This window comes from Heloderma suspectum, chromosome 6 (genome assembly GCF_057233095.1).
Source record: "Heloderma suspectum isolate Gila_16-S chromosome 6, 16-S_ref, whole genome shotgun sequence".
NCBI classification, from domain to species: Eukaryota; Metazoa; Chordata; class Lepidosauria; order Squamata; family Helodermatidae; genus Heloderma; species Heloderma suspectum.
Window position 1 is genome coordinate 14,891,673 of NC_139463.1, and position 1,153,433 is coordinate 16,045,105.

The window sequence follows — 1,153,433 nt, forward strand, 5'->3', positions numbered from 1 at the left end:
GGGTCTGCAAATGGCGGCAGCCGTAGCCACCGCCATTTCTCTCCCTGCAGTCAGCTGTGATAGGCTACGTAAATGTTTACGTAGCCTATCACGGCTGAGTTAAAACAAAAAACAAAAAACCGCGCATATGCAAATGGCGACACCCATGGGTGCCGCCATTTACGTTCCTCATTTTGGCACGTCTACGCTATTTGCTACGCTATTTGCTTTCCCCTTATTTTCGCCGTAGTCTACGTAAATGTTTATGTAGACTAGACGTGCCAAAATAAGGAACGCAAATGGCGGCACCCATGGGCACCGCCATTTGCGTATGCACAGTTTTTTGTGTTTTTTTAATCAGCCGTGATAGGCTACGTAAACATTTACGTAGCCTATCACGTTTTTTTTCTTAAAAAAACTTGGAAATGGTGGTGGTGGCGGCCGGTCAGAAGACCGGCCGCCGCCGCTGCCGCCACTGCCGCCGCCAGGGAGATTTGCCCAAGGTAAGTCCCGTCCCGGGGGGAGGGGGGGGGAAGACCGTTTCACCACCGATTTCGGGGGGCCGAATGCGCTGGCATTCAGCCTCCCCAAGATTCGTGGCGAAATTCTCTGACATCCCTACCCTAATCACAGCTAGCCTCCTGGGCTGCCTGCATGTCCTGCTCTGAAAAAGCCCCATGGGAGGAATGCCCTGATGGTGCCTAAAACTGGGCTTTAATTGAAGTGTAAGAAGTTGAGGAGGCCACAGGTGGCTGGAGAGATGATCGTACAATGAAAAGCAGGACACTTGTGCTCACTCCTTGGCCACCTCCTAAGTAAGGTAAGCCCTTGAAACCCAAACCCAACCCATGAGAATTTAGTCAAAATTTCTTCACTGCTAAATTGCTTTTTGAAAGCAATGTATCTTCTATCAAATTGAATGAGAATAGTAAAAAAAAAAGGAATGAGAGAAATTTTCGGCACTGCACTAGTTCTAAAGAATGGAATGGCAATGGGTAGTAGAGAACTGCTAGTTATGTGCTTCACAAGTCAAGTAGTACACATGGCCTTCTAAAGGGCTCCCCATATAAGACCACTACATCCAGGGTCTAAAATTACCAAGCTGCACCACTGAATCTATCAGGGGATAGTCACAAGAGCCAATTGGACCCTCCCTGTGGAGAGGCGGTATACCTCTGAAGTCACAAGCTGGGAAGAAGGAAAAGGCCATCACATCCACCTTGAGGGTGTCCAGAGGGGCTACTGACTGGTCACTGCTTGAAACAGCATGTTGAATGAAATAGGCTTTTGCCCCAATATGGCAAGGTAGTTCTTATATTCTTAACCGCAGCAAAGCAAGCCTCTGTCTGCAGTCAAAGCAGATTTATACGACCAGGCAGCTGGCTTGCAATTCTGAAATCATTTTCTTTGGAGCGGGCCTGCCGTAGTCAAAGGAAGCCCTCGGCACCAAGCAGCTTGAGTCTGCAGCCATCAATCCCAGCATATCTACAGAGCCTTGCCATGAACCCAATTGATCATAAATTTCAGTTTTACTTTCTTGTCATAACAATCCAGGAGGCAGAGGAAAAGGCTAGAATCTCTCTCTCGCTCGCTTTTTCTCTCACGCACGCACGCACGCACGTGCACACACACACACACACACACTCAAAGTTGTCCAAATGATGCATTCACAAGACATTTGAGAAGCACCAGTTTCCTAATATCAACTTCTGGGTCAATGCAATTTTTACTGTAAGTTAGTATCGTGGCACAAGTCTAAGCCTGAAACACATATGAATGTGAAGGAACAATGAAGGATCAACTCCAATGACCATCTTTTTCCTTCCTTATGCCCTTTTGCACTATTGCATGTCATGACTTATTTAGGCCAATCTCTATAGCCTCTATTAAAGACAGCCTTCCCCAAGCTGATGCTCCCCAGACGTTGTTGGACTACAGTTCCCATCATCCCCAGCCAACCTGGCCAAGGATAAGTGGAGCTAGGAGCTGAAGTCCAAAATTCCAAGTTGAGTAAAGCTGAAATAGTCCCTTCCTGACCTGTTGCCATTCCCCACTCTTGGGGCCTGACCAATCTTGAGGCCTCCCCTGCAGCAACCACATGGAAAAGCCAGCCCATATGGACTTGCAAGGACATCATCCCATGGAGAGATGTTGTTTATGCATGTCTCAAGAGCATGAACAAAGCTTTTTTGTATTTAAGGAAAAAAAGACACTGCCAGGATGTAGTAGGGATGTATGAGAACTCCAGGGGGGTGGGGTGGGCACAATGGATTCTTCTGGTTCAGCACTGTGGATTTCATTCCATTCCCCTCTCCCCCCCCGGCATCAAGTCGATCTGTAGAGAGTTGAGCCAATACACAGATTCTTGTTTTTTTGTTTTTTAATGGCAGCAATTTGCACAATTTGGGCAGGGGGGGACATAACATTTCAGCAAATGGTGTTGAGGTGTGTGTGTGTGTGTGTGTGTGTGTATTTACAACCCCATTTGCACAAATTTTAAGATCCCAATAAAATTCACACAAATTGCCATTTGTGCAAATGGTGGGTCCTGGGGAAAAATAAATAAATACACAAAACGTTTCCAGAAAAAGCGGGGGGGGGGATCCACTATAATCTGCCACCCCTTACTAGGACAGAAATGCTCTGGAAGCCCATCAGGCTTACGTGGAATGGGATTCCCAGTGTCGCACACCCCTAAGATTAAGTCTCTGTCTCAACTTCTGTAGCCACAGACCCTTAGCCCCATCATGTCTGTCTCCCATCAGCCAAAGCAATTGTGCAAATTGCTGCCATTAAAAAAAAAAAAAAAAGAATCTGTATTGGCTCAACTCTCTACAGATTGAGTTGATGCCAGGGGGGGAGAGGGGAATGGAATGAAATCCACAGTGCTGAACTAGAAGAATCCACCCCACTTGCCTCCAGCTCAGCTTTGTATTTCCACATCCAGCTCATTAGCAAACCTGTTAGTTATCTCACTGGGTGACTTTGGGCTGGACTCTAACCACTACACCATACTTCTGTTATGAAACTTATGAAGAAAAAGAGACAGTATAATGGAAAGTTCTTTCTGAAGCAGTCACACTTCACTTGTACAAATGCAGCATGAAGGGAAAGATCAGCAACCTTCTCTTTGTTTGAATAAAAAGCACACTCTGCACATGCTCAGGGAATGGACAAAATGAGGAATAAACATACCAGGGAATATAAAGAACTATATTCTTCCACTATGTGTATGTGTGTGTGTGTGGGGGGGGAATCTCCCTCAAGCCAGCTGTTCCCTGGAAACCCGCCCCCCCCCATTCACCCAAGGGTCTTCTGAGATAACTAACAGGAAGTCTGATAATGAACTGGATGTGGAAATACAAAGCTGAGCAGAGAGAGAACCAACTCTGAATGTCTACTCAGAAGTAAGTCTTACTGAGTTCAATGCAACTTACTCCTACACATGTCAGCACCCCACTTGCCTCCAGCTCAGCTTTGTATTTCCACATCCAGCTCATTAGCAAACCTCCTGTTAGTTATCTCAGAAGACCCCTGGGTGAATGGGGGGGGGGTTTCCAGGGAACAGCTGGATGGAGGGAGATTCTACACACACACACACACACACACACTGGAAGAATATAGTTCTTCATATTCCCTGCTATGTTTATTCCTCATTTGTCCATTCCCTGAGCATGTGCAGAGTGTGCTTTTTATTCAAACAAAGAGAAGCTTGCTAATCTTTCCCTTTATGCTGCAAAATCTGTGGCGGAATGGCCTGCCCCCCCGCCCCCTGTGGATCCGCCTGGGACTTACCTGGGGCAGATCTTCCGGGTGGTGGCAGTTTGGCGGCGGTTCGGCGGCGGTTCGGCGGCGGTTCGGCGGCGGTTCGGCGGGGGTTCGGCGGCGGTTCGGCGGAGGTTCGGCGGAGGTTCGGCGGCGGCAGCCGGTCTTCCGACCGGCTGCCACTGCCACTATTTCCCATGTAAAAAAAAAAAACAAACGTGATAGGCTACGTAAAGATTTGCGTAGCCTATCACGGCTAGGTTAAAAAAACAAACAAACCTGATACGTAAATCTTTACGTAGCCTATCACGTCTGACTTTGAAAACACACACTCGTGCGTACGCAAATGGCGGCGGCTATGGCCGCCGCCATTTGTGTTCTTTATTTTGGCCCATCTTAGTCTACATAAATATTTATGTAGACTAAGACGGCGAAAATAAGGGGAACGCAAATAGCGTCCGCTACGCTATTTGCGTTCCCCTTATTTTTGCCATCTTAGTCTACGTAAATATTTATGTAGACTAAGACGGGCCAAAATAAGGAACGCAAATGGCGGTGACCATAGCCGCCGCCATTTGTGTACACACGTGTGTGTGTGTTTTTAAAAGTCAGACGTGATAGGCTATGTAAAGATTTACATAGCCTATCACGGCTGACTACAGGGACACAAACAGCGGTGGCTACGGCTGCCGCCATTTGTGTCCCTGCTAGCTAGCGGCCGGATGTCCAGCTGCTGGCAGAGCCTGCCGGCGGCTCTGCAGAATCCCTGCAGAGCACAGCTGGCCAGCCAGGATTCCGGGGGGGAGGAACGGAGCACTTCCCCCCCCGGGCAGAGCCAGATAAGGCCAATTTCATACATCCCTAATATGCGTTCCCTTTTTTTTCCCATGATAGGCTACGTAAGTATTTACGTAGCCTATCATGGGAAAAATTGTGAAGCGAATCGCAGCTGCAGACGTGGGTTCTCCGCGATTTTTTTTTTTTTCTGATTCAGGCATGATCTTCAAAGATCCGAACATTCTTCAATTTTCGCTGGGCTGGTGCGGACGCAAATAGTGTCCTGCATAGGGGACACCATTTGCGTCCCTACGGTAGCCCATGATAGGCTATGTAAATATTTACGTAGCCTATCATCGCTAAAGCGGGGATGCAAATGGTGTAGGGGACACCATTTGCATCTCTGCTTTAGCTGTGATAGGCTATGTAAATGTATACGTAGCCTTAGACGGGCTAGCGTAGGGATGCAAATGGCGTCTGCAGCAGCCCGGCAGCATCCAGAGCCACTGCCACCGCTGCTTCATCTGCTGCTGGAACAGCCACCGGAGCTGCCGCCGTCGCCACCACCAGGTAAGTCCGTCCTGGTGTTATAGAAATTTCAGTTGTAATATGTCTGTTATCTAGGGATGTACGAAAGCCATTGACCGTTTTGCGAATCTGCTTCGCGGTGGGGGGGGAGGCACTCCGTCCCTCCCCCTGGAATCCTTGACGGGGGGGAGGCGCTCCGTCCCTCCCCCCGGAATCCTGCCCTGCCGGCTTCACTCCACAGGGATTTTGCGGAGCCGCCAGCCGGCTCCACCTGCAGCCGGACATCTGGCCGCTGGGCAGCAGGGATGCAAATGGCAGCAGCCGTAGCCGCCGCCGTTTGCGTCCCTGTACTTAACCATGATAGGCTACATAAATATTTACGCAGACTATCACGGCAAAGTAAAAAAATATGCGTACGCAAATGGCGGCGGCTACAGCGGCCGCCATTTGCGTTCGCTATTTTTAGCCATTCTAGCCTACGTAAATATTTACATAAGCTAGAATGGCTAAAAGTAGCGAATGCAAATGGCAGCTGCTGTAGCCGCCGCCATTTGCGTACGCTGCGCCCAGCCAGGAGACCAGCTGCCCCCGCTGCCGCCCCCACACCCGCCGCCAGCTCTGCACTTTCTGCTGCACTTGCCACCGCACCTGCCACCCCGTCTCCACCACCACCACCAACGCACTTTCCGCTGTTGCCACACCTTCCGCCTCTGCCACTGCATCTGCCGCCCCTGCCGCTGCTGGCCTTTCCGCCGCCGCTGCACCTTCCGCCGCCACTGCCGCCACACCTTCCATCACCGCCGCCACTGCTGCCCCCGCACCTGCCACCCCCGCTGCCGCCGCACCTTCCGTCCCTCACCGCCCTTCTGCTGCTGCCGCCCCTTCCGCCGCCCCTGCCGCCACACCTTCTGCCGCTTCACCGCCGACGCTGCACCTGCCGCCAAAGCCGCCAAAGCTGCCACCGCATCCGCCGCATCCGCCCCAGGAAAGTGCAGTCCCGGGGGGTTCCACAGGGCAGGCGGGGAGGCAGGAGGCCATTCCACCACAGATTCCGGGGGGCCAAATGTCAGTGCATTCGGCCTCACTGGAATCCGTGGCGGAATTCTCCACCATCCCTACTGTTATCCCATGATTTTATAAGCTAGGCTATGTCTATTCTACTTCTGTGTGAGATTGCCATGCTAAACAAAGACACAGTGCCTTATCAGAGACTCCGGAATGCCAAAAATGTGTTTACGTAGTACACAACTATCTCTCTGCTGCCTCTCTCTACGCATGCCTGTGTATGTAAAAGGTGTTGTCTGTTTCCTGTCTCCCTTTCAGCTAGACAAAGAAAGTGGTAGAGAGCAGGCGTAAGACAGCCGCCAGAGACTTGTGTATATAAGCCTCTGGATCACATTACTTGATTGTGATCTTTGTTGGAGCATTAGCCCCAAGGGTTGCCTTATTCTGCAGAATAAAATTGTGTTGGACCAGATCTCTGCCTCCTCTCATTCTTAGTAAACAAATTGGAAAGTCTACCAGGGAAAAGAACACAATTTTTGTAACACTGGGGGGATTCCGAGGGGTGGCGGGGGGGGGGAGGAGGCCATTCCACCACGGACTCCGGGGGCGGATTCTTTAGAATCCGACTTCACTGGAGTCCTTGGCGGAATTCTCCACCATCCCTATGTTTTAATGAGATAGTGTTTAACCAGACAGGACACCGAATTCATTGCGATGGCTGGCGCAATGTAGATTGGCCCTAGAGTATCCTGGGTGGATTGTGGGCTCTTTCAGTTGCATGTGAGTGCTAGGGTTAAACCTCAGGCTAGGGTTAGGGAGAACTGGCTCTTCTGACAGGAACTGGGGCCTCTGAATAGCAATAGCCTAGCTTGGCTAGACAGACTGAGTGGGTGACCAGGACGGCTTGCAGCGGGTCTTGAAGTGTATCATGTGGATTGGGGGTGTTTCAGTTACATGTTAGGGTTAGGGTTAAGCCTCAGGTTCAGGTTAGGGTAGGGATGGCGGAGAATTTCTCCCCAAAACATCAAGGGGACGAGCGCCAATGTGTTTGGCCCCACGAACAAGTTTCGGGGAGAAATTCTCCGCACCCCACCCCAGGATGGGACTTAGCTTTCCCGAATATCCCTCCCGGCGGCGGGTCCAGCCGGCGGTTCGGTGGGTCTTCATCCGGGGCGGGAGGGGCAGCCGGTCTTTCGACCGGCTGCCGCCATCGCCGTTCCAATAAAAGAAAAAAAAAATGCCCCCGTGATAGGCTACGTGACGATTAACGTAGCCTATCATGGCTAGATTTGCAAAGTCAGCCGTGATAGGCTACGTAAATCGTCACGTAGCCTATCACGGGTGACTTAAAAAAAAAAAAAAGCGCGTACGGATAATGGCGGCCCCCATAGGGAGCCGCCATTTACGTTCCTTATTTGGTCGCTGTAGTCTACGTAAAGATTACGTAGACTACGGTGAAAATAAGGGCAACGCTATTTGATTTACGTAGCCTATCATGGCTGACTTTGCAGATCTAGCTGTGAGAGGCTACGTTAATCGTCACGTAGCCTATCACGGGGGCGTTTGTTTTTTTTTAACTTTTAATTTCGCGGCCAGGCGAGGCGAGGCGCTTCCTCCCTGGCCTGAATTTCGGCCGGGCGAGGCGGGAAGCCTCCCCCCCCTGGCCTGGACTTCGCGGGGAGAGCAGCGAAGCGCCTCCCCCCCACCGCGAAAAGCTGCGAGACCAGGTAAGTGACTTTCGTGCACCCCTAGGTTAGGGTTGGGGAGATCTGGGTCACCCTGCCTGAAACAGGGTGGAGAAGCCTAGTTTGGCCAGACAGACTGAGTGGGCGACCAGGACAGCTTGCTGAATCTTTTGGGGTATACCAGGTAAATTGGGGGCTATTTCAGTTGCACTTGGGGGTTAGAGTTAAGCCTCCAGCTATGGTTAGGTTTGGGGAGACCTGTGTCTTAGAGCAGGAAGTGGGGCCTCAGAAAAGCCTAGCTTGGCAAGTCAGACTGTGTCGGCCACCAGATGGCTTGCAGAGGGCCTTAGAGTATCCCGATGGATTGGGGGCTGTTTCTTTTAGCTCTGTGCTGAAAATTTCTGCCACATTTTTTTTTTTACCATTGTCATTCAATTTGATAGAAGAGAAATTGCTTCTGAAAAGAAATTCAATGGTGAAGAAATTTTGGAGAAATTCTCATGGGTTGGGTTTGGGTTTCTTGGGATGACCTTACTTAGGAGGTAGCTGAGGAGTGAGCACAAGCATCCTGCTTTTCATTGTCCAATCACCTCAGGCTGCCTGTAGCCTCCTCAGCTTCCTACACTTCAATTAAAGCCCAGTACACTATTTGCGTTCCCCTTTCTTTTCTTCGTCTTATTCTACGTAAATATTTCTGTAGACTAAGACGGCGAAAAATAAGGAACGCAAATGGCGGCGGCCGCCGTAGCTGCTGCCATTTGTGTACACGTTTGTTTTTTTTTACCCAGAGCCCTCCACGGCCAGAAATCTGGCTGCAGACAGCCCTGGCCTGGGCCTGGCCAGCTGCCGTGGACCACAGCCGGCCATCGAGGATTCCAGGGGGGAGGACCGGATCGCCTCCCCCCCTGTTGCAGATTCCAGGGGGAGAGACGGAACGCCTCCCCACCCATGAACAGAATCTGCAGAAAGGTAAGTGGCTTTCGTACATCCCTAGATTAGGGAAGCTCAAAAACACCATGACAATAAATTATATTGCATTCTGAATGAGACAGAACAGTGGAATCCTCTTTCATGAGGGAGAAAACTTTCAGGAAATTGGAGGGCAGATTTTGGCAGAGCACTAACTTCACCTCATCCCTGGAGATAGACACAACACTGCCCCCACCTGCATTGCGGTGGATGCAAACTGGGGCCAGCCTGCCAAGACAGTTGATGCTGTTGCAGCACGAAAACCCCCAAAACCCTTCCCCAAAAGAAAGAAGCTGTGCTACAAGCCCTGCCAATGGGGAGCCCTAACTGGGAGAAACTGTGGAGAATGTCTCCTGCCCCTGGAGAAATTTGGGGAAATTGTCTCCCAAATTTCTCTACCCAAAAGTAAGGTGGAGAATTTCAAGAGGCCTTTTGTGCACAGCTCTATAAAATATGCTGAGAGGAGATGTTACCAAATTGGTACAGAGGCTGCCATGTGGCACCACTGTGCACAGCTTGGAGGGGTGTGTTTGCACACCAAAGGCATCAAGCACCAAAGTTTGCCATTTTATCCCCCTTTGAAAACGGGGTGGTGATGTTCTAACAAAGGTGATGGGTTCTCCTGACATCTCTCAGATTCTCCCTTAGAAACAATCTTACAAAAATATGACACAAGGAGAGAGGGATGGTTTAAGACAACATATGAACTCAGAGTTTGGAGCAGCATCCCCCCACGCAGAAGATAATAGGAATATCTCAGTAGTAGCTGATAGAAGAGGGAACTGTTTCTCTCGCTCTCTGAAACAGAAGGAAAAAAAAATGTGCTGCCTTTCTCTCTGTAATTGGTGACCATTTTGTTTAAAAAGCATGAAATTACCACTTTGCCTTTCCAAGGTAGTGGTTACTGAGGAGAAGACGATTATTATATCAGAATCAATGGGACTCGACCAAGGCCAGAAACTCCAGTCAGAAGTGATCAAGCATACCCCTTGCCCATTTCTTTGCATTTCTCAAGTTTGGGCAACCCTTAAAGTGGGGGTGCACAACATTTCAGCTCTCAGGGCCACATCAGCATGCACGCAAACACACACACACACACACACACACACACACATCATTAGCAGTGGAAGGAAAAGAGCAATCCATATGACGATCACTGCGGGTGGGAGTTTGGAGTACAACTGGCAGAGAAAATAGTGGTAGGGGGCAAGTTAGGGCACCCTTTGAGGTGGCAGGTTAGGGTTAAGGATGGAAAGGTATTCCAGCAATGCTTTCCCATTTCTTTCTGAACAGTGCTGTGGGCAAATTTACTTTTATGGGGGTGGGGGTGTTAGATGCACACTTAAAAATCTTGAGTGTATATCCAAAATATAATGTTTGAGTGGGGCACACACATGTTTTGAAATACTCAAGAGTGAGGCAGATGGACTGCAGCTCCCTTTGGAAGGTAAGGACAGAGGCAAGCCCAGGTTTGCTGCCACATAATGCATGGAATGGCCCTTTTTCACCATATCGGGCCTACCTAGGGTTGATTTACACAACCATGTTTGATCATTTCATGACACTGATAAGACTAAGTGAACTGTCTCCATTAAGATTGTTGTATTATTTCTGGCAGGGTTCTTATGGTGTTAAAACCTCTAAAATGAAGGGATGTACAAAAGGCATTTACCTTTCACAGATGCTGTTTATGGTTGGGGGGGAGGCGTTCCGTCCCTCCCCGCGGAATCCTTGCCAGGGGGGGGAGGTGCTCCGTTCCCCCCCCCCCGGAATCCTGGCCGGCCGGCTGTGCTACGCAGGGATTCTGTGGAGCCGCCGGCCGGCTCCACCAGCAGCCGGACATCTGGCCGCTGGCTAGCAGGGACGCAAATGGCGGTGTCCCTGCAGTCAGCCGTGATAGGCTATGTAAATGTTTATAAACAAAAACAAAAACTTCCGTACGCAAATGGCGGAGGCCATTGCCGCTGCCATTTGCATTCCTTATTTTGGCACGTCTTAGTCTACGTAAACATTTATGTAGACTAAGACAGCGAAAATAAGGGGAATGCAAATAGCATAGCCAAATAGCCAAAATAAGGAATGCAAATGGCGGCGGCCATGGCCACCGCCATTTGTGTACATGCATTTTGTTTTTGTTTTAAGTCAGCCGTGATAGGCTACGTAAACATTTACGTAGCTTATCACTTTTTTTAAAAAAAAAACCTAGTTGTGATAGGCTACGTAAATCTTTACGTAGCCTATCATGATTTTTTTAAAAAACTGGAAATGGTGGCAGCGGCAGCCAGTCGGAAGACCGGCCGCCGGAGCCGCCACTGCTGAACTGCCACCGGAGCTGCCGCCGAAGCCGCCGCCACCGCCAGGAAGATCCGCCCAAGGTAAGTCTCGTCCCGGGGGGGCGGGGGGGGCAGGCCATTCCGCCAGTGATTTTGGGGGGCCGAATGTGCTGGCATTCGGCCTCCCCGAGATCTGTGGCTGAATTTTCGTACATCCTTACAAAATGGACAGAAAATCAAAGAAAAGAGTTTCCCCATTACTGCATTTCTAAGCTGTAGCCCTGGTGAATATCTATCTGTCCTCTTATTGTTAATGACACCTTGCCCAAATAGGAATGGGGAGAGAGAGCAGGCAGTCCTAAGCTACCTTGGAAAGGATTGTATTTGGGGAGGGGCACCATATGAGGTGAAAGCTCCATGCATGATGCATCTGGAGGGGGCAACAAAAGAATTGTTATCAGCATGTTTTTTCCCCTTCCCCAAAGAGCAGGGTCTTTTCCCTGGTCTCATGTTATGTCTCTGACATGCAGCATGAAGTCAGGGAAAAATTTCCCAGTCCTCTGTCTAGGAACTTTGACAGGGGGGAAGAGAAAACAATCCCCTACCCCTACCCCCCCACACACACACCGTTCAGAGCAGCTGCAGAACAAGTCCAACCCCCTCCCCCCTCCACTTTGAACCTGGAAGAGGGAGACAGAAAGGGAAGTGTGAATCAGCAACACTCCAGTTCATCAAGGCTCTTCAAATTCCACCTCGAAGCTCGATCTGACTTGTGTCCTTACCATATTGCAAGTGTTGGGTTTTTTTCTTCTTTTTGCACAAACATCTCTGAGTATTTTTGTGCACAATTGCCCTCAAATGTATGTATCAATTGTGCAAATTTGGAAACATGCACATTTTTCTCCCATTGATTAAAATGTGTTTGTGCACATTTTTCAAAAGTAAGTTTTTTTTCATGCACATGTTTCAAATGTGCACATTTATGAATGCAAGTTTTTGTTCCACAAATTGCCTTGTGAGCTCAGAAATGTACAGACTTCGACTGCAGATTGCATTCCAGTCAGCATTTAGTTCCAGAAAGTGTGAACTGAGTAAATTCTGGTCAAAAAATGAACTGAAATAAATTTCTCATACCGCCCTAGAGACAGAGGCTCTACCTCTTCACACAACCATTATGGCCATGTGAAAGAGGGTGCATTCCTATGGAGCATACATCAAATCTGGGCTCTTGGGATGTTTGGGGGTACTCGCCCTATCATCCCTGAGCAGTTTTGGGGCTCATACTCCTTTCTGTAGAGCTGCTTGTCTTAGCCCAATGCATTCCTACAGCCATTCAGAAGGACATCTGAATATTTTGGCCATGCACAAGGAGGGGGCCATTCCTATGAAGCATGCATCAAATAGCTCAGAGCAACCAACGGGTACAGAGGTAGGCCTACATTGCTCTACCTTCCAACCCCAACTTGGAGCTGGAGATAGCAGGCAGGGGCTTGTTATGGCTCTGGGCTAACAACACAGAGATAACAACAGTGTGGGGATGTACGAATGCCTTAACTGGCTCTGTTCAGGGGCATCCGCGATGGGGGGCAGGTGCTCCATCCCTCCCCCTGGAATCCTCCCCAGCTGGCTCCTCTCCATGGCAACTCCACGGAGCTGCCAGCCAGGGCCGGCCGCAGCCAGATTCTGGCCACTCCTGGGCTGCTGCAACCACAAATGGCAGCCGCTATGCCGGCGGCCATTGGCATCCCTGCCAAACCATGATAAGCTACGTAAGTATTTACATAGCCTATCATGGCAAAAGGCAGGGATGCAAATGGTGCAGCGGCCACCAGTTGCATGGCTGTCTTTTGCCATGATAGGCCTCATAAGTGATAGGCTACATAATGGCAAAAGGCAGGGATGCAAATGGCGGCCGCTACAACGGCCATCATTTGCAGCCGCAGCAGCCCGGCAGCAGCCAGAAGAGGAGCCAGAACCGCCACCGCATCCGCCGCCAGGTAGGCTCTATCCTGGGGGGATTCCACGGAGTGGCGGGGGGGATTGCCCCGTTCCTCCACGGACTCTGGGGGGCCAGATTCTAAAGAATCCAGCCTCACTGGAGTCCATGGCGGAATTCTCCAACATCCCTACACCAGAGCCAAACAACGGCCAGGCTTCAGCAAAGCTTTGCAGCTGAGGAAGGGCAAGGTTCACCTAGGGATGTACGACAGTCACTCACCTTTTCAAAGGGTGACATTCACGGTGGGGTGGAGGCGCTTCATCCCTCCCCCCAAGACTCTCTCCTCCGGCCAACTCTGCTCCGCAGAGATTCCGTGGAGCCTCTGGCCATGGCTGCCCACAGCCAGACATCCAGCCGCTGGGCAGCCTGCAGGGACGCAAATGGCGGCTGCCGTAGCCGCCGCCACCATTTGCGTCCCTGTATTTTGCTGTGATAGGCTATGTAAGTATTTACGGCAAAAAACCAAAAACAAACAGCGAACGCAAATGGCGGTGGCTATGGAGGCCACCATTTGTGTTACTTTTTTTTTTTGTTGCTGTAATAGTCTGCGTAAATATTTACGTAGGCTAAAACGGCAAAAAAAAGGGAAAGCAAATGGCAGCCGCCATAGGGAGCTGCCATTCGCGTTCCTTATTTGGTCGCTGTAGTCTACGTAAAGATTTACGTAGACTACGGCGAAAATAAGGGCAACGTAAATAGCGTTGCCCTTATTTTCACCGTAGTCTACGTAATCTTTACGTAGACTACAGCGACCAAATAAGGAAAGCGAATGGCAGCTCCCTATGGGGGCCGCCATTTGCGTACGCGCTTTTTTTTTTTTTTAAGTCACCCGTGATAGGCTACGTGATGATTGACGTAGCCTATCACGGCTGACTTTGCAAATCTAGCCATGATAGGCTACGTTAATCGTCACGTAGCCTATCACGGGGGTGTTTTTTTTTTTTACCTTTCTTGGAATGGCAGCGGCGGCAGCCGGTTGAAAGACCAGCTGCTGCCCCCACCCCTGTCGAAGCCCTGCCGAACTGCCGCTGCAACCCGCCACTGGAAGTGACATTCGGGAAAGGTAAGTCCCATCCCGGGGGGGCGGGGGGGAGAATTTCTCCCCGAAACTACTTCGGGGGGCCGAATACGTTGGCACTCGGCCCCCCAAAGTTTCGGTGAGAAATTCTCTGACACCCCTACATTAGCCATGATAGGCTACGTAATTATTTACGTAGCCTATCATGGCTATAATGAGGAAGCAAATGGTGGCCGCAGACACAGCCGCCATTCGCAAGTCAGCACGGACGGCAGCAGGTAAGTGCTCCGTTTCGCGCGCCTTTCATGGGGGGGGGGGCAGGGAGCTTCGTTCCACCATGGATTTCAGGGGGCCGAATGCACTGGCATTCAGCCTCACCGAGATCTGTGGCAGAATTCTCTGACATCCCTAGGTTCATCCCTTCTCTACTTTAGCTCCAGGACAGGTTTGAAGGAAGCCTCTGGTTCACCTCGCTTACCAGAGTATGGCTCCATAGTTGCCATAGAAAGGGTGGAGAGAAAAACTATCAAACTTTGTTACTCTATGATGGCTGCTTCCTACAGACAAAACATCTTACCAACGTCGTCCTTTTCTATGTGCAGAGATGTTATTTAGTGGGCAGGATAGTTCAAATGAACAATCCCTTGCCTGTAATCTGAAGCATTACAACCATGCAATCAATATATATCCATGTGTACTGTTGATCATTCACACCTACTACCTAAAACACTCCAGACAAGTACATATTTATCCCACCTCCACATAAAACTGTGACTTAACAGAGTGCACCCATATGTAAAAACATACACACTGCATATGTACCAAACTTGTGTCTCTCACCAAACATGAGGGCTAGTAACATATTTATTTTTGAATGCAAAATGTCAGGGCAGGAGTCAGCAAGAGCCAGGTTTAGCTGTCCATTAATCCCAACTAAATTCTTCAGTCTCCATCACTGATTCCTTAGCTTCCTATCGAATTGTCTAAAACCTTTTTCCTTTTATGCTGTTCTCTCCATTGCTTGTGCAGTCCGCACTTGACCCATTAACTAAATTTGTTCTTTACAGAAGCTGTGCTCTGCAATTTATACCAGGGTCCGTACCACTGTGTACACCAGGTCATAATTCTACAAAGCTTTCTAAAGATTGCTGGCTATATGAAAGACGTTATACAAAACAGATTTGTAGTGTTATCGATTGTGCTGTTAGTAAGCCTTCTCCAGTGCAATATCCATGCACAGGCTGATCTCTCCAGTCAGGAGAATGATCTCTCCAAATCAGACCACTGGAAAAGAAAAAGGAAACTAGTAATGAACATTGTAAGCCATTACAATCATATAACACATAGGAGGAAATAGGGATGTACAGGTATTGTAAAATCCGTTCCTTCTGCTTTTTGCAGGTTGTCAGATGCCTTTCTGTCATCCACTCATTGTCAGAAATGGATTTTTCCAAATTTCCTGAATTTGTGCAAATTTGTACTTATGAAAATGGGCAAATCCCCCTCCCCCCAATGTGTAAATCTCCCCAAAATGTGCATTTTCATGCTTTAGCCTATGAGGGAAAGGCACATTTCCAGCCAGTGTTTTTTAACTGTGTGTATTTTTCTACAACTAAATTTGTGCAAAACACCAGGAAGTTTTTAAAAAAACAAAAAACTTGGGAAAAGCTGGTCATTTTTTTGATCTCAGAGGGCAGGCAGCATAGTTCGTTCTATGCCGGCTGTGAGGGGGTTGATATCTGACTCCCCCTTCCATAAGCGGAGCACCATCTCAGACCTCAGAGAGGTCTCCAGAGCAATCCTGTGGTCCCTGAGATGCTCTCTTAAGCACAATTTTTAACCTTTAAAGCTACAAGGACCAAATCAGCTGCAATAAGGATGGACACACACACACAAACACACACACACACACAGAAGACATTAAGAACTGCCAACAAAACCTCCTCTGGCAAAAATGCACCCTTGCATTTAATGTGCACATTTTTAATAATGCAAAAAGCAGCAGTGCGTGCGTGTGTGTGTGTGTGTGTGTGATAATTATCAGGACCTTAGCAGGCATGGCAGAACTAGAGTTTAACTCTTCGCTCCCCTGCTGCAATCCTGATGAAAATGACTCATCTAAATATGCTATCTTCATTGAGAGAAGGGGGGGGCGGACCATTAGTGCCTTTTTCCCCCCCTCCTAATGCAAATAGCAGCTTCAAAGGAGCAATTGTATCAGGACCACAGTAGGGGAGGAAAGGATTAACTCCCCTATAAGGATGGACACACACACACAAACACACACACACACACAGAAGACATTAAGAACTGCCAACAAAACCTCCTCTGGCAAATATCAATATATTAGGTGTTCTTTGGCAAAAGAACAGAGCTTTTACTTATAGAATTCCTTCCCACTGAAGGGTGAACTCCCTTTTTGCTTTCTACAGGGGGGGAGTAAAGTAGGGTTGGCGGAGAATTTCTCCCCGAAACTTCGGGGGGCTGAGAGCCAACATGTTCGGCCCCCCGAAGAAGTTTCGGGGAGAAATTCTCCGCCCCCCCGCCCCCCGCACCCCCCCCCGGGACGGGACTTATCTTTCCCGAATGTCCCTCCCGGCGGCGGGTCCCGGTGGCGGTTCGTCGGGTCTTCGTCCGGGGCGGGGGCGGCAGCCGATCTTTCGACCAGCTGCCACCGCCGCCATTCCAATAAAACTAAAAAAAAAAACCGCCCCCGTGATAGGCTATGTGACGATTAACGTAGCCTATCATGGCTAGATTTGCAAAGTCAGCCGTGATAGGCTACGTAAATCGTCACGTAGCCTATCACGGGTGACTTTAAAAAAAAAAAGCGCGTACGGCTAATGGCGGCCCCCATAGGGAGCCGCCATTCACGTTCCTTATTTGGTCGCTGTAGTCTACATAAAGATTTACGTAGACTACAGCAACCAAATAAGGAACGCGAATGGCGGCTCCCTATGGGGGCCGCCATTTGCATACGCGCTTTTTTTTAAGTCACCCGTGATAGGCTACGTGATGATTTACGTAGCCTATCACGGCTGACTTTGCAGATCTAGCCGTGATAGGCTACGTTAATCGTCACGTAGCCTATCACGGGGGTGTTTTTTTTTAAAAAAACAAACTTTAATTTCGCGGCCGGGCGAGGCGGGAAGCCTCCCCCCCAGCTGGAATTTCGGCCGGGCGAGGAGGGAAGTCTCCCCCCCCGGCCTGAACTTCGGGGGGAGAGCATCGAAGCGCCTCCCCCACACCGCGAAAAGCTGCGAGACCAGGTAAGTGACTTCCGTGCACCCTTAGAGTGAAGAGACTTTGGCTTACATGTAGGATCGGTGAATATGTCAGTTTCACTTTCTTCCATATATATATATATTTCTGAATATGAAGAGCTTTGTACATTTTGGTAAACTTAATTTTTTATCAAACTGAAATGAAATTCTCACCCATCTGCACCAGCCAAATTCAACAGGTACAGCCATTCCCAACATGGAGAGGGCCATGATGTCTCTGCCTGCCATATAACTGTAAAAGATGAGGAGCCTACCAGAAAAAAACGAGGTTGCAAGCCTAATTCAGCACTACTGTGGTTGAATACACATAGATTCAAATCCAGACATTTAAGAGCAAGGCACTCAAAGCTAGGCATGGCAGAGAATTCCGCCACGGATCTCGATGAGGCCGAATGCCCGTGCATTCGGCCCCCTGAAATCCATGGCGGAACGAAGCCCCCCTGCCCCCCACCCCATGAAATGGGCCCAGAACAGAGCACCTACCTGCTGCCCTCTGTGCTGCATTGCGAATGGCGGCCGCATCTGCGGCCGCCATTCGCTTCTTCAATATAGCCGTGATAGGCTACATAAATACATACGTAGCCTATCATGGCTAACGCAGGGACGCCATTTATGTCCCTGCAGAAGCCATGATAGTTACATAGCCTATTACTTATAAATACTTACGTAGCCTATTATGGCAAAACTAAGGGAACACAAATGGCAGCGGCTACGGCGGCCACCATTTGCGTTCCCTTTTTTTCCACCCTGATAGGCTACGTAAATATTTACGTAGCCTATCACAGCAAAACGGAGGGGCACAAATGGTGCAGTGGCCATCATTTGCACCCCTCTGTTTTGCCGTGATAGGCTACATAAATATTTATGTAGCCTATCAGGGCAGGAAAAAAAGGGAATGCAAATGGTGGCCTTAGGGATGTACGAAACTCACTTACTTTTGCTCCGTACCTCCCAGCGGAATCCTCGATGGGTGGGGGAGGCAATCCGGTCCTCCCCCCCAGAATCCTCAATGGCCGGCTCCGCTCTGTGGCCAGGCCGCAGAACAGCCGGCTAGGGCCATCCGCAGCCGGATTTCCGGCCGCGGACGGCCTGGTGCAGGCACAAATGGCAGCCGCCATAGCGGCCGCCATTTGCGTCCAGGTAGACAGCCATGATAGGCTACGTAAGAATTTACATAGCCTATCACGGCTAACATAAACAAAAAACACGCAGCGTACGCAAATGGTGGCGGCTATGGCGGCCGCCATTTGCGTTCCCTATTTTTCACCGACTTATCTTATGTAAATATTTACGTAAGATAAAATGGCGAGAAAAAAGGGGAACACAAATAGCGTAGTGGACGCTATTTGCGTTCCTTTATTTTTCTCCATTCTGGCCTACGTAAATATTTTGGAACGGGATAGAGGATTTTTCGATGGCTGGTGCGGATTTATTTACATAACTTCCGAGGCAAAAAAAACAACAGAGGATTTCAGAGGCTTGCGGCCAGTGGAACAGGACAGAGGACGCAAACTGCGGAAGTCAAGCGGAACGGTATGAGCACAATTCGTACATCCCTACAAAGCCCTGGGCCTGGATGGAGAACTATGTCAGTTTCATTTTCTTCCACATTCATAAAAACATATATATTAAATTCCTTTTGTTCCTAGTATGGAAAGTGTTGCAATTTGTTTTAGTAAATTCATATCAAAACCAAAATCAAACAAAATTCTCACCTGTCCCTATAGGTGTGCTTTTGGAGAATAGGTGAGGGTCAAATCTTTTGTTAATAAAGTTGGTGGCCTTTATTCTTTCTTTGGTTCTTACACACCTCTGCCTTTCTGGGTCTGCTGCCACTTTTAAATCATTCTTTTTAGGGGAGAAGGAGGGGTAGCACACCAATTTAATGATTTGCAGTTTTGTGTAAACTACCTTTGGAAGAGTTGGCTGAAAGGCATTCTAAAAATACAGCAAATTAAACAAAAAATCAGCAATTTTGTGGCTGAGCACATTCTGAATAGAGCAGGAGAAGTAGCCACTGCAATAGCAAGGAAAGAGGTACCCACCCCATCCCCCAAGAAAAGGCTAGGTAGGGATGCTGAAGGTGTGTAAGGCTCCAGGTGAGTATGAGCAGGTGATTGCAGATCTTTCTAAGATAGCAAGTGCTATCTTACGTCTTTGGGTGTTGCTACAATACATGCAAACTATGGGGCAGAAAAGGAAGTACTTCTTCACACTGCGCATAGTTAAACTATAGAATTTGCTACCACAGGAAGTAGTGATGGCCACCAGTTTGGATGGCTTTAAAAGGGGGTTAGACAAATTCCTGGAGGAAAAAGCTATCAATGGCTACTAGTCTTGATGGCTATGTGCTACCTCCAGGACCAGCTGCAGTGAGCCTATGTACACCAGTTGCTGGGGAACATGGGTGGGAGCATGCTGTTACAATCATGTCCTGCTTGTGGATTCCTGGTCAACAGCTGTGTGAACAGAATGCTGGACTAGATGGTCCCTTGGTCTGATCCAGCAGGGCTCTTCTGATGTTCTTATGTTCTTAATTCACTGCCACACAAATGGGGTGACTAGATCAGATGGCTTACAAGGGTGTTAGATACATTTGTCATAGGCTGCTAGATCTATCAATGGCTGCGGTAGTTCAATAGAAATTCTAAGTCCAGAGGTTGAGTGCTTCTAAATACTGGATGCTGGGGGAAAGCCACAGGAAAGGGCTTTCACTTCAGGCTCTGTGTGTGAGCTTTCCAGAGGCATCTGACTGTCCACTGCTGGAAACAGAATCCTGGATTAGACAGACTTATGGGCAGACCCAGCAGGGCACTTCTGATGCAAATGCACAACTTCTTTGATTTCTCTTCAGCATAGTAGTTCTTATTAAGAATATTTGCACTGGGTAAGTACAGCACACAAGCAGCTCAGTTGCTCTTTGGTGTCACAGACAATAATGAAAATAGATGAAAATAGATTTGGGTCACCCCACCCCCACTCTGCAACATCCTTCCTCACTCACATATCCATTTCCGGACATTTATCTTGTGATTGGCTCTTGCATGGTCAGAAAGGGTTGGGCGTACACCATCATGGGAAAATGGCATGAGATTTTGTTCTGCTAGGATGGCAAATGACTTTGCTCAATGAATTCCCTCCCCAGATTGGCTGAGATTGATGGCATGACCTCAGCTGCCTTCATTGTTGTATGCGTAAAAACAGGGACCAAGGCACAAGAGCCAGAATGGCTGAGGAGAACTCGCAAGCAGTGGAAGTTAATACAGTTACATTCTCCAGGTCAGTGCAAATTATACCTCATTAGCTGCATCACTCTTTTATATAAACATCCTGCCTGGAAGAGAGACGCCTGGGCCAATCCTTAGCGGGTGTAAACCATTGAGTTGTACGAAGAGTCAATGAGGTTATGATGATTTATACCACCGGAGCAGCCAGCCCGGGGTTTTCAATATTACATTTTCAATATTAGATTAATGAAGTTACGACCCCAGAGGGGAGCTCAAAGGAGCTGAAAGCCAATGGATCGCACGTCAATTCCAGTTTAATCAGGAGTTTCTCTTCTTCTTTGTATACTCTACTAAGGGACTCAGAAAACTACCTTAAGTGGAAAGTGACCGAGTGAATTCATATACATAGCCATGGCATTGTCTTGACTTAGCCAGAAGTCCACAACTTTCCACAAGTTGTCACCAGGGGTAGTAGTCAATTAATATTTCTACTCTCTTAGGATGCAGTCCTATTGGCTGCACCCTTGATGACTGGAAACTCCCAAACTCAACTCGGAAGCTTCTGATCATCCAATGCAGGGCGGGAGGAGTGGCGGAACGTGATCTTCGCCTTTCCATCCTCTCACCCTGCATTTTCGCTAGACAGACTTTTTTGCCCATCTAGCAATGGTGCTTTGGAAGGGAAGGGAAGGGAAGGGAAGGGAAGGAGGCTGGAGAGTCCTCAGGATAGCTCAGATCCTGGTCTCTCTGTTCTCCTTCCCTTTCCACCCATCTAAATGGTAGCTTTTCTGACCTTGCAGTTTTTCCTCACCAGTTGTGATGGGGCAGGTGAGGGAAGTTGGATCTCTGAATCCCCCTTCCAGGGTTGGAGCACTGTCTCCGACCTCAGAGCGGGAATTCCCCAGTATCCTATGACCCCTCAGGCAATATCCTTGGCCCATATGATTGCTCCCTCAGTATCTCTCTGCTCTTGGATCTCTCTGTGCCCTGTTCATGGGAAGGGACATAGCTCAGTGGTAGAGCACATGATTGCATGCAGAAGGTCAACCCTCATCCACCTGTAGGTAAGGCTAGAGACAATCCCTGCCTGTCAGAGTAGACCAGCCTTCCTCAACCTGGTGCCCCCGCCAAGATGTTTTGGACTTCAACTCCCATCAGCACCTGTCAGCATATTCAGTGGTCAGGAATCCTGAGAATTGTAATCCAAAACAACTGGGGAGCACCAGGTCGGTGAAGACAATACTGAGTTTGGTGGACCAGCAATCTGATTCTGCATGAAGCAGCTTCCTACATGAACTTTGCTGCTCTAGATCCATCATCTAAAGGTCTCTTTATCCCTCAGATGACTCAGCTGTTTCTCCCTTGTTGCCGCTTATGCTTAGAACTGCCTCACATAACACCTGAGATGTTGTGATGCCACCTCTTTTCCAAACCCACCTCCAAACCCAGCTCTTCCATGAAGACTTTGACACAACTCTGTAGTTCTAGTGCTCCACTGTCATTATTATGGATGTATGAGGATTTTCGTTTTTGCTCACAAAATATGTGAGTGTGCCCTGCTCGAAGTCCGAAACGTCAGTGCAAGCACGCGTATGCCAAAAATATTCTCAAATTGTCTAATGTGCTTGTTGTTGTCTCATTCTCGATTCCCAATTCAATTTCTGCAAATTTCCAGATTTGTGCCTGAATCAGCCCTGCTTTTGTCTATGGAAGAAATCTGCACAAATTTGGGGAGAACTGTGCAGATTTGGGGAGATTTGCACAAATCTCGCATTCAATCACTGCTCTATTGGCACACATTTCCCATTCACGCAAAGCAAGCAGCGATCACAAACAAGACAAGTGGCAAGACAAATGTTCAGAGAATCCTGGTGATCGTGAATATCTCTCATTCACCCATCTCTAGTAATTATTAAGCCTGCAAGTAAGACTAAGTGCTTGTATTTGAAATAACACACACTCTTTGCCTATTTACCTCTGCCTCCACTTCTCTCCCCCTTCCTCTGTGCTTCCCCTCTTCCATTCTTGGAAAAATGAAATGCTAACACCTATATAAACACACAGACATGCTCACACACACCCTCTAATATCTTTGTTTATACCAGTTAAATCAAACACAACTCTGGGAGCTAATCTTAACTGAAAAGCAAAGTATATATAATATATTTTTAAAAAATAATAATGTGAAAATACTCCAGGCTAGCAAAGAATAGAAAACAATTTTCTCCAGTTCAATCACAGCCAATAACGCGTCCTCCAGAGACTGACAGAATTTGTCTGTCTGTGGTTCTGTCTGTCTGTGTGTCTCTGGCATACACACACACACACACACACACACACACACTTCAACTGCTGTATGATTTTTTTTTTTTGTGAAATAGCAAGCCTTGTAATAGATGACCATACACCACACATCCCCAACCTGATGCCCGCCAGATGTCAGCTGGGGATTATGTGATTTGTAGTCTGACAAATCTAGAGGGCACCAGTTTGGGGAAGGCTGCGGTTCAAAATGAATCTTGCCACCTGCACATGCACACTGGATGTGCAGGTGTTCTTAAAGACATGCATGCATGGTAAGGTCAAAATGCTTCTTGCTCTATTTGGGTGATTTTATCTTTTAGAGATTCAGAGGACGGGACAAAAATGTACAGAATGACAACTCTGTTGTAAAACTGTGCACACTAACAAGGAAAACAAATCTCTAAAGATCTCTTCCCCTATCCTTTCCTCAAGCAAAAGAGAGACAAAATGTTACTGGGGAGCAACAGTTACTAAAATGCAGGGCTCATTCCTAGTATATAGGGGCAGTCAGAGCATAGTTAATAAGCACAATATTCAGTGGGCAACATGTACCACCTTGTAGCCTAAAGCAAGGCAGGAGAAAAATCCCTGGCTAAAAAATAAGCGTTTTGACTGTAAATCATCAGCAGTTATTCTCGTGCAACATAAAAGGTCCAAGGGGAGGAGAACAACAGCATTTTCCTGAAGGCCTTATTATTATATCATCGTTATTGCACGAGTGAGGGAAGGTGGAGCGGAGGGCAACCACTGTGTTGACATGGGGGATTCGGAAGCTCTGTTATTCCAAAGGGCTACAGAAGAAGAGGAGGAGATTGCTTTGCCAATGAGCTCAAGTTTAAGAGGGGACTTTGCGATGGACTCTGGAGGGAACTGTAGCGGCAATAGAGAATAATAATAATACAGCTATTTAAGCCTGTGTCAAAAGCATCAATCAAGGTGGGAAGAACAAGTGCCAAGATGGACAACCTCAAAGGGAATTTAAGGTGGAAGAGCGGGATACAAGGGACCTGTTAACATTCACAGTTTGCAGCCAAGGGCAGCCACGGAGCAGTCCAGGATTGCTTGTTTACTGTTTAAAAAAGTAGAGATGGTTTTGTAAAGGAAAGAAAGCAGACAGAGAGAAGACGGCATAAGGCATCACTTCTCTACGCACAGTACTAGTGCGTGTACAAAGCTCTACCTTTGATCATATACAGTAGACCTCTGATCATGAACTTGATTCCCCCCCAACACCATTTCCCATATTTGTGTTTTGTTTTTCTAAACATATGAGGGGCTTGCAACATTGGCGCCCCCGTGCATGAGCCAAAATGCTCTTTAATGCTTTCCCTTATCAACACCAGCAAAGATTCCAGTCCAATCTATGCTATGAAGCAGCTGCTGAATTAGGCTGTTTTAAATCGCGTGCCTAATCCCACAATGAGCCTGCTAATATTTATTATAGATCAGTTGCTGCTCCAAAGATGTTCAGCGATATTGATATTCTGGATAGGCAGGTTATATAAGGCATAGGGAAATGAAGGGAAGCAAGACACTACATATGGTGTCCATGTGCATATATTTACATGCATGCACATACATTCCCTCAGACTGAGAATTAACTCCTCGAGGCCCAGGAGGATGGCATTTGCACACAGTAGCAACATTTTTTAAAGCCATATCTCCCCCTGCATATCAAAATGGGGAATTGTTTTTATGGGGCACATTCAAGAAGATATTGACGTTCCGTGCTTGTCCCAGAATTTGGCGGGCCCATGGGAATGGTCCCTCAATGGGGTCCCTTAACCTGAAAAAGTCAGGACCTGCAAACTGAGAATGCTCTCAGGCGGCATCAGATCTTATTAGATACCCTGTGCAAAATGAACACAGTAGCACTGTAAAGAAGAGGTGGGGCTCTGACAAATGCCCAACCTTGCCAGTCTCAGGAGCCAGCCCTGAAAATGTCTGCTATTAAAAAAGGAAAGAAAAAAAGAGCTTCTGGAGCTTATAGTAGTGTCAGGTTGGCCTTGCTAGGCTTTGATGTTTCAGTGGAAGGGCCACAGTTCAGTGGTAGGGCACTTGCTTTGCAAGGAGAAAGTCCCTGGTCCAATACTTGGCATCTCCACGTAGCAATGGGAAACATCCTTGTCTGAAACCCTGGAGAACCATAACCAGTCATTGTAGACAACACAGGCAACCGATGGCCTGCATACCACCCTTAGGGGTAGGGATGGGGGAGAATTTCTCCCCAAAACTTCGGGGGGCCGAGTGCCAACATGTTCGGCCCCCCAAAGTAGTTTCAGGGAGAAATTCTCCGCACCCTCCCCACCCCCCGCACACACCCCTGGGACGGGACTTACCTTTCCCGAATGTCCCTCCCAGCGGCAGGTCCCGGCAGCGGTTCGTCAGGTCTTCGACAGGGGCAGAGGCGCCATTCCAATAAAAGTAAAAACAAAAACAAAAACGCCCCCGTGATAGGCTACGTGACGATTAACGTAGCCTATCACGGCTAGATTTGCAAAGTCAGCCGTGATAGGCTACGTAAATCGTCACGTAGCCTATCACGGGTGACTTTAAAAAAAAAAAAGCGCGTATGGCTAATGGCGGCCCCCATAGGGAGCCGCCATTCACGTTCCTTATTTGGTCGCTGTAGTCTATGTAAAGATTACGTAGACTACGGCGAAAATAAGGGCAACGCAAATAGCGTTGCCCTTATTTTCGCCATAGTCTACGTAAAGATTTACGTAGACTACAGCGACCAAATAAGGAACGCGAATGGCGGCTCCCTATGGGGGCCGCCATTTGCGTACGCGCTTTTTTTTTTTAAGTCACCCGTGATAGGCTACGTGACGATTAACGTAGCCTATCATGGCTGACTTTGCAGATCTAGCCGTGATAGGCTACGTTAATCGTCACGTAGCCTATCACGGGGGCGTTTTTTTTTTTAACTTTTTATTTCGCGGCCGGGCGAGGCGAGGCGCCTCCTCCCTGGCCTGAACTTCGGGGGGAGCAGTGAAGCGCCTCCCCCCCACCGCGAAGCAAGCTGCAAGACCAGGTAAGTGGCTTTCGTGCACCCCTACTTAGGGGTCATTCTGCAGCCTGCTGCTGACTAGCCCACCCCAATTCCTCCCGCTACTGCCACCAATTTGCAACCACCGATTTTGCATGCAGCAGGAAAGCTGGCAGGTTCCACAAACAATTGGTTCTCACAATGCAGCTGCAGATTGTCTTCTCCCCCACACACAGGCAGGTCTGAAACCATGATTCAACATCACAGTAATTCAAATCTATGCCCCAACCACTGAGGCCGAAGAAGCTGAGGTTGATCGGTTCTATGAAGACCTACAACACCTTCCGGAACTAACACCAAAAAAAGATGTCCTCTTCATCATAGGGGATTGGAATGCTAAAGTAGGAAGTCAAGAAATCACCGGGATAACAGGCCGGCATGGCCTTGGTGTACAAAATGAAGCAGGACAAAGGCTAATAGAGTTTTGCCAAGAGAACACGCTGATCATAGTGAACACTCATTTCCAACAGCACAAGAGGCGACTCTACACATGGACGTCACCAGATGGTCAATATCGAAATAGGATTGATTATGTCCTTTGCAGCCAAAGATGGAGAAGCTCTATACAGTCAGTCAAAACAAGACCTGGAGCTGACTGTGGCTCAGATCATGAGCTGCTTCTTGCAAAATTTCGGCTTCAATTGAAGAACGTAGGGAAAACTACTAAACCATTCAGGTATGACCGAAATCATATCCCTTATGAATATACAGTGGAGGTGAGGAATAGATTTAAGGGATTAGACCTGATAGACAGAGTGCCTGAAGAATTATGGACAGAGGTCCGTAACATTGTTCAGGAGGCAGCAACTCAATCCATCCCAAAGAAAAAGAAATGCAAGAAAGCCAAGTGGCTGTCTGATGAGGCTTTACAAGTAGCTGAGGAAAGAAGGGAAGCGAAAAGCAAGGGAGAAAGGGGAAGATATATCCAACTGAATGCAGATTTCCAGAGAATAGCAAGGAGAGACAAGAAGGCCTTCTTAAATGAACAATGCAAAGAAATCGAAGAAAACAATAGAATGGGAAAGACTAGAGATCTCTTCAAGAAAATCGGGGATCTCAACAGAACGTTTTGTGCAAAGACCGGCATGATAAAGGACAAATAAGGCAGGGACCTAACAGAAGCAGATGAGATTAAGAAGAGGTGGAAAGAATACACAGAAGAACTATATAGGAAAGATCTTAATGTCCCTGACAGCCATGATAGTGCAGTCACTGAACTTGAGCCAGACATCCTAGAGAGTGAAGTCAAGTGGGCCTTAGGAAGCATTATTAACAACAAAGCTAGTGGAGATGACAGTAGTCCAGCTGAGCTATTTAAGATCCTAAAAGATGATGCTGTTAAAGTGCTGCACTCAATATGCCAACAAATTTGGAACACTCAACAGTGGCCACAAGACTGGAAAAGGTCAGTTTACAATTCCAAAGAAGGGCAATGCCAAAGAGTGTTCAAACTACCGTACAATTGTGCTCATTTCACATGCCAGCAAGGTTATGCTCAAAATTCTACAGGCTAGGCTTCAGCAGTATGTGAAACAAGAACTACTGGAAGTACAAGCTGGGTTCCAGAGAGGCAGAGGAACTAGAGATCAAATCGCCATCATTCGCTGGATCATGGAGAAAGCAAGAGAATTCAGGAAAAACTTCTATTTCTGCTTCATTGACTACACTAAAGCCTTTGATTGTGTGAATCACAACAAACTGTGGCAAATTATTAAAGAGATGGGAGTACCAGACCACCTTACCTATCTCCTCTGAAACCTGTACGAGGGTCAAGGAGCAAAAGTAAGAACCGGATATGGAACAACCAATTGGTTCAAAATTGGGAAAGGAGTACAACAAGGCTGTATATTTTCACCCTGCTTATTTAATTCATATGCGGAGTACATCATGAGAAACACGGGGTTGGATGAATTACAGGTTGGAATTAAGATTGCCAGGAGAATTAACAACCTCAGATACACAGAGGATACCACCCTAATGGCAGAAAGCGAAGAGGATCTAAAGAGCCTCTTGTTGAGGTGAAAGTGGAGAGTGCAAAAGCTGGTTTGAACCTCAACATTAAAAACACGAAGATCATGGCATCTGGCCCCATCACTTCCTGGCATACAGAAGGGGAAGACATGGAAGCAGTGACAGGTTTTATTTTCTTGGGCTCCAAGATCACCGCAGACGGTGACTGTAGCCATGATATTAAAAGACGCTTGCTCCTTGGGAGGAAAGCTATGGCAAACCTAGACAGCATCGTCAGAAGCAGAGACATCACCTTGCCAACAAAGATTCGTATAATCAAAGCTATGGTTTCCCAATAGCTATGTATGGCTCTGAGAGCTGGACTATAAGGAAGGCTGAGCGCCGAAGAATTGATGCTTTCGAACTGTGGTGCTGGAGAAGACTCTTACGAGTCCCCTGGACTGCAAGGAGGTCAAATCAGTCCATCCTAAAGGAAATCAACCCTGACTGCTCATTGGAAGGACAGATACTGAAGCTGAAGCTCAAATATTTTGGCCACCTAATGCGAAGAGAAAACTCACTGGAAAAGACCCTGATGCTGGGAAAGATGATTGAAGGCAAAAGGAGAAGGGGATGGCAGAGGATGAGATGGCTAGATAGCATCACTGATGCAATGAATATGAACTTGAGCACACTCCGAGAGAGAGTGCAAGACAGGAAGGCCTGGCGTGCTATGGTCCATGGGGTCATGAAAAGTTGGACACAACTTAACGACTGAACAACAACAACAACAACAACAATCACTGCAGTCCTCTTGATTATCATAGGCACAAGGGAAGAATGTGTGTGTGTGTGTGTGTGTGTGAGAGAGAGAGAGAGAGAGAGAGAGAGAGCCAACACCAGGCCTTCCCTGTGGACATCTGCCTGGCAGACTGCCAGTCCCTGCAGGACCAGGCCCCCAGGTAGCGAGCCAGCTGTGCTCCTTCCACCTGCCCCTTCCTGGAGGGACTACATAAGCTGGCTGGCTGAGGTGGCCTGGGAGAGTTAGGGCCTGTAGGAGAAGCCACCACCACCACCACCACCAGGGAAGAGCCGGGCCTGCCGCTGCTGCCAGGCCTTCCCTGTAGACTTCTGCATTATTTTTAAGGGTATTTTTTAGTTGTTGTTGTTTAATTTCTGGGGGATTCTGTTGTGTTTTTAGGGGTGGGTAGCCTGCCTGATAGGCAGGAGTGAGGGGGCATGTGTCCACCTGATGGAGGCAGTTGGGGGAGTGTTGGGGGCCAGCACATACCAAGGCTGGGTGGCAGGTGCTGGTGGAACGCTAGGGGCAGTCCATGCCAGGTAAGGGGAACAAGGAAGAGATGTGTAGTATCTGTCCCCTGCTCTGGGCCTGTCCAGAGCCAAAGGATGGCTGGGGGAGGCGTGACACCAACTTCTTGCCTTTGTTAGCTGCTCTGCAATGCCAGGCCTGTTACCCAGAAAACCTCTCTCATCCATGACATGATCCTGGATGAGGGTGCAGACCTGGCATGTATTACGTAGACCTGGCTGGCCGAAGCTGCTGCTCCAACTCCTGTGGCCATGTGTCCAGCAGGATTTTTGTATGCATACAGCTGAGGGCTGGGGATCGGGGACAGGGATTGGCTGTTATCTACCGAGAGTCCTCGGTCTTCACCAGACCCCCTCTCTGGGAGACCAAGGTTGCTGAGTGCATGTACTAGAGGTTGGGCCCGAAGGGCAGTCTGGGGATTCTGCTCGTGTAACGTCCACCCCGCTTCATGACTGACTCCCTGGCCGAAGTGCTTGAGGTGATCCCTGATGTGCATGTACAGTCCCCTAACTTATTGGTGTTGGGGAGCTCCAATGTACATTCGGAGGCCATCCTCACAGGAGCACCTTGGGACTTCATGGAGACCATGGCTTCCTGGGAGCTGCACCATATTCTAACTGGGCCCACCCATGCAGCCGGTCATGCACTAGACCTTGTGTTTCCTTCTGGAGAAGCGAGGAGTGATCTGGAAGTCAGGGGTATATCCACCACCCCTTGTCAGGGTCAGATCACTATCTGGTGATGTTAGACTTCTCTGTTCCACAACCCCTCTGCAGGGGTGGAGGACCCATTAAAATGGTCCACCCCAGGTGTCTTATGGATCCGAATGGATTCCTGAATGCGCTTGGGGATTCTCTGGAGCATGCCAACGGCCACTCGGTCGAGACCCTGGTGGTGGTGGGTGGCTGGAATGCCGCAATCACTGGGGCATTAGATTGGGTGGCTCCGAAACACCCTCTCCCCCTGAACAGGGCTCGGACTGCACCATGGTTCAATCCGCAGTTACGAGCTCTGAAACAGGAGGTGAGATGGCTAGAGTGCCAGTGGCGGATGTCTCGCTCCAAGATGATCAGACACCGCTAGAGCTGTATCTTCAGCCTATCACGTGGTGGTGAAGGCAGCAAAAAAGGAATATTATGCTGCCTCTATCGCGTCTACGGAGTGCTGTCCCATGAGGCTGTTCCAAGCGGTCCAGAGCCTGGTCGGTCCTGTGGCTCTGGAACCACTGGAGCATTCTAAGGCCTCCTGTGAGGCCTTGGCAAGGCACTTTGCAGATAAAATTGATCAGCTTAGGTGTGTTGCTCTGCACACTGTGGATACAGTTAGTGAGCAAGAGGTGGCCTGTGGCAAACCGGTTTTGTGGGATCAGTTCTAGCTTCTTCCTCCTGATGAAGTGGACAAGGTGCTTTCATCTGTAAGGCCGACCACCTGCTTACTGGATCCTTGCTCTTCTTGGCTCATTATGGGCTGCGGAGAGAGACTGGTAGGGATGGCGGAGAATTTCTCCACGAATCTTCGGGAGGCTGAGTGCCGACGCATTTGGCCCCCCGAAAGTGTTGGGGAAATTCTCCGCTGCCCCCCCCCGGGATGGAACTTAACTTCGGCAAATGTCCCCCTCGGCGGCAGGTCCCGGCGGCATTTCGGCGGCATTTCGTCAGGGGCGGGGGTGGCGGCCAGTCTCCCGACCGGCTGCTGCCGCCGCGATTACAAAATAAAAAAGTAAAGTTAAAAAAAAACACACACACCCGTGATAGGCTACGTTATGATTTACGTAGCCTATCACGGCTAGATTTCCAAAGTCAGCCATGATAGGCTACGTAAATCGTCACGTAGCCTATCACGGGTGACTTTGAAAAAAAAGCGCGTATGCAAATTTGCGTTCCTTATTTGGACAGGGGTAGTCTACGTAAAGATTTACGTAGACTACAGCGAAAATAAGGGAACGCTATTTGCGTTGCCCTTATTTTCGCCGTAGTCTACGTAAATCTTTACATAGACTACCCCTGTCCAAATAAGGAACGCAAATTTGCATACGTGCTTTTTTTTCAAAGTCACCCGTGATAGGCTACGTGACGATTTATGTAGCCTATCATGGCTGACTTTGGAAATCTAGCCGTGATAGGCTACGTAAATCGTCACGTAGCCTATCACGGGTGTGTGTGTGTGTGTTTTCTGTACTTTTTTTTTTCGCGGCCGGGGAGACGGGGTGCTCCTCCCCGGCCTGAATTTCGCTGGTGAGGGATGGGGCGCCTCCCCCCCGGCCTGAATTTCGGCTGGGTGAGGGGGCGTGCCTCCCCCCCTCACCTGAACTTCGGGGGGAGAACCGAAGCGCCTCCCCCCCCACCGCAAAGCAAGCTGAGGGACGAGGTAAGTCCCTTTCGTCCATCCCTAGAGACTGGGTGAGGGGATCAGGGTGGTGGTGAATGCCTCCCTTGAGGAGTAGGGATGTACAAAACTCCCCTTACCTGGCTCCGCCGGGTTCCGCTGGGGGGGGAGGTGCTCCGTCCCTCCCCCCAGAATCCTGGCCGGCCAGATCCACTCCGCAGGGTTTCCGCGGAGCCGCTGGCCAGCTCCACCAGCAGCCGGACATCCAGCCGCTGGCTAGCAGGGACGCAAATGGTGGTGGCCATAACCGCTGCCGTTTGCGTCCCTGTAGTCAGCCGTGATAGGCTGCGTAAAGACCTACATAGCCTATCATGTCTGGCTTAAAAAAAAACCAAAAAAACGCTCGTACGGAAATGGCGGCGGCTATGGCCGCCGCCATTTGCTTTGCTTATTTTTGGCCATCTTAGTCTACGTAAATATTTACGTAGACTAAGACGGCCAAAAATAAGGAACAGCCAGACGTGATAGGCCAGACGTAAGTCTTTACATAGCCTATCATGTCTTGTAAAAAAAAACCCCGACAAGACTGCAAATGGCGGCGGCAGTTGGTCGGAACACCAGCCACCGCAGCCACCACCGCCGAAGCCTCTGCCAGAGCCGCCGCCGCCCAGAAGATCCGCCCCAGGTAAGTCTTGTCCCGGGGGGTGATCCGTGGGGGGATGGCAGGCCGTTCCACCACAGATTTCGGGGGTGAAATCACTGAGATCCGTGGCGGAATTCTCTGCCATCCCTATTGAGGAGGGAGTGATGCCATCAGCCCTCAAGGCGGCAGATATAAGACCACTCTTAAAGAAGCCCTCCTTGGATCCCCAAGTTCTGAACAACTTTCGCCCAGTCTCAAATCTGCCATTTTGGGGCAAGGTGATTGAGCGGGTGGTGGCGATGCAGTTGAAGGCACACTTGGAAGAAACCGATTATCTAGACCCATTTCAGTCGGGCTTCAGGCTTGGGCATGGGACAGAAACAGCCTTGGTCGCCTTGGTGGATGATATGAGGAGGGCTCTGGATAGGGGTGAATGCTCTTTCCTTGTTCTCCTCGACCTCTTAGCGGCTTTTGATACCATTGACCATGGTATCCTCCTGGACTGCCTGGAGGGGTTGGGCATTGGAGACACTGTATTTCGGTGGTTCCGGTTCTTCCTCTCCAGCAGGTACCAGAGAGTAGCACTGGGAGAAGAGGTTTCGAACCCATGGCCACTCACTTGTGGGGTGCCACAGGGTTCCATCCTCTCCCTGATGCTATTTCACATCTATGTGAAGCCACTGGGGGCTATCATCAGGAGGTTTGGGGTGCGGTGTCATCAGTATGTGGATGACACGCAGCTCTACCTCTCATTCAAATCTTCACCAAGGTTGGCCGTAGAATACCTGTCCAAATGTCTGGAGACAGTGAGTGGCTGAATGGGGAGGAATAAGCTGAAGCTGAACCCTGACAAGACTGAGGTACTTTTGGTGGGAGACAAGAGGAGGCTGGGGGATGTTGACCTGGTGTTGAATGGGGTATGGCTACCCTTGAAAGACCAGGTCCACAGCCTGGGTGTCATTTTGGACTCCCAGCTGTCCATGGAGGCTCACGTGTCAGCTGTGAGCCGGACAGCACTGTATCAACTCCATCTGATACAGCAGCTGCACCCCTTCCTTCCCGACCATCTGCTCCCATTGGTAGTACATGCCCTGGTCTCTTCTCATTTAGACTACTGTAATGTGGTCTGCATGCGGTTACCCCTGAAAATGGTTTGGATTGGAAGCTGCAGCTGGTACAGAATGTGGCAGCTCATCTGATCAAAGGCAGCCGCTGGCGAGATTGCATCACTCCAGTGCTGAAGGAGTTGCACTGGTTACCAAGTTACGGGCCAAATTCAAGGTCTTGGTTTTGACCTTTGAAACCCTATATGGTTCCGGCCCAGCCTATCTTAAGGAGCACCTCCAGCAGCACCAGACAGGCCGCTTAACAAGATCAGCCTCGGATGGCCTTCTCTCTGTCCCATCAGCCAGGACAGCTAGACTGGTGGGGACGAGGGAGAAAGCCTTTTCTGTGGTGGCCCCCACTCTGTGGAACTCCCTCCCTAGGGAACTCCGCCATGCCCCCTCTTCAATGAGCTTCCGCCGTGCATTAAAAACGTGGTTCTTCAGGCAGGCATTTGGGGTGGGTTAGGGTATTTTAGAAAACGTTTTTATTGTAGAATTTTATTGTTTTAAATTGTTTTATTATATTCTGTACATCACCCAGAGTGGCTGGGTGACCAGCCAGATAGGCGATTAATAAATTTAATAAATAAATAAAGGGAGGGAGGGAGGAAGGGAGGAAGAGATACAATTTTAGGCATGTGTCAGTCTAGTTCAGGATTTACAAAGCAATCCTAAAATGTCTAGTCCCAGGAAAGGTATGTATAGGATTTAGGGATGGTGGAGAATTTCTCCACGAATCTTTGGGAGGCCGAGTGCTGAGGCATTCGGCCCCCCAAAAGTGTTGGGGAAATTCTCCGCTGGCCCCCCGCCCCCCCCCCTGGGATGGGACTTACCGTGGCCAAATGTCCCTCTCGGCGGCGGGTCCCAGCAGCGTTTTGGCGGCGTTTCGTCTCCGACCGGCTGCTGCTGCCGCCATTACAAAATTACAAAATAAGAGCAACGCAAATGGCGTGCCCTTATTTTCACCATAGTCTACGTAAATCTTTACGTAGACTAGGGGTGCACGAAAGTCACTTACCTGGTCTCGCAGCTTGCTTCGCGGTGGGGGGGAGGCGCTTCACTGCTCCCCCTGTAGTTCAGGCCGGGGGGGGAGGCTTTACTCCTCGCCCGGCCGAAATTCAGGCCGGGGGGGAGGCTTCCTGCCTCGCCTGGCTGAAATTCAGGCCAGGGAGGAGGCGCCTCGCCTCACCCGGCCGCGAAATAAAAAGTAAAAAACAAAACAAAAATGCCCACATGATAGGCTACGTGACGATTTACGTAGCCTATCATGGCTAGATCTGCAAAGTCATCCGTGATAGGCTACGTTAATCATCACGTAGCCTATCACGGGGGCGTTTATTTTTTTTTACTTTTCTTGGAATGGTGGCGGCGGCAGCCGGCTGCAGCCCCTGCCCCTGTCGAAGACCTGCCGAACCACCGCCGGGACCCACCGCCGGGAGGGACATTTGTGAAAGGTAAGTCCCATCCCGGGGGGGCGGGGGGTGGGGGGCGGAGAATTTCTCCCTGAAACTACTTGGGGGGGCCGAATACGTTGGCACTCGCCCCCCTGAAGTTTCGGGGAGAAATTGTCCCCCATCCCTAACGTAGACTAGACGTGCCAAAATAAGGAACGCAAATGGCAGCGCCCATGGGCCGCCGCCATTTGCGTACGCGTTTTTTTTTTCCAAAGTCACCCATGATAGGCTACGTGACGATTAACATAGCCTATCCCAGCTGACTTTGGAAACCTAGCCATGATAGGCTACGTTAATCATTACGTAGCCTATCATGGGGTGTTTTTTTTTTTCACTTTTTCTTTCGCGGCCGGGGAGACGGGGCGCTTCTCCCCGGCCTGAATTTCGGCCGGGCGAGGCGGGGCACCTCCCCCCCCTCGCCTGAACTTCGGGGGGAGAAGCAAAGTACCTCCCCCCCACCACGAAGCAAGATGCGGGACAAGGTAAGTCCCTTTCGTACATCCCTAATAGGATTACAGCCTCAGTCTCCAAAAATCCAGATATCTCCAGGAGATCACAAGCAGAGCATGATGGAGAAAATTACCCTCCACTCTAAACCCCCTGCATCTGGGTTATCCAAAGTATACTGAGTCAGAACACAGGAGTTTCATCATCATCAACAACAACATATTATATCATGGCTAGCAGATTTATCTGACAAATTTGTGAAATACATATTTAACTGGCTATTACAACATCTTGCAACAACTGAATTCCAGTGAACCAATGGCTAACGAACACATCTATTATTCTCCAGCTAGTGTTTGCGTTTGTAAAGAAAAGGGAAATGATTACTTGGGAATTGTATACCTGGGAGTAGAAATGGAGTGGAGGATAATGAGGACAGAAGAGACAGTGTTGGGGAGAAGGGTGGGATTTTGGCCTGAAAGCAAAAGTTCATTTGCATGTTTGAGAGAAGTATAGTTTGTGTGTGTGCATATGAAAGCATTATTTCAATCTATGACTCTATTGTGGACAAAGCGGTATCTCATTTTAACAACAATGAACATTATTAGTTCACAATTATTAGTTCACGCAATCGAATTATTAAACATTCCCCAGTTTGTACTTACCTTAGAGACTTCCTCCTCCTCCTATGTTCTGTTACCATCTCAAAGTTCCACCAAGGTTGTCCTCAGAACTGTACCATCTATGTATCAGGTCCAGAAGGGTGTGAACCTTCTGAACCATTCATCCTGTCCCCATCTATGCCAAAGTTATTGATATCATTCCCACTGCAGACTCATGTGAGCAGCTTTAGGAAGTGTTGAAAGACCTACCCACTTGGGATGGCACTTGCAGTTCAAAGAATTTAGAAAATGGTTTGGGGAAATTTCAATGCATTGAATACAATTCACAAGCTTTGGTTGTGTTAATTGGCCTGCAAGGAGTCACTCTCATGCTGTGTGCTGAGCACGAACTTTCTTGAGAGCAATCACCTGCACAGAAGTCAATCATGGTGACTGTGACAATTAGAGCTAGTCTATCCATTACACTTGCCATGGCGGTTAGTATCCCTGTAGGAAGATTCCGAGACCCCTCTTTTATTTAATCACTCTGGGGAGATCAAGTTGTGAATTTCTCTGCTATGCTTCCATACAGGACATACCTCCCCATTCATGTGGGCCATGCCTGAGGAAATCATTAAGTGATGGCTCTGGCTCACACAGAGTTATACTAAACAATACCTTGGCCAGAAGACTTGTCACAGACATCAAGGCCACCTTGGTGAGTGTGATGCATAGTGTGACAACATATAGACCATCTCACAGTCACCTTGTAAATACGGCCTTGTGTCAACAAACCCTAAGCAGTTCACTGCAGTTTGTGCTTTTCATGGGTCCATTCTTATTCATTCCGGAGTGGGAAAAAGTCTCCACACATTGGATGGCAGTAATCAGTGGAGGCTGATGGCTCCAATTTCAGTGGGGCTCTGAATCCATTTAAGTGGATTTCATCTGTTCCAGCCAATAATCTGATACCTAAATCTGATACCATGTTGTAGTAGAAAATGAATTTCAGTGGGGCTATCCAAGGTGCTGAACCCTACCCCCCAAACAGGTTCAGGTCCTTGGATAGCTCTTTTAGAGTTCTGGCAGAATCTGTCTGAAACTCAGAATGGCTGCACAGCCCCACCGGAATCAGAGGCACCAGCCTCCACTGGCAGAAATGGAACAGCACAGCATAGCCAGTATTTGGGTGGCTTTTCATTCTCACTGTGCATTGGACATAGACTGGGTTGTGACCTTTGTGTCTTCTTGATTGCTACCCATGATAGCTAGAGGGGGGATGCCACAGCACCACACCGATCAAAACTCTATGACCTGCAATCAAGGACAAGAGCAGACAAGGAGGTTAACCATCCCTTCCAATGCTAATATCTAAGCTTCTATACAGTGTAAGAGAAGTGACTGTAAAAACAAAACAAAAACACAGTTGTAGCCTTTATGTGTCTCTTTCCCAGACCTCATTACTTGCAGCTCTTCATCTTGCACTCAGTGGCTCCACCACCACCACCCTTTGTAGGACACACTTCTCCCTTATTAACCACTTCTGTAACTCATGAATTGCAGCCATTTCTATGTGAGAAGTCCCATGCAACTTGAGCCCTACAAATGTAGCCAACCAGTTCTGTATCATGACCCACCGGATGTGTGCAGTCCCCATACCTGTTTTGCAACCAGGTAAGTACCCAAGACAGGAGTTAATTCAGGCCTTAATGGGGCAAGATATATGGCTGGGGAGCTGCATTCAGATTCAAGGAGCACAACTGTCTATAGATCAGCAATAAATGAATGGAGACACATTTGCCATCATTTAACCATTGGTAAGGTGAAAAGCTTACCGAAGTTCTTTAAGTAACTCAAGAGGAGGGTAGGATGATACCTCTCACTGGACCAAGATATGCTAGTGCAAAGAATGTAATCTTTTTTACTTGTACATCTCTCATATTAAGAGAAACTCTGTAATACTAAAAAAAAAAGCTTGCTTATTCCATCAGCATCAGGGCTCCCAAAAAGAAAGGATTGAAAGAGTCACTGGCAGCTAACTGGGATTTGTATAGCCATTGCATGATCAGGATTAGAAAGCCCAAGTCAAAGCCAATGGTGAAAGAAGATCCAATACCAAACTCAAGGTCATAAAGCAAGGTCAGTTTGACAAGAGGAGAATGAGAAGGAAAGAAGGTACAATAAGGACCCAGGGTGGTAGGCAACAAGCATAGGATGCCCTTCCAGAGCAAGCAGGGAAAACAGGAACAGGAACAGAGACAGAACACCTGAGTTAGAGAGTCTTATGAGGCAAGAATGCAGGGAACTACATTTGGCTTGTGAGTTCAATAAAATATACCATGCCACCTACAGTATATTTCCAATGGTTGTGTGACAATTTCATTACATCCCAATCTTAAACACACACACACACACACTTTTGTGAGGTTTGTGGGGTTGTGAAGTAACTTTAACCTCACAGCCATACCCATTTATGATGAGTCTAGTGAGATTTAGGGATTTCTGGTTTCTCCCCTAGCATATTGCATCAACGTGCCATTTTAAATGTATTCCTCATCTATCTACCATCACGTTAAGTGCATTGGGAAAATGCACTCAACTATGAAGTATTGCTAAGGTGTGTATACAGCATGGTAAAGTCAGTTGTGTGTAAGTACCTGGGTGATCCTACCACCTTTCCCTCCTGGTGGCCACCCACATCGGTCCCCCCCACCCAGATTTCTCCTGCATCAGAGTTCAATGTTTTATTGAAGAGTCATGTCAGTGCATTAGCTGTATATACATATCCTCCTCCACAACCAGTTTAAGAATGAGGTACCACAACCAGTCTGAAGAGCAACATGGAACATATTCTTTTTTTTAATGTAAAGTCAGAGACACCCTCCAGTTTTGACCTCCAAAAAAAAAAAAAAACAAGGACAAAGGAGGCCTCCACCTACAGGATTATCCCCAAGCCTATAAAGGTGCATTTCTCCAGGTCCATCCATTGAAAAGGAAATGAGAGAACAAAGCTGATGTGAGTTGATTTCTCCAGTAGCCACAGAAACAAAGTTTTTACTTTCTTTTTAAAAGACATACTATTATTTGAAACGTCTTTTATTTCCTTTTTGTGTCCTTGTTGTGTTCCTATCTGAAGCTGTGTAGAGTAGGGAAAATAAAGCAAGTGTATTGGTTTAAATCATCATCATTTCCCCCCTCATATAAATCCAAATCTGGAAAGAGACACTGCAGAATAATAATAATTATTTTTTCTTTCTTTTCTTTTCTTTTTTATAAATGTCTTCAACATGTAAATAACCCATGGGAAGGCCAAAAAGAAAGAAAAAAAGCAGGAATTAATTACACAGTTACCAATAAAACTCTACCCTCGTGTCTGAGAAGACCAATACACAGCTAACTCCATATACAGCATGCAGTAATGTCGGAACAAGGACCTGGCTGAGAAATAATGTGCTAGAATGCTAACAAAAAAAATTTATATATACATATACATATACACACACACACACATACACACACACACACACACATATATATATATACATATATATATATATATATATATATATATATACACACACACACACACACACATACACACACACGTAATAATAAAAGAATAAGCATATCCATCAAACTCAACATACAGTGAGCATCAACCTTTGTACTTCCAAACAGTATGAAACAGCAGAATATCTTCTTGAGTTGAACACCAGAATAATGAATGAAAACTTGATAATGCTGGTGGAGGCATTGCTTGTTCATCTTCTCTCTCTCTCTCTCTCTCTCTCTCTCTCTTTCTTTTTCTTTTTTTCTGCTAGATGTGTCAACTCTAATCCAAACTGATCACACAAACAACCAGAGACACTAACACTCCACCTCCTGTAAACTTAGTCAAGAATCCTGCTATTTAATTTGTTTTTAATACTTAATAAACTTACTTCACTTTTTTTCCATTTTTCTTTGTTGTTTTTTTTGTTTGTTTTTTGTTTGTATTTTTTTATGAACTAACAGTTCTAGGCTCATATCAGAAAATATAATTAATAAAATTAATAATGAATCAGAATCCCTTATTATCCATGATATCCATGTAGTACAATGAATTAATGTCTTAACAATCATGTTTTTTTTGGGGGGGGGTCTCTCAGTTGCTTGCGGTTGCTTTGTCAGAGTGGTTGTCATCTGTAGTTGTTTTGTTGTAGTTTGCAATCAAATCACAGCGCAGTCCGCGAAGAGGAGGGGAATTGGAGGAAAAAAGCCATGATGTGATGTACGCAAGGCAGCCAACATCATAATCCTCCATGTAGGAGAGCTGGGCAGATTCAGGGAAACAAACACACATGAGTCAGCTGCCTTGCTAAGGTGTGGATACGGAAATGGGGAACAATGGTCACTCAGCCAAGTGCACTGGTTGGTCCCCAACAGCTGCATACTTGTCCATGGCAGAAAAAATGGGGAAAAATTGAAAGAAAGAAAGAAAGAAAGAAAATGAAACATCAGTCGTGTTGAAACATCAGCAGAACAATTTGGACTCTTCTTGTTTTTTGAACTCCCTTTCTTTCTCCCCAGGATTTCCTCATAATATACTCTCTTTACTATTATGATTATTTTATTTTATTTTTTAATATTCTTCTTCTTCTTCTTCTTCTTCTTCTTCTTCTTCTTCTTCTTCTTCTTCTTCTTCTTCTCACCATGGTTGACAAGGTCAAAACCTGGGCAGCAGGTGCAAGAGAAGGAAGGGAAGCAGCCAGACACAGCCAGCTCTTCTTGACCCACCACTGTTCCCATCATGCACTGCTCCAGGGCCTAGAGGAAAACAGGAAGTACCATGTCAGCAAACAGAATAATAAACAATAGAATCCAGAAGCAAATAGATCCTAGGCAGCTACCAATCTAACAAAAATGTATTGTTATTGCCATGGTTGATTCCAGTCTTTACAAGTCTGGAGTCTTAACACACCCAGTCTTACCCATGTGAGTAATGCTCAAGGCTCAAGCATAGTTCCTGACCTAAAGCAAAGCTGAGGTTCATTTCTGTATACATCATGTTGCCCGAATTTAGAACTGCCATTGGATACATAACAAATTCAATGCAAAAGCAGTCTATCAAACTGTTCATTGTTATGAAAAATCTGAGCACCTTGACTTTTAAATGAGTAGCTTGAAACACTTCAAAAGATGGGGCCATATTTTCAAAATCTTAAGTATCTCAGTCTGGAAAACAAATAGCCAAACCAAACCAAACCAAAGTAAAACCGTGGATGGACAAGTCCATGAATAAGCCTGCTAAACTATCCCGACTCTTCTACCTTGTAATTGATGTAAACATATTGGCCAACAGGTGGGTTCTGTTGGACAGGACTCAAGGTCTTCTCCCTGTAGTAGTCCTACTAAGTTTATCCCAATGTCTATCATGTACTATGAATCATTTTGCATCCCACCATAAAGTTTGACGTAAGAAGAAATGGCACCATTAGAACAATGAATTCTACAACCACTTGATAATGTGTTCGCAAACATGTGATTCATATAGTTGCATTCATTCAAAGGGCAGCCTGCCCTGCTCCCACATAATGCTACCTATCTGCTTAGATACTCCTGGGGCACCCCGATCTGAATTCCATCACTGTCAGAAATCTGGGTTGGTTAGAACAGAGCTTCCTTGTTGCCGAACATAGTGTCCAGAACATAGAGCTCCTTCCCTCAGGAAGCACATCTAACCCTTTCCTCATTAACCTTTCAATGTCTAGTGAATACCATCTTCTTTCCATGGGCCTTTGATATTGGTCAGCTGCCCCTAATTGTATATTTTTGATATACAGCTGACTCTGCTGTTTTCTTTCTTTTTTTGCAATGCTCAAAAATATGACAAAGAAATATTACAATGCTCAAATGTAATTGGTTAATGGTTATTACATTTATCTTGTTGAGTCTAAAGTTTGCAGTCTTTGCTTATTATCTTGTATAACACTTTGAGGACCACTTTTTAGTAGAAAAGCCGCCTATTTAATATAAATACATGGAAATATAGGCACACTCATCCGAGAGCTGTGATTAGATGCAGCTCTTTGTTAGAACAGAAAAAATGTGCCTTGCTGGATCAGACCAAAGAGCTATGCAATCCAGCATCCTGTTTCCCATAGTGGCCAACCAGAAACCTCCTGAAGCCCACAAGCATTGCTGAATGTACAAAGGTGTATACACAGTGTTCTGTACAATGTGTGCTGAAGTGGAAGGAGTATCATTTCTTGCCCATTGCTGCAAAGAATTCAGGACCTCTGGATAGTGGAATCTAATTATTGTTGTGTTTGTGTCCTTCATCCCACAGAGATGTCGGCAGGCTGCAGCTATCATGATTCTTTGTACTTCCCCGCAAATAGAGTCAAATAAATCTCAACTTTATAACATTAAAAACAAAAGCTGGACTGTTAATTAAAAATAATAACAATCTACAAGCATTGTCTATCTCTATGAAATCAGTAGATGTTATCATAATACAGATGGAACAGCAACCCCAGAAAGCTGAAACTACCAGATTCTTGAAAGCTAAGTTGGATCCTTTGAAATTTCAGAACAAGCATCGGAGTGAGCCAAGCACCGAGCTGTATGGAAGGAGATAATGGAGTACTTGCTGTCAAAACTGCCATTGATGGCGACGGAGTCAACAAAGAAGCGGGAGTGACCCATCCCGGCCTTGGCTGTGGCTTCTCTCCAACATTAATTCCTTCATGCTCATTAAGGAGGCATGTGACATTCCAAAGTGGCCAGTAATCAGGCCCAGTGGTATTCCAGAGAAAAGGCTATTTAGCATCAATTATCCACTGAGAGCATCTGAGAATAACAACACAAATCATTTGAGAACGATTGGCCTGGAATGCCCTGTTGAGTTTTTCATCAAGGTGCCAGGTTTGGGCTGCTAAGGCATGCAGAGAGCTGTTATTGGTGGCCAGCCAGACATTGGTGGAGATCCCTTTCCCTGGAGACTCCGCAAAACTCATGGGAGAGCATCCTTCTTTATGGGGGCCAGGCCTAAGCTGGTGGGGTGGAAATAAATGTTCTTATGTTCTGAATTTTGTTTCTAAAAAGATGTTTGTGTTCAACAGGAGATTTTATAAACTTAACAAAATTATTGTCCCTCCCCAGGCTAAAATGTAAGTAAAGCTGCACTTTTACATATACGTATTTGAGAATAGTATTGCAACATTTAATTAATTCATCAAATGAGTTAATTGATTACAAATGTTCCAAATGATTTTTTTTAAAATGCCTCCAATTAATTGGACACTATTTCAGGAAAGGCATCCCTCTTTTCTTGTTCTCTCTTATTTATTTTAGTTCCAGCTAAATTACTGACAGTGACAGCTAAAAACTGGTTTAGAGTTACCCCCACCCCCACCCCCTGATTGAGATCTGCTCACTAAAATGTGGATATTGCACAAAATAAATAGATGCATTTTCTTCATTTTCTACTACAGCATGGTATCAGATTTAGATATCAGATTATTGGCTGGAACGGATGAAATCTGTTATGTTTTATAATGATGATTATAGAGCTGTGAATAGACTTGTTGATGATTATTTTAGTTTTCACTTATCAATTTAATATGATGCACTCCCTCCCTTCGCAAGTGTATTTATGTATCTCTATGGCTGCCTCTGTACTTTATTTTATGTAATTAAAGATATTGATTGTTTAAAAATGATAGTCATTACCAATTTCTAATACATCCTGATAAATGTAGTTGTGGGCGGGGGGGGGGGGATGGTAAGCAGATACCCAAGCTAGAAGAACTTGAAGCACCTCACAAAATTACAAGTCCTAATATTATTTGAAGAAAGCATGACTGTTAAAGTGGTATAAAGCTAGGGGTGAGTTTGGTGATTATTCAGCATCTGGGTTTGGTGATTATTCCTTGTGAATACCTGAAGATTCTTCAGAGATTTTGTGAGCGTTCAAAAGGAATGTTGGGGGGGGGACACCCTTGGCAACAAATAAAAATCTTTAGATGGGTGAGGGACAACCAGCATTTGATAGAGCTTTGGGTCCCAGACACATACAGGCAGTCTGCTAACCTTACAAACAATGATCTGAGGATGCTTAGAACCTTTACTTCCTGCTGGGAACAGCTTCTCTGCCCAGAGAAGACTCTGACTCCAATGGTTCCTGCAGCAAATGATTTGGAACATGCTCTGTCCTGACATAAAGCTGATGTGTTTGCAGTGTAAACAGGGCCTGAGGGTGCACCCAGGCAGACATTATTTCACACCAAATATTATCTCCTGATAATCGTGTAGGGAGATGGTGTGGTCCATGCCATGCCCTGCCACTAATATGCTGTGTTCTGCCTCCAGGTTGTCTCGTGCAAATGTCTGCACTTCATTCAAGAGGTCCAGACTTTCTTAGGATTGGTGTAGGAAGAAACCTCACACTGTCCCTTCCCCTAGATCCAAAAGAAGAAGAAGAAAGAAGAAGCATGATCAGCACCTTCAGTTGTTGTATCTGCTGCTGCACTATACCGCACGGGATGCTGGAGAAATCCGCAATGGAACCAAATGAGCTCAGATTTTCATGAATCCAACCCACAGATTCCACAGCAGACTGGCTTTTTCCCTTGTCAGGTGGATTCCTCAGACTTGCGGATCATTTTTTAAACTTCGGGAATTTTGCACAATTTTTTTCATAGAAAAATACCCCCCACAATTAAAACAAACAAACAAACAAACAAACAAACCAGCCAAAAATGCACATTTCCCCCATAGGGTAAAGCATGAAAATGCACATTTTGGGAGAATTTGCACATTTCTGCATGTGCAAATTTGTGCAAATTCAGAAAGTAAAAACAAACCCAAAATTCTGTTGACAGGCTGTTGACAGAATAAAAGGTGCCTGACAACTCGCAAAACACAGACAGAGCGGATTTTACATGATCTGTAGCACTTCTGACTACACATGGAAGATCAAATGTTTATTTATTTATTTGACGGATGTGTACCCCACTTTACAATTAAATGATCTCCAAGATGACTTACAACAGATTAAAGGCAATTTAAATGTAACAAATCTGGCCAAGGCAGAAGCCAGACTGTGCTTCCCTTTGGTTCTGCAGTCCAAGGGCAACTGCTAGTTGGAGCAGAGAGGTCTTTATAGGGAGGAAAAGGGGAAGCAGGGTCCCTGCAATTGCTCCTTCTCTGACTGATGGATGGGGCCAACCTGGGCTGCCCCATTGCCATAATGCTCTTTCTGTGAGGCAGGGGGTGCATGGCCCATGGCCCACTGGCTGATGACAAAGCCCAGAGTGTCCTTCCCCTTACTTCTGCAGTGCCCAGGAAACATGTTTGGATGTAGCCTCATGTTAAGATAACAGGAAAAACAACAAACCACTTCTCTGCTGATGCAGAACTAGGGCATCAGGGAGATGCTTAGGCTGGAACCTTGTCCTTGACACACTGGCTCTGTGCATATAGGGAGATTTTGAATGCAGGAGTAGGAATATGATGAGCAATTCATGTAGGAACACTGGCAAAAACGAGCACCCCTGTTTGAAAGCTTGTGAATGAGACTGAAGCAAGCGGGGCCTTCCTTGCAGTCTGCTGGGAGCAGGGTTAGCAAAGTCCTGCTCACTTCAGCCCCATGAACACTGCTGTTGCCTCCGGCTTCCCCTCTCCCAATCCCGGAGCTTTTCCTCAGTGGAAATTGCATGCACAGCATCAGTTTCTTCTAGTAGAGTCAAGGACTAATAGCCCCAACTGCCTTCCCAGGCAGGAAAAAGTGTTCTGCTGGGGCCAGGTGCCGTACTTCACAGAGGACTGTCCTCTAATTTTTGGAGAGCTGACTGAGGACAGCCCTCTATTTGAAGGCATCCGCCAGTCATCCAGTCCAAAGCCTGTTTAATGAGAAAGAACCTTAAGGAGGGAGGGAGCGAAAGGGCCTTGAAGATGCCCATCAATATTTAGCAACAGGACAGCAGACTGAGCAGGAATGCACATCACACAGTCAGTCTTCTCTACTACAGTGAGATGTACTGTATTTCTATTTAAATTATAGTAGTTCTTTTTACATTTGCCCCCACACATATACATTTACCTATGCAAATGTTGTGCAAACTTGGTATCCTCTTTTGTCCCCCTTTTCTGCTGATGCGATTCCTCTTTTTTGGCAATGTGTAAGTGGCCACCCTAGCTCTGGGAGTGCCGTGCCCTGCCTCAAGATAAATACATTCCCAGAAGCATGGTAGTGGCACATTTTGAAGTGCAGTCACTTATCATGACAGCCCCCATAACCACACCACCAAGAAATGTCCAAAAATGCAGGCAGCTGGGTTGATGCGTATCGACAGACCAGTTCTCACAGCTTTCATCTCCACCAGAAGCAAGTCTTTTGTGAAGCTCGTAATTTCCCATTCAAGACCAAGACACCCTGAAACACTTTGCATTACTTTGCATTGTAATGCTGTTATCTCCCCCCGCCCATTGCAGCTAAGTTCAGAGGGATCAGGGAAGTTGGGGGGGGGGGAGAGAAGATGTTCATGTCCCTCCTAATCAAAAAGGGCGAGCACTGCATCCATGTGAGCCCTGGTTCTACTGCACCACTGATTACCAGGCCTGGGAGCAGAGGAACCCTCCAAGACCGTGAGTACCACTGGAGGCTGATGCCTCCTATGTCAGTTGGGCAGTAAATCCGCTCAGGGCTTCTGTCAGAACCAGTCAAAACTCTAAAAGAGCTATCCAAGGTGATGAAACCCTACCCCAAATGGGTTTCAGTACCTTGAATAGCTCCTTTAGAGTTCCGGCTGGTTCTGACTGAAACCCAGAGCGGGTTTACCACCCACTGACATAGGAGCCACCAGCCTCCACTGGCCAGCACCCTCTGAAACGTTTGTGAATATTTACATTAAATGCTTGCAAATAACATCAGCCCTTGTGAGCATTCAGGCTTGACCCATTTTGGGGTGAGCACCAGCATGCTCATGCATCCCCATGTGGGAAAGCATTAAAAGATTTGACCCCCTTGCTTGCAGTGGTACAGTCCTGTATCCTATGGGTATGTCACATGTGCAGCATGGTTCTTAGCTGTTGTACTGCTGTTCTCTATTATCAGAGTCTCCGAATCCTTGCTTTTAAAAAAATGCTGATGTCATAGCATCACATAAGTGTACACATTCATCACAAACATTTGGCTAATTTCATTCATTCATTCATTCATTCATTCATTCATTCATTTTCTATACCACCCAATAGCTGAAGCTCTCTATAACCTGCTGGTATGCTATTCTACTCTTTGCTTTTACCATAAGCTAGAAATGCCTCCTTCATTAATCCATTCAAAAGTTTTTCTCCTTCTGTTGGTGGGGGGTGGCACATTTCTGCAAACCTGCGTCTAATATCAGAGCATCTATAAATGCAATGGTGCAATTTCTCAATCTGAGCTTTAAGAAAAAATGAAGAAAAAAGAATAACCTGCTGGCATGCTATTCTGGGAGAAGGAACCACAGATACATAGAAACACGGCGAAATTAATTCAGGGTAGGGAAGGGATGCTGGACAAATTTGAGACCGATTAAAATGAGCTTGGATTTCTAAGAATCCGACCTGCAGAATCTGCTGTGGAGCGACCCCCAGAGTCCGTGGATGTTTGGATGATTTTTTTTTTACTTTCCTGAAATTTACACATATAAATCTGTAGAAAAATATGTATGTTGCTGCTGAGGAAACATTTAATGGAATAGGGGACAATACACTAAATGTTATGTACCGAGGTAAATTATGTGAATATTTACGTAAATACTGATGTAAATATTTCCGTAATTATTTCCTCATTTTCCTGCATGTTGGGAAAAAAATTTGCATCCGTCTGTGGGAGGATGACACAACGAAAGGTGCCTAACAATCTGCAAAACACAGACAGAGCGGATTTTACACAGTCCGTACATCCCTAGTTCAGGGGCAACAAGGGATACAACTAAGGCTGGACACCCTCTCTTTGGTGGATGGATCTTGTTTTCACTCATGGGCTGACCCCAGGCCAGATTATGTAGTGACCTGGAGGAGGAGGAGGAGGAGGAGGAGGAGGAGGAGGAGGAGGAGGAGAAGGATTATCCTCCTTTACCCTGATACATGCAGCTTAGGTAGAGTTGTATACAATGGCCTCTTGAAATTCTCCACCTTACTTGTGGGCAAAGAAATGTGACAGACAATTCCAGTGAATTTCTCCACAGGCAGGAGAAATTCTCTACAGTACAGTTTCTAGGGGTTTGGGGGTTTTCATGCTTCAACAGCTTCAGCCGGCTTGGCAGGCTGGCCCCCAATCTGCATCCACCATAGTGCAGGTGGGGGCAGTGTAGGGTTGGCGGAGAATTTCTCCACAAATCTTCGGGAGGCCGAGTGCCGACGCATTCGGCCCCCTGAAAGTGTTGGGGAAATTCTCCGCCCCCCCCCCCGGGATGGGACTTACCTTCGGCGAATGTCCCTCTCGGTGGTGGGTCCCAGCAGCGGTTCGGCGGCAGTTCGGCGGGGGCGGGGGCGGCGGCCGGTCTCCCGACAGGCTGCTGCCGCCACCATTGCAAAAAAAAAAAGTAAAGTAAAAACACACACACACACACACCCGTGATAGGCTACGTAACGATTTACGTAGCCTATCACAGCTAGATTTCCAAAGTCAGCCGTAATAGGCTACGTAAATCGTCACGTAGCCTATCACGGGTGACTTTGAAAAAAAAAAAAGTGCGTACGCAAATGGCGGCGCCCATGGGGCGCTGCCATTTGCGTTCCTTATTTTGACACGTCTAGTCTACGTAAAGATTTACGTAGAGTACGGCAAAAATAAGGGAATGCTATTTTTTTTTTCAAAGTCGCCCATGATAGGCTATGTGACGATTTACATAGCCTATCACGGCTGACTTTGGAAATCTAGTGTGTGTGTGTGTGTTTTACTTTTTTTTTCGCGGCTGGGTAGACGGGGCACTCCTACCCGGCCTGAATTTCGCCGGCGAGGGATGGGGTGCCTCCCCCCCGGCCTGAATTTCGGCCGGGTGAGGCGGGGCGCCCCCCCCTTGCCTGAACTTTGGGGGAAGAACCGAAGTGCCTCCCCCCCACCGCGAAGCAAGCTGCGGGACGAGGTAAGTCCCTTTCGTCCGTCCCTAGGGCAGTGTTGTGTCTAACTTCAGGGATGCGGTGGAGTTAGTACTCTGCCAAAATCTGTTCTCTGATTTCCTGAAAGTTTTTTTCCCCCATGAATAGGGATGTACGAATCCCTTACCTGGTTCCGGTCGGGGCATCCACTGGGGGGGGGACTCCATCCCTCCCCACGGAATCCTTGATGGGGGGAAGGCGATCCGGTCCTCCCCCCCGGAATCCTGCCCGGCCGGCTCTGCTCTGCGGCAGCTCCGTGGAACTTCCGGCCGCGGACGGCCTGCTGCGGATGCAAATGGCGGCCGCTGTAGCAGCCGCCATGTGTGTCCAGCCAGGCTGCCGTGATAGGCTATGTAAGTATTTACGTAGCCTATCACGGCATGCCCGCCCCCCAAAAAAGCATACGGAAATGGCGGCGGCTACGGCTGCCGCCATTTGCGTTCCCTATTTTTCGCCGTTTTATCCTATGTAAATATTTACGTAGGCAATTACAGGGGGGGAAAAGGGAACCGCAAATAGCATAGTGGGCACTATTTGCGTTTCTTCTTTTTTTCGCCATAAAAGCCTACATAAATATTTACGTAGGATAAAACGGCAAAAAAAGAGAATGCAAATAGCACCCACTATGCTATTTGCGGTTCCTTTTTTTTTTTTTTTGCCGTAATTGCCTACGTAAATATTTACGTAGGATAAAATGGCAAAAAATAGGGAACGCAAATGGCGGCCACCATAGCCGCCATCATTTGCATACACCTTTTTTTTTTCTTCTTGGCTTGGCTTGCCGTGATAGGCTACATAAATACTTAACGTAGCCTATGACGGCAAGGACTAGGATGCAAATGGCAGCCGCGGCAGCCGGTCGAAAGACCAGCTGCCACCGCCGCTGCTGAAGCCGCTGCTGGAGCCGCCACCATCTGGAACATCCGCCCCAGGTAAGCCTCGTCCCAGGGGTAATCTGCGGGGGGGGGGGTGGCAGGCCGTTCCACCACGGATTTCGGGGGGCCAAATGCCAGTGCATTCGGCCTCACTGAAATCCGTGGCAGAATTCTCCGCCATCCCTACCCATGAAAGAGGCTTCCCTTGTTCTCCCTCATTCAGGATGCTTTATGATGCATTTTTGTGGTGTTTTTGAGCTTACCAAATCACAACCAGTCTCCCAGGCTGCCTGCACATCCTGATCTGAAAAAGCCCCATGGGAGGAATTGCCTCATGATGCCTTAAACTGGGCTTTAATTGAAGTGTAGGAAACTGAGGAGGCTGCCGGCTGTCAGAGAAATGATTGTACAATGAAAAACTGGACTTTTGCACTCACTCCATGGCCACCTCCAAAGTAAAGGAAGCCCAAGAAACCCAAACCCAACTCATGAGATTTTCTCCGAAATTTCTCCACCATTGAATTTCTTTTTGAAAGCAATTTCTGTTCTATCAAATTGAATGAGAATGGTCAAGAAAAGTGTGGGAAAATTTTCCAGCACAGCACTAAGCTTAGCATACTTGAATTGTTTTGCTTGCCTTTTTCCCTGCAGAGTAGTGGGTACCTGCTTTGTCTTTGTGGCACTGTTGTCTGGATTATGAAGGATAAATTGAAGTGTGTTGGTGGGAAGATAGACCTAACTTTGGGGGTGAGACTGGGGCTCTGTGTCTTCTTGCTGCATTCCAACTGTATGCACCAGTTCATACTAAGTCTGGTCTGAACAAATGAGCAAAGTTCAACCCAATTTGGGGGATGGGGAATGAAGGGGTGAAACCACCCCAGTCTTTTGCCTTTGGGGTGCTGCGATTATTTATTGACCTATTTATTTTGAAGGGGTGCAGCTCACTAGAATTCATTCAGTAGAATTCTTTCAGAGTTCTGATTGGCTAGTGGATGCCATCTTTTCCTCCCCAAAGATGCCCCATTCCAAGGGGTTTTCTGGGGAAAAAGGGGGAGACAAAAAGATGGATGCCAACTGATCAGTTCTGTGAAGGAGCTCCAGTGAGAGAATCTCTACACCAGCCTCAGATCCCACATTTAAAACGGGGCTTTCTGCTTGCTTCCATTTCAAATGCAGGATCATGGCGGACTCCTTTTACACATGCTTCCTTTCCCCCCTCCCCTTTCCCTCTCCTTCTCCCCCTTCCATATGTTTCATTAATCTAGCTCCTCTTGTTGCGATTTTTTTTTTCCTTTTTCACAGAGGGAACTCAAGCAGAACACAAGCAGGGTAATTTGATGCCTCATTACCTCTGATCTATTTTAAAATGGAATAAAGGTCATTTAGTGCAGGAGACACCCTGGAGGTTAACGGCATCATCTAAAGGGCCCACAAACTTCCATGAGTGAGCAATCTCAATAAAAGCTCCATGTGACAAAGTCCTGAGCCTTCCCACCCCAAATTGTGCACCCTAGCCTAGAAAATAGCTGCAATAGCTCCTAATTTTAGGCCTGTGAGCAGGGTCATGAAGGGGTCCAGCCCTAGCACACATACAGACATATTATTTGATTGTTCTGAAGTTCATTTATGCCTGGTGGCTGAATGTATAAAGGGATTCTATTGGAAAGCATTGCATGAAGCCATGTGAGGTGATACAGCGTTCATATTTGTGGTGTCCTAACTGTCAAGGCCCATTCACACATGCAACAAACCATAACTTTTAGCCACTGAATGATGCAAACATACCTGTGTGAATTAGGCCTGAGATGTTAAATAAAGGTAGACCAGAAAGCCATCCTGACGTACTTCATGTCACAAATATGTAATATAAAGAACAATAAAAATAGAGGGTTGGGAGGACTGGCAAAGCAAAGGAAGGGGGCACACAGCAAATGGAAGCAAAAGCTGTGCAAAGGAGATCTCTACTCTATGTTAGGCTGCAAGAACTGAGGACTAGCCACATTATTCTGTGATAAAGATGGCTGGGTACAGGTGAAGAAGACTTGCTACCAAGCCGGATTCTGTGAAAGCAGATGGCAGAAGGCCTTGAGGGATCCGGCAAAGAAAAGGCAGGGGGTTCAGCAAGAAAGCTGGCAAGAAATAATTGCTATCATTGATGGACAAATCCCTCGATGTTAGCTTTGCTGCAGGACAAGGGAGCAGAAACAATGAAAGACGCTGAGGGGTGGTTGGGGTTCAAGGCCAGAATTTGGGGAAGCTTCAGCAGGTTTTTACTGACCTTTCCATGGTGTCTGGACTGCGGTTGTCTCTTCTACAAAATTAAAGAACAGGTTATCAATAAGGCAAAAGGGAAACCCGCTCTGTGTTCTGGCCTGTGCTGAGACACTTCAGCCAGTTCTTTTGCCAGTTGCTTTGCAGCAGTGTGTTGCACAAAGCCCTGCTAGTTTTTTTGTGTTTTTTTCCTCAGTTGCTCTTATGGTGCTCCACAGTTGTGGACATTTTGAAATGGGCTAATAAATGGCGAATGAGTTGTTTAAAGCATTGAGGGGATCAACATGCTGCTTATAACCTAGGGTCATAATCCTGTCTCTAAAAAGATTTTTGGAAACTCATCCTTCCTCAACTCCTTCCAGACGGGGGTTCCTAGAACTAACAGTCAAAAGACACTGTACAGATATTCCATCTTTTCTTCCTTGAAGGTGGGTCCCCCCCCTTCTCTCTTTTCCTGCTAAGAAAAAAGATGGAAGAAGCAGAAGGAAAGCACAGAAGGGCTACAAATGGAAGATAATGCCTTCTGGCTAATGTCATCTGGCACTCCCTTCATTCTGTGAACAAAGCAGTGCAATTGCACAACAAAAGCCTCACCCGGAAGGACCTTTCATCTGAACTTAGTGATAGTGCAACTGCAAATAATTGGTAAAGGAGTAGTAAAATAACTAATGTTTTACTAGGAAACTGATGTATATTGATATACAGCACAGGGAGGCTATTTCACATATTACACAGCTGGGCACAGAGGTCAATTGCGGCTCCTTGGAATGTGTACCTGGGACAATAATACCCAGCTACAAATCTGGGCTTGTTGTGCACAAACCTTGGCTTAGGTCCGGACTAAGCTGATTTCAGCAGAAGCTTAGTTTCTCTTGATTTCAATGGGAGCTAAGTTCAACTAACTCAGTCTGGGTCCAACACACTGTATTTTCGGTTCATACATTTTAAATGTGCTCTGGATTCTTAGTACCTACTGTGTGCCACTCTGGGAAGTTCATTTAAAATTTAAAAGCAGAATAGAAACTACTAGAATGAAAGAATGTGTATCTACCTGGTGACGGGAGAGAAGAGGATCTGCCTCCCCCTAAGAGATGTTTGTAACTGTTGTAGATCTAATCAACCCTGTGCATATGAGGGGCCCCATATGTCGCACTCAGCCTTAGATGCAGTGGAAATTGGTGGATGTGATTTTGGTGGGGTTGTGAAGCCATTCTGGGTTTTAGTCAGAACCAGACAGACCTCAAAAGGAGCTATCCATGATCCCTAAACTATGTTAGGGATAGGGCTCAGGACCCTGGATAGCTCCTTTAGAGTTCTGACTGGTTGCCAGTAAAACCCAGAATGGATTTACTGCCCCACCCAAAACGGAGCCACCATACAATCATAGAATCATAGAACAGTAGGGTTGGAAGGAGCCTACAAGGCCATTGAGTCCAACTCCCTGCTTAATGCAGGAATCCAGGTCAGAGCATCCCTGACAGATGGCTGTCCAGCCTTGTCTTGAATGCCTACAGTGTGGGACAGCCCAGCCTCCACTGGTCAGCTCATAGGGTTTAGGTGTACTCTAGGCATTTTGTATTTACTGGGGAAAGTGATATTTCCGTGGTGGAATGCTCTCTGCCCCAGAGCTGCTTCCCTGGCACCCATTTTGTGGCCTTTTCTGTGTTAAGTAAAGACTTCTACTTCTTCTTCTTCTTCTTCTTCTTCTTCTTCTTCAATTTTCCCATGCCTTTTAATCTTTAAATCTGAAAATCTGTTTATTTTTTTGGTGTTGATGAGAATTTTGTTGTTATTTTATTCTCTGCTTTATATTTTTGTTGCTTATAATTGCATTTTATTGTTATTCTAAGCCACCCAGCTCACTTTGTTATTCAGCAGCTTAAAGCTGTAGTTAATTAATAAATAAAATAAGTAAACGCACATCTCAAAAAGGAATGATATGACACTGACAAATAGCTCACAATTTCCTGCAGTGTGTGTGTGTGTGTGTGTGTGTGTGTCTGTGTGTGTATAGTGGTGTGTTATCAAAATTACAAAGCACAGCAGAACATCTCTTCACCACCTCTTTGTGAATGAAGCAGGGATATATTATTATGTATTGTGTTATTATTTGATACAGTGCTATCAATGCATGCACCGCTTTACAAAATAGCATAAGTAAATAGCAACTCTGGTCCCTACCCCAATCTAAATTAGCCAATATAACTTCATAATAAATGAGCCAGACATCCCCTGCCCTCATATCAGCAAAATGACTGTGTGAAGTAAACAACAAGAAAGGGTTCCTTTTTATTTAGAGTTTCTTTGACTGCAGGTACAAATGGTGTGCTCAAAAGGAAAGATACCGGAAAGACAATCCTGGGCAGAGCCAAAAGTGTGTGTGTGTGTGTGTGTGTGTGTGCGCACACGCATGCGTGCAAGAGAGAGAGAATGTGCATCTTTCAAATTCAAACCCCAGCACCACCGCACGCACGCACACAAACGCACACACACTTTTATATCACCCCGTAATTCTTGGTGAGGGAGAGGGAACACTTGCTTTTGATAACTACTTTCTTTCCTAATTGTCCTTCTGTAAAGTTGAGTTTACCGCACTTCTGTGTTTGCTAATAAATTGGTTTGATGATCATCATGAGGCTTGCAGACAGTAATCAGGCAACCATTTTTCTTGATGCCTTCATTAAACTGGTTTAGTGCCAGGAAAATGAAAGATCTCCATAGGGAAAAAGGAGGGGCAGCGAGACAGCAGTGAGGCTGCTCAAGATGTTCAGAAGGAGGAGAGACAGAAGCCCAGAGTCAAATTTCTGCTGGAGTTCTTCATCTCTTGCATGCACATGTATGTGTGCAAATGCCTCCATTCATAGCTGTTCAGTTTAATTCTTTACTGCAGTCATATTGCTTTTTTTGCATATAGGATTTATACCCTGTTTTAATTCCAGGAGTATAAATGAGGTTTCAAGGTAGGTTCCTGTCTTTGTTTCAGCAATATAGCTGCATCCTGAATCATTATCATTGCTTTGTTTACTCTTTGAACTTGAAGGAGATGGTTTTCAAACTGTGCTATAGGGCAGAGGTGGGCGGAAAGTGGACCTCCAGATGTTCGAGCATCAACTTTCAGGATTCCTGACCACTGAACATGCTGGAATTAGAGTTGAAGTCCAAGGGCTGGGTGGTCAGAAGGAAAGCTACCTTCTGCCCTCTAGGGGACTTGGGGTTCTTTGGAAACTCTAGGGGTTTCAACGAGAAGAGCAGTAATGGTGAACAAGCTTTCTTGAAAGACAGTTCTTCACATCACTACCAAGCTTCCCCTGCAATATGTAGGTATATGGATATGTGTTTGCTACCTTGTAAGGCAGGTGAGACTTATTGTCCCCATATCACAGTGCAGCTGAAATATTGTGGCATACCTAGGGCCATCTAGTGAGTTGGCGGCAGATGTGAGAGTTGACCCAAAGACTTTGTGATTGATAGTCCAGTCTCTTAGCCGCAATGCTACACCTGGTCTCTTAGAAGTTAAAATGGTCACTGGTCTGTCCCAGAAGAAGTGACAGTTTCATGCTACTAACTCAGAAGTCCAGTAAATAAATGAAATAAATAAACTGCCTTACAGAATTGCTCATTCCAATCTCCATGGCATCAAGGAGCTAAAAGGTGGGAGCTGAGATAGCACCCACTACATCAGGGGTGGGCAAAACGTAGATCAGGATCTACTTGCAGATCTCTGGGTGATTTGCAATAGATCTGTAGTCATTTCTGGATCCCACCTGTTTAACAATAGCCAACAATAAAAGCCCACCGCCCCACCTCTAATTTAGGCCGATGAAATGAAGAAAGTTGGAGTGGGGGGTGGGGGACCAGGAATAGATATTTGTGTGAAAGGACAGTCATCTCAGTTTTGATACTGAAAACAAATTCTTGGTCTGAGCCATGTGCTCAAAGACACCCAGTTCCTTAATTCTACTGGGTGTATGTCTGTCCTGAGACACTATTTTGCACCTGAGTCCAGTCAATGGGGCTTGAAGTTCGAGTAAGAAAAACAAACTTGATCCCAGAAGCCTGCTGTCTTCCAATCCCTGTTCTAAATGATGGAGGACTACAAGACCTCCCATTGCTGCAAGATCTGGACAAATATAGGAGGATACTGAATGGTATTCCACGTTAGGTGGTAATGAATCCCAAGAAATTGGTTTGCTGTAAAGAAAATGTCCACTACTTTTAATGCTTTGAGAAGTCAACAATCACAGTGGGGTATAAGAGGCAACAAGATGTTTTGTGGGGACAATGGAATAAGAATGATAACGTGACGTCTGCTATATTATATTGTCAGTATTCTTCCACGTGTGCCACAGCTCTAGGACTGTCTGGCATCAAGGGTTGGCATAATCAGGCACCTACTGAAGGGCCATATCCTAGCAGGATCCTGCTGGTAAGAGCTGCTGAAGGCCACTGGTTCATCTGCCTCTTGCTTTGGCCCAGACAGTAGTGGAGGTGTGAAGGAAGAGCGGTAGATGCCACTGCCTGTTTGCTTGTTGCCTCTTTGTCTGGCAACCAAGCAGGTGGTACCAATACTGAGGAAGAGGAGCAGCAACTCGGATGTGCAAATCCACCCCCTCCTGGTATCAGCAGGCCTCCTATGAAGCACCGCCCCACCCCTGAGCGTCCCCAGACCTGCGTTCGAGCTCCCACAAGCTCAGCAAGCCACTTGCACTCACCCTGGGTCCCATCCGTGAGCACCCGCCATTTTGCTGAGCTGATATTTTACAGAAGAAAAGATAGTGGAGGCATAATGCCTCTAATATTGCGTAGGTCAAGCTTTCCCAGACTGAATGTGCAGACTTTTAAATATACACATTTTTAATTAGCCCCTTTTTTCATTAAAAAAAAAACCATCGGCAAAATGGCGGGCACTCATGGACAGGACCCAGGGTGAGTGCAGGGAGTGTCCCGGAGGGTGCAAGTGGGGGTGAAGCTAGGGGCTCTGCAGGCACAGCCCAGGCATGCAGGTGCGGGGGGAGCCCGACAGACTCCCAGACCCAGTTGGGCGTCCGTGCCATCCCTAACAGAAGCAGCTGACTGCAATGCTGGTGAACAGGGAGAGGGAGATGGGCCCATTGAGGGCGCCTTGCCCAAGGGCCCTCCAAAACCTGGAGTTGGCACTGCACCACTCCTCCCAATTCTTGGGAAGAAAACTCAGCTGTATATACTGCTCTAACATTACTGGTCTCCTCCATCTGGCAATTAAACACACATCTTTTGCCCAATACAAAAGTGTGTGTGTGTGTGTGTGTGTGTGTGAACTCGCAAAGCCAGAGAGCATCCAGGTTGGCCCCATGGACAGAATCTGGGTAGCTGCTGCAGCAATGTGGGGAATCCGATGTTTCCATTTTGAAAAGGAGCAAGTATTTCACTCCCTGTGGTTGCAGAGAGAAACCTCAGAAGATAGGTACCACAACCTCCTACGTATTCTCTCCCCACTTTCCCTGTTAAGATCAGCAAGGAAGGTCTTGCTTCAAAGCCTGTCTAGAAAAGAACTTGGGTCAGTTGTGCAGAGGAGCCACAGGCTGGCCATGCAGCATTCGTACTATTAATTGCACACCTCTTTCAGTGTGTATGTAACAAGCAGGACTGAACAGGTGTGTGGCATCTGGTCTGGGAGCACCTGGTGAGCCTGAAGCTAAGCAGGCATCATCCAGGTCAGCCTCTTCGAAGGGAGACCTGCTGGGCTCCCATTTAGCAGCTGGATATAAAAGTTTAATAACTCATTAAAAAAAAAATAAAAGTGGGTTTAAAAATATCTTCTACACAAATACATTATTATTATAGTTAATAAGTCATTAAAATAAAATTAAAAGTGGGTTTAAAAATACCTTCTACACAAATACATTATTATTATAGTTTAATAACTCATTAAAAATAAAAATAAAAATACCTTCTACACAAACTAATAATAATAATTATTATTATCATTATAATCCACCTTTTCCCCAATACTGGGACACAAGGCGGCTTTACAACGTTAAAACGTGTACAATTAAGACCTATAAACAGAAGTATAAATTGAAATATACAAAAGTTAAAAAATATAATTAAATCATCAATATTACTATTATTATTATTATTATTATTATTATTATTAAAATTGTATAAAATAATGCTGCTCCTTGTACCATAACATACAACAGTAAACTTGACAAGATGAGATAGAGCCATTTAAGTGTGCATTACACAGCCCATCTCTTGGGTATCTCTTGGGGTGGTTTCCCCTCCAAGTCCATTGGTTTAAAAATGGTTAGGTTTAAAAACAAAACAAAAAAAAAGTGCTTGCCTTCCCCTTTTTGTTCCACAGACAGATAAGGAAGTTCTACTGCTTGCCCCCACCTCTTCCGCACCCCAGTAGCAGTAATCTTCTCCACACAGCTGAGCATGTGGAGATCCTCATGCACAGTTGCGCACAGCCTCCTGCTGTGGCACACAGTAATCTGTGGGCTGGGATACTAGTCTACAACCAGCATTAAAAGACATCTGCCCCCAGCCACTGGTGCTTCAACAACCGGGGAATTTTGCATTAGAATAAGCAACGGCTCTTTCTGCACGTCCTTCTTCCCAGATCAGATTAGGATGATAGATTTGGGAAATGTGGTGGAGAAGGTTATACGTACTCCAGGAGCCTATCTGAAAATGACTGGAGTTCCCCAGGGTTGTATTTTGTTCTACTTGTCTTGTGGTTTAACTTGGAGATTTTATTTTTAAATGATCTCAGAACTGGTGCATACACAGTAGCAATGTTGGAGAAATCCAAAAAGGATTCAAATGACTTCAGATTTCTATGAATTCAACCTGTGGATTCCACAGGGGACCAGCATCTTCTGAGTTGCGTGGATTCCATGAACTGATTTTACTTTCCAGAATTGTACATACAGATGTTGTGGGCATCTGGTTGGGGCTTTCTTGCAGGCTTGGGCCCCTGGACGCCAGTCCGTGGATCCCCACACTAGCCCACCTGTGATCTTGCATAAATGGGCTGCTTTATGGTCGCCATTTGCATAAAATGGCCCTTTATGAAAAGGGCTGAGCTGCCATTTTGCATGAAATGGCTTCTTGCTGAGGGACCGGGAGGCTGTGCACTGCTTGCTGTGAACCTGCAGACCACCTGGCAGCTCGCAATGTGCCGAACCCAGGGCCGAGCAGCCAGTGAGGGTCTGGCGAGTGCCACGCAAGGCAGGCCGGGGTGAGTCTGTCCATCCCTAATTGCATACATATTTAATTATACTCAAATATTAAAGTGACTGGAAAATATGCTTATATGCCTTTTAAAACATTATATACATCTCTGTTTTATCTTTAGTCTCCCCTGTGTAGCACTTTTTGTGTGTGCACTCTTCTCAGTGATGGTATGCTGAGCTAAGAAAAATATGCAAAATGTTACATGCCAGCAACAGTTAAATTGCAATGGACTTCTGGGCAGATTTTCTGAAGGGGTGAGGGGAATCTGATTCCGTCAGTGAGCAAGAGATGGAATGAAAGATGCCTGACATTTGGCAAAATACACACGGAATGGATTAAACAAAATCTGTACATCCTTCATGTACAGTTTGCATCTTTCTTTTCTTCCCCTCGTAGCTTACCAATGAGCAGCAGCACATATACAGATTGATTAACTCACCGTGGAAAAAGGAATCTTGAGATTGCCTAAAGATTCCTTTTTGAGCCATGATACAATCATTGCACATATGTTCTGGTGTGCGTCACTAAGCTGCACTCAAAAAAGACACAAACTGAAAACTGTGGCAAGCTGCACATTGGCAACAGCATAATCTGAAACATTCATAAAGTGAGAATGCCATAAGCATCCCTAAACTTACTCCTCCCTGGAATTTTGTGTCACCACTATGGAGTGGCTTTATTACCATATGAGAATTAGAGTGAGACAAGTATCTCCCTACTTTTGCAACATTGTCCTTTTGTGTCAAAAGATGCAATTGGATAGATTTGAGTGTGGGGTGAAAAAAACAAAAACCTGATTACACTTTCAGGGGGTGGGGGTATGTTGCAAATTTCTGATTGAATTGGTATCTTTCCCCCTTTTGTTTCTTTTCTTTTCCTCTTATGTTTCTTGTTTCCTAACTTTTTTGCCACTGTGCCAAGCTTCAGTGAGGCTCCCAGCATGCTCCAGGGGTCATTTCCCCCTATAATGCCTCTGTGGAAGGATCTCATGACATACCATTCTTCCAGAGACATTGGTTGGCGGGGTGGGGGGGTAGGGAGAGGCCTTGGGAGATGAATGACCCCGGAGTGCGCTAGGAGTTCCATCGCTGCTTGCTACCGCAGTAAAAAATTTCAGAAAGAAAAGAAAAGAGAGAGGAGTAAAGACACCTATGCTATCAGAAATTCAAAATGCAATCCTCCCGCTGGAAAAAAAAGGACATAAGAAAGAGATTTTTGCCACCCCACTGAAAAATGGAGCAGTTTTCTCCTCCACCCCTTTTCTTCTCCCAGCCTCCACAAAATGCTCAGAAAACACGCTGGTCAATTCTTCAGTCCAGTGGTATTGAGAACCACTGCTCTACTCTAATGCTCTGGAGAGCAGACAGCAGTGTAGAGCTGGAGAGAAAGGCAGGCTTCCTGGCCTGACCATATGCCATTGGCAAGCCCTCCCTGCTCTTACCCAGACATGCCACAACTACCCTCTGCTTGTGGCTCCATGCCACAGATGAGTTAGCCGGGTCATGTAGTATAAATGGTGTTGTGTGTGTGTGTGTATCTCCCTTTATCCCTCCCTCCTATAATTCTGGGTCAATTTCCAATTAGTTACTCAACTTGCAATGTTTACCACCGGATTGTGGCCTTGCAGATGTTTTCACCCACAACTCCCAGCAGCCCTACCCAGCATAGCCAGTGTTGAGGGGTGATGGGAGTTGTAGACCAAAACATCTGATCTATCATTTCCACTTTGGGCCCTCCAGTGCGTCAGTTGATTCCAAGTATTCTCCTTTTTCAACACTTGAACAAATTGCCTCCCTCCCATCTCCTGACCACCCCTCTGCCCTTCTGACCCCTTAAAACTAATGTCGTAGAAAATAACTACAGCTGGTATATAAGCTAGCGGTACTTACATGGCAGAATGTAGGGAGGCATGAGGAAGAGACACACAGGGAAGCCATGCGTGAGGAAAAACAGAAACAAAGAAAAAGGGAAAAAGAAAGAAAGATCAGATGAGTTAATAAATCAGCTCTGCTTTTTGGAATGAGGCAGCTGCATATCACTGTTGATTCTGCAAGGGGAACGGGAATGTAGACTGATTGATTGATAGACAAACCACATTCATGTCCTAGGATCAGTGATGGAATCTAATGGAGGTCTGTGGAACAAGGATAAGTTTCGTCCGTTCCTAGAATCATGTATCTTCAATGAAAATGGGAGGTCAGTTGGAGAGCTGGCTGAGATTGCTACAACAACTCTTCCTCACCTGCATCCTCTTAGCATGTTGTTGTTTTATCAACCTGTTTAAACACCTGGATTTGGGCATGCTTCCTCCCAACCACCATTTATCTCCATCTGCCAAAGGGTGCAACTTGAGGCCACTTCCTGCCAGTTCCAGATCTCCTTCTATTAAAATTCATCCTCCACTCTCCATGCCACCAATGATGCCATCTCCTTTTTGCATGTTCTGTAATTATTCTAAAGGTGCTGTTTTGTTTTTCCTCCTAGGACATTGATGAGGCAATGGCTGATGGTTTCAGCTGCCTAATCAGTGCAGGAGTGGCAAAAAGAATACTCGTGCCATATTTCAAACAGTACACAGAAATGAATTCCATGTAGGAGAGAAGCAGCTTGTCTTGTGCTTTTGAATCATTTGGTTCTGCTTTTAAGCACTGATCAATTCTGGCCTATGCATGCTCTTTTAAAGGGAGCTAAAGGATCACCTTCAATATGAGGTCAGACCTCCCCCCGCCACCCCGTCCCCCGGTTCTCTTTCTGCCAACCTCCACCCTGACCATGGAATGAGAGTGAGTGCTCTGTGAACAGGAAAAAGGAAGAGACTCGAGATCTCAAACCATTTCAACATTCCTAATTCTATAGACACATCTACTCTGCAAACCTATATTGGTTTCATATAGATTTTCATGTCACAGCTCCCCAAAAGATGCCTGGAAATTGTAGTTTGGTGAGGGTGCTAAGAATTCTGCCTGTCACAGATCCGTGGCAACACTCACATGAGTAGACTAGACTCACTCACATAACATTACCTAGTGTGGTAGACATAACACAGCATTGACATGTGAAATTGTCTCTGGGTATAATCTACAACTGAGCAAAATAATTGCCTCCTGAAATTCTCCACCCTATTTGCTTCTGGGTGGCAACATGGTTTGTGTGTGTGTGTGTGTGTGTGTCTGTGTTGGGGAATTTTGCCATATATTCTCTAAGAGAGCGGTGCAGTTTTCCAACCATTGGGAAGGGGAGTTTTCTAACGCCATCCTATTCGCAGGCAGCAAAACTGGGGAGCCAATTCCTACAAATAATCTCCAGGTGGAACTGACATTCACCATTAGTTCAGGAGAAACAAAACAAAACAAAATAAAATAAAATAAAATGTTCTGATAATTTATCAGGAAATTATTCTCTAAGACATGTTGTCAGAGCTCTAAGGAAAAGGAGACTTACAATCAGACTGTTTTTACCCTCTTGATTTAAACTGGTTCAAGGGTATCTTGGGTACTGTAGTTTTGTGAGTGTTTTCTCAGTGTCCTCTTCAAACTATAAATCCCAGGATTATTAGGGGTGGGGAGCTTTGATGGAGGAAAGCCAATATAAGCATTTCATGTAGATATGCTCTTAATTACTTGGAAATGATTCTGCATCCAATCTCTAGGAAGAGGAGATCTGGAACTGGATACTGTAGTTCTAAATTACTGGATTGACTGGTCAATCATGACATGATGGAGATGAGAAGACCAATCAGAACCTTTACTCTCTTTGGATACCCAGTAGGAAGTGGTGCCATCCTCCATGCAAACCGGACAGGGAAACAGGCAATGTGTAACAAAGGGTAGTGGTGGAGGGGGGAGGTTGCAATTACAGGAGGCAGAGCAGATGTGACATACAGCAAGAACAATACTGACCTTGGAACAAGGTTGAGCTTGTGGGCTCACTTATTTCTAAACCAGGTGAGGAAACAATGGAAGAGAAAAATGAAGATAAAATAAAAATAAATATATTGTTGCATAATTACCACTCCATGAACACAATGTCATGTAAATAAGAAATAGGATGAAGAATGTGTGTGTGTGTGTGTGTGTGGAGGGGGGGGTTGATGGTGATGACACTGAAGTGAATGGACAAGTCAGAAAACAGTACACAGTTTCTGAAAGTACATGAAAATGAAGCATGAAGAAGATGGCAAAGATGATAAGACTGTGGACCGTAACTGAAAATGCCAGCCTTGCAAAAGAGCCCTCCTTATGGGAGGAGTGCAGCTAGAGATGAAAAGCTGCAACCTGTTCCTTGGCCTACACATCAAGGTCTTGATTTCTTGATATTATCGTCTCATATTGTTGGCTGTGCTGAAGACCACTGTAGAGAAGGCCACATTGGTATGGCCAATCCCATGAGATAACTATCTTCAAAGGAACCAAGGGGCAAATTAGATCTTTGTTGTTTTTTTAAAAAAGTGGATAGGGGAGGGAATGTTTAACTCTTCCCACTTCAACACCTCCTCTCAGCTGCTTCCCTCCACCCATCCTGATCTCTGTATTTGCAGCATCATGGGGGGAACTGGCCAAGAAGGGGAGGGAGTTCCAGGGAGAAATGGTGGTTAAGTACCACTTCCCATCTGTCATTTCTCTTTCTTATAAATCACACCCTTCTCTCACCCCTTTGCAGTAGGGATTTGGCCACCAGGGGAGGAGTTGCACTACAGAAGCAGAAAGCAGATGCAAGCATTTTAAGAAAGAAACAATATATAGCGAGTATTTGCAGCCCTGAGTCTAGTACTGAATGTGGAGTTTAGCCCTCAAAATATTACCATCTTGTTTTTTTGTTATTTCACAATCCACAGCACACATCTTCTTCCTCATTCTTTAAAACTATTTGCACGACGGTCCCAAATAATAATAATGACAAAAATAAGCACATAAGAAGAGCTGTACTGGATCAGACCAAAATCCATCTTGTCCAGCGTTCTGTTCACATAGTGGCCAACCAGGTTCCCTGTGGGAAACCCACAAGTAGGACATGAGTGCAATAGCAACGTCAGTTTGTGCTCCCTAGCAAGTAGTGTGCATAGGCTTTGAGGTAGCATATAGCCATCAGGACTAGTAGCCATTGATAGTCTTCTCCTCCATGAATTTGTCTCATCCCCTTTTAAAGCCATCCAAATTGGTGGTCATCATCACTACATTTTGTGGCAGCAAAGTCCCTTGCTTAACTATGCACTATGTGAAGAAGTGCTTCCTTTTATCTATCCTGAATCTCCCACCAATCAGCTTCATGGCGTGACCCCATTGGGTTCTAGTATTATGAGAGAAGGAGCAAAATGTCTCCCTATCCACTTTCTCCACACCATACATACTTTTATACACCTCTGTCATATCTCCCCTTACTTGCCTTTTTTCTAAGCTACTCAGTCCCAGACGTTGCTTGCAACCTTTCCTTGTAGGGGAGTTGCTCCAGCCCCTTGATCTTTTTAGTTATCCTTTTCTGTACTTTTCCCAACTCTACAATGTCCCTTTGTACATGCATTGACTAGAATTGTACACAGTATTCCAAGTGTGGTTGTGCAACAGATTTGTATAAAGGCAGCGTGATATTGGCAGCTTTATTTTCGATTCCTCTCCTAATTATGCCTAACATGGAACTTGCCTTTTTCACAACAGCTGTACACTGGGTCAACAACGACAACAACAGCCACCGTCAAATCCCATGAAATCGTGGGTGAGACCTTTTAATGGCAAAATAGTTAACATGGCTCAGTCTGGGGATGCTTGTGGCTAAAGCAACAAGCCTTGTTCCTATTAGTCTCACATTTGAGCTCCCTATGGAGCTGACTGGGGTGCTATCCTGAACTCCTGGCTTACCTTGCTTAGCTTCACCAGAACCTGGACACTGCTTTATTTACTTTGCCTGACTTCGCTCTGTACTGCCTGGCTGGACTCTATCCTGCTATGGCTCACCAGCTGTGCTTTGGTGGATCCTACTTTCTTGATGAAAAACCTGCTCAGGTGGCCAGAAGTCTCACATGGCTGTGGCCATCACATGAGACAGAACAATGAAAAAATCCTCTGCATTTGGAATTTCCTGGAATGGAGATGATAATAATGCTTCATGCTCATATAGCACATTTTGAATATTCAAAAGATTTTACATACATTATCTCAATAACCCTTAAAATGGTCCTGCAAGGTTGTCCAGGGCTGTAGCTAGGAGATCAGTGGCTTGACTAAAGCCACCTAGCAAGTTTGGGACTGAGGTAACCTTTGAATTAGGGCCTGCTTTGGTCACAGCTTACACCCTAAGCCTCTATACTACAGACCTCCTCCTCCACTCACATCATTTCTAGTCAGCTTTTTCTTTTACACCTCAAATGTGGTATATATTATACAGCAACTGTATACCTACTTTTGGGCCACCTGGTATTACCTTTGAAAGAATGCATTGTCCACAATTTATTACTACAACTGCACTGTCAATAAAGATTAATGAGGGATCAGGATCCTGTTCTGTTTGGCAAACGTCCAGGTCACCTGTGATGGGATGATATCTCAATGACCTTGACAGGTCTCTTTCATATGGATTTTAGCCTACCTCCATATTCAAAACATGGCATCTGCTGTTTCCCCTAACAATGGTTGGGCCTAGTAGAACTCTGGATCTCAACAGGAGACCTCTTATGAAATTAGCTTCTCACTATATTAAGGCACTATGCAGTATTAAAGTGAAGTCCTACCGAGTCAGACAAAAGGTGTTGTGGGAGGGTGGTGAAGAGTGGAAGAAAATGATTTGCTAGACTTAGATTAATAAAAGATGGTATAGTAGGACCCTGCTGTAGTTTAATTATCTGACTATTCCTCTGCGAGCAGTGGGCATATTCTTGTTCCTGTGCTGGGCTCACAAAATGGTGGTTATTCCTTATTACACAGTAAGAGGACTATGGTCATGATCTCAGTGGTGGGGAGATTTAAACAAGAACCTGCCCCACATGAACAGAAGAAGAACCACAGTGCTCTCCACCCCGTGGATGTATTTAGGAAAATAATTTTCAGAAAAAGGAAAAAAGCTTCACTGAGATTGGCATGACTGTCTTAGCAGGCAAAATAGAAAAGGGTGGGGCAGGCAAAGAAGAAAGGGTGTGTGTGGGGGGAGGGGGATATGGTCCAGTACAAGGAGTAAAACAGTTTTGGCCAACTAAAGAGCCCAATCTGACCAAGGTACCCAACAGAATTGTGGAATAATGGGGTCCATCACCATTTAAAGTGGGTGTTAGTGGAAATTCTGGGGTTAACTTATCACAGCCTATCACAGTCCCTATGGCACCAGGTTGTTCTAGAATTGCCCAGAGGCTTCTAGGTCTTGTACAAACCTATGACATTGGTGGTATGCACTTAGCCCTTCTGTGACGCCTTCGTGCCAGCTGCCATCTACATGGTCCATATTTGGGAAGCATGCATGGAAGAGCAATGAAAATCTCAGAGCCTGTTGTATTTCCAACAACAATCATGACTCATGACTTTGGGGAAGGGCAATCCTTGCAGTGCATGAGAGAGAAATCCCAGAGACCTCTAGCCCAGGTACTGGTGCCATTGGCATGAGCCGTGGCCTGGAGACCACTGGATAAGCTTCATATGGTCTGAGAATGCAGGATCTGAGACAGGGTCATGTGGAACCAGGTGCTGAATTCATGGACTCTGCCCTTGATCTACAGAAGTTTCTGTCCACCTGGAACTTCAATTCCACAACTGGGCATCTCTAGTATGCAATTGCCACACCACCTTCAGCCAAACTAAAGGTCAAACAATGTAATTATAAGGCCAGTGCTACACCTTAATAGTCACTCCTTGTAGATAAACCAGAGCTGTGTGTCAATGTCCTCTCCAGGTTCTCCACTTGTAGACAAAAACATGGGGCTTTGCATTTAATGTCTACAAAAGATTACGTTTTCAAATAGTTCCTCAGGGTTGGTCTCTCCATTAGTAATGGTAATAGCACAGATTCTTTTTTCGCCCTACAATGTCCCCTAGTTTCATTCTGGGGTGCACTGTGTGTGTGTGGGGGGGGATGGGAGCCCCCCCCCCCAATGACGGAGGATATTCAGAGAAAACTCTGCAAAAATTGTCTTCTTTTTCTTGATGGGTGAGAGAAAGAAAAATCTCAGACATTTTCACAGAAGAATGTGTTCTGGGGAATATTTGTTCAGCTCAGAGAGAAACATAACACTCCTACCTACCAGTTTCACTTGGGGAAACTTGGATCAGTTGGTCAGGATCTGCAAAGTTGTCCTGACATTTCCTTCCTGGAATAACCATGGAAGCTGTGACCTAGCCTAAGAATTGATCTTGGCAGTAGTGCAGTTTTTGCAAGGCTGCATGATACAACTTTGTGATGTATATGATGGGAGAGATGTTATCAGGTGTTAAACAATCAGCACTATACATCGTTTCAGTGTGGACTCAGACACCTGCTGCCCAGTTACTTCAAAGTCCTCTTCCCTGTTCCCTATCCCAAGCCTTTGGGATGGGGTAAGAAAAATAATAATAATAATCCCACACCTCAGAATACCATAATAATGGTAACAATGCTGGTCAAACAGTAACCCCTCCCTCCGTTATTGTTTTTGCTTTAGTTTAGTTTAGTTTATTTAAGCCATAGGGATTTGTGTTTTGGCATGCATACCTAGTTTACAAGAGACAATTAGGGTGGCAACTTGGCCAGAAATAAAGGTTCTCCTGAACACCAAAGATGGTGTTACATGGCAGATGTATGCAACAGTCTCATAATATTTGTTTATTTTAAATGAAGGGCAGCAAATGGTCAGTTGGGGGCGGGGGTACTGCCAGGTGAGGGGAGAGGCAGATGTTGAATTTTCTGCCTCAGGTGCCAAGATATTTTGGTTGTCCTTGGATACTATGCATCTTGACTTGGGGTAGGGGGGATTATTTGCTGCTGTACCTCAGAGCAGCAAAATATCTTGGGCCAGTCCTCCCATAGTCTGTGGGAGACTATGAGTTTCCCTTAAAAGAGGAGAAGGTGGGAGGTGGGGTGGTAAACCCCTTTCCCTCCAGCTGTTTCCCCACTAAAGCTCATCTTTTCCTAGCTGCTTTTCCACCCATGCAGAAAAGATACAGATAGATAGAGACAATTTTAAGGAGAAAAATATCCAGAGGGGCAAGAGAGAAGCAGCTCGTCCCTCCGACATTACAGCACTCAAAGTCAGAGCCTCCTACAGCTGCTTTTCATTAAAACAATGCCAACAGCAATTGTTGGGGGACTATTAACTCATGTACCTCATCTACAACCTCTAGCTTGGCCCTGAGGAATAATCACATATGGTCTGAAACACTGATGAAACTCCTTAGACGGCATCCCTGCCTGATGTTTGAAGTGATTCCAATGCAAACATCTTGAAGGGACAAAATTCCAGAGATTCAAACTAGGGAAGAAACTGATATTCACTTTTGGAAAATTCAGCATCAGAAGCTACAACATCCCAATCTAGTAGCTATTTTGATTTTATTTTTATGGGGGTGGGCTCCTGATTTCCTGTGTTCATATTCAAGGCAGTAGAGTCACACCACACATTTAAAAATGTTGCAAAACTTTGCATCATGTTGACGACCATGCCAGGAGAAGCAGGCCTCTCTTTACCCCATTAGTGATGGAGTCCTTATTATACTGGATAAACTACACACATCCTCCCCAGTCAAGGCACAGTTTCAGACTTTGTAATCCTTTCGGCTCCATCTTGTTAGTGGCCCACATCTCTTCCCCTTCATTTCATAAATCGTCCACTTCTTAGTTGTCACCATTGGTTACTATGGAAACAATGGCACCATCTTTATGGGCAAAGTTTTGGGGAAGGTAGAAATGCTATGCTGCTGGGCTGGTTCCTGCTCCCTGGGATGAAATGCAAGCCCATAAGGAGCCTATGTCAGAGTGACCATAGAGTGGACTGCTTCTTTTTTTCAGCCAGGCATAATGGCTCGGAGTGGGGTGAAGACTGGAGAAAGTGGAGCACTAAAGGTTTTGCTTCTCACCTCGTCTCCCAACTGGCACTAAAGGCAGGCAATGGTGCTGCCTGCTATAATGTGGAGAAGTGTGACAAATAAGCCAAGCAATTACAGCTGTCCCTGGCTGTGAGTGGTGTCAGATGGATCCATCACTCTAATCAGAGCCCTGGCATGTGGAGAAAATAGCTTCCAGATAAAGCTACAGAGTTCTCCCCGCCTCCCTTTGCTAAAGTCAATTTTTTATTTTATGTTGCAGTAATAGAAAATGCGACTTGGAAGCAAGCCTGCGATCGTGAAGCTGCTTGGGTTGTTTATTCTCAAAAGCCTCACCTAACAGACTGCACTCCAGGGTGGCAATGTCAGAGTACACCCTTTGAGACTGTTGTTGTTGTTGTTGTTGTTGCTGCTGCTGCTGCTGCTGTTGTTTGTATATGAAGATAATATTTCCCTTGCCATGGTTGCCTCTGTTTGGTTTTCTGAAGGGCAATACCCTTGGGAGGGGATTTCTCAAGACATGAGTAAGAAACATGAGTCAGAACATGTCTAATGGAAATAGGGTGGCCAGATCAACACTTCAGGAGAGAGAGAGAGAGACAAAGAGAGAGAGAGAGAGAGAGAGAGAGAGAGAGAGAGATGTGGTACAGCTAGGGAGTCTGTCCCATAGCCTTCTATGAAAATATAAAGGGGCAGGAAATATTAGGAAAGAAGTTCCATGGTGGCCTTTGTACGTTGTGATGGTTCTTAAACAACAGACATGTTAAAATTAGAGTTAACAGACTTGTTAAAATTAGGGTTGACAACAAAATTTCACCTGTAGTGAAATAACAGCATCCTTTTACAGCATATAATTTGCACTTAACAATGAAGCTTATGTGAGGAAGGCTTTTGGCCTCTCTGTGAGCTAAAAAAAGATCAGGAAGATAGATGCTGGGGGACAGCTAACAGTCAATGTATAAAATGTCTCTTTATAAGCTATAGAATGGTTTAGGGAGGTTCCTATAGGACGAGCTTGGTCAGACAAGCCTATGGGCTGTGACACTATTTTCTCTAGCATCTCTTTGGGTTTGCCCACAGTTCTTTGTAGCCTTAAAAACTCCTTTGGTGGTGCTTGCTTAGCACAGGCACTAAAAGCTAAGTTGAGAGTCCCTCATCTGGAGGAACATTTGATGGATTTCTAGAAAAGCCAGAGAGGTTAAGATAAGACAAGTAAAATATCTCAAGTGGGTGTTCTGCACATCCCTAATTAAAATAAGATGCTTTCAGCAATCCTAATTAGAAATACCCATTTGATTCCATAGCTAGAAATTAACTCTATCAAAAGAGCCCCTCTCCAAGGTCAGGACCAGATGCTACTCTTTCTGAGTATCTGAGGTTTTAAGTACTTCTTATTGTGTTCCAATGCTTGGAGCTAATGTTTCCCCCCTTAGTACTCTTTGGTTAGAGGATTCTAAGAGCTGCTAAGGTAACAACAGATAGTTGGCTTACAGCAGAATTGTGTATATCCAGTACCTCCATGCAAGTCCTTGGTTGGGGGGTAATCTTGTAGAATTCAACATACTGATTTTTTATAAGAGCAAGTTTCTAGCTCTTACGAAAAGGTCGAAAGTCCTCTGCCAGAGTAAATGCTTCCCTGATTTAGGGCAGTAGCTAGGTAGCTCTGACAACAGCTCAAAACATCTTACAAGAGGCTTGGAGAAAATGAAAGTGGGACAGATTTCACAAGGTGGAATGAGAGAGTTTGCTGGAGGGGCACCATGTAGGCAAAAAAAGGTAAAGGTGTCCCCAACTAGTTGTGTCCGACTCTAGGGTGTGGTGCTCATCTCCATTTCTAAGCCGAAGAGCCAGTGCTGTCCGAAGACGCTTCCGTGGTCATGTGGCCGGCATGACTGAACACCGAGGTGGATGGAACGCTGTTACCTTTCCTGCCGAAGCAGTACCTATTTACCTACTTGCAATTTCTTGCTTTCGAACTGCTAGGTTGGCAGAAGCTGGGACTGAAGACAGGAGCTCACTCCATCACGCAGCACTCGGGTCTCGAACTGCTGTCCTGTCGACCTTCCGGTCTGCAGATCAGCGTCTTGACCACTAAGCCACCGCGGCCCCATGTAGGCAAACCTGGGACCTAAAGACTGATTGCACATGGGATCTCTTCTACTCCAGCAGCTGGTAGTGCCATTAGGCCAAGGTAAAGAAAACATTGCTGCATAGAGTTGCCAGAGAATTCCACCCAAAGCAAAATACAAGGTAAATTCCAAGGAATTTCCAGGGAAGATGAAGCAGGGTTGTTGTTGTGTGTGTGTTTTTAACAAGATAGCCAATATTAAGTAAGAGGGTTTTGAACATCCACAGCAAAATGTATTAAAGTCCAGGTGTCAATAAAGAGGAGAATGAAGTTGTGATAACCTAAGAAAGTGGGGTAGTGAAGGCTCTGCCACCACAGCTGAAGAGCACTGATACTATGGAAGAAAGAGAGTGGAAGGAAGCCCTGGGCTCTGGACCAAGTTGTTGAGATCTGCATGTCACAATTTCAAGTCATCTGTCATTAACAGTGGGAATAAATGGCCATACCCTGGGCATAAGTTGATAATGGCCAGACTATTGAAGTTGCCCATTCTCTCGTTTATGGTTCTAATAAATGATGTCATGTGTTAAGCACTTGTTCTGCTGAGATCAGTAGAGCTTTCATATGTTTCCTTCTCTCCCAGCCTTAGAAATAGATCCTTCTTTGACTCAACTCCCTACACCCCACACCCTTCTCCTTCACCCCGACAGTCCCATTGCTAAGTCAGTGCATCACCATATGCCTTACTTACCATACAGAATGATGCTGGCATTGGTGTTTCCTAGTTGGTTGTAGGCCACACAAGTATAATTTCCATAGTCCTGCTCAGAGACATTGAAGAAAGTCAGGCGGGAGAAGAAGGCCTTGTTTTCAACTTTCAACCCTTTCTGTCCTTCGATGAGCCTAAAACAGGGGAGATATTTATATAAGAGGAAAGAGAAAGAATGGTTTCAAGTTCAGAATGAAAGATAAAGTAGTTATCAAACAATGGCTCAGTCTTTTATAAATTGCATTGGTGCCAATGATGTGCTGCATTTGAGTGCCCTTACTCAATTCAAGCTCCCACTTGGGGACAAATCTGAGGTAATTTCCAGTGTCCACAAAATCACTTTATGAGGAGATTTCATTGAAAACATAAATTGGAACTTGTTAGCCAGGTCAGTTATCTTGGGCTTTTCTCATGAGAGGCATTTTCGCTACCTGGGCTCATTAGATTCAAAATCCTTTCTTTCTCCACCTTGCCGAGTGTGCCAAAACAAACAGCTCAAGGCAGAAGATTCCTTTGCCAGCTGTCTTTCAGGATCTGTCTGCTGCACAGATAAATAATTCTAACACAATGTTGCCATGTGCATGGATTCATTGGTTTCCCAAGAATGACCTGGTGAATGCCAGTGCTATAACACAGGGGACCCTCAGATAAAGGAGGAAATGCAGAAGAGAAGAGAAGAGAAGAGAAGAGAAGAGAAGAGAAGAGAAGAGAAGAGAAGAGAAGAAGCTTCTGAAACATCACTCATAGAAAACGGAAGAACCCAACGATTGGCTCCAAGTCATAAGAACATAAATGGACAACCAGATGCATTTTACAAGCCCACAAGCAGAACATGAAGACAATAGTCCTTTCCTATTATTGTTTCCCAGCAACTGGTATAAGTATACTGCCTGAATAAGGAGGTTCTACTCTCAGCCATCTTTCTTCTAAGGAAGGACCCACCCAAGACATTTGCTTCCTGAGCTGAAGGACAAAATCCCACCCCATGCCCCCATTCCATATATAGAAGCTGAGTGTGCTGACAGTCAAATCTTAGTTCAATGCTGGTTCACCACCATACCCAAAGGCAGCAAGCTAGTTTAGGGGGCTCAGGTCAGGCCGTATGGCACACACAGCTCAGTCCTCTGACACCTTGTCACCACTTGCTCGCTGCTTTGCTTGCCACCTGCGTGCTGCCCACTCAAACAAATGCTGCAACGCTACAGCAATGTGCATCACATGAGCAGTGCAACATGCACCCATGTACAATGACCGTTGGAGTGCATAGCCCAGGCTGGCTACACCACTGCCTGCTTGCTATGTCAGGGGCCTTTGGTGATGCATTGAGAGAAGGTGATTAGGTGACACAGCCAGTGAGCCCAGGCCAGAAACAAGCAAACATCAGTGCTGCAGGAGTGCCAGCTCAGGAAGATGGGAACTCCTGGCCGCGGGGGGGGGGGGAGTGCATGAGGCAGTCGCTTCACTTTGCCTAATGGTAGGGCTGGCCCTGCAGCTGGCTCAATAATGACACGTGTTAGGTAAAGAAACAGGATACAGCAGAAGAACTGTGCAATGCCTCAACGGGGAGAGGGAGAGATGACACAAAGCTCTTGATCATATTTGGCAGTTATAAGCCTCCTTGGTTTTATTTCTTTGCCATAACCTGATACTTTTGTATATTGTTTTTATTTTCTTTTTTGTTTTATTTTTACCTAGCTAATTTCCTTCAGCAGGCTCTCGCACTGCATTACTACTGCCCTAGTTTCCTTTTGATCTTGATTGACGGCTCATAGTAGCTTCCTACTTGAACACACTACCCATATTTGTAGCTCACCACATGTTGTTGTTGTTGTTCAGTCATTCAGTCGTGTCCGACTCTTCGTGACCCCATGGACCATAGCACGCCAGGCCTTCCTGTCCTGCGCTCTCTCCCGGAGCATGCTCAAGTTCATATTCATTGCATCCGTGATGCTATCTAGCCATCTCATCCTCTGCCGTCCCCTTCTCCTTTTGCCTTCAGTCTTTCCCAGCATCAGGGTCTTTTCCAGGGAGTTTTCTCTTCGCATTAGGTGGCCAAAATATTGGAGCTTCACCTTCATTATCTGTCCTTCCAATGAGCACTCAGGGTTGATTTCCTTTAGGATGGACTGATTTGACCTCCTTGCAGTCCAGGGGACTCGTAGGAGTCTTCTCCAGCACCACAGTTCGAAAGCATCAATTCTTCGGCGCTCAGCCTTCCTTATAGTCCAGCTCTCACAGCCATACATTACTACTGGGAAAACCATAGCTTTGATTAGACGGACCTTTGTCGGCAAGGTGATGTCTCTGCTTCTTACTATGCTGTCTAGGTTGGCCATAGCTTTCCTCCCAAGGAGCAAGCGTCTTTTAATTTCATGGCTACAGTCACCGTCTGCAGTGATCTTGGAGCCCAAGAAAGTAAAATCTGTCACTGCTTCCATTTCTTCCCCTTCTATATGCCAGGAAGTGATGGGGCCAGATGCCATGATCTTAGTTTTTTTAATGTTGAGTTTCAAACCAGCTTTTGCACTCTCCTCTTTCACCCTCAACAAGAGGCTCTTGAGATCCTCTTCGCTTTCTGCCATTAGGGTGGTATCGTCTGCATATCGGAGGTTGTTGATAATTCTCCCAGCAATCTTAATTCCGACCTCTGATTCATCCAACCCGGCATTTCTCATGATGTACTCTGCATATAAGTTAAATAAGCAGGGTGACAATATGCAGCCTTGTCGTACTCCTTTCCCAATTTTGAACCACTCAGTTGTTCCATGTCTGGTTCTGACTGTTGCTTCTTGACCCTCGTACAGGTTTCTCAGGAGACAGGTAAGGTGGTCTGGTACTCCCATCACTTTAAGAATTTTCCACAGTTTGTTGTGATCCACACAATCAAAGGCTTTAGCGTAGTCAATGAAGCAGAAATAGACGTTTTTCTGGAATTCTCTTGCTTTCTCCATGATGCAGCGAATGTTGGCGATTTGATCTCTAGTTCCTCTGCCTCTTCGAAACCCAGCTTGTACTTCCGGTAGTTCTCGGTTCGCATACTGCTGAAGCCTAGCTTGTAGGATTTTGAGCATCACCTTGCTGGCATGTGAAATGAGCGCAATGGTGCGTAGACCCACAACTTAAAAAAGAATGCCTTAATTGAATGGGCAGTATCTTTGAATTTGTGTTTTCAATGGATCTCTGTAGTCTGTATGACTGAGATAATCAAGGGTAGGGGGGGATTCAATGTCCATGGATTTTGCTGTGGGAACTGCATGGACAGAGAATGACCCTTTGCCCAGTTTTGGCTCAGGAAATCTGATAAAGGACTGGAGCCCTGCCTATTCATGAATCTGGGTGGGATTATTACAGAGGGGCCTTGATGTGGTAATGAACTCTGGCAGCAAGAATTACATTTAATAATATAATATACATTCAGACTGTACATACAGAAGAGTCTCTGTGGGGAAAGGGTCTGTGCCTCTTGCACAAGATTACGTCTCATTTGCAATATTATCACTAGCCCTAGTGCCATTAATCTACTTTACAGAATGACATACAGGAAAAAAGGTCCCTACCCCCAAGAGCTTACAATCTGCATTTTGAGAGTGGGGGGGGGGGAAGAAGTAGGATGGATGAAGAGAAGGTAGTAAACAACAGAGATTGGGAAGTAAAAGACTAGGAAAGGCAAGGATAACATGGGATGAATGCAAGCAGGCACAGTTACACATTGGGAAATTCATGTCCCTGTTTCTACACTTTGACTGAGTCACAAACATGAATTAGCAATCTCTCTCTCTCTCTCTCTCTCTCACACACACACACACACACACAAAGAGAGAGAGAGAGTTCTTCATCCATACACAATCACTGTGTGGGTGTGAAGAAATGTACTCCTCTAACTTTCCCCCTGGCTTTCTGTTTGGCAGAGTGATTACAAGGTTTTTAAGGGGTAAGGAGAATCTGACTGATTGTGAGAATGTGCTGCTAAGGCAGCATCCTAGTGAGAGATCCAGTGAATTCACGTACCTTTTGTCATCTTTGTACCACTGGAACTCTGCTGATGGAACTGCAGAAGCTTCACACTGGAGAATGCCCTTCTGTCCTACCGGCACCCCAGTGTTCTTAGTGTCCGATATATATGGCGGGTCTACAGAGAAAGGAACAGGTTGGGAGTTTCTCTCTGTGGTCTTCGGAAATTCCTTTGCTTTGCAGTTGCTTCGAGATTCTTTGTTTCTCCAGTTTATACTGTGCACCAAAACAGCCAGCTCAAGGCAAAAGGTTCATTTGGCCATGTCTTGATTCTGACACTCAACAACTATTTTACAAGCATTCTCAAATAAACCAGTTCCCAACTAGTTCTTATACATGACCCAACACCCACACTGGCATGGAGCTTCTTACATCTCATGACTCCTATTCATTTGATCAATGTAGCCTCCAGATCCCTAACACACTGTTTCTTTTCATGTTATTTTGATGTGAGGATGAGAGAATGTGTGTCCTGAGCATGCTTATGTGTGTATATGCATGCATGCAAGCCCATGCAGGGATGCAAAAACAAATACATGATGTTATATGGGTCATGTGTACTCCTAACTGAATGAAGACTTACCTATGTATCGATGGCCTTGTAGGCCCCTTCCAACCTACTATTCTATACTATTCTATTCTATGTGAATGAATATGCATGTGGACATGTCTGAGTTCTGGAATTCAAGGTGTGTACTTATATGGGCATGCATGGATGCATGCAAGCAAGGGTGGCCCATTCACTGAACTGGGCAGTTGGCCTGGGCATCAATTCTGCTGTTATTTCCCTAGATGCTTCCTGTTTGTCACATTAGACAGTTTAGACCCATTCAGGCAGTTTTACTATGTTGCAATAAATGTGCAATAGGGAAGGGCGCGTGCTTTGTGCATGCAGAAAGTTCCAGGTTCAATCGCTGGCATCTCCAGTTAAAATGAACTTGGCAGAAGAGATAGGGATGATCTCTGTGTGCCTAAAAACATGGAGAGCTGCTGCCAATCAGTCTCAACCATACACGGCTAGATGGACCAAGGATCTGACTAAAGGTAATCTTCATCAGCTCATCTATTGCTTGAAGTGGTTAAAGGCACAGAGTATCCATGCAAAGAAAGTGGAAACCCTACCAGCACTCCATCCTCCCTCCCCAAGCTGCAACAACAAAAAGGAGATTACTCACAGTTGACGGTGACTTTTACTCTCCGCACAACAGGAGTTGCAACGTCATTGGATGCACTGCACTCGTACTCCCCTGACTGCTCCCGGGTGATGCTTGTGATCTCCAAGTATTCATCTTCGCTCATGAATTCAGTGGCTTCAGAGGGCCAAAAAGGCGGGGGGGGGGGAGAAAGAAACAAGAAACCTAGACTATGTAGTAGAAGAATGAGCTTGTAGGATGCATAAAAACAGTACATCATGTTCACCACGCATGCATTTTTTCACCTGGCATTGATGCTGATGGGATTTTCAGATAGCTCTTCAAACAATCTTTCCCATTTGTCTGTCTGGGTATCTTGATGTGAAGGAAAGAAACATTATATATAAATGAGGTGGCAGGCAGCCAGCCCTGGCAGCCTGCCACTGATAATCTATGTATGGAAGACCAAACCTGTTGGTTTCACTGAAAGCATTGTGCATTGTTAGCAGGAAGTTCCTTTCATCATCAAGTGAGGAAATCTCTTCTGTGGCTTTCAAACAGACTCAGAGCACAGATGTAAGGTCCCTTAATTCACACTGATGACCCCCTAAACATACTGAAGTCCTGCATTTGTATAGATACACAATCCAAGGAAGGAATAGATATTTCTAGAGCGGTGAACTCTACCTTACCTGTGGGCAGAGACATTTGGGAGATAATTTCCCCAAATTTTATCAGGGGGAGGAGAAATTCTCAATCGTTTCTCCCAGCTAGGGCTCCCCATGGGCAGGGCTTGTAGGACAGGTTCTTTCTTATTTCCTAAGGGGTTTGGGGGTCTTTGTGCTGCAACAGCATCAGCTGTCTTGGCAGGCGGGCTACCTATTTGCATCCACCATAATGTGTGTGTGTGGGGGGGGCAGTGTTGTGTCCAGGGATGAGGTGGAGATCGTGCTCTGCCAGAATCTGTCCTCCAATTTCCTGAAAGTTTTCTCCCCCCATGAAAGAGGATTCCACTGTTCCGCCTCATTCAGGATGCTTTATAATGCATTTTTGTGGTGTTTTTGTGAGCTTACATAAACACAACCAGCCTCCCAGGCTGCCTGCATGTCCTGATCTCAAAAAGCCCCATGGGAGGAATTGCCTCATGGTGCCTTGAACTGGGCTTTAATTGAAGTGCAGGAAGCTGAGGAGGCCACAGGCAGCCAGAAAGATGATTGTACAATGAAAAATGGGACCTTTGTGTTCACTCCTCGGCCACCTCCTAAGTAAGGGGAGCCTGAGAAACCCAAACCCAACCCATGAGAATTTCTCCAAAATTTCTTCACCACTGAATTTCTTTTCGAAAGCAATTTATCTTCTATCAAATTGAATGAGAATGCTTGAAAGAAATGTGGGAGAAACTTTCATCACACTAGATGCTCTGATGCTTTGACTTGTATTCCTGCATTGAGCAGGGGGTTGGACTCGATGGTCTTATAGGCCCCTTCCAACCCTACTATTCTATGATTCTATGGTCTTTCCCACAGGGGCTGGGGCAGCTGCACCCATGGAATTTCCTCCTGTTGAACACCTGTTACAACAGGAGTGGGCAACAAATGCCCCATGGGCTGCATGTAGCCCCCAGTCCTCTTCTGCAGCCCCCACTGCCCCCAACACACTGCCAAAATTGCACCTGCCATGCTGCAGTCATGTGACTGTGGTTCACAAGTGTGTGTGTCTGTGGGTTGGGTTGGTGGGAATGTGGCCCCCAGAGTCCCCAAGTTGTCCACCACTATGTTAGAAGAAGATAGCCTACATAAGTGTAGGTAAGAGTGGCATCCCTGAGGCCAAAGCACAACTCAGGATATGTCCACACTACAAACATACACCACTTCAGTAGGTACCATTTTAAGCACCATGGTTATTGTTCCAAACTAAATAATCCTAGGAACTGTAATGCTGAGGGTTCACTAAAAGAACGGTCAACACAGTTACAATTCCCAAGGATAAACGGATGCAAATTATTCTTGTTTCAATCCTGGGTTACTTTTATTGAGGGATGGGAGGAGGACCAACCTCCATCTGTGCTCGCTGGGCGCTCACTGAACCACCACCAGCCACCACCAGCCCCACCACATAAGCCCTGGATGGCCTGGGGAGCACCGCGGGGGGGGGGGGGCGCCCTTTAGTGAGCAGCTAACCAGAGGCGGCAATGGCAATGAGAGGTGGCAGGGCAAGTCCAGTGCCTGTCATTGTGTGCAAGTCTCCCTTCTTTCTGCTGGGGCACCAGCAAGGAAGAAGGGAGACTTGCATGCAATGACAGGCACTGGACTTGCTCACCACCTTTACTTGTGGGCAGGTCTCCCATCTCCATGCAAAAGGGCAGCTCGCTAAGGACTTGGGCGCTTATGAATTGTGCAGCACTTGGCAAGCAGGGGCGGGTAACAACAGCAGCTCTGTGATCAGGGTCTGGGATGCCAAGGGGGGGGGAGTCCACTGGAGTCCGCCCCCCTCTTGGACTCCTATGACATTCCTATTTATGTTTATAGTGTCGACATGCTGTCATAGGACAAAACAGCTAGACCTTATCAGCATTGAACTATCTTTGGCATAATGCAGCACTTCTCTCTCTCTCTCTCTCTCTCTCTCTCGGGATGTGCGAACTCCTCCCCATCTGGGTTCTCCGGATGCCCACCCAGCCCCTGCCCCCACTTACCGGTCCCCAGACCTCGCTTGAGCCCTTCCCATGCTCGGCATGTGAGAAATGCACATTTTTGCAAAGGCACACATTAGGGTGTGTGCAAAAATATGAATTTTTCAGAAAATGTGCAAATTTGTGCATTTTGCGATTGACATTTTATTACTCAAAAAATGGCAACCACAAAGCTTGATGAGGCCGCTGGGGTGAGTGCAGGCCATTTGTTAAGCATGGGTAGGGGACAAGCAGGGGCAGGGGCTCGGTGAACAGGGCTCAGGGGTGCGGGCAAGAGCATGTCCGCTGGAGAATCGGGTGCCCGCACCATCCTCTCTCTCGCTCTCGCTCGCTCTCTCTCTCTCTCTCTCTCTCTCCCTTCCTTCCTTCCTTCCTTCCTTTCTTCATGGACCTTGGAAATTGCTGTGGACTACTTAACAAACTTGTTATTCTTGTTCTACAAATCAAACCACATTCTTATTGCATATTTTTAATAATGGTAGTCATGCTTTTCGAGTGCCATAGATATGCCTGTATTTGTGCATAAAGATCTGTGAAGTCAGGTGTAAATCACAGGCCCCAAGGCAGAACCTTGTCAGCCTGTTTGATAATCTGGCCCTGGTCAAAACAGCCTTATTCTCCATCATCGGGGGGAGGGGGGGAAATCAAGTGGAGGGCCAGTATACATATTCTCAACTGTCCCACCACCTTTCTTAAGACCAGATGAATGAAGTGCTCCACAGAAGACAGTTTAAGAACTGAACTCCTGGTATAATAGGCTGCACCCAATGTTAGTTCTACTCAGAGTAGTAGACCCACTGAAATGAAGGGAACTTAAATTAGTAACACAACTATTAAGTCTCTTTCATTTTAGTGGGGCTACTCTAAGTAGGGCTAATATAGGACTAAGAGCCAGTGTGGCGTAGTGGTGAGAGTGTTGCACTGGGAGCCGGGAGATCTGGGTTCTGGTCCCCACTCAGCCATGGAAGCTCACTGGGTGACTTTGGGCCAGTCACAGACTCTCAGCCCAGCCTACCTCACAGGGTTGTTGTTGTGAGGATAAAATGGAGAGGAGGAGGATAATGTAAACCACCTTGGGTTCCTTGCAAGAGGAAAAAAGCCAGGATATAAATGCAATGAATGAATGAATGAATGAATGAATGAATAAATAAATAAATAAATAAATATTGGGTACAACCCAATGCTTCTGAGCCATTTTTGCAAATTAGAAAGTTCATGTCTGATTTTGGAATGTGAAAGAAACTAATTATCCCTTTAAGGTAGCCTTCTCCAACCTCATGCCCTCCAGACTGCAACTCCCATCATTCTCTGCCTGCATGCCTGCTTTCTTTGCTGCTTTAAGGAACAGCAAGTGGTGGGGAGAAAGATGCACACAAATAGAGCTGCCTTATTTATTTCTCCTAGGTCACTCCATCTCCTGTTATCAAATCTCTTGCAGCCAGGGTGCTGTAATTGCTGAGCAAAGCATCTTCGAGACCAGTGTCACACTTAATATTCCTATTAATTTTAAATGGTAGTCCTTGGTACATATGTGTGGCAATTGGTGTCATATTTTAATTAGGCTTGCCCTACACCATCTGAAAATTAATAATAGCTTGAATTACCAGTGTAATTTATAAATTAACATTGCTGCAGCATTAGGAAATAAATTAGCTCTGGACAGCTGTTTCTGGCATTGGAAGACAGCAGTAAAGAGAACATTTATGGCTCCCCCAGTGGGCGCATATACAATCCCTGGGGCGTGAGCTAGCAACACAGGAGGACAAAATGCCCTACAACAAATGCCCAGGACTGTGCAAAACATTACAGCAACTTTCCCCAACATGGTGCCATCCAGATGTGTCAGATTACACACATCTGCCTGCACCAAACGCTGGTTGGGGATGCTAGGAATTGTAGTCCAACACATCTGAAAGGCACCAAGTTGGGAACGTGGCCTTACAGTATTAGCTACAATTTCAGCATTGCACTATGGTCGATGGATTTCCCACAAAGCGCTGTGGGTACATCTCAAATGTATGCCTCAAAGGGAAGAACTTATAAACAATGTGATGACCACTAATTTGGATGACTTTAAAAGGCGATTGGACAAATTCCTGGAGGACAAAGCTATCCGTGGCTACTAGACCTGATGGCTACATGCTACTTCCAGTATCAGAGGCAGTATGCCTGTGTACACCAGTTGCCGGGGAACATGGGCGCGAGGGTGCTGTTGCACTTGTGTCCTGCTTGTGGGTTCCCAGTTGACAGCTGGTTGGCCACTGTGTGGACAGCATGCTGGACTAAATGGACCTTTGATCTGATCCAGCATGGCTCTTATATTCTTATGTAATATCATATGGTTGTTGTAACTATTGGTTGAAACAATAAAAGCTTTATCATCATCATTATCATCATCATCATCATGTAATGAGAGAGAAGGATTGTGTCACTGAAAGAACATACAGTGGGACCAATGAGGAAAGTGGAATTAATTCCCCCTTGTCTTTATTTTCATCAGCCTCCTCCTTTAGTGATTATTGCCTCCCATGAGGTGTTTGTGATCATCCGCACACCCCACTGCATTAAATGCAGAAGCTTTACCGAATTACCATACACCTCTGATAAGTCAAATGTTCCCATCAACTACCAAAAAGGTGGCTGAAATCTCAAACTGCCTTCTGTGCCAACATGCCTAGCAGTGTCCCTTTGGCTCGCTCTCTCTTGCATGTTCTCTCTCCATGCACCCAGCCACATGCAACTTGTAACAATACCGTTATAGCCATTCAAGCTGAACTAATGAAGAATTTAATGAGATTGCCACACCATGTTTTTCTTTCAAATAACACAATATATGGCTAATTTATAGGTCATTCCAGGCCTCACTCACTTTCTCTAATGGCTGCAAATCTAAAACAATGGTTTCTTAAAACTAGGGATGTCAGAGAATTCCGCCACAGATCTCAGTGAGGCTGAATGCCAGTGCATGGTGGAAATCCATGGCGGAACGAAGGCCCCCCCCCCCATGAAAGGCATGCGAAATGGAGCACCTACCTGCTGCTGTCCGCGCTGACTTGTGAATGGCGGCCGCATCTGCGGCTGCCATTCGCTTCCTCATCATAGCCGTGATAGGCTACATAAATAATTATGCAGCCTATCACGGCTAACGCAGGGATGCCATTTGCATCCCTGCGGAGGCCGTGATAGTCTACGTAAGTATTTACATAGCCTATCATGGCAAGCAAAAAAACACACAACAGCAGACGCAAATGGCAGTGGCTACAGCGGCCGCCATTTGCGTTCCCTTTTTTTCGCCGTTTTAGCCTACGTAAATATTTACATAGGCTATTACGGCAAAAAAAGGGGGGGAACACTATTACACTATTAGTGTAATAATATTACACTATTACACTATTAAAATGTAGTGGGCGCTATTTGTGTTCTCTTTTTTTCGCCGTAATAGCCTATGTATATATTTACATAGGCTAAACCGGCAGGAAAAAAGGAATGCAAATGGTGCCCACTATGCCATTTGTGTACCCCCTTTTTTTGCCATAATAGCCTACGTAAATATTTACGTAGGCTAAAACAGCAAAAAAAAAGGAACACAAATGGCGGCCGCCATAGCCGCCGCCATTTGCATCCGCTGTTTTTTTTTTTCTTGCCATGATAGGCTACGTAAATATTTATGACGCCTATCATGGCAAAATACAGGGACGCAAACAGCAGCAGCTACGGCCACGCACCGCCATTTGTGTCCCTGCAGGCTGCCCAGTGGCCAGATGTCTGGCTGCGGGCGGCCCCGGCTGGCGACTCTCCACAGAGCAGAGCCGGCTGGACAGAATTTCAGGGGGAGGGATGGAGCGCCTCCCCCCCACCGCAAATGTCACCCTTCAAAAAGGTAAGTGACTTTCGTACATTCCTACTTAAATCAATGCCTATTATACACACAGACAAGTTAAGCGTGAGTGTGAATACATCACCAGCCTTTCCTAAATTCCAAAATCTTCTGCTATGTGACGTATCTCCTACCTTGTGAAGAGAGAGTAAGAGCCCTTGTGGGGTAAACTCATTTTGCTTCTTGAAGAATCATTTAAAATAAGATACTCAACTTCTCAGCCTCTTCTTTCACCAGAAAATAATAAAACAGATGGATGCATCTAGCTAAGCCAGAAACAGCTACAGTGGTCTTTTTTTCATGAAATCCATCAGGGCCAGAACCAGATTGAAGTGTTGTTATTATTGTTGTAATTAGTTGTGTTTTAATGGACTTGTTTTGATGGTATGTTTTAATTAGGATTGTGTTTTTAATCTGTACTTTATTGTTAGCTGCTGTGAGTGCCCTTTCTGCTGGAAAGGTAGGCTATAATATAAAATAAGAAAATAAATAAGTGGGACTAGAAAGGTGTCCTCCCCCGCACTTCCCTAGCCCCTCCCAAGCTTACCTGGGGTTGGACAGGTGGACAATGGCATGACAGGCAGCTGTGGGAATGTGTGGCAGCGGGCAGTCGAGAGATGATAAGAAAAGCATTGGACAAAATGGTTGCAGCAGCCATCACCTTCTTAATTTCCCCAGAATACCTCTGGGCCCTGACATAGGCATTCTGGGAAAATTAAGTTGTCACTGGCTATACCCACTTCACTCAACACTTTGCTTATTAGTGCTGATGGATCCCAACATTTGCCTCACTCTGGTGGGTGCTGACACTGGCCCTCTTCTCCCTCTTGACTTGTCTTGTCTTGTCTTTCCCCTTTTCATCATCTACACAAGAGTTTCCACCAACATTTGCCTAAAGACAAGTTTTGAGTACAATTTTGCTCAGGTAACATGGCAGGCAAATCTTAAGAGAAGCAAAGTAGCATTCTGATAAGGGCAAGTGACATTTCTCAGTCGGGAGGGGGGGGATGTCCACACATCTCTAAACCACTGCTGCCTAGGAGACCCATTCAAAAGTATTTCAAAGGAAGCAACAACAACAACAACAGAAGATTTTCCAGAAGACTAGAAAAACACATCAGGAGAATTCCACGCAGCCCTAATCCCTGTGTTTCCATTATCATGCACACTTCTTTCTCAAAAACATTCCAGAAGCGAAGCTGTATTAGTTTGCCATAATAAAAATAAAGAGTCCCAGCATACCTTGAAAAATAACTAATTGTGGCATTGGTGCCTGCAGGAAATAGCATTCTACGTCATTCTAGCATTCCGACTTACCCACTGTTAGAAATGCACACAGATACACACCCCTCATGTCTTTTTCCTTCTCTCAATACACACAGTCACAACCATCACTACCTCACAGAGCCCCTATTTAGGGCTTCCAAAACCAAGATGTTTGAAAGAAGCTGAGCTTCAATGATGCCTCGTCATGCAATCTGTAACTTCCCTCGCACTGTGATGAATTGTTCACATCCAGCTGCCTCCAAGTTCCACTTCTGGAACTCCCTTTGGAGTATCTCACTGTGAGGGGGGAAATGCTGAGCTGAGCTCATCAGTATGCAGTATAACTGAAGGGCAATTTGGAAAGGTGTTACCCCCAAATCAATATTCTTTGAACACACACACACGAAATTGCAGTGTTTATATTCCATGAGCTGCTGTGAATACTGGGTAGGGATGGCGGAGAATTCCGCCACGGACTCCAATGAGGCCAGATTCTTTAGAATCCACCCACCTGGAGTCCGTGGCGGAATGGACCAACCCCCATCCGCCACCCCACAAAGTTCTCCCGGATGGACCCTACCTGCTGCCGGCCGGGTCCGGGTCTGTCCAGTGAGTTCGCAGCTGTCCGCTGCCAGTCTGCGGATGCAAATGGCGTCCGGCATGGCGGATGTCATTTGCGTCCCTGCTCTTTTAGTGATAGGCTATGTAAATCTTTACATAGCCTATCACAAAAAGAGCAGGGACGCAAATGGCATCTGCAGACCGGCAGCAGGCAGAAGTCCAGCTGCAGGCAGACCCAGCCAGCGGCTTCACACACTTGCTGCAGAGCGGAGCCAGCTGGGGAGGATTCCAGGGGGAAGAATGGACCACCTCCCCGCCTGCGGACCCCCAGGCAGACTGGTGAGTGAGGTTCATACACCCCTAATAATGGGGGTGGGGAGGTGGGGAAAAGATTTCTTTATGGCTGACCAAGAATCAGCTTTCCAGTAGCACAGTGCACTCTGCTGAATATGCAAGTGGATATGCAACCCATGGCTTCAAGATAGCCCAGGCACACATTTCGCCTCTGTTTATATAAGAAAGGGCAACAATCGCTCACTCACTTGCAAATTATTCACCCAATTGGATGGACGCCATTTAGGTAGGGATGTCAGAGAATCCGCGACGGATCTCGGTGAGGCCGAATGCCAGTGCATTCGGCCCCCCAAAATCCATTGCAGAACGGCCTGCCACCCCCCAGCCCCCCGCGGATCCCCCCCGGGACGAGACTTACCTTGGGCGGATGTTTCGGATGGCGGCGGCTCCAGCGGCGGCTTTGGCGGTGGCAGCGGCGGCGGCTGGTCTTCCAACTGGCTGCCGCCACCGCCATTTGCAGTCTGTGTTTTTTTTCTCCCCCCCCCCCAAGACTTGATAGGCTACGAAAAGACTTACGTAGCCTATCACGTCTGGGTAAAAAACAACAACAACGCATATGCAAATGGCGGTGGCTACCGCCGCCGCCATTTGCGTTCCTTATTTTTCACCGTCTTAGTCTATGTAAATATTTACGTAGTCTAAGATGAAGACAAGAAAGGGGAATGCAAATAGCACCCAGTACGCTATTTGTGTTCCCCTTTCTTTTCTCTGTCTTAGTCTACGTAAATATTTACGTAGTCTAAGATGAAGACAAGAAAGGGGAACGCAAATAGCACCCAGTACGCTATTTGTGTTCCCCTTTCTTTTCTTCGTCTTAGTCTACGTAAATATTTATGTAGACTAAGACGGCAAAAAATAAGGAACGCAAATGGCGGTGGCTGTAGCTGCTGCCATTTGCGTACGTGGTTTTTTTTTTTTTACCCAGAGCCCTCTGTGGCTGGAAATCCGGCTGCGGATGGCCCTGGCCTGGGCCTGGCCAGCTGCTCAGCGGAGCCATCGCGGAGCACAGCCGGCCATCGAGGATTCCGGTGGGGAGGACTGGATCGCCTCCTCCCCCGTCGATGATTCCGGGGGGAGGGAGGGAATGCCTCCCCCCCACCATGAACAGAATCCATGAAAAGGTAAGTGACTTTTGTACATCCCTACATTTAGGGAACATGTCCCTCACTGGAAGGCGTCAAGCCTGATTGCCAGCACGTGGTTTACTCTTGTGGCGTAAAGCAGCTTCACTTGGTCTTCTTAGCATGCCACAAGTAGGGATGGCGGAGAATTCTGCCATGGATCTCAGTGAGGCTGAATGCCAGTGCATTCAGCCCCCCCAAATCCATGGCGGAACGAAGCCCCCCTGCCCCACCACCCTGCGAAAGGCGCACGAAACGGAGCACCTATCTGGTGGCATTCACGCTGCTTTGTGAATGGCAGCCGCGTCTGCAGCCGCCATTCGCTTCATGATTTTTCCCGTAGTCTATCACAGCGAAAAAAAGTGACACAAATGGCGGCAGCTGCAGCAGCCGCCATTTGCGTCCCTGTGCAGCCCAGCAGCGGCTGGATGTCGCTGCGGGCGGCCTCGGCAAGTGGCTCCATGGAGTTACCGTGGAGCGGAGCCAGCCGGCAAGGCTTTTGGGGGGAGGGACGGAGCACCTACCCCCCACCGCGGATGTCACAAAACAAAACAGGTGCGTCGTTTCGTACATCCCTAGCCACAAGACTAAGTTATAAAGTAGTTTTCCCCAGTCTGGTGTCTGTCATATGTGTTGGACTACCACCTTCATCATCCCCAGCCAGCATTGTCAATAGCCATGCTGGCTTTGAATGATGGGAGTGCTAGTCCATCACACCTGGATGGCACACAGTTGGGAAGGTAGCGATGTGTGAATCCCTCTTATGTCCACGTCACCTTGGTATGTGTTCACCCATAAGTCCTTCCCATCCCATTTCTACATAAGAACATAGGATGGTGCCTTTTACTGAGTCAGACCACCGGTTCATCAAGCCCAGTATTGTCAACACTGACTGGTGGGGATGTCACAGGAGTCCAAAAAGGGGGTGGAGTCTGGCAGACTCCCCACCCCCCCGCTAGGCCTCCCGGACTCCAGTCTGTGGACTGCTGCACTTGCCTGACTCAGTGCCTGCTCCCTCCCTGAGCTGCCATTTTGCACAAAATGAAGACTCATTATTTTTATGGAAAGGGGTTTTTTATGCAAATGGCAGCTGTAAAGGGGCTATTTATGCAAAATTGTGCAAAATTACAGGCGTAAATGACCGTTTGCCCCTGTAATTTTGCATAAATGGCCCCTTTATAGCCACCATTTGCATAAAAAGAACAAGCTGCCATTTTAGCAAAATGGCGGCTTGGCGAGAGAGTGGGTAGCCGCGGGCCACTCATCCATGTCTGGCCGGCAGCTCGCATGGCACGGCGAACAGGCTCAGGTGGCTGACAGGGGTCCGTCGAGTGGTGTGCAAGGTGGACCCAGGTGAGTTCACCCATGACCCATCCTTACTGACTGGCAGCAGCTCTTCCAGGGTTTCATTTCAGGCAGGATCCTTTCCTAGGCCTAGCTGGAGCCTGGAGAAGCCAGGGATTGAACCTGGAACCTTCTGTACACAAAGCATGTGCTCCACTACTGAGCTAAACTGCAATTAACATAAAACTCTGCATGAAAATTGGTATTTAAATATGTTTTTCTTAATCTGTTATTTCTCAAAATACACCTCTTTAAATATATTTTGATCCTTAAAAAAAAAATAGCCAAGAACTGCACTAGAACATTTGGAAAGTGCGAAAGCTGGTAGATAACTAAGTCTGATCTGCACATTAATCCAAGACCTGAGGATCAGGACAGCTCATAATAGAATTCAAAAATATCTAGCATCCCTATGTGTATCATTTTCTTTTTAATTTTACTTTGTTATGTGTGTGCCAGGAAAGTTCAGCAAAAAAAAAAAAAGGGGGGGGGGAGAAGAAGAAGAAGAAAAAGCTTCCTATCTCTTTTTAGTTCCTCCAGGATAGTGTAACACAAAATGAGTGATGATCCCAGCAAGGAGAGCTAAAGGCATATGCTCAAGGTCACTTAAGATGGATTTGTTACCCTTTTTGCACCCTTTAATCATGTCCTGTGCTCAGAGGCAGGGTAGCTAAACTATGGTAAAATAATGGATCCATCCCCCATTTAAGTACATGTTTATAGATGAAATGGGAATTCCAATCAATGATTGTAGTTACCATGACTACATCATCAGTGCCAGTGTCCTTCAGGGATCAGGTCTTGGGGTCCTGGGGGAAGCCTGCTTGTCAGCCCCTGTGATCAGAGGTGAACAGCATGCTCCAAGGAAGCCAAGAGCCAAGTTGCAAAAGCAGCAATGAGATATATCAGATTAACTGGAACCAGGAAGCATAATCCAAATCTAAAACAGGCAAATTGAGTTCTGGTTAGCTTGGCAGGGTCCTTTTTCAGCAAGATAAGATGCTCAGACCATAGATTGAGTGCTGACTCCAGGCTCAAGGAGGCTGTCAGTAAAGCACCTTCTGGTAAGTCCCTTCCTACATCAGTGGGCTCCTACCTGACAGATGATAGCAGGGGTGGGAGGTGGCAGAAATAGTGCTCTGAGTAGTGATGAATGGTTTCCAGTTTATTTTTCCCACAATCCCCTGAAGCAACACTACATCCAAGCCACTGTGTGAGGAAAACAAAATGGTAGCCACCTGGTTCTGACTGGAGTGCCAGTTTTAAAGGGCAGCCATCAGGCCCTGCCAAGCTGCTGAGCCCTGGCAACTGCCCAATAGTGACATGTGCTGGCACCAAGCCTGAATATATTTTCACTGTCCCAGTTGTTGATGTAACTTCTTTGGACCTGTGTCCCCAAAGGGCAGCCTTCTTGAACATGAACCTGCACATAGAGTCAATTTAGCAAGAGAAAATTGATCAAAGGGTAATTGATGTGATATGTGATATGCCACACATCCTCTGGGGCTCCCCAACATCTGATGTTAGATGGGCAGTAACTTCAGAGATGACCATTTCAACAGAGATGGAGGAGAAATGCATTTGGTTTGCATTTTAATGCAAACATACCTAATTGGGTACTTTCAATCCAGACCAGTACACCAACCAAAGCTCAGCTATCCTTCGAAATTCACACTTCAAGTGGATTGCTCAATTGCTCAAACAATAAAAATAAATAGATAAAAATCCCAAAATGCATACATTAGGAATTTTTTTTGTTAAAATGCATTATACTAGGAAAAATTGCTGGTCAAAAATGGTGTACATTAATCAAAAATGCATACAAAATGCATAAATGCATAAATGTGCATAAAAATGCTTATGGATTTTCATTCATTCTCAAAGTCCAGGATGAATCTAAGTGAAGACTGGATACATTTTGAAAGTCTGAGATGAACCAAATTAAAGATTAGTAAAATGAGAAACTGAGATAATGCCAAGCTGACACATTTGTCTATCCCTACTTTTCAGACACTGTACTACGTAAGGATGGGCAAACAAGTGATGTTCATGTTTGCTCAAAATGTATAAGCATCAACCTGATGCTCGTCTCTCATTCAGTTTCTGCAAGCACTTGCGATCACTGTTCTATTTGCATAATGGGGAAAGCGTGCAAATCGAATGCAATCAAATGGGGAAATTGTGCAAACATCTGAGTATTTTTCAAAGTTGTGCAACTTTGCATGCATTAGACTAAAGCATGAACAAATGCATTTTTTTAAATGCACAATTTGAAACTGCTTTTCCCATGCAATTTGCACAGTTTTCAAATGCAAGCACATGTTCAAGAATTTGCAAACCTTTTCACAGAACACATTCTCCTGCTCACACTGGCATCCAAGGTTGCAGGAATGACCTCCCCAGAGAGTCTCACCTGGCACCAACTATGTGTTTTGTTTTGTTTTAATGCCAGGCAGATACATTTTCAAGGCCTTTCTGGATGAAATGTGAATTAGACAATTTATTTTATTTTATTTTATTTCATTTATGTATTTATTTCATTTCTATACCACCCAATAGCCAAAGCTCTCTGGGTGGTTCACAAAAATTAAAACCACAAAGTACAGCCGAAAACAATATAAATTATGAAAGCTTAAAACTACAATATAAAAGTACAACCAGAATAAAACCTAGAAGCAATGCAGATTTAAAATACAGATTTGAAACAACAGAGGTAAAAGACAAGAGTGCTAAAATGCTAGGATTTTAAATTTTTTTAAGGTCTTCACCTGGCACCGAAAGGAGTACAATGTAGGTGCCAGGTGAACCTCTCTAGGGAGCTCATTCATTCCATAGCCAGGGCACCACAGCAGAAAAGTCTCTCTTCCTGGTTGCCACCCACCTGACTTCCTTTGGCAGGGACTCCCAGAAAAGGACCCCTGAAGATAACCTTATGGTCTGGGCAGGTATATATGGGAAAATACATTAAAAAAAACCCACATAACTATTTTTATGTATTTTATTGCTGTAAGCCGCCCTGAAAGAAATGTGGGGTTTTTTTGAAAGAAATGTTTTAAATAATTAAGAAATTTTTAAATTAACTAAATACAGGAGGCAATCCTTCAGATAACCTGGCCCCAAGCTGTTTAGGGCTTTCAATGTTAATACCAGCACTCTGAACCAGGCTTGAACATGGACTGGCAGCCAGTGCAGCTGGAAAAGTACTGGAGTAATGTGATCTCGTTGGCCAGTCCCCGTTAACAATCTCACTGCCCTGTTTTGGACCAGCTGAATTTACCAGATCATTTTCAGAAGCAGCCCCATGTATAACGCAGTGCAGTAATCCAAATGAGAGGTTATCAGAGCATGGGTAACTGTGGCTAGGCTATCTTTGTCCAGATAAGGGTGTCGTTGGTCTATCAGCCTAAGCTGATAAAAGGTGCTCTTTCACTCTGTGCCACTGTGTCCCCCTGTGCGTCAAGTGACAGTTCTGGGTCCAAGAGCACCCCCAAACTATGAACCTGATCCTTTAGGGGAAGTGAAACCCTGTCCAGAACAGGTTGAACATCACCTATTACATTTGTATCTCTTTGCTGCTTTGTTTATGCTGATGTAGAGTCAGGAGCAGCTGCTCTGCTCATGTTTATTTGATCGTGGTTTTGTAATGATTTTTTTTAAAATCAATAATCAAATCAGTCTGAAGTATAGCAATATATGACCAACTCAGGTTAAAATTCAGAACACAAGTAACAAAAAGGGGAAGCATACAATTTTCCCCATATTAGTTTCACCCTTATGTGCATGGCAATTGGGAAACATGTTAGCTACCTAGTGATGTACGAAGCCCCCACCACTGTCTGGTCCAGGCGTGGGGGGTCCGTTGAGGGGCAATCCAGGCCACTTGGGGCCCCCTGGAATCCTCTGGAGCCTAGCTGCCTGCATCCACTGGAGTTGGCGGAGCGGTTCTCTGGCTCCCTAGAAGATGTGATACGCTAATGGCAGCTACCATTAGCCTATTGTGGGGAAAAAATACAGCCGTATTTACAATACAGTCACTTGCGGCCATAAAGCACTACTTTGCCCTAAATTGCAGCCGTTTATGGTTGTATTTAGGTCAAAGTCAGTGCTCTACAGCTACAGATGGCATACAATATGCCATTTATGGCTGTATTTCCCCCCACAATATGCTAGCCTATCATGGGAAAATTCCAGCCATAAATGGCATATTGATTGTATGCCATTTGCGGCCGTAAAGCACTTACTTTGACCTAAATACAGCTGTAAATGGCTACAATTTAGGGCAAAGTCATGCTTTACGGCCGCAGATGACACACAATACGCCATTTACGGCTGGATTGTTTCCTGCGATAGGCTAATGGGAGTCACCATTAGTGTATTGTGTCTTCTGGGGAGCCAGAGAGCCACTCCATGGGAAATCCTCCAGAGAAGGAGACAAGTGCAGCCACTCTGTCACAGACTCAAGAGGTCAGATTCTTTTAGGGATGGACAAAAGTCACCTACCTGTCCTCGAAGCTTTTCGCGGTGGGGGGGAGGCGCTTCGCTGCTCCCCCCGCGAAGTTCAGGCCGGGGGGGGAGGCTTCCAGCCTCGCCCAGCCGAAATTCAGGCCGGGGAGGAAGCGCCTCGCCTCGCCCGGCCGCGAACGAAAAAGTTAAAAAAAAAAAAACGCCCCGTGATAGGGGGCGTTTTTTTCTTTTTTTCTTTTTTTGGAATGGCGGCGGCGGCAGCCAGTTGAAAGACCGGCTGCTGCTCCCGCCCCGGACGAACACCCACCGAACCGCCGGCTGGACCCGCCGCCGGGAGGGACATTCGCCAAAGGTAAGTCCTGTCCCGGGGGGGGGGGCGGGGGGGCGGAGAATTTCTCCCCGAAACTTGTTCGGGGGGCCGAACACGTTGGCGCTTGGCCCCCCGAAGTTTCGGGGAGAAATTCTCCGCCAACCCTAGATTCTTTGGCATCCGGCCTCAGTTGAGTCTGTGGCGGATTTCTCCAGCATCCCTATATCTACCTACTGTACTGGACCTTATCTGATAAACCAAAGATTTGGAATGCATGGTCCTCCAGCCATTGTTGGACTGCAATTCCCATTGTACTCCAAAATTGGTTATGCTGGCTAGTGCTGATGTGAATTGTAGTCCAACAACATCTAGAGGGCCATGCATTCCCCACCAGTGTGGCTGATGATGCAAAATAAGTCTGTTGCTCTTTGATACACTGGTCACAGAGATTAGTTATACCACGGATGGTTAACTTGTGGCTCTCCAGATGTTTTGGCCTACAACTAGGGGTGTATGGATTATTCACCCCATTCCGGTCCGGGGTGTCTGTGGTGGGGGGAGGCGATCCGTCCCTCCCCCCGGAATCCTCCTCGGCTGGCTCCACTCTGTGGCAAGTCCACAGAGCCACCAGCCAGGGCCACCTGCAGGCGGACCTCCATCCGCTGCCAGGCTGCGGCCGCCATTTGCGTCCCTGTGTTAGCTGTGATAGGCTATGTATATATTTACGTAGCCTATCACGGCAAAAGGCAGGGATGCAAATGGTGTAACGGACGCTATTTGCGTTCCTGCTCTTTGCCGTGATAGGCTATGTAAATACTTACATAGCCTATCATGGCTAAAGTAGGGAGGGAAATGGCGGCCGCAGACCGGGGCAGCCATTCGTGGCCTCAGACCAGGACAGCGGACGGACTGGATGGCCAACAAAAGGTAGGGTCCGTCCTAGGGAAATTTCTCGGGATGGTGGGGGGGATTGCCCCGTTCCACCACGGACTCTGGGAGTCCGTGGCGGAATTCTCTAACATCCCTAGTACAACTCCAAATAGACCTAGTCACCACAGACAATGGTGAGGGAAGATGGGAGTTGGAGGACAAAACCTCTGAAGGGTGTCCACCCCTGATTTATACAATATCTCAAATCAGCGTAAAAGTTGCAGCATAAACTTACAAATGATAGAGATTCAGGGACTCCTGCCTAACTTGGATACAATCTGTGTTGCAACAGAATTCTCTGTGCAGTTGTTGTTCTTGGTTTTCTTGTACGTCCATTGTTCCACTGAAGAGCATCCTAACTTAACAACATATTTCAGGATAGCTGTCCCTCTTAAAATGTTGTATCAATTTTGTCCCTATTTTTCTCCCTTACAGGGATGCCCCTTTTCTATGTTACTGGGAACACATTTGCACTTGGGTCTTTGAGATTACATGCCATTCACAGGATGGATGCATCTGGGGGCAAAGCAGATTGAGATTTGACAGCAGGAGATACTCGATTAGATCTTCTGCAGATATTTAAAGGGTAAATGCAGCTGCCAGGGCCCCAGTTTGGTTTAACCCTTGCCCCACACCATTTTTCTTGATCTAAATCCATTCCCTCCATGGAACAAAACATTCAGACACCACATCAGTCCCCAAAGGTTGCATTTAGCCCTTTAAAAAAACCAATGGTTCCAGTCATGCTCCTGAATCCTTGATACCTCATCTAGTTTAGCCATTAATTCCAGCACATTCACTTGTAAACACATATATTTGGATGCAGAATATCAGTGCACCGCTTTCTGTCTATTCCCTTTATAGCTGCCTTCCCAGAAAGTAAACTCTGCTGAACCCGTTTGAGTTTTGGGATGGATCAATTTTCCAAAGATCCACTTGGATTAACTCAGAAATTATTTGAGTTCTTCCCCACTAAAATGGGATGGACTGTGGACATGGGTAATTTACTGTGCTAGTTCAAGGGCAGAGGACCAGGAACCTCTTTCTACCTGCCACCATACAATCTAATGGAGCACCTTACTCCATTGCCTCTAGAGAGCCAATCCAAAATTTCTCAGAAGACATTCTTTTCTGAGAAAAAAAAGTCTGAGGATTTATTGACTTTGGGGTTGCAGGCAGTATCCCCTATCCTTACCCCCCCCCACACACACACACACAATGCCTCAGAATGGTGCTGGATCCAATGCATTGTGGCAGATGCAAAATGGTGGCCAGGCTTCCAACATAGTTGGTGCTACTGCTGCCACTCACAGCAGCAAAACAGAAAGAAAGAAGGAAAGGAAGGAAGGGAGGAAGGAAGGAAGGAAGGAAGGAAGGAAGGAAGGAAGGAAGGAGCATTACTACTGCATGGCTAATAGTGAACCTCTGTCCTGAGAAGCTATTGGATAATGTTTTCTGTCCCTGGAGAAATTCAGTGGAATAGCCCCCCCCCCCCACACACACACACATACTTTCTCTGCCTACAAATGGTTTGGAAACAGGAAAAAAGATTCTATGGAAGATTTTGCCCAGGCTGGCCTGAAGCATCTTTTACCCTCCTCCATGCAAACTAACAGTGCAGGGATGGGCAAACGAGAAATGTTTGACATCATCAGGATTCTCCAGACATCATCTCGTGCCTGATTTCCATTTGCATTTGCAAGCTGCAACTGCTGCTCAGTCTGCATGAATGGAAAATTTGTGCAAACCAAGCAACAACCGAATGGGAGATTTGCACAAATCTCCCCAAATTTGCACAGGTCTCCTCATTTATGCAAATTTCCTCCCTATGCTAAAGCAGGACTGATTCAGTCTACTGAGGAATCTGCACAAATCAAACTGGGAATTGGGAACAAGATGAACATGAGCACAATGTCTGACAATTTGCAAACATTTTCGGCAGACACGTGCTTGAGCTTGCACTGGGAGCTTCGAACGGGGCACGCTCGGATGTTTTACAAGAAAAAATGAAATTCTCATACATCCCTTGCAGTGTGTTTTCCAAGCATCTTAAAATGAGGTGCGTGTACACACACACTCACACTTCGTAGATCTCCTGCACCTTTACAGGGTAGGCACCACATTGTAAAAAGGTGGTAATAAAGAGCCAGAATAAAATTCTATGAAAACAGGCAACCAATTTTCTAAAGCGTCCTCTTTCCTTGTTAACACTGTCCTTCAGGGAACAACCCATGAGAAGATGGGCTCTGGAAGGAGGGAAGGATTTCCTTATGTGTTCTGCAGTGTTATTATGGTTGTTTAAGCCTTTTAAACCGAAGCCACATTTTGATGGACACAAGAGCAGTAAATAAAATCTGAAGCTGTAAATCTTTTAAAATCCCAGTCCAGCTGAGACTGTTTAAGAGCGCTGAGTACAAAATAAAACACAGATCCAGTTCCAAGCAGGATGTTTATTTGCCAGCTTTCAGTCTCTGGAATATATGATTATCTTTCCCCAACACCTCTTTGCCCCATAAAGTGAGATTTAATATAGTCTTTTCTGCATCATCCCCTGTTGGATGCTACCAGCTATTTTATCTGTCCACGGAGGAAGGCACAGATTGAGAGTAATTGCCGAAACACTACAGTATGTCCTCTTGCATTTTTTTGCCTATTTATAATGGGAACTTCGTTGAGAGACTTGGAGACAAATCTCATGCATTAGCGACCACCAGGAGAGGATGAAACAAATAGACTGGACACAGGGAACTGAGCAGGGGTTAAGTAAACACGATCTGTAAACACAACCCATGCTCTGGCAAAAAGCAACAGGACACACTGGAGGTTATGGCTGCTGGGGTCTCCCAGGGCAGTTTGAGCATGGAAGAGACACTTATTTATCTACAGCATGGAAAGGAGAGGTTGGAAAAGTGTCATAAGGGTATCTTGGCACACAAGTACACACTGCCATGTCATGTCTATTTCAACATGGCAGGAGCTGTTGGAGCAATTTATTTAATTGATTTACATTGGGATTCTCTATCTATCCCCATCTTCAGACACAGGGGCCTGTAGGGCTGCTTACAATGGTTTTAAGACAGTATACAATAAAACCCCAATAATGCAATATGGCTAAAGAGTAGAAAGCTAGAGCAAAACTGGAGACGAACCAACTCCCTTCATAGCAGCAGGGAGGAAACAAACCAAACCCAAACCAAAACACTATCTAGGTACTGCCTGCCAGACAAAAAGAAAACAAGTCTACAATTTGCCTAAAGGCCAAAAGGAAGAGGGCCAAATGGAACATAGGGATATAGGAAGCCACCTTATACTGACAGACTCTTGGGCCATCTAGCTCAGAACTGTTGACACTGACTGGCAGTGGCTGTCTAGGGTTTCAGGCAGGATTCTTTCCTAGCCCTACCTGGAGATGCCGGGGATCGAACCTGGGACCTTCTACATGTAAAGCAGGTGCTCTACGACTGAGTTACGGCTCCCCAAAATGGATGTCTTGAAGTAGGGAGCTCAACAATGTTGGTTCCGCAAATGAAATGGACCTGTCTTACCTCTCTCTCAGCCAACCAAACCTCTGAAGGCAAAGGGATGTGGAGGCAAAAAGATGAATGTGGCAGGCAGACAGGCCCATGTGGGAGAAGATGTTCCTTCAAACTTCATGTCCCGAAACCACTTAGGATTTTATAAACAATAACCAGCATACTGAGTTGTGCCTGCCCTGGAAACAAACTGGAAGTTGGTGCAGCTGAAACAACACTGGATATAGAAAGGGATGAGGGCAAAATTCTTTCAATTCAGATGTTAATGCAAATTTGCCTGCATTTGTACTTTTGAGCCACTATGCAAACCAAAACTCTTTGAAATTTGCACTTCTGGAAATTTTGCAATGGCATCCTCCTCTCAAAAAAGCATACAGAAATATGTAATTAGGAAAAATAATGTTTGAAAATGCATTATATTAGGGACATTGCTTGCAAAAATGTGTATATTAGGCAAAAATGCATGTATTAGGAAAATATGCACAAAATGTTTATGAATTTTCATGCAAACATTTTAAAAAAAACCACTCAAAGTTCAGGATTAACTGAACTGAAGATTGGGGGTGGGATCATGGTGGAAAGAAACCAGGAGAAACCAAAACTGACAGATTTGTCTAACCATAGCTATAGATATCAACTGACATTCAAATACTAAAATTGTTCCAACTCTGTACCAAATGCTTCCAATACATTGAGGGAAGCTCCAACCACTATACCTCCCACCCTTCCTCTGACAGTCCTCATCCTCCTGTGTGAGCAGGGCTCTAGTTTTGCTCCATGGCAAACAGAAGGGAGGGGTGAGTATGAATACGCAGGAATGGGAAAGAAGGTGTTGGAGTCTATGTGTGAGAACATGGATCATTTTTCCCACTTCAAGCTCGTTGGCAGTGCAAAATGTGCATATGCTGCTCTCTGTATATCCTTAAATATAGCAAGCCATGGTTAACCATTTCCAAAGACTCATCTCTTAGCACCAGTGGCAAAACATCCTGTTAAGAGACTTTAGTAGCTGTGACTCGCTAGACTCCCCAGAGAGCTCCCTGCTGTCATGATCAGGCCTTGTTCAATTTCTCCTTGTTGAAACAGCTTTTGTGAACTTTTAAAAGGGTACCTCTATAAGGGCACAATTAGGGGCTGAATTACGGCAGGAATTAATATTAAGATCACTCATTCCTCAGGGCTGCAAGACCCTATTAATAATAGGAATATAACAGAGACTGGAAAATTATACAGGCGAGAGCCAGTTTTCATCAAATATACATTCCCCATTCATAGTCTAATTGCACAAAAGGACCACTGATTCACCTACATAAATGAGAATCCACCTCTACCCCACTGCAGCTGATCTGGATGGGTGGCTGTGTCACCTGCACTCATTCACACTGCAAAATCAAGCAAGGAATTTTGCTTTCACTCGAGGATGATATTGCACAGGGATAAGAAGAGCAAAACCTACAGACTGTCATGTGGAACAGCCTTTGCTGGGCTGTACCATTTTGAGCTGCTGCTGGGGGTGGGGGAGAATCATATGCCTGAATGCCACCCCCCATACAAAAATCTGTCTCCAGTCCAGATAGGGATGCTGGAGAAATTCAAGAATGGACTAAAATGAGCTGGTATTTCTAAGAATCCGACCTGCAGAATCCACTGCAGAGCGACCCCCTCAACAATAGTGGTTGCAAATATCTTAGCTAATAATTGCAGATGAATTGCTGCCTGGCTAGTGCTCCTGGTATAAAACAATTCCAGATCCTCATCCTGGTGCAGTTAAAGGTACATTATTGATTTCTGCATTGGAATGTGGCAACTGTTCCAACATAGGATGTAAGAATTCCCCACTAGGGATATAAATAAGGACCCCCCGCTTGAAATGAATTCTATCAAGTGTTCAAGATGAGGTGGGATGCTACCCCAGTTCTTTCCATACAGATATAACTGAGTCTAGTTTTTGTGAACCGCCCAGAGAGCTTCGGCTATTGGGCGGTATAGAAATGAAATAAATAAATAAATAAATAAATAAGTCTAGCCCTGAGGTCTCCAACATGGTGCCCCTAGGCTGGCATGCTGCAAAATGAAGTGCTGCCATCCAGTGCCATCTTTCTTTGGTTTCAAAAGGGTGGCTTTGTATTTTGGAGTTCAGAGCCCCACTTCTACCTAGGTTCTTGGGCAAGTTACTTTTCTTCTATCCTCCCTAGTTTTCCTTTTAGGAAATGAATGTTTTGTTACTGGCCATGCCTACCATGATGGCAGCCATTTTATGAATGGATAAGCTCCTAGTGTCAGCCATTTTGTGAGAGCATCTACAACACCTCCACAAAATTCCAAATGTGCTCACTCATCCAAACTACCCTATCCATCTTCTTTTTGTTTTTCCCCCCACCTACTTTGAAGCCATCCCAACTTCCTTCAGAAACATCCCACTTCCCATCATCCCCACTCCTCCTTTGAGTATTGGTTGTACCTTTGATAAGAAACAATTCACCACCAGTGCAACAGACAAGCCACAATAAGAGTTAATATTGTGCACTTTGTGATAAAAACATGAACCTTCTTATATATACAAGGAGTACCCTATGAAGCTCAAATGAAGATGAGGAGGCACTGCTAATATTCTCAAATTTTTGTTTTTGTTTTTTAAAGGTGGCTGGTTTTGTAGCTCAGTGAGTTGTTATAATGCACTATCTTAGGTTCTATGGTTCCAGTTTGGATTTGCTTTATTATGCCAGGAGCACTAGCCAGGTGGCAACTCATCTGCAATTATTTGTTAAGGTATTTGCAACCACTCTTGGTGGTGAAATGCAATTTGCACTAGTATCATTGTAACAGAATTTAACAGAATTTTTGGAGGTTTCCTGCAATTATTTGAAAACAGTAAGGTCTTTAGTACATAATCTTCTTTTAGAAATGGCAACTCATAGAATTAACCTTAAAGTGTGTGTGTGTGTGTGTGTGTGTATTTTGTAAATCTCAGAATTTGAGATAGTTAAGATAGTTGATGCTTGTGTACAACCAACTTTATTTCAGGTTTATTATGAAGGAGCACTAGTAACAACACATTCTGGGATGAGCCCCCTTCATGCATGTTGAGAGGGACTGTGGGTGGGATTGCACCATTATCCATGTCCCCAACATTGCAGAGCTCATCCTGGACATACCCTCTCCATCCATGCATTAGTATAGATCCATCCATGCTAGTATAGACATCCAAGCTAACATACAGATGGTGAAGGCAGATTTAGGAGGAACCATGTGATGTCAAGGACGGAGCTGAAAGCGCACCCCCCCCCATTGCCCCTTTCAACACACTTTGCCCTCATATGCACAAGAGATTGAAACTTGACCCTGACTTGATAATTCTGAAGATCCTGGAAGTCAAGATCTTACTGGAACCAACAGGTTGTTTTTTTAAAAAATGTACAAACTTATATATAAATCATTTTAGCAATTGTTATGTACCGTACAAACTACTGAAGGGTAATATATCACATTACATGGTAATAATGCTGGGGTGGCTAAATGGTGGCCTTCAAATGTTAAAAGGTAAAAAAGGTAAAGGTGTCCCCAACCAGTTGTGTCCGACTCTAGGGTGCGGTGCTCATCCCCGTTTCTAAGCCGAAGAGCCAGCGCTGTCCGAAGACACTTCCGTGGTCATGTGGCCGGCATGACTGAACACCGAGGTGCACGCAACGCTGTTACCTTTCCCGCCGAGGCAGTACCTATTTATCTACTTGCAATTTCTTGCTTTCCAACAGCTAGGTTGGCAGAAGCTGGGACTGAAGACGGGAGCTCACTCCATCACGCGGCACTCGGGTCTCGAACTGCTGATCTGCCAACCTTCCAGTCTGCAGTTCAGCGTCTTAACCACTAAACCACCGCGGTCCCCGCGGTCCTTCAAATGTTGGGCTACTGCAATTCCCATGATCCTTCACCATGGGTTATGCTGGCTAGGATGATGGGAAATGCGATCCAACAACATCTGGAGGGCCACAACCTGCACTAATGCCATACTTTTAGTTACTGCCTGGTTAATGCTCTTCATACTGGTATAAAGAAAATGCAAATTGGATCCATAGAATCAGACATATTAGCATTATTTATAACTTCCCCCCAACTAGTTACAATATCGGCCACCATTTTGAATGCTGAGGATATTAGGAAGATGGGAGGCATCACTTTGATCTTCATATGATACCCTTTGTATTGTATGTACAACATTTTGTGCTTTTATTTATTTTTCTTACACACACACACATAGTTTGTTCTAAAACAATCAAACAAAAAAAGTGTACAGTTTGTGTTGTTGTTGCTGAACTATCGTACTATCAGAATTATTCTCCTCCTCTGTTGGAAATTAATGCAGATTTACAATGCAACCCTATACATGCCTGCTGAGGGGTAAATGTGATTGAGTTCAGCTGGATTTAATCCCTGGTAAATGGGTATAACATTGCAGCCAGATTCAAATAATGAATCAAGCAATCAGCAAAAATTCATAGAATTAGCTGATTGAGATTTCTTTAATTGGGTGAGAGCCTTACATATTAACTTTGCACAAATGCTTTAGTATGCATGTGCGTGTGCATGTATGTATGCATGTGCGTGTGCATGGGGGGAGTCCTCTTAAGAAGCAAGAGGTTAACACCTCTATTAATCACCTTTTGTTTGCTACTAAACCTCCATGCTCCCCTCTTCAAGAATAATCAAACTTGTTCCTTGGTTGCACTTTAAACAAGTTTCCCGAGAAGACATCTAATTTCTTCATGCCGCATTCCGTAGAAGCAATGCCAGGGAAACGCCTGGTTTTCCATGGGGATTAATTTTGTAAATCACTCAGACCTTACCTAATTAAAAGCAGCTTTTCAAAGCCACCAACAAAAGCACTTGTTAGCTGAGACAATAGAGTGGGTGTAAGGTTATGAGCTGGTTTACTCAGCTGTGGTAATTTGCCATGCTCCTGGCTCACAGCTAGAGATGGATGGATGGATGGATCCTTCTAATTTTGGTTCATGTCAGTTCCACATGTGTGCAGTGGAGCTGCATAAGAGGATGGATGGGGGCCACGTGCTGCTTGCCCCTGACATAGGGTCACACAGAGCAGTGGTGAGGCCCAGACACAGAGCCCCACTTGAACTGTGCCTATGTCCACCTGCAATGTGTAGAGCTTCTGAGCAGATGTGCTGGGGGTTCCCCAACAGGTGAGCCAAATGCAGGAAGTGTTCCACTGAGGGTAGATAGGTTCAGAAACACTGTTTCGAAGGAACAGAGCAGATCTGACAACAATCCAGTGTCCTGACAGTTAGCCTGGTTAACTCTGGTTTTGGAAGACAGTTTTGTAAGATGCAAAAGTACTTCAGCATAATTCAGCAAAATGACATACACCCATGGCTAAAGAACCACCTCAGCTCCCCCCATGTATTCCCCTGGTGGTCCTGAACAGAAACAAGTAATTCTTTTGTTAAACATCTCCAGCAAGTCCGGGATCTAGTTCATCTCCAGCTCCTGGAGCCAGCCCCACCCTCCACTTATCACCCCTGTGTGCTTTTGCTTCCATCCACATCTTTGATGGCCAGCACTGAGGGGTCTAAGAAGATCCAGAAAACAACTGCCTCAGTGCATTCTGGGAAAGGAGCGGCTGTAAGCTGGCAGTGCACCATCACCAGCTGGGGAGAGCAGCCCAGCCTCCGAGACAGCAGATGATAACTCGTGCTGTCAGACAGGGAAGCCAAGCAGAACACAAATGGCTGCAGCAGAGCAATTAGCAGCCAATTTAAGTTAATCAGCGAAAAGCTTGCTCCCCCCGCCCGCCCTTTTGACAGAAGATGCGCTCATCACATTCCCATGTATTACAGAAACCTGGGATAGGGTGGTCGTGGTCCTGCTGAAAGAACTGGGACTTTGCCTACATGGTATTGCAGTGGTATTCCTAAATATGACAGCATTTGGATGAAGCCGTTTGGATAAAGCATTCGATCCCACTCCCCCTAAGGAGGAGACAAACTTCAGAACGCCTTCTGCTTTGACCTTCAGCTATATAACAACAATAAAGTTAATGGAGGGGGCAGTGGGGATTGCGAAAGAATTGTACAATGCTAGAGAATGAACCTAAGGACATAACATAAGAAGAGCCCTGCTGGATCAGACCAAAAGCCTATCTAGTCTTCACTTGTTCTATTCCCACACCAGCCAACCAGATGACTGTGGGAAACCCATAAGCAGGATGTCAGGGTTCCCCTTATGACCTGGACCCTCTGAGCAACTCCTTAATCTCTTGCCTCCTCAACAGTCTCCTCAAGAGACTCCTCTTGCCTCCTCAAGTGTCCCACCTTCCTTCTTTTACCTTCCCATCCCAGTAACAAGAGCCTCATGTGGCGCAGAGTGGTAGGCAGCAGTAATGCAACCGAAGCTTTCCCCATGACCTGAGTTCGATCCCAGTGGAAGCTGGTTTTCAGGTAGCCAGCTCAGGTTGACTCAGCCCTCCATCCTTCCAAGGTTGGTAAAATGAGTACCCAGCTTGCTGGGGGAAAGGTAGTCATGACTGGGGAAGGCAATGGCAAACCACCCTGCTGCAATACAGTCTGCCAGAAAAATGCCAAGGAAAAACGGCATCCCTCTAGGGGTCAGTAATGACTCGGTGCTTGCACAAGAGGAACCTTTCCTTTCTCAGTAACATGAGGTTTCAGCTGTAGACGTGGGGTGACTGACACTCTAGACACAGGGTTTAACCACGACGATTTACTAGTAAATTAAAACAAGGAAATACCTCGGGTAAAGGAACTTGCATTTTGCAACTTTTATTTTCATTTAAGGCAGTTTGTATGACTTAAATCTATTGTGTAAATACCTTTAGTTGTGATTTAGCTATGTCTGCAGTGTCAATCGCCCCACGCCTACAGCCTAAACCACACGTTACTGGAAAGGGGAAGGTAAAAGAAGGAAGGTGACTCTTAAGGAGGCAAGAGATCCTTAAAGGGTTGCTCAGGGGATCCAAGTCATAAGGGGAACCCTGACACAGAACATGAGTACAACAACCCTCCCACTGTTCTCCAGCAACTAGTATACAGAAGCATACAACCTCCAATAGGCCCCTTCCAACCCTACTATTCTATGATTCTATGACTCTATGATTCAATATTGGAGGTAATGTATAGGCACCATGACTGGCAGCCATTGGTAGCTTTATCCTCCATGAAAAATGTCAGCAAAAGGCTGCAAGAGTAACTTTGTGGCTAACAGTGACAGGGGATTGTTCCTAGTATCAGCTCCCCCATGAGGTAAAGGAGCCAATAGTGGGTAAGGTATTCATTCACCCAGTATATAGCTACCAGAGCTTTGGTCATCTACTGGGTAAATGGATATCCTGGGAGGGGAGGAATAGATGTCCACATGCACAGCAGTTGTAGTTGCTGACTCTTCAAGAGGTCTGTATGGGCTGAAGCAGATCCATGGGTGCATGGAAGTCTGGGACCTACCTGATGGAAGATCTGACTGTTCAGGGAACTATTAGGGAACCATAAAGGCTGCCTGCTAAACCAGCTAGTATAATGTCAGGTGCGGGGATCTAACAAGGCTAATGAACTCCAGATTCTTCCAGGTTTCATCTCTGACCAACCAGACACTGTTCTAGCATTGCTCCTCCTGACCCACTGGATTCCTCCAATAGATTCTCCCAACTCTGCTCCCCAATGCTAGATTCTGGCTTGGGTCTATCTTCCTTAGGGAAGGGAGAATCAGAGATTCTTGAGCTTGCTGAGATTCTCTGAACTTTACTTCAAGGCTCAGTTCAGCTTGCTCTCATTCTTGTTCGCGACCTGCTTTTTCCAGACTGTTTGAATGGGGAAAATTGTGCATTTTTCAAAAATTGTGCATTTTGGGAAAGTTGTACACTTTTCAAGTTGTGCATTTTTCAAGTGCACATTTTGTGAAGGTGAACACAATTTTGGAAATTTGCAAACATTTTCCAAGAATATCCGCTCCCATTTGTGTCCAGGGTTGTGAACAGGGCATTTCCAAATGATCTGCGAACTGAAACAAAAATTCTCATACTTCCCTAGCCTCCCTGGCCACAGATATGGGCACAGTATTTATGGAATCAAAAGTTGGCAAACCTAGGAAACAGTGAATATTCTAAACTCACACACACACACACACACACAGCACAAGCAGCTGCTGCAACCTCACCTCCCTATCCATAAAAATTCCTTGAATATATATATATATGTGTGTGTGTGTGAAAGAAGCAAAGGGCAGAGAAAAGAGGAGGAAACTGAACAGAGGAAAAAAGACAAAGATAATGAGAGAGGGAAGGAAAATCAGAAAGAAAAAGAGAGGAAAACAAACAAACAAAAGTAGAGGTGCTTTTCAATGGAGGGGTAAGCAAAGGGTTCTAATATAATATTAGAATAAGGTTATGAGCATTGAAAGCAAACAGTGTCCATCTCTATTTTTTATCTTCTTTTTTCCCATCTGTTTATTGTTAAGAAACAGCCACACTCCTTATTAAGCTCCATATGCCCAACTGCACAATTTCCCCTGCTGCACAAATTGTGTCTAGTTGCAGATTAAAATAAACTCCGCCAGCAGAGTTTAAACCCTCTCTGAGTTCTTTGGAGGAAAAACAGGGTACATTTGGGCTGCAATCCTATACACATGTGCCTGGGGGGAGTAAGTTCCATTGACATATGACTTACTTCTCTGAGGTGACATGCATAGGAGGATTGCCCTGTAAATACGTAATTGTCTGAACAATTCAGCCTACAAAAAAACTTTAGGACTAACCAACAACTCTTCCTTACTTCTAAAAATGAAAAGAAAAAAGGGAGTTTATTTAATAGAACTTTTCAACAGAACAATGCAATAATACGGGGTTTCAGTTCTGTTGTTCCTGTTTTGAGCTATGTGGGGGTTCAAACATTCCTTTACATAGCTCGTATGCAAGACCAGGCAGTACAAGTCAGGGCCCTGTATACTTTAGATCCCACAATCCTTCTAGATCAGTCTGCTACATCTCAATCCGCAGCACAAGACATGTTTCCCATACATAAATCCCCAGGTCCCATCCTCAGCGTCTCCAGTTAAGGGATCCCAGGGGTGCCTGAATCATGAAGGGATAATGAAGCAGTCATGAGGCTGATATTACTAACACCACTCAAAGGAACCCAGCAGAGTTTGTTAATAGCACTGACATGTCATTCAGGTCTCTGTGCCCTCTCTGGAGGCAGGCAAGAGGCACTGGCGGAGTGGGCCCGGAAGAGAATGGTATAAATAACAGAGCGATGTGTCTCCCGTGGAGTGAAGGAGATAAGCCAGAGCGGGTACATTAAAGAGATTGCCATCTACAAGTTGGAGGACAGTGTGTAGCTTCACAAGGCCCCTGGCTGATGGGAACACATCTGTCAGAACAGGGGGGTGTCAGCAGGCCATGAGGTCTGCCAGAAACTGGCAACAGCAACACTGAAAGACAGCAGGCTACAGGAAGGGTAGATAGGCACGAAGGACCAAGGATGAGCTGGGGCAGTGCAGCACCGCCTTGCAGTCCTTTGGCTTGCAAAGAAATGACTGGACTGGACCAAGCAGGGGGTGGATGTGTTGGGGAAGGGGCCGCAGCCCAGTGGTAGATCACCTGCTGTGAGTGCTGAAGGTTCCAGGTTCAATCCCTGGCATCTCCAGGTAGAGCTTGGAAATAATACTCCTGCCTGAAAACCTGGAGAGCTGCTTCCAGTCAACGTAGACAATGCTGAGCTAAATGGACCGACGGTCTGACTTCGTATACAGTGGCTTCCTAAGGGAGGGGTTGTCATGCAGCGGTGCTTTGTATGCAAAAGAGCTCAATCAGGAAACATTCCAGGGTTCAACCAGAACTGAAACCGCATATTATTGCATTGTTCTGTTGAAAAATTCTATTAAATAGACTCCTTTTTTTTTAAGAAGTAAGGGAGATTCCAGGTTCAATCCCTGAATCTCCAGCTAGGGCTGAAAAAGCCCACTGCCAGTCAGTGTAGAGTCAGTGTACAGTCCCAGTAGGTTTCAGCCTTTTCAGATCTGAGACCCACCTTTAGTCATGCATTTAGGGACCCATTTCATTCCCCCCCTCTCTCTTTCTTTCTCCCCCCCCCCGGGAGTCATGGCATTGTTGGAACCCACCTTAGGTGAGACTAAGACCCAGTAGTGGGTCCCACTCACCAGTTGAATGTCAATACTGAGCTAGACAGACCAATGGCCTTAGTTGCTTTAGGGCCACTTGCCAATGGTTCCCCATAGGGCACAAGAGTCTCCTGCAGCACTGTTATGGCTTTTGGGGGTGGGCCCATCTCTCCTTTTGGCACTTTATCCTAACAATTTCAAAAGGGGTATGGCATTGCCCCTCCAAGGGGGGGGCAGTGTGAGAGAGAGAGAAGAATTAAAGAAGTGAAGTAGGACTACATTATCAGCTAGATCCAGCCCTTGATATGGACATATGTTTGTGTCTATTTCTATTATATATTTATAGGGATGGGGGAGAAATCCTCCACGGACCCCAGTGAGGCTGGATTCAAAAGAATCTGGCCTCCGGAGTCCGTGGAGGATCGGAAGACTTACCTCTGCCTCCTGGAGGAATCCTCGCTGGCCAGGTCCTCCCTGCTGGCCGGCTCCGAAGCGCCAGCGATACGGCCACCATTGCCGTATTGCTGGCTGGGCTGATTGACTGCAGAGTGCAGACACAAATGGCATCCAGGATACCATTTGCAGCCGTAAAGGTCTTAGTTTAAGCTAAATGCAGCCATTTACGGCTGCATTTACGTCAAACTAAGACCCTTATGGCTGCAAATGGCATAGTAGACGCCATTTGCATCTGCAGTCAGTCAGCCCAGCCAACGATTTGGCAATGGTGGCTGTATCGCTGGCGCTTCAGAGCCGGCTGGCGGCTCCGTGGAATTGCCGTGGAGCGGAGCTGGCCAGCCAGGATTCCACAGGGGGAGGGATGGATCACCTCCCCCCACTGCGGACACCTACCCTGGAATGGCAGGTAAGCTGCTGTCCGCCCATTCTTATATATTTGTTGTTTTATTTATTACATGTATGTCCCAACTTTCCTCCAAGAGGCTCAGGGTCAAGGCATCACACATGGTTCCGCCTGCCCCTGCTCATTTTATTTCGCCAACGACACTCTGAGGTATGTTCAGCTGAGAGTGTAAGTGACTAGCCCAAAGTCGCCCAGTGAGTTTTATGGCTGGGTAGAGATTTGAATTTGGGTCTCCCCTAGGGATGTCTGTCCCTGGGAAATTGGGCCCTTTTTGGGGTCGCTGGACTTCCACGGTGCACCCGACTTGTCTTGCTTTTGCGAGCCACACTGCACTGTTTCCCCAATTTCCAGGGGTTTGTACACATTGGGGCATGTGTGTGTCTCTGTTGTTATTTGCGCAAATAGAGATTTGCAGAAATTTTGGCTGCAGATTGCAAAAAAATGCATAATTTGCACAAATTACAGCTGTAAATTACGCAAATTATGCAATTTGTGGCTGTAATTTACACAAATGACTTTGTATGCAAAATAAGAGGAAATTCCACCAGCTGGCCTGACTTGTCACACACCAAGTCAGGCCAGCTGGCTCGAGGAAGATGGAAGGGAGTCCAGGGGGCCGAGTCAATGGAAGCTTGTTGAGCTCCATGCCTGTATCGCCCCTGCAGCAGGCATTGAACTCTTAGGTAGAAGTGCTAAGATAGTAATAAATCAGATTCAATGGTTTACTTATAAGGAGACTTTATTGGGTAACTTACAGCACACAGGCGTACCCAATGGTTGGATCAGACAGCTTCTCTGAACCACGACCCGTTGGGTCGAATGGTTTTTATACCATACATGTCAGCAATGAGGCAGCATGACACTAGCAAGCGCCCCTCGCGTTCATTCCCAGCATAGGCTGGAAGTGTTTGGTTCTCAGGCACAGCCACCTGTAAACAGACTTTGCTTCCCAGGCACATCAGAGATCAAGATTCTTCATTAGCAAGGAATGTACCAAGAAGGCTGTTATCAGCCTTTTGACTCATCTGCACATGCTCAGAGGCTTACTAGCATGGGAATTGCACCAATAATGAACTTAAGCAAGCATTATGGATCTCTAGGTCCCTCTAACACTATAAATGACTTGGCTACACTCCTGGGGCCAATGCAACGCCCCAACTAGATTCCTCCAATATCCCTAGTCTCCCCAGATCCTCATCCCTCATTTCATTTGCTCACTGCACCAGCTCTGTGAGATTTACTTTCAAACATTTCCCAGCTACAATGCTTAGAGTGATTCCATGATGAGAAGAACACCTTCAAAACCAATGTGGAAGTGGTTCCCCTTCATCTCTTCCAGCCCTTAAGCCAGGGCTCAGAGCCATACCAGAGAACAAGGGGAAAACCAAGACTACCATTGCCCAGGCAAAGTCCCAACCAGAACAGGAAGTCATTGAAGCCTTTGCTGTTGGAAAGAGCCAATGGCTGGCTCGGATGGGTGGTCTCACTCCAGTATATGGGAACCATTCACAGCCTAGGAATTTGCTCCCACCTGTAGCCCTGATAACTCACCCTATGGGACATCCATACATAGTAGCGCTGGGTCAAAAAATGTTGACCATTCTCATTCAATTTGATAGAAAAAAACTGCTTTGAAAAGCAATTCAGAGGAGAAGGACATTTTGGAGAAATCCCCATGGGTTAGGTTCAGTGATCTTGTGCTTACCTGACTGAGGAGGAGGTGGCTGAGGAGTATCCATGTCCTGTCTTTCATTATACAATTACTACTCAGGCAGCCTGTAGCCTCCTCAGCTTACCACACTTCAGTTAAAGCCCAGGAGAAGATGAATACATGAGTAATTCCTCCCATAAAGCCTTTTTCAGATCAGGACATGCAGGCACCATGGGAGACTGCAGAGCAATGGCGAGATGTGTAATAGAAAGAACACACACACACACACACATCCCACAAAAATACATTATAAAGCACCCTGAAAATGAGGCAGAAAAATGGAAGCCTCTTTCATGGGGAACAAAACCTTTCAGGAGGACAGATTTCAGCACAGCAGTAGCTGCAGCTCTTTCCTGGAGCCAGACACAACATTGCCCCCTCACACCTGCGTTGTGGTGGATGCAAAACGGAGGCTGGGCTGCCAACACAGCTGATGCTGTCAGCACTTGTAGTGGCAGCACAAAGACAAAACACACACACACACACACACACAAAACAAAACAAAACAAAACACCACACTCTTAGGGAAAAAAGAAAGAAAGAAAGAAAGAAGCTGTGCTACAACCCCTGCCAAGGGTGAGAAACTGTTGTGAATTCCTCCCCCCCCAGAGAAATTCAGTGAAATCCCCCCCTCTTTCTCTGTCCACAAATAGTATTTCCAGAGGCCATTTGCACACAGCTGTACATACAAAGAACTTGAGGTTCCCAGTTCTAGCCCTAGCAAACACACAGAAATACAAACCAGGCTATTCATGGTTGCTTTGAGAGTGGCTGCCATGATGACCCTGACCCTGGGGTCTCACAAGGCATGGAGGAAGACTTGGATGACAAAGAGGTCTGGAGTGTTGTTGGGACCCTCCTTTGAACCATCCTGGCTGGAGGATGTAGCTCTACAACCATCCTCAGGCTTGGAGGAGTATACTCCTCTCAGGAGTATAGATAGCCCTTTCCAGAGGGACAGCGCTCTACTCAAGAACAGGCCTTGTCTGCCTTCATAAGGCCTCAGACGGCTCCACCTCCTTGCTGCAGCAACATCTGCCCATGTTGTCTAGTCAGGGAAGAAACCCCAGCCAGTCCAGGCCCCTCGGGAGCTGTCCAAGTGCTCATCTGGTTGCCTGAATTAATAAGTTCTGTGATTAGCCCTGATGTGACTTCACCTACTGAGACTCTATAGCACAGGTGGGGGATCTGTGCTTCTCTAGATGTTGCTGGACTATCACTCCCAGCATCCTTCACCATTGGCCACAGGGAGTTAGATTCAAACAGAGCCCCCACTCAGCCATGGACCTCACTGGTTGACTTTGGGCCAGTCACTGACTCTCTCAGCCTAACCTATCTCACAGGGTTGTTGTAAAGATAAAATGGAGATGAGAAGGATCACGTACACTGCCTTGGGCTCTTTGGAGGAAAGACAGGATAAAAATGTAACAAATAAATAAACAGAATCTGGAGGGCCATCCCTGCCCTATGGACATGGCAAGTACCTACTGCGACCATACAGCTACAGTGAGTGTATCTGGCATGACTGAACCAACTGTGTCTACACATAATGTAATGCACACTGATGAGTGTCCCCTGAACCCCATATCCTTGCAAGACTGGACAGAGGCCAGTAAATAGCAGTTCTCCTATGTGAGTTGGGACTCAGGTGAGCTGTGGGCCTGTTTCAGAAGTATAATATTTTATGGAGATAATTTTATTAAAATGTTTACAACAATACAGCCATTGGCATTCAGCTTTAATCAATAGCACAATTTATCGTCCTTCAAGGTGAACATTAAGGCAGGCTTCCCAATGGTCAATACTTACCCCTAAGGTCTATAAATCTTTACACTACCTCAGCCAAGGTTGACAGCAGCTGATTTGAGATAAGTAAAAGTAAGGGCATGAAAGATTGCTTCTTTTTTGGAGGCGAAAGACTAACTATTTAATTACAATCCCTACAGCTATTCAGAGCCAATTTACGGCTGCCTCCTGGTAATAAAAATTAACACTGCAAGAACTTGTTGCTCCGAGTGACATCCTAAAATGAAGGGTCATTCGTTACACGTGGCATTCTGCTGTTGCCCTCCGTCTAAATGCGAATCGTAAATACGGACATTAAACAGCACTAATAAAGAAAGGATTGTAAACAGAAACCAGAGTGGAAGGAGAAGCTGAAATGCTCACTGAACTATCCCTAATGGCCTGTATTGTGACACTCACTGTTAGCATCCCCAGTTGTTTTGGGAGAATATACCCTTCCTCTGCCCAGACCAACCCATAAACTCTAGTATGTACCCTGGAGGACACAGGAATTACACTAGCAAAGATGGTGACAACTGCATTGTAAGGAAAGCTGTAATGATGAAAGAGGATATGGGGCAATTCTCTAATGATCAGTATTGTCATTGAATAGTAAAAGTCCTCAACGGCCCTTTGTTTCAGCTCTATGTCACACAGAAGTCAGAGGAGAGAAGAGGTAGGGCTGAACACATACTGTGATTCTGCAGGATAGGAGTGCAGAAAAAGTAGAGTGGGTGCAGGTGGCATTCAGCTTCCTGAGAAGCTCCACTTGCATTAAACCAACGACACAGGTTTCTAGTCCTTGTGACTGAGAAGATATACATTTCAAAGTGTGTGAGCAATGCCTGCTGAAATTTCAGAAGCCAGAGAGGTGGCTCAATAATATTTTTGGGTTGGTGGAGCTCTGGGGTAAAATCCAACATAAGTCCTACTTGGAGCAGTCCCATTGAAATCAATGGGGCTTGAGTTAGTATTGAAATGAATTGGAATGATTCATTTCAATGAGTCTAATCTAAGTAGGACTTATGTTGGGCTTTACCCCCTGGTAATCTGTACAGTACTTTGCACCTTCCTCTGACTAGCAAAGGCATAATAAATGATGCAAATTACAAAAAATTAAACAAAATAACTCAATTTACATAATTTATGAAAATCACAGGATGCCAGCTTTCCTAGCTCAGAGTATGGATTGCCCAATCACATAGGTTTGTTTTGTTTTTGTTTAAACCCCAAACATGGTGTGCATACAGCTCTGGTTTAAAACAGCAGGCTATTCACCTGATGGCTATTGCTAAAGAAATGTCCCACACTTGTGGCTGTCACATGCACTGGAAGTGTGATTGCACACTCCTCTTCCCTGTGGCTGTGGGACATTTTCTGCTATACAGTTATAACTGTGCCTTCAAACTTCAAAGGTATTTGAAGGTCATTACCTTAAAACCAGCTATGAAATGAATTATGGCTTTCCCGTGGCTGCCACATTACATTTGTTATTATTATGTATGATTTATACATTATCAACTGTGTACATGGAACTTTACAGAGAAACAGAAACAGAAAAAAAAAAATCCCTGCCCTAGGGTATTTACAGTGTAAGCAGTGGGAGTGGGAAGATAACAGAGAAAACTAAGGCAGTGCTGATATAGGATGGGGTAGATCTTAGGCTCCTCACTCATTATATTGTTGTTGTTGTTGTTATTATTATTATTCACATTTCTATACTGTGTCACAGCCAAAACAAAAATCATTATAAATACAGTATATAAAGTTTAAAAACCATTTACATAAACACACAAACAGACAGTATACACAGAGACAACATACATCTAAAAACAACTTTGAGCAATCCATCACAACCCTAAGACAAATCCAGGACTTTGACTTAGATTCCTGCATTGAGCAGGGGGTTGGACTCGATGGTCTTATAGGCCCCTTCCAATTCTATGATTCTATGACCTGATTAGAACTCATCATACGTTGCCATGCCTGAGAAAAGAGAAAGGTCTTAATCTGGCACCAAAATGATAACAATGTTGGTGCCAGGCAGGCCTTGATGTGGGTTATTCCAAAATGGGGGGGGGACCACCAAGAAAGCCCTCTCCCTTGTTGCTGCCTTCTGAGCCTACCTTGGAGGAGGCACCTGGAGGAGGACCTTAGATGCTGAGCATAGTGTATGGGTAGGTTCATGTAGGGAGAGGCTCTCCATCAGGTATTGTAGTCCAAAGCCATGATCTCAAGCTAGTATAGCAACTTTCCCTCTATATTTCTGATGTTCAGGCTGTATATGGCATTGTTTATGTAGCCAAAAGCACATCACCCACGCACAAAAGGGAGTTCTCAGCAGATTTGCAGTTAACCCCGAGGTTTCCAGAACTACAAAAAGATTGTTGGGGGGGGGGATAAAGGATGGGGTGAATCCCAGAAAGAACCCAACAAGGACTGAACATGCTCAATGGCCATGAAATGGTGACTGATCGTTGGGGAGGGAATCCTGAACAGCAGCACTCCACACTCCAGACTCTAACATTTTGTTGCAGGTCCTGCTACTTCTGAGCTATCAATCAGGAACACCCTGAATACACTCAGTGGCCTTAAGCAAGCAATTCTCCCTTCGTGCTTAATTTCTGGAGGTGATAATAATACTGGTCTACCTCACTGGGGTGTTGAGAGGATGGCAACAAGATCATGTATTTGAAGTGCTTCAGATACTCCAAAGTGCTATATTCATACTAAGTCATATTAGTACATGAACAGAGCTATTTGTCAGTATTTAGCCACCACTGGTCACTGGAAATAACACAAGCTAGGCTTATGATATGGGAAACAATGTTCAGCATCCACATTAAAACAGGAGTGGAGAACTGTTCTGGCACCAGGGGTCAGATTAACTCCTGGGATACCCTCCGAGGGCCAGATAATGTCAAAGGGTGCCCCTCCCCGGAAGCCATGCCCCTTTCCCCCAAAGCCCCACCCCCTGACATCATCAGAAGCTCTTTCTCTTGTCAGCTAGCAAGGGAAAGCCTGTTCTTATCTCTGATCATGGATAGCAGATTAAAGCAGGAGTTCCTAAGCTCATTCGACCTCTGGCACTGACAAGACAAACACTGCTTTTCTCTCTTATCAGTGACTGGAAGTAACTGCAGGCTTTTCTTTACCAGTGCAAGTGCATTTGATATTGGAAAGGGGGCATGCCCATCCTAGGAAGCTTCATGAGCTGGATTGGGGACCCTGGGCTCAAGGTTCCCCATACCTAGGGATGGTGCAGGTGCCTGATTCCATCCAGGTTTCTGATGGACCCCCCCTCACCCCCCAGCTGTGCTCGCCAAGCCCCTGCCCCTACTCACTCCCAGCCCCTGCTCACTGAGCCACCAGCACTCACCCAGGCATTTTGCCTGTAATCTTGCATATGTGGGCGATTCACACCCCCATTTTGTGCATACGCAAATATGCACATATGTGCAATTGCCATTTTATAGTTTAAAAAATGATGATTGTGGAGCTCAACAAGGCTGCCCAGGTGAATGCAGGAGGCTCTGTCAGTGGCGGGGAGCTTGAGTGTGGGTCCGGGTGTGTGCGAGTGGGGGCAGGGGCTGGGCAGGCACCCAGAGAACCTGGACGGGGTGGGGGGTGCCCATCCCTACCTATCCCTGCATGGGGAAATGCAAAATAAGAAAAAAAAAGACAAAAAACAACCTGCTACAAAACTTGCAAAACAAAACAGATAACTAATAAACACATAATCAGAAGGCAGGACGGTTTGTAAATCATGGGACACGATGGTCGCCATAAATCTAACCACATCTAAATTTTTGCACTACCACTGCCAGTGCACAGAGAGCTATGTTATGAGTCTCCTATTTGTCCCTATCAGCAAGAAGATAACGTGCTGTTCACATCCTCCCCAGCATTAGACATTCCATCTAAAATCCTGCAAAAATCTGTCTCTTGGGTAGCCATGTAATCTGAAATACAATGAATAAGATATCTACCTCCTGGAAAAAAACAAAACAAAAACCCAAACAAACAAAAACAGAGGCATTTCAGTAACTTCTGTCCAGATAAACAGCTGGCATTGACTGAAAGCAAAAAATAATACATGCCTTCCTCAAAGGAAAACTGGTCAATTTCAATGGATATGTTGCAATACCATAACCTGATTTTAGAAGGTAATATTGTCGAGAGAATCTCATATTATTGATATGTTCTTCGTCTTTCTGGACATCTAGCTTTTGAATCCTGAATTTAATTTGCTTTTTTAAGGGAAGAAATTGGGCATCTTTCAACTTATCCAGGAATAACATCCATGTGGCAGCACGGGGAGGTCACATACTGCAGCAGTTCCTATGTTGCTGGGATAAGAAGGGACCACATGGGGCATTTTTAAGCAGCAAGCATATGAATGGTAGCTGTCTGTTTGGTGTTCCTAATGCTGCCTAATTAGATTTAACTTAGCTCTCCCTCTTTATCCGAGCACTAAAGCACATGATTTATACCAGGGCTGCACAATCTTCTCAGCCCCAAAAGCTGCATATGATGCTGAGCCAGGAGTTGGGGGCTGCATGTATGTGCACACACACAGGTATACCACAGGTCTGGCACTCTTAAGTCTTAGAGATGTACCACTCACTCACTCACTCACTTATTAATTTATTACATTAATATCCCACCCTATATCACTAAGATCTCAAGGCAGCATAATAAAATCAATCTAAACAGTATAAAGCAATAAATAATTTAAATAGTGAAAAACATATTAAACATTAAACAAGGTAATACCAATTAAAAATATAAAACAATAAAACAGTTAAAACAAGTGTGCTACTTTAGGGAATGCATTTAGCCCTCAAAGGCTTTGGTGAAAAGCCATGTTTTTACTTGGTACTGAAATGAAACCAATGTCTGCACCAACCGGGCCTCCAAGGGGAGGGCATTCTGCAACTGGGGTGCCACAGCAGAGAAGAAGGCCCACCAGCTAGCTTTCCATGATAACCAGGGGAGGGACTCCAACAAGAACAATGAGTTGGCATGGTTGCAGGTCATATTTAAATTTCTTGGTATTATAACCTAAGGCTGGCAAATAACTGAACAATATGATATTTCCAAATGCGACCTCTCATTTTCTTCCACTGGAGAGATGTTTAAACAGCTGGGTGAGGATAGGGTGAAGGATTTGGGGATTAGCTTTCAGGAACACAGGGCATTTGATATTCACTACATATCCCACATTCTTCTCTGCGGTACCTGCCAATCATGGCTCCTCACTTGGTTGATGAGAAAGAATGCTTTCTCTCCCCCTCCCTCCCTTGCAAGCACATAGCCACGCATACAGTTCATTAAATTGGCTTCAGCAGAACTTTTCCATCAAATTTTGCTTTTTGCCCTTTCCAATGTCACTTTTGGATGTTGGGTTGAAGGTACCTGCCACAGATTTCAGAATGGAGAATATTCTATCGTATGTCCTAGACACTTACTGGGAGAGTCATACGTCTCTACACAGAAGTATTGATCATAGTGGGCTTCTACTACAAAAAAAATCATGGTTCTTTCACCCCCATCATTTTGATTGTTATTAATTTTTTTTGTTATTAAATTTATTAATCGCCCATCTGGCTGGTCACCCAGCCACTCTGGGCGATGTACAGCATACAATAAAACAGTTTAAAACAATAAAATTCTACAGTAAAAACATTTTCTAAAATACCCTAACCCACCCCAAATGCCTGCCTGAACAACCATGTTTTTAATGTACGATGGAAGCTCATTAAAGAGGGGGCATGACGGAGTTCCCTAGGGAGGGAGTTCCACAGAGTGGGGGCCACCACAGAAAAGGCCCTCTCCCTCGTCCCCACCAGTCTAGCTGTCCTGGCTGATGGGACAGAGAGAAGGCCATCCGAGGCTGATCTTGTTAAGCGGCCTGTCTGGTGCTGCTGGAGGCGCTCCTTAAGATAGGCTGGGCCAGAACCATATAGGGTTTTAAAGGTCAAAACCAACACCTTGAATTTGGCCCAGAAAACAACTGGTAACCAGTGCAACTCCTTCAGCACTGGAGTGATGTGATCTCACCAACAGCTGCCTTTAATCAGGCGAGCCGCCGCGTCATGAAGCTCTTTTACATATTTTGCAGCACCGAGTGTTCTTAAGGTGCTAATTAAAATGGTGGCTCTGTAAAGAATAGCAACTGCAGCACAATCGTCTGACTCAAGAAGTAAGTCCCTCCCACACACTTTGTTTCATGTGAGGGGCAGTCACCCAAACTACCCCCCTCCAATTCAGCTAAACCACCAAAGCAAACCAAAATGAGCCCAGCTGTATTCTGTGCAACAGATGAGTCACAAATGAGCAGGATACCCATGCAGCAATACTGTCCTTATTTCTATGCATGTGTTCAGTGTGTGTATAATGAACACATATGGATGGTGTGTTACATGTGTTCAGTCTACCTTCTGCAAGGGACCCCATGGAGGTGCAAACAATGTGCACATATCTAACCTCCTCATGTATGGATAAGATTCCTCAAAAAATCAGGTTCTCAATGGGGTGGACAAGACTACACGTGTATAATTTCTACTCACATAGGATCCATGCAGACAGTACACTGGACATGTGTAGGGTAGGGATAGATGAAATCTCAAATCTGTCAATGTCGGTTTCTCTCTGTTTCTCATATTTCCCATCTTAAATTCAAGACTTCTCAAACTTTAAGAATTTCTCCCGTCTTAGGGTTGGTTTGTCCCAAACGTTGAGGATTTTTAAAAAAAGTTTGCATGAAACTTCATAAGCATTTTTTGTACACATTTCTCCTAATGCATGCATTTATGCCTATACACGTTTTGCAAACATTTTTTCTAATATCATGCATTTTTAAACATTCTTTCTGAATACATTTTTTGATTAGAGAACTCCATTGACAAAATTTGGAGAAGGGTGATTTTTAAGGATTCCTGAATGTGCAAATACATAATTTTCATTAAAATGAGAACTGAACAAATTTCTCCCCCATCCCTAGTTGAAACTACACACATTGAATGTCTGTATATGGCTTATTTTATGTATTTAGGATGCAATCTTACACATGCTTAGACAGACATAAAACCTACAACTCCCAGAATCCCACAGCCAGCCATGCTGACTGGGGAATGCTAGGAGTTATAGGACTGATTTCTGTCTAAGCATGCATAGGATTCCACCCTTATTGTATTTATTTATTTTAGTATTTATATACCATGTTTTTGCAAGAACAAACAAAGAAAAAAGAACCAACACCAAATGTACAACAAATCAAAAAAGTAAAAACAGCATCATAAAAACTTTAAAAACAAGAAACCACCATTAAAACAACTACTACTAATAAAGCTATTTAAAAGGATAAGTTAAAGAAGTTTGTGCCACTTCAGCGAGCAATAACTGATGGAGAGGCTTTCTTGGTGATTCTCCTATATTTACAGAACTCCATCCTTTTGGAGGCTCACCAAAGTCAGAGCCTGAGTTTTTGTCCCCCAACCCCGGGTTATGTTTTCCATCTCCACATTTACTCACAAGTAAGTAAACTCCATTACTTCCAATGGAGCGTACTCTCATATAACTGTGTATAGGATTGCAGCATAAATATAGATTTGTCTGACTAAATGTCACATTATTTTATTCTATTTATTCTCTTAATTTATTGCTATCTACTTAGTCTTAGAGCTTTCAGGATGTCAATGTCTCTGAAATGAAGCTGGGTAAACTTTCCATTATGATTTGATGGTGAGGAGGTTGGATCCATCCCCCCCCCCGCCCCCAGACACACACTATAAACTTCAAAGTCCTTGGAAGTTTCCTGCTGAGACTAGTCAAACAAAGGTATTTCTTTGCTTTGCATCTCTTCTCAGCTCAGAAATATTTATGCTCATTTCTTTTATTGAAATCTATCTGCTGCCTGTTCTATTAGAACTGAGTGATTGACAGCTCCTTTCCTCCTGCATTCTGCAGCTCATCTATTCTCCAGACAATGAGGTACAGTCTTACTCTTTTCCATTGTCCTTCCCTAGTCTTTGGTTCTCAAATCTTCAATCATGCCAGAGAGATGCCTCTGACTGCGAGCTAACCTGGCCTTCTTGGCACCACCTGCTGTCATCTGTGATTATCCCTCTGCCCTCATCAGCTTTAACGCTGTGCACTTCTCTGCATGCAGTGGACCTCGCAGAAACCCCACACCCATTTTGGTGCAGTGGACAGAGTACTGGAATGGGCTTGGACTCATGAAAGTTCAAATCTCACTCCAGCAGTTAGCCAAGGCTGGGGTGGGGAGTTGCCAGAGGTATATGACCAGGAACCCATAGCTTTGTGCACAGTCGCCCTGTGCAATTATAGGTTGAAGCATAGTCCTAGACCAGTCTTCCAAAAAGATGTTTGGACTGGAGCCACAACATCAAGCAGCCTCCCTGACCATTGACCATGCTGGCTGGAGCTGATGGGATTTGAAGTCCAAAACACCTGAAGGGCACCAGGATGGGGAAGGCGGACCTAGTCAGGTTTTCCATCCTAAGTACTGGAGTGGCTCCATCCACGGAGGCTGGTCATGGCTCAGCTCAGCAATGAGCCATCTGTGGTTCTCCGGATGCTTTGCCCTGTAACTGCCATCAGCCCTACTCAGCAGAGCCAGTAGTGAGTGATGATGGGTGCTGTAGGCCAAACAGCTGCCATGTTTGGTGAGCCATCAGAGCAACAGGATGAGGCACAGCCCTAGTCAGGAAAGGTATCCTAGGCACTGGGATCGTCATTGGCTCTCCCATTTGGGCTGGATGGGTTGGGCAACAGTCATGTTTAGCTCTAACCCGAGGCTTGACTCCTGGCTCTTGTTCAATGGTTTTCTGTAGCCCAGGCCCAGCCCTGACACTCGGACAGGACCAACACCCATAGAATCTATGCCATCTCTAACATTAGGAAGAGTGTAGAGATGTTGGAGGAATCCATAAGGGGGATAAAATTTGCCCAGCTTTCAGCAGCTCCCCACTCCCCCCCCCCCGACTCTGGCTCACTTACCTGTGATCTGTATTGAGTCGGGCCAGCTAGCAGATTTTCATCCCCCCCTTTAAATATCCATCTGTGCAAATTGCACCCACAGTTCACAGAAAGTGTGGCTGTAATGGGCATAATTGATGAAAACTGCAGCTGCAATATGCTTAATTTGCACAAATTGCACCTACAGTTTGTGCAAAATTAAGCATATTTGTGTAAATTAAGAGAATTATGGCCACATTTTGCACAAATTACACAAATTGCAAGCAGAATTTGTGTAAATGGTGCTTTAAGGAAAGAAAAACAAGGAAAGTTCCTGGATTTGGGGGGCGGGGGGAGAATCCCTTGACTCAGCTCGGAAATGCAAGCCATGCCAGGGGCTCCAGGGAAATCTGGCGAGCCTCCAAAGGGCTGGATTTCCCTGTGACAGCCATCCCTAGAAGAGTGAGGCAGATGCCTCTAGTATCATTGGACATCCCTGCTTTGAATTCTCACCCCCCCATTCCTACTAAAAGTCCACCCAACACTCTCCTGCAGCTGCCCAGGGGGAGATCAGGAGTGCTGGATAAGCTGTTTTCTCCCAGTAAGCTTTATTTCAGCTATTTTTTTTTTATTCTATCCTTCAGCAGAAATGCTCTCATGGAGGCAAAGAAATCCAGACATTCTCTTCCTCCCCCGACCCCCCTTTTTGGTCTTACCAGCAATCCTATGACATAGGGTAGGCTTGTGGGGGGGGGAGAGAGAAACTGGTCTGAGGTCACCCAGTGAACCTATGGCTGCATGGGAGGTTGAAGCCAGGTCTCTCTCACCCTGATCTGATATTGCAACCAGAGCACAACACTGGCTTGACCACCATTACTGATCTCTTTTGAAAAGCCCCAAAGAAGTCCCTACGAAAGTGCAGGGTTCCCTGGGACATCCAGCATGAGAAAGAAGGGAGTGTAGAACTGCCAATCTTGGTGGGAAGAATGTGGGGATGGGAGGCTGTGCTGAATCTCTTTCCAATCCCTCCAACTTCTGATTTGATTGATTTATTATAGGCATTCATACCCCACCTCTCTAATACAGATTTATTTCTCAAGGTGGCTTATAAAAAATAAAATCACAACAGTAAAAGATAGTAACAATAAAAACACAATGGAGACAATCATGACAGGTAAAATACAGTCCTCAGTAACATCACTTCAACCTGGAAAATTAAAAGCCTGCCAAAATAAAAGCTGATGGAATGGAATCAGAGAGGAGGTGATCTGATCCTCATGGGGAAGCCATTCCATTTAATTATGTGCTGAAAATTTCTCCCACTTTCTTTTTGACCATTCCCATTCAATTGGATAGAAGAGAAATTACTTTTGGGGGAAAAATCAGTGGTGAAGACATTTTGGAGAAATTCTCGTGGGTTGGGTTTGGGTTTCTTGGGCTGACCTTACTTAGGAGGTGGCCGAGAAGTGAACACCAGTGTCCTGTTTTTCATTGTACAATCACCTCTGTGGCCATTTGTGGCCTCCTCAGCTTTCTATACTTCAATTAAAGCCCAGTTTAAGGCACCATCTCAAGGGCCGCGGTGGCTTAGTGGTTAAGACGCTGAACTGCAGACTAGAAGGATGGCAGGTCAGCAGTTCGAGACCTGAGTGCCGCGTGACAGAGTGAACTCCCGTCTTCAGTCCCAGCTCCTGCCAACCTAGCAGTTCGAAAGCAAGAAATTGCAAGTAGATAAATAGGTACGGCCTCGGCGGGAAAGGTGACAGCGTTCCGTGCACCTCGGTGTTCAGTCATGCAGGCCACATGACCACGGAAGCGTCTTTGGACAGCGCTGGCTCTTCGGCTTAGAAACGGGGATGAGCACCGCACCCTAGAGTTGGACATGACTGGTTGGGGACACCTTTACCTTTTTTAAGGCACCATCAGGGCATTCCTCCCATGGGGCTTTTTTCAGATCAGGATCAGAGATGGTGGAGAATTTCTCCACGAATCTTCAGGAGGCCGAGTGCTGACGCATTCGGCCCCCCGAAATTGGTGGGGAAATTCTCCGCCAGCCCCCCGCCCCCCCCGGGATGGGACTTAACTTCGGCGAATGTCCCTCTCGGCGGCGGGTCCCGGTGGCATTTCGGTGGGGGCGGGGGAGGCGGCCAGTCTCCCGACCGGCTGCCGCCGCCGCCATTACAAAATAAAAAAGTAAAGTTTTAAAAAAAACAACACCCGTGATAGGCTACGTGACGATTTATGTAGCCTATCATGGCTAGATTTCCAAAGTCAGCCGTGATAGGCTACGTAAATCATCACATAGCCTATCATGGGTGATTTTGGGGGGAAAAAAGCGCGTACGCAAATGGCGGCACCCCATGGGCGCCGCCATTTGCGTTCCTTATTTGGACAGGGGTAGTCTACGTAAAGATTTACGTAGACTACGGCGAAAATAAGGGCAACGCAAATAGCGTTCCCTTATTTTCGCCGTAGGCTACGTAACTCTTTACGTAGCTTCCCCTGCCCAAATAAGGAATGCAAATGGCGGTGCCCATGGGGCGCCACCATTTGTGTACGCGCTTTTTATTTCCCAAAGTCACCCGTGATAGGCTACGTGACAATTTACATAGCCTATCACAGCTGACTTTGGAAATCTAGCCGTGACAGGCTACGTAAATTGTTACATAGCCTATCATGGGTGTGTGTGTGGGTTTTTTTACTTTACTTTTTTTTTCGCGGCCGGGGAGACGGGGCGCTCCTCCCCGGCCTGAATTTTGCCAGCGAGGGATGGGGCGCCTCCCCCCCCGGCCTGAATTTCGGCCGGGCAAGGCGGGGTGCCTCCCCCCCTTGCCTGAACTTCGGGGGGAGAAGTGAAGCGCCTCCCCACACCGCGAAGCAAGCTGCGGGACAAGGTAAGTCCCTTTCGTACATCCCTAATTAGGATGTGCAGGCACCCTGGCAGGCTGGCTGTGATTAGGGAAGCCCATAAATACTTTAAAAATATCTTGAAGGAGGCAGAACAAGGGAAGCCTCTTTCATGGGGGAGAAAACTTTCAGGAAATCGGAGGACAGATTTTGGCAGCGCGCCAACTCCACTGCATCCCTGGAGCAGGACATAACACTCCCCACACACACACACACACATACATGCATTGTGGTTAGGGGTGTACAAATGACTTATCCCATTCCGCTGGGGCCATCTGCTGGGTGTGGGTAATCTGTCCCTCCCCCCAGGAATCCTCCCTGGCCAGCTCCACTCCATGGGGAGCCTGGGGAGCCACCGGCCGGGGCCGCCCGCTGCTGGACTTCCATCCGCTGCTGGGCTGTGGCTGCAAATGGTGGCCGCCGTAGCGGCCACCATTTGCATCCCTGTGGTAGCCGTGATAGGCTATGTATATATTTATGTAGCCTATCACAGCAAAAGGCAGGAACGCAAATGGCGGCTGCTATGCCATTTGCATCCCTGCCTTTTGCCATGAGGCTACGTAAATATATGTAGCCTATCATGGCTACCGCAGGGATGCAAATGCTGTAGCAGCTGCCATTTGCATTCCTGCCTTTTGCTGTGATAGGCTATATGTATATATTTATGTAGCCTATCATGGCTACCGCAGGGACGCAATTGGCGTCCCTGTGTTAGCCATGATAGGCTACGTAAATACTTACGTAGCCTATCACGGCTAAAGTGGAATAATAATGGTGGCCGCAGACTGGGGCAGCCATTCGTGAGGCAGTGGATGGCCAACAAAGGTAGGCTCTGTCCCAGGCATTGTGGGGGGGGATTGCTCCATTCTGCCACAGACTCGGGGGGGGGGCAGATTCTAAAGAATCTGGCCTCACTGGAGTCCATGGCAGAATTCTCTAACATCCCTAATTGTGGTGGATGCAAATAGGAGGGCAGCCTGGCAAGGCAGCTGATTCTGTTGCAGCATGAAGACCCCCAAACCGCTTAGGAATAGGGATGGACAGAACACTTACCTTCCGTTCCATTCTGTTTCTGCTGGGGGGGAGGTGCTCCGTCCCTCCCCCTGGAATCCTCGACAGGGGGGGAGGCGATTGGGTCCTCCCCCCCAGAATCCTGCCTGGTCGGCTCCGCTCCGCGGCCAAGCTGTGGAGCCGCCAGCCGGCTCCAGCCGCCCGCAGCCAAACATCCGGCCGCTGGGCAGCCCTGCAGGGACGCAAATGGTGGCTGTCGTAGCTGCCGCCATTTGCGTCCCTGTATTTAGCTGTGATAGCCTACATACATATTTATGTAGCCTATCATGGCAGGGGGGAAAAAACCCAGCGTATGCGTATGCAAATGGCATCCCTGTGTTAGCCGTGATAGGCTACGTAAGTATTTACGTAGCCTATCACGGCTATGAAGTAGAAGCAAATGGCGGCCGCAGGACAGCTGCCATTCACAAAGCAGCACGGATGGGAGCAGGTAAGTGCTCCGTTTCCCACGCCTTTTGTGGGTTGGGGGGGCGGCGGCTTCATTTCGCGATGGATTTCAGGGGCTGGAATGCACTGGCATTCGGCCTCACCGAGATCCATCGCGGAATTCTCTGACATCCCTACTTAGGAAATAAGAAAGAAGCTGTCCCACAAGCCATCCCCATGGGAAGCCCTACCTGGGAGAAATGGTTGAGAATGTCTCCTCCTCCTGGAGAAATTTGGTGAAATTGTCTCCCAAATTTCTCTGCCCACAAGTAAAGTGGAGAATTTCAAGAGGCCCTTTGCACAAAACTCTAGTTCCACTATACCAGAAGCCCTATGACAAGTTCCACTGTACCAGAAGCCCTATGTCAAGGAAGTCGAACCTCTTTCAGACTGAGGGTGAATTTCTGCTTCAGAGAAGCTCTTGGGAGTTCTGTTTCAGTGGTGGATGGGGCCAAACTACCAGCATATTTTAGCAGAAAGCCCCACCCTATAACTTGTCCCTACAAACCATGCTTGATTCACAGCTGAGTGGGTTAATTTAAACCTAGGTCTTATGTGTGAAATAAGATGATTTAACACTTGAACATGTAAACAAAACAGAGAATGGAGTTTAGGAGTTGGTGTGCCAGAGTTTTAGTATGGCAGAGTTTAGCTGGTATGCCTCCAAGGCTTGGCTACAAAGTGTCAACGTCCTGAACAATGTCCCCCTCTCCATTCCAAATTTCAGGGTATTGTGCTTTGTGCTGCCACCACCAAACCCACCTGTATCACTGATGCAAAAGCAGAACTAACCCGTATTAATGCTTTTTGTCATTCCAGTTTGCAGTTCCAGGGCAAGCTGCCCTCCCAATTTCCCAAAAAAGATCAGCTGAGATTTGTTAAAACATTTGCTAAAGCAGCTCAACACTTCTCTAATAGCACATAGAGCTGATTGCTTCAGACACATACTTGTAACACAGCTTATTAATGGAAGTGTGTGCAAAAGAATGCATCCTGCTATAATATGGAATTTCTTGCCCACTTTTTAACACTCCCTCCCATCCCCTAGCATTTGGTTATCTTATCTGCGCACACAAAAAGTGTTCTGTTCAGAAATACAAGAGCTGGGAAAACAGCTCATATGGACAAATCTCCTTTGAATGAGCCTGTAACTTATAAGCAAGCTAACTGAATAAATGCTGGTGTCCCCCCCCCCCAAGCCAGGGTTAGAGAGTGGAAAGATTAAGGGAAGAGGTGGCTCGGAGAGCTGGTATTATTCTTTTCAGTCTGATGTGCAGCAGGGAAGAGAAACAAAAAGCCACAGCAAAGGGCAATGTCAAGTTGACATCCCGGAAAAGTATGAGATTGAGCTCTGTCCTCCAGAGACAGATCTAGACAGGCATCCTCTTGATCCCACTATATAGCAAATGCTGCAAATCTATGAATTGCGGAGGTGAGCTACACTGCAAGAGCAAAGAAAGGCTGCTGGCACTTGATAAGAAGAAAACTTCCTTAGGAGGGGGACAGGAATCTCAAGCATGAGAGTCAACTGAGATCATCAAGGAAAAAGGCTTGTTCTGTAAGCTTGTGCGGCCTAATGAAACTCACAGAGTAAGAAGGACCGAACAGGGATGATGCTACACATACACTGGACACAGAGCGGCCCACCCCTAGGCTTCCTCTCAAGAGAATTTTGAAGGTGAATTGTGACAGTTGCCTTTTGCCACATAAGATATTCCTTGGATGCCCGGCCCCAAGTGCTCCAATTATGTGGCTACCAGCTTTCCACATAGCTCCTGCAGAGCCAAAGGATGTCCTTTTCTTTCCTTGGCCTTTATCATCCAAAGCGGAGAGAGCTTACCAGTAAGTAGCAGGAAGACCTGAGGATTCTAGTCCTGGCAAAATCTATCAGAGTTTTCTATCTGCACCATCTTATGGAAAGTACGGATGGATTTATCTGTCATTTTCACTTTCTCTCACATTTGAATATCTTAAAATCCCACGTTCTTTCCATTCTGAATATGAAGTAATACATTAAAAAAAAAAATCAAAATCAACCCGAAACACAATTATCACCCATCAGCACTGGCCAATTCAATAGAGTAGGGACAGACTTTCCTAGCATAGAGAGGACCATATTGCATCTGCCTACCACGTAGCTGTTAAAGTATGGATGTATGAGAAGTACGGATGTATCAGAAGTACGAATGTATGAGAAATTTGTTTGAAATCATCATTTTTATCAGGATTTACCCAGTTTGCACCTAACAGACTGAACATGGATTCGAATCTGTGATCGAAGTCTGTACATCCGAGCTTGCAATATGATTCATGCCCCCCAATACATTCAACAGCATACATACATTTGAAAAATGTGCATTAAGAAATCCATACTTTTGAAAAAAATGTGCACAAACACCCTTTAATTAATGGAAGAATAATACGAACATTTCAAAGATGTGCACAATTGATGTATACATTTCAGAAAATATGCATTAATTTTCATGTGAAAAGACATGAGATGTTATGAGCTTCAAAGTGGCATTTGGAGAACTCTGACAAACTCAAGTTTTGCTTGTATGCACATCCATAGTCAGAAGCCTGTCAGATAAAAGAGATGGCAACCCTAATTTAGTACTGACATGACTGAATACCCAGGGTTTCAAACCAAGACTTTGAAGAGCTAAGCACTCACAGCTCTGGGCCTGGATGGATCTCTCAGTTTCACTTTCACCTGCATTCAGTGTTTTTAAACCTCAAGTCTTTTTTGTCCTGGATAAGGAGAGTTTTTTGAATTCTTCATAAATTCTTATGAAATATGAACTGAAACTAAAACCCCACCCATTCCTAGTGGACTGTTCTTTGACTGTGGTTCCACTGATAAAACCACTTCAAAATGGCAAAGGAAACAATTGGCTGACCGGCTGCTAATGTCACAATTTCTCTAAACTCTGCACTGAGAGATCCCGTTCCTTACTATTGTTCCTAGGTGACTGGGGCATTCGGGGAAGGGTGAAAATTCACATGCGCAAACACAGTACATTACTGTGCTATCTCTTTCAGCATTCTGCTGATCTCTCTCCTGCATGTGCAGGTACAGCAGTTCAGGAGGAATAACTTGGACAGACACACTTGCAGGCATCTGGAAAGTGAGCACAGTGATTGCTACATATAATTTTTTTTTTAAAAAAAATGTTGAGTTTCATTTCAACCATAATCTGCTCAATGCGATGTACAAACAGCAATAAATCCCCATTATGTGCCATGTAAATGTCCTTTATGGCTTTAATGTTTTGCTTGTTACTGACATGAAACCCCAGGAAAGGTGAGTTTGAACTCTGTACTGAACAAAAATGAGGAAGGGCTCCGATTTGTGAAGGTTACTACTTTCAGAGTCCATCCTTAATGGCAGCTTTGTCATTAAAATTGTTCTAACTCCTACTTAATGATGTCCATGTATTTTAACAACATCCCTTTAGCTACTTTCTTTCCCTCTTGCCCTGCTGTGACAACTCTCAGGTTTTCATCCCTTTGGCAGGGATCAAATCTTGTGAAATAAAAATTAGGTAAGAGGGAGCACAGCAGCAGATCAATTTCTGGCCATACTGATCTTCTTGCATCTTATATCAAGAAAATATGATGTTCTCTCTGGAAGTCACAACACAGAGTTCAATGGCACCACACATTCTTCATTGGATTCAGGCAGGGATCAGCAGTTGCCACTTAACTTCCCATATATAACTCCTCTGGTTTATTAGTAGCTGAAGCTTGGAAGGACATGAACTTTCATCGGTTGAGACAGATACAAAGTTTGCAAAGGGTTAGTTTGTGCTGAGACTGGTCTCTTGGGGATGCTCACTGGATGGATTTTGCCTTCACAATCAAGGTTTGAGGAGGACTGTGTCTACTTTGCACTACAAATTTAAATGGAAATTTGGTACCAATGTCACCCACATTCTACAGAAAAGCAGAATTCTGGGAATCATGTCCATGATGCAATTAAACAAATGTACGTATCTTGCTAATTTGGAATATATATATATATATATATATATATATATATATATATGTGTGTGTGTGTGTGTGTATGTATGTATGTATATATATATATATATATATATATATATATATATATATATATTAGTTCCATAGTCAAGGTGGTACATAGGGCCTTGACATCCTGCCCATACCCCACTCCCCAGCTCTAGAAATATGTTCTCTACTACATGCCTGTCTTTTGGGGTTTACTTGGCATGCTTCCTACACAAATCCAAGCCTATCTTTGAAACCATAATGTCTAGAAGCTTGCTTTTTTAAAAGGTAAACTGTGATGCTCAGGACTCAGTTGGGCAGAATCACAGAGCATACACAGGCTTGGGCTAAACTAATGGATGGAAAGATCAGTCTATTTCTAATCCATGCCACTTTCATATGTGTTACCCATAATTCCATTCCATCCTGTTTCTGGCATTTAAAAAAAAAGCATAAAAAATCACATTAAATATGTATTACTAAATGTATTTCCTCTCAAAATATACATTTAAAAATGCATTTAATACATTTTTTGAGCCAAGAATTGTGTTAGAATAGTTGGAAAGTGTGAAAGCTGGTGGATAACTAAATTCTGATATGCACATGAGTCTACGGAATGCAGATCAGATCAGTTTATATTGGAATTTGCTAAGATCAGATGCCTCAAACATCCCTAGTTCAACTAAATGCCATAATTTGGAGAGTGGTTAGGAAGTGGCCATAGCTCAACAGAACATGCTTTGAATGCAGAAAGCTCTGGTTATAAAGGGTTAGGCGGCACTGCAGGTGTTCTGGATATGACGTCTCTTTGCCAGAGGCCATCAGGAGCTGCTGCAAGTCAGAGTAAGCAACAGTAAGCTAGATGGATAAATAATCTGTCTGGTATAAGGCAGGTTCCTATATATTTTTTAAAAATCTGAATAGATGTCTGGTGGCTCTGATTCTTTTCACACTTTCCTAGATGTACAAGCTGATGTACAGTTAAACCAGCAGTCCATGCAAAATTGACTTAGATCTGCCTTCTACTGCATATGTTGTACTTTTGAATGTAAAACATGATGCTCAATTAAGCCCGCTGTGAGGAATGAACCCATGTGCAATGTGCAACCATTTTGAAGGTGTACATTACAAAAACTACTTATCCGCTTCTTGCAGAAAAGTCTCCTGAACATGCAATGCCAGCAGACAAGAAGGTGTAGGAATCTGCAGAAATCAGGGAGAAGTTGCACATACCCTAACATTCCCTCTGTGGTGTCATGCACAACCTGCTTGCTTGTGGTGGCTGGGTGTTATTCTCCCCCCAGCCCCATCCATTCTCACCCTATCCATTATAATGTTATACAAGGAGGTCTATTCCCCTGCAAGGTTGGGGATGTGTAGCTCTGCATACTGCAAGAAACAGGATTACTTCTCTTTCATCAGATGCACAGGTTAATTTATTTTTTAAAGCCTCTCCTCCATCTACTTGCCTGCTCCTGACTCTACATGGATGCCTTTTTAACCACATTTAAATGTTTCCTTCCCTTGGCCATGCTGCAGGGTGCAGAGGCATCAAGCCAAACCAGAGCCAGACAAGTTGAAGTTCTTTTGCTTCCTTCCCTTTCTCTCTTTCTTGCTTAGCCTCCCTTCCCCCACTCACAAGGTGAGAGAGGACAGCATTGCCGGAATGAAAGATTCCTCTCCATGCCCTCTCCCAGAAGCAGCCCTAATTCATTTTTCATGCCCCCTTGCAGTGACAAAAGCCGCCGCTTCTCTCTTGTAAGTGTGCAGCATGCAATAAGTCAAAGCTGATGTGCATTCTCCCTCTGGGTGCTGGAGCTGCGCTTTGATTTAATTTGTCCTGTTGTTTGGCTTGCGGACTTCACTGGGGACTCTTCTTCACTGAGCCCACAATGCAGGGGCCCGTGATGGTGATGGAAAAGAGTGGGGAAGCATCGCTGACAGATGGGGTTCACTGGATACTGCTTAAATGACTTCCTGCAATGCGAAGACATTTGAAAGTGACAGATGTGCCGGTGGAAAATTACTCAAACACACATAATCCTGCTTGCAGGGGCTCTGGTCCTAAGGTATATCCTCTTGCTATTTAGGCTTCTTTCCATCTCTCTTTATCTCCTCCTCCTCCTCCTCCTCTACCTTTATGGATATATGGCTTTGGAAAGGGGAAAAGGTTCTCTGATGAACATCCATTATCTTTGCCAGAAAAGGAGCCAACTGAGTCTCAGGTGTGCTTTGGGGTAATGAAATAAGTTTGAATGCTCTCTATCTTTGCTTGCTGGATGTGTTGCAAAAAACCGTTCGGTCACTTGCTAGGATAGAGCAGAAGCTCTTTTGAGCTCTGTCTGACAGGAGCACAATGTGGCAGATGTCAGGGTCAGGCTGTGGCCAAACTCAAATCAAGACCTGGTGGATGTGCACTCGAGTCCAGCTGATGTGGGGAGTTGCTGGAGCTGGAAGCTTGAGATGTAGGTAGTAAAGCTTGTACTGGAATGGAAGCAAGTAGAAGCTCTATTGATCATGGAAGACCAGGTCCTTAGTATTTCCCAACCCCCAACATTTCACAGGTGAAAACAGTAACAGTGCTAAGGAGGAACAAATCCATCCATTTTGCTTTCCCTCAATTTCTCATTTTCTCCAGTCTTAAGATTGTTTTGCTCCATTTCCTCATCAGTTTGCATTGTGTGAGAAAGTCTGAACAGAAAGTGTTATGCATTTGTGTGCACAGTTCTCCTAATATACACATTTTTCTATGCAATTTTGCTTAATACACACGTTTTGCTAATACTTTTCCCTAATATAATACATTTTTGTACATTGTCTTCACTAATAAATGCATTTTTGTGAAAATATTTCATTAATATACACATTTTAGTACCACACACACACACACATATAATCAGAAGAGAGAGAACGTTAAAATGATGTGTGAACCAGCAAAGCATGAGCTCAGAGAAGTTCTCCAAATTCTATCTTGAAGCTCATTCGGACTCAAGTCTATAACAAATTGTGAGCTCCCCCACTTTCTTTTAGCATGAACATCCATATGTTATTTCAGTGTACATTTTTTCCAAATGTGCACATTAATGAAATGTATGCATGCTATTAATCTCTCTCTCTCTCTCTCTCTATATATATATATATATATATATATATATATATATATAAATATAATCTCCTCAGATGACATTGCATGCTCAGAAATGTATGGACTTCAACTGCGGATTGCATCTGAGTATGTGTTCAGTCCAGAAGGTGAGAACTGGATAAAATCCTGATCAAAAATGGACTGAAACAAATTTCTCATACATCCCTAGTTAAAACTGAATCCATAGTTACACCCAAAATTCTTCACTCTATTCACAAATGGCCAGATCAGGATGGCCATTGTAGCAAATATTCTCCAGGGGAGGAATGAAATTCTCCAACAGTTCAGGAGGAGCTTGAAAATGACTTTTGTCCCCATAAAACATATCAGAAAATTATCTTCTGAGAAATTTTGGCTGAGTCATTCTTTCTGTTGTTTAAACAAAAGAAAACAATGATGATGGATAGACATACTAAAATGGAAGCAATCATACTGCTCCAAATCCTCAGCCATAATCAGTATTAAACGATTTCCTCCCACCTGAAATATACTGTAATAAAACATGTTTGGGGCTTGTGTTGGAGAGATGGTTGGGGGAAGTGAATGCTTGGAACAAGGAATGTTAAATTAAGTGGGAGCAGGGAGTTGGAGGGAGCATGGCATATAACAACTGGAAAATGACAGTTAGGAGCTGACCATTGGAGGAGGGAGGGAGAGGGAAGAGGGTGAAGGGCCTGGGGGATTAGCTGAATGGGAACAGGTTTAGGTTCTTCTAACTACATTCACCCCAGTCTTGAATTTAATATGTTCCCCCCCACATTGTTCCTCAAATAAACAGTCTGTCTGTTGTTAACCCAGGGTAAACCATGATTAAAGGGTTTGAAGACCTACCTCAATACCTACACCTACACAGTGCTTTTAACACAGTAAGGATTGTATCCAGTGGTGTCATTCCACTTATGGAAGCAGCTCTGTTAATGGAAACAGGAGGGGGGTTGTTTCTACCTCCCCCCTACCAACACACCCTCAAATCTACTCCAGAGGGATGGGAAAACTTCTGGAGCAGATTTTTTTGCACTTTGCGGAGCGCTGAGGGGGGAGGAGATAGGTAGGTAGGAAGCACAGTACCATGACTGTGATAATACCATATTTAACTATATTAACAAGCATTTAGGAAGAAAGGTTTTATATTATTAATTTTAAAGGAGCAGGTTTCAAATGTAAGATATTGTATATGGCAGAGGATATGGTATCATTTATAACCCAGTTCTCTACAAAGATGGTCTTCTCATGTGAACACCTCCTTTTTACCTAACATTACTCATCTGGCCTTTGGCTGTCTCATAGGGCTTTGCAGATAGGTTAATACTGCGAAAAGCATGTTGCTGGGGAAAAGATGATATAGATATAGATATAGATATAGATATAGATATAGATATAGATATAGATATAGATATAGATATAGATATAGATCTCTGTGTGTAGATTCATTCTTGATCCAAAAAAAGAAAAGTAATTCCTTTAGATTCTAGCAGCAGCTGCCTAATCCTTTCAGAAATGTCTACACTACTCCATTTACACAGCAAAGGGCCAAAACAACAAACAGTGTTTTCTTGTTTTGCTAGTGATAAGGACCAGAGGGCTTTGAAGATCAGAGGTGTGGTACCCTGGAAGAAGGGGTTTTGCAGGGCTGTAGCTTTCTCCCAAATTTGGGAGTCTGTTTTTGTGATTTGGGCCCTCTCAGTAGTTGGCAACCACTGTCCTCCCAACTCCCCAAAACATACAGAGAGACCATTGTCTTGACATGATGCATCATTCTCCCCCAAAATCAATGTCGGGTCTAAAGTTCTCCATGGAGAATTATTAGATCAGACTTTTTCTCACATGCTCTTTTCCCAAAGTAAGTCTCCTCACCATGCTGCCCTTTCCCACCTCAGGTAGATGATGATAAGACAGAAGGCCTTTTCTGCTTGTTGTTCAGTCGTTAAGTCGTGTCCGACCCTTCGTGACACCATGGACCATAGCATGCCAGGCCTTCCTGTCCTCCAATCTCACCTGGAGTGTGCTCAAGTTCATATTCATTGCATCAGTGATGCTATCTAACCATCTCATCCTCTGCTGTCCCCTTCTCCTTTTGCCTTCAGTCTTTCCCAGCATCACAGTCTTTTCCAGGGAGTTTTCTCTTCGCATTAGGTGGCCAAAATATTTGAGCTTCAGCTTCAGTAGCTGTCCTTCCAATGAGCACTCAGGGTTGATTTCTTTAGGATGGACTGATTGGACCTCTTTGCACTCAGCCTTCCTTATAGTCCAGCTCTCACAGCCATACGTTGCTACTGGGAAAACCATAGCTTATACAAACCTTTGTCAGCAAGGTGATGTCTCTGCTTCCTACTATGCTGTCTAGATTTGCCATAGCTTTCCTCCCAAGGAGCAAGCGTCCTTTAATTTCATGGCTACAGTCACTGTTTGCGGTGATCTTGGAGCCCAAGAAAATAAAATCTGTCACTGCTTCCATTTTTTCCCCTTCTATATGCCAGAAAGTGATGGGGCCAGATGCCATGATCTTAGTATTTTTTATGTTGAGTTTCAAACCAGCTTTTGCACTCTCCACTTTCACCCTCAACAAGAGGCTCTTTAGATCCTTTTCACTTTCTGTCATGAGGGTGGTAGTGTCTGCGTATCTGAGGTTGTTGATAATTCTCCCAGCAATCTTAATTCCGACCTGTGATTCATCCAACCTGGCATTTCTCATGATGTACTCTGCATATAAGTTAAATAAGCAGGGCGACAATATACAGCCTTGTCGTACTCCTTTCCCAATTTTGAACCACTCGGTTGTTCCATGTCTGGTTCTTACTGTTGCTTCTTGACCCTCATACAGGTTTCTCAGGAGACAGGTAAGGTGGTCTGGTACTCCCATCTCTTTAAGAATTTGCCAGTTTGTTGTGATCCACACAATCAAAGGCTTTAGTGTAGTCAATGAAGCAGAAATAGACGTTTTTCCTGAATTCTCTTGCTTTCCCCATGCTCCAGCGAATGTTGGCGATTTGATCTCTAGTTCCTCTGCCTCTTCGAAACCCAGCTTGTACTTCTGGTAGTTCTCGGTTCACATACTGCTGAAGCCTAGCTTGTAGGATTTTGAGCATAGCCTTGCTGGCATGTGAAATGAGTGCATTTGTACGGTAGATTGAGCACTCTTTGGCATTGCCCTTCTTTGGAACTGGAATGTAAACTGACCTTTTCCAGTCTTGTGGCCATTGTTGAGTGTTCCAAATTTCTTGGCATATTGAGTGCAGCACTTTAACAGCATCATCTTTTAGATTTTAAATAGCTCAGCTGGAAGACTGTCATCTCCGCTAGCTTTATTGTTACTAATGCTTGCTTCCTAAAGCCCACTTGACTTCACTCTCTAGGAAGTCTGGCTCAAGTTCAGTGAGCGCACTATCATGGCTATCAGGGACATTAAGATCTTTCCTGTATAGTTCTTCTGTGTATTCTTTCCACCTCTTCTTAATCTCATCTGCTTCTGTTAGTTCCCTGCCTTCTTTGTCCTTTATCATGCCTGTCTTTGCACAAAATATTCCCTTGAGATCTCCGATTTTCTTGAAGAGATGTCTAGTCTTTCCCATTCTATTGTTTTCCTTGATTTCTTTGCATTGTTCATTTAAGAAGGCCTTCTTGTCTCTCCTTGCTATTCTCTGGAACTCTGCATTCAGTTGGGTATATCTTCCCCTTTCTCCCTTGCTTTTCGCTTCCCTTCTTTCCTCAGCTACTTGTAAAGCCTCATCAGACAGCCACTTGGCTTTCTTGCATTGCTTTTTCTTTGGGATGGATTGAGTTGCTGCCTCCTGAACAATGTTACGGACCTCTGTCCATAGTTCCTCAGGCACTCTGTCTATCAGGTCTAATCCCTTAAATCTATTCCTCACCTCCACTGTATATTCATAAGGGATATGATTTAGGTCATACCTGAATGTTTTAGTGGTTTTCCCTACGTTCTTCAATTTAAGCTGAAATTTTGCAATAAGAAGCTCATGATCTGAGCCACAGTCAGATCCAGGTCTTGTTTTTACTGACTGTATAGAGCTTCTCCATCTTTGGCTGCAATGTACATAATCAATCTGATTTCAATATTGACCATCGGGTGATGTCCATGTGTAGAGTCGCCTCTTGTGCTGTTGGAAAAGAGTGTTTGCTAGGATCAGCATGTTCTCTTGACAAAACTCTATTAGCCTTTGTCCTGCTTCATTTTGTACACCAAGGCAATGCTTGCCCGTTATCCCGGTGATTTCTTGACTTCCTACTTTAGCATTCCAATCCCCCATGATGAAAAGGACATCTTTTTTTGGTGTTAGTTCTAGAAGGTGTTGTAGAACTAACATAGAACCAATCAACCTCAGCTTCTTTGGCCTCAGTGGTTGGAGCATAGACTTGAATTACTGTCAGTTGCATCCAAACTTCCTCAATAGACATGTTTGCCTGCCACCATCTTTTTATCTTTAGGAGCCAGACTTTCCCATGTCTTGAATGGTACTCAGAGTCCTTTTAATTGTTTTAACTGTTATGTTTATCTGATCATCTGCTTTAAAAATGTTGTTTTACTGGGGGAGGGGGTTGTATAATCTTTTGGGTGTATTTGATTGTCTTATTACTTTTGTAAGCTGGCTTGAGGGTGCAGTGAAAGGAGAGACAGAAATCCTATAAAGATAGTTTTGAATGCCACCCCAGAAGGCCCTATTTTAGCAGGTAAAGTGGACTTCAGTTTGAATGGAGGACTAGTGGGAGGGGGCTGAGTAGCCCTTTCCTTCCCAGCATTTTCTAACTCAAAATCTGTTGCTCAAGTTAAAGGTGGGCCAAATATATACACACACACAGACACACACACAGACACACACTGTTACTGGTCCAGGTGTCCCCCATGAAAGTGTGTGAGGAGTGGGGTACTGCTGCTTTTTTGGAGGCAGAACGCTGGTTGGCGAAATGTTCAAGGATGGGGGTTTGGTGCTTCTTGTTTAACTTTACTGGGTGGTCAAAGGTTTCTTCTCGCTTTAAATTCCAAAACAACCTTGTCCTCATGTGTAAAAGTGCAAAGCTCTCGGAAATGTCCTGGCCTGGTGGTGCTTCCTGGAATGGCCATGGGACTCTGCTCTTCATTCTAGGATCCGTTGCCAGACTGGGAGGCTGCAGAGGACCTTGCAATGCTAACATCAGGCAGAGGCATGTTTAAAGGTTTAAAGCAAACAAACCTCAGGAACCTGGTGACATTAAGTAAGATAAGTGCCAAGCACCACCAGAGTTCTCGTGCCCCCAATATGCAGGGGCATCTTTGTACCCTCCCTCCACCAAATGCCCCAAAAGCTGGCTGAAAAGGTTAGGCCCAGCACTAGCTCAAGTTGTCCCCCACCCCACCCCACCCCACCCCACCCCACCCCACCCCATGGAGAGAACAGTGATACAGGAATGCACACGCCCTCCCTTCCCATTAAACCTCCACTCGATCTGAGGGCGTGTCTACATTAAGCAAAAAACCCGCAACCCCCGCCCCATCCTTTCTGGAGCTTCCTGCTTTCGGTTTCTTTGCAGGACTAGGAAGGGCTTCTTTATATGGCAGCCCCATGGTTTGAACTGAGGGAGTGCCTTTCTCTCTCCCTGGCGTGTGTGCAAGGGGGGAGGGCAAAGAGTCTTGTTTTCATAACTTAACTTCTGCTGTACTGTTTTCTTGCAGCCCCCAGGAAACCTCTGACTTACTTCTGAGCAGAGATAATACCTCGGTATAAGTCTGAAATCCTGGGCACACTTACTTGGGAGTAAGCCCCATTGAAGTTAATAGGGTGCTCTGAAACAACAGAGGACATTGCTTCTAAGCTTGGTGGGGTGGGGATCAGATGTATCTCCCTTCCTTGCAGGGAGGCATTTTACCCTCTTCTCCCTCTGACTGAGAAATGCAGAGGCAGGAGACACACTCGGCAGGCGATTCTTACCCTCGCGCCTGTCAAATCTGCTCAGGTCTCCTTCCCTGCAACCCCACTCCCATCCTCAGTGGCTTTGTCATCTGCTATGGGAGAATTTCATGTGGAGGTCATGGCGCTCTTGTTCCATGGGCTAGAAAAAATACCACATTTTTTTGTGTTTGGGGAAAACATGGGATAGGCTGGGGGAAATGGCAGGAGGCACTCTGGAGGGTAATGGCATTATCTAAAGAGCCACAAACTTCTGTGACAGAGCCATCTCAAAAGCAGGATAAAAGTCTGCATGATGAACCCCTGACACTGCCCACAGCTCCTTTCCCTGATCAGTGAGAGCCCTCAGGGGAAAGGAGCAGAGAAATATGTATAAAGGATAGTCTCACCCTTAGAATATGTGAAGAAGATCAGAAGAGAGGGAAGGGAAAAGAAAACTGGAGGGGGTTAGAGAAGGAAGGAAAGAGTAGCTGGCTGTAAGAGGAAAACACTAGGCTATTTGAGAAATGCAGAGAGTGAGAATTGAGATATCAATTCATAGCTGAGAGAGCAGCACATGCTATCTTTCAGACTTATTTAGCACTTGGAGTATGGAGCTTGTCAGCTTTATTTAGCAGCCCTGCTTGGCTAGTTGTTTGCCAAGCAGACTCCATGTTCTGGCAGGGGAGTGAGAGGAGGAGGAAGCAAACCTGAGAAACCAGCTAGCTCTGCCTGCATGCAGCAGGAAGGAGAGAGGGAAGGCAGCCGAAAAAGGAGTCACCAAATTGATAGCATTTCCTAAGAGGTGTTCTAATAGTCTGAGTTTCATAATTTCCATCCCATTGGGAAACTGCCACTCCAACAGGGGCAGAGCATGGTGTAATTGAGCCCAGAGACAGCCCAGCATCTGGCATTTTCAATACCAGAAGTGCTATGCCAATATCCCCACAGATCTCAGTGTGCAGTCTGAATTAAGCAGATTACTGTTTTAAAGCGTAATGTGACCCAGGGGCACAGAGAATGGGATGGTGATAGTGAAGGTGACCAGAATGCCTCCAGGGACTGGCATCACTGTGTACTTGCCAAGGGCCCACACCCCAGGAGAGGGACCACTGCTGGCCCCCTCCTTCTCCTTGCTGTTGATGCTACCCTTTCCCTCTCCAAATGTGTGAGCAGTTGTACCAGCAAGGGGAAGAATCAGCAACCTCCACACGCCATCTCCTTCTGGCAGTGGTGCAGAATGGGCCCAGAGGGAGACAGCCTCTGGAACTATTGCTGCTCAGGTCAAAATAGTGGTGTTTTCACCTAGTGTCTGCAATCCAGCAAACTTTCCAGGGTAGCAAGTCCCACAGTCAAGGCATCATGAGTGAGAAGGCTCTGGGTATCATGGGGGAAGGAGTACAAACAGCAGGTCCTGTTGGCAAATCAAATTGCGTCTCTAACTCTCAGAAGGTTGGCTATTGCATATGATGCATCTCATTGTAATGAATGCATGCAGGTCATCTAATCTGAGCAGAGGCAGCATGGGAGAGAGGTTTAAAAAGGCACAAGACACACCTGACCCATATGAAGGGGTGCAGTGGGGCCAGGGCAATCATGGTCCAAGGACCAGGAATTTCTGTTTAGCAGGGACAATGATATCATCTTCCACCCCCGTCAGACTTCCCTGTTCCCTCTGAGCATAGCTGCAATCCTCAGAGTAGTGTGTGTGTGTGTGTGTGTGTGTGTGTGTGTGTGTTTTCCCCAGCAACAATATATTGTTTTGAGCTATTCCTGATGTAATGCAAAGTATTTTGGGGTGGTTTGGTCTGGAATGGGCAATTAAGACCCATAAGCTTTACCAAATATTTCCTCAGGGTGCTGAAGAAAACCTCTAGAACTGGTTTGTTGGCTTTGAGTACAATATTTCTGTATGGTACTGGGTGAAGAAATTCCTGGAAAATCTTGAGCTGGGGGGGGGTGCGCACGTGTGTGCGCACACACACATAATATACACAGACAGAGAGAGATGGATTAACACAGCTACCTGATTTTTTGGACTCTCCTTGGGTGTGCTGCTGTCATGATGAGTGCCTGCACCTCAAAATTTCCCTCTGTACCACTGTCCATATGAATGTCCATGTTGCATCTTCCTAAGGCTGCCTGTGCTCAAGGCTATTACCACAGGCTTAAACATTTTGAGCCAGTGATTAGAAAGCTGGACTACAATTGGGAAACCCCCCTGGTTTAAGTCCCCATGCAGTCATGAAGCTTAATGGGTGACCACATGGGCCAGTCTCTTTTTCTTAGCCTAAACTAACTCACAAAGGCTGTTGTGAGGATTAAGTGGGGGTAATCCATATTTATGTACACCACCCTGAGCTGATTGGGACTTCACTGAAGTAACATCATTTGAAATAGGCTGTAAAAAATAGGCTGTAATTTGAAATGGACTATGCTGAGGAGGGAAAGGGTGGGGCACTAATGTGATCAATAAAATGAGACTCATGGGAATCGGAGGGTGGGCACTGGAAGAGGAGAGGATAACAGAAGAAAGGCCAACACCATCAGCTGCTTTTGAAAATAGAAACTGATGGAGGTATGTACAAATTAGCAAGGCATTCTGAAGAAAACAGACAGAAGGCAACAAAGGGTAGATTTGAGAAGTACATGAAGAAATCTTCAATCTAACAATGTTGGACAGCAATGCCAGAATAGAGAATGCAGAGCAGCAGAAATCAATCACACAACAGGCAGTGAATGAAGCTGCTGTCCGGAGATGTCCACAGGATGGGACAGCAGTCCTTCCCTGATTAGATAAGCTGAGAGGATCACATGCATCACGATACCCAGAAACAGGTTGGGGGGGAGGGGGTGCACATGTCCCTGTCTCCCCTCCATGCATTGTATTTCTGAATGCCCAAAGACATTAGTGTCTTCAGCAATTGGCTTATTCAGATTGGATTTGGGCTGCGGCAAGGATTAGGGTAGAATAATTAGCAAATTCAAGGGTCAAGAAGCAACAGTAAGAACCGGACATGGAACAACTGATTGGTTCAAAATTGGGAAAGGAGTACGACAAGGCTGCATATTGTTGCCCTGCTTATTTAACTTATATGCAGAGTACATCATGAGAAACGCCAGGTTGGATGAATCACAGGTCGGAATTAAGATTGCTGGGAGAATTATCCACAACCTCAGATACACAGACGATACCACCCTAATGGCAGAAAGCAAAGAGGATCTAAAGAGCCTCTTGTTGAGGGGGAAAGAGGAGAGTGCAAAAGCAGGTTTGAAACTCAACATTAAAAAAACTAAGATCATGGCATCTGGCCCCATCACTTCCTGGCATATAGAAGGGGCAGAAATGGAAGCAGTGACAGATTTTATTTTCTTGGGCTCCAAGATCACCACAGACAGTGACTGTAGCCATGAAATTAAAAGACGCTTGTTCCTTGGGAGGAAAGCTATGGCAAACCTAGACAGCATAGTGAGAAGAAGAGACATCACCTTGCCGACAAAGGTCCATCTAATCAAAGCTATGGTTTTCCCAGTAGTAACGTATGGTTGTGAGAGCTGGACTATAAGGAAGGCTGAGCGCCAAAGAATAGATGCTTTCGAACTGTGGTGCTGGAGAAGACTCTTACGAGTCCCCTGGACTGCAAGGAGGCCAAATCAGTCCATCCTAAAGGAAATCAACCCTGAGTGCTCATTGGAAGGACAGATACTGAAACTGAAGCTCAAATATTTTGGCCACCTAATGCAAAGAGAAAACTCCCTGGAAAAGACCCTGATGCTGGGAAAGACTGAAGGCAAAAGAAGAATGGGACGGCAGAGGATGAGATGGCTAGATAGCATCACCGATGCAATGAATATGGACTTGAGCACACTCCGGGAGAGAGCGCAGGACAGGAAGGCCTGGCATGCTATGGTTCATGGGGTCACGAAGAGTCGGACACGACTGAACGACTGAACAACACAAATTAGCAAATTGTTACCCAGCCTGAGCAGGATTGGCTTCAAGGCCCACGGGCCCACATCTTGTCATGGGGTGGGGGCACTGTCAAGAGGCCCCTTCACTTGCTTCGTCTCTTCAGCACTGCAAGCTAGGGATGTCTGAGAATTTTGGTTTTACTCACACAACATGCAAGACTGCCCTGTTCAAAGCTCCAAATGTGAGTGTGAGTACGTGCCTGACAAAACATGGTCAAACACCCACCCCCCTCATTCGTCTCATTCCCGATTCCCAGTTCAATTCACACAAATTTCCTCATTTGCACAAATTTCCTCTGTAGACTGAACCTGACCCGCTCCAGCCTATGGAGGAAGTATGCACAAATTTGTGAAATCGGCACAAATTTGGGGAGATTTACACAAACTGGGGAAAAGTTGTGCAAATCTCCCATTCCATCGCTGCTCGATTTGCACAGTCTCCCCATTCATGCAAAGAGATAGCAAACACGAACAGGAATCAGGCACGACACAAGTGGTTGTTTGGGGAAGCCTGGTAACCTCAAACATTGCCTGTGCACCTGTCCCTATTGTGAGCTGCCTGTTCACCCACCCCTCGCTCTGGCTCAGAGGAGTGAGCAAATAAGCAAAGGGGGAAAAAAGGTGAGAAGGAGTTGTGGTAGCAGCCACTACTTGCTTGCTCATTGGCTCTCTGTTTGGCAACAAGCAGAAATGATGAGGCAGAGGAAGAGGATTAGCTGGCAACTGTGGCAGTGAGAGAGTAGGCTGGCGGAGTGATGAGGGGGGCATTGAAGGTTTCTTCCCCAAGGGCTCCCCCAACCCTGGAGCTGGCATTGCCCCTGAGCCCTTGAGACAGGACAGGCTATAAGCCCAAAGAAGTAAGCAAGCAAGAGCAAGCAGATGGGAGTGCATGCTACACCACCTTAAGCCTCTCTGCTCTTAAGTCTATGCCATGCTCTTTCTCAACTCCTCATTAAGCAGACCAAAATTCTTATTTCATAAACTTCTCCAAAGCAGTAGCCTTTTCAGGCCTGTTAGGAATTTTGGCAGAATGGACAATGCGGAAGAGTGTTTTGTTTTTGTTCTTTCCTCTCCCTTGGGGTTTTATTTTTTTAAGCTGTGGGTGTTCTTATTCTTTGCTACCCGCCTTCAGGGGATTGGGAAATACAGAACCAGTAACTCAACTGTAGCAGCACATCTCTGCTTCTTTGTTGCTTTGCTCTACCCTACCCTCATACTTTTTTTCTTTTCTTTTTTTGCCTGCAGGATATATCTAGCTTGTCAAATTAGGTATTTGCTACATGATGTCTGTCAGAAATAAATGAGAAGAAGTGAAGTGATGGGGTGGGGAGAGGGCAGCTGACTGGAAGGCGAGCGGAGAACTGATTGTAGATAAATTTCCAATTTTTCATAAGACAAGGAACAAATGTTAAAATAAAACAAGGCAGAAAAGGCCCTGATAAAGAGGTCTGGTGGAGTGTCCTGCAATGCATCAGAGGAATAACAAGAGGTCAGGCAAGAATTTTGTTTATGCTTGCAAATCAAGCAAACATGTCCCATTCGCAATCCCGAACATGAATGTGAGCAGGAGGAGGGCATGTTCTCCAAAAATGTTCACATATTCCCCAACATGCATTCAAAATTGCACTTTACAAATGTGCATTTTCCCCCAAATGTGCATTTTTATGCTTTACTCTATGGGGGCACAACTGGGGGCACATTTTAAAAATGTGCATTTTCTCCATTCAAAATGCACACTTTATCCATTTGAATGAAATGAAAAAAAGAGCACAATCTAACAGGAAATGAGGCAAGGCAAGCTTCATGGTAATGTTCGGAGAATCTGAGTGATTGTGAAAATCGCTTGTTCATCCATCCAGTACTGCCAGACAGATACACTGTGCTTAGCCCTGAAGGCAAAACTCAAATCCCTCCTTTTTTTCCTCCTTTATTCTTTATCCCTAAGGAGCCATTGGAAGGGAGCTGCAACCACAGGAGTGAGGAAGTGTGACTTAGGAAGTAGAGATGTCAAGCATGCATTACCCATTATGAGGGTGCATAGTGCAGCTGCCATAGATTCTTTGTTAAATCTTTGCACATGGGTTCTGTGACATGGACAGTCTTTACCAGTGGCCAAACACTGTGAGTTCCTTCCTAGAATCTGTGTAGTATTCACCAGCTTCTGAGTAATCAAGGCCTGCACGATGAGGAGTGGGCCATCCCTGCTACTGAAGAGTCTTTTGGCAGCAGCAAAGAATGGCTAAGTCTCTTTTTGCACTGTGTAGCGTGCAACTGGCATGGATTTCCTAGATGCCCCCATGCGTACATGCAACAGCTCCCATGCATACATGCAATAGTTCCAATTATGCAATGCACTGTTAAGTGAGGAAGTTGCCACTTGGGAGGGGGGAGGAAAGCTTTACGTGTTACAGGGTGTGGGGTGAGGTGAGGAGGGGCAGGGTTGGGGTGAAAAGAGACAATGCCAATGGCCAGGCCTTACTTACTGATGTTATTGGTCCACATTTGTGCTATAGGTCTTGGCTTAAGCCAAACATAGCCTTCTGCCATGCCAATCATCTGCAGCAGCGTCTAGAGCCCTTCCGCAGCCCCAAGTAGGTTTTTTGTTTGGTTGTTTGTTTGTTTGTTTTGTGTGTATGTGTGTGTGTGTGTGTGGGGGGGTCCTTTCAAGATGGATTGAGGGAGAGGAAGAATGTTGACCCTTTGACACTTCACTCCCAATTTGCCAGTGCGGAAGCACTGTTGGGATAAAACAATGCATTCAGCAAATTCCAGGATCAACTGTGCTCAGCAACTGGCCAGCCCCTTGTGGAAGGCCCTTTGGAGAAAGGCTGTAGTTTAGTAGTAAGGCTAAGGCATGAGTTTGGCATACAAAGGTTCCAGGTTTGATCCTTGGCATTGCCAAGCCCAGTATGGCTGTTAACAAGCCCTGTCTGAAACCCTGGTCTCGGGTAGACAATATGGAGCAAAGATGGACCGTGGTCTGACTCAGCATAAGGCAGCTCCTTATATTCTGTATCCATCATCTGCACTTCAAAGCACTGAACACATTTTCACTATCTTGTGATGTTTTAGCTGGCCCCAAGCAAAGGTGTTGGGCAACTGTTGCTTCTGGATTTTTTCCTAATGGACCAGCAAGGCTACCTGCGATATCTCTCTGCTCTTCATGGCAATTCCATGTTCTGCAACCTGGACCACACTGGATGAATTGGAACGGAGAGGGGGTTAGGCTTTAAGCTCCATTTTCTCCTGTACCAGAAGTGGAAAGCAGCATCTTAGAAAGTCAACTGCCTTATTTTAGGAAAGAACTGAGAGGCCTTATCCTCGACAGCTGCCAACCCATTGGCACTCATCAGCTTCAGCTCTCTCGCAATAGACAGACACTTTAGCAGAAACACAGTCAGAACAGCACACAAAGCTGATGTTTACCTAGTTGCCACCTTTGGGAGATGTAAGCATCCCACACATTCCATAAAGTGAAGGCAGTTCATGGGTTCTTTCTGGAACTCTTCTACCCTTTCGGTTTTGCTCCATATTTATTTATTTAAAGCATTTTACCTTGCTCTTTATCTAAGGAAGACTCCCAGAGCAACTTAAGAAGATCAGCAGCAACACAGTCCCTGCCCTCAGACTTAACACGCAGAAGAGATGACGCAAAAGGAAATGGGATTGGGATGGAGAAGGAGAAGGAAAAACACAAACCTAGGTGCTAGTTTCAGAGATCATATAATGATCAGCTGAAATGGAAAACAGATCAAAGAGAGGAGGAGACAAAAGAAGCTGGTCTCTCAGGTGACCTTTCCTTCTCCTCCTCCTTCTGATACAGCCTGATGTAATGGCTGCTGACACTTGATGGAGGGAGGAGCCTTATGTAGGTGGCCCTGCTTGCCTTCTTCCCCTCCGCTGTAGTCTGATGTAATGGCCACATGGGGGACAGGTGAATAATCTGAATTCAGGCAAGGCTAGCAGTGACGATCACTACCATTTCTCCATCTTGTTCATCTTAATCTTTCTCTCTCTCTCTCTCTCTCCTCCAGACATGTTATTTTCCAGCCCAGCAGCCTTGCTGTACCTCTTATGTTTTATGGCACTGATATCTCAATTTCTAGACAAAACATTTGCAATATTGCTCTGTGCATATGGATAAAAACCTGGTGTATGTACTAGGAGAGAGAAAAAAGGCAGACAGTTGCAGAACTGGGAACTGTAGAAAATATCTCTATCTCTCTCACTCACACACACACACACATCAGCCTTTTGCAACTACTCTATGTCCTTCGTTAAACATATCACCAAAACAGAGGGCAAAAGGGGACATGCATTTGCATAAATATCCATATGCTATTTTTTTGTGGATGTATGGACATTTAGAATGGCTTACTATAATTTAAATACAATACATCTTGCTACAGTGGGGGAGACTGTGACCAGGATGTTTATTTAAAATCCAGACTTGGGTTAGACAGCTCTTCAAATAGAGGACACCTTCAAATAGAGGACTGCCCTCTGACAGCTCTTCAAACGGAGGACTGTCTTCTGTAAAAAGGACACATGGCCATTCTAGCCCTACCTTTGGGGTCCTGCCAGGAAGTGAAGGGCTCAAACTAATCTGTCTGAGAAGAATCCTGTCAGGCCCAGGTTTCTGACACTCTCTGGCAAATCGACACAGATTACAGATAACAATGGAGTTCTTTATAGCAGTAGATCAGGTTACAGAGATCAGATTTCCAGAGCTCATGACAGAGCTTGCAGCATTTGTAATACCCAATAAAACAGATAGGCTAGATAAAGGATATTAGCACATTGCTTTGTTCAAGAGACAGTCCCAAGGCTAGAATTCACACAGTCAGTGTCCCCACAATATATTGCACTTCAGGGTCCTAACAATACAAGATTCAAGGCAGACAAGAGTTCAAGATGCATGATAAGTCCAGGCAAGAAAGTCTTCTGAGCAATGAAGATGTTGTTCTCAGCAAAGGCTCTTCAGCCTGAGCACAGGGTTAAATGCAGGAGAGTGTCTGTTAAACTCCCCTTCTGACTGTCTCTCCTGACAGGGGATCTGGCCTGTAAACAATGACTATGTTTGAGGGGGGTGTCTCTGTTCCACCCTTGTCAGTTGGTGTTGTAACCTGGGTGACACCTCTGAGCCCCCTCCTTCCCCTGCAGAGTCTTCCTCCTGCATGGTTCCCACATTCCCTGGCTGTAAATCAGAGGCCTCCTTCAATGCTGCATCTTACAGCTGTGACTGATAGGGAGTATCCCCCTCTGCTGGCCTGCAATCAGATGGGAAGCTAGGCAAAGCTCAGTTCTCAAGGCCCAAGCTTCCTATGACTGATCTAGATCCCCAGTCATCCTGTTCTAAGTCTGTATCAGTTTCTGGCTCTAAAGCCATTGGACCCACAGCAGTGCTGGAGCTAGGCCCAACAGTCCCTTTCATTCTCAGAGGCATCTTACCTTACAACCTGTCTGCAAATTCCCAGTGGAGTCCAGTCCTGCCAGAGGGAAGGTGGACTCCACAATACCAGCAGATTCTAGGCAGCAGAATTCAGAATTGCTGGGGAAAACACTTGAGGGAAAATCCAGTTACCTGCCCAATCCCAGGCCCATGAGATAACTGGATATGGATGGGGTTTTGTAAGAACTATTACTGATATGCCAGGATTCAAATGGAGTGGAATACTGGAATGCTGGAGCATTAACAAAGTAGAACTAAGATAATCCATCCATTCCTCACAGGGTCCCAGCACAAACTCTCTTGCTGCCTGATATGGGAGAGAACACACACTTCTGCATCACACCCCTTCCCACATCACACCCCTTCCCTGATCATGCACCCCCTTCACCTTTGCCATCACTGTGTGGCTTCTATGGAGAGCCACACAGCCAGAAGAAGTGGCAGAGGTGCTGTCGCAAAAGTAAGGGGGCACATGCTGAGGGAAACAGAGAATGGGTGGCTTCACCAGAGAGCCCCGCCAGTCGCTCTCTTGCTGAGGCAAATGCCACAGCAGGAGAATAGCTGGTAGGGTTCTCCAGAGCACTGTCTGGAGATGGTGGGGCAGTGGTACTGGGCTCTCCTAGCAGTGTCGGGGTGTGTGGTGCAAATTGCCACTCCTCCCACTCCACCCCCTGATGCAGGTGCCTCACCCTGGAGGGAGGGGGGTTCCGGAGCTGTGTGTGTGTCAATTAATTTCATTGGGTGTTGCCATGTTTCCTGGAACACAGTTTGACAACCATCTCCTCTATATGTAGATTCATAAGGTATGAATCTTCCTTATATGGAATCAGTCCACCTAGTGCAGTATTTGTCTGCTCTGAGGACCAAAACTAGGCCTGATGTTAATCACATGAAAGCAACTCATGTGCATGTTTTGAAAAAAAGCAGTCAAGGAGGCCAAACAGCAGCAAGGAGCAGGGGGTGGGAGGACCACTTTCCTTCTTATACAAATAGCACCCAGGGGGAGAGATTTTCTTGGAAGTGTGGCAGGGAGGAAGGGCTACACTTTCTCTTCCTGCCCCCTGCAGTCTCAGTGCTGTGCCCCCCCCCCCATGGCTGCAATTTGCATTTAAAAAACAAAAACAAACATACATGGTAACTGCATTCTAAAATTAGCATCACTTCTCAAGTGGAAAAGCATACATACTAATTGCATTCACACAGTTAATGTCACATCTCGTGTGGTCCTGACTGGCAGCGGATCTCCAGGGTCTCTCTCAAGCAGAGATCTTGCATAGCACCTGTTACCTGGTCTTTTTAACTGGAGATGCCAAGAATTGAACCTGGGAATTTCTGTGTGCAACACAGATACTCCACCCATGAGCTATGGCCCCTCCCTAAGGGGATTCAAACCCCTGTGTACCAGGGGGCATATATCTGGAACCCCTTGGTTTCTGGGCCCTTCTTGCCTCTGCCACAGTGTACAGCACAATTAGAATATTAGTTACAGATAAATAACCCAGTTCCCCCACTCAGGTACATGCTGTTTCTTTCATCCCATTCTCTCCTGTGCAGACTGTCACCTTCTCCTTGCATCTCACAGGACAGGGCTGTATCCTGTGAGCATCTGAGGGTGCTCAGCTCCCCACTGATTCTAGTGGCATTTGAAGTGTCCAGGCACTGAGCAGCATAGTGCTAGCAGCACACATACTGTAACTCTCATCTGTGTCTAGAACCAAAGACTCAGGTGTATTCTCTTTTTCTTTTCCCTTTCCATGGAAGCCAAAATTGCTGGGGCATCAGAATAGGAAGAAGAAGGGAATGGGGAAAAGAGAGGGGCGGGGGATGACAATAAAACAAACTAGAGGCTGCTGCCCAGCTGTGGAGATAATTCCCCTGCTTGCTAGCTTTGAAGTTCTCTCTCTCTCTCTCTCTCTGCCGAGTTTTGCTGACATGGATTCCAGTGTGCCAGTGTCCCGCACATACTGTAGGTAAAGACAGGGGGAAATCCCATTCTTTTCATGTCTTGTCACTGTCGAGTCGAGATAATAATAGTCTTTTTCTGAACTCCTGAACTTTCCCATCTGCTTGGTAAAACAATGGCAATTCTTCTTCCTGCTCCCATTCTCCCACTCTCCCCCATCCTCTCTTTTATTTTCATCCTCCCACTCTGTAATTTAAAGCCATGGCAATGCGGTAGCCCCTGGGTCCCTTCCCTTCTCTCCTCTCCCCTCCCTATCACAACCTTTTTAATGCACTGCAGTTATGTCAAACGGCCTTTCCTCTCGGGCTGGCATACTTTTACGTCAGCCGCCCTGGAGATGCAGAATACATCTTTCTCTATGAGGCTCTCGTCTAGACAGGAGAGGGATTTGTCCAGTGGGCTCGGCGTTCCTTGGTTTGAGAGTCTCCTGTATCATGCATTTCTGTGCACATTTCTCATCGCTTCTGTGCAGGAGAATGGCAGAGAGCAGAAATGCTCCTCCAGCCTCACCATTACCTTCTCTTAATTATTGCTCAAGCGAAAGTCAACCTGCCTATGAATTCTAGAGGTCTCAGTCACTCACATGAGGAAATCTAAGTAGATCAATCATATGAGTTTTAATTAATTGATGTATCAATTAAATTTGCATTGGAATGTAAAAATACATGCATTCTTTCTGAGGCAAGAAGCATAGTTTCTTATTTTTAGATGATACATATGTATGCAGGAATGGATGAAACTGTCAAGCTAGATTTCACTCAAATTCTTATTTTTCCACTTTAAGTTTGTTCCCTCCCATTTTCACATTGGGTTGTGTGCAAACTATTTTTAAAAATTACCCCCCCAATGTACGTATTTTTGTGTGAAGTTTTCAAAATATGCACATTTTTGTGGACTTTTTTCCCCCAAATATAAACATTTTTGCAAAATATTTCCATTAAATAAAGTGGAGTTTGTGCACATTTTTTCAAAATATACATACTTTCGAACATACCTTTTCAAATGTAAGCATTTTGGCACACAGTTTTTAATTTGCGAATTGTATCGCAATTTTTTGGAAAGTATGGATGTTGACATCTAAATGCATGCTGGTTTGTGTTTTAAGTTCATGAAGTGCAAAATTGTGTATTGTTTATTACAGTCACAGGCTAATTCAAAATTTTGTACAAAAGAAGCACAGCTACTTAAGAGTAATTAAATAAAACCAATACATTTGTAAGCTGGGTCAACATATTTTTTCCCCTTGTTTGCATTGAAATAAGGAAGTACCTAGCAACCTTCCTAGTGACATATGAAGAGCAAAATTGCTAAATTTGCATGGAAATGCAAACCAAACAAATGTCTCAGCCATCCCTGTGCATATGTCATAGCAAGCACCACCTTAGAAGTGGCATTCCCACCTGTGTGCAAGAATGCTTGTCATCTGCAATCATTATACGTACTTCTATTAAAAATTCTCTCTCTCTCTCTCTCTCTCTCTGTATGTTTGTATATATAAATATAATGTATTACTAATATATATAGTAAACACACACACAAATACACAATATATATATCTGCTGCCTGGGATCAGGAATACTTTTTGAATCAGTTAAAGGGCGTGTGTTTTTTTTAACCCTTAAGGAGCAATCCTATGGCCACTAGACACTGTCTAGAGTGCCATAGGATATGCTCTTTTCCATAGGATATGCTCTTTTCCGGGAACCAACCTTGGAGCCTGCACTCACAGGCAGCGCGGAGAAGCCCCATCCTTCACGCTCGCAAGAGGAGTGCAGAGCGGCTGAAAAAGGGTGGGGCTGGGGGGTTCCGGGGTGGGGAGAGAGGATCTGCAGCCTCCTCTCCTGCTTGCCCCCCCCCCCCCCGTGGCTAGACAGCTGAAAATGGCTGTCTAGAAGAAAAAGCAGGGCAGGAGAGGCACGGAGGGAATGATCCCCCTGTGCCTCTCCTGCCTTGCTTGCTTTGGATAGGCAGTCTCCTCCGAGTTTGGAGGCGGCCGCCTATCTTTATAGGATTGCACCCTTAATCATTAATCAATTAAATATTGGAGCCCTAATGAATACAAATGACCATTTAACAAAAAATAACAACACAGAAAGAAAAGGCATAAACAGTAGCCATTAGGGGAGTGATGCTTCAGAAATTGTGTGTGTGTGTGTGTGTGATATAGATATAGATATTCAATATAGATAGATATAGATATAGTTAGAGGGAACCACGAAGGTAATCTGACAATGCTGGAAACCCTCCTGCTACAGCATCTCTGATAGGTGGCCATCTAACCTCTGCTTGGAAACCACAAATGAAGGAGAGCCCACCACCTTCTAAGGTAGTCTGTTCTACTGTTGAAGACCTCGTACCATCAGGAAGTTCTTCCTAATATTTTGTCAAAATCCCGTTTCTTGTAATTTGAACCCACTGGTCCATATCCTGCCTGCCTTTTGGAGCAACAGAGAACAAATTTGGTCCATCATCAACATCTAGGGATGTTGAAGAAATCCACAATGGAATCAAATGAGTTTGGATTTCTATGAATCCAACCTGTGGATTCTGAAGTGGATTGGCTTTTCCTGAGTTGCATGGATTCCCTAGACTTTTGTGAAACATTGTTGGCGGGTTTTGTTTTTGTTCGTTTTTTCCTTCCTGGAATTTTACACAAATCTAGTTGTAGACAAATACATAAAATTAAAAAAGCCATCAGCTGATGTTCTCCCATAGGCTAAAACATGAAAATACATATTTTGGGGGATTCATGCATTGGGGGGTGCATTTTCACCTGTACAATTTTTTCCAAAATTTGGGAAATTCAGAAAAAAAAAATCAGATTCTGCCAATGAGAAGATGATGGAATAGAAGGCACCTGACAATCCACAAAACACAGGCGGAATGGATTTTAGAAAATCCATACATCCCTATCTATGTCACACCCTTTCAAATATAGGGATGGCCGAGAATTCCGCCACGGACTCCAGTGAGGTTGGATTCTAAGAATCCAGCCCCCCAGGGTCCACAGTGGAACGAAGGAATCACCTCCGCCACCTGGGGGAATCCGCGCGGGACCAGATCCTACCTGCTGCCGTCCATCTGCTGCCACCTGTCCCATCTGCCCCTGCCTGTCTTTGGACGCAAATGGCGTCTGGTGTAGTGGACGCCATTTGCGTCCCTGCCGTTTGCCGTGATAAGCTACAAAAATCTTTATGTAGCCTATCGTGGCAAAGAGAAGGACGCAAATGGCATCCGCTACACCGGACGCCATTTGCGTCCGAAGACAGGCAGGGGCAGACGGGACAGGTGGCAGCGGATGGATGGCAGCAGGTAGGATCTGGCCCCGTGCGGATTCCCCCAGGTGGCGGAGGTGAGTCTTTCATTCCACCACGGACTCCAAAGGGCCAGATTCTTAGAAGATTTATGTAGCCTATCTAGGGGTGAACGAAAGTCACTTACCTTTTCTCGCAGCTTTTTCGCGGTGGGGGGGAGCGCTTCGCTGCTCCCCCCGCGAAGTTCAGGCCGGGGGGGGGAGGCTTCCCGCCTCGCCCAGCCGAAATTCAGGCCGGGGGGGGAGGCTTCCCGCCTCGCCCGGCCGAAATTCAGGCCGGGGAGGAGGCTTCCCGCCTCGCCCGGCCGCGAACACGAAAGTAAAAAAAACAAAAAAAAACACGTCCCCTGATAGGCTACGTGACGATTCACGTAGCCTATCACGGCTAGATCTGGAAAGTCAGCCGTGATAGGCTACGTGAATCATCACGTAGCCTATCACGGGTGACTTTAAAAAAAAAAGCGCGTACGCAAATGGCGGCCCCCATAGGGAGCCGCCATTCGCGTTCCTTATTTAGTTGCTGTAGTCTACGTCAATGTTTACGTAGACTACGGCGAAAATAAGGGCAACGCAAATAGCATTGCCCTTATTTTCGCTGTAGTCTATGTAAACATTGACGTAGACTACAGCGACCAAATAAGGAACGGGAATGGCGGCTCCCTATGGGGGCCGCCATTATCCGTACACACTTTTTTTTTTTAAAGTCACCCGTGATAGGCTACGTGACGATTCACGTAGCCTATCACGGCTGACTTTCCAGATCTAGCCGTGATAGGCTACGTGAATCGTCACGTAGCCTATCAGGGGACGTGTTTTTTTTTTCTTCTTTCATTGCAATGGCGGGGGCGGCAGCCGGTCGAAAGACCGGCTGCCGCTCCCGCCCCGCTCGAACACCGGACGAACTGCCAGCCGGACCCGCCGCCAGGAGGGACATTCAGGGAAGGTAAGTCCCGTCCCAGGGGGGGGGCGGGGGGCGGGGGGGCAGAGGATTTCTCCCTGAAACTTGTTCGGGGGGCCGAACACGTTGGCGCTCGGCCCCCCAAAGTTTCGGGGAGAAATTCTCCGCCATCCCTAAGCCTATCATGGCAAGATTTTAAAAAGTAAAAAGATTTACATAAGATCTATGTAAAAAGATTTACATAGCCTATCACGGCAAATGGCCGGGACGCAAATGGCGTCCGCTATGCCGGACGCCATTTGTGTCCGAAGACAGGCAGGGCGGCAGCAGACGGAGCTGGCCAGCAGCTCTGCGGACTCACCGCAGAGCGGAGCCAGCCCGGGAGGATTCCGGGGGGAGGAACGGATTGCCTCCCCCCGGCAGACCCCCTGGTGGACTCGGAGGTGAGTTCCGTACACCCCTATTCAAATATTTGAAGATGAATATCATATTGCTTCTTAATTGTCTCTTCTCTAGGCTAAACATACCCAGTTTCTTCAACCTTTCCTCCTAGGACTTGGTCTCCAGGCCCCTTTCCATCTTTGTCACCCTCCTTTTGACACATTCCAGTTTGTTGGTATCCTTCTTATATATAGAAAACAAATAGTCAGACAGTAACCATAAACCTGTCTAATACACAGATTCTATCCACATAGCCCAACAGAGGATGCTGAAATCATGAATGTGAGGAGTGGATTGGTATCACAGAGGCAGGCATGCCTCGCCTCCCAAACATTTATAACCTCTTTTACATGCATGGAGGTTGGGGATATTAATGCGATCCCAATCTCTACCTTATATTATTTCAGCATCCTCAGTCAGCCATGTGTTAGACCTTGTGTTTGTTTCTGGAGAGGTAGGGAGTGATCTGGAAATTGGGGGTATATCCACCACCCCCTTGTCATGGTCAGATCACTACCTGGTTGGGTTGGACGTCTTGGTTCCACAACCTCTCCACAGGGGTGCAGGACCCATTAAGATGGTCCGCCCCAGGCATCTTATGGATCCAAATGGATTCCTGACTGTGCTTGGGGATTCTTTGGAGCATGCAAATGGCCGCTTGGTTGAGAACCTAGCGGATGGCTGGAACACTGCAATCACTGGATCATTAGACCGTGTGGCTCCAAAACACACTCTCACCCTGAACAGAGCTCAGACTGCACCATGGTTCACCCCACAGTTGCGAGCTCTGAAGTGGGAGGTGAGATAGCGAGAGTGCCGGTGGTGGAAATCTCACTCCAAAGATGATTGGACACAGGTTAGAGCTGTAGCTTCAGCCTACCACGTGGCGATAAGAGCATTAAAAAAGAATTTTTATGCTACCTCTATTGCGTCTGTGCAGAGTGCTGTCCCAGGAGGCTGTTCCAAGTGGTCTGGAACCCGGTCGGTACAGTTGTTCTGGAACCAATGGAGCATTCTAAGGCCTCCTGTGATGTGTTAGCAAAGCACTTTGCAGATAAAAGTGGCTAGATCAGGAGAGCAATTCCGTGCACTGTGGATCCAGTTAGTGAACAAGGGGCAGACAGTGGCAGACCGGTTGTGTGGGATCAGTTCCAACTTCTTCCTTCTGATGAAGTGGACAAGGTGCTTTCATCTTTAAGGCCAACCCCCTGCTTAATCTATCCTTGCCCATCTCGGCTAATTATGAGCTGCAGGAAGATACTTAGGGAGGGGATCAAGGCAGTGGTGAATGCCTCCCTTGAGGAGGGAGTGATGCCATCAGCCCTCAAGGAGGCGGTGATAGACCACTTTTAAAGAAGCCCTCCTTGGATCCCCAAGACTTGAACAACTTTCACCCAGTCTCGAATCTGCCATTTGGGGGCATGGTGATTGAGCTGGTGGTGGTGTTGCAGACTTAGGGATGTCAGAGAATTACTCCACGAATCTCGGGGAGGCCGAATGCCAGTGCATTCGGCCCCCCAAAATTGGTGGAAAAACAGTCTGCCCCCCCCCCCGGGACAGGACTTACCTTGGGCGAATGTCCCTGGCGGCAGCGGCTCCAGCAGCGGTTCGGCAGCAGTTCGGCAGTGGTGGCAGCCAGTCTTCCGACCGGCTGCCGCCGCCGCCATTTCCAAGTTAAAAAAAAACCACACAAAAAAACGTGATAGGGTACATAAAGATTTACGTAGCCTATCACGGCTAGATTTTTAAAAAACACTGTGAAAGGCTACGTAAATGTTTACATAGCCTATCACGGCTGAGTGGGGGGGGGAGTGAGTACGCAAATGGTGGCGCCCATGGGCACCGCCATTTGCATTCCTTATTTTGGCATGTGTAGCCTACGTAAACATTTACGTAGACAACGGTGAAAATAAGGGGAATGCAAATAGAGTTCCCCTTATTTTCGCCGTAGTCTTCGTAAATGTTTACGTAGAGTACATGTGCCAAAATAAGGAATGTAAATGGCGGCGCCAATGGGCGACGCCATTTGCATACGCGCGGTTTTTTGTTTTTTGTTTCCACTTAGCCATGATAGGCTACATAAACATTTACGTAGCCTATCACGGCTGACTGCAGGGACGCAAAAGGCGGCAGCTATGGCCGCCACCATTTGCGTCCCGGCAGGACAGGATTCGCGGCCGGAGGGACGGGGCGCCTCCCCCCCAGCCAGAATTTTGGGGGGAGGGACGGAGCACCTCCCCCCCACCGTGAATCAAGCTTCGGGTTCAGGTAAGGGACTTTCGTACATCCCTAGTTGCAGTTGCAGGCACACTTGGAAGAAGCTGAATATCTGGATCCATTTCAATCAGACTTCAGGACTGGTCATGGGACAGAAACCACCTTGGTGGATGATATGGGGACTGCTCTGGATAGGGGAGAATGCTCCTTTCTTGTTCTGCTTGATCTCTCAGCAGCTTTTGATACCATCGAATCGACCATAGTATCCTCCTGGACCGCCTGGAGGGGTTGGGGACACCATATTATGGTGGTTCCATTCCTTCTTCTCTGGCAGGTACCAGAAGGTAGCTCTGGGGGAGGAGACTTCAGACCCTTTGCTGCTTACTTGCAGGGTGCTACAGGGTTCTATTCTCTCCCTGAAGTTATTTAACATCTATATGAAGCCACTGGGGACTATTAACAGGAGATTTGGGGTGCAGTGTCACCAATATGTGGATGACATGCAGCTCTACCTCTCATTTAAATCCTCACCAAGGTTGGCTGTAGAAACCCTGTCTGAATGTCTGGAGTCGGTGAGTAGTGGCTGGATGGAAAGGACTAAGCTGAAACTGAACCCCAACAAAACCGAAGTACTTCTTGTGGGAGACAAGGGGAGCTTGGATGATGTTGAACTGGTGTTTAATGGGGTGTGACTACCCCTGAGGGACCAGATCCGCAGCCTGGGGGTCATTTTAGACTCCCAGCTGTCCATGGAGGCTCAGGTGTCAGCTGTGAGCCACTCAGTGCTGTACCAACTCCATCTGATACCGCAGCTGCAACCCTATCTCCCTAACCATCTGCTCCCATCAGTAGTTCATGCCCTGGTCTCCTCTTGCATAGACTACTGTAATGCACTTTATGTGGGGTTGCCCTTGAAGATGGTTTGGAAGTTACAGCTGGTGGAGAATGCGGCGGCCCGCCTGATTAAAGGCAGCCATCGGCAAGATCACATCACTCCAGTGCTGAAGAAGTTGCACTGGTTACCAGTTGTTTTTCTGGCCCAATTCAGGGTGTTGGCATTGACCTTTAAAACCTATATGGTTCCAGCCCAGTCTATCTTAAGGAGCACCTCGAACAACACCAGGGACATCGCTCAATAATTCGCCTCAGTAGGCCTTCTATCTGACCCATCAGCCAGGACGGCTAGGCTGGTGAGGACTAGGGAGAGGGCCTTTTCTGTGGTGGCCCCCACTCTGTGGAATTCCCTGCCTAGTGACCTCTGCCATGCCTCCTCTTTGATGAGCTTCTGCCGTGCTTTAAAAACCTGGCTGTTCAGGTGGGCATTTGGGGTGGGTTAGGGGTTTTTTTTAGAGAAGTGTTGTTTTGTTATGTTTTGTTGTTTTTGTTGTTGTTGTTCAGTTTATTTTGTAAATTTGTTATTAGTATTGTATGCTGCCTAGAGTAGCCAGGTAGCTGGCCAAATGGGTGTTTAATCAATCAATCAATCAATCAATCAATCAAATAAATAAATCAAAGATCTATTGCCTAACAACTACAGGGCAAGTTGGATTCCAAGAATAAACTTGATTTCCTTAACAAGATCAAGTCTGTAGCACATCTGAAAAGAAGATGCTCCAGTTTACTACTTGGTCCCTCTACTGACCCCTTCATGGATCACTGCCTTGTTGTGGCAAAGGGGCTTGCATAACTCAGTGAAGCCATAAGCTATGCCGTGCAGGGCCAACCAAGACGGACAGGTCATGGTGGACAGTTCTGACAAAATGTGGTCCACTGGAAAAGGAAATGGCAACCCACTCCAGTATTCTTGCCAAGAAAACCCCATGGAACGTATCACAAGGCTAAAAGATATGATGCTGGAAGATGAGCCCCTCAGGTCAGAAGGTGTCCAATATACTACTGGGGAAGAGCAGAGGGAATTTCCAAGTAGCGCCAGAAAGATTGAAGCGGCCAGGCCAAAGCCGAAAGGACACTCAGCTGTGGATGTGTCTGGTGGTGAAAAGAAAGTCCGATGCTGTAAAGAACAATATTGTTTAGGAACGTGGAATGTAAGATCAATGAATCAAGATAAGCTGGAGGTGGTCAAACATGAGATGGCAAGATTGAACATTGACATCTTGGGAATCAGTGAACTCAAATGGACAAGCATGGGTGAATTTAATTCAGGTGACCATCATATCTACTACTGTGGGCAAGAATCCCTTAGAAGAAATGAAGTAGCACTCATAGTCAATAAAAGGGTGGGAAAAGCAGTACTGGGGTACAATCTCAAAAATGATAGAATGATCTCAGTACGAATCCAAGGCAAACCATTCAACATCACAGTAATTCAAGTCTATGCCCCAAACACTGATGCCGAAGAAGCTGAGGTTGATCAGTTCTATGAAGACCTACAACACCTTCTAGAACTAACACCAAAAAAAGATGTCCTCTTCATCATAGGGGACTGGAATGCTAAAGTAGGAAGTCAAGAAATAACCGAGATAACAGGCAAGCATGGCCTTGGTGTACAAAATGAAGCAGGACAAAGGCTAATAGAGTTTTGCCAAGAGAACATGCTGATCATAGCAAACACTCTTTTCCAACAGCACAAGAGGTGACTCCACACATGGATATCACCAGATGGTCAATATCGAAATCAGATTGATTATGTCCTTTGCAGCCAAAGATGGAGAAGCTCTATACAATCAGTAAAAACAAGACCTGGAGCTGACTGTGGCTCAGATCATGAGCTTCTTGATGCAAAATTTCAGCTTAAATTGAAGGACGTAGGGAAAACCACTAAACCATTCAGGTATGACCTAAATCACATCCCTTATGAATATGCAGCGGAGGTGAGGAATAGATTTAAGGGATTAGACCTGATAGACAGAGTGCCTGAGGAACTATGGATGGAGGTCCATAACATTGTTCAGGAGGCAGCAACTAGGGGTGGACAAAAGTCCCTTACCTTTTGCCGAAGCTTGTTCACGGTGGGGGGGAGGCACTTCGCTGCTCCCCCCGCGAAGTTCAGGCCGGGGGGGAGGCTTCCTGCCTCGCCCCAGCTGAAATTCAGGCCAGGGAGGAGGTTTCCCGCCTCGCCCGGCCGCGAACTCGAAAGTTAAAAAAAAAAAAAAAACGCCCCCGTGATAGGCTACGTGACGATTTACGTAGCCTATCACGGCTAGATCTGCAAAGTCAGCCGTGATAGGCTACGTCAATCGTCACGTAGGCTATCACGGGTGACTTTAAAAAAAAAAAAAAGCGCGTACGCTAATGGCGGCCCCAATAGGGAGCCACCATTCGCGTTCCTTATTTGGTCACTGTAGTCTACGTAAATCTTTACGTAGACTACAGCGACCAAATAAGGAACGGGAATGGTGGCTCCCTATGGGGGCCGCCATTATCCGTACGCGCTTTTTTTTTTTTTTAAAGTCACCCGTGATAGGCTACGTGACGATTGACGTAGCCTATCACGGCTGACTTTGCAAATCTAGCCATGATAGGCTACGTTAATCATCACGTAGCCTATCAGGGGGCATTTTTTTTTTCTTTTCTTTGAATGGCGGCGGCGGCAGCCAGTCAAAAGACCGGCTGCCGCTCCCGCCCCGCACGAACAGCCGCCGAACCGCCGGCCGGACCCGCCGCCGGGAGGGACATTCGGCGAAGGTAAGTCCCGTCCCGGGGGGGGGGTGCGGGATGCGGGGGGGTGCGGAGGATTTCTCCCCGAAACTTGTTTGGGGGGCCGAACACGTTGGCGCTCGGCCCCCCGAAGTTTCGGGGAGAAATTCTCCGCCATCCCTAGCAGCAACTCAATCCAGCCCCAAGAAAAAGAAATGTAAGAAAGCAAAGTGGCTGTCTGACGAGGCTTTACAGGTAGCTGAGGAAAGAAGGGAAGCGAAAAGCAAGGGAGAAAGGGGAAGATATATCCAACTGAATGCAGATTTCCAGAGAATAGAAAGGAGAGACAAGAAGGCCTTCTTAAATGAACAATGCAAGAAATCGAGGAAAACAATAGAATGGGAAAGACTAGAGATCTCTTCAAGAAAATTGGAGATCTCAAGGGAACGTTTTATGCGAAGATGGGCATGATAAAGGACAAAGAAGGCAGGGAACTAACAGAAGCAGATGAGATTAAGAAGAGGTGGAAGGAATACACAGAAGAACTATACAGGAAAGATCTGAATGTCCCTGATAGCCATGATAGTGTGGTCACTGAACTTGAGCCAGACATCCTAGAGAGTGAAGTCAAGTGGGCTTTAGGAAGCAAGCATTAGTAACAATAAAGCTAGTGGAGATGACAGTCTTCCAGCTGAGCTATTTAAAATCCTAAAAGATGATGCTGTTAAAGTGCTGCACTCATTATGCCAACAAATTTGGAACACTCAGCAATGGCCACAAGACTGAAAAAGTTCAGTTTACATTCCAATTCCAAAGAAGGGCAACGCAAAGAGTGCTCAATCTACCGTACAATTGCGCTCATTTCACATGCAAGCAAGGTTATGCTCAAAACCCTACAAGCTAGGCTTCAGCAGTATGTGAACCGAGAACTACCAGAAGAACAAGCTGGGTTTCGAAGAGGCAGAGGAACTAGAGATCAAATCACCAACATTCGCTGGAGCACGGGGAAAGCAAGAGAATTCAGGAAAAACGTCTATTTCTGCTTCATTGACTACGCTAAAGCCTTTGATTGTGTGGATCACAACAAACTGTGGCAAATGCTTAAAGTGATGGGAGTGCCAGACCACCTTACCTGTCTCCTGAGAAACCTGTACATGGCTCAAGAAGCAACAGTAAGAACAGGACATGGAAGAACTGATTGGTTCAAATTTGGGAAAGGAGTACGACAAGGCTGCATATTGTCGCCCTGCTTATTTAACTTATATGCAGAGTACATCATGAGAAACGCCAGGTTGGATGAATCACAGGTCGGAATTAAGATTGCTGGGAGAATTATCCACAACCTCAGATATGCAGACAATACCACCCTAATGGCAGAAAGCAAAGAGGATCTAAAAGAGCCTCTTGTTGAGGGTGAAAGTGGAGAGTGCAAAAGCTGGTTTGAAACTCAACATTAAAAAAACTAAGATCATGGCATCTGGCCCCATCACTTCCTGGCATATAGAAGGGAAGAAATGGAAGCAGTGACAGATTTTACTTTCTTGGGCTCCAAGATCACCACAGACAGTGACTGTAGCCATGAAATTAAAGGATGCTTGCTCCTTGGGAGGAAAGCTATGGCAAACCTAGACAGCATAGTAAGAAGCAGGGACATCACCTTGGTGACAAAGGTCCGTATAATCAAAGCTATGGTTTTCCCAGTAGCAACGTATGGCTGTGAGAGCTGGACCATAAGGAAGGCTGAGCACCGAAGAATTGATGCTTTCGAACTGTGGTGCTGGAGAAGACTCTTACAAGTCCCCTGGAGTGCAAGGAGGTCCAATCAGTCAATCCTAAAGGAAATCAACCCTGAGTGCTCATTGGAAGGACAGATACTGAAGCTCGAATATTTTGGCCACCGAATGCGAAGAGAAAACTCCCTGGAAAAGGCCCTGATGCTGGGAAAGACTGAAGGCAAAAGGAGAAGGGGATGGCAGAGGATGAGATGGCTAGATAGCATCACCAATGCAATGAATATGGACTTGAGCACACTCCGGGAGAGAGCGCAGGACAGGAAGGCCTGGCGTGCTATGGTCCATGGGGTCACGAAGAGTCGGACACGACTGAATGACTGAACAACAACAACAACCCTCTTCTGAAGTTCTGACTGCAAATTATCTGGATGACTGGAAACAGTCAAATGCTCAATGGGGTGTCAGTCACGCTACCTGTTTCAAAATAATTTTGACTGTTTTTGATTCTGAGCGTGTTGAATATGCTAGGGACTGTCAAGTCCCATGCTTCTTATGAGACTGATGAAAGTAAGTAAAACCTTATCTTACTACAATGTGTATGTAAATACTGAGTTGTCTGCAATATCCTCTCAGCTGGTGATGAGATTTGTACCACTTCTGTATTTCCTCCCAGATATCCAAACATGTTTAGAAGTGTGACTGAATTTCTGACTGAATTACAGACCACCAGCTTACTAAGTTGTCACATGAAGAGCACAATAGGTTATAGCTTTCTGAAAGGTTATCTGGATATGCCAATACATTCAAAGAAAACTCTTTCAGCCTTGGAGCTAGGCCAAGATACTTTAGAATAGGCCTTGGCATGATCCAAATTCCTTATCTTTGGGGTGGGGGTGGTTGTGGGGGAGGATGTTCTTTTCTCCCCTCTTATGTTTTTTTTTTACAAGAAGGAGGAAACAGAAGGACTCTTCCCCCATCCCAACCCCTCTCAAGATCAAGGCATAGACCAAGATAAAACTTGAGAAGGCCTTGAGAATTTCTCAACACCTTGGGCTCAACAACATGAGAGGAATGAATAGAACTTGCACAAGAGCAGCTATGCATTAAGGGCCTGATCCTAAGCCCACTGAAGTCAATAGAAAGACTCACATTGTCCTCGAGGGGCTTTGGTTCAGGACCTAAGCAAGGAGATGAACCAAAGAGCAAACATTCACAGTGGCCAACATTCACCTTCTGTTTTACAAGCCTGCTCTTCTGCATGCACCACTGGGTATTTTAACAACGCTGTCTGAGCAATCAGAATGACTGCTCTTTAGCATGCATGTGTTCATAATAATATACTCTATTTGTCTTGGTCAGAGAATTCAAGATGTTTTCTTTCTTTCTTTCTTTCTTTCTTTCTTTCTTTCTTTCTTTTTGGTATGAGTGCACACAGCTTTGCCACAAAAGCCCTCGTCTCAGATTACGCCAGTGCTGTGGGAGTTGACATTACATTGATTGTTCCTTCTTCCTACCACAGTTATACAAAATGTCCTGGCCCTTTGGGAAGAGCCCATGTTGCAGCTTCTCCCCACAGCAGCATTGCCCTAAATGTAATGCTGGCACGGGGAGGGGAAAAGCCTGCCCAATAACGAATCTGTTCATATGTCCATCACTCAGTATGGTTTATTTGGGGAGGTGGTGGCTCTACAAGGTCATGGGACAAGTTTTCCCATGGCCTACTGCCTCAAATCCTTTTTAACTAGAGATGGCAAGGATTGGATCTGGGACCTTCTGTATGCAAAGCATGTGTTCTACCACTGACTGATGGCCTTCATGGCACCTCCCATATGACCCAAGGCTTCTCACATTACCCTGGCAATGTGTGAAGGGTTGGCACTGCAAGTGTGCACATGCCACTGGTGTAACATAATAACTGGCCTAAGGGATTTTGAGTAGGGACGGATGAGCCCATCTCCGTCTGGGACCGGGGAGCTTGACGAACTGCCCCCCACAACTCACGCAGCCCAGGCCTGCTCGGCGAGCTTCCTTGCTTGCCCTGCCTGCCTGTGAGCTGCACAAGCTGCCCCTCTTCCTCGCACCGACTGTCAAAGGCCAGCACGGGGAAGGAGGGCCTTGGCGCAGCCACCCCCCTTTCAGCCTGTCTCTCTGGCCTTCTCTAGAGGAGGCCAGGGAGAGAGTGCTGGGGTGCTGCTGTCGCCCCTCTTCCTCGCACCAGCTGTCAAGGGCTGGCACAGGAAAAAGGGCCTCAGTGGCCAGCCCCCAGCCTGAGCCTCTCACCCTGGCCTCCAGCAGGTGGGGAGGAGGAGAAGAAGATATGTGTGCCTTCTTCTTCCCTCTGTCTGTCCCCACCTGCTACAGCAGTGGTGGCAAGGGACAAGCTGGTCGTTTTCCATAAGGCCAGGAAAACCTACGGAAAATGGCCAGCCTTTCCCACGCCACTGCTGCTGTAGCAAGAACAGGGGATGGAGGACAGGCACTACCTTCTTCCCCTCTCCTTGCTGAGGGAGCTAGCGCCAGAGCTCTTGCCCAACTCAGCACACTGCGAGTCAGGCAAGAGCTCAAGTCTGCGAGCTGGTATCTGGGAGGCCAAACCGGCAACTTCTCACCGGGCTTTGAGCCCCAACCGGATGCTCGCAACATCCCTAATTTTGAGCATGGCTACTTCATCTCTCTGTCTTTCCCCTGGAGATGTGCATATTAACAAAACTCAGGCCCACCAAAGTTCTCCCAATTCTATCTCAAAGCTTGTTCTGACTTAAGTCCATATCAGATTGTGAGCTTTGTTTGTCTGTCTTCTTTTCGCATGAAAATCCATGCAAAATTCCATGCACATTTTTCCAAATGTATGCGTCAATTGTGCACTTCTTTGAAATGTATGCATTCTTCTCTCATTGATTAAAGTGTATTTGTGTAGATTTTTCAAAAGTTTACACTTTTTCATTAGCATTTTTCAAATGTATGCATGCTGTTGAACACATCCGGGGGAGGCGTGTCTATGAATCACATTGCAAGCTCAGAAACGTATGGACTTCAACTGCAAATTGTATCCAAGTCCATCTTCAGTCTGGAAGGTGCTAACTGGGTAAATCCTGATCAAGAAGGAACTGGAACAAATTGCTCATACATCCTTGTTCTCCCCAACCCCATTACCCCATCACTGGTAGGGATGTTGGAGAATTTCTCCACGAATCTCTGGGAGGCCAAATGCCAACGCATTCGGCCCCCTGAAATTGGTGGGGAAATTCTCGGCCCCCCCACCCGGGATGGGAATTACCTCGTGCGAATGTCCCTCTCGGTGGCGGGTCCCGGCGGCGGTGTGGCGGCGGTGCGGCGGCGGTGCAGCGGCGGTGCGGCAGCGGCCGGTCTCCCGACCGGCCGCCGCCGCCACCATTACAAAGTAAAAAAACACAAAAAACATGATGATAGGCTATGTAAAGATTTACGTAGCCTATCACGGCTAGATTTTCAAAGTCAGCCATGATAGGCTACGTAAATCTTTACGTAGCCTATCACGGCTGACTTTGGGGGGAAAAAAAGTGCATACGCAAATGGCGGCGCCCATGGGCGCCGCCATTTTTGTTCCTTATTTGGGCACGAGTAGTCTATGTAAAGATTTATATAGACTACAGCGAAAATAAGCCGAAAATTATTTTCGCCGTAGTCTATGTAAACCTTTACGTAGACTACCCGTGCCCAAATAACGAATGCAAATGGCGGCACCCATGGGTGCTGCCATTTGCGTACGCACTTTTTTTTTTTCGAAGTCAGCTGTGATAGGCTATGTAAAGATTTATGTAGCCTATCACGGCTGACTTTGAAAATCTAGCCGTGATAGGCTACGTAAATCTTTACGTAGCCTATCACGTTTTGTTTTGTTTTTTTTACTTTTTTCTTTCGTGGTCGGAGAGGCGGGGCGCTCCCCTCCAGCCAGAATTTTGGTGGGGAGGGATGGGGTGCCTCCCCCCTGGCCAGAATTTCAGGGGGAGAAACGGAGCGCCTCCCCCCCACACCGAAAAAAGCTGCGGGACCAGGTAAGTGACTTTTGTCCTTCCCTAAATTCACTGGTAATGTTCTGCTACCTCTCTATCTCTTGCATTTCCCCCCAGCTTTTGAACATCTAGGTTTGCCTTGACACAGCCTCTGACCCTCACCTCTCTAACTCGCTGTGGCATCCTAGCAGACCCTTTAGCACTCCTCCAACTACTTCTACCATAGGCTGCCATTCTACTATGATGCTTTTCAGCTGGGAAACTCCCAAGTTGCTGTATGAATTAACCACACACAGCAAGCACAAACTACTGCCTTTGAAAGCCAACCCTCTCCACTCAGCTCACAGCAATACCACACAGGAACTCAGAGGGAAAAAGAAAACTGCTTTGCATCGGACTGGGTGGTAGTCAGCAGTGAATGCATGCAGGGCTGAAGTAACACCAGACTATTCAAGTAACCTCAGTACTTCTAAAAATACTTTAAGATTAAGACCGCATTTTCAAAGCTCCCTTTTCCGAAAGTAAAACAGACACTCCAGATGTGCTAACAGAAACAGCTAACTTGAGTTAATCATCACATATTAATAGTGAATTCAAGTGGTGGCCTTTATGTAGCCTAAACTGAACCATCCACACAGAACAGGGAGGTATCAAAAGGCTTGGGGGGACCCCAAGATTTGCACGTGTGTGTGTGTACATGACTAGGGATGTACAGACTGAGTAAAATCCACTACGTCTGTGTTTCACAGATTGTCAGGCACCTTTTGTTCCGCCATCCGCTCAGAGATGTATGCAATTTTTTTTCCTGTCATAATGGAAAAATATGTAAATAATTACCTTAAAAAGGTAAAGGTGTCCCAACCAGTCGTGTCCGACTCTAGGGTGCGGTGCTCATCCCCGTTTCTAAGCCGAAGAGCCAGAGCTGTCCGAAGACGCTTCCGTGGTCATGTGGCCGGCATGACTGAACACCGAGGTGCACGGAACGCTGTTACCTTTCCCGCCGAGGTGGTGCCTATTTATCTACTTGCAATTTCTTGCTTTCCAACTGCTAGGTTGGCAGAAGCTGGGACTGAAGACGGGAGCTCACTCCATCATGCAGCACTCGGGTCTTGAACTGCTGACCTGCCGACCTTCCAGTTTGCAGTTCAGCGTCTTAACCACTAAGCCACCGCAGCCCCTTAAATAATTACCTTAGTATGTAACATTTAGTATATTGTTCCCCATTCCATTCAACATTTCCACAGCAGAAATTTATGTGTTTTCCTATGGATTTATATGCATCAATTTTGGAAAAGTAAAAAAAAAAACAATCATCCAAAAGCCCACGGACTCCACGCTGCCTGATGGGGCTGCTCCGTACAGGATTCCATAGGTCAGATTCCTAGAAATCCAACCTCATTTTAGTCCATCTTGAATTTCTCCAGCATCCCTAGACATGACACATACACAGACACACGCAGACACCACTAAGGGACTAGAATGGTGTGACTAGACTAGAACCATGAAAATAAACATTCCACACAGCAACATTTTGTTGCAGATCTCACTTGTAAATATTTAATTCTTGTCAGTTGCTGACTTATTTTGCTGACATATTAACAAGATCATTTGAGGGCTGAAAGGGTGGTGAAGAGACCTAGCATCATGAAAGTCTCCTATTATATTACACAGAATCATAGAATCATAGAATAGTAGGGTTGAAAGGGGCCTATGAGACCATCGAGTCCAACCCCCTGCTCAATGCAGGAATCCAAGTCAGAGCATCCCTGAGAGATGACTGTCCAGCCTCATCTTGAGTGCCTCCGGTGCGGGAGAGCCCACCACCTCCCTAGGTCATGGGTTCCATTGACATATTGCTCTAACAGTCAGGAGGTTTTTCCTGATGTTCAGCCGGAATCTGGCTTCCTGTAACTTGAGCCCATTATTCCGTGACTGCACTCTGAGATGATCGGGAAGAGATCCTGGCCTTCTTCTCTATGACAACCTTTCAAGTACTTGAAGAGTGCTATCATATCTCCCCTCAGTCTTCTCTTCTCAAGGCTAAACATGCACAGTTCTTTCAGTCTCTCCTCATAGGGCTTTGTTTCCAGTCCCCTGATCATCTTTGTTGCCCTCCTCTGAACCCTCTCCAGCTTGTCTGCATCCTTCTTAAAGTGTGGTGCCCAGAACTGGACACAGTACTCCAGATGAGGCCTAACCAGTGCTGAGTAGAGGGGAACTGGTACTTCCCGGGATTTGGAAGCTATGCTTCTATTAATGCAGCCCCAAATAGCATTTGCCTTTTTTGCAGCCACATCACATTGTAGGCTCATATTCAGCTTGTGATCGACAACAATTCCAAGATCCTTCTTGCTTGTAGTCTTGTTGAGCCACATATCCCCCATCTTGTAACTGTGCATTTGGTTTCTTTTTCCTAGGTGCAGAACTTGGCATTTATCCCTATTAAATGTCATTCTGTTGTTTTCTGCCCAGCACTCCAGTCTATCCAGATCACTTTGAATTTTGTTTCTGTCTTCCAAAGTATTAGCTATCCCGCCCAATTTTGTGTCATCTGCAGATCTGATCAGTATTCCCTGCACCTCCTCCTCCAAGTCATTAATAAAAATGTTGAAGAGCACTGGGCCCAGGACTGAGCCCTGCGGTACCCCACTCATTACCTCTCCCCACTTTGAGAAGGTCCCATAGATAAGCACTCTTTGAGTCCAATTCTGTAGCCAACTGTGGATCCACTGGATCATTGTTTCATCTAGCCCACTTTGAGCTAGTTTGCTCATCAGGATATCATGGGGCACTTTGTCAAAAGCTTTGCTGAAGTCAAGGTATATTATGTCCACAGCATTCCCACAGGCCACAAGGGAGGTTACCTGATCAAAAAATGAGATCAGATTTGTCTGGCAGGATTTGTTCTTGACAAATCCATATTGGCTTCGAGTAACACGGCATTGTTTTCAAGGTGCTTACAGATGGGTTGCTTTATAATCTGCTCCCAGGGATAGGGATGTACGAAAGTCACTTACCATTTCTCAGCTTTGCGTCACGGTGGGGGGGAGGCGCTTCACTTCTCCCCCCGGAATTCAGGCTGGGGGGGGAGGCGCCCCGCCTCGCCCGCCCGAAATTCAGGCCGGGGAGACGCGCCCCATCTCCCCGGCCGCGAAAGAAAAAGTGGGGGGGGGGGGAAACCGTGATAGGCTACGTAACGATTAACATAGCCTATCACGGCTAGATTTCCAAAGTCAGCCGTAATAGGCTACGTAAATTGTTATGTAGCCTATCACGGGTGACTTCGGGGGAAAAAAAAGCATGTACACAAATGGCGGCGCCCTATGGGTGCCACCATTTGCGTTCCTTATTTGGTCCCGGTAGTCTACGTAAAGATTTACATACACTATGGCGAAAATAAGGGCAACGCTATTTGCGTTGCCCTTATTTTCGTCATAGTCTACGTAAATCTTTACGTAGACTACCAGGACCAAATAAGGAATGCAAATGGTGGCGCCCATAGGGCGCCTCCATTTGCGTATGCGTTTTTTTTTTTTTCAAAGTCACCTGTGATAGGCTACGTAACAATTTATGTAGCCTATCACGGCTGACTTTGGAAATCTAACCATGATAGGCTATGTTAATCGTTACGTAGCCTATTACGGGATTTTTTTTTTAACTTTACTTTGTAATGGTGGTGGCGGCAGCCGGTCGGAAGACCGGCTGCCGACCCCGCCCCTGACGATAAGCCAACGAACCGCCGCCAGGAGGGACATTCGGCCACAGTAAGTTCCATCCCGGGGGGGCAGGGGGCGGAGAATTTCACTACCGATTTCGGGGGGCTAAATGCGTTGGCACTCAGCCCCCCGAAGATTCGGGGAGAAATTCTCCGCCATCCCTACCCAGGGATTGATGTCAGACTGACTGGTCTGTACTTGCAAGGTTCCTCCTTTTTACCCTTTTTGAAGATAGGGACAACATTAGCCCTCCTCCAGTCATCTGGCACTTCACCCATCCTCCATGATTTCTCAAAGAGAATAGACAGTGGCTCTGAGAGTTCTTCTGCCTTTATTACTCTAGGGTGCAGTTCATCTGGCCCTGGAGATTTGAACTCTTTCAAAGTAATGAGGTGTTCCTTGACCATATGCCTATCGATCTCAAGCTGCAATCCTGCCCCTTCAGCCTGTACTTTGCCTTTGCCAGGGGGTCATAGACCCTCTTTTGGGAGAAGACTGAGCCAAAGTAGGAATTGAGCACCTCTGCCTTTTCTTTGTCATCTGTTATCATTTTGTCATCCTTATTTAATAGCTCAGCCACCATTTCTTTGCTCTGTCTTTTACTATAGTAAAAATGTAGCTGAAGAAAGCTTTGTTGTTGCTTTTAGCATGCCTTGCTAACCTCAGCTCATTCTCAGCTTTAGCCTTCCTGATGCCATCCCTGAAATTCTGTGCTACCTGCCTGTACTCTTCCTTTGTTGCTTGGCCTTCCTTCCACTTCCTATATGTGTCCTTTTTTTGTTTTCGGGTCATCCCTAAGCTTTTTGTGAAGCCACATTGGCTTCTTCTGTTGTCTTCCACCTTTTTTTCTTGTTGGAATTGTTTGCAATAATTGTGCCTTTAGAATTTCCTCTTTTAAAAACTCCCACCCATCTTGGACTCCTTTTCTCGTTAGGGTCGCTTGCCACAAGACCTTACTTATAATTGTTCTGAGTTTATTAAAATCAGCTTTCCTAAAATCCAGGGTACGTGTTTGGCTACACACGGCTTTTGCTTCCTTTAGAACCAAGAACTCAAGTATAAAATGGTCGCTTTCCCCCAGAGTTCTTCTAACTGCTACTTCAGCCACTAAATCATCTCTGTGGGTTAGGATCAAGTCAAGGATAGCTGATCCTCTAGTTCTTTCCTCTACTTTCTGTAGGAAGAAGTTACCTGCCACACAAGTCAGGAATTTCCTGGAGGGGCCATGTTTTGCAGAATTTGTATCCCAACAAATATCAGGGAAGTTGAAGTCCCCCATTAATACTACATCATTCTTCCTTGAAACATTGGCTATTTGCTTTTCAAAAGTTTCATCCTCATCTTCTTGTTGATTGGGCAGCCGGTAGTTAGACTCTGACCACCAGGTTCCTTTTATTCTTTGCTCCATTTATTTCAACCCAGATGCTCTCGATGGGGCTACCAAGCTCCTCCTCCTGTATTTCAGTGCAGAGATATGTATTTTTCACATACAGTGCAACCCCACCTCCCTTTCTGTTCCTCCTGTTCTTTTTGAACAAGTTATATCCTTCAGTTGCTGTATTCCAGTCATGAGAGTCATCCCACCAAGTCTCAGTTACACCTATCAAGTCATAATTTCCCTCCTGTATTAAGAGTTCAAGTACATTCTGCTTGTTTCCCATACTCTGGGCATTAGTTTATAGACATCGAAGACCATGTACTTCATGGTCTGGCTTTCTTCCTACATGTTTGTGAAGACTATTATTGGGTGCTATTAGAGCTGTTCTCTCCGTTGCGGTACATGAGCCCTTGTCCATTGTTACCCCCAACTTTACATCTCCCTTCCCCGTAAGATTCAGTTTAAAGCCCTCCTGATAAAGTTCTTCATGCTGTGGCCAAATACATTCTTCCCAGCCTTTGTGAGGTGCAACCCATCCCTTGCCAACAGTCCATCTTCCAGGAAGTATAGCCCGTGGTCCCAGGATCCAAATCTCTGTCATTGGCACCACCTTCGTAGCCAGTCATTCACCCGGAGTATTTTTATTTCCCTTTCTATCCCTCTTGTAACTACTAGAAGGATGGACAAGAAAACTATCTGAGCCCCAAAGTTCTTGGGTTTCCTTCCCAAAGCTTCAAAGTCTGACATGATTTCTTCAAAGCTCTGCTTGGCAGTATCATTTGTTCTCACATGGATGAGAAGAAAGGGATACCTGTCAGTGGGATTTATGAGTGCAGGCAACCCTTCAGTCAGGCCTCTAATCCATCTTCCTGGGAGACAGCATACCTGGTGAGTCCACAGATCTTCATGACATAGTTGGGTTTCAATCCCATGCATCAAGGAGTCTCCCACTAGTATTACTCTTCTCTTCTGTTTTGGCCTTGGTTTCATCACCTTTGCTTGACTGACCTTCAGCCTCTTGCTCACTCTCATGCAGGTTCCCCTGTAATTCTTCCTCTTCCTCAGCCTGTCCTCCAGTCTCATCCTCAAGTACCAGGAAATGGTTCCATAGCGCCACTGCTTCCACTGGTGCAGAGTGGCTTCTAGTTCTTCTGCTCCTAACTGCCACCCTTTTCCAAGGAGTATCCTCTACTGCATTTTTCCTCACCTCAGCATTTCCCTCTTCTGCTTCAGCTTGCTGTTGCTCTTCAAGCTTCTGGTCTTCACTTTGCTGCTGTAGTTCCACCATTCTGTCCAAGAACTCTTCGTGTTCTCTTATTCCCTAGAGGGTCGACACTTGCTGCTCCAGTCCTCTTACTTTTTCTTCCAGCAGTGTGATCAACTTGCACTTGTTGCAGGTGTAGGCCATGTTGTTCTCAGGCAAGAAAACAAACACTGAACCCACCTTGCAGGTCACCACCACTGGAGAGTCTTGTCCTTCCACAGTCTCTTTTCCTTTTTGTGTCTAGCTTTCTGATGGTTCTAGAGTAGGCTGTGCCAGGTCCTCTACTCACTGGAGGTTAAAAACAGAGTCCCACTGGTATGGAAGTGTGTGTTACAAGAAAAACAAAGTAAAAAAAAAAGTTTTAAAAAATGTTAGGGGCCTCCCCCTTGACCTCCCCTGGCCAACTCCTGTTTGCTCCCCCTGTTTGCTTGCTCTGATCACTCACTCTCTGGGAGCTTGCTTGCTTCTATAGTCCCAAGACCAGCTGGAGCAGCTTCCTCTGCTCTGCTCTGCTCAGCTCAGCTCAGCTCAGCTGGGAGGTGGGAAACAGACTGTTTCCCACCTCCCAGATTTCTCTCTCTCCCACCCCCCATATATTCTATGTCCCATCTGCTAATCCAAATGATTATTCTTTGTGACAAAACACTATCAAAATTAAAAACAAAAAGCAAAAAACAAAATGACAGCCAAATTGAGTTTCAGATCCTGAGAATAAACAAAGCCTAACATCATCAGTCATCTAAAGAAAATTGGGATGTTATGTTGAGATAGGTGATTGTATCAAAAGCAGTAATATATGCAATAATGGGCAGAGTTCTGAATTCAACGCAAGCACATAGTGGCCTGTGGGTGACCCTGCCATAATAAGCAGAAGTCTTCCCCACGGACAGACGAGATAAATGAAAAAAAGAGGTTAATGGAACTGCTAGAAAGTAAGCACAGCTGTAAAACATGCCCCGCAGGAAAACCTAATAGACACACAGGGATGTTTTAAATGATCCAAAAACCACAATGGAGACTTTATATGGTCAAAAGAAGCAATGGGTTTAAGTTTTAGGAAGATAGATTTAGGTTAAGCACCAGGAAGATCTAAAACCAAGCACCTTAGGCAATAGAATAAGCAGCCTTGGAAGCTAGTTAATCTTTAGAGATGCTGGCAAAGCACTCTGTATCTGGAACTTACTATATCTGGAAGATGAGGTGAGCATTAGGGGCACCCAAATTTGTTGACTGAGCTGGAGACAAAATCCTCACTTACCTTCCCTCTTCCTCCTACCCACCCAGGCCTGATCCCTCAGCCCCTGTGTCTCTTCCCTTTAATCACACTGATGAGTGGGGTGGGGGTGATATCAGCAGTGGAGGCACCCAGGATATGGGGAAAGGGAAGGAAGGCGATCTCTCCCTGCTGCCACTCTCTGTTGCCTGGTGCACTGCGACACCAGGACAAAAGCCCCCATTTCGACTGGGAAATGTATCTGAGGGGAAATTACATTTCTCAAGTGCAACCAAGGCTTCTTTCTCCTGGTGTGCTACCAGTACACCAGAGATGGGAAGGACAAGATCCAAATTTGGATTAGTTCAGAAGTAACTCAGTTTATTTCAAGCCAACTTGACTTAACATGAGCTATGAGGGCACAGATCAGGGATGGGGGAGGCTGAAGCGTATTGGGGTCCCACCTCAAAGCTCACTGCACCTCATTCCCATTCCAAAATGCAAGCTTGTTGTTGTTGTTGGAATGGCAAAAGTGCTAATTCAGTGCATTTTTTAAAAGTGTGCTCCCAAATGTGTACCCCCCCATCGACTAAAGTGTGAAAATGTGTACTTTCCTCCCCAAATTTGTGTTTTTAAAGTGCACATTTTTTTCAAATGAATACATTTTGTGAACATGATCAAAAGCTCGAGATTATGCAAGTCCCCCCCCCCCATGTGCTCATGTTCACATTCAGGGGTGTGAACAAGGTGAGTTCCAGTCAAAACTGAATGAAAATGAATTTACATCCATTTACAACCCTAGCAAACATTGTTCATCTCAGCTTCCTTGCATGTTTTCAATAAAAGCTCGGGCAGACATCTGCTGATGCGATGCTTCAGCCTATCTTGCCCAAAACCTAGATTTGGCACTGAAATTTGTCTCAAAGCAACATTCAATATACACGTGGGAGCTTCTCCTCTGGTAAAACGTCTGAGGGATTTTGAAGGAAGCCAAAATTTAATGTCCAGTACATTGCTGCTGAGCTACTGCTAAAGAACTGTTCAAAATTGCCATGCCTACAGATGGGATGGGCAGTGATGAAATCGCATATATCCATACAGCAGCATCAGAGCTTGCATTTCCCAGCTTCATTAATTTATCTCATACACTTGCACAGTCACAAGCAGCATTTGGGGAAAGTCTACACTTGTTTCTGTTGCAAAGGAACTGATATTCAGTGTTTCTTTCTTGAAGAAGAAAAAACCCTCAAAAGACTTTCTATAAGGTTAGCACTCTTATTTTATTTGTTTATGGAATGGAGCTTTTGTACTCCCTAGTTGGTCAGTGGATTTCACCTAAAGTCATAGTTAAAGTGAGTTTGGGAGTTCCTGTTCAGTTGAAATATCAATGGGATGTCTATGGTAAGAGTTCTGATTAGGACTAGCAACATTAACCAGGAGATTTACACACCTGTGTGCTTAAGAGATGGACTGCTGGAACCCTGCCAACTCTGATTCCCTGCTGGTGAAGACAAGGATTGTTGATTGAGGATAACAAACCCTGGATTCAATAACTTATGAAACTATGACAAGCCTACTGGATTATGAAAGCAAGACATCTGTGGCCAAGTGCTTGACCAAGCCTAACTCTGCTTAGCTTATGAAGCTTGTCTGGCTCAGATAGCTGATAGTGGCCTGGGAAACGTTGAGCCTCCCCCATCTTTTCCAGCTCACATTCAATTCCCACCAGATGTTGTAGTATCTAGGGATGTAGGAAAGTCACTTAAATGGTCCCGCAGCTTGCTTCGCGGTGGGGGGGAGGCGCTTCGGTTCTCCCCCTGAAGTTCAGGCCGGGGGGGGAGGCGCCCCGCCTCGCCCAGCCAAAATTCAGGCTGGTGGGGGAGGCGCCCGCTTCGCCTGGCCGAAATTCAGGCCGGGGAGAAGCGCCCGTCTCCCCGGCTGCGAAATACAAAGTGAAAAAAAAAAAACCCACCCGTGATAGGCTACGTAACGATTTACGCAGCCTATCACAGCTAGATTTCCAAAGTCAGCCGTGATAGGCTATGTAAATCGTTATGTAGCCTATCACGGGTGACTTTGAAAAAAAAAAAAGCGGGTACGCAAATGGTGGCGCCCATGGGCGCCACCATTTGTGTTCCTTATTTGGTCCCGGGTAGTCTATGTAAAGATTTACGTAGACTACGGTGAAAATAAGGGCAACGCTATCTTTTCGTAAATCTTTACGTAGACTACCGGGACCAAATAAGGAATGCAAATGGTGGCGCCCATGGGTGCCGCCATTTGCCTACGCGCTTTTTTTTTTCAAAGTCACCCGTGATAGGCTACATAATGTATATGTTATGGACTTTGGAAATCTAGCCGTGATAGGCTACGTTAATCGTTACGTAGCCTATCACGGGTGTTTTGTTTTGTTTTTTACTTTATTTTGTAATGGTGGCGGCGGCAGCCGGTCAGAAGACCGGCCACCGCCCCCGCCAACGCCGCCAAAACGCCACCGGGACCCGCCACTGGGAGGGACATTTGCAGGAGGTAAGTCCCATCACAGGGGGGGCAGGGGGGCGGATAATTTCACCAACGATTTCGGGGGGCCGAATGCGTTGGCATTCAGCCTCCCGGAGATTCGGGGAGAAATTCTCCGCCATCCCTAGTAGCATCTGGCTAGAATGGCCAATGTGCACAACGTTAAAAATGAATAGAGCCTGTGTCAGAGCTTGAGAGAAAGTATCTATGTCCTGCCTCACCAACTGGCCCTGTTGGCTTCCACAATTCTTAATAAAGGAAAGAAGTAAGAACTGGTTTTCTCCTCCAACCAATCTTTCCCTTTCAGCTTTGAGAAACCCCACAAGCAGATTGCAATTTGTTCTAAATTAATTTCATCTAAATGTTTGACAAATTTTGTTGGATGCACAATGGAACCTACAGGAAATTGAGTCCCCAGGAGCTGGCGAAACTGTTATCAAACAGATGTATCATATGGCATCATTTCTGCTCCCTGGCTGGATGAATCATACATGCCCGGTGCCAATGCTCCCTGTTACCTTTGGAACTGGTACCCCCAAATGTGTCCTTGCCTTCAAATGCAGTAGACTGTTGCATATGGGCATCCATGACACAGCAAATGTAGTGTTTAATGGGGTACGATGATTGGTCTCTTCTTGTCGCTACTAAGAGCCAAAATAGACATCATTTTAAAGACATATCCAGCCGTTATCTCTTTTATTCATTTTTACTTTAGAGTACATTTGGATTGGGACCCTAGCGTAGGGGGGGACCTCTTTTCCCCTCCACACTATGGTCCCAATCCAGATTGGAACACTCTGTTCCTACTGTCTAGAGTAAACAAGAAAAAAGAAAAGAAACAAAAAGACATAGATGCAGACATAGATGGAATGTGTGTCCAGAATGTTAAAAAAAGGTGTATTCTGAGAAATGTTGCCTCATTTATACTGAATGGAACAATATTATTTAGCACTGTGCCACATTTTTTTTGACCTATTCATTTTTGACCATTCATTACGGGGGAAGGGCGATAGAAACTGCACCCGAAAATTGCGGGAAGGGGTGAGAATTTTGGGGAAATTTATCTGGGTGTAGGGCTTCAGTGGTTACCTTACTGTGAGGAGGTGGCAGAAGGGAGTGGGGTGCTCTTTCTTTTTCCACCCCCTTCCCCCTATTCTGTCCTTGCAGCCAATCTGGCTGCTTGAGCTTCTTGGAAAGCCCCCTAGAGATCTTAGTTAGGGCTCAATCCTTTGGGGCTTCCCCGTACTGCTGTCTCCTGAGGAGGGATGTCACAAGCACCTGGCATGGGGTGGAGTCCAATGGGCTCCCCCCCCCCACCAGACCCAGCTCACTAAACTACCCTTACTTTCCGGGCCCTGCCCGCAAGCGCAGCGCAGTCAGTGAGTGGGTCTGGAGGCCACCCACTTCCTCCCCGAGCCACCATGTTGCGTAAAAATGGTGGCTCAGGCATTTCCGTAAATCTAAAGTTGTGGAAATTGTGACCATAATGGGGCCATTTCCACATAACAGCCAGTGGTGGGGCAGGAGGAGGATGAGAGGGGCTTCCCTCTCATCAACCTCCTGCCCTGACATAGCTGCTGCCATGGTGACAGCCATCCCAGCTACCAGAGTGGCAGCAGCACTAGAGGGACAGGAGGAAAGGGGCTGGACTTCCTTCTCATTCTCCTCCTGCCGCTGCCTGTAATGTTGCAGAACTGGCCCTTTTATGGCAGCTGTTTCTGCAAAATTACATTTACAAAAACACTTGAGCCACCTTGTTTGTGCAACATGGTGACTTGTGGAGGAAGCGGGACCCACTCATCAAGCGCATGGACACTCATCAGTGTGCGGGTCTGGCTGAGTGTGGTGGCTCGACGAGCAGGTCCAGGGTGCTCAAGTGGGGGTGGCGGCTCATCAGCCATCAGGGCAACCTGGACAGAGTTGAGTCTGTCCGTCCCTTCTCCTGAGTGTCTGAAAGCCGAGAGAGGAGTTGTTTTTATTCTTGTTGATATTGTTGTTGAAAATACTTTTAATCACAACAAAGTAAAATGCCTCTCTTAGCTTCCAGGCACTCAGCAGGCAGCAGCATTGGAAAGCCCCAGGGAGGAAGTCCTGGTTAAAGGGGCTTTCCAAGAAGCTCAAGCAACCAAGGAGGCTATAAGGACATTGCGGTGGGGGGGGGGTAAAAGAAAGACACCCCCCCACACACCAACTCCTTCCAGGAAGGTAAGCACTGAAGTCCTCCACCCAGAGACATTTCTCCAACATCCCTGTGAAAGAGGCAGAAAAATCAATGACTGCATCTTTTGCAGGGAAGCAAAGAGGTTGTGGAATGGCAGGTAGGGTTTCGGCACAGCACTACTATTATCAGCTTATGCTGGCACATCAAGGAAGTCATGGGCTAAGAGGGAGGGCTGGGATGAGTAGAGGCAAAGCAAATGGCTCCTGGCAACACTGTTGACATAGATCAGGTTGGATCCACAGTTGTGCCTCAAATACTCTACCCGATTTGTGGGTGGAGAAGTTGGGGAGGGGTGAAATTCTCCAACAGTATGCAGGGAGCCTGAGAAAGAAAAATATTTTTCTTTTCTGATACAGTTTGCCCTGGCAATATGTTTGTTTGTTTGTTTGTTTTTTCTATACCGCCCAATAGCCAAAGCTCTCTGAGTGGTTCACAAAAAATTAAAACTGCAAAGCATAGCATAAAACAATATAAACTACGAAAGCTATGCCATTTGCATCCCTGCTTTAGCCGTGATAGGCTATGTAAATCTTTACGTAGCCTATCACGAAAAGAGTAGTGACGCAAATGGTGTAGTGGACATTTGCATCCGCAGACTGGGGCAACGGACAGCAGCAGATGGACCCGGACCGGCTGGTGGCAGGTAGGGTCCGTCCTGGGAAAATGTCGCGGGGTGGTGGTGGGGGTAGTCCGTTCTGCCACAGACTCCAGGGGGCCAGATTCTAAAGTATCCAGCCTCATTGGAGTCCGTGGCAGATTTCTCCGCCATCCCTAAGTACAACCTGAAGAAATCCGAGCAGCAATGCAGAGATTTAACATACAGATTTAAAACACCAGAGGTAAAAGATTAGGAAGCTAAACTACTGGGAGAATAAAAAAAAGGGTCTTGACCTGGCACCGGAAGGAGAACAACGTAGGCACCAGGCAAACCTCTCCAGGGAGCTCATTCCACAGCCAGGGTGCCACAGCAGAAAAGGCCCTCTTTCTGGTAGTCACCCACCTTACTTCCTTTGGCAGGGGCTCACGGAGAAAAACCGCTGAGGATGATCTTAGCCTCTCAATATGAGATTGAGAGTCCCAAACCAGTACCATGCTTTGTTTTCTCTTCCAATTTCTGCATTCTTGTCACTGGGTTTCACTTCCTCTTTCCCTCTCCCCACATCCACTTTATCTTACTCCTGCCATGCTTCACTTTTCACATTCATCAGCTACATCTTCAGTTGCCTCTATTAACCTCTTTCCATCCTGATCTCCCTCTGGCTGTGAGCTCCTAGCACCCATCACACACTTATCCCATCAACCAATTCTACCTTCCGCTCAAATTCCAAACATGGTCAGGATTCCTCCCAGGTTAATCCCGCAGCAACGGGTCTTGATGCACTTAATATTCATGACAGCTAGAACATTTCACGGTGAATTGGATGCACATTCAACTGGAAATGGAAATTTTCTGACTGTTCTCACTCTGAGCTGCAGATTACATCAGCTGAGAAAACATGGAAGCAAATGAACAACCTATGAACTGTAAAATATATTAATAATGAAGCTACAGCCCAAGAAATTCAGGCTTCATTCTGTTTATATTCTGCTCCATTAAGAGAAAGCATCCTTAGCTAATTCCGCCCCATTAGCCAACAATCTGAGCGACAAGAAGGCACAGAGCTGGTTTGGCCAAGATGAGCATGGGTGGAGTCATGGTCTGCAGCTCCTGCCTAAACTGAGAGCTACAACTGTGGGATGGTTCAGAGGTTCCCTCAAGATTTAGGGCTTTTTTTCCCTCAAGCTTTTGTCCTTCATTTTTTCTTTTTTGGTAAAAAGAACCCCATGTTGCAGGGCTGGGAAAGAGCATTCTCTGAGGCCTTGGAGTGTTTCTGTCAGTCAAAACAGAACAGACAATACAGGACTAGATGAACCAATGATCTGACTCAGTATATGGTAGCTTCACATGCACATTGAAGTCTCTAACCTATATACATTATGAAAATCAAATATATATCCTATGTTTGCATTATATATTCAATATATTCATGACAATGGGCAACAAACTATGGAGAGCACTGGGGCCCATCTTCTCACCTTCCAGATCTTACTGCACCTCTCTCATGACCAGGCCAAGAAGGATTGCCTTCACTGTCACTTCAGTTCATTCTTCCTCAATGACATTATCATATACCCAAAGCTGATTGGCTATGTAGTGTCATATTGAATATTGGAACCCTGATTGGCTAGAATTAGCTCTAACCACAAAAGCAGAAGTGGCAGCGGCTTAGGAGAATACAAGCTTCAAATATATGAAAAAATTAACATTTTTAAAGGTAGGGGGTTTCAGCAAAGATTTCAGGTCCATGAAATCACTTTTACTTTGGGTGAAGACTAGCTAGATTGGGTAAGGATACCAGGCCTGTGTAGTTGAAATAACTGGAAGGCAATTGTACATCGAGTTTAGTTGGTGTACAGCAATTGCTCCTTCCATGCCTGAACCTCCTTTTGGTCTGCCCCCTTAAATGTTCTGGAAGGCTACTTTCTTTAATATTCTCATGGTTAGTCACAAGGTTAGTTATCCATCCAAGACAGTATGTGAAGAGTCTCAAGGTCAACCACCTGCTTAGAGAGTTTAGGGAGTACTGAGGTGATCACATCATTATCTATATTGGCCGCTGCAAGAATATTTATTTATTTATTTATTTATTTTCTTAATCACCCATCTGGCTGGTCACCTGGCCACTCTGGGCAATTGAAAACAGTAGAATTACACATTAAAACATTGTCTAGAAATACCCTAACCCACCCCAAATGGCTGCCTGAACAACCACGTTTTCAATGCGTGGAGGAAGCTCATTAAAGAGGGGGCATGGCGGAGTTCCCTATGGAGGGAGTTCCACAGAGTGGGGGCCACCACAGAGAAGGCCTTCTCCCTCGTCCTCACCAGCCTAGCTGTCCTGGCTGATGGGACAGAGAGAAGGCCATCCGAGGCTGATCTTGTTGTTGAGCGACCTGACTGGTGTTGCTGGAGGCGCTGCTTGAGATAGGCTGGGCCAGAACCGTATAGGGTTTTAAAGGTCAAACCCAACAGAATACCTCTGCAAAAAACATGATCAAGGCTGTTGTATAACAAAACAACAGGTGTGCTTAATACAGTGTTGCAAGCAGGACTTAGCAAGGTGCATTATGGGGCTAAAATAGTATATAAGTTGCAAGGGACTTCTTCAGGTGGAACCTCAGTGCAGACCTGGATGGAGGAAGGTGCTGTGTGCTGGCCACTGGCAGGGGTCTCTCTGTTGTTGTTCTCCAGGGGATCCCGACAACAGAAATGGGAAGTAAGCCTTAACACTCTTGCTCTGTAGATGTTTCTATGGATGTCTCTGTTCAGCTTTCTGTTTGCTATTCAATAAAAGCTGTAACTGTGACCCACTGGTGTCTTCATTGCCTCTGAATCCAAAAGAACCATTGCCTCTTGGCAATACCCATTCCCAATTTGGCTTGGATTGATGCTAGTCTGCGAGTGGAAACAACCTATCCTTACCACAACACGTTCTCCTGCATTGTTAGTGACCTATGAGGGACTCTCTTTACCACCACGTTGGAGTCTCTTTGATTGGCTGATTGTTCTAGATATATGTTGTTGTTATGTGTGTTATTTGTTCTATGTTATTGCATCAATGGTTTTATACTTAATACATGTTGATGTGTTTTTTTAAAAAACAAATATTATTTTTGTGAACTGCCCAGAGAGATTTGGCTACAGGGTGGCATAGAAATATAATAAATGAATGAATAAATGTGCCATTTTAATGTTTTGAATGTTTCAATCGTTTATTATTGCTATTTTATTTCTATATTATGTTGTATTTTAATGTGAACCACTAAGGGATTTTAATATATTAAGCAGAATAAAAATAGCAGTAGTAATTCACTGAGGCCCTCAAGCTTTTCTTTACAGCCATAATGGACAGAACATTGTTCAAATAAATAAATAACAGGAAAATGGGGGGAAATTACGTTCTCATAATGTCTCCCCACAACCTGAGTTTGATCCCAGGTGGGGAAGCTGGGTCCCAGGTAGCCGGCTCAGGTCGACTCAGCCTTCCATCCTTCCGAGGTCAGTAAAATGAGTACCCAGCTTGCTGGGGGAAAGGTAGTCATGACTGGGGAAGGCAATGGCAAACCACCCCGCTACAGTCTGCCATGAAAACGTCAGCAAAAGCGGCATCCCTCTAGGGGTCAGTAATGACCCGGGGCTTGCACAGGAGGAACCTTTCCTTTCAATGTTGGTGGCTAATGCTTCATACGGGCTTCTCTAACACGTATTGCAAACTTTTAACCATAGAAAAATGGACAGAACCCTGTTTGGAATTGGATGCACTGTGAGCTACAGCACGATACAATGCAGATGCAACAGACTCTCAGCTGTGAACAGAATAATTCTTTCACCTGCAGGTCAAACACCAAACGGAAAGCAAATTTCTGACACATTATGCAAACACCATTTCATTGTTTGAGCTATTCAGACACATTATTTGCTTTATTAGACACAGATACCACTCAGCACCAGCAGAAGCAACAGTGAATTTGAGAGATGGTTTGCTTGCCGAATTGCACAATAGGGCAATAGCATTCAACCAGATGTTGCCACTATTTCGGGAGCATTTCAAGGGAACACAAAGAGCCCCTTGGCATCCCCTTTCTGAGTAGATTGGCAAAGGCAACACTGTCAGAAAACAGCATCACTAGTACCACTTCTGAAAAGACTGTAATGGCACTCAAGTCAGGTGATCATGTTTTCATCCTGATGACTTGTTAGCTGTCAGCTGATGATTCTAAAATGAGCCTTGACACTTGAGGACTATTCTTATCACACCTTCAAGCCAGGTTGGGGGCTGGGATCAGTGTATTGCCAGTAGGACCAGGGGAGGAGGGATAAAATAATTTAGGGTTGCCAAGCAGAAGGCAGGAGGATCAGGTCTGATTTCCGGAGCTGGCTGGAAGGAGGAACCTTAGGGCAGCTCCTGGAAGGGGACATGGCTCCATGGCAGAGGAGATGCTTTGCATGCAGAAGGTCCCAGATTTGATCCCCATAGGGATGGGTGGAATGCTTACCTGCCATTCTGGGGGGGGGGTCCGCATGGGGGGGGAGGCTATCCATTCCTCCCCCCCAGAATCCTCTTTGGCTGGCTCCGCTCCGCAGCGATTCCGCGGAGCCGCCAGCCGGCTCCGAAGTGCCAGCGATACGGCCGCCATGCCGTATCGCTGTTTGAAGGGGACTACTGCCTGAGGATGCAAATGGCGTCCCAGATGCCATTTGCAGCTGCAGTATGTCCCCTTCAGCCAGTGATACGGCATGGCGGCCATATCGCTGGCAATCCGAGCCGGAGGATCCGGCTGAAGAGGATTCCAGGTGGATGCAGGGGTAAGTCTTCTGTTCCGCCACGGACTCCGGGGCAGGGGGATTCTAAAGAATCCGGCCTCATTGGAGTCCATGGCGGAAACCCTGGAGAGCCACTGCCAGTCTGTGAAGAATAGACGGACCAATGATCTGACTCAGTATAAGGCAGCTTCCTATGTTCCAATATTCTTATGTGGGTAGACGCTACTGGCTTTTCAAGGAACCAATGCCACTTTACAGAAATATCCTGGTTTCTGTCTCTTCCCTCGGCCCAAATTAAACTTGTGGAGATGTTTGCCACACTGCAGATTGAGACCCTCATTCTGAACTCAAACTTTTGCCATATCTATTGTATCCATTTTATTTACGATATATTCATCAGATTTCATAGACTCATAGAACAGTAGGGTTGGAAGGGGCCTACAAGGCCATCGAGTCCAACCCCCTGCTCACTGCAGGAATCCAAGTCACGCACATGCATTTGCATGGGTGTGTGTGAGTATGTATGATTTAAGAATGAATTAAGTCTGGAGAGTGGCTTGATTGTATCACGGATTATTGTGATGCTACTATGTCAGTTAAAACAGCCCACCTAATAGCTATGCTTTATGTATTGTATTTACTATTGTTAATTATTTTAATATATTATTATTAATATATTTTATTATTAATTATAAAAATACCATTACAATTAGCATTTATGTATTAAAGGATATTGTCTCAGCTGTGCATGTGTGTGTATTATGTTGGTTGCATGGGACTTTTTCCTGTTCCTTCAGATTTTGAGTCATCTTTGGGCCCCTGGGCATATGCCTAGGGATATATAGACTGTAAAATCTGCTCCATCTGTGTTTCGCAGATTGTCAGGTGCCTTTCGTTCCGTCATCCACCCACAGACCGATGCAAATTTTTTTTTGTCATGCAGAAAAATACACACATAATTACATAAATATTTATGTAAGTATTTACATAGTTTACCTCAATATGTAACATTAAGTGTATTGTCCCCCATTCCATTCAATTTTTTCTCAGCAGAAACTTATATATTTTTCTATGAATTTATATGCGTAAATTTCAGGAAAGTAAAAAAATCATCCGAAAGTCCACAGACTCCATGTGGCCTGAGGTGAGCGCTCCACAGCAGATGCCGCAGATCAGATTCTTAGAAATCCGAGCTTATTTTAGTCCGTCGCGAATTTCTCCAGCGTTCCTACATATGCCTAAACAGAGTATTTGTAAAGCTGGCCATGATGTTCTTTGATGCTCAAGGTGGGCATGTATCAATAACAGGTATTACAGAAAGTAGCACACATTTCCAGCAATTCCTCATCTAAAAGATAATCACGTGCTGTAATGCTGCTTTTGCAACTTCTCATCATGCAGGGAAGCAGCAATGTTAAATAACTCATGACAGTTCGGAACTTCTTTGAACATGAAGTTGGGGGCGGCAGTGGGGGGAGGAAATAAGAAAAGCATTACCTACTGATTACAGGTTTTAATCTGGACAGTTACCTTAGTATTGGCATTTGTAAAATAATAGGACTAATGCAATTCAAATTAATAGGCACATAGGATGTGACAGTGGGACTTTCTGGATAACAAAACTAATGGGACGGTGCTGGAAGTAGGGGCTAGAAGTTGAGAAAAGAAAGAGAAAGAAATTCTTCTCCCTTGCCCTCTGGATGTCTTAACCATTTCCCAATTCTCCTATCTCAGAGGCTTTAGAATATATATACAGTTTTCAATTTAGTGAAGTTTTCTCCATCTCCACACCTCAAAGAGAGCTAGAAACTTACATTTTCTTAAATTAACACTCATATTCTCACAAAGCATCAGTTGCAATGCAATGGCTTAAAGGGAAAATTCTAGTAATATACAATGTGATCTTGGACAGGCAGTAAACCATCATTTGCATAGGATCTCTACTATTTTTAAGCTGCCTCTCACCTTAGCGTTTATCATCTACCATTTTGATTTTCTTGATTCATGCACATGCACCCATGACCATTTTTTTCAACAGTGACACGGTACCAGTCAATGAGCTCAAAAGTGCCTCCAGCATAAGGAACTGACAAATTGTTTAAAGCACCATGCTGTCCCTCCACAGCATGGCAGGGGTCCTACCCATCTCTCCTGTCACTCTCTCGCCTGGAATGATTTACCGACCTGCAGTGTAATTAGTGACAATTGGAAAGGATGCCAGTTTCTGAGAAGCCAATCATGGGAGCCCATGAGACGGAATGCCAGATGGCAAGGATGAAAATGAAGCACAAGGCCCTCTGGTAAGGGATGATCATGCTTGCTGATTCTTCTCTCTAGGAACCCAGAATTTTTGTGCTTGAGACCAGGTATGTGAGAAAGCAAGAAAAAAGAGTATATGCCCCCCCTGCCCAATATAAGAAATATATATATATATATATAAATATATATATATATATATATATATATATATATGAAAACAAAAAAGGACAGAGAGAGAGAGAGAGAGAAAGAAAGAAAGGAGACTACAGAATCAGATATGAATGCTTAACCAAAAGACTAATAATTGGGTATTCATCCTAGCCTCAGACGTACCATTTATGAACTGGGTCTAATTATTTCCACCCACCCCTCCCCATTGAATACTCTTCTGATGAAAAGTGGTCTACTGAAACAAACATATTCATGGGCAAATTCAACAGCAGAAACATTCATTTTCTTCAAGCATTTCACCCCAAATGATACAAACTTCCATTTTAGAAAAGTGGGTTACCATCAGTGTATATGAATGTGTTAGTATACTTCATTGTGTCATCTGTCTATATATGAAGTCCACCCATGCAGGCAATAAAGAAAAATAAATAAATAGATCTGAATACGTTTTATACACAGGTATCTGTATAGCTCATCCCATCCTCCATCTATACTGGTGTTTCAAAAATAATGCATAGTTGGATGTTCACCCATATTTTAAAACATTTCCCCTGGGTTTTTATCTCACTATTTTATCAAATGTTTTAACCAGTACTATAGCAGAATATTATGAACCCCTGTGGTTTGGTCTCAGAAAGCAGTGAAAAGGTTCCCTGGCACTGTGTTTCCTATATTATCTCTGAAGCATAATTATAATAATAGGATAAAGGCATCAATTTAAGATCCACATCACTAAGGTAATGAAGGCAACCTGTAGCATATTCTGCACTGCCTATAGAAAGTGTGGGCAAATTTTGGGTTGAGTGTTGATATTTGGCTGTACACTACCACCACCCTCTTTGCCTGCTAGCGCTCCTAGCACCTTCCCAAATCAGGTGCCTTTCAGATGTTTGGACTAAAATTCCCAGCATTCCTGATAACTGGCCATGCTGGCTTGGGCTGATGGAAGTTGAACTCCAAAACATCTAGAGATCACTAGGCTGGGGGATGCTGCACAAATGCTTTACCATAAAAGCTAATACTGAACTGTCCCTATTCAATGTGCTATGCACACATAATTAACTTACAGAATTCACTATGTAGGGTAACCATTGCTAAGATGGCTTTAGGTGCATACATCTAAGATTCCAGAGCCACAGTGAATTGCAAGATTGGAATATGTATACAGCAGATCATTGACAAACCACCAACAGCACCTAAAATTAAGTTCTGGTTCCTTTGAAGTTAGCTATGTCTTTGGCTCAGATGCAAAGATTCCTGAGCCACCTCCTACAGATATGTCCCCTCTTCCCCAAAATACAACTATACTCTGCCAGCTGCACTGGTTACTGGTGTGTTTCTGAGCCCAGTTCAGAGTGCTGGTTTTGACCTTTAAAGCCTTAGAGAGCAATCCTATAGCTGCTAGGCAGCAGCTAGATAGCCATAGGATATGCCGTTTTCCAGGAACCGACCTTGGAGCCCAGGCTCCGAGGTCAGTTCCCAGAAAACTGACCTCCACCCACTTCTGCTCTGCCTCAGAGGCAGTGCAGAACAGACTTGTCCTCTACGCTCTCAAGGGGAGCATGGAGTGGCTGGAAAGGGGCATGGCTGGGGGCGTTCTGGGGCGGGGAGGGCGGAAATGCCTGTATGACACATCCAATGTGTCATAAAATAGCAGCCTTCCCTGCTCCGTGCTCCTGTGTCTAGACAGCTGCAATTGTCTGTCTAGCCCCAAAAGCGGGGTAGGGGAAGCATGGAGGGCATGATCCTCTCTGTGCTTCTCCTTCCCTGCTTAGGATAGGTGGTCACCCCTGAGTTCAGAGGTGGCCGCCTATCTCGATAGGATTGCACCCTTAAAAAGTTTGGGACCAAGTTACTTGAAGGAACGCTTTCACCCATATCAGCCTGCCCACACTTTAAGATCAGAAAGCGAAGCCTTTCTCATTTACCCACCCGTGAGAGCAGTCAGGTGGGTGATCACACATGGGAGGACCTTCTCTGCAGTGGCACCACATCTTTGGAACAAGTTGCCATTGGTGCTCTGCCATGCTCCATCACTGCAGGCTTTTAAGAAGGCCTTAAAAACATAGTATTTTACCATACTATTTCTCTTGATATAACTGCTATTGTTGTTGTTACTGCTGTTATCATTGTTGCTGGTGGTTTTATTGTTGGCTCTTTTTATTATGTTATTATCCCTTTTGCTATTTTAACTGTGTTTTTAATGTATTGTATTGCTGTAAGCCACCTTGGGCGGGCTTCTGCCCTGAAAGGTGGCAAAGAAATGTTTTAAATCAATAAAATAATAAAATAATCTATTGCAGCTTATGCAAAACACACACACACAAATCACAAAAGCTAAAATGAACTGGAGTGTGGTTTTCTGCAGCTGAAGCATCCTAGTGTTGACAGAATGGGGACACCACTTCTGCAGCTCAGAATTTTATAATAATACCCAGGGGGAGTTGCCAGCAAAGTTTGGCCAAAATATAATTAGTTTGCACAGCTATTAGAGCCTGATAAAAGGATTTACTTTGTGTGGAGATCTCCTGGATCTCAGATACTCTGTCCCTGGCATGTCCTTTGCTGCCTAGAGCTGGGCAAGTCGGGCAGAGATGCTGTGGTTTCTGTATTTACAGAAGAAATAAGATGATTGTCCTCTGACATCTTTATTGCTATAAAAAGTACGCAACAATCTTGAAGGACCAGGCTACTCCCAATTCTCTTTCTCTCTCTCCTCTCAAAAACACGCACACACACACACAAAATGCATCCAAGGCTTATTTCATGTCAGGAAATATAATACAGCTGACTTCCGTGGAACCTGCCTTTGGAGACTACATTAACATCTCAGGCAAAGTACCTAAGCACAGGGGCAATGAGCAGAGCAGCTGAGTAGAAAAATTGGGAGATGGAATCTATCACTCTCGTTGCTCAAGGCACCTGGCACAAAAGCCTTCTTCAATTGTGGCTCTATGTTGGGGTACATGCTTATCTCAAAAACATGCCAGCCCAAGGCAAACTAAGCCACAGTAATGCCTTGCTGCACCCAGAAGCATACTGTGCAAATGAAAGAGACAGCTCTTGCTTCAAAGGCTGCATCATCTGAATGATCTAGGCATCACTGATATTTAAATATTGTATCTTCCTATTGGGTTGAAGTGCCATGTAGAGGACTCCGAAAAGTTTGAGCTCCGAAGCTTGTCATCCTATGTCATCCTTTTCCCCCCAACCCCCAGAAGCCGACCATTGCCACATCGGGATCAGATCCCTTGAGCCTCTCTAACCTACCTGTTACGTCATGTTATGTTGCCAGCTGTTGCTCCCGCATCTTTCTCTGCTGCTCACAGTTGCTGCTGATGTTCCAATCCTGACAGTATAGTTCTTCACGATACTGTGCATGCACATGTTACATATGCACAGATGCTCAGTATTAGAAAGGAACTTGTAGGCCAGAACAGGGTGCTCATGCAGCAGATACACAATTCATTTATGTATTTATTTCATTTATTTCATTTCATTTCTATACTGCCCAACAGACGAAGCTCACAAAATTTTCAGCATTTAAGGCACAGAGCACAGCATAAAACAACATAAAATATAAAAGCTTAAAACCACAATATAACAATACAACCAGAATACAACCTAGCAGTAATGCAGAGATTTAAAATTAGATTTAAAACACCAGAGCTAAGAGATTAAGAAGCTAAAATGCTAAAATACTGGGAGAATAAACAAAGGTGTTCACCTGGCGCTGGAAGGAGAACAACACAGAGACATACACAAGAGACGAGACAGCTTTTCAGGCTGGTAGTTCAGTGGCTGCAGTGGGGTGCCCTACAATTTGGTCTAAGAATTGGCCAGCTTAGGCTGGTATTCCAACTACGCCCTTGTCTGGACAGAGATAGCCTAGCTACAGTTATCCATGCTCTGATAGCCTCTCGTCTGGAGAGGTTATCAGAGAGGTTACTGCTAGGGATGAGGTTACTGCTAGGGATGTACGAATTCCTTACCTGGTTCTGGTCAGGGCATCCACTGCGGGGGGGAGGCGCGCCGGAAGCCTCGACGGGGTAGGGAGGCGATCCGGTCCTCCCCCCGCGGAATCCTGCCTGGCCAGCTCTGCTCCGTGGCGGCTCCATGGAGCAGCCGGCCAGGGCCATCCGCAGCCGGACTTCCGGCTGCGGACGGGCTGCTGCGGACACAAATGGCAGCCACCATAGCAGCCGCCATTTGCGTCTTTCCAGGCTGCCGTGGTAGGCCACGTAAGTATTTACGTAGCATATCATGGCATGCCCACCCAAAAAAGGGTGTACGCAAATGGTGGCGGCTACAGCAGCCGCCATTTGCATTCCCTATTTTTCACCATTTTATCCTACGTAAATATTTATGTAGGCAATTATGGTGAAAAAAAAAGGGAACTGCAAATAGCGTAGTGGGCGCTATTTGCATTTCTTTTATTCGCCATAAAAGCCTATGTAAATATTTACGTAGGATAAAACGGCGAAGAAGAAAAGAAAAGCTGTCAGCAAGACAGGAATAAACATGTCAAAGCCTACAATAGAACACTGGTATAGACAAATATCATTCTTCCCAGTGTGGTGTAGTGGCCAGCGTGTTGGATTGGGATTTGGGAGAGTTCCAGTCCCCACTCAGCCATGGAAGCTCACTGGATGACTTTGGGCCAGTCACAGACTCTCAACCCAACCTACCTCACAGGGTTGTTATGAGGATAAAATGGAGAGTAGGAGTATTATGTATGTTGCCTTGGGTTTCTTAAGGAAGGAAAAAAAAAAACAGGATATAAGTGTAATAAATAAATAAATAAATAAATTGGCTTTAATGGAGAAATGAAGGGTGAAACTAGATGTGATGCCAATTCCATGAATTCAATGAACATGCATGTTTTTGTAAAGCAAATAGCAGCCTTTACCTAGGGTGGGTAAGTGAGTGATGTTCACGATTGCCCGCATTCTCCAAATATCATCTCTCTGCCCATCTCATGCCCAATTCCCATTCGCAATCAGTGCTCACTCTGAGCAAACGTGAAACTTTCATAAACTGAGGAGCAATCAAATGGGGGCTTTGCACAAATCTCCCCAAATTTGTGCAGATTTCCTCATAGACTAAAGCAGGGCTGATTCAGCCTACAGAGGAAATGTGCGCAAATTAGGAAATTTGCACAAATCAAACTGGGAATCAGGAACGAGACAAACATGAGCACATATCTGATAATGTGCAGATATTTTCGGCAGGTGCCTTCTTGCACTCAGAGCTTTAAACGAGGCATGTTCGCATGTCTTATAAGCAAAAACGAAGTTCACATCCCAACCTTTACCCCATTTCTCCCCCTGCCTAGGGATGTACGAAAGGCACTTACCTGGTCACGCAACTTGCTTCGCGGTGGGGGGGAGGCACTTCGGTTCTCCCCCCGAAGTTCAGGCCGGGGGGGGAGGCGCCCCTCCTCGCCTGGCCGAAATTCAGGCCGGGGAGAAGCGCCCCGTCTCCCTGGCCGTGAAATACAAAAGTGAAAAAAAAACCCCACCCGTGATAGGCTACGTAACGATTTACGTAGCCTATCATGGCTAGATTCCCAAAGTCAGCTGTGATAGGCTACGTAAATTGTTACGTAGCCTATCACGGGTGACTCTGAAAAAAAAAAAAGTAAAGATTTACGTAGACTATGGAGAAAATAAGGGCAACGCTTATAAGGGCAAGTGCTTGTGTTGCCCTTATTTTCAACATAGTCTATGTAAATCTTTACGTAGGCTACCAGGACCAAATAAGGAACGCAAATGGCGGTGCCCATGGGTGCCGCCATTTGCGTATGTGCTTTTTTTTTTTTTCCAAAGTCACCCGTGATAGGCTACGTAACGATTTACGTAGCCTATCACAGCTGACTTTGGGAATCTAGCCATGATAGGCTACGTAAATCGTTACGTAGCCTATCACGGGTGTGGTTTGGGGGGTTTTTTACTTTATTTTGTAATGGCGGCGGTGGCAGCCGGTCGGAAGACAGGCCGCCACCCCCGACGAACCACTGCCGAACTCCTCCCGGGACCCGCCGCAGAGAGGGACATTCGAGGGAGGTAAGTCCCATCCTGGGGGGGGCGGGGGGGCGGAGAATTTCACCAACGCATTCGGCCTCCCCGAGATTCGTGGAGAAATTCTCTGACATCCCTACTGCCACTGTCATGATGTTCAAATCAGAGCTTCAGAGATTTTTCAGTCGGGGTCATTCCAGAAAGATAAAGAGTTATACTTCCCCTCTCCACCCCCACCCCACCCCTGGTCTTGAGGCTGCTCAGGCTCTTCTGCTGCTGCTGTGTGTGTGTGTGTGTGTGTGTGTGTTTAAATGTGGGCTAATTGCCTTCATGAAATTATCATCATATCTACTTTGGCCCTGACAAAATGAATAAAAAACGAAATGATTTGGACTTTTTTTATGGATTACTAATAGCCACTTGATTCATTTGTAAATCATAAAATCATCAAATATTGGTTAAATGTTTTCCTGAGGCTCCCATTCTATACTCACCTACCTATTGAATTCAATGGGATGTACTTATAAACAAACATGTATAGATTGCACTGCACGAGACATATATCGTTCTGTTTAGATATACTAATGGCAGAAATCCTGCTATATTTTTTAAAGTTTCTGTACGTTTCCTACCATGGTTCAACTGTTATATATTTATATGTTATTCCTTTATTTTCCTATAAAAACTGTATGAAATGTCTTCCTTTTTCAGTTATAAAACACATTGTTTTAAAGAGAAAGAGCCATACAAATGGGGTGAGAAAAGCTTCACCTGTCCTCCCATTGTCTTTGTTTTGTCCCTTTGCCATTCCTTCTGCCACATTCTTGCTTCATATATACTACTTTGAGCTGGTCAATACAATGCAACAATATTGGTGGGCTTGGAGCTCTTGATAAGGGATACTGTTAGGTAGCAGAGAGTGGAAAGCTCAGTGCAAAGAATGCACTCGACATTGTTCACAGGCCTCTTGCCATAGCTGCTGCCTAGGAGACAGAAGAACCATGCTCAAAATGACCTTTCCCATTCTCTTTCCATCACAAAGTTACTCGCTTGCCCTCCCTGATTAAGTGCACATCAGAAACTGTGGCAGATTTACAGGTTAAAGCAAGATTTAGTGGAGTGCACTGTGGCCAAATTAACGCTGGCTATAATATAGTTTACCTCATTAAACAATGCACACCAAGATCCCGTCTGCTGTAAAACAATTGGTCTCCGAAGTCTAGTGTTCATCTTCCAGGGTTGCTGGGAGATAATAAATGGGTAATATCCCAGCAATAATGGTAATGGAGTCACGGCTCAGAGCTAATATTATGGCAAAGCTGTAATTATTTCAACAGTAAACAAGGAGATGGTTGAGCTGCCGACAGGATTTGAGCCCTGTTGAAATGCTTCAGTTAATTTAGCTGGATCCCAGGATGGTGAGTTGGCTCTTAGAAGGAAGATGAAGTTCTCATCTGCTGAACTCATGAGCCAAAACTCTCTATTATGTGTTGGCTTCTGCAGGGCAATGGCCTGCTTTTCCCACCCAAAATGTGATGGAACATGTCAACATTGACAGGAGATGCCATGCAGTAAGGAAACAGAAGATGCTTCAGGAGACCCTCTCAAAGAAACAGAAATGTTACCCAGATTGAAATGGGATCACAGAAGCCAGGACAGATTAAACTGTGCAAAGGAAAAATACACAGACAAATGAAGAATGATGTGGTAGTGACAGTAGGGATGGTTGATGAATTCATTTTAGTTCATTTTTTTTACCAGGTATTCAATTCACACCTCCTGGACTTAGCATTAGATACTATTTAGGGCAGGAACAAGGAACATATGTTACATGGCGGCTGAAATATCCCCACCAGGCCTTCCGTGTGCATGCTGCCGCTGTCAGACAACACATGCCACATGAACCCAAGGGCTCTGAGAGGAGAGGTGCAAATGCAGCAGGCCTTGCTTCTCACTGGGCAATCATATGAGAAGCATAAGCTTACTTTGAGCCTTACAACCTGGATGAAGTGACCTTGGCAACCCTACATTAGTATCATGCATTATCTGGGGGGTGATTATGATTTGGGGGGGCAATTTAACTCCATGAGGTAACCATATCTGTTGTTAACAATACATCATGGACAAAACCCAGCTGAGCTGACTGCCAATGGCCATTTTATTCTCTCGTTGGTGTTGTTCATTAAATTTTTGAGGCTGCTGAATCAAGAACTTTCCCCAAGTGTGCATACATTCCATGCAAAAGCATGTCTGGTATAGGTAGTCACAAATTTAACCCTAGTACTGGACAGTGCCGTAATTACCACTAAAATTATATTCTTTGAGACTTCTATGCAATGAGATCCACTCAAAATTGCAAAGTCTGCAAAAATTGAATGGGGATCCCCCTCTACTAGCATTTGGGGCATACAATGACATTGGTTGGCAATAGATTTAGGACAGACAAAAGAAAGTAGTTCTCCACACAACACATACTTTGTTTATGGAATTCATTGCTGCAATATATGGTGATGGCCACTTATTTGCATGACTTTAAAAGGTACATAGGAAGCTATGTTCCTTGGTCTATCCAATGGCTTGCTCCAAACCATCTAACTCCATATTGTCTACACTGGCTGGCAGCATCTTTCCATGGTTTAGGCAAGGGTCTTTGCCAGATCTACCTGGAGATGCTAGAGGGTGAACCTGGAGTCATCCTCATGTAAGGGTGCAATCGTGTGGAGATAGTCGGCCGCCTCCGAACTCAGAGGCACCCAACTATCCAATACATGGTGGGTGGAGTGCAGAGGGGATCCTCTCCTCCATGCTCTGGCTGCCCTGCATTTGTGGCTGGACAGCCAATTTGGCTGTCTAGCCAGGGTGTCTCAGAGTGCGGGGTGGGTGGACAGTGCATAGAGAGAGTCATAATGGTTCTTCCGCCATCCCCTCCACTCCCCGACCCCAGGAACACCCCCTTTTCAGCTGCTCTACACTACTCTTGTGAGCACAGAGCCAGGGACAAGCCACACTGCCTATGAGGCAGTGGGAGAGGGGGTGGGGAGTCAGTTTTCTGGGAACCGACCTCAAAGCTCTGGCTCCAAGGTCGGTTCCCAGAAAACAAAAAATCGTATGGCTGTCTATATGCTGTCTAGCAGCCATAGGATTGTGCACTAAATCATGTGCTCTACCACTGAGCTACAGGCCTTCCCCAAAGGCAAATTCCTGGAGGAGAAAAGGTTTATGAGAAACTATTCATGATAGCTATATGGAAGCTCCATCTGAGAGGTGATATGCCACCACAGAGTAGTTATTTGAGGACAACAGCAGGAGAAAGTTGTTGCCTTTAAGCCTTGCTTGTGGGCTACGTGGAGGTATGTGGTTGACTACTGTGGAAAACAGGATGTTGGCATGGATGGACATTTGCTCTGATTCAATAGAGCTCTTCTTATGATGCTCTTCAGGCAATACTTTGGAAATCTTAGTGGCATGAGATTTTCCACCCATAGTCACGTTTACAGAGACAATTTAGAAGGAGATGCAGGGATCAGGTTGAGGCTAAGAAGGAAGAAAATCCTGGGCCTAAAGGAATTGGCCACTGGTGACTACAGTGTGTGTGTGTTCTCTCTCTCTCTCTCTCTCTCTCTATATATATATATATATATATATATATGTTGTTGTTCAGTCGTTAAGTCATGTCCGACTCTTCGTGACCCCATGGATCATAGCATGCCAGGCCTTCCTGTCCTGCACTCTCTCCCAGAGTGTGTTCAAATTCATTCATTGCATCGGTGATGCCATCTAACCACCTCTGCTGTCCCCTTCTCCTTTTGCCTTTGATCTTTCCCTGCATCAGGGTCTTTTCCAGGGAGTTTTCTCTTTGCATTAGATGGCCAAAATATTTGAGCTTCAGCTTCAGTATCTGTCCTTCCAATGAGCACTCAGGGTTGATTTCCTTTAGGATGGACTGATTTGACCTCCTTGCAGTCCAGGGGACTCGTAAGAGTCTTCTCCAGCACCACAGTTCAAAAGCATCCATTCTTCGGCGCTCAGCCTTCCTTACAGTCCAGCTCTCACAGCCATACGTTGCTACTGGGAAAACCATAGCTTTGATTATACGGTCCTTTGTCACCAAGGTGATGTCCCTGCTTCTTACTATGCTGTCTAGGTTTGCCATAGCTTTCCTCCCAAGGAGTAAGCATTTTTTAATTTCATGGCTACATCTGTAGCCATGAAATTAAAATCATTTAATTTTAATTAAAATCACATCTTATAGCCATGAAATTAAAATCACATCTTCATCTGTGGTGATCTTGGAGCCCAAGAAAGTAAAATCTGTCACTGCTTCCATTTCTGCCCCTTCTATATGCCAGGAAATAATGGGGCCAGATGCCATGATCTTCTTTTTTTTAATGTTGAGTTTCAAACCAGCTTTTGCACTCTCCACTTTCACCCTCAACAAGAGGCTCTTTAGATCCTCTTTGCTTTCTGCCATTAGGGTGGTATTGTCTGCGTATCTGAGGTTGTTGAGAATTCTCCTGGCGATCCTAATTCCGACCTGTGATTCATCCAACCTGGCGTTTCTCATGATGTACTCTGAATATAAGTTAAATAAGCAGGGCGACAATATACAGCCTTGTCGTACTCCTTTCCCAATTTTGAACCAATCAGTTGTTCCATGTCCAGTTCTTACTGTTGCTTCTTGATCCTCGTACAGGTTTCTCAGGAGACAGGTAAGGTGGTCTGGTACTCCCATCTCTTTAAGAATTTGCCACAGTTTGTTGTGATACACAGAATCAAAGGCTTTAGTGTAGTCAATGAAGCAGAAATAGACGTTTTTCTGGAATTCTCTTGCTTTCTCCATGATCCAGCGAATGTTGGCGATTTGATCTCTCGTTCCTCTGCCTCTTCGAAACCCAACTTGTACTTCCGGTAGTTCTTGGTTCACATACTGCTGTGCTGAATAGGGATGGACAAATTCTCCCCCATCCCTAAGATTCCCAAGATGTCGATGTTCAATCTTGCCATCTCATGTTTGACCACCTCCAGCTTACCTTGATTGATTGATCTTACATTCCAGGTTCCTAAACATTATTGTTCTTTACAGCATCAGACTTTCTTTTCACCACCAGACACATCCACAGCTGAGTGTCCTTTCAGCTTTGGCCCGGCCGCTTCAGTCTTTCTGGCCCTACTTGGAAATTCCCTCTGCTCTTCCCCAGTAGTACCTTCTGACCTGAGGGGCTCATCTTCTGGCATCATATCTTTTAGCCTTGTGATACGTTCCATGGGGTTTTCTTGGCAAGAATACTGGAGTGGGTTGCCATTTCCTTTTCCAGTGGACCACATTTTGTCAGAACTGTCCACCATGACATGTCCGTCTTGGGTGGCCCTGCACGGCATAGCTTATGGCTTCACTGAGTTATGCAAGCCCCTTCGCCACAACAAGGCAGTGATCCATGAAGGGGCAGTGATCCATGAATATATATATATATATATACATACACACACACACACACACACAGATTCCCTTAGCAAAAGTTGTGTGTGGCAGTGTTAATGGACTAGTTATCTAGGGCTTCTGCCTTTTGCTTTGTCAGAGTAAGACACCCATCCAACTGCCCCATCCTTCTCAGTGCAAACAGTTCATGGTGACATTTTATACAAGAGACTCCACTAGGTGAATGGACATACACATGCCAACACCAGTATTACCATGACAACACAGGACATTCCATTGAAAGAGAAACTGTAACCCTGGAAACAAATGATTGCAGGTAACTAGACTTCCTTAACCAGAGCACTCCAATCAATGGCTTAATCATGCTGTTGCATCTAAGGACTGTTATGCTGCAGGGCAATAGGACTCATAAATGAAAGCACCCTGCTTAAAGTACTCCATCATTGGCTGAAGATTTCTTACCATACACCCACATGGTGAAAATATATCCCTATATATACCCAAAATGTGATTGGTTCTAGCCAGGCTTGAGGCATAGCATCAAATAAAAAATCTGTGAGACATTTCCCCATGACCTTCTCCCAGTTTCTAGTTGCTTATCTGATGTGTCGGGGCTGGTAGTCAGAGAACAAGGAGATGGTCAAGCAGGAGCATGGAAATAAGTAGCCCACGGGCACCTCAGTCTGTTCCTGAGAACAAGTTACTCATAGTGCGGCGGTGGGGCAGTGTCCTCTATGCACGGACGGTGTAAAATCTGCTCCATCTGTGTTTTGCAGATTGTCAGATGCCTTTTGTTCCGTTGACTGCCTTAGTGTGGCCATGTGTCCTACTATTCAGAGGACTGTTCTATATTTAACGGGATGGTAGAGGACAGGCCTCTGTTTGAAGGCTTCATCTGTTTGAAGGGCTGTCTGGTCCAAAATATAAAGAACTATTGGAAGAGAGATCAGAGGCCTTGAAGTTGCCTACCAACAGTTAGCACCCAGACAACAAGACTAAACAGGCATGCAGCTTGTCAGGTGGCAGTTTCCTGCACTATGGTATACCAGTTGCATTTCTATTTAAGTGATAGCTACTATTTATAAATTAGCATCTTTACATATAAATTAGCATATGGAAATGATATGCAAATTGGTGCCCTCTTTCCTCATTTTTGGTGATGGATTTCCTCTTTATGGGCAATGCTGCTGGTGCTGCTCAGCAAGGCTGGCAGAATGTGCGTGAGAGAGCTCAGAGGGGAAAGAGGGTCTGTTCTCTGTGTGGATGAATCCTGTGACCACCTCCCACACACCATTCTATCTCTTGACCTTCAGCCTGTCGCTCTCCTGCTGCCTGCTCACCACCTGGCACTGCAAAGGGAGCATCTCTTGCCTGCCACTCCAACAACCTCAGCTTTTTGCAAGACACCAGCACCAATAATATCTGCCAGACTCTTGGCTGCTGGGTTGAACCTGCCCCCACCAGGTGCCAACACAGGCCTTCTTCACACCCTCTGTGTTTCAAAGCCAGAGATATCATGACATCTGCCAGCTCCAGATGTCATGATCTGGAGCACATGCTGTCAATCTGAGTTCTCCGGCCCAAGCTAATGACAAGAAGGGAGGTTGCTTTTCAACCACATATTACAACTCAGGAGACAGGTCAAAATATGGGGGACTGCAGAGGTGCCTGCCCCCTCCCACAGCACGGAAAGATGAATAGGCAGTCATATGCTGGCCCTTTTCCTGACTGCACTGAAAACTATTCCTGAAAACTTTAGTAGTCCCCCAACTGCATGCCAGGTGTTGTGCACAAAGCAAGAAGAAGAAGACAAGATCCCTGCCCCCAGGGACTATGCAATCTACGTTAGGTGGAGAAAAGGGAAGGGGAAATAAATAGGAGCTGGATCCTGTGCTTCTTCATAATTACTCATGATTCAGTGTTAGTTCTCTCCCACTGTCTCTTTTTTCTGAAAACTCCAGACTTTGGGGGCCTCCAGCAATAGTGATCAACAGCAGGTAGAAGATAGACAAAAGCATACATGCTTTGTGCAACATGTAATTAACCTAGAAAATGGATTGCGACAGGATGTTGCCAGGGCCCCTGATTTAAGCATTGTCATCACCACCACCATGATATTTTTTAAAAGATAAATTCCAAGAGGAAAGATCTTTCAGTTTCAATGGAGGAATGAAAGAAAGGGATGGAGACTACCTACACCTTTCCCTTCTGTTTGTTTTGTACTCAAAATAGCTCTCTCCTGAGCTTCTTTTCACCTTGTGAGAGAAATTGTAGAGGTACCCAAAAGTTTTCCTCCACTTGGTGAAGATCAACCTGGGGGCAAATTCTGAGCAGGAGAAATGGATGGGAGGGACAGAGTTAAGTGCTTTCCCCACCCCTGGTATGTCTTCGCTGAAATTCATGGCCTCAGAGTTTGCATTTGTTTAAAACATGAAAACTTTGGAGAAAAGATCCACAGGGCTGTGTAAAACATGTGGTTCCACCTTGATTCTAACTGTCAGTCTATTTAACCCAGTACTGTCTGGCTCTCAAAGAGCTCCTGGCCCCACTACCTGAGTGCCTCCTTTTGACTGGAGATGCCAGTAGGGATGCACTAGCCCAGGAGGCCCCAACAAGCTCTGCAATTGCCATTTTTTGAAAAACAAAATGGCAATCACAAAAATATGCATATTTGCATATATATGCAAAAAGGGGCCATGAATTGCCCATATAGGCAAGATTGCAGGTGTTTGCTTGCATACATGCTCCATTCACGGCCCCATTTTGCATATACACAAATGTTCACATTTTCCCAAATGTGCATATTTGCATAAACGCAACTTTGCACATTTTTGCAAATATGCAGATTTGCCCCATATTCCAAATACACAAATGTGCACCTGTAATCTTGCCTATATGGGCTATTCATGCCCACATTTTGTGTATATGCATTGCAAACATGTACATTTTCATGATCACCATTGGGAGGGGGCAATTGAGGAATTCCACAACGAGGCCCGAGTGAGTGTGGGCAATAGGCAAGCATGGGAAAGGGGTGAGCAGGGGCAGGCACTTGGCAAGTTCAGCTCGGGGGCATGGGGGGGTCCGCCAGATTCCCAGACAGAATCGGGCACCTGCACCATCCCTAGAAACCAGTGACTGAATCTGGGACAAACAAACAAAAAGTCTGCACTCTGCTACTACCTTCAGCAGCAGTTTGAGTTTTATTATTATTATTATTATGCATTTATATACCACCTTATCTGCTAAAAAGCCATCAAGGTGGTGTACAACAATTTAAAATCACAAAACCATAAAAACAAGAATATAAAAAATGGTAAAACCATTAAAACATTACATTAGACATATAAAAAGGCTGGATTGAAATTATGCGTCTTATACCCTTTTTAAAAGCTGAGAAGGTGGGGGCCTTCCAGACACTCTTTGAGGGTAGCCCCATGCGCAGTGCATTCCAATGAGCTAAACGTGACGTAGGCAAGGCATGGATAACTGTGGCCAAGTCAGACCAATTCAGGAAGGGACATACACTTGGTGCACCAAATGTAGTTGTGAGAATGCACTCCTTGCTGCAGCCGCAACCTGAAGGTCCAGGGGCAGTGTCGGCTCAAGGAGCACTCCCGAGTGAGCTACAGACCCAATCCTTCAGGGGCTGTGCAGCCCCTTCCAGAAGAGGCTGAATCCCAAACCCCAATTCAAGCTTTCTGCTGACGACCAGACCCGCAGCTGGTCTGGGTTTAACCTCAGCTTGTTCACCCTGATCCAGACCATTATTGAACCCAGGGAATGGTCAAGGGTTTCAACTGCTTCCTTGATGTTAGGTGACAAAAAGCAATAGACCTAGGTGTCATCGGCATATTGGTGGCACACACCCTACTCCAAAGCTCCAAATAACCTCTCACAGAAGTTTCTTGTAAATATTTAATCGCATCAATATCTCTAGGAGAGTGGTGCAGAACAAATCTGGGTCTCTTAGGGTCCCAATCTGGTCATCTGAGGTTCTCCAGTTGGCCACTCCCCCTTCCCATGGCCCCACCCCCTTTTCAATGACCACTAATCATTTTGTGGTTTCTTGACTTTTATGCAGTTTCCCCCCGCCCCTTCTAAAAGGATGAAACACCTCTCCTAAGGCTTAATTTCTGGCAGTAGGAGCATTAAGCTAAAGATTAGGAATGGCTCAGGTACCTGATTCCGGCCACGAATCTGGCAGAACCCCCCCTGCCCTCACCACAGAGCCCCACTCAGTAAGCTCCTGCCCCCGCTCACCCCTGCCCTCGCTCGGCAAGTGGCCCACATTCACCCCGGCAGCTTTGTCGAGCTCTGTGGTTGCCATTTTTTGAAAAATAAAATGGCAACTGAAAAAATGGGCTCATTTTCGTATGCACAAAAATGAGTATTTCTGTGCATGCACCTATTTGCTAATGTGAAAATGTGCATTTTTGCAAATGCACCTATTTGCATATGCGAAAACATGCATTTTTGTGAATGTGCATATTTGTGTATGTGAAAACATGCATTTTTGCAACTGTGCATATTTGTGTATGTGAAAACGTGCATTTTTGCAAATCCACATATTTGCGTGTGCTAAGATGTGCATTTTTGTGAATGCACATAATTTGTATATGCGAAAATGTACATTTTGTCAATGTGCATACTGCTGGGGTGAGTGAGGGCTGCTCGCCAAGTGCAGGAGGGGCTTAAGCACGGTCCTGGGACTGGAAAGCAGGGGCTGGGCAGGAGCCCGGAGAACTCAGATGGGGGTGGGTTCGCACATCCCTACTAAAGATAACCTTGTATTTCTGGCATTTTGGCCCCACCCCTTTTGCATTTGTTTCTGCCCACTACCAGAATGCAGGCCCAAAGAGCTTCTCCAAAATAGGCCCTCAGGCTAGGGATGTCTGTCCCTTGAAAATCCAGCCCTTTCTGGGCATGACTGATCCCTATTGCTCGGTTTGCATTCACAAGCCAAGCTACAGGCTTTTCCCAAAATCCGGGAACTTTTTGCAGGGTTTTTTCTCCCTCACATCAATAGAAAGTTGAGCAAATTGTAGTTGCAATTTGCATAATTTTAACAAATTCTGGTTGCAAATTGCACAAATCCAGCCACAATTTGCACAAGTTCCACAAATCGCAGCCACAATTTGTGCTACTTTCTATCCGTGTGTGTGTGGGGGAACTGATGCAGATTGAATTGGACCAGTTCATGAGGAAGTGAGCTGAAGTGGGGGGGTGAGCTGCCAAAACTAGGCAAACTCAACCCCCCAGACAGATTTTTCTGATATGCCTACCTCAGGCAGGAAGAGGTTCAACACCTCCTGCTGTAGGAGGTCAAATCTCTAAGTAACCTTTCTAACACTAAAATACTATGCAACCCAGGATGTAAGAAGTGCTTGAACACAGCACAAGTAATGTTGTTGTGATGAATGGGAGGATGGGCACATTATATTACAACAACTTAATTTGGCTCATGCTGGTAATGATAAGCACACATCCTGCTAATCTAGAACCAAAAATCAGTGTGTGAATTCTTCTTTATTGGGTCAGAGGGAACTTTGTGGGGGGGCAGACTGTCTCATGGAGTCATGGGAATTGTGGATTTTCCAGGGCTTACAGGCAATTGTAGTGAACAACATGACAAAGAATGGAAGTATTTTGTAAAGGAGGGGGACATTTTGAAGGTCTGCCAGACGCCACTTCTGGATTTGGCGGGTTGAGTGGGAAAAGAGGCCCCATGTCAACTTATGTTTGAGGGTGACCGGGCTGCTAATACAGAGCATGTTATCAGGACAGGAAATCTGGTGAAAGCTGCTCCAGTAAATTACCTATCTCTGCAGGTAATTTCTGATTAGCTTGCTCCTCTCCCCTTGGTGCTTTGGCTGTTTCCATAGCAGCTAAATCCTAAGTAAAATGGAGACATCTGGTTCAAACTCAGGTAAAGCTCCCACAGGGGAAAGAAACCGGCTGGATGACAGCAGAGAAATAAAACATCCTTGCAGAAAGTGAACAGCAGCAGCAACACCTGAAAGTGTCACATACCGGCTGGAGTGAAAGCCCATGGGCAGTAGGCGCTAGGCAGAGGCTTGAGCCGTCAATTATGCTTGCAGCGGAAATTGGAAACAGGTAGAGGATCATACTGGAGTTAAATGGGTTGACACCACAAGAAGATAGGCAGCAAGGTGTAGAGGCACCTCGAATATCCCAGCAGTCCAACTGCAACGCCTTTGGCTTCCTTTGGAATGCGTCACATATTCCACCCAACCAGGGATCTCCAAATTTACCTTGACATTTCAATTTAGAAAAAAACAAAAAAACAAAACCAGCAATCAATTCTACTGAAATCTACAGTTTTGAGTCGTGCTGTTTGGCACCTCCCTGGGTCCGGTTTGGACTTTGGTATAACACTATATTATTATTATTATTATTATTATTATTATTATTATTATTATTATTATTAAGAATAGCGAGGAGAGACAAGAAGGCCTTCTTAAATGAACAATGCAAAGAAATCAAAGAAAACAATAGAATGGGAAAGACTAGAGATCTCTTCAAGAAAATTGGAAATCTCAAGGGAATGTTTTGTGCAAAGATGGGCATGATAAAGGACAAAGAAGGCAGGAACCTAACAGAAGCAGATGAGATTAAGAAGAGGTGGAAGGAATACACAGAAGAACTATACCGGAAAGATCTTAATGCCCCTGATAGCCATGAAAGTGTGGTCACTGAACTTGAGCCGGACACCCTAGTAGGGATGGCAGAGATTCCGCCACGATTTCCAGTGAGGCCCCACGGAATCCATGGCGGAACAGCCTCCTGCCCCCCCACCCCACCTCGGAATCCCCCCGGGATGGCACTTACGATACGGCGTAACGTGAGGCGGATACGGCGGATTCGGCGGCGGCACTTCCGGTGGCAGCAGCTCCGGCGGCTGGTCTCCTGGCCAGCCGCGACAAGACTGCTGCCGCCGCCATCGCTACCCTAGCAGCTGTGATAGGCTACATAAGAATTTACATAGCCTATCATGGCTAACCCCCCCCAAAAAAAAACCCAGCGTACGCAAATGGCGGTGGCTACGGTGGCCGCCATTTGCGTTCCCTATTTTTTGCCGATTTATCTTACGTAAATATTTATGTAGGCTAGAACGCCGAAAAATAAAGGAACGCAAATAGCGCCCACTATGCTATTTGCGTTCCCCTTTTTTTTGCCATTTTAGCTTACGTAAATATTTACGTAAGATAAATCGGCGAAAAATAGGGAACGCAAATGGCGGCCGCCGTAGCCACCACCATTTGCGTATGCTGGGGGGTTTTGGGGGGAGGGGGTTAGCCATGATAGGCTACGTAAATTCTTATGTAGCCTATCATGGCTGCCTGGCTGGATGCAAATGGCGGCCGCCATGGCGGCTGCCATTTGCATCTGCAGCAGCCCATCCACGGCCGGAAATCTGACTGCAGACGGCCCTGGCCGCAGAGTGGAGCCAGCCGTTGAGGATTCCAGGGGGGAGGACCGGATCTCCTCCCCCCCGTTGAGGATTCCGGGGAGGGGAACAGAGTGCCTCCCCCCCACCATGAGAGATTTCTCAAAAAGGTAAGTGAGTTTCGTACATCCCTACATCCTAGAGAGTGAAGTCAAGTGGGCATTTGGAAGTATTACTAACAACAAAGCTAGCGGAGATGACACTATTCCAGCTGAGCTATTTAAGATCCTAAAAGGTGATGCTGTTAAAGTGCTGCACTCAATATGCCAACAAATTTGGAACACTCAACAATCGCCACAAGATCATTGTTTATATTCAGTTTATATTCCAGTTCCAAAGGTCAGTTTATATTCCAGTTCCAAAGAAGGGCAATGCCAAAGAGTGCTCAAACTACCGTACAATTGCGCTCATTTCACATGCCAGCAAGGTTATGCTCAATATCCTACAAGCTAGGCTTCAGCAGCATGTGAACCGAGAACTCCTGAAAGTACAAGCTGGGTTTCGAAGAGGCAGAGGAACTAGAGATCAAATCGCCAACATTCGCTGGATCATGGAGAAAGCAAGAGAATTCCAGAAAAACATCTATTTCTGCTTCATTGACTACACTAAAGCCTTTGATTGTGTGGATTACAACAAACTGTGGCAAATTCTTAAAGAGATGGTGTACCAGACCACCTTACCTGTCTCCTGAGAAACCTGTATGAGGGACAAGAAGCAACAGTAAGAACCACACATGGAACAACCGATTGGTTCAAAATTGGGAAAGGAGTACAACAAGGCTGTATATTCATTGTCGCCCTGCTTATTTAACTTATATGCAGAGTACATCATGAGAAATGCCAGATTGGATGAATCACAGGTCGGAATTAAGATTGCCGGGAGAATGATCAACAACCTCAGATACACAGACGAATGGCAGAAAGCGAAGAGGATCTGAAGAGCCTCTTGTTGAGGGTAAAAGTGGAGAGTGCAAAAGCTGGTTTGAAACTCAACATTAAAAAAATGAAGATCATGGCATCTGGCCCCATCACTTCCTGGCATATAGAAGGGGAAGAAATGGAAGCAGTGACAGATTTTATTTTCTTGGGCTCCAAGATCACCGCAGATGGTGACTGTAGCCATGAAATTAAAAGGCGCTTGCTCCTGGGGAGGAAAGCTATGGCAAACCTAGACAGCATAGTAAGAAGCAGAGACAACACCTTGCCGACAAAGGTTCGTATAATCAAAGCTATGGTTTTCCCAGTAGCAATGTACGGCTGTGAGAGCTGGACTATAAGGAAGGCTGAGCGGCGAGCGCCGAAGAATCGATGCTTTCGAATTGTGGTGCTGGAGAAGACTCTTACGAGTCCCCTGGACTGCAAGGAGGCCAAATCAGTCAATCCTAAAGGAAATCAACCCTGAGTGCTCATTGGAAGGACAGATACTGAAGCTGAAGCTCAAATATTTTGGCCACCTAATGTGAAGAGAAAACTCCCTAGAAAAGGCCCTGATGCTGGGAAAGATTGAAGGCAAAAGGAGAAGGGGATGGCAGAGGATGAGATGGCTAGGTAGCATCACTGATGCAATGAATATGGACTTGAGCACACTCCGAAAGAGAGCGCAGGACAGGAAAGCCTGGCGTGCTATGGTCCATGGGGTCACGAAGAGTCAGACACGACTGAACGACTGAACAACAAATTATTATTATTTGTGAACCGCCCAGAGTCCTTCGGCTATTGGGCGGTATAGAAATGAAATAAATAAAATAAATAAAATTATTATTATTATTATTATTATTATTATTATTATTATTATTATTATTCCCTCCTTACCAAACTCAGAGCTGATTCAAATGAGCAGAAATAGTAGATGGTAAAGCCCTTACTGGACTGTGCCAGTTTAGACTGCAGATTAGATGAATACATGTTTGAATTCCCACCCACAGTAAAAACAGACAAAAAACTCTTTGAACATGGAAAGTGAGCATGCCAGGGAGAAGGCTAGGAAAACAGCCCTGACACGCAAGCTCTACACAGGTAATCCACCCTTTTTCATAGAGGAGCATTCAGCCATATGATCCACAACCAGAAAGGGTTGTACTATATGCTGTTTCTTCTACACATTTGAACTGGACACACTAATATATTCCAGAGTATGGAACTCTTTTGTGGAAAGAAAGAGACTTCTGCACCTCAGTCAAAAGGTAAGTGAATGGATACACAATTCTGCTACATGTGTGTGTGTGTGTTATGGGGGAGCAACCATATCCAGATGCCCAGGAATGTGTGTATCAGAACACATACATACATATGTGTGTGTGTGTGCATGTGTCCATGTACGTGCACGCATGCACATGCACACACACACACACACAAAGTATTTCAAGCACTAAACAATGTTCCTACTTGTGGATGGTGTTTCTTGAGGTTAGTCTCATTGATTATAGTTCATCACCACCACCACCAAGAAATTATAATGTTCCAAGAACAAAGGACTGCTTCTGAGGGCACATGATGCAGCCATTGTGCTGACGCTAAGAGGTTTAGGGTTGGTAGGTGCTTGGATGGGAGACCACCTGGCAACCATTTGTATGCTGCTTTGAGTCTCATGATAGAAGGAAGGTGGAATATAATCAATAACAATAAATGAGATTGCCACAAGATATGACAAGTCTGTTGTCAAGAAATCCCACCATCTAGACTGGGGATATTCCTACACCAGGATGCACTTTGTCACATATAAGAGTCTCTTACCTTTGGGTGAGATGTGTCTCCAAGTGATTGTAGGGTCTGGCCTGCCCGTGGCTATGCAGGTGAGACTGACATTGCCACCTTCATTGATGGAGATGTCTGAAGAGATCTCAACAATCTTGGGAGGTACTGCAATGACATAAAAAAAGAGGATGAAAACCAATTAGTTAAGCTGGGGGTGATTCTAACACTCTTGGTTTCTGAAAGCTCTTAAGAATGGGCCATTCACTGTGGATTCTTTGAGGAACAACTAAACCAAAGATGACCAAACAGGTTGTCAGTGCACCAGATCCAGCCACTGAACCAATTTAACCAAGCCCTGAAAGTCCCACCAAATTTCAGCCAAGTCACAATAACATTCTTTGCCCACAGTTTTACACATTATTATTTCTAAAATGTTGAGAGGTAGAGGTATTAACTTTGTTTAAGGTTTGTATATCATTCTCTAGTCATGCCCAGGCATGTGTGCTCCTAAAACCTGCAATGACACAATCCTGCTAGGTGGTGGTGATTTCACTGTACAGTTGGTGGTACAGCAACATACCCCTCCAGGCCCCAGCCTCCAAAGCATTGTCTACAGAAGTTTGCCACCCCTGATACTGGCACAGAACTCACTTTCTCCTCATAAAGATTGCTGTGAGATTCCTTGTACGAAAGGACAAAGAATGGACTCCTCCCTCTGCTCCTTAGCTTGCCCAAACTGCACTGGAATTTGGTGCTGCTATGTGGTTTCACTGAATTCGGTAGTATTGTATTTTATGTTTTCATTTATTGTTGTGAGCCACCTTGAAAGGCCCCCTATACATCATAAACAAAAGAAAATAAATACTATTTATGAAAAGCATTCCAGCTTCTTGCTTATGTTGTGGTAATGGAGCCATCCAGGGTGGCCAGATGTCCTGCTTTACAGAGATCAATTTTGGAGAGCTGGCAGTCCTGTATTTGAAGTACAGATATTTGAGAAATATGTTTCAGTTTGTTTTTGATCAAAAATTTTCATGTTAACACTTTACAGACTGAACATGGAGTTGGATGCTGTCTGTGGTTTGCGTTGCCCTTATTTTCGCCGTAGTCTACGTAAATCTTTAAGTAGACTACCCGTGCCCAAATAAGGAACACAAATGGTGGCGCCCATGGGCGCCGCCATTTGCGTATGCACTTTTTTTTTTTCTAAGTCAGCCGTGATAGGCTACGTAAAGATTTACATAGCCTATCACAGCTGACTTTGAAAATCTAGCCGTGATAGGCTACGTAAATCGTTACGTAGCCTATCACTTTTTTTTTCTTTTTTTTTTACTTTACTGGGAAATGGCAGTGGCGGCAGCTGGTCAGAAGACCGGCTGCCGCCCCCACCGCCACCAAAACGCCGCCGAAACGCCGCTGAGACCCGCCGCTGAGAGGGACATTCACATGAGGTAAGTCCCATCCCAGGTGGGGGTGTCGAAGAATTTCCCCACCAATTTCGGGGGGCCAAATGTGTTGGCATTCAGCCTCCTGGAGATTCGTGCAGAAATTCTCTGACATCCCTACTAATTTGAAGGTGTCCTCTGTTTGAAGGACTATCCAGTCCAGGTCTGATTTAAAGCCAAAGAATCATAAGAAGGGATGGACGAAATCCCTACCTGGCTCCGTGCCGGTCAATCTGCGGTTGGGGGTGGCGGCCACCATTTGCACCCCTGCTCTTTCCCGTGATAGGCTACGTGCCGCCATTTGCCTTCCCTATTTTTTGCCGTTCTACCCTATGTAAATATTTATGTAGGCTATTACGGCGAAAAAAAGGGGGACGCAAATAGCGTAGTGGGCGCTATTTGCATTCATTTTTTTTCGCCATTCTAGCCTATGTAAATATTTACATAGGCTATTACAGTGAAAAAAAGGGGAACGCAAATCGCGTAGTGGGAGCTATTTGCGTTCCTTTTTTTTTTTTGCCTTTCTAGCCTACGTAAATATTTACGTAGGCTATTACAGCGGGGGGGGGGGAAGAAACGCAAATAGTGCCCACTACACTATTTGCATTCCCCTTTTTTTTGCCGTAATAGCCTACGTAAATATTTATATAGACAAGAACAGTGAAAAATAGGGAACACAAATGGCGGCCGTCGTAGCCACCACCATTTGCATATGCTGGTTTGTTTTTTTTGGGGGGGTTAGTTGTGATAGGCTATGTAAATACTTACGTAGCCTATCACAGCTGCAAGGATACCAATGACGGCCGCAGCAGCCCGGCTGCAGCTGGCCAGGAGACCAGCCACCGGAGCCGCCACCGCCGGAGCCACCGCATCTGCCCCAGGTAAGTTCCGTCCTGGGGGGATTCCATGGGGAGGCAGAAGGCTGTCCCACGTGGCGGAATTCTCTGCCATCCCTACCTATGTGATACAGCTTCCTTCAACCCCCTCCTCAAAACATAGGCTTTCTTTTCTGAAAAAAACTGAGCTTAACTCCCCACTTCCACCAGTCATTATCAGCAAAGTCTTACATGATACATTTACTTAGCTGCCCCAAGAGCTTTTGGCTGATAGGTGGCAATCACATGTTTTCTTTAATTGATTAATTAATTAATTCCCATTGTTTATTTATCAAAATATGTGTATTCTGCTTTCGGGGGCCTAAAAAAATGCTCTGCAAGATCGCTAGCAACAGCTGAAGGCAGCTATTGAAACAGAATATGCAAAAGTATCTACCAATAACTAATTTATTCAAAGAGCACGAAGTGAAACAACCAGCAATGAAATTCAGTGAAATAACAACTCAGCAAAATAACCAGGAAGGGAAAAAGCTCTATATTTAGAGAGTGTCACATGCTTTCTAAAATTGTATTGTCTTTGCTGGGACTCTGGAGGCCAAACACAAGCAAGATTCCCCCCCACACACATTATGAATGCTCCCTCATTAATTACGTGTTATCCTTTCATATCGAACAGGAACACCATGTACTCTTTTGCAGGAGAGGAACTGACATTTTAAGGGAATTCCAGGGTCATGACAGAGAACACCCAAGAGACTTGGCACCCTCGTGTTGCCAGAGTGAGGAATCCCATGCCTCACCCTGCTCCGAGGTCCGTCCATCCCTCCTTCCTTCCTACGCACTCCCATATGTTGGTTGCTGGTGTGGAGGCCGGCTTTTTCAAGGGAGTTGGCTGAGTGCAGAGCAGCTGCAGTGGCCTTGCTTGCATTGCCTCTGATGTGCAGGTAAGTAATTTATTGATCCGTAAAGCACTCCAAGACGCTCAGGAAGGGATTATGTCATGCCAACGCTGCGCAATAAAATAAAAAATGATGGACTTTTTGTGAACACGAGGGTGATTTAGGGTTTGTAGCTGGAAGTGTAGTTAAAGTACATTTTAAGTGGAAATCAGGGTAGGTAATGAATTACTCCATGTCTGGAAAGGCTGCTGGGAGTTCATTTTCCTGGCTTCTGACTCAAGAGCCAATATTCTCACAGCACACTAGAGGACAACAGAGGATCAAGCACAAACTTACACAATGAGCCTTTGAGAAGTAGTGAGGGATGACATTAAATGAGACACAGATATATGTGCATGCACAGTTGTCCCAGCTGCAACCTAGGTAATGTAGGACATTAAAGAAGGGGTAACACATACAATCATTGCCCCAGCATAGTATATGGATATACTGTGGTTGTACAGGTGCCATCTAATGGAAGAGGTCCCATCATATTTAATACATAGACAGAAAGTCAGAGGTGTAGTGGTGGAGGGACAGCAGGGAGTGCAGCTCAAGAGTAATGAGTTTTTTCAGTGCAGGAGCAGTGACATAATCTGCCAGAAGGCCAGGGTAATTGATGGACACCCATTCCTTTGGGAAGTAAATGAGGTGATAATGTGGCTTTCAAGTTTTGCTATTGTGTGTGTCAGATCACCATAGAGAAACTTAGAAAACAAGGAAAATGACCAAGCAGAGGCTGGATACTTATTTTCTTTGATGGGGTGCCTACTTCACTGGAGTAGTTTAGAGTGCAGTCCTATTGTGTTGATGATAACCCTCCAAACTCAGAGGCTTATGGTCATCCTATGCAGAGTGGGAGGTTCAGCAGAGGTGCATGAGAGCTAGAGGAGGGGGGTCCTCCCACCCTGCATTTTGCACTATACAGTTGCGTTTTGTTGTTGTTGTTGCTGTTGTTGCCCATTTTGCTGGGGTGCTTCAAAGGGGAAGAGGCTGGAGAGACCTCAGGACAGCACATATCCTGGCCTTTCCAATCTCCCTGCCTACTGGAACATCCAGTTCCCAACCTCGGAGAGCAGCTGACATGGTTCTTTCCATGCCAGCCACAAGGAAGAGGGGGAGGGGACGCAGCTACGATTTGCCCCCTCTGAGGTTGGAGTACTGTCTCCAAGGTCAGAGAATTGTCTCCGACCTTGGAGCTGGGAATCTAAACTATCCTATGGCCCCTTAGACAAACTTAGAATTGAAAGCTAAAGGTTGTGTTTCAGCTGGCTAAATATATTTTCTTATCACTCAATGTACTTTACAAGTTGAACCTGTGCAGACAGAAGCAAGCATCATTGAGCTCAATGTAGCTTACTCCCAAGTAACTGGGAGTAACACATCAGCTTGCCAAAGTAGCTCTGAATGACTGGGAAATAGTTTGCTGGTGGGTTGTCAAGCCTGATGTCCTTTATGTGACCATTGCCTGGTTATTCCCACTAACTGTTATCTGATTGGCTGTGGGTGATTGATTGGATGAATGGAGTATGTGAGTTTTGAATGGTTGTTGGTATTTTGAGTTGAGAGTGGGTGTTGAGAGTGTGTGGGAAGCTCTATTGTGGCAAGGATGTGCTTGGAAAATACAGAGATCCATGGAGATGGTACCTCTATCCCAGTGACTTGGAGGAGAAGGAGCTATGGTAGGAGGAGGGGGTTGGGACATCACAGTAGAATGGGTCACAGATGTTTATACACTGTTCCCCTTCTACCCCCCTCCTCTAGCTCTCATGCACCTGGTAGATTATCCACTGTACCCTCCTGTCTTGTGGTGCTGCTATTTAATACCAGGTTGGTCTAAGGAAGTATGAATCCCTTACCTTGTTCCGATGGTGGCATCCACTGGAAGGGGGGAGGTGCTCCGTCCCTCCCCCCGGAATCCTCCCTGGCCGGCTCCACTCCGCGGCGACTCCATGGAGCCACCAGCTGGGGCCGCCCGCAGCTGGACATCTGGGCACTGGGCTGCACAGGGACGCAAATGGCGGCTGCCGTAGCCACCTCCATTTGCGTCCCTGCCCTGAGCCGTGATAGGCTACATAGATACTTATGTAGCCTATCACGGCTTGCCAGGGACGCAAATGGCAGCTGCAGCCATTTGCAACTGCAGCCCAGCAGCAGCTGGAGCCGCCAGAGCTGCCGGTGCAGCCAGAGCTGCTGCCGCCACCACCGGAGCTGCCGCTGCAAGAGCCGCAGCCAGATAGGCTCCGTTTCGCGGGGCTTTCACGGGGTGGTGGGGCGGGTTGCTCCATTCTGCCACGGATTCCAGGGGGCTGAATTCACTGGAATTCGGCCTCCCTGGGATCCATGGCAGAATTCTCTAACACCCCTAGTCAGTCCGCAATAAGACCACACTCATCAATGACCTAATTGTGGATGAGACGACCGATCTGGTGTGTATTACTGAGACCTGGGTGGGTGAGCTGGGTGGGGTTGACCTGATTCAGCTCTGCCCATCTGGGTACTCGGCGCAGCACCAACATAGGTTGGAGGGCTGGTGCGGGGGGGAGTCGCCATGGTTCATAGAACTTCCATCTCTCTCACCAGGAAACCACTCCACCTTTGAGCAGGCCTTAAGGGGCTGAACCTGGTGATGGGCCATACAGACAGATTGAGAGTGCTGTGGGTGTACCACCCACCCTGCTGCCCAGAAGCCTCCCTGACTGAGCTGGCAGAGGTGGTCTCAAGTGTGGTGTTGCCAGAACCCAGGACAGGGATGGCCAGGCCATAGTGGTAAAGTTGCTAGTAACCCCCTCCATGCCCGGTAAGCAGACCGCAACTTACCCGGGCCTGTTCGTCTCTGCCTCATCACTGAGATCATCAGACGGCTTTCTCCTGGCAGTTCCACATGGACCTATGGCCCAATTGGAGTCCACCAGAAGAGGAGCCTTCAGTATAGCAGCCCCCTTTCTTTGGAATTCCCTGCCCCTGGAGGTCAGGCCGGCACCAACACTGTTGTTTCCTAAAAAACAGTACTGTTCCAGGAGGCATTCCTTAACTGACCAGCGACATTTTTATTTGGCATTCTTGTTAAGCAAGTATAATTTTAATGTGGTGTTTTAATCTTTTTTTTAAAAAAAAAATTTTTACTGTTTTATTTATTTTGTGTGAGTATGTCTGTTCACTGCTCCAAAATCTGTTCTAGATACGGAGCGGTATAAATATTGTAAAAATACATACATACATACATACAGGATTTCAGTCACACTGATTCTAATAATTCTGGTATTGTACTATGTACTGGTGCTCTTGGTGTGTGTGTGTGTGTGTGTGTGTGTGTACGTATGTGCATACCCACTCTATCATGATCAGTTCCTGCACTTCAAAATGTGCCACTAAACCACTGCAGAGAGTCAAACCTGGGTTGGAAATACTCAATAGCAGTCTCTCTGGGTCAGCTCATAGTCATGCTAACAAAGTGTTGTGGGAGCTACTGCTGTATAAACTTGGGTCACTTGGAAGGCAAATATGGGATAGCTTGATTCTTCCTGCTCCATCCTGCTCCCATCCAGTCTGCTGAAAACCACCTGAGCAAAAACTACCTCTTGTGCAACGTCAAGAGTGCTTGCTGATGTGAAGGAGTTTCCCTGGGAAACTGGTTATGCCATCGAGTACTATTGGTGTTGCACCAGAGGTAGTTTACACTAGCGCAACATCACTTATGCTAGTGGTAGTGTCATGCTGGATACTGCTCAAGGACTATTATTCGAATAGAAATGCAATACATCTTAACCTGGGGGCTATGTGACCTGTGTGCCTACTCAGTCCACTGTTCAGATACTAAGTGTGGTGAGCCAGTAGGGTGATGTAGTGGTTAGACTGGGGAGACTTGGATTCTAGGCTCCGCTCTGCCATGCAGCTCAGTCAGTAGTTGACTTTGGGCCAGTCACTGACACTCATAACCTACCTTGCAGGGTTATTGTGAGGATAAAATGGAGAGGAGGAGGATCATGTACACCACCTTGGGTTCATTAGAGAAAAGCTAGTCTACAAATGTAACCAATAAATGACATAAATAAGTGTTGATGGGCAACATCAAGGCCCCTGCTGTTCATTCTTTTAATTCTTGAACAGCAGCAACAACAGCAACAACGTGGACTTGGACAGCCTTCAAATATAGGACAACTTCCAATAGAGGACTATAAAGTAGGACATGTGACCATCCTAACTACTGCACGCCCCACGCAAGAAAACCAGCAGGATCCTAAAACTCTGTACCATTTATTGCACATCCATTCATTGTGCACAGGGGTGGACGAAAGTCACTTACCTGTCGTCAAAGCTTGTTCGCGGTGGGGGGGAGGCGCTTCGCTGCTCTCCCCGCGAAGTTCAGGCTGGGGAGGAAGGCTTCCCGCCTCGCCCCGGCCGAAATTCAGGCCGGGGGGAGGCTTCCCGCCTCGCCCAGCTGAAATTCAGGCCGGGGAGAAGGCTTCCTGCCTCGCCCGGCCGCGAACTCCAAAGTTTTTTTTTTAAAAAAAAAACCGCCCCCGTGATAGGCTACGTGATGATTAACGTAGCCTATCACGGCTAGATCTGCAAAGTCAGCCATGATAGGCTACGTAAATCGTCACGTAGCCTATCACGGGTGACTTTAAAAAAAAAAAAGCGTGTACGCTAATGGCAGCCCCCATAGGGAGCCGCCATTCGCGTTCCTTATTTGGTCGCTGTAGTCTACGTAAAGATTTACGTAGACGACGGCGAAAATAAGGGCAACGCAAATAGCGTTGCCCTTATTTTCGCCGTAGTCTACGTAAATCTTTACGTAGACTACAGTGACCAAATAAGGACCGGGAATGGCGGCTCCCTATGGGGGCCGCCATTATCCGTACGTGCTTTTTTTTTTTTTAAAGTCACCCGTGATAGGCTACGTGATGATTTACGTAGCCTATCATGGCTGACTTTGCAAATCTAGCCATGATAGGCTATGTTAATCGTCACGTAGCCTATCACGGGGGTGTTTTTTTTTTCTTTGATTGGAATGGCGGCGGCGGCAGCCGGTCGAAAGACCGGCTGCCGCTCCCGCCCCGCACGAACACCCGCTGAACCGCCGGCCGGACCCGCCGCCGGGAGGGACATTCGGCAAAGGTAAGTCCCGTCCCGGGGGGGGTGCAGGGGGCGGGGAGGGGAGGAGAATTTCTCCCCGAAACTTGTTCGGGGGGCCGAACACGTTGGCGCTCGGCCCCCCAAAGTTTCGGGGAGAAATTCTCCGCCATCCCTAATTGTGCATGATTAAAACATTCAAAAATCCAGCTTGAATCACAGAAAACATGTTAACTGACAAATAATATGAAATGCTGTAACGTGTAGCCTCATTTTCAAGCATAAGAGGGACAGAGCTGAGGTTTCAATTCTAGCTTAGTTTCATGACCAAAGTATTTGAGCTCACCTTTCTTCCCTCCCCCAGTCTTCCTTTGAAAAGGTGCTTTAGAAATGTCAGCTGTGATAATCAATTTATTATGAAATGGCCATCAATGGGTTCCCATTTGCACCTATCTGCTGCAATGCAAAAGTTGAAAAGGTTTGCATCAATCAGCATCAGATGCAGAGAAGGCGCGATGTCACCAGGCCAACACGGGATGGAACTGAGAATGACAGAGGCAAGGGCTGCTGTTAGTTACCCTTTTAATTTAAACCCGCAAAGCTAGGATTTAACACGACAGTTATTATATGCTAATTAAATGTTTGAATAATTGATCAAATGAATTATTTAAAGTGCCTTTCCTGCGACATAACAGGTATAATAGGAAATTTTTTTTTTACTACACTGGGGGAACAGAGACTTAATAAATAAGTGATAATAAATAGAAACCAGCTATTATTTAACATTCAGCTGCGATCTTGTCCCAGCTATTTCAAAATATTTTTGAAACTATTTCAAAATTTCTTGTCCCAGCTATTAAGAGGCTGACATTTCTGGAGCAAGAAAAAGCAGGCGGGAGGTGCTGGAGAAGGTTCTGCAGCCAAACAGGGAAATGTAGAAGGAACTCCTCCTCAATGAGAACAGGGGCAGAGGGGAAGAGAAGATATAAAAATAAATAAATCCAGACCTCCCTGCCGGGAATTCCTGCCTGCCTTACGATCCTTGTTCTTGCCACATTTCTCTTGCTTGAAGGTGATTAAACATGGCAGCACCATCGCAGGCTGCTCCACTGACACAGGCACAGATTTCCCCAGAGCGGGGAGCTGTTCTTTTGTAGATCTCATTTGCTTTGCCATGGTGATGATGGTAAAAAAGAAAGAAAAGTCCTTGCATTGTTCAAGGCCAATTCATTCATTTAGGTGGGCTCAACAGAACCTGGGGATGTCATTGTTTTCCACCATTCGATTCTCTGCATCAGCTTGAAACAGGAGGGGCTATAGAACAGTGGCAGAGGTAGGGATGTCAGAGAATTCCACGATGGATCTTGGTGAGGCCGAATGCCAGTGCCCCCCGAAATCCGTTGTGGAACAAAGCTCCCACCCCCCCAACCCACGAAAGGCACGTGGGGCAAAGTCCCCGCCACCCCCAACCCACAAAAGGCGTGCAAAACGGAGCACTTACCTGCTCCCTTCCACACTGTTTTGCGAATGGCGGCCATCCTGCAGCCGCCATTCACTTCCTCTTCATAGCCGTGATAGGCTACGTAAATACTTATGTAACCTATCACAGCTAACGCAGGGACGCCATTTGCATCCCTGAGGAGGCTGTGATAGGCTGCGTAAGTATTTACGTAGCCTATCATGGCAGGGGGAAAAAAACCCAGCGTACGCAAATGGCGGCGGCTACTGCCATTTGCGTATGCTGGGTTTTTTTCCCCCTGCCGTGATAGGCTACGTAAGTACTAATGTAGCCTATCATGGCAGGGGGGGAAAAACCCAGCGTACACAAATGGCGGCGGCTACTGCCATTTGCGTATGCTGGTGTTTTTTTCCTCCTGCCGTGATAGGCTACGTAAATATTTATGTAACCTATCACGGCTAAATACAGGGACGCAAATGGTGGTGGCTACAACAGCCGCCGTTTGCATCCCTGCAGGGCTGCCCAGCAGCTGGATGTCTGGCTGCGGGCAGCCGGAGCTGGCCGGTGGCTCTACGGCTTAGCCTCGGAGGGGAGCTGGCTGGGCAGGATTCCAGGGGGGAGGACCGGATCGCCTCCCCCCCATCGAGGATTCCGGGGGGAGGGATGGAGTGCCTCCCCCCCAGTGGAAACAGAATGGAACGGAAGGTAAGTGTTCTGTCCAGGTTCAATACCTGGTGTCTCCAGTCAAAAGGATCAAATAGATCCTTTTAACGATCCCAGAGAGTGGCATTGGGGGGTTCTTGCTCTACCCCATGGCTATTAAGCTGTGGGGTGCCACAGGGTTCTATTCTATCCCCCATGCTGTTCAGCATTTATATGAAGCCATTGGGAGAGGTCATTAGGGGTTTGGGGGTGGGGTTTCACCAGTATGCTAATGATACTCAGCTCTACTTCTCCTTGCCGTCGGAGTCAGCTGAGGCAGTGAAGGTGCTGGACCAGTCCCCGAAGGCTACAATGGGCTGGATAAGGGCCAATAAACTGAAGCTAAATCCTGAGAAGATGGAAGCTCTGAGGATTGGTGGTTCCTGAGTCCGGGAATCGGGTCAGCGACCTGTCTTGAACTGGGTTGCACTCCCCCTGAAGGAGCAGGTGCATTGCTTGGGAGTACTCCTAGATCCATCACTGTCACTGGAGCCCCAGGTGGACTCCGTGGCCTGGCGTACTTGGGGCCAGCATTGGCTTTCCTGGATAGGGGTAACGTAGCCACAGTAGTACATGAACTGGTAACTTCCCGATTAGACTACTGCAATGCACTTTACATGGGGCTTCCCTTGAAGATAACTTGGATGTTGCAGCTAGTGCAAAATGCAGCAGCTAGACTGCTGACCGGAACACCTCATAAAAATCATATAAGACCAGTTTAAAAGGAATTGCGCTGGCTGCCAATACGCTTCTGGTCAGAATTCAAGGCTTTGGTGCTGACATTTAAAGCTTTAAGCGGCTTGGGACCTCAATATTTGAGGGAGCGCCTCTCCCTATATATGTCTGCCGAGAACTGAGATCTGCTGGAGGGGTCCTCCTCTGTGTCACACCAGTACAAGACATACACTATGCTGGGGTGTGGGACAGGGCCTTCTCTGCTGTGGCATCTCGGTTGTGGAATGCCCTCCCCTTGGAGGCCCAATTGGCACAGATATTGGTCTTTTTTCAGTGCCAAGTAAAAACATAGCTTTTTACCAAAGCCTTTGAGGGCATTCCCAAGCACATTGTTTTAACTGGTTTATTGTTTTAGATTTAAACTGGTATTAGCTTGTTTAATATGTTTTAGGTGTTTAAATTATTTATTGTTTTATACTGTTTAAATTGATTTTTTCTGCATGCTGCCCTGAGATCAGACAGAAATGTAACAAACAAACAAACAAACAAACAAACCAATGAGCAGGTGATGGGAAACTAGGGGTGGACGAAAGTCACTTACCTGTCGTCGAAGGCTGTTCGCGGTGGGGGGGAGGCGCTTCGCTGGTCCCCCCGCGAAGTTCAGGCCAGGGGGGAGGCTTCCTGCCTCGTCTGGCCGAAATTCAGGCCGTGGAAGAGGCGCCTCGCCTCGCCCGGCCGCGAACGCGAAAGTAAAACAAAAAACAAAAAACCGCCCCCTGATAGGCTACGTGACGATTCACATAGCCTATCACGGCTAGATCTGCAAAGTCAGCCATGATAGGCTACGTGAATCGTCACGTAGCCTATCACGGGTGACTTAAAAAAAAAAAGCGCGTACGCGAATGGCGGCCCCCATAGGGAGCCGCCATTCGCGTTCCTTATTTAGTCGCTGTAGTCTACGTAAATGTTTACGTAGACTACGCCGAAAATAAGGGCAACGCAAATAGCGTTGCCCTTATTTTCGCCGTAGTCTACGTAAACATTTACGTAGACTACAGCGACCAAATAAGGAATGGGAATGGTGGCTCCCTATGGGGGCCGCCATTATCCGTACACTCTTTTTTTTTTTTTTTCCCAAAGTCACCCGTGATAGGCTACGTGACGATTCACGTAGCCTATCATGGCTGACTTTGCAAATCTAGCCATGATAGGCTACGTGAATCGTCACGTAGCCTATCAGGGGACTTTTTTTTTTTTTCTTTCATTGCAATGGCGGGGGCGGCAGCCGGTCGAAAGACCGGCTGCCGCTCCCGCCTCGCTCGAACACCTGCCGAACCGCCGGCCGGACCAGCCACCGGGAGGGACATTCGTTGAAGGTAAGTCCCGTCCCGGGGGGGGGGTGCGGGGTGCGGGGGGGTGCGGAGGATTTCTCCCCGAAACTTGTTTGGGGGGCCGAACACGTTGGCGCTCGGCCCCTCGAAGTTTCGGGGAGAAATTCTCCGCCATCCCTATGGGAAACCCTCTGTCTGCAGCCTTGGAGAACTGGTGCCAGTCAGAGCAGATAACTGGGGAGGCTCCATAGCTCAGTGGTAACACACCTGCTTGCATGCAGAAAGTCTTACGTTGGATGAGAGATGTCCATCACTGGATTTGTTATGTTATTTTTAATGTGACAGAGCCCCATGCTTTGCATTTGTGACCTGAGCTGCAGGCTCTTCCCCAAACTCTTGGAACTTTTTTGTGCAGGGTTTTTTGTTCATTTGTTTTTGGTAGGTTCCACAATTTGTGCAAATTTCTGAGCAATTTGCACATATTTCTGAGCAATATGTGCAAATTCAGCTATACCTTGCAGAAATTTGGCTGCAAGTTGCACAAATGTGGCTGTAATTCGCACAAATTGCTCAGAAATTTTGAACATTCCTCAGAATCTGTGCAAATTGCAGAACCTGCAAAACATGTGCAAAATACTTTGAAAATCCATGAACTGGCCTGTCTCACTGAAGACTGAGTTGGGTGCCACAGCAAGAAATGGAATGAAGTCCAGGGGGCTGAACCTAGGAAAATCCATCGAACTCCAGCCCCCAAATGGATTTCTCTGACATCCCAAACTTCAATCCCAGGGATCTCAGAGTAGGACAGAAAAAAAACACTTCCCTGAAATGCCAGAAAGCCACTGCCAGTCAGTGTCAATAATACTGGGCTGGGCGGACCAATGGCCTAACTCAGTATGAGGCAAGTTCCTATGTTGATATGAATCAGTCTATGTCTAGGGATGTTCAAACACATCCCAGCTCAGGTTCTCTAGGCACCCTCTGAAGCACCGCCCCCCACTCACCCTCCCCAGACCTCTCTTGAGCCCCCATGACCTCAGTGATTCACCTGAACTCACCCCAGGCCCATCCGGAGAATACACACCATCCCCCCCCCCTTTTAATGGGAAAAAGGGAGCTTAAAAATGTGCATACTTAAATATGTGCAGTTTGGGGCCGGGAAAGCTTAATATTTGCAATATTAGAGGCATTACACTTCTAATAAGGCACATATTCAGCTTTCCCCACCCCAAACTGCACATATTTAAATATGCACATCTTTAAGGTCCTTTTTTCCATTAAAAAAAAAAGGCGGCCAAATGGCGGGCGCTCGCCGAATGGGTCATGGTGAGTCTGGAAGGGCACAAGCGGGCACAAGTGAGGGCAGAGGCTCAGCAGGCATGGTCTGGGGGTTGTGGGTGGATGGGGGCAATGGTCTCCCAGACCCAGCTGGGCATCCGCAACATTCCTATCTATGTCCAGTCTTTGAATTTCACATGTGTTCACCTCTAAGTCAATCAATCAATCATTTATTATTACAGTCAATGACCAGCATAGCAATTTAAACACACACACACACAAGTCTAAGTCTATTCTGTCCCATTTTCACATTGATATCAACAACAACACAAATGTCACATTCAAATGTGTATTTAATTGTGTATGTTCAAACATATTTTCTTTCATCATTCAGCTTCATTGGATGAACCTGAGTTCAGTTGTGAGTTCTAATATTGGAAGACAGGTAGAAAAACCCTCAGTCCACTTTCTCAACACCATGCATAGATTTATAAACTTTCATTGTATTTATGCACCCTTTTCCTAAACTGAAAACTTCCAAATATGTGTGTCTGAGTGACACCCACAGAGGGAGAGTCAGGGAGTGGGAGTGGGAAAGGAAGAAAAAATAGTGGGGAGTCTCCCCTCTAAGCAGGGTGTGGCAGAGACGCAGGGAGACCTTGGCCACCTTGAGGAAATGTGGGATTGTAATTGCTTTAGATGTTTTGATTCAATCGGTCCCAGTAACACTCCCATTTAAATAATTGGGAGCACACTGTGCTCCTCAATGGACCTCTTGTTTATGGTCCTGTACTGAACAAAGGGGGACAGAGCCAGCTGCTGTGGTCCAAACAATTCTAATCAGATGAAGTTAGAAATGCTGTGTACCTCCTTCTCAACTCCTTTGCTTCTTTCATTACAGCTCCTTGCAGGAAGGGGAGGAGAGAAGAGGGGAGAGGGTTGTCACTCAATGGCCGAGCAAATGCTACCCATTTGGATGTTCCAGGATCAATTATCTGAGTCTCCTCCTGAAAGAATCTCCTAAAAGGGAGTAGGGATGTCAAGATCCCTTTCTTCATCTTTGGAGAGCTGCTGCCCATTAGAGGAGATGAGACCAATGGTCTTCAGCCTGGTTCTTGTGTATGTGTTCAGGAAAGGCTCTTGAGGAGAAGATGGCATTTCTGCCTCTTTGTTGCCTATATATCATTTGCACACACACCAGATTTCTAATGTAAATTCCTCCAGATGTATGTCACAACATCAGAATCAGCCCATAAGTTTGTTAGCAGAATAGCAGCTAGGAAACTGAGCTGCAAAGTAGGTTGTCCATGGTTCAAATCATGCCTGCTATGAACTCACTAGGTAGTCTGAGGCATTTCTCAGCTTTGTCCAGAGCCAGAGTCAAGGGCAGGTATGGTTGGGCATGGGCTGAGGGCCCACATCCCAGCACAGACCAACTGACATGAGCATTTTTGGAGCTACTCCTCCTTTTCACCATCGCAACCTGCTTGTTCACTTGCTTCTGGCTCTGGCCTCAGTAACGGTGGAGGTAGGGGTGTACAAAACCCCGCATACCTGGCTCCGCTGGGTTCCGCAGGTGGGGGGAGGTGATCCATTCCTCCCCCCGGAATCCTCGATGGGGGGGGAGGCGATCCATTCCTCCCTCCCGGAATCCTGCCTGGCTGGCTCCGCTCCGCAGCCAGGCTGCGGAGCCCCCGGCTGGGCCAACCTGCAGCGGGGCCTCCAGCCGCTGCTGGGCTGGTGTGGATGCAAATGGCGTACTGTGTAGGGGATGCCATTTGTGTCCCTATGCAGGCCCGTGATAGGCTATGTAAATATTTACATAGCCTATCACGGCTAAAGCAGGGACCATTTGCGTTCCCGCCTTAGCCATAATAGTCTACGTAAATATTTATGCAGCCTATCACGGGAAAAAAAACAACAGCGAGCGCAAATGGCGGTGGCTATGGCGGCTGCCATTTGCATTCCCTTTTTTTTCCGCCGTGATAGGCTATGTAAATAGTTACATAGCCTATTACGGCAAAACAGAGGGGTGCAAATGGCGGCCACTATGCCATTTGTGCTCCTCTGGTTTGCCGTGATAGGCTATGTAAATATTTACGTAGCCTATCACGGTGGGAAAAAAAGGGAATGCAAATGGCAGCCGCCATAGCCGCCACCATTTGCATCCCCTTAGTTTTGCCGTGATAGGCTACATAAATACTTACATAGCCTATCACGGCTTCCTCAGGGACGCAAATGGTGTCCCTGCGTTAGCCGTGATAGGCTACGTAAGTATTTACGTAGCCTATCACGGCTATATGGAAGAAGCGAATGGTGGCTGCAGACGTGGCCGCCATTCACAATGCAGCGCGGATGGCAGCAGGTAAGTGCTCCATTCTGGGCCCATTTCATGGGGTGGGGTGGCGGAGGGGCTTCGTTCCGCCATGGATTTCGGGGGGCTGAATGCACTGGCATTCGGCCTCACTGAGATCCATGGCAGAATTCTCCGCCATGCCTAGGTGGAGGTGAGAAGGAGGGGCAAGAGATGTCCGCACCTGCTTGTTCACTGGCTCTTCCAAGCAAGCAAGTGGTAGCAATGATGGGGAAGAGGATGAGAAACAATAGGAGCTGGTGACAATGACAATGAGAAGGCAAACTCATTGAGGGAGGGGACCCACTGAGGGTGTTTTGCCCAAGGGCCCTCCAAAACCTGGATCCAGCACTGGCTTTGCCCCCACCTCTTCCTCTGCAGTGCAGTAATAATGACTGAACTTATATGGCTATTGTAAAGAGTACTGAAATAATGTACGTATATAATGCAAACATGACTGTGCTATATAAATACTCACTGCTGCTACTGCTGTTTGTGTGTGCCACAAATAGGCAATGGTAGGTACAGATTTGAATCTGAGCATCCATACTTCAGTGTTTATGATGAATTCATATCATTGTCCTAGTGAATATTCCAGAGAGCCCAGGACAATTTCAGGCTAGGCTTGTTCTGCATTTTATAATAAACTAGAAAGGCACAAGGCTTCCTAGGGAGAGGAACTAGGGACTTATTGACTGTAAGAAAGTGATAGAATCAATTAAACTTTCCAATCTATATATGCTTTAAAAAGCACTTGAGCTTCAATGTCTGATATTTAGGGATGTATGAAAGTCACTTACCTGGTCCCGCAGCTTGCTTCGCGGTAGGGGGGAGGCGCTTCGGTTCTCCCCCCGAAGTTCAGGCCGGGGGGGGAGGCACCCTGCCTCACCTGGCTGAAATTCAGGCCGGGGAGAAGCGCCCCGTCTCCCCGGCCGCGTAATAAAAAAGTGAATGTAAAAAAAACCCACATACATGTGATAGGCTACGTAACGATTTACGTAGCCTATCACGGCTAGATTTCCAAAGTCAGCCATGATAGGCTACGTAAATCATTACGTAGCCTATCACGGGTGACTCTGAAAAAAAAAAAGCACATACGCAAATGGCGGCGCCAATGGGCGCCGCCATTTGCATTCCTTATTTGGGCCCGGGTAGTCTACGTAAAGATTTACGTAGACTACGGTGAAAATAAAGGCAACGTTATTTGCGCTTTTTTTTTTCCAAAGTCACCCATGATAGGCTACGTAACGATTTATGTAGCCTATCACGGCTGACTTTGGAAATCTAGCCGTGATAGGCTACGTAAATCGTTACGTAGCCTATCACGTGTGTGTGTTGTTGTTGTTTTTTACATTCACTTTGTAATGGCGGTGGAGGCAGCCGGTCAGAAGACCAGCCACCGCCTCCGCCCCCGCCAAACTGCCGCCGAACCGCAGCCGGGACCCGCCACCGACAGGGACATTCGAGGGAGGTAAGACCCATCCGGGGGGGGCGGGGGGGCGGCGGGGCGGCGGAGAATTTCACCGCCAATTTCAGGGGGCTGAATGCATTAGCATTCGGCCTCCCCGAGATTCGTGGAGAAATTCTCCGCCATCCCTACTGATATTTTAAGGTACCTAGTATAGAGGGAGAACTATAGTGCTTCATGACCCACAAAACCATCCATGATGTAAAGAAGGGTGCTCTATGCCTAGGGAGGAAATCAGACCTTTTGATCCTTCCACCAACCACTCTTATGAATTTTTGGACTTTCATGAAATCTCCCCCCATGCCACTATCATAGGACCAGTGTTGCCAGCTTGCTTTGCTTACCACAGGTGAAAGAAAAGGGAGGACCACCCTAGCGTAGGAATGTACAAATCAGCAAAACTCAAGCTCACCTTAGTTCTCCGAATTCTCTCATCCTGAATCTGGTTCGCATCAGATTGTGAACTTTTTCTTTTCTTTCCGCATGAAAATCTGTGCATATTTTCATGCCTATCTCCCCCCCCAAATGTACACATCAAGTGTGTGCATCTTTGAACTGTACACATTATTCTGCCATTGATTAAATCTTATTTGTGCACATTTTTCAAACATACTCATGCTGTCAAACACATTTTGGGGGATCTGCGAATCACATTGCAGGCTCGGAAATGAACAGACTGCGACTGCAGATTGCATGCGAGTCCATCTTTGGTCCAGACAGTGATTAGGGGCTGAATCCTGATCAAAAATGAACTGAAACAAATTTCTCATACATCCCTACCTGGCATTTCTAGGGATGTATGGACTGTGTAAAATCTGCTCCATCTGTGTTTTCTGGATTGTCAGGAGCCATTTGTTCCATCATCTTCTCACAGACAGATGCAAATGTGTGTTTTTTGTCATGCAGAACAATACGTAAATAATTATGTAAGTATTTACCTATTTACATAATTTACCTCAGTACATAACATTTAGTGTACTGTCCCTCATTCTATTCAATGTTTCCTCAGCAGAAACATATGCATTTTCCTACAAATTTATATGTGTAAATTTTGGGAAAGAGAAAGATCATCCGAAAGTCCACAGACTCCATGCGGCCTGAAGGGGTTGCTCTGCAGCAGATTCCACAGGTAGGATTCTTAGAAATCTGAGCTCATTTTAGTCCATTTCACTAAAATTTCACCAGCATCCCTAGGCATTGCACAGATGTGATGTTAGTGCAGGCTTAAGTATACCAATGCCCAACCTAATCAAAATCTGGCAACCTATACCACGGACAGTACCCAAGGCCCACAATTAGGGCTCTGTAACACAAGCCCCTTCACATCTATGGTTATTTTTGCCTTCTCCCAAACTGGCATCTCTGTGTGCATTACCTGTGATTTGCTCAGCTTCACATTATGCTCCCCATCCCACTTCAAGACATCTTTCTAATAGGGATGTACGAATCCCTTACCTGGTTCCGGTCTGGGCATCTGCTGGGGGCAGGGGGAAGAAGTGATCTGTTTCTCCCCCTGGAATCCTCGATGAGAGGGGAAGTGATCCGGTCCTCCCCCCAGAATCCTGCCCAGCCGGCTCCACTTCGCGGCCATGCCATGAAGCCGCCGGCCAGGCCAATCCACAGTGGGACCTCCAGCCACTGACAGGCTGGTGCGGCCGCAAATGGTGTCCTGCGTAGGGGACACTATTTGCATCCCTACGGTAGCCCATGATAGGCTACGTAAATATTTATGTAGCCTATCACAGCTAAAGCAGGGATGCAAATGGCAGCCACTATGCCATTTGAGCCCCTGCTCTTTGCCGTGATAAGCTATGTACATATTTATGTAGCCTATCACGGTAAAGGTAGGGATGTACGAATCCCTTACCTGGCTCTGCGCAGGACATCCACGGTGGGGGGGAGGCTCTTCGTCCCTCCCCCCAGAATCCTCGATGGGGGGGAGGTGCTCCATCCCTCCCCCCAGAATCCTGCCCGGCCGGCTCCGCTCCGCGGCCAAGCCATGGAGCCGCCGGCCAGTTCTGGCCGCCCGCAGCCAGACATCCAGCTGCTGGGCAGCCCTGCAGGGATGCAAATGGTGGCTGTCGTAGCCGCTGCCATTTGCGTCCCTGTAGTGAGCTGTGATAGGCTATGTAAATATTTATGTAGCCTATCATGGCAGGGGGAAAAAACCCAGCGTATGCAAATGGCGGTAGCCGCCGCCATTTGCGTACGCTGGGGTCCCCCCCCGCCATGATAGGCTACGGAAATACTTACATAGCCTATCACGGCCTCCGCAGGGACACAAATGGCTATTGAAAGGTTGAAATATGTAAGTATTATGTTGAAATACATAAGTATTTATGTAGCCTATCATGGCTATTGAGAGGAGGAAGCGAATGGCGGCCGCAGGACGGCCGCCATTCGCAAAGCAGCGCGGACGGGAGCAGGTAAGTGCTCCATTTCATGCACCCTTCATGGGGTGGGGGCAGCGGGGACTTCGTCCCGCATGCCTTTCGTGGGGTGGGGGAGTGGGGGCTTCATTCCATGATGGATTTCAGGGGGCCAAATGCACTGGCATTCGGCCTCACCGAGATCCGTTGCAGAATTCTCTGACATCCCTAGGTAAAGGCAGCCACACAAATGGTGGCCGCTACACCATTTGTGTGGCCGCCTTTACCATGATAGGCTACATAAATACTTACATAGCCTATCACGGCAAAGAGCAGGGGCGCAAATGGCATAGCGGCCACCATTTGCATCCCTGCTCTTTGCCATGATAGGCTATGTAAATACTTATGAAGTCTATCATGGCTGCCCACAAGCACGCAAATGGCGGCCGCTTCGACAGCCACCATTTGCGGCCGCAGCAGCCCAGCAGCAGCTGGCTGGGAGAGCAGCCAGAGCTGCCGGAGCCACCGTCACTGCTGCCAGAGCCGTTGCCGCATCCGCCCCGGGTAAGCTCCGTCCCGGGGGGATTCCACGGGGTGGCTGGAGGCCGTTCCGCCACAGATTCCGGGGGGCCAGATTCGAAAGAATCCAGCCTCACTGGAGTCTGTGACGGAATTCTCCGACATCCCTACTTTCTAAGCAAGTTCATGCAAATTTGAATTGTTGTTGAGCACTGCCCACTCTACTGGCTTACTTGCACAATGCCTTGCTCACCTGATTGCTGGTTTGTTTGTCTGCTTTTTCACAGAGCCAGTAATAATATTTGCAAATGTGTCATCAGTTCTGAACTTCTATCAAAAAAACAATGAGTTTCTTGGTGGTTTCTACACCAAGAGTGGAAATCATTGTGATCTGGATCCTCCGTTCTTACGATTGACTAGACAGGCCTGAAGGCTGATCCAGACTCACACTACTGTATGAAGATGGTTAATAAGTGTTTCTGCCTGGGGGTGGGGTGTTGCAACAAAATAAATTGTGTGTGCTGGTGAGGAGGTGGTGGTTGTGAGTCAATAACTCAGTGAGCTTAGTTGAAATGCCACGCTGATGATAACAAACAACCTTTATGAAAGAATAGTGCAATATCCTGCAGCAGCAGTCTATTAAACTGCTATTCAGACACCGCAGCGCTAGACTGTCACCAGAGAATACCACTGGGATGTTTTCCACAGGAAAAAACAGCATAGAACATGCATATTTCTGCCTGGCCAACTCCAGTGTTAGATTAAGGAAAACAACAAAGTATACAGTCCCCGAAGAGAAAGAGAGAGAAGTGTGCTAATGCTTTCTGTCTGATACTGAAGTGTTCCTCCGAAGCTTCCTGGCTCCTTTCTAGAAACAGTCAGACTCAGCAGTATGTACGTTTTGTAACCTTTTGACCAGGGATGGCGGAGAATTTCTCCACAAATCTTCGGGAGGCTGAGTGCCGACGCATTCAGCCCCCCGAAATTGGTGGGGAAATTCTCCGCCGGCCCCCCACCCCCCCGGGATGGGACGTATCTTCGGCAAATGTCCCTCTCAGCGGCGGGTCCCAGTGGCGTTTCGGTGGCGTTTCGGCAGGGGCGGGGGCGGCGGCGGGTCTCCTGACCAGCTGCCACCACCGCCATTACAAAAAAAAAAAAGTACAGTAAAAAAAAAAAAACCACCCATGATAGGCTACGTGATGATTTACGTAGCCTATCACGGCTGACTTTGGAAATCTAGCCGTGATAGGCTACGTAAATTGTCACGTAGCCTATCACGGATATGTGTTTTTTTTAATTATACTTCTTTTTTTCGCGGCCGGGGAGATGGGGCACTCCTCCCCGGCCTGAATTTCGCCGGTGAGGGATGGGGCACCTCCCCCCCCAGCCTGAATTTCGGCCGGGCGAGGCAGGGTGCCTCCCCCCCTCGCCTGAACTTCGGGGGGGGGGAGCCGAAGCACCTCCCCCCCACCGCGAAGCAAGCTGCGGGACAAGGTAAGTCCCTTTCGTCCATCCCTACTTTTGACCTCATGGTGATATTTTCCTTTTCTTTTGCAAAAGAAGGTCAAGAGTTCCATTGTCTCCTACCAACAAATGAAATGAGAAGAAAGCAGAGAAAGGAAGTAATTTGTGGAACTTTGCAGCTGGGGATTAGATGAGCAGGGACTAAAACCAGATCTACTATTTTAAAAGCCTCATATGCATTTATTTAGCTGTTTACTTACTGATACTACAAACCTCCCACTCTTTTTTAACGAAATCATGGGGTCAGATTACACAATACATTAACGGCACAATCCGATGCATGTTTAGACAGAGAAAAGGCCTACAACTCCCAGCATACCCCAGCCAGCAGTGCTGGCTGGGGCATGCTGGGAGTTGTAAGCCTTTTCTCTGTCTAAACATGCATCGGATTGTGCCCTAAATATGTAACATTCAGCTGACCCTCTCTTTTTTTTACTCACAAGTAAGTGTGCAGGGCCCCAGTCTGGATCAGGACCTCGATGTGTAGTGTGGGAAGGTTTAAACCTTCCCTCCCAGTGGCTTATTTTCCAAAATTTGTCTCCCTGCATGGAGGCTAAAAAGAGACAGAAAACCAACCAACCAACCAACCAACCAACCAACCATTGGTGACCAAAAAAGGCAGAGGGGGTCTGTGTGTTCTGTACTTAACATACTGTGTACTTTGACCGTCAAAGTGGCTCACTTTCAGAAGTCTCCATCCAAGCACTAAACATATCCACAGGACCTTAACTTCAGCAATGCTGCAGCATCGGATGTTTTTAGACTGTCTGTGGGGGCTGAGTTCAAGGCCCACAACTAGAAAAAAGAATCAAATGATGCCACGCCTATCCAAGGCTATCTATAGATACTGAGATTCTCACAAGCCCATGATTGAGAATTGTATTTGCTCTTTACATCAGAAGTGTGTTTATTATTTATTATACATTGGAGTTTGCAGCACAAGCACGCTGCAAAGTGGAAATGCACAAGAGAGACACAACCACATGGCCAATTGCCAACCATGAAGTGTACATTCACACATGTATGTTGCAAACGTTTATGAATTATGCTACACTTAAAAAAAACATGCACACTATAATGGAATGTGTAATAATGGAAGCATGGGTCCTTGACTCTTCTCTACGTTAAAAAAAGAAGTGTACAGTGAACATAATTAGTGGTGGACAAAGTTGTCTTCTATATTTGGGATGGGGTTTCTTTCTTTCTGGCCCCCATTCTGGAGTCAAAGCAGCCCAGGAATGGGGATGGATACCCCCTCCATCCAGGTTCTCTGGATGCTGCTGGGCCACTACCCCTGCTCTCACACACACAGACCTGTGATTAAAGGCGTAAATCGGCCATTTATGCCTGTAATCTTCAACGGGGCATTCATGGCGCCATTTTGTGGAAGTCTAGATGTGCGCTTATTTCTCAATCGCCAATTATTTTTTCTCAAAATGGTGCTCACATATGGGTCCCTGGTGAGTGCGGGCAGCTCGGCAAGCATGGGGGCGGGTTCGAGCAGGGGCCAGGCGGGCATGGCTCAGGGGCACAGGCAACAGGGAGTCCAATCGGCCACCCACACCATCCCTACCTAGGAAACCACCTTGTAGCCAGTTAGGCTATTACTTCATCTAGCCTACGCTGGCTGACAGAAGCTTCTGGCTGGCAGCAGCCTCACATCACTTTCTGCCTGAGCTCATTTTAACAGGAAATTCCAGGGACCGAACCAGGAACCTTGTCCATGCAAAGCACATGCTCTACCATTCCACATCATCCACCCAGGATCTGAAATGGGGCTGTAAAAGTCTGAAAGGCCTCTAGGTCCCAGGGTGCTCTTGATGGTGTAAATGGGAGTCTGCTGGGAGCTCCTTCTTTAAAACATTTCTACCCCACGTTTCCTCAGGGTGGCTAAGGTCTCCCCACAGGTGTGTCACGCACAGCTTGGAGGAGATACTCCCCACTTTTTCTCTCCTGCTCCTGCCCCTACTCTCAACCTCTCTCTCTTGATCTCTCTGATCGGTTTGCACAATTGCAGCATAATTAATAAGTCACAGTAGCTTATTTTCCCCACTGCGCATGTTGGTCATGTGCCAGATGGTTTTCCCTAGGGGTGGGTGGATCACTTACCTGGTTCCGTTCCGGGGCATCCATTGGGGAGGAGGAGGTGATCCGTCCCTCCCCCTGGAATCCTCCCCGGCCGGCTCCACTCTGCGGGGAGTCCACGGAGCCGCCAGGCAGCTCCAGGCGCTGCCAGACATCTGGCCACGGCAGGTCTGCGGACACAAATGGCATCCAGTATAGGGGACACCATTTGCGTCCCTGCCATTGGCCGAGATTGGCTATGTAAATATTTATGTAGCCAATCCCAGCCATCAGCAGGGATGCAAATGGCGTCTGCTACGCCGGACGCCATTTTGTTCAGCACCCCGGCAGCGGATGAAGACGGCAACCCAGACCAGCTGCCACCGGGGGCGGGGGGATTTTGGGGGGTTAGTCTGTTCCACCACAGACTCCGGGGGGCCAGATTCCAAATAATCCAGCCTAATTGGAGTCCATGGCAGATTTCTCTGCCATCCCTAGTTTTCCCTAATTCCCCTCACTGGTGAGGCTTGCTGTGTTGTCCAAATGTGGGCAGCATGGCTTGTTTGAGGGGGCAGCAACCCTCAACAGCCCACAGGATATTTCAGGGTTTCTGCCCCCTCAAACAAGCCATGCCGCCCACATTAGGACAACGTGGAAAGCTGTGCCAGTGGATCGAGAAGAGATTTTTCTCCCTCTTTTGTAATACTAGAACTCAGGTTCATCCAATGAAGCTGAATGATGGGAGAACATATGTTTAAATATACACAATTAAATCCACCCTTGAATGTGGAACTCGTGCTGCTGCTGCTGTTGTTATTCAGATTAATATGGAAATGGGACAGAACAGACTTAGAGGTGAACACATGTGAAAGTGACAAGAACTGGAAACAGATTCACAGACTGAACACAGACTGCTGCATAGGAACAGAGGAAGCTGCCTCATAGTGAATCACACCATTAGTCCACCTAGCCCAGTATTACTGACACTGTCTGGCAGCAGCTCTGCGGGGTCAGGCTGGAGATTTTCCAGCCCTGCCTGGAGTCACCAGGGATCAAACCAGGGATCTTCTGCAAACAAAGCAGGTGCTCTACAATGGAGCCACAGCCCCTCCCCTCTGGCACAGAGCTACGATTCCTCCATCTCTCATCTACCACTACTGGCTGATTTTTTAATATTACTATTTTTTAAATTTATTATTTATTTATTTATTTATTGCATTTATACCCCGCCTTTCTCCCTCTCGCAAGGAACTCAAGGCAGCTTACATTATCCTCCTCCTCACCATTGTATCCTCACAACAACAACCCTGTGAGGTAGGTTGGGCTGAGAGTCTGTGACTGGCCCAAAGTCACCCAGTGAGCTTCCATGGCCAAGTGGGGACTAGAACCCGGATCTCCCGGCTCCCAGTCCGTCACTCTCACCACTACACTACAGAGGATGTGCTAAGGATAAACAAAATTCTTCCTCTCCATGCCTCACTGCTTTGTCGACATTTGCAGCGGCCATAAGGCAATGTGAGAGTTGGGACTGAGATGTCCCCCCATGTGTCACAACTGCATAAAATAGAGTCTATTTTCACATGAGACAAGTGATGGCCTCCAGGGACATAAACGGAGTGTGTTGGTCCACTCTACAATTTAATTGACTAACGGCACACCTACATACACCAGTTGCTGGGGAACATGGGCAGGAGGTTCTGTTGCACTTGAGTCCCGCTTGTGGATTCCTGGTCAACAGCTGGTTGGCCACTGTGTGAACAGAGTGTGGGACTAGATGGACCCTTGGTCTGATCCAGCATGGCTCTTCTGGTGTCCTTATGTTCTGAGATCTTGAGGCTTCTCTACTTTCAGCAGTGGCTCAAACTGTGACCCTATTGCAAGTGTATGTGTGCGTGTGCGGGTGGGGGGTGTTGTGAGGTAGTGAGATTAATATCAGAACAGCACCATTGCCACCCCCACCAAGCTGTGGAAGGAGCACCCAAGATCTGAGCACTGTATGTGGAATACAGAGCTGATCTGCAGAAGCGGCTCAAGAAGCCTGGAAATGAAGGGGACATACGTTGCAGGCTTAATAGGCAATTAATAAATAACTAATAGAAATTGCTTTCCTTAAAATGAGGCCTAATGAGATGTGTCATATGTTGCAGAGACGTGTCTAAATGATTTTTCAAAACAAATAGCCTCTCTTGTTGTAGAAACAGAGCTTCCTCTCTGTGCTGGAGGACATAACATTATTTACATGCATCTTGACAGCATGTTATATGATAAAGCGCCATCGTAATTCATTGCTGCGTGCAGAGGGAGGGGAGGGGAAATTTTTAATCATGCATTAGTAAAGCATTTGCATAGCACAACTACATCTTGGAGTGTAACCAGCTCAGTGTTCTAGGCAATGGTTTAACAAAGCCTCAGGCTGGGAGCCAACGTGGAGCTCCCTTACACCAATGTAAGTATTCCCATTTACATCACTGTGTACAGTACCGACTTTGGAATATTCAAGGCTTTAAAATAAATGGGATGATGTTGTGTGTGTGTGTGTGTGTGTGTGTGTAAGTGTGAGTGAAAGAGAGAGAGAGAGAGAGGTTATGTTCAATCTTGTTTTAGAGTGTTTTTAATATTGTGTATACTGCAGAAACGTTCATGTTTATAATTGAATGTTTTATTATGAACTGTCTTATTGCTTGATATTTAATCCTTTGCAAGTGTCTCAGATGTTGCAAGGTAGAAAGTGGCCTAGAAGTTCTATAAATAAATAAGTGAACCTACTCATTTGGGAAGTGTTCCATCATTATTATTCCTGGGAAATCCGCTATTCCTTTTTCAGATGAAGTATGATTCAGATCCAGGGTAGAACCCTCCACCCCCCATACTTCCCAAAAACTATACTGAAATACATTAGGGACACATTGATGTCATTTAATACATTAGATGACATCACAGCACATACATAGCCAAAGCACCATATAAATGGCACTGGATCCACCAGCTTCTCTCCCTGCTGAATACACCACTTTTTGTCCCCAGCTAACCTATTGCTTGGCATTTTAACTACAGTCCCTCCTGACTGAGCCCGAACAGACCTCTGGGGAAGCAGTTTAGGGATGTATGAAAGTCACTTACCTTTTCGCAGGGGTGCTTCGCGGTGGGGGGGAGGCGCTTCGCTTCTCCCTCCAAAGTTCAGGAGAGGGGGGGGAGCCGTCCCACCTCGCCCGGCCGAAATTCAGGCCGGGAGGGGAGGCTTCCCGCCTCGCACGGCCGAAATTCAGGCCGGGGAGAAGCAGCCCATCTCCCCGGCCGCGAAACAAAGTGTTAAAAAAAAAAAAGCCGTGATAGGCTACGTAACGATTAACGTAGCCTATCATGGCTAGATTTCCAAAGTCAGCCGTGATAGGCTACGCATATCGTTACGTAGCCTATCACGGGTGACTTTGGAAAAAAAAAAGCGCGTATGCAAATGGCGGCGGCCTATGGGCGCCGCCATTTGCCTTCCTTATTTGGTCCCGGTAGTCTATGTAAAGATTTACGTAGACTACCAGGACCAAATAAGGAACGCAAATGGTGGTGCCCATAGGCCGCCGCCATTTGCGTACGCGCTTTATTTTTTTTTCAAAGTCACCCGTGATAGGCTACGTGACAATTTACGTAGCCTGTCACGGCTGACTTTGGAAATCTAGCCGTGATAGGCTACGTTAATCGTTACGTACCCTATCACGGGTTATTTTTTTAAAAAACACTTTACTTTGTAATGGCGGCAGCAGCACCCGGTCGGAAGACCGGCTGCCGCCCCCGCCCCCAACGAAAGGCCGACGAACCGCCGTCGGGACCCGCCACCGGGAGGGACATTCACCAAAGGTAAGTCCCATCCCGGGGGGGGCGGGGCCGGAGAATTTCACTGCCAATTTCGGGGGGCCGAATGCGTTGGCGCTCGGCCCCCCAAAGATTTGGGGAGAAATTCTCCGCCATCCCTAAGTATAGTGTTGCTGCAGCACATGGTTAGCTGTAGTGTTGGCGGAGAATTTCTCCCCGAAACTTCGGGGGGCCGAGCGCCAATGTGTTTGGCCCCCCGAACAAGTTTCAGGGAGAAATTCTCTGCACCCCCCTACCCCCTGGGCCCCCCCCCGGGACGGGACTTACCTTTCCCGAATGTCCCTCCTGGCGGCGGGTCCCGGCGGCGGTTCGTCTGGTCTTCGTCAGGGGCGGGCGCGGCAGCCGATCTTTCAACTGGCTGCCGCCACCGCCATTCCAATAAAACTAAAAACAAAAAAACGCCCCCGTGATAGGCTACTTGATGATTAACGTAGCCTATCACGGCTAGATTTGCAAAGTCAGCCGTGATAGGCTACGTAAATCGTCACGTAGCCTATCATGGGTGACTTTAAAAAATGCGCTGGCATTCAGCCTCCCCGAGATTCGTGGCGAAATTCTCTAACATCCCTACCTTATATCAAGTCAGACCATTGGTTCATCTATAGCTCAGCATGTCTACACCAGGGATGTGTGAATCAGCAAAACTCACACTCATCAAGGTTTTCCAAAATCCACGTGGAAGTTGAAACACGTTCTGACCCAGGTTTGTATCAGATTGAGAGCTTGTTTGTTTGTTTGTTTTCACACAAAAATGTGTGCATGTTTTCATGTGTATTTTTGAAAAGGCATGCATCAATGGTGCACATTTTTGAAATATAAGCCTTCCCCCATCCATTTATTAAAGAACATTTGCATGCATTTGTATTGCCCTGGCTGTAGGCTTTGAACTCTTAATTTAGAGGTGTCAAGATACTGATAAATCAGATCCAGGTTTACTTACAAGGAGTACTTTATTCAGTAACTTACAGCAAACAGGTGTACCCAATGGTTGGAACAGACAGCTTCTCTGAACCCAGAGCCATGGGGTACAATGGGTTTTATACCATACATATTAGCAGTGAGGCAACATGAGAGCAGCAAGCGCCACCTAGCATTCATCCCCAGCATCGACTAGAAGTGTTTGGTTCTCAGCACAGCCACCTGCAGCTTTAAGACAAACAAACTTCGCTTCCCAGTCACATCTAGGGATGTCAGAGAAAGCCTCCATGGACTGCAATGAGGCCAGATTCTATGGAATCTGGCCCCCCAAAGTCCATGGAGGATCAGATCTCCTACCTCCACCTCCCTGTGAAGTCCCTCGCCGGCTAGATCCTGTCTGCCACCGGCTCTGAAGCCCCAGTGATACGGCCACCATTGCCATATCGCTGGCTGGACTGACGGACTGCGGACGCAAATGAAGTCCACTATGCCATTTGCGTCCCTGCTCTTTGATGTGATAGGCTACATAAATCTTTACATAGCCTATCGCACGAAGGAACAGGGATGCAAATACGCCATTTGCATCCTTTTTTTTTTTACGCAATAGGCTACGTAAAGATTTACGTAGTCTATAATGTCAAAGAGCAGGGACGCAAATGGCATCCGCTACGCCGGGCGCCATTTGCATCCACAGTACGTCAGTCCAGCCAGCGATACAGCTGCTCCGCAGAGTCAATGCAGAGCAGAGCCAGCTGGCGAGGATTCCGGGGGGGAGGAACGGATCACCTCCCCCCCTGGCGGACCCCCCGCAGATGGCAAGGTAAGGGATTCGTACATCCCTAGGCACATTGGTCTTTGACTCATCTCAGCATGCTCAGAGGCCTACTAGCAAGGAAATGGCACCAATAATGAACTTGAGCAAGCATTATGGATCTCTAGGCAGGTGACTTGATTACGCTCCTGGGGCCAATACAGAATTTTTCAAAAGTATGCATTTTTCTCACACATTGTGTGACAAGTTCAGACATGCATGGACTTCTGACTGCAGGTTGTGTTTGGGTTTGTGTTCAGTTCCAGGAGGTATGAACTAGTTAAATTCTTGTAAAACAACAACAACAAAAACCTGGAATGAATTTCTCATACCTCCCTGGTCCACACCGACTGGCAGTGGCTCTCCAGTTTTTCAGACTCTGGTCTCTCTTGGCCCTACCTGGAAATGCTGGGGATTGAACCCTAGAAATTCTGCATGTGAAGCAAGTGGTTTGCTACTGGGCTACAGACCTTCCCACAATGCAGTGCACTTTCTCTCTCCCTTTACTTGTTAAGTGCTATTATTAAATAGCGTAAAGTTAAACAGGTAGTTTATTGTTTGTTTGTTTCTATGGTCACATTATCAAGTAATCAGTAATTGGCTGGAGAAAATGCATTTGCATACCATAATAATGTAACAATTATCAGTTTTGTGCAGCTCTGGGAAAACTTTTTTTTAAAAAATAAAATATTTAATCATTAAGCAGGTTTAACAGAGCAGTGCTTTGACAAAGAAATTGGTTGGGATGCTCCCTGGCCAGCCTTTTCAATGTAACATCCCAGAAAGAAAATAACCTGCCTGCCAATAATTTGTGAGTTTTAACGTTCCCAGCTTCCTGAAAGAAGCAAGGATTCCTTACACTAGAGTTGTATGCATCCATCAGTGGAATTCCTTCTGCAATGCTGGGAAAAGTGTAAGGAGAAAGCAGACAATGGCTCTAGGAAGACTCTAGTGTCATCTAAGACTGAATTTAAAATTCCAACATATTAATATCATTTTTAAAGTACCCCCCCACCCAAATTATACCCCTCTCCCCATTTTGACCAGCAGTTGAATTGGGTTTTACCTGTGATACGGTTTTAGCTGGCTGATGAGTTCTTGTTGTATCCCTCTCATTTTTTTTTTTATGGACTGATGTTTTAACATATTTTATTCTTTATTACCTTACATCTGTACACCACCCTAGAATACACTTTGGTGGGGTGAAGGGTGGTATAGAATTTAAAACAAATGAATACATTTTGTATCCATGGTTAATGCTTCTTCTCTCTGAAAATACATCCCTTTCGTACATCCCTAGGCACATCGGCCTTTGACTGATCTCAACATGCTCAGAGGCCTACTAGCATGGGAATTGCACCAATAATGAACTTGAGCAAGCATTATGGATCTCTAGGCCCCTCTAACGCTACTTGGTTATGCTCCTGGGGCCAATACAGCATTTTTCAAAAGTATGCATTTTTCTCACACATTGTGCGACAAGTTCAGACATGCATGGACTTGTATCCCTCTTTTTTTTTATGGACTGATGTTTTAACATATTTTATTCTTTATTACCTTACATCTGTACACCACCCTAGAATACATTTTGGTGGGGTGAAGGGTGGTATAGAATTTAAAACAAATGAATACATTTTGTATCCATGGTTAATGCTTCTTCTCTCTGAAAATACTGCTTAGCACTCATTGTTAGGTTTCAGCCCTGCTCAAACCTGGACCCTCAGAGGCTGAGCAGAGGGAGAAGGACCCCTGAGGGGACTCCTGAATTCCCAACAACCATGAGGAGTCTACAGACATGACAGCCATGAGACTGGAGGTCTCAGAACCAGTTGCCTAGGTTCCTGCCTCACCTTTGGACCCCAGCCCCCATCTGCCATCTCCATGACTACAGGAGCAGAGAAGATGGCATCAGGCAGGAGCTTCAGGGCCACTGTCAAAGTTCCTGGCTAGCCCTGTTTCAGTCTACTCAGGAGGAGGGTGAAACCCATGCAAGCTCCTGCTTATCTTAGGGCCTGGATGAGAACTAGGAAAGGGGTGGAGCCTCCAGTTCAGTCTGTACCGCATCACTGCTGAAGCAGCCGCTCCCTTAGATCTCCAATTTCCAGTGCAAGGCTTTCCTGAAATGGATGCTCTCTTCCTTGGCTTCATTTGCTTGCAGCACTATTCAGTCTGATTGGCTTTGGCAACCCATGCAATTGTATTTGTGAATGCCCTTAATGTCAGGTCAGATGTAGTGCCATGATGCCATCAACAAAATCATGTGGACTGATGTAGCCAATGGAATTATGCAGCAGTGTGGGCAAGTAAGGCTAAATGCAGAAGAAGAAGGGGAACCGTGAGAAGAAGAATTGCATCAAGTCAGCATGAACGTGTCCACATCCCCAAAACTGCTGAGAATGGGAGGCACTTTTCAACACTCTTAAATGCGAACAGGGGATGCAATGAGAAGTTCCCACTCAGCCAGCCTGACTATCAGCCCGCCACCCAACTTCTGTTGCACCCTTCACGACAGGACAGAACAACAGTTGGCAGCTGTTCAGTCATGCACAAGGCGACTCTGCTGGCACTCAAGGAGATAACTGCTCTCTTTCAACCCTGCTGCTGTATCACACAAGGCGTGGTGCTTCTTGGCTGTGTCCTTGGAGGTGACAGGGGCTCTGTTAATCCCCTTGTGAAATGTCACTGTGCAGGCTTGAGTTGAGAGGGGTGAGGGAGAGAAAGAGAGAAAGTTTGAACATGCCTTCTTGTTAATACAAAGCTTGTCAACCCCATCACCTAGAAATGCTGAATGTCTTTATTAGATTCCTTTATCTCCCTCTGAGACTGGAGGGACAAGACTGTCCGATTCTCTATGGAGGTGTCATCATCCAGAAACTAATTAAGGGCTGGGGAGGAAGTGGGGCGTTGCACACTCTGGAGAACAAAATGTATTAGCAACCGAAGTCAACGAAGATATTACAAGTGAACTTCAGATCGGAAAGGGCAAGCTGGGAATTTGACAATAACTCTCCTCTTCCCCCACCCCTTCTGTCTGCTCCCCACCTACAGCCTCCTCTGATGTGTTGTTTCGCCTGAGGGGCAAGAACATACAGATGGATTTTGATGACTTCCTAGCATTTCAGCAAACAGCTTGAAATCTCCTTGTGGGCAGAAAAACAGAGGAACACTTGACCATCTCTGTGTTAGAACAGCCAAACTACACAATCAGCAGAAGCACGACTCTTGTAAGGAGGCATCATTTCAGCATACAGATGTTTCATGAATATGTGTGTGTGTGTGTGTCTGTGCACGCGCACGTGTGTGCATGCGTTTATAAATGCTCCCTATAGAAGGAAACTACCATGTCAAGGAGAAGGCTAGTCTAGAATCCTTCTACCTGACATGCCAGTTTCTAATGTGGAGTAAAACCATCTTCTGCCAACTGTCTGAAAGGGTGCAGTCCATCAAGAGCTGCATGATATCATCCACTGATTCTGTAATGCAGGCCTGTCTTAGTCAGTGGTTCAACATGGCCTTCTTATGGGAGATCAAACCTTTCACTCAGTTTAATCCATCAAGGCCATAGAGGGTTTAATATATATTTAATATGGCTGTGCATAACTCTACCTCCCACCTTTGCTGGACATTTGTCCTCCAATGAAGGTGGAGTTTCTGAGACCTTTGAGGAGATCCCATGAAAATGACAGCACTGTTGGGTGGGTGGGGTACTTACAATTTAACAAGGTGGCTGTGTGGTTATTCCATATTGTTCCTTACTTAAACAACAACAACAACAGCAACAACAACAAGAAATCAATACATTAAACTTTAATGTTTTAAGAAAGTAAGGAACAATACAAAAATATTAATAATTAAACAAAGGCAAGCCACTGCATTCAACAGACAGCTGCCACTCACTTTAAAATGGTTTCAACACACAAGGCAAAAATCATCTATTCTTACCAGGGCTTCGGCTTCCAGATTCTTAGTAGAATTAAGATTGGCTCCATCCTTTAGGCAGGGAGACATGTGCTGTTTTTATTTCTCGGCAAGTTCTATAAGTTTCATTTTACGGCCACGGGATGGTGCTGCTGTTATAGCACCATTATGGAAGGAGGACACCCAGCAAGAAAAGCACTTTATAGCGCTTCCTAGAAAAACATCAGAGTTTCCCCACAATTTACAAAGGCAGGATAAAGGTCATGAACTGTGGGAGGGGCCCTGGAGGTTGAGGATGTCATGGAAAGACCTGCAAACGTCTGTGAGTAACCAACCTTGATCGCACAATATAAGCCCCACATGGAGAAGCCCAAAGTCTCTTAAGAATGTCAGTGGGGATATCACTAAGTGAGGAAGTTGTACAGGGGTATGGAACCATGTTCAGCCTTAGGGCTGAATTCTGTTTTTGGAGAAGCTCTCAGGGGCCACATTCCAGTGGTGAGCAGGGCCAAATGCAAAAGGGGAAAGGCCAAATATACACACACGTACACACACATGCGCGCGCCAGCATATTTTAGCTTTAAACTCTTGTTGCCCGTAACTAAGTCTTAGGAGAGGCATTTCAACTATTTAGAATGATTGGGGGGGGCATGAGGAGAGAACTGCACAAAAGTTGGAAAACCACCAAATGATAGATGGTGGGAAAGGGGTGAAGCCAGATGAAGGTGGTGTGGCCTTCTGGGGTACCTCAGAGAGCCAGATTTGGCACTGGGTCTGAGGTTTTTCACCCCTGATGTAGTGTGTGCTGACATTGTATGGAAAGAAAGATGGCTGCTTCCTTGTCCTCATGAGGGGGCTATCACCACCCCACCCCCCATAGTGGTGGGAAACATGCTATGTCGTCATAGAGCAATATTCCCAGCAACATTCTTTAAAAGATTATTGAAGTGACTGGCCATCATGTCCTGACTGGAGGAGTCCTTCTCAGAGGAGGAGCTAGGGGCCCCAGAAGCCCAGGGTATCCCAGACCAGGAACTGCCACCATACCCTTGGGGGAATTCCTTGCAGGGCCATCCCTGACAGGAGAAAGGGACTCTGCTTCTCAGGGAGAGGCTAAGCCATCCTCTGATCCCTGGGAGCATCATCATCTCAAGCAACAGGTTAGCAGAGCTCCTGTGCGAAGGAGTGCTCACCTCCAAGAAAAGGAGAAAGGGACTCCTCAGGAGTAGGCTCTGGAAAGGAATCTCAGATGGATGCAGCTGTCTGTCTGGCTTTGGACTTAAAAGCCTTCACTGGAAACTCAGCCAGTGTTGGAACAACTTGGTCCATCCAGCCTCTGCCATGCCTCCTGAATCGTGCCCTGTGATGGATGCTCTGTTTCCTGAACTTTTGGACTGCTCAACGACCCTGCTTCTAGACTGCATAGTACTTGACTGATCTACTGTGTTTGACCTCTTGCTTGTTACCTTGACTACTCCTGCTGCTGCCTGATCCTCATTGCCTGTCTCCCTGCCTGTGTTCTGACCTCTGCCTGGATTTTGACAACTCCTGCCTTAGCCTAACCTCCTTGGACTGAAACCTATGTGTTTGACCATTTGCTGGCCAACTTGACTACTCTATTGCATTGCTCCCTGTGCTCGCAAACAGCCAAGACTCGATCTAGAGCAGGACACTGGCAGGCAGGTGCTGAGGGCAGTGGCTTGCCTTAGTTCAGCTTCTTTTTTCAAAAAAACAAAAACAAGAAAACAAAAAAGGACCATATCTTGTCAAATAGTAAGCATTGCCCCACCCAAAAGTTCTCCACCCCGAACATCTGCCCTGATTTTATAGGGTGGTTATGGGCAGCCCCAGCCCTTCCCGACCTCAGGCTGGCCCAGACATTTGGATCAGCCATACTTTATAAGTACCATTCCCAAGTTTTAACTGAAGTCCAGGGTTTAAGAAGAAGTCAGTATCAAGCTATATCTGTTGATCAGCTGTCTTACCAACCACAGATCCAAACAACATCTTGATTCTAATATTTGAATATCTGATTCTGCTAGGAAAGGGGGAGGAAGGAATTATAGACTGTGAGAGAACATGAATAATTAGTGATACACTTGAAAGTAAGAGGATTCAGTCACAATGGATCATTCTCATTCAGGAAATGCCAAATCAAATCATTTATGAATGCCTAAGCTGGCCATCTGGGAGAGCAAAGGATTGGTAGGGATGGGTAAATCTGTCAATTTCAGTTCCTCTCAGTTCCTCTCTCTCTCTCGTCCAAATTTAAGACTCTATCTAGTAGGGATATATGATAAATTTGTTTCAGTTCATTTTTGATTAGGATTTACCCAGTTTGTACCTCTCTGTCCAGACATGGACTCAAATGCAATCTGTGGTTGAAGTCTGCACATTTTGGGGCTTGCAATGTGATTCATGGACCAAAAAAAAAAAAAAAAAGATGCATGTGACAGTATGTGTCCATTTGAAAAATGCACATTAAAATGTGTACTTTTGAAAAAAAAATGCACGAACATGCTTTAAACAATAGGAGCAGAATGTATACATTTCAAAGATATTCACAACTGATATGTACATTTTGAAAATTATGCACAAAAGAACATTTTCATGTGAAAACAAACAAAAAACACAAGCTGATACAGACATGAGATGGAAAGAGCTTTGAGATGGGATTTGGAAAACTCCCATGAGCTCAGAATCTGCCTATATGTATGTGCCTAATTCTGTCCCATTTCCACATCAGTTTGCACCTTAAAAAATAAAATGTCTGTGAAAATGTGTGCAAAAAATTGTGAACCATATTTCTCCCCCACCCCTAAGGACTGATACTTTACCATAAAAATGCAACACATATATTTGAAAGGTGTAAAAAGCCAAAGACTTTTGTGAAATGATGCTGTCAATCAATCAATCAATCACATCCGCAGCAGCAGCATACCTATAATCTTCTGAGTTTGAAGATTATATGAAGGTCTAAATAAGTAATGCTTATATACATTTATTTTATGTGGGGTATGGATGTGATCTAAGGTGGGGCTGCCAGAGGCTGCTTGGGAAGGAGCCTGTGGGAAGGAGGACCAGCCAGCTGCACCAGGTGGATCCTGAGCCTGCTTCTGCCCCCGCCAAACTGGTACTTAAGGCGGGGCTACCAGAGGCAGTGCCTCGGCGTGTGCCTCAGCGTCGCGCCAAGTGCGATGCTAAGTGCGCACTAAGCATCGCACTTGGAGTTGCACGGAACAGCACCTGAAGACCCACCCACCTGCCTCTCCAGAGACATCAGCAGCCACAGATACCAGCAGCAAATAGCAGCAGCAGAGGGCAGCAGTTTAAAGATGAGGGAGAAAGGGGCAAACGTGGATTTTATCTGCTCCTTCTTAGCTGCTGTTCTCTTTTATCTCTTTTATCTTTTATATTCTTTTACACTGTTGAACATTTTATACCCTAACATTTTAAGATGTGCCTGGGAGGACTATTGAGCAACTCAGGGGGTCGGGGAGGTGCCACCATAACTGTGGTCACAGGCAGGGGGAGGTATGGCATTGGGGGATTAACAGGCCAGTTGAGGAGAAGAGGGGCTAGACACCTTACAGCTGTCCCCTCTTCTGGTTCTTCCCCCAACCTGATGGTTCCTGGCAGCCTTACCAGTCTGTCCTCGGGTCTGGTGCTGCTGCTGCTGAATGCCAGGTTGGCCCAAAATAAAATCTCCCTCATCCATGATTTGATTGTGGATGAGGGGGCTGACCTGGTATATATTACTGAGACCTGGGTGGGGGAACTGGGAGGGGTCACTCTCTCCCAGCTGTGCCCTCCTGGGTACTCGGTGCAGCACCAACACCGACTTGAGGGTCGGGGAGGGGGGGTTGCCGTGGTCTATAGGAATTCAATCTCCCTCTCCAGGCTTCCTGCTCATTCGAGTGCAGATCTTGAGTGTTTGTACCTTGTATTGGGTAACCGGGACAGATTAGGGATTCTGTTGGTGTACTGCCCACCCCGCTGCCCATCAGACTCCCTGCCTGAGCTGACGGAGGTGGTCTCGGACTTGGTGTTGAGGACCCCCAGGATGATGGTCCTGGGGGATCTCAACTTCCATGCCGAGGCCGCTGTATCTGGGGCGGCTCAGGACTTCATGGCCGCCATGACAACCATGGGGCTGTCCCAACATGTCATCGGCCCAACGCATATAAAAGGACACACGCTTGATCTGGCTTTCTTGACTGGGCAGGAGGATGGTGATCTGAAAGTGGAGGAATTAACATCTGTCCCTTTATCATGGTCAGATCACTTCCTGCTGAGGTTAAGACTCCTGGCAGCCTTCCCCCTCTGCAAGGGTGGGGGACCTATTAAAATGGTCCACCCCCGGAGATTAATGGATTCTGATGGATTCCAGAGGGCTCTGAGGGATTTTCCTGCTGGTATGGCTGGTGCTCCTGTCGAAGCCCAGAGGTCACTCTGTGGAATGCAGAAATGACTCGGGCGGTTGACACGATCGCGCCCAAGTGCCCTCTCCCTCTGAGCAGACCCCAGCCAGCTCCTTGGTATACACCTGAGCTGAGGGCAATGAAGCAAGAGGGGAGATGGCTAGAACGCAGGTGGAGGAAAATTCGTGCTGAGTAGGGATGGCGGAGAATTTCTCCCCGAAACTTCGGGGGGCCGAGCGCCAACGTGTTCGGTCCCCCGAACAAGTTTCAGGGAGAAATTCTCTGCACCCCCCCCGCCCCCCCCCCCGGGACGGGACTTACCTTGGCCGAATGTCCCTCCAAGCGGCGGGTCCGGCCGGCGGTTCGGTGGGTGTTCGTCCTGGACGGGGGCGGCAGCCGATCTTTCGACCGGCTGCCGCCACCGCCATTGCAATCAAAGAAAAAAAAAACACGCCCCCGTGATAGGCTACGTGACGATTAACGTAGCCTATCATGGCTAGATTTGCAAAGTCAGCCGTGATAGGCTACGTCAATCGTTACGTAGCCTATCACGGGTGACTTAAAAAAAAAAAAAGCGCGTACGGATAATGGCGGCCCCCATAGGGAGCCGCCATTCCCGTTCCTTATTTGGTTGCTGTAGTCTACGTAAAGATTTACGTAGACTACAGCAACCAAATAAGGAACGCGAATGGCTGCTCCCTATGGGGGCCGCCATTAGCGTACGCGCTTTTTTTTTTTTTAAGTCACCCGTGATAGGCTACGTGATGATTGACGTAGCCTATCATGGCTGACTTTGCAGATCTAGCCATGATAGGCTACGTTAATCGTCACGTAGCCTATCACGGGGGCGTTTTTTTTTTTTAAACTTTCGAGTTTGCGGCCGGGCGAGGCGGGAAGCCTCCCCCCCGGCCTGAATTTCAGCCGGGCGAGGCGGGAAGCCTCCCCCCCCGGCCTGAACTTCGCGGGGGGAGCAGCGAAGTGCCTCCCCCCCACCGCGAACAAGCTTCGAGGACAGGTAAGTCACTTTTGTCCACCCCTAGTGCTGAGTCTGACAGAACACAGGTAAGAGCCCACTATCAAGCCTACTCTGTGGCGGTGAGGGTGGAAAAGAGACAGTTCTTTTCCACCAGCATTGCATCTTCTCAGTGTCGTCCAGCGGAGCTTTTCTGAGTGGTTTGTGGCCTGTTACATTCTGGGCCAGGGAAAGAGATGGTGGAACCCTCAGTGGCATGCTGTTATGAGTTTGCACGGCACTTTGAAGATAAAGTCACTCAGATTCATCATGAATTGGACACGACGATTAATGCAGTTCCATTGGTAGAGGCGTTCAGAGCACCGTCTGGTCCAGTTTTATTGGACGAGTTTCAGTTTCTGAGGCCTGAGGATGCAGGCAAGGTGCTTGGCCAAGTCTGATTGACCACTTGTGTGCTTGACCCTTGCCCTTCATGGCTTATTAAATCAAACAAGCAGGGGATGTCTGGCTGGGACCAGGAGGTTGTAAATTCCTCCTTGAGAGAGGGAGTGGTGCCTGCCACTTTAAAAGAGGCAGTAATTAGACCACTCCTGAAAAAGCCTAACCTGGACCCAGAGGATGTTAACAATTATAGGCCAGTGGCCAACATCCCCTTCCTGGGCAAGGTGCTTGAGCGGGAGGTTGTAGGACAGCTCCAGGCACTGTTGAATGAAACAGATTATCTAGATCCATTTCAACTGGGCTTCAAGCCTGGATTTGGAACGGAAACTGCCTTGGTCGCCCTGTGGGATGACCTCTGCCAGGAGAGGGACAGGGGGAGTGCGACCCTGTTGATTCTCCTGGACCTCTCAGCGGCTTTCGATACCATCGACCATGGTATCCTTCTGGATAGGTTGTCTGGGTTAGGAGTTGGAGGCACTGCACTACAGTGGTTCCGCTCCTACTTGGATGGCCGATTCCAGAAGGTGGTGCTGGGGGATTATTGCTCTGTGCCATGGCAATTGTGCCATGGGGTTCCACAGGGCTCTATTTTATCCCCTATGCTGTTTAACATCTACATGAAACTGCTGGGGGAGGTTATCCGGAGGTGTGGGCTGAGGTGCCATCAATATGTGGATGACACTCAGCTCTACCTCTCTTTCTCATCAAAATCAGGTGAGGCAGTGGCTGTTCTGAATCAGTGCCTGGGCACGGTAATGGACTGGATGAGGGCCAATAAACTGAAACTCAATCCAGACAAGACGGAGGTTCTGTTAGTGGGTGGTTCGTCTGCCCGGCTAGGTGATATTCAACCTGTTCTGGAGGAGGTTGCACTCCCCCTAAAGGATCATGTTCATAGTTTAGGGTGCTCTTGGATCCAGAACTGTCACTTGAGGCACAGGTGAACTCAGTGGCATGAAGCACTTTTTATCAGCTTAGGCTGGTATACCAACTACGCCCTTATCTGGACAGAGATAGCCTTGCTACAGTTATCCATGCTCTGATAACTTCTTGTCTGGATTACTGCAATGCCTTATACGTGGGGCTGCCTTTGAAAACGGTCCGGAAACTTCAGCTGGTCCAAAACAGGGCAGCAAGATTGTTAACAGGGACTGGCCTGTGAGCTCATATTATGCCAGTACTTTTTAGCTGCACTGGCTGCCAGTCCATTTCCGGGCCAAATTCAAAGTGCTGGTATTAACATTTAAAGCCCTTAACAGCTTGGGGCCAGGTTATCTGAAGGATTGCCTCCTCTCATATGTGCCTGCTCGGACCTTAAGATCATCCTCAATAGCCCTTCTCTGTGAGCCCCTGCCAAAGGAATTGAGGTGGGTGGCTACTAGGAGGAGGGCTTTTTCTGCTGTGGCACCCCGGCTCTGGAATGAGCTCCCTGGTGAGGTTCGCCTGGCACCTACATTGTATTCCTTTCGGCGCCAGGTGAAGACCTTTTTATTTTCCCAGGCATTTGGGCATTTTAGCTTTCTAAACTTTTAGCTTTGCTGTTTTAAAAATTTGTATTTTAAACTCCTGCACTGCTGCTAGGTTTTATTGTGGTTGTATTGTTATATTGTGGTTTTAATGTTCTAAATATTTTAAATTGTTTTATTGTGAGTTGTTTGGTTTTAATTTTTGTAAACTGCCTAGAGAGCTTCGGCTATTGGTTGGTATAGAAATCAATCAATCAATCAATCTAAGAGCAAGTCTTATGATACAAATGAATTATTTGAGGTTGGCGACTCTGATGGTGTACTTCCTTAACTCTTCAGTTGTAGAAGTGCATGACCATATGGCTGGTGGAAAGGGGGGATATCAGAGAAGAAGAAAGCTACAAGAGTTGTTTCCCCTTGTTAGACCAATGGCTTTGGTGCTAGTTTCTGCTGGTTTTAGCCAGCTCTGCACACAGCTTGCCTTGTGCTTCATCTCTGTTATCAAAAGAGCCCAAAGACACACAATATCAAATGCTTCTCAATGGCTTGTGTGTCAATTGATGTCTTATTTACAGCACAGCACAGGGAGCACAGAGGTCACCCTGGACAGCTCAGGAGATGCTTCGTTGAATGCTTCTTAATGAAGGATGCCTTTCCCTCCTCCCTTCCATTGTGAACATCTTCTCCTCACTCACTCTCTCCCCCATTCCGCAGAAGGGGAACACTGCAGAGTGGTGGCTGAATGGCTCATTACCCATGAGCAGACTCAGGCAGGAGGAAAACCAGAGACTGGACAGTGTAATGAGTCCTTCAACTGACAGGGAATGAATGGATTAATCCAAGGCTATTAGACACTTTCCATCAGTGTTTTTAAAATATGCAGCGGTGCCCTTTTTTACGGGAGTATCAGATATGCCATAACAGCATTCCCAGTCACTGGATTTAAATAGAGAAAAGAAGGAAAGGAAACTGCCACTACCATAAATGTAAGAACAGGAGGCCAATATAGGTAGCTCAGCACTGGGAATGCTGATGGGAAACAGTTCTCCTGTGTTCCAGACAGGAGTCTTTCCCAGCCCGGTCTGTGGATGCATGGTATTGAACCTGGGACCTTTTGTATGCAAAGCATGTGCTCTGCCACTGAACTGAGACCCCTTCTGTTGGGCAATTTTGGCAAGTCCTGGGATCCCCATGGACTAGAGTAGAAAAGTGAGCCAGAGAGGGTAGTGTGAGTTTTTTTTAGGCTGATGCCTATTATGTGTTGTTTGTATAAAAGGTGCATGAATTTGGTCCTGATCTGATGTTATTTCTTCAATTTCCAATGTGAAATTAGAAGTGAAGTGTGTTTTCTGAAGATGGTTGTCAAACAAAGTGGGATCTCAGTTTATTCTCATTAAGGCTCAGAATGGACATGTTTGCCTACAGATGTTTGTGCCTGTCTGAGAGCAGTAAAAGGCTACAGTTTAAAGTATCTGAGCTGTTGTGGTGTCAATAATTAGCATCAGGCCTAGGAAGAACAGGGACACTGAATCTCTGTATGGGAGGCGAGGACAAATCTATTCATCATATGATGCCTGGGTGCTTCAGAGTGCAATGGATCCCTGGCTAGAGGGGAGGAGATGGCAGAAAGGGGCTCAATAATTTTTAATTGCAAACTGCCTTGATTAAAATATTATTAGAAAGACAGGTAACAAATGTTATTACAAAATAAATAAATAAACAAATAAACAAATAAATAAATAACATTTTCTTTGGCCTTTTGGGTGCTACCTCTTGGTTTGTTAATGGTTAAGTTCTACAGCTGTGACATCTCTTTGTTTGCTCCTGGTTGTTTAGGAGAAATTTTTATTCTGGCCTCCTACTTAATATTGATCCTTCTAATCATTACAAAGATTGTTTACACTGAGCTTCTTTTTGTTTTATTTTCTCCATTTAAAAAAAAAATATGAAATAAACAAAGGAAGAAACTGTGGGGTTTATAAATCATTATTGTTTTAACTTAGTTCCTGTACTTTTAATTAACTTACTTTCCATTTTTTTTTATCTAGTTCATTTGTCTCTGTTCTCCTTATCTGCCCTCTCTTTCCCCCTTTCCTACTTCTCTATATTTTCCTTCCTCCCCAAGGCAGGCTTGGGTGTGAAATTATACATTTCCATCCAGCTAACGATCACTTTGAATTTTTAAATGTTATTAAATTGGATCACACTAGTGACTGGACTATAGTCATCTTGCTGAGATATTTACTTGCAATATTGAAAATGAAATTGAATTGAAGGCTGGGTGATGAGGAAAGGAAGTCAGGGAAAGGGGGCTGCACTGTCCGTGGTACTGAAACTAAAGAGACTCCCTCCCCTCGAGATTGTATAGTGAGTGAGTTCAAAGGAACATCTTATGTCAAGCAGTGCATGTATTGTAATATCTTTAATAAATCAATTACTTTTTTGGCAGGGAAGTGTCACAGCATCTCAAATCCTTGTAATCACTTTGACATTGCTGTGTTTTAAATGCTGAAAAGCCACAAAAGCAGGCGCGGGGGGTGGGAGGGCTCGCAGAAAACAAAAGAAAAACCAATCAAGGGGTACAATTACATTTTCATCCACACAAAAGCCACCAGTGGTCTGTGATCTAGAACATGCTGCTACTCAGGAACATTGAAACAGAGATGCTGAGGAACTAATGGCCTTCTGTGTGTGTGTGTGTGTGTGTGTGTGTGTGTGTAGACTTAAATCCAACATCATGCAAGCAGAATTACACAACCATGAAAGGGCCGCCCCTTGCTCTCCTCCATCCTGAAGCCCCCCCACCCCTGAACCTTCCAGATCCTCAACACACCAGAACAGATTTGGGGGTCCATGGGGGGGGCTGTAGGGCAAAAATCTGTTTTACCAGCTGGCAGACAAGGATGGATACAACTCATGTGTATATACTTGGCTTCAAGAACTGCTCCCACTTTCCTAAAATGTATACCACATGCTTTTTAAACATTTATTCGACAGGTATGGAACTGGGGCAACAAGAGATGATACGCTGTCCAAAGAAACAAAAGGGGATGCCTGCCAATTAAAAAATCCAGTGATGCACCCCTCTCTGGGCTTGGGAACGCTCCTGGGTTGCATGAACTCTTGGCCAGAACTCTTCAATTTGCCCCTCCTCCCTTTCTCTAATTTCACCCACCCAGGTGATCTGGCTCTTAGGTTGTGCTCTTCTTTTGCTTATGTTTTGTTTGCAGGTGCATTAATTTTATTTCATGTTCCTTGTGGTATTTTTCTCCTTCCTTGACAGAACCTGTCTGAAATATTATATTTTTGCTCCTTCAGCTGCTGCAGGGCAGTGTAAATGATAGCTTTGCCACCGTCTCAGAGCCAAGCATTAAAACCTCCCTTGCCATGGCTCCAGCACAGAGTTCATTACTTTTTGAAAAGCTTCATGCCTGTTTCTGCTCAAATCATGATGGCTGTTCTGGAGAAGGGGGGCTATTGTCAGGTGCAGAGAGAAGGGGAGGGTAAGAACTTGAGCTGATTGTATCATGAGCCCACTGCAACCCTTCTTTGTTTTTTTGTTTTGTTTTGTTGGGGGGGGGGGTGGAAGGACATATTCCATTGCAAAACAGACTTTCTGCTTTGCTGTGATAATTTTTGCTCTGTGGATCTCAAAGAACCTGGAGCCTGGGCTTTTCACTAGATCACAGACAGACAGATTATTGCTCTACTAATTGTTTGCAGTGGGATCAGTCATCAAACCAGGACTATCCTAGCATCTTCTCAAGCAACAGGGTGGACCTCCACATAAACATTCATTTGGGTTTTTTTTTAATTGATTATCACATTAATATCCCACCTTTTTTCCCACTTGTACGGAACCCAAGGTGGCTTACATAGCCCTCACTCCATTTTCTCCTCACAACATCCTTATGAGATAGGATACGCTGTGAGTCAATAACTGGCCAAAGTCACCCAGTGAACTTCATGGCCAAGTGGAGACTAGAACCTAGGTCTCCTGAGTCCCACATAGGGATGTACGGACTGTGTAAAATGATCTGCTCCGTCTGTGTTACACAGATTGTAAGGTGCCTTTTGTTCCGTCGTCTGCCCACAGACAGATGCAGGTGATTTTTTTCATCATTCAGAAAGATAGGTAAATAGTTTCATAAGTATTTACAGAAAGATTTACATGATTTACCCTGGTATGTAACATTTAGCATATTGCCCCCATTCCATTCGATGTTTCCTTAGCAGAAACTTACATATTTTCCTACAAATTTATATGCGTAAATTTTGGGAAAGGTAAACAAATAATAATAATCTGAATGTCCACGGACTCCATGCAGCCTGAGGGGGTCACTCTGCAGTGGATTCTTAGGGGGTCGCTCTGCAGTGGATTCTGCAGGTCAGATTCTTAGAAATCCAAGCCCATTTTAGTCCATCTCAAATTTCTCCCACATCCCTAGTCCACTCCAACACCTAACCAGTACACCACACTACACCACATTTGCCCTCTAACCTCTGGAAAGTGAAAGGAATCCATATCAGCCACCAGGGCTGGCCCTACTGTTAACCAGGCTGAGGCAACTGCCTCAGGCAGAAGATTCAGTGGAAAGGAAGTGTTGGAGGACAGAGCTGTGTGTGCCACATGTCCTGCCCTGCTCCCTCAACTATCCTTCAAGTGCTGTAGAGGATCCTGTCCCAGTGCCAGTGTTGAAGTGTGATTCAACTGCCAGTTTAGTTGGCTTCTGTTCTGTACAGGGAAGGGGGTGCCATCTTGTCCTCTATGTTCTGTCGTTACCCTCTTCTAGCAAAAGAGAAATGAGAAAGATAAAGGTGGATATCTCTCATGAGTCCACAAACTTTTTGTCAATGGGCACATTTCGAATTTTGAAAGTGTGTTGTGGACACTCTCATGAAATGGTTGTCATGGGGGGGGGGCTTCATCATTCATAAAATGGCTGTCACCATGGTGGGTGTGGCCAGTCACAAAACACTCATTTCCCAGAAGGCAAACTGGTGAGAATGATAATGATGATAATGATGATAACAACAATAACAACAACAACCTAAGTACAAAGCAGAAGTGGGATCTGAGCCCCCAAACATAAAACTACTCTTTTGTACACAAATAAAGATGGTGCTGGAGAGCAGCACTTTCCTTTGCAGCACGGCAACCTCCCAGTTAAATACATACATCAAATATCATAAGAATAAAATTAAAAGCAAGAGGGGAAGGGAGCCTGGTGTGTGCACCAAGACAGAGGTCTGTTGGCACATTAATCACCACAGGCCCTACATTGGAGACCCCAGAAATAAAAAGTAAGCTTCACACATTTCCTTGTATGGTTCTATGTTTCCCTACTATAAGGGTGGAAAATGTCAACTTCTAGAAACCACAATGATGCAAAGGCTCATGATCCAATGTCTAAATAAGTAGAGATAGATGGACTGCCCCCATCCGGGCTCTCCAGGCACCCACCCAGCCCCTGCCCCTACTCACATGCCCCTGGGCCGATGCTCGAGCTCCTGTCATTTACTCCTGTAATCTTGCATATATGGGCAATACATGGTGCCATTTTTCATACAACTAGATATGTGCATATTCATGATTGACATGTTTTTTTTTCACAAAATGACAATCACGGCATTGTAGGATGGGTCCTGGATGAGTGGGGGTGGCTCAATGGGCATGGGGGGGGGCTCAAGCAGAGGCAGGGGCTTGGTGAGCATGGCTTGGAAGCGCGTGGGGGTCCACCAGACTCCCAGACCCAATCCCCATAAATAAGCAGTTTAGGTACACTACCAGATGGATTGCCAGTTCCAATTTCCAGTTACATGATTTTGAAGATAAGATGTACTTACCAGCATTTTCCCTCAGAACACCACACAAAATAATAGCATGTTGTCATGTGGCGCCTTTCCAGGGGATTCTGGGGAATTAAACATCGTTGATGGAAGCAGAGGGGAGTTGAGGATGTGGGGAGCCAGTGGGTTCATAGAATCATAGAAGCATAGGATAGTAGGGTTGGAAGGGGTCTACAAGGCCGTCAAGTCCAACCCCGTGCTCAATGCAGGAATCCAAGTCAAAGCATCCCTAACAGTAACAGGTGGCTGTCCAGCCTTGTCTTGAATGCCTCCAGTGTGGGAGAGCCCACAACCTCCCTAGGGAATTGGTTCCAATCTCGTATTGCTCTAACAGTCAGGAGGTTTTTCCTGATGTTCAGCTGGAATCTGGCTTCCTGTAACTTGAGCCCATTATTCTGTGTCCTGCACTCTGGGATGATCAAGAAGAGATCCTGGCCTTCCTCTCTGTGACAACCTTTCAAGTACTTGAAGAGTGCTATCATATCTCCCCTCAGTCTTCTCTTCTCCAGGCTAAACATGCCCAGTTCTTTCAGTCTCTCCTCATAGGGTTTTGTTTCCAGTCCCCTGATCATCTTTGTTGCCCTCCTCTAAACCCTCTCCGGTTTGTCTGCATCCTTCTTAAAATGTAGTGCCCAGAACTGGACACGGTACTCCAGATGAGGCCTAACCAGTGCTGAGTAGAGGGGAACTAGTACTTCCCGGGATTTGGAAGGTATGCTTTAATGCAGCCCCAAATAGCATTTGCCTTTTTTGCAGCCGCATCACATCGTTGGCTCATATTCAGCTTGTGATCGACAACAATTCCAAGATCCTTCTCGCTTGTCGTGTTGTTGAGCCACGTATCCCCCATCTTGTAACTGTGCATTTGGGTTTGGTCCCTTACCTGCGATAGTCACTCCAGTCCTTAAAAAAATCCTGCAATACACGCACGCACGCACACAGTTACACAGTATGTGAATGGGGCTGCAAAAGTGGTGGGTGGGGATCCATTTCCCCTCAACCCTAGTATTAGATAATAATCTAAGTATTAATTATAAGGGGGAGGGTACTAAGGATAATAGTCCAGATGTACAGAGAACATTTCCTAAGTGCCCACAGTTACCGCATATGCATTATAAAACAACCTGAAAAGTTAGGCTGCCATCATCATCACTGATAGATGTGGGTGAGTGCAAAGGAGAGGCAATGGTCTGCCTAAAATCATGGCTGAGTTGATCATGGCTGGGTTTAGAGGTTTGCTTCAGCTGAGCCTACTTTTGGAAGCTTCCTAGCTTGCCTTACTTCATTTTCGGTACTCAGTCTGGGGACAAAATACATTTCAAATGACCTGACGGTACACACAGGGAAGAAGTGGTGCGCTGGGGAAGGATTAAGCAACCCCCTTCTGCCTGAAAATTATCTCCTCTAATTGCCCCACCCCACCATCAGTCCCACTGATCTCAGTGGGGGCGACTTTGGGGGGTGGATGGGATCCGCAGGATCTGTGTTGGACATACAGAGGACAGCCAGGAAAGATGCAAAGCACAAAGTCTTTCATTTTGTCAGGCATCCAAAGGCAGCCTGCAAACTCTTCCTCCCTGCTAACCCACCTGCCAACTCGCCCACCTCCACCAGCTTACCAAACTGCCTGCTTTTACTTTTCTTTTTGACATTAAGCCCTGGCCAAGCTTTCGCCTGGGCTCCGGAAGCATGTTCAGTCACCTGGTTCCTGGCCGCGCCTGTCCTTGGTGCAGGGAGCCCATATGCAGCTTTCAGTTAGGAAAGGGAGAGCAGAGCGATCACAGCCCAGGTGGCAGAGGTCAGCTCAATCCACCTTGACTATCGTCTGTTTGCCAGAGTCCATGTGTTCAAATGCTCTTCCCTTCCAGCTAATGGTGGGCAGAGGTCCAGTCAGTCGGTGGCTTCTTGCGGCTCCCCCCCCCCACTTCTTTTTTGCCAGATACAGAGTCCTGGCTTATATGGACGGGGGGGGGGGGGAATTTAAAAGTGTCCATTAAGCCTGGTATAGCCCAAGAGTACCTTTTCAGGAAGAAAAAATGATAATAAAACAATAAAATAAAAGGCAACTTCTTGTACATTTCTGGACAAACTACAATTACTGTATCCCATTACGTCCTTGAAGGCAAATGTACAGCCAGGTTGTGGCTTATGTACTGTAGCTGAGGAGTGGGCAACACAGGCCCTGTAGGCAGCATGTAACTGAAGCTCAATCCAGACAAGGCTGAGATGCTGTTGGTAGGGGCTTCTGTTCAAGCTGTTCTGGATGGGGTTCCACTCCCCCTGAAGGAACAGGACCGTGGCGTGGCGGTCCTCCTGGAACCGTCTTTGCCACTTGACCCTCAAGTGGCCTCAGTGGCATGGAGTGCCTTCCACCAACTTCGGTTCGTGGCTCTGCTATATGGAGAGTGTGTTATCTGGACAAGGATAACCTGGCTTCAGTTGCGGTAATCTAACCTCCACGTTAGGTGACTGCAATGCACTCTCCGTGGGGCTGCTTTTGAAGATGGCGTGGAAGCTGCAGCAGCTTGTGCAAAATGCAGCAGCCAGACTGATAACTGGTCTTAGAAGGTCCGCGCACGTAAGACCGATTCTGGCCTGCTTGCACTGGCTGCCTATGTGCTTCCAAGCAAAATTCAAGGTGCTGGTTTTAACCTATGAAACCCTACATGGCTTGGGACTAGGGATGTATGAAGCACTTACCTTATTTCGCTCCGGTGCATCCGTGGTGGGGGGGAGGCACTTCGTCCCTCCCCCTGGAATCCTCCCCGGCTGGCTCAGCCGGAGTTCCGGCTGCAGCCGGGCTGCTGCAGCTGCAAATGGCGGCCATCATAGCAGCCACCATTTGCGTCCTTGCAGGCGGCCGTGATAGGCTACCTAAGTATTTATGTAGCCTATCACGGCAAAGAGCAGGGACGCAAATGGCGGCCACTATGCCCCGCGCTTTGCCGTGATAGGCTACATAAGTATTTACGTAGCCTATCACGGTAAAGGTAGCCACGCCATTTGGGAGACCAGCCGCAGCTGCCGCCGCAGCTGCCGCCACAGCCGCCACCGCCACAGCCACCGCCGCCACAGCCGCCACTGCAGCTGCCCCAGGTAAGCTCCATCCTGGGGGGACTCTGCAGGGTGGTGGGGGGCAGGAGGCCGTTCCACCATGGATTGAGTGGAATCCATGGATTGAGTGGAATCCATTCACTGGAGTCCATGGCAGAATTCTCTGACTTCCCTACTTGGGACCACAGTACCTGATGGCACACCTCTCCCAAAATGAACCTACATGTACTCTGCGTTAAACATCTAAGGTCCTCCTCCGAGTGCCTCCAGCAAGGGAAGCTTGGAAGGCAGCAACAAGGGAGAGGGCCTTCTCAGTGGTGGCCCCTCATCTGTGGAACGAGCTCCCCAATGAAGTTTGCCTGGTGCCAACACTGTTATCTTTTCGGCCCCGGGTTAAGACCTATCTCTTTTCCAAGGCATTTGGCAGCACATGATGAGTTTTAATAGGTCCTGGATGTGTCTTTAGTCATGACTGACTGTTCAAAGTTGTTTTTAGTTATATGTTGTTTGTGTATATTGGACTCGGGGTTGGACGCGACGGTCTTATAGGCCCCTTCCAACCCTACTATCCTATGATTCTATATTGTCTGTGGACTTTCATGTAAATGGCTTTTAAAGTTTTATATTATGTTTGATGTTTTAACTTCCGTAAACCTCCCAGAGAGCTTTGGCTATGGGGCAGTATAGAAATGTAATTAATGATGATGATGATGATACATGTGGCCCCCATCACCCTGAGTGCAGCACCTGTCACCTCTGCTGTGCCGTTTTTATTTGTTTGTTGTTGTTATTTACAAAACAGATGGCATCTGTAATGCTATGGAGCGCTATGCATTTGGCCCTTTGGGCAGCTCATAGTCACTACAGAGCAGCAAAAGGGTTAAATTTAGTATGTAAAGAAGCTACATTTTACTGATGTAGCACTCTATAGTGCTACAGAGCTACAGGGCAGAGACTGTAGGGATATGGGGGGGAAAATGGCCTGCAGACCTTCTGCAGTTGTTCACCCCTGCAGTAGGCCATGTAATACTAGCCCAACACTGTCCTATTTGATGCATAGTACAATTGAAAGTGGGGGCATAATGCAGAGGAGAATGGGGAAAAGGAGATGCTGAATCCTTCCTGTACCAACTAGTTTTGGCCCCAAACCTCTCGCCTACCTGCTTTCCACCCCTCCATGGGGTTCTGTCTCTCTGTTCGCCTGTTTGTTTAGAACATTCATATCCCTCCCTTCGGCTGAAGAACTCCCAAAGCAGTTAGCAAAAGGAAAGTGAAAAGGATCCACATTAAAACAATAAATAAAAGAAACCCTAAAATAAAAATACAAATCTATAAAATCATTACAAGCAGAAAGACAAGGGAAAAACAACACTGCAGTACTAAAACAAACAGCCGTTGTAAAAGGACCTGAGGGGTGTGTGTTTGTGTGCGTGTGTTTAATACTGCCTGGTGCAGGAATGATACAATACTCAGTGTCATGGGAGCTTCCTTACACATTCCACAAATGAGGTGCTACCCCCTAAAAGGCCTTTTCCTCTGTCACCACCTGCTTATTCTCTGAAGGTGGGGGCACCGGGGAATGATTCCCAGAGAAAGATCTTAGAACTGTGGCAAGTTCCTTTTGGTGCAGGCGGTCCTTTAGGAGGTCCATGTCCCAAGCCATGCATAGGCTTTGAAAGTAAAAAACAACCATTTGAATTGTCCTTCGAAATAGACTGAAGGCAGTGGTTTAAGGACGGGGTGAGATATGTTCCATTCATTCTGCCCTAGCCAACAATCTAGCAGCAATTTTATTTTGGATTTATAGTTGTTTTAGGGAGCAATCCTATGTGGGGAGGCAGCTGCCTCCAAACTTGTCTCCTCCCCCAAACTCAGAGGGGATTGTCTCCTCCACGCTGCAGCCACACATTCATGGCCAGATGGCCAGTTCCAGCTATCTAGCTGCAGGACATTGGAACATGGAGGGGGGAGGCCAGATGCCACACAGGAAGTGTCATACTGGCACATATGCACTACCTGCCCCTCCCCACTCCCAGGAATGCCCCCTTTTGCCCCACTCCACACTGCTCTTCTGAGTGCGTACTTCAGGGATGATCCACGCCTCCTACGAGGCAACGGGGAGGTAGTTCTCTAGGAATCAACCTCGGAGCATGAGCTCCGAGGTTGATTCCAGGAAACTGAGCAGTCCTATGGTCCTCTAGCTGCTGACTAGAAGCCATAGGATTGCACCCTTAAAGTTGTCTTCTAAGGCAGCCCTATGGGCAACATTCAACAGAAGTTTGCAAGGCAAATGCAGGTCCAGGGTGATTGGGGATGGGGGAGGTTGTGGATAGAGGCAGGAGTTTCAGATGAAAAGCGACTCTCTGCAGATCTCCTTCTTCGTTGCAGAGCCGCCCCCCCCCCTTCAAAGAACACTGCAATAGTGATGGGGCTGTCCTGCTAACCTAATGGGTACTTTAGCCCTAAGATAGCTGGGGAATGGTATCTCCTCTGTGCATTCCCTGCTGTCATCAGGGGAGTAATATATTATTCTGCAAGGAATGGAGACCATGTAGCCAAGGAGATGCAGAGGTGGTCATTCTGCTGCAGATCCTGCTTCATGTAAGAGAATCTTCCTCACTAAGAACCCCAGCCAAGTTGGGGGGGGGGGCAGGGGAAACCAGATCTGAAGACCAGGAAGAGCAGGAGGGGTGGGGAGAGAAGAGCTGGATTAAAATAAAAGATCAGAATTTATGCTCAAGACTTAAGGTTTAATAATGCAACAGAAAATCAATATTTAATAAAGCAAATGATGGAGAAAACACTGAACGGCAGATGAGGCTGCTGTACTGTTTTCCAACACGTAAGTCCCAGTGGAGAGACTGAGTTGGCAGCATGGATCCGATACCAGACGGTCTTGAAGAGCTGGCACACAGCAGGAATTTGGGTCTCATTGATTCCAATTTCTGGTATCCAGAGATCTTTTTATATTAAAAAAGCAAGCAAGGAATTACAATCACAGGGCCTCAGTGTGAAGTATCCAGACACTGCACAGATAAGGGGCAATTAGCAATTGTAGTGCATTGGAGGACCCCGAGAGTGAAACAGCAGGTCAGGATTGGAAGGCAACGGGAGGGCGGCATGGATAGTTATCATCAACTGGGTGGGAAAGTGCTGCAGATTGGTACTAAGGGTCACAAGGAAGAATGATTAAGAAATTTATTTCAGTTAGGTTTTGACCGGAATTTACCCAGTTTGCGCCTCCCAGAACCAAACCCCGAGCTGAATGCAATCTGTGGTTGAAGTCAGTACATTTCCCAGCTTGTGATGCAATTCATGGAACAACAACAGAAACAATTAATTTGAAAAATGTGCGTGGAAAAATGCATACTTTTGAAAAATGGGAGGAAAATGTGCATATTTCAAAAATGCACAGAATTGATGCATGCATGGGGGGGGGGCATGAAAATATGTGGACATTTTCATGAAAAAGGGGGGGAAAACATAAAGATCACAACCTGATGCAGATATGATTTGGAATGAGCTTCAAGGTTGAATTCGTAGAACGTTGATGAGCTTGCATTTTGCTGATTCGCACATCCCTAATGACAAGCTTGTCAGCAGTAGGCAATCAGAAGCCATAGAATTACATCCCAGAGGTATGACAGGCCTCAATGCTAGTGTGTTTTAGATGTTTATTGAAAACATATCTGTTTGCTTTGGCTTTCCCTTAGCCATGAGCTATCTTTGTACCAACCTCATCATACTTGTAAGTGTGCACGGATGTGTGCGTGGTTTTTGTTTATTTTGTTTGCAATGCATTTATACTTTTGAAAAACACTTCAAGATTTGTTTCAAGTGAGAAGGTGGTATATAAATATTGCCAATCAATCAATCAATCAATCTAATTGGAAGGGTACCAATGGTTATGTAGTCTAGCTCTTCCTTGTGAGCCAGGGACATCTGCCTTCCAGCATTCCATGGATCAGTCTATGCAACCCTGTAACTCATGCAGATTAAGTTCAGAACACCAGTCAGTGGACTGCCTCTCATTTGACCTAGTAGCAATTTGTTAGCGTTATTCCCAGGGGAGTGGGACTTTGGGGTAGAAGCACAGTGGTTGCCAGAGCTCAGCTCCGCTCCACTCCTGCTGCCATGGCCATCAGCGTTTAAACACAGTTAAAGGAAAGGGGATGGAGAACAAAACTGAGAGGAAAAGATGGAAAGCCACCTCTGCTGCCACCAAGGTGAATGTCTCCTCCTGCTCTGAAACATCCCCCCCCCCTCCAAATATTTCTCTGCAAAATTGTGGGCTCCGTTTTGGGGGACAAATCCCCACCTGATCACCAAATCAGGTGAACCACAAATTTCAGGAAGGTCCACTACAGACCTAACTGGACCATGGGTAATATTCCATGAAGAATGTTGTTTAGTAAGGATGAAACTACCTTTCATAATTGCAACAGGAGATCATCTGAAAGCAACAGCAGGAGTGAAGGCCCCTTACTCCCCAAACTCTGCAAGAGTCAGCGTCACACATATGCAAGGCTTATTTAAGAAGAAACACTCCCTCTTCCTCCAGAGGGCTTCCATTGTCTCCCTTCCCAATTAATGAGCATGGCCTAGTTTGTCCTACTAGCTCTGTGCTGTGATGGTAGGCTTTTCAGAACAGGAGCAGGAAACCAGTGACCAGGAGGAAGCACAGAGCAAACACAGGCAAGAGGTTATTGCACTGGCTGAGGCCACAAGTGCCCAGGAATCAGTAGATTACTATGGTGCCCACTGTATTTGCTCTGGCGAGAAGGGGTTCCACATTTTTCTCACTGCGTAATATACTTTGCACTAAAAACATTACTAACAAAATCCTGCACCTGGAAAAGTGGGATCCTGTGATCTCTATCAATTATGCAAGTTTAGCATATTTATGTAATCTTACTTTGCAAAATTTGTCTTCTTCTTTTTAAAATTATTTCATGGAACTTAATCTGGTTTTGCTGGGGACAGTGCCAGCTTAAGCTATTTTGCTGCATGGCATGGAGCCCAAATGTCCCCCCACCCTCCTCCAGCCTCTGCTATCATCAAAACTTTAACAGACTTGCTGCACCATTCAGACAACAGTTCCTGCCTTCCACTCCCCTCCACTCATAGTGCTGCCTGAAGCAGGTTGCTTCACTTGTTGCATGGAAGGGCTGGCCCTGCATAGCAAGGGATAAGAAGCTTTGCAAGGCTCTGAAGCACCACCTGCAAGAATGGGGAACTCTTTTCTAAGGATGGGCAGATTCCCTACCTGTCGTTCCATGGGGGAATCCGCCCGCGGGGGGAGGCAACCCGTCCTTCCCCGTGGAATCTGTCCAGGCCAGCTCCGCTCCACATCAATCCTGTGGAGCTGGCCACCAGCTCTGCATCTCTGGCGAATGTCAATACGGCTGGCAGCCATTGCCATGCTGCTGTATCACTGTCTAAGTAAGTCTCTGGATGCAAATGGTGTAGTGGGGGCCATTTACGGATGTAAAGCTGATATACATTAGCCTAAATGCAGCCATTTATGTAATATTTGCGTAGCCTATCACATCAAAAAACAGGGATGCAAATGGCGTAGTGGGGGCCATTTGCGGACGTAAAGCTGGTAGATTAACCTAAATGCAGCCATAAATGGCTGCATTTAGGCTAATCTACCAGCTTTATGGCCGCAAATGGCCCCCGCTACACCATTTGCATACAGAGACTTACTTAGCACAGGCAATGTGCTAAGTAATGGCTGCCAGCCATATTGACATTCGCCAGTGATGCAGAGCAGGCGGCCGGCTCCTCAGGATCGACGCTGAGATGGATCCGACCCGGACGGATTCCTGGGGGAGGCGGAGGTCAGTGCTCCGTTCTGCCACGGGCCCCAATGGGGTTGGATTCTTGGAATCTGGCCTCACTGGGGTCCATGGTGCTGGGGTCCCCAATCCCTACTCTTTTCCGCCACTCATCTAGCCCCTGAAATATCAGCAACTGATACATCTAGACCAGTATTTTGTACAATGACTGGAAGAAGGTCCCCAAGGCCTCAGAAAGGGATGCTGGAGAAATTTGAGATGGACTAAAATGAGCTCCGATTCCTAAGAATCCAACCTGCAGAATCTGCTGTGGAGCGATCTCCTCAGTCCGCACGGAGTCCGTGGACTTTCGGATGATGATGATGATGATGATGATTTTACCTTCCCAAAATTTACACATATAAATTCATAGGAAAATACATAAGCTTTTTCTGAGGAAATGTCGAATGGAATGGGGGACAATACACTAAATGTTACGTACTACAGTAAATTATGTAAATACTTACGTAAATACTTATGGAATTATTTACGTATTTTTCCACATGACAAAAAATACATATATTCATATCCATCTGTGGGTAGGGATGGCGGAGAATTTCTCCCCGAAACTTCGGGGGGCCGAGCGCCAACGTGTTCGGCCCCCCGAACAAGTTTCGGGGAGAAATCCTCCGCACCCCCCCCGCCCCCCACACACCCCCCGGGACGGGACTTACCTTCCCTGAATGTCCCTCCCGGCGGCGGGTCCGGCTGGCGGTTCGTCCGGTGTTCGAGCGGGGCGGGAGCGGCAGCCGGTCTTTCGACCGGCTGCCGCCCCCGCCATTGCAATCAAAGAAGAAAAAAAAAAAGTCCCCTGATAGGCTACGTGACGATTCACGTAGCCTATCACGGCTAGATTTGCAAAGTCAGCCGTGATAGGCTACGTGAATCGTCACGTAGCCTATCAGGGGACTTTTTTTTTTTTTTTTTAACTTTCGCGGCCGGGCGAGGCGGGAAGCCTCCCCCCCGGCCTGAATTTCGGCCGGGCGAGGCGGGAAGCCTCCCACCCTGGCCTGAACTTTGCGGGGGGAGCAGCGAAGCGCTCCCCCCTACCGCGAACAAGCTGCGAGAAAAGGTAAGTGAGTTTCGTCCACCCCTATGGTGGAGGATGGAACAAAAGGCACCTGACAATCTGTGACACCGAGATGGAGCAGATTTTACACAGTACTTTCATCCCTAGCCTCAGGTAGGGAGGTCTTTCCCAGCCCTGCTGCCCAAGGACCCTTTATTTATTTATTTATTTATTTATTTTATCTTTTTATTTGCAACACAACAATAAAGGACCCTTTATTAAATGGAGATGTTGAGCCACCATGCACTTGACTGCTGAGCTGTGGGCCATTCCCATGTTCTCTTGATACCCTGGCAATTATGAAACAAAAAACAGCAACATCTGGCTGGCGAAGTATAATAAAGAAGAGCAATATGGAGCTCAGGTACCAGTAAGAGATTAGTAGCAGCAACAACTCCCTCCCCTGGAGGAAGCTCTAAACTGCATTTGACAAGAACGGATGCTACTCGGATCTGGCAGCAGTACCACTCTCCCTTACTGGCAATGTTTCTTCTGTCCCAAGGGTTTGTTATGTGGGACAAAGTGTATTATACAAATGCAAGGTGAATATTCAGTAGCCTTGTTATTAAGGGAATTCCTTGTACGCCTAGAGCGAGAAATAAGCTTACGCTTTTGTAGAACAAATCATTCCAGGTTCTAGTAGGAATGTACGAAAGTCACCTTTTCGACGGGGTGATTCGCGGTGGGGGGGAGGCGCTCTGCACTTCCCCCCGAAATCCTAACCTGGCCGGCTCCCGCCGGCCGGAGCCGCCCGCAGCCAGACATCCAGCCGCTGGGCAGCCTGCAGGCAAAAAAAAAAACAGCATATGCAAATGGTGGCGGCTATGGAGGCTGCCATTTGCGTTCCCTTTTTTTTGCCGTAATCGCCTACATAAATATTTACGTAGGCTAAAACAGTGAGAAAAAGGGAACGCAAATGGCGGCCACCATAGCTGCCACCATTTGCGTATGCTGTTGTTGTTTTTTTAGCTTGCCGTGATAGGCTACGTAAATACTTACATAGCCTATCATGGCCTCCGCAGGGACGCCATAGCGTTGCCCTTATTTTCGCCGTAGTCTACATAAATCTTTACGTAGACTACAGGGACCAAATAAGGAACGCAAATGGCAGCACCCTATGGGGGCCGCCATTTGCGTACGTGTTTTTTTTTTCAAAGTCACCCGTGATAGGCTACGTAATGATTAACGTAGCCTATCACAGCTGACTTTGGAGATCTAGCCGTGATAGGCTACGTGAATTGTTACGTAGCCTATCACGGGGTTTGTTTCTTACTTTCCTTGTAATGGCGGCGGCGGCAGCCGGTCGAAAGACCGGCTGCCGCCCCCGCCCCTGACGAAGACCCGCCGAACCGCCGCCGGGACCCGCCACCAGGAGGGACATTCGTCAAAGGTAAGCGCCATCCTGGGGGAGGTGGGGGGGCGGAGAATTTCACCGCCGATTTCGGGGGGCCGAATGCGTTGGCACTCGGCCCCCCAAAGTTTCGGGGAGAAATTCTCCCCCATCCCTAGACTTCTAGGGTTATTTGGTACTGGTGTGCTGTTGTAGCTGCTGCTGCTGCTATATTATCGATTGATTGATATTTCTCAAGATGCATTGATAGCACAACTTAGGGATTTCAGACAATTTCTCCACGAATCTTGGGGAGGCCGAATGCCAACACATTCAGCCCCCCAAAATTAGTGGAGAAACGGTCTGCCCCCCCGCCCCCCCCGGGATGGGACTTACCTTGTACGAATGTCCCTGGCGGCGGCGGCTCCCAGCGGCGGTGCGGCGGCTGCGGCAGCCAGTCTTCTGACCAGCTGCCACCGCCGCCATTTTCCAAATAAAAAAAAAAACGTGATAGGCTACGTAAACATTTAAATATTTACATAGGCTAAAACGGTGAATCAAAAAGGGACGCAAATAGCGCCCGCTATGCTATTTGTGTTCCCCTTTATTTTTACCGTCATAGTCTACGTAAATATTTACGTAGATTAAGACGGCAAAAATAAGGAACGTAAATGGCAGCAGCTGTAGCCGCCACCATTTGCGTACGCGTGTGTTTTTTTTTTTTTCCCCAGAGCCCTCTGTGGCCGGAAATCCAGCTGCGGACATCCCTGGCCTGTCTGGGCCTGGCCGGCTGCTCCGCGGAGCTGCCGCGGATCACAGCCGGCTGCGGAGGATTCCGGGGGGGAGGAATGGATCACCTCCCCCCCATCGAGGATTCTGGGGGGAGGGATGGAACGCTTCCCCCCCACCATCAACATAATCCGCGAAAAGGTAAGTGACTTTCATACATCCCTAGTAAAAACAAGAAAGCTTAACCTAGCCCATGAGAATTTCTCTGAAATTTTCTTCTACTTTGTCCCCCCCGCCCCGAAAGAAATTTCTTTTCCAACAAATTGAAGGAGAATGGTTGGTTTCTCCCACATTCACATTTCTGAACTCTCACATTTCCATCTCGAATATGAGAAATGTGTGACTTTTGGTAAATTTTTATCAAAACGTACTGAAGCTAAAATTCTCCTCCATCCCTGTCGCTACTACAGTAGGAGTGAGAGATGACATAATTGGTAGACAACACAATCTGGATGAAAGAATGCAGGAGACAATGGGCACTTGCATTCTGACAATCCCTTGCACTTTTTATCACAATCGTCTCTTGTTAGCCACAAGTGGTTAAAGAAACCCCACATCAACCACATCAAAAAAATGGAACTTGTATCAATATCCTTGGCCAGAAACACCATCAGACAGGCACTGCCATATTGCCTATCTGTATTCAGTCTTCTCCTTCCCTAACCCCAGGCTAGGTAATTGCTAATTAATAATAACACTTGGCACTTTCCATTTTCAAAGCACTTTGTAGATATTAGATAATTAATTCTCTCAGTGCCGCTGCGAGCTGGGCCAAGTTTATTATCACCACTGCACAGATGTTGATTGCCAGAGTGTAAAAGTGACTTGGCTGGAGGTCAAATGAGGGGTCAACGTTGAATACTGCCATAGGTACCTGGCCACCCACTGCTGGGCTGGTGCCAGACTACTTAGCTGAATTTCTTAGTTGGCAAAGAAAGCAAGTGAATTATGATCACAAACTTAAACTGCCACTCCTTAGCTAGGGATGTACGAAAGTTTCACCACGGATCTCGGGGAGGCCGAATGCCAGTGCATTCGGCCCCCCGAAATCGGTGGCAGAACAGCCCCCTGCCCCCCCCGCGCCCCCCGGGACGGGACTTACCTTAGGCGGATCTTCCTGGCGTTGGCGGCTCCGGCGGCGGTTCGGCGGTGGTGGCGGCCAGTCTTCCAACCGGCTGCCGCCGCCGCCATTTCCAGGTAAAAAACAAAAAAAACCCAAAGAAGTGATATGCTACGTAAAGATTTACGTAGCCTATCATGACTAGATTTTTAAAAAAACACCTTGATAGGCTACGTAAATGTTTATATAGCCTATCACGGCTGATTTAAAAAAAAAACGTGCGTATGCAAATGGCGGCGCCCATGGGCGCCGCCATTTGCATTCCTTATTTTGGCACGTCTTAGTCTACGTAAACATTTACGTAGACTAAGACGGCGAAAATAAGGGGAACACAAATAGCGTAGACGCTACGCTATTTGCGTTCCCCTTATTTTCGCCGTCTTAGTCTACGTAAATGTTAACGTAGACTAAGACGTGCCAAAATAAGGAATGCAAACGGCGGCGCCCACGGGCACCGCCATTTGCATATGCGCATTTTTTTCTTTTAAGTCAGCCATGATAGGCTACATAAACATTTACGTAGCCTATTACGGCTGACTGCAGGGACACAAACGGCAGCGGCTATGGCCGCCGCCATTTGCGTCCCTGCTAGCCAGTGGCTGGATGTCTGGCCACTGGCGGAGCCGGCTGGCGGCTCTGCAGAATCCCTGCGGACGGGAGCTGGCCGGCCAGCCAGAATTTTGGGGGGGAGGGACGGAGCACCTCCCCCCCAGCATCAGCATAATCCGCAAACAGGTAAGTGACTTTCGTACATTCCTAGTGGCTACTGTGGCCACCATTTGCATTCCGCATTTTTCGCCATTTTAGTCTACGTAAATATTTATGTAGGCTAAAACGGCGAATAAAAAAGGAATGCAAATAGCACCCACTACACTATTTGCGTTCTCCTTTTTTTTTCGCCGTACTAGTCTACGTAAATATTTACGTAGACTAAAATGGCAAAAAATAAGGAACGCAAATGGCAGCCGCCATAGCCGCCGCCATTTGCGTACGCCGTTTTTGTTTTTGTTTTTTACTCAGACGTGATAGGCTACCTAAGTCTTTACATAGCCTATCACGTCTGGGTAAAAAAAAAAAAAAAGACCAGATTGCAAATGGCGGCCGCGGCAGCCGGTAAGAAGACCAGCTGCTGCTGCCGTTGCCACCGAAGCCGCCACTGGAGCCGCCGCCATCCAGAACATTCGCCCCAGGTAAGTCTTGTCCCAGGGGGGATCCGCGAGGGGGCGGGGGTGGCAGCAGGCCGTTCCACTATAGATTTCAGGGGTCTGAATGCCAGTGCATTCGGCCTCACTCCACCATCCCTAGGGAAGTCACCATGGTCTTCTGCCCTGGCTTCTGAATGACTTTGGGATGCACAAGAGGAGGTCAGCAAGAATTTCTGGAGCCACACAGTCTTTAAAATAAAGTGGTAGAGTCCTTCAGGGAATTTCTAAACTGTGTTTCATCTATATCTATATCTATATCTATATCTATATCTAATCTATATCTATATATCAAAGCAGTTTACTAGAGAAAATCATGATCAAATACAGTATGTTAAGTAGGCTAATGGAACAACCATGTGGGTTGCTCTTATCACATCCTGAATCTCCATCTCTCCCCCTGTATGCTCCAGGGAATGAAAACAAAAATCATATCATGATAGTGGTGATCCATACTATGCCATTCTGCAGACAGGTGAGGGATCATGTGCCACAGAAGGCCTGCTATGTGAGCAGCATTACCTGCAGTCAATGTATCATATATCTTTCTGTTTTAGTCTTTAGGCAGATGGGCAAGACGTACTTATTTTGGCAGGTCTTTGGAGTGTCTTAACTTTGCACCCTACTGCTACAAATGGCATAATGTTGCTCTGTTGATGCTGATGTTTTAAACTCCCAGTGCTTTTATATTTTATTGTGATATTATTGTGATTTTATTGTATATGTTTCCTAATATATATTGTGCACTGCCTTGGGGACTCTTGTAGCCTGAAGGCAGGATATACATCTTCTAAATAAATAAGGGCTTTGGACAGGAAGTACAGTGCTTTTTAGGGATGCACAGAACAGTCAAACCTGGTCTCATTGTGACTGTAATTTTCTTTAAGGACAGCTCAATTGATCCGGTTTCTGCACAAGCTTAGAAAAAAAATCTGTACTGAAATTCATATCATTTTTGTAAAGTATGAATTAATGTGTGCACTAATGTACACATTTTGTGGGCACACTTTTCAATGTACTCATTTTCCTCAAGTATTTCGCCTTGCTGAAATGCTGTTTTGCATGCACTTTTCTCAAACATACACATTTTGTGCACTCTTTCCCCTAATAAGCACTCCTTCGTGTGCATTTTCCCAAGATGAGCTGCATTGGAAAGCTCGAATAATGCATATTTCATAACACAACTCTGTCTTGGGTTACTGAAAGGCTCAGGAGCTGTAAATTGGGTAGGCAAGTGTGAATCAGCGAAACTGGAGCTCATCAATGTTCTCTGAATTCCATCTTGAAGCTCGTTCTGACTAGAATCCGTATCACATTGCAAGCTTTGTTTTGTTATTTGTGCATGGAAATCCATGCATTTTTTCATACATATTTTCCAGATGTATGCAACAGTTGTGCATATCTTTGAAATGTATGCATTCTTCTCCCACTGATTAAAGCATATTTGTGCACATTTTTCAAAAGTGAGCCATTTTCATGAGCATTTTTCAGATGGACACATGCTGTCGAACACATGAAATGCTGAGGTGAGGAAAAATGGAGTAGAGGATACTCCTTGGAAAAGGGTGACAGGTAGGAGAAGAAGAACTAGACGCCACTCTGGACCAGTGGAAGCAGTGGAGCTGTGGAACCGATTCCACATACTTGCAGATGAGACTGGAGGACAGCCTGCAGAGGAAGAATCACAGGGGAACCTGCATGAGAGTGAGCAAGAGGCTGAAGGTCAGTTGAGCAGAGGCGATGAAACCCAGGCTTACAACAAGAAGAAGAGAAGAGTAGTAGTAGTGGGAGGCTCCTTGCTGTGTGGGATCGAAACCCAAGTATGTCGCAAAGACCCATGGACTCGCCAGGTATGTTGTAGGGATGTACAAATCCCACTCACCAATCCATTCTGGGGCTTCAGCAGTGGAGGGGCAGCGCTCTGTCCCTCCTCCCGGAATCCTCCCCGGCCAGCTCTGCTCCACAGTGACTCCATAGAGCCACCGGCTGGGGCCAGTCGCAGCGGGAATTCCGGCTGTGGCCAGGCTACTGCGGCCACAAATGGCGGCCGCTACGCCAGCCGCCATTTGCATGGCTGTCAAGCCGTGATAGGCTACGTAAGTATTTACATAGCCTATCGCAGCAAAAGGCAGCTACGCAAATGGCGGCCACCATGCCATTTGCGTGGCTTCCTTTTGCTGTGATAGGCTACGTAAGTACTTACGTAGGCTATCACGGCAAAGAGCAGGGGCGCAATTGGCATAGCGGCCACCATTTCCGCCCCTGCTCTTTGCAGTCATAGGCTATGTAAGTATTTACATAGCCTATCATGGCAAAAGGAAGCCACGCAAATGGTGGCCGCTACGACGGCCACCATTTGTGGCCGCAGCAACCTAGCAGCGGCCGGGAGACCAGCCGGAGCTGCCGTGGCCAGAGCCGCTGCCACATCTGCCGCCAGGTAAGCTCCATCCCGGGGGGATTCCGCAGGGTGGCGGGGGGGGGAGGCCATTCCGCCATGGATTCCAGGAGGGTGGATTCTAAGGAATCTGGCCTCACTGGAGTCTGTGGCAGAATCCTCGGACATCCCTAGTATGTTGTCTCCCAGGAGGATGGATTAGAGACGTGACTGAAAGATTGCCTGCACTCATAAAGCCCACTGACAGGTATCCCTTTCTTCTCATCCATGTGGGAACAAATGATACTGCCAAGCGGAGCTACGAAGAAATCATGGAGGACAGGGGAAATGCCAGATGACTGGAGGGGGCTAATGTTGTCCCTATCTTCAAATAGGGTAAAAACGAGGAACCTGAGAGCTACAGACCAGTCAGTCTGACATCAGTCCCTGGGAAAATTCTGGAGCAGATGATAAAGGAATCCATCTGGAAGCACCTTGAAAACAATGCCGTGATTACTCAAAGCCAATACGGATTTGTCAAGAACAAATTCTGCCATATGAATCTGATCTCATTTTTTTATCATGAACCTCCCTTGTGGACTGTGGGAATGCTGTAGACATCATATACCTCGACTTCAGCAAAGCTTTCGACAAAGTGCCCCATGATCTCCTGATGAGCAAACTACCTCAAAGTGGGCTAGATGAAGCAACGATCCGGTGGCTCCACAGTTGGCTACAGAATCAGACTCAAAGAGTGCTTATCAATGGGACCTTCTCAAAGTGGGGAGAGGTAATGAGCGGGGTACCGCAGGGCTCGGTCCTGGGCCCAGTGCTCTTCAACATTTTTATTAATGACTTGGAGGAGGAGGTGTGGGGAATGCTGATAAAATTTGCAGGTGACACAAAATTGGGCGGTATAGCTAATACTTTGGAAGACAGAAACAAAATTCAAAGTGATCTGGATAGACTGGAGCGCTGGGCAGAAAACAACAGAATGACATTTCATAGGGATAAATGCCAAGTTCTGCACCTAGGAAAAAGAAACCAAATGCACAGTTACAAGATGGGGGATACGTGGCTCAACAACTCTACAAGCAAGAAGGATCTTGGAATTGTTGTTGATCACAAGCCAAATATGAGCCAACAATGTGATGTGGCTGCAAAAAAGGCTAATGCCATTTTGGGCAGCATTAATAGAAGCATGGCTTCCAAATCCTGGGAAGTACTAGTTCCCCTCTACTCAGCACTGCTTAAGCCTCATCTGGAGTACTGTGTCCAGTTCTGGGCACCACACTTTAAGAAGGGTGCAGACTAGGGATGGGGGAGAATTTCTCCCCGAAACTTCGGGGGGGCCGAGTGTCAACGCATTTGGTCCTCCGAAGTTGTTCGGGGAGAAATTCCCATCCCCCCGGGATGGGACTTACCTTTCACGAATGTCCTTCCCAGCGGCGGGTCCCGGCAGTGGTTCGGCAGGTCTTCGTCAGGGGCGGGGGCTGCAGCTGGTCTTTCGACCGGCTGCCGCCGCCGCCATTACAAGAAAAGTAAAAAAAAAAAAAAACGCCCCTGTGATAGGCTACATAACAATTAACATAGCCTATCACGGCTAGATTTGCAAAGTCAGCCATGATAGGCTACGTTAATCGTCATGTAGCCTATCACGGATGACTTTAAAGAAAAAGCACATACGGCTAATGGCAGCCCCCATAGGGAGCCGCCATTCGCGTTCCTTATTTGGTTGCTGTAGTCTACGTAAAGATTTACGTAGACTACAGGGACTAAATAAGGAACGCGAATGGCGGCTCCCTATGGGGGCCGCCATTTGCGTACGCGCTTTTTTTTTTTTCAAAGTCACTCGTGATAGGCTACGTGACGATTAACGTAGCCTATCACGGCTGACTTTGCAGATCTAGCCGTGATAGGCTACGTTAATCGTTACGTAGCCTATCACAGGGGCATTTTGTTGTTGTTGTTGTTGTTTACTTTTGAAGTTCGCGGCTGGGGAGATGGGGTGCTTCTCCCTGGCCTGAATTTCGGCCGGGCAAGGCGGGAAGCCTCCGCCCCGGCCTGAATTTCGGCCGGGCGAGGAGGGAAGCCTCCCCCCCCGGCCTGAACTTCAGGGGGAGCAGTGAAGCGCCTCCCCCCCACCGTGAAGCAAGCTGTGAGACCAGGTAAGTGACTTCTGTGCATCCCTAGTGCAGACAAACTGGAGAGGGTTCAGAGGGCAACAAAGATGATCAGGGGACTGGAAAAAAAGCCCTATGAAGACAGACTGAAATAACTGGGCATGTTTAGCCTTGAGAAGAGAAGATTGAGGGGAGATAGGATAGCGCTCTTCAAGTACTTGAAGGGTTATCACAGAGAGGAAGGCCAGGATCTCTTCTTGATCATGCCAGAGTGCAGGACACAGAATAATGGGCTCAAGTGACAGGAAGCCAGATTCTTGCTGAACATCAGGAAAAACGTCCTGACTGTTAGAGCAATACTACAATGGGACCAGTTCCCTAGGGACCGGATCGCCTCCCCCCCCCCGTCGAGGATTCCGGGGGGAGGGACGGAGTGGCCTCCCCCCACCGCGAAAGATTCCGCAAAAAGGTGAGTTTCGTACATCCCTAGGCAAGGCACATCACATCGGACGGTCACATGGACATTCCAGGAATTGTCTGCCTGGCTGAAAGGCTGTCTGTGAAGAGGGTAGCACTTGGCACGACTATGCGCACACACCATTTCAAGGAAGAGGAGGTTGGGAGGGGAATGATGCAACCTGGGCTGGCTGGCTGAAACACAGGAATATGGGAAGCTACATTACACCGAATCAGATGATTGCTCTATCTAGCCTAGGGATGTGCTAACTCACCCCCTGTCTGGGTTCTCCAGAATCCTGCCCAGCCTTTGCCCCCACTCAACAGTAGGGATGTTGCGAGTGCAGTTTGGGGTTCGGGAATTTGTCGAGCAACCCCTGTCCGCAACCCCCGAACTCCACCTGCCAAGACACTGCCCTTGCTTGCCCCCTGCTTGCCCCCCGCTCAAGGTATAATCCCTCTATTATTGCACTTATTTAGCTTTCCCAGCTCAATCTGTGCATATTTGAATATGCACATTTTTTAACTTCCTGCTTTTTCTAGAAAGCAATGGCATGAAAATGGCGGCGCTCACTGAATGGGTTTGCGGTGAGTACTGGGGATTTCACTGAACTCGTGGGTGTCTCGAGCGCAGGTTCAGGGGGGAAGCGAGCAGGGACACTGCTTTGGTGAGTGCAAGGAGAACTGAACTAGGGTGCGTTTTTACATCCCTAGTACTCACCAGTCCCTGGACTGCACTTTAGCCCCTCCCAGTCTCAGCGAGCTGCCCACACTCCTCTTCGAGCTCCACGGTCACCATTTCTAAAAAGGATAAAATGGTGATGACAAAAGTGTGCATGTTTTGGTATGCACAAAAATGCACATTTTGTAAATGCGTATATTGTCATGTGTGAAGTGTGCATTTTTGTGAAGACACACATTAATGTGTGTACGAAAATGTGCATTTTTCATAAAATGTGCATTTCTGTGCATACGCAAATATCCACAATCGCAAAATGCACATTTCCGCGTGTGTGCAAATGTGCGCATTTTTGCGATCACCATTTTATTTCTCAGAAAATGGCAACCGGGAAGCTTGACAAGGCTGCCGGGGTGAGTGCAGGTTATTCGCCGAGCATGGGCAGGGGGTGAGCAGGGGCAGGGGCTCGGGGGGGGGTGCAGGCAGGAGCAGGTATTTGCGTAGCCTATCGTGTCAAAAAAAACAGGGATGCAAATGGCATAGCGGACGCCATTTGTGGCCATAAAGCTGTTAGATTAGCCTAAATGCAGCCATAAATGTCTGCATTTAGGCTAATCTGCCAGCTTTATGGCTGCAAATGGCACCCACTACGCTATTTGCATCACTTACCGAAGCCCAGCAATACAGCATGGCAATGGCGGGCAGCCATATCGCCAGCGGAGCGAAGCCAGCAGCTGGCTCTGCAGGATTGCCACAGAGTGGAGCTGGACCGGATGGATTCCAGGGGGGAGGGACAGATCGCCTCTCCCCCCGTGGAACCCCCACCGGACCCGGAGGTAAGGGGTTCGTACATCCCTAGGAGCAGGTCCGCCAGATTCCCGGACTGAATCGGGCACCTGTGCCATCCCTAATCTAGCCCAGTATTGTTGACACTGACTGGCAGCAGCTCCCCAGAGTTTCAGGCAGGATTTCTTCCCTGCCCTACCTGGAGAAGCCGGGGATCAAACCTGGGACCTTCTGCATGCAAAGCAGGTGCTCTAGCACTGACCTACAGCCCCTCCCACCTGTGCTTCAGCCTCTTGTCTTCCCGCCCCTACAGCTGGAAGGTGAGGAGGACATCTGTGCTTCTGTAGCAGTTCATATCAGTGGAGGCTGGTGGCTCCAATTTTGCCTGGGTTGTGATTCCATTCTGGGTTTCAGTCAGAACCAGCCAGAACACTAAAGGAGCTATACAACATGCTGAGCCTCTTTTGGTGATAGGGATCCGCATCTTGGACATCTCCTTTAGAGTTCTGGCTGGTTCAGACTAGGGATGTCAGAGGATTCCGCCACGGATCTCAATGAGATCTGAGATCCATAGCGGAACGAAGCCCCCCCGCCCCACCACCCCATGAAAGGCGTGCGAAATGGAGCACTTACCTGGTGCCGTTCGTGCTGCTTTGCAAATGGCAGCCGTGTCTGCGGCCACCATTCGCTTCCCCATTTTTGCTGTGATAGGCTACGTAAGTATTTACGTTCCCTTTTTTTGCCGTGATAGGCTATGTAAATATTTACGTAGCCTATCATGGCCTCCACAGGGATGCAAATGGCGGCCGCTGTAGCTGCTGCCATTCGCGTCTGCAGGTTCCACACGCCTGAGAATGCACCCGGCCAGCGGCTCCACGGAGTTGCTGCGGAGCGGAACCGGCCGGGTTAGGATTTCAGGGGGAGGTGCAGAGCACCTCCCCCCCCACAAATCACCCCTTCGAAAAGCTAAGTGACTTTCGCACATCCCTAGTTCAGACTGAAATCCAGCATCTATCCCAGCCCCATCACAATCAGAGGCACCAGCCTCCACTGGTTCATATATACACAACAGGATCTTGGAATAATGGAGAACTTTCATCCAAGATTGGACAGAGGAATTCTGAACTTGCTGAGCAAATTACAATTTCTGTTGGGGTAAGTTCTCCCATCGCTAATTTTAATGCTGGGTTTGGTCACACAAGTTGAAATCTCTATTCAGCTTTGAAACTCGCTGGGGTGCCATTGGCTGATTCTTTGTCTCTTTTAAACAAAGCATTCTCGCTTCACTGATGTGAAGACAAAATATATTAATATATTCTAAGCCTTCCCTGAGCTCTTCAGGATGGCTATGAAAGAAATCTACATGAGTAGTAAATAAATACATACAGTCAAAATTCAAGGAATGGAACCATCTCACTCTGGAAGGAACCTGGGTTGAGGTGAGGAAGCATCAGGATTGAATTCTGCCTCAGATCCTGAACTTCAGGATAGCTAGCCAGAATGTCTGTATGCCCCCACCAAGCTCTGGATTAACTAGGGGTGTAAGAAACCCCCTTACTTGGGCTCCGCGGGGGTCTGCAGGGGGTCTGCAGGGGGGAGGAGGTGATCCACCCCCACCCCGGAATCCTCGCTGGCCGGCTCCACTCCGAAGTGCCAGCGATACGGCTGCCATTGCTGTATCGCTGGTGGGCCAGATTGACTGAGGCTGCAAATGGCGTCCCGGACGGCGTCCCATTTGCGGCCGCAGTCAATCCGGCCCACCAGCAATACGGCAATGGTGGCCGTATCGCTGGCACTTTGGAGCCGGCCGGCGGGGAGGATCCAGCCAGCGAGGATTCCTCGTGGAGGTGGAGGTAAGTCTTCTGATCCTCCACAGACTCCGGGGGCCCGGATCCTTTTTGAATCCGGCCTCACTGGGGTCTGTGGAGGATTTCTCCCCCATCCCTAGGATTAACAGCAGAACTGCAGGAAGATAGCCAGGCTCTCTGGGAAGCCTCTTAACTGTCCACAATGCTCTGAAGATGGTAACCTACACAGAGGTCTCACTGAGGAATAAGGGGTCTCTGCTGCTACTCCACTGGATAGTCTACAATTGCACTGGAGATGAGGGATAATTTAATTTGGTCTGCATTTTTAAGTGAACCAACCTGATGTGCATGTCCTGGGCTACTATGTGGATCAGAACCAATTTATTCTTCCGATTGTGCACTGCTTGGCTCAAAAATGCAAAAATGGGAAAGTTGCTTGCAAAAAAAATGCTTATATTAGAGGAAATTGCATATACAATGTGCATGCTAGGGGAAATTGCATAAGAAAATAAATGTAATTGTGTGTGCGCGCATGTGTGCAGGGGGGCGTGTTTTCTTTTTAATTGCAGACTGCTGCAGAAATTAGGTGGAATAGGCTTATGACTGAATATGTGCAATACTGACATTTTTTGTGCAAAACTGACAATCCATGCAAAATGGCCTAGGTAGGAACTAGACTGATTTGTCTGTTCCCACTCTGTTCCCACTCTGCAGTGCCTTCCCTTTGTACTTTATGTATTTTATTTATGGCACCCCACTCTTCAGTCCCAAAGTGATTCCCAGACTAGCTTACAAAACCAGTAAAAACAAACAAACATGGTAAACACATGGAATAATGAAAAGTATATATAAAAAAGCAAGGACGAAGAATACAAACAGCAGACTTGAAGCAAATTCAATATTATAAAAACAGAGATTCAGAAAGGTTGGATGATCTAATAAGTCTGGGCAAATAAAGAGGCCTTCTCTTGATGCTGAAAGGAAAGCCGACTCAGTGCCAGGGGTGGGGGGAGTATTCTAGCGACAGGGCACCACAGGCAAAATTACCCTATTCCTGTCTATTGCTTGCCTCACCTCTAGAGGTGGGGAGAACCAGAGACCCCCCCAGCATTCCTCCCCCTGGCTTTGCAGGATACAGGCATTATAGAAAGGGCTATATGCATGTGGCTGATTCTTGTGCTCTCATCACCCTCTAACTACCTGTCCCCTTCTCGCAGGGAGAATTAGGTGGACACCCCGGAGCTGAAGAGGCAGCCATTTTGAGCGACTCCCAGCTCACAAGGCCTGTCGCTGACCCCCTCCACTCTCTTGACCTCATAGCTCTCTGTGCCTTCCAGGGAGCTGCCCAGACCCAGCATGAATTGTATGAACCCATTAAGATGAGGGAACAAGCAGGATGATGGCAGCCTCTTTATTCCTTCCTATAAAATGTGACGTGCAAAGCAAACTTGACGACGACTTCAGCAAACGAGACACAGCATGAGGCTCCACTGTCCCCTGGTGTCACAGGGAACAGCTGCTTAAATCAGGGGAGCAGTTTAGTCCCTAAGAACAATGCCGTGTGTGTGTATGTGTGAGCACGCACAAGCGCGCATGCATGTTAGAAGAGCACCAAATCTGCTTCAGATGATCCTTCTTTTATCTGAGGGGAGTTTTGAAGTAGTAACAAAGCAGGGAATCTTATGTACAAGGGCTAAAGCTGAACTTTGATGGAACACAAGCTATCCTGTGGAAGGGAGGCAATTGTCATGGTGCAAGAGGGGACACAGGCAGCACCATAAAAGTAGGGGGATGCTAAGGGCAGGCAGGCAGGCAGGCAGGCAGGCAACAGGAAAAAAAAGATCAGGTAAGACCCAGGGTGAGGGAAAGCAAAGCAAGCCATAGAAGTTTAAGAAGAGGCCTGAAGAATCAGACCAAAGATGCATCTTGTCTCCCACAATGGCCGGCCTGATGCAGCTGGGATGCCCAAGCATGAAGACAATACTTGCTTGTTTGTTCGTTTATTATATTTTTAATCCACTCAATATCAAGCATCCTCTGGGAAGATCACAATAGCTCCCAGCAAATGGTGTTCAGAGCCATACTGCTGCTGCTTCTAAATTATATTGTTACTGAGTTGTAACTACACATAGGGATGTACGGACTGTGTAAAATCCACTCCATCTGTGTTTTGCGGATTGTCAGGTGCCTTTTGTTCCATTGTCCACCCACAGACAGATGTGAATGTTTTGTTTTTTCTCTGTCATGCGGAAAAATTAGGGGTGTATGGATCCCCCACCATCTGTTCTGGTGGGGAATCCTTGGGGGGGGAGGTGATCCATTCCTCCCCCCCTGGAATCCTCCAGAGCTGTTCCGCTCCGCTCGGATTCCGGGGGGGGGGACTGGCTTGTGGGTGCTTACCTTCCCTCCTGCCAGCCAGAGCCGTTCGCCTCCTCCCTGTCCCTGCCGATTGCCATGTCTTAAAAGAAAAAAAAAAAAAAGGAGATTGGGAGGATGTGCCCATAGACTTATACTCAAGTAGAGTCATGAATCTTGCATATAAGCCAATGGACACATAGACTTATAAGCAAGATTCATGACTCTATTTGCGTATAAGTGTATAGGCACATCTGATCGCCTTTTTTTTTTTTTTAAGACATGGCAATCAGCAGGGACAGGGAGGAGGCGAATGGCTCTGGCTGGCAAGAAGCAGCCGCATGCCGTTCTGCCTCCAGTCCTCCTGAAGTGGAGGGAAGTGGTCCTGATCCGCTGTGGATTCCTGAGGCTGGATTCCAAAGAATCCGGCCTCATTTGAATCCGGAGCAGATTTCTCTGACATCCCTATCCCTAACTACACAAACATCCCAACAACATCAATGCAACATGAAAAAGCAGGTACAGGCTGTGTTATTTAGAGCCACAGTGCTTCTGAATCTGAAGATGCCATAGAGTCATCATAACTGGTTGCCACTGAGACTGGCACAGTGCCAGTACATGGCATGTTGGGGCAAGGGCTCAAGGACGCTGACAGGGCCCATGGCTACCATCACTGCTGCTGCAGCTGGCCACTTGACGTTCAGAGCTGCAAATCACACACCGAACCCGCTGGCCCTGTCCCCAAAGTGTGTATATCAGGGAAAGGTACAGTATAATTAAGCTCTGGGCTCCAGGCAATTCAGGCACATGGCCCAGAGCTTGGATCAGTGCTGCTGCTGGCCCAGCCCTCCAGGGCTCCAGTCCAAGGAGGTTTAAGCTAAGGCAGGAGTGGTCAAAGCCCAGGCAGAGGTCAGAACACAGGCAGGCAGGCAGGAAGCCAACAATGCCACATTCTCATCCATGTGGGAACAAATGATACCGCCAAGCGGAGCTACGAAGAGATCACGTTAGACTTTGAAGCTTTGGGAAGGAAACTCAAGAACTTTGGGGCCCAGATAGTTTTCTCATCCATCCTTCCAGTAGTTAGAAGAGGGATAGAAAGGGAATGGAAAATACTCCGGGTGAATGACTGGCTACGAAGGTGGTGCCGACGAGAGAGATTTGGATTCTGGGACCACGGGCTATACTTCCTGGAAGATGGGCTGTTGGCTAGGGACGGGTTGCACCTCACAAAGGATGGGAAGAATGTGTTTGGCCATAGCATGAAGAACTTCATCAGGAGGGCTTTAAACTGAATCCTACGGGGAAGGGAGATGTAATGTTGGGGGTAACAATGGACGTAGGCGCATGCACTGCAACAGAGAGAACAGCTCTGATAATGCCCAATAATAGTCTTCAAACACATTTAGGAAGAAAGCCAGACTATGAAGCACATGGTCTTCGATGTCTATATACTAATGCCCAGAGTATGGGAAACAAACAGAACGAACTTGAACTCTTAATACAAGAGGGAAATTATGACCTGATAGGTATAACTGAGACTTGGTGGGATGACTCTCATGACTGGAATACAGCAATTGAAGGATATAATTTGTTCAAAAAGAACAGGAGGAACAGAAAGGGAGTGGGGTTGCACTGTATGTGAAAAATACATATCTCTGCCCAGAAATACAGGAGGATTAGCTTGGTAGCCCCATCGAGAGCATCTGGGTTGAAATAAATGGAGCAAAGAATAAAAGGAACATGGTGATCGGAGTCTACTACCAGCCACCCAATCAAGGAGAAGACAAGGATGAAACTTTGGAAAAGCAAATAGACAATGTTTTAAGGAAGCATGATGTAGTAGTAATGGGGGACTTCAATTTCCCCGATATTTCTTGGGAGACAAATTCTGCAAAACATGGCCCCTCCAGGAAATTCCTGACTTGTGTGGCGGATAACTTCCTCCTACAGAAAGTAGAGGAAGGAACTAGAGGATCGGCTATCCTTGACTTGATCCTAACCAACAGAGATGACTTAGTGGATAAAGGAGCAGTTACAGGAACTCTGGGGGAAAGCGACCATGTTGTACTTGAGTTCTTGGTTCTAAGGGAAGCAAAAGCTGAGTGTAGTCAAACACGTACCCTGGATTTTAGGAAAGCTGATTTAATAAACACTCAGAACAATGATCAGTAAGGTCCCATGGCAAGCGACACTAACGAGAAAAGGAGTCCAAGATGGGTGGGAGCTTTTAAAAAAGGAAATTCTCAAGGCACAATCACAAACAATTCCAAGAAGAAGAAAAGGTGGAAGACAACAGAAGAAGCAAATGTGGCTTCACAAAAAGCTTAGAGATGACCTGAAAACAAAAAAGGACACATATAGGAAGTGGAAAGAACGCCAAGTAACAAAGGAAGAGTACAGGCAGATAGCACAGAATTGCAGGGATGGTGTCAGGAAGGCTAAAGCTGAGAATGAGCTGAGGTTAGCAAGGGATGCTAAAAACAACAAAAAGGCTTTCTTCAGATACATGCATAGTAAAAGACAGATGAAAGAAATGGTTGTTCAGCTATTAAATAAGGATGGCAAAATGATAAAAGATGGCAAAGAAAAGGCAGAGGTGCTCAATTCCTACTTTGACTCAGTCTTCTCCCAAAAGAGGGTCTATGACCCCCCTGGCAAAGGCAAAGTACAGGCTGAAGGGGCAGGATTGCAGCTTGAGATCGATAGGCATATGGTCAAGGAACACCTCATTACTTTGAATGAGTTCAAATCTCCAGGGCCAGATGAACTGCACCCTAGAGTAATAAAGGAACTGGCCGAAGAACTCTCAGAACCGCTGTCTATTCTCTTTGAGAAATCATGGAGGACGGGGGAAGTGCCAGATGACTGGAGGAGGGCTAACGTTGTCCCTATCTTCAAAAAGGGTAAAAAGGAGGAACCTGGGAACTACAGACCATCATGATGCCTGACATCAATCCCTGGGAAAATTCTGGAGCAGATCATAAAGGAATCCATCTGGAAGCACCTTGACAACAATGCCGTGATTAGTCGAAGCCAACATGGATTTGTCAAAAACAAGTCCTGCCAGACAAATCTGATCTCATTATTTGATCAAGTCAAAAAACTTGATTCCCTTGTAGACCGTGGGAATGCTGTAGACATCATATACCTCGACTTCAGCAAAGCTTTCGACAAAGTGCCCCATGATATCCTGATGAGCAAACTAGCTCCAAGTGGGCTAGATGAAACAATGATCTGGTGGATCCACAGTTGGCTACAGAATCGGACTCAAAGAGTGCTTATCAATGGGACCTTCTCAACCTGGGGAGAGGTAATGAGTGGGGTACCGCAGGGCTCAGTCCTGGGCCCAGTGGTATTCAACATTTTTATTAATGACTTGGAGGAGGAGGTGCAGGGAATGCTGATCAGATTTGCAGATGACACAAAATTGGGCGGGATACTGTAGGGTTGGCGGAGAATTTCTCCCCGAAACTTCGGGGGGCCGAGCGCCAACGTGTTCGGCCCCCCGAACAAGTTTCGGGGAGAAATCCTCCGAACCCCCCCCTGCCCCCCGCACACCCCCCCAGGACGGGACTTACCTTCGCCGAATGTCCCTCCCGGCGGCGGGTCCGGCCAGCAGTTCGGCGGGTGTTCGAGCGGGGCGGGAGCGGCAGCCGGTCTTTCGACCGGCTGCCGCCGCCGCCATTGCAATAAAAGAAAAAAAAAAAACACGCCCCCTGATAGGCTACGTGACGATTCACGTAGCCTATCACGGCTAGATCTGCAAAGTCAGCCGTGATAGGCTACGTCAATCGTCACGTAGCCTATCACGGGTGACTTTAAAAAAAAAAAAAAAAAGTGTGTACGGATAATGGCGGCCCCCATAGGGAGCCGCCATTCCCGTTCCTTATTTGGTCGCTGTAGTCTACGTAAATGTTTACATAGACTACGGCAAAAATAAGGGCAATGCTATTTGAGTTGCCCTTATTTTCGCCGTAGTCTGCGTAAACATTTACGTAGACTACAGCGACTAAATAAGGAACGCGAATGGCAGCTCCCTATGAGGGCCGCCATTAGCGTACGCGCTTTTTTTTTTTTTTTAAAGTCACCCGTGATAGGCTACGTGACGATTGACGTAGCCTATCACGGCTGACTTTGCAGATCTAGCCGTGATAGGCTACGTGAATCGTCACGTAGCCTATCAGGGGGCTTTTTTTTTTTTTTTAACTTTCGCGTTCGTGGCCGGGCGAGGCGGGAAGCCTCACCCCCGGCCTGAATTTCGGCCGGGGCGAGGCGGGAAGCCTCCCCCCCGGCCTGAATTTCGGCCGGGCCAAGGCGGGAAGCCTCCCCCCCCCGGCCTGAACTTCGCGGGGGGAGCAGCGAAGCGCCTCCCCCCCACCGCGAACGTCCTTCGAGGACAGGTTAGGGACTTTCGTCCACCCCTACGGGATAGCTAATACTTTGGAAGACAGAAACAAAATTCAAAGTGATCTGGATAGACTGGAGTGCTGGGCAGAAAACAACAGAATGACTTTTAATAGGGATAAATCATAAATGCCAAGTTCTGCACCTACGAAAAAGAAACCAAATGCACTGTTACGAGATGGGGGATACGTGGCTCAACCACACTATAAGCGAGAAGGATCTTGGAATTGTTGTCGATCACAAGCTGAATATGAGCCAACAATGTGATGTGGCTGCAAAAAAGGCAAATGCTATTTTGGGCTGCATTAATAGAAGCATAGCTTCCAAATCGCATGAAGTACTAGTTCCCCTCTACTCAGCACTGGTTAGGCCTCATCTGGAGTACTGTGTCCAGTTCTGGGCACTGCACTTTAAGAAGGATGCAGACAAACTGGAGAGGGTTCAGAGGAGGGCAACAAAGATGATCAGGCCAGGGGACTGGAAACAGAGCCCTATGAAGAGAGACTGAAAGAACTGGGCATGTTTAGCCTTGAGAAGAGAAGTCTGAGGGGAGATAGGATAGCGCTCTTCAAGTACTTCAAAGCTGCCACAGAGAGGAAGGCCAGGATCTCTTGTCGATCATCCCAGAGTGCAGGACACGGAATAATGGGCTCAAGTGACAGGAAGCCAGATTCCAGCTGAACATCAGAAAAAACATCCTGACTGTTAGAGCAATACAACAATGGATCCAATTCCCTAGGGAGGTGGTGGGCTCTCCCACACTGGAGGCATTCAAGACGAGGCTGGACAGCCATCTGTCAGGGATGCTGTGACTTGGATTCCTGCATTGATCAGGGGGTTGGACTCGATGGCCTTATAGGCCCCTTCCAACCCTACTATTCTATGATTCTATGATTCTATGTACTTAAAGTCTATTTAGCTCACCTGAATGCCAAGACACTGTTTCCCACCCAGATACACACAGGTAGCCCTGCTACCAAAGTTTCTTTAACTGACTGCCAGTGCCAGGGATTGAAAAGAACCTGGAACCATATGCACGCAAAGCATGTGCTCTACCATTAAGCTATGGGCTCTCCCTTCTCTTAACACATATTTACCCTCTTGGCTTCTTTCATGTTTTCAGGAAGCTGCTTCCTGTTAAATGTATGGAAATACCTCCCTGCCCCCCCCCCCCCGCTTCTCTTGGAGGCAGAGAGGGTGCTTCAAATAGCAAAAGTGCCAGCAGGGACTAGGAAAGCAGAAGGGACATAGTCAGCAACCGGCAGGGAGCCAGAAATTATTTAGGTTAAGTTGAGAATAGAGGAGACAGCAGGGGGATGTCGCCGCTCATTGTGGGCACATCTGTGGGAAGCCATTCAGAAAAGTGACTTAGACGGCTGATACCTACGTTCTTGTGAGGTGCATAACCATAAACAAAAGTCAGATGGAGGCACTTGGCTTCCACGGTCAACAGCAGAAGTATAAACATGATGCTAACTGAGGAGAGGAAAGCGAGGGGTGGTATTCATTCTAACATCTGCAAAACTTAAAAATAAAATTCCTGTTTCACACAGTTGCCACTTCAAAATGCCAAGCGAATTTGGATGCTCTTACTTAGGCTAAAGCTTTCTTCATTCACATAGAGCTTTTATCCTGTGATTGAGATTGCTCTTTCATGGAAATTTGCAGGCTCTTTACATGACACCATGAATCTCCTGCACTAAATGCCCTTTGTTCTGTTTTTAAATAGATCACAGATAATGAGCTATCAAATTACCCTGCTGTGTTCTGCTTGAGTTCCCTCCGTGAAAAGAGGAAAAGTGGCAAGAAGGGGACCAAGACCAATGAAAGATAATGGAAGACTCAGATACGGGGAGAAGGAAGGGGAAAGAGGAGAGGGGAGAGGAAGCAGGTGAAAAAGGAAGTCGTTGTGATCCTGCATTTAAAAAGCAAGCAGACAACCCTGTTTTAAATGCAGGATGTTAGGCTGGTGTAGTGATGCCCTAAAAATCCGAGGAATTCTGAGTAGAGTTAACCACATTTTGGTAAACCTAATTACATTTCTTGGTGTGTGTGTGTGTGGAGGTGTGCATATTCCCTCCCCACAATGTTTTTGTCCCTTTTTGCATCTCAACAGCAGTTGCTAAACCCCCAATATCTTAAATGCATTGCAACTCAACTGACTAGAAGAAGTGGGCATGTCCTGATTTACTGTGGCCCGCTTCAGACAAATTTGTTACTTACAAACTTGTGCAGCTGTGGTTTTGTTCTAACCCACTTTAGTTAATAAATCAGGATATCATAAACCAGAAAAGTGGAACTGTGGTTTGCTCTAGCTGATGACACCTAGTGTTTATTGTTGTTGACTTCTTTATTGTATTTTGATGTGTTTTATTGTGTCTATCTATTTTAAATTGTTTTTGTAAGCCACCTTAAGTGCCACTTTTGGTTAGGGATGGGCGGAATGCTTACCTCTGGGTCGGGGGGGTGTCTGCAGGGGGGGAGGCGATCCGTCCCTCCCCCCTGGAATCCTAGGCGGCTGGCTCTGCTCTGCGGCAATTCTGCAGAGCCGCTGGCCAGCTCCGGAGCACCAGCGATATGGCAGCCATTGATTGCCGTATGGCTGGCTGGGTGGATTGACTGTGGACTATGCCATTTGCGTCCATAAAGGTCTTAGTTTAAGCTAAATGCAGCTGTAAATGGCTGCATTCAGCTTAAACTAAGACCTTTATGGCCGCAAATGGCGTAGTGGACGCCATTTGCTTCTCTGCTTTTTCACGCGATAGCTACACAAATTATATTTATGTAGATATTAGCATAGCCCATCACATGAAAAAACAGGGACGCAAATGGCATCCACTACACCATTTGCGGCCATAAAGGTCTTAGTTTAAGCTAAATGCAGCCATTTATGGCTGCATTTAGCTTAAACTAAGACCTTTACGGCCACAAGTGGCATAGTGGATGCCATTTGCGTCCGCAGTCAATCCACCCAGCCAGCGATACAGCAGTGGCGGCCGCTCCAGAGCCAGCTGGCAGGGAGGATCCAGCCGGCAAGGATGAGGCTGAGGTAAGTCTTCCAATCCTCCACAGACTCTGAGGAGGGGGGGGGGATTCTTTTGAATCCAGCCTCACTGGGGTCCATGGAGGATTTCTCCCCTATCCCTATTTTAGGTACAAAGGCAAGGTGCAGATCAAATGAATAAATAAAAAAAGCAGAAATTTTCTTGCTCCCACTTTCATGCAGGAAGGGCGGAGGGAGGGGAGAATAAAATGAAAGCCCAAATCTTACTGTGACTCATCCATGATCATCTGAACAAGGGTTTAGATTGTCTGAACAATACATGAGGGTGATCTCAGGTTTTGCAACATATTAGTTATTATAGCAGACTTCCCCAACCTGATGACCTCTGGATGTTTGGGATTACAACTCCCACTTGCTGACTGGTGGATGCTGGGACTTGTCATCCAAAATATCTGGAGGGTACCAGGTTAGGGAAGCTTGGTCTACTTTGATTGACAGTGGCTCTCCAGGGTCTCAGGAAGAAAGAAGTATTTCCCAGTACCCATCACCTGATAGGTTTAACTGGAGGTACAGGGAATTGAACCTGGGACCTTCTGTGTGGAAAGCATAGACTCTGCCATGAGCTGGATCTGCCCTCAAATCAAAATGAAAATGAACTGCATGGCTCAGTGTCTAAAAGAGAGAGAGACTGAAAGAGAGGGAGAGAGAGAGAGAGAGAGAGAGAAAGTCAAAAGGGAAATGGAGTCATCATAGGCATAGAAAGGGCTCTGCTATCTACAGAACATACCTTGCCAGGGGGAGCTCTTTAGAAATGTGCAACTCTGCCCGTCGCAGCCATCTTGGCATTTGCCTGCAAGAGGGAGTCTCCCTCCCATTCGCTTCTGCATCATCCAGATTTTAGCAAGTGAATAAGACTTTCAGAGCTTCATCTCTTCACCTGAGTGGCACAGTTGTGCTACCAGAGCAGACAGGTAATTAACTATCAAACAATGGCCAGGATTTAGAGATTAACTCAGTGTACAGAAGGAGTGGGGAAATACTTTTGAACCAAACAAAAGGGGTGGGGGACCATTAGTTGCTTCGGACACAAAGAAAGAGCCAGATAGGGCCTGGGAAACTGATAAGAAGCCAGAAAGCGCACATATCCCTCCGATACTTTAAAACCAAAACCAAAAAAACACCCCAACTCTCCTCCTGTATCTTGATTCAGCTAAAATTCCACTGTTTTCTATCATGCAAATTCTTGTCCCAAAGCGAGATTAAACTCCAGCAGGCACACACAGCCCTTCACAAACTCCATTTCCTTCCCTGAGATAAGGAAAACTTTCCTTAATGCATCCTGCAAGGCGCTGAGAATGCTTTGGACTGCATTACAAGCACAAACATAATTTGATCTCCTCTTGGTTGGTGGCTTTGTTTGGTATTTTGTGGTTTTAAAAGTCCATTGGTTCAGGGAATAGCCATCCTTGTAAAATATAAATGGCCTAAGCATTCTGGAGGTACAAAAGCTATCTGAAAGGGTGCAGAAGCCAGATGGGGGCTCCTTTCCGAGTTTATAATCCAGTGGCTTTGGTTGACTACTTCAATTCTGTATTTCATTCAATCCATGCTACCTGTGCATTAGTAGTTTACTTCCATTAGAGGGAAGAAGGAAAGTAGACCTAAGCACACTAATACAAAGAGGCACCCCTCTGCCTTTGGAATCTGGTCCCACGGCAGTTTGCTACCAACCCCAGGGCGAGATTTATTTGCAAACAACCAAATCAAGAAGCCAGTACGATGTTGTTGTTAATGATCCACTGCTTCCACTACTCCAAACAATTGGCTTGACTGCAGGCCTTACCCTACCATTGCAATGACTTTGGTGCCCCTTTGGTTTTCCATGCACCCCCCTCACCCTGCCTCCAGCCCATTTTCAAAGCCTCCTTGGTTAATCAACCCCTCCTGCCAAAAGCTTACACCATGGGCAAGCAACCTTTTGGGGCCTGTGGGTGCATTTGAGAATTTGAATGTCCTGGGTACTACCACAAAATGGCTGCCATGGGAGGCAGGGCAAAGGACAAGTAACCTGTCCAAAAGAGTGAGTACAAGTCAGAGGTGGGGTCTGAGCCCCAACTCACTAAGCAAGACAACTCCTTTCAACCCATAGTTTTCCGCACCAACAAAACCTATTTCACAGCAATCCCAGCTGCCGGTAAGAAGAACATGTTTTGTTTTGTTATTTAAAGGAGGAGTGGTAGGGCATCTTGGCGAGTGCAAGAAAAGTCCAAGGGTGCATTTATGCCTATCCCTGGCTAATACCCTCCCTGTTCTTAGGCCCTGTGTGACACTTTCCCTAACCAAACTGACCTTTACTTGCTTCACAGAAGCTGTACTCCTTCAGCTTTCTTTTGCTGACACCATCAGCATGAGACTGTTTGTAAATATTCTGTCACATCACACATACAGTGCATCCAATGGCTGCAGGGGCCAGGGCCAGGCACAGGGGAAGCATGTAGCAACCATGGAGTTAGTGACAGACAAGTGCCTGCCAAACCTATTTTAACATTCTATCAAATGAGGGCCAGGGTTCAAATCCCTAGTCATCCAATGGACCAGTCAAGCTCTCTCAACCTAATCTGCTTCAGAGTTGTTAGGAGGGTAAAATGAGCAAGGAAGAGAACCATGCACACTGTCCAGGGCCGGCCCTACCATTAGGCAGGGTGAGGCAGTCGCCTCCAGTGACAGATGCTGAGAAGCAGCAGCAAGGTGTCCAAGGAGAGAACTGTGTACCTTGTGGCCTACGCTGTGCCCCCTAAGTTAGCCTGCTGCCTTCAAGGTCAGAGGAGAACGTTGTCCCAACATTAGTATGGAAGATGGATTCATCTGCCAGTCCAGTCACCTTTGTACATGGAATGGGAGGGGGCACATCTTGTCCTTTGCCCCAGGCAGCTAAATGTCTTGGGCCAGCCCTGACGCTGTCCTACAGTCCTCGGAGGAAGGGTAGGAAACATATGACAGACATATCTACCCTTCAGAAAATTATGTCCATAATTAGCACACTGCAGCACCATTTATGATTTAGAGCACATCCGTAAACGTGTCTCCTCAGGAATAAGTCCCACTGAGTTGAATGGGGCTTACTCTGAGGAAAGTGGGCATAGGATTGCTGCTTTAGTGACCTACATAAGTTGAAAGAAAAGGGCAAGTTCGTGGAACAGGATAATAATAGCGTTGTGGTCTGAACTTCAGGACCGTCAAATGAGTCCACTCAACACTGGGGGCTGGAAGGGGCACATGAAGGACTCTGATACAGTGGGGAAATTTCCCTGTCCTCGGACGCTGGTCTCCAGAGAGAATGGTGCCAGCCTTGAGGCAGAGTTTAATTGCTCATCAATGTCCCTCTCCTTACCTCACTTGGAGGATTTTGCCCAAAGGCCCTTTCCTATCACTCAGGGAAGGATATTGAGAGCTCTGCTGAATGCTCCACTGAACTATCCTTTGCCCTCTTGCTTTAGTTGTGTCCAGCTGGGCCTATTGTGGGTCCCACACAACATGGGAATGGTGATTTCCATGTAGACAGGTAGCTAACCGTAGTAATAGGGATCTCCCCCTGTTTTTTGTTTTTAAAGAGGGGTAGGCGTGCTATGGTCCATGGGGTCACGAAGAGTCAGACACAACTGAACGACTGAACAACAACAGCAACAATGGTGATTTGAAAACAGTTCACATATAAAAATAAGCTTCCAGAAGGGGAACCAGACACATAAAAAGGCAGGCACTGTTTCAGTAAAGAAATGGGATGGGTAAGTTAGTCACTTGCAAAAAGCACACACAAGGGGAAGTGCATACAAAAATGTGTATATTAGGAGAAATATGCACAAAATTCTCGGTGGCTCAGAAAATGAGAAACTGAAATTGACAAATTCACCCTTCCCTAGTCACAGCAATCTCTCTCTCTCTCTCTCTCTCTCTCTCTCTCTCGTATGCATGCACACGCACGCACACGCACACGCACGCACACGCACCACACACACACAAAGAGGGGCACCTAGCTCTCCCTTTAGCTGTGAGTGTTACCTTTGCCAAGCTTTGATTAGAGATGGACAATTGTGCAATTTTGAAGCTCACTGAAGTTCTCAGAATTCTTCCTCAAAGCTCAGTTAGCCTTGTTCTTGAGCATTTTTTTTTCCTGATTGGGAAAAACACACATTTTTGATTGGGGAAAATGAGCATGTTTAAAAGTGTGCTTTTTCCTGATTTGGGGGGGGGGAGCATTTTAAAAAATGTGCATTTCCCCAATGAAAAAATCATCTTTCCCTTCATAGGCTAAAGTGTGGGGAAGGAAACAAACAGATTTTTGACGGGAGTGTGCATTTGTGCATGTGTGCAAGTGTGTTCTTTCAAACACAAATGCAACTTTGGGAAATTGCAAAAATGTCCTGAGAATTGCATTCCTGCTTGCGCTCATCGTTTGTAGTTGTGAACGGGACATGTTTGCATGATTTGCGAAGAGGAACAAAATGTGCATACATCCTTAGCTCTGATGGCTATTTCTTTCAAAACATTCAAGAGATCTCCAGTTATTAGACAACTGTCTACCAACCAGAAACCACACTTCCTGGGCTATTTAACAGTAACCTAAAAACAGAATCCTTCTCCTGCAGTCATAACAATATGTCTGGGCACTTTGTCATACAGGAGACTTCTTATAATTGACTGTGTATGGATCCTGCAGTGCTTCTCCCTTCTAAACAAACAACTTATTGTTGGGTGCTGATCTTGTAAAAGAAGCCATGTTTCTTATCGTTAGCAGGAGACACAGATATCTACAGATGACTAGGTATGCCATGTCACACAATTATCTGGTATCCACTGCTGAATTCTGAGCATTTTTAAAAGCAGTTTTATAAACATCATGGTTGTAAAGACAGACCTAAACATATTTTATAGTTCATATGTTTACTGTTCAACATCTAAAATAGGTATTGGTGTACACTGCAATATTGTGAGGATGGAATCCCATAATTCAGCAATGGTACCAGATCTGCTATCTCCTCCACAGCCCTCAGCCTAATCTTGGAAGGGTCCATCTTGTTGGTATAGTGGCACAATTCTTGCTTTGGGTACAAGAGGTCATGGGCTTGATTCCCAGACAGGGTTTGCACAGGGGGACAGAGGTGCCACACCTTCAGGGAAGGGAAATAGCTGAGTGGTAAAGCACTGGGTTTGCATGCAAAAGGTCCCAGATTCAGTCACCAAAATCTCCAGGGCGGGCTGAAAAAGTTCCCTGCCTGAAACCCTGGAGAGTCACTACTGAGCCCAAAGGACTTTACTGGAATGATGTTATTAATGTCTGGCCTTATCAATGGCTATTAACCAGGCTGGATGATTCTTCCAGATTCAGAGCCAGTATGACTCTGAATATCAGTTGCTGGTGGTGGGTACGGGGGTGGGGTCAGTGGGAGGAAGGATGTTGGGCTAGATAAACCTTTAGTCAGATCTAAGAGGGTTCTTTTTATGCTTCTGTTCTTCTGCCTCTAAGGACCTAAGTGCTCTGTAGTGTCTTACTGCATTTTATCAAGACCGGTGCTTTATGAAAGAATGGTGTTGATGTTGTTGTTGTTTGCAGTCTTATTGAGTTCAAGCATTTCTGCAGCACTTAGGGTCATTGCTGCTGCATCAATCAATTCAAGGACGTAGGAGTGAGCTAAACTGAACAGTTTGGTTATTCAGATTATACCATTCTATGCTTTGCCTTGGATCACCCACCCAGATGAGTTTGAACAAACTGAAAAACAGGTGACAAAGGACAACAGGAGCAAGCTGAACTGCGCTTTGAAGGAACATTCCTAGAATTTTGGGAAGCTCAACTGTGCCTGGTTCTCCCTGGGGATGTTGGAGAACTCAATTTGGGAGTGGAATTCATTGAGTTTTCTTGATGTGGTGCCCAACTCAAACTGCTCTGCTGTGAGTTGGGCCAGTTTGTGGATTTTGCAGGAATTTTGCACATTGTTTTCTGTTTTTAAAAGGTTCTGCAATTTGTGCAAATTTCTGAGCAATTGCTGAGTAATTACAAAACCAAAATGTGCAAAAGGTTCCCAGAGTTCCGGGAACAGTAGCTCAGTTCTCAGATGCAAATCAAGTCATACATGCTGTTGAACTCCATCAAGCCAAAAAAGAACCAGATTTCCCAGTGAGGGACATCCTTAGTTCTCCCTATTTCTTAAACACAATATCCAGGAAGGATCATAGCTCAGAGGTAGAGTGCATGGTTTACGTGCAGAAGGTCCTAAATTCAGTTCACAGCCAGAGCTGGGAGGAGCCCTGTATGAAAACCTGGAGAGCCACTGCTAACTTATAACCAGCCTTCCCCCAATGTGATGTGGCCCAGATGTGCTGGATTACAACCTCATCACCCCTGAACATTGTCCATGCTGGCTAGGGCTGATGGAAGATGTGGTCCTAATCAGCTATAGAGCCAATCTGGGAAGACTGAAATAGAAAATAGAAAATAGTTGGACCAATTGTCTGAGTCAGTATCCAGGATAGCTATCTATTTATTTTTTTTAAATAGTCAATCTCAGTTCCAAAACTCTGGTGAGCTTACATAATTAAGTAAAGTAACAATGAGATACAATCTCTAAAAACTTCCTTACAACATCCGTCAGAAACCAAACACTCGGAGTGGGTAAATCTTGAAAAGATTAAAATAAAAAATGTCCCTTGCACCACCTAAAATAGCAGCCCCCAATTGGGAGCCACCATTTTCTCCCAGAATGCCCCTCAGAACAATGTTGAAACATGATGTGGCATTGTTTCGGGGCTCTTATGGGGAACTAAACATGTCTGGCAGCAGTAAGGAGCCAGTAGGATCTGTGGTGAGTTTTGTGACCTGCCCCCGAAAGGAGGAGCTCATGCCCCTGAAAAAAGGCACAGTTCCCCCACACACTTTTGCTACCTGCAAGTGGGGCAGTAAAATAATAACAAGAGGGCATTTCAGTCCAGCCCATAATGGATGCACGTAGACACTGAGGAACCATGCAGCGCTCAGCACAGCCTGCTATTTCATACACTGCAGATGGTGAGGTATATTTTTGGAACAGTGAAAGCGTATTAGCAGACTGTTATTATTATTTTTTTTCCCCTACCATATCTTTAACTGAAAGAACAGGAACCATCCTTTATATATCACTGCAGGACAAGCTTTTGCAAAGTAAATAGAGACAGCATATAACAGACGGAGCAGAGCCTTCAGCAACACATAATTGGGGGAGTGGGTGATATTCACACAGTGAATTTGAAAATCAGGGTGTAACAAGCATGCCCCTATTTTCCTATGTGAAATTTCAGAGGGTGTGCTCCCCACACACACACACACCTCCCCATACACACACCCAGGCAACACTTTGATTCCTATTAACAATATAGTGTGTATAAAAATGTTTCTTAAAAAAAATAAGAGATAAAGTTAGCTTCCTTGTGCGTCTACTGCAGATTATGACAGCTCCTGTCCATGAAGAATTGAAAGCAAACATAACACTTTTTTTTAAATACCCAGTCTTAACATATTAAATAGTTTTGCCTTGCCTTGTTCCACAGCTCTCTCAGTCTGCCCCAGAGATGGCTGCAGATTATTGACCAGCTTCTAAAACACACACACCACATACAACCTTTCCTAGATTCTACCATGTTCTGAATACTCCCAATTCCAATTAACTTCAAAGGCAGTTAAGAGAGACTTCCAGTTCGGATGACAGGGTAGCTTGCACCTTAAAAGAACAAGATCCTGTAAAGCTTTCACTGACAGAATGTATTGCTCTTTTGTGAAAACCAGATATCTTCCTTCTACTGTCGAGGCAGAGAAGACAAAGAAGGGGGAGGGGATAGCAAATGGGTAGAATTGATTTTAAATACCAGAGGATATCAAGAATTTGGGTCAGGAAATACAGCACCAGTATGAGGATGGATCCAATATAATTACACCTCCTCGGCTTCCCGATTTCAGCTTCGACATTTTTTTTCCCATGTGATTGGCTTTGATTTAAGAAATGCAGACAGGTAATAAAAGTTGGAAAGAGAAACAGAAAATGTTTCTCTTTTCAACTAGATAGTAATGCATCTCCCTCTCCACTTCTTCTTGTTGTTGTTGTTAACATTGTTTCATGGGCAATGGAGATGGTGAAGGGAGGGGAATTTTGCTCTATTTATTTTTTTCTTGATTACTTTAAGAGGAAGAAAAAAGGAGAGGTGGGGGGGAAGAGCCCTGATTTTTATTTTTATTTTTTGCCTCCTATTCATTAGTCTGTCAATAATGCTCAGCCCCAGCCTATCGACAGCAGATTAGCTCAGGTCGACTTGGTGTACAAGACCAATGCCTTTCTTAACCCAGCTTGTTTCCAAATCAATACACCCATCAGCATTTGAAAATTAGCCCTAGATGAGATTCCAATACTCAAGCTGGTATGTCATGCTAAGAGGGCTCCCTGCCAACTCCCACAGAGATGGCTGATGGCAAAGGGATTAGAATCTCCCTCCACCCCCATTAATTCTTGCCTAAAAGCCTACTGCAACTCTAAAACTGCATCATTCCACAAATACACTTTCCACGCTATTTTTGTGTGAGACTTACTGGATTTGAAAACGAAATTTAACTTCTTTTTGCCTGATTGTTTATGAATTATTTATTTTTTGCTATTACATTTTGGGGTGCATTTGTTCAAACATGAGGACTAGAAACCCACTTTTTAAATGAATCATTGGATACTCAGCTTTTCATCCAATTGAATCCATATTACATTGTGTTTGTGATGGTGAAGCCTCTGACACCGATTGGCTGAGCTGCTTTGATGTTGTGAAATGCTCCATTGTTCAAGGAACTAAACAGTTTGCATTATAGTTTCTATGAGGAAACTGACTGTTGTCAGTTTGGCCGAGATTAAGTCTCGCAGGGGAGTAGGCTGGAGACTTTTATCTTTTATCTGCAGGATTATTGTCCCACTGGACCTCCGAATCTGCACACAAATTATGTACAATGCCATCCTCCATTCTACATGAACAACCGGAGCAGGCCTCTCTGAATCCTTACCTTGCACAATGAGATGGACCCGGGATGTCTTTGGATGATTGTCTGTCTGCACAGAGCAGGTGTAGGGCCCTTCATCATACACGTCCACAGCATTTATCCGGATAGCATAGTGGGTTTTGGTGTTGGCAATGAGCTCCACTCGGGGATCCAAGCACCACTTGTCATTGCCAGCATAAAGAATGCTGCTGCGATTGAGCCAGGCCACCCGGGTCACTCGATTATCCACAATACATCTGCATTAAGAAAGAGAAGGGAGCAGAGATGATCATCAGCAAAGGGGTCTTTTAAAAGTTATTTTAAACGATTTCCAGCTTATCTGTCCTTTTCTTCCTTCTCTCCATTTTTTGGCCTTGCTGTGAGCTGCAGTTTCCAGGAGGCAGTGGCTCAGTTCTCCCAAGTAGGGATGGGGGAGAATTTCTCCCCGAAACTTCGGGGGGCCAAGTGCCAACGCATTTGGCCCCCCGAAATCGGCGGTGAAATTCTCTGCCCCCCCGCCCCCCCCCCCGGGATGGGACTTAGCTTTCACGAATGTCCCTCCTGGCGGAAGGTCCCGGCAGCGGTTCGTCGGGTCTTCGTCAGGGGCGGGGGCGGCAGCCAGTCTTTCGACTGGCTGCCGCCGCCGCCATTACAAGGAAAGTAAAAAAACAAAACAAAACCCCGTGATAGGCTACGTAATGATTAACGTAGCCTATCACGGCTAGATCTCCAAAGTCAGCCAAGATAGGCTATGTTAATCGTCACGTAGCCTATCACGGGTGACTTTGAAAAAAAAAAGCGCGTACGCATTATGGCGGCCCCCATGGGGAGCCGCCATTTGCGTTCCTTATTTGGTCCCTGTAGTCTATGTAAAGATTTACGTAGACTACGGCCAAAATAAGGGCAACGCAAATAGCGTTGCCCTTATTTTCGCCGTAGTCTACGTAAATCTTTACGTAGACTACAGGGACCAAATAAGAAACGCAAATGGCGGTGCCCTATGGGGGCCGCCATAATGCGTACGCGCTTTTTTTTTTCAAAGTCACCCGTGATAGGCTACGTGACGATTTACGTAGCCTATCACGGCTGACTTTGGAAATCTAGCCATGATAGGCTACGTAAATCGTTACATAGCCTATCACAGGGGTGGTTTTGTTTTTTTTTCCCGCGGCCGGGTAGACAGGGCACTTCTACCCGGCCTGAATTTCGCCGGTGAGGGATGGGGCGCCTCCCCCCCTCGCATGAACTTCGGGGGGAGAAGTGAAGCGCCTCCCCCCCACCACGAAGCAAGCTTCGAGGACAGGTAAGGGACTTTCGTCCATCCCTACTCCCAAGAGAAAACTGTCAGCGCTTTACCTGGATCCAAGGGCTGCGCTTTGGGCATCTTGCTCCATCCAAAATCTTAACCTTAACTCTCAGATCCATTTTGGAGGTATTCCAAAGGAAAGAATATCAGTTATTCCAGAGTCACACAACTTGAAGTCACTCTTGTTAATCTGCCCTTTTGGCACCCAAGTACCATTTTTGAGCCCACCCATCCCTGTTCGTCTCAAAGCCGCCATCTCCTTAAATTCTTGAGGCACAGTCATCACCACTATCCAGTTCTAACTTATTTGCAGGTTTGTGCCACTTCTCCTGGACCCTCTTACTTTAAAACTTGGAAAGTATAAAGCCTCTGAGGAGTGACAAAGAGAGATAGTTGCCTACAAATGGCTGATGACAGTCCTGCCTGACATGTAACCCACCTAATTTATTGTACCCACCATCTGTGGTTGGTAGCCCATCACAGAGTTGACAGACTTCCCAGTTTTGCTACCTCGCAAAACAGAGGGATTATCAAGCCCCTAAAAGACCGCAATACATGGCTGTTGTGCTGTATGTCCGGGTCGCAAGTTGTGAAGGTCTCAAGTAGGTGCTGCTAATAAATTAAGCCTGGAGAATTTGAGTTATGCCGATCATCCTAGTTGAAGACAGGGATGTATGAGAATTCCATTTGGGGGCTGACATTTCGACAAATGTTTCCAGTTCGGCCCTGGTGGATTTCGTTCAGTTTCCCGGCACTAGTATTGACTCGATCAGAAGCAAGTCGATCCCATGCACAGATTCCATTGTTCTTTTGTTTAATGGCAGCAATTTGTACATGTTGTATCTTGGGGGGGGGGGATCTTGGAAATTGTGCAAATGGGGTTCTAGTTATCTATCTATCTATCTATCTATCTATCTATCTATCTATCTATCGATATCTCCGATCTTGTGCAAGTGCACAGAAGTCCCCTCACCCCATGTCCGGCTTGCCTGGCCGTGGGGGGGGGATGTTGCGGGTGGGGGGGGGAAGGGTGGGACAAGATCGAGGGCCATTCGCCCTCGCTCCTGACATCCAGGTGGGGTGGGGGCTGGGCCGGCCGATATTTAGGCCTCCCTGCCCCCTTTCCTCATTCATTCTGGCTCTTCTGGCTCCCTCCCTCCCGCCCAACATGCAGTGTGGGTTGTACTGGTTGCCCTATTGGGGGCTGAGTAGGAATTTTGCTCTTAGCCAGATTAGCTGGGCTATGGGTTTTTTGCCTACTTCATACTGCTGGTGGGATAGGGAATAATGTAGGCTAATTGGTATCATCCGATTGCTATTTTTATCCGGTCACATAACTGTACTGGCAGTTTCAGGTGGGCACTCTACTGGGGGAGAGGACAGGTGAGCATTCGTGGGCACCGTTTCAGGTGACTGGTAAGTAGGAGTGCTCGAAAGTCACTTACCTCATCTCGCAGCTTGCTTCGCAGTGGGGGGGAGGCGCTTCGCTTCTCCCCCCGAAATTCAGGCCGGGGGGGGAGGCGCCTCGCCTCACCCAGCTGAAATTCAGGCCGGGGAGGAGGCGCCTCGCCTCGCCTGGCCGCGAAATAAAAAGTTAAAAAAAAAAACGCCCCCGTGATAGGCTACGTGACGATTTACGTAGCCTATCACGGCTAGATCTGCAAAGCCAGCCATGATAGGCTACGTTAATCATCACATAGCCTATCACGGGGTCGTGGGTTTTTTTTACTTTTCTTGGAATGGCGGCGGCGGCTGCCGGTCGAAAGACCGGCTGCCGCCCCCACCCCTGTCGAAGCCCTGCCAAACCGCCGCTGCGACCTGCCACCGGGAGCGACATTCGGGAAAGTTAAGTCCCATCCCGGGGGGGGGGGGTGTGGAGAATTTCTTCCCGAAACTACTTCGGGGGGCCGAATACGTTGGCACTCGGCCCCCCGAAGTTTCGGCGAGAAATTCTCTGACACCAAGGCCCGAGGCTCTCGGCTCCAGGTTTTGTGGCCCCGAGTAGGGAGATAAGGCTTACCTCTGAGGCTGACCCTCCTCACCCACTCGGGTTCTGTGGCTCGAGGGGTGGTGACAGGGGAATGTCTCCCAGCCCAGAATTGGGTGGATCGATCTGCAGGGTGGCTACAGTAGACGCCATGCCTCAGACGACGAATGCCTCACTCTATACCTGTCATGATTACTTGTTTTCTATGTGCCCGCCCGCCGGTGCTTCCTTTGCAGATTGTAATATGTCAATAAATGTGGCCCCGTTTTATCCCAACTCTATTTGTGTTGTCTCGTCATTTCTCCCCCCTATGCACCCGCAATCACGAATCCGCCTGTCCACTGTGTAGACCCAGAGAGGCATATTCCCCTCTTGTAAATATCCTTTTCAGTTTCATCCTTTCCACACACTACTTTCTTTGGCCTGACAAAGCCACATTCCATACTTCTCAAAGAACTTGACAATTTCATCCTCTTCTGGAGTGCTTCACTTACACAAGATTGCCACACACACACACACACACATATGTATGTACATACATATACACACACACACACACATATACATACAAACATATATATATATATATATATATATATATATCTCCCATCTGTGCAAATTTCAAGACCCCCCATCCCCAAAAAAGGTCTGATTTGCACAAATTGCCACTGTGAGAAGCCATGTAGGGGTGAACATTTGTCTAGCCTCCTCACCCCACCTGGATGTAATTACAGCACTCCCAAAGGAGGTGTGGCTAATGAGCCAAAGCAACAATTGGCAAAATATAAGAACAGAGGAAAGAGGACCCAGGAGGGGAGGAGGAAGGAGGAGATACTGAAAAGTCCTGTTTGTGAAGATAACATGCAGGGAAGTTTTCTGTTGGAGAGAGACAGCCATTGAAAGGGGAAATATCTCTAAGAAAACCTTAGCCTCTATGATGAGTCAGCTATCTGTTGTGTGTCTAGCTGGAAAAATATTTAGCTTTCTTGAAGAACTGAGAGAAACTAAACTTCTCTAAGAGGCATTTTTTGTTAGCAGCTTGTCACAGCCACCATGAAAAAAATGGTGAGACACACACACCCCACCCCCACTTGCATGTGCATGTGCAAAATACTTCTGGAATCAGAAAAAAAGAATATGCTACAGTCCACCACCCTTTACCGGAATGGAAACACTGTGGAATCCCATAGGGGTTAAATGGAATAGAATTCACACTGTTGCTCATCCCTGGTTGAGGATCAGAAAGTCTCATAGACACATAAGATGGATAAGAAGAAGCCACCAAACCCCAAAATGTCCAGTATCCACTCTGGCAATAGGAAACGAATGATACATTTTTAGGGACTGTCATGTTGATGAATACTCATGTGCATTCATCAACAGCATGTGTGAAACTTGCCGTCGTGGAAACACCACCACAAACAGAATTCTCATCTGCCCTCAAATGCAATGATTTGGGATTATTTTTGTTTTCTTTTGGTTTTGTTTGTTTTCAGAAGAGTCAGCACACACATTTAGTTGCCAGTTGTCAAGGGCTGGTTCACACATGCCCATCACTTAATGGTCTGTTGTGGTTATTAACAACAACAACAACAATATTCTGTCACTTCCCATTGCAAAAAGATTCTTAAAGTGACTTACACACACAATACAGAACTCCATGATTAATACACAAAATCTCCCCGCTTCCTCCAGCTCTCAATGAACATCACAAAATCAGCACACAACAATTGGGGTCACAATTAATGTCGAAATGCCTGGCATGAAAAGATGACAGTACTGACACCAGACAAGCTTCCTTGGGGAAGTGTTCCACAAACACGGGGCTACTGCAGTAAAACCCCATTTCCAAACTAACACTTCCTGATCTTCTCTCCAAAGGGGAACACAAAGAAGCACTTCTGAAGCTGACTTCAGGCACTGGGTAGGTTCATATGGGGAGAGGCAGTCCTTGAAGCATTGGAGCCCCAAGCTGTGCGAGGCTTTATAATTTAAAACCAAACCAACACTTTGCATTTGGCCCAGGAAACAAATTGGTAAACAGTGCAGGTGAGCCAAGGCTGAGCTTATATTTTCGTATTGCCTAGTCCCAGTCAACAGCCTGGCCACCGAATCTGCACTAGCTGCCATTTCCAGACCATCTTCAAAGGCAGCCCAACATACAATGCATTGCAGTAATCTAACCTAGAGGCTACTGATGCTAAGCTATTGCCATTCAGATGGTAGGCTATCACTAGGCTATGCTATGCTAGGCACTGAGGCTAGGCTGCTGCCAGGGCTGCAACTAGGCTACCAACCGAAGCTGGTAGAAGGCACTCCAGGCCACGGAGGCCACCTGAGCCACCAATGCCAATGATGGATCCAAGAGTACTCCCAAGCAGTGCACCTGCTCCTTCAGGAGGAGTGTGTGACCCCATTCAGACAAAGGAACTACCTACCATCAGAGCCTCAATCTTGAGCCTCAGTTTATTGGGTTACATCCAGCCCATTATCAAGGCCAGATGTGGGTTCAGCCCATCCATCACACTTGTCCGAGATGAAAAGAGGAAGTAGAGTTGAGAGTCATCAGCATACGGATGACAGCACAGCCCCAAACTCCAGATGACACCAAATGATATTTTCATGCACGTGGTAAACAACATGGGGGATAGAATCGACCTCCGCAGAACCCCATATTGGAGGCACCATGGAGCCAAGCAATAGCCCCCAAGCACCACCCCTCTGGAAACCACCTTCCAGGTAAGGCTAGAACTACTGCAAAGCAGTACCCCCAACTTCCAACCCAGGCAGATGCTCCAGAAGGATACCATGAATGATGGTATCAAACGCTAATTTATCTGCACTTGATCACTGTACACTGAATGCCTGGCAGCTGAACTGTCCCCAGTGAAAAGCATTGTGATTAAGGTGCTGTGAACATTCTTTTTCCAGTGTCTGGGAAACTGCAGCAGCTCATTTGCTCACACACATGCACTCTGCAACTGATGATGCAGACATCAAGTGGTGAATATGTATCTGTGAACCAGCTTCAAGTGTACAGTAATCAAATGCAGGATAATCAAGTGATGTAATGAGAGACAGTGTAGTTAGTGGTTAGAGTGCCCGATTCTGGACCAGAGTGACCCACATTCAAATCCCTGATTGGCCACAAAGCTTGCTGGGTTTCTTTGGGCTGATCATATTCAGCCTAACCTAAATCACAGGACTGATTCGAGAATTAAATGGGGGAGAGAGGAAAGAACCATACTTGCCACCTTGAGCCCCTTGGGAAGGTAGGATACAAGTGTAATAAATAAATGAACAACATGGTTGATCCAAGGTTCTGCCTACTGTCTACCACAGGGATGGGGAACCTCCAGATGCCCACAGGGGATGTGGCTGGGGGTTCCCCATCCAACCCTCAAGCCTCTTTGGCTGATACATCCAATCAGTGATTGGAAATAAGAGGGTATTTAAAGGCAATTTACCTTTAATTGGAGCTGTGTGCAAATGGCCTCTTGAATTTCTCCACTGTCCTTGGGAATAGAAAAACATGGGCGACAATTTCACCGAATTCTCCAGCAGCAGCAGGAGAAATTCTCAACAGTTTCTCCCAGGTGGGGCTCCCCACTGACAGGGCTTTTAGCATAGCTTCTTTCTTTTTTGGTAAGGGATTTGGGTGGCGGCGGGGGGGGGGGTGCTGCAGCAGCAGCAGCATCAACTGTGTTGGCAGGCTGGCCCCCAGTTTGCATCCACCACAATGCAGGTGTGAGTGGGGGTGGAGAGGAGTGTTGTGTCCAGCTCCAGGGATTAGGTAGAGTTAGTGCTTTGTCAAAATCTGTCCTCCAATTTCGTGAAATGTGTCTTCCCCATGAAAAGGGACTTCTATTTTTCTGCCTCATTCAGGATGTTGTATAATTTATGTTTGTGGTATTTTTGAGCTTACCTAATCACAGCCAGCCTCCCAGCCTGCCTACATGTACTGATCTGAAAAAGGCCTCTGGGAGGAATTATCTCATGGTGCCTTAAACTGGGCTTTAATTGAAGTGTAGGAAGCTGAAGAGGCTACAGGCAGCCAGACAGATGACCGTACAATGAAAAACAGGACATTTGTGCTCACTCCTTGGCCACCTCCTAGGTAAGGTAAGCCCCCCAACCGTAGCCCAACTCACAAGAATTTCTCCGAAATTTCTTCACCACTGAATTGCTTTTCAAAAGCAATTTGTCTTCTATCAAATTGAATGACAATGGTAAAAAAATGTGGGGGGAAATTTCAGCACAGCACAACTTTAAATACCCTGCAAAGCATCGAGATGTGCTTTGAAGGTAGGAGAGCTGTTGCCGAGAAGTGTGGTGTGCATTTTGTAGGCATGAAAGCAGTTGCACTTGGGTGTACTCCTGAGTAGATGTGCTTAGACTTGAGCTGTGTTTTGTATACTTGGTGGGAAAATGTCCCACCTGGTAAGAATCACATCTGGACCTGCCCACTTTGCTTCCTCTCCTCTTGGCTCCACCCACTGCTGGAATTCAACCCCTGAGACCCTTCCCAAATTGGAATTTAATCCCCTGGGCTGAAAAAGGTTCAACACCCCTGGTCTACCAAATGGAAATGTCTCTCACTCAGACGGTACATTTTTGTTTGGTTTTTTTAAATTATTTTTATTGAGTTTTAATCACTTATGTTCAATGTAATCAGTGAGCACATTAAAACAGTCTAACAAAACACAAACATTACATAGGAAATTCAGTTCTAGTCAACAGGGATCACAGCCGTTTCAATGTATTAATAACCTTATATTTATCCACAGAAGTTCTTCAGGGGTTTAAGATTCAGTTGTAATTCTCAAAATGTATCTCTTCATATCTGTCCATGACATGATGGTAGTTTTCTCTGGGAACCTTGTTTGTTGATAAAATGTAAGAATTTATACCAGATTACCGGGGGGGGGGGGTAGGCCACCATCACCTGTACTACCAGAGTGATGTAGGGAATAGAATGGAGACAAAGAAGCAGAAGGAGCTACTAGGTTTACCTGTATGTGGTTGCAATTAGGCTTGACTTGCCAAATGTTGGATTCCTTCAGGACAAGTTCATGCTATACTGTTCAATTGAACCAATAAGGCCACAGCCCATTCCACACTTATTTGGCAGGAAATCCAACTGAACTTTCTGGGACAAAGCACAAAATTCAGTGGGACTCAGCACAATCCTAAACATGATGGGTAACCAAGGGTGACAGTCACTCTGCAGAGTGCTAGAAAGACTGTTTCCAATGAACACGAAGTTAAATCTGTTGATTACTCAGGCAATCAATATTCCATTTCTATCCTCTCCTTTCTCAGGCATTACCAGAAACAAGGCAGGCCATCTCAGTTTAAAATCCAACCACACAAATAAAATGTCCACGTAATCCAATTTGATTTTTTTTTTTTTTTAAGGAAGAAAGAACAAAAATATTCCAGGATATCAACATCTCCACAATCACTTTATTTCACTTCACTCCAAAGCACCCAAATTTGAATTTTGAATGTTAAGTTTCATGCTCCAAATTTGAGTTGAAATGGGAAATGTCTGCAAAATGTCTGCGAAAGTGTGGTGTAGTGGCTAGAGCATTGGACTGGGAACCAGGAGATCCGAGTTCTAGTCCCCACTCAGCCATGGAAGCTCACTGGGTGACTTTGGGCCAGTCACAGACTCTCAGCCCAACCTACCTCATATGGTTGTTGTTGTGAGTATAAAATGGAGAGGAGGAGGAGAAGAATGTAAGCCGCATTGGGTTCCTTGCAAGAGGGGAAAAGGCAGAATCTAAATGCAATAAATAAACTATTTGCAAATGTGCATCTTTAATGCACAGTGATTTCTATCATAGGTTCACTTTTCCTCCTTCCCTACTGACAATTTTGTAACCTTGTTCCATACACAGTTTATCTGACCTGTTTCAGATTCCTCACATGTCCTTGATCCCAAATCTTGTTTGGCACTGTTCAACGGAGGCATCGTATGCTGCCAAGGCATCTCATTTTTACAGCAAAACCTCCCAGCAAGTAAGCTGAGATGGGTCTCATTTTAAATGATGCTTCATATTTAACAACCCTTGTAACTTATCAGAAGAGTTATGTTAAAAGGCCAATGATGGGCATAACATTCAAGCATAAAAACTGTTGGCGCTAAAGAGACAGCATTTGTATTCTGTCCACAGCTTGCTCCATTGCTTTTTTGTCGTTGGTGGTACAATGGTGGTGGTGCAAACTGATACCTGAGTTATCAACTGATGGATCACTGAATATTAGATAGATGCTACCAAACACAGAAGAGCTAATGGACTGCACATTAGATTGCTAAAGTCAATGAACCAAAACCAGTTCCTTTGTGTACAAAAGGGGCATATCAACCTTTCCAAGCTGCTACAAGGCCTAGTTTAATAGCAGCACTTAACTGTGGCTTGCCGTTGCACAGCTCCTATTCCTTTCAATGGGGGTTGTGCAGGATAATGTCCTGGTGGATCATGCCCCATGGGCAGCAGCGGTGCACATATATAAATTCAGATTACCCACGACCACACGCTGAAATCACTTATGAAGTGGGTCATGGGGTAATTAGACAAATTCATAGATCAGTGGCTATTAGCCATGATAACTAAATTGAACTCTCGTATTCAGATGCTTCCAGATACTAACTAATGGAAGGGCAAACCATGTGAGAGGGCTTTTGCCTTCCTGATCTGCTTGCACCTTGCAGGTTCCCTGTAGGCATCTGTATGGGTACCAGGATGCTTGATAAGATGGACCTTTAGTTAGATGCAGTAGAGGCTGGACAGCCACCTGTCAGGGATGCTCTGACTTGGATTCCTGTACTGAGCAGGTGGTTGGACTCGATGGTCTTATAGGCCCCTTCCACCCCCACTATTCTATGATTCTATGAGTTTCCTTATGATGATTGCTATTAGGACTGGTATCACTAAGAGACATCTTTGGACAGTACTCCAGGTGAGCTCACCAACAACACCTGCCCTGGTCCCCCAACTCAGGAACATTACAACTCCAGGGCATTTTGGGAAATTAAAATGGCACACACTCCCCAACCTAAAAGACAGTACTAGGTTTTAAAAATCCAGTGAAGTCTAGGCCCTTGGATTTTTGCTTTCTCACCTGTAGGTCAGACCCCTCACTCTGCTGCCTGTCATAGCAACCACAAACCACTGTCTGAAGGGATTATTGTCTCACCTCCCTCATGATAGGACCACCAGTGGATGCATTAAGACGTACCTTGTATATTTAATGGTTTTCAGCGATGTTGCTGGAGGCAGAGAGACATAGTTGCAAGATATTTCTGACTATGGCCTTCTTTACCAAAGTGTGTGTGGGGGGGCTTGGGGGGGGTCTCACATCGGTGAGAAGGACTTAAGAAAATATCTTTCTGATTCTCTTTCCCACCCCTTTTTCTCATGCCTGACCTTTCTGAAATGCACAGGCCTCGGGACCCACAGACAATAATGGAGCCAGGCAGTGTGTAATCCAAGCATCCCCTCAATCAAATGGCCATTTAAGTTCTTTTGAAAGGCAACGGGGCTCAGGCAATGCATGAAGATACAATGAAATAAGTGTTTTCACCCTTCACAGCGTCTGGTCACACAATCTCTCCTTATCGCATGGACATGCTCCTCAAGTCCCCAAGATTCACAGGGCTCAAGAGTTAGGATTCCCTCCCTCCTGTGATCGTTTCGTAAAGCTCTAGAGTAAAACACAAACACAGGAGCTAGGATTTTTACCTTCCATGGAAACAAAATAGCCCAAGGATTAATCATAAGCCTCATCGGTGCTTGACTGACTTCAAGCAAAAGAGATGGCCAGGCTGAAGTTTGATTGGGAAACTGCTGGGTTGGTTTTGTAATGTTTGTTCAGCTCATTTTCATCTTTGTAAAGTGCCTTGATATTCTGGATAAAAGGTGGTGTATAAATGTTTCAAAGAAACAAACACAAGCAACGCCCTCCGATCTGGCAGTCCTTCCTCCTAAACCCTGATATGTGGAGGCTCTTGGTATTGGTGAAGAAAATGCACTTTACACCCGCTCAGAGGAACTGTCATGCATTCATGTATTTCAGACTTGAGCCCCTGGCAATGAAAACACATTGCCAGGGTTAAGTCCTGATGAGCCCCTGATACAAGAGCATATGGGCCCTTCTGGGTTATACCAAATATCCATCTAGTCCAAGAACCTGTTTCTTACAGTGGCCAACCAAATGCTTCCATGACCATGTCCTAAACTCTTAGTGGGACAACATCAGTCCTCTCAAGTACAAAAAAATAAGAATCCTGGGTCTGGTCTCTCTATTCTCCCCCCACCCCACCCCACTGTCTCTTAGGGTGTCCATTTATGAATCACCAAAAAAAGAGAGAGGAAATGCATCTCCAAAATAGAGGATTGTGATGTTACATATATGTATATAATGAACCCGTGGTTATAGTTATGCATTCCTGTTATATCTCTGAATTGTATGGTGACTATTTCTAGGGTGAGAGTGAGATAAGTGATAGAACGAATGGTGGATGATTGGCTGAGTGAGTGAAGTGTGTGTGTTATGTAAACAGTGGGCTGGGCTGTGTGAGTCAGATAGAGACAGGGAAAGAGATAAGATTTGTGATGAGATAGGAATGGGAGAAGATCAGAGAAAGGGATAAGATAGGGAATTGATGTGATAGGATTTTAGAACTGGAATTAGATCTACGTTACTGCGTTATAGCAGTATTAAGGTGCACTGATAACTGTTGGGGCACATTACCCATTCTATATACCGCTATCGTAGTGTTATTTCCTGTAGGGATGGGCGCAATATTATGGCAAAAGAGATGGGCGCAAATGGCGGCCACTATGCCATTTGCGCCCCTCTCTTTTGCCGTAATAGCCTACGTAAATATTTACGTAGACTATCACGGCCAAAAATAAAAGGGAACGCAAATGGCGGCCGCTGTAGCTGCCGCCATTTGTGTTCGCTGGTTTGGTTTTTTGCCGTGATAGGCTACGTAAATACTTATGTAGCCTATCACGGCAACCTGGAAGGACACAAATGGCGGCCCCCACAACGGCCGCCATTTGCAGCCACAGCAGCTGACTGAGAGACCAGCCGCTGCTGCCACCCCAAGTAAGCTTCATCCCAGGGGGATTCTGCAGGGTAGTGGGGGGTGGGAGGCCATTCCGCCACTGGTTTTGGGGGACCGAATGCCAGTGCATTCGGCCTCACTGAAATCCGTGGCGAAATTCTCCTCCATCCCTAGGGATATATTGTTACCATGATGGGATCGTAATTATATGACACAAGGTGTAGATCTGGCCTCAGACAGAGAGAAGGTCTGTGGTAATTGTGAGGTGACTGATTGAGTATTGTGGTCTGGAGTATTGTGTATGAGAGAATATATATTGAGAAAGTCAATGAAAGTTATTTACTGTTCAATAACTTAATAAATACATTATATAAATTAATTTAATAAATTTAATAAATTAATTTTAATAAATTAATAAAGTTTTCCTTGTTCATACAAATACTATGCCTTCTGCTCTTGGCTACATAAGGGGAAGATAATAAAGGAAACAATACCAGTGATAATATAAACAAGTCTGTCCTCACAGCTTGAGGTCAGAGTAAAGGGTTGGACCTGAGCCTTAAAGGTCCTGGTGGTAGTGTGATTGTGTGGGGAAGGTATTTCCTGCTTGGGATGAGGAAGGCCTTAGAGAAGGGGTATTCTCACTAGGAGAAGGCAGAAATGCCACAAGGACAAAAGATGGCAGTGATTTACATGAGATGTAGGTGCAAATGTATATGCATAAATGCAAATTTAGATATAGTTATCATAATTTAAATAGAAATATAGCATATCTCACCATAGTGTAGAAGACTGTGATCAGGTGACCTGTGTGTCTGCCTATTCAGGTGATAACTATTGATGGGCAATAGTTCTTATGGATCTTATACTTGAAATGGACAGGACAGCCCCTCAAATACAGGATGCCTTTCAAATAGAGGACAGTCATCTGGCAACCCTTCAAATAGAGAGCAGTCATCTGTAAAAGAGAACACATGGCCACCCTAACTCTCCCCCTACCCTTTTAGTTTGGCTAACTCCTGCTGGCTAGTAAAATCCTGCTGTCACTTCTATGCAACATGCAAATCCAATTTCTTCCAACAGGGCTTAACTGTGTATTAACTGGGTGCGGGATAGCGGCCTCCCTTAACTGCTTTATGCATAGGAAAGCTTTCCACAAACTCCATTAGCACTGCTTCCATTCCTGTGCTTGAAGGCTGCTGCCTGCTGATCCTTGCCTTTCGCCACAGGATGAGTTCAAAGCAGCTCAGTAGGTACCTTGCCTCGCAACTTGCTTTTCAAGCTCCGAGACCTCGCTGCCTTTGGCAGCCAAGCAGTAGGAACAAAAACAGCAGCAAGCTTAGAATTGGCCCCTGTTTAGGGATGTTGCGACTGCAGTTCGGGGTACGGGAATTCGTCGAGCAACCCCCGCCCGTGACCCCCGAGAAGCTGTCCTTCTTCGACCCCGCTCGTGCCCGCTTGAGCTCCCCATGAACCCGTTCGGTGAGCGCCGCCGTTTTCACGCCTTTGATTTCTGTGTAAAACAGGAAGTTAAAAATGCGCATATTCAAATATGTGCAGTTTGGAGCTGGGAAAGCTAAATAAGTGCAATATTAGTGGTATAATCCCTCTAATATTGCACTGATTTAGCTTTCCTAGCTCCAAACTGCGCTTTGAATATGCACATTTTTTTAACTTCCTGTTTTACGCAGAAATCAAAGGCGTGAAAATGGCGGCGCTCACCGAACGGGTTCGCAGTGAGCACTGGGGAATTCACCGAACTCGTGGGTGGCTCGAGCGCAGGTTCGGGAGGATGTGAGCAGGGGCGCTGCTTCAGCGAGTGCCTGGAGAACCCGAACTAGGGTGAGATCTTACATCCCTACCCTTGTTATGCCAAACTCCAGCAACTCACAGCCCTTGTACACGTGCACATGTGTGCACACACAGAGAGGTACAATCCTAATGAAAAGTTTGGTCTACATTGCCATGGTAACAAGTTGAAAGCGAGACTGGAACATGAGTGCTGTTTTTGGGGTTGAAAATAAAAGGGGGAAAGTCCCTCAGAAGAGAGGCGCTTGCTGAAAACACATGATGCACCACAGTCTGGAAGGGAAACCAAACTCCCTCTCGAATGTGCCTGGGAAGATCATGAGTCCCAAGTAGATTTTATCATCTTTTCCCCATAATTTGGGCCTCTTTTCCATTTCTATAGAGAACATCCCTAACTGAATGTTGTTGTTTTTGTATTTTAAACTAAATACAAGCAGTTTCAAAAGAAATTACTGTTCAAACCACTCAGGCCTAGTCCAGACATGAATTTGGGCAACGTAAGTCTTTGTATACTTTAGGAGCAGGCCTGCATCCCCACCTGCTCTCAGGCACGTAACGTGTGACACAGGCAATCTATGTAGAGGGCTATACCTGCAAAAGCCTGATATTAAGACAGACAGACACACAAAATCCTCCCCCTTCCTCATCCTTTGAGTGCAAAGAAATTGAGAGCTGAGCCAAAATTTCTCAGAAGATTGCTATTTTTTTACCCCGTGACAAAATGCTAGAGGTTCCCTCCCCGCTTTTCTTGCCGTCACCCCCCTCCCCAAGAAGGCCACTTTTCTCCAAATATTCTCCACCATGTTTTTGTGATGATCACTACCACAGCGTGCTCTGGAACAATGTGACGTCTGGGGCATTGTAGAGGACGCAAAATACTGGCCAAGTTGCCAACACAGCTGCTGGTGCTGTTATCTGTAGCAACAGCAACAAAGCCCTAGGAGAAAAGAGAGAAGTTGTGCTACTGTAACCACTAATGGCGAGCCATGACATCCCTGAGAAACTAGTTCTGGATAATTTCTACTCCCCCTGGAGATACCTGTTGAAATGGTCCCTCTAATTCCTCCACTCACATATAAGGTGGAGAATTTTGAGAGGCCACTGCACACAGTTCTGCAAAGAATCATCTGGGGTAGGCAATTATATATCCACGATTCCCTGTGGCAAAGCAGCACCACCATTACGTCAGGGGTGGGCAACCCTTTTTCTGTCAAGAGCCCCATTTCGTCGCAGGTAATCTGTCAGCAGCTGACAGCAGTGGCAGGCAGATCCAAAGCCAGGCATAGACAGAGCCAAAATTGCATGGGTCACCCCATTACTTTTTCTCTTTCCCTTTCTGCCCCCTCCGTTTTAATCTCGTTCTGCCACCACCTTTTCTCTCTCCCCTCGTCCTTGCTGTCCAGTGGGATGCTAGGGATAGGACAGGTCTCTCTTGCCAGAGGTATGAACTCATTACATGCAGAAGGCTTTTGAAATTAGGCTGAGGGCCACATGGAATTAGTCGGAGGGCCACATGTGGCATTAGTTAGCCGACCCCTGCCTTATCTGCATAGCAGAGGGCAGGGGGTGTTCTTACTCTTTCCCACCTCGAAGGCTGTTGTACCATACTGCATCCCAATTACCATGGCCAATGCCTCACACTGCTCTTCCTTTCTCCTGAAGAGAGCTCTGTAGAGGATGCAAAATGGCACCGTTTGCAACAACAAAACCTTGGAAGAAAAGAAAGAAGTTGTGCTACTGAGACCACTAATGGTGAGCCCCCTTTCACCTGAAGAGAGCTCTGAGGCCAGAACACTCCACAGAGGGCACCAAACCGGCATCCAGCTGAAGAATGCAAGCTTCCACTCTGACACAGAGTTCCTCATCTCCCATCCCCTGCATGGACATTCTCTAACCTGTGCACACAAAAAGGTAAAGCAAGGGGAGCCTTGAAAGGCGGCCATTTAATTAGCCAAGTGCAAGACATGCTTCCTCCCGGTGTGTGTTGTTGCCTCTTATGCAAATCACCTGCACTCCGGCAAGCTGGGCTGGGGAATGTGGATTGTTTCAACCCAGCAGGACACAGAAGAAATGAATAATATTAATCAGGCCTGGGAAAAGCGCAGAGCAAAATTAGCCATCTGATTGCTGAACTGAATTGCTCTCATTGCAATTCAGGAGAGAGTCACCATCTATTGGAAAAACAGGGCTTCTTGAAGTCATAGAAACATTGCCACACCTTTCCCAATCAAGTTCAGAAGATATTCACCACCAATCTAGCCTTCCTGAGATGAAAGCCCAGTCCAATTCCAATGGTAGAATGAAAGGGATGCGCACACAACCACTGTGCTGAATTTTTCAACTTATTTATTTTTGACCATTCATTGGGGGATGGGTGAACAGAAACTGCACCTGAAAATTGTGGGAAGGGGTGAGAATCTCTCCGAAGTTTCTCAGGGTGCAGGGCTTGAGTGCTTACCTTACTGGAAGGAGGTGGCGGGTAGGGATGGGGGAGAATTTCTCCCCGAAACTTCGGGGGGCCAAGTGCCAACGCATTCGGCCCCCCGAAATCGGTGGTGAAATTCTCCGCCCCCCCGCTCCCCCCCCCAGGATGGGACTTACCTTTCACGAATGTCCCTCCCAGTGGCGGTTCATTGGGTCTTTGTCATTGGGACTTTGGCGGGGGCGGCAGCTGGTCTTTTGACCGGCTGCTGCCGCCGCTGCCATTACAAGTGTAGTAAAAAAAAAAAAACAACCCCGTGATAGGCTACGTAATGATTAACGTAGCCTATCACGGCTGACTTTGGAGATCTAGCCATGATAGGCTACATTAATCGTTACGTAGCCTATCACGGGGGGGGGGGGGTTCGCGGCCGGGGAGACGGGGCGCATCTACCCAGCCTGAATTTCGCTGGCGAGGGATGGGGGCGCCTCCTGCCCGGCCTGAATTTCGGCCGGGCGAGGCGGGGCGCCTCCCCCCCTCGCATGAACTTCGGGGGGAGAAGCGAAGCGCCTCCCCCCCACCGCGAAGCAAGCTTCGAGGACAGGTAAGGGACTTTCATCCATCCCTAGTGGCAGGGGGGTGCTCTTTCCTCTCACGTTATCCCCTGCTCCTTCTGTCCTCATAGCATCTCCAGCTGTTTGAGTTTCTTGGAAAGCCCTTGGAGGACTTAGCCAGGACTTCCTCCCGTGGAGTTTTCCAATGCTGCTGCCTGCTGAGTGCTGAAAGCTGAGAGGGGATTTGTTGCTATTCTTCTTATTCTTGTTGTTTTTAATATCAATGAAGCACTTTTTAAATGTCCCTCTTGGCTTTCAGGCACTCAGCAGTCAGCAGCAGCATTGAGAAGCCCCACGGGAGGAAGTCCTAGCCAAGTCCTCCAGGAGCTTTCCAAGAGCTCCAGAAACCAGGGAGGCTGTAAGGACAAAACAGGGGAAATGGGAAAAGAAAGAGAACACAGGAGCCCCTCCGCCACTTCCTTCTAGTAGGGAAAGCACGCAAGCCCTGCACCCTGAGAAATTTCAGAGAAATTCTCAACATCCCAAAGAAAGAGGCAGAAAAAATGGCTCCCCCTTTCGCAGGGAAACAAAGAGGTTGCAGAAGGGCAGGTCGAGTTTTGGCACAGCACTACTGCACACTACCATTTTTGCACAGTGAATCAGGCATTACCTTTGCACTGATGGGCAAGAGCAGGGCTGGAGGCTAAAGAAAACCAACACCCCACTAAGTTTTTTGAGTGGTGGCTGAATGACTCTTGATCATTTGAACAGTCTACGTGGCATGATCGCAGCAGACCCACACACCAAAGCAGGTTGTGCTAAGGATGCTCCAAATATCTATGATTTTGTGCTCCCGGTGTAAAAAAATAAAAATAAAAAAGTGTATTACCTGTTTGTACTTTAGGGCTGAGGCAAATGTACTCAACAAAGAAACTTTGCTTTTGGGGAAAAGGGCGGAAGTGAAATGGCTTCCCTTTCTTTGCTGTTTTTGCTCCGATTGTCACTTTCACAGCAGCAGCGAGCAGCAGATTTTACTTTTCCCAGAATCCATCTGGGAACAATCTTATATGATGATGTAGTATTGTTCCCAGATGGATTCTGGGAAAAGAAACTGACATCCACCAGCTGTCAGCTGGCAAGAAGTTCTCTGTAATAATAATAAAAACATTTTTAAAATGTTTTATACGTCTTGCAAAATTCTGGAAACATACCCGTTTTTAAAGAACCACATTTTTAATTATTATTTTCCTCCTTTTTAAATACATTTTAATGATATCGGTTTATTATGATATTGTTTATATGTTTTAATTTGTATCTTGCCTTGGGGCTCTTTGAGGGGCAAAAAGTGACTCATCAATTGTATATATACCTACACACATACATACCTCTGAATAAACTATGGATTCTGACAAGTCATGCTCCACTCTGAGAAAATTATCTAGCAATTAAGTAGAACCTTAACATCTAAGCAAAATATGGCAGAGGCAGAAAAAATTAAGCATCCTTAACACATGCGCTGTACAACAATTTATCACATTTCTATTTTACTGCTTACGTGGAGGGAATATGATTTCCAATTAAGTGAACTGTGGTTAACAGCATTCATTAAATGTCGAACAAAGTGTGCTCGCAACCCCCCCCCAAAAAAAACCCCCTGGTGTGTGTGTTTGTGTGTGTGCTTGTGTGTGCATGCACACACATGTGTGTGTATGTTTTGCAGATATGTAACCTTTCTAGGAAAGGAGCATCCATCTAAATAGAGAGGTTTTCCACCTCCCTAGTCATTGAATGGGACAGATGGGACTTAGTTGACATTGATTTCTGGGTCAAAAAGTAAGGCTATCTAGAATATTTGGGTCACAGCCCCCAAGCTTTGTTAGCAGAAACCTCTCTGCCAAGTTCTGGCTTTGGTTCAGTCACTGCAGTAGCTTGCCTGCCATTTCTCAGTAACCAAGGTCTTGAGGAGAAACTAAACCGCCCCATGGGCATGGGGAGGAATGGATCACCTTACAGAGCGGAAGCGATCTTGGCTTTGCCCTCCACATGTCCTCTCAGTGAAAAGCTCCTGGGATCTCCAGCATGGCTCTGTCCTCTCCCTCTCTCCTCCTATGTTGGTAGAAACCTCAGAACTCCCCTTTGTCCTTGCTTTGGACACAGAAATTTAGATGAAGCTGTAAAATCCACTGACAGCTCTGCTTTGGCAGAGGCGCGCTGTCCTCAAGCTGATGTCTGGGTGATATACAGCGCTGACCCTCAGGAGTTGGGAAGTGTCTCAACACCACTTGTACAAAATGCAATGCAAAAGGAGGAAAATGAAATGAAGGGGGACAAGATTAGAGGGGGGAGAGAGGGGGGAGAGAGGGGGAGGGAGAGAGAGAATGGATTTCCATTGATATCTAAAGGAAAATTGCAGACAAATTTGGAACTTTCTGCTTAGGCAAAATATGTGAGAAATGTTGCTTGATACCAAAAAGGGTTGTTTTATGAAACCAGAAACATTCTTTGGGGAAATGGGGTCCATGCATGCATAATTTGCATGAGAGAGAGACAGAGAGAGACAGAGACTTGAGGATGGGGAGGTTGCTGCTCAATCAAAATAAACAAGGATTTTCAAGGAAAGCCGAGTTTCATTAAGTCTAGTAAAAATTCCTTTGGCCTGTCCCGGAAGGGGACTCCCCCTGGGAGTCTATGGCTCCCAGAGCAATAGACAGGGCTGTCTGTTCCCATAGCTCAGTGGTACAACACATGCTTCACATGCAAAGGGCGCCAGAGTCAATTCCTGGTATCTCCAGTTCAAATAATCACAGGGAACAGTTGATATGGAAGACCTCTGCCAAAGGACCATGTGCATGTTTTTGTTAAATGAATGAATGGCTTTATTTTTGAAGTCTAAATAGCAGCCATGGTACGTGTGACCCTTCCCCACCCCTCACCCCAAAGCTTTTATTTATTTGTTTGTTTGTTTGTTTGTTTATTTATTTATTTTTACATTTATATCCCACTTTTTTCATTTTGCAAGGAACACAAGGTGGCTCACATCGTCCTCCTCTTCTCTATATTATCCTCACAACAACCCTGTGAGGTAGGTTAGCTGAGAGTCAGTGTGACTGGCCCAAAGTCACCCAGTGAGCTTCTTGGCAAAGTGAGCACTGAGGACTAGAACCCAGATCTCTGGAGTCCCAGTCCAGCACTCTAACCACTCTATCACACTGGCTGTCAGACAAGCTCCACAGTCTCAATCCTGATCAGCTCCTCCTCCACACAACTGCTATTTACACTTTTAAAATGAAACATGTGAATTGCATGGAGAGTTGCTGTCAGAGCAGAGTCCTGTACTAGATAGGCAAACAGTCTGACCTGGCATGAGGCATTTTCCTGTGTTCCTAGGATCCCTCAACATTTACTGCACAAGTTCAAACATTCAACTTCATACGAATTCAGTCTCGGGTTCTATTTCTGAAAATGCAGATCATCTCACTCTTAAGGCTACGAAGATAACATGAAAGTAAGAAGGATGTGCGAAAGTCACTTACCTTTTCGAAGGGGGTGATTCGCGGTGGGAGGGAGGCGCTCCGCACCTCCCCCCGAAATCCTAACTCGGCCGGCTCCGCTCCACAGCAACTCTGCAGAGCTGCCAGCCTAAATATTTATGTAGCCTATCACGGCAAAAAACAACAACAGGGGCACAAATGGCGTAGCAGCCGCCATTTGTGCCCGTCTTTCACCATGATAGGCTACGTAAATATTTATGTAGCGTATCATGGAAAAAACAGGAACGCAAATGGCGGCAGCGGAAGCCGCCGCCATTTGCATTCCCTTTTTTCCATGATTTGCATTCCCTTTTTGTACCGTGATAGGCTACGTAAATATTTACGTAGCCTATCATGGCCTCCACAGGGACGCAAATGGTGTCCCTGCATTAGCCGTGATAGACTAGGTAAGTATTTACGTAGCCTATCATGGCAAAAATGGGGAAACGAATGGCAGCCGCAGACGAGGCTGGCATTCACAAAGCAGCGCAAAGCAAACAGCACCAGGTAAGTGCTCTGTTTTGTGTGCCTTTCGCAGGGTGATGGGGTGGGGGGCTTCATTCCTCCACAGATTTTGGGGGGCCGAATGCACTGGCATCCGGCCTCACTGAGATCCGTGGCAGAATTCACTGACATCCTTAAGTAGGAATCAAAACCAGGAATGGGGCCTTCAGCCCTCCGTGAGCCTCCCAACAATCCACCTTTAACGGCAACGATGCTCTTTTCTTCCTGGAAAGTTAATGGATGGCTGAGCATAATTGGGGTTCAGTCTACACTGATGTGGGGGGGAATTGGCCCCTCTCCTTTTGGTGCCTGATGAGCGGCTGAGCTATCTTTCTGCCCCCAAATGGTTTGCAAGTTATGTAAAGCAGAGACAGTCAAAGATACCAGCACAGCTGCCATGAAAGGCTTTGGACATGGGAGTCTCAGGAGCACCCAGGTCTTGTGCTTGTCTTCTCCTGATAATGCACACGTGTGTGTGCGTGCACGCATGTATGTGTGTCACACAGCATTAGGAATCTAATCCCAGGCAGCTACTTGACAGGCTCTGAAATTGGAGAGCTTCTGAGCAGTGGGAGATTAAGTCCTTTCAAGAGAAGCTCTGGCTAAGAAGCTCAAATATTCTAAACCTTGATGGATGAGTCATGGGAATTGGTGGTGGGGAGGCAGTCAGAAGAAGGGTGGGGGCAGTGAGATAGAGGAGCTGAAGCAAAAAGCAGACAACCTCTGAGGAGTAGGCATCAGCTGTGCTGGACCAAGGGGGTTCTTCTACCTGCAGCCTCTTTCAGCTCTTTTCTGGGGCATGTGCTGGCTCATGGCATCCCAATCTCTACTAAGCAAGGGGTCAAATGGTGACCAGGGAGAGTTTTCAATAATATTATTATTTATTCTACTTGCATCGTTATATTGTGGTTTTAATGCTTTTATATTTTATATTGCTTTACTGTATTGCTTTTTGGTTTTAATTTCTGTGAACCGCACAGAGAGCTTCGGCTATTGGGTGGTATAGAAATGAAATGAAATGAAATGAAATGAAATGGAATGAATGAATGAATGAATAAGCAAGCAAGCAAGCAAGCAAGCCCTGAGACAAAAAAAGGGGGGGGGATTTTGCATTCAGCAGCCCCTCCTCAGTACCTGGCGCTGTGGTAGCACCCCAGAGGGAGTTTCATTACAGCGCCAGTCAGTTGGTGCTACAGTACCATTTTTGGCTTGTTTCACAGGGACCTGCTTTCCAGCAACAGTGGTTCATCATCACATAGGCTTGGCTATTGTGATGACACTACCACTACTGGAAAGAAGACGATCAATTAGAGATGGCGGAGAATTCCGTCATGGATTTCAGTGAGGCCGAATGCATTCGGCCCCCCAAAATCCATGGCAGAACGGCCTCCCCCCACCCGCCCCCCCATGGATTCCCCCCGGGACGAAGCTTATCTAGGGCAGATGTTCCGGCAGTGGCAGCGGCGGCTAGTCTTCTGACCGGCTGCCGCGGATGCCATTTGCATCTGCTGTTTGCCGTGATAGGCTACCTAAGTATTTACGTAGCCTATAACGGCAAGCAAAATTAAAAATAAAAATAGCGTATGCAAATGGCGGCGGCTACAGTGGCTGCCATTTGCGTTCCCTATTTTTCACCGTTTTAGTCTACGTAAATATTTACTTAGGCTATTACGACGGAAAAAAAAGGGGAACGCAAATAGCGTAGTGGACGCTATTTGCGTTCCCCTTTTTCGCTGTAATACCCTACGTAAATATTTACGTAGGCTAAAACGGCGAAAAATAGGGAACGCAAATGATGGCCGCTGTAGCCACCGCCATCTGCGTATGCTGTTATTTTTTTTGCCTGACGTGATAGGCTACGTAAATACTTACGTAGCCTATCACGGCTGCCTGACTGGACACAAATGGCGGCCACTACGGCGGCCACCATTTGCGTCTGCAGCAGCCAGTCCACGGCCAGAGCTCAGGCTGCTGACGGCCATGGCCGGCTGCTCTGCGGAACCGCCGTGGAGTGGAGCCGGCCGGGAAGGATTCCGGGGGGAGGGACGGATCACCTCCCCCCCCACTGTGAATCAATCCACAAAAAGGTAAGTGACTTTCGTACATCCCTACGTCGGGATGGCAGAGAATTCTGCCACAGATTCCAGTGAGGCCGGATTCTAAAGAACCCGGAATCCGTGATGGAACAGCCTCCTGGCCCCTGCCTCCCCACGGAATCCCCCCAGGACGGCACTTACCTGGGGCCTATGCGGCGGATTCGGCAGCGGTGGCGGTTGGTCTCCTGGCTGGCCGCGGCCGGGCTGCTGTGGCCGCCATTGCCATCCTTGCAGCTGTGATAAGTATTTACGTAGCCTATCACGGCTAACCCTCCCCCCCCAAAAAAACAGCATATGCAACTGGCAGTGGCTACGGCGGCCGCCATTTGCGTTCCCTATTTTTCGCCGCTCTAGCCTACGTAAATATTTACGTAGGCTAGAATGGCAAAAAATAGGGAACGCAAATGGCGGCCTCTGTAGCCGCCGCCATTTGCGTACACTGGGGGTTGGGGGGGGGTTACACTGGGTTTTTTTAAATAGTTATGTAGCCTATCACGGCAGCCTGGCTGGATGCAAATGGCGGCCGCTATGTCGGCCACCATTTGCGTCTGCACCAGCCTGTCCGAGGCCAGAAATCACGCTGCGGATGGCCCTGGCCGGCTGCTCCGCAGAGCCGTCACAGAGCGGAGCCAGCCGGGCAGGATTCCGGGGGGGAGGAGGACCAGATCGCCTCCCCCCCATCGAGGATTCTGGGGGGAGGGACGGAGCGCCTCCCCCCCACACCGCGAATCAATCCGTGAAAAGCTAAGTGAGTTTCGTACATCCCTATCCCTACTAGGGGTGTACGAAACCCCGCTTACCTGGCTCCGCCAGGTTCCGCTGGGCGGGGAGGCGCTCCGTCCCTCCCCCCGGAATCCTGGCTGGCTGGCTCCACTCTGCGGGGATTCTGCAGAGCCACCAGCCGGCTCCGCCAGCAGCCAGACATCTGGCCGCTGGCTAGCAGGGACGCAAATGGCGGCTGCCTTAGCCGCCGCCATTTGCGTCCCTGTATTCAGCCGTGATAGGCTACGTAAAGACTTACATAGCCTATCACAGCTGGGTTAAAAAAAAAAAATGCATACGCAAATGGCGGTATTTGAAGTATTTATCTCGGACTGGGAGAGCGGCAATGAGCTGAACCCACGAGACACTGTTTTCGGGGTCCACAGCCAATGATGGTGCAGGATCAGGGAGGGGTGGGCCAAGCCCCTCATCCTGACCTCTTGCTGCTCCAGTGCTATGATTGGCTACATGTCCCCAAAGGTACCATCTCATTGACTTAACTTGTCATCTGTCTTCCAGACTGGCAGAAATACTTCATATTAAAATGATGCAGGGCAGCAGCCTTTACCTGGCCAGCACTGCACTTTGCTTGCCACATGCATCCCTGGCCTGTACAAGCCTTTACTTAGCATCAGAACAACCAGTTTTCTTTTCTTTTCATTGGGGAGCAGGGATAAAATGTAGTGGGATTTACTCCTGAGAAAACATGAATAGACGATGGTGCATCCATGCTTGACCTTGGCTGGATTGTGGTTGTGACCTCAGTGGCTTTTATTTGTTTGGAGGTGGGGGGACTCCATTGTTTTGATCATTTTCAGTGTGCTCATGTGTCTGGTTAACCCTGTCTGTGTCTCTGCTTACTTTCTCTGCACTGTGTTGAACTGACACCAAAACAAAACCAGCACACACAGATGCACCCACCCTCTCCTGTCCCCATGAAATCAGCAATCCGCTTCAATTGCACTGGCTCCCCTTTGGAAGATAGCATCCCACCTGGAGAAGCACACAAGGTATTTGTGAGGCCCCTCCTTTCATCCCATTGGAAGGAGACCCCCCCACACAAAAGTCTTCCTAGAGTTTTCATTCCCCTAACAGCTTCAGTTCTCTTGTTTATTCACAGTGCAATCCTACACATCTCTTCTCAGAAGCATGCCCTACTGAGTTCAATGGGACTTACTCCCAGGTAAATATGTATACACCATTGCATCTTTAGTTCTGTTTCAAGCCCACCTCATCCAGCAACAGCAGGTAAGGAGTGAGCGGAGTATCTGTGCTGCCCCCTGCCAAGAGGTTTGCTTGTTTGTTTGTATGGGGGGTGGGAATGCAGGGGAGTGGGAGGGGGCATAAGTCATCTTGCCCAGGGCCTCCTCAAACCCAGAAGTGCCACTGGGGCTAGAACTTTTCTCTCTGATGCAGTGGAGGCGGGTGGCTCCAAGTTTTGGTGGGGCTATAGATCCATTCTGGATTTCAGTCAGAACCAGCCAGAACTCTAAAAGAGCTATCCAAGGTGCTGAAACCTATCCCCAAAATAGGTTCAGAGCATCATATAGCTCTCTTAGAATTCTGGCGGGTTCTAACTGAAACCCAGAGTGGATTTACAGCCCCACCAAAATCAGAGCCACCAGCCTTTGCCCTGATGTCTAGTTTTCTCTTCTGCATGAACAGGTTTTCCCAGTCACATGAGCCTCAATCTGCATCAGGACAAACTACACACATATCCAACACTTCACTGAGAACTAGGGCAAAGCCTCTGTACTTCCAGAGTGCAGTGTATAGGCAACTTCGAGTGCTGACATGATTGTTTACCCAAATTAACCACGAGGGTGTGAGTGATTTCTCTCTCTCTCTCTCTCTCTCTGTGTGTGTGTGTGTGTGTACGTACTGCCACCACCCCAGCTGCTATTTCTACCTCCTTGTGGGATTAGCCACATAGGTGATCCCAGCCAAGCAGGATCACAATTGTATTTGGCTGTGTGATGACATCACTGAGGGCAAGTGAGGGCAATGAGGAAAGAAGGCAATCTAAATGAAGTGGTGTTTTTGTTTGTGTGTTCTTGTTATTTTGGCAAGGAGTGCTGGGGGGAAGATCAATGAAAAGAAGAGGTTGTTTTAGGATCTGACAAAAATGGTCACCATCCCCCCCCCCCCCTTGGGCTCCAAGATCACCGCAGACGGTGACTGTAGCCATGAAATTAAAAGATGCTTGCTCCTTGGGAGGAAGGCTATGGCAAACCTAGATCGCATAGTAAGAAGCAGAGACATCACCTTGCCAACAAAGGTCTGTATAATCAAAGCTATAGTTTTCCCAGTAATAATGTATGGCTGTGAGAGCTGGACTATAAGGAAGGCTGAGCGCTGAAGAACTGATGCTTTCGAACTATGGGGCTAGAGAAGACTCTTACGAGTCCCCTGGACTGCAAGGAGGTCAAATCAGTCCATTCTAAAGGAAATCAACCCTGAGTGCTCATTGGAAGGACAGATACTGAAGGTGAAGCTCAAATATTTTGGCCACCTAATGTGAAGAGAAAACTCTCTGGAAAAGACCCTGATGCTGGGAAAGACTGAAGGCAAAAGGAGAAGGGGACGGCAGAGGATGAGATGGCTAGATAGCATCACTGATGCAATGAATATGGACTTGAGCACGCTCCGGGAGAGAGCGCAGGGCAGGAAGGCCAGGCGTGCTATGGTCCATGAGGTCACGAAGAGTCGGACACGACTGAATGACTGAACAACAACAACAAGTTCGAAGACATATATCTTTTGGAGTTTCCATAGAAATCAGTCTTCCTACCCCCTACCCCACCCCACCCCAGTTTAACATGTGGATTATTCCACAGAATTCAAAGGACTAATTTAGCACATTATTGCATTACACATATTGACTTCCACATTCCTGCTACACTCCAGCACCCGCCAGCTCAACCTCCAATATGTCAAGGCTGTTGGCAATAAATGCCCGTATTTCATTCTGCCTGGCAGAAGGTGATGGTCGGTCCTCTTTCATGTTGCATTTTCAGCTACTGATGTTTCAAAAAGCACCAAACTCTCTCAATTATGAGCCATGGCCCCTAAATAAATTCAATTTCTGCTTTCTGCAGTTGACACTAATGGCCTGCAAATAAAGTCAACCCATCTCTTTCAACACATGTAGTGGGGGCGGGGGGGAGGGGGGAGACTACATTTAACTAGGTGCAAAGCTCAGGAACTGCTGTACTCAAGAGCTATGATTGGGGAGAAGTGAGGCACTCAACTTAAATATATAATGGGAAATGATCACAAGTGCGTGCGCATGCACGCATGTGTGTGTTTAAATCCTAAATGGATTTATGCTGAGCCAGGATAGCAAGAGGTGCTGCAGGCCAGGTGTTGGGGGAGCAATTTCGGAGCTGTGGACTTGAAGCCAGGAAGGAAAGAGAGCGGGATTTTGCAGTGCTAGTCAGAAGGAGTGCTAGCAGAGCTGCAAAAACAGAAAGAGCAAGAACTGGCATCACAAGGCCTTTGAGGAAGCTATTCTTACTATAATAATATACCAACAATACAGAGTCTAGGAGGAGTGTGTTCTCTAGAAGGGGAGTGGAAGAGTGCACAACCCATTAATGCAACAATATTGTTTATTCATTAGTGTTTCTGGATATGCCTAGGTAAGTAATGTGTAGCATGACCGGGGCGGGGGGGGATCAGCATTTGTAAGGAATCCTGATTGGTTGCCTGGAGGTGCTTCTTACTCACCCCAGGTGACCAGAAGAGTGATTACATCGAGAGCAAGTGTGGTGTAGGAGTTTCAGTGTTGGACTTAGACTGGTGAAAGCCAGGATTGCAATGCTCTAATCTAGGGGTAGGCAACCGCGGGCCCGCCAAACATTTTGCACTGCAACTCCTGTAATCCCTAGCAATTGCCCATGCTGGCTGGGGCTGATGGAAATTGGAGACCAACAATATCTGGAGAATACCACATTGCTTACTCCTGCTCTAATCAGTATAGGACATTGGTTGTCACTGTGTGCTGCTGCAATTAAAGCCGTGACCCTTCAGATACTATAGGCTTTGTGGAGAATGGGACTGTACACATGCTTGGAGACACCCTCTCCTATCAGTTCACTGCAATGGTAGATCCCTGGCATTCACAGCAACTGAGAAAAATCTCATACTATTAGACTGTAGCAGGGTGGTGGGGGAACATTTCCTCATTTATACATGGATGCAGCTGAGACTGCTTTTTATGCAGGTCTCCTCCAAGAAGAGTATCAGTCTCTCTCCACACATGCTGAAACCTTAGTTTGCTTTTGTACAAATAAAAATCTACACCACCTGAGTCCTACATACATTCAGCCACCTCCTCAGCTGCCCCACTGTTTGATTGACTTCACTTTTTAATCCATTTATTTCAGATTCCTGACCATGTGGCTCTCTGGGGACAGCGGGGGAATAATATCCCTGGTATCTTGCTTGCAAAAGTACTCTCGGTGAGATCCACCTAGAGAGCTGCATCCAAGTTACACGGCCCATTATCTCTTATCACACATGCAGCTGGAACTAGTCAACACATGCGCAGTGGGAGAACATCACCACAAAGACAGCAAACAAAGGGAGTTATACAAATCAGCAGGGTCTACATTAATACCAATTTCTGGCATCCAGAAGAGCAAAGGGATGCAGGGAGTTGAGATACCACAGAGAGATCAGGTAGCATATGGCTGAGTGCCAGGGACATCCATCCTCTTAGGTCCCTCCTGTTTGATTTTCAGTCCCGTGGCATCTGCTTAGGCATGTCCCCTTAGTACCGATAATATTTATCCTGCGTGTTCTACACCTGAGCCTCCTCCCTAGTCTATGCTGATATGTTTCTCCTTCTCTTCTGTCTTCCTTCCAAATATTTGCAAGCATCGGTTAATTTAATCTCACCTTGACCCCACTGTGCGGCGTATGCTCACTTGAGAGGAGGAAAGAAATCTGTAAATGATAACTGGAGTTGCCACCAAATTGTGACTAAAATGTATTTTTGAAGCAAATTTGGAGGTCCCCGCATTGGGAGGAGCGGGGAGAATTCCAGGGGAATTTGAACAAAGGAAAGACAATTTCCATAAGATGATTAAAAAATTGCTCAGAGAGGTTACCGCCCATCCCTGCTTGGGATCCACAGAAAACATGAATGAAATGTGATAGTGAAGCTTTGCTGTGGGGTGTCATCTGCCTCACTGGCTCTCCTGCTGGAAGTCCAGGGCTGGCAAACTCTCCATGCCATGGGCAAACTTTGTAAGTCTAAGCACCAGGAGAGCCACCACACTCAACCTAAACTGAAATGTCAAGGCTCTTGGAAAGACATTTTGAAGAACTCAATAAAGAATTTTGAGAACACTAGCAAAAATACTCAGAGGATTCTGTGCATCCCTGCTTAACAGGCTTAGAGTCAACACATGGCACTTTTGAGCAGCTGCTGACGTCCCAGCCCCCTGACAGAGCCCACTATTGCACTGACTTCTGCTCTGCTCCCCCACTCCGGTTGTGTCTGAAATGTCATTTTAGTTTCTTACACTCTTCCTGATGTAGCATCACTCCAGGTCATTCTGGAAAATTAAAATGGCAGCAAGACCTGGCTACCTGGCCCTGATCACACAGCTGCTGCTGCTGCCGCCCACTCGCTGCCATGGTAAACTTGCCATGGGGTAAACTGGATAGGGCCCACCAATGAAGGAGAGAGTACACCACATAAAAGGGGGTGGCATCAAAGGGACCTCTGCCAAGGGTCCCCTCAAACCTGGTTCTGGTAGTTAGAATAGCATATGGTGAATAAAGTTTCATGCTCAGTTATGCAAGGCCTCCCAAAGCAATAACAAACATGCATGCACCAATGACCAATTCACACAACCAGATTGGTGCTAGAGCCAGCAAGACACAGTGATTAGATTAAAAAAGTATGAAACTGACATTGATTTATGAAATTGACAGTGATTTGAGGAGGGACGGTGTAATGTAATGGCTGAGAAATGGTTTCATAAAATGGCTCCCACGTCCCACCCCCTGACAATTTTGGTTTGTTGATTCATATTACTGGTTCTTCAGCACATTTACTTAGGAGTAAATCCCACTGAGCCCAGTGGGGCTTACTTGTGATTAGCCATGCATACCGTTGCACTGTTAATCTCTGATTCCTCCTCCTCCCTTCCCCTAAAGAAATATGGAATAGAGCACTTTTTAAATCTTTGGGTCTGCTTTTTAATAAAGCAGTTTTAGGTTTTGCTGAAATAATGGACAAATCAAAACAACCCTTTTTGATATGAGCAAGCCAGCTTCAAAATGATCATTGCATTGTGTGTGTGGTTCTTCTCACCATCTTGCATGTCATGCCACAGGCATACAAAGGTACTATTATCATTCTCAGCTCACCATACAACCAACATTTACTACACCACTGCAAAACTGACAAAAGTTGGTTGAGCAGTCTTGGGATAAAATCGGGTTGGACACATGCCAAGACAATCATGTGCTGCTGCAAAGAGTCAATGTCAGCACACCAACTTGATTGTGTGAACTGGCTCTAACTAGCATGTTAGAAGAAGTCAAATTCTCCCTGTAGAAATCCCGTCATACTAACAGCTTAATGAGACAATGGAGATCTGTGATTGGACCTCCTGTCTCTTTAAAGCTTGGTGATTTTTGCCAAAATTTGGATCAGTCTGTGGCTCAAGAGGAGGGAGAATTTAATCCCTTTCTTTGAAGGCCAGTTTCCTGATAACAGCCCCACTTCCAAATGTACAATTTGTCCCATTAGAGCAGGGGTGTGCAACTTGTATCCTTCCCGATGTTTTGGCTGACAACTACCATCATCCTTCACCACTGGATATGCTGGCTAGGGCTGCTCTAATGTGTAGGCAAAACATCTGGAGGGCCAGAAGTTGCCCACACCTGCATTAGAGGAAACATCTATAGGCTGTACATGTGCATATATCTTAACGGAGCAACAACAGCAGCAAAACAGCTTCTGCGGGCAGAGGCTTCAATGGAAAAAGGACATCATGGGAAAGGGTAAACTCTCCCTTATTGCTCTCCCTTATCCTCATCCAAAACACACACACACACACACACACACACACAAACTCCAGGGCATGGGTGGGGGGCAGGGGATGCTAGATGAGATGATGTGGACAACTTTGCAACATTAACAGGAGGGATATGTAGTAAGTATAAATAACCAATCACCATGTAACCATTTACCAGACATCTAAGTATTTGTTAAGGTGTTTGTTTTTTAATCATTCAGCCAAGTAGCAAGGAGAATCTTACCACACTATTTCAGCAACTGGTGAGAAATCAGGACAAGCAGGGGAGTGGTATAATTCTCTATGTCACTTGGCAGTATGATAAAAACCAAGTGCTTTACCAAATGGTTACATGCATTCTATGGTAATTTAATCAGTAAAGAGAGTTCAGTAAACTGAACAAATGACAGAATGAGGGGGTCAGTCATGAACACCAGCGATGATGGTAAAGGCAGATAAAGGATAATTGGGTGCAAGCTAAAGAAGCTAAAGAAGGGTAGGTGTAGACAGTAAGGAATTGGGAAAGGGGGAAGATTAAAGATGTGCAACATGCTCACTAGTCTTAATGAAACCATTTAGGCTAGGGATGTGCATACAAGCAAAACTCAAGTTTATCAAAGTCCTCCGAATTCCACTTTGAAGCTCAATCGGTATAAGATTGTGATCCCCCCCTTTTCTTATGCATATTTTATTTCAAATTGTGTGCATGTTTGAAATGTATGCATTCTTCCCCCATTGATTAAAGTGTGTTTATGCACATTTTCCAGATGTATGCATGTTTGGTCCACGGATCACAATGCAAGCTCAGTAATATACAGACTTTGACCACAGATTGCATCTGAGGCTGAGTTCGATGCAGAAGGTGAGAACTGGGTAAATGAAATCCTGATTTAAAAAATAAAATAAAAAAGAACCAAAACAAATTCCCCATACACCCCTACTTTAGGCTTCCACTGAAATTCTTCAGAAGTTCTACCTGAGGTGAAATGCCACTAAATTACACTTAAGGTAAACATTTGCTAGCATATTTAGACAAGTGATTGGTAGGTCCAGAAAAAGTCTCAGAATGGCAGTCCCTAGCCATAGAACTTTGCTGGGTTGTCTTAACCCATCCACCCTCCTTGTTTAGAAATGAGTGCTAACAAAGGGTGAAGGCAGGGAAAGGAGGGGGAATCTTCCACCCTCTGACATCTCTCCCTCCCTTTCATCCCCCACTCCCCTTGAGGACATCATCCTTAAAATATATTTCATTTCACAGCTGCATTATGGTACCACAAAATCCTGTGAATCCAATTTAAGAACAGATTACCTCCTCACTTACTTCATTTGAAGCAATTACATGTTAATTTTCATTGAGACCAGCCTAATGCATACCAATCTGATGCTGCAATCTCATTTGAATACTTGAGGGAACTTTCCTCCGGCTTTGGGCTCCGGAGACTCCTAGTTTAAAGGGCCACTTCACATTTCTTTTTCTTCCTTTTGTTTCTTCTTTTCTGCGTTCCCTTGTTATTTATGTTCTGCTAACCCCTTCTGTTTCCCAGCATGAGATTCTGTTCCTTTTCCCCAAGAGCATTTCCAGCCAGCTGGCACCACTCATGAGATTGCAGAGACAAGGGGAAAAAGGCATCATGAGCAAAAGTTCATGCAACCTGATTAACTGAGCGTGAAGTCGTCACAAACTTGGTGGAGCTAGGAGAGAATCACGGCAGCCTGGCTCTGCTTCCATGATGGCCATGGAGTGACTTTCAAGAAGTCACTTGTTGCTTTTTCATTCTTCCCCTTCCTAAGGTAATGTGATATGGCCACTAAAGCAGGATAATTGTCACACTGGCAACAGAGTATCCTTGTCACTGGGAGAGGAGTGGGTTTCATCCAACCTCTTGTTTGGCCTTATGAGAATAAGCAGATAGAAGTGTGAGGCTCACACACGCTCCCTCTCCCCCTTCCCCTCCCAGCTAACTTCATACACATTAATCAAAAGCTTCCAATTCTAGTTTGTTGCAAACCATGTTTGTCATTATGCCTAAACCCTGGAAACTACGGTTTGCCTGAAAACCAGGATTAAAGCCTGGTTTGCACAATTTATAGTTTGCTTGATTTGAATGAAATGGCAAATATGGTCAGCCACAAACCACAGTAAGAATCTTCTCATCAGAAAACATGTATAACCCTTTCTGTCCAGGACGGTCCAGTAGCCAGCCTTGGTGGGCAGGGCCAGAGAAAAACAAGGTAATAACACTGCCCTAGAAGATGCTTCCATCCACAGCTCGGATGACTCCCCACATAGGGCAGCTGCAAAGAGAGCCAAGGGTTCCCTGTTCTAGCCCCAGCGGCTCTTGCTGCCTTGGGCAAAAAGGCTGGGAAGTCATCTCTCAGGGATGGTGTAGCTTCAACCTGCTTTGTAGATCCTGCACAGAGCAGGGGGTTGACCTAGATGAACTACAAGATCCGTTCCGATTCTATGGTTCTAGGATTTGGGCACCCATACCACAGGTTGAGTACACATGAAATAACATTTATCAGCAGTGCATTTAGAGAAGTTTAGACTGGACTTCAAGCGTCTTAAGACATCCCCATGTTTATATGGTAATGTGTATTACTTCATTTCCTCCAAAGGCCTTGAAGTGTTTGGGGGCACTTCTGCTCATTCTTCTAAGCGATTCCCTGGACATCTGCCCCAAAGTCCAGACCTGAGCACACCACTGACATTTCTAATCAACTAAACTGATTTAAATCAGTCTTTACTATAGCTCCCCCTAAGGTGAGACAATGGCATTTGTTTAAAGAGTACAGATAACTTCATAGTTAAAGTAACAAGGCTCCCCCTCCCCCCTCTTTTCCCTCTTAGCTATCTTGGGAACGTATTTTCAAAGAAGTATGTTGTTGTGATGCCTTGGAGAGATCATCTTCAGCTGAATCAACACAGTTTTCATGTAGGCTTTGAAAATGTATCCTTTATAATTACAACTTTGAAGATGGTGATGATATGGTGGTGGTACCTGTGCTTTCCCTTTCCTCTTTTATTTAAACAGAAGGTAACATATTAGGAATTCATTCTGATGTTCTTGTTCATTTTTTTAAAAGAAGTTATAGTTATTCCACCATAGCATGTAGAGGGTGGGTGTGGGTGGGGGGGGGGATCTCCTCAGAAGCTTGGCCTGATTTAATATTTTATCTGAGGATTAGAGAGCAAAAAATGTTGGTGATCAAATACATTCAAACACACTAAAGGAACCCACAGTGATCAGAAACGTGTTAAGGAATTACATGAAAGCGATGGGAGAAACCTGAGGAAGTTGAGTTGCCATGTGAAAGAGGCAAGGAAACGGGGGCGGGAGGCACCAGAAGAAATAAAACACAAGACTTATCATTTGCAAGGCTGTGTCATGGATAGGACTGACCATTTTTCTCCAACCTGGTGCCATCCAGATGTTTTGAACTTCAGCACAGCCATTAGTCAGGGATGCTGAAAGTTGTAGTCCAAAACATCTGGAGTACACCAGGTTGGAAAAGGCAGAGATAAACAATACTCAAAGAATTGCCAGCTGGATCTTATACAGCATGGTTCACAGAAGCTCTACGGGCCCAAAATTACAGCTATAACTGAACTTTGAACTGAACTAGGGATGGCAGAGGATTCTTCCACAGACCCCAGTGAGGCCGGATTCAAAAGAATCCCGCCTCCAGAGTCCATGGAGGAACAGAGTACTACCTCCGCCTCCCATCGAAGTCATCGCTGGCCGGATCCTGCCCACCGCTGGCTCCAGAGCGCTAGTGATATGGCTGCCATTGCTGTATCGCTGGCTGATGCTGACTCCACTCCGGACACAAAAGGCATCCAGTATGTCATTTGTGGCCATAAAGCCCTTAGTTTAAGCTCAATACAGCCATTTACAGCTGAACTTAGCTTAATCTAAGACTTTAAGGCTGCAAATGCGTACTGGATGCCATTTGCATCCGGAGTGGAGTCAGCATCAGCCAGCGATATGGCAATGGTGGCCATATTGCTGGCGCTCCGGAGCCAGCCGGCAGCTCTGTGGAATTGCCATGGAGCAGAGCCAGCTGGCTAGTATTCCAGGGGGAGGGACGGATCGCCTCCCCCCCCCCCCGTGGACCCTGCCCCGGAACAGCAGGTAATTGCTCTGTACAGCCCTAAATTGAACTCAGAGCATCTCTACACCAGCCTAAAATCCTGCATTTAAAATGGGGCTTTATGCTTCCGTCTTAAATGCAGGATCACAACGGACTCCCTTTACACATGCTTCCTTCCTGGCCTTTTCCCCCTCCTTCCCCCTCTTCTCTGAGTCTTCCATATGTTCCATTATACAGCCACTAGATGGTGCTGTGGTCTAGCTCCTCTTATTGTGGCTTTTCCTTTTTCACAAGGGAACTAGGGATGTGCTGACTTAAAAAAAAAAAAACATGTGTGTATGCAAATGGCGGCGGCCATGGCTGCCGCCATTTGCGTTCCTTATTTTGGCACGTCTTAGTCTACGTAAACATTTACGTAGACTAAGACGGCGAAAATAAGGGGAACGCAAATAGCGTAGCGTCTACGCTATTTGTGTTCCCCTTATTTTCACCGTCTTAGTCTACGTAAATGTTTACGTAGACTAAGACGTGCCAAAATAAGGAACGCAAATGGGTTTTTTTGGGTTTTTTTAAGTCAGCCGTGATAGGCTATGTAAACATTTACGTAGCCTATCATGGTGTTTTCTTAAAATCTAGCCGTGATAGGCTACGTAAATCTTTACGTAGCCTATCACGCTTTTTTGGCTTTTTTGGTCGGAAGACCGGCCGCCGCCGCCGCCGAACCGCCGCTGCAGCTGCCGCCAGAACCGCCACCGCCAGAAAGATCCGCCCCAGGTAAATCTCGTCCGGGGGGGGGGGCAGACCGTTCCGCCACTGATTTCAGGGGGCCGAATGCGCTGGCATTCGGCCTCCCCGAGATCCGTGGCGGAATTCTCTGACATCCCTAAAGGGAACTCAAGTGCAGTAATTTGATAGCACATTACCTCCGATCTTTTAAAAAATGGAATAAAGATCATTTAGTGTGGGAGCCGCCCTGGAGGTTAATGATGTCATCCAAAGGACCCACAAACTTCGGTCAGCACCCAGTCTCAATAGCAGGATAAAAGCTCCATGTGAAGAAGCCCTCAGTGTGTAAGCACACTGTGAGGAAGAGCCACAGTTCAGTGGTAGAGCACTTACTTTGCATGCAAAAGGTCCCAGGTTTATTCCACAGACAGGGCTGGGAGGACTCCTGCATGAAAGCCTGGAGAGACACTGCCAGTCAGTGTAGGCAATATTGAGCTCATTGAGCAATGCTCTGGCTCAGCATAAGGCTCCTTCCTATATCCTGGTTGATGAATTATTTGGGGAGAAGCTGTAGCTCAGCAATAGAGAGCTTCGGCTATTGGGTGGTATAGAAATGAAATAAATAAATATAGAAATGAAATAAATAAATGAAAATACATGTTTTGTATGTGGAAGGTCCAAAGCCCAGCCCCCAGCATCTCCATGTGGGGCTGGGAAAAACTCCTGCCTGAAATGCTGGAGAGCAGCTGCCAGTCAGTGTAGACAATTTTGAGATAAATGGACCAATGGGCTGACTCACTAGTATAAAGCAGCACCCTATCCAGTCATGTCGTGGGTTGCAAGGTGCCCAGCAGGTACTCGGTTCAGAAACCTATGTGCCAGTGCCATACATTAGAAATCCCACAGCTAAATTGAGCCATCTCTCACCTACCCCCCAGGCAGCCCACCAAAACACACCAAGTTTGAACTAATAAACCTTACAAGAGCCTAATTTTCTTATTTTAATCTTGCCTGTTCATGATGATAATTAATATGGTACCATCAATGTGAATGAAATTTTCAGCATATCAGCTAGAAGACAGGTTGCTGTTCCAAGGGATGGTGCAATAAAAAGCCTCACAAGAGCATAAAAAGAGCTGTGCTGGGTCAGACCAAAGACCCATATAATCCTGCATTCTGTCCCCACAGTGGCCAACAGGATGCTGATGGGAAGTCCACAAGCAGGACATGAGTGCAATTATAGCACCCTCCTACTCATGAATTTGTCTAATCCCCTTTTAAAGCCATCCAGGTTGGTGGCCATCACTTCACCTAGTAGGTAGTTGACAGTGTGCTGTGAGAAGTCCTTCCTTTTATCTCTCCTGAATCTCCCACCATTCAGCTTCATTGGATGACCCCAGGTTCTAGTATTATGAGAGAAGAAAGAAACGTTCTCTTTATTCACTTTCTCCACACCATGCATAATTTTATAGACCTCTGTCATGTCATCCACTAGTTGTCTTCTTTTTGAAGCTAAAAAAGCCCCAAATGTTGTAACCTTTCCTCGTAGGGGAGTTGCTCCAGCCCCTTGAGCATTTTGGTTGCTCTTTTCTGCACCTTCCAAAAGGTACTAAACTAACCTGGTGAAGTAGTTACTGTAGGCAGGCAGAGACTTCTTCTCCTTGTCCTTCTCCTTCTTGCAGTGGGGGATAGGAAGATGGAATGGGATACAGAAGTGGATGAGATGTGAATGCAAAAAATCACTGCAGGATGAAGGACAGAGAGAGAGAGAGCGAGAGAGAGAGAGATCTATTTCAGCTCCCTTCTTGAGCACCTCCATTGATAAGAAAGGGAGAAACCAGTAAGAATCAAATCCTCTTGTCCTTGGATGGCAATTCAGCTGGATTATCTCTGGAATCCTTTAAACAGGAAAAGAAAGGGTCCATTTGTTTTCATGCAGAGCCGGTAGTGAGCAATGCCCAAGGCTCCCATCAGATTAGCAGCCTGTTCCTCCAAAGTACCAGAAAACTTTGATCATTTCATATGCATGTGCCATGCTAGAGCGCAGAAGTCTCCAAACTCCAGTAAATATTTTATTATGGCAATGCTTGTATCATGTGCAAGCCTTGCTCCTCTGGACCTTTGGGATTTGGCTGTGATTGCAGAGACAAAATGTGCCCTCCTCTCCCCATCTTGCAGCAACAGCTCAGCAGGACTAGACATGATTTAATTCTGTTTATTTCCTTTGCTGCATGGCCAGATGAAACAGGAGTTCATTAGCCATGTTGGGAAGAGAAATCCGCCCATTGCATTCATTACTCTGTATGTATGTATGTGTGTGAATATACATGTCCGATGTTGCCCAGGTTGCCTGGGGCTGGCTCTAAGATTTGTAGGGGCTGGGCCCATGAGCAATGGACTCTCGGTTTTAACCTGGAAGCTGGAGATCATGCAACCAAATAATTATGCCATGCTACTTCTGACTTACTTGGATGCTTGGCACAGTTAGACGAATATCTGCCCCATTTCCAAATGGATATCATAGAACTTGCAGAAGGTACAAGAAAAAAAAGAATCAACATTGTCAAGGGTTTGGGCACCTTTCTTATGAGGAAAGACTAATGTGTTTGAGGCTTTTTAGATGATGGACAGCAGAGGTTTATAAAACAATTCATTATGTAGAGCAAATTGAAGAGAATCCTAATCTGTCTCTCAGAACTGTAGAACTCTGTAGGTCTATACAGGCATCCATGAACCTAAAATGGAGATGGGATGTGTACAACCATGCACACCCCACCTCCAAGCATCCCTACACCCCTGGCTAGAGCTGTTGGAGAAATCCACAACGGATTCAAGTGACTTCAGATTTCTATGAATTTGACTCACAGATTCCACAATGGACCACCATTTTCTGAGTCGTGTAGATTCTGTGGACTGTCAAACAAAACCCCACCCTTTCTGGAACTGTATGCAAGTTCAGTCATATGAAAACATTACTGGAAAATATGCTCATGTATATTCCCATAAACAACAACACTTTATACATCTCTGATCTCTCTTCACCCTCCACTGTGTAGCACTCTCTTGTGTGTGTGTGTGGTTGGGGTGTATGAACCCCGCTCTGTCCGGTCTGGGGGGGGGGTTGGTGGCAGGGAAATCCAGGCTGCTTGGGGCCCCGTGGATTCCCCTGGAGCCTTGCTGTGTCCGTCAGATTTCGCAGGGTGGCTCTCCATGACTGTTCTTCCCATGCCGGCTGCTAAGGAAGCCTCTGAAGCCAGCATGGAGAAGAGCCTCAGTGGCAGCCCAGCACTCTCTCCTCAGGCTCCTTGAGAGGAGGCCGGCCAGAGCGACAGTGCTGGGGGCTGCCAAGGCCCTTCCTCTCTGTGCCAGCTGTTAAGGAAGCCCTTAACAGCTGGCGCAAGGAGGAAAGGTCTTGGTGGCACCAACAGCACTGGAGAGTCGCCCCGCAGGAAATCCAACGGACACAGAGGTGGGTGGGGTCAGTCCGCTGTGGACTTCATAGGTCGGATTCTTGAGAATCTGGCTTGATTTGACTGTAGCAGGTTTCTCCACCATCCCTAGCATGTGCACTTGATCCGCTGATTGTATGCTGAGCCAAGAAAAAATACGCAACATGTTTTGTGCCAGCAAAAGTTATTTAATTGTGGTGTATTTTTTTGCATACTTTTTCTGAAGTGGGGGGGAGGGGCGGGATCCGATTCTGTCAATGAGTGGGTGACGGGATGACAATCCATGTAACAGAATGGATTAATTAAACAAAATCTGTAAATCCCTACCTCTGGCGACCTCCTAGACAGTTGTGCATTGATTGTGAAGGTCTTTAGAGTAGTTGTAAGCACTTTCAGATGAACATGCTTACACAGCTCCCATGATTGGGAACCCTGATATGGTAGGGTTCCCAATCACGGGAGCTGTGTAAGCACATTCAGCTGAATGAGCTTACAAGCCCTTAGACAGACCTTCATGCTCAGCACATGAAAGGCTATGATCTGGCCAGTGGCACGGCACAGGGACTGTTGGGGGCAAGGCATGCATGCTCGCACATGTCCCACCCACACTTCAGTCCTATGCATGTTGCAGGCTAACACCTGCATAGGGCTAGTGTCACCCAATGAAACATTCCCACTGAAGTCAGGGCAGACCAAGGCAAGTAATTCACATAACAACTAATCATTCTGTTCCTACCTGAATATGTGGTGATTGTCACTGGCTTAGATGGCTTTAAAAACAGGTTGGAGCATGGGGGAGGGGCAATTAAAGGGTAATGGCCAGTAAGATCTTTGAAAGGAGAGCATGCTTGTGAAATATCCTGACACCTTCTGCAAGAGCACATGAATCAGAGAGGTGCCTAGCTGGGATGGAACCTAGATAAGAAGGCTGTGAGTGTTTGAACAGCAAAAAAATCTGAGCACTCGCGGGACACCCTCAACAACAGCAAATCAGTCAGAGGAGCTCTTAGCAGGGAACAAGCTGAGCAACTGCCTGTGAAATAGCAAGCTCTGGAGTATTTCCGTAGGGAAGAGGTTTGGGCACTAGATGAGATAGCTGTGATTCTCTTAGGGATGCACGAAAGGCACTTACCTTTCGCGGATTATGTTGATGGTTGGGGGGAGGCGTTCTGTCCCTCCCCCCGGAATCCTGGCCGGGGGGGAGGTGCTCCATTCCTCTCCGCCCCCCGGAATCCTGGCCGGCTGGCTGTGCTCCACAGAGATTCTACGGAGCCACCGGCCGGCTCCGCCAGCAGCCGGACATCCGGCCGCTGGCTAGCAGGGACGCAAATGGCGGCGGCCATAGCCGCCGCCGTTTGCGCCCCTGCACTCAGCCGTGATAGGCTACATAAATGTTTACGTAGCCTATCACGGCTGACTCAAAAAAAAAACAAAAAACGCATGTACGCAAATGGTGGTGGCCACGGCCACGGCCATTTGTGTTCCTTATTTTGGCACGTCTTAGTCTACGTAAACATTTACATAGACTAAGACTGCGAAAATAAGGGGAACGCAAATAGCGTAGCGTCTACGCTATTTGCGTTCCCCTTATTTTCGCCGTCTTAGTCTACGTAAATGTTTACGTAGACTAAGACGTGCCAAAATAAGGAATGCAAATGGCGGCGGCCATGGCCGCCGCCATTTGCGTATGCGCGTTGTTGTTGTTGTTGTTGTTGTTGTTTTAAAGTCAGACATGATAGGCTACGTAAACATTTATGTAGCCTATCACGGTTTTTTTAAAAAACCTAGCCGTGATAGGCTACGTAAAGATTTACTATCACATTCCTTTTTTCTTTTTTTTTAAATGGAAATGGCAGCGGCGGCAGCCGGTCGGAAGACCGGCCACCGCCGCCGCACCGCCACCGGAGCCACCGCCGCCACCGCCGCCAGGAAGATCTGCCCAAGGTAAGTCTCGTCCCGGGGGGGGGGGGCAGGCCATTCTGCCACCGATTTCGGGGGACTGAATGCGCTGGCATTCAGCCTCCCCGAGATCTGTGGCGGAATTTTTGTACATCCCTAGTCTCTCCTGGAGCAATCCTATGTCCCCTAGATGGTGTCTGGGGGACAGAGGATATTTTGGTTCCTGGATCCAAGGCTGGAGACAGTGCTCTGACCCCGGAGCCAGGAAACTAAGCTCCCTGCCCCCTCACAGCCAGCATGGAGAGAACCACGCTGGCTGCTTCTACGAGAGGGGTGAAAGGGGGAGCGTGTCAGTGGGAGAGGTGGGGAGAAGACTGAGCCATCTCCAGCTGTCCCCAGCCTCTGTCTCTCCCCCTCCCTGAATCCTCCACTAATGGGCGAAAATACCTGTCTAGTAAAATGCAGAGTGGGATGCATGACACGCCTCCTGTTCTGTACTGGAGACACGCAAGCCTCCGAGTTCTGAGGCTTACGAGCGCCCAGGGTGGATCAGATAGGATTGTGGCCTTAGAGTGCAATAACCTGCTCAGTGAAGTCAGTGGCATTATTGCCATATTGCTGATGGAAAGCTGAGGCCAAGAGATAGTGGCTCACCCAAGGCCACCTAGCGTGTTGACGTCAGAGGTATGATTTGAACCCGGGGCTTCATGGCTGACAGTTCTGTAAACGAGGCAGAAGAACTGGGAGAAATGCCAACAGGGCAGCATAGTGGTAGCAGCACCAGTGATCGCTGCTGCTTTAGTGCTGGGGTAGGTTTTGTTGCCTAACCCCTTGACCTGCTGTTGCAGCAAAGCAATCCATAGAACTGGGTTATTTGATCGGAAAACAAAGAGCATTCAATCACCTTCTCCTCTTCAAAAAAATATTCTCGACCTGAGGCAGACAACTAGAGGTATGGGGGGAAGACTCTCCACCTCTCCCAGGAAAAGCCATGGGGTTTTGAGTGTGTGTACGTGTGTGAAAAGGAGACCTATTATGAAGAGGGAATAAAGAAAACATACACAGTGGCTATCTTGCCTGGGGAAAGAAAAAAGCTTCCTACTGCAGAAGATTACCGAGGCAACTAGCTTAGCAAATTTAAAGAAAAAAAGGATTTGGCATTTGTCGGAATAAAAACAGCACCTGGAGTTATTCTGCCTATGATAAACCCCTACGGAAAGGCCTACGGGATTTAGCAGGAAGTGATATCCTTTTACATAGAACTCTTCCATCTGAATCTGGCTGCAGAATACCACAGCAGGGATCATATTCAAAAAAGAATTCAACAGGCATTGAAGTGGAATTTCCATACACCCTGATTCTTAACTCTTTTTGGGGGGGGGAGGAAGGAGCAGAAGAAGAGATAAGTGGGCAAGAAATATACCTGTTCACCTGGAATTTTTATAAACTTTGGTAGCTTGTGAGGCACCAGTTTAGCACCACTCACACAGTCCTTCTAAATAGCGCTGTGATGAAAATTTTGACTCTACCATTATTGGCATTTTGTGCAGGGGCGGGGAGAAAAATGAAGACTCTGGAGAAACAGGCTGGGAGGGGTGAGAATTTTGGAGAATTTTCTCTTTGAGGGGCAGGGACAGGGTTTCCACATACCTTTTAAATGTAGGCAATTCTTGATGGGTCTTTCTATTATTATTTTTTTAAAAATCACCCCCTGCACTTGTAGGGATCTTTCTATTATTTGATGGGTCTTTCTATTATTATTTAAAAAAAAAAAACACACCCCCTGGCCTCTTCTCCAGCCCAGCAGTTCTTTCTGAACTCCCAGGAGACCATGTGACCTCACCATCTCCAATAGGAATTCAGGAAGAATTCCCAACTGGAGAAGAGTCCTGGGCTCCTGCAAGTGCACAGGGGTGTTTGTTTGTTTGAGATAATAGATAGATAGATAGATAGATAGATAGATTCCCCTCAAAAATTCCCTACACTTTAAAAAGGTATGTGGAAACTTTGTCCCCCTTCCCAAGGAGAAAATTCTCCAAAATTCTCCCCCTCCCTGTGAAAGTGGCAGAAAAAAAAATGCATCTTTTGCAGGGAGAGAAAAAGTTCCTGAAAATAGGGGGCAGGGTTCGGCACAGCACAATTCTAAGCATACCTAAACAAAGAAAGTAATCCACCACCAAATGTCCATAATCATATTGGATTTCCCCAACAAATATTTAGGGCAACTTGGGAACCCCACTATAGGCAGAGGTATTCTTATGGAATTCTTGACCCAGATCTATTTGCTGTTCTACCTCCAGGCACAATGGAGAGTTCTTTGTTCAATATTTTTGTTATAGGTAGGAATGGGAGAATGAGCAAGGCATGAGCTCTTCCAGGTTCCCCAAGCTCCACCTCAAAGCTCAGTCCACCTTGTTCCCATTCCTGATTGTGAATGCTGTCCAACCTTGTTCAAACAGAAAAGGTATGTATTTGGCTGCACTTGAAAAAAAGAAAAGAAAAAAAGTGTATCTGATGTGTACTTTCCCCATTGACTAAAGCATAAAAATGCACATTTTCTCCCAAAATGTATATTTTAAAGTGTGCATTTTTCTAAAGTACACATTTTAAGAATGATTATCACAAGCTGAGGAATGTGTGTTTTGCCCACAAAATGTGCTCACATTCTGCATTCTGAACCTAAATGAACAGAAATAAAATGCTTGCATATACCTAGTTATAATGGACAGCAAGAGTAGGTTTCATGTACGTAACCACATCATGTGCCATAACTATGAGAAGGGAAGACCTATTAAGAATATAGCAAGCTGCCTGATTTGACTAGGTGTTTATCAATTTAGCACAGAGAATTGTCTACTGTGTGGCTGGCAGGAAATCCCTGGAATCTTACACAGAGGTATTTCATATCACCTGCTACTGGATTTGTTTAACTGGAGAAGCCAGGGATTCAACCCAGGACTTTATTTCTGCAAAATATGTGCTGTACCTGTACCACTGAGCTATCACACCTTATTAGTAGGGATGTCTAAAGTGCCCGACTGGGACCAGGAGTCTGTTGGGCTCCCCCCCCTCTCCACTTGCCCCCTGAATCTGACTCAGTGAGTTGCTGCCCCCACCTGAGTGGAAAGGACTTACTGGAACTGTCCACTCATGCCTAGGAGCTGCCTGTCCTCCATGCAAGCCACCATTTTAACACAAGAGAGGGGCTTCGGTTTTTTGCATATCTAATGTTGCACACAACAGTGGCTGTAAAGGGGCATTTCCACAATATTAGAGGCCCCTAATGTTGCGCAAATTACCATGGTGTGCAATATTATATATATATAAATAACTAGAGCCCCCATCTTGTGTTAAAATGGCAGGTCGCATGGAAGACGGGAGACTGCAAGGCACTCCCAAACCTCTTGCCGAGCCCTGCAGGGGCTCAGGCAGGTGGCAGTGACAGCTCCTTGAGTGCCTGCCAACCACAGACTTAGGTGAGTCCGCCCATCCCTACTTTTTAGGGGGATTGTGAAAGTCTTATAAATTTTTTTGACTGTCCTCAAAATTCTTCAAGTGTTCTTCTTGATGAGAATGTGCTTCAGTTTTCAATAGAAAGTCAGTGATAGTTGGGTAAAACAATCCTATGGCCCCTAGACAGCATGGGACAGCCAGTGAGGTGTAGTGGCTAGAGTGCTGGACTGGGAGCCGGGAGATCTGGGCTCTAGTCCCCACTCGGCCATAGAAGCTCACTGAGTGACTTTGGGCCAGTCACAGACTCTCAGGCCAGCCTACCTCGCAGGGTTGTTGTTGTGAGGCTAAAATGGAGAGGAGGAGGATTATGTACACTGCCTTGGGTTCTTTAAAGAGGAAAAAAGGAGGGATATAAATGTAATAAATAAATAAATGAATGGGGGGGTAGGATACATCAGATTCCTGGGTCAGAAACAGTGTTCCAGCCTTGGAGCTGGAAATCCTGCTCTCCACCCCTCCCCCTTACAGCTAGCATGGAGAGAATCAACCCTGCTCCCTCTCAGAAGTCAGAAAAATGACCTCAGATAGTGGGTAGAGGGGGCATTCTAGTGGACGGGGAGGGGAGGAGGCAGGAGAGGCTGGGATACAAGCTATCCTGAGGCCTTCCCAGCATGTCACCCCCCCCCCCATTGGAAGCCCTCCAGCTTGATGGGCAAAAAAGCCCATCTAGCTAAAATGCAGAGTGGGGGAACAGGGAGGTGACAACAATCGCATCTGCCACTCCTCCCACTCTGCATTTGGATGATCCTAAACCTCCAAGTTTGGAGGCTTACGATAACCAAGGGCAGAAGTCATAGGATTGTGCCTTTAGTTACATGCCTCCAGAGAAGCTTGGGACCAGCCATAGTGTCTCTGTGTGTGTCTGTCTGCATGTTACACACTTCTGGAGAAGCATGGGAGCAATCACTGGGGGAGTAGAAGCAACTACTCTGCTCAAGGTAATACGTAAACTAGGCCTAAAACTTTTCAGTGCTGCCTTATTGCTAGTGTTACTGTGAATGTGAGCAAAGATGGACAGCTAGAGTCATCAGCAATGCAATGCCAAGACCATTTTGAGAAAGCCGATGAACCTGGGGACCTTCTGTCAGGTATTTTTGTTTACTAATCTGCAGCTCCGTTGGTGCACCCAAGCTACCCAACCATAGCACGCTATGTAACTGCTGCCAACATGGAGCTTAACCCTATTTATCCAGATGGCACAAACCTCCCAAGTACTGGAGCTCCTGACGTTTTCCAGAATAATGCCCAGTGGTCTCATTATATCCAAACCCTCTTCTTGTTTCAGCCATGCCAGCAAAATTTCCCCTCGCTCTTTTCCCCACTGGGTGGAAACAAAAGTAGAACAAAAGGGGGAGAGAAGGGAATTGGTTCTATTGTGATGTTAAAAGAGAAATCAACACACACGCACACACAGACCTGGAATACGAATGTGTTTATTTATAAATCGAAATTCAAACTAATTATTAGCTGGAGGCTTTCAAGTAAAAATGTAGGTCATGCAATATTATGCGGGATAATAGCAATTGTTTCAAGCTTCAGGAAGCGCATAAGTAATGGGAAACCATTTGTTCTCTGGCTCAGCTCAACACAAAATTCCCTCAGTGTGCCTTTTGACTATGGAAATGTGTGCAATTCTAGCCCAACCTATTTGCTGTCATGGTATAAATGCTACCTTTGAAGCAGGCTTCTTTGGGTGATCAATAATATCATGGGCATCACATACAATGCCTTGTTTCATCACAAACCTTTGCAAAATTGCATCTGATCTCTATGTCATGGTTGAGAATGCAGAGATGGGAGTGTCACCATTGGAAGAAGAGTTCCAGGATGCTAAGAGCCCTGAGTGACACCCTCTCCCTGGACTGTCCCAGGAAGATGTTTCTGAACACTCTCATGCAAACCCTGCTGCAGATTTTCAAGGACAGAAAGTTTCCCATAGTGGAATTTCAGTTTGCAGGGTAACTCTAGGCATTATCCTTGCTTTACTGTCCACGGCCTTCCATGCCAGCCTTGTGACAAACTGTGCACTCACCACTATTACATGCTTACCAATCCCTGAACCCACCTTTTGTCGGGACTTAAGGCACTTGCCGAATCCTACCACCAAGACTGGATCTGCTGTTGCAGTCTTCTTATCTCTTGTTCTGGGCACCAGCTGCTCTGAGCAGACAGCTGTGTTCCAGCTGTAGTAGCAGGGTCCTCCTTTAGTACAGGTGCAGCATAAGGAAGTATGGTGTCTAGAACTCTGGTTCTGGCTTCTGCCAGGAGTATCAGATATCAGTAGGAATAGGGTGGAGGATGTGGAAGATGAAGCCACTCAACTGGACACAAGGAGAACCTCAGTGTGTCTGATGTGACAAAGATTTGCCAATGGATGTTGGAGATAGCCAGGCAACCTTAATCCTCTCTCCATCAAGATATTCAGTTTGGTGCCATCTGCCTCTCCCAAAGGTGGGGAGCCTTGGAAGCCTGGAGACTTTATCTAATACAAGAGGGATGTCACAAGCTTAACATGTCTACATTCAGAGCTCGCTCATGCCCACATTCTCCAGAACTGCAGCACATACTGGAAGATTCCACTGTAGCACAATGAAATAAACCTACCTACTTACCACCTATCTTTAGTATGCACTCTAGCAACCTCCTCCCGTCTCCATCCCTTACAGCACTGAATTCTCTTTGGATAAGAATTTGACTGTTGCAGCAACTCTAATCTGTTTCTACTACCACTGATCCCAGTCATGATAAAAAAAGAAACAAGCTATCTGCTAGGAAAAGAGAGCTATATATTCACATTCAATATAAAATAATCAACTTTCCATAGAACTACTCTGATTTACACTGTGCATGGTCCATAAGCTGTACTATTTATACTTGCAGACATCACATTTCCTGCAAACTATGAAGATATTGGCCCTTCTCAGAGCACTGCATTTTCTAAAGAAAACCCCTGTTGCAGCCTTCACCATACAGCCCAAAGCTTGCTGGTACATCCATTGTTCCACAGTACCACTGAATGTCATATTACTCTTAATCCCCAGAGGATATCTTTAAATAAAAATGACTGGAATCCTAGACTATGCCTACATAAACAGAAACTGCCTTTGCATCTATCATATGGAGTACTTAAAAATAATAAAAAAGACATAAATCCCAGATCATCAGGCCTATCTAGCTGTAGAGCTTGTGCTTCTAGCTGTAAAGCACCACACTGGTGTGTGTGTATGTGTGTGTGTGTGTGTGTGCGCGCTCAGTGGCATCTCTGCAATGTGATCAGCTATTTGTTGTTGTTCAGTCGTTAAGTACCTGATATGAAAACGGGGTCAAGCCTCCAACCTGGGGTTAAAGTCAGGGGGAGAGTAGAGAGAAGGGGGGCTCTTGACCACAGAGCAGCAGGGACAATGCAACTCAGAGAGCTAGGTGGGTGGTGCTCCAGAGAGCTGTGCCAGCTACATGCCTGCCAAAGGGGGAGAGCAGTTGGCGTGGCTCTCAGGAGCACCAGGCAGACCAATGCCTTATCGGAAGAGTTGACCCACTGCTCTGGAGAGCCGCTCCAGCACTCTCTCTTGTGGCAGCATTTGCTCCACAGCAGGAGAGGGGGCTGGCACGGCTCCCGCAAACAGCTACCTGCCTGCCCTTTGCCTTATTATGAGAAGTGCTCAAAGGAAGGTATAGGGTGTGTGGGGGGGTGGGGGGGTGGCAGGTGCTGTGGAGAGCGGTGCCAGCTGTGTCAGTGTGAGACATACGGCAGCGGGGCACACAGCACTACTGGGAGGGGCAGCAGAGAGGCATGCAGCCCTCCCACCTTTTTGGCCCCACCCTTCTGGAATCCCCCAGAAGTGGGGATCCATCCCCCCTCCCCTCATGCATGGACCGGCCCTGGTAAGGAGAAATAGAAAAGGAGGACTGGTGGGGGATGAAGTTTGGTCTGATGGAAAGTTGGTCTTTGTGCTGCAAGATGTTACAAGTGTGAGGTTGCTCTTCAAGAAACTGCCCATGACCCTGACACACACACACACAGGGTCTGATATGAAGAGTTGAGGCCTATAGAAGGAGAAGGCTATGCAGCACTAATTTTTACTTCAGCTCTTGGGCGGTATAGAAATGAAATAAATAAAAAATAGAAATCTGACAGACTTTGTATTTGTACTGTTGTATTTCATCGTTTTAATTGTTATGAACCACTGTCTCTCCTAATCTTTGTTATCACTAGGAATGGATGGACTCACCTCCATCCAGTCCCTTCGGGTGATTGCTGAGCTGAGTAGAGATGTGAGAACCCACCCCAGTCCAGGTTCTCCAGATGCCCGCCCATCCCCTGCCTCCGCTCACTGGTCCGTGAACCACGTTTGAACACCCACCCCCGCCTGGCGAGAAACCCACAACTTGCCTGGGCCTGCCCACCAAGCATCCTCCTCCTCCGTGATTGCCATGTTTCTAAAACAAAATGGCAATCGGAAGTCAAAAAGCACCATGAATCGTGAGTATATCGGCGATGCACAACAATTTTCACATATAGGTCTCTGTGTGCACATCGACTTATACGCGAAAAGCTGTCTGAATCATCCAGGCAGGAGGAGGAGGAGGTGCAACGCGCACCCCAGCTGCTAGCTGTCTCCTTCTTGTGAGCAGGGGTTGGCTAGCAGCCAAGGTGCCAGGCTGAGGCCAAGTACAAGCTGTTCTCAGCTACTTACAGGGGTGCCAAGGGCTCCAGTCAAGCCCTTGTGCTTTATGCGCACTGCCAAGTCCTCAGCACGGCCAGCCCCCAGCGCTCTCACCCTGGCCTACTCTCGTGGAGGCCAAGGCGAGAACGCTGGGGTGCAGCCATCATCCTTTATCCTCGCACCAGCTGTCAAGGGCTGAACTCAGGAAAGAAAGGCCTCCACGTGGCCAGGGCTAGCATAGCTGGGATGAGGGGAGGAGAGAGGATCATTCCTTTCTCCTTCTCCCATCCTGGGCCAGCTACGCACGGGGGCAGCAGCTTGTCAGGAGGAGGAAAGCGAGAGGGGCTTCCTTCTCATCTCCTTCTGCCCATCAAGCCACTGCCTTCATGGCAGCTGTGAGGGGAGGGGAGGGGAGGGGAGGGGAGGGGAGGGGGAGAAAGAATCACTCCCACACCCCCAGCCATGTGCCCGCAGCAACTTAAAAAAAAAAAAAATCTTGCACACAACGGTCAGCTGGAATTGCTGGCCATTGTGTGCAAGATTTAATTTACCAAAAATAGGAAGTCGCCATTTGCGACTTGGCTGCAGGCGCTCACAGGCAGGACGGTAAGTCCTGGCAGCTCAGTGGGTGGGGCTGGGGGCTCGGCGAGCTAAGTCGAGGGGAGTGCAAGCAGGGGGGAGTTTGTTGGACTCCACCCCCTGGACAGACACTCCCAACATCCCTATTGCTGAACCTCTGTTGCTGCCCACCCCTGCGGGAGCTAAATAACAGCCTTTAAAGCCTGTAATCTTGAGTCATTGCCCCGTTAAGGCAGCCCTAGATGCAACTTTAGGTATGCGGAAGTAACACAGCTGCAATTGTGTACACAATTGCAGCTCAGTAAGGGGATAGATGGTCTCACAGCTCTTCCCGCCAGTCGCTGAGCAGGCGAGCAAGCCTCTGCAGCCTGGCAAGTGGGATCTAGGTGGCTGGGAGGGGGAAGTCCATCAGATTCCACCCCCTGCTCAGTCTCCCAGGCGATCATTCAAGTCAGTCGCTGCAGGATCTAGCTCATTTCTTGAGAAGTTTAGTAAGTAGCTGAAGGATAAGATGGAAAGTCTCTTGAGCAATACTGCTGAATGGTGGCAGGACCCAGGATGAAAGGTCACAGGGTGAGGTAAGTAGCTGTAGGACCAAGATGGATGCTCACAACCTGATAGAGGTATCTGCAGAATCAAAATAAATGTCCATAGAAGAAGGTAAGTATCTGCAGGATCTGACTGGATGCCTATAGTGTAATACAGGTAAATACTAACAGGGTCAGGATGAAGGTCCATGATGTGGGTAGGTAGCTGCAGGCTCAGAGAGAATGCCTATGCAATTATGTTAGATGTAGCTAAGTAGCTGAAGAGTCAAGATGATATTTTACTGAGCTTGCTGCAGAACTGGGCAAATCTTTTCCTGTATACTTGTTCTTGTGTGTTCCTGACTGCTGCTGGCTTCACTGGAAGGTCTCTCCTATGTTTCCTAGCCATCTCTCCTATGTTTCCTAGCTGTCATTCCTCCGCTTCAGCACTTGGCCTTCTAAAGAGCTGGCTGCCCTTCCTACTACCCACAGTTTTTACCTTCTGTTCTTTGTTCCTTTGCAATTAATCTTTGCTGCTCTATTCCACTAGGCTTGTAGTATTCAGACTTGTACCCTGTGCTCCTGCCCCACCTCTTCCTTCTCCTTCAGAACGCTTGAGCCATTTAAAGGCCCCTTGTCCATATTCCCTGTCCTTCTGTTTAACCAGCCCTAACTGAAGCTGGCTACTGCTGCTGGGAAACCAGGAATACCTGGGGAAGTGTACAGCACCCCACTCCCCATGATGGCTCCTCTCAACTGCCCAGAGCGCTCTGGCTATTGGGTGGTCTAGAAATGTAATAAATAAATCCTGTGGTGCCCAGTGCTGGTGGCAAGCTCATGGTCTTGATGTTGATCACTGCTACAGGTTTCCTGTTGCCTAGTTGGTTATTTGGCCAACATCTAGAGTGCAGCATGATGCTTGTCCAGGGGCTCAGGTAGGAAATGGGGGGGGAGTATACAAGTGGTTGCCTAGCAACTACCAGCAGCCAATTGCAGCTTCAGTAATCAGTATAAATATAGGAGGAGGGGAGGGAAGGCACCAGCAGTGTGTGTGATAGAACATTTTTAAGACCCAGAACTCCTTCGCCACAGGTCCCAAATATTCCTGGCACTGGACTTATCTAGCAGTGTGGAATAAGTAATGTTCTAGTGCCATTTTCTCAGTCTGCCTGAGATTATGATTGGGATAAAATGAATACATGTGGACATACACAGATTACATTTCTCAGACAAGAACAAAATAATGTTAGGTAAGAGCGATAGAGGTTGATCTTTAAAGGTGCACATCTAAGTTACTATTCCACATAAGCGTGTAAAAACAGGAAGGGGGTATCTGTAGAAAGTTCTGATGATCAGTGTCAAAGAACCCAGAGACATGTGGGAAACAAAGCAGTAGAGTTTCTGCAAGGAACTTTCTTAGATATTTCCTTCAGGAAAAAAAAAAAAGTCAATACTTTAACTCTGAAAGGAGTTCACAAATATCAATTTTCCTCTGTGCAGACACGGTGCCAAATCCAGAGACTGAATTCAATCATTAAAGTGTGAAGCTGGGGGATTTCAGCCCCGCTTTGAGCACAAATCTCAATAAAGCCTTAACTATGGAGCTGCTATCGGTGCCTTCAAAATAATTATCCGTGTGAGGTTCAAGGTTAGTAGCTCTGCGGCTGCAAGCCGGAGCGGAGCCATCGATATGAAATACCACCATCGTAGCAGAGGGAAATTGGGCTGCTCCAAGAATAATCCACAGCCTGGATCTAAACTTTATTCCAAGCCACGGTAGACCCCACGGACCTGTGGAGCACCATCGCCAAACTAGCGATGAGAAAGTGCCAGAGCAAAACAGCCTGTCAAATCTATCAGCCGGAAGGCTGAGTCTGCCACTGAATGGCAGAAGGGATGAAATCTGCTTTTATGTTTCTGGGGGTCACCTACAGAAGCATCTGTTGCTGCTGTGCCGCCAGGAGGGGATAATTATATGAAATAAACTCTGGCACTGATGACACCCCCGCCTATTTCTCCATGAAGCCGGTATGCATTATATATTCTACATGCTCCCAAAGCCAAAATGAACATACACCGTTCGCCATCCAAATTGGCAGTCCTGTGTTGAGAAGGAGGGAGAGAGCTAGTATTTTAGTTCAATGCACAAATATATACACATGTTGTATAGCCAAGCACTGATGACTGTGCTAGGGGGCAATTCAGCCAGGAAGAAGATAACATGGGCCATTGGAAAGAATTCAAAATGGGAACGGAAAGATGGTTCTTCCCTAACAAGACTTGTGGATATTACAGTATTAGGAAGAGTGGCTGGGCTGTTCTGTTCCCTTAACTAGTTCTATTCCCTTAACTAGTGCACAATTCAGATACTGAAATAGAACAAACCAGCTGCCCTTTGTAACACTGTAAAATCTACATAAATATCTTGAGGATGTGTTGGTGAATGCACAGTGTCAAACCTGACACTTGGTAATAGAAACAAGTCTAGAAACCAAGCTAGGTATATATGAGAAATTTCGATCAGTTTGTTGTTGATCAGGATTTACCCAGTTCACACATGTCTCAGACTGTGAGGATTCTAACGCCATCAGTGGTCGAAGTCTGTATATTTCCAAGCTTGCAATGTGATTCGCAGCCCCCCCGCCCACCATGCGTTCAACAGCATGCATGCATTTGAAAAATGTGCATGAAAAATGCATACTGGGGGGGGATGTACACAAACACGCATTAATCAAAGGGAAAGGAATGTGTATATTCAAAAAATGTGCACAATCGATGCATAAATTTGGGGGAAAATATGCATGGAAATATGCATGAATTTCCATGCAAAGAACCAAACAAACAAAGCTCACAATCTGATACAGACAGAATGAGCTTCCAGGTGGAACTTGGAGAATTTTAACGAGTTTGAGTTTTCCTGATTTGTGTAGGGATGGCGGAGAATTCCGCCATGGACTCCAGTGAGCCCATGGCAGAATGGACTGCTCCCCCCACCACCCCGCGAAGTCCCTGCAGACCGGATCCTACCTGCATCCCGTGGGTCTGGATCTGGCCGCTGCAGTCTCCTGCTCCGGTGTGCGGCTGCGAATGGCGTCCTGCATAGGGGACACCATTTGTGTCCCTCCTTTAGCTGTGATAGGCTACGTAAATATTTATGTAGCCTATCACGGCAAAGAGCAGGGACGCAAATGGCGTCCGCTACGCCATTTGCATCCCCACTTTAGCCGTGATAGACTACGTAAGTATTTATGTAGCCTATCATGGCTACAGGAGGGATGCAAATGGCATCCCCTATGCAGGATGCCATTTGCGGATGCAGCAGCCTGGCAGAGGACGGAGGTCTGGCTGCGGATGGGCCCAGCCGGCAGCTCTGTGGAGTCACGGTGGAGCGGCGCCGGCTGGGGAGGATTCCGGGGGGGAGTAACGGATCACCTCCCCACCCAGCGGACCCCCCACGGACACAGGTGAGTGGGGTTTCATACACCCCTAGATTTGTGCATCCTTATACACAGCCACTCTAAAGTAGTGTCTGTAGCGCAGAGCACTGCAAAGTACATTTGCAAAGTAATGTGTATAGAGGGGAGCAATTTGCAGTAGAGAAGCAGGGGCTTAGAGGGGGTATGCACCACTTTTCCTTTACAGCCCTCTTCCACCAGACACAGTGCACTTGTGGCTGGGAGGGGGTATGCATGTCCCTCCTTCCTGCCACATCTTTAGTTCATAGCACTGAGTTGGGTTCATGAATTCTCATTGAAAAAAGAGTTCACATCAAATGAGTTCAGTACACATCAGGCGTGCTCATTTGCTCCAATTGGTCTCTATATACAGCACATAATTCCTATTACAGGTGCCTTTTTGCACCATGAAATGTCTTTTACAAAAGGTTGCTTGAAGCTTGCTTGGGTTTCCTGTGGGGGCTATAACATGTAGCAAAATTGCCTCTCTGTGGATGTACATGGATATATGGTAATGTATGTAATATTTCTCTTTCTGCACTGTCTTATTTAAGGTTCTTTATGTTCTTTATGTTCATGTTTGTCCAAGAAATGTGTTTGCTCCTCCTCTTAATACAAAAACTATTTTTCTTAAAAATAAAAAGTAAAAAAAAAAAACAGTTTTGCCAAACTTATGCTAGTCCACAACAGTAATATGCATCAAATGACTGACACAGCAGAATTCCACACAGATCTCCACAATGGCTGTGCAGAATCTTACAGGAGTAGGGAACATACTGAACATAGATTCAGATGTCCAAAGCCAGCACATGGTGTTCTTTTTCAATGGGTCTACTCTAATGATGATTGTGCCTGGATCAAACCCAATGTTTTTTGCAAGGACACTTCTTGGATGGGATGATCCCGATGGAAATAAATTATGGAGAAGCACATTTTCAAGTCTGTTGTTGTTGTTGTTGTTTGTGGTGGTGGTGGTGGTGGTGTGTGTGTGTGTGTGTGTGTATATAACCCAGCTTTTGCACTGGCAAAGGAGAAGGAGAGGAGAAAAGAGGTCTTGCTAATTGACATGTTGTTGTGGAGTAGACAGTGATGGAGGAATCTGTCAAGTTCCGTTTCACTCAGTTTCTCATCTTCCCAACCTTAAATGTATTTTGCCCCTTTTCCACATCAATTTGTGATTTTAAAAATCCAAACAAAAATGTGTATGCATTTTTGTCTGCATTTCTCCTAATATACACATTTTTGTGTGTGCAATGTGGCCTATTACATTCATCTCTGCAAGCAATTGCCCCTAATATGATGCTTTTGGAGTTTGCTATTCTCACCAATATATGCATTTTGTGAAATTTTCCCCACAATACAGACATTTTTGCATGTATTTTTGATTGGAGAACTGCACTTCAACATTCTGGAAAGTATGAATACCAAAGTATAGCTGTGTTTCAGTTTGCGTATTGGTTCTGGAAGTGTGAATGAGGTAAGTGTGCATTAAAATGAGAACCATATTTCTCCCCCATCCCTACTGCCAAGGCTATATTTAATATGCATTGTATTTTATTATTACTTTCTTCTATCTGCTCTGAGAACCTCAGCTGAAGAGTGGCCAATAAATAATTGAAATGGCTAAATAATTGAAATAGCTAAATAGCTAAATCTTGGTAACAATGTCATCACATTTCAACTCTGGGATTGATGTAATATCAGGAAAAGCCAAGAGATTTGGAGTTGGGATGGCCAAATAGATAAGTTGTTTGCTGCTGTTGTTTTGTGTTTTTGTTCGCCATGCATGTGCAGATCATTCGTCACTCACATTTTCACTCCGATATGGCAGCTACAATCTAAAGCAGCTCCTTGTTTGTTTGTTTGTTTGTTTACAATATTTCTATACCGCTCCACATCAGAAGATTTCAGAGTGGTGAACAACAAGGTAAAAGAATAAAACAGCAGGTTAAAAGAGTTAAAACATTTTTTAAAAAAGACAAACCCCAATAAGGTGGAATTTAATAATTGAGGCAGAATATGGCAGAAACAGAAGGGAAAGGCCATGTTTCCTCTCTAGGGTCAAGGTTTTCAGAAAGACACAAGAATCAGGGGCTGATTCTTTCAGTGGATAGTTTGCATATTAGTTCACATCCTAGCACAAGTGTGCATTATTCGCCATTCAAAGTGGCAGTCAGTTTGATACTGCCCAGGTACTGCAATGTTGCTAAAGGGTGGGGGGGGGGCAGGGATTGCAAATTCTTATTTCACAAGTGATTCCTTTTATTTTCATTTTCAAACCACCCACAAATCTACACTAATTGTCCCAATCCTATCATTGTATTTTATTTATATATTTTTGTGAAGGCCACTTATCCATAATTGACACACATGCAATATATGCTCTCAAAAATGGAAATTGCAAATACTTGCCGCATCCCTTTTTGAAGTGGACTTCCCTCATCCCTCTCCTACAGCTTCTTCTATTTCCCAACCTCGATGGTTGCAACAAAGAAAAATAAGTCACATAACAGCCACCACAGTATTATAGGGTGAAGGAGGACACAGAAACGACTGTCAATTTAAGAATGCTTTTAAGAAATTGTCCACGTTAATTACCATGTTAAAAATTCTGTCAGCCTAGTAATATAAGAAAATAAAACTGGATATGACATGCAACTGGCCTAAAATGACTTGTTCATGATATTGACATGCGTGCATGCATGTATGCATGTGTGTGCGCACGCACACACACACACACACACTACAATTAATGTTACTGCTGTGATTGACTCACCTGCTCTGAGCTGCAGAGTGCTTTGAGAGATGAATGGGAAAAGGTTGTCATATTTTTACTCTCTGCTTGCTCTAAGTGACTCAGTAACATTGGCACAAAATGCTGCTTTACAAAATTCCCTGCAGCAATACTGCTCATTAAGTCTCAGCAGAAACCTGGACACCTCCAAACATTACTTGCTAGAACTAAGGAGGACAAATTCTTCTCTGCCTTTGGCAGCGGGAGAATATGCAGCACTGAGCCAGGGCCAAAATAAAAAGTGCCACCACTGCCTACCCCCCTCCCCAGTAGCATCAGCAGCATTAAATAATAATAATAATAATAATAATAATAATAATAATAATAATAATAATAATAAATCATAGCTCTGAAACCTAAGGCCAGGTCTTCAAGTCAAAATTCTGGATGGACTGGCATTAAATAGAATTTGGACAAGAGGAGAAGTTTCAGGAGTGAAACACGGTGCAGCACATGTTGCGTATATTTGTGCAAACATGCTCCATACCTTTGTTTGTTTCTTTTGTTAGAAAATGGTCCTCTTTTTCTGTTTGGTAGTGGTGAAAGGCACAGATTTTGGAGCTGAGTGGTAATGACTTCATAAGTCAGACACCAAATCTCAGTTTATAAAGACAGTGAAATCAGCATAATTATTCCGCTGACGCCCTTGCACTGAATGTAACGAATCCGCAATGAGTTGTGTCACCTACACACAACTTGGTGGAAGGTCCTGTCTGTCAAATACGTGGCCCTAGTCAGTGACCCAGAGGCTGACTGGAAGCCATGGGATCAGGGAGTCCACTCCTCATAGTCCCAGGGGACCTGAGGCCCCCCTCTGAGGATGACCAGGGGACAAACTTAATTGCAAAGAGATCTTCCCTGTCAGATAGGGCAACAGGTACTCGCAGCTTAGATCATGTACACTGATAGCCCAAGTCCACCAAAGAGTCATCTAACCAATTTCCCAAGGTTACGTGTTCACTTATTACCTTGTACTTATGGTCCTCCAAGAGAAGAAATAATACCAAACAAACAAAACACAAAACAAACAAACAACAACCCTTACAACAACCCTACTGTGGTGTAGTGGTTAGAGTCTTGGACTTGATCTAGGATAGGGGAGACCCACATTCAAGCCCCCACTCAGCCACAAAGCTCACAACATGATTTGGGGCCAGCCACTTATGCTTACCCTAACTGTGGAGGCTGGTGGCTCCACTTTTGGTGGGGCTGTGATTCCATTCTGGGTTTTAGTCAGAACCAGCCAGAACTCTAAAGGAGCTATCCGAGGTGCTGAGCCCCACCCCCCAAATAGGTTCAGCACCTTGGATAGCTCCCTTAGATAGTTCTGGCTGGTTCTGACTAAAACCCCAAATGGATTGACACCTCCACCAAAAACAGAGCCAACAGCCTCAACTGTAGCCTGCCCTACCCTACAAGGTTGCTGTGATGATAAAATGGAGGAAGATCCACATAGGTACATTGAGCTCCTTGGAAATGAAATACTTAACACATGAACAGAAAGAGTGATCATCAGCTTATGAGAGTGTGGCTTCTTTGAGATCTACTCCTCAGTGAGCTTGAGGCCTGTATATAGGGCTCAGTTCTGCTGTGGAAGTGGCTGGGGAAAGTGGCCTATGTAGAAGCTGCCTACAGTCCTTGTACCTGGCAGACGTGATTCCTTCCTTCTTACTTTCCCTGCTTCCCATTAAAATAAATAAATAAATAAAATAAAAATCACATAACGCCAGTTTTAAAGGAATTGCACTGGCTGCCAATAAACTCCTGGTCAGAATTCAAGGTTCTGGAGATGACATTTAAACCCTAAGTGGCTTAGGACCTCAATATTCAGGGCCCTCTCCCTATATATGCCTGCCTGAGGACTGAGATCTGCTGGCGAGGCCCTCCTCTGTGTCCCACCAGTGCGAGACATATACTATGGCGGGACATGGGAGAGGGCCTTCTCTGCTGTGGCATCCCTGTTGTGGAATGCCCTCCCCTTGGAGGCCTGATTGGCACTGGTTTCATTTTGGCTCCAAGTAAAAACATGGCTTTTTACCAAAGCCTTTGAGGAGTAAATGCATTCCCTAAAGTAGCACACTGCTTTAACTGTTTCATGGTTTTAGATTTTAATTGGTATTAGCTTGTTGAATGTTTAATACAATTTTAGCTGTTTAAATTATTCATTGTTCTATACTGTTTAGATTGATCTTATCTGTACGCCGCCCTGAGATCATAATGATATAGGGCGGGATAGAAATGTTTTAAAGAAAGAAAGAAATATACCTTCCCCAGTTCTAGCCCAGGGCTCTGGCTTTGAGTCATGATCCATGGGTGTGGTGGTAAAAGTTGAAGCATAAGTGCTCATTGTAACAGACCCATGGCCATGTCCCCACAGAGAGTCTAAAAAAAGAAGGCAAAAAGAAGACCCCCCCCCCCCGTCTCTGTATATTAGGGATGCAGAACTTCTTTCACTCCTAGGGATGTTGGATAAATATGCAATGGAATCAAATGAGTACAGATTTCTATGAATCCGACCCATGGATTCCACAGTGGACGGGCTTTTCCCAAGTCGCACAGATTTTGTGGACTTGCAGACTTAAAAAAAAAAAAAAACTTTCTGGAATTTTATGCAAATTTAGTCATACAAAAGTATGTGCACTAATAATAAAACACACACACACAACGTCTGAAAATGTGCATTTGCCCCATAGGATAAAGCATGAAAATGCAATGGGGGGGGATTTGCACATTTGGTCATTTTTGCAAGCACAGGCTCAGGAAATTGGGAACAATCTGATTCTGCCAATGAGCAGAGAACAGAATGAAAAGTACCTGACAAATCTGTGCAATGCAGATGGAGTGGATTTTAAGAAATCATACATCCCTATTTGCCCCAAGGATGGAAATCCATTTCAGATAAGCTCTCAGGGACCACATTCTATTGGTGAGTTGGGCAAAAGGGGCAAGGCTACCCCCCCCAACTAGCCTAGTTTAGCTTAAAGTTCTTCCTGCCAGTCACCAAGCCTTGGGGGGGGGGGTATTCCAATCTTTTAGAATGGGGGAAAACTGCAGAAAAGCCAGGAACCCACCAAATGATTGGTGGTTGGAGGAACAGGGGTGGGGCCAGAGAAAGGGGGCATAGCCTTCTGGGGAACCCTTGGGGGCTGGATTGGGACCCCTGGAGGACTGAATTTAGCCCTGGGCCTGAGATTTTGCACCCCTGGTGTATATTGTATATGTCTTTTGTAAAGTTAATGGGTCATAATGACCCAGAAGATCATGCCTCAATCAGAAAAAAAAACATCGCAGAGAAGCCCTGATTCTGCGAGGATAACACCTTAATTTTTTTAAAAAAAACATCCAGAGCGGGGGATAGGAGGGCGTAAAACTTAGTCTCATTTGCAGGGATGCAACAACACCCTGCTCAATTCAGGAAGCCTGATTCCCAGGCAGTCGCCCATCCAACTACTGACCGGGGCCGACCCCGCTTAGCATCCGAGATCAGACAAGCACGCACAGGAAAACAGCAGGAAAACAGCACAGCACTCGAGTGTGAACCAAGCTTGCACATTCGATAAAGCACTGCAGTGGGGAAAATGGTAGAGTGTGAATAATCACATTTTAATGTGAGAGCATTTAACTCGACGGGACACCGAATTCATTGCAATGGCTGGCACAATGTAGATTGGCCCTAAGAAATCCCAGCGCTTCAGCCTTGAAAGCCCTGGGTCCAGTATACTGAGCGGGATGATAGGACGCTGCCTCCGTTTAGTTTCCATATGCCTCCATCCACTCCATGCTGCCTCTGCCTTGGCTAGCAGGCTTTGACCGGCCACGGCAGGAGCGAATGCTCCCCCAAGAGCATTTGTGTGGCCTTGCGAGTCCATGCTGGAAGAAACAGCAGGGGCTCACCATGTACCTTTCAGGGCTTGTTTAGCAATGCCGCTTTTCGCCCCAGCACCTCACAAAAAAACATTGCTGTGCTGTCTGGATCTACGACAGCCAGCCATGTTCACCTCTCGGCAGAGCTGGCAGCGCTTTGTCCCTGGGTCTCGTAATTCCTTTTCCCTTTTATCTCTCACTTATTTATTTATTTGTTTCAGGGTCTAATATATTTTTTTCACTATTATTATTCTTTTCTTTTGCAACGTCTGTACAATTTCGGCCTCGATAACGTGCGAGTTAATTAAGCCGTGATCTCCTGGAGACAGGTTGCTACAAGGAGATAAGCAACAGCTTCTGTTCGCTATAAACAGCTGTGGTCCTGACCAGCTTCTGGGGATTTGCTGCTTTTGTACTGGAGACAAAACAAACCTTAGCAATTAAACCGAGACATATTTTCGCCACGATCGGCGAGACTCCTGACGTCACTTGTTCCATGCACCTCTCAAAGGGCTTTTAGGAATTTAACAGTGCTTTGTACAGCCGCTGGAAAGTTAAGACCTGAGCTGGTAGAACAGCCAGTTAGATAAAAATGTCTCGTTAATAATCACTGTGCTTTTGAAGCACAGAAGCAAAGGCCCATTTCAATGTGGGTCACAAGATGATTTCTCAGAGGAGAGAGGCAACAATGGGAGGGCTGTGCTTGGCTTGATGGAGTTCAAGCAGCAGCATCTGTCTGAGAGCATGTGGGGTGCTTCCCACAGGCTCTACAGTGTGCTAATGCCAAAGTATGCATCACAATCAGGATACCTTTGGGGATAGCACAGGGTTCCTAAATTGTTCACAGGGGTTAATAAGAGCACCTCAGATCTGAACACCAACGACTTTATTTGACCTGACCTTTCATTTCTGACTCGCTATCACAAGATCACCTGCCACCTTAAACTGCACATTAGCTCTTGCTGAAAAAATGCCAGTTGTTCCAGAAGAAGAAGAAGAAGAAGAAGAAGAAGAAGAAGAAGAAGAAGAAGAAGAAGAAGAAGAAATCTGCATTGCCAGTATCAGAAAAGTGTGGCTTTCTGGACTCAATTCTCTCTTGGCTCACATATTGGCCCGAGAGATGAGAATTTGCTAAATTTGTATTAAAAACTCATCAGACCAAATTCTTCACCCATCCCTATATTTTATGAAAGGTCACATTCACAAGCAAGGGTACATTCATGGGGGAAGGGGGAAAGTCCTGGCCATCCCTTACCCAATAACTAAAATCACTTACTTCTGTTGCTACACCTCTCTTCTTCTATGAATTCATCTCATTTCCCCTTTAAAGCCAACTAAGTCGATGACTATCACCATATCTGGTGGCAATGAATTCCATATGTTAATGATGCATTGTGTGAAGAAGGCCTTTCTCTTGCCTGTCCTGAAGCCACTGCCAGTTTCATTGCTATAGGACAAGCGTGGGCAAGCTTTTTGCCACTGAGAACTACATGTGTCAACGGCCTGCCAGTCAGGGGCTGCATGCAAATGTGCACAGACTCACATAGAGATCTGCACACAGACAAACCAGGACACAAACAGACACATGCAAACTCACTTTCCCCAAATCTTTCCTCCATGCTTGCTGTAAATTCATCACAAACCTTCCCCAGCTGATTGGCACTGGGAACAGCTTTTCCCAGTGCCAATCAGCTGGGTTGGAGGGGGTCACACAAATTAGAGATGGGAAGCCACCCATTTAAATTCCTCCTCAATTAAATCACTCTCTACACAACCTGGCAAACAGCTGTTAGACTGGCTGGGTGAAGCATGGCTATGATGACAATGCACAGGGAGAATCATCTATGCACGCTTCCCCTTATAGTCACACTCCACACAGCCAATCACTCAGCTGAGGGGAGGGGACACCGCTGCAGCTCACAGGTTGGCTATATGTGCTGTAAGCTGGTAAGAGAGAACATGTACACCAGTCTACAGTTCCTTATTGTAAATATGGCTGGATAATGTGTCCAACCTGTTTCCCAGGGAAGGTGGAATACCTGCTTCCCTGGGTATTGAGAAGGATCAGTTAGAACAGGAGTATGGTTACCCAGAAGGCCACAACCCCTTCCCCTAACCCCACCCCATTTTCCTCAACCACCAATCATTTGGTGGCTCCCCAGATTTTATGCAGCTTTCTCCCATTTGGAATGGTTGACATACCTCGCTTAAGGCTTAGTTTCTGGCAACAAGAGCTTTATGCTGAAATCTGCTGGTAATTTGGGTTATTTTTAGGGATGGCGCAGGCACCTGGTTCCATCTGGGAATCCGGCATGCCCGCCCAGCCGCACCCCCAAGCCCCACTCGCTAAGCCCCTGCTCCCACTCGCCCCCTGCCTGTGCTCAGCGAGTGGCCCGCACTCACCCCAGCAGCCTCATCGAGCTCTGCGGTCACCATTTTTGGAAAAATAAAATAGTGATCACAAAAATGAGCCTATTGCATATGCATGAAAATGCACATCTTTGCAAATGATCATATCTGCATAGTGCACATTTTTTGTGAAAATGTGCATTGTCACATGTACACAAATATGTGCATTCGCAAAAAATGTGCATTCTCGCACATATGCAAATATGCATATTTTTGAGATTGCCATTTTATTTTTCAAAAAGTGGTGACTGCAGAGTTTGATAAGGCCACCAGGGTGAGTGAGGGCTTCTCGTTGAGTGTGGGAGGGGCTTGAGTGCAGTCCGGGCACCAACGAGCAGGGGCAGGGGCTGAGCAGGTGCCCTGAGGACCCAGATGGGGGTGGGTTGGCACATCCCTTGTTATTTTGACCTCACCTCTTTTGTTTTTGGCCTCACCCCTTTTGCATTCAGACCTACCCATCACTTCAGTGAGCACACCCTCCCTCAGAACTTCCTTGAGAGCTTCTTTGAAATTAATTTTAGTCCTCAGGCTGAAAGAGGGTCTGAGCCTAGAAGATGATGGGGAAATCAGACTACTTCAAGTTCTTGTATTAGTTCAATTAAGAGAATTGTGTGAATGGAAGGGATGACAGGCCATGTGTATGCTGTGATTCTGTGGGAGTGCAAAAACAAACACCCAGAATTCATTTGTGTGGGCACAGGTCAGTTTTTGGAGAACCTCCTCCTCCTCCTCCTCCTTCTTATTTATTATTATTGGTATTGGTATTATTATTATTTTAAATAGCAAATTTCTAGGCCCTATGGTTGAGAAGATATACTTGAAATTGTATGGGCAATCCCTGCTGAAATCTGAGATGTCGGATGGGTGGCTGAAAAAAGATTTTCAGCTGGGAGGGATAGTTCTTCCATATTCTTCCCCTCTCCACAACTATGGAAAACTATCGATGTATGCACATTATGCAAATCTGGTCAATTTGCATATTTGCACCGGTTGCATAATTTGTGAGCAGAATTTCATTTTATTTATTTATTTTTAGCAGTTGTTCACATACATCTGTGGATATGGTTTGATACATATGCACCTAACACAAAACTGAACTCAGAAGAAGGATTGGCTTTGGAAGAGGTTGGGAACTTTTTGATCTCCACAGAGCTTCCCCCCTGCTTTCCTCTTTCCCCACCTTAAGAAGAGATCAGAGAAGATCAAAAGCCTGCAACCTTTCTTAACAGAAACGGAGCTGGGGAAAGGTAGTTCCTTAACCAGTTTTCTGACAGCTGTAAGGCAATACATCACTAGCTTCTTGTATAAACTCAAGGGATGAGGTGGAGGAGTCCTCCAATGTGAGAATTCAGATTTGATATTTTCCACACAGGCTTTGAAGGAAGAATCTTAACTCCTTTGCCAGATGAACACATTCGTTGATGTGATCCATATCAGAGTCATGTTTTATATTGATGTGTATTTTCCCTATTTGACTTATATTATCAATTATGCAGTGAAGCCAGTACAGCTGCCTGCAGTTCCATTGCTGTTAAGGCATCTGCATACTGTCAATTTGCTTTCAGCATATGATTGCCACTATATATATAACTGGAGGGTTAAGAGTGAGACTGATTCACTCACCATCCCTCCCTATAACACCAAATGCAAGTGGTAAGTGCTGATAGGACTGGAGCTAACACGGGACCGCTGAGAAAAAAGAGGGAGGTATCAGCATACTTGGGGAAAACCCAAGTTTTGCAGAAGTACACAAGACACTGAGAGAAGATCCCTCCCCCACCCACCCACACACACACACAAAACACGCTATAAAGACTTGGCATGCCCAATGCCCAGAGAACATTTTATGTCCATTGGAAAAGAGAAACATAAAATTTGGAAGGGGGCGACATGGAATGGAGTATCCTGGAGGAGAACATGGCTGGCTGGAACCCTGAACAGGAGCACCATTGTTAAAAGCGGAGGATATATATTGCCACATTGTATTGCAAGTTCTAGTAGTCACCTTTATCAAGATCATGAATGAGACAGTGATGGGATGGCATATGGCAGAGCCTTGACCATACACAGAGTGCTCCCTTTGTTCAAGGAAGGGTTGCATATGCAACATGGGTTTGCATTCTCTGTATTTAGGGAAATTCCAACACCGCAGCAGAATTTAGTAGCACCAATCCACCATTATACTACTCTTGATCATCTATAAAAAAATCATTCTGGGTTGTTTTTGGCATGGCTATCATTCCTACAAGGGGCTGGGGCTCGGTGGTAGAGCACCTGGTTTGCATGCAGAAGGTCCCAGGTTCAATCCCTGGCATCTCCAGGGAGGGCTGGAAAAACTCCTGCCTGAAACCCTGGAGAGCTGCTGCCAGTCAGTGTCAGCAGTTCTGGGTTAGATGGACCAAAAGGCTGACTCGGTAGTATAAAACAGCTTCCTAGTATCATACCAATGTGGCTGTTAGATCTTTTAACATGCCCTTTCCACATGGGTCCAGCAGGTCATATGGTAAACATCCATGGCTGCTCCACTTCTCTCTAGAGTCTGGACAGGGTGGCAAGATTAGTACCCATGCAGTGGCGGGTGATGACTTTGATTTCAGTGGGGCTGTGAATCCATTCTGGCCTTCAGTCAGAACCAGAACTCTAAAGGAACTATCCAAACTGCTGATCCTATTTGGGGGATAGGATTCAGCTCAGCATCTTTGTTAGATCCTTTAGAGTTCTGACTGGTTCTGACTGAAACCTATAATGGATTCACAGCCCCACTGAAATCAGAACCACCAGCCCCCAATGTTCCCATGCAATCTTGGAAACTTATGCATGAAGAAAGCAACAAAAGGCTCTCACAGCAGTGTAGATGATGTGTCCATTTGGCTGTAATTGTCCCTGGCAACTATGCTGGAAAAAAAGCAAACAAACAAACAGTCCTTTCACTGAACCTTTGAGCTAAAATAGAAATGTAGAAGCCCCAGGAATTTGTTGCTGGGCTATGTACTGTTTCATAGTGCATGTGGCAGGGAACAAACCATTTGAATGGGTCCCAAGTAAAATACTTTCTGTATATACAAGGCTACCTTACCAAGGTGACTGTTCTAGGGTTCTTCTTCTTCTTCTTCTTCTTCTTCTTCTTCTTCTTCTTCTTCTTCTTCTTCTTCTTCTTTTCTTCTTCTTCTCCTCCTCCTCCTCCTCCTCTCTCTCTCTCTCTCTCTCTCTCACCCTCCAATATGCTAGTTTTTATGTTTGTAGGTTCTACTCCCTCCACCCACAAATGAAATTGTGTAGCCCACCAAGAATGCAGCTGTCTGGGTCATTTGCAACAGGTGTCACACCTCCGTTATCACAGGAAAGGCCTTTCCATTATTTACAACCAATGTGAGGAAACTTCACACAGGCCTTGGAAGGCTCATAGCTAGGGATGTACGACAGTCACTTACCTTTTCGCAGCTTGGCTTCGCGGTGGGGGGGAGGTGCTTCGCTTCTCCCCCCAAAGTTCAGGCGAGGCGGGGGAGGCTTCCTGCCTCGCCCGGCCAAAATTCAGGCCGGGGGGGAGGCTTCCCGCCTCGCCTGGCCGAAATTCAAGCCGGGGGGGAGGCTTCCTGCCTCGCCCAGCCGAAATTCAGGCCGGGGAGAAGCGCCCCGTCTCCCCGGCCGTGAAAAAAAAAAAGACCCCGTGATAGGCTACGTGACGATTTACGTAGCCTATCACGGCTAGATTTCCAAAGTCAGCCATGATAGGCTACGTAAATCGTCACGTAGCCTATCACGGGTGACTTTGGAAAAAAAAAAGACGCATACGCAAATGGCGGCTCCCATGGGGACGTAAAGATTTACGTACACTACGGCGAAAATAAGGGCATGCTATACGTAAATCGTTACGTAGCCTATGCACAGGTGTGTGTGGTTTTTTTTACTTTAGTTTTTTTTTTTTTTTGCAATGGCGGCGGCAGCAGCCGGTCGGGAGACCGACCGCCGCCCCCGCCCGCGACGAACTACCGCCGAACCACCGCCGGGACCTGCCACCGGGAGGGACATTCGCCAAAGGTAAGTCCCGTCCCGGGGGGGCAGGGGGGGTGGATAATTTCACCGCTGATTTCGGGGGGCCGAATGCATTGGCGCTCGGCCCCCCGAAGATTTGGGGAGAAATTCTCCGCCATCCCTACTCATTGCTAGAGATGTACAAAAGTCACTTAACTTTTCAAAGGGTGACATTCGCGGTGGGGGGGAGGCGCTCTGTCCCTCCCCCCCAAATTCTCTCCGGCTGGCTCCACTCTGTGGTGATTCCACGGAGCCACCGGCCAGGGCCACCCGCAGCCGGACATCCAGCTACTGGACAGCCTGCACAGGGACGCAAATGGCAGCTACCGTAGCCGCCACCATTTGCGTCCCTGTATTTTGACATGATAGGCTATGTAAATATTTACGTAGCCTATCACAGCAAAAAACAAAACAAAACAGCAAATGCAAATGGTGGCCAAAATCACAGCCAAAAAAAAAGGGGAACGCAAATGGCGGCCGCCGTAGCTGCCGCCATTTGCGATCCCTTTTTTTGCCGTGATAGGCTGTGTAAATACTTATGCAGCCTATCACAGCTTCTGCAGGGACGCAAATGGCGTCCCTGCATTAGCCGTGATAGGCTACGTAAGTATTTACATACCCTATCACAGCTATAATGAAGAAGCGAATGGTGGCCGCGGCCACCATTCGAAAAGCAGCGCGAACGGCAGCAGGTAGGTGTCCCGTTCCGCGCGCCTTTCGTGGGGTGGGGGGCAGGGGGGCTTCGTTCCGTCATGGATTTCGGGGGGATCCGTGGCGGAATTCTCTGACATCCCTACTCATAGCTAAATGCTAAGAGGGCATGCTTTGCACGCTCAAGGTCCCAAGGTCAATTCCTGGCATTTTCAGGTAGGACTGGGAAAGACTCCAGTCTGAAATTCTGGAGAGCTGCTGCTGGTAAGTAAGGATGGATGGGAATTTTGTTTGGTTCAGTTTTTTGATAAGGACTTACCAAAATCCACAAATGGATTCATATATACCGTATACGATGGAAAGAACTTGAGGTGTGGTTTGTTTTTGTTTTTTTAATGAATGAATGTGAGTTTGCTGCTCATGCTGCCATATCAGTGAAGACCCCAGTGCCATGCTCCTAGCTGCTCCAGAAACGAGATTGAGGAAGACTTAAGCATTTCATTGCAGTCAAAATCCCACTGTGTATAAAGCTGCCTCTGGCTGCTTGTGGTCTCATGGAGGTTAGATATCTATCAGATTGGTAGAATGTGAGTTATGGATTCTGAAGGCACCCCCATGGGATTGTATTGTTTCAAACACAATTACTGGAATATAATAAGTCTTATGTTAGGAGATGCTTGTTAAATGCAAAGTGAATCACTCAGTCTTCAGGAAACTAGAAAGGGAAGGGAAGGGGGGAAGGGGATGGGTGTCCATTTTTATTCTCCTTCCTGAATGTGGCTTTAATGATTTTTAAATCCCTTCAACCCAATTATAGCCCCAGATTCAAATTAGGGTCTCTGGGCTATTGTGTGCAGGAGCCATTATCCAGAGAACCACAGAAAAAAATTAGTACCTGGAGAGACTGCACTGGGAAATAAATCTTTCTCTGACATTTCATGACCAATTCTTGGCCAATTAGGGCAAACTCTGCTATGCTAGTAATGTGCTTCCAACATGCCCTCCTCACTAGAAAGGCCAAGCATAGAGAACAAGTCATAGACTCTCTCTCTCTCTCTCCCTCTCCCTCTCTCTCTCTCTCTGTCTCTCTCTCCAGCACACACACACCTGTCCCACACACACAGGAAGGGTTCTTTTAGTGGTGTGCAAATATTTGTGTGTGTGTGTGTGTGTGTTTAAATGGTCTATCCTGAAACTTTGGGGATAGAGAGGGTTAAAATTATAAACCAACTAGCGATCGTCATCAACTCTGGTATGGTAATCTCTTAAGAGCATTCCTCCCACCTATAATTGACCACTTTTCCAGCTCACATTTATTAAGCATTTAAGGGCTCATTGTCCCCTTTTGTACCTGACCATACTTTAACTGAAGCTTTGACCCCAGGCATCCAGTAACATACATCTCTAATTCCTCCAAAGCCCATTGTTGCATCACCAGCTGCTCAGCTCACTTCAGGAGCCGTCTTTGAGCTAGATTTTGAGACTTTCTCAAAGCCCCACCTTTGCTGTGTCAACTTTACACTGTTGAACTGCCCCACCCTATCTTTCAGACCCTTTTCATCAACATACTGCCACCTATACCCTACCCTCTGATCCTCCAAATCTACCATCCTGAGTCAACCAAATCCTCCTGCTTCCTTAAAATAGTTTTCTTTCCCCAGTCTACCTTGCTACCCCTGTGTGTGGATCTCTCCCCCTGAACACATATGTGTTGCGACTTCTCTTCTTTCCTTCAAGTCCTTCCTCAAAATCCACCTCTTCTATGTGTCATTTGGGTAATCCCATTAATCATCTTCTTCTTCTTCTTCTTCTTCTTCTTCTTCTTCTTCTTCTTCTTCTTCACCATTATCAAACTTTAATATACAAACTTTAATATACAAACTTTGCTATGTGTTATCAAACTTTAATATACACTATCAAACTTTAATGAACTTGAGCACACTCTGGGAGATACCGGAGGACAGGAAGGCCTGGCGTGCTATGGTCCATGGGGTCACAAAGAGTCGGACACGACTTAACAACTGAACAACAAATCAAACTTTAATATACATTTCATATACATTTAATGTACATGAAGGAAGGATGAGGGCATTTGCCCTCATCCTTCCTTCATTACTTTAATCTTTCCCCCTTTCCCCCCATTGTTCACTTCAAATTGTAAGCTCACTGGTGCCATAGACTTAACTATTTAATGTACATGAAGGAAGGACGAGGGCATTTGCCCTCATCCTTCCTTCATTACTCATCTTTTCCCCTTTTTCCCCATGGTCCACTTCAAATTGTAAGCTCACTGGGGCCATAGACTTAACTATTTTGTCCTATGTAACCCTGAAAGGCACTATGTAGTACTGATGGCACTGTATAAATAATAATTGGAGAGAGTCATCAGGAGAGACAGCCCACAGACTACACAGGGGAAGAGGGACACACAGATGGAGAACACAGCCAAGAGAGTGAGGTATGAGCTGGGAAGTCCCCAGTTCGAACCTCACCTTGACTACTTATTTAGTAGGAGGCCTTAGGAACATAGGAAGCTCCCTTAAACTAAATCAGCCCAGTGGTCCGTTTAGCTCAGTATTGTCTACACTTACTGCTCTCCAGAGGTTCAGATGAGAGTCTTTCCCAGCCTTACCTGGAAATGCTGAAGATTCCATCTGGAACCTTCTGCATGCAAAGGATGTGCTCTGCCAGGGAGCTACAGCCTTCCACAACCCCCTTCTCCAGTCTCTGTAATACTGACCTACCTTCCAGGGACGTTGTAAGGATTACTAATGCATGTGAAGAACTTAGCAAAATTGCTATATAATGCAACATATGAGCAGCAGCAATAATCATCTTAAGATTTACTATAGCCCAGCTAAATTTTAGAACTGTCCCCTCTTAGCACAACATAGCTGAAATTTGTCCCTGGCCTGATGGGGCTGTCATTGCATAGACCCCCTCATTGGCCAAGGCTGCAAGTTGCATCCAGTTTGGGTCCTGCACCTGCTTGTCATAAATACCTGCGATGAAAATCCTCCCAGTTTGATTTGACCCAGCAGCATGCAATAGAATGGGGGGAGGGAGGGGGAGCAACCACAACAACGGTGTACAATAATGTTCAACTGAATGGAGGGTGTAGTTGATGCAGCATCTCTTTAAGCCACCCTGATGCTTCCCTCTTCCTATCTTTCATAGTTTCCATAGCAACTTGGGGGAACCATATTGAAGGGGAGGTTGGGAAGGGGAATGAGCAACAAAACCAAACAACTATTTTGCTGCCAAAAAACCCACAAAAAAACAAGCCGACTCCATATCCGAACACCTGGAGCCTAATAGCTTCAGTGTTCATAGGATGGCTGTTTTTACTATGTGCTGGCCTCTCTACCTTGCTAGGTAAGTCAGGCATATGCATACACTGAGTTTGCCAGAATACTCAGAAGCCCAGGTGTCTATAAATTAACTATGCAATGAGAAGACTGTAATGAAAACAAGACAGTTTTCACTACTAAACTTAACATAGATTTATGTCACCTTAGCACACTTTATGTCCACCACATCGCCGTGTGTGTGTGTGTGTAACCATCAGTGTAATGAAAGCCAATATGGTGTAATGGTTAAAGTGTTGGTCTAAAACCAAAAAGACCCAGATTCAAATCCCCTCTCAGCCATGATGCTTACTGAATGACTTTGGGTCAGTCAGCTTCTCTCAGTTTAAGTTTAATCTACCTCACCAGGTTGTTGTGAGGATAAAACTAGAGGAGGTAGAGAACTGTGTACACCATTCTGAGCTACTCTGAGGAAAGGAGGGATATAAAAGGAATAAATAAATAATAATAAAGTAATAATTGGGATGAACATTAAGTAAGAACCAAAACACTCCATAAGTGATTGATATGATCATAAGTGATTAGTCATAAGTGGTGGATATGACTGTAAGTGGTTGATATGATCACTATACTGAGTTGGACCGCTGGTCCATCTAGTCCAGTATTTTTCTACTCTTTCTAGATATAGCTCTCCAGGGTATTAGGATCCCAATGACTCCCTTAACAGGGATGGAATCCAGGAATTTTTCTCCATGAAAAGCAAATGCTCTACCACTGGGCTCTGTGGTCCCTTCATGGCTGTATGGAAGTTTCACTGGACACCAAGGAAATGGTAGAAACCTAGAACAGCAGCTATTTTAAACTATCATTGTAAGAGCTGCTCAGGACAAGAAAATATCCTGTTTGAGACTGGAGCTCACACGGGTATTTGTCCAAGCCCAGCAAGAGTTCATGATAGACCACAAGTTGTCAGGACCATGGACCACTCACTGTGAGGTTTGTTGGTAACAAGGTGAAGCTGGATGCAAGGCAAACCTATCAACAGAGAACTTGGGGTCCTCCTCCAGGAATAGTTGCCAGCAAACACTGTCACCAAATTTCATCTAAAGCAAATTTTGGAGGAGAAGATTGACCTTCCAGTTCAGGAGAAACATCCAAGGAATTGTAAAGGGGGAAAAGGGCTTTTTGATCAATCTTTCTCAAGGGTGTTTCACACATCCTTCAATTCATCTCTTTCATGGTTCAAAAAGAGGGACGACTCATGTACAGAAAAGATTGCTAGAAATCTCTAATTAATACTATTAATGCTCAAGCAACAATTAAACCAACATAACTGATGGCATTGGCTAATTTAGAAACACAAGAACTTCCCTCTCTTCCCTGACCTGGCAGTGAACAAATGGCTAATGATATCCATTCCGTAACATTCTGTTAGATGTCCTTATTGTGAGAACCAAATGGTGGATAAAGAGGGTTAAGGGTTCAGTTAAATAAATCACAGGGAAACATCCTAAAGACAGCAGAGATACTTCCAGTGTGTTATGATGTGATCCATTTGCACGCCAGTTTTCCAACAGTGAATGTGACAAACAAAGGTGATGGTACAGTGCTGTACTGTTTTATGACAATTAAGTTGCCTGGTCAGCTTTGGTTCAGAAATAAGCTATCCAAAATGAAGGAGAGCTGTGTAGAGAGTAGGGATTTTACTGATCATGTAAAATCCATTCTGTCTGTGTTTCATGGATTGTCAAGCACCTTTCACTCCATCGTCCACCCAAAAATGGAATCAGATTTTTTTTTGTTTGCAAATTTGCACAAATTTGCATGTGCAAAAACGTGCATGTGCAAAAAATGCACAAATCACCCCAAATGCACGTTTTCATGCTTTAGCCTATGGCAGAAATGCACATTTTTGGCTGGATTGGGGGTATTTTTTGCATAGTTTTCAATGACACAATTTGCGCAAAATTTGGGAAAGTTAGAAAACCCGCCTGCAAGACCATGGAATCTGCCCAACATGGGAAAAGCCAGTCTGCTGCAGAACCTGCCAGTCAGATTCATGAAAATCCAAACTCATTTGGTTCTGTTGTGGATTTCTCTGACATTGCTAGTAGAGCGTAGTAGGTCTTCTATATAAGAGATAAAAGAGATTGGGGAATGATTTTAGCTCAGTTGTAGAGTGCATACTTTGGATGCAGAAGAGCCCAGGTTCAATCCACAGCATCTCAAGTTAATTGGATCAGGTAGCAGGTGATGGGAAACACAGACTTAATATATCTGAGACCCCAGGGAGCTTCTGCCAGTCACTGGGTCAGATGAAGAAATCATCTTAGCTGGTATAGGCTGCTTCCAATGTTCCCACAATCTAGCTTAAAAGCCACACTAAGCCATGAGTCATGTTGTGTTGCTTTCAACTCTAACCAACCTCACACTAGGGATGTTGGGGGAATCTGGCTTGGGGGGTGGGGGTAGAGCTCAATGAGCTTTCATTAGCTTGTCACCCCAGACTTCGGCTCATTTTCCACTAGATGTCCCAACTGGGTCTGTAGCAAGTTGGGCCACCTAGTGGATTTTCCTTAAAAAAAGAAGTGCACATAGGAATTTGCGCAAATTGTGGCTGCAATTTGTGTAATTTGGGGCTGCAATTTGTGTAATTTGGGGCTGCAATTTGCACAAATTACACAAATTGTGGCTACAATTTGTCCAAATCCCTATTTGCACAAATGAAAAGGGATGGAGAAAGTTCCCAGATTTCAGGAAAAGCCCATGGCTGAGCATGCAAATGCAAGCTGAGTCAAGTGTACTGCAGAACTCCAGCAAGCCCCCAAAGGGCCAGATTTCTCAGCAATGGGCATCCCTACCTCATAGAGTTGTAAATCTAATATCCTTTTGTATTAGAGTTTTCAGCAGAGGTTGTGAGGGGGGTATTCACTGGGTTTTGTGGTGAAAAAAATCCTTCACTTATTGGGGAGGGGGGACAGTAGAGTTCTAATTAGGGATGTACGAAAGTCACTTACCTTTTCGCAGGGGTGATTCACGGTGGGGGGGAGGCACTTCACTTCTCCCCCCAAAGTTCAGGCGAGGGGGGGAGGCGCCCTGCCTCACCCAGCCGAAATTCAGGCCGGGGGGCGAGGCGCCCTGCCTTGCCCGGCCGAAATTCAGGCCGGGGAGAAGTGCCCCGTCTCCCCGGCCGCGAAAGAAAAAGTGAAAAAAAAACAACAACCCGTGATAGGCTACGTAATGATTAACGTAGCCTATCACGGCTAGATTTCCAAAGTCAGCCATGATAGGCTACGTTAATTGTCATGTAGCCTATCACGGGTGACTTTGGAAAAAAAAAGAAGTGCGTACGCAAATGGCGGTGGCCCATGGGCGCAGCCATTTGCGTTCCTTATAAGGGAATGTTCCCTTATTTTCGCCGTAGTCTACGTAAATCTTTACATAGACTAGACGTGCCAAAATAAGGAACGCAAATGGCGGCGCCCATGGGCCGCCGCCATTTGCGTACGCACTTTTTTTCCCCCCCAAAGTCACCCGTGATAGGCTACGTGACGATTTACGTAGCCTATCACGGCTGACTTTGGAAATCTAGCCGTCATAGGCTACGTAAATCGTCACGTAGCCTATCACGGGTGTGTGTTTTGTTTTGTTTTTACTTTTTTATTTTGTAATGGCGGCGGCGGCAGCCGGTCGGGAGACTGGCTGCCGCCCCCACCCCTGACGAACCGCTGACGAACTGCCGCCGGGACCCGCCGCCGAGAGGGACATTCGGCCACGGTAAGTCCCATCCCGGGGGAGCTCGGTGGGCTGGTGGAGAATTTCCCCAACACTTTTGGGGGGCCGAATGCCTTGGCGCTCGGCCTGCCAAAGATTCGTGGAGAAATTCTCCGCTATCCCTAGTTCTAATATATTTTCAGTAAGTTGACCTTACTGCTCTATGAGGTGGCAGAGGCTTTCTTTCCCTTTTATCCAGGTTTTCTTTTTAAGCGTTGTCACACCTGCTCATAGGGATGTCAGAGAATTCCGCAACGGATCTCGAAATCCGTGGCGGAACCAAGCCCCCCTGCCCCCCCGCCCTGCGAAAGGCGCGTGAATCAGGACACCTACCTGCTGCCGTTCACACTGACTTGCGAATGGTGGCCACATCTACGGCCGCCATTTGCTTCATCACTATAGCCATGATTAGGCTAGGTAAATACTTACGTAGCCTATCACGGCTAACGCAGGGATGCCATTTGTGTCCCTGCGGAAGCTGTGATAGGCTGCATAAGTATTTACATAGCCTATCACGGCAAAAAAAAGGGAACACAAATGGCGACCACAGTAGCCCCCGCCATTTGCATTCGCTGATTGTTTTTTTGCCGTTATAGGCTATGTAAATATTTACGTAGCTTATCACCGCAAAATACAGGGACGCAAATGGCAGCAGCTACGGCAGCCACCATTTGCGTCCCTGCAGGCTGCCCAGCAACCAGATGTCCAGCTGCGGCCGGAGAGAATTTCCGGGGGGGGGGGACAGAGCGCCTCCCCACCACCACAAATGTCACCCTTCGAAAAAGCAAGTGACTTTTGTACATCCCTACCTGCTCATAGTGGTCAGCAAAGTTCTCTGTGTAGTGTCCCATCCTGACTATGTTCCCTTGGGGTTGGGCTGCAAGAATGCTCATGGAAATGATGCTATTTGGCAACCTTCCCTGTGCTGGTGCCCTCCAGATATTTCAGACTACAAATCTCAGATTTTCTGGCCGTTATCCATGCTGGTTGGGGCTGATGGGAGCTGAAATCCAAAACATCTGGAGGGTGCCCAGTTGGAAAGGTCACTATATGGGGATTCTTCCAGCTAAGGCCCCAGGAAGTGCAGCCAAGCTGGGATATTTGTGGAGATCCTCACACCTTCTAAGAGAGGCTCCATCAATGCTTTAAAAAAAATGGGTGGTGGGAGGAAGGGAAAGGAACTTCTAGCTAACTGTAAGGTAAGCCAACCCCTAACTCACTTTGCTTGAGCACACTCTGGGAGAGAGCGCAGGACAGGAAGGCCTGGCGTGCTATGGTCCATGGGGCCACGAAGAGTCGGACATGACTGAACGACTGAATAACAACAACAACAAACTCACTTTGCCTCCTACAATTCCTTGGAACTAGGGATGGGCAAACTTACCATGGTCCAGGTCATGCAGCAAGTCGCCAAGTGGTCTGCAAGAGCCCAGAGAGTGGTGTGCAGCCTCCCGATCCCCCACCAAGCCACCATTTTGAGTAAAATGCTGATTTTATGCAAATAGCAGCCATAAAGTGGCCATTTACACAAGATCATGGGTGCAAATGTCCATTTACGCTTGTAATCTTGTGTAAATGGTCACTTTATGGCCACCATTTGCATAAAATCAGTATTTGCAAAAATGGCCGGGCCCCTATTTTGCAGCTCAACGAGGGATCGGGGATCGGTACACATCTGGGCAGCATCTGGAGGGCTGAGCCAGTGATTTCTCACCTGGCCTCAAGCCCCAGCCAGACGCCTGCAACATCCCTCCTCGTAACTTCACTGAACCTACACGCGCGTGCGCACACACACACACACACTTTTAAGAAATTAAGAGGGGGGATCTTCAGCACAGCTCTTCTTTGTATGTCAAAAGAACTATGGGTCTGACAAATAAGAACAAGAGGGCAGATAAGCAACTGTAGCCCTGAGGCCTGAGGCACACAAGAGATTGTTTCACAGATCTTCTTTGCAAACCAGAAAAGCTTCTTGCACCAAAATTAAGGCAACAGAGGGTGCATTCCTATGCATGTTTAGTCAGAAAAAGGTCCTACAACTCCCAGCATTCCCTAGCCAGCATGTTTATTTGTTTTTCCTGTCTAAACATGCATAGACTTGCACCCTAAATCTCCAATTTGGATATATGCATCAATTCACTGTTTATACATAACAAATGGAGTGGCAGAAAGAAGCACGCTTGCTATTTTGCTTTTAGAGGAGGTGCATTGCCTCATTGCCTCCTGCTATCTATGAAGATATGCAGGAGAACATCAGAGGTAAGATTTGGAGTTAATGTGCCATGCTTGGAATACCAAACAAAAGAGATTTAGCTCTTCCTTATGTTTTAGTTACAAATAAAAGACAATGACTAAGAGGGTGTGTGGCAGATTATGAACAGCATGGAGAAAGAAAAGTCTGTCTGTCTGTCTGTCTCTCTCTCTCCTTTTCCCATAATAGTAGGCCTCAGGGTCAACCAGCAAACACAACTGCCAGTAGGTTCAGGAAAGACAAAAGAAAGGACTGCTCCACAGAGCGGACAATTAACTTGTGGAATTCATTATATGTCAAGCCCTATTCAGGCATTCTTCTTACTGTGTATAGTGGACATTTGAGGACAGGGAATGCTCCATTCCTGCCCCCCAGTGTTGAATTGAAAATTGTGTGGACAGCCTCCACAGATACAGGAGGCTCTCCTCTCCATCCAGTCACCCACCACAAGTTGGACTGATACAACAACGGATGCGGCAAGGTGAGAGCACTACCTCTCTTCATGCATTCATTATACAGGGCAAGAGGAATGCCTGAATAGGGCTTCAAGATCAGCTGGACTTGTGTACAGCTCCCCCTCATGGTGAACCACTGAACTGCAGGTGGCAGCTTCTCACTGAAGAACCTTCTGGCCTGGACTGACTCCACCCACCCAACTGGCCATCAGATCCTGCTGGACAAGAATGAGTCCAAGAGGATTTCCTCTTCCAGCTGAGCCTTTCTCAACAACAAGGTCTTCCTGAGCTCTGATATGTTTCTGCATCCTTGGTTATTCTTTGTTCTTGACTTCTGGCTTTCTCCTTGACCCCGTCTCATTGGTTGTCTCTGTTTCTGACTTGTTGTTCTACAGTCCTGACTACTGGCTGCTGCCATAGCTCCTTGTTCCCAGGTCCTGGCCCACTCCATGGCCCAGCCTTGACACCAGAGTTGGCCCAAGAAGTGTTGCTGCCTGAGACAAAGAACAAGATACCCCCCTCCCCATTCCACATACAGAAGCAAACTGGGCTGGCAATCAAACTTTACTTCAACACAGTGATGGGACTGTATTGTCCACTGCATCTGAGGACAGCGGGCTAGTTTAGGGAATGCAGGACAGGTCATGTGGCGCACACACAGCTCTGTCCTCCAACATAATAGTCAGGGGGCTCAGGAGAAACAGCCAGAGGGCTGCCACTGTCTCCCCCCCCCCATCATCTGCCACCTGAGGCAGTTGCCTAATGATAGGGCCAGCCCTACTGACACAACCTCTAGATGGTAGTGATGATTTGTTTTTTTCCCCGTTTTAGCCTACGTAAATATTTATGTAGGATATTATGGTGAAAAAAAAAGGAACACAAATAGCACCCACTACACTATTTGCGTTCCCCTTTTTTTCGCCATAATAGACTACGTAAAAAAAAATAAAAATAGGGAACGCAAATGGCGGCCGCCGTAACCGCTGCCATTTGCGTACGCTGTTGTTGTTGTTTTTTTGGCTTGCTGTGATAGGCTACGTAAATACTTACGTAGCCTATCACAGCCTCCGCAGGGACGCAAAAGGCATCCCTGCATTAGCCATGATAGGCTATGTAAGTATTTACGTAGCCTATCACGGCTATGATGAAGAAGCGAATGGCAGCCGCAGGGCAGCCACCATTCGCAAGTCAGTGCAGACAGCAGCAGGTAAGTGCTCCATTTCACATGCCTTTCGTGGGTTGGGGGGGCGGGGGCTTTGTTCCGCCACGGATTTTGGGGGGCTGAATGCACTGGCATTCGGCCTCACCAAGATCCGTGGTGGAATTCTCTGACTTCCCTACTTATGTTATTTCCAACATACCCACCATCATATACAACAGCAGCTGGCCCCAAAGGCAGTCCAAAAATATTAGCTGTTGTTTCAGTTGTAAGTTAAAACAGTATTGCATTTCCTTCTGTCAATGCAGCAATCCAGCTGTGCAAGGGATATAGGCATAGTTGGCTGAAACATGCTGCAGTAACTGCATATCCAGTCATTCAGCAAATTAAAATTTGCCCTACATTGGCTTCAATTTTCTTCTCTCTCCAACCCACTGGAAGGGCTAATGGGTGGTGAAGCTTCCTCTGCTATCACAGGGAGGAGTTGAAGCAATCTAGAGTGCAGCCACCAACATAAAAGTGGTGGTGGAGGATTGATGAGCTAGAAAATATGTAGTAGGCTGAGATGAGGATGACCTGTGTTTAATTTCTAGATTCAGGACATGCTGGCTTAGAGATCTTTCTTCTCTGTTCCTCAGCTTTCTCATCTGCAAAATGGGGATGGCACCAATGCTAAGTCCATTTGAGTATATCAGCTTTTTTTTTCAAACAAGGGCACTACATAGAAAAACATGAAAAGAGCCCTCAGCGTTCAGACTGATTATTAACCTAGTTCAGCTTCGTTCCCAACCTGGGCCATCTTGGTACCCCCGAAGTTTGAAAAAGAGCCACTACAGTGTGCTCTTTGGTAGATCAGTAGCCCACTGGGTCCTGGTATGGTTTTGCCTCTAGTCCACTGAGCAGGCAACGGTGCAATACAAGAAAAGCAGGCCTGGCTGTGGCCTGGTTTACACATACAGCACTGATGTCGTAGAGCCATCTCTCCAGCCACTGCAGGCTTCAGGTTTTTGAGGGCCCTTGGGCAAGACACCCTCAATAGACCTCTTCCCTCAGTGGCTGTACCTTCTCACCACCATTGTCACTAGCTGATATTTGTTCCTTATCCTCTTTGCCTTCATTGCTACTGCTTGCTTTCTTCACAGATAGGAGCCAGTGAACAAGCAGACGGCTGAACAAGCAGGTTGCAATGGTGAAGGGAAGGAGCACAATGACAGTAGCTCCAGGGAGCTCTTATCAGTGGACCCCTGCTGAGCTATGGGCCCTCAGCAGCTGCCCAACTATGCCTACCCTTGATACTGGCCCTGTCTGCATCCTCCCCTCCCCTGCAAAGGAGTTGGTGGAGGTTTAAATCCTCCCACACTCCTCCTCTTGGCTGATAAAAGACCCTGCCCCCCATCACTTCACTTCAGCATCTGCCACCTGCTCTACCCAGCAGTTTTCCAAAGCTACGTGTAGGGATCTGCGAACCCACCCCCATCTGGGTCCTGTGGGCACCCGCTTGCCAGTCCCTGGACCATGCTCAAGTCCCTCCCGTGCTCAATGAGCAGCCTACACTCGCCCCAGCTTTGCGGGTGCCATTTTTTGAAAAACAAAATGGTGACCGCAAAATGTGCATTTTCGCATACGCAAATATGCATTTGCAAAATGCACATTTTTGTGCATACGGAAATATGCGTATTTTTGCAGTTGTCATTTTGTGTTTTTCAAAAAATGGCAACCACGGAGCTCGATGAGGCTGCTGGGGTGAGTGCAGGCCACTCACTGAGTGCCGGCAGGGGACAAGCGGGGGCAGGGGCTCAGCAAGCGGGGCTCAGAGGTGTGGGCAGGGGTGGTTCCACTGGATTTCCAGACAGAATCGGGGGCCTGCACCATCCCTAGCTAGGTGACCCAAATGGGCTGGCAGCAGGTGCTCAGGGCCCCACTAGCCAGGGAAGGTGGGATTGTGGGTGGGAATCAATTATTTCTATTATGACCTGGGAGATCAGCCCTTGTTCTTGTGTGGTGGTGGGGCACAACATTAATATTAGAACTGGCAGGTCTGAGGTCTTAGGCCTCAATGACCAGAGCAATTAGAAGAACTTGCCATGCAGAGAGTAACATACATGCAGCATCCTCAGCCAAGACAGCTTAAAGATAAGAGAGCTGCAATCTACAGCAGTGCTGGTTGAATAATCATACCATATATACATCTTTAAAAGAACAAACAAAAAACTTGGTGTTGATGTGAAATAATATTAAAAGGAGTGAAAGTGCTCTTTTCTCCTTTCTGATGTCTGTTTTATAATGTATAAACGTTCCAGAATTGAAACTGGCATGCCCATATGTTAAAACAGTGAAAAATAAAATGAACACATATTACAAACCCCCGTTGTGCCTGTTCGTTCACAGAAATATGGGAATGATATTTGCAATGTCTGCTACAGGATTATGAGGGATATAAACATGCTGTAGGCAGGAGTGGTAATGGACAGAGCTTAGGAGGAGGAGGAGGAAGATGAGGAGAAGTGAGTTGAAGACATCACAAAACAATGGCAATGGGAGATTTTGTGGGTGCAAGTGAATGCATGTCCAATTCCCACAACTTCCTATGCATCACTGCCATTTTGATTCCATACAAGCTGTTTCTGCCCATAAGCCTGTAAACGGTGCTGCACACTATCTAAATAATGGTGTGGAGAGATACGTTTTTGGTGACCCAAACAAACAAACAGAAAATTATCAGAAACAAAAGGCTCTAGTCACAGGTGTTGTTGTTGTTGTTGTGTGTGTGTGTGTTTAAAAAAAACATAGCTAAACCAATCATTTTTCATCTGTTATTCCTGATCTTTGGACTTGTACAACTCACTGAGGATGTGCTCCATGCCAGTGTGGCTCTGTGGCAACAATATGCAGCATGGGCGGCCAACCGGTGCTGCTGGCATATGAGGGTACCTGGCACATTTGGAGGAAGAGGGGTCACAGGTCTGGCTATGGCATAGGGGCCTTATTAGCATACAGTTTGTCCTATCAATATGCAACAGTTTTATAAAAATATAGAATTTCCATGTTTTGTAGATGGAAGAATGCTAAAAATCCACTCAACCCCAGAACTGCTTCTCTGTGTGTTCTATAATAAACATGTTTCTAGTGTTTTGCTGCACCCTAGAGTTGTACCAAGAAATGGAACCCAGGCTTCAATATGGAAGTGAAAGGGTTACCCAGAATAGATTACCGTAATGCCTCTATGTGGTGATGCCTTTAAAGACAGCTTGGAAATGTCAACAGGTGCAGAATGCAGCTTGGCTCTTCGTACTTTCTTATAAAGGCGTTAGACAAATTCCTGCAGGAGAAGGCTGTCAGTGGCTACTGGTCTTGATGGCTATGTGCTACCTCCAGTAGCACTGCCTCCATATCAGAGGCAGTATGTCTATGTACACCAGTTGCTGGGGAACATGGGTGGGAGGGTGCTGTTGCACTCATGCCCCACTTGTGGGTTTCCTGGGGCCAGCTGGTTGGCCACTGTGTGAACAGAATGGTGGACTGATGGTAGGGATGGTATGGGTGCCTGATTCAGTCCAGGAATCCGGAGGACCTGCTCCTGCCCACACCCCCGAGTCCTGCTCACCGAGCCCCTGCCCCTGTTCTCCACCTGCCCACACTCAGCAAATGGCCTGCACTCACCCCGGCAGCCTTGTTGAGCTTCGCAGTCACCATTTTCTGAGAAATAAATGGCAATCACAAAAATGTGCAAATTGCGCACATGTGAAAATGTGCATTGTCGCGACTGCACATATTTATGTATGAGCAAAAATGCATATTTTACAAAACTGCACATTTTTGTGCACACACTAATGTGTGCCTTTGCAAAAATGTGCATTTCACACATAAGAATATGCCCCTTTGCAAAAATGCACATTTGTGTGCATACAAAAACATGTGCATTTTTGCGATTGCCATTTTATTTTTAGAAATATGGAAACCACAGAGCTCAACAAGGCCCCTGGGGTGAGTGCGGGCTGCTTGCCAAGAGTGGGAGAAGTGGGCTGGTGAATGGGGGCAGGGGCCGGGCAGGAGTCTGGAGAACCCAGATGGGGGTGAGTTCGCACATCCCTAACTGATGGGCCCTTGGTATGATCTAGCATGGCTTTTCTTATGTTCCTAGGTTCTTGTGGGGTAGCCCAGTACTCTGATCATATTACATCAATACTGTAGCAGTTTCATTGGCTGCCTATTCATTTCTGGGCTCAGTTTAAAATGCTGGCTTTGACCTTTAAAGCCTTGAATAGCTTGGGACCAGGTTTTATTGAAGGGCCATCTGTACTCATATGAACATGCCTGGACCCTGAGATTGGCTTCAGAGTCCCTGATCTCTGGCCCACCACCACAGTCCATCAAATTGGTGGGTACCAGAGATAGCCCCTTTTCAGTGGTGACCCCAACTCTTCACAATTCCCTCCCCAGAACAGTACAATTTCTGTAAACCACCTTTTTTACATGCCTTGAAAGTCTGGGTATAAAATTATGAAAGAAAGAAAGAAAGAAAGAAAAGAAATACTCAATTCCCAATGCTTTTCAACCTCCAGATTTATGAAACACAGTAAAAGGGTTACAATCTAGGAGGAGGCATGGAGTGATCCTTATGTTAGACCTTGAAGCATGTTTAAGTGACATTCCACTGGCATGCTGGGGGAACTCTCTTCCTTTCTCCCATAAATAAATAGTCTCATGGGAAAAATTAGATACAACACTTGGGTACAATGCTGTAGAGAAGGAATGGCAAACTTCAGCTTTGTGGGATCAGAGAGAGGCAAAATACGGGGGGAATGGGGTCAATTAGCTACTGCACCCCATACATAGGGATGGATGGATGCCTGCCCAGCCCTTGCCCCCGCTCGTGTGCTGTTGCATCAGCGCTTGCCCCCCTATGTTTGCCGAGCCACCCACACTCACCAGGGAGCCATCAACAAGTGCCAAGAATGCCATTTTATGCAAAAAAATGGCACTCACAAAACAGGCAGACATCTAGTTGTGTGCAAAAGGGGGCTGTGAATGGCCCATATATGCAAGAATACAGGTGTTTATGTGAAAGTGGGAAGGGAGCGAGTTCGTCGGACTCCTGGACCCAACCAGGCGCCTGCACCACCCCTATCCATGTGCCATACAGGAGAAGTCTAACCCAAAACTTTCAAAGTGGCCAGTAGAACGGCACAAAAACCTGGTCAAAGGCAATCAATTAATACTCATATTTTACAGTTGAGGAATGCTGAGGCTAAGAGATAAGTGATTGGCACAAGTCCAGCCATGGCAAAGATGTTTTCATTAATTTTAACTTTACTTCTATTGTTAAACTATTAGGAGTCAGAAACCCTTGCCGATCTACTGCAAATTACTCAGAGATCCACCAGTAGACCCTGATCTGCCTTCTACCCACCTGTACTGCAGAGGGAACAAAACCCATCCACTCTCACCTACATCTGATATGAGTGATGCAGTTTCCATCAACAGGGACTCCATTGGCGTGTGTGCGATATACACACATGCAAGCATGCACAGTTGCTCTATAACATATAGACTAGTGGTGTGCTGAATCCTGCCCCCTATTTTGCTGATTTTCTTCTCTCCCTGCAAAAGAGGCTTTTTTTTCTGCCTCTTTTACAGGGAGGGGTAGAATTTTAAATAACTTTCACCTTGGGGAGGGGGACAGGGTTTCTGCATAGCTTTTTAAATTTGGGAGGTGACTGAAGGAGCATCTTCCTATTTTTTTGGTTTACTTGAAAAATGCCCCCAGCCCAGCAGGAGACATTTTACAAACTTTTCTAGCCTGGCAGCACTTCTTGAACTCCCATGAGACCATGTGACTTCTCCCTCTCCTATAGTAGGGATGGCGGAGAAATTCACCATGGACTCCAATGAGGCCAGATTCTTTGGAATCCACCCCCCCCCCGGAGTCTGTGGTGGAACGGACTACCCCCCCGCCACCCCCCTGAAATCCCACTGGGACGGAACCTACCTGGCAGCAGCCCCATCTGCCGCTGCCGGGCTGTGGAACAAAATGGTGTCTGGCGTAGAGGATGCCATTTGCATCCCTGCTATTGGCTGTGATTGGCTACATAAATATTTATGTAGCCTATCACGGCAAAGAGCAGGGACGCAAATGGTGTAGAGGATGCCATTTGCGTCCCTGCCATTGGCCATGATTGGCTACATAAATATTTACGTCCGCTACGCCATTTGCATCCCTGCTTTTTGCCGTGATAGGCTACGTAAATATTTATGTAGCCAATCACGGCCAACGGCAGGGACACAAATGGCGTCCCCTACGCCGGACACCATTTGTGTCCGCAGACCGGCCTCGGCTGGAAGTCTGGCAGTGGCTGGAGCCGGCTGGCGGCTCTGTGGACTCCCCACAAAGCCAACAGGGGAGGATTCCGGGGGGAGGGCCAGATCACCTCCCCCCACCTGCAGACCAGGTAAGGGGATCCATACATCCCTATCCTATAGGCATTCAGGAAGAACTCCCAGGCTGAAGAAGCCCCTTTGCAAAGAACCCCGGGCTGCTGCAAACAAGAACAAATGGGACTTTTGGAGCTTTAGGAAAACTCTTATCTTTCTCCCTCCGTGTTGCTGCAAGGGAGAACAGAACTTTCTAAAGCTCTAAAAGCCCCATTAGTTCTTGCTTTGTATAGAGTCTTCAGCAGCCTGGGAGTTCTGCAGCTTCCTGAATGCCAACAGGAGAGGGTGAGGTCACATGGTCTCATCGGAGTTCAGAAAGAGCTGTTGGGCTGAAGAAGACTCTCTATAAAGAGTCCTGGGCTGCTGAAAGTGCAAGGGGCAATATATATATATTATATATATTGTGTGTATATACATATATATATATATATATATACACACACACACACACACACACACATACACGTATTCTCCCCTATGAGCCTACTCGTGCCCTGAGATCTTCAGGGGAAGCCCTTCTCACCATCCCGCCATCATCACAGGCATGCCTGGTGGGAACATGGGAGAGGGCCTTCTCGGTGGCTGCCCCAAGGCTCTGGAACTCCCTTTCCAGGGAGGCGAGAGTGGCACCCTCCTTGATATGCTTTCGTAGGCATGTAAAAACTTTTTTGCTCCAGCAGGCCTTTGGGGATAACTAGTCTGGACCTGTGAAAATGTGACGTATGGATACTATTTTTGTTGTTGTGGTTGTCTTTTAATGTTTTAATATTTTTACAATTTTAATAACAATGATTTAATTATATTTTTAACTTTTGTATAGTTGTATTTCTATTTCTATTTATAGGTTTTAATTGCATAAGTTTTAATGTTGTAAAACCGCCCTGAGTCCCAGTATTGGGAAAAAGGCAGGATATAAATAAAATAACAATAACAATAACAATAACAACAACAACAACAACAACAATAATAGAATGAGAATGACTCCTCAGCCACCACCCACACATACAAAAGTAAGCGGAAATCTTGTCCTCTTACCCAAGGAGAAAATTATTTGAAATTCTCACCTCCTCAGCCTCTTTTGCCAGACTTTTGTTTCACCCCGCACCCCCTCCATGAAATACCAAAAATGGAACAGCTGAAATATTTGGCACATCACTAATACAGACCCCCAGTTCCAAGACACACAGCATATTCGATAATGAAATGAACCCAGCTTTGTAATGAGGTTTGAAATGTTTTGTGGTTTTTGTGGTTCATGGTTCAGTCATTCCTAAGGTCAACATCCTCCAAAATGAAAATGAAGTGGTTCCGAGGTCAGGGGAGACAAAAGCAGGGAAACAAAGTAAAGCAGACAGGAGAGCCACCTGATTGAAATGGATTTGGTATATGTGGTAGGGGGAGGAGAGAAAGAGAATGAAAAAGTGGTATTTAAGAAGCAGTGGTGTGTTTCTGAAACAAGATTAGAACAGCAACAGGTTTACTCTCATGCCAGCTAAATCCCCATTAAATCAGATTAATGCAGATGGTCTTTATGTAACTGACCGGGAAGATCAATACTGCTGTTGCACTTGGAGAAAAGCGGGCGGGGCCGGGGGGAGAACCTCATTTGACAAAAAACAAAACATGTCACCAATTGCCTATGGCATGCATACAGTGAGGCTTGGCTAACTGAGGATCATCTAAATCATGGCTGTCTGGGAAAACATTCTATATCAGAGCTACAGATTCTAGCTGGGTCAAAGAAATTGCATTGTAATGGAAGAAAGTCTGGGCAGATACATTTATTGAATGCATGTGTATGCCAGAAAGGGAGGAAAAAGACATTAGCTACTTCTCATTTGTACACATTAATTCATGTCAGTGTATTCACATTTTACCGTCTTCCTTGTGCATGAGAAGAATCTTTTGGGAGAAGGAAACTTGGTTGAAAACCAGTGCAAAACACAGATGCCACTTTGTAGGCTGTGTAATGGAAAAGAATTGCTCACCCTCTGGAACAAAGACCGCGGCTTGAGTCACACCCATGACCACAGTGATGCCCTATTCAACAAGCAGCCCATAGACACAGTTCAAATCTGGTCACTGGAAGAATGCTGCTAAGAATGCCTTTTCACAAGGGATGGGGGAAAGCAGCTTAGGCTGCAATCATAAACTCACTTACCTGGGGAGTAAAACTCCAGCAGGGCATATTTCTGAGCAAATGGCACTGTTGGACTCTTATACCCTCTCTGCATTCTTTTAGCCTTCAAGAACCACCAAGGGTACAAAGAGGGAGAAAGAGGAGAGGGGAACATAAGAAAATGGAAGATCAACTGAGAAACTGGAGCATTTCCCTCCACAAGCTATTATCCAGTGGCTCGTACTGAAATTAGTACCTGGAAAAGTTGCTCAGAGATATAAATCTTCCAGTGACATTTCAGGGCTGGTTCTTTGCCAATTAGAGCACACTCGGTTACACTGATAAAGCATATCCCTATGTGACAAAGGCCAAGACTAGTTTGAAGTTTGTCTCCTAAAATGCATACACACACTGTTCCTTCAGCAGCACAGTCCTGTGAAATGTAAGGGAAAACTGAGCAAGTCATTTGATGACAGCACTGCCAGGCTTTGTGTCAGGGGGGACCCAACCTGGTGAGTTGTTTTTGCTTTCTTGCATTTAGGAAGACATCTATATCCAACCTTCCTGATGCAAAAAAGCACCTCTCAATGCAGCTTACATCATTTATGAATTACGCTTGTGTATGTGTGTGTGTGTGGGTGGGGGGAGTAGAAAATAATCAACCGAAGAGACAGGGTCACTACTTAAAGCCAAAATATAAAAACTCGATCTGTCACATACAACAAAAGTCTGTCCGGAATAAAGTGGTCTTCAGCAAATGGCAAAAAGCACTGAGGGAGGGGCAAGCTAAACTCCATGGGGCAAGTGTTCCATAATCTGAGTACATCCTATGGATGTACGGATTTTGTAAAATCTGTTACATCTGCATTTTGCAGATTGTTAGGTGCCTTTCATTCTGTCACACAGTCATTAGCGGAATTGGATTTTTCCCCCAATTTCTAGAATTTGCACGAATTCGCATTTGTGCAAATTCACCCGAGCAAAAATGCAGACATCCCTCTCACTAGGTTGGCGAACACCCTCAGTTGAATAGCAGCTCCCAGATCCATCTGCCTGACTGCTGTCAGATTGGAGGTGCTGTTAAGGTGTGAACGGTGGCCCCTGCTAGGGCACTGGAGCCCTGGAAGTTGCTCAATGATGTAACTTGCTGCTCTTGCCTGTGTATAAAGAGTATAAAGCAGGAGTGAAGGACCTATGGCCCTCCAGATTCCAACACCTATCAGCCTCAGCCAGCATGGGCAATGATCAAGGATTATGGGAGTTGTAGTCAGATAACTTCTGGAGGGCCACAGGTTCCCCACCCATGGTATAAAGCCTCTAGATCAGGGGTGAGTAATGTGAGAGGCAGGCACACTTGAGGCTGATTGTTGTGTGGAGACAACCACAGGGCATCTTCATCTTTTTGAACTCAAAGCACCTCACTTTCCCCCACCTTCTTCAACTGGAGCTGGGTTTGATAGCAACACTTGAGTGTTTGGACAGATGATGCCGATTGAGGTAGGTCGGTGGCACTGCTTAAGATAGAGCAATAGTCAAACTGATCATGGTAAAGCTCCATAGATGCTGTTATTTTTTTGTGGGGGGGGGTCACTGCATCATCATTAGAAGGTATGGTAGCTAATGGGATCAGGCAATACCTTGGAGATGAGCCAAATGTTATTAAAATAACATTTTCAGCTTGAATTTGGGAGTGGGGGATTCCCCCCAAAAAAATATCTGCCACCCTTACCCTTTTCCCTCTTCCCCTGACTAGCTCTTCAATTCTAGCACAGCCAACCTGCACAGGTGGAAATCTGCCTGCTAGATGCTCGCCTGCCCTCAAGGTTTTGTCTGTTCCTACTTGTAAATGAAGGAGGCACTTCTTCTTCCCAGCCGCATTCTGATTAATTTCAGCATGAGGTTGCTGCTTTCTTCTATGGCTAGGATTAGTGGGGCAAACAACTTTCCCCTATTTGTGTTCCCTCTGAATTTCCAAAATTCTCTCCCCTGTCCCCCAACATTGCAGCCTGAAGATGGGATAGTAAAAATTGCCATGAGGCCATTTTGGAACAGCTCTAGGCAAAGTTTCCAGGCAATGCAGGGCTAAAAGCATAGTAGCACAGAGAAAGGAGGTGAAAAGTGATCAGCGGACAGCTGCATAATGCTTCTGACCCCCTCCCAAGCAGTGGTAGGTGCATGCACATTCCATCCACTCATACTCTCCTGACAAATATCCAAGGTGTCCAGTGGGTTGCCCCATCCTTGCATAGAAATTCATTTAACAAAATTGGTTTAAAGAGTCACTGTGTTTAATTGCTTACACAGCAATTCTTTAGGGCCAAGGGAGGGAGATTCTGTGGCAGAAGGATTGGTGCTTCCGAAGCCCTACCTGGCTCACACCGTCCAGGGCAGAAGGGGTGGAGCTGGAGGGAAAATAAGGATGCCAGATCCAGGAATTGTGTATTTCCTCTCCCTTGCTGGTGTGTGTGTGTGTGCGTGCGTGTGTGTGCATGTGTGTGTGTACCTCCCCCAGGGCTGGACTTCCCTCTCCACCCCAAAAGAGGTAGGTCTGCGGTATCGTACGGCCCCTGTGATGCCCTCCCAGAGACCATAGGATTGCACCCTTCATGACATCTGAAAATAGCTAGCAATTTTTAACAGCCTCGCAGGGTGCAGACATTTATAAGGATGGAGACCAGAGGCTGGGTGAATAATAAGCTCAAGGAAAGGCACTTTATTTCCTTTTTCTCCATTTCCAAAAGTGCTTCTGAACGAGACACAGAATTCTTAAAATTTAATTTGTCACTTTCTTAGTCATCTGGAAATGGCTTTTTCTTTCCCCCTGCCAGTTTTGTCCTCCCCCCTTTGGCTAACATTGACTATTTCCTCCTGTGTTTTTAATAGAATATACTGATCCTAGGCTTTCCATTCTTTCCTTGTGTTGAAGCAATAGCAGGGATGGAGGAAAGCCAGGGGCCGGGTGTGTGTGAGCGTGTGTGTGTGGGGGGAGAACGGAGTGGCAAATTGCCACAATGCGTCCAGCAGAGGCTGCTGCAGAGCAGCACCCATGATTGCTGCTGCCATTCATCTCCTAGGGAGATGCTGGTCAATTGATTAAACGGCGTTTATTTCTCAGCTGCACAATGCCAGGTGTATGTGACAGCCACAAAAATGATGCTGCAGTCACGCTGGGGGAATTCCAGCAATGCATGTGCAGCCATATAAGAATTCCAAGTCCGAACTCATGGATGTGTGGAGCCTAGGGTCAGTTTCATACACAACAACCCTGTGCACAGACAGAGAGGGTGGGGACAACATTACAGCGAATGGGTCATCTGAATGGTTTCTCGGGAGCTCACATTGCAATTCTACATGCCGTTGTTGAACACAGAGCTGGGAGTAGAGAGCCAAAGGAGAGTTTATGTACTCATCATTAAAGATCAGATGTAAAAATGCCTTGATGGATTTGACCACACATGTGTCTGAGTTACATCCTGGTTGGGTTACTGCAATGCACTCTATATGGGGCTTTTCGAAAGCCTCCAGAAATTTCACTTTAAGGTGGCCTGAAAGAGGACATGCATCACCCCCAAAGAGGCCAAAAGTGGCTATGTTACAGGTTCAAATTCAGAAATAATTATGATCCTTTAAATATAAATATTATATATATTTAAATACAAATATAATTTGTTGTTCAGTCGTTAAGTCGTGTCCGACTCTTCGTGACCCCGCAAACCATAGCACGCCAAGCCTTCCTGTCCTCTGCTCTCTCCCGGAGTGTGCTCAAGGTAGGGATGTCAGAGAATTCCTCCACAGATCTCAGTGAGGCCAAATGCCAGTGCATTCGGCCCCCTGAACTCCGTGGTGGAACGGCCTGCCACCCCCCCGCCCCACCACGGATCCCCCCCCCCCGGGACAAGACTTACCTGGGGAGGATGTTTCGGACGGTGGCAGCGGCGGCTCCAGCGGCGGCTTCGGCGGCGGCTTCGGCGGTGGCTGGTCTTCCGACTGGCTGCCGCCGCCACCACCATTTGCAGTCTGTTTTTTTTTTTTTTTCCTTCCCCATTCGTGATAGGCTATGTAAAGACTTACATAGCCTATCATGTCTGGGTAAAACAAAACAAAAAAAGCATACGCAAATGGCAGCGGCTACGGCTACGGCTGCCGCCATTTGCATTCCTTATTTTTGGCCATCTTAGTCTACGTAAATATTTACGTAGAGTAAGATGGTGAAAATAAAGGGGAACGCAAATAGCATCCGCTACGCTATTTGCATTCCTCTTTCTTGTCTTTGTCTTAATCTACGTAAATATTTACGTAGACTAAGACGGCCAAAAGTAAGGAACACAAATGGCGGCGGCTGTAGCCGCTGCCATTTGCATACGCTTTTTTTTTTTAACCAAGACGTGATAGGCTACGTAAGTCTTTACGTAGCCTATCACGGCTGAATTCAGGGGTGCAAATGGTGGCGGCTACAGCCACCGCCATTTGCGTCCCTGCTAGCCAGCGGCCAGATGTCCGGCTGCTGGCAGAGCTGGCTGGCGGCTCCGCAGAATCCCCGCGGAGTGGAGCCGGCCGGCCAGGATTCCGGGGGAAGGGATGGAGTGCCTTCCCCCCCACCGCGAAGCAGATCCGCGAAACGGTAAGTGACTTTCGTACATCCCTAGCTCAAGGTCATATTCATTGCATCGGTGATGCTATCTAGCCATCTCATCCTCTGCCATCCCCTTCTCCTTTTGCCTTCAATCTTTCCCAGCATCAGGGTCTTTTCCAGTTACTTTTCTCTTCACATTAGGTGGCCAAAATATTTGAGCTTCAGCTTCAGTATCTGATACAAATAATACATCCCACCATAGTGGGAAAACTGTGACATGTATGCCTGCTCAGCCTCTTGCCCAGGTGCTAACTGTTGATGAGCAACAGGTCTCCTGATGTCTCTTGAGCATTGAGGAACTGCTATCAGGCTGAAAGCCTATAGGCAAAGAAGTCTGTGATGCTGCAAGCAAGAACGGGGCTTTTAGATCTTTAGGGCCAGGGAGGGGGGATTAAAAAGGGGGCTCTGAATGTTCCCAAAGAGGGTATGCAGACAACAGCTTCCTCTATTATATTGTTTGTCCTTAGCACAGGGGTGGGAGAACCTTTTCCCTATCAAAGTGTGCCTTACCTCATTCGAAATCTGTTGGAGTCGGAGACCACATTCCAGAAGTGGTCATGGCCACAGCCCAAAGTGGACAGACTTTGCAAAGTGGTCTGAGGTCCATGTGAAACTAGACAAAGTCCACATATGGTCCTTTGGCTGCAGATTCCCTACCTCTGACTCTGGTATGCAGAGGTTGACTGCCCCAAAACCTGGGGGCTCAATTTAACTGTAATTGCTAATATCTGCTGGCAGAGCCACCCACCCACCGTATATTTGCCAAGTCATCTTTTAAAAGCCATCACACCATCTCATGGTAATGAACTCCACAATTTGCAGCACAACTGACCTGTGTGTTTACTCTGAAATAAATCCCATTGTGTTCAGCCTTCAATGTGTGTATGAAGGACTTCCCTTTGTCTGTGCTGATCTTCTGCCAATCAGCTTCATTCTACTATTCTACTACTATGAGGGAGGGAGAAACATTGCGTAAGTGAGGAGAGATTGTCTTTTCCCTGCAAGCACAGAGAGAACACAGACAGACCTTGGAATGAATGGGCCTGTGTGTTATAAATCTTCTTCCTGTTTTCTTGTTTTGTACATCGGGAATGGAGAAATATGTGCATATCTTCCAGAGAGGCTTTGCCAACAAGCGCTCGCGTTGACTCATTGCTTTGGCCCCACGCTTTCAAACCAAGCATGCAAGTACATACTCACAAAAGCGTGCATACAACACAGCACAGAGATTTCCAGTTCTAATAAGAGCAGAGTAGTCTTGAATGCAATGCATCAACAGAACAAGAACACACTGTTCAGCATCGCTACTTATTATACAATGCTAAATTCCAGGAGGAAGAAAATGAATGGGAAAATGAATGCTGAACTGTACTTGCTGGCCTTGGGATTGTGCTGGGCTGCATAATCCCAGACCTGTCAAGCGTGAGGGAAACAAAGGCTGTGTACTCCACCAAATATAAAGGCTAACAGACATCCCCACCCTCTGAGCCCAACTTTGTCCCTGTCAGCAAGCCAAATGGCTACTTCCTAACCAGTACATCAGAAACAACTCTTTGGGTACACCAAAACAGGATATGGTCTTGTGCAATTAATCTGGAAGATCACACACACATACACACACACTCTATACTTGGAAGACTCTGTTCGTTCCCAGCACTCATGCATAGAGGGTCGGATAGAGCAGATGCACAACTTCTTTCAACCCAAGGACCAAATTCCACATCAGAGAAGCTCTCAGGGGCTGTATTCCAGTGGTGGGGCCAAAGTGATTGGGCAACCCCCTCTCCCCAAATAATAGCATATTTTAGCTTAAAGCCCTTGCTGCCGGTAAGTAAGCCTTAGGAGAGGCATTTCGCACTTTTAGAATGGGGAAGAAACTAGGGATGTACTGCTTTTGTTAAATTCATTCTGTCTGTGTTTGGCAGATTGTCAGGGGTGTTTTGTTCCATCATCTGTTCATTGACGCAATCAGGATTATTTTATTTCTTTATGGGATGTACGAGAATTTTTTTTACTTGCGCAAATGCACATTAGTGCAAGTGTGCCCTTGCGCAAGTGTGCCCTTGCGCAAATGCACATTAGCACAATTGCAAATTTGCAGAAATTCCCCCCAAGTAAAACAAACAAACAAAAACTGGTCTGCAAGACCACAAATCTGCATGACTAAGGAAAAGCCAGTATGCTGTGGAATCTGCAGGCTGGATTCATAGAAATTCAAACTCATCTGAATCAGTTGCGGATTTCTTTGACATCCTTAGAGAAAACTGCATAAACTTTAGGAAATCACCAAAAATCAGTGGCTGAAGGAAAGGGGAATGAGGGCATTGAATTCTGGGTTCCCCTGGAGAGCTGGATTGGGATCCCCAGAGGGCTGGATTTCACCCCTGGACCTGAGGTTGTACACCCCTGCCATGGAACATATCAGAACTTCACTTATCCCCACACATTGCTTGACTGAGCAGAGCGGGAAGAACTGGATAGGGATATGGGAGGCACACATAGATGTCCCCGTACCTATAATGGCCAAACATAATGTCTATGTGCCTAGGCCAGTGGGAATGAGAGAGGAAATAAGGCTCTTCTCCCTGTGCAGATGCTGTGTCTACAATGGACTGTATCACACCTAGAATCACTACAATTGATTTGAATCCCCTCCATTTGGGGTGAGGAGAAGGGAAATCCATACTTTTGGCAGAGTTGCCACTAACATTTTACCTACAATTACATTTATCTTGAAGTTGAAAGTTCATTCTTCCTCAGCTGTGGCATTTCTGAGCAAAGCCAAAAGTGTTTCACTGAAGTGAAATTTCACTAAGTGAAGGCTATGTAGGAGGGCTAGCAGCACTTTCCTATTTTTAACTAAGCTGACTACGAGGCTGATGGAGCAGCAGTTACATGCTGGCGTTTAGATCCTCTTACCTAAGGAAATCATGTACAGCACAGCTTTCTCATGAGAATCCAAGTGGCCAGCAAACAATACTGCAGCATGGCTCGTCTGGATTATGTAATATTGAATATACAAATATTTAAACACACACACATAATTAGGCAGTCTCCAGAAAAATGGGACGAGGCAAATGGTGTGGCAACAGGCTCATTTGTATTGCATGTGGAACACTAGTGCTTTAGGGAAAACTACAGATGTTAGAACTTCAGGAAGGATGAAGGGTTTTATCTTTATGAATTCCAGTACCAACTGACCAGATACATACCTCTTGGATTAATGCACTGGACAGAACTTAAGTTATTCACTGGCTTTCACTCTTTTCAGATATTCCTCTGACTCAGTCCTCAGCTGATAAAATACATCAAAATGCATTTTTAAACACATATTTTGAGAGAAAATACATTTAGAAATGTGTGTTTTGAGAGAATAAACATTTAAATGTGAATGTTCATGTGGACTAAAAACAAATGTTGATCCATGTGGAAACAGTATGGAACTGATTTATGAATGAGAACATGAGAAAGTGATTCAGACTAGAAACAGACTGATTTGACCATCCCTAGAGAGAACGCTTGATCTAAAACTCTTCTCCCTGACACATTAGTTTTCCATATGCTGGGAGCTTTTGATATTGGAGGGGGGCGGGGATTTAAACTTACCATCCCCTGCTTGGAATTTGAAGTGATGGGGAACTACATTTTGTCTGAATAACTGAGTTTGCTGTGAATAGAATCAATGAGTTTTCAGCCTCAATTTAATCTCTTCCAAACCATACACATCCTCAACCAAACAACATGTCACAGCCATGACAAATTCCCTTCTCTACAGCTTAGATTCTGCTTGTACTTCCAGGCTTCGATGTATTAAATGTAGATGCAGTTGCCATGGAGGAAACTACATTTCTCCAGGGCCACAAGGGCCTTGTGTTCTAGCTCACTGCATCAGAAAGGGGAGGGGAAGGAAGAAACCCCCCCTCTTTCCCTCTCCACACAACTGCCATCACTAGAAACAAACAAACAAACAAACCAAAAATACTTTGGATCAATAAGGCAGCAAACTGGATGCCAAAGATGGTGCACAATTCAGCAAATTATGTATCTCAAGAACGGCGAACCCCGGGCCTCCATCCGGCCAATGGATGAATTTCATCCAGCCCTCAGCGTCTGCCAGGGCTTATCACTGCTAGACACTTGCCCACCGGTGATGATGGTAGAGGCAACAGGACCACTGATGAGAGCCTTAAGTAGGGACAGACAGGTGCCTCACTGCCTGGGTTCTCTGGACGCCTGCCAAGCCCCTGCCCCGCTCTATGCCCCCAGACCTGCGCCTGAGCCCCCATCTGCTCATTGAACCACCCACACGCACCCCGGGCCCATCCAGTGAGCTCTGTGATGACTATTTTGCGGGGAAAATGGTGATCACGAAAATATGCACATTCCATCATATGCAAAATGGCACCATGGATGGCCAATATACGCAAGATTACAGCTGCAAATGGCCCATTTATGCCTGTAATTTTACGTATATCGGCCATTCACTGAGCCATTTTGCGTAAGATCAAATGTACGCACTTTCACAATTTTTTTCGCCTTTTTTTTTTGCAAAATGGAGATCGCAGGGCTTGCCAGATGCGTCAAGGGTGAGTGTGAGCAGCTCGGCGAGCATGGGGAGGGGGAGGGCACTGGACTCCCAGAACCAATTAGGCACCTGCGCCACCCTGGGCCTTAAGCTGCGTGTGCAAACTACCTGATGATGCTAGCTCAATTATGCTGGTCATGTCCCAATGTGCAAGTGGGGTTGTCTTTAAAGAAAGAGTTCCTTGTTTCCCCTTTTCTTGTAGGTTGGGGCAGAAGTGATGCATTCCTCACCTGATGTGTGGGGCCAGAGATGAGGGGGATTACTACTTTATCCCTTTATGCAAGTAATGTAAAGAGGGTTAAGGAGCCCAAACAAAGTATTTCATGTTTCAGAGCTAGGTGGGCAGTTGTGCTGCTGGAAGGGGCAATACTGGGGATTTGTCCTGGTTTGTCCTCCCACCCCCCATCCCTACTTCTCAATGTGGCATTCCAGGAAAACTGGTTGCTCACCAGGGCTTTGGGAGATGTCAGTGTTCTCAGTGTGTAACATGATATTAGGTCTATTGTGGATAATTATAGTCATGCTGCAACAATTGTTCATATCTGTATTGTGACAACTGACCCATACCTAGAGATATACGGATTTTGTAAAACACATTCCATCTGCATTTCACAGACTGTCGTTCCTTCATCTGCTCATTGATGGAATCAGATTTTTCCCCCGATTTTCTGAACTTCTGCAAAATCACACTTGCACAAATGTGCAAACCCCCCCTCCTCCCATGAATTTTCATGCTTAAGCCTATGGGGGAAATGCATATTTTCAGCCAGTATTTTTTATGTTACGTATTTTTCTGTGACTAAATTTGCATAACATTCCAGTCTGCGATTCTGCAGAATCTGTGCAACTCAGGCAAAGCCAGTCTGCCACATGTCAGATTCACAGAAATCCAAACTCATTTGATTCTGTTGCAGACTTTTCCAACATCCCTACCTGTAGCTGCTTTTGCAGCAGGTGGGTGTGCCAAACATTTACTGTCAGCATGTGAGGTGCAAATATCTGTAGGAATATAAGGGCTACTTTCCTTTATGCTATGCCTTGGAGGACAAGGCTATCAATGGCTACTATTCCTGATGACTATATGCTACCTCCAGTCTCAGAGGCAGTATGCCTAGGTACACCACTTGCTGGGGAACATGAATGGGAGGGTGCTATTGCTAGGGATGTATGAAAGTTCCGCCACGGATCTCGGGGAGGCCGAATGCCAGCACATTCGGCCCCCCAAAATCGGTGGCTGAATGCCCCCCCCCATGACGGGACTTACCTTGGGCGGATCTTCCTGGCGGCGGCAGCTCCAGCGGTGGCTCCGGCGGTGGTTTGGTGGCGGTGGCTGCAGCGGCCGGTCTTCTGACTGGCTGCCGCCACCGCCATTTCCAGGTTAAAAAAAAAAAAAAGTGATAGGCTACATAAAGATTTACATAGCCTATCACGGCTAGATTTTAAAAAAACACCATGATAGGCTACGTAAATCTTTACGTAGCCTATCACGGCTGACTTAAAAAAAAAAATCCGCGTACACGAATGGCGGCGCCCATGGCCGCCGCCATTTGTGTTCCTTATTTTGGCACGTCTTAGTCTACGTAAACATTTACGTAGACTAAGACGGAGAAAATAAGGGGAACACAAATAGCATAGCCTCTATGCTATTTGCGTTCCCCTTATTTTCGCCGTCTTAGTCTACGTAAATGTTTCATAGACTAAGATGTGCCAAAATAAGGAACGCAAATGGCCGCACCCATGGGCGACGCCATTTGCGTACGCGCATTTGTTTCTGTGTTTTTTTAAAAATCCGCTGTGATAGGCTACGTAAAAATTTACATAGCCTATCACGGCTGACTGCAGGGACGCAAACGGCGGCAGCTACAGCCGCCGCCATTTGCGTCCCTGCTAGCCAGCGGCCGGATGTCCAGCTGCTGGCGGAGCCTGCCGGCGGCTCCGCAGAATCGCTGTGGAGCACAGCCGGACGGCCAGGATTCAGGGGGGGGGGGGAGGAACGGAACGCCTCCCACCCCACCATCAGCATAATCCCCGAAAGGTAAGTGATTTTCGTACATATTGCACTCATATCCTACTTGTGCGTTTCCCACAGGCAGATGGTTGCCACTGTGTGAACAGAATGCTGGACTACGTGGATCTTGGTCTGATCCAGCATGGGTCTCCTCATGTTCTTATGCCTTTCCAAATTGCTTGGGAAGTGTTGAACGACAACATATCCCCATTTCTCACAAGTCACCACAGTCCCTTTGTACATCTCTGCTGGGAAATGTCTCTCCTTCAAAGTCAATTCTTTTTCCCCTCAAAAGCATACAAGGGGTGTGTGTGTGTGTGCGCGCGTGCATGCACACACACAAAGCATAATACATTATAACATGGTAATTACTATGCCTACAGAAAAGGCTCAACTTGTATCGACTTAACAAGGCCACACAGCCCCATGCAACCCAAACAAATCAATGGCATATTTTAGTCAAATAAATCCTCCTGGTGACTCTGGCAGGCTGATGATTCAGAGATTCACTTGTGTTAACTGGAATTGTGATGGATTATTAAATCAGCAGTAGCCAACGGGTACTTGTAAGCAGTAGCCTTTGAAGATTTCTTTTTTGAAATCGTCATATCAGCCTTTTTTAAGCCCAAGCTATTCACATGAGGTCACCTGAGTCATTTTCTTGCAGCCCGCACATGGTACAGATCGTCTCTTAATTTATTATTATTATTCAAATATTTCTATGCCACATTCTCTGCTGGTGTAGCAGTCAGCACCCATAACAGCATACAGCAATTTAAAATACCAATAAAATCACAAGACAATTTAATACACTAACAACAGAGATTAGGATGTAGTTAGAATAACATCCATAAAATGATCCATAACAGCAGCAGCAGAAGGAAAAGAACCCAAATCCCCTTCAACCAGCTCTTAGCAGCTTCCTGAAGAGCTGTGTTTTAACCAACCATCACAAGACCAAAAGGGAGGTGGTTGTATGTGCTTCCAAAGGCAGCATCTTCTACACTGTGGATACTGTCATGGAAAAGGCATGGAGCCAGGTCCTTATAGTCCTCAATTCTGTAAAACCAAGACAAGGAGTAGTACATCTCCCAACGATCTCAGGGTACAAGAAGGACGATATGGATGGAGTCAATCATTAAGGCAAAGAGGCCTCAGATCATGAAGGGCTTGAAAGGCAATCACCAGCACAGTCAAGTGGACCCAGAAGCACATAGGTACAGCTGGACTGAGATAGGAGTGATATGTTCCCTGCAGCTTGTCCCCATCAGAAGGAAAGCAACCATACTCTGCACCATGTACCATTTCCAAATACATTTCAAAGGCAGCTCCATGGACAGCACTTTGCAGTAGTCAACACATGAAGTTACCAAAGAACAGAAGATCGAGGCAAAATCTGTCTCAGAAAAGCAGTCACTTCCAGCTAACCAGCCAGAGTTGATGGAAACAACTTCTTGTGAATCCAGCAGCAAAGCAGGATTCAAAAGACACCCCCTATCATCATGGCTATGCATCTTTGACCTTTAGGGGGAGGGTAACCCCATCCAGGACAGGTAGGACTAACAATCTTCCAGACCAAAGCTGGCCAGCCATCATCACCACTAGCTTGCCTAGATTAAGTTTTCTCCCTCACTCAACCCAAAGCGGTGTTCTCAGCCATTACCTTAGTCTTCCCAAGTGTTGGTTTGAAGGTTGTTCCGATTTGGCTTTCCCCTTCAGTAATGTCAAATGGCTAGGGATGGCGGAGAAATCCGCCACGGACTCCAATGAGGCCGGATTCTCAAGAATCCCCCCCCCCGGAGTCCGTGGAGGAACGGACTACCCCCCCTGCCACCCCACGACATTTTCCCAGTCCATCCACTGCTGTCCATTGCCCAGGTCTGCAGATGCAAATGGCGTCCAGTGTAGCGGACCCTTGGTCTAATCCAGCATGGCTGTTCTTATGTTCTAAGGTTGGTCCCTCAAATGCCCCACCAATTACAGCAATTGTGGTTATGGCTGATAAATTTGTTTACTGGATAGGGATGTGGGAGGGACGCACAAATGCTCCCTTACCTATAATGGCCCAACACGGTGTCTAAGTACCTATGCCACTGGGAATGAGACAGGAAATAAGGCTCCTTTATGGGGATTGCTCCCTGTGCAAATGCTGTGTCTACAGCAGACTGGATCACACCCAGAATCACTAAAACTGATTTGAATCCCCTCCACTTGGGGTGAGGAGAGGGGAAATTCCTACTTTTGGCAAAGGCAGCAGTCCATTAATACCAACAGTTTGCTGTTAATCCCAATCATCAATTAATCCCAGTCATCAATTGCCTACTTGGACAAATGAAGAGCTTTGAGATCAAAACCCGATTAGGTATGATTTGATGCAAGACACCAATACAGAACTGAAACAAGCCCATCTAGGCAGAACTAGACATGGAGCTACCACTGCTCTGTGCTTCTTTCTACCCTCTGTCTGATGATATGTACAAAAACACGTCATGTGGCTCTCTGTTTCTTGTGACATCTAGCTCCACCCTAGAAATGTACTCCCAATAAACTGGGACCACATCCCAAACTTTGCTCACCAAGGTCTCCGGCATACCACTCAACTTATCCTAGATATCCCTCATTTGCATCTCATTAGAAAGCACTTCCACATTGCCTTCTTCCTGTTCCTTTGGATATCTCAACAACTATGGAGTGGAAGAGATTAGTGCGCCAACAATCAGGAAAAAGGTCTTGGCTCAGATTCTTCTACCTTTCAAAATCACTAGCGAGAACTGCTTGCGGGACATTGGGGTAGAAGTAAAAAGTGAAGAGTCATAACAGAAAAACATGTTTGGGGGAGGGGGCAGGGTGTTTTATTTACTTACTTACTTATTTATTATATGCCACCTTATACTGGACAAGGTTCCCTAGTGGTGAAAAATAAAAAGAAAGAAAAAAGAATCAAAACACAGATTTAAAATATTTAAAACCAGATTATGCTAATAAAATCATGGCTGATCAGTCAAGGAAGACTTGTTATGTCTTCAGCAGCAAAACAAAAACAAAATGTCAGTGACTGCCTTACATCAACAGTCAGGGGGTTTCACAGAGAGGTAGCCAATACACTGAAGGCTCTACTCGAAGTGGACTCCAAACAAAGTGCAGGTCCATGCAGAACCACCAGAAGCACCTTGTCTGATGACCTCAGTAACCAGGCAGGCCCATAAGATGGTTCTGCATGAACCTGTGACCTGACTGGAGTCCACCCAAAGAACAGCCTTCACTGTGGTGGCCCCCTTTCTTTGGAACTCCTTGCCTCTGGAGGTCAGTCAGGTGCCAACATGGTGTTTTTTCTGCCACCTCCTAAAAACATCTTTATTCCAGGAAACCTTGACTGACTGACCAGCCACATTTTTTATTGGTACTCTGGTTTTAAATATAACAATTTTTAATATGATGTTTTATTCCTTTAATCTTTTTTCATCTTTTTATCTTTTATTGTTCACTGCTCCAGAGTCTGTTTAGATGTGGAGCAGTATATAAATGCTGTAACCAAACAAACAAACTAATACGGCAGAAGGCACTCTGTCAAATATCCTGGCCTCAAGTTGTTTAGAGATTTATACACCAATAGCAAAACCTTAACCCTGGCCCAGTAGCAAACAGGCAGCCAGTACAGTTCCTTCAGCAAATAAAACACACACACACACACACATAGATATCTATCTATCTATCTATCTATCTATCTATCTATCTATAGAGAGAGAGAGAAAGAGAGAGAGTTCTCTGCCACGCTTCGCCCCCACCACACTTACAGGACAATACAGATTTCATAACAAGAGAACTTCAAAATCAGAATAAATGTTTTTTATGGGTTTAAAGAAATAATTTCAGCTGGGGCTGGGGGAGAACGATCTGAAGTCTGGTATCTTTTTTAAGGTGCTGGCAGATTTGCAAAACAATACCCCACGTTGCTTCTGGCAACCTTGTCCAAATTGTTTCAGATTTACCATAGAAACAGCTGAGGAACTTTAAAAAAGAGAGAGAAGGAAAGACAACGGACACTCCAGCATACAGAGAAGTCACAACAAGCAGGTTAACAACGCAGCCACAGGAACAGCTGCCACACACACACACACACACGATGTGAGCAAGATTCTTTTAAAAAACATATATAGACACTGGGCGATATTCAATGCATCATTGTGTCAGCCACTCGGCAGCCATTACCCGCCTCCCTGTGCTTGACGGATGGACCCCTGGGACTCCTGTCTGGTCTCTGGCTTCCATTAAGGAAAGCACTTACGTATGGGCTTTGTCTGCTTGGGGCAGTTTTCAGCTGTCTGATGTAGGGGTGCACAGATTTTGTAAAATCCGTTCCATCTGCATTTCACAGGTGCCTTTGGCAGGTGCCTTTTGTTTCATCATCCGCTCAGGGTTCTCCTGTGCTATAGCACTTTAGCATATGTGCTTTCTAGAGCACATATCTCAAAGGCACTGCAGTTGTGATGTAAAACTGACTTCGGATCTGTGCAAAACCGGATCAAAGAACTCACCCCACCCTGAAGAGTTCTGTCACACAGGAATACTTTCCAGATAAAAGCACACCTTGTTAGGGGCCAGGGGGCCCTGAGCAGCACAGGTCCTGCACTGCTCAGGGTCCTGAGTAGCATCCCCATTCCCCAAAGCCTTCCCAGGGTGGCAACACTGGTGGAAAATGATCAGATTTCTCACTGAGTTCTGGAGCCAGGGTTTAAAAGTGGGCGGGGCAACCTGCAGTTCAAGAGCATCAGCTACTGGACAGTATATAAATGAAATAAATAAATGAAAATAAATATTTCAAAAACCTTCTGCAAGCAATCAGTTTGGACCTTTGACAAATGTGATCTGTCCCTCTCCTAGCAGCTTGCTAGGCAGGGAGGAAGGAAGCAAGGTGTGGGGAGAGAAGGGTGGTGGAGAAAGACAGAGAGACAGAGAGGGAGAGAGATTAAGTAAAGAAGAAGAAGGCAGGCAGGCAGGCAGGCAGGCAGGCAGGCAGGAAAAGAGCCAGGCAGGCAGGCAATGTCCCCACCTACATTTAGCTCTGACTCTGCCCTCCTCCAACTTCAGCCCTCACTAACATGCGACCCCCAAAAGATGACCCCTAATGGAATGTGGATCTTGGAAGAGAAAAGTTCCAAGATCCACAAGAAGTTTATGATCTGATATGGACTCTGAAGGGGCAGATGTTCAGCAAAACATCTGGATGAAACATCTGGATGCACTGCCATTGTTGTTGTTGTTATTGTTATTATTATTCTTTCCAGATTGACACTCCACAATTCTGCCAATTTCTACTGCTTTAATTAAAGTTGTTTCTCAATCTCAAGCTTATAAGCAACATGGAAATACACCATAAACCTATTAATATATGCTCTAAATGTTGAGGAGGGCCAGGAATGACAAATGATAGGTTGAAGCACAGTGTCGCCACTGATATTGACTCAGAGATGATGATTGATCAGAAAGCTCCAATTTCGCCCAAAGCCAAGACTGAGAGTAGGTGAGAATTATTTAAATATATGCATTTGGGAACAAAGGGCAACCAGATGTGGGATGCGATGCATGATCCTTCACTCCCCAAGCAGGTTTTACATTCACGTTGGCAAATAAATTAAACACACAGCAGAGATGTATTCATATGTCTTCCCCAGAGTTTCTTCCTCCAGGCCCTTAACTCAGCCATCTTCAAGCCTTAGGCCACTGTGCACAACCACAGGGTGTGTGATTATGGTTCTCTGAACCCCTCCAGGAGAAGAGAGTGGGTTCATTAGCAGCAAATGCTTACTGAAGTTATAAGCCGCCAGAAAATCTGGTGCCATAGCAGCTTGCTCTCAGAGGGGGGCACACAGCATGTGGGCCTGTCCGTATGCAACTTATATAAGAGGGCAGAAGAACACACTGCATTCTGCAATGAGACTTCCTGCAAAGAAAATGATTCTTGGCCTGCTGCTTAAGGACAAAACAAAACCACCACAATGCATGGAAAATTAGTGGGGAAGAGAGAGAACTGATCCAAGGGAATGAAAAAGAATGTGCACTTCATGGTTGAACAAGGGAAGGCTCCTTTCACCCCTCTCAGCTGCATGCATTTAGATAGGCACTATACCAGCAACATCCCCACCTCATCTTCTTTTCACTAGCACAGGCAGGAATTCAACTACCAAAGCTCTCTTCATCACTGCATCTCTATGTCAAGGAAATGCTGCTCTATTGCATTTGTGTCGGCTGTTAAGACAGCCAGTGTGGTGTAGTGGCGAGAGTGGTGGACTGTGAGCCAGGAGATCCAGGTTCTAGTCCCCACTCGGGCTCGGCCATGGAAGCTCACTTTGGGCCAGTCACAGACTCTCAGCCCAACCCACCTCACAGGGTTGTTGTGAGGATAAATGGAGAGGAGGAGGATTATGTACACTGCCTTGGGTTCCTTGGAGGAAAAAAGGTGGGATATAAATAAAAAAACAATAAACAAATATATAAATAAAATATGAATAAAAATAAAGGTAGGGATGTGTGAGAAACTCGCTCTGTCTTTTGTTTTGATTTTACCAATTGCCTCTCTTGGACCATGTCTCCACAATCACAGAAGTGTATGGAGGAGTACCAGATTTTTTAAAAAGGTATCAGCTTTGCTGCACTTTCGTCCATGCAGGTCTCTATGAGCAGGTTCTCCACACCAGTAAAAATCGCTTCACAGAATATACTTCCTGGTGGGGATGGGGATTGGAGTGAATGTCATTTGAATGGCAGGGACTGCTCAACTAATAAGAGAGGCTTCCCCCCCTTTCTCCTATCCCCTAAAACTCCAGATGCACCTGCAGTTACTTCCAAGTAGACCCACATATGCTTGTGCTGGGAAAGGGGGGGGGCACAGGGATGGGAAACCAGCCCCCTTTCTAACTGCACAGGATCTCTATAACAAAGATGTGAAGGAGTTCTTCCTAAGGAAATAAACGAAGCCACGGAGAATCATAGGTTCAGTGAAGCGCTTTACAGGCTTTAAACTCTGTATTTCAATTCAGAGGCATCTCTGTAAATGTTGATGTGCCAAGCCTCATTGAACAGAATGGGAGTTACGTCTGAGTAGACACTACTTGGTTTGTGCTGGGAAACACAGGGGCAGGAGACGGGAAACACCCCTTGACCGGGGTCACAGTGAAAGGCTCGCCCCTGGGCAGGGCTAGCATATTCAAGGTAAATGCAGTGGTTGGGGCACACAACTGCTGAGAGAACCCAACTTGAGGAGAAGAATCAGACTTTAAGCAGTCTCAGGAAATCCGGTTTTTCCCTGCTAAGCTCTGGGCTGGCTGCTGGATGGCCACAACATCATGTATCCCTAACAACCTCCAAACGCAGCCAGCTTGGAGTAAATCACTGGTAGAGACACCCACCGCCTTGAACTCAAATGCAATTTGCAACCAAAAATCCATATGTTTCCAAGCTTGCAATGGATGGCGCAAAACAAAACATCTGCACGCTTGAAAAATGCACAAAGAAAACTGTGTACATTTCCAAAATGCACACAAACACTTTAGACCTTGGGTACATGTGCCCCAAAATGTGTACATATAAAAACACATACATGTTTAAATCTGTACATCAGGATGGGAAACCTCTTTGGGGGAAGCTCTTGGGGGCTGCATTCCTGTGGATGGCGTGACCAAAGGCAAAGGCTGTGGGGACAAATTACAAAATACCAAATATACCAGCATATTGTAGCTTAAAGCTACTGTACATTTTACTTTAATGCATACATTACCAAATGTGGACGAGTTTTTGTACTTAAAATAATAAAAAATAAATAAATCACAAGTTCAGGCAGAAATGGGACAGAATGAGCTTGACTTCAAAATACCGACAATCTCGTCCAGACTGAGGGCAACTCTACACCAGCCTAAAATCCTGCATTTAAAACAGGGATTTCTGCTTCTGTTTTAAATGCAGGATCACGATGGACTCCCTTCACACGTGCTTCCTTTTCCCCCTCCTCTTTCCCCCTCCTTCTCCCCCTTATCTGAGTCTTCCATATGTTTCATTGGTCTAGCTCCTCTTCTTGCTGCTTTTCCTTTTTCACAGAGGGAACTCAAGGGGAAATCAAGTGCAGTAATTTGATAGCTCATTATCTCCAATCTATTTAAAAATGGAATAAAGGTCATTTAGTGCAGGAGATGCCCTCGAAGTTCATGACATCATCTAAAGGGTCTGCAAACTTCCAAGAGTGAGCAATCTCAGTAGCAGGATAAAAGCTCTGTGTTAAGAAGCTCTGAGATTAACAGTTCCATCCATCTCTAAAGGGACAGGAATGCCAGAAATAAGGGTTGCAGCAATAAATACTGATTTTCTCACTCTGATTCACCTGTCGACAGTGTGCACCTCATCCATCAATTTATATGTCTGTCTGTCTGTCTATCTATGGCTTTCTATAAGTATAAACCAACGTTCTCTTTTGGGTAGCACACATGAAAATATTTGTTTGGAGGCAGGCAATGTTCTTATCATATATATGAAGAACACTGAGAGAGAGAGCATTGAAAATGGTTTGAGAGAGTCTTCATTCCCATAGGGTACACACATGATTCTTTTGTCCTACTGTTGCCTCTGGTCAAACAGGTTTGGCAGGTTTTTGAAACAATGTAAAATCTGCAAATCCTGCTTAGTGGAGGTGAACGGATAGGTGAGAATGCACATCACTAGGAGCAAGCTTTTTTTCTTTTCTTTTTTTGAAACTGCCTTCCATCATGTGAAAACAACAACTGTTGTCTATCCCAAGCCTTAACCTACTGAATAAATTCCAGACAGACCTATTTGGCCAGGGGAATCCCAGCCCAAATGATATAGCTAGTATTCACTGAGATTTGAATTTCTGAAAGCGGGTTGCATTTCTCAGTTGCGCACTGAGAAATATACCAATTGTGATGAGCAGGAGGGCATGAAAAAAGTATCTCTTTTTCTTGTTTTTCTTTTGTTTTTGTCCCTTCAAATTCCTTTTCCCTTCTGCTTGCAAAAAAATAAAGAATAAAAATAAAATAAAATCAATGTTGGCTGTTTGTGTTTCTGAAGCAATGGGCACACACCTTTGCCTTCCTGTCAAGTGATGAACAGAGTCACCTGGAAATGGCCCTGCTTGCAGTGTAAAATGCCATCAAGTGTAGGGGATATTGGGAGATGTCAGCTCATCTCCAGAGAAAGGAATTTGTGGCAGGAGAGAAGTGATCACCTGAAGAGAAATGCCTGTCCTCTAGAGGCAAGATCAAAGTGAGCCCTCAAACAAAGCATACCAAGGGAATGCTGGGCAGCTTAAACATAACAAAAATGTGAGAAGTACAATACCGAAAATTATCTGTCAATGCCAGGCCAGCCAGACTGATGGGTAGTCACACCCTCAATCCATTCTGGTAGTAAATTGGCACCTCCTGTGGCCCTGATCTGGTTCAGATTTACTGCAAAAACAGATATTTGACCTGATAAAGTTAGGGTTGGGCTGAGGGCAAGCAGTTAGGAATCAGCAGGCGAGTAAGGGGAGACATGATAGAGGTGTACAAAATCATACATAGATAAAGTGGATAGGGAGATATTTTTTCTCCTTCTCTTCTAATATTAGAACCCGATAGGATCATCCATGAAGCTGATTGGTGGGAGATTCAGAACAAATACAAGTACTTCACACAGTGCATAGTTAAACTATGGAATTCAATTCCACGTGATGTAGCATTGGCCATCAATTTGGATAACAGGGGGTGGGCAAATTCCTGGGGAAGGCTATCAATGGCTATTAGTCCTGATGACTACATGCTGCTTCCAATAGCAGAGGCAGTATGGCTGAATACACCAGTTGTTGGGGAACATGGGTGGGAGGGTGCTATTGTACCCATTTCCTGCTTGTGGGCTTCCCATGGGCAGCTGGTTGGCCACTGTATTAACAGAATGTTGGACTAGATGGACCCTTGGTCTGACCCAGCATGGCCCTTCTTATTTTCTTATGTTCTTAGTAGGGCAGGGACAAAAGTGAAGCAGACTTAGAAATCAGAAAACTGCTCAGAGTCAAGATGTCAGCTGGGAATGGGGAAATGAAGGGGTCAGGTATTTTCTGGAGCCCATGCTTCAGTATAGGGGAAAAGGGGAAAGCACCCAATGGGCGCTGAAAGATCATAGTGCACAAGAAACATGCACACACACACACACACACACACACACACATGCACAGGGTTATTCAGCGTAAGGCTGGGCTAATTTTCATACCATCAAACGTTTGGCCTAATTGGGAGGGAAGGGGTTGATGAAGGGTGAAAGAGAGGTGAAACAACTTGCTCATCTTTGCATTTTGGGCAGGAGATGAAACTTGCTCCACTTTTCTGCAGCTCCAATTAGCAGGCAGCTGTCACTTTCTCTCTCTCAAAAAAAAAAATCATTCTGAGAGGCACTGGGGACGGTGCCTGAAATCAAAAAGGGAACGAAAAAAGCACCCCCCCAAAAGAACAACCCCAATGCCCCTCTCCCCTCCCCTCCCCTGGCAACTGCTGTTTTTGTATGGTGGCTAACATTTTCTTTCGGGGGATGCCCTTCAGAACAGGCGAGGGTTTGAGGGGTGGGGAATGGTGGCCAGCAGCTAATCAGAGCTGGGAAGGAGTTCCAGTATTTCTCCCCACCAAAACAAATGAACAAAAAACCTTGTGTGACCCACTCCCAATATACATAGCTGAAATCCTTTCCCCCACCCCCAATTTTACAGCCTGTGAGTAGGATTCCAAAAATGAAGGGAAGGCATTTTGGCCCAGTCCTAGTTCAAGACTTCTTTCCAGGCTGCAGCCTATTCAGCTGATGATGATTGGACCAGGCCTGTCCTTGGATCTCTAGAAGCATGTGCAGCAAACTGCATATTCCAATGAACAAGACTCCTACCGCTTATCTCCTAATGTTGTCCACGTGCTGAGAAGGAGGGAGGGCAAAACGAATTCTGGGTGAGATTTCTCCTTGGGAAGGAAAACATGAACACATACAAAGTTGTTGCTGTTAATAATGTTTAGATATAAATCAAAACGGAACAAAGTGGCTTAGAAAAGACAAAAATACAAAAACAAGGATAAAACGAACCACTGTTATGGCCGCTCCCTTAGCAAAGCCAATTTAGTCAAGAGAAAAGATGTGATGGAAGATGAGGGAATGGGAGCAGTAGCAAGGGGAGGATCTACTTAGGTGTAAGGCAGAGCTACCCCCCCAGCCTGGTGGGATCACAGTGGGGTACACCATTGTGACATAGAGGTGTTCCCCTCCCCATCACACACATCTGAATGTATTTATATCCCAGCCTCACCCTCTCTATACAATCTCATAATTCACAGAAAGGGCACTGGAAATCGCCTCCCAGGGAATTCAAATGGAAAGCAGAAATGGCCTCATGCCGGATCCTGCACTTCAAAGCAGTGCTGAGATACGACAGTCTCTCTCTCTCCCCCTCCCCCATCCATTTTCAAACTGCACATATTGGTTTTCTATCTGGCAGCTTCGCTTGACTCTGCCCTTTAATTTACCCATTATGCATCCTGATTAATTGACCGATAAAGCTCTGTCCGGTTTTTAAAGCAAATTCCCATCCCATTTTCTTTTAGTGGAGCTGTGAGCAGACAAATGCAGCTCTTGCTTTGCAATGCTCTCAGCCAAGTCCCTGCCAGAGAACAAGGCACAGCAAGGTGGGCCCCTTTTTTCACAGCCGTTTAAAGCAGAGCTCTTTCAGCCCAAGGGTCGGATTTAATTTGGGGGAAGCTCTCGGGGTGCATTCCAGTGGTGTGTGGGGTCAAAATACCAAACCTAGCAGCATATTTTAGCTTAAGGCTCATGCTGCCAGTAAATTACTCTTCAGAGAAGCATTTCAATCTTTTAGAAACGTGTGTGTGTGTGCGCGCACACACACACGTGTGCAAAAGCCAGGGAACCACCAATCGATGGGCCTGTCTGTGGCCAGAGAAAAGGGGTGTGCCCATCTGGAAAACCCCACAGGGTTGGATTGGGACCCCAAGCAGGTCAGATTTGACCCACAGGCCTGAGGTTCACCACCCTTGTCCTATGGTTTGCCCTAAGGGTTTTCTCATGGCTGGTCAACACTACTGACATGGTGTCATTGTCCCAGGTGTCATGCCGCCGCCACCACCACCAGAGTCATCCTCAGAGGAGGAACCAGAACCGTCAGACCCAGTTGGCCCCTCAGGAGACCCTGGCACTAGCCAGGAGAGTTCAGCTTCTGAGGCAAAGGGAGATGCTGAGCCACCACCTAGCCCCCAAGAACAATGGCACCTTAAGGTCCATGATAAGATGGTTGTTAGGCGAAGGAGTACTTGCTTACTGAAGAGGACTACTCATGAGTTGGGCCCTCTTCATGAGGAGGACATCTGACAAGGCTCTAACAGGAAGCAGCTGAGCAATGGGTGGGGTTCTGGTAGCTTTAGCTATATCAGCTCTCACTGGTAACTTAAGAGTTGCTGGAAACAATGCCTCTACTAGGTCTAGTATTTCCTACCTTGTCTCTTGGGCCTTGTCTTGTGATGGACACTCCATGCTACTGACCTTGGACTGTTACTTGGCCCTGGCTGCTGCTGAACTCATTAACATACCAGACTGACTTACTGTTTGACCACTCTTGCCTTAGCCTAAACCTCCTTGGACTGAAATCTGTCAAATTTGGCATTTGATTGCCAAATGGACTATTCTGTTGCATTGCTCCCTGTATTTGCTTGCAGAGAGCCAAGACTCAGTCTAGAGCAGGACGTGTGGGATGTCAGCACATGTCCTGCTGGTGAAATCCACCCCTCTTGGGGCTTGATGGAATTCCCCCGAGCCCCTGGCTCAGCTTGCAATAGCAGGCCAAGCCAGGGGCTCCCCGCTGGAACTTGCAGACTCTCAGCCGTGGCAGGAGGCTGTGTACAAGTGTCTCCTTCTCTCTCTTGGGCCTGGGAGGGAGAAGGAGTCATTTTCACACAGTAACAGGGTCACTGTGCAGGACTCTCTCCTTCCGCCTCCTGGGCCCAGAGAGGGAGAAGGAGACATTTGTGCACAGTGCCAGGGTTGCTTTGTGCAAGTCTTACCTTCCCCCGCCCAGGACCTGGGAGGGGAAAACAAACAAACAACTTGAGCACAGTGACAGGCAATGGTGCTCCCAGCGGCAGGAGGCAGTGATGTCAGTAGCAAGCGGAGGTGGGGGGGGGGGGCCTCCGGCTACTGCTGCCTATTTCCCGCCACCATGTGCAAACTCCTTGTGATCTCCATGCCATTGACGGCAAGGAGAGTGTGAAGGGTTTGTGCATGGTGGTGGTGGCAGCAGCGGGGGGCTCCTGACATTGCCACCCATTCCCCTCTGGCACCACCGCTGCAATGTGCAAATCCGTTGCGCTATCCTTGCCAGTGTCAGCATCAGCAAGGAGAGTGCAAGAAGTCCTTGAGCTGGCCTGATTCACACAGGTCGAGTGGGGTCAGCTCTGAGAGAAGTGAGGTGGAGTCCAGGGGGCCAAACAACCAACAGCTCAGTGGACTTGATCACCACCACCCCAGACAGATTCTTCCACCATCTCTACTACCAACAGATCTGTTCCCAGCCATGTCCATCCAAATTCTCCTCCAGAGATATTGATGTTCTCCATAGAGGCTCTGAATACTTGCTGAATATGGGATGGAAATGTTTCAGATGAATAAGAAATAGCTGATATCTGTATTTTACTATCAATTACACTTGATTTCAGTATTTGGTGGTTAACATGTAATACCATTTAGTATCTGACAATGTTTGATAGGCAATATGCAATGGTATTTAGTATCTGACAGTGGTTAGCTTGATGGGATGTCATATTTGACACCTACCAAACAAGCAAGAGATTAAAATTAGTCCAAAGCAATTGGATGGCAAGGTAAATTTTTGCACTGAAAACATGAAGGACAAAATTGGAAAGTCCAGTTTATTTTGAATATTGGTGAGTGTACCACAGGTGAGCTCTAAGAATCAATGCAAAATAGTAAATATGTATGTGACCCATTAATTAGCACTGCCCAAATTCTTTCTTTTCCAAGCAAAGTTTATCCCTAAGAGGCAGAGGTAAAAATATGGGAATTAAACCTAAACAGAGCTGTAATTTACAGGAACCTCTTAATAAGTACTGATGCCAAAGAGGGTGGGAGAGAGGTAGAAAGAGTGCAGAAGGTTAATTAATTCTGCTGGACTGACTTTTAAAAGAAAGAAGAGGTGGAGGAATCAATTCCCAAAGGCAAATGGCAATTCCCCTTCTAGCCTGCACAACTCTGAGTGAAGAACTGATGGACTTCTCAGATCTTTAATTCTTGTCCATCAGCATTGCTGCCTCTTCTCAATTCCAAAAATGTTATTATCTGTCACTCTCCTAGCATGATGAGGGCTGGGTGCTTCTTCCCGCCTCTCTCATACCACTGATAAGAATGACAGGGCATGGGAGCTATGATTGGGATTCAGATGTCTAAGTGTATGAAGTGCTATTTATATGTTGCAGGTGCTGTGAATTTTGATCAGCTCTGGCAACCATGGGGGTGGGGTGAGAGGGAGGAAGAAAAGAGAAAGAGCTCTTATGCTTCCCATCATATTTTAAACAGATCAAATCAAAGGGCAAAATTTGATCTCTTTTCCCCTTAAGATCCGGCAGGGGAAGAATGAAAGAAGAAAAACAAAGACACATTAAGGCGCCAGTCCTGATTAGGACTCCCAGCACGCCAGTGTGGGGGGAAATCTCAAAGCTGTATAGTTCCAAGGAAGATGATGGCAGCCAATCCCATTTCTGGTGTTTTTTTGATTGAGGACTGGTGAGGGGGGATTAAAGAGAAATTTGGCATTCTGAGCATTTTCTTCCCCTTTCATTGGACTTCTGTAAGATTGTTCAAGGAGCCTTCTTTAGGCCAGATGGGTGTTCCTTTTATAAGGTTTCTTTTTATTCTTCTTGCAAATGATGTTTTCTTTGTGCTTAGTCTATTTTCCAACTTCTTTGCACGGGAACAATAACCAGATTCTTGTTCTCACATGCAAGCCAAGAAGGGAATCATCTTTACCACCACATGTGCTTCCTCCATGAAGATGAAGAACAAATGTCCCTACTCTCAAAGCAGCTTGTATACATGGGAGTCTATGGCCACCACAGCTAAAGACTACTTTGCCCTTGTCTACCATACAAATACGTTTAGAAATGCCATAAACAATCATGCTGTTCCGCACCAAAGGGTTATAGATATTTGCCCTTGGAGAAAAATGTTGCAAGCAAATGGGCAGATGAGCACATCTATTTATTCATTTTTAAAGTTGTGGTCCCCTCTGAAAGAAAGAAGTGACCTGATGTGTAAGACATGTCATAAGAATATAAGAATATAAGAAGAGCCATGCTGGATCAGGCCAAGGTCCATCTAGTCCATCATTCTCTTCACACAGTGGCCAACCAGCTGTCGACCAGGAACCCAGAAGCACGGCATGAGCGCAACAGCACCCTCCCATCCATGTTCCCCAGCAACTGGTGTACATAGGCTTACTTCCTCTGCTACTGAAGGTAGCACATAGCCATCAAGACTAGTAGCCACTGATAACCTTTTCCTCCAGGAATTTGTCCAACCCCCTTTTAAAGCCATCCAAATTGGTGGCCATCACAACATCTTGTCATAGTGAATTCCATAGTTTTAACTATTCACAATTAACTTAGGTCAACTGCCCAGCTAGGATTTAGAATAGCTTTTGATTGGGGAAGGATGAGCCATAGCCATTCCTGTTTTCTTTCTAATGTGCCTGACCTGTGGTTTTGAATGGGGGATAATGCACAATGCCATTGTGCCATAAGCAATAATATACTGTATTAATAGCAATTTAATCACAAGTTAAGAATCACACAAATCCCACCAATAAGAAAATAATATAACCACTTTTGCAGATGAGTTTCCTGTGATTCCAGACAGCACTCAGGAAGGCAAGAATAGATGTGAAAAATCATTGGGAAGATTTTGCGCATCACATTCACATGGCATTGCATTGCACACAAGGCAGAATCACATGTGACGGGTACAGCTGCTTCAACAGTGGAATGAAGTGCTGCCATTCCATGGTCAGACACCTTGTCTGGACCTCATTTGGGGTACAACTGGAATGGCACTTTTGCCTGAGAGAGTCTCTTAGGAGTTCTGCTCAAAATCACATTGCTAAGCTGCCTTTGGGGATGTGGAGCCGTCGCAGAGAGGCCTAGGCACTGAGCTCAACAAGGTGCCTCCCAGCTACCATGTTATGTGAGGCTCCCTCTGCTACACAGCCAGCATCCTGCCTCATCTCTGACAACGCCCAGGCTGGACTGATTGACAGTGGCAGCTCCCCTGGTGCACTATTGGCTGCCACGCTGCCAGACGGCCCGGGCTCACCGGATCTCTGCATTTGCCATCCCTGCTGCATGGGAGGCACTGGCTTTTCCAAGAGGTGCTCATGCTGGGCACTGCATGTAGGCTAATAATAACTGGCAACTGGTTCACCAGGTGGGTCTTTGCAACTCCCAAGGGAAAGGGTTATAGTTGGGACTTTTCTGCAAGAGAGGTAGGGAGCAAGGCTCTCAGATGTCCTCACCTTATTTTAAAGAGGATTATTATCAACGTTTATTATTATATAGTCATAGAGCCATTCAAGGAACAAAGACACACCAAATACTTCCCCTGATGATGTTTTATCAGACTGGGTTAGAGATGTAATTGTGTTGTAGGCCCTGTCTTTTGTTGAAGTTTGTTGTTTTGTGGAACTTCTGCTGCTTTTATTACCACATCTTTTAATTATGAATTTTATAATAAACATTTTATTGTTAAAATAAAATAAAGCATTTTATTATTATACACTGCCTTGGGAGGGATCCTTCCCTGAAAGGTGGCCTATAAATATTTAAAATAAATCAATAAAAGACAGTCAAGTTTAACATAACATAAGTTACAGTCTGTGGACTGAAATAAATAACAAAGCACTTCCCATCGTCATCATCGTCATCATCATCATCATCCCAAGTGGATCACATACCAATACAACACAATGGATGGATGTCATTTGCATACATTTGATAGTGTATAATGGATATTCTGTATTATACAGTCCAGGTACTTCAGATGCAAAAAGTGTTTCTTCTTTCTCAAATTTTGAACCAGCAACCCTAGCAGGGAGAAAGATGGATGGGGGGGGGGAGAGACTAAAGTGTGGATTCTCCGCCTCTCCCCAATACAATTCTGCTGCAGATGGGGAGCTGCAGTGAAAGGATGAGGCTCAGGGATGCGGCAAGTAAGACTCCTGCTGTGCTGCCAGATGGAACAATGCATCCCTTCCTCTTCTCCTCGATTCCTCCTTTGTATAAACACACCCAGTACAAAACCCACCGCCAGCACGTAGACCAATCAGGTCAGCCAAAAGTCATGCCACTCACATGTGTAAAAATTCATCTTCAGCATGCATGATCGAAGCAATAAAGATTTCTGGCGGCATTGCTAGCTGCCAAGGTCACCAAACACAGAACACCTAGCTCTGGTGGGGTGGGTGGAATTGTGATCTAAGTTGTACACAGTTGGCAAACTCATTGTCTTTATTTCTGAGCTGATCCATATTTTGGAGGCAGCTGCCTCTTCCCACCCCAACCCCTCATGGCCCCATGTGCTTATCCTATGCCTACTTTACAGAGGCATAATGTAGTGTAAACTGAGAGGCTCAGGAAGGGGAAAAAAAATTGTTCAGCGAAATCTCTAAAGGGACAGACTATCTCGTACTCTTGATGCAACTGCGTGAGAATAAGTGGGGAGATAAGGCCTGTCCTCCTTTCTAGCATGATTGCTCAGGGCATATGGGAGGAGAGCAAACTAACACTGAAGTACATTTACTACCTCCTCCCTGTCCATACTTCTAATGATCTGCCACTGCAGATTCTGGTGCTGGATGCCACCTGAACATTCAGAATTGTAGCAGATATGCAGAGATTGATCATCTGTATTTGATCGTCGGTATGCAGCAGTTTTCTTCTGATGCAAATGTGCATTTACTGACTGCAGCCAGAAATAACATAGATCAGGAGATGATTTACCAGGTCTCACTCCAGCCCAGGCCAACCACTGAACATCTAAGGCTGATCCGAATGTCCTCACAGCAGAACATTTGGCAGTTTTTGTGGGGAGTGGGGGGTAAACTCCCTGAAGATGGGATGCAATATTCAGTGGGGGAACAACCTGAGAACCAGTGTGGCATAGTGGTTAAAGTGTCAGACTGGGACTTGGGAGGTCCGGGTTCTAGTCTCCACTCAGCCATGAAGCTCACTGGGTGACTTTGGGCCAGTCAGTCATTGACTCTCAGCCTACTTCGCAAGGCTGCTCTGGGGATAAAATGGAGAAAAGGGGAACTATGTAAACCACCTAGGGTTTTTTGCAAGATGAAAAAAAGCCAGGATATAACCACCACCTTTGGGTGAGCAGTGCTCAAGTAATCTTCTAGAAACCTGAGGTGGAGCAACTATTGAGCAACTCCTGCCATGCACTTTCAAAATATGCTGCAACTCCACTCAGGTCTTGCTTGCAGGCTTTGACCCTATGCCTTTGATCTGATCCAGAACAGCTTGTCTTCTGTTCTTAAGGATGGTGGGAGCAGCTCTTCCCATCTGTGCTTCTCTGGATTGCAGAGGGAGAGGATTCAAGGATCACCAGTTGATGTCCTTTAGCATAGGGGTTGGTCATAAAACTCCCCTCCAGACATAAAAACACAGAGTGTTGGGAGGATAAAGCAACAAGATAGAAGGAGGGGGGAGCTCCAGATGTGTGCGGTATGTGCCCCATTCTCTATTTACTTACTCTTAATATTTTGTCCCCCTCATTTTCTCTCTCGGCTTCCTTCTCTCTTTGCCACCTTGCCGTAGGAGATGACAGGTCCTTTTATCTCATTTCCCTCATGTTTTACAACCCTGGCTCTCCTGCAATGAATCCCATTTTGTTTCTCCCAGACACATTTTATCACAATAATACTTCACACTGTGCAAAAAAATTTCCATTACCAGTTCCGGAAGTAATATTTTTTATGAATTAAACTCCTGCTTTCCTTGTGAAGCCATATGCAGATAAATAATACACAGAGCGGGGCAGTTATGTACATTGGGATAGGGGGAATCTGACAGCAGACCTGAGTTCCAAAAAATGGCTGGGCTTTGAGAAGGAGTCCACAAAAGGGAATGGCTTAGAAGAACATTTGGGGGCTAGGCTGCCTAGACAGACAGACAGGCAATTGATAGGAGGCATTTGTGGTTCTCTTGGGGCCTTGAAAGGCGGGCGGGGGGGAAGAAAAGGAAAAAAGAAAGACAAATATTTATATCAGGGGTGCAGAATCTCTTTCCGCCAGAGGGTCAAATTCTATTTTGGAGAAGTTCTCCAGGGCTGCATTCCAGTGGTGGATGGGGCTGAATGCAAAAAGGTGCAGGGTCCAAAAGTAAAAGAGTCTGAAAGTACCAGCATATTTTAGCGTAAAGCTCTTCCTGCCAGTAACGAAGAGCCAAGCTACATGTTACACTAATTATGTAGTATGTAGCTGAGGGTTACGTTAAACCTTCCTCCATTCCACCCGCTAGCTGAGGATTAAAAAAAGAAAAAGAAAAAGTCTCAATCTCTGTCAATTGAGGCTTTTTTTTTCTTTATTAACCCCACCCTATGGGGGGGTGGGGGTGGCATTTCAGGCCAATATATATTAGAGCTGTGTGCAAACGAAGCTGTCTCCAAACTCTCCAGTCTATTTGTTGGCAGAGAAATTGCGGGGAGGGGACAATTTCACCGAATTTATCCTAGGGGAGGATTTCTCACAGGTAGGACTCACCATTGGCAGGGGTTGCAGCACAGGTTCGTTCTTTTTTCCTCAGGGTTTTCGTTTATTGCACTGCTTCTGTAAGTGGCAACAGCATCAACTGTGTTGAGGCCTCTATTTTTCTGAGACAGAATTTTAAATTTCTTTTGGTGGTATTTCTGAGCTTACCTAATCGCTGCGAGGTGGCCGAGGGTGCTGGGTATGTTTCCTCTCTCTATTGCACCGCTTTCCATTGCTCTGCAGCCTCCCAGGCCACCTGCACTTCCTGAACTGAAAAAGCCCCATGGGAGGAATTGCCTCATGACGTCTTCCTCACGATGGCTTAAATTGAAGAGCAGGAAGCCAAGGAGACTACAGGCTGCCACAGAGGTTATTGTACAATGACAGACAGGACACTCAAGCACACTCCTCAGCTACCTCACAAGTAAGGTAAGCACAAGAGCCCCAAACCCAACCCACCAGAATATCTCCGAAATGTTCTTCTCCTTTGAATTTCTTTTGGAAAGCCATTTCTTTTCTATCGAATTGAATGAGAATGGTCGGGAAAAAAAGTGGGAGAAATTTTTGGCACAGCACGCACAGAGAGAGAGAGGGGAGGTTTAATACTCCCCTCCTGGTGTACAGTGGTCCCACTTCAAATTGGGGTAAATAAAAAGCTAACCTTCAGCTACATACTACGCAATTAGCTGAATTGATAGTAATTTGGGTCTAAGCCTTTGGAGAGGCATTTCAACCTTTAGGAATGGGGAAAAAACTGCACAACAGCCAGGGGACCACTAAATGATCAGTGGTTGCAGGGAAAGCGGGTGGGGTGGGGTCTCTTCTGATCCCTGGATGTGGAAGGTGGCTTAGAAATCAGTCATATACTCTTTCCTTCTTCTATTTTGGCAAAGGAAAAGACTCACAAAAGCAGAGACGTTGCTGTGGATTCAAGTTTTATTTTTATTTTTGTTTTTATTGGCTGGTTAGTTCATACTGTATATAATAAATAATGCCCTGAAGCACAGTGGAACCCTTGCACCTCGCTGGATCCCCCACCAGGACCAGTTCCAGGGCAGAGGGGGCCCACAGCAGAGTGATCTCTGGTGGGAGGTCCTCATCCTTCAGTTGGTCCTACCAGGGTTACAGGGGGTGGCAGTGCTCCAAGCAGCAGTAGCTGGCTGGGTCTAGCCAAACTTTTTATTTCCCACAATGCTCCAGAGCAACACTAGTGCAGAGGCATTGTCAGAAATTAAATGTGTGGCCAGAGCCAACCACCTGATATTTCTTGGGGGTTAGGGTGGGCACTTGTGAATCACCAAAGGGGAGGACAGAAGTGGACAGTGCTTTGCATAACATTTGCATATGCTTGTTTATATGTATAGATGCAAATTTAGAAATAATTATTATAATTTAGATAGAAATACAGCACATCTCACCACAGTGGGGAAGATTGTGACCAAGAGACCTGCGTGCCTTGCTTAGTCTACTCTCTAGGTGCAGTTGGTGGTCAGCTTCAAGGCCTAGCAATTCCTTCTGATGGGTCTTCATCTTTACACCAGACTTGGACAGAACAGCCCTTCAAAGAGAGGTCACCTTCAAAATAGAGGGCATTCCTCTGACAGCCTTTCGAATAGAGGACTGTCCTCTGTAAAAGAGGACACAGGGCCATCCTAAGGGCAAATAAACCGAACGGAGCCCAGGGCAGGCCTCAGCAATGGGCCCTGCCAAGGCGCTCAGATCCTAGCAGCTGCCCAAGGCTGCCTACTGCCAGGTCCCCAGATGCAGACATGGGGTCCATTGTCAGAGGAGGGAGAGAGGAAAAGGCAGCTTACTAAGAGAAGAGCCACAGGGGAAGCAGCAGCCCTGCCATGCATGGATGGAGTGAGCAGTTTGCTCCTTCTGTTGTTCGGTTTCCTTGAGCCTAAGACAGCCTTCCTCATAAGTCCCCTTGCATAAGAGCCTACTTGTTGTAAAAACCTACTCACAAGCAAGAAACGGGAGGTGGAAAATGGGTATGGATGAGGAGCCACAGATACAACGAAGAGGAATGGGGTGGGGTAGATTAGAATGACTTCTATGTCACCCTGGTCTGAAAGAAAGCCAGGAATCATGGAAAACAATGGGAGGTCAAAGAGACCTATGGTCTGTTCCACCCACTTCTCGCATTACATATTTTCCTCCTACAAGTCCTTTCAAAATGCTCCCACAAAATCTATTAAATGTAAAGCATCACACTTTCCCTTATATTAACATTCTCCTCACAATGAACATCCACTGAAATGGAAACTAGCATGGTATGAGTTTGACTTCAAGAGACACCAACATATAATCTTACCGAACGCCCCCTCCCCCAAAATACAATGCTTCTCTTTTAAGCACCATTATCTCCAAACTGTCTCATAAATAACATGGAAAGAATAATTGAATCTGTGCCAAAAATAGATGCCTAAACACTTCACTAATCTTATCCAACTACCCAGGTTTCCAAGCAATCATATAAGGTGATGAGGAGGATTCAAAGAGAAGAATTGCATTATTAAAGACCGTTTGTTAACCAGGAGTGCTGCTTTGTTTGGGATAACTATTAACACCCCCATCGTCATTCAAAGGGAATGTACAAAACCTCCCAGAGGAACTTGATATCACTGAAAAATGTTTGGCTTCCCTCCAAATTCTTTGAAACGTTCACCTGGGGAAGCTCCGAAAGCACTTTGAATGTGAGGAAAATCTGGGAAACAGGGCCATGACGCCCTTCATGTGATTAGAATTACACAAGGGGCAAAGCAGGGATCCACTCACTGGCCTTCCATCACTTCCTCATTGTCTATCTCCAACTAGGGATGTTGTGGGTCCCCAACTGGGTCTGGGAGTCTGTTGGACTCCCCCCGCCCCGCTCTACCCCTGAACACAGCTTGGCCAGGCACTGCCCCTGCCCGCTGAGCTGAGCAACCAGCCAGGACTTGCTGGACCCATCTGCTCACGCCTGGCAGCTGCCCATCCTCCATGCGATATAGATATCCCCATGGCCCTTGAGCTAGAAAAGAGGAAGCGTGTAATGTTCAGTGAAGTCTTAACCCAACCCCTCTGTTGTATGCCTCTTTCTAGACACAGACACACTCAGAACAAGGATGTACATAGATGACCATATTGTAAAGTAAACCAGGGGCCCTTCTATTTGATCTGCAGGACAAAAGGGTCATCAACTCATCATTGCCCTTAACCAACAGTCAACTATCCCTGACACCAGCAGTTGAGATGACCTTATCATCACTCTGAGATGCAGCAGTGTGTGCCCAGTCTGCAGAGCAAAGGCCAGGGCAGACGGCAGCTGTATCCTTTCACAGAAGATGAGAAGAACCATTGTGCGAGGAAGCATCCAAGACTACACAAGGGTAAAGAACGCAGATTGCATTCATGAGACAAGCCATTAACAAAGCTGCCTTTGGACAGAAGGCGAGAGGGTGGCAAGCTAAGGAAGGAGGGATAGGAAAATTCACCAGAAGAGAAATCTGGCATAACTCGCTATCTGAATCTAAGCCAGAAAAAGACTTGAGGACTTGTAAAACTTGCTTCTCCTTTGAGGTGGGCTTTAACATGCTTCCAAAGTTCTTCTCAGAGCCTGGTTTGGGAGAACTAGAAATTATTCTGCTCTCCACCACCGTTCACTCGAACCTGCCCCATTCCTAACTACTGCTTGTCAAACTCTACCTAATGGCTTCCTCATTCTTCCTATATTCTTTGCAAACACTCAACATACAAGCATCATTATGTATTCCTGCTCAATTCCTATGGTCCCTAAGATGGTTCTTCTCTAGCAGGTCCTACAGCTAAGAGTGGAAGAGCCAGTGATTTCTGAGCTTGCCAAAATTCTCTATAAATCACTTGAAAGCTCATTTCAGCTTGCCCTCACTTTCATTTTTGACATGTTTTTCACCTCATTCGAATAGGAAAAGTGTGCATTTAGAATGGGAAAAGTGTGCTTTTCTGTGCACATTTTTCAAAAGTGTGCATTTTCTCCCCATTGACTAAAGTATGAAAATGTGTATATAGATGTGCATTTCAATCCCCCACTCCCTCCCCACACACACACATTTTTTGAACATGAATGTTAATTTGGGAATTTGCAACATTTCTTAAAAAAACAAAACAAAAAGCACTGCCACTCACGTTCATGTTTAGGATTGTGAATGGGGAATGCTCGTGTGATTTGCAAATAGAAATGAAATTGGCATTCAGCCACATGCTACATCTCCACTTCGCTCCTTCACTATCACTGCCAATGCCTCTCTGCCCCCTTGTCTGGAGATTCCCCTTTCAGAACTCTCATAGTATGGTTAACAGTGACCCATGTTTTTGGACTAAGGATGTCTGAGAATTCTGTTTATGTTCTCAAAACATGCAGATGTGACTGATTCGCAATCCCGAACATGGACACAAGCAAGAGTCTTTTTCGGGGGGCGGGGGGGGAGCAATTTCCTGAACTTGTGTTCATGTTCAAAAAATGTGCACTTTAAAAGTGTGCACTTTAAAAAGGTGCATACCCCCCAAAATGTGCATTCCCCCTATGGGGGGAAAGTTTGCATTTGGGTGTGCTCTTTTTAAAAGGAGCATAATCAAGCATGAGGAACAAGGTAAGCTAAGATTCAAGGTGGTGTTCAGAGAATCTCAGCATTTGCCTAGATCGCTTGTTTGGCCATCCACATTTGGGACACCCTGTCAGGAGCACCTTGGCGGCCTCTTTCAGTAGACTCCAACAGCCAACTCAAGACACAGACAAAAGGATTATTTTCAAGGCTTTAATCCTTTTACAACTTAATGACTCTTTCAGATGCTAATCACCAGCGACTAAGCAAGGAACAGCAGAGTGGCCTATGCGCTGAATAGGCAGTTGATCCACGTTTGAAGGAGAGTCACTTGAAGACCCTGAACTTATGGGCTAAGGAGAGATCCTCCCTCTTTCCCTTGGGTCCACAGGAGGCGGCCGTTGCTTGCACGCCAAACGGGCGCTACGCCTCCTTTCCGCACCCTCCATCGCTCGTCGCTCCCTGCGTCTGCGTCGAGCATCTAGCAAGCCCCGTTCCCACACTTTCTCACTGCTAGGATCACTATCTATCTCAGGAATGCCAGCAGGAGGAATCTCTGCCAGCTGCTGTGCCTGTGAGGGATGAGCTGGCTCCTCTCCCATGGATTGCTGATCCTCCTCAGAATCAGAACTGCTCTGGGGTTCTATCGGCTCAGTTTCCACCCTGACACACCCTGAGTAATAGCAGTTTACAGGCATACTACAAACAAGACAAGTGTATTTGTTTGCACCCTCTTCTGTCAGTACCCTGTGTCCTTCATTCAACTTAACACTTCATGCCTTTGGCCATGTGAAGCTGTGATCTACCCTTGTTCAGCAGAACAGAAGTTCTTAGGGCAGGCCAAATGAGCAGAGAAGTGGGTGGGGTATAGAAGAATAATGTGTTCTATCTCCAGCCTCTTGATCGCAAACAGCTGAATCCTCAGGGGTACGGTATTTCTTGGTTATGGAAACTTACTCGGAAAGTTGGTGGCCTACATTTTATTTCTATTATGGCAGCAGCTGTGATCTTTCTTTGCATAAGTCATTAATCACTAGGTCATATGAAAGGCTTACCTATATACAAAGTGGGTGGCAAGTCAGTATACACAGAACAGAAGGCACTCATTCCCATTTCCCCCTCCCCTCCCCACACCAGCCAACATACTTCCATTCCTTAATTCCGACTGCTGTTCAAAACACTTCCTGGCTGACCACTGGTGGCCATTCTGGGGACTACAACTACCCCAAAGGCCACAACCCAAATACAAGTCCTGCTTCATGTTCTAGGGGAAAATCTGAAAGTGGCACAGAACACTCTTTCCCCTCAGGACTTTACCAACTCTTTCTCCTGTGCTCCAGAGGGGTATGTTTGTACCTGTTGAATTAATAACAAAAACATCCCAGATCGTATCGATCCCTAATCCTCTCTAAGTTTGCCAGGTCTCCAAGTGCTCCAAAACTGAAATCATTGGACTTCTAGAAAGCTATACATCAAGGAGAAATTGTGTGAAATTTTGAGCTCATAATGCTTTCAAAGTAACAAGTTTTTATGCATATTCTGAAGTGGTATTAGTCACATGGATGATGACTGTAGAATGCAGGCAGAACACAAGGGATGTACAGAATCCCCAGAAATGTCCTTAATCTCATGGAAAATCTCCTTGTGCCCCTTACATTTGGGAGATTTTTCTCCCAAGCAGAAAACTCCAGATTATACTGTGCCTATACTAGGGATGTACGAAAGTCACTTACCTTTTCGCAGGTGTGATTCGCAGGGGGGGAGGTGCTCCGTCCCTCCCCCCAGAATCCTCCCTGGTCAGCTGCACTCTGCAGCGGCTCCATGGAGCCGCCGGCCAGGGCCATCCACAGCCGGAGTTCCGGCCACGGCCGAGCTGCTGCGGACGCAAATGGCGGCCACCATAGAGGCCGCCATTTGCATCCTGCCAGGCTGCTGTGATAAACTACGTAAGTATTTACGTAGCCTATCATGGCAAAGAGCAGGAACACAAACGGTGGCTGCTACGCCATTTGCGCCGCTGCTCTTTCCTTGATAGGCTACGTAAGTATTTACGTAGCCTATCACGGTAAAGGCAGCCATGCAAATGGCATAGTGGCTGCCGTTTGCGTCCCTGCTCTTTGCCGTGATAGGCTACGTAAATACTTATGTAGCCTATCACAGCAGCCTGGCAGGATGCAAATGGCGGCCGCTACGGCAGCCACCATTTGCGGCCACAGCAGATGGCCGAAAGACCAGCCGCCGCCACCGCCCCAGGTAAGTTTTGTTCCAGGGGGATTCCACGGGGTGGTGGGGGGTGGGAGGCCGTTCCGCCACGGGTTTCAGGGGGCCGAATGCCAGTGCATTCGGCCTCACTGAAATCCATGGCAGAATTCTCTGCCATCCCTAGCCTATACTTAAACGCCTACACTGCACCAGCTGCACCAGTTACCGGTGCGTTTCCGAGCCCAATTCAAAGTGCAGGTTTTGACCTTTAAAGCCTTAAATGGTTTGGGACCAAGTTACTTGAAGGACTGCCTTCAATCTTATCAGCTTGCCGACACTTTAAAATCAGAAACGGAGACACTTCTCATTTGCTCACCCATGGGAGCAGTCAGGTGAGTGATCACATGTGAGAGGGCCCTCTCTGCAGTGGCACCACACCTTTGGAACAAGCTGTCATTGGAGGTCAGCCATGCTCCATCATTGCAGACTTTTAAGAACGCCTTGAAAACATATTATTTTACCTGGGCCTTCTATTGATATGACTGGTAATGTTGCTGTTACTGCGGTTAACATCGTTGTTGGGTTCATTGTTGGCTTTTATTTTTTTATGTTTTTATCACTTTTAATATTTTTTATGTATTCTGTTGTTGTAAGTCGCCTTGGGAAGGCTTCTGCCCTGAAAGGTGCCCAAGAAATATTATGTATGTATGTATGTATTAATTAATTAATTAATTAAATAAATCAATGTGAAATTTAATGGCAGCTAGTGTTTAGGGTCTTAACAGCATTGCCCACTGAACTGAGAGTTTCGTCTTCAACTCCAGACATACAAAGAGGCATTAAATGGTAGCAAGATGAATGCAACACACACAGCACAGCTTGACCAACAACCTCTGCTAATATTTTTGGATTGGGTCCCAGCCCAGGTAGTGATGTGAGGAACATACAGATACAAACACAGAGACATACACATCACTAATCTTATCAAAACTCTTTTCATTCTCCTTAAAATTAGGGACGTACGAAACCCCGCTTACCTGGCTCCGCCGGGTTCCGCTGGGGGGGGAGGTGCTCCGTCCCTCCCCCCCGGAATCCTCCCCCCGGAATCCTGGCCGGCTGGCTCTGCTCCACGGGGATTCCGCAGAGCCGCCGGCCGGCTCTGCCAGCAGCCGAACATCCGGCCGCTGGCTAGCAGGGACGCAAATGGCAGTGGCCATAGCCGACACTGTTTGTGTCCCTGAATTCAGCCGTGATAGGCTACGTAAAGACTTACATAGCCTATCACGTCTGGGTTAAAAACAACAACCGTGTACGCAAATGGCGGTGGCTACGGCCGCCGCCATTTGTGTTCCTTATTTTTGGCCGTCTTAGTCTACATAAATATTTACGTAGACTAAGACGAAGACAAGAAAGGGGAACACAAATAGCGTAGCAGACGCTATTTGCGTTCCCCTTTATTTTCACTGTCTTACTCTACGTAAATATTTACGTAGACTAAGACGGCGAAAATAAGGGGGAATGCAAATAGCGTCCGCTATGCTATTTGTGTTCCCCCTTATTTTCGCCATCTTAGTCTACGTAAATATTTACATAGATTAAGATGGCCAAAAATAAGGAATGCAAATGGCGGCGGCCATAGCCGCTGCCATTTGTGTACGCGTTTTTGTTTTTTGTTTTAACCCAGACGTGATAGGCTATGTAAGTCTTTACGTAGCCTATCACGAATGGGAGGGGGGGGAAAACAGACTGCAAGTGGTGGCGGCGGCGGTGGCGGCGGCTGGTCGGAAGACCAGCCGCCACCGCCAGAGCCACCACCGTCCGGAACATCCGCCCCAGGTAAGTCTCATCCCGGGGGGGATCCGCAGAGGGGGTGGGGGGGCAGACTGTTCCACCACGGAGTTCGGGGGGCCGAATGCACTGGCATTCGGCTTCACTGAGATCCGTGGCAGAATTCTCTGACATTCCTACTTAAAATTTGTGAGTACAGCCTGCCCTCCCTCCCTCCCTCCCTCCCTCCCATGCACACACACACACACACACACACACACACATTGCCACAGAACCTATCATTAAGTGAAATTTGGTGGCATTTCTTAGGGCACTTCGATATTTGAACTGGCTCTTCAGTCTGGCTGCTAACTATTTAGTGAGCTGTCAAAATCTGGAATTTTCCATCCCATGAACAGAACTGCCATGTTCTGCAGTAACTTTCTGCATTTTAGGCTCACTTACTGCTCCCAGCTTGCAAAACAACCTTTTAGACATCGGGTTTTCTGATTATCCTTCTTTGTGTGGCAGGAAATGTTTGTACAGGGGGGTGGGGAGGGGGGGAAACAAACCGCCAGTCAGTACATTAATGCCCTGAGATGAAATATAGCTCTGTCTAAATATGCTCACGGTAATTCAGAATGCATTTGAAGTGATTTTAGATTCTAAAGCCTGCCTGGAGCTACATTTTGGGATGTGTCTATCAAGTGGGAGGGGTTCATCACCCGCTCTGCTTTCATTTTTTTTCTTCCTCCTCATTACTATTTCTAAGACATTCAATCAGAAACAGAAGTAGAGAAAAAGGCCATCCACAGCTGCACAAGGCACAAAGTCCAGAAGTTGATGAAGGTAGCATTCAATAATAGTTGGAAATCCTACACTTTCCCCCCCTTTTCTGTCTTTTTCTTTTTCCTTTTTACTGGCCACATTTCAAAGATGAAAATGTTCCTGCATCTGTGGATTAAAATACATGATGAGTACATATTGCTAAGCCATATTCAGGGGCCCCAGATTTTCTGGTTTAAGCGCCAAATTGTGTCTCCCTGTTTGGCACACTCTCACTCGTCTTTTTTTTTTTTTTTAGGCAGAAAGGGACAGAAAGCCAAAATGTCCCAGTTCTGATTATCCATGGGTGGGACAAGGTTAAAGCCTATGATTTCACTGTATCACATTCATTACCGCTGTTCATGTTTGCAGTGGAAGCATTTCACCCTGTGGTGGCTACACTGTATGAGTGTGCATGCTCACGAGAACAAACAGCTGGGAGGTCTAGGACTTTTTTCTTTCCAAACATGCATAAGATTGTGCCTTACAAGTAGGGATGTGCAAACCCACCCTGGTCTGGGTTCTCCAGGCACCTGACCAGTCTCTGTCCCTACTCGCCGGTCCCTGGACTGCACTCAAGCTCCCCCAATACTTGCCAAGCAGCCGACACTCACCCTGCATATGCACGAAAATGCGCATTTTTGCAATTGCCATTTTATTTTTCAAAAAATGGTGACCGCAGAGCTCAACGAGGCCGCTGGGATCAGTACAGGCAGCTCACAGAGTGTGGTCAGGGGACAAGCAGGGGCAGGGGCTCGGTGAGCGGGGCTCAGGGGTGTGGGCGGGGGGTCTGCCGGATTCCTGGATAGAATCGGGCACCCACACCATCCTGACTTACAAGTGTGAGCTATGATCCAGCAGAACAAGGGTCATAGGTCAGTGGGAGAATACATAAGGACTTCTCAGCTTACTGGTAGAGCTCATGCTCTGCATGTAAGTCTCAGGTGGCTTACAGGTAATCATACTCACAAGGGGTAAAAATCCTTCATGCACACAACCCAGCATCCCTTAGTCCTCTGCTCTGATCAATGGATGGGGGCAGAGGATGTTTCTCTTTGGTTCTGCAGTCCCAGGTCAACTGGCAGCTGGAGCTGAGAGTTTTTTTGACAGGGAAGGGGGCAGCAGACACTCTGCAGCTGCTAATTTGCTGGCTGATGAATGGAGCCAGGCAAATCTTCCCACTGCCATCACAACCCTCCTGAACAGCAGTGAGTGCACCTCCCACTTGCCCTTCGTCTGCTGGCCTCTGGCCAGTGGCAGAAGCCGGCGTGTGTGCTTCCCTATTTTGAATCCTTTGAAAGCACTGTTCTATCATGCCTTCTGTTTAATCCAGCCCTACAGACACACATACAAGTGTGCATGCAACAAAGCATCTTGGTGCAACATATACAAATTCATTATGGGTTTATGAAATGGAAAAACAAACAAACAAACACATGTGCAAGCTTCCACACAATCACAAGGAACCATCCGTTGAGGCAGAGGGATTTGAAACTTTCCCCCAGATTGCCTCTACAAAACTCTGTTATTAACTTCCATCCTCTGCTGATACATCGCAGAAGGAATTGAAGCCTGAAGGATGACCGGTTTGAGCAAACCATCTATCCTGGAAATGAAACATCAAACAGACCTTTATGTTAACATATCACACTGCAGTGGTTTGGGGCGGGGGGGGGGGGACAACAGAAAAGAACCCATTAGCCATGAGAGAAACACATGAGGATAGACTGGGAAAGATTGTATCCATTCTATTGCTAAGTCTGACAATCAAATATGTTTTTCAAAACACTGAAAGATTGGTGGTATGTATGTAGGTAAGAAACTCTGGACTGGTTCACAGAAATGGAACAGGATTGGGGGGAGGGATGGGGGGCTATTTCTTAGCCTGGGGGACAGATCTTCTCCTGCCAAACTGGTTGGGGTCCACATTTTCCAGTCATGATGTCAACACTGTTGTGCACAAATGGCCTGTCAAAGTTCTCCAACCTATTTGTGGGCAAAGAAATTGCGGGGGGGGGGGGCAATTTCACCAAATTTCTCTTGGGGAGGAGAAATTATCTAGCAGTTTCTCACAAATAGATCTCACTATTGGCAGAGGTTGTAGCACAGTTTCTTCCTTTTTTCCTCAGGGTTTTTTGGTTGATTGCACTGCTTCTGTAGGTGGCAACAGCATCAACTGTGTTGAGGCTTCTACTTTTTTGAGGCAGAATTTTGAATTTCTTTTGGTGGTATTTTTGAGCTTACCTAATCGCTGCAAGGTGGTCAAGGGTGCTGTATGTGTTTTCTCTCTCTATTATGCATCTCTCCATTGCTCTGCAGCCTCCCAGGCCACCTGCACTTCCTGAACTGAAAAAGCCCCATGGGAGGAATTGCCTCATGAAGTCTTCCTCACGATGGCTTTAACTGAAGTGCGGGAAGCTGAGGAGTAGGGATGTCAGAGAATTCTGCCACAGATCTCAGTGAAGCCGAATGCCAGTGCATTTGGCCCCCCAAAATCCATGGCGGAACAAAGTTCCCTGCCCCACCACCCTACGAAAGGCGTGCAAAACGGAGCACAAAACAGCTGCTATTCGCTTCCCCATTTAGGCCCATTTAGGCCATGATACTTACGTAGCCTATCACGGCTAATGCAGGGATGCCATTTGTTTCCCTGCGGAGGCCGTGATCGGCTACATAAGTATTTACGTAGCCTATCACAGCAAAAAAAGGGAACGCAAATGACGGCCGCCGTAGCCACTGCCATTTGCGTCTACAGGCTCCAGACGCCTGCGGATGCACTCGGCTGGTGGCTCTGCGGAGTTGCCGCGGAGCGGAGCTGGCCGGGATAGGATTTCGGCGGAGGCGTGGAGCACCTCCCCCCCACCGCAAATCACCCCTGCGAAAAGGTGAGTGACTTTCATACATCTCTACTGAGGAGGCTACAGGCTGCCACAGAGATGACTGTAGGGATGTACGAAAGGGACTTACCTTGTCCCGCAGCTTTTTTCGTGGTGGGGGGAGGCGCTTCGCTTCTCCCCCCAAAGTTCAGGCAAGGGGGGGAGACGTCCCGCCTCACTCGGCCGAAATTCAGGCTGTGGGGGGAGGCGCCCCATCTCCCCGGCCATGAAAGAAAAAGTAAAAAAAAAAAAAAAAAAACGTGATAGGCTACGTAATGATTAACGTAGCCTATCATGGCTAGATTTCCAAAGTCAGCTGTGATAGGCTACGTTAATCGTCACGTAGCCTATCACGGGTGACTTTGAGGGGGAAAAAAAAAGCGCGTACGCTAATGGCGGCGGCCCATGGGCACCGCCATTTGCGTTCCTTATTTTGGCACGTCTAGTCTACGTAAAGATTTAAACGCTATTTGCGTTGCCCTTATTTTCGCTGTAGTCTACGTAAGTCTTTAAGTAGACTAGATGTGCCAAAATAAGGAACGCAAATGGCGGCGCCCATGGGCCGCCGCCGTTTGCGTACGCACTTGTTTTTTTTCCCCCAAAGTCACCCATGATAGGCTACGTGATGATTTACGTAGCCTATCACAGCTGACTTTGGAAATCTAGCCATGATAGGCTACGTAAACCGTCACGTAGCCTATCATGGGTGTGTGTGTGTGTGTGTGTATTTTTTACTTTTTTATTTTGTAATGGTGGTGGCGGCAGCCAGTCGGGAGTAGGGATGGGGGAGAATTTCTCCACGAAACTTCAGGGGGCCGAGTGCCAATGCATTCGGTCCTCCGAAGGTTGTTTGGGGAGAAATTCTCTGCCCCCCCGCCCCCCCCCCCGGATGGGACTTACCTTTCATGAATGTCCCTCCCAGCGGTGGGTCCCGGTGGCGGTTCGGCAGGTCTTCGTCAGGGGTTGCCCTTATTTTCACCGTAGTCTACGTAAATCTTTACGTAGACTACAGGGACCAAATAAGGAACGCGAATGGCGGCTCCCTATGGGGGCCGCCATTTGCATATGTGCTTTTTTTTTTTTTCAAAGTCACCCATGATAGGCTACGTGACGATTAACGTAGCCTATCACGGCTGACTTTGCAGATCTAGCCATGATAGGCTACGTTAATCGTTACATAGCCTATCACAGGGGCGTTGTTTTTTTTTCTTCTGAAGTTCGTGGCCGGGGAGATGGGGCACTTCTCCCCGGCCTGAATTTCGGCCAGGCGAGGTGGGAAGCCTCCCCCCTGGCCTGAATTTTGGCCGGGCGAGGAGGGAAGCCTCCCCCCCCGGCCTGAACTTTGGGGGGAGCAGCGAAGCGCCTCCCCCCCACCACGAAGCAAGCTGCGAGACCAGGTAAGTGACTTTCGTGCATCCCTAGTCGGGAGACCGGCCGCCGCCCCCGCCGAACCGCCGCCGAACCGCCGCCGGGACCCGCCGCCGAGAGGGACATTCGCTGAAGGTAAGTCCCATCCCGGGGGGGGGGGGGCTGGTGGAGAATTTCCCCAACACTTTCAGGGGGCCGAATGCCTCGGCGCTCGGCCTCCCAAAGATTCGTGGAGAAATTCTCCACCATCCCTAGATGACTGTACAATGACAGACAGGCCACTCATGCACACTCCTCAGCCACCTCCTAAGTAAATTAAGCTCCATAGCCACCTCCTAAGTAAGGAAAGCACAAGAACCCCAAACCCAACCCATGAGAATTTCTTAGAAAAGTTCTTCTCCTTTGAATTTCTTTTTGAAAGCAATTTCTTTTCTATCAAATTGAATGAGAATGGTTGAAAAAAAATGTGGGAATTTTTTTTGGTGCAGCACTAGTCAACACTGCAAAGGAAGTCCTGGAGTGTGAAAAGCATGCTTCCAGAGCAAACAGGTACCACATCCAAAATGACAGGTTGTCTAAGACATCCTGGGGCATCCTTTCATTTTCTACAGGGAACATGGCCAAGGCCAGATGAACCTCTGCCCAAATATTTCTCCCTCTCTTCGTCCCCTGTCTCATCCCTCTCTTTGTTACACACACATTCATGTGGTTTCATTGTTCTGTAGTTTGTTATGTGAGTGTACAGTTCTGTATCACTATCTAATGTGGCTTAAGGGCATCCAATGCTCCCTGAAAGGGCAACCCAGAGGATGGTGACGGTCTCCCTCTTGGCCCACGGAGAGGGAGTTCGGCAGGCAGAGAGGGAAATCCTTCTTGCTGGTGTAAGCAACTATGTTGCTCTGGCCACTCTGTTGTCAGGATTCTGACAGTGGTGTTGGGGAAAAGAGAGGCATGCTGGGGCTCATGATTGCATGCTGGGGATCAGATATAGGAATGCTTTGAATCAGTCAGATCCAAATCCCTTCCATTCCCCCTACCACCACCACCCCAGAATGGGTGGGGTACACCAGCCTTGAGTGGACATACTTCTTTTCCCTCTGGCTGCATCTCCCAACAGGGCTTGGGATTTGGAAGTTTTTCTGTCATGGATTCTCCTTTCCCTGCCCTATTTGGATTGTTCTCTCCATGTAGTTCCTTAGGTTTTCTGAGAGCTTATGGCCAAGTGCAGAGGCAGCCAAAAACAATTTGCTGCCTGAGACAAAAGGACAATTTATTTATTTATTTATTCATTTCATTTCTATACCACCCAATAGTCAAAGCTCTCTAGGTGGTTCACAAAAATTAAAACTACAAGGTGCAGCTTAAAACAATATAAAATATGAAAGCTTAAAACCACAATATAATAGTACAGCCAGAATAAAACCTAGCAGCAATGCAGACATTTAAAATACAGATTTAAAACACCAGAGCTAAAAGACTAGGAAGCTAAAATGGTAAAATACCAGGAGAATAAAAATGTCTTCACCTGGCGCAGGGAAGAGTACAACATAGATGCCAGGCGAACTTCTTTAGGGAGCTCATTCCACAGCCAGGGTGCCACAGCACATGGGTGAATGAACACAAATGAAGTCATGATCGGATGGGAGATTTGCACAGATCTCCTCCATAGACTAAAGCAGGGCTAAATCAGTCTATGGAGGAAATTTACTCAAATTACAAAATTTGCACAAATTGAAATGGAAATCGTGAATGAGATTAATGCAAGCACATGTTTGACAATTTGAAAATATTTTCAGTGGACACGTACTTGCGTTCACACTTGTGTTCAGAGCTTCGAACAGGCATGGGGCATGTTGCGTGTCTTGCGAGCAAAAACGAAATTATCATACATCCCTAGATGCCACTTCTCTCCCATTCCATGTACAGAAACCAACTAGACTAGCAGCTGAATCCTGCACTGCAGCTGAGGGCATCAGGCTAGCTTAGGAGGCACAGCATGTGCTGCATGAAACACACAGCAATGCCTGCTCCCTGTCTCTCAACATCTTCTGCCTGAGGTGGTCACCTCACTCTCCCCAATGGTAGAGCCAGCCCTGAGAAATGCAACTCAGCAAAACGTTTGTCCCCCTCCTCAATTTTCACAATTTCTCAGTAATTATAGCAGGAGTGTTTGCAGGACACATTATCCTCACTCTGAATTGACTACCTTTGCTCTCAGCCAACAGTGTCGTCATAATGTTCACTACATGATGATCGCTGTTTGGCTGGGATCACCTATGTGACCAATGCAAACAGGAGAAACAAAGTTCTAACTGGATGTGGGAGAGTTGGTGCTGAAGTAGCAGCCCCTAAGATAAACAGTATCAACTGGGGGGGGGGGATTTTATGCTTCCCTTTATAACATTCTGCTCTAAAATCCAAAATGAGAGAATATTCAACACAGCTGTACATCTTCCTCTCTAGTACAGATCTATATGCCTGGAGAGGAATAGACAGCCATCATCTGGCCCAAATCTTTACACTGACAAAAGATACTCCACACCCAAAGCTGACATCCTAAACTGATTAGACTTCATGATCTATCTAACCTGGGGCAAAGCACTTTGGATCAGATGCATTCAGAATTCTTACCAATAAACTCGGCTGAACAAATGTGCCTTTGCGAATTAGACAGGCCCTTGTGATATTCTCCTGAAGTGCAAGTTGTAAAAATGCACACAAAGAAATGTAATTTCTGGCTATATGGGCCCCATCTGTTTCTTTACCCAGCATCTATTTCATCAATTAATGTATCTTTCTTAGGCTGCTTCTCTAAAGCCTTGTAAGCAAAGCCTTGTCATTGAACTACCCATTTTCCCCCCTCCATTCCCCATCTGTTTCCCCAAAACATCAATAATGGTTATGTTATTCTTCTTAAAAACCCAAAGTTTTTCTCAAAGAGATTAAATCTGCTGCTTTGTTTCATGGACATAATTAATAATCACAATAATAGCTGCACTTTCACAGGGCTCCTCCATCTGTGAACAGCGTGTTTTTTTACGGATATTTTCACAAAGATAAACTCTAGGTTAATTTGGGAGTAAAGTAAGCAGGGGTGGGTGCTTTAAAAGGTCTGTGTCAAGTCCAAGAGTCCTGGGTGTTCTAGTCCAGTATATGTACCCCAACTCACAAAAACAATCCCTCCAACACTTGAAGTTAGACCCCCCCATTATCCAAAGCTCCATGATACAAATAGCTCCAATATTCAAATTTACCATGCATTCTTCATATTCCTATACAGCAATGGTACAAACACACACACACAGACAGAGATATACACACTCAAGTTTACTGAAATGTTCTGTGTGTAAATTTTGACTCTTGTCACAAGTTCCCATGGGCAAATGAAACAAGCTCTGTATTTTAAATGGCTATTCATTTTGTAGCACCTGCTAAAAGCACTTGATTGTGCTGTTGATGGGAAGAACGAGTTTTGCAGAACTGAAAGCAAACCAACAACCAAGGGATACTTGAAGAATTCAATCTCCATGAATTCCTAAACAAAATGACCTGATCTGAGCCTATGGGACCGATTGGGTCCACAGATATCAGAATTTAGGTACCCCTGGATTTCACATTTCCCCAGATGTCATGATACATTTGTTAGTGGCTGAAACATATCAAAATGCATACTGAAATACTTTTTTTGAGAGAGAACACACATGTAAATCTGTACTAAAATAGTATTTAAATACTTATTTTGAAAGGAATTAAAAAGGACACACTGATTAATGCACAAATAGAATGAAATGGAATAATGGGTAAAAGCATGTTTAAGTGACATGGACCAGAAGTAGACAGATTCACCCAATCCTAAAACAAACAAATAAATAAACAAAACAGGGACACAGGGTTGAGATGTTAACTCGTCCATTGACTGGTCAAATATGATCAGCTGAACACCTATTACTTGGGAATATTTGAGCGAACCAAAGAGCTCAAGCTCCTACAGGGTAAAATCCTCCTTAAAACCTGACACTGTAATAGAGTTGACTAAGCTACCAACAAATGAGACATTTTCCCCTGGATTAGCTTGGTCATTTTTATGGTCTCCCAGGAACAATCAAATGTTCCATGGGGCCAAGGATGCCCTTGTACAGACCTTGTTTTAAATCTCTCCTGTGGTCACTTACTAGCAATGGAAGTAACAGTCACATGGGAAGCTGCCTTATGCCAGCTCAGACAAATTGTCCCTATAGCCAAGTATGGTCTACTCTGACAGGCAGAAGCTCTCTGGAGTCTCAGGCAGATAATTGCTTTTCTAGTCACCTGCTACCTGAATTCTTTTTCCTTTAAACTGGAGATTGCAGGGATTGAACCTGTAACCTTCGACGTGCAAAGTGTGTGCTCTGCCACTGAGCTATTGCCCCTCTCTAAAGGATTCAGCACTTCTTCTGTCACAGACCCGCATGAACCCAGCTACACAAACTTCATATAGGAGCAGACAAATCCCTGGAGAAAATCCTTGAGAAGGAAGCTATCAATGGCTACTAGTCCTGGTGGTTATATGTGTCAGGGATGAGTCCAAGCCCCTTGAGATGTCTAACAGCTCTGATTCTGAATCAGAGTTGGAACAGCTAGATCAGAGCCCAGGGAAGGGAGCTTCCCTGGAGACCCAAGATGCTGGGAGAGATTCCTCTGAAGGCCTTGAAAAATAGATGGCCCAGGCTGAGTCCCTGCCCCCTCCCTCCACCATGAGAACTCCAGTTTCCAAGGAAGAGGGGCATGACTTGAGAGATGCTAGGGTGCATCACAAAGTTAGAGACAGGGCTCAGACACTCTGCCAGGATAGCCACTCTTGGAAGCCAACAGAGGATGGAGCCACCCTAAGGGAGGGGCATGACTGTGAAACAAGTTTGAATGTGAGGTTCACACACAAACTGTCGGCAACTTCACTACCCTATGGTTTGGCAATTAGAGATCACAGATTAGTTGTTTAGAGCCTGAGGCAGTCTGACAGCTTCTTTGCATCTGCATTTGTAGAAAGGCTAGTCTCTAGCAAAATAAAGTAGTATTAGCTTGAAGTGTTGTCTTCTTGTGTTGTTGATTGTGAAGGGGAAGGGCGATCTATTTCTGACAATGTGCTACCTCCAATATCAGAGGCAGTGTGCCTATGCACAGCAGTTGCTGGGGAACATGGGCAGGATGGTGCTGTTGCACTCATGTCCTGCTTGTGGGTTTCCTGTGGACACAGGTTGTCCACTGTGTGAACAGAATGCTGAACTACTGGACTAGATGGACCCTTGGTCTGATCCAGCAGGACTCTTCTCATGTTCTTATGCTCAGACAGAGCATGCCTACAATAAAACCGCAGTGACATTTAAATAATAATAACAGACTTTTTCTCTTTTATAGTTGCTGTGTGTGTGTTTTATTTCTTTAATATAATTCCAAACAAAATTGGTAACCATGTTGGGCTAGCTCTGGGGTTCCAAATAAAATCCAAGAACTATTTGTTCTTCAGGCGTGGGGGGGGCATTATATTGTTAGCTATAAATACTAATTGATTACAATAGTTTAGAATTTAATGTCATTGTTTTACTGCAGGGTTTTTTGTTTTTGTAATTAGCTAAAGTTTCTGTGTCTGCTAGAGTTTGAAGCATTATTGCTTAAAATATCTGGCTATTATTTGATCATCAACACTCCCCCCCTCTTTTTTTGTTCTTTTTGACCAATCAGATGATCAACCCTAGCAGGGTTAAACAGAGAGAGAGAGAGAGAGAGAGAGAGAGAGAGAGCATCCAAACTCAAATTCATTGATGCATAGTCACCAACCAAGATATCATCTGTAAGAAGATAAGTGGGATTGCATGTGTGTGTGTTTCATTTTTGTTTGCTTGCTTGTTTGTTTTGTTTTAACTGAGGTTTTTGGACTGCTGGAATACATATCCAAGAATATGACATTCCAATGTCAATCAAAATATTTTGGGGGATATAGTCAAGCTATGGCATTTATTTTGCCTGGAAATTATACTCATATTATAAACATTGTGTTGATGGAACATAAGAATTCTTGGGGGTGAGGAAGCAAACAAGGACTCCAAGTAAACATCCATAATATGTTCTTTTCAAAAGTATGGAATGCAAATAGGGAGGGGTGGTGGTCAAGGAGTGTGTTAAACATTGAATAAAATATAGTACAGCTACATTTGGGACCAACTGTGATTTCCAAGTAGTCTTTAAAGGCAGCCCCATGCACAACACACTGCAGTAGTCTAGTATGAATGTTATTAGGGCATGGCTAAGAGTAGCCAAGGCATCTCTGTTCAAAAGGGGCAACAGCAGGAGCACTTGCTTCAGCTGGAGGAAAGCATTTTATGCTACAGATGCCAGTTGGGTATTAAGAGACAGGGCTGAAACTAACAGCTAGCTCAAGCAGAGAACTTGGTCCTTTAGGAGGAGTGCAAACCCACAGCAGAGACTTGCACAGAAGAAAATGTAGACAAAAGCAGTGAAGCATGTGAGGGTTCAGCCAATATCCCGGGCTCACAGCAACCTTTAATTACTGTGCTAGAGGATCCTGGGGTGGCAACTGTGGCAATTAATCCTTGGGATGCAGTAGTCTGAACTCCTGTGGTATCATGGGTGGGGCAGCTGGATGGTCTCTGGTGGCAACTGTCGTATAAAGTGTCAGGGCAGGCAGAAGGGCCTAGAGAAGGTAAGCTAAAAGAGCCTATGCAAGCAGCAGGCACAGGACTAAGATGACAACAGGGCTGAGAAGGGGGATTTTGGAAAAGAAGAAGAAGCCCTGAGTGGAAAGTTTTCTATGGAACATTTTTTGGCAAAAATCAGGAAGTCAAGCTCCCCTTGCAGTTTTCAGGCAGGAAGAGAAAACCTAGTAATTTGGGAATATTGGGGCTTACTGGTAAAAGAAGCTGTGGCAAAGTTTCTTCCTTTCTTACTTCTCTAACATAGTCTTGGGTCTTGGCTTGCTGAAAACGACAATGTCATTGCTATCAGCAGTATGTAGGCTGCCGCCCCCCCCCCCACAATGCACTCGGAATGATGCTACATCATGCCATTAGGTCATTCCAAGTGGGGACATGGTGGCAGAGGGGGGGGGAAGCAGCTGGTGGACGGTGGGTAAGAGCTTTGCTGCCAGTCATGGTGGGTTTTTTACTCATAAGCCCCATCTCCCATCACTAGAATGTCTCCCTCCCTTGACAGGCATTTCCAAAACATCCCCCTCCATTTTTTTCACCTTCAAAACAGGTGGGAAATTTGGGGGCACCGTTTCACCTCAGCTCTACTTGGAACTGCATATGATCTAGAGAAACTGAGGCATAAGACAAAATCCAGATATACATATGTGGCCAGGCACTGCAGAAGTAAAGAAGGCAGTGGTTCATATGTAGATTTTGAATAGCTGGCCAGATCTGATCTCCCAGTACTTAATAACGCTGCAGAACACATTATTCAGTTTGCTCTAAAGGCAATACAGTCTTACCATTAATGACACCGGAGTTAAGCCTGTATCTCTTCTAGCAAAACACATGGCATTAGAATAATGTGGCTCTTCAGCAAAAGAGCCCTTATATCTGGGGAAGAGGCAAGAAAGGGAGTTACGGGGAGGATTTATAGACTGACACATCCTGACAACTGTCTGCAACATTATGATCTGCTGCACATTACTAACACTTTCCATTTTCACCTGAGTATGTTTTGCGGTTATGAAGTTGTTCGCGTTCTCGCCTCCCAAGCCTCCCAACCTGCTATAATATTTAGTCTACAGCTCTGCTTATTTACATAGTTAATTTTGGTTCTGTTTGCAAACACAAATTAGCTTTGTGCAATTACTTTCTGCACGGACATGGAGTTTATCCGCTTCGGTGGTTTTAACAGCATCGAAAGTGACTGCCGAGAACCATATGGCTCTCTACATATAATCACAATATTACCTGTACATATTAGTTACATAAGAGATACCTTATAATTAGAGTGCTTGGGTGGGGTGGGGTGGGGGGAGTTCAAAGTAGAAGTGAGGAAAGAAGCAAAGAAAGAATAACAAATCAGACAGGTATGAAAGTGGTTCAAGCATATGATGGAATGAAATAATTCACTCAAGTGCAGCATTGCCGTATGCAAGCAGTTTTCTCTTACATGTATGTGTATGTTTCTTTTTGGGGAAAGGAATACGACAAGGCTGCATATTGTTGCCCTGCTTATTTAACTTATATGCAGAGTACATCATGAGAAACGCCGGGTTGGATGAATCACAGGTCAGAATTAAGATTGCCGGGAGAATTATCAACAACCTCAGATACGCAGACAATACCACCCTAATGGCAGAAAGTGAAGAGGATCTAGAGACTCTTGTTGAGGGTGAAAGTGGAGAGTGCAAAAGCTGATTTGAAACTCAACATTAAAAAAACTAAGATCATGGCATCTGGCCCCATCACTTCCTGGCATATAGAAGGGGAAGAAATGGAAGCAGTCACAGATTTTACTTTCTTGGGCTCCAAGATCACCGCAGACAGTGACTGTAGCCATGAAATTAAAAGACGCTTGCTCCTTGGGAGGAAAGCTATGGCAAACCTAGACAGCATAGTCAGAAGCAGAGACATCACCTTGCCAACAAAGGTCTGCATAATCAAAGCTATGGTTTTCCCAGTAGTAACGTATGGCTGTGACTGAGAGCTGGACTATAAGGAAGGCTGAGTGCCGAAGAACTGATGCTTTTGAACTGTGGTGCTGGAGAAGACTCTTATGAGTCCTCTGGACTGCAAGGAGGTCCAATCAGTCAATCCTAAAGGAAATCAACACTGACTGCGCATTGGAAGGACAGATACTGAAGCTGAAGCTGAAATATTTTGGCCACCTAATGCGAAGAGAAAAGTCACTGGAAAAGACCCTGATGCTGGGAAGGGATTGAAGGTGAAAGGAGAAGGGGACAGCAGAGGATGTGATGGCTAGATAGCATCATTGATGCAATGAATATGAACTTGAGCACACTCCGGGAGAGAGTGGAGGACAGGAAGGACTAGCGTGCTGTGGTCCATGCGGTCACGAAGAGTCGGACATGACTTAACGACTGAACAACATGTTTATTTTTTCCCCATGAATATATCATCATCATCATCATCATCATCATCATCATCAATTTATTTCTATACCACCCAATAGCCAAGGCTCTCTGGGTGGTTCACAACAGTTAATGCACTTTGCATTAATTAATATATGTACCTTTGTGCGCACATTTCCCTAATATACAAATATATGTGCATCCTTTCCCCAAATATACGCATTCTTAATGCCTTTTTGGTTTGGAGGACTGCACTGCAAAATCCATAGATGTACAAATACCAAAGGACTACTGCATTCTGGTTCACATATTGTTTTGGGAAATGCAAATTTCCATGTCTGGGACCAAACTATGATTTGTAAAGCATCTTCCTTTTGTTTTTTGATTTGGGGGGTGGGGTGGGGAGGAATGACTGAGGTAGACATAATGATATGAAAGCAAAAGAATATTGCTGAGCAAAAGAATGCAAGATCTGGACAACTAACAACAACAACAAAGGGCCACATGTTGATTTACCAAGATGATCATGATTCTGACAGCCGGATACAGTGGCATCAGCTTGAGAAAACTGTGAAAACAATATCCTCCTACTGCTAGTAAGGCAGTTCTTATTTTTATAGCACTTTTTCACATGCAAGACATCTCCTAGAGCTTCACACAAATATTAATTACAAAGCCCTGGGTGGTAAATTATAAATATCAGTTCTTGCAGATTTAGAAGGGGAGAAAAAGACAAGTAATCATAAGAAGGATGTCAGTGTAGCCATGAAGAGCTGAAGAAAGGACTACAAAAACAGGCAAAGCATTTAACAGTAATGGACTCTAAAAAAACGAGTGCAAATAGATAATTACTGGTGTTTATTAACAATTTCTCTAGTACTTTTAACATCTACCATGTGTTATAAACTGTATTGAACACTGTATAATGTGCTGCACGTCACTTTGTTTAAATCAGCATTCCCCAGCCTGGTACATTCCAGATGTGTTGGGACTACAATCCCATCATCCCAGCCAGCATTGATTTTAAAGTTGATCTACACCATAGTCAGCATGCCTGAAGTGGATCCCAGTGTGGATCACTTTCTCTAAAGTGGCAACTTTTACATTAAAGGAGGGAAAGATTTTCATTCCATTTGCACACAGTTTGAAAGATCACCAAAACATGAAAACCCCCCCCCCTCTTTTTCCTGGATAGGAAAGGATCTGTAAAATATCCCCACCCCCACCCCATTTTGTTTCAGTACTACCCGAAGATATACCAAATTCACTTGTTCTCTCTCTCTCTCTCTCTCTCTCTCAAGCAAAATCTAATGGAAACTCTAATGCCAAGTGGCTAAGAGGTGGGTAAACACCCTTCTGTAGGGCCAGCCATCCCATGGAGAAGGGTGAGGTGGACACATCAGGTGGCAGAGTGGGAGGAGTGGCAAATTGCACTGCTCCCCCTCCATGCCAGGAAGGTCCAGTGGGGTCTCTAGAGAGCCCTGCCAGTCATTCTCCTGCTGTGGCACTTGCTAGAGTGAGAAAGTGGCCGGCAGGGCTCTCTGAAGCAGCCGCCCACCCTCTGGTTCCCTAGTCACACACACCCTTCCCCTTGTGTGAGAAACCCGCAGCTCAGCTGTGTGGCTCTCCATAGAGCATATGCAGCGATGGCAAAAGTAAGGGGAAGGGGGTGCATGATGGGGGAGCGTGCATGATGGGGGAGGGGGCATGATGCAGTGAGCAGGAAGGGCGCAATGCATGGGAAGCAGCACATGTTCTCTCCCACCTCAGGCGGCAAGAGAGCTTGTGCTGAGGCTGACCTTCAGACAGTAAGCCACTGGAAGGCCAGCTTAAGATGCTGACCTACCATGAATCCCTAGTAAGAATGTGTGCAGAGCCTTACCCCATCCTGAAATAGATTGTGCTTTTGACTGTCTCAAATGTTTCACCCAAAGAGGAGCCCCCAAATGTGCCTCAAAATGGCCACATTTTCTATAGGAAATGGAGGAGGGGTTGTAAGATTTTGCAGGGTTTTGTGTGTGCTTGGAGAGGTGTGTGTGTGTGTGTGTGTGTGTGTGTGTGTTTAAGCATTATGATTTGATATTGTTATCTGTGTTACCATACAGAGACTGTGTTGGTCCAACCCAATGGAGAAAAGTTGGGTTTTTAATAATAATAACAACAACAACGCCAAAAGCTTCTTCGGTCATCATTTCTCTTACAGACAACTGGTGCAAGTCAATACATACACACATAATATACATATATGCACATATAAATGTAGGCAAAATGTGTCAGCAACTCTACTAAGCTGGATATGTAGAAGGAAACACAGCCACTAAAAAAAAAAAAAAAAAAACAACTAAGAGATTCTGAGCCCTAAGTAGCCATTTAAAGCTTGGTAAAGCACAGTGTTAAACTCAATGCAGTGAGTAAGTGCATAAGCCACTGGAAGTAATGACTTAAGTACCACCATAGTGGTGTGAGAAAGGAGTCTGCCTGCAACCTTTCTAAATACTTTGAAAACTGCAGAGGAGCCGAGCGGCAAGACTGGAACACAGGTGAATTGCAGCAATCAAGAAACAGGCACTACAACAAAAGCCTGGATCGAAGGCTCCAGGTGTGCAGTTGCTGCAAAGCAGACACAATTCCTGCAATATTCTTTAGGTGATAAAAGGGGGCATTTTACAACAGATCTCCCTAGTTTCTGCCAAAGGATAAAACGTGGGGCAGGGGGAGAAGCACAGACAGAGACTGACCCCCTTTTGACTGCAGAAGTTCTTGATGCTCACTGAAGGCACAGAAGTTTAAGGGATGGTTCCCCCATCCCTTGTTGATGATGATGGTGGTGGTGGTGGTGGTGATGATGACGATGATAGGAGCTACAGAATAATAGGAAAATCACTTCCCAACTTCTAAGGGTCACTCCGATTAATCCTTTGTGTTTTTGTGTAGATTTAATTGAAGGGAATTAGCCAGCAGGAGGCCACTTGGTAATACTTATGATTACAAAGCAAGGTTGCAATTCACAGGCACTGTGCTTCACTCAGGAGTTACACACCAATTACACATTGTTATGCAGTCACTAGGTGAGTGCAACTCCTTCTAACAGGATGGTTTCCTCAAGACAGGAGGGGAATGGCACTGATACTCCATTCTTGAATGTTTCCAAAGGGAATGAATGGATGCAGAGTTCAAGCAATGAGGCCAATAGATAGATAGATAGATAGATAGATAGATAGATAGATAGATAGATAGATTGATAGATACATACATACATACATACATACATACAGATATAGATTCCATTAAAGCCATTTAAAACAGCTCTGCTCCCTTTCCTATCCCACATTAACAATATTCTTGTACATATACACATAAAACAAAACAGGCTCAAAGGTGCTACTAGTACTTCTGCTTGTGAGAACTCCTCAAGTCAGCTGGCACAAAACAGTCTATACATTTCTAAGCTTGTGATGTGATTCACGGACCCCAAAATACGTTTGACAGCATGCATGCATACATTTGAAAATGTGCCTGAAATAGGGATGGCGGAGAATTTCTCCCCGAATCTTCGGGGGGCCGAGCGCCAACGCATTCAGCTCCCCGAAATCGGCGGTGAAATTCTCCGCCCCCCCGCCCCCCCCGGGACGGGACTTACCTTTGGCGAATGTCCCTCCCGGTGGCGGGTCCCGGCAGCGGTTCGGCGGCGTTTCATCGCGGGCGGGGGCGGCGGCCGGTCTCCCGACCGGCTGCCACCGCTGCCATTGCAAATAAAAAAAACTAAAGGAAAAAAAAAAAGACCCGTGATAGGCTACGTAACGATTTACGTAGCCTATCACGGCTAGATTTCCAAAGTCAGCCATGATAGGCTACGTAAATCGTCACGTAGCCTATCACGGGTGACTTTGAAAAAAAAAAAAAAGTGCGTACGCAAATGCCGGCGGCCCATGGGTGCCGCCATTTGCGTTCCTTATTTTGGCACGTCTAGTCTACGTAAAGATTTACGTAGACTATGGCGAAAATAAGGGCACGCTATTTGCGTTGCCCTTATTTTCGCCGTAGTCTACATAAATCTTTACATAGACTAGACGTGCCAAAATAAGGAACGCAAATGGCGGCACCCATGGGCCGCCGCCATTTGCGTACGCGTTTTTTTTTTCAAAGTCACCCATGATAGGCTACGTGACGATTTACATAGCCTATCATGGCTGACTTGGGAAATCTAGCCGTGATAGGCTACGTAAATCATCACATAGCCTATCACGGGGCCTTTTTTTTTTTTTTACTTTTTGTTTCGCGGCCGGGGAGACGGGGCGCTTCTCCCCGGACTGAATTTCGGCCGGGCGAGGCGGGAAGCCTCCCCCCCGGCCTGAATTTCGGCCGGGCGAGGCGGGAAGCCTCCCCCCCTTCGCCTGAACTTCAGGGGGAAAACCGAAGCGCCTTCCCCCCACCGCGAAGCCAAGCTGCGAAAAGGTAAGTGACTTTCGTACATCCCTAGCCTGAAAAAAAGCATGCTTTAGAAAAATACATCCAGATATGTGTTAATCAATGGGAGAAGAATGTCTACATTTCAAAAAAGTGTACAACTGGTACATACATTTGGAAAAATACACATGAAAATACACATGGATTTTCATGTGAAAAGTCAAAAGTAAAGCTCGCAATCTGATAGAGACTTGAGTTGGAAGGAGCTTCAAGATGGAATTCAGAGAACGTCGGCAAGCTCGAGTTTTGCTGATTTGCACATCCCTAACTTCAAATGACATAAACTTTGACTACGTAATCATACATGAAAACTAAAAAAAACAAAAAAAACCCTATCTATCTATCTATCTATCTATCTATCCATCCTTGCCTAATGCTGTGCCAGACCATTCATCCATCTAGCTCAGTACTGCCTACACTGATTGGCAATAGCTCTCCAGAGGTTCTGACAGGAGTCTTTCCAAACCCTACCCAGAGATGTAATGGATGAATGATTCCTGGGATCTTCTACATGTAAAGCACTTGGCCTACCACTGAGCTACGGATCTTCCCAAGGTATGACTAAATCTGGATTCAAACCCTCACGCTCAGCATTTATGCAGGGCTTTGGATGCGGTGTGTGATCAAAGCACTCTACATTTGTTATCTTGGTGTAATTCTTGCAGTAACTCTGAAACTCATAGGGACATAGGAAGCTGCCTTATACTAAGTCAGACTGTTGGTCCATCTAGCCCAGTACTGTTGACACTGACTGGCAGCAGCTCTCCAGGATTTCAGGCAAGCATTTTTTTCCAGCCCCAGCTGGAGATGTCGAGGATTGAAGCAGAGAGATGCTCTACCACCACCCACAACCCTTCCCTCCCTTCCATGACATAATGTGTATTGGTACAGGAAAGGTGGTCTCACCATACTAAAATGAAATCTCCTGAAATGGTAAATTTGGGTTGACTCCAGCACATAAAGAACCAGCCTTGTGAATCAGCTTCCAATGACTTGCCAGCACCCATGGCATCAGTAATAGCCTGTAATATATCATCAGGCTTTCTGTTCCCACTAGTTTTCAGAGAAGAGTAAACTATCTGAAACTATGCACCAAAATTCAGAGAAAATTCCTAGTTGAACTCTCAGCACTATTCGATGACTGAAAATTAAACAACATCCACAGATAATCAGAGAAGAGGGGGGATTTCTAATTACCTCAAGGTTAGAAAGTAGTAGCTCCCTGCCCCAGCTGTAAAATAACAACAACAACAACAACAACAACAACAACAACAGTAAACAAGCATTGGCTTCAACAGCATCAAAATAATTGCCAATTTTGCTATACCCACATTATTTTCTCATATCTCCTCACATCATTCAGCATGGGCGATGAAGTGTGTTGTCATAGGATCGATGTCTCCTGCTTTGAAAATAAATATCTCTACTTTTCTGGGTACTTATCAAGTAGTTGGAAATCATTAGCCTCTGATTTCCTACTTACCACTGGCATTATCTCTTAGGTAAAGCAAGGCAGCAGCCTTCTAACAGTCACAATGCTGTTTGTATCCCAGGACTGACATGCAAAAACTTTGAGGATGTCTCACAGTGAGACTTGGGAGGCTGCAACAGTTGTATCCCAAGACATCATGCCTCTGAAGATGTCACATGCACCTAATATCTGGGGGAACACCCAAGTCATGTTAAGCCATGATCCAGTGAGGAACTAGCTAGCAGGGATGGGGGGGGGGAATCTGTCAATCTCAGTCCTTCTGGCATTGTTGGATTTTTTAGGTCAAGCCCATTACATCCAATTGCTGCCCAAAGTTGTCATATGATATATATCTCCATACACATTTTTCATAATGTATGCATGAATGTACTCATTTTTGTGCACACACTTCTCTGCCTTGGTTGGTTGGCTCAACTCCAACACCACAGTTCTCAACCTGATGCAGAAATGGAAAGAACCAAATTTAAGATTGGAAAAATGAGAAAGTGGGGGAAACTGAAATGGACAGATCTGGCCATTCCTCATTAAAACTGGAGGTCATTGTTGACCAATAGTTACAAGGAATTACAGATACTCCTGTGATTGTAACTGCATGGAAGACAAGTCGCTCATTTTCCATAATCTTGATTTCCATTAGATGCAGTTGACGAATGGTATTCTGTTCTGTCCAGTTCCTGATTAATTATGGGTCTCTCCAGCACAGCTTCCTCTCCAGATGAATAACTTGACTTCTTTGGAAAGCTAACTCCTTCCAGGCCCAAACCAATGCACTATTTAAGAAGGCCTATGCTGCCATTCTCACTTATCTTGCTCCCCTCCTCCCTCCACCCCAGTTAAGATATGTGAGCAACGGCTAGTAGCAATTTTAGCTCCCCATTGCTTCCCTGGGGCTCTTCAGCTCTGGTTAAGCCCCTAAGAGTTCAGCTTCACGTTCTGAGCTGTGGCTGGTGAGAACCTGTGGGTCTTTTATTACTATTATTACTCTCTTGGTTGCTGCTGGCAGGGTTCCCCCTTTTGTGTAGAGCAAAGCAATCAGAGAAGAGCACAAAACCTTGACTTCCCAAAATGAAATAGGCAGGCAATCAAAGCTATTGGAAAGGACGCACCAGGAAGTCAATGAAGAATAGAAATAACATTTACAAAACTGGGTCTCAGCATGACAGGGGTTCTTTGGCTGCCATCCCAAGCAGCGGGCACCGTTCTCTTCTAGAAAGAACTTCCTTGCAGCAAAGTAAACAGCTGGCCTGTAACTGAGGGGGTCTAATGATAATAATGTGGATGACAATGATGGTGATAATAGCAATAACCATGTCACACGTTTATATGGTGCCTTCCATTCAGAAGGCTTCCAAAACACTTTTTGCAAACTTTGCTAAGCCAATCCATGGGAAGTGCCTCTGCCTGACTCTAAGGGCAAATCTACAATACAAAAACATCTTAGAAAGCTCTCCCCACACCCTCCTTACTAGGGTCCTGATCCAGATCAGGGGCCCTGCACCTACTCTAATGTTAAAAAAGAAAATAAAAAAGAAATACAAAAGAAGGAGTTGCTACATATGATTTTAAAGTAATACCTGCTTTGGCCCTAAGATTCCTGGCCCCCTCCTCACAGAAATCAGGGTTCCTTGAGAACAGTGAATTACTATCATCCCATTCCCAGCCAGCTATTTGGAGGGGGCACTTTGGTGATGGGGGGGTCACCATTAGTGGAAGCTGCAGTTAGTTAGTGTTTCGTTTTGTTTGAAAACATTTAAAAATAAAATAGGAAGCTGTGGCAAATATTATTCCAGGACATTGGGGAGGGGGGGCAGGATAGTGGTCACCAGTGGAGGGTGCCACTGTTTTTCCAAAATGCTCAGAATGACACTACACCTGGAACATTGGGGCAGGGGGGATGCCATGGATAGGGATGCCTGTTGCTGGGAGATCCAGTTCTTTGTTGGCTCAGCAGAGTTCTGTGGCATGTACAACTTGATTTGTGTCTGCGAGCTGAGCTATGGGCTGTTCCCCAACCTCTGGGAACATGTTTTTCATATTTATTGGGGAAGGTTCTGCAGTTTGCACACATTTCTGAGGAATGTGTGCAAATTGCGGCCGAATTTGTGCAAATTATGCCAATTTGGCCATAATTTGCACAGATTGCTCAGAGATGTGTGCAAATTGCAAAACCTCCCTCCCCCATGCAAAATTCCCAGAAAATTCACAAACTGGCCCAAATTGTTGCAGATCGAGTCAGGTGTCGCAGCAGAAATTGAAACAACGTCCTGGTGGCTGAACCTAAGAAAACTCATCACAATTCATGGACAACTGCTTATTTTTTTGATTACTTAGTTTTTAAAAGAAAGACAATGCATGGTGCCGTTACTGGAAATGTAAATCTGCTTTCCCTCACATCCACTGCAAAAATGTTTGCAGTTTCTCACTCTCGGGGGGGGGGGTGCCAAAATGATGGTTTGGTTTGTTTTCCCCTCAAATTTCTATCTCAAATTACAAACCAAAATTTCTCAGTTGAGCACTTTCAGCTCATCCATACATTAACTGGCTTAAGATGCTAACATAGATATATAACCCAAGATGCACACACTTCTATGGTGGCTCAACAAGGCAATGGTTCCCAAGAGCACTACAGAAGCTCAATATAATCCCCAATGAGGTTAATGAGTCAACTAGGGCATATTTCACAAAACACAAAGCTCAAGACTTTACATGAAGGCAGCATGTGAACAGTCAACCCCCCAAACAGTCAGAGTACAGGTCTCCCCCACGTTTGCATGTATGTCTGAATGCCATAGCTATTACTCTTGATTTTATCAATCAGTACGCCATAGCTATTACTCCCAATTGTATCAATCATTTGATTGGGATCTGCTAAACCACTCTGATAAATTATAACATGTTTTTGTTTTGTTTTGCTTTTTGTTTCCTTTGAAAGTCCTTGAATGTTTCTCCTGAGCAGGAGCCTCTAAACTTGTCTCCGTTTGCTTTAGGCAAAATTCAGAGGAAGCTCTACTTAAAAGTAGGGATGGATGGACTCACCTCCATCCGGTTTTGCTAGGTGCTTGCCAAGCTGCCGCCGCTGCCCACGCCTGCTCACTGCACCATGCGAGCCACTGGAACACCCGATGAGTGCCTGGCAAGTGCTGTGAGTAGGGGTGTTAGAGAAATCCGCCATGGATTCAAATGAGGCTGGACTCTTTGGAATCCGGAATCTGCGCAGGATGGCCCCACTTACCTACAGTCTAGGAGGATTCCATGTGGAACGGCTCTCGGCTGCTTGCTTAACTGGAGCCGTTCGCCTCTGCGCCAATTGCCACTTTTTTAAAAAAAAATGGCGATTGGCAGGATGTGCCCATAGACTTATATGCAAAATAGAGCCAAGAATCTTGCATATAAGTCTACGTGTCACATTGACTAAGACGCAAGATTCATGGCTCTATTTTGCATATTAGTCTGTGGGCACATCCTGCCGATTGCCATTTTTTAAAGCAACACGGCGATCGGCGTGGAGGTGAATGGATCAGGTAAGTGGCCCTCAAGCCGGGCGATCGGCAGGATGTGTCACACAGACACATCAGCAGGATGTGTCACAAAGCCGGGCGATCGGCAGGATGTGTCACATAGACACATTGGCAGAATGTGTCACAAAGCTGGGCAATTGGCAGGATGTGTCACATAGACTTATACTCAAGATTCACGGCTCTATTTTGCATATAAGTCTGTGGGCACATCCTGCTGATCACCATTTTTTTAAGCAACATGGCGATCGGGATGGAGTTGAACAGGTCAGGTAAGCAGCCCTCAAGCTGGGCGGCTCTGCGGAATCCTCACAGAGCGGAGCCACTCTGGAGGATTCCGGAGGGCGGGGGAGGAACAGATCGCCTTCCCCCCGGGTGAATTCCCCACTGGAACGGACAGTGGGGAATCTGTACATCCCTAGCTGTTAAGCTGCCCATCCTCTTAGCAAGCTGCCGTTTTACGGACAAATGGCAGCTCAGGGTTTTCCAGAAATGTCATGTTACATGAATGGCAGCCATAAAGGGGCCATTTACTCCACATTACAGGTGTAAACAGACCATTCACACATGTAATGTTGCGTAAATGGCTCCTTTATGGCTGCCGTTTATGTGGCATGACATATCCGGATAGCCCTGAGCTGCTCGTTTTACGAACAATGGTGGCTCGCCAAGGGGACAAGCAGCCTCTGGGCACTTGCAGACTGCATGGGTGCTCAGCAAACTGGTTAGATAAGTGGCAGCAGCCTAGTGAATGGGGTACAGGAGGCTGACCGAGGGGGAGTCCATCAGACTCCATCCTCTTCTCAGACTCCTGCGACATCCCTAGTTAAAAGTGAATATTGGTAGGAGATCGTTGTTGCTGGGTTGTTATTTGTCTTCTTGTGCTTATTCTTATATGCAACTACTCAGTGCTACTGACCAGCATCTCTAACTCAACCAGAATGCAGTTAAGAATGCCTACTGATACTTTGCCTAAAGCACAGTGTACGTGGATATTCCACATACCCATGCCATAGTCTGAAGGCACATGAGGCAGCCATCTTGCTGAAGGTAAGCAGGTCTGAGTCTGGTCAGTGCTTGGAGGGGAGACCACTTGGGAACCACATGTAGCCACCTTGAGTTCCACAGTGGGAGAAAGGTGGGGTATAAATGTAATGAATAAATAAAATAAAATAAAATAAAATAAGTATTCCTCTTCAGGAGAAACTTCTGCAGATTTTCAAGGGAAGCCAACCGTTTCTATAAATACTTGTTATAGTCTTTATATATAAAGACTATAAAGACTGTAGAAATCCTCATGTAGGGGTGCACGAAAGCCACTTACCTGGTCTCGCAGCTTGCTTCGCGGTGGGGGGGAGGCGCTTCGCTGCTCCCCCCGAAGTTCAGGCTGGGGGGGGAGGCTTCCCTCCTCGCCCGGCCGAAATTCAGGCCAAGGAGGAGGCGCCTCGCCTCGCCCGGCCGCGAAATAAAAAGTTAAAAAAAAAAACGCCCCCATGATAGGCTACGTGACGATTAACGTAGCCTATCACGGCTAGATCTGCAAAGTCAGCCGTGATAGGCTACGTTAATCGTCACGTAGCCTATCACAGGTGACTTTAAAAAAAAAGCGCATATGCAAATGGCGGCCCCCATAGGGAGCCGCCATTCGCGTTCCTTATTTGGTCGCTGTAGTCTACGTAAATCTTTACGTAGACTATTGCAAAAATAAGGGCAATGCAAATAGCGTTGCCCTTATTTTCGCCGTAGTCTACGTAAACATTGATGTAGACTACAGCGACCAAATAAGGAACGCGAATGGCGGCTCCCTATGGGGGCCGCCATTATCCGTACACACTTTTTTTTTTTTAAGTCACCCGTGATAGGCTACGTGACAATTCACGTAGCCTATCATGGCTGACTTTGCAAATCTTGCCGTGATAGGCTACGTGAATCGTCACGTAGCCTATCAGGGGACGTTTTTTTTTTTCTTTCATTGCAATGGCGGGGGCGGCAGCCGGTCGAAAGACCGGCTGCCGCTCCCGCCCTGCTCGAACACCGGACGAACCGCCAGCCGGACCCGCCGCCGGGAGGGACATTCAGGGAAGGTAAGTCCCGTCCCGGGGGGGGGTGGGGGGCAGGGGGGCGGAGGATTTCTCCCCGAAACTTGTTCGGGGGGCCGAACACGTTGGCGCTCGGCCCCCCGAAGTTTCGGGGAGAAATTCTCCGCCATCCCTAGGCAGCGGCGGCAGCCGGTCGAAAGACCGGCTGCCACCCCCGCCCCTGACGAAGACCTGCCGAACCGCTGCCGGGACCCACCGCCGGGAGGGACATTCAGGAAAGCTAAGTCCCATCCCGGGGGGGGGGGCGGAGAATTTCTCCCCGAAACTACTTCGGGGGGCCGAATACGTTGGCACTCGGCCCCCCAAAGTTTCGGGGAGAAATTCTCCCCCATCCCTATCCTCATGGGAGAACTCCTTGCCAGAATTCCTCAGACATCTTTGGCAAGGAGGACAGGAAGGCCTGCCTGGCGTGCTGTGGTCCATGGGGTCACGAAGGGTCGGATACGACTGAACGACTGAATAACAACAGCAATATATCTGGATGCATTTTTGAAACTTTTGGGAATTGGTCATCCATAGGTTAGCCACTTAAACATTGCCAAAAAAAGAGGAAAACCATCGCCAAAAAGGAGGACATAGATTTGCATAAATTTTGCCTGTGCTGCTTCATACATATAGATGCAAATGTAGAAATAATTACTAGAATTTAGATAGAAGTAAAATACCTCTCACCATAATGGGAAAGGCTCTGACCAGGTGACCTCTGTGTGTGTGTGTGCCTGCTCAGTCTGCTGGTCAGATACTATTGATGGACAGCTTCCAGGCCCCTGCTGTCTTGTGTCAGATGGTACATTTCCTTTACATCAGACTTGGATTGGACATCCCTTCAAATAGAGGATTGTCCTCTGTAAAGTAGGGCACACAGCCACTCTAGTCCAGAGCTAATCAAGGTGCCTTATGAAAAGGGAAATGGACACATACGAACCACAGTTCAGCAAACCATGTGGTGTGTGAACCTGGTAGATGTGAGTCCATAGATCAAGTCTCCAGTAGGGATGGCGGAGAATTCCCCCACGGATTTCAGTGAGGCCGAATGCACTGGCATTCAGCCCCCCGAAATCCATGGCGGAACGGCCTGCCCCCCCACTCACCCCCTGCAGATTCCCCCCGGGACGAGGCTTACCTGGGGCGGATGTTCCGGATGGCAGCAGGTCCAGCGGCAGTGGCTGGTCTTTTGACCGGCTGCCGCGGCCGCCATTTCAATCCTGGTCTTTGCCATGATAGGCTACGTAAGTATTTACGTAGCCTATCACGGCAAGCCAATAATTTAAAAAAAGGTGTACGCAAATGGCGGCGGCTACAGCGGCCGCCATTTGCGTTCCCTATTTTTCACTGTTTTATTCTACGTAAATATTTACATAGGCTAAAACGGCGAAAAATAGGGAACACAAATGGCGGCCGCCGGAGCCGCCACCATTTGCGTATGCCATTTTTTGTGTTCTTTTATTGGCTTGCCGTGATAGGCTACGTAAATACTTATGCAGCCTATCACGGCAGCCTGGCTGGATGCAAATGGTGGCCACTACAGCGGCCGCCATTTGTGTCCGCACCGGCCAGTCAGCGGCCGGAACTCCGGCTACGGACGGCCCTGGCCGGCTGCTCTGTGGAGCTGCTGCAAAGAGGAGCCGTCAGGCAGGATTCCAAGGGGAGGACTGGATTGCTCCCCCTCATCAAAGATTCCGGGGGGAGGGATGGAGCGCCCCCCCACCGCGAACAGAATCCGCGAAAAGGTAAGTGACTTTCGTACATCCCTAGTCTCCAGTTTTAGTTCCAACAGCTCAGCTGTAAAATGGGGAATGGCATTTTGAGGATGAAGAGCCTAGGCCACAGATTTGCACGAGGAACAATGCATCTACAGCACATTGCACAATGGAAAGTGCTGTGTAAGTGAATACAAACTGGAGATGTATAACCCATCTAACTCCCTACCTGTAGTGGTGGTTGTGGTTGTGGTTGTTCCCCCCCCCTCCAAGTGTGTCCCACCTCACCCATCTACCCCAGAATTTGCTCCTCCAGCCCCAGCTGTGCCTGAGAGGTCCAATTTCACAGATTCTCAGTTCCAAATTGTACTGTTGCTTTCCAGCTGTAGTCTGAATAGCTTGTATTTGTTTGCTATCAGCTTTAATTAAGAGAGGTTTCATTAGTTGGCACAAAGGCAACCCTTGCTCCCCCTTTTTCCTCCTCCACTTTCGATTGGAAGGTTGCTGCTGCCAATGGAATGGTGTTTGGGATCAGCAGCATACGGAAACTCTCCACTTCTCCTAACGGCTGGCAAGACAGGAGCACCCAGGACTTTCACACATAACCCACGATTGCCCAAACCATCCTTAAAACAACAATAACAACAACATACCTATTTGATTATCCAGCACGCGGGAAAGCTCATGTATGTTGTTTGTTTGTTTGTTGTAGTAGTAGTAATAATAATAAAAATATGCTTTTTTAAGGAAAAAAAGAAAAGGCCCAGTGTGTCTTACAACAGGGATTAAAACATAGAAAAATATAACAATGTAAAACAGCTAAAACCAATTGACAATAAAATACCAAGACCAATAAAACAACTAAATTAAAATTACAAAGGTCCATCATATGCCGTAAAATGACCAGGAGTTGAGGAAAATCTTGACTTGGTGCCCAAAATCTGCAAGCTGACAATGCTGGCTCCATGTGGACCTCACATGTCCAGTTGCCCTGGGAATTGACAGATTTATCTATTCGTAAGTATGCTGAGCCATGAGTGACCCTTGTAAGCCAGCAAAGGTGCATGATAGAAACTCACAAGCATCCCATATTGAACAGTGGTACAGCAGTAAATTTTGAAGTGCAGGCACTCATCATGACAGCCTGGATAGCCACACCCCCAAGGAGATTCCAAAATTGCAGGCAGCTGGGTGGATACTTGTCTGTCTGTCTGTCTGTCTGTCTATCAGGTGGGCAGGGTCACATACCAGGGAGCGGCAGTACATAGCAAAATGTCCAATTTATTAGGATCAGCTGACAAGCATAGCACAGCACAGGAAAAAGGGCAGTGTAGTGGTTAGCATGTTGGACTTTGGCTGGAGAGATGGGGCACCGCACAAGAAAGGGAAAGAGATGGACACAGCGTGTCCCCAAACATCACAAGACCACCAGCTCAAGATTTTCCAAGAGTGTATTTTCTCAGCTCTAGGTAGAAACGTTTGACCTCAAAAGTCAACAACCCAGTTCTAGCAGGGTTTTTTTTTATCTCCACCAGGGACTTTGTGTCTTTTGTAAAGCTAACGGGGCTTAAGCCACCCAAATACTTTGCACTGCAACAAGGATAGCTCACAACAGTCCGTTGTTGCTGGGAATATCTACACACACACACACACACACACACCGGCTACTGTGATGTTATCATCTTTGCTTATCAATAAGTCCCAGTGCTTCGACCCTAAGAGCTCTGGCTCTACCACATCGCTGACTCAGAACCAGGTAGTTCAAGCACCTTAGTGCCTGATATGCAAGAAATTGCCCTCTATTTCCATGACTATTTTTACCATCTCACATGCTGGTCTCACATAGTCAAGACAGTTATCCTATCCACAAACACAGGTATGTTTTCTTGGGGTGGTGGTGGTGCAAAATGCACAAATATAATTGTTGCACATCACATGTGTGCTATTGTCTGCCGTTTTGCATCACCTTCTCCGTTGCAGAAGTAAAGGCAGCATGCTCGTTCAGATCTGAATCACTGCTGCAATTCACATCTGCAATTGGCTCAATGGGTCCACACCCTGTGCAATGCAGCAACCACTTTTTCCACAGTTCTCTCTATAGTATCCAAAAGCCTGTTGCATGTTTGTGACACTCCAACAGTGAGCATGCCATTCCCATTTCAAGAGCAGCAGATATAAGCAGTTATTTGTCACATCCCTACAACTTAGGGTTCCCAACCTCTTTTCCTGGTAAGATTCCTGTGCCATGGGCATCACAAACAAAATACTTGCAGGTGAAAATGTTCCTAGTTATGCATATCTGTCTTAGGAAAAACTTCAGCTGGTGGATTGTTTGCTCATCATACACAACATGACACCACAGGGGGGAAAAAGGGGGGAGGAGAAGAAAGTTGATCACTTCAAGCCAGCCAGGAGAAGAAATGCATGGCTAGAGAGAAAACTTTACCTTTCTACTTTTAGCTCAACATTCTTCCAGTTTTCTAGCTCCCATCCCCATGTCTATCCAATCCCATGCAGTCAAAAGATCTCCCCACACAGAGCTACATTACCATCAAGCTACATTACAAAACTGTACTGAAGAAGCCAAAGCCAATTCCAGTCTGATTATCCAACATGGCCCAATCAGTTGAGGCAGTGACATTTATCACATTAATGGAAATGGTAGAAGAAAACTGGGATCCTGTCCAACCGGGGCACTTTTATCCCATGTTCCACTGTCTTACAAATCCAATTATCACCAGCTGAAGGTCTTAAGAGCACTTGAATTGCAACTTTGAAAATCATGCAAGGCCTGCATTGCACTTCTCCCTGAATCCTGCTGGCATTGTTTTTAGGAAGACGTGGGCACTGGCTAGTGCTTTTGATGATTAGGTTTTAGAAGCTGCATAGACTAGGACAGATGGAAGTGAAAAACTGTAGGATAGGGGAATAAAACTGACAACCTGCACTGCTCTACTAGGCATATATGAAGTAGTCTATACCTGGTCCATGTCAGTTTCACATGTATTCAATTCTGTCCAATTTCCACATCATTCTACAGTATTTTTCAGCGTGAAAATTCACATGTATATTGTGCATGCAACTTTCCCTAACATGCCCATTTTGTATGAATCTTTCCCAAATATACACATTTTTGAATGCATCCTTTCCTAATAAACTGTAGTTTTCTACACAACTTTCCCTCATATGTTTGTATGCAAGTTTTGAGCTGAGAAATGCATCGCAACATTCAGAGAAGCACGGAATGCAAAGGATAATTGTTCTGATCCACATATTAGCCCAGGAAGTACAAACTAGGTTGATCTGCTTACAAATGTGGCCAAATAAAATTTTACACCAGCTCTAGCTCCAACATCTGCAGACAATGGATAGCTCAGGACTGTAGGCACTGGACTGAAATGGGCCATGTTCCTCCAGGCTTAGAGATGAAACATGGAAACTGAAGTTAAGCAATGCATTGGTAAATCTGCTTGACTGAATCCTGGAGGCTCCCCCTTTATCTTTAAATCTGCTGCTGAAATGGAAGATGATGCAGCCATAGCTTCTCCTGCTCATCTCAACAAATGCAGCTTCTCCCCAGCATACTGATGAAGGCCCCATCTACATGAGCCTTTTGCCCTGGTGCCGCTTTGAAGGGAAGATCTTTGCGACAGGTGACGCAGTCTCCAATTCGCAGCCACATCATGGTTTTCATGGAGGAATCCGAGGTATTCTATGAGTACGTTTGCTGCAAATTTTCCACTTGCTGTGGGTTCACTACAGGGCTTGAGCTGTCTGCCCCTTCTTTGGATTGACATCGCAGCTTCATTAGTGATGTGACGCTTTTTCACCCCTGCCCGTTCCTTCTTCGCAGGTCTGCAGTTACGGAGGCATGAAGAAGCGGGCTGCTGGAAGCCGCACTGATTGGTGGAAGGGAAAAGTAGCCTGGAGCGGGAGCAGGGGGAGAGCAGAGGGGGAAACGTGTCTACTGGGAAGTAACTCATTCCCTTCAGTTCTGTCTTGCTGCCTCTCACTTTAAGCAGTCGAGCTTGAGAGTGGAGACATGCAGCTACAAAGGAACACAGCTGAGAACTGCTGGATGCCTGTTGATTCGAAGCTGCACAGTTGAGAAAGGGTGGGTGCCAGGGACTTTCATAAACATGTACTCAGAAGCAATTCATTGAGCCTGCGTTGGGGGGGGGGGGTTGATTGGGCAGTTAATAGACTACATGTACTCGCTCTTTCCTCCTCCACAGCTCCGCGCTCTCTGCTGTCAACGCCTGCATGATCTATGGAAGTGGCGGCTGCCTGCATGCCTCAGAAATGTGTATGTGGGATCTACTCGTAAGCAAGTCCCATGTGCTAGTTGCTCACACTCCCATGTACCCAAGGACAGCCAAACAATGGTGATGTGTCATTGCACATTGGAGTGTCTGGCTTGGGAAGTCCGCATTAACTCTCCCATCTACCTCTCCAATGGTTAATTTGCAATGCTAATTAGTCCTATGGAGCGAACAATGAAATTGGTGCCATGTAGATGCAGCCGAAGTCCTGGAAAGAGCTGCACCTGTTGAACTCCCAGTGTGTGGGGAGGACATGGCAACTTTATTCTGAGCTGTGCATATCTGGCTCTATGGGGCTGCAAAGAAAATGTAGAGAGGCCTCAAGAGAGAGAGTGAGATCCCCCTCTTAAGTTAGGATAGTAGCCTGCCTTTTCTTCAAATGGTGGACAACTTTCGTAGCTTTCTTTTGAACTCCCTGAAGGCATTTCCTTTGTAGACTGTGAGTCACTGACAGTTTGCATCTGTATGACCCATTGAAGTAAGGGGATTAAAAACCGTGGATTGAAGCCTCTTGTCTGTGTTTTGATTTGGCTTTTGAAGTTTTCAGCAGGGGCAAAGGGAATCCTGACACACACCTGCTTTCAATGGTCAGGCCCTGGTGTTTCACATACACCCACACTGCACGTGTGCACACACGCACACACACACTTGGGGTGAAGAGCCTGCCAGCATACTTTGAAATCAACCACATAAAATCTTTTCACGTGTACATAGTTTTCAGATACCAGATGGTTTTGTAAAAGCATTCCCATGATAAGCAATTATGAATTAATTGGGGTACCAGTTATAAATTACAGTACTTTTCCAAGGCTTTGTCTCATGGCACTCCTGCAGTGTTTACAGGCCCAGTGCCGTGTGTGTGTGTGTGTGTGTGTGTGTGTGTGTGTGTGTGTTGGGGGGGAGGCAACCACATGGGTCCTTTTCTATGGCTGAGTGAAAATTGCCTCTCCAAATTCTCCCAGCTCTTTGCAGGTGGCAGAATTGGGGAAGGGGTGAATTCTCCAACAGTTTGGAAAAAAGAAAGACAATTTTTTTTTTTAGAAAACTATGCTCTTTAAGCTGAGCTAGTACTGAAATGGACTATACTGTTAGTTTATTCTGTTGGATAAAGGAAGCAATGGGCTAAGACAGGAGTATGAGAAAGAGTACGGACCAAGCTTATTGTTTCCTTCAATAATATATAAATATAGTGCATTGGATCCACAGTTGTGCCTGAAATTCTCCAGCCTGTTTGTGGGTGGAAACACAGTGGAGATTTTGCTGAATATTCTCCAGGAGTCATCCCCCCTGAAAATTCTCCAAGGAGTTTGTGGTTTTAAATGCACCCATCCTGAAAATGCCCCTTCATGGATCACTGCCTTGTTGTGGCGAAGGGGCTTGCGTAACTCAGTGAAGCCATAAGCTATGCCGTGCAGGGCCACCCAAGACGGACAGGTCATGGCAGAGAGTTCTGACAAAATGTGGTCCACCGGAGAAGGAAAGGGCAACCCACTCCAGTATTCTTGCCAAGAAAACCCCATGGAACGTATCACAAGGCTAATATGACGCCGGAAGATGAGACCCTCAGGTTGGAAGGTGTCCAATATACGACTGGGGAAGAGCAGAGGGAATTTCCAAGTAGCGCCAGAAAGAGTGAAGCGGCTGGGCCAAAGCCAAAAGGACACGCAGCTGTGGATGTGTCTGGTGGTGAAAAGAAAATCTGATGCTGTAAAGAACAATATTGTTTAGGAACCTGGAATGTCAGATCAATGAATCAAGGTAAGCTGGAGGTGGTCAAACATGAGATGGCAAGACTGAACATTGACATCTTGGGAATCAGTGAACTAAAATGGACAGGCATGGGCGAATTTAATTCAGGTGACCATCATATCTACTACTGTGGGCAAGAATCCCTTAGAAGAAATGGAGTAGCACTCATAGTCAACAAAAGGGTGGGAAAAGCAGTACTGGGGTACAATCTCAAAAATGATAGAATGATCTCAGTACGAATCCAAGGCAAACCATTCAACATCACAGTAATTCAAGTCTATGCCCCAACCACTGAGGCCGAAGAAGCTGAGGTTGATCAGTTCTATGAAGACCTACAACACCTTCTAGAACTAACACCAAAAAAAGATGTCCTCTTCATCATAGGGGATTGGAAAGCTAAAGTAGGAAGTCAAGAAATCACCGGGATAACAGGCAGGCATGGCATTGGTGTACAAAATGAAGCAGGACAAATGCTAATAGAGTTTTGCCAAGAGAACACGCTGATCATAGCAAACACTCTATGTGTTCCAACAGCACAAGAGGCGACTCTACACATGGACATCACCAGATGGTCAATATCGAAATCAGATTGATTATGTCCTTTGCAGCCAAAGATGGAGAAGCTCTATACAGTCAGTAAAAACAAGACCTGGAGCTGACTGTGGCTCAGATCATGAGCTACTTGTTGCACAATTTTGGCTTAAATTGAAGAACGTAGGGAAAACCACTAAACCATTCAGGTATGACCTAAATCATATCCCTTATGAATATACAGTGGAGGTGAGGAATAGATTTCAGGGATTAGACCTGATAGACAGAGTGCCTGAGGAACTATGGACAGAGGTCCGTAACATTGTTCAGGAGGCAGCAACTCAATCCATCCCAAAGAAAAAGAAATGCAAGAAAGCCAAGTGGCTGTCTGATGAGGCTTTACAAGTAGCTGATGAAAGAAGGGAAGTGAAAAGCAAGGGAGAAAGGGGAAGATATATCCAACTGAATGCAGAGTTCCAGAGAATAGCAAGGAGAGACAAGAAGGCCTTCTTAAATGAACAATGCAAAGAAATCGAGGAAAACAATAGAATGGGAAAGACTACAGATCTCTTCAAGAAAATCAGAGATCTCAAGGGAACGTTTTGTGCAAAGACGGGCATGATAAAGGACAAAGAAGTCAGGGACCTAATGGAAGCAGATGAGATTAAGAAGAGGTGGAAAGAATACACAGAAGAACTATACAGAAAAGATCTTAATGTCCCTGATAGCCATGATAGTGCGGTCACTGAACTTGAGCTGGACATCCTCGAGAGTGAAGTCAAGTGGGCCTTAGGAAGCATTAGTAACAACAAAGCTAGCCGAGATGACAGTATTCCAGCTGAGCTATTTAAAATCCTAAAAGATGATACTGTTAAAGTGCTGCACTCAATATGCCAACAAATTTGGAACACTCAACAGTGGCCGCAAGACTGGAAAAGGTCAGTTTACATTCCAATTCCAAAGAAGGGAAACGCCGAAGAGTGTTCAAACTACCGCACAATTGCGCTCATTTCACATGCCAGCAAGGTGATGCTCAAAATCCTACAAGCTAGGCTTCAGCAGTATACGAACCGAGAACTACTGGAAGTACAAGCTGGGTTTCGAAGAGGCAGAGGAACTAGAGATCAAATCACCAACATTCGCTGGATCATGGAGAAAGCAAGAGAATTCCAGAAAAACGTCTATTTCTGCTTCATTGACTATGCTAAAGCCTTTGATTGTGTGGATCACAACAAACTGTGACAAATTCTTAAAGTGATGGGAGTACCAGACCACCTTACCTGTCTCCTGAGAAACCTGTACGAGGGTCAAGAAGCAACAATAAGAACCACACATGGAACAACCAATTGGTTCAAAATTGGGAAAGGAGTACGACAAGGCTGCATATTGTCACCCTGCTTATTTAACTTATATGCAGAATACATCATGAGAAATGCCAGGTTGGATGAATCAGAGGTCGGAATTAAGATTGCTGGGAGAATTATCAACAACCTCCGATATGCAGACGATACCACCCTAATGGCAGAAAGCGAAGAGGATCTAAAGAGCCTCTTGTTGAGGGTGAAAGAGGAGAGTGCAAAAGCTGGTTTGAAACTCAACATTAAAAAAACTAAGATCATGGCATCTGGCCCCATCACTTCCTGGCATATAGAAGGGAAAGAAATGGGAGCTGTGACAGGTTTTATTTTCTTGGGCTCCAAGATCACCGCAGACGGTGACTGTAGCCATGAAATTAAAAGATGCTTGCTCCTTGGGAGGAAAGCTATGGCAAACCTAGACAGCATAGTAAGAAGCAGAGACTTCACCTTGCTGACAAAGGTCTGTCTAATCAAAGCTATGGTTTTCCCAGTAGTAATGTATGGCTGTGAGAGCTGGACTATAAGGAAGGCTGAGCGCCGAAGAATTGATGCTTTCGAACTGTGGTGCTGGAGAAGACTCTTACGAGTCCCCTGGACTGCAAGGTGGTCAAATCAGTCAATCCTAAAGGAAATCAACCCTGAGTGCTCATTGGAAGGACAGATACTGAAGCTGAAGCTCAACTATTTTGGCCACCTAATGCGAAGAGAAAACTCTCTGGAAAAGACCCTGATGTTGGGAAAGACTGAAGGCAAAAGGAGAAGGGAACGGCAGAGAATGAGATGGCTAGATAGCATCACCGATGCAATGAATATGAACTTGAGCACGTTCCGGAAAAGAGCGCAGGACAGGAAGGCCTGGCGTGCTATGGTCCATGGGGTCACGAAGGGTCGGACACGACTGAACAACAAATCCTGAAAATGAACAGAATCAGATAATAACTTATCAGATAATTCTTATTTTGTAATCAATTTCGGCTTCACTCTAGCTCCTTTTAGCCCAATCAGTACCCAGTCGTATAAAGCTCACCTGGAATTATTCATGTTTCTTCTGCTTCTTCATGGAGGGAACGGGTGTGTGTGTGTGTGGGGGGGGGGTGTCTAAAATTCTGTCTTCATTTGGCAGAGCCACCAACACGGTGGCAGAAAGGCCCTGGCATGTCACTTTAAATCCACAGGAAGATCAAGAGGAACTCAAGGACTGACAGCTTGCCAGAGAAGAAATGGGACACCTGTCACTGTCAGCCAGCAACCCCTGAAAATTTTACAGAAGGCCCTAACAATGCTGCTGGTGGTTGTCAATCACATCCAATCTCATCCCCATGGAAACAGACAGCTCCAGAGGGACTCCAGGTGAGGTATGGAGTCATACTGAAGCAGGCCCATGAAACTTATCAGGAGTGTGCAGTAGAGACTTGGCTGTCTTAGAAGAACAAGTGGATTCTGCAACAAAATATTGCAGTATGGAGTCCTCCTGTTCCAGCCAGTCCTGACCTCTTCCATGACACTCCATTCCATTCTCCCTAACTTGCCAAGGTTTTCCATTTTATTGTATACTTTACCAAATCAGTCAACATTCCATGCTCACTGAGCACACTATGTCCTCATTTAGCTGGGGGGGGGGTGTCCCTTTAAGCGCCCCCCATTTTTGTTTTGTCTTTGTTTTTTGTTTTTAATTTTTGCAAACTAGGGATGGGCAACATGCAGTGTTCAAGATCAGCAGGATTCTCTGAACATCGGCCACCACTTATCTTGTGCCTGTTTCCTGTCCACATTTGTGATCTCTGCTGGCTCTCTACAGATGTGAAATTTGCCCAGATCAAACAGCGACTGAACACAAAATTTGTGTAATTTTCCCCATAGACTAAAGCAGGGCTAATTCAGTCTACAGGGGAAATTTGCACAAATTAATTCATGCAGATCAAACAGGGAGCATTGCACACATCGAACGTGAGCACATGTTCGGAAAGTTATGAACATTTTCGGCGGACATGTGCTCACGTTCGGAGTTGCGAATAGGGCATGCTCACGTTTTTCAAGGAAAAACAAAATTCTCCTATATCGGTATTGCAAACCTTGGGGTTTCCCCAAGCCCGTTGATTCCTTCCTCTGATGTGTGGATGATGTTGTTTGGGTTTCCTAGTCTAACCCCCCCCCCTGCTTTTCAGCGTAACCAAGAGGAAAATATGCATGCATGAAAAACCTTAAACATTTTCTTACTGTTCTTGTCTGTGCATATTTTATTCAAGGCTGCACCTGGTATCATGGGAGCTGGTGGTATCATGAACAGTGTTTTGAAAACTCAGCTTATCTGGTGCACAGTGGTTAAAAGCAGATAGCAAAAGAAAATTATGAATGTTATTTTTGCTCCCTTTGAAATTCCTCTTTCGTTTAACCCCCCCCCCCACTTCCTCAAATTCACTTCCAATGTTCTGCTCCAGGCAATATTCAGTGGGATGGGCTCTAGCAGTGAGGCTAAAGGCCATTGATCTCACCCAGAGTGAGAACTACAAGATCCAGAATTCACCACTGGGGAGATCCATGAGTCTCTGTAATTGAGTCTATGCAAATCAGGTTTCAGTTGCGTAAACAGCAAAACTGGAACACATAGGGAGAAGAACCACAGATTATGAAAGGTAATGAGAGGCAGAGAGAGATTATATAAATTATGCTCAGTCCAGGACAGACAATTTTGCAAATTGAGAGGCAGACAAGTGGAAAGCAAAGCTATGTATTGGATGCACAAGGACCTTAGAGGATGTGATGTTCTGCAAGGCTGCAGGTGAACCATATAAATGAAATGGCATTTATGGGGAGAGATCTGAGCAGGTGTAAATCAGAGGTACTCTTCTAAAGAGCGTTAACAGCATGGTTCAGCTGTTTTCCTTTGATCTATATTTCCTTTGTGTCTGAGTCTCTCCAGCCAATCACCTTATGGCTTCTGTTTAAATCTGTCTTGCAACAGTTTTCTCCTGGAACATTCAGAATTATTCCAATCCAAGGATTGGCCTGTACCAGAGCAGATTAGTGGCAGTTACTTACTGGTTATTGATTGTGCGAAAGGGGGAAAGGATGAAGTGTGCCTGGCAGAAACATTAGCACCAAGGCAAGGAAGAATTATTCCTGTCCCCCTGCAGGCTGAGTTAATGCCCTGAAGCATGAGATTATTCATGAACATTGGTTGAACAAGCATAAATGCTAATGGCTACCAAATTAACAAGCTCTTCTTCAGAAGACAGTGAGCTGTTGCAATGGAACATGGCCTCTCCAACCTTGCAGGCAAGGGGGGAGATGAATGAAAGTGAATGGACACAATCACCATGCTTTTTTTGCCATTTCCCTGTGACACAAACACAGTTTTCCCTCTGCAAAACAGGCCTGTTTCCCTTCCATTTGATTGTGTTACTTTGGGCCCAGGGGTTGGAGAATGCACACTCAGCAACCTTTAAGCTGCCTCCTGTTTCTTTTAATCACAGTCCTCTATATTTCTCTACTTTTTTTTTTTTACTGATACACCAATTTGTGCAAAGTTCACCAGTCATGCAAGCCATATATGGCAACCTAACCCCACAGGGGTTCAATCAATTTCCTGATTTTCCTTAGGGCTATAACAAAATAGTTTCCCTAGTCTTGTGGCCCCATTGGCAGGCCATTAAAGGGGTGGATTTCAGCTATGGAAGGGGGGGTTGGAGAAGGTATGTCCAAGGGCAGGAGGCTGCAAACTCACTGGTGTTCCTCCTCCTACTGGCCGCCATTTTGAAATCGCCACAACACCCTGAAATAATGCTATGTCACAGCATTTTCCCAAGGGGCATTCTTGAGGGAGTGGGATGGCAGCCCCCGTGGAAGGCTTGCCATTTTTCCTCAGAATGCCCTTTGGAACAGCACTAAGCATAAGTGCTGCATACTTATGGAACACATAGAACAGCATAACACAAGAACAGCATAAGCTTGATGGGTCTGGTAGCTTGGTGTGTCAGATAAGCTGACCAGGTAAAACAAAATTAAAATGTTCTGGTATGAAGCTTTTTGTAACATGGAAATAAGCATTATCACTTGCTAAGGTCTGTGGGAGAAGCTGTGGTTAATCATGCAGCTACAGGGTCAGTGGACAAACTGAGGCACACAGCATGCAGTCCTGGTTTCAAAGCTTGTTTCATGAGTCTCAAATTTTGCACTGTATGTGGGGGTGGGATGTCTTCTCCTGTGATGCCTCCTCTTCTATCCCAGGAAAGGCACTGCAAGATGGATTTCCTTCAGTTTATATTCAAGGCCTGCTGCACCCCCCCGCCCACCTTGACAAGTCTTGTTCACATGGCCTATCAAGGCACATTTTTGAAAGGTCCTGAGTAAAACAAAGGGGGAGACAGGAGCAAAATGCAGGTCTGGACAAAATGGAAACTGGAAAACAAGTACACAAAAACAGTTTCACTGTAACTGAAGATTTCTTAAAAATCTAGCATGGTTACTCATACTAGTTTGTATAGAAAGTGCTTTATGATCTTCCCTTGCTTATCTGCCTATCTACTACATAGGCTTATTTTGAGCCTATGTTCAGCAGTCGCTGGGGAACATAGGTGGGAGGGTGCTGTTGCACTCATACCCTGCTTGTGGGTTCCTGGTCAACAGCTGGCTGGCCACTGTGTGAACAGAATGCTGGACTAGATGGAACCTTGGTCTGATGCAGCAGGACCCTTCTGATATTCTTATGTTCCCAACAAGTCTGTAAGGGAAGGCCTTGACATTTTCATGTTCAGGGGTAGAAAAACTGTGGCTCTCCAAATTACGTTGGGCTACATCTCCCAACATCACTGACCATTGGCTATGCTGGCTGGGGCTTATGGGAGCTGATGGTGCCAGCTCCAGGTTTGGGGGGACCATTGGGCAAGACACCCTCAGTGGGCCTCCTTCCTCAGTGGGTCTACCTTCTCATTGCCATTGTCAACAGCTGCTATTGCTCCAAGTCCAATTCTCTTTCTCATCTTGCTACTGCTTGGTTGTTTGACACACAGAGAGCCAGTAAGCAAGCAAGCAGTGGTATCTACTGGTCCTCCTTCTCACCATCACCACTGTCTCAGCCAGAGTAAGAGGCAGTAGAACAGACAGGTTGGAATGGTGAAGAGGAGGAGCAACTCCAGAGGGCTCTTGTTAGTGGGCCCCTGCTGGAATGGGGGCTCCTCGGCATGTGCCCAACTAACTCCAATAGCATCTGGAGAGCCTAAGGTTCCCCACCCCTGCTATAGATGCATAACTGAGACATAGTGAACACAGACAAGTCACATGGTAAAAGTATTCCTGGACTGTACCACTTGTTCAGATTGCAGGTGGGAAAATTGCTTCATTAGATGTTCTTCTGTATTTAAACAAAAGAAAATATGAAGAAAACACCCCCTATAGTACAGTAGTGGGTCAGGAGGAATTGAGCTGTCTTCCATCCTTACCTGCTAGTTTTCTATGTGAGAGAGTATTCAACCAGTGTGACAGATACACTTGCAGTCTGATGTTGTGCAGCCTTGAAACAGTTTGGTCCACATGATTTCCTGTTTGTGATGAGAATTTCATATGGAGAAAGAGCCATGTCCAAGGTCTCTGGTTCAGATTATGGTAGAAGTAGGACATGGCTCCAGGTGTCCCAAGTACTCAATCAGACTTTGGCAGGCATTGTCATGGCTTTGCTCAAGTTAGATTTTGGAACAGGTGTAGAAGATGGTTCTTTTCTGCCCAGGTTGTCTCCTCTGCAGAATAGGAATGTTTGAGGAATTCAATCTTTGGGAATTCCAGTATGAATTGACCTGACCAATTTACACCTCCTGAACTAGTGTGCATGGGGACTTAGCTGTCCACTAGCTTTCTCACTTCCCCAATTTTCCAAACACAGTTCTCGGGGTGGGGTGGGGGGGTTGTTTGTTTGTTGTTTGCTTTTGTTTTAAAGTATCCAAATTTGGGCTGGGTAAGAATTTTGTTTGGTTCAGTTTTTGATAAGAACTTTCCAAAGTTCACAAATTCCTTCATAAATGGACTGGAAAGTACTTGAGATTAAAACAAAAACAAAAACATTTGAATGTGGGAGAAAGCAAAGCTGACAGACTCATCCAGCCAGAGGTTTGAATCTCTGTGTATTCAACCATGTTTAAGGTGCTGAATTAGGGTTGGCATCTCATTGTTCTGATATGCTCCTCATCTATAAGAGCCGTGTCGCAGGCAGCTACAACATGGTCTTCTCCATGCTGGGAAGACCTCTACCTCTTGGATTTGACTGGTGAAGATGGATGAGAATTTTGTTCAGTTTGTTTTTCATAAGAACTTACCAGAATCCATTAATTTCTTCATAAATGTGATGGAAAGAGCTTAAGGTTTTTTTAAAAAGTCAATGCAGGAGAAAGCAAAGCTGACGGATCTATCCACCTCTAACCCAAATACGTTTAAAATTGTTTATTCTGAGAAATGCATAATAAAATTCACGTTTTTGTGCAGATTAAAATCATCATCGTCATCATCATCCACAGAGAGCTTCGGCTATTGGGCGGTATAAAAATGAAATTAAATGAAATGAAATAATCAATCAATCAATAAATAAAATGTGGAAACATGATGGATGAACACATGTGAAAGTGACATGGACCAGGAATTAACCCATGTCTACTACAGAGATGTGATCCCCCGCGTCGTACAGAATTATTACAATGCACACAGCATGCTAAAAGTGTATTATCCAATTAATGAAAGACAGAAGTCTCTCCATAAAGCAGCTTAAAATATATTGGGAAGAGGACCTCACTGCTTAGATCCTAGAGCAGAGAGGCATTTCTCTCAATGTGACTCCTCATTTTCTACAGCCCTTGGGATCTCTGCAAGGAATTCAGAAGCACTAACACTCCCCACCCTACCCCTGCCCTCAGAAGACACCAAGTAGTGCTAAATGTGATCACGTTTCATCCTTTGCCAGTGGCTGGCTAAGTGAAAATTCACAGAAGCTAGCGCTTCAGAAGGTTTGAACTGCTGTGATCTTTCTCTATTCTCACTGATGTTCCTGCTGCTATAATACAATTTGCTTTTGAACAGCATCTTTCAGAAGAAAACAATCACTGAATGCCACACAGCTGACTGCTATCAGTTGCGGCAAATGCATGTGTAACAATGGCATGGGATTTTGTAACAATGGCAGCATAGCCAGTATGTGAGCATGGCAATGGAACCCACCTGCGTTCCCTTCCATTCTTGTTTGTCACTGTCCTCATATTGATCACTGTGAGCTGTCTGCACATATCTGCTTCCATCCTCTCCCGAGACCTGTGATCTCAGAGCCCAAGGAGTTTGAAGCTCATTTCACTTATAATGATTCAACAGCCCTATATTTTATGTGTTTGTTATTTATGTCCTACATTTCAACAGCACTCAAGGCAACATACAGCGTTCTCCTGTTCAGGCACTGATTACACCCAGATCTCCTTAGAACCATGCGCTTTCGGATCATGACCTGGGACAATGGGTTTAAAATGGGACAAGGTAATGTAACCTCAGAGTGGATCTACATAAGTTGTGGGGGCCAGGATCTCGGGTGCATCTCTTGCCAGGCCATATCCACTGGAGAATACAGGTGGGAAACAGCATATTTGAATATGACTCCTGTAGCCTGGTTATCTGTAGCTTGTCTCCAAGGGAAATGGTGGAGAAGGAAGAGAGAAAGGGGCATATTTCTTATGTACCAATTCTCAGCATAGTTCAGCACATCAGAAAAGAGGATTTAATGCAAGCACTTTTTCATAAAGTGCTAGTTTTGAACATGAAAAAGATGTTTCCTCCTCAGAGGGGACCATTTGAACATCTGATTCTACCCCTACGCTGTGTACAGGCTGGAAGGAACCACATCACATAATCATACAGGAAGTGTAGATCAGTTCTTGGGCTACTGAAATCACCCTCAGTGTTTCAGTGTTGCCTCTTCACCAAGTGCCTGTATATTTTTAAAATATTATTTTGTTCCTTTTGTCAAAATGTTCACTGCCTTAAAAAAAAAAAAAATACAGTTGCTATTACACCTAGGCTGCACCATTGTACATCTGTAATGATCCCTTACCACCAAGTAATGTGGCCTGAATGAGACTGGTTGGTACAAATCCTGACAAGAGTTTGCAGAATGCGAGTAGTGAAATCCACTGCAGAGGGTGGTGAGTGAGAAAGCTAGGTACATCCATGGGGAGAGGCAACATTAAACAACCCAAGGTCTCAACTATGTAATCTTGTTCCTTCGTGGGAAACAGATATAGGATGGCCAGTACAACCTGAATGTTGATCCCCTGTCTGGCATAAATCCCCTCAGAAGGCCATCTCTTCGAAAATTAAAGAGGCAACTTTAAAGCTGCTGAATTGTTGGTACATTACCCTGTTTAAAATACACCACATATAAAACAGCCTGGTCACATTGCTGGCAAGGCTGTGAAGCACAAGGATCATTTTATCATTTATCTAGAGATTAGCAGAATTACAAGACACCCTGTCAATCCTGATCCAAGATTGTCCTTGCCAGGTTTGTTTCCTGATGAGCTTCAAAATATATTGCATAAAGATTTAATGCTATCATTTATTATCGCAGCTCAGATGGAAATTGCCTGACAGTGGAAACCTCCAGTCCTTTTTGGTTTAAATTCTTGGTACCAGCATGTTTGGAAAATTGCCTTCATGGAAAAATTAACTTTTCAGTTAAAACTGACTGGAAATCTTACCAGACGTGATACTTTTCAAACAAAATGGTTCTCATTTATTGCTTACGTAAATGAAGTCTCTGCATTAGGCCTCCTTTGCCATATAAATCTTTCAGGATGAACTTGATCACTCTATAGACAGGTAATGCATAGATCAGGGTATAATGGAAACAACAATATGCTTTCAAAATCTTCTCTATATTTTCTTTGCTTTTTTGTTGTTGCAAAATATGACTTTGCTTTTTTATTACGATTTTCTTCTCAGTCTCTTGTTGCAATTTTTCCCCTGACTTGGTGTTAGAATTTTCTTTAAGAGATTTAACAAAACATTAAGAATAAATAAACATCTGTGAAATCTTAGGATTGGGAGGAGGAGGAAGACCAAAGAGTGATGGGAAATACAGTTGATGGCAAACACAAAGATGCAATGGGCAAATCCCCCCCCCATGTACATTTTCATGCTTTGCCCTATGTAGGAAATGCACATTTTCGAGTGGGTAAAAAAAACAACATATTTTTCTACAACTAATTTTTTGTAAAATTCCAGAAAGTTAACAAACAAACAAGAACTGTTCCACAAGTCCACAGATCCATGTGACTTAGGAAAAGCCAGTCTGCTAGAGAATCCGCAGGTCAGATTCATAGAAATCCAAATTCATTTGATTCTGTTGTGGATTTCTTCAACATCCTTGGTGTGAAGGGTCTTCCCAGACCCTTCAACAGTTCCACAGATGAAATGCGCATAACTTCCCTGTAACAAAGTTTCCTGGCATGTGTGGCAGCTGGGCCTGAGGAGCTGTCTTTCAAGAGGGAGACTCCTCCTCTATGATAAAACCAGGGAGGGGAGGCGAAGAGTCCCATTTGGAACTTGTCATTCAGGAGTGGTAGCTAGCCTGAGAGAGAGCGATTGGTGGATTCCAGTTTGTCCTCAGCACTATTCAGGTGTTCAACCCAAGTCCGGGGACTTGGAAGCCACTCCTGATGCTGCACCACTGAATTTGGTGGCAGTAGCAAAAAAAATCAGCAATTTGATGCTGAATTCTGGTAGAAAACTGCTAAGGAGTGGCTAGAAGGCTAATTTTAGCTTCTTCTCAAGCTAAATTTGATCTTTTTACCACTCTGTATTAGTTTTTTGCCATTGCCAGGACTGACCCAAGACATTTTGCTGCCTGAGGTAACGAATAAGATGGCATCCACTCTTATTCCATGTACAAAAGTCAACTTGACTAGGAGATAAATCTTACTTCAATACCAGGGATGGAACATCTTCCTCTACTGGATCTGAAGTAGGGATGGAACGGGTGCCCGATTCAGTCAGGGATCCGGCGCACCCACTCCTGCTGTCCTGCCTGCACCCCCAAGCCCCGCTTGTCGAGCCCCCACCCCTGCTCGCCCCCTGCCCACGCTCGGTGAATGGTCTGCCCACACCACAGCAGCCTTGTCAAGCTTCGCATTCACCATTTTTTGAGAAATAAAATGGCGATCGCAAAAATGTGCATATTTGTGCACATGCAAAAATTTGTATTTTTGCAAATGCACATATTTGCGTATGCAAAAATGCATTTTTGCGCATGCGCATATGTGCAAAAACACACATTTTCCCCAAAATGCACATTTCTGCACATGCACTAATGCACGCCTTTGCAAAAATGCATATTTCACACATGAGGATACGTGCTTTTGCAAAAATGTGCATTTTCACGCATACAAATCATGTGTATTTTTGCGATCGCCATTTTATTTTTCTTTAAAAATGGTGATGGTGGAGCTTGACAAGGCCACTGGGGTGAATGCAGGCTGCTCGCCGAGCGTGGGAGGAGTTTGACCACAGTCCGGCGACCAGCAGGCAGGGGCTGGGTGGGTGTTGTCCGGAGAATCCGGACGAGGGTGAGTTTGTACATCCCTAATCTGAAGGCAGCTAGAGGGTGCAGGGCAAACCATGCGGCTCACAACTCTCTCCTCTGACACTTTCCTGCCACCTCCCAACATTTGCTGCCTGAAGCAACTGCCTCATTCTGCCTAATGAGGCAGAATGGGCCGGCCCTGGCCACTCCTGCAAATTTAGATGGTGCAGGACTGGCAGGGGCTGCATGTTGCCCACCCTTGACTTACTGGTTGGGCAAACACATGAGGTTAGGAAGACCGCACCATGTAGCCCCTCCCTTCATGTCACCCTTCAGAAACCACACCTTTGACATGGAAACATGGTGCTCAAACCCCAGATGTGTTAGAGCTTACTGGCAGTGAAGCTTTCTGCACATGTGCAGAGGTAATTTATTACTTCACCTCTTGTAAAGTTAAGCTCTGGCACTGAAAGAATCCAGGATTAAGGATTTGTGAGCGTTGATCCATGTCCTGGAGGGAGGTGGGAAAGACAAAGGTGAGAAATCCTTCATCTTCTACATCTCTCGAGCTATTGATTTAAAAGAAGCAAGCCACACCAAAACAGAGAGAGAGAGAGAGAGAGCAGAATGGAAGGAAGAAAGATTAAGCCAGATGGAGAAGCAGATAGAGCACAAGAGATACATCTACATGCCAGGTGCAACCAGTGGGAAGGAAAGGGGAAAATGGGAAGTCAAGCATAGACAATAAAATAAAATGAAGTCTGATATAAGAGGGGAGGAACCTTTCAAATAGTTGCAGACAATGACAAAAGCAGAGGAAAGAGAGTTTTCTCTTTAACAAATGCTTTGATCGGTCATGGTTGATATAATTATATAAAGCTACAGGTAGACAGAAATAAGATAAATACATGTTGTAGACAACAAAAAACATTCACAATGTCTGTCTGTCTGTCTGTCTGTCTATCTATCTATCTATCTATCTATCTATCTATCTATCTATCTTCAAAAATCAGGAAAGAATTATACAAGCTGATCAACTTCCCCCATCCCTCTCTTTCTGCTTGTACAGCTGCAGGGCCATTAAAAATACAGAATAATTATCTGGATGGCAACCTAGCAACCCCTGTTCCCACAATACTTTAGGCTGCTCCCGTAACTGACAATCATGAAGAAAGACACCACATATACAACCATAGGAGGCTACCTTTCTTGTCCATCTAGGAAGTTAGAAGAGTAACATTGGAAGTTTGAAGACTCTTCTGTTAGAAACATAGGAAGCTGACTTACACTGCGTAAGGGTATTGATCCATCTAGCCCAGTACTGTTGACACTGACTGGCAGTGGCTCTGCAGGGTTTCAGGAAGGAGTTTTTTCAGCCCTACCTGGAGATGCCAGGGATCAAACCTGGGGCCTTCTGCATGAAAACTATGTGTGCTACCACTGAGCTATGGGGCCTTCTCAAAGAGATGTAGCTGTAGGCGAGAGGGAGAAGGAGCTGGAGTAGGGGTGTACGAAACCCTGCTTACCTGGCTCTGCCGGGTTCCGCAGGTGGGGGGAGGCGATCCATTCCTCCCCCCGGAATCCTCGACGGGGGGGAGGCAATCTGTTTCTCCCCCCCCGGAATCCTGCCCGGCTGGCTCCGCTCTGCAGCCAGGCCGGAGAGACACCAGCCAGGCCAACCCGCAGTGGGGCCTCCAGCCGCTGCCAGGCTGGTGCGGACGCAAATGGCGTCCTGTGTAGGGGATGCCATTTGCGTCCCTATGCCAGCCTGTGATAGGCTACGTAAATATTTACATAGCCTATCACGGCTAAAGCAGGGACGCAAATGGCATCCCCTATGCCATTTGCATTCCCACTTTAGCCGTGATAGGCTACGTAAATATTTACGTAGCCTATCATGGAAAAACAAAACAGCAAAGGCAAATGGTGGTGGCTACTGCAGCTGCCATTTGTGTTCCCTTTTTTTCCACCATGATTGGCTATGTAAATATTTACGTAGCTTATCACGGCGGGAAAAAAGGAAACGCAAATGGTGGCCGATGTAGCCACCACCATTTGCGTTCCCTTAGTTTTGCCATGATAGGCTATGTAAATACTTACATAGCTTATCACGGCTTCTGCAGGGATGCAAATGGCGTCCCTGCATTAGCCGTGATAGGCTACGTAAGTGTAGCCTATCATGGCTATATGGAAGAAGTGAATGGCGGCCACAGACGTGGCTGCCATTTGCAATGCAGCACGGATGGCAGCAGGTAGGTGCTCCGTTCCGGGCCCATTTTGCAGGGGGGGTGGGGGGACTTCGTTCTGCCATGGATTTCGGGGGGCTGAATGAACTGGCATTCGGTCTCACCGAGATCCGTGGCGGAATTCTCCGCCATGCCTAAGCTGGAGACAGAATTGTGTATGCCACAGCCTACTTCCCAAGCCAGCCTGCCACCCTTTGGTGCAGTAGAGAATGTTGTCCCATCACTAGCAGTGAAGCAAAATTGCCACGGTGGTCCACCATTCTATACATGGACAAGTTGTCCTTCGTCTCAGGCAGCAAAATGTCTTGGGCTTACAGCCGAGGTGTAACTTACAAGTAGCCTAGTTTTATACGGTGGAGTTCTTAGTAAGCAGAACTGCAAACTTCTAGTTAAACTGGACCTGCGCCTGTGCCTGGCACACAGCTATTTGGCAAGTATAGTGGTGCAGCTAGGCTTGGACCTTGATGCCAGAGTTCAGGGCCCTGCAGCCTGGGGAGGGGGAGACCAAACTGGGGGTGACAGATGATGAGGGCAGCACCTGTGTTTTATTCCCGTAGTCACAATGATGATGATTTAAATAAATTGTGAGCAGTGAGGCGGCCAAGTTTGCAGAAGGCACCAAATTATTTAGGGTGGTTAAAACAAAAAGGGATTGTGAAGAGCTCCAAAAGGATCTCTCCAAATTGGGAGAATGGGCATCCAAATGGCAAATGCAGTTCAATTTAAGCAAGTGTAAAGTGATGCACACTGGGGCAAAAAACCCAACTTCAAGTATAGCCTGATGGGATCTGAGCTAGCGGTGAATGACCAGGAAAGAGATCTTGGGGTTGTGGTGGACAACTCAGTGAAGATGTCAACCCAGTGTGCAGCCGCTGTAAAGAAGGCAAACTCCATGTTAGGCATAATTAGAAAAGGAACTGAGAATAAAACTGCCAATACCATACTGCCCCTATACAAATCTATGGTACAGCCACACCTGGAATACTGTGTCCAGTTCTGGTCACACCTAAAAAAAAAGATATTTTGGAAAAAGTGCAGGAAAGGGCAACTAAAATGATCAAGGGGCTGGAGCATCTCCCCTATGAGAGACGGTTACAACAGCCGGGATTGTTTTGCTTGGAAAAAGGAGGGTAAGAGGAGACATAATAGAGGTCTACAGAATGATGCATGGTGTGGAGAAATTGGACAGGGAGACATTTTTCTCCCTCTCTCAAAATACTAGAACCCAATGGGGTCATCCTATGAAGCTGATTGGTGGGAGGTTCAGGACAGGTAAAAAGAAGGACTTCTTCACACAGTGCATAGTTAAACTATGGAATTTGCGACCGCAGGATGTAGTGATGGCCACCAATTTGGATGGTTTTAAAAGGGGGTAGACAAATTCCTGGAGGAAAAGGCTATCAGTGGCTACTAGTCATGATGGCTATTTGCTACCTTCAGTAGCAGAGGAAGTAAGCCTATGTACACCAGTTGCTGGGGAACATGGGTGGGAGGGTGCTGTAGTGCTCGTGTCCTGCTTGTGGGTTCCTGGACGACAGCTGGTTGGCCACTGTGTGAACAGAATGCTGTACTGAATGGACCTTTGGTCTGATCCAGCAAGGCTCTTCTTACGTTCTTAAGTTTAAAAGGTATAGCTGCACAGAGGGTTTTTTTTTCCCCTTTTCTTTTTTTTATATCAGAGTTGCAAACTGGTGTTGCTATCATTGTAACATATCAGGAAAGGAGTAGCAGTTGTGAAGCATGGAATGGTGGGTGGCAGGGAAGAGAAGATAAATGTTCACTGTACACTTCTAGGGATGTGGGAGAAATCTGCAACAGCACGAAATGAGTTCAGATTTTGATAGATCTGACCAGTGGATTCTGCAACGGGCTCGCATTTCCTCTGTCAGGAGGATTCCACAGACTTGCAGACTGTTTCCCTAACTTTTCTGATTTTGCACAAATTTTGTCATAGAAAAATATGCAACCCCCCCCAATTAAAAACGGCCCAAAATGTGCATTTCCCCCATAGGCTAAAGTGTGAAAATGCACATTTTGATGGGAATTTGTGGATTTTGCATGTGTGCGTTTTCACAAATGTGAATTTACACAATTTTTTAAATTTGGAAATTTTTTAAAAAATCCGATTCCATCGATGAGGAGACAACAGAACGAAGGGTGCCTGACAATCCGCGAGACACAGATGGAATGTATTTTACACAGTCCATACATCCCTATGTGCTTTACAACTAATGTAATACTCATGGGTGTCTAAAGGGCCCCTGCATAAGACCATAAAGTCCAGGGTCTAAAATTTCCCAGCTGCACCACTGAGCAGATGAAGAACAGCGTCACATGCTAACTTCCTATGTGTTGGCTGGCTGTGAAAGACACAGGAGCAGAACGAGTTCAAACAAGGACGTGGTGGCCATCTAACACAGGGGTGGCCAACTAGCAGCCCATGGTACAGGAGCAGCCCTCGAAACACATTCTACCTGGCCCCCATTGGCCCAAAAGATGCTTAATCAAGGTATAGTTAAAAAAGAAAATAATTGCTCACAGTTGCACTTCTCAGGAAAAGAAGCCAGGAGTCCCCATGCACATTTCAGAACCGTGGAGTAAAATGTATCTCTCATGTGCATTCTGGGAAAACAAAATGCTGCTGTGCCAATCTGCCTCTTGAGGACATTACTCAAGCATGACGTTCATGCCTCAGTCCCCCAATCAATGAACTCCTCCTATCCGAGTGCTTTGCCTTGGTCTCTGTGAGACCCTTGCTGCTAAGCAATGCCAATGCTACATAATAACCTGGCCAATCAAGAGGGCAGTCAGATATTTCTTGCCACAGGACCAGGCTCTGGAGCAGATGAGGGAGGTGGTTGAGAATTAAATTGGCCATCCCTGGTCTAGGCACTGCTTAAGTCCCCACCCGCCCCTGCCCTGCCCTGGCCTGCCCTGCCCAAGATAATGGCAGGGGAAAGATTCCCCCTCCCAGTTCTAGGTGTGAGAAGGCTGGTTGTGTTTCATCAACATATGAATTTACCTTACACCGTCAGTCCACAAACCCAGCAGTTTCTGGCTGTGAGCAGTATTTCAGGGTCTCAGCCAGAGGGTCTTTCCCAACTAGGGATGTACGGATTGTGTAAAATTAATTCTGTCTGCATTTCACGGATCATCAGGTGGCTTCTGTTCTGCCATCCGCTCACTGGCAGAATTGGATTTTTTCCCGTTTCCTGAATAGACGCAAATTCACACTTGCAAAAATGACCAAAATCCTCTCTGAAATGTGCGGTCCTCCTCAAAAATGTGCATCTTCATGCTTGAGCCTATGGGGGAAATGCACACTTTTGGATGATGGAGATATAGATATATAGAGATAGAGATATAATTTTTCTGTGACTAAATTTGTGTAAAGTTTTGGAAAGTAAAAAACACACACCAGTCTATAAGTCCACAGAATCTGCAAGACTTGGGAAAAGCTAATCCGCTGCCAGAATCCATGGTTTGGATTCATTGAAATCCAAACTAATTTGATTCCGCTGCAGATTTCTCTGACAACCCTGTTTCCAAACTAACTACTCTGAATCCTTTAACTAGAGACACTTGAGATTCAGTCTGGGGCGTTCTGCGTGCAAAACATGCCCTTGAGCCTTGACCACTAAGCTATGGGACCTCCCTATGCTGAGGATACAAAAACAACAACCTTCCCCTGTTGAAAGACTCTGTCAGGGTTTATCCTAGACTTGAATTGATCCTTGCTTCCAGGGTGATGTTCCCTAGAAGTGAGGTTGGCCTTTTTTTGCATGTGTCCTCCTCACTAGCTTTAGTAGAAGAGGCTGAGATATGACTGCTTGCCACAGGGGTTGAGCACAGCCTCCTCCCCACCACCACATGCAAAACTCCTGATCTATTTGGACTGGAACAATTTGTCTGTGGCTGTAATTTTAACTACCTTCACACTGACAAGCCAATCAGAAGCCATGCCTCGCTGAAGTTTTTACGAGTCCCCATAAAAGCAGCAAAATGAAAACTCAGGGGCCCTTAAAATATACTCCATGGCTATGTGCAGTGCAATTGGAGGCTTTTATGACTCCTGTCAGGGTGTTTATGACCCTGTAAAACTGTGCAGAAGCCTGGCCTGCAATGAAAAGGAAAAAGAGAGACTGGCCTAGTTCGCCTTAAAACCCTAAACGGTCTTCTACGTTTACAAGGCCGAGCGTAACAATGCGGTCAACCCCCTCCCCCTCCCCTCCACTGTCCATCCCTGAGGGGACACTAATTCCATTCATCTTTATTGCTGCTGATCGGTGTGTGTGTGTGTGTGTGTGTGTGTGTGTGTAGAGACACAAGCAGTCGTGGGTATGACAGGTGAGGAACTGAGGGGATTTACAGGCACGGCATGCTTCTGTAGAAATCTGACCCCGTGACATGAGAACAATTCGAATGTGTTTAAAAGTTAGAGGCAGATAGATGCCTTTATTCATCCATATTCTTTTAATCATTCGCTAAATAAAAAGTAAATGCTACCGCCTGCCGGCTCTTTATAGCTCCCTTCGCTCGTGAGATGCAGCTTTCCAGCTATGGAGAACTGAAAGAGGGAACAGAGAAAAAGACAAAGGGAGGGGAAGTCTGCATATAGAATTGGTACTGCAGCAGTTGCAATAATCCATGGGGAGGGGGGCAAAAGCCAACCTCCCATCCAGGCATGTATTTATTAATTTCAAGAGCATGAATGTCGAAATCTACATTTCCCCCTTTTTTAACCAAATAGAGTCAAGGATTTCATTCAATTAAAAAAAGAAGAAAAGTGTCTACTTTGTCATGCTCCCCAGTCCAGCCAACAAGAGCTTCCACATGCCTTTGGCAAGCAAGGTGTTCTCTCTCTGGGTCACAGGTGGGCAACCCATGGCCCACAGTTGACATGTGGCTAGGCATGTATGAACTGTCCAGTCTGGGGGGGGGGGTCTGCTGCGGGGAAATTTGGGTCGCATCTGGCCCCGCGGAGTCCTCTGGAGCCCTTCCACATCTACGTGATATGCTAATGGCAGCTGCCATTAGCCTATTGTGGAAAAATTACAGCCATAACTGGCATATTTTACACCACCTTAGGCTGTAAAGCACTTACTTTTATCTAAATTGAACTGTTTATGGCTGTATTGAGGTAAAAGTAAGTGCTTTATGGCCACCAATGGCGTACAATATGCCATTTAGGGCCGTAACTTTCCTGCGATAAGCGTATGGCAGCCTCCATTAGCATATCACATTTTTTAGGAAGCTGGAAAGCCACACCGCTGGAATTCCTCCAGACCTGAAGGTAAGTGCGGCTGGTCTGCCACGGGCTCCAGAGGTTGGATTCTTTGGAATCTGGCCTCATTTGAGTCTGTGGTGGCTTTCTCCAGCATCCCTACATGTGGCCTCTGGCTGCTCCCCATGCAGCTCACTGGAGTCTTGGGGAGGTTCACACACTTTTCTCCGCAGCCCAGCTGATCAGCCATCAGCTGGCCATGGGGGGAAAGCCTGGTGTTCTGGGGCTGCTATTAGCATGAACCCATGGATGAAAAACAACAACAACAAAAGCAAAGCAAAATATTGTGCTCTTGCACAACATAGGGGCATGGAGTGCTATGCAGTTCTCTTGTCCAGGGTCCCCCAAAAGCCTGAAGGCACCGTTATAGGTTAGTAGCTGACCTCCGCTCCCCCCACTCTGCCTACTCATGGCAGGACTTTGGAGAAACCTCTTGATGGTTGGAGCAGGTTGACAGTGGGACAATTTACCAAGATTGATGGTGGGTTCTCCCTCGCAGGATGTCTTCAAGCAGAGGATGGGCACCTATCTCTTATGGATGCTCTTGCTCTAGGTTTCCTACCTTGAGCAAGGGGTTGGATTAGTTAGCGTCCATATGACCCTATGACTCCTGTGCCCATAACAGCTTGATTACAGGAAGGAACTCAACAGATGGAACTTTCCCCAACATCGAGATGCAGCAAGAAGGGAAACTCTATCTGGTGAATTTCTGGCTGTCATGCAACTGTTAAAGGCACAGGAGCCCTGTCCTCCACAAATGAGTTAACCAGAACGCCTTGTAGCTCCATCTATTTCTGGATGAGGTGGATTGTCTAGATTCACATAGATTATCCATTTCAATCTAGTGTCAGGCCTGGTTACGGGGCAGAGACTGCTTTGGTCACCTTGGTGAGCAATCTATGCTGGGGACTGGACCAAGAGAGTATGTGCCTGTTCGTTCTGCTGGACCTCTTAGAGGGCTTTCAGTACCATCAACCAGGTTATTCTTCTGAGGCATCTATCTGAGATGGGAATGGGAGACACTGTTATATAGTATCCTTCTTGGAGGGGCAATTTCAGAAGGTGGTGCTGGGATATTCCTGTTCAGTGCCATGACTATTGGCCTATGGTATCCTCAGGATTCCATCTTATGTCACTTAACCCTATCTCCTTTCCATCTAAATCCAACAAAGCTGTTCTAGCTCTGAATCAGGGCCTGATGTTGGTAATGGACTGGATGAGGGAAAACAAATTGAAGCTTAATCCAGACAAGACAGAGGTGCTTCTTGTTAGTCACAAGGCAGATCAGGGAACAGGGACTCAACTTGTGCTGGATGCCAGGAGTGTGTCTATGCAACTGAGGCTAGTACACCAACTATGCCCGTTCCTAGAGATGTCTGATCTGGCCACCATCACACATGCTTTACTTACATCCCACTTGAACTACAGTAACATACTCTGTGTTGAGCTGCCTTTGAAAACTATTCAGAAACTTCAGCTATCTGAAAGACTGTCTTTTCCCTTATTTATTTATTTATTTATTTATTTATTACACTTCTATACTGCCCCATAGCTGAAGCTCTCTGAGCAGTTTACAAAAGTTAAAACATTAAAATACAATACACAAAGTTTAAAAGCCATTTACATAAAAGCATATGGACAAGGTATACAAACAACATATAACTAAAAACAACTTCGAACTAAAAACAATTTAACCACCCAACAAACAAGTAAATAAAAATCCAACAATAAAACAACACAGCTGAAAACGAGATGACACAGCTTAAAAACAGTATACAGAAGTCAGCAAAAGGAACAAGAGTTCTAAAAAAGGAGGAAGTCTTGCCGGAATAACAGCGTCTTTAATGCCCACTTAAAAACCTTCAAAGAGGTCAGCAGTCACATTTCAACTGGCAGGTCATTCCACAACTGAGGGGCAGCAAAGGAAAAAGTGCCACAGCAGAGAGCCCTCAGAGGACCTTAGGTGGCGGACTGGGACATAAGGGAGAAGGTGCTTCCTAAGGTATGAGCCTGCTGGGTTTTAAAATCTTTGGGATAGGCACTTCTTTCAAGATCACCACCTTCAGAGGTGTGTTTGATGGCAACACAAGAGAGAACCTTCTTGGTGGCAGCTCCCAGGCTGTGCAACTCCCTGTTGAGGGAGGCTAGGTTTGCTCCCTCTCTGTTGTCCTTCTGCTGGCAGGCAAAGATCTTCTTATTGAAGCAGGCCTTTGGCGTGTAAGCAGTTCTGTTGTGTTGGATGCTGTGTTTATTCTGTTGTTGTTGTGTTTTTAATTGTGTTTAAGGGAGCAATCCTATGGTCACCTCCGAACCTGGGGGCGACCGCCTATCCAGTGCAGGGTGGGAGGAGTGGTGAGGAGCGGATGTCCTCCATGCTCCCACTGCCCTGCTTTCGGCTGTCTAGCCACAGGACCTCGGAGTGCGGGGAGAGGCAGCTGGACGACACACAGGAAGTGTCGTACTGGCACTTCCGACCTCCCTGCCCTGGCCCGCCCCCAAGAATGCCCCGTTTCCCCTGCTCCTTGCTACTCTTCCAAGCACAGAGCACGGGACCGATCCGTGCTGACTATAAGGTGGCATGTGAGGGGGTGGAGGTTGGTTCTCCAGGAACTGACCTCAGAGCATGGGCTCCGAGGTCGAGTCCTGGGAACTGACCAATCCTATGGCCCTCTAGCTGCTGACTAGCGGCCATAGGATTGCTCCCTTAATGCATTTGTTTATTATTATTATTATTATTATTATTATTATTATTATTATTATTTAAATAAACTTTTATCTATGATGGTAAGCTGCCTTGAGTGCTATTTTTCATGGTAGAAAGGCGGGCTAAAAATCCAGTCCAATGGATAATAAACCCTAGGTGTAACTCACAAGCTCTGAAGCACCATCACACTGATACCGTCTCATCCCATTGTAGAGAGACTTATCTTGGCTGCTACTGTTAATCTTTGAAGATATAGTTGGTAGTGTGCCCCCTCCCCCCCCCCACGCCTGGACCTGGGTGAATAAAGGGGGTGGGGGAATTTGGGGAATATATGTTTGCTCTTTTAAAACAAATTTGCATCAGCTGTGTTTCTGCCTCTTTTTTGTGTTTGCTTTCCATTAATATTTTAATGAATGAGTTTGTTGGCAGGAAATCTTTGTAGAAACAGCTACTTTTAGGCAAATACCACCAGAAACAATATGTTTCACTCAGGGTTGCCTGTATCACCACTGGCAATACAGAATCCTTAAGGATTACACCACAAACCATTGCATAACAGAAACACACTGTATAACACAAGAGTCCATATAGGAAAAGATGATATACAAAACGTAATATGCCAGTGGGGTGGCAGAGTGGAGGGAGAGAAACATAAAAAAGTAATGAACTAATTTGGGGTGGGGGGTGGAGAAGCCACATCTTCTTTTCAGAGAACACATGGTACAACAGGTTATTCTCTTGTCATTCTAAATCAGCGTTAGAGAGCTTCTGGCCTTTTAGGTGTTTTGGGACTCCACCTCCTACCACTGAGATGATGAGATGTGGAATCCAACAACATATTTATGGTCACAGGCTCCCCACTCGTATTCCAAAGTTGGCCTTTAATTCCAGAGTGTACTGTACTTAGTTACTTACGGCAAGTTCACACATAACTGTACATCCCTTGAACAATCAACGCTTTGATGGCTGTCGACCAAATGTGTGAATTGTTTTACCTAAGCTGACCTCAGACAGTATGAAAGAAGTTCTGCCTGTGGTAATCATTCCACAATGGCTAATTGGTACATGTAAATGTTGTTAAGGATGGGACAAAAAACAATTAGTGAGCATGGTTGTGTGAATCAACCCTGAGGAAGCAATCCTATGTCTTCTAGACATAGGATTTTTCTGTTTCCTGAATCTACGCTTGAAGACAGGGCTCCTAGCTCAGAGCCAGGAAACCGCGATCCCTGCCCCCTCCCCCTTGTAACTTGCAGAGTGAACCGCGCTGGCTGCCTCTCCACATACAGCAAACAGGGAAAGGAGGCATTCCTGCGGGCAGGGAGGAGAGAAGACCAGGACAGCCGGCGTCCACCTTTTCCTATCACCACCCCAGCCTCCTTCCCCCCCACCTCCCCAAAGTCTCTGCTAGACAGGCAAAATCACCCCTCTCGCTAAAATGCAATGCGGGAGGCGGGAGGCAACTCCTGCCCTGCACAGGATACTCGTAAGCCTCCAAGTTTGGCCCTAAGCAAACCAACAGTCAATATGGTTCTTCTTGAATCAGGTAATCTGGATCTTCCCATGGAGTAAATTAATATCCATACCTTTATCAATAGAAAAAGCAACTTAAATAAACAGAAATCTCACCAAACATCCAGGGCCTGGAATATCAGATTTGCTGGCATTGTAACTTTCTTTCTTTGTTTATTTTTAGCAAGGCAGTCTTACAAACTTCAGCTCAGCATGAAAAGGATCCAAGTGCAGTTCTATAATTCTGCTATCAAAATGAGAGCTTAAGTGTGCAATGTGCAAATATACCAGCAAAGCAATATTGCTACAAGGGCTCTTCAGGATATCCACTGCAATTAGTGTCTAGAGAAGAGATTTTCCAATGTTTCTTTTGACAAACTGACTCCAACCGTGCAGTGTCAAAGCATGCCCTCCAGCTGTCTCCCATGTTAGACGAACAATGGAGATCCACTATCGTGTTCAAGAGCATGCCTCCGCAACCTGTGTTTATTTATTGCATTTATATCCCACCTTTTTTCCTCTTGCAAGGAACCCAAGGCAGCTTACATTATCCTCATGTCCATCTTATCCTCAGAACAACAACCCTGTGAGGTAGGTTGGGTTGAGAGTCTGTGACTGGCCCAAAGTCACCCAGCGAGCTTCCATGGTCACAGCTCGCAGTCCAACACTCTCACAACCACACCACTCAGATCACTATTTCTTCTAATGCTGATAATACTTAATACTGCGTGGTGCCATGTGAAGATTTGAAAAGATGCTCTCAGGAGAGACTTCCTGGACACCTGAAGAAAAAGGCAAGAGTAAAGGAGGAACTCAATTCAAAATGTGAGGAGGTGGAGGAAGTAGACATTCATGGACTTCCTGCAATTAAAAAAGAAAAAGAGCCAGTGTGGTACAGTGGTTAGAGTGTTGGACTGGGACTTGGGAGATCTGGGTTCTAGTCCCTGCTCACCCATGAAGCTCACTGGGTGATGCTGGGCCAGTCACTGACTTTTAGCCTAACCTATCTCACAGGATGAAGTGGAGAGGAGGCGGATCATGTAAGCCACCTTGGGTTCCTTGGAGGAGGAAAAAAAAGTGGGATATAAATGTAAGAAATAACTAAATAATAAAATGTAGCAGCTCTGGTATTTTTTTAATCCTTTCCCCCTTTTACAGTTTTTCCTGACTGGAATCAGGAAAAGAGGTCATAGCTCAGGGGAAGGAGCCTGGGATATGATGAGTTAGATGTACTGGGGCAGTAGTTGTAACTTTTCCACTGCTGGGCAAATAGCAGCATTGGGGAATATTTAAATCAGGGAAATGCTACAGCAAGAGAGGGTTAACCCTCCTACCCAACACAGCATCATGACCCCGATACTAATCCTCCTCCTCACCCTCTGCATGGCTGCTGTTAACCTTTAAATGCAAAAAGACCCTGCTTGTAGATCCCCGAAGCCATGCCATCAATGACCATCAGGCATGGGTTTTAATAAAGGCTTCAAACAGAGCGAGCCAGCCAAAGATCACAAGGTAAAACATATCAGCAGGAGGGATAAAGGACACAGGATATGCAATAGTGATATCAAAGATGTAATATTTGCTTTTTCCCAAGATGCACCACTAGCTGCTAGTTAAGACAGCATTGAAGGGGTATTAGACAAATTAATGGAGGACAAGGCTACCAATAACGATTGGTTGCACTGCCTACCTGTATGTTTCTGAGCCCAATTAAGGTGCTGGTTTTGACCTATAAAGCCTTTCTCAGTTCAGGACCACAATACCTGATGGAGCGCCTCTCCCGGCATGAGCTGACCTATACACTACATTCAGCATCTAAGGCCTGTTTAGGGAAGGGGGCTCAGAGGGTGGCAACAAGGGAGAGGGCATTGTCAGTGGTGCGCTCCCCCCCCCCTTATGGAAAGATTTCCCAGATGAGGCCCACCTGGCACCAACAATGTTATCTTTTCAGCACCAGGTTAAAACTGCCTTCTTCTCTCAGGCATTTGGCAGCATGTAGTGAGTTTTTAATCAGGTCCTGGATTGTCTTTGGTTGACTGTTTAAAAATTGTGTTTAGATATATGTGTCTCTCTGTGTGCGCTGTCTGTTTATAGGTTTTTTATGTAAATGGTTTTGCACTTTGTATAACATGTTTTAATAGGTTTTTTAAAAAATTATTTCTGTGAACCCCTCCAGAGAGCTTCAGCTAGGGGATGGTATCGAAGTATAATAAATGAAATGAAATGGTCATGATGACTATATGAGCCTCCAGATGGCAGATTGAGAGTTTGTATGCCACTTAATTTCAATTGCTGGAGAGCAACAGCAAGAGAGAGAGAGCTATTCCTTTCATGCCCTGCTTATGGATGTCCAGGAGCACCTGGTTAGCCACTGTGGGAGACAGGATCCTACATGGATGTTTTGTGTGATCCAGCAAGGCTCTTCTGGTGTCCTCTTAGAAGACAAGTCCGACCTGGAGCTCTGTTTGGCCCTCATATGATACACACACAATTCTAGCTTCTTCCTGTTCTCTGTTCCTGCCCTTTCCAGAACCTGCAGTCACACAAGAGACCTACAGGAAACTCAGATAATTGCAATTTCTGCCAAGCTGACCCCTCACTCCCACTCCCGACACACTGCAACTCCTACACAAACACATTCACAATATCCAACCCCTCCATTCTATTAGGTAATGTGTTTCCAGAGCATTACCTGCTCTTTGAAAGGAAGTAATCAGTTACACCATTTTAAAAGTGATTTTAAAAAGCACACACATACACACAACAATTGTCTTTATTTCCTTTTTTTGTTGTTCCTGAACAGAGCATGGATGTGGAAAATAGCCTATTGAGCTCACTTCTCCGCCTCACAGGAACTGCAAATGTGATCCTTTGCAAGCTCAGACAAAAATCTGTCATGCTACATTAGGCTTGATAGCAAATTCAGTACTTGCAAGCTTTTATCAAAACTGTATATCTAAAATCTTCATAACACAGGAGTATTGTCCTTTGCCCTACCCTGCCCTCCTTCATCATTCTCTTCCCCCTTCCTTTTCTCTGGGTGTAGATTAGAATTATCACAATCAACTTCCAGTTGAAGGCACTAACATTATTAGTAGGACAACAGAATTGGGGGGGGGGGAGAGAGAGATTGACCAACCCATTTTACTAAGTTAAGGCAAAACAAACCAATCAACAGAAAAAGTACAGACATAATTTTCACACACATACACCCCTTTAGCCCTGTCTGACTTAAACAGGTGGGTTTTGTGAGGGACAGATAGGGGCCACGTCACATGTTTTGCATGAGAGAGGCCATAGCTCAGTGTGATACAGCACATTCTTTGCATGCAGATGGTTCCAGGTTCGATCCCCGGCTTCTCTAGGTAGGGCAAGGGGGGAAAAAAAAACCCTGCCTGAAACCCTCGAGAGCCGCTGCCAGTCAGTGTCAGCAATACTGGACTAGATGGACCAATGCTCTAACTCAGTATAAGGCAGCTTCCTTTGTTGTGCAGTGGGTTTGCCATTGGTCTTAGCCAGTCCCAGACTTTTGAGATTGTGCCTATGAAATAAATATGTTTCAAGAACCTTGTTTATCACAGTCACATTTTACATGTTTTTTAAGGCACATAGTCAAAAGAGAGAGGCATACAGACAGGCAGAGAGTAACTGTATAACTAAAAAATAATGTATGAATATATGACGCTACCTTATATGAGGTCAAGCCATCCATCCAGCTAGCAGGGCCAGCCCAAGATGCTTGAGAAAAAGGACAAGATGCCCCCTTCCCCGCCATTCAGACAGAAGCCAACTAGATTGGCAAGCAACTGGATCTTACTTCAGCACTGGCAATGGAACAGAATCCTCTGCCATAACTGTGCCAATAGTCTAGTTTAGGGAACCCAGGTCAGGCCATATGTCAAGCATAACTCTGTCCTCCAACCAGAGCCAGTGTCAAGGATAGGCATGATTGGGAATGTGCCGAAAGTCCACCCCCTAGCAAGGGCCTACTGGCAGGAGCCCCTGGAGTTGCTCCTCCTCTTCACCATTGCAACCTGCTTGTTCATCTGCCTCTCACTCTGGCCCAGACAACAGTGGTGGAGGAGCAGTAGATCCCACGGCCGACTTGCTCATTGGCTCTCTCTGCCTATCGAGCGAGCAAGTGGTACCAATGATGACAAAGAGGAGGAGGAGCAATAGCAGCTGGTAAGAAGGTAGGCTCACTGAGGGAGGGGACCCACTGACGAAGTCTTGCCAAGGGCCTGAAAAAACCTGGGGCCAGCACTGCCTCCAACAGGGGCGAGGGGAATAGCCAGGGGGCTCAGGAGGAACTTCTTTCCAAGTCAAGATGGATATGGTTGGGCAGCATATAGTGTATTAGGGCTGAGTGAAGATGGGGAGGCATCTTCACTTAAGCCAGCCTTCCCCACCCCAGTGCCCTCCAGATGTTTTGGACTGTATCTCAAAGCATTCCTGATAATTGGCTTGGGCTGATAGGAGTTGCAGTCGAAAACATCTAGAGGACCTGTACATGTCCACAATAAGGTGCACTAGTGAATGTGCCCCTATTGACAGGACACAAGTTATCATATTCAGAAACATGCTAATTTTCAGAAGGTAATAAGAGACAATCCTAATTTCTGTGGGATGCTACAGACCTGCGAATAAATGAAAAGCCTTGTGTGAAAAACTGAAGGGGAAAGTTAACCTTGTGATAATCCCCCCCGGTGCACTGATGATGTGGGGAAGGCTCACAGCTCAGGTAGAAAGTCCCAGTTCCTTGGCACCTCCACTTAAATTATTTCAGGCAATAGTTGCCAACAGAGTTGGACAAATCTATCAATCTCAGTCTAGCTGGGATTGTTGGGCGGGGGTGGGGGCATTTAGGTCAAACTCATTTTGTCCCATTTCCACACAAGATTGCAATACTTCAAAAAATCTGTACAGAAATCCGCATCTTTGTACACATCTTTCCTTTAATGTATGGATGAAATGTATGCATTTTTGTATAAATTTGTGTATGCATTTTTAAAGATATGCATTTTTTCTTAGTACTTTGCATTGCTGATATGCAGTTCTGTGCACACTTACCTCACACTCTTTGTGCATGCACTTTCCCTATTATGCACATTTTTGTGTGCATTTTTCCTGAGCCGAGCTGCATGGGAAAGCTCCCAAAAACATGGATATGAGAACGCAACTCTGTCTCGGCTTGCTGAAACGCTCAGAAGGTACAAATGGGGTAAATCCCTACAATTAAATCAATGTCACCTATCCCTAGTTGGCAAACCTAGTGTTGGGAATACTAGGCTAAATGGACCCATAGTCTGACTTGGTACAAAACAGTTTCTTATCTTTAGGTTTATCAGTCATCCCATAATTCCAAATACAGGCTGCATGGCCATAGGCAGAGGAGAGAAGAAAATCTGGGAAGAGAACTCTTATTTTCTAGCTATACAAAGAAGTACACAAGTAGGGCTACTATAGAGACCAAAAAAAAAAAGATTATAGGATCATAATTTCTGTTCTCCTCACTTTGCAAGAGTGGATTTACACAGTTGTTTCTTGTGGGATTTTTTGAAAGTATGAGCTTGGTTTCATTTCTTTCAACCCAAAGAAGACATAGATTTTAATCCTGGTCCTATGAAGGGGTGCAGAGTATATACCAGTACCCACAAAGAGCACTAAGGAAAAACCTGTGCGCCCACCTGCCATTTGCATAAAGCCTTATGCAAGCACTTTGTGTTAATCTCACAAAGCTAAAAAAAAAAAAAAGCTGTGTTACCGATCCTCAAATATCATCTGCTGGCACCTTATCCATTAAGTAAGTATTTGCACATTCACACATATAGAGCGATTATTTCCATAATAGCGGCAAGAGCAGCCTCAAATTGACAATATGATATGACATTACGGGTCTAATTCCAGGCAATTCCAGAAAGTGACTAGAAGCAAAAATGAAGCTGACAGAATCCTGCAATTAGTGAAGTGGGCTCAAATGCAGAAGTACAACAGCATAAACTGAAGTGGTAGGATTGGTTATTTATTTCCAAATCAGAGAGAGGATGCTGCCTCAGGCAGCAGATGCTGGGGGTTGCGGAGAGCAGGCCCTTTATTGTTCCTCCTGAGGCCCTTAGCTGTTCTCTCTGTCGGAAGACAGAGCTGTGTGTGCCACCTAGAGAGGACCGTGTGCGCCCCCTAAGCTACCCTGCTGCTCTCACTTGTGGTGGAGGGTAGGGATGGAAGGTGCAGCAATTTTCAGGTGCACCAAAATTCTCTGAAGTGCAGTTGCAATGCCATTTCAAGCTTGCTCCCACTTTTGTTTTCGATATATTTTTCAGCTTGAGAGAAATGTGCATTTCGAATGGGGAAAAAATGTGACGTTCGAATGGGGGGAAAATGTGCATTTCTTCCTGCCTTTTTCAAAAGTGTGCACTTTCCCCCCATTGACTAAAGTGTAAAAATGCAACCCACCCCCAATCAGTATTTTTTTGAATGTGAACGTTTCTTGAAAAAGCATTCTAGGCTTTGTGCTCACTTTCAGGATTAAGAACATGACATTTTCGGATGATTTGTGAACAGAAACAAAATTTTTGTACCTCCCAAGTGGAGGGTGCTGTCCTGTCACCAGTGTTGAATTAACAGTCCAGTTAGCTCCTGTATACAGAAGGGGTTTATGTGTGTGTATGTGTGTGTGTGTGTGTGTGTGTGTGTATATATATATTCTTTTCTTTAGCTCCCAGCAGCAAAAAGTCTTGGGCCAGCCCTGGTATAGTGTCATTATCCCATTCACTCAACATTATTTGATTGGCTGGATCACACATTTGACTAATTCAAGAAGCAGATGCTCTCAGTGGTCTTTCCTTGCCCTTTGTGACAACATCACGTTGCCAAATTTGTTTAACTATGTAATATTATGGCATCACTTCATTCAGTATGTTATCTTTGAAGATCTGTGAGGTTTACCCTTCTGACTAAGCCAGGAGAAAGCAGAAGTAACTGGTGGCGGTAGGAAGGGAAGATGGCAGCAGCAGTAGCAGCTAGAGGTAATTATGTTCCCAGCCATGATAAGAAGGTGAATATGTGCAGTATCTAACTGTTTCTTTTTCCTACCCAAAATTGCTTTTCTCAGCATGAAAATCGAAACTATCAAATAAGGTTATATATATATACACACACACACTTATATCTTTCTTTCTTTCTTTTTTCCTTTTGCAAGGAATTTAAACAAAATGACTTTTTGGCTTAAACAAAATTCAAGTGGTTTAAACAAAATGTCCCTCCTCCTCCCCATATTTTTCCTCACAACAATGCTGTGAGGTAGTTTACGCTGAGAGTCAGTGACTGGGCAAAAGTCACCCAGTGAGCTTTATGGCTGAATGGGGACTAGAACCTGGATCTCCCAAATTCCAGTCCAGTATTCACACCACTATACTGCACTGGCTCTCAGCACAGCTAGGGATGTCAGAGAATTCCACCACAGATCTCGGTGAGGCTGAAGCCAGTGCATTCGGCCCCCCAAACTCTGTGGTGGAACGGCCTGCCCCCCCCACCCCCCCGCGGATCCCCCCCAGGATGAGACTTACCTGGGGCGGATCTTCCAGGTGGGGGCTGGTCTTCTGACCGGCTGCCACCACCGCCATTTCCACTCTTGCAACAAAAAAAAATCCACGACGTGATAGGTTAAATAAATCTTTACGTAGCCTTAGGGATGGCGGAGAATTTCTCCACGAATCTCGGGGAGGCCGAATGCCAACGCATTCGGCCCCCCAAAATTGTTGGTGAAATTCTTCGCCACCCCCCCGGGATGGGACTTACCTCCCTCGAATGTCCCTCTTGGCGGCGGGTCCCGGCGGGAGTTCAGCGGCCGTTCGGCAGGGGCAGGGGCGGTGGTGGGTCTTCCGACCGGCTGCCGCCGCCGCCATTACAAAATAAAGTAAAAAACACAAACAAACACCCATGATAGGCTACGTAACAATTTACGTAGCCTATCACGGCTAGATTTCCAAAGTCAGCCGTGATAGGCTACGTAAATCGTTACGTAGCCTATCACGTGTGACTTTGAAAAAAAAAAGCGCGTACGCAAATGGCGGCACCCATGGGCACTGCCATTTGCGTTCCTTATTTGGTCCTGGTAGTTTACGTAAAGATTTACGTAGACTACAGCGAAAATAAGGGCAATGCAAATAGCATAGCGGGCGCTATTTGCGTCCCTTTTTGATTCCCCGTTTTAGCCTCCATATATATTTACGTAGGCTAAAACGGGGAATCAAAAAGGGACGCTAATAGCGCCCGCTACGGTATTTGCGTTCCCCTTTATTTTCGCCGTCATAGTCTACGTAAATATTTAGGTAGATTAAGAGGGCAAAAATAAGGAACGCAAATGGCGGTGGCCATAGCCGCCGCCATTTGCGTACGCGGTTTTTTGGGGTTTTTTTATCCAGAGCCCTCTGCAGCCGGAAATCCGGCTGCGGACGGCTCTGGCCTGGCTGGGCCTGGCTGGCTGCTCCGCGGAGCTGCCGCGGAGCACAGCCAGCCGCGGAGGATTCCGGGGGGGAGGAACGAAGCACCTCCCCCCCCTGCGAGGATTCCGGGGGGAGGGATGGAACGCCTCCCCCGCTACCATCAACATAATCCACCAAAGGTAAGTGACTTTCGTACATCCCTAAGCACAGCACACACTATTCAGCATAGCCATCCCACCCACCAAATTGCAGAATTACAACTCTGTGAAAATTCTAGGGATGTCAGAGAATTCCGCCATGGATCTCGGGGAGGCCGAATGCCAGCGCATTCGACCCCCCGAAATTGGTGGCAGAACGGTCTGCCCCCCGCCCCCCCCCGACGGGACTTACCTTGGGCAGATCTTCCTGGCGGCGGCGGCTCCAGCGGCGGTTCGGCAGCGGTAGCTGCAGCGGCTGGTCTTCCGACCGGCTGCCGCCGCTGCCATTTCCAGTTAAAAAAAAAAAAACGTGATAGGCTATGTAAAGATTTCCGTAGCCTATTACGGCTATATTTTTAAAAAACACCGTGATAGGCTACGGAAATCTTTACGTAGCCTATCACGGCTGATTTTAAAAAACAAACAAACGTGTGTATGCAAATGGCGGCGCCCATTGGCGCCGCCATTTGTGTTCCTTATTTTGGCACGTCTTAGTCTACGTAAACATTTACGTAGACTAAGACGGCGAAAATAAGGGGAACGCAAATAGCATAGACGCTACGCTATTTGCGTTCCCCTTATTTTCGCCGTCTTAGTCTACGTAAACATTTATCATTAGGGAACTTAATCCAAAGCATTTGTTCTTGTGTGTCTTTCCTCTTCTCTCTCATTCATAGGGCTGGCTTTATCCATTCTGTTTATCTGCTGATCTACCCTTCTCTTCTCTTATCCCTCATTTCAGCACCAGTCCTTTGAGCTAAAACAGTTTTGCAAATAGCAAGCATAAATCCCCTACTTAACACCACCAGAGAAAGAAACTGGTCTGGCACCTTCTTTTGAGGAGGTGGGTGTAGGAGCAGGGGGCACTTAAGAAAATAAGAAGAGCCGTGCTGGATCAGACCAAGGGTCCATCTAGTCCAGCATTCTGTTCACACAATGGCCAACCTGCTGTTGTCCGGGAACACTCAAGCAGGGCATGAGCGCAACAGCACCCTCCCACCCATGTTCCCCAGCCTCTGGTGTACATAGGCTCACTGCCTCTGGTCCTGGAGGTACCATGGAGCCATCAGGACTAGTAGCCATTGATAGCCTTTTCCTCCAGGAATTTGCCCAACAACCCCCTTTTAAAGCCATCCAGATTGGTGGCCATCACTACATCACTTCCATACCAGTTGGAACCAGTTCTGCAGGGTTTCACTCAGCAAATGGACAATCTAAGCTTTTTGATCCAGATATGTTTCCTTGTTGAAAGGCAAGATCAATGTCTCTTGTTATTCTAAGACTTTCCATGATTAATTTGGCTCCCAACCCCATGCAGTCTCCCTCTTTCTTTTTCTTCCTCCCTCATCCCTGACTATGCTCCACAAGTTTCCAAGCACCAAATTACTAGGAAGAATAGATGCTAATAAGGTCCTAGGTTTTAAAGCTACTGGCAACTATTTGTGTGGCATGGGTGGGTGGATGGGTTATGGATCATACTGAATAATGATAACAACAACAGCAGCAGCAGCAACAACAACCCAAATCACTGCTATTTTAATGCCGTCCATCTGCAAATTATAATTATTTCACTCCACCCTTTCTTGTTTAATGTTTCTTCTAATGTTTCTCTTTTAGTCCAAGTGGCACAATTGAAGGAGACAGCTATATGATATTGCCACCAGCACCACTGACTACAGTTCCCTCCCCAGCCTCTGTAATAATGATACGTATTAAAGAAATAGGATTGCATGAAATCAGACCTGACACATTTCAGGCCAAGTAGTCAGTGTAACATCTAGCCCACCATGTTTATACTGTCCAAGGTGAGCTGGTCACAACCCGGGATCAATATGTGGGCTGCTGTTATCCTGACTATGTAGCCATATGTTGCATTCATTGGATGCCCCTACAAAATGCCCATCAAAATGACACCTGCTTTCCCATCCCCAATCCCAAAGCTAAGATTTGTTGAACTCTGCACAGGATCAGAAATCAGTGTGCTCTAGGAGGATCCACACCCAACCATTCTACCCTCCCCCCAGTGTCCTCACTCCACCCATCTCTGGACTAACCTAATTCAATCATCTGTTCTCCCTCTCTCTTCTCCATTATATCTTAGGGATGTTGGAGGAATCCATCCGGGGAGGGGGGTGACGTTCGCTGAGCTTTCACCAGTGGGCACAATTTGCACAAAATTAAGCAAATTATGGCCACAATTTGCACAAATTACACAAATTGCAGCTGCAATTTCCATAAATGATGGTTTAAGGGGATCCCCCTCCCCCGCCCAGCTCCAAGAAATTTCATGGATTTTGGCAAGTGCAAGCTGAGCCACGGGCTCCGGGGAACTTGGGTGAGCCCCCAAAGTGGCAGATTTTCCTGTGATGGCCATCACTATTGCATCTCCTACCACCAATCAAGACTTGAGCACCAACCCATTTTGCCAGTTCAAATCTCAGGAAAGACCTTGGGTTAGTTCAAATTAGTACATTGGATTGAGGGCGGGGGTACTATCAACCAGAAATTATTTTAAATTGTATTCTCTGTCTGGGAGCTGTTTGGAAAGCTGCTCTTGGAAAAACTGGGGCGGGGTGGGGCATGGGTGAGTCTTTGGACTTTGGCCCTTAGCACCAATTTTCCTTACGTTGTTCTTAAAAGAAGCCCCCCGCCCCCAAGCAAAGCCACAAAGAGAATTCTCTGTAACATTGCTTGGGGGCTGTGCTTAAGAACTGTGCTTAAGAATCAGAAACTGGGAATGCGGGTGAGGCAAAAGCCCAGCCCTCTTTCATTTCATTTCATTTCATTTATTACATTTCTATACCAACCAATAGCCAAAGCTCTCTGGGTGGTTTACAAAGACTAAAAACCTAAAAATGCATAATATAAAACCAACATAATATAAAACCAACATATACAATACAACAATTTTAAAGCAATCAACAGTAAATCCCAGGACCTATTAAAAAAAACAACAAAAAACTTTATTCTGTCAAATATGGGATGAACTCTGTGGGATGACCTCTGCCGGGAGAGGGACAGGGGGAGTGCGACCCTATTGATTCTCCTGGACCTCTCAGCAGCTTCCGATACCATCGACCATGGTATCCTTCTGGATAGGTTGTCTGGGTTGGGAGTTGGAGGCACTGCACTGCAGTGGTTCCACTCCTACTTGGATGGCTGACTCCAGAAGGTGGTGCTGGGGGATTATTGCTCTGTGCCATGGCAATTATGCCATGGGATTCCACAGGGCTCTATTTTATTCCCCATGCTGTTTAACATCTACATGAAACCTCTGGGGGAGATTATCCGGAGGTGTGGGATGAGGTACCATCAATATGTGGATGACACCCAGCTCTACCTGTCTTTTTCATCAAACCCAGGTGAGGCAGTGGCTGTTCTGAATCAGTGCCTGGGCATAGTAATGGACTGGATGAGGGCCAATAAACTGAAACTCAATCTAGACAAGATGGAGGTACTGTCAGTGGGTGGTTCATCAGCCCGGCTAGGTGATATTCAACCTGTTCTGGAGGGGGTTGCATTCCCCTAAAGGATCAGATTCGTAGTTTGGAGGTGCTCTTGGATCCAGAACTGTTACTTGAGGCACAGGTGAACTCAGTGGCATGGAGCACTTTTTATCAGCTTAGGCTGGTATACAAACTACGCCCTTATCTGGACAGAGATAGCCTAGCTACAGTTATCCATCATCTGATAACCTCTCGTCTTGTCTGGATTACTGCACTGTGTTATACATGGGATGCCTTTGAAAATGGCCTGGAAACTTCAGGTGGCCTGAAATAGTTAACAGGGACTGGCCAATGAGCTCATATTATGACAGTACTTTTCCAGCTGCAGTGGCTGCCAGTCCATTTACAGGCCCGATTCAAAGTGCTGGTATTAACATTCAAAGCCCTTAAAAGCTTGGGGCCAGGTTATCTGAAGGATCGCCTCCTCCCATAGGTGCCTGCATGGACCTTAAGATCATCCTCAGTAGCCCTTCTCCGTGAGCCCCTGCCAAAGGAAGTGAGGCGGGTGGCTACTAGGAGGAGGGCCTTTTCTGCTGTGGCACCCTGGCTGTGGAATGAGCTCTGTAGTGAGGTTCACCTGGCACCTACATTGCATTTCTTCTGGCCCCAGGTGAAGACCTTTTTATTTTCCCAGGCATTTTAGCATTTTAGCTTTCTAGACTTTTAGCTTTGCTGTTTTAAATCTGTATTTTAAATCTCTGCATTGCTGCTAGGTTTTATTCTGGTCGTATTGTTATATTGTGGTTTTAATGTTTGTATATTTTATATTGTTTTACTGTGCACTTTTTGGTTTTAATTTTTGTGAATTGCCCAGAGAGCTTTGGTTATTGGGCAGTGTAGAAATGAAATAAATAAATGCCTGGGTATAGAGGAGACTCTTATCTGATGCCAAAAATTTTTTTTTAAAAAAAATGACAATGCTGATGCCAGGTGAGCCTCACTGGAGAGATTGTTCCATATTTGGGTGCACACCACTGAGAAGGCACTCTTCCTCGCTGTCTTGAGGTAAAGGGGTCCCCTGTGCATGGTGAGATTTCAATATCTCCTTTGCTTTGTTGAGATTGCTTTGCTAAGCTACCTGGATTGGTAAAGCAATGCTTCAGCTTGGCTCATTTCCTGGCTAATCCAATGGAAGCTGAGGGGAGCTCACCCATCTCTGCTCAGCACTATTACTGCAAAAGACCTAAGGACCATTTTGGGCTGTTGTTTGTTTGTCTTGCCCAGGTTGTATTTTGCTTGTGGCCTTGTGCTGGAGTTGGCATGTGCAACTTCTGTCATGGACTCATGCTGTAATTTGGTGCACTACTGCAAGCATCTACAATCCACAGAATCATGACCTAAGTATGTGGTGGAAGCTTCCATCAACCAACTCAGCATGGACAAAATGCTGACCAAAAAAGAAGAAATAATGTAACAGAGGCTGTAAAAATTAGCGGTCCCAATGGCAAAGGGGGTGGAAGAATTAGGTTCTGAGTTTCTCATTTTCCTCTAAATATCTTGCCATCCTTTTTTAAAAGGGCTGGTTTTCCTTCAAGTGTTAGCATGGGGCATGTTGAATGATGGAGGATGTGTAAATATTGTTTTTATGATGCTGTTAAAAATGGTGCCACTTTGCTCTTCTAAGGCATCTATTATCAAAGGATCATCGAATATTTTATAAACATTAATTAAAGGCTTGAAACACTTATTTCTCTAAGGCAAGCTTTATTTAATGTCGGCTACAAATGAATTAAACTCAAGGAAAGAGGAGGAATATGGCTCATTCATGTTTGTAGGAATAATAAACCTACAGGGAAGCCAAACAGTTCTTTATTCTAGGGTCAGGCAACTGCCAGTCAATGGGGGAAAAAAGACCCTTAAAAAAGCCCAGTGACCCTATGAAGTGTAATCAAAAGATGTTAAGATACTAATGCTAACCATTATCCTAATAATCAAGGATAATGCTTTATCTTGTTCATTCTAAAAAAGGCAAAGGAGTATGGTCAATGTTTCATTCCACAGATTCCCCCCACACTGTCACTGCCCATCCCTCAGTCACTTCACATCACCCAACTGAATGTGTTCCATACTCATTAACCCATCGATGCTAGGTGATGTTATCAAACCTGACAATACACAAGGAGGTCAGATCATTCTAAGCCATGGATTCACAGTTGGGGAACTGTGTGGGCGTGGCCCCTGAGAACTGTGTGTGTGTGTGTGTGTGTGTGTGTGTGTGTGTGCGCGCGCGTAATACTTATAGTCAGGGCCAGAAATATTGGAACAAGGATAACTGTTTTGGAAGCTGGCCTCTGTACACCACCACATTGAAGTTGACAGGAAACGCACCCAGATGGGAGCGAAGTCAGGACTTTCAGCTGTAATTCAAGGGGTGTGACAAAAATGGGGCACTAACCATCCAGGAAGTACAGCCAGTGGCATACACACACACACACACACACACACACACACGTCGTTGGTGGCTCATAAGTAATGGAACAAACCAACATCATCTCAAACTGAAGGATCGCCTTTAATACCTGGATGAAAATCCTTTGCAGTCAATGACTGCCTGAAGTCTGGAACCCCTGGACATGACCAAATGCTGAGTTTCCTCCCTCGAGATGCTTTGCCAGGCCTTTACTGCAGCTGCCTTCAGCTGCTGCTTGTTTGTGGGTCTTTCTGCCTTTGGTCTTGTCTTCAGTAAGCGAAAAGCATGCTCTATTGGGTTGAGATCAGGTGACTGACTTGGCCATTGAAGAACATCCCACTTCTTTGCCTTCAGAAACTCGGGTAGCTTTTGCTGTATGTTTGGGGTCATTATCCATCTGCAATATGAAGCGGCGTCCTATCAGTTTGGCAGCATTCAGCTGAATCTGAGCAGAAAGTATAGCCCTATACACTTCAGAATTCATCCTACTGCATTTATCAGCAGTCAGGTCATCAATAAACACCAGTGACCCAGTTCCATTGGCAGCCATACTTGCCCATGCCCTAACACTGCCTCCACCATGTTTGACAGATGATGTGGTATGCTTTGGATCATGAGCTGTTCCTTTCCTTCTCCATACTTTTCTCTCCCCATCATTCTGGTACAAGTTAATCTTGGTTTCATCAGCCCAAAGAATCTTATTCCAGAACTGGGCAGGCTTTTTTAGGTGTTTGCTGGCAAAGGCTAATCTGGCCTGTCTGTTCTTGAGCATTACCAGTGGTTTGCACCTTGTTGTGAAGCCTCTGTATTTACATTCATAAAGCCATCTCTTGACTGTAGATGTTGACAATGACATGCCTACCTCCACAAGAGCATTCTTGACCTGGCTAGATGTTGTGAAAGGGTTCCTCTTCACCATGAGCAGCATTCTGTGGTCATCCACTTTAGTTGTCTTCCGTGGTCTTTCAGGCCTTTTGCTGTTGCTGAGCTTGCCAGTTGATTCCTTCTTTTTCAGGATGTTCCAAACCATTGTGTTGGCCACTCCCACTGTTTTTGCTATCTCTCTGATGGGTTTATTTTGTTTCCCCAGCCTAATGATGGCCTCCTTCACTCGCATGGACATCGCTTTGGACCTCATGTTGGGAGTTGCAGTGAACAGCTACCAAATGCAAATGTAACACTCAGAACCACCTCCAGGCCTTCTATCTGCTTGATTGGTCATGGGGTACCCAGGAAACAGGCCACACCTGGCCATGCAGCTGCTTCTCCGCCATTCGTTGCATTACTTATGAGCCACCAAGGATGTGTGTGTGTGTGCATGCCACTGGTTGTACTTCCTGAATGGTTAGTGCCCCACTTTTGTCAAACCCCTTGAATTACAGCTGAAAGTCCTGACTTTGCTCCCATCTGGGTGTGTTTCCTTTCAACTTCAATGTGGTGGTGTACAGAGGCCAGCTGCCAAAACAGTTATCCTTGTTCCAATATTTCTGGCCCTGACTATATATCTGAACCAACCAAAGGCATACCCACTGAACCTCTGTCTGAGTACAGATTGAATACAGAATACAGATGGTGCCCTCTGAGTTCCATTCTAACCATGCAACTGAACATCTTTCTTCTGTAATAACTAAGGATGGTGGAGAATTCCACCACAGACTCCAATGAGGCCACATTCCAGGGAATTCGGCATCCGGAGTCTGTGGCGGAACGACCCCACTCACTGCTGCCTCCTGCCGGACCATCGCGGAGCTGAATCCTCCTTGCCGGCAGCTCCATTCCACAAGTGATACGGCCGCCATTGCCATCCATATCGCTGCTGATGAGAAACAGGAAGTGATCCGGATGCAAATGGTGTCCACAACGCCATTTGCATCCCTGTTTTTTTTATGTGATAGGCTACGTAAATATCTACGTAAATACAGACGCGTAGCCTATCGCGTGAAGAAACAGGGATGCAAATGGTGTAGCAGATGCCATTTGCGTCTGGATCACTTCCTATTTCTCAGCAGCGGCGATACGGATGGCAATGGCAGCCGTATCGCTTGCAGAATGGAACTGGCCAGCAGCTCCATGGACTCACCGCAGAGTGGAGCCGGCCACCGAGGATTCTTGGGGGGAGGAACGGATTGCCTCCCCCCCTGCAGACCCCCCTGCGGACCCCAGGTAAGGGGATTTGTACATCCCTAATAATAACTTAAGGCATGCTCACCAGTATTGTTGCCCTATAAAAAAGCAGTCTTGACTGTTCCCAAGCACAAACTTCTTTTAAGAACTGAACTGTAAGAACTGATGGTACATGAACAGAGGACACAGCCATTCTAGCCATTATAGTAGGGATGTCAGAGAATTCTGCCACGGATCTCGGCAGGGCCGAATGCTAGTGATTCGCCCCCCCAAAATCCATGGCAGAACAAAGTCCCCACCCCACAAAATGTGCACGAAACGGAGCACTTACCTGCTGCCGTCCACACTGACTTGCGAATGGCGGCTGCCCTGCGGCCGCCATTCACTTCCTCATCATAGCTGTGATAGGCTACATAAATAATTACGTAGCCTATCACAGCTAATGCAGGGACGCCATTTGCATCCCTGCGGAGGCCATGATAGGCTACGTAAATATTTACGTAGCCTATCACAGCAAGCTAAAAAAAAAAAAAAACAGCGACTGCAAATGGCGGCGGCTACGGCGGCTGCCATTTGCGTTCCCTTTTTTTCTCTGTTTTAGCTTATGTAAATATTTACGTAAGCTATTACAGCGAAAAAAAGGGAACGCAAATGGTGGCCGCTGTAGCTGCCATTTGTGTACGCTGTTGAGGTCTTTTTGCCTGCAGGCTGCCCAGCGGCTGGATGTCTGGCTGTGGGCGGCTCCAGCTGGCGGCTCCGCGGAATCTCTGTGGAGGGGAGCCAGCCGGGTTAGGATTTCGGGGGGAGGTGCGGAGCGCCTCCCCCCCACCGCAAATCACCCCGTCAAAAAGGTAATTGACTTTTGTACAGCCCTAAATTACAGTGGCTGGAAAAAGTGTGATTGATTACAGAGATTTTAGCTGACTTTATGAATTCATGCACTGCTAGTTCATGCATGTTTCTCTATGTAAACATGAGGGTGAAACTGTGTAGGGGAGTGATCAATAATAGAGAAAAGTACTGTGTAAACCAGCCCAGGAGACCAAGGCCAGATCTACATCTCATGTCATATTGATACGATCCCTTCATGGTGACACTGTATCCCTCTTTCGCATTTACACCTCGTAGCACACACAATGACATTTTGGATAACGCTGAATAAAAAAGCGGGAAATAATACTAGAAAAGTGGTATGTGGAATGTGCCCCAAGAGTTATCAGTACACTTCAATACCGATAAACACTAGCGTAGATTTAACCCAGGAGACCAACAGCACAATCTTATGTATGTTTACTGAGATGTAAGTCTGTATCTGTTGTGGCATATTCCCTAGTAAGTGGGTTTAGGACTGTAGCTGAAAAGAAATCTGTGGGTGTTCTTGAAACCAAAGAGTTTCAGTATTTCCTTAAACGACATTTGCCACCATATTTCACCAAAAGCAAAAGTTCAGGGCAATGCACTAGTTCTTGCCCAAGCAGCCAGTGGAGCGCCAGCGTGGTGTAGTGGCTAGAGTGTTGGACTGGGAGCCGGGAGATCCGGGTTCTAGTCCCCACTCGGCCACGGAAGCTCACTGGCTGACTTTGGGCCAGTCGCAGACTCTCCGCCCAACCTACTTCACAGGGTTGTTGTTGTGAGGATAAAACAGAGAGGAGGAGGATAATGTAAGCTGCCTTGGGTTCCTTGCAAGAAAAAAAAGGCAGGATATAAATGCAATAAATAAATAAGCAAAACCTCAGAAAAAAAATCAATTGAACAAAAAGAGTTCAGGTGGGACTAGCAGTATATATTAGGAAGGTTCTCAGTACACATCAAATATAGTGTAAGGGAGGTGCTTCTTCAAACCATCACAAATCCTTGATGACTTCCAGTAGGGTAGGGCCATCACTCAGTAGCAGAGCACATGCTTTACAAGCAAAAGGTCCCAGGTTCAATCCTGATGCCTCCAGGGCAGGCTAGGAAAGATGCCTGTTTGCAGCTGTGGAGAGCCACTGCCGGTCAATGTTGGCAATGCCAAGCTAGAAGGACCAAGGGTATCAGACAGCTTCCTATGTTCCCTTTTGAAACTAGAAAAAAAAAACAAAAAAACATTCACAACTTTGGGGATTCTTTTAACTAATGCTTTGTGCTGCCTTTTCCACCTAAAGAGGCAAAGTACAACATTTTAGTATACTATGGTATGGGAGACAAAATCCACCAACTTCTACTAGCAGCCAGAGCCCCGCTTGGGGCGGGGTGCAATGTGTTTTTGTGCACAGAGGGATATTGCCTCCCCACACCACCACCACCACCATCACCCACAAGGATTCCCTGAGTTTTACAGGCCTTGTGGCCACACACATTCCAGATGTCATACTGATGGGCATGTCATGTTGTATGCCTGTGTGTGCAGACTTCTTTTAGAGAAGAACTCCTCTTTCATGGGACAAATAAGCACAAGGGAGAGAGGATCACACCTCTGCTGGCCCAAGCCCTGACCTCTGTGTGTTCAGCTGAACCTTTGAACAGGGACAGTGTGGCAGCATTCAGGCTCCATTCAGAGGTTTGGCTGAACTCATGATAGCTGATGATAGAGCCAGCAGGAACAATCCCATGCTCGCCACCACTAGGGATGTCCGTTGCTGAGAAATCTAGTTTGTTTTTGGGTCAACAGAGTTCTGCAGCATGTGCGACTCGCTTTGTGCCTGTGAGCCAAGCTGCAGACTGTTCCCCAAACTATGGGAACTTTTTTGTGCTGGGGGGGGGGGTCTGCAATTTACACAAATTACTGAGCCATTTGCACACATTATGGCTGAATTTGAACACATTATGGCCGTAATTTGCACAAATCCGGCTGTAATTTGTGCAAATTGCTCAGAAATTTGGGCAAATTGCAGAACCTTTTAAAAAATGCACAAAATTCCCAGAAAATTCCCAAACTGGCCTGTTTTACTACAGAGCGAGCCGGGCACTGCAGTGGGAACTGAAATGAAGTCTGGGGGCAGGGGGGTAAGCTTAGGAAAACATTGAATTCCACCTCCCAAATGGATTTCTCCAACATCCCTACCCACCACACACACATTTGTTGAGCAAGGACTTGTCATCTGAAAAGGAGTAGCATATGAATCTGTTGGTAGACTGCAATGACGGATGTGCGAGTCAGCAAAATTTGAGCTTGCAAAAGTTCTCTGAATTCCATCTTGAAACTCAGTCTGCCTTGGGACCATATAAGAAAATCCATGCATGTTTCCCCCCCCCCCAAATGTGTGCATCAATTGTGCACATCTTTGAAATGCACACATTTTTCTCCCATTGATTAAAATGTATTTGTGTGCATTTTTTCAAAAGTACACATGTCTCCTTTTTTAAATCTATTTTTATTTATTTTATCTTTATAAATGAAATAAACAGTACCAACAATACCAACAACCTGATCAATACTACAATTTCCCAGCAATACAATATTCTGATGAGGACACCACAATAACAAAAAGAAAAGGAAAAAGGAAAAAAAAAAAGTAAAAGAGAGGAGGAAAGGAAGTAAAGAAAAAGAAAAGAAGATTCTTTCCCCTTCCCTCCCCCTCTCCCTCTCCCTCCCCTTTAAAGAATTAAGTTTAAACTCCAATACCCCCTGGCCTCCGATGCCGTTCTATTTTACAAACTATATCTATAACTTTAACAATCTTACAGTTTAATAAACAACCTTATATTTCAATATCATATCACCAATCTTATATCAAAGAAACAGGTCTACAGTTCATTCCCAGTAGCCTATATTATTATTAGTAGTAGTAGTAATAAGAAATATAGTGTTATATAATAATAAAACTTAAAATAAACCTTCAGCAATCAGTAATATATTATATACTAGATATATAAATGCATGTGCACAATTACCCTCAAACAATAAATTTAAAGTGCACATGTTTCCATCCACATTTTTCAAATGCACAAAAGCTATAGAACATTTATTATTATTATTATTATTATTATTATTATATTTTGGTCTGTGAATCACATTGCAAGCTTGGAAATCTACAGACTTTGACCGTAGGTTGCATCCAAGTCCATGTTCAGTCCAGAAGGTGCAAACTGGGTACGCCCTGATCAAAAATGAACTGAAATGAATTTCTCATACATCCCTATTTGCAGTAGAGACAGATATATGTCCAGTTCACATGTTGCTACAACCCAGGGTTATTTAAATCCTGGGGTTGTTGCGACAGAGGAAGAACGAGCAAATACGCTGCTGGTTCCTACCAGCCAAGCACCCCCACTGCAAGCACGAGGGGCCTAACAACCCTGGGCTCCAACTCTGGATTGTCTCTTCCACAAAACCCAGAGTTCCCAGTTCACACGCAACACTGAAATGCCTTGGGATGGAGCATCCCTGGGTTGTTCAGGCCCTCCCACTTGCAGCAGGAGAGATTGGGTGGTTCTCACTCATTTCACAACAACCAAAAGGAACTTCTGTCTTCTTTTTGGCATGGATATCTACAGAGTATCATCTTGGGTTTGGGGATTTAGGGAATGAGCCACGTTTGACAAAGAGAATCATGAGCATTAACTCCTTGCAGCTACATTTCATGTCTGACATTTCTCTCACTCTACAATTGAAGAGTGTGTGTGGTGGGAGGGCTGGGAAGCACCTTGGGACACATTTAGTTATTTCTTCCTCTCCTCCTATGATAGATAGTAAATGTCAGCAGAGATTGCCCGTTGTATATCATATGCAATGTCGCACGTATTATTTTAATTCTCCTAGTGTTTTGATTTTGCCATCGTTTCACAATTGTAATAAATCAAAAGTGCTTGCTGCGTAGTGGGAATGGCCTCCTAGCAATGGGAAAGACCTCTCTCATCACCCTGTCTATTTCTTGCATCCTTGGCCAACCCATTATTTTTCCCTATGGTGCATTGTTCTGACAACAAATGCCGTAATTGGAGCATTGTTCTGACAAAGAATGCTCTAATTCCTGTTAAGGCTGTAATTAAAGCAATCCTCCACTTACATACCACTTTTCATTCTTAAAAGGTCCCCAAGCACACTCCAGGCTCTTGCACAAATGAATAACTGCACATCCAGCCCTTAAACATGGATACCTCTAGGGGACAGTGCCAGCTTGCAAAACTCACATGAAGGAAGATAAAGAAAAAGGAGTTGGAGAGATACATGAAAACCAGCTATGGCAATGGCTTCCCGACTTCCTACCAGCAGGAAATATTTCCCACATCAACTTGTCCTCTGAAGAACCCCTGAGTGAGCCTTTGGTACAGAATCCTTGTGCATACTCAAATGGGGGACACTGGTCAGGCATGCTAAGCCTCAAACAATGCCCTGTGACCAAAAACACACTCATCGCTCTCCTGTAGATACACATTTCAGAAGACATTCAGAGCCCTTCTCAGGTTTAAAATCATCCCCCGCCCTGCCCTCAGAATCACATGTGGGTGGGTGGGGATGAGTCCCCTAGTTCCATCTCCTTCACGGCCAGCCCTGTTGCCGGATGTATCTAGGGTCACCATGTGTCCTCTTTTTACAGAGGACAGTCCTCTATTTGAAAGGCTGCCAGAGGTCTATCCTCAGTCTGAAAGGCGGCCCTGTTCAATTCCAGTTTAAAGATAAAGAACCCTAAGAACTGTTCCCCATCCACGGTTAGCACCTGAACAACAGACTGCCCAGGTGCACGCACAGGTCACCTGGTCACCGTCTTCCACACTGTGGTGAGATGTACTATATTTCTATTAAAATCATAAGATTTATTTCCAAATGTGCATCTATACATATAAACATATTCAGTGTTCCCTTTTGCCCTCTTCTTTGGTGATGCATTTTCTCTTTCTGGGTGATTCATAAGTGGCCACCCTATGCATGATGGACACAAGGACCCTCTTCTATTCATGTAGGCTCACCATGTGATTTAGAACCCTGGTTGTTCTAAACTGTGTAGGTAATTTATATGCAGAAAGTGATGGGAGCAGCTACAAGGACACCATGAGGGGTGTGGGGTTCACCCCCTCTCTTCCTCATGTGATTCTAATTGCATGGGGAATTAGAACACCAGTACAGGGCTCAAAAGTTCTAGGCCAACTATCTTTCATGCAAATCAACACCCCACCACCACTGCCAGTCTAAAATGGTACATTTCAGACACGGGTCCCCCCCACACACACACTGTTTGTTTAAAGTGGGCCTTAATTCTACTTGTAACATGGGATTTTAGCATTGGCCAGAGGCACCAGATCAGCAGTGAGATAGAAAAAAAAATCATATCATGTAGTGCAGCCCTCCTTGAACTGAGTTATTTCAGAGTGCACACTCACTTATTCGAACACTCCTCCCCCATGTCCTCCACACACATTGAAAAATAACATACATGGGAATGGCTAACTTCATGCCCTCTACCCTGACATGCTAGCTTTCTATGGACAGGGAGTTTAGGAAGTTAAGGAAGCATTTAATCATACAATACTCTACGTACAGTGTTGCAGTCCAAGATGGCCTCTTCCACATGATGAGCAGTATATAAACGGCTGGCATATGTGTGTACTATGGGTTTCATTTCAGCATCCCCCATTCCCAATGGAACCTCCATGGGCCCCCAAATGCTGCTCCAGAAGGTGATGGCACCTCTGGAGTAGCCTGCAATATGGCATGGGGGTCTCCTGCCAGAATGGGAAACCAGAAGCTCCCTTGTGTGCACCTTAATTATATGCAAGATCCTTTGGATTCTGGCCAATATGTATGGATCTGTAGTTTAGTTCTAATTTAGGACAAACAGCTGGAATAATGGATGAGGCCCAATCCTTTGATGTCCAGTATGTTACAATCTCTCTCATTTAAACATACACTAAAGAAATGCAGTTTAGCAGGAAAAAAAAAAAAGATGGACTATCTTCTCAGATTTCCTTTGTGTCTGTTATGCCATGTCAATACAGGTTAAAAGCAAAATTAAAAGGAATTCACTTGGAGAAAATCAAGTGCTTTTTACAAAGACAGTCATCTATTTGATCAATGAATAGGTAGTACAGAAGAAGGTGGGCTTGTTTCCTGTCTCTGAAAGCTTCACCCAAAGTCCATGTTACATCATTTTTTGGGAGATGTAGGCTTTGGGGATTTTCATTCAGTTTTCTTTAATTTTAATTTTATTTATCTAAGACCTTTTCATGCTACTTTTGTGTTGTTGTTTTTAAAAAAATCAAACCAGCTCACAATAAAAATAATGTATCACAAAAAAGACACAGAGTGATAAAATGTTTAATTAAGTTTACATGTTCAAGATCTTAAAAGCAAAATGCATTTCAATAAAATAATATCAGCAGCAATTAAATCAGCCACTAACTGCCTCAGAGAATGGAAAGGCCTTTCTTGTCAATGAAATAAGACAAATGTTGGTACCTGCCTCGCCTGGAAAGGCCTTCTCCACAGTTACCCCATACCTGATCTCCACTGGTGGAAGCATCTGATACAGACCTTAAATTCTGTGCAGGTTCATATGGAAGAAGGTGGTCCCGTAAGTACCCTAGTTCCAAGCTGCTTAAGGCTTTAAATCAGCATCCTAAATGAAGCCCAGAAATGCACTGGAAGCCAGTACAGATCGTTTAAAACAGGATTTATGTGTTCAGATGAAACACTTACAATCTACTATCTGGCTGCCATCTTCTGAACCAATTACTATTTCTGAAGTATCTTCAAGGGCAGCCCTATGTACAATCCATCCCAGTGCCGATATGCAGTAGTCTAGGTGCCCAACATTGTAAGCCAAAATGTGGGGAGAGAGAGAGTGTTTTCCTATTGACCTATACACTATTTGACAGTATGAAGCCAACTTCTAACAAAAACACCCAAAACAAAATACTCGCAGCTCTGATCTGTGCATGTTTTCTAAGAAGTAAGTGCCATAGAATTCAATGGGACTTAGTTACTTTCCACCTAGAAAGTATGCTTAGGGCAGCATCTTTGTGTGACTTACAGGGAAAGCTGCCTTGAGCCCCATTTGCTTGTGGATAAATACACTGAATAAACAAACACAGAAACAAATGCTGGATGCCTCCAAAATTGTTTAGAAGACCCATTCTGTAGCTAATTGACCCTTAAATAGCTTTGGAGATCATCAGCACTACTCAGCCTGGTTTTGAACCAGTTTAACTGTAAAAGCTTTTCAGTGAAGAAGCTTGGGAACTAAAGTTCCAGGAAGGGAAGAGGGAAGGTTAGAGACCATAATGATTACCACACTCACAAAAATATAATCCCTACCCATGGCTTGTTGAAGGATGCCATGATGTTTTATACTATGTTTGCCCTAGTTTGCATAATAGAAAAAAAAGATTATGCTACCATTTATCACAAACCTTCTTGCCCTTTCCCCATTTTAAGGCATTCAGATCTGAAGTTCCCCCTTCTGCTTTACTCACTCTCAGTTACAATAAACATTTCCTAACTCTACCCCACCAAGGAATTCAGAAGTCAACGTTACTGAAGACAGTAACTCTCTGGGTGTAGTTCTTGGCTTAAGTAGCTGACCCATTTCCATTTACCTCTTCACATTTCCTACAACATTTGTAATTCTGCATCTTATCACTATAGTGGTTGAAGATCGGGGGGGGGGGTTGTTCTTTTTTAGGGCACAGTAGAAAAGTCTTGAGTATCTCAGGGGAGCCATGTCCTATCTTAATGACTTTACATGTCTTTCTATACCATTAAATAATTCAAACATCTTTTGCTTTTGAGTTCAAGGCAAATAGAGCCAAGACAGAGAGCATTAACAGTCCGAAACCCCTTGGGAGAACCAAGGCCTACATAGGGAAAGTGGTATAATTTCTTTTATGCCCTACCAGCAAACTACCTTGTCTTTGGAAATGAGGCTCAAAGACACAAGAGAGATGGGTCATGCCTACACAAATGGCTTCAGAAATATTCAGGTCCATTCGTGTTCCTAGCAATGTTTTAAAATGTCTTATCAAACCCTAAGCAATAAGAGCTGTCTATGCTAGAGCAGACCCCAAGAGCCCATTTTGGTCACCATTTTGCCTTTGTCTCAACAGTGGCCAATCAGATGCCAGAACATATGCTAGTATTGTCTGTGAAGCTTTGGTAGTGGTTGTAAGGAAATATTTTGTCATTGTTCTTTAGACCTCTGTGTTCTATACCTGAGGCTTTTAGATATTCATCAAGAGCAACCCAACACAAAGTTATGGTAGCCTATCCTCAAGGCTATGGTGGCTACTAAGCCTGAATGAGAAATCTATTACCATATGATATTATCATCCCACAGGAATGTGTGTACATCAACCTACATTTCCCCCTCATTATTTTACATTGTCTTGGGCCAAGAGACAGACGAGTGAACCTTTTCAGGGCATGGAAAATACATCTTCCTCAAAAAGGACATTTGGGATTTAAACAAACTGTTTTGCTACCTTCTTTGTCAGGTGTGGGGCGGGGGGCAGGAGTTTTGTTTCATGTCAAGAATTCAATTTTTTAGTTTCTGCCAGAGTGCATCATGGGAGAGACCTACAAGGCTCCCTTATGACAAATGTAGTCTGAGTTGAATGAGGCTCCAAAGAGTGGGTGGGGTGGGGAAAGCAGAGGTATTATTGAAACAACTCAGGGGATTGACAGGTTACATGTTTCCGCTGAAACAAGACATTTTAATTTATTTTGACAAATTCAAAACTAAACCTCCATAGATTGAAATGTTCTCTCTGAGGTTCCAGGATATATGGGGTTCATTTCTGCAATCCTTCTAGTGCTATTATTTTCAAAGATATGCCCCAAAGGTTCCTCCAAGAACAATCAGGCATGCCTTGCAACCTTCCCTGAAAGACCAGGTTTTGTTTTGGCATGGAAACAGCCTTGGTCACCCTGTATGATGACCTATGTCAGGAGAAAGTCAGGGGGAGTGTGACCCTGTTGATTCTCCTTGACCTCTCGGTGGCTTTTGATACCATCGACCATATTACCCTTCTGGGATGGCTCTCTGAGTTGGGAGTGGGAAGCACTGCATTGCAGTGGTTTCGCTCCAACTTGAAGGGTCGGCTCCAGAAGGTGGTGCTTGGGGAACACTGCTCAGCCCCGTGGATTCTCCAATATGGAGTTCCACAGGGGGCATTTTTGTCCCCCATGATGTTCAACATCTACAAGAAACCACTAGGTGCCATCATCCAGAGTTTTGGAGTGGGTTGTCATCAGTATGCTGACAATACTCAGCTCTATTTCTCCTTTTCATCTTCTTCAGGTGAGGCTGTGGATGTGCTGAATCTAGGGGTTTACGAAATCCACTTACCAGTCCACTGAAGGGGTCCGTCCCTCCCCCTGGAATCCTCCCCGGCCGGCTCCGCTCCACGGTGAGTCCGCAGAGCCACCCCCCGGGCCCATCCACAGACGGACTTCCGTTCACTGCCACACAAATGGCATCAGGTGTAGCGGATGCCATTTGCGTCCCTGCCCTTGGCCGTGATAGGCTACGTAAATATTTACGTAGCCTATCACGGCCAAGGGCAGGGACACAAATGGCGTCCGCTACACCAGACACCATTTGCGTCTGCAGCCTGGCGGCGGATGGCTGCGGAACGAAGACAATGGACCTGGACCGGCCAGTGCCAGGTAGAGTCCGTCCTGACCGGGCTTCGTGGGGTGGCAGGGGGGAGCAGTCCGTTCCGCCACAGACTCTGGGGTGGCAGATTCTAAAGAATCCGACCTCACTGGAGCCTGTGGCATATTTCTCCGCCATCCCCAGCTGAATCAGTGCCTGGCTGCGACAATGGACTGGATGAGGGCTAATAAACTGAAGCTCAATCCAGACAAGACTGAGATGCTGTTGGTGGGTGGTTCTGCTGACTGGATCGAGGGTGCTCAACCTGTTCTGTATGGGGTTGTACTTCCCCTGAAGAAGCAAGTCTGTAGCTTGGGGGTCCTCCTGGAACCATCTTTGTCACTTGAGGCTTGGGTGGCCTCAATAGCACGGAGTGCCTCCTGCCAGTTTTGGTCAGTGGCCCAGCTACACCCCTATCTGGACAGGGATAACCTGGCTTCAGTTGTCTATGCTCTGGTAACCTCCAAGTTAGGTTACTGCAATGCACTCTATGTGGGGCTGCCTTTGAAGATGGTTCAGAAGCTGCAGCTTGTGCAAAATGCAGCGGCCAGGGACCAGAAGGTCCGAACATATAAGACCGACTCTGGCCGGCCTGCACCAGCTGCCTGTATGCTTCTGAACTAAATTCAAGGTGCTGGTTTTAACCTATAAATCCCTACACGGCTTGGGACCTCAATACCTGATGGCATGTCTCTCCCAAAATGAACCTACCCATACACTACGTTCAGCATCTAAGGTCCTCCTCTGGGTGCCCTCTCCATGAGAAGCTTGGAAGGCAGCAACAAGGGAGAGGGCCTTCTCAGTGGTGGCCCCCCATCTGTGAGGAACAAGCTCCCTGATGAGGTCTTCCTGGTGCCAACATTGTTATCTTTTCAGCGCCAGGTTAAGAGCGATCTCTTTTCCCAGGCATTTGGCAGCACATGATGAGTCTTAATCGGTCCTGGATGTGTCTTTAGTTATGATTGACAGTTCAGTGTTGTTTTTAGTTATATGTGGTTTATGTATATTGTCTGTGTGCTTTTATGTGCTTTTTTGTAAATAGCTTTTAAACTTTTTATATTGTATTTAACGTTTTAACTTCTGTAAACCACCCAGAGAGCTTTGGCTATGGGGCGGTATAGAAATGCAATGAATGAATGAATGAAGACAGCTTGCCCACTGCAGCTAATCGTCCCCTGAAATATGAAGCTACAGGAGAGTGTTGGGCAGTGGTGCAATAGAGGGCAAAAGCAGGGGAGCAGACCTTTGGGACATTTTCCAGCACAGGAGCAATGACAACATCTGCCGAAGAGCAAAGGTAATTAATGGATGGGTCTTCACTGCTCCGGAAAGTGTTCGTGGTGATGATGAGGCTTTCAGGTTCAGCAGCATGCAGAGCTACTCTATTGTCTTATCATCAGTCTACCGTTTGCATGTGAGTATGTGGTGTTCTATACATGTAACTTTGTATTTATTGCATTTTTAAAATTGGCATGCATTTCTTTCTATATATTTGCTTTTAGAACCACTCCAGTTCCTTGCCATCTTCAAAAATAGTTGTTTCTGGCAGACCCTTTGGCCACCTTGCAGTCTATTCATTATCACAACTTGCACACTCCTTTGCTGGTACATGTACTAAAGGAAGGTTTGGGAAAATGTATACAATGGCGAGTTTTTAACTTTTAATAAAAACAATTCCAGGATATTTTAATACATCCTTAAGTGGCAGTTTTTAATCATAATTAAAATATTTTTAAACATAACATTGTTTGCAGGTGTAAATACTGTAGTGTCCTATGCATACAATTGTGCTGAATGTGTTATATACAATGTATCTGTATGTATATGTTTATTTACTTTCGGGCATACCTTTTATACACTAGACCATGTCCTTTGTCCTAGACCACTGAGGAAATCCTTATGTTGAAATGTGTTTGGTTTATTTGGTATTGGTTAACTCAGGTATGGTTAGGCCTTTATAACACAACTACATTGCATTCTCTCTTGTTGTTTTGATGTATATTGTTAAACTACATAGATAAAAAGCCTGTAACATTAGATTTTGCTATACACATTTATTATCACCAGTAAGCCCAACCCTGTTAGACAATAAGGCCAATTCACTATTCTATGACTCTCAGCTGGTACTAATAAATTGGGCACCATACTATGTACTGATGCTCTTTGGTGTGTGTATGCTAGGGATGTGCAAAAATTTCAGCTCAGTTCACTAATCATCAGAACTTGCCCCATTTGAAACCTTGAACACAAATGGGAGCACTTTTTTCCCAGAAAAAGCTTGCACATTCCTGAACTTGCCATCATGTTCAAAAAGTGTGCATTTTTAAAAATGTGCACTTTAAAATGCTCATATAAACACTTGCATGATTTAGTGTGCATTTTTGAAACATGTGCATGGAAATGTGCACTTTTCCCATTCAGACAGAGAGAAAAACCAAAACCAAAACAACAGGTCACCAATGAAAATGGGAGTGAGGCAAACTGAGAATTTAAATGGAGTTTGGAAAATCTTGGAGAACTCAAGTATCCCTGGTTCTCCCATCCCACCCCACACCCCCCACACACAATTTCAAACTTTCCTTGGAGGTGAGGCTACAGGGGTGGTCACGATGAGCTGTTGCTCTTTAAAATGTACCACTTTGTCCAGTTGGGTATGTTCTAAGTCATCTTGCAGGTAAAACCATCTGCCCCTGTAAGCTGTGCATGAACAGTGTTTCCTAAACAAAGGCTCAGGGGTTCCTTTGCAGAGAAGAACATAAAAAGGGCCATGCTGGATCAGATCACAAGATCATCTAGTCCAGCATTCTGTTCTCACAGTGGCCAACCAGCTGCCTACAGGAAACCCACAAGAAGGACATGAATGCAACAGATGAGTAGATGTGGAAATTATTCCCTGAAGGAAAGAAGCTTCGAAAGTACAGTTCTAACACATGCCTCAACCTCCAACCTGTAATAAATGTAATTGGGATATAGGAACATCGGAACCTGCCTTATACCGAGTCAGACCCTGGGTCCACCTAGCCCAGTATTATCAACACTGACTGGCAGCAGCTATCGAGGGTTTCAGGCAGGATTCTTCCCTCACCTTACCTGGAGAAGCCGGGGATCAAACCTGGGACCTCCTGCATGCAAAGCAGGTGCTCTATCACGCTGAGCTTGTCATGTCCTTATTCTCATGCCAAAAATCACTTTGCGAGCCTCACACCCTCCACTACTACATGTCACTGTAGGCTCTGTTTCATGCCATATTAATCTAATCTCCAGCAGCCTCTTACACATAGCTGCTGGAGATTAGAGTAATTGTTCTTTCAGTTAACGATACATTTGAGTGATTTGACAGACATAATAGGTTGGCTCCAGACTTAGTCATGCTTAGTGCAGACCCACTGAAATCAGTGGGATTTAAGTTAGTCATGACTAACTTGCCCCATTGGTTTCAGCAGGTCCCCTTTAAGCATGAATGAGCCTGGATAAAAGTCAGTATGTAATTAGCAGTGCAAGACATACTCAGCAACCACTGGATATGTGAAATGGCAGGGTGTGCACTACATGTCTGCATCACAGCTTAGTGTTCATGTGCATACACTGATGCGTATGTGCACTAGAGAGACAAGATGCATTCCTCCTTCCACTCAGAGATTTACAACACAGTCCTATGGGTTGAGCCATCATGAGACAGGAACCAGAAAATACAGGCTTTCCCTAATAAACAGAGACAGTTGGAACATATGGCATGAGTATACTTTATGCACACTCTAACCACTTCATAAAAACACATATGGAGACCATCATGGGTCAGTTCTCATAACTACCACAGATGTGGCAACTGCTGCTCATGCTAACTTCTAGTGATTCGTAGTATGCACCGAGGTGGTCATGTGAAGGCTGACGGCACACATAGGACTGGCTGTGTAATGCCTTATAGCATACTGTATTAATAGGATATTAAGAAGGTATGCTTGGACTGCAGTGGAATTCTAAAAGTCAAGGTGCACCAAATTCTGCATATGCTATCAGTCAGCACTTGCTGGCCACATCTGAACCTCTTCATTGTAAGCAGGGAGTGAATAGTTTGGTAAGATACAAGTAGCAACCATCTTGAGTTTGGTCACATGTACCAGTAGGGATGCCCAGCCATTGAAAATCTGATCCTTTGAGGGCCTGACAGATCCCTACTACCCTCCTGGCTCGGCTTGAATTTGCAAGTCAAGCCAGGCTTCTCCCAAAAGCCAGGATTTTGTTTTGCATTTCCCACCCTCATCACTAGAAAGGTGCACAAATTGCAGACACAATATGCATAATTTGCTTAATTAACCGAGCCATAACTGCACAATTAAAAAAAAAAAATCCTGGTATTTGTGCAAATTACACAAATGGCACCCACAATTTATGAAACTTTCTAATGATGGGAAAAAAAAGAAAAACAGAAAAACAGAAAACCCACAAGCTGGCCCAACTTGAAGCAGTTCGAGTTGGGCCACCTTGCGGGTCAGAGAGCCAAAGTCCATGGGGCCGAGTTGCTGAAATCTTTGCAAATTCCAGTCCCCAAACAGATTCCTCCCCAACATTTCTATTAGGGATGCAGGAGAAATCTGCTGCAGACTCAAATAAAGCCAGATTCCCAAGAATCTGACCTGTGTGGGCTGCAGTGGACAGGATCTCCTTACCTCTATGCCCACCAGCCTCCACACAGGATGGCTTCCAGGTTTAAAAAGGACATGGTCTATGAATGGCAGCTGACATTCATGGACCCTGGGAAAATCACAGCTGTAAATTGCATATTTTATGCCATTTGCAGCTGTAAAACATTTACTTCTACGTAAATTGCAGTGATAAAAGCACTTTCATGGCTGCAGTCTACATAGATAGAAGTGCTTTACAGCCACAAATGGCGTAAAGTATGCAATTTATGGCCATGATTTTCCCAAGGTCTGCGAATGGACATTGCTTTTTTAAAACCGGAAAGGTACCCTGTGAAATCTGGCATGTGTGCACAGGGCTCTGGGGAAATCCAGTGAGTCCAAGTAGTGGACCCCCACCCGGACCGGACTTCAGGGGGTTCTCCCATCCCTAAACTCTAGCCAAAAGCAAGTGGAGTTAGCTTGCCACAGGTAGAGATGGATGAGAATTTTGTTTCATTTGGTCTTGATAAGAATTTGCCCAAATTCACGAAGTTTTCCATATATGGGACAAAAAGAATTTGAGATTAAAAACTTCTGAATCCAGGATAAACAGTAACTGACACATTTCTTGATCCCTAGCTACAGGCCAGGAATGACTCTGTTGCTTTCCAGGAACATTGTATGCGTGCTGTGTCCCCACTGCAAGCAAGACACCCTCTCTTCCCCAGTGAGTCAGCAAGATGCACTGTCCACTTCTAGACCAGTGAATTGTAGCTGCCCATGTAAACTTTCTATCCCCTGCTAGCAACTTGCTTTCGTGACCTCTGCTCACAGGCAATAACATCAAATATTGCAGCACAAGGGGAAAAAGTATTGTCCTGCTGTTTATTCACAAATTGTCAATTTGTCACTCAATGTTACTAGGGAAGCTGTTATAAAAAGAGGATAGTGCTAAACATTTTCTTTTACACGTTCTTTTTTTCTGCAAAACTAATTGGTTTTCCACCATGAATGAAAAACAGGCTGTGGGAGTGCTCTGGGTCAGGACTTAATTTATGAAATACAGCTTTAATAACCTTGTCTGTTTACCTCCGTTTCCTTGACGTCTATTCTCTTCTTTATCTTTTTTTTTTCCTGCAGAGACTCTTATCCCTTAACTATGCAAGTGGATTCAATCTAATTTAACTTCACGTGGTACTACAGGGAATAGACTCTGCTCCTCCCTCCACCTCTCTGTGTCCCTCCAGTGGGAGCAGTTCAACAAGCCATTTCAATGTGCCCAGCGTCCTTGGCTTCTTAAGAGTGTTAAACTGGGTCAGAGATGTGAGGAGGGGGGTGGCATAGCCCTCATAAAATTTGCTTGAGAGAAAGAGAGAAATCTCTGAACCATTAATGCTTCATAAAATTTTTACAAGGCTTCAGCTAAAAAAAACGAAAACAAACAGAGAGATGGTGTCGGCATTCAGCGGCTCTTTAAATCAAACATTCTCTCTTTAATGCATTTCCCCCCTTATAGTACCAATCACGAAAGCAATCAAGCATGAAGCCTGTGGCTTCCCTGCTCTTCCATTTCTTATATCCTCCTAGTTCAAGACACTCCCAGCTGGCTAACTGAATGTTTGTGATAAATTCCACTCACTCTACTGGTGGAGACCCAGCACAAGATATTCCTGGCAGGCTGCCAGTCACTGGACGCTGGCACAGCTTTTAATTCTGCTGCTGAGTTAAGCTGGAGGCCAATATCAAAGCCATGGATTGTGGCCTTGTAAATATATTAGGTTTTAACCTGAATTCATGGACATCTCATCCTCATCCTCTAGAAAGGTGTCAGCCTTCGTTTAAAGCAGCCTTTGCCCAACCTGGCACCCTCCATGGATCACATACCCCATCATCCCCAGACACGGTGGGAACTATGGGGATGATATGATCTGTAATCCAGCATGTTCGGAGGGCACCAGGTTGGGAAAGGCTGCATTTAGGTAAGAAAGGGTACCGCATGGCTCAGTCCTGGGCCCAGTGCTCTTCAACATTTTTATTAATGACTCAGATGAGGAGGTGCAGGGAATGCTTATCTGAATTGCAGATGACACAAAATTGGGTGGGATAGCTAATACCCTGGAAGACAGAAACAAAATTCAAAGTGATCTTGATAGACTGGAGTGCTGGGCAGAAAACAACAGAATGAAATTTAATGGGGATAAGTGCCAAGTTCTGCACCTAGGAAAAATGCAGTTACAAGATGGGGGATATGTGGCTCAACAACACTACAAGCGAGAAGGATCTTGGAATGGTTGTAGATCACAAGCAGAATATGAGTCAACAATGTGATGTGGCTGCAAAAAAGGCAAATGCTATTTGGGGGTGCATTAATAGAAGCATAGCTTCCAAGTCACGTGAAGTACTAGTTCCCCTCTACTCAACACTGGTTAGGCCTCATCTGGAGTACTGTGTCCAGTTCTGGGCACCACAAATTAAGAAGGATGCAGACAAACTGGAAAAGTTTCAGAGGAGGGCAACAAATATGATCAGGGGACTGGAAACAAAGACCTATGAGGAGAGACTGAAAGAACTGGGCATGTTTAGCCTTGAGAAGAGAAGACTGAGGGGAGATATGATAGCGCTCTTCAAGTACTTGAAAGATTGTCACAGAGAGGAAGGCCGGGATCTCTTCTCGATCATCCCAGAGTGTAGGACACAGAATCATGGGCTCAAGTGACAGGAAGCCAGATGCCAGCTGAACATCAGGAAAAACTTCCTGACTGTTAGAGTGATACAGCAGTGGAACCAATGACCTAGGGAGGTAGTGGGTTCTTCCGCACTGGAGGCATTCAAGATGAGGCTGGACAGCCATCTGTCAGGGATGCTTTGAGTTGGATTCCTGCATTGAGCAGGGGGTTGGATTCAATAGTCTTATAGGCCCCTTCCAACCCTACTATTCTATGATTCTATACATCTGTTTCCTGGCTCCATCCATTTAGGTAAGAAGTCTGTTTAAAAAACAAGACATATCTATAACAGGAGCACTAGGGGCAGAGCTCTTCATTCATATGCATCCATGGCAAATTTCATGGCACTTGGATAAAGAGTAGCATGATTGCATAGAACTATGGCTCACATTTTATGCACCAACTTGATTCCCTACTTAATGCTGATATCCAGCATGCTTGATACTTTAAGATCCTCTCTCACAGCTGCCAAGACTTGCAGATATCCCTCTTCTAAAATCAGACAGACAGGTCTGCTTGGTGAGAATTTAAAAGAATCCTGGCTAACCCTGCAATTTCCATTCATTGACGCCTTAAGCATCCACTTACAACTTGTGGTAGAGGTCATGTCAGCCTCTGCAGACCCAAGCACAGAACTTGATAGCATCCCAAATGGCTGTGGACACTTTCCATGAAAAGTCATGTGTGTTGATGTAAAAAATGCATGTCACATTAGAGATCCAGCATTTAATCCAGAGTTGTAAAGAGACACTCAGCTGGTTGCCAGTGGTGAGTAAGAATTACCTCCAGCTGACCAGGCAGCAAAGCTTTTCTTCATTGGAAGAGAGCTGCTGTGTCCCTCCCTGACATTCCTTTTTCAGACCATCAACATGCCACAAATGGCTGATACATTTATTCAGAAACAGTCATGATATTAAGTATTCAAATGGGCTAGTAACTTTCATGGACTCATTTGCCATTTGCCTTTTGCTCCTGTGCATTTGTATCTAAGAGTGAGTGAAGACAGCCCTCCTCCCCTCAACTTCACAGCTCTATTTTCAGACTGCAAACTGGGGTGGGTTAAGTTAGTTATTTTTGGAAAGGGGAAAGCAGTGCCTTACCTTCATCATCAGTGGAACTCTTCTGTGGTTGTCATTACTCCTCACAATCCCTATCAGAATTATGTTGTCATTACAATTACATAGCATCATTCTGAGAGGGCTTCCGGGGGGGGGGGGACTGGCTGCTAGCACTGGCAAACACCAAGAGGAGTGCAGCCACCATGAAATATGTGGCAGTGATCAAAGGTAACCAAGGGGTAGTATCGTCATCCACCCCCTTTTACCCCCAATCCACCAAACTGTTTTGAGCAGAAAATTCTCCAGACAGAACTTTCTGCACAGCATTATCTTTTATTCTAGCTATTAAAGATTGATGTTCCTTTTAAAAAATGCATAGCCAAGTCTCCAAGGTGGCTAACAAAACATATTAAAAGCAATATTATTGATGGGCTGGATCCAGATGTAGTCATGCTTAGTAGTGGACCCACTGAAATCAATAGGGCTTAGGTTAACCATGACTCACTTGCCAAGTCTGGATCCAACCCAATGTATTCCTTTCATTCATATATCTCACCCTTTTCCTGAAGAGCTCAACATTTTCCCAAAGAGCTCAACGCTGGTGATTTTCCAACTCTTTTAATCCTCACAAGAACCCTGTGTGGTAGGTAGGAATGTCCGCTGGGAAATAATCCAGCCCTGTTCAGATGTGCCCAACTTGACTTCCTTTTGTGAGCTGAGCCACACGGTTTTCCTGAATTCCGGAGACTTAATGGATTTGTTTTTTAAAAAAACTTGGCCATAATTTCTGCAAATAGAGAGTTGTGCAAAGTATGGCCACAACTTGTGCAAGTTTGCATAATTTGTGCAAATTGCGGCCAGAATTCATATAATTTGTGCAAATTAAATGAAATAAATAAAATAAATAAATTGTGGCTGTAAATAATGCCATTTGCACAAATTATGCAAATATGCACAAATAGCAGCCATGATTTACACAAACTATGGCCACAAATTGTGCAAGTTTGCGTAATTTGTGCAAAGTATGGCCAGAATTCATATAATTTGTGCAAATCGTGGCTGTAAATGATGCCGTTTGTGCAAATTATGCAAAGTTGAACAAATAGCGGCCGTGATTTACACAAATTCAAAAATACTGAAAATCCGCTAGCTGGCCTAACTCACTGCAGGCTGAGTTGGGCCAGCTAGCGGAAGACAGAACTGAGTGTGGAAGGTCAAGCTCCTCCCAACAGCCGGATTCCTCAGTCATTCCTAGCAGTAGGTCAGGCGAATACAGGAGCCCCCTTCACATAGCGTTCACATGAAGAGGGCATCAGGTGAGTACTGGAGAGCAGGGACCAGGCTCTTGGTCCTGCCCCCAGTGTTGGCATGTTGCCTGGCTCCATCTTTAGACATCAATATGTTATCATGGTAGTCTGCAAAGAAAAGGCTAATGAACAAACAACACCAGCTGTGTCTAAAGGGAGTGTGACCAGTGCTGGGTTTCGGTCCAGGGGTATGTCGCTGCTCCCCAATACTTACATGATGCTCCTTCACATGACTGACTCTGTGAGCTTTGGGTCAGAGTGGGGATTTGAATGTGGAACTCTCCAGTACTAATCAGAAACTCAAAGCACTATACCATACCACTCTCAGGATAAACATGAAATCATTAAAAAACAAACATGCCAAATGTTTAAAACACTTGTTTGTTTTTTAAACCTAATTAGTAGCAGCATTAATCAGAGCAGCAAAAACTTGGAGGTTGGAGGAGATAATGTAAAGAAAACAGAGACGGTAGATGAACCCTAGTATACTGATATACTCCACCATCAAAAGAGACAGCATTGTGGACCTACAAAGTTAGCAGAAAAACCAAGGCCGTAGCTTGGGCTGCCAAAGCTCGCCTCTTCCCCACTCACTGCTGTTTCCTCAAGAGAGGGAGACAATCATTTGGACCTGTTTGTATCACTGGGGCAGCGGAAGGGAGGTCAGGTGGCTAAATTGGAGCAGCAGGCCAGAATGGTGGGAAGATGTTGGATCCCTTACAAGGCTGCCTCCCATGGTACTTTGGCATACTGCTCTGTGACAATAGTCTAGGCCATAGAACTGCAAACCCTTGCAAACCTCTAAAGCATCTGCCCCTGGCAATTTCCTCCCTCTGCCCTCCTGCTACAGTTCTCTTTGGACACTCACTCGCTGTTTTTTGTTTTTGTTTTGGCTTTTATATCTTTAAAGGGGGGGGGGAGGCGCTTTGTGAGTAAGGCCTCCTGAATCCATTATCTCCAGTGCTGATATTTCAAAAGAATGCAATTCACAGCTCTAAGTCCCAACGTAACATTCCATATTCATAAGTTGCCTCCTTCTGGTTGCAGTTCAAGAGGCTGGCCAGGACTGCAAAGTCCTACATACCTTGAGCATTATGTATCTCTAGAGATTGCTTGCTCTCCTAGGTCTGATTTAGGGATGCTTATGGAATCTTATTTTGTCAGATTCTGATACAGATTGTGAAGTGCAGCTCTTCTGGATATGTTTACCAGAGCAGAACTCAAAATGTTGGAATCTGCTAATCCACATACACACACACACACACACACACACCCCCAAGACACACCAATATTTTATTTTTTGGTTTTTACTTGCCCAATTGTACAAGGGTGTTAATAGCATAATTGTGCAAAGTTGTGTTTTTTGTTTCTTTTAAATATCGTTTTTTCACAACACTGGGAATGGCATTTGTTTGTTCTAATTTCTTAGTACCTCCACTCTTCCTTCCTCTCCTCTCTTCTGACACTCTGCCGATTGTTACTATCTCCAACCTTGGGCACTTCTCTGCATAATGTCTTCTCTGTGTCTTCACGTAGCCTTCAGGCTCACTCTCTTTGCCCCCACCCTCCTGCAGCTTTGACTCCCTTCTGAGCCATCCAGCCACCCTGGCCTACTTCCACTCCCTCTCCCTTCCCCACCAGCCTTTTGCCCAGTTCCCATCTGCTTCACGTTACACCTGTGGCCTCCTGAGGAGGATTTGCAGCTCCAGCCCCCACAGTGGTATCAAGATAACCACAACAAAGGTTCTCTGGAAATACTCTGGATTTGGACTGTGTGTTTGTGTGTTGCATTTTCGGTTGTGAATATATCCAAGACCAGGTTTTCAAATCTCGCTGCAAATGCACACAACCTCCATACACACAGACCTTGAAACAGCATTCTTGGTGGTGAGGATGAGGATGATGGGGGAAAGGGTGTAACGTCTTTTGGAGTTTGGGGGGTTGTTTGCTTGGCTTTTTGTTTCAGATGCAAAAGTGGTCCAGGTTAGCAGCAAGCAACAGGGCCTCTTGCGTTCGTTTATGGCCAGGCACACCCTTGGCGGTAGCGCCGGTGTTTAAGCATCTCCCAATATTTATAGTCTGCATACTTTACCGTCACCATGGAAGCATTTCATGCAACACACAGTACCAGCAATGAGGCTCCCCAAACAGAGGGGGTGGCACTTCTGTCTCCTGTACTGTATATTCCCTAGATCAGTCACGTCGCTGAGAAGCTTGTCTGTCTGTCTAAACCAGCTTAATCAAACAAGGGGCTTCCCAGATCACCAAGAGATTGATGGACGCCATGTAGGGTTTGCAAATTCCTCATATTTCTTCTTTCTCTCACTCCCTCATATCCCTCAACTCACTTTCCAAAGCTGCCCACCAAGTTTATGGGGTTCTGCCTGAAGAAGAGAAAGAGGAGGAGGCCGGGGGGGGGGGAGAGCACCAGAAACAGAGGCTGCAAAAGGCACAATGAAGCCATCCCTGCCCTTCTTATTGGCTCTGTGGAGGCTACATTTGTTGGTTAATGCACCTCCACAATGTTTCTATTCAAAGGGGAAATCAATGAGAGACTCTCAGACAGCAGGGAGATGGAGACAGCCAGTAGAGGCTGCCTTCTTCACCTTTTGCCCCCTGGCATCAATAGCCTCGCCAGGCAGAAAAGAAACATTTGCACACACCACTGTCTCTTGCATTTTTCATAATGCAGCCCAGACTTTAAGAAGGTGCTTTGGAATGTGGGCCAGAGCCTGGTTTTACAGATAGCTCAGCTGGAAACAGAAGAGTGCAGAAGAACTCCCCTCCCCCCGCCTCAGTATAGCACAGGCCACTGAAGCAGAACAAGGCCAGGTTGGAACAACTGCCCAGCAGGAAAGCTGACAACATCCCATGCTTCACAGGGAACCAACTCTAGGGGACATGTACTGTCAGGCCATGTTGGTTTCCATGTTGGTTTCCATGGCTCTGATGTGCCTCTTCAGCCTACTGCATGCCTGAAAGCCAGAGGACACTCAGGGCAGAACCAAGCCAGAAACATGGGCCTGCCACTGAATAGCACAGCCCTGGCAGAAGCTTCCCTCCCACCTCCATACAATGAAGTATAAGCGGTGGTGCCAGTAGACTTTGGGACAGAAGTCCAGGGCCTGTAGCCAAATGATCTGAAGGGCTGTCCTTCTCCCCATTTTATCCACATAACAACCCTGTGAGGTAGGTTAGGCTGAGAGATAGTGATGGGCTCAAGGTCACCCAGTGAACTTCAAAACTGAGTGGGGATTTGAACCCAGGGCTCCCAGTCCAAGCCAAAGACTATAATCACTCAACACACTGGCTCTTATGACGACGACGACGACTACTACTACTACACACTGTGGAGGGTGACAAATTGGGCATCAGTGGAGATGCGATGGCCTGGGGAACTGTTGGAGAATTGCTCCTCCCCCTGCAGAAATGTGGTGAAGTGGTGTCCATGTGTTGTTCCCCCATCCCCAAGTTTCTTTGCCCACGAGTAGGGTGGAGAAATTTGAGATGCCATTTGCAAACTACTCAACTAGAACATAAATAACAACCTTCCTGTTGATTAAAAAGTATGCACATGAAAAAGTAACTCTTTGCTCCATGCAGAGCTACAACACGATCCCTTCCCTTGATGCCTTGCGTCACTCAGAGTCTTCAGAAAACTTCCCAGGCTGTTTCTAATGAACAAGCTTATCCAAGGGCTTCTGGGACTTCAAATTTCCCCACTAGTGCAAATGCCTGAACCATACTGCTGCCATCTGTGCATTAAAGAGGAATGTGAGGGCAGCCGGATAAGAGCAGCCCCTGAGCCACAGCACTGAGAACATTTCCAACCCAGCAGGTGGCGCTCTTCTTCCTAAATCATAAATGGACCAATGCTGCAATGTTACACGAGTTGTGTTTTTTGCTGCTAGATCTGCAATTCCCTGGAGAAAACAAAATAAAGTGGTGACTAGGAACATGTGAAGCTTCCTAACACCAAGTCAGACAGTTTATTGATAGAGTTTAGTGCGATACTGTATTGTCAACTCTGGTAGCCACTCTCCAATAGTGCTATGCCGGAAATATTTTCTATTTTTGTTTGTTTGTTTGTTTGTTTTACCATTCTCATGCAGTTTGATAGAAAAGAAATTGCTTTAACAATCAAAGAACAATACAATTTCAGTGAAATTATTCTGGGTGGGGTGCATAGGTACTTGAGCTTAGCTTCATTATGATGTGTCTGAGAGCTGTGTGTGAGAATCCTGAGTTTCATTGCACAATCATTTCTATGGCATTTCCACGGCCTTCCTGGCTTCCCACACTTCAATTAAAGATCATGGAACACCCTCATGAAGTAACTCCTCTCATGGGCATTTTTCAGATCAGGAAGTGTGGGCAGCCAGGGAGGCTGCAGGGTAATGGAGAGGTATGTAATAGAAAGAAAACCACACACAGCATGCTGAGCCACCTCACTACTATAAGGTAAGCTGCAACACACACACACACACACACACACACACACACACAGAATCTTTGACTACCACACAATGATAAGGCAAGCTGGAAAACACCACCAAAATTAATTCAGAAGAAATGAGACAGAAGAAAATGAAATCCTTTTTCATGGGGGAAGAAAACTTTCAGAAAACTGAAAGACAGATTTTGGCACAACACTACTGTCAAGCATCTGAGGCAGAGGTCTTTCCCACCAGCTGTTACTTGCTCCTTGTCTAACTGATTGAACCTGGGACTTTCTGCACACACAAAACACTTGTCCTACCTCTGACCTATGGTCTCTCCCCTGCTAAATGACTCCCTTTGCGCTGGGAAAGAGATGGCTGGATTTGAAAGATGGGATCACAGAGATGTGGTTACAGTGCAACCCTCTTACCTACCTGAACTTCTCCCCCTCCCCAAGTCCCCATCTCTCTCTCTCTCTCTCTCTCAAAAGTAAGCCTGCCCTAACCACTGTTTTTTGGGTCGGCAGGTCAAGTGCATGACTTTACAGCCATTGTGCTGCCAACTGCTCTATTTGCTGTCTCCAAGACCAGTTTGAAATGTCACAGACATTGGCAAAGAAGCTCTCCAGAGAACAGCTGCCCTTGCTCCTAAATTACTGGCGGTTGGTAATGCAAGCCAGCTGAGTGCCCTCCCATGTAAAAAAAACCAACGGGTTATTTGCTAATGCTCCCAAGGCCTCCAAGCATCATTCCTCTCTTGCACACAAGTACATGCAAAAGAAAAATAAATAGCACTTTCAGACTTTATTTCCAGACCTGAGAGAGACGGAGAGAAAAATCACAGAATGGCTAAGGTGGTCTTTTCCATTTCAGAAGTCACTCACTGGGCCAAGCAGATTCCCCCTCCCATCACTTGCAGCTCTGAATTTTGGCAAGGGCTAGAGACAGCCTGCTGCTTTACACTAAGGCTTGTGGTTATATTATCTGAACATAAAAAGAGCCCTTCTGGATCAGACCAAGAGTCCATCTAGTCCAGCATTCTGTTCACACAGTGGCCAACCAGCTGTCGACCAGGAACCCACAAGCAGGGCATGAGCACAACAGCACCGTCCTGCCCATGATCGCCAGCAACTGGTGTACATGGGCTACTGAAGGTAGTACATATCCATCAAGACTAGTAGCTATTCATAGACTTTTCCTCCGGGAATTTGTCTAACCCACTTTTAAAGCCATCGAAATTGGTGGCCAGCACTACATCCTGTGGTAGCAAATTCCATAGTTTAAATATTCACTCTTTGAAGTTCATCCTTTTATCTGTCCTGAATCTCCCACCAATCAGCTTCATAGGATGACCCAGGGTTCTAGTACATGAGAGAGGGAGAAAAAATTCTCCCTACCCACATTCTCTACCCCATGCATAATTCTGTAGACCTTTATCATGTCTCCCCTTACCCTCCTTTTTTCCAAGCTAAACAATCCCGGCAGTTGTAACCTGAAATGAAACCTTGAAACCTTGAAATGAAATAAATAAAACCTTCTCTCACAGGGGAGATGCTCCAGCCCCTTGATCATTGTAGTTGCCCTTTTCTGCACTTGGACACATTATCTTGGACACAAAACACTAGGGGTGTACAAAGTACTTACCCCGTTCCAGTCCGGGGCATCTGCAGGCGGAGGGAGGTGATCTGGTCCTCCCCGTGGAATCCTCCTCAGCCGGCTCCACTCTGCAGGGAGTCCGCAGAGCCGTCGGCCGACTCCAACTGCTGGCGGACTTCCGGCCGCCCGCAGCTGGTCTGAGGACACAAATGGTGTCCAGCGTAGGGGACACTATTTGCATCCCTGCCGTTGGCCGTGATTTACGTATTTACGTAGCCAATCACAGCCAATGGCAGGGACACAAATGGAGTCCCCTATGCTGGACATCATTTTGTTCCGCAGCCCAGCAGCAGAACGAAGACAGCGACCTGGACCAGCTGCCGTCAGGTAGGTTGCGTCCCAGGGGTGATTTTGGTGGGTGGGGGGGGGGTAGTCTGTTCCACCACAGACTCCGGGGGGGGGGGCAGATTCCAAAGAATCCGGGCTCATTGGAGTCCGTGGCGGATTTCTCCGCCATCCCTACAAAACACAAGCTCATCATTCTATGTAGTTTGTGCTTCAGCAGGGAGGAAAGAAACAAGGGCTGAAATCAAACAGGGGCACACTTTATGCCTCCCCCACCCAATGTATATCTATTTATTTATTTTTCTTCAGAAGGTAGTCTCCAGAACTTCCAGACTGTTCTTTGAACTCTCATGACTTGCCAACAAAGTTGGGGATTTGCTGCAAGAGCTGCAAAGTGCCCCTGTTTCTAGCTACCAGACTGCTTAAAGGGAAAGCAAAACATGAGCAATACAAAGAGTAGTTTGGAGTTCTGGGAGGGCACTTAGGGGAGAAATAAAGTGGCTTCATGCACAGAACATTCATACATGCCACTTTGAATTCTCTCTCAAGGTACATTATGTCCACTTCCTGCATTGCACACTGCAATACCTAGGGATGTCAGAGAATTTCTCCACGAATCCCGGGGAGGCCGAATGCCGCCGCCGCCATTTCCAAGTAAAACAAAAACAAAAAACAAGCAAACATGATAGGCTACGTAAAGATTTACGTAGCCTATCACAGCTAGATTTTTAAAAAACACCGTGATAGGCTACGTAAATGTTTACGTAGCCTATCACGGCTGACTTTGGGGGGAAAAAAAGCGCGTACGCAAATGGCGGCGCCCATGGGCGCCGCTATTTGTGTTCCTTATTTTGGCACGTGTAGTCTACGTAAACATTTACGTAGACTACGGCAAAAATAAGGGCAATGCTATTTGCATTGCCCTTATTTTCGCTGTAGTCTACATAAATGTTTACATAGACTACACGTGCCAAAATAAGGAACGTAAATGGCGGCGCACATGGGCGCCGCCATTTGCGTACGCACTTTTTTTTTTCAAAGTCAGCCGTGATAGGCTACGTAAACATTTGCGTAGCCTATCACGGCTGACTGCAGGGATGCAAACGGCGGCGGCTATGGCCGCCGCCATTTGTGTCCTGGCAGGACTAGAGGATTCGTGGCCGGAGGGATGGGGCGCCTCCCCCCCGGCCAGAATGTCAGCGGGGAGGGACGGGGCGCCTCCCCCCCTCCAGAATTTCGGGGGGAGGGACAGAGCGCCTCCCCCCCACCGTGAAGCAAGCTTCAGGATCAGGTAAGTGACTTTCGTCCATCCCTAAATACCACCAAATGAAGAAGCCAACAGGAGATGCTGATATATCTGTTGCCCTATTTAAGCATCACTACAAATGTTGTGGAAATAGCTCACAAAGAGGATGTGGGTCCACACATTCAAGCCCCACCTCCGAAGTCCTCAGCCCCACTGGCTCCACTCCTGACCTGATGGCTACTAGTCTTGATGTCTATGTGCTACCTCCAGTACCAGAATCAGTGAGCCTATGTACAGCAGTTGCTGGGGAACAGGGGTGGGACGGGTGCTGTTCCGCTCATGCCCTGCTTGTGGGTTCCTGGTCGACAGCTGGTTGGCCACTGTGTGAACAGAATGATGGACTAGATGGACTCTTGGATCCAGCATGGATCTTCTTATATTCTTATGACACAGTCAGACAGATAATTCTCTGTGTTATTGTATGCCCCAGCCGCAGGCTGGTAAGGTTTGGAGGTGCTGAGATAATGATAAGACAGATCCAGGTTTGCTTACAAGGGGACTTAATTGAGTACTTACAGTGCACAGGCATACCCAATGGTTAGATCAGACAGCTTCTCTGAACCTAGAGCCAAGGGGTAAAATTTGGGGTGTATGGATTCCCCACAGTTTGTTCTGCTGGGGAATCTGCCCGGGGGGGGAGGTGTTCCATTCCTCCCCCCCCCCCGCTGAATCCTCCAGAGTGGCTCCACTCCACAAGGATTCCATGGAGCTGCCCAGCTTGAGGGCCGGTTACCTGCTGTACCCATCCCATTCTCCTCTGCGCCGATCACCTTTTTTTTTTTAAATGGTGAGCGGCAGGATGTGCCCATAGACTTATACGCAAATTAGAGCCGTGAATCTTGCTTATAAGTCTATGGACATATGTGTCCATAGACTTATAAGCAAGATTCACGGCTCTAATTTGCGTATAAGTCTATGGGCACATCCTGGCGATCGCCATTTTTCTGGAAAAAAAAGAATGGTGATCGGTGCAGAGGAGAATGGGACGGGTCCAGGAGCAAGCAGCCAGAGCCATTCCACATGGAATCCTCCTGGAACAGAGGTAAGTGGGGCCAATCCGCTGCGGATTCCAGAGGCCGGATTCCAAAGAATCCGGCCACATTTGAATCCGTGGTGGATTTCTCTAAATTCCCTAGGTAAAATGGGTTTTATACCATACATATCAGCAGTGAGGCAGCATGACAGAAGCAAGCATTAATTAGCGTTCATCTGCAACTTTCCCAGCATAGACTAATAGTGCTTGTTTCAGAAGGAAAACAATCAGAACTTTCCCAGCACACACTGTAAACAGCCTCACTTCTCAAACGCTTCCTAGGGCCTGATAAGATAAACGGTTCAGAGCTTGTTAGTATGGAATGTGCTGAGGCAGCAATATTGACCTTTGACTCATCTCAAAAGCTCAGAGGCCCCTAAGCGAGGAAATTGGGCTTAAGCAAAGAGCATTATGGATCTCTAAGTCTGTCTAAAACTACTGGTTACTCAGGTTACAGGCCCAAGGCCTTACAATTATCAATGTTCCCAGTTGTGGGAAGGCTTCTGAACACATTCAGCTGAACATGCATAGAAGCCCCCTTCAGACCTTTGTGCTGAACACATGAAGGTCTGAGGTGAAGCGCACAGGATGTTTGGGACAGAGGTGGTGCACATGGCCCTGCCACCCTCTGCATGTGTTATTTCCACATAGTTTGGAGCAACACCTAATTGGGCTTTTATCTGTATTTCTATCTCTAAAAAGGTTTCCATCTGCTCTTGCTGGAGCAATTTCTCCAGTTTGCCTTCCAAACCATTCTGCAAATATGAAGGATTTCAACTTTGCAAGTTAGCAATTTCCTCATGACTATTTTAAACAAAAGCAAACTGAAACCTAGACAAGGAAAGGAAGCATTCAACATTGCCATAATGAGAGACCGGGAATTGAACAAGGTGGTCTGATGCTACAGTTAGCAATTGGGGAAAAAGAGAATTAACTTGACTAGTTCACAGCTACAATCTCGTTAGTCATTATATTAGGTACAGAGCAGGTTTTCTAAAAGTTTCTGAACCCCTGCTCCCTTCCTAAAATATCTTTGGAATTCCTCCCTCCACCAAGCCCGCAGACAGCTATCTCTGTCAGGCTGGTCCTTTCCTTAAGCACTGTCTGTTATTTATTTGTTATATTTTAGTACATTTCTTTCAAAGAGCTCAGACAGCGTACATGAGGATTATCCCACCTGATCTTTATAATACTGTGAATGTAAGAACATACGACGCTTCTGTCTGCTGAGTCAGATCATTGGTCTATCTAGTCAAGAATGGCCTATTGACTGGGCACTGATCTCCAAGGTCTCAGGTAGAGAAAAGAAACCAAAGCTGGCCCTACCATTAGGCAGAGTGAGGCAGCTGCCTCAGGCAGCTAATTTGGGAGATCGCAAAGGGCAGCAAATCATTTTAAATGTATCATTATTGCATTTTTTAAAAAATAATATTTATTTATTTATTTATTTATTTTACTGCCAGGGAGGAGGCATTGGGGCTGGTGGAGTTTTCTGCTTCAGGTGCCAGAATAACTGGCCTTGGGCACTAAACACCTTGACCTGGTGTGTCAGGGTCATTTACTGCTTCACTTCAGACAGCAAAATATCTTGGGCAAGCCCTGCCTATTAGGGATGTACGAAACACTTACCCTGTTTCGTCCAGGGACATCCGCGGTGGGGGGGAGGCACTCCGTCCCTCCCCCCGAAATTCTCCCCAGCCAGCTCCACTCTGCAGCAACTCCGCGGAGCCGCCGGCCGGGGTCGCCCGCAGCCAGACATGCCAGCCGCTGGGCTGCGCAGGGATGCAAATGGCAGCCGCCATAGCCACCGCCATTTGCGTCCGTGTCTTTTGCTGTGATAGGCTACATATATATTTACGTAGCCTATCACGGCAAAAAAAGGGAACGCAAATGGCGGTGGCTACGGAGGCCGCCATTTGCGTCCCTATTTTTTTGCCGTCATAGGCTACGTAAATATTTACGTAGCCTATCACGGCCTCTGCAGGGATGCAAATACATTAGCCAATACATTAATATATTAGATAGGCTACATAAGTATTTACGTAGCCTATCAGGGCAATAATGAAGAAGCGAATGGCAGCCGCAGACACGGCCACCATTCGCCAAGCAGCACTAACGGCACCAGGTAAGTGCTCCGTTTTGCGCGCCTTTCCCAGGGTGGTGGGGCGGGGAGCTTCATTCTGCCACAGATTTCGGGGGGCCGAATGCACTGGCATTTGGCCTCACTGAGATCCGTGGCGGAATTCTCCAACATCCCTACTGCCTGCTACCTGAGATCTTTGACACGGGAAATATCAGGAACTGAATCTACCCTCCTGCAAAGCAAGTGTTCAACCACATCCTGGTGCCCTCCAGATGTGTTGGACTTATGGTGGCCAGTTTATGAAAAGCCCCCAAAGAAGAAACACATCACCAAAAAGAGGGGAAAAGGGGGCACCAATTAACATATAATTAACATATGCAAATTAACATGCATAGATCCAGATTTAGAAATGATCATGACAAGTTAAATAGAAATGCATTACAATTCACTATAGTACAGAAAACTGTGTCCAAGTGACCTGTGTGCCTGCCTGTTCAGTCTGCTGTACAGGTACTAAGTGTTGATGGGCAACAGTTCTTAGGGTTCTCTGGCTTTAAACTAGAATTGGACAAGATCGCCTTTCAAACAGAGCTAGAGTGGGCAGAAGGTAGATCTCCAGATGTTTTGGACTTCATCCCCCAGAAGCCCCTGCCAGCTTGGCCAGTGGTCCAAAACATCTGGAGATCTACATAGTGCCCACCACCAAAATACAGGACACCTTCAAACAGAGGACTCTCCTCTATAAAAGAGGGCACACGGCCACCCTACTTCAACTTCCATCAACCCCAGCCAGCATGACTAATGTTTAGGAATGCTGGAAATCACCGTCCAGAACATCTGGAGGATACTAGGTTAAGGGAAGGTGCTCTATCACTGAGCTATGGCCCCTCTTGAGGTAACATAAAGTAGGTCTATTCATCACTTCAGTGCCGAATCTGAATCTCAAAGCAAATTGGGGTGCTTTGGGGGTCCCTTGGTGCAATCCGAAGCAAATCAGACCAGCACCGAGGTGCTCTGAAGTGAAGCGGGTCACCACCGAAGTGCCTCTGTCCACCTCAGAGATTCGGAGCTCTTCTGATGCCTTCTGAAGCCCAGACAACCTGTCTCCAAAAATGTATCAACTTGAGAATGATCAGGGAGAGGGAAGGGGAGAGGAGGAGGAGGGGGAGGGAGGGAGGGGGGAGGGAGGGAGCTTTGGCGAGCGGCAACTCGAATTGCCAAATTAGAGCAGAACATAACCCAGCAGTCTCCAATCAGTGAAGGGGGGGGTACTGGATATATTGGAGATCAGCCTGTGTTTGTTTCTAGGGGTGGACGAAAGTCCCTTACCTTTCACCGAAGCTTGTTCACGGTGGGGGGAGGCACTTCGCTGCTCCCCCCGCGAAGTTCAGGCCAGGGGGGGAGGCTTCCCACCTCGCCCCGGCTGAAATTCAGGCCGGGGAGGAGGCTTCCCGCCTCGCCCGGCCGCGAACTCGAAAGTTTAAAAACAAAAACAAAACACCCCCGTGATAGGCTACGTGACGATTAACGTAGCCTATCACGGCTAGATCTGCAAAGTCAGCCATGATAGGCTACGTTAATCGTCACGTAGCCTATCAAGGGTGACTTTAAAAAAAAAAAAGCGCGTACGCTAATGGCGGCCCCCATAGGGAGCCGCCATTCGCGTTCCTTATTTGGTCGCTGTAGTCTACGTAAATCTTTACGTAGACTACAGCGACCAAATAAGGAACGGGAATGGCGGCTCCCTATGGGGGCCGCCATTATCCGTACGCGCTTTTTTTTTTTTTTTTAAGTCACCTGTGATAGGCTACGTGACGATTGACGTAGCCTATCATGGCTGACTTTGCAAATCTAGCCGTGATAGGCTACGTTAATCGTCACATAGCCTATCAGGGGGCGTGTTTTTTTTTTCTTTTCTTGGAATGGCGGCTGCGGCAGCCGGTCGAAAGACCGGCTGCCGCTCCCGCCCCGCACGAACAGCCGCCGAACCGCCGGCCGGACCCGCCGCTGGGAGGGACATTCGGCGAAGGTAAGTCCCGTCCCGGGGGGGGTGCGGGGGGCGGGGGGGTGCATTCTCCCCAAAACTTGTTCGGGGGGCCGAACACGTTGGCGCTCGGCCCCCCGAAGTTTCGGGGAGAAATTCTCCGCCATCCCTATTTGTTTCATTGTGTGTGAGAGAGCTGGTGGTTACAGTTATAGGGAGCTGTGTTGGTTAGTTGGCTAGATCTGTGGTGTGTGTTATGTTGTACTGCGGCTTGGTTCTTATTCCTTCCCACCCAGCCCTTTTCAATTTAACTATTGCCTTTCTTTCTTTTCTAAATAATTGATTAAAAAACAAAACAAAACATTAGTTTCCTCATTTCCTTTCTTTACTCTTTGGCTACGTCCCCCTGCCCTCCACTTCTGAATTATTCAACCATTTTCTTTCTTTCTTTCTTTCTTTCTTTCTTTCTTTCTTTCTTTCTGATTCTTTTTTAAAGAAAACAAGAAAAAAAAAGATGTAGTTTTAGTTTCCTTTCCTTTCCTTGCTTTGTTCTTTGGCTCTTCCCCACCCCCTCCAATTCTCAATTCAACTCTTTCTTTGTAGTTTCCCCTGTCTTTCTTGCTAGATCCTTTCACACACACACACACACACACACACACTATACAGCTTTTTCCCTAAAACAAAACAAATTAAAAAACCCTTTCTTTGCTTGTAGGTAGTTCTGTATTTGCTTTTCTTTTGCTCTTGTGTGTCACTGTGTGTGTCTCTGTGTGTGTGCTTGTGTTATGGTCAAGCAAAGCACTACACACATCCACATTTCAAAACACAGTGGGCAAAGCACTACAACTATTATTTAAATAATACTCCACTGTGTGCCAAAGCAAGCAAGCCCAATATGAGACATAATTGGGATGTAAGACTACTCTGTAAACATCTGTTTTGCTTATTGGTAAGGACAATTGCAGTATTACATCATAGGTCATGGAGAGATTTGAGAGTATGATGGACTGGGACACACTGAGTTTTTCTTCAAAGTGTATAAAAACATCTGGTAGACTGCTACTACTATGGCTGTTCATCAGGCCTCCAGATATCACCTATGAAAGTCCTCTTATGAAAAGAACCGCAGTAGTATCTGAGGAGTGTGACATGAGTAGGCAATGACTGAAACCTGGCCAAAGGCATGCAGTTATAAAGCAAAATTGAATTTATGCAAGGAAATGAAAAATAGCTTGACCCTTAAAAGGAAGAAAATGGTCTGTGTGACTTGGATAAAGCTATCTGCTGCAGAATCCGTGGGTTGGATTTATAGAAATCTGAACTCAATTAAATCTGTTGCAGATTTCTCCAACATCCCTACTGTTACAATCAAACAGAGTGCTTGAGAGAGAGTGAGAAGGAAGTCATATGGATTTAGAAAAGAATGATGAAGCTAGGCACATTCAGTTGGCCAGACTTTAGAAATCCAGAGAAATGTTACCACAGGGCAGTTGCACGAATCAATCCTCTCTTAAGTCCACTATGGCAAATTGGCAGTCCACAGCCTAGATGCCAACTTTGTCTGGCCCAGATTACCAAATGTAGTAGTACCAAGGGAGAGGGGTTATTTGCACTTCAAAGAAACCTACAGCAGAGATTAGGGATAATGACGTCCTCCTAATCATCACTGAAACGCCTCACTTCTCTGATTATCGCCTTATAACCTTTTGTTTGCGTTTCTGATAACACATTTTATCTGTGCCTAGCACAAAAACTACTGGGCCAAACTGTCTGCAATTTGGCAGGTGGAATTCCCTCCATGGGGGCTGAGAGGTCCCCAAATGTTATGCAGTTCTGTGGAAACAGTGACAAGTTATAGCTCTTTGCTTTGAGAGTTTTTGTTGAAAAAAATCAAAATTTAACTCCACCTAGCACAAAAAATACTGGGCCAAACTTTCTGAAATTCAGCAGGTGGAATCCCTGCCATGGGGGCTGACAAGTCTCCAAATTTCATGTATTTCTCATGAAAACTGGGGGGGGGGAAAGTTATGTCCGTTTCTATTTTCCAATGCAAATCAGTGGGAAAATTCAGATTCGGATATCCGAATTTCGCTTTGGATCCGAATCCAAAGCGAAGCTGATGGGGTCCAGATTGGTCTGAAGTGAAGTGGGGCTGCTTCAGAAGGTCTGAAGGGGCATTCGAAGTGGAGCAGGAAGAGGTCTATGCATAGCCCTAGCGTAAAGAGAGAAAGAGATTGAGTAGCGCAAGGTCACGTGACGTAGCGACCTTCATAGCCGAGCAGGAATTCAGAGCCAGCTTCCCCAGTCTGCACCCAACACTCTCTTCACTATGCCCCACTGTCTGTCCAGTGCATCCCAATGAAATTATTTATTATTTGTTTATTTGTTTAATTGTTTTTTTATTTATTGCATTTATATACCCTGCTTTTTTTCCCTCTTGCAAGGAACCCAACGCAGCTTACATTATCCTCCTCCTCTTCTCCATTTTATCCTCACAACAACCCTGAGAGGTAGGTTGGGTTGAGAGTCTGTGACTGGCCCAAAGTCACCCAGTGAGCTTCCATGGCACAGTGGGGACTAGTAGAACCTGGATCTCCCAGCTCCTAGTCCAACGCTCTAGCCACTACACCATGCTGGCTCTCTCATAAATTAGCCCATAAGACTATCCCGACAAGCTACCCTGCCTCCAATCTCAAAAGAGAAGAAGCCTATCATCTTAGTCAAAGGGAAAAGCTTGAGTTGCTGCTGAAAGGTAGAAAATGAACTCTGGTGTGTGTGTGATGCGTGGGGGATAATTCTCAATAGTTTTTGTTCATTTCAGGGCTCCCTCTCCAACTTGCCTCCATAAACATCTGATTTGGAAACAATGCCACAAAACTAGCTCCGGGTGGCCACAGCAGCACCCAGCAGGTACAGATGGGTTTGCTGAGCAAGATGACTCATTTGGCATATTTCAACTGGCTTGGGCAGAAGCACAAGTCTAACTCGCTCTTTATCACCGCACGCAGTTGTAGGATTTGGGGCGTGGGGGGAGGGGACAGCAGATATTTTCTGGATTGGGAAAATTCCCCCTCCTGGTTCTTGCTGCCAGTGGAATAAGGTGCCCCCACAAAAAAATTTACGAGGCACTCTTATCAAAGCAAAGAAAGAAGTCTGCAAGCATGTGCACACAGACACTCCTCTGCATTCGCAGGCAAGGTTAACAGGGTAGAGAGGGAGCATCTGTTTATGAGGAGGGTTATCAAGTGAAAGGCAGTAACACAGTCTCCAAACCAGCTTTTCATAGCCTCTTACTTATTATTTAATTTGGCTCCAATACGTAAAATTAGGCTAATGGCTATTAAGTGGTTAAGGCACACACATTGTCCATCTGCCGAGAAAGCTCCGGGCCATTGTTCTGTTTCAAAGGCTAAGGGGGGGGGGAATAATAGGAGAGGAGCATGCTGTTAGCTGGAGAGCTAATGCATTCTCTCCTCGCTTGCGTGAGTTCCTTCTTCCACTGATATTCTCTCTCTCTTGTTGGAAGTATTAGAAGGAACTTTTGGAAAGTAAGATTTTATGAATTGAAGAGCCAGCCCAGCTGTGCTCTCTCCACTACCATCAAGGAATGGCTTTGATCTTCAGTACCTACTCAGTGAAGTGTTTGGTTGCCTCGACTTATATCAAGGTCAATGACAGCTCTAAAAGCATGAAGCTCATCCAGTATTAGGCCCTTCCTCAATGGATCACCATCTCTCCCTCTCCCCCTAAACACAGGGATCAATGTATGCACTCTTCCATGAGAGGAAGCCCTTTCTGAAGGAGGTGGATGGTTTGTTACTATGGGATGTCCTGCCCCAGTCCCCAAATAGTGACTCCAAAGCAAGAACGGCCTCCATGTATGTGGCGGATCAACAGGCTTTTGATCAGGCAAAGAAAAAAGGGAACGCAAATGGCGGCCGCCGTACCCACCGCCATTTGCATCCGCTGTTTGTTTTTGGTTTTTTTGCCGTGATAGGCTATGTAAATACTTATGTAGCCTATCACGGCAAAATACAGGGACACAAATGGCAGCAGCTACGGCAGCCACCATTTGCGTCCCTGCAGGCTGCCCAGTGGCCAGATGTCTGGCTGCGGGCGGCCCTGGCCGGTGGCTCTACAGAATCTCAGCAGAGTGGAGCCGGCCGGAGATAATTTTGTGGGGAGGGACGGAGCACCTCTCCCCCACTGCGAATGTCACTCTTCGAAAAGGTAAGTGACTTTCGTACATCCCTACTGGCGAGCAGCTGAAAGCAGATTGAGCAAATTCCCCTCTCTCTGTTTTGTAAAAGGAAACCCTCAGTGCCCCACCTCCACTATCACAAACCTCACTCACATGTTTATTTATAGTCCTTGCACAAGTCTGTTCTGGAACACCGCTACATTTGTATTCATTTATTTTTATTTTTTTTTTAAAAAACCCAACAACTATGAAGTAAAGCAGTTGATTTTAATATTGTGTTCCAGGAGTAAAACAGCAAAGGAAACCAAAAACTAAGTGGTTGCTAATGCTGTTTTGAAGAACTCAAAGGAGATCGCACCAGTTGCCTTTTTCAAGTTTTGAACAGATCCCCCTCCCCTTGGCAGTACAACATTGCTATGTAAAAAGAAAGCCTTGGTCCACCTGCCATCCTCCTCCATCACCGCTATTGCAAAACTGTCTCAGGATTTACAATTTTTACAGTTCTATTTATTGTCCTTGCCCAAGTCTGTTCTTCTGGAATACTACTAACATACATTTCTTTAAAAGCACCAAAGCAAGCTACAAAGTAAGCAGGTGATTTCAGTACTGGTGCTAAACACATTGGATTCTGGGAGTAAAACTGCAAAAGAAGCAATTAATTAAGTCAGTGGCTGATAATGTTTTGAAGAGTTTGAAGGAGCTGCAGGAAACGGATCTGCAACAGGAAATGCATGTCAAGCGATCAGGAAAGGAAAAGTATCTCCAACATGTCATCTACCTCCCCCAAAGACAACTCCTCCCACCCTGCTTCCATTCCGATTTTTCCTGTTCACACCATCAAAGAAAATGTGCAGCTGTTCTGCCCTTGCCCTCCTTAATGGGTTTTCTATGTTAAGCAAAAAGCTGGGAGAATTGCTGGGAAAACAAAACACAGGCAGATTACCAAAGGACAACATCGCCATCTGGATCACCCATGAAACGTGAGTGAATGAGCCATGGTGATTCCTCAATAAATCCTCATCTGGAAAAGCCTGAGATGGGCCTGCTCAAGGAGGAGGCCCGTTATCAACTGAAGTTGTAGTATTTGTAATATTTGTGTGTAATAGATACACAAAACTGTGGCTGTTTGGGGATGAAGGGAGTTGTAGTTCAAAACATCTGGAGGACACCAGGCTGGGGAAGGCTGGTGTAAGCAATACTGGACTATGCAGACCAATTGTTTTACTTGGTGTAAGGCAGCTTCCTACATTCTTGGGAGGCAGGGGTCATGCATGCCCAAACTCCATCCAGGAAGAGCCCTCACACATAACAACTATATGGCTCTCTAGTCTCTATACATGATCGAGACCACTGAAAAAGTGACTCCACTTCCTCTTCTCTATGTGACGTTGCCCACCACTGTATGAAGGCTCTTCAGCTGGGTGTGTGGGAGACTGGTATGAGGGATGGGTGAACAAGCAATGTTCAGTTCAAGATTGCTAGTATTCTCCAAACATCATCTCATCACTTGTCTCGTTCCTGATTCCTTTCGTGTTTGTTATTGATGCTCACTCTGCACATATAGGAAAATTGTGCAGATTAAGCAGCTATTAAATGTGGAATTTGCGCAACTTTCTTCCGTTGACTATGGTGGGACTGGTACAGTCAAGGTAAATTTGCACAAATTGGGAATTAGGAAAGTTGTGCAACATCGTACTGGGAATGTTGTGCAAATTGAACACGAGCACATGTCCAGCAATTTGCGAACATTTTGGGGGGACACGTGCAATTGCGTTCAGGGCTTCGAACAGAGCATGATCACATGTTTTGCAAGCAAAACGAAATTCTCATACATCTCTAACTATCATTCCCAAAGAAAAGCAGGGAATTAATCTGGGGATAAGGAAAGAGGGACACTAGGCCAAGGATTTGGAGAGCTGAACCATTATTCCTGCAAAAGCCCTGCTGACAGAGAAAGAGTAGCTCCCCCTGAAAAGGCAAACGTTGGCAAAAAGTCGATTTCCTCCCCACAATTCTTAATGGATGCCTGAACTGCTTCTCCAAATCTATCTGTTGCAAAATCCATTGCCTCAATCTGTACAAGTTCTCCCTCACTTTATCTGCGTCCTGCATCTCTCTAAGGGCAGCCTGCGTGAGTGACTCTGCCTCTTAACTGTATCCATCCCAATTCATTAGCTGTGTACGAGGTGTGTGTATATATATACACACTCAGTCAGTCTTCACCAGTTCCGATAGCTGGCGACACGTGGGCAGAATGTAAAGCAAGGTAGAGAGCCAAGCTCAGAGGAAGTTACTTGTAATAGCCCAATAGATTCACCTGTCTCCTAGCATGCCCATGTCTGTCTCTCCAGACCTCAAGGAAAGTCTGATGCAGTTATACATTTTGAAGGTTGGGGCAGAGCAAAAGGACTATATACATTCTGTAAGCACACGTGCATTTATGCTCAACGAATAATTATGGGTGCACACTACATCCCTTTGAAGTCATTAACAAAGCTCTCATTGATTTTAATTGATCTTGATTACAGCCGACAGCTGCTAAAAGTGATGCACTTGAAAGTTAAATGGCAGCTGTACATCCATGCTACATTTAAATTGGGTGATGGTGGACTGGCACATCCCTTGGGGGGCCATCACCCATCCTTTGCACCTGCTACTTGTGAATGCTGCTAGTTCCCCAGTCTGTCACAGCAATATTTCCCTTTGTCAATGTCCATGCAAGGTATCAATCAATGCAAGCTCTGCCCCCCCTCCCCACCCCAGTGCTGTAGTGGAGCCAGGGCTGCCGGGATGCAGCACTGGGATTTTTTTATTAGCAGGGATCGAACATCCCTCACAATGCTCACAGTTGCTGAGGGGTGGGGTGTGGGGGTGAATATTCCCAGCAACAATATATTGTTCCCTGTTGTAATGCAAAGTATTTTGGGGTGGTTTGGTCTTGTCTAGGCAATTAAGACCCATGAGTTTTACAAAAGACTTGCTCCTGGTGATGAAAACTGCTGGGACCGGTTTGTTGATATGGATCAACACAGGTGCCTGCATTTTTTAATTCTCCTTGGAGCCATGCATCTGCATGAGTGACTCTGCATCTTAACTGTATCCATCCTATGGAGATTGTCATGTCCAACACCTGCACTTCAAAATATACCAGACATCTGGTTTTGCTGGCCCCTGGGGGGCCAGGGAATATGCTCAGTGTGCCCCTCTTCTGAAGTATCTCCCCCTCCAGTTGCTCTTTTTGTTACCCTCCCCCTCTGAGTCCAATCTACAGCAACACCCAGAGGGATACGGCAAAGGGTGGAGGAAGATGCTCCTTCCTTCTTCCATGCCTGCAGAGGGAAGATGGACAAGCACAGGAAGAGCGGGGGGAACGAGAGCAGTAAGGTGAGGCCTCTGGAGATTGGCAGCGGGAAGCCTGCTGGGTTGTGGGCCTCGGCAAGTGCCTCACAATGCCAACATAACACTGGCCTTGGTATCAATGTCATTTCTAACCCCAGCGCCAACTCCCAGTTCTATCTGCATCTCCACTTCAGAGAACTGGCAACAGGGCAAGTTCAAAATGAGTTTGGGCTCAGAAATAAGAGTGTTGGAGGTCTCTAACATGACACATGCCCAAATTCTCCTCCAGCTTATTGTAAATTGGAGAAGAATTCCCCTCCCACTCATGTAACTCCCTTCCCACCAAGCTCTCAAATCTGCCCCCCTTCCCTCCAACTCAGCGAACAGGCAAAGGAAGAGAAAGAGGTCTACCCGGTCCCATTGTTGGTGCCTAAGGTGATGCTACACAGAATGTCAGGCCCAGAAAGAGCCCTGAAAAATGCAGTTTCCTTCAAGAGCTGCCATGTCCCTGCTGAAATGTCAATGTCCCTGCTGAAATTCCACATTCTCACTGCTCAGGTAGACTGTTCTTGCTCAGAAGCTGTTGTGCACAGAACCTCTTTATTGATTTTCAGCTCCTTATTGATTTTGATCTCCCCCACCCATAATATTCAGTTCCTTGATGTGTTTTGCTTTGTTAGGCTGGAGACTAAGTGGGAGAGAAGCTAGTGTTATCTAACCAGCCTTCTGCCCTCACCAAGTTTCTGAGCAAGCTAATACAGGCTCTCCCTCTACCACCTTTAAAACATTCTTAGTTGTCCCATGATGAAAAGAAAGAATGCCATCTGGCATTATTTTAATAAATATCAATATTTTACACGATGCTTCTTTTGATGCCCCAGTCTGGGTTGTTCCTCAGGGAGAGCATTCCTATCAATCTCTCTCTCTCTCTCTCTCTCTCTCTCTCTCTCTCTCTCTCTCTCACACACACACACACACACACACACACACAGACAGATAGATAGATAGATAGATAGAAATGCTTAGGGTGCCCATGTGTCCTACTTGACAGGACTGAAGGCATCTTCTATCTGAAGGGCTGGCCAGTCCCAGTCCATTCAAAAGATAATATAAAGAACTATAAGAAGAAAGAACAGGAGCCTTAAAGTTTCCCATCAACAATTAGGGGTGCTTCACAGCAGGAGGGAGAGGGCAGCTATATAACTGTGTCTCTCAGCCTACTAATCTCCCCTCACTTAAAATTGTATGGACTATGCTATGTGATGGTTACGGATGCCTGCCCCTAGTGGCTGAAGATGTTACTGCAGGTTTCAGCCACATGGTAATATTTACATTAACTGAAATGAATTAATGTGTTTGAAAAACAAAATAACCCAGAGGTGCATGCCCTTAGTATGCATACCAAGTTTCAGGTGTCTAGGTGTCACAGTTTTGTCACTGTGCTGACAGATGGATGGGCAGACAGACACACATCCTCTAGTATTATTATAGATTAAAAGTAACTGAACAGAAGCATAAGGATAGCATTTGTATTGTGTATTGCATCAGTACTGTGTTGTGTTGTGTTGTGTGTGTGCTTCTCTGCTTTGCTGAGCCGTGGGAAGCTACAGGATTTGTTTCCGCTGGGAGGAGAGAGTACTATAGCCTTCTGGTTTATTGTGTGTGTGTGTTTGTTTGTTATGAATGTACATGTTTAGCATGGAGAATCAGAGAAGGACCCAGACAGCCAGAGAAGCAGCATCAGTTCCATAACAATACAACTTTATGTATTTGGATCCCCACCTACCACCACAACTTCTCTTTCCTGACCCAACACTTCACTGTTGGTTATATTTCCACTCCAGCTACTTTTCCTAAGCATATAGCCAAGCATCTGAAATATGTCCTAGCTCATTTCATTCCTTTTATTATATTTCTATATCACCTCATAGCCCAAGCTCTCTGGGCAGTTCACAATTTATTTTTTTTAAAAAACCCATTAAAATACATTATATAAAGTATAATAACATTCACGTAATGACATAGAACAAACAGCACACACAACAACAACAAATATCTCAAATAATTTAAAACAATCACCTAGAGACTCCTTATAAGCTGCCAAATGCCTGAGAAAAGAGGGCACTTTTAACCTGGTTGAAAAGATGACCACATTGGCTCTGGGTGTGCCTCATCAGGGAGATTGTTCCATAAATGGGGGGCCGCCACCGAGAAGGCCCTCTTCCTTGTTTCTACCCTCTGAGCCTCCCTCGGACGAGGCTCCTGCAAGAGGGCCTTAGATGCAGTGTGTAGTGTACAGGTTGGTTCATGCCGGGACAGGTGTTCCATCAGGTACTGTGGTCCTGAGCCGTGGAATGCTTTATAGGTCAAAACCATAATTTTGACTTGGGCTCGGAAGCATATAGGCAGCCAGTGCAAGCAGGCTAGAATCGGTCTTATATGTTCGGATAGTCACAAACATTATGGAGCCCTCAGAAACCTCTGAGCGAGGAACCTCAAATAGCTCCAGAAACATCAACTGGCCACCACCATCTGTTTTTTCTTTGTTTATTATATTAATATCCCACCTTTCCTCCAAGGAGCTCAGGGCAGCATGTATGGTCCTCCTCCTCTCAGTTTTATCCTCACATCAACCCTGTGAGGTAGGTTAGACTAAGAATCTGGGACTGGCCCAAAGTCACCCAGTGAGCTTCATGGCCGAGTGGGTCCTAGAACCCGGATCTCCCGAGTCCTAGTCCAACACTCTCACCACTACCCCACGCCACACTGGCTTTCCATTAGTCAGCAGTCAAGTGATACAAAAGCTTATCATCTCTCCATCGACATCACCCAGTAGCATTTGTAGATGTACCAGAAGGAAAGAGGCAACACTCAGATACTGGGATCTGCAGCAACACAATCCGTGTGGGATGAGCCTGAGCCTGGAGATACTTCCAGAACCTGCCCCTTCTATCCCATCTTTGCTGGGTAAACCTGCCCGGCCCCAGGCTGGAGCCAGCATCGTGCCTGGCCTCGGCCTGTCAGGCCACCCCTTTAAGTCTGGAGGGAAGCCCTTCCGAGTCTCCATACCCCCCAAGACACAACGCTTTAGGTGTGTGATCCAGTTTAGTCTCACAGAGGGTCCTTTCCTGGACCCTAGAGCCCCAGAGCCCCAAGAGGCCAATCTGAGAGATCCCCAGTTAACGTCAAGGTGCCCCAGTGCCTCACTTCCTGCTCTTCTCTCCCACACTGCCCTGCTACGTAACTGTCCTTTTATCTGGTGCTCCCCTTTCCGCCAGTTTTACCAATCCCTGTTAGGTGCAGTATTGAGAAGGCAAAAAACCCTGGTGCCATGACCAAATAAATGAATAAATAAATATTTTTTTTTAGAAATGTGGGGGTAGGGTGGGGATCCATTTTTTTAAAAAAAAAATCCTACTCAACCAGTCTGAGAGGCCAATCTGACTCATACTGCCACCATGAGGGCAGGCGATTTGTTGCCACAACGTCAGAAAAGACAGCCCAGGAACAAGGCAGCACTAGAAGCCTTTTGCCCTGCTGCTTCACCCGTCCCCCGCCTCCACTGATGCACGGATGTGGTGGATGTCCACATATTTGCAGCACCTTGCTTTATTTCCAGGATGGCCAAAATGATGTCTCCCCACCCCCCACTGTATAGAGTGGGGGAGTGGCCACTTGTGGATTGTGAAAAAAAAAATTAAAGGACACGCGTCACCAAAAAAGAGAGCCAAAGAAGACACTAACTTGCATGTGCTAATTCATATGTATCAATGCAAATTTAGAGATGATCATTATAATTTAAAAAGAAATACAGTACATCTAGGGATGTCTGTTGCACGGAAACCTGGCCCACTTGGGGTTTCATGGGCTTCCACTGCCTGCCCAACTCAGCTTGCATTTTGTGAGCCGAGCTGCATAATTTTCCTGTATCCTGGGGACTTTTTCTGTATTTCTTTTTTCGGGGATGGTCCAAAAATTTGTGCAAATAGAGATGTGCGCAAATTGTGGCCAAAATTTGTGTAATTTGTGCAAATTGTGGCTGTACTTTGGGGTAGTAATATGTGTGTGTGTGTGTGTATGTGTGTGTGTATTTATATATATACATACATACATCCCCACTAACTGGTCCGACTTGCTGCAGACTAATTTGGGCCAGTTAGTGGAAAATGGACCCAACTCTGAGAGGCTGAACTAATGAAAACTTGTTGTGCTCCACCCCTAAAAGGGATTCCTCCAACATACCTAAGTACATCTCACCATACTGTGGAAGACTGTGACCAAGCAAACTGTGTGACTTGCTCAATTTGTTGTCTGGCCATTAGCCTATCTGCCTTATATAAAGCCGGAGAGCCACCACACAAAATCCAGCAGATGCACCAGGGCTTTGGGGAAATCTGCAGGGGCCCAAGTGGCCCAGATTTCCCTGTGGTAACCCCCACCCCCAGACTAGACATTGAGGAGTTCACCCATCCCTAGACCCCACTCTCCCTTATTATGGTGCTTGATCTCTAAACTGGACTTGGACAGGACAGCCCTTCAATTAAGGAGCACCTTCAAAAACAGAGGAAAGCACTCTGGCAGCCCTTCAAATAGAGGAATGTCCTCCGTAAAAGAGGAGACATGTCCACCCATCGCTAGGGTGGGCTTCTACCCAGCATAATATGCTTGGGTTCATTCCAGGGCTTCCTCTTTAGAAAGAGCTAAAGTGAGAATTCCATAAAGCATCCCTATTTATTTTCCACAGAAGCAAAACATAACCTTCACACCAGGCATCAGCTCCACCATCAACGGCTACTGCAGCCCATTGGTCTCCATGTGTTTTCCCTGACAGCTCGGGGTGCAAGAGCCAACTGGCAGCCCAGGCTGCACTTCCAGGGGAAACGGAGTGGGACTGCCAGTTTTTTTTAGACAAAAGGAGTGTTTACAGCAGGCGCGGTGACAGCTGTCCAAATGCCACATATATTTACAAAACGTTAGTTAAATTACTGACAGTTGGCACTGTGAAGGGGAAACTTAGTGGGAAAAGGATGACATCTTCCCTGTCTCGCTAATGCAGTGGAGCCAACTTCTCTCCACAGACTATCCCCCCCCCCACTCCACTCCACTATTTGTTTTAACATTTCCCATTATCCAGTTTCTGTTTCTTGGATGCATTTACATTTCTCCACCTGCAGGCCCTGAACTGTGTCACTAGATCCTCCACTCTCCGCAGGAATGCCAGGCTTTAAAATGGAGTCAATGCGGCTCTTGTTACAAGCTGTTCCACAAGCTGTCGTTCAACACTAATCCGCGAGAGCTGTTTACACAGAGTTCTGCTAGGCCATGGCTGTGCTCATCTGGGCCTGTTCAGGCGCTGGGCACCAACACAGGCCCAGAGCAGGCAGGGTCATTTCAGCTGTGATCACAGAAACAACAACAACACAGAGAGACTCGCTAGAACACATTCTGTACACAATTCTCAGGGTCTCCTGGACTGGAACCAGGAATGCCAGCTGCAACCCTTCTTGGAAAAACAGGACACACAGCCTGTTATACATGGAAGAATGAAGGGAAGGCACCAATCCAGGGACAAATGAGGTCTAAGCTCTCAAGGCATGCAAAATACTGTTTATTCATCCCAAAGCGTTTCGAACAAAATCTTCTACAGGGGTGCTGGAAAACACAACCCTCTGTTTTCTCCAAATATTCTTTTGCAAATGTTATACATGCCTTGATAACTTCCAGAATAGACTGTTGTAAGATGGGGGTGTCGTTAAAGGCCTAAATCAGTTCAAAACTAGAGATGCTTGAGGAATTTGATCTTTGTGAATCTCAGTACTAATGAAGTGATCTGATGTCCACCCCCTGGACTAATACACATGTTGGAAGTTAGTTATCCATCAGCTTTCAAACTTCCCCAAATGTTCCAGTGAAGTTTTCAGCTCAGAAAAGCTTTGCGATGATCCCATGAATGCATACCTTGAGTGAAAATAGATTTTGAAATGCATATTTAATTTTGTGTTTAAATGTATATTTATTTTTTGTACACCGATGATGATGGTGATGATGGTGATGATGACGACGACGACGATGATGATGGTGATGCAGATTCATGCAGAAAAACGCACCCAGGGCAGAACAAAATTACAAGTAAACACACACAGATGACACGGACAGTAAGAAGACAGATTTGTTCATCCTTATTCAAAACACAGCAGCAAAGCTGGTAATTGATGCAGGTTATGGCGAGCACGTCTTGTCAGCGCTTAAGGAGCTGTGCTGGCTACCGATTTATTTCCAGGCACAATTAGAAATGTTGGTATTGCCCTTTAAATCTTTAAATGAGCTGGGTTCAGAATATTTGACGGACCATCTGTTCCCACATGGCCATATGCTTGGCCAATAAGATCTTGTTTGGAGCTCCTGTGGAAGGTGCTCTCATTTTCTGTAGTGCAGTGGGTGGTGATGTGATGCAGGCTCTTCTCAGTGGTGTTGCCACACCCCTGGAACTCCCTGCCATGCATCATGCAGCCTTGCTCACCGCATTGAGGCTGCAGTTGAAAGCACGTTTATTTTCTCTAGCTTTTTGCAGTATGTGGTTTTACCATGGTTACTACTACAACTATTACTACTTCACTGGCCACAGTGATCCATGCACTGGTAACCTCAGGATTGGACTATTGCGATGCACTTCACATGGGGCTGCCTGAGAGACTGGCCTGGAGGCTGCAGCTAGCGCAAGATGCCACAGCAAGGATACTGGGTGGCAGCCTACCAGGAACATATTGCACCAGTTCTGAAGGAGTCACACTGGCTGCCAACAAATTACCAAGCCTAGTTCAAGGTGCTTATGCTGACATACAAAGCCCTGCATGGCTTAGGACTCAGTTACCTGATGGAGTGCCTTCTCCCTTATGTGTCTGCCCAGATATTAAGATCAGGTGGGGATGCCCTCTTGATGGTGCCACATTTGCCCTGACTTTGATATGTGGCAACCCAAGAAGGGGTGTTCTCTGTACAGACACACCAAACCTGGATCTCCCACCCCACCACTCCCATATATACAGGTGGCATCAATTCTTACAAGCTTTTGGTGCCTGCTAAAGACCGATTTATCTAGTCAGGCTTTTGGTTTAATGTTCCTCCTTTCCTTTCCTTTCCTTTCCTTTCCTTTCCTTTCCTTTCCTTTCCTTTCCTTTTGCTGCATCATGTAAACTGTTATTTATCTGTTAGTGTTCTCCTCTTTTTTATTATGTCTTTTATGTCAATGTCATATTATGTTACTGTGTTTTATTGTTTGTACCCCACTTTAGGATTATTTTATAATGAAAACTGGGTAAGAAATTTCATAAATCTCCTCCTCCTCCTCCTCCTCACCTGCCCTGTGCCACCAGTGCTAAGTGGCTAGGTCTGGGAAGCTGCCATTTTAAATTTTCCACAATGTCTCAGAGTGTGGCTACATCCCATGCTCTAGGGCACTGTTGGAAATTTAAAATAGCAGCTTCCCACTAATAACATTTCCTGCCACTGACAGGTAAGCCCATGGCTGACACTGACATATAAGGGGGGCACTTGATGGCCCTTCACCAAGGGCCCCCTCCACCCTGTTGTTACAAAGTGTCCTCAGCTGCCTTGGGAGGCTCGGACTGAGACAAGGGATAAACAATATTGAAAACAAACAGACTTCATGGGCTGAGGCTGGGAATTAGAATTCTGGCCTAGCCAGTATTGTGTGTGCTCAGGCTTTGAACCAATATTTAGGGACAGAAGGGATGTGCAATATTAGTCATAAGTAAGCAGTATAAGGGACCGTGGTGGCTTAGTGGTTAAGACGCTGAACTGCAGACTGGAAGGTCAGCAGGTCAGCAGTTCGAGACCCGAGTGCTGCGTGATGGAGTGAGCTCCCATCTTCAGTCCCAGCTCCTACCAACCTAGCAGTTCGAAAGCAAGAAATTGCAAGTAGATAAATAGGTACCGCCTCGGCGGGAAAGGTAACAGCGTTGCGTGCACCTCGGTGTTCAGTCATGCCGGCCACATGACCACGGAAGCGTCTTCGGACAGTGCTGGCTCTTTGGCTTAGAAACGGGGATGAGCACCGCACCCTAGAGTCGGACACGACTGGTTGGGGACACCTTTACCTTTAAGCAGTATGAGACCTCTGGATTGTCCAGGCCTTGTATAAATAGTAGGACACTGGCTTACTATTATTATGTGGATGGACATGTGCCTTCTTTTCTGTAGGACAGTCCTGTGAAGGACTGCCAGAGGACCATCCTCTGTTTGAAAGGCATCCTCTATGTGATGGGCTGCCCTGTCCAATTCCAGTTTAAAGATCAAGAAGAATAAGAACTGTTGCCCATCAACAGTTAGCATCTGAACAGGCAAGCATCCATGTCACCTGGTCACATTCTTCCACGCTAGGGTAAGATGTACCATATTTCTATTTAAATTATAAGGATTATGTCTAACTTTGCATTTATACATATACATTAGCACCTGAAGATCTTACGCAAATCACCAACCCCTTTTCAGAGATGCATTTCCTCTTTGGGGACAACACAATTAAATGGTTTCCCTAAGTGAAGTTTTGTCTGTCTTTAGCCCTTCTGGCTCAAGCCTCCAGTTTCAGAACCTGCAGCAAAGGACAGAAAGATTCTTAGGCTGGAAAATCCTCATCCCAGGACTCAATTCTGCTATGGCTACACCTCCCAAACCCCAGTTCCTGGTATTTTCCTGGCAATGATTTGCTCCCAGCCAGCCATCATCAGCTCCAGTCCAGCCTTCTCCAACCTGGTGCCCTCCAGATATTTTGGACTATAAGCCCCAGCATTCCTGACCATTGCCCATGCTGGCTGGGGCTAATGGGAGTAGGAGTACAATATCTGGAGGGTTGGGAAAGGCTGCCTTAAAGGCATTAATACTTATGGGATTGTTGTGAGTTTCATCTTAAGAGCTGAAATGGGTACAGAAGGAAGGATGGATCTGAATATCTGTGCATGGCACAGACATTTTAAATAGGTGACCTGCATGTTCCATATCTGTTATTTATTTATTACATTTCTATCCCACCTTTCTTTCATCATGGAACTCAAAGTGGCTACACATGGTTCCCAGGTAGTCTCCCCTCCAAGCACTGACCAGACCCAAGTCTGCTTAGCTTCAGAAAGGTGGCTGCCTCATGTGCCTTCAGACTATGACCTGGGGCCTATGAAATACATCCCATGAAATATTGAGTTTTGAGAGGAAACTAGGAATTGGGAGTGGGAGATGCGTCCTGTGCTTTGCTAGACCTCACAAGTCATATTCAGGGTTTATGAGCTCAAAAAAATGGGGATTCACCAGATATGTTGTTTTGTTCCAACATCGTTCATCACCATGGGACAACGGCTAAGTAGAACAGCTAGCTACAGTTTTTGGTGCAGCTAAACACAGCCACATCCAATAAACAAGTACATTGAACTGTGGGTGTACTAGCATTCCATTTGTAACCAATTTAACAAAGCCACCTCAACCCACTCAAACAGATTGTGATTTTCAGACACAAAAAGAGTTGAAAAGTTATGAATTTAAGTAACCAAATAGTAAACCTCACTGGATTTCAAAGCACATTTGGTGAAGAACTCCCTTAGGGCGTCTTTGAAAAACCTAGCTTAGATCTTTACTCAGGGGCTGTTTGTCTCAACATCAATGGGAGTTTTGTAAGTGCATCAGGATTCACGCTGACTAAGATCAGCAGAAGAAATGCAATTTACTACAAATGGTTGGGACTGTTGAGCCTGCAGTTTCAGTGGTTTCGGGATGATCATGACGATTTTATTTAGTGCCTAATTTGTAAAATTGATGGTGCTGGAGCAAAGGATGGGGAGCCAATCTTTTTATTTATTTAACAGATTTGTATACTGCCCTTCAGTAGAGCTTCCAGGGTGGTTTACAAAAACAAGATTAAATGCAGAACTAAAATAAAATATGTATGAAGAGAAGAAGAAAAAAACATTAAACGGATGGCAAGAATAAAAACATTTTCCCCTGGCATTGAAAGGATTAGAATATTTGTGCCTGGCAGGCCTCTCTTGGGAGGGAATGCCACAAATCTGGTGCTACACTGAGAAGCCTCTCTGTTAGGCCACCAGCCACTACCTGCCTTTCCACAGATGGGAGGAATCTAGAGGAGAGCTAGCAAAGAGGACCTTAGTGCATGTTGGTATGGCAGGTTGGTGTGGGAGCATGCATTCTTGCAGGTACCTGGGTCCACTCCTAAGCTTATGTAGGGCTCTGAAGGTAAGCACCAGCACTTCTGAAATGTGCTCAGTTGTGTTCTTGTGGACCAGAAGCCAGTGATTCTCTTGTGCAATTGGTGACATATGTTGTTCCAACCAACCAGTCCGAGTCAGCAGCCTGCATCTTTGAGAGTCAAACTACGCATTGTGCAGGATTAATGATGCATGAGAAATCCCACTCTATCATTGTGTGTGTGTGTGTGTGTGTGTGTGCGTGCGCGCACACGCGCGCATATTTCTCCAATCACACCACTTGGAATCAGACACAGACTGGATGCAATTTGCATCCAGAAAATTTCTGGATTTGCGATGCATCCCATAGAGCAGGAAAAGTGCATCTGAAAATATGCACATTTGAAAAGTGCACAAATAAAAAAGTGTGCATTACAAAGATGTGAACAACCATGCTTTCTGTCAATGGGTGATTACATACAACAAGGGAGAACAATATGAAAAATGTGCACATTTCTGTAAAAAACAAACAAAAACATAACATCTGCACAGAACTGGCACGGAACAGACTTGGAGATGGGAAAAGGAGGATGTCCGTGGAAATGGATCTGCCCACTGCTATGTAGGATGAGGCGGTATAATTCTGGAGTGTACTGCTTCACAACGTAGGTGGGATTTGGTGCTCTTCCACACAAAAGCTTGTTGCCTGTAGTAAGCTAGTATATCAGGGACAATAGAGTTCTAACTCTGTTGTCTACCATATCATTTCAAGTAACAGATAGATTGGTTTTTAGTCACAGTTCCTGTCTCTTACTCCTGGTAGGGATGCTGAAGAAATTCGAGATGGACTAAAATGAGCTCAGATTTCTAAGAATCTGACCTGCGGAATCTGCTGCGGAGCAAGCAACCCCCTCAGGCCATGTAGAGTCTGTGGACTTTCAGATGTTTTGTTTTGTTTTTAACTTTCCCAAAATGTATGCATATTCATTCATAGGAAAATGTGCAAGTTTCTGCTGAGGAAAAGTTGAATGGAATGTGGGACAATATGTTAAATGTTACGTACTAAGGTAAATTATGTACATTCTTATGAAACTTCTTTCGTAATTATTTATGTATTTTTCTGCATGATGGGGAAAAATGCATCTGTCTGTGAGCAGACAATAGAATAAAAGGTGCCTGACAATCTGCAAAACACAGATGGAGCGGATTTTACACAGTCTGCACATCCCTATTCCTTCCTTGTTAGATTATATTAGAGCTTTGGCTACTCAGTAATAGACATCCTGCACATGCTTAGAGGTATTTCCATCTCCAGCCTGCAAGCGGAGGGAACAGTTCCTCTCTTGCTCAACATGGGAGTGTTTCTTGATGTGGGAGTGTTGGGACCCAACTCTGCCATCTGAAACACCATCTGGGTCCCCAAAATTGTGAGCCCAGCTAAAATTAAGCATCAATGCTGGTTGTGCCCATGACAGAAAACTAACCATAGAAATGTCCCATTCCCATTGGCAGAGGCCAAACAACATTGTTAATGTTATTACTGCATCCCTTATATAACAGGGCCATCATGAAGGCATCACAGTAACTGGGCTTGGAAGACTGACTTGCTGTATCAGATGCTCAGGCCTAACTCAGATTAAACCCATTTTGCATCTTTGTTTTCTCCTTCTTTTCTTTCTTCTTCTTTTTTAGAGGCTAACGCCTTGCCCCCAATCTTTATCAGGCTTTTGAAAGTTGGAACAATTTGCATCTGTGTTTAGGAAGTCATTGTATGTTCTCAGTACCGTTTTAGGTAAGTCTTCTTTTCCATCACTGAGAATGAGGATTTTTCCTGGAGCAGAAGCAGCAACAAACAAGCCCTCCCAAAGATCTCATGCTCAAAATGCACTCAGCAATGGAGAGCATGAATGTCCAGGCAGGCAGGAGGTGGGGGAGCAAATTTAACACACAACTAGGCTCCTACTTCCAAATGGATGAATATTTGTTTGCAGGCATTCTGGGCTCTGCTTGCCTCCAATAAAAGAGACGCAGGTGTTCAGGCCATTTATGGCTGGAAGCATAGACTTGGTCAAAATCTCTCATTTTTGATGGTGTGGGGAATGTAATATTTCACCAGCTGCTCCTGCTGGAATCTATTTCTACCTGTATTTACTCTGTCCTTATCCATGAATGGAAATGGGCTCCCTTGGCTCCTGTTCAACACCTTAGCTAACTGAACCCATAACAATCAACCCAACAGGTTTGGCCCATAACTAAACTAGGATTGGATGAATATGTTCACTGCAGTTTCTCTCATGTCCTCATTGTTCCCATTTTGAGTTTGTTTTCTCCTGTTCCTGCACCACTGCGTGACTTTAACAAGATCCACACACAAATCTGTGTGTGGATCTTGTTAAAGATCTGTTCCTTTCCCCCTCACATACACATCGTTGTGTGTGTAGATCCGAGTTCTAGTCCCCACTTGGCCATGGAAGCTCACTGGGTGACTTTGGGCTAGTCACAGACTCTCAGCCCAACCTACCTCACAGGGTTGTTGTTGTGAGCATACAACGGTGAGGAGGAGGATAATGTAAGCCGCCTTGAGTTCCTTGCGAGAGGGAGAAAGGTGGGGTATAAATGCAATAAATAAATAAATAAATAAATAAATTATTTGCAGTGATGCAATGTTTTTGCAAGCATTTTTCCTTAAAATAACACTGTTTTCTGTGAAATTGTGCGTCCCCCCACTAATATATGCATTTTAATGTGCACTTTCCTCTATCATGTACCTTTTGTACACACAAAATGTGCACACATGTTTTTATGCACATGTGTTTGTTTGGAGAACTGGACTGCAAAATTCTGAAAAGTGCGACCACCAAAGGATAACTGTGTTCCAGTCTGTATTCTGATTCAGGAAGTGCAACCTTGGCAAGTTATTACTGGAATGTGAACTGAACGAAATCCCCCCTTCTCCCTAGGCTAAACACAAAGGTTACTCTGAACTACTATTGTGGAACCAACTTATGCACACCGTATGTTTATCCCAGTGTGGCTGCCATCTGTTCCCATGCTACAACAGAGACAGGCTGCATTATCTCGAGAAGATTCTCACTGGATTGTTTCTAATCACGTCTTAGTGTCAATCAAGAAATTAGTTTAATTGTCTACCAAAGAACCTCCTTGTCTGTCAAAGCATACCCTTCTTTTCCAAAATAACTTAGGGATGGACCATTCCTCATTTTAAGTAGCTATCTTTGCAGCTAGATCCTGAACACGCTTACTTAGAAGTAACTCTCACATCATTCAGTGGGACGATTTAAGAAGTAAGTGTGACTGATTAAAAAGTAAGTGCATTTAGGATGGTACCCTTGCAGCCTAATCCTCTCTAAGCAGTTTTTTTCTTGGAAGTTGGTTTCACTGATTTAATGGAACTTACTTCTAAGTATGCAAGGATTCGATATGCTAACTTGCTGAGATCCATCTCTTATGAGCCCTGAAGAATTTAGAAGCCCTTCCCAGGTACATTGGGCAAAATCCAGATGAAACTAAGCCATTTCAGGCCAATTCGTTTTAATGGGAGAATAAAGTAGACACCTGTCTCCCACTGAAGTCATCAGAATGTACATAAAAGTGTTTAAATTTGGCTGCATCATGCCATTTATTTCTGGAATATTGTGTAATGGGCTATTCTGGATGAGATCTTCCAACACCAGGTCATGATAGTCACAAGGGTTATCACTAGCATCATCCGATCAGAAAGACCGGAGTGTAACCAGATTGGGGAGATTGGTTGCACAGCCAGGTGCAACCTGAACAGAGATGCTAAATGGGCATGAAAGACTGCATAATACATTTAGCTCAAATGTTAAACTAGGCAATGTTTTCTTTTCAGTATTGAATAAGTAAGCATCCTTCTAAGACAGTAGCTGAAAATCCATATATTATTACTATTGACATTTGTATCATGGCCTTCTTCCAAGGAGTTCAGGGCAGCATACATGACTCTCTCCTTCCTTTTTAAACCTCACAATGGTCCTGAGAATTATGTTAGGCTCAGAAATCCAGACTTAGCCAAGGCCACCCAGTGAACTTCATGGCTGGGCACCGATTTCAACCTTGGTCAGTGCCTGACACTCTAGCCACTACACAGCACAGCACTATTCCAGGTTCTCATCAGTCATGTGTCTGCACTTTAAAAAAAAAAAAGGTAAAGCACGTCTAGCCAATAAATATACTGCTGGTGAAGAAGGGGGAAAAAAACACAAAACCTGGAGACATATAACACTGGAGAGCAGTAGCCAGCAGTTTCTCCCTCTCCAAACAACATACCAGCTTCTGAACAAGAGCAGTCTACCTCAACCAGTGGTCTTCACTATTTTTCAAGCAGGACCCACTTTGGCTCCAGGCACCACTGTAGGGGCCATATCTAGTGCAGGTCCACAGTGCTCTCTCATCTCCACATTCAATTTCCCCTCCACCGGCTGTGCAGGGCATCACTGCAGCTAGCCAATCAAGTTCCTCTTTGTTTCTTGGGCTCCTCCCCCAATTGGCTGATTGTTCCTGCCTTCTCCTCTTCCCCCACCCCCCAGCCACCATATATATAGCTGATGAGGGGCCGGTCTTCTGACTCGCCAACTCTGAAGCCTCCTCTGGTAGCCCAGTTCGCAGCCGACCCACTGCTAAGCAAACAGCAAGGCAGAACTAGAGAGCCACTGCTGAGACTGAGCACCTACTGAAAAAAATGAGAGTGAATGGAAGAGAGGCAGAGGGGCGCACTTGAGATGACTGGGAGCTGCCACTGGCCCTTAGGCCTTGTGGTGAAGAACACTGACTTGAGCAAGGAGACCTTGAAGTTCAGCAACAGCCAGGTCTCCTAAAAGTTGGGATGTCAGAGGAGCTGTTGGGGAGTGGGGGTGTGTGGAGTCTGATGAGTTTACCTAGGCTTGTCACCCCGGACTTCATTTTGGTTCCTGCTGTGATGGTCAACTCAAATCGGCAGTGAGTTGGGCTAGTTCGTGGAATTTCCAGGATGTTTGCGCATTTCTGTTTTTGTAAGGTTCTGCAATTTGCAGATTTCTGATCAATTTGCACAAATTATGGCCAAATTTGCACAAATTATGGCCAAATTGCTCAGAAATTCCCTACCTAAAAGTCTACAACAATTCTTAATTCACTGCAATGCTAGGTTCTAGGAAAGGAGGGGGACATAAAGTTGAGATCCTGCCCTGGCTGTAAAAATTCTTATTTGCAGCCCCACAAAAGAGACATCCATGCCAGCCATGCAATGTGCTCTCAGTTTATACTAGCAAAGCAGATTTGTTCTTGCTCATCCTGAATCAAAGCCCACTGAGCTTCTGTTGTTGGAAAGTTACAGACTTTGGCTCCTGCTCTGCCAATCTAAACATCTTGCCTGCATTACTGAGTTTGCATTTTCCTCCCTGCTTTATTTATGTTGCTGGTGATGCATTTACATTTCACATTAGGTAGCTTTTCTTCTTTCCTAATGACATGATTGCAGATTAATTCTTCTTAGGCTGCAGCATTACACACATTTCCCTGGGAGTAATCCCCACTGAACTCAGTAGGGATTACTTCTGAGTAGGCATGCATAGGATTGCACCATTGCTTTTGCTAAGAAAAAGAATGGGTGAGGTACTGAGTGGGCAGAACAACTACTTTTGAAGACTAAATCAGCCTTCACAAATCTGGTGTCCTGCAGATGTGTTAGAAAACAACATTTTGTTGGGGACCCCTGGGTAAACCAAATTCCTGTGTAAGCACTGCTACACAGAAATTCAAAGATGGCATGAAGTTTCAGGCTGCAACCAGTGAATAGACTGGCTTTTAGCAGGAAGGGGCTGTGGCTCAGTGTTAGAGAACCTGCTTTGTGTACAGAAGGTCTCAGGTTCACTCCCCAGCTTCTCCATGGAGGGCAGGAAAAAAACTCCTGCCTGAAACCCTGGAGAGCCACTGCCAATCAGTGCCAACAATATGGAGCTAGATGGACCAATGACCTGACTCAGTATTCAGGCAGCTTCCTATGTAACTTCTGGAGGGTCACGGGCTTCCTATGTTCCTATGCAGAAGAACATAAGAACTGCCTTGCTGGATCTCCCAGTCAGATGCCTCTGATGCCACAAATGGAATGTTCAACCAGTGGAGGCTGGTGGCTCCAATTTCAGTGGGACTATGAATCCATTCTGGGCTTCAGTTGCAACCAACCAGAACTCTAAAGGAGCTATTCAAGTCCTCAGGTGGCCCAAAATAGGCAGCCCCTGAGAACTTTTCTAGAATTCAGCCACTGGGCTGAAAAATGTTCATCACCCCAGGTCCATATCCCCACCCCTACTCCATCCTGTCACCAAATGCTGTACCTCCACCCGTTTAACCTAATCTGCTATATGTGGGGTAATAAGAAGATAATACCTGTTAGCAGTATATCTCATTCTCAAGCTTATGTAGACTTATACTTAGAGCTACATACAAATGGTATCCACTCAGAATCCACCCTATTTGTAGGTGGAGAAATCAGGGAGGAAATTTCACTGCCTTTCTCCAGGGTGAGTGAAAATTCTCAACAATTTCTAGCCGGGATGGCTCACCATTGGCAGGGGTCAGAGCACAGCTTGTTTCTTTTTTTCCTAAGTGCTTTTGGTTTTCTAGTGCTGCTACTGCAAGTGGCAACAGCATCAGCGGTGATGGCAGACTGGCCCCCATTTTGCATCCGCCAGAATACAGGTGTGCAGGGCGGGAGTGTTGTGTCCAGATCTGTCCTCCAATGTCCTGAAAGTTTTCTTCCCCCACAAAAGAGGCTTCCGTTATTCAGCCTCATTCTCAGAGTGTGTGTGTGTGTGTATTTTAAGTGATGTTTCTGAGCTTACCCAATCACTGCGAGGTGGTCAAAGCTGGTGTGTGTGTGTGTTCTATTGCTCTGCAGTCTCCCAGGCTGCCTGCACTTCCTGAGCTGAAAAAAACCCTATGGGAGGAATTACCCCATAAGGTCTTCCCCTGAGATTTAATTGAAGCGTGGGAAGCCGAGGATGCTACAGGCTGGCGAAGAGATGATTGTACATGAAAAACAGGACACTTGCACACACTTGTTCACCTCCTCCTAAGTAAGGTAAGGGCAAGCAATCCAAACCCAACCCATGAGAATTTCTCTGAAATTTTCTTCATCACTGAATTTCTTTTCAAAAGTGATTTACTTTCTATCAAATTGAATGAGAATGTTCAGGGGGGGAAATGGAAGAAATTTTCAGCACAACACTACTTACACTTGAATCCTGCCCTGGGTACCAGTATATTGCAGCTTGTGGGGACTTCAGGCAGAGGCAGTTCTACATCAACCCATGCTTCTATCAGGATTACTATAAAGGGAAACACCCTACTGGCCAAGCTACAAGGACTTGAGTTTTCTGGAGACAGAAATTGCTTTTTAAAATCCGTGCATATCACAATATTTTCACTTCAGACCAGTTCCTTCTCAGCCGCTCCTTTCACCCTCCTCTCTCAGTTCTGCTGACTTTCCGCTTTAGCAATGAACTCTTTTTATGGAGGAGAAAAAAAGCATGCCAGGGCCAGCAAGCGAACCAAGCGACTCAGAGCCACTGCTAGCAATCTTCTCTTCAACAATGACTGCTGCTAAATAGATCAGGTGCTCTCAGGGCCTCAAAGTATACCAGCAGCTCCTGTAGTTTTAGTGCCACAGAAGCACTGAGCACGAGGGAGTGGTTGCAGATGTCAGAGCAGATCGAGAAAAGATCATTGAATTCCAGTATCTCCTGCCACTAGTAATTATTTTCTTGATCAGTGTGGAGAGTGCAGTGGAGGGGGAAGGAAGTGGTAGGTGCAATGGAGTGCCTTTCCAAACACTTCCTGCAAGGATTCCAGCATTCATCTCTGGCCAACACGTGAGGAGGAAAGAGCTAAAACACTTCTGGAAGAATGGAAAGAAGCTGGATGTTTTTCTGCTCAACTTCTTGATTCACCAGTTGTATGTCATTGCCCCATGTTTGTTCATGGGCCATCAGGCACATAAATCCATAACTTGGGAGGGAGTTCTAAAGCCAGGGAGCAGCCACCGAGAAGGCCCTCTCTCATGTTGCCATCGAATGCACCTCTGAAGGTGCTGGTCTCGAAAGAAGGGACTCTCCTGAAGGTTTTAAAACCAGACAGGCTTGTGTGGGAGAAGGGGGTCTTTCAGGTAGCCTGGTGGTCCCAACCCATATAGGGCTTTGTAGGTCATAAGCAGCACTTTGAATTGTGCCTGGAAACAGACCCGTAGATGGCGAAGCTGCTATAACAAGGGAGTCATGTGCTACCTATAACCAGCCCTGGTCAACAGTCTGGCCACAGTATGCAGCATTCTGGATTAAACTGGCCATAATAACAGTCACTCAACAGAAGTTCGCTGGAGGAAAAAGCGTGCATGGCCAGAAACGTGTGTGTATATGTGTGTGTGTGTGTGTGTGTGTGTGTGTACTTTTGCCAAGCTGGGGACCAGGGTGAAAGGGATCTCAGACCCAACACCCCAGCTTACCTTTTCTCACCACCACTACCTGTTTAGCAGTGGTGCTGCTGCTCTTTGAGGTTGCTAACTTGCATCCCACCCCCCCACCCCCTGAGAATCCCTCAAGGCACAAGGCTACATAATGTGAGAGAAAGCAAAAGTGACAGATGGAAGAAGTGGTGGGAAAATATGGCAAATGGAAGACAACCTCATCTGGACCCCTGTCAAATTCTGTGAATGACACAGGGTGATCGCTCAATAAATTTGTCCATCCCTACTTCCAAATGTTTCCAGTCCTGTGCAAATCCACTGAACCCTGAGTGTTGCAGCATATGCACATGGCCAGTCTTTCATCAAAAACAGGGCAAAGAACTTGTCTACCTCTACAAAGGAAACACCTGAAATGTCAGCCCTTTTCAAAATGCAGTAATCTCTCATCCCTGGGAAAGTTAAGGAGGAGGAGAGAAGCAGGTCAGAGTTATATTTTTATAGTCCAGAGCTCTGAAATAAATAATTTCAGAGGATGAAAAATATCAGGCACTGAACTTTACGAACATCAAAATGAGATGAATATTTCATAGGGACTGTGAGCCACGAGCCTGAACCCTGGAAAAGAACATGAATACAGATCCGATAACAAGGATTCCAATAGTTGGACAAGAACTCAGGGAATAAGTCAGGGCAGGGAAGGAAATGGGGTGGGGGGGTTGCAGGAGCGAGTGATAGGAGGAAACTAATCATAAGACCCAAAAGGGCTGCTATATTAGCAGACACCTCTATGTGCAGCATACTCTTATGCATATGAGCTCAGGAGTAAGTGTGCTTTCAGGCAAGGCTTTTATTGAGCAATCACTTGACAGGGGGGTCCAGATGAGGTTGTTTTCCATTTGCCATATTTTCACACCACTTGTTTCATCTTTTTTTTTTTTTCTAATTTCCACCAAAAACAAAAACAAAATCATTTAGGAGCGAAAGACACAGTGCCATATTTGAGGGGTAGCACTAGGAACTGTCCATCTGGAAGCACCCTACTCATTGAATCCAATGGAAATTCATTTTGGTTTGTTTTTGATCAGGATTTATCCAGTTCACATCTTCTAGACTGAAAGTAGCAGACTCAAGCACAATCTGTGGTTAAAACCTGTGCATTTCCAAGATTGCAATGTGATTTGCAGACCCTCGTAACGGTGTTCGACAGCATGTGTACATTTGAAAAACGTCCATGAAGAAATGCGGACTTTTGGAAAATGTGCACAAAGACACACTTTAATCACTGGGAGAAGAATGTTTACATTTTGAAGATGTGCACAGCGGATGCATACATTTGAAAACAATTTGCACAAAAATGGACACAGTTTTTCACATGAGAAGAAAGAAAAAGCAAAGTTTTCAATCTGATACGGACATGAGACAGAGCAAGCTTCAAGGCAGAATTTGGAGAACTTGAACAAGCCTGAGTGTTGCTTTTATGCACAGCCCTAGGAAACTGACATAACCTTAAATATAAACGGTTATTCAGTGGTGTCCACTTTCATGGTGTCCACTTTCCAAGATCCATCTTAGGAATGTCAGAAGCTGCTTTCTATCAAGTCAGACCCATGGTGCAACTAACTCTGCATTGTCTACACTGACTGGCAGTGGCTCTGCAGAGTTTCAGGCAAGAGTCTTTCCCACGTCGACCTGGAGATGCCAGTAGGGATTCTGGAGGAATCATTGGGGGTGGGGGTATGTGGAGCCTGACAAATTTTCATTGGTTCGCCCCCCTGGACTTCATTCCGTCTTCTGCTAACTGGCCTGACTCGGCCTGCAGCAAGTCAGGCCAGCTAATGTATTTTTGATAGTTTCTAATTTGTGCAAATTACAGCAGCAATTTGTGCAAATGTGCACAAATTACGCAAATGTGCACAATTGGTGGCCATAATTTGTGCAGATCTTTATTTGCACAAATTATGGCCAAGACACACACCCCCTCCCCAAGCACTAAACGTCCCTGGAATTCAGGAAAAAATCACAGATGCAAGCCAAGTCTGGCACACTGTGGAATTCTGGTGAGCCCCCAAAGGACCAGATTTCCTGGTGACAGACATCCCCAGATGCTAGGGACTGAATGTGGCTGGGACCTCTTGTATGTAAAACATGTGCTCTACCAGCGTGCTACAGCTCTTCCCTGAAGGAAAAGGGGTTCATCCCCAGTACATAGGACTGAAGCCACAATTGTTACATGGCTACATGTCTGCTTGGAGAGAGGCTAGTCTTGAGTTCTGGCTTACAAAAACATTGATAAAATACAATTAACAGGGCTGTACATATGGGAGCCACTGGTCCACACCCTGATTGTTGCTGACAGAAAAACATGCAGCCGCAGCCATGGAAACAGGTGTCACCTCCCTACATAAGTATCCTTGTTTACAATAGTGGTTTCCCACATGGCCATATGCCCACACACATCCTTACACACTGAGGGGGGCTGGTTCAACTCCAAATCTAAATGTATATGCATTCAGCAATTCTGGGGTGTCACCTTTGTTTACAAAAATCTTGATGCCTGAGTGCCTCTGAGCATATGCAGAGTTTCTGTTCCTGTCTTTGCAGGTTCTGCAGTGTGGAAAGTGTTTGCCTCCTTGGGCAAACGGGTGGCTCATCCAAAGTGACAGGTTGCCCAAGGCATCCTGGTGTATCCTTTCCTTAGAGAACTTGGCCAAGTCCGGAAGAACTTCTGCCTTCTGACTCCTATTCACCTTAGGGCACATGCAGGGGCTATGAAAGCACACTTATTTATTTATTTATTTATTTATTTATTTATTTCTATACCTCCCAATAGCCGAAGCTCTCTGGGTGGTTCACAAAAATTAAATCCAAGCAACACACAATAAAACAATTTAAAATATACAGAACATTAAAACCACAATATAACAATACAACCACAATAAAACCTAGCAGCAGTGCAGGAGTTTAAAATACAGATTTAAAACAGCAAAGATAAAAATTTAGAAAGCTAAAATGCTAAAATGCCTGGGAAAATAAAAAGGTCTTCACCTGGCGCCGAAAGGAATACAATGTAGGTGCCAGGCAAACCTCACCAGGGAGCTCATTCCAGAGCCGGGGTGCCACAGCAGAAAAAGCCCTCCTCCTAGTAGCCACCCGCCTCACTTCCTTTGGCAGGGGCTCACGGAGAAGGGCCGCTGATGATGATCTTAAGGTCCGGGCAGGCACATATGGGAGGAGGCGATCCTTCAAGTAACCTGGCCCCAAGCCGTTAAGGGCTTTGAATGTTAACACCAGCACTTTGAATTGGGCCCGGAAATGGACTGGCAGCCAGTGCAGCTGGAAAAGTACTGGCGTAATATGAGCTCGCAGGCCAGTCCCTGTTAACAATCTTGCTGCCCTATTTTGGACCAGCTGAAGTTTCCGGACCGTTTTCAAAGGCAGCCCCACGTATAACGCATTGCAGTAATCCAGACGAGAAGTTATCAGAGCATGGATAACTGTAGCAAGGCTATCTCTGTCCAGATAAGGGCGTAGTTGGTATACCAGCCTAAGCTGATAAAAAGTGCTCCGTGCCACTGAGTTCACCTGTGCCTCAAGTGACAGTTCTGGATCCAAGAGCACCCCCAAACTATGAACCTGATCCTTTAGGGGGAGTGCAACCCCCTCCAGAACAGGTTGAATATCACCTAGCCGGGCAGACGAACCACCCACTAACAGTACCTCCGTCTTGTCTGGATTGAGTTTCAGTTTATTGGCCCTCATCCAGTCCATTACCGTGCCCAGGCACTGATTCAGAACAGTCACTGCCTCACCTGGTTTTGATGTAAAAGAGAGGTAGAGCTGGGTGTCATCTGCATATTGATGGCACTTCAGCCCACACCTCCGGATAACCTCCCCCAGTGCCATCCAAGTAGGAGTGGAACCACTGCAGTGCAGTGCCTCCAACTCCCAACCCAGACAACCTATCCAGAAGGATACCATGGTCGATGGTATCGAAAGCCGCTGAGAGGTCCAGGAGAATCAACAGGGTCACACTCCCCCTGTCCCTCTCCCGGCAGAGGTCATCCCACAGGGAGACCAAGGCAGTTTCCGTTCCAAAACCAGGCCTGAAGCCCGATTGAAATGGATCTAGATAATCCGTTTCATTCAACAGTGCCTGGAGCTGTCCTACAACTACCCACTCAAGCACCTTGCCCAGGAAGGGGATGTTGGCCACTGGCCTATAATTGTTAACATCCTCTGGGTCCAGGTTAGGCTTTTTCAGGAGTGGTCTAATTACTGCCTCTTTTAAAGCAGCAGGAGGCACCACTCCCTCTCTCAAGGAGGAATTTACAACCTCCTGGACCCAGCCGGACAACCCCTCCTTGTTTGATTTAATAAGCCATGAAGGGCAAGGGTCAAGCACACAAGTGGTCGATTGGACTTGGCCAAGCACCTTGTCCACATCCTCAGGCCTCAGTAACTGAAACTCATCCAATAAAACTGGACCAGACGGTGCTCTGAACGCCTCTACCAATGGAACTGCATTAATGGTGGTGTCCAATTCATGACGAATCTGAGCAACTTTATCCTCAAAGTGCCGTGCAAACTCGTCACAGCGTGCTACCGAGGGTTCCACCGTCTCTCTCCCTGGCCCAGAATGTAACAGGCCGCGAACCACTCGGAAAAGCTCCGCCGGACGACACTGAGAAGATGCAATGCTGGTGGAAAAGAACTGCCTCTTTGCCACCCTCACCGCCACAGAGTAGGCTCGATAGTGGGCTCTTACCTGTGTTCGGTCAGACTCAGCACGAGTTTTCCTCCACCTGCGTTCTAGCCGTCTCCCCTCTTGCTTCATTGCCCTCAGCTCAGGTGTATACCAAGGAGCTGGCCAGGCTCTGCTCAGAGGGAGAGGGCGCTTGGGCGCGATCGTGTCAACCGCCCGAGTCATCTCTGCATTCCACAGAGCGACCTGGGCTTCGACAGGAGCACCAGCCATACCAGCAGGAAAATCCCCCAGAGCCCTCTGGAATCCATCGGAATCCATTAATCTCCGGGGGCGGACCATTTTAATAGGTCCCCCACCCTTGTAGAAGGGAAAGGCCGCCAGGAGTCTAAACCTCAGCAGGAAGTGATCTGACCATGACAAAGGGACAGATGTTAATTCCTCCACTTTCAGATCACTATCCTCCTGCCCAGTTGAGAAAACCAGATCAAGCGTGTGTCCTTTTGTAAGCGTTGGGCTGATGACATGTTGGGACAGCCCCATGGTTGTCATGGCAGCCATGAAGTCCTGAGCCGCCCCGGATACAGCGGCCTCGGCATGGAAGTTGAGATCCCCCAGGACCATCATCCTAGGGGTTCTCAACACCAAGTCCGAGACCACCTCCGTCAGCTCAGGCAGGGAGTCTGATGGGCAGCGGGGTGGGCGGTACACCAACAGAATCCCCAATCTGTCCCGGGTACCCAACACAAGGTACAAACACTCAAGATCTGCACTCGAATGAGCAGGAAGCCTGGAGAGGGAGATTGAATTCCTATAGACCACGGCAACCCCCCCTTCCCGACCCTCAAGTTGGTGTTGGTGTTGACACTAGCCGTAAGAATGGTTCAGCTGGATTTCCCCCCCTTGGATGGATTGTCATTCTCCAGTTCTGCCAAATGGCCAGGTATATAGAATTCTGACCACACAAGTAATATTACAGTTTGTTGGGAACTCCAGAATACTGTACTCTATTGTGTGTTATTCCTCTTGATGGGGGGTGGGGGGGGGGTTTAGACATAATGCTGTGGCCATGATCCAAATATCACTTGGAAAATCTATGAGGATTAGAGAATGCTGTTATTCTGTGTAAGATAAAGTAAGTCCAGGGTGGATGAAATTTCTCAAAAGATGCTCCAAATCTAATAACTATCAGCAATTTGTATTTTGGACCAGAAGCAAGTTTTGCCATTCATGTTCACTTGGATAATTAAATAGAACTTCTTCTTTTTTTCATAGAGCCATAAAATGCTTCCTGGTTGAAGAATTTGTCAAAAACACACATTGCTCTCTGCCTCCTCAGCTGATGGGGCTGTTCTGCACACTTGCTTATTCTATCCTGAAAACTATCATTTGCCCCAGAGATTATTTAAGAGGTACAAAAATATAATAAAAGAATTTGTGAAATATATCCATGAAAACATGGCACACAGGGCTGTCTTCCAACGGTCCCTATTTACCATTGGCAGTCCCTATTTTCTGTGAACTTTCCTGTCCCCAGGAAAACCACAATTCCAATGTTACCTTTAAAAAAGAAAAAAGAAAACAAAAATGTTTGGTACAAAAAATACAGAATATATAATATGCTAAATCTTGTCACCAGTGGAGGTTGATGGTTCCAATTTCATCGGGGCTGTAAATCCACTCTGGGTTTCAGTCAGAACCAGCCAGAACTCTAAAGGAGCTATCTGAGGTACTGAAAGTATTTTGCGGACAGGGTTCAGAACCTTTGATAGCTCCTCTGGTTGGTTCTGACTGAAACGTAAAATGGATTCACAACCCCACCGGAATCAAAGCCACCGGCCTCCACTTCATGTCACTAAACTGAAATAAATTTATTTATTTTTATTTATTTATTTCATTTCTATACCGCCCAATAGCTGAAGCCGAAGAAAGGCAAGAAAATATACTTATTACTATTTAACAGCCTGATCTGATGCATGCTTATTCAGATAAAAAAAAAGTCCTACTTGGTAAAATGGGGCTTATTAGATACGTGTGCAAAGGATTGCAGCCAAACAGTGAAATCTTATGCATTTTTACACAGAAAATAGGCCCCATTATGTTCAATGGGACTTACTCCCTAGGGTTGCTGCCAAAGAGTACAATCCTATGCATGCTTACCTATATGGTGGTCATCTGTCCTACTTTACAGAGGCCTGTACTGTATTTGAAGGGCTGTCAGAAGACAGTCCAAGACAGTCCACTCTATTTAAAAATGTCCTCTGTTTGAAAGGCTGTTCAAGTTTGGTTTAAAGACAAAATAATCATGAGAAGAGCAGCACACACAACACCTGGGCCCAGTTTTGCCCAATATGATGAGATGTATTGCATTTCTATTTAAATGCTGCTGCTTCTTTTTCTAAATCTGCATTCATACAGTTTACTTTGCATATGCCTCCTTATGCAAATCTGGGCCCCATTTGTCATCCTGGGTTTTTTTGGGTGACATTTTCCCTCTTTCTTGGTGATGCAGAGGTAGCCACCCTGCTCACCTAGGAGCCAGACCCATTGGCAGTGCTTGATGCAAGCTTTGGGAGGCCCCTGAGCAAGATTGTCAATGCCCCGGTCTCTAAGTGGGCTCATCTTTGCCTCTGTTGTTACTGTCCATTTACTTGTCTCTCTCTGGAACCCATTAGTGCCATCTTCCAGAGACAGAGAGAGACAGAGAGAGATGGGGGAGAGAGAAGACAAGGTGCAAGACCATAAGAAGAGCCCTCCTGGATCAATCAGAGGCCCATGTAGTCCAGCAGAGTTCCTTGCCACAGTGGCCAATCAGATGGCATACGCCTACCAGGATCTTAAACACACAATCCTACGCATGTTTAGACAGAATAAAGTCCTACAACTACCAGCATGGGGGGTGTAGGGCTTTTTTTCTGTCTAAACATGCATAAGATTGCACCCTAAGATCATCATTTCAGACCCTTCTGCAGGTGCCCCCTCCAAATGAGGTGTGGTAGGTCACTACTAGAGAGAGGGCCTTTTCAGTCATGGCACCCCAGCTGTAGAATGCCCTCTGGTGCCTATGCGGTCATCTTTTCAGCACCATTTCAAAACCTCAGTCTCCCAGGCTTCCCAATCTTAAATCCTTTTAGTGCTTTTTGGATCCTTCTAGCGTCTTAAGATCTGTGAAATTGTTTGGTGCTGCTGCCATATGCTTTGTGTTCTTGATACTATTCTGTGCTGCTGGTTTTAGCTTGTTTTAGACTTATTTCTTTTCTTGTTTGTTTTATTTTTTTTTTTTTTGTATTTGATGGTTATAAACTTTTATTGCCAGCTGCCCAAAGAACTTTGGATATTCTGCAGCATATAAATACCATGAACGTGTGCATGAATGAACATTTGTGGGAAGGTCACAAGGGCGGCATGACGGGCACAGACCTCTCCTGTTGCAGTTCCCCAGCAACTGGTATTCAGAGGGATGCTGCCTCTGATCCAGGAGGTGGCAGAATGCCATCATGACTAGTAGCCATCAATAGCCTTATTCTCCATGAATTGGTCAAATTCTTTTGTAAAGCCATCTAAGATTGCATGTAGAAGTTACTGATCCTCTTCCTTGCTCCTCACATTACTTGCTCTCTTGGAAAGGGCAGGTGAACAGGTATCAGTAGTGAGGAGGAGAAGAAGCAGGTAGAGAAGCTTCCATGGATTGACATCCCCCCCCACACACACAAATGGGTTATGAGCCTTGCCAAGTGCCTGACAATAAATCATAAAATAAAAGGCAACATAATAACTAAAAAAAAAAACAGATCTTTTTTTAAGCATCAATAAAAAAAGAAACAAACAGCACCTGCAAGTTAAATCTTATTCCAGGGCCAGCTTAAAAGCCCAAAGGCTGCCTGAGTAACAACGTCTTTGCTTGCTGGCAGAAAGGCAATGACAAGGGAGCTAGCCCTGTCTCCTTTGGCAGGGAGTTCCAAAGTGTGAGAGCAGCCACTGGGAAGGCCCTGTCTTGGGTTCCCACTAAATGTGCCTCTCATGGTGGTGGGATAGAGAGAAGGCCCTCTCCCAAAGACCTTGAAACCCGGACAGGCTCATGCAGGCTAACATGGTCTTTCACACATCCTGGTATCAAGTTGTGTACTGACGATGCAATCAGATGTCATGCCGCCTCTGTGCCTCCACCCCTACTGTCACCTTCAGCAAGCAGCACGTAACCAGTGCCCCATAACTGACATGGGGGGACGGGCAAGCAGGGGACCGGACTCAAGTTAATGCAGCTGTACAATCTCCCTCTGCTGCATTGTTAAAATTCAAGGAAAAATCAGATTCTCCAGGTTACAATATCCTGCAAGTTATCATAGGGACATAAGAACCTGCAGTACGCCATGGAAGATGATTTGCCCATGTAGCCTAGTATTGTCTCCTCTGACTGGCAGTGGTTCTCCAGGGTCTCAAGCAGAGAGAAGTGTTTCCCACTCCATCTTTCCTGATTCTTTCAACTAGAGATGCCAGGAGGAATTGAACATAGGGCTTTCTGCATGCAAAGCATGTCCTCTACCAGTGAGCAACGGTCCCTCTCCTAAGTCAAGGACACTCATGTGCCAGTCCCTGGTCCTCATAGATCAAGACCACAATGAGTTAAAAATAAAATGCAGGTTCACCATTGAAAGATATCTGAAGTCCAGGTTATTCTATGATATCCACAAGGAAGTGAGTCAAGCTACTCACTTTGACGTGTCCCCCCTGTCTTCCCTTTTGGGGTTTCCAAAACTAGGATCCCCTGTGATATGTGGTGTGTGTGTGTGTGTGTGTGTGTGTGTGAGAGAGAGAGAGAGAGAGAGAGTCCTTTCCCAGCCTAAATTCAACAATTGTTGGATACTAATAGTGACCACAATTCATCCACCTTCATCCAGTCTTCACAAGGGATTAAAAAAAAGGAATAAAACATAAAGAATAAAGAAAAGGAAAGGATAGAAAGACTCAACTGTTGCCCAGTATCTAACACAGTCTTCCTCAGCTTACTACCCTCCAGAGGTTTTGGACTACAACTCCCATCAGCCCCAGTCAGCCTAGCCAGTGGTCAGGGAAGATGGGAGTTATACTCTGAAACAACTGGAGTGCACCAGGTTGGGGAAGGTTTACCTAGCCTGTAGCTGTGGCAGTAGCTGAAGCCCCAAAGAAAGGAGGGGGAAAGACTAAAGTCCTCTGTTACCCCCAGTGTCTACTATCTTCTGCTCCTCCTGCCTGGAATCACAGTAGAATGACACTGTTTTAGCAAAGACTTAAAGATTCATAGATAGATGATAGACAGGGCATAGCTCCAGTACAAACTAACAACACAAACCAAAGGATGCTTACTCAGAAGCAAGCCCCGGTGCGATCTATGGGAGTTCCTTGCTGCTGGTAAGTGTGTGTTAGAATCACAGAGAATTGTTTAATCATTTTTTCCTCCTTCTTTTCAAGGAAACCTGGGGAAACTAATTCTGTGGGAGGCAAGAGATTCACAGAGAGTTCGCCTTCACCAACCGATCACCCCCAAGGATTCTTTGGAGAAACCCATGACAGAATAAAAGTGGCATAACATGCAGATACAGGATTTGCACTGTGGTTACAGAGTTCCCTTCCATATGCCCTACTGTGGCGCATCATTCCTATGCCGTGCATAAAGCTCATCTAACTCCCACTCCATGAGTACATCACAGACTTCATTGCTTCACAGTCCAAGAGGGGAGGAAAACACTGCCAGATCTCAAAAGGGCCTGATGCCACCTTCTTTTCAGCCTCTGTTCAAATTGTTCTCTCTTCCCACTACTGGCAAACATCACTGCTCCCAACTCTGCCCCCACCCTCATCCCACAGTCAAGGGCTAAGCAAAAACAACCATGCTGAGAGACAGAATCTGGACAAACAATAACTGGTGTGTGTGGGGGGGGGGTAAAAAGCATCATTCTGAAGACAGGGCAAACTTTTACACAACTGAATTAAGACTGGATGCATAGGTAGCGACAGCAGCGGCAGCACCCCTCCACACACAGACAACCGGCCATCTCTCTCCCTCGACCCGCTTGCCCAAACTCAACCCACAGCACAAGAGCAACCAAAACAGAGTCCCAACGTTCAGTGAAATGCCACAGCCTTCTGGGAGGGACAAACAGGGCAAAAATGTAACCTGCCTGTGGCAGACAGGAAGGAAGAGACACACTTTAGTTTCTCTACAGTCGTGAGCCGCCAGGCACAAACGGTCCATCCCATTTCTCCTACAAGCAGCCCCCCCCCCACCAGCCACACCTCCCTATGTCTACAGCTTAACCATCTCTGCGTACACCAACCCTGAGCCAGCCAGAGAGACACATTTCTCTAGGCTCATCAACAGCCACGGCCACACACCGCTTGGTTTAATGCACACAGTTGTCAGAGGCTCCACCAGGGGTCAGTGGCCTAGACCTGGGGCAACACAGCACAAATAAATAAATATATCAATAAATCCTTGGACCCCAGCAGGCCAGCCCGGAAAGGCCCCTCTGGTCCAGCAGCCCCCCCCCCCCGAAATCTCTGCTGACACATGAGCACAGGTGCCAGGACAAGCATCCATGAAAGGTCTAGCACAAAAGCAGTTGGCCACCAATCATCAACCCCCACCTCACGTCCCCACCCCCAGACCCCGAGTAAAGTCTCTGCTCCTACCTGAGGGTGGCGCTCTCCCCTTGCCTGACCGTCACGTTGTCCATCGCCTTGGGGAAGGTGGCATCTCCGCTGCGCACGGGCACTCCTGCGGGCACAAGGAAGAGCAGCCTGAGACACACGACGACTAGGCACCGCCAGGGCAGGACTAAGCACCCACCGACCCCCATCCTGGGCTGCAGGGACTTTTTTTTGTTTTTTCTCCACAAGGCAAAAAAATATATATAAAAATAATAATAATAATAATAATATATGTATTTCTTTTTAGATCTATTTATATAGGCAACACCTGATGGTGCAAAGCGTGGGCACAAAGGGAGGGGGTGACGGGGGGAGAGAATGAGAGAGAGAGAGGAAGAGGCACCCAGCTCTTTCTGGAGCTTGGCGGCGGCGGAGCCCCTAGCAATCCAGTTTTGGGAAAGATCCGAGCCTCCCAAGCAGCATCGTCGAGCCGGAGTCCCCGGGGAGGCAGAGAGGGGCGCAGGAAGAGGAGGGCAAGGCGGCCGGCTGGCTGCGCGCCTCGCAAACCAGCGCCTCCAAGTCGGAGTTCGTGCGTCTCACTTTGCGGGGGAAAGAGGCGGAGGAGGCGGGAGAGGAGGAGGAGCGGGACTCCGGCGCGCCCGGGGTCGGGGCGCAGTCCGCGGCTCCGGTCAGTCCTGCCGCCGCGCTGCCCGAGTTCCCAAACTCCCGGCTCCCGCGCCAGCGACGCGCCGCCGCCGGAGGAAGCTGTCCCCAAAAAGAGCTCCTGTCCTGCAGCCTCTCAGGCGCGAGAGGCAGGAGGGCGGGCGGGCCGGCCGGCCGGCCTCCGGACGAGGCGCCTGGGCAGGGGACGGGGCGCCGCCGTCAAGTTCAAGTCCGTGGCAGGCAGGGGCCAGCCCAGCCCCGGCCGGCTGCGCGCAGCGCCGTCCAGGCTCCGGGGCGTCCGGGCAGGCTGAAAATGGAGGCGGGCGCGGGACTCCGCTGGCCCGCTCTCGGCTCAGCGAAGGCGAGGCGCGCGAGAGCCGGCGGCGGCGGCGGCTTCCACGACTTCTTCCAGCATCCCAGCTCTGCTCGCTCGCCTGGCTCGGAGGAGCATCTCCGCCTCTTGCGAAACCCCCCGAATTGCGCTCGCTCGCTCGCTCTCTCGCGCTCTCTCACGCACACTGACTTACAGGGGTTGTCATGGCAGCAACTCCATCACTGACCAACACTTTAGCTCCCTGGCACAGACATCTCCGAGAAGCACAGGCTTGGCGCATTAATCTCAGCCAAGGGCGCCGCGGGGAGGGGGTGGCTGTCTGGGTGTGTGTGTGTGTGGGGGGGAGCCGCTCCTGCTTGCGTTGGGTGCACCTTGGGGGACCTCAGGGCAGGTTTAAGGAAGGTGAACAAGGAGGTTAAACAAGCAACGGTACTACGAGGTGCACTTGATCTGGAGTACAGGTGTCTAGGTTTCTGGGCCTATACATATATGTGATGCACAAACTACGACATCTCCACTCACTGCCAGGTCTCAAAAAGGGAGATGCATAAATAGCCACACAATGGTAGCAACCTCTGTCTCCCACCTGTACATGAAGTGTCCTTCCAGTTCCATAGCACAATCATTCTGCCACCAGCTTTCAAATGACGCCTATGGTGTGTGCGCACTAGAATTTGGCCCACTGCTTTTTGGTCCTGAGATAAGGGACAGGTCCCATGTTCTCAGTTTTGGAGAATTTCAATGGCCTTTCCAGGCCAGTGCCTAGCTAAGCTGAGCTCTCTCCCTATCCAAAGAGTCTTAGGCTGCAAGTGTGCCCACTTTCCTAGGGGCAAATCCCATCAAAATCAATGGGAATGTCTTGAGTAGATCCACATAGGGTTGCCCTGTTGGGTTCCGTCATTTCCCCTTTGCAGGCAGCTGCTGCTGAGATTGTTCTGATGAGTATGATGAACGGTCCCGGGGCGCTTGACATTAAAGGCAGCTTAATGGCTTTAACTGAACCCTTGCCTTTCCTCATATGAAGGTACACAAGCATGATGAGGTGGGAAATATACAGCAAGTGCGTGAGGGGTGAGCCAGGCTTAAATATAACTTTGCCCACACAAACTCACTCAGCCCTCAGTTGCCTCACCTGTGAAATGGGAATAACAGTAACAGCAATATTGGCCTGCTAACTTACAGGGATATTGCAAGGATTAGAAAGTTACTATACGACATAGAGATGCCAAGAACAGTAAAACAAGTGCTGGATATGTGATCACCACCATCAAGAACATATGCAGGAGAAATGGCCAGACATCAACTATTGCATGCCATATGGCTTGAAAAAAAGGATGTTGACATTTAACACTTCACTCTTTTCCACTACCCTCCAGCTGAGGTATCCCTCCTACCTTACACACAGACACACACACACACACACACATACACCACACCTTATAGGTGGTTCACATGCAGAAACATGCTTGGGACCCTCTCTTACATAAGTCACACTCTTAAAATCCATTTATTCCCTCCCCTACACCCTTGTCACATTTTGCCCTGTTTTGAGCAGTATTAATTAAAACCCTTCTTTGTGGGAGGGGGCTACTAGACCCCATCTTGATGGCTGATCCCCATGAACATCCTGTGTTTGCTCTACTCTTGATAATAATTGGCAGTTGTTGTTTGCATGAGCTTACTCCACTGAACAGCCTCACATCTGAAACTATGTGAAACGGAAGTTCTGTGGCCTATTCACAGAAGAAGACAAGAAACGAAGGAGCTGCTTGTGAGAACCAGATATATTGGAAGGAGATGGCAATATGTGTCATTGTTATTCCACCAGCTTTGCATAGTGGGAAACTGAGGCATTTACAACAAATAAAGTCACTGGACTCAAGATCTAAAACTCCTCTATGCCAACTGCTGATGCCTGATACGGATTTTTTTGTTTCCTGATTCACAGTCTGCCTGTCGCAGAAGACAGCTCACTTCCTAGGAATATTCCTATCTTGCAACTTGGAAACATCCCATTGCTAACTGAATTATTATTTCTATATATAATATCCTGCTGGTAGAAAGTGCTAGACATAAACAGCCCCTGGGGAATGGAATCCTTTATCTCAACAAGAGAGTGGCAAACACAACCTTCAGGAGAACATCATATTTGCATATCCTTTTCTCAGCCCAGTCACCACAACCATATGTTTTGCCGAACTCTGAGGCTTCGAAGTACCATGAAATCGTAGCTCAGTGGTAGAGCATCTCCAGATAGGGCGGCGGGGGGGGGGGGGAGCCCTCCTGCCTGAAACCCTGGAGAGCTGCTGCCAGTCAGTGTTGACAATACTGGGCTAGATGGGCCAATGGTCTGAATCAGTAGAAATCAGCTACCTATATTCCTCTCTCTCTCTCTCTCTCTCTCTCTCTCTCTCTCTCTCTCACACACACACACACACACACTAAACAAAGAGTGGCTCTTGCTGGGTCAGTTTGGGTCATATGAGAAAGCATTTCCTCCTCTCTTCCACTTCCTACACTGCAGTCTTATTCACACTTATTTGAGAATATTCCCTGCCTCCCGAACTCAGGATCAGCAGAGCCCAGAGCCCTACCAGATCAGAACATGACACATCATGGTCACATACTAATAGCAAACTCATTCTCTGAGTGCTGATACTTATGTAGCCAAAATGTCACCACCCATGCACAAAAAGAAAGTGTTAGCAGGTCTGTAGAAGTACCAAAAAACATGAAAGCAACCAACCAAACAACAACAAAAATACCACACTTTAGGGTGGAAAGACCCTAAAGGGAGGGGAGACCCCAAGAAAAGTCCAATGAGGACTGAGCATGCTGAGTGTCAGAATGCTGAGAGGGGAGGGAAATTGAAAAATGGAGGGAGGGGAAAAGAGAATGGAGCATCCTGCAAAAGAATCCAGGTCCTTCTTGTCTTCCCTGACATTGTCTTTCCAACGGTAAACATTCCCACTGAAAGCTTACAGGCAGTAGCCTTTGCTGTTGTTTGTCCTCAGCACCTGATATTCAGAGGCACGCTGCCTTTGAACATGAAGGTTCTGTTTACCTAGCAGGGATTCATAGACATTAACTCTCCCATCAACCGAACAGGTCTTTGTTTTGGCTGTATTGAGCCCCAGGTCTACATATGGGAGGTTGGAGGTAGGGAGGGGCTTTTACAGCAGGGGTGTAGAACCTCTTTCAGCCTGATGGCTGAGTTCCACTTGGGAGAAACTCTTGGGGACTACATTCCAGTGGCAGGTGGGGCCAAGAGGAAAAGGGTTGGGGCCAAAAATGCCAGCATAGTTTTGCTTAAATAATTTGCTTACTGGCTTAACTAAGCCTTACTGCCTTAAGCCTTACTGGCTTAACTAAACCTTAGATGAGGCATTCAAACCTGTCTGTCTGTCTGTCTGCCTGCCTGCCTGCCTGCCTGCCTGCCTGCCTGCCTGCCTGCCTGCCTGCCTATCTATCTATCTATCTATCTATCTATCTATCTATCTATCTATCTATTATACTTCTATACTGCCCCATTGCCAAAGCTCTCTGGGCAGTTTAAAGAAGGTAAAACATGAAACATACAATATACAAAGTTTAAAAGCCATTTACACAAAAGCACACAGACAACTTTGAACTGTCAGTCACACAATAACTAAAAACACATCCAGAACCCATTAAAACTCATAATGTGCTGCCAAATGCCTGGGGAAAGAGATAGATCTTAAGCTGGCACCGAAAAGATAACGATGTTGGTGCCAGGCGGACCTCATTGCAGAGCTTGTTCCACAGATGGGGGGCACCATGGAGAAACCCCTCTCCCTCTCTTTTAGAAGTGTGTGTTAGGGGGAGAACCTGCACAAAACTAGGAAGCCACCCAGCGATCTGTGGTTTGGGAGAAAGGGGTGGTTATCTGGGAAACCCATGAGGGCCAGATTGGAACCATGTAGGGATGTCAGAGAATTTCGCCACGAATCTCGAGGAGGCCGAATGCCAGCGCATTCGGCCCCCCGAAATTGGTGGAGAAACGGTGTGCCACCCCCCACCCCCCTGGGATGGGACTTACCTTGGGCAAACCTCCCTGGTGGCGGCAGCTCTGGCGGCGGTTCGGTGGCGGCGGCTGTGGTGGCCGGTCTTCTGACCGGCTGCCGCCGCCATTTCCAAGTTAAAACAAAAACAAAAACGTGATAGGCTACGTAAATGTTTACGTAGCCTATCACGGCTGAGTTAAAAAAACAAACAAACCCGTGTGTACGCAAATGGCAGTGCCCATGGGCGCCGCCATTTGCATTCCTTATTTTGGCACGTCTAGTCTACGTCAACATTTACGTAGACTACGGCGAAAATAAGGGGAACGCAAATAGCGTAGCATCTACGCTATTTGTGTTCCCCTTATTTTCGCCGTAGTCTACGTAAATGTTTACGTAGACTAGATGTGCCAAAATACGGAACGCAAATGGCGGCGCCCATGGGCGCCGCCATTTGCATACACGCGGTTGTTTGTTTGTTTTTTAACTCAGCCGTGATAGGCTACGTAAACATTTATGTAGCCTATCACGGCTGACTGCAAGGACGCAAACGGCGGCGGCTATGGCCGCCACCATTTGCAGTCCCAGCCTGCCAGGATTCGTGGTGGGAGGGACGGGGTGCCTCCCCCCAGCCAGAATTTCACGGGGGAGGGATGGGGCGCCTCTCCCCCTTGGCCAGAATTTCAGGGGGAGGGATGGAGCGCCTTCCCCCCACCGCGAATCAAATTTTGTCACAGGTAAGTGGCTTTCGTACATCCCTAGAACCATGGGGGCGGGGTTGGTGTCCAAACTTGCAGTCCTGCACCCTTCATTTACAGCATTTGTAGAAGCCCTATGAAAAATGAGGGCTTCTTTTGTTTTTATGGCATCTTAGATCCTCATTTCCAGCCATTTCCCTCATCAAATGGAAGACTTAGGGAACGTGTTCGCTCCTCTGCACCCAGGACTCAGTCACCAATTCATTCCACGGTACCTGCTGGCTATTAGACATCACCGCCTTATTAAAAATTGTGACCAACATGAGTTGGATTCCAAACTGGTGACCTAGATGTGAAGGGATCCACAGCCCCATTACTAATCCCCTGAGTCATCCAATACTCTGTAAACTATTATTTAATTCGCTAACTGTGCTATTTAATCTCAAGCATTCTGAGATACACCAGGCAGAGAAGACACTCTATAAAATAATAAAGCTTTATTATTATTGCTTGTGCTGATAGGTCACAAGAGGAGGGGATTTCTTTCCAAGCCTGTTTATTTCCTCACTTTCCAATCTCTTTTTAAGATTACTGAGTGCGTGGCTTTAGCACTTTTGAAAGAATGTGGATTAACAGCCTTGGAGAATAAAGCATTGCAATGCTTTGTTTTGGAGCGGGGGTGGGGTGGGGGTTGCTATAGCTTCTCCTGATCTATGGGGATTTTTAAAGAAAAGAAAGAAAGATGCATGGTCCAGTGGTTCTGGGCACAATTGTAAGGTAATGATTCCCTTCTGGATAGAATTATTCCAGTATATCACATTTCAGAGAGGAAGAATATATTCAGATAAATAGCCCTACACTGACACCAAAGATCACTGTCTGAGACCACTGCCCATCCAACTCATACATTCTATTAACCATTGCTGAAGGCTTTTCTCTGGCCCAGTTCACACATAACCCTAAGCCATGATTTATCATTCTGAGGACAAGCTGCAGCAAGCTCTAGGCTTGTGCACTACCCACTTCAGGCATGGCCATGAGGAGAGGTGAAAGCTTCTGCTTCCATTTTAGATTAGCAACAGTTGACCATTACACCCGAACCCTAAACTGTTGTTAATCTTAACTATGGTTTGTTGAAACAAGCCAGCTTCTTAAACTATAATTTAAAATTAGCTTCTTTCTTTCAACAAACTGTAGCTAGGGTTAACCACAGTTTCTTGGGTTTGGAACTTTGGATGGCACAGCAAGCTGTGGTGTATATAAAGCAGAAGCTTCCAAACTCCTTCTTCTGGCCCCACCACAGGAGAAGTGGGGCGTGGCTGAGCTCAAGGCTTGCTTGTGCTCGTTCTTGTCATGCTAAATGGTGGTTTAGTGTTACAGCTCATTATAGCCTGCCCTCCAGCACTGTTTTGTGAAGCAGGGAATTCATCTGTCTGGCTAGGCAGTTATGGGGTGGATGGAGGGCAACCTGCTATTTTGTATCCATGTGCATGTATTAACAAGCATGTGCACTGGAGTTAAGATGAAACCTCTAGAGATATGAGAAGAGGCTGATACTAGAAGATGTCTACTGCTTGTGCGTGCACACCAACATTTTTTTTAAGGTGTCCCCACCCCCAGCATCTCCACAAAAAGCAAAGGAGGGACTATATGTCACCATGGGTAAGCATAAGAAAATAAGAGATTCCCCCGCACACACACACTAAATATATACAGTTGGAGCATAGTATATTATTTTGGTTGGTGATTTACATGATATTCTTTTGTCAACAGAGTTGGCAAGATGTAGTGATGGCCAGCAATGTGGATGGCTTTAGAAGGGGAACAGACAAATTTATGGAAGAAAAGGCTATCAATGGCTACTAGTCGTGATGGCTATATATTATCTCTGGGATCAGTGGGAGTGTGCCTCTCAATTCCAGTTTCAGGTGAACATGAGCAGGAGGTGCTATTTCACTTTTGCTTCTGGGCTTCCCAGAACGAGCTCTTTGGCCACTGTAAGAAGAGGATGCTGATCTATATGCCTTTGGTCTGATCCAGCAAGGCTCTTATTATGCTCTTATGAGGTGTGTGTGTGTGGGGGGGGGGTATTAGTCACTAGTATGGTCAGTAGTGCAGGCAAATGTCAGAAGGCCTGGGTTCTTGGGGCTTTCTCAATGGTCAAAATGCTGTGGAAAACAGCTAGTTTCCCCCTTCAGTGCAAAGTTGGTTAAATTAGCCTTGAGGGAACTGAACTGATACTTTTTAAACTGAAGAGATAAGCAGGATCTTCTCAAGAAAATAGGGGCTCCCATCCTTGAGTATTTCAGGGGAAATAATCACTTTCTTTTCCGCTTTTCCATTAACTTGTCTCTCTTGATCTTTTTTTTTTTTTTAACTATCATTTATTTCTTCATTTCTACTGGAATGTATGCAGGTGTAAGATCATGTTGAGGATACCTGAGTTTTGCTTTGTTCAGCCAAGTATGTGGAGGTGGGCGGATGGTGTGTGTGTGTGTGTGGAGAAGTGAAATGGGTTTTGCTCTAAAATGCAGTAGATGCACTGTTGTAACTCTCTTATACAATGATACAAGTTCAAATGCATCAAAAAAAGAGCAATGAAATGAAGGGTCTGACTTCTGGCTGGGTAACCTCTGTAACTGATATATTCACTGAGTAGCCTTTGGCATTTTGCTTTACTTCAATCTTCTCTCTCGCACTCATTTTTAAGGGTCAGGTTTAGACTGGAGCATGAACCCACCACAGGATGATAAGCCCAGAAAGTGGCAAAGAACTCCTAAGAGGTATGAAGCACTCAGCCACCTGCCGACCCATGCCTCCATCAGAAGGTGCAGTCCTTCCAAAATTATCTGGTGTGAGTCTCATCCGCTTCGGTAAAAACATAGGGCCAAACCACAGGTTACATTATTCATGCTTTTAAAAAAGTGTGCATAATGCTGCCACTTTTATTTTGAAGGGGAAACAGCCATGCAGGGTCCTGCCCTGATGGCCCTATTGCAAACTAGATCAGCAGTTTTCTGCCAGAAATTTCCCCGGGTGCTATTTACAATGGCACCTTCAGTCAGCCCCAGTGGAAGCTCTCCTGCAGGTTGAGGTGGGAAATCACACACACTGTCACCGTCACCCTCAACTTCACCCACTTACTGCTGCCATATTATGCCTTCCACCCCCACCCTGTTACCTCTGCATCACTAGCCACCTCTTGGCCTCTGGCTCACACTGAGGATCCCCTCACCACAAGCCAGAGGGAAGGCAGGCTCTCTCTTGAGAGCTACATCAGCTAGTCTCCAGAAAGCCAGCCAAAATGCCTGCCTCTGAGTGGGTCCTTCCTCAAAGCCAGCCATGTTGGCTTTGCTGTCTCTCTGGCCACTTCTTCAGCTGAGAGCCCACCCGCCTCTAGCTCATGCTGACAGAATTCACTCAGAGTAAAACAGTGGGTGGGTGGCTGCACTGGAGAACCCCACCAGCCACTCTCCAGCTATGTAAATGTGGCTGGAGGTGGTGGCTGGAGAGCCCCACCAGCCACTCTCTCACTGTGGCATTTGCCACAGTGGTAGAGTTGGATCCGGGGGGGGGGGCCTCTCTGGAGCATGTGCTAGCATTGCTAAGTGGGTGGCTGCTCCAGAGAGCCCTGTCAGCTCCACTCTCCAGCTGTGCAAATGTGGCTGGAGGTGGTGGCAGCCCCTCCTGGCATGGGCGGAGAGTGCACAATTTGTCACTCCTCCCGTTCTGCTGCCTGAGGTGGGGGATTCCCCCCTCCTCTTGGGAGGGCCAGCCCTGCCTTCAGGAGCAAATAGCACCACAGTGGGAGAGGGAGATGTTTCATGGGAAAGGAGCCTGTGAGCATGCCCAGCTGTGTGGCTGCTTTTCTTTTGGGAGGAGGGCATATCTCAGTGGTACAACACATGCTTTTCATGCAGGAAGTCCCAGGTTCAATCCTGGTATCTCCACTGAGGGCTGAAAAAAAAACTCCTGCCTGAAATCCTGGAGACCCTCTGCCAGTTAATGTCCACAATACTGGATTAGATGGACAGTGGCCTGATTCAGTACAGGGCAGCTTCCTATGTTCCTAAAATAAAAGCAGCAGCATTAAAGTGGGGTTGTTGTTTTTTTGGTAAGCAAGAATAATGTGTTGTTTGGCCCTCAGTTCAAGTAAGAGCATCTTAATGCCACCATGTGGTGTGGAAGGACATGACTCAAATATCTAAGCATGTCCTGCTTGTGCTTGCTGTGACATCACAGTTCAGAGATAAAGAAAGGGAGAGCTTTATGACTGAAAATAATCATGGCATAGGATTTGCAAAAAATAATCAACCTTTTCTCAAACATGCACTCAAATGCATACCATTCTCAGCAACTATTTCTTCAGGCTTGTAAAGTAGGTACTCACCTGGTTACCTATGGTGAGCAAAAAATCACTTCTGGATGACCACATGGGAAATGCGGAAGAGAATAAATTTGGGCTCTTCTTCACCTGCATGTCACTGAGTTGTCACAAATGACTTAACATAGGCATATATGGATGTGTGATGCTGGTTAAAAACAAACAAACCTGGTCTTGTACTTTGTGTTATGGGGCAAAAGAGGAGAAGCCCAAACCAGGGAACTCAAACCATCAGCTCCTTAAGAGGCCACCAGCTTCCTACTTTAATTCAGCTGAGGCAGCCCCTTTCCCACCTTCCCAGGGGCAAGAGATGATAAGTCCAGGCCAGAGAGCTGATGCCCTCAGCTCCAGAAGAGGACACTAAGAGAATCCAGATGTTTTGTTGATTTGCCTCTCTTGTATTTAAGTGTTGAATGGTAAACCACCCAGGGGACATTGATAGAAAGGCAATATATAATGAACAAAACGTAGTAAATGAATCATGGATTTCGCAGGCTGTGTTATCTTTTCTTCTTCCTGGAGCTAAGCACCATGAAACACACAAACCTTTCCAGCACTTCTCTTGCTTCAGCTAGGTTGACATAGGTATGTCTGTAATAAAGAGAAGGACAGCACCCCCTCTGTCGGTAGGAATGCTGCAGCACGTCCCATTCAACAACCACAAGCCTTTTTTGAACATCAGTCTAAGGTAAAATGAATGTGTGGGAGGAGAGCAGGACCATAGCAGCAGGTGCCTCCCCTGACCTATGTGTGTTCATCAGAACATGTGTAGATGTGCTCACGGTACTGTTAGCATATCTCTACATGTCAGGCTCTCTGCACTTGTTGGAATGAATGCATGTGCATATGACCATATGAAGTTCTCTTATCTCTTGAGTCAGAACATGGATCCATCTAGTCCAGTGTCACAGCTCTCCTGGAAGAGGTTTTTCCCACCACCTGCTACCTGATAATTAACAGGAGATGCTGGGATTTGAGTCAGTGTGCTCTGGTACTCAGCACTGGTTAGGCCTCATCTGGAGTACTGTGTCCAGTTCTGGGCACCACACTTTAAGAAGGATGCAGACAAACTGGAGAGGGTTCAGAGGAGGGCAACAAAGATGATCAGGGGACTGGAAACAAAGCCCTATGAAGAGAGACTGAAAGAACTGGGCATGTTTAGCCTTGAGAAGAGAAGACTGAGGGGAGATATGATAGCGCTCTTCAAGTACTTGAAAGGTTGTCACAGAGAAGAAGGCCAGGATCTCTTCTCCATCATCCCAGAGTGCAGGACATGGAATAATGGGCTCATGTTACAGGAAGCCAGATTCCGGCTGAACATCAGGAAAAACTTCCTGTTAGAGCAATATGACAATGGAACCAATTACCTAGGGAAGTGGTGGGCTCTTCCACACTGCAGGCATTCAAGACGAGGCTGGACAGCCATCCATCAGGGATGCTTTGACTTAGATTCCTGCATGGAGCAGGGGGTTGGACTCGAGAGTCTTATAGGCCTAGGGATGCACTTACCTTTTCGAAGGGTGACATTCGCGGTGGGGGGGAGGCGCTCTGTCCCTCCCCCCGAAATTCTCTCCGGCCAGCTCTGCTCTGTGGAGATTCTGCGGAGCCACCGGCCAGGGCCGCCCGCAGCCGGACATCGGGCCGCTGGGCAGCCTGCAGAGACGCAAATGGCAGCTGCTGTAGCCGCTGCCATTTGCATCCCTGTATTTTGCTGTGATAGGCTATGTAAATATTTACGTAGCCTATCACGGCAAAAAAACCCAAAATAAAACAAAAACAGCGAACACAAATGGCGGTGGCTACGGCAGCTGCCATTTGCGTTCCCTTTTTTTTTTTCCGTGATAGATTACGTAAATATTTACGTAGCCTATTACAGCAAAAAAAAAAAAGGGAACGCAAATGGCAGCCACTACGCCATTTGCACCCCTCTCTTTTGCCATAATAGTCTATGTAAATATTTACGTAGACTATCAAGGCAAAAAAAAAAGGAATGAAAATGGCGGCCACTGTAGTCGCCGCCATTTGCGTTCCCTTTTTTTTTTTTTGCCATGATAGGCTCCGTAAATACTTACGCAACCTATCACGGCTAATGCAGGTTGCAAATGGCGTCCCTGCGTTAGCTGTGATAGGCTGCATAAGTATTTACGGAGCCTAGCACAGCTATAGTGATGAAGGGAATGGCGGACGCGGATGCGGACGCCATTCGCAGAGCAGTGCAAATGGCACCGGGTAAGTGTCCTGTTTCGTGCACCTTTCGTGGGGCAGGGGGGCGGGGGGGGGCTTCGTTCTGCTACGGATTTCGGAGATCCGTGGCAGAATTCTCTGACATCCCTATAATAGACCCCTTCCAACCACACTATTATATGATTCTATGACTCAGGAGACCTGGGTTTTAGTCACACTCAACCATGAAGCTCACTTGGATACTTTGGGCCAGTCACTGACTCTCAGCCTAACTTACCTCACAGGGTTGTTGTGAGGCTAAAATATAGAGGAGGAGGACACTGTGAGCCACCTTGGGTTCCTTGCAAAAGGGAAAAGGGTGGCATAATAATAATTTTAAAAATGGACCTTCTGCAGGCAAATAGGCTATGCTTTATTATTAAGCAATAGCCCCTTGCATAGGTTGTGGGTGGAGGCTGTGTCTGCAGTGTTGTCCTACAGGTTTGTTCATTTTGCCTTGGAACAATATTTGAGAAAAAAAGGGAGGTATATGCTGAGGGCAAACACAGGTAAAGACTGTGGCTAATGCCTCTGGTGTCAGAAGCCTCAGGGAGGCCTGAGTTCCTGCCCTGCCTGGTCCTCTGAGACTGCCTTGGCAAATGGCACATTTCTTGCTGCTTCTCATTCTTGGATACAGTCACCTCTTGAAGAAAGCGCTGCCTCTGTTACTTTGCCACCCCCATGGAACGAACAACTGCCTTGGCTCACTTCCTGAGTTATATGGAACAAGAGGTCCTCAGTACAAGACTCCACATTTCCTCCTGCCCTTTGCTTGTGATATACTTTCCTTTGGATTCTGTAGGTAAAGCTGAACAAGAAGTGCTAGATGTTTGAGAAGGTACAATTGCTCAGAGGTGCAGCGTGACCTTTACCTCAGGAGTAGGGAACCTTTTGGGGACCTGTGGGCCTATTCGGCAATTTCAGAAACTGCCATGGGCACCACTACAAAATGGGTGCGCTGGGGAGGAAAGCAAAGCATTGGCCCACAGCCCCTGTCCTGCCACTTTCATTTCCTGAGAACATCTCAGAGCCCCATACATGGCCCGGAGACATTCATGGGGAAAGAAGATGGGAGCAGCTAGGGGACTTCACTTCTCTTTGAAGTGAACCCAGCTGCCACTAAGACATTATGTTGCTGTTTTTAAAATATGTAAAAATAAAAGGCAGGAGCAGTAGGGCACCTCCGCAGGCACTGAGAGAGGTACATGAAGGTGCAATGGGGACCACATATAAGACCCTGGGTTGAACTGTCGGCATCTCCACCATATAGGGAAGGGCAAGTTCTCCTATCTGAGACCTCAGCGAGTCAGTCACTGACAGTCAGAGCAGATGAGACCAGGCTACCTCCAACAATGGCCTTACTAAGTGTGAGGCAGCTTAGTATATTTCAACTGTGTCTGGAGTGGGTGGACAGCATGGATATGTTGAAGTTCCTGCCTTGGGGCAGGTGAACACAATGACTTTATAGTACCTTTGAGCCCTTTAATTCGGTACTAACCTCCCCCTCATCTCCATCTTCCTAGTACACGTGGTGCTAGGCTCCAGGTTACTGGAAGCTTTTTAAGAGAAGGGGAAGCGGTAATGAGGTACATAAAGTATGAGCTTTATTGATTGCGTCTGCAATGCAGCATTAAGTGGACTCCCAAAGTCCCCTATCAGCACAACGGAGAGACGGCGACAGATTCTCTTGTGGGCTGGTTTCTTGGTTGTCTCTGAACCCTGACCGGATCCATTGTGGAGAGATTACTCGAACAGCATAGTTGTAGTTTTTCATCTTCCACATACCATTGGTTTTTGAAACTGCTGTGTCTTCTTTCATGACATTCTATGTGTTCTGCTCTAACAACTCCATTCTAACTTCGGAGTGTAAAAGCGGGGGGAGGGGGCAGGACACTGCACCTTCCCCCCACCCCCAGCCTGATGCTGAAGCCTAATTTATAAGTGTTGCACATGTAAATACTTATACATGCACACTTTTGTTGTTGTTGTTGATCATACATATATCTCACCTTTCCTTCAAGAAGATCAACATGATGTACATCCTCACCACCACCATTTTATTCTCACAACAACCCAGTGAGCTACGTACACAGTGGCTTTACTTCAGCCTTGTAAGTATCCACACACCAGGTCTTCAGTGGCAACTAGCAAGCACCTGTTTTCCAGGTGACCAAGTAGGCTTAACAATAGCTTGTTTTCTGAACATGTGTCTAACATTATATCTATGTGGTGAGTCTAGCAATTTTTTTTTGTGGGCTAGTACCTCTTGTGAAGTTATTTTCAAGCCCTGCTTTGTGATTTAGTAATCACAAGGAGACATTACAGAGCTTGGAATAGACATGGATGGGGTGGACTGCAACCCCCATCAGCCCACATTATTGGCTCTGCTGGTTAGGGCTGATGGGAATTGCAGTCCAACAAGATCTGGAGGGCCACACACTCCCCACCCCTGGTTTAGAGAGTGGACTTCTATGTTGCAGTAGTGAATATTAGCATGAGTTTAACATCACTTGAGTGAACACCTCCACTTCTGTCTAGTAAGGGGCAAAAGAGATCCAGTGTAGTGTAGTGGTTAGAGTGTTGGAATGGGACATGGGAGATCTGGGTTCTAGTCCCCACTCAGCCATGAAGCTCACTGGGTGACTTTGGGCCAGTCACTGACTCTCTGCCTAACCTACCTCACAGAACTGTTGTGAGGATAAAATGGAAAGGAGGATGACAACCATGTAAGCCACCTTGGGATATAAATGTAGTAGTAATAATAATAATACTAACAACAACAACAACAACAATTACTAAAGGCTCACATTAGTTGGATTGTTCAGAGAACTCTGAGGGGCTAAATTCATCCTAAAGACTGTGGGCCAAGTTCTTATTCAATTGCACCCTTCCTTTGGCACCCAAAAAGTAAAACCCAAGCTACTCGCTGGAAATCATGCATGCTCTTTGATCGCATCATTCAGTTTAACACATGCGCCTCCCCTGGATGTGCCAAGCCAGATGTTATCTTGAAAACAATGCAGTGATTACTCGAAGCCAACATGGATTTGTCAAAAACAAGTCCTGCCAGACAAATCTGATCTCATTTTTTGATCAAGTAACCTCCCTTGTAGACCGTGGGAATGCTGTAGACATCATATACGTCGACTTCAGCAAAGCTTTCGACAAAGTGCCCCATGATATCCTGATGAGCAAACTAGCTCTAACTGGGCTAGATGAAACAACGATCCGGTGGATCCACAGTTGGCTACAGAATCGGACTCAAAGAGCGCTTATCAATGAGACCTTCTCAAACTGGGGAGAGGTAACAAGTGGGGTACCTCAGTCTTCAACATTTTTATTAATGACTTGGAGGAGGAGGTGCAGGGAATGCTGATCAAATTTGCAGATGACACACACAAAAAACTGGGCAGGATAGCTAATACTTTGGAAGACAGAAACAAAATTCAAAGTGATCTGGATAGAGTGGAACGCTGGGCAGAAAATAACAGAATGACATTTAATAGTGATAAATGCCAAGTTCTGCACCTAGGAAAAAGAAACCAAATACACAGTTACAAGATGGGGGATACGTGGCTCAACAACACTACAAGCGAGAAGGATTTTGGAATTGTTGTCGATCACAAGCTGAATATGAGCCAACAATGTGATGTGGCTGCAAAAAAAGGCAAATGCTATTTTGGGCTACATTCATAGAAGCATAGCTTCCAAATCCCGGGAAGTACTAGCTCCCTTCTACTCAGCACTGGTTAGGCCTCATCTGGAGTACTGTGTCCAGTTCTGGGCACCACACTTTAAGAAGGATGCAGACAAACTGGAGAGGGTTCAGAGGAGGGCAACAAAGATCATCAGGGGACTGGAAACAAAGCCCTGAAGAGCAACTGAAAGAACTGGGCATGTTTAGCCTTGAGAAGAGAAGACTGAGGGGGAGATATGATATAGCGCTCTTCAAGTACTTGAAAGGTTGTCACAGAGAGGAAGGCCAGGATCTCTTCTTGGTCATCCCAGAGTGCAGGACACGGAAGAATGGGCTCAAGTTACAGGAAGCCAGATTCCGGCTGAACATCAGGAAAAACTTCCTGACTGTTAGAGCAATATGACAATGGAACCCATGACCTAGGGAGGTGTTGGGCTCTCCCACACTGGAGGCATTCAAGATGAGGCTGGACAGCCATCTGTCAGGGATGTTCTGACTTGGATTCCTGCATTGAGCAGGAGGTTGGACTCGATGGCCTTGTAGGCCCCTTCCAACCCTATTATTCTATGATTCTATGATTCTAAGCCTCTTGCTCTAGTTTCATGCATCTCCCCCACCCCCCCTCCTTTTGCATCTGTACAACATATACATAAATCAGCCTGTCACCTCTCATCTTGTCCCTGACAGCTATAATTGCTTCAGGTTTTAAAAATATCTATAGACAATAAACACAATAAACACACACACATGCAAAAAAATAAAGCAAAGAGAAAAAAAATCAAGGGGCCTTCAAATTATGCAGCATCTCCAGGAGAGAAGAAATCAGCTACCGAATCCAGCTGTGATGGTGAAGCAATGGGGGGGGGAGAGTCTCTCATGTCCTCTGATGGGGAAGCATGAGAAATTTGGGCATTAAAAAAATATCTCAGCATCAAGGAAGGCCTCTGGCAGTGCACAGGTGTGGTGCTTCAGGCCTGACACAAATTAAAAATGAGGAAGCAGTGCTTGTTTGATCTATCCCATTTACTATGGCATATCTCTATCATAAATTAAAGTCCAACTGCCCTGTAGTACAGGTGGTAAACAAGAGATCTCCACAGTCAGAGCCACAGAGCCTGTTCTTCTTCCAGCTTTTGAAGAAGGCTAAAGGCCCCCCTCTCCTGGTAGACAGCACAAATAGGTTGGGCTGCCAGCATCACAGGCAAACCTACACGGGGGCTGATTGCATGGCTGGAGGTAGCAAGCATTTATTGATTTTTTTAAAAGTCTTTATAATTAACGATGGACTGATCTGCCAGTTCCGCTTTCTCCCAGTTTCTCTTTCCCCCCCCCAATCTTAACTTCAGTTTGTCACAAACTTTGAGAATTTTTCCAATCTTACTTTCAGTTCATTATGAATTTTCAGAATTTTTAAAGAATTTTGCACAGAAATGCATATGCTTTTGTGGTTGTTATTGTGCATGTCTCATAATACAGGTGGCTGGCTGGGGCATGTTGGAAGTTCTAGTACAACCCATCTGAAGGACACCAGCTTGGGGAAGGTTGTCCTAATACATTGCCTAATATACACATTTTTGGCAAGCAATTTCACCAGTAGAATGCATTTTAAACATCATTTTCACTAATATATTCATTAAGCTCACTGGGTGACATTGGACCAGTCACTGACTCTCAGCCTGACCTACTTCACAGGGTTGTTGAGAGGATAAAATCAAGTGGAGGAGGATCATGTAAACTATCTTGGGCTCCTTGGAGGAAAGGTGGGATATAAATGTAGCAAATTCTCTCTCTCTCTCTCTCTCTCTCACACACACACACACATACTTATGGCTGCATTATTTTATTTTATTTTAAAAATGGAGAACTCCACTGCAAAATTTGGAGAAGTGTAAATTTCAAAAGATAACTGAGCTTCAGTTTGCATATTGGTTTGCAGTTGTGAAAGTAGGTAAGGTTGCATTCAGCCAATTTCTCCCCCATCCCTATCTATAGCCTGAAAAAGCTTAGCACTGCCAGGCTTAAGAGCATTCCTACACAAGGCTTTTATTGCACGCTTGTGATTGGTCACTCACAGAAGGTTGCTCATCCTTTACATGACGTCGTCAACCTCCAGGGTATCTCCAGTGCTTTCTGAACTTTTTCCCACTTTGAAAAAGATTGGAGATAACCTGATAAGGAAAGTTAATCTGATATATCAGCTGTGTGTAAACGTGCAGTTCTGCTATAACCACATTGCTAACTAGTGGCTATAAAATGAAACATATAGAACTTGTCAAGAAAGGAATTCCCTGACTCAAAGCACGTGTCCACCCATGTAGAGGAGCCAAACTTAATCCCGCAAAGAATCCAGAAGCTTTGGAAACGATGTGGGATTTTAGCTTCATGTGGTGAAGCTCTAACTCTCCAAGTGGAGGTTTAGTCTTTAGAGTGTAGATCCAAAATGTGTGTGTGTGTGTGTGTGTGTGTGAGAGAGAGAGAGAGAGAGAGAGAGTATACAAATAGATTGTGTGTTAAAAAATACTCACCAGTTCATGGATCTTGCCGAACCTAAACTGTTATATCCACATGCCAGGGCATGTGTAGATCAGGATAATGGATAACTGAAAAGGGGCCTTGGGCTCCAGTATAAATATATAGTTCTGGAAAAGGCAAGGAACTACAGTGGTCCTAAAAACACACAGGATATCAGTTTCCAGTGCATTAAAACCCATAATTGTCCATTTGTAAAACACACACACACACACGTATATATCAAAACCAGAAAGCTAATAGAAACACTCCAGGGGCTTCCTTTGCACGAACCTTCAAGGTGTCCACAAAAGTGGAGAAAACTTGGATCTCTCATGCCCTGGCATGTGCATACACCAGTTTTGGATCTAACTTTCTGAGTGCCCGAAACCCTGCCTCCTCCACCCTCTGCCTCTACATCATACCCTTCAATATTTCAGGTGAAAATAAGGACAAACTTTTATAACATCCTTATTCTGTTATCGAGGCTCACTGTCTAGGGCCACGCTGTGACCTGCCCTCTCCACACTTCGCTAAAGGCCCTGATCTGTCAGCTGTAGCCTGTATTCATCTACTCAGCACTCTACAGATTTAAAACCCCAAAGACTGCTTGGATTAAATAAATACTAGGAAAATGTAATTGTCCTGCAAGATCAGCAGTGCAAACTATGTTTCAGCTCCTGCAGTATATGTGATAGCATGCTTTGCACTGCATGCTGCCTCAGCATTCAGGCGTTAACGTGCACACTAAAGCAGGCAAGGCTGGGGAGACTGTGACCCTCTAGAAATTTCTGGGCTATTTATTTATTACATTTCTATGCCCCCAATACCCAAAGCTCCCTAGGCAGTTCACAAAAATCACTACAACTCCCATCACCCCTGACCGTTGGCCATGCTGGCTGAGGCTGATCAGACCTGGACTCCAACAGCAGGTTCAACCCCCATTGTCTCCAGGTTGGGCTGGAAAAACTCCTGCCTGGAATCCTGGACAACGGCCACCAGTCAGTGTCAGCAATACCAGGCTTAATGGTCTGAGATAATATAAGGCAGCTTCTTATGTTCCTATGTAACATCTGGAGGTCACAGTCTTCCCACCTCTGTACTAGAGATGAAATGTGTCTACTCCTCCTCCACTACATTTAGCTGAACAAGACCACTAGCCCTGAAGAATGCCAACTCCAGAAACTCACAACAGCATTTTAACAAGGCAAAGCAGCCTTCCTCAATCTGGGTCCCTCCAGCTGTTTTTGATGACAACTCCCATAATCCCTGACCATTGGCCATGCTGGCCAGGTATGATGGGAGCTGTAGTCAAAAACATCTGAAGGGCCCCACGTCAGAAAGGCTGCCCCAAAGAACAAAAATAGGGACCAAATTAGAATAGTAAATTACCAGGGTAGGGACCAGAAAACAGACCTGTGTCTGTTACTTTGCCAGTCCCTGTAGCTAGTAACCACAGTAAAGTAGCCACCTTGGCTCCTTTCCTTGAGTTATCTGGAGGAAGTTATTCTTTTAGCATCTTCTTGATGCAAGTTTCCAAGTTCCTTCCTGTCTCTGATAAATAGAGACAGTTGGAGTATACACCACATAAGCAATTCTACCCTCTAGCTTAGGCCTGGTTCACACATGCATGTTCGGCACTTAACAGCCACTGTATGAAATGACAACTTGCAAATGTGAACGGTCTGTCAGATATCAAGTCAAGTGTTAATTCGAAGTTGGCTTTAGACTTTAGACCAAAGACCACCTCAACTGAGAAGCATCTCTGATTCCCCCCCCTCCCCCCTCCAATTTGTTAATGTCCTGCTTTGACTGTGGCAGACTCTGGGTGCAGGGCTAGAGAAGAAGCAAGGCAATGAACCCAGCAAATGTTCAGGTTTCAGCGCAATAGGCTTCAGACTAAGGCAAGAGTGGTCATACTAGCATGCAAGGGCCAAACACAGGGAAACAGTCAGATAAATGGGGTCAGGCTAAAGTGGGAGCAGTCAAGATAGCAGACAGTTAGGCAGGCAGATACATTACAGTCCAGAAGCAGAGTCAACAAGGAGTCCAAGGGTAAGTAGCATGCAGTATCAACCACAAGGCAAGGTAAACAGCACAGGACCTAGAAGAACAGTGTTGTTTCCAACACTTGCTAGGCATTCACTGGAGGCTTTGAACCCCAAGCCTGCTGAGCCCCATTCAGGCCTCAGCTGCAGTAGAGCTCTCTGCATTAGAGCTCTCTGGCCAGAGCCCTATTCATGAGGAGTCCTTTTTTGCAAGCAAGCACTCCTTCTCATGGGAGCCCTACTGGCCTGTCACCTGAGGAGACAGTGATCCTGGGGGCCAGGGGGTTGCTCAGCCTGTGTCTCAGAAGCAGAGCCCCCTCCCCCTGCCAGGGGTAGATCTGCAGCCATCTCCCCGGAGGGCCCATGCTCCTCCTGGTCTGGCGACACTGACTGATCTGGGGTGCCCTCAGTTTGTGGGAGCACCAGCTTTTCCTCTGAGGAAGAGTCCTCCAGTGGGGACATGACAATTAAGAATAATAAAAGCGCACTTTCACAATTATGCAACAGAATATATGACTGAGAATATTCTAGGAGACTCAAGTCATTCTAAGACAGTCCAGAAGGCTTCAATAGATTTCACAAATGTCCAGAACATTCAAGGGGCGGGGGGATCCCTGTCCAGGATATGAGAAACAAATTCAAGCATTCTGTTTTCACTGTTGTCATTAACAACAAAAACAGCAACACAAAATGTGCATTAATGTGGATTCAAGACTCACTAATCCCAATATTTTTTGTTATTTTTATGGCATGTCGGTGATATCAACACAATCACACCATGTCCTGCTTACCACTCTCTGTGTTCTCCCACTCTCTTCTCTAAGTGTTCCTTGGGAAAAACTATTTGCTGACCAGGGGGCAATGTTATTCACTTGTTGCCATCATGAATGGCCCATTGGCTGAAACATAAAATTATTCGAGAGAAAACACTTTGTATTCACAGTGCCCAACTGCTTTAGTTCTCATTTTTGTTGCTAGTAATACATTCAAGGCTATTGGGTAGAACCTGGTCAAGGAAGTGTTAAATTCTTTACTCATCTAATAAAGACAGAGAGAGCAGAGGGGAGAGAGGAGAAACACACACACACACACACACACACACACACACACCAATCACTACTAGACTTTAAAGGGCAAATTGAATGTTCTTTTTTTATGGCTAGGTGCCCAGTATAAAGTACAGGCATGAGAAGGATCATCAGCAGTGAAGTCCCAGCTAAGCTTTAGGGGAAGGCTCCCAATTGCACAGTTAATTTAAATTTAATAGGACAGTTACTGTAAGTTTAAATAAATGCCAGTTAAATATTAACAGCATCTTTATTGGGAGATTAACGGAGCCTCTTGTATTGTTTTTAAACTCAATAAATATGCTCATAATCAGTATTGCTTTTCTTGGGAAACAATGACAGCTGCTACTTTAGGGGTGTGTGTATGTGTTTGGATGGATGGATGGATGGATGGATGGATTTGGGACTGCTCCTGGAAAGGCAATTTCTCAAACAGCAAAGACTAGCACTGGAAAGGTTGTGAGTCTGAAAATCAGTAGTTTGTTGGATGGAAGCAGAGAAGGTTAAATAGTTGTTAAAATCTACCAAGCAATGACAGGGGAATTTAGATGTGAGTATGACCGTATGAGCAAAAACATGCCCTTTAATTTCAGTGGGACTTGCAAAAGAGAAGATCCTCCTGCTAGATTACACTCAGGGTCTCAGCAGACCTATCCAGAACAATGGAGGGAGAAAAGAACCTCATAATAATAGGAGGGCTGTCGCTACTCATGCATGCACACAACAATGACCATAATTCGTTCTGCTACAATGCCATGCTCACAATAAAGTCCCCAAGAATAAGACTTGAAGGTGGTATGCCTTCAGTTGTCAGGGGTGTTTCAGTGACAAGCTTTGCACCTAGGTACAGAGCCCCTTCAGAGTTCAAGCATGGAGCTTTCAGCTAACTTGACTGCTCACCAGCAAGACAGCTAGTAGCAGAGTGGACAAAGTGCTGGACTAGGAAAGAGGACATCCAGCTTCAAATCCTCACTCAGCCATGAGTTGGTGACCCTATTGCCAATCACAGTCTCTTGGGTGAACCTATTTCAGTGTAGTTGAGAGCCTACATGTATATCCTCCTGAGCTGCTTGGAGGGAGAGATAGGTAGAAATGTAATAATACAAGTAATCACCTTGCTTTCAATGTCTTGGAGCTTCATGTCAAATCCTGCCGGACAAATCTGATCTCATTTTTTGATCAAGTAACCTCCCTTGTGGACCGTGGGAATGCTGTAGACGTAATATACCTCAACTTCAGCAAAGCTTTCGACAAAGTGCCCCATGATATCCAGATGAGCAAACTAGCTCAAACTGGGCTAGATGAAACAATGATCCGGTGGATCCGCAGTTGGCTACAGAATCGGACTCCGACAGCGCTTATCAATGGGACCTTCTCAAACTGGGGAGAGGTAACAAGTGGAGTACCGCAGGGCTCAGTCCTGGGCCCAGTGCTCTTCAACATTTTTATTAATGACTTGGAGGAGGAGGTGCAGGGAATGCTGATCAAATTTGCAGATGACACACAAAAAAATTGGGCGGGATAGCTAATACTTTGGAAGACAGAAACAAAATTCAAAGTGATCTTGACAGACTGGACCACTGGACAGAAAACCACAGAATGACATTTAATAGGGATAAATGCAAAGTTCTGCACCTAGGAAAAAGAAACCAAATGCACAGTTACAAGATGGGGGATACATGGCTCAACAACACTACAAGCGAGAAGGATCTTGGAATTGTTGTTGATTACAAGCTGAATATGAGCCAACAGTGTGATGTGGCTGCAAAAAAGGCAAATGCTCTTTTGGGCTGCATTCATAGAAGCATAGCTTCCAAATCCCGGGAAGTTCTAGTTCCCTTCTATTCAGCACTGGTTAGGCCTCATCTGGAGTACTGTGTCCAGTTCTGGGCACCACACTTTAAGAAGGATGCAGACAAACTGGAGAGGGTTCAGAGGAGGGCAACGAAGATGATCAGGGGACTGGAAACAAAGCCCTATGAAAAGAGAGTGAAGGAACTGGGCATGTTTAGCCTTGAGAAGAGAAGACGGAGGGGAGATATGATAGCGCTCTTCAAGTACTTGAAAGGATGTCACAGAGAGGAAGGCCAGGATGGATGAAAGTTCCTTACCTGGTCCCGCAGCTTTTTTTGGGGGGGGGGAGGCGCTCCGTTTCTCCCCCCTAAATTCTTGGCAGGTGGAGAGGCGCCCCGTCCCTCCCCGCCAAAATTCTGGCGGGGGGGGAGGCGCCCCATCCCTCCCCGCTGAAAATTCCGGCCGCGAAAGAAAAAGGTAAAGTAAAAAAAAAAAAGTGATAGGCTACGTAAAGATTTACGTAGCCTATCACAGCTGACTTTGAAAAAAAAAAAAAAGCGCGTACGCAAATGGCGGTGCCCATGGGCGCCGCCATTTGCGTTCCTTATTTGGGCACGGGTAGTCAATGTAAAGGCTTACATAGACTACGGCGAAAATAAGGGCAACGCTATTTGCGTTGCCCTTATTTTCGCCGTAGTCTACATAAATATTTACATAGAGTACCCATGCCCAAATAAGGAACGCAAATGGCGGCGCCCATGGGCGCCGCCATTTGCGCACGCACTTTTTTTCCCCCCAAAGTCAGCCGTGATAGGCTTCGTAAGGATTTACGTAGCCTATCATAGTGTTTTTTGAAAATCTAGCCGTGATAGGCTACGTAAATCTTTACGTAGCCTATCACGTTTGTTGGGGTTTTTTTTTTCACTTGGAAATGATGGCGGAGGCAGCCGGTTGGAAGACCGGCCACCACCGCAATGGCGCCGAAACGCCGCCAGGAGCCACCGCTAGGGATGGTGGAGAATTTCTCCACGAATCTCCAGGAGGCCGAATGCCAATGCATTCGGCCCCCCGAAATTGGTGATGAAGTTCTCCGCCGGCCCCCCCCCCCGGATGTGACTTACCTCGTGCGAATGTCCCTCTTGGTGGCGGGTCCCGGTGGCGGTTCGGCGGTGTTTCGGTGGGGGCGGCGGCGGCGGCCGGTCTTCTGACCGGCTGCCGCCGCCGCCATTTGAAAATAAAAAAGGAAAGTAAAAAACACACACACACACACCCGTCATAGGCTACGTAACGATTTACGTAGCCTATCATGGCTAGATTTCCAAAGTCAGCCGTGATAGGCTACGTAAATCGTCACATAGCCTATCACGGGTGACTTTGAAAAAAAAAAAAGCGCGTATGCAAATGGCGGCGCCCATGGGGCACCGCCATTTGCGTTCCTTAGTTTGGCACGTCTAGTCTACATAAAGATTTACGTAGACTACGGCGAAAATAAGGGCAATGCAAATAGCATTCCCTTATTTTCGCCATAGTCTACGTAAATCTTTATGTAGACTAGACGTGCCAAACTAAGGAACGCAAATGGCGGCGCCCCATGGGCGCCGCCATTTGCGTATGTGCTTTTTTTTTTCCAAAGTCACCTGTGATAGGCTATGTGACGATTTACATAGCCTATCATGGCTGATTTTGGAAATCTAGCCGTGATAGGCTACGTAAATCGTTACATAGCCTATCATGGGTGTTTTTTTGAGTTTTTTTACTTTACTTTTTTTTTTCACGGCCAGGTAGACGGGGCGCTCCTCCCCGGACTGAATTTCGGCGGCGAGTGATGGGGCGCCTCCCCCCCGGCCTGAATTTCGGCCGGGCGAGGTGGGGCGCCTCCCCCCCTCGCCTGAACTTCGGGGGGAGAACTGAAGCGCCTCCCCCCACTGCGAAGCAAGCTGCGGGACAAGGTAAGTCCCTTTCGTCCATCCCTAGCCGCCGCCACAAGGGACATTCGCTGAAGGTAAGTCCCATCCCGGGGTGGGGGGGGCAGACCGTTTCTCCACCAATTTTGGGGGGGCGAATGCGTTGGCATTCGGCCCCCTGGAGATTCATGGAGAAATTCTCTGACATCCCTAGGCCAGGATCTCTTCTCCATCATCCCAGAGTGCAGGACACAGAATAATGGGCTCAAGTTACAGGAAGCCAGATTCCGGCTGAACATCAGGAGAAGCTTCCTGACTGTTAGAGCAATGCGACCATGGAACCAATTACCTAGGGAGGTGGTGGGCTCTCCCACATTGGAGGCATTCAAGACGAGGCTGGACAGCCATCTGTCAGGGATGCTCTGACTTGGATTCCTGTACTGAGCAGGGGGTTGGACTCGATGGCCTTGTAGGCCTCTTCCAACCTTACTATTTATTCTATGATTCTATGTACATTATACATATATGCACAGATTTACATTGTGAGCCTGCAAGCAACCACTGTCTTTTTCAGTCCTTTCATAATGCCTAATCATCATCATGATCATCATTGGCATGGAACTCTGCTTAAATATTGGTTAACTGACCAGGGTATCAAATGTAGGGATGTCGGAGAAAGCTGTCCGGGGGTGGAGCTTGACGACCATAATTGATTCAATCCATTCTTATCCTGCAAAGCCCGTCTCACTCGCTCTGCAGTGAGTCGGGCCAGTTCACATGTTCCCGCATTTTTTACTTTGCACAAATTATGGATGCAATGTGTGCATATTTGCATAATTTACACAAATCGCCCAAATCACTGCCGACATTTGTGCAAATTGTGGCCAGAGTTTGTGCAAATTATGCAAATTCGCTCAAATTGTGGCCACATGTCTCTATTTGTTCAAATTACACAAAATGGCTCTAAGGAGTTTGGGGGGAAAGCTACGGCTTGGCCTGCAAAAGCAAGACAGAGTTCTAAGCAATTAACATCTCTAATCAAGTATAAGGTGAAGAGGAGAGGGGAGGAATGTATATAGGCCCAATATATTCCTGGGATCTCTGCACTGAAACCAGTGCATGAGAGGAGGCAGGGGGTGGGGTAGAGGGTGAGGAAAGGGACAGCTGTGTGGATTCAGCACTCATCCCTGGCTTTAGAAATCATAGTATGAGCTGGACCACTGAATGTATAGATGAAGTGAAATTTGAACTATGGGCTTCACAGCCCATGCTCCTAATCCCCCTGAAGGGGGTTAGGATGAGGCAAAGGAGCGCTTCTTCTGGCGGAGTGGAGCTCTGCTGCCAGGGAGTCACATCTGCTGTAAAGAACCCTGAAATTAGAAGGCCATGTGTCATATTTTACAGAGAACAGTCCTCTAGTTGAAGGGCTGTCAGAGGAATGACCTCTGTTTTGAAGGTGTCCTTTGTTTGAAGGGCTGTCCAGTCCAAGTCTAGCATAGATATGACAAACCATCAGAAGGAAGAGCTGGCCTTGAGGCTGCCCACCAACAGCACCTGGACAGCAGACTGAGCCAGGCACACAGGTCACCCGGTCAGTCTTCCCCACTGTGGAGATACATACTGTATTTCTATTTAAATTCTAATAATCATGTCTAAATTTGCATCTATACATATAGATTAGAATATATAAACATTATGCAAATCAGTGTCACCTTTTTTAGTGAGGCATTGCCTCTTCTTCTTCTTCTTCTTCTCCTTCTTCATGATTTGTAAGTGTCCACCTGACCTGAAATACCCACAGATGTCTTTGTAGGTATAGAAGAACCACTAATGGTGTTTGTGCTGGTAATAGGACTTGTTCTGGAACATTCTGAGGGCATGTCATGGATGGATCATAGTGGGCTTGGATCCACTGGATCCAGAACCCTCTGGCTTCCTTGACACATATCCAGTTTGGGCCTCCAATCTACATCAGCCTCAGGCTGGCGTACATATTTCCCTCCTATTGTTTTCAATGGGGGGCGGGAGAATGGGGGAGGATCTGGTGGGGAAAAAAGAAGAAAAACAACTGTTCCCATCTTCCACTCTGGCCAGAGCAAGCAGGCAAGGCTTTGGAAGTAGTGGGTCATCTGGTATATCAAACTCCCCACTATCACAGGATTGCTCTGTTACCCATTACACATGTTTGCTCAGCTTTATGAGAGAGAGGGAGAAGGAGAGGGAGAGGAAGGAAAGGACGAAGGAAGGAAAATAAGATGGTCTTAATTGCCAATAATATTTCCAGGAAACGTCAGTGAGGCAATAAACACTTTGTGTAGCACTTCATTTTGGCACTAGCAGAACAAGAGCAAACTAGCAGACAGCATTCAGGAAGGAGAGAAGTTCTCATCAGGGAGAGAGCGGGCAGATCTATGTGTCAGAAAGTGTCACGGACCCTTTTCCACACACGCACAGAGGTTGCTTATAGCAGAACTATTGACTGAGGTGATGTTAAACAAGGTGAACCTTGACAGTTCTCATCACAGTTTTGCTGTGAGTTTTAAGATGTTTTTGCTCACTGGAATTAAACACACACATACACACATATCAAAGCCCCCCCCCCCAAAAAAAAGACATAGAAAGTAGTAAGTAAGGGACACAGGTCCTTGTATTAATGAAAACACTTGCACCAGTTTAGCTTTGTGCCCACCAATATATTCTGTTCCCACCCATGACTCTTATATAATATTTATTCCACATCTTTGTGAATCTGTCATCAGGTTTGCTTTCTCCTTTGCCACCATGGGTGGGAAAGACACTGTCAGAAAGCTAAGACGGAAGGGAAGATAATAGACTGCATTTGGGAAACCTGCCATCTGAACTTAAGAAACTGCCTTATACTTAGGGATGTCAGAGAATTCCGCCACGGATCTCGGTGAGGCCGAATGCCAGTGCATTCGGCCCCCCAAACTCTGTGGCGGAACGGCCTGCCACCCCCCCCCCCGCCCCCCAGCGGATTCCCCCCGGGACGAGACTTACCTGGGGCAGATCTTCCGGGTGGCAGCGGCTGCGGCGGCTGGTCTTCCGACTGGCTGCTGCCGCCACCATTTGCAGTCTTGTCTTGTTAAAAAACAAAACAACGTGATAGGCTACATAAAGATTTACGTAGCCTATCATGGCTGAGTTAAAAAAACAACAACAAAAACCGCGTACGCAAATGGCGGCGGCTATGGCCGCCGCCATTTGCGTTCCTTAGTTTTTGCCGTCTTAGTCTACGTAAATATTTATGTAGACTATGACGGCAAAAATAAAGGGGAATGCAAATAGCGTAGCGGGCACTATTTGCGCCCCTTTTTGATTTGCCGTTTTAGCCTATGTAAATATTTACGTAGGCTAAAATGATGAATCAAAAAGGGACACAAATAGCTATTTGTGTTCCCCTTTATTTTCGCCGTCATAGTCTACGTAAATATTTACGTAGTTTAAGACGGCCAAAAATAAGGAACGCATTAGCGTACTCGTTTTTTTTTTCTTTCTTTCCCAGAGCCCTCCGTGGCCGGAAATCTGGCTGTGGGCGGCTCTGGCCTGGGCTGGGCCTGGCCAGCTGCTCCGCGGAGCTGCCGCGGAGCACAGCCAACCGTGGAGGATTCCAGTGGGGAGGAACGGATTGCCTCCCCCCCCATCGAGGATTCCGGGGGGAGGGACGGTATGCCTCCCCCCCCACCATCAACATAATCCGCAGAAAGTAAGTGACTTCCGTACATCCCTACTTATACTGAGGTAAACCAGTGGTCCATCTAGCCCATATTATGTATTCCAATGGCAGGAGCTCTTAAGAACTCTGGCAGGAGTGTTTCCCTGTAGAGTTGCTGTTCTCTACAGCTGAGCTATGGCTTCTCTCCACTTGAGAGAAAGCCCACTAAATGCCCCTTCCTAGAACTGCAAAGGGAAATATCACTCCTTACGGAGTCAACCATCATCAGTGCCTTTGTGACATCAGTCTCCACCCTCCTTTCAGGCCTTTTTGTATGAATGACAACCTCCCTGGGAAGCCTCCTACATCCTGATCTTCCTTTGACCCATTACCATATCAGTGCTATATGCAGAAAGGGAAGATATGAATGGAAAGTATTATTAATAATATTATTAACAATAACAGTAGCAATACTTTATCTTCATAAACATGTTGCTTCTTCTGTCTTTGAGACAGGGATTGGTACATCTCTATGTCTAGTAACAGTACCTAACATTGTGCTCCTCCTAAATAAACATTCTAGTCTTAGTAATGTTACCAAGCGAAGCACTAATATCTTCTACCCATCTCTACTCTCCTGCTATTGCCATGTTCATTCTCTGTCCACTCCATCTTCCACACAGGAAGATGACCCAAGACTTTTTGTTGCCTGAGATGAAGGACAAGACAGTGCCCACCTCCATTCCATGTACAGAAGCTGGGATAGCATTTCAATCATACCTCATAACCAGCAATAGGACAGCATCCTATTGCTAAGGGCAGCAGGTTAATTTAGGGGGCACAGGACAGGTCATGTGTCACACACAACCCTGTCTTTCAACAGAGGGAAATGGAAGAAGGTCTCTTGTTGCCACTGTGACATTACACACACACACACACACACAGAGTTTGTAAGTATAATAATGTTTTCCTTTTGTGAGTATATGGTTATGGTGAACGTCTCTAGAGTGAGAATGGGAAGTGTGATAGGAAGAATGGTGGACTTGCATGTGTGAGATGATTGGCTGAGTGAGTGAGAAGGGGAGGTGAAATGTGTGTGCTATAAAAGCTGGGTGCTGTGCTGGTGTGAGTCAGACAGGGATATGATTTGAGATAGGGATCAGAGATAGGGAATTGATGTGTTAAGATTTTAGAACTGAGAGAGAGGTCTGTGGTGATTGTGTAGTGATTGAGAGACAGTGTGATCTGAAGTACTGTGTATGAGAGAATCATAGAAGGGGTAGATCTGCAGCCATCTCCCCAGAGGGCCCAGGCACCTCCTGGTCTGGCGACAGTGACTGATCTGGGGTGCCCTCAGCTTGCGGGAGCTCCAGCTTTTCCTCTGAGGAGGAGTCCTCCAGTGCGGACATGACAATTAAGAATAACGAAAGCACACTTTCACAATTACACAACAGAATATGACTGAGAATATTCTAGGAGACTCAAGTCATTCTATGACAGTCCAGAAGGCTTCAATAGATTTCACAAATGTCCAGAACATTCCTTCTGAGAAATTCCTTCTTAGAATTCTACTATTCTACAACAGTAGAATCGTTAGGAGTTACTTGTTTACTATTCAACAACTTATTGCTGTATTTAACAAAGTTTTGTTTGTTTATACAAATCCTGCACCTTCTGTTCTTGGCTACCTAAGGAGAAGGTAATAAAAAGAAACAATACAGGTGAAAATATAAACACGTGCGAGCTCACAGCTTGAGGGCAGAGTAAAAGGCTGGACCTGAGCCTTAAAGGTCCTGGTTGTGGCAGCGTGATTGTGTGTGGGGATTGGGGAAGGCATTTCCTGCTTGGGTGAGAAAGGTCTTAGTGAAGGGGAATTCTCACTGAGAAGGGGCAGGAATGCCGCAGCCACCATCTGACATCTGCCACCTGAAGTGGTTGCCTCACTCTGCCTCATAGGGTCGTCCCTGTTGACTCCACCCTTTCCATTCTACAAGGCTGGATGGGGTAGTAGAATACTGAAGTGGTCATCTAGACTGCATCATTTGAGACTGTATGAGGGGCATACCATCTTTAATGCTCCCTTAAAAAAAACCAAACAAAAAAAAACCCTCCCTGCATTTTTTTAACCATTCTTCTTGCTTTGTTAGTTTTCTCCGTTTTGAGAGGCTCTTTGTTTTTAACACCAGGGATTATTCAAAATTGGTTCTCCCCTACCTGTGGTCTGAAGTGGTACAACCCACTGTATACCACCTGTGAACTCTGCCACCCCATTCCTTCCTCATTGCACTGCCTGTGTAAACTTAGGCATAGGGCTGTTGTTAGACTGCAGGAAAATGAGGTAAGAGTACTGAGGTGGTAAAGTGGATGGTACCATTTCAGATAGCAGGTAGGGAGGATACTACTTTTCAAACATCTCTTGCATATATCAAAACAAAGTTCTTGCAAACAGAAAATTTGATGCATATCAGATATAGAGATAGAGATAGAGACAGAGATAGAGATATAAAAAGGTAAAGGTGTCCCCAACCAGTCGTGTCCGACTCTAGGGTGCGGTGCTCATCCCCGTTTCTAAGCCGAAGAGCCAGCGCTGTCCGAAGATGCTTTCGTGGTCATGTGGCCAGCATGACTGAACACCGAGGTGCACGGAACGCTGTTACCTTTCCTGCCGAGGCGGTACCTATTTATCTACTTGCAATTTCTTGCTTTCGAACTGCTAGGTTGGCAGGAGCTGGGACTGAAGACGGGAGCTCGCTCCGTCATGCGGCACTCGGGTCTCGAACTGCTGTCCTGCCAACCTTCCGGTCTGCAGTTCAGCGTCTTAACCACTAAGCCACCGCGGCCCTAAAAGGTTCCTCCTGTGCAAGCACCGGGTCATTGCTGACCCCTAGAAGGACACCGCTTGCACTAGCATTTTTGTGGCAGGCTGTAGCGGGGTGGTTTGCCATTGCCTTCCCCAGTCGTGACTACCTTTCCCCCCAGCAAGCTGGGTATTCATTTTACTGACCTCGGAAGGATGGAAGGCTGAGTCAACCTGAGCCGTCTACCTGGGACCCAGCTTCCACTGGGATCGAACTCAGGTCGTGGGGAGAGCTTTGGCTGCTATACAGCCGCCTACCACTCTGCGCCACACGAGGCTCTGATATATATAGATATATAGATATATACATATAGATATATCACTATGTTGTTTCCACTTGCAGAGAGGTTTTTTGCTGTTGTTTTTAATCTAGCAGGAGCATTTAAAATGTGTTTCCCCCACTAGCAGCCTGAAGTAGTGCAGTCTATCCTACCACATCAGAACCCTACCATCTCAGTACCTTCTGGTCTTATTCATATTCCAGTCCTCTGTCCACAGTTCGCTCTTCCACTCACTCATTAACCTCTCCATCCCTTGCAATATATATATTTTTTTACCTTGTAAATCACATTTCTGTGTCTTATCATTACCAGAATCAGGCCTTTGATTTCTATCCTGCTCTTGTAGATATAGTCTGCAAAGCCAACACAAATTAGCATGCATATAGGGCCATAGCCCCCTTCACATGGGGCTTAATCTTTAAATATTCATACACGGATCTCACACACACACACACACACACCATACCTGGGTGGCTCAGATGTCCCAAGTCATGCTGGCACAGAGGGAGTTATTAAACAGAATTGATCTTTGCTGTCCTTGGTACAAATCAATATTACTCAAAAAAAAAAAAAAGCCAACAGAAATCTGTTGCATTGGTTGTGAAGTGGCTTTGTTACGTTAACAGTTTGAAAAATGAAACTCACCCTCTACACACTCCTGCACCACTTTCCCCCCATATGCCTTTGATCAGGATAAGGATAGCTGATGATGTCAGATAAAAGAAGCTGCTTCATCAGTCATCTAATAGCATTTTGTATGCATATTGCATTAACCTAGGGCTTTAACAATACAATCCAGAATGAATTCTAACAAGCATAGGTTTTGATGGGGAGCTGGGCGGAGAATAAAAAGTGACTGACTTTAGAGAGTTGATAAAAAGCCAGGCCGTAGCTTTCACCAAACGTGTTGTAGGTGGGGATAAGGAATGTTCAGTTCCAACTTGAAACGGGAAGGCAAAGCATTTCAAGTCTTCTTTGGCATCCTCTATGAAGTGCCACACATGGTCAGGGCCAGCAGGAGGGAGGGGCCGTAGCTCAGTGGGACAGCACATGCTTTGCATGCAGAAGGTCCCGTATTCACTTTCCAGGTTGGGTTAGGAAAAACTCCTGCCTGAAACCCTGGAAAAGCGCTGCCGGTAAGTGTTGACCATACCAGGCCAAGATGGACCAATGGTCCAACTCAGTAGAAGACAGCTTCCTATGTTCACAGTTCTTATAATCCAGTAGCTTTAAAAATAAAGACAGGTTCCGAGGGAACCATAATTCCCTCTCCAACCACTTCTTGACTGGGCCTAAAGTCAGAATAGGCAACCAACCCACTCCACATCACTGCAGTGGATTCCCCCCGCCGCCTTGTTTTTGTTCAGTCAAGTTTTCTACTTCCTCAAGATTTGTTTCCACCCACCATTACATTCAGTGAGTAGGAGCCCATCAAACCCTGTACATTTATAGACGTGAGGGTTGTTGTTTTTTTCTGAACTACTTGTCAGTATGAAAAGGATTAAAGATCTGGCAGAACATGGAGAAGGGCCATCACTGCAACACCTCTTTGCCACATTTATTTATTCATTATTAATTTATATCCCACCTTTTCCCCTCCTTAAGCAACCCAAGGCGGTGTACATAATTCTCCTCCTTTCCATTTTATCCTTCCAAAGCAACCCTGTAAGGTAGGCTGGGCTGAGAGTCTGTAACTGGCCCAAAGTCACCCAGTGAGCTTCCATGGCCTTGTGGGGAGAGGTTCAGGAGCGCACCTGAGCCATGGATCGTAGAGGAGTCTTGAAGAATGTCCACAAGTTCTGTGTGTCTCTGGCCCACACCCAACCTCAATGTAATATAGGAGGGACATGTTTCTAGCAATGGAGAAACAGTAGCATTATGCACTCTATGTGGGGTAGGGATGGAGGAGAAATCTGCCACAGACTCCAGTGAGGCTGGATTCTTTAGAATCCGCCCCCGCTGGAGTCCATGGCAGAACGGACTGCTCCCCCCTGCCACCCCACGAAGTCCAGTAGGGACGAACGCTACCTGGTGCCGGCCAGTCTGGGTCCATCCGCTGCCATCTGCAGCCATCCACTGCCAGGTTGCAGATGCAAATGGCATCTGGTGTAGCGGATGCCATTTGTGTCCCTGGCCTTGGCCATGATTGGCTACGTAAATATTTATGTAGCCTATCACGGCAAAGAGCAGGGACGCAAATGGCGTAGCAGATGCCATTTGCGTCCCTGCTCTTTTCGTGATTGGCTATGTAAATATTTACGTAGCCTATCATGGCCAAGGCCAGGGACGCAAATGGCGTCCGCTTATGCCAGACGCCATTTGCATGGCAGCGGCCGGAAGTCTGGCCGCAGACAGGCCTGGCCGGCAGCTCAGTGGACTCGCTGCAGAGCAGAGCCGGCCAGGAAGGAGTCCAGGGGGAGGAACGGATCACCTCCCCCCGCCAGCGGATGCCCCAGACTGGACGGGTGAGTGGGGTTCGTACACCCCTAATATGGGGCTGCCTTTGAAGATGGTTCAGAAGCTGCAGCTCATGCAAAATGCAGTGGCTAGATTGATAATGGGGACTAGAAGGTCCGCCCATATAAGACCTACTCTGGCCAGCTTGTATTGGCTACCAATATGTTTCTGAACCTGATTCAAGGTGCTGGTTTTAACCTATAAAGCCTTACATGGCTTGCGACCGCAATACCTGATGAAGTGCCTCTCCTGGCTCAAACATACCGGTACACTGTGCTCAACATCTAAGGTCCTTTTCTGGGTGCCTAATCCAAGGGAGGCTCGGAAGACAGCAACAAGGGGGAGAGAGCCTTCTCAGTTGTGCCCCCCCAATTGTGGAATGATCTCCTTGATGAGGCCCGCCTGGCACCAACATTGTTTTCTTTTCAGTGCCGGGTCAAGAATTTTCTCCTTTCCCATGTGTTTGGCAGTATGTGATGAGTTTTAACTAATCCTGGATTTGTTTTATCGTTTGGCTGATTGCTCAAAGTTGTATTTAGATATATGTTGTCTTTGTGTACACTATCTGTGATTTAAAAAAATTTTTTTTTAAAATTGTGCATATTGTACTTCTATTTATGTTTGAACATTTGTACTTTTAATGTTCGAACATTTGTAAACCACCCACAGAACTTCAGCTATGGGGCAGTATAGAAATGTATAATAATAATAATAATAATAATAATAATAATAATAATAATAGCAGCAGCAGCAGCAGCATTGTCCAAGCTCACCTGATAAGCATTGCAGGGCACAGATTATATCTTGTATGTCCAAAATAAGGAATTAAATGTTAATATTGGCCACCTATATCTATTAAGGACCAGTTTAGACATTCAGTACAGTTGTTGTAAAGGTTTTCCTGCATTCCACCACCAGTGATGTAGTGGTAGTAAATATTGAAATGCAGGTGCTCATCAGGATTTAAGTAAGTTGCAATGCTAAACTGCACAAGCTTACAGTGATTCTTTTTTAAAAGAAAAAAAAAACAAGATTGGCAAGCAGATATGTTTTTTTCACTCTATCAGGGATGTAGAAGAAGTTGTGAAGAATGGAATGGCAGAGAGGGGAGAAGAGAAAAGTTAGATGTGTGCTTCGCAAGTAAAGTAATTCAGTCCAGGGTCTACAATTACCTAGCTGCTTCATTGACTACACTAAAGCCTTTGATTGTCTGGATCACAACAAACTGTGGCAAATTCTTAAAGTGATGGGAGTACCAGACCACCTTACCTGTCTCCTGAGAAACCTGTACGAGGGTCAAGAAGCAACAGTAAGAACCATACATGGAACAACCGAGTGGTTCAAAACTGGGAAAGGAGTACGACAAGGCTGCATATTGTCACCCTGCTTATTTAACTTATATGCAGAGTACATCATGAGAAACGCCGGGTTGGATGAATCACAGGTCGGAATTAAGATTGCTCCAGCACCACAGTTCGAAAGCATCAATTCTTCGGCGCTCAGCCTTCCTTATAGTCCACCTCTCACAGCCATACATTACTACTGGAAAAACCATAGCTTTGATTAGCTCCTTGGGAGGAAAGCTATGGCAAACCTAGACAGCATAGTAAGAAGCAGAGACATCACCTTGCCGACAAAGGTCCGTCTAATCAAAGCTATGGTTTTCCCAGTAGTCATGTATGGCTGTGAGAGCTGGACCATAAGGAAGGCTGAGTGCCGAAGAATGGATGCTTTTGAACTGTGGTGCTGGAGAAGACTCTTACAAGTCCCCTGGACTGCAAGGAGGTCAAATCAGTCAATCCTAAAGGAAATCAACCCTGAGTGCTCATTGGAAGGACAGATACTGAAGCTGAAGCTCAAATATTTTGGCCATCTAATGAGAAGAGAAAACTCTCTGGAAAAGACCCTGATGCTGGGAAAGACTGAAGGCAAAAGGAGAAGGGGACGGCAGAGGATGAGATGGCTAGATAGCATCACGGATGCAATGAATATGAACTTGAGCACACTCCGGGAGAGAGCGCAGGACAGGAAGGCCTGGCGTGCTATGGTCCATGGGGTCACAAAGAGTCGGACACGACTGAACGACTGAACAACAACAACCACTAAAGAGAGATCTTGTTCTGCAAAAATAAAATTCTCCTTGCATCTGCCACAGCCAGGATCGCCATTTAAGCCTATCATCTCTCATTTCGGACTTTGTCCTCCCAAGGTCTCTACGGTTGAATTCAGATGACCCATTCACAATATTCTATTTGCACAAGACCTAAGTGTATGCAGTTTTTCCCTTAAACCAGTCACCAAGAAGGCCAATGTTTGATGGATATTTCAAATGACCACTTTGAATAATAATTTACAGTTACACCATCAGAGAAATATGAATGTCTGAATATAACCTGAGATATTTCTTCATATCAGCTGTCAAGACCTTTAGATGTTCATCTTTCAAGATGAAGAATGATTCAATTTCATAGGACAAAGGGTTAGCCAAAACACTCTTTCTTAAGTAACTACATTGAGCCTCACTACTCTATTAACAAATCCATTTTTGATTTGGTTGCCAGTCATGCTGACCCTCACAGCATACCCCATCCAAGAATAATATTAATAAGATCGGTGCTATTAAGTGAGAAGCTTGGCTTAAATCTGAAAATTTTGAGAAATGATCTCATAAATTAAATTCCCGGGGTACCATCCATCGTCGAACGTTAACAGGCAGAGTTGTCTCTGAATTCTGGGAATTGAGCATAATTACATGGAAATTGACAAGGCACAAATGCCAAGAATTCTGTTAACCTTTAATATCTCAAAAAAACCTCTCCCCTTGTAATTATCTCCTTCCTTTGTCTTAAATGTTACTGATGAATATTTAGTGAGAAAAGCAAATAAAAGAAGGCTAAAAGGTGCCTGAAACTGACACCTTGTGGAGAATGGCTCTACAAACTTTGCTACAAGACTATTCATTTCAACTAAAAAAGGAGATTTTGACAAAACTCAACAGATGTGTTTGCTGGCAACACCTACTAAGCCCTGTTCATTCGACCACACCAGTATGATCATATCTAGGGATAGGAGTGTGTCGATGGGGAGAGTGGGATTCAACCCACTGAGTGCAAGGAGAGCATTTGTGGCTCAGTGTTAAAGCATATGCTTTGCATGCAGAAGATTGCAGGTTCTATCCCTGACATCTGCAGGAAGGAGCGGAAAAGACTCCTGACTGGAACCCTGGAGAGCCACTGCCATTCAGTTTAGTGGATTCTGAGTTAGATGGGGCAGTGCATTGATTCATAAAACAGGTTTCTATGCGCTGCCCCTTTTCCCCTCACCTGTTAGGAAGGACAGGGTCTATGTAAATATAAATGTATTTGCATAGCGTGTGTCTACTCAATTGGGGACTCTGCATTTTGCATGACTTTTGATGATGTACATATTCCCATGCAAGGAGGCACTGTTCCAAACTTCCATTGAGCAAATGGCAGTCCAACTCCCTACGTCCGTGTGTTCATACCCATGGACATGGTTGTGTGAATAGGGTTGTAGAAAGGGCACTGAAAGACCAGCTTCATTTGGGTCTTCCCTGAACTATCACTAGGCAGTCATTCTAGCAGGCTGTAGCAGAGGGAACACAGGGCCATTCCATCAGCTCTGAAAGACTAGCTCCATCCAGGTCCTCACCTCTCTGAACTTCCAGCTGATCATTATAAGAACTATCATTTAACTTTAAGAATTGGTGCCTGAGGCCCCCCCCTTCCTTCTCCCTCGCTTTTTCCATTTGTGTCATGTGTTTTAGATTGTTGGCAGGGACTACCTTGTTTTCACTGATCATATGTAATCCACGCCAGCAGTCTTTTCAGCTGAAGAGTGGGGCAAGAATGCTTTAAATAAATACTCACCATAGAGTGGATTTGTGGGACTTGGATTTCATCAGTAAAGTGAGATCACACTCATGCTAATCTATAATCAGTACCTGTTGGCCTGTTTCTACCCAGGTGGACCATGGATGGCCATGCCTAAATCCAGACCCAGAGTATGTGTTCTGCATTCTGAAGTTCCAGAGCAAAATTGCGAGAGCTGGGGTCAAAGCTTAAGCAGGATTCTGTACTTCAGCCAAATCTTGGCTGGGGCTTAGTGATTTACCCGCTTGGGCTTCAAATTCCTCTTTGGGAGCAGAAGGTAATATGGCTATATAACATTGGCAGACACAGTATGAAGCTTCTGAATCATCCACACTTCACATAAGTACTGGGCACCCTTCCACTTTTGCATGGCCTAAGATCAGTAGATAGGAAGCTGCCTTATACCAGGTCAGATTTATTTCTTTTTACCATCAAGCCCTGTATTGCCTACTCTGACTGTCAGCAGCTTCTCCAGGGTCTCAGGCAAGGTTCTTCCCCATCACTTGCTACTTGATCTTTTTAATGGAAGATTCATTGAACTCTGCATGCAAAGTATGCTCTACTGTTGAGTGATGGTTCCTCCCTGAATAAGTAGAGCTTTCTGCCTACTGCACTTCAGGATCCAGCTTCTCCACCCCCTACCTTACAAGGGCCGCAGTGGCTTAGTGGTTAAGACGCTGAACTGCAGACCGGAAGGTCAGCAGGACAGCAGTTCGAGACCCGAGTGCCGTGTGACAGAGTGAGCTCCCATCTTCAGTCCCAGCTCCTGCCAACCTAGCAGTTCGAAAGTAGGGATGGATGAAAGGGACTTACCTGGTCCCGCAGCTTGCTTCGCGGTGGGGGGGAGGTGCTTCGGTTCTCCCCCCGAAGTTCAGGTGAGGGGGGGGAGGCGCCCCGCCTCGCCCGGCCGAAATTCAGGCTGGGGGAGAGGCGCCCCATCCCTCGCCGCTGAAATTCAGGCCGGGGAGGAGCGCCCCATTTACCCAGCCGCGAAAAAAAAAGTAAAGTAAAAAACAAACAAACACACACCCGTGATAGGCTACGTAACGATTTACGTAGCCTATCACGGCTAGATTTCCAAAGTCAGCCGTGATAGGCTATGTAAATCGTCACATAGACTATCACAGGTGACTTTGGAAAAAAAAAAGCGTGTACGCAAATGGCGGCGCCCATGGGGCACCGCCATTTGCGTTCCTTAGTTTGGCACGTCTAGTCTACATAAAGATTTACGTAGACTACGGCGAAAATAAGGGAACACTATTTGCGTTGCCCTTATTTTCACCATAGTCTACGTAAATCTTTTTACGCCATGCCATTTGCGTACGCGTTTTTTTTTTCAAAGTCACCCGTGATATGCTACGTGACGATTTACGTAGCCTATCACGGCTGACTTTGGAAATCTAGCCGTGATAGGCTACGTAAATCGTTACGTAGCATATCATGGGTGTGTGTGTTTTTTTTTACTTTCCTTTTTTATTTTGCAATGGCGGCGGCGGCAGCCGGTCAGAAGACCGGCCGCCGCCGCCACCCCCGCCGAAACGCCGCCGGGACCCGCCACCGAGAGGGACATTCGCACGAGGTAAGTCCCATCCAGGGGGGGGGGCGGGGGCCGGCGGAGAATTTCACCACCAATTTCGGGGGGCCGAATGCGTTGGCATTTGGCGTCCCGGAGATTCGTGGAGAAATTCTCCGCCATCCCTATTCGAAAGCAAGAAATTGCAAGCAGATAAATAGGTACTGCCTCGGCGGGAAAGGTAACAGCATTCCGTGCACCTCGGTGTTCAGTCATTCCGGCCACATGACCACGGAAGCGTCTTCGGACAGCGCTGGCTCTTCGGCTTAGAAATGGGGATGAGCACCGCACCCTAGAGTCAGACACAACTGGTTGGGGACACCTTTACCTTTACCTTTTTACCTTACAGAATCCAAGCTGGAGAACTCACTCGCTAGGTCTAGTTTTGCAGCCTGGTACTGATGGTGAGTCAGCTATTCACTTTGCATTATTCTTATTAATTTTTTAAATTAATTTGTTGAATTTCAACAAAACAAAATTATCTAAAAGAAAGGAAAAAGGGGAAAAAGGAAAAATATAACCACATGCTTTAAAAGTATCAATTTCAACTGATATATAGGAAATACAACATTCTAGAAAGAATTAATTATGCATAAACTTCGACAAAAGCAGACCAAATATCCATACATGTATCCATCCATCCGGATGTGGCTATTCTTACTATACATTTTAAAGTTTGCTCACTTGGCTGTTGGCATGTGCAATGGTGGGGTCAACTCCACTGGCACACAGATGAGTCAGTAGTGGAGTCAATTTCACACATGAAGTCATAAAAAGGAACATATATTGCATCTAACATAGATGCTTTTTTTACATGTCATGGCTAGGGCTGCCAACAGACCAAGGAAGCTCAGCCAGGCCTGCTCCTCTGCCTTTAACAGCAGCTGGATCTGCAGAGATCAGCAGTTGAAGCTTTTCACAAAATGGAGGTAAGCACTACCACCAGTGAATGTCTGCAGATCAAGCAGCCATTAGAGGCGTAGGAGCAGAGGCTAGTACAAAAGGTAGCAACCCTAATCACAGCATGGTTTTTCTCCCCCCACCCCACCCCACCCCACCCCAAACAGCATCCTCCTGCTTGCCCCTTTCCACATGGAGTGAAAACAAACCTCCTCCCCCAGGGTTGAAATAGCATTGTCGTCCTGGTTGCAAACAAAGACTGATTGAAAAGAAACAATTTTCTCCTGAATCTCATTAATATTTGTCGCCACATTGGCATTTCCCCTTGTAATGAGAAAAAATGCCTTCAGAGACCAAGTGGGCTTTCTGACGCCCCTCCTTTCTGCATAGCAGCATAGAAAGCTTAAAATCTTGCTGCTCGGAAGCTGAAATTTTTAGCCAAAGTTTGGCCAGTTACTACAGCTAGGTGGAGCAAACAACAAGTGGACACATTCATTCTTGCGGGGAGGGTTGCCAACCTAGTGAACATGACCTGCTTGATGTATACACAAAAGGGCAGGGAAGGCAATAATCATGAGAGGAAACAAATCCATTCTGATCAATCTTACTTGACCAATTACAGCCTCCATTTTTTCCCCATCAGGTATGCCTGAAGAACCATGCTGATGTCTTGTGGCTGACTATTATTGTCTTTTTGTGCCACAAGGTTTGTAATTGGACCTCAACATGCGGGCACATACTGACTGTGTCTTGTGCAGAGGCCAAAGCTTGGTGGCAGAGCACTTGCTGTGTATGAAGAAGAAGGTCCCAGCTTCAGTCCTTGACACTCCCGATTAAAGGTCTCAAGTCGCAGGGCTGTTGTTGTTGTTCAGTCGTTCAGTCGTGTCCGACTCTTTGTGACCCCATGGACCATAGCATGCCAGGCCTTCCTGTCCTCCACTCTCTCCTGGAGTGTGCTCAAGTCCATATTCATTGCAACGGTGATGCTATCTAGCCATCTCATCCTCTGCCGTCCCCTTCTCCTTTCGCCCTCAGTCTTTCCCAGCATCAGGGTCTTTTCCAGAGAGTTTTCTCTTCGCATTAGGTGGCCAAAATATTTCAGCTTCAGCTTCAGTATGCTGTAGAAGACCCTTATTGCTTAAGAGGGTTGGTCAACCTGTGGGCTTTGTCCTAATCTCACGTGGCCCTCAGCCTAATTTCAAAAGCCCTCTGGCAAGAGAGATCTGTTCCTCCCCTGGCAGACTGCTGGGGGAGGGGGGATGGAAAGAAAGAGAGAGAGAGAGAGAGAGAGAGAGAGAGAGAGAGAGAGAAGGGGTGGCAAAAAGAGAGGGGGAAAATGCTGGCCCCATTTTTGCTCCACGCGCTGCTGGCTTTGGCCCACCCACCAGTGGTATGTGTACCCCAACAGATTACCCTGAGAGAGTACAGCCCTTGACAGGAAAAGGAAAAAGTTTCCCCACCCCTGGCCTAAGAATAGACAAGACCGCACTAAATGGGCCAATGATCTGACTCAGAATATGCAATGAATATTGTTGTGGCTGTTTTTCTTATTGTTTTGCATGTAAATATACAGAATGCCTCTATTCAAATTGTGGAAGTTCTAAAAATAGAACAGATCTTAAGTACTGTTTGGTGAGAATCTCCACAAATACACTTACTCGCTCACACACACCATTTATATATATTTCTCTGTGTGTGTGTGTGTGTATACACACACACATATACATATGTTACATAGTAAGTAAGAAAGGGCTGCGGTGGCTTAGTGGTTAAGACGCTGAACTGCAGACTGGAAGGTCGGCAGGTCAGCAGTTCGAGACCCGAGTGCTGCGTGACAGAGTGAGCTCCGGTCTTCAGTCCCAGCTTCTGCCAACCTAGCAGTTCGAAAGCAAGACATTGCAAGTAGATAAATAGGTACCGCCTCGGCGGGAAAGGTAACAGCGTTCCATGCACCTCGGTGTTCAGTCATGCCGGCCACATGACCACGGAAGCGTCTTCGGACAGCGCTGGCTCTTCGGCTTAGAAACGGGGATGAGCACCGCACCCTAGAGTCGGACACGACTGGTTGGGGACACCTTTACCTTTACCTTTTTTAAGTAAGAAACCATTGTATTAATTGCTAGGAGTTCCCTATATTCACAGAATTTGAGAGCCCTTCTATGCATTTACACAGCACAAGACAGCAGGCTGAGGTGGTAACATTCATTCTGTAGAATTGTGGGTGGAACCACTTCAGAGTACAAATATGAGCAGGGGGGAGAGGTGTTATGAACATTTCCATCAGTGTCGAAATGTGTTCACTCTTTTGGTAATCCTTGGCTGACGGCTGCAAAAGGGTGCAAAACCATTGCCCTGAGACATTTCTGTTTGCCTTCAATAATGTCATCCCATTCGTTGCATGATCTCTGATTTGAGAGGATCACCAATGTGACAAGTCTAGAAAGTGTTGTCCTCATCCTCTGTTGGCTATATTTCATCTCAGTTACAGTAGCACACAGACAAACCTGGTTGGCTATGCCATAGCATGACATCTTCGTGTTCATTGTCTTAGCCCTAACTGGCTGGGATCACTCTAGGAAAGCAAAAGATGCATAGTCAGGAGAAACAGCAATAGCAGATGTGGTAAGGAAGGCAATGGCAATGAAAGGGATTGGAAGTAAGGTGAATATGCTCATTAATTAGAGCAGTTTGGTGAAATCTCTCTCTCTCTCTCTCTCTCTCTCTCTCTCTCTCACACACACACACACACACACTACTTTGGCCCCCAAAATGGAAATAGGTAAATATTTGGCACAGTCCTAGTTGGAGGATAATTTTAAAAAAGAAAAGAAAAGCAAAAGTCCCCCTATATAAGGTGTAAACAACTTTCTGCATTTAATTAGCACACTATGAAGAAAGCTTTAGCATAGTCCTTTCCCCAATGTGGTACTTACTATCTTACATGCAGTGAGTTTTTTTATGTTTGGGAGCATTCAAAAATGTGTTGCACTCCACCCCTCCACCCCACCCCACCCCACACACAGTCTGAAGTAGGACATTCCAGAATTCTACCATGTCATCTTGGTAGAATGTGTAGAACAGCTCTTAGCTTCGAGAGAATACTTGTTCTAACTCCCAAAGCTACCTGGGTAAAAACGATCTCTCTCAGTAGCAGACCTGAAGGGGAGGGCAGTCTCTTTCTTCAAAGAGAATGGCATTTCATGTCTTTGAGCTGCTTTTATGTCCCTTTAAAGGGTTATTACTGCGGTTTTTATATTATAATAAAGGGTTATTAAAAAAGGCATCCCCCCACACACCACCATAGTAAATTCAGTTAACTTTCTCCTTTGTTAATGTGCTTCTCCACAGCATAGTCTCCGCTTCCCAGAGACATCTGAGAGCTTGAGTGACAACACCTTCAGAAGGACCGTTTGTGCATTATGTGCAGCTTGGTTCTAAATGACGCACCAGAAAACTCGCAGAGATGTAAAACCTTCAAAGCCAAATTGGTGAGCATTCCTTGATCCAAGCACAACGGGATCAGGACATCTTTGTAATCATGAGAGAAAGGTATCTCACAAAGAAAAACGGGTTACTATGTAAACATAAATGCCACTGAAAATGAGCGGACAGACACTGAAATAACACCTTTTTCTGTTAAATTGCATGGTTTTGTTCTGAGAGGCAAGATGTTCTGTACTTGAAGAGAGCACTAACAAAGCACAAATAGATAGGTTTCTCTTAAGTGTTGGTGCCAGGCTGGACCCATGGGTAGCTGTACCTCAATCCAGGTCTTCCCAGCTGTCTGTTACTGGAACTGGACCTGGGCACAGGAACTGGAGTCAGATGTGTAGAAGGCAGAACATATTTCTTTGTTGACTGGGGCCAATCAAATGATCAGTATCCTGGACAAGCCAAAATGTTGTGTTTAATGTTTGTGCTTAGAGTAGACTCATTGAAATGAATGGGACTTTAAGTTAGACTACCATTGGATACCACCCAAGGGCTCCATACTGCCTGTCTGTTGGCCAATTACAGCAGTTTGCGTTGCATACCACACCATTGCCTTCTGTGTCTGAACTGAAGAGGAATCTGAGGTTTGAGTAACCACAGCTAGGGATGCCAGAGAAATCCAAGACAGATAAAATGAGTCTGGATTTCTATGAAAGCAACCTGTGGTTTCCGCACTGAACCAGCCTCTTTGAATTGCATGGAGTCTGCGGACTGTTTTTTACTCTTTTCCCAAATTCACACAAATCTATTCACTGGAGAGTATTAACATTACTGGAAAGTATGCTAATACATACAGCCCCACCTCCTCTTTAAAACTGGAGCTGCTTCCGTATACATGGCTTAAGGGAGTGGAGCACAATTCTTGCATTACCTTCACAAGACAGAATCCAGTTTCCTACTGGATTGCATGCAAGCCCGTGCATCCCTTTCTATGTCTAGCACCATGTGCCCCCTAGGGAGTACATCACAATGTTTTCAGCATTCATGGAGGGCGGAAGGACAATCAAGAGGGGGGGAATTGAATGGAGGGGGTAAACTAGCAGCAGAGTAACTTGTCGCCATTTCATGAAATGGCATGAAGAATTTGCTCTCTATGAAACTCTGCCAGTGCAAGAAAGTGCAAATTCAATGCAAAATGGCAACAAACCCAAGTCAAGAACAGTAGCAGCCAGCCACAAAGCTAGAATTATGTGTGCATACATAGTGCAGCATGGTGCAAATATGTGCAACCCACCATACTGAGAAGTGTATCATTCAGGGAAAACAGAGCTAAGAAAAATACGTTAAGGGTGCAATCCTATAGGGATGGCCATGAGCCTCCGAACTCAGAGGATTATGACCTTCCAATGTAGAGCGGGAGGAGTGGTGGAGGTGATCGTCTAGCATTTTGGCTAGACAGACTTCTTTGCCTGTCTAGCTGGGGCTCTGCAAAGCAGGAGGGAAGGAGGCCTCTGGATCCAGCATAAGCCAGCCTCCCCAATCCCCTCCCTGCTCACCTTTCCCTTCTCTCCGAGGTTGCTTTGCAAGCTCAGAGAGGCAGCAAGGAGGAGAGAGGGGAGTGCGGATTCCTGGCTCCGAGATCCAAGCACTGTCTGCAACCTTGGAACCAGTAATCTGAACTATCCTATGCCCCCGCCCCCACCCACAGATTCTGTCTAGGGGCCACAGGATTGCTCCCTAAATCTTACATATTAATGGAAATTATGTAAATTGCTGTGAAAACTACAGCAGACATTTCCCAAACTTTTCTGCAGCCAGTTTGTTTTATTATTCTGCCCATGAATGGACGACGGAATGACCGACACCTGAAATCTGCAAAATGCACACAGAATGGCTTCCATGAAATCCAGACATCCCTAACCATAGCCCATAATAGGTCACTGAATTAAGTGCAAGCCTCCACACATGAAGTTCTCAGTTTGAGCCTCAGAATCCATGAGTTACAACAGATGAGTAATGCAATACTCATTACTAGGGCTGTGCACTGCCTCAATACGAAGCCCGAATAACAAGGCGAAGCGGGCTGATTCGGAGGTGCCTCATCATGATATGAAGCAGATGAGACCAGCACCAGGGCACTTCAAAGTGAAGAGGCTCCTGCACGAAGCACCTCATCCTTCTCGTATATTTGGAGCTCTTCTTATGCCTTCTGAGCAGCATAGACAGACTGTCTCCAAAATGTATCGACTTCTGAAGTTCACATGGAGGGGCAGGAGGAGGAGGGGCGGCGAGAGGATGCGGAGGCACCAAATGTATCAATTTGAGAGAGATCTGGACACCAGAAGAGGTGGGGGATGGGGAGAGGAAAGGGTGGTGGAGGAGGAGGAGGAGGGAGTGAGCTTGCTATGAGTCAGCCTCCATTTGCTCATTGTGAGAGAGGTGGTGTTACTGGAGAGGAGAGGACTGTCTGAATGTTATTTGGCTAGAGCAGTGGTCTCCAAAGTGGGGTGCATGCACCCTGGGGGGGGGGCACAAGATGATCCATTGGAGTGCATGAGTTGCCTGATAATTGAGCAGCCTCCTGCTGCCCCAACAAGCTGCCATTGTGTGCAATAATGGTGGTGGCAGCAGTGGAAAGATGGGACAAGAGCTGAGAGGGAAGCTCCATGGCATTTCTCTCTCTGCTCCAGTCCTCGCCACTGGGAGCAATTGCCCCAGTCTTTGCCAGGCATGGCAGAGGAAGGCTTAATCCTTCCCACTCTCCTTTGGCAGAATGAAGCTGAGAAGAAAGTGTGTGCTATGGGGACTGGGTAAAATGAGAACCCATAAACTCAAAAAGGGATCTTCATGATTTAGTATGATTATTAAAGGGGAGCACGGCAAAAGCACCTTGCGAGCAGAGATGGGTTAAAGAAGACGCAGACAACAAGCTTGGGTTGAAAACTGGGCCACATTTATTGAAATAGCTGCAAAGGGGTAACTAGGACGGGCATCTAACTGTGTCAGCCGCTAGCTGGCACTTCTTGGGCGAAAACATACCCAGCCTGAGGGGTGGCGGTGATCTCGCCATCCCTCCGGACTGCCCCTTCTGGGGGAGGTAGATCTTCCGGTGTCACCCCCAACCCGGTGCCGTGAAACACCTGGGTGAGTGACTAGGGTTGGTCTCCCAGGCAACCTGTATCCCCCCGCCGAGCCGTACAACCCGTTCGGGGGGCCCTCAGGCGTCACCTGTCACCATAAGGTGCCTCTGCATGCACACCATCCCTACTTTCCTGTTTTGCCCGTCCTAGCCGCCAACTGGAATGTGACCGATGATAAAGACCATATTCCCTTACAGGACACACTCGACCCGCAAAACAGTGTGACGTAGGCAAAAAAGACGCACAGTAATAGGCCAATCGAACTGTGAGCCAAAAAATTCCTACATGATTCCCAAAGGGCAACCGGTAATAAACCCACACTGCTTAGGGGAGGGGGGGAGGGAGCTGCGTTGAGCCAGAGAGCTGAGTTTGAGAAGGGGGCTGAGTTTAAGGCAACTCAGCCTGCCCCTCCTTGCATGGTGGTGCCACTGGGGTGCACCAATCAAAGGCCCCTGCGTCATGTCACCCCACCCACCCGCAATGGCCCCCCCTTTTAGCCAGACAAGCTGGCGCCGGGTTAGGGCATTTGCGAGCGGAGATGGGTTAAAGAAGACGCAGACAACAAGCTTGGGTTGAAAATTGGGCCACATTTATTGAAATAGCTGCAAAGGGGTAACTAGGATGGGCATCTAACTGTGTCAGCCGCTAGCTGGCACTTCTTGGGCGAAAACATACCCAGCCTAAGGGGTGGCGCTGATCTCGCCATCCCTCCGGACTGCCCCTTCTGGGGGAGGTAGACCTTCCGGTGTCACCCCCAACCCGGTGCCGCGAAACACCTGGGTGAGTGACTAGGGTTGGTCTCCCAGGCAACCCTTATCCCCCCGCCGAGCCGCACAACCCGTTCGGGGGGCCCTCAGGCATCACCTGTCACCATAAGGTGCCTCTGCATGCACACCATCCCTACTTTCCTGTTTTGCCCATCCTAGCCGCCACAGGAGGCACAAGCCTAGAGCTTGTGAAACTTCCCCCACCTGCGCAGAAGAACTTCCCGCAGACCCCTTTGCAGATCAGACAGACATATGTTATTCACTAAATGAGACAGGCGGACACCGTCCTACCTGTAACGCTCCCTCCATGTCCACAGAATTCCCTGGCGGGTGGTGCATCCATCACCTCATTCACCTGGCAATAAGCCATTTCTCTGTGCACTTTCCAACGTGCCCTGCCACTGGCAACATCATTCCATTCCTTCCCATTGATCCATGGGAGCAGTGAAGGCTGCAATAGGCTACTTCCGGCCAGGTATGCCGGACCACCTGTATCTCAACCAAGGCCTGTTCCATCAGGTCCTCGCCTGGCTTACAGCCAAAGTCATTCCCTCCAATGTGCAGCACCTGGACCTGCGGAGGAAGACTGTCAAACTTGGTGGGACAGAGCGAGGAGGGGACTCCCACCGTATGCCACGTCTATGGAGCCACTGGATCTTAATGTGACAGGGTGACAGAAGCTGAATTCTGAAGAGGACATACAAGCTCTTCATGCAGCTCCAGACATCAAAACGTGCCCATGTAAGAGCACCCGTACCGGTGTACAATGAGTCTGCTGGTCTAAGGAAGAAGCACATTAAGGGAAACTACACAATTGCCCTTAAGTCAACAGCAAACCGTTGAAGTGATAAAAATGGAGGCCCCTCCTCAGACCCGTGGCATGCCATAAAACCCGTAAGGTGCCGCCAGAGCATAATCCGTTGACTTGCGTTTGGCCGTGGGCCACTGCCGTGCCCTTGCCATGCCGATCAATTTGATCACCAAATATGTAAATGGATTACTTTGGGTCAGACCTGTACCTTGCAGCAAATCAAGGCCCTCCGGGACAAGTCGGCCTTGTGAGCCCAGACCAACCCTGCATTCCGTTAGGGCTGCTACGTGGAACAGGGAAACGTCTTATTGGAAAGCTCAAATGGAGGGCCATTACCCCTGGAGCCCAAAAGGGGTATCCGGAGAGAGAGGGTGGTTAATTTACTAATGTAGGCAAACATCTGTGCCCAACACTATCTTGCACGCCGAAACCTAAATTCTGACATGGAGTCAGTGAAACCCACCTTTGTGGGCTGGAAGGCTAAATGGCCAGCTTGCGACTTATGGTCCCAAATAGTCTGTTGTTCCTTACGGAGGCATGAAATTGTGGCCAATGATCTATAGATAAGGGCCATGAATCCTATCGCTGAGGTTTTGCCTAATGCACGGCACACACACCCTGCTCTGTCGCAGGCGGCTCCTGTACGGAGAGCCATGGAATGCAGGCTGCCCTGCCTGGCTTCAGTATCCCGATCTCCCATAGTACTGCAAGGATGGGATCTGGGAATGGAGCACCCACGGGGCTAAGGCCCGGAAGATGTTGAACTAATTTCATGACAAGGCATCGACAATTGGGTTTGCCTAACCCAGCACATGGTGGACCCAGAACCAGATGTTGCAATACTGACTCTGGAGTGCGAACATACTGACACATGACATGACCCTCCAATTTCGGGAGGACGGAGAATGAATAACGTGGTCATGTTGTCATAGCGAAGGGGGGGGGGTTATTGACTTGGCTATAAGGTTATCCCTCAATGTGCTTGGCGGGGGCGGCAGCCTCCACTCTACAGGCCTTTACCCACTGCACGATTGGACCTGCCCTAAGAATCTGAAACCCCTTGGGGTAGGGGCGGAACCATGTGAGTCCGCAGTCCGGCTTTGAGGAGAGGCTCACGCTTCCGAAAGGAGGTGCCATTAAAGCCCTACTAAGTTGAAGCCATGCCTGATGTATAACTAATTGGAGCTGTGCCTAACGGACCTGAAAATTGTCCTGAGGGAGGTGAGAATAACACCTAAGGGTATCGGATTGGCTTCACCGAATGTTGCTGTGGGAGACAGGCCCTCAGCCTTTGTGAGCTAAGGGGCACCGAAGTAACAGAAAAGGGGAAGAAATACTTGCGTTAGGTCAGAACAATGACCACCATCTTTGGACTCCATGTAGCACATGCCCATCAGGGACCCATGGCTGGGGTCCCAGACAAAGACAGCTGCCTCATCGAAGAGGTGTGACACACTGAGCAGAGATGATCAGGGATCTCGTGATAATTGACTGGCCCTCAGGAAAGAGAGGTTACGAATCAGGATAAATTCCCTAGAGGATTTCCTGGGCACCATTTCGAGAAGGGAGATCCCTAGAATAGCTAACGGGGTGTGGAAAAAGGGGGGGGGCTAAAACCCTTCTGCCAGTACTGCATTGTTAACCTCTCCTGAACCTGTCGACGCCTAGCGAGGAGAAATGTTGCTTACGAGGTAGGGATGGTCTATGTTGACCTAAAGAAAAAATGCTAGGGGGCCCTAGAACCTAGCATAAACCGTGTTCCAAGTTAAGATGCATTCCCCCAGTTGGGTAGTGTCTTAAAGCCGGAGTATCAGTGCCAACCTTACTAGGCATTGGCCATCCAGAGCTTCCTACTGCCTCAGCTTTTCCAAGGGGACCCTTCTCTCCCCGAGCATTGGACAAGAGGTGCAAGAGTGCTGACTGCTACAAGGGAGCATTCACGATGAAAACTGCACGTGTCCTGGGAGCATGTGCCCATTGGGGCTTTACTCCCAGCACAGATAGCAGTGCTGAAGCAGTGGACCCGCCATAGGCCGAGGGCCAGTGCGGGAGACCACCTGGTGAATGTGGCCACTGCCAGATCTGTTGCCGACCCCAGCTGGGAAGGAGTCAAACTTGGAGTGAAAGGTCCTGGTCAAACAGGTCCTTACGCAGAGAAGGGCAATGGCGGCCCTCCTGCGAGAGGCCTAAACAAGCCATTCGCACACCTCCTCGGGCGAAAGACATTACGAGAAGAAGTAGCCCTGGTGACAATACAACTCGCCAGATTAGCGTAGGGATCTGATATGCCCCTTACATGGATGTCCAAAACGGGCGGGGGCAGGCGAGGGATCCTAATTAATCCAGGAAAAAACCCTGTAAGATGATGCATTAAGCGGCTGGGGTTACTGGGGTGTGACTGACGGAGCTGCAGGCGGCCCGAGCGTCATATAGGGAGATGACATTGGGAGGGACAGCCGCCCCCAGGTAGGTAAGCTAAGGCAGCAACCCCACAGCCCTAAGGGTCACCTGTCTGAACAACTGGGGTGAGGTGCAGTCATCTCACCCATATCCAGGGCAGCCGTGTCTGGGTCCCTGGGAGCAAGGGAGGCGATACCACTTGCATTGCTCCTGATGGAGATGCCTCATGAGGGTGGACCGCCTTCAGGTGTGCTGTGTCGCCTGGGCGAAACCCCAAGGAGGAGGATGTTGCTTGGATCACTGCTGACGGAGATGCCGCAGGAAGGTGGACTGCCTACAGTGGTGGGGTGCTGCCATGGTGAACCTGCGAAGACGAGATGGAGGCCTCAATGGCGTCCGGGTGCCCTGAACCCAGAGACGAGCTGTACCAATCGTGGGCACACTCTGATCCCCAGCTGGAAAAAACCGAGGTTGTTGTTTGTGCGCCCAGGGAAGATGAGACAGCAGAAGGGAGGAGCTCTGCTGAAGGCGGTGAGCCTTCTGGAAGAGCCGATGAAGAGGAGGTGGATGCCTCAATAGCGTCCAGGCGATCTGAAATAGAAAGGAGCAATGAGCGTTGGGTCTCCTGTCGTGTTCGCTTGTGCTGGACCACTGAGGATTTTTTGTGCCTGGCCAGGGGAGGAGGAGGGATTCCCAAGGAACGCTCAGCAGCTTCCAAACGAGAAAAAAATTGATGCCAGTACCAGGTCTGCGTCCACATCAGAGTCAGAATCGGGCCTTGGCAGCGGACTTTGGGGAGGGGGGGAGGGGCCCTGCCATTCCCTTTCTTACCACCCTGGCCCTTCTTAGGAGGCATGATGCAGGAGGTGAATTAAGCAAGCTATCTGTCAGGGTGGACACTGAGCCCATAGAATCCCAGAGTAGTTCTAATGCTGAGGAAGAGCAGTCGCTCCTGGGAGAGGAGCGCGCTCCTCTTTCCCAGGACCAACAGCTGACGGAGTTTCCTCCCCACCACATTCCTAGTTTTAGTTAGCAGTCAAGGGAGTGACCGAGCACAGACAGCAGACTTAGTGAAGGCGCGCACTCAACGGCTGCGCCCCGAGGATCCAAGGGAAAAGGGGAGGGATTTTCCCTAGTCCTTATATTCAGGGGTCTGCCAGTAATTGCTTTTCAAACGGGGACCAACTGTTCCAACTTAGGGCATAGGGATGCTGCTGCTCAGATCTAGTTGATACCTGTAGAGTTGTTAAGTTGCAAAGGAAGAATAAATCTTTGAAAATAATCCCTTTGTCTATGTCTGGATTTAGCTACTGGATTAGACTGAGAGAGCCCTCTAAGGAGCCCTTGACACCATCAAAGAGTTAATAAAGCTGCTGGGCACCCCAGACAATAGGCATCCACCCCACAGTCTTAAGATCTGTGGGTATGAGTTCCAGACCGAGACAGAGAGGCCTGGGGATGAAGATGGGAGCGTTGCACTACCGTTTAGATAGAAAATCAGATTTTCAAAAGGCGCAGCCAGGGGCCAAAGGTGATGGAGCTGCGTTTGAGCGTGGGCGCCCACAGCCGAGGGCACCCTGTCACGGGAGGCGCCAAACAGGCAAGTCGCCGCTGTTACACAATTTTATTAATTAAATATTTAATAATCGTAATTTAATTAATTTTTATTATTTTTATGATTATTAATATTAATATTATTTATTTAATTAAAGCTTTCTTTTCATACAAACATAGGAAGCTGCCTTATACTGAGTCAGACCCTGGGTCCATCTAGCGCAGAATTGTTGACACTGACTGGCAGCAGCAGATCTCCAAAGTTTCAGGCAGGATTCTTTCGTAGCCCTACCTGGAGACGCTGGGGATTAAACCTGGGGCCTTCCGCATGCCAAGCATGTGCTCTACCACTGAGCTGCAGCTCTTCCTATTTTATTATTATTATTATTATTATTATTTATTGGGTGGGAGGGGGAGACATCCCAAGCCCATGGGAGGCGACCAATCGGGCTGTGATATACACGCCCCGACTCGGCTCAGCAGCCAGGCGCCCCTTCAACAGGCAGGCTCGGCTGACCAGTGGGGGGGGGCAGTCAGACCGTCGCTTGGAGCGCTGCCACTGGCAAACACCGGCGCCGCGCTCACCCGCCCGCCGGCGCCTCCCGCCAGGAGCAACACCTCAGGGAGGCCGGCAAAGCGAGGAGGAAGAGGCCGGCAAGGCCAACGGCCGGGTAGACAGGCCGTCTGGCGGGCCGTGAGCCGGCCCGGCAGCCGGCGGGCCGATCAGGCAAGCGGGCCGGCGTGCGGGCAGGAGAGCGAGTACACGAGGAGACCGAGCGGACTGGCAGGCGGGAGGAAAGGAGCCGGCGAAGGAGGGAGGGAGGCGAACAATATCACCAAGCGAAGATTTTGGTGCGCAGAAGCACGTGGGTCCAGGCGGCTGGAACGAGGACGAAGCCGTTCTCCAGCAGGCCAAAGTCCCTCGTCGTGACCGAGGAGAAAGAAGGGGGCGGGCGCACTGCAGCCTCAAGAGCCGGGGCCCTCAGCGTGTGCGACGACACCGGTCTCCAGCAGGCCGGTGTCCTTCGTCGTTTCTGGCGGAGCTGTAGTTCTCTCTAGCTGCGTTGAGCCAGAGAGCTGAGTTTGAGAAGGGGGCTGAGTTTAAGGCAGCTCAGCCTGCCCCTCCTTGCATGGTGGTGCCACTGGGGTGCACCAATCAAAGGCCCCTGCATCATGTCACCCCACCCGCCCACAATGCCCCCCCCCCTTTTAGCCAGACAAGCTGGCGCCGGGTGAGGGCATATCCAATCACAGAGCACATCTGCGTCCATGGAGTGAACCAGAAAAATCACAGATCCACCACTTGTGGGTACAGCCACCGTGCAAACACCTGGATCCTTTGCAGGGATCCTCTTGATTTCATATGACTTTTGCAGAGCAGATCCCCCAAACCAACAACGTATCACGAAGCACATCTGCTTCCATGGTCTGAACCAGAAAGATCATGGACCTGCCACTCGCGAGCACAGCCACAGCGCAAAAACAGGGGAAAATGGCTCCCCACATTCCCGGGAACAAGGCGGCCAGTGTGTGTCCACCGGGCCTAGGAGCTGGCAACAGCAGTGGTGGCAGCCCGCCCTCATTGTCAGGAGTCGGCCTCCAACCAGGCACCCTCCCCTCCTTGCAAGGAAGGGAGAGAGCGCAGTTGGAGGGCGACTCCACGTGCCCGTCGGCGGTTGGCGGGCTGTGACGGGCAGCATTTTCCTCGGCAGCGATGACAGCAGCAGCAGTGGTGGCTCCCCTGTTGGTGGTGCCACCCCCCCCAACACGGAACAAGGGCCCAGGTAAGGAGCTGGGGGCTGGGCAACGTGTTGGGGCCCCTGAAGCGCAATTTGGATATTTGAATCTCACCTCGGCTTCACAGGCTGAGGCAAGTCAAACACACACACCCGAATCAGCCTGAACTGAATCAGGCCCACCTCGGAAGCCCTGAAGCAGGTTCTGAGTTGGATCAGGGGGTCCATGCACAGGCAGCCGTAGTAGGGATGTCAAAGGAATCCATCTGGGGGACAGCTCGTTGAGTTGTCGTCAGCTCAACCCCCCAGACTTTGGCTTGTTTCCCCACCTTGATCTGCATCGAGTCAGACAGACCATGGATTTTCCCTTTGTTTGTTTCTTTTTTGTAAATAGAAAGTTGCACAAATTGCAGCCTTCATTTGCACAAATTATGCCAATTGCACCTGCAACTTTGTATTTATGGGAAAGAAAGAAAAAAAGTTCCTGGAGTTTGGGGAAAACCCGCAGCTTGGCTCGTGAATGCAAGCCAAGCCAGGTGGGCAATGGGAATCTGTCAGGCCCAGAATGGGCTGGATTGGTAAATGACAGACATCCCTAAGAATGGGGAAGGGCCACCAGTTAACCATCCTTGACACACCCTGCCAGAAGATCCCCCTTTTCTGATCCAATTCTCTATGACGCATGCGGTTCAGTACTTTTCCCACCATGTGGGAAGCATCACTAACCTAAACCAAGCCAAGATTTCCTGCCACAGAAGGCACTTACTAATTAACCCAGCTAATTAACACTGCTGGGCTAAATAATGATGTAGCCAAGTGATCAAGCTGCCATTCCCAAAGATGCAGTGGGTGAAGGGAATCAAAATTACAATCAACGTTTCAACAGAGGAGACAAAGAGAAGCAAATGAATCTGAACACATTCTGAAAACAATCATTGTGAAGGTGAGTTTTAAGGGGGGATTTGAAGTAGGGTAGGGGAGAAAGAAAGGTGGCACCATCTAACTCCCTCCATGGGAGTCTTAAGGGGCAGTGAGGGAGAATAGTCAAAGGGTTGGATCCAGACTTTGTCATGGTTAGTGTGTGTTAGATAAAAAGGATGCCATAAGTAGCTAGTGACTCGGATACGTAGGCATGCCACGTGAACAATGAGTCATCTTAAGCCAAGAGTATGCGTAGAGAGCTGATGGAAAAGTACTGAGCCGTTATGGGAGGGTATGAAAAGGTTGGGTGTGCCACACCCTGTGTCCAGACTGCTCTGTACCAGTTTTGCAAAATGATCAATAAAACTTTGTTGGCTCCACTGTCGCCTGGCTGGCCTCTCATTTGACTAGAAGCAAGAACTTTTTCTAACAGTGTAGACCTACTGAAATCAATGGGATTTCAGTTAGTCATGATGGTCAGCTGAAAGTCCATACATTTTAATGGGTCCGAGCATGATTAAGTAGGGATCCAAGTCATTTAGGGCTCAGTCCTATGCATGTTTAGACATGCTGGCTGGGGAATGCTAGGAGTTGTAGGACTTTTCTCTGTCTAAACATGCATAGGACTGCACCCTTAAGAAAGCAGATAATAATACGGCCAAACATGGTAGTCAGAGAAAAGATTCTCATGGGCAGGAGTATAATGGAAAATAAAGGCAGACTAAAGGACTGGTCCAAGATGTTTTGCTGCTTCAGGAAGAACAGCAAAAGCCCCACCCTAAGGCCCCATGTGTTGATTTAAAATGAAATTAGTATAAATTCAGATATTGCTGATATATGAATCCACAGAGGTTAGCAAGAATATGCCCCATTGTAAATAATATATGATGGAAGTGTAGGAATAGTGAGGGAGATTTCATGAATACTTGGTGGCAGTTGTGTGTGTGTGTGTGTGTGGGGAGGATAGCAGTTTGGGGATGAGTATTTTCTCGAGTGGATAGTCTATATGAATGAATCTCTTCCCAAGCTATGTCCCTCAATTCAGATGTTTCGGGCAATAGGTCCCATCAGCTCCAGATGATGGGAATTGTACTCCAAAATAGTGGGAAGGATTCAAGTTGGGAAAGGGTGCTTTATATATTTTGTTGCATTTTCTAAAGGATGTGCCATGAACTGAGCATTTAAGGGAACAATCCTATGCATGTTCAGAGACAGAGAAAAGGCCTACAACTCCAAGCATGCCCCAGCCAGCTATGCTAAAACTAGTAGGGGTTTTGTCCTGTGGCAGACTTTGTGGAGTGGAGGGCCAACCAAGAAGCAAGCAAGGCAATGAAGCCAGCAAATGTTCAAGCACATAGATTTCCATCCAATGGGGTTCACACAAGGCGGGAGTGGTCAAGATAGCAGGCAGAGATCAAAACACAGTGAGGCAGTCAGATACATTACACAGTCAAGGTGTCAAATGGTTAGTAGCACAGACAGTGCATCAATCACAGGGCAAGCTCTAGGAGGCACGGTAGAAGGCACAGGAGCCAGAAGAATGGTGTTGTTTCCATTACTGGCTAGGTAGACACAGAAGGCTTCTAACAAGGGATGCACAGACTGTGTAAAATCCGTTCTGTCTGTGTTTCACAGGTTGTCAGGCACCTTTTGTTCCGTCATCCACTCACAGACGGATGCAAATTGCATTGTTGGGTTTTTTTGTGGGTTTTTTTGTCATGTGGAAAAATATGCAAATAATTACAGAAGAGGTTTTGCAACAATTTACATAATTTACCTTAGTATGTAATATTTAGTATATTGTCCCCCATTCCATTCAACTTTTCCTCACAAAATTTGCATATTTTCCTATGAATAAATCTGTGAAAAAATTCAGGGAAGGAAGGAAGGAAGGAAGGAAGGAAGGAAGGAAGGAAGGAAGTCAAAACTGAAAGTCCAGGGACTCCATGCAGCCTGAGGGGGTCGCTCCGCAGCGGATGCTTAGATTTGTAGAAATCCAAGCTCATTTTAGTCTGTCTGAAATTTCTCCAGCACCCCTACTTCTAACACCAAAGTCTGCTGAGCTGCACCCAGTGTTCAGCTGCAGTACATTATAGCTCTCTGGTCAGAGCCTACTCACAAGGAGTCACTCTCTCCTGAGGAGTCCTTCCTTGCAAGCGAGCACTCCTTCTCACAGGTTCCCTACTGGCCTAATGCTTGAGGGGACAATACTCCTGGGGGCCAGGGGGTTGCTCAGCCTCTGCCTCAGAGGCAGAGTCCCCTCCCCCTTATAGGAACAGACCCGAAGTCATCTCCCCAGAGGGCCCAGGCTCCTCCTAGTCCTGAGACAGTGACTGAACTGGGGTGCCCTCAGTTTCTGGGAGTTCCAGCTCTTCCTCTGAGGAAGATTCCTCCAGTGGGGGCATGTCACCTTTTGAAGAGCAGCCCAAAACCTGACTGTTACAATACGGAGGTTGTCCCCCATATACCTGCAGAAAAGGGTTGGCTTAATAAAGGGTGGCATTTCACCACAACGGTCAAACTCACTGGTCTGTTTATAGTAGGGGCGAGGAATGTCCAGCATTAACACCATCAGCCCTAACCAGCATGGCCACTGGCCAGGGATGACAGAAGTTGTGGTTCAACAATATCTGGGGGGCTTCAGGTCCCCCACACTTGGTTTAAAAAAAGCTGAGCAATTCTGGTCCCCACTTCTTATATGAAACAGCAATTCAGGGTGCTATCCTATGCATGTTTAGACAGAACAAGGTCCTACAATTCATAGCATTCCCCAATGCTGGAAGTTGTAGGACCTTTTTCTGTCTAAACATGGATGGGATTGTACCCTTAGGATTAAAACATATAGAGACCATTCGTTTTTAGCATAAATATTATGGTTACTATGTTTTGGAAGGAATATGAATTATGAATTACAATTTCTTCACTATCCCATATATAAAAGTATATGATAAATTGATAAATGAAATCAGAACAGTCTCGTACTTATAAGAAAAGTATGTGCAGGTGATAGGATGTTGTATAGCGTCTTTATTTACATACTTACAGAGTGTTCCTATATATCTCACATGTCCCTCTCTCCCAGTCAGATGCATCATACTCATGGTTAATCGCATTATATTGGCACCTAAGGCAGAGAATCGCACAAGTGCATCTCCTTGGGAGTAAAAACGCAATCATGAGAAATGAAATAACTAATGATTTGCTGCCTTTTCATGACACTCCCAAATCAACTGCCTGAGATGGCCACCTCACTCTGCCTAATGGTAGGGCTATCCTGCAGAGAGTGATCGGTATGAGGCAAGACCATGTAGAGCTTTAAATGTCTTCTGTTATCAGAGTTGATTTCCTGGGCTGCAAGCAGCCCTTCCTTCCTTTTCCTGCTCTGTGCATTGCCTCTCATTCAAGAGCCTTTCTTTGACATTGGCCTGGTTTGCACGCCACAGTGTTTTGCATGGCTGTTGTGAATATGGGAACGCTCTGCATGCTGTTCAATCACTCCGAATGTGAGCAGGAGCAACTACATAACCCAGGAATGCTGCAGACTAGGGACTGTGCCTTGTCTCTCTCCCGACAAAGACAAACTGGATAAAAAACTGACGTCACACGGTTGTTTGTTTAGACATCCCTGCTCGCAGCAGGAGCAATCAGACAGTATGCACAAGCATGCTGCCTGCCACATTCACAACAACCCAGGGTTGTTGTGACATGTGAACTGGCCCATGAAGTTGGTCAGAATCTAGGACATCAGACATCCCATAATGTACTTTTGCAGATTGATCTGGAATGGAATTCCAGTCTGAACAGGAGTCGAGTCTAAGACACAGCCTAAGAGTCAAAAGGGATGCAAGTCTGTGATTCCTCACACTAGTGACAGACTTCAGGGCAGCAATTTTCCCTTTCTGGGTCTGTGTTATAAATTAATGGGCCACATACAGGGGCTTTAAAGCTATGCAAAATGAGATGAAGCTTATAATTGGATTTCCCTTAGAAACTATTATGTTAGAAAAAAACTCAGTAAATGGCACCTGCCACTGTGGAATATGTCAGGCAGAGGGACGTGAATCAACAGACTGCTTGCGTGGGCATGCTGGAATGGATACCAGCAAGGCACGAGGATGAGAGGGTAAGGGCTCATATTATTACCATGTCTAATGCCTTTTCCAAAGGGACCTAATGACACTAGGTCAAAACAATATAGTGGGCAAAATATTGATCAATGGCGGAGATCATGCTTTTTCTATGTTGTGTTCCCTCCAACTTTCAGCTAAAGCAAATTTTCAGCACAAATTTAGAGGCTCCTGTGAGAGCAAAACAACAGAGGACTCCAGGGAAGATGAGTTTTGATAAGCCTAGTGCAATTCCACAGGTAAGTTCCACACATGCTTACCTGGGCCCCACGAAAAACAGGTTCACAACATTGGTCAAGGTGCAAATGGGTGTCATCTGCCTCTCACTAGCACTGAATTATCCAGATATTTTGGCTGTCCTTGGCTGGTGAAGAAACCAGTCATGCCATGAACAAAGGTGATACCTCCATCTTGTGTCTCAGGGATGTCAGAGGAATTTGTTTGCTGGGGTGGAGCTTGGTGAGTTTTCACCAGCTCGGTCCTCTGGACTCTGGCTTGATCATCTGCAAGTTGGCCCGACTCAGCGTGTAATGACTTGGGCCAAGTCGCGGGGGGTTGTGCAAATCAAATTTGTGCAAAATTGCATGTGTAAATAGCACAATTTGCACAAAATTGTAGCCGTAAATGGTCTAATTTGCACAAATTAAACCATTTACAGCCGTGATTTTGCACAAATCGTGCTATTTACAGCTGCAATGTTGCACAAATAGGCCTGCGATTTTGCACAACCCCCCCCCCCCCAGTAAAGTTCCCTGATTTGGGGAACTGTCACATGGCTTGACTCACAAATGCAAGCTGAGCTGGGTCCATCACGGGAATCTGTCAGGCCCTAAAAGGCTGGGATTTCCCCGTGACAAACAACCCTAGTCTCAGTGGCCCTGTTTCCCTTCCAAACTGGTAGCAAACTCAGGTGGTTGAGTGTTTATTAGAATGAGTGATTTATAAAGGGCCAAATGGGCCATTGGACTGACCAATGGATTGATTCATCATAAGGCAGTTACTTCTTATATTTAATGGGAACTGGGTATAACCCACACATCTGATCTCTACACTTACCAGCTACAGAATTGCTTTTATAAGACCACTTTACTACATGGATGTTGAGAAGTTGAAGAAAGTCACAGCATAGTAAACTGCTCCACCTCCAAAATGGTTGTGTGAATCAACCCTCAGGCAGCCTCGTAAGAAGCAAAATCACTGTCTTGGGTTTTCTGAAATGAGTCTGGAGACAGAGAACAGATCAATTATTCTTAATCAAGGCCATACAGTTCCCCCAAGGGATGATTTACAAAACTCATGGGGATACTGAACTTTTGAGGGCAAATAGGGGGCATTCAGGATTTTAGGCAGTCCTTCTCCCCTCATGGAAAGACTTCTGGCAGCCAGAGGAGATGAGTTGTTATATATTGCTCATCCTACCCTGAGGATAAAATCCCAGATTTCTGTCTCAGAACCTTTAAAAATGTGGCATACAGCAAAGAGGAATCAAGCAGGAATGCCCCCTTCCCTGCTTGGAGCAAAAATCAAGAACACAATAATACTTCTGCATCCACTTACAAATTGTGGGACTAAGTATGTTTGATGAGCTTCCAGAAAGAAAACAAGAGAGCAAGAGAGCACTGTAACAGCAAAAAGACAGCGAAGCAATGAAGACAGTGAAGAAATGTACCAGCAGTGAAGACAACCGAGGAACAGGTCTTCAAAAAAGTGTCAGTTGAGTTTAAATAGACCAGACATTAAGGAGTTGGCTGTTGCTCATCAGGCAGAAGGTTCTCATTGGATTCTATCCAATATTAGTCCTACTTAGAGTAGACCCATTGAAATGTATGGGTCTTAAGTTAGACTAATATTTGATACAACCCACTGAATGCATGCATGAAGTGTGTGTATCATATGCATATAGCATAAACATATCCATCACAATAAAATGGCCTTTTATTGAATGCTGTTTATATATGCTTTAAAAAAGACAGACAGACTTGTTGCTTGGGAAGGCATTCTGTGGTAGTGTTGTAGAACTGGCAGCCAGTAGTGGATTAGAGGTTAAGAATTGGGATGTCAGAGAAATCAGTTTGGAGGTTGGAGATTGGAGGTCAATGAGTTTTCCTAGGTCCCCCCCTCCTTGACTTCATTTTGGTTCCTGCTGCAGCACCCAGTTTGGTCTGCAGTGACTCAGGACAGTTTGTGGATTTTTCCAAGGCATTTTGTGCAATCCCCCCCCAGGCTCAGAAATTTGCACAAATTACAGAACCGGGGGGGGGGGGGGCACGTGCAAAAAAAAGTTCCTGGATTTCAGGGGAAAGCCTGCAGCTTGCCTTGCAAATGCAAAGTGAGTTGTAAACACTGTGGAACTCTGGAGGGTCAAAATAGAACTGGATTTCCTAGGGATGGACATCCCTAGTTAAGAACCGCTGGAGTAGATGTTAAGTAAGACAGCTGAAAGTGGTTTGGGAGAGGCATCACTTCCTGCAGTGTGCATTTCTTTTGTTTCTCTCTCTCTCTCTCTAAAAAAAAAAAGGGTGTGAACACCTGCACAACCTCTTTCCTTGAGGTCAAAGTGGGATGAGTTCAGCAGTGAACACACTTCCCACCCACCATCATCTCTCTGAAAAATTATGACAGCTGCCATTCCATCCATTTCCAATCCCTAGCAAGCCAAGGAAACTGTTAAATGCACCTTACCTCTTCTTCAGGGGTAGCCAGAAGCAATTTTCCTTTCACACCTAAATATGAATGTTGGAGAATGGCAGCAGTTACCCAAAATCAAAACAAAAACCAAACCAAACAAGCAAAAAACCAGCATTGAATGACAATATGCTTGTCTGCCAGGGAGTGAGTGTGGATTTCAGGAGGTCAGCTAGTAAACTGAGTCTCTCTCTCTCTCTCTCTCCCTCTCTCTCTCTCTCTGCACAAACCAAGTGGGAGGGGACTACACATAAAACCCCAGAAACTGAGTGTTACACCATGGAAAGTGTGCCCGTTGCTAGATGTGGGGAGTTGGCTGCTATTATCCTGAAACCTTTTTGCTTCTCTAATGTCTAGAAATGAACATGCACTCTGGCAGCTGAGACTCTAATGTCATGGGAGCAAGAGATGACATTAAAAAAAGAATCCACTGGGAAGAAGTGGGCACTCCAATGCAGCTGAGGTGCGGTGCCTTCACTCAGCAATGCCAGATGGTCCCCATTTCATCCCCTCCCCTGGCGGCTTCCTCAAAAAAAAAAAGAAGTTAAAGGAAGTGATAGACAGGCATTTTTGAACTTCATTTTTATAACCCCCTCCCTTTATGAGAGAGAGAGAGAGAGAGAGAGAGAGAGCACTTCATTCATGGAAAACACCACAGAAAATATTAAAATGAAAGATTGGCTTGACAGAGAATGGCTGGCAAATGCCTGCGGTTAGGAAGATGAAAGCAAGGCTGCAGTTTTGGATGTATCTCACTTCAGAGAGTGTAAAGGGAGAGGAAAAAGCAGGCAATGTTAAGTTCTAACCCTAATCTGCCCACCAGCAAAACCTTTGCTCCATTCCTCAATGAGGCAAACAAAATTATATCCCTTAGCTACTGCTGCCTGCAGGCAGGTCTTTGGGAAGCAAGGGGAAATAATAATAATACAGCCGGAAGACTTGCTCTCTTGTCATTAAAAATCCAGTTCTAGAGTATCCAAGATGGATGCATATTTAACAGTAGGGATGTATGGTGTTTTTAAAAACCATTCTGTCTGTTTTGTAGACATGTGTCTGCCATTCGATTTTGCTCATTAACAGAATCCGATTTTTTGTTTAGGGATGGACAGGAATTTTGTTCATGTTTGCAAATGAGCATTTGTGCTAATGTGCCCTTGTGGAAGTTCACATTCACACAAATCCCTACAAAAGTGTTTTGTTTGTTTGTTTTTAAGGTCCACAAGTCTGCAGCATCCATTCAACTCAGCAAAAGCCAGTCCACTGCGGAACTGCAGGCCGGATTCATAGAAACCCAAAGTCATTTCGGTCTGTTGTGGATTTCTCCGAAATCCCTACTTAACAGTCATCCTTTCTCAACTAGTCATGAAACAAGATGTCTCATAGGCAGTCAGCTGCTGTCAAGTACTGTGAGCCGCCCCATGGCAGCTACCAACTGTTATATAGTATTGTATGCCAGCCATATCAAATATCAAATATTCATATCATACATCAGTGAGAACTAGTTATTTATTTCTATGTTACATTCATATCACACTTTTCCTCCAGGGAACCCAGGGCAACATACATGATACTCCTCCTCTCCGTTTTATCCTCACAACAACCCTGTGAGGTAGGTTAAGTCGAGAATCAGTGGCTGGCCCAAAGTCCCCCACTGAGGTTCATGGCAAAGTGGGGACTTGATCCTTGATCTCCCCAGTCCAAATCCAACACTCTAACCACCACACCAGCTTTCAAAATGAGGCTTAAATCTGGCCCAGGGACCCTGAAGTCTCTTGGCACGAGGCTTGAAGAAGGGAGTGAAAAGTCATCCTTCTCTCATTGAATTGTACTGTCAAAACCTTCGCCAGCGTCCTGCCTGCCAGCTTTCATGAACCCATGCCACTGCCACTGGCACACAGCTAGCAAATGGAGCAGTCCAAAGCTCTCCCCGGTGCATCTTAATTGAAGTCAATGGACTTACACCAGGGAGGAATCCAATCCAAGATCTCGGACTGGAGACCACAATGAATCCAGCTGGCAAGAGAGACGCAATGATAATGGCAGCACAGATCCCTGGCTCAGGAAATGGCTCTGGGGCACTAGTTTGCCTTTGCAAAGTGACAGTACAAAGCCAGAACATGAAACAGATCCAAAGCAGATTAATATTACCACTCAGCACATCATTTTCTTTTAAACTCTCCAATATATTGACCAAGTAATTCTTCTCCACCTCCTCTCTAGTCCCAAATATAATGATCAGGGCTACGTGTGCCCTAATGTAAATATCTTGTCGACTGTCTAGCTTTTAACTGATTAATTAGCTGATTTTTTTTTTTTAAGACAACAGAATTATAAAACAGGTGGTGCTTTGAGGGTATTTAATTAAGGTTGCTTGGACAAATCATTTATCATTGTGGAAATTATCTTAAGCATCAAATTAACATCTCAAGGGGAGAATCCTGATAAAAATCAAGGTAATGTTCTCAGCCCAGGTTATTATTGGCTGCATGGCTCAAAAATATTTCACAGTTCATAGTAGCTGATAACAACTCAGTAAGGTCAGGTCTTCAGGTCCACTCTTGTTGGTCCAAGAGGGCCAGGCCAAGCCAGGCTTCCGTAATCTGTAGAACAGCTAAGCTGTCTGACAAGTTGGGCAGACTGGAGATCCAAACTTGAGACAGCAATTATATAAGGCCAGTGGTGTCCCTAGTCTCTCAAGATCAATCTGAGCTAGCAACCTAGTACCCCATTCAGACAGTAAGAGGTGCAAGGCTTAGTCCAGCAGTTTCCTCCACCTCCGAGTTTCCCCAGTAGCAAATGGCCTTGCAAAAGTGTGTGTGTGTCTTGCGGGGGGTGATATGTAACCCAGCACTAATATCATAAGAACATAAGAAGAGCCACCCTTCCTGACCATCTGCTCCCATCGGTAGTACATGCCCTGGTCTCCTCTCGTTTAGACTACTGTAATGCGCTCTATATGGGGTACCCTTTGAGACAGTTCGGAAGCTGCAGCTAGTACAGAACGTGGTGGCTCGCCTGATTAAAGGCAGCCGCCAGTGAGCTCACATCACTCCAGCGCTGAAGGAGTTGCACTGGTTACCAGTTGTTTTCCGGGCCAAATTCAAGGTGTTTGTTTTGACCTTTAAAACCCTATATGGTTCCGGCCCAGCCTACCTCAAGGAGTGCCTCCAGCAACACCAGACAGGCCGCTTAACAAGTTCAACCTCGGATGGCCTTCTCTCTGTCCCATCAGAGAGGACAGCTAGACTGGTGGGGACGAGGGAGAGGGCCTTCTCTGTGGTGGCACCCACTCTGTGGAACACCCTCCCTAGGGAACTCTACCATGCCCCCTCTTTAATAAACTTCTGCCGTGCATAAAAACGTGGTTGTTCAGGCAGGCATTTGGGGTGGGTTAGGGTATTTTTAGAAAATGATGTTTTTACTGTAGAATTTTATTATTTTAAACTGTTCTATTATATACTTGTACTTTGCCCAGAGTGGCTGGGTGACCAGCCAGATGGGTGATTAATAAATGTAATAAATAAATAAATAAATAAATAAATAGTCCAGCATTCTGTTCACACAGTGGCCAGCCAGCTGTCAACAGGAAACCCACAGGGAGGACATGAGTGCAACAGCACCCTCCCACCCATGTTCCCCAGCAACTGGTGTACATAGCCATTCTGCCTCTCATACTGGAGGCAGTAGCATAGAGCCATCATGACTGGCCATAGACAGCTTTCTCCTTCAGAAATTTGTCTAACCCCCTTTTAAATCCATCCAAATTGGTGGCCGTCAATTCTTTAGGTACTGGCATCAAATTTACAGAGGCCCTGATTTTCTCTACACAATTTTTCGTTTTATATGGTTATTTCCAGGAGAATAGGTAAAGAAAAGTTAAGAAACAGCAGTTGCTACTCTCACTACAAAATACACTTTCAGGGCCAAAAAAAAGGAAAGAAAAACAGAATCTCGACTTGCTATAAATGTAGGATGGCCCATTTACGTGTTTCCAGAAAGAGGACAGATGTCACTGAAAAAAAGAGAGGACAAAAGAGTATGGAGATTTGCATACAATTTCCATATGCTAATGGATATTCATAGATGAAAACATAGAGATGATTACTATAATTTATATAGAAATATAATAATCTCACGATACTGTGGAAACTGTGACCTGCATGCTTTGTTCAGTCTGCTGTCCAGGTGCTGTTAATGGGCACCTTCAAGGCCCAGCTCTCCCTTCCTGTGGTTCTTCCCCTTTAAACCAGATTTGGACAGGACAGCTCTTCAGACAGTATACTGTCCTCTGTAAAATAGGACACATGGCCACTCTAAATGGCAACACGACATTTCTAAGAGCCTAGTGCTTCGGAATTTTCCAACTCTGCACTTTACAGCAGGGCGACACAACAAACTCTGTTATGTAAAGCAAGGGCAGGCAAACTTGTGGGCACATCTGGCAATTTGAGAAACTGTCCTGGGCACCATCACAAAATGGCTGCCATTGGAGGCAGGGCAACAGACAAGTAACCTGCCTAAAAAACTGAGTGCAAAGCAGAGGTTGGTCTGAGCCCCAGCACACTAAACAAATCCTCTGAAGCACAATTTTCAGCACCAACAGAAACCTATTTCACAGCAATCCCAGCTGCAAGTAAGAAAATGTATTCATTAAAAAAATGGGAAGTGTAGGGCACTGTAGTGGGTACAAAGAATGGTGTCCGGGGCTCATCGGTGGCTGCAGACAGCACATTGCCTACGCCTGATATAAAGCAACTCCCCTATTTATGTAAATATGCTTATTTTTCATTGTTCTGCCATTTCCCCATAAAAATGCACAAAGTAGTATACAGACATAAAGCAATCAACAATAAAACCAGTGTTAACATTTGAACACCTCATGGCAATTTGAATATTAAATCACAAAGCCCTAAGTCTTCCAGCAGCCACATCATAGCAAAGAATAGTCTAAACAGTAGGACTGTGCACCATTTCAGCCTGAAGCTCGGACTCCGAGTCGAAGCAGGGTGCCTTGGGCCACCTCCGAGTCGAGGCACAGGGGACGCAAAGTGGCCCAAAGTGGATTGGGTTGCTCCAAAGCACTTTGGTGCACTTTGGTAGCTATCCAGAGGCCCAGCCGGCTGCCAGGCTGCCGCCACTTCTGCCACCCAGCCCCCTGCTCCTTACCTGGTCCTTGGGATGCATACTGGCAGCCGTCTTGTTCCAGGGAATGGGGGGAACCATTTTGAAACTGGATTCCCCCATTCCCTGGAACAAGATGGCTGCCAGCACACATCAAGTGGGCCTAGGAGCTGGAAGCGGTGGCGGCTCCCCCGGCAGCAGTGGCGGCAGCAGTGGCAGCCAGCCTTCAGTGCAAGCTGTCACCGCTGGCCTCACTCAAGCCTTCACGGGCTCCATGCAAGCAAGGGACCCATGAAGGCTTGAGCAGAGGCAGGAGTCGGCCTCCAAACGGGTGCCCTCCCCTCCTTGCAAGGAAGGGAGAGAGCTCAGCTGGAGGGCAACTCCTGCCCTTGTGCCTGTTGCCAGGCTGCGATGGGCAGCGGTTTCCCCAGCAGCGCTAGGCACACCTTCCCTGGCGGCACCCCCAGCAGTGCCAGTAGCAGTTTCACCAGCAGCACCAGCCGTTCCCCTGGCAGTGCCCCCCCCCCCCGGACAAGGGCCCAGGTAAGGAGCTGGGGGCTGGGTGGCGTGTTGCGGGGGCTGAAGCGAGATTCAGATGTTCGAATCCCGCTTTGGCTTCATAGGCCAAGGCAGGTTGCCCCCCCTGGATCAGCCCAAGCCGAAGCAGCTTCCGAGTCAGAATGGGGGGTCCACGCACAGCTAAGTAAGCAGCATATGACATCAAAGTGATACAGTTATCAAACAACATCAAAACATTCATACTCAAAATCACAAGTGTTACCACAGGCACAGCCAATTGGATTAAATAGTAGAGCAGTGGGCAAATGAAGGTGTGAACAATGATGGCAAATGAAGCCACAGCAATGAAGGCAAGGAAGAAAGATATTGTCACTCAGCAGTAGCCACTAGGGGGACCAAAGAGCACCAAACAACATTGATCAAGCACGAACATGTGATGAATGTTATTTTTCACTAATATATGAATGTCGGTGCTCAGTTTTCCATATGGTACAGATTTTTGTGCATTTTCTTTTAAAATGAGAATTGCACTGCAAGTTTTTTTTAAAAGAGTAAATATTGGAATATAGCCACATTTCAGTTTGTGTCTTGGTTCAAGAAGTGTGAATTAGGTAAGTTAGCCTTAACCATAAATAGACTGATTGACCCATCACTAACCACTGATGAGATTTATGGGATAATTATGTTTTTCTAGCATATCTTTCACCAAAAAAAATAAATAAAATGCATTGCATTGGCTTTTAAAACAGCATAGGGCAGGCTATTGCAAAGTAAATGAGCACAGCAAATGGCACATGGAATAAGGCCTTAGCAATGCACAATGGAATGTGGGGGACTTCCTGGGGTACTCACTGATACCAGAATTGGAGTGTTACTATTCTGTCTGTGAAATATTAGAGAACATGTGACTATTGAAACTAGAAAATATCTGGCACGCTCATATTCTATCATGTCAATTTCCACTGGACTTTAAGGCATTAGTTACTCGCCAATAAGTTGTTTTCTTCTGACCTTGGTGTACAAGAGTAGGTACCTGAGAAGCCAAATTCTAGCACACTATTCATCTAGTCATTCTGTAATTCATTCAAGCCTCAATAGAAAAAAAATAATTTCCCTGCAACATCACCCACTAATTCAATGAGAGACTCCCCCCCCCCGCCCTTGTGCTCTAACAATGTTTACTACAAGGTGACATGTGGGCATGAAAATACAGTCTGATTAAGATATGATGTTGCTGCAGCCTGCAGTGAGATTTTTTTTTCTCCCTTCCACCTTCCTTCCTTGCCATTGTCTCAGTTTAGTGAGTCTAACAATAATGTTTATTCATTATGCTCACATCAGGCAAAGGATTGGGCCACATTTGGTTAGAACAGTCTTCCCCAACCTGGTGCCATCCAGATGCCTTGGGCTATAACTCCCATTAACCACAGCCAGCATAGCCAATGGCCAAGGGATGATGGGGGTTGTTATTCAAAGAATCTGGATAGCACTAGACAAGGGGAGGCTGGGTTAGAACTGTAGCAGGCAAGTGGGATGTATGAGAAAGCCACCAGGCCACCACCAACAGCTAAGAAGACCAGATGGAATACAATTACAAGAAAATGTGACACTTTGATGGAGAGATGGGCCAAGGGATATGTTCTCAAGACCACTTGATATCTGTAAGTTGTCACCTTTAGCCATCTTCTTATTGTTAAAGTGGTTCTGTCCTGCTATGGCTGAATCAGACTTTGCATTAGAGCAAATTATGGGTCAGTCCAAAAGGAAAGGCAACAAAGCAGGCAAATGATCTTGCACAAAGGTTCCAGTCCAGTATGGGATCAGGCAAAGGCAGGAGTGATCCAGATACAAGCAAAGGCCAAAGTGCAGTTAACAAGTAAGTTACCATACACAGTCCAGATGCAGAATCACACAGGAGTCCAAAGGTCAGTAGCACAGAAGGTCAATCACAAGCCAAGGTCCAGAAACAAGACACAGAAGCTGATGAACAATGTTGTCCCAGCACTGGTTATGCTGAAACTGAAGGCTTCTATAGCCAAAGCTTCCTAAGCCCCATCCAGGGCTCAGTTGCAGTGTGTTACAGGCCCTCGGGGGGGGGGGAGAAAAAAAAGAGTCCTACTTGGGAGGAGGGCCTTGCTCCCAAGCAGTCCTCCTTTGTAATCGAGCACGCCAAGAGGAGCCCTATTGCCTTGCCTCTCAAGGTGCCAAAGCTCCCAGGAGATAGGTGGTTGCCCGTCCTCTGCCTCAGTGGTGGAACTCCCCTCCTCCTGCAGGGATGGACTAGCGATGATCTCCTCCGAGGGCTCAAGCTCCCCCAGATCTCCTGACATGGATGGCTCCTTGGCATTATCTGTCTCTGGGAGCTCTAGCATATCAGGGATTATGGGTCTTGAACATGTATATATTTATTCATACAAAAATGTATACCCTGCTTTTCCCTTCCAGAATCTAGACACTGAAAGCATATGTGTGTGTGTGTGTGTGCATATTAAACAACAAAAACCTATTATTAACACACAATTACCAAAATAAAAGCAGCATCAATGACAAAGACACAAAAAGCCCAAACAAAATAAATTAAATCCAGCAAATTATTATTATTTTTATCTGAACGGCTTGTCTGCATGCAATGGATTAAAGATTTGACAGAACTTGGAGAAAGGCCATGACATCCACACCTTTTTGCTACATGGGAGAAGCTCAGAAGTGAATCTAACCCATGGATCAGCAAGGACCCTTGAAGAATATCTACAAGTTCAGCATGTCTCAGGTCCATACCTAACTAGGGATGTGTGAACATGTAGTTTCAGTTTAGTTTTGATAAGAATTCTCCAAAACTGGCAAAGTTCTTCATATCTGGGACAAAAAGAACTTGAGATTAAAAAAAAAAATCAGAAACAAACAGAAACTGAGAGATTCATCCATTCAGGCACAGGGTTTTGAGTGCTTAGAGCTTAAGTTCTGGGTTTGAATCCCTGTGTATTCAACCATGTTAGTGCTTAAATAGGGCTGCCACCTTTTCTTTTTTCCTTTTTTCCAGCTCCTCATCTTTAACAGCTATATTGCAGGCCAGTACGTCATGGTCTTCTTCATGCAAGGAATAATTGTACATGGTGAATTTGGCTGGTGCAGTTGGGTGAGAGTTTCGTTTCAGTGCATTTTTGATCAGAATTTACCAAACTTCACAAAGTTCTTCATATTCGGGAAAAGAAAGAACTCAAGATTTTTTTTTTTTAATGTATGCAGGAGAAAGTGAAACTAACAGATTCACCCATCCCCACAATGTAACCAAACACTTGCTTAAGGAGAAAAGTCCTCAATTGCTGGTGGAACACAAACACAATTAGAAGGTAACCTAACTTCTTGTTAGTTTCTTATATGGGGTGCCACTATAGAGAAAGCCCTCTCACGTATTCCCCCCCCCCCGCCCAGCCATGCTTCAGAAGGCAATGGGACATGAAAGAAGGGCGCTACAGATAATCTTAAAAAATGGGCCCATTCACCTGGGAGGAGATGACCCTTTGAATAGAGTGGCCCCAAGCAGTATAGGTCTATAGAGGTTGTCACCAACTCTTTGAATTGCACTTCAGATTGAAGCCAGTGCAGCTGATACAGTGAAGGGGTCAGAAAATCCCAGTACATTTTGCCCCAGTCAGAATTTTAGTGAGAGCACTCTGTATGAGATCAAGTTTCCAAGTGGTCTTCAAGGGCAGCTCCATGTACAACATGTTACAGTAGTCCAATCAAGATGTAACTAATACTTGTAGAACCATGTCCAGGTTGGACCATACCAGGAGGTTACAGGCACAGCTGGCACATCAAAAGCACTTCTGGCCACAGTTGATGCCTGAGCCTCTAGTAACAAGGCCAGGTCCATGAGTACTCCCAAGCCCTCAGCAGGTGCCCAACCATGGCTACCCTGCCCTGATGCTGGCCCTGTCCATGTGACTCCTCTCCAGATGTGTTTTTGCAAAACTTGCTATCCAGAAGACATTTGGGTCCAGCTCTCTCTGAGCCAAGATGGTCTTGCTCTATCACATCATGCCCAACTAGGCTGGCCTGTTGAGTATAATTAGTAAAACACCAGATGCCAAACTGGATCAGACGAGCCATCCATGCGGTCCAATATCCTGTCATCAATGGTGCCCTCCGCCAACTGTTGCTTCAGAGCTCACAAGGAGCTGGCACATTCCGGGACAGCCTGCCCTCCGGAAAACTCTTCCTAGCCACCAGTTGTTAGAGGTCAGCTCATTTGCCCCGAGGCAAAAGAATTTCAGTCCCTTCATTAAGAAGCTACTGGATAACACATTGTAACATAAAATTAAGCCCTAAAGTCTGTTAGGAAAAGCTTCTTGACAAAGGCCATTCACTGGACCATAACATAAGCTCTTCCCAAGAGAACCTGGGAAGAAGCTCCAATCACTCTGAAGAAGTAAAAAAAACAAAAGAAAAGAAAGAATTAGTCTGGACACTTGACAAGAAGCAGTAGGGGGAATAATAATGACCTAAGATCCTTCATTCTCTCCCCCTTTGTCTCTCCCTCTCTGTCTACAGTGTAATTCTGGTCTTTGCATTATCCTGCTCCAAACTTCCCTCCCTCTGCAAAACATGAGAGAGAGAGAAAATATATATTCCTAAACTCAGGGGCACCAGAAAGACATAGTTATCCTTCGGGAAGTGCAGTCCAGAGTTCTGCTTCAATACTTCCGAGTCAACAAAAACAAAAAAAGAGTCAGTGTGGCATCATTTACATTTTCTGGCTAAGAGGACAACTTCTCCAGATGTATGCACAGGAGGGGCTTTCAGATTGGATTATCCAAGGGTAGCAGATAGAAGAGGCTCCTGAAAAGACTGTTTCCCCCACCCCCTGTTAAAAGGCTTTGACACAAATTATTTCAGTCTCTCTAGACCAGGCTGCAGAGCTGAGCTGGCAGGTCGTGGGAGAAAAACAGTCAGGGAATGGGGCAAGGGAGTATCAGATGCTTTGCAAGGGAAGTGCGTGTTTCCTTCCATTCTGCAAAATACGAAGCTGCTGCTCTTATTTCATGGGGGAAAGGCTGAAGATAACTGGGACTAGCCATTCCTGAAAGAATTGTGCATGCAATCCTAAGAGCAAGACAGCTTGGTCTCCAAGTGGCTTCTTTCCCTTTCCCCATTTTGCTGTCCATGAAATTTCAAGAACATCGGAGGTGGGGGTGGGGAGACAAAAACAAGTAATGTCAAAGGCATATAGAAAGGAACTTGAATCACTACTAGGGCCCTTTCAGACATAACTACCCCAGCTTGCTGAACCACGATTTAGGAAGCTGGGAATGAGTGGCAGGCCTGCACATTCCCTCCTCCCCTCATGCACCATCTTCTGCACTTCAGCCCTGGTCTGTTTAAACCAAAATTCCCTGTTACATCTCAATTAGGGAGCTCTAGTTTAATGTTAGTTTTCTAATGAGGATCTTCTTAAAACATTGTTTGATCCAGGATCAAGTTTCTGATGAGTAAACTGACATTAAACAAGAGTTCCCCTGTATAGGCAGAGTGGAGATTCGATGAGACTCAGTTTGTTAGGCTGTGCCCAAAATGAATCCACCAATCCAATCCACTTTAAGGATATCTAATTTCCGATTCTGGTGTGCTGCTCCCTCTGGTTCATGTCACACATTACTCTGTAACAAACACCAATTTGCCAGGGTGTACCTCCATAATCCATGTATTTTCAGACACCCACTTGTCATATTATCACACTTTACATTTTGGGGGGCTTTTCTACATATTTTTTTTAACCCTCACCTTTACCAAGTCTTCTGCTTCCAGATTCTTTGTAGGATTAAGTATGGCGCCTTTACATGCCCTGCCCCGGAGGGTGGGAGTCTTTCTCTGCATTTCTCTATATACCATTACAAAACCACCAGGAGGTGCTGTGGCATAGCAAAATTGCACAAATACACACAGCTTCATGCCACCATTCAAAAATATAGCAGATTTTCTTTGTTAGAAAAACAACAACAACATTAAAATGGTTGCAAATTGCGGGAGAGGCACTGGGAAATCATGACGTCATGTAAAGGACCCACAAAGTACTGTGAGTGAGGAATCACAAGCACACAATAAGAGCCTTGTGTAGAAAGTCTCTACATCTACAATTTTACAAAGTGAAGAGGACCTCACAGAGGTAAAAGTTAATCTCTTAAAGAGCAAGAACTCAATAGGAAGGGTTTAGACTGTTGCATGCAAGCATATGCATTCAAAATTAAAATCCAGTAATTGACATAAATTATGGAAATAATAAAATGGGCACATAGTATAAATGCTCACATCTGGTTGTCAAATTGAAGGCCAAGCATGGGTATTTTGGAACCACAGATGATAAGAGTAACACTTTTTTTCTTGCATTCAGATTTCAGAGAGGTTGAATGTAAACTGGAGAGACACGGATCCAAATCTCTGTGGCTGCTTCTCACCAGTTCTGCCTAAAGAACTGTGGTTATTGGGCAGTTTAAAAGTATAACACATAAATAAATAAACCACCCTCAATTTAATAATGACTGGCCTTTTGCAAGTCACTCTCCCTCAGCCTCAGTTAGGGATGGACGGACTCATCCAAGTCTGCCTTGCGCCGCATGCCGGACCCCTGCCGGTTGCCTGCCCCGCCTTGCTGTGCGTGGCAAGACATTGGGTGGTCTGTGAGTGGCTGACAAGTGATGCGTGGCCACCTGATCCCCCAGTGAGCTGCCATTTTGCATAAAATGGTGGCTCATTATTTTACATAAAGGGACTTTTATGCAAATGGCAGCCGTAAAGCGGCCATTTACTCAAGATTACAGATGTAAATGGTCCATTTATGCCTGTAATCTTGCATAAATCACTGCTTTGCAGCTGCCATATACATAAAAAGGCCCTTTACATAAAAAAGAGCTGCCATTTTGATACAAAATGGTGACACAGAGGACCAGAGGGAAACGCCACGCTTGCCCGACTTGGTGCGTGCCTAGTCGGGCAAGTGTGGCAGTCTGCAGATTGGAGTCTGGGAGGCTAAGTGGGGGTGGGAGTCCCCCAGACTCCACCCCCCTCTCAGCTCCCACAACATCCCTAGCCTCAGTTTCCCATCTTGAAAAATAGGAGTAACAAATTCAGCAAAGGGACACAAATGGCAGCTGCTACGCTGGCCACCATTTGCGTCCGCAGACATGCCGCAGCCAGATGTCTGACTGCAGATGCACCCAGCCGGCGGCTCTGCGGAGTTGCTGCAGAGCGGAGCCAGCCAGGGAGGATTCCGGGGGGAGGGACGGAGCACCTCCCCCCCCACTGCGGATGCCACTTATGAAACAGGTAAGTGGTTTCGTACATCCCTAGTTGAATCCACTGCGGAGCAACTCCCTCAGGCCACACAGAGTCTGTGGATTTTGGGATGATGTTTTTATTTTCCCAGAATTTACACATATTTATTTGTAGGAAAATACGCAGGTTTCTGCTGAGGAAAAGTTGAATGGAATGGGGGATAATACGCTAAATGTTATGTACTAAGGTAAATTATGTAAATACTTAGGAAACCTCTTACATAATTATTTGTGTAATTATTTACACATTTTTTACGCATAATGGGAAAAAATTATGTCCATCTGAGTGGATGGCAAAAAAAAAAAGGTACCTGACAATTTGTGAAAGACAGACCCCCTTGGACTGGATACTCCCCAAAGTAGCTGACAGCCATATTACGTAACACTGGTATGGTCACACATGGATTGTCTAACAGTAGAAGGCAGTAATTCCCTTCCCTCATGCATACATGTACGTATAGCATTCACACATTCCTACTCATGAGTGAAAACATCTAAAGTCATAGCATATTTTGGAACCAATCAAGTCAATGAACAGACAAGTGCCAGAAAGCAAATGACTATGAAAGCGGAAGGGAAGAGAAACCAGGACTCAGAACTCTGATGGAAGATTTACCCACAATAATGAACATAGAGATGTTGGAGAAATCCACAATGGATTCAAAGGAGTCTGGATCTCTATAAATCCAACCTGCAGATTCCACAGTGGACCAGCTTTTTTCAAGACACGTCGATTCCATGGATTTGCACACGGGTTTTAAACTGGGGGGAGGGAGATTTGCACAACTTTGTTTGCAAATGTGCAAGTGTGCATTAGCGTAAGCGTACATTAACTAATGTGCACTTGCACAAAAGCACACTTGCAAATGGATGAAATTCTCATACACAAAAATCTGATTCTGTCAATGAGCAGATGACGAAACAAAAGACACCTTACAGTTCACGAAACAGAGAGGGAATGGATGAACAAAATCTGTAGATCCCTAACCTAATGTACAGGAAGGGTGTACCTCTGCACAAACAACAAAAGGATGCACCGTTGGTGAGATTTAGAGGCATCTGTCTGGCTGCTGCTGGAGCTGGACTATGAACCTTTGTCTGATCCAGCAAGATTGTTCATATGCTCAATCCTCTTAAAACCTAGAGCTCAAAGGAAACAAGTTATGTCTTTAATTAAAATAAAATATTGATGCAATTTTAATGCCAATAGGCAAGACTGAACCAAATGATGATTACTTGTCAGTAAGAATCATTTATTTCACGTAGACTTATTCATGATTACACATCTTCGGGACTACAGGCAGATGAAGAGTTTTTCCTAGCCAGTGGTCTCAATTTAAACAGAAAGATAGCTGTCTTTAAGACCCATTGAAATCAAGGGCACTTGAGACTCATTGATTTCAGTGGGACTCATGAGTGCCTCATTTTCTCTAGGCAGTGCCCATTAAGTCCAGCCATTAAGCACGTGCTGTAAAGCTGCTTAAGAGGAATTTATTGTGGAATTGTACAGTCCAGGAAGTGTGTGTGTGTGTGTGGGGGGGGGGGTTAGATCGGGTCAGCAGGTTAACCTTCTGCATTTTGCAAAGATTATGCTATTCATAACGTCCTGTTTTACGCATTCCTGAACTTCTGACACCAAAAGCATCTCTTCTGCATCCCTGGAGAGCTGAGTCCACTGCCCACTTTTTCTTGCTGAGGAGAACTTCTAGTTAACAGCTAGGCAAAAACTTTATCTTCCATAGCTCCAGGCTATTGCTCCTCATTCCACCATCTTCTGAGTGTGCCAGAAATTCTCTTCTGTCATTTATGACATTGCCTTGAAGGTGTTTATAGACTCCATCATAATTCCCCACAGTCCTCCTTCCTTCCTTCCACTATAAGGAAGGTGTCAGACAGACTTTCTTCCACATTAGAACAAGGCAGTAAGGATCAGTGAGCATGCCCAGAACTTCCATGTCAGCTGCTTCCTGCATGACCAGAGAATGACTTTGGCTTTTCTCTGATTATTCTTTTCCCCCAACATCTCTTTTTGTTCCAAAGTGGACACAATCAAACAGAGCAGACATGGATCAGATCAGAAATCTCACCAGAAATGAAAAAGAGATCATTACATAAGTAGACCAAATCCTTATGTCAGCTGTACAGGGCTTGAACTGCAGGTCCTAAACTAATGGGAAGAATCACCAGGGAATCAAGTGATCTAAAGGAACCAATCAGTGGAATAGTGAAGGCAGGGGATTGCACCAAATAAAGGCATAGGCTAAGGGTTATTTTGTCCTTGGAGTTTTTAAGGCAGTTACTAGGTGCAATAACAAGTGCCATTCAGGGTTCAGAGCTAATCAACAGCTCTGGATGCATCAAAGAGCCTTGAGGGGCCATGAAAAGGGGAATATTGTCTAACAGCCAGGTTAACTTTTTAGCCTGGGTTTAGCCTGATATAAAAATACTAGCATGTTCAGTATGTTTTGTAGTAGTGGTGGTTTCATTCTTCTAGAAGCGTGACCTGATTTGCTGTTTTCTACTTCTGGCTGCTTAGCCAGGAGACTATCTGTTTATGACTTAATGCGAACGTACCTAATTTCTTGCTTTTGAACCAATACACATACCAGAACTCAGTTATCCTTTGGAATTTGTACTTCCCCAACTTTTGTAATTGAGTGCTCTAATCACAAAGTGTACACAAAAATACATTTGTTGGTGAAAATAGCACACAAAAAAGTATTATATTAGGAAAACTGTTTGCAAAAATGTATGTATTAGGCAAAATTGTGCACAAAAATATCAGGAGAAATGCTCACAAAAATATTCAGGAAGAACCAAACTTAAGATTTGAAAAAAATACTCAACATTTGAGATGAAGCAAACTTAACATTTAGAAAATGAGAAATGGAGAGAAACCAAAATTAACAGATTCTTCTATGCTCAGCAACAGATTAGCCACATTTTGCGAAGCGACTATATAAATGCCAGACAGAAGCTGTCCTTCCTCCTACAGACTTGCCTTTCTAGCTAACTCACCCCTTTCTTCTCTGCAAGCCCTCTTTCAGCTATTGTATTTTGCATGCTCCTGAACAGCAGAGGATGCTGTTTCAGCCAGAGTGCATGAAGCCGTTTGGTGGTCCTCTTTCCTGGTACAACCCCTCCCTGTGCCAGCTCAGAAGAGGTTCAGCTGCCCTGTCTTTTCTCTTGATCGAAACCTCACAGAGCTGCCTTGCCCTCTCTCCACCTGGCTGCATTGCTGTACCTGCCAAGACCTGGACAGAGGTCTGGAAATGCATCGATGGGCAGCACCAGTCAAGAGGAGGAAAAATAGAGCATTGCTCAGACACACCAAAAAAAAGGCTTCCAGGAATGGTCACCAGCCTGGAACTCTGTTCTGTCATGTCAGTTAAGCTCCCCTGTTCTCTCAGTGTCCTCCCAGCATGCTCTCTTCCACAGTTCAGTATATTCCAGGCTCCCTTGCTTCATCCCCAAACCTTCCTCTCCCAGAGGAGCAAGGCATCCACCAACTCTGCCATGCTCTGCCATGCAGGTGGCTGACATATTGCCGCAACACCTGCAATGAAACAGCAAACTCCTAGTGCCTTTCTCTTTACTTATCAAGGTTACTGCCCATCAAGCCTTTGATGGGTCAAGGCATGCTTTGTGTAAGGCAGAAGTGACATTTGTAGGGAGTTCTGTGAAGGAAGTTGGATTTCTGATAAACTCTGCGTACTTTTTCAAGGGCTTTAATCTCTGCTCAATCACAAAAGGAAACAGTGTCTGATGGGGGTGGGGGAGAGAGAAAGGGTGCACAATAAACAGGGATAACACCATTCAACAGGGTGTGCTAAATGAACATCTCTCCCTCTCCCTCTCTCACTCGCACACACACACATGCACGTGCGCGCATTACCTGATCGTTGTGCATCTCAAGTCAATTATGTTTGTGCATCCCCAACCAGGATATTTGTATGGGTTCATACCCAGCTCTATCAGTCCTCCTGCATCTTTGTGCATAAAATTAGGCCCTGTTTTAATTACCATCTATCCATGCAATAGGAATATCTGCCGCTACAAACAGGGCCTTTATAGCTGTAGTGCTGACAATGCAGAACGATCTCCCTCTGGAAATGAGGAATTACTCCTCTATGCTTGCCTTTTGGAAGGGCTGTAAAATCTCCCTTTTCCATCTGCCTTTGGAATTTTTCCTTAATGCAACTTTTCTGACTGGCTGATACATTTTTGAGTTATTTTATTCAGTTCTTTTTTAAACAACAAGAACAACGACGATGACAACAAAATGTTATTGATATTATACAACCGTTTTGCATTATTATTATTATTATTATTATTATTATTATTATTATTCCTGTATTGTTGAAAGTCAGGTTGGTAATGCTGGATATACATATTTAAATAAATAAGTTAGCTCTGTTGAGAGACAGTGTGTTGGCATTGGTGTGGAGAGACAAGGCTCCAAATCCCTGTAAATGATAAAAATTGCTTAGCTGCAAAGCTTAGGGAGCAATCCTATGGTCCCTGAGGGCATCACAAGGACCATAGAATATTGCAGACCTTACTCTTCACTGGAGGAGAGGAAATTATAAGGGTGGAGAAGGAGGTCTGTCACCAGAGCCTCCTCACCGCAATGACAGAACCCTCCACCGCCATTGTACCTCCATTGTTGGTGCTCTGATGGTGATGGAGGGGGGGTATGTTGGAAGAAGCTCAAGGGAGGCCTTGGATCTAAAGGATCCCAAACCCTTCCATTCCCCTGACACTATTTCTGCCTGTGGTAGGGGGCGATCCAGGTCATTCCAGGGGCAGATGGGTGTATGTGGATCCACTGGATCCATAGCCCCCTTGCTCCCACAGCACCCCTCAAATCAGAGCTGGGGTAGCTATTTTGCTTCCAGTGGGAGGGATCTTTAGAAGTAAAGATCTGCTGGGAAAAGGCAGAAAAACAAGATCCCCCCCCCCCCACACACACACTTCCTCACTAGGCTGGAGCAAGCCAACAGGGCTCTGCCCCTGAAAGTGCTGGATTGCCCACCACAAAACTCCCCACGGCACCCAGCTTCATGTACTATTGCTTTGTACATTCTGATCTTCATCTGAGAGGTGTGGACAGGGTAATTTTGTATAGGAATTTGCAATGATCCAATTCTTCAAGCATCCCAAGGGCTGAGAGGATGAGTTTAGATTCCCCTTCTTCTCCTGTTTAAGATTGGTTTTACACTGTATAGCACAGATTGCATTCCTAAGCACATAAAATGCTGATTCTGAACAGTATTCTTGAAGAAATAAAACACATCATTGTAATTTTTCTATATTAAAAGAAATTATTCAGAATTTCATCCTCATAGAGTCTGTGCTAGATTAATGTGATCCCCACCTAAATTGGCTTCTGTGTGCAAGCCAGATCTCTTTTCTGAACAAAGCAAGGCTCCCATGCTAGACAGGTTGATATAGAGGGTGTAATGCCTCTGTAACATCCCACATCAGGGCATTAGAAGTGATGCAATAAAGTATCCGTGAGTTATTAAATATTGTCATCAAGTTGAGCAATAAGTCAGACTTTATGATTTCTGGTTATAAATTCATTTCTGTTAAGTGCTTAAAGAGAGACAAATGGAAACTCAGTTAAGGGCTGAAATGCCGCTCCTGTGTCAATGATATTCCGCTGTTGCTTGGAGTCTGCAGAATGAATCAAAAAGGCACAGTGGGCATGTCAACTTGTCCCGTGAGAGTATTTATCTACCAACCTAGCAGCGTTTAAAGAAGAAGGTCCTTAATATGGCAATACTACATGTGCGGTCAGATGTCGGTCCTGTTGAATCTGGTGTTTGGCTCTGTTGAGAGACAGTGTATTGGAGTTGGATGGGAGGTACATGGCTTCAAATCCCATTTTAGCTCCAAGTATGGTCCGGATGCCAGCATCTGCTTCAAGGACACTTGTAGCTCCAAAGCAGGGGTCGACAACACATGCATGCAGCCCACAAGGCTTTTTCTGAGGTTCCCACCATGGGACACCTCTGTGAATTGCTGCTGAAATGGATACAACATGTGCCTGCCAATGTGGCCACAGTTTTGTTCCATGTTGCAGCCACGCTTGCCTTCTCACCCCCACCTCCAACCCCCACCCCAAGCAGAATCACTACTGCCGCACAGGGAAAAACAACAACAACAACAAAAATGCCCGGCAATCTTACTTCTGTTCCCTCCCTGCCCCCCCCCCCCGAATGCCTGCTGCTGCATAGGAAAAAAAGAGGTTTGTGATTTTACCTCTCTCCTGTGGTAACCTGTGAAAGGCACTCTGGCCTGCTTTCATGGGGCTCTATGGTTCACAGACGGCTCTGTCACCCTCCAGCACTACAGCTGACTGTATCCAGCTCAACAGAGTCAGCTCTATGGTTCAGGAGGGTGTCAGAGCATCTTCTGCACCACAGAGCTCTGAGAGGGCAGGGCAGAGTATCTCTCACAGCATGCCCACAGCCAGCCTAAAAGTTCTGCGGGAGGCACCAAAAAAGTAGTAGGAGGGGGGAGTAAATCTGGTTTACATGACTTTTAAAAACAAAATTTCAATTTTTTTTAATTATTGGTTTGTCAAAAAAAAAAAAAAGAGGGGGAAGAGAAAAAATAGACCCCCCCCCACCTACACCTGGCTATGGACCTGTCTCACAGGTGTATGGGAGCAGAGAAGTAAAATCACCAGCTGCTTTATTTTCTGTGATAATGCCTGTGCGTGTGCGCATGTGCGCGCATGCGTGCGTGCTTTGTGTATGTACCACCAACTCAACTCTGCCTGCAGCCCTTGGAGCCCTTGATGTTGCCCAGCCATGCTTTAAAGAAATAGACACCGAAGGACAGCTTTCTTTCACATGGGTATATAAGCAGGACTGCCCCAAGACATTTTGCTGCCTGAGGCGGAAAACAAGATGGCACCCACTCCCATTCCATGTACAAAAGCCAATTTGGCTAGCAGATGAAACTTCAGTACCAGGGATGGCATATCTTCCTCCACTGAAGCTGAAGACAGCTGGCTAGCCTAGGGGGCACAGAGGAAGCATGTGGCCCATAGCTCTCTCCTCTGACACTTTCCTGCCACCTCCCAACATCTGGTGCCTGAAGCAACTGCCTCACTCTGCCTAATGGTAGGGCCGGCTCTGTGTATAAGCTTACATCCTAAAAGAGCTTCACCCTCATTCAGCAAGGGAAATCCCTTTGCAGAAGCAAGTATCCATATGTGCAGCCAAAGGACATGCAGACGTTCATATACATATGAGCCTCCATCCCTCTTGTGATGCGCAACTGGGTTCTTTGAACTGGCTGAATGTAGGGATGTACGAAAGTCACTTACCTTTTCGCAGCTTTGATTTGCGGTGGGGGGGAGGCGCTTCACTTCTCCCCCTGAAATTCAGGCCGGGGGGGGGAGGCGCCTTGCCCACTCGAAATTCAGGCCGGGGAGATGCACCCCATCTCCCCGGCTGCAAAAGAAAAAGTGGGGGGGGAAATACCCGTGATAGGCTACGTAACGATTAACGTAGCCTATCATGGCTAGATTTCCAAAGTCAGCCGTGATAGGCTACGTAAATCGTTACGTAGCCTATCATGGGTGACTTTGGGAAAAAAAAAACGCGTACGCAAATGGCGGCGCCCATAGGGCGCCTATAACGTTATAAGGGCCTATAACATTGCCCTTATTTTCGTCGTAGTCTACGTAAATCTTTACATAGACTACCGGGACCAAATAAGGAATGCAAATGGCGGCGCCCATAGGGGGCCGCCATTTGCGTACGCGCTTTTTTTTTTTCAAAGTCACCCGTGATAGGCTACGTAACGATTTACGTAGCCTATCACAGCTGACTTTGGAAATCTAGCCATGATAGGCTACGTTAATCGTTACGTAGCCTATCACATTTTTTTTTTTTTTTAACTTTACTTTGTAATGGCGGCGGCGGCAGCCGGTCAGAAGACCGGCTGCCGCCCCCGCCCCCGCCAAAAAGCCGACGAACCGCCGCCGGGACCCACCGCCGGGAGGGACATTCGGCCACGGTAAGTCCTATCCTGGGGGGGTGGCGGGGGGGTGGCGGAGAATTTCACCGCCGATTTCAGGGGGCTGAATGCGTTGGCACTCGGCCCCCCAAAGATTCGGGGAGAAATTCTCCGCCATCCCTAGCTGAATGCATCTTTGGATGTGGATCATCATCTGTAGCCAAACATTGTTCCACATATTGTGCATTGCCTAGTGCTGGGTCTGGGCCCTAGTTGGTACATACTTACACTGGAACATGTGAAAAAAAAGGCTGTAATTTCATGCATAAAAAGAGGAGGTGCACAGTTCTTCCCTTTGTCTAGCAGCAAATTCTGGACAGAGTAAGAAGGAAAGAGTTGTAATAACTAATAGACACAAAAGTTACCATCCTGCTGGGAAGAGGCAATTGAAAAATTATGTTTGACAATTTGTTTGAACTTTGGAGTTATTTCCAAGAAATCCATTTCTTTGACATTTTGTCTTGGCATTTGAAAGAGAGGAGAAGAAGTGGATTTTTTTTTTCTGGATTCCTCCCTCTTGACACATGCCATCTACACACCCCTTCCCTGCAGTGATGCAGTTCTTTGCTTTATGGAAGTCATTAACTTGCTTTGGTTCAGTTCTGAGAAATGTGTGGCAATAATAAGAATGATAATAAAAAAGAAATCCTTGAAAGCCATTTAATGGCAGACAAAAGGGAAAGCATGCATGAGAAAGCTGTTTAATGGCAGATGCAAGAGGTGGTGGTGGTGGTAAAACTGTCTGAGCTATACGTTTCCACAGAAACTTAGCTAGCGCAGACCTAGACTATGGGTCAGTGCTGGCTCGAGGATCCACAGGCAAGGCCTTCTCGATGGGCCTTTAACCTGCAAGAGTAAGGTATCACACATTTCTTACAAAGCAGAGCTGTGAGCAAATGGTATCTTGAAATTCTCCACCCTATTTCTGGGCAGAGAAATTGGGGGGACAATGTAACTGAAATCACATGTGTGATTTCTTTCTATTGTATATCTCTCCATTGCTCTGCAGCCTCCCAGGCTGCCTCCACTGAGCTGAAAAAGTCCTATGGGAGGAACTACCTCTGATGTCATCGCCTGGGGTTTAATTGAAATGTGGGAAGCCAAGGAGGTTACACGCTCCTGGAGAGATGACTGTACACAAAAAACAGGACAGTTGTGCACACTCTTTGACCACCTCGTCAAAAGGGATGTTCAAATCAGAGCCCACCAACATTCTCCAAATTCCATCCCAAAGCTCATTCTGACTCGAAGCTGTATCAGATTATGAGCTTTGTTGTTTTTCCTCTTTGCATGAAAATCTATACATATTTTTGTGCATATTTTTGAAATGTATGCATCGCTGTATGCATTTTGAAATGGACACATTCTTCTCCCATTGATTCAAGTGTATTTGTGTGGATTTTTCAAAACTGCACATTTTTCATGCCCATGTTTCAAATGAATGCATGCTGTTGAACACATTTTTTTTTGGTCCACAAATAACATTGCAAGCTTGGAAATGTATGGACTTTGACTGCTGATTGTTCGAGACTGTCTTTGGTCTGTAAGGTGAGACCTGGTAGAATGCTGATCAAAATGAACTGAAACATTTTTTTTCATACATCTCTACTTGGATTATGCTTTTCTGAAACCTTGGAAAGCCACTGCCAGATAGTATAGACCAGACTTCCATAACCTGATGCTTTCCAGATGTTTTAGATCACTCCCATCACCCCAACCAGCCAGCAAGGCCAAAGATCAAGAGTGCTGGGACTTGTGATCCAAAACTAGGGATGTATGAGAAATTAGTTTCAGTTCGTTTTGAACTAGAGGTGTGCGCAAATGGCCTCTCAAAATTCTCCAGCCTATTTGTGGGCAGAGAAATTGGGGGGACAACTTCACTGATTTTTTTCTAGGGGAGGAGAAATTCACCAACAGTTTCTCATAGGTAGGGGTCACCATTGCTAAGGGATGTAGTAGCACAGGTTCTTTCTTTTTTCTTAAGGGTTTTTGGTTTATTCCACTGCTCCTGCAAGTGGAAACAACATCCACTATGTTGAGGCCCTTTTCCTGAGGCAGAATTTTGAATTTCTTTTGGGTTTTTTGGTACAAATTACTGCAAAATGGCTGAGGGTGCTGTGTGTGTTTTCTCTCTCTATTGCACATCTCTCCACTGCTCTGCAGCCTCCCAGACCACCTGCACTTCCTGAGCTGAAAAAGCCCCATGGGAGGAATTGCCTCATGAGCCATGACGTCTTCCTCATGATGGCTTAAATTGAAGTGCGGGAAGCTGAGGAGGTGACAGGCTGCCACAGAGATGACTGTACGATGACAGGCAGGACACTCAAGCACACTCCTCAGCCACCTCATAAGTCAGGTAAGCACAAGAACCCCAAACCTAACCCATCCCCTATGAGAATTTCTCCAAAATGTCTTCACTTGTGAATTTCTTTTTGAAAGCAATTTCTTTTCTATCAAATTGAATGAGAATGGTGGAACAAAATGTGAGAGAAATTTTCAGCGCAGCACTATTTTGAACTGAAGCTAATTTCTCATGCATCTCTAGTCCTCAGCAAGGTAAGCACAAGCAATCCAAACCCAACCTCTGAAATTTTCTTCACCACTGAATTTCTTTTAAAAAGCAATTTCTTTTCTATCAAATTGAATGAGAATGGTTGAAAACAATGTGGATGAAGTTTTTGGCACAGAACTATCACAAAGAAAATACTTCCTTTAAGAAAATAGCATGTAACCAGTGCATGGATGGGTACATTAGGGATGGCTGAGGAACTTGCCCCATTGAGTTTTTCTGAAGGAATTCCTTAATTTGCACCACTCAGGAAAGGAAGGATGCAGACTTGGAGGCATGTTTTGCATGGAAATCTGTCCATTTCTAGACTTGTGATGCATTCTGCACTGAGGGAAAACACATGCACAGAAGACATGAGTTTTCTACTGGAAAGTCTCTTATAGGTCAGTCCTCTATTTCAAAGCATCCTCTATTTGAAGGACTGCCCAGTCCAAGTCTGATTTAAAGATAAACGGTAAGAAGAGGGAGCAAGGGCCTTGAAGTTGCCCATCAACAGTTTGTACCCGAATAGCCATTCAGGTAGGGATGCATGAGAAATCTGCTCCATCAGATTTCTTTAATGGATTTCTTCAATCACCATCATCTGGAAACAGATGCAGACAGGATGCAGTCTGCCTTCAGAAATCCATACATTTCTAGACTTGAGATGCATTCCACAGAACAGAAAAAAAAGAAATGTGTTCAAAGAAATGTGCACATTTTAAAAGTGTGTGAAAGTTTCAAAAATCCATATGAACACACATTAGGCAATGGGTGGATACATACAAAAATGTGTACAATTTGGAAAATGCACACAAAAATGCTTTCTCTCTCTCTCTCTCTCTCTCTCTCTCTCTCTCTCTCTCTCACACACACACACACACACACACACATATATGCAAAAAGGGCTTTATGGAGGTGTTTTTTTTACCCTTTGTTTGTTTGTAAAAATGCCCAGAACTAGCACATAATGGACTGGAGGTGAGAAAAAGGAGGAACTCAATGGAATCACACTTGACATCCCTAGTGTATATACAAATAAGCCTTATTATGTATTAAAGGTAAAGGTGTCCCCAACCAGTCATGTCTGACTCTAGGGTGTGGTGCTCATCTCCATTTCTAAGCCGAAGAGCCAGCGCTGTCCGAAGACGCTTCCGTGGTCATGTGGCCGGCATGACTGAACACCGAGGTGCACGGAACGCTGTTACCTTTCCCGCCAAAGCGGCACCTATTTATCTACTTGCAATGTCTTGCTTTCGAACTGCTAGGTTGGCAGAAGCTGGGACCGAAGACGGGAGCTCACTCCATCACGCAGCACTCGGGTCTCGAACTGCTGTCCTGCTGACCTTCCGGTCTGCAGTAGGGATGGGGGAGAATTTCTCCCCGAAACTTTGGGGGGCCGAGTGCCAATACATTCGGTCCTCCGAAGGTTGTTTTACGTAGATTTACATAGACTAAAAGCGTTGCTCTTATTTTCGCCGTAGTCTACGTAAATCTTTACGTAGACTACAGGGACCAAATAAGGAACGCGAATGGCAGCTCCCTATGGGGGCCGCCATTTGCGTACGCGCTTTTTTTTTTTTTTTTAAGTCACCCGTGATAGGCTACGTGATGATTAATGTAGCCTATCACGGCTGACTTTGCAGATCTAGCCGTGATAGGCTATGTAAATCGTTATGTAGCCTATCACGGGGCTTTTTTTTTTTTAACTTTTCTTTTGAAGTTCGCGGCCGGGGAGACGGGGCGCTTCTCCCCGGCCTGAATTTCGGCCGGGTGAGGCGGGAAGCTTCCCCCCCCCGGCCTGAACTTCGGGGGGAGAAGCGAAGCACCTCCCCCCCACCGGGAAGCAAGCTGCGAGACCAGGTAAGTGACTTTCGTACATCCCTAGTCTGCAGTTCAGCATCTTAACCACTAAGCCACCACAGCCCCATTATGTATTATTATGTATTTATTTATTTATGCTCCACTTCTAAACAGATTCAGGAGCAGTGGACAATAAAATACAAAATGATAAAAAACAATAAAAGCATATTAAAAGTTAAAAACAACAACAACAACAAGAACAGAACCAATTACCTAGGGAGGTAGTGGTCTGATCTCTCCCACACTGGAGGCATTCAAGATGAGGCTGAACAGCCATCTGTCGGGGATGCTCTGACTTGGATTCCTGCACTGAGCAGGGGGTTGGACTTGATGGCCTTGTAGGCCCCTTCCAACCCTACCATTCTATGATTCTATGGTTCTATGATTCCAACAGCAACAACAACAACCACACAGAATACCAGGAAAAACCATGGCTGGTCAGTCAAGGAAGGCTTCTCGAAATAAAGATGTTTTCAGGAGGGTTCCACAGAAAGGAAGCCACCACATTGAAGGCTCTTCTCTGGGTGGACTCCAACCTGGGCATAGGTCCATGAGGAACCACCAGGAGCATGCCCTCTGATGACCTCAGTGACTGGGCAGGTTGTAAGGGAGAAGGTGTTCTCTCAGGTATGCTGGTCCCAAGTTGTTCAGGGCTTAATACACTAGTAGTAAAACTTTAAACCTGACCCAGTAGTGAATAGGCAGCTAGATGGACCTTGAGAGTGTTGGTCCATTTAGTTCAGTATAGTTTATTCAAATTGGCAGCAGCAATCTGAGATCCTATGCAGGGCTTCTGTCCAGTCTTTGTTATCTGATATCCTTTTAACTGACAGTGCTGAGGACTGAACCTGGGTCCTTCTGCATGTACAACCTAAGGCTGACCCCAAATGCCCCCTTTGTTTTTGCCACTCCATTCTCAGTTGGCAAAAATGGGGGCGGGGTGTCAATTTGAGTGGAGTCAGAGATAAAATGAAGTGAAATGGGGGGTGGGGTTATTGGCAGAAAAGCTCTTTCCAAGTGGCCACTAGCTGACAGTCATCATACCCTTCTGCCCAAGAATTCATCTGGATCAATGCAGTGTGTTGATGTAATGCTGTTCCCAAGACAATTGCAGAGGGGGAAATGGTGGCCACCAGCCACCAGCTGCAGGAAGAAGAGCAGCTGGTATCCATGGCCTAAATAATAAACAAACAAACAAACAAACAAATGTAAGCCACAGTTGTCCCCAAAACTCAGCATTACCTCTACCACTGAACTATGTCCCCTACACACATGTACACACATATGATGGTTGTATACAAAGTACAACTCTATGCAAGCATGGAACAGGGAGAATAGTCTGTGCTAGGAAAGAAGAATCCACACTAATTTGAGCATGTATAACACAAGACCAGTGGTGCAACAGTGCCTCCCTGCAGCGCATTCTCTGTACGCTGTTTTGTTTTTGAATGGGTGATGTTGGCTCTGCTTCATTTGGACAGTTGAGTCATTCATCGTTTTCTATGCGCTCTGAAACATTTAGTGAAAATGTTATCGGCCATCCCAATCTCCTCTTAACCTTTGTGTTGAGCTGTATTTTCATGATGATTGTTTCATTCATTTTGTAAGCAGCCCTGGGTGCTTAACAGAAAGAAAGAAAGAAAGAAAGAAAGAAAGAAAGAAAGAAAGAAAGAGGAATGGCAGGGTATAAATTTTATGAATGAATGGTGCAACACAGGTACATTGAGTTTATGGAATAAAGCTTAGAAGATAAGAAGATGATATGTTCTCCAGCAGACAATAGTGCTCTCCATAGCATTACAATGAATGTGTGTTACTGACCTTGCACGTGCATTCAGAATAACTTCTGAAAGGAAAGGCAGGGCTCTCTGGCTTGTACACACACTGTGTGTGCCCATTTTGGAGGTGGGAGAAAGGACAGATGGGCGTGATCCTGCTTCTCCCCTCTATGAAGATTAATCATAATGTGCAAAGAGAGATAATGAAAACAAGTGACAAAATCTGGCAGAAGGGAAATCAAAACCTTAGCCATTTTCCCTTAGTATTAAGAGACACCATATGGTGTAACAGGCAAGTGGGGGTAAGTTGCAAAAAATACTTTCTCCCATGCAAACGTAAGGTACCGCCCGGACGGAATGGTTTAAAAACTGATGTGTATTTTGTGAGGCGCTCACTTTCACAGTCTAGGAGTGGGTGTTGTAACCAGGGTAGGAGGCAAGATGAGGTGGGAGAAAACTGCCCACTGTGTCACATATCTGCACATAAATGGAGCTAGGTTATGGGTCAGTACTGCCTCCAGGCTGTTGGGGGTCCTCAGGCAAAGTATTCTCAATGTGCTCCTTAAACCACAGGTGCAAAGCATATGAACTAAATGCTCTCATACAGTCTCCCCTTGGGAGTTGGTTATGCAAATGGTTGATTCCCACATGCACAAGCATCACTCATTGACCACATGGATATGTGAATGGGAGAGCTCAAAAAACAATTTCCACAGAGAGAAATTTCATACTGTGCCGTCAAATGCAATATTTTCCAGTTCACACAATGTACAAATTCAGCTAACAGTCATCAAGAGAATGGACGGTCAAGAAGATGCATATGAGATGAACCAGACAAAACCACAGTTCCTGGCAGAGATGTCAGAGAAATCTGCAACAGCTTCAAATGACTTGGATTTCTATGAATTTGATCTGCAGTTTTGCGGAAAAAAGGCAGTGAGTGGGCTGGCCTTTTTTCCGAATCTTGCAGATTCCACAAGTTTTGTGGAATGTTTTTTTGCTTTCCAGAATAGTATGCAAATGTAGTTGTACAAAAATATGGAAGTTCCTGGAAAAATTACTAATATATGCACCATTTTTAAAAAGTACACACACAAAGTTTTACACATCTCTGACTGCTCTTCAGCCTTGTGCTGTGAGCAATCTTTTTGGATGTGCTCTGAATGCCTAGTAACTATATGCTGAGTTAAGAAAAAAAAATTCACAAAATGATATGTGCCAGTGAAAGTTCCATAAATTGTGGAGTACTTTTTTGTGTACTTTCCCAAAGGGGGGGGGGATTGAATGGATGACAGAGTGAAAGATTCATTCATTACATTCATTTATTATATTTCTATACTGCCCCATAGCCAAAGCTGTCTGGGCAGTTCACAATTATTAGTTGTTGTTGTTGTTGTTGTTGTTGTTGGGTTTTTTGTTTGTTGTTTTTAAAAAGCCATTAAAATACATTATATAAAGTATAACACCATTCATGTAATAACACAGAACAAATAGCACCCACAACAACAACACATATCAAAAACTATTCAAAACAATCAGCCAGAAACAATAAAAGAGACTCCTTATATGCTGCCAAATGCCTGAGAGAAGAGGACAGTTTTAACCTGGCCCTGAAAAGATGACAATGTTGGTGCCTGGCAGGCCTCATCAGGGAGATTGTTCCATAAATGGGGGGCCACCACTGAGAAGGCCATCCCTCAAAGCAAAAGATGCCTGTCAATCCACAGAATATATCCCTAATTCCCTCTTGAGATCCTGTGTGAATACCAGTGTTCTGCCTGTACTAAGCTACTCTATACTTCCAATATAATCCCTTCCTTCCCTCCTTCTTTTCTCCCTTCCTTCCTATGCTCAGCAATATTTCTGTGAGCAGGTCTACAGTTTTGCTGAACCAAACCTAGAGGGAGATGTCTTGTCCCCATCCTGTCCCTATTACAGCACTGCCTGTATACAGGTTGTATATCTATCAGTTGGTAAATAGTTTTGCTTACCTTTGAGTGGAATGCATCATACAAAGCAGGGCCATAAATAATATACCTGTCTTGCTCCCTGGGCTTCAACCATCAAACTCTGGATTATTAATTGCCTCTCCTACCCCTCCCAAATTATTTAAGGTGTCTTAGATTTATATGTGGTGTGCACCTTCCAAGCAGGATTGCTCTTTCCAGAAGGCTCAGGGTTATGTTCTGCTTTGGAGTAAAAGCTTCCATTCTTATACCATTCTAGTATAAGCTCAATGAAAAATTACAAACATGTAATACATACAATTAGCTTGAATCCACAGTAGGTTCTGCAAAGATTTGTAGGGGAATCTGCCTAGAAAGGGTGGCCAATTGCTTGAGAGATCTACATGTAACTGGACTTGATTGTATAAAGGGGATCCACCATGCATTTAACTCCCAGGCCAACACCCATTCAGCAAGTCCAAGGGAAGAACTACATGTTACTGTTGACAAGGGGATGCTACTACATACAGCATCCCTATTTCAAGTCCCATTCTGTCCTCCGTCATTTGTAGTGTCGCTTCACTGCCTCCAGCAACAACCAGTGATGAAGAGTGGGATGGGGAAATACAGAATGGGATGCTGTCAGGTCACAAGATGATGATGATTTATCACATTTCTATACTGCCCCATAGCCGAAGCTCTCTGGGCAGTTTACAAAGATAAGTAACCCTACACATTACTGGAGATTACACATTACTCCATAAAGACCCTTTTGCGTATTAATTTATTTACTTATTTACCACGTTTGTATACTGCTCCACATCTAAACATATTCCGAAGTGGTGAACAACAAGAGATAACATGAACAAAAGAGAAACAGAATGAAACATGATATTAAAATCTTTCTGTATAATGCCAACAAAACCAAGGCTTCCTGGAAAAGAGCTGTTTTCAGGAGGCACTGAAATACCTGCCTGACCTCCAGAGGCAGGGAGTTCCATGGAACAGGAACCACCACACGTAGCGCTGACACTGGGATGCCATTTTGGGTGGCAGGCCTGTGTCAAGTATAATATGACTTTCCAGAAAGCCATTCTACACATGACACAATAATGAAAGCAGGGTTTCTTCCCAAGTGTATGGTGAACAGTCAGTCTTGGCTCTCAGATGAGTGTAGCTCCATTTCCAAAGACAGCAGGTTGCATTTGTTATGTGTTGTAGCTGTGTTTCCAAACACAGCAGGTTGGATTTTTAAATGTACACTTAACCCTCCCCCCCCCACACAGACATACACATAATGTGTTAATAGGCCCTCAGAAAAACCAGGCTGTCCAGTGCTTGTAGACTATAAAGTCAAAAGCAGGGATGACTTTTATGCAAGGCCAAGTTCCACTTGGGCCCTCTTGAGCAGTGACTGCAAAAAATGAACAGCAGCATCAAATGGTGAGAGAATATATTGTGTCCATCTCTGCTTAATTCCTGACTCTCAACAGGCCAACAAGAGCCTACAAATATCTGCTAGGAGTGAACGGGGCCGGCTGCAGGCTTGAGGGGGCCCTTAGCATGTTGTCCCCTCCACATGGCAATGTTGATCTGATCGATGCTGCACAGCTTCCCTTCTGATTGGCACCAAGCAGCAACCATTTTACATTTTCCACAGTGCCCCAAGATCTTAAGACCTGGTTCAGATACTTGTAAAGCTCCACGGCATTGTTGGAAATGTTAAATAATGGAAGGGGACCCATGCTAATGGCTCCCTCAAGGTTAGAGACAGCCCTGTTTGCCAGAACAGTTACATGTAGGCTACCATTGTCCAGTTCAAACTAGGGATTTATGGATCCCCCAATGTCTGCTTGGGCGGGGGGGCTCCACCGTGGGGTAATTTGGGCCACTTGGGCCTCTGCAGAGTCCTCCAGAGCCCTGCTATGACCACAGCTGTTTACGACTGTATTTAAGTAAAAGTAAGTGCTTTATAGCTGCAAATGGTGTACAATATGCCATTTACAGATGTAATTTTCCTGCAATAAGCTAATGGCCGCCCTGATTAGTGTATCACAGTTTTTAGAAAGCTGGAGAGTCACCCCAAAGGAACTCTTCCAGCTGTGGAGGCGAGTGTGGCTGGTCCACTGCAGACTCCAGAGGTCAGATTCTTTGGAATCCAGCCTCATTTGAGTTTGTGGTGAATTTCTGCAGCATCCCTAGCTCATACTCAGGGATTAGACAGAGATGGAGACAACATATATATATATATATATACACACACACACACACACACACATACACACACACACATACAAACATGCACACATGCATACACACACACATACACGCACATGAGATCACCAAGGAAGGGAGTGGCTCTTTGTGGTGGTAGTTGACCTGAAACAATTGATTTAGTTTCTCTCTCTCTCTCTCACACACACACACACACACACACACACACCAAACACTTCCATGTTCTCTATTTTTCATACAAGTCTGGGGTTCTAGACAGAGCTGTGCAAAAAGCCTCCTCCAGCTGATTTTTAAGGCTTTTTAAAGTCCTTGAACGCATACTACTTTACAGAGGACAGTCCTTTTGTGGAAGAGCTGTTGGATGTCAATCCTGTCTTTGATGGGTAGTCCAGTCCAGGCCTGGTTTAAAGGCAAAGAACCAAAAGTAGAGAGAGCATGGGGCCTTGAAGCTGCCCATCAAGACCGCAGACTGAGCAGGCACACAGCTCACCTGGTCAATCTTCCCTATCCTCTTAGGGCTCGAAGCCTGGAAAGAAATCACACCCCCCCCCGGATGCCAGTCCACAGACCCCAGCACTTGCCCAACTCAGCATGTGCTGAGGGCGCCTGGTCCTTCAGCAAGTGGCCTGTTGCTGCTGCCGCTGTAGTACAGACCTGAGGGGGAGAATGAAGGTCCTCTCTTCCTCTCCCCACCCCTGCTACAGCAGCAGTGACAGGGATGGGCCAGTTGTTTTACGTAAGTGTAAGAGACTTATGTAAAATGGCCAGCCTGTCCCCTCCGCCACTGTAGCAGGGACAAGAGGGGAAGGAGAGAGTACCTTCATGTCCTCCCCACCCCCACCCCGGTACAGCGGCAGCGGGGACAGCCCAGTCCTTTTGTGTCAGTGTAAGAGACTTATGTAAAACTACCAGTCTGTCCCTGTCACCACTGCCTCTGCTGCTGCTGCTGTAGCAGAGCTGAGAGGGGAAGTGTCCTGGACTGCTTCCTGAGCCCTCCAGGGCTCGCACAGCCCAGTTCGCGGGGGTGAGCAGCAGCGGCGACTTGCAAGCTCCTGCACTTGGTGGGTGCAAGCAAGGCCATCCATCCTTAATAGTAATTATTCTAAATTATAGATTCTAAATTTGCATCTATACATTTAAATTAGCATATGCAAGTATTATGAGACTTGATGTCCTCTTTTGTCCTCTCTTTGGGTCATGCATGCATTGCATTCCCTCTTTTGGCAATGTGTAAGTAGCTACACAAGGGAAACTCCCAAACCTTGGGAGCAAGGCAGCTGTGTAATTCCTGAGCTTGTCCACAAGGACTAAGTTTCTCCCTCCTCAAACTTGCAGATTTCAACTAGGAAAACAGAAACTCACAAACATTTGGCTCAGGACAACTTTGTTTCAACTAGGCCCACCCAGAACCCAAAATGTCAACACCTGGCAGCCAAGAATCCTATCAGAGCAGGACATGTTTCTGCCACTGCCATCACAGGCTCAAGCCAAACATGCTTTACCCGCCAGCCAGAATTTGTGCATGCCAGGACTGTCACATCCTCTAAACTGATTCACGAGCCTATTAAAGATAGTTAGACAGGGACAACCCCCCCCCCACACACACACACATGTGCCATGATAACCGGGCTGCCTGGTACTTAAATCCTGTCTCCCAGCCAGCAAGGGTGATTACAGGGCAATCCCTATTTAATTAGGGCTCGTAAAAATTTTCTAAAGCCACATTGGACACAGAAACAGAAAAGGGTACGCAGACTGATTTGCTGCCACCTCTAAAAACAGAGCCAGTTCCTGCTTCAGCAGTTTTCTGAACACAGTTTAATGAATGGTGTATTAAAAAGGGGGGGGGATTGCACATGGCAAAATTTTATGGGCCAAGCATCTGGAAACATTACACCAGCTGAGTTGAGAATCAGGATCAATCAGGATCAAGTGAAACAGAGCACCAGGGCAGAAAAAGGGTGACGCTGAATTGAAAGCATTAAATTAAAAGCAGACAAGCAATGTGATGTAACAGTAAGAGTAAGCGTTGGATCCAGATTTAAGCTGGATCATCTGCACTGGTGGAAGTGGACTTCCCAACCCCATTCTTCCAATAGCAGCCCCTGCAGCCCTTTGAAAATGCTACACCAGAGACCCTGCTGAATGGGGTGAGCTGCGGTGTATGTGAATGTTGGGGGGAGGGGTCCCCCCAAATCAGGCAGAGGGAACTTCCCTGAGCAGAACCCTTCCTCTTGAGGAAGGCAGATCCTGGATCCAAACCTAGGACTGGGAAGACCGAGGTTCAAATCCATACTCAGCCGTGAAGGTCATTGAGCAACCTTGGTCTATTCATTCTCTCTCTCTGCCTATCCTACCTCGGAGGGTTGGTGTGAGGATAAAAATGGAGGGGGGGCCTACAATGCATGCCACTTAGAGCTCCTTTGAGGAAAGGTGGGATAAATTCAATATGAACATACAAATAAAACTTTTTCTTTCTTCTAAGATAGCCTCGTGATGCTTTACTGGTGCTCCTGGGGACAACCGAGTGATGAAACCGGCATGGGATTCAAGGATTATCTGGGGGTGGAGTTTTTATAAATAACATGTTTGACACCTCTCTTCTCTCCACCTCTCTCCTCCCCATTTTTGACACCTCTCTTCTCTCCTGACCCTAGGCTAGCATCATTATGATTCATAAATTGTTCCACAGTGTTGCAGTTATTTGTACTTTTTCTTTTCAACAGTGAGAACACATCAAAAGATGTGCCTCATTTTTTCCCCTAGGTTTTTTTTTTTTAACCTTACGTTTTTCTAATGATGTTACAAGAGAAAATAATAATAAAGAAGCAATAACAGATCAATGTCAGACAAATGGATTTGAAAGGCACAGAGAACACTATACCGCACTGTAGACGTTGGAAAGGTAAGCAAACAGAGAAAGTCCCAATTGTATCAACTTCGGAACAAAGTACAGGTATTAAGTGATAACTACATCTGACCAAAATGGCATGTGTGCCCTGGGAAACAGTTAAACAGAAGTTTCTGGACTTCAAGGTTTTGGCTATGTCTCTCAAAGATCACACTTTCAGTGGCTAGGTTACTACTAGGGGTGTACAAAACCCGACTTACCTGGCTCTGCCGGGTTCCGCAGGTGGGGGGAGGCGATCCATTCCTCCCGCCGGAATCCTCAATGGGGGGGAGGTGATCCATTCCTCCTGCCCCCCCTGGAATCCTGACCGGCTGGCTCCGCTCCGTGGCCAGGCCACGGAGCCGCCGGCCGGGCCAACCCGCAGCGGGGCCTCCAGCTGCTGCCGGGCTGCTGCGGACACAAATGGCGTCCTGTGTATGGGGCGCCATTTGCGTCCCTACGCCGGCCCGTGATCTATGTAAATATTTACGTAGCCTATCACAGCTAAAGCAGGGATGCAAATGGCATTCCCTACGCCATTTGTGTTCCTCCTCTAGCCATGATCGGCTACGTAAATATTTACGTAGCCTATTACGGCAAAAAAAGAGAAAGGAATACAAATGGTGGCGGCTATGGAAGCCACCATTTGCATTCCCTTTTATGCCTGAATTAAGGATGGACCGATCTGTCAGTTTTGCTTCCTCCCACCTTTGAATTTTTTAAATCTTAAGTTCCTTCTCTCTGGAATATAAACATTGTGAATTCTGGTAAATTCGTATAAAAACCCAACTGAATCTAAATTCTCACCCATCTGTACCCAGCATGGAGAAGTAGCCACCAAGCCAAAAATTAGTTTTTGTGAACCGCCCAGAGAGCTTCGGCTATTGGGCGGTATAAAAATGAAATAAATAAATAAATAAATAAATAAAGCCAACATGCTGTTCCCAGCATGGAGAAGCACCTGCCTGCCACATAGCTTTTAAAGGTGAGATGCCAGTCAGAAAAACAAAACAAAAGAAGTGGCAACTCTAATTCAGCACTATGGTTGAAAATAGAGATGTGCACAAATGGCCTCTCAAAAGTCTGCAGTCTATTTGTGGGCAGAGGAACTGGGCAGAGAATCTCACCAAATTTCTCCTAGGGGAGGAGAAATTCTCCAACAGTTTCTCGCAGATAGGGGCAGCGGGCAGGGCTCACTTTGGGCAAGGGTGTAGCACAGGTTCTTTCTTTTTTCCTAAGGCTTTTTGGATTACTGCACTGCTTCTATAGGTGGCAACAGCATCAGCTGTGTTGAGGCTTCCACTATTGAGGCAGAATTTTGAATTTCTTTTGGTGGTATTTTTGAGCTTCCCTAATCACTACAAGGTGGCCAAGGGTGCTGTAAGTGTTTTCTCTCTCTATTGCACATCTTTCTGTTGCTCTGCAGCCTCCCAGGCCACCTGCACTTCCTGAGCTGAAAAAGCCCCATGGGAGGAATTGCCTCATGATGTCTTCCTCATGGTAGCTTTAATTGAAGTACAGGAAGCTGAGGAGGCTACAGGCTGCCACAGAGATTACTGTATGATGACAGGCAGGATGCTCACGCACACTCCTCAGCCACCTCAGCCACTCCTCAGCCACAAGTCAGGTAAGCCCAAGAACCCCAAACCCAACCCATGAGAATTTCTCCAAAATTTCTCCTCTTTGAATTTCTTTTTGAAAGCAATTTCTTTTCTATCAAATTGAATGAGAATGGTCGAACAAAATGTGGGAGAAATTTTCAGCACAGCAGTAGTTGAAAACACAGGGATTCAAACCCAGACTTTTAAGAGTAAAGCCCCAACACTCTGGGCCAGGATAGATGGATCTGTTTGGTTCCCCCACATTATTTTTTCTTTAAAAATCTCAAGTTCTTTCCATCCCAAAGATGAACAAATTTGCAAATGTTGGTAGCTTCTTATTAAAAAAAGAAAACAAAAGAAAAGAAGCGCCGGAATGAAATTCTCACCCATTCCTACTCTGAATACCACTTGCTGGAGACCATGAGCAGGATGGTGCTGTTGCACTCATGTCTTCTTTGCGAGCTTCCCATAGACATCTGGGGGAAGAGAATACTAGCCTTTGGTCTGATCCAGCAGGGCTGTTTTTATGTTGCTCTGTTCTGGAATGCCATTTTGTTTTTCTTGGTAGAAAGGTGGAGTGCAAATCAAATAATAAATTCTTACCCTCTGTCTGAACCTGGTTACACCTCATTATTGAAAGGCAGTGTGACCTACCTCTTAAATCCAGGCATTCCAAACAATGCCCCTTCATTTTCATTGGTAATTTTCTTCAGCTATTATAATCACCCTCATTTATGTAGTGCTTTTTTAATTCCTCAAAATGCTTCCATTATTTCAAAAAGCATTGCGACAATCCTATAAAGGTAGATGAGGAGTGGGGACTCTATGGCTCTCCAGATGTGATTAGACTATTTTTTTCATTAGACATGACCCATTGGCCATACTGGCTGAGGCTAATGGGAGTTGGAGTCCAACATTATGTGGAAGGCCACAGGGTCCTTTCTCAATTGAGGGTGGTGGCTCTGATTTTGTTGGGGCCATGCATCCATTCTGGATTTCAGTCAGAACCAGCAAGAACTCTAAAGGAGCTATCCAAGGCACCAAACCCTATCCCCAAAATAGGTTCAGCACCTGGGATAACTCCTTTAGAGTTCTAGCTGGTTCTGACTGAAACCCAGCATGGATTTATAGCCCCACCAAAATCGAAGTCGCCAACCTGCAGACCAAAAACCATCAGCTCTATGTGACAGTTTGGGGAAGAGTGAAGTTCAGAGTTAGAAATTTGCTTGCTGAAATTCTCCCAGCAGGTGGGATTTGAACCTGGACTCCACCAGCTCACAGCGCCTTCTCTCACCCGTGACGCAAACATTGCCTCTTCAAAACCCTTCCTTCACATGGTGCTTCCAGGCCCTCTCTGTATAGTGCTGCAAAGCCACCATTCGGTGTTTCATTTAAAATTGTATTCGCTGAGGAATAGTTCTGGCTGCCTCCAAAAGAGAAAAACTGATGAGGCAAGCTGTGCCTATTAAAAGGTCAATTGCGGTGGAGTCTGCCAGTCTTAAACTGCTAGGAAAAAAGCATAACTAAGGAGGGACACCGTGAAATTGACAGGGTCAGGGCCACCAGCAAAGGACATCAATATCCATCACTCAGCAAATAACCTTTCTGTAACTTCTGACCTGCCCGGGGATGCTGCTAAATGGTAGGCAGGGAGGGGGGATTAAGAGATGGAATGAGCACCATTCGGCCTTGGGAAAGAAACCCTGGCGGCGGGGATGACACCGAAGGAAGAAACTGCTTTGCCGACAAAACTAGGGAAATGGGAGTCACTGGGCTCAGCAATCCTTTTACAGGCATCCCCCACCCTTTTGCTTCCCCCTTTCAAGAGGCAGAAGTGCTCAGGGAAGCATGATTTCTAGTGCAGTCAGTGGCATGAAAGGGTGAGCTGCATGTGGGCGTGTGCATGTATCCAAATGGACCTTGGCATGAAGGATGAGGGAAAGGAGAGTCTACAAAGTGTAACTGACAGCGCAGCCGTTGAGGAGGCCAGGGCTAGCTCCCATAGGAGGCAGGAAGGACAAGGCTGGTGTTGCAGCAGCAATGGCTACAACACTGGAGAATGTATAGCAGCAGCAGTAGCAACAGCAGCAGGAAAGAGGCCTGGTTATTGAAGAATCAAATGCTCTGTTCTCCAGAACCTGGGTCACCTTTTTCTCCCTCCACAACCCCCCCCCCCCGCTCTCTGGTGTTTGATTGGAAAGCTCAACACAGAACTTGAACTAGGAAGACATAATTCCTAAAGGAAGACAGAAGTTCCTTGCTTCTTTAGTACTTTGAATGCTCTCCATCAAAAGAAGGCACTCATCATCGAGGGGGTAACCATTCTGAACCAAGCAGAAGAGCTACTCTGGGCTGCCAAAGCCTCTGACTGCAAAAAAACATTGTCCAAAGTCATTACAAACAAAACTCCCTCCTTTCGATCAGAATAAAACATGGGTCAGTAACTGTTAACCCTTGGATCCAATCTGGCCTTCTGGCCTCTTGACTGACAACCGCAGCATCAAAAAAGAGGTATGGATGAGTCAAGAATCTGAAAATGGGATTCAGGGATTGCAGCAAAGCATGTAATGGCATGAGGCTTTTTTGGCCTGTCCTCCCCAGACTGTTATCAAAGTTATTTTCTAGCAATACTTTTGCTGAGAGGTGGACTCAAGGATATAAATCTAAGATGATGTAACTTATACTCCTTAAACCCCTGTATCATACCTAAGATGATGTACCTTAGACTCCTTAAACCCCTGTATCATACCTAAGATGATGTAACTTAGGGCACAATCCTATGGGGATAGGCTGCTGACTCCGAATTCAGAGGCAACCCCCTATCCAATCCAGGGCAGGAGAAGCATGGAGGGATCATTCCTTTGGGACTTCTCCTGCCCTGCATTTGCAGGGAAGGTGGTGTGGAGGAGGAGGCTGCTGGACAACACATAGGATGTGTCGTACCCACATTTCCACCTTCTCTGCCCCAGAAAGCACCCCCCCCCCCGAACACTGCATTTTGGCTGCTCTGCACTTCTCTTCCAAGTGCGAAGCATGAGGCCATTTGGCAAGGCAGCGTGGAAGGGAGGGAAGGTTGATTCCCAGAAACCCACATATTCTATGGCTGTCTAGTCACTGACTAGTAGCCACAGGATTGCATCCTTAGACTCCTTAAACCCCTGTATCAATATATCTATGGGGGAACTAGGGCCTAGGGGTTTTAATCCATGCTAGTGTGCTCATTGTTAGTGATGGATGAACTTACCCTAGGTGAATTTGTTATTTCCTTTGAAAGTAATGAATTCACCCATGTTAGCTTGGATGAGAGTTCTCTGTTAACACAAACTGTTGCTCTATGTATATGAGCTTTGTGCATACACAATTAGGGATGGGCGGATCACTTACCCCGTTCCAGGTAGTGGGGTAGGGATGTATGAAAGTTCCGCCATGGATCTTGGGGAGGCCAAATGCCAGTGCATTTGGCACCCCGAAATCGGTGGCAGAACGGCCCGCCACCCCCCTGCCACCCCTCTGGGATGGGACTTACCTGGGCCGGATCTTCCTGGCGGCGGCGGCTCCGGTGGTGGCTCTGGTGGCGGTTCGGCGGCAGCAGCTGCGGCAGCCGGTCTTCCGACCGGGTGCCGCCGCCGCCATTTCCAGGTTCAAAAAACAAAAAAAGTGATAGGCTACATAAAGATTTAGGTAGCCTGTCACGGCTAGATTTAAAAAAAACACACCTTGATAGGCTACGTAAATCTTTACGTAGCCTATCACGGCTGACTTAAAAAAAAAAACAACCCGCGCGTACACAGATGGCGGCACCCACGGCCGCCGCCATTTGCGTTCCTTATTTTGGCATGTCTTAGTCTATGTAAACATTTACGTAGATTAAGACGGCGAAAATAAGGGGAACGCAAATAGCGTAGATGCTACGCTATTTGCGTTCCCCTTATTTTCTCCATCTTAGTCTACGTAAATGTTTACGTAGACTAAGACGTGCCAAAACAAGGAACGCAAATGGCGGCGGCCATGGGCGCCGCCATTTGCATACGCGCATTTTTTTTTTTTAATCAGTCGTGATAGGCTACGTAAAGATTTACGTAGCCTATCACAGCTGACTGCAGGGACGCAAACGGCAGCGACTACGGCCGCCGCCATTTGCGTCCCTGCTAGCCAGCAGCCAGATGTCCGGCTGCTGGCAGAGCCGGCCGGCGGCTCCGCAGAATCGCTGTGGAGTACAGCTGGCCAGCCAGGATTCTGAGGGGGGGGAGGAATGGAGCGCCTCCCCCCCCCAGCGAGGATTCCGGGGGGAGGGATGGAACGCCTCCCCCCGCACCATCAGAATAATCCCCGAAAGGTAAGTGATTTTCGTACATCCCTATGGGGGAGTCTATGGGGGGGGGAGGCGATCCATTTCTCCCCCCCCCCCCGGAATCTGTCCAGGCCAGCTCTGCTCTGCCTTGATATCCTGCGGAGCTAGCTGCCAGCTCCGCTTCGCTGGAGAATGTCGATACGGCCAGCAGCCATTGCCATGCCGTATCGCTGTAAGTCAGGCTTCGGATGTAAATGGTGTAATGGGCACCATTTGCGGCTGTAAAGCTGGTAGATTAGCCTAAATGCAGCCATTTATGGCTGCATTTAGGCTAATCTACCAGGTTTACAGCCGCAAATGGTGCCCACTACACCATTTGCATCCGGAGCCTGACTTACAGCGATATGGGATGGCAATGGCTGCCGACCGTATCGACATTCGCTAGGGATGCGGCCGGTTCCTCAGGATGAAGGCAGCGACGGATCTGACCTGGAAGAATTCCACACGGAGCTGAAGGTGAGTGCTCTGTTCCGCCACTGGCCCCAATGGGGCTGGATTCTTGGAATCCGGCCTCATTGGTGTCCGTGGCGGATTTCTCCCCCATCCCTATACACAATAACAAACTACATCTTGGGAGCTGTAGTTTGGAAATGCATAGTGTGCCATGATATCCTGCATCACATGTTATGTACTCCCTTCCTGATTGGTTGCTTTTTCATGGTCTGCCTTTGTGATGTGATGCTTACTTGCTGTCACCCATCACTGGTATATGGAGGAGAGAAAAAGATGGCCCCATAGAGTCCTCTTTGCAGAGCCACAGCTGAGGCAGTGCTGATGACGAGGGAAGCAGGGGTGGACCCACTGGATCACTCAAGGGTTAAACCAACCAACTCAGCTCATGCGCAGAAGCGGTGTTGTCTAGATGCGGAGCGTGCATGCTCTGAAGCTCACAGTAAATTCTGTTCTTAATAGCAAATTTGATCCAGGTTCATTACAAAGGTGAGCACTACAAATGGATGAGTTTTGGCCAACGAGCCGACTAATTACAAAATGTGGTGTTATCACTACTTATTATGAATATAGAAGTGCTAGCTGCTCTGTAGGGATGTCATGTCAGAGAAATCCATTTGGGGGGGGGTGGAGTTCAGTGTGTTTTCCTAGGCTTGGCCCTCAGGCTTTATTTAGGTTCCTGCTTGATCTTTTTTTTTATTATTTCATTTCTATACCGCCCAATAGCCGAAGCTCTCTGCAGCGAATCAGGCCAATTCATGGACTTTCTGGGAATTTTGCACATGTTGGGGAGTGGGGGAGTTCTGCAATTTGTGCAAATTTCTAAGCAACTTGTACAAATTACAGCCAAATTTGTGCAAGTTACAACAAATTCAGCTGTAATTTGCATAATTTGTGCAGATGTGGCTGCAATTTCCACAAATTCCTCAGATATTTGTGCAAATTGCAGAACCTTCCCCAAAAATATGGGCCAAAAGGTTCCAAGAGTCCAGAGAACAGCCTGCTGCTTGGCTTGCAGACACAAAGTGAGTCATACACACTGCAGAACTCCATCAAGACAAAAAACCAGATTTCCCACTGACGGTCATCTCTACTGCTCTGGAATAACTCATACAAAGATTTGAACATGTGTATGCTTCACTTGGATTCTGGTAGACTACTTGTCTTCATTTCTCAGGGCTGAACTGGGCTCACCTGGGGCTTTTAAAATGGATTTCTACTGCCAGGTTTTCTCTGCAATTCATGCTTTCACCAACAGAAAACAATCGGAGTGTCATTCTCCAGTTGGCTTGGGAAAGCCGCTGGAGCAGCGCATAGGATATCCAAAGGCTGAGTCACATGATTTTCTTTGCTCCAGATAGCAGTAATTATCACAGTCCCCATAAATCACAGTCAAGTCCGCCCCCGCCCCATGCCTTAAACCTTATCATCTGATAAGAACCACTCTAACATTATTGTGTGAATTGATCCTTCAGTCTCACTCCTAGTAACTACAACCATGCTCAGGCCTCTTTATTAGGACTAGAAGATTTAATTGGTTTGATGAGTAGATTAGCTAGGCAAGGCTGCATGCAATCCTATGCATAATTACACTGGAGAAAGCTCAATTAAACACAGTAGGATTTACTTCTGAGTAAACATACTGCATGGCTGCAGCCCTATACTTTTACTTGGGAGTAAGTCCCAATGGGACTTACTTCTGAGTAAACATCAATAAGATAAGACTGCAAAGAAACTCTAAAGTACCGTGACAGGCTGTTTTATTTCTGAAGATTCTCTCATTCTAGGATGTTTCAGTATTACGGAAGATAGCTTTTCATTCTGTCTACTAGTACTTTTTGTTTGTTACACTGCAAATTGCTTTCTTTTCATGTCACAAAACAGTGGTAAGGTTTTGGTAATGTCAATGCATATTTAAATTTGACTGATTAATCAATTAATCTTCAAAAGGCAAGTGATTAATCATTCTTTAACAGGTGTGTATCTCAATCCTGCACATTAGGTGACATGCAATTTGAAAGTCTTTCATGGTAACCTCCTGGATCAACTCCATGGGTTGCAGACTGGGGCATTGTACTTCAGTGGCTCCACTCCTAGCTATGAGTAGAGATGCTAGAGATACTAGAGAATTTCATTTGGTCCACATTTTTTAAAAAAGAACTGAACAGATTTGCCCTTCTTGGACTAGTATGTGAACTGGAATACAGTTAACTTTTGGATCCTGCACTTCTCTGAATTTTGTAACAGTTATCAACTCAAAAAATGCATAAAAAAAATAATATTTTATCGAAAGTTAAGTACAAAATGCATACAACTTGTGTATGCTATGGAAACATATATACAAAATGTATATGTTAGGGAAAGTTGCATATTTTCGTGCATTTTTTAATGATTTGCAGAATGACGCAGAAATTGGATAGAATGGACTTCAAATTTAATCTATGCAAAAGTGTTATGGAGGAGGTATGGATTGATGCATACATCCCTACATCTTGGGTTGATTTCAGAGAGTGGCATTTGGTATTGTTTCTCAGTACCCTGGTATTTGAACCGTGGGGTGCTGCAAGGTACCATTTTGTCCTCACTGCTATTTAATGTCTACACAAAGCCACCAGGAGTGGTCATTAGGGAATCTGGAGCATGGTGCCATCACCATACTAGGGCTGTGCATGGACCCTCCGATCTGACTCGGAGGCCGCTTTGGGGCTTCCGAGGTGGGCCAGATTCAGCTCAGGCTGATTTGTCCCACTCCCCACCTCCTCCGACTCGCTGCAGCTTATGCAGCCAAAGCAGGATTTAGACATCTGAATCCTGCTTACCCCCCCCCACACACACACACTGCCCGCTCCCCAGCTCCTTACCTGGGCCCTTGTTCTCGGGGGGGGGGGGCTGCCCCTGCCAGGGGATCTGCTGCTGGGGAGGCAACCACTGCCACCAGGGAAGCCACTGCCAGTGCTACCGGGGGGAGCCGGCGCCGGGTAGGGATGGAGAATGCCCCACAAAGCTTTGTGGCCAGCCGTCTTCATTAGCGAGCCTGTCGCAGCCCACCAGCCACCTGTTTTGCCCTCTTTGCAAGGGGGGAAGAACAGGTGATTGGCAGGAGGCACCGCCCCCATCACGCCTGCACAGCCCACTTCCTTGCACGGAGGAGACCATGCAGATTTGACAAGCACAAGGGCAGGAGTCGCCCACCAGCTGCACTCTCTCCTCTCGCTTCCTTTGAAAGAGAGCAGGGCTCCCAGTTGGAGGCCGGCTCTTGCCTCTGCTCAAGCCTTCACAGGTCCCTGGCTTGCAGAGAGTCCGTGTAGGCTTGAGTGAGGCCAGCAGCAGCGGTAGCTGGCAATGAGGGCAGGCTGCTCCTGGATCGCACCAAGGGCTTCGGAGCAACCCAATTCACTTTGGGCTGCTTTGGGGGGCCTCTGCCTCACCTCAGAGGTGGCCCAAAGTAGCCCCAAACAGCCCACTTCGACTCGGAGTTCGGGCTTCGGACCAGAGTGGTGCACAGCCCTACAGCATACTGATGACACCATGTCATCATGCTCTGTTTCTCTGTAGCATCTGAAACAGGTATGGCTGTGCACATCCTTAGTCAGTGCTTGGACTCAGTAAAGAGTGCTGGATAAGGGCAAATGAACTGAGGTTGAATCCTGACAAGATGGAGGCATTATGGGTGAGTGGATCCAGGAGTTTGGTCAGCAGCCTGTCCTGGATGGGATTACACACCCTCTGAAGAACGAAACAGATTTGTAGCTTGGTGGTACTCCTGGAGTCCTCTTTGTCACTTGAGTCCAAGATGAGCTGAATGGCTAGGAGTGTCTTTTACCAGCTTCGACTGGTACACCAGCTGGATCCATTCCTGGATAGAGATAATCTTGCAACCCTGGCCCATGCATTGGTAACTGCAAGACTGCTGTATTGTAATGTGCTTTATGTGGGGCTGCCCTTGAGGTTGGTCCGGAAGCTGCAGCTGGTGCAAAATGCTGTGGCTCAACTGCTGCATGGAGGAACTTATTACTAACATAGAACACCTCTGCTGGAAGAGTTGCACTAGCTGCCTATATGCGATCTGGCAAAGTTTAAAGTGTTAGTAGCAGTCTACAATGCCTTAAACATCTTAGGACCAGCTTATTTGAAAGACCGCCTTATCCTTGAGTTGTGTGATTTTTTCAGTGGCTTCCTTGACAGCTGGCAGAGGCAGGATGGGTCCCATCAGACTCCACCCCCTTCTCGGACTCCCGCACCATCCCTACCTACAGCTTCCGATATGCACCTTGTTAGTGTGCATGCGTAAATCTCGATACATGGAACAAGAGTTTGTATGAAAGGAACATTCTCATCTGAGCTCATATGGGTGGATTTGTTACTTTCTGAATTAAGGAGAAATTCGCCTGGGGTAAGCTTGCCCATCACTAGTTTTTGTAAACCTCTTTGATAAATTATTTGGTTAAGCAGTATATAGATCTATTACATGAAATAAATGCAAATAATAAATGTGGGGTCACAGACCCAGGTGGTGACAGACTTCCACACAAGACAAGAGGGAAATCACACAATTCAAGCCTATGCCTATGGATCCACTTTTGTTCCACTCAAAGAGTATCCATGGATTGGATGGGTCAAACCTGGATGTTCTGCCACATAATGTATAACAGAATAGCATACAGAGACATAAAATACACATAATCTGTCTTTGTTACTAGGCCACCCACATTGGCTTAATTTTGTTACGTAACCCTTAAACATGAAGGCAAGTACTTTCAGAACTTCTTGGTGTCCACTTTTCCATTAAGACTTCCAGAAAAACAACCATTTTAGGAATATAAGGAAGCTACCTTAGATCAAGTCAGACTACTGGTCCATCTAGTTTCATAGTGTGCACTGACTTGCTCTCCAGGGTATCAGATAGGAGTTATTCTCAGTCTTACCTGGAGATGCTGGGGACTGAATTTAGGATCGTCTGCATGCAAAACATGTGCTCTACCACTGCGCTACAGCGGAACTCCATCTTCTCAGCCTTGCTGAAAACATATCAGCAAGTAGACCGCAAGACTAGCACATTGCATGGGGAGAGGCCATGTGGCTGGACATTTTAAGGGCTAATTTGCCAGTTAATTTCCTGATGCACTAATAATTGCTGTCACAGCACCATGCTGCTCTAACCCAGACAAGGCTGACTGTCCATGGACGGGGGAAGAAAACAGCCACCCATGCCCAGCTCGCTTAGATATTCTCTGATGCCAGCCAATGTTTTGCTCGCCATCTGGGCAGCAGATGTGCCCGCTTTCACTCAAGCTGAATCAATGCAGGACGCAGCCCACTGCAGACACAGCCTCGATTAGCACAGGTTTTATAAGGTCCTTGCTTGACCTGCAGGCCCATTGCTTGCCCCTCCATCCTCTTTCCTTTTGTTTGGTTCTCAGTTACAATCTATTTAGTCATCTATAAAAAGTTTTGCCGGCTGCCAAAGGGAGTGCATCTCCCTGCCAGAGAACATGCAACCGCTGCTGCTTGGCAACAGCTTATGGAAAGTGGTACTGGCATCTCATTCATTTTAGAAGTAAATAAAGAACACAGCTTAGGGGTGGTGGTGGTGGTAGTAGTAGTAGTAGTAATAATAATATATAATAGTATGCATATGCTTAAATGGATAAATGTTGAAGCTTTGAGATCCTTTTGGGACAGACAGAGCACTTTGTGCAGTTTATACTGTACTAATCAGGCTTATCTAATGGATGGCAACCCCACCCCTGGGAAATTCCACTAGTCTTATCAAAATTAGGAATGTAGGAAACTGCATTGCACTGAGTCAGAGTGTTGGAGCATCTGGCCCAGTATTTACACAAGCTTTCTCCAACCCTGCTGCCCTCCAGATGTTTTGGACCCCAATTTCCAGCATGCCTGATCATTGGCCTTGTTGACTGGTGAGGATGATGGGGGTTATGTAAAACATCTGGATGCATGCACCATGTTGGGAAAGGCTGGTATGCAATGACTGGCAGTGACTTTCCAAGGTTTCAGACAGGCATTATTCAGGCAGAGATGCACAAGAAATTCGTTTCAGTCCATTTTTAATTAGGATTTACCCAGTTTGCACCTTCTGGACTGAACACAGATTGAGACACAATCAGTGGTCAATGTCCATACACCTCCAAGCTTGCAGTGTGATTTGTGGACCCCCCAAAATGCATTTGTCATCATTTGAAACATGTGCATGACAAAAATGCATACATTTGAAAAATGCACACAAATACGCTTTAATCAATGGGAGAATAATTTCAAAGAAGTGCATAGATTTGGGGAAAAAAATACACATGGAAAAAGGAAAAATGAAAACCGTATCGCAATCTGATACGGATTCAAATCAGAATGAGCTTTGAGATGGAATTCGTATAACTTCGGTGAGTTTTGCTGATTCAGACATCCCTACATGCAATGCCCTATCTGAACGGTGAACCTGGGGCTTTCTGGACACAAAGCAGGTACTCTGTCAGTGAGCTGCTGCCCTCTGCCTCTTGTTTATCTTCCTTCAACATGTCTCAGATATTGCACCCATGCAGACACCTCTGAATTTTCTTTCTTTTCACTTTAAGTGAGCTTTTACTGGCAACTCTAAAGGTACAGTTCATTTACAGACTATTCACTTACACCGTGAGAATGAGTTGTCTAAAGTGATCTGAGTTAGCTTCTTTTTCCAGTGTCCAATGAGACTTGCAAGAGGGCAAAGAAAAGTTGCTACTTTCCATAATCTGTTGAATTGAATGACAATGTATTACCTTTTAGCTCTGTTGTCATTCACTTGGACTCCAACAGTATTTCTAGGTTGATGACCTCCAGCTCTACTGTTGTTTCTCATATTTAGGACAGAGGAAGCTGTCTTATACCAGGACTAGGGATGTATGGATTGTGTAAAATCTAACCCATCTGTGTTTCTCTGATTGTCAGATGCCTATAGTTCTGCCATCCACCCATGGCTGGAATCAGCTTGTTGTTTGTTTGTTTGCTTGTTTCTAAATTGGCGCAAATTCACACTCGCAAAAATGCACACATTCCACCCAAATGCACTTTTTCATGCTTTAGTCGATGGGTGAAATACACATTTTGGGCTTTTTAAAAATTATATGTATTATTTTGCATATTTTTCCAGGATGCAATATTCAGGAAAGTTAGAAAACTGGTCTGCGAGTCCCTGGAATCTGCCCGACAGGGGGAAAGCCAGTTCGTTGCAAAATCCACAGGTCGGATTCATGAAAATCTGAACTCATTTGGTTCTGTTGCGGATTTCTCCAACATCCCTAATCAGGACACATGATTTATCCATCCAGTCTAGTACTGTCTACTCTGACTGGCAGTAGCAGTGCAGAGACGCCAGCAGAGACTATTTCAATTGCTACCTGAACTTTTTAACTGGAGATGCCAGGGCGTGAACCTATTGATGGGCAAAGCATACATTTCACCACTGAACTATCAGTATTCTGATGCTTTCTTTGCTATTTCCTCTTGTATGAGTTTCCATTTCTTAAACCTGAATTCTGATAAAACAAAGATTCTGTTTCCTCCCTGCAAAACCCCCACCCTCAAGTTCTCTTCCCCCTACCACTTCCTCTTCTGGTTATCCATCCATATCTGACACTCTTCAAGCATATAACTTTGGTGTTACTTTTGATTCTTCATTTCCTTTCCCCCCAGAAATTTACAAAATTGCTCAGTCTTGTTGCTTGCACCTCTAATATCTACAATATATGCTCCCTTTCTCTCTTTTAATGTAACTAAAACTCTTCTTCTCTCCCACTCTCATTATCTGTTTGCAACAGTCTCTTGCTCAGCCTCTGTGACTCTTCTCAAACCTCTTTCTTCTATCCTGTTCTCTCTCTCTCTCTCTTTGCAGCTCAGCGTATCTGTTTGCCACATCACTGTGGGCATGTTGTCCTATTTTCTGCTTGCTACACTGGTTTCCTCTTTCTTCTTCTTGTATTCTATTTAAATGTCTTCCATTAATTTTTTAGGACACAATCCTATGGTCCCAGAAAGTCATCCATTATCCGTGGGGCCATAGGACATTGCAGATCTCTCTCTCTCTCTCTCTCTCTCTCTCTCTGCAGGCAAAGGGGAAGTTCTGCCCTTGTAAGCCTCCTCCCAGCATCTCTGGAAAGGCCTGCTGCTGTTACTCCTCTGTCATCAGTGGTCCAACAGTGCACATGACAATCCAGGGATGTGTTGTGGGGGGAGGCTTTGGACCCACTGGATCAAAAGCCATCCCATTCCCCCAACACTACCCATAATGGTGGTGATGGTGTGTTGGGGGGGGGGTAAAGTCCTTATTTTCTTCCAGCCATCCCCCTCGTCCCCATCCTAGCACAAATCGAACAGGGCTTTGGATTTGGTGGCTCCTCCACCTCTCGTTCTCTTGCACCCATAGGATTGTCCAGCCCACCCCATGTCTTTGTTCTCTTGATCTCACTTAACTTAACTTCTCTCTAAATGGCTGGATAGCTTTAAAAGGAGGTTAGATACATTCCTGGAGGAGAAGGCTATCAACAGCTACTAGTCCTGATGGCTCTGTGCTACTGCCTCCAGTATCAGAGGCAGTATGCTTATGTACAGCAGTTGCTGGGATACACAGCTGGGAGGGTAGGACCCACAAGCAGCTGGCTGACCACTGTATGAACAGAATGCTGGATTAGAAGGACCTTTGGTCTGATCCAGCATGGCTTTTCTTATGTCCTTATGACCCCTCTCTTCCTCTTCCACAAATGTGTCTAATCTCTGCTGAAAGCCATCTGAGCTAGTGGCCATCACCACATCTTGGGCAATGAATTTTATAAATGAATTACATGTTGACTAAAGGAGTACTTTTTATGTTGGACCTGAATCTGCTGTCAATCAATTTCATTTGATGACACATGCACACATGCACTACTCACCTCTTTATCCCTCTCCCTCCCCTCCCTTACACATACACATCCATACCACTCACACACATTCACATGCATGGTACTGTTTCAGGCCTTGGGTTCAGATGATGTCTGGTGATGTAGTCTGGGGTGCAGGGCTCTGCTATGGTCTGATCTTTAGCAGAGTTCAGTTTAGGCCATGTCCCTTAGGGAAGCAAGATGGAAAGAGATCAGCACCATGGAAAGCTCCAAGTGGTGCTGGGGCAGGAAACCAGACAGGGTTCTAGGCACGTTCCTCCAACAAGGAGCAGATAAACTCTGAGCCTTAAGTAGGAATTGGCCGGTTTGAGTCTGGTTGGCTCTGCCTCTACATCAATTAACATTTTGCATCTTAGGGGCCTGTTTCAGCAGCCTCAAGCTATGATGATGTGGGATTGGCACTGGCATGGAAGTGCCCTCATTGCTCAGAGTCCTCAGAGTCCAAAGTGGGCAAGGTAATGTCCTCTGGATGCAAGGCAGCTGACCCCTGGGACACACTACTGGCACACACAATCACACACACACACATACACACCACTCACATGCATACATGCGCACACAATTCACACACCTTTTCAAACCATCCATACACCACTTCCTGACACACATCACTCTCACACGCACTCACCCGAGCAAGATCGGAACTTGGTCTTGCAGCAACAACATCTGTTCCATGTCATGGCATCAAGGTGCTGAAGCCCCCCTCCCTACCTTTCAGATGCAGTGTGAGAGAGAGTGGTGTGTGTGTGTGTGTGTGTGTGTGAGAGAGAGAGAGAGAGAGAGAGAGAGAGAATGTTGTGACTAGGGTGTGTGCATATTTATGTGTATGTGTGCGTGTGCATATGTGCAGCCCCCAGCACTCCAGTGGACACAGACACACCCAATATGGTCCTTGGGGGCCGAAAGGTTGTGAACCCTGATCTATGGCCATCTCTGCGGACAGCGAGTATTCAACTAATCTCTATAACAGTAGGGAATCTGTCAGGCTAAACTCGCCCAACAAGTTTGACCCATTCTATCAGTCTCTCTGTTCCCACAATCACAGACTTAGAATTACATTCCCACATTTAGTGCTAGAGTTCTCTCCCCCCCCCCGCCCCCGCCATGGGAAAGGTGCACAAAAATCCATACACTATGGAAAAGTGCACACAAAAATGTGCACAATTGTGATGATAATGCACAGCAAATAGCTTATGCAATGTGTACCTTTGGAAAACAGGTGGCCTTCAGTGCCATTCTTCTTGGTAGAAAAGTGGGATACAAATAAATAAACAAACAAACAAACAAACAAATAGTGCACACAAAAAATGAATATATTAGAAGTGTGCATACACTTTCTCATGCTGTCTTTTAAAAATAAAATTGTGCTTTGATGCAGAAGCTGGCCAAACCAAACCTAAGACTGCAAAAATGAGAAACTGAATGGAAGAAAAATGGCCAGATTTGCCCATCTCTAGACACCACTAATAATGCTATTTTACAGTCATGATCTTTATCACCGCTCAAGTTAAGAATGACTTCGAAATAGGTGGCTGATATCCATTTAACAGAAGCAGAACTGAGGGAGAGATGTGATGACTTACTTGATTTCAATGGAACTAAAGAGGTGTAAGTATTGCACAGCAATTTCCATGCAACTCAGAATATGCCATAGGATCATCCAAATGAAATTCTACAAATCTTCTTTTCCAGCCACTAAGTGGACCCAGGAAATAATGTCAGATCAGTAAATAGCACACTGTTACCCATTGAAATTCTCTTAGAAATTCTCCACCCTCCAAAAGAATCCATGAACGTAGCCATTCTTCTTGCAAAAAGAACCCTAGGACACAGAGCTTTTCCCATCAACTCACACCAGGGTGCCTCTACAATTGGTTCCCATAAAGAAGCCAGCAACAACCAGGCTGTCTTTCTGCCGTCATGACTCCTGCTGGCACTGGAGATTCATGTGTGCGTATCAGACGGCTGGCAAGTTGCCCAGTGTGGCATCCTAATTCCATTCCATTGTGACCTGTGCTTTGCTTCCCTTTTCTTCGGTGAAAATTAATTGGCTGCAAGTGGCAGTTCTTAACCTCCACCCTACAATGCCCCTACCCCCAATCCCCAGCCCTTATCTCTTTCTGAGCAAACAGTGTTCCACCCTTGTGAAAAGTCGCAGCTCTGTCCCGCCTGCTTCCAGCAACTGCCCTGGGCTGCTTCGGTGACACTGCTACGCACAAAGTTGTCTTGCCAGCCTGCCTCCTTTATTTTTTCCCCCCAGCATTCTCTAAGCCATATTCATTAGCGAAATATCAGAAACCTCTGGGGCAGCAGCTTGTGCTTCTAATTCATCTTCCAAATGTATAATGAGCCAGGAGTGAAAATTTTAGGGTGAATTTAATTGACCTTTACAACAGCATCAGGCAGATTGGCTTAAATGCTATTAAAAGCATAAAATAACCCAGGGAGACTGTAAAGAAGGTTATCAGAAAATCTATCAAGTTGTTGGTTGTTGTTTCTTGGCGGACAAATTAGGGAGGAAAAGGGAAGGAGACAGTAAGGAGGGAGGGGAGAAAGTGGAAGACAGATGGAGGTTGTGGGGGGTGGAGCCACTGAGTGCCAAACATTGAGAGTGCTAGAGGCAGGCTGGGATCTTGGACAGCCATACCCAAATCAAGATCAGGTCAGAGGGCATGTTCTCCAGCCCAGGGTCACTGAGGTCACTGCCATACAATGGGCACTATATTAGCCAGGGTCAAATTGAACCACGTATTGTGGTTCTACTTTACACTAAGGCACCATCACCCAACCTAGTACCCTCCAGACGTTTAGGACCACAACTCCCAGAATTCCTGTCCATTGTCCAAGCTGGCTGGGACTGATGGGAGTTGAAGTCCAAGACACCTGGAAGGCACCAGGCTCAGGAAGAATCACATGGGGAGGGAGGGTGACAATTAACTCTGCATCTAGAAATTCTAGGGAGGGGTGTGGATCTATATGCAAGAACCTGATGTTCAACTCCAGGCTACTGGACATTCTATCTAGCAGACCCTCTGGATTCCAAGATTCCACCATGAATTTTCAACATGCTTTCAAGCATGTCTTCACAATCTCAAGGGCTAGAAACTTGATTTAGCAGCAGTTGAGATACTCAGAAGCCAGAGAATCCTCTATCCAGTACTGTATCCTCCACTTCTTCTATGTTCACATGGAATCCTGGCATACACATAACCCTGATGCACTATTGTCTAGTCTCGATCAGGGCGTCCAGGCTATTTTCTGTTCTTCCAAGTGGTTCTTACATATAGAAACGGGTCCTATCCCATTTGTATTGGTGCCAACAGTGTATACTGTTTCTGGAGATTATCCCATGAAGAACTTGCTGTCATTCACTGTAGTTCTCCCTGCTGGGAGAACAGCAGGGGGGCCTATGTCATTCAAGGGAACATTCACTCCTCGATTTTCCACATGCTTCTTCTCAGTTCACTTACCCTTCCGGACTATGTTTCCCCATTCTCCCCAGACACCAAGAGGAACAAAAATAAAATAAAATTATAAAAGCATTTCAAAGCAGAGGCAACAAGAGAAGCATTTTGACTGAAATGGGAAGGGGTGTTTAGTCTTGTGCATGTCATGTATAAAGGGTTCAAAGGGCCCTTTGGCATTAAGTGTGGATGAAAGTAAACAGAACCAACTTGGGCAGAGCCAGGTGGGTGAGAGATGGAGGGAAGAGTTAACAGTGTTGCCAGGAACATTTTTTTTAGCCCTGTTAGATATTCATTTCCCATAGATCATCTGCTTGTCCCCCGCTTTTTTGAAATTCTCAAGGTTTCAAGCTTCAAAGCACACCATGACTGCCTTTTGCACGGAGTTCATGGATCCGTGGGGAGCCACATCAGCAGGTTGTGTAGCAGAGTGCACGGTGAGGGCTCCCACTGGGACACACAGGCTCCTTCTGTCAGCTGCTGCTGCCACTGCAGCAAGGACATGGTAGATGCCAGCAGGGGATAACGCAGCAGCTCAATAGCTTTGGGTGGGGGTGGCAGAGAGGCCTGGAAAATAAACTAGATTGAGGGATGTTGGATTAGCTAATCCCCCTTTTTTTAGCATGGGACATTAGAGAACCCCCCCCCCAAATATTTCCTTTCATAGTCTTAATTACATTTGCTAAAATGCTTGCTAAAGGTCAGGTTGCCAAGTCTTGTTTTCAAATAAACTGGAGTAGGCCCGAGGATAACACTGTCAGGGCATAATCTGGCCAACCAGGCATGGAGCCACGATGAAACCTTGAAGGTCAGAAGGGTGGAACCAGAACAGATTCTGTTGGGTTATGGGTGGAGCCTGGCAGAGCCTGGAGTCAACTGGCTTCCCCCCCCCCCCAAAAAAAAACAGTGCAAGTTACTTGACAGACCATGGCTTCACTGGTCAGACCAGTGAAAGACTTGCTGATTAGCCACCTGAGCTAGTCAAACCTGAGTGTTCAATGGAAGGACAGATGCTGAAGCTGAAGCTGAAATATTTTGGCCACCTAATGCGAAGAGAAAACTCTCTGGAAAAGACCCTGATGTTGGGAAAGACTGAAGGCAAAAGGAAAAGGGGACGGCAGAGGATGAGATGGCTAGATAGCATCACCGATGCAATGAATATGAACTTGAGCACGCTCCGGGAGAGAGCGCAGGACAGGAAGGCCTGGTGTGCTATGGTCCATGGGGTCACGAAGAGTCGGACATGACTGAACGACTGAACAACAACAACAACAACACCTGAGCTAGAGCATTGTTGGAGCATTGTTTTCTGGCTCCAGTAACATAATAAGGAGTGGATGTCATGTCACGACCTCCCAGGCCCAGGTGGGGCTGTTGCTAGGCCAGGTGAGCAACTTTCAGCAAATTAAGAGATGCTTAAGAGATTTAGCCCCACCTAGTCCCAAAAGTGGGGTGTGACAAAGGCTTATGTGATTGGATGTTGCATGATCTGCTGACTGGAGTTTTTTATTGATGAAAGAAAGGGATCCCAAACATCCTCAAGTACATTCATTGTGAATAATTACTTCTAAAGCAGGGCATTTGCACTGAATAAGGGTTCTGGAATCAAACTCAGATTAAGTCCCAGACCTTGGTTTACTATGAAATGACTGACCTGGGCTCTTAAGGAAACTATTTGGTTGATGTACAGATCAACCCTGTACAGGTATATGGGGTACAGGGGAAGGCCATGGCAGATGAATCTCCAAGTCCCTGCCAGACGTGCAGTGCCAGGGCAGAAGGGGGCAGGTTTTAGCCATCCCCCCCACTTTGATGTCCATTGCCACTCCGTAGCACCAGTCAGAGGGAAAAGACTTTCACTTCCATTCTGGGTGGATGTCTAGGAAAGGATTTGCTCTCCCAATTTGCTCCCTGATTTGGTCCCTCAAGAATCCCCCCCTTTTTTTGCCATCTCTGCCATCAAAGCAGCATGGCTCACCTCTCCACCACCACTTTGGGAAAACATCAGAAGGTGGCCCTCCCTCTTCAAGGACAGACCTCCTTCCCTCCCATGGAGAGGGAGATACTGTATCTATCCACCCTGGCACTAACTCCCACTCTCAGGGACTATAGGACTGCAGACTTAGATACATAAGAGACTAGATATGTGCCAACAAAATTCCATAGGCAGGTGAGATAGTGTGTGGGAAAGGGAAGGCCCCCCTTGCTTCAGAGTTTGGTCCCATGTTCAGTTTCTGGCATTAGGGATGTAGGAATCCCTTACCTGGCTCCGTTCAGGTGCATCCGCGGTGTGGGGGAGGTGATCTGTCCTTCCCCCTGGAACCCTGCCCTGCCAGCTCCACTCCACAGCGAGTCCGCGGAGCCGCTGGGCGGGCCTATCCGCAGCCATACTGCCATCCACTGCCGGGATGCTGCGGTGGCCGGTGTAGCTGCCACCATTTGTGTCCCTGCGTATGCCGTGATAGGCTATGTATAAATTTACATAGCCTATCACGAAAAGAGCAGGGGCGCAAATGGCGTAGCGGCTGCCATTTCCATCCCTGCAGTTTGCCGTGATAGCTATATAAATACTTATGTAGCCTATCACAGTTAACGTAGCGAGGGAAATGGCTAGGGATGTACGAAAGTCACTTACCTTCTTACGAAATTGATTCGCGGTGGGGGGGAGGCGCTCCGTCCCTCCCCCTGAAATTTTGGCCGGAGGGGGAGGCGCCCCGTCCCTCCCCCCCAAAATTCTGGCCGGGGGGGAGGCGCTCCATCCCTCCCCCCCCCCGAATCCTGGCCGGCCGGCTCCGCAAATGGCGGCGGCCGTAGCCGCCGCCGTTTGCATCCCTGCAGTCAGCCGTAATAGACTACGTAAACATTTATGTAGCCTATCACGGTATTTTTTTAAAAATCTAGCCGTGATAGGCTACGTAAATCTTTACGTAGCCTATCACTTTGTGTGTGTGTGTGTGTTTTTTTACTGGAAATGGCGGCGGCGGCAGCCAGTCAGAAGACCGGCCGCCGCAGCCACCGCCGCTGCACCGCCGCCGGAGCTGCTGCCGCCAGGAAGATTCACCCAAGGTAAGTCCCGTCCTGGGGTGGCGGGGGGGCAGACCGTTTCACCACCGATTTTGGGTGGTGAATGCACTGGCATTCGGCCTCCCCGAGATTCATGGCAAAATTCTCTGACATCCCTAGAAATGGCGGCCACAAACCGGGGCCGCCATTCGCACCCGCAGACGAGGGCAGTAGACAGCCAACACAAGGTAGAGTCCGTCCCGGGGAGGTTTTGTGGGGTGGCGGCGGGGGATTGCTCCATTCCGCCACCGGCTCCAGGGGGCCGGATTCTTTAGAATCACTGGAGTCCGTGGCGGAATTCTCTAACATCCCTATCTGGCATCAAGGCCAACATCAGGGACAGGCATTGTAAGGGGCCCCCAGTCAGCTCCCAGAGCCTCCTGGCCCTGCTGCCATTTACTGACATTGCATCTTCACCTGCCCCCTCTGAGCATGCAAGGAGATATGGCCAGTGGAGGCTGGTGGCTCCAATTTCAGTGGGGCTGTGAATCCATTCTGGGTTTCAAGCTTCAGTCGGAACCAGCCAGAACTCCAAAGGAGCTATCCAAGGTTCTGAAACTAATTGATGGATAGAGTTAAACACCCTATCAGAGCCACCAGCCTGTTAATGACAGTGAGTAGGTCAAGCAGCACCCTTCATTTGCCTTGGCTCTCATAGAATAGTAGGGTTGGAAGGGGCCTACAAGGCCATCAAGTCCAGCCCCCTGCTCAATGCAGGAATCCAAGTCAGAACAACCCTGACAGATGGCTGTCCAGCCTCGTCTTGACTGCCTCCAGTGTGGGAGAGCCCACCACCTCCCTAGGGAATTGGTTCCATTCTCATATTTCTCTAACAGTCAGGAAGTTTTTCTTGATGTTCATCTGGAATCTTGATGACTTGAGACCATTATTCTGTGTCCTGCACTCTGGGATGATCAAGAAGAGATCCTGGTCTTCCTTTCTGTGACAACCTTTCAAGTCCTTGAAGAGCACTATCATATCTCCCCTCAGTCTTCTCTTCTCAAGGCTAAACATGCCCAGTTCTTTCAGTCTCTCTTCATAGGGCTTTGTTTCCAGTCCCCTGATCATCTTTGTTGCCCTCCTCTGAACTCTCTCCAGTTTGTCTGCATCCTTCTTAAAATGTGGTGCCCAGTACTCCAGATGAGGTCTAACCAGTGCTGAGTAGAGGGGAACTAGTACTTCTTGGGATTTGGAAGCTATGCTTCTATTAATGCAGCCCAAAATAGCATTGGCCTTTTTTGCAGCCACATCACATTGTTGGCTCAAATTCAGCTTGTGATCGACAACAATTGCAAGATCCTTCTCGCTTGTAGTATTGTTGAGCCACATATCCCCCATCTTGTAACTGTGCATTTGGTTTCTTTTTCCTAGGTGAAGTACTTGGCATTTATCCTGGGGATGTCAGATAATTCTGCAACAGACTTCAGTGAGACCGGATTCTTTAGAATCTGGCCCCCCAGAGTCTGTGGCGGAATGGCCTCCCCTGCCTGCCACCCCATGGAATCCCCCCGGGACGGACCTACCTGGTGGCGGATGCGGCGCTGGTGGTGGCTCTGGCTGCAGTGAATGAAGGGGTGGCATCGGCATCTCCGGCCAGTGCATACGGCCCCCCGAAATCTGTGGTGGAACGGCCTGCCCCCCTGCCCCCCCACGGATCCCCCCCAGGACAAGACTTACCTGAGGTGGATCTTCCAGGCGGCGGCAGCTCTGGTGGCGGCTGGTCTTCCGACCGGCTGCCACCGCCACCATTTGCAGGTGTTTTTTTTTTCTTTTTTTACATAGACGTGATAGGCTACGTAAGTTTTTGCGTAGCCTAAAATGTCTGGGTAAAAAAAAAAGGTTCACGCAAATGGTGGCGGCTACGGCCGCCGCCATTTGCGTACGCTTTTTTTTTTTACCCAGACATTTTAGGCTACGTAAAAACTTACGTAGCCTAAAACGACTGGGTAAAAAAAAAAGCTGTACGCAAATGGCAGCGGCTATGGCCACCACTATTTGCATTCCTTAGTTTGAGCCGTCTTAGTCTACATAAATATTTACGTAGACTAAGACGGCGAAAATAAGGGGAATGCAAATAGCGTCAGCTATGCTATTTGCGTTCCCCTTATTTTTGCCATCTTAGTCTACGTAAATATTTATGTAGACTAAGACAGCCCAAACTAAGGAACACAAATGGCGGCAGCCATAGCCACCGCCATTTGCGTACGTGGTTTTTTTTCCCCCCAGAGCTCTCCGCAGCCAGAAATCCGGCTGCGGATGGCTCTGGCCTGGCTTGGCCTGGCCGGCTGCTCTGCAGAGCTGCCGCAGAGCACAGCTGGCCGTGGAGGATTCCGGGGGGGAGGAACGGAGCGCCTCCTCCCCTGTCGAGGATTCCGGGGGGAGGGACGGAACACCTCCCCCCCCATAAACATAATCCGTGAAAGGTAAGTGACTTTCGTACATCCCTACCTGCGCCACCTTCCCACCCCTTCATCCCATTCCTTTTCTACCAGTCCAGATTGTCCCCAATTCTCCTCTTCAACTGAACCCATTTCTGCACCCATATCCTTCCTTATTAGGAAGGAATGTGTGAACATTCTTTTTCAGTCCAGTTTTGATAAGATTCTTTCAAAGGAATATTCAGGGGATACAACATTATGAAAATGGGAGAATATTTGTAAAATCTAAATACTTTTGGAAGAAGAAAAATCTACTCCATTGAAATAGTTGGTTTCTATTTATAAGCTGCAGGGGTGGTGGTGGATGGGGGATTCTGAGAGCTGGTGATGAGTTGCAGCATCAGGGCCACTTGTAAACAGAGCAAAGTAGGGAGGGCCCAGTGGGGTCTGTGTCTGTTTCACATGTTTCCACTGAGGAGTCTGTTCCATCCCATTTGAAATGGGAATGTTCACATTTAAACTGTAAGTTTTTTCCTTGAAAATACTCATTTTTGCACACATTTTTGAGTCAAGAACCATCACAACATTCAGAGAAGTGTGCAAGCTAAAGGTTGTTGACTCAGTTCAGGTCTGCATACTAGTCCAGGGAGTGCGAATTAGATTGATTCACTTAAAAATTCCCAGCCTCCCTAGACTAGAGGAATGTGATAACTTGAACTCTTCAGCACTGTAGCAGCACCACTCTTGTAGGCTGAACAGTATACTGCAGCTTTCAGCCCAGCAAGGATCAGAGGACCTGCGGTGCCAATAGGGACTCATCCAGCCTGATATAACTCCTGACTCTGGCCTGGCTCCTTAGTCTGGGGAACTTGTTTCTCTGTGTTGGCTGGATGCTCACAGATTGCTGGGACCACTACTGAGCCACCATCTTGCTACCTACCTCCAGTACATCATCCCTGACTCTTCCTGAACATTTAGAATGGTAGAAATCTACCTAATCTCAGGATATGCATACAAGCAAACCTTGAGCTCATCAGAGTTCTCCAAATTCCACCTTGAAGTCATTCCTTCACATGACTGTATCCAAGAGCAATCTTTGTGTGTGTGTGTGTGTGTGTGTGTGTGTTTTCCTTTTCGCATGAAAAATCATGTGTATTTTCATGGATGTTTTTCCAAATGTACTCATCAGTTGCATGCATCTTTGAAATGTACACATTCATCTCCCAATTGCTTAAAGTGTGTCTGTACACATTTGTCAAAAGTACATGTTTTTCAAAAGTACATGTGGAAGGGTCCACATTTCTCAAACCTACACATGCTGTCGAACACATTTTTTGGATCTGCGAAGCACATTCCAAGCTCGGAAATGGATGGACTTTGACAACAGATTGCAATCAAGTCTTGTGTTCAGTCTCGGAGGTGCAAACTGGGTAAATCCTGATCAAAAACAAACTGAAATGAATTTCTCATACATCCCTAAGACAATCTCCAGTTTGAACCCCAGTGGCCTCCATAGACTAGTTTATGAGAACAAACTAGTTTAATGGGTGCCTCAATGATTGTGGGGGCAGGGAGAGAGGGGGAAGCAAGAACTTGCTTTGATCAATCAATTAATTCACACATTTTAGTTCAGTCTTTGTGAGATCTTCTCTCTCTCTCTCTCTCTCTTTCTCTCTGCTTGAAAGGCCTTGTTCATTAAGTACTCTTGAGCAAGTTGGTTGAAGAGCTCCTTTGTCAAGTAGCCTGAAGCTCTCACTTCCTAAAGTTGTCCTCTTTCTCTCTGGAAGAAACTACTTAGGGTGAAGGCCAGTAGGGCATTCATGAAGGAAGCAGCCTTTTATCTGGGAGAAGGTATAAAAAGCCTGGCCTCCTTGCAGGGAGAACAGAAAGCATCCCACTCTTGAAAATGCTTATGCCATTAAACAAGGGAAATATGTCAGTGATCCACAGGCTGCGGGGGGGGGGGGGCAGCAAGATGAACAGAAAAGAACCTGCCTCACATCTTGTTGCAGAGAGCTTGTGTCGTAATAAAAGAGAGTAAGAAATCACAAGTGTGTGAAGTGAAAGTTGGAAGAACACCCTGCCGTGTCCCCATATCTGAAAAGTGAAAAACATTGGCTTGGGATCATAACAGATCTCCAAATGCAACATAAGGATGCCCCCCTTCCCTCATGAGCAGAAGGCAGGAATACAGGACCCACTCTCTCTGGCATGCATGATGTAGAGCTCCTTCACATGGAGCTTTTATCCTGGGATTGAGATGGCTCCTTCATGGAAGTTTGTGGGCTCTTTACATGATGCTGTGAAGAACTTCCAGGGCATCTCCTGCACTAAATGCCCTTTCTTCCGTTTTTAAATAGATCACAGATAATGAGCTATCAAATTACCCTGCTGAGTTCTGCTTGAGTTCCCTCTGTGAAAAGAGGAAAAGCAGCAAGAAGAGGAGCGAGATCAATGAAAGATAATGGAAGACTCAGATATGGGGAGAAGGAAGGGGAAGGAGTGGGGGGAAAGGAAGCATGTGTAAAGGGAGTCGTTGTGATCCTGCATTTAAAACGGAAGCAGAAAGCCCTATTTTAAATGAAGGATTTGGGTCTGGTGTAGAGATGCCCTTATAGTAGAGAAGAGATTACACTGAAACATCTCCAATAGAGGTGGGGGTTGACATAGGAAAGAATCAGCAAGTTTTGCAAGAGAATTACAATGGAATATTGTTACAGAATATTTGGATTCAAATCAGAATGTCAAATTCTGAATGTTTGTGCAAACATGGTACTCGTATCCTTTAAAAAGAAGGGAAGGAGGGAACACATTGGAAATTCTGAACAATGTATTTTCCCCAATTCCTTTTTAAAATATGTTTTTTTAAAAATGATAGTATTTGGATAAAGACTATTTCTCTGATCTAACTAAAATGACCTGTGTCAAGCAGCATGCTTCTTTTCATGTTAACTCAAAAGTAGCCCCCACTGATTTCAATGGGACTCATTCTAAAATTAATGTGAATATTAGCCTTCCCCAGCCTGGTGCCCTCCAGATGTTTTGGACTTCAACTCCCATCAGCCTTAGCCAGCATGGCTGATGGCCAGGGATGCTGGGTGTTGAAGTCCAACATATCTGGAGGGCAATAGCTTGGAGAAAGCTGGCATATACCATGGGAACCCATCCTATTTTAATGTTTGTAACAAGACACTCATAAACAATATGGTATATTGCTGTCAACTTAATCACCTCTAATTTTAGCTGAAATTTGGGACAAATAATAACAGCTCCACATGCAGAGGGTGCATTCCAGCACAAGTTAATTGTGATTAGAACTGCAATGTTATAGAGTCTATCCAGATTGCATAAGTGTGTATAAGGCTGAAGCCCAAGTCCCACTGAAATCAACTGCACTTAAGCTAGTCACAATTGAGGGCACAATCCTATCTAGATAGGTGGCTGCCTCTGAACTCAGAGGTGACTGCCTATCCAACGCAGGGAAGAGAAGCATGGAGGGGATCGTTCCCTCCGTGCTTCTCCTGCCCTGCTTTTTCTGCTAGACAGCTGATTGCAGCTGAGCTGTCTAGACTCAGGAGCATGGAGCAAAGCTGCTGTATGACACATTGGATGTGTCATACAGGCAGCTACGATCTCCCTGCCCTGGAATTACCTCAGCCACGCCCCTTTTTGGCCCCTCCACACTCCTCTTGTGAGCGCGGAGGATGGGGCTGTTCTGCACTGCCTCAGAGGCAGCGCGGAAGTGGGGGGGAGGTAGGTTTTCCGGGAACCGACCTTGGAGCGCAGGGTCCGAGGTCGGTTCCTGGAAAATAGCATATCCCATGGCCGTCTTGCCGCTGCCTAGCAGCCATAGGATTGCTCCCTAAATCCCATTTCATTGCTTTCAATGTGACATCTCAGGACAAAAGACACTAAAATAGGCTAAGAGAAGAGACTAAAACAATAGCAGAAACCATGAAATGCTGATTAATAATAATGCCCTAAAAGGCAGCTGAAATAAAATTGCCTTTATTTCCCATATAACAGTCGGTAGTGAGGAGGCCAGATGTGCCTCTCTCATGACTGTATTCCAAATATTGGGGATCACAATGGAAAAGGCTGTCTCCTGGGTATCCCCCCCCCCCATGGTGTTTGTTGGCAGATTTGTAAAGTGGGGAGGAGGATGCAATTCTTGAGATACTCTTTATTTGAAAATAATTATGATTTATTATTTCTTCATATATAGTTCTCCCCCATCCCCAGCAAAGCTCCTGCAGCCAGCAACAGTCACACAACAAGGAGAAATTCAACAAGCAAAATGGTCTTGGGTTACTGCAGAAAACTGCACCTGTTGAATTTCTCTGTTTTGTGCATCTGTTCAAGGCAGAGGAGTGGATCTGGAAGAAAAGACAGCCACCTCTTGGCTCTTATCAGACAGCCTGCATTTGCATCATCGTCCACCCCAGCATGTTGTTGCCGCTTCTGCGAATAAAAAATACAAAGCCATAAAGCGTGATGGGCTGTGGTGATTTATTAAGTATTAGTTTAGTCTTGGGGACCTTGTGACACTGGAGACCAAGGCAGCTCTACTCCTGGTTTTATGATGCTCCCAAGACCTCTCTGTGCAATTATTTCCTTGTCTCCCCACAGCCTATACATTATTCTCTCTAATAATATGTTTTCTGAAACTCCTTTCCATAAACTACTGTAGCAGGCAGCAAGAAACCATATTATTATTGATATCATGTCACATCAGTAGTAAAATGACTTATGGAAAAATGGACTGTGAATAGAGATGGTTTCAATTTAAAACATTCTGACCTTTCAGATTATTACAGAGGAGGGGAGAAAATACCCGTCAAACTAGCATGCAGTAGCATCACACTTGAAAAATACAACAACCTTGGGACTGCTTTGTTCTTTCTCTCTAAGCCAGTGGTTTTTCACACTGGATTCCAGAAAACCCTGGGACTTCATGGAAGCTTATCAGAGATTCCTCAGGAGAAGATCAGGAATAAGTTTCAAGATTCCCTGAAAGACATTTTGCTCATCATCATATCCAGCCAGAACAGAGTCTCAGGTGTACTCTGCATATGTGCTTTATATATCTTTAGCTATTGGATTCAGATTCCATTGCTGATAGTCATGTCGTCATCACAGGTAATTCAGCTAACCTTGGGCTTCTTCAGACAAAGCTTTTTTGCAATTTTTTTTTGTGAGTTTTTGCAATGACTTTGGCATCCCATGAAAAGTAGCTCTCTTGGGACAATTTTTGGGATGTGATGGTCAAAAGGACACAGGGTGTTTTTATTGTTGATGATGATTGCAGGGGCCACCTCCAATTGCCAAGGCAACTGGACTAACTTCCTCTAACCTTTTTCCACAGGGCACTAAGAAGCAGGCAATGGATGTGTCACACTAAGGGAATGTCGTGCTGCTGGTAGCCTTGATGATGCAGGGCTTCATTCCCTCTTCTGAATAAGAGCAACACCCTTTTGGAAGGGCCATGGCTCAGACAGTGGCTGAACACCTTCTTTGCATGCAGAAGGTCTCAGGTTCAATCCCCAGTGTCTCCAGGTATGGTGGTGGAATGTGGAAGACTCCTGTCTGAAGCCCCGGACAGCCACTGCCAAAGACAATACTGAGCTCGGTGGACCAATTGTGTGACTCAGTATGAGGCAGCTTCACATGTCCAAATACACAGACTTTGTTTTCTCTTAGTGACGTCACCACATTTCCAAATCATCACATTTGCAATATTGTCTTTGAGTTGCTGGGATCATATAGTCATCACTGAGAAAGAAATGCTCTAACCAAACAGGGGGCGGGGGGGGGGATGGCAATGAAGCAATAGCAAACCAGACTGCAAGCAAGAATGAAAACTGATAAACAGGAGATTTTGGGAGCATTTTTTCACACTTTTATCTCCCAAAATGGGGGTGGGGGGGCATTAAGTATTAGGGATGGCTGAGAAATCCATTTCACTGATATTTTTTTTTAAATGGATTCACCCAATCCATACCTCTCCATGTGGAAACGGATGCATTTTGTGGCAAGAACGCTGTACATTTCAGCTTGTGATGCATTCCACAAAAGAAAAAAAAATGTAACCAACAACATGAACATATTGTGTGATGTGTAAAAATGTGTAAAAACCCCACCACCACCTACATTTCTAAAATGCATACAAACATTCCTTAGCCAAAGGAGGTATGCATTCATTAATGCGCCCATTAATGTATCCTTTTGAAAATACATAAATATTTACGTAGCCAATCACAGCCAACGGCAGGGATGCAAATGGCGTCTGCTATGCCGGATGCCATTTTGTTCCGCAGCCCGGCAGCGGATGAAGACGGTGACCCGGACCAGCCGCCGCCAGGTAGGTTCCGTCCTGGGCGGGGGATTTCAGGGGGTGGCAGGGGGGTTAGTCCATTCCGCCATGGACTCGGGGGGGGCAGATTCCAAAGTATCCGGCCTCATTGGAATCCGTGGAGGATTTCACCGCCATCCCTAGTCTAGGGATGTACGAATCCCACTCACCCGTCCATTCCAGGGCATTGGCGGTGGGGGGAAGGCACTCCATTCCTCCCCCCGGAATCCTCCCCGGCTGGCTCCACTCCGCAGCAACTCTGTGGAGCCACTGGCCGCAAATGGCAGCCGCTATGCCAGCTGCCATTTGCGTGGCTGCCAAGCCATGATAGGCTTACGTAGCCTATCATGGCAAAGAGCAGGGGCACAAATGGCGTAGCATAAGTATTTATGTAGCCTATCAAGGCAAAAGGAACCAACGCAAATGGCGGCCACTATGACGGCCACCATTTGTGGCTGCAGCAACCCAGCAGCAGCTGGGAACCCAGCCGGAGCCGCTGCCTCTGCATCCGCCACCGCCGCCACTGCTGGAGCCACTGCATCCGCTGCCAGTTAAGCTCCATTCCGGAGGGATTCCGCAGGGTGGTGTGGCAAGGGAGGACGTTCTGCCACAGATTCCGGGGTGGGGGTGGATTCTAAAGAATCCGGCCTCACTGGAGTCCATGGTGGAATTCTCTGACATCCCTACCCTAGTCCTTGGATGAAACTGGCATGGGACAGACTTGGAAATGGGAAAAGTAGGAAGTCCATGGAAATAGATTTGACAGGTCAAAGGTCAGAGCATCTGGCAGGGATACTCTGACTTGGATTCCTGCATTGAGCAGGGGGTTGGACTCAATGGTCTTGGAGGCCCCTTCCAACCCTACTATTCTATGATTCTATGATTCTATCTGCTCATCCCTATTCAGTATATCATTACTTCTATTTGTCTTTGTTTCTGTCAAGGACATTCAACATTAATGTAGCAACATCAATTTGAGTGTGCAGCATCTTCCTTTATTACTTATTTCAGTCTTCCCCAATCTGTGTTGGAGAGATGTGTTGGACTACAATTCCCATTATCACCAGCCAACATGCTGGAGGGCACCAGGCTGGGGAAAGCTATTTTATATTAACTTTGCCTTTGAATATCTGTGTCTTAAGAAACGTTCTGTGTAATGCAAAGGTTTCCACATCCCCCAGTCAGTCCAATAAAGACATCAACCAACATTTTTTCTCCCTACATAGTACAAAACAAGTATTTCTAAGATCAAAACCTTCCATTTTAGAGTATGTGATAGAAGAAAGATAGCCCAAAACGCAGAGCTGTAGGACAGTGCTTAGGGGAATGAGTAATGAGCCTGGAAGCTCCAGTTTAAAATCTCAGATTCAGTCACGAATTTACAAGGTGGCTTTAGGCAAGCCACTTCCTCTTACACTCACTCCCCAGCTACTGAGGGGATACTAACACTGGCCTACCATGCAGGATTGTTGTTACTAAGATAATGCACATGCAATGCTTTCAGTGACTAGAAAACACATCATTGCTTTAAAACAGTTACTCGTTTGTAATGTGTGCCTTGTGGTCCTTAGCATATTTACTCAGAAGTAATCACACTGAGTTCAGTGGGAGTTAATGCCTAGTAAATATCTTAGGATTGCAGTCCTAGCCTTAAAAAAACACAGTGCTGACTCCCCCCCCCCCACCAGCTTTTTTAATACATATCAGTACACCCAGGATCAACAACTTTATTTTAAGGGAGAAAAACCAAGGCAACAAGAGGGGAAAATAAGTTTTTTATTATTTTTTTTTGTTTAGGCAAAAGCAATAAAAATTGGACAAACTGCCCAAATCTCTTTTGGATGCTTTCCGAGTTGTAAACTCGCAGGCTCCGGACCAGTCTTAATCTCCCTGCATGTTTATCTCAAGACCAGTGCTGGGATGCTAACTGCAGGACATATTTAATCAGGGATCAGATTTTATCTAGCCATTGGTCTGGGACCAAAGCTAGGAAGTGTTTATTGGTCCAGAAAGCTGAATGTACCATTCCACCAACGGAACGTCTCTGCAACAGCCTTTTTCCACTTGATGGTAACATCTGATAGCTCACAAGCTGCTAGGAAGAGATTGATGGTCATGCTACATCTGTGCATTTGAAAGCTGAAATTTCAACTCTGCAATATTGTAGTAGTTTCCAGCTCTGTCCCCACACAGACACACGCCTCCCTATCAGCAGCCAGAAATAATATAGTCAGGATGTAAGAGGTAATGTTTGGAGTCAGGTTGCTACTGGCTTGGGATTCAAGGGTGTTGAGTTAGATGTGATTACATGTCCCAAACTGGGAAAGCGGGGGGGGGGGGCATTCAGGAGCCATGCTATTTATTTATGGCTATTGATAATATAGAGATTTGTGACCCAGGAGAAGAGAGCTAGGATGTCTGTCTGTAAGATTTTGGAGGCTCAATTTGAACAACACGAGCCAAATGATAATAGATTCGATCCAGACATCGTCATGTTTAGAGTAGACCCATTGAAATCAATGGGACTTTAGGTAGGCATCAGTCTTCTTCTTTTTCTGCAAGTAGCAGCTGCAGTAACTGTGTTGGCAGCCTTGACACCATCTTGCATCCTCTATGATACCCCAGACTTCACATTGTTCTGGGGCATTGTGAGGGGGAAATGACTGCCAAGGAGCATTATGGGGCCAGCAAGGGATGGCAAGCACCATGTTTTGTTTTGTTTTGTTTTGTCGTCACAGCACCAAAATCTGTACTAGATATGGAGCAGTATATCAATATTGTAAATAATTAATTAATAAATAAATAAGCAACACACACACACAGAGTGGAGAATATTAGGAGAAAGTTCTTTAAAGTGGCCTTTTTCTTTGGGAGTGGAGGGATGAGGAAAACAAAAAGGCACTCAAGACATTTTCTCAGAAAAAATGTCTTGTGAGAAGTTTCATCTCACCTCTGCTGTTGATCTAGCCAGAAAGTTCCTACAGAACATCAGAACATCTTACTCCACACAATGTGAGTATCACAGCCTCTTCCACACCTACACTCTGCCCCTCCAGTAAAATGCTGGGAATACAAATGCTCTCAACAATCAATATCCCATTGTAATGTGTGAGCCCTGCTCTGTCTTGCCCTGAACCCAGAGTCCCAGGCACAAATTATACATCCCCTGGAAAACCTCCCAAGGAGGTTCCTAGAAAGATCTGCAAAGAATTGTGCTCCTACCTGGAGTTCAAAATGATCAAATGTGTATTCTGACCCCAGATCAGAGAGGCAGCATTGACCAGAGATTATTTAGGCAGCAAATAAGAGATCATGCATTCAGCAAGACTGATTCCTTGGACTGTAATGACATGAACAAACATGCCTAGGGCAATTTATTGTGTTGATAAGCTCCATAAGCACTGTACATGAAACAAAATGTAGCAAAGAAACTCATTTGAATATGACATGGATGACCTGCAAGGAATATTAAAACCATCTGATGAGGACATATTTGATGATATCTCTTTCCATAACAAATAAAGGCATGCCTTTCCAGCAGTGTGTGTGTGTGTGTGTGTGTGTGTGTGAGAGAGAGAGAGAGAGAGAGAGAGAGAGAGAGAGAGAGAATATTGGCTTTGCATGCAAAACTTTTTTTTCTTCTCCAAAACATCGGGTCAAACATAATCTTGGGCTCTTCCAAATGTCATCATTTCTACAGTGGTGAACTGCTTCAAGTCTACGGAACAATGCACGTATTCTTTTAAGCAGACTGGACCATTGCTGCCCACCTTCTCTAGTTTAATTTGCTCCTGGTTTGGGTTCATCCTTCTCAGATGGTGGCTTGCTAGAGAACTGATAGTCCTGAAGGATAGTTAGCAATGGCCAGAAGAGGATGTGGTGAGCCAATGGGGGGGGGGGTAGGCAGAAGTTGGAGAACCAGAAAGGCAAACAGTCAATGGGAGCATGGATCCTTTGCAGACACTGCCTGATCACCACATTGCAGGGTTCCACCAGAATAACACAAGATGAACCAAACTGGATTAAACCAAATGTCCATCAGCTTCCTGTTTCCCACTGGGGCCAACCATATGCCTCCAGGAAGCCCTCAACTAGGAACACAGGAAGCTTCCTTACACTGAGTCAGACCAGTGTAAGTCAGACCTTACACTGAGTCAGACCACTAGATAGACCATTGGTCTATCTAGCCCAGCATTGTCAACACTGACAGGCAGCAACTCTTCAGGGTTTCAGGCAGGAGTGTCTCCTGTCCTGCCTGGAGCTGTCAGGTATTAAAACTTCAGCCTTTTGTGTGCAAAGCATGTGCTCTGCCAATGAACTATGACCCCTTCCCCTGAAACATAGGAAACTGGCTTATGTTGAGTCAGAACATTGGTCCATCTAGCCCAGCATTGCCAACACAGACAGGCAGCAACTCTCCAGAATTTCAGGTGGGAGTTTTTTTGGCCCTACCTGGAAATGCTGGAGAGTGAACCTTTCTGCATGCAGAGTAGGTGCTCCACCACTGAGCTACAGCCCTTCTCTTTGCAGACACTGCCTGATCATCACATTGCAGGGTAGGGGTGTACGAAACCCCACTCACCTGCATCTGCGGGGGGACCACCAGGGGGGAGGCAATCTGTTCCTCCCCCCCGTAATCCTCCCCGGCCGGCACCATTCCGCGGTGACTCTGCAGAGCCGCCGGCCGGGCCCATCCACAGCTGGACCTCCATCTGCTGCCGGGTTGCTGTGGCCGCAAATGGTGTCCTGCGTTGGGGACGCCATTTTCATCTCCCCTGTAGCCATGATAGGCTATGTAAATACTTATGGCAGACGCCATTTGCATCCCTGCTCTTTGCCGTGATAGGCTACATAAGGATTTACACAGACTATCACGGCTAAAGCGGGGACGTAAATGGCATAGCGGACGCCATTTGTGTCCCTGCTCTTTGCTGCGATAGGCTACGTAAATATTTACATAGGCTATCACAGCTAAAGGAGGGACGCAAATGGCATCCCCTATGCAGGACGCTATACGTGGCCGCACACCGGAGCAGGAGACTCCAGCAACTGGATCCAGAGCCGCCGGAGGCAGGTAGGATCTGGTCTGCAGGGACTTTGCGGGGTGGCGGGGGGAGCAGTCCGTTCCGCCACGGACTCTGGGGGGCTGGATTCTAAAGAATCCGGCCTCACTGGAGTCCGTGGAGGAATTCTCCACCATCCCTATTGCAGGATTCCAACAAAATAGCACAAGAAGAGCCAAGCTGCTGGATTAGACCAATGATATCTTAGACAAGAAGGGGATGGAGTTAGAGAGTTTGTCTTGGAAACTGTCTTTCTCAATCTACTTCACATGGTTCTTGCGAGGATAAAACAGGGAAGGGGAGACCATGCACAGCATCTCATTTATTAATTATTTAAAACATCCCTATCCCACCTTTCCCTTAAAAAGTTCAAGGTGGATACCATGATGAATGGCATCAAAAACCACAAAGAGGTCTAGCAGAACCAAGAGAGACACACTGACGTAGTTGGTTTACCAGCATGATCAGGGCTATTTCCATCTCACAACTGGGCCTGAAACCTGATTGAAATGGATCCAGATAATAAGGATCATCAAAAAAAAAAAAAAAAAGCATGGTGCTGAGAGGCCACCACATTCTTGAGCACCTTTCCCAGAAATGAAATGATGGAAGCTGGCCTGAATTTATCTAGATCCAGTGGGATCAAGGAAGGCTTCCTGGCTGCCTCTTTTGAAGTAGCTGGAGTCACATATTGAGCTCCTTTGAGGAGCAGTGGAATACAAAATGTAGAAAATGAATGCAAAACCTGTTCAGGACTCCACTCAGCTGAGTTAGTGGAAGTCAGAGATGAGTCCCAGCCCTTTCAGATGTCTGACAGCTCCAGTTCTGAGAGTTAGAACTGCCAGATGAAAGCATGGGGGAGGGACCCTCCCTAGAGCATGTAGACGCTGGGAGAGATGCCTCTGAAGGCCTTGACAAACAGATGGCCCAGACTCAGTCCTTGCCCCCTCCCTCCACCATAGGAACTTAAGTGTCCAAGAAGGAGGAGGAAGAGGCACGTGACTTGAGAGATGCTAGGGTGCATCGTAAAGCTAAGTGGGAAAAGGTAGGGACAGGGCTCAGATGCTCCATCAGGATAGCCACTCTTGGAAGCCAACATAGGAGGGAGGGAGCCACCCTAAGGGAGGGGCCAGGCATCACTGTGAAGCAAGCTTGGCCATGAGGTTCATATCCAAACTGCCAACAACTTTCTCTGCCCTCTGGTCCATCTCCTCTGCTTAGAGCTTGTTAATTAGTTTTTAGGGACTGGGGCAGTCTGAGAGTTTCCTTGAAACTAGGGATGGCAGAGAATTCCGCCATAGATTCCAGTGAGGCCAGATTCTTTAGAATCCGCCCCCCAGAATCCATTGCGGAATGGCATCCTGCCCCCCCGCCCCCCCACGGAATCCCCCGGGATGGAACTTACCTGGGGCAGATGCGGCGGATTCGGTGGAGGCGGTTCCGGCAGCGGAGGCGGCAGCTGGTCTCCTGGCCGCCATTGCCATCCTTGCAGCTGTGATAGGCTATGTAACCTATCACAGCTAACCCCCCCCCCAAAAAAAACCCCAGCATACACAAATGGCAGAGGTTACAACGACTGCCATTTGCATTCCCTATTTTTCGCCGTTCTAGCCTACGTAAATATTTACGTAGGCAATTACGGCGAAAAAAAGGGAACCGCAAGTAGCGTAGTGGGTACTATTTGCGTTCTTCCCCCCCCCGCCATTTTATCCTACGTAAATATTTATGTAGGCTTTTACAGTGAAAAAAAAAAGAAACGCAAATATTGCCCACTACGCTATTTGCGGTTCCCTTTTTTTCGCCGTAATTGCCTACATAAATATTTACGTAGGCTAGAACAGCGAAAAATAGGGAATGCAAATGGCGGCCGCTGTAGCTGCCGCCATATGCATACGCCATTTGGGGGGGGCATGCAGTGATAGGCTACGTAAATACTTACGTAGCGTATCACGGCAGCCTGGAAGGACACAAATGGCAGCCCCTATGGTGGTCACCATTTGCGGCCACAGCAGCCCGTCTGCAGCCAGAAGTCCGGCTGTGGATGGCCCTGGCCGGCTGCTCCGTGGAGCTGCCGCAGAGCAGAGCCAGCCAGGCAGGATTCCAGGGGGGGGAGGACCGGATCGCCTCCCCCTGCATCGAGGATTCTGGGGGGAGGGATGGAGCACCTCCCCCACCAGAGGATGCCCCGACCAGAACCAGGTAAGGGATTCGTACATCCCTACTTGAAACAGCATTTGTAGTGAGGCTAGTCTCCAGCAAAATAAAGTCATATTAGCCTGAGGCTTTGTCTATTGTGGTGTTGATTGCGAAGGGAAAGGACAATCCATTTCTGACAGTGACCATGGGTAAGTTACTGTCTCTCAGCCTAACCTACTATCCTCAGGGTGATTTTTTAAAGGATAGAATCAATCCTCTGTTAATCCTCCCTCCCAAGCTCCTTGCCAGGAGAGTAGGATGCAAAATTTATAAATGAAACAAACGTGGTATGAGGAAGTTGAAATATGGCCTGTTTGTATGTGTAAAGTGGATGCTGATATTCTTGGGGAAGGAAGTCTGTACAGTAGAAGATGAGTGAGACCTGAAGCAAACTGTTGCCATGTGAAGTGCTCCTGTGCAGGATTATAGCCCACCTGCTATGCCCTTTTCCAGGATACCCAATTCCATTTCACCTTCACCCTGGTTTTCCTTCTCCACACCATAGTCAGTCAGCATTCCATGGTCACTGAGCATCCTAGGGTTAACTCCATAGGTTTATTCCCTCTATTTTCTTTTATTTTTGTACTGCTGCAAACCTTGGTATTCCCCCAAGCCTGCTGATACCTGTGGTTGCTGCCATTTCATTACATAAAGATCCATATTTGGAAAATGATTTCGCTAGTAGTGTATAATGATAAACAGCTGTACCTATAGCCTCTCAAACTATCAATGCCACAAGAAAGCCCCTGCACCATCACACAATCCTCACCATTAGGGCAGCAATCTAGGACCATTGCTAATGGCAAGATCTATGCAAGAAGATGGCTGCCAACTGATGGAACACCTTGTGCCTCATGGCTGTCAACCATGGCTTGTAGGCTTCTCCCACCTTTCTTCACTGGCTTTTAAATTTCTGCATTTTCATCTGTTGTGTTATGGCTGTTCACATTTGCCTTCGTTGGTAGAACTGCCATTTTGAGGATCATCGAATAATTTACAGCAGTTCATGACTGTGTTTCTGTTAACTGTTGAGAGGAGGAAAGGGGGAAGGCAAGGTGCCCATGTGTATATGTTGATAAAATAAATATATAAATACAATACAATCTCCATTTGGAGGTACTAAATTTCCCCCATCTCTTTCCAGATGGCTGGGAGATTTCTCCCAGGTGGCAAATATATTATTAAGAACTCATTTCACCGTGAAATTGACTATTCAAAACACAGACAGAAGTTAATATATTAGGACAACCTGTCTGAAAACCTGCATTAGAAGTAAATTTATTTTTGTTTAATATAAAACCTTGTACTGCACATGTGACCTTCCCTTAAGCCATCCCCCGGCTGGTACATGTGTTTCAGTGTCAAGATGAAATGCTGTGTGCCTAAGTTTCAGATCCTTGTTTTTGCAGAGCAGGCATGGGGAACCTGTGGCCCATAGGGTGAATACAGCCTACGGGAGTTCCCCATTGGGCCCACCAAACTTCTTCCCTGGGCCCTGCTCCTTTTCCCTGCCCCAGTGCCAAGAGAAGAGAAAAGGCTTATCTTAGATAGACAGATACTGTAGATTGATAGATTTTATTACTATCATTTATCAGCACCTTTTAGGTGGGGTTATCTTTAATTTGCAGCAGATCACCTGCAGTGCACATGTATAAACGTGGGAGAACCACCAATATTTGAGTTCACCAAGATTCTCCACTTCGTAGCTTGGTTTATCTTGCTCCCCTTCTCATTTGAAACTTCATTTGAATGGGAAAAGTGCACATTTCAAAGTAAAAAACTGCACATGTCCATGCATGCTCATTTTTCAAAAATGTGCACCCCCCCCATTGACTAAAGCATGAAAAAGTATGTTTTTATTATTATTTTGCGTGGGGGTGTGTATAGATTTTAAACTGCATGTTTTCAAAATACACATTTTTAGAAAATGTTATCACAAGTTCAGGAATTTGGTTGTTCCCTCCCCCCTCCCCCCAAAAGATATGTCTCATTTGTGTTCATGTTTGGGACTGTGAGCATGGCAAGTCTGAATGATTTGCAAACTGAAACACAATTCTCATACATCCCTGTGTGTGTGTGTGGTGGTGGGAGTATGCTGTTCCTATGCTGCTATTATTGGCTCACCCTAAAGGGCTACCTACACCTCAGCTCTGACACTAATGTAATCCACAGGTGGGAAACCTTCAAATCATAGAATCATAGGGCTGGAAGGGGCCCACAAGACCATCCAGTCCAACCCCCTGCTCACTGCAGGAAGCAACCCTGATTCCCAAGTGGTCTCCCATCCAAGTACTAACCAGGGCTGACCCTGCTTAGCTTCCAAGAGCAGATGATCTTTTTGTTGAGGGATGCAGTCTCTCACGGTTCATCTGTTGGGGCCCAGATGCTGATGGCAGGTAGGGCCAGAGCCAGGAGTATGTAGGCCACCCCCCTTTTTATCTATTTTTTCTGTCACTGCTTCTCTCTCTCTCTCTCTCTCTCTTTTTCTGCCACTCTAGCAATGTAGGAAGATAGGAGGCTGCCTTATGTAGCCGAGTGTTATCGATACTAGCTGGCAATGGATCTCCAGGTTTCAGGCCTGAGATTTTCCTGCCCTACCTGGAGATGATGGGGATCGGACCTGAGACCTTCTGCATGCAAAGCATGTGAGCTGCAGCCCACCCTCTTTTCTCTCTCTTTCATTTTGCACCTCCCCCTCTCTCCCCCTTCACCCCTCCACATTCTCCCTGCTTGCCCTGCTAGCTGCCAGTCAAATCTTTCTTGCCAGAGGCCTGAACTAATCGCTTGCAGAGGACTTTGAATTAGGCCGAGGGTTGCGTGCTGCCCACCCCGAATATCAGGGTTTCCCACAAGATGCAAACCCACATTCTTGTGTTTTAGGCAAAACTTTAGTGAAAACTCTGGAGTGCTCAGCACAAGAGTAAAAGGCATATCCTTTAAAGTAGAGGAGTTCCTTCTGAAAAAAGCAGAACCATTAATATTTAGACACAGTTTTGTACCAAATCTGAGTGTCTAAATATTGGAGAAGTTAAAACCAAGCAAGGTAAAACCCAACCCCATCATTTTGAGCTTGTTTGGATTTCAGCTCTAACTCTAAACGTCATATCTGATGTCCGTCTTTGCTAATCACATAATTAATTTATTAGGCAGCAGTTAATAAGAAATTATAGGACTCTGTCTAACTAATGAGGCCACTAAAGCATTTCGTCAATCAATTATTCTGACTTAAGTAATTATTTACTTAAATAAGAATTTGCTGGAGAAAGTCATGAGTAGTTTTGCTACCACTTTGGAGTCATTTAGCAAATTAGAAATAAATTAACCCATGGGAGGGACTTGGGACAAATAGCCAACACAATAAGGTAAACAAGGCAGTCTTTGATTACAATCCAGTCTTCTCTGTAGCTCCAGGGAAAGTGCACAGAAGAAGAAATTATATCCAGGGAAAACTGACTGGTGGGGAGGGGAGAAATGAAGCTGGCAGTCAGTAGGATTATTAATGAACTGCAAATTCAAACACAAACACCTACTGTTTTTGAGATGTCGAAAGCATATTTTAGTGGGTTTCAAAAGCAACAACAAAACTGTAACAGCGCAAGCCTGCACATGTCTACTTGGATGTAAATCCCATTGAGAAAAATGGGGTTTAATCCCAGGTAAGTGGAGATATGGTTGCAGCCTTTGAGAACAACTTTTGTATCCTTTCATGCATGTTTACTGTGTCGGGTTAATTGTTCCAGCGAGGCTACTCCCCATATCCTTTCAAACCAGTCCTGGAGGGTATACCCTCCCGGTGCTTCCAAAAATGCCACCAGCAGGAGGAATTGGATCAAGCCTTTATGCAAGGGGTGACTATCCACCTGTGGTGTAATTGACAACAGCACCTTTGCTGGATTCGGGCACACTGTTTGGGCCACTATTTTTGATATTTCCATTAAAACAAAACAAAGCACCAGAATGATTAGATGTGGTGGTGATCCCTACACTGGTGGTAGAGGGACCACTCTTTATTTATATAAAAACAGTATCTTCAAGTAAACTTCCATCCTATTAACATTCAGTATATGGTATATTTCAAGTGGTCAGAGTGCTTCATGCACACTCCCCCAGCAACCCCCACCCTAAGCTTACTAGTAGGTCCCCTGTACGACACCTAGGGTTTCAAAAAAACAAAAACAAAAAATCTTCATTGATGATGATGGAGGCTGTTTAGAAACCTGATTGGAGAACCAATCAGAACCAGAAAGGGAAAGGTTAACTTTCTCCACCCTGAATACTGTGACCCCCCCCTCAAATATCACACACTCGCATCATGCACGCGCACTGCAATCAGGCTTTTGAAAAGCCTCCACTGACACCAATAGAGGTTTTTAAATGCCTAAATGTAGGGAAAGGGGCAGCAGGGAAAAATCAGATAACTGCTGACTGGAGATTTCCCCTACCTGGGAAATGAGTGTGTGTGTGTGTGTGTGGGGGGTGCTGTGGAAGAAGCTGGAGGGTCTGGATCGGAGATCCCCACAAGTCATATCTGGCTGATGGGCAGGGGGATCCGCATGCCTCACTATTATTATTTCCTATATTGCAGTGTGTGCATGGGGACTGAGGGCTTCTCCACATGGGGCTTTTATTCTGCAATTGAGATTTGTCACTCACGGAAGTTTGCAGGTCCTTTGCATGACATCATCAAGCTCCAGGACCCCTCCTGTGCTTTCTGACCTTTATCTCACTTTTTTAAAGATCGTGGATAATGAGCTATTTAAATATTGCAAGTTGATTTCACCCATGAACAGAGGAAGTGGCATTACAACACAGTGCCATCTAGTGGCTGTATAATGAAACATACAGAGTTTGCAGATAAAGGAACTCCCCACGGGGGTGGGGGGAGGAAGTGCATCCCACAAAGACTATGGAAGCAGAAGCCTCGATAAAGTTGTGGGATGAAAAGTCTGACGTGGAGAAGCCCTGAGAGAGAGAAAGTGGCTTGACTAAGGCCACCTAATGAGGTTATGGAAGTGGTGAGACTTGAACTGCAATTTATGGATTCGTAGCTCCATCTCTTAGCCTCTGTGCTACACCAGCTCTCTACGCCAGACATGCAACAAAGGCATTATTATATATCATGCCTTTTAATTGGAAAGGCGGGGTATGCATATTCACAATAAATATGAGGGAGCAGGCAATAAGGGAGTGGGCAATAAGGCTAAGAGGCCATTGCTTGCCATTAGCTTGAGACTGAGGTGGGATCAGATCCTATTCAGTTCATGGCTCCCATTTCTATCCACAATGCTAAATTAGCTCTCATTATGAAGAAGGGAGCCTTCACACTGCAGAAACAGTTAGAAGTGTGTCAAACAAGTGCAAAGTTAATTTCATGCTAAACTGCATGTGAGGTCCTCTACTTACCGAGTTTGTCCTAGCTTAAAATATTCCTGATTTAATTGCATTTCTTTGTGTGGGATGGATAATCCCCATCCATGTACTATAAATTATAGAACTATTCAGTCAAGTCAAAGTATTCCACCACCCCCACCACCCCACACACTCAAATTTTTCACCAATCTACACTGAGGCATCTAAATAGCTCAGTATTTAGAGCTTCTGAGGAGAAGCCATGACTTATATGCTGGGGGGTGGGAGGGAGGGAGGGGTAGCATTAAAGTCAAGATGGGCTATTTAATTCTTCATTCTGCTATGTTAATAAGAGAGGCTTTGGATGCTATACCTTGCTGAGGGAAGGTGGGGAGATCTCATCCCTACCCTTACCAAGGATGTTATAAGGATTACTGTGATAAACATCCCTGAAGAGCATTGAACACTGAGTAAAAACACAGCAGCAGCAGCCACAGCAGCACAGCTCCCTATAATATTGAACTCAGGTGCTGAGTGCAGACAACTATGTACCCAAAAGGGGGAATATGATTGAAGGAGATGTTGAGGTTTGCAGAAGCACAACTAATCTTTACAAAAAACTAAACTAAAAAATAAACTACAGGGACCCCCCTCCCCAATGCAGACTGAGCATGCTCAGTAGCCATGGAATGTTGGGTGTCTGGGGGGCGGGGATGAGGAGTGATGAAATATCCTGGAGGTGGGCATGGCTGGATGATTGGAAGAAGCTCTGAACAGAAGCACTCCTGCTCGGAGGGGCAGATTCACTGCCACATTTCATTGCAGGTCCGACTTTCTGTTATTGCTGCTGCCGCTATTATTTCAACTTGTGAGTCAGAAGCGGACAGATCTCAGTCATGGGGCTGGTTCAGCATTTTGAAGCTGGTATTTTCTGAAGTTTCTGCAGAAAAAAATACATTAACTCCTGACTCATGGGAGTAGACTACACCTGCAAATAACAAAAACAGCGTAAGAGGCTTAACAAAAAAATCTCTTGTTTTAGATTGTCATAATGATCTGTGTCATTAACATTGCAGAGATCACCCAAAACAGGGAACACAAATGGGCTCTACCACAGAGATAAAACAGAACAGTGAAACTAAATAAGTGATCATTTGCTGTACTTAAATCTTCCCCTAAATCTGCCACCTGTATGACTGGCCACCTGACAGTTCCTAGTGTAAAGCTCTATGTGTTTGCCATTTTTCTATCACGTTCAGCAACTAGAGACTGATCCAGTAGGGGCATCTGAGGAAGAAGATGAGGAGGAGGCTAAGTCACCAAGGCCCTTGTAACCAGCATGGACCCTGCAATCTCAGCTATAGATCCCACTGGAAGGACCAGTCTCTGCAAGGACCAAGAGGGGTCAACACAACTGGCAGGGACACAAAGATACCAGCCTTATCAGGGATTCACCCTGAATGATTGTACTGTCCTGGCATAGTATAAAAATTCTCACTTATTACCTGGATGTTTCTGGTGCAATACTGTTTTGTCTCTAGACTCCAGCTCTAGCTACCCAGGTTCTCTGTTATCCAACAACTTTGTTCTGAAAACTGCTCCTTGTTCTGCTGGACAGCTACCCAGCTTCACTCACTGATAGAGAGGGAATCCATATTTCACAGATCCTGTACTGGCAGGAATTGCATGCAGTCCTTATATCTAATGAGGTTAGATATTTCTCCTTTTTAGGCATGCTTTTAAAAAGTACTGTTCAGCTTTCCTGTTCAGAAAAAGGCCAGGGGGACAAAGAGGGAGGGGTTATGTTAAATGACTCTTACTCAGATGGCTTCCATAAATCCCGGCCTCACAAAGTAGCAAATAAATTTTCAACGAGGGTTTCTTCGCTATATCCCTTCTGGTTTTTATTCTCCTCCATCTCCTTTTGCTCATGGAATAAGAGATCATTAATCTAGTCAGAGGAAATGAGACTTTCACTCACATAGAGGAACCCATCTGAAGTTCACACAAAAAGTAACACATTACCTTGATACCCTGACACTGTGAAAAACGATTCTTGGGAGAGTGTCTTGCTTCTTTTTCTTCCCCTCACCCCTTTCAGTTATTCATTCAAGACACCAAAAAAAGCAGCTGTTAGAAGTAGCCAGTATTTGCTTCACAAAAGCAGGAGAAAGTAGAAGGAGGGGGTGGAAGAGAAGCCCTCAGACATAGATTCTTGTTCTTTCTACAGATGCAAATGCTAATAGCATTTGACAAATCAGTAATTTGTGTTTTTTAAAAAACCATAATTCATTTAGTGTCGTGTGCTTTATTACTGTACATTTTACACATTGGTGCACAGAAGACGTTGCCAGCTCTTTCTTTCTTTATTAAACAATTTTATTCGTCTCTTTTAGCAATCATTCATTCATACGAGCAGTATAATAGCCTCAGGAGGCAGGAATGGAGAATAAAGAACAGAAAGAAAGAAAAAAGGGGGGGTAGATGTACACATCAAAATTAGAGAAACAGAAATTGGGAATAGGGAAGGGCAGGCCAGGCTGGGAAAATAACCTCTTGCAAGAAGACTCCAGTGGGCTAGAAGATCATCACCTAACCTGGGCTAGTTGCCTTGGCAACAGTGCTAATTGCAAGGTTAAATGTATCTGTAGAATGGAGATGTAGGCTGAATCTACACATAGCAGTTATCCCGTTATCATACCGTTACCATAACTATTGGTACACATGACACCAGTGGGCACCAATAGTTATGATAATGGTATGATAATGGTATAACTTCTTTGTGTAGATTCAGCCACATTTACCAAAGCCCATCTGGAGATCTGTCTGCCTCCTATTGGCTGGTGAATAGAATTACCAGCTATGACAGGACATGGATGACTATGGAAGGGTGGGAAATAAGGAAACCAAGGTAAAGGTTGGAAAAGAAGATGGCTAAGTGCATGGTTATTCAAAAGGCAGGAAGACATATCAAGACAATGATGAAGAAAAAGATCTGAACAAGAAATACCAATTTTCAAGGAATAGTAACCTTGGGGTAAAGGAAATAGCTTTCTGAAAGGGTTGAAAGGCCCATTGTGACTGCACTGGTCCTCTTGACCTCGATTTAAACCAAAAATTGCCCGCCATATAGAATTTGCTCAAGTATCACTTTTACACAGGGTAAAACATGGAGGCACAGAAAAGGACAGATGGTGCTAAGTCAGACATACACCATCTTCTCCCTGGTTAGGCCACATGATCTAACTGCAGTGTGGCACTTTTAGGCCCAATTTAAGCATCCCCTGTATGGCTCTCTTGCTGCTTCTGTTGACACATTCCCATGCTGTGTCCTTAATTACTGCAAGAAGGAACCATGGGCCAGATGCTATGGTTATCACACAATGGTGCAGCTCAAGCAAGTAATGCATGGCATAACAGGAAAAAAAAAATATGGGGAAATCACAAGCCAACCCTTTTTTCAGAGGTAATTCTGGATGCCCAAGGAGAAGAGGAACTCCAAATCATAGAAACAGTTAGCAACCACCACTATCACCACTGCCTCAGGTAATCTGAATCTTAGCCCTTGGAGTATTGAATAGAGTTTGAGTTAGGAAGAATGTATTGTTGATTGTTGTTACCTGGTTTGTTAGTTGGTTTTTTTGGTTGTTTTGTGCATGACACAGATAGGGATGTGTGGAACCTGAGAACCTCTAATGATCTTATTGAAAAGTTTGGCTTTCCTTAAGATTCCTTGGATGTTTCACCCAAACAAAGATAAATGTCCAAATTTCACTTCTGAGCAACATTCAATGGCAACTGTAGCTGAAAGGAGGTAGATGAAATAGAGAATGGGGAGAGAAATAGTGAGACTGGGGAGAGAAAGATGAGGGTAAGAAGGACAATGCATTATTTCTGAGTGCCTACTGTGGTTATATTAAAGGACTATGGGGGTGTCTCCATGAGTGATTTACTCTGAGCGGGCTGCATTTGGAGGTCATTAGGGATAGACAATGTCGTGGCCATCCTGCAGCCACCCTGGAGCTTATCATGGAACCAGATTTCCTGAGACTGCTTAAAGTCCGATTCTTTTCCTTAAGTCAGCTTCTCCTCAGTATAGTTGCTGTGTGCCCCAACCCCTGCATTGACCTTGGGTAAGCTAGCCCTGCCCAGAGGCATGCCTTTCACCGTGACCCCGGTCAAGAGGTATTTCCTGTCCCTGTGTTTCCCAGCACAAACCAATTAGTGTCTACTCAGAAGTAACTCCCACTGTGGTCAATGAGGCTTGTCCCCTGGATGCACACACCAGCATTTACAGAGATCCTCCTCAACTGAAATAGCGCATTTTAAAGCACTAATTCCCTAAAGGCTGTACAGAGCTTTCCTGAAGCTCAAATTCTCCCTTGTTTGGTTTATTACCATTTGGAAGTAGCTGCTTTCACCTTCAGACAGCAGATCTTGTGCAGCATGGGGTTAGAAAGAGGGCTGGTTTCCCTTCCCTTCATTTCCCCTCTGTCTTTCACCACACAAGCATATGTGTGTCTACACAGAAGTAACTCCCATTGTAGTCAATGAGGCTTATCCCTGAAATACACACTCCCAGCGTTGCTAAATCCCCATGAATCGAAATGACACATTTAGGATAACTTAAGGTCAAAGTTTTGAAGCTTTGAAACTTAGATTGATCACATCATCAGCTGATCAGGGCAGAAAGAAAATTGTGTTCTTTTGGTGATTGTTCTTTAAGTTGAGGGGGGCAGGGAGAGAGAAGGAGATTGTTCTCAGCATCATCAGTTTCAGGGGAAGGGGGACACTGTGTTCTTTTAGTGATTGTTCTTTAAAGGAGTAAATAATGCTGGGGTGGAGGGGGAGGGGGATTTATGTAATGACACAGGAGGAAACCTCCTGGGATTTGATCAAAGGTGAAGGGGGGGAGGCTGGAGGGGGGACCCTCTCTTATTGGTTGAGCAGCCCCTGCCAGTCAGATGACATTCACTCCAACCCCCACCCCACCCCACCCCACCCCACCCAGAAGTATGTTCTGTGAAGCAACTTTTACTGGTGTGATACACTTGCTCATGGAGCCCTGCACAGAGCAATGCCAGCTCCTTGAAAAATCTGGGTAAGCTACGATTGGCTTCTCGTCCCGTCTCCTTCCATCGCCAGTCATGGAGAAACACCCAACATCTATCAAAAGTTTGCTCTTGAATATTTTCAGGAGAAAAGGAGGGGGAAATTTTTCAGGAGGCTCCCAGAAAAATACCCTTGATGGTCTATTCTGTTATTGCGGTGGTTATCAATTGTTTGCAGTAGATGTTTCTCCTTTCTGCTGCAGCTTCAGTAACACTTGCTCACAGTTTCTCCTTCCCTAAGGGATCCCAACTAATTAAGGAACATATAATGTGTGTGATAATCCCATATAGCCAATCAGATCTAGTTATTATATGATGTCACAAAGCCAGTTCAGCATAAGGACAAAGTTTCCTGTTCTTTTCCTGAATATGTATCCATGAAGCTCTTCAGATTCAGCCACATAACGAAGTCACAAAGCAAATCCAGAGTGTTGACAATACTTCCTGCCCTCACTTTGTACGGACAAGCACTTTCCCTCTGTTCACAGCCTCCCCCACACACACAAAAACCCCTGAAGAGGGGGCTTTGTTTGCAGCTGCAACAGGTTTCTGTCAGCCCCCCACCTTTAGTTCAGCCCTATAAAGGTCCCATTTTGCTCATAAGCTGCTGCTTATGTTATTATATCTCTCAGCAGGCTTCAAGCCACCTTCAATTCCCTATTAGTTAACAAGAAAGGTGAGAGATGCAGCAAATTGGTTTAGCTTGGTTCCCTTGCAAAGGCTTTGTCACTCAAGAATGGGAACAAAAAAAGTGGCCAACAGACAGCCTCTGCCACTAATGCAAGAACGAAGGAAGAGACAGAAATCAATTATCTGGGTGAAATTCAGAGGCATAAAGACAGAGGAAAAAGAAGTGTACATACACACACACACAGACACACACAGAGACAGACACACACACACACACACATCAGCAAACTGGCCACATAATCCCATTAACACAGCTGCCATCCCTCATGGGATGATCGAGGCAAGGAAGGAAATGATAATTAAAATAAGCAAACAAAAATAGCCTCAGTGTTATGTCTTTGGGAATGCTAAAGTCTGGTGATATTCCATTGGGACAAGGTGGAGTGCTGGTCATAGGGACTGAGAAAAAAAATGGTAATTACAATGTGTCCCAGAAGAGATGTGTCCTGTTTGGAGGGGTCTTGTGCCCTGCTGTAGGGGCTGGACTCTCTCTGAGAGATATGGAGGGAGATAGAGAAGGATCTGGATTTCTGTGGGGCTGGGTGTGAGGAACTGCTGGACCTATATGCAGCTCCCCCATGTCATCAAATAACTGAAGTGCAGGTGGCAGCCTTCTTCAAGCCAAAAACAGATTTACTTATTCATTTTTACTCTAGAGTAGACACAGGGGCCCCTAGCATGGTGGGTAGGGGGCTTTTAACCCTACCACTACCACCACCACCATGATGGACCCAATCCAGATCAGGCAGAGTGCACCTGTAATTTCTATTGCAATCTCCATAAAATATTGATTCATAAAGCAAATGGATCACCATTTTACAATAGGAAATGAAGATGTGGGTTCCTTGACAGCACCTGTCTTTAAAGCAGCTATATCTTTAAAGTAATGCCTGTTTTGGCTCTCGGTGAAGAATCTTCTGGCACTGGACTGGCTCCACCCATCCACACAGGCAGGCCATAGGCTCTCCCTGGGCAGGAAAGTATATAAAACATTCTCTGGTTCAGTTGAGGCTTGCTTGAGAAACAAGACCTTTTTGAGCTCTGGTGTTTTCTTCTATCCTTTGTTGTTCTTTGATCCTGACTTCTGGTTTGCTCCTCAATCCTGCCTCCTCATTTGTCATTCATTCCTGACTTACACATCGATCCTGACTTCTGGCTTGCTAATCAATCTTGCCTTCCAGTTTTCCCTTTGGTCCTGACTGGTTCTTCACTCTCTTCCTCCTCTTCAGTTGTTCTGGAGGACAACCAAATTGTCCCTAAGAACCAGATCTGTGGGATCATCATGTACTCTATCAGGGCCAGAGTCAAGGTGTGCTTGGGCAACTGGTGAGGTCCCACACTCCAGCATGGGTCCACTGACAAGAGCCCCCTGGAGTTGCTCCTCCTCTTCACCCTTGCTTGTTCACCTGCCTGTTGCTCTGGCCCAGACAATAGTAAGATGGATGAGCAGTAGATGTTGTTGCCTGCTTGCTCACTGGCTCTCTGCCTGTCAAGCAAACAAGTGGTAGCAATGGTGAGAAAGAGGAGAAGCATTAGCAGCTGGTGACAGTGGCACTGAGAAGGTAGAGTCACTGAAGGATGGGGCCCATTGAGGGCATCTTGCCCAAGGGCCCTCAAAAACATGGGTCTGGCACTGCATTCTATGAATGTCACCACTGTACATAATGATGGGTGCAGGAGATACATGAAGGCAGCCCTAACAGAATTTCCACAAAGTTTCAAAGCCTACTTTGAAAGCTACTTCAAAGCCTACAAAGCCTTAGCAGGGAGACAGACCAGTTATACTGTACGAAAAGAAGGCTTCCTCCTGCATATTATTAGAGAATATAATTTCTACCTTGTCACAAGTGTCCATGGTGCTTTGGGCGGTGAATATACACACAATACATCTTTTATACAAGACACATTCCATGCTGGTGTACTCTGGTGTAACCTTAACAAATATGGAGAAGCCTGAGCTGGCTTACTCTGGCTGAGAATGCGGCCTTGTGTGTCTATTAAATAAATACAGTTACTTGTCAACATGCTGCACTTGACATTGCCTAGGGAAACCTCTCTGTATACAACTCATAGTTATTAATAGTTGCAAGCGACTGAGATCTGTATATTAAGAGAAGAATCTATTTGAAATTGTCCTGCCCTTTACATGTTGCAAACATTTTCTGCATATCAAACAGCTGAAACGTCGGAATGCTGATGGCCAAAAAGAAATGCAGACGCATCAGGCTTCCCCAATTCTTTAGAAAGTGTTTTCAACCTGCTCTGGGACTCTGGGATTCCTCAGGAGCTTATCAGGGGTTCCTCAAGGAGATGATCAGCAATGGTCAACAAGCTTCTCTGAACAACAGCCCACCATGACCTGTAATCCAGAACTGTGGGAGAATTTTGAATGTTTTCTTCAATGTAGAGTAACTGTGAGACCCAATATGAAATTAGTGTTCACCTTAAAACATAACCCACTAGCAGATAATCAACACACACGGCAATGTTGAAAGGGTTCCACATGACACAGAATTCCTGGTTCACAGAGTACAAGGGACAGTCAACTTCCTGAGCAGTGACAACTCAGGATGGTTGAGAATTTCATTCAGTTCATTTTTTTTTTTAATGATAACTCTCTAAAACATACAAAGGGCTTTGAATGTAAACAAATCTGGGGTTGAATTAGGGATGGATGAAATTCAAGTTCAGTTTCACTTGTGTTCTCATTTTTCCAAAGTTCAGTTCATTCTATCCTGTTTCTGCAGCAGTTTGCATTAAGGCCCTTATGAAAATGTTTTTGTGTGTATTTCTCAAAATGTATGTATTTGATACACATTCTGATTTCCCCTACAATAAAGCATTCCTGTGCATACCTCTGTGTGCACTCATTTGTGTAATATACTCACTGAACTATTCATTTCAACATTTATTTAGTTTTTGATAAGCAAATTTGATAGCAAAATTCAGAAAAGTGCAAATATAAACATTTAACTGTGTTCCAGCTCAATGGACTGGTAGCCAGGGTGGGCTAGGGTGGCTTGCCCCCCCAAATTTTCTCTGCCCCATATTTTTTTTTTACTTTTTTTTTTAAACAGCTTATAATTTTGTCTTAGAGGCCTGCAAACCAGATGTACTGCCCAACACCTACTTTTTGGGCAGCCCCTCCAGAACCTTTAGGCTGGCTACATGCCTGCAGCTCAGGTAATGCAAATTTGGTAAGTGCATATAAAAATGTGAACAAATATGCCAGGGGATGTCTTGACCTCAACTTCAAGCAGTAACCTACTGGCAGAGAAAATGAAGGGCTGAGGGAGCCAATGGCCCAGATGGAGGAGGCATTGGGCATAGACTCTGACACTGACTGTGATCCCAACAAGCAGGATTCCCCTGCTTGGATAACCCCTGAACCTGAGAACACCAAGCCAGGATTCCAAGGACTGCAGCCATCAAGTCAGAGTCCATCGAGGGGCTAACACCTCCCCAAACACACACACAGGTTGTACATTACACAAGCTCTGCTTGCCCATAGAGGCAACACATCCAGGAAGAAATAGCAGAGAGGTGACAGAGCATTAGGCTCCAGGATCAGGCAGCTGCCCCTGAAAGGCTCTCTCCACTCCTCAGCAAGAGAGTAGAGTCCAAAAGGCCAAGTTATGGCCAAGAAATACATGCAGGTTCCATTGAAATTAAGCTCTGCCCTTGGAACAGCTTGTTCAGGGCACATGATGTTGTAGCCATCATGCAGCCATCAAGTCAGAGTCCATCGAGGGGCTAACACCTCCCCAAACACACACACAGGTTGTACATTACACAAGCTCTGCTTGCCCATAGAGGCAACACATCCAGGAAGAAATAGCAGAGAGGTGACAGAGCATTAGGCTCCAGGATCAGGCAGCTGCCCCTGAAAGGCTCTCTCCACTCCTCAGCAAGAGAGTAGAGTCCAAAAGGCCAAGTTATGGCCAAGAAATACATGCAGGTTCCATTGAAATTAAGCTCTGCCCTTGGAACAGCTTGTTCAGGGCACATGATGTTGTAGCCATCATGCAGCCACCCTGGGGCTTTTTGTGGGAAGAACAGATTTCCTGAGACTACTTTAAGTCCATTTCCCCCCCTTAAGTCAGGTTCCCTGCAATATTGTTGTTGTGTGCCCCAAAACCAACATTGACCTCCGGTATGCTAGCCCTGTCCAGGGGTTTGACTTTCACCATGACCCTGGTCAGGGGGTGTTTCCTGTCCCTGTGTTTCCTGTCCCATATTTTCTAGCACAAACCACCAGTTAGTGTCTATTCAGCAGTAACTCCCATTGTGGTCAATGAGGCTTGTCTTTGATGTTTACTTCCTTTCTTTTTGGAAGTAATTCATTCACAATTTTGCTCCTTTGCAGCATCCGGAGCTTCAGGGGAAAGGAGAAAGGGGATTAGAAAAAGGGCTGGTTGAAGCCAGGGTGCTTCAAGTATTCACAGGGTTAACTCTTCACCAGCTGTAAGGCAGTAGTCATAGAATCATAGAATAGTAGGGTTGGAAGGGGCCTACAAGGCCATCAAGTCCAACCCCCTGCTCAATGCAGGAATCCAACCATGCTTCTATTAATGTAGCCCAAAATAGCATTTGCCTTTTTTGCAGCTGCATCACATGGTTGCCTCATATCATATTCAGCTTGTGATCTACAAGAATTCCAAGATCCTTCTTGCTTGTAGTGTTGTTGAGCCATGTATCCCCAATCTAGTAATTGTGCATTTGGTTTCTTTTTCCTAGGTGAAGAACTTGGCATTTATCCCTATTAAATGTCATTCTGTGATTTTCTGCCCAGCGCTCCACTCTATCCAGATCACTTTGAATTTTGTTTCTGTCTTCCAAAGTATTAGCTATCCTGCCCAATTTTGTGTCATCTGCAAATTTGATCAGCATTCCCTGCACCTCCTCCTCCAAGTCATTAATAAAAATGTTGAAGAGCACTGGGCCCAGGACCGAACCCTGCGGTACCCTGCTCATTACCTCTCCGCAGTTTGAGAAGATCCCATTGAAAAGCACTCTTTGAGTCTGGTTCTGTAGCCAACTGTGGATCCACTGGATCGTTGTTTCATCTAGCCCACTTTGATTTGAATCTAGTCAATTCGGAGCTTTGCTCAATTGCAGAATCAGGAGTCTTAGCTGAGGGAGAAGAATCTACAGCTGCGTTTCATTAATGTTTTGTGCTGTAAGGAAGTAATTAATACAGGTGGGGGGAGAGAAGGAGAGTGCTTTTGTCAAGACATAGGAGGAAACCTCCCAGGATTTTATAGAAGGAGAAAGGGCGGAGCCTGGAGGGGGGGCTCTCTTATTGGTTGAGCAGCCTGTGCTAGTCAGATGATGTTCACTCCAACACCCCCCCCCCACAACACACACACACACACACACACACACAGAAGTATGTTCTGTGAAGCGACTTATGCTGGTGTGATGCACTCACTCATTGAGCCCTGTGCAGACCAAAGCGCACCAAAGCCGATTCATAGGAAAATCTGGAAAATCCTCCATTTGCTTCTCCTTCCCTTATTGTGGAGAAACCCCTCTGGACTACCCCCTGTGACCTGTCCATGGTGCTGAAAGACCTGGCTCCAACTACCCTTGTTTTCTGTACTCTTGTTTTGGGACTGAACACTGCCTGTTTGCCTGGCTTTGTTGTTGTTTGCTTGTTCCCTTTTCTTGCCTCCGCCTAGATGGCTTGCTTCATGTCTGTCCTCCCCACCCATCTATGTGCTAAGGTACAAGAGCCACCATCTGTGAGTTAAGCTACCTTTGTCTCCCTCCACCTGCACTCCTCACAAAAGTTTGGTCATAGGCCTGGCTCTAAGGAATATACGAGTTGTTCCCATTATATCCCTACTAAAGCAAACAGTCATCAGCAACCCAGCAACATTAATTAATGTATAGCCATTCTATATTTGTACACTCTCCAACTAGCTATGAGTGGGTCATAAATCTAGAAGTCACCCTGGTTGGATAACTTTAAATGTTAGATTCGTAAGTGAAGAGAGGTGGGGACACTAGTGATTCAAGTATGTTCTGGGAAGGCAACCATTTTCTATCAGAGTATGCCTTTTTTCCCATCCCTTCCTGAGAGAAGAGGGAGTAGACAGACGGCTGCCAAATGTGCACAGGAATGCAGCATGCTGGAACCCTCAACACATCACCGTGGAGGCGGCAAGATTAAAATACAGTCACTTAATCCCCTGCAAAGCCTCTTAAGCGTTTATATCAGGGTCAGCTCAGTCAGTGCTTAGTCAACCTGCCTCTGAAAAATATCCCAATTTAGACCGTTCGGTTGACTGTCATGTCAGGTGAAATGCAGATGGGAACAGGGAGGAGGCAAAGAGGCATGTGAGCAAAGTCAATGGCAGTATAAGTCCCACATGATAGCAGCGTCCACTTTAAGACTGTCCATCACTTTCCATAATTCCTATGAAACTTTTTCTCCCTATCTCCCTCTCCCTCTCTCTCCCTTTCTCTGTGTGTATGTGTTTGTGTGAGGGAGGAATACGTTTTTTCTTTCTCTGCTCTAATCTCATTAAATTTACAGGGAAGATAACAGATCAAATACATTCAAGTGATAAGCACCTCAGTTTCACCAAGGATAAGTAAGTCCCAGCAGATTGTGAGATGGCAGGCAAAGATATGGTGTTTTAGCATCGAGGAACTCAAACTTTGCAACATGAGCCTCCATAAGTCAGTGACAGCAAAACTGTTTTTGGCAAGTAGGCAGCAAGTTGAGTCCAGAGAATAAGAGAATGCAACCCTAGTGAGTGTTATTCGTTCTTTCTTTGCTGTATTTATAGGCCACCCTATAACAAAGTTCTCATGGCAATAAATAAAACTAGTGAAAATTAAATAACAATAAAAGCAATGCAGTATAAATATGGCATAAAAACAGCTGCAGAGGCTAAAAGTTGTTTAAAGCTAAGATAGATTAAAAGGCACTGGTACATAAGAACAGAGGAAGCTGCCCCATACTGAGCCAGGCCATTGATCCATCCAGCCCAGTATTGTTGACACTGACTGGCAGTGGCTCTCCAGGTTTCAGGCAGGAATGTTTCCAGCTCTACCTGGATATGCTGAGGATCGAACCTGGGATTTTCTTAGGGATGTACGAATCCTACTCACCCGTCCATTCCAGGGCATCGGCGGAGGGGGGGAGGTGCTCCGTCCCTCCCCCCAGAATCCTCCCCGGACTGGCTCCGCTCCATGGTGGCTCCACAGAGCCGCCAGCTAGGGCCGGCCGCAGCTGGAGTTCCGGCCATGGCTGGGCTGCTACAGCCACAAATGGCGGCCGTCGTAGCGGCTGCCATTTGCGTGCTTGCAGTCAGCTGTGATAGGCTATGTCAGTATTTACGTAGCCTATCAAGGCAAAGAGCAGGGATGCAAATGGTGGCCGCTACGCCATTTGTGCCCCTGCTCTTTGTCGTGATAGGCTACGTAAGTATTTACGTAGCCTATCACGGTAAAGGCAGCCATGCAAATGGTGGCCGCTATGACAGCCACCATTTGCGGCAGTAGCAGCCCGGCAGCGGCCCGCCAGGAGACCAGCCGGAGCCGCCGCCACTGCCACATCTGCTGCCGCTGCCGCATCTGCCACCAGGTAAGCTCCATCCCGGGGGGATTCTGTGGGCTGGCGGGGGGGGGGAGAGGCCGTTCTGCCACTGGAGTCCGTGGTGGAATTCTCTGACATCCCTAGATCTTCTCCATGCAAAACATACTGTGCTCTTTGCAGCCATCATTTTGTGCAAAATGGCCATTTCTGTAAAAGACTTACCTGGGATTTTGTGTAAAGTGGCAGCTCACAGACAAGCAGGGAACCATGAGCTAACGTCCAGGGGACCGATCTGGTGACAACTCGCCGAGCTCAAGCCCCAAAGGAGATTCCATTGATATCCCTATTCTCAGCATCTTTTAAGGCTTCCTGATGCACACAACAGAAGTGCCCTACTCTTCTCTCAACATATTTCCCACCCAGCCTTGTTTGCATGAGCAGATAATAACCCTACTTTGGTACATCTACTTGCTGCCAAACCACTGCGGGTTTGGTACTACCAAACCAGGAGTGGAGCCAATCTCGCTGCATTCTCTCTTATCTTCCCTCCGCATACCAGCACTGTGGATGCCACTGGCAATTTTACATGTAAATGAGTCCATCCATCACTCGCTGGCTCTGCCGTGCCTCACTTCCAAGCCTGAGATGGAGTTACAGCATTAAATCTCCCAGCTTTACAATATACATCATGACATATTTGACATCCATCAGCTGTGTCAGTCTGCTCACTGTAAACCGTAAACTTGCTCTTCATTCCATCTCCAAGAATGGAGATTAAAACCTTTTCAGGCAAGCTCCCTGACTACAGTGATGAATGGTGATTTGTCCCCTCCCAAAGTTCCTGCCCTGCCTGTCTCCAGTCACCACCTCCACCTTCTAAGCCTTGTTTATTCATATTCATGTAAAGGTTGCACTCATTTGTCTTTCCCACTGGTTGCAGTTATCAGCTGTTTCATATCCATTAGTCCTTCCCTGAATCCCCCCCCATACCAAAGAAATGGGGGGGTGCTAAATAGGGGGGTTTGGGGGGGATTGCAAGGTTTCACAAAGCCTCTCTCCTTTTTTACCTTTTTGCTGCCTTTCTATGCCTATTCATGATCCTGGTAGTGGTAGTAGTCACACCTTCCTGCTGCTACTAGGTGCCATTAAAAAAAATGTTTAGCGCACAATCCTATGCATATTTAGACAGCATGGCTGGCTGGGGGCATGCTGGGAGTTGTAGGACATTTTTCAGTCTAAGCATGCATAGGATTACACCCTTGCCTGGCAAGATACTAGAGTGAAGACAGGAAGCCATGCCTTCACTCTGACTTGGCTTCAGATGTCATCATGTAGCCAGATTTCATTGGCTATATGATGGCAACTGACACCAAAGAAGAATGGGGGCAGTGATATTTTCTGCCCTCACTCTGGCATCTTGGACGACGAGGAGGAGGAGACTCCAAGCAATCACTGGTGCAGTAAGTAGAACAAACATTTCACCCCTGTTTGTAGACCCCACAAATACTGAAAGGCCGATCCTGTTTGTGGTCTGGAGTCTGGGCATCAAAGTTGGTGGTGGGCATGGACGTGAGCCAAAACAACGTCAGGTTTTGAAGCAGCCACCTTGCTGAAGCGAAGCAGGTTTGGGTCTGGTCAGTGCTCGGAGGTGAGACCACCTGGGAACTGCATGTAGCCACCTTGAGTTCCATGATGGAAGAAAAATGGGATAAAAATAAAAAATAAATAAATTGTTCTGAAATGTTTTGGAGAGGGGGCATTTTGGCAAGAGAGAAAACTAATCGGGGACAGTGGCTGGGTGACGCCAGGCACCAACAAAACTAGTAAGCTTCCACTCAATACATTTCAGGGCATTTCCCTTACCCCCACCAAAATAGAATGACTGGTAAAGTGGGGAGGGGCATTATGGCCTACCCCTAAAACAGATGCTCACTTTGGCAATCCCAGCTGTCGTTCCAACATGGAACACCTGGCAGGGTAAACAGGGTGTCTAGGTGATCTTCCGTCCAGGCACTGACCAGCCCTGGCATCAACAGCCCTGTAAGAAAGAAGACAGAGAAAGGGAGAGAGACAAAAGCACGCATGGGGGACATCAGGGTCTGCTCTAGTTGGATCCCCCCACCCCAACAGGACTAAGTGATATCAACCATCCTGTGGGAAAGAAGACGGAGTAAGGGAGACAGGATCAGGCATAGGGAATATTAGGGCATGCTCCAGTTGGTTTGTCTCTCTCTCCCACCCTGGCAGACAAGAGCAGAAGCAGGGCCATTTAATCAGCCCTGCTGAAAGTCTACTTATTCTTCCTCTTCTCTCCCCATTCCTTTTTCCTTGTGTGTCATACCTTTTAAGATTAGAAGCCTGTGAGTAGGGGCCACCTTGGTTTACTGTTTTACTGTAATCTGCTCTGTCCTTTTTGGCTGAACAGTGGGATAACATTTTTAGCATTTATTAATTCATGTATTACATTTCTGTACTGCACAATAGCTGAAGCTCCCTGGGTGGGTTCACAACAATTAGAACCATAACATGAAGCACAATAAAGCATAATATAAACCTTTTAAAAAGTTTAAAACTACAGTAGAAAACCAAAGTGAAAACCAGGGCTGTGCACGGATCCCCCGATCCACTTCGGATGCCACTTCGGATCCTCTGAAGTGACCCCCTATCCACCTTGGATTGATTTGGACCCCCTCCGCTTTGACTCAGATCTGAATCCGACGCAAGATTCGGATATCCAGATCACCCGTTTTTGGCATTTTCCCATTGACTTGCATGGGAAAACACAAATGGTCATATCTTTTTTAGTTTTAAGATACAAGCATGGGATCTGGGGACCTCTCCCCACTCTGGAAGAAGAGGCCAGTCAGGCCACCTGCAAAATATCAGGCAGTTTGGCCCAGTGGCTTTTGTGCTAGGCAGAGTTAAAATCTGATGTTTTCCACAGAAACTCTCAAAGCAAAGAGCTGTAACTTCTCCCTGTTTCCATGCGCACATGTGAAACCTGGGCCCAGGCCCCCTCAAGGGTATCCCACCCACCAAAGTCCAGGCACCTTGGCTAGTGATGGTGGAGAATTCCACCACGGACTCCAATGAGGCTGGATTCTAAAGAATCCACCCCCCCTGAGTCCGTGGCAGAACGGATCACTCGCCTCTGCCTCCCGTGGGATCCATCTGGGTCGGATCCCTGTCCATGTCGAACCTGCGGGGCCATTTGTGTCCCTTTCACGCGATAGGGTATGCAAATATTTGCGTAGCCTATCATGGCCAAAAACAGGGATGCAAATGGCGTAGTGGACGTAAGCTGGTCGATTAGCCTAAATGCAGGGTCGAAGTGGGGCTGGCCTGGACGGATTCTGGGGGAGGAGGAACAGATCGCCTCCCCCCCCCGTCAAGGATTCTGGGGGGAGGAACGGATCTCCTCCCCCCCCCGGCGGACCCCCCATGGATGGCAGGTAAGGGGATTCATACATCCCTAACTTTGGCCCACTGGCTTGTTTGCTAGGTATAGGTGAAATTTGATGTTTTCCAGCAAAACTCCTAAAGCAAAGAGCTATGACTTCTCCCTGCACCTGGTCCCCTCCCAGCCTCCCTTGAGGGCATCCCACCTGCCAAAGGTGGGGCACTTTTGGCCCATTGGCTTGTGTGCTAGGTGCAGGTTGAATCTGATATTCCCAGAAACTCAGACCAAACTCAGAAGGGAAAGAGTGTTGAAGCAGAGGTCACTATCCCTAATCTCTGCTACAGGTTTCTTTGAAGTGCAAAACAACCCTTATTCAGAAGAATCACTGGCTCAGCCTCTCTGTGGCTGGCTGAATACACACATTATCTGGCAGGCAGGCTGGAAGAAGTTACTTTTTTTAAAAAAAAATCTGCTTTTGTTTATTTTCCAGCAAACAGGTCTAAATGAGTATTTTGAGTGCATCTTGAATGAACATGGTCAGTGCCTAGCCCGGAAGGGCCAATGATTTTTGAACACTGAAAACCTCCACCTGGCAGACCCATACTTCCCCCACCCCATCAACTCCATGGTGGCCTGCCTAAATGTCTTGGGTGTGAGAGACGGAGAGCTTGCAGGACTTCCGGAGGCACTGCCAGCCTTATGCTTGCCCCTGCTGCTGGCCTGCTGGGACGTGGTGGCCTCTTCCCCGAGCAAGACCGATTGGTGCTGTCTCCTTAAGTGCAGGAGCAGGCTGCTGGTGCTGTAGTGCCCTGGCCATTTCCCCCTGCTCCGAGATGCCTTGCAGTGGCAGCAGACAGCAGTGCTGGGATCCACTCCCAACTCAAAGTGGTCCCACACAATGCTGCCCTGAGGTTTCGGAGGAGGAAGAGAAGCAGACGGCCTGCCTTGAGTCTGGGGTCGCACCACACAAGCGGGGGTAACAACGGAAGAGAGGTCAGGTGCTGGAGCCTCTGCCTGCTGCTCCTCCTCCAACACGCCCTGGGGGATCTCCTCCTCTTTGCCCTCCACCATGCTGAGGACATCAGACACCTCTGACCTAACGTCCATCAGGGGCTCCCCTCTTCCACTGCAGAAGGAGATGCTGCTCCACCTTGGGCAAGGGTGTGACTACTGCGCCTGCCCACGCCAGCCTCCCTGCACAGTGACCTCCAAGCACTGCAACAGCCTCCGCACGCTGCTGCCCTACTCCACTGGGACGCACTATCTGGACTAGGGGTGAGACAACTCGCCTAATGGTGCTGCTGCAGAAAGCAGCACCTCGCCCACCTCTGCCCCTGCCGACACCCCGAAGATGCCTCATGTTGCACCGGATTGCTTTCCCACACAGTGGAGTGTTATTGGAGTAAGATAACGTAATTAATATAAAAACTATGCGTCTCGTGCCTTTTCAACATGTCTTGAAATTTGGACGTATAGTGTTGGTGGCACAGCAACCTAGCATGCACACACGCACGCACGCATGCTCACACACACACACACGAGCTCAAGAAAAGCAGAGCTACCTAAGCAAATAACAGATGTCTTTAATGCATTGTTTTATATTTCGTGTTATTTTATGGAAGACAGGTTAACTTCAAGAAATACAGGAAGTCAAGGTGATAAGGTAAGAGCCAAGAGCAAGCAAACAATAATTTAAAAACCATTCTTCAGTTTGGGGAGGATCAACACAGACCAGACACAGATGGTTCATTTCAGCATGGGGAGCGGGGGGACGGGACACTAAACACTACACACATAGTCTGCTATAATATGCCTTTCTTTAAGAATTTAGAAAGCAGGGAAAAAGCTAAATGCTTGAATAGGACTTAAATGGGGGGGCATGCCCAGAAGTCAATGTTTGCTTTTAAAAATCGAAATAAGACTGTTTTTTTAAAAAAATATATAAAAGAGACAGAGTTGACAGACAAAAACGACAAGGAAACAGAATGGAGAAAGCAGAAGTGGGGATCAACCTTAAACAACAAACACAGCCTTTTCTGGAGTACAAAAGTGACATAAACAAACTACCACAGGGATGGCGGGGGAGGGGGGAGCATAGCAGCAATGAGCAAGGAAAGCTATGCTAGTTTGAAAAAATATGGAAAGGAGAGATGAATATATCTAATACAAATAACAAACGAGTCAGAGCTAGAAAGAAATAGGAGAAGGCGGCTGGAAGGGGTGCGGCAAAGACACCATCCAAAAGGGGACAGCCGAGCAAGCAGCAAAGGAATGATCCCACTACAACCAAGCTGTTTCCTTTTAATTTAAACATTGAGGAAAGCCTAATGGCGATCAAAAACAAAGAAATAGAAGGAACAACTCCAAGGAATGCATGCATGCGCACATGCACACACGATCATCTACCCATACACCAGCCCTCTACCAAAGACACACTAGCGCAATCACTGAACACAGCCTTTTGCTGAAGTATGTATACCCCCTTCCTCCAGCACTCTCTCTGATTGGAGACTGGTGGTGTCAGTTATGGCTGAGAGTTCCTATTCACCAAAGCACACCCTCTCCCTCCTCCTGCACTTGCCTTCCCACCTCCCTCGCCTTCCCGCGTCTGCTCTCCTTCCCCCTCCCCCCTCCTCCTTCTCCTGCCCCTCTGTGTGAGCTTTCAGAAGTTGATACATTTTGGAGACAGCTTGTCTGGGCTGCTCAGACATTAAGTAGAGCTCTGAATATACGAGGCGGAGGAAGTGTTTGAGGCGGGGGGGGGTGCTTCGGTACTGCTCTAACCTGCTTCGTATCATGAGGATTTTGCTCCTCATAAGCCTGCTTTGCCTCATTATTTGGGCTTCGTGATGAGGTGGTGCACAGCCCTAGTAAAAAACCAGCAGCAATATGAAGATTTTAAAATACAATAACAGATTTGGAAACAGCAAAAACTGATAGACTAAAATGCCTGGGAAAATAAGGACTTCACCTGGCTCTGAAAAATCCGCAACATAGGCATCAGGAAAGCCTCTCTGGGGAGGTTGTTCCACAACTGGGGTGCCACAATTAGGGATGTCAGAGAAATCCACAACATAATCAAATGATTTCAGGTTTTTATGAATCCAACCCATGGATTATACAGCAAACCACCTTCTCTCTAGTCTGGCAGATCCTGTGAACTAGCAGACCATTTTTCTAACTTTCCTGAATTTTGAAAAATAAAAAATGCAGAAAATAGGAATTTCCCTGATAGGCTAAAATGTGAAAATGCTTACTTGGGGCAATTCATGCATTTTCACAAATGCACATTTGCACAAATCCAGAAACAGAAAAAAAAATCTGATTCCATCAATGAGCGGATGACAGAACAAAAGGCCCCTGACAATCCATGAGACACAGATGTATTTTACAAAATCTTTATATCCCCAGACAGAGTGGAGAAGGCCCTTTCCTTAATAGCCACCCATCCCATTTCATTTGTTGGAGGTACCTAGAGATGGGCTTCGGAAAACTCTCTTAGGGTCAGGTTGGGGTATATGGGAGGAGACAATTCTTTACATAACCTGGCTCCAAGCCATTTAGGGCTTTGAAAGTTAATACCAGCACTTTGAATTGGGCCAGGAAATGGACTGGCAACCAGTGCAGATCACAAAGTACTGGTGTAGTACATTCACATTGACCAGTTCCTGTTAACAATCTTGCTGCCCTATCTTGGACCAGCTGAAGTTTCTGGAACATTTTCAAAGGCACCACCACATATAACACATTGCAGTAATCCAGGAAAGAGGTTACCAGATAATGGATACATGTAGCTTTAAATAAAGAATAATGAGTACCTTAAATAAAGATGAATAAAAAATATAGACAGAAGTAGGAACACAGCACAGGACAACCATTTTTGGCAGTACTCCTTCTTTGATTGGCAACTTTAGTGTCACCCTTCTAGAGTTAAATGGTCACATGAAGTCAGAGGCAGAAGAGTGGTGGGGAGAAGAAAAGGAAAAAGAAAGTTAGTTCTTTGCTTTCATGTTTTGGGACATCCGCACAGTAATGCACCCTTCTCTAGTGCAAGATGAATGGGCAGCTGTACAGGTTATGAGTGAGATTTTATTGTGGATCCATAAATCTGTGTCAGAGACCCCATCTGGAGGGAGTTTTAATTTAAAGAAGAGTGATGGATGCAGAAAGACAATAAATCAAGAACAACAAAAAGTTGTGCATTCACACAGGCATTAACCTTCTATCAACACAAACATCAGTGTTGAAAGGTACAATCTAGCAAGGGGGGATTGATTGGCCTTGAAACCAAGGCAATGGCCAGGACAATTCAGCCTTAACATTTGCCTTGCTCTGTTTCAGTTGCAATCTTGGTGGGGATGGGGGTAAGGAGGATAGAATTTATTCCAGTGCTGGTAGGTGGGGGGGAGATAAGGATATCCCCCCCCCACGTTGCCCTGGCTGTGGGCATTGAACTCTTAGGTTAGAAGTGCCAAGATAGTAATAAATCAGACTCAAAGGTTTGCTTACAAGGAGACTTTATTGGGTAACTTACAGCACACAGGCATACCCAATGGTTGGATCAGACAGCTTCTCTGAACCCCAAGCCACTGGTTACAATGGGTCTTATACTCTACAGGTTAGCAATAAGCAGCATAACAGCAGCATGTGCCCCTCGCGTTCATTCTCAGCATAAACTAACAGCACTTGGTTCTCAGGCACAGCCACCTGCAGCTTTAAGATAAACAAACTCTGCTTCTCAGGCTCATCAGTGATAAGACCTTCTCCTCATTAGTGGGGAATGTTCTGAGAAGGCTGTTATCGGCCTTTTGACTCATCTGCACATGCTCAGAGGCTTACTAGCATGGGAATTGCACCAGTAATGAACTTAAGCAAGCATTATGGATCTCTAGGCCCCTCTAAAACTACGAACAACTTGGCTACGCTCCTGGGGCCAATACACCCCCCCCCATCATCAAGACATTTTCACAAGAACTGCAAAGAAGACAACTGAAGTATTATTTATCCAGACAATTCTAATCCTTATTTTAAGAATGAAAAGAACAGTTTCAAAGTTGATAATGGGCTTCCACAAATAGTATCACGTCATCAACTCTGATAAACTGTCTGGTTTCTCTAGAGTTAATCAGGATTGTTTGTACTGTATATTTTACGTTTGGGCAAGCCCCATTTTAAAGAACATAACACCTGTCATATTTTACATTATTTCCAATTCCCGACAGTCTAACTCTCTGCTCAGTCATGGCTGGTGGCTCCAACGTCATTGGAGCAGTGAATCTGCTTGTGGTTTCATAGAACCACAGAATCATAGAATAGTAGGGTTGGAAGGGGCCTGCAAGGCCATTGAGTCCAACGCCCTGCTCAACGCAGGAATCCAAGTCAGAGCATCCCTGACAGATGGCTGTCCAGCCTCCTCTCGAATGCCTCCAGTGTGGGAGAGCCCACCACCTCCCTAGGCCATTGGTTTCATTGTCATATTGCTCTAGTCAGTGCCAGTCAGAATTCTAAAGGTGCTTTACACCTTGGATTGTTCCTTTAGAGGTCTGCTTGGTTCTGACTGAAACCTGGGGCAGCTTCACTGCCCCACTGACATTGAAGCCCCCACTGTCTCTGCTTATAGCAGAAGAAGCACAGGAAGCACCCTTAGGCCCGGTGAGACTATTTGACCATCTAGTTGAGGGTTGCATACTCTGACAGGCAGTGGTTCTCCAGTCCTTCAGCAGAGTTCACGTCAACAACTACCCAATCCTTAGGAACATAAGAAACTGCCTTATATTGAGTCAGGCCATGGGTCCATCTCACCCAGTATTGTCAATACTGACTGGCAATGGCTCTCCAGGGTTTCAAGCAGGACATTTTTCCAGCCTTACCCAGAGATGCTGGGGATTGAACCCAGGACTTTCTTCATGAAAAGCAGTTGCTTTGCCACTGAGCTATGGACCATCCCAAATTAGGACCCTTTTGAATCCTTTTAAATTGGGATGCTATGGATTGCTCCTGGGACCTTCTGCATGCAAAGCATGTGCTCTGACATTCAGCCACATCTCACCCATGGCTTTTAAACCTTTAACTAATGATGGGCTTTTCCATGGCTTATCTCAAATTCCAGAATGTCATCGCTACACAGAATGCAGTGGGTGTCCATGATTCACATGCCATGCCCCCAAAGGGCTGAACTAAATGTGTGGCCCAGGTTGCTTTCAAGCAGCTGCAAGATGGCGGCAAAGGGATATGATTTGTGGCAGAGGGTTCTGCCTTTGGGGGTGGCCCTTCTTGCAACTGCTGCCCTTTCCCCTGCAGCGTTCTACAAGGTCTGTGCTGTCTGGCAGTGTCTCTTTGGTATGCATTTATCTACTTGACCATATTCAGATAGCCACCAATAACTTATGTTCTATGGACAGCTTACAGTGTTTTTTGTTTTGTTTTTGTTTTATTAACAGTATTAAAATCCAGTATCAAACAAGTAAAGAACAGCATAAATTAAGGATAGGTGGATCTGTCTGTTTTGCTTTCTTTCACGTTCATTCTTTTTTTAAAAAAAATCAAGCTTTTTCTATCCCATTTATGATGACATTTACAAATTTTGGGAATTTCTTATCAAGAAAAGAAACAGAACTAAGTTCTCACCCATCTGCATCAACCAAATTCAGCAGATATAGCTATTTCCAGCATGGAGAAGACCATGTTGAACCTTCTCGTCATGTAGCTGTTAAAGATGAGAATTCCATTAGGGGAAAAAAAGAGGTGACAGCCATGATTCAGCACCCCAAACATGGTTGAATTCACAGGGGTTCAAACCCAAACTTGGGAGGGGGGAAGAGGTGACAGCCATGATTCAGCACCCCAAACATGGTTGAATTCACAGGGATTCAAACCCAAACTATTAAATCCAAAGCACTCAAAGCTCTCTTCCTGGATGGATTAATTTGTCAGTTTTGCTTTCTTCCCCATTCAAATTCCTTATATCCCATGTATGAAGAACCTTTGCAAACTTTGGTAAACTCTCTCTCTCTCTCTCCCTTTTTTTAAGTAAAAGAATAAGAAAATAAATTCTTATCCATACCTAGCATCAACTTTGTTCTTTCTGGCAGAGGAAGGAGTATAACAACTGATAATGCAGGTCATTTAAAAAACTTTCAGTACTTTTAAAATTCTTTGCACTAATGTTATCCCCTGCTGTTGGTTTTAACAAAAGTGCTTTTAGGGACTTGCTGGCTTTATTCTGTTTTAGACTGTCGTGTTTATATTTATTTATTTATTTATTTATTTATTTATTTTTCTTATGGTTTAAACTGCATTTGTTTGTTTGTTTGTTTGTTTTAAGCTTGGGTCTATAAAAGGTGCCCATAAATATAAAACTATATTTATACTATAAAAGTATAATATATCATACTTTCATAATATATTATATATTTTATATATATAATAATATTATACTATATTTATACTATAAAAGACTATAAAAATGGCACTAGGTGAATATTTCTGGAGAAGTTGTTCTATGTCTGTGGTACCACCCACCACCGAGAAAGCTTTCTCCTTAGAAGCTAAACACCTTGTTTTGAGCTGAGGTCTGCCCTCAATCTACCCAAGGGATTGAACCTGGGAACTTCTGCATTCAAAAGATGTGCTCTACCACTGAACACTGTTCTTTCTCCAGTCTGTTTCTCTCTTGATGATATAGTAAACACACATGGGGAACATTAGCTGGAGAGAAAGCAACTAGGTGGAGGGAGTTGCTGGGGAGAAGTGGGAGGGGAAAGGGTTAAGCAGCACCCTTTTTCTTCTACTCACTCATTCTCCGCTGAAAATCTTCAAACACACACCCACACACCCCCCCCACAGCAGTTTGGCAGCAACTGGCATCCACATCTTGGCTGCTGTTAAAGTCTAGTCCGGCCCAAAAGAGCCTTCATTCCTGAGCTTCTGACCTGGCCACCCTCTTTGAGGCTGATGTGGAAGCTTTGTTTTTGGTTTGCCAGACTATTTCATTTATTTTATTTTAAAGCTGTACCCTTTTCACCAAGAAAATACTTTCTCTTGTACTAAATTGTGGCAGGTAGAGCTGAATGATTGCCTCTCCTTCCTTTGCATCTGTCATCAGAAAACTCAGCCTCTTCCTGAAAAAGGAATAGCCAACTATTTCAGAATTCTCAGAAGGACCAAACTTCCCTTGTTCAGGTTCCAGTGGATTACTGTGTAATTACATTTAATGCAGTAATCCCAATGTCACCTGTGCCGGAGAGGATTTGTCAACCAAAGTAATCATGTGTTATCCTTTAATGATAGAGCACCTCATATGGAATAACATGATTATTGAAAGGCATGTACCATTTAGCTACAGCCAGCTGTTTTCATCACATTAAAGATGAAAAGAGGTGAAGGTGGGTGGTGGATGGTTCAGATGGGCACATTTGGTCTATTTGCAGTCCATGTCACACTTGGAAGTGTATGTCCATTCCTTTCTGGCATCTGTGAATTTTCTTTATGTTTAAATCCACACAACATGTAGCTACATACATATTTCTACTCAAAATATGTATTTTTACATTTAAATTTATCCAAGACCTGCAATAAGAAAGTGAAAAAACAGGTGGATAACTAAATTCTGACCCATGTATTTCTCTGGAAGGGGCAGATTGCATGGCTGCCTCATTAAATTTCATTACAAATGCACTATTTAGCCTGGTCAAGTTGGGTATGGGGAAGAAGGTTTGTATTTCTCTCTCTCTGTGGTAGGGTTCTTTGTGGTCATTATCCTCTTTCCTACTGAACTGTTTAAATCCATTTGATTGTCAGATCGTAGAGATTCCATCAGGTTCTGGAACTGGGTCAGGTTTCATTGCAGTCCTAAACTCATCTTGATTGAAGTGAAAGACAGGATGACAGATATGATAATGAAATCTGAAGTATGATGCAGAATCAACTGAGCATAATGACATTATTGGTGGCAGTGGAAGGAGCCTCCATTGTGCTGTGATACAAAAATTGTCCCCTTTGTTTTCGATCTGGAAAGTGGAAATCATTAACAGTCCTTTTCTATTGAATTCATTGTCTGTCATTTTATCTATTACAGTTGTTAGAAGCATCAAGAATGAGCCTGCATTTTGGAGTGTGGGAATTTAGCAATAATTCTGTTTGGAGTCAAAAACCTACAGTAATGCACATCTATATGATTATGATATACACCCATACATTATCATTGCCATTGTTATTATTTATGCAGCACCATTAGTATACATGGTGCATTACATCAAGGGAAGACAGAAGGTAGATCTGGATCTACGGATAGATCTCAAGGTGATTTGCAGTAGGTTGCCAAGGATTTCTGACTCCCAATAGTTTAACAACAGCTGCAACAAAATGACTCCCATCTCCCACCCTAAATTACACTGCTGAAATAATGACATAAGAACATAAGAAGAACCATGCTGGATCAGGCCAAGGCTCCATCTAGTCCTGCATTGTGTTCACTCAGTGGCCAACCAGCTGCCCATGGGAAACCCACAAGCAGGACATGAGTGCAACAGCACCCTCTCGCCCATGTTCCCCAGCAGCTGGTATACATAGGCTTACTGCCACTGATACTGGATACAGCCATCAGGACTAGTAGCCATTGATAGCCTTCTCCTCCAGGAATTTGTCCAGACCCCTTTTAAAACCATCAAAATTGGTGGCCATCACTATGTCTTGTGATAGCGAATTCCGTAGTTTGACTATGCGCTTGTCAGGGTTGGATCAGAGCCCAGAGAGCCCCAAAGCAGTTCTGATGCTGAGGAAGAGATAGAAACCATGGGAAAGGAACCTGCATGCTGTTCAGAGGCACAGCTGGGGGGAGACCCCCACCCGGTACACATTCCTGAGAGTGATAGTGACCCTGGCAGGGAGAGGGAGGTGCAACAGCAGTTTCTGGATGCTAGGCGCCAGCGCGGCATCAAGCAGGAGATGGCAGGCGCTGAGAGGAGGTGCTCAGCCTGCTTGGCATGACGGCAACAGCGGCGCCCCAATGCCCCATGGGAAAGGGGTGGACTCTCTCCTCCTAGCCCATAAGTTCAGAGGCTTCCTGCCTTCCCCTCCAAAGGGAGATCAATTGTTTCCTAAGGCTAGAACCCCCGAGTAGGCAGCTTTCTTAACTCATATGATCAAGCAATTAGCATCTGTAAGCATCATTAGGTTGAATGGAAAAGCCTTGGAAAAGAGCCCTATTGTCTGCGTGTTGATTCTGGCTACCTGAGGATTTCAGAAGGCAGCAGGGGCGACCTCCTGACAGTGCTGTGTGAAGAAGTGCTTCCTTTTATCTGTTCTGAATCTTCCACCAATCAGCTTCATGGAATGATCTCAGGTTCTAGTATTATGAGGGAGGGAGCGAGGGAGGGAGGGAAAGAAATGAAAGTTTTGGGCAACCTAGAGTGGATTTTTAATGGACTGTGAGGTACTGCAATCCTGATATGAGAGATGCCTGATAAATTCATTTCCGGGGGTGGGGTGGGGTGTTACCAGAATTCACCCAGTTTGCACCTTGCAGAAGCAACCATGATGGAGCCAAGCACAATCTGTAGTCAAATTTTGTACACTTCTGAGATTGCAATGCAATTTGTGGTACCCTCCAAAATGTGTTCAAAATGTATACCTTTGAAAATAGGGATGGATGGACTCATTTCCATCCAAGCTGCACATGCCTGCCAAACCCCCACCAGCCGGCTGCCCTTGTTCATACAATGAGTGGTGCATGGCCATCCAATTCCTTGCCGAGCTGCTATTTTGTGAAAAAAAAAAGTGGTGGCTCAGGTTTTTTGTAAATTGCATAAATGGCAGCCATGAAGGGGCCATGAACACAACATTACAGGCATACATGGACCATTTACACCTGTAATGTTGTGTAAATGGTCTCTTTACAGCCACCATTTACATAACATTTGCAAAATGGTGGCTTGGTGAACCAGTGGGGACCACTGAGCTTGCCCAGCTCATTGTGCACCAAATCAGGCAAGCATGGTGGTCCATGGACTGGAGGCTGGGAGGGGCATCTGCTGGACTCCACCCCCTTCCCAGACTCCGGCGACATCACTATTTAAAAATGTGCCTGAAAAAAAGTGTATTTTTTTTGGGGGGGGGAGGTCACCGTCTGATATGGACACGAATCAGAAGACGCTTTGAGTGAGAATTTGGAAAACATCACGGAACTCAAGTTTTACAGATTCCCACATTCCTACCTGATACTAATTCCTCCTTCCCTATAACCTTTACTAACACTTAAAATAAACAACATAGAGATCCTAGTCATGGATGTACCAGCTGTGTCACAACTCATCCGGTCCTAATAACCTAAAGAAACTGATCTGAGCTCTTTGGAGGAAGGGCAGGGTGTAAGTGAAATGAAACAATAACTATATTTTCCAGACTCCCCCCCCCCCCGCCCCCAGTGAAAAGATGAACTTTTCTCACAAGGAATATATTGCAAATAACCTATGCTATCTGCAAGACATACATACATACATACATACATATATATGAATGAATGAACATGTATACAAACGATTAACGCTATTGTAATGAAGCCACTGCTGTAGGCAGGCACACTGCCAAAAAGTGAAGTCATTTCTGACACTGTCCTTTAGCAATGAGGATCAGGAAGGCTTATTGGTAGGGATGTACGAAACTCACCTTTTCGCGGATTGATTCATGGGGGGGGGAGGCACTCCATCCCTCCCCCCGGAATCCTTGATGGGGGGGCGATCTGGTCCTCTCCCCTGGAATCCTGCCCAGTTGGCTCCGCTCCACAGTGGCTCTGCAGAGCAGCCGGCCAGGTCCATCCGCAGCCGGATTTCTGGCTGCGAACGGGCTGGTGTGGGCGCAAATGGCGGCCGCCATTTGTATCCAGCCAGGCTGCCGTGATAGGCTACGTAAGTATTTAAGTAGCCTATCACGGCTAACCCCCCCTCCAAAAAAACCAGCGTACGCAAATGGCGGCGGCTATGGCGGCCGCCATTTACGTTTCCTATTTTTCACCGTTCTAGCCTATGTAAATATTTACGTATGCTATCACAGTGAAAAAAAGGGGAATGCAAATAGTGCAGTGGGCGCTATTCGCGTTCCTCTTTTTTTGCCGTTCTAGCCTACGTAAATATTTACATAGGCTAGAATGGCGAAAAATAGGGAACGCAAATGGCAGCTGCCGTTTTTTGTGTTTTTTTGTGTTTGGAGTGGGGGGGTTAGCCGTGATAGGCTATGTAAATACTTACATAGCCTATCACAGCTGCAAGGCCGTCAATGGCCAGGAGACCAGCTGCCAGAGCCGCTGGCAAAGCCGCCGCTGGAACCACCGCCGCTGCCACTGCATCCGCCGCATCAGCCCCAGGTAAGTTCCATCCCGAGGGGATTCCGCAGGGGGATGGGGGGGCAGGAGGCCATTTCCACCCCTGCTCTTTGCCGTGACAGGCTACATAAGTATTTACGTAGCCTATCACATCCTAATGCAGGCACGCAAATTGCGGCCGCTACGACAGCCACCATTTGCGGCCATAGCAGCCTGGCAGCAGCCGGAAGACAAGCCGGAGCCACCACCGCCGCCACCTCCGCCTCTGCCACCAGGTAGGTCTGTCCCAGGGGGATTCCGCGGGGGTGGTGGTGGGGATTGCCCCGTCCTGCCACAGACTCCAGGGGGCCAGATTCTAAAGAATCCAGCCTCACTGGAGTCCGTGGCAGATTTCTCCAACTTCCCTAATCAGGACATGGGCAGGGGGAGTGTGGCCTTGCTAATTCTGCCAGACCTCTCACCAGGTTTTGACATCATTGACCATGATATCCTCCTGGATCAACTCCATGGGCTGAACATTGGAGGCACTGTGCTACAGTTCCAGTCTTACCTGTGAGATTTCAGAGAGTAACATTGGATGACCATTACATGGCCCCTTGACAACTGAGTTATGGGGTTCTGCAGGGTACCATCTTGTCTCCAATGTTGTTCAGCATCTATATGAAGCCACTGGGAGGAGTCATTAGGGGTCTCGGAGTTTTGTGATGACACACAGCTCTATCTCCCAGTGACATCTGAATCAAGTGAGACTGTGCAAGTCTTGGATCAGTGCCTAGACTCAGTGATGGGCTGGATGGGGGCCACTAAACTGAAGCTGAATCCTGGCAAAATGGAAGCCCTGTGGGTGAGTGGTTCCCAAGTCCAAATCCCACCAGCCAGCTGCCCCTGTTCGCCATGCTAGCTGTTGATAAGTTGGTGGGTGTACGATGAATGGTGTGTGGCCACCAGATCCTTTGCCAAGCCACTATTTTGTGAAAAAATGGTGGCTCAGATTTTTCAGAAATGAAATGTTGCATAAATGGCAGCCATGAAGGGGCCATGAACACAACATCGCAGGCATAAATGGACCATTTCCGCCTGCGATGTTGTGTAAATAGCCCCTTTACAGCCACCATTTACGCAACATTACTTTTACTAGAAAAAAGAAAAGAAAGAAAAAGAAAGTCGTGATAGGCTACGTAAAGATTTACGCAGCTTATCATGACTAGGTTTAAAAAAAAAACACGACGTGATAGGCTACGTAAATCTTCATGTAGCCTATCATGGCTGGGTGGGTTAAAAAAAAAAAACGCGTACGCAAATGGCGGCGGCTATGGCCGCCACCATTTGCATTCCTTCTTTTTGGCCGTCTTAGTCTACGTAAATATTTACGTAGACTATCATGGCGAAAATCAAGGGGAACGCAAATAGCATCGCGGGTGCTATTTGCATCCCTTTTTGATTCCCCGTTTTAGCCTACGTAAATATTTACGTAGGCTAAAACGGGGAATCAAAAAGGGATGCAAATAGCGCTTGCTACGCTATTTGCGTTCCCCTTGATTTTTGCTGTCATAGTCTATGTAAATATGTACGTAGATTAAGAGGGCAAAAATAAGGAATGCAAATGGTGGTGGCCGTAGCCGCCGCCATTTGCGTACGCAGTGTTTTGTTTTTTACCCAGAGCCCTCCGCGGCCGGAAATCGGGCTGCGGATGGCTGTGGCCTGGCCGGGCCTGGCCGGCTGCTCCACAGAGCTGCTGTGGAGCACAGCCGGCCGCAGAGGATTCCGGAGGGGGGAGGAACGGAGTGCCTCCCCCCCAGCAAGGATTCTGGGGGGAGGGACGGAACGCCCCCCCCACCATCAACATAATCCGCGAACAGTTAAGTGACTTTCATACATCCCTAACTTTTACACAAACACAAAAAATCCAAGCCACTTTTTTTTTTTGCAAAATGGTGGCTTGGCAGACAAGCAGGGCCTCCTGTGCTTGCCCGACACAGTGCACACCAATCTGAGAAAGCATGGCAGTCTGCAGAATGGAGTCTGGGAGGCCAAGAGCGGGGGGAGTCTGCCAGACTCTACCCCCTTCCCAGACTCCTGCGACATCCCTATTTGAAAATGTGCCTGAAAAAAAATGTGTACTTTTGGAAAAAGCACACAAAAATGCTTTAATCAATGGGAGAAAAATGCATACATTTCAAAAGTGTACACAATTGATGCATACATTTGGAGAAATGTGTGCAAAAATATGCACAAACATTTGTGCGATAAGAAAAAAACAAAGAAAGCTCACAATTTGATATGGACACGAGTCAGAATTTGAGGGAGAATTTGGAAAACCTCAAGGAACTTGGGTCTTACTGATTCAGCCTGTTGCACCTCTTGTGGCCCAAGGGCCAAATTCAATTTTGGAGAAACTCTCAAGGGCTACATTGCAGCGGTGGGCATGGCCAGAAGCAAAGGTGGGTGGAGACAAGGGCAAAAAGGGGTGGGGCCAAAATAAAAAAAATCATATTGATTGATGCTTAAAACTCTTACTGAGAGTTATTAAGCCTTAGGAGAGGCATTCCAACTGTTTAGAATGGGGGAAAACTGCACAATGGCTGGGAAAGCACTGAATGATCAATGTTGGGGGGAAAGTGGGTAGTGCCAGGGGAAGTGGGACACAAAGAAGTTCGGATTTGACCCTCAGGCCTGAGGTTTCCCACGCATGAGCTAGATGCTCCTTGTGATGAGGCATCAAAGTGATGACCTTATCGATATCTGCTTAGTATAGGCCACTGTTACAGTGTGACATTGTGGGGTGAGCCAATCTATTTCCTAACCTACCAGCCTGGAAGTTTGTCTGCTGCCTCCACAGGCTGCTGTTGCCCCAATTCCACTTGCCAGGTTTCCTTATAATATGTGTGGGATTTGCAAAGCTGAAGGGAAGCACAGTCTGGCTCCTGACACTGGACGGGGGCTGCAGGCCACTGGGAGGTTGCACCCCCTGCCTCATAGGAAGAGTCTCATCATGGAAAGAGGGAGACCAGCCTATGCATTAGTGCAATCTGTTGTAAGCCATCTTGAGGATCATTCAATGGAAAGGCAGGATAGAAATCTTCTTAATAATGATATGCTCTCAATAATTACAGGCTCTCAATAATTATATCCTTATGGGCATTAGCATAAGAAGCTAGCCACCATGAGTGTCACAAAAAGGTGCAGGGGCAATAGCGATGGGAAGGGAAGATGCAGAGATTCAGGATAGATCTTATTAAGGATGCTTTAGAACATCAGTCTTTCTGAATCTGATTCAGAATGACTGGACACAACCCCCACCCCACCCCCCACCGCAATCAATCTGGGAGTCAAACTTTTGTGGTCTACTGGCTCTAGCGATTATCTGAATGCATTAATGCAGTTCTTTGCACATCTAAAAATATCTCTTCTTGTCCAGGCAAGCATTAAACGATTATGTTGAGAGCCAGCGTGGTATAGTAGCTAGAGTGTTGGAGTGGGAGTCAAGGGATCCAGGTTCCAGCCCCCACTCGGCCACGAAGCTCACTAGGTGATTTTGGGCCAGTCACAAACTCTCTGCCCCACCTACCTCACAGAGTTGTTTTTGTGGGGATAAAATGGAGAGGAGGAGGAGGATTATGTATGTAGCCTTGGGTTCCTTAAGGAGGAAAATAGGCAGGATATAAATGTAATAAACAAACAAACAAACAGTTTTTCTGGCTTGCAAATGGCTTAGAGCAACACAACAACAATGGCATATATACAAAGACGCACACATGCAATGTATGTAAAACTTGCCATATTCATTGTGCTGGATCACATTATTTTGAGATAAGCATTCACACACACACACACACACACACACACACACTAATTAATATCAGAAGAGAAAAGGTAAAAGAAAGAAAGAAATGCAAAAATGAATTGGAGAAAAAGGAGACTGATTTGTCCATCCCTACTTCTCACATGCATGGGCATCACTTGATGACACTCATCTGAATTTGTGAAGCCTCTCTTTAAAACAAGCAAACAAACAAAAATAAAACAGAACAACAAATTGCTCTCTCTATGGCGATTAATCTGTGATTTCCATGTTGACCACTGGATGGTGCTGTCACAGATTATTTTGTAACATGTATTTATCAGATGGTTCTAAGTCAAATGGAATCAACCTATTAAAGAACAAGAGCATAAATGTTTCCCACAATGGAAAGGCTAAGAGGTTAACAAAGAAGACAGGGCAGTTCAAGGATACATTAGCAGTTTAGATGGCAAGTTACCCAATGTTCCTCACATATCTGTGAACTATGCAGTTACACAGAATGAAATGATAGACCTGCAGGACCACATCACATGCTCTGGGTATCTCATCAGAGAAGGCCCAAGCTGAGAGTGAAAACTTTTCTTGCATTGAAATTGAAATGAGAGAGTTCTTCCCAATCTCCCTTTTGCTCTCCCCATCACAGCTGCTCTTAGAAATCAGAAAATGACTGAGTCAGCTTCACACACATACACGCACACATGGATATACATTCCAATGGAAATATCTGCCATTTGCACACATCTATTGATCCTTCTTTTATCCTCAAAGGCACCACCAGGCCAGCACACAAAGACTAATGTGCATTTTGCATTTGAATGCTGCAAGACCCATAAGGCAGAATGGGATGCTGGGGGTGGGGGTTTGCGCACTGCAATTATGAGTCACATCTGCTCAGAAGCATGGTATCCCTGTGGCTCACACGTGTGGAAAAACATTTCTCACTCTTTGTTCCCTCTGCCATTGTTTCAAAGGTCACCACATTGGTAACATTCCCTAATCTGCTTGCACTGAAGTCATAACACACACAGGGAGCTTTTCAGAACAGGTCTACTTGATCAAGGGCAATGGATTGTCTCAGAATAAGCTTGCTCAAGGTAGATCAGGGAACGGAAGCTGTACAGCCTGCCTCAACTCATTTTGAGGTTCCTAACTGAAACCTGAAATCTCTGCCCCCCTCATGTGGAACATACAAACCTGTCTTAAACTGAGTCAGACTATTGATACATGTAGCACTGTATCATCTTCTCTAACCGGAAGTAGTTAGCCATGGACACTGGCAGAGGTCTTTCATGTCACCTGCTGTGTGATCCCTTTTTATCCAAAGAGGGCAAGAATTGAACCTGCAACCTCCTGCAGTGCAGGCAAATCATGGCCACTGAGTGATGGCCCCAGCCCCCAAAGGTTGGCAAGGCTCAACCATAGCTAGCTGTGAGATGTGAGCCAGGAGCTAGGAACTAGGAGCCAGGAAGCTAGGAGTTGAGAACCAAGGAAGCTGGGAGATGGGAACCAGGGGCCAGGAGCCAGACCAGGGAACCAAACTAAGGGACTGAGCCAGAAGTCAGAGACAAGGGGCACACAAAACAACACCAGATCCAGGAAAGCTGTGTTGCTCCAGCAAGGTCCCAGCCAAAACAAGAAGTATTTTATAGTCCTTCCTTTCCAGGAAGTCCCCATTGCTGGAGGGGGGGTTGGTGGGTGGGCAGTTTAGAGCCTGAGAATCCTTCAATATGTTCTCAGCTGCAATTCTGATAACTCAGCGCATGGGGATGCTGCATAAAGTGTAGGGAGTTCCCAGTCCCAGTCCTTGTGTCTCCAAAGTATGTAATGACGCAAATAAAAGTCAAACTATTTTTGAAGCCACCCATCAGAATACTTTTTTTTATCTCCCCCCACCTTCTGAATGATTCACTTCCTTCACTTTTTTCTCCATCCACCATGTTGGTTTCTGCTGCCAGAATAATCATCAGCTGTAGTACCACTTTATATCAACTGTCAAGTCTCCAGTAGGACCCATAACCGTGCACTCTTGGGGCCAGTAGGGAAAAAAAGAGCATTCCCCTCCCCTATTCAAAGCCAAACATTTTGACAACCAGACAGTGAGAGGCACAAGGATATTAACAGCTTTTGGATTATCATTAAAAGGATTGTGTGAAAAGAGGTCAAATAAATATTATTTAATACAGCTATTAGTATCTGCTCTTAATTTCGTTTCCTTTTCTCTCTTGGCCTCTTTACCTCCCTTATGAGATAAAACACATCCTTCCCTTCATCTGCTACTCATGGTGTTGGTGATCCCTTTTAAGAAGGTCAATTCATCTTGCAAGGAATCTGCTAGAAGCAAGCAGCTCATCAACATAGTTCATCCAACAGGTCACAGCTGAGGCTGCCTTTTGGGTTTCAGGTTACACCAAGTTGCATTTCAGATGCCCTTAGGGAATGGAGATAGTGCCCACGGATAGCTTCAAAGCATCACCCTAGAAGCAGGCCAGAGCATTGCAATCAGAGTTGAAGCCTGGAGCCAAAGTTTTGGATGGTCACTTCAAAATTCAGCCTTCCTTGTCCCTGACCTGGTTCATATGATTGCAGGTTGGTTAATAAGACAGCGTGGCTTGCTAACCACCCTGCATGCGCCTGTTGCATACTGGCGGGTAGGGATGGCGGAGAATTACTCCCCGAAACTTCGGGGGGCCGAGCGCCAACGTGTTCAGCCCCCCGAACAAGTTTCGGGGAGAAATCCTCCGAAACCCCCCCGCCCCCCACACCCCCCCCCCCGGGACAGGACTTACCTTCACCGAATGTCCCTCCCGGTGGCGGGTCCGGCCGGCGGTTCAGCGGGTGTTCGAGCGGGGCGGGAGCGGCAGCCGGTCTTTTGACCGGCTGCCGCCACCACCATTGCAATCAAAGAAAAAAAAAACACCCCCTGATAGGCTACGTGACGATTCACGTAGCCTATCATGGCTAGATTTGCAAAGTCAGCCGTGATAGGCTACGTCAATCGTCACGTAGCCTATCACGGGTGACTTAAAAAAAAAAAAAGCGCGTACGGATAATGGCGGCCCCCATAGGGAGCCGCCATTCCCGTTCCTTATTTGGTCGCTGTAGTCTACGTAAATGTTTACGTAGACTACAGCGAAAATAAGGGCAACGCTATTTAAATAAGCGAAAATAAGGGCAACGCTCGCCTTATTTTCGCCTTATTTTCGCCCTATGGGGGCCGCCATTAGCGTACGCGCTTTTTTTTTTTTTTAAGTCACCCGTGATAGGCTACGTGATGATTGACGTAGCCTATCATGGCTGACTTTGCAGATCTAGCCGTGATAGGCTACGTGAATCGTCACGTAGCCTATCAGGGGGCGGGTTTTTTTTAAAAAAAAACTTTCGCGTTCGCGGCCGGGCGAGGCGGGAAGCCTCCTCCCCGGCCTGAATTTCGGCCGGGGCGAGGCGGGAAGCCTCCCCCCTGGCCTGAATTTCGGCTGGGGCGAGGCGGGAAGCCTGCCCCCCCGGCCTGAACTTCGCGGGGGGAGCAGCGAAGCGCCTCCCCCCCACCGCGAACGTCCTTCTTCGACAGGTAAGGGACTTTCGTCCACCCCTACTGGCGGGGTTAGCATAATTTTCTTCAGCAGTGAGGTTTCCCATGTCATGCTAACCCAACCAAGGTGGCTTGAAGCCATGGTTAACAAACCACCCAGAACCCATAAGCTGTTGCAGGGCTTATTTTCCCCACCATGTTCATGTGAACAGGCTCTCTGTCTGTTTCTCCTAGTCATGGGCACCTCTGACCTTTCCTTCTCCCAGTTTTCCTTCTACTCTCAGTCTCAGGCCCAGTTCATATGGCAGAATAAAGCATGTTTTTGTTTATTTGTTTTCCAGATCAGATCCTGGTTTGATACCCTGGATTGCTGACTAACCGTGGTTTGTATAACTGCAATCTCCTGAGTTTGGATGAAACAGGAAAGGGTGGTTTATGTTTTATCTGTATTTTAGTTAAAACATTTGTATCCCACCCTGTATCATTAAGAACTCAGGACAGTGTACAGATAAAACCAATTTAAACAGTATAAACAATAAATAATTTAAACAGCTGAAAAAATATTAAACCATTAAACAAGCTAATACCGATTAAAATCTAAAACCATGAAACAGTTAAAGCAGTGTTCTACTTTAGGGAATGCATTTAGTCCTCAAAGGCTTTGATTAAAAAAAAAAGGCATGTTTTTACTTGGGGCCAAAATGAAACCAACATCTTTGCCAATCAGGCCTCCAAGGGGAGGGCATTCCACAGCCAGGGTGCCACAGCAGAGAAGGCCCTCTCCCATGTCCTACCATAGTGTATGTCTCACACTGGTGGGACACAGAGGAAGGTCCCGCCAACAGATCTCAGTCCTCGGGCAGTCCTTGTTAAGAACAAAGACACAACAGATGCTTTAACTCTCCTCTCCTCATGGATGAAGGGGAGTGAGGAGTGTGTTCAAGCCAGAGGCTTTTGCCAGCTCATGGCCATGGTTTGTTGTGACATCTGAACCATGCCACTAACTGACCCATCTTTCTGGCCTTCTTTCCTTCACCAGGACCACTCCCCCTTCTATTGGCACAAGATGTAATGATGGTCACTAGCTTAGAGAGCTTTAAAAGGGTGATAGACAAATACATGAAACAAAAAGGTCTATCAATGGCTAGCCATGTTCAGAGGCAGCAGTAGTTGCTGGGGAAAGACAGCAAGGAACGGTTATTGGCTCCCTGAAGGCATCCAGTTGCTCGGTTTGGGAAACAGCCTGCTGGACTTAAATTGATCTTTGGTCTGATCCAGTAAGGTGTTTTGTTTTTTTTTTACAGTTATTATGTTCTTAATCCTCTGGTCCATCTACTCCCTTTATCTGTTCCCTTTTCTTACCGCCTTCTCCTTTCCTAGGATCCCACTTCTTCCAAACTTTGTTCCCTAGGCCAGGGGCAGGCAAGATGGTGCCCACCAGATATTCTGGACTATAACTAGGGATGTATAAGAAATTTGTTTCAGTTTATTTTTGATCAGGAAAGATGGACCCTGTTTGCACCTTGAGGACCGAACATGAACTGGGATTCAATCTATGATCAAAGTCTTTACATTTCTGAGCTTGCGGTGTGTTTTGCAGACCAAAAAACAATGCATTCGACAACATGCATACATTTAGGCAATGTGCATGAAAAATGTGAACATTTGAAAAATACACACAACTACACTTTAATCAATGGGAGAAGAATGTGCATTTGATGCAAACATTTCAGAAAATAAGCACAAAAATACACACAGATTTTCTTGTAAAAAACAACAACAACAAAGTTTGCAAACAGATATGGATTCGAGTCGGAACGAGCTCCAAGCTGGAATTTGGAGAACTTTGGTGATCTCGGGTTTTGCTGTTTCACCCATCCCTAACTACAACTCCCATAATCCCTGACCATTCACCATGGTGGCTGAGGCTGGTGTGATTTGTAGTCCAAAATATCTGGGGGAGTGTCAGGTTGTCTATCCTTGCCCTAGGTCACCTTTCCCCAGCCTGGCCCCCTCCAGATGTTTTGGACTTCCACTTCCATCAAACCCAGGCAGCATGGCCAATGGTCTGAAATCCTAGGAGTTGTAGTCCAAAACATCTGGAATGGAGAATGCTGCCATAGTCCATTCTGCTAGTTTGATATATCAGGTGGCCTCAGAGCAGTAGAAACACAGACAGATACGAATCAACCAATCCTCTTGGAATTCCGCTTGCAAGACCAAAGCAAGCCTGCAACCAAATTTCAAGCAGGTCAGAAGGATAACATTTGCTTTTGCTTGTTGCTTGATATAAAAGGTGTTGTCATGATAACAAGAGAAACTTTGAACGGCAGGACAGGGATCGCATTGAAGTGTGTGACCCCCTTCTCCCTCTCCCCAGCATCCTAAAAAAAAAGTATATTTAGTGTCTCTTAAGTGTATTGCCAGGCAGAAATTATGGCAATTTCCTGCCACTGGAATAAAGTGCCCAAATTCACATGCTCACAGCGGGCAAGGCCATTAATTCAACCGTTTGTGCTGAGAGATTATGGTGGGCAGCTGGGATTCCATTAGAGGGGCCAATTTCAACTCCATTTCCCTGATAAACAGACAGGACTCTGCTCCTAAATGGGGCTTGATAGATTTGATTAGGACAGAGTTTTCACAGGTTGTGATTTCAGCAAGGAAAATTGCTGTTTGATGTGCGAGGGAAAATTGCACTTGAAATCCTCTTGTGACTGAGTAGGGGAGGGGACAGAGATGGAGCACCTAGAGATTCAGCCAATTACTATCATCCAGCCACCATGGCCATCAAACTGTCATGAGCAGGACCGGGTATGCAGGGGACATCACTGAACAGAAATGTGTTACAGGAGTTTAAAAAATTAGGGGTTGGCGGAATGAAGCGTTATTTAAACAAGACATAACAAAGTCCAGTATCCTCTCACAGGCTGGAGAACTGAATGCTCAAAAGCTTGCCACTTGATACATTCATACATGGGGACTCACAAATACGTTTTTCCTACATGATTTAAATCTATATGTAACATCCTATGTAAAATAATGACATGCACCTCCCCATCTGGTTAATGTTTCCACAAAAGAAAGGGGGGCATGGTACACCCCCCCACACACACATACAAAGAAAAATAACAATGGAAGGTGACACAACAAAAATGCAGTATAAAAGAGAAATGTGAGGAATATGTCAATTGAGAATAGATGTAGCCAAGTGGTCTCCATATTTTCTTCTCCTCCTCCTCCTCCCTCCCTCCCTCCCTCCCCCCCCCTCTCTCTCTCTCTCTCTCTCACTCACTTTAAACCAGGGCAAGCTTCTGTTGTTAGCTGCTGGCTGCTGGTCACATGAAATCTCTCTCTCTCTAAAGGGGCCATGGTGGCTTAGTGGTTAAGACGCTGAACTGCAGACCGGAAGGTCGGCAGGACAGCAGTTCGAGACCCGAGTGCTGCATGATGGAGCGAGCTCCCGTCTTCAGTCCCAGCTCCTGCCAACCTAGCAGTTTGAAAGCAAGAAATTGCAAGTAGATAAATAGGTACCGCTTTGGCGGGAAAGGTAACAGCATTCTGTGCACCTCGGTGTTCAGTCATGCTGGCCACATGACCACAGAAGCATCTTCGGACAGTGCTGGCTCTTCAGCTTAGATATGGAGATGAGCACCACACCCTAGAGTCGGACACGACTGGTTGGGGACACCTTTACCTTTTATCTATCTATCTATCTATCTATCTATCTATCTATCTATCTAGAATGGAACTGTGGAACTGGGAATGTTGTGAGCTGATGATGTGGTGTGGTTCCCAGTGATATTGCCTGTGGGGAAAAGATGGCTGCCACACATGGGACAAAACAAAGGGGGACAAACAAACAAAAATAAAGGAAAAAGTCAGAGATCACTTGGCCACCTCAGCAAATAGCAAGTATTTCCCCATCCCAAAAGAGTTGCAACTTTCATGGGAAGCCCACAAAGGTCTCAGAAATTATCCACCCTCTATGAAGATCCAGAAAAGGTGGAGGATGGGTTCAGACCTGCCCTAATTCCAGCCTCACTGAACTGTACACTACTATAACACACAACACCCCCCTCAACTCTCACCCCTCCTGCAGTGAGATGGGGCATCACACACACTCTCATTTGACTCCAGAGTAGCTCCTGAGCAACATTCTAGTCCTATGCAGACATTCAGCCTGCACACACAAGGGTTAAAAGTGTAGTGGTGCTGTAAGGGTGCACATGCATGCTTGGTCTTTGTGCACTAAGCATGAAGGGGCAAGGTGTACATCAACAGGAAAGGAGTTCCAGTTATGGGACCACCACTGAGAAAATGTTTGAGAAGGGCCACTGAGATAGATTGTAACATATAAGCAGGATTGCATGGGTGAAGGCAGTCGATGTAATAACCTGGTTCCAAGCCATTTAGGGCTTTAAAGTTTAAGACCAACACTTTGAATTGTACCCAGAAGCATACTGTCAGCCCTTGCAATTGTTGCAGAATTAGACTCATGATTTTAGGCTTCTTGACCCACCCACCCCTTCCAGCATCTGGATAGCTCCATCTTGTACCAGCTACAGCTTCCAGTGTTTTCAAAGGCAGCCCCATGTAAAGTTCATTGCGGTAGTTTGGGTTGGGTGCACCTAGAGGTGATAGATAGATAGATAGATAGATAGATAGATAGATAGATAGATAGATATTAAAGATCATAGGGATAAAATGGAGCCCTGTAGCACCCCACAACCATGGGGCATAACACAAATCACCCAGCAGCACTAACTTCTGGTACCAACTATCAAGGAAAGCCTGGAACCAATGTAATACTGTATATCCTAAGCCGAGACCAGACAGACATGGGAAAGAAAGATACCATGATCATTGGTGTCAAATGCTACATTGCTAATTCCAATGTGAACCAACATAATCCATGCCACCCAGATGAATTTGCAAATCAAACTTAGTTATTGATCAGCTTTCGCACTTCCTGGATGTTCTGACAGTTTTCAGCTCAAAACACACACACACACATCAAAATGTATTTAAAAATGAATATTCTGAGAGAGAAAATACATTTAAAAGTATAAAATTAAATGGGGATTTCTGAGCAGGCTCATTTTTAAAAAAGGTGGATTAATGTGGAAATGGGATGGAACAGATTTATGGGTGAACACATGTGAAAGTGACATGGACTGGAAATAGAATAATTCAGTCATCCCTTGGGATGGGCTGTGCTGCTGCATCCTCTGGTAGCAAAATAAATTATGTACCTCTGCTGCCATTACTCAAGTATCCCCCCTGGAAATTTTTGCCCCCACCAGAAAAAATAGGCAAAATTGCCCCACCATTTTTTATTGTCTTATTTTTGGGTGTGGCCTGCAATGAGCTGTGAAGTGTTGTGACTGTTTCAGCCCTGCCCTTTTCTTGAATCAAGAAAGGAGGAAGGGAATTGGCAGTCAGATATGAGTAGTCTCAGCAGCATCCTCATCATCTGTGCTCACCAGCTGGGTAGCCAGTTACGTACATCTGCCCTCCCTCATGGTCATGGAAGGGGTAAATAAGAAGGAAGCCACTGCTCCCCACACTACATAAAAGCTGTAATAATAAAAGAATATGTGTTTGTCTATCCCTTTGTCAGTGCCATAGTGCCCAAGCCATGAAACCTAGACACCTGAAACTTTGCATGCCTATAAGGGAACCCTAGGGTTGCACACCTCACGGTTGTTTTGTTCTTAAAGCACATCAATTAATTTTAATTCATGTAAATGTGTCCATGTGGTTGAAGATGCAGTAACATCTTCAGTCACTAGAAGCAGTCTTCCCTAACTAGGGATGTTGGGGGATATCCAGATGGGGCTTGAGATCAGTGATTTCTTGCCAGCTCGGCCCCCAGACTGAGTCCACAGATCCCTGTGCTTGCCTGATTTGGTGTGCACTGAATCAGGCAAGCATGGGGACCCCCGCTTACCCGTGAGCACCATTTTGGACAGAAATTGAGGGTAAGCTACCTAGGTAACTTGCGATTTCCACAAAATTGCGGCCATAAATAGCACAATTTGTGCAATAATACAGGCCTAATTAGACCATTTACACATGTAATTTTGCATAAATTGCACAATTTACAGCCACCTTTTTGTGGGAATGACAAGTTACATAAGTGCTTTACCCGCGATTTATACGTAAAATCGCAGCTCATGGGAAGAAGGAGAGCTGCATGCCACTTGCCGGATGCCCACGGATGGTCCAGCGTCTCATCTAGAATGATGAACAGCATTTGGTAAGTGGTGGGGGTCCAGCGAAGAGTGCAAGGGGTGGGCATGGGGTGTGTGTGTTTCCCATCCCTATCCCTAACCAATGCATAGCTGTGCAGTCCATACCTTTTGAAGCCACGGAAGATTGGTAGGCTGAGGGACAGAATTGTAGAGCTTCCCTTCCGATTGCACTGGGGCAGTGCCCCTATAGTTTGAATGGAATGGACAGAACCCTCTCTTGGGCATCTGTAGGAGTGCACCATAGCAGGGTCCCAATGGGCATGGCTTCACTCAGACAGGGTGGGTACAATGTGTCCAACTCTGACAGCCATGTTCGTTTGTTTGCTTGAAGGCTCTCATTGTATCAAACCGAGGTTTTTTTTCCAACCAATGCAAAGCCAGGTCCATTCACTAGTAAATTAATAAATTATTTATTTATTTCCCCCTCCAAACAGCACAATGACAACCCACCTTCCAAAATTAGTGAAATTCCCTCCTCTCGATTAGCAGCCCATTTCCTCCTCTCCATTAACATGGTGGCTACCTGGGGGGGAGGCATTTCCTAACAGCCCTAAGCTAAACCCACTTTGGGTGACTTTTGGTGACCTCTCTGGGGCACCAAGGCAGGCTGGAGCTGCAGGACCTCAGAGCGCTCCAGATGAGCAATTTGCTCCAATGGCTTCTGGGGCTGAAAAGAAGCCTTTTCTCACTCTAGGGTCAGGTCACTCCTCTGAAGTTCCACCCTTTCCCTGAGGATTGGAAGGCTGAAAGGGGCAGCGCTCTGGTCTGGAGGCTAGCGCCCCACCTTCACTCCATTCAATGGATTCAATCTGGATATTCAACTGGCAATGAACTAGTACAGATTAGAATGATGAAGTGATGTCCCTGCATGTGTAAACTAGCCTGCAATGTCCAAAGAATGAAACCTCTTTGGTTTTCCATGGGCTTGGAAATGGTCATTCCCCTGGTCCTCTGTGTCTAATCAGGCATGCCTCTAGTTTTTTTTTTTTTTAATGTAGGGTTTGTTTGTGTTTTAAGTATAGTTTTAATGTGGTGTTTTAAACTTTTTTTTATTCTTTTACTGTTTTATCTGTTGTGTTCACTGCTCCAAAATCTGTTCTAGATGTGAAGCGGTATATAAATATTGTAAATAAATAAATAGCTGAGCAGGATCAGTTCTACAAAATGAAAGTTGATCCCCATCCCCTTTTTTTCTTTCTTCCAGGCCATCAATGGGCTGTACCAAATGATTCAACAGAAGTACATGTGAACTAGTCACTTACGTGAATTGATTTTCAAAGTTTGGCTACCAATGAATTTGTCCCTCTTTTCTGAGTCTCCCTGAGACTCCACCACAGTAGAATTTAAACCAATATTATTGCTTAATAGAGGAAAACATCTCTCTCTCTCTCTCTCTCTCACTCTCCTTCTCTCTCTCTCTTTTGAAATGAATCTTTAATTATGCTACTTCTTGCCTTTTGTTTTCCTTTGTATGAAAGGCAAATGGTTTCTCTGTTTTAGTGAAGACTACTACTGCAGAAGCTTGAATGGGTTATGACAAGGCCAAGGCCTGTTTTGTGGATTGTATTTATTAGCTATGATTGGACATGTAAGTCACATGCTAGTTTCCTGTTTTGTTTCCGAAGGAGGCGTGTGTGTCAAGGACAATCCTAGCTTTATGTGAATTCTCCTATTATTTTATTATATGTGCTACTTAAATCTGTTGGGTTTGTTAGTTAGTTTTAAATCACACTTCTTTCTTCATTACAATTATTTTTGTATGTGTTTTCTCTGCAAAGTGCTAGCAGACAGAGAGCAAGCCATTCGTTGTTGACAAAATAACAAGACTGGTATAAATTTGTGTAAGAGAGATTAGATCATGTGTGGGGTTGGAAACATCATGGCAAGGAACTAAAGATGAGACCATTAATGATATAACTAGGAATGCTGGAGAAATCCAAGATGGACTAAAATGAGTTCGGATTTCTAAGAATCTGACCTGCAGAAACTGCTATGGACCAGCTTCCTCCAGTCATGAGAAGTTCCAGATCTTAAAAATAATAATAATAACCTTTCCTGAAATTTACGCAAATGTATCTGTAGGAAAATCCATAAATTTCTGCTGAGACGTATGCCACTCTGGAAAACACATGCGGAGAGAAGTTGAATGGAATGGGGGATAATATGCTAAATGTTACATATCAATATAAGTTACACAAATTGTTGTGAACCCTCTTACGGAATTATTTGCATATTTTTCTGCATATTGGGGGTGGGGAATCAAATCCATCTGTGATGTGAATGGACACTGGAATGAATGACACTGCACAGTCCACAAAACACACATGGGACAGATTTAATTAAATCTGGACATACCTAGATGTAACCACAGCCCAAATGAATTCACAGGTGCCTATATATTTTAAGTGGTGTTGTTTTAAGTGGTGTTTTATTGTTGGATTTTTTTTTAAGTTCAAAGTTGGTTTTAGTTATACGTTGTTTGCATATATTGTCTGTATGCTTTTATGTAAATGGTTTTTAAACTTTGTATACTGTATTTTAATGTTTTAACTTTTGTAAACCGCCCAGAGAGCTTTCGCTATCAGGCGGTATAGAAATGTAATAAATAATAAATAATAATATATCATGCACTGAACACATATGATGCTCCCCCAAGCCTGCAGACATCTCCCTCTTGTGAGTAGAATAGGGATGGGCAAATCTGTCAAGCTCGATCTCATCAAAGTTCTCATTTTTCCACCATCAAGCTTGCTCATCCCTGCTCTATGTGAACTTCTTTTTCCTCACAGAAATTCATAGTGCTGTGCTGAATATTTCTCCCACTTTTTTTCCTGACCATTCTCATTCAACTTAACAGAAAACAAAGTGCTTCTGAAAACAAATTCAGTGGTGAAGAACATTTCAGAGAAATTCTCAAGGGCTGGGTGTGGGTCTCGAGTGCTTCCCTTACTTACGAGGTGTCTGAGGAGTGTGCATGACGGTCCTGTTTTTCATTGTATAATTATCTCTGTGGCATCTTGTCACTTCCTTGGCTTCCTGCACTTCAGTTAAAGCCCAAAGGAAGACACCATGAGGTAATTCCTCCCACAGGGCTTTATCAGAGAAAGAAGCACAGGCAGCCTAGTAGGCAGCAGAGCAATGGAGAGATGTGTAATAGAAAGAAAGCACACATACCACGCCTTCAGCTGCCTTGCAGTGATTATGTAAACTCAAAAACACCATAAAAATCAATTGTAGAACACCCAACAAATGAGGCAGAACAATGGAAGCCTCTTTCATGGGGGAAGAAAACATGAGGAAATTGGAGGATAGATTTTGACACAGCACTAGCTGCACCTCTTCCCTGGAGCTGGACACAACACTGCCTCCTTCACACCTGCACTGGGTGCAAAATGGGGGCCAGTCTGCCGATCTGTTGATAGGGATGTGCAAACCCACCCTGTCTGGCTTCTCCGGGGACCTGCCCAGCCCTGCCCCCACTCGCCGGTCCCTGACACGTGCTTGAGTCCCTCCTGCGCCCGGTGAGTGGCCTGCACTCACTCCAACAATCTCGTCAAGGTCCATGGTCAGCAATCTCATCAAGCTCTGCAGTCACCAGTTTTTGAAACATAAAATGGAGATTGCAAAAATGCACAGATATGCATATGCACAAAAATGAGCGTTTTTGCAAATGTGCATATTTCTCCAATCACAAAAATCTGCATTTTCACACATATGAACATATGCCCATTTTTTGACCACAGAGCTAGATGAGGCTGCCAGAGTGAGTCTCTGCCACTCGCTGAGCGTGGGCAGGGGGCAAGTGGGGGCAGGGGCTCAGTGAGAGGGGCTCGGAGGTGTGGACAGGGGGTGGGGGTCCTGCCGGATTCCAGGATGGAATCAGGCACCTGCACCACCTCTATTTGTTGATGCTGTTGTCAGTTGTAGTCGCAGCATGCAACCCCCAAAAACATATATGGGAAAAAAGGAGAAGTTAGGGATGTACGAATCCCTTACCTGGCTCCGCACAGGGGCATCCGTGGTGTGGGGGAGGTGCTCCCTGGAATCCTCCCTGGCTGGCTCCGCTCCACGGTGGAGTTCTGGCCGGGGCCGGGCTGCTGTGGCCGCCATTTGCGTCCTGCCAGGCTGCCATGATAGGCTACGTAGGTATTTACGTAGCCTATCACGGCAAAGAGCAGGGACGCAAACGGCAGCTCCTATGCCGTTTACGCCCCTGTTCTTTCCGTGATAGGCTATGTAAGTATTTATGTAGCCTATCACGGTAAAGGCAGCCACGCAAATGGCGTAGTGGCCGCCATTTGCATGGCTGCCTTTACCGTGATAGGCTATGTAAATACTTATGTAGCCTATCATGGAAAGAGCAGGGGCGCAAATGGCATAGCGGCTGCCATTTGCGTCCCTACTCTTTGCCATGATAGGCTACGTAAATACTTACGTAGCCTATCACGGCAGCCAGGCAGGACGCAAATGGCGGCCACTACGATGGCCACCATTTGCGGCTGCAGCAGCCAGCCCAGAGACCAGCCCCCGACACCGGAGCTGCCGCCACCTCCGCATCTGCCCCAGGTAAGCTTCGTCCCAGGGGGATTCCATGGGATGGTGGGGGGTGGGAGGCCTTTCTGCCACAGGTTTTGGGGGGGGCTGAATGCCAGTGCATTTGGCCTCACTGAAATCCGTGGCGGAATTCTCCACCATCCCTAGGAGAAGTAGCAGCAGCAGCTGTGCTACAACCCCTGCTAATGGTAAGCCCTACCTGTGAGAATCGGTTGAGAATTCCTCCACTCCCTGGTAATTTTTGTGAAATTGTTTCCCCAGTTTCTCTGCCCACAAATAGGGTGGAGAATTTTGAGAGGCCCTTTGTGCACAGCTCTAGAAATTTGTAATTATTGTTGTGTGCATTTTTTTTTCAAATGGATACATTTTTCAGTGTGTGCACCTACTGACTACAGCAGGGGTGTCAAACCTCTTTCAGCCCAAGGGTTGAATTCCATTTTGGAGAAGCTCTTTTTTAAAAATACTTTTTATTCTATTTTTTTATCTTTATAAATGAAATAAACAGTACCAACAACCTAATCAGTAGCTAGAATTTCTCAACAATACAGTATTCTTAGGAGGACACAGCAATAACAAAAGAGAAAAAGAGAAAGAAAAAAAAAAGAAAACAGAAAAAGGAGAAGGGAGAAGAAAGCATGAAAAAAAATCTATAAAAAAAGTTATTTCAAATGATTAAATTTAAACTCCATTACACAGAAACGTCAAATCTCATTCTACTTAAAAATTATACCTATAACATTGGCAATATTATAATTCAAAACAGCATAAATAATCAACCTTACATTTCATTATCATATCATCAGTCTTATAGCAAGGAAGCAGACCTACAATTCATTTCCAGTAACCAATAACCATATATTGCCCTTCACCTAACATATAATAGTAAAAATTAACAATTTAACCAGCCAAAAATCTTACTAACCAATCTCATAATAATGAAAATAATAGTAATAAAAAGGGAAGGAGATTAAAAACGTTAAGTAATAATAATAACAAATCACTAAGCAATTTTATAATGTTATATAATAATAAACTTAAAAGCAACCTTACAACAATCACTAATGTATTTTGTACTAGATATATAAATGGGGGTGCACATTTCCATACACCCTCAAACAGTACATTTAAGTACAGTATATCATATCCATTTTAAGAAGAAAGGATTTAAAGAACATTTTGGAGAAGCTCTTGGGAGGCATGTTTTAGGGGTGGGTGAGGATGAAGGCAAAAGTGGGTGGGGCCAATATACTAAAACTACCAGCATAGTTCAGCTTAAAGCTCTCACTGCTAGTAACAAAGCTGGAGGAGAGGCATTTCAACCTTTTAGACTGGGAGAAACATGCTGTGCAAAAGCTGGGAAACCACTGAATGATTGAAAATAAGAACATAAGAAGAGCCCTGCTGGATCAGACCAAGGCTCCATCTAGGCCGGCATTCTGTTCACATAGTGGCCAACCAGCTGTCGACCAGGAATCTATAAGCAGGATGGGCAAAACCATGAAAACATAAGAAGAGCCATGCTGGATCAGACAAAAGATTCATCTAGTCCAGCATTCTGTTCACACAGTGGCCAACCAGCTGTCAACCAGGAACCCACAAGCAGGGCATGAGTACAACAGCACCCTCCCACCCATGTTCTCCTGCATCTGGTTTACATAGGCTCACTGCCTCTGGAGGTAGCACGTAGCCATCAGGGCTAGTAGCCATTGATAGCCTTTTCCTCCAGGAATTTTAAAGCCATCCAAATTGGTGGCCATCACTACTTCCTGTGGTAGGGATTGGTGGTTGGGGGAAGGATTGGAGCAAGCGGAAGGGGAAGACTGGGACCTGAGGTAGCTCGATTTGGTCCATGAACCTGAGGTTTGACACCTTTGGACTAAAGAGCATTTGCATGCATTTTAAAAATGTACACAGTTTTCTTTGCACAGTTTTCTTTTATTTCAAATGTGTGCTTGTGGTCGAATGCATTTCTTTTTTGTTTGGCAGAACATATTGCAAGCTTGGAAATGTACTGATTTCTGACCATAAATTGTGTTTGGTTCCAGGAGGTACAAATTGGACATATCTGAGAGAGGGGACTCAACGGGGCTGATTTCTCACCCTTCCCTAGTTTGGAGAGTGCCATTTGGGCTGCATAAAGACTGGCACTCCAAGTACGGAGATGTCTGTTATAGCCACAATTAGCAAAGTAAAAAAGCAACCAGGTAAGTCAACTTTTTGGAGATGCCCATCTTTGGCGGGGGGGAGGGGGGAGATCTGTAAAACCACTTTCCCCCCATCAGGAACTGTTCTGAGTATATTTTGCAAATTCTCCATCAACCAGAAGCAATCTTTCAACAGTGAAACTGGTATCATCTTACAATTCCAGAAATGTTTTCAAGGGAGCGTACAGGCCAGGCCACGAGGTCACAACGATTGTAACAGTGTGTTCCCTTCTTATTGTTGTTATTTCTATATAAGAATAATAATGTTTCTTACAAAAGAAGACAAACACTGCACAGTGCTATGTGTGCAATAACAGGAGACCAGGAAAAAAGGATCAGCATTTCTTTCCAGTTCTCATAAAATAACAATAGTTGAGCCAGAAAAAGGGTGGCCAGGTATCCTACTTTACAGAAAACAGTCTTCTCTTTGAAGGTCTGTCAGAGTACAGTCCTCCATAGGGATGTTAGAGAATTCCGCCACGGACTCCAATGAGGTCAGATTCTTAGAAACCACCCACCTCCATCACCCCACGAACTTGCGCCGGAACAGTTCCTACCTGCCACCAGCTGGGTCCGGTCTGTCTGCTGCTGTCCTGCAGAAGAAAATGGTGTCCGGTGTAGCGGACGCCATTTACGTCCCTTCTTTTTGTGGTGGTAGGCTACGTAAATATTTTTACGTAGCCTATCACGGCAAAGAGAAGGGACGCAAATGGCATCTGGTCCCAGTGGTCGGAAGTCTGCCAGCGTCCAGAGCTGGCCGGCAGCTCCACAGACTCACCATGGAGTGGAGCCGGCTGGCAAGGATTCTGGGGGGGGGGAGGGACGGATCGCCTCCCCCTCCGCAGACCCCCCGCAGACCCCCCGCGGACTCCAGGTAAGGGGTTTTTGTACATCCCTAGTCCTCCACTTGAAGGCACCCCCTATTTGAAAGGATGTCCAGTCCAACTGACCAACTCAGGTTTAAAAATCAAGAACCATAAGAAAACATAAGAAGGGAAATCAGTATCAGGTTTCCTTTAGCCCCCACCTTATTTCAATGCCAAAGACAAACACAGATGAGAGGCTTCAATCTACAGTTTTTAATCCATTACTTCACAGGGACATACAGATGCAAATTCTCAGTGACTCTCAGTCTACAAATGAATGCCTTCAGGGGAATTTGAAAGGAAGTTAAGAAAGTTGCCCGCCGTTTGAAGAGGAAGGCGGTCTCACTAGCCTAGCTTAAGGGGGCTAGGAACCTTTCTCCCATGAGGCTTCTGAGAGCAGCCTCTCACGCGAGGCCAATTGGGTAGACCATCTAAGTTCCACCCTGGCCTTCTCTCTCTTTGCTCTGCATCTGTGCTTGGCATCTATTAGATCAGATTCTCCGACCACCACCCCTCTTTCTGTTCGCTGTCTCTCACAGGGGTGTGTGAAGAGGAACTCTCATCCTCAGCCAGCTGGGTGTTTGAAGCCTGAGAAGCCGGGCCAGTCATATCTGGACCAGCCTGGGAAAACACCTCCCCCATATCTGGCAGTTCTCCTTCAGAATCTGAACTGCTAGCCCACTCCCTACACTTGGAAACAACCCGGACAAGCAGGGACTTTGAAGGAGGGATGCTGGAGAAATCCCAAACAGACTAACATGAGCTCAGATTTCTAAGAATCCAACCTGTGGAATCCAATGCGGAGTGACCCCCTCAGGCTGCACAGAGTTTGTGGACTTTCAGATTTGTTTTTCTCTTTCTTTCCTGAAATGTACGCATATTTATTCATAGGAAAATAGGCAACATTATGCAGAGGAAATGTTGAATGGAATGGGGGACAATACACTGAATGTTACGTACTAAGGTAAACTGTGTAAATTGTTGCAAAACCTCTTACGTAATTATTTGCGTATTTTTTCCACAAGACTTTTTTTTTTGCATCCGTATGTGAGTGGACGACAGAACAAAGGGTGCCTGACAATCTGCGAATCCCAGATGGAGTGGATTTAACACAGTCCATGCATCCCATCCTTGAAGTTCCCCACAAAGAAGAGTCAGTACCTGGTCAGACTGAGCAGGCACACAGCTCACCTAGGCACAGCTTTCACCACTACAGTGAATGCCACAGTGGGAGAGTGGCAAGAAAGCAGAGCTCCTTGGACTACCCCCCGCCCCCTATCTCTCGCTCTGGAAGAGTGAGGCAGAGGTAGCATCAGCCCCTGGGAAGGTTGGGGAGCTGTCAAGGTGCTGGTGCTGGTAACTCCTGTAGATTGGGCCTTTCCATCCTCCACAGTACTATTTCTACCTGACAACAGGCACATCCAAGCTGACCCGTGATTTTAAATTTCCCACAATGCCCCAGAGCAATGCTATGTCAGGGCACTGTGGGAAAGAATAAATGGCAGGCAGCTTGTAGCTGCTTATTGTTGTTTGTGGTCTTTCTACATCTTATCACTGTCACCACCATCAGCTCTAAGCCTGCTGATGGGGCACTGATTTGGGGGAGGGGGAGGGAGGCATATATTGGGGGGGTAGCAGATGCTAGGGGGTGAACCTGGCACTGGCCCTACTCAGAGGAATATAGGAACACAGGACTATAGGGACACAGGGACATAGGAAGTGACCTTATACTGAGTCAGACAACTGATTCATATAGCCCAGTATCGTCAACACTAACTGGCAGCAGCTCTCCAGATTTCAGGCAGGACTTTTTGCAGCCCTACTTGAAGATGCTGAGGATTGAACCTGGGGTCTTCTGCATGCAAAGCATGTACTTTCTCGCTGAGCTATGGCCCAACACACTGAACAGGGGTATCATACCTCCCATTCTCCACAACACTCACCTGAAAAACAGTATGGCACAGCCATAAAACATTTGCATTTCCTTAGCGCACTGCGAAGAGCAAAAAATGTAAACCCCATGGGGGAGATTAATCTGCTGGAAAACTGATCATCTTTAGTGCGGGAGTTCCATGGTGTGCTGATCCCTGAATGGATTTATTGACTTGTGGAATGAATGCGGAGTTGCCAGTGAAACCACCCCCCTCCCTTGCCCGTCCTTAGCCAGCTTTCTGTTGTCATCGGGAAATGGGGGAGGCTGCCGCCTAGGTGTTAATGAAAAACCTAAATAATTCTAGTAACATGGAGCCATCATCTGAAAAACAGGAGCTAATTTTGAATTATTAAGGAGCCCTATCACAGCTCTCTGTGGAAAGGAGAGAGGGGAGAAGGGGAGGAGAAAATTGCTGTTTGGAAAGTCCAATTATTTCTCAACTGCAGACAGTTCTTATTAACTTGGGCAGAAAATTAATTAGTCTAATTAGAAAACCTCATTGTAATTCAGTGAAGAATTATGAGGTGTGTATGTGTATGTGTGCGTGTGTGCGTTGGTGGAGGGAGGGGGAGGGGATAACAGTGGTGTTGGGACAGGAACGGAAGTGGCAGAGGGTGGATTATCTTGTTAAAATAGAACAGATGCCTGAGGCCAGGTGGGAAGAACATGGCTTGATTTCCGTTCAAGGCCTTGCACTTTAGGTTTGGGAATTTGGGGTTTACATGAACCCTAGCATGAATTCATTTGGGAAGGGAAATACTGGAGAGATTAGTCACGAGGTTTTTATTGGCTCTTGTATTTCATTCTGGCATGTATGTGTGTGTGTATACATGTGAGAGTGTATACACTCTGCACTGCACTGCACTGCTTCATCAGCATGGAGCACTGTTTAAAAATGCTGGCTATGTGGATTTTTTTCTTTTTTTAATCTTCATGGATTTATGAAGTCTTCAAAAACAGCTGTTCTGTCCTGATTCTGCCACTCTTTGGCAGCTTTGCTGAAAGAGATTGTTTTCAGCACTCCTGTCACTTACTCCAAGCGGTTTGGTTAGAGAGGTTTGCATACGTTGACTAGATAACGTCTCCACAGGAGAAAGGCAGGATTCCACTCCTGAAGGGGGCATGGGTGATGGGGGGTGTCCAGGGGAAGCCATATCAGAGGCAGGGATGATGGGAAGTTTGGGCAGCTAGCAAAGATGCCCCTGGTCAGAGCAATGGTAGATTGTGGGATCCCCCCACCCCCTGCAAGCTTCCCAATCATGGGAAATATTCACTGTGATATTCCTACTGTCTTAGCCAGTTCCCACATATGGAACTGGAATGAGTGTTCCTCAACCCAAGTGGTGCTGAAGCTTGAAGTAGAGGAAGCATAGGATTCTCCTTTGTGAAGAAGCAAGGCCAGAAGGGTGTGACCTTGGCATTTATGTCAGGATGACCAATCCCGAACATTCATAATGCCAATCAGTCACAGGCAACAATGAGACACCTATTTCCTCCTGTGCCTGGAGAAAGCCATGAGGCTCGAGCACACACAGATATAGATAGTCATCACGGGGAAACCTTGTTCACTTTTGGCTCAGTGGATCCCTGCGGTGCCCTTGACTCGATGAGCATTCACAAGTCAGTTCATGAACGGGTCAGTTCATGAAACTCAGGAACTTTCCCACCATATATATATATATATATATATATATATATATATATATATCTCCACGAGCTGTAATTTGCACAAAATTGCAGCTATAAATAGGTATGGAAATCATGATTTGTGCAAAATTGCGGCTGTAAATAGCACATTTTCACGTAAATTGTGCTATTTACAGATGTGATTTTGTGCAAATTGTGATTTTCTCAAATATTTATACCCACATTTTTCCACAAATCAGGATTTGCACAAATAATTTTTAAAAAGAGGAAAACCAAAAGCTTGCCCGGTTCAGCGTGCTCCGAGTCAGGCAAGCCCAGGGATCCATGAGTCGGAGTCCGGGGGGCCGAGCTGGTGAAAACTCTCTGAGCTCTCCCGCGCAACTGGATTCCTCTGACATCCCTACACACAGATTATAGGACTATAGTAACTCATTAGCCAAGGCCTCAGCCAAAGCTCATGCTTCAAGCCCGAAAATCATTGCCACTGGATAAGAGAGGGATATCATTGCTCATGGGTTGGATGGCAGTTGACAGCCTAGTACAGGGGTGGGGCCATTTTTCAGTGCAAGGGCCAGGTTCAGTTTTGGAGAAGCTCTAAGTGGTGGCCACATTCCAGTGGTGGGTGGGGCCAACAGCAGATGGGGAGGCCAACATGAAAACAATGCCAGCACATTGCAGTTTAATGCTCTTACTCAGGAGAGACTTTTCATCTAGTGCTGTGCTAAGAATTTATCCCACATTTTCTTTGACCATTTTCATTCTGTTTGATAGAAAAGAAATTGTTTTTGAAAAGAAATTCAAAGGAGGAGAAATTTCTGAGAAATTCTCATGGGTTGGGTTTGGGGCTCTTGTGCTTACCTGACTTATGAGGTGGCTGAGGAGTGTGCTTGAGTGTCCTGCCTGTCATTGTACAGTCATCTCTGTGTCAGCCTGTCACCTCCTCAGCTTCCCGCACTTCAATTTAAGCCATCATGATGTCTTCATCATGAGGCAATTCCTCCCATGGGGCTTTTTCAGCTCAGGAAGTGCAGGTGGCCTGGGAGGCTGCAGAGCAATGGAAAGATGTGTAATAGAGAGAGAAAACACACACAGCACCTTCGGCCACTTCACACTGATTAGGTAAGCTCAGAAAAGAAATTCAAAATTCCACCTCAAAAGAGTGGAGGCCTCAACATAGTTGATGCTTTTGCCACCTACAGAGGCAGTGCAGTAAACCAAAACCCCTGAGGAAAAAAGAAAGAAGCTGTGCTACAACCCCTGCCAATCATGAGCCCTATCTCTGAGAAAATGTGGGAGAATTTCTCCTCTCTAGACTCTTAGGAGAAATTTGGCAAAATTGTCCCCCAATTTATCTGCCCACAAATAGGCTGGATAATTTTTGAGAGGCCATTTGCCCAATGTCGGCAGGATGTTGAATCCATTCTGAGTTTCAATCAGAACCAGTCAGAACTCTAAGGAGCTATCCAAGGTCATGCCCCAGTGACACTGGAGCCACGAGCCTCCACTGCCCTGACCTTGTAAGTTCGTATAAGCAGCCATCTTTTTCCCACAGTTGACAGAAACATTCATTTGTCAGACACATTCCTTTTACTCTCTCTCTCTCTCTCTCTCTCTCTCTCATTCATTCTTTACAACCCTCTGTTTTATTCTTGGCCAAACTCTACATGCTACGACTTGAGAAGTACCTGCCAATGTCACTTTAATAAAAGATAAGGGCATCTGTTGTTTTCAGTAAAGGCGGCACATCTTTCATCCATTGTGCGAAGGTTGAAAAAGGTATTATTTTTCTATCTGGGTTTAAAGAGGAGCGAGAGAGGCACGTGCCCCTTTTCCGTCACTGGATGGATGGGATGGCAGCTGAGAGGGCTGAGCCAACAGCATCGAGGAATGGGGCTTTCCTCTCTGCAGGCAACAAGCAAAGCAATCAAGATGAAGCACCTTGCTGCTACACAATAAGCTGGATTTATCCTCCCCCTGCTGCCTCATCCCATAGCCCTGCTTCTCCTGCGATGTCTTTGCTTCCTCCAGAGCTGTCCGTCTTGAATGCACAGTGCCAGAAACTGTCTGTGCCTCTTAGGAGGAAGTAGTTACGCTCATCAGATGTGTTTATTTCAGCTTTTGATCGGCTTTTCCCCAGAGTCTCCCCAGTCTCTTCTGTTCTTTTTCTTTTTGCTTATTAAGCAGAGGGCACAGAGCTGCTAAGCCCTCCCCAGGCACTGGCGTGGGATATGACTGGCAGCTTTTGCTGAGGAAGGAGATGGGGAAACCTGTTGCCCTGAGCATCGGTGGGCTTGTCTACCACATGATCTCTGATGGCAACAATATGTCGCCACACTAGGTTCTTCCCCCACACACATCATGTGTGTGTGTGTGTGTGTAAACATTTTCAAGATTGCAAAGAAAGAAATGGAAGGGAAAAAAATTGCAAGGGAGGACTGCTAAAAACCAACCCATCCATTACCATTTCATCCCATCATGAATAAATTCTGCCCTGTGATGTACTAATCATATTGTTACCCAAGTGTCTTATCCAAGAACAGTGAAATGTATTATACTGCTTGCGTCCATAAATCAGAAGGATCACCCTTCCCCAAACATAATAGAATAAATCTATGTGGATGTACTTAACCTAGCCCAGATTTATCTAGCCAGGTTTCAATGGAGGGGACTTCACCTGCTGTCCATATCTTTGGTGTCAGAGGTACCAGGGGTCCAGGTCCAGCCAAAGTGAGTTGCAACTAAAGACCATTGAAACCAATGGGACAATGTAAACCCTCATTGTTTTCAATGGGATGGGCAGGATGAGCCTAACAGTGTCTGTCTGGAAGCAGGCCTCATTGAATTAAAGTGATTTAGTCCTTAGTAAATAGTCTTAGGACTGCGATCTTTATCAAAGCCAATTTTTGATGTATTGGGGTTTTTGGGGGCCAATATCTGCAATGTAATTAATATTTATCCCACTTTAGCCACAGAAGGTAACTGGGTCAATGTTATCCAATGGACGTAAGAGCTGAGCAGGTAAGTCTTGCCAGGCTAACATTCTGTCTACTACACCACACAGACTCTCCAGGGTATGAGGGTGTTCCCACATCATCCCCACATGAGAATTGGCCAATGGAGTCAGTGGCATCAAGGGGTCGATCTAGGAACCTTTGGACCTGTGCAGCTGTCCCTTGTGTTGAATCATGGAACTGCAGGTTGGAGCATCTGTCTAGGCCAGGGGTGCACAACCTCTTTCAGCTATCAAAATTCTATTTTGGTGAAGATTTCAAGGGCGTGATGGGCAGGTCTGCATGCAAAAGGGGCGGGACAAAGGGAAAAGGGGTGTCGTATATGTAGAAATGCTACATATTTTAGTCTAAGGGCTTTGTCACATGGAGCTTTTATCCTGCGATTGAGATGGCTCCCTCAGGGAAGTTTGCAGGTTCTTTACATGACGCCATGACCCTGCCGTGAGCCCGTGACCCTCCTGCACTAAATGGCCTTTGTTCCATTTTTAAATAGATGGCAGATAATGAGCTATCCAATTACCCCACTTGTGTTCCACTTCAGTTTTCTCCGTGAAAAGACTTAAAGCAGCAAGAAGAGGAGCGAGATCAACGAAAGATAATGGGAGACTCAGATACAGGGAGAAGGAGCGGGGAAGGGGGGGAAGAAAGCCCATGTAAAGGGAGTCAGTGGTGATCCTGCATTTAAAACAGAAGCAGAAAGCCCCATTTTAAATGCAGGATGTTAGGCTGGTGTAGAAATGCCCTAAAGCTTCTATTGCCAGTAACTCCACCTTAGGAGAGGCATTTCAACCTTTTAGAATGGGGAAAAACTGCTTGAAAGCCAGGAAACCACCAAACAATGGGGGGGGGCAGGGAAAGGGGAGCACCTTAGGAACTCCTGGAGGCTGGACTGACTCCTCACCCCTGGTCCGGCAGTTAAGTACCTTCCAGCCCTAGACTGGCCTTGCCCAACTAAGGTGGCCATTGGACCGGATGTGTTCTGAAAGGGCTTCCTGTATGAGTTAGTCCTTGTTTGAGCAACAAGGTATTTCTGCTTCCTGCATACCCCTGTGTATTCTTTGGTTTGCTATTTAGTCCTGATCTGGCATTGCTCTTCAATTTTGATTCCTCCTTGTCCAGTGACTCCGACGTTGGACTTGCTCTTTGCTTCCAATTCCTGCTTGGCCACATAGCTCTGGCTTGCTGAGTAGGGTGCAGCAGTGGCAGAAAATGTCCCACCACTTGAAGTGGGAAAATGTGGACTGCCACCCCACCTCCCAAATGAGAGTTTGGGCAGACAGCCTCTCCAGAGCAGAGCCTAGGCCCCAATATAGCATGCTTTGAGGGGATCCTTCCTCATAGTGAGTATTTGTAAAGCATGTACAAGATCATGTCAACTCTCAGTACTGGGGCATGCCATTGCTTGCCATCAAGTAATGTAAAATATCAGCTGCCTGATATCAAATATCAAAATAAAGTGTCATTGGGTGTTAAGGACGGATAGTAGATATTTGGGGAAAAATCAGCATCAATATTCAGAAAGGCAGAGGAGAACTTTGAAGGAGCAAACTACACTAGAGTTACATTTCCCCCCCCCCTCTAAAGTGAAATATCAAAGCTACATTGAAGGTTTCCTGCATGAATATATACATCTTCATTATCCCTTAACAATAGTGTTGATTTCAAAGAACATTTTCCTTCTGTGTAATCCTTGCTAAGGAACTTGCCTGCCTTTGTCTGGGGACCAGTCAGCGACCCATAGACTGAAATGCCATGGGCTCTTCTTGGCAGAATCCCAGTGGAGACATTCTGGGACACAGCTCTTTTAATTTTATTTTATTTTTTGGTATTATTTTTGCCTTCCTTGTAAAAGATGACATGTTCACTGGCTGTCATAGATAACTGGAAGAGACAGGTAGGTATCAGGGAGGGAGAGGAAGGGAGTGGGTTCTCCAGGCCATGCTGACAGAATGCAATTTCATTTCACAGCTGCTTGCTCATGGTGACATGGCAGAGTCTGGCTGGGCCTGTCATCATATATATGACTTGTCTTGGGGATAGTTTTTCCAGCATAAAATCTAGTGGAGGAGTGAGAAGGAACACAGAGCAGGCAGGAAAAGGACATGTGGCTTATGAAAGAATGAAACAAGAATGAATGAAACAATAGTAATGAAAGTGGTGTAGTGGTAAATTCTGACATGCAGGCGCTTATCATGATAGTCCAATATTTTTGCCCCCAAGGAGAGTCCAAAAATGGGTTGGATCCTATGGATGAGGGAATCAGGAAGGCCTGCACTTGTCAGAATTCTCCAAATTCCACCTTGACGTTTGATCCACCTCACTTAGTTGTTGTTTCCATCTCCACCAGGAGCAGGTCTTTGGCGAACCTAATAGGTCTTAATTGCCCATTCAAGACAAAGCCACCCCAAATCTTTTTTTGAAAAGATTTTTGTTGAAATTCAACAGGGATAGCTCACAACAATAAACTATTGCTTAGAAAAACAATTTACCCCACCCTCAGCTACTGTGAGAATTGCAGCTAAAGTCAGAGGGAGCAGGGACATCTGAGAGGTTAGGGGTGGCAGATGACATCAGTGTCCCTATTAATAAGGAAGTACTGAGACTATGTTAAGAATATAAGAACATAAGAAGATCCATGCTGAATCAGACCAAGGGTCCACCTAGTCCAGCATTCTGTTCACACAGTGGCCAACCAGCTGTCGACCAGGAACCCACAAGCAGGGCATGAGTGCAACAGCACCCTCCCACCCTTGTTCTCCGGCATCTGGTTTACATAGGCTCACTGCCTCTGGTACTGGAGGTAGCACATAGCCATCAAGACTAATAGCCACTGATAGCCTTTTCCTCCAGAAACTTGTCCAACCCCCTTTTAAAGCCATCCACATTGGTGGCCATCACTACATCCCGTGGTAGCGAATTCCATAGTTTAACTATGGGCTGTGTGAAGAAGTACTCACTTTTCTCTGTCCTGAATCTCCCACCAGTCAGCTTCATGGGATGACCCTGGGTTCTAGTATTTTGAGAGAGGGATAAAAATGTCTCCCTATCCACATTTGGCTCTGCTAAACTACTGCATGAAAGAAAAGGATGAGGAGCCAGGTTAAAATAGTTCAACATTTCACCCTTACCTCTGCCATTCGATTACTGAGTTATGTGATATCCCCTTGCAGTCCCTCCTCATCCATCTTACATAACCTTCTGAAATGGATCAACAGGTGTCTTGGGGTCTCTCCTTCACCAGATATTTGAAGTCAATGGGCCCACCCATTCTCTAAGGTCATAAGGGAGGCTTTCCTTAAAATACCAAGATATGCGAGGCATGGTCACAAGTGCACTGGGAGCAGACACTTTTCCAGTTGTGCCCCTGTGGAACAGGAGTGAAGAACATCAGAACCATGGGCCAAATCCAGCCTGCTTGGGGTCTCAAGGCCCTCCCAAGATGGCCATGCCCCCTTCCTGTGGTCCCTCTGCATTGCCCCAGCCACCAAACGTCTGTAGTTTCCTGGCTTTTGTGCAGTTCCCTCCCCCCATTCTAAAAGGTGAAATGGCTAAGCTTAGTTGCCTTGTTGTGGCAAAGGGGCTTGCATAACTCAGTGAAGCCATAAGCTATGCCGTGCAGGGCCAACCAAGATGGACAGGTCATGGCAGAGAGTTCTGACAAAATGTGGTCCACTGGAGAAGGAAATGGCAACCGACTCCAGTATTCTTGCCAAGAAAACCCCATGGAACGTATCACAAGGCTAAAAGATAAGATGCCAGAAGATGAGCCCTTAGGTCAGAAGGTGTCCAATATACTACTGGGGAAGAGCAGAGGGTATTTCCAAGTAGCGTCAGAAAGAGTGAAGCGGCTGGGCCAAAGCCGAAAGGACACTCAGCTGTGGATGTGTCTGGTGGTGAAAAGAAAATCCGATGCTGTAAAAAACAATATTGTTTAGGAACCTGGAATGTCAGATCAATGAATCGAGGTAAGCTGGAGGTGGTCAAACATGAGATGGCAAGACTGAACATCGACATCTTGGGAATCAGCGAACTAAAATGGACAGGCATGGGCAAATTTAATTCAGGTAGTATGTCATATCCACTACTGAGGGCAAGAATCCCTTAGAAGAAATGGAGTAGCACCCATTGTCAACAAAAGATGGGAAAAGCAGTACTGGGGTACAATCTTAAAAATGATAGAATGATCTCAGTACGAATCCAAGGCAAACCATTCAACATCACAGTAATTCAAGTCCATGCCCCAACCACTGATGCCGAAGAAGCTGAGGTAGATCAGTTCTATGAAGACCTACAACACCTTCTAGAACTAACAACAAAAAAAAGATGTCCTCTTCATCATAGGGGATTGGAATGCTAAAGTAGGAAGTCAAGAAATCACTGGGATAACAGGCAGGCATGGCCTTGGTGTACAAAATGAAGCAGGACAAAAGCTAATAGAGTTTTGCCAAGAGAACACACTGATCATAGCAAACACTCTTTTCTAACAGCACAAGAGATGACTCTACACATGGACATCACCAGATGGTCAATATCGAAATCAGATTGATTAAGTCCTTTGCAGCCAAAGATGGAGAAGCTCTATACAGTCAGTAAAAACAAGACCTGGAGCTGACTGTGGCTCAGATCATGAGCTTCTTGTTGCAAACTTTCGGCTTAAATTGAAGAACGTAGGGAAAACCACTAAACCATTCAGGTATGACCTCAATCATATCCCTTATGAATATACAGTGGAGGTGAGGAATAGATTTCAGGGATTAGACCTGATAGACAGAGTGCCTGAGGAACTATGGACGGAGGTCCATAACATTGTTCAGGAGGCAGCAACGAAATCCATCCCCAAGAAAAAGAAATGCAAGAAAGCCAAGTGGCTGTCTGATGAGGCTTTACAAGTAGCTGAGGAAAGAAAGGAAGCGAAAAGCAAGGGAGAAAGGAGAAGATATATCCAACTGAATGCAGAGTTCCAGAGAATAGCAAGGAGAAACAAGAAGGCCTTCTTAAATGAACAATGCAAAGAAATCGAGGAAAACAACAGAATGGGAAACACTAGAGATCTCTTCAAGCAAATCGGAGATCTCAAGGGAATATTTTGTGCAAAGATGGGCATGATAAAGGACAAAAAAGGCAGGGACCTAACAGAAGCAGATGAGATTAAGAAGAGGTGGAAAGAATACACAGAAAAACTATACAGGAAAGATCTGAATGTCCCTGATAGCCATGATAGTGTGGTCACTGAACTAGAGAGTGAAGTCAAGTGAGCCTTAGGAAGCATTAGTAACAACAAAGCTAGCAGAGATGACAGTATTCCAGCTGAGCTATTTAAAATCCTAAAAGATGATGCTGTTAAAGTGCTGCACTCAGTATGCCAACACATTTGGAACACTCAACAGTGGCCACAAGAATGGAAAAGGTCAGTTTACATTCCAATTCCAAAGAAGGGCAACGCCAAAGAATGTTCAAACTACCGCACAATTGCGCTCATTTCACATGCCAGCAAGGTGATGCTCAAAATCCTACAAGCTAGGCTTCAGCAGTATGCGAACCGAGAACTACCGGAAGTACAAGCTGGGTTTCGAAGAGGCAGAGGAACTACAGATCAAATCGCCATCATTCACTGGATCATGGAGAAAGCAAGAGAATTCCAGAAAAATGTCTATTTCTGCTTCATTGACTATGCTAAAGCCTTTGATTGTGTGGATCACAACAAACTGTGGCAAATTCTTAAAGTGATGGGAGTACCAGACCACCTTACCTGTCTCCTGAGAAACCTGTACGAGGGTCAAGAAGCAACAGTAAGAACCAGACATGGAACAACCGAGTGGTTCAAAATTGGAAAAGGAGTACGACGAGGCTGCATATTGTCACCCTGCTTATTTAACTTATATGCAGAGTACATCATGAGAAACGCCGTGCTGGATGAATCACAAGTCGGAATTAAGATTGCCGGGAGAATTATCAACAACCTCTGATATGCCGACGATACCACCCTAATGGCAGAAAGCGAAGAGGATCTAAAGAGCCTCTTGTTGAGGGTGAAAGAGGAGAGTGCAAAAGCTGGTTTGAAACTCAACTTTAAAAAAACTAAGATCATGGCATCTGGCCCCATCACTTCCTGGCATATAGAAGGGGAAGAAATGGAAGCAGTGACAGATTTTATTTTCTTGGGCTCCAAGATCACTGCAGACGGTGACTGTAGCCATGAAATTAAAAGATGCTTGCTCCTTGGGAGGAAAGCTATGGCAAACCTAGGCAGCATAGTAAGAAGCAGAGACATCACCTTGCCGACAAAGGTCTGCATAATCAAAGCTATGGTTTTCCCAGTAGTAATGTATGGCTGTGAGAGCTGGACTATAAGGAAGGCTGAGCGCAGAAGAATTGATGCTTGCGAACTGTGGTGCTAGAGAAGACTCTTACGAGTCCCCTGGACTGCAAGGAGGTCAAATCAGTCCATCCTAAAGGAAATCAACCCTGACCGCTCATTGGAAGGACAGATACTGAAGCTGAAGCTCAAATATTTTGTCCACCTAATGCGAAGAGAAAACTCTCTGGAAAAGACCCTGATGCTGAGAAAGACTGAAGGCAAAAGGAGAAGGGGACGGCAGAGGATGAGATGGCTAGATAGCATCACCGATGCAATGAATATGAACTTGAGCACACTCAGGGAGAGAGTGCAGGACAGGAAGGCCTGGCGTGCTATGGTCCATGGGGTCACGAAGCGTCGGACACGACTGAACGACTGAACAACAACAAATGCTTAGTTACTGGCAGTAAGAGCTTTGATTTAAAAATACTGGCATTTGGGGCATTTTGGCATCACCCCCTTTTGCTCTTGGTCCTGCCTACTACTGGAATGTGGCCCCAGAGAACTTCTCTGAAATGGAATTCAGCTCTTGGGCTGACAGAGGGTCAACATCCTTGCTGTGTTGTTATGCTCCTGTTGAGATCCACCTCAGCCCATCACTACTTCTGTTTAGGAAGTGCTGCGGAAACCTTCATCCTGTGGTGAGTGCAGATGGCACAGGCACCCGATTCCATCCGGGAATCTGGCAGAACCCCCCCCCACCCGCCGCCCCAAGCCCACTCACTGAGCCCCTGCCCCCACTCACCACTTGCCCCGACTTGGCGAGCTGCCCACACTCACTGCAGTGGCCTCATCAAGCTCTGTGGTGACCATTTAAAAAATAATAATTAAATGCCAATCACAAAAATGCATATATTTGCATATGTGCAAAAATGCACATTTTGTGAATGCATGCATTTGCGTATGCACAAAAATGCACATTTCTGCAAATTCACATATTCACGCACATGCAAAAATGTGTATTACAGAAAATGTGCATTTATACACATACACAAATAGGAAGGAAAAAAGGAAAGGTTCCTCCTGTGCAAGCACTGGGTCATCGCTGACCCCTAGAGGGACGCCTGCTTACGCTGGCGTTTTCACAGCAGACTATATAGCGGGGTGGTTTGCCTTGCCATTGCCTTCCCCAGTCATGACTACCTTTCCCCCAGCAAGCTGGGTACTCATTTTACCGACCTCGGAAGGATGGAAGGCTGAGTCGACCTGAGCCGGCTACCTGAGACCCAGCTTCCGCTGGGATTGAACTCAGGTCATGGGGAGAATTTCAGTTGCAATACTGCCGCCTACCACTCTGCACCACAAATAGGGGTATTCGCAAAATGTGCATTTTGCACATATGCAAATATGCACATTTTTGCGATCACCATTTTATCTTTCAAAAAATGGCAACCATGGAGCTCGATGAGGCTGAAGGGGTGAGGGCTTGATCATGGTCCGGGAACTGGCAAGAGGGGGCAGGGCCTTTGTGGGATATCAATGCCAACTAGCTTACATAACCAGGAGACAGGGTCACCCACACTAGAGCTGATTCCTAAATATCCCCCCGCCCCCCAAGCCAGGCTCAATGCAAATCCTTCTGCCATATTGGATGGTTGCTTCCAGGGAACTCCTCATATAAATTGTCTCTGCCCATGTAGAGATGAAGTGGTAGAGTCTCAATCTCATATCTTTCTTTTTTTGTAATTTTTAGAGAGATGAGTGAAAAAGACGTATTACATCTATCTTACATAAATTCCCTGGAAGATCCTCTGACTAGTATCTGACTTACTTATTAGATTATGCTAAAAAATATATAACAGAGGCTGTTGCAAAATTTTTATTCTCTGCTGTTAAGATTCATAAGGCTATTCTTCAGACTCATATGAAATAACTGGTTGATGATATTTGAACATACTATGTTCATTGTATTCAGGTTTTAAATATTTTAAATAGTTGTATTGTTAGCTGACTTCTTTCTTTCTTTCTTTCTTTCTTTCTTTCTTTCTTTCATTTCTATACTGCTTAATAGCTGAAGCTCTCTGGGTGGTTCACAAAAATTAAAACCAAAAAGCACATAATAAATCAATATAAAAACATTAAAACCCCAATATAACAATACAACCGGAATAAAACCTAGCAGCAATGCAGAGATTTAAAATACAGATTTAAAACAGCAAAGCTAAAAGTCTAGAAAGCTAAAATGCTAAAATGCCTGGAAAATTAAAAAAAAAAGGTCTTCACCTGGCGCCAGAAGGAATACCATGTAGGTCCCAGGCAAACCTCACTATGGAGCTCATTCCACAGCCAGGGTGCCACAGCAGAAAAGGCCCTCCAAATGGTTCCAAATGGTTGTGACAGTATAATAGTAAACTGCCTGACTTGACATTTGATCTGGTAGTTTGAAGGAAGCCAGGACTCAGGGGAGCCATATTTTGACCAAGTCTGAGTCTCCAGAGTTATCCAGGGAGCAGTACAAGGTTCAGTTACAGCAGGTGCTACACAGGCAGTGCCTCCTCGCGTGGAGTCAGGGTGCCACTTACACATTGGCAAAAAAGATCAAATGCATCACCAAAAAGAGGACACTGATTTGCATAAAATTTGCATGTGCTAATTTATGTGTATAGATGCACATTTAGAAAGAATTACTATATAATTTAAATAGAAATGAAATACATCACCATAGTGGGGGGAAATGTGACCAGGTGACCTGTGTGTAGTGATGGGTGGAGCTGCCAGGACCGTTTCCATGGACTTCCTTTATTTCAAGTCAATCAATGGCACACCACACCATTTTCATGTAGATTTTTGTTAATGGAAATAACAAAAAGGTGTGTGTGTGTGTTTGGGGTATGTGTGCACATTTCTCAAATTATAACCATTTTTGGTATGCATCCACTCATTGAGTAAAGCATGGCTGTACACTTTTCTTTTCTTTTTAAATGTGCGTATTTTTCTTTGCACATTTAAAAAATATGAACATTTTGTTGAATACATTTTTTTTTCTGTCCTGGGGAAGACATCTCAAGTCTGGAAATGTATGGATTTCTGAATGCAAAATGCATCTAGTCCACATTGTCTCCAGGTAATAGGGATGGACGAAAGTCACCTACCTGATCCCGACGCTTGCTTCGCGGTGGGGGGGAGGCGCTCCGTCCCTCCCCCCGAAATTCTGGGCGGGGGGGAGGCGCCCCATCCCTCCCTGCCGAAATTCTGGCTGGGGGGGAGGCGCCCCATCCCTCCCCGCCAAAATTCTGGCCGGGGGGGGAGAGCCCCGCCTCTCCGGCCACGAAAGTTCTTCTGCTGGGAAGAAGTAAAAAAAAAAACGTGATATGCTACGTAAAGATTTATGTAGCCTATCACAGCTAGATTTTCAAAAAACACCGTGATAGGCTACGTAAAAGTTTACGTAGCCTATCACGGCTGACTTTGGGGGGAAAAAAAGCGCGTACGCAAATGGCGGCGCCCATGGGCACCGCCATTTGTGTTCCTTATTTGGGCACGTGTACTCTACGTAAACATTTACGTAGACTACGGCGAAAATAAGGGCAACGCTATTTGCGTTGCCCTTATTTTCGCCGTAGTCTACGTAAATATTTATGTAGACTACAAGTGCCCAAATAAGGAATGCAAATGGCGGCGCCCATGGGCGCCGCCATTTGCGTAGCGCTTTTTTTTTTCAAAGTCAGCCGTGATAGGCTACGTAAACATTTACGTAGCCAATCACGGTGTTTTTTTTGAAAATCTAGCTGTGATAGGCTATGTAAATCTTTACGTAGCCTATCACGTTTGTTGGGTTTTGTTTTTTTTTTCACTTGGAAATGGTGGCAGCAGCAGCTAGGGTTGGCAGAGAATTTCTCCCCGAAACTTCGGGGGGCCAAGCGCCAACGTGTTCGGCCCCCCGAACAAGTTTCGGGGAGAAATTCTCCGCACCCCCCCGCACCCCGCACCCCCCCGGGACGGTACTTACCTTTCCCAAATGTCCCTCCCGGCGGCGGGTCCCGGCGGTGGTTCGTTGGGTCTTCGTCAGGGGCGGGGGCGGCAGCCGATCTTTCGACCGGCTGCCGCCACCGCCATTCCAATAAAACTAAAAAAAAAAAAACGCCCCCGTGATAGGCTATGTGACGATTAACGTAGCCTATCACGGCTAGATTTGCAAAGTCAGCCGTGATAGGCTACGTAAATCGTCACGTAGCCTATCATGGGTGACTTAAAAAAAAAAAAAAAGCGCGTATGGATAATGGCGGCCCCCATAGGGAGCCGCCATTCCCGTTCCTTATTTGGTCGCTGTAGTCTACGTAAAGATTTACGTAGACTACAGCGACCAAATAAGGAACGTGAATGGCGGCTCCCTATGGGGGCTGCCATTTGCGTACGCGCTTTTTTTTTTTTTAAAGTCACCCGTGATAGGCTACGTGACGATTTACGTAGCCTATCACGGCTGACTTTGCAGATCTAGCCGTGATAGGCTATGTTAATCGTCACGTAGCCTATCACGGGGGCGTTTTTTTTTTTTTAACTTTTAATTTCACAGCCGGGCGAGGCGAGGCGCCTCCTCCCCGGCCTGAATTTTGGCCGGGCGAGGCGGGAAGCCTCCCCCCCGGCCTGAATTTCGGCCGGGTGAGGCGGGGAGCCTCCCCCCCGGCCTGAACTTCGGGGGGAGAGCAGCAAAGCGCCTCCCCCCCACCGCGAAAAGCTGAGAGACCAGGTAAGTGCGTTTCGTGCACCCCTAGCGGCAGCCGGTCAGAAGACCGGCCGCCGCCGCCACGCTGCCGAACCGCCGCCAGGAGCCGCTGCTGCAAGGGACATTCGCCGAAGGTAAGTCCCATCCTGGGGGGGGCAGGGGGGCGGACCATTTCTCCACCAATTTCGGGGGGCCGAATGCGTTGGCATCCAGCCCCCTGGAGATTCGTGGAGAAATTCTCTGACATCCCTACCAGGTAATATAGATTGAAGAAATCCATCTTAAAACAAATATGATAGAGCACATTTGTCACACATCCTTACCTGCATGCCTGCTCAGTTGGCTGTCCAGGTACAACATGTTGATAGGCAACTTCAGGACCCCTTCTCTTTCTTCTTATGCTTTATCTTTAAATTAGACTTGGACTTGACAACCTTTCAAACAGAGGATGCTTTGAAACAGAAGCCTGCCCTGTGAGAACACTTCTGACTGAGGACAACCCTCTGTACACATGGACACCTGCAATGAGGGGAGGAGGGGGAAGGCCAAATAAACCTCTGCTCTGTCATGGAAGGCTTCAAGGACACATCACTCAGCTAGAGAGGTTGTTTGAGACTGTCTCTCTCTCAAACAAGAATGGAGAACAGGAAACTCCTGACTCCGCCTAGGTACAATTACGTCAAGTGCCACCTAGTGACTAAACTCTATAATTACACTACCCACACATGCATCCTCTCAATAAAGCTGTTTCAATTTTGCAAGCAGGCAGGAGTTAAGCAAGCATCACACATTTCAAACTGCTGCTTGGAAAGTGTTTTATGGGGTTAACTATTTGGAACAGGATTTAGTTCATAAAAAAAAAAAAAAGTCTGTGTCACCTAGACTTGATAATATAGGCAGGCTGTAAATAGGCCTAGGCTACCTCCCTGCATAAATCCCCATGAACACATGGATGCTCCCGGAGCAGGGCTAATAGTGTGCCTGAAGCCAGGGTTGTGGTCACCAGGCCCACATTGCAGTCATTATGTGAAGCCCCCTTCACATGGACAATGCATGAAAGGGTCTTCTGTGATCTGCCTATGAGTAAAACGTGTAGTCGTGCTGAGACAGATTCACGGCTTTCCATCACACTCTGTGTTACCTCTCTCTCCCCCTCCCTTCTCTCTGCACCTGTTCTTGTGCATTTAAGTTTGCAATAAACCTGCCTCATTCCATCTATCTTGAGCTTGTTTTTCCCCCTTTCGCTCTGCCCTGATTTTTGCATTACAAAGAGATGTATCAGTTCTCCTTGTTGTCTGCCTGCTGTCTGTACATCAGCTGTGATTGTTGGTGATGCTCTCTTAAGACTTTCCCCCTTCTATCTCTCAAGATTGCATAAAGAGGGGTTGGCAGTTAATGTTTCTTCTGATGATTTGCTTGCATATCTCTCTGTCTCCCCCCCCCCCACACACACACACAATGCTTGCTATTTCTATGGGTGCAGTGTGCACAAAGGAAGGGCTTGTATACTTCAAGGACTCGGGATGTGCAGTGCATTTCTGGCCCTGTGCACAGACATACATTGTGCACCCACACACACTTACATTCACTGAGAGCGAACGCTGCACTATCAGCATCAGGCAAGGATAGCACAACAACATCTTTGTAGGATGGGAATGGTAAACAGTAATCTGGGAGAAAAAGAAGGGGTGCAACATGGGATACCATAAGGGTAGAAACGTGGCTGTCCCCACCAAATAAGGTGAGACAGGTAGATACAAAAGAGAGGGCCTTTTCTGTGGTGGCACCCCAATTTTCCATTACCCTCCCCAGAGATGCTCTCCTGGTGCCAACATTGTGATCTTCCCAGTGCCAAATTTTGTGATGCAATTCTCTCTGCTCAAAAAAATAAGTCTTGTGTGCATTTCCACCATAGGCTTTCCCCCTAATAATTGCCAGGAATAATTCTATGTGACTTGGGAAAAAGAAGTCAGTCTTTTAATTACCAGTGAGAGACACAAGTATTCTGTTTAATATGAATTATTCCATTTTTCCTTTCAGAAGTTATTTAAAAGAAGTGTTCATATATTTATAATGAACAAAAAACAACAGCCATAAATGTAAAAAATCACTGCCCGTGAATTAATTAGTATTATATGACTAGTAGTTAGCTACCAATGTAGCATATTAAACTTTGCTATATATACTATTATGCAAAGGCTGGACAAAATCGTTCGCTGCTGTTAATAATTTAAATAATTAATTTTATTTAATTTTTAATACCCTTTCTCACTTGGTGGTACCTCCAGCAGGAACATCCCCACCCCCTCTCTCTCTCCACTTAGCAAAAAGACTATACATCACTCGACAAGGTTACTTCAGGATTCCCCCTACCCCCTTCCCCCATTTCTACCAAGGAATACCTACAGCAACTGTTCCAGAGAAGCTGTAAAACATCTGTAAAGGTGAAATGAAGTGTTTCCTCCCTACCTATCTGCTTCCTTCCTTTAAAATGAGAGAGAGAGAGAGAGGGAGAGAGAGAGAGAGAGAGCATATACAACTAAGTCTCTGAGCGCTCAGATCTGTAACAGAGCATACGTGGAAAGTGAATTACAAATAAACTCATTTTTACTGTGGGCTGCGGAGGTTATTATCTTTGCCTGTTAGGTTGTGAAGATGGGCACTGATGAAATGGAGAGCAGCCACTGATCCACACCAAGAGCTACATTTCATACTATGATTTACGCAGCAGTTGTGCACTGTCTCCAGGCCTTTTCCATGCACAGAATAAAACACAGAATGCTGAAATGTCTTTTCTTCTGGACTCTTAGAAGCACCAGTCTTATGTACTGATTAATCTGTCCCATTTAGTCAAGGATGGCGTGCAACGAGTAAGGAACATGTAAAGAATCAGGAGGGGATCCTTGAGCCAGAGTCTCTAGGTGCCTGGAGTCAGCATCTTACCTCCTGCATGACCAATCTTCTGGTTCCTTGGCAAGCCTGGCAGACTAAGTTCTGCATATTAAAGGCACTGGCTAGGCTGTCATGTCATCCAGTTTGAATATTGTCAGCCTTCCACACAGACCATTCTAGATCCAACAGTCTCTGTTAAAGGCCTGGCATCAAAGCGAGCTACTCAGTCTGAGTAACTTCTTGTTGGGAACAGCTGGTAAACACTTTAGGGTGGTGATGTTTCCTACTTAACAGAGAACAGTCCTCTATTTAAAAGTGCCCTCTCTATTTGAAGGATTTCAGCCAAGTCCAGTTTAAAAATAAATAATATATGAACTTAAGAAGAGCCATGCTTGATCAGACCAAAGATCCATCTTGTCCAGCATTCTGGTCACACAGTAGCCAACCAGCTGCCCATGGGAAACCTACAAGTAGGAAATGAATGCAACAGCACCCTGCTGCCCATGTTCCCCTGCAAGAGGTGTACATGGGCATACTGCCTCTGATACTGGAGGTAGCACATAGCCATCAGGACTAGTAGCCATTGATAGACTTCTCCTCCAGGAATTTGCCTAACCCCCATTTAAAGCCATACAAATTGGTGGCTGTCACTACACCTTGTGGAAGTGAATTCCATAGTTTACCTATGTGCTGTGTGAAGAAGTCTTCCCTTTTATCTGTCCTGAATCTCCCACCAGTCAGCTTCATGGGATGACCCCATCTTCTAGTATTACAGAGAGTGAGAAAAATGTCTGCCTATGCATTTTCTCCAACCATGCATAATTTTGTGCACCTCTACCATGTCTCCCCTCATTTGCCTTTTTTCTACGCTCAGAATCTTCTCAGTTGTAGATGTTGTAACTTTTCCTCATAGGCGAGTTGCTCCAACCCATAAGAACCATAAGAAGAAAGAAGAGGGGCCTTGAAGTTGCTTATCAACAGTTAGCACCTGGACAGAAGAATGACTGTTATGTCCGGGTGCCCTCCAGCTACGGAGCATCAATGACGTACAACTGTGCTCTAAATCTGCATCTGATCTGATGATCCAAATATCTTGCATGGAACTCTTGTCATTGGGCTAAAGCCTAAATGAATGCCCAGTCTATGCAACAGAATGGGACAGCAGAGACCTGAGGTGGTAAGGTGGACTGTAACAATTCAGACTAGAGTGAGGGATATCATTTTTAATACTTCTCCATGAAAAAAAGTAATAAAAAACTAGCACATCAGGGAAAATGCCTCCGGTGCAGCCTAATTCCAGTTGGGCTTGTTGTCTACATGCAGGGATTCTATTTATTCTTTAAAAAATTCAAGAGTGCACTGAAAAATATGAACCCTCAGCTACAGTCTAGAATGGTGCTATCCATTCTATCCCATGGAAGCCCTATCACCTTATTCTGTGTTATGTGTACAGCAGGCTGCATTTGGGTTTCTTGAGATGGGCTTGTGGGCCTTGCTTGTTGCACCCCTTGGATGCTGCAGCCTATGGACTTGGATATAGAATTGTCAAAGTAAGTAGAAGTCAACTACAGCTTGCATTGTGTCTGGCTCCAAATGTTCTCCCCACTTCCTCCCTGGTTCAGCATCGCCCATCCTCAAAGGTCACGGAAATGATAAAAGATTATCAACCCTTCTTTGTGGCGATTAAGTTTCGCTAAGAATTGTGCCTGTTCCTGGCTCCGCTGCCACAACCAGGGTCAATAAACTATTATTCTAACAGCTTTTCACAGCCCACTGCCTTGAAATTGACTGCCCGGAGCTTTGTGCTACTTTATGGAGGACAGAAAAAATAAAGTGTTGAAGGGCCACAGGGAAGGAAAACAGGAGAAAGGGAAGAAGAGAAGAAAGATGCACCTTTCTGAAGATTAATCGGTCATCACTTGTGGAACTTGAGCAAAACAGTGCATTTCCTGTTCTGCTGAAATTTGTCTACTTTGCAAGACAGGCAGATATGTTTGTATGTTTTCCTAGACAGATATTTGCGACTATGAATAGTTTCACACCTTACACAGCAACACATTTGTCCTTTAAAGTATTAAACCTTTTCAGACCCATATCATCTTGCCCACATTAAGATCAGCAACAGAGGCCTTTCTCACTTGCCCATGCTTGAGGGCAGTTAGGTGGACAATATGAGGGAGGGCCTTTTCTGTAGTGGCCCCACATCTCTGAAATGCATTGCCATTGGGGTCCATCAGGCCCATCATTGCAGGCTTTTAGGAAGGCCTTGAAGACTTGTTTTCTTTGGTCTATCCCTGATTATGTTTTACCAGACCATTCTGGGTTGTAAGTGCAATTGTGTTGTAGATTTTTTAATACCGTCTAGGCCAGATGTTTTATGTTAGTACTTGCTCTTTTTGTGAAACTTTGCTGTTTTATTACTGTATCAGTTTTTATTATAATATGAATGTTATTGTTGAAAGCCACCTTGAGAGGGCTCCTGCCCTGAAAGGTGGCCTATAGATATTTTAAATAAATACCAACAAACCTGAATTTGTCACTGAGTCCCCATAGCCAGCCCCTGCTCTCTGATGAGTGTACCTCTACTATACGTTTGTTTTTTAAACATGCCTGTCACATTCACACTTTCCATTTCTAGGTACTGCCCATTTGTCAAGGGTGAGAACTGGGAACCCAGAGCTCTGCATTGTTGGTCTGGTAGGGTTAGCCACCAAGTCTAGAGGCTAGATCACAAGCCTCGGCAAGAAAGGCCTCATAGGGATGAGTGAACCTGTATCTTTCTCTCGTGTGTCACTTTTTTTTACACACAATTCCATTCTGTTTCTGTATCAATCCAGAATCTTTTTTAAAAAAAAATCATCTCAAAAGTAAATATGTATTTTGATCCATATTTAAATGTGTATTTTCACTCAAAATATATATTTGAATATGCACCTGGATACATGTCAAATGCCAAGAACTATGTTGTAACTTGTGTAAAGCTGTAATGGCTCATTCAAGACCAGGCCACTCCCAAATGCTTTGCAATACAACAGTAATAGCTCACAACAGTATATTGTTGCTATGAAAATTCATCCCCCCTCCCCCCAGGTACTGCAAGGACTGCAGCTAAGCTCAGAGAGAACAGGCAGGTCTGAGGAGGGTGGCAGGGAGGTGGTGGGCTCTCCCACACTGGAGGCATTCAAGGCGAGGCTGGACAGCCATCTGTCAGGGATGCTCTGACTTGGATTCCTGCACTGAGCAGGGAGTTGGACTCGATGGCCTTGTAGGCCCCTTCCAACCCTGCTATTCTATGATTCTATGACATCGGTATATCTGCTAATGAAGAAGTGCTAAGGCTCTATCCCTATGAGTCCTAGCTCCACTATACCACTTCTATTGCCTCCATGCGCTGGAGGGGGAATTTTTGAAGCAGAGAGCCTGTTTTATAGGTATATTGCATGGGGAAACTACACATGTAAAAAGGCTGCCCACTTCATAAACTCCCCCTTCAATGCATGGAAGGTGGCAACTGGGATGCAATGGAGGGACTAGGGCTAGAAAGCATGGTCCTACTCTACTCCTCACACAACTGGGACTGTGCAAAGCTGAACACCTGAATAGAATTTCAGTCTATAGCCATTGCTGTGCTCAACTAGCAAGAGGCAACGCTTCCGAGTATACTTCTCTATACATATACAACATACACAAATGCACACACTTTTATCACAGCATCTGAGCTCCTCTAATGTACAGTCCATTTATCTTCATGACACCACAGACCTCTTTGAGTGGAGAAATGCTGTCATGCCCAATTTGCCCCTGAAAAATGGAAATGTGCAGAGATTGAATGGCTTGTCACATGAAGGGTTAGCCTCATACCTTCTCTTCTTCTACCAGCACCACCACCACCAATTGACTCAAAAAGGCAAATTAGGCTTGGGTTTCTTGGACTTTTCATATAATCCAGGTTTAACCCTTTCCTCTTCATGAGAACAGGTCAACCATTTTGCTTCTATGCAGACCAGGAGTCTGCAGCCAAATATTTGTCTCTTGGGTTTTTTGAATCCAGGTAAACTCAGCCCTGATCAGGTGTTCTGCATATGGCAAGGCACCGGCTATCTATATTCTGGTTCCTTCCTTTTTTCAGAATCCTCCCTCTTAGGTTTCCCTCTTCCATATATTCTCTCTTCCAACCCTCATTTCCTAGACCTCTATGTTCCCCTTGGCCAACTACTCAAGCTTCTTCGTTCTCCTTCCCAAGGCTCCAAGCCTGTCAGCCAACAGCAGCTTTCAGAGACCCTTCTATCTACTACACACCCCTCTGTGAGATAAAGGAAACTCAACCAGTCACTGTCAGTGGCCTCATCATGACCACCACCATCACCAAATCCTCTATTGTTAATTACAATGCAGATTGGAATATAAAATACAAATCCATGAGTTTCTCCCCCCCCCCCCAGTTCTTGGCTTCAAGACACGTTTCCAATGCTCCCTCAGGAATCACAAGAGCCTGTCAACCAGTTAAAAGTTTCTTGATTAACTGTCTTCTTTTAAAGTAATTAACTAGTCAGTTGACTGAGAAGGTTAAAAAAGTACAATATCTTTCTCAACACATCCTGCATTTTAGAATCAGTTTGGTGAAAATAACTTGTTTCCATTGAGTGCACCGAGCAGACAATCCATTTTATTACTGCGAAACTACCCATGATAATGCCTTATCTGAATCCAGAGACATACCCTGATGGTATTCAACAATAACCACTGGTGCTCAATATTCAGCTCCAAATGACTCCTCCCTATTAATCTGCAGTTAATGATCTTTGAAAAAAAATGCACCAATTGTTCAATTAAAGCTTTTGAACTAAAGGCTCAGATTCTATGTGGACAAGACTTAAAGCACACATTACCTTAAAGACACAGCTAGTAGCCATATTAAAAACAAACATCTCTGGAGTAAGCACAGGGGTCTCAGTCCAGACTGGGAACCTGGGTGGGGGGGTTAACTCTTTTCCCCACTGTGGTCCTGAACTGGAGGTGGAGACTTGTAGTATATACTGCCAAAGAGAAATCCATTTACTTTAATGGGAAAATTTGGCAATATAAATTGCAGGCATGGGGAGGGTGATCTAGATTGCAACAACAGTGGGAGGAATGAGTTGAACCCCCTTACATCCTAAGTTACCGTCCCAACATAGATTTGGGGGGGGGGGCCCTGTGATCTTATATATATATAAGTCACAGTCAGGAGTTAGTTGGTCATCCCTTTTTGACTGCCTTCTTGTTGACCAATTCTCATGAAACACATTTCATTGGAAAGCTCTTGACAAATAGATTCCAAGAATAACAACGGTTTTCACTATAATTCAAAGTTGGGAGTATATTTATGTCCATAAAGCTTTTCTTTTTTAAAAAAAGAAGAATTAGGCTATCTTCTATAACAATGTACTATACAGTTTTATTTTTTAATATGAAAATAAGTATACATAAACAAACATAATTAATTGCAAATTGGAGCAAAATGAAATATGAAGACCAAAATATCTCTGCACACCTTTATAAACACAGGTGCAGGCCAAAGTACAATGATATGCCAGTAACATAAGGCCTTTAAACTGATCATGAAGGGATTCAGAGACACCTGCAGTTAAATGTAACCCAAAGTTTAGTTATTGCTTAGAAAGGAAGTCTCTAGCTGTTAGATTTGACAAAATAACATTGGAGGGTGCAATCCTATGGGGATAGTTGGCCGCCTCTGAATTAGGGATGTACGAAAGTAACTTACCTGTTCTCAGATGTGATTCACGGTGGGGGGGGAGGCACTCTGTCCCTCCACCTGGAATCCTCGATGGGGGGGAGGCAATCCGGTCCTCCCCCCCCTCTGGAATCCTGCCCGGCCAGCTCCACTCCACAGCAGCTCCACGGAGCAGCTGGCCAGGGCCGTCCGCAGCCAGAGTTCTGGCTGTGGACGGGCTGCTGCGGATGCAAATGGTGGCCGCCATAGCGGCCGCCATTTGCGTTCAGCCAGGCTGCTGTGATAGGCTACGTCGGTATTTACATAGCCTATCATGGCATGCCAAAAAAACCCCAAAACCAGCGTACGCAAAGGGCGGCGGCTACGGCAGCCACCATTTGCATTCCCTATTTTTCGCCGTAATAGCTTACGTAAATATTTATGTAGGCTAGAATGGCAGGAAAAAAAGGAATGCAAATGGTGCCCACTACGCTATTTGCATTCCTCTTTTTTTTCGCCGTAATAGCCTACGTAAATATTTATGTAGGTTAGAACGGTGAAAAATAGGGAACACAAATGGCGGCCACCATAGCCACCGCCATTTTGCGTACGCTGTTTTTGTGTGTGTGTGTTTTGGGTTAGCCGTGATAGGCTACGTAAATATTTACGTAGCCTATCGCAGCTGCAAGGACGCAAATGGTGGCCGCAGCAGCCCGGCCGCGGGCAGCCAGGAGACCACTGCCGGAGCCACCGCTGGAACCGCCGCTGCCACATCCACCGCATCTGCCCCAGGTAAGTTCCGTCCCGGGGGATTCTACGGGGGGGGGGCAGGAAGCTGTTCCGCCACGGATTCCAGGGGGCCGGATTCTAAACAATCCGCCCTCACTGGAATCCATGGCGGAATTCTCTGCCATCCCTACTCTGAATTCGGAGGAGGCCGACTATCCAATGTAGGGTAAGTGGAGCACAGAGAGGTCCTCTCCTCCATGCTCCAGCTGCCCTGCATTTGTAGCTAGACAGCCGATTTTGTCTATCTAGCTGTGGTGCGCTGGAGTAGGGGGGTGGCTGGATGGTGCATAGCAAGCATTGTAATAATGCTTCCATGGACTCCTCCCCCCCACCCCCAGGAATGTACCCTTTCTGGCCGTTCTGTGCTGCGCTTCCGAGTGTGGAGCCAGAGATGACCCATACCTCCTATGAGGCAGTGGGAGTGGGGAGTGAGGTTTCTGGGAACCAAGCTCAGAGTCCTGGCTCCAAGTTCAGTTCCCAGAAAACAAAAAATCCTATGGCCATCTAGACACTGCCTAGTGGCCATAGAATTGTGCCCTAAAAGTGTCTGCACACCTTTATAAACACAGGTGCAGGCCAAAGTATAAAGATATGCCAGTAACATACAGCCTGTAAACAAATCATGAAGGGATCTCCGTTGCCATGAATCATGTGCGCTGATTGACAAACCTCAAGATTCAAGTTGTCGAAGGCCCACAACAACGACGTTATAATGGCTGCCCAGGGTGTTTACCCCAAGAACGCTGTATTTAAGGAAGTTTTATAAAGATAAAAGATGTAACACTTTCAATGTTTTAATAAACACAGTTAGTTAAGCAAAACCTCTGGTTAGGTTTGATTTTTTTCTGCAAACTGTGTTCATGGGTAACCAACTGGTTACACTAGAATAATAATAAAAAGACATAGCTGCCAGCTGGGTCTTTAAAGTGACAAGTCTTCTGGGCATGATACTTAGCATTCTATAGTGCCCCATTTCTTTTTTGCTCTTCCCTTGCTTTGGCCTTTACCACCATGATGTTTCCCTTTGGGTGCCTCTACCAAACTAGGCTTAAAACTCCCTGGGCCTCAAATTATCACTTGTAGGTAGTGTGGAGCTTGTTGGTAGCCGGACAAGAAAAGAGACCACAACATTTCAATCAAAGTTTAAATGTTTACTGGGGGGAAAAAAAATATTCATAGGATTTATTTTTTGTAATGTGTGAATAGGTATACTCATGCAGCCCACATACAAAACCATAGGACTAGGGATGGATGGAGCTACTCCCATCTGTGCTTGCCAAGCACTTGCAGAGCTGCTGCCGCTGCCCACCTCTGCAAGCCCACCATGCCAGCTGACCAACTGGACTGGCCAACGAGCACCGCAGGGCCGCCCACCCCTTAGTGAGCCACCAACAGGGGCCGCAATGCCAATGATAGGTAGCGGGGCAATTCCAGCACCTGTCATTGTGCACATCCCCTTCTTCTTCCTAGGGTGCCAAGGGAGACTTGTGTGCAACAACAGGTGCTGGCCTTGCCCACCTACTATCCTTGTGACCAACCAAGTCTCCCTTCTCCCGGCTGGGGCCCCAGCAAGAAAGAAGGGAGACTTGCGTACAGCAACAGGCATTGGACTTGCCCACCACCTCTCCTGCTTTATGGAAGGGCCAGCCCTGTGGAGATGTAGGGGACAGGGTCAGTGTGTACAGACCCATCCCAGCACCCACTCTGAGTCCTCATGCATTCTCTCAAATGCCTGAATAGTTGTGCCTGTTTTCTACGGTTCTTGCATCTGTGGTGCTAGCTTTGCTGTGATTGTTCATCACTGCTTGATGCCTCAGTCATGCATATGTGAAGCAGCCCTTGTTTTCTGCCACACACACACACACACACCCTGTGTGTAGCTGTAAGAGCAGACCAGTCCAATAACCAAGCATACAGCAGTGTAACACAAATGGTGCAATCTAGCTTCTACTGAAGCCAATAGTAAAACTCCCACTGATGTTAGAGGAGCAGGATTGCTGCCGAAATACAATGTGTTATGATTCTAAATGAACACCCCCCCACACGGCATCACTTTGGGGTCAGCATACTTCTGTTTCTCACCGCATTTCAGGGCCATGCAGGTTGCAGGGTGGGCACGCACACATGGCAGAGTTGAGTTCAAGTGCAGTAGGGTGAGGAGTTAGTTCAAATAGACGATAATTAAAACTTAGCTGGAAGACAACATCAGTTGAGCTCCTCACACACATGTATTTCTTTTCCATCGAGAAATTAATTTGGAGATCAAAAGGAAACCATTTAACAACGGAAAGTAAATAGGGTTGGGAGGGGCGAGGAAGTGATGAAAAATCTTGAAGCCCCCAGCAGGGGGCTTCAAGGGAGGGGGCTTCAAGGGATTGCTAGGGAGAAGGTTAATATTTCTGACCGATATTTTCACAGGCCATAGGGAACTTTCTTTGCAACATTAGAAAACATCGAAAAGCACTTCCTGATTTGATTCCTAATGGGGAAAGGTGTTGTCAGACATACTCTCACACAGATTGATACACATACAAATTCAGTGGTGGCACAAATCTATTAATCTTCTTTCTTTCTTTTTCCTAGAGGCTAGAAATAAAACAATCTTTGATATTCTTTGGTGTGCTCTGCAGGCCAAATCAAATAACAAATAAGGGGCAAAAAAGGCCCTTTAACACCCAGCATAGTTTATAAGAAATAAAAAAAGAGATGTCCAGCAAAATAAATAAAAGAAGAAGAAGGTTGAAGGGGGTGACAGAAGGCAGGCAAAGTGTAACTTCTCACTTCCAGAATTGACTTAAAAATACAAGATGGGGACTTCAGGTATGGGAACTTTGTAGAGTTCCTAAAACTTTGTGCGTCCAGTGCTGCAGCCATTCTGAAACCCCTGAATCTGGCTTCAATTGATTCAGAGCAAATAGAAATTAAGGGATGCAGATAAAGACTGCCTCCCCACTCTATTTTCAGGGACTGTTGCACAGCAAGTTTGATCAGTGGCACCATTAGTACTGATAGAACAGTGTTCCCTAACTTGGTGCCCTCCAGATGGGTTTGACTACACCTCTCATCATGACTGGGAAAGTGGGAATGGTGTAGGAGCTGCAGTTCAACTAGGGATGTTCCAATCAGCAAAACTCGAGCTCTCCAAACAAAGTTATCCAAATTCCTTCTCAAAACAGGTTCTGACTCAAGTCCGCATCAGATTGTGAGCTTTGTTTTTTTCCCCCCTTTTGCATGAAAATCCATGCATATTTTTGTGCATATTTTCACAAATGTAAGCATCAATTGTGTGTGCATCTTTGAAAGGTACACATTCTTCTCAGGTTAATTGAAGTGTATTTGTGCACGTCTTTTGAAAGTATGCATTTTTCATCCATATTTTTCAAATGTACCCATGCTGTCAAACACGTGTGGGGTGGTTTCTGGTTTTTTGATCTGTGAATCACATTGTAAGCTTGGAAATGCACAGATTTTGACCACAGACTGCGTCCAAGTCCATGTCCATGTTCGGTCTGAAAGGTGCAACTTGGGTAAATACTGATTAAAAATGAACTGAAACGAATTTATCATACATCTCTAAGTCCAACACATCTGGAGGGCACCAGGCTGGGAAAAGCTATGTTAGAGTAACCATATGAAAAGGACCAAAGGGCTCTAATATTCTTAACACTTGCATAGAAAATATGATGTTGGCAAGTACTGTGCATTTTCCCATTCCTCTAGGGATTTAGAAGGGGCATAGGCTGAAGGTAAGCAAGCAATGGGCCAACTGGTGGCATAGGGTTGGTATAGTGTTAAGAGTGTTAGACATAGACCATGAGTCCTGGGTTTGAATCCCCACTCAGCTTTCTGAAGCTTATTGGACCAATCACAGTCTCTCTGCCTAACCCACCTCACAGGGGTTTTGGGTGGATACAATGGGGTAGCATGAAAAGCTGCCGAATTGAGCTTCTTGGAGAAAGAGCAGGATATAAATATAAATATTACTGCAGGTATAAATGTAATAAGTCACAGCGAAGAGCCTTATCCATTGGATAGAATAAAATAATTCATTCCCAGACAGTTTCTGAGTTAATAAGTAGATGCTTGAGAATAATAGTACTCACTGATTGGGTTCTAGTGTTCCAAGGTGGTAGCGGGAACGTGGAAGGAAGCAAGGAGTGATTTGATTGATTGGAGGAAAGCAAAGCAGGTATTCTCAAGCTCCTCTCAGGCTCATAAACTGCATTTGCTTCAATGGGATTTATGATGCACTTGCCTATGGCTTCAAGGATGTTCCACAGGCTACAAGATGCAAATTATCTCATCAGAAGTAATCGCATTGACTTCAAAAGGCACTACTCCAGAGTAAATATATTTAAAGATTTCAATTGCCTGCCAGTTCCACCCACAAACACAGAGCAATTGCATTTCTTAAGATGGCTTAGTTCACTTTACACTCTTGGGCTGTTTTGCTTGCCCAAGCCTTTTTAAAGAAACTCTCATCACAACACTTTAAGGCAGAGCTGAGCAGACTTTAGGCTTGATAGATGGCCTTTGTGGTGGTGGTGGTGGTGGTATTAATAATAATAATAATAATAATTTTACTAGAATTAAAATAGAGCCAGGTGCAAGACATACACTTAGAACAGGCCCGGTCCATGATATTTTGCTGCCTTAAGTGAAAAACAAGACGGCACCCCCTCCTATTCCATGGACAGAAGCCAAATGGACTAGAAAATTAATCTTACTTCAATACTGGGAATGGGACAGCTTCCTCCACTGAAGGCACTAGACCAATTTAGGAGGCACAAGGCAAGCCACATGGCCCACAGCTCTCTCCTCGAATACTTTCCTGCTGCATCTTAGCATCTGCTGCCTGAAGCAACTGCCTCACTCTGCCTAATAGTAGGGCCAGCCCTGTGTTAAAATTAAAGAGTAGGTTGCCCCTCAAAACATTCTGAGTGAAGGAACGTGTTTTCAGTTCCAGAGCTGAGCACACTGCAATCCCTTCAATCTCCTTTCACAAAAAGTCCACTCCTGGTTATCCAAAGCTTTCTTTTCAGCAGCCTGATTCAGAACGGGGGAAGTCATTTTGTTGTTGCTTTAAAAAACAAACATGTAATTTTATTTTATGTTGGACTAAGTTAAAAAGGCAAGACAAAGAAGAACATGCAGAAAAATATAACATGACCACTAAAAAAAACAAAGACACTCACCAATTATAGTCTATGGCGGATATGCTTGTGGAACAGCTAGAGTAAACAGGCGGGAACTGGAAACTTAGAATCATAGAATCATATAATAGTGGGGTTGGAAGGGGCCTACAAGACCATCAAGTCCAACCCCCTGCTCAATGCAGGAATCCAAGTCAGAGCATCCCTGACAGATGGCTGTCCAGCCTCATCTTGAACGCCTCCAGTGTGGGAGAGCCCACCACCTCCCTTGGTCATTGGTTCCATTGTCGTATTGCTCTAACAGTCAGGAAGTTTCTCCTGATGTTCAGCCGGAATCTGGCTTCCTGTAACTTGAGCCCATTATTCCGTGTCCTGCATTCTGGGATGAGGGAGAAGAGATTCTGGCCTTCCTCTCTGTGACAACCTTTCAAGTACTTGAAGAGCACTATCATATCTCCCCTCAGTCTTCTCTTCTCAAGGCTAAACATGCCCAGTTCTTTTAGTCTCTCCTCATAGGGCTTTGTTTCCAGTGCCCTGATCATCTTTGTTGCCCTCCTCTGAACCCTCTCCAGTTTGTCTGCAATGCATCCTTCTTAAAGTGCAGTGCCCAGAACTGGACACAGTACTCCAGATCTTCTTCAGTACTTGCTGATCATCGGGGAATCTCCCAGAGATCTACCACTAGATCCCAATCTAACATCTGCCAATCCCTGCCTTAAGCTGTCTTTGCATGAATACAAATAACCATTTCCAAAGTGATATACCCTCCACAGAAAGTTACAGCAACAGCAGCGGCCCGTCATCTGTAGCTTCGTGATCTATATCCAGTAGTGTAGTGGTAATTTTTGAAGTGCAGGCTAGGGATGTCTGGATTTTGTGAAATCCATTTTGTGGATTTTGTGGTGTCATTAGTTTTGGCCTGCGTTCACAGACAGATTAGATTTTTTTTCCTGGTATGTGGAAAAATATGCAATTAATTCCATAAAAGGGTTCACAAGAATTGACATAATGTATGTTAGTACATAACATTAAGTGTATTGTCCCCTGTTCCATTCAACTTTCCCCCCTGTATATTTTGCAGAGTGGCATATGTCTCACCAGAAACTTGCGTGTTTTCCTACAAATGAATTGGTGTAAATTTCAGGAAAGTTTATACACACACACACACACACAGGTCCATGGACTCCATGTGGCCTGAAGGGGCTGGTCCACAGCGGATTCCACAGCTCGGATTCTTAGAAATCTGAACTCATTTTAGTCTGTCTCGGATTTCCCCAGCATCCCTAGTGCAGGCACTCATCCTAAGGAGCCTCCAAACATCCTGGCAGCTGTATTGATCCATATCAACAAACCAGCCCTAGTAGCTTTATCACCACCAGGAGCAGGCCTTTGTAAAGCAAATGGGTCTGAATTGCCCATTTGAGACCAAGCTACCACAAAATACTTGGCATTACACCAAGGAACAATACATTATTGCTGGGGAAATTCATTTCCTCCCAGCTACTATGAGAATTGCAGCTAAGCTCAGAGGGAACAAGGAAGTCGGTGGGGGAGGGGGAGGGGGGAGATCATGTCAGTGTCCTCGCTAATAAAAATGTGCCAGTGCTGTGTTCCTGTGAGGTCCTGGCTCCACTGCCTCACAGTCTAAGTCTACATCTACTTCCGCATCTACATCTATGCATACATCTATAAACCAGCATGGGTAAGGTGCTCTGCCGATGGTAGACATCCCCCAGATTTGCAGATACATAACGGGTAAGAATGATTCCTTTGTAAAAACAGAGGGCAGGTAGGGAGAGGGAAGGCTGACAGAGGATGAGTTTGTGCAATTATACTGTATCTTTGCTTTTAGTCAGCAATGAGGACTAGGGGGTTAAGCCAAAGGCTTTTGAGGGGTCATACATTTTGACCTGCAGTCTGAAGCAAGAGATATATGGTACCACACAAATGTTTGGGTGGGAGAGTCTCCAAGAGCTTAGGCTTTGTTAGAGATGAGGACTTGGGGGATAAGCCAGAGGCATTTGAGAGCTCATAAGCTTTGATCTGGAGTTGGAAGGAAGAGAGAAATGGCACCCAAGTGTTGTTCAATGGGGAGGAGTTCCAGACAGCTGTTACCTTCTGAGCAATGGCATCCCCCTTGCACTTGCACTCACAGAAACACATTCACTCATTCTAAGTCACTGCTGGTGCCATAGAGTAGGGATGCATACATGGCAACCTCATCATCCCTACCATCTGCCCACGTACAGAGAATTTTGCCACACATCCCTACATCAGCAGAAAATCGGGAACACATTTGCAACTTATGGAAGCACAAGGAAGAATATCACAAGGCAGATTGGGGGAAGGACTGCAGCTTGGCGGTAGATCACATGTTTTGCATGCAAAAAGGTGGTAGGTTCAATCCCTACAACAATCCCTATGAAGGGTTGAGAAAGACTGCCTGAACCCTAGAGAGCCTCCACCAGTCAGTGTACTCAGTTAGATCAGTATAAGGCAACTTCCTATGTCCTGATTTTGGAAAGGACCATAGCTCAGTGAGAGAGCCCATGCTGTGCATGCAGAAGGTCACAAGTTCAATCCCGGGGTAGGGCTGGGAATGACTCCTGTCTGAAACCCTGGAGAATTGCTGAGAGGCTTAACAAAAGACAGCCTGCTTGTCTTGATGGGAGACCCAAGAATACAATCTGAATATAATTCTATTTTATACAAAGAAATCTAGAAAGTGGCAAGCTTTCACTTGACCTACGAAACCATACTAATTCTCATCATTTTACCCAGAAAACAGTGTCTCACAAGGGCATCTTTCAGCACAAATTATATGTTTATCATAAAAACAAATGTTGGATTTCAACATCTGTCAAGTTATCAGTGTTTGTTGGCACACTGAGAGGGTCACTGTTCAGGGGCCAAAGGAGGCCTCTTCCTTTTATGAAGGGAATTTATGCTCCCTGTTAAGCTCTTTCTTCCTTGAGATGGAAGAAAGACTTGTAGCCAGAGCTACGGCTCTGTAATTTTGTTGGGGTGAAGTAATGAGAGAGAGAAAGCTCTCTTGGACACTTTTTTCCTGGTAGGGTGGTGATGTTCAGAAAGGCCAGGTTGTTCAGTTGTTCTTGTTATGACATATTGAAGGTCAGCAAGGCATTAAAGCGAGAGAACAGCAGTTCAGACTTGCATATCTGCCTCTGCAACCTTAGCCCTTTTCACACACCGGAGGATGGGGGAAATGAAGGTCACATATGCTGTCTCCACTTATGAGTCTGACTTACATGCATTCAGCTGTAGGTCTGAACACAGCCTAGGCATGCAAAGTTTTAATGGTAAATTCTTCATGCAATTTGTCATTGTGCAAGAGGCAGGGTTCCCGATCAGACATATAGTATACTGTGGCTGTCCTCCATTTTCTTGAACCTGTCCCCAATAAATCACTATTCCCATTTTGTCCCTTTGTAGGGAGATGATGAAGATTAAGAATGTGCAAATCAGCAAAACCCAAGCTCACTGGAAGTTCTCCAAACACCATCTCAAAGCTCGTTCTGCCTTCAATCCATATCGGATTGTGAGGTTTTTTGTTTCATTTTTTGTTTTTGTTTTTCACATGAACGTATGTGCGTATTTTTGTGCATATTCTTCCAAATGTACATGTCAATTGAGCTCATCTTTGAAATGTACACATTCGTCTCCTATTGATTAAAGTGTCTTTGGGCGCATTTTTCAAAAGTCCGTATTTTTCATGTGCATTTTTCCAATATAGGCATGCTGTCAAAAACATTTGTTTGGGTCCAGAAATCACATTGCAAGGTCAGAAATGTACAGACTTGAAGTGCAGGTTGCATTCGAGTCCGTGTCCAAGCCGGAAGGTGCAAACTGGGTAAATCTTGATAAAAAAATGAACTGAAATGAATTTCTCATACCTCCCTAGTGAGAATGCCTTTTTAAAGTGTTTTGAGTTCCTAGAGCAGTCTTCAGGCTCCGTTCTCCCTTCGGACAATCCCAGAAGTTAAATGTCTGAGTGGGGAGTGGATGAATATTGGCTCTAGCACATAAACATGTAAATCAGGGGTGGGCAACACACAGCACCATGGACAGCCTGTTGCCCCCATGATGTTTTTTGTGGCCCTGCTGGGTCCCTTGCCAGTGGCAGGGCTGCTGCCACCATGCCACCACATGACATTACCAACAATTCTGCAGTTTGGCAGGCTGGGCAGGAACATGATTCTGCAGAACAACAGGGTGTATGAATGTGTGCCCTGTTTTATTCTGTGGAATGGATGATTCTGCTGGGAAATGGGTAGGGATGTCAGAGAATTCTGCCACCGACTCCAATGAGGCTGGAGTCTTAAGAATCCGGACCCCCGGAATCCGTGGCGGAACGGCCTCCCCCCCCCATGGAATCCCCTCGGGACGGAGCGTACCTGGCAGCAGATGCGGTGGCTCCGGATGCGGCGGCGGCTGGTCTCCCAGCTGCTGCTGGGCTGCTGCAGCCTCAAATGGCAGCTGTTGTAGTGGCCGCCATTTGCGTGGCTGCCTTTCTTCATGATAGGCTTCGTAAATACTTATGTAGCCTATCACGGCAAAGAGCAGGGGCGCAAATGGTGGCTACTATGCCATTTGAGCCCCTGCTCTTTGCTGTAATAGGCTATGTAAGTATTTACGTTGCCTATCACGGCTTGGCAGCCACGCAAATGGCGGCCGGCATAGCGGCTGCCATTTGCGGCCGCAGCAGCCCGGCAGCAGCCAGAATTCCGGCTGCGACTGGCCCCGGCTGGCAGATCCACGGAGCCACCATGGAGCAGAGCTGGCTGGGGAGGATTCCGGGGGGTGGGACGGAGCACCTCCCCCCTACCGCGGATGCCCTGGAATGGAGCCAAGTAAGTGTTTTGTACATCCCGAGAAATGGGGTGTGTGGGGAGTTTGCACCTTGTTTCCTAGTAGAATCTGCTTGGCAGGAGGTGGAGTGGGATTCTGCAGGCAAACAAGTTACACACCCATGTGCCTTGTTTTCCAGCAGAATTTTTATAATTCTCTCCATGCTGCCACTTCTGGAGGCAGGGTAGCCATCTGGCAATGAGGTTGTGCATGATGCATTCTGGGGTGGAGGCAATGAGCCCCCAAACCACCAAAGTTGTCCACCCACGCTGTAAATGAATGCACATAAAGATGAGGGCACCATCATAGTACCCTGCCTGTTATGTCATATGCAGTTGAGGCACCAACTGAACTGTAGATGAGGGATTATAGAATCACAGAGTAGGGAGGTCTCCCAAAGGTCATCTAGCCCAACCCACCAATGCATCAAACCCACTGCTACAGCATCCCTAATAGGTGTTCAGATAGCCTCTGTTTAAAAACTTAAACACTCAAATGTAGGAGATGCCACCAACTTTTAAGGCAGTCTGTCCCACTGTTGAACAGCTCTTCTGAAACTTTACTCAAAATCAGGGACGTGTGAGAAATTAATTTCAGTTCCTTCATGATCAGGATTTTACCCAGTTCACACCTTCTGGACTGAACATGGACTCAGATGCAATCTGCAGTTAAAGTCTGTACATTTCCAAGCTTGCAATGTGATTCGTGGACCAAAAAAAAGTGTTTGACAGCAAGCGTCCATTTCAAAATGAGTATGTTTCAAAAATGTGTACTTTTCAAAAATGCCTATGTTTCGAACATGAACATAATTGATCTGTACATTTGGAAATACAGACAGATTTTCATGTGACAAGAAAAAAAAAAGCACAGCTCACAATCTGATATGCACTCAAGTGAGAACGAACTTCAAGATAGAATTCAGAGAACTTTGGTGAGCTCAAGTTTGGCTGATTCGAACATCCCTACCTCCCTTGTCTTATAATTTGAATGTGTTGGTTCCTACTCTCTGGAGCAACAGAAAATAAATTTTCTCAGTCCTCCAGAAATTCACTTTTGCTACCTTCCACGGAGAGGGAGGTTCACAAATATCCTTTGGGTCTTGACATGTCCTCCCAGGAACCACAGGATTGCACCTTTAGTTTTTGAAATAAACTAAATCCCCCCCCTCCTGTAAACTAGACTGTTTCTGTCTAAACATGCATAGGATTTCACCCTTAGCTATCTTTCTTGCCTTTTCTCAAATGCTCAATCCAGCAGCACTAAATTACATCCTGATAGGGATGCTGGAGAAATCCGAGACAGACTAAAATCAGTTCGGATTTCTAAGACTCCAACCTGCAAAACCTGCCAAGGAGTGCCCCCCCCCCCCCGGCCGCTAGGAGTCTGTGGACTTTCAGATTTTTTTTTTTAAAAAAAAGTTTCCTGAAATGTACACATATTTCTTTGTAGGAAAATGTGCACGTTTCTGCTGAGGAAAAGCTGAGTGGAATGGGGAACAATATGCTAAATGTTACATACTAAATTATATAAATTGCTATGAAAACTCTTACTTGTTTGCACATTTTTCCACATGACAGAAGAAAGCTACATTTGCATCTGTCTGTGAGTGGACGATGGAACAAATGGCACCTGACAATCCAAAAAACAGAGACAGAGCAGGTTTTACACAGTCTATACTACGTACGGACATCCTGATATGATTAATTTTAGTCTAGCTCTATGAGCAGGCTATGGTGAGCACCTCATGTTCCCAGATGGGTACCCTCTTGGGCCAGGCCCCTCTCTCCCATGACCAGATTTCCACCCCTGTACTTTAGAGAGACAATAACAGTATCAGTGATTTGCTGCAGTAATAATAATAATAGCTCCCCATAATTGTAATAGTAGTAGTAATTCACGTTCACAGTCATCAACACAATTAGTTAGTGTCGTTCATCACTGGCCTTATTAATTACCAGCAGAGGAGGCCTCAAGGCAAAATACTTTCAATCTCATTTGCAATTTGGATGCATTTGAGAACAGGCACAGAAAAAGATAGAGGTTATTCTTTTAGAAGTATAAATTTGATATTGGTTGATCTTGGCTTGAGCAGCAAAAACCTGGGGGGGGGGAATTAAGAGCAGATGGATCTCTTACAACAGCTCAAGCTACAGTTTGCACAACTCCCCTGAAGCATTTCCTTGCTCTTCCTGAAAATCTTTTGCCTTCAGATCACAAGGATGAACCTCCAAATGTGCCTCAAAACTTCACATTAGACAAAACTTAGTCACAATGCTGCTATCTAGCCTTACCAGCACTATACTGCTCGCCTGCAAGAATGGATGTTGTAGTGGGACTGGGAGTCACTAGCCCAGGCTGCCAACACAACACCCTGTGCTGGTTAACAGCCAGAGGATGATAGGTACATATAAGACATTTGTATCCATTCATTTTTTACCACAAATTTGCCCAATCTGTACTGTACCTCCCATACTGGAATGAATACTTTTGAGAAATGCACACAAATATACTTTAATCAATGGGAGAAAATGCATACATTTCAAAGATGTGCACAATTGAAAATATTTGGAAAAATATGCATGGATTTTCATGAGGAGAGAAAAAAAAAACAGCTTGCAATTTGATACAGACTCAAGTTGGAACCAGCTTCAAGATGGAATCTGGAGAACTTTGGTGAATTCAAGTCCTGCTGATTTGCACATCCCTATGTTAGTCAAGGATAAGTCTTACTCAAACTAGTGAGATTGCAGTGAATCATGTTGTTGTTGTTCAGTCGTTCAGTCGTGTCCGACTCTTCGTGACCCCATGGACCATGGCACGCCAGGCCTTCCTGTCCTGCGCTCTCTTCCGGAGCGTGCTCAAGTTCATATTCATTGCATCCGTGATGCTATCTAGCCATCTCATCCTCTGCCGTCCCCTTCTCCTTTTGCCTTCAGTCTTTCCCAGCATCAGGGTCTTTTCCAGGGAGTTTTCTCTTCGCATTAGGTGGCCAAAATATTGGAGCTTCAGCTTCAGTATCTGTCCTTCCAATGAGCACTCAGGGTTGATTTCCTTTAGGATGGACTGATTTGACCTCCTTGCAGTCCAGGGGACTCGTAAGAGTCTTCTCCAGCACCACAGTTCGAAAGCATCAATTCTTCGGCGCTCAGCCTTCCTTATAGTCCAGCTCTCACAGCCATACATTACTACTGGGAAAATCATAGCTTTGATTAGACGGACCTTTGTCGGCAAGGTGATGTCTCTGCTTCTTACTATGCTGTCTAGGTTGGCCATAGCTTTCCTCCCAAGGAGCAAGCGTCTTTTAATTTCATGGCTACAGTCACCGTCTGTGGTGATCTTGGAGCCCAAGAAAGTAAAATCTGACACTGCTTCCATTTCTTCCCCTTCTATATGCCAGGAAGTGATAGGGCCAGATGCCATGATCTTCGTTTTTTTAATGTTGAGGTTCAAACCAGCTGTTGCACTCTCCACTTTCACCCTCAACAAGAGGCTCTTGAGATCCTCTTCGCTTTCTGCCATTAGGGTGGTATCGTCTGCATATCGGAGGTTGTTGATAATTCTCCCGGCAATCTTAATTCCGACCTGTGATTCATCCAACCCGGCATTTCTCATGATGTACTCTGCATATAAGTTAAATAAGCAGGGTGACAATATGCAGCCTTGTCGTACTCCTTTCCCAATTTTGAACCACTCGGTTGTTCCATGTCTGGTTCTTACTGTTGCTTCTTGACCCTCGTACAGGTTTCTCAGGAGACAGGTAAGGTGGTCTGGTACTCCCATCACTTTAAGAATTTGCCACAGTTTGTTGTGATCCACACAATCAAAGGCTTTAGCGTAGGCAATGAAGTGAATCATGACCAAGGTCATAAACACAGGCACACTTACTTTGGAGTTAGTCCAACTGGACTGAGTAAGTAACCATGCATACGATCAGACTCCATGTCCCATTCAACGTATAAGCTAGACACTGTGCAGAAAGTCCTCACATGTGGAAAATCTTTGCTGAACCCTATTCAGGAGTCTCCCTTTCAGGCACTGGATACACAACCAAAGAGGAAATAGTGACACTAAAAATCCAAATCTAAACACCCACAGAGCTACGAGGTTGTCTGTTTAGTGACAGTCTTTAATAGGATAAATTAAACAGGGTCAGGATATAAAATACAGTTGCTTTGCAGGTCATTATGGCCTAGAGGGAGAATAAGAGTTTAGTCTGGAGTGGCTTTTATCACCTCCAGGGTCCAGAAAGCTGTTAAACTCTATCTGCTTATTTAGCTGATCCTGGTTTTTGGTTTTAAGTATCATAAATAAATTAGTGAGGGGGATGAATTCAGCATGCAAACCCCAACCAGAGCATATTGCCTCTAGCAAGACTTTGGGAAAGGGGGGGGGGGAACAATCCAAATCACAACAGTGGTTTGAAAAACAAACATATCAGACCTGCTGGCTATCAGATACATTTGAAGCAACTGTGACTTTTGGTTAGCTGTGGGCTCCGCCCCAAGGCATGTCTCAGACATCATATTTACCACGTCTTATTAAAGCTGTGGGTAAAGTACCCCATAGTGTTACAGTGATCTCATTCATTTATTTGCAGCTGTCATTCGGATGTCATTTTAATTTGATGAAACCATCATGGGGATTGGCCAATTTGAGAAGCACACAGATTGATCCCTGAACTACATCCCCAAGTGAACTGAGCAGTCCCCCGAGGACCCACACGGAGGAAAGAAAAGTGGATAAGCACTGTTTGACATGTATCCACTTCTCTATGATGATTTGGAAGACTAATCAGGGGCTCTGTGGTTAACAGACAAGTATGCGTAAATAAACTGATAGTTAGCATGGAAGAGAGAGACACCTGGGGAATGTATTGAACCTTGACTACTGATTTCAGGCTTCCGACACACAGCTGTTGCTAACTCAACAGGGTTATTACATCTGTTGCAGAGTGCACACTATTTCTGGCCTCAAAGGGTTCAAATGGTGTTGGCTGGGGGGCTGGGGGCTACACATGTGTTTTCATGTGTATGCACATATATATTTATTTATTATTTATTTATTGCATTTATACCCCACCTTTTTTCCTCTTGCAAGGAACCCAAGGCGGCTTACATTATCCACCTCCTCTCCATTTTATCCTCACAACAACAACCCTGTGAGGTGGGTTGGGCTGAGAGTCTGTGACTGGCCCAAAGTCACCCAATGAGCTTCCATGGCTGAGTGGGGACTAGAACCTGGATCTCCTAGTCCAACACTCTTGCCACTACACCACACTGTCTCTCTCTCTCTCTCTCTCTCTCTCTCTCACACACACACACACACACTCACTCACTCACAATGCACTCACATACACACATAGAGTGCTCTACTTCTCAAGACATGGCAGCCCACCATTTCTTAATTTACTGTCATGTCATGCTGGGTGCCTGCAGGCACCATGTTTGCATGGTGCCTGGCAGGGTGGTAGGGGGTTGATAAGAACACAAACCTCAAATGGCTTGTTTTAGGGTTATTTGAGAGTTGTCCAACCCTCAAACCCCTGCTGCCTGGGTTTGCACAACAAGACAAGCCACAGGACAATGGGACAACCCCTGTAAGTAAATTAAGCCACAGTGGGCTGATGTCATATATGATGTTCTATATATTTTAAATTGTTAAATTGTCAAATTTAAATGATGTTCTATATAGTTTAAATTGTGTTATTCTGTGCTGTTTGGTTTTAATTTTTGTGAACTGCCCAGAGAGCTTTGGTTATTGGGCGGTATAGAAATAAAATAAATAAATAAATGTCATGCAAACCAGGTGACTGACTCATATACACTCATATACAGAGACAGTGGAGGCTGGGAGACTTGAGGGGTCACTGGGGTGGGAACGCTGGAGGACTTGAGGGGACTCCCTAAAATGGTTGAGGACACCCATGCCCTATTGTCTTTCCTCCACCCTAGACTGTTTCCTATTTTTACCCTTACCTCTCTCCTGAACAGAAAATTCCAAACATATCTGTAGTGAGAAAATGGTGGCAATCTGCCAGATTGGATTCCAACATGTGTATTGGTCTTCTACTAGTGCAGACAATTATTCTGAACTTTCCTTATGTCTGAGTCCAGCCTATTTATTTTCAGTTTTGTGAGGGAAATAGGTGGTGAATGGATGCACACACTCTTGTGCGAGCTAAGTTGATGGGGGAGGATGACGAGGCTGAATAGACATCAGAATATGCATTGGAATATGCACCTAAGTGCACTAGTCTGTCTGCACTGCATTACTTTCAGGAACTATCTGACCTGCATTACCATCTAGACATGGAGAATTACATGCAGCTAGAATTTACAAGCAAAGTAATATCAGGAACAAGAAAAAAAAAATTCTTCTTTTTGTATCTGTAGGTAGCACTGTATAGGATGGTCCTATAAGATGAATTCCGTTTCAGAGAAGCTCTTGGGATGTGCATTCCAGTGGAGGGCAGGGCTACAGGAAAAAGGGCAGGGGTCAAAAATATCAGCATATTTTAGCTTAAAGCTCCTACTGCCACTAAGTAAACCGCAGGAGAGGAATTTCAAACTTAAAGAGTGGGGTGGGGCGGGGCGGGGCGGGGCGGGACTGCACAAAAGCTGTGGAACCACCAAACCACAGAAAGTGGGGGAAAGGGGGTGGAGCCAGAAGAAGGGTGCATGACCATCTGGGGAACTGCACAGGTCTGGTTTGGGACCCAAGGAGGGTCAGCCAGGTGGCTACCCAGGCCCCAGGGTTCTGCACTACTGCACCACTTCGCTGTGGGGCTATGTTCATCCCCTATCTAGAAAAGGAGGCTGAAATCAAGGTTTCCCTGTCTTCTTCTGGATGGTTTCATCAAAGGAATGCTTCCCCTGTGCTCTAGGCCAGTCCTATTTTGATTGCTTTTACCAGAACAAAAAGAAAATGAAATAGATTGGAACACACACACACACACGGAGCACACGCGTATGCGAAGCACGCAAAAGCAGGAGGTAAAACTGCAATTGGCGCCTCCAGCCGTGACCTTTATTTTCCATTAATGGACCCAGGTGAATGCTGTCTACGTTTGAAGCTGCATATAATGAAGTGAAAATAAGAGAGATAAACACTGGCAGTTAAGGACTTGCTTTCGCCCTCTCTTTCCTCCGATAGGAATGCAGAGCTTATTCCAATAATGTTATTGGCACAGAGAGCTTTCAATGGCCCTTTCAAAGGGGCTTGAAAGTTGAAACCAGATCTCAGCCTTGGGCATCTATACATTCAAGCAATCAGGATGCATGCCCAGGTGGCTCAGTGTTTCCAGGTGCAGGCTTTGGGAAGCTTTGGTCTTCCCTGAGGCACACATTCAAATGCTGGCACATTTTATTGGTAAAGCATTATCTGTGCATAGGAAGCTCAAATCTGGCCTTGCTGATTTTTCAGTCTCAAACCTATACATTTATGCAGCAAATCCATGACTGGATCGCCTGTTGTGCTCATCTCCTGCTTGTGGGTTCCTGGTCGGCAGCTGGTTGGCCACTGTGTAAACACAATGCTGGACTAGAGGGACCCTTGGTCTGATCCAGCAAGGCTCTTCTTACATTCTGATGTTCTGATGAGTTTCATTAAATGATAATGATGATGGTGATGATGATGATGATAATAATAATAATGAAATTCAGCCACAGGGGCTGACAGTTTCATCAGAACAATGCATGACTTTGTACACATCTATCATGTCCCCTCTACTCACTGTTTTTCTAAGCTAAAAATCCCCAAACATAGGGGTGTTGCACCAGTCCCTTGACATCATTGTGGGGCTTTTCGACACAAGGCTGTTAATCCACTGTATCTACTTTCAGATTCATTGCAAAATTGAGATCTGAGCACTGCGTAAGGAATGTTTCCTTTCCTGCTTTCCACAACATAACCTCTAGGTGGCAGTGTGGTATAGTGGAATAGCATAAGTACACAAGAGGAAATACGCTTTCTTTTGCCATACAGAAATAATACTGTATTTTCCCTGCTCTAAAAAAAAACTTGCAGAAAGTGCTGTTTACAAACATAAGTGAAACTGGAAGGTCAGGACATTGTCTAAAGAGCCCATAAACTACCGTGAGTAGGGAATGACAAGTGCACAACAAATGCCTCATGTAGAAAAGCTGGTGATCTCTGAGTGCTCAAGGGAAACATGGAATTACAGCATGTTTCATTGTATCTATCTTGACAAAGAAATCCAATAGGTTGTCATGCCCTGACTGGAAGAGTCCTCCTCAAAGGAGGAGATAGGGGCCCCAGAAGCCCAGGGTACCCCAGACCAGGGACTGCCACCAGAGCCTCAGGAGCCTGAACCCTGGGGGAAGTGGCTGCTGGGCCATCCCTGGCAGGAGAAAGGGACTCTGCCTCTGAGGCAGAGGCTGAGCCACCCCCTGATCCTCAGGAGCATCATCCCCTCAGGTGTCATCACCTCAAGCGTTGCCTGTGCGAAGGTGTGCTCACCTCCAGAAAAGGTATCCTCAGGTTAAAGGGACTCCTCAGGAGTAGGCTCTGGAAAGGGAGCTCTGATTGTTGCTGCTTACCTCTGGATGGGGTCCAGCTGGCTTTGGGCTTAAAAACCTTCACTAGAAACCCAGCCAGTGTTGGAACACAACTTGGTCCATCCAGCCTTTGCCGTGTAGCTTGCCTCCTGAATCACGCCCTATGATTGATGCTCTGTTTACTGACCTTCTGGCCTGCCTAACAACCCTGCTTCTACTGTGTTTGACCTCTTGCTTCTTACCTTGACTACTCCTGCTGCTGCCTGATACTCATTGACTGACTGATTGACTGTGTTCTGGCCTCTGCCTGGATTTTCACCAATCCTGCCTTAGCCTAAACCTCCTTGGACTGAAACCTGTGCGCTTGACCATCTGCTTACCACCTTGACTGTTCCATTGCATTGGTCCCTCCCTGCATTTTCTTGCAAACAGCCAAGACTCAATTTAGACCAGGACATAGGTGCAGGAGACAAATGTACTACTTGTATAAATCCCTAGACGCTGGGTCCAGATTTATGTTGGATCAACTGTGTTGGTGGAAATGAACTTCCCCATTCCTCTTAAAATGCTACATAGAGAGCCAGGGGAACCTGCTGAATGGGATGAGCTGTGGTGTGGCGGTGAGGGGGTATATCTCAAAATCGGGCAGAGCCTTTCCTCTTGCAGAAGACAGATCCTGGATCAAAACCTCTTATTGTGACATGGAAGGCAGGAGGGATTATACACATCTATTGTAATACCATGCAATCAAGATGACTTGCTTTAAAAGGAACCATTAGCTAACCAACTCCTACAATTAGGTGTGTGTGTATGCATGTGTGTGTGTGCTTTCCCCACACAAGGCACACAACAGTGGCGGGGAGGGAATAAGGGGTCTTGACTGGGGAAATGGCACAGCTAGAAAGGGTTTAGGGTTGGCGTGGGCATCCAGTTGGGGCTCGAAGGCTGGCAAGAAATCACCGGTTTGGTGCCTGGATGCCAGTCCGCAAACCCCAGCTCTTGCCCAACTTTCCACGGCCTGAGCCTGGCCAGTGTGTTGGCACCCAGTCCCTCAGCAAACTGCCTGTAACCGAGAGGGAAAGAAGGGAGCATCTCTCCTCTCCTCCCTCCTTGATACAGTGGTGGTGGTGTGGGACAGGTGATTGTTTCACGTAAGTCTCTTACACTTACATAAAACAGCCAGCCTGTCCCTTCCCGCTGCTGTAGCAGGGCTGGGGGGAGAAGAAGGGAGCACCTCTCCTCCCTACCCCACACAGTGGCGGCAGCGGGAACAGCCCAGCAGCTGCCTGAGCCTTGATGTGAACCCCCATCTTGTGTAAAAATGGTGGTGCGCATCGAGGAGCAGAGCTGCAGGACATTGCCAAACTGCTCGCCAAGCCTTCCAGGGCCCGTGCAGCCCAGCTCATGGGGGCAGGTGGCATCAGGGACTCTACAAGCACCCACACTCAGTGGGCACAAGCGAGTTCATCCATCCCTAAAAGAGATAGAAACCCCCTCACACGCACCTCCTCGGAGCCATCGCTCTGATGAAATTGGCAGCCCCTGTGGTCGAATTTCATGTTCATGTCATGCTTGTGTGCTGTCTATAAGGACATGACCGGCCATTGTGGGAACAGAATGCTTGCTACATAGGCCTTTGGTCTCTTCCAGCATGACTCTTCTTATTTTTTTTTTGTTTGTATATTCTTTAAGTTGCTGTGTATGCTAAACAACATCGTTCCTCCTTTTTTTAAATTTTCAAGTTGGAAAACCAGCTGGTGTTCCTCATCAATTTTTAAGCAGAAGGAGAAAAATGCAACCTGCAATGATATCTGCCTTGAGGACAGAGAGATCAGAATTACATTTGGTAAGCATGGTCATTTCATAATTCTACATGCCAAGTTGGAGCAGCACACTTCACAGCCATTTTTACAGGGGGCAGGTGGGGGTGGGGTGGGGGCACAGGAGGAGATCAGAGATGCAAAACAGATTGCAGTGTGATACATGAAGAAAGGCTTTTTGAACAGGAGCATCTATACCCAGTAAACCACAATGGCCTGTGAAGGGGTCATGTTGTTCAGAAAATACATTTCAGGTCCTCTGTACACTGTCTGGAGAATAAAGCAGCCTCCAAGAATTGTATTCCCATTTCCAATATGATACTTCATTAGGGATAAGAGTAGCCAGGATATGCCATGGCTGCCCAAAGGTTAAGGAAAATGTTTCCTAAGATAAATTTGGGAGATTCTAGTGATGTTTTATATTCTGTTCCTTTAAGTCTGAAGAGGGAAAGTCTATTGATTTTCATTCTGTGCATCCCAGAGAGGTTATATATATATATATATATATATATATATATATAGCATTTGTCTTAAGCAACAACAACAAAAGATTGTTGATAATATGATTTTATCTTGGTTTATATATAGCCAATGATTGTGGTAATGACAATAATGGTTGAAATCATAAATATTCCTTAAACAATACTGTCCAATGTAGATTATAAAAAGATGCCTGAGCGTGCTTAGTTCTGCATAATTTATACGGATTTCAAGATTCAGGTTTACGAACAGAGGATCTGGCTGTCAACACTTTCAATCCACCCCTTCCTTGCCCACACGCTTGCTCAGACTCTCCCATACCAGTATTAGCTATCTCTGAAGATACTGGACTATAGGGCTTCTAGAGAGTCAACAAGGTGGGTAGGGGGAGGCACCAATCCTCAGACAGGACCTGAGGGCATCCAGCAGGATGGCAGAGGAGAAATCAATTTCATTAGCCAGATGGAGAGGCCAAGAAGACAAAGGTCAGGGTTGACTGTTGGGCAGACAAAGGCTACTTGGAAACTATTCGAGCCCTGGTACGAGCTCAGGGGAAACCATGGGCTGCCAAGGTGGGTGGAGTCACTACAGAGCCTGGGAGGATATCGTAACCTTGGCAAGCTTTCACATTGCAGTTTCACTAGGGGCAGCAGACCGCTGATCCAGAGTTCCTAGTTTTAATCCCAGCACCTCCTGACATGACCCATCTTTTCCTTCCTAGCCCATTTTTTCTTGTTCTTCATGCCCTGCTGCCCAGCAACCATCATCAGGTATCTCTGCTTGTACATAAGCAGTAAAAAAAAAAGAAGAAGAGGAAGGGGGAAAAGCCACTTTGTATACACTCTCTTAGATTCCAGCAGGCATCCACAGCATGTGACCAGCTCCCTCCACCCCTTGCTGCCACAGACTCTCATGGCCCCAGCAATAAAGTTCTGATTTATAATTTATAGGGAACCTTCTGCTGGGTCTGTAATGCTTTTTTATTTCCTCGGGAAACACTGGCACACAGGCCTTAGTCAGCACATCAGAGGAGAAGTTGCAGGTGTTTCAAAGGCCCCAGATGCGAGACTCGGCAGCCAACAATGGACTAAGATAAGCAGGTTTTTTAAGATTCCTGGCACACACTGTGCCAGCTAACTCTTTAATACTTTAAATCAAGCCTTGTCAATCTCCCAGCTAGGCCTTTAATTTAAAATTAACAAGGTAGCTATTCCACCTTTAATAAATAACTATCGATTATTTTTTCCTCTTCTTCTTTTAAAAAAAGAATAACCTGGATTGAGGCTCCTTATGCCACCTTTGGCTAGTTACATGTGTCAAGATGTACATCAGCTATTAAAGCCTTATTAAGCCCCCAGATCCAGGCACAGCTTCAACGGGGCACTCACTCTTTAATTAACCGGTATGTGCGTTCTGATGAATTTAGCCGTGTATATAAAAGTGTATATAATTTCTTCAGGAGAGTGCATTGCTTGCAAACGATGTCAAGGGAGGGCTGGGGGGACTCTATGAACCAAATAAGATTCTTCTCATCATAAGAATAAAGGCAATGCAAGATATGCTGTGAGTAGGGATATAAGGATTTTGTAAAATCTGTTCCATCTGCATTTCATAGATTGTCAGGTGCCTTTTGTTCCATTATTCGGTCATTGGAGGAATCTGATTTTTTTCCCCAATTTTCTAAATTTGGGCAAATTCACACTGGCACATATTCTCACCTCTGAAATGTGCAAATCCCTCCCAAAATGTGCATTTTCATGCTTTAGCCTATGCCCCAAATGTGCATTTTTATGCTTTAGCCTATGAGGAAAATGCACAATTTTGGCCGGTGTTTTTTGTTTGTTTGTTTAATTTTACATATTTTTCTATGACTAAATTTGCATAAAATTCCAGAAAGTTTAAAATAAATAAATAAATAATAAAAAAGGTCCAGAAGTTTGCAGAATCTGTGTGACTCAGGAAAAGCCAGTCCAGTGGATTTGTCTAGCTGTGAGTTGTAAACTTTCCAGCAGTGAGCCTTGGACCATGACCAGTTATTAAATTAAGATGATGATGATGACGATGTCACTGGATCTTGGATAGACATGGCTCTATGGTATAGTCCATCGGTACATTCTTCCTGTGTACCAGTGGATTAACTCTGTTGTCAAAGCACTAGAGTGTGCTATGTGAGCCCATGTGGTGTAGGGCCATCTGGACCCCATGATCCCTGACCATTGGCAATGCTGGCTGGTGCTGGTAGGAGTTGTAATCCAACAATATCTGCAGTGTGACAGATTTCGTACCACTGGGTTAGAATGTTGGATGTGGGCCAGGTACATCTGGGTTCAAATTCCCATTTAGCCATGACAGTCAGGGGGAGTGGGCCAGTCACTCTGTCTCACCCTAGCATACCTCATATGATTGTTATGAGGAGTAAATGGAGGGGAAAGAACTATGTACATTACCCCGAGCTCCTCAGAGAAAAGGGAGGATGCAAATGTAGTAAAGAAATAAATACAACAGAGTACCAGTGTGTGTGTGTGTGGGGGGGGGGGCATGGCTCAGAAGTAGAGATCACGGCCTGCACATGCACGTTCTCACCTTTAATGTTAATGTCTCCAATTAAAAAGATCTCAGGTGGTAGGATGGAAAAAACTTCAGTCTGGGAGTCATTGCCACCCACTGGATGCAAGCACTACTGGGCTAAGCTAGATGCTCTCATTGTGTGTCAGTGAGCTTCAAATGTTCATATGTCATTGCCTGGAAGGGAACCTGATTCTGCCAGTATTTAATGCCTGTCCTCCCAGCGCTAACACAAGACTGAGACAACTCACACAGCAATGTCAGAGCAAAGATCTGAACCCACATCGAAGTGTAATGAGATACTTCTCATATTAATAACTTCAGTATCTGAAAACATCTTTGTTTTACAGAAGAAGACATTCATGCCCAGTCTTTTCACCCATAAGGGTCGGAGTGACAACAATAAAACAAACAAACAAGCAATTCATATAAGATGAAGCAACTATAAAGCAACCAAGAAAAATCGTTGCTTTAGCATTTAGTTGCTAAATCTTAGCTGGAAAGGTGAAGTAGAAATCTTAGATAGCATGAGAGAGAGAGAGAGAGAGAGAGAGAGGATGGATGGATGGATGGATGGATGGATGGATGATAGATTATGATAGAAGATGATAGATAGACAGACAGATAGACAGACAGACAGACAGATGACAGACAGACGATAGTCCTGGTATGTTGTGAGGCCAATTCCATCCCATTCAGACAGGTGGAATAGGTCAAAAGAATACATTAGGCCATCTGATACATCACACATTGCAAAGCCAGCTCAGGGTGGCATCAGTTGAGTAGATGTGCCACAGCCAGCCAGCCAACCAAACCATCCCCAGCTGAGTCATCGTCTCTCTTTAGAACGCTGATGTCAATGCCACTTCGGTGCACAGGAGCACTGTCCCAGATGCCCCTGCCACCACTGACGCACTCCGCCAGCTGCTAGCTTCACATCAAGCTTTCTTCATTGGAAGGACAGATGCTGTCATTGACTTGTACAGACCAGAGCTTAAACAAACCTTTTCATCTGCTGCTTTATTAAAAATAAACGGAGGGAGCATTGGAATCTTTTTTTAGAAATCTCTGCACCTGGCAATCACCAATTCACATAGGAGGAACGTGGGGAGATTAAAACAGCCCTGATTGCTTTTTGCTCCTATATTCCAGTGCACCCCGCAGCTTGTGGTTCCTTCTCTCTCGCTCTCTTCTTGCACTTCTCAATCAGCTATGAGGGGGATCATGACATGAGGAATTTACTGAAGGGAAGTTTGATGAGTTTATAAGCTATCAGTCTTTACAGACACGCAGTCAGCTATTGCTCATGGCTTCCCGAAGCGTACATGCTTGGTTTTCAAATGAGCCTTCCAAAAGGGCACCAGCTATTTCAGCAAGGGCTTTCCAGTTGGCTCAGTCCTAACTTGCCAGAGCTGCTGGATTAGGTGAAGGGGCTCTCTTATATGACAGGGCCTCAAACTGTTTTGATTTAGCAATGACAAAGATAGCCAATGCTTCTAAATCTAAGGTCATATCCAGAGGATAGCTTCCCACACTCAGTTTGGTGCTTCAGCATCTCTGCCTATGCAGACTGACAAAATTCCAAGGCATGGTCTGAAGACATGTGACATATCAACCATAGTGATGCTAAGCAGGTCTGGGTGAGGCCAGTTCTTGGATGGGAAACCACCTGGATGGAAGAAAGGTGGGATATCCCTAAATAATCAGAGGCAGATAAGATACCAGCATAGGCCACTGGCAGTCCTACATGTAGGAGATGGATGTATGCCAGGTAGGCAGCAACTGGGTCCCCAGCAGGTGCTAAACCCAATGACTGAAGCAGTTACGGAGGTAGGAATCGTGGGCTCAGGGGAGTCTGAGCCACCTGATCTCTTGGGAGAACCCAGGGCTGTGACACTGTATGCAAAGGGTGTCTACAGAGCTGGCTATAGGGGGCTCCAGCTAAAGAGAATACTGTGGGGTCTCCACCTCTGAAAGGCAAGGTGAACCAACCAACCTCAGCTCCTTTGCAACCTTACAATGGTGTGTCAAAAGCTTCTTGCAACCAATATCCTAAGTAGACGCCCACGTACCATGAGGTGATGCCAGATGGCAGCCCCCCCTTTTTTTTCAGGAACCTAGCTACAGACTACACTGTCCTCTTCAGACAATGAAATACCCCCTTTGATGGTCTTTATGGCTTTCATCTGTTGAAATCTAGGCTAAGTCCAGAGTTTGGAGATGCTCAAGGAAGATTGTGGGTCTGGATTCTGAAGTGACCTCACCTGATCTCCACCTCCCAGGTTTCTGTATGTGATGGATTATGGACCTTTTTGAAATCTGGACCCACAACTAATAGTAAAAGGTCATCCAAGCAGTTCATTTGAACCTGGTTCCCTCTTAAAAAAAAGAAAAGAAGAACAAAAAAGTTAGATCCTAGCTGTTTGGAGCAGCTATAAAGCATGACTACTGCCACATGGGGTGAAAACTGGCCTGTACGTGCCCCTGGGAGAGATTGCAAAGGATGATGCATCACAACTCTAAGGGATATTGTATTGGGGGGGGCATAGCTGCCCCCATACGTCCATGGGACAGCCATATTTTCCCCTATACAATTTCCCTGGGACATTGTATGGGAAAATAGTGGAATGAATTCTGAGTAAGAAGAATTTTGTCCAGAAAGTTTGCACTTGACTGTACAAATGGGATGGAACGGACTTAAAAAAAATGGCACAGACTGCAATTGGACTGATCCCTCCATCCCTACCCCCTGCCAAAGTGGTGAAAGGTCCTCCAGCTCCAGTAGTATCAGCATTCCCCCTTTGCAAAGAATGTCCAAGGAGACAAGAACCAGCACAAGAGAATTATGTTTCCATGCCTCACCTCATCCAATTTAAGGGGGTTAAGGGGGCCTTCTCTGTTGTTGTTCAGTTGTTCAGTCATGTCCGACTCTTCGTGACCCCATTGACCATAGCACGCCAGGCCCTCCTGTCCTGCGCTCTCTCCCGGAGCGTGCTCAAGTTCATATTCATTGCATTGGTGATGCTATCTAGCCATCTCATCCTCTGCCGTCCCCTTCTCCTTTTGCCTTCAGTCTTTCCCAGCATCAGGGTCTTTTCCAGAGAGTTTTCTCTTCGCATTAGGTGGCCAAAATAGTTGAGCTTCAGCTTCAGTATCTGTCCTTCCAATGAGCACTCAGGGTTGATTTCCTTTAGGATGGACTGATTTGACCTCCTTGCAGTCCAGGGGACTCGTAAGAGTCTTCTCCAGCACCACAGTTCGAAAGCATCAATTCTTCGGCGCTCAGCCTTCCTTATAGTCCAGCTCTCACAGCCATACATTACTATTGGGAAAACCATAGCTTTGATTAGACGGACCTTTGTCGGCAAGGTGATGTCTCTGCTTCTTACTATGCTGTCTAGGTGTGCCATAGCTTTCCTCCCAAGGACCAAGCGTCTTTTAATTTCATGGCTACAGTCACCGTCTGCGGTGATCTTGGAGCTCAAGAAAGTAAAATCTGTCACTGCTTCCATTTCTTCCCCTTCTATATGCCAGGAAGTGATAGGGCCAGATGCCATGATCTTAGTTTTTTTAATGTTGAGTTTCAAACCAGCTTTTGCACTCTCCTCTTTCACCCTCAACAAGAGGCTCTTTAGATCCTCTTCGCTTTCTGCCATTAGGGTGGTATCGTCTGCGTATCGGAGGTTGTTGATAATTCTCCCAGCAATCTTAATTCCGACCTCTGATTCATCCAACCTGGCATTTCTCATGATGTACTCTGCATATAAGTTAAATAAGCAGGGTGACAATATGCAGCCTTGTCCTACTCCTTTCCCAATTTTGAACCACTCAGTTGTTCCATGTCTGGTTCTTACTGTTGCTTCTTGACCCTCGTACAGGTTTCTCAGGAGACAGGTAAGGTGGTCTGGTACTCCCATCACTTTAAGAATTTGCCACAGTTTGTTGTGATCCACACAATCAAAGGCTTTAGCGTAGTCAATGAAGCAGAAATAGACATTTTTCTGGAATTCTCTTGCTTTCTCCATGATGCAGCGAATGTTGGCGATTTGATCTGTAGTTCCTCTGCCTCTTCGAAACCCAGCTTGGACCTCCGGTAGTTCTCGGTTCGCATACTGCTGAAGCCTAGCTTGTAGGATTTTGAGCATCACCTTGCTGGCATGTGAAATGAGCGCAATTGTGCGGTAGTTTGAACACTCTTTGGCATTGCCCTTCTTTGGAATTGGAAGGTAAAATGACCTTTTCCAGTCTTGCGGCCATTGTTGAGTGTTCCAAATTTGTTGGCATATTGAGTGCAGCACTTTAACAGCATCATCTTTTAGGATTTTAAATAGCTCAGCTGGAATACTGTCATCTCCGCTAGCTTTGTTGTTAGTCATGCTTCCTAAGGCCCACTTGACTTCACTCTCGAGGATGTCAGGCTCAAGTTCAGTGACCTCACTATCATGGCTATCAGGGACATTAAGATCTTCCCTGTATAGTTCTTCTGGGTATTCTTTCCACCTCTTCTTAATCTCAACTGCATCGGTTAGGTCCCTGCCTTCTTTGTCCTTTAGCATGCCCGTCTTTGCATAAAATGTTCCCTTGAGATCTCCGATTTTCTTGAAGAGATCTCTAGTCTTTCCCATTCTGTTGTTTTCCTCGATTTCTTTGCATTGTTCATTTAAGAAGGCCTTCTTGTCTCTCCTTGCTATTCTCTGGAACTCTGCATTCAGTTGGATATATCTTCTCCTTTCTCCCTTGCTTTTCGCTTCCCTTCTTTCCTCAACCACTTGTAAAGCCTCATCAGACAGCCACTTGGCTTTCTTGCATTTCTTTTTCTTTGGGATGGATTTCGTTGCTGCCTCCTGAACAATGTTACAGACCTCCGTCCATAGTTCCTCAGGCACTCTGTCTATCAGATCTAATCCCTGAAATCTATTCCTCACCTCCACTGTATATTCATAAGGGATATGATTGAGGTCATACCTGAATGGTTTAGTGGTTTTCCCTACATTCTTCAATTTAAGCCGAAATTTTGCAAGAAGCAGCTCATGATCTGAGCCACAGTCAGCTCCAGGTCTTGTTTTTACTGACTGTATGGTAGGGGTGGACGAAAGTCACTTACCTGTCGTCGAAGCTTGTTCGCAGTGGGGAGGAGGTGCTTCGCTGCTCCCCCCGCGAAGTTCAGGCCGGGGGGGGAGGCTTCCCGCCTCGCCCCGGCCGAAATTCAGGCCGGGGGGAGGCTTCCCGCCTCGCCCGGCCGCGAACTCCAACGTTTGTTTTTTTTTTTTTAAAAAAAACGCCCCCGTGATAGGCTACGTGACGATTAACGTAGCCTATCATGGCTAGATCTGCAAAGTCAGCCGTGATAGGCTACGTTAATCGTCACGTACCCTATCACGGGTGACTTTAAAAAAAAAAAGCGCGTACGCGAATGGCGGCCCCCATAGGGAGCCGCCATTCGCATTCCTTATTTGGTCACTGTAGTCTACGTAAATGTTTACGTAGACTACGGCAAAAATAAGGGCAATGCAAATAGCGTTGCCCTTATTTTCGCCGTAGTCTACGTAAATGTTTAAGTAGACTACAGGGACCAAATAAGGAACGGGAATGGCGGCTCCCTATGGGGGCCACCATTATCCGTACGCGCTTTTTTTTTTTTTTAAAGTCACCCGTGATAGGCTACGTGACGATTTATGTAGCCTATCACGGCTGACTTTGCAAATCTAGCCATGATAGGCTACGTTAATCGTCACGTAGCCTATCACGGGGGCATTTTTTTTTCTTTCTTTTATTGGAATGGCAGCGGTGGCAGCCGGTCGAAAGACCGGCTGCCGCTCCCGCCCCGCACGAACACCCGCCGAACCGCCGGCCGGACCCGCCGCCGGGAGGGACATTCGGCAAAGGTAAGTCCTGTCCCGGGGGGGGGGGGTGCGGGGGGGGTGCGGAGAATTTCTCCCCGAAACATGTTCGGGGGGCCGAACACGTTGGCGCTCGGCCCCCCAAAGTTTCGGGGAGAAATTCTCCGCCATCCCTACTGTATGGAGCTTCTCCATCTTTGGCTGCAAAGTACATAATCAATCTGATTTCGATATTGACCATCTGGTGATGTCCATGTGTAGAGTCGTCTCTTGTGCTGTTGGAGAAGAGTGTTTGCTATGATCTGCATGTTCTCTTGGCAAAACTCTATTAGCTTTTGCCCTGCTTCATTTTGTACACCAAGGCCATGCCTGCCTGTTATCCCGGTGATTTCTTGACTTCCTACTTTAGCATTCCAATCCCCTATGATGAAGAGGACATCTTTTTTTGGTGTTAGTTCTAGAAGGTGTTGTAGGTCTTCATAGAACTGATCAACCTCAGCTTCTTCGGCCTCAGTGGTTGGGGCATAGACTTGAATTACTGTGATGTTGAATGGTTTGCCTTGGATTCGTACTGAGATCATTCTATCGTTTTTGAGATTGTACCCCAGTACTGCTTTTCCCACCCTTTTGTTGACTATGAGTGCTACTCCATTTCTTCTAAGGGATTCTTGCCCACAATAGTAGATATGATGGTCACCTGAATTAAAGTCGCCCATGCCTGTCCATTTTAGTTCGCTGATTCCCAAGATGTCGATGTTCAGTCTTGTCATCTCATGTTTGACCACCTCCAGCTTACCTTGATTCATTGATCTGACATTCCAGGTTCCTAAACAATATTGTTCTTTACAGCATCGGATTTTCTTTTCACCACCAGACACATCCACAGCTGAGTGTCCTTTCGGCTTTGGCCCAGCCGCTTCATTCTTTCTGGCGCTACTTGGAAATACCCTCTGCTCTTCCCCAGTAGTATGTTGGACACCTTCCGACCTGAAGGTCTCATCTTCCAGCGTCATATCTTTTAGCCTTGTGATACGTTCCATGGGGTTTTCTTGGCAAGAATACTGGAGTGGGTTGCCATTTCCTTCTCCAGCGGACCACATTTTGTCAGAACTCTCTGCCATGACCTGTCCGTCTTGGTTGGCCCTGCACGGCATAGCTTATGGCTTCACTGAGTTACGCAAGCCCCTTCGCCACAACAAGGCAGTGATCCATAAAGGGGGGCCTTCTCTGACCCCCCCAAAAAAACCCATGGAGATAGGATTGGTTGAATCCCAGTGGTATGAACAAAAATTGGGAAAAATGGGGGTGGGGGATAGTCCAAACTGTGCAAGCTTGGAAGTAAGTCACACAGAACACAACCAAACTGGCTTCTGAGTCAAACAGATTTAGAATCAGTATGTAACTAGTGCTAGATGCCTTAATGTTTTAATGATAGACATCTCCCTGCACAATTAAAGATGTTGGAGAAATTTGTAATGAAATCAAATGAGTTCAGATTTCTATGTATCCAGCCCAAACATTCCACAGTGGACCCCGAGTCACATGGATCCCATAGATTTGCAGATCCCCTCCCCTGGAATTTTATGCAAATTTAGTCATAGAAAAATGTGTAATTTTTTTTTAAAAATACCAGCCAAAAATGTGCTTTCCCCCCATAGGCTAAAGCATGAAAATGCACGGGCAGGGGGATTTATGAACTTTGGGGGAGATTTGCACATTTTCACAAGTGCAAATTTGCACACATTTCAGAAATTGGAAAAACAAACAAACAGATTCCACCAAAGAGTGGACAATGGAACAAAAGGCACCTGACAATCCATAAAATGCAGATGGAATGAATTTTACACCATACATACACATTATTCACTTCCTCTAATCTTGAGAGACTGAAAGACAGGCCAAGGCCTCAGCATTGTTCCCCTCCTCCAAAGGGGGAAACCCAGCAGAAGGCAGAGGGAAGCTGCCTCAGCTCTACCAAGACTCTCTGGCTTTTTGCCGCCTCTGTATCTCCCAACTCCTGTGAGCTGATGGAGCAAGAACAAGGCCGCTCACACAGTATTAGTCTGGGTGTTCATCCCAGGAGAGAGGAGACCCAACTAACGTACTGTCAAATGAAGAAGATACAGAGCAGCAAGTATAAAGTGTAAAGTGTACTATGATGAAAAGTGTACAATGGGAGAAAGGTATAGGCAGAGTTTTGGGGAAGGGAATGTCAATAAGTTCATCCTAGTGATGAAATCAAATCACCATCAGCAAACAGAGGAGAAACCTGAAGGCCTTCAATAGAAGGATGAAGGATGTCAATAAGTCAATTGACACCTGAAGGATATCAGTTGACACCCAAAGGCCTTCAACAGAAGGATGAAAGATGTCAATAAGTTCATCCTAGTGATTAAATCAAATCACCATCAGCAAACAGAGAAGAAACCTGAAGGCCTTCAATACAAAGGGAAAATGAGAGAGGTGTAAATGGCAAAGCAGGAGTAGCATGGTAATGCCACAGCTTGAAATGCAGGAATAAAATGCACCAGAGGGCCCTTGAATAAGAAGATTGGTCACAGCAGGCATGTTTCCCTAAAAGACAGTGTGCCCATCACCAGCAATCTTCCCCTACAACGTGCGGGCGACTGTCCTCAAGAGCTGGCACCAGAGGTCAGCATCAGTGGGCATCTGCCAAGGCCCACAGCTTTGACTCTGTGACTGCCCCCCCCCCGCTTTGCTGTTGCTGCCTGTTTATCTCCCCACTCCAAGTATGGGAGCAGTAATAAGTACAAGGAGGAGGAGGAGGAGCCAGAACTCACCTTGTCCTGTCCCCCCTGACTAGTAGTATGGATTGGTTCCAGAAGAAGGTGGCAAGTGAATGAGCAGCAGTGACTGTGTTGTCCCACACAAGGAGGGGGTCACTGCTGGCATCTTGATCCAGCCCTCTCAAATAAGGATCTGGTTATGGTGATCTAGATCCTGCTATCCACTGCAGTAAGGCAACAATGAGGCCCAACAGGCTTGTCCAGTGCTCCATGTGAACTGAGGCTGTGCCTTGGGAACACCCTTGGATTCTCTGCAGTGCTCAGTAGTTCTGTGGCAGACACTTGGGAGTTCCTGAGCACACAGTTTGATGTGCATGTTTTCCCTCGACAGCGGAAGTATGAACACCACTGGATTAGGTTGCTGAAGTAGATTTAATTAGATTTAGACAGATGAGCAACCTAGAGATCTCTCTGGCAGATCTACACTATTAACTAAACCATCTCTTATCCTTCCCCACTACAGGCTCCATATCTTATATCTGAAGGAGTTTTTTTTTCACCTTCAGTTCACCAAGCCAGTTGTCTCAGTTTATGGGGTGCACATGGAGTGAATATGATGTAGGGATGGAGGAATGTCAGCTTTGCTTTCTCCCATAATGTCAGGGCCTCCAGCACTGCAGTGGGCCTTTTAGGTTGTAGCTAAGATTTGATTAGAAGTAGCCTGGAAGGGCTTGGGCCTGTTCAGCCTCTGGAATGTCAGAATCTGTGTTCATCTGTCAGTGTTCTCAGAGGAGAGCCAGGGGGAGTCACCCAACTCCCTGTCCGCCTGCTGGTCTGGCCTTGGCAGGCAGGGAGGCTGGAAACTGTCCGCGTGAGAACCTGACAGAGTTGGTCGGGATTTGCAGATGGGTGACCCAGGTTGAAGCATCTCTACTGGAAGGCTGAGCAGTGATGCCCTGTTTAGACAGGAACCTTGCTGAAAGGCTGAAGACCCTTGTCTGTCAAGGGATCCAGGGAGGGTGTTTTATAGTCACATCTTCCCCTTTTAAGCTGATGCAAAGGCTATTTATTTATTTATTTATTTTCATTTCTATACTGCCCAATAGCTGAAGCTCTCTGGCGGTTCACAAAAATTTCAAGAGAGCCTTTGCAAGGAACATCTCAGTTTCATTGCCCGAAGCCTTCTCTGTTTGGATTCATCATTGTCTGGGCTTTTGGAGGCACTCTGCGCAGGGACTCTCCCTTAATTGGAACGTTGGATTGCTAAAGACTTGCCATGAAAAGTACTGTGAGGCTTTTCATAGACTTGAACTCTCATTTGCTGTGGATTGTGTGTGTTGGTTTGTCATCAACTCAGTGTACAGACAGGCTGGGTTTGATCTATGACTTTTGGGTTTTCCTCTGCCTAGGCTCATGCAGCGTGAAGTTACCAGTGCAAAAGCATTGGCGTGCAACTCCTTGCAAGTGTGCATTTACCCTTCCCTTTGTCTTGCTAGGCCTCAACCATGTAGCCTGTAGTAATCACCAAAAGATTCAAAGCTGGACTAACTCTCTGTGGCTGTGCTTTTGTTTTGGCCTTTCAAGAATTTATCCCTTGATTGCCTGAGGGATAATTCCAAGAATCATTCCCATTCCTTGTCTGGGGTTTGAAACCCTGTGTAAGGATTGCCTGGGTGAGGTACCCAGGAATCCAGAGTCCCTTCCCTTGTGTTCAGAACTGTGGAGAAGGACAACAGGGAAACCACATTGATGAGGATCTCAGTCACGGTGGTAGTGTTTAGCTTCGGACTTTTCTGGAATTACATAGAGCCTATAGCTACTGACCATCAGCTATATGATTTCTGAAGAGTGTAACCATTAAGCTTTTGCCCTGGGATTTCCTGCAATAAAGAAATCTCACCACTTTGGGTGTCTGCTCTCAAATTACCTGAACATGTGTGCTGGGGGGATTGGGAAGCCTGACACATACTCTTTTTTATTATTATTCTCAAGTTCTTTCTATCCCAGATAAGCAAAAGTTTGCAAATGTTGGTAAATTCATATCAAAAACAAACTGGATTTTTTTTCCTCTTCTAGGAAACTGGTAGCTGCCATTTTCATTTCTGAAAAGTCCACATTCCCCTTACATGATACCATAGCATTATTCCCAAGGAACCCCTGGGGATCTCCAATGATTGCCTATGCCACCCACAGGAGCTTCAACACTGGGAAATTTGTGGTGGTAGCAAAAGGAGACCTAGGGCAGCAATGAATTTGGGGCAATCTTTTGCTCCACCCCTACCCCACAAATGCTGAACCAAAAATGCACAGAACCATAGATTTGGAAGGGACCACAAAGGTTGCCTAGTTCAACACCCCTGCTGATGCAGGAAATCCACTACTGCAGTATCCCTCCTGAGAGGTGGCCATCAGTACTCGAGACTGATTCTCTGTAAATTTAATTCAGGGGTGGGCAAAGTCCAGGGGTTTGGGGGGCTGCATTCCCACCCTGAACCCACTGGGGGCCACACCACTGCCCCTCACTGCTACCACCACTGAATTTGACACTGGTTTTGCTGCTGCAGCAGTGGCAGAGGTGAAAAAAATGTTCACTTAGTTTGCAAGAAGAATCATGCTTCCAGGAGCACAACTCTGCATATTCCCTGCACACCTTGTTTCCAAGCAAAATTGCAAAATCGCTTCTTCTTCTTTTTGCTGCTACCATAGTGGTGGTGCCATCAAATTCAACATTGGGACTGGCAGCAGTGGAAGCCTCAAAAACAGGTCATGGGGTGTTGCCTCTGTCCCCCCCCCCATTAAATACAAAGACCTCAAGCAAAGGGGAACACCCTGGGGAACCAAAGTTAATGCTTGCAACATTTCCGCAGCTGGAAAAAGTAGCGGGGAAGGACTGAAAAGCAATTCCTGACTCCAGAATTTAACCCACTGATCTCGGAGACTGTCCAAGAGGGAAGACAGCAAATAATATTGAGGGGGAGAATGCGAGTCACACAGAAAGAGATGGAAACTCTGCAATTACACACACACACACACACACACATGCACAGGGCAGAGGCTGTTGGGTTCTGCAGGGAGACTCATCAGACTGTATGATGAGAGGTGAGAAGAGGAGAACCTGCCAGCTCCTGACGCACACTGGTTGTTATTTCGCAAGCTGTCACGGGGGAAGAGGCAACCCTGTGGTAGCTGCAGCTGGGCTCCCCAACCCAATCACAGCATCTCCTCTGGTGTTCTCTGCTCCGAATCAATTACAAAGGAAGCAGCAGCAAGCCAGGGAAGCAGGCAAGAACGACCAGGAAAGGAGAGAGAGAGAGAGAGAGAGAGAGAGAGAAACTGCTGGCAAACTCTTCCAGAAAGTCATTAAAAAACAGTTTCTCCTCACTCACTGTCTTTCCTTCCATCTGTCCAGCTAACAAGTGCCAAAGTGCTGTGAATCATACATAATCACCCAAGGAAGACTGTCCCAGAGAGGCAGAAAGACAGGGAGAGTCATGGGAAGCAGAGGGCAAGTGAGATCCTGAAAGCAGGGCTAGATCTACACCAGTGCTTTTTATTGATACTGAAATGCACCGATAACTGTTGGGGCACATTAGGCATTCCGTATACTGCTTTCCTAGTGTTATTTCCCACTTGTTATTCCATATTATCCAGAATACTGCAACAGATGTTATTGTATGCACTACAAGGTATAAATGCAGAGGAGTGATATAGCATAGGGATGTACGAAAGTGACTTACCTTTTCGTGGATTCTGTTCATGGGGGGGAGGCGTTCCATCCCTCCCCCCGGAATCCTCAACGGGGGGGGAGGTGATCCAGTCTTCCCCCCTGGAATCCTCGATGGCCAGCTGTGCTCCACAGCGGCTCCGCGGAGCAGCCGGCCAGGCCCAGGCCAGGGCCGTCTGCAGCCGGATTTCCGGCTGCGGAGGGCTCTGGGTAAACAAAACAAAACAAAACAAAATGTGTATGCAAAAGGCGGAGGCTATGGCTGCCACCATTTGCGTTCCTTATTTTTCGCCATCTTAGTCTATGTCAATATTTACGTAGACTAAGACAAATAAAAGAAAGGGGGACGCAAATAGCGTAGTAGGCGCTATTTGTGTTCCCTTTTCGTTTGTTAGTCTACGTAAATATTGACATAGACTAAGACGGCGAAAAATAAGGAACGCAAATGGGCGTTCCTTATTTGCGTAAGCATTTGCATACGCGGTTTTTTTTTTAAAACCCAGATGTGATAGTCTACGTAAGTCTTTACGTAGCCTATCACGTCTATGGGGGGGGGGGAAAGACACAGACTGGAAATGGTGGCGGCGGCAGCCGTTCGGAAGACCAGCTGCAGCTGCCGCCACTGCTGAAGCCGCCGCCAGAGCCGCTGCCATCCAGAATATCCGCCCCAGGTAAGTCTCATCCCGGGGGGGATCCGTGGGGGGCGGGGGGGTGGCAGGCTGTTCTGCGATGGATTTCGGAAGATCATCGTGGAATTCTCTGACATCCCTAGATATAGCGTCACCATGGTGGGATTGGGTTGATATGATACAAGGTGTAGATCTGGCCCTGGTGTCAGCATCCTGAGCAGCACGATGCTAAGCAGGTGGCAAATAAATCTGGTTGAGGCTGGGTCTAGAATGAAGTGATCAGCTTGACAGGTGGTAGTATGAAATGTACCACATCTTTCTGTAGGTGGAAGGCACCACCTTTGAATGTTTCCTACTTCCACTTAAAGCAAACAAAAAAACTCCATGCAGGTTGACAGCAACTAAAATACTCCATACATCACGGGTACCAAAGCTCAGGCATGCGGGCCAAATCTGGCCTTCCATGTTTCCCCAGATCGCTTCTTCTGGCCCCAACTAGGGGTGGCAGAGAATTCTGCCATGGATTCCAGTGAGGCTTTAGAATCCGGCCCCCTGGAATCCATGGCGGAACGGCCTACTGCCCCCCCCACGGAATCCCCCCAGGACAGCACTTACCTTGGGTGGATGCGGCAGATTTGGCAGTGGCAGCGGCAGCTCTGGCGGCGGCTCCGGCAGCTGGTCTCCCGGCCGGCCACGGCCGGGCTGCTGCCGCCACCATTGCCATCCTTGCAGCCGTGATAGGCTACGTAAGAATTTACATAGCCTATCACAGCTACCCCCCCCAAAACCCAGTGTACGCAAATGGCGGCGGCTACGGCAGCCGCCATTTGCGTCACCTATTTTTCGCTGATTTATCTTTATAAATATTTACGTAGGCTAGAAGGAAATAGTGCCAAAGTGCCACTACATTATTTGCGTTCCCCTTTTTTTTGCCGTTTTATCTGACGTAAATATTTACGTCAGATAAATCGGCGAAAAATAGGGGATGCAAATGACGGCCGCCGTAGCCGCCACCATTTGCATATGCTGGGTTTTGGGGGGGTTTAGCCTATCACAGCTGCCTGGCTGGACACAAATGGCGGCCGCTACAGCGGCCGCCATTTGCGTCCACAGCAGCCCATCCACGGCCAGAAATCTGGCTGCGGACGGCCCTGGCCAGCTGCTCCGCAGCCTGGCTGCGGAGCGAAGCCAGCCGTCAAGGATTCTGGGGGGAGGACTGGATCACCTACCCCCCCATCGAGGATTCCGGGGGGAGGGTTGGAGTGCCTCCCCCCCCCACTGCGAAAGATTCCGCGAAAAGGTAAGTGAGTTTCGTACATCCCTAGCCCCAACCCTTTCCCTGACTGCTGATCATTGGTGGTTTCCTGTAAGAATTGGGCCCAGCACCTCTGCAGAAGCATCTTGAGGGAGAGCATGGGAACTGACCCAGAGTCTGGTGTGGAAGAGGGCAAAACGCTGGCAGGAGTTCCTAAGGCTCCAGGAGATAGAGCACAGAGGCAGAAAAAGAGGAATCTGTGCAGATGCCAATTAATCAGTGAGTTCAAAGCCAAACAGAAACGTATCCATATGTGGGACTCTAAGGTCTTATAGGGAGGGAGGAGTTGAGTGTGATGGATGCCAGAATCAGACATCCAGTCAAGAAGGAAGAGCGACTTCAGGAAGTAAGGCATTCCAGAAACTTAGCCTATCAAATGAGGTCCCAGAGGAAGACACCGAGGGCAAGACTAGAAAAGCCACTCAGTTTTCATACTGTGGGCTGGCACCAGTTTCGTTGCAACTTTCATAGCAATAGGATGTCCATCCAAAGGATCTTTGGGTAGTCTATAAAGTATTGTGCAAATCTGGTTAGAGATTTTAACTCTAGGGTGGTAGAGGCTGAAGATGTCTGTCACCTGAAATGCTGTTGATCTGACTGATTCACATAATAAAGGCTATTTTCTGAGAGATCGACTTCTTTGTTTGACTGCAAACATAGAGGGTGGTTTGGCACACAACATTTCCTAGCTGTTTCTCTCTCTCTCTCTCTCTCTCTCTCTCTCACACACACACACACACACACACACACACACACCATTCAAAAAGTTTGAAATGCCTCTCCTAAGGCTTAGGTCCTGGCAGGAAGAGCTTTAAACTAAAATATGCCGATATTTTTGGTATTTTGCATTTTACCCCACCCATTTTGCCTTCAGCCACACTCATCATATGAATGTTATCCCCAAGAGCTATCTGAAATTTAATTGAACCTTGGGCTGAAAGAGGCTCAACACCACTGCCATGCATTATCTAGTTCCTTACTGGAGGTGGTGCTGGCTCTCGGTTTGCCGAAAGCATTCTAACATAGGAGGATGGAATGTTGTCAGATAAACTGTGGGCTGGTTAGAGCCTGAGCTCTCCCTCCACTCCTCAAGTAAGGTTTATGGTGAAGACAGGGGCCGTAGCTCAGTGTGACAGAGCACCTGCTTTGCATGCAGAAGGTCCCGGGTTCAATCCCCGGCTTCTCCAAGCAGGGCAAGGAAAGAATCCTGCCTGAAACTCTCAAGAGCTGCTGCCAGTCAGTGTCAACAATACTGGGCTAGATGGACCCAGGGTCTGACTCAGTATAAGGCAGCTTCCTATGTTCCTACATCATAAAGTGCTGCAAAATAGCTTGAAGAATGGGCCAGAGAAACAGAGGATGATCAAGGGACATGCAGACCTTGGTGGAAGTCCAAGGTTTTTACAGGGGGAAAGAATTGGTGCCACCTGCAAAATATTCATGTCCTCCAACAGTGGCTGCCATTTTCTTTTCCCAGAATGCCTCTCGGAATGGATGTTATGGGAAATCTGATATGGCTACACTCATCCTGAGAGAACCTTCAAGAGATCTGGTATGTTTCACCCCCACAATTCCCGCCCCCCCATACAAGAGGTGGTTTCATCCCTTCTTTCATCACCAACCTCCTCCTCCCAATACAGTCCAACTGTTTGGCTTTTCCAAGGTTCGGCTCCCCTATAATACAGCCCATATTTCTTCTGGCTTGGGAAGTCAGTTGACACTGGATGGTCATAAGGTGCTACCCATGGATATAAGACTCGCAGATATGTTGACTTCCCTTAGTCTAGGCATCTCATTCCTGGGGAAAGAGACCTATTATTCCTTCCATGCAGCCAAACTTTTGGCTTCCAGCTGCCTTCAGCTCACCAACCTCTGCTCTGAGGCCCACTGTTCATCTCAGCACCTAACACTAATCTGAGTGGTAGCATTTGCTTATTAAGTTGTAATTTACAATTCAATATTTTAAAACAGCACCAGTACTGAGGTCCCAGTAATAGGCAGATTTATTTAAATTTAAATGAATATTTAATTAGGTATCCCCCCTCCCCCACAACAGTCCTAAGAGAAATACTAAAAATCTTGGCTTAATAATCTTGGCTAAATCTCCATTATGTTGACCTTTGAAAGATGGTGGGTGTGCCAACATGAAACCTTACTTGCTTCAGACTTTTTGTCTGCAAACTGGCCCATTTATGGGCCAGTCTTGATGCTTATGATCTCTGTTTTACTCAACCAAATGTTTTTTACCCAAATATTACATGATTGCTGTGCCATCGCCTCACAGAATAGCACACAAGCTCTCAAGCTGCAGAAGGATCCACAAGCAACAGCTGCCACCTTTCAACCTCTCCCTCTCCGCTTATGGATGCTCCCAGCTTTCTAAACAACTTTTTGAAAGGTGTCAACTCCATTCCAAAAAAACCATCAGCCATAGGTTTCCTTCCTTCCTTCCTTCCTTCCTTCCTTCCTTCCTTCCTTCCTTCCTTTTTTTTGCGAGAGCCTTGGTTGATATTTCACTCTGTCCCAGTTGAAATTGCCATCTGCCAAGTGGTCACCCTGGTAGGCACATTTGTTCAGCACTGGGATCAGCATCACTATGAAGGTGACATTTTAAGAAGTGAAGGAGGGCTTGGTTTGTGTTGTTTTGTTTTTGCTCTCCTTCTTTGAAAAACAACGAGAACAACAAAAGCTTCCTGAAAAACTTAGAGGAGGTATCAGAATAAACAAATGAAGTGTAGGTTTCAAACTATATTAGAATTTAGAACACTCTGTTTGTCTTATGATAATGCAGAGCCAATATGATGAAATGATTAACAGTGCAATCCTGTTCGTGTTTACCCAGTAATAGAGACAGACAAATCTGCCCATTTTGCTCTATCCCACAACTGAATGTTTAAAATTTCACTTCCTTTCAATTCTATATATGAAGAAAGAAATTTGAGAAGTTTGGTAAATTCTGATAAAAAACAAACCAAAATGTTATACTCTCACACCTGAAACTGCCAGATGCAATAGGTATAGCTATTTCCAGTAGGGATGTACGAAAGTCACTTACCTTTTCGAAGGGTGACATTCACGGTGGGGGGAGGCGCTCCGTCCCTCCCCCGAAATTTGGGCTGGGGGGGAGGTGCGCCGTCCCTTCCCCCCGAAATTCTGGCAGTGGGGGGGGTGCTCTGTCCCTCCCTCCCGAAATTCTGGCCAGGGGGGGAGGCGCTCCGTCCCTCCCCCCTTGAATCCTGGCCGGCCGGCTCCGCAAATGGTGGTGGCCATAGCCGCCGCCGTTTGAGTCCCTGCAGTCAGCCGTGATAGGCTACGTAAATGTTTACGTAGCCTATCACGGCTGATTTAAAAGAAAGAAAAAAACCCGCGCGTACGCAAATAGCGGCACCCATGGGTGCCGCCATTTGCGTTCCTTATTTTGGCACGTCTTAGTCTACGTAAACATTTACGTAGACTAAGACGGCGAAAATAAGGGGAACGCAAATAGCGTAGACGCTATTGTGTTTGCGTACGCGCAGTTTTTTTTTCTTTTAAATCAGCCGTGATAGGCTACGTAAACATTTACGTAGCCTATCACGGTGTTTTTTAAAAATCTAGCCGTGATAGGCTACGTAAATCTTTACGTAGCCTATCACTTTTTTTTTTTTTACTGGAAATGGTGGCGGCGGCAGCTGGTCGGAAGACTGGCTGCCGCAGCTGCCACCACCGCACCACCGCTGAACCGCCTCCGGAGCCGCCGCCGCCAGGAAGATTCGACCAAGGTAAATCCCGTCCCGGGGGGGCAGGGGGGCAGACCGTTCCGCCACCAATTTCGGGGGGCTGAATGCGCTGGCATTCGGCCTCCCCGAGATTCGTGGCGAAATTCTCTGACATCCCTAATTTCCAGCAGTTAGAAGACCCTGTTGTGCCTGCCTGCCATATAGCTGTTTCCCAGGGCCTGGGGAACACCCACTGGTGGGACACAGAGGAGGGCCCCTCCAACAGACCTCAATCCTCGGGCAGGCATATATAGGGAGAAGCGCTCCTTCAAATATAGAGGTCTCAAGCTGCTTAGAGCTTTAAATGTCATCACCAGCACCTTGATTCTGACCAGAAGCATATTGGCAGCCAGTGCAATTCCTTTAAAACTGGTGTTATATGATCTTTACGTGATGTTTCAGTCAACAGTCTAGCTGCTGCATTTTTCACTAGCTGCAACTTCTGAGTCGTCTTTAAGGGCAGCCCCATGTAAAATGCATTGCAGTAGTCTAACTGGGAAGTTTCCAGTGCATGCACTACTGTGGCTAGGTTATCACCATCCAGGAAAGGCTGTAGCTGGTGGATCAGCCAAAGCTGGCCCCAAGTACGCCAGGCCATGGAGTTTACCAGGGGCTCCAGTGACAGGGATCTAGGAGTACTCTCAAGCTACGCCTGCCCCTTCAGGGGGAGTGCAACCCCATCCAGGACAGGTCGCTTACCCTATTACTAGATTCGGGAATTAGTATATACATATAAATTAGTATATGTATGGCGGGGGGGCACCGTGTCCGCCTTTTTTAGCAATACTTGTCCTCTTTCCCCCCCACTTTTTCTTTTTTCCTCTTTTCTTTTTCCTTTTTCTTTTTTGCAACGTGTAACTGGCCACCCTACCAGTGACAGCATGGGGACAGTCCCTCCATCAACTGTCCTCATGCTAATGCTTGGTTTCCCAGTTTTAAATGCAGGAAGGACTTGAACTGTTGCCTTTGTGTGGTCGTCATTCCGATGACATATCATTTGTTTCCTCTAATTACTGGCCAGGGTTCATTTTAAAGCTATTTACACTGATTGCTGCTACCGCTGCCTTCAGTAGTCAATAGTGCAGATTAACTAATCCGCCTATAGAGGAAAAAATCCCCGCTACATTCCTTTATTTAGTGTCCTGCTTTGCTTTTCCTTGGCTTAAATTCCTGCCTACTTGTTCTCCTAATCTGACACTACTCAAAGAGGCTCCATGGCAGCAATCTGCTCAATTCCCTTCAGAAATGTGTAAACCCTTGACAAGACCCGTTTGTTAATCTTCTCTTTGCTAATGATTAAGGACTAGGGTTCCTGACCCCAGCCTGCATCCAGCAACTCCTGAGATCCCTGTCCTCGTTCTGGCTGCCTATTGCCATGTCTTCATGGTTATGGCTATACAGCCCATTAGACAAGCATCCAGAAAGTGGTAGAGCTATTGATTAATGCACAGTGTACAGGACCAGCCCTGCCATTAGGTAGAGTGAGGCAGCCACCTCAGAAAGCAGGTGCTGAGTAGTCTGGAGGGGCAGCAATGGCAGCCCCCCCAGGTGTTCCTCCTGGGCCCTCCTTGGAGGGCCTTTCCCTCTGTTGGAGGATAGAGCTGTGTGTTCCACATAAGAATATATGGATTTTGTTAAATCTACCGTGTCTGTGTTTCACAGATTGTCAGCCATCTTTTGTTCCATTGTCTGTTTAGAGATGGATCAGATTGTAGGAAAATATCATTCTGCTTGTGCAAATTACTTGTGCAAATGTGCATGTACACACATGCACTGATGTGCATTAACTAATGTGCATTAACACTGATGCACATTAATGCAAATTTGCACTAACCTCCCCAAAAGTGAAAATAAAAATAAAAATGCCTCTCCCCGCAATCCACATTTTCATACTTTAGCCTATGGGGGGAAATCACACAGTTTTGTTGGGTGTTGTTGTTGTTCATATGTTTGTACAACAAAATTTGTGTACAATTCCTAGAAAGTATATATATATATATATATATGCCCCACAATTCTGCAGAATCTGCACAACTCGGAAAAAGCTGGTTCGCTGCAAAATTATGGATCAGATTCATAGACATCCAAATTCATTTGAATCTGTTGAGTATCTATCATTCTACATCACCCTCTCCTTGGGTTGACCAGGCTTATTGGGGAAACTGCAGCCATTTTGTTTATTTTATTCTAGTGCCCTTTTATTCAGGTATTTTTCATACCTGTTCAGTGTCCTCAGCTTGATATCTACCAGTTCCAGAGGAAGTTCATGATCTGCTTTTTAGGACAGGATGATCTGGAGTTACCCAAGTAGCCCCTGAGTCCATGGCTCCGGGCAAGTGTCTGAGAGTAGCAAGATAGCCATACCTCATGTCTGGCAGTATGTGCCAGAAAGTTTGGCACTCTTTCCACTTAGACCCCCCACCAGCTACCCTCACCCACTTCTCCCTGCTGCCCACCTTCTGCTTCCTCTCCTGTCATCTGGGTCTGACAAGTCTGGGTCCTGGGAGCAGATGAGTCCACGGCAACCCCCTCTCCACATACACACACACACACACACACACACACACACACACACCCTTTGGGGGCATGCTGTTGATCCCAAGTTTATTGATGGACATCATGGCAATTCACTTGTTATATCAGGGGTAGGCAACTAATCAAAATCCTAGAACCATCCAGACCAGACTACAGCAATAAAATGGAGTTTCCTTCTCTTCTTGCTCCTCTCTGGGTGGTCACACCCTCACTGCCACCCCCAGGCTGTGGAGCCTGGGACTTTCACCCCAAGGTGAAGCCTTAGGTATACTACTGGTCCCTGGGATAGATACTAAGAACCTGGTCATCTGTCTTTGCCTGAGCAATAGAACAGTCCACATTTTTGCAGGCTCCAGTTCTGGAGCAAGCTCAGGGGCTCTCCTCCCACTCTGGATTCAGGTCTACTGCCCATTGCCCAGGCCTGGCTCAAACACTTATCCTCAGCTGCAACTGGAGAGGCAGGAAGAATAGACACTGCAGTGTATGGTCGGCCTGCAGTTTAATGAAAGTGGATAGGTGGAGTGAGATGCTAAGTGTAGCAGGGTGTGAACAGAGATGCGTCTAGGCTGGATGATGGATATCCAAGCAGACAAGCAATCCACACACGGCTTGGTCTCCCTGCAAGGGCATCTCTGTTTATCCTCAAGCCTTCACTCTCCCTGTTTCTGCTTCAGCAGCTTGCTGCGGTTCAGTGTGTAGCGAACTCCTCACAGATTTGGCATCAGGAGGATGAGCAGCTGCATCAGAACCAGCCAACTCAAAGCTAGCGAAAAAAGAGAGAGAGAAGGGTGGGGGTTGAGAGAAGAAAGATGCCTGTGGCAACAGTCATCAACGAAGGTGCTGAGAAGCTCTTTGAAAGGGGATGCAATTCCAGCTTTACACCCATGCCTGAGGAGAAGCCAGGAAGAGAGTAGGGAAGTGGGAGAAATCAGCAACGGATCCAAATGAGGGCTGTGCAGGGACCCTCCAATCCAACTCAGAAGCTGCCTTGTGGCTTCGGAGGTGGGCCTGATTCAGCTCGGGTTGATTCAGGGGGCGCCCAGCCTGACATGGCCCTGAACCTGAAGTGGGATTTGGCCATCCGAATCCCGCTTCGGGGGGCCCTTGAAGCCCCCGTGCAAACCCCCAGCTCCTTGCTTGGGCTGCTGCCTCCTCTGCCTCCTCCTCCTCCACCGCCCCTTCCGTCACTGTCACTGCCGCCACTGCCCACCCCCACCAGCTCCTGAGCCCTGGACACGTGCTGGTTCTTGTTGCAGGAGCCGACACGCAGCTGGGGCTCAGGAGCCAGTGGTGATGGTTGCAGTGATGGCAGCAGTGGTGACTGCAGTGATGGTGGCGGCAGTGGCAGTGGTGACTCCCGTGAGTCACCTCAGGTAAGGAGCTGGAGGCCCAGCATGGCCGGGCTGGGGTGCCGAAGCTCCGGAGCACACCGAGCGCTTCACAGAGCCCCTGACCCGCTTTGGGTCACTTCATGCTCCCTCTGCTTCCCCTCAGAAGGGGCCTGAAATGGCCCAAAGTGGCCCACTTCGACTCAGGGTTCTGGCCTTGGCCCAAAGCAGTGCACAGACCTAATTCAAATGAGTTTCACCTGTGGATTCCACAGCTTTTTCCAAGTCACACAGATTCTGTGGATTTACAGATGGTTTAAAAAAACAAAAAACAAATAAAAAAACTGGGGGGGATTTGTGCAAGTGTGCATTTGCACTCATGCACACTTGTGGAAATGCACACTTGCAAACAGGAATGAATTCTTGTACATCCCTAAAAGAATAAAAACCTGATTCTGTCAATGAGCAGATGATGGAATGAAAAGCAGTCAACAGAATGGAAGATGCCTGGCAATCCATGAAACAGAGAGGGAACAGATTTAACAAAATTGGTTCATCCCTAGGACAGAGTGCTAACGAATAGCTCACCACCAGGGCCAAAGTGCAGGGAAAGAAGAGGTGTCTTGCGCAGCAGTAAGTTGCCTTTTCAGAGGATAAGTGAGTGACTGAGTGATCTGAGACACAGAAGAGGCTCTCGGGGATACTGGACTGATTTGGGCTGATCCAGTGCATGGGCTGAAGGCACAGGAGGCAGCAAAGCTAAGTTGCTGAAGCTAAGCAGGGCAGGATCTGGTCAATGCTTGGAGGGGAGACCACCTGAGAATAGCACCTTGTAGACACATGGCTTCACACACAAGGACGTTAGCAACAGCAAAAGATCCTTGCCCCATGGAGCTTGCTATCTTAATATCTACAGTGTATAAGCCATCAAGGGGAAAGGGAGCAGAAGGGGAAATCAATGCAAGGGTAATACATTCAGAATGGGAGAAGGCAATAAGGGATGGATGGGAGGAAACACAGGTATATGTACATGCAGCTCAGTTGTATGCATGTACCTGTGCATAGGACTCCAGCCTTAGGGATTGCTTCAGTTAGGGATGAGGGTGAAGACCAAATGTTTCACAGAAAATGTGGGGGTTTGAGGAGGGGTTTTGAGAGGGGCAGAAGGAGAGAGAGAGAGATGGTACCTGGAGTTCTGGGTGGGGGTTCCAGGCATAGGGGGCAGTGTGAGAAAATGGCTGGATTCTTTTCATACACAAGTGGGAATGAGGTCATTCCCCATGGCCCTGCCCCCCAATGTCATACATGGCATGGTACACCCACAGGTGGGGCTGTAGGTGTTGGGGCTACAGAGCACAGTCCCACTCACATGTAGCAGTAAACATGCATCCATGCATTCAATCATTGCATTTCTGTACTGCCCAATAGCAAAAGCTCTCTGAACAGCTCATGACATGACAAAACATAAAACCTTTACCTTTCAGATATGTAAAACAGTTTAAAAACAAGTTAAAACCAAACCAAACAATTGACAATAAAACTACCAGGACTTGATAAAAACTAAAATAACTGATCATATGCCATCAAATGCCTGGAAGTAGAGGAAAATCTTAACCTGATGTTGAAAGACACTGTTGGCACCAGACAGACCTCACTGAAGAGAGCCTTCCAGTCAGGGGGCCACCACTGAGAAAGCCTTCTCCCTTGTTGCCACCATTCAAGCCTCCCTCAGAGGAGGGTCTCAGATGCTGATCAGGTTTGGAACATACTGAGCTGTCTTTTTCCCTACCTGGAAAACTCAGGCTGGGCTGTGGAGATCCACTTCACACAACTAACTACAGATATGTTTATCACTTAGCAATATTGGAAGCAGACTTATCTCATGTGAGACCATTGGTCCATCTAGCTTGATGGACCAATCAAGCTGCCCAGGGTTTCAGAATAAAATCTTTGGAAGCTCTACTTGATGATGCTATGGAATGAAGCTGGGATCTTCTGCGAGCAAAGCATGCATCCTACCACTGAACCATGGCACTTCAGAAACTTGATTCCCATTGATAGACTCCCCTGTTCACATAATAAGATGCTTTTTTTCTGGTCTCTGATAGCAAGTGTCTGATAGCTCTTCTACAGACAATCAGAGAGCTATGACATGGTAGTTGTATGTTTCACATCAGAAAGAAGGTCATGCAAATGGACTGAGAGAGCATTCAACAGCCTTCCCTAACCTGATGCCTTCCAGATGTTTTTGACTAAAACTTCCATCAGCCCTGGCTAACATGGCCAATGGAATAAATCCTGGGAGTTGTAAGCCAAAACATCTGGAGGGCACCAGGTTGGGGAAGATTAGCATACAGGATTGTGCTTGATGCAGGAACGGATGGACCATCTTTTTTCCAGTCCATGTTAATTTCATTTCCATGTTAATGTACATTTTTTTGTTTTTGTTTTAAACAATCCATATACAAGTACTATTTAAATAATACCTTGGGAGACAATTTTCCCATTTATAAAGATGTGGTATTGACATCTATGAATTTCTAAACGTATTTTTATCCAAAAATATGCCTTTTTAAACACTCCTTGGTACCTGTTTTTGCGCTGAGAATGGCACTGCAAAAATTGCAGAAGTGTGAAAATCTGATGGATAATTACATTCAATCTGCATTTTAGTCTGGGAGCTGTAGATCAGCTCAGTTTGTGCCAGAATTTACCAAGGTCAGATTCGTCAAGCTTCCCTAGCTAAGCAGCACACATCCTCACCAATTCCAGCTTCCCAGGAATGTAAACTCTATCAAGAAGGTCACATTATTCACCTTCTTTTGAAATGTTCTCTTGGGAACTCTGCCATCACCTCAAATTAAAAAAAAAATGTTTTGCCTACCAGCTGGTCTCACCACAGTTTTATCTGTGACGTGTTGCCACCAGCCTTGTTTTAAACTGGCATCCAGATGGGGTTCTTTAGCACAGTCGCAACACTACACAATGAGCCATTTATAAAGTGCCTTTAAATTCATAATCTATGCAAATACGTGCATCTTTTTATACTGCAGGAGAGGAACAGCAACAATATCCCTTGATAGTTACGTCTTTCACTCAAAACATGGTTTTGGTTGTAAGTGTCTTCTCAGAACTGAAGTTCTTCCATGGGAAAAAATGTGGATGTGCACAAATTCAAGTTGGTTCTCTCTCTCTCTCTCTCTCTTTCACAGACACACACACACACACACACACACATACACTTTTAAATCAAATCAAAATGTGCCCCACTGATCTCATTTATTCCACAGTGCAGCCTCCCCCCAACCTAATGCCCCCCAGATGTTTCAGACTTCAACACCCATCAGCCCCAGTCAGCATGGCCAAGAGTCAGAAATGCTGGGAGTTGCAGTCCAAAACATCCCGAGGGCATAAGCTCAGGGAAGGCTGCCATATTTCATCACCAGATTTGCTCCTAGCTTTCTCAACTGAAATGGTACTTTCTGGGAATGTCTCAGTCTTCCAGGCTCCCGGGGAATTTAATGTTTTGATGTACTTGGAACTAGCAATAGATGAATCTGTGTGTTTCACTTTTTATAATGTTTGCCTTTTTTTCATGCATGAGAACATTCTGTCCCATTTCCACATCAGTTTGTGATTCTTTTTATATCCCTATGAAAGTTTACACACATTTGCATGTACACTTTCATACTTATATGCACTTTCCCCTCAAACATGCATTTTTGCAAGTAATTTTCCCCAGTACACACCTTTTTCTATGAAATTTTTCCCCTAGTGAGCACTTAAAAAATAACAACAACCCTGGAGAACAGCTTCGCAAAACTCAGGGAAGTGTAAAAACCAGAGGATAATTGCATTCCAGTTTACATATTAGTTCAGGAAGTGAGAATTAGGCTAGTTTATATTAAAATATGAACCAAAGAAATTTATTTTCCATCCCCACTTAGAACATGCATGCACACGTACACACACACACACACACACACATTGGTTTCCCAAAAGTTTCAACAACCACTTGGGAGTATGTTCTAGAATACCAATACCAACCCACCCACCTCTGGTCCCTGGTTTGAGATTGTTCCAATACATTTGATGATTATCACTGCAATTTCAATGAACCAATACACCATACAAATAAATGTCCCTCCCTCAACTTTCTCAGGGTATCATCATCATCATCATCATCATTATTTTTATGCCCTGCCCTTCTTCCATCTCAGAAAGGTCTGCAGGTGTCACCCATCCAGGTGCTGACCAACCTCAAACCTGCTTAGTCTCAGCAGCTAGCTGCATTATGTGCCCCAGACCATGCCCTGGCTACCTGTCAGGTGCCTTGAACCTATGGCTCCAGCAGAGGAAGTCAGGTTCCTTATTCTCTGAACCACCTTGGCAGGTTGCCAGGGGACGGTGCTGTTGCCTTATAGTCTTGCAATGGCATAACTGTTGATGGTCTTCCAGCTACCAGCCCAGGAGACAGCAACACAAGAGGGCAATAGCATTGTACTTCCTCAGAGTTGGCATCAGGGCCTGGCCTCCTTGGGCAGCTGCTGCGGCCCCACAGTGCCTTGGCTGGGCCCACCACTTAGGCCTGCCCTGAGTCCATGAAGAGCCAGGCAACATTTAGTAGTGCCAAGAAGCGAAATCTCTCTACCTTTTTAATTTCCCGCATTGCCACCAACATAGCATTGTTCTGTGAGAAATCAGAATGGCTGTTAGTCCCGGCCACCCAATGCTGCTCAGGGTGTGGTTGCTGCCCACGGCTCGCCAGAGGACACTTTGCCTAGGGTCCCCTTAAACCTAAAGCTAGGCATGCTCTTACTGCTCTGTGCAGATGCTGACTTCTGCCTGCCTCCTCAGGGTGAGCAAGGAGTTGCCTTTGTACCACCGTTGCCTCTAGACCCAACAGCTTGACAACATCCTTGTCTGGCAACGTTGGATGTCAACAGAAGTGCCACAAGCGAGTGTTGTGCTGAAAATTTCTAACACAGGTTTTTCAACCATTTCATCAGCTACTCTGTTCATTCCTGCGTATCAAGCGGTTGTCAAAGGCAGGGCCAGGGGTTAGTTTGAAAGCTGGCAGGTCTAGCATACAGCCAGTGAAATAATAGGAACTGGTGCTGTGCCGAAATTTTCTCCCACAGGTTTCTGACCACTCCCATTCAATTTGATAGAAAATAAATTGTTTTTGAAAATAAATTCAAAGGAAGAGAAATTTCAGAGACATTCTCATGGGTTGGGTTTGTGGTTCTTGTGCTTACCTTACTTATGAGGTGGCTGAGGAGTGTGCATGAGTGTCCTGTCTGCCATTGTACAGTTATCTCTGTGGCAGCCTGTAGCCTCCTTGGCTTAGAATCATAGAATCATAGAATAGTAGGGTTGGAAGGGGCCTACAAGGCCATCGAGTCCAACTCCCTGCTCAGTGCAGGAATCCAAGTCAGAGCATCCCTGACAGATGGCTGTCCAGCCTCGTCTTGAATGCCTCCAGTGTGGGAGAGCCCACCACCTCCCTAGGTCGTTGGTTCCATTGTCATATTGCTCTAACAGTCAGGAAGTTCCTCCTGATGTTCAGCCGGAGTCTGGCTTCCTGTAAATTGAGCCCACTATTCTGTGTCCTGCACTCTGGGATGATCGAGAAGAGATCCTGGCCTTCCTCTCTGTGACAACCTTTCAAGTACTTGAAGAACGCTATCATATCTCCCCTCAGTCTTCTCAAGGCTAAACATGCCCAGTTCTTTCAGTCCCTCTTCATATAGGATCATAGTTTCCTGATCATCTTTGTTGCCTTCCTCTGAAACCTCTCCAGTTTGTCTGCATCCTTCTTAAAGTGTGGTGCCCAGAACTGGACACAGTACTCCAGATGAGGCCTAACCAGTCCAGAATAGAGGGGAACTAGTACTTCCCGGGATTTGGAAGCTATGCTTCTATTAATGCAGCCCAAAAGAGCATTGGCCTTTTTTGCAGCCACATCACATTGTTGGCTCATATTCAGCTTGTGATCGACAACAATTTCAAGATCCTTCTCGGATGTAGTGTTGTTGAGCTACGTATCCCCCATCTTGTAACTGTGCATTTGGTTTCTTTTTTCTAGGTGCAGAACTTGGCATGTATCCCTATTACATTTCATTCTGTTGTTTTCTGCCCAGTGCTCCAGTCTATCAAGATCACTTTGAATTCTGTTTCTGACTTCCAGGGTATTAGCTATCCCACCCAACTTTGTGTCATCTGCAAATCTAATCAGCATTCCCTGTACCTCCTCCTCCAAGTCAGTAATAAAAATGTTGAAGAGCACTGGGCCCAGGACTGAGCCCTACAGTACGCTGCACATTACCTCTCCCCAGTTTGAAAGGACACCATTGATAAGCACTCTTTGAGTCCAATTCTGTAGCCAACTGTGGATCCACTGGATCGTTGTTTCATCTAGCCCACTTTGAGCTAGTTTGCTCATCAGGATATCATGGGGCACTTTGTCGAAAGCTTTACTGAAGTCAAGGTATATTATGTCTACAGCATTCCCATGGTCCACAAGGGAGGTTACATGATGAAAAAATGAGATCAGATTCATCTGGCAGGATTCGTTCTTGACAAATCCATGTTGGCTTCGAGTAATCACTGCATTGTTTTCAAGGTGCTTACAGATGGATTGCTTTATAATCTGCTCCAGAGTTTTCCCAGGGATTGATGTCAGATTGACTGGTCTGTAGTTCCCAGGTTCCTCCTTTTTACCCTTTTTGAAGATAGGGACAACATTAGCCCTCCTCCAGTCATCTGGAACTTCTCCCATCCTTCATGATTTTTCAAAGATAATAGACAGTGGTTCTGAGAGCTCTTCTGCCAGTTCCTTTATTACTCTAGGATGCAGTTCATCTGGCCCTAGAGATTTGAACTCATTCAAAGTAATTAGGTGTTCCTTGTCCATATGCTTCCCATGTTGTTGTTGTTCAGTCATTAAGTCATGTCTGACTCTTCGTGACACCATGGACCATAGCACACCAGGCCTTCCTGTCCTCCGCTCTCTCCCGGAGTGTGCTCAAGTATGCTTGCCATACATCAGTTAAAGCCGACATGAAGAAGACATCATGAGGTGATTCCTCTCATGGGGCTTTTTCAGTTCAGGAAGTGCAGGTGGCCTGGGAGGCTGCAGAGCAGTGGAGAGATGTGCAATAGAGAGAGAAAACACACACAGCACCCTCGGCCAACTCTCAGGGATTAGGGAAGCTCAAAAATACCACCAAAAGAAATTCAAAATTCTGCCTCAAAATAGTGGAAGTCTCAACAAAGCTGATAGTGTTGCCACCTACAGAAGCAGTAAGTAAAGGTGTCCCCAACCAGTTGTGTCCGACTCTAGGGTGCGGTGCTCATCCCCGTTCCTAAGCCGAAGAGCCAGTGCTGTCAGAAGACGCTTCCGTGGTCATGTGGCCGGCATGACTGAACACCGAAGTGCACGGAATGCTGTTACCTTTCCCACCAAGGCGGTACCTATTTATCTACTTGCAATGTCTTGATTTCAAACTGCTAGGTTGGCAGGAGCTGGGACTGAAGACGGGAGCTCACTCCATCACACGGCACTCGGGTCTCGAACTGCTGACCTGCCGACCTTGCAGTCTGCAGTTCAGCGTCTTAACCACTAAGCCACCGCGGCCCTACTGTACAGAAGCAGTACAGTAAACCAAAAACCCTTAGGAAAAAAGAAAGAAGCTGTGCTTCAACCCATCCCCAAAGTGAGCCCTATCTGTGAGAAATTGTTGGAGAATTTCTCTTCCCCTAGGAGAAATTTGGTGAAATTCTCTGCTCAGTTTCTCTGCCCACAAATAGGCTGGAGAATTTTGAGAGGCTATTTGTGCATAGCTCTACCACAAGCCACTCATCACAAACTTTGAGGGAACAAGAAGGCCATCTGATTTCACCCAAAGGTTGCTTGTGATTCCCAGCCCACGAGGACAGCCCTTCATCATGCTATTCTCCCCCAGCACTTCCGTTTCCCTTATGCTGCCCCTTAGGGCCTCTGCCATGTGCCTTTCTCCCACCTCCATTCTCTCTTGAATGCTGTGTGTGTGTGTGTGTGTGTGTGTGCGCGTGTGTTTAAACCTCACACTTCCTCCCCTGTACAAGCACTGACAATTTTCTCGATGAAGAGCTTTTGTGCCGTGCCGCTGTGCAAAGACAAAGTGGGATTCAGCAGGCACTTAATGGCCTGGAACGTTTACTCTCCAGCGCATAAGGATAAAGCTCTTATGCAACGCTCCCAGACTGTGTGCTTTAACTTTTTAGAGAGGGTGCAGGGGGTTACAAGGGAGGGATAGACAGAATCCATGAAAGGAGTGTGTGTGTGTGTGTGCGTGCGTGCACGCATGTGCACGCTTTAGTAGACACACAACAAGATGGAGGAGCAAACAAAAATGAATATTCCTCCCACACCCAAAAAGAATAAGTACAATATATGTAAGAGGTACAGACATACAAAATGCAAAATCCTTCATAAAGAATGCAAGAATATGTTCACATAAAGCAAAGTGTATCATCAAGTGTACAATATTATTATTTATTATTTATTTATTGCATTTATATCCCGCCTTTTTTCCTCCAAGGAACTCAAGGTGGCATACATAATCCTCCTCGTCTCCATTTTATCCTCACAACAGCAGCCCTGTGAGGTAGGCTGGGATGACTCTGTGACTGGCCCAAAGTCACCCAGTGAGCTTCCATGGCCGAGTGGGCACTAGAACTCGAATCTCCCAGCTCCCAGTCCAACACTCTAGCCACTACACCACGCTGGCTCTCTACTATGATGCTATGCACTTATATAACACTTTCTAATGTTCCAAGGAGATGACTTTCTAATACCTGACTCTTAACTTAAGAATGCCTCTAAAGGTGCAATACTATGCATGTTTAGACAGAAAAATGTCCTACAACTCCCAGCATTCCCCAGTCACCATGGCTGGTTGGGGAATACTGGGAATTGTAGGACTTTTTCTATATAAATATGGATCAGATTGTGCCCTAAGTAACTGAAATAATTGCATATTCCTTCCCTGTTTACCTCTTCCTCCATCCTCTCCTTCCTTTGTTACCTCCCTTGTGTCTATTTCTACATTCAAGCCCTTCTTTATAAATTACCATGTACGTGGAGGGTGCGATATTAACATCAATTACAATCTTTTACAACAACACTACAAGATAGGTAGGGATTTCAGAGAAATCCATTTGGGGGGGTGGAGTTGGATGAGTTTTCCTAGGCTTGGCCCCCTGGACTTCGTTTTGGTTCCCGCTGTGGCACCCGACTCAGTCTGCAGCAAGCTGGGCCAGTTCACAGGTTTCCTTGGCATTTTGTGCATTTTGTGCATTTTGGGGAAGGGGGGGAAGGTTCTGCAATTTGCTCAAATTTCTAAGCAATTTGTGCAAATTATGGTCAGATTTGCTCATTATGTAAGTTAGGGCTGAATTTGTGCAAATTAGGCTCTAATTTGCACAAATTGCAGAACCTCCTCTCTCCCCCACCCCGCACAAAAAGGGTCCTGGAGTTCAGGGAAAAGCCCACAGCTCAGTTCACAGATGCAAATTGAGTTGTGCCTGCCACAGAACTCTGTCAAAAGACAAAAAAGGACTGGATTTCTCAGTGCTGGATATCCCTAAATAGGTCAGCATTATTATCCCCATTATCTGCAATAAAAAAGGTGTCCCCAACCAGTCGTGTCCAACTCTAGGGTGCGGTGCTCATCTCCATTTCTAAGCCAAAGAGCCAGTGCTGTCCGAAGACGCTTCCGTGGTCATGTGGCTGGCATGACTGAACACCAAGGTGCATGGAACGCTGTTACCTTTCCCACCGAAGTGGCACCTATTTATCAACTTGCAACTTCTTGCTTTCGAACTGCTAGGTTGGCAGGAGCTGGGACTGAAGACGGGAGCTCACTCCATCACACGGCACTGAGGTCTCGAACTGCTGTCCTGCCAACCTTCCGGTCTGCAGTTCAGCATCTTAACCACTACGCCTCTGTGGATCTGCAATACTGACTCTTAAATAGGTCAGTATTATTATCCCTATTCTGTGGGTGGAGGCTCAGAAAGAGTGGCTGGAGTGCCTCTCTTTCAGATAACAGGGGTTTAGCAAAAGGGTGTGTGCTTGCATCTTCCTCTGAAGTGCTGGCTATGAGGTGGAGCAGCCTAGATGCTACCGGATGGCTGTCTATTGAGGCACCGAGAATTGCATTGTGAGACTGTTACCTCTGGATAACCAGAAGGCCTCTGGGCACATGCAAAGGGCCCTGGCTTCACCTGCTACTCAACCACCACCACTTCACATACAAGGATGGCTAAGCAGCCCAAGTTCCAGAGGAGTGATTGTGGCTTCCAGTTATTCCCAGCACAGGAGAATAGAAAGGAGGGGATGGGAGTGAGAGACAAAAGCGACCCTGGAAATATGCTTACTCATGGCACGGCTAGTGTGTCTTTTGCCATTTGTGGAGGAGAACAAATGCAATTGCCTAGCAACTGAAAAAAATGTCCTAGAATCGTCACCCAGGTTTGGCAAAATAGCCAGTTCAAGGATGAATCCCCCACTTTCATCGATCGATCAATCAATCAATCAATCAATCAATCAGTTTCATTATGCATGCGTGCACGTGCGTGCGTACGTGAGTGTGTGGTGGGGAGACAGGGCTTTGACCCTAGATGCTGCATAGGCTCATGCACACTGAACAGTCCATGAGTCTTGCAGGGTCACCCTCCTTCCTTCTGGCTCCCTCCTATCTCCCATTGTAAAGTGTGTATGTGTGTGCATGGGGGTGGGGGTGGGGAGCAGAGCCAGGGATCCTACAGGCATATACATCCCAGGGTCTGCTAGTCAGGAGAGCCTTAGGCTGGCTGTGATCCCCGGATGCTTTGATGGCAATGCAGACTTTACAGGCTTCAGCTCCCTTTATCCCTTTCAGCAGCTCCCTGCTCTAGCGCCTGCCCACTGCCAGCCCATCACCTGACTGAGCTTGCTGCCAGCAGCCCAGCATGCCCTTCTGCTGCCTGCCTGCCTGCCTGCCTGCCTGTTCCCTTGCTCATCCACCAGGAAAGCTATTGGGTTGAGAACATGGGAAGCTGCCTTGTCCTGAGCCAGACCCTTCGTCCATCTAGCCCAGTAACGTCAACACTGACTGGCAGCAGCTCTCCAGGGTTTCAGGTAGGATTTTTTCCAGCCCTACCTTGAGATGCCAGGCATTGAATCTGGGACCTTCTGCATACAAAGCAGAGGCTCTACCATTGACCTAAGGCCCTTGGGGATGGACACAGGGAAGAGGGAAAATGGAGGAGGGAACAGTGCACAGAGCCAGCAAGCAACGGAGGAGAGGACCACCCTGCAGCAAAGCTCCCCCGCCCCGTTTTGGTGTGAGAGAGTGTCTCTGCTACATGAGTACTTATGAGTGTGTGCCTCTAAAATGGGAGTTTTCTAGAATGTCTTCTACTACCTCCTTAATTCCTTGACAATATAAAAGATGTGTCAAAGCTGTCTTATAGTCTGCGGCATGGCTCATTTTCTTGCTCTGCCTATTAGGTTCCCACCCCCCAGCCCTGCTTTGGGAGTGTGTCATTGTTCTCCCTGGATCCTGTTATGAACCACTGGGGCTGCCCTAATACCACATGTGGATGGTATTGCTTGATAGCAGGGATCTAATAAAGAGCAATGGGTGAAGAGTTGCTTGGGTCTCAGAGCCTCAAGGCACCCTCAGTTTAAATACAAGGGCCTCCAAATAGTTTGAGATTTCTACCTATGGATCATGGATCTACAAATTTGGTAGATATATTGTTTTAAAACACTACTTTGTTTAACAACAACAACAACAACAACAACAACAACATTCTCTAAGTGACAATATTGCCTAAGAGTGTTCTCCCCCTCCATGTTTCTCCAAATTTCCATTTTCCCGCAGTGGAAAAATAGGTGGTGGGGATCCCCCAAGAAGGAGGAGAAGAAGAAGAAAATGTCCCTGAATATTTCACTTTCCTTGAGCCTTTCCCATCCGTTGTTCTGACTCTTTACCACTGGGCCATATCCCTGAAACCTGCCTAGGTATCAGTTTGTTTTATTTTAAGAACTGGCAGCCCTATGACCTCAAAAAGCCCCCCACCCTATAACATCAGTATTTTCTGCCCCATGAGTCTCAGGTATTGGGGTGCAGAGAGACCTGGGAACTCTAACAGTTGAATACATAGCTTTTGTACTGGGCCCATTTCTGGGCTTGGCAATCTCTAACCCAACCAGATATTCTAGACTTCTGTTTCAGGAAGTGGCAACCTCTGTTGGGAGTCAGAGCCAGTACAAGACACTAGTCAGCCAGGCAAGAACAGAAAGTCAAGTTTCTATTATTTATACAAAGCCTGACCAAATCAGCAGTTTCATACTGCCAGCCAATCACAGAAGCTGGTATTTCACACTCCTATTCCCTTCTGTGGAAGAAGAGGGAACTGAGACCTGAGCACAGATAGCTTCAAAGAGCTCACCTGACATGGTCACTTGACGGCACCCCTATGGGCAATTTGGCTCTATGTGTAATAAAATACACCTACGTCCTGCCTTGCTCAGTATGCCATGTAGTAAGATCTTACAGCAAGGTTCAGCATTCCACCCTGATCAAGGACCACAAGCAAACACCACAGTTCTCACCCTCTAAGGTCCTACTTCTTGTCCTACTTTGCAGAGGGCAATCTTCTCAGTTCTCACTGAAGAATTATCACAGGGCAGTCCCCTATTTGAAGTTGTCCAAAGGCTGTCCAATGAAGAGCCATAAGTAGAAAGAGCAGAGGAGTTGAAGCTGCTAATTAACAGTTAACTACCTAGGAACATAGGAAGCTGCCTTATACCAAGTCAGACCATTGGCCCATCCAGCCCAGTATTGTCAACACCGACTGGCAGCAGCTCTCCAGGGTTTCAGGCAGGAATCTTTGGTAGCCCTACTGGGAGATGCCAGGGCTTGAAACTTGGACCTTCTGCATGCAAAGCAGGTGCTTCCTCTGAGCAACATCCCCTCACCTAGAGAGCAGCCGGAACAAGCACAAAGGTAATTTGGTCACAGACTTCCCTATTATGGGGAAATATATTGTATTTCTGTTTAGATTCTATAATCATGTCCAAATGTGTGTCTACGCATATAAATCAGCATGTGCACATGTTGTGCAAATTTGCACCTTCCCTTTTGGTGATGTGTAAACAGCCACCCTACATGCCCATCTATTTTCACTTGAATTGCATGGATTCCAAGAACCTTTCCACATCAACCCATTGCATTCTTCTTAAGCAGGCCACTGACACTAGTCACAGAAGCTGGGGAAGACCCTGAAAAACTCACCCTGCTTCTTTGCTCTTGAAGTGAGAGTATTAATGCATCAACTCTGAGAAGGAAATGGGGGCAGGCGGGGGGGACTTGACAGAAGAGTGAGAGGCCCCAAATAAACCCATAATTCTGCCATCTCCATGCATTCTGTCTCTTGGATTGGGGACAGTGAAGGTTAGAGGAAGAGTTAGTGCTCCTCTCTGGAACTGCACTCTAATAAATTTAGGTCCCCTCAACTTATCTCTTCTGTTCTAAGTCCTCAGCAGTGATGATGATCGGGGTGAGGACGTGGCTATGGATCTGCTTGGCACTCTTCTGCCATCTAGTGTCTCTCCCTTTATAATGTGCTGCACATTAAATTTTAAAACTCTCAATAGAAAAAGTTGGCAAGAGGGAAAGGTCCACATTGATTATACTGACAGAGCCTGAAAGCCACTGGAGGGACCATTAAAGTTAGGAAAAGACAAAAGAAAGGAATGGGTGTCACAACATGTATCATACTCAGGCTGAAAGTCCCACCATTGTATTAATAAGAACTAGTAGAAACCCATCAAGGTTGATGGGTAGGGAAAGGATGAGGAAGTCCAGACCTTTCACCAACTCTACTCCACACCACCCATCTTCCCACTCACCGCACCCGCTCCCCAGGCAGAGAAGGCAATCCCATTCACCACGGTGCTGCTGTGGTGATCTGACTCCATACAAGGAAGTTTCAAATGTTCAACCCCCAGCTGATGTTCATTTCTACAGGCCAGGCTTGCTCTACTGCCCCAAATCAACCACAGTCTCTGGACAGGGGTACAAAACCTTCAGCCTATAGACTGAAGGAGGTATCTTCAAGTCACAAAGAGACAGAACTTTCAGCTGCCTGTCTGCAACTGTTTGACGATGTGCCTGGCTATGACTGAAAATGCACATCATGGATGAGTGTCTCTTTCTAGAGAATCTCTGAGCAGTTGCTCTTCGGAAGCCAGCTTGCTGAACTTCACCGGAAAGCAAGGAGGCTTCACATCATCAACTACTTAATAATAGTCACCTTTATTATTTGTTTAGCACCAATTTAGGCTGCAAAGCTGTGTCCACCCACATACTTCACTGACTCACCTACGTACTTCATTAATGAATGTTTGTATACTTTTCAGAAATGTCAAGTGCTGCAGATGTACTAAGTATCTTCAAGTGAAAAGTGTGTGTGTGTGTATGTGTGTGTGTAGGTTTGAAAAAGAAAGAAAGAAAATTGCTGCATTTCTTCCAATCTAACATCCACTTTACTACAATGGGCAGAAACCAAAATAGACTGACTTCTATTCTCTCCATGGAAAGATCAAGACTTCCTATTTTTGAGACACAGTGCCTTCGGCCAGGGATGGGAAACCTCTTCCAACCCAAGGTCCAAATTCAATTCTAGAGAAACTCTCAGGGGCTACGTTCTAGTGGTGGGTGAGGATGTAAGCAAAGGGGGGGGAGGGATGGTGTCAAACTACAAAGAAAACCCAGCATATTGTAGTGTAAAGACTCAATGGCCTTGTAGGCCCCTTCCAACCCTACTATTCTATGATTCTATGATTCTTATTGCTAGTAACTATGACTTACTCATAGGAGAGGCATTCCAACCTTTTAGAATGGAGAAAACTGCACAAAAGCTGGGAAAACCGGTGAGGCCTGGGGAAGGGGGCATGGTCATATGGGAGATCTGGCAGGGCAGATGACATGTTCTCCCTGGAGGAATCGTCTTCAGAGGATGAGCTGGAGCTTCCTGAGCCAGATGTCCCTGGAACTAGCTGCTTCAGGGACCCCTGAGGATGTCTAAGGTGGCTGTGGAACCTCAGCAGTGAGGGCTTCAGCTCTTTTCCCTTGAAGTTGGAAAGCTCTGCTTCTGAGTCAAAGGGGGAGGCTAAGTGACCACCTAGCCCCTGAGAGTGTTGTTGTCCCAAGAGGCAGCTCAGGAGGTCTGCTCTGAGAAGGACTGCTCTGTTGCAAGGCAGGGTTCCTCAAGAGTAAGGGTCTCCCCATGAGCCAGGCCATCCTCATCTTCATGCTACTGACCCTTGGACTCCTGCTTGACTCTAAGCCTCAAATGGCTTAGCTTTTCCTCTTAGGAAGGATTCTCCTAAACCCCTTGATCAGTTGGGATGCATCCCTTTGAAGTTCTACAATATCATGTTTTGAGTTGGGGTGACCAAAACTGCACACAATATTCCAGATGTGGCGCTGTCATAGATTTATATAAAGCAGGGGTGGTCAACTTGTGGCTCTCCAGTTGTTTTGGCCTACATCATCCCTCACCATTGGCTATGCTGGCTAGGGCTGATAGGAGTTGTAGGCCAAAACATCTGGAGGGCCACAAGTTGTCCATCCCTGATATAAAGCCATTATGGTTACTGGCAGTCTTAGACCTGGTTCACATGTAACCAGGTCTATGGGTTGAGTATGGGTTGTCATTATGTGCAAACCATACACTATAGTTTAACTAAAGGTTGCTAACCACAAACAACCCAGAGCTCACTACCCAACAACAAACGATGGCTCTTCTTTCTGGGTCGACCCCTTTCCTAATAATCCCTAGCATGGAAGGGTGTTGTTGTTGTTGTTGTTGTTTTTCACCAGCACTATACACTGAATTGCTGTTTTTATTGATCATTATGACCTGAAGATCTCTTTCTTGGTTACACATCACTATCCGTTCGGAGCCCATCAATGTACAATCAGGATTCTTTCCACCATGATAATCTTCTCAGGTCTTTTGCAGGTCTTTTGTTTTATTTTTGGGAGCTATTTTTAGTCTCTTCTGGGTCCTATTCAAAGTGCTGGAGAAACCTAAAAAAAAAGCATGGTAAGCCAGAAGAAAAACAGCAGTACACATGATGTACCACAGACAACGACAGCTCAACAATACTGCCTCCAAAACTCCAAAAAAGCTATCAGATGCACATGGTGTCTAAAGCATCCCTAATCCTAAATTTCTGCTCTACTTGGTGTGTGTCCTCTCCTTTTCAACTGACACGATGCAAACTTTTTAAAGAAAGGAAAACAATGACATCTAGTGCCTCTGGCTGATCATTACATGGAACTAATAAACTTGTTCCTGGTGCAAATACTGCTGCTGCTGCTACTACTTCTAATAAACATGCTTAATAAGGCTAAGGATAGGAGGATCAATATATTTCCAGTCTATATCTGATTGACATGTGTTCAGTCATTTGTCTTTTCCATCCTGTTTTGTGATTTAAACACACACACACAGAGGAGAAAAGTGCATTTAGATTGTACAGGTTTTCCCCTAAAATACGCATTTTGTACTCACGTTTTCCAAAAAAATACACATTGCTGTACACATGTTTTGATGCAAGAACTGCATCACCAAATTCAGAGAGGTATGCAGTTCAAATGACAACTGCTTCCTAATCCACATATAAATCCAGGAAGTGAAAACATGGTTGGATCATTTAAAAATGCAAACTAAAAGAAAGTCTCCAGCATCTCCAGATAAGATGAGCATTAAATCCCATGCTAATTGGTTGCCGGATGCACATTGCACAAGAGGAGGGCAGCAGATGTCTGCATGACTCATGTACCACTCAGTTCCTACAGAGGTCTCCGGTTGTTTTGCCTTTCCCTGCTTTCAATTAAATGACCATTACATATATTTACAGCCTGATCCCCCACAAGCGCTGGGTTCCTTTTATGCTGGCCCTGACATGAACAAATAGTCAAGCCTGGTATAAAGCAGCTTCCTCTGGGTTATGTGGGGCAGGAGAAATAATTTCAAATCCACCCTCACTGGATGGTCATGGGTAAGTCATAATCTCTCAATCATAGAACCATAGGGTTGGAAGGGGCCTACAAGAGCATTGAGTCTGATGCCCTGCTCAAAGTAGGAAGCCTGGTTCACAGGCAGTCTCCCATCCAAGTACTAATCAGGGCTGACCCTGCTTAGCTTCCGAGATCAGGCGAGATCAGGCACATCCAGTCCTTATCCACCTCACAGGATTGTTGTGAAGATAAAATGGCATAAAGGCCACAAGTGGTATCCTGAGCTATTCAAGGGTGGGATCGGACAGATGATGATGATGATGATGATGATGATAGATAGATAGATAGATAGATAGATAGATAGATAAGATGAATTAAGGCAGAATTGCCCACAACACCAGGGAAGGTGCTCTGTGCTCTGTGACCCATTGGATAGTGTATTCCTCATGGAGGGCATGTCTGTCGACAGCTGTTTGGCATGCTGGCTAAAGCACTGACATTCAGAGGCAGCATACACTACTGGACCAAAAAGCCTTTCTTATGGGCTTCCCAAAGGCATCTGGCTGGCCATTGTGATAATAATAAAAATTTAAAATCATATAATAATAGTGTTAGCAAAGACCCCAAAGATAATCTGGTCCAGCCCCTGCTGATGCAAGAAATCTGTTGCTCCAGCATCCTCCGAAGGATGAAGGAGAGCCCACCACCTTCTGTCACAGTCTACAGTTGAACAGCTTGTACTGTCAGGAAAATCTTACTAATATTCAGTCAAAGTCATTTTTGATTTGACCCTTTTAGTTCAGGACCAACCGCCTGGAGCAACAAAACAAAAACCAAATGTGCTCCATCATCTACATGACAGCCTTTCAAATCTTTGAAGATTTTAATATATATATAAAATAAAATCAAAATTGGGAGTTAGTTGGCTTTTGACTGTCTTCCCATTGACCAATTGTCATGAAACACACTTCATCGGAATGCTCTTGATGCACAGATTCCATGAGCAGTTTCACTATAATTCAAAGTCAGGAGTTTATGTCCACAAAGGCCGCTGCTGCTGCTGCTTCTCTTTCTCCTCCTCCTCCTTCTTCCTCTTTCTTTTTCTTCTTCTTCTTCTTCTTCTTCTTCTTCTTCTTCTTCTTCTTCTTCTTCTTCTTCTAATTAGGCTATCTTCTATAGCAATGTACTATAAAGTTTTAGTTTTAATTTCAAAAAAGTCAAGTATAAGTAAACAAACATAATTAATGGCAAATCAGAGCAAAATGAAATACACAAAAAATGTCTGTGCACACCTTTATAAACATTGGTGCAGGCTAAAGTACAATGATATGCCAGTAACATACGGTCTGTAAACAAATCATGAAGAGATGAAAAGACACCTACAATTAAAAGTAACCCAGTCAAAGTTTAGTTCACACCAAGAACATTGTATTTAAGTAAGTTTTGTAAAGATGAAAGATGTAACACTTTGAATATTTCAATAAACACACTTGATTAAGTTAAGTCTAAGGAACCTTTCATCATATTTGATTTTTCTCCACAAACTGTGTTTGCGGGAACCAACTGGTTACCTCTTAATTGTCTGTTCTCTAGACTAAACCTTTCCAATTTCTTCAACTAAATATAACATGAGGCAGAATCTAATGAGGCAATCAGAGATCCACTTACACTTTACACCCCACCAATTCCTGTCCACAAGCAGGACCCACCACTTGCAGAAAGAAGATTTATCACTTCCAGAGCAAATGGAAATGAGCGAAAATTCTCATTTCTGGAATGGGGCAGGTTGGCAGAGCTCACATAACAGAATCTGGGCTGGAATATAACCTGGAACTGAATATTTCTGGAATGAACCCAGAACCCTCCACTTTCTACTAGGTTTTTGGGCAAATTCCAGAAATAGCAAGGAAGATGGGCATAGCACAACCTAGGATGTCCTTGGACTACACTGCGACCATACCACATGCCCAGAGGGTGCCAGTGCATAGAGGAGGAACTGATGCTCCTACTTTTGTGGTGCAATTCACAGCATACAAGATGAGGCCTAACAAGGCCTAGGTGTATTGTGCTTCCTTGGCATATCAAAAAGCTTTTAATGCGATCATTCTGCACCCCAACCCATTCTCCACCAGAACTTTTCTGAATGGAGTCATGGTTCTGTTCATTCTTACTCATACCCTGCGGTGCAACTCAGCTCTGAGGCAGAGACAGAAAATGGCATTATCCCACAGAGCATTATGCCATTAGGACCACATGATTCTTTTTTTGTGTTCTCCTTCCATTCTACCCAACCCTGAAACCATTAAATGGAAAGTGGCAACGGTAAGGCTAAGCACTGGAATTAAAAAAATATGAGCAAATATGAGCAAAGGCAGAAAGGGGGAAAATACCAACATTACTTTAAATGCCAGTGCATAGCCTTCTTCTCCCCTGTGAGAAAGTTTCTCAATTCCATCTATACTTTTCAATTTGTGTTATAAAGAGAAAGTCTCCTTAATGAGAGAAACATTCCTTTCTAACAAGACCATTTGTCATTGATCTACCACCTCAGTGCCCTGGAACTCTGTTCTTGAAGAGGCTCCCCAGGTAATAACTTTCTAAGGGATATTTGGGCATTCCACAACCTGTAACACAGTCTGATTTTTTTTTCATTATTAAAAAGAAATGAACCTTCCATCCTTTTATCAGGTAAGCTCTCTGAGTTCAAAGAGTGCAGATGTGTATAGGTTGCATGCCAGGAGAGACTGATCAAACCACTATTTCCACTGAGGCTAATGAGGCCTTCAGTCTAATTAAAAAGGATAATTAAAACACCAAAACATCATGAGGAGCCAATGTATCCATTCATCAGAGGACCTGAATATGCCAATAAAAGTTTGAACTTCCATTCACTGGCAGTTTCCCAGACTCTGGGCAACGCGTCAGGAGCCAAAGCCAGCAAAGAGAGCAGTGTTTGGATTCAGTAAGCATCACCCCAACAAAAGAGAGCTTCAAAACCAACCCTTGCTGAGATTCTGTGAATCAGTGGTGTAGTGGTAAATTTTGACATACAGGAACTCATCAATAGATTCCACATAGCCATGCCCCCAAGGAGACTCCAAAATTCAGGCAACTGTGTTAATACATATAAAAACAAAAATAGTTCTAGCAGTTTTCATCTCCACTGGGAGCCCAATTTGCACATATTCCTCAGACATTTGTGCAAATTCCTCAGACATTTGTGCAAATTGCAGAACCTATGAAATAAAGTGCAAAATGCCTGGAAAATCCATGAACTGGCCCCACTCACTGCAAATCGAGTCAGACACCACAGTGGGATCCAAAATTAAGTCTAAGGAACCAAACCTAGGGAAATTCATTCAACTCCATCCCGAAACAGATTTCTCTGAAATCCCTAAAAGCTAATGGATTTTAATTGCCCACTCAAGACCAAGCTGTCCCCAAATACTTTGCTTTACAATGAGAAGCAATATATTTTTGCTGGGAAAATTAATTCCCCAACAGATACTCTGATAATTGCAGCTAACCTCAGAGGGAACATGGAATTCTGAAGCGGGAAGGTGGACGTGGTGGTAGGTGATATCCGCATCCCTACTAATAAAGAAATGCCAGTACTGCATCCCTGCAAGTCCTAGCTCCACTGCACCACTGCTGTGAAAGCAAGGATGCAGGGGAAAATCAGTGGGCAAGATCAGGGAGTGCTTAACCCAACCAGTGTTCATTCATTCTCTCCTAGGGACGTGTGAATCTGCAAAACACAACTTCACCAAAGTTCTCCACATTCCACTATGAAACTTGTTCCAACTCGAGTCCCTATCAGATTGTGAGGTTCATGGGGTTCTTTTCTTTATCTGTGCATATTTTTTTTTTCCAAATGTATGCATCAGTTGTGTGCATCTTTGAAATGTATACATCCTCATCTCACTGAAAAAGCAGATTTGTGTGCATTTTTCAAAAATACACATTTATTCATATGCATTTTTCAAATGTACACATGTTGTTGAACACATTCTTTTTGGTCTGTGAATCACATTGCAAGCTTGGAAATGTATGGACTTTGATCATAGATTGTGTCTGAGTATGTGTTCTGTCTTGAAGGTGTGAACAGAGTAAAATCCTGAACAAAAGTGAACTGAAATGAATTCTTCTTACATCCCTATTCTTGCCAGACTTACTTTCAATCTTGGATCCCCCTTTGGGGGGAAGAAAAAAAAAAAAAAAGGTTAAAAACAAAAAGAGTTCCCAAAGTTCAACAACTCACAATCTCCCCATCAGAGGTTAAGATAGTCCTTTCCTAACTTTCTGCCTTCCTAATTTTCCGCCCCAACTTTCTGCCCTACATATGCTTCAAAGGCTTGATGGAGCTTTTTGGAACTATTGATTCACCACTGAAATTTGCTTCCTCCATTTAGCAGGCAGGTCAGTCAAGGATGTTAGCAGGCTCCTTCCATTAGTGACTTGCACTCCTCCTGAGCTGTGATGCCTTTCCCTTGGCTTCACTTCAGGACATCACAAGGTGGAATTGTAGCAGGAGAGACTTCAGCTCTGCCTCCAGCTGTTTCTTCCCACTTTGGGGAATCTCTCTCTCTCTCTCTCTGTGTGTGTGTGTGTGTGTGAGAGAGAGAGAGAGACGGGGGGGGGCAGGATTAGGGAAAGTTTGCAATGCTATCATTTGGCATCAGGCCACCCACCTTTTTATATACTCTGACAATGAGCAATGAGGAGGAGCAGAATGATGATGATGATAACAACAGTAATTGAACAAAGACTGCTTTGGGTCTTGCCCACACACTCCTGTTAATGTCTGCATACTGTGGATGGATGCTAAACTCCTTGGGTTAACAACTGTATTTGAGATTGCCCAATTCACACCTCCCGAGAATGAAAATGTAATTGGAGACATCTTGCTAAGGAAATCCGTACATTTCCAAGGCTTTTAATGAAGGGGGCAGAAGATGCACACATTAAAAATGCGTACATTTGAAATATTCACAAACAAAAATGAGTACATTTGAAAAAATGCACACAAACCCGCTATTCTCAATGGGCAAAAGCCCATACAGTTAAGAAATGCGTACAAATGATGCACAGATGCACACATAAATAGGTTTGAATTTCTGTGTGGGAGAAAAGAAAAGAAAAGCTCACAATCTGATGTGGACCTCATGGGAATGGGAACCATGACAAGTTCAAGCTTGACAGATTTGCCCATCATGATAATATGTCCAGGATGGTGGTTTTCGGATGAGTTACCTTCAGGTAGAGATAGATCTGTCAGAGGGGCCGTAGCTCAGTGCTGGAACACAGGCCTTGCATGCAGAAGGTCCTAGGTTCGATCCCCGGCATCTCCAAGTAGGGCTACGAAAGAATCCTGCCTGGAACACTGGACAACCTTTGCTGCCAGTCAGTGTCGACAATACTGGGCTAGATGGGCCATGGGTCTGTCTCAATATCAGGCAGCTTCCTATGTTCCTGTTCCTGGTCCATGTAACATTTGCATGCTTTAATCCATAATTCCTTTCCTTTCTATCTCGGGATTAATCAATGGTTATTTGAATATGCATTTAAATGTAGATTTTCTCTCAATGTACATATTTAACTACAGATAACTAAAGCTGTATCTCAATACATTTCAGCCTCTAAGAACTGTGTCACAATGTTTGGAGGGCCACACAATCTGATGGATAGCTACATTCCAATCTGCACATTAATCTGAGAGGTGCAGAGCAAGACTTTCTGGATAGCACTTCCAAAAGACTGAATTCAGCATGCACCCCAGTATCCTGAAGCCCCTTCTCTTCATCATGTTGTTGCAGGAGATTCTGGGTTATATTCTAGGGTACACAGTTCATGCTGAGCACTATGCAGGAATATATGGCCTTATTGTTGCCCCACATCAGCTGAGAGCACACCCTGGAACACAAAACCATGGTTTTGCACTGTAAGGGAAGATCAGTAGTGGCAGCTAAGCCTCTTTTAGAGATGTTTGTCTGCCATTATTGATATTTTCATTAAGGAACCCCCAAACAGCTTCCAGGATTGTTGGGATTACACTTCAAACACCACTGCCTAGTGTACCCCCCGCCCCATTTGCATGAATCTATGACTATTATAACATGCATTGCCATCCCTTCCATTATTTAACATGGTTACCATTTATCAGTAGTCACATGATACAGAAAAGGACAACTAAAACTAATGCCTCTAAAGGTGCAATTCCATGCATGTTTCGACAGAAAAAATGTCCATGCAACTTCCATGGCTGGCTGGGGAATACTAGGAATTGTGGGACTTTTCCTGTCTAAATATGCATCAGATTGTCACCTAAGGGCACAATCCTATGCATGTCTAGACAGAGAAAAGGCCTACAACTCCCAGCCTGCCCCAGCCAACATTGCTGGCTGGGGCATGCTGGGAGTTGTAGGCCTTTTCTCTGTCTAAACATGCATAGGACTGCACCACAAGTAACTAAAATAATTGCATATTCCTCCCCTGTTTACCCCTTCCTCCATCCTCTCCTTCCTTTATTGCCTCCCTTGTGTTTATTTCTAAGTGCAACTCCTTCTTTATAAATTACCATGTACGTGGATGGTCTGAGGGTCCATCTAGTTCTTCTTATGTTCTTATCTATAGGGGTGGGCAGATCACTTACCCCATTCCAGCTGGGGGGGTCAGCAGGGGGGGAGGCGATCCCTCCCTCCCCCTGGAATCCATCCAGGCCAGCTCTGCTCCGCGGAGAACCTGCGAAGCCAGCCGCCATTGCCGTGCCGTATCACTGTGCTAAGTCCATGCAAATGGCATCTACTATGCTATTTGCATCCCTGTTTTCATGTGATAGCTACGCAAATATCTAGGTAAATATAATTTGCATAGCCTATCGTGTGAAAACAGGGACGCAAATGGCATAGTGGATGCCATTTGCGTCTGGACTTAGCACAGCGATACGGCATGGCAATGGCAGCCGGCCATATCACCAGCGCTGTGGAGCCGGTGGCTGGCTCTGCAAGATCACCGCAGGGCACAGCCGGCCTGGATGGATTCCAGAGGAGCATGGAGGTGAGTGCTCCGTTCTGCCACAGACCCCAATTGGGACAGATTCTTGGAATCTGGCCTCATTGGGGTCCATGGCAGAATTCTCCAACATCCCTACTTATCTACTCATAAATCATCAGAGGACATCCTGGTAGTTACAGGGTTTCTAATTGGCTGAAAGTAATAGCAGCTCCCTTCATCTCCAGTCTCACATATTCTAGCGATTGCCATAACCAGCAAGCCAGGACCCTTGCACCTGAGTATGCCTGGCATGTCCTTTCCAGGCCCAGGGCTGGTGTTTGCCTTCCCCTGGGAGATGTCCTGCTGAAATGCCTCCTTAAATTATAACTACAGTCGCGATATCCAGGGGTGGCAGAATGGTCAGACTTCAGACGTTGTTGGACTAGAACTCCCATCTAAGGAGTGAGTGCTCAGAGCAAGCAAACAGGGAGAGCAAACAGCAGTTGGCCAGGGGAGTTGCAGTAGAAGAGGAGACAAAGGCAAAGAGTGGGACTCTGCTTTTAACCTCCAGTGAGTAGAGGACCAAGCACAGGCTACTGTAGTACAATCAGAAAGCTAGACACAAAAAGGGAAACGAGACTATGGAAGGACAAGGTGTGTTCAATGTTTGTTTTCTTGCCTGAGAACAACATGGCCTACACCTGCAACAAGTGCAAGTTGATCACACTGCTGGAAGAAAAAGTAAGAGGACTGGAGCGGCACCTGTTGACCCTCCAGGGAATAAGAGAACACGAAGAGTTCTTGGACAGAACGGTGGAACTACGGCCGCAAAACGAAGACCAGAAGCTTGACGAGCAACAGCAAGCTGAGGCAGAAGAGGGAAATGCTGAGGTGAGGAAAAATGCAGTAGAGGATACTCCTTGGAAAAGGGTAACAGTTAGGAGAAGAAGAACTAGACGCCACTCTGCACCAGTGGAAGCAGTGGAGCTATGGAACCATTTCCAGGTACTTGAGGATGAGACTGGAGGACAGCCTGCAGAGGAAGAATTACAGGGGACCCCACATAAGAGTGAGCAAGAGGCTAAAGGTCAGTCAAGCAGAGGCGATGAAACCAAGGTCTACAAGAAGAAGAAGAGAAGAGTAGTAAGTAGTAGTGGGAGACTCCTTGCTGCCTGAGATCGAAACCCAAGTATGTTACAAAGACCCGTGGACTTGCCAGGCATGCTGTCTCCCAGGAGGACGGATTAGAGATGTGACTGAAGGGTTGCCTGCACTCATAAAGCCCACTGACAGGTATCCATTTCTTCTCATCCATGTGGGAACAAATGATACTGCCAAGCAGAGCTACGAAGAAATCACATCAGACTTTGAAGCTTTGGGCAGGAAACTCAAGAACTTCAGGGCCCAGATAGTTTTCTCATCCACCCTTCCAGTAGTTAGAAGAGGGACAGCAAGGGAAAGAAAAATACTCTGGGTGAATGACTGGCTATGAAGGTGGTGCTGACGCAAGAGATTTGGATTCTGGGACCACAGGCTAGGGGTGAACGAAAGTCACTTACCTTTTCTCGCAGCTTTTTCGCAGTGGGGGGGAGTGCTTCGCTGCTCCCCCCGCGAAGTTCAGGCCGGGGGGGGAGGCTTCCCGCCTCGCCCGGCCGAAATTCAGGCCGGGGGGGGAGGCTTCCCGCCTCGCCCGGCCGAAATTCAGGCCGGGGAGGAGGCTTCCCGCCTCGCCCGGCCGCGAACACGAAAGTAAAAAAAAAAAAAAAGTCCCCTTATAGGCTACGTGACGATTCACGTAGCCTATCACGGCTAGATCTGGAAAGTCAGCCGTGATAGGCTACGTGAATCGTCACGTAGCCTATCACGGATGACTTTAAAAAAAAAAAAAAAAAAGCGCGTACGCGAATGGCGGCCCCCATAGGGAGCCGCCATTCGCGTTCCTTATTTAGTTGCTGTAGTCTACGTCAATGTTTACATAGACTACGGCAAAAATAAGGGCAACGCAAATAGCGTTGCCCTTATTTTCGCCGTAGTCTATGTAAACATTGACGTAGACTACAGCGACCAAATAAGGAACGCGAATGGCGGCTCCCTATGGGGGCCGCCATTATCCGTACACACTTTTTTTTTTTTTTTTTAAAGTCACCCGTGATAGGCTACGTGACGATTCACGTAGCCTATCACGGCTGACTTTGCAAAACTTGCCGTGATAGGCTACGTGAATCGTCACGTAGCCTATCAGGGGACTTTTTTTTTTTTCTTTCATTGCAATGGCGGGGGCGGCAGCCGGTCGAAAGACCGGCTGTCGCTCCCGCCCCGCTCGAACACCGGACGAACCGCCAGCCGGACCCGCCGCCGGGAGGGACATTCAGGGAAGGTAAGTCCCGTCCCGGGGGGGGGCGGGGGGCGGGGGGGGAGGATTTCTCCCCGAAACTTGTTCGGGGGGCCGAACACGTTGGCGCTTGGCCCCCTGAAGTTTCGGGGAGAAATTCTCCGCCATCCCTACCACAGGCTATACTTCCTGGAAGATGGACTGTTGGCAAGAGATGGGTTGTACCTCACAAAGGCTGGGAAGAATGTGTTTGACCACAGCATGAAGAACTTTATAAGGAGGGCTTTAAACTGAATGCTAGAGGGGAGGGAGATGTAAAGTTGGGGGTAACAATGGATGAAGTCTCATGCACCGCAATGGAGAGAACAACTCTAATAGCACCCAATAATAGTCTTCACAAACAAGTGGGAAGAAAGCCAGACTATGAAGCACATGGTCTTCGATTTCTATATACTAATGCCCAGAGTATGGGAAACAAACAGAACAAACAGAAACTCTTAATACAGGAGGGAAATTATGACTTCATAGGTGTAACTGAGATTTGGTGGGATGACTCTCATGACTGGAATACAGCAATCAAAGGATATAACTTGTTCAAAAAGAACAGAAGGAACAGAAAGGGAGGTGGGGTTGCACTAGATGTTAAAAATACATATCTCTGCACAGAAATACAGGAGGATGAGCTTGGTAGCCCCCTTGAGAGCATCTGGGTTAAAATAAATGGAGCAATGAATAAAAGGAACATTTTATCAGTCTACTACCAGCCACACAATCAGGGAGAAGACAAGGATGAAACTTTTGAAAGGCAAATAGCCACAGTTTCAAGGAAGCATGATGTAGTAGTAATGGGGGACTTCAATTTCCCCAATATTTGTTGGTAGACAAATTCTGCCAAACATGGCCCCTCCAGGAAATTCCTGATTTGTGTGGCAGATAACTTCCTCCTACAGAAAGTAGAGGAAGGAACTAGAGGATCAGCTATCCTTGACTTGATCCTAACCAAAAGAGATGACTTAGTGGATAAAGTACCAGTTACAGGAACTCTGAGGGAATGCGACCATGTTATAATTGAGTTCTTGGTTCTAAAGGAAGCAAGAGCTGAGTGTAGCCAAAAGTGTCCCCTGGATACTAGGAAAGCCGATTTTAATAAACTCAGAACAATGATAAGTAATGTCTCACAGCAAGCAACTTTAATGAGAAAAGGAGTCCAAGATGGGTGGGAGTTTTTAAAAAAGGAAATTCTCAAGGCACAATTACAAATAATTCCAACAAGAAAAAAAAGGTGGAAGACAACAGAAGAAGCCAGTGTGGCTTCACAAAAAGCTTAGAGATGACCTGAAAACAAAAAAGCACACATATAGGAAGTGGAAGGAAGGCCAAGCAACAAAGGAAGAGAGTACAGGCAGGTAGAAGAGAATTCCAGGGATGGCGTCAGGAAGGCTAAGGATGAGAATGAGCTGAGGTTAGCGAGGGATGCTAAAAGCAACAAAAAAGCTTTCTTCAGATGCATGCATAGTAAAAGACAGAGGGAAAAAGTGGTGATTCAACTGTTAAATAAGGATGGCAAAATGACAAAAGATGACAAAGAAAAGGCAGAATCGCTCAGTTCCTACTTTGCCTCAGTCTACTCCAAAAAGAGGGTCTATGACCCCTCTGGCAAAGGTGAAGTACAGGCTGAAGGGGCAGGATTGCAGCTTGAGATTGATAGGCATACAGTCACCTATGGGACCATATGCCTAAGGAACACCTAATTACTTTGAATGAGTTCAAATCTCCAGGGCCAGATGAACTGCATCCTAGAGTAATAAAGGGACTGGCAGAAGAGCTCTCAGAACCACTGTCTATTATCTTTGAGAAATCATGGAGGACGGGGGAAGTGCCAGATGACTGGAGGAGGGCTAATGTTGTCCCTATCTTCAAAAAGGGTAAAAAGGAGGAACCTGGGAACTACAGACTAGTCAGTCTGATATCAATCCCTGGGAAAATTCTGGAGCCGATTATAAAGCAATCCATCCGTAAGCACCTTGAAAACAATGCAGTGATTACTCGAAGCCAACATGGATTTGTCAAGAACAAATCCTGCCAGATGAATCTGATCTCATTTTTTTATCAGGTAACCCCCCCTTGTGGACTGTGGGAATGCTGTCGACATAATATACCTCGACATCAGCAAAGCTTTTGACAAAGTGCCCAATGGTATCCTGATGAGCAAACTAGCTCAAAGTGGGCTAGATGAAACAACGATCCGGTGGATCCACAGTTGGCTACAGAATCAGACTCAAAGAGTGCTTACCAATGGTATCTTCCCAAACTGGGGAGAGGTAATGAGCAGGGTACCACAGGGCTCAGTCCTGGGACCAGTGCCCTTCAACTTTTTTTATTAATGACTTGGAGGAGGAGGTTCAGGGAATGCTGATCAAGTTTGCAGATGACACAAAATTGGGTGGGATAGTTAATACTTTGGAAGACAGAAAGAAATTTCAAAGTGATCTTGATAGACTGGAGCACTGGGCAGAAAACAACAGAATGACATTTAATAGGGATAAATGACAAGTTCTGCACCTAGGAAGAAGAAACCAAATGCACAGTTACAAGATGGGGGATACTTGGCTCAACAACACTAGGAGGGACAACAAAGATGATCAGGGAACTGGAAACAAACCCCTATGGAGAGAAACTGAAAGAGCTGGGCATGTTTAGCCTTGAGAAGAGAAGACTGAGGGGAGATATGATGGCGCTCTTCAAGTACTTGAAAGGTGGTCACAGAGAGGAAGGCCAGGATCTCTTCTCGATCATTCCAGAGTGCAGGACTCGGAATAATGGGCTCAAGTTACAGGAAGCCAGTTTCTGGCTAAACATGAGGAGAAACTTCCTGACTGTTAGAACAATACAACAATGGAATGAATGACCTAGGGAGGTGATGGGCTCTCCCACACTGGAGGCATTCAAGATGAGGCTGGACAGCCCTCTGTCAGGGTGCTCTGACTTGGATTCCTGGACTCAATGGTCTTATAGGCCCCTTTCAACCCTACTATTCTATGATTCTGTGACTGGTGAAAATTTAGTTTCAGTTAGGTTTTGATAATAATTCACCCAAAATTTAAAAGTTCTCCATATTTGGGAGAAAAGGTAAACATCAGAATATGGAAGAAACTGAAACTGATTGATCCAGGAACAGGAATTTGAGTGTTTAACTCTTAAAAGACTGGGTTTAAATCCCTGTTTATCCAGCCATGTTAATGGTTGAAAAGTGAGGTGACTTAGGGTTGTCACCATTATTTTTATTTTTTTGAAGACACTCCTCATCCTGAACAGCTTCATGGCAGGCAAAGACATCATGATCTTCTCCATGATGGGAATGGCTGTATCTATTGAATTTGGCTGGTGCAGAAGGGTGAGAATTTCATTTCAGTGCATTTTTAATAAGAATTTACCAACATTTACAAAGTTCATATCTGGGAGAGGAAGAACCGGAGACTTTTAAAAAGAAAAGCAAATGTGGGAGAAAGCAAAACCGACAAATCTGTCCATCTCTCATTCCATCATCCCTGGCCATTAGCCACATTGGCTGGGCTTAATGGAACTCGTAGGCCAAAACTGGGGCGGGGGGAATACATTGCTCAGCTTTGATATAAAGACACTATGGATATTGACAGGCTTATTGTCAATCTCTTTCCTAATAATCCCTAGCATGGACTTTTTTTTCCCATCAGGGCTACACACTGAGTTGATGTTTGCATTGAGCTAACCATCATGACCCCAAGATCTCTTTCATGGTTAGATATCACCAGTTCAGAGCTATCAACCTACATGCAAAGGTAAGAATCCCCACCCCCCGCCCTCAAAAACTACTCAGGTCTTATTTATTTATTTAAGATTGTCTCTCTGATTTATTGAGAAACAGATGATGATGATGATTTTCACTGATTTGTTTCCAATGCTGGATTTCCCTTAGCAGAAAGAACTTCCACTTCACAAATTGGGACACCCAATTTTCACCAACCTCGTCAAACTCATAGAGCCCTCCATGCCATATCCCATTCCATTTCACAAGGTCATCCAAACCCAGAGGAGCTGCTTTTCTGGAGGGAGAGGTGGAAGTCTCAATTGGTAGAGGGGAGGTGGGGCAAAATTCAGATGCCCCAACCTGCAGAAGTGCTTTTCATGAAGGTAAAGCCACCAATGGATACTACAACCCATTTTGTTTAATACCAGTACCTGTGAAGATCCATGGGTAGCTGGCTATGTATTTATTAAGAAGGTTTGTATCCTGCATTTTCACTAGAAAATAATGCCCAAGGCAGTGCACAATATCAAAAATGCAATAAAACAACAACCACAATTGAAACCAAAAAGGAGACAGTGTGGCAGATAATTAAAACATCAGTCAGAATAAAGCAAGCAACCAAACCAACAAACAAACAAGTCCCATTGGTTGTAAAGAACCCCCCCCACACACACACACACACATGCAGCTAAACAGGCGACAGAAATTAAAAAGCGAAGGGACCAAACCAACCTCCAGCAGGAGAGAATTCTACAACTCTGTGTGGCCACGGGGGCGGGGGGGGGGAGTCCTCCCACATGTACCTTCTTAGATATGTCTCTTCTGAGGTGGAACCTGCTCTGGTTCTGACATGCATCGTGTAAATCAGGGATGGGAACCTTTGACCCTCCAGATGTTTATTGATTTATTGCATTTATATCCCACCTTTTTTTCCTCTTGCAAGGGACCCAAGGTAGCTTGCATTATCCTCCTCTTCTCCACTTTTATCCTCACAGCAACAACCCTGTGAGGTAGGCTGGGCTGAGAGTCTGTGACTGGCCCCAAATCACCCAGTGAGCTTCCACGGCCAAGTGGGGACTCGAACCCAGATCTCCAGGCTCCCAGTCCAACACTGTCACCACTACACCACACTGGCTCTCATTGTTGTTGGAATCCAACTCCCATCAGCCCTGGACAACATGGCCAGTGGTCAGGGATGATGGGAACTGGTTCCCAACAATATCTGGAGGGTCATAGAGCCACCCCCCCCAGGCCAGTTCCCAATTGATTAATTGATTGATTGATACAGAGAAGGAAAGTTTTGCTTTTTTCCCCTTAGAACTATCATTTTATTTGTATGCAAATTATATACATGTATTTGATTAATTGATTGATTGATTGATTGATTAAAATGTAATTAAGCATCTATGTTTCCTTGAACTGGGAAAGATTCCTTGAATTGATTCCCTCATTTTAATCCCAGTTTTCATCTTTGATGTTAGACTACCACACACACAAACATGCACACATCTGTCTATTTACTTCTTCCTGTTGATTTTCTAAGGGGGGGCGGATTGGGAGGGTATAGAGAAATGCTAATATGAACTTGAAAAAAATCTAACCATCTGTCAAACGTATTGGAAGAATGCAAATTATATGGTACTATTCACAGTAGCATGCATTTACCCCCAGGTAGATACAACCCCCTAGTATGCAATTATTTTAAATTACAGTGGTTTAACTTAAAGAAGTATTTTTAAAAGGTGAGTGGCTGGATGGGGAGGAATAAGCTGAAGCTGAACCCTGACAAGACTGAGGTACTTTTGGTGGGAGACAAGAGGAGGTTGGGGGATGTTGACCTGGTGTTGAATGGGGTACGGCTACCCTTGAAAGACCAGGTCCGCAGCCTGGGGGTCATTAGACTCCCAGCTGTCCATGGAGGCTCAGGTGTCAGCCGTGAGCCGGACAGCACTGTACCAACTCCATCTGATATGGTGGCTGCGCCCCTAGCTCCCTAACCATCTGCTCCCATACTGTAGTACATACGAATGGCGGAGAATTACGTCCAGAGTCCATGGCGGAACAGAACAATCCTCCCCGCCACCCCACAAAACCTCCCTGGGATGGAACCTACCTTTCGTCAGCCATCCGCAGGTGCAAATGGTGGCCCCAGTCTGCAGTTGCCATTTCCCTCACTACATTAGCCGCAATAGGCTACGTAGGTATTTACGTAACCTATCATGGCTAACACAGGGACACAAATGGCAGCCGCTACACCATTTGCGTCCCTGCATTGCCGTGATAGGTTACGTATATATTTACGTAGCCTATCACGGCAAAGAGCAGGGACGCAAATGGCTCTTTGCCGTGATAGGCTACGCAAATATATGCATAACCTATTACGGCAACACAGGGACACAAATGGCAGCCGCTACGGCAGCTGCCATTTGTGGCCGCAGCCCAGCAGTGGACAGAGGTCTGGCTGTGGGCAGCCCCAGCCGGTGGCTCTGCGGACTTGTCGCGGAGCGAAACCGGCCAGGGAGGATTCCTGGTGGGAGGGACGGATTGCCTTCCCCCTACCGTGGATCCCCGGGACGGAGCCAGGTAAGTGATCCGCCTACCCCTAGTAGGACATGCCCTGGTCTCCTCTTGTCTAGACTACTGTAATGCGCTCTACATGGGGTTACCCTTGAAGTTGGTATGGAAGCTGCAGGTGGTGCAGAACATAGCGGCTCACATGATTAAAGGCAGCTGCCAGCATGACCACATCACTCTGGTGCTGAAGGAGTTGCACTGGTTACCAGTTGTTTTCCAGGCCAAATTCAAGGGGTTGGTTTTGACCTTTAAAACCTTATATGGTTCCAGCCCAGCCTATCTCAAGGAGCACCTCCAGCAACACAAGACAGGTCGCTTAACAAGATCAGCCTTGGATGGCCTTCTCTCTGTCCCATTAGCCAGGACAGCTAGGCTGGTGAGGATGAGGGAGAGGGCCTTCTCTGTGGTGGCCCCCACTATGTGGAACTCCCTCCCTAGGGAACTCTGCCATGCCCCCTCTTTAATGAGCTTCTGCCATGCACTGAAAACTTGGTTATTAAGGCAGGCCTTTGGGGTGGGTTAGGGTATTTTTAAATAATGTTTTAATGTATAATTTTACTGTTTTAAACTGTACTGTTGTACATCGCCCAGAGTGGCCAGGTGACCGGCCAGATGGGTGATTAAGAAATTTAACAATAAATAAATAAATAAATAAATAAAGCTGAACGCCATTCAAAGATTTCCATTTTGCCTTTCAGGCCCCCAGTCCAAGTAGGGAAATCTCTATGGTGTCTTTCCTCTCAGCAAACATAAGCACTATATCCTGCACACTTAGCAGTTGAAGCTGCAGCAGTTGGCTTTTCTCAGATGCCCCAGGGCACTCAACTCTAGGCTGAGAAATGGAGACTAGATGTCCAGGTGGTTGAAGAAAGGAAGGCTGGCTCTCTCTTGGAAGCCACAAGGCTCAGTTGCTACAGCAGGTAACCTGGTGTAAGAAAGAGACAGTGAGTGCCTGCAACTTCTCTGTAGGGCAGGAAGGATCAGAGCATGCATCCTTCATAGGTTCTAGTGGATTAAAACGACAATGACCCTGCTGATCAAACAATGCTGGTGCTGCATCCCTGTAAGCCTTGGTTCCACTGCACCATGGCTTATACACACACACACACACACACACACACACACACTCAGTACTGAATGAGGGGGAGAGCAGGACTGTATTCTTTGGCCCCGTGCTCTCTGTCACATCCCCCTGACTTGGCCCTGGCTTGCTCTATGAGTTAGAAAAGAAAGTGAACGTCTGCAGTGGGGAATGTGCTCTGTGGGTGAAGCCCCCCCATGTAATTTAGAACCTGCCACAATCAGGATACTAAATGGTGTGGGGAGACTATCGATGTAGAGCTGGCTTCCTGCTTCAGCCCTTCCCCATCGAATGTGTATTGGGCAGCAGAGTCGAGTGATGGTAGATCACGGAAGGGGAAGGGGCAGAGAGATCTGTCCCACTCCCACCTTCTGCATGCAGTTATCATCGTTTGGGGGACCTGAATGCTAGACAGGGCCAATCATGTGGGCCTTTCCCCAGCTGCAGAGATTGGGGTCAGACATGCCTCAGAAGATGCATGATATTGGGCCAAAGTTTGGAAATCACTAGGGAAGTATGAGGAATTCATTTCAGTTCATTTTGATCAGGATGTACCCTGTTTGCATCTTCCAGATCAAACATGGACTCAGGACACAATTTGCAGTTGTAATTGATACCTTTGGAAAAATATGCATGAAAACATACAAAGATTTTCATATGAAAAGGGTGTGTGTGTGGAGGAGTTCACAATCTGATATGGACTTGAGTTGGAATGAGCTTTGAGATGGAATTTGGGGGACTTTGGCAAGCTCAGGTTTTGCTGATTCACACATCCCTAGAAATCACCACCACTCTCTCAAACGCCCCTTATTTTTTACCAAGTTGCCAGTTGTGCCATTCCTTAAAAAAAGAAAAAGAAAAAAGAAAGAATCCTCCCCACCCTCATTTCTCAGTGGGAATCTGCAAATCAGCAGAACTTGATCTCATTGAGGTTGTCCAAATTCCACCATGCAGCTTATTTCAACTCGTGCCCATATCAGATTGTGAGCTGGGGGGGTGGGGGGGTCTTTTCTTTTTGCATGAAAATTCATGCAAATTTCCATGTGCATTTCCCCAAATGTACACATTAAATGTGCACATTTTTGAAATGCATTGTTTCCTATTGATTAAAGCATGTTTACATGCATTTTTAAAAAGTATGCATTTTTCACATGCATTCTTCAAATTTATACATTTTTTGAGCCCAGTTAGTTCACTCCAGAAATCACATGCATCAATATTTCTCAGACATTTTCCTTTATTTTCGTCAAATGTCCCATAGCTGCAAAGTGGGAGCGATCACGTTCTTGTTCCCTGCCATCTTTCTAAAACCATATGCAAGCTCCTTCAGTCCGGGATCTGTCCTTTTGTTTATGCTATGTGTAGCAGCAGACATTGTTCATGCTACAAAAAAAAAGATAAATGATATGACTATGATGCTTGTCAGAAGTTGTAGTGGGTTTGACACCAGAAGAATAGTGAGAAGTCTACTGAGCTCCCCCAGTTGTGACCTATACAGCATGCTAAATGCATAGAAACCTGCATTGCTTAACATAGTGGGCAGATTTCAGTTAACTAAAATGGGCCTCTCATGTAATGGGCAGCTTCTAATCAGCCAAGATAATTGGTACAGCTTCATATGTCAACAATCTTACAGCTGCGAGGCCTCTGCCAAGTTATCTCATTCTCCTAAGATAAGGGTGTTGTGCCTGGACTCTCTGAAAAGTAGGTATATCCGTGGAATCCGCTGTGGACTCCAATGAGGACGAATTCCAGGGAATTCGGGCCCCCGAAGTCCGCAGCAGAACAAATGCACTTACCTGTGCCTCTCCGGATTGAATATCTGCCCATAGACGGTTCTGTTCCGCCATCTGTGTGGAACCTGGAAGTAAGTGATTGGATGCAAATGGCGTCCGCTCTGCCGTTTGCGTCTGCTATGCCATTTGCGTCCCCATTTTTCCTCGCGATAGGCTACGCGTCTCTATTTACGTAGATACTTATGTAGCCTATTGCGTGAAAAAACAGGGACTCAAATGGTGTAGTGGACGCCATTTGCATCCCTGTTTTTTCATGCAATAGGCTATGTAAGCATCTATGTAAACAGATACGCGTAGCCTATCGCAAGAAGAAACGGGGATGCAAATGGTGTAGCTGATGCCATTTGCGTCCAAAGAGCACTGTAGGAGCTGGGACGGAGCTGGCCAGCTCGGATTCTGGGGGGGGGGGGAAGAGGAATGGATCGCCTCCCCCCTGTTGAGGATTCTGGGGGGAGGATTGCCTCCCCCCCCGGAGGACCACCCCCCCACGGATGCGAGGTAAGGGGATCCATACATCCCTAGTAAAAAACTGAAGAGCTTTTCTTCTCATGCTAGAATGTTGGGGCCCTTTCTCGTAGGAAGTGGGGGATTTATCTCCTCATCTTGGATGGTTTGAAGGTGAGAAGGAGCTATAAAAGCTCATACCAAGAGCAAAACAATTTAATCTTACTTAAATTGAGGGGGCAAATGTGTGCTACCAGCCTGGAGAAATCTGTTGGTCCATGAGGCAACACCCAGTGTTCTGCAGGAACCCCAGTACGGGGTGTGTGAGCTTTCTTTGCATTTCTTTCTCCATCCATTTGTGTAATGAATGAACTGTTAATCTGATGCATCTGTGACTTTGATTTACTTTTGGCCACCTTCCAATCTGGTTTGACTGGGACTTAAGTAAATCAGGATCCCAAAATCAATACATTAGTGTGTAATACAATATGAATACTCATAGTAAAAACAAAAATTCTCCTGAATTTTGTTCAGAGATGGATCTGCTACTAGATTAAGCCAGAACAGGGATCATTTTTGCCCACAGCATTCATTTCTTCATCAGAAATCAAGCACACTGAAATATTTCTCACCCATGCTGACAGAGAAGCATCGGCAACGTGGAGGCTAATTAATTTACACTTCTAACTGAAACGACTTTGTCAAGTTAATAAATAAATAAAAATTAGAAGGTCATTGAGTTGTGCTTGGAGACCAGCCCATTAGCCTACATCTGCATACTAATGATGAGATGGGGGGGAGAGCAATTTAAACTGAGCTGGCCATTTACCTTTCCTCGAAAGCTTCATTACTTTTAAGGAATACCACACTTCAAGCACTAATTCACACCTTTAACTACCCTGTTACAGGTGGCAAATAGGGTCTTCAGTTGATTTGCAGTGATGGGCAAGGTGCCCTCCTTGCTTTGGATGGAAGTATTCCAGGGAACTCATTTGCAGAAGAGTCATACAAAAATGAAATAACTTGTCACAAGAAACGCCACATGGAATTTCACCTAGAGGGAATGTTTTGCTCTGTCTTCAAACTAGCAACTGCTAAACCTGGGTTGGAAATAATCCATCATCTGAACTCCTGCGGCATGAAACAGAGGCAAGCTGAATACTTGTTGGTGATTATTTTCAATCTGAAAAGGGATTTTGGGGAGGTTCAAAATGTTATCCAAAAGCCTTGCCTGCGCCATTTCATTTGCAATCACTGTCCCTTGGAGCACTGACTTTGGTGCAGCTTTTATTAAAAAGAAAATGTGAGCTCTCATTTATGGGAATGTGTTCCAATCATGAAGCTAACGTGATGTTTTCATAGTGCCATGTAGCCAATCAGTTCTTTGTGATAAAATCGCAAAGCCAAAACAAGGGATGACCATTGTGGAGAAATCCAGCCCTTTGGGGACCTGTTGGATTTGCCCAGAGCCCCTGGTTCAGCTTGCATTTGCTTCCTCCTGAAATCCAGGAACTTAATTGTTTCCCCTGCCTCTAAAATCACCATTTCCCCGGGATTCCCAATGTGGTACCTACAGGCCCTATTTGCACAAATTGCAGTTTTAATTTGCTTAATTTCCACAAGTTTCAGCTGTAAATTGCTTGATTTCCACAAATTTCAGCTGTAAATTGAACAAATTTACATAATTTGTGCAAATTATGGCTGCAATTATGCATAATAATAATAATAATAATAATTCACAGAAATTCTGCAAGCTGGCCTGACTCATTGCATGCTGAGTCAGGCCAGCTGGAAGAAGATGGAACAGAGTCCAGGGGACTGAGCTGATGCTGTCCACACCACTTGTCAAGGGCTTCCTTGAGAGCCAGTAGAGGCAGGACGGGCCTCACCGAGATCCGTGGCGGAATTCTCCGCCATGCCTAGTACACAGGCACCTGGAACTGCTGCTGCAAACCCTGCCTGGATTCCATTAAGACTTCTAAGCCTGCAGCTTTCTGACAAATAACAGGTGGGACGCAGGCAATGGAGCAGAGAGGGAAAGGAAACCCCAACCCAGAAAATTAATCTTGATGGGGTTGGTCTCTTAGGGATCCATGGCTCACCCCATTAAGAACTCAAAACTGGTGATGCTGCCAAATGTTGTAATTAGTCAGCTCATTGGTTGAAACTTGTGCTTTCATAATGTTTACCCTTGTAGTGAGATTGGAAATTCATTATTAATTTTGGAATAGATTGCGAGCTCTGGCATTTTTGTGCATTTGCTGAGCTGATTGATTTCTTTCAGGAGGAAATGTGTTGATGTCACTTTAACCATTTAGGGAAAGTTTGGCATTTGAACTAGGGATGGCAGAGAATTCCACCACGGACTCCAATGAGGCTGAATTCCAGGGAATTCGGCCTCCGGAGTCCATCGCGGAACGATCCCACTCACCTCCGCCTCCCGCCAGATCATCGCGGAGCCGAATCCTCCTTGCCAGCGGCTCCATTCCACAAGCAATAAAGCCGCCATTGCCATCTGTATCATTGCTGGTGAGAAACAGGAAGTGACCTGGATGCAAATGGCATCCGCTATGCCATTTGCGTCCCTGTTTCTTCTTTCGATTGGCTACGCATCTGTATTTACGTAGCTATTTATGTAGCATATTGCAAGAAGAAACAGGGATGCAAATGGTGTAGCGGATGCCATTTGTGTCTGGATAACTTCCTGTTTCTCATCAGCAGCGATACGGCATGGCAATGGCGGCCGTATCGCTTGCGGAACGGAGCCATCCAGCAGCTCCACGGACTCACCGTGGAGTGGAGCCAGCAGGCAAGGATTCCGGGGGGGGGGAAACAGATCACCTGCCCCCCCGAGGACCCTCCTGCAGACCCCAGGTAAGGGGATTTGTGCATCCCTAATTTGAACTCTTTCCACAAACCAATCATGTAAAAAGAAACAACCACATTGGTTATATACACCTCTGTATACCTCTTCATATCTCTCCCTTCCATGTACCAAACAGCTACAGTGAGTAAGCATTACACAGACAGGCCACAGGGAAACAAACAATGAGGAAGTAGTATATACACCAGTGACACATGACACTTTACCAAACTTAGGCTCACAAGATGCATTTTGATATTGCGCATGTGAAAAAACTTGCATACACAGAATGAGATCTCAAATTCAAAAAGAACGGCAAATGTCGCTTTAGTTAGCAGTAATGGTCCTTGGAGCTGCTGTTGGCTCCTCCATTCCACCCTCCACCAAAAAAGCCCCTCTGTGTGATACTCAGAAGTAACACACGTGCAGGAACATGAAGTAATGAAGTAACATGAGTTATGTCATAAAGGAATATCTGCAGAGGTGTGTGTGTGTGTGGGGTGGGAGGTATTTTCACCATGAGACACTACCAGGAGTGCTACTGTGATGAGCACCGTGAAACACAAGCAGCGGTGAAGAGTGGTGAGCACTTTCCACCTCCTTTTCACCCCTGGAATTGCTCCCAAGTCTGCCTGGAAGTTACATTTGGAGTTTTGAAGTGAAATTTGCAGAATTTCAGTGAGCTCAACCATCTCTGGTTCTCCTATCCCTTGTTGCCGCAATACACACTAACTAAGCTTTGCTACAGTAACATGGGGCAGCTCATTATACTTGTCTAGCCGTGAACATCAGCCATACCACCTAGTAGTCATTTTACACCTGATTTGATCTACAAGATCAAGTGCTGATCATGACAGTAACAAAGTTAATGACTAGCCCATCACCCTGCTTACTAATATCAGTGTTGACAATCAGCCCAGTCTATTTAGCTAGAGAGTTTTCAGCCACAATATAATAGCACAACAGAATAATTCAAGGCTGAACAGAAAACAATACTTACAACTTCTGCTACTACCTTTATCTAATCTGATGCAAGACGGAAACAATTTGCCAAGAGAAATATATATATAAAAAAGGTCTAATCTGACTCTTTATCTAATTTCTGGGAATTCCTTGACATGGAGTTTTGTTTTGTGAACAATGGGGAAGGATCTTTACTAGGCCAACCCATGCGGGATACGCCCAGGACTGCTAAACACCATGTCCAAGATATGCCAGGTGATTGCAGTGAGGTGCACACTTGAGGTCCCTTAACATATCACAGCCTGTGGGGTAACTGTTGACTTGCAGGTCCCTTAACATATCAAAGCCTATGGGGTAACTGTTGACTTGCTTACAGCAATTGTCAGTGAAGCGATGTGCAATCTGAGTTGTCTCACTATGTATTCTAAAACACTGAAAGGGATATTGGTGTATAACCTCGTATTTAGCATGACATCCACTTTCCTCAGCCAGTTTAGTGCTCTTTCACACACTACAAAAACATATGTGTGCTACTGAGTGTACATTCAGGACTGGCCCTAGCATTAGGCAGTGTGAGGGAACTGCCTCAGGTGGCAGATGCTTGGGGGGGGCAGCAGTGGCAGCCCCCTGATCATTTCTCCTTACCCCCCTAACCATTCCCCTTTGTTGTGAAACAGAGATGTGTGTCCTGCGCTCAGTGGATGTGGGTGGCTCCAATTTTGGTGGAGCTGTGAAGCCATCCTGGGTTTCATGCAGAACCATCTAGAACCCTAAAGGAGCTAGCCAAGGTGCTGATCCCTGCTCCCAAAATAGGTTTGGCAGTCCCTATCACAGTTCCACAAAACTGCAACCATCATCCTCCAGTGCCTGCACTCCTTACACTAGGCTGCTGCCCTCAGGGAGGACATTCTCCTTATGTGGAATGGTGGAGCTGGTAGGTGCACCACCTTGCTCTTTGCCTCAGGCAGCAACATATTCAGGGCCGGCTTCCCAGATATTCCCAGAAAGATCCTTCTGCTTCCCAGACATTCTGTGCCAGCTGAGTGTTTGAGGTTTCTGAGGGGCTGGAACTAGGGATGGCGGAGAATTTCTCCCTGAAACTTCAGGGGGCCGAGCGCCAATGTGTTCGGCCCCCCAAACAAGTTTCGGGGAGAAATCCTCCGAACCCCCCCCGGCCCCCGCACCCCCCCGGGACGGGACTTACCTTCACCGAATGTCCCTCCCGGTGGCTGGTCCGGCCGGCGGTTCGGCGGGTGTTCGAGCGGGGCGGGAGCAGCAGCAGGTCTTTCGACCGGCTGCCGCCGCCGCCATTGCAATCAAAGAAAAAAAAAAACGCCCCCTGATAGGCTACGTGACGATTCACGTGGCCTATCACGGCTAGATTTGCAAAGTCAGCCATGATAGGCTACGTCAATCGTCACGTAGCCTATCACAGGTGACTTTAAAAAAAAAAAAAAGCACGTACGGATAATGGCGGCCCCCATAGGGAGCCGCCATTCGCGTTCCTTATTTGGTCGCTGTAGTCTACGTAAATGTTTACGTAGACTACGGCGAAAATAAGGGCAACGCTATTTGCATTGCCCTTATTTTCGCCGTAGTCTACGTAAACATTTACGTAGACTACAGCGACTAAATAAGGAACGCGAATGGCGGCTCCCTATGGGGGCCGCCATTAGCGTACACGCTTTTTTTTTTTTTTTAAAGTCACCCGTGGTAGGCTACGTGACGATTGACGTAGCCTATCACGGCTGACTTTGCAAATCTAGCCGTGATAGTCAGGGGGCGTTTTTTTTTTTTTAAACTTTCGCGTTCGCGGCCGGGCGAGGCGGGAAGCCTCCTCCTCGGCCTGAATTTCGGCCGGGGTGAGGCGGGAAGCCTCCCCCCCAGCCTGAATTTCAGCCGGGGCGAGGCAGGAAGCCTCCCCCCCGGCCTGAACTTCGCGGGGGGAGCAGCGAAGCGCCTCCCCCCCACCGCGAACGTCTTTCGACGACAGGTAAGGGACTTTCGTCCACCCCTAGCTGGAACCTGGCAAGTCATTACCCCTTCAAACCATCTCTTTCAGAAGCCCACTGATCATGTGGCCATAGCGGCTTAGTGCCAGAGCTACAAAATGCAACCTTTAGTATGGAAGATTCTATAACAAAAGATGTCGAAAGTACACATACGAAACGCACGGGGAGCGGGTCATGGCCAAAGAAGAAGGCAAAATGCCACTGCTTTAAATTGGTCAGAGAAACAGACTGCCGTTGACATCCACCAGCCCTTAGAACAGCCTTTCCCAACCTGGTGCTCTCCAGATGTGTTGGACTGCAACTCCCAGCATGCCCCAGCACCAGTTTGGGGAAGTTTGCCTCAGAGTGCATTTTCATTCCTGCACAACAGAGTAGGAAGCAAAGCTGGGATATCACGAGTAATGTAGGTATCAGTAGAACTACTGGATATACCAGAAAATGGGAGAGGTGTACATATTATGGCTTTTTGAGGTGAACCCTACAAATGCAGAGGTAGAAAAGCGGACAGAGAGCAAATTTTCTCCAGTTGGAAGCACCAGTTTGGTATACCAGGGAGGATGCAGTTCCACCATGAGCCACCAGAGGCCACCACAACTCCAATATTCTTGACCCCCCCCCTTTTTTTTCCATTTAAATGCAGCTCTTGGTTTCTTCTGTGTTTGTTCTGTGTATATTTATTTTCAATGAGGTCGGGAGTATCAAGGTTGTAAAATAACATATTTTCACTTGTTTTCTTCCCAGATCTCATACAAAGAGCTGCTGGAGTCAATTATCTCCTGAATATGTTTTCCACCCGCACCTCATTCCTTCTTCTCTTCATCCCTCCCGCACCACACCTTTCATGCTTTGCAGAACACCAGCCTCTGACACCAAGAAGCTGCAACACCCCATATGCACTTTTTTTCCTTGTTAGAGGCCTGCAACAACACGCAGTTGTTGTTGTTGTTGTTGTTGTTGTTTTTAAGTCAATCATCAGAGCAAACATTTGGAGGATTTCTCAATGCGCTTGCCAAAAGAACTAAATAGAAAGAAAAGCCCATGTTACTATTTTTCCCTATGTAGTACATTGGCATGGGTCTCCCCCTGCTGGTACATATAGATTACTACAATGGTTGAACGGTAACAAAACAATTGATCCCCACACTTAACCACTGATGATTTCTCTGATCCATAAATAACCTCGTACTGAATCTACTCGTATAGTGAAAAGAGATGTTTCAGTTATGTCTGGAAGCTGAGTTTGCACTGAACAAAAGGAATAGGTCCCTCAAATGAAGACTCAAACAGAACAAATAAATGGACTATAAGAACAATGCTATTATGCAAAAACAAATGTGGCATGGAATTATAATCATTTGTTAATAATCAAATCATGACGACCTTTGCTTCAAGTAAGTATACAGAGCACACAGGCCACATACTCCATAATATGTGATATACACAACAATGCTTTGAAGGACACAGGGTGTCTACTTAACAATGCTAAACAATGGGGTGTTGTTACAAACTATTAAAAATGTATCTCTGTTTGATAGTTCTGACAAATGATGAAGCCTTTTACTTCAAGTAAATGCAAAGGGTACACACACTAGGAATGGACGGATGTCCCCCTGTCTGGGTCCTCCTGGCACCCACCAAGCTGCTGTCCCTGCTCATGTGCCCCCGGACCTGCTGCCCCCCCCCCCACACACACACACTTGTCAAGCTGCCCCGCACCTACCCTGAGCCATCCAGGAGTGCCTGCCATTCCTTCAGTCACCATTCGGAGACGGGTATGGGAATGTCCACAAATTTAATATTGCGCACATAGCAGCCGTAAACTCCCCATCTACACAATATTACAGGCATAAATGTCCTGTTTATGCCTGTAATGTTGCATAGATGAGGCCTTTATAGCCACTATTTGTGCAATATTGAATGTATGGAAGTTCCTGAGTCACCATTTTTTTTCGCCAAATGGTGACCGCAGGAATGACGGGCACTCTTGGATGGCTCAGGGTAGGTGAGAGCGGCTTGGTAAAGGGGTGTGTGTGATGGGTCTGTGGTGTGGCCCAGAGGTGCAAGTCGTAGGGTGGAGTCCATTGGACTCCTGGACTGAGCTGGGCCCCTGTGCCATCCCTAACATACACCCATGTACTCAAACACATGCATAATATGCAGCAACAATGCTGTGGAAGCGGAGCTTGGTCAGATGTTTTCAATAGATAGTCATAACCGGGATGTGGTTTACAATCTTGAGCATAACAGGTGTATCCCAGGGAAGATAAATAAATGCCTTATAATAAATGCCATATATGATGTTTGGTGTACAATTAAGCATAATTTAATATATGTACTGCTGCATGAGGCCTCTCCTAAACCGACCTTAAAACGTCTTGCATTTTTCAGGCGTTACTGCTGAATGTTGAAAAACCTTGAAGGGGGTTTTGAGCATTTGATCACAAGGCTAGTCTCACCACCCTTAAGTATATAAGACACCCTTAAGTACATAAGACAAGCCCCGTTGGATCAGACCAAAGGTCAATCTAGTTCAGCTTCCTGTTTCTCATCTCAGGAGGGATGTGAGAGAAATCTGCAATGGATTCAAATGAGTTCAGATTTCTATGAATCCGACCCGAAGATTCTTCAGTGGGCTGGCTTTTTCCGAGTCACACAGATTCTGCAGACTTGCGGACTGGTGGTGGTGGTGGTTGTTGTTTAATTCTCTAGGAATTGTTTGCAAATTTAGTCATACAAAAATACAAAAAAAGAAAAAGAACTACCACCACCACCACCACCACCAAAAAAGGGCATTTCCCACGATGGGCTAAAGTGTAAAAATGCAGATTGGGCAGGAGGGGATTTGCACATTCTCCTTATTTTTTTTTCCCACTTTGGGGGAGATTTGCACAAATTCACATTAACGAATGTGCATCAGTGCTAATGCACATTAGGTAATGCAGATTAGCACATTTGTGCATGTGCACAAGTGTGCATTAGTACACATGCAAATTAGCGCAAGTAGAAAAAAAATCTCCTAAATTAAATTGAATTAGTGCTAATGCACATTAGTTAATGCGGATTTGCACATTTGCGCACATGCACAAGTGTGTATTAGCACACATGCAAATTAGCACAAGCAGAACATAATTCTCCTTAAAAAAAAACCAGATCCCTGATTCCATCCATCAGCAAATGATGGAACAAAAGATGCCTGATGATCCATGACACACAGACAGAATGGATTTAATCTGAATATCCCTTTTTTCCCACAACAGCCAATCAGATGCCTCTGAAAAATCCACAGGCAAGACATGAGGGCAATCACCTTCTCCTGCAGTTGTTTCCCAGCAACTGGTGCACAGAAGCATGCTGCTGATGATCCTGGAGGTAGCAGATAGCCATTTCATTGATGGACTGTTTATTTTGTTTCTCTTTGTGTGAGTTGGCTGCTGCTTTTAGCTTGTTATTGAGAATGTGTTTTAATGACTGGTTATTGCTTCCATGCTCTGTGACAGCCTTGCACAACCTGGTGCCCTCCAGAGGTCTTGGTCTACAACTCCAGTCGTCTTTGACAAGTGGCTATGCTAGCTGTGGTTGCTGGGAGATATGGCCTACTACCTCTGGAGGGCACCAGGTCAAAGAAGGCTGCCGTATGATTTGCATAATATTTTGTAAGCCCCTTTGAGTGACTGCTGTTTTTGGAGGGGGAAAGCAGTGTATACATTTCTCAAATTAAGTAAATAATAAATAAACCTTGATGGAGGGAGCAATCCTATCCGAAGAGGCAGCTGCCTCTGAACTCAGAGGCAACCACCTATCCAATGCACTGCGGGAGTTGTGTGGAGGGGATCATTTGTGGCTAGACAGCCGATTTCAGCTGTCTAGCCATGGGACATTGGAGCATGGAGTGGGGAGGCCGGACAACACATAGGAAGTGTCGTACCAGCACTTACCACTCTGCCCCACCCTTGGGAATGCCCACTTTCCCCCGCTCCATGCTGCTCTTCCAACCGCAGAGCACTGAGATGACCTACGCTTCCTACGAGGCTGCAGGGGAGGGGGTGGGGAGGCAGTTCTCCAAGAACCGACCTCTAGCTGCTGCCTAGTGGCCATCGGATTGCCCCCTAAGAGCCATTGGTAGCCTCATCCTCCATGTATATCATCCACCACACATTTGTCTACTCTACTTTTAAAGCTGTCTAAGTTGGTGGTCATCACCACACCCTGTGGAAGAGAATTCCATAGTTTACTTATGTGCTAAGTTCCCAAGACAAGAAGAAGAAGAAGAAGAAGAAGAAGAAGAAGAAGAAGAAGAAGAAGAAGAAGAAGCCGCCTTACCATCGAGTAGATAAAATGTATCATGTATCAGGACCTTTTGCCACAGAGGAGAGACTCCGGTAGGGATGGGTGAGAAATTTGTTGTGTTCAGATTTTAATATGAAATTATCCCATTCACACACCCCTGAACTAACATGGACCTGAATGCAGTTTGTGGTTGGAAATCCATACATTTCTGAGTTTGGGGTCCATTTCTCGAAACAAAACAAACAAACAAACAAAGAAAAATATGTTCAACATGCACAAGGAAAAGTCTGTACATTCCTAAAGTATGCATGAACATGCTTTAGCCAGTAGGTGCATGCATAAAAATATGTACATTTGAAAAATGTGCACCAAAAAATATACAAATTTGTGTGCAGGGGCAGGGAGGCGTTTGTATGGAATTAGGATGGAATAAACTCAGCGGTGGAAAACAGAAAACCTGAATGGGATCAAGCTGGGCAGATCCACCCATCCCTATTCTCCTTATCTGGAAATGACACACAAAGCATCTTTTCCTGCTGGGGATGATGGAGCTTGTAGTTAGAAAACCCCAAAGAGGTGTGCCCAAGCTGTGCATCAGATATCTGTTCACTGTATGTGTGAAAGGAACCAAACCCAACAGCTGAATGGGATAATATATTGAGCTGCTCATTGGCTTTTAATTATTCAACCATCCCCTCACCTGAAATCATGACATATTTTCCCAACACAATGCTATTTTCTTATTGCTCTCTCTTCTCTAAGATGAGTGCCCAGAAGAACTGGCTAACTGCAGAGGGAAAATATAATCTCATAAAATAAAATCTAGAAGAAGTTCTTCCCCCACCCCCCTTTTGTGCTTTGGATGATGAGGATTGTTTCAGAGCACAACAGAAATTTAATGACATGATAGAGAGCTCGTTATGGTTCAAACGACTGGGTAGTCAAGGAATATTAGAAATTATTCCCTATTAATTGCCCCTTGCTCTTTCTCTGCCCCTTCCTTTCATTGTTCAAAGTTTGCCACTCAGAGGGGGACACAATAAGTCTGCAAGAAGACGGCAAACACACATGGTCTGTATGCATGTGCAAATATTATCTCTGTAAGGACTTGTGGAAACTTCCCTAATATTTCCACAAGTATTCCCACCTCACCAAAACATAACATCACACATTTGGGAAGCTTAATGTCAAAAGTGCACGTGTGATTTTTAGAGGGGTGATTTTTAGCTGGCATTGCAGCATTAGGGCACATATTACTCCACAGTGTTGGTCTCCCACTGCTGTGTGTGGTTCAGGGCTTCTGTGCATCCCCATCTAAATGCTGAGCAGTGAGCACTGTAAGTTCTGATCAGCCTGCTCACGCTTCTCCTCATTCTCCTCCAAGACAGTGCTGTTCAGCTTCCTGCCGCTTCTCCTCATCCCCCCTCAAAGTGCTAACTGACCTGCCGTTCATTAGGATTCTCTCCCTTCACATTGCTTGCTGTTGTTTAACTCCAGGAATTAGGGTTGCTCTGGATAATCTGTTCTTAATTTATTTTACAACACATGACTGCCAGTTGGACAACGCAAGACTCTTAGGCCGCATCAAGCCCACCAACTACGAAGATGCCAGTATCATCTAGCCTTGTGTCTTAAGCCTGCTTCGAGGAATTCTACCTTGAAAAGGAGATGTTGCTAAAATGCTTGTGCTTGGAGTAGGGATATTGTGGGAGTCCAAGAGGGGGTTGGAGTCTGATGGACTCCCCCCTGTTCTGCCTCCTGGACCCCAGTACTTGGACTACCGCACCTCCCTCACTCGGCATGCACCCAGTCAGGCAAGTATGGGGGTCCCTGCTCCCTCACTGGGATGCCATTTTGTGCAAAATAGCGGCTCATTCTTTTTACATAAAGGGGCTTTTTATACATATGGAGGCCATAAAGGGGCCATATATGCAAAATTACAGGCATAGATGGTGATTTACACCTGTAATTTTGCGCAATTGGCCCCTTTACAGCCACAATTTGTGTAAAAATCCTCTTTACATAAAAAGAAAGAACCACCGTTTTGAGCAAAATGGTGGCTCAGTGAGGGAGTGCGCAGCCACATGTCACTTGACGGGCACCCATGGGCTGTCTGGCAGCTTGAGTGGCACAGTGAACTGGGTCAAATGGCCAGCAGGGGGTCATCGAGCATTGTATGAGGTGGACTTGGGTGAGTTTGCCTATCTTTAGCTTGGAGAAGGGGGGAATCCTGCAACCACTCCCCCAATAAATGCCACCCCAGTTTGTTCCTTCTTTAATTTACCTTTTAATTCCTTTCCTCCTCTGCCAGTATTCCTATCCACCCCCCCTCGCAAGTTTAGAAAGCATTTCTGGAGATTGCTTGTACAAAAGACACTGTAGAAAATAAAGTTGCATTGTGAAATAATTGTACCTGGAAGGCACAGAAGCAGCTGTGACCAAGTACCACATGTTGGCTCTTTGAATCTGCCTGTTATAAGAAAGAACAAAGGAGAAAAATGGGGGCATGGAGCCTTAGTGTGGTAGGCAGGGCACAGAGGAGAACTTGCCAGAGAGGAAGGGAGAACTGAATGATTGCTTCTTATTACTCTATCTACTTGACTGAGCTCCCAGCTTTTCCCACTTCCATCCCCACCACAAATCTTTTGCAGGATCTTCTCCCAGAACTGTGGGTCAGTTCTGCTTTGAGGCATCTAAAACATGCATTTAACTTGTATTACAGCTGTACTGATGACATCTGGGTGGACATGCAATGTCATATGGTTTTAGTGCACTGGAAACTGAAGAAGGCCAAATCTTAGTAGATGAATATTTCCCTTAGGGATGCTTGAGGAATTCAGTCTACAGATTCCAATAGAAACTGGTCTGAACTGCACTTCATGGACTATGGTGTGGATCGGAACAGTGTTATTCACTGGTAGAGATTTATGAGAAATTCATTTCAGATTGGTTTTGATCAGGATTTACCCACTTCACATCTTCTAGACTGAACGCAGTCTTGGAGACTATTTGCAGATGAATTCCATACATTTCAGAGTTTGTGATCTGATTTCACAGCATTTGGATTAGGGATGTTGGATTAGGGATGCTGGAGAAATCCGCCATGGACTCCTGTGAGGCCAGATTCTTTGGAATCTGGCTCCCCCGGAGTCCGTGGCAGAATGGCCTCCCTCCTCCTGTCACCCCCTGAAATCCCCCCGGGACGGACCTACCTGGTGGTGGATGCGACGGCAGTGGGTCCGGCTCATCTTCTGGCCGCTGCCGAGCTGCTGCGGCTGCAAATGGCAGCTACCGTAGCGGCCGCCATTTGTGTGCCTGCATTAGGCCATAATAGGCTATGTAAATACTTACATAGCCTATCACGGCAAAGAGTAGGGGCGCAAATGGCGGCCGCTACGCCATTTGCGCCCCTGCTCTTTGCTGTGATAGGCTACATAAATACTTACGTATCCTATCATGGCCTAATGAAAGGACACAAAGGGCGGCCGCTATGACGGCCACCATTTGCAGCCGCAGCACCCCTGCAGCGGCCGGAAGTCTGGCTGCGGCCAGCCCTGGCCAGCGGCTCCATGGCTTTGCGGCAGAGCAGAGCCAGCTGGGGAGGATTCTGGGTGGAGGGACGGATCGCCTCCCCCCCCACCGCGGATGCCCCAGACCGAAACCAGGTGAGTAATCCACCCATCATGGATTGCATGGATACATTTGAAAAAAATGCACATGAAAAATACATATTTCTGAAAAATGCACACCAACACACTTCTATCACTGGGGGAAAAATGTGTACATTTCAAAGATGTACAGAACTTATGCATATATTTTGGGAAATACAGGCAAACATATCCATAATGTTTTTTATGCAAAACAACAACAACAACAACAACAACAACAACATGGATCACAATCTGATATGGATGCAAGACAGAACATGCTTCAAGGTGGAACTTGGAGAACTTTGACACATGTCACCAAATATTCTAATCCAATTTTTGGCTCAGAGAACACATCAAAACATGCTATGAAATGCGTATTTTGAGAGAAAATGCACTTAGACATGCATATTTGGGGAGGAAAATGCATTTGAAATGTGTATAACAGAGAAAATATATTTGAGCTTCTTCTTTAAAAAATAATAAGTGTATTTAAATTAGGGATAGGCGAACGAACAATGTTCAGGATCGCTAGGATTCCCCAAAGATTGTTTTGCTGCTCATCTCATTCCCAATTCCCATTTCACAATTGATGCTTGCTCTGCGTGAATGGGAAACTTGCATAAATTGTGAAGTGGCTGAATGGGAGATTTGCACAAATTCCCCAAATTTGTGCAAATTCCCTAATTCGCACAATTTTCCCCCATAGACTAAAGTGGGACTGATTCAGCCTATTGAGGAAATTTGCACAAATTAGAAAATGTGTGCAAATTGAACTGGGAATGAGGAACGAAATGAAAGTGAACATGTGTTTGACAATTTTGCAAATATTTTCAGTGGGCACATGCTCATGCTCAAGTCTGATGCTTTGAACGGGGCATGCCCACAGGTTTTGCAAGCAGAAATGAGATTCTCAGATATCCCTAATTTAAATGTGGATTTTCATGGGGATGTTCATAAAATACATTTTGCAGATTAAAATTGGCATGGAGCTGGCATGTGGTAAACACATATGAAACCGCAACGTCTTGGGTTCCTTAAGGAAGAAAAGAAGGGGGGTATAAAGGTAATGAAGTCTCTACTATGAGAAGACCTTGGTTGACATCTTAAATCCTCCTGGTGGGCAGTGCAGATGCAGGCTGTTGGGCAGGACCCTCTCAAAGGGCCCCCTTCCTCAATGTGTCTACCTTCTCACCACCATTGTAACCAGCTGCTATTGCTTCTCAATCTCTCTTTTTTTATCCTTGCTACTACTTGCTTGCTTGACAGGCAGAGAGAGCCAGGGAGCAGGCAGGCTGTGGCATTTACTGCTACATTTTCTCACTACCACTGTTGTCTGGGCCAGAGCAAGAAATAGGTGATCCATCAGGTTGCAATGGTAAAGAGGAGGAGCATGTCCAGGGGGCTCTTTATCAGTGGGACCCTGCTGGAGTGTGAGCCCTTGGCAGGTGCCCAACCATGCCTACCCCTGAAGCCAGCCCTGCCAATGGGCATTACCACCTTGGCTCAAAGTAGCAATAGACCAAGATGGCAATCTGGGGTTTTTCATCACCTGTCTACCATGAAGGTGAACCAGGGGGCCCATGACTGAGCACTGCCAGTTGGAAATCGATGAGCAAAATCCTGCATGGGCCAAGGACAGGTCTCTGCCACAACCCTCTCAAGCCAGCCAGCAATGACAGATCGGGCAGGTTAACATTCCCTTACTCTCCAGGTGCCTCAGGATGCTCACTAGGGTAGTATCTCTCATCGGGATGTATAAGAATCTCATTTCTGCTCACAAAATAGTCAAACATGTTCTGTTTGCTACCTTAAATGCTAGTGCAACCAGGTGAATGGTATTCCTTGAAAATGTTTGAGAATTCTCGAACTTGTGGTCGCATTCATAAATTGTGCAAATTTAAGAGAAAAAAACAGTTTGAAATTGCACATTTTTTAAAAATGCACAATTTCATCCTTTTATCTATGGGGGAAATTAGAGCCACTTTGAAAAATACTCATTTTTTTTGCACAATTCTCTCATTTGATAGCATTCAGTTTGCTTAGTTTTTCATTCACACAAACCAAAAACTGATCACAAGTGCTTGTGGAAATCAAAGGAGAGACAAGCATCAAGGTGATGCTCAAAGAATCTGAGTGAACATGAACATCACTTGTTCACCCATCCCTAGTCTCTCTCCTCCCTGGGTGACTGCACTACCCACCACAAGGAGTCAGCAGCAGCAGGGGGAGGTATCATTAGGCTTGGGGAAACCCTAAGTTTAGCAAAAGTACAAACAAAATTACAAGCTCCCCCCGCCCTGTCCCATGAATTTCCGTGCATATTTTCATGCATATTTTTCTAAATGTATGCATAAATTAAAAGGCATGATATGGCCAATGGAAATGAATTGTAAGCTTGCTTCTTTGTGTAAGCCTGAAGATACAATATTGAAATTGATTACTTAAGCTGTATTGATCTGTAAGATTGGTATAATTTCTAAGTAGAGTGCTATTTGAAATTTATGTGTAATGTAGTTTAAATTTAAGTTTGTTATGTAAACTTCTGTTTATATTTTGCTTTGTTTTCCTCTGTTTTTGTGTTTTTTGTTCTTTTTTCTGTTTCTTTCCCCTTTGCCATTCTCTCTCCTTTTTATATTATCTCCTTTCTCTTTTTTTTTTTCTCTGTTTCATTATTGATGGGTCCTCTTAAGAATACTTGAATGTTGGAAACTGTAGAAGATGATTATGTTGTTGGTGTTCTTTGGTTCAATTATAAAGATAAAAGTAGAATAAAAAGTATTAGAAAAAATGTATGCATAAATTGTGAACATTTTTAAAATGCACGCATTTTGAAATGGACACATATTGAAATGGACACATGCTGTTGAGCATATTTGGGTGGGCGGGGCAGTCTGTGAACCACATTGCAAGCTCAGAAATGTATAGAACAACTGCAGATTGCAATGAAGTCCGTGTTAAGTCCAGAAGGTGCAAACTGGATAAAATCCTGATCAAAAACAAACTGAAATTAATTTATCGTACATCCCTCGGATGGAGCTTTGCAGAGTAGGCTTGGCTTACAGTGCTGGGGTCCTTCAGAGTCAGGGGAGGCTTAAAGCAGTATTTTTTTTATTTCTTTCATTTTTATCCCACTCGTCATCCTAGGAATTCAGGGTGGTGTATCTCCCCTGGGGCCTGGCCTGCCATGCAGCAGGTTAAAGCAACATGCTCCCAGGGGCAGAATGAGTCAGGGATAGATGAAAGCAGGAAACGTGGGTTTGAATGGTGCAGCAAGACCTTTCGAAATTTTGGCCCCAGTGGAAGCAATGCCATTTGGCCCTGCTTTGGGGAGCAACACATCTCAGGCCAGTACTTCTGCCACCCTCCCTCCCCCCACTTTATTCTCACAACAGCTATGTGATTTAGGTATGGATTCATTCAGGCATGGCTACCCATGGGGCTGAACTGGCTCCCACTCCACTCCCTGACCCTAGCCATATCCATGTGCACATCTCTTACTGATCTCAGTGTGACTTCTATCCGCATAAGTGTGCAAAGGATTGTCGAGAGATTGGGGGGCGGGGGGTGCCAAAAATACGCAATGCATTTCCACACACCAGCTTCATAATTAATCTTTGCATCATTTATCTTTTGTGGAGAGATTATTCTGACTAACGAGGTTCTGGGCCACTAATTCATTACTGTGCCTTGTCACTTCCTGCTCCTGCTTATTACCCAGAAATAGACTCATTAGTCAGAGTTCAACGACAGGGAGAAATTGTGTTCATTAATTTAATTCCCTTCTCTCCTTTTCTGGGTCTGAACTTGCCCCAAACCAGGGGTTTTCAAAAAGAACCGGAGGGAGCAGCTTCAGCTGAGGGTGCAATTTTTTGTTTGTGGCACACTCAGCCACCTAGCTGCATGAAAGGGGAATGCACAAGAAGATGGAACCACTCCTGAATTGCGCTCGTGCGCCCAAACCAATGAAGTTACAACCATTTCAACCTTGAGTGGCTCCAGCTTTGATGGGTCCTTTGGTAAAGTGCCCTTCTCTTGCACTGTTAGGGTGGTCATTTACGCATCCCCCAAGAGGAGGACAAAAGAGGGCATTTGTTTGCATAAAAATTGCATGAGCTAATTCATAATTCATTGCACATTTTAAAATAGTTACTGTTATTTAAACAGAAATAATGCATCTCAACATGGTAGGGAAGCACTGTGACAGCTAGGTGATCTTTCCAGGTCCAGGTCAACTAACTGTGCCTATGGATGTATGAAAGTCTTACCTGGCTCTGCACCGGGCAATCCATGGTGGGGGGGAGGCGCTCATTCCCTCCCCCCCCCAAATCCTCCCCGGCCGGCTCTGCTCTGCGGTGGCTCTGCAGAGCCGCCAGCTGGGGCTGGCCACAGCCGGAGTTCTGGCCGCGTCTGGGCTGCTGTGGCCACAAATGGTGGCCGTTCTAGCAGCCGTCATTTGCGTCCTTGCAGTCAGCCGTGGTAGGCTATGTAAGTATTCATATAGCCTATCACGGTAAAGGCAGCCATGCAAATGGCAGCCACTACGCCATTTGCGTGGCTGCCTTTACCGTGATAGGCTACGTAAATACTTAGGTAGCCTATCACAGCTAACTGCAAGGGTGCAAATGGTGGCTGCTATGACAGCCGCCATTTGCGGCCACAGCAGCCCAACAGCAGCTAGCCAGGAGACCAGCTGGAGCTGCTGCCACCACATCTGCCACTGGAGCCTCTGCCTCCGGAACCGCCGCCGCCTCCGCCGCCAGGTAAGCTCTAGGGATGGGCGAAAGTCCCTTACCTGTCCTCGAAGCTTGCTTCGTGGGGGGGGAGGCACTTTGGTTCTCCCCCCAAAGTTCAGGTGAGGGGGGGGGAGGCACCCCGCCTCGCCCGGCCGAAATTCAGGCCGGGAGGGAGGCGCCCCATCCCTCGCCAGCGAAATTCAGGCCGGGTAGGAGCGCCCCGTCTACCCGGCCACGAAAAAAAAAGTAAAACACACACACACACACGTGATAGGCTACGTAACGATTTACGTAGCCTATCACGGCTAGATTTCCAAAGTCAGCCATGATAGGCTATGTAAATCGTCACGTAGCCTATCACGGGTGACTTTGAAAAAAAAAAAAGCGCGTACGCAAATGGCGGCTCCCATGGGGACAGCCATTTGCGTTCCTTATTTTGACACGTCCAGTCTATGTAAAGATTCACGTAGCCTACGGCGAAAATAAGGGCAACGCAAATAGCGTTCCCTTATTTTCACCGTAGTCTGCATAAATGTTTACGTAGACCAGACGTGCCAAAAGAAGGAACGCAAATGGCAGTCCCCATGGGCCACCGCCATTTGCGTACGCACTTTTTTTTTTTTTAAGTCACCTGTGATAGGCTACGTGACGATTTACGTAGACTATCATGGCTGACTTTGGAAATCTAGCCGTGATAGGCTACGTAAATCGTTACGTAGCCTATCACGTGTGTGTGTGTGTGTGTGTGTGTTTTACTTTTTTTTTAGTGGCCGGGTAGACGGGGCGCTCCTACCCGGCCTGAATTTCGTAGCATGATAGGCTACGTAAATCGTTACGTAGCCTATCATGGGTGTGTGCTGTTGTTTTTTACTTTACTTTTTTTTTTTTGCAATGGCGGTGGCGGCAGCCGGTCAGGAGACTGGCCCCCACCCCCGCCCCCACCGAAACGCCGCCGAAACGCTGCCGGGACCCGCCGCCGAGAGGGACATTCAGCCACGGTAAGTCCCATCCTGGGGGCGGGCGGGGGGGCAGCGGAGAATTTCCCCACCAATTTCGGGGGGCCGAATGCATTGGCATTCAGCCTCCCGAAGATTCGTGGAGAAATTCTCCGCCATCCCTAGTAAGCTCCATCCTGTGGGGATTCCACAGGGTGGCAGGGGGGAGGATGTTCTTTAGAATCCAGCCTCACTGGAGTCTGTGGTGGAATTCTCTGACATCCCTAACTGTGCTAATGGTGGATGGGTAACTAATGGTGGATGGGCCCCTGATGCTCTCCCTTGTCATGGTTTTTGATCTTTAAACTGGACCTGGACAGGACAGCCCTTCAAATAGAGGACACCATGAAATAGAGGACTGTCCTCTGGCAGTCTTTCAAGTAGAGAACTGTTCTCTGTAAAGTAGGACACATGGCTACCCTATAAACTAACCCCCCCCCCTCTACACTTGCTCCAGATCTCTGCCAGGCAGCTGGGAGCCACTATGAATATTACCCACAATGCTCTGGAGTGACTATCTAGATGGCATTGTGGGAATTTAAATGGTGGATTCCTAACTCAGCCACTCCAGGGGGACATTACAGGGGGCTCCAAGGCAGGCATCATGAGCGGACCCTGCCAAAGCCGTGGGATATCAGCAGCTGGCAGTTTGCCAACACTTGGCCCTACTTAGAAAGCAATTCACTCAAACATAGGCTGATTCATAATGTTTTCAAATTGTTCTATAATAAACTTTCACCTGAAATTAAATTTCAGGTGAACTTAGAGGGTCCTGCTCAGGACAAGCACCTGTAGGAACTTAGAGGGATTCTTTCTTTTTTCTTTCTTTTTAAGAAAAAGTTTGCGATTAGCACTATTTTGGTCTGGGAGCAACTGGTGCATCTCAGGTAATAAGCCCATGCCTGTTTCATCCTTTGATAGCAGCAGTGCAGTTTTCCTTACTTGCAGATCTGCCCATCTATAGTGTTCCTATATGTTAATATGACTAGTGTGTGCCAAACATTTCCAATTATGACTGGAAATAATTTCAAGTTCTCTGGACACTTATCTGCCAAAGTGGATATCAAATTTTCTTAAGGATACCATTTTCTTAACAGTTCTTTTGCATATTATTTTGGATTGCAGTGAATGCAAAACAGGGGCAGTTGTCATTCTTTCCCATTCAGATTGATGACCAGTTTCTACAGCACAAGTGCCAGGCTATTACTCATTATTTTTTATTCTGCACTCAAATTACTGATATTGCCCTGTTAATTGGCTAAGGATGTCAGAGAATTCCGCCACGGATCTCGGTGAGGCCGAATGCCAGTGCATTCGGCCGCCCGAAATCCGTGGCGGAGCGAAGCCCCCCGCCCCCCCACCCCATGAAAGGCATGAGAAATGGAGCATTTACCTGCTGCCGTCCACACTGACTTGCCTCTCCCCCACTGCGAATGTCACCCTTTGAAAAGGTAAGTTACTTTCGTACATCCCTATAATTGGCTACCGCTCATCCTTGTTATCCATTCATGTTGCTGAACAGCTTAGTATTTCACATGGGATTCAATCCAGCCATAGTTATGCTTAGACCAGGCTCACTGACTCACTTTCCCCATCGGTTTCAACCCATCGGTTTCAACTCCAGCCATGAGCACCAAGGTGCCATACCCTTCCCACTTCTTTGTTTTTGTTTGCTGTGAAATAGGTTTCTATTGGTACTGAAAACTGTGGGTTCAAAGGAGTTGTTTAGTGTGTTGTAGCCCAGATGCCACCTCTCCTCAGTCTTAGGGCAGGTTATTGTCCTTTGCCATGCCTCCCATGGCACCCATTTTGTGGTGGTGCCCAGGACAGTTTCTCAAATTGCCATATGTGCCTATGGTCCAAAGAGGTTGTCTACCCCTGGGCTACAGCAAGTAGACAGCCTGGTGTCCTCCAGATGTTACAGCCTGGTGTCCTCCAGATGTTACAACTCCCATACATTCCAGCTGACATAACCGATGATCAGGGATTATGGGAGTTGTAGTCCAAAAACATCTGGATGATACCCAGTTGTTTACCCCTGGTCTACAGGCTATTGCTCAACAGAACAAGCTGTGGAGTATCCTCTCCATCCTGTGTGACTGCTGTGTTGTACAATCAGCTCCTACTTCTGTTTTAATTTTGTCGATCCATGAAAACTATTCAGAAACCTGTTGCTATATTCAAGACAGACACTTATCCATGGAGGCACATATGTGATTTTCACTCTTGGGTATGAAAAGCATGGATATCCACTACATTCCTAATTATAATATATAGCTGTGCAGTCGAAACATTTCCCTATATGGGATTTATTCCCTTGCCAGAGACTTTTGATGGAATTATAAATGTGTACTTTTATTATTCTCCATATGTCCCTATGCAGTGCTTTGTCTGTTGTTCAACCTGATCCCATGCTTTATTGCCATCTCCACCCATTTCAATATTTTTGCCATCACTTACTGTCTCTCTGCTAATGCTGATGCACAGAATCATTGTGATGGAGAGCTCCAGACAATACAAATGGCCCACCTCCTCCAAAATCAGCAATCACTCCCAGGGCTGGAGCAGAAAGCAAATATGATTAGGTTCACAAGACAAAGTCCCCACCCCACAACAAGAAAAATTGATCCAGAGTTGTGGTGGGGATGATGATGAATGATTCCAAATCAAAGCTGATGGCATCTGGAGGGCAGACAGGATCAACAGATTGCCTCTGGAGCAAAATGAAGAGCTTGCTGTTTCATTCATCAGCCGGCCAAGGTCCATACATTATAAAGAGACAGAGGAAAAACTGGTGCTTGGACAACATGTAGCTCAGTGGTAGAACACAAGTTTCGCATGCAGAAGGTCCCAGTTTCAATTCCTGTCATCTACAGTTGCAAGGATTTCAGGCAGTAGAGCTGGGAAAGACTCTTGCCTGAGACTTTAGAGATCCATTGCTAGTCAAAGGAGACAGTCTTGGGACCCCAAAGTTGAGGATTCCCCTTCCACATGAACCTATCCTTCTGAAACTTTGCAGATTTACTACTTAGAGAAACCTCCAGGTTGTCTGTCATATTCAGAACAATAGCCCACAAGAAACAAAGGAGGACAAGCATGTCATCTTTTGAAGATCCTCAAAAAGTCAAGGCTGCTCTTGCACAAAACTCCCTGTAGTTATCACTCTGAACATTGCCAGGCTTGATATAGGGGAGTGTGTGTGTGTGTGTGTGCACACGTGCATGTAGGACAAAGACCTCTGAATCTATATTTCTGACGTTTGGCAGGAGTAATCCCTTCCTAAGGAGCTATTATGCCTACAACTATCATCCAGTTCTGACCAAGAAGGGGGGGGGAGTCATAACATCCCCCCCCCCCCAGCAGATAGTTAGCGGGAAGTACAAAGCTTTGGATTTCTGAATCTCAGCTTGGGTTAAGTGTTGAGTTGAAGCAGATGAACTCCAGATTGGTCTGAACCTCACCAGTTCATTTTCCAAAGCACCAAATCAGGGTCCAAGTGGAAGCCCAGGGCCAATGCATACCTCTATTACCAACGTAGTCCTGCACTTTTTACTCTTACTCTCAGAGCCCTTGATGTAAGGCTTGTATAAAACCAAAGCTTAATTGACCTTTGCTCACCTCCCCTTAACATACTTGGTACCTGAAAGATGAAACCAATTCCTGATCAAGAGTACTTAACCAGATCAGAAGCAGGGAGGGAGTTGGGCCTATTAATCCATGTAGGGCTACCTGACCTTTATGATGTTTGACCCAGAAGAACATTTTTTTCCCCTCTCCTATAGATAGCCTGAGTGGCATCCATATAAGTTTTAATGGCATGATACTGCATGCACATGTAACCAAGACATGCACCAAGGATTTACAGTCATAAAGCAGAGTTAATCCTCTTGTGAGGTCAACATTTTAAGTAGAGTGAAGAGAGGAAAAATCCATATGTAAAGGGTTTCTTTATTTGCACTTTTTAGCTCTGCCTCCCCCCATGTGGGTCTCCCATTACAACAACTGGAATCTAACATTGCAAAACACACAGTCCAAGCAGTAATGCTAAGCAGGGCTTCCTGGAATCCACATTCACAGAGAACAAAGATCGTTTAAAAAACACACATACAATTCATTTGCAGTGTCTCTGTGGGAGAAAAAAAGTGTGTGGATTGTTTCCACTGGGGTCTTATTATAATGTATTATGTGCAGACTAGCATATGAATTTGCCCAGTGTGCGATGCTATAATGGCAGACCCTGCTGTAGCACAAAGGGGAGCTGAAAAGGAGAGTTGTAATAATAATAAAAAAAGGAACTCAACCCAAACTCATGGTAAGTGTCAAAAGGAAGGGGGAAGTATATGACTGCTTTTGAATAATGGATCTGATGCTGAAATGTAGCAAAATTATCTCCCATGGAATCTGAGCTGCAGCATTCCTGCCAAATATACAATATCACAGCTACCTAGATGGCACTGGAGTTGTCACTATCATGGAGTTCTGCTGCCTGCTGAAGGATTTGCGCCAGGACATGGACAGACAGCAGATGGACCATAGCAGCAAGAGAGAGAGAGAGAGAGAGAGAGAGCGCACAGCAGTACATAAATCTAATAGATAGACAGATAGACAGACAGACAGATAGATGAATTTATGGGGTTCTTCCTTAGGTGAAAAAGTAGAAGTAATTCAAAGAAACTCAAAGAGTTCCAGTAAGAGAGTCAGCACGGTACACTTGTCAGAGTGTTGGACAGGGGCTAGGGAGACCCATGTTCAAGTCTCCACTCAGCCCCAAAGCTCACTGGGTAACTTTGGGCCAGTACCTGTGTCAGGGTTCCCCTTATGACCTGGACCCTCTGAGCAACTCCTTAAGGATCTCTTGCCTCCGAGTCCCACTTTCCTTCTTTTACCTTCCTCTTTCCAATAACATGGGGTTTAGGCTAGGGATGGCATGGGCATCCGATTCAATTCGGGAATCTGGCAGAACCACCCCTGCCTGCACCCCCGAGCCCCTCTCACCAAGCCCCTGCCCCTGCCCCTACTCGCCCCTTGCCTGCACGCAGCGAATGGCCTGCACTCACCCCTGTGGCCTCGTTGAGCTCTGCAGTTGCCAGTTTCTATAATTTCTATTTTTTTTTAAGAAATAAAATGGCAATTGCAAAAATGTGCATCTTTGCTCACATGTGAAAATGCACACTTTTGCGAATGTGGACATTCACGTATGTGCGAAAATGCGATTTTTTTTTCAAAAAATGAGCATTTTTGCACACATACAAATATGGACCTTCACAAAAATGTGCATTTCACACATGAGAATATGCACATGCATTTTCACACATACAAAGATGTGCACATTTCTGTGATCGCCATTTTATTTTATTTTTTAAATGGTGACCATGGAGCTCGACAAGGTCGCTGGGATGAGTGTGGGCTGCTCGACAAGTGTGTGTGGGGGGGCTTGAGTGTGGTCCAGGGACTGGCGGGCAGGGGCAGGGCAGGCATCTGGAGAACCTGGATAGGGGTGACTTTGAACAACCCTACTGTAGGCCTAGGGTGACTGACAATTAGGGATGTACAAACCCCCGTTACCCGAGTCTGCCAGGGGGTCCGCGCAGGGGGGATGCAATTCGTTCCTCCCTCCAGAATCCTCCCTGGCCGGCTCCGCTCTGCGGCGAGTCTGCGAAGCCCCCGGACGGGTCCATCCGCTGCCAGACTGCCTGACTGCCGGATTGCGGACACCATTTGCATCCCTGCTCTTTGTCATGATAGGCTATGTAAATCTTTATGTAGCCTATCATGGCAAAGAGCAAGGATGCAAATGGTGTAGCAAATTTGTGTCCCTGTTCCCTCGTGCGATAGGCTATGTAAATCATTATGTAGCCTATTGTGCTAAGGAACAGGGGCGCAAACGGCGTCCACTTTGCCGGACGCCATTTGCATCCGCAGTCTGGCTGCAGACAGACCTGGACCCGGCGGCAGCAGGTAGGATCCGGCCGGTGCGAACTTCATGGGGTCGTGGAGGTGAGTGGTCTATTCCACCATGGACTCCAGGGGGCCGGATTCCTTAAAATCCGGCGTCATTGGAGTCTGCGGTGGAATTCTCCACCATCCCTACTGACAATCTAGACACTAGGGATGTATGAAATTGCCCTTACCTGTCTCCGCTGGGTTCCTCTGGGGGGGGAGGCGCTCCATCCCTCCCCCTGGAATCCTCGCTGGGGGGGAGGCGCTCTGTGCCTCCCCCCTGGAATCCTGGCTGGCCGGCTCCGCTCCGCAGAGATTCTGTGGAGCCGCCATCCGGCTCTGCCAGCAGCCAGACATCCAGCCGCTGGCTAGCACGGACGCAAATGGCGGCAGCCGTAGCCACCGCCATTTGCGTCCCTGTAGTCAGCTGTGATAGGGTACGTAAATCTTTATGTAGCCTATCACGTCTGACTTTAAAACAAAAACAAAAAAACACACGTACGCAAATGGTGGCAGCTACTGCCGCCGCCATTTGCATTCCTTATTTTGACACGTCTTAGACAGCGAAAATAAGGGGAACGCAAATAGCGTAGTGTCTGTCAAGGGCTCCTTGGAGGGCTCTCTCAGTCTAATCCAGTAGCCAAGTCCAGACGCAGACAAAGGGATTATTTTCAAAGCTTTATTCTTCTTTTACAACTTACAACTCTACAGGTAGCAACTAGATCTGAGCAGCAGCATCCCTATGCCCTAAGTTGGAACAGTTGGTCCCCGTTTGAAAAGCAATTACTGGCAGACCCCTGAATATAAGGACTAGGGAGAATCCCTCCCCTTTTCCCTTGGATCCTCTGGGCGCAACCGTTCTTTGAGCACCAACCGTGCGCTACGCCTCCTTTCCACGCTCTCCATTTGGCGCCGCTCTCTGCGTCTGCGCCGCGCATCCAACCAGTCTGCTATCGGTGCTGGGTCACTCCCTGGACTGCTTTCTAATCTAGGAATGTGGGTGGGAGGAATCTCTGTCACCTGCGGGCCCTGGGAAAAAGGGGCGCGCTCCTCTCCCAGGAGCGACTGCTCTTCCTCCGAATCAGAACTACTCTGGGATTCTATGGGCTCAGTGTCCACCCTGACAGCGTCTACGTTATTTGCGTTCCCCTTATTTTCGCCGTCTTAGTCTACGTAAATGTTTACGTAGACTAAGACGTGTCAAAATAAGGAACGCAAATGGCGGCACCCATGGGCGCCGCCATTTGCGTACGCGCATGTTTTTGTTTTTTTTTAATCAGCCGTGATAGGCTACGTAAACATTTACGTAGCCTATCATGGTATTTTTTAAAAATCTAGCCGTGATAGGCTACGTAAATCTTTATGTAGCCTATCACATTTTTTTTTTTTACTGGAAATGGTGGCGGCGGCAGCTGTTCAGAAGTCTGGCTGCCGCCGCCGCCAAACTGCTGCTGAACTGCCACTAGAGCTGCTGCCACCAGGAAGATTTGCCCAAGGTAAGTCCCGTCCCGGGGGGGTGGGGGGGCAGACTGTTTCGTGATTGATTTCAGGAGGCCAAATGCGCTGGCATTCGGCCTCCCCGAGATTCGTGGTGAAATTCTCTGACATCCCTAATTTTGGCCCGTCTTAGTCTACGTAAATATTTACGTAGACTAAGACGGGCCAAAATAAGGAACGCAAATGGCGGCGGCCGTAGCTGCCACTATTTGCATACGGGCATTTAGTTTTTAAAAAAAAGTCAGACGTGATAGGCTATGTAAAGATTTACGTAGCTTATCACGTTATTTTTTTTTTAACCTAGCCATGATAGGCTACGTAAATCTTTATGTAGCCTATCACGTCTTTTTTTTTTTTTTAACACTGGCAATGGCAGCGGCGGCAGCCGGTCGGAAGACCGGCCGCCACCGCCAAAGCCGCTGCCGCCTCTGGAGCCACCACCGGAGCCGCCGCCGCCCGGAAGATCCGTCCCAGGTAAGTCTCATCCCAGGGGGGATCCACGGGGTGGCGGGGGGTGGCAAGCCATTCCGCCACGGAGTTCAGGGGGCCGAATGCACTGGCATTCGGCCTCACCGAGATCCATGGCGGAATTCTCTGCCATCCCTACTAGACACAAGGTTTAATCACAACAGTTTACTGGTAAATTAATGCAAACAAATCACAATGAAAGGTATTTACACAATAGAGCTGAGTGATACATAATACATTAAGAGTAAATAAAAGTTGCAAAACACACAAAGCTATACTTAGTCTTCTCCAAGCTGCTTCTTCCTGCTCCCTCTTCAGGCTCTGGTCTCCCCAACTCTGACTCCTACTGGCTCTCTCACTCTCTTTTTATATCCTCCTCCCTCAAAACTGAAAGTACTAAAAAAATAAAATTTAACTGGGGAAATGAAACTGAAACATAGCTGGGGAAATGAAACTACTCTGCTTAGAGATACTTCCTCCTAGAGATGTTAGAGAATTCCACCACAGATCCCAGGGGGGCGAATTCCAGTGAATTCGGCCCCGTGGAATCCATGGCAGAATGGAGCAATGCACCCCACCATCCTGCGAAAGCCCCGCGAAATGGAGCCTACCTGGCTGCAGCTCTAGCAGCGGCTTTGACGGCGGCTCCGGCTGCTGCTGGGCTGCTGCGGACACAAATGGCGTCCTGAGTAGGGGATGCCATTTATGTCCCTATGGTAGCCCGTGATAGGCTACGTAAATATTTACATACCCTATGATGGGCTACCATAGGGACACAAATGGCGTCCCCTACTGAGGATGCCATTTGTGTCTGCAGCAGCCCGGCAGCGGCTGGAGGCCCAGCTGCGGGTTGGCCCGGCCGGTGGCTCTGTGGACTGGCTGTGGAGCGGAGCCGGCCAGGCAGGATTCCAGGGGGGAGGAACGGAGCACCTCCCCCCCACCGCGGATGTCCCTGGATGAAACCAGATAAGTGTTTCATACAACCCTACCTGCTCCCAACAAAAAACTCCAGGCCGTTAGGCCTGACCTTTTTATCTTGCCTCTGTAGGCCTCAAATCTTCACACCCTGACTCATAGCCTGTCCTACCTTATAGGTTTGTTGTGAAGATGGAAAACCCAGATGCCTTGCAGGACTTCCCTGAGAGGCAAAGGGGAAGGGCCATATCTCAGTGGTAGAGCAGATGCTCTACATGAACATGATCCCATGTCCAATGGGATGGCATCTCCAGGTAGGACTTTGGAAAACTCCTATCTGAAACTTCAGAAGCTGCTAGGAATCAGCATGGACCAGGGGTGTCCTTTCAGCCTCAGGGCCAAATTCAGTTTTGGTTTTGGAGAAGAACTTGGGCAGAGCTGAAGGAAAAATGGGTAGGACCAAAATAGATTTTACCTATAGTGAAATTAGAAACAAATTGGGAGGCTCCAGAATAGCTGAATTTTGATGGAATCAAAATAAGTTTGGATAAAAACAGCAAACTTACTTGAGAGGGGTGGGCCAGGATCCCCACATCTGTAACAGCAGCTGTTCAGTTACACCTGCATGGATATTCCCACTCCAGTTTCCTGGAAATCTCCCCCTGCTAAAATGGGGGGCAAGTTTTCTACTAATTGTTCTGTGTCTGGTGGTGGGGATTTCACTGTATTGGGGGAGGGATGTTGTTTATCTGACTTAACTCAAAATGTGCCCATTGACTGAAAAAAAAATTTTTTTTTTGCAAGGGGGGGAGTCCAGAGGCTAACTTGCTGAAGCTACGCAGGCCTTCATCAGGTGAGTATTTGGATAGGAGACACCTGGGAAAACCTTGAGACACCTTGTAGTTTGCATGCCACCCTGAGTTCAGAGATGGCAGACAACATACACCAGAGATAGGTTGTTTTTTTTTAAGCAAATCAAAAGAACCCAGAATGCATCTGGATAGAGCTAAATGTGAACCCTTCACTCCTATACACATGATGGTGGTGGGTACAACTACTTGAGGAAACGACATAAGAAACCGACTTTGCAGAATTAAATACTTATAAATTACACTGATTATTGCTTTTGGTTGGGACAATGCTATTGGCCTTCCATAATGTAATTACAATAATCATATACTGCAATGGCTTGACAGGAGGGCAGAAAGAAGTAGGCGGGAATGGCCTGGAAACAAAGACAAGGGTAATTAGAGAGGGAAATGTAAAAATAAAACCTATATTACTGCTTTCAGCACATTCTCTGGGGGTGGAGGAAGTAAAGAAAATGGTGAAAAATCATTATATCTTTTTTTTTAATAAAAAGAGAACATTCGCAGTCATAATGTAGAAATGCAACATGCAAAGGGGTTTTGATTTCAGCAGTTCCCCTGAATTTTAAAGCCCAGATTTTAAAACATATTCCTCCTGTTTCTCATGGCTCCCAGGGTCCTTGGGTGTTACAATTCCCATCTGGGAATGCCTCCAGTTTGGAAGGAGGCTAAGCTCAGCATGATGGCAAAGATGAAATGGGCAACCTCTCTGAGGAGAAGATGTGATTCTGTGGGAGGGAGTGAATGCTCCAATGATACCCAAAGCGGACAGGGTGGAATTATCTGTTCTCAGTGCAGGCTGACTGGAAGGGTGAAAGTAGTGGAATCATTTGGAGGCAGACATCCAATTCATGTGTTAGCCACATGAATGCATTTCCTTCCCCTCCCATGGCCTTATAGGGCATGCAGAATGGGGACAGCATCACACCTCGCATGGAGGGAGGTTTACGAAACACCTCAGCATCACACCTCCATCCCTCGCATGGAGGGATCACACCTGTGGACCCCCATGGCATCCATGAGCAAGCAGGTGAGAGGGCAGGGGCAACAGGTAGGGTGGTCACATGTCATCTTGTACAGATGACAGTCTTCTATTTTGAATACATCTTCTTTTTAAATGGCTGCTGAGTCCCAGTCACTAGACTGGGCAAAAAGAACCATCCTTAGGGATGGATGCACTCACCTCCACCTGGATGCAGGGGAGATTGACAACTCCCCCCCCATACAGCCCAGACCCACTCAGTGAGCCACCCTGCTTGCTCCACCCCTGCCCACCGAGTTGAGCAATCCGCCCCTCCGCTGTGCACCACAAGGGCTCGACTGTTGGAGTCCTCAGGGCTGTGTGCACCCCAGTCATTCTAGCCATCTCCTCCTCACAAGGAGAAGTTAGCAAGAGTGGATGGGACACATGTTGTGACAACAACTCCGGGCTCCTCCTGGGTGCTCACCGAGCTCCAGGGCACCCAGGCAGCCGGTCCTGTCAGTGCTAGGGGTGGACGAAAGTCACTTACCTTTTCTCGAAGCTTGTTCGCGGTGGGGGGAGGCGCTTCGCTGCTCCCCCCGCGAAGTTCAGGCCGGGGGGGGAGGCTTCCCGCCTCGCCCGGCCGAAATTCAGGCCGGGGGGGAGGCTTCCTGCCTCGGCCCGGCCGAAATTCAGGCCGGGGAGGAGGCTTCCCGCCTCGCCCGGCCGCGAACGCGAAAGTTAAAAAAAAAAAAAACGCCCCCTGATAGGCTACGTGACGATTCACGTAGCCTATCGTGGCTAGATCTGCAAAGTCAGCCGTGATAGGCTACGTCAACTGCCATTCGCGTTCCTTATTTAGTCGCTGTAGTCTACGTAAATGTTTACGTAGACTACGGCGAAAATAAGGGCAACGCAAATAGCGTTGCCCTTATTTTCGCCGTAGTCTACGTAAACATTTACGTAGACTACAGCGACCAAATAAGGAACGGGAATGGCGGCTCCCTATGGGGGCCGCCATTATCCATACACACTTTTTTTTTTTTTTAAAGTCACCCGTGATAGGCTACGTGACGATTGACGTAGCCTATCACGGCTGACTTTGCAAATCTAGCCGTGATAGGCTACGTGAATCGTCACATAGCCTATCAGGGGACATTGTTTTTTCTTCTATTGCAATGGCGGTGGCGGCAGCCAGTCGAAAGACCGGCTGCTGCTCCCGCCCCGCTCGAACACCCGCCGAACTGCCGGCCGGACCCGCCGCCGGGAGGGACATTCGGCGAAGGTATGTCCCGTCCCGGGGGGGTGCGGGGGGCGGGGAGGGTGCGGAGGATTTCTCCCTGAAACTTGTTTGGGGGGCCGAACACGTTGGCGCTCGGCCCCCCGAAGTTTCGGGGAGAAATTCTCCGCCAACCCTAGTCAGTCCCCCATAGCTTGGCAAGTGGGGTCCCCAGGGCTGGGCACGCAGGAGTCCACCAGCCTCCTGGACCAACCCAAACACTCGCACTATCCCTGACCATCCTAAGGAAGAGCCCAGGAGCCTTGAAGATGCCCATCAACTGTACCCAGACAGCAGACTGAGCAAGGCACAATATATGAAATTGTTGTATATCCCTAAAAAAATAATCTGATCCCCTCAATGAGTGGACATCAGAATGAAAGATGCCTGACAATTTGCAAAACACAGACAGAACAGATTCAACAAAATCCATACATCTCTAGCCACTGCCACGGCCCCTAACATCTTACCAAATCTATATTGGGTTGGGTGCAATGTTATGGTTCCCTGATTGCACATGGAGCACCCTCCACCTGTACAGCCAGCTCGCCATCCAGACCTTGGTCCAACCTGTAGATAGGGATGGTGGAGAATTTCTCCCCGAATCTTTGGGAGGCCGAGCGCCGACACATTCGGCCCCCCGAAGTTGGTTGGGAAATTCTCCGCCGGCCCCCTGCCCCCCCGGGACAGGACTTACCTTCGGCGAATGTCCCTCTCGGCAGCGGGTCCTGGCGGCGGTTCGGCGGCAGTTTGGCGCGGGCGGGGGCGGCGGACGGTCTCCCAACCGGCTGCCACCGCCGCCATTGCAAAAAAAAAAAACTAAAGTAAAAAAAAAACAAAACACCCGTGATAGGCTACGTGACGATTTACGTAGCCTATCACGGCTAGATTTCCAAAGTCAGCCGTGATAGGCTACGTAAATCATCACGTAGCCTATCACGGGTGACTTTGGGAAAAAAAGAAAGCACGTACGCAAATGTTCCTTATTTTGGCACGTCTCGTCTACGTAAAGATTTACGTAGACTACAGCAAAAATAAGGGCACGCTATTTTCATTGCCCTTATTTTCGCCATAGTCTACGTAAATCTTTACGTAGACGGGACGTGCCAAAAGAAGGAACGCAAATGGCGGCGCCCCATGGGCGCCGCCATTTGTGTACGCGCTTTTTTTTCCCCCAAAGTCACCCGTAATAGGCTACGTGACGATTTATGTAGCCTATCACGGCTGACTTTGGAAATCTAGCCGTGATAGGCTACGTAAATTGTCATGTAGCCTATCACGGGGTCTTTTTTTTTCTTTTACTTTTTGTTTCGCGGCCAGGGAGACGGGGCGCTTCTCCCTGGCCTGAATTTTGGCTGGGTGAGGCGGGGCGCCTCCCCCCCCTCACCTGAACTTCGGGGGGAGAAGCGAAGCACCTCCCCCCCACCGTGAAGCCAAGATGCGAAAAGTAAGTGACTTTCGTACATCCCTACCTGCAGAGAACAGTGTTTACATGATGTCCAGGAGGTACAGTCGCCTGCCTCTTCCAAATGGTAGCCCTCTGCATGGAGGGTTAGTGACTGAAAGGCACTAAAGCAAGCATTGCATTCTACACAATACCCCATACCTAGCATTGTTCCAGGGCATCGGGTAGTGCGAGATGGTGGGGGGAGAGGGAAGGCAAACGCCATCTAAATGTGAGGAAGAAAATTTGGGGAAATTCTGTAAAATGGCCTTTTATTTTTAGTGGGGTAAGGAAAGAAAAATCTCAGGACATTCTTCAGAAAAATGTCTTCTGGGAAATTTTGGCTCAGCTCTAGTTGTCATTCTTTAGGGTTCAGTGCCTTCTCTGGAATCTTTCAAATGAATATAATTTCTGAGGGGTGATTGTGGAGACATCTTTTCCCTAATGCAGATGCAGAGAGATGATTGCACAATGAAAGACAAGACACTCACACATTCCTCAGCCACTTCTTAAACAAGGTAAGCACAAGAACCCTGAACCTAGGGATGTACGAAAGTCACTTACCTTTCGCGGATTATGTTGATGGGGAGGGAGGCGTTCCGTCCCTCCCCCCGGAATCCTCGACGGGGGGGGAGGCGCTCCGTTCCTCCCCCCCAGAATTGTCCACAGCTGGCTGTGCTCCGCGGCAGCTCTGCAGAGCAGCCGGCCAGGCCCAGCCAGGCCAGAGCCATCCGCAGCTGGATTTCCGTCCGCAGAGGGCTCTGGGGAAAAAAAAAAACACATACGCAAATGGCGGCAGCTACGGCCGCCGCCATTTGCATTCCTTATTTTTGCCGTCTTAATCTATGTAAATATTTACGTAGACTAAGATGACAAAAATAAGTGGAACGCAAATAGCATAGCAGACGCTATTTGCGTTCCCCTTATTTTCACCATCTTAGTCTATGTAAATATTTAGGTAGACTAAGACGCCCCAAAATAAGGAACGCAAATGGCGGCGGCCATAGCCGCCGCCATTTGCATACGCCTTTTTTTTGCATACGCCCTTATGACCAGGACCCCCTGAGCAAGACCTTAAGGAGCTCTTGCCTCCTTTAGAGTCCCACCTTCCTTCTTTTACCTTTTCCTTCCCAATAATGTGAGGTTTACGCTGTAGGTGTGGGGTGATTGACACTCTAGACACAGGATTTTACCACAACAGTTTACTGGTACATTCAAGCAAATCACAACTAAAGGTATTTACGCAATAGAGCTGAGGGATAAAAAAGGCATTAAGAGAAAATAAAAGTTGCAAAATGCAAATTCCTTTACTCAAACTGGACTTAGTCTTCTCCAAACTTCTTCTTCCTACTCCCTTTACAGGCTCTGGTCTCCCTGACTCTGCTTTTACTTCCTCTATCGCTCACTTTTTATATCCTCCTCCCTCAAAACTGAAAGTACTGTTTCAAAGCTGAAGAAGTGAAACTTAACTGCGGAACTGAAACTGAAACCTAACCTAACCAGGGAAATGAATCTATTTTCCTCAGGGATATTCCCTTCCCAACAAAAAAACTTCAAGCTTCTAGGACTTACCTTTTTTCCCTTCCTTTGCCTCTGCAGGCCTCAAACCTTCACGGCGTATGTATACATTGTAGCAAAGCTTGATACAGAAGGGGAAGAATACCTAAAGGCTTTCAAGTGAGTAAACATCAAATGGAAGATTAAGTCTTGTTTGCATTGGATCTGTTGCTTGCACAAATTGAAGCTGGCATCACTGCATCCTCAGCAAACAAAATTGCCCATTGAGCTAATCGGCAGCTCCTCCTTGTTATTATAATCGAATTTGGAGTCTTTGTGTTCCTTTTTGGCAAATCCTTGTCCTTTATTTTATTTTATTTTATTTTCCTTTCAGCACATGATTAGGAATCTCACACTCCACTGGACACTTGCATCTTCTTCCTCCAGTTATGGTTAGATGTGGCTCAGACTAATAGTGCATTCTTGCCAGAACTTCCAGAACTTAGCATCATGGGATCTCCCTCCCTCCTACAGCCATGCTGGCCATTAAAGATAAAATGGATAAAGTCTCTGCAGCTAGATTCAGTTAACTGTCTGTGACATTCCTAAGAGTACAGATTGAGATTCTAAAAAAACAGACACGTGCACAGCTGCCCCTTGCTAGCATGTACGAGTAGGTAGCCCCCCAGGGGCAATTCTGAATGGCAGTCTCCCTTCTCTAATCAGTACATGGCAGGAACATCTTGTAACTCCATTCTCCCCAGTGGTATCTGCTATTAACAGCTGACACTTCATTTCAACAGTGGCTCAGAATTGTCTAAATATTTGCCTCCAATATGCACCGTGATTCCCTCTTGCAGCTCAGCTCCCTCCCCAACCCTTCCAGCTCCCACCGGGGACAGATTTTACTCTGACATTCCTACACGCTGCAAACACAACACTGCCACAGCTCCTCCTAGGTCAGAGCTGCCAAAGAGCATGTACAAAGGAGATGCATCTGAGGAGGGGGTGCTCTTGGATCCAGAACTGTCACTTGAGGCACAGGTGAACTCAGTGGCACGGAGCACATTTTATCAGCTTAGGCTGGTATACCAACTACGTCCTTATCTGGACAGAGATAGCCTAGCTACAGCTAGGGATGGCGAAGAATTTCTGAGAATTTCTCCATGAATCTCGGTGAGGCCGAATGCCAACGCATTAGGCTCCCTGAAATTGGCAGTGAAATTCTCCACCCCCCCACCCCCCCCGGGATGGGACTTACCTCCTGCGAATGTCCCTCTCAGCGGCGGGTCCCGGTGGCGGTTCGGCAGCGGTTCGGCGGGGGCAGGGGCAGCGGCCGGTCTTCCGACCGGCTGCCGCCGCCACCATTACAAAATAAAGTAAAAAAACAAACAAACCCCGTGATAGGCTACGTAACGATTAACATAGCCTATCACGGCTAGATTTCCAAAGTCAGCCGTGATAGGCTACGTTAATCGTCACGTAGCCTATCACGGGTGACTTTGGGGGGGGGAAATCGCGTACGCAAATGGCGGCGGCCCATGGGCGCCGCCATTTGTGTTCCTTATTTTGGCACGTCTAGTCTACGTAAACATTTACGTAGACTACGGCGAAAATAAGGGCAACGCTATTTGCGTTGCCCTTATTTTCGCCGTAGTCTACGTAAATCTTTACTCAGACTAGACGTGCCAAAATAAGGAACGCAAATGGCGGCGCCCATGGGCCACCGCCATTTGCGTATGCACTTTTTTTTTTTTTCCAAAGTCACCCATGATAGGCCACGTGATGATTAATGTAGCCTATCATGGCAGACTTTGGAAATCTAGCCGTGATAGGCTACGTTAATCGTTACATAGCCTATCACGGTTTTTTTGATATTTTTTTCACTTTTTGTTTCGCGGCCGGGGAGACGGGGCACTTCTCCCCGGCCTGAATTTTGTCCGGGCGAGGCGGGACGCCTTCCCCCCTCGCCTGAACTTCGGGGGGAGAAGCGAAGCGCCTCCCCCCGCCACGAAGCCAAGCTGCGAAAAGGTAAGTGACTTTCGTACATCCCTAGCTACAGCTATCCATGCTCTGATAACTTCTCGTCTGGGTTACTGCAATGCGTTATATGTGGGGCTGCCTTTGACAACGGTCTGGAAACTTCAGCTGGTCCAAAACAGGGCAGCAAGATTGTTCACAGGGACTGCCCAGCGAGCTCATATTACGCCAGTACTTTTTCAGCTGCACTAGCTGCCAGTCCATTTCTGGGCCCGATTCAAAGTGCTGGTGTTAACATTCAAAGCCCTTAAAGGCTTGGGCCCAGGCTATCTGAAGGATCGCCACCTCCTCCTATATGTGCCTGCCCAAACCCTAAGATCATCCTCAGCAGCCCTTCTCCGTGAGCCCCTGCCAAAGGAAGTGAGGCGGGTGGCTGGCTACTAGGAGGAGGGCTTTTTTTGCTGTTGCACCCCGGCTGTGGAATGAGCTCCCAAGTGAGGTTCGCCTTGCACCTACATTGTATTCCTTTCGGCACCAGGTGAAGACCTTTTTTATTTTCCCAGGCATTTTAGCTTTCTAGACTTTTACCTTTGCTGTTTTTAAATTCCTGCACTGCTGCTAGGTTTTATTGTTATATTGTGGTTTTAATGTTCTGTATATTTTATATTGTTTTATTGTGTGCTATTTGGTTTTAATTTTTGTGAACTGCCCAGAGAGCTTCAGCTTTTGGGTGGTATAGAAATAAATACATAAATACATAAATAAATTTGACAAAATTAACATGGAGAAGAGGAAAGAAAGGTTGGCCTGAGGTGTCTGTCATTGGGACTGTGAGGGAGTGTATGAAAAGCACAACAGCAAGAGGCCAGAGGCTAAGACTGCAAAGGTGGGCAAGCTGCAGTAAGCAGAAGCATGATAGGAGCTAGGCATGGCATGGGTGCCCAATTCCATCCGGGAATCTGTTGGAACCCTCTCTGCCCTCACCCCCGAGCCCTGCTAGCTCCCTGCCTGTGCTCAGTGAGTGGCCCACACTCACCCTGGCAGCCTCGTTGAGCTCCACGGTTACCATTTTTTGAAAGATAAAACGGCAATCGCAAAAATGCACACATTTGCATAAGCGTGAAAATGCGCATTTTGTGAATGCACATATTTGCGTATGCAAAATGTGAATATTTGTGTATGCGTGAATATGTGCATTTTATGAATGCACATATTTGCACATTTTTCCAAATATGCACATTTTGTGCATACCCAAATATGCACATTCGCAAAGCTGTGCATTTTCGCGCATACGCAAATATGCACATTTTTGCAATCACCATTTTATTTTATTTTTAAATGGTGACTTCAAAGCTTGATGAGGCCACCAGGGTGAGTGTGGGCTACTCGCTGAGCACAGGAGGGGCTCAGGGGTGGTCTGGGAACTGGCAAGTGAAGGTGGGGGGGGGCTCCTGGAGAACCTGGGTGGAGGTGGGTTCACACATCCCTAATAGGAGCAACCTGGAGAATGCAAATACCAAGCATGACTATGCCCACTCAAGACATCCAAACAAACCCAATTCTATTTTGCATGCAAGTGCATGCAGTCATCTCTGGTACTCTGGTCAACCCTTATTAGGCTATTGTGTCCCTAACTGATCTACAAATCAATCCCAACAGGGCTGACAACAGGACCTGTCCATGTCAACAGTTGCCAGGGCTAAAATTGGGAGCTCTTGGTTCTATGCACAACCTTAACAGTGTGTCATTATACTATGGATAATATACTATGGATAATACACTATGGATAATATAGTACCACAAGATGCAGTTATGTCCACCAACTTGGATGGCTTTAAAAGTGGATTTGACACATTCCTGGAGGAGAAGAATATGAATGGCTTCTAGTCTTGATGGCTGTATATTACTTCTGAGTATCAGAAGCACCATGCCTCTCAATACTAGTTGCTGTGGAGTATGGTATATGCGTGTGTGTGGGGGGGGGAGAGTGCTATTGTGCTCCTTTACTGCTTGTGGGCTTCTCATTGGGGCATCTAGCTGGCCAATGCAGGAACAGAATGGTGGACTAGTTAAGCAGTTGGTCTCATCCAACATGGCTCTTCTTATTTCTCTGTACAATAAACTACTATAACTAGAGGAAGCAGTACTTCCGTAAACAGTAATGGATTTGTGGTTACTTGAGAGACTCCACACCCATCCACACATACTAGCCATTATATAGTCGAATATAGACATGTAATACATACATACATAAGCTTCCTGTCCAGGCAGGGACTTTGCTTGAGCAACAATAGTCTTTCCAGGCTATGACTTCCTGCTCAATGGAGCCATCTAAAGGCACTAGGAATGCTGGAGAAATCCAAGATGGACTAAAATGAGCTGGGATTTCTAAGAATCCGACATGCGGAATCTGCTGCAGAGTGACCCCCTCAGGCAGCATGGAGCCTGTGGACTTCCAGATGATTTTTTATACTTTCCTGAAATGTACACATATTTATTTGTAGGGAAAATACACACGTTTCTGCCGAGGAAAAGTTGAATGGAATGGGGGATAATGCGCTAAATGTTACATGTGAAGGTAAATTTTGTAAATTTTTATAAATCCTCTTATATCATTATTTGCATTTTTTCCACTGGATGAAAAAGAAATTGCATCTGCCTGTGAGCAGACAATAGAACAAAAGTCACCTGATAATCCGTGAAAGACAGATGGAGTGGATTTTTCACAGTCTGTCCATCCCTAAAAGGCACCAGATGGGATGACAGGTCTCACCTATCCAGCTCACAGAACAAGCAGCAGACTTTAAACTTGTCCAAGGCTTATAACTCACAGATCTTACAGTGGGTCGCCATTCTGACCAAACAGCTTGCTGCCACACCACATCCTTAACTCAGCTCACCATCCAGCTCAGGCTCCTACAACATGGTTGAGCATCATGCTTACAGCTTTCTGCCCCCATGCTGTCTCCCTGCGCCTCCTCCTCCTGCCTGCCTCCTTGCTTTCTTCTGCCTGGCTTGCCCCATCCTCCAGCTCTTCTGACCCTCCCAACCACTGAGACCCTCCTCCTTTTTCATGGGAGCCAGTCTCATGCTGCCCCTACTTCCTGCCTGCCCTCCTAGGCATAATGATGGCATCATACGAGATCAGGAGTGCAGGACACCAGTCCCAGGGACCAAATCCAGCACACCGGGGGTCCCAAGCCAGCCCTTTGGGTTTCCACAGAAGGTCACACCCCTTCCTTTGAAGCTGTTCCCTTTCCCATGACTGCTTGTGATTTGGTGGCTTCCCGGCTTTGTTGCAGTTCTTTCCCCATTCTAAAGGGTTGAAATGTTTCTCCTAAGGCTGAGTTACTGGCAAGAACAGCTTGAAGCTAAAACATGCTGGTATATTTATTTGGGGGGTTGGCCCCACCCTTTGGCCATTTGCCACACCCCTTTTCCCTTCAGCCCCACCCACCACTGGAATGTGACCCTCAAGTGTTTCTCCAAAATGGGATTTGGCCCTTATGCTAAAAGACGTCCAGCACTCCTGTACTAGATGGTCACAGGCCCTCTGAACCCATGTCCCAGTGCAGGCTTCAAAATAGTGCTGTGCTGAAAATTTCTCCCACATTTTTTTTGACCATTCTCATTCAATTTGATAGAAAAGAAACTGATTTCGAAAAGGAATTCAAAGGAGACGAAGTTTTGGAGAAAATCTCATGCACTGGGTTTGGGGTTCTTGTCCTTACTTTACTTATGAGGTGGCCATGGAGTGTGCATGATTGCTCTTTCTTTCATTGTATGATAATGTCAATGGCAGCCTGTAGCCTCCTTGGCTTCCCACACGTCAGTTTAAGCCATCGTGAGGAAGACGTCATGAGGCAATTCCTCCCATGGGGCTTTTTCCGTTCAGGAAGTGCAGGTGGCCTGGGAGGCTGCACAGCAATGGAAAGAGGTGCAATAGAGAGAGGAAACATACACCGCACCCTCAGCCACCTCGTAGTGATTAGGAAAGCTCAAAAATACCACCAAAAAGAAATTCAACATTTTGCCTCAAAAAAGTGGAAGCCTCAACACAGTTGATGCAGCTGTTGGCACCTGAAAAGCAGTGCAGTAAACCAAAAACTCATAGGGAAAAAAAGGAAGAACTTGTGCTACAACCCCTGCCAATAGTGAGCCCTATCTGTGATTAACTGTTGGAGGATTTCTCATCCCCTAGGAGAAATTTGGTGAAATTGTCCCCCCAATTTCTCTGCCCACAAATAGGCTGGAGAATTTTGAGAGGCCATCTGTGCACAGCTCAGCAACAGACGGTCCCTTCAGCAGCCCACCCTATTGCCTGATATATTTGAAAACAAACAAAATAAAAATCCTGAAGGCATCGGGCAGTTTCTCTGCTCAACAAGCAAACACTCAAGGCCCATCTGCATCTATAAAGAATTAAAGTGGTGTCTTTTTACAGCCAGCAGAATGGCTCTGTATAAACCTGATGTCTTGATGCCCCATATTTATTCTCTCTCAACCATTGGTTATTATTATTATTATTATTTCAAGTCAACGTGACAGTTGTGGTTCATTCCCTATCAATACTGCACCTGGCACTGACCTAGGTGTGTGTGTGTGTGTGTGTGTGTGTGTAAATAACCCACCCCAGGCATCATTCAACTTTACCACCAATGTGGGAAAGCATCACAACTTATATTGCAATAGTGTAAGGAAGGGAGGGAGAGAGGGAGGGGAAGGGAAGGGAAGGGAAGGGAGGAAGACAGACAGACAGACAGACAGACAGACAGACAGACAGAAGTTGACAGAGATGGGACCAAGGGTAGAATCCAACTAAAGTCCTATTTAGAGTCGACCCATTGAAATGAATGGGACTTAAATTGCATTAGGACTCATGACTAACTTAAATCCCATTCAATTCAATGGGTCTACTCTAAGTAGGGCTTTAGTTGGATTTTACCCCAAATTACAATCTATTGTTCCCCAGCTAGATTGGATACATGGGGCTGAGATACAGAGAGAGAGAGAGCAAAAGACAAAACACAACCACTGTAAACCAGGAATTCTCTCTTGATTTCTCCCTCAGAAATTCTCTCTCAGAAATTAAACCATGTTCATTCAGCTGCAGAGTTAAAGCTGCCTATTTGTAAGTGGTCATGTTGTTAGTGGAGATAAGACTCTGAAGAAACATGCCAGAGGGCAGAGCACAGGAGAACAAACCACTGTCCTAAGTCATTAGGGATGTGGGGGGGGAGTCCACTTGGCCTCCCAGACCAAAACCACTGACAACAATCACTTGCTTGTTGAACCGTATAAGCCCTCAGCACTTACCAGACCCGTCCGCAAGTGCCCAGCGCCATCTGCTCCCTCAGTAAGTCACCATTTAAATGGCAACTCATTATTTTCCATAAATTTAATCTTACGCAAAAGGTGTCTATAAAAGAGCCATTTCCACAACATTACAAGTGTGAATGGACCATTTATGCCTGTAATGTTGCATAGATGCCCCCCTTACGGCAAGTGCTTGAAGAACCCGGATGGAGGTGAACCCATCCATCCCTGTAAGTAATGTTCCTTCTGTTGATACAGTGTAAAGAAAGCAAAAAATCCACAGAAGTTTAGGATTACAGTCTCAACAAACCTAAAAAGGATGCTAAATGAATGGTTGCCCTTGAAACCCTCTAGCTCTTTCTCATTTCTATAACATTTAGTAGAACTAAGTTATCCATGTCTTGATCTCGTGACATTTCTTAGGAGGCTAGGGGATGTTGACCTGGTGTTGAATGGGGTACGGCTACCCTTGAAAGACCATATCCGCAGCCTGGGGGTCATTTTGGACTCCCAGCTGTCCATGGAGGCTCAGGTGTCAGCTGTGAGCCGGACAGCGCTGTATCAACTCCATCTGATACGGCGGCTGTGCCCCTTCCTTCCCGACCATCTGCTCCCATTGGTAGTACATGCCCTGGTCTCATCTCGTTTAGACTACTGTAATGCGCTCTACGTGGGGTTACCCTTGAAGACGGTTCAGAAGCTGCAGCTCATACAGAACGCCTGATTAATCTTGCCTGATTAAAGGCAGTCACCGGCGAGATCACATCACTCCAGTGCTGAAGGAGTTGCACTGGTTACCAGTTGTTTTCTGGGCCAAATTCAAGGTGTTGGTTTTGACCTTTAAAACCCCATATGGTTCAGGCCCAGCCTATCTTAAGGAGCGCCTCCAGCAGCACCAGACAGGCCGCTTAACAAGATCAGCCTCGGATGGCCTTCTCTCTGTCCCATCAGCCAGGACAGCTAGACTGGTGGGGATGAGGGAGAGGGCCTTTTCTGTGGTGGCCCCCACTCTGTGGAACTCCCTCCCTAGGGAACTCCGTCATGCCCCCTCTTTAATGAGCTCCCGTCGTGCATTAAAAACGTGGTTGTTCAGGCAGGCATTTGGGGTGGGTTAGGGTATTTTAGAAAATGTTTTTATTGTAGAATTTTATTGTTTTAAACTGTTTTATTGTATGTTGTACATCGCCCAGAGTGGCTGGGTGACCAGCCAGATGGGCGATTAATAAATTTAATAATAAAAAATAAATTTCTTGAGCTGATCACTGTGGTCCAGTCTGCCTTCTCCAGGAAGATGTGCAATTTGTGCTAGGTATGTCGCAGGAGGCCAAGAAAGAGGTGGGGTCTGACAGGCATTGCAAACATGCAATGTTTGAGCTCATTGAGGTCCTTGAATTCTTTTTTGAAGCTTGTCTCTTTTGCATTCCCAAATGTAAGTGCCTTTTTTCTCAATCAGTAGAAATGTGTGTTTTTAAAAGTGCACAATTTTTCCTGATAGAAATTAAAAACAACAACAACAACATTTTCTTAAAATGTGCATTTTTCCCAACCAAAAATGCACAATTTCCCTCATTGGCTGAAGTGTGAAAATGTGGATTTGGGGAGGAGGGTAGATTTGCACAAGTGCGCACTCGCATGCACTTTTGAATGCACACACAAGTTTGGGAAATTATGAACAATTTGTGAAAAACATGTTCCTTCTCATGCTCGTATTCATGGTTGTAAATGGGACATTTTCATGTAATTTGTGAACATGAACAAGATTCTTGCACATCCCTAAGCTGGGCAAAATCAGTCCTTCCAATAGCAGCCACCTAACCCTCTTATGGTTAGAGACCATCAAGACAGACCACCTGACCCTCTTATGCTTAGAGACCATCAAGAGAGAGCCAGTGTGGTGTAGTGGCAAGAGTGTTGGACTGGGAGCTGGGAGATCCGGGTTCTAGTCCCCACTCGGCCATGGAAGTAGGGGTGTCAGAGAATTTCTCGCCGAAACTTCGGGGGACCGAGTGCCAACGTATTCGGCCCCCCGAAGTAGTTTCGGGGAGAAATTCTCTGCACCCCCCACCCCCTGCACCCCCCCCCCGGGATGGGACTTACCTTTCCCGAATGTCGCTCCTGGTGGCGGGTCGCAGCGGCGGTTCAGCAGGGCTTTGACAGGGGCGGGGGCGGCAGCCGGTCTTTTGACCGGCTGCCGCCGCCGCCATTCCAATAAAAGTAAAAAAAAAACACAACGCCCCTGTGATAGGCTAAATGACGATTAACGTAGCCTATCACGCTAGATTTGCAAAGTCAGCTGTGATAGGCTACGTAAATCGTCACGTAGCCTATCACGGGTGACTTAAAAAAAAAAAAAAGCACTTACGGCTAATGGCGGCCCCCATAGGGAGCCGCCATTCATGTTCCTTATTTGGTCGCTGTTGTCTACGTAAAGATTACGTAGACTATGGCGAAAATAAGGGAACGCTATTTGCGTTGCCCTTATTTTCGCTGTAGTCTACGTAAATCTTTACGTAGACTACAGCGACCAAATAAGGAACGCGAATGGCAGCTCCCTATGGGGGCTGCCATTTGCGTATGTGCTTTTTTTTTTTAAGTCACCCGTGATAGGCTACGTGACGATTAATGTAGCCTATCACGGCTGACTTTGCAGATCTAGCCGTGATAGGCTACTTAAATCGTCACGTAGCCTATCACGGGGGCGTGTTTTTTTTTTTTACTTTTCTGTTGAAGTTCGCGGCCAGGGAGACAGGGCGCTTCTCCCCGGCCTGAATTTTGGCCGGGCGAGGCGGGAAGCCTCCCCCCCCGGCCTGAACTTTGGGGGGAGAAGCGAAGCGCCTCCCCCCCCACCGCGAAGCAAGCTGCGAGACCAGGTAAGTGACTTTCGTACATCCCTACATGGAAGCTCACTGGGTGACTTTGGGCCAGTCACAGACTCTCAGCCCAACCCACCTCACAGGGTTGTTGTTGTGAGGATAAAATGGAGAGGAGGAGGAGGATAATGTAAGCCGCCTTAGGTTCCTTGCAAGAGGAAAAAAGGTGGGATATAAATGCAATAATAAATAAATAAATAAATAAGATGGTGTCTTGTTTAGGTTTTGTGGCTGAGGTAAACTTTAGCTTTAGATGAGACTTATTTTCCCATTCCTATTTAATTTTTTGTTTCATATTTCTATTTTATTAAGCCTCGATATGAATTATTATACAATAAATAAGTACACCAGTAAATTCTTCTAGATGTTAAGGAAGTGGAAGGGGAGTTTTGTTTTCAGCAGTAGTAGCCATGCATTCAGTGTGAAGTCTAATTTGACCCTTTGTCTTTAGAGTGTCTGCTTATTTATTTATTTTTGAAAGAAGAAATGAAAATAAATGAAAGAACAATGAAAATGTAATCAACACAAGTCAAACAGAATTTCAAATCACCACCAGTAAGGAGGAAAAAAAGTTTAAAGAGGAGGAGGAGGAGGAGGAGGAGGAGGAGGAGGAGGAGAAGAAGAAGAAGAAGATACACACCAACAGTAAATGATAAATTTAATAATCTTTGTTTTTGTTTTTCTCTGGCAGTGCACTGTCCCATTTCTTTTGGATAAAAGTGATATTCTTGTGATCATTTAGATGTGTTCTGAGCTAGTTTTGTTCTTCCCTCCATCAATTTCTGCAGCAATACATAGCCTAATCATTAGGGCCTAATGTGATACATCTTCTCTTCTGTTTTAGATACCACATGTGCAAGCATGTTGAGAGGCTGCTGTATCTGAAGCAACTGCATCAAACAAAAGGAACAAGAAAAATGTAAGGAGTGGTAGAGCTGAATTCTTATTTAAACAGATGGTCTGTGTCATCAGTTCTTAAACTATCCTCCACCTCTGATTATGGTTTTGGTTTATCTGTTTATTCTGGGCTACCATATTGTATCATGTTATGACCACCATGTGGGAAGCTATATGAAAGACTTCCAAATTAAACCAGTTTCTTCTACTCTGATTCAGCTGAACTATCAACTAGTGTATTAAACTATCAACTCATAAAGGACCACAAGGTAGCAGGTAGGTATTGTAGATTTGTGCATAGTATCACTGAGGTATTTGACTATCAAGATGTGATTACTCAGAAACAAAGACATGTTTTGTTTTGTTTTTCCCCATCATCCCATGTATTCAGTGCACCTGCACTGGAATGTAGAAGGAGCTGAGTTTTTAATTCTGCATTGTTCATTCTTTCTTCTGGAAAACACATTCAGCTTTTTTCTTCTATTGCTTTAGCCGAAGTCTCAGGGACAATGTGAATACTGAGGATAACTAATATGCTACAGTACATAACTTTAAAAAAATCACTAGGGCAAGTAGAGTAGGTGGTAAAATGAATTGGCAAGTCTTTGCAACATGCTTCACCAACAAATATCATGACAGTACTGGAGAATTTCTGCAACTGTTACAAGCACACCATGAAACAGAGCAAACATGGACCTATGCTTTGGTAAGGTATCCATCACCATTTTCAAAATTCTCATCGTCCAATAGCCCTCCAAGCTCCCAAATACTGTAATATTTTCCACCCTTAGCATAGTACTGTCACCATTCAGAAATATAAATATTAGGCTGGAGCCAAACTTAAGACCTACTTAGAATGTACCCATTGAAATCAATGGGCAAAGTTAGTGATAACTTTCTTAAGTTCTGTTGATCTTGGTCGGTCTGCTCCAGGCATGACTATGTCTGCATCCAACCTGTTATCTAAACGCATGAAGACACATAAAATCTGTAGTAGCGTCCATTTATTGTGGCCACTTGAGTTTAGTACTCACAACAACTTCCTCATGCAGCACCTTTGTAAGGAAATCACTGCCATAACTACAGGCTAGTTTTTGCAGCTAATAATAATAACAACCACAGCAGCAACAATGAATGTAATTTCAAATGTCATTGGAATCTGGAAAGACTTAAAAGGAAGAATAAATAAAATAGGTTCCAGCATATTAATACCAATATTAACCAAATGTGCACAAAAATATACCAAAAATCTAAAGAAGCAGGACATAACATATAGGCCTTAATCAGCCATTTCCAATGTGGTGCTCTCCATATGTTTTGAACTACAACTTCCAGGATTCCTGACCATTGGCCATGTAGCCTAGGGCAGATAGGAATTGAAGTCCAAAACCTATGGAGGGCACCAGGTTGTCAGGGAAGGCTGCCTTACATAATGGTCTTTTATCCCTCCTCCAAGACATCAGCGTTACTCAATTTTCAATTCTCATCCTTTCGCCCTGTCCCTGCTTCAGTCAAAATCAACTAGGTTATCAGTTACAAATGCTACTCCTGAAATCCGTCCTCAAAAGCTTAAAAACCAACAGTACAAACTGTATGAAAGGCACTCCATGTCAATGTACAACTCTCCTCCCAACATCTCTGTCAAAAGCCCATTCTCAAAGGAATCATGGCAACAGCAAAGTCTCCATTAAGTTGGTACCTACCTGAGCGGTCCTCAGCTAATCCATCTCTTCCCTCCTTTCCACTTTGCTTTCTTTTTCATGGCAAATCTCTCATTTTGGGGTTTTTTTTTCCTTCTTATTTTGCCACTTTAAAAAAATAACCCACACAAAACTCTGCTGCAGGGATGAGCAAAATAAAATGTCACTTACCTGAAACAGAAAAAAAGGGAGAGAAAACAAGCAAGGAATTACACCAAGTTCTTTTGAAATCAGGTCAATGTTAACCTTTGAAATTGCAACAATGATGGCGATTTTCCCTACATCCCTCTCTCCCCTTCACTTTTCATTGGGATTCTTTACTCTTCAAAACTCATTTCCCGAGGCTGAACATTCCCTTCATTATCCCTCTTTTGTTTTCATTGTACTGACACCCTTCTTGTTCAATCTCAGAGAGAAGAGGTCAAGAGAGAGAAGCATAGATGGAGAAAAGTACTTCAGAAACTAAAATACGAAACGGAAGGAAACTCGTTATACAGAGGAGAAGGATGTGAAGATGAGCTGTGTTTGTTTTGGTGAAATTGGAGCTATTTCTCACACATCTCAGGTAGCAAGTAAAGAGCAGGGAGAAGTTGCCATAGGAGGGAGGTTGTTGGTTATTTTGGGAGGGGAATTGGGCAAAGAGGGTCAGAAGGCAGGAATAGGACAAACGTAGACCTGTGAAGAGGCCAGGACCAGCCAATCCAGAAATATAAGGTCACCAACAAGGGGTTCCATGAAACACCTGGGTGGGGGTTTCTGTCTGCTGGGGACTTTCCAAACACAGGAGGTCTTCAAGAAATGGTTGGACAGCTTTCTGTTTGTGGTGCTCCAGCTCTGAGTTTACTGCATCAAGAAGGGGGTGACTAGATGACCTGCAAGACTCCCTCCGACCCTGTGTGATTCTATGATTGTATGAATTTTCAAGCACCTGGCATGACAGGCAAAACTATGAGTATGGAAGGCTGTGTTTGCCTTGGTGGGATACACATTATGCAGGGCTGATATACGAAGAGTGACAGGTCAGTGGTTAGGTGTGTTCCTCTGAGCAGGGTGGTCTCAGGGCTTGCCCTACCATTAGGCAGAGTGATTCAACTGCCTCAGGTGGCAGATGTCGGGGGGGCAGCAGTAGCAGTCCCCCAGACATTTTTCTGACACCCCCCCCCCCAGCTATTCCATTCTCTTGGAGAACACCTCCAAAGCTAGCCTTCTGCCCTCAGGTGTGATGGAAGACCTTATCCTGTTGGTAGTGTTGAAATATGGTTCAACTGCTAGTCCAGTCAGCTTCTGTACATTAGGGATGGGGGAGAATTTCTCCCCGAAACTTTGGGGGGCCGAGTGCCAACGCATTCGGTCCTCCGAAGGTTTGGGGAGAAATTCTCTGCCACCCCCCGCCACCCCCCCAGGATGGGACTTACCTTTGGTGAATGTCCCTCCTGGCGGCAGGTCCCGGCGGTGGTTTGTCGGCCTTTCGTCGGGGGCGGGGGCGGCAGCCGGTCTTCTGACCGGCTGCCGCCGCTGCCATTACAAAGTAAAGCGTAAAAAAAAAAACACCCATGATAGGCTACGTAACGATTAACGTAGCCTATCACGGCTAGATTTCCAAAGTCAGCCGTGACAGGCTATGTAAATCATTACGTAGCCTATCACGGGTGACTTTGGGGAAAAAAAAAGCGCGTACGCAAATGGCGGCGGCTTATGGGCTTTTTTATGGGTTTTTTTTTAACACTTTGTTTCTCGGCTGGGGAGACGGGGCATTTCTCCCCGGCCTGAATTTTGGCCAGGCGAGGTGGGATGCCTCCCCCCCCTTGCCTGAACTTCGGGGGAGAAGCGAAGCGCCTCCCCCGCACCGTGAAGCACCCCTGTGAAAAGGTAAGTGACTTTCGTACATCCCTACCGCCCACAGACAGATGCTTTTCCCCCCCCGTCATGTGGAATAATACAGAAATAATTATGTAAGTATTTATGTAAGTATTTACATAATTTACCTCAGTACGTAACATTTAGTGTATTGTCCCCCATTCCATTCAACATTTCCTCAGTGGAAAGTTATGTATTTTTCTATGGATTTATATGTGTAAATGCCAGGAAAGTGGGGGAAAAAAATCATCCAGAAGTCCATGGACTCCATGAAGCCTGATGGGGTTGCTCTGCAGAGGATTCCACTAGTCAGATTCTTAGAAATCCGAGCTCATTTTAATCCATCTCAAATTTCTCCAGCACCCCTAATCTGAACTCAACACATTTGGAATAAAGGGAAAGAGATAAACATGGACTGGCTTTTTGACACAAAACTCCATGGTCCTTACATTTTGGAAAGATCCAAAGGCAGAAACTTCATAAAAGGGTCCCTTGTTTGATATGCAGCCCTAGTCCATAGCACTGCAAAACCAAACTCTGTTTCAATGAATTACCCACTGCTCTTTATAGGACTATCATAAAATCAAGAGAGGTGACAGCCCAACTGCTCCTAATCAGTTTCAACTGAAGAGGTTCTCTTGCCCTCATTTTTTTTTTTAATAATAGAAGGAATTTAAGGAGATTAACCCCTTGCCTCCCAATTTTTATGCAAGGCCTTGAAACTGCCAGGGCTAGTGAGGGATAGTATTGGGTAGGGTTTTCAGATTTTAAATGGCCATGGGCTTTGGGGCCTTTAAGAGTTGCTTAGAAGGAGTATTGTGAATGTGCAGCTTCTTCCAGAAGACTATGCCACTAGATGTTTGTTTCCCAGACTGTCCTTTCTCCACAGGAACTTATAGAAGCCCAAAAAGAGGGTTCCATGAATTTGGCATCTCTCTCTCTCTCTCTCTCTCTCTCTCTCTTTCTCTCTCTCTCTCTCTCTCTTTCTCTCTCTCTCTCTCTCTCTCTCTGTGTGTGTGTGTTAAATTAGTGAGGGAGTTATTCATATTTTGACTACAGCTGTGCTGATACTTTTCAGTTTCAATTTTTTTATAAGTAGCAGCAATTTTGGTGAATAAGACATATTTCTCAAAATACATGTTGCTTATGTACATATTTCCCTGACTGAGAGTCGGGAGATCTGGGTTCTAGTCCCCACTCGGCCATGGAAGCTCACTGGGTGACTTTGGGCCAGTCACAGACTCTCAGCCCAACCCACCTCACAGGGCTGTTGTTGTGAGGATAAAATGGATGAGGAGGATGAGGAGAAGTATGTACGCCACCTTGAGTTCCTTGGAGGAAAAAAGGCGGGATATAAATGTAATAAATAAATAAATAAATAAATAAATAAATTCATTCTTGTTTGGGCTTATTATTCATACAGGCTGCTGCTTTTTTCTCCTTCATGGATTGTTCACATAGAGATTCTAATCAATAAGTCATCGCACAGTGAAAGCAATGGCACCATAATTCTACGTAGCAAACCCGGTTTGTCTGTGTGATGACCTCACTGAGGGTAAGTGAGGGAAACTGAGAGCAAGAGCAAATGGCATTCGTTTGTTGCTTTTCTTTGGGGTTTTTGTCATGACCTATAGTTTCCACAATGGCATCTGACTGAGTTGAGACTGTGTGAGGGCCATGCAAACAATGGGAACATTTTTGCAAGAAGTGCTGAAAAAAATGCCAAAATGAGGAGGCATTTGGGGGGGCTGCAGAAATGCACACACACACCCCCAGTAGTTTTGGTCCATCTCTAATTGTGTTGCTTTTTTAAAAAATGAAATATTTTGAAAAGTATTGAAATCTTGACAAAAATTCTGAAATATTTCAGATATTGGTGTCTGAAAAACACCAGTTCTTCCACCAGCCCACTCCTCTGCCTGAATAAGCAGCACACATTTAATACAACCTGCTTTCTGACCATTTAACAGTAACTCTTCCATTACCCAGAAAAGTACTGAGATCTAAAGAAGGCAGTGGCTTGCCCCTCAGCACTCTTTGTTCTTATATACCTGGCCCTTAGTTCCACAGGAAAAATCTTTTTTATCATTATTTTCTCAGACTTCCATTTCAAACCATTATTCCCTTGAGGAGAGCTTTTACTTTCCCCTCATTGCCTCACATGGAGTTTTTCTGTGTATTAGAGGGTTCCCCCCCTTCCTTTTTGCAGTGAGCATATTTATTGATTTTCACATCGGGCAAAGCAACACATTATGCACCTGTGGGGAATCTCCATTTCTAAAAGCCAGAAGGCTCCTGCCAGCCCATTGTGCAAAAGAATGGAGAATTAAAGCCAGAAAAAGAAGACACGGCAGGTCTCCATCACATCTCCTACCAAGCAAGGGGACACAAGCCCAATTTACAAGGCAGCACGTCATTCCTTTTCACTCGCCACTGATGTGTTATTTGAAACGACAGACACACCGGCTTCAGTATGCAAACAAACCCAAGTTTGCCAAGGAATCCTGGCCCATTGCAGCTTGTGCTGTGGTGCTACTATTTCAAACTTGACAGGATGAAGGGGGCATGTGGTCTGCTCCTATTGTCTCTAGAGTGAGAACCATTTCACAAAAGGGGAAAATTAGAATGCACATGCTGCCATTCAGCAATCCTTTGAACCAGAACTCCAGAGGTGTTCCTCAAGTTAGAGATGTGCAAACACTCACCATTCACCACCACTGGGTATTTATGGCGCTCTTCGTAAAAGTGGATAACCAGTTTTGACAGTGCAGATACGAATCATTGTTGCATGTGGCATCCATATTATTATTATCAGCATCTGTCAATGCCTTGCCGCTGCCCTGGATGATGATGTTTGCACTGCCCTGCTCCCCTCTGTAGGCCCGTAAATTGTCCGCATAACATTGCTCTGGAGCAATGCTACATCAGGCACTCAGGAAAAGCTTTCCCCAATCTGGTACCCTCCAGATGTTTTGGATTTCAATTCCCATCAGCCCTAGCCAGCACAGTCAATGGTCAGGGATCCTGCAAGCTGTTGTCCAAAAACTCTGGAGGACACCAGGTTGGGGAGGGCTGCTCTGGAGCATTCTGGGAAATTTAAAATGGCAGCCACTAAGAGTCAAACTGAGAGGCAGTGTCCCAGCTTCAGCTGGAGGAGCATAATCACTGGGTAAGCTTGTTAGTGAGGTCACCAGCAAGGGATGGGACCAATTGGTGGGTATGATGCCATTCCACCCATACCTGGATCTGGCCCTGTCACAGGTGGTTTAACTACACATCATACTTCCTGTGTTCCACATAAATGTGACACTCCTTAGAAGCTTATCATGGATTTGGTAATACCAAATCACCTGCAAAACATTTGCTCACCACTACTTATCTCCCCCTATAGTATACAACTGCAGAAGAGTGTAGGATCTGTGCTAGAGTGCAATCTCAGTTGTTACAGGGTGACAGTGGGGCATAAGAGGCCTGGCCAAATTTTAGGATGGATGGATCATTCTATACCTACCTGCTCCATGTGAGTTTCATAAGTGTTCCGTAATAATAAGTAATAAGCCTGTTTTATCTTGTGTTCTGCATTTAAAGTGAAATGCATGAAAAGTTGCACAAATATTTTACACATTTCTTCCTAAAATATGCATTTTTGTGTTGTTGAACCAAGAACTCCATCACAACAGTCAGAGTAGCATGCAGTCTGAGGATGACTGCAGTACAATCTCCATATAATATCGGGTGGTGCAAATTAGGGTTGCTCATTTGAAAACGCAGACTGAACAAAAATCTCTAGCATGTCTGCTGGCGACCAGTTGCTGGGCAGCAACCATGAAGGTCTGAGCATCTAGCTGGCCACTATGTGCCACCTGATGCTGGCATAGATGGACTGGATACTGGAATATATGGATTCTGGAATATGTGGTCTAGGAGGGCTCTTTTAATGCCTGTTCTTGAGCCCGTATGCAGTTATGCTCCTCTGTTGGTCAGAGGACTTGGCCAGCTTGGCTTCACCTGATCTCCTTCCTCCCCAGTGGGGAAAAGGACAGGGTAGCTGAAACCAGAGTGGAGCCGGCTGAGCTCCCTTTGCTCCTCCGTCAGAGGAGCAAAGAGGGCATGGTTGGCTTGGCTTCCCTGCGCATGGGACTTTGCAGATCAGGAAGGCCTGAGGACTTGGCCAGCTTGGCTTCACCTGATCTCCTTTCTCCCCAACGGGAAGTCCTAAGACATATTCTAACTATCTTCCATTTCTCTCAGTTGTTTGTTCAATCTGTAGCAAAGAAAGTAGGAAGCGAGAGGGTCTGTGTTGGTTTCAGTGTGGTCAGTTGGCTTCATGTTTTGTTTGTTCATGGATTCGTTTCTCCTTTTATTCAAAACTTCTGTCTGCCTTTTTCTTGCCATGAAAAATCTTTCTCTAAGATACTCTATGCTTATCTTTCCTGTTGTACTTTCTCAGTTGTTCTGTGTTGTTGTCTCTCTGCACCTTTGTGAAGAATTAGCTAGTGAATCCACCTTCACATCCCATAGCTAGGAGGATTAGGAAAGCCTGTGCGCAGTGAAGCCTGTTCCCTGGAGGATCCACCTGACACTTCAGCCTAGGAGCAAATGACCTCAGGTGCAGGTGGCCACACTTTTTGAAATTAGGAATGTAGCCACACCTGCAGGGGTTCTGCCCATATCTGCATGAGGCACAAACGGCCCTGGGTAGGTGGGTGGGTGTGTGGGAGCATGGGTGGGTGGGTCATCCAGATCCCCCCTTTTTGTTCTGAGCCCTTGGTATATCAGTTGCTGGGGAGCATGAGTGAAAAAGTGCTACTGCACTCATGTCCTTGGCCAGATCTACACTGTGTGTCATCTCATTACAATCCCATCATGGTGATGCTATATCCTCTTGTGCATTTATACCTTGTGGGATACACAATGACATTTGTTGTGGCATATTGGATAACGTGGAATAAAAAGCAGGAAATAACACTACAAAAGCAGTATATCAAATGTGTAATGTGCCCCAACAGTTATCAGTGCACTTGAATACCGCTATAAAGCAGTAGTGTAAATCTAGCCCTGCTTGTGGGTTTCTCACAGGCACCTGGTTACCACTGCATGAACAGAATGCTGGACTAGATAGGCCTTTGTTTCTAATCCAGCATACCTGTTCTTATGTTCTTATGCCCCCTGGTTCCTTGCTCTTGGCTCTCAGCCTGTGACTGCCTAAAGCCCAGGTTCGACACTTCCCCACTGTCACTCCTGTCTTCTTGGGTAGGTGGGGACTAGAGCTTCTATCTCTTAGGGAACCAAGAATGGTTTTTCTCCTCTCCAGGTCTTGTCTTCTCCTGCAGGAGGAGAAGGCAGTGAGGTTTAGTTTAGGGATGCATGGATTTTATTACATCCATTCCGAATGTATTTTGTGGATTGTCAGGTGTCTCTTGTTCCGTCTTCCATTCAAGGTTGGAATCAGATTTTTTTTAGGGGTGTAGAATTTCATTTCACTTGCACAAATGTGCATTGGCACTAATAGGCACTTGTGCTGATGTGCTCATGTGGTAATGCACCTTACTGCAAGTGTGAATTTGTCCAAGTCCCCCCACCCCCACGCAAAGTATAAAATTGGTCACCAAGTTCACAGAAGCAGTGCAACTCAGAAAAAGCCAATCTATTGTGGAATCCTCAGGCTGGATTAATAGAAAACTGTATTAATTTGAATCCATTGCAGATTTCTCTGGCATCCCTAGCTGAGTTGTATGCTAGTTCACATTGGCATGAAAGCTCACTTAAATGGTAAGGGCTGCATTGGCACTTCAGAAGGCTGTGCCCAAATGCAGACCCAAAATGTGTGTTTTGCAAGACAAATTCTCTGAGGTCAATTGAGGGCCAAAGCTGGTACCTGAAATGGAGTGGGCAGAACGTACTTCTCTGTGGAACAGGCAAGGGCAAAAAACCAAGCTGCTAGTACTTAGATCAAGCCTGCTGCCTGAGCAATCCAGATGTGTGATACTGCTCGTCAATCACAGGCGCTGATATTGCATACTGCTATTTTTTTTCTTTTTCTGAAAAAGGCTATGAGACCTCAGGGCACAAAGTCACATGCAGCTTTGGATTTTGCTTTGAATGAAATTTGTTGTTGCAAGTCTAACACAGTGTCTTCACCAAGAGTTGGTGTAGGTAACAACACATTCCAGCAACAGATTTTCAGGACTTAGAAAACTTCTAATGAGTGGTGTGCTGAAAATTTCTTCCACATTGTTTTTGACCCTTCTCATTCAATCTGATAGACAAGAAATTGTTTTCAAAAAGAAATTCAATGGAGAGGAAAATTTCCGAGAAATTCTTATGAGTAGGATTTGGGGTTCTTGTCTTGTGCTGATCTTACTTTTTGTGAACCGCCCAGAGAACTTCGGCTATTGGGTGGTGTAGAAATGAAATGAAATGAATAAATAAATAATAAATTACTTATGAAGTTGCCAATAAGTGTGCCTGAGTGTCCTGTCTTTCATTGTACAGTAATCCCTCCAACAGCCTGTAGCCTTCTTGGCTTCCTGCATGTCAATTAAAGTTCAGGGAAACACATCATGTTGTAATTCCTCCAATAGTGCCCCCCCCCCAGTTCAAGTAGCACAGGCAGTCTGAGGGGCTTCAGAGCAATGGAGAGATGTGTAGTAGAAAGAAAATGCACACACAAAGCACATTTGTGCTTTGTGCTACAAACTACAAATTGTGCTACAATTTGTGCTACAAGCTGCCTTGTAGTGATTAGGGAAGCCTGAAAACACCACAAAAATAAAATACCCTGACAATGAGGCAGAACAATGGAAGCCTCTTTCATGGGGCAAGAAAACTTTCAGGAAATTGAAGGATGGCTTTTGGCACTAAACTTTAAAGAAACTTTACCTCTTCCTTGGAGCTGGACACAACCCCCCCCACACACACCTTCACTGTGGTGGATGTCAAATGGGGGCCAGCGCACACGGGCGCGCGCACACGGGCGCGCGCACACACCCACAGGAAAAAAGAAAGCAGCTGTGCTATAGTCCTTGCCAATGGTGAGCCCTACCTGAATTTATCCTCCCCAGGGAGAAATGCAGTGAAATTCCCCCCCCCCATTTCTCTTCCCACAAATAGGGTGGAGAATTTTGAGAACCCATTTGTGCACAGCTCTAGTTCTAATCCACATAGCCTGCAGAATCACTAAATGTTACACCCACGTGGCTGCTTTGAAATGACAAGGAAATTGCCAGCCCTAATAATTAACTGTTCCTGCATGCTAACTTTAGACTTCTTTTGGATATTGCTGGATAAATGCTAGATAGAATTCTGTAAATTATCTGAGGGCCTTAAGATCAGAGATCCTTGTTTGTTTGTTTATTGGGCAATCCCATCTTCAGAGGGCCAAGGTTATGGGAGCAAGCTTGGTGACTTCTTTAATATAACAAATGATGGACAGGACTGTAATTCATCCTGTCAGTCAGAGAAATCAAGGAGGACAGTGAAAAGGTAGGCAGCCACAATCATAGGCAGCCACAATCTAATCACGGGTCAAACCATTTTCATTGTTTGTTTGGTTTTTTCCACACAAAAGGCACAGGAAAAAGGTCACTTATCCTACATAGCAAGTTTGGTTTTCAGAATGGCTATGATGAAACAAAATTAATAACACCATGCATGACATTTCTACAAATCAAATTACCGTGTGTGTGTGTGTGTGTGTGTGTTGCTGTTGTCTTTGTTGTTGTTGTTAGAGTGGCCACTTATACATTGCCAAAAAAAGAGAACATGCATCACCAAAAAAAGGATTAACGAGAATGTTGTAGTTTGCACTGAATCTGCACATGCTCATTTAGAGGTATAGATACAAATTTAGGAATAATTAGTGTGATTTAAATTAAATGGGAACACTAGCCTGTAACCAAATGACTTATGTGCCTGTTCAATCATCCAGGTGCTACTATTGATGAGCATGTTCCTGGCCCCTGGCCCCCCTTCATCTGTTCTTCATCTTTAACCTGGACTTCAGACTAGCAAGGGGAGAATGTTGTTGCCTTCATGCTGTGCTTGCAGGTTCCCTAGAGGCATCATCATGGGGAGAGCCCACAGCTGAGTGATACAGCATGCACTTCGCATTCAGAAGGTGCCAGGTTCATTCCTTGCCATCTGCATTAAAAAAAGGTGGCAGGCAATGGGAAAGCCCCTTGCCTGATATCCTAGAATGGCTGTAGGCAGAAGGCAGATCTCCAGATATTTCAGAGATTTGGTATTTGAGCACTTTGCCACCACCCCCTTTTTTAGAGCAGGGAAAATGGGGTATTGTTTCTGAAAGCAAAACAGCAAGTATTTTCCTACTAATTTTGCAGTTGTGATGTTATGCTATAGCATAGCCAGGAGAGGGACAGGGGGAGTGCGACCCTGTTGATTCTCCTGGACCTCTCAGCGGCTTTCGATACCATTGACCATGGTATCCTTCTGGATAGGTTGTCTGGGTTAGGAGTTGGAGGCACTGCACTACAGTGGTTCTGCTCCTACTTGGATGGCCAATTCCAGAAGGTGGTGCTGGGGGATTATTGCTCTGTGCCATGGCAATTGTGCCATGGGGTTCCACAAGGCTCTATTTTATCCCCCATGCTGTTTAACATCTACATGAAACCGCTGGGGGAGGTTATCCGGAGGTGTGGGCTGAGGTGCCATCAATATGCAGATGACACCCAGCTCTACCTCTCTTTCTCATCAAAACCAGGTGAGGCAGTGGCTGTTCTGAATCAGTGCCTCAGTATGGTAATGGACTGGATGAGGGCCAATAAACTGAAACTCAATCCAGACAAGACGGAGGTACTGTCAGTGGGTGGTTCGTCTGCCCGGCTAGGTAATATTCAACCTGTTCTGGAGGGGGTTGCACTCCCCCTAAAGGATCAGGTTCGTAGTTTGGGGGTGCTCTTGGATCCAGAACTGTCACTTGAGGCACAGGTGAACTCAGTGGCACGGAGCACTTTTTATCAGCTTAGGCATGAATGACATTTAATAGGGACAAATGCCACGTTCTGCACCTAAGAAAAAGAAACCAAATGCACAGTTACAAGATGGGGGATACGTGGCTCAACCACACTACAAGCGAGAAGGATCTTGGAATTGTTGTCGATCACAAGCTGAATATGAGCCAACAATGTGATGTGGCTGCAAAAAAGGCAAATGCTATTTTGGGCTGCATTCATAGAAGCATCGCTTCCAAATCCCGGGAAGTACTAGTTCCCCTCTACTCAGCACTGGTTAGGCCTCATCTGGAGTACTGTGTCCAGTTCTGGGCACCACACTTTAAGAAGGATGCAGACAAACTGGAGAGGGTTCAGAGGAGGGCAACAAAGATGATCAGGGGACTGGAAACAAAGCCCTATGAAGAGAGACTGAAAGAACTGGGCATGTTTAGCCTTGAGAAGAGAAGACTGAGGGGAGATATGATAGCACTCTTCAAGTATTTGAAAGGTTGTCACAGAGAAGAAGGCCAGGATCTCTTCTTGATCATCCCAGAGTGCAGGACAAGGAATAATGGGCTCAAGTTACAGGAAGCCAGATTCCGGCTGAACATCAGGAAAAACTTCCTGACTGTAAGAGCAATACGACAATGGAACCGATTACCTGGGGAGGTGGTGGGCTCTCCCACACTGGAGGCCTTCAAGATGAGGCTGGACAGCCATTTGTCAGGGATGCTCTGACTTGGATTCCTGCATTGAGCAGGGGGTTGGACTCGATGGCCTTGTAGGCCCCTTCCAACCCTACTATTCTATGATAGGCTGGTATACCAACTACGCCCTTATCTGGACAGAGATAGCCTAGCTACAGTTATCCATGCTCTGATAACTTCTCGTCTGGATTACTGCAATGCGTTATACGTGGGGCTGCCTTTGAAAACGGTCCGGAAACTTCAGCTGGTCCAAAATAGGGCAGCAAGATTGTTAACAGGGACTGGCCTGCGAGCTCATATTACGCCAGTACTTTTCCAGCTGCACTGGCTGCCAGTCCATTTCCGGGCCCGATTCAAAGTGCTGGTGTTAACATTCAAAGCCCTTAACGGCTTGGGGCCAGGTTACCTGAAGGATCGCCTCCTCCCATATGTGCCTGCCCGGACCTTAAGATCATCATCAGCGGCCCTTCTCCGTGAGCCCCTGCCAAAGGAAGTGAGGCGGGCGGCTACTAAGAGGAGGGCTTTTTCTGTTGTGGCACCCCGGCTCTGGAATGAGCTCCCTAGTGAGGTTCGCCTGGCACCTACATTGTATTCCTTTCGGTGCCAGGTGAAGATCTTTTTATTTTCCCAGGCATTTTAGCATTTTAGCTTTCTAAATGTTTATCTTTGCTGTTTTAAATCTGTATTTTAAACTCCTGCACTGCTGCTAGGTTTTATTGTGGTTGTATTGTTATATTGTGGTTTTAATGTTCTATATATTTTAAATTGTTTTATTGTATGTTGTTTGGTTTTAATTTTTGTGAACTGCCCAGAGAGCTTCAGCTATTGGGCGGTATAGAAATGAAATAAAATAAATAAATAAATAGTTCCACCTATAGGTTATGTAGCAGAAAAGTAGGAAAGGCGAAGCTCTTTGTGCAGAGTTCAGATTGTAATTCTGTGACAAAGCCAAAATTAGATAGAGTAATTAACAGCCTCATGTAGAAAAGCTCCAAATAGTAGGTACCACAATTTGAGCAGTACAGCTAAAGACATTGCAAATAAAGTAAATGTCCCTTTATTTCAACCTTTCCCGACCTGGTGCCCTCCAAATGTGTTGGACTTAGGGTGACCAGGTGTCTTTTTTAGAAAGGAAAGTCCTCTATTTGAAGGGCTGTCATATTTGAAGGTGTCCTCTGTTTGAAAGGCTGTCCTGTTAATTTCTGCTGTAACGATAACGAACCATAAGAACTGTTGACCATCCACCGTTAGTTTCTGAGCAGCAGACTGAATGGGTAGGTATACATGTCACGTGGCCACAGTCTTCCACATTGTGTATAGTATTTCTATTAAAAGTATAATCATTATTTCTAAATTTGCATCTGTACATGCTATACATTAGCATATACAAATGTTCTGCAAATTGGTCTCCTATTTTGTTTTCTTTTTTAGTGATGCATTTCTTCTTCTTTTTTGGCAATTCATATGTGGCCACTCCAGTTGGACTACAACTTCTATAATTCCCAGCCAGCATGGAAGTTGTAGAACACATCTGGTGGCACCAGGGTGTGGAATGCCGCTTTTTAAAAAGCATTTTAGAACTCCTGTCCTGACTTTTATTTTATGTCTCAAGAGATAGGAAGGTAAATGACCTGAGCAAGGCCACACCATAACCAGTGGCAACAATGGGAACAGCTTGAGTCTTCTGCCTTTAGGCCATTAGGCTATAAACATTCTCTAGATAGACTAGATTTACCATTCTCCCAGCACTGATTTATGCTTCAGGCTCCACACCCACCTCTATGAAGGCATTCAAACTTCTGGGCTCTTGCTCAGTGACCTGACGTGATGATAGTTAAAAGGGGCAACTGAATGGATCACTGTCTTTCAAGGCTTTACTGTTTGCCAGTTCACAGTCATTACGTACTTATTACATGCAGCTTTGTATCCTCTTGTAAAGTTTCTGGGGACCAAATGGCAGCAGGGTTGTTGTTCTTGCTGCCGCTGCTGCTGTATTTAATGCATTAAGGCACTTGCAGAGGCCATACAGCATCGGAGTTAACTGCCCTTTCATAGAATAGTCATTTTATTTATTTTATTTTATTTATTAAATTTATTAATCGCCCATCTGACTGGTCACCCAGCCACTCTGGGCGATGTACAACCCACCATAAAACAATTTAAAACAATAAAATTTTACCATAAACATTTTTTTTAAAATACCCTAACCCACCCCAAATGCCTGCCTGAACAACCACGTTTTTAAAGCACGACGGAAGCTCATTAAAGAGGGGGCATGATGGAGTTCCCTAGGGAGGGAGTTCCACAGAGTGGGGGCCACCACAGAAAAGGCCCTCTCCCTCGTCCCCACCAGTCTAGCTGTCCTGGCTGATGGGACAGAGAGAAGGCCATCCGAGGCTGATCTTGTTAAGCGGCCTGTCTGGTGTTGCTGGAGGCGCTCCTTAAGATAGGCTGGGCCGGAACCATATAGGGTTTTAAAGGTCAAAACCAACACCTTGAATTTGGCCCAGAAAACAACTGGTAACCAGTGCAACTCCTTCAGCACTGGAGTGATGCGATCTCGCCGGCGGCTGCCTTTAATCAGGCGAGCTGCCGCGTTCTGTACCAGCTGCAGCTTCCGAACCGTCTTCAAGGGTAACCCCACGTAGAGCGCATTACAGTAGTCTAAACGAGAGGAGACCAGGGCATGTACTACCGATGGGAGCAGATGGTCGGGAAGGAAGGGGCGCAGCCGCCGTATCAGATGGAGTTGATGACCTTCCAAACCAGAGTTCCATAGTACTCACAGAGAACAGAAGCAATGAAACAATATGTATGTTGTTTTGCCACATTTTTGCCTACTATGTTTTGCCTACTAGTATGTTTTGCCTACTAGTCATAGAATAATAGGGTTGGAAGGGGCCTATAAGACCATTCAGTCCAACCCACTTTCTAACAGTGGCAAGAAAAACAGGTGGGAGAGCAGATGTTAGTGTTACTTCTACGCACTGCCACACAGTTCTAGTAACCTCACATGACAAGGAAAGACCAAGTAGCTCAAGTTTGGCTTCATAAAGTCCTGGCTGTATGGGGGAGAGGGATTAGGGACAGGTGAGAATTTTGTTTCTGGTTTTTCTTTCTTCTTCTTCTTTTCATTCTTTTTCCCTCTTCTTTTTTGTATATGAACTTATCAGAATTCACAAATTTCTTTATATCCAGGACAGAAAGAATTTGAGGGGTTTTTTTTTAAGTGAATGTGGAAGAATCCGAAACTGACAGATTTGTCTGTCCAGGCCCAGGGCATTGAGTGTTTATCTCTTAAAAGCCTGGACTTGATTCCCTGTGTATTCAGCCATGTTTGTAGTGCTGAATTGGGGTTGCCACCTCTCTCTTTTTTTTCTTTTCTTGTTTAGCAGCCCCCTCATCTGTTACAGCTACGTGGCAGGCAGATATTGCATGGTCTTCTCCATGCTGAGAACGGCTGAACCTACTGAATTTGGAGTCTCAAAATGGGTGAGCATTTTGTTTCAGTTCACTTTTGATAACTCCCCCCCCCCGAAATTTGCAAATTTCTTCGTATTTGGCACAGAGAGAACTTGAGATCTAAAAAAACAAAACAAAAACATGAATGGGGGAGAAAGCGAATCTGACAGATCGGTCCATCCCAAAGGGGGATATTCCTTTGCTGTGCCGTGAGATGGGAGATGCAAAGGCCTGTGGCAAAACAACATACATATTGTTTCATTGCTTCTGTTCTCTGTGAGTACTATGGAACTCTGGTTTGGAAGGTCATTTTAATGGGGATCCTTGATTTTACTGAGCTGAACAAAGTTTGATAATAGTCATGTAATAGAAAGAAATATGGGGCAGTGCAGTGCTCTTCTGGGACTTCATTCAGAGCAGAAGAGACAACGTTAACTTCCAGACCACCAGGGTAATTGATCGACCCACAGTGAAAGCCTGGATGCTTCTTCTTCTTCTTTTTTTAATTTGAGGGGGTTTCTACTTCATGCTAGCAGTTTAAATTATAGCAGATTTTGCAAGATAGGTTGTATTTCTAATTAAAACTGAAGACTGCATTTCAGCTGGCTGAAGATCCTTCATTCAAGCTCCATGTGTTTTACAAGTTGAACCTAGGCAGCCAGAAGCAAGCACCACTGCTTACAATGGAGCTTACTCCCAGTCCCAGCCAACTATGCATAGCACAATTGGGAGACTTTATTACTAGGGATGTTAGAGAAATCCATTTGGTGGTTGGAGTTTGATGGGTTTTCCTAGGCTCGGCCTCCCAGACTTCGTTTCCAGTTCCTGCTGTGGCACCCAACTCAGTCTGCAGTGAGTTGGGCCAGTTTGTGAATTTTCCAGGCATTTTGCACACCTCCCCCCCCCCCGAGGTTTTGCAGTTTGCACAAATTTCTGGGTAATTTGCACAAATTATTGCTCAGAAATTTGCCAAATCACAGAATCTGCGAAAGAAAAATGAGCAAAAAACTTCCCAAACTTTGGGAAAAACCTGCTGTTTGGCTCACAAACAGAAATTGAGTCGTACATGCCACAGAACTCAGGCAAGTAGAAAAAAGAGCTGGATTTCCCAGCGATGGACATCTCTATTTATTAGTGGTTTGTTTTGGATGTTTTATGAAGGAGTATTTTTTAGCCAGAGTATTAGCTCCTTTGAGTATAAACAATAGAAAAACACAGACCCTCTTGGTATTGTGAATATGGATTCTCCTTAGTTGCATAGTGATTGGGGCTGTGATTATGAACTCCTGTATTTCAGAATTTACCACAGCCGCATTGGCTTCGCCCAGCAACTCACTCCCATGTGAGCTGGGATGTAGTCAGAAGGGCTACTTAACCTACCAGCCTGCCTACCTACCTGTCTCTTTATCTCTCTCTAATACTCATACCCGCCCCCTCACTAAAGAACTAAACCCCCATAAGTGGCTTTGGTGGAAGCCTCCTTGCTTCAAATGCAACCATCACCTCCAATTTGACTTTGGTTACAATTTGATTGCAACCTGCATCTGTGCAAAAAACTGCCCATGAGAAATTTTGCACCGGTCTGATTGAAAGTCCTTTTGACATCTCCCCAAATTCCTCTGATGTTTTGCCTTATGACTGATGCTGAATATGTTGGCAAGATCCTGTGGCAATGCTATGCTGCTGCACACATTTCCTACTGTTGGTCCAGAGAGAGGGTTCAGCAATGCAATCTGTCATTTACTTGAAGCTATAAGCGAATGCATGGAGCCACCTGCTACAAGGAAGTACCAATTCCAGCACAAGGACCACAGGTTTTTGAACATTTTTACTCTGCTTTGGGCCTGCTGCAAGCCTCCTGCTGCTGAACACGTTGCCCTTCCAAAAGGATTTTCCTCATTTTGGCCCCGCTCCCCCTAAGTGCAATTCCAGCAGCAGATGCCGACATTGCAGGGGGCTTCCTGTGGATTTGGGGAAACATCCCCCCCTTGCATTCTCACTTTCCCCCTCCCACAATCCCCATCACAACTGCACTTGGCTAGGAAGGTGTGAAGTGCTGCAGGCCGGTGCACATTGCCTGTACTTACAGCATGCTAACAATCATTAAATTTTCACAGATCACTAAATGAAGAAAAACCGCAGCCGCTATTAGAACTGACAGCCTCCCGCCCGGCTGCTTGAGACAGCCTGATGTGGGGAACAAGGCAGTCTCGGGAGCCGAAAGCAGATTGACTTTTATATGCCTCAGATTCATCCGCGTACCTCTGGCAAGAGAGAATGAAATTGCTTTCTGGTAAGTGCTCTCCTGCAGCTATAGTTAAATGCAGGAATCCTGCTGGCATGAGTAATATTAGCCAAAGCGAGAATGCAGTGTGGAAGTGACACCTGCCACCAGCAACTGTGCCCACTTTCCGACAAATAAAGGTAACACACGCATTCACACTCATCGTCACTGCTGCACTGGGGGGGACCAGTCTGTGTGAACACACACTTCATATAAATGGAAGTCATTCTATACATGCTCAGGGACATTTTGACATGTATTTTTTAAAGCTTATGTTTCAAGTGGGGTCTGTCCGACAACAACAAATTATATCTATTGGTGGGGAGGGAAAGCCCCCAAAGCTCTTCCTTCTAATGCAGGGGACTCCTCAGAATGAGTGGGCACCAGGCACCAGCTGACAACAGAGTCAGTGAATTGGCAATTGGAATGGGGAGCTGCCTTTATAATATCTAAGTGTGTATTACTCCATTATGTTGCCCCTCCCACCTGGTTTCTCCCTCTCAGTACTTCCTTACCACTCCATGGGCACTGGGCATCCTCCTCAGTCTTTACTGGGCTGTTTTTGGAGTCACTGTGGTCTAGTGGTTAGAGTGTTGGACTTGAGACTGGGGAGACCCTGGTTCTAGTCTCCACTCAGCCGTGAACCTCCCTGGGTAACTCCGGGCCAGTCACGGACTCTCAGCCTAACCTACCTCACAGGGATGTTGTGAGAATAAAATGGAGAGGAGGATGAACATCATGTACACCACCTCAGGCTCCTTGGGGGAAAGGTGGGGTGTAAATATAACAAATAAAAAAAGAATTTAAAAATAATTTGAGATAATAATATCTACCTTAGCGCCCCCCCCCCATCATTTTGTACTTCTGCAACCTCAGCATTACGTCAAGTCTGCTGATACTAGGGACGTCCGGCATGGGGAAATCCACCCCTCTTGGGGCTCAACTGATTTCTCTGGAGCCCCTGGTTGGGCTTGCATTTGCGAGCTGAGCCTTGGGCTCCCCACTAGAACTCACAGATCGCTGGTGCCGCTGCTGTGCACCACTCTCCAGCTGTCCCTGCTCATGCCTGGGAAGAAAAGTGGGAGAGACGGGCACAGCAGCAGCAGGGCCATGGTGGTAGCAGGAATGGCAGCACCACGGCTCCTCCCCTCCCTGCCGCCGCCACCACTCTTGCCTTCCGGGCACTGTGTGCAAGTCTCTCGTTCTCCCTGCCAGGCCCCGGGACTTGTGCACAGTGGCCGGCGGGCAAGTGCGGTGCTGGCAGCAGCTGTGCACAAGCCTCTGGTTCCTGGCAGGGAGAACGAGAGACTGTCTTGTGCACAGCAGTGGCAACAGCAGGAAGGGCAGAGCCATGGCTCCTCCCCTCCCTGCCGCCTCCACTGCTGTCACCCAGCAGCCACTCTGCACAACTCTCTCTCTCTCTCTGCCGGTGCCTGGCAGGAAGAGCAAAAGAGCTGTGCAGAGCTAGGGATCTCGCGAGCGCAGTTCGGGAATTCATCGAGCAACCCCCGCCCGCGACCCCCGAACAGCGCCTGCTGAGACGCTGTCCTTGTTCGTTCCCCACTCATGCCCTCTGACTCTCCCCAGTGCTCACCATTAACCCGTTCTGTGAGCACCGCCATTTCTGCACCTTTGATTTCTGCGTAACACAGGAAGTTAAAAAAAAGTGCATATTCAAAGAGCAGTTTGGAGCTGGGAAAGCTCAATAAGCCCAATATTAGAGGGATTATACCTCTAATATTGCACTTATTTAGCTTTCCCAGCTCGAAACTGCACATATTTGAATATGCACATTTTTTAAACTTCCTGTTTTATGGAGAAATCAAAGGCGTGAAAATGGCGGCGCTCACTGAACGTGTTTGCGGTGAGCACTGGGGAATTCACCGAACTCGTGGGTGACTCGAGCACAGGTTCAGGGGGATGCGAGCAGGGGCACTGCTTTGGTGAGTGCCTGGACAACCTGAACTAGGGTGAGTTCTTACATCCCTATGCAGAGCGGCCTGCAATGATGACAGTGGCAGCAGAGGTCCACGAGCTGGCCTGTCTCGACACAGGTCAACTCGGGCAGTTTGTGGATGAGCAAGCCAGAGTCCGGGGCGCCAAGCCGCTAAAAGCTTAGCAGACTTGACCCCCGGATTGATTCCCCTGGCCTCCCTAGTTGATACCTCCTTCTCATGGCATGGTTGCTCTTGATCTGGCTGCTTAAGTGGTGGCACTCAGGGAATGTAACTGGCATTAGAATGTAAGATTTCTCTAGAAATGGAAAGGCTCTGCCTCTATCCTACAGTCCAAAGCAAAGGAGATATTTCCATCAAGACTTTGGAACATAGAGGATGCTCACTCTGCTCTTTCATCGCTGGTGTTCTGATTCCCAGCTAAGATCCTCTTTTTTCAGAGAGCCTACGGAGGTCTTTCAGCTTGAGGGGCTCTCTGCCCTAACTACTTTGTTGAGTCCCTTCTGATGAAGAATGTTACTTTTACTAGTGTTGGCTGATAGTCACAGTAGTATATTATGTTTTGCATGCTGGTTCAGTACTGGATTCTTGTTAGGCACCTGGTGGAACCTGTTTGGATCCTGAAAGCAGGATAGAAATGTAATAAACAAACATTAACATTAACTTCAAATGTGCAATTATATAATACCTTGAATGAAGTTGAAATGTTGAACCTGGCTGAGTCTTTTTGTTTTGTAACTAGGAATGATCCAGATGCAGAAAGTTTTGCATTACTATTTGATATTTTTTCTAACATTCCTTTGTCCTCTCCTAAGTCATGGAGGAACTAGCCACTCCCAAGACTAAGTCTGGCCCCAAAGTCTGAAAAGTTAAACTTTGGGGCTAAATTGGGGTGGGTGGGGAGACTGCTTTTCCTCTTTGGCATCTTCAGGGGTTGAAGGGGGAACTCCACTGCTCCACTGCGGCCTCCTCCCTCTCCTCATGCCCTGGAATGACATTAGATCACATTGTTCCAGGGCTTTGGGGGGTGCAGGTGGGGGAAACAGCAGCTGCTCATCAAGAAGACCTGGGGGCATCACTGGTCAGCTTTGCTCCCCTCCCTCAAAATTCATCCTCACCCTGCAAAATTGCCAATCGTGAATTGGGCTGCAAATGGGGCTGCAAAATTTAGACCTAGAGCTGTGTACAGATCCATATCTATATTAACGTAATTGTCAAGATTACGGTATCAAAATCAGGTTATTGAATGAGGTTCCCGTTGAGAACATCTATCAGGAATATATTTATGAAATATCCTGATTCATTAAACTCATTATGTAATTGCATATGGGGAAAAATGGTATTTGATTTGAACTGTAGGTGGAACATTTTATTGTTTCACTATATGGTGTCCTGGGTTTACTGGGCCTCTTTCTGTTTCTACCTCTGCCTCTAACCAACCACGTCCACATGCTTTCCCTGCTGCCCACTGTAAGGATGTACAAGAATTTTGTTTCTGTTTGTTTCAGGTCAGAACTTGCCCCGTTCACATCTCAAAATGTGAATGCGAATGCATTTTGCTGGCAAAGCTTGCACATTCTTGAGCTCACAATGCATGTTCACAAAATCCGCACTTTAGAGAAATGTGAAGTTCAAAATCCACTGTTTGAAGGGGAAAAAACAATGCATTTCATGCTTTAGTCAAGGGTGTGTGGGGGGTAGCATGTATTTGGGTGTGTAGTTTTAAAAAAATGCACTCTTAGATGTGTATTTTCCTATTCGGGAAATACAAGCAAGGTGGACTGAGCTTTGAGGTGGAACTTGGAAAACCTCAGTGAGCTTGAGAGTCATTGATTATCCAGTAATTAGCCAAATGGTTCTCTCATACATTTTTGAAAACAAGAGTTGGCCACTGACTGGAGTTCCTTTTCCTTCCCCCATCAATGCCAGCCACAGACCTCAGTCTGGAACAAGTTTACAGCACACATACTCATTCCAGCACAGCCCCTTATCTGCATTGCTTCCGCTGAATGAGGTGATTAGCTCCCTGACCTGCACAGCTTTAAGGCGACCTCTGAGAATTGATAGAACCTTGTTATCTTGTAATGAGTTTTATGGCTTCTTTCAGTATATTTCAGCCATGTTTCTCCAGTGATTAGGGGCAATTATCGGTCCGCACATTGCAAGATTATGAATTATGGAGCTCTCAAGATCTTGTAAAGAAAAGAAAAAGAAATACTATCACACAAGAAAGAAAGACTGACTGTCTCCCAATAGTCTCCTCTACAGACCCATCAGCAATGTTTGAAGGTGGTTATTTTGTGAATATATTTAGGGATGGGGGTTGGGGAGAAAATGATACAACCAAGGCAAGAGAGAATTATCATGAGAGATAATGTGGGATGCAGATAGATAATGTGGGATGCAGATAGATAATGTGGGATGCAGATAATAGTATCTAGCACTTGGCATCCATCAATTGCAAAACAAGATTGGCTTTACTATTCACCAGTGCACCAGTTATTAACACGGAAGTCTTCAGACTGGAGCATGCATTTCTTTCTGTGAGGACTGCGTAGGAGAAAATCACGATGGACTGAGACCTGGACTAGTTCCATAGTCAACATACTACCAAATTTTCCTGGAATTATACATCAACTATCAGTCAATCTGCTGAATCTGTCTCTGAGAAGAATTCCATCTTTGTGGTTTCACACTGTTTCCAGATGGATGATTTGCCACGGGCCAAGTTGTCCAGTGGTAATTAAGCTCCATTATTAAAGCAATTTACAACATCTACAACAAATTCCTTCTTCAGTTTTGGAAGACCATCCTGAATGTTTAAATTGAGTTTTCTGCTAGTAAAAACATGGAACTGATTATTACCTCCTAGACTGAACCCTTACAGACTTTATGTGTGTGTCTCTCATATATGGGAGAAGATATGGGAAGAAATATAACATCAAATAGAATAATAGGCCATGAACTTGAAACGTTCTAGGTTTTGGAAACTCTTGGAAGAGGGGCCATGACTCAGTGGTAGAACACTTAATTGAAGATGTGTTTGCCAGAATGGAGTGGAGCTAGTTATTACTGCTGTGCTGAAACCCCACCCACCCTTTCACAGCCTCTCTGTTTTCCTGTAAAAGATGCAGTCATTTTTCTGCCTCTTTCACAGATATGGATGAATACAGCTGCCTAAATGTTTGGACTCTCCTTGGAGACATGGTTATGGGGACTGTCATGATGGATGTCTGCATTTCAAAATTTACTGTTTCACCACTGGTTCTGAGACAAAGAGGCAGCATTTGAGAAGTTGACAGTATTTGACCCCCATTTACCCAGCTTCTTTCCATGCCTGCTCTTGCAAGTACAGGTCCTCCTCTGCCTTTATCCCTGCTGTAGGGAAAATCTGAACAGTTGTGCACAAGAGTCATGATTAGGTCCTCTGGGGACTTTCCAAGAAGCACAAGCAGCTGGGGAGGCAGCAAAGCACAGAAGGGCACAAAAGTTGCAGTATAAAGCGCGCGCGCGCACACACACACACACACACACACCTTCAGCCACCTCCTTACTGTAAGATAAGCACTGAAGCCCTTCCTAGAATTCTCAGACATTTTTGCCCCTTCTCACAATTTGTGGATTCCATTTCTGTTTGCCTCTCCCCACAATGAATGGTCAAAAAATGAATAGGCAGAAAAAAATGGCACAGTACTACTAATGATACTACAGATCGAGCAGTTAAGTGCAAAAGCAGTAGAGATTCCCATCTCAGAAAATGCACCTCTCTTTTGAAAAGAAAAAAGATCTGGATTAGGTGTCTCTGTGTCAACCCATCCCTCTATCTATCTATCTATCTATCTATCTATCATCTCTCTCGTCTTTCTATCTAATCTAATCTAATCTAATCTAATCTAATAATCTATACAAAGGACTCTGGACTCTCAGATTGTTTTTCACATCAGAGCTGTTTCTCCTCTTCTGGGATGTCCCCATTCAGCATCAAAAAAAGTTATTTTTGGCTCCCCATTCAGATTTAACCCATCCTATTTGTGCAACATCCATGTGAGTTAGTGCTTATTTTTACACACATATTACCACTTTCCAGTTTAATACTTACCACCTCATCAGATAAAACCATTTCCTAGCAAACTCTGCCATTGTATAACTTCCCCTGTCACACTCGCACTGCTGATGAAACCTTTGCGCTTTATTCAGGCCACTCAGATGACAACTGGCCGATGGTGCGAACAATGTGACGGAAGAGGAGTTTAATCACTGATTAAAACAGGTTTAATGCTAACACGTTTTGGCTTACTTGAGTTCCCTCTGCAAATCCCCTTCAACTGTAATTAATTCCAAATATAAGGTCAGGTTTTGTTACTCAGATAGTAGCCGAAAGCAATGGGCGTACAGAGTGTTAGCAACCTTGTACAAAGCTGAACAGCCACAGTAGGACAATGATACTGACACAGTGCTTGGTCTTTAGTGCATGATGCAGAACTGGCTCAAAATGTATGTGTGTGTGTGTGTTGGGGGTGGAGGAAGAGTTCAACATGCAGTGCTTGCATGTGATAGATGCACTAGTACCAAAGTGAATTTTGAGAAGGGAGATTCAAAATCAGGTTTCAGAAGAGGGGAAATGTTTAGGGTTTCAAGCTTTAATCAGTTTAATTGGCAGATTAATCAACTAAACTTTAGTTGATGAATCAATGAGGGTAAATTTTAACGAGTAGGAATATGAATTAAGAGCACAAATGGTTATTTTTTTAGAAGCTATTTTGGTTCCAGCACATCATTCTGGTATGAAATGAAAGAGAAGTTAAGACAGCCTTTCACTGTTATAGTTGTGACAATTTGATGCAGAATGAAGTGCTCTTAAGCTGCAACCTCCTTGCCTGGGAGTAAGCCCCATTGAACTCAATGGGACTTAGTAGACATGTGTGGGATGACACTGTTAAACTCATTGAATATGGACAATGAATATCCTCTTTTGTTTATTATGCTGTTACTTAGCTTACACTTTAGGGCACATGCTGGCTGGTGAAGGCTGGGAGTTGTAGGGCTTTTTTCTGTCTAAGCATGCATAGGATTGTGTCCTTAATATTTCAAAATTACCTGTAATGTTGAGGTTTTGTTAGCTGCAGAGAAATGGAAGGGAGCTAGGTTGCAACAGGGAAAGGTTCACCACCTTTCATCTGCACTCCCCTTTTGCTTTTAAGAGTAGACCCCCCCCACACACACACACTCCTTACTCTTGTTTATATGTAAATGGGGCAGACCCACACTTGAATGGTTCTATTGCCATCCCATCTAGTTCAGCCTTAGTGGCCAAGTTAAAGGACCTAAATCTGGGTTGACATTTCAAAATTTAGATCTACATTTGGATTATGAAGCTGGCTATTTCAAATGCAGATGTAATGCAAACTTCAGACATAATGCAACATTTCACAAAGTAAGATCAGAGGAGAGGTATGTGATGTTGCATTACCATTCATTTCTTTCCGCACCCTATTGACCTATACCCAAGGTCCTTGTGCTCATTTCCTTTTGCTTGTGTCATTTAACACAACCTTATTTGCACAAGTAATCTGGGTTTATCCTGTTGAGCTTATTGCTTGACCTCACCTCTGGCCACATTTCACATGGTGTATCTTGGTTCCCCTGGACTGCTTGTGACACACAGTATAATCTGGATAACTGTGGGTGGTGTTCTTTCATATGTGCTAATCTGTTAGGAAATGTGTTGGGTGTGATGGGCTTTTTTTGGCAGTACAGAGTGTGTATGCATGGTGGCAGGGGGGTGACCTTCATGTCTCCTTTCTCTCTACAATTCAGTGATTTAGCCCTATATACAAAGCAAAGCTAAACTGCACCAATATGTTCCAAATCCCTGCAGTTCATTGGCAACTCAGTCTTGGTCGTCCTGAATCAGTGGCACAAAAAGCCCATAACGATATTGATGTTACTGTTACACCACACTATAAAATGGGTTTATTTAATTAAGAATGCATTAATAAGGTCAGAATAAAGGCCAGACCAGGCCCCTTAGCTTCACTTCTGGAGATCATATTTGGTTTACCAAGATCATCCTACCAATTCTGTTCTTCCAGATGGAGCTCCTAGAAGACACAATATGCACCAGAGATGGGCAGGTATTTTGTTTCAGTTTATTTTTGATAAAAAATTTCATCAAAAATTGCAAAGCTCTTCATATTAGTGAGAGAAAGAATGTCAAATGAAAAGCAAACAAAAAACAATGTGGTAGAAACCAAAACAGAGAGATTCATCCATCCAGGCCCAGGGATTTGAGAGCTTGGCTCTTAAGGTCTAGATTTGAATCCCTGTGTATTCATCCATGCGTGTGGTACTGAATTAGAGTCGTCATTGCCACCTCTCTCTCTTTTTTCTTTTTCTTTTTCTCCTAGAAGGGTCCTCATTTTTAACCGCTACATGGCAGGCAAGTACATCATGATGGGAATAGTTGTTCCTATTAAATTTGACCATTGAAGATAGGTGAGAATTTTGTTCCAGTTCATTTTTGATAAGAAGTTATCAAAATTGGCAAACTTCCTCAATATTGGGGACAGAAACAACTTGAGATTTAAGCAAGGCCAATTATTGGCAGGAAGCAAAACTGACAGATTTGCCCATCCTTAAAAAGCACTGGATATCGCATTCGTACATTTAAATGTGATCCCTGGTAAATTGGGATAGTTAGCACTTTGTCTACTTTACCTTCATTGCTGCTCTCCTGCCTATTTTGTCCTATCTGGCCCTGTCTTGGGGTTAGCTATATGCCTATATCTGCCAAAGATCCTCTTTCTGAGCTCAGAAGTATGAGTCTTCTGGCTTGTAATATTTGCTTCAAGTATTACAAGTACCCAAATCTTCTCTGGCACAGATTTTTTATCAGAGCCAAAGAATACTTCCACTTCTTTCTCCCTTTCAGGCTTGCAACTCCCTAAACCATGTTTCTAGTTATGATGTGCCACAGCACAACAGGCACCAGAGAAAGGAGACCTGGAAGGAACTCCCTCTCTTCTTCTTGCCTGCCACCATTACAGCGGCAGCAACAGCTATGTAATTGGGGGAAGGGTGGGGGAACCATTATGTTCCCAAATCAGAGATGTGATGGGGTTGGAATTGATTCAAATCGACTCAGATTAGGGATGGGGGAGAAATTCATTCAGTTTGCATCTTAATGTGAACTTAACTAAATTTGCAATTTTGAACCACCATGTGAACCAAAACTCAGTTATCCTTTGAAATTTTGCGAAGGAGTTCTCCAATAAAAAATGTTACAAAAATGCATATATTCGGAGAAATAACTTTTAAAAATGCATTACATCAGGACAATTGCTTCCCAAAATGTGTATATTAGACAAGCATGCATGCTAAAATGCATGCATTGGAATAAATGTGCACAAAAAATTATGAATTTTTATGGTTTTTTTTTTTAAATCTCAACATTTGGGATGAAGCAAATTTAAGACTGGAGAAATTAATAAGACTGGAGAAGTTCAAGATGAACCAAACTTAAGAATGGGGAAAAAACAGAAACCAACATTGACAGATTCACCCATCCATATCCCAGAGAGCTTCGGCTATTGGGCGGTATAGAAATGAAATAAATAATAAATAATAATAATAAATAATAATAATCTCAGGTTAAGCCAAATTATTTTCCAGTTTTATTGGGGAACACTTTGATTTAAAAATAATGGTTTGCAGGAGACCTATACAGTGGAGCCAGGATAGAACCATGTGGGCTGAACCAAAGTCCAGAACTAGATATTTCCAGGATGAATCGTATTGCAGAAGTCTGATCTCTCTGGAGCAGAGCCAAGGCAGAACTAGTTATCTCATGGAATCTGGTTTTAATAGTTGGACCAGTAAAATAATGGCAGGACTACAAAAATACTGGCAATTTGGCCACATTAGCTTGTGCTGAGAGTTCTTCTGGTCCAAGACCTTTATATTCTGAATGGCCAGCTCTGATTACAAGACAGCTGTGACATTCTGAACCAAGTGTACTTTCCAAGAAGTCATCAAGGGCCATGAGCAAGGGCTGGATGTGCCTGATCTCAGAAGCTAAGCAGGGCCAGCCCTGGTTAGTACTTGGATGGCAGACCACCTGGGAATCAGGCTTCCTGCTCTGAGCAGGGGGCTGGACTCGATGGTCTTGTAGGCCCCTTTCTATGATATGCCACATATTACAACATGGTTCAGCACACTCCAGTCTAAGGCATTGGTAGAAGATCCCATGCTGGATCTTCTGCACAAGTTCATCTTTATGAATCCTCCATTTAAGGAGCAGCCACAACACTACCAGTGCTTGAAGTTTTTGCCTGGGGTGCATTTCTAGCTAGTAAGAATGCAGGGATAAATTGTACCATATTCCCTCACTATATACCATCTTTCTCCCTCTGGATCAGGGACACAGGGTTCCTTTGCAACCTATGATGTCCTCAGGAATGGTGGTGTAATGTTAGGCACTTCTGGAAAGGACTTTGCCTCATTCTTTTTCTTTTTGCCTCATTTTTTTTTGGGGGGGGTTGAGTTAGCAGCTTCCTTTATGAGCAACAGTGGAATCTGGCTGGCTGGTGACAATAATATTTGTAAAAAGAAACTCATTAGCCTCCCTCTGTGGTCCTTTCATCTGACTTAATCCCCGTGTGATTGTTATCAGATAGATGGGGGAGAAATGTAGCTGTAGTTCCTGATGTATCAACATGCATTCAACAGAACACCTAATGAGGGTTGTTTGTGAACAGACAGTCAAATATTAAGAAGTGGAGTTATTTTGGATTCCATCCTGGTTTAGAGCAAAAAGTAGGGATGGCGGAGAATTCCACCACGGATTTCAGTGAGGCCAAATGCACTGGCATTCGGCCCCCCAAAATCCGTGGCGGAAAAGCCTGCCCCCCACATATTCTTCCTGGGATGAGGCTTACCTGGGGCAGATGTTCCGGACGGCGGCGGCTCCAGCGGCGGCGGCTGGTCTTTCGACCAGCTGCCGCGGCCGCCATTGTCATCCTGGTCTTTGCCGTGATAGGCTACATAAGTATTTACGTAGCCTATCACAGCAAGCGAATAACCCCCCCACAAAAAACAGTGTACACAAATGGCGGCAGCTACGGCGGCTGCCATTTGCATTCCCTATTTTTTGCCGATTTATCTTACGTAAATATTTACGTAAGATAAAACGGCGAAAAAAAGGGGAACACAACTAGCGTAGTGGGCGCTATTTGCGTTCCTTTATTTTTCGCCGTTCTAGCCTACGTAAATATTTACATAGGCTAGAATGGCGAAAAATAAAGGAACGCAAATATTTATGTAAGATAAATCAGCGAAAAATAGGGTACGCAAATGGTGGCCGCCGTAGCTGCTGCCATTTGCATATGCCGTTTGTTTGTTTTTTCTTCTGGAAGGAAGTTGCCCAGCGGCCGGTTTTCCAGCTGCGGGCGGCCCTGGCTGGCGGCTCCGCAGAATCTCCGCGGAGCGGAGCTGGCTGGAGAAGGCTTTCTGGGGGAGGCGCCTCCCCCCCACTGCAAATTGCCTCATCAAAAAGGTAAGTGACTTTCGTACATTCCTAGCAAAAAGTCAGGAATATTCTGTGGCTGCAACCACATGCTACAGAGGCTGACTGTCTGCTGTTAAAAACAGTAGGCCCGTGGCTCCTTCTGCTCCTCTCTCTCCTATAACTTCTAGTGAAGTAAAGAATGTGATATGATGCCATCATATTGTGAGATTCCACATCCACATCCCTTTTACAGCGATAGGGAAAATCGCAGCGCAGTGACATTATGTGGTACCAGCATGAACACTGGTCCTTGTGTCTGTTCACTGGGCCCAACTCATTCTTGAACTTTACATGAATAAATTTCACACACAATGGCAGCACATTGGTTTAAAAACTGATGGGCAGTACGGCACGCACACCTCTCCTGCTTTTCAGCACAACTCACAATCAGCTGCTTTCTAGGTTGTGCAGTGTGATGTGCAAACTAGGGATGGATGGACCACTCTGCACCCACCCTGCACAGCACCCACCAAACCCCGAGCACTTATCTGACCCAGGCGAGCAGCATGGGGTGAGCTGCTGGGCAATTTGTGGGGTGCTTGGCAGTGGTGCCCAGGAGTCCACTCCCTTGTTGAGCACCATTTGCCACTGAAATGGCTGCTCACTCTTTTCTGTAAGTATCTCATCTACACAAATGGGGGCCTTAAAGGGGCAATGTCTGCAACATTAGAGGCAGGTGCTTGTTGAGGGAAGGGACACCTGCACACTTGCCCAGCTCAGCATGTGCCAAGCTGGACAGGCACTGGGGTTTGTGGACTGGCGTCCGGGGGTGGGAGGATTTAGCTCACAATTTTCTTGCTGAGCTGCAAGCCCCAAGTGGGTGCCCACACCATCCCTAGTGCAAACCCAGACCACTGGGTTGTTTAGGGGCTAAACAACTGAGCTGTTAAGCCAACAATGAACCAAGGGTTAACCGCTGTCCAAACTATCAGTCCGGGTTTGGATATCATGCTACACTACCGACAAAAGAGCTGAACGTGGGCTGTGTGATAAAGTGGAAGAGGCAGGCACACAGGGGCAGTACCCCCACTCATGCATGACAACTCCTCTGTTTTTAAACAGAGGTCATTGAGTCTTTCTCTGTCCTGTTCTGGCCTTCTGAGTTAGGCTGGGGAGATGTCCAGCAGGGTCAGCACCTGGATGGTTAGACAGTGTAGTACTGAGCAGGAGAGGAGCTGGCCAGAGGATCACTAGGTTAGGAGAAGGTCTATTGAGGATGTTGCATTAGCAGCTTCCTATTAGCAACTGAGAGCTTAAATTGGGTGTCCCCCCACTTCTTCATTTTTTTTTTTAATTGGGGTGCACATTTGGAATTTTGAAAAAGTGTCAGAGGTCCTCTCACAAAATGGCTGCTATGGGAGGTGGTTTGCTCATTCATAAAATGGCTGTCATGGTGGGCATGGCTGGTCACAAAACACCCATTTCCCGGAAGGCAAACTGGTGAGACTAAAAGCACACTAACTTCCCCAAGAACCTAAGGAGATGACAGGGGTGGGATCTGAGCTCCAAAATACAAAACCACTCTCTTGAACCTACGTAAGGGCAGCACTTCACCTTGAAGAATTCAAGCCTCATAGTTTTGTTTTAAAAAATAAAATAAACTTAAAATAAATGTGAAGTGGAGCAAGAAGCCTGGCAGGTGCCAAAAGGGGTTTCTATGGGCATACTGGTGCCCACAGGCACTGGGTCAGAGACCCAGCATATCAGTACTCAGCCTGGCTGTACCATCTTTGCTGGGGTACTAGAGGGTCCCTGATCCTGACTGTAGTTCTGGTCATGTTTCTTCCTCCTGAGTAGAACTTTGACACAAGATGACTCAAGCTGCCATGTGAGCACAGTATCATTGGGACTGAGCTTTAGTTCTGGCTTGCTGTTGTCACCATTCTTGAAGGCCCAGTGGTCATTGTGGGGGTGTTCAGACTAGAGTCAAGAGATGAGTCCAACTAGGGAAGAACCAGGTCTCTTGAAGCTGCAAGTTCCCTAGGTACTGTTTTGAAGTGTAGTCTCAGAACATCCTCCTGAGTGTCCTGCCTCCACCTGGTCCTAGTTCATTCTGGGGATAATGGTGGGCACCTCCTCTGATGAGGAAGTCTTGTTCCATTCCAGCTTTAGAAGCTGGCAGGTCCTGACATTATCTCCACAGAAAATGAGTGTTAAGCAGTGCCAGATTTCAACTATAAACTGTTCATCCAGAAGAAGAAGGAGGAGGAGGAGGAGAAGGAGATGCAGCAGTAGGCAGGACAGTGAACAATAAGGCTTCTTAGAAAACAGCTGGCTTCCTTCCTTGATATGTCCCAAAAGATGATTCCCATGCATGAGAACATCTCATTTACTTGCACAGAACATCTCATTTACTTACAGAGAAGTTAATCCTTCAAAATAAAATGGATCAGTTATATTTCATGTGTTTCTGATACGTAAGTAAATCTTATCTGAGCTGGCTCTGATTCAAGTACAATATTTGGCCCATCCTGGAGGGCAAAATGATGCCTTAGATTTATTTGAGGGAAAGTTTATCCACATGCATTCCAGGGACAATCTTGCCTTTGCTTTGCATTCCCTTAAGCTGAGATCCAGTGAAGTGTGTTACCTAGGACTGTGTATGCCTTTAGCTCCAGGCCCTTGGTTACATGTTTAGTGTGTGTGTGTGGGGGGGGGGCCTGTCATGTCAATCTTCTTCAGATGAGCACCTGGAACAACCTGAGCCAGATGTCCCTGAGGAACAAGCTGCTTCAGGGGACCCTGGGGCTGACCAAGAAGGCTCTGGGTCCTTAGGAGAGACAGCTTCAGATCTCTTCCTGACCTGCCGCTCAAAGGTGGAGGGGGATGCTGAGCCACCAATCAGCCCTGAGAATGCTGATACCTGAAGGTACAGGCTAAGACCATGGCCAGGAGAAGGAGCACCCTTTGCAGAAAAAAGACTCCTCAAGACTAAAGGCCTCCTTGTGAGCAAGGCTCTCCTCATGAGTAGGACTTTTGTGTTAGCAGGCCAGTGATGAGCTGTTGCTGAGCATGGGGCTCTGGGAGCTCAGCTGCATTAGCCTTCAGTTCCAGTCTAGGCACAGCTGGATCAGTGTCTGAGTATCAGTTAGGGATGTACTGCTTTTGAGTAACGTGTTCTGTCTGCATTTCACAGATAGTCAGGTGTCTTTTGTTCCATTGTCCACTCACTGGCAGAATCAGATTTTTTCCAATTCCACAAATTTGCACAAATTTGCATTTGCACAAATTTGTACTAGCTAAACTGTGCAAATCCCCTTCCCCCCCTGCACATTTTCATGCCTTAGCCTATGGGGGAAATGCACATTTTGGGATGTTGTTGTTGTTTAAATGCATTGTCTATGACTACATTTGCATAAATTTCCAGAAAATAAAAAATCTGGTCCGCAAGTCCACAGAATCTGTGTGACTGGGGAAAAGCTGTTCCATTGGCGAATCCATGGGTCAGATTCTTAGAAATCCAAATTGGTTCTGCTGTGGATTTCTCTGACATTCCAGGTATCAGTTCCCAGAACCTTGCAATTTAGCTTTCCTGACCTTGTTTTTTTTTTCCTTTGGACTGATGTCCCATGCTGTTGTGCCTTGGAGTCCTGCAAAAACCCTGCTTCATGGACTGTGCTTGTTTTGGACTGCTCACCTGTGTTTCACCTCGGCTTCACCTCAGGCTCTGCTCCTGGCTCACTCTCTGCTTGGCTGGTGTCCCTATATTTCTGACCTCTGCAACCCTTTCACTTTGCTAAATGGAGTTGGCCCTAGTTTACCCCGGGACTGACCTTGATTCAGCCATTGTAGGGCAGGAGCTAAGGGGGATTAGCATCATCACAGAACATCTGGAACATAACTACAGGGAGGCAAGGATGTTTAAAACTAATTGCATTAAATAAAATTTAGAGAGGCAGCACAGCACAGTGCTGAGGTGGAAGTCCTCACCCCTAGGACCACATCTGGCCTTCAGTCTAGTCTCAAAAGTCCTCTGCACACCATCTTTGCCACGAACTATCTGTTCCTTCCCCGGAAGCCTGCTGGAGAAGGAGGGAGGATGAGAAAAGGGGGTGACACCTCCCACTTTGGGCATTTAGCAACACCCACCACTGGCTTTGCCCCACCCATTGCTGTCATGTGGCCCCTGACAGATGACCTCCGAGGGAATGAAGACCTTGACAGAAAAAAAAGGTCCCCCATCTCTGGTATAGTGCAGAGGAGGGCAACCTATGGTCTGTAGGCCTAATTCAGCCTGTGAGTTTGGCCAATCTGGCCCACAGAAGGTAGTGCACCCTCTGTGGGGATCTCCCATTCCTTCCCCCAGAACTGCCTCCTGACTTGGGGAGAGGAATCCCCATCGTATCTCCAATCTCAGGTAGGAGGATGAGCTGCGTGAAGGGGAATCACTTCGTTATCTCCAATCAGAGACTGGAGATAAGAAGGGATTCCCCTGCCCTTGGCAGGGAGTTGTACAGCTGGGTCCTGCAAAGCCCAGGCAAGTCCCTTCCCACACTGTTCATACCCCAGTGAGGGACTGGGGACACTCCTAGTCTGACAGCAAACTATCCACTATACCCCTCTAACTTTCTTCCACTTCCCCACCTCTCAATGCATCTTTTATATATCGTATGGTCATCCTGCAAGAAGAAGAGTTGGTGATACTGAGAACAGAACTGAAGAAGAGTAGGAAGCTATTCTGGATTAATTAATCTGGAATAAAAGTGTGTGATGTTGTGTGTACATGTCCTGATGCACAATTCAGAGAGGGCACATTTGTGCTGACATAATCATCTTCTCTTAATATGGCCCAAGCACTACTGTTTAATTATATTGATTCATGCTTTGTTTTCTGCAGAACAAGCTCTGGAAATTGAGTACCGATCGCCTAAAGTACCGACGACAGCATGAGCGTTTCCTTAATGGGAGCAGAGATACGACCCCGGTCCCATCCATCTCTCTGTTGTATGTTATTCTAAGTGCAAAATATTAATTCTGTGTAGAAATAAAATTGAATCCTGGAAATGGGTTCCAGGAAATAAAACTGTCACTTGGCTTAATTAAGAAGCCATTATGTTTCAGCCTGCTGCAATAAAGGTTTTCTATAGGAGAGTTGACTGGGGTGTTGGTCTCGGTACTCCAGTTGTTGGGAAATGGACTTTGGGAGATCATACAGAAAGATCACAAAGATTTCCTATCCTAACTGTGATGGGGCATCAAACCAAAAGTCAAAATATTGCATTTATTACATTTATATCCCAACTGTCCTCCAAAGAGCTCAAAAGGGCATTCATGGTCCTTCTTAAAATGTTATCCTCACAACAACCTTGTGAGGTCAGTTAGCCAGAGAGAGAGAGAGAGAGAGAGCAGCTCAAGATCACCCAGTGAACTTTGTAGCCAAGTTGGGATTTGAATCTGGGTCTCTCAAGTCCTAGTCTGACACTCTAACCAGAACACCACACTGGCTTGTACAGTAGAAGCTGATCCTGAACAATTTGCGGGGGGGGGGGGCATTGGTTGGTAGAGATGAAGAATTGCTATGTTGATGCAACAGAATGGGTAGGGAGTCAGAGGAACAGAAAAAAAGCCAAAAGGGCATCAACAACCCCCCCCCCCAGCATATTTGAACTTGAACTGCCAGTACCTAAGCCTTGGGGAGGCATTTTGACCTTTTGAAATGGGAGGAAAATTGCACAAAACCCAGGAAACCACCAAATGATTGGTGTTGGGAGGAAAGGGGGTGGGGCATTCTGGAGACTCCTGCTTGTGAATGTGCACAGGTTGGGATATGCTTGCTACCAAGATTATCATCACCACCACCACCACCACCCCATCATGCATTCATTGTACACCTAAATAACACTTTCGTGGAATCATCTTAATAGTGCTTTATTGGATTTCAAGTGGCCAGGCTGGGGAAGACCTATGCCCAAGGTGTTTCAAAATAGAAAGCAGCTGACTAACTACAGTAATAAGTTCTTTATGTCTTATAGCCATCATCTCTTCCTGGGATATTAGGGTAATAGATGCCCTGGTAACAGGTCACCAACCCTTGTCTGCATTGACTGCTAGCATCCCTCCAGAGATTCAGAGATCATTCCCAGCCCTACCTGGAAATGTCACAGATTGAACATGTGGTAGTGGGGGGAGTCGCCCATGAACTAAAGGAACTGAGGGATCCAGCAAAACCCACATGCACAATGCTATGAACAAACTTGGATTTTTTTTTTATTTTTTGTAAGGATGATGGAGGTTTCTTCGTGCATTTGTTACACTTTGGAAACAAGCCCAGGTGATTTTTGGAACTCCAACATCAGTGGGGAAATTTGGAACTGTCCCCATCTGGCTGTGCTGCCTGCCTGCCTGCTTGCCCTGCCTGGCTGAGTTACTCGTCGTTCCAGCCAGCCCTACCTAGCAGAGTACATCACTAAGAGCTTGACATCAGCAGTTGCTTTACATTGATCCTGAGCCTGCTATTTCAGCCCAGGGCCAGTAGGGATGGCCGGGCACCTGCTGAGGGCCTTCACCCAACTGACATGGTCCCCTGGAGTTGCTGCTCCTCTTCATCATGCCTCTCACTCTGGCCCAGACAACAGTGCTGGTGTGAACTGAAGGAAGACGGGTAGTAGTGGTCTCTGCCTGCCTGCTCACTGGCTCTCTGCCTGCCAAGCAAGCAAATAGTAGCAATGCTGAGAAAGGGGGGGAGCAAGAGCCACTCGTGTGACAATGGTGGTGAGAAGATAGACTCACCAAGGAAGGGGGGCTATTGAGGGTGCCTTGCCCAATTTATTTATTATTATTTATTATTGCATTTATTTCCCGCCTTTTTTCCTCTTGCAAGGCACCCAAGGTGGCTTACATTATCCTCCTCCTCTCCATTTTATCCTCACAACAACAACCCTATGAGGTAGGTTGGGCTGAGAGTGTGTGACTGGCCCAAAGTCCCCCAGTGAGCTTCCATGGCCGAGTGGGGACTAGAACCCGGATCTCCCGGCTCCCAGTCCAACACTCTTGCCACTACACCACACTGGCTCTCAAGGTCTCTGCCCAAGATCTCTTCAAAACCTGGAGCCAGCACCATTTCAGCCTGCTACTACAAAACCCTCTCTGTGTGTATAATACCCTCACGACCTGACTAGAACTTCTCTCCCTGCTGTTGCAATCTTTTTTTTTTTATTCCCTTTTCCCACAAGCTGTTCATCCCCCAACTCCCAAGTTGCACCATCGCCTCTCAATCACATCAGCCTGGAGCACTCCCTGCTCTTTCCAGTTCATCTCCACTAACAGGCCTGTAATAGGCTGTCTGAAGGGATCTGTTCATCTTCAGTTCACCATTGAGCTTGATGCTTCTTTTGCTGCTGGTTAGCTGGTTGATATCACCCCCCAAAAAAAAAAAACAAGGGGGGGGAGAAGGCAAAAAAAAGTGCTAGATGCAAGTGAAATATGCAAAAAGGCTGAGCTCCTTCCACTTGAGGTGGAAGTGGGTCGGCCATTCACAAGATGACAGCCCAAATCCCCCAGTTACTAACGGAAGGTAATTTGATGTAACAGCTGTTCTGACACTTTCTCCCTGTGGATGAGGCTGGCAATCAGAATGCAAATAAGGCAGCTTTGCACTTCTGCTTTTCACCTGCAGAGACGAAAACCACTTTAGAAACATAGGCTAATTAAGTCTCACTACCCTGCTGTGGAAGCAGAGTCATTATTATACCCATTTTCCTTGCAGTTAAAATGGCTTAGTAGGGAGCCAAGGGGTTTGTGCCCCATATCTGTTGCGGAGTTCCTGCATTCTTGGCTGCATTCAAACAAGCAAAACAGGTTTCTCCTTCAGCACACCACCAAATCCATTCTAACTCCATTGCCCATCATTGTCTGCACAGAAAGATGATCCACAGAGTTGCATCCAAATGTTAGTCTTACCGGCCCATTGAAATGAATGTGATTTAAGATGGACTAATGTTGGATATAATCCATTGGATGCAAACCTGCAAGGCACTTACTTTAATGCAAAATTCCTGCTAGATTTAGGGTCCTCCACCCCGGTGTTTACATACCCTCCAATATTTCATTAGTGGAAACAGGAACATGCTTATAGAATCATAGAATAGTAGGGTTGGAGGGGCCTACAAGGCCATCGAGTCCAACCCCCTGCTCAGTGCAGGAATTGATTGCTGCAACATAGGGTGGGTGGGGGGACTGAAATAGTCCAAAACCTCTGGAGGACACCAGGTTGGTGAAGACCAGCCTAGAGTATTGGGGGGGCATGGGAATGGGGTACTGAGGGAAGATACTATTTTCTTTGGGATGTTTTAGATAGATTCAAGTGGCTGATCACAGATTTTCTGCCTTGGGTGAATGTTCTGAAATACTGCCACCCTCCTCCCATTGTTTCATCATCATATGCTGAACAATGCAATAACAGTACATTAAGGTTTAGGATACATCATATGCACACTTGATTAGGAGTAGCCCCCACTGAAATCAACAGGCTTAACTCTGAGCAAACATATTCAGGATCAGACTGTGTGGCTGCAAGTCTAAGCATGCTTATGAGAGAGCAAATTCCACTGAATTTAGAGGGATTTAGGTTTTCATAAGCTATGATGCTCCATAAAAAAGAGAAAGAAATCCCACAGTCAGGCAGTAATATTTATTGGGACCAGCCAAACATTCACAAAATGTTGCCCACCATGTTTTGCACATTTGGCTGGTCCTAATAAAGGTATTATTATCTTGAGCACACTCTGTGAGAGAGAGGAGGACAGGAAGGCGTGGCGTGCTATGGTCCATGGGGTCACAAAGAGTTGGACATGACTTAACGACTGAACAACAATAAAGGTATTGCCTGGCAGTGGGGTTTGGAATGTTTAAGATTACAAGATGCGTATTAAAGAGTTGACCCGGGTAGAATTTTCATTTTTAAATTTGAGTGATTTACCCATCACATTATTGTGATCTCTATTAACTAATTAGAAATACTACCCGCAGATTCCTGGGCATCATCATTAACATAAAGCAGAATACTTATTTTACCTATAGGCATGCATGGAAAAAGCGGATATATCTCGAAGTGTAGGCAGTGTGCTCCCATTCTTTCTGAGATATTTACATAGCTGATGCAGGAGTCCCTGGAATTTTGACACCCCAGGAAGTTGCATAGTGATGGACGGTGAATCAGAACTCAAGTGAACATATTTAATCTCCTGTTGCTTCCCGCATGGCAGCTACTAATTATGCCCTGAAATTTATAGGCTCCCGGGATGCAAGCAGATGGGTATTTAAGTTAACAGCAGACTTGTCCTCTATTAGTTTCAGAAACATACCTGGTTTCATCTGAGCTCTGCATGTTCCAGTTTGACTACCCGTTGCGTAATAATCAGCAAGTAAGTTATTAACACACTACAGGCATCATTAACTATGTTTCCCGTTCTACCTACAAAGGATGACAGGGTGTGACTGGAATGCATTCCCTGAATAGTCTGGGACAGGGTGGGCTGGGTGGAGATCATGAAGAGTGTCATAAATCCATTCCACTCTGTTTCCTTTTTTTAAAGAAAAAAAGATCAGGATGCAATTTACATACATCGAGTCTGCACTGATCAGGAGTGTGAACTAGATGATCTCCATTTTCCCTCCCATCTCTATGATTCTGTGATATGTGTTTTGCAGGAAAATACAAATGCGTAGGCATTTTATTGTAACGTATGCATTTTAGATGCATTTTGGTATGTTTCTACAGTGAGAAACTGCATCACAAAATTTGGAGAAGCTTGGAGGAATAACTGCACTTGGATCCACACATTTGTTTGGGAGGTGTGAACCATGCTGGTTCACTTCCATGTGCATACCAAACAAAATTCACAAGCATCCCTAGCAGTGAGCCATAGCCATAGTACTGACATGTATTTTTTTCCTTTTTTATTTTTGGAAGTGTTTGTTCTCTCCACGGTGTTTTACAGCAGTGAGCACCACATGTTAGTGCTCTAATATGTATTTTAAAAATGCATTTCCTTTTATTGGTTTGGATACTGTCTTTCCTTTCTACTGGTGTCCCTCCCTCTAGCTCATCCTTAGATCATGAGAGAATAAAGGGAGATCTTATCTTTTGCTTGTTCAGCAACCTCCACCAGCAATATGAACAATGAGCCAAATGCTCTTGAAAAGAGCTGAAATATTCAGCAAACAAGACCCCAATCTTTCTGCCTGCCTCCCTGAGAAAACAATGCTATAATTCTTTAGGATCCAAAATATACGTCTTCTCTGTTTCTACAGCCGCCTGCTGAAACTTGGCTCCAGTTCAGGCAAAATGATAGTTCAGAGCAAACACAGTGGAGGGGGAGGGTTGGGTTGCAAGGAACACCAAACAAACTCCAACAGTCAGCAGTAGATGCAAGACAAGAGCATCAATTGCACACTTATGCCAGACACATTGCTGGAAGGAATTTTGAATTTGCAAAAATAAATGTCACCAGGGAAAGGGAAGATTTTTTGCATAGTGGGATGAAAGTTAACTGAGTTGGTATTTGTTGGTACAGGATGTTAATTCTCTCTCTCTCTCTCTCTCTTTCTTTCTTATTTATTTATTTGCGTCAGTCCAATGATACCAACCAAAAAATATGTCAAGTGTCATTGGCCAGGAGGAATGAACTCAAAACATAACTCTTAAGCTTGTGTCACAGTCAATGAGTTGGATCCCGACTTAGTCCTCCTTAGAGTAGAATCACAAATCAACGGGACATGTGTTCATCATCAGCTGCCTTGAGTGCCATTTTTTTCTGGTAGAAAGGTGGGGTATAAATCAAATAAATAATTAAAAGTAAGACCCATTGATTCCAATGGGTGTATTCTGAGTATGACTAATTCTGGATCCAATCCAATGTTTAGAGTGACCAATTTCAGGAGCAAAGGCGCCCTGTGGGCATGAGTGTCTGGGAACATAAGCTGTTGAATAAGATGGGAAAGCAGTCCCCCATCAACAGGAACAGGTGGGTGGCTCAGGTGTGTTTGTTTGTTTTTACAAGAGTGTTTATGTTGCCTTTCTACTGGAAAGTGGCATTCACTTAAGATAGCTTAACAAAAGGTACAGCATATACAAAAATTAGCATTTCAGCATACTAAAAACAGCAATTAAAAACTCTGAATGGTTCCAGCAGCTATTGAGCAAAGTAAAACAGCAACCTCTAAATCAGCATTTTTACTATAAAACTACACTCACTAACAGCTATGGCAAATAACCAATACAACAAAAACTCATCAGCCAAAAACTCAGGCATACAAGGCAACCTTCTCCTGTCCTGATGCCTAAAGGACAGTAGAGAAGATGTCAGGTAGATGTCCCTTGGGAGAGAGTTCCACAGTCCTCTTGCGTAGGCACCCACCTAACTTCTGAAACCCAGGTAAGAGCCTCTGATTATGATCACAGTTGCTGGACAGGTTCATATGGAAGACGTTCCTTCACGTTTTCTGAACCAAAGCTGTGTAAGGCCTGTTCATGTGTAGACAGAAAAGCATCCTACACCTCCCCACCATTTCCCAGCCAGCATGGGAGTTGTAGGATGCATTTCTGTCTAAACATGCATAGAATTGTGCCCTAGATGTCAAAAAATGTCTGCTTTGCATAGTGTGTGACAAGAAACCAGGAGCCAATGAAAATCTCTTAATCAAGGTACAAGTGAAATCTGCAACAAAAGTGTGTCATGCTCGCTCCTGCTCAGGTTCCCAGACAGCAAGACTTGTCCCTTCCTAATATACTCCATCCCGTCCCCTATCCCCCCTGGTTTTCTACCCAGCAATCAGTCCACATTCCTTGACCATTGGGTATACTCAGTCCGCATCTAGCTTGGGGGGGGGGGATTTCTTTTTCCTAAAGGTTTTTCATACTTTTGCAAACCTTGGGGTTCCACAAGCCTGCTGATACCACCCTCTTGTGTGGGAATGGGTCCACAGTGAGAGAATGAATCCTCTATTAGTATATAGGATATGTTCATTCAGGACAAATGCCCTGGATGCCCTGTTCTAAGCCAATTGAGGTTTCTAATCCCCGCTCCCCAAAAATAGCAGATTTAGGCAAGGGGCTGGCTGGTCACAAGAGCAGACAGCAAGGTAGTTGGGACAAATAGGAAGCAAAAACATCTAGGAACGGAATATGTCTGACTCTGAAAGTCAATGTTGCCCTAATTAATTAAGGGCCAGAGTCCATTCAGTGCTTTCTAAATGCCAGGATCTCAGCCCTAGAGCCCTCTAACATAGGTAAGGCTGAAAGACCCTATCCCAGAAGTTCTAGAACACCTGACCTCCTCTGATAGAGAGTCCAAGGGAGACATTTCAGCAGGTTCCAAGGAGGAGGATGGGTTACCACCAGCCTGAACCCAGTACTAGTGGTTCTTCAGACCTCTCAAGTGAGGCAGCTAAAATCCCTGCAATGTTGAATCACCAACCACCTAAAGTCATCTGCTCCCCTAGAGGTTCCTGCCTGAAGAGGTAAAAACAACAACAAATCATTTGGGGTTATGCAAAAACACAACAGTGCACGAACTACACTGCCTTTAAATTCACATTCCATTCCATCCAACTTCAGCTGAGTGATATGTCTCTGACAGACATCTGGCCAGATCGAGATATGCAAGGGTTCATTTGTGAGTTGATTTTCGATGGAGCAACATCTCTTTCATTCCTGGTACCTAGCCTGGTGGGGCCAGACCTTGAGAAGTACCTTAGGCAAAATGGTCCATGCTTTTCCTGACTACCCATGGTAGATGTGAGGTAAATGTTTTTGTTTTTTTCTTTTTCTAGCAGACCTAGAGAAACTCAACATCAGCCCAGAACCTGGAACTCTCCTGTCCCCTGTGTCTGCTTGGCCTTGAGTCACTGTGCTAGTTGGCTGCAGCTGGGTCTTGGGGGAAATGGATAGTGCTCCAGCAGTCCCTCACCCGAATATCAGAGAGAAACATACAAGAGCTCAGAAACACACTGTTTTGCCTTCCATTCAAAATATGCCAAACTGTGATTTCCTTTATTGGCAACTTTTTCCCATTGCTACAATATGCAAAAGGGAAACTCACGGAGGGAAGGTTGGGGGAAAGAAAGAGTATATAGGGAAGGGGTTGTATTAGTAATGTCCTCCTGGCAGCTCTTTTCAAGAGGAGTTATTAGAATTTATTTTCAATTATACACTAGAATAAGCTGTCTGCAGTATAGTTAACTTTCAATTTCAACCAATTTTCGAGGCACTCATAGATGCCTCAGTGATTAAGAATCTATGTTGCAAAACAATTCCCACTTTGCAACAATGCAATCAAACAGATCTACAACACACAACCCATTATCCAATACTTTTGCAGCTCACTGGTGAAGTGAAATAGGATTTGCCAAGCATCCCCTTTTATACCCAGAGAGCTCCCAGGCTCATTTGCAAACAGATCTGCAAAAACAGCACACAAGAGGGTTTTGCGTTTTGGTCTCGTTGCTTCTTTGCAAAGCCCCAAACGGGCGTATAGAAGAGCAGTTTTGTTACACTTGACTTTGAAGGGCTCTGTTCTCTCTCCTGCCCATCCGTTTCCTTCCTCCACCCCCTAGCAGATATGGAGTGGGATTTAAATCAGTCTCAAGAACACACATCAGCTCATTTAGATGCACAGAATATTTCAGGTTTACTGCTTTGCAAACCTGAACATAAAATCTATCCCTTTACCCAGATTAGGAATTACAGTATGCAATGAAGAATTCATCTACCCTGGCATACAGTCTGGGGAAACACTCTGTGGCTCTCTTTTAGAGCCAAAGGAATCTGTGAACCAGCTTGCTGTCCCTTCTTAGCGCAGTTTGATGTGTGAAGCCAATCAATCAGGGATCACACACCAAGATGTGGTGATGTAATGATATGACATAGCCAATCAGACTTGAATACATTATGCCGCTACTGAGGGCAAGTGAGTGAAAGGGCAATGCTTCCTGGATCAGTCACATGGGTGATCCCAGCCTATCAGAGATCTCTTAGTAAATGGGATGACACTATGTTAGCATATAGCTAACCAGATTTGCCTACATGATGAAATAGTCACAATCTGAGCAAGTCAAGGCAACAGGAACTAATAGCAACACTGAAAGTTGCCTTATACCAACTCAAAACATTGGCCCACTTAGCTCGTTATTGTCTGCACTGGCTTGCAGGGTCTTAGGCAAGAGTCCTTCTCAGACCTACCTGGAGATGCCAAGGATGGAACCTGGGTCCTTTTGCATTGAAGGCATGTTCTCCACCACTTCACTGCAGCACTACATTATAGGCCCATGCTTCCTGAGAAGTGTAAAACGTAACTGAAAAGGAGGCACTTCTTTTTTGGACAGCGTTGATAATTTTCACAAAGAACTGTGTGTAGTTGTGGCTCAGCCCAATGAATGCAACTAATGTAACCTGTGTCATCGCATTAAGAACATTTCCACATTATCTGCAGCTTCCGAAAAAACACTCTAGTTATAGCACTAATGATGTCTGTGGCAGATAAGAGTTTCACTAGTTGCTGGGTATTCTTTCTTTCTTTCCTTTTTGTAATTATTGATTCAGGGAGGGGCGTCCATTTTTTGTCACCTGCCAAGCATCATGCGTACGGAAGGCAACCACAACCTTTCAGCCCAGCCTTTGCACAGCTAAGCTTGCTTTGTGCTATCTCTGTTCCCCTGGAAAGACCTTCCACAGCAGTGTAGCCCTCCCTTTCAAACACAATGAGATGCCAGGAAAGTAATGAAGCCTCCTTTATGCACTGCTAGATGGAGCAAACAGAATGCAAATCATGCCTCTGCATTGCAAGCACACCATGGCCACTCCACAGGGGCAGTGCCTCAAAATGCAAGCCACTTCCTCTCTTGGGCTTGTGTTGGCAAGAGCAATTTTAAACAGATAAATATGATTTAAGGCATCAGAGGCTCTCAGCACAATTCCCCACTGAGAAGAGAAGGCAATTATTCTTGCTCCTTCTAGGTGCCTGGGTGTACATCTTCTGTTCAATGCACAGATGCCCCAGCACGATTACCCAGATACATGCAGAGAATTTTGTCAGGGCTATCGGCTGGAAGAGAACACCTTCACAATGATTTTAGGGAGATCGGGTGGCTCCAGATGGCATGAACTGGGGCACACACTTCACAACCTCCCTCCCTGTAAGGCAGCCTTCTCTAACCTGGGCCCCTGTGTTGGACTATAACTCCCGTTATCCCGAGTCAGCACTGTCTTCTACAGCTGACTAATGAAAATGATTAAAAGCATAAGAAGAGCCATGCTGGATCAGACCAAGGGTCCATCTAGTCCAGCATTCTGTTCCTGTCAACCAGGAAACCACAAGCAGGGCTCAAGTGCAACAGCACCATCATGCCCATGTTCCCCAGCAACTGGTGTACATAGGCTCACTGCCACTGATACTGGAGGTACCATATAGCCATCCAGATGAGTAGCTATTGATAGCCTTCTCCTCCAGGAATTTCTCTAAGCCTCTTTTAAACCCACCCCAACTGGTGGTCATCACTATGTCTTCTGGTGTTGAATTCCAGAGTTCATGCAAGCAAGTGATGCTAGAAAAGGTAAATAGGGACAGCAAGGTTTTGGGAAACCTTCTTTCTTTCCAAAATGTGTTTTATATCAGACTTATGGAACTCTCTCAATAGGTTTTTTGTTCGGTTGTTGTTGTTGTTGTCATTGTTTGGCAGGGGTGGGGGGTTGCTCCACTTTGGCGTCTGGCTACCAGCACAAGGCATGTAGAAATGAAATCACAACTCAGAGGGACAAATTAGTCAGCTGTATGGTGCAAATGCTTCTCTTCAACAAGAGAGGTTAACAGTCTCCACATCCCCCTTATTAATCTCTGGCATCTCAGCAACACACATCTTAGAGCAAGTTAGAGGCTTATTAACCCATCATGAGATCTCAGCTCAGTTTTTCATGAGGCCCTTTGGCACTGGGATTTGCTCAGTTCCTTCATCGGAAATAATTTCCAATCTTCTGGTTGACTTTCAGGGTACTTTTATTTATACGTGGACTGTTTTCCAAGGTTGGCAATAGGCTGGGGTAAGCCAGTTTGGCCAAGGAAGCGTTTTTCGGGTCAGAAGAGTCTTGATCTTCACTATGATGTATTACCTGACCCACACTAGTTTTGTTTTGAAGGAGTATGGAGTAGTGCTGTGCCAAAAATTTATATTCTTCCATTTTCGGCATGGGAGGGGGGAGAGAAAAAGACTGGGGAGGTGAGAATTTCAAGTAACTTTCCCCTTGGGAAAGAGGACAGGATTTCCACTAACCCTTTTAAGGCGGCAGCTGAGGATCTCCTTTCTGTTGTTGTTGTTGTTGTTGTTGTTGTTGTTGCTATAAAATCCCCCCCCCCCGCACTTGCAGCTGCCCAGGACTCTTTAGAGATACATATTTCTCCAGGCTGGTAGCTCTTTCAGAACTCCCATGAGACCACATGACCACGCCCTCTCCTCTAGGCATTCAGGAAAGACTCTGGTCTGGAGCTTCTGCAGAACAGAAGCTCTGCACAGCAAAAACAAATTGGTCTTTTAGGGCTTTGGAAAAATTCTGTTCTTCCTTGCAGCAACATAGTGCAAGCAAGAGATTTTTCTAAAGCGCCAAAAGTAGGGTTGGCGGAGAATTTCTCCACAAATCTTCAGGAGGCTGAGTGCCTACGCATTCAGCCCCCCGAAAGTGTTGAGGAAATTCTCCGCTGGCCCCCCGCCCCCCCCCGGGATGGGACTTACTTTCGGCGAATGTCCCTCTCGGCAGCGGGTCCTGGCGGCGTTTCGTCGGCGTTTCGTCGGGGGCGGGGGCGGCGGCCGGTCTCCCGACCGGCTGCCACCGCCGCCATTGCAAAAAAAAAAGTAGGGGTGGACGAAAGTCACTTACCTGTCGTCGAAGGCCGTTCGCGGTGGGGGGGAGCGCTTCGCTGCTCCCCCCGCGAAGTTCAGGCCGGGGGGGGGAGGCTTCCCACCTCGGCCGGCCGAAATTCAGGCCGGGGGGGAGGCTTCCCGCCTCACCCGGCCGAAATTCAGGCCGAGGAGGAGGCGCCTCGCCTCGTCCGGCCTCGAACGCGAAAGTAAAAAAAAAAAAAACGCCCCCTGATAGGCTACGTGACGATTCACGTAGCCTATCATGGCTAGATTTGCAAAGTCAGCCGTGATAGGCTACGTCAATCGTCACGTAGCCTATCATGGGTGACTTAAAAAAAAAAGCGCATACGCGAATGGCGGCCCCCATAGGGAGCTGCCATTCGCGTTCCTTATTTAGTCGCTGTAGTCTACGTAAATGTTTACGTAGACTACGGCGAAAATAAGGGCAACGCAAATAGCGTTGCCCTTATTTTTGCCGTAGTCTACGTAAACATTTACGTAGACTACAGCGACCAAATAAGGAACGGGAATGGCGGCTCCCTATGGGGGCCGCCATTATCCGTACACTCTTTTTTTTTTTTAAGTCACCCGTGATAGGCTACGTGACGATTGACGTAGCCTATCACGGCTGACTTTGCAAATCTAGCTGTGATAGGCTACGTGAATCGTCACGTAGCCTATCAGGGGGCATTTTTTTTTTTCTTTCATAGTAATGGCGGCGGCGGCAGCCGGTCAAAAGACCGGCTGCCGCTCCCGCCTCGCTCGAACACCCGCCGAACCACCGGCCGGACCAGCCACCGGGAGGGACATTCGCCAAAGGTAAGTCCCGTCCCGGGGGGGGTGCGGGGGGCGGGGGGGGGGTTGCGGAGGATTTCTCCACGAAACTTGTTCAGGGGGCCGAACACGTTGTCACTCGGCCCCCCGAAGTTTCGGGGAGAAATTCTCCGCCATCCCTAAAAAAAAGTAAAGTAAAAAAAAAAGTAAAGTAAAAAAAACACACACACACCCGTGATAGGCTACGTAACGATTTACGTAGCCTATCACGGCTAGATTTCCAAAGTCAGCTGTGATAGGCTATGTAAATCATCACGTAGCCTATCACGGGTGACTTTGGGGAAAAAAAAAGCGTGTACGCAAATGGCGGCTCCCATGGGGATCGCCATTTGCATTCCTTATTTTGGCACATCTAGTCTACGTAAACATTTATGTAGACTACGGCGAAAATAAGGGAACGCTATTTGCGTTGCCCTTATTTTCACCGTAGTCTATGTAAATCTTTACGTAGACTAGACGTGCCAAAATAAGGAACGCAAATGGCGGTCCCCATGGGAGCCGCCATTTGCGTACGCGCTTTTTTTTTTTCCAAAGTTACCCGTGATAGGCTACGTGACGATTTACATAGCCTATCACGGCTGACTTTGGAAATCTAGCCGTGATAGGCTACGTAAATCATTATGTAGCCTATCATGGGTGTGTGTGTTTTTGTTTTTGTTTTCCTTTTTTTTTGCGGCCGGGTAGACGGGGCGCTCCTACCCGGCCTGAATTTCGCCGGCGAGGGATGGGGTGCCTCCCCCCCGGCCTGAATTTTGGCCGGGCGAGGCGAGGCGCCTCCCCCCCTCACCTGAACTTCGGGGGAAGGACCGAAGCACCTCCCCCCCACCGTGAAGCAAGCTGCAGGACGAGGTAAGTCCCTTTCGTCCATCCCTAGCAAAAGTCCCATTTGTTCTTACTTGCAACAGCCCAGATCTCTTTGCAAAACTTCTGCAGCCTGGGTAAGCTGCAGAAGATTATTTTTTCTCCCCTGAATGCCTATAGGAGAGGCTAGATCAAGTGGTTTCATGGGCGTTCAAGAAGTGCCATAGGCCTGAAGAAGCCTGTCTGTAAGAGTCTTGTGCTGGAGGCATTTTTCAAGTAAAAAAGTTTTAAAAATAGATAGAAGATCCTTCAGTCACCTCCCAAACTTAGAAATGTGGAAACCCCCTCCCCCTCCCCAAAAAGAAAATTCTTCAAAATTCTCCCTCTCCCTGAAAAAGACACACAAAAAACAATGCCTCTTTTGCAAGGAGAGAGAAAAAAAAAATCCCCAAAACAGGGGGACATGATTTGGCACAGCACAAGTATGGGCTTTAAACCTAACCATCACCTGTGTTTGCTGAAAATCTACCCCATGTAAGAAGGGAACTTTCAGTTCACATAGATCTAGGCACAGAAGCAAGCCCATTGGACGATCCAACATCAATTAGCACCATGTTTTTTGTTTGTTATTTATTTATTTATTCATTCATTCATTCATTCATTTCATTTCTATACCGCCCAATAGCCGAAGCTCTCTGTTGGCAACCTTAGCAGAAGAGATTAGCGATCAAGTGGTCAAGACAATTTCCCTTTCTTTTCCCTGCTAGGTGCTTTGGTTCCTTACACCAAATGCTCATGCACACACAAATGAAAAGTAGGCTAGGGATGTTGGAGGAATCCGTTCGGAAAGTAGAGCTTGGCGAGTTTTCACCAGCTCGGCCACTTGGACTCTGGCTCTCACGTCCCCGAGCTTGCCCAACTCATCACATGACAAGCTGGGCCAGTTCATTGTTTTCAGCTTATATATATGTGTGTGTGCGCACATGCACGCATGCACGCATGTGGGACGCGATTTGTGCAGTCATGGGTATAATTATTTATGGAAATCATGATTTGTGCTAAAATGTGGCCATAAATAGTGCAATTTGCACAAAATTGCAGGCATAAATGGTCAAATTAGACCACTGAGCCCAAAGTGAACAGGATTTCCTTGCGACTGCTATCCCTAAGTATACCGTATGGAACTGCATTCATGTTACAATTCCTTGAGTACCCTTTTTTCTTGGTAGTAAGATGGGGTACAAATCAGATCAATCAATAAATATTCTCCCCTTCCTCCTCAAAATACCCCCAAAACGTTTATTAAAAAAAGCAATACACACAGGTTTTCTACAGAGTTCTTGTGGTTTTGGCAAAGGAAACCACCTTCCTCCCTCCTACCACAGAGGACAGATTCTACTCTTACAGGCAGGGAGAGATCCACAGTGGATGGTCCATGCCATGCATAGCCCCACTGGCTCCCTGTGGACAGGGTGGAAGGAGGGTTTATTTTTTTCTGAGTGTTCCATTGTAGCAGAACCTCGTGTGGCGCAGAGTAGTAGGCGGCAGTATTGCAACCAAAACTCTCCCCACGACCTGAGTTTGATCCCAGCGGAAGCTGGGTCTCAGGTAGCCGGCTCAGGTCGACTCAGCCTCCATCCTTCCGAGGTCGGCAAAATGAGTACCCAGCTTGCTGGGGGAAAGGTAGTCACGACTGGGGGAGGCAATGGCAAACCACCCCACTATAGTCTGCCATGAAAATGCCAGCGCAAGCGGTGTCCCTCTAGGGGTCAGTAATGACCTGGTGCTTGCACAGGAGGAACCTTTCCTTCCTTCCATTGTAGCAGTTGTTGTTGTTGTTGTTGTTGTTGTTGTTGTTGTGATTGTTGGTTTCTCTTCCATTGAGCTCAGTGGAAGGGAAATTAACAGTCCCAGCACAAGAGTTGGCATAGCTTTGGGTCAGATATGCGGATGTGTCGGAGGAATGAGGCAACTTTGTATCCTGTGGATCCAAGCCTATCCACAACCTACCCTGGCCTGCCCTGGACATATCCACAGAATAAGGGAACACCTCGGGTAGGGGAGATTGGAGCAAATATATGGGAGGCTACATGTAGGTTTGATCTCTCTTGGGCATGTAGATTAAGTCCCTCTTGGACCCAGTCTACGAATTCTGGAAAAAGCACATGATAGAGCTCCTCTTGAGGCTAACTACCTGCATTATGAAGTGGCATAAACACACACTCTGGCCTCTGCCACCATCCAAGAAACAAAGGACCATTGGGTGATTGCTTTCTTGCCTCCCAGGAAGATCATAGAAAGGGGAGGAACAGCCTGGCCCATCTATTGGTCAGAGAAGGAACAACTGCAGAGACCTTGCTTCCCTCCTCCTTACCAGAAATAACACTGAACATTGAAATGAAGTTGCATAACTAAGAATTTTAGCAATTTTCACTTTAATTTTGAATTTAAGAGGAGTGGTATACAAGGCAGAGGCAAATAATGGAACAGTAAAGGAATGGAATAAATCTACTGATCTGTAGCATGGCAGCACTCTTCACAGACTTGAAGAGGGCACAGACTTGTCCATTGATGCCCCAGAGGGCAGGAACATGTGAAGATGGACAGTTTTCAGTTCCTTCTGCTCATTGTGCCTCCCCCAAGCCATCCTGCCAACACTTTACATTAATGAGATCAATTTAACAGAAGAGGAGAGCATTACAAGTACATTACGATACATGTCTTGATGGTAAGAGCAGCTCAACAATTGAACCAATTCCCTAGGAGGGAGGTGGGCTATCCTTTGCTGGTGAAAAGTGGGGGCTGGGCAGCCATGTATTGTGAAAAACTCTAGCTCTGGGTTTCCTGCATCAAACAACTATATGACCTACAATCTCCCTCTAACTTTATGATTTGAATGTTCCCTCGCACATCCCAGACAGCAGAATATTATGCATGTCTACTCAGAAGTTAGTTTCAGAGACCATCCCAAAAATTCAAGCCAGAAATAAAGCTCAAATTCGCCACTCAGAAAAGCACAGCCCAGGCCTACCTATCTCTACTCTGAAGTAGAACAGCCTTCAGAAATAAATATCTCCCATTTCACATTGCCTACACATGTCTATTATGCCAAAGAAGGTGGATGAATCTTTGTAGATCATTCCCCATTTAATTGAGTGTTAGCATATAATTTCAAACCAAGCTGATTTCTTTTTAGGGTGGGGGTGGAGGGGGAAAGTGAAGAGTAGCTGAAAGACACCTGGAAATGACAAGGCACTTGTGCTACAAGATAATTAGAGATTATTATAATCGAGATTTCATTGCCACATCAAGCTCTGTCTTTTAGCATTAATTAATCTCCGCTCCCTGCTTCGGAGAACTCTGGGGCTCTCTGCTGCTGTAGGACAGCAGCTTGTCAACACACCGAACATTCACATCTCATTATCTTATCAGAGGGAAAAGCGGGAATTAAGAAAGCACAAACAGACAACGGGTGTGTTTTCAAAGACGCATTGATGGGAAGAGCCGGCTGCATATTCACAGAGTGATTTACAAACTTGAGCAGCAAGACATGTGGTTGCTGAACTGAGGAATAAGATGTTCCTCCTTTATATAACATATCCTCCAAGCAATTAGCCTAGAAAGATATTTTGAAATTTGCCATCAATTCACTGATCAGATCAGGGTGGAGGGGTAGAGAATCTCAAATCTTATGTCCTCCTAAACCTTTCCAAGGGCCAAACTAATGATATGTTGTTTGTTTGTTGATGAAACAATTGCAATCAGGAATGGATAGATAAATCTATTTCTGGCCCATGTCACTTTTTGCATTTGGTCACACTTTATTTTTATTTTATTGATTAAGATTTACATACCACCTTTTCTGCTAAAAAAGCCATGAAGGTTTTTCTGATTTTAATGTGCAATTTACACATACACACACACACACGCACACACACCAATTAGAACTGTGTGCAAATGGTCTCTCAAAATTCTCTCACCTATTTATTTATATTTTGATTGATTGAGTGATTGCATTTATGTCCTGCCTTTCCCCCCCTCCAATTAACCCAAAGTGGTGTACATAATCCTCCTCCTCTCCATTTTATCCTCACAACAACAACAACCACCCTGTGAGGTAGGTTGGGCTGAAAGTGTGTGACTGGCCCAAAGTCACGCAGTGAGTTTCATGGCCAAGTGAGTGGGGACTAGAACCCGTGTTTCCCAAGTCCCAGTCCAGCTCTCGAATGACTACACCACACTGGCTCTTCATTTGTGGGGGACAGAGAAAGGGGTGGTGGTGTCATTCTCTAGGGGAGGACAGTTTTTTTCCCAACAGTTTCTCAAAGGTGGGTCTCACCAGAAGCAGTGGCAATAACACAGCTTCTTTTTGCTAAGTTTTTTGTTTGTTTTGCTTCCCTGGCAAGTTGCAGCAGCAACTGCTTTGGCAGCCTGGTCACCATTTTGCATCTTCTACAGTGCCCCAGATCTGATGTTATTCCAGAGCACTGTGTGTGTGTGTGTGTGTGTGTGTGAGAGAGAGAGAGAGAGAGGTGACCACCAGGGAGGCTGGTGACTCCAAATTTGGTGGGGCTGTGCATCCATTCTGTGTTTCAGTCAGAACCAGCCAGAATGCTATATGAGCTATCTAATGTGCTGGGCCTATTTGGGGGATAGGGGTCAGCACTTTGGATAGCTCCTTTAGAGTTCTGTCTGGTTCTGGCTAAAACCCAGAAGGGAATCACAGCCTGCCAAATTCAGAGCCACCAGCCTCCACTGGTGACCTCTACAAAACTATGGTGGAGAGAGAAAGTTCAGATAAAATTCTGCAAAGTGGACTTCTTTTTCTGGGAGTGGCAGGGGGGGAGAGATGAGGTCAAGGCAAATAAACAATCAGAAATTGGCACTGAACAATGCTGCCTGAGAAATGTTCTTTCAGCTCTAATTTAATACATGTTTAAATATACATCTGTACATGGATTTTCCCTCAAGACACACAATGATACATTATTCTGAGCTGAGAACTGTGTCAGAACAATCAGGAACTGTCAAACTTGGCAGATAACTATGTTCTGATCCAAATTATAGTCTGGCAGGTGAGGATTGGTTGATTCATATTGGAATTTTCAGCAACTGAATTCCTCAAGCATACCTACATGAATGGATGAAGAAAGGTGACAAAATTCCTTATTCTCTATAACTACTAACAGTGCAGTCCTAGACAGGTCTACTCAGAAGAAATTCCCACTGAATGTAATGGGGCTTGTTCCCAGGTAAGTAGGTAGAACACTGCAGTCTATAAGTTACAAACTTCCTTTCCTCCTTTGCATCTGGTCACTCTTCCTGCATGGAAAATACTGTTGTCGGTTGATTCACCATCTCCTTTACATATCCTCAGTGTGACATCTTCTGTGCCTTGCTTCTGCCTCCTCCTCGTGCACTACCTATTATGGATTTTTTCCTCCTGACGGAAGGCTTTAATTTATTCCTTGTGCAATATCTTCACACCACTTTTTTTTTTCTGTAACTTGCACCATATATTATCTGTCATTTTGTATCATTTAACCCTGGAAAGTGTTTGGAGACAGCATTTACTTGAAGGATGCTCTGCCATCAATCCTGATTCTGCAGACCTGCCTCTTGCACTAGCTCCATTGGCAATTCTCCCTGCAGGAACAACAAGCTGGATTTGTATTGCGCATGGAAAGGAAAGAGGCGGGACAGCTCTGCGTGCCCTCTTGCTTTTGCCCTTGTTTTAAAGAAGCAGATCTCTCAGACAGGAAAAACAAATATGTAGGATTTTGTTTTGATTTTTAATATGCATATAGACTGTACTCAGCAGTAAATATAATTTTTGTTCTGCCAAAGCTTTCCTTTGGTATTTGGTCAATATTTGGCTCTTTCTGGAAGCCTTTGGTTAATTTGGCTCCGCTTTTAGACTTTAATCTGATATTTTGTAGTGCTATTAGATATGGTAATCTGTTGCACTTCGCTACTGCTGTGAAATTGTCTTTTCTATGCCTCCTGTTATTTTTATTGCAGTTTTATTATTTATTTTTATTGTATTTTGTAATGCAAGTTACTTCTGTGATGCTTATTGCTTGAGACCTTATTGGGAAAGGGTCCTACTATTCCCATGGTAGACCACATGCTTTGTATGTTGGCACCTCCACTTAAAGTATGAGGTGCTGGGGGACGGGGTTGCCAAAGGCTCTGGATAACCACTACTGATCAGGGCCAACGAGAGTGGGTTAGAGAGACTGAGAGTTGATTAAGCCAGAATAGGAGAGTAGAAGACAGAGCTACCCACCATCTTTCAAACCATGAATGTAATGCTTACAATCAAACACTTTAGTCCAATGCTCTTACAAATGTCAAATCATCCCCTCCCCACCCCAAAAAAAGTCTGACAGAGAGGGGTGCATGCACTACCTCTAGGGATGTGTAAGAAATTCATTCTGTTTGTTTTTGATCAGGATTTACCCATTTGCAGCTTTCAAACCAAATATAGCCTTGGTTGCAATTTTCAGACAAAGTCTGTCCATTTCTGAGCATGCAGCGTGATCTACAACAACACCCCCCCCCCCATGCATTCGACAGCGTGCATACGCATACCTTTGAAGAGTGTGCAGGAAAAAACATTCCTGTACTTCTGAAAAAATGCACCCAAATATGCTGTAATCAAGGGGAGAAGAATGCACACATTTCAAAGTTGTGCACAATTGAGGCATACATTTGGAAAAAATACGTATGAAAATATGCATGGATTTTCATGCAAAAAAAGAGAGAAAAGATGAAGGTGGAAATCTGATATGGACTTGAGTCGAAACACGTTTTGAGATGGAATTTAGAGAACTTCGGCAAGCTCACATTTTGCTGATTCACAGGTTCCTAACTACCTGCCCCACCCATACGTTCTGTCCTGGGATGGCACACATCCTCTGAATCTCTGATGAAGTGAAGGACCAGTAAGAAGAATACTGTCCACTCACTGTCTGAGAGAGCCATCACAATGTCAGATAAAAAGTTCTTGCTTTCGGTTTAGAAGAAAAGGATGCCAGGCAGGCAGCAGTGGATCCAACACTATTTTATTGAACGTTTTGCAAAATGGGTGCAGAGCAGTCTGGACCCCGAGACACGTGTGCAAAAGCCTTTTATACCTTATCACCTCTATTGTTCTTGCCAATAGCCAATAAACAGTCAGTATCAGCTTACCAAGCCATTAGTCATGAGCGCGTCATTATGGTTCTCCTTTTTGCTCCACCCACATTTTTCCCGCCACTCGGGCTCCTACGTAACTGAGGCGCCAACAGTTATGGAGTCTCTTTTTCTAACAATTCCCTCCTTTAAGTCTTTACTCACGTCTTAAAGCATTTAAAATGGAGCCTCTTTATTGGTACAATAAAGCAAGAGCATCTGTTTTGACTAGGGGTGCACGAAAGCCACTTACCTGGTCTCGCAGCTTGTTCGCGGTGGGGGGGAGGCACTTCGCTGCTCCCCCCGAAGTTCAGGCCCGGGGGGGAGGCTTCCCGCCTCGCCCGGCCGAAATTCAGGCCAGGGAGGAAGCACCTCGCCTCGCCCAGCCGCGAAATAAAAAGTAAAACAAAAACAAAAACGCCCCCGTGATAGGCTACGTGACGATTAACGTAGCCTATCATGGCTAGATCTGCAAAGTCAGCCGTGATAGGCTACGTTAATCGTCACGTAGCCTATCATGGGTGACTTTAAAAAAAAAAAAGCGCGTACGCAAATGGCAGCCCCCATAGGGAGCCGCCATTCGCATTCCTTATTTGGTCGCTGTAGTCTACGTAAATCTTTACGTAGACTACAGCGACCAAATAAGGAACGTGAATGGCGGCTCCCCCCCTTCGCCTCAACTTTGGGGGGAAAAGCGAAGCACCTCCCCCCCACCGCGAAGCCAAGCTGCGAAAAGGTAAGTGACTTTCATACATCCCTAAACCCAAGTGAGTCTTACCCCTTGCTGGAGCTTGGTTAGAGTCTCCTTGAGACTCCGATTGGTTCTTTCAACTTGCCCACTCGCCTGGGGTCTCCAGGGGCAGCGTAAGTGCCACTCTACCCCCAGAGCTCGTGCCAAGCTTTGCGTAACAGCTGAAGTGAAATGTGAGCCCTGGTCGGATTCTATCACTTCAGGCAAGGAGAACCTGGGCACCACCTCCTGTAACAATTCAGCAACTACAGTTTTTGCTTGACAGTTCCTGCATGGGGATGCTTCTACCCACCCTGTCATTTGACACACTATTACAAGCAAATACCTGTAACCCCTACACAGTAGCATTTCAGCAAAATCGATCTGTACCCTCTGGAAGGGATAGTACGCCCATGGTCGCCCTCCTTTTGGTGGAGGGGGGCTCTGGGGGAATTAGTTTTCTGACAGACCTCGCAGGTTGCGGCTAGTCGATGGGTGCGTACAGTTAGGCCAGGGGAGACAAATAGCCTCTTGCAATAGTCAATCATGGCTGATGCCCCAGGGTGTCCAAGAGAGTGATGCACCTGTTCCAGGATAGCTCCCTGCAGGGTCTGTGGAAGAAGCAGTCTTCCATCCATCATCTGGATCCATCCATCGTCGCGAGGACTCACTTTGTGTTCTTGTGCCATTTGCAACTCAGAGGGGGAGTATGTGGGGCGCTTCCCCCTTCTGGGTAAGACAAGGAATGTTCCTTGGATTCCTTCCCTGGCTGCTCTCTTTACGGCCTCATCAGCTCTTTGATTTCCTTGCCTCCACTTTTCCTCTTTTTCCCTTCAATGGGCTCGGACGTGGATAACTGCCACTTGTAGGGATGTACGAAAGTCACTTACCTGGTCTTGCAGCTTGCTTTGCGGTGGGGGGGAGGCGCTTCGCTTCTCCCCCCAAAGTTCAGGCCGGGGGGGGAGGCTTCCCGCCTCACCCGGCCGAAATTCAGGCCGGGGAGAAGCACCCCGTCTCCCCGGCCACGAACTTCAAAAGAAAAGTAAAAAAAAACACAAACGCCCCGTGATAGGCTACGTAACGATATACGTAGCCTATCACGGCTAGATCTGCAAAGTCAGCTGTGATAGGCTACGTTAATCGTCACGTAGCCTATCACGGGTGACTTTAAAAAAAAAAAAGCACGTACGCAAATGGCGGCCCCCATAGGGAGCCGCCATTCGCGTTCCTTATTTGGTCCCTGTAGTCTCCGTAAAGATTTACATAGACTACAGCGAAAATAAGGGCAACACTATTAACAAGGGCAACGCTATGAAAATAAGGGCAACGCTATGAATCAATATAGGGGAACTGATCCCAACTTCCCCTCTGTGTTACTATTATGTGCACAGCAGATACCAGGGTTGGGTCAAAAGACCCCTCGGGTGGCCATTTGGGTTCTAATACCGGCCATTCCCAGGCACAAAGAAGGACAAGTCGATCCTTCGTCATCTTAGTTCCATAATCCTGCTTAAAATGTGACCAGTTGCGCAAACAACACTCCAAGGGCGTATGGGACTCTTCCGTGAGCCTGGATTGGGACCCGCCCATGACGGTGGGATTTCACTCAACAAATCTCACGCTTCGCCCTCCTCTGACCCAGCCTGTCGCCGAGACAGGGAAATGCAGATCGGGGCTCCTCACTCGCTTCGCCCGTAGGTGTCTCACACAATCACAAACAAACCACCGTCCTGCGTGTATCCCCTAAAGTAAGCTGTTTCACTTACCCCGAGGCCTCCTCTGTCCCTCCCGCAGCCGCGTCCACCTGCCTATTGATCCACTGCCGGTGCCAAAAAGGAGTGATCACGTCTCCCTCTCCCTCTGGCGTTGGTCCCCAAGCGCCTCTGCCGACATGAGGAGAAGGCAGTGTAAAACAACCACCTCTGGCCACTTCTCTTCGGTGGCCCCTCAGCTCAGCGCAAAGGGGACGCGCCCCGAAGCAGGATCCGAGTCACGGCACCAAATTGTCAGATAAAAAGTTCTTGCTTTCGGTTTAGAAGAAAAGGATGCCAGGCAGGCAGCAGTGGATCCAACACTGTTTTATTGAACGTTTTGAAAAACGGGTGCAGAGCAGTCTGGACCCCGAGACACGTGTGCAAAAGCCTTTTATACCTTATCACCTCTATTGTTCTTGCCAATAGCCAATAAACAGTCAGTATCAGCTTACCAAGCCGTTAGTCATGAGCGCGTCATTATGGTTCTCCTTTTTGCTCCACCCACATTTTTCCCGCCACTCGGGCTCCTACGTAACTGAGGCGCCAATGGTTATGGAGTCTCTTTTTCTAACAACAATACATTCCTAGTATTCTAATAATACAGACCTTCCAATTCCCAAGGTCTCCCAAATGATCTAAATGATATCAGACAAGTTGTTTATTGATACAGTTATGGCTTCTGGCTGACCATTCCTTTTGTTAGGCATATTGCTGGTTAATAGCCCATGATGATTGGCTGATGTTTTCTCAGTGGAAGCTAATGGTCAGAATCTTTCTCTGTGTGTGTTTGAATAAGACACCCATCGGAATGTGACCCCCCCCTCCCAATCTGGGTGAAAGAAGCTGGTGCATATGTAAATTTTGCTGCTATGTAGATGGGTGGATGGGAGTTTCATTTCAGTTTGTTTTTTTATAAGAATTTACCAAAATTCCTTCATTTTTAGGATGAAAAGAATTTTAGATTAAAAAAAAAAAAGAATGTAGGAGAAACTGAAATTGGCAGATTCGTCCATCCAGGCTTTCCGTGCTTAGTTTCTGAACGTCTGGGTTGAATCCCTATGCATTCAACCAGTTTCATAGTGCTGAATTAGGGCTGCCACCACTTTTTTCCTGACAGGCTCCTCATCTTGATTAGCTACATGTCAGGCAGGCGCAACATGGCTTTCTCCATGCTTGGAACAGTGCACCTATTGAATTGGCTCATGCAGCTGGCCAAGACTTTCAGTTCAGTTCATTTTTGACAATAATTTGCCAAAATGTGCAAATTTCTTTATGTTCAGGATATTAACCTTTAAAGAAGAAGAAGAAGAAGAAGAAAGAGAGAGAGAGAGAGAGAGAGAGAGAATGCAGGAAAAAGTGAAACTGACATGTTCGTCTACCCCAATATGGCAGTAAGGGCACAATCATACCTAGATAGGCGGCCACCTCCAAACTCGGAGGTGACTGCCTATCCAAAGCAGGGCAGGAGAAGCACGGAGGGGATCGTCCCCTCTGTGCTTCTCCTGCCCTGCATTTTGGCTAGACAGCCGATTGCAGCTGTCTAGCCGCAGGAGGACAGAGCGTGGAAGGAGGCTGCTGTACGACACATCGGATGTGTCGTGCAGGCATTTCTGCCCTCCCTGTCCTGGAACACCCTCAGCCACACCCCCTTTCAGCTGTTCCACACTCCTCTTGTGAGCACGGAGGACAGGGTTGTTCCACACTGCCTCCGAGGCAGCGCGGAAGTGGAGGGAGGTCGGTTCCCGGATAACACAGTATCCTATGTTGGTCTAGCCCTGTCTAGTGGCCATAGGATTGCTCCCTAAGACAGATTTGCATGATGGCTGAAGACTTAGGGGTGCAGGGTGTCTCTATAGTGATCTGATGTTGGGTAGCAAATTGGTTGCTATGAAGGAGTGCTGTCTCCCTCCCCTTACCTTCTGCCTTTATATTTCTGTAAAAATATAGCAATTGCCCCACTCCCAAAATTCATGCATTTACGGTGCTCTCTTGTCCAATGGAAACTAAATCCAGTAGCTCTTGATATGGAAACACCCACCACTTTGAAGTGGGGAACATGTAACATTGAAGTAATTTGAGGCTGAGCTCCTGTGCATAATGATGCATGGTGGCACCGCAATAGGGTAAAACCTCTCAAAGTCCATTGTCTTCGGTGCGAATTGCTCACAGACTCAGAGTGCATTCTGACAAATGTCCTTCACAAAAGCCTGCTTGTCTGCATGTGAGGCTTGACAGCGCATGATTTTTTAGGAGGGAGCATGAAGAGTAATATTAATGCTAAAAAGCTGGCTGAGAATCTTTAGTTGCACATTGCCAGTGCATAGTATTTTTATTTTTAAATAGTAATAATAATACATCCAAGCTTGCAGGGTGGTTTAGAACTGGATCATCCCATTTGGTTTTTCAGCCTGTTGCAGACAGTTATAAGTGATTCCCATGATCACAAGATTTAGAAGCTTGTCTAAGAAATGACAACTGCAGTCCCCAGAGTTTCAGATTCAGTTCCATCTTTCCAAAGAGGAGAATCACACAGCCTTAATTTTGCAGTTTCCCAAACCCGATTCCCTGTTCGTGTCTATGACAACACTCGCCAGCCCACAAGGCAAAGCTTCAAATGGTACTTTTTGTTCTTGCTTCATAACTTGCCACACGCCATTACTTCTGCTCTCTGACATCTGAAAGCTTTCATTTTTAATTAGGGTGGTGAATGAAGGAGCAGCCATGTCTCCAAATGACATACTTATGCATAGAAAGATGTCTGAAATAGCTGCAAACTAAGAAATATATCTGATGGCAGTCTGATAACTAAATAAATAATAAATAATTAGGACTGCTTCAAAACTACTCACAATTTTTCAGGAATATTTTTGACAACCCCTCCCCTCCCCTGGATTTTAAGCAATTTTTCCACTGTGCACGCATAAATGTTCACCTAGTCATTAATGCTGTCCTCCTCCCTTCCTCCTCCTTTCTCTCTTCCCCAGATTGACTTCCTTTTCCCTCAGTGACATCATCACATACCTAAATGTGATTGGATAATTACTACAGTGACATCAACTTCTTCAGCCATAATCCCTGATTGTCTGGGATCATCAATTTGACTAATCCAGGTAGGAGAAGGAAGAGATTGGGGGGGGGGGGGCATTGCACTGAAGCAACAGCAACAAGGGTAATAATGATACTGAACCAGATAAGAAAGACGAACAAGTATTTTTCAGAAAATATTTCTAATATACTCCAATTTGTATTTTCCACCACAGCATTAGTAGAACTGGAAATATCCAGCACAATCCTTAAAAAAAATCCTACTATGACAATGTCGGCAGCGCAGATGACCTGGGGGGTTTCCTCTCTTCACGAACTATTTATAAACTCACATGTTTGCTTTAATTTCCCAGCACTGAGAACTCTCAAAAGTCAAAATGCAGACACCATATCTCTTATTTACAAAGCTTACAAGCCCCCTCCATACAGCTACAGTTGGTATTTGTGACCTCTTGCCAAGACAAATATAAGAGGGGTGGTACGCATGAATGTTGATGTGTATTCCTAATGCCGTAATGTAAAGACCAAAGCATTAACAAGAGGCACAGGGGCATGAAACGACAGCCATCTTGGTGGAAAATGCAAAATTACCATTTTAATGGACGGTGTGTTGACTTGCTGCTATTCCCTGGGGGAGCGTGTTTGATTTCATTTGCTTGTTAGCACAAGGATTTGACATAGGCGATTAATGCAGAGTTCATTAAGGTGGTCTTTTTTCCCCCTTACTCAAGTTAAAACACACACACATAGAAAACGCAAAGAAAGCAAAATTACATTAACAAAGAGATGGAGGTTTGACATGAGCTCTATTATAACACCTAGGCCTAATGTTAAAGGTGCCAAAAAGCTATCATAAGAGCTTCAAAACTTTGCTAGGAGAAAAATAGGGGGAAACACACACACACACACACACAGCATATAATATTAAAAACGGGGGGGGGGAGAGAAATTACTAATTAGATGTGACCTCTTCTGCACACTCAAAAAAAGGAAAGGAAAGGAAAGGAAAGAGCAAAACCTGATTGCTAAAACTTTGAACTTCAACAGTAGTGGAGGCAATTAACCATATTGAGTCTGGTATACACATAGAACAGAATGAAGTGGTATAGACCTGAAACAGTACCACTTCAGGCTGTGGGGGGACAGGGGGGGAAATCCCATTTCTAAATGTTCCCTTACATACAACCAAAACCCCAAGGCTACCTGCAAGTGGAATAGCAGGGCATCATGGAGAATGGTTATAATTTAAATAGTGCCATCAGTGCAAACAATGCTTTACAAACTATACCAGAATAGTTCCCTGCCCCAAGGAGCTTACCAATCTAAAATTCAACATGCAAAAAAGGAGAGATATATAGGCAGGGGCAAATAGGGGAAGAATGTGCATTCATTTCAGTTATGTATTTAGGCTTACATACAGCTGGATATGGAGCCAAAGGGGTTGTGCCAAGCTAAGGGGGATAATTTCATTACATCTGAATTTTTAAGTGAACCATCCTAATTCTCACTTCCATGCAGGTTGGTACACAGACTACATACTTCTCTGAATTTTGCAATGCAGTTCTTATCTCAAAACTTGCATACAAAAATGTGTATATTAAATTCTGTACAAAAAAATGCACACAGTTGTATCAAACACGTATATATCAGGGAAAGGTAGTTTTAATGGTTTTCAATGGGTGTGATTATATTTTTCTTTATATAAGTGACCTTGGTGATCCTTTTGGACTGAAACAGTAGAGATCAATTAGATATTTAAAATAAAATAAAAACTATACCCCAAGGAACTAACAATTTAAGGGTCAGTAGTGTGAGGGAGATAGCAGAAGGCCAGAAGGGAGGTCATGCAGGGGTGAGAACAGTTGTGGTTGCTAAAATTCCATTCCCTATTAAAGGTGCAGGATCCCCAGTCTCTTTCGCATTTGGTCACCCAACCTACAAAAAATATACTTTTTAAAAAATTATTTCTAGCAACACCTTAATAGAACCAGCCCATTCAATCCAAAACTATCAAAGAAGGAAAGATCAAAGAGATAAACCAAATCAAAAATACAGTCTATTCCTATATCTCCCCAATCCCCAAGCTAAATGACCTCTGCAAAACCAGCAGAGGAAGCACTCAAGCCTGAAACGGTGTTCAGATTGCTACATCGACTATACCAGTACTGATTGACAGAATGGGGAAGCAAAATCAAAACTCACAGTGAAACTCTACCCAGTTAACACATTGTGGTAGACTAGAGTAAAATGTGCAAAACTCTGACAGGTTCTTACCAGGTGAAGAACTTTCAATAAGTCAACCAAAAGTTAAGGAAGTGCAAATCAGCAAAGGTTGAAGTCATCAAGGTTGTCCTACATCACAGCTCACTCTGACTCATATCTGGATCAGATGGCAAGCTTTGTCTTTTTCTGTTTGCATGAACATTTGTTTGTAATTTATTGCACATCTTTCCTAGGGATGGACAGAATGTATAAAATCCATTTTGTCTGTGTTTTGGGGATTGTTAGGTGCCTTTTGTTCCATCGTCCACTCATCAACAGAATCAGGGGGTTTAATTTCTGAATTTGTGCAAATTTGCATATGCAAATATGCGCAAAGCCCCCTAAACTGTGCAAAGCCCCCCCCCATGCACATTTTCACCCTTCAGCCTATGGAGAAAATGCACATTTTTGGCTGTGTTTTTTTTAATGCATCTTTTTCTATGATGAAATTTGTGCAAAATTTCTGAAGCTTAGAAAAATGGTCCACAAGTCCATGGAATCTGCCCGACAGGAAAAAGCCTGTCCACTGCAGAATCCATGGGTCCAATCTGAACTCATTTGGTTCCTTTGCAGATTTCTCTGATATCCCGAATCATTCCAAATGTGTACTTCATTGCAGTGTACGCGTTTCCCATTGATTAAGGGTGTTTGTACTTTTCAAACTTTTTGTTGCTGTTGTTGTTCCACAAATCACATCACAAGATTGGAAATGTACAAACTTCAACCATAAATTGAGTTCAGGTCCACATCTAGTTCTGGGAGGTGGAAAACTGAGGTAGATGACTGAGGGGAAATGAATTGAAATGCATTTCTCATACTATCATACTATCAGAAAGCAAAGGTGGGATTTCAGAAACAAAAATGTACTTTTTGTACATTCCAAACTACCAGATTCACAGCTCCTGAACCAATAAGCAAGCCAAGACAGACTCGTACTGAAATCCACACGTTTCTGAGCTTGGCGATATAGTTCATCATGAAAAATATGCACACAAAAATGCTCTTATTAGTAGAAGGTGAGTACAAACCTGCATTATATTAATGGAAAAGTACTTGAAAATGTGTGTCTTTGAAAATACACAGACAAATGCATGTATTAGGGAGAAATACACACAGCATAGTGAGGTTCTTGTTGAAATCTCTCTGACTAGGAAAGGTGGGAATTGTAGATCTTTCAGGAATGGCCAGGGACCTCTATTGGAGGGTTAACAGCACTTCAGTATAGTTCCCAGGATTCTTTGGGGAAAGCCATGGCAGTTAAAGTGGTATAAAACCAATGTGACCTTGTAGGCAAGTTCAGAAAGGAACTGAGATTTTGTGTTGATGAATACTTTCTGTGACATAGAATCATAGAGTTGGAAAGGGCATTGGAGATCATTTAGCTATAGGAGCTGTGGTGGGGCAAATGCATATGCTGGAGCTGCATTGAGAGTGATTGTATCCATCTGTCACACACATTCAGCAGAATTACCTGCCTCTAAAGAGGGTTATTGTAAGAAGGGTCAGCTAGAGCTATGAGTCATGGAGAGATGCAGTGCCCATCACTGGGGGTTGGACTCAGTGGTCTTACAGGCCCCTTCCAACCCTACTATTCTATGATTTTATGATCCACCCCCCATAGAGGATGTCAACTGCTGAGTAGGGATATATGAGAATTCCATTTTGGAGTGAAATCTTGATGAACTTTACTGGTTCAGTCCTGGTGGATTTTGTGCCCTTAAACCCTGCTGGCATTGACTTGATCTGTTACAAGTTGATCCAGTACATGGATCATGGATATTATTTTAATAACCATGGCAATCTGTGCAAATGGGATCCCCCTCCTTTTCGGGTCTTTAAATTTAAATAAATGGGGTCATATTTTAATAACTTTTTTTTAATTGCAGGTCTTGCGCAATTGAATATTTGCGCAACTCTGTCTGTCATATGTAGCCCTGCAAGAGGATATTCCCATATCAAATAGTACCCCCCCCCCTTCACTCAGGAAGCTTCAAAGTGGAGGATGAATTGAAAAGTTCTTTGACAAGTACAGAATTTGGCTCTGCTGGGCTAAAGGGAGTATTGTGTGGAGAGGATGAAACTGACAAGCATATTTACAATGGGAATATTCCTCTGCAGGGCTACATCTGGTCATCCTGGCCACCTCTCCATACCTCACAATTTTGCTATGGCTTTATCAATCATGATCTCAGAGCAGAATTAGGGTCTGTGTGTTTATGAGGGAGGGAGGGAGGGAGGGAGTTTTACGTCTAAAGTCTCACTTTGCTAAATGACCAACATGCATTTCAAATGCATCTAGGCTATAGGAGTGGTGGTGTTGGGGAACGCAGATCCTGGAACTTATTTCAAGGTCAATTTGCTTCAGAATCAAAACCATTTGCTGTAAAACACAGAAATGTCAGGGGAGAGGGCGGAAAAATGGCCGACAGGAGAAAAGGGATGGATTGCCCTTTTTCAAATCATTAAAAAAGATGAAAAGAAAAGAAAGACTAGACTCTTTCTGGATCCTTCCATCTCTAACCACCTCCTCCTCCTCCTCCTCCCACTTCTAGCATACCCCCCTACACAGGAAACTGCATTTTCATATTTTATCATCTGGAGCAACCATCTTCCAAAATACCTCATGGACACAGTTGTATATGCTGCGGCTTCATTTCAAAACATCAGTCCATTATGAAACTCTTACCAACTCCTTGTAGATTTTTTTTAACCCACTGTTCACACAGACAACAATCGGTTTTGCAGAACTCTCAAATGGGGAGGGGTGGTGGTGGTCCAGGATGTCATGGAGAAGAGCAATTGCCACCTCCTCCTCACACGGTTCTTTCAGATATTACAGATATCATTTGATTAGAGATCAGCTTTATAGAGCACAATTAGCATTTATATTGCATTGCATGTTCAACGTGGGGCTGTCAGCTTGATAACAAAAGCCCATTAAGCACAATTATGGGGGGGGGGAACACCCACCCACGGAAAGGCAAGGATGGCTACCTCCAAAGAAAACCAGGTGTGATGAGGTTCCAGGAGTGAATTGATGGTTTGATTTGAACCCTCCTCAAGAAAGGTGAGGAAGCTGTCCTACATTGTGGGGTCTTTAGACACAGGGGGATAAACAAAGAGCACTCTGTTGGCAGATGTATTTGGGGCAAGGACCATTTTACAGTGCTGTCTTGCACATGTTGATTCAGAAGTAAGTCCTACTGCATTCAATGGGGCTTACTCCTTAGCCAGTGCAGGTGTGCAGCACAATACTCTGCATGTTTACTCTAAAGTAAGTTCCATTGTGTTCAATGAAGCTTAATATCAGGTAAGGGAGTGCATAGGATTGCAGCCTTAGATCATGCATGTTTGTAGAGTGCATGGCATTCAGAGGCAGTTGCCATTAAAATGGGCATTACTCAAGCTATCATTCAGCAGGTAAGATCTGGAAAGAGGGGAAATAAGACCAGCCTTTTAAGCATTGTTGTTGTTGTTCAGTCATTAAGTCATGTCCGACTCTTTGTGACTTCATGGACCATAGCACGCCAGGCCTTCCTGTCCTGCGCTCTCTCCCGGAGTGTGCTCAAGTCCATATTCATTGCATCAGTGATGCTATCTAGCCATCGCATCCTCTGCCATCCCCTCCTTCTTTTGCCTTCAGTCTTTCCCAGCATCAAGGTCTTTTCCAGAGAGTTTTCTCTTCGCATTCGGTGGCCAAAATATGTGAGCTTCAGCTTCAGTATCTGTCCTTCAAGGAGCACTCAGGGTTGATTTCCTTTAGGATTGACTGACTTGTCCTCCTTGCAGTCCAGGGGACTCGTAAGAGTCTTCTCCAGCACCACAGTTCGAAGGCATCAATTCTTCAGCGCTCAGCCTTCCTTATAGTCCAGCTCTCACAGCCATACGTTACTACTGGGAAAACCATAGCTTTGATTATACAGACCTTTGTTTAGGGGTGCACGAAAGTCACTTACCTGGTCTCGCAGCTTTTCGCGGTGGGGGGGAGGTGCTTCACTGCTCTCCCCCCGAAGTTCAGGCTGGGGGGGGAGGCTTCCTGCCTCACCCGGCCGAAATTCAGGCCGAGGAGGAGGCGCTTCGCCTCGCCCGGCCGCGAAATAAAAAGTTAAAAAAAAACACGCCCCTGTGATAGGCTACGTGACGATTAACGTAGCCTATCATGGCTAGATTTGCAAAGTGAGCCGTGATAGGCTACGTAAATCGTCACGTAGCCTATCACGGGTGACTTTAAAAAAAAAACAAAGCGCGTACGCAAATGGCGGCCCCCATAGGGAGCTGCCATTTGCGTTCCTTATTTGGTCGCTGTAGTCTACGTAAATGTTTACGTAGACTACGGCGAAAATAAGGGCAACGCAAATAGCGTTGCCCTTATTTTCACCGTAGTCTATGTAATCTTTACGTAGACTACAGCGACCAAATAAGGAACGGGAATGGCGGCTCCCTATGGGGGCCGCCATTCGCCGTACGCACTTTTTTTTTTTTTTAAAGTCACCCCTGATAGGCTACGTGACGATTTACGTAGCCTATCACGGCTGACTTTGCAAATCTAGCCGTGATAGGCTACGTTAATCGTCACGTAGCCTATCACGGGGGCGTTTTTTTTTTTTTTAGTTTTATTGGAATGGCGGCAGCGGCAGCCGGTCGAAAGATCGGCTGCCGCCCCCGCCCCTGACGAAGACCCGACGAACCGCCACCGGGATCCGCCGCAGGGAGGGACATTCGGGAAAGGTAAGTCCCGTCCCGGGGGGGGCGCGGGGGGCGGGGGGGCGGAGAATTTCTCCCTGAAACTCGTTTGGGGGGCCAAACACGTTGGCGCTCAGCCCCCCGAAGTTTCGGGGAGAAATTCTCTGCCAACCCTACCTTTGTTGGCAAGGTGATGTCTCTGCTTCTTACTAGGGATGGACGAAAGTCCCTTACCTGATCCCGCAGCTTGCTTCACGGTGGGGGGGGAGGCGCTCCGTCCCTCCCCCCGAAATTCTGGGTGGGGGGGAGGTGCCCTGTCCCTCCGGCTGCGAAACCTCTTCTCCTGCCGGGACGCAAATGGCGGCGGCCGTAGCCACCACCGTTTGCGTCCCTGCAGTCAGCCGTGATAGGCTACATAAATGTTTACGTAGCCTATCACGGCTGACTTTGGGGGGGAAAAAAAGAAAAGTGCGTACGCAAATGGCAGTGCCCATGGGCGCCGCCATTTGCATTCCTTATTTGGGCACGTGTAGTCTACGTAAACATTTACGTAGACTACGGCGAAAATAAGGGCAACGCAAATAGCGGGCAAAATAAGGGCAACGCAAATATTTTTTTTTCCAAAGTCAGCCGTGATAGGCTACGTAAACATTTACATAGCCTATCGCGGTGTTTTTTGAAAATCTAGCTGTGATAGGCTACGTAAATCTTTACGTAGCCTATCATGTTTGTTGTTTTGTTTTGTTCTTTACTTGGAAATGGCGGTGGCGGCAACCGGTCGGAAGACCGGCTGCCGCCGCCACCACCAAACTGCCGCTGGGAGCCGCCGCCGCCAGGGACATTCGCACAAGGTAAGTCCCATCCCGAAGGGGTGGCGGGGGGGGTGGCGGACTGTTTCTCCACCAATTTCGGGGGGCCAAATGCGTTGGCATTCGGCCTCCCGGAGATTCGTGGAGAAATTCTCCAACATCCCTACTTCTTACTATGCTGTCTAGGTTTGCCATAGCTTTCCTCCCAAGGAGCAAGCATCTTTTAATTTCATGGCTACAGTCACTGTCTGCGGTGATCTTGGAGCCCAAGAAAATAAAATCTGTCACTGCTTCCATTTCTTCCCTTTCCATATGCCAGGAAGTGATGGAGCCAGATGCCATGATCTTCATTTTTTTAATGTTGAGTTTCAAACCAGCTTTTGCACTCTCCTCTTTCACCCTCAACAAGAGGCTCTTGCGATCCTCTTTGCTTTCTGCCATTAGGGTGGTATTGTCTGCGTATCTGAGGTTGTTGATTCTCCCAGCAATCTTAATTCCGACCTGTGATTCATCCAACCCGGCGTTTCTCATGATGTACTCTGCATATAAGTTAAATAAGCAGGGCGACAATATGCAGCCTTGTCGTACTCCTTTCCCAATTTTGAACCAATTGGTTGTTCCATGTCTGGTTCTTACTGTTGCTTCTTCACCCTTGTACAGGTTTCTCAGGAGACAGGTAAGGTGGGCTGGTACCTCCATCTCTTTCAGAATTTGCCAGCTTGTTGTGATCCACACAATCAAAGGCTTTAGCGTAGTCGATGAAGCAGAAATAGACGTTTTTCTGGAATTCTCTTGCTTTCTCCATGATCCAGTGAAAGTTGGCGATTTGATCTCTAGTTCCTCTGCCTCTTCGAAACCCAGCTTGTACTTCTGGTAGTTCTCAGTTCGCATACTGCTGAAGCCTAGCTTGTAGGATTTGGAGCATCACCTTGCTGGCATGTGAAATGAGCGCAATTGTACGGTCGTTTGAACACTCTTTGGCGTTGCCCTTCTTTGGAATTGGAATGTAAACTGACCTTTTCCAGTCTTGTGGCCACTGTTGAGTGTTCCAAATTTGTTGGTATATTGAGTGCAGCACTTTAACAGCATCATCTTTTAGGATTTTAAATAGCTCAGCTGGAAGACTGTCATCTCCGCTAGCTTTGTTGTTAGTCATGCTTCCTAAGGCCCACTTGACTCTCTAGGATGTCCGGCTCAAGTTCAGTGACCGCACTATCATGGCTATCAGGGACATTCAGATCTTTCCTGTATAGTTCTTCTGTGTATTCTTTCCACCTCTTCTTAATCTCATCTGCTTCTGTTAGGTCCCTGCCTTCTTTGTCCTTTATCATGCCTGTCTTTGCACAAAATGTTCCATTGAGATCTCCGATTTTCTTGAAGAGATCTCTAGTCTTTCCATTCTGTTGTTTTCCTCGATTTCTTTGCATTGTTCATTTCAGAAGGCCTTCTTGTCTCTCCTTGCTATTCTCTGGGACTCTGCATTCAGTTGGATATATCTTCCCCTTTCTCCCTTGCTTTTCACTTCCCTTCTTTCCTCAGCTACCTGTAAAGCGTCATCAGACTGCCACTTTGCTTTCTTGCATTTCTTTTTCTTTGGGATGGATTGAGTTGCTGCCTCCTGAACAGTGTTACGGACCTCCGTCCATAGTTCCTCAGGCACTCTGTCTATCAGGTCTAATCCCTTAAATCTATTCCTCACCTCTACTGTATATTCATAAGGGATATGATTTGGGTCATAACTGAATGGTTTAGTGGTTTTCCCGACGTTCTTCAATTTAAGCCAAAATTTTGCAACAAGAAGCTCATGATCTGAGCCACAGTCAGCTCCAGGTCTTGTTTTTACTGACTGTATAGAGCTTCTCCATCTTTGGCTGCAAAGGACATAATCAATCTGATTTTGAATTTAGGGATGTACGAAAGTTCCTTACCTTTGACGAAATTTGATTCGCGGTGGGGGGGGAGGTGCTCCGTCCCTCCCCCGAAATTCTGGCCAGGGGGGAGGCGCCCCGTCCCTCCCCCCCGAAATTCTGGCCGGGGGGGAGGTGCCCCGTCCCTCCCGCCGCGAATCCTGCCGGCCGGGTCTGCAAATGGAGGCGGCCATAGCCGCCGCCGTTTGCGTCCCTACAGTCAGCCGTGATAGGCTATGTAAATGTTTACATAGCCTACCACGGCTGAGTTTAAAAAAAAACATGTGTATGCAAATGGCGGCGCCCATGGGTGCCGCCATTTGCATTCCTTATTTTGGCATGTCTTAGTCTACATAAACATTTATGTAGACTAAGACGGCGAAAATAAGGGGAATGCAAATAGCATAGCGTCTACGCTATTTGCGTTCCCCTTATTTTCGCCGTAGTCTACGTAAATGTTTACATAGACTAAGACGTGCCAAAATAAGGAATGCAAAAGGCGGTGCCCATGGGCACCGCCATTTGCGTACACGCTTTTTTTTTTCTACTCAGCCGTGATAGGCTACGTAAACATTTACGTAGCCTATCACGGTGTCTTTTAAAATTTAGCCGTGATAGGCTACATAAATCTTTATGTAGCCTATCTAGGGATGGAATCTCCGGGAGGCCGAATGCCAACGCATTCGGCCCCCCGAAATTGGTGGTGAAATTCTCCGCGGGCCCCCCGCCCCCCCCGGGATGGGACTTATCTCATGCGAATGTCCCTCTCGGCAGCGGGTCCCGGCGGCCCGTCTACCCAGGAGCGCCCCGTCTACCCAGCCATGAAAAAAAAAGTAACACACACACACATACACACACACACATGCACACACACACACACACACACCCGTGATAGGCTACGTAATGATTTACGTAGCCTATCACGGCTAGATTTCCAAAGTCAGCCATGATAGGCTATGTAAATCATCACGTAGCCTATCACGGGTGACTTTGAGAAAAAAAAGAAAGCGCGTACGCAAATGGCGGCTCCCATGGGGACCGCCATTTGTGTTCCTTATTTTGGCACGTCTAGTCTACGTAAAGATTTACGTAGACTACGGCAAAAATAAGGGCAATGCAAATAGCGTTCCCTTATTTTCGCCGTAGTCTACGTAAATCTTTACGTAGACTACACGTGCCAAACTAAGGAATGCAAATGGCGGCGCCCCATGGGCGCCAAAATTTGCGTACGCGCTTCTTTTTTTTTTCCAAAGTCACCCATGATAGGCTAGGTGAAGATTTACGTAGCCTATCACGGCTGACTTTGGAAATCTAGCCGTGATAGGCTACGTAAATCGTTACACAGCCTATCATGGGTGTGTGTTTTTTTTTTACTTTACTTTTTTTTTTTGCAATGGCGGTGGCGGCAGCCGGTCGGGAGACCGGCTCCCGCCCCCGCCGAAACGCCGCCGAAACGCCGCCAGGACCCGCCGCTGAGAGGGACATTCACCGAAGGTAAGTCCCATCCCGGGGGGGGGTGGGGGGCCGGCGGAGAATTTCCCCAACACTTTCGGGGGGCCGAATGCGTCGGCGCTCGGCCTCCCGAAGATTCGTGGAGAAATTCTCCGCCAACCCTACCCATAAGTTCAGGGTCTGCCAGTGATTCTCCTTCAAACGGGGACCAACTGTTCCAACTTAGGGCATAGGTACTCTGCTGCTCATAGCTAGTCGCTAATAGTAGAGTTGTTAAGTTGTAAAAAAAGGAATAAAGCTTTGAAAAGAATCCATTTGTCTGTGTCTGGACTTGGCTACTGGATTAGACTGAAAGAGGCCGCCAAGGAGCCCTTGACAGCTACGTAAAGACCTACGTAGCCAATCATGGAAAAGACCAGAATGCAAATGGCGGCCGCGGCAGCTGGTCAAAAGACCAGCCGCCGCCGCCAGAGCCGCCACCATCGTCCAGAACATCTGCCCCAGGTAAGTCTCGTCCCGGGCGGAATCTGCAGGGGGGGGGGCAGGCCGTTCCGCCACGGATTTTGGGGGGCCGAATGCCAGTGCATTCTGCCTCACTGAAATCCGTGGCAGAATTCTCCGCCATCCCTAATCCTGACCTTTTGTCTTTAGAAGAGGCTCTGGAGTTGCTGATTCAGAGATAGCACTTAGTTACAGAAAGGCATCATGAAGCTGGCACCTCCCTGGGACCCAGTTCTCTAGGAAGACCCCAGGGAGCTGCCCCCCTACATCCAGAGGACTGGTGCTGGCTCCAGGTTTTTTAAGAACCTTGGGCAAGACACCCTCAGAGGTCCCCTCCCTCAGTGACTCTACCTTCTCGGTGCCACTGCCACCAGCTGCTAATGCTTCTCCTCTTTCTCATCATTACTACCACTTGCTTGCTTGAGAGGCAGAGAGCCAGTGAGCAAGCAGGCAGAGGCATCTGCTGTTCCTCCTTCTCACCACCACTGTTGTCTGGGCCAGAGCAAGAGGCAGCTGAACAAGCAGGTTGGAACGGTGATGAGAAGGAGCAACTCCAGGGAGTTCTTGCCAGTGGTCCGCTGCTGGGGTGCGGGCCCTCAGCAGGTGCTCAACCATGCTTACCCTTAATACTGCCCCTGCAGAGGATATCACATTGCCATCCTCAATGCGGGCTCCAACCACGAAGATGCAGGCATGCTACAGCCACCCCTGCATTGTCACAGCCAGGGGAGGAGGAAGAAGGAAGTGGAGAAACTGCTTTGCCATCTCATCAAATAGCCAGAATCTCCCCCATCCGAAAGTTCTCCCCCACCCCCACCACTCCATCTGATTATTGCCCTGTCAGGGTTCCCCTTATGACCTGGACCCCCTGAGCAACCCCTTAAGGATCTCTTACATCCTTAAGAGTCCCACCTTCCTTCGTTAACTTTACCTTTTCCAGTAACATGGGGTTAGGCTGTAGATGGGGTGAGTAGCACTCCAAACACTTGGGTTTTAACCGCGACACTTTACTGGTAAATTAAAGCAAGCAAATCACAGCTAAAGGTATTTACACAATAGAGTGGAATGATACAAAAGGCATTAAGAGAAAATAAAGGTTGCAAAACACAAGTTCCTTTATCACAGATGTAGTTAGACTTCTTCAGGCTGCTTCTTCCTGCTCCCTTTTCAGTCTCCCCAACTCTGCTCTTACTGGCTTTCTCCTCCTCCCTCAAAACTGAAAGTACTATTTCAAACTTGAAGAAATGAAACCTAACTGGGAAAATGAAACTACTCAGGGATACCCCCTCTCAACAATAACAACAAAAACAGGCCTCTAAGCCTGATTTTTCTTTTTCTTTTTTTAACTTCCCTTGCCTCTGTTGGCCTCAAACCTTCACAGGCCCACTCCATCCTGACCTTTGGGAATGGTTTCACCCCCACCATCTCATCCACCAAAACTACCAAACGTTCTGCTGGTGGAATGTTTGAATCAGCCTTACTGAAAACATTGATAGAGCACTATCCAGCCAAAGTAATGCATTTTCAATACTGAACTCTCTCACTTAAAAAAAAGAGAAAAAAAGAAAGATGGGATTTAAAGATGCTTATCTTTGGCGGGATGTGCTCTTAATGCATAACATAATAAAATATCAATTAAAAACAATAAGATATTAAAAAGAAGACAATGGTATATAACAATTATGAATAATGAATATGGTTTCTTGCCAACCTAAAGAGGCTAAAGGATGTTGCATGCTTATTAATTTGCTAGGATTTTATAATGCTCCTTTCAATTCTATGTTGCTGTTATTTTTTTACTTCTGTTCTATTACATTGTAAAGGCAAATCATATTGACAATAAAATGAAAATGAATGAAAATAAAACCAACAATAGATCTGGGCCCTGTTGAAAAAATGCTTACCACCTCTTGCCAGCAACAGGCACATGAGCAAGATAATTTACCCATCATTAGTAATTATTTTACACTCTTAAAACATGCCACATTCACAATTGGGGTGGCTGATTTTATTGCTGCCCACTATATAGAATTTTATCTGATGCTGTTTTAATTATATGTTTTTTTGTTCCACTGGATCGTGTTGTTGTTTTGAACATTTGTATAATAAGCTGCCTTTGGGGCTTGCCTTAAAATGTGAAGTATAAATAAATATGTTAATAATAATAGTAATAAGTCCCCCACCCACACACTCACCCCACGTCAGTGCCTGCTTATGGGAGCAGTAGCATATTTAAGTCACAATCCAACCCCGAAGGAAGTGTGCTTAAACTCTTTGATGCTTATGGGAACATCAAGCAGGATTAGTTCTGTGTTGGATTATGGCCTGAAGATTCTGCGTACAGAACCAAATGTATTCATTATTTCACAGTAACTAACTCAGAGGACGGGTAACCCCTACAGTGTGGTACACGGAGGCACTGCATACTGCAAGGCACATTGAGTAAGGCCAAGCTGGAAGGAAAACGTTTGTGTTAACTGTTGGGGAGGGACCGGCACAGCACCGATATCCTCCATAAAGCAGAAGTTGTTATAAATGTTATAACATATAACTGGCAGCCAAAAGAGCAGCTACAGTAGCTGCCAAGTGTACTGGAAAGATATAACAACGATTAGCCATATGAAGCAACGGAGACAATGCTGTTCTCTCCCTCTTGGAGACACAGGATGCCAAGGTGTGTGTTGGTGGCTGCAGGACCTTCTTAGCTGCTCTTGAGAATAATTCCACTTGTAACCTCATAAAGCTTCCTTAGACTGCTGTGCTTGACTCAGCAGCTCCAGCAGGGATCTCGGTGTGACCGGCATTTTCTGTGAGGTGTACAGAATCATTTAGGCTGTTCAAAAGCTATCCAAAGTTTCATGCAAGATTGAAGCAGGAAAGGATTCTATGGCATTTGGGGCATCAAAGGGGGGTTATTGGGGAAATGATAAGAGATTTTAATTTAGATCCTCCAGGATGGGTACTGAGGCAGGCAGGAAGGGGGATACCGAGGGAAGAAAGCTAGCTTAGCTTGAAGCATCAAACTCAAAAGCAAAGGGAAGAAAAGAAGATCATAAAAGTGGTGAAAAAAGAAGAAAAAGCCAAGGGGAGAAAAGAAGTTCATACAAGCATGGATCATGAGACTGCCTTGCATTTTGCCCTCAGCATGGTGCAGCTGTTTTTATGGGTAGGTTGGGGGGGGGGGTTGCATGTCACACATATCTGTGGATAACAGGGGTGGGCAATTTCCAGAGGTCTGGGGGCCATTTTCACCTCCAGGACCCCACCATGGGCCACAGTCCACAGACTCCCCACAAAAAGAAAAAAAAGAGAGCCTGAAATTGCTCATTTGGCACCTAAAAGCGGAGGGGAGTCACTCTGTACCAATACACAGTGGTACAGCACCTGATGTAGCTTGTTTGCTAGCTAACCTTTTTGGCACTCCGTGGTGGTTACAAAGCACCAAAAGGGATAAATGTAGCTACCAAATCTACTCTTGGCCATTTGGACACCTCATAACTGCAGTGGATGCCATTATTATTATTATTATTATTATTATTATTAATTTGGGGAGGGGGCACTGGGGGATGGCAGGGGCTGCAATGGGGGTAACCAATGGTCCATGGATCATGCTTTGCCCATCCCTGGTATATAAGAAGAGCCAGTTTCCAAAATCCCATCCCACTCTTCCAACATTCCGTCACTCTCTAGCATGACCAAGAAGCAGAATGAATCCAGAATGGGATTCAGATAGGAGGGGGCTAGATGATTGTTGATGGCAGGTCTCACTGGAGGCAGGGATCAGATTTCACTGCACGTGTATACACCTGTCAAGGGCTCCTTGGAGGGCTCTCTCAGTCTAATCCAGTAGCCAAGTCCAGACGCAGACAAAGGGATTCTTTTTAAAGCTTTATTCTTCTTTTACAACTTACAACTCTACAGGTAGCAACTAGATCGGAGCAGCAGCATCCCTATGCCCTAAGTTGGAACAGTTGGTCCCCGTTTGAAAGGCAATTACTGGCAGACCCCTGAATATAAGGACTAGGGAGAATCCCTCCCCTTTTCCCTTGGATCCTCTGGGCGCAACCGTTCTTTGAGCGCCAACTGGGCGCTAAGCCTCCTTTCCACGCTCTCCATTTGGCGCTGCTCTCTGCATCTGCGCCGCGCATCCAACCAGTCTGCTATCGGTGCTGGGTCACTCCCTGGACTGCTTTCTAATCTAGGAATGTGGGTGGGAGGAATCTCTGTCAGCTGCGGGCCCTGGGAAAAAGGGGCGCGCTCCTCTCCCAGGAGTGACTGCTTTTCCTCCAAATCAGAACTACTCTGGGATTCTATGGGCTCAGTGTCCACCCTGACAACACCCTAATGGTGCATCCCTTTAGTTCCTCATATGTAAGTGGAAAACAGCCATTCCCTCGAAAAGGGGAAAACGAAGTAGTGCATTTGCAGATACTGTGGTGAGGGCAAATGGTGGTGGCTTGGCTCTCAGGGACAAGGGCCCTGCAATGAGATGCATGCTCAGAGGTCCAGGCAATTTAAATCCCCAGCCTCAACAAATACCCCACCTGCCATAAACCCACTTAAGCAAAGCCAGCATCAGGAGGTAGCAACACTGGGCACCTGCCAAGGTCCACACTCAACTAGGGTTCTCACTGCTGACCACTAGAGCTCCCTGGTCCAGCTACTGCTGCTGCTCCTTCCCATTGGGACCCACTCTATCCCTGTGGCCCAGAAGGAGAACTCGGCCAATGAGCAATGGGAGTGGGGAGAAGGAGTAGCCACCATGATTGCCTGTTCACTCACCTACCCTTTCCCTTGGGGTGGTGGTGGGAACTGGGGCTAGATGGGAAGGAGGAGTGAGCGGGTGATGGTGGTGAGTAGGAAGGGGAATACTGAGCACATCTTACCTGAACCCCCCCCCCAAAAAAAAAACTGCACACAGCACTAGTCCTAATGTTGGATATTTTATGGTCATCTTACATGGGTTGGCTTACACTGGGGTGGGCAATTTGTGGGTCTTCAGATGTTAGTTGGACTGCAACTCCCATCAGCCCTTGCCAGCAGAGCCAGTGATGAGGGATCATGAGTAAAGGAGCATTCAAACAACATCTAGGGCCCACAGATTGCCCACCCCTGGTCTACACAAATCAGTCAAATGAAATGGTAGAGTTTTTCCTGTAATATACCACTCAGGGATGCCGGGGTGTGGGTGGGTGTGCCGTCATAAAACAAACAAACAAACAAACAAACAAACACAACTGCCTTGCAGAAAGAAAATTAGCTCATGAGAGAGAAGGATTCTACTCTAGCCTTCTCTCTGCATGGTAGTTTTCCATGGAAACATTCAAATATGGAATCCACCCACCTGCACACCCTGTAGCATCAAGTGGCAGATTCCAGGAAACCCTTTGCCACTTGATTTTCCCAGCTGTGTAAGCTACCCCCTTACTTTGGCCCTGAACAATTCTATGTCCTGCCAAAATTAAATTAAAAGGACTGCTTCTGATTCATTTCTTCCTTTTGGAAATGGGAAACAGTAAATGGCCCTGGCAATGTATGTATTCTGCAGCAATAATTAAGGGCTGAGACATCCACAGAAAAACATGGGCAGCAGCTGTCCAGATTCCCTTCATATATCATTCTTCCCATGGTCAATCATCAGAAAAAGTGCCAAAATTTTTATCCTGGCTCCCCCCTCAACCTGCTCGCCTTGGAGGCATGTGGGCCACAACATGACCAGTCCAATGCCTACCATCATCAGTGTCACCACATTCCAATTAACCCTGAAAGCATCTATTAATTAATTGGCATTACTCATTGATTCATTCATTAAGCACAGATGTTAAAAATGCAGATTTTTAATTGGATTTTAATCAGAGACGGTCCTCTTTTAAAGGGTGATGAGTGCTAATAACATTCTTGTTCCTTTTCTTTTCTTGAAAGCCCCCTGTACAAATCAGTGCCCATCTCACCACACACTGCAATGTCTCCACTGTTATCACTAGTAAAATGTCCTATGGACTGATGTCACAAGTGCATCATTGCTTGCCATTGGTGGGGGGAGGGAAAATGTGGGACATGGTGGCATCAGACAATGGATAAATTGCTCTAGAAATCAAAGAGGTGGTGATGGCAGGGGAGTTAGACGAGCAGCTACCATTTTTTTCTGGCAGCTGCATATTAAGGGCAATGTTTGGTCTGGCCCTCTCTGTTCATCATCTCTGCCACCCAATGCCTGCCCCCCCTCGCCACCTCCAACACCCTTGTCTTCTGGAATATTGTCTTGTATACCAAGTTGCTTTCTCTGTATTGAAGTGATAAATAAAAAGGCAAAGAGACATTTTTTATTGCGTTTTCCCAGCAACCGTCATGGAAACAGAGAGCAAGGGAATGAACAAAGAGCACTGCTGGGAGGCAGGGGGTCATAATTAAAACCTTGCTTTTTGTTTTCCAAATGGCCGATTAAAAAGCTCGTAAAGCGTCCAATACAAAAGCACCCACGAGGAGTCCCCTCCCTGCCTGCCTGCCTGCCTGCCTGCCTGCCTTTCTTTCTTTCTTTCTTTCTTTCTTTCTTTTCTAAACAGAATGAAATGGATTCTCACACATCCCACCCCTTCCCAAGTACCACACTGGTATCCACTTAATAATACATTGCCTACAGACAGGACAAATAATATATATTTTAATCGCTTTTCCACAGGCAAATACAGACTGCATGGGAGCTGCCCTTCACTGGTGCCTGGAAATTATGAATTTTTCAAGAACCCTTTTCTATTATTCATCTTGTGTTATTCCGTTAACATTTTCTGCATGAGGTATGCACTTGCCAGACATTTTATGAAGCTTTTCTATAATTTATTAAACAGCAAGGTGTCTTCCTGTACAACTCTGACCCCCCACACACACCCAAACTGTACTTCCACCCTTTTCAATCCCCAGGAAAGCAAACTGAAGATATCGTGTGAGACAGAAGGAGGGAAGGAAAAGTACAGTTACATCGAGGCTTATTAATAATTTCCAATCTGTAAGAGAGGTGCTGAGTCATTCCTGTGATTTAGCAAGCTCAATAGTGAGATGTATTGTTCTAATCAAGGCAGAAAGTGGCAGGAGCAGCCGGAATATTAGCAACAGGAAATGTGCGAGTGTATGTGTATGTGGGAACTGGCAAGCCTGACAAGTTTGGTTTCCCCTTGGTTTCCTGTTTTTCTAATCTTAAATTCAGTGTGTTCCAAACTTTGAGATTATTTTTTGCCTTGAAATGCATAGGCATTTTGTGTGTGTGTGCAGTTTTCCTAATATTCTCATTTTTGTATGGAGTTTTGCCTAATGCACACATTTTTGCAAGCAATTTTTGTGATATGAAGTTTTTCACAGTATTTTCACTAATATGGACATTTTTGCAAGCAATTTTTGTGATATGAAGTTTTTCACAGTATTTTCACTAATATGCACATTTTTGCAAGCAATTTTTGTGATATGAAGTTTTTCACAGTATTTTCACTCATATGCACATTTTTGCAAGCACTTTTCCCTAATATGTATTTTATATGAGTTTTTTTATTGGAAAACTCCTTTGCGAAATTCAGAGAAATGCAAATTTCAAAGGATAACTACGTTTCAGTTTGCATATTGGTTTGAAATTGCAGCTTTTGGTAAGTTCACGGTAAACCAAAACAGAACAAATTTCTGCCCTATTCCTAGGGGGTGTGTGTGTGTGTGTGTGTGTGATAAAATAAATAATTTCAAGGGGCAGGGTTGGTCTAAGATATTTGATTTTTGGATGCATGAGTCAGTAAATCCAAATAAGTCTTCCTCCCACAGATCCCACCTGCCTGCAGTGTGCCTCCATTCCTCCCCAAATTAGAAGTGCAGCCCAAATCTATCTGTTGCTTGAATATAGCACAGTTTTAAAATACTTTGATTATATTGTCCTGCCTTTCAATCACCTTAAGCACATCCAGAACCGTTTTGTTAACGCCAAATCATTACATGTCAGAGACTGGTGCACAGGGGGACATATTTGTCTATGTATCCCATCATGCCTGGATCCAGATCCAGGAGAGATCTCACCCTCCATCAGATGGAGTGGAGGCAGCAGCTAGACACCTCCCCATGATGCCTAGATCCAGGTCCAGCTGAGAAACTCCTACTCCAGGAGCATTTTGTATTGAATTTTGAATGGTCATTTGCCTTGGATATGGAGATATGGATCTGCACTAGTCTTGGAGCTATGGGTGGCATCCCTGGTTCTCGGTTCTCTCCCCATCACCTGTTTTATCCTCATAACAATTCTGCAGGGTTTAGGCCAAGATGGAGCAACTGGCCAGAAGTCACAAAGTGATTTTCATAGCTGCGTAAGAATTTTAACCCTGGTCTCCTTGGTCTAAGTCCAACAGTCCATACATGTGCAAGATAGCTTATAACTGATGGGGATTTGGGGTATATATCTCACCAGTTTTGAACCAACTCCACTGGTTGCAGTGGTTACCTTTATCGCCCTAATTGGCTGGGGACCCAGGTACTTGCAGCACCACCTACATGAATGTGCCTAAACACTAACATCCTTGGAGGCTCATCTAGGAATCTCCCATCTTTAGAGGTGATGCAAGTGGAGACATCTCAGAAATGTTCTCAGAAAAAATTATTCTGAGAAATTTCGGCTCAACTCTACTGGAGATATTCCACATAGGTTTTGCCCCATAAATCAGGTCCCTACAGTTTCATAATGTCAAGACTCAGTCAACCAATTCTCCTCTTGCCAAACCATTTGACATTATTTCCCCCTCAATACATCAATTTGTCAGACATGAGCATTTTGCCATGACAGGTCTTCTGAATTATTGTCAGACCATGGTAAAGTCAGAGTCAGGAAGGTCAAAAATCCATCCCATTCTCCACTGTGAAGAAGGCCCATCTTACCTTCCAATTCTCAGTGGGACAACCTACCCCAGAAACCCCCAAATTTCTGGGGTAGATCCATGGTCTAGATAGCAGAACAAAGGAAGTTGCCTTCTACTCCTTGGCTCATCTAGTTCAGTATTGTCTGCACTGATTGTCAGTGGCTCTCCAGGGTCTCAGGAGGACATTTCCTCACCTCTGCCTTGAGATACTGGGGATTGAACATGGGACATTTTGCACAAAATGCAGGGATTCTACCACAAAGCAGCTGTACTTCTCATAACATATCAGATCAGAAAAATATTGGTTGGTGGCATATCCAATAATCACACTTTTCCACAAACAGAAAACTGATTGCCCTGAAGAGAAGTAGAAAGAGCTCATGATGGCTCACACAAGATGGCTCTTAGTCTTGATGGCTATGTGATACCTCCAGTGAGCCTATGTACTTCAGTTGCTGGGGAACATGGGTGAGAAGGTGCTGTTGTACTCCTGTCCTGTTTGTGGGCTTCCTATGGGCAGCTGGTTGGCCACTGTGTGAACAGAATGTTGGACTAGATGGATCCTTGGTCTGACCCAGCAGGGCTCTTCTTATGTTCTTAAGGCCTAGTCTATTGTCACAGTAGCTGGAAGGGTGAGAGAAGCATCTAAATTAGGGCTGTCACCCAGTTAAAGGATATTAATTTCATAAATTTTAGTCAAGTAAAACTAAACTGTTTTAAATTTGTGTAGGTTAATATTTTATATTTGGTTTCATCACATTGTGAACCGGCCAGAGATTGTTCACGATATGGCAGTAAAGAAAAGTTATGAATGAATGAATGAAGACTGGGAGGCAAATCAGGAGGACCATGGGGCCGTAGGAAAGATGGCCATAGGTCTGTCCCCACAGGAGAAGGGGAACTCCACCTCTGAGAGAAGAGGCTGGGTGACCAGCTAGCCCCTGAGAGCAATGGCATCTCAAGAGGCAAGCCAGGACAATCACTGTGAGAAGGGTTGCCCAGCTGCAAAGGAAAGCTCATTGTGAGTAAACAGCTCCTCCTGGGGAAGGCCCTCCTTGTGAGGAGGATGTCTTGCAGCTGAGTCCTGGGTGGGGTTCTGGAAACTCCAACTTATGAGCCTCAGTCCTAGGTTGAGAGGGCTGCAGGAGCAATGTCTTTACTAGTGCAGTGCTAAAATTTTTGAGAATTGCTCATGGGTTGGGTTTTGGTTTCTTATACTTACTTTACTTAGGCGGTGACTGAGGAGTATCAGTGGAGGCTGATGGCTCCAATTTTGGTGGGGCTGTGATTCCATTCTGGGTTTTAGTCAGAACCACCCAGAACTCTACAGGAGCTATCCAAGGTATGCATGGGTGTCCTGCCTTTCACTGTACAAGCATCTCTCCAGCAGCCTGTCACATCCATGGCTTCCGACACTTCAATTAAAGCCGAGGGGAAGACATCATGAAGTAATTTCTCCAATGGGGCTATTTTCAGCTCAGGAAGTTTGTTTTCCTCAGAACAACGGAGAGATATGTAATATAAAGAAAACACACACACAGCACATTCGGTGCAGTTATTAGGTAAGCACTAAGCACAACAAAAATAAATTATACAACACCCTGAGTATGAGGCAGAATAATGGAAGCCTCTTTCATGGGGGATGAAAACTGAGGAAATTCGAAGACAGATTTCAGCACAGCACTAACTACACCTCTTCCCTGGAGCTAGACACAACACTGCTCCTCTCTCACCTGCATTGTCATGGATGGGGGCCAGTCTTGGGCTGTTGTGGATGCACAACTGGGTTCGGGAGTCCGTTAGCACCCCCCACTCACAACCCCCGGACCATGCCCACAGAGCACATGTCCTCGCTCGCCCCTGCTCGCACCCCCTCAGACTCACCCCGACTTGTTCAGCGAGCGCCTGCCATTTTGCAGTTTGTTTTTTACAGAAAAAAAAAGGAGCTTAAAAAATGTGCATATCTAAATATGTGCAGTTTGGGGCCAGGAAAGCTTAATATGCAGCAAAATGGTGGATACTCACTGGATAGGCCTGAGATGAGTGCAGGTGATTCGCTGAGCTCATGGGGGCTTGAGCGCAGATCCAGGGGGGGTAATGGGGGCGGCGCTTCAGTGGGTGCCCGGAGAACCTGAGTTGGGGTGGGTTCACACATCCCTAGGCCAGTCTGCCAACACAGTTGATGCTGTTGCCACTTTCAGTGGCAGCACACCCCCCCCTCAAGGAAGGAAGGAAGGAAGGAAAGAAAGAAAGAAGCTGTGCTTCAACCCCTGCCAATGGTTAGCCTTGCCTGTGAGAAACTGCTGGATAATTTCTCCTGCCCCTGGAGAAATTGGGTGAAATCCCCCCACACCTCTCTGCCCACAACTAGGGTGGGGAATTTCAAGAGGCCATTTGTGCACAGCTCTGGTCTTTACCTCCTGCCAACCTAGCAATTTGAAAGCAAGAAATTGCAAGTAGATAAATAGGTACCGCTTTGGCGGGAAAGGTAACAGCGTTTCCTGCACCTCGGTGTTCAGTCATGCCGGCCACATGACCAAGGAAGCATCTTCGGACAATGCTGGCTCTTCGGCTTAGAAATGGAGATGAGCACCACACCCTAGAGTTGGACACCACTGGTTGGGGACACCTTTACCTTTTTACCTGGTCTTTACACTAGTCTGGTCCTTGACTACCTTGTGTCTAACTTCCTAGCCTTCTGCTGGACCTTCTGCGAGTAGACCCTGGAGTGCTTTGTGACTTGGATTTGTACTCATCCTTGCCTGGTGGTGTGCTCTTCTTGTGAACCCTGCTGGCTTAGACCCTGGACTGACTCTGTATTAGGACATTCTTAAGCCTTGGCTTCCCCTGAGCAAGGCATTGGGTACCAGTGGTCAGTTAAGAATAGGGGAGTGAGCAGAGTGCCAGTGAATGGATGCCTTTGCTGGGCCACAATCCCCCCATGTGTTGCTCACACACATCATCTTCCTGCCTGCACCTCATCAAATCCATCTGCTTTCACCCCTGGTGCACTTTGGCCTGGTGGGAGTCCTGTTGTTCTGAGCGACCGCTTTTCTAAACTTCAGAAGCTCCCATAGAAATCATTTGGGGGTTGGGGATAACCAGCACTGTATATCCTTATGTGCTATCTTCATACCAGGAGTTTCATCAGCTTCTTGCACTCTTTGTGGGTGGCTGGGGAGAGGATTACTTTTACTCAAGTTGCCATTTCCTCTGGCTCCAAAAGCAATTTCTCCTCCTGCCAATTTTCTCTGTGAAAGCAGATACTTATTTCGTCATCTCTTGCCCCACTGTTTCTTCAGAGGCAATGAGTTTGGGTTTTATAAACCAATTACAAGCTATTTGCAGTCACTTTGCCCAGCATCCCAAGGTACCAAGCAACGAGTGCTACAAAAATATGGCAGTAAGAATCTGCTACATTTGGGAATGGTGTTAAAGGAAGCAAGGGCAGGAATTAAATAGGTTCCAACTCATTTGAAATGATGAGCAGGAAGAAGGGTGAAGGGGGATCATTTTATATTGGGGAAAGCTAATGCAAAAGAGTTGCATATTTTGAGGTTTGAAGCTCTATTCTTCCCCAGATTTCTTTAGGCCAGCGCTGCACAGATCGCGAGACACAAGTCATACAAGGATATGTGTAAGAGAACTTAGTTTCAGTTCATTGTTGAATAAGAATTTACCAAATTTTGCAAATTTCTTCATATTCAGGATGGAAAGAACTCACATTTATATTAAAAAAAATGAATGTGGGAGAAACTGAAACTTGCAGATTCATCTATCTCCATCAGGACCATGGCTTTGAGTGCTTAGCTCTCAAAAATTTGGCTTTAAATACCTGTGTATTCAGCCATGCTTCTGGTGCTGCATTTGGGCTGGGTCTCCTATGTTTTGTTTTGTTTTAACAAGCCCTCATCTTAACAGCTACATTGCCAGCAGGTATAGCATGGTCTTCTCCATGCTGGGAATAGCTGTAGCTACTGAATCTGGCTGATGCAGATGGGTGAGAATTTTGTTTCAGTTTGGTTTTGATAAGAATTTACCAACATTTGGAAATGTCTTCCTATTAAAAATGGAAATGAGTTGAGACTTAACAAATGTTAGATAAAGCAAAACTTACAGATGCAACCATCCCTAATGGCCTGGGATACACTTGAAACCTCTCCCCACCATCTAGGTATGCTTGAGGAATTTGATCTTTGTGAATTCCAATACAAGCTGATTTGCTATGCAACTCCTGGACTAATGTGTGTATGGAAAAATAGCTACTGACCAACATTTGCACTTCTCTAATATTCTAGTACAGTTCTTGGCTCAACGAGAAGCATTGGGATGCATCTAAACATACATTTTTGAGGGAAAAATGTTTTAAAATAGGTATTTAAATGCAAGTTCTGATGCATTTTTTAAAAGGACATAATAATGGTGAAATTGGTAGAACTGACTTACAAGTGAACTTATTCAAAATTTACACAGATAGGGAATGTACTTAATTATCCCTCACTCCATCCCTCCATCAACACCCATCCTCAAGTAAAAACCTCAAGGTTCATTGAACCCATGGTGGTCCTCTGAACATGTTTTCTGGGCAGCATATCTTGGTGGATCCCAAGCAGTGAAAACTTACAGGCCCTCTACAAATTGCTCTCTTGACCAACACAAGAGCTGTCACCTGATTAAAAGGAACCTTTGTAAATTAATCATATACATTTTAGTGAATTATCCATTAACAGTGCAATCTTATATATGTCTACTCAGAAGTAAGCACCACTGAGTTCATTTTGGCATATGGCCACATAAGCAGCTATAGGATTACTACTTAAATCAGCACAAATGTATGTATGTGACAAAGCATATTTTTACTAGGGCTGTGCACCGCCTCGGTATGAAGCCGAAATAATTAGGTGAAGCTGGCTGATTCAGAGGTGGGTGGTCCGTTCCTCCATGGAGACTCCGAGGGGCTGAATTCTTTAGAATCCGGCCTCATTGGAGTTTGTGGCAGAATTCTCCGCCATCTCTATCCAAAAGGATCTCTCCAAACTGGGAGAATGGGCATCCAAATAGCAAATGCAGTTCAACATAAGCAAGTGTAAAGTGACGCACGTTGGGGCAAAAAATCTCATCTTCAGGTATAAGGTGATGGCACCTGAGCTAGCAGCAACTAACTAGGAAAAGGATCTTGGGATTGTGGTGAACAGCTTGACGGGAATGTCGACCCAGTGTGAAAAAAAAGACAAATTCCATTTTAGGCATAATTAGGAAAGGAATTGAAAATAAAACTGCCAATATCATACTGCCCTTATACATATCCAGTGGAGGCTGGTGGGGCTGTAAATCCATTCTGGGTTTCAGTCAGAACTAGCCAGAAATCTAAAGGAGCTATCCAACATGCTATACCTACTTTGGGGATCTGGCACTTAGTGTTCTGGCTGGTTCTAACTGAAACCCAGAATGGATTCACAGCCCCACCACAATTGGAGCCACCAACTTCCACTTTACACATCTGTAAGAATCTGTATTCCTTATAAGCTTAAAAGGCATTGCAACTGAGATCATTTAAGGCTGAAGGCTATATGAATTTGCCATAAGGTTTTGCGTACATATAACAGCAGAATCGATACAATAAGTTAGTATAGATGCGTCTAGGAAGGTTAGCTAAGAGAGTCAAAGTCTGGTTCTGTAGGAGATTCAGGACAGATAAAAGGAAATACTTCTTCGCACAGGACATAGTTAAACTGTGTTAACATAGTTAACATAGTTAAACAGGACATAGTTAAACACAAGATATAGTGATGGCTGCCAATTTGGATGGCTTTAAAGGGGGGGGTTGGACAAATTCATGGAGGATAAGACTATCAATCTCCAGCAAAGGAGATGGTTACCTTGTCGTGGTGCTGGAGCTTGAGCACCTCAATGATGTCATGAGCTAAACCTTGAAGGGACACCCAAGATGGGAAGGTCATGGCAGAGAGGTCAGACTAAATATGATCCCTCGGGAAGGAAACGGCAACCCACCCCAGTATTCTTGCCATGAAAACTAAATGGATCAGTACAACCAGAGATATGTCGGTATACCATTGGAAGATGGGACTCCCAGGTTGGAAGATGGTCAAAATGCTACTGGGGAGGAACAGAGGATAAGTTCAACTAGCCCCGGATGTGATGACGCAGCTATCTCAAAGCCGAAAGGATGGCTAGCAGCCGATGGTGCTGGTGGTGAACGACGAATCCGATGTTCTAAAGATCAACACACCATCAGAACCCGGAATGTAAGATCTATGAGCCAGGGCAAATTGGATGTGGTTATTGGGGAGATGTCAAGATTAAATGTAGACATTTTGGGTGTCAGTGAACTGAAATGGACTGGAATGGGCCACTTCACATCAAATGCCCACCAGATCTACTACTGTGGACAAGAGAACCACAGAAGAAATGGAGTAGCCTTCATAATTAATAATAAAGTGGCTAAAGCAGTGCTTGGATACAATCCAAAAAATCGCAGAATGATCTCAATTCGAATTCAGGGTAAGCCATTTAACATCACAGTGATCCAAATATACACCCCAACCACAGATGCTGAAGAAGCAGAAGCAGATCAGTTCTGTGAGGATCTGCAGCACCTACTGGATAGTACGCCAAAAAAAGATGTTATTTTCATTACAGGAGAATGGAATTCTAAGGTGGGTAGTCAAACGACACCTGGAATTACAGGCAAGCATGGTCTGGGAGAACAAAATGAAGCAGGACATAGGCTGATAGAATGTTGCCAAGACAACTTACAGTGCATAACAAACACTCTCTTCCAACAACCTAAGAGACAACTTTATACATGGACTTCACCAGACAGTCGACACCGAAATCAGATTGACTACATCCTTTGTAGCCAAAGGTGTCGGACATCTATGCAGTCGGTAAAAACAAGACCTGGAGCTGATTGTAGTTCAGATCACAAACTTCTTATGGCACAATTTAGAATCAGACTAAAGAGAATAGGGAAGACCCACAGATCAGTTAGATATGAGCTCACTAATATTCCTCATGAATATGCAGTGGAGGTGAAGAATAGATTGAAGGGACTAGATTTAGTAGATAGGGTCCCGGAAGAACTATGGACAGAAGTTCACAACATTGTTCAGGAGGCGGCAACAAACAACGTCCCAAAGAAAAAGAAAACCAAGAAGGCAATGGCTGTCTGCTGAGACACTGGAAGCAGCACAAGAAAGAAGGAAAGGAAAAGGCAACAGTGATAGGGGGAGATATGCCCAATTGAATGCAAAATTCCAGGGGTTAGCCAGAGGAGATAAGGAATTATTTTTAAACAAGCAATGCGCGGAAGCGGAAGAAGATAATAGAATAGGAAGGACAAGAGACCTCTTCCAGAAAATTAGAAACATCAGAGGCAAAAATGGGTATGATCAAAAACAAAGATGGCAAGGACCTAACAGAAGCAGAAGAGATCAAGAAAAGGTGGCAAGAATATACAGAAGATCTGTATAGGAAGGATCATAATATCGGGGATAGATTTGACGGTGTGGTCAGTGAGCTAGAGCCAGATATCCTGAAGAGTGAGGTTGAAAGGGCCTTAAGAAGCATTGCTAATAACAAGGCAGCAGGAGATGATGGTATCCCAGTTGAACTGTTTAAAATCTTGCAAGATGATTAGGGGTGAACGAAAGTCACTTACCTTTTCTCGCAGCTTTTTCGCGGTGGGGGGGAGCGCTTCGCTGCTCCCCCCGCGAAGTTCAGGCCGGGGGGGGAGGCTTCCCGCCTCGCCCGGCCGAAATTCAGGCCGGAGGGGAGGCTTCCCGCCTCGCCCGGCCGAAATTCAGGCCGGGGAGGAGGCTTCCCGCCTCGCCCGGCCGCGAACACGAAAGTAAAAAAAAAAAAAAAAAAGTCCCCTGATAGGCTACGTGACGATTCACGTAGCCTATCACGGCTAGATCTGGAAAGTCAGCCGTGATAGGCTACGTGAATCGTCACGTAGCCTATCACGGGTGACTTAAAAAAAAAAAGCGCGTACGCGAATGGCGGCCCCCATAGGGAGCCGCCATTCGCGTTCCTTATTTAGTTGCTCTAGTCTACATAAATGTTTACGTAGACTACGGCGAAAATAAGGGCAACGCAAATAGCGTTGCCCTTATTTTCGCCGTAGTCTACGTAAACATTGACGTAGACTACAGCGACCAAATAAGGAACGTGAATGGCGGCTCCCTATGGGGGCCGCCATTATCCGTACACACTTTTTTTTTTTTTTTTTAAGTCACCCGTGATAGGCTACGTGACGATTCACGTAGCCTATCACGGCTGACTTTGCAAATCTTGCCGTGATAGGCTACGTGAATCGTCACGTAGCCTATCAGGGGACTTTTTTTTTTTCTTTCATTGCAATGGCGGGGGCGGCAGCCAGTCGAAAGACCGGCTGCCGCTCCCGCCCCGCTCGAACACCGGACGAACCGCCAGCCGGACCCGCCGCCGGGAGGGACATTCAGGGAAGGTAAGTCCCGTCCCGGGGGGGGGGCAGGGGCGGGGGGGCGGAGGATTTCTCCCCGAAACTTGTTCGGGGGGCCGAACACGTTGGCGCTCGGCCCCCCGAAGTTTCGGGGAGAAATTCTCCGCCATCCCTAAAGATGATGCTGTCAAAGTGATGCATGCCATATGCCAGCAAATTTGGAAAACACAAGAATGGCCAACAGATTGGAAAAAAATCAACTTATATCCCCATACCAAAAAAGGGAAGCACCAAAGAATGTTCCAACTATCGAACAGTGGCACTTATTTCACATGCCAGTAAGGTAATGCTCAAGATCTTGCAAGGTAGACTCCAGTAATTCATGGAACAAGAATTGCCAGAAGTACAAGCTGGGTTTAGAAAAGGCAGAGGAACTCATGACCAAATTGCCAGTATCCACTGGATAATGGAGAAAGCCAGGGAGTTTCAGAAAAACATCTATTTCTGTTTTATTAACTATTCTAAAGCCTTTGACTGTGTGGATCATAACAAATTGTGGCAAGATCTCGGTGGTATGGGGATACCAAGTCATCTTGTCTGCCTCCTGAGGAATCTGTATAACGACCAAGTAGCAACGATAAGAACAGACCATGGAACAACGGACTGGTTTAAGATTGGGAAAGGAGTACAGCAGGGTTGTATACTCTCACCCTACCTATTCGACCTGTATGCAGAACACATCATGCGACATGCTGGGCTTGATGAAGCCAAGGCTGGAGTTAAAATCACTGGAAGAAACATTAACAATCTCAGATATGCAGACGATACCACTTTGATGTCTGAAAGTGAGGAGGAGCTGAGGAACCTCATGACGAAGGTGAAAGAAGAAAGTGCAAAAGCTGGCTTGCAGTTCAACCTCAAAAAAACCAAGATTATGGCAACCGGCTTGCTTGATAACTGGCAAATAGAGGGAGAAAACGTGGAGGCAGTGACAGACTTTGTCTTTCTAGGCACAAAGATTACTGCAGACGCTGACTGCAGCCAGGAAATCAGAAGACGATAACTTCTTGGGAGGAGAGCAATGACAAATCTTGATAAAATAGTGAAGAGCAGAGACATCACACTGACAACAAAGGTCCGCATAGTTCAAGCAATGGTATTCCCCGTAGTAACCTATGGCTGCGAGAGCTGGACCATAAGGAAGGCTGAGGGAAGGAAGATAGATGCTTTTGAACTGTGGTGCTGGAGGAAAATTCTGAGAGTGCCTTGGACTGCAAGAAGATCAAACCAGTCCATACTCCAGGAAATAAAGCCAGACTGCTCACTTGAGGGAATGATATGAAAGGCAAAACTGAAATACTTTGGCCACATAATGAGAAGACAGGATACCCTGGAGAAGATGCTGATGCTAGGGAAAGTGGAAGGCAAAAGAAAGAGGGGCTGACCAAGGGCAAGATGGATGGATGATATTCTGGAGGTGACAGACTCAACCTTGGGGGAGCTGGGGGTGGCGATGGCTGACAGAAAACTCTGGCATGGGCTGGTCCATGAAGTCCTGAAGAGTCGGAAGTGACTGACTGAATAAACAACAACAACAAAGGCTATCAATGGCTACTAGTCCTGAGGACTGTATACTACCTCCAGTATCAGAGACACTGAGCCTATATACACAAGTTGCTGGGGAACATGGGTGGGAGGGTGCTATTGCACTCATGTCCTGCATATGGGTTTCTCATAGGCAACTGGTTGGCCACTGTGTGAACAGAATGCTGGACTGGATGCACTTTGGTATGATTCGACATGGCTCTTCTTATGTTCATTTTTCATCCTCCACAATGTCCCAGACCTAGGATGCTCCAGGGTATTGTGAATGTGTGTGTTTACTGGGCAGGGGCTGGGGTTTGGCAGGGTGGGGGGATGGCAGTCAGTACAAAAACACATAATATTCTGCAAAACAGCCTTCTTTTTCTAGCGGGACAAGAAGAAGAAAAATCACAGAAATTATCTCATGGGAGAAAAGGGCTACTGAGAAATTCTAGCTAAGCTCTAACACATACACACCCAAATTGCTGAGAAGCTATTTTTCACTCACACGTGCTTGAAGTGGCTCATATGTATGGACCCATCTTAACAGGTGCATTTTTCTTCCCACACATATGGCATGGCAGACTGGAAAAAGTTCCAGACCCTATCAGTATCTCTGGCATGCTAAAAAAAGGAAAGAAAATGATTTACTTATTTTTTAAAAAGCCTACCATAGACTTCATTAATGCTCACACCTGTATGTAAGAATCAGATACTGTGGGCAAAGATGAATCTTGTTTTCCCCAAAGTCCTCATTAGAGAGAATTCATATTTCATGTCCAGCACTGGCTATTTTTAAACTTTTAAAGATAACATCATTGAAGTGCCAGGAAGTCAGGGAAAGGGATGTGTGGTGCCTCTGCCAGCAGAGGAAGCAGTTCAGCATGTGGAGTCTTTGTAATCACGGAACTGCGATGCAAAATGGTAACAGGCAAGGCTGAGTCTTGTCTTGCTGTTCTGCCTTGTGCATAGGGAAGAAGGAAGGGGGACAAAGGGTGAAAGAGAACTTATTTTTTAAAACTCGATGGAGGGGAGCTGTTCCTGCCAAAAGTGCTCCTTGCAAGGGCAGATTGCCTGACACCGAGGGGAAAGAGAGCGCCAGCAGAACATGACAAGATAAAATCACAAGTGACAGCTGAGCCTATGTCTGCAATTACAATGCATTGTAAACAAGGGCACTAGCAATTCCAGCGGCCAGCCTGGGCTGGTGATTGACAGAGACAGCAAGGAATGTGGGGGAGATGGGGATGTGACTTCTTGCTCACCCTCTACTCCCAGCTTTGGAAAAAGACAAAAGGCAGGCGGCAAAGAGGGGAAATGTCTGCTTACCTGTGACTGAGAGGAGGGGATTTATAATAAACAGAGGATGAAGCAAAAAACCAAGCCTTGTTCCCTTGGATCACCAGAAGCCAAGCAGCAGAGCCACTGGGCCAGACCCTCTGGGGAGTCATCCTTGTCACGGAGTGCTCCTATTTCAAAACCTCATGAGGCAAGCCTTAGTGGAAGAGCACTGGCTTTGCATGCAGAAAGTCCCAGGTTCAATCCTTGGCATCTCCAGGTAGACTTAGAAAAACTCCTGCCTGGAACCCTGGAGAACGACTGCTGCCAGTCAGAGTTGACAATACTGTACTAGATGGTCCAATAGTTTGACTACAGTATAAGGCAGCTTCCTATGTTCCTATGTAAATCTTCCAAGATTTGTATCAAAGGAAGGAAGGAAGGAAGGAAGGAAGGAAGGAAGGAAGGAAGGACGTTTGTGTTCAAAGACTTAAGACTGTACAGTACAAGACACTTCTGGACTCCTTGTCTGATTCAAATCCTCACAAAGTGAGCTCCTTCCATCTTGTCCAGTACTCTGCAACATTTCTGGTTTGATATCATGTGCTGTCCTGTTGAACTTTCCCTAGTGAACTCAAGCATCATGCACATGTTTGTAACTTAAGTGCTTTCTCAACATACGCACGCATGCGCACATGCGCGCGCACACACACACACACACACACACACCTTATTCTCATCATTCCATCAGGGACCACAAGCCTACAGGGGAAAAACAAACACACCAGTTTCTGGGGACAATGGTTGGGAGGGGCTGTTGTGCTCATGCCCTGCTTGTGGGTTCCTGGTCTACAGCTGGTTGGCCACTGTGTGAACAGAAAGCTGGACTAGATCAACCCTTGGTTCTTCTTATGTTCTTATCTCTATCTGGGGGGGGGCAACCAACCAGCTTGCCTCCATTCCTCCCTCCAGGTTTCCCTGCCCTTACCACCATACTGCCCAAGGCCCCACTGCATACCAGCCACAGCCATCACCCAACTCATGCTATTAGCGCTCTCTCTCTCTCTCTCTTGCACTCATTCTCACTGTGCCTCCTTGGCATCCACTGGATAAAGGTACACCTGGTGACTTTGGGAATGTGATGAATACACCCTCCCCCCACCTGCCTGGCTTTTACCTTGGGGAGGAAGTTCATGCCCAAACTCAGTACAATATTGGAGCTAGATGGCAGGCTGGATGAAAGTAAGCAGTGGGGCATAGGTTCTCCATCCATTTTCTAAATCAAGCTCAGTGAACAGTAGGGATGGCATGAGTGCCCGATTCAGTTGGAGAATCCGGCAGACCTGCTCCTGCCCGCACTCCTGAGCCCCGCTCGCTGAGCTCTGCCCCTGCTCACCCCCTGCCCATGCTTGGCAAATGGCTTGCACTCGCCCTGGCAGCTTCGTCGAGCTTCATGGTTGCCATTTTTGGAGAAATAAAATGGCAATTGCACGCACACACGAAAATGCACATTTTTGCGAATGCACATATTCACGTATGCCAAAATGTGCATTTTTGCAAATGCAATATTTGTGTATGAGTGACAATGCGTCTTTTATAAAGAATGCACATTTTTGCAAAGACACTAATGTGTGCCTTCACAAAAATGTACATATCACACATGAGAATATGTACATTCACAAAAATGCACATTTTTGTGCATATGAAAGCATGAGAAATTTTGTGTTCACCATGTTTTTAAAAATGGTGACTGTGGAGCTTGACGAGGCTGCTAGGGTGAGTGCGGGCTGCTCACTGAGCATGGGAGGGGCTCCAGCGCAGTCCGGGGACTAGGGATGGCGGAGAATTTCTCCACGAATCTCCGGGAGGCCGAATGCCAACGCATTCGGCGCCCCGAAATTGGTGGTGAAATTCTCTGCCGGCCCCCCACACCCCCCCGGGATGGGACTTACCTCGTGCGAATGTCCCTCTTGGCGGCAGGTACTGGTGGCGTTTCAGCAGTGTTTTGGCGGCGGTGGCCGGTCTTCTGACCAGCTGCCGCCGCCGCCATTACAAAATAAAAAAGGGAAGTAAAAACACACACACACACACACCTGTGATAGGCTACATAACGATTTACATAGCCTATCACAGCTAGATTTCCAAAGTCAGCCGTGATAGGCTACGTAAATCGTCACGTAGCCTATCACGGGTGACTTTGGGGAAAAACAAAACGCGTACGCAAATGGCGGCGCCAAACAAACATTAAGAAGTTTGTCTCTAGAGGGTCCCAGGAGGAGGAGAAAGGAAGGAGGAGAGAGAAAGGAGAGGAAGGAAGATGGGGGGGGGGAAACAGATAGAAATGTATGGTTTAGAAATAAAGTGAAGTTCTGTTTACATCCAAACCTGGTTTCTGGATCCTCCTTACTGAGAAGAAAATACAAAAATGATGCACTGGACACCTCAACAGACACTGCATCAATAGCGGTCTCCAAGTCAGCATAAAGGTGAACAATTTTATCCTTGAAGTGACTTGCAAACTCATCACAGCAGGTCTCCAAGGGTTCCTGTACTGGATTCACTTGGCTTGATGAAAGCAACCCCTGAACCACTCAGAAAGGCTCAGCTGGACAGCTACTTGAGGATGCAATGGAGGTGGAAAAGTAAGCCTTCTTTGCTGCCTTCACTGCCATGCAGTAGGTGCAATTAGACACTCATGCATGGCTCAATCACCTTCATGAGGATGCTTATGCCCCTTATGCTCCAGCCATCTTCTCTGACCTGTTTCACTGTTCAGAGCTCCCCAGTAAACCAGGGATCCTTCTGAGCTTGGCAATGCCAAACACAATGCCATCGCTCGGGGGTGATTGTGTCAATGGTTGTCACACTTCACCAGCAAGGGCCTTGACAGAATTGCCAGTTCTGGCTACTGGAAAATCCCCCCGGGTGTTGGATTCCATATGTTTCTGGGGGCAGCAAGCCATCTCTATGGATCAAATTACCTCATGATGTCTTCCCCTGAGCTTTAATTGAAGTTTGTGAAGCTGAGGAGGCTACAGGCTGCTGGAGAGATGACTGTACGTGAAAAACAGGACACTAATGTACATGCTTTTGGCCACCTACTCAGTAAGTTACGCATAAGCAATCCAAATCCAAACCATGAGAATTTATCTGAAATTTTCTTCACCAATTAATTTCTTTTCAAAAGTAATTTCTATCAAATTGATTGAGAATGGCTTTTTTAAAAAGTTGGAGAAATTTCCGGCACGGCATTAGAATTAACACCTGTCACTGAAACACATGGGCAGCCAAGTTTCTTTGCAAACCTCATCATGAGTTTGTGGGGACATCGGACGATACTCTCTTGAAAATCTGTCCTCATCTGCTAACTTTCAGCAATGTGGACAGCTTAATAGCAGCCAGCATGCTGTTTCGGTATTAAAAAGGAGAGAAAGCACCATCAGAATATTTGCCTGGATAAATTAATCGAAACTGCTTGTTGGATGACTTAAGCAGCAATAAAATCCTGCACTTACGTGATATAATTACAGCAGCTTTTATTTTTCCCATGGAAAAATATATGTCATTAAGATGGAAGTTAAAGGTATAAACAGGCCATTAATTCACAATAGCATTATCAGATGAGCTACAGATATTAAAAGAGCAAACATCTGGATTCTGGATAATTTTATGTTCATCTGGGTTAGTGTGTGTGTGTGTGTGTGTGTGTGTGTTCTTTTAAAAAGAGATCATTTGAATAGTGACACTCTAAGCTGTACACTATGGGAATCCTCTGATCTCAGATGGAGTCAAAATTATTACAGGGCGTTTAGAAACAAGTATAAAATGAACGAGTAATGAGAATTAGCTCTAGGTTTTTATGAACCCATGATATGAGTGGAGCTGTGTGCACATAGCTTCTTGAAATTCTCCACCCTATTTGTGGGCTGAGAAATTGGGGAGACAATTTCACTGAATTTCTCCAGTGGGAGGGGAAAAAATCCCAACTGTAAGTGTCAACAGCAGCACTTGAGTTAATATCCTAGCCCCTATTTTGCATCTCCCACAATGTCCCATGACTAGCATTGTTCTGGGCATTATGGCATGTGGGGAGAGGAAAGGCAGCCAGCAAAAATATGGTGAAGAAATTCGAAGAAAATTCCTCAAAGTAGCATTTAAAGTGTGTGTGTGGGGGGGGGGGTAAGTAAAGAAAAGCATGTCACAGCTTTTCTGAGAAAAATGCCTTCTCACAGAGTACTTTATATATCATTTTCAATTTTGTTTGGTGGTGTTCTTGAGCTTACCAATCCACTGCAAAGGTGGTCATGGGTGCTGTGGGTACTAGGGATGGGTGAACGCCAAATGTTCAAGACCACTGGGATTCTCTGAATATCGTCCCACTGCTCGTCCCGTCCCTGTCCATGTTTGAGATCACTGCTCGCTCTGTGTGAATGGGAAAATTGCTGACATGGAGCAGCAATTGAATGGGAGATTTGTGCAAATTTCCCTAAATCTGTGCAACTTTCCTAATTTGTGCAATGTTCCTCCACAGACTAAAGTGGGGCGGATTCAGTCTACAGGGAAATTTGCCCAAATTAGGACATATGCACAACATGCAACTGGGAATGTTGCACAAATCGAACGTGAGCATATGTGAGCATAAATATATGTCATATATTTATGAACATTTTCGGTGGACACATGCTCACACTTGTGATAATGTTCAGGGCTTTGAAAACAGCATGCTCAAATGTTTCGCAGCATGCAAAAAACAACATTCTCATATGCCTGTAGTGGGTGCTTCATGATCTGAAAAGGCCCTATGGGTGAAATTACCTCATGATGTCTTCCCCTGGGCTTTAAATGATGTGCAGGAAACCAAGTAAGCTACCGGCTGCCAGACAGATGATTGTACACTTATACACACTGCTCAGCTATCTCATAAGTAAGGTATTTCACAACTATCTCACAAGAACCCTAAACCCAACCTATGAGAAGTTCTCCAAAATTATATTCTCCTGTGAATTTCTTTTCAAAAGCATTTTCCCCCCTATCAAATTGATTAAGAATGGTTGACAAAACAAAACAAAACAAAAACATGTGGAAGACATTTTCAACACAACACTAATTAAAAACATTCAGTGGGCCTGAGTCATGGACCAGAGCCTTGCAAGCAAGAAAACTCTGATTTCTGTAGCTTTTACTCTACCATCCTGCAGGTGTATTGGAGCTTTTGGAGGCAATATCTGGGGCAATAGATAGGATAGATTAGAAATTGCACTTGGTCGCATCCCAGGTATAGCTTGATGAGTCCTTCAAATACCAATGGGCCCCATAAAGTTGCCCACTAGGGAGGGTAAGAATTTTTGTTTCATTTAGGATTTGATAAGAATTTACCAAAAATCCCAAAATTGCCCATATTCAGGACAAATTTTGAGATTTGAAAGTTCCAGTGTGGGAGAAACTGAAAATGACAGATTCATTCATCCAGGTCCAAAACTTTGAGAGCTTTGTCTGGGCTGGGTTGCAATTCTTGTGCATTCAATAGGGATCTGTGAATCAGCAAAATGTGAGCTTGCTGAATTTCATCAAACTCCAATTAGGGATGGATGGAGTCACTGCAGTCTGTCCTTGTCGGGCACTGGCCAAACCGCCACCACCAGCCCCTACTCGTTGTGCTGCACAAGAAGCTGGACAGTCTGGTGAGTGCCTGGTGGCTGCCTGTCCCTTTAGCAAGCTGCCATTTTGTGAAAAAATAGTGGCTTTGTTTTCTCTATAAAAGTAATGTTGCATAAATAGCGGCCATAAAGGGGCTTGGCCAACAGGCCTGGTAAGTGTGTGGCAGCTTGGTGAGCAGGGTCCGCGAGGCCAAGCGGTGGGGGGAGGAGAGCCCACCACACTCCATCCCCTTCTCAGACTTCCGCAACATCCCTAACTCCAACTCGAATGTAATTCCAACTCGAGTCCATATCAGACTGTGAGCTTGGTATCTTTTTGCATGAAAATCCATGCTTATTTCCATGCATATTTTTTTTCCAAATGTACACCTCAATTGTGCACATTTCTGAAATATACACATTCTCCTGCCATTGATTAAAGCATATTTGTGTGCATTTTTCAAAAAGTACAATTTTTTTTCATGTGCATTTTTCAACTGTACGCATGCTGTTGGATGCATTTTTTGGAGGGTCCAGTGATCACATTGCACATTTGGAAATGTATGGATTTCAGTTGCAGATTGCATTCAGGTCTGTTAAATCCTTATCTAAAATAAAAAGAAACAAATTTCTCATATATCTCTAGTATTCAACTAGTTAGCACTTAATTGGGATTGTCAGCTCTTTTTTTCTGACAGGTTCTTCATCTTTAACAGTTATATAGCACGCAGGCAGGCACATCATGGCATTCTCCATGATGGTTCAGATTCAGGGAGAATTTTGTTTCAGTTCTGTTTTGATATGGATTTACTGAAATTCACAAAGTTCTTCACAGTCAGGATAGAAAGAACTTGGCTGTTGTTGTTGTTGTTGTTGTTGTTGTTGTTGTTATTCAATGTGGGAGAGAGCAGAACTGATAAGTCAGCCCATCCCTAATGCCCAACTGTGCCACATGCTCACACTAGCCATATGACTTCTTTCTAAATGCTGCTATGCTGGACTCAAGAATCCTGAGCTGGAAAAACTAAGTGCCAGATTGTATGGGCTCCTGAAAGTTTGATACTGGAAACTAGGAATTTAGCAAGAGGAGTATGGTTATTCTATATGCATAGAAGGGGGGCTACAACTCTCTTAAATCATACTATGATAGTATACACAACAAAGCAAAATAAATAAAATTCAATATCTAAGTACATGTACAGTAAAACAGATTGAGCATGAAATAAATACTTAGGTTGCTAGAAATGAAGTCTCTAATACACTGGAGAAGAAAATGCTCAACTTAGTCACACAATTCCTTGATTTGTCTTCTAATTATGAAACAAAGTGGGGATGGCCAAAAGCATCTTCTGACTTTAATCCAAGAATGTGTTTTAGAGCCAGTCCTATAGGTATACAGACATGTTTCCAATTGAAATGTGTAGAGGGACTAGCAACTTGTCATTAGGGGTGTACGAACCCCACTCACTGGTCTGCCTGGGGGGTCAGCGGGGGGGGAGGTGATCCGTTCCTCCCCCTGGAATCCTCCCCGGCTGGCTCCACTCTGTGGCGAGTCTGTGGAGCTGCTGGCCGGGCCCATCCGCAGCTGGACTTCCGTCCACTGTTGGTCTGTGGACACAACTGGCATCTGGCGTAGCGGATGCCATTTGCGTCCCTGCTCTTTGCTGTGATAGGCTATGTAAATATTTACATAGCCTATCACGAAAAGAGCAGGGACGCAAATGGCATCCGCTACGCTGGACACCATTTGCATCCGCAGGCCGGCAGTGGACAGCTGTGGACCCAGTGGACGGACCTGGCCAGTGCCAGGTAGGGTCTGTCGGGGACAAAGTTCACCGGGTGACCAGGGGAATGGTCCATTCCATCACGGACTCCGGGGGGGCAGATTCTAAAGAATCCGGCCTCATTGGAGTCCGTGGCGGAATTCTCCGCCACCCCTACTTGTCATGCTTCTGATTGTAAGTAATCAGAAGGTTGAATGGTGGCACCCAGGTTAAATCCCTACTTGCGATCCCATGAGTGCCAGGTCATGGTTTGCACTATATCATCATCATCGTCATTATCTAGCTTTTCATTTTGTTTCTGGGAGCCCCATTTGTTTTGCTTTCCATTTGTTAGAATCTCATTTGTTTTGTTTGCTTCTCTTTCAATATCATTTCCTTTGTAATTTTCTTCTTTTCTTTTCTCATACCTGTCAGGCCCGGCTTCAGCACTGAAGTGGGCCTTGTAGGTCATAGCTAAGATTTGATTAGAAGTAGCCTGGAAGGGCTTGGGCCTATTCAGCTTCTAGAATGTCAGAATCTGTTTGAGATTCTCTCTGTCAGTGTTCCCAGAGCAGAGCTGGGGGACTCACACAACTCCCTGTCCACCTGCTGGTCTGGCCTTGGCAGGCAGGGAAGCTGGAAGCTGTCTGTGAGAACCTGACAGAGGTGGGGCGGGATTTGCAGATCGGTCACCCAGGTTGAAGCATCTCAGCTGGAGGGCTGAGCAGTGATGCTCTGTTTAGACAGGGGCCCTGCTGAAAGGCTAAAGGCTCTTCTCTGTCAAGGGATTTTGGAGGGGGTGTCTTACAGTCACACTTTCCCTTTTAAGCAGATGCAAAGGCAAAGAGCCTTTGCTAGGAATATCTCATTTTCATTGTCTGAAGCCTTCTCTGTTTGGATCCATCCTTGTCTGGGCTTTTGGAGGCACTCTGCACAGGGACTCTCCCTTACTTGGAACTTTGGATTGCTAAAGACTTGCCATGAAAAGTACTGTGAGGCTTTTCATAGACTTGAACTCTTGTTTGCTGTGGATTGTGTGTCTTTGTCATCAGCTCAGTGTACCCAGCTCAGGCTGGGCTTGATCAATGACTTCTGGACTTTCCTGTGCCTGGACTAGGGATGGCGGAGAATTTCTCCCCGAAACTTCGGGGGGCCGAGCGCCAACGTGTTCGGCCCCCCGAACAAGTTTTGGGGAGAAATCCTCCGCACCCCCCCACCCCCCGCACCCCCCCCCCGGGACGGGACTTACCTTCCCTGAATGTCCCTCCCGGCGGCGGGTCCGGCTGGCGGTTCGTCCGGTGTTCGAGCGGGGCGGGAGCGGCAGCCGGTCTTTCGACCGGCTGCCGCCCCCGCCATTGCAATGAAAGAAAAAAAAAAAAAGTCCCCTGATAGGCTACGTGATGATTCACGTAGCCTATCACGGCTAGATTTGCAAAGTCAGCCGTGATAGGCTACGTGAATCGTCACGTAGCCTATCAGGGGACGTGTTGTTGTTTTTTTTTTTTAACTTTCGTGTTCGCGGCCGGGCGAGGCGGGAAGCCTCCTCCCCGGCCTGAATTTCGTCCGGGCGAGGCGGGAAGCCTCCCCCCCGGCCTGAATTTCGGCCGGGCGAGGCGGGAAGCCTCCCCCCCCGGCCTGAACTTCGCGGGGGGAGCAGCGAAGCGCTCCCCCCCACCGCGAACAAGCTGCGAGAAAAGGTAAGTGACTTTCGTCCACCCCTAGCCTGGACACATGCAGAGTGGAGTTACCAGTGCAAAAGCAGTGGCACAGAACTCCCTACATGCCTTTATCTTGACAGGCCTCGACCATGTAGCCTGGAGTTATCAACAAAAGATTCAAAATTGGACTCTCTATGGGTGGGGCTTTGTTTAGGCCTTTCAAGAAAGTATCCCTTGATTGCCAGAGGGGGTCATTCCAGGAATACTTCCCATTCCTTGCCTGGGTTTGAAACCCTGTGTAAGGATTGCCTGGGTTAGGTATGCCAGGCATCCAGAGTCCCTTCCCTTTTGTTCAGAACTGTGGAGATGGCAATGGGGAAACCACGTTAATAAGGATCTCAGTCACAATAGTAGTGTTGTTTAGATTTGGACTGTTCTGGAATTGCATAGAGCCTATAGCTACTGACCATCAGCTATATGATTTCTGAAGAGTGTAACCATTAAGCTTTTGCCATGGGATTTCTTGCAATAAAGAAATCTCACTGATTTGGGTGTCCAGTGTCACATTGCCTGAGAATGTGCACTGGTGGGTAAGGGAAGCTGGACAATACCCACCCACCCCAGTTATTACAGTGGAGACCCAAGCTTGGCTTCTGATGCCTATAACATTGGTGTTTTCTATCCAAATGACATGAAATTTACAGATGTTTTGCTGCCTTAAAACATCAGATCCCAGTTTGAGATAGATTGGGCAAAGGGTAGGGATAGTGTGGGCATCCCATTTGGTCAGGGAGTAAGGAGGACTTCCTCTGCTGAGCTCCTGCCCCTGCTCAACCCCCTCCCCTTGCACTCACCGAGCCACCCACACTCACCTGGGCCCCATCCTCCAGTGTCACAACTGCCATTTTACAAAAAACCACAACAACAGGGCGAATGAGAATACAGGCACATAGAGCTATACACCAAATGGCACCATGAATTGCCCATATACACAAGATTACAGGCATAAATATGGGGCCAAGGGGAGTGTGGGTGGCTCAGCAAGCATGGGGGAGGTCAAGAGCCAGTCTAGAGGATGCACAAGTGGGGGCAGGGGCTGGGCGGGTGCCTGAAGAACCCAGAGAGGGGGGTGCCTGTCCATCCCTAGCAAATGGTCCCTGATTTTATAAACAATTAAATAGGAATGACACCCCTAAGCTTCCCATTTCTTTATGTTTTGGACAGACAGTTTTTGTGTTTTGTTACTTTCAGAGCAAAATCCCCCCTCACTAGAGAATGATCCCTGAATGTATCAGTTTGCTAAGGGTAACAATGCAGTGCTTCAGCTAGGGATGTGTGAACTCACCCCTGTCCAGGTTCTCCGGACTCCTGCCCAGCCTTTGCCCCTGCTTACTGGTCCCCGAACTGTGCTCAAGCCAAGCCCCTCCCACTCTCATCAAGCAGCCCACACTCACCCCATTGGCCTTGTTGAGCTCTGCAGTCACCATTTCTAAAAAAAATAAAACGGTGATCTCAAAAATGCGCATGTTTTTGTATGTGCGAAAATGCGCATTTTTGCGAATGTTCATATTCTCATGTGTGAAATGCACATTTTTGCGAAGGCACACATTAGTGTGTGTATGAAACTGTGCATTTTTTCATAAAATATGCATTTTGTGCATACACAAGTATGCACATTTGCAAAATACACATTTTTGCATACGCGGATATGCGCATTCACAAAAATGTGCATTTTTGCAATCACCATTTTATTTCTCAGAAAATGGCAACCACAAAGCTTGACAAGGCTGCTGGGGTGAGTGCAGGCCATTTGCCGAGCATAGGCAGGGGGCAAGCAGGGTCAGGGGCTTGGCAAGCAGGGTTCAGGGGTGTGGGCAGGAGCATGTCTACCAAATTCTCGGACTGACTCGGGCACCTGTGCCATCCCTAGCTTCAGATACTTTTGTGCAGATATTGAACTAAAGTTTTCATGCTTCAGGTTGGACAGTTTTCATGCCTTGTTACTTTTAGAGCTTTCTACAATGGCCTCTCCTCCCTATAGAATGTTTCAGGAATGTATCAGTTTGTTAATTGGTGCAATGCCATGCCTCTTCTCTGTTTCAGGGATACCTCCTATGGGGAAAAAATAATGAAAGTAATAAGAATGAATGGGAGAAACAAAATGAAAGGAGCTTCATGCATTTTTCCAGCTAGTTTCCATTTAATTTAATTTCCCATAGAAATGAAATAGAAATGAATGGGAGCACATTTGTTTTGTTTTTCATTAATTGTAGAAATGAAGGCACAGTGCTAGTCCTATGTTCATGACTTGCTGTGGGCTAGAGTCCCACCGTCACTCAAGAGAAAATCACCACATCATTCCAGTCTTACTTTATTGGCACAACTTCATTCAAACAATCTGGAGGATGATGCCTGAAGAAACAACAATTATTCATGGTGGGCCACATGTCTGCTGCTGCCTTCCTACATTATTGGCTGGAGGAGAAAGTGATCAACAAATCAAAATGACTCCTGCTCTCAGGCCATCTTCTGGCCCTAGAGTCTTTCCAGTGAGATATAGTTTTCTGCCGCCTACTGAGAATGAAGGACGAGATCATGCTTAAGGAGTGTTAGCCAAGCACGGCAATGGAATGCTAACCCCAGTAATGTATGGTTTATTGCACTTCCTGCTTTGCACATTACCTTTGTTTGAAAATATTCTGCTAGCTCATTTAGAGATGCAAGAAGGTGCACCTTATACAGTTGATGACTGGCAAGCAACTGAAAGTGGGAACCCACTGAAAAGCATTGCAATGAAGGTGATGTGAGTGGAGGTGGAAGCAATATCAGTGGTCTCGCTCTGTGATGCTCCATTCATGCATGCAATTCATGTGTCCTTTCATGCATGCACCCCACACAGAAAAATGTGCATTTTATTCTTGGGATATTATCTTTGTTGGAGAAATGTTGGGAGAACAGGCAATGATAGCAAAATGAACTCTCCATAGAATCAGTGTTGAAATGGACCTGAAGGTAATTTAGTCTAGCCCCTGGCCAATGGGGAAAATTTGCTGCTAGAGTATCCTTGACAGGTGGCCATCCGGCCTCTGCTTAATCATATCTAATAAAGGGGAGTCCATCAACTTCAGAGGCAGCATGTTCTCCTTTCAAGCGCTCATACCATAAGGAGTTTCCCCTAATGTTTAGTTGAGATTCCCTTGAATCCATTGTTTTGGGCCACTGCAGAAACAGAAACTAAATTGTTCTATCATCTGCCTGGCAGCCCTTCAAATATTTGTTGATTGCTGAAATATCATGCCTTAATTGTCTCTTCTTGGAGCTAAAGATTCTCAGCTCCTTCAACCTTTCTTTCTTGATCTTGGTCCAAAGACCCCTCACCATCTTGGTCTCACTTCATGTTCAGAGGCACTACACAACTGATTACCAGTTGCTGGTGTCAGACAATGAGGTGGGGGTGGGAACTGCCTTCATGCCCTACCTATGAGCTTCCCAGAGACTTCTGGGCAGTTGTGTTGGAAACAAAATGCTAGTGGTGAATGACCATCCTCTGACTCACTTCTAGGGCAGCCACTTACACATCACCCCAAAAGTAGGCAAAAGGGGGCACTGGCTTGTATAACATTTGCATATGCTAATTTATATGTATAGGTGAACATTTAGAAATACTTACTATAGATATAAATGCAATATATATCACCATCGTGGGGAGATACTGTGACCACTAGGTGACCTATCCAAGTCACTGACTGTGTCTAGGTGTAAGTGTGGATGGCCATAGCCACTGCTCTCTCTTCTCTTGATCTTTAAACTGGATTTGGACAGGACAGCCCTTCAAATACAGGACACCTTCAAATAGAGGACTGTCCTCTGTGTGGTGGGAGATTCAGGACAGATAAAAGGAACTTCTTCACACAGCACATAGTTGAACTATGGAATTCACTTCCACAAGATGTAGTGATGGCCACCAATGTGGATGGCTTTAAGAGGGGATTAGACAATTCATGGAGGAGAATCAATGGCTACTAGTCTGGATGGCTATATGCTACCTCCAGTATCAGAGGTAGTATGCCTATGTACAACAGTTGCTGGGGAACATGGGCAGGAGGGTGCTGTTGCACTCATGCCCTGCTCATGGTTTTCCATCATGAGTATGATGGACTAGATGGACCCTTGTTCTGATCCAGCATGACTCTTCTTATTTTCTCATGTCCCCTGACCCATTTGAAGGGCCATCAGAACATAACTTCTATTTGAAGGACAGTCCTCGATAAAGTAAGGCACATGGCCACACTTCTCACATTGAGAGTGGTTTCAAAATAAACTGAGCTTAGGATATAGCTTGGCTTATGTCTGAGCCAATCTAAAATCACCCCCTTGAGCTCATAACCCCCTCTCTCCCATCCTCCTTTTTATGTTAAGGGAGGAAACTGCCAGAGCGTGCATGCCAGCAGTGGTCAGGTCTGACACTGTAGTAGATGGGACCAAAGCCAGTCACCCTTTCAGTTACCCCCTCTTCTCTGTCTCTGACCCTTCCTTCCTTCCTTCCTTCCTTCCTTCCTTCCTTCCTTCCTTCCTCTCTCTCTCTCTCTCTCTCTTTCTCCCTCCCCATCCAGTAGGCAGTCGTGGGAGAGACAGAACAAGAACACTCTTGCCAGAGGTCTGAACAGTTGCAGAGGGCTTTTGACATTAGATTGAGGGGAATGTGAAAACAGGATGAGATGAGAGACACAGGCTGCCCACTCCTGACACATAGGGATGGAAGGATGTAAAAGTCAGGGAAGCGGCAAGTCAAGGTGATGGAGGAAAGAGAAAGACGCATAGTTCCTGGAAATCTTTCAAACCTGAACGTCTCTCACTTTGCAAGGTGGTGTCAAATGTAGAGGGATGTTGTGGATCTATACAAAGGATATGCCAGCATTTTAATGGTACAACAGCTCAATAGCCTCTATTGGCTATGCAAAATTCTATCATTCTACCACTTTAGCAGGAAAACAGGCAAGGATCAAGCAGCCCTTTCAAACTAATTGCTACATAATCTGTTTGGAATAAACTCCACCTTTGAGCCACTGCAGCCAGAGAATTACAGGAGCTGAAGAGGGCTAAAGAGCACTGACTTTGAACCACAGTGCCCCCCCACAACATGTATCAGCCAAGCTGAACTCTTCTTCCTGACATGCTAATATGCAGGGTGGTGTTTTATGAGCATTCAAATATCCAATGCCCCCATTTGCAGTCTGAAATGGAACATCCTAGGGAAAGTGTTACCACTTAATGCTACTGGATAGACATGCTGGCCCATACTTCCAGGTAAACTTGATTAGGGCTGGGCTGTAACATGGTGGCCCAATTAGCAAATCATAGCTATGCAGGTTTTAAACCAGGGGTGGGCAACTTCAGGAAGTCTGGGGGCCATTTTCTTCTCCTGGTATTCCCCATGGCCTGCAACCCCGATGTCAAAATCAGGGGGGATATCAGGGTGGACACTGAGCCCATAGAACCTCAGAGCAGTTCTGATTCTGAGGAGAAACAGCAGACTGTGGGAGAGGAGCGTGCTCATCCCTCCCAGGCCCTTCAGCTGGCAGAGATTCCTCCTGCCAGCATTCCAGACATAGATAGTGGTCCTGGGAGTTAAAGAGCGCGGGAGGAGGGCTGGCTGGATGCTCGACACAGACGCAAAGAGCGAGGAGCTATGGAGGGCACGGAAAGGAGGCATAGCGCCCATTTGGCACACAGGCAACAGTCGTGTCCGGAGGACCCAAGGGAAAAGGGGAGGGACTCTCCCTAGCCCATAAGTTCAGGGTCTTCAAGTGATTCTCGTTCAAACGAGGACCAACTGTTTCCAACCCAGGGCATAGGTTACTCTGTTGTTCATAGCTTAGTTGCTGGTGATAGAGTTATTAAGTTGTAAAAGGAATAAAGCCTTGAAAATAATCCTTTGTCTGTGTCTGGAGTTGGCTACTGGATAGGGATGTCAGAGAATTTCGCCATGAATCTCGGGGAGGCCGAATGCCAGCGCATTCGGCCCCCCGAAATCGGTGGCAAAATGGTCTGCCCCCCCGCCCCCCCCCCCGGGACAGGACTTACCTTGGGTGAATCTTTCTGGCGGCAGCGGTGGCTCCGGCGGCAGTGCGGCGGTGGTGCGGCGGCAGCTGCGGCGGTCGGTCTTCCGACCGGCTGCCACCGCTGCCATTTCCAGTAAAAAAAAAAAAACGTGATAGGCTACGTAAAGATTTACGTAGCCTATTACGGCTAAATTTTTTAAAAATACCGTGATAGGCTACGTAAATGTTTACATAGCCTACCATGGCTGATTTAAAAAAAAAACACACACGCACGCACGTACGCAAATGGCGGCACCCATGGGTGCCGCCATTTGCGTTCCTTATTTTGACACGTCTTAGTCTACGTAAACATTTACATAGACTAAGATGGTGAAAATAAGGGGAACGCAAATAGTTTAGCGTCTGGCACCCAGACAGAGCACCACGGGGGTTCAATTAGCTTGTGAACAAGATAATACGAACATTTTGGAATTCCACAGGAGCTCTGGATGCCATTTTGTTTGGAAGTTTTGGGAGCATAATGGGGGCCACACTAGGGGACTGCATATTGCCCACAGGGCACATGTTACCCACCCATAGTTTGAACAAACCAGGGGTAGCCATGAATGAGTGGGAGCCAGTGAGTGTGCTGGTTTCCAGATGCCCACCCATCTCTGCTGAGATAAACAACTTAGGCACACTCAGGTTGTTGTCTGCAACTTCTGAATCCAGAACTGTAGGTTGTTGGAGGAGAAACAACTCAAACTTGTAGCCCAAGGGCAAACCATGGGTTACAAGTCTGGGTTGTTCCTTCCCCAACAACCTACAATTCCATGTTCAGACAACAGCTGGAGCATCCCTGGGTTGTTTAGCTCAGCAAGAGTGGGCAGGCAGGCAACCAGGAGCCAACATGCTCACTCATTTCTGCTTCATTCTCAGCAACCCACAGTTTGACAAACACAGTGGAGGCAGGTGGCTGCAATGCCAGTGGTGAGGGGAATCCACTCTGGGTTTCAGTCAGAGCCAATCAGAACCCTAAAAGATCTATCCAAGGCACTGAACTCTTTTAGAGTTCTGTCTGCTTCTGACCAAAACCCAGAGCACATTCGCTGCTCCATTGATATTGGAGCCACCAGCCTCCACTGCACAAATGGTGGCTTGTGACATGTGAACTGGGTCAATATTAGAGCTGTGCTGAAAATTTCTTTTTGACCATTCCCATTCAACTGGATAGAAGAGAAATTGCTTTCGGAAGAAATTCAATGGTGAATAAATTTTGGAGAAATTCTCATTGGTTAGGGTTGGAGTTCTTGGGCTTACCTTACTTAGGAAGTGGCCGAGGAGTGAGCACAAGTGCCCTGTTTTTCATTGTAGGATCATCTCTCTGGCCACCTGTAGCCTCCTCAGCTTCCTCCACTTCAATTAAAACCCAATTTAAGGCACCATGAAGTAATTCCTCCCATGAGGCTTTTTCAGATCAGGATATGCATGCAGCCCGGGAGGCTAGCTGTGATTAGGTAAGCTCAGAAACACCACAAAAATAAATTATTGTGAATGAGGCAGAACAATGGAATAGGGATGGATGAAAGTCCCTTACCTGTCCTCGAAGCTTGCTTCGCGGTGGGAGGGAGGTGCTTCGCTTCTCCCCCTGAAGTTCATGCGAGGGGGGGGAGGCACCCCGCCTCGCCCAGCCAAAATTCAGGCCGGGTGGGAGGCGCCCCATCCCTTGCCGGTGAAATTCAGGCTGGGTAGAAGCACCCCGTCTACCCGGCCACAAAAAAACAAAAACAAAAAACCACCCCCATGATAGGCTACGTAACAATTAACGTAGCCTATCACGGCTAGATTTCCAAAGTCAGCCATGATAGGCTACGTAAATCGTCACGTAGCCTATCACAGGTAACTTTGGAAAAAAAAAAGAAGTGCGTACGCAAATGGTGGCCCCCATAGGGAGCCGCCATTTACGTTCCTTATTTGGTCCCTGTAGTCTACGTAAAGATTTATGTAGACTACGGCGAAAATAAGGGAACGCTATTTGTGTTGCCCTTATTTTCGCCGTAGTCTACGTAAAACTTTACGTAGACTACAGGGACCAAATAAGGAACGCAAATGGTGGCTCCCTATGGGGGCTGCCATTTGCGTACGTGCTTTTTTTTTTTTTCAAAGTCACCCGTGATAGGCTATGTGACGATTAACGTAGCCTATCATGGCTGACTTTGGAGATCTAGCCGTGATAGGCTACGTTAATCGTTACGTAGCCTATCACGGGGTGTTTTTGTTTTTTTTACTTTCCTTGTAATGGCGGTGGCGGCGGCAGCCGGTCGAAAGACCGGCTGCCGCCCCCGCCCCTGACGAAGACCCGACGAACCGCTGCTGGGACCCGCCGCCGGGAGGGACATTCGTGAAAGGTAAGTCCCATCCTGGGGGGGGGTGGCGGGGGGGTGGCAAAGAATTTCACCGCTGATTTCGGGGGGCCGAATGCGTTGGCACTCGGCCCCCCGAAGTTTCGGGGAGAAATTCTCCCCCATCCCTGCAATGGAAGCCTCTTTCATGGGGGGAGAAAACTTTCAGGAAATTGGAGGACAGATTTTGGCAGGGCATGAAATTCCACTTCATCCCTGGAGCTAGACACAACACTGCCCCCCACCTGCATTGTGGTGGTTGCAAACTAGGGGGGAGCCTGCAAGACAGTTGATGCTGTTGCAGCATGAAGACCCCCAAAACCCTTACCAAAAAAGAAAGAAGCTGTGCTGCGAGTCCTGGCCATGAGGAACCCTACCTGGTAGAAACTGTGGAGAATTTCTCTTCCCCCTGGAGAAATTCAGTGAAATTGTCTTTCAAATTTCTCTACCCGCAAGTAGGGATGGCGGAGAATTCCACCACGGTCTCCAATGAGGCCGGATTCTAAAGAATTTTGCCATGGCAGATCGGAGTCCATGGCAGAAATGACCACTCACCTCCGCCACCCCATGAAGTTCACACTGGCCAGATCCTACCTGCAGCCAGCCAGGTCCGGGTCTGTCTGCTCACTCTGCTGCCGGTCTGTGGACGCAAATGGCGTCCAGCATAGCAGACGCCATTTGCATCCCTGCTCTTTGCCATAATTGGCTACGTAAATCTTTACGAAGCCTATCATGGCAAAGAGCAGGGATGCAAATAGCATCTGCTACGCCATTTGCGTCCCTGCTCTTTGCCGTGATATGCTATGTAAATCTTTATGTAGCCTATTGTGCGAAGGGACAGGGATGCAAATGGCAACCACAATGCCAGTGGGTCCCTGCTCTTTGCCGTAGATTTACATAGCCTATCATGGCAAAGAGCAGGGACACAAATGGCATAGCGGATGCTATTTGCGTCCCTGCTCTTTGCCGTGATAGGCTACGTAAAGATTTACATAGCCTATCACTGCAAAGAGCAGGGACGCAAATGGCGTCCGCAGACTGGCAGCAGATGGAAGTCTGGCAGCGGACGGACCTGGCTGGCAGCTCCACAGACTTGGCGCAGAGCGGAGCTGGCTAGGGAGGATTCCAGGGGGGTGGAATGGATCCCCCCCCGCGGATGCCCCGAAACAGACCCAGGTAGGGAATTCGTACACCCCTACCCACAAGTAAGGTGGAAAATTTCAAGAGGCCATTTGTGCACAGCTTTAGTCAATATCAATTCCTGTTCTCTTTCTTTCTCTTTTTCCAGAAAGATCATTTCAGTAACAAATATAAACGAATCTCCCCTCCTGTTGGACCCTTGTGTCAGGGTGGACACTGAGCCCATAGAATCCCAGAGTAGTTCTGATTCTGAGGAAGAGCAGTCACTCCTGGGAGGGGAGCGCACTCCTCTTTCCCAGGGCCAACAGCTGACGGAGATTCCTCCCACCCACATTCCTAGCTTGGATAGCAGTCCAGGGAGTAACGGAGTGCAGATAGCAGACTTGGTGGATGCACGACGCAGATGCAGAGAGCGGCGCCAGATGGAGGGCGCAGAAAGGAGGCGTAGTGCCCGGTTGGCGCGCAAACAATGGCTGCGCCCGGAGGATCCAAGGGAAAAGGGGAGGGACTCTCCCTAGTCCTTAAGTTCAGGGGTCTGCCAGTAATTCCCTGTCAAACAGGGACCAACTGTTCCAACTTAGGGCATACGTACTGTGCTGCTCAGATCGAGTTGCAAACGGTATAGTTGTTAAGTTGTAAAAGAAGAATAAAGCTTTGAAAGGAATCCCTTTGTCTGTGTCTGGACTTGGCTACTGGATTAGACTGAGAGAGGCCTCCAAGGAGCCCTTGACACCTTGAGTGTCACTTTTTTTTCTCATGATAACAGTGCGGGATATGATGGAAGATATTTTTAAAAGCACCCTAGGTAATCTACAACAACTTTTTTTTTTGTGGGCGGGAGGAGAGACAGGGAGTTTCCTGTGGACTTTTCCTAGCTATGTTCTGGATGATGATTCCTCATCAAAGGGTGCTTTTCATTCCGAGCATGTCTACAGACAGCTCTTCTTCATCATCTGAAGAGTTCTGACTGATCAGTCCCTAAGCTGAGACTCTCTTGCTGATTGGACTCTGCAGTCATCTCTGAGAGTTCCTTCTTCATCACATGAACCCTGGCTGGCACCACTCTGCCAAATTAGAAGGAACTTGAGGGTGTTGCGTGTGGCTGCTTCATACTTTGAAGAACAGCCTTTACAACCTGAAATGAGATTTGCCTGTTAAAAAGAAAATGCCTGTTTTTAAGCAAATGTTCAGGACCTTGGCCAGCGTATAGGGGTGCAGAAAGAAATAGGGCCGATTGACTCATGCATGCATGTCATTTGATTTCTTCTCTTTACTCATGACTTTGTGACTGACAGCTGAATGTGGAAACTGACTCCCCTGAAAAGCATTGTGTTTGAGGTGACAGGATACATATTAAAACTCAGTCTGAGGTGTTTGAATGCTGATGGCTCATTCAGCCTTGCAAGCCTTCCCTTGATGTTGCACTTGTCAAGCAGTGGACATACATATGTGTGGACCAGCATAGACTGCAGCCCTAAGGCAGTTCTACACCAGGTCTGCTCCATCTATATCTTTTTAGATGAGAATCTCACAATTTCGCACAGTGCACCTAAGCCAACTTATTCTTTAATGGTGATCCAAGCTGGCGTTCCAATCCTGGCCCTCTGCATGTCTCTTGCAATACACTCCTCTCTGATTGCTGACCCAGCCTATTCCATCACCATTCCTAATGATGTTGAGGGACTACAGTGCAAAACTCCCTTTCCAACCCTCTTCTGGTCACAATTCCAAGCTGCTCCACTCTCTCCATCTCCTTCTCATCTCCACCAATTAGGTGTGCATTGGAAGCGACACAGTTGTGAATATTCTCTGAAAGAGCCCATCAAACCAACCACACGGCTTTGCTGAGGGACTGCACTGACTTCTAAAGTCTCTTCTGTTCTAAGTCAGTACCTGGCGGGACTTCCAGGCAATTGATATTCCATGGAGCATCTTTAGAAAATAATCTGCAAACAAGGAGCTGCAGGCTATAAAAGTCTTTCCTTCATCTTGGCTTTAGATTGTGGCTTAAATAAAAACAAACCACAGGCAAAGAGAGAGGGAGCCAGAACTCTGTTCCCTGGCCATTTTATCCCTAAAGGGATGCATTAATCAGTTTTAAAGTGATTCTGCAATTTTAATGGGGTCTGGAAAGGGGCTCCTCTATGATTGCTTTGGCATCAAAGGGCTCAGTTAGCAGAACAGCCAGGAAGAGAATGCATGCTCTTCAAAACATTTGGATCCACACTGCGCCCGCTGCCCACAATAAAGATAGGTACTGAGAGCGACCTTGGCTGTTCCCCCAGCAGGCAGCAAACACATGTCAGTATTGTAAGGAGTGCTAACAGTTTGTCTCTGTTAAACTTGCGTGAGAAAACCTTCAAGACCTTTAGAAGTCCAACCCAAAACCTGCACATGTCTTGTTGCAACACAGGAAGCTTTACCAGTGCTTGTAGCCTTCCAGTGTTCAGAGACACCAGAAATATCCTGTTGTTGTTGTTGTTGTTGTTGTTGCTGTTTTCCTCCTTAAGTTAAATATGATGTTTCTGCAGGGTATCTCTGCATTCAAAGTCAGAAAACACTCTGTCTGCTATAGGGATGTCCATCACTATGAAATCCGGTACTGTGGGGGCTCGACGGAGTTCCACGATATGTCCAACTCGGCTTGCATTTGTGAGCTGAGATGTGGGTTTTCCCCAATTTCCAGGAACTTTTTGTATGGGGTGTTGTTGTTGTTGTTGTAGTTTGTTGTTGAGATTTGCACAACTACAAATGTGGAAATCTCAACAACAAACCAGTAACTACAGTTTGCATAATTTGCACAAATTGTGGCCATAATTTGTGCAATTTGAGTAAATTACACAGATTTGTGCAAAATTCAGCCATAATCTGTGCAAATTAAAAAACACAGAAAATCTACTCACTGGCCTGACTCACTGCAGGCCAAGTCAGGCTACATTGTGGAAAATGGACCGAAGTCCAGGGGACTGAACCAATGGAAGCTTGTCAGGCTCCACCCACAAATGGATTTCTCCTACATCCCTAATCCACTAGAGGGTTGGTCAAAATACAATCCTCTATCCAACTCTGCCAGCCCAGGAATGAGAAGACATTGTAGGAACATTGGAAGCTGTCTGGTCCTTCTAGAGCACTGTTGTTTACACCAGCCTTCTCCAACCTGATGCACTTCAGATGTGTTGCACTTCAATATCCATCACCCCTAGTGGTCATGGGCAATAGTCAGGAAAGCTGGGAGTTGTAGTCCAAAATACCTGGAGGGCACCAGGTTGGGGAAGGCTGCTCTACACTGATTAATCCAGGGTTTCAGACCAGAGTCTTTCCTAACCCTACTCGGAGATGCTAAGGATTGAACCTGTGATCTTCTCACATGCAATATATGAGCTATGGCCCCTCCCTAAACTAGGGATGTATGAGAAATTCATTTCAGTACATTTTTTTATCTGGATTTACTAGGGATGGCGGAGAATTTCTCCCCGAAACTTCGGGGGGCCGAGCGCCAACATGTTCGGCCCCCCAAACATGTTTCGGGGAGAAATTCTCCGCACCCCCCCGCCCCCCGCACCCCCCCCCCCGGGACGGGACTTACCTTTGCCGAATGTCCCTCCCGGCGGCGGGTCCGGCCAGAAGTTCGGCGGGTGTTCGTCCAGGGCGGGAGCGGCAGCCGGTCTTTCGACCGGCTGCCGCCCCCGCCATTCCAATAAAAGAAAAAAAATCACCCCCGTGATAGGCTACCTGACAATTAACGTAGCCTATCACGGCTAGATCTGCAAAGTCAGCCATGATAGGCTATGTAAATCGTCACGTAGCCTATCACGGGTGACTATAAAAAAAAAAAAAAAAGCGCGTACGCAAATGGCGGCCCCCATAGGGAGCCGCCATTCGCGTTCCTTATTTAGTTGCTGTAGTCTACGTAAAGATTTACGTAGACTACGGCGAAAATAAGGGCAACGCTATTTGCGTTGCCCTTATTTTCACTGTAGTCTACGTAAATCTTTACGTAGACTACAGCGACCAAATAAGGAACGCGAATGGCGGCTCCCTATGGGGGCCGCCATTTGCGTACGCGCTTTTTTTTTTTTTTAAGTCACCCGTGATAGGCTACGTGACGATTAACGTAGCCTATCACGGCTGACTTTGCAGATCTAGCCATGATAGGCTACGTTAATCGTCACGTAGCCTATCACGGGGGCGTTTTCTTTTTTTAAAAAAAAAAACTTTGGAGTTCGCAGCCGGGCGAGGTGAGGTGCCTCCTCCCCAGCCTGAATTTCGGCCGGGCGAGGCGGGAAGCCTCCCCCCCCCGGCCTGAACTTTGCGGGGGGAGCAGCGAAGCGCCTCCCCCCGACTGTGAACAAGCTTCGAGGACAGGTAAGTGACTTTCGTCCACCCCTAGGATTTACCCAGTTCACACCTTCCAGACTGAGCAGGGACTCAAATGCAATCTACAGTTGAAGTCTGTACATTTCTGAGCTTGCAAGGTGATTTACAGACACACACACACCCATGTGTTCAACAGCATGTGTACATTTGGAAAATATGCATGAAAAATTCTTACTTTTGAGAAATGTGCACAAATAGACTTTACTCAATAGGAGAAGAATGTGTATATTTCAAAGATGCACACAACTGATGTGTACATTTGGAAAAAATACAGGCAAAAATGTATATGGATTTTCATGTGAAAAGAAAAAAAAATACAACAAAGCTCACAATCTGACACAGGTTGGAGTCGAAATGAGCTTCAAGATGGAATTTTGAGAATTTTGGCAAACTCGGGTTTTGCTGATTCACACATCCCTACCCTAAACTACAGGCGTGTGTACATCCACATGGAATGATGAGTGGACCCACACACATCATCTCCAGTACAATACTGTATCTCGCGATCCTAATGGCATCACCCTAATTAATGCTGTTCAGTGAAGGAAGCAAGCAGGGAGTTATGACAATTATGCCTTCAAACTATTGTTGTGCCCCCTGGAAACACATAAGCATGTTGTCTTTCTCGAAGCTGCTGAAGTTAGTTCTTTTCACATCATCAATTAACCCCGTTTCTTTTAATAGCAGATACTTTTAAAAAACTGGCATCAGGCCTGAACCACTGGGCCAAATTACAGATGCTGCTGTTTAAACTTTTTCTCTCTCGTGAGCTTGCAGCATGAACAGCACCATCACACACACACAAATTACCAGGAGTTGGTAGCCCTTGTAAATCACAGCTCAATCATTCTTAAACGCCACTGCTATTTATTGTTGTCACATGACTCGCAAGGTCCCCTAAAGCCAAGCTATTTTCGATTTAGAGAAGGGAAACAAGGCTACTGGCACTGCAGTTGGGTTCAGATATTTCCCAGGCTCTTTAGGGGAGGCATAATAGAACAGCTCTTAATCCATGATCCTCAGGCACCAGCAATTTGTAACCCCCACCATCCTGCTGGGGAAGCAGGCAGCAAGCAGGCAAGAATTTGCAGGCACGCCAGTCTCTCTCAGCAGCCAACAGGGTTGCTTCTTACAGTGCATAAAAATAACGGAATAATAGCAATAACAACAACCTGTAGGGCCTCCCAGGAGCAGAGGTCCATCGACTTCCTATTCCCTCACCAATTTGGAATCCTGAAAAGGGATGTGTGAATCAGCAAAACTCAAACTTGGCAAGGGTCTCTGAATCAGATTGCAAGCTTTGCATTTTTTTTCTTTTTGCGTGAAAATGACTGTGTAAAAATGTGCACTTTTCTTTTTAATGTACACACCTTTCCCCCACTGATTAAAGTAAAGGCACACATTTTTCACATCCACGCATTTTTCAAACACATTAAAAAAAATCTGCAAATTTCATCACAAGCTCAGAAATGGACTTCAATCACAAATTGTGTTTGGGTCCACAAGATGCAGAATTCAGGTTAAAAAAAGAAAAGGACTGAAATTAATTTCTCATACATCCCTAATCCTAAATAATGAAACATTCTTAAATAATTACTTCTGCAGCAACCAGATAAGCACAGATCACAAAGGGGAGGGAAGAGAATCGAGAGGCCACAACGCTTTTTATTTGCAGAAGTTGTACCAGTCCTGGTTCCCTGTTGTGTTGTGTGTACCTGTAGCACATGAAGTCAGAGCATCCTCAGGAGTGTCTCATCCAGTTAAGGAGTTGTGAGGCACCTGGAGGAAATTACTCATAGCGGACAGTGGTGTATGAAACACTTACATGGTTCTGCTGGGGCCATCCACAGTGGGGGGGGGAGGTGCTCAGCCTCCCCCCCCAGAATCCTCCCTGGCCGGCTCCGCTCCGCAGCGACTCTACGGAGCTGCTGGCTGGGGCCAGCCGCATCCAGAATTCCGGCTGCTGCTGGGCTGCTGCGGCCACAAATGGCGGCTGCTACTCCAGCCCCCATTTGCATGGCTGCCAGCCATGATAGGCTACATAAGCAATTACGTAGCCTATCACGAAAAAGGCAGCCACGCAAATGGCAGCCGCTACACCATTTGCGTGGCTGCCTTTTTCGTGATAGGCTATGTAAATACTTACGTAGCCTATCACAGCAAAGAGCAGGGGCACAAATGGCGTAGTGGCTGCCATTTGCACCCCTGCTCTTTGCCACGATAGGCTACATAAGTATTTACATAGCCTATCACGAGAAAGGCAGCCACACAAACGGCGGCTGCTATGATGGCCACCATTTGTGGCCGGAGCAACCCAGCAGCGGCCAGGAGACCAGCCGGAGGAGCCGCCGCCTCCGCATCTGCTGCTGCCGCAGCCGCCGGAACCACCGGAGCTGCCGCATCTGCCGCCAGGTACGCTCCATCCCGGGGGGATTCTGCGGGGTGGCAAGGGGGAGGCCGTTCTGCCACGGATTCCAGGGGTCTGGATTCTAAAGAATCTGGCCTACTAGAGTCCATGGCAGAATTCTCTGACATCCCTACAGAAAAGCGAACATTTCTGCAGAGGTGTGGCTGTTGCATAAGGGTGGGAATTTCATCTAGGGATGTCTGAGGAATCCATTTGGGGGCATGGAGCTTGATCAGCTTTCGTCCCCCCCCCCCAGATTTAAGTCTGTTTTCTGCTAACTGGCCTGACTCAATCTGCAGCCAGTCAGGCCAGTTAGTGGATTTTCCATGTTTTTCCATTTATGCAAATCACAGCTGCAATTTGCACAAATTTGTGTAATTTGCATGAGTTGTTCAAAGTACAGCCTCAGTGTGTGCAAATTACACAAATTTCTGCCTCAGTTTGTACAAATTACATAAATTTGCACACATTTTGGCAGCAATGTGCACAAATCTCTATTTACAAAAAAAATGCAGTGTGACACCCCCCTCCCCCACGCACACATCTGCAAAATGTCCCCGGAGTTTGGGAAACCCGTGGCTCAGCTTGCAAATGCAAGACAAGTCAGGCAGGCAACAGAACCCCATCAAGCTCTAAAAGGGCCAGATTTCCAAGTGACGGATGATGGACATCCCTAATTTCAGCCCACCCAGTACTTGGGGCAGGGCAGAGCTTGCCTGATTAGATGTGAGGCTAGTTACCTGTTGTACCCTGAGTTTAGTTAATCCTGTACATCCATGCCATCTGCAAACGTTTTGTTAAACTCAATAAATGTGGCCCTGTTTAATCCAGCTATGGTGTCTTGTCTCTTTGTTCCAGCTGAGTGCAAATGTATGTATTGTGTATACTATATGTATGTTTGCAGACAGGCATTGGTCATATTCACACTTTACATTTTTAAGTATACACTATGAAAATATTACGTATGAATCAACCCCAAATTCAGCCTCTTGCTATTCCATCCCGGTTATGTCTATTTTTAATGTTTCAAGGCAAATTCATACCATCAGCTTACGTGACAGAACGTACAGAATTCTTAGAGATAAACTGAAGTTCAAATGTGATGGTTTCTCTGAGGACTCATCGTCTTGAGTCCGTTTTCAAAGATTGTTCTCCCTTATCACATTTAAACCCTGGCCTCTCACCCTCCCTTCTGCAGTGATGAACTGATCTGATAAGAACAATCCCTGATATCAGAACCATGATAATGGCTTCACACTAAAAGATCACAAGATAGCTTCAAGTTCATCATCAATGATTCAGTTTAAACACCCTAACTGATTCTCAGAAGAAGAGGTGAAATAATATGCCCTATCTCTGTGAGGTCATTGCCAAGGCATGAGATTAAGACAGGGCTGTTTGCCTCCTTTGGTTCAGCAGAGGTAGAATTTGGTATGAAATAAAAGTTTCACACATACAGTTTTGCATCTGAAAAGGGAGCATTCTGCATATGCTTAATTAACTTGCATTGAAATCAATGGGACTTAAACGTGCTTCACTTTGACTGAATTGTGCTCCAAGTGTTTACAGACGTCTGCTCAGCTGTTCTCACAACCAGCTCTGAAGTATGGTGACACTCCCATTTTACAAATAGGTAACAGGCTGGGACCCAAGGCAAACCGGTAATTCCATGGCTGAGCAAGAATTTGAACTCTGGTTTCCAATATTCAAGTCCAACTTGGAATAAAGTGGCTTTCAGGACACTTGAAACTAATCATATACAAAGCCTTCCCATTGGTTTGGGATATACTTCTACCTTAAAAACAATGACAAGGAAGATCAAAAAGACAGCTGTGAAAGCCGAAGACATGATAAACAAAACAGCAGCAAGGTTTAATTCCCAAATTGACCTCCCAATAGTGAGTTAGAAGCAAAGAGTTCTGAGTATCATGTGGCAGCTCTGAAGAATGCAATTGTCCTTGATGAAGAGAAATCTCTCGAAGCATGTTGGCACACAAATATATTAGGACTCAGACCTTGCTGTCTGTTTTGTTTTTGTGTTTTATATTCTGTTTTATATTCCCAAATAGTGCCATCACAGATCTGGGGCATTTATATGCAACAGTGCCTATGCAGTATTTGCACTGATAGGGTGTTCACAATTTCTGACTCAAAATTGCATATCATGTTTGCACAGCAAATGGATAATTGGCTTACCTGCGCAACATTTTGCTCATCGCGTTTCTCCCATCTCACCCCATAGATCCATTTAAAACTAGGGATGGGAGAACCAGCGGTTTTCAGACTCACCTAATTTTTTTCTAAAATTACTTTAAATCTCATTTCAGCTCTCTCCCATTTTCATTTTCGACCTATTTTTTGGTTCATATCAATGAACCTGCATTTCAAATAGAAAAAGTGCACACTGTCCCCCCTTTGACTAACACATGTAAAAGTGGAATATTTTGAAAAAATGCACATTTCAAACTGCATATTTTCCCTCCAAATGCACATTTTTTGAACATGATCAGGAATTTGCAGAGATTTCTGTTAAAAAAAAAAGTATTCTTGCTCATGTTTGTTTTCAGGATTGCAAATGAGACATGTTTTCATGATTTGCAAACAGAAACAAAATTATTGAACATCCCTATATAAAATCACAGACCTGGTTTTGATATGTTCCAACCAATTTAGAAGCATGGAGATATGACTTAATTGCACATTGCTTCTCCTTCAATGCCAGTTAGATTGTTTGTGTGTATTGTATGTGCAGTTGCATAATTCTCACAGTTTGCAACAATAGTCACCACTTTTTCCATTCATCCAACCTGTTGCTTGTTCAAGACACTTAGGGCACAAATAGGTGTGATGTGGAAGATCTGTGATTAGGATCATCCATGGTTTTTAATACAATGAATAGCAGCTGGAGGTTCAGGGCAGGGAATCAGATCTGGACCACAATGCTGGACACTGTGGAAAATGCCCCTCAAGGCAGGTATTTGCCCTGCAGGTGAAATCTTACTGGTATTGCACAGCTACATTGACTCTTGGGGGCAAATGCCATTCTTGGAGCACACTGCAATCAGGAAAAATGTGCAGGAGGTATGCTTAATCCTCCACCCCCACCGCTAGCACCTCAGCCCCCTTCCAAATAGGGATGGATGAATCCTTCAGTTTCGCTTTCTCTCAGTTTCTCATTTTGCCAATGGTGACTTCGCTTTGTCAGCCTTCACAAATTTCTTCAGTCTCAAATTCAGTTTGTCTCAAACTTTGAGAATTATTTATTTTTAAGTTTGCATAGAAATGCCTAAGCAGTTTTGTGCACATTTTTCCTAACACATGCATTTTTGTATACATTTTTGCCTAATATACACATATTTTTGCAACTGGTTTTCCTAATACAATACATATTTGACCATTATTTTCTCTAATATACACACTTTTTGTTGTTGTTAGAGAACTCCATTGCAAAATCCTGAAAAGTGTGAACTTTGAAGGATAACTATCAATTCGCATAGCACTTTAAAAATGCAAAATTAGGTAAGTTCCCATTAAAATGTGAACTGGACCCCTATTCCTAGTTCTGAAACAGCCTTCTGCCCAAGCAGCTGCTTTTTTAAAAAAAATATAATTTATCCCAACATGGATCTCCTGCATCTAATTGTGCCTTTATCTGCAACAGCAAATGGGCATTTTCACTGGGGAGGGGGGAAAAGCAGGAATTCATAGGGTTCTGGTTAAAAAAACAGGACCTGATGTTCCCAAGGTACTTGTGTATCATTTGAATTTTTTCCCCTGAATCTCGTAACATTTCAGAAATAGAATCCTTGACACTTCCTTGGTCTCTCGCCCTCCCCCATCCTATCTAATAAAGAAGTACCTGACATTTCAAAGAATTAAGCCATTAAGAGTTGCTTTAAAAAGATGGAATTATGATAATGTGAAAGAAGCACCCTAACCCTTCGAGTCCCCCAAACTTCTCCATCTCCGTGAAATTGACACTACAGGTGCTTTTCCCCAAACCCAGGCTCTCAGTGGGCAAACTACAAAGATCGTACATCCTACCAATATAGTGTAAGCAATATGCATCTGGTATGCACACCCTTTTGTTTCCTTCCCCCTTCATGATGCCAGCAGATAAAAGATTTTCAAAGACATGATGAAATCCAGCCATTTGCCATTCTATTCTAACTCCATGCCTGGTTTAACAGCTGACAAATAATGCCAGTTAATTTTTGCATCCTCTTTCCCACCCACTCCCCACCCCTTTCCCTCCAATCTCTGGTGCTGCTGACATTTTGATATTTCCTCATGAGATTATACATCACATAATGAATTTCCTCCCTTTTCTTTCCAAGTTGCTGCGTCTTTGCTTCCCATCTCTCTAAACTCTGCCATCTCTCTGAGCAAACCCAACACAAGATGAATTGTCCTGAGACACTCAGTGCATCCTTCTTTACACTTCGCCTCCCTCTGCATGGATGAGAAATAGGCCTTTCCCTCATCCATCATAAGTCAGTGTGACACTGCTGTCATTCCCAGGTGCAACCATGCTGTATCATTCCTTCCCATTGCCCTGCTTCAGTGAGGGGTCTTGCTTTCTGGGGAGCATCTAAGGCCTTTCAAAAGGGCTTAGGTTGTATCAAGGATTCAGGCACACACCAAGACAGGCACACATATATTGTTCCTCAACCTCTCTCTTTCATTCCAAATTACCTCAACCTCTGGCCTGTACCAGCCAGACTTCCATAAAACATTTCCAGCCCACTGAGGTTTTGAAAGTTTAGCTATACTGCACAAATTCAGTTCTTCTTCTGGTAGGGGCATTGAAGTTTCAGGTGTATACATGCCTTGCTGCTCATTAGGACTGGATTAATAAGAATGCTAAGAATGCTATAGTAAAGAGTAAATTCTCAGCTATTCTGTTGTAGTTTACATTCCTGAGATCTCCCTACCCCATGTGAATAAAGTGCTCCCTGCCCCAACATTTCTTTGTAACTAGAAAGGCACGGAGACAAAGAAGTGGCTGGTTGTTTCAAATCAATATGTGAACATTAGCTTTTCTCACTTCAGCAGTTCTTGGCCATGTGTAAGCCTCCTGTCTGAACATTTTTTGTTTGTTTGTTTATTTCATTTTTGACTCTTCCCTCTTTTCTTCCCCTCTTCACCCATATTCTTCTGAATTTCTTCCAAACATCCTTTCCTGGGGCCCTCTCATCTGCTTGACCTGATGCCTTCTCAGGTTCCTCATTCTTCTACTCCATGTCTGTTAGGCCCTTGTGCCCCAAACTGGCATTAGAACAGGCTAGCAAATGGCAAAGCAGAGGCCCTTCCATTCATCCCTGTCCTCTGTGACATGCAAGCAGCTCAGCCAATCGTGGTCAGAGGCTTCATTGCTGCTATGACCACAAACATCCTTAGCATAATATTTGGAGATCCTATCATAATGTCCAACATATCCCTTGGAAAACCTGAAAGAGTGTGTGTGTGTGTGTGTGTGTGTGATACCCTAGATACCCCCCCTTGGAACCCAGGATATAAAATCCATCTCCTAACAGAGTCCAGCACTGCAGCATAGAACACAAATGGAATGGAATACTGGAAAGTGGAACTTTCCCCATTACATGATTTAAGAATCACCAAACAGATTGGTGGTGGTGGTGATAGGGGATAGATTCCCAGTGGCATCTACATATATTTACTTGTATTGATTTATAGTAGAAGTTTCCCATCCCTAGAAAGTGCATCACCTTCCATTCAGTTCACGATCACTAAGAGATATAAAAATGCTTCACAGAAGGCTGGGTTGATTTATGAATGTGGAAAGGAATTGTAACAAACTCAAGGTCACATAGGCCAGGCTTGAAACCATGCGGATCAAAACAGAGGCAAACGTGTTTACACAAAGCAAGACATCTAGGAGTTTGGGCAGTCCTAAAAAATAGGAAATGGGATGTTCTGACAAGTATTGGACAGCACTGGTGAAGGAGGCAGACTCCATGCTTGGCTCAACTAATAATGACAGTTGCTACTTAAAGGTGAAATTTCTAGGTGGCACCGTGGCAAACAGAAAATGGCCAACATGATTTCAATAGGACTAGGGTCCCCTCTCCCCTCCGGGGAGGGTTATGATCCTCTCTAGGTTGTTACTAGATTCTGTCTCGGACAAAATTCTCAGTGAATCTGGAGGTTGCCCCTCTAGTTAAATCTCGAGATTTGCAAAGGAATGGAGACTAGCAGAATTGTTCCAAGGGATTTGCACTGCCTACTATATGTAATACTTATACTACCCCTCTCGCCATCATTATGATAAGTGGTATGTATTTAGAGGGAAAGTCTTCAAAACTGCTGTCAGCAATGTACAGGCTACCCAGTGTTAGAGGCTAAAGGTGGTTTTGCTTTCTCACCAAAACAGTGTTTCCTGTGGGCAGCATTTGACCCTTCCCCAGTTCCCTCTAGGACTGAATGGCTATAATTTCCTTATAGGGAGGAAATATAGGGTTGCACTCACGAATACCACTGGGGTGGGAGATATGTATCCCACCCCCCCACCCCTCATATGCATTGCTATCTATATAGCTCCACACTAGGTTCAGTTTCTTAAGTCACACCAGAGCAGGAGTGGAGAACCTTTTTTCAGCCCAAGGCCAACTTGTTGATTGGGAAAGGTCTTGGGGGCCACATTTCATCTGTGGGTGGGGCCAAAGGCAGAGGGAGCAGGACCAAATGTGATTATTTTAAGCCTACTCAGAAGTAAGCAGGACAAGCCTTCTGTGTGCCTACTCAGAAGTAAGCAGGCCTGCATCACTCATCAACACTTTCAAATTGCATCCCAAATACTTGTAAGTAAGCCTGCAAAATGCACACTGTAGTTTTGTGTAACAGCTCTCCTGCCTGCAAAATGCATAGCTCAAAACCTTAGCAAGAGCTATTTTCAGAGTATTTAAACTGTAATTGCCTTTAAATACCCTGTTATCTCTGATTAGTGATTGGATATAACAGTAAAAGGAGCTTGCAGGCTGAATGGGAAACCCCTGGGGACCACATCTGGACCACAGGCCAGAGGTCCTCCATGCCTACACAAGAATTATGTTTCAGGACCAGAACCAGGTGTGAGAGGGTCTTGAGCAACCCCCCAACAACCCTACACCATTTCCCACTCTAGGTGGAGGTAGGCAGGAAATCGTCGTCCTCCTCCTCCTCCTCTTCTTCTTCTTCTTCTTCTTCCATTTTTCAGACAGGGGCACACTGTGACGTGAAGCACCAGCTGAAGCTGCAGCTACCTGACATCTTCATTTCCTTGGACTGCTTCTGGACATTGGTATCCAGAGACAGAACACTGATTGTCTCTGGGAACTACAATCATGCCCAGAGGCATTCGGGGTGGTGGTGGGCAGCTGCAGCCTTGGCCATGGCTCCATTTCACAGCAGACACACCATCTGAAAAATGTAACATTTGAAAAACAAATGGGATGTTGCAGTGGCTGGGAGAGTCCCTGGTGGGCCCTTATAGGGCCCATGTACCCCAGCATTTCCCCAGTGATCCCATAAGACTGAATACTGGGAAGGGGACTAAGTTTATTATATATAGAGAGATCATTGGCAAACAAAAAAGCCAGACCTATGTTTCAGGAAGATGAGTGAACCCATCCAAGGCCTTCATTTCTTTTAGCCTTGCCCTATTTACCATGGTAACTCTCAAGGGTAGCCTAGCTATAAAGATGAATACATGCAGTTTGAAAGCATGCATCCAATAGTTAGTCTCCCAGACAATCCACCACCAAGAACAGAAGTTTTCAGGAGTTGCATTCAGCAAGTGTTTAGCGAAGGAAAGGATTTAAGCCCCAATCCGGTTGGAGGGAAAGCCCATTCTGTGCAGAATGCAAAGGAATACTCCAGCCATAAGCTCTCCTTTCATTCCCAAGATAAGTGGCTCAGCCAGGGAGATAAGATTTAACTATGTTTGCTTCAAAACTCATGGAATGAGCTTCTGCCTGCCTGCCAAGAGAGATTGATTTCCTAAATAAGTTATAAATCGCTTGAAATTTCCCTTGGCACACATGGAAAAATAAAGGCAAGCAGGATGTGTGTGTCTGTGTGCGGGGGGTGGGTGGGAGGAATGCTTGGAAAAGCAGTTGAGTTATTCGATTAGGGCTTATGTTTCAAGAGAGTATTGTATTTAAGCAGGTTATTTATCTAGAACATTTCTTAAGTATAATATGTTTTGAGGAAGAGGTTAAATGTAATCTCCAGTTAATGATTTTTCCACCCCCATTCTTTCTGCCCTCTGCTTCAGTGGCAATTGATTCTTTGACTGATGCCACTGCGTGCACCACCCATCTTTGCTGCTCTTCCATTGGAGATGGCTGAAAGGGCAGAATATGGTTAACAGAATGTATCTGGATTATGGCAGAGATTCTGGGACCTGTTCTCACTTTTGCCAATTAAATCACCACTTCTGAAGATGAGATTGTGTGGGGAGACGGATTGATGCAAAAGCATTTTCGTTTTTCAAGTTCCTCATGGAACTCAAATATTGGGTCTCCCCTGCCTGCATGTTCAAAGTCTCATTGATTTGAAGGGGGAAAGGAAATGGGAAAGGGAATGTTCTTCTGTTGATATATGGTAGGGGCAAGCAGTTTGCTTACTAAAGTTGCCCAGGACTGCTGTGCTGAACCTTTCCCTGTCTTCCAGAGGTTACTCACCAATCCATCCTGCACTTCATCCACACCTTGGAGGGGTCCAAGGACCAGATCCAGATGTGTGGTCCTCCAAGCCCCCCTCCCCCTGCTCTACCATTCCACTTGCCTGCGTGTCCCACTTCTGAGTGGTCACTGCTTGTGTCCCCACCCGGAAAAAAAGAGGCAAGACACATGTACTGAGTTAACCCAGGGCAAAGCATTGTTCATATTTTAACAGAGGGAAATCTGCAACAAAATGCTCAGCTGCAAAGAAATTGTCTGAGGAAGGACCCACCACATGGCCTCCTCCTGGCATGGCCAATTAAGTGTGAACCTGGCCCTGCCACAAGCAGTCAGCAGACGGCTTCCATCCCTTCTGGTCACACTTTCACTGTTGAGGGAGGCCCTCCTGAATGACCCTAAGACAGAGGCAGAGAACCTTTTTTGGGCCCAAGGACCAGAGTGACACCTAGGAAAGCTCCTGTGGGCTGCTTGCCAGCAGTGTGTGCAGCCAGAGCCCAAAGTAGGTGGTGCCTAGGAATGTTAGAGAAATCTGCCACTGATTCAAATGAGGAATCCACAGAATCCACGGCGGAACAGCTGCACTTACCTCCACATCCGGAGGATTGTCTGTGGAATGGCACTCAGCTCCTTGCTTCACAGGAGCTGTTCTCTGCACAGATTACCTTAAAAAAAAAAATGGCGATTGGCAGGATGTGCCCATAGACTTATACGCAAAATAGAACTGCAAGATCCGTGACTCTATTTTGCATATAAGTCTATGGGCACATCCTGCCAATCGCCATTTTGTTTTAAGCAACATGGCAATCGGCGTGGAGGAGAATGGGTCCAGGACCAGGTAAGCGGCCCTCAAGCCGGGCGGCTCTGTGGAATCCTCGTGGAGCAGAGCCACTCTGGAGGATTCTGGGGGGGAGGAACGGATCGCCTCGCCCCGCTGGGTGGATTCCCCACTGGAACGGATGGTGGGGAATCCGTACACCCCTAGTGATGTACTCTCTTTCACACACACACACAAATACACACACCACTCAGAGAAAGAGAGAGAGAGACAGAGAGAGACAGAGAGAGAGAGAGAGAGAGACCAACAACACACACGCACATACACACACACTCAGGATGTCAGAGGAATCTGTACAGGGGATGGAGCTTGCAAAGCTTTCATCATCTTGCCCCCCCCCCCCCCGACTTCGGCTCATTTCCCACAAGGTGACCTGACTCAATCTGATAATAATAAATGGAAAAAAGTTTCGGGGGGGGGGGACACAGCTCGGCTCGCAAATGCAAGCTGAGCTGAGGGCACCACAGAAATCTGGTGAGCCCCCAGAGGGCCAGATTTTCTGGCAACAGACATCCCTAACTCACAGACGCTATCCACATCATTCACACAGACAAGCAGTTCACACATACAAACCCCCTATTCACACACACACACACACACACACACACACACTCCCCAGCCTCCCATCAGCTGATCCATGCAGATCAGCTCCCCTACTCTCAGATCAGCTGAGGAGTGGGCTTTTCCATTCCCATTGTGACATCATGGGAAGGGAGGTCAAAATCTCCCTGTTCAGCACTCTGCAATGGGGATGAAATCTCCCCCCTCCTACCTGTGCTAGTCAGGTGATGAGTGGATGAAGCCTGATTTCTACCTCCATTGTGATGTGCTGGGCGGGGAAGTTTCAAAATGGGACCAGAGAGGGTAGGGACAGCCATTTGGTTGTCTCTAGGCTTGGGGCCCAGTCAGCCTCAGCTTAGTAAGGCCTGCACAGCTTTCCCCAATGCAGATATCCTGTTTAACTCAAAGTTGTAGCCCTTGTTTATCCCACTCTCTGTAGTGCTGGATATAGCCACAAAGGTTTTACAAAGCAACCTTGCAAATCATTTAAAATCCATGGCGCAAATTAAAACAAACATTAGAAAACAAATAATGCACAATAATCAAACAGCTACAACAAAAACAAGAGCAACTGATTAATGAAGTGGCAGAAAAATCAGCAAGAACAGCCAAAGCAAAACCTGCTGCCAGACATTAAGAAATAAGGTCCCAAGGGCCCTCTGAGAAAGAACTCCCTTCTTCGCGTGCCTGCACTTCAACAGAGACACAACAACAACAACAACAACAACAAAAACAACAACAACACCCCCACACAAGAAGAGACTTCCATTTTCTTGGTGCCACTGCCCAAAGAACCTGTTCTGGCTTTCCACTAGGGATGTTGTAGGCACTCGATTGGGTCTGGGAGTACATTAGGAGCCACTACCCCTACCCACTAGGCCACACAAGCAGCCAGGACTTACCAGACCTGTCCGCTCACACCTGGGAGCTGCTTGTCCTCCATGCAAGCAACCATTTTAACACAAGATGGGGGCTCTAGATTTTGGTATATCTAATGTTGTGCGCAACAGTGGCCGTAAAGGGCTGTTTCCACAACATTAGACACCTCTAATGTTGCAGAAATGGCCTTTTACACCAACTGTTGTGCACAACATTATATATATGAAAATCTAGAGCGCCCCTCTTGAGTTAAAATGGTGGCTCACATGGAGGGGCAGGCAGGAGTGGGGCAGTCCTACACTGTTTATCGAGCCTTCCAGGGGCTTGCATGGGGGAGGGGTGGCAGCGGCAGCCCTTGAAGTGCTTGCCAACCATGGATTTGGGGGAGTCCATCCATCCCTGCTTTCCACTAGAGATGGGTGAACAAGCCATTTTCATGATCACTGAGATTCTCCAGACACCACCTGGAAGCTCAGCAAACCTCATTTCCCTTCTTCAATTGCACCCCTTTTTCATTTTGTTCTGGTGGGAAAAGTGTTCATTTCGAATAAGAAAAAAAATCACATTTGTTTAAAGCACACCCAAATGTGCACCTTTCCACCCCCCATAGAATGAAGGGTAAAAATGCCCATTTTTGCAAAACTGCAAATTTTAAAAGCCTTCAATAAAAACAGTGAATGTTTTTGGATGTGAGCACAAGTTCAGGGATTTGCATTTTCAGAGAATATGCTCTCCTGCTCATGTTTGTGTCCGGGTCCGGGATCCTAAACAGGACATATTTGCATGATATGCGAACATAAATGAAATTCTCATGCAGCTGTATTTTCCACCCAAGATGATGGAAGAACCCAGCTCCCAGAAGGACTCTGGGACTTCATCCTGAAATGGCATGAATTCCACCAGCCTTTGCCTGGACAAGTCTCAAAAGAAAAGCAAAACAGCCTGCTCCGAGAGAGAGAAAAAAAATGTGTTTCCCCTTTTCCTTGGCCATCCTAAGCTGCCTTCAAGCCACTTGCCCACCTATCTGGATGCAGGGCATGTTTGTCACAATTAGCCAATCAACCTCCACCTCCTTTGTCACTTGCTGTAATTGAGAACCTCATTTTCCTCTCTCTCTCCCAGGACAGCAACAGAGAGATGGCAGAGCCAGATCACAAGGGGATAAACAGCTGCAGATGGAGTGAGAGAAGGAGGGAGAGAGAGAAAGCTGCAAAGGGAAGGGATAGAACATGCTAATAAGTTGCAGTCTCTAGAACTAATTGAAAGTTCACCCCAACCCAACCCAATCTCCCCCCGCTGAAGGAAACTGGGATTAATGATCACAATTGATCCCTGTATTTCCCAGGGTGATGCCTATACCCTGCAGCTTGGGATTACAAAATGGAGGTTCAGCATGGGGACATATATGTTGTGATGATGCTTCTTTAATGTAGTTACAGGAACTTTTTGCCTCACTAGGGACAACATGTCCTGTCCTGGTCTTCTTCTATCGATCCATATATAGTTATCACCCCCCACATTCTGGTGAAATAGATGCTTCCTTGAGGTGGTGAACTGAATTCAAGCACTGAGCATGGGACCAGTCACTAAACTCTCTTCCCAGCTGGGCTGACCCAAAGTATTTTGTTGCTTGAGGCAGAACATCAAATGGCCGCCTCCCACCCCCACCCCAGGCAAGGTGCATTCTACCCCAAACTGTCAATTATTTGGACACACGAGGGAGGAAATTCCACAAGCATCTCTCCCCATCAATGGCCATACAAATATAACAGCAAATGAAATAAATGAACAAGTGCTGCCCTTTCCTGATAACCAACATCCGAGTGAGGGGGCTGCTTCACTCTGCCTAATAGTAGGGTCAGCCTGGCTTCCCAGGACAACTTTTTCAAAAAGATACCAATCCAGGACCTTATCCACAATCTTATAGATATAATAGGCCCTAAGCCAGACCCCCTCTTGACAGGCTAACTAACCCACCTGGAAGGTAAAAGAGGACATGACGATTATGTCTTACAATGAACACGTAGCTGCTGCCAAAAATGGCAACTACATATTTCATTCTGCCCCACACGTGTATGTTTTTTCTGTTTCTGGCTTGCCAATATCCCTGGCCTCTCTGCTGCAGGAAAATGCACACTGTGACATAGGAGACTGGTAAACTGAGACTTCACCAAATAAGAGGTGGGAAATTAAACACATGGTTGACATTTGGGCACTAGCTACTTGGTGAACACAGTGTGGAAACTCACATGTAGTCTTTGAGTCTTTTATGTCTGCGTGGGGAAGATTAATCAGTTTCACACCTGGACATGGCACTATTATCTCATTCTTTAAAAACAGAACCTTGATCTCTATAGGAGAAGTTTCCAAAGTCCCATGAGGATCACATTTGTTCGGAAAGTCATTGCAGAAAATACTAGGAGATCTGTCAGGGAGACAGTCGGATGGAATAAACAGGATCTGACTGGGATGTTAAACTTGTTCTTCATGAGAGTGCTGGCAAATGGCCGCTCTCTTGTCAGGTTAAGACCTCAATCACTTCCCAACTGCCAATTTTAGAAAGGCATTTGGGCTTCCTGAAAGAAACGTGGACCTGGACTCCTCGAAACTGCTCGCCTCATCAGAGTTACTGTTTTGGATAATGAGGAAGCAGGAGAATTGATTTGAAGCTTAATGAATAATCAGCTGCCATCAATAATTGTAATCACTAATCTGGTGCAATTAGAGGCAATTATAATAAATGAAATTTCTTCCTGAGCTGCTAACGAACTGCAGAAATATGAATTGACTTAGAAGCTGGCTGGTTGTGATTTATGCAACTGGATGATCAAGGAACCTATTCTCATGGTGAATGCTCCTAAATAAGGGCTTACCTTGGTGAGCTTTCCCTTCCTCCTCCTCCTCCACCACCACCACCACCACCTGGGGGGGGGGGAGAGAGAGAGAGCACAGCATTGCATGAAAACTGTATATAGTGAGAGTCCATCACCTACCATACCAGTATAGTCATAACTCCTTCAATTTCTGCCCCTCCATCAAATTCTGAAGCTCCAGGTACCTCAGCAGTGATGCTGTATCCAAGGACCATAGCTCTCCTTCCCAAAATTCATGCACAATTCTCAACTCAACTGATCAACTGTTGTACCCTGGGGTTCAATTCAGACAGTAGTCTCCTTCAAATTTTCCAAGAATGTGTGGAAGAGGAAGCAGGGCCATGCAAGCTGCTCCTGTCCCCGATTTTCCCATTCCTGCCAGCTCCACCTGAGAACTTAGAACACTGAGTGGAAGGTCTGAAGGGGGAACCAAATGTAGTTAGGTTTCTCCATGCAACTGAGAACCTTGATCACAGAGGGGTCCCAATCATTTGTTTAATTGATTTATTTATTCAAAGCATTTATATCCCACTCTTCAGTCAAAAAGACTCCTAGAGTAGCTTACAAAAATCAACAATCAGATAGTCCCCACCCTCAGGCTCACAATCTAAAAAGACAGGAGACACAAGGAAAAGGATTGGAAGGGAAGAAGGGGAAAAAATGTGGTGGTGGTGCTTACTTCAGTTCCCCATATAGCTGAACTCAGGTTTGCACTGCATGCATTGTCCTTGCAGACTGGCCTGTTCTTTCTGTTCATTTTAGCACGTGGGAGTTAACTTTGGGTGCGGCGGTCCATAAAATGTTGAAGTTTAAAATCTTAATCCGAGTTATCTGATAATTCAAAGGATTCCAGTTACGGACTCATGGAGGTCACCATGATTTTGGGAGTCTTCAGAATCCCGAGTGCAGACCTGTTGCACAATGAACTCTTTCAGATGATGCACTTGGCGCAACTCCAAATGATATCCAGGAAACAGGAATCTCTAAAGACCTATATGGCTTAGGACACAGGTGTCTGAAGGACATCTGTTCCCAGATATCATGGTGGGGAACCTATGCATATTCAGTTGAACATGCATGATTCCTCCTACAGATCCCCAAAGTGAAAGTCTGGGGGTGGAGTCAGCAAGGATGGAGACATTACAAATATCCATACAACTGTCATCGTGTCTAGCTGGTCCCTTAGCCCCTTCACAGAACTATAAATCCTGGGGATTTCTGGATGGGAAGAGTGACAGTTGAAATAGGGATGAAGCTGGTTGAAGTCCCCATGTAGAAACCCCCCGCCCCCAGTTTTAAGGGTGACTCAAATGCTAGTCTCTCTTGTTGATCCTTTCCTGTGATTCACTCAGCTGAGGATCGAAAAACTGAGCAGAACATCTGCACAGAAAATTGAAAAAACAAGCACACAGAGATTTCACGTCAATTACCTGGCAACAAATGACGGCAGCCTTCTAAAGATGCACAATAGCTTTTGGTGTATCTCTTAAAAACCCACATCTACCCAGCTTAGGTTTTCTAACTGCAAAATGTTTCCCCCACCCCCCGGCGGCACAGAGCAAGTAATAAATATGGAAATTCAGAGAGCCAGGGATGGGGGGTGGGGTGAGAGACTCCACTGTCTCTTACCAACCAAGTACACAGCAGCAATGAGCGAGTTTCTTCCTTCACTGCATTTTCATGAATTCCTTATGTCCTCCACGTTATTGCCGTCCCATCAAAGCGACAGGCATCTTTCCTTCTCTGACAGAATACCCTGCTGTTTACGGGCTATCAGGCAGTCACTCTCCCGGTGCCTGCTCTCCCCTGCCAGCAACCCAATTGAGGTGCTACCATTCTCTTTACCAATGCTGCTAAAAATCCAGTGTAAATTCATCTCTAGCAAAATCTACACAGAATACAGATACAATTGATTGAGCAGAGACAATCAGGGTCTTCAGGGGAGGGGGAGGGGGAGGGATCAAACTCAAGATGCTTCTACAGCTGACTGCTCCAGAATCTTCTATTTAAAAAGAACCAAGTTTCTTTTCTCCCCCCACAATGCCCCCCGCTGCTCCCTGCTAAGCTGATAATTAGTCTGTGGAATCCAAGCTCTTCCCAATTTGAGGGTCTTTTTGGGAAGCAGCTGAGGATTTGGTTCGTGCAGAACATGCATCTTAAAAAGTTTGGGTTAAGTAAGGCTTTGGCAGGCAGGATGGTTTTTATGGAAGACCAGCACTGACATTGCAAATCAGAGCAGCTCTCCATCCAGATGATCTGTCTCTCCTAACATTATCTGGCATTATATGTTTCAGAGAGGAATGGATGGAATAATTTGACTGACACTCCAGAGGAAGCGCCTCCCTAACAGGGATGGACTGGTATATTCTTTGCCAGCCCTAGTCTAGATTAGGCACAGCAGTGTTTGGGAAAGATGTCAGTAGGAGCCTGTAAATTGCATTTCTGAAATAAGAATACTCTGTGAAAACGCAGAGGTGTGACTTGCTGGTCACCTCGAGTGAGCAGCGTTGGCCACAGGTGAACAGAAAGGCAGCATAACTACCCTCTGCTGCTACCATAACAATGTTCATTACTAGAGGAAGAACATCATTTGGCATGCTCTGCTTGAGCCTTTCAACTTTTTAAACCCCAAATACAGGCCAGCATCACATCTCCCAACTTTAGGATGAGTGTTGAAATGCTATCACAGCTGGCCTTCTGCACCCTGGTTAGGAAAGAGAATTGTTGCATGTCTATCTGTGATGCCCTTCTTTAAAGAGAGAACCAAATATCAGGGCTTCTGGAGCTTGAATCAGGAACTTCAAGGTCTGAAGTTAAGCCCTAGCCTAACGAGCTACCATGAGCTGTGAGTGCCTGTGCGTCAGATACTTCTTCAGGTTCAGAAAAGAATAAGGGTGTGCAATGTTGGTTCCTGGGTTTTTGTAGGCAGTATTTATATCATATATTTATTTAAAGCAGGGGTGGCAACTTCTGGTCCTCCAAATGTTTTGGCCTACAACTCCCATCATCCCTCACCACTGTCTATGCCCTGATGAGAGTTGTAGGCCAAAACATCAGGAGGGCCACAAGTTGCTCACCCCTGATTTTAAGCATGTATAGACTTCTTTTCTACATGGCTGTAAGGTTCCCAGGAGATCAAAAAAGTGAGGGAAAAAGTGAGGGAAGCCAGAGTGGCTGCAGACAGCGGGAGAGATAATTGCACAAGGGACACTCCTGCACACACTGGTCACCTTGTAAATAAGAAAAGTGCAAGAATCCCATACCCCACCCATGCAAATGTAACTGAAAAGTTCTGTTCCTTTAATTCCCCCCTCCCCAAGCAATTTATTTGCCATTGAATCAAATGAAAATTGTCACAAACACATGGAATCATGTTTTGGCACAGCACTAGCATTACATTTCTTTTTTAAAAAGTGATGCAGGTATGGTATAGAACTATTGAGTAGGGCTGTGCAGGGACCCCCCGACCCAACTCGGAAGCTGCTTCATGGCTTTGGAGCTGGGCCCAACTCGGCTCAGGCTGATTCGGGGGGGTGGGGTAGCTGACCCGACTCAGCCCTGAACCCCAAACAGGATTCGGCCATCGACTTAGGGGGCCCCCTGACTCCCCCACGCAAAGCCCTAGCTCCTTACCTGGACCACTACCAACTCCTGCTCTGCGGCTGCTGCTATCACCCCCTCTGCTGCCTCCACCACCGCCACTGCCCCTATCACTGCCAACACGTGCTGGCTCTCATTGCAGGGAGTCGCCATTTTTGAAAAGAGCTGACACACGTCCAGGGCTCAGGACCTGTGGTGGTGGGCGGAGATGACAGGAGCGGCGGTAGTGACAGCGGAAGCGGAAGGCAATGGCAGCAGCGGAAGGGGTAGCAGCGATTCCTGCGAGTCACTTCAGGGAAGAAGCTGGAGGTGCTGGTGCAGCTGGTCCGGGGTGCTGAAGATCTGAAATGCACCAAGCACTTTGGAGGGCCTGTATTGGCCCCAGGAGCATAGCCAAGTAATTTATCGTGTTAGAGGGGCCTAGAGATCCATAATGCTTGCTGAAGTTCATTATTGGTGCAATTCCCATGCTAGTAAGCCTCTGCGCATGTGCAGATGAGTCAAAAGGCTGATAACAGCCTTCTTGGCGCATTCATTGCTAATGAGGAGAGTCTTGATCTCTGATGTGCCTGGGAAGCAAAGTCTGTTTACAGGTGATTGTGCCCGAGAACCAAACACTTCTAGCCCATGCTGGGAATGAATGCGAGGGGTACGTGCTGCTGAAACACTGCTTATTGCTAACCTGTAGAGTATAAGACCCATTGGACCCAGTGGCTCGGGGTTCAGAGAAGCTGTCTGATCCAACCATTGGGTATGCCTGTGTGCTGTATGTTACTCAATAAAGTCTCCTTGTAGGCAAACCTTTGAGTCTGATTTATCACTATCTTGGCACCTCTAACCTGTGGGTTCAACACCCACTGCAGGGATGACACAGAGCCCCCGACCCATTTTGGGTCTCTCCGTGCCCCCTCCACTTTGCCTCAGAAGGGGCCCGAAGTGGCCCACTTTGACTTGGGGTTCAGGTCTCAGGCCAAAGCAGTACACAGCCTCACCGCTGGGATAATTACAGCCAATTTTTCAGCCATTGGAGGGACTTTCAAAAAAACGATTGTCCCTATGACATGACACTGATAAGAGGTGAATTTTGGTGGAGAAACGGGGGGGGGATTAATAATTTATGTGTCTAGGTGGCTCAGCAGTGATCATCTTTCTAACTCTGAAGAAGATCCAAACAAACAAATAAACCAAGAAAAAGCTTGTGCTGCTCTCCGGCACTCTGCAGCCTCCACAACTGGTATGTCTACTTCCATGTCTACGGGAGGACGTTATTCCATGAGTCCTCCCACGGTCATTCCAGGAAGCATGCCAGGTTTACAGGGAGGAGGGTGCTTGCAAAGATGCCGGAGACTGGTGCAAGGAATTATTTTTAAAAGAATTTAGAAAGAAGATCACTCCCCAGCCATCGCCACCTTTGTACTATGTGGGACCTTAGTTCATGCAACTCCAAATCCTTCCTTGCCTCTGTTTTCACTCTGCTAGTCAGCATCTGCTTTGGGCTTGGCCTCAGCCGCTAAGCCTAGAGCTTCAGTCTCATCAGTCTTCCTCCATGGATACCACTCCTTGGCTGTAGGCCACGTTTTTCTCACTGCATAATAACTCCAAATCTTCCTTCCACTTCCTCCACAACTGAAACTGAGTTGCGAGAACTGAGGCACTGCGTAGCACAAGGCTGGAGGGGACCAGGAACTCAGACCCCTAGGGCAGCCTTCTCCAAACTGGTGCTTTTATAAGCCCTAGCCAGTCAGGGATGATGGGAGCTGTAGTGCACAACATCTGGAAGCCCCAGGTTAGGGAATGCGACACTGGAGCTTGAAAGAAAGGAGCAAGCAGACGGGGTGAAAAGCCACCATCATGGCCTGTTAGTGCAATCAGGTGAAAACAAAATAACTCCTTCACCTCAGTGCAGCATGCCACTATGCTTGACTGTGTGTTTGTGATGGACCCATGGGCTCCTGTATTGGGAAATCTCCCTCAGCCAGACCTGACACCACATGCCTGCATTAGATATTTGTGGCAGATGAAGAGCATGAAAGAAAGCAGGGAAAGAAAGAAAGGGGGGAGAATCTTCCTGTCTTCAAGAGCCTCCTTTCCTGGTCACCTAGAGGATATATCTATATCTATATCTATGTCTATATATCACCATAGGTGAGCAGCTATCCTTGTATCTGAAATAACCAAATAAGAAAGAAATATCCAGAATCATGGTTACTCTCCCCCCCTCCTGCCTCAAGAGAGGACATAATAATTGTAAAACAAAACTGGAGCAACGTCAATATCATAAAGGAAAAAAAAGTGAGTGAAATGTGTGGTTTGTAGCCTAGCAGAAGGGTAGGCACCTGTGCAAATATATTTTAAGTCAATAAATTTGCCGAGGTGAAACACTTTACTTTCCATGCGATGGTAAGAGTTGTTCAGAGACACCTGCCTCTAAAATGCCTGAACTGCCTATTACTATTAGAAATTACAGCATGGGATTTCATGAGACATGAAAGCAAGCGTCTGTGTAAAAGGATGCACTTAAGAACTGTTGTGATGGCGCCAAAGATGTTATTGACATGCTATTTGGTCTCTGCTGCCAAATGTACCCTGTAGTTAGCGTCAACGGTGAACATACTCCCCCCACCCACCCACCCACCCAACAACAAGCTGTAAAAGAAATTCAGCACAGTGTGAAGTGTTTGCTTTCAATTCCTCAGAAACTAGCACACAGCACAAGGACTGAAGCCATCCCTCTAGCGCAGCTAGTTGTCACATGACTAATCCGTTCAGTTTTGCATCTTCTAAAAGTCTGAGCCCCTCATTCTTTTCTTTTTAGAACTACTTGTTTTTCTCCATTTATGGCAGGTGTTCTGTATTTATTGGGGGATTTACCCCCCCACACACACACACACAAGTAGGGCTGGCTTATCGAGGGAAAGTGTTTTAAAACAGAATAGAGATTGGTTTCATATAGGGTTTCATGTCACAGCTCCCCAAAAGATGCCTGGAAAATGTAGTTGGGGGTGGTAAGAATTCTGCCTGTCACAGATCCGTGTCAACACTCACATGAGTAGACTCACTCATATAACATTACCTAATGTGGTAGACATAACACAGCATTGACATGTGAAGTTGTCTCTGGGTATACAACTGAGCAAAAAATCGCCTCCTGAAATTCTCCACCCTATTTGCTTCTGGGTGGCAACAAGTGGTGTGTGTATGTGTGTGTGTTTTAATAGGCCCATTTCTGGTCCACCATCTGCGGGTATCACTGGAGTATTTCAGTGGTGTGGAAATACACAGAAGGTGGAACGAAACTGAGAACTAAAACTACTCACCTTGTTTTGTGCTAGCGTTCATGAGTGTTGAAAAAAACACCTCCTAATTTGGGTAATGTTCAGCACTCATTGCTAACACAGCTGTGTCATTTTGATTTGTTTTTATTAAGATCTTTTTTTTTCCAATTGCCTTTCAGGCCACCTTGCCCTCACAAGGTGCACAGAAAAACCCCATAACAAGACAGAATAATATATAAACCATCAAATTAAAACCCACATTACACCCCTTTAAAAGTACAAGCAGTAGTACACACGAATCAAAGTACAGCAATCAATAAGATTAAAATGAAAATATCTTAAGAGATCTCTTAAAAGCCAACAGTGATGGGGCCATATATATTTCCTGGGAAAGGGAATCCCACCAGTGTGGGGCCACCACCAAATAGGACCTGTCTTTGATATCCATCAATCTGATGTCTCTTACTGATGGGCAAGAGAGCAGGGCCTCAGACAATGACCTCAAAAGTCAATGCTGTTCTCCTCTTCAACGATATCCTCCTTTTTCTTTACATTTGCTATCTTTGACCTCGCCGGTCCATAGTGCCATTTAACTCTATTGGCCTATTCACCCATGGTGGCTCATGTGCTTCATCAATGTCATCACACAATGCTGTGCCTGATGACATGGATGCATGTAAATTTTTTTAAAAAATGCATAGCCAGTTGGCTTAAATGGCAGAGAGGGCACATTAGGTCAAGGATTTGGAAGGCAAAGAAGAAGGAAAATACAACAAACAGAAGTAGCAGCATTCAGGGGAACAAGAAGGCAGTTGCCAAACAGCATAAAAAAAAATATGCATTTTTTTGTTGTTGTTTCTCTTTTGTTCAACCTCATCTATTGAAGGGCATATTGAAATCCTTTATACTAATCATGAACTCAGTCTCCAGGCTTTTTATCCTTATGTACCTCAAAATGCACCAGTCATGCGCAAGAGGAGTATATCAGCAGGCTTGGGGAAAAACTCAAAGTTTGCATAAGTATTAAAAAAATGGGGGTGGGAGAAATAGACCCCCCACATAGCCTAATGCACTGACCATGCTCAATTGCCATGGAATGCTGACTTACTATAGGGCGGGGGGGGGGACCCAGAAAACACAGGGAGCAGGAGGGAGAGTGGAACAGAGTAACCTGAAGGTGGCATCACTGGCTGGAACCATAAGCACTCCACATGGCAACATAGTCCCATCCATGATCCAAACATTTGGAATATTTGCAAAAGACTTAAACAAGTCTCTACTCTCAGTGCTCCGATCTCGGACCCAGGAGTCTGTGCTCGCCTTCCTTCCCTCCCCCTCCCTGCCTCTCTGAGCTTGCAAAAGCAAACTCAGGGAGGACAGAAAGGGGGTGTTTCTTGGGCAGGGAGGGGAGGGGACTGGGGAAGCAGGGATATAAGCTGTCCTCAGCCCTCCCCAGCCTCCTTCCCTCTCCTTCTGCAGAGCCCTGGCTAGACCAGCAAAAGCGCCCATTTAGCAGAAATGCAGAGTGGGAGAAGCACAGAGGTGAAGATCACCTCCGAGCTCCTCTGCTCTGCATAAGATGCCTGTCAGCCTCTGAGTTCAGAGGCTGATGGGAATCCAAATAAGATTGTGCCCTAATTCTCTTTCTTAGTCACCTGTGACCTTTTCTTTCTCTGCAAAAGAAAAAGGAAGAAAAAAAGTGCATATCCTCTGAACTTATGGAAGGGTTATGGAAGCTTCACAGAGGCATTGTGGGGGTTTTAAGATGAGGCCTGCATAAGTTTGGAGATGTATGTGTCTGTATGTGTAATACCTCCACTAGATCCGTACCTCCTTCATTCCCTTACACACTCCCTCATCTGCATGTGCATACCAGCCTCTCCCTGGCCACCTCTCTAAGGAGAAGTGACTGGTTAAATCACTCAGAGAAGCAATGAAAGTGCCAGAGAAGGAGCAGGCAGTAAGGTGGATGAGGAACCAGGAAATCTCTTCTCCCCCCCTTCACCTTGCTATTCATTGGCCAATTGGTTCCAGCTCAGAGCTCCTTCCCCAAAGCTCATTTGCAGTCTGCAGCATTTCTTTGCCATCAGCTCACTGCTTTGCCTCTACCCTTCCTCAATGCTTTCATTTCCCAGTCCTCTTTTCGTGCGGATCCTTTTTCACTGTGCAGCCGCATGAAATCACTTCTTGGATGCCGAGCCATTGGTTGTGCTTCCTGCTTTACTTGTTGCAATGTCCTGACTGGCTATTTGCTCACACCAATTTGGATTCACCTAAAACAGGGGTGGGCAAAATGTGGCCCATGAACGGCCAGTTTTGCCCACACACAGCCTGTGTTCCCCTACCACCACATTTGCACCTGCTATGGTGGAGCTGGCAAAAATTGCGGCCATGTTGCAGGAAGCAAAGCACGTTTGGAGCACCCACCTTGTTTCCAAGCAGAACTGTGCTCCTGGAAGAGTGATTTTGAAGCAGTGGCTAATTCTGCAGCAGCAGGGGTGGGGTGGGGTGGGGTGGGGTGGGGGAGTAATGAGCCCACACCCCAATCTGAGAAACTGCCCACCACTGACCTAAAATGTAACATCCGCATTGCCAATTCAACTCCTGCTGTCTTTTGTTGATCTTGTGGGAAGCAAGGATACAACCCATACCTGTTGTTTTCACATCCCAGTGTGAAAATAGCATATTATTCACAGCAGAGCAAATATGAATCCACAGGAAGCTGCCTGATACTGAGTTAGACCATTGGTAGTTGGTAGTTCTCTACTGCAGAACTAAGGCCTTTCCCAATTATCCCCTGAAAATGTTACTTTGAAGGGTGAGATACAAAATCACTTCATAATAAAATTAATTATTGTGGATTCACCCACATACACACACCAGGAAAAAAAATAGTGGGACCTGTGGGGTAAAATTACAGTTACCCCAAATGCATAGAAGTAATGTAAAAGAAAGCAAAACAGTTTAAAGCACAATCTTATGCATGTTAGACAGAAAAAGCCCTACAACTCCCAACATGTCCTAGCTAGCCATACTGGCTGCGACATGCTGGGGGTTGTAGGCCTTTTTTTCTGTCTAAACATGCATAGGATTGTGTCTCTTTAGTCTCTTAAGCAATGGCCTGAGACCATGCACAATAGCAAGGCTGAACTTTGATGGGGGACAACAGCATGATTGATGTGTATGTATCCTAGGACACGGACTGAATGTGAAATCACCATTTGGAAATGCACACACCCTTATGAAACCAATTAAAACTATGAAAAAGACAATACAAAAATTCAAGCAGCAGGGACCACAAGAAGCAGTCCAAAATCAGATATAATTAGAGAAAGTGTAACCCATTGGTATATTTTTCTTTACGAATTCTGAGGGAATATTCCTGCACATATTCAGTAAAGGCATGAGATAGGGAGTGGCCACCATTTTAGGCAGTTACCAAAATGCAGTGTAGAAGAAGTTTGCTTTTTCCTCTCTGTAAGACCCTGAACCCTTGAGACAGGGCTGTTTAAAAAGTTGTTCCTGTGTTGCTGGATCCTGGTCCATTTTGAGAAGATTGCTGAGGAGCTGGAGTAAATGGAGTAGAGACTGTTGTTTTCTTTTTTCAGCCAGCAGGAAAATCAAGCTTCAGAGAGAAGTTTCATTCATGTTTTTGTTGTGGACTCAAGCTCAAAGACAGAAATTTGGGAGGGTTGTGCTCTGTTTTATTGGTTTAGTGATACGTTAATTGTTATACAAGTAAAATGATTGCATGCACATTATTTTTTTAATTAAGATATTAAAATATATGTCAATTGTCCCTGTACAAGAACTTTGCTGTGACTCCCTTTAGAGACCTTGAAGAAAAAGTGTTACAAAAGCAGACCTGTAAGAACAGCAGCCATCAATCATCCATTGCAAGCCTTGGAGACTCAAAGGGTTTTTTTACTTTATTTATTTGTTTGTTTGTTTGTTTATTTATTTATTTCATTTCTATACCACCCAATAGCCGAAGCTCTGTTGTCTAAAGGAGAAAAAAATAGGATGGTCTCAGCCAAATCTGCCTGTGCACTATCCCTTTAAGAATGGATTTGACTGTAGTCCTCTTTCCCTCTCATCCCTTAGACCAGGGCCATGTCTCCACAACAACGGAAGGAGAAGGGAGGAGTGGCTTACTCACATTTTTCTAGGAGCCGATTTTGGTCCAGGCAGGGCTCCATGAGGGTGTGCATCGCCCCATTTTAAGTTGCTTCACACAACATATTTCTTGGGGGTGGGGGGTGTTGAAGTGAACATCATGTGAGTGGCAGGGGCTGCTCTATCAGTGAGAAAACCCCCCCTCCAGGCTCCCCCCCTTTCTCCATAACGGAGAGAGGAAGTACTTACTTCCTATGTGCATATTTGGCAGACAAGCCTCAAAAGGAGCCCCGAGCATCCTAAAGCGTTGCTGCACTTCAGCGCTGTAATGGGGGGGGGGTAATTACTTCCTATGTGAGCATTTGGCAGACAAGCCTCATTGAGTGCAATGGGAGTTACTTCCGAGTAGACACTACTTGGTTTGTACTGGGAAACACAGGGGACAGGAAACACTCCTTGACTGGGGTCACAGTGAAAGGCACCCCTCCGGGCAGGACTAGCATACCCAAGGTCAATGCAGGGGTTGGGGCACACAGCAACTATACCACCAAGAACCTGACTTAAGGAAAAGAATCAGACTTTAAGCAGTCTCAGGAAATCAAGTTTTTCCCTGATAAGCTCCAGGTGGCTGCTGGATGGCCACAACATCATCCCTCCCTAACGACCTCCAAACGCAGCCAGCTTGGAGTAAATCGCTGTAAATCGCTGGAAACAGGCCCCAGGACTGGAGTACAGAAGTCCACGCCCTGCAGCCAAATCTGGCCATCTGGAGTTCCCCAAACGGCCATGCCCACTTCCCTTAGCTCCACCCACTTTCCTTTGACCACTGCACATTTGTGCAGTTCTTTTTCCCCCCATTCTAAAAGGTTGAAATCCTCCCCCCCACCCTCACAGGCTTAGGTACTGGCAGTAAGAGTGTTAAGCTAAAATATGCTGGGGGGGCGGTCGCCTCATCCTTTTTTCTTATAGTGTCACCCACCACTAGAATGTGGCCTCTGAGAACAACTCTGAAATTGAATTTGGTCCTCAGGCTGAAAGAGGGGCTAAGCACCCTTGCCTTAGACCAGGAGAATCCTCTGCAGACCTTTGTTAGGAGCCCTGCCAAGGAGTTGTAGAGAAGTCAACCCTGTCAATAAACCAGGTTACATGGTATCCCACCACCATTATGGCAGGAACAGCTGAGAACTACATGAGACTCTGGAGGAAGAGGAGGACCCTACTGCCAGCAATAGCACTTACAGGGTTCAAGGGGTATCAGGCAGATAACCACACACACACCCTTCTTCACCATCACCACCACCAAGGAAGAGGAGACCACAGGTTCAGTGGAACCAATGCATCTTCACTGGCAACACCCACCCTCCACCCCAGTTTCAGACCCACCAAGATCAACTCTCGGTGCAGTGGCAGTGGCATATCTGAGCAGGAGCCCAAGGCCAAAAATGCAGTGCTCAGATGCAGTATGGGGTCTCTCATTGCTGAGCGCTACTCATAAGGAGGAAGCCTGGCTCCCCAAATGTTCTGAAGCAGGTCTCAGACAAACTAGGAAATCCAGCAACTGGTCAGTTGGGGTCAAACCAGTGCAAAAGTAACACCTTGTCCTGCCATGCTCTTGTGTGACTCCTTGCTGTACAATTCCCCTGATTGCTCCTTGGCCTCCCTCTAGTAAGATAGGATTTTGAGCCTCATAGCATGGGTGGTAGGAATGGGATGGGCTGCCACCATTGAAAAAGTCATCTGCTGGGTTTCTGTTAGGACTTCCTTTGGATCTCTCTCAAAAGGTAGCGCTTAGTTCAACCAGTAAGAACTGACCACCAAGAGATCTTTATTAGCACATACAAACCCAGACAAGCTGGGTATAAAGCAATAAATACTTTTATTCTAAAAATAAAAGTATTAAAAAAAGCCATCTCACACAATGGCTTTGGCAAGTGGTTATTTATTCCTTCAACTTCAACGTAGTTCACTCCATTCATGCATCACACGCACACATGCACGCACACGTCAAAATGAAAGAAACCAACAATAAGTTTATCTATATGCCCAGACCTCTAAACCCAAACAGATATTTCCCAGTCCTTAGCTTCTGTTGCTATGGAGATGGGCAGAAATCCAGGCATAGACTAGAGATCAGTGCTCTCCGAAGACTGGTACATGCCTCTGTGTTGTACAATCTTGTCTCTTCTTCAGGGACCCCAAACATATATATATATATATATATATATATATATATGCCTGAAGTTAAAGGTCATCTTATGGACCTTCTGCATCTTGAAATAAGTATCCTAGTAGTAAACATCCTTGCAGTAAACAACTCCATATTTGGGATTTCATCACACCTTGACCACATATGCCAAGCATGATATGATGTTCCTGCTACACAACACTTGGGCCTAAAATAATACTCCCTCCTCAATATCTAATTCAACTGATTAACTATTTACTTAGCAAAGACATCTCTCCTCCTGGTACTTTCCATAAAGTGCCTAATTACGGCTATAAATTTGAGCTTTCCAGCTCATCACTGGTGATTCCTTCCTGCAGGCATCCCAGTAGGAATGGGTACAAAATTCATTCAGTTTGTTTTTTTATAAGAACTTACCAAAATTCACGAATTTATATAACAAAAGAATGGAAATAACTTGAGAGTTAGAAATACTGAATGTGAGAGAATGCAAAACGGACAGATCACCCATTCTTCGTTTACAGCAATGGACAGCTACACAATCACAAACATAAACATAATGGTCAAGAATATCCTATTAAGATCCCAGGAACAGTCCCCATTCTGTTTCAAAGTTGCCACCCTTCTGACCTCTAAAGGCAAAGCTAGACAGACAGCCTGAACTACAGGTTCCGCCAACTGAAAGTCATAATTGGTCATGATGCTCTATAGACATAGATACCCCAGCATCTGTATGAGTGAAAACCACATTCATTTTAATACTTGAAATACCTATCAGGATATCAATGGGAGTGGGATCTGTTTGCACTTCTGTCTAGCAGAAGTGGACACTGAGATTCTTCAGCTTAAGGAAATCCATATGCAGAATTTCAGGGAATATTTTGGAACTGGAGCTAAAATGTATAATTTCTCTTATTTTTAAGGAAAATTACTTCTGATTGCACCCATGTATAGCGAATCCACTTGCAGCCATTTTACCAGTTATCCCAAGGCCTTCTGCATGTCCCATTACCTTGTAAGAAGTGACTAAGGGCTACATAAACAACCTTCTCCACCGAGTGACTGACACTTAAATGCACACCCATAAGTCCTTTAAAACAGGGCAGCAAATGGAACCACAAATTTGGCGGGAGATCTTTAGCTAGAGTCTGCCACATGCTTTGGAGAGGTATCTTCAACAACATGGTTCAGAATTCCATAAACTTTTGGGGAGCAATATTCTAGTTTGCATTTTGCAGTCCACATAAGGAATCAATTTATCAAAATGCCAACTGCAGAGAAGTGTTGCTGTTGTTGTTTGTTGAAGAGTTTCAGCAAACAGGGCCTAGGCATAGGGGTTGGACTCAATGGTCTTATAGACCCCTTCCAACCCTACTATTCTATACTATTCTATGATAGCTTAGACTGTGTGCTCTTTGTAGGAAGGGAATAGTCAGCACTATCTCAATCTCTCTCTCTCTCTCTGTATGTGTGTGTGTATGTGTGTGTGTGTGTGTGTGTGTGTGTGTATATATATATATGAGCAAGAGAATAAGAGAGCCAGATGTGAATGGCATATAATGGTGTTATTTACATGTAAATTGTGGAGTGGATGAGAGACTGAAGGTGGGAATACCTAGGTGCAAAATGATGCTATTCCCTACTTACACACACACACACACACACACACACACACACAAATGATTTGGGTAATGCAATTGCTCTCACTATCCAAGAATCCCCTGAGCTCAATTCTTCATGCCACTTGTCCAGAAGGAACTAAGAGTGGATGCTTTGGTTGTGCCAGTGAGTCACACCAGACTGGGAAGGCAGACTGGTTTTATTTCACATCGGGATTCAGATGATAAGAAATCAACCCAATTTCAAGGGACGGAGTCTTCTTAAGGCATTCTTGCTATTAACAGTCTATTAGAAACATGACAGTTCCCCAGAGACGTTTACATTAGATATTTGTTATTCATAAGAACACAAGAAGAACTCTGCTGGGTCGCTGCCATTTCCAACAGTGTCCAGCCAGAGGCTTTGTGAAATTCAGTATGTCTAATATGAATTTATTCATGATTTAGTTAACACATTTGCAATAAGATGTTCATACCAACCAGGCATAGTTAGAAGATTTCTCATATTATGCCTCCAATTCTTGCTCCTTGTGTTGTTCGGCTCTCCAATGATTGCAACAAAATGTTTCTAATTTATATATCTTACATATTTTTGTTTGTATTGTATGCATTTCTGTAAAACTTTCAAACTTTTTTTTTTTTAAGAAGGGCAGCATCCATTGTAAGACAGCCAGTCCACATTATTTATTTAATTTGGCAGATAGCCAGTGTGGTTAGGAATGGATGAATCTCCCAGTTTCACTTTCTCCCATATTCTTCTTTTTTAATCTCAAGTTATTTCTCTCCCAAATAAGAAGAAATTTGTGAATTTTGGTAAATTCTGATCAACAGTGACCTGAAATGAAATTCTCACCTATCTGCACCCATCAAATGCAGTAGGTACAGCTATTTGCAGTAGGAGAGAACCATGTTGTACATGCCTGACATGTAGCTGTTAAAGACGATGAGCATGTCAGGGAAGAAAAAATAAGAGCTGGCAACCCTAATCCAGCACCATAAATGTGGTTGAATATGCAGGGATTCAAACCCTGACTTTTAAGAGCTAAGCATTCAAAGCTCCTGGCCTCAACAGACAAATCTGTCAGTTTCAGAATCTCCCACATATGATTCTTTTCAAAATCTTTCCATCCCGTTTTGGGGATGTTGCCTGTAATGCTGCAGACATGCCCCCTTTAGGACCCCCATTTACATAGACGGGATACTTATGGAAAAGAACAAGCAGCCATTTGAGTGGCAAATGGCACTCGTTGAAGGAACAGATGCTCGTGTGTTTGCCCAGCTTGACATATGCTGAGCCTGGCAGGTGCTGGGGGACACAGACTGGCATTTGGGGAGCCAATCAGCAATTCCTTGCTGGGCTTTGAGCCCCAACCAGGCACCCACAATATCCGTACACATTGTACCACCTTGACATACATCTGTTAAAGATGAGGAGCCTGTCAGCCATTTCAGTGGCAACCCTAATTCAGCACTAACATGGTTAAATACACAGGCATTCAAACTCAAAGTTTTAAGAGAAAAGCATTCAAAGCCCTAAGCCTGGATGGATGAATCTCTCAGAGTTTTTTTTGCGGGTGTGGGTTCCCACATACATTTCTTAAAAATGCAATGTCTTTGTGTCCTCCTTGTGTCCTCCAAACATGAAGAAGTTTGCAAATTTGGGGAAATTCTTACCAAAACCAAACTGAAATGAAATTCTCACCTATCCTTACTTTCAACCACCTTCTCTTCCTCATCACAACTGAAGAAGAAGAACCTTTTCCAGCAAGGGGGATATTGAATCAGATCCTTATCATAACCTTCATCACTGCTCAAGATGTAGGCCAGCTCTTTGGGTATACTAATATGAGTCTAGTATTACTAGCAAAACTTCAGGGAGTGCCTGACCTCTTATCAAAAGAAGGACAAGTTCTGGGAATCTTCCTTTCAGCCATCAGAGACAGCTCATCAGTTCTGGACTATCAGGCAGCAAGCAGCTCAAAGAACAAGTTCTAAATGTTGTCATTCTCCAACCAGGTTTTACACAAACCCAACCCAACCCTCCATCCATGCTATGCTGCATTGTTTTAAGAGCCAACAGACTGTTAATTAAGAAGGTGGAAATCAATTGTCCTCATCTTCCCCAGTCCAAGGCTTCTGTGCACACAAGGATTAGAGTCTGCCTCTACTTTAAGTCAATTAGAGATAAGGCGGGTTATAGAAATGTCAGCTTCCGCTTATCGGCATGCTTGAAAATGACTCAGATTGAAATGTAAAAAGATTATTTCCTCAGTTCTCTCTATCCCCTCTGTTATTCTAAGAAAAAAATATTAAGTAGAAATCTGACAACCCATTGCTGATAGACTTGGATAGTCACCAATGGACAGAGCTATTATGAATTCCTAGACATGCCTGAAGTACAGCCTGCAGGGTTGGCAGAAGGTGAATACTTGCAAGAACAAAGCATCTGCCCTCTCTGCAATCTCGCAAGGCTTAAACACACCGAAAGGGTGAAAGGCTCAAATTATCCAATATGCATGGAACAAAACCAAACCCACTACCTCTGAAAAAGCTGTATAGGTATATTAAATTGTGATCAGTATCTCAGATACAAACATTCATAATGAAAATAGACATCAAAAGAACTGTACAAATAAAATAGAGTGCAACCGCTTATAGCAGGGTTTTGGAATCTCTTTCGGCTTGAGAACTGCATTCCATTTTGGGGAAGCGGGAGGGGGGTGTTCCAGTGGTGGGTGGAGCCAAAGGCAAAACGGGCAGGGCCAACAAATGGAAAATACCCAAAATGGCAACATATATCTTAAAGCTGTTGTTGCCAGCAGTAACTAAGCCTTAGTTACAGGATTTCCAGCTTTCCGAATGGGGGAAAAATGCACCAAAGCTGGGAAACCACCAAATGACTGGTGTTTGGGGGATAAGGATGGGGCCAGGGAAGGGGATGTAGACTTTTGGGGGCCTGGCAGGGCCAGATTTGAGCCCCAGGCCTGAGGTTCTGCACCCCTGACATATAGGATACATAGATTCAGTTACACACATTGCATGATTTCTGAAAACACAAGAGCATTCTGATCAACCCACCCATTTCATGTAAAACTAGTGCTGTGCCAAAAACTTCTCCCACATTTTTTTTCCATTCTCATTTAATTTGATAGAAAAGAAGTTGCTTTTGAAAAGAAATTCAAAGGAGGAGAAATTTTGGAGAAATTCTCATGGGTTTGGTTCATGGTTCTTGTGCTTACCTTACTTATAAGGTGTCCATGAAGCTTAATTTCATTGAATCATAGAATCATAGAATAGTAGCGTTGGAAGGGACCTATAAGACCATTGAATCCAACCCCCTGCTCAATGCAGGAAGCTAAGTCAAAGCATCCCTGACAGATGGCTGTCCAGCTTCACCTTGGATGCCTCCAGTGTGGGAGAGCCCACTACCTCCCTAGGTCATTGGTTCCATTGTTGTATTGCTCTAACAGTCAGGAAGGTTTTCCTGATGTTCAGCCGGAATCTGGATTCCTGTAACTTGAGCCTATTATTCCATGTCCTGCACTCTGGGATTATCAAGAAGAGATCCTGGTCTTCCTCTCTGTGATAACCTTTCAAGTACTTGAAGAGCACTATCGTATCTCCCCTCAGTCTTCTCTTCTCAAGGCTAACCATGCCCAGTTAGGAGGAGGCAGGTAAAATGCCTTGTTCAAGCCTTTCAAATTATCCAAGATGGTGTCAGACACATGTCCGTCTAATCATTGCTTAGGTCAGCCTTCTACAACCTGTTGCCCTCCAGATGTTTTGGTCTTCAACTCCCACTGTACCTACCAGCCAGCAAGGAGCGAAAGCTGAGAGTTGAAGACCAAAAGATCTGGAGGGTACCAAGTCCAGGAAGGCTGGCCTAGGATAGGGGTAGGCAAACATTTTGGGCTCATGGGTACATCTGGCAATTTGAGAAACTGTCCTGAGCACCAGAACAAAATGGCTGCCATGGGAGGTGTGGTTAGTCACAAAGGAGAAGTAACCTGCCCCAAAGGCTTAATTCAAGGCAAAGCCTCAACACCCTAAACAACTCCTTTAAAACCAATCTTCACACACATACACACAACATGTATCCGTCATGCATACATCATGCCTCTCCCTACTCCTCATCAATGCAAGCACATAAACCCATCCCCTTTTATCAGGAACTCTCCAAAATCCCTCCTAATTTTTTCCTTCTCCTTCCCAGCCCCCATTTATTCAGACATACAAGCACACAGCCTGCCCCAATGCCCTAGCTTGCTTTCAGCTGGCTACCCTAGCCCCCACTAGCTTCCTGCTACTCCCCCTCCCCACTGGCCTACTGCTGCCCTTCCTACCCACCCCCCCTTACCAGAGAGAAGTGGCAGGAATGTCTTTCTTTCTTTCTTTCTTTCTTTCTTTCTTTCTTTCTTTCATTTTTTCTTTCTTTTTTGAGGTAGTTAGGCATGCTGCAAAGGAAAGCATTTGTCTGCAACTGCCCACCATCTTCATTTCCTAAGAATATATCTGAGCCCCATGTATGGCCTAGAGGCACTCATGGGAAATTAAGATGGCAGTGGCTGGAGGCCCTAACTTTGCTTTGTAGTGATCCTGGGTGCTAGGGGAGAAGAAAAAAAATATTTTATTTTCTTGGAATGTAGAACAGGCCTAAATCTCAGGGCAGGACCACAGGCCTGGGATGGATTATGTAATATGGCCATTGTATTAGAACAGGATACATTCTGCCTATAACTGCCTTGTCCCATTCCACCTCATTGAGTTCAGTACTGGCCTACTGGGTGGCTTTCAAAACTTTCTGTCTTAATTCAAACTTCTAGAATTGCTTGTTGTGCAATGAGTCCCCATCTGCTTCTTACTCAATCACGTGTGTTGTGTTGCTAAAAATCACGGAGCTGCTTCCCTATATGCTGACTCAAAAGCTGGTTATGTGTGTGTGAGTGAAGGTCCAAACATGGACACAACTAGCTTGAAAGTCACTGGAATGGAAGAGTGGAGTGGAGCAACAGCAATTGGATTGCTTTTCTCAATCTCCAGATCTAGCCAGCCAGTTCAAACTTTTCTAGAGCTTTTCTTTTCTAGAGACTTAGGGATGTCAGAGAAATCCACAATGGAACAAAACGAGTTTGGATTTTCATGAATATGACCTGTAGATTCCGCAGTAGACTGGCTTTCCCCTGGTTGCATGGATTCCATGGACTTGTGGACTGGTTTTCTACCTTTCCCAAATTTTGTACAAATTTTGGCATAGAAAACTATGCAAAATTTTAAAAAGGCAGCCAAAAATGTGTATTTACCCCATAGGCTAAAGTGTGAATATGTGCATGTTGGGAGGAATTCGCACATTTCTGCAGGTGTGAATTTGTGCAAATGCACATTTTGCACAAATTTGTAAACAACAACAACAAAATGATTCCACCTATGGGCAGACAATGGAATGAAAGGCACCTCACAATTGGAGAAACACAGGCGGAACAGATTTTACACAATCCGTACATCCTTAATAAGACTTTTCTGGATTTCCTTGGAATTTTTCAGATATATCGTCAAAGGTGGAAACTCCAAATTCCCACCTGAGCTTGACTGTCACTTAAGATCAAAATTTGAAGCCCTTCCCTAGGTGCTTCCACTGGATAATGTCTCTCCTAGAGCTGTGAGAGGGGCTGGACATGGGGCTGAAGTCCAGGCTCCTGGAACCAGGGAGGTTCCAAATGACCATTCAGAGAATGGAAGGTGAAGAGGGCAGCAGGGCAGCAGAGGCAAACTCCATTGCATTCCTGCAGTCATGATGGTGTAGGGATGTATGAGAAAGTTGTTTAAGTTCAGATTGCATCAGGATTTACCCAATTTGCACCTTCCGGACCTAACACAGACTTGGATGCCATCTGCAGTTGAAGTCTGTACATTTCTGAGCTTGCAAAACGATTAATGGACCAAAACAAAATGTGTTCGACAGCATGCATACATTTGAAAAATGCACATGAAACAAATGTGTACTTTTGAAAAATGTGCAAAATATGCTTTAATCAATGGGAGAAGAATATGCACGTTTCAAATCTGAGCACAACTGATGCACACATTTGGGAAAATACGCATGGATTTTCACACAAAAAGAGAAAAGCAAAGCTCGCGATCTGATACAAACTGAAGTTGGAACATGCTTCAAGGTGGAATTCGGACGACTCCAGCAACCTCGAGGTTTTTTTTTTTCTGATTTGCACATCCCTATGATGGTGCTATAATTTAAGTGAGCTTAAAATGAAAACAAACAAACCTGCACTGTTATCTTTTGTTTTTAATTAGGGTTGGCAAACAGTTTTGTTGTGATTAGTGTCAACGTATCAAGAATGTGGTAGCCATTGTAAAGCATGGAATCCTAATTGTGGGGTGAAGAGGAATGTTAGCTGTGACCTTCATAGAATCATAGAATAGTAGGGTTGGAAGGGGCCTACAAGGCCATCGAGTCCAACCCCCTGCTCAGTGCAGGAATCCAAGTCAGAACTAATACAGATGACTGTCTAAAAGGGGTCTCCATAAGATTATTTAGTCCAGGGTCAATAATTTCCGAGCTGCACTCCTGGCCTTTTAAGTAGCTAGCACAGCAGTGTGTTGATGCATTCAGAAATAATTGTGTAAATTGCACCTGTGAGGAAGTATAGGATGCTACACCAGAATTAAAAAACAACAACAAGACAAAACATGTAGTGAATATCTGTGATATTTTTCTCTCAAAGTGAAAACAATATATTTCCTTTTATGGATCAGTGTCCCAAGCAGCCAGCAGTTTTGAGATTGTTATGATCATTGGATATGTGAAAAAGTGAAGAGTGGATGTGCAAACTCAAGCATATCTAAGTTGACTGCACCTGGGGTGTGCAACAGTGATTTAGATTGTACCCTGAGTGCCTTGAGCACCATTTTCTGCATAAAGACAGGATATACAATCAATCAATCAATCAATCAATCAATGTTAGTGCTCCAATTAAGCCAACCGCTGGTAAGGATATGCATGCAATGCATAATTCGAGTAGCACTGAATATTTACTATGTTTAATTTTCACAACATCCCCCCCCCTCAGAACAGGACAGCTGTTTGCCAAATTTCATTTTCATTTGAGCATTTTTGGGTGCATCATTCAGTCCTGAAATTTCTGCAATGCATTTTTTTTCCAGTCTCCATTGAAATCACATTCCCTTAGTCATGGGATTTATGAGTCTAAGCAGCCAATAAGGTCAGTAAAATGTAGTAAACAGCATGATGTTGAAGATTTATCCATATAACGAATCTGCAGGACATGTCGTTGTTTTAGTTAAGAAAGTAGATTTGAGTGCAGCAGGAGCATTCCCCAAGGCTGCTCAGCCAGGCTATGGCTTACCTATTCAGTGGACTTGACATTTATCATCTTAAAGATCTCAATCTCATTCAGTTTTGTGAAGTACCAATGAAAGCTCCCACGTATGAAATATTATCTTATTACTACAAACGTCAACTTGGAGCTACAGAAAAAAAAGTATTTTCCTCTTTTTCACCCATTTTTAATAAAATTGGTTTATGTCCCATGGGAAGATTTCCCCACTAGGTTTTTCCATGCTGACAAAAAAAAAACACCTTATCTGTAAGTTACCCACTAAGAAATTCAACTCATATTAAGCAACCCATAAAAGATGTATTTCGTTTTTAATGGAGTCATTCACTTAATTCTCAGAGCAGCTGTAGTGAAGGTAAAAAGGTATTAATTTCACTGATGAGTGCAGGGGAGTTAAAGGGAAAGAAAGCTGAAACTGTTACGGGGAAGGATCTTGCTCTGTGCAAGATTTAGAAATGACTAGAGGCCATATTCAAACGAGTTGGTGAAATGGAGCTGCGCTCATCCCATTCTAGTCCACAGCCAGTTTACATATTCTGCTTTTTAAAAAAATTCTCCCCAACTTTTGCACAGGTTAAAAGTTTTTTTAAAAAGTCCTTAACTCTCATTTCCTTAACTCCTACTCTCCTTTATACTGCATTTCCCAGCCTTAACACTCCAATCCTACACATATCTCCTTAGAAGTAAATCCTATTGAGTAGGGATGTATGCAAAATCTGTTTCAGTTCATTTTTGACCAGAATGGACATAGTTCACACTTCCTGGAATGCAGATCTAAATGCGATTGCCCACTAATGCTAAATTCCATACATTTTCAAGGTTGTGGTGCAATACCCGGAATAAAAACACGGGTTTGAAAAATGTGTACATGTGTGTATTTAGTTTTAATGAATACTTTTGAAAAATGCCCACAGTGGGAGAAAAATGCATACATTTTAAAATGCACACAATGGTTGCATACATTTAGGGTTATGTACACTAAGATATGCATAAATATTCATGGGGAAAGAAAAAAGAATGCTTGCGGTCTGGTACAGACTACAGAGTAGGGGTGGACGAAAGTCACTTACCTTTTCTCGCAGCTTGTTCGCGGTGGGGGGGAGCGCTTCGCTGCTCCCCCCGTGAAGTTCAGGCCGGGGGGGGAGGCTTCCCGCCTCGCCCGGCCGAAATTCAGGCCGGGGGGGGAGGCTTCCCGCCTCGCCCGGCCGAAATTCAGGCCGGGGGGGGAGGCTTCCTGCCTCGTCCGGCCGCGAACATGAAAGTAAAAAAAACCCAACAACAACGTCCCCTGATAGGCTACGTGACGATTCACGTAGCCTATCACGGCTAGATCTGGAAAGTCAGCCATGATAGGCTACGTGAATCGTCACGTAGCCTATCACGGGTAACTTTAAAAAAAAAAAAAAAAAAAAAAGCGCGTACGCGAATGGCGGCCCCCATAGGGAGCCGCCATTCGAGTTCCTTATTTAGTTGCTGTAGTCTATGTAAATGTTTACGTAGACTACGGCGACCAAATAAGGAAGGGGAATGGCGGCTCCCTATGGGGGCCGCCATTCGCGTACGCGCTTTTTTTTTTTTTTAAAGTCACCCGTGATAGGCTACGTGACGATTCACGTAGCCTATCACGGCTGACTTTGCAAATCTTGCCGTGATAGGCTACGTGAATCGTCACATAGCCTATCAGGGGACGTGTTTTGTTTTTTTTTCTTTCATTGCAATGGCGGGGGCGGCAGCCGGTCGAAAGACCGGCTGCTGCTCCCGCCCCGCTCGAACACCGGACGAACTGCCAGCCGGACTCGCCGCCGGGAGGGACATTCAGGGAAGGTAAGTCCCGTCTCGGGGGGGGGGGCGGGGGGCGGGGGGGGCGGAGGATTTCTCCCCGAAACTTGTTCGGGGGGCCGAACACGTTGGCGCTCGGCCCCCCGAAGTTTCGGGGAGAAATTCTCCGCCATCCCTACTACAGAGATGAGTCGAAATGAGCTTCAATGTGGTATTCAGACGACTTCAACAAGCTTGAGTTTTGTTGATTCTCACATCCCGAGAAATGAGTTCACTGGGGCCTGCACTCAGGTATGTGGGTATAAGATAGCAGCCTAAGGGTGAAATACTATGCATGTTTAGACAGAGAAAAGGCCTACAAATCCCATGCTGGCTGGGGCATGCTGGGAGTTGTAGGCCTTTTCTCTGTCTAAACATGCATAGGTAAAAGTAAAGGTAAAGGTGTCCCCAACCAGTCGTGTCTGACTCTAGGGTGCGGTGCTCATCCCCGTTTCCAAGCCGAAGAGCCAGCGCTGTCCGAAGACGCTTCCGTGGTCATGTGGCCAGCATGACTGAACACCGAGGTGCACAGAACGCTGTTACCTTTCCCGCCGAGGCGGTACCTATTTATCTACTTGCAATTTCTTGCTTTCGAACTGCTAGGTTGGCAGGAGCTGGGACTGAAGACAGGAGCTCACTCCGTCACGCGGCACCCGGGTCTCGAACTGCTGTCCTGCCGACCTTCCGGTCTGCAGTTCAGCGTCTTAACCACTAAGACACCATGACCCCATTGAAAACATGCATAGGATTACACCCTTAATCTGTGCTCCCCACAATTCTAGTACAGAAATCAACCAGACTGGCAGCTGAATCTAACTACAACATTGGCAGCAGGAGAGCATCTTCCACCACATCAGAGGATGGCAGACTAGCTTAAGAGGTGCAGGAGTAGGTTGATTGGCACACATAGCACTGTTTGCCAACATCTCACCACCATTTTCTCACCTCAGCAGCTTCCATCGGAGCTGGCTACCTCACTCTACCTAAAGGTAGCTCTAGCCCTGACACCTGTGGACACAAGGTGTGGTGCCACCTGCCTAAGATGGGATTTTAATCCCCCCCAAAAAATATCCAACCCCAAAAGCCAATCTGTACAGGTCACGCACCAACCTGGACTATTAAAATGTTATAAACTATACTGTGGCATGAGAGTGGATTCTAATCCCAACCCCAAACAAAAGCGTGACTATGAGGCAGGACTAGAGGAGGATGAAGGCCCACCTAGGAAAATGGTGGTGCAGGTGCAATGGCAATAGAGAGAATATGTAAGTGCCCTTAACAAAGCAATGGTTATGGTGCAACAGTTTACGCTACTCTCCTGAGTATGTTTCTGCAGAGGTGAAGACCTTTGGTGTCCAATAAGGCTTCTGTGCATAGGATCACAGACTCCATTTGTTTCAAAAAGAAAGGGAAGTGGAGTTGGCTGCTATGACATCTTTATTCAAAACCACCTAGTCTGCTACAATCAATGAAGTTGCAGCTAGGCTTTCACTGCACATTTCATCTAAAGCCCAAGGGGTGTTTGAGTTGCCTTAAGTGGTCATTTATGGAAAGGCTATTTGATAACATTGGGATGGGCTCCAGAGTTATTCAAGTGATTAACTAACCACTGGCTTCGATTCAGAATGCCACAGGAAGTGCAGCTCATTTCTATGATGGCACAAATGTTGCAATATCCTGATTCAAGAACATATCTATCTATCTATCTATCTATCTATCTATCTATCTATCATCTAACTAAGATATACAGACCATTGGTTGATTTAGACGCATACCATCTGCTCTGATTACTACTGGCCTTTACAGGATTCCCACAGAGGTATTCCCAGATTTGCTATGAGATCTTTCACAGGAGACACTGGGGACATGACAACAGAAAGCTCCTGCTAATTAAAATGTGATTCCCGATGCCTGCTGCCACCCTAGCTCTTAAGCAAAGTGTCTTAACTTGCTGGATTGCAAACCTGTATGGCCACTGGGCTTCCATAGCTCACAACTTTGCATGCTCAATCTCCACAGTCTTCACTTCTCCTCCCTCTAGCAGCTGTCAACTAGTTATTGCAGGGATGAAGAATCCAAGGTGCAATACAAGAGGTCCCCCTTCCACTGGGACACGCATTTCCTAAACCCATCCTTACAACAACAACAACAACAACAACAGTAATGCTGAAACAAATTGTGAAAGTGAGAAAGGAAAGTGTTACATTACTAGGCTGGTTGATAATGATATCCCCAAAAGGAGCTAAGGAAGATCTGACTATTTCATTTGAGGGATAGCTTCAAGACAATGATATGCAATATTTTTTTCAACAAAGAGAACAGGTGAAGGACAGAATATTTTGAACATGGCTTCAGACAAGCCAAATCTCTCAGAGTGAGCAATCCTATGGCCCCTAGACAGAGTCTGGGGGTCCACAGAATAGTTCAGATTCCTATATCCAAGGTCGGAGTCAATATTCCGACCTTGGAGCCAGGAATCCGAGCTCCCTGCCCCCTCCTCCTCCTTCTCACAGCTGCCACAGAGAGAACTGTGCTATCTGCCTCTCCAGGGTCACAAAGGTGACCTTGGAGAGAAAGGAAAGGGTGTGTGCCAGTGGGTGGGGAGGGTTCTGGGGAGGTCAGCTTACACCAGATCCCCAAGCCTGCCCAGCTTCCTTCCCTCCCATTCTGCAGAGCCCCAGCTAGATGGACAAAAAGGCCCATCTAGCTAAACTACAGAGTGGGAGGAGTGCAGTGGTGAAGGTCGCCTTCTGCTCCTCCCACTCTGCATTGCATGGTCATAAGCCTCTGTGTTCAGAGGCTTACGGCCATCCTAATAGGATTTTATCCTAAACCAGTGAGTGAGACTTTCCCAAAGTTCCCATAAATGGATTGGCATATTGTTAATCACACAAGTGCCAAAAAGATATGATGTGGCAAGGACAAACTCGCCCAACTTCTATTTAAGACAAGAACAAAGACATTTCAATGAAACTGAAAGACGGCACTTTAAAAGCAGATACAATGAGTTTTCCTTTTATACACAACACATAATTAACCTTGCCACCACTAGATATCATTGAGACCAAGAGCTTAGCAGAATTCAAAGAAAGGATTAGGCATTTATATAGCTAATGAGAACATTGATAATTACATTACATAGGGTAAGGGGGGGAAATGTCAGAAGAGCTATAAACCCACATGCCTCAGTGCCTTGGCCAATGAGTAATGAACTGAAGTCTGGAAAACAAATCTTTTGAAGGAAGGATGATCTCTAGTAACCTTTGGTGGTACTTCTGGACTTTGAAGATGGCCACTGTTGAGACAACAGATGAAAAAAACAATGTACCATTGGACTAATTTTAAAGTTATTGTTTGTTTGTTCTTTTGTTTGTTTTCCAATGCAAGTACAATTATGGAGGAGGAGGATAAAAGAACAATTTAGGATGCAATCCTATGCATGTTTAGACAGAAAATATCCTACAACTCCCAGCATGGCTGGCTGCGATGTGCTGGGAGTTGTAGGACTTTTTTTCCCCCCTGTCTATACTATACAATTTAGCCCTTACTGATTCTAGACAGTATCACTGGAAGGGTTGCTGGATGGCTATTGGAGAGAAACAAACCAACAAAAAGAAGCAAAGCCCCCAAATGGTTCTGGAAAATATAATTCTTATTAATTGGTAATACGTCCTTATAAAATAGTATAAAATAGCCCAATGTGTTTCAGTAATAACCATCCTCAGGGGCACAAGACCATAGATCTCCTATAAAGAAGTTACCTTAATAGAAGGACTGTATTCTTGTGCCCCTAAGGAAGGTTGTTACTGGAAAGCATTTGGCATTTTAATATTTTATAAAGGCATATTGCCACTTTATAAAAACCCAGCTTTCCGGTATCATTTTGAGGCTCTTCTTCTCCTTCTCCTTCTCCTTCTCCTTCTCCTTCTCCTTCTCCTTCTCCTTCTCCTTCTCCTTCTTCTATTTCCTTGTGTTTTGTGCTGCCACCTTTTTCCTTGTTGGGTGTGTGTGTGTGTGGAAATGGGGATGGACAGTGGATGGGGAATTGAATGGAGTATCATAGAAAGAGGCATGTCTGGCTGGCTAGCTGGCACCTTGAACAGGAGCAGCCCACACTGCAACATCTTGATGCGGGTCCCACCTAGAAGGCATTCATGAGTACATATATTTCTCTGGCTGACCCCAAGATATGAACACATTCTGTCTTCTCTTCAGTTCAGTCCTAGTCAGACAGCTTTCACACAAATTGTTTTGGGCTTTGGGAGAAGTGCCATTTCCTCTCATGGCACATTCAAAGCAGCTGAATTTGTAGAAAAGAAATTATCAAAATTCCTGCCATGCTCAGGAAGGACACCAGGGAGTGTTAGATCTCCATGACAACATCACTATACCATGATAAAGCAAAGCCCTGTCATGCCTGTCTAGCACTGCGCGCCTGCCTAGCCCAAACGGGGGGGGGGTGTCCCCTGGCTCTGTGGAGCCTTGTGGCACATCTGTGGAAGACTATGGTGCATTGCAGAGCCTCATGATGTCATCAAGTTGATACATTCCTCAAAGGTCTCTGTGCCTCACATGTGAGGTCTAGTCACCCTTATGAGCTCTGTTTTGGAGCCCAGAAACCAACCCAGCACTTTAGGATGACTCCAGAAAACAAGGTCAATAGTCTGCCCGTCTCTCAATTTTATTTTATTTTTTGCAAAGAGATGGGGGGTGGGAACCACAACTGGAACCTGCATGCAATGTTCTCCTACCCAGAGATCCATAAACACAGTAGGAAAGAAGAAGAAGAAAAAGAAGACGATGACGAAGAAGACGCATCAGCAGCAGCTTAACGTTTTCTCCCTTAGACTCTAACTACGAGCACCTCCTGTTTCAGGCATAACTTGCACAGACCTTCCTGTCCAGGAGCAATTCTGCCATGTCCCAGAGAAGGAGCCTATTACAAGGTGTGTAGTGGCAGTAGTGGTAGCAGCAGCAGCAGCACTAGGGAATCTTTTGAAGGCAGCAGCATCTTAATCATACTATTTCTTCACCACTTCCTCCCTATTGAATATTGCAAAGAGTGGGTACCGTAAGGTTTTCTGCTTTGCTGAATTATGCTTTTTTGAGATATACACACACACACGTCAATGGGAAGAAAGAGTGAACATATATGTATGTTTTCACTAGACCTTTTGCAAAGAAGACATTTTAAGAAAGATGTGCCACTTTGATGAAGAGCACTTATAAATACTAGATAACGGAGTGCTCTGAGATATGGATGAACAGGTCTCTGGTAGGGGGGAAAAGTGCAAGCAATCAATGTACTGTACCTGTAGGATCATGGAAATCTGGAATAAAGCTAAGAATGTAATGGATAAAGTGGAAATTTCATTGGCCTTCTCTTGGTGATTTAAAACTCCTGGCAATGCAAATTTGCTGTGTCATTCCCAATTAGCACATTGTCCACTGAGGACTACAAAACTAGGCTTATCATTTTTATTGGGGGGGGTTCTAATTTTTGTTATGCTTTTGATTGTGTTTTTTCTTTGTTGTTATGCTATGTTTTAATTATGATTTTACTTTCATTCGGATTTATTCATTTATTCATTTATTTTTGTTAGCCACCTTGAGTGCCCTTCTTTGGCAGAAAGGCTGGATAATAAATAAATACATAAATAATTAAATTCCCAAAGTTCTGATTGCCTGAGCTCCTGGGCCACACAAATAATTCAGAATTGGCTAGGTTTGAAGGACACAGGGGAATCTAAGGGGTATCTATTTAGTGGGGCACCCTTTCAGATTTTACTAGGGGAAGCAAAGAGATTTCAACAGGGAGACAAGATATTTTGGTAAGTGGTATATAAATCTATTAAAATCTTCTTCAGCAGTGGCAGCGTCAGCATCTCAGTAAGGGTTTCTAACTATATACATACAGAAAACACACACACACACACACACACACTGCAAATAGCAGTACATGTTAAGAGTATTTGTTGTGATGCCCCCCTGCTCACTGTAGATGGCACCCCTGCAAGAAAAAAAAACCCTCCAAAAATGTGGTGAGGGGGTGGGGGAGAGCTTTGTTGCACATAGTTCTTCCTTTTCAATGGATGACCAGGTCTTTTGCTCATCTAGGTCCTAGTTCAAATGCTGACAGAATTACTAGTTATCATAGATTCCCATTTGAAGCACTGACTGGCATGCTATTATGTAACAGACCAGTAAGTAACTGTGCAAATTCTAGAGCAACAAGGCACTGCTTTGGGGAGGATCCCCCCACCCTCTCACATTTCTCAGCCATAACTGTTTGTAAACCTGCTGCTATATTTGGAGACACTTTATCTATTGCAGTGAAGATGTGATGTTTGTTCCTGAAAATTAAAGAAATGGGTATTTGTAGCATCCCTATTCAAATGGTATTATGTATCATACAGACCATTAAATGTTAAATACTGTAATCATTCCTGATACAGTTTGAGAAACAAGTTCAGATGGTGCATTTCTAATTACAACCAAGTATTTGGGGTTTTGATGACTCTGCCAGTCTGGAATCACAGATTCAGAGGTGTGGTGCACCCACAGATTCCATTGACAATGAGTAGAAATATGATGCAGTGATGTGAAGGTTTGAGACCTACAGAGGCAAAAGGAAAGGGAAAAAAAGGCGGGGGGAAGGTCAGGCTTAGAGATTTGGAGTTTTTGTTGGGAGGGAATATCCCTGAGAGGAGTAGTTTCATTTCCCTGGCTAAGATTCAGTTCCATTCCCCCAGTTAAGATTCATTTCTTCAGGTTTGAAGCAGTACTTTCAGTTTCGAGGGAGGCGGGTATATGGAAACATTCCAAATGGAATGTCAATTCTGTTCACATCAATTCTGAGAACTCTTCCAATAACCAGTGTAATCTGCTCCCCCTTCAAAAAGATCTGTTGCAGAAATGACCCATTGACCTGCTTTCCAAGTCATGGCACTGGCATTCTTCATATCAAAAGCGCCTGCAACTGTATAAACGGAGGTTGCTTTTCCTGCAAGATTAGCCAAGCCTGAAATTCAATCTGAAGTGAACCTACCTACCTTTAGAAAAACACTCAATAAAGAGACAGAGTAGTGAGAAATGCTAATGGAGAAACCAATTTTTCCTGACTCCAGGTGGGACCTACCAGGGCCGAGAAACAAGCGAAGCTGAACAAACAATTAACCATAAATTGTTTAGCTGACTGATTTAACTCCCTCTCCATTCCCAGAATATCCAGGAACAGGTCATGATTTTGAAAATGATCTGTGAAATGTGTGACTATAATGTTAACAATAATCTTTTAAAAATGATATGACACACACATAACACCAGCAAATCAGGCCGGGCAGTCAAGTTGCCTCTTCTGGGTAAATTGATAAAATGCATTGTTAAGGCTAGAACTTCTAAATGCTTAGAACACACCATGCTGAGGAAGAATCAACATATGTAGCTTCTGCAAAGAAACCTTTTGGCCTGGTTTAGTTATAGGCATGGTCAGCCGCAAACTCACCTGCTCCTCCACACAAGAGGGACATATAGGAAGCTTGTGCTTCCAGTTTTAAACAAACCAGAGTTCCCTCTTATGTCTGCCCTTTGAGAACCATAGTATGTTTAAACTCTAGTTTGTGAGAACAAACCAGGATAAAACCATGGTTTCTGATCCTTTGGTTTGTTCCCTCATTGAAGTTAAAACAAACCATTGCCACCCAAGTTTGGAACAATGGGGAAGTACGGTTTGTTTAAAATTTGAAGCAGAAGCTTCCAAGATCCTCCTTACTGCCATGAGTGGGGAAGGTAAGACTCACCATGGCTTGTTCACATAGTAGGAGACCATGGTTTCCTGTTATGTCTGAACTGGGCCTTTGTCTCATTGACATTTTAGGTTTTTTTAAAAAATACAATGACAACAGGCATGAGGGTAGGGGCAATGTGCTGGACACTGTTCATGGTGATTTCCAATGTCCCTTGCTAAAGGCTTCCAAGGAAAACTAGCACTCTCAGGAGAATTTCACTTAAGTATCTGGGTATGATTAAGAGAGCAATCCTATGGTTCCTAGACAGCATCTAGGGTGCCATAGGATAGTTTGGATTCCTGGATCTGAAGTTGGAGACAGTGCTCTGACCTTGGACCCACAGGTCCGAGCTCCCTTCCACCTCGCAGCTTGCAAGGGAAAGGGAGCAGTTCTGTGGCTGGGGAGGGGAAGGGACTGGGGAAGTGGGGATATGAGCTATCCCCAGATCTCCCCAGCTTCCTTCCCTCCTGCTCCATAGATCCCTAGTTAGACGGGCAAAAAAGGCAGAGTGGGAGAAGCCTGGAGGCAAATATCATCTCCACACTCCTCGTGGTCTGCATAGGATGCCCGTCAGCCTCAGAGTTCAGAGGCTGATGGGAATCCCAATAGGATTGTGCCCTTGAGAAGAGGAAATATAGTGGAGAGAAGTAAACTGGACCCTGCAAGGATCTATACTAGAGCTTGTGATATTTAAATGAGAGACTGGAGAGCCCATGAAGAAGTTACTGCTCTGGTGACTAGGCAAGGAGGACAGAATAGGGATGGGTGAGAATTTTGTTTCGGTTAGGTTTTGATAAGAACTTATCAAAGTTCACACATTTCTTCATATGTGGGACAGAAAGAACTTGAGGGATTTTTTTTTCTTTTAAATCAAATGTGTGACAAACCAAAACTGAGGGATCCATCCATCCTGGACCAGGGTTTTGAATGCTTAGTTCTTCAAAGTCTGGCTTTCACTTCCTGTATATTCATCCATGTTAGTGCTTAATTAGGGTCATTGCTAGGGATGTATGAAAGTCACTTACCGTTTCGCGGATCTGCTTTGCGGTGGGGGGGAGGCACTCCGTCCCTCCCCCCAGAATCCTGCCTGGCCGGCTCCGCTCTGTGGGGATTCTGTGGAGCCACTGGCTGGTTCCGCCGGCAGCCGGACATCCGGCCGCTGGGCAGCAGGGATGCAAATGGTGGCGGCCGTAGCCACCACTGTTTGCGTCCCTGTACTTAACCATGATAGGCTACGTAAACAGGCTACGTAAACAGGCTACATGATAGGCTACTTTGCTTTACAGCAAAGTAAAAAAAAACGCGTACGCAAATGGTGGCGGCTATGGTGGCCACCATTTGCGTTCGCTATTTTTCACTGTTCTAGCCTACGTAAATATTTACGTAGGCTAGAACGGCTAAAAACAGTGAACGCAAATGGCGGCGGCCGTAGCCGCCGCCATTTGCGTATGCTGCGCCCAGCCATGGCCGGCCAGGAGACCAGCTGCCGCCGCCACTGCCTCCGCCGCCACCCCCCGCTGCCACCACAACTTCCGTCGCCCCTGCACCTGCTGCCCCCACCACACCTGCTGCCCCCGCCGCACCTGCTGCCCCCGCCGCTGCACCTGCCACCCCCGCCTCCACCGCCGCCCCTTCACCTGCTGCCCCCGCTGCCGCCCCCGCCCCCACTGCCCCGCCACCCCCGCCACTGCACCCGCCACCACCACACCTTCCGCCACCACCGCACCTTCCACCGCCCCCGCCGCCAATGCACAGCCGCCGCCACACCCGCTGCCGAAGCCGCCGCCGCATCCAACGCATCCGCCCCAGGTAAGTGCCATCCCGGGGGGTTCCGCGGGGCGGGCAGGGGGGCAGGAGGCCGTTCCACCACGGATTCCAGGGGGCCGAATGCCAGCGCATTCGGCCTCACTGGAAACCGTGGCGGAATTCTCCGCCATCCCTAGTCATTGCTAGTGATGTACGAAAGTCACTTACCTGGTCCCACAGCTTGCTTCGCGGTGGGGGGGAGGTGCTTCGGTTCTCCCCCCGAAGTTCAGGCTGGGGGGGGAGGCGCCCCGCCTCACCCGGCCGAAATTCAGGCTGGGGAGAAGCGCCCTGTCTCCCCGGCTGCGAAATAAAAAGTGAATGGGGAAAAAAAAACCACCCGTGATAGGCTACGTAACTATTAACGTAGCCTATCACGGCTAGATTTCCAAAGTCAGCCGTGATAGGCTACGTTAATCGTTACATAGCCTATCACGGGTGAGTTTGGGAAAAAAAAAAAGCGCGTACGCAAATGGCGGCGCCCATGGGCGCTGCCATTTGCATACGTGCTTTTTTTTTTTTTCAAAGTCACCCGTGATAGGCTACATAAAGATTTACGTAGCCTATCACAGCTGACTTTGAAAATCTAGCCATGGTAGGCTATGTTAATCGTTACGTAGCCTATCACGGGTGTTTTTTTTTTTAATTTACTTTTTTTATTTCGTGGCCGGGGAGACGGGGCGCTTCCCCCCGGCCTGAATTTCAGCGGCGAGGGATGGGGCGCCTCCCCCCCGCCAAGAACTTCGGGGGGAGAACCGAAGCACCTCCCCCCACCGCGAAGCAAGCTGCGGGACCAGGTAAGGGACTTTCATCCATCCTTAATTTAGAGCCAACAGTGAGCTCTTCCTTGGCTCTGTGCTAATGTGAAAGGTCTTGATCAGGGGACCGGGAAGGATGATTTCCAACTCATCAGATGATTTAACTCACCTTTCTTAAAATAAATAAATAATAATATTTTTTTTTTTAAAAAGAGTTTAAAACAACGGGAAGAGGGAAAGGAGCAACCTTCAATAATTCTTTCCAACCTTCTTTGGTCATCACAACACCGTCCTCATACATCTGACAAGCCAAATCACCTACGGGGAGGGCATGGAGGAAAACCTCAGATCCAGGGATATAACTCTAAGTTCATTAACTCTGAATTATTATTTGAACGAGCCTCGATTTTTCGAGAGTGGAATGTTCCATTCTTAAAATAATGTTCCTGACACAGTCAGGGAAGTGGCTTTACACTACAGCTTTCACCTTGAACTCCATCAGAACTCCTACCTCATTTGTTATCCTTCTCCAGATATGAAGCCCCAACATGGCATTGCAGTTTCGCCTTTAATTATGCTGGGCATTTAAGAGGTAATGGTCATAGCAGAGGAGTATACGAGGCCATAAATGGCTTTTGTGGGTGATTAAATGCCCAAACGGAGAAGAAGCACTTGATAAGAGAAAGGCCATTTGTTCACTTCTAATCCCAATGCCATGGACTTTATTCCTGTCACATGACAAAGCAGGAGAAAGTTCAATGAGACTGAAAGAGAGGAAAGAACAGGTGTTCTCCTCCCCTGCGCACCCCCCCCACCAGTCATGTGTAATTGAGCAGCCGATACAAATTAGTTCAATGAAACACAAACTAGTAAAATAATGGCCAAACAAAAACCTTTGGGGGGGAGGCAGCAATGCAAACGTTCAGAAGAGAAATGTGATTGAGTTATACTTTAAATCAAGATGTTTGGGCTACTGTTACTGTATTCTAAGGATTGGATCCAGAATCTGTCTTTTGTGAGAGGAAGGACTCTGCTCACATAAGGTACTACCGCCTGGATATGGGGGAGTCCCCCTCCCCACACAGCTTACCTCATTCAGCAGGGTCTCCTGAACCTCTTGTTAGCATTTTCAGGGGGCTGACTGGGCTGCTGTGGAAAAGACGGGGTGGAGGAAGTCTGCTTCTGCCATCATAGTTGATCCAGTATAAATTTGGGTCCAAGCCCTAGTTGGTCAGAACAGGCCCACTTGGAGTGGACCTTCTGGAACATATGTTCAGTTTGAATAGGATCTGGATCAGAGCTAAACTTTCCCAGAGAACTTTAGGGCTGACAGCTGCTATTGGTGTCACTGCTGATGGCAGTGCAACTGGACAAGCTGAGCATCATGGGGGAGACATGGGTATGTTAAGCTCAGGACACTTTTTTTGCAAAGCAGATTTGTGAATTTGCTCTAATTTGTAGGATTTTTGTCATGTCCTCATTCCGTGTATGTTGTTGCACTTCACATATCTCAATAGCACATGGTTCCCTGCTTAAAGGCATGGATTGGGCTACTGTTCATCATTCCCCATTCAAAAGTACAGAGCTAAGCAGTATAATGCAAGCTACAAATCACTGCTACACTTTGTATGAACTTGTGAAGGTTTGAGGCCTACACAGAGGCAAAGGTAAAAAAGGTCAGAATTCGAGCCCTGGGTTGATATTTTTGTTTTTGTTTTGTTTTGTTTTTGTTAGGGGGGTGCATCCCTGAGAGAAGTAGTTTCATTTCCCTGGTTAGGCTTCAGTTTCATTTCCCCAGTTAAGTTTCATTTCTTCAGGGTTGAAGCAGCACTTTTGATTTTGAGGGAGGAGGGTATATAAAGAAAGCAAGTAAGAGCAGAGTATGAAGAGGGAGCAGAAAGAAGCAGCTTGCAGAAGTCTAACTGTAGCTAGGGTAGAGATACTTGCATTTTTGCAACTTTTATTTTCTTTTAAGAACTGAGCTGTTCCACCTGCTCCCCACCGCCCCCAGCTTGGAGACTTTAAAAGCAAGGCTGGAGCTGCAGTTTGGGAGGGTCTGCTTCAGAGGGAGGTGCTGTTCCAACCAAGGCATTTTTTTTTCCTTATCTGCTCTGACCATCCCTCTGCCTTAGAAACCTTATAAGGAGCCCTGGATTATTCCAGCTCTAGGCTGGCATTTTTGCTGATGGGTTTTTGCTTTTGGATATGTAGGAGGTATGTTTGGGCTGAAGGGTTTTTAGTTGTTTTAGTTTTAAACAGCTATTGTGATATTTCTGCTTTAAACTTGTATTTTGTGTATTGTTTGAATAGCATACTTCTATATGTAGGGATGTACGAAAGTCACTTAACTTTTAGCAGATTGATTCGCGGTGGGGGGGAGGCGCTCCGTACCTCCTCCTGGAATCCTTGATGGGGGGGGAGGCGATCCGGTCCTCCCCCCCGGAATCCTGCCCGGCCGGCTCCGCTCCGCATCGGCTCCGCGGAGCAGCCAGCCAGGGCCGTCCGCAGCCGGAGTTCTGGCCGTGGACTGGCTGGTGCGGACACAAATGGTGGCTGCCGTAGCAGCCGCCATTTGCATCCAGCCAGGCTGCCATGATAGGCTATGTAAGTATTTACGTAGCCTATCACGGCAGGCAAAAAAACAACAACAGCATATGCAAATGGCGGCGGCTACGGTGGTCACCATTTGCGTTCCCTATTTTTTCGCTGTTTTAGCCTACGTAAATATTTACGTAGGCTATTACAGCGAAAAAAAGGGGAACGCAAATAGCGTAGTGAGCGCTATATGCGTTCTTTTTTTCCGCCGCAATAGCTTATGTAAATATTTACGTAGGCTAAAAAGGTGGGGGGGAAAAGAACGCAAATAGCGCCCACTACGCTATTTGCATTCCCCCTTTTTTTTGCCATAATAGCCTACATAAATATTTATGTAGGCTAAAACGGCGAAAAATAGGGAACGCAAATGGCGGCTGCTGTAGCTACCACCATTTGCATATGCCTTTTTTTTTTTTTTTTTTTTTGCTTGGCTTGCTGTGATAGGCTATGTAAATACTTACATAGCCTATCACGGTAAAGACCAGGATGCAAATGGCGGCCAAGAGGTGGCATAGAAATAAAGTATAATGTAACATATCATTAATGCCTTTTGTATCACTCAGCTCTATCATGTAAATACCTTTAGTTGTGATTTGGTTGCTTTAATCTACCAGTAAACTGTTGTGGTTAAACCCTGGGTCTAGAGTGTCAGTCACCCCACTCCTACAACCTAAACCCCAGGTTAAGGTAAAAAGAGGAAGATGGGATGCTTAGGGACTCCTCCCAGGGATACCCCCTCCCAACAACCACCCAGGCCTGACTTTTTTCCCCCTTTGCCTCTGTAGGCCTCAAACATTCACACCAGGTGAAGCTCCTATTAACTGTGGCAACATTAGTAAAATAAGCTCATTGTTGGCAACTTTGTATGGGGGTGGGGGTGGGGATAGCAGGGCTAATATGATCAATCCAAAGGATACCGTGCCCTTACTATCACAGTACTTGCTGCCTTGGAAGAGAGAAAGCCTGAAGTACTCACGCTCATCCTTCAGTCATTTGCTGTAAAAAAAACATACACACTATCCACCCTCTGTGTTGTGTAAGAAAAGGGTGGGGGAAGGTTGGTTGAAGAGGACTACATATTTGAGTGATATACGTAATATGATATCTCCTAAAAGCGTCAGGAAGAGAGCAAAACTTTGTGCAGTAAATAAAAAGAGCACAAAGGGGAGTAAATCTGAGAAGAACAAAGAAGCATCACCCCCCTGCCCCCAAGACTGTTGCTCTACAAAGTACTCTTTTATTGGGATAATTTCATGGCATGTGAACACCCAATAACGTTACTAGGGAGGGGCAATAATGGGGATCTGGTCTGGTTACTATGTCAACAGCAGCACGAAATGAGCCTCCAAAAGGTCATATAACATTCATGTTATTATTTTTTAATGCCATTAGGCATGTGCGAAGCCACCTCGGTCTGGGTTCTCCAGGAGCCTGTCCAGCCTCTGCCCCCACCCGCCAGGCCCTGCATCATGCTCGAGTCCCTCCCATGTGCGATGAGCCACCCGCACTCACCCCGGCAGCCTCGTTGAGCTCCGCGGTTGCCATTTTTTTTTAAAGGGAATTTAAAGAGAAGACACTGATTATTATTTTAGGGTGTGTGTGTGTGTGTGAGTGGAATAATGCTCTTTGTTTTTAGTTGTGCAACTAAACTAAACCTGGGTTCTTTGATTCACTGAATGACATAAAATGCTCCACTGTGGGTCTGTGAGATATAAACAGGAATAGCATGGGAGATCTTTAATGGCAACACTGTCACATTTCCAGAGTCTGAGCCTGGCAGTTCAAGGGTGCAAGAGCTCCAGGGTGGAGACCATAAACAGGGATCAGGCAAAAGGCAAGATCTCAACAGTTCAAGTCACAGGCAAACAGGCTCCAAGGCAACACAGTAGACAAGGATCAGGCAGAAGAGGATCACAGTCCAGACCAGGTAACAGGCAACAAAGTCCTAAGTCAACACAGCAGACAAGGAGCAGGCAGGAGGATAGTCAGAGTTCAGTCCAGAAGTACACATGCTAGGAATCAGTCAAGGAAGGAAGCAATCAAGGGAAGCTGGATTCAGGACAATCTAGTCAACATTGTTTCTGGCAATTCTCTCAGCCTTACACTGCAGATTTTTATGCAGAAGTTGTCAGAGCCATGTGTCAGCTGTGAGCTGTTAGTAACTCCAGCTGAAAAGGTCCTCCTTGTGAGCAAGCCCCCTATGTGCAAGTAGACCTTTTCACACAAGGAGACCTCTGGCTCAGTCTAGCCCTCCTTCTGAGTTCCTTTCAAGCAGCATCTCTCCCAAGGGCTTGGGGTCTTTTTCTGCTTCCACTTCTGAGGCAGGGTTCTTATCCTCCACAGGTGATGTCTTCGTGGTAGTCACCCTTGAAGGCCCAGTCTCCTCCTGGTTTACTGGCAGGTCCTGGGCCTTGCTGTTAGCAGGTGGTTCCTGGTCCTCCAGCGCTTCCTCTGCTGAGGAGTCTTCCAGCAGGGGGCATAACAAACACCCAGAGCAATCTGCGATGGTCCTCAAAACTTACACATCATTGATTCCTACAGAAAGCCGCTGTAAACACAATTGAACCTAATTGAGCTGAATTAGATTTTTAAAGTGAGATATATGTTTGGGTGAATACAGAGTTGAATTTTGGCCATTAGGAATGGTAGACTAATTAAAGCCCAATGCCCATACACAGCCCTCCCCCAGTAAAATACGTGTCAATTGAATCTAGGAACACAATTGTCTAAGGACATGTGTCAGTGGTTCTAGTAAACATAGCTCCCTTATAAATAGATCCCTGTACCACCAGCACACTCATGAGGTGTGTGCCAAAAAATCTGCTTCAAAACTCAACTTAGCCATGAACTCATTACTGTGATATTAGGTAAGCTGGTATCTCATAGCCTCAACCCACTTCTGCAATATGGGATTAATATTACCTGTGGCTTAGTGGTTAAGACACTGAACTGCAGACCGGAAGGTCGGCAGGACAGCAGTTCGAGACCCGAGTGCTGCGTGACGGAGTGAGCTCCCGTCTTCAGTCCCAGCTTCTGCCAACCTAGCAGTTTGAAAGCAAGAAATTGCAAGTAGATAAATAGGTACTGCTTTGGCGGGAAAGGTAACAGCGTTCCGTGCACCTCGGTGTTCAGTCATGCCGGCCACATGACCACGGAAGCGTCTTCGGACAGCGCTGGCTCTTCGGCTTAGAAATGGAGATGAGAACCACACCCTAGAGTTGGACACAACTGGTTGGGGACACCTTTACCTTTTTTTTACAGGGCTGTTACAAGATGTCTGAGATAAGATATGCAAAGCATTTTGAGTATGTAGGAAAAATGGCAAGAATTCCCTATGAGATGGGATTGTTTGCTGATGGTAGCAGAGTGGCGGGCCTCACATACCCACTTTGCTGGTGCGTATCTTCTACATAAATTTGGAACGCATCACGTAACACATCCATGTTACATGATTTGGAGTACCGGAGGAGTAAATCACAGTGGGGAGGGGGGAGAATCCTAATGACATTGTGCAATTACATCAAGGTTTCTTTGAGGCCCATATATGCTAGTGTGCTTCAGTAATCTGTAAGAAACCTACATACATATATATATATATATATATATATATATATATATGGGAAAAACCCATGTGCAATGCAGATTGAATTCACCAAATAATAATGGAATGTGGAAGATCTACTCATCCCTGAAGCAAGAAGACTACTGTTGTTACTTCAGTGTTTCTCCGGAACATGGATTGAAAAAAAGAGACTGACTCCTCCACACCCACTTTGTCCTCTGCATCTGCTAAAGGATTCAGGGCTGAGATGTTGGTGACCACAAGCAATGTTTAGCTATTAACGTTAGCCAAATGTTCCATTATTATTTGATGAATTCACCCCGGCTTGCACACTGGGTTGCAATTTTCCAGAGAGAGAGAGAGAGAGAGAGAGAGATTTCTCTTACAGATTACTGAAGCACATTAGTGTATATGGACCCAAAAGAAACCTTGATGTAATTGCACAATATCATCATGATTGCCCCTCCCACACACACAGTTTTACTCCTCCAGTGCTCAAAATCATGTAACATGGATGTGTTAACTCTTAAGTACATTTCCTCCTTCTGCCCTGTATGTATTCAGAGTGGTAAAAGTGCTGCAAACATGTGTAAGTTTGTTATCCTGGCCTTTTGACACATATTTATGAGTGAAGTGGGGATTGCCACTGTTTCAAAGGGAATTGGGGGTGATCATTCTTTTAGGTTGATTAATACACAGTAAAATAAGGTGTTATGCTCTGTGTGGCACCTGATACAACTTGGACTTGGAAAACCACAGGCACCACCTGAGAGAATTGGCTTGTTATCTCCTCTGGTGCTATCAGTCCATTGCCATTGCTAAAACCAGCATTCACAGCTTTGCTGAGGGCCAAAGAAGAGCCAGACTCACAAATGGATAAGCCATCTGGATTATTTCCCCCTTACGTGCTTCAGTGCTGTCAGTTTTCCCTGAAGGACAGGTGATGAAATATACATCAGTCAGTCTGTGTATCACGCTGTGTTAGCACTTTGTGGTTCCTGTCCCTGTGAAGAGATTTTTGTTTTTCCTCCTGAATTGGAATGCAACCAGGGGCACTTCTGGAAATGTCAGATACCTGGAACTCTGTCACCCTGTGTGTCCTTGAATCACCACACTGCCAGCCTCAAGCAGAAAAGAGTTGTATAGTGAAAGGAAAGGGATGGATGTGCAGAGCCAAGGGAAAGCTCAGGGTTTACGAAAGACATCAAGGACCCTTCCAAGTCAATTATTTAAAGTAGGTTGGGGCTGCACTGTAAAGTCTTATCTATGAATGGACTTACACAGAGATCCTTGGTTAACCTAGCTGACCACCTTCCCCTATATACACCAAATCGACCCCCAAGATCTTCTCAAGAGGCCTTATTGGTCATTCTGCTACCAATGGTATATCATCAGAGAGACTGAAAGAACTGGGTATGTTTAGCCTTGAGAAGAGAAGACCAATGGTAGACATGATAGCGCTCTTCAAGTACTTGAAAGGTTGTCATGGAGAGGAAGGCCAGGATCTCTTCTCGATCATCCCAGAGTGCAGGACACAGAATAATGGGCTCAAGTTACAGGAAACCAGATTCCGGCTGAACATCAGGAAAAACGTCCTGACTGTTAGAGCAATACAACAATGGAACCAATTCCCTAGGAAGGTGGTGGGCTCTTCCATGCTGGAGGCATTTCAGATGAAGCTGGTCAGCAATCTGTCAGGGATGCTTTGATTTGAATTCCTGCATTGAGCAGGGGTTGGACTGGATGGTCTTATAGGACTCTTCTAACCCTACTATTTATTATCAGGTAACAGCATGTAAGTGGGCTTTCTCAGTTGTGGCACCCACCCCTCTGGAAAATTCTCCCACATGTGGTCTGAGAGACAGAAATTGACAATCCATTGGTTCACTTAGGCTTCCCTGATTTGTAATCAACCATGACACTGCTCTGTTTTACTGCTTTTGTTGTAATGTGTGTGTGTGTGTGTGTGGTTTAAGGTATTTATTGTTTAGTATTTTTATTGGTTTTTATACTGTATTGCATGTGCTTCATATTTAAAATGTTTGGAGATCCTGGATGTCAAGCAGTATAGAAGTAGCTTAAATTGATAAAACAAAACAAAACAATAATATACTGGTGATGACTAGGGATGCTTGAGGATTTCATTTGATCCAAAGTTTTAAGTAAACCACCTGATTCGCACTTCCCAGACCAATACACAGAATGGAATGCAGTTGTTCTTTGGTTTTTGCACTTCTCTGAATTTTGCAATACAGTTGCCAGCTATACATACACGTGTGCACACACATATATAAATCAAAATGCATATAAAATGTGTACTTTAGAATAAAACCCATACATAAAACTGTATTTCTGGATAATATGCCAGCAAAAATGTGCATTTGGGGCTAAAATGCATATACACTTTTAAATACACTTTTGTGCATACGTACACACACAAAAATGCATTTTTGTGAAACCTAAGTTTAAAATAATGGAAATATTCATGCACTTTAAAAAAAATTCATAGGATGGCTTGGAAATGAGATGAATGGACTTATGAATGAACACATGTGAAACAGGCATGGACTGGAAATAGACTGATCTTTCCATCCCTAATGGTGATAACGACTGGCAATAGATAGAAAAAGCTAGATTTGATTATGGACACTGGAAGTCCTGCTTTTGCTAATAATATTGTGATAAGGACTAGAAGTGATTGTCTTAGAATTAAGGATGTTCGAATCAGCAAAACATGAGTTTGCCAAAATTCTCCAAATTCCATCTCAAAACTTATTCCAAGCTGATTCTGCATCAGATTGCAAGCTTTGTTTTTTCTTCTTTTCACATGCAAATCCATGCATATTTTTCCAAATTCATACACCAACTGTGTACATCTTTTAAATGTATGCATTCATCTCCCACTGATTATGAAGTGTATTGTGTGCATTTTTCAAAAGACCATGGTGTGTGTGTGTGTGTGTTTTCCATGCACCTTTTTCAAATGTATGCATGCTATGGAACACTTTTGTTTGGTCTGCAAATCACATTGCAACTTCAGGAATGTACAAACGTCGACTGCAGATTGTATCCAAGTCCATGTTCACTCCAAAATGTGCAAACTGGGTAAATCCTGATCAAAAATAAATACATTTCATATACATCCCTACTTACAACTGGCTTTTGTACAGTTGCCAACTGCTGTTTTTAAAAATATTGGGTGCCCAGGCAGGGACAGGTGTGGTGGTGGTGGTGATGAATCCTACCCTTTTGCAAAGGAGCTCAGAATGGTGTACCCAGTTGTTGATTTTATCCTCACAACAATCCTGTGGAGTAGGCTAGGATGAGGGAGAATGACTAGCCCAAAATCATGACCAAGCTTCATAACTGAGTGGGGATTTGAACCTGGGTCTCCCTGGTCTAAGTTTCTCACTCTAGCCACTACAGCACACTTTCATTGTAGAGCCTAGTAGGTCATGGGTGGAGTCTGGAAGATGCCGGAAAGTCAGGGGATGGAGTCTGACAGAACCTTGCAGATTGTGGACTGAGACTCCGGATTTATTTTTATTTTTTTCTGGCTTTTCAGACCAGAATACTGATTACTTGACCAAAAATAAAATAAAATGATAATACAGTTTCACTCATCAGTAGGGATGGCAGAGAATTCCACCATGGACTCCATTGAGGCTGGATTCTTCTGAATCCGGCCTCCGGTCAGGCTTGTAAAATAATGGCTGGTTGACAACCTTAGATGGCTCTTTCTCTAAACTGTGTATTATGGTGGCATTCCATATACTAGGGATGGAGTGGCCAACTGGCCCCTGTTGGACGTTTTATTGTGTACACCCATTCTTTCTGCCTTGCGACAATGTCTTGTCAGTGGACAGCATCCAAGTCAACATGGGCACTCATGTAATTGTGTTGCGCTAGTATAAAGGACCTCTAGTGCAATGCCAATAGCATTAGCTGGTAAAAAAAAAAAAAAAATTAAAAAGCTGCTAATTTCCATTAGCACTTGGCTTGACTTGGATACTGCCCAAGCAGTTTTGGGGGCATTTTTTAAAGCACCACGAACCCCTGCAAAATGGGTGAAGAGCGGGAGTAGCAAGATGAAGAAGGCAAAGCAGGCAATTGTGGCTGTATCATACCATGTTCAGCTCTTGTGGGAAACATGACTGCCCCCTCCCCCACCTGTTTCTCTTTGCTCCCTAGGGCCCCTGCCTATTGTCCTTTCTTGCTTTCCTCTACCATATCTTTAGGGGGGGATTCAAAATTCTGCAATAATGCAACCAAACCTGCATATCGTATTTTAAAGGAGTGTTTAATGTAGTCTTGCATGAATTCTCTCTCTCTCTCTCTCTCTGTGTGTGTGTGTGTGTGTGTTTGTGTTAAAGCACAGCCCTGAGTACAATTTAGTAACCTAACAGTGTGAGAAGCAGACTTATACAGAGGTCTTGCAGGGCTAAACCCAGATCTTTCAATCACCAGTCAAGTACATTTTGCCTACGAGCAGAATCCAGCCAATGCATCATCATCATATATAGCTTGATGCAAGTGATGCTTCATGATAGCCCATAGATCAGCTGGGCTCAGTTCTTTAGCTTAAAATAACTTCTTGGAACTACTACTGCCTCAAAAAACAAAACAAAACAAGTTAGGGAAACACCAACAACAACCTGGACTATTTTTACAAAGTGCATGTCTTCCAAGAGGGCAGATGTGGGCAGAACAATAAAGCAGTAATCTGAGGCACCAAATAATTTCCCTGCTTTGAGAGAATCCTTCATCACTAGCTCCAGTCCATTAAGTCAGTGGTACTTCTGAGCTCCAGGTGCCAGCTTCTTTCAGCCAAGTTGCCCATTAGCTCAGGTGTTTATATTTTGCTTTAATTTTGTGCCTCGGCAAAGACTGTTGTTTATGTGCTCAAAGCCAGGCAACTGAGACCTCCAGGATGGGATGTTTTCCCGGGAAGGTTGCATTTAGAAGCCTAAACAGCTTTTGACAGGTGGCAAGGGCCAAATCAATATCAGGTGTAGAATCCAGTGCCTTCAATGGAATGGAAGCAGCTAGAGTCTTAGCCTCGAAAATGTATAACAATGTTGAAGTGCTTTTGCTGAATGGAGGTTGATATTTTTCCTCTTCATTTCAAGCCTGGTGCTTATTCCAGTTTCCAAAACATGATGAAGCCAGAAGAAGCCAGAACTAATAGTCACTTGTGTAGTTAGACTTCTGCAGCGGATCATCCAGCAGATAACATAGCATGTTGGGTAACTCTGGTTTTTTGAGCCAGGCAGAGGAGCTGTCCAGCAGTGTCAGCAGTCGGAGGGCCTAGTGCTGAGCTGAGCACGTACTCTCTAAAAGATCGCTACGCAAAGAACAGGTCCATGCATTAGCAGCTTCCAGGTAGCAAGTGAGGACTGAAGCACTCAGCCTGGCTGTTCCATCATTCCTGGAGTATTAGCGAGGACCTGATCTTGGCTGTAGTTATGGCCATGGTTCTTCCACTTGAGTAGTTAATGGGCTGCAGTTTGGGACACAGGTGAAGCCAGGTGGGGTCAACCCTGCTTCTTGCTCCAGACACTTGAATCACAAGGGGCACATTTATTCACCACCTTAATGGTGCTTCTGAGTACATATATTTACTTTCCCCATAAGTAAATGGCAGCTATTCACTCACTCCAATGGGTGAAAGAAAGGTGCTGCATTGTGGTGAAGGTGCCTACCGCCCCAGATTCCTAGGAGCCCAGGCATTGCCGATGGAACTACCACAGCAGGGAGTACAATTTCTCCTCCTCTGCCTGAAGGTAGGTTGCAAGTGAATAAGGCGAAGAAATAAGGAGATGGGTTGGAGAGAAGAAGACTAGTATTTATTTAAAATATTCATATCCCATCTTTCAACCTCCTCCTTAAAAACAAACACACAAACAAGCAAAACCAGACCTCCACAGCAGCTCAGCTCAAAATAAGAATGTTTAAAAACTCTGTTCCAAGAAAACCTAGAAAAATAAAAGAAAAATCAACGTGGCAGCCAACAAACCTAAGCTTAACATCAGTCACGTACTGCTAAAAAACCCTGGATTGATAAAAAGCATTTTCAACGGGCACCTGACAGACCACTGGGCCACTGAATATACCTGGCAGGGTTAGGGATGCTTGAGGAATTCTGTCTTTGTGAATTCTGCTATGAACTGACCTGATCCACATGACTCCCGGACTAATGTGTGGCTCAGCACTGGGTTATCCACCGGCTTGGTTGAACACTGCTTATCCCCTTCCTGAATGTTCTGATAGTTCTCGACCCAAAGAAAAATATCTGTCTGTCTGTGTGCCTGTCTGTCTGTGTGTGTCTGTCTGTCTGTGTGTCTGTCTGTCTGTGTGTCTGTCTGTCTGTCTGTCTGTGTGTCTGTCTGTGTGTTTAAATGTGCCTTTTGAGAGAAAAATAACTTTACAAATATGCATTTAAATACCTATTTTAATGTACATTTTCATATGGAGCCATGATCATAATCATAATCTAGATTCATGTAAAAAATGGGGCAGAACATATTTATGGCCAAACACAAGCAAAAGTGATACAGACCAGAAATAGACTGATACACCTGCCACTCACTAAGAAGGGTACTCAGAGTCTGGGTGCCACTATCAAAAAGATCCTGTCTCGAGTTGCCATGGGTATCACCTCAAAATAGGGATATCAGAGACTTCCATCTGTGTGTGTGTGTGTGTGTGTGTAGCTCAATGAACTTCCACTGATTTGGCTCCCTGGACTTTGGCCTGTTTTTATCTTGTGGAGATAAAACCTAGTCTGCAGCGAGTTGGGCAAGTTCACGATTTTCCACATTTTTTAAAAATTGCACAGATTACGGCCCCAATTTTCACAAATTATGCAAATTGTGGCTGAAATTTCCACAAATTACACACATTTGTGCAAATTGCAGCCACAAATCTCTATTTGTGCAAATTATGGCTGGCTCAACAGACGTAGGAGGAAAAGCCATGGCTAGGCCCACAAACGCAAGCCGAGCTGATCACCCATCAAGTCAAAAGTGAGATGGAGTTCCAAGTAACAGACATCCCTACCTCAGAATAGGGATATATGAACCCCCCCCCATCATCCAGTCGGGGGGGGGGGATTGTTGCAGCGCCATTTGGTGCCCTGCAGAGTCCTCCAGAGCCCTGCCACGTCCTATGGAGTTGGCAGAGTGGCTCTCTAGCTTCCTATAAAATGTGGTGTGTTCATGGCAGCTGCCATTTGCCTATCACTGGAAAATTACAGCCGTGAATGGCATATTTTATGCCATTTATGGCCTAAAGGCACTTACTTTTACCTGTATTGCAGCTGTTTACAGCTGCATTTAGGTAAAAATAAGTGCTTTACAGCCACAAATGGCATACAATATGCCATTTACGACTGTAACTTTCCTGCGATAAGCTAATGGCAGCCACCATTAGGATATCACATTTTATAGGAAGCCGGACAGCCACCTTGTGGGAACTCCTCCAGACGCAGAGGTGAGTGCAGCTGGTCTGCTGTGGATGCTGGATGCGTTGGAATCTGGCCTCGTTTGAGTCCGTGGCAGATTTCTCCAGCATACTAACCTCAGAATGTATGAAACTCACAGCCAGGCCTCAACAGAAGTTATTAGCGTATAGGAAGGTTAATAGCAGGGATGTACAGATTGTGTTAAATCCATTCCATCTGTGTTTTGTAGCTTGTAAGGCACCTTTTGTTCTGTCTTCTGTAGGGATGTTAGGCTTGTATTTAATCTGGTCTGCATTTTCAGGTCTGCCATTCACAAACCCGGGAGCTCGAGTTTGCCTGCATCTTTTCAAGCAGGGTGGAAAGCCTGTTGAAAACAAACCAAGTCTGCTTGCCTTCAAGGTTTCTTTCTGACCTGGAGGTGACGGAGACCTCCTTCCCTCCCGAAGCATTAATGCCTTATCTAAAGCAACTCCTTAAACAAACAAACAACAAAACCCCTTTTAAAACATGACCATGCCAAACTCTGCCTGATGAATTTATTCAGGGAGGGGGGAAAGGCACTTTAAATAGCTACTGAAATCCTAATTTTCAAGGCTTTCTCCTGCTTGGCTGAAAAGGGAGACTCTCCCATCCACCCGGGGAGGAAAAAAAGCCCATCAAAAGCAAGGATCACACTGGTGACAAATAATGTGAGCAAAAGGGAGAAGATGCTGGTGAGGGCTAAGGAAATTAATCCTCTGCTCATAGATGTAAACTTCACTCAAGTCAACAGGAAGGGGAAGTTCCAAATAAATGCATTGAAGGGGATGTGGGACCTTAAGACTGGTACTTCAGGCAGACTTACAGTACATTCCTACGCAAGCCTACTTAGAAGCAAGCTCCACTGGCACTTACTCCCAGGAAAGTAGATGGTCATGTGTATTTATGAAGCCACACTCTGAACTCCACTTTACAATATGATCCACAAGTCAGTTCAACCAAACTCACTCTTTTAAAGTTGATTTAAAACTCACTCTTTTAAAGTTGATTTGCATCCTGTTGAAGGTAGAACAGACACTGGATTCTAAGCGCTTTGAGGACTAGAGCAATAAAGCACCCAGGCTTGTTGAGAATGACAAGATGTCCCTGTGCCCTTGAAACAAAAGAAAAAAAGATAGCCTTACAACCAATGTGTTTATTCAGAAGCAAGCACTGCTGTGTTCAGTGGGATCTCGGAGAAGCCTTGGGGATGGTTAACTAATTTACAGCTCAACTCTGTGTATGTCTGCTGCTGAGGCCCTATTGATTTCAACGAGAGTTACCCTCCGGTAAGTGTGTAAAAGATTGAAGGCAAGAATGCTATCAATGAGTGCTTTCCCTCCATGCAGGCAACCTCCCAGCCAGCAAATTTTCTGGAATGCCCATTAAAGGAACTGGAGTCCTTTTATGGAATTCCAGGAAGTGCACCAACATGGGAGACATTACAGCAGACTAGGATTTTAACCGAAAAAAAGACTCGCCATGTTACCAATATAGCACAATACTGCCTCTCCCCCCACTACTAAATTTATAAGGGAGTCACTGAGTCTGATGATGATGATTTTAAGCTGCATGTCTACAGAATCCATTTGACCTGCAGGTGATGATCTGGCAAGGGATCCATGGATCAGATTACAAGAAATCCAGACCCATCTGAGTCTGTTTCTGATTTCTCCAGCATCCCTAGTTTATAGGAGATGGCCTTCTGGTACCCCAATTCTAGATTGTTTAGGGCTCTAAATATAAGTAGGACTTTGAATAATGGCAGCCCATTAATATCTTTAACTCTCATCCAACAGTCATTACAAAATATATATAAATGTGCTTGTGAGGGATTTTTACTACCCCAAGCCATTTTCCAATGTATCCTGAGGTGGTAAAAGGCCTCACAACCAGAAATGTACCTATGGTGTCTGAAGAACTATGTTATAAACTCAAAATATTACAAATGTAAACTATCAAGGTAAAACTTTAGGTGCAACTTTATCATTTCTAAGAATTAACTTCTTGGGTGTTGTGTGTAGGGATGGGCGGATTCCCTACCTGCTGGTCCATGGGGAATCCGCTAGGGATGTCAGAGAATTTCACCACGAATCTCGGAGGCCAAATGCCAGCGCATTCGGCCCCCCAAAATCGGTGGCAAAACGGTCTGCCCCTCCTGCCCCCCCTCCCGGGACGGGACTTACCTTGGGCGAATCTTCCTGGCGGTGGCGGCGGCTCTGGCGGCGGTTCGGCGGCGGCGGCGGCAGTGGGTCTTCCGACCGGCTGCCGCCACTGTCATTTCCAGAAAAAAAACAAAAAAAGCAAAAAAACCATGATAGGCTACGTAAAGATTTACATAGCCTATTACGGCTAGATTTTTAAAAAAATACTGTGATAGGCTACGTAAATGTTTACGTAGCCTATCACGGCTGATTTAAAAGAAAAAATAACCCACACGTGTATGCAAATGGCGGCACCCATGGGCGCCGCCATTTGCGTTCCTTATTTTGACATGTCTTAGTCTACGTAAACATTTCCATAGACTAAGACGGCGAAAATAAGGGGAACGTAAATAAATAGCATAGCGTCTATGCTATTTGCGTTCCCCTTATTTTCTCTGTCTTAGTCTACGTAAATGTTTACGTAGACTAAGACGTGTCAAAATAAGGAACGCAAATGGGCATCGCCGTTGCGTACGCACGTTTTTTTTTCTTTTAAATCAGCTGTGATAGGCTACGTAAACATTTACGTAGCCTATCACAGCTGACTGGGGGATGCAAATGGACCCATTTGCGGACCCGGCCGGCCAGGATTCGGGGGGGGAGGGACAGAGCGCCTCCCCCCCAGCCAGAATTTCAGGGGGGAGGGACGGACCACCTCCCCCCCGGCCAGAATTTCGGGGGGAAGGACGGAGCACCTCCCCCCCACCATGAATCAATTTCGTTAAAAGGTAAGTGACTTTCGTACATCCCTAGAATCTGTCCACAGAGGGAGGTGAACTGTTCCTCCCCCCAGAATCCTTGTGAGCCAGCTCCTCTCTGCAGGGATTCCGCAGAGCCGCAGACCAGCAGCCAACTCCATATCACTAGCCTATTGCGTGAAAAAACAGGGATGCAAATGGCGTAGTGGACACCATTTGCAGACGTAAAGCCCTTGTTGTTGTTGTTGTTCAGTCGTTCAGTCGTGTCTGACTCTTCGTGACCCCATGGACCATAGCACGCCAGGCCTTCCTGTCCTGCGCACTCTCCCGGAGTGTGCTCAGGTTCATATTCATTGCATCGGTGATGCTATCTAGCGATCTCATCCTCTGCCGTCCCCTTCTCCTTTTGCCTTCAGTCTTTCCCAGCATCAGGGTCTTTTCCAGAGAGTTTTCTCTTCGCATTAGGTGGCCAAAATAGTTGAGCTTCAGCTTCAGTATCTGTCCTTCCAATGAGCACTCAGGGTTGATTTCCTTTAGGATGGACTGATTTGACCTCCTTGCAGTCCAGGGCACTCGTAAGAGTCTTCTCCAGCACCACAGTTCGAAAGCATCAATTCTTCGGCACTCAGCCTTCCTTATAGTCCAGCTCTCACAGCCATACATTACTACTGGGAAAACCATAGCTTTGATTAGACGGACCTTTGTTGGCAAGGTGATGTCTCTGCTTCTTACTATGCTGTCTAGGCTTGCCATAGCTTTCCTCCCAAGGAGCAAGCGTCTTTTAATTTCATGGCTACAGTCACCGTCTGCAGTGATCTTGGAGCCCAAGAAAGTAAAATCTGTCACTGCTTCCATTTCTTCCCCTTCTATATGCCAGGAAGTGATAGGGCCAGATGCCACGATCTTAGGTTTTTTTAATGTTGAGTTTCAAACCAGCTTTTGCACTCTCCACTTTCACCCTCAACAAGAGGCTCTTTAGATCCTCTTCACTTTCTGCCATTAGGGTGGTATCGTCTGCATATCGGAGGTTGTTGATAATTCTCCCAGCAATCTTAATTCCGACCTCTGATTCATCCAACCCGGCATTTCTCATGATGTACTCTGCATATAAGTTAAATAAGCAGGGTGACAATATGCAGCCTTGTCCTACTCCTTTCCCAATTTTGAACCACTCGGTTGTTCCATGTCCAGTTCTTACTGTTGCTTCTTGACCCTCGTACAGGTTTCTCAGGAGACAGGTAAGGTGGTCTGGTACTCCCATCACTTTAAGAATTTGCCACAGTTTGTTGTGATCCACACAATCAAAGGCTTTAGCGTAGTCAATGAAGCAGAAATGGACGTTTTTCTGGAATTCTCTTGCTTTCTCCATGACGCAGCGAATGTTGCCGATTTGATCTCTAGTTCCTCTGCCTCTTCGAAACCCAGCTTGTACTTCCGGTAGTTCTCGGTTCGCATACTGCTGAAGCCTAGCTTGTAGGATTTTGAGCATGACCTTGGTGGCATGTGAAATGAGCGCAATGGTGCGGTAGTTTGAACACTCTTTGGCGTTGCCCTTCTTTGGAATTGGAATGTAAACTGACCTTTTCCAGTCTTGCGGCCATTGCTGAGTGTTCCAAATTTGTTGGCATATTGAGTGCAGCACTTTAACAGCATCATCTTTTAGGATTTTAAATAGGGGCTTTAGGGCCGCAAGTGGTGTCCATTATGCCACTTGTGGCTGTAGCCATTCACCAAGCCAACAATACGGAACCAGCCTGTGGCTCTGCAGAGTCGCCGCAGAGAGAGGCCGGCTCCGTAGGATTCCAGAGGGAAGGGGAGGGGAGTGGTGCCGCTCCACCATGGACTCTGGAGGCTGAATTCCTTTGAATCCAGCCTCATTGGGGTCCACGGTGGAGTTCTCCGCCATCCCTAGTTGTGTGGAATTTTTTAACCCATAACAAATCTGTCTCTGTGAGGTAAATATTCCCCAATAAAATCCCATGGTTTCTGCCAAACTACTGACACCCAGAGTACCTAAGCCTGCTTCTCTAGACCAGTTTTCTTTGGGGAATCCATGGGACATTTATATACCCAAGGTACATTGCCTGGTTGGGGAGTCATAAAGACCTCCCAACAGCAAAATCAGTAGATTCTCAGGATATTTTATGCCCCACATCCAAGTTTTTCCCCAGAAAGAAAACAGCAAGTGGTACAGGGCTGAAATTAGAGCTGTGCACAAATGGCCACAAATGGCCAGGAAGCACAGGCAGCTTCCCAGGCTGCCTGTGCTTCCTGATCTGAAAAATCCCTATGGGAGGAATGATCTTATTATGTCTTCCCCTGGGTTTTTATTGGTGGGAAGCTGAGGTGGCTACAGGCTGCCACAGAGATGATTGTGCCATGAAAGCCAGGACACTTGTGCGCACTGCTTGGCCACCTCCTAAGTAAGGTAAGCACAAGGACCCTGAACCCAGCCCATGAGAATTTCTCTGAAATTTCTCCTCCTTTGAATTTATTTTTGAAAGCAATTTCTTTTCTATCAGATTGAATGAGAGTGGTCGAAAAAGATGTGGGAGAAATGTTCAGCACAGCACTAGCTGAAATTTGGAGACATATGCAGACAAAACAACAAGGTGGTGGGAAGATTATATTGTAGGTCTACTTCTGCATAAATTCTGCCATGAAAAGCACATCTGGGGTAGCCCTCTAGGCTGTCCCATTTTAACAGGCTTAAGCACTGGTGAGATATGATATATGTACCCCATTTATTTACCTGGCCACTGTGTTCCGACCTCTCCATCCCCCCCGCCATTGTCTTCCAGGCAAACATGATGAGCCTTAGGCTATGACAAGTAACGCAAGGATCCACAGAGGAGTCAGTTATCCCAGAAGACCTGAAGACATTTCTTTTTTTTTTAAGCCAAGGTGCCTCCAATTCATCCTCCCAAAGTATTTGCTATACCATATCAATTTACAGGTGACCACTTTTCTTTTCTTTTTTTAACTGCCTGCGGATATCCCATGAATAGCCGAACTGCTTGCAAAATGGAACTGGGAGCTGTCTATTTGCCAGCATGTGGAAGCAGCTGGAAAGAATTGCTGGGCAGTGATTGCTCCAAACAATAATCCTATCATTTGGGCTTACTGTGATCTGGCTTGGAGAAGGAAGAAAAAAATCAATCCAAAACTGAGATTGGATACAGCAATACAATATTTATGGCTTTGAGCACTTGAGTCAGGTGCAGACCAAGGAAAGGGAGATGGAGTTTTGTTTTGTTTGTTTTTTGTTTTCCCACTTGTGGAAGGTTTTACTATTTCTGCCCTCAAGACACAAGTTTTATTTGTGGGTGTTACATTTTATCAATCTGGGTCTTGAGAATAATGTTGTGAATGGAAGCCGGAATAAAGAGCTGAGACACAAATAAATGGGTTGAACTAGGCCTGAATTTACTAATACAAACAGAATCTGCAAAGGATGTCTGTTCTGGAAGCTAAATTCTACATTAATCAGACAACTAGCCTCTCAGCTAGTTGGGTAAGAACACTCTGGCCCTGAAGAGTGGTGGAGCTATAACACCCCTCAAGTCTACACCTTTCCAGGTGAATAGTGAGGCCTTCCCACCATACTCTCTCTTGGCACCCTACAATTCCAAGTTTGTGAGCCAGATTAGACCCAAAGATGATCTGTGTCTTGCCTATGGCAATGGAAGCTGATGGCTCTGATTTCGGTGGGGCTGTAAATCCATTCTGGGTTTTAGTCGGAACCAGCCAGAACTCTAAAGAAGCTATGCAAGGTGCTGAACCCTATCACCCAAATAGGTTCAGTACCTTGGATATCTCCTTTACCATTCTGGCTAAAACTCAAAATGGATTCACAGCCCCATCAAAATTGGAGCCATCACCCTCCACTGGCCTAGGGGTTCCACAGCCCTGAGTGGGTACTCACCTCTTCTGTACCCTATCTACATTTCCCACAATACCTGCCTAGGATGCCAAAATGTGACCAAAATTAACAGGATAAAACCTGAACAACTAACCTTGCTCCTTAACATCAGTGCAGAATGGACCAATTTGGCAGCAGGTAAAACAAAACAAAACAAAACCAAAATCCTACTTGGCCCTGAAGCACCCAGCAAAGACTACACTAATGCATAGGGAGGGAGGATGCAAGCCAGAAACTGAAAGAGGCCTAGAGGCAGGGCTGGATGATTTATATAGCCCTGAGTCCCCACCTCCAGACAGCATTGTGCACGCATGTGTGCATTATCTTTTCACTGCATCACAACTCTCTCTGCTCCACTCGAAACCTTATCTCCACACCAAAGCTTGAGGCAGCACAGGGTAACAACTTCTTATGATCTTGCCAAATGCTGCTTTAAAATGTTTAAATGAACACTGACTTCATGTCAAATGTACTGCACCCAAATCAGGGGGCCGAGGGGGGGGGCGGTGAGCCTGGGAGCCTGGTCTGATGTTATTTTTTTATGAAAGAAAATCAATACAGTAAGAATGGAAGCAAGTTCGGGGTACAGCATCACCACTCCTCACCCGCATACGATTCATGGGACATAACATTTGATCTGGAACATTTTCAATTAGGGCTGTGCATGGACCCCTGAACTGACTCGGAAGCCGCTTTGGGGCTTCCAAGGTGGGCCTGATTTGCTTTGGGCTATTTTTGGGGGGGGCAATCTGACTTGGCCCTGAACCCGAAGAGGGATTCAGATGGCCAAATCCTGCTTTGCCCCCCCCGATGCCCCCACGCAACCCTCCAGTTTCTGACCTGGCCTGTCAGGATGTGCACTGGCAGCCATTATGAGGAGTCACTGTCATTGTTGCCGCCACTGCCTCTTAGGGATGTACGGACTGTGTAAAATCTGATCCATCTGTGTTTTGCGGATTGTCAGGTGCCTTTCGTTCCATCATCCGCCCACAGACGGATGCGGATATTATTTTTCGTCATGCGGAAAGATATGGAAATAATTACATAAGTATTTACGTAAGGATCTACATAATTTACCCCAGGACGTACCCCAGGCTGTGCACAGCCCTATTTTCACTCATATTTCTGTATACAGTATCTCCCAGATCCTGCAGCAATGTGTGTGTGCATGCATGCATGCGCACACATCAGTTCAACCCCTATAAGGGCTGGGGGCAAGACTGGAAATAGGTAGGGAGGAGCCTGCCAAGCAGGTTGGCAAGACAGAACTCTGTCAGAGCTGCTCAGTTGGAGGAGCCAGGCCAGAGACAACAGCTTTAGAGCAGGTGCAGGCCGAAGACAGGTAGACCTCTGAATTATTTCAGTAGATCATAGAATCATGGAATCATAGCAAGGTTGGAAGGGGCCTCTAAGACTACCGAGGCCAAACCCTGCTCAATGCAGGAATCCAAGTCAGAGCATCCCTGACGGATGGCTGTCCAGCCTCATCCTGAATGCCTCCAGTGTGGGAGAGCCCACCACGGCCTGCATTCATTCATGGGAATATGAAATTATATATGTGAAGATGCTCTGACCTAGAAGGCTGACATTTGGAACATGGGTAATCTAACCCCCACCCACCTACTCTGCTTATCTAGAATCATAGAATCATTGAAACATAGAATAGTAGGGTTGGAAAGGGCCTCTAAAACCATAAAATTTAGGAATGGATAAGAAATCTGCTCCAGTCCATTGAGGGCTTTTTAAAATGGGTTTACCTGATCCACTAAAACAAACTGAACACTAAAAACAGGCACAGTTTGCGGTTGGAAATCCATATATTTCTGAGCTTGCAATGTGTTTCATGAAGCGGGGAGGGGATCATCTGACAACATGTGCATATTTGAAAAGAAGAAGTGCAACCTGGGGATTTAAAGTCACACTTTTAAGAGCTAAGCACTCAGTTCCCTGGGTCTAGATGGATAAATCTCTTTTGGTTTCTTCCACATTCATCTCTCTCACACACACACACAGTTTTTGTCCTAGATATGGAGAACTTCATGGATTTTGATAAATTCTTATCAGAACTGACCTGACAAGAAATTCTCACCCATTCCTAGCATAAATCCTTTTGTTCATTCACAGGACCATACTGATGCAGCAGTACCATGATGAAATTGCCACATGCTGCTGGACTGGGTGGTATTTCAGAGGTGGCGTTTTTACCTTTCCCATCTAATTTTAACTGGAACATTTTGCATCCCCCACAAATCTTATTTTTACTGTCCCTGACCCCTCAAGTCTTGCAGATAATGTGGGCTATAAAATCAAATTAATATTCTTTCCAAGGTCAGCATGCCTCCATGCCAGAGGCTCCCTTGCTTTTGCTTGCTCACTGCTTTACAAGGGACCTCTTGCTTACTTAGTAAAAGGGAAGTGAATCCATTTCCCTCTAAAGACACTTTAGCCAAATCGCATCCCTCCTACTCACTGCACCACAAAGCAGGTCTCTTCACGCTGAACTCTGGTGCAACATGTCCTTCAGCTTGACAATAACATTTCATAAGCTATGGGAATGGGGAAAGAACAATGGATGGATGAAACAAAGACTAGAAATAGTAGCCCTCTCCCATAGCATACTACTTAGCAACTAGCTCATCCCCCCCCCCCAGAAAGCCATGTGAATCTGTCTCTCTAACTGAGGCTCTCTTCCAGGTTCCCTTGCTATTGGAAGTTAGGCAGGTGACTACAGGACAGATGGCCTTTTCTGTGGTGGCACCATGTCTTTGGAACTACCTTCCTAGGGAGGTGTGCCTGGCAGGCAGCATCACTACCAACATAAGACTATGCTACTTTCCCAAGCTTATAATTAATGACTCTTGTGTTATGCTTTCATATGGTTTGTTGGGATTATTCTGTGATGCTCTTTTACTCTTCTGCATATTGGTTTATTATTGTTGTGTGTCGTTTATTTTAAGCCAATCACAACCTGGCCTGTAGTGTCTTACAAATAAATGAATGAATAAATAGAAAGGGCAGTTAAAAATTCTCTGAAATCAATGTGTGTGCTTTGGCAAAGAGAAAGTGTGAAGATAAACAAGGCTAAGGAAAACTTATTTAGCACATGATTTTTGCTGCTAGAGATGTATATGTGACACATTGGAAATCTAATCAAATTCCAAGAATTAGAGGGCGGTACATTAAGTATGGGATTTTGCCATTCTAAATAAACTTGGATTATTAGACCTAATGTACTAAATAAACAATAAAATACTCAGGGAGCAAGTTCTTGTGCTACGTCTGGGTGACAAAGGAAGTGGTTTAAACATTTTGGTAGCCCATTTTGGTCAATGTAAGGAAGGGGCAATATTGGCTTAATCTTGCTACTTAGTATGCTGCTGGTGCTGTTTTCCTTTGTTAAACCTCCCCCTCCCCAATATTAATTAAAAATGAATTAAAAATATTGTTACCCCTCCAGACCATGATAAAGCAACTCCAACAGACAACATTACTAATATCCATCCATTCAAAGTCAAGTGATGCAATGTTCCTCAGTGTGGTGCCTCCATCTCACAGCACCAGACACTTAATGTCTCGCCATTCTCCATGTCATCACTTCATGTCTGCCCCCACCCTTCAGTCTCTAGGGAAGGGCCACATGAATTTATAGGGCTGTCCTAGTGACACACCATCTCAGTAACTGCAGAATGGCAGTTGTAAAAAATCCCATTTGCCAGCCTATTAGAATCCTATTAGTACTCCCAACAGAGGAATAACCTAGGCCCTCTCAGCGGAATCAGAGAAGCGCATGAGCTTCGGCACCACAGCTTTATGGTCCTCCTCCTCCCCAACTCAGAGATCAAACTACTAGATATAAAGCCTCAGGCAATGAGTGTCCTTGGTCCATAAGCCCCATGACAAAATACTTTTGAAAAGAACAGACTGGACTGACAGCGCAGCAGCAAACCAACTTGAGCGCAGCTGTGCTGAGGGAATTAAACAAGCAGCTGGTGTGTTTGTTTGAGGCACATTTTTTGAAGCACTGGAAAATCCAGCCTCGTTTTTGTGTTGTTGTTTCCTTCTAGTCTAACAATAAAGTTCAGCAGCTTACAATTTGGAGAATCAAGGCCTCGGTGTGTTTTTTTTCATCCATTCGTCAAAACACAGATGCAAAAAGGAGGCTTTCCCATACAGGGCTTCTTCAAACCTAAGTTAGCAAGTATTCTCAACATGGTGGATGTCTTAGGCTGCTCTATTCTGAACTGCAAGAATCAGAGGTAGCATCAGGCAGTTATCCTCTGGGAAGCTGTCAGGGGCCCAGGTGTCTTACAGGGTTTACCCCTAATGCCTATCTGTAAACTTTTTCTGGTGCTCTGATCAGGGCTGGGAGGCTGGCTCTTGCTACCATTTTAATTCCCCACAATACCTGGAGCAACATTATATTAGGTGCATTGTGGGAAACTAAAATGGCAGCTAAACCAAGAAACCTGGTGAGCACTGCTGCCCATCACCAGTGGAAGAAAGACCCCACCAGAAGATCTTTATTCCTTGGACCAGCTCTCTGGCCTTGAGAAGGATAGAGCATTGTCTGTTCTATGTTGTCCCATCTTTAGGTGAACACAGTATCTCACTATGCCAGAGATATCTGGGGAATATGATACCCCTAACAGCAGGAGTGGACAATCTTTGGCTCTCCAGATGCTGTTGGGTTCCAACTCCACCCCCTGGGTCTCACAGCCTGGAGAGGCAAGCCTCCAGCATCGCCTATCATCATAAGCGTAAATTCCTCCTTGAGAGAGGGGGTGGTACTGGCCTCTTTAAAGGAGGCAGCAATTAGGCCACTCCTGAAAAAGCCTAACCTGGACCTGGAAGATGTTAACAGTTATAGGCCAATTGCCAATAACCTCTCCCTGGGCAAGGTTCTTGAGCTGGGGTTGCTGGTCAGCTCCAGGCACTCTTTACTGAAACTGATTATCTAGTTCCATTTCAATCTGGCTCCAGGCCTGGTTTTGGAAAACTGGCTTGGTTGTCCCCTGGGATGGCCGCTGCTGAGGGATGGACAGGGGGAGTGTGACTCACTCTGTTCATTCTCTGGGATCTCTTGGTGGCTTTAGACAACATCAACCATGGTATCCTTCTGGATAGGCTGTCTGGGTTGGGAGGTGAAGGCACTGCATTGTAGTGGTTCCATTCCTATCTGGATGGCTGATTCCAGAAAGCTGTGCTGGGGGATTATTGCTCTGTGCCTTGGCATCTATGCTAAGGGGTTCCACAGGGCTCTATACTATCCTTCATGCTGATTATCATCTACATGAAACTGCTGGGGGACATTAGCTGGAGGTGTGGGCTGACCGTGTCACCAATATGTAGATGTCACACAGCTCTATCTCTTCTTTTCATCAAATCCAGGTAAGGCAGTGGCTGTTCTGAATTGGTGCCTAGGCACAGTAATGCACTGGATGAGGGCCAGCAAACAGACTCAATCCAGGCAAGACACAGGTGCTGTTAGTGGGTGGTTCATCTGCCCAGCTAAGTGATGCTCAAAAAGTTCTGGAGAGGGTTGTGCTCCCCCTAAAGAACCAGGTTCATAGTCGGGAGGGAGGTGCTCTTGGACCTAGTATTGTCACTAGAGGCAGAGGTGGGCTCAGTGGCACAGAGCACCTTAGGCTGATATACCAGCTATGCCTTTATCTGGATAGAGAGAGCTTAGCTACAGTTATCCATGCTCTGGGAACCTCTCATCTGGATTACTGAAATCCATTATATTATACATGGGACTGCCTTTGAAAATGGTCCAGAAACTTCAGCTGGTCCAAAATCAGGCAGCAAGGTTGTTAATGGGGACTGGCCAATGTGATCATATTAGGTCAGTACTTTTCCATCTGCACTGGCTGCCAGGCCATTTCCAGGTCCAATTCAAAGTGCTGGTGTTAACATTCAAAGCCCTAAACAACTTGCAGCCAGGTTACTTGAAGGATTACCTCCTCCCATTTATACCTGCCTGGTCCCTAAGATCAACTTCAGAGACCCTTCTCCAGGTCCCCCCCACCAAATGAAGGAGAGGGCCTTCTCTGTTCTAGCCCCTCAGTGGCGGAATTACCTCCCCAGAGATGCTCACCTGGCATCTGTACATCACGGTCCCTTCAGCACCAGGCGAAGAACTTCTTCTTTTCCCATTCATTATAGTCTTTTAATTTCAGTTGTTTTTTTAAATCTGTTATTGTGTTTTAAATCTTTACATGGCTGCTGACTTTTATTCTTGTTTTATAGCATAGTTTTAAAGTTTTACATTATGTTTTATTGTGCTGATTTTTTATGGTTTTAATTGTTGTGAACTACGTGGAGAACTTCAGCTATTGGGCAGTATAGAAATGTAACAAATAAATGTCTCTGGACACTCACCAATCCTAAACCCTGCCTGAATTTTTCTCCACTTTTCTGCCAACTTCAAAATATATAAACAGATCCATGGAATTGGCTCTCATGGCCAGAAAGGACCAAGGTGTTTGCAGAGCACATAGACAAAGGACAATTATAGTCCTGAATCATGCTGGGGATGTTTCCATGACATTTCTGAAGCCCTGGAGAAATTATAGTAGTAGCAAATGAGTTGGGAGGTAGCCTTTCTTTGTCAAACTCTGGTGTGACCAAAAAGAGAAACCAGGCTGGAGTTATGCAGATAGCACTAGTCTCAACCCTCAATTATTCTAATAAAGTTCTATGAGATAAAACAAAAATGTTGCAATCTGAAAGATGGTTGAGGAAGTGGCATAACTTGCATCCTGCCCCACCTTCCCCCCCAAAAAAAATCTGAGGGGCAGATTCAGCCCCCATTCCCATAAATGTCCCTAAGGACATCCCTTCACTTCATCCCAGAAAAAAATGAATGGCTGCCATTCACTTCTATGGGGAAAGTTAAAGTATTTCACGGAAGGAGAGACTATTGTGTGGTGGTGGGGAAACCTGTCTCCCACTACGAACAATAGGTGACCTACTTTCCACTCAGAGTGACCCCACAAATGAACATGATGTGCTTCTATGTTCAAAGCTCATAGGAACCTACTCTGTACCCCTCCACCCCCACCAGGATCTGTGCAGTGCATGGGTCCCCCCTCCCTTCAAGAATGAATGATGAGCATTTCACTGACAGCAATAACCAGAGCAGATGCCTGCCAGAAGGGGTATGCAGATCAGCAAAACTCAAGCTTCAAGGTGCTCCAATTTCTAACTCAAAGTGCATTCCAACTCATGTCCCTATCAGATTGTGAGCTTTTTGGAGAGCGGGGGAGGGTTGCATTCAGAAAAAAAAAATGTGATATTTCTGTGCACATTTGCTCAAATGTTTGCATCAATTGTGTGCATACAATGCATGCATTTTTTGAAATGTATGCATTTTTCTCCCATTGGTTGTGTGTTTGTGACATTTTTTAAAAGAATACAGATTTTTTTTCATGCAAACTTTTCAAATGTATGCATTTTTCAAACACATGGGTTTTTTTGTTGTTGTTCTACACATCACAAACTTGGAAATGTATGGACTTCAGACCACTGATTGCAGCTAGGTCTGCATTCAGTGCTGGGAGGTGCATGCTGTGGTGAAAAACAAATTCAAACATTTTTTTTTCACCCACCCCTACCTGCCACTGCCATCTTTGCTAAAGCTTCGTCCACCGGTGCAAAGTGCAAGAGTTCCACGCATGATTCACAGTCCCCGAGCCACTCAGCTTTATTACATGCCTTCACATTTTTAAGGGGTTATATTTTCACCTGTAGGAACCATCACTTTGGCAGCCCACAGTAATATATGGAGTAATAGAGTCCAAGCACTGCAAGCTTAATCTTGTTTTACTGAAGTCCCCGGTGTCCCCTTCCATAAGCCAAGTTTGTCATTAGGAATTTCTTTCTCCTGATGGTAAGCTTGTTTTGTTTAGGGTTATTATTTCCCCCCTCTGAAGAGAACAGAAGCTCTCGAGATTGATTTATGACTTCCTTGATTCTTTTATGCAAACTGGCAAAGCTTCAACAGAATGAGTGAGTGAAAGAAAGTGAGAGAGCAAGAGAGGGAGGAGAGGAATAATGACTAGAGATGACCACTTAAGCTTCATCTCTATTCCCTGCACTGCCATTCAAAGGCACACAGCAGACTCAATGGCTGCCCACTGACAGGAGAGCTTAAGGGTGCAGTTATATGCATATTTAGACAGAAGAGAAGCTGTAGGACTTTTTTCTGTCTAAACATGCATAGGATTGTGCCCTAAAAAGATAATCCATGGAACACCATACGCACGGACAGAGAGAGTGGGGCATGTGCAGCTGTAGGTAGGGCTGTATGACAAATCTGCTCCGTCTGTGTTTTGCGGATGGTCGGGCGCCTTCTGTTCCATCGTCTGCTCACAGACGGATGCAATTCGTTTTCTGTCATGCATAAAAATATGCAAATAATTACATAAGTTTCGTAACAATTTATGTAATTTACCTTAGTAAATAACATTTAGCATATTGTCCCCCCATTCCATCCAACTTTTCCTCAGCAGAAACTTCCTATGAAAAATACACACGTTTCCCCCCATATGCACCTGCCTGGACCCTAAGATCATCCTCAGGGGCCCTTCTACAGGAACCCCTGCCAAAGGAAGTGAGGCAGGTGGCTACCCGGAGGAGGGCCTTTTCTGCTGTGGCACCCCGGCTGTGAAATGAGCTCCCTAGAGAGGTTCGCCTGGTGCCTACATTGTTCTCCTTCCGGTGCCAGGTGAAAACCTTTTAATTCTCCCAGTATTTTAACATTTTTTTGCTAAATCTTTTTTAGCAATCGTTTAGCTCCAATGTTTTAAATCTGTAAAATCTCTGCATTGCTGCTAGCTTTTATTCTGGTTGCACTGCTATATTGTGGTTTTAAGCTTTTATATTTTATATTGTTTCTATGCTGCACTCTGTAGTTTTAATTTTTTGTGAACTGCCCAGAGAACTTTGGCTATTGGGCAGTGTAGAAATGAAAAAAAAATAAAATAAAATAAAAATGAATAAATATGAGTAAATTTGGAGAAAGTTAAAAAAAAATCCAAAAGTCCACGGACTCCGTGGAGCTTGAGGGGGTCTCTGCACAGTGGATTCTGCAGGTCCGATTCTTAGAAATCTGAGCTCATTTTAGTCCCTCTTGAATTTCTCCAGCATCCCTAGCAGTACATAATTTGGAAAGTTGACACTACAGCAAGAGAGTCCAAGGATCCTGGAAAACATGTAATGTAGCTCCATGGGGATGGATGAATCTGTTGGTTTCACTTTCTCTGGGATTTGATTTAAAAAACAAAAAAATCTGCACATTTAAGTAAATTCTTATAAAATGAACCAAAATTACGTTCTCACCCATCCACACCAGCCAAACTCAATACATACAGCTATTCCCAGCATGGAGAGGACCATGCTGTACTTCCCTGAAATGTAGGTGTTGAAGATGAGGAGCCAGTCAGAAAAAAAGGTGGCTACCCTAATTCTGCGCCACAAACATGGATGAATACACAGGGATGCAAACCCAGACTTTTAACAGCTCAGCACTCTAAACCTGATGGATGAATCTGCCCATTTTGGTTTATCCTACATTCATTAAAAATAAATAAACCTCAAGTTCTTTCTATCTCATTTATGAAGAAATTTGCAAATTTTGGCAAGTTCTTATAAAAAAAGAAGCAGCATATTGAATTCTCACCCATCCCTAGCTGGATACTGCCAGACATTTTGCAGCAGCATCCAGGGAGGCTTCAACAACTCATGGAAACAACTACATTTCTCGTGATTGCTTGTGTTGTGTCCCTGGACATTCCCACAAATATTCACAGCAGCATCAAGGAATGGAGGGGGAGCATGGCTGCACCCCACTGAGAACATATCCTGCCTTTGCTTGCTTTGGTAAATGTGGGGGGGAACAAGGGAGAACAGTGGGGACATCTCTCAATGGGCTCATACAAACTCATTTAGGATCAGGCTGGATTCTAGATAGATCTAGATTTCCTTCCAAATGGATCTAGACAGAGGGGCAGGCACCAGAAATCCTGTGTCTACAGTCCCTCAACTTCAAAGTCTGTCACACCATTACTCATAATGGTAGGGATTAGACATCTAGGACTTGAAACATGGAAGGTCATAACCAAGGGGTTAGAATGGACTTCACTTTTTATACTGAATGCTGTTGTCACTGAGGTGCGAGTTAAAGCCAAGGAAAGAGAGCTTGAACCACAGTGGCTTGGGGTTAGAGAAGTCCACCGATCTGTTTCTTGCTGCCCAAACAGCAGGGTTCAATTTGGTGTCCAAAGTTCAGAGCTGAATATCAGTCTACTCTTGTCTTAGCTCAGTGCTCACACAGCATCTTAGAAGGACAGAAAAGGTATCCATGTTTCAACAGCCGTAATCCATTCAAGGCTATTTGACATTTTCCATTTGAGAAATCTCAGGCTTGATGAACCTGATGGCAGCCTGGTGACTAGCCAGAGAACAAGGGTGAGGAGTTTCTTCTGTTACTTGGACACCTTGCTGCTGCAACAGCATAGAGCTCAATTGGCTTCTTGGAGATCCTTTGTGGTTTTCAATTTAAAAAGCCAATTAGAGGCACTTCGTGGGGGCGGGGGGTGTTCATTTGATCACTCAGATGTATCTGCAGGAGGGTGATTGACATGATGGATTGGAACTTTTTTCGCAGGGAGAGCAATGTTTCTTAAGAGAGAGAGGGAGGGAGGGAGAGAGAGAAGAGTGGCTAATGAAAGTAAACAAAAGATTCTGTGTTAATCCATGTCTCTCGTCCATGTCCTCCCATCTAGACACGCGCCCGCTGTGGTTGCTTCACAGAGCTGCCTTTCTGGCACCCAGGCAGCTTTGCTCACAGTATGTCCAGAGGCAACACCTCCAGAATATGAATGAGGGGAGGTGGCCCATGAATATGCAAATGGCAGGCAAGTTTCCAGACTGGTGGAATTAACATTGCTAATGAAATAATCACATGGGCAAGATGTTCCATTTCTGGCTATTCTGTGACATCCCTGAAAGACCCTGATAAATACACTGCATGAGGAGAAATGTTCCCTGAAAGACCTGGAAGGAATTCCCCCCCCCGCCCCCATTTCAAAAATGCACGCTCTTTTGTCAATGATACATTTTGGGGGGTGTTAAATCTACTTTCTGGCACTCACTTCCCTGAACCTGAGCATGACAAACATGTCAGTAAATGTAGTTCTTCTTAATGTTAATGCTGAATCATAAAGGCTGAGATACTGAATGAATGCTATGTCAGCAATTGCTTGTCATAGGGGAGTGAAAGCTTCCCGTGTGCAAAGGTCCAATATATTGGATTACATAAAAAGGGTTGACAGGTTTTTCTGTCTAAGGGGATAATCTCCCTTTAAGTCTATAGGCATTTGCATCTAAGGATGTTGGAGGAATCCATTTGGAGGTGGAGCTTATTGAGCTTTCACTGGTTCAGCCCCTTGGACTTTGGTCCATTTTGCATTGTGGAGCCCAACTTGGTTTGCAGCAAGTTGGGCCAGTTAGGAGATTTTCTGTTTGTTTGTTTTTAATTTGTGCAAATTGTGGCTGAATTTTGCACACATTTGTTCCAAGTATAGCTGCAATTTGCACAAATTATGTAAATTTCAATTTCAATTTGCACAAATCTCTACATGCACATGCACAAGATACAAAAAAAATGCATGGAGTTTGGGGAAAGCCGGTGGCTTGGCCCACAAATGCAAACTGAGTCTGGCATGTGGTGGAACTCCCTCAAGCCCTAAAAGGATCGGATTTCCCAGTGATGGACATTCCTACTTGAATCACCCACCTACCAACGTACTCACAGAAAACAACATAATATTCTTCAGTGGCAGACTGACAAACTGCAAATAGTTTTTAAAGCCAACTAGGGATGGCAGAGAATTTCTCCCCGAAACTTCGGGGGGCCGAGCGCCAACATGTTTGGCCCGGCGAAGAAGTTTCGGGGAGAAATTCTCCGCACCCCCCCCCCGGGACGGGACTTACCTTTCCCGAATGTCCCTCCCGGCGGCGGGTCCCAGCGGCGGTTCGTCGGGTCTTCGTCAGGGGCAGGGGCGGCAGCCAGTCTTTCGACTGGCTGCCGCCGCCGCCGCCACTCCAATAAAAGTAAAAAAAAAAACGCCCCCGTGATAGGCTACGTGATGATTAACGTAGCCTATCACGGCTAGATTTGCAAAGTCAGCCGTGATAGGCTATGTAAATCATCACGTAGCCAATCACGGGTGACTTAAAAAAAAAAAAGCATGTATGCAAATGGCGGCCCCCATAGGGAGCTGCCATTCGCGTTCCTTATTTGGTCGCTGTAGTCTACGTAAATCTTTACATAGACTACAGCGACCAAATAAGGAACGCGAATGGCGGCTCCCTATGGGGGCCGCCTTTTGCATACGTGCTTTTTTTTTTTTTTAAGTCACCCGTGATAGGCTACGTGATGATTTACGTAGCCTATCATGGCTGACTTTGCAGATCTAGCCGTGATAGGCTACGTTAATCGTCACGTAGACTATCACGGGGGCTTTTTTTTTTTTTTACTTTTTATTTTGCGGCCGGGCGAGGCGCCTCCTCCCCGGCCTGAATTTCGGCCGGGCGAGGCGGGAAGCCTCCCCCCCGGCCTGAATTTCGGCTGGGTGAGGCGGGAAGCCTCCCCCCCCCGGCCTGAACTTTGGGGGGAGAGCAGCGAAGTGCCTCCCCCCCACCGCGAAAAGCTGCGAGACCAGGTAAGTGGCTTTCGTGCACTCCTAAAGCCAACACATTTTTAGGGATGTCAGAGAATTCCGTGATGGATCTCGGTGAGGCCGAATGCCAGTGCATTCGGCCCCCAAAATCCATTGCAGAATGGCCTGCCACCCCCCCGCCCCCCGCGGATCCCCCCAGGGCGAGACTTACCTGGGGCGGATGTTCCGGACGGCGGCGGCTCCAGTGGCGGCTTCGGCGGTGGCGGCGGTTGGCTTCCGACCAGCTGCCACTGCCACCATTTGCAGTCTGGTCTTTTTTTTTCCCCCCCATAGACGTGATAGGCTACGTAAAGACTTATGTAGCCTATCACGTCTGGGTTTAAAAAAAAAAATGCATACGCAAATGGCAGTGGCTACGGCCGCCGCCATATGCATTCCTTATTTTTCGCCGTCTTAGTCTACGTCAATATTTACATAGACTAAGACAAAGAAAAGAAAGGGGAATGCAAATGGTGCCCACTACGCTATTTGCGTTCCCCTTTCTTTTCTTCGTCTTAGTCTACATAAATATTGATGTAGACTATGATGGCGAAAAATAAGGAACACAAATGGCGGTGGCCGTAGCCGCCGCTATTTGCATATGCATTTGTGTGTTTTTTTACTCAGAGCCCTCCGCGGCCGGAAATCCAGCAGAGTACAGCCAGCTGTCGAGGATTCCGGGGGGGAGGACAGAACACCTCCCCCCCCCCATGAACAGAATCTGCAAAAAGGTAAGTGACTTTCATACATCCCTACACATTTTAGAAAAAGCTCCCATTGGCAAACAGGGAAGTGACTTTGTGGAAGCAGTGGGGAAGATAATAATTTTTTAAAAGAGTAACAACAGTATTGGCTGAAACTTGGGCCACATGTTATTTGACACTTAACCAAAACTCTGTGGGGTGAGACATGACTGTGAAGGATTCTAACTTGCTCATCTCCCAAAAGAACTATCACCTACAAGCAATTAGGGTGAGGAAAACCCTGCCTCTAGTGTGGGGTGGGAACGATATTCCTGACCTATCCTTAAGCCACACCTAACCAGTGTAGAAGACCGCCTTCCAGATTCAGCCCCCCAACCCATGCACACAATTCTGGACAGGTGACTCCAGTAGCTCCGAAGGCCATTCTCCTGCCACTAGGTCACGCAGCCCTGAGTGGCAAGTCTCAGAAATGGCCAGTCACCATGAAGGTGCCTCAGGTACTCACCAAATCATATGCCTAACTACTGCATCCTGCACAACCCTGCCAAAATGAAACCCCGTTACCTAACCTAATGACAAATGTGACCAAATTACCCTACCTAGTGCCCAAATACCTCTAACAAAACATCAATCCTGCAAATTAGTGGAGAGTAGGTGAAAAGATTCACCAACAAGGCCAATCAGAGAATTACAGAATTCCTACTCACCCACCCCCAGGGGCAACCAGCTGATCCTGCACTGAACACATGGAGGGAAAGTTAGGGCAGCGGCAGCCGGAAGGAGAGAGGGCTAGCAGAGGGTGGAGCTGGCTTCTATGGCCTTAGCTCCACTTCCCCCATGTCACACCACAATGTGCAGGTGCATGTTGCATCAGGGATGCCCTAACTCCTTCTTCTAGCCTCCGCAAATACATCCCCACCTGAGGCCTTGCCCGTTGGGTGGGGGGAATGATCACCTAATAGACATGGATGAACCTATCACTTTCAGCTCCATTCAGTTTCTAATTATTCAAACCTTAACTTCACTTCGCCCGATTTCCATAAACCACTCTGTGCATCATGACGATTACTTAAAAGTCCACACAAAAAATTCTATATGCATTTTTGTGCCCATTTCTAACAGACACATTTTGGTATGCACATTTTCCTAACGGATGCATGTTTTGCAAGCGATTTCCACTAGTACAATGCATTTGTGTAATGTTATTTTCACTACTATGCACATTTTGGTGTGCACTTTTCTCTAATGTACAAATTTTAATGCTTTTTTTCCTGATTGGAGAACTGTGTTGCAAAATTTGGAAAAAGTGTAAATATCAAAATATTCCTGCATTTGGCTTTGCGTATTGGCTCAGGAAGTGCAAATAGTTCATGTTAAAATGAAACTGACCACAGTTCTCTACCTTCCCTACTATGCTACAAATTAGTTTTAAAGATGGTCTGCTAAACATCATGGGAGCACTCTGCATGTGGTTGCACCCTCTCACTTTCACCACTCACTGTGCTTAAAGTTAAATGCTAATACTGAACTTTTAAGCATTAAAGATGAATAAATCTGTTAGTTTTGCTTTTTCACACATTTGTACTTAAAAGCAAAAACCCAAAACCCTCCTCAAGTTCTTTCCATCCTGTTTATGAAGTGTGTGAATGTTGGTAAGTAAGGATATATGAACCCACCCAAATCTGCGTTCTCTGGGTGCCCAGCCAACCCCTGACCCCACTCACCGGTCCCCAGGCCATGCTTGAACCCCTCCCACACTGGGCAAGCAGCCCACACTCACCATGGTGGCCTTGTCGAGCTCCACGGTCACCATTTTTTGAAAAATAAATTTGCATATGCACGAAATGAGCATTTTTGCGAACTTTCACAAAACGTGCATTTCGTGCATACACAAATATGTGCATTTTTGCAACCACCTTTTTATTTTTCACAAAATGGCGACTGCAGAACTCGACAAGGCTGCCAGGGTGAGTGAGTGTGGGCCACTTGCCGAGAATGGGCAGGGGCGAGCGGGGACAGGGGCTTGGCAAGTGGGGCTTGGAGATGCTGGCAGGGAGGCTTCCACTGGATTCCTGGATGGAAATGGGCGCCTGCACCATCCCTATTGGTAAGTTTGTATTAAAAACAACAACAACAAAATTCTGCCACACTAGCCCAGTTTAATAAGCACAGATATCCCCAGCATGCAGATGGCCATGTTGTACCTTCCTATGTCATGTATCCGCTAAAGATAAGGAGCATGTCAGAAAAAAGAGGTGGTAAATCTAATTCAGCACCACAAACATAATTGAACGCATGGGCTTTTAAGTGCTAAGCACTCCAAGCCATCTCCATGGGTGGAGAAATCTCTTTGTTTTGCCTTCTCCCACATTCAAATAACTTTGTTAATCTCAAGTTCTTTCCTTCCCATGTCTGGAAAGATTGGTGAACTTTGATAAGTACTTATTTAAACAACAACAACAACAAATGAATTATTCCCCTCCCTATTAATCGCCCAGCAAGACAATTCAACATGTGCACAGCATCAGCCTTACAAAGAGTGTTGTTGTGCAAGATTGTGCCCCTTGTTGGAAGACTACATGCAAAAGCACCATTGGTTAGCTGATAAAGCATTGTGACCACGCTCATGATAATTCGAGCAAAGGCTCCTGATAATTCAGCACAAACCTGACTGAAGTTGCTCTCTCTGTTGTCAAATTTACTGCAGCAGGAGGATAATGTTTTCAGAAGAGATTTGTCATTGTTTGTGGTGGCTTGGAAAGCCCCTAAATATGCTCAGTGCCATCATGGATGCAAATTGCAGGGAAGAAAAAAGCAATTTGCAAGGCATTAACATTGCTGCACAGGTTTCTTTGGAATGATCAATGCATGTAAGCTGTAAACTTATCTAGATATGTAGAGATTAGAGAGACACCTGCCTGACACTCTCACTTTTCTAGTATATGCCCAGGTAAATCACTATCTCAGCATTGTCTTTGAGGTGGGGGAATTTTGCCATTCTTAACTTTTCAGCCCCCTCTCCCCAAAGAGTTAAAATCTCTGAGTGGGGCAGACATATCTCGTCTCAGGTGCACCATGTACCAGACAACTTGCCTGTCAGGAGCGCCCTAGCTGCCTCTTACAGTCCCCTCCAATAGCCAATTCAAGACACAGATAAAAAGGATTCTTTCCAAGGCTTTATTCCTTTTACAACTTAATGACTCTTTCAGGTGGTAACCACCAGCGACTAAGCAAGGAACTGCACTGGGGTAGTTAGCAGAGTAGCCTAAGCTCCAGGTAAGGCAGTTGGTCCCTGTTTGAAGGAGGAGGGTGGGAAGACTCTGAACTTATGGGCTATGGAGAGATCCTCCCTATTACCCTTGGGTCCTTGGGACGCGGCCATTGTTTTAACGCCAAGCGAGCAGAGCGCCTCCTCTGAGTGCCCTCCATCTGTCGCCACTCCCTGCATCTGCTCCGAGCGTCCAGCAAAACCCCCTCCCCCGCTCTCTCACTGCCAGGGTCACTATCTCTCTCAGGAATGCAGGCAGGAGGAATCTCTCCCTGCCGCTGTGCCTGTGAGAGATGAGGGAGCTCCTCTCCCACGGGTTGTTGCTCTTTCTCAGAATCAGAACTGCTCTGGGGGTCTATGGGCTCAGTTTCCACCCTGACATCGCCATTTGGCACACTGTAGCTGCGGGGATTCATTTGGAACAGTTGAAAATATATTTCCAAAACAAAATTGTCCTGCCATAAGTCTTTAACCATCCACTCCCTCTTTGCTTTAAAACCAGTGCAAAACCGGCTACTGTTGCATCAAGCAAGTTTCTAGCGACATGAACTTAGAGACATCAGGAGGGCTTTAAACTAGGGTTGGCGAAGAATTTCTCCCCGAAACTTCGGGGGGCCGAGCACCAACGTGTTCGGCCCCCCGAACAAGTTTCAGGGAGAAATTCTCCGCCCCCCGCACCCCGCACCCCCCCCCCCGGGACGGGACTTACCTTTGGCGAATGTCCCTCCCGGTGGCGGGTTCGGCGGGGCTTCGTCCGGGGCAGGAGTGGCAGCCGGTCTTTCGACTGGCTGCCGCTGCCACCACTCCAATAAAAGAAAAAAAAAAACGCCCCCGTGATAGGCTACGTGACGATTAACGTAGCCTATCACGGCTAGATTTGCAAAGTCAGCCGTGATAGGCTACATAAATCGTCACGTAGCCTATCACAGGTGACTTAAAAAAAAAAAAAGCGCGTACGGATAATGGCGGCCCCCATAGGGAGCCACCATTCGTGTTCCTTATTTGGTCGCTGTAGTCTACGTAAATCTTTACGTAGACTACGGCGAAAATAAGGGCAATGCTATTTGCGTTGCCCTTATTTTCGCCGTAGTCTACGTAAAGATTTACGTAGACTACAGCGACCAAATAAGGAACGCGAATGGCGGCTCCCTATGGGGGCTGCCATTTGCGTACGCGCTTTTTTTTTTTTAAGTCACCCGTGATAGGCTACGTGACGATTTACGTAGCCTATCATGGCTGACTTTGCAGATCTAGCCGTGATAGGCTATGTTAATCGTCACGTAGCCTATCACGGGGGCATTTTTTTAAAAACTTTTTAGTTCGCGGCCGGGCGAGGCGAGGCACCTCCTCCTCGGCCTGAATTTCGGCCGGGCGAGGCGGGAAGCCTCCCCCCCGGCCTGAATTTCAGCCGGGCGAGGCGGGAAGCCTCCCCCCCGACCTGAACTTCGCGGGGGGAGCAGCGAAGCGCCTCCCCTCCACCGCGAAAAGCTTTGAGGATAGGTAAGGGACTTTCGTGCACCCCTACTTTAAACTGAATCCTACAGGAAGGGAGATGTAAAGTTGGGGGTAACAATGGATGAAGGCTCATGCACCACAATGGAGGGAACAGCTCTAATAGTGCCTAATAATAGTCTTCAGACACGTGTAGGAAGAAAGCCAGACTATGAAGCACATGGTCTTCGATGTCTACATACTAATGCCCACAGTATGGGAAACAAACAGAACGAACTAGAACTCTTAATACAAGAGGGAAATTATGGCTTAATAGGTATAACTGAGACTTGGTGGGATGACTCTCATGACTGGAATACCACAACTGAAGGATAGAACTTATTCAAAAAGAACAGGAGGAACAGAAAGGGAGGTGGGGTTGCACTATATGTGAAAAATACATATCTCTGCACAGAAATACAGGAGGAGGAGCTTGGTAGCCCTATTGAGAGCATCTAGATCAAAATAAATGGAGCAAAGAATAAAAGGAACCTGGTGGTCAGAGTCTACTACTGGCCACCCAATCAAGGAGAAGATGAGGATGAAACTTTTGAAAAGCAAATAGCCAATGTTTCAAGGAAGCATGATGTAGTAGCAATGGGGAACTTCAATTTCCCTGGTATTTGTTGGGAGACAAATTCTGCAAAACATGGCCCCTCCAGGAAATTCCTGATGTGTGGTGCATAACTTCCTCCTACAGAATGTAGAGGAAGGAACTAGAGGATTAGCTATCCTTGACTTGATGCTAACCAACAGAGATGACTTAGGGGATAAAGTAGCAGTTACAGGAACTCTGGGGGAATGTGACCAGGTTATAATTGATTTCTTGGTTCTAAGGGAAGCAAAAGCCACGTGAAGTCAAATGCGTACCCTGGATTTTAGGAAAGCTGATTTTAATAAACTCAGAACAATGATCAGTAAGGTCCCATGGCAAGCAACTCTAAAGAGAAAAGGAGACCAAGATGGGTGGGAGATTTTAAAAAAGGAAATTCTCAAGGCACAATTACAAATAATTCCAACAAGAAAAAAAGGTGGAAGACAACAGAAAAAGCCAGTGTAGCTTCACAAAAAGCTTAGAGATGACCTGAAAACAAAAAAAGGGAGACATGTAGGAAGTGGAAAGAAGGCCAAACAACACAGGAAGAGTACAGGCAGGTAGCACAGAATTGCAGGGATGGCATCAGGAAGGCTAAAGCTGAGAACGAGCTGAGGTTAGCGAGGGATGCTAAAAGCAACAAAAAGGCTTTCTTCAGCTATGTGCATAGTAAAAGACAGAGGAAAGGAATGGTGGTTCACCTATTAAGTAAGGATGGCAAAATGATAACAGATGACAAAGAAAAGACAAAAGTGCTCAGTTCCTACTTTGGCTCAGTCTTCTCCCAAAAGAGGGTCTATGACCCCCCTGGCAAAGGCGAAGTAGAGGCTGAAGGGGCAGGATTGCAGCTTGGGATCTATAGGCATATGGTCAAGGAACACCTCATTACTTTGAATGAATTCAAATCTCCAGGGCCAGATGAAATGCATCCTAGAATAATAAAGGAACTGGCAGAAGAACTCTCCGAACCACTATCTATTCTCTTCGAGCAATCATGGAGGATAGGTGCCAAATAACTGGAGGAGGGCTAATGTTGTCCCTATCTTCAAAAAGGGTAAAAAGGAGGAACCTGGGAACTACAGACCAGTCAGTCTGACAACAATCCCTGGGAAAATTCTGGAGCAGATTATCAAGCAATCCATCTGTATGCAGTAAGCACCTTGAAAACTATGCAGTGATTAGGGATGTCAGAGAATTCCGCAACGGATCTTGGTGATGCCGAATGCCAGTGCATTCGGCCCCCTGAAATCCATCGCAGAATGAAGCCCCCGCCCCCCCCACAAAAGGCACGTGGGATGAAGTCCCCGCCACCCCCTCCCCACAAAAGGCGTGCGAAACGGAGCACTTACCTGCTCCCGTCCGTGCTGCTTTGCGAATGGCGGCCGTCCTGGCCGCCATTCTCTTCTTCCTCTTCCTAGCCGTGATAGGCTATGTAAATACTTACGTAGCCTATCACGGCTAATGCAGGGATGCCATTTGCGTCCCTGTGGAGGCTGTGATAGGCTACGTAAGTATTTACGTAGCCTATCACGGCGGGGGGGGGGGGAACCCAGCGTACGCAAATAGTGGTGGCTACTGCCATTTGCGTACCCTGGGGTTTTTCCCCCAGCTGCGATAGGCTACGTAAATATTTGCATAGCCTATCATGGCTCAATACAGGGACTCAAATGGTGGCAGCTATGACAGCCACCATTTGTGTCCCTGCATGGCTGCCCAGCGGCCGGATGTCCGGCTATGGGCGGCTGAAGCTGGCCGGCGGCTCCACAGCTTGGCTGCAGAGCGGAGCCAGCCGGGCAGGATTCCTGGGGGAGGGACGGAGCACCTCACCCCCGTCGAGGATTCTGGGGGGAGGGACGGAGCGCCTCCCCCCCACCGTGGAAGCCCCTGCACGGAGCCAAGTATGGGATTCGTACATCCCTAGCAGTGATTACTCTAACCCAACATAGATTTGTCAAGAACAAATCCTGCCAGATGAATCTGATCTCATTTTTGATCAAGTAACCTCCCTTGTGGACTGTGGGAATGCTGTAGACATAATATACCTTGACTTTAGCAAAGCTTTCAACAAAGTGCCCCATGATATCCTGATGAGCAAACTAGCTCAAAGTGGGCTAGGTGAAACAATGATCTGGTAGATCCACAGCTGGCTACAGAACTGGACTCAACGAGTGCTGATCAATGGGATCTTCTCAAACTGGGGAGAGGTAATGAGTGGGGTACTGCAGGGCTCAGTCCTGGGCCCAGTGCTCTTCAACATTTTTATTAATGACTTGGAGGAGGAGGTGCAGGGAATGATGATCAAATTTGCAAATGACACAAAATTGGGTGGGATAGCTAATACTTTGGAAGACAGAAACAAAATTCAACGTGATCATCGGGTTAGACTGGAGTGCTGGGCAGAAAACCACAGAATGACATTTAATAGGGATAAATGCCAAGTTCTGCACCTAGGAAAAAGAAACCAAATGCACAGTTACAAAATGGGGGATGGCTCAACAACACTACAAGCGAGAAGGATCTTCGAATTGTTGTAGATCACAAGCTGAATATGAGCCAACAATCACTATATGCCTATGATACTCCCTGAGGGGGAAGTTTACTGTCATGTCAAATGGACCCCAAGGATGGACATGGAATTATGAGCTGTACTTGCATCAGAAAACATGCAAAACATTAGGACATCTCTAATACTTAACACCCAAACAATGAGCCTGGTGGAATTATATCAGGAGTTAGCCCAAGAATTGAAAGAAGCCTTCACTCGGAGAGCAAGGGTCCCTCAACAAGGGCACCATTCATCTACCCTCAAAGCCCTGGTTCGATAGGGAATGTGTTCAAGCAAAAAAAAAAAAGCCTTACAGAAGGCCTATCAAAAGTATAAATTTAATTCTGATCTGAAGGCAGCTCAAGATCTTCTTGAACAGAAAATATCCTACAAACAGCTACTGATACAAAAGAAAAAAAGGCTTGGAAGGAGAACTCTGTGAAACTGATTCAAGCAGCCACATCTAAGGATCCGACCATGTTCTGGCGGTTGATAAAGATCTCGCCAATTTGTGGACCAAGATTGCCAGACTGTTATATTCATCCAAAGGCTTGGGAGAAGAATTTCTATCAATTATACAAGGATTCTGACACTGCCCACGTGGCCTGGAATATTGCGCTTGAAGATGCTCTGCCTTGGCCCCCGGTCTTGGCCTCAGAAATTTATGATCTAGCTGCCCAGATGAAAATGGGCAAAGCACCAGGCGAAGATCTGATCCCTCCAGAGGTGGTCAAAAACAACTTAGAATGGTGGGCTCTAGAGTTGCTATTCTCCTACATTGATATGACTGGGCAGATACCAGAAGATTGGGCTCTGCCATTATTGTTCTTATATTCAAGAAGAGAAAGAGAGATGACCCCACAAATTACAGGCCCATCAGTTTATTAAGTATTATTGGTAAATTATATGCCAGGCACTTATATAGGAAGCTAAAAGACTGGTTGGAACAGGATATGGCGGAGGAACAGGCAGGCTTCAGGGAGGGTCGCTCTACCATAGATCAATGCTTGGTGCTACAGCATCTCATCAAGAAATACATCTCAAACAAGGTCACCTCACTCTATGTAGCCTTTATAGACCTTAAGGCAGCTTTCGACTCTGTCTCGAGGGTCAAACTATAGAAGAAATTAGAGGCCTCTAACATTGATAGGCGCGTGCTCTTACTCATTCAGATTCTATATAGGAACACCTCCCTTAAGGTCAGATGTAGTGCTCACTGCCTGCATTTATTGAAAATGTCTGCAAAGCGGTACCTAGGATGGGCACCTGACTGTGCCAGTGACTAGCTGGCACTTCATGGGCAAAAACACACCCAGCCTGATGGGTGGCATCGATCTCGCCACCCTTCCAGACTGCCCCTTCTGAGGGAGGTAGACCTCCCCCGTCACCCCCTCCTGGTGCCGCCAAACACTTGGGTGAGTGAGGAGGGTAGGTCTCCCAGGCAACCCTTATCCCCTTGCCGAGCCGCACAACCCGTTCAGGGGCCTCAGGCGTCACCTGTCACCATAAGGTGCTTCTGCATGCACACCATCCCTAATCTCTTTCTGCTTTTGCCCATCCTAGCTGCAAACTGAAAAGTGACCTATGAGAGATTGGACCACATTTGCCTACTGGTCACACCCTAGCCCCAATAACAGTGTGAAGTAGGCAAAAAGACACACAGTGAAAGGCCAATAGAACTGTGAGCCAATAATTTCAACATGGCTCCCAAAAGGGCAACCGGTATAAACCCACACTGCTTAAGGGAGGTCGGGAGGGAGCTGCGAGAGTGAAAGAGTTGGTTTGGGAGGGGGCACAGAGCTTAAGAGGGCTCTGCTGGCCCTTCTCCTGCCTGGTGGTACCATGGGGGGGTACCCAATAGGCACCCAGCCATGTCTTCTCACCCCACCCACCCACAACACCCCCCCTTTTGCCAGACAAGCTGGCGCCGGTGTTAGGGCATTTCCCCTCTACTCAGCACTGGTTAGGCCTCTGTCAGGAGTGCCCTAGCTGCCTCTTACAGTTCCTTCCAATAGCCAACTCAAGACACAGACAAAAAGGATTCTTTCCAAGGCTTTATTCCTTTACAACTTAATGACTCTTTCAGATGCTAACCACCAGAGACTAACCAAGGAACTGCACTGGGGTAGTTAGCAGAGTAGCCTAAGCTCCAGGTAAGGCAGTTGGTCCCCATTTGAAGGAGGAGGGTGGGAAGACTCTGAACTTATGGGCTATGGAGAGATCCTCCCTCTTACCCTTGGGTCCTTGGGACGTGACTGTTGTTTTAGCACCAAGCGAGCAGAGCGCCTCCTCTCGGCGCCCTCCATATGGCGCCGCTCCCTGCATCTGCACCGAGCATCCAGCAAGGCCCCATCCCCCGCTCTCTTGCTGCCAGGGTCACTATCTCTCTCAGGAATGCAGGCAGGAGGAATCTCTCCCTGCTGCTATGCCTGTGAGAGATGAGCAAGCTCCTTTCCGATGGGTTGTTGCTCTTCCTCAGAATCAGAACTGCTCTGGGGCTCTATGGGCTCAGTTTCCACCCTGACAGCCTCATCTTGAGTACTGTGTCCAGTTCTGGGCACCACATTTTAAGAAGGATGCAGACAAACTGGAGAGGGTTCAGAGGAGGGCAACAAAGATGATCAAGGAACTGGAAACAAAGCCCTATGAAGAGAGACTGAAAGAACTGGGCATGTTTAGCCTTGAGAAGAGAAGACTGAGGGGAGATAGGATAGCGCTCTTCAAGTACTTGAAAGGTTGTCACAGAGAGGAAGGCCAGGATCTCTTCTCGATCATCCCAGAGCACAGGACACAGAATAATGGGCTCAAGTTACAGGAAGACAGAAAAAAACTTCCTGAACGTCAGGAAAAACTTCCTGACTGTTAGAGCAACATGACAATGGAACGAATGACCTAGGGAGGTGGTGGGCTCTCCCACACTGGAGGCATTCAAGACGAGGCTGGACAGCCATCTGTCAGGGATGCTCTGACTTGGATTCCTGCACTGAGCAGGGGGTTGGACTCAATAGTCTTGTAGGCCCCTTCCAACCCTACTATTCTATGATACTATGTTGGAGAAATCTATTTGGGCCGGGGTGGAGTTCAATGGGTTTTCATAGGTTCAACCTCCTTGGACTTCATTTCAGTTCCTGCTGTGGCACCTGACTTGATCTGCAGTGAGTTGGGGGAGTTCACAGATTTTTCTTGGCATTTGGGGCATAACCCCCCAGCCCAGGTTCTATAATTTGCTCAGATTCCTGAGCAATTTGTGCAAATTGCTCAGAAATTTGCACAAATTGCAGAACCTGTGCAAAAAATGTTTTAGGGGCTCAGTGAAAAGCCCACAGCTCAGCTAGGAAATGCAAAGCAAGTTGTACATGCCACGGAACTCTGTTGAGTAAAAAGGAACCAATTTTCCAGCAATTGACATCCCTGCATGAAGTTGAACTAGTGAAAGGCAGGGGGTTTCCTCAGGCACTAAACCAGGCATGGGGAACCTCTGGCCTGCAGGGGTTTCTCATCCAGTCCACGGAGGTTTCCTCCAAGGCCACACCCTCTCTTCCCATGCTAGAGAAAGGCAGCCTTTTTCTAGTACTGAGGGCGAAACCCTGCCCTTATCTCCAATTTCTGTTTGGAGATAAGAGCGGGCTTTCTACCTCAGCACTAGAGAAAGGCAGCATTTATCTAATTCTGAGGAGCCAAGTCCCTCTCTGTGAATGAAGGATATTTTCTCCAGTGCTGAGAGTTGAAACCTGGCTTTTATCTTCAACTGGTGATCAGATGTAACTGTGGACTTTCAGTACCCAGTGCTATGAAAGACAGCCTTTCTGTAGTGCTGAGGAATCCCTTTGTCAGTGCAGAGAGAGGCACAGAGCCTCTCTGTGCATGAAGAAAGTGACCCATATGGCCATATCCCATATCATATGTGGAGGGGCTTATCAGGAAGAGGCCCAACCCAGATATCATCCAGTTCCCAAGGATGAATAGGAAGCAAATCCAGCTGCTGGGGGCAGAAGGGTTCCCCACCCCTCTCCTAAACCTTAGTGTGAAAACAGGAGTGTTACATGCACCTAACAACATCCTTGTTGGAACCTGATTTTGACTAGTCAATTGTTGTTGATTAGTTAGTTCCTGTGGACCACAGACGGGATGTCCAACTAAATCAAGCAGCTCACTAGTGCCCCTCCCATTTTTAGGGATGCTTCCAAATCAACTAACTGTATCCAAATTTCTCCCTCTACTTTGGAGTTTCAAATTACATGGTTTTATTTCTGAAACAAAGCTGATATATTAGGAATATTCCTTTCTTTCTTTCTATCATCATCATCAATAATCATCATCATTATTATATTTCACATTTTGAACATTGTTGTGCTTATGCACTTTGCTGCAACTTTAAGAATATAAGAAATTGTGCAATTATGTTCTCACAGTGGCCAACAGGATGCCTATGGAAAGTCCACAAGCACAATATGAGCACAACAACACCCTCCTGCTTGTGTTTCCTGAGGAGCTGGTAATAAAAGGCATACTTTCCTTTACTTCCCTCCATTTATTTGCATATTTCCCCAACCCATCTACATTACCAATGTGCACTAATAAAATACTGGGGAAAGAAAGCAACCTTGATGAAATTGTATGTATGATTGCATCAACATTCTTTTTTTTCAGCATTCTACCCATCTTCAAGAGTGTATGTGTGTATCGGCAAAACATCACATGTCAAGATTGCATTTGTTGAAGTGTTTTATCAACGTTGAAGTGTTTTATCAATATATCAATGTGTGGGGAGATGGAAATGAATGGAAGGAATTGAAAACTGCAGAAAATTCTGCATGCTCCCATTCCACCAGAATCCATTTAAGAAATCCTCCTAGTGTTAAACTGGAGTTCAGAAGGAGCAGAACACAGGGCAGAGTGAACCAAAAGAGCAATAAAAGATACAGGGGGGGGGCATTTTTTCTTCCTGTTAAGGACAGAAAAAATGGAGGGATGGAGGTGCTATCAATGGGTTATCCAGCCTATGAGTAATAAATAAATAAATAAACCTGGTATTTCCAAATTGGTCAAGCCAATAATGGGCCCAGTGCTGGAATCTAGTGCAAAGGTGATCTATTCCCCTAAAGCAGGGGTGATGAACCTGTGACCCTCAGCCTAATTTCAAAAGCTCTCTGCAAGCAATCAGTTCACTTCAGGAATGATCTTTCTCTGTCCCAGCAGCCCACTGGTGGGACTGGGAAGAAGAGGGAAAAAATGGGTTGCGAGAGACAGTGTATGTGAGAGAGAAGGGAGTGGCCCTATCCCATTTTGGCTCTGTCCTCACCCAGCCACAGCCACCACATGGCCCCTGACAGATTCCCCCTGAGAGTATTTATGGTGGTCACATCACAAGACATAGCTTGTGGGCTGCACATTCAGTGGACTGCAAGTAGGACAGAGCTTGCCACAGACTAGTCCTAGTGCTGACTTAATCATGTCCAAGGCTACCCTTGGGGGAGGAGGACCATTCCTCAATGGCAAGGTGTATGTTTTGCATGCAGAAGTTTCCAGATTCAAACCATTGCCTCTGCAGTGAAAAGGATCAAATGGTAAGTAATGGGAGGGAAAACTTCCTAAGGCCCAAGAGAGCCACTGTCAGTCAGAGTAGACCACACTAGACTTAGGGATGTCAGAAGAATCTGTTCGGATGGTAGAGCTTTATTTATTTAATTACATTTATATCCCACCATCCTTCCATGGTGGAACTCAAGGTGGCTATGTGTGGTTTCCAGGTGGTCACCCCTCCAAGCACTGACCAGACCCAGACCTGCTTAGCTTCAGCAAGGTAGCCACATCATATGCTTTCAAGCCATGCCCTTGTTGGCTTTCATCGTCTTGCCTCCCCCCCGACTTCTGTCCATTTTCCACTAACTGGCCCAACTTGGTCTGCAGTGAGATGGGCCACCTAGCAGATTTTTGGTGCTTTTAATTTGCACAAATGATGGCCGCAGTTTACACTAGTTGCATGAAGTATGGGCACCATTCATGAGAATTACACAAATGTGCACAAATTGCAGGTATAATCTGAGCAAATCCATATTGGCCAGCCCCCCCCCCCAAATATGCAAACTAGGGATGTACGGAAGTCACTTACCTTTTCAAAGGGTCACATTCGTGGTGGGGGGGAGGCGCTCCGTCCCTCCCCCCGAAATTCTGGCCAGCCGGCTCCACTCCGCAGGGATTCTGTGGAGCCACCGGCCCTGCTCCGCCAGCAGCCGAACATGCAGCCACTGGCTAGCAGGGACGCAAATGGCGGCGGCCATAGCCACCGCCGTTTGTGTCCCTGCAGTCAGCTGTGATAGGCTACGTAAATGTTTACGTAGCCTATCACGGCTGATTTAAAAGAAAAAAACAACAATGCACATACGCAAATAGCGGCGCCCATGGGCGCCGCCATTTGCGTCCCTTATTTTCGCTGTCTTAGTCTACGTAAATGTTTACGTAGACTAAGACGTGCCAAAATAAGGAACGCAAATGGCGGTGCCCATAGGCGCTGCCATTTGCGTACACACTTTTTTTTCTTTTAAATCAGCCGTGATAGGCTACGTAAACATTTCCGTAGCCTATCACGCTGTTTTTTTTAAAAATCTAGCCATGATAGGCTATGTAAATGTTTATGTAGCCTATCATGTTTTTTTTTTAACTGGAAATGGCAGTGGCGGCAGCCGGTCGGAAGACCGGCTGCCGCAGCTGCCGCCACTGAACCGCCACCGAACCACCACCGGAGCTGCTGCCGCCAGGAAGATCCACCCAAGGTGAGTCCCGTCCCGGGGGTGGTGTGGGGGTGGCAGACCGTTCTGCCACTGATTTCGGGGGGCTGAATGTGCTGGCATTCGGCCTCCCCAAGATTTGTGGCGAAATTCTCTGACATCCCTAATGCAAACTTTCCCCAGAGTTCAGTGGAAAACTCCAGCTTAGCTCACAGATACAAAGTGGGTCCCTGACCAGGTACTACACTCCTGATCTGAATCAGGGCCAACAGTCGTTTTCTATTGAACACCATCGCCACCACTACCTGCTGTTTGGCCCTAAAGGTGCTGTTTACTGCCAATAGCACTTTCAAGGGCAAAAAGCAGCCGGGGAATTTTCTGCAAGAAACTGTGACAATGCCCTGATCCAGATGAGAAATATGGCACTGGTGACAGCAGCAAACATGCTTTTTAAAAAGCCCAATTAACATAACGTTTGGTCCTGTGACATAAGAAACCAAAAATAATAAAGTTCAATGACAGTGCTGATCTGACATGCAATGGTCTAATAACATTGTCTATTCTAGTTTTTGTTGTTGATTTTTAAAAATTCTAATCAGTTTGCCAGGGTGTGTGGAAATTGGAAGCACTGATACTCAAGTTTGTCTATCAATTTCATTCTGTAACATTTTCTCTATACAGCCTTTTAGATGCCAAATGCACAATTTGAGAATGTGGGACAATGTTACACATCTATTAATTTGCAAACAGTCAGAAACTCAAACTTACCCTTACAGAAAATCATGTAAGGAGATCGCAATCCTTTCTAAAGTCTTCTTGACAGCAATGTCACACATTTAAGGGATGATTTGATGGTTCCTCCCTGAGACATCTGAAAGTCCAGTGGAGCTCCAGTGAGCCACAAAAGGAACAGATTTCTCAGCAATGGACATCCCTGACTGTGCTAGATGGACAAAGAGGCTGACTTTCATACGCCAGGTCCCCATGTTCCCAAATCTGCAGCGGGTGCAGACTTTGGCTGCCTCCCTGCCACGCTATTTAAAAATGCCTAAAGGGAGCGCCATAATTGCACATCTCTCACTCCAGAGCAGTGCAACGAGGCCAAAGAATAAAGTTGTCAAGTTGCTGGGGGATATACAGTGTGTGTGTATATACACACACACACACGCACACACCTTTCGATCAAAATCAAAGAGGAAATTTCCTCTTTGATTTTGATCGAAAGGTCTCTTTTGTGAACTTATGTTCTAAGAAAAGAAAATGGAGGGAGGATGAGAAAGGATTGGAAAGGTTAAATACATCTCTTCTCTGGCTCCATCACAGGCAAAATTTCTGTTTCTCAATCAGTAATAGATTGCAATCAGATGAAAGGTGCCGCCTGCATTAAACATATCAGATGGAAGTAGGCGGTTGGAGGGGGTGGGATATGGAGTGCTCAGTCTGGAGAATTTATGTCCGAGCTCCGAGATCACAAACAACAATTAACAAAACAAAACAAAACAAAAACCCAACCACTTCCTTTCACCTTGCAGTTACCTCTCTGAGGTGCATGGGCCCTATGCTTTCCCAAGCTTCTAAAGTCTGGAGCACACGTTGAAAAGTTAGAAGCAGACTTCACACTCCCACCACAAATTGTCTACTTTCAGAATGGCCGTCAGCAAGTACTGACCATTTGCTGAACAGTCCACCCACTGTCTGGCTGAAGGAGTGAGTCACCGTTCCAAGTGATTCATAACTGGTCACTGTATGGACTGGGGTGAGAACTGAAAGCAGGTCTCCTTGATCATGCAAGCACCCCTGCTCAAATTCATGAAAGCAGAGCTAGGGATGCCCGTTGTGGGGAAATCTGGCCTTTTTAGGGCCCAATGGATTCGGGCAATGCCCCCAGTTAAGCTTGCCTTTGCAAGCTGACCCAGGGGTTTGTTCCCAAAATCTGGGAACTTCCCCCCTTCTGTGGAACTCTATTGTTCCACAAATTATGGATGGAATTTGTGCAAATTATGGCTGCAATTTGTGGACCAACACAGTTCCACAAAAGGGGGAAAAGTTTCCCCCATTTGCGCCACCACGCACACCCCTCATGGTTTCCTTGTCGGTATCGGCATCAGCAAGGAGAGCAGAAGGGGTGTGCAAGTAGCAGGTGGCAGCAGCAGAGAGGGAGGAGTAGTCCCTTCCTCTCTGGTGCCAGCTGTGCTGTGCACACCCCTCACATTCTCCTTGACTGTGTTGGCATTAGCAGGGAGAGTGGGAGAGACACACACAGTGGCGGAATATCTGCTGGTTGGCCCAGCCTGCTGCAGGCTGAGTAGGGCCAGCTGGCAGATGTCAGACTGCAGTCTGGGGGGTCGAGCCAGCAAAAGCTTGCCAAGCTCCACACCACAAACGGATTCCTCCAACATCCCTAAGCAGAACCAAGGTGGCACAGCCCAATGTAATCAGGCCCCCATCTTGATTCTGCTTATACCCCTAGCCCTCTACCAGTTGCTATCCCATCCCCCTTCACCAAGGACAGCTGCCTCAACCCAGACCTTGAAGAAGGAGGCAGGAAAGGAGTTCTCCAGGGAAGGAACTTCCAAAGGAGTTCTCTGGGGAAGGAACTTCCAAAGGAGTTCTCCGGGGAAGGAACTTCCAGAGGAGTTCTCCAGGAAGAGAGGAGCAGCCCGACCGGCAGTGTCTTTTGTCACCAGAGATCAGGGGGTGTGCCAAACCCATCATTCCCAAAATCAACCATCTTACGATCAGCCCAAAATCAGCAGGTGAGGGCATTGCACAACTAATGACAAGTCTGGGTCTCTTGCTCCCTGTGCGATTACAATGGCAGCATCATTTGCACCAGGGACAATGGATTTTGTAGCGCAGCGTCAGGATTGCTGGTGGAAAAGAAGGTGCCACAATCACTTCTCTCATCTTCATCAGAGCCCTTCACCATCTGCTGCCTGTTTCTCCACCCCCACATTTTTCCCGCTTTTGCAGAAAAGGGAAGGCAAAGCAAGAAGTGAAGGGCTAACATAAATCAGACCCTTATGTGGCCTTTTCCAATGCTCAAAAAAAACCTTTGAGAGATTTTGAGCTAGGAATGGAAGAACCAGTGATTTTTGAATTTGCAAAAATTCTCCAAGATTCACTTTGAAGCGCTTTTCGGCTTGCTCCCATTTTCATTTTTGACCTGTTTTTTGGCTCATTTGAATAGGGGAAGTGCACATTTTTGTGCACATTTTTTTCAAATGTCTGCACTTTCCCCCCATTGGCCAAAGTGTGGAAATGCTTGTTGTTGATGTTATGTGCATTTGAAAATGTGCACTTTAAAAATATGCATTTTTCAAACATGATTGCAAATTCAGGAATTTGAAAGCATTGAAAGAAAGAAAGAAAGAAAGAAAGAAAGAAAGAAAACTTAAAAAAGTGCTCCTGCTGGCATTCATGCCCAGGGTTGCAAACAAGAGATATTTGCATGATTTTCAAATAGAAATGAAAGTCTCATACATCCCTGTTTTGAGCATCTGACTGCAATGCTTGAAGGGCTCAATCCATTTGGGGGGCAAGCTCCAGGATGTCTGCCAATTTCCACCAATCAACCTTGGTCCCCTCACCCATCTCAGCACAACATACCCTGTGCTTTTCTCTAAATCAGTTTTTTTTTAAGGCATTAATTTTCTCTCGTGTCCCCCTCACCCCCCCCAATTTAATTCTCCAGTTCTTTCAAACACCATCCAATGAAGCATCTAAATTACATCCAAATACCCTATAAAAATGTTGAATTATGCAATTAAGAGTGGTGTGCTACAATAATAATGGAAAAAAGAGGGGGATTTATCCATAACACACTGTGGACTGAAGCATGAGGGGGTGGGGAAGGAATTAAAAAAACAGCAACAACTTTCTTATAATTTGGGCTTTTTGTTTCAAAGTAGACTCTCGAAACCAGTTTGGTGCAATGATTCGGGAGCCTGCAGAGAAAATTGTGCTTCAGCTGGAATGTCTTTTTTTTTCTTCCCCTGGATCGGTCAAGCTTTCTCTCTATTTCGCTCAAAGCTGCTTCATACTTCAAATGCCATCAGCTGTAAACTGTAATTGTGAATTGTTTGCTTGGTGCATTTTTTTTAATATTGGAGGGTTTTTTATGATTTAATGAGTGCTTTAGGATTTGCTGTTTTCAGATTGTTATACAATGCTTGGAGTACTATGCTTAGGAAAATGTTTATACATGCAGTTTATTATACAAAAGAAAAACTGTGAATGCTGTGCATGCATTTGAAATAGGAGGACGTGTGCTGTAGTGAAGAGAGCAGTGGACTTGCATAGGGGTATCAGGTTCAAACCCTTGCAAAAAAAATACAGAGCGACCTTGGGCCAGACACTTATCTCCCAGCCTACCCTACCTCACAGGGTTGTCATGAGGATAAAATATGGGGGGGGGGAGATAGCAACCTTACCACGTTGGGGAAAGGGTGAGATAAAACTGTAATGATGAATACATGACCCAGTTTTTTCTGCTGGACACATGAAAAGGACAATCAGGAAAGGAACAGCTTGCAGGGAGAAATTATCATTTAATGCAAGGGCATGGAACTGGCAAGTCCAGATGTTGGACTACAAATTCCATCATCCATGACCCTTGAGAGTGCTGGCTGGGGATGATGGGAGCTGGGGTTAAACATCTGGAGGCCCACAGATTCCCCACTTTTGACTTAATGCATGTTCAACCATCAGAGCATGGATTGTGCAAGCACCATTTCTTAGGTCGTGGTGGTGGTAAAAATAGAGGAAGGCAAAGGCTCTGCAAGATCTCAGTGCTTCCACTTGGATATAATCCAGATTAAATTGCAGGAGGTGGACGAGGCCTGCACTTCACATCTCTCAATGGCCAATTGCTTGGGGGAAACTGGAGAAATCATTATCATCATCATCATCAAATTCTGATATGAACTGACATGTTCCACGCCTCCCAGACTATTGTGTAGATCACAATATAGTTATCCAGGACCTTTCACACTTCCCCAAAGTTTCCACCCAGTTTTCAGCTAAAGAAAAAAAAACAGTATCAAAATATGTTTCAAAAAAACATATTTTTAAGGAAAAAGGTATTTGGAAATGCTTTTTTTTAAAAGAATGATTTAAATGTGAATTTTTATGCAGATTTTTAAATACTGTTTAATATGGAAATGGAGTGGAATGGGCCTATGGGTGAATATATGTGAAAGTAACATGGAGCAGAAACAGACAGGTTTATCCAACCTAAATGGTCCTGAAATGTGCTCACAGGGTTCATCTGACTTTGTACAGGGCACATATATCCAGCAGACCTCAGCACCTGACTGTCCCAACAACTATGACCATGGCTGAGAACTAGTTCAATCGGGCTTCAGGCCTGGTTTTAGAACGGAAACTGCCTTGGTCGCCCTGTGGGATGACCTCTGCCGGGAGAGGGACAGGGGGAGTGTGACCCTGTTGATTCTCCTGAACCTCTCAGCGGCTTTCGATACCATCGACCATGGTATCCTTCCGGATAGGTTGTCTGGGTTAGGAGTTGGAGGCACTGCACTGCAGTGGTTCTGCTCCTACTTGGATGGCCGATTCCAGAAGGTGGTGCTGGGGAATTATTGCTCTGTGCCATGGCAATTGTGCCATGGGGTTCCACAGGGCTTTATTTTATCCCCCATGCTGTTTAACATCTACTTGAAACCGCTGGGGGAGGTTATTCGGAGGTGTGGGCTGAGGTGCCATCAATATGCAGATGACACCCAGCTCCACCTCTCTTTCTCATCAAAACCAGGTGAGGCAGTGGCTGTTCTGAATCAGTGCCTGGGCACGGTAATGGACTGGATGAGAGCCAATGAACTGAAACTCAATCCAGACAAGATGGAGGTACTGTTAGTGGGTGGTTCATCTGCCCGGCTAGGTGATATTCAACCTGTTCTGGAGGGGGTTGCACTCCCCCTAAAGGATCAGGTTCGTAGTTTGGGGGTGCTCTTGGATCCAGAACTGTCACTTGAGGCACAGGTGAACTCAGTGGCACGGAGCACTTTTTATCAGCTTAGGCTGGTATACCAACTACGCCCTTATCTGGACAGAGATAGCCTAGCTACAGTTATCCATGCTCTGATAACTTCTCGTCTGGATTACTGCAATGCGTTATATGTGGGGCTGCCTTTGAAAACGGTCCGGAAACTTCAGCTGGTCCAAAATAGGGCAGCAAGATTGTTAACAGGGACTGGCCTGCAAGCTCATATTACGCCAGTACTTTTCCAGCTGCACTGGCTGCCAGTCCATTTCCGGGCCCGATTCAAAGTGCTGGTGTTAACATTCAAAGCCCTTAACGGCTTGGGGCCAGGTTACCTGAAGGATCGCCTCCTCCCATATGTGCCTGCCCGGACCTTAAGATCATCATCAGCGGCCCTTCTCCGTGAGCCCCTGCCAAAGGAAGTGAGGCAGGTGGCTACTAGGAGGAGGGCTTTTTCTGTTATGGCACCCCGGCTCTGGAATGAGCTCCCTAGTGAGGTTCGCCTGGCACCTACATTGTATTCCTTTCGGTGCCAGGTAAAGACCTTTTTATTTTCCCAGGCATTTTAGCATTTTAGCTTTCTAAATTTTTATCTTTGTTGTTTTAAATCTGTATTTTAAACTCCTGCACTGCTGCTAGGTTTTATTGTGGTTGTATTGTTATATTGTGGTTTTAATGTTCTATATATTTTAAATTGTTTTATTGTGTGTTGTTTGGTTTTAATTTTTGTGAACCGCCCAGAGAGCTTCGGCTATTGGGTGGTATAGAAATTAAATAAATAAAATAAAAATAGTTTTGTAGAAGGATTGTTTTAAGAAGGTGGCAAGATGGTGGAGTGCAGCAAAGCACCCGCCATGCTTGACCTGTCACTCACTACCCCACCCGTCCCTTGGCATCCATATCATAGTCCCATTTACAGAACAACGTGATAGTCCCTAAATGGCTCCCAGGAGCCACTGGATTGCCTAGGGGAGAAAAATCCCTCCAAAGTCTTAGACACAGCTCTGAGCTCAGAGGGTTTTTTTTTTAAGTCAGATCCCTTTTGACTCATCCCAGCCATCACAGAAGTTTCTACAGTGGTTTCCTGTACAAGGTTCAAACTCTAACATCATAATGGGGGAGAAATGGCAGTGCCAGGAGCATGCTGATGGGCAGGGAGGGAGTGGCTGAGGATACAAGGGATCCTAAGCCCTCACAGTTTATTCAGGCCTCAAGTTCTGATGATGCTGTGTGATGTAGCTTGAGTTGCAGGGTTCTGCTAGGGATCAGATCTGGAACAGGTATCAGTTTGGGTCAGGTTTCTCTGAAGCAAGGCAGAAAGAGATCAGTATCAGAGGAAACTACAAGCAGTGCTGGGGCTGGAAGCCAGGCAGGAATGTCTGTATTGTTGGACAATCCTGTTGGACAGGACTGTCCAACCAAGACCAGAGCAAGACTGCAGCTTAAAAAGGAATTTATTGGCCTTTAGGCTGGTTAGCTCAGCCTCTGTCTTTATGGAGATCTTCAAGAGATCTGCTCTGTTTTAGCAGTCTGACAGGGGAGAGTTTGTGGCATGTTAATGTCTTAATGGCCTGAGTCTTCAGAGTCCGAGGATGGTAATGGAGCCTCCTCTGGACACAGATGTCACTGGGGTTCCTGTGGAAAAGTGGGTTTGGGGTAGGGATGTTGAAGAAATGTGCAATGGATTCAAATTAGTTTGGATTTCTATGAATCCAACTTGCGGATATGGATGGTGTGGGCACCCAACTGGGTCTGGGAATCCACCGAATCCTCCCCACACACACACACACACACACACCCAAATCTGGCTCAGAGAACCCCCACCCCACGTGCGAAGCTGGGAGTCACTGCAGTCCATTTTTGGGGAGTCCATTTTTACACAAGTTGGAGCTCTGATTTTCATAGATCTACTGTTCACACAGTAGATCTACACAACGGTGGCCATAAAGGTTCATTTCAGCCATAGAAATGAAGCTAAAAGAGCCCCATCTTGAGCAAAAGAATGGTGGCTCATCAAAAAAGTGAAAGATGCCAAGAGCCCCCTGGATGGCCCAGCAGCTTGCCCTGCACTGCTCACCAGGTTGGGTAGCAGGGGTTCAGTGAGCAACATGTGGGGTGGGCAGGGGAGGTTTTGTCCATCCCTAGCAATGGATTCTGCAGCAGACCAGCATTTTCTGAGTTGCACAAATTCTACAGACTTGCAGAACATGCTTTAACAAAAAAGAAAAGAAAAAAACAGGGGGGGGGATTGCATTAGTGTGCATTAGTGCAAGCATATATTTGCAAATTAACACAATTCTCATGCCAAAAAAAATCAATTCTGTCAATGAAAAGACAATGGAACGAAAGATGCCTGCCAATCCCAGAAACACAAATTGAACAAATTTAACCAAATCCATACATCTCTAATCCTGGGGAGATGGAAGCCTCACGATGTCTTTCTATGGCCAAGTCTTCTCCTACTGACTTGGAGGATGACAGTTTAGGGTGCTGGTCCATGACACTCAACCTCCAATCACACCCCTAGCACAGAGGGAAAGTTAGGCAGGCTCTGAGTCTCTTTTCAGGGGCAGATCCACACATACCTGCCCATCAGTGGATGACTGGAACACCAAGTGATAACCTGCATGCTGTGAAGGATCCATCCCAAATCAAGCACCAAGACCGAAGTGTCATGTCACCTCCCTTCCCCTCAACCACAGCACTTTTTAATGGACTCAGTTGGTTCACACATTCAATGGAGAATCTGAGCAAAACTGGAGGATGAGAAAACAATATATACTGATGACACATTCCTCTGTGACCCCAGATCATTCTAGTTTCATTCTAGACTGGGATAATATTTCAACTGATGTAAGATTTGCCAGTGGCCAACCCTGAGCTGAAATCCCCACCCTTATCAGTACAACTGTGTGTATGTACATTATGAAGTAGTCCCCAAAAGTGGTATTTAGAGATTTTGCATTCAGACTGCCCTTGTGGCAATGAGTTTCAAATGGTTAAATGTGCATCACTTTTATAAATAAAAATAAATAAAATAAAATGCCTTTTCAACTGCAAGCCAGGGCAGATGAAGTCTAAGTTTGGCCTTTGCTATGCCATTCGTTATATCTGTACCATCTGTCTAAAACCTTCCCCCCAAAAACCCCTGTACTGAGGTTCTGTGCCAGGCAGATGAAAAGCAACCATTTTGCCCTCAGTTTTGCTTTGAGCTCCTATTCAAAGCAAGGCAAATCCTCAAAGTGATGCTGCTCAGTCAAGCTTTGAGGACTACATAGGTTGAAGCTGAACAAAAAGTTCCTAGGAGACTTGATGAACCCAAACTGTCCCATCACACACAGCCCCAGCATCATTTTGTCTTTGTCCCATGCCCCATTTCCAAGTCCTTGCCTTTACAATCTTGCCGTCAGGCACCAACACAACACGTGACATAGAATCCAGTAGCTTGGGTGAAATCCTGAGAATTGCTGCTTTTGTTTTAAACAACAACAAATGGATGTTTTAAACAACAACAAATGGATAGCTAGGGATGTATGAGAAATGTGTTGCAGTTCAGTTTTGATCAGGATTTACCCAGCTTGCACCTTCTGGACCAAACATGGACTCAGACACAATCTGTGGTTGAAGTCTGTACAGTTCCAAGCTTGCAATATGATCCATGGACCCAAAACAACGTGTTTGACAGCATGCGATTGAAAAATGTGCATGAGAAAATGGGTACTTTTGAAAAATGTTCACAAATATGCTTTAATCAATTGGAGAACTAATGTATACATTGCAAGGATGCACACATTTGATGGGTACATTTGGAAAAAAATATGCATGAAAATCCGCATAGATTTGGATGCGAAAAGAAAAAGAACAAAGCTTGCAAACTGTTACAGATTTGAGTCAGGATGAGCATTGAGATAGAATCTGGAGAACTTCAGCAAGCTTAGGTTTTGCTTATTCACACATCTAGACAATATTATGCCAGATGATAGATAGACAGATAGACAAACAGACAGACAGACAGACAGATGAGAGGGGGGGGGAGATTCGATTCGATAGATATGTCTACTATTTGCAAACTGTGAACGATCATATCTGTCAGGATAGGTGTAGCGGCAACAGTGTCGGACTAGGAGCTGGGAGATCTGGGTTCTAGTCCCCACTCGGCCATGGAAGCTCACTGGGTGACTTTGGGCCAGTCACACACTCTCAGCCCAACCCACCTCACAGGGTTGTTGTTGTGAGGATAAAATGGAGAGGAGGAGTATAATGTAAGCCGCCTTGGGTTCCTTGCAAGAGGAAAAAAGGCGGGGTATAAATGCAATAAATAAATAAATAAATCAAGAGCCGGCATCCTCTGAGCCAAAGCAGGCTTGGTGGGGTATAGGGTGCTATGAACTGCTCTTCAAGGCAGCTGCTAACCCAGAGGTGCAGACATGAGAGTGGAAAGGGTAGAAGGGCCATAGCTTAGTGGTAGAGCACATGCTTTGTATGCATAAGGTTCCAGGTTCAATCCCAAGCACTTCCAGATTTTGTTTAAAGTATCAGATAGAAGGTGATGATGGGGAAAAACAACAACAACCAGAGATCCACTGCTAGTCAGAATAGACAGTCCTGGGCTTGATGGAAAAAACCTGACCTGGTATAAGGCTCCTTCCTATGTTCCTGACCTCCTTATGTCATCCTGCTCCCTTTCTCACTTACATGCATGCATTCCCCCCTAATCCTCCCCAGAAATCCTTCACATCTATAACCCCTCACTGTCACCATGAACAGACATTCCAGCAGTCTGTAACAGAGGGAGAGGAAACAGGAAGCAGGACCATTCTACCAGCCTTGCTGAAAAGGCTACTTCTTTTTTCCTCTTCACTTCCCATTCATTTTCCATGTCTGTCATGTTTTTTTGATCAGGTGTGGGGAACGTCAGGCCCGGGGGCCAAATCTGGCCCTCCTAGGTTCTCAAGATGGTCATGCCTACTTTCCCTGACCCCACCCCCCTTTCCCCCATTGTCTGATGTTTTCCCAGATTTTCTGCAGTGTTTTCCCTATCCTAAAAGGTCAGCCTCACTTTAGCCTCACCTAAGACTTAGTTAATGGTAGTGAGAGCTTAAAGCTACAAGATGCTAGTATTTTTTTGGTCCCACCCTCTTTGCCTTTGGCCCCACTAGAATGCAACCTCCAAGAGCTTCTACAGAATTGAATTCTACCCTTCGGATGAAAGAGATTCCCCACCCTTGCCTTAGATGGTAAGCCTGTATCTGCCACTCACTCAAGTTGCCCAGCACCTGTAGACTCTGGCTTGCAGTAGTTGCCTTCCTTTTCAGAGAGGCAATGAATTTGCAGGAATGCAGTTCTAAAGAGATGACAGACCCTTGGTTGTTGAGCCCTTCCCCAAGTGGCCAGTTTGCCCATACACCTGTTATGACCATTGGCCACTGGGAGACTTCAACTGCAGGAAACTGCAGGCCACCATGTCTCTGTGCAAAGCTATAGGTATTGATGTTGCGAGCAGGCTGTGATCAGGCCCTGCTCATGCTGGCACTCAAGCCTCCTCTATCACCACCCCTTCCAATGCCCCCCCCAAGTGCAGACTCTCAGGAAGTGAGAATCCTCAAACCATTGATTATTTGTGCATGCATGTTTGGAGTGCATGCAAGGGATTACAACCCTGGCTAGAAGCTACCCTCTAATGTGGATTAGTGCAAGTGCAAATTTGTGCAAATCCCCGACAAAAGTGAAAACCCGCTCCACAGGTCTGTGGAATCAGTAAGACTTGAATCAATGAGCCAGTCTGCTGCAAAATCTGCCAATCAGATTCACAGAAATCTGAAGTTGTTTGAATCTGTTGCAGATTTCTCCAACATCCCTAACACATACGGTAAAGGACCATGCATTGTGAAGAAGAATGGGAAGCTCTCAATTTTTTTGAAGGTTTTTCTACTAGTCTGGATAAAGAAGCTGCTGAAGCAAGCAAGACAAATAGAATGTTGCGTTGCGGAGAGGGATTCCATTTGGAACTGGAGAGAGCTGCTGCATCACCTGCTCTCTGTGCATAATATATAGGCCTCCCTGCAGCTGCCGTCCTGTTTATCTCCCTTCCACCAGGGCAGAGTTGGAAAATAACTCTTTACCAATGCAATTTTCTTTCCAAACAAAGAGGTATGTACTCATGAACACTTTTACGCAAGGAATTGGTAGTGGGGAAATGGACTGGAGGCCCCCAAGAGATCCAGAAAAAGTTTGGTTAAATCAAACTGGCTTCATTAAATTGCTGCACAGCAGGACCCTGCAATTAGGGTCAAGCAAAAAATTGAATATCTGTGGATTTCAATATAAATTGATCTGATCTGCATGTCTGAGATTAGCGTGCTGATCAGAGCTTCACTATCTATCAGGTTTCACCACACAGGTTTGGGCTCAATTTCTTCTTCCGTTTTTTATTTTTTTTAACAAAATGTTTTTTTCAAGATAGATAGATAGATAGATAGATAGATAGATAGATAGATAGATAGATATTGGGATATATATATAGATTAGGGATTTTAGAGAGATCTGCAACAGAATCAAAGGAGTTTGAATTTCTAGGAATCCAACTCATGGATTCCGCAGTGGACGAGCATTTCCCGAGTTGCATGGATTCCGCAGACTTGTGGACTGTTTCCCCCCACCCCTGGAATTTTATGCAAAGTTAGTTGTAGAAAAATATGTAAAGAACAAATAAACAAACACCAGTCAAAAATGTGAATTTCCCCCATGGTCTAAAGTGTGAAAAATGCACATGTGGGGGGAGGATTTGCACATTTTTGCAAGTGTGAATTTGCAAAAATTTCAAGAAATTGGAAACAATCTGATTCCCTCAATGAGAAGACAATGGAATGAAAGGCACCTGACAATCTGTGAAATGCAGATAGAATTTAGATCCCTAATTTAGATACGTGTATTTTTTGAGAGGAAATATGTTTCATTTGTATTTAAATGAAACTTTGCATGTAGATAAATGTGAAAGGTTTCTTTCTCCCCACCCCTCAGTTTCTCATTTTTCCAGTCTTAATTTCATTCCATCTGTTTTCCACATCAGTCTGTGACCTTGAAAGAAAGAAAAAGGCCAGCACAAAAATTCATATGCATGCAAAGGTGTGTGTTGTTCTCCTAATATATATGTTTTTGTACACAGTTTTCCTAATATATGTATTTTGCAAGCAGTTTTCTGTAATATAATACATTTTTTTTTCTGATTTTCTTCTGTGAATATACACTTTTTTATCCACTTTTCCGCTAATATTCACATTTTTGTACACAGGTTTTTTGTTTTGTGTGTGTGCAGAGAACAAGAATAACTGAGCCATTGGTAGTATCCAATGTTAGTTCTATGTAGAGTAGACCCATTGAAATGAAGGCAACTTATATTTGTCACAACTAACTTAAGTCCTATTGGTTTCAGTGGGTCTATGTAGGACTAACATTGGATGCTACCTATTTTTCCCAGTCCTATCTACAATCAGGATATTGTTCTCCTTCCAGTAACAGCAATCTGGCTATAATTCTGAAGCAACTGACTTTGGAGAAGTTTACTCATCTCTCTGGGGTTATTTCAGAGAGTCTCCCTCCAAAAAAAGATGGAAGTATTTAGTTATGATCCTTTCACTACTTTTTCCAAGAAGAATAATAAAAATGAATGGCCTAACCTGGGCAAGGGCTCACCAGAGTTTAGCCCCAGAACTTACTTCCTTCCTTCCTTCCTTCCTTTTCTTTCTTCTGTGCTTAGGTCAACAATGTGTGCTGATTAGTACAAGACTATACTAATTTTGGCAGCATTTATATGCTAATTAATTAAAATAGTGCTTCTGAACATGTGTAGAGTGTACTTCACTCATTACTGAGTCACCCCATATGGGTTTAGGGTTAGAAGCTTCCAGGGCTGATGCTATAACAGTCTAATTTAGGCTTGTATCCCAGCACTATTTAGAAACAAAGCACTACAAAATGTTCACCTCTGGAAAATAAGGGAGAAAGAAATGCATTCTCTCCAAAACGAGAGAAGCACATCAGTGTAAGAATACAATTATGAAATAAAAATATTAAAACAGTTGAATTCAGCTGTCTTGAAGAGGAAATTGCAAACTCAAAAGCAGAATGAAATTTAAAATGCACCACAATTGCAGTTAAAGAGAGTTCCTATTTGCAGTCTTTTCTGCATAATTCTATTGCATACATCACACTGGAAGGCCAAGATTACACATGATGGAGGGTCAAGCATAAAAGGAACACAGCAGGTTGGTCACTGTGTCTTCTTCAGAGGGCTGGAAGATGACAATTACTCCACTGAATGAGGCCCAGGTTCAGTTTGGGTCATAGACATGAACGGATGGCTCATTATGAGATATTTGGCTAGTCTTATTAAACAACAACAACAAAGCACTTTTGCTTCTCTCAAACTACCTTGGATATTTTACTTTCAGCAAAGCTGGCTGCCAATGGTGGTCCTGGGCCTTATCTATTTCTGCCACTGCTGGGGAGGGGGGAGTCATTTCACCAGCTCCTAACTAGGGATGGGGGAACAATTAGTTCACCTCAAATTGTAAGAGGCAATCCAATTTTAGACTTTTGAGCATATATGAGAAACCAAAGCTCAGTTATCCTTCAAAATTTGCACTTCTTAAAATTTTGAAGTGGACTTCTTCAATCAAAACTGTTTACCAGAAATGGATATATGATGGGGATACATGTACACGAGTGGTATGTTAGGAGAAATGTACAGAAAATGTATACAAATGTTCATACAAACCTTAAAAAAAACTGAAACTGATGTGGAAAAGGATGGACCAAATTTAAGATTGGGAAACTGAGAGAACCCGAACTTGACAGAATTGTCCATTTCTGTTTCTAACAGCATCCGATACTTGTGAGAGCCAGAGGGTACCTGTGGGAGAACCAAGGATGCTCAAGTATGCCAAGTTTCTCCAGACTCCACTTTGAAGATCGGTCCATCTCACTCCTATTCTCATTTGCGACTGGTTTTTCTTTTCATTCAAACTGGGTATGTGCACACTTAGAATTCAAAAATTGCACATATCCATGTTCATTTTTCAACAGTCTGCACTTTTGCCCTGTTCACTAAAGTGTGAAAGTATGTAATTTTATTTTTAAATGTGCATTTTAAAGTGTGCATTTTTCAAAATACATGATCAAAAATTTGGGAATTTGCAAGCATTCCCCCCCCCCAAATGTCCTTGCATTCAGGATTGTGAATGGGACAAGGTCAAATGATTTGCAATCTGAAACAAAATTCTTGTACATCCCTAGCAGAGAGTAATGCCCGGCCATAACACAACTTGGTTCAAATCAGTAGCCACCTTCATGTTTTGGATGAGTGCCAAGAATGGATGTCACTGAAGTTCGGGATGCCTTGCTTCGAAATGTGAACTTTGGCAAGACAATGTGCTCATCTTAAATACGAGGTGCACATAGCAACTCCAGAGTCTTCGCTGACTGAATTTTGAATTCAAGCTGGAGATGGAATCCCACCTCATGCCCACCCACCTTGCATCCTCTTCCTCTGGCTGCTGCTCCAGTTGCTGCTGGCTCTCCAATGGCAGGAAGGGAAGGGAGAGACGGATCTCCCTTTGCTTCTGTCCCCTCTTCTTCCCCACTCCCTGGCACTTGAGATGCTTGCATGGCAATGGCCCAAATGCCAGGAGACCCAGGAAACATATGGAGGAGGAGGAGAGAAGAACAAGACCTAACTCCCATTGCTGCAGTGGCAACAGTCACTGCCAAATGAAGAGGCTTGAGATGAGAAAGAGGCTGGGCAGGGGTCACAACTTGTTGTAGCAGCCTTCCCTAACCTGGTGCTTTGAACTACAACTCCCAGCATTTCTGACCATGGCCCATGCTGGCTGGGGCTGATGGGCTCTGAAGCCAAAAAAAATCTGGAATGTTGGGGAAGTCTGTGTTAGATGGAGGAATTGGAGTTCTAATGTCACCAGCAGTCTGATGGGACCTGATTTTGGTTCATAGTTGGCTTGGAATAATCCTGAGACATTTTCTGAATCGTTGCTGAGCCAAACTACAAACTGAGTGGGAGAAGGGTGTCCATATATCACATGTCCCTCTGTAAAGGCCCTGGACATTTGGCCCAGGCAGGAACCCCATCTGAAAATCCTACTGTCAAGCGAGAGTTGGCACTGCAGCGGCTCTAGGCTCCAAAGAGCAAACTGCAACCTGCTCCTGAAAGACAAACTCACTTTTACAAAACAGTTTTGGCCAGATGTTGACAGCTGCTGAAAGGCTGCTTCAACAGGGTGTAGCTGGCCACGCAGTTTGGCTTCAAAAGGAGAAAGCCTGTGTATTATCATGGCTGGATAAAGAGTGGTATTGAGTGCACCGGCTCTCTCACTGTGGGCAGGTAGTGTGGCCAGGATCAATGCATCCCACAGAGAGGGGAGAGAGCCGGAGAGAGAGAGAAAACCACTCAGCACTCTGTTCCTGTTTGCAATGCCAGTTCTCATCTATGTTTAACGTGCTGCTGCTGTCTCTGCTAGTGACCGGCTTTGTGCAGAAGTAAATTGCTTCTCTCTGCCTGTTGTCTGCCACTGCCTGCATTTCTAATACAACCATCCTCATCTGCCATCCTCCCCCCACCCATTAACTTTACATCCAAAGCTGGGGGCTTTTCAAGAGCCTTTCCTCGCCTTATTTTTTAAAATGGTTATGCTTAAATGTACCTCTAAGGGCTGCTCAACACATTGCTGCTGCTGATGGGAAAATTGCTTCCTTGGTCAATATCAACGGCTATGAGTCCTTATGGCCATATGCTACCTCCAGTGTCAGAGGCTGTATGCCTATGTTTATGAGTTGCTGGGGAACACAGCTGGGAGGGTAGGACCCACACATCCTACTTCTGGGATTCCCATGGGCAGCCAGCCAGTTGGCCACTGTGTGAACAGAATGCTGGACTAGATGGACTCTTGGTCTGATCCAGCAGGGCTCTTCGTATGTTGTTATGTTCTTGTAATGTCTACACGGCATTTTAAAGAACTGTTTAACAACCTGTACATTTTTTAAGGGTAATGATGGTAGGAGACTGCAAATGGATGGCTTTAAAAGGGGGTTTGACAAATTCCTGGAGGAGAATGGCTACTAGACCTGATGGCTATGTGCTACCTCCAGGATCAGAGGCAGTGAGCCTATGTACACCAGTTGCTGGGGAAGATGCGTAGGAAGATGCTGTTGCACTCATGTCCTGCTTGTGGGTCCCTGGTCATCAGCTGGTTGGCCACTGTGTGAACAGAATGCTGGACTAGATGGACCCTTGGTCTGATCCAGCAGGGCTCTTCGTACGTTCCTATCTTAGTGCTTTCTCAGCAATTCTGCAGATATTTAGCCTGAGCAAGACCATCCACATTTGTCTCGAAATTTTGCTTTAGGCAACATTCAGGGGCAATTCTAGAATCAGGTCTTACCAATACTGCCCACTGCATGGATCAATTCTTCACTAGCTCTCCATTTCCAATAGGATATCCTGTGTGGGTGAGAGGTAGTGACATCTTTAGTATGCTTCAGCTTACACAGATATGCAGAACCCTCAGCTCAAAAATCTAATCTGGTCTGTAGAGTCATAGGTGCCTCCAGGGTGTAGGCCTTGAATGCCAAGTCCCATCCCTAGAGGAAGCTCCACCATTATCTCTGACCTGAGATTGGAGATAACTGTGGGGGTGCAGGCTGGTGCAGGATTTGACTGGAACTGGGAGGAGTGGCTGAGTCATTTCACAAGGGACACAGCACCCCTGCAAGGATGCTAAGCATAGCATGAAACCAGAGATGTGGCCAGGACAGGGGGAAGTGGCCACCCCTCCCAGTGACAGCTGGGTTCCTTTCTCTGCGCTGAGAAAGGCACAGAACTCCATGCTTGTCTCAATATGGAGAAAATGTAAATTAGGCTGTGAGGTGACATCAGTAGGTATGACCATCAAGTTCCGGCTCCAGCTTTTTGAGGGCTCTTGGGCAAGACACCCTCAATGGGCTCCCTCTCTCAGTCAGTCTACCTTCTCACCACCATTGTCACCAGCTGCTATTGCTCCTCATCCTGTTCCTCATCATTACTACCACTTGCTTGTTTGCCAGGCAGAGAGCCAGTGAGCAAGTAGGCCATGGCATCTCACCACTTCTGTTGCCTGGGCCAGGTGGTCTTGTCAGTGGGTGCCTGCTGGGGTGTGGGTCCTTGCCAGGTGCCCAACCCTTGATGTCGGCCCAGGTGGCCATGCCCACCAATAACATTTGGAACCTCCATGTTCAGAGGCAGTATAGCACTGAACACAAGTTTCTAGGGTGGAGGAACAGCACAAGAGGTCTACTGTTGCCTTCAAGTTGTGCTTGTGGGCCTTTTGCAGGAATCTGGCGGGCTATTGTGGAAACAGGAAGCTGAACTAGATGGACCGTTGGTCTAATCTGGTGGGGGCCATCTTCTGTTTTGATCTGCAGTAATGATTTCTGTGGGTCCCAGGGAAGGATGTGGAGACACCATACTCCCCACTGCCACTTAATGATTTTATTGTTTAAGAGACGTTTTTATTCTGAATGCCATCAGTTGTTTCATTCCTGCGGGCGGGGGGCGAGGGGGGGACAACGGAGAACAGAAAATCGAGAAATCCCAAGTGCCTATAAAAAAAAGCTTGATTATAATTCTTTTATATTGGCCTGACGTGTTTCGGAAATATTGCCTTGGTGGTTTTAATATGTGCAAAAGTAATGGGTTCCTGATGTTTACACAAATGTTAAAAGTATTAATTGTGTATAGGTTAAAATTGGTTGTGAAATTTACATAATTGTATAATAATCATTTATTTTAGAAGTGTTTGAGATGTTTTTATATGTTCTGGAGTAACATTAAATAACTAAGATAATGTATGTATGTATGTATGTATGGATAGATAGATAGATAGATAGATAGATAGATAGATTAATGTAGCCCCACAAGAAGGAAATCAATATTTCTGAAACATGTTGGGCCAATATAAAAGAATTATAATAAACGTTTTTATAGGCACCTGGGATTTCTTCATTTTCTCCTTCCCCCCTCCCCGCACACGTGCCTCCCCTCCTCTTTTTATCCTTCATTCCTACAGAAGCCACCATATTTGCCTCATAATTTCAGCTTGCATCTCCAGGAATCAAGATTACAATCATGTATGTGTGTGTGGGGGGGGGGGTTGAGAGGGGGGGGCAGCAAAAAAAAAGAGAGAGAGAGATGTGTGCATCTTTATTTTATTTATTTAGGTAAATAATGTTTAGGCCGCCTTTCAGGGAAAAGTAAATCCTCTGCTTTGCCTGTTGTTCATTAGCAGAGGGGACATGCAGAGAGGACTCTTAGCTGAACGCAGACAGCAAAGTATAGCATTGTTGCTGCTATTTATCACCACCTCTTTTCCCTTGCACTTCAGTTTTAAATGTGTGTTTAAAAAGCAGTGCCTCCCTCTGCACATGCAGCCTTAGCCGGGGGGTGGGGTTGGGGGGAGACTCTCTCTCTCCTGTTTATTCTCCAACCACTGGCTTGCCTTGTTGCAGATCAGCTAGGGGGCCTTGTCAGCGGAGACACTCCTGTGCAGCCAGCGCGAAGTTCATGGAGGAAATTGATATTCGTTGCAAATTATTCTGGATGATTTACTGGAATGAATTAGCTCCCAGGAACGTGGGGGGAATTGAACACAACTTCTTCTTTTAATCTGTCCCTTCCTCATGGGTAGTATCCCATGAACTGGGCGTCCAATCACAGGGGCCATTTAAGGAAGAAGAAAAATCACTGAACTGTGCCTCAGTGTCCCTTTGTGTAGAGGTGATTATAATATTCTGATGAACCATGGTAAGAAGCTGTTAACATCTGCCTAATGCCTAATGATCCTTGGGGGGATGCTGCCATGAAAACGCATATAATTATGATGAAATCTGTGAATTTGCTCTGTTTATCAACTTCATGAAACAAACTCTGCCAGCTGGGGTTGATACTTCCTTCTTGGCGCTAGAAGGCAGCATTGCCTGGGTCAAGTAGAGAGTAACGCAATCGGCTGGAGCTAAAACTACATCAGGAGGATGTGGTAGAGGCCTGAGATGAATAACGGATTATATCACATCAGGTATTGTTGGTGTTTTTACAATTTTGAAATCCTCTCCCACCAAAAAAGAAAAAAAAAAAAAGCACAGTAGGAAGTAGGTTGGGCTAGGTCTTCTCTCCCTGCTGTGCTAGTTATCTGTTCGTGTGTAGGGATGTCACATGAGTCTGAGAAGGGGGTGGAGTCTGATGGACTCTTCCCGGCTCAGCCTCCCAGACCCTGTTCACCAGGCCGCCACCACTTACCAGACCCACTCGCTGAGCACCTGCGCAGTCCACGAGAGCCCGGCAGCCACCTGTCCCCTTAGTAAGCTGCCATTTTGCATAAAAATGGTGGCTCACAGTTTTCCATATATGTAATATTGTGTAAATGGCAGCCATAAAGAGGACATTTACACAACATCACAGGTGTGAACGTAGAGCTAGGGATGTCAGAGAATTCTGCCATGAACTGAAATGGGATCGAATTCCCTTCAGTCCATGCCACGGAATCCTCTGCAGAACGGCACCACGAGGTCCTGTGGAGCCAGCAGTCATGCGGCTTTTTTTTGTCGTCCACAAAGAGTTGCAGAATTTTTGTAAATAAAAACGCAGTGTAGTATATTCCAATAATAAATACGTAAGTTGTTTAAAAAAATGAACTGTGCTCCCCGCCTTGTGTGTGGGTGTTCTTTTTCAATTGAAATCCTCCATCTCCGTTTACTTTCAGCCAAAACACTTCCTCTTCCTAGGGGCTTCCCAAAACAAGGCTGTCTAATTAGGGATGTAGGAATTGTGTACTTTCCGTGCTGTTTGACTTCTGCAGTTTGCGGCCAGTGCTCCGTACCATCGTTCGCAAGCCCCCGGAATTCTCCTCTTTTTTTCCACTCCAAGAATTACGAAGTTCAATCCATACCAACAGCTGTAATTCTGCATAACTTCCATAAGAAAGGCTATTTTTCGTAGATATTTACGTATTTTTTCCCTGGTGCAGTACTTACTTTCAGCCAAAACACTTCCTCCTCCTCTGGGCTTCCCAAAACAAGGCTGCCCTAGGTGTGCCTGAGCAATGCACTCTTTGTTTAAAGTAATGCTGTTTGAAAGAAAGAAAGAAAGAAAGAAAGAAAGAAAGAAAGAAAGAAAGAAAGACCTTTTAAAATGACCATGCCAGTCTGGAGCCCTGCACGAGTATTATTCCCCCTGCTAGGCTTTCTATTTCCACATCCAGCCTTGTTGGTGATATAGTGAGGCTAAAATGGAGAGGAAAACCAACTCTGTGCATGTCTACTCAGAAGTAAGTCTTACTGAGTTCAATACAACTTATTCCTACACATGTCAGCACCCCACTTGCCCCCAGCTCAGCTTTGTATTTCCACATCCAGCTCATGATCAAACCTCCTGTTAGTTACCTCAGAAGACCCTTGGGTTAATTGGGGGGGGGGGTTTCCAGGGAACAGCTGGGTTGAGGGAGATTACACACACACACACACACACACACACACACAAGAAGAATATAGTTCTTCATATTCCCTGGTATGTTTATTCCTCATTTTGTCCATTCCCTGAGCATGTGGAGAGTGTGCTTTTTAAGCAAACAAAGAGAAGGTTGCTGATCTTTCCCTTCATGCTGCATTTGTACAAGTGAAGTGTGACTGCTTCAGAAAGAACTTTCCATTATAATGTCTCTTTTTCTTCATGAGTTTCATAACAGAAGTATGATGTAGTGGTTAGAGTCCAGCCCAAATAACTAACAGGAGGTTTGTTAATGAGCTGGATGTGGAAATACAAAGCTGAGCTGGGGGCAAGTGGGGTGCTGACATGTGTAGGAATAAGTTGCATTGAACTCAGTAAGACTTACTTCTGAGTAGACATGCACAGAGTTGGTTCTCCTCTCCATTTTAGCCTCACTATGACACCAACAAGGCTGGATGTGGAAATAGAAAGCCTAGCAGGGGGAATAATACTCGTGCAGGGCTCCAGACTGGCATGGTCATTTTAAAAGGTTCTTTCTTTCTTTCTTTCTTTCTTTCTTTCTTTCTTTCTTTCTTTCAACAGCATTGCTTTAAACAAAGAGTGCATCGCTCAGGCACACCTAGGGCAGCCTTGTTTTGGGAAGCCCCAAGGAGGAGGAAGTGTTTTGGCTGAAAGTAAGTACTGCATGTCTCAGGGCAGAGGCAAAAATACGTAAATATCTACGTAAAATAGCCTTTCTTATGGAAATTATGCAGAATTACAGCTGTTGGTATGGATTTATCTTTGTAATTCTTGGAGTGGAAAAAAAGGAGAATTGCGGGGGCTTGCGAACGACGGTACGGCGCACTGGCTGCAAACTGCGGAAGTCAAGCGGCACAGAAGGTACACAATTCGTACATCCCTAGTAGGGATGTCAGAGAATTCTGCCACAGATCTCGGGGAGGCCAAATGCCAGTGTATTCGGCCCCCCGAAATCGGTGGCAGAACGGCCTGCCACCCCGCTCCCCCTGGGACAAGACCTACCTGGGGCGGATCTTCTGGGCAGTGGTGGCTGCGGCGGCCGGTCTTCTGACCGGCTGCCACCGCCACCATTTCCAGTTTAAAAAAAAAAAAAAAGATGTGATAGGCTACATAAAGATTTACGTAGCCTATCACGACTGGGTTTAAAAAAAAAAAGTGATAGGCTATGTAAATGTTTACATAGCCTATCACGTCTGACATTTTTTTAAAAAAAACCCACGCATACGCAAATGGCGGCGGCTATGGCCGCCGCCATTTGTGTTCCTTATTTTGGCACATCTTAGTCTATGTCAAGATTTACATAGACTAAGACGGCAAAAATAAGGGGAATGCAAATAGTGTAGTGTCCGCTACGCTATTTGCGTTCCCCTTATTTTCGCCGTCTTAGTCTACGTAAATCTTGATGTAGACTAAGACGTGCCAAAATAAGGAACGCAAATGGCGGCGGCCGTGGCCGCCGCCATTTGCGTACGCGCGTTGTTGTTGTTATTTAAGTCAGATGTGATAGGCTACATAAACATTTACATAGCCTATCATGGCTGACTGCAGGGATGCAAACGGCGGCAGCTACGGCCGCCACCATTTGCATCCCTGTTAGCCAGCGGCCGGATGTCCGGCTGCTGGCGGAGCCGGCCGGTGGCTCCGCAGAATCCCTGCGGAGCGGAGCCGGCCGGCCAGGATTCCGGGGGGGGGGAGGCATGGAGCACCTCCCCCCCTGGCGAGGATTCCGGGGGGAGGGACGGAACGCCTCCCCCCATCAACATAATCCGCGAACAGGTAAGTGACTTTCGTACATCCCTAATTCCGTGGCACAGACTGAAGGGAATTTGATCCCATTTCAGTCCGTGGTGGAATTCTCTGACAACCCTAGCTGTCTTAGGTATGCCTGAGCAATAAACTCTTTGTTTAAAGCAACGCTGTTTTAAAGAAAGAAAAAACCTTTCAAAATGGCCATGCCGCTCCAGGACCAGCATAGTCATTTTAAAAGGTTTTTTCTGTCTTTCAAACAGCGTTGCTTTAAACAAAGAGTTTATTGCTCAGGCACACCTAAGACAGCCTTCTTTTGGGAAGCCCCTAGGAAGAGGAAGTATTTTGTCTGAAAGTAAAGGGAGACGGAGGATTTCAATTTTTAAAAATATACGTAAATATTTACGAAAAATAGCAATTCTTATGGTAGTTATCCAGACTCACGGAGATGGCTGGGCACCGGAATTACGGTTTTCGGTATGGATTTATCCTCGTAATTTTTGGAGCGGAAAAAAAAGATGGGGAATTCCAGGGGCTCGTGAACGGCGGAATGGAGCACCGGCCGCAAACTGCGGAAATCAAGCGGCACTGAAGGTACACAATTTGTACATCCCTACATAGAGCCGTAATTTACATAATATTACATATCCAGAAAACACCGAGCCACCATTTTTACGCAAAACAGCAGCTCGTTAAGAGGATGGGTGGCCTCGCAGTGCTTGCTGGATGCTTGTTGGGCACAATCAGGGGTGGGCAGTGGTTTGGCGAATGATCGGCAAAACCTGATGGAGGTGAGTCCATCCATCCCTACTTGTGGGACAGTTTAAAAAAAAAAAAAGTGGGGAGCATTCACAAGCAATAGCAGCAGGCTGAAGTAGTGCAGTCCACTCTTCCATCTCATTCCTCTAGACCAGGTGAGGGCAACCTCCAGCCTGCAGGCCTAATCCAGATCATTCTGGAGCCCAATCCAGCCTGTGGAAGGTTGAGCACCCTCCACAGTCCCCCTCCCGCCAGCCTCGCCCCTCCCCAAGCTCCACCCCTGAGAGCAAGTGATGCAAAGGGGAATCGTTGGGGAAAGATTGGAGATAAACTGGGGATCCCCCTGTATCACTTCCCATGCCATTCATGAGCCAGTTGGGATGCGAGCAACGGAGGAAGGAGCAGTGTGACTTGGCCAGGTCTTGCAGAGCTGGATCCTGCAAGCCCTGGATGATGGCGTTCCCATGGAACTCCATGCCTCTCTCTGCATCGAGAAAACAATAGGGATGGCAGAGTATTTCTCCCCGAAACTTCGGGGGGCCGAGTGCCAACGTGTTCGGCCCCCTGAACACGTTTCGGGGAGAAATCCTCCGCACCCCCCTGCCCCCCGCACCCCCCCCCCCGGGACGGGACTTACCTTCGCCGAATGTCCCTCCCGGCGGCGGGTCTGGCCGGCGGTTCGGCAGCTGTTCGTGCGGGGCGGGAGCGGCAGCCGGTCTTTCGACTGGCTGCCGCCACCGCCGCCATTCCAACAAAAGAAGAAAAAAAACAAACGCCCCCGTGATAGGCTATGTGACGATTAACGTAGCCTATCACGGCTAGATTTGCAAAGTCAGCCATGATAGGCTACGTCAATCGTCACGTAGCCTATCACGGGTGACTTTAAAAAAAAAAAAAAAGCGTGTACGGATAATGGTGGCCCCCATAGGGAGCCGCCATTCCCATTCCTTATTTGGTCGCCGTAGTCTACGTAAAGATTTACGCAGACTACAGCGACCAAATAAGGAACGCGAATGGCAGCTCCCTATGGGGGCCGCCATTAGCGTACGTGCTTTTTTTTTTTAAGTCACCCGTGATAGGCTACGTGATGATTAATGTAGCCTATCACGGCTGACTTTGCAGATCTAGCCGTGATAGGCTACGTTAATCGTCACGTAGCCTATCACGGGGGCGTTTGTTTTTTTTAAAAAAACTTTCGAGTTCGCGGCTGGGCGAGGCGGGAAGCCTCCTCCCCAGCCTGAACTTCGCGGGGGGAGCAGAGAAGCGCCTCCCCCCCACCGCGAACAAGCTTCGGCAAAAGGTAAGGGACTTTCGTCCACCCCTAGAAAACAAACAAACCCAAGTGGGCAGGGTGGACCTGGATGACATAGTGGGATGGGCAGGGTTTGGGGTGTGAGGTCTCAATCCCTGATGTCATCCGGCCTTCCAGCTTGGTCGGTGGGGTGAGGAGGGAAATCCACCCCCCAGACCAAAAGTAGTTACCTTCCCCTGCCCTACACAGTCCTCTGAAGGGGAAATGTAAGGTGCTACACTTGGGGATACCAGCTCCCTGATGCTGGGGTGGTGGCGGGCGGGGGACTCACGGTGTGCACTATGTCTCAGTGCACAGAGGTGCTTCCATTTCACACCACATGGTTCCTTGAAAACTGCTCCCAGTCTCACTGCTCCACCTGTCATCATCCCGACTGGGATTTGGCTAGCATCAAAGATTCCAGGGTAGTGATGTACAGCCTGTATAAAATCTGTTCTGTCTGTGTTTTGTGGATTATCAGGTACTTTTTGTTCCCTCATCTGCCCATCGATGGAATTGTATTTGTTGTGTGTTTCCGAATTTGCGCAAATGTGTATGTGTGCAAATGCACATTGGTGCAAATTTGCA

General features: G+C 45.9%; 1 protein-coding gene and 1 long non-coding RNA gene across 4 annotated transcripts; one reads left to right on the forward strand and one right to left on the reverse strand.

The window, feature by feature from the left end:
* Window positions 1-7,612: 7,612 nt before the first annotated feature.
* On the forward strand, window positions 7,613-43,414 carry LOC146340487 (uncharacterized). The gene is made up of 4 exons (XR_014783714.1): window positions 7,613-7,781; window positions 8,528-8,708; window positions 20,428-20,561; window positions 42,048-43,414. It is a non-coding gene; the product is annotated as an uncharacterized LOC146340487 (long non-coding RNA).
* On the reverse strand, window positions 40,356-568,958 carry NTM (neurotrimin). Of its 3 annotated transcripts, none has more exons than XM_084803640.1 (9): window positions 568,223-568,958; window positions 567,857-567,941; window positions 296,030-296,262; window positions 207,904-208,029; window positions 77,233-77,367; window positions 76,055-76,175; window positions 72,029-72,180; window positions 52,001-52,030; window positions 40,356-40,525 (listed from the first exon to the last, which is right to left on the reverse strand). In XM_084803640.1, the coding sequence occupies exons 2-9, from the start codon at window positions 567,898-567,900 to the stop codon at window positions 40,425-40,427; spliced, it is 942 nt and encodes a 313-aa protein (XP_084659766.1). In that variant the 5' UTR covers window positions 567,901-567,941; window positions 568,223-568,958; the 3' UTR covers window positions 40,356-40,424. The 3 variants fall into 3 exon arrangements, with proteins under 3 accessions (XP_084659766.1, XP_084659767.1, XP_084659764.1); XM_084803641.1 differs by lacking the exon at window positions 568,223-568,958 and adding an exon at window positions 63,117-63,152 and having other exon boundaries at window positions 52,001-52,033; window positions 567,857-568,023; XM_084803638.1 differs by lacking the exon at window positions 568,223-568,958 and having other exon boundaries at window positions 52,001-52,033; window positions 567,857-568,023.
* Between the last annotated feature and the right edge of the window lie 584,475 nt (window positions 568,959-1,153,433).

Excerpts from the sequence above, each read along its gene's own strand:
- NTM (XM_084803641.1), bottom strand. The coding sequence starts at position 568,023 with ATGGGGGTCGGTGGGTGCTTAGTCCTGCCCTGGCGGTGCCTAGTCGTC. Across the intron at positions 296,263-567,856 it reads GGGGAGAGCGCCACCCTCAG|ATGTATTGTGGATAATCGAG; the intron begins GTAGGAGCAGAG and ends TTCTTAATGCAG. Across the intron at positions 63,153-72,028 it reads TGCCAGCATCATTCTGTATG|AAATAAGTGAGCCCACAAGC; the intron begins GTAAGTAAGGCA and ends CACCTGGTTTAG.